The sequence below is a fragment of the Daphnia pulex genome, chromosome 10, assembly GCF_021134715.1.
Source record: "Daphnia pulex isolate KAP4 chromosome 10, ASM2113471v1".
NCBI classification, from domain to species: Eukaryota; Metazoa; Arthropoda; class Branchiopoda; order Diplostraca; family Daphniidae; genus Daphnia; species Daphnia pulex.
The window spans coordinates 530,168-1,468,128 of record NC_060026.1 but is presented as its reverse complement, the minus strand read 5'-3'; the positions used below and the strand labels follow the sequence as shown (position 1 = coordinate 1,468,128).

The window sequence follows — 937,961 nt, the reverse complement described above, 5'->3', positions numbered from 1 at the left end:
GCCTATCGCTCGTCCATTAGCACCGCATTACGTAATTGGGTAGTAGTTTTATATGCGGAATGAAGATGAAATAGAATCAACCCTCCGATGTGGCGATTGATCGCTATCAAAACCATTACAGCATTTATAGGTGTAATGGGGAGGAGGATTAGATTACGTAACAGCTTAATAATATTATATAAAAGCTCTATAGAGTGAAAAGATTGACACTGCGGAGAGCTGCTCAGCCTTTTGGGTGTTTTCGGTTCGTGCCAAAAAAAGCTTTTCACCCATTTCTCTCTGTGTGTTTGTGCTTCTTCTTGCGCGTTCGATTTTTGTTTTTGCTCGGCGTGAGCGAGAGAGGGGAAGAAGCGCCTTGTGTGCAGCACGCCCGCATTCCATCGCTCACGGCTCCTCTGTCCTTGTTGCGCGGCTGCGGGAAAAAAAAAACGAACGAAAGGGAATGAAAGCGACAGAAGAAAGAATATCGAGAAATATAAGAGAGAAGCTGTGCGCGCTGAATATACGGGGGAGGGCCACCTTAAAAAGGCATGGGCCTGCCTTTGAGACGTGTGTGCAAGTTCTACCTTCTCCTCTCTCTCCCATGTCCGTTCATTCGCCTTTTTGGCCCTTTTGGCTCTCGGCTCGAAATACTTGAGCCCCGGCCGTCACAAGGAATTGAAAAGGAAGAAGAAGAAGAGGAAGAAGAAGAAGAAAGAAGAAAAGGAAGTAAAGGATGTTGAAAAAGAAAAGAAAAAATTCAGAATAACCAATAAGCTAGAAGAGGGCGGAGTCGCCTTTAGGGTTTAAATAGGAGCCCTGGTTCGCTTTAGACAGACAGTTGAACAGCTTTCGAACGTAAGTGTGCACACGAGGATTTGCCTCTCCTACCTACCTACCTATTGCAAATTCGAAAGACAAAATTTGTAACATTTTGTTTTCAAACTTTTAGTTTTTTTGGCTTTTGACAATTTTCGATTTTAGTAGACGAAACAATTTTGTTTGTAAATTTTTCTTCACTTCCCACAGTTTTTGATTCAATTTTTGCCTAATAGCCTTTAAAAGTGCCCCTTGATTAGATAAGCCCAGCCTACACAAAGTTGTGACAACTCGGATGTGGATTTTGATAATTTTAAATAAGAACACAATCGACAGTCCTTTTTTAATTGTTGTTGCTCACATTGGCTGATGTTGTTGTTGTTGTTTTGCACACAGGAAAGCGCTCCAGGGCTGTTCTAACGCGTGTTGTCCCGCCGCCGTGTGTGAAGGAGATCCGCCAATCCGAATCCCACACGAATTTCAACCGTCTCTCTCTCCTCTCTCTCATCAACTTGTTTGATTTTTTGTCGTCGTCGTCGTTGATCAACAACTCGAAACAACAAGATGCCTCCCAAGAAGGATATGGGACCCGATCCCGACCCAGCCCAATACCTCTTCGTTTCCCTGGAAATGAAACGTGCTGATCAAACCAAGCCCTACGATGGTAAGAAGGCCACCTGGGTCCCATGCGAGAAGGACAGCTACCAACTCGGTGAGATCACTGGAACCAAAGGTGACCTGGTCGTCGTCAAGGTTGCTGATGGCGTAAGTAGAACACAACTTGTTATCAATTCTTTCAAATCAAAGAGTCCAGTTTATAAACATTTGGAAATTAAAAATTTGATGGGGGGGTTGAAGAGTAGTAATGATTTTGAAATTTTGGAATTAAAATTTGGCCATTGCGCTGCTGTTTTTATTTCTTTTGGGGTGGGTACTAAACTAAATAGAACGAAAAGATGGTCAAGAAAGACCAGTGCTTTCCGGTCAATCCGCCGAAATTCGAGAAAGTGGAAGACATGGCAGATTTGACTTACCTGAACGATGCGGCCGTCTTGCACAATCTAAGGCAGCGCTACTACCACAAACTGATTTATGTAAGTCGAAACGAGAACTGGAATCTACTAATCAATTTCTTTTTTGTTTCGTTTTTCTTTCCTCCCAATCATTTCCCACCACAAAACAAAAATTCGATCCTCCCGATGGTCCTCCAAATTATCCGGAATTCCTCCAATCGATTCCCTCCGTATTTCCAACCGCCCAAAAAACGACCAAATATTACAAAAATAACAGGAGAAAACCTTTAAGAAAGATCAGTGCAGTCAAGTGAACCCCCCCAAATACGAGAAATGCGAGGACATGTCCAACTTGACCTACCTTAACGATGCCTCTGTGCTATGGAACTTGAAAGCCCGTTATACCAACCAGCTTATCTACGTAAGTGCCTTGTGGAGTTAACCTTATAACCTTTTTTACCTCCCTGCCAAACAAACAAACCATGCATCCAAAATCACCTCATATTATCAGCTCCAGCTGTAGTTAGGAGCCCCTATCTCTGATGTTCTATCCCTCGTTTGCTGTGATATTCTTTGTCAACTCCCACAACCAAAAGGGAATTGGTAGGCCTATTTTGATTGCATGTCTACACACTACCTTTTAATAACCTAATTTCATATTCAAATCTAATCCCAACTGACACCACTCTCTATGATAGATCCTCCATCCCCAAAATCGATCATCATCTTGGGTCGACATCCTCCCTCGTCCGTTTTTAGACTTGATTATTCGTCCTATTTTCAAATTTAGGACAGTGTGAATTTGCCACCCTCTACCTTTTTCATATACTCTGTCTCTGTCGTGTGTGCGTGTTTGATTTCGAGTGTTGACGGATCCAGAAGCCTCAAAGACGAGCTCTCTGCCGAACCCCGTTATTCGCCAGAAATGCCCAATTAGAAAATTTGTTTCTTCTTATTTTCATATTTATTATTCCTTTTCTCCGCTTTTATTTCTTTTTGGTTTGACATCATTTTTTCCCTTGTTCTGCTGCTGAGTGTTGTGTGGTTGTTTTTGGTTGTTTTTCTTCTTCGGTTTGGTGTTGTTGTTGTTGTTGTTTGAATGGACAACAACACCACGAGCAGAAAAAAAAAAGAAAAGTGAGGACACATGCTAATGAGTTGATTATTTTGATTCCGATGAAATAACAACAACAGACCTACTCCGGTCTCTTCTGCGTGGCTATCAACCCTTACAAGCGTTTCCCGATCTACACCCAACGTGTCATCAAGATGTACATCGGCAAGCGACGTAACGAAGTCCCTCCCCACATTTTCTGCATCTCAGACGGTGCCTACATGGACATGTTGACCAGTAAGTTGTTTCTCTCTAAGCGTGCAAAAATCCTGAATAAAAATCCTTCCACCCACCCACCAGTAAAAGGAAAAAAAAAAGAATCCTTGGGCTCTATGCAGCTCCCACCAATCGGCAGCCAGAGTTTGGTCGTCAGACCAAACTTGGTCCGATAGACGGGTCTAACCAGTTGCTCCTAATACCCATACAGTAGTAGTAGTGCTATTTCCGGACCCGGACTGGAAGAGATGAGCTATAGCAAAAAGAATCCAGGAGCTGGAGCCAATAAGCCTCAAGGGTTTTGAGCCCTGCAGCAGGGCTGCTGGCTCTTGTGTAGAGAGTAAATGGGATATATTTACCTTTTGGCCAGACCCGTCGGGAGCAGCCCAACGTTTAATTTTAGAAAGACTACATAACCTGGATGAATAGCTCCTGCTGGCTCTGGCTATAGCTCTCTCTATCTCTGGCTTCCGTCTTTCTTGATATTCTTACATATCCATTAGAATACCAAGAGAATGAATAACATGATGGACCCACTTAATGGCTATGCTAATTCTCAATTTTTGTTTGTTTGAATCATTCCAGACCACGAAAACCAGTCCATGTTGATTACGTACGTATTATTTCTTACTCTTTCTATATTTGTTTTAAAATTATATGCAAAAGTCGAGGACATACAGTTTAGTTATTAAGACTTCAAAATAGCCCAACAAAATACGAAATAGTTTGATACCATGTAAAAACCAATTAGCGGTGAAAGCGGTGCCGGCAAGACGGAGAACACTAAGAAAGTCATTCAATACTTTGCCCAAATCGCCAAGGATACCAAAGGCTCCAAGCATACTTTTTCATCCGGCGTAAGTTTGTTCTTTTTTCAGGGAAGAGGGAATTAGATAATACTAATTAGGAAAAAAAAACAAAATTCACCTTTCAAAAAAACCAAAAACAATTTAAAAGCTTCTCCTTTTTTTTATTTTTCCACTGCTAATGGATCGTAACAGTAACCGGAAGTACAAGAGACAAAATCCCCCCCCCCAACAGGCACAACTTTTTCGCTTAATTTTTCTTATGGCTTATTTCATTGATTGAATGCCACCACAAAACCCTCTCTTTCCTATTTCAATCGAATTTTCAGAACAATTTAATCATTGGCTTGTTAAAATTTCCGACTTTCTTATCATTCTTTTTAAAAAATCCTCCGCGTTCCTGATTTTATACCCCGAAAAAAACAAAACAATCCTAGCCGATCCTTTTGATTACGTCCATGGCCGTGCACCGACTGATTACATTTTGGTGGACAACTTTTTCGAATTCTGATGAGAGAGAGATAGTCCGTGATTTAAATTTCACGACCGTATTTGTTGTACCACTCGGTCCATCCAATGATGTAATAACCCCAAATCCTCCACAGTGGCGAGTCTGGTGCCGGAAAGACTGAAAACACCAAGAAAGTCATTGCCTACATGGCCAGTGTCGGTGCTTCGACTAAGAAACCCAAGGAGGGTGAAGCCAAGAAGGTATTGCTTCGCCTCAAAAATGGCTACAAATCCACTCACACACACACAAAAACAAAAAGATTGAAAGTAGTTTGATATTGTCCGATGACAAACGGATCCAATCAATGACAAGGATCCCGTTTTTAATCGAGTGACAATTGTTTTGATATTTGTTTTGTCGTCGTTGTTTCATCGTATTATTTGTTGTTTTATTCTTTTCTTGTTTCCAGTTGATGAAAGTGGTGAGTGTGTGAAATATTCTGAAAACACAAAATTCCGACAGTGAACACGGAACAAAATTTTGCACAACCCTACACACCAAAAAAAACAATCGGCACTATTTGACAACCCCGATTTGTCCGTTCCTACACAAACACACCAAAAATTACCATATAAAAAGAACAAACCAAAAATCCGACTCTCTTTGACACGGAGGATTTGCACACAGTTTTTCTTTTTCTATTCGTCAACTAAAAATGCACGAACATTGCATCCCACTCAATCATTATTTTCGATATACTTTTTGTCACAAAAGTTTTCATCGAAAGTTTCTTCTGCATGTCGTAGTCATTGTTTCGTGTCGTTTTTCGTGTGGTGGGGATCAAACACGTGGGAATTTGTTCTAAAGATGTGATACTAATCGTTGAAAATCGGGTCGTATTACTCCACGTTCTCTAGGGTAACTTGGAAGATCAAATTGTGCAGACTAACCCGGTTCTTGAGGCCTTTGGTAACGCCAAGACAACCCGTAACGACAACTCTTCCCGTTTCGTAAGTATTCGTTTTTTCTTAATACTTCAAACCTTTATTGAATAATCGAAATGTCGATCTCCACAAACAGGGTAAATTCATTCGTATCCATTTCGGTAACTCCGGCAAATTGGCTGGTGCCGACATTGAGACCTGTAAGTTGAACTTCAACACTTTCAATCGACAGCCATCAAATACTCAAATATTTTTCTTTGTTTCAATGTGAAGACCTGCTGGAGAAGGCTCGTGTCATCTCCCAACAGGCTTTGGAGCGCTCCTACCACATCTTCTACCAGATCATGTCAGGAAAACTGCCCACCCTCAAGGGTCAGTATAACCACATCATGGACTCTACTACGAGTCCATGTTGTTACTTTAAGCTATAATCAAAACTTTCTCACGATTCACAACAGGGTCATACAACTACATAATCTAAGAGTTTAATTAATTTTTAGACATTCCCTCCCATATAAAAAGTAATGGTTCATTTTTGCGATATCCCTCCTCCATATAAAATATTTAGGCGATTGTTGCCTGGTGGACGACATCTACCAATACAACTTCGTCAGCCAAGGCAAAATCACCATCCCCAGTATGGATGATAGCGAAGAAATGGCGTTGACTGACGTAAGAAAGAGCTGTTAACAGTTTTTTCCACTTTTACCAGTGGGAGAACTCCAGCCGTACAACATTACGTTGCCCTCACATATCTCTCTCTTTAACTATCTTTTATCTTCTTTCATTTGCAAATCTCTCCCGTCGGTTGTTACGTCATAATCCGATTTGGACAAGGATTACTTTAAATTTTGATGTTGATAGTTTAATTTTAACTTAGACTTTTGGATTATTTGACACTGTGTGGGTGTTTTTATTCGTAAGATTCGACGTTAATCTATTGATTTATCCCCCCTATCTGATTAATATTCGTCGTATCAAACGAAATACCAGCATGGTTTGGTTGTTCCTTTGGTCCCCGACCTTCGACATTTTTCCACATTTGGTAGCGGTACCGCCCAGTTGAACCATACAGGAATTATATGGAATAATAGGCTATATCGGATCGGCAACATAATAATCTAATTATGCGTCCCAAATTCGGCGATTCCGAATCCTCCGAGCCCTTTAAACGCGTTTCTATAAATCGTTATTTTTTCGATCCTCCATGTACACCTACAGCCGACTGTAGCTTGGTGGACGACATCTACACCTACAACTTTGTCAGTCAAGGCAAAATCACGATCCCCAGTATGGATGACAGCGAAGAGATGGGATTGACTGACGTAAGGACGAGCTGATAACAGTCTTTTCACTATTACAAGTGGAGAGACCAGCTCACCGAAACGTTTACGTTAGCCTCAATTCGCCCACTCTCAATCTTCTTTGATATCTTCGTCGGTTGATATCATCATCCAAATTTCCCGCTCTTAAATTCCCCAGCAAATTCCCCATGACATACGGTCGTTTGTCAGTCTCCTCATTTCAAAACCATTTTTGAAAAATCCCGATCCGCTTCTTTCAAACTATTTAGACACTCTCGGCTTCCTATGACGTTAGGTTTCGTCTTTAAATGCAATCCACTTCATTCCCCAAATCCCAAACTGCGCCGCAAGCGACAACCATCCCAATTTCAAATGATCCGCTTATTAGTACAGGCTGTTTTGAACAGCATGTCTTGCTCTCGCAACTTACAGAATGCGGGAATGCTCCACCTCCCTTATAGTAATAGCGAATTTCATGCATTGCCAAGGAACTGTGGGTCATTTAGATGGGCTATAAGATGTTAGTGCTGCTATTCCATAAGGTTACGATGTTCCCATTTTCCCCGAAAAAAAGATTCGATTTTTAAACGATTTTGAATCCTCTCCGTCCACACAGAGGATTGTAGATTGGTGGACGACATCTACGTGTACAACTACGTCAGCCAGGGCAAAATCACGATCCCCAGTATGGATGACAGCGAAGAGATGGCGTTGACTGACGTAAGGCCTAGCTACGCTAACAGTGGAGAGGCCCCAGCTCATCAACCTTATACGTTCGCTTCAGCACTCCCGCTCTCGATTTCAAATTTTTTTTAATTTTTTTTTTCATTTGAAAAGCTCTTCGTCAGTTGAAATCGTCATCCGCAATTACCGTATTTGATCCCCGTCGTTTCGCTCCCATGACATTCAGTCGTTTGTCAATTCTCCAATTTCAAATTCAAATATTTTGAAATATCCCGCCCTTTTTTTTAAAATTTAGACTTGAGTTTTTAAAAGACATTCAGTCGGGTGTCGATTCCTTTTCTCAAAGACCTACTACGTACAGGTTCAATCAATCATTCCATCTCGACAGGGACAATTCGCAATCAAAAGGCGACAAACCACCAATGTTGGAAAAAACAGGCCGTCAATGCCAAACAGCATGTTATTTCGAAATTATTTTGAAACCTGTATTTTTATTTGCTAGCCTATCCTTACCTATTTAGTCCTACACAACGAGAAAATGCCATTTGTTTAATGATTCGTACCAGGATTTCTGAAATTTGACATTTTTTACAAACATTGTTAAAACAACCCAAACCATCTTTGACTCGTGTATACAGCCATGTGCTCTTTGTCGGACAACATCTACGACTATCCGTTCGTCAGCCAAGGCAAAGTCACCGTTCCCAGCATCGACGACTCAGAGGAGATGCAAATGGCCGATGTAAGATCTTTTGACAACTGAGGGACGGGGTGGGGGAAATAGCTTTATCGTTCAAATCATTCAAATCAATTTTAAAGGTTTTTTTTGTTTTTTAAATATTGGCTTTTCTATCTTAAAAGGGTTGCAATTCCATTCCATATTTTTTCCAAATTTGAAATTTTGATCATGCATGAACATTTTCTCAATTTGCCAGAGAGTAGAAGATTGTTCGATATTTGAAATTCAATTTTTGATGCATGCCCTTTAGCTGTACAAGATCTTGAACCGTGAAATAGGTTCAACATCGATTGAAACCGAGTGTGCAAATGATGAGTGGCCCTGATCCTGATTCCAATTCTGAATGCAAAAACAAACAAAAGTCATTTCTTTGATGATTATCGACGACGACGACGACGGTGGCAACAAAACACAATCCTTTGAGAGAGAATGGGTGGCGGGGCTTATACAACGTACTGTGTGTTATGCTGGTTTCTCTTCAAAAAACTTTTTCTATTTCTTTCTTCTTTTATTTTCTTTCTTCTTCTTCTTCTTCTACTTTTTTCTTCTTCTTCTTCTTCTCTTTCAATTTAAAAATTTCTTGAAACTTACTAAAACTTGGAGAATTGTGTTGTTGTTGCGTCCGTCCTGTCGCTCGACCGGATCGACTGGCAAAAATGTAGGAGGCTTTCGAGATCTTGGGTATGGGTGATCAGAGACCAGATATTTGGAAGATCACGGCCGCCGTCATGCACCTCGGAACTATGAAGTTCAAGCAAAGGGGTCGAGAAGAACAGGCCGATCCTGACGGCACCCAGGTGAGCGGTCGATGGACGACGATTATTAATCTACTTTTTTTTCTTTTTTCTCTTTTTCGTGTGCGGTTTTACCCCCTTCACCACAAACCAAAAAAATCGATTCGATATCGGCAATCAACGACGAAATCCAAAAAAAAAAAAAACAAAACAAAACCCCCAACTGACCGTGTCCATGGATTGGAACGGGCTGTATTCTACCACGTATATATCTACCTCCCCACCTTGCCCTGCCCTATGGAAACACTCACTCACACACACAAAAAAAAAACACAACACACACGTCGCTAAATGAAAACAACGACGGGACACACCCCAGGAAGCTTTTGACATTCTGGGTTTCACCCAAGATGAGAAGAACATGATCTACATGGTCGTGGGAGCCGTCATGCACCTCGGAACGATGAAGTTCAAGCAAAGGGGTCGCGAAGAACAGGCTGAACAAGAAGGCAAAGAGGAAAGATAAAAGAACCTTGCATCTTTTTTTTTAAACATTTTTTTATTTTAAAAAATATTTGCTCAAAGAAATTGGAAAGGAAAAAAATTGCGCTGCCCAGCTGCACTGTCACAAATCTTTCTTTATGCATTTTTCCTCACCACAATTAATTTCAACTTTTCAACTTGGCTTCCGCTATAGAATCAGAGAACAAAAAAAAATTTTTTCAGAGAAAAATTTAAAAGAGAAGACGCTATTATTTGCACCACCAAATTATCCACAATCACGCCAACGCGCCTTCGTTAGGAATGAACGAAGAAATCCCTCCACAAAAAAATTGGAATGCTACACAGAAAAAAAAAGAAATTGACTAACTCCAATTAATACTAATCTTCCATCCAGCTTTTGGCTACCACCACAACATTTAGTTAGGCTTTCACTAATTCAAATGTCTTGCGCTTCTTAGGTAACAGAAAGAAAGATCGGCTTTAAAAAGAAAATGAAATTCTCATTCGGCACGATCGAAAAAAACGATGGGCGCCAAAATTTGAATTCGACTAATTCTCCATTTTCTGTCCTTTTTTCTGTTCCCCGTTCTTGTGACTTGTTTTTCCACACCAACAGGAAGGTGAAAATGTCGCCAAGATGATGGGTGTTGATGGCCCTCAGCTGTACATGAACTTCTTGAAGCCCAGGATCAAGGTCGGTAACGAGTTCGTCACCCAGGGCCGTAACGTCAACCAGGTAACTATTGAAATGAACCACCGGAGAAAAGATGATTCACGAAAACTAAACGCTAAAATTGCCAACAGGTCGTCTACTCCATCGGTGCCATGGCTAAGGCCATCTTCGATCGTCTGTTCAAGTGGTTGGTCAAGCGTGTCAACGAGACTTTGGAAACTGGTCAGAAACGTGTCACCTTCATCGGTGTACTGGATATTGCCGGTTTTGAGATCTTCGACGTAAGTATTCTATGACGGACAAGAAAATATCCCACCTCAGGCCATACTGTCCTCTTTAACTTTCCCTCATTCAAACAATGCCCAAAAATAATTGAACCTTCCATCGACGACCGACGCTGACGACGTTACACACACAAATCAACAAAAATAATCGCTAGCTTCTGCAAACATTTGCATGGCCTTTGACAATAATCTTAGAACAGATTTTAAAAATCAAACCAGAAAGAAACTTAAATACGCCTTGCCAAAAAAATACTCAAATATTAGTACAACGGATTCGAGCAACTTTGCATCAACTTCACCAACGAGAAGTTGCAGCAGTTCTTCAACCATCACATGTTCGTTCTTGAGCAAGAAGAGTACAAGAAGGAGGGTATCGACTGGGTCTTCATGGATTTCGGTATGGATCTCCAGGCCTGCATTGAGCTCATGGAGAAGGTACGTTTCCAAGAAAAAAAACAAGTAATCGGGAAGGGTTTTTTTTTTTCTACGATTTACTACCGGGGGAGGGTTAAGTCATAGTCGAATTATTAGATACAGACAGTTCGTTAGTCCAAAATCTAGTTGGCAAATAATCAGTGGAATCAAACGGGGATGGATGGCGGGCTTATTGACGGTGATGGATCGTTTAAACTATTCCGGGGGGTGAGTATTAATCGTGTGGAGAGCATGCCTGCATGGTGTCTTCTAACCGTTTCAACACATACAACGACTGTGGGAGACGTTTTTCATGGATTTTTTTTTTCACATTTGACCCTCACAACACCAACGACGTGAAAATCTGAAATCGACAATATTTCGCGTCTTATTATTTTTTTTCTCACTTGATTTCCTCTTACATAATGCCCCAAAATTTTCTCTGTTTTTATTTTGTCGTGGTTTTTCCTCCCCCCCTCCCTCTGCTCATTTCAAAAATTGAAAATCAAAAACCGTGAATAGTTCAACGGTTTCGAGCAGCTCTGCATCAACTTCACCAACGAGAAGTTGCAGCAGTTTTTCAACCATCACATGTTTGTTCTTGAGCAAGAAGAGTACAAAAAGGAGGGTATCGAGTGGGTCTTCATGGATTTCGGTATGGATCTCCAGGCCTGCATTGAGTTGATGGAAAAGGTACGTTCAAAAGAAAAACAAATCGGCGGGAAAATTAGGACAAGTTTAAAAACAAAAACAAATAGGGAGATTTATTTAAGCAGTTCCATTCCCCACCATTGATCTGATGTGATGATCGTGAAACAATAATCAGGTGAGTCCTTTTTTTTTCTCAGCGAATGCTTCTCGGCGAATGCTCTGCATGTTTGAATTACCTGCGCCAACAAAATGACTGCAGGAGACACACAACTGTTTTTATTTTTTGTTTGACGATTTTTATTTGAAAAGCACTTTGTTGACAGAATCCGATTCAGATGACATCGGCTAATTGAAATTGGTTTTTCTACTTCACCAAAATTGTTTTTTTTTTTGTCTTGTTTGCCGTGATTTTTTCTCACCTTGTTACCAACCCTTTTTGTGACCACCTCTCTCGAACGAACGAAAAACCCAAACCGCAGTACAACGGTTTCGAGCAACTTTGCATCAACTTCACCAACGAGAAGTTGCAACAGTTCTTCAACCACCACATGTTCGTTCTTGAGCAAGAAGAGTACAAACGTGAAGGTATCGAGTGGACCTTCATCGATTTTGGTATGGACTTGCAAAACACCATCGACCTCCTGGAAAAGGTATCCCCCCTCCTGTGCCATTTTGTTTTATCTTTACACATTTTTCATCCACAAAAACAAAACGATTGTGGATGAATTATTTTAGTCAAATTTAGTAGTTGAATACTCCAAGCTGAAACAAACAAAATCAGCCAGTTTTTTTTTTCTTTTTGAATTTTGTCGTGTGGTTTTTTCGAGTGACCCCCTTGAGTGGTGTGTGTGCGTGCAATTCTCCTCTTTTCATTTCAAACCAAATACTTCCTTGAATATGAAAACGAGAAATTTTCCCATTTTTTTTTTTTTTTTTTACAATTTAAATTTACAATGATTCCTCCCAAAAAGCAACCGGCGATTTAAAAAAATTAAAGGCGGTAAGTATGAAATTGAAAAATCTATTAATCATATCGAAGGGTTATATCGGATAAGGCGGTTCTCTCATCCAATGTTTCACCCTTACGTGTTATACTAATTCGTTGATTTCTTTCCTCCTTGCGAACGCAGCCCATGGGTGTCTTGTCCATCCTTGAGGAAGAGTCTATGTTTCCCAAAGCCACTGATCAGACCTTTGCTGAGAAGTTGAACAACAACCACTTGGGCAAATCTGCCTCCTTCGTCAAGCCCAAGCCCGCCAAGGCCGGCTGCAAGGAAGCCCACTTTGCTATTGCCCACTACGCCGGAACTGTACGTATTCTTCCGTCTTTTTGCCATTATATCTGTCGACTATTGATGTTTAATTTTTCGAAACTCTTGTGTCTGATAGGTGCCCTACAACATTACCGGCTGGCTCGAGAAGAACAAGGATCCCTTGAACGACACTGTCGTCGATCAGTTCAAGAAGGGTAGCAACAAATTGGTCCAGGAGATCTTCGCTGACCACCCCGGTCAATCCGGAGGCAAAGAGGAGGCTAAAGGTACGTCCATTGATCCTTTGTTGGTCGATGGGCATTTCTTACTTTTACACATTCACAACTTTTGATTACTACGAATTCAAAACAATGGTGGCGCTATCAAAGGAAGAGATTTGTTATGATTTTGATTCTGTTTTAACACTTACAACCTGACATAGTACCTAGTCCGGTTTCTACATTGACCTGAACCGACGTTCCAAAATTTTAAAAACTTATTTGGTGTGTGTGAAATTCGACCAAAAAAAGAATCCGACATTGGGGTTTCTTCTATACAAAATAACCCCCCTTATCCTTACATCTGCGACGATGGCGCGGACCTTATTGACCCCACCTGACTATTTACTACTTGACGTTCTCATCAGGTGGCAAGAGAACCAAGGGTTCCGGCTTCCAGACGGTGTCGGCCCTCTACAGGGTAAATTTTATTTCCCGTGTTTTCTATAATCGAAAAAAAAAGAGAATTTAAGAATTCGTAAAAAAGAAATTCTAATGGAATATCTACCACACTATGGAAAACAAAAGACTAACCTACAACTTATTTAAAACCAATAAATCAAACGCTGTTTGCTTGCCAAAAAAACAACAAAAGAAACTCGATTCAAAAACCAAAAGGCTTCACACGGCCAACTAATGACTTTAGCAACTCTCCCACCCCCACTACGCAAAACAACGAAAAAATTGATCCTGGACACATGGCTCAAATAAATCTCTCTCATGATAGCGCGCGCAGCTGAACGATCTGATTGATTAAGAAAAACTCGGGGGCTTGAATATGAATTGGCTTGATGTCTTTTTTAATTCATAATAATCTTGATTAATTTTGACACAACAATTTCCTCTTGGTCCCTTTTCATCCGCAACAACCAAAAAAACAAAAACAAAAATGAAACAATTCAGGTGGCAAGCGTGGCAAAGGTGGTGGCTTCTCTACTGTCTCGTCTGCTTACAGGGTTCGGCCGGAAAGCTCTTTCTTATTTTTTATCATGTCGCATGTTATTTGTTTATCTTAACTTCCAAAGGCACGAATTTACACCCCGCCGAAGAATTCCTCTTAACGCTGAAACACCTATTTTGATTAACTGACTATAACCTTTTTTTTAAACAACCAAAAAAGAGATGGTGTGGTATTTTTCCAGTGGTTATTTTCATTGACAAAATTTTTTTTTACTATTGACAATTTTGATTTTGTTGAATTGTTGTTGTTGTTGTGGGGCTGATGTTCTGCTGGGGCCAGAATATTCAGTCCGGTTGTTTCCACCAAACCTCCATTTGAAAACCCTCCATGGCAGGCATGACTCCCCACATCCACCCCCCACTCTCTCTTTGCAAGAAATTAGAGAAGGGAAAAGATTTTTTTGAACCCAAAAAACACTCGATTGGCAAGTGTCAGATTTTGCAAGTTTTTCCAGTAGTCTTTTTTGAAAAAAAATGTCCTCCAAAAGAAAAATTCTCAAATATCTCTCTCTCTCTCGCCCTATTTTGGGTCCCACCCACATATGGAACCACAGGAGCAGCTGAACGGTCTGATGAAGACTTTGAACGCCACTTCACCCCATTTCATCCGTTGCATCATCCCCAACGAGACCAAGTCTCCCGGTAAATGACCGCCCTCCCAACACAGCACCAAATTGCACACTCTTTTTTTTTAACTTTGGGTGTATTTTACACATACACTTGAATCCACCACCCCCCTGACCCTCCTTTCTCTCTACTCTCTACTCTACTCTCTACTCCGATGAATATTCTCCTCCAACGAAACTCTGCCGGGCCCCCGTTCTTGTTGAGTCGACGAGAACTAATCGTAACACTTTTTTTCATTATTGGGAAACTTTTGTTACAAAAACAAAAGGAGCAATTGAATAACTTGATGACGACGCTCCGCTCCACGGCACCCCATTTCATCCGTTGCATCATCCCCAACGAGACCAAGTCGCCCGGTAAGATTCCAAGAGATTCCTTGTTCGTTGCGACGGCGGCCCTGGCGATTCCGGAAGAGATTCTTTGGGTTTTTAAAAAACGGCGGAGAAAAAGGAGGAGAATTCGACATCCGCAACATGAGACCTTAAATACCTTCTCCCAACCCGTCACCTTTATTTCAAATTTTCACCCAACCACCCTGTCACTTTCTCCCTGCACACCCAGCGTCTCTCGACCAAATGGCCGATCAAACTGACGTTGTTATTTTTGTTTCCCCGCAGGTGTCATCGATTCTCACTTGGTTATGCACCAGCTGACATGTAACGGTGTACTTGAAGGTATCCGTATTTGTCGCAAAGGATTCCCCAACCGTATGGTCTACCCCGACTTCAAGCATCGGTAAGATTCTTGGCTTCAATCCACCGACTCTGAAACCGTTTCGGATTTTATTTTCATAGACTTTTGATAGATGATAGGTTAACTTAAAAATATTTTAGTCGATAAGATATTGTCCAAAGCCCCCTTGACCCTCCAATTTAAAACAAAAAGTTTGAATTCAATAATCGAAACATCCACACAAATGATCGAATCCCACCAGTTACATGATTCTGGCCCCCAACGAAATGAAAGCCGAGCCGGACGAGCGCAAGGCCGCCAAAATCTGTCTCGAAAAGATCGCTCTTGATCCCGAATGGTACCGCATCGGTCACACCAAGGCACGTAACAATCTAAATGATTTCCCCCCCCAACAACCACATTTCTTTTCTTCTCAAACGAGGGAGAAATTTTAAAACAAAATCACAGAAGGTTCGAGCATCGATGACAGCAGGATTTCTTTTCAAATAAGAGACTTTTTTCTCTTGAAGCCCTCCCAAGTTATCCCCCAATTGAAACAAGAGTGTGACCCGGTGATCCCGTATTTAGTAGACCGAAATCTCGATCAAGAGTTCGAAGATTATTTTTTTATACATCAGGATTTTGATTTGATCTCTCCCCCCCCCAACTTCCATTATGATTTAATTAGTTTGGCAGCTATCTGACAGGTGAGTTTGATAGTCTGCAGTCTTTAGTTTTCCTAGATTTGTATTAGTAGACCCTGGTAGTCAACTTTTAGATGTCGCAGTCCATTCCGACTTGGATGACTGTTTAGTACATTTTAATAATTGTTAATAATTGAACGACAACCTTATTAACTTCCGAAACCTCCCCCCCCTCCCCAATGGATATCATTAGTTACACCATCCTAGCATCGGCCATTGCCAAGGCAGCAAGCGACCCCAAAAAAGCCTCGGCTGGCATTCTGGAGAAGATTCAGCTCGACACTGAGCTGTACCGTCTCGGCCACAACAAGGCATGTCTATATATACATACACACATAATGCCCGCCATTTTTGAAAAACACTCGGCTTTTTGAAAGCTATAAAAGACAAATGAGTGTGTGGTGTTTCTCTTTCATCTCCTCTCTACTCGCCAGTTCACCCACTCTCTTTCGCTCACTCTCTCTCTGGCTTATCTCTCCTCCGGTTTGAACCTCTTCTCTATCTGTGTGTGTTGTGCTGTGTGTGGTAGTAGACAAAGTTGAGAAAAAAAAACGGGAATTCTATTCCCTCCATTTAAGGTAAGCGATTGAAAAAGGAGTGTGTGTGTGTGGCCTTTTATAAATGAAATCTTTACACATTTTATTCGATCCTCCGCAAACATGACATTTGTTGGATTATCAGTTTTCCTAGAATTAAGAATTAAGTCTAAGCAGCTCATTGCAAAAGAAAAAATCAGACGACGAAAGTGTGCTATATCAACCCTGTGTAACCAATGCCAGGTATAACATCCTGAACCCCAACATCACCAAGGAGAAAGATGGAACCCCGATGGACGAAAAGAAAGCTTCATCCAATCTGTTGGATGAATCCAAACTGGACGTCAGCTTGTTCAGATTGGGTCACACCAAGGCACGTTGTCTCGTTTCATTCGCCTGCGAGCCAAATCGAGCACACACCGCGCCTCATTAGACAAAAATCTGCAACAATTAAAGAAATTTTAGAAGCTGAAGCTGCTTTTTATTAGGGAGACATCTAGGAAATTTGAATACCATAGAGAGCTGTTTAGATGATAAAATTAGATTGATCCCGTCCGCCCTGCCGCCGACACTGACCGGTTCTGAGCCAAAGAAATGACGGACGGGATTCTTAGATCTTGTTAGTTGTTTGCCCCAGTGTGTGAACTGTTTTTGTGTGTTTGCTGTGCTGATGTCTCGATCTCTTTTTCCTTCTTTCCTTCCGGTTTTCTCGGGGCTATTTGCCACCATTAGTTACAAGCTGTTGTGCCCATCACTTATCAAGGATTCGATGACCGGCGAACAGATCGCCAAACTGGTCCTAGATAAAATGGGCTTCGATGAAGCTGTCTACCGTTTGGGTTTCAACAAGGTAGCCGGAGCGATTCCGTTTATTTAGAATCAACGAAACAAACAAAACCCTTACGATTAATTTAGATAACTAACCCCAAAAAACTATTCTTTTCTTCTTGCTACTGTTTGCCAACTAACTGCAGAACGAGCCGCAAAATTTAGAAAAAATGCAATTTTTAGTCTAGTCGATTCCAGGTAAGTTTCGCTTTCAGACGCCTTTGTAGGAAAAAAAAAAGATAAAATTTGCACTGATTTTAGTCTAGTCGCCTAAACAAACCTCACGCCTTAAAACAAAACAAATTTACTGCTCATCGATGCTGCCGCTTATGTCTCTTCACTGCTGAGCTTCATTCACAGCTATTGGCTTTTAATTCTTCAGCATTTCACACTTTCTTCTTTGCCTCACGAAAATTCCATTCACGGAGAACGGGATGTTAATTCTTTGTCTCATTCGCCAATTCCTTCCATCCGCTCCTGGACAAAACCAAACGAAAAACCATAGGTCTTCTTCAAGGCCGGAGTCTTGGGTCAGCTTGAAGAGATGCGAGATGACAAATTGGCCAAGATCATCACCTGGATGCAATCCTTCATCCGCGGATACCACACCCGCAAGCAGTACAAGCAACTGCAAGACCAGCGGTAAGTTTACTCTCATCCATCCATCCATTTTTACCTGGCCATTTAAAAACCTTTGAAAATTCGATTTGCAGTGTCGCCTTGTGCGTTGTCCAGCGCAACTTGCGCAGCTACCTGCAAATGCGCACCTGGGCCTGGTACCGTTTGTGGCAGAAGGTCAAGCCTCTGCTCAACGTCACCCGTGTCGAGGATGAGATCAAGGCTCTTGAAGACAAGGCCGCCGCCGCCCAGGCCAACTTCGAGAAGGAGGAGAAACTCCGCAAGGAGCTCGAGACCAACTTGGCCAAGTTGAACAAGGAGAAGGAAGATCTCCTCAACCGCCTCCAGGCCGAATCCGGCACCGTTGCCGACTTCCACGACAAGCAGAACAAGCTCATGTCGCAGAAGGCCGACCTCGAGTCCCAGCTTTCGGTAACTAGCAACCACACCGTCTAATTCATCATTTGTAGAACTCCGGGAATGTTTCGATCCTAACCACGTCAGTGTGTGATCCCGACCTCTCCCACGCATCACAGACTTGTGTCCTATACATCTTTCAAGGCGATAATATCAAAATGCCTGGCCATCACTAGCGGCGATAAAAATAGATGGGAACATTGGAGCTCGGCGGGCCAATTACAGTACACACCCGCCCAGGGTATATTCCGGAGAAGGATGTGACTGTCATCGTCGTCGGGGCTTGGGAGCCGGACCGTATCTTTCCGAGTACAAGTGGGCGAAGTCAAAACAGGCCCTCCTCCTCCTCTCGCTCCTTCAACAGGAGCGAGAAAAAAAGAAGAAAGTGGCTAAAATTGGGAATGAAATGCAGCGTGAAGATGGGTCGGGCAAGTTTGAAAATAGCCGGGCTGATTCACACACACTACTCCCCCCCCCCCTTAGATGTGTCATATTGGGCTTCTTTTATACCCACCGGTGTGTTTTCATGTTTAGGACCCCACGTCGTCTGTCTGTTGATTTTAGGAGCCAAGGAGGGGGAAGATAGGTGAAGTATCTGTCCAGGTTTGCCTTAGTGCGAGACACGCCATTTGGCGCTGGGTCGGAGAGAGAAAAGACAGCTGGGAGTGCCCAGCACAGTACGAAAAACAAAAGTGAGAGACGGGCAAAAAATAAAGAAGGAGCCACAACACAAAAAAACAAGTCAGAATCAGGCCAGTGTTGACAAACGGATCGACTGTTGGACCTGGGTAAGATGGGAGGGGGGCGGCGGTCGGTCGTAGAGGTGAGAGATGCCTGTTCTAAATTTAGCCACACCGGAATTTTTTTATTTTCCACAAAAAAACTTTCAACAAATGTCAGGATTTTTTTATTTTTTGCTACAAATACCTGGGGGGAAAGAAGAAAAAGTTTTCGGGGCAGCTCCAAAGTTGGGAGCAGGATAGAAGCCGAGTGGGCGGGGTCGATGGCGAGTCCTGATGATCCAGAACCAGTTTCCATCATCCGCCAGTTGAGCTGCAGCTAGCTAAGCTACTAGTTGAGTAGCAGCCATCGGTCTTTACGGTCTTGTTCTCTCTCTCTCTCTCACTCTTTTACTCCATCGGAATTTCAACTTTATCCAGTGGTGGGCCCCAGTCATCGAAAAGTCGGGATATTTAAGTGTGAATCCATCCAAGCTGCCGCCACACGACTACAGGGATCACCATCTCTATCTCTATCCTTATTCACTTTTGATTGTTGTTTGGCTTTTCTTTTGAAATTTTAGAATCCCTAAACGAAAGCAAACGTTTTTCTGCCTTGAATAGCCTTTTTTCTGACGGAATCTCAGACTTGTCTTCTATATAGCCCATTTAGCTGCTATATATAGTTTGAGAGAGTCGTAGTAGTCTGTCTAGTAGTAGTAGTTGGTAGTAGTCTATTTGGTGGGTCGGGGTTCTATTCATTCCGCCCATTTGCCTGTTGTGACGTTTTCCCACTTTTGTGTGTGTTTGTGTTGTGTGTGGCTGGTTTGAGAGAGAAAGAAAACCATGTCTGATCTAGAGTACCTACTTCAGGTATAGTCTGATGGGTTTTTCTATTCCAAAAGTCTCCATTCCTGCTCCTTTTTGCTACCCCTTTTTTTGCGTGGACCAAAAAATCCTGAATGCCCAAAATTGCCAGACTTGAAAAATTGAAAATGTTGAATGAAAACAGGACACCCAAGAGCGTCTGCAACAAGAGGAAGATGCCCGCAACCAGCTCTTCCAGAACAAGAAGAAGCTCGAACAGGAAGCTTCCGGCCTGAAGAAGGACATTGAAGACCTCGAATTGGCTCTCCAAAAGGTATGAATCATTTTTTCCAAGCTTTTGCTTCTCTTTTTCTAAAAATGACTAATCATCAACGTGTAGACCGAGACCGACAAGGCCACCAAGGATCACCAGATCCGCAACTTGAACGACGAGATCGCCCACCAGGATGAGCTCATCAACAAGCTCAACAAGGAGAAGAAGCACATGCAGGAAGTCAACCAGAAGACCGCCGAAGACCTCCAGGCCAGCGAAGACAAAGTCAACCACCTCAACAAGGTTAAGGCCAAGTTGGAGCAGACCCTTGACGAGCTCGAGGACTCTTTGGAGCGCGAGAAGAAACTCCGGTGAGATTCAAACTCAATAGATCACAAACATGAAAATGTTTTTACTAAATCCTTGGTGTTTTAATATAGCGCCGACATTGAGAAGAACAAGCGCAAGACTGAAGGTGACTTGAAGCTGACCCAGGAAGCCGTTGCCGACCTGGAACGCAACAAGAAGGAACTTGAGCAGACCATCCAGCGCAAGGACAAGGAGATTGCCTCTTTGAACGCCAAGTTGGAAGATGAGCAATCCCTGGTCGGCAAGCTCCAGAAGCAGATCAAGGAGCTCCAGTCCCGCATTGAAGAGCTCGAGGAGGAAGTCGAGGCTGAGCGCCAGGCTCGCGCCAAGGTACAAAACAAAATAATTTCATTTTATTTGACTTGACTTGACCAGCTGACACTTTGGAATTGGAATTTAGGCTGAGAAGCAGCGCGCCGATTTGGCCCGCGAGCTTGAGGAACTCGGCGAGCGCTTGGAGGAAGCCGGTGGTGCCACTGCCGCCCAGATCGAGTTGAACAAGAAGCGCGAAGCTGAGCTGAGCAAACTCCGCCGCGATTTGGAGGAATCCAACATCCAGCACGAGTCTGTCCTCTCCAACTTGCGCAAGAAGCACAACGATGCCGTTTCCGAGATGAGCGAACAAATCGACCAGCTCAACAAAATGAAGGCCAAGTAAGTCGACAGTCGACTCATTTTTTCGACACGAAAATTTTACCGACACTTTACAGACGTGATTTTACTTTTTTAAAAATGGGGTTGGATATTCAAATTCCGGGGTGGATTGTTTTTGGTTCATTTTTTGAAAAATTGAAACACGTACCTTAAATGTTGTTGATTGCTGACATCCGCCGAAATAGAGCGGAGAAAGATCGCTCCCAGTTTGCCGGTGAAAACAACGACCTGCGCGCCGCCATGGATCACGTTAGCAGTGACAAGGTGAATTTTGGTCCGACACCAAAGAAAGAGAAAGAAAAGGGCTGCTGTACAAACGCGTTTAACTCATCTCGGTCTTTGATTAAGATTTGCATGCGGCATGAGCTAATGACATACACACACACACACACACCAACAAATGGACACAATGTATAATAATAATGGTCATCACTTTTTATTAACGGATTTAATCTTTCTTGACACTCAAATCACTTAACTCGCAAAAAACGCAACAAACAATAATCAAGGGCTGAGAAGGATCGTTCCAGCATGAAGAACCAAGTGGACGATTTCAAGGCCGCCACTGACCACATGACCGCCGAGAAGGTACAGTATAATAACGCCGCTTCTTTTTTTATTCAATTAATTACTTTACAACTTCCGCACTATTAATTATTTTTTGAAATTTATTCATTAACAATAACCAGATAATAACTCATCGAATTTCTTAAATTAATACAAAACATTTTTTAACAAAATCGGAAACAAATGACAGGCCGCCGCGGAGAAGATGACCAAGATGCTCCAGCAGCAGCTCAACGAAATCCAGAGCAAGCTGGATGAAGCCAACCGGTCATTGAACGACTTTGATGTCCAGAAGAAGAAGTTGACCATCGAGAACAGCGACTACCTCCGCCAGTTGGAGGATGCCGAATCTCAGGTGTCTCAGCTGCAGAAGCTCAAGATCTCGTTGACCACCCAGCTGGAAGACAGCAAGAGGATGGCCGATGAGGAGGGCCGCGAGCGCGCCACCCTTTTGGGCAAGTTCCGCAACCTCGAGCACGACATCGACAACATCCGCGAGCAGCTGGATGAGGAGTCTGAAGCCAAGGCCGACCTCCAACGCCAACTGTCCAAGTCGAACGCCGACTGCCAGATGTGGCGTCACAAATACGAGAGCGAAGGTGTCGCCAAGGCTGAAGAGCTTGAAGACGCCAAGAGGAAGCTCCAGGCTCGCCTGGGCGAGGCTGAAGAGGCCATCGAGTCTTTGAACCAGAAGAACGTCGCCCTGGAAAAGATCAAGATGCGCTTGACTGGCGAGCTCGACGACATGCACGTCGAAGTTGAACGCGCCACCGTCCTGGCCAACCAGATGGAGAAGCGCGGCAAGAACTTCGACAAGGTCGTCTCCGAATGGAAGGCTAAGGTCGACGATTTGGCCGCCGAACTCGACGCTTCCCAGAAGGAATGCCGCAACTACTCCACCGAGCTCTTCCGCCTCAAGGCCGGTTACGACGAGAGCCAGGAGCACCTGGAAGCCGTCCGCCGCGAGAACAAGAACTTGGCCGATGAGATCAAGGACCTCATGGACCAGATCGGCGAAGGTGGCCGCAACGTCCACGAAATCGACAAACAGCGCAAGCGCTTGGAAGTCGAGAAGGAAGAACTCCAGGCCGCCCTCGAGGAAGCCGAATCCGCGCTCGAGCAGGAAGAAAACAAAGTGAGATTTACTATTATTATTATCAATTGAAATTATTTTTGATCAAAACTAACCATAAAATTGTACTGATGACCTGCGCAGGTACTTCGTGCTCAGCTGGAACTTTCTCAGGTGCGCCAGGAAATCGACCGCCGCATCCAGGAGAAGGAAGAAGAGTTCGAAAACACCCGCAAGAACCACCAACGCGCCATCGACTCGATGCAAGCCAGCCTGGAAGCCGAAGCCAAGGGCAAAGCCGAGGCACTCCGCATGAAGAAGAAGTTGGAATCGGACATCAACGAGTTGGAAATCGCTTTGGATCACGCCAACAAGGCTAACGCCGAGGCCCAGAAGAGCATCAAGCGCTACCAACAAAGCATCAAGGAGACTCAGTCCGCCTTGGAGGAGGAACAGAGGAACCGCGACGACCTGCGCGAACAGTACGGCATTGCCGAGCGCCGCGCCAACGCTCTCCAGGGCGAGCTGGAGGAATCCAGGACGCTGTTGGAACAGGCCGACCGCGCCAGACGCCAGGCCGAGACCGAGCTGGCTGATGCCCACGAGCAGTTGCACGACCTGACTGCCCAGGCCGCTTCATCATCCGCCGCCAAGAGGAAGATGGAATCCGAGCTGCAGACCCTGCACGCCGACTTGGACGACATGATCAACGAGACCAAGAACAGCGAGGAGAAGGCCAAGAAGGCCATGGTCGACGCTGCCCGTCTGGCCGACGAGCTGAGAGCCGAACAGGAGCACGCCCAGGCCCAGGAGAAGCAACGCAAGGCCCTCGAGCTCCAAGTCAAGGAACTCCAGGTCCGATTGGACGAATCCGAGAACAACGCCCTCAAGGGAGGCAAGAAGGCCATCCAGAAGTTGGAGGAGCGAGTGCGCGGACTGGAAACGGAATTGGACGGAGAGCAGCGCCGCCACGCCGACGCCCAGAAGAACTTGCGCAAGTCGGAGCGTCGCATCAAGGAATTGACGTTCCAATCCGACGAGGACCGCAAGAACCACGAGAGGATGCAAGATCTGGTTGACAAGCTCCAGCAGAAGATCAAGACGTACAAGCGACAGATTGAAGAAGCCGAAGAGATCGCCGCCCTCAATCTGGCCAAATTCCGCAAGGCTCAACAGGAGCTCGAGGAAGCCGATGAACGCGCTGAATTGGCCGACCAGGCCGTCTCCAAGTTGCGCGCCAAGGGCCGTGGTGGATCCGCATCCCGACTCTCCCCACCCGTAATTTGATTTCATCTACCAATTTCTAAATAATCATTCGACTAATGTTTTTTAAATTTCATTACAGCCCCAGATGAAGCCCCGCTCAAAGCGAGACTTTGAATAAGGTCCATGCCAAACTCCAGCCACCACCACTCCACCCACCCACCACCGCAACTGGAAAACCAGGTGTTCAATACAACAGCAACGTGTGTGTCGGATATAGTAAATAATAATCAATGCTGGTTATTCAATTAACTTCTCAAATGGACATTTCAAAAAAATTACCCTCAAAAAAAGTTCCTTCTTCCTCCTTTTTATATCCTTCTCTCTTATTTCTGACTTCTTTCCCCACCCCCATCCCCCTCCAGTGTGTGCGAGTGTGTTTTCTAGTCCGATTCGTGTGGAATCACCTTCAACCAGCGGCCGTGATTTTTAATTTGATTTTTTAAAATTTTTTCGAATTGTCTCTCTCGTCCCGAACTTGATCCAGGCGGAATCTTTTTTTAAAAATTTAAATCACATCTTTCAAAAGTTAAACCCTACATTTTTAAGCGGCGGGGCACTTTTCACACACAAGTTTGATCGGGAGAGTAAATCGGGAATTTTATAAAAATTTGGTTTTAAACATTTTCGGTCGTTTGATTGTCGGTCGTTGAACCCCACTGAATCGAAGGAGCATCCGTATAATAATTGAAAAAAAAAAATTGTCATAGCCTATTATAAAAAAGAGTTTGGCGCACGCACTGTAATATGAGAGAGAGAGAAAGTATTGAGACAAAATCATCGCGCGCAATCAAAGAGAGTCGGTTACAAAAAAAATTTTCAAGTTTCTTCTTTTATTTCCCCACAACCTTCTACTCTTTTATTATTATTATATACCTGGGTCTGTTTCAGTCGGCGGGCCTTGTGTTGTTTTTCATGAATTATTTCAGCCCTGTTTTTGAAACGATGTTAGAAACAAACAAGAAACAAAAAAGAAAACATCCTCTTCTCGCTTCTTGAATCATTCTCTACACACCTATTATATCCCCTTCTGATTGTTGCTTGGCCTTTTGTTGTAATACACAGCTTTCAGCCCTTTCAAGTTCAGCGAACAAACAAAAAATCATCTCCTTGTCGTCTCAATTTATTTGTTTAATTCAATCGGGTATTCAGAGGGAAGATTGAATGGAAGATTGGTACCAGAACAAGATCCTCTCACCTCCTCTGATCTTGTACGAAGACACGGATGTTTTCATCAAGAATTTGCTATCCGGTTTGTCGGTGGGGACGGGCTCGCTGGCCGGAAGAACGTAAATCATCCATCGCTGGTCGGTGGTCGACAGCTCGGGTGTGTTGTTGATGGACACTATGTAGTGGCCGAAAGAGTACTCTCGAGTCTCGAATCTGAAATTTGTTTTAACTTAATAATTTTAGTTTTAGTTTTTTGGGGCGGATGGCGGACATTACCGGAGTAATCCATCGACTTGGGCCAGCAAAAGAGCTTCGTAGACGGTTGAGTTGACAGGGACTTTGAAAGAAAAGCTTTGACGCTTTGGCGTAGGTTGCTGGCCAATCCAGATGAGGAAAGAAACTTGGTCCGTTTGACTACTTCCGGAGACGGCCGTCACTTCCGTTTGATTGTCTTTGCAGCGACTCAGGTGGATATGAGCTCTTCCTCCCATCGGAGACAAAGCCAGTACAACTTCGGAGGTGACCATCAAATCGGAATCGAAAGAACCGTCTTCCAGCTGGGCGGATACAATCCAGTCGACTGCCGCCTGGACAGTTGAGTTAACGTTGACCGACAGGCCGTGAATCCGCAATGCCTGGACGACCAGCGCAGTGGAAATGGTGTTCCCGTTGTTGAACGATCCGTCTCTCTGCTGTTTACTGATGAGGATTGGCACCAACTGATCCGCAAACGGCAAAATGTACGGATGATTGTAATGCTGGGTAACACATCCGGTCGCCATCAGTACCATAGAAAGGGTATCTTGGATTTTAAATGATAATTTTTATTAATTAAACTGTTCTTTCAGTTAAATATTTAATGATTACCAATGTCTAACGAAGGTCCAGTCCACATTTTCGGATTGAGAAGCCAAACTAGTCGACGGATGCTGGTCCGGAGGATGACTCCGTCTCCAGCGCAGACGGCCAGCATTTCAGAAGCGAAAGTGAAATTGTCCGTCCTTCTCCGGTAATCCAGCAACCCGTCTGTCAATTAAGATAATTTATAATTATTACTATTTGATATAAAACAATTAAATTTTTGATATAATACCCAGCAAATCGTAATCATAGTAGTGAGTCGGACTGCGGCAGAGTGAAGTTAACGTTACAGCGAGCGGAATTAACCTGTCGGAATACAACTCCAAATCTCCAACTCTTTATTAAAAATTTAAATGAAACAAAAGTTATTATTTTAACCTTTATGGTAAATAAATCATTTCTTTTTTTACCTTAGTCGATCCAGTAGGAAATTAATGTCAAGTTGCGCAATTACAAGTTGAAATTCCGGAAGAGAAGAGTTAAAGTATTCAGATTGCGACAAAGCCAAAAGAACTTGGGAGTTGGACAAATGACCCCAGTGCAATTGGCTGTTTCGACGGTTCAGCAACCATTGCGCCGCTCGTCTAGATGATTCAGCTACTCGAACATTTCCTGTGAATAAAGCGGGCCTTTTTATTAGTGACGAGTTGCAAAATTTGCATATCAAACGGCAGACGCACTTTGTACAGCAACAGTCAGCGTTGACCTTATTTCAAAAATCACACAAAATGCAGACTCAACTTTTAATTTAAACAACTTTCAACATTTTAAATTCAATATAATTAAATAAAATTTTAGGTCTTACCATTTGGTTGAAACACGTCATTGGCCAATACACTTCCGTTAATAACCAAGTACAGTAACGGAAGAATACTAGCTAAAACACGTCCGTACAGATTCATGTCGATGGATAGACTAAAGTTTACATTAATGACGACTTGTAAAAATGGCACACCCATCAGCGATTTCAAGAGTAAGCAACCACAAAAGATTAAAATTCTAGTCAATGTAATATTCACATAAAAGCCATTTAGGCATTACAGTCAGCTGACAGTTATAAACAAATTGTACAGAGAGAACTAAATAAAAGAAAATTAATAAGAGTAAGTTGATTGAGATACAGAGGATTGTGTGGTAGTGGCGTTCTCTTCTCTAACCACAGCTTCGGCAACTGGAGTAGGACGGGCAGGATGGACAATGCGAGCGGACAAGGTGGACAATTTGGTAGAGAGCGGAATAAAGGAAATCCTGGCATTCTTCTCCAGTTTGTGTTCCTGTACCTTGGATTTAGCTCCCTGGACTGTATCGGTCACCTTGCCAACGACTTGACCAACAATTCCAACGGCAAAGTTGACGAGCTGGTTACCCTTCTCGACCAATTTCTCGACTCCAGCGGACAATTTGTCGTGAATCTTTTGCTTAGCGGCGTCCATTTTAGCACGAGTGTTGGCCATCCTCTGGGCAGTTTTGTTCTTCAGTTCAGTCCATTTGTTGGATCCTTCAATCAACTTCTCGCCCACAATCGCCGTCAAGCCTCCAGCGACTCCACCGACCATGTTCGCAGCAGTGAAAACTGTGTCGGCCGTTCGGTTCAGGACCGTCTCCACTTTATCAGCTAGCCTGGAAGTCGAGTTGACCATTTTGGTGATGGTTTTGTTCCAGTGAAGTTGTTCGGCTTCCTTCAAATCTTCCAGCTTGTGGGATGGAGACGCTTCACAGAACAAGGAGAGAACAGCAACGACAGCAGCAATAGCCTAGATAATCACAACATACAATTTACATAAATTATTTAAAGATTTAACTTAAACAATTAAATGAAAAAGAACTTACGAAAATCAGACGACTAGCCATGGTGATGACAAGAGATAATGTTGGACAGGTGTAGTCAACTGAAGACGAGTTGGGGAAGTGTGTGATTGACGACGACGAAACCTCAGCTTATATACGAATTTTCTGGCGCCATTACCTAATAAAATCACGCCCTACTATTGTTGACCCTACCTCTTTTAGGTGTCCCTGAACTAAATTCAAGGCTAATCGATTTTATCTTTTTCTTTATTCCTGTAATCGTAGACTATGTAGGCGTGTGAATTATTGGAGAAATGACCTCGAATTAATCCAGGTAGATTAAAGTTGAATGTATCAAATATCTAGTCATAATAAGACTTCTCTCCCTTTCGAAACATACATTTCCAATTCAATCAAATGTAATTTAGCTGAAGCTAATGCGTCCTTCACTATTAGGTTAAATTAAGCCGATTTTAAGAAATAGCCAAATTTTTGATTGAACATAGGATGAAACTGGGATGAAATTTTAGTCTGATTATTCTATTCGTCCCTATAACGCGACGTAACGCGAGACTTTTTGATTTTACCTTCGATATTCCAATGTGGTTTTTCCCTTTATTGACAGCCATCAACGGCAAGCATTTGGCATTGCAATTCTCTTCAGTTGCCGGTGTTTCCCTTCGTGTAACAGACTCCATCCACGTGAGAAATAAAGTGGATGCATTTGGGGTTGGCGATTCAGATGCCACCGCATTACTCGCCGACGCTGGGCTTATTGTCGATGACATTGACAACGAAATGACAATTGAAAAAAGGATAGTTTTACGTATAGAAATAACAGTTTATTTTTACAAATAGCCACAAATCTTTATTCAATCGGAAAAATGGAATTAAACCACATTAAACAAACAAACAAAAACCTTGCTTATAATATGTATTTACCAATGTGATGCCGAACATATTACAGTATATCCTCGGCTATTAATCGAAATATTTGGAACGGTAATTGTTTTTTTTCTCAAGTAGTGGTTCTTCATTGCCAAAATTCATATCGATTGCGTTCGTTTATTCAGTCAATTTTCTGCGCGGTGCGCTCGGGGATGAAACCGCAAGCGCTTAGATATTCACTTTCTACCAGCCAATTAATGGTGGAGTGATACAGGTAACATGTTCCACTCTTGTAAGTAAAATGGGTGCACTTTTTGCTGGGCGCGTCGTTGACCAAGCAGAATCTTCCGCAATGGTCGCCAGGGATGTCCTTCTTGGCGATGATTTCACTGCCTTTAAATGCACAATCCAAGTCCCAGCGAACCAAACCGTTGTCGCCTTCCTTCCATGTTCGAGCGGACACGGTGGTCAGAGACACGGCTGCCATGAGCAGGAAAAATGACAAGACCTTCACCCTATCAAACGTTTAAAACATATATTTAATATGATTTAATGATGTACAACCAACTTGAAAGCCGTTTGAGATGAACTTACATTTTGATGTTGCAGACTACAGGCAAGAAGTGGAACACGCACAGACCCACAGATGTTTCCTGGTTTGAATCTCGAGTCGAAATGATTTCTTTAACACGGAGGTGACTGCAGCCAGATACCTTGAGCGTGAATAGCTCCGGGATAACACGTCGACACTAGAAATTTTTTTATTTTTGAATTCAACGTTATTTGGCCAGGGCGAGCGGTTCACATTGGTTTCTCCGAGAGTTTTCTCTCGGTGAATTCTACCGGTCCTTGTATATGCTCCTAAAATGTTGATCGGTGCCATCAGCAAACTGGATTTATTCGCAATAGTAGTTTTTTGCCTCCGCTTTCTCTGTACGCTTGGTGCGGTTCAACAGGTAAATGCATCTGCATCCAGTTATCTACAGCATTGGAAGTGGAAATCGGCCCGTGATTAAAAGGAGAGTAGAGAAAGTCCACTTTCAATGTAATCTAACGTCATAGTATTTGTTTCAGAACAGAGTATTCGCTAATGTTGACCTATAACTGGTTTAGTTCAGACTTTTTAACTGTCGTCAAATCCCACAGTACTATCTTCCAATGTGAAAACCTACCAATTTATTCCCAGGATGCCTTTTAGCTCTTCCGTGCTGAGTAACCCCTTAACCTCATTCTGGAGTTTAGCTAGTAGAAAGGTAGGTCTTTAAAGATTCTGCTTTCATTTTGCGGGGAAAACCCTAGATGCATCATCAGTTGTTAGCACTGCTTCCCAGTTCTCGCGAAAGTTCGTTTTACGCGGCTGTTTCGCGTTTGAGCCGTCGCCGTTTAGTAACACCCTGAAAATTCGTCTGCTGTGTTAAAGTAAACAAATCATTAAAGTCGTGTCGGCTCGATCTCGAAGCCGTTTGAAGCGTTAGTTGACCACAGAGTAAGGTAAATTAGATGTCAGTGTTTGTGAATAAAAGTTTTAGCAATCAGTTAATTCCAAACAGCCTAATTTTCTGTTTATCCATTTCTGTTCATTTTTCTTAGTCATTGACGTAGCCAAAATGCATAACGATTGCGTTATTCGTTTATCGTTTGAGGCCATTCCCTGCAAGCTACGGTCGAGGATGAAACCGCAAGTGTTTGCAGTGTTATCCCTTTTAACTCCATTAGCCAAGGAATCTCTTCAGATAACTGACTCTGCCAGACTTGACCAGCGGACACGGTTGTCATTGACGACATGGCAGCCATGAGCAGGAAAATTTACAAGACCTTCATCCTAGGTTTAAAACATAAAATGATTTACTGATACGTACAACAAACTGAAAGCCGTTTGAGATGAACTTACATTTTATTTTGCAGACTGTAGGAAGGAGATGGAAACACACAGATCAACTGATGTTTCTTAGTTTGAATCTCGAGTCGAAGTGGATCCTTTTATACGGAGGGAACTGCATCAGATGTCTTGAGCGTGAGTAGCTTGGGGATAACACGTCGACACTAGAAATGTAACACTCTTTTTTTGTGTGGCTAAGACGAGTAGTTTGCATGGGTTTTTCCAAGGTTTTCCCTCGATGAATACTACCGCGGATTCACCGGACTGTTTACTTAAAAACTGGTCCTTGTATGCTCCCATAATATTTATCGTTGCCCATCAGCAAACTGGATTAATTCACGACAGTAATTTTTACGCAACGTTTCCTGTACTTGGTACGGTTCGGCTGGTAAATGCGGGTAAAATTTACATTGAATTTTACCCGGTAAATGCATTTTCATCAATTTATCTACCTAACAGCATCTTGGAAGGGAAAATTTGTCCGTGATTTAAAAAGTATAGAAAGTTCATTTTCAATTTAACAGAATGTCATATTTGTTACAGAATAGATTAATCGCGAATGTGGACATATTACGGATTAAGTTTACGGGAAAATTTTGAGTTTGTCGTCAAAACTCGCAACGTTTGTGCGACGCAACGCAAAGTGCGAGTTTCGCGTAGTGGAGTTCTACTGTCACGTAGTGGAGTTCTATTGTCGAATATTTTTAATAATATTTAAAAAAAACGACGATAGATATTTAACTACGCGACAATAGAACTCCAATAATTTGAGCTGTGACTTGCAACCAACTTCAGATTCAAAAACTCATTACCAGATGTCGCTAGTGTCGCCCTTGTTGTTTTTATCGCAAAGTTGTCTTATCGTAAATGAGGCAAAATGGGGCAAATTGTTGGTAATTTATTCTTATATGTGATTTCAAATACCCAAATTGAACTTCGTATCTTATGTAGGGTTATCTTGACTTAGTTTCCTTATTTGTATACTGTACCAATTTATTTCTTCAAATACTAGATGCATACTGTCAGTCACTCCAACAAGTAGACTTAGCGCTTAGTCAATTTCCATCCATGAGACCCATCATGCTGTCAAAAACTTAAAACTCATGTTTGAAGCACACATATAGTAGAATACAAATGTGGCGAGACAAGGTATTTCCCCATTACTTCTACCAGACCATTACAATTCAGATTTTCATATAACATCTTAGGTATTCTTGCTCATGAACCAAAGGATCTTTGCTGAATCTCCCAATTTTGCTGGTGTAACCTGCAACAGCATGTTTGTTGTTATGGCTGTTTTTACTTAACTGTACTAAAAAGAAGGCAGAAGGCAACCTAGCTAAGAGCTCCCATTTGATGAAGGTAAGCATCACTATCACTATCACCTATCACCATGCTAATGCAATACTTCATAACACTTTTTTTAGCATCAGGAAATTTATCCCACCCGAGGAGTAGTGCAGTTGGTTGCTGTAATTCCATTATTATGGTTTTTCATCATGAACATTTCAGTGTGCTCCTTAGAAAAGGTAAAGATTGATATGCTTCTTAATTTTTATATTTTCATTAATGTAACACATATTTTTTTAAAGAGCACGCAAGATCCCCACGGACATCCTTGAGTCCTCCTTTTGTCCATGACAGAAGAGGGACTTCCACCAACGTTCTGCTCCATCCTTATCTTCAAGATTCATCCAGCTTCACTGCTTCAGTGCTTCTTATGCTGCTAGTCCTGCTACACAACTTTTCTTGCTTCACTGGCGAGTTGGATCACTTCAGTTGCTGTGACAGACCTGCAGTCACTCACCACGGGATTATGGCCAGGTACCGGACAATTGACTTATTTTCTTAAATTATCTACTAGTAATCTATTTGCGTGAACCTCTATCTGTGTAATAATTCAAAAATTAGGCCCTTCTTGCGCGCAAAAGAAGTGTTGCTTAGACTTAGAAGTGTTTATTTTTCTAACGCTAGATGGCTTTTCGATAATTGTCAGCTGTTAAAACAGTCAGTTTCAGCTACCTTAAAATCTCTTTAAACATTTATCGGCAGCTGTTGTATAGAAAATTTTTAGTGAAAACTGACGATAACTATTCCACCACCAAAGCTCACTTGTTAGATTTCTAAATAATGTGTTTTTTTTTTTACTTCCGGTTTTCTCATTTCAGTCAGTAGTTCAGTAAATATTCATTCGAGGAGCAAAAGAACCACATATTCGTAATCCTCGTCAAATTTGTGGTAAAGTTCATGTTATCTTTTTAGCGTATTCGTACTTCCGGTTTTGAGAATTTTCCTGAACTATAGTTCAGGAAAATTCTCGATTTTGGCCAAATTTTGGATTTCGTTTAAATCACACCTAATCGACCCCAAATTTCATGGAGATCACGAATATGTGGTTTAATTTGATGACAGCTCAATGGTTAAGGCGCTGTGGTTACTTCCGGTATACTTCCGGAAAATTTTCTTAAGACTAGCAAGTAAGCTTTGTTATGTGTACAGTTCTCATTATTGTTAGCTTGATTTTAAGCAATTTAAAGCGCGTCTTTAAAGTTTTTAGCAAAATAACAACATCAATGTACCTATTATGTAACTATTATGTAACTTTTATTGGCATGTCACTTAATAAGAATCGCTTTCTCTTTATTCAGGTAATGCAGATGAGACGTCGAGAAGATGGACACCAAAACATTGCCGGTATCTCTAAAATGTCAGCGCGGATCATCGTTTGTTGTTGGTAATATGTTTTCGTTGTGTGTTGGTTAAACCGTTGGCTGCCACGCCTTTGCTCTCCCCTAGATCCTTAGCTTGATTTGCCGTAAGGCGCCTGTTAGGCAGTGCACCATAGGGACTTCCCCCTTATCGATACGGTGATGGATTGTAGAGGCGTGCATTCCATCTTCTCCTGTCACCGTGTCAGCCCGGACTGGTCAGCAATGGCAAGTCCCACCTTGGCCATGGATCCTTCTGACGTGGCGCGTAGAGTAGTAGAAAAACAACCTACGGGTTGTATGGCGTGGCAGCCAACGGGTTAACCTAAGTGTATGTATGTATGTATAATGTGTGTGAAAGTAAAATGTGGTGGAATTGTGGGTGGAGGTGGGATAATAAAGCAATTCCTTCTGAAGTTTTTTGCTTACAGTGTTTCAGGTGTTCGATTTATAACAAAATAATGTTTAGTAGTTATATATTTTTCTCACAACTTAAGTTTTTCACAAGTATTAGGCAAGTGACTTATAATTTATCTCCAGAAATTTTCAAGTAGTAGGTGGGAGCAGCGTAAGTAGTGGTATAGTACTCGACTGCCTTAGTGGTGTTGTACTTTGGAGCCTTGGGGGTGTAGATGGGGGCAGCGTGTAAAACCCCGGGGCATGGGTGGTGTAGTCAACAGGAGCCTCTGTTCGGTAGTTGCTTGGAGCAGAGTAATACTTGGGTTCCTCGGTATAGTAGACTAGGGCAGCAACGTGGTGGTGTAATATTCGGCCGTGCTGGTGCAGTACTTGGAAGCTTCGGTGTAGCATCTTGGTGTAACGTAGGTTGTGGTGTAGTAAACTGGAGCATCAGTGCAGTATTCCGGTTCAGTTTAGTACTAAGAGGCGGCCGCTGTGCAGTAATACTTGGCTGCCTCAGATGTGACTGTGTTGCTCATGGCGGTGTAGTCAGCTGGGGCAGCGTAGGTTGTGGTTTAGTACTCCAGTCCCTTGGTGGTGCAGTACTCCGGTCCCTTGGTGGTGTAAGCTGGGGCAGCGTAGATTGCAATGTAGTACTTTGGCACTTCGTTGTGGTATTCGATAGCTAAGTGGTGTAATAAACTGGAATCTCGGTGAAGTAGCTGGGATAAAAATAGTAATTGGGAGCATCAGTATAGAAAAATGGAGCAGCGTAGGTTGTAGTGTAATACTCTAGAGATGTGGTGGTGTAGTACTTGGGAGCCTCAGTGTAGTACTCAGACGCTTTGGTGAAGTAACTCGGGGCCTCCGTATCCAGGAGGCATCGGTACACTCGTAGTCGACCCAGAAATCAACGATACAACACCCAACAGCAGCACAACGCCATAATTAACTGCACAACATTCAATTTAAAAATTAATTTCAATTATGGCTGATCATATAAACTAGAAACGACATAAAATTGTTTCATGACTCGAAATATAAATTAATATTTACCCATGATTGCTAATTGATTTAAAATGCTGAAGAAGGCAGTTGGTGAAAATTTTGAAAGCTGCAGCAGTCGTTGCCGTGTCGGAGAGGCTCACTGAAGTCGTTGATGTTTTATGAAGGGGAGAAAATGGCAATTTCAGGCCCCTTTACCTATGTCTTGCCAGGGGCACAGTACAGGTACACTAGGGATCGACCAGCAATCAACAATACAACACCCAACAGCAGCACAACACATTAGTTAATAAATTTCAACATTAATATTCAATAATAAATGGCATATTAACAAAAAGTCAAAAGTAGCATTAATACTGTAAATTAACAGAATATTTACCCATTTTGATTGCGAACTGGTAACATGATAAAGAAGGCAGTTTGTGACAACTTGCGCGCTGCAGTTGTTGACGTGTCGCAGATGCTCACTCGACTGATTTCTTTCGCCTTTTATACGATTTTTCCCCATCCTTATTCACCTCTTAAGCCTTGCGGCTGCTTGATATATGCAACACTATGATAATGATGCAACACTTCCCCATTCTCACCCAACCTCTACACCACAAGACACGTTTTACATAATGATCTCCGTGATCTTCAAGTCAAGGACATGCCTTTCCCTCTGCAGGTTGACGATGCTCTGGATGGGTCTACAACAACCAATATCAAAATGAACACCAAATGGTTATGACTTAAACTTTACTCACTTTATACCAATTGACATTGGAGTCATTTGACTTGTTCCTTCGGTGAATGAAAAAAAAAAGGAAGTAGGCGATAGACAAACAATTGTTTGACAATGGAGTGCCCATTAAATAGAAACAGTCAACAGGCTGATAGATGGATGATTAGATATCTATGACATCAGTTTCAGGACATGTGATAAGATGATTTGGCCAAGTTGAAATTATAAGATAGATTACCTGTAATTTGACACATAAATTTTTTACTCTCTGTAACCTTAAGAAATGCAAAACAAGAAATACCTCATCATTTTTCATTGTGAAAATGTCGTGGAACACCATTTATGTAGCAACTGGCAGCACATTTTTGCTCAGCGTCTCGGACGGACTCTCCCAGCAATGGCGGATAATTCGTCCGTCAGAATGGTAATGGCCGCCATCTGGTGAACACAGTTGTAGCCACCTAGTGGCAGTCGATGGATTCCTTTGCAATAACGAACGACTGATGGACTGATGGACTGATGGATTGCTTTCAGACAGCGCAACATCATCCGAGCCATCCGACTTTGAAATTCTGTAGCAATGAGAAATGAAGCAGTAAGATGTGCCTGTAGTGAAGTAAAAATAACAAATGGAAAGTGAGAAGAATTTTGGCTGAAGCAAAGTGAAATTCTCCGGACCGTTTGAAATGGCGTTTTAGTACAAATGGCTAATAAATAATAATATCTTCTGTTAGTGAAATGGGCCTTGACCTTTTTAGAATGAACATCGGTGGTCTTCAGCGTTCCTAAATAGGCAAAACAATCCATATACTTCACTCCTTGCATATCAACGTAATCTAAGAAATCCTTTTCGTAATAACTTGAACCTGCTTTGTTTCAACCACGCGCGGAGGAACGGAACACTAGAAAACACTAGCCGCCAACTAACGATTCTTGTTTACTTTGGAACCGCAGACTAACTTTCTGGAGACTTTCAGACGACTTGAAGGAGGGTTTTCCCCGCTAAATGAAAGCAGAAGACCTACTTCTTGCATGGCAATAGCTAGAGTTTCAGGAATCAGGTTCAGGTGCTACTCAGTACGGAAGAGCTACAAGGCCTCGTGGAAATATATCGGTAGGTTTTCACATTGGGAGATACTGCGGGTTTTCAACGTCAGACAAAATTCCGTCAAGCAAAGTTCATATAAGATCCGCATTCGCGCATACTCCATTCCTTAACAAGTCTAACGTTAGATTAAATTTAAACTTAAGATTATTTACACTCTTTTAAGCCATGGATAAATTTTCCCTTCGAAATGCTGTTAGGTGTAGATAACTTGATGCAGATGAATTTATCTGCCAAACTACACAGGGAAAGCGACAGGCTAATAAGGAAAGGCTATTATCGTGAATTAATCATCTATGATACAGCAGCATGTATGAACCAGTTTTAAGAAAACAGTGATACAAGTTTGGTGAATACCCTGTCGTATTCATGGAGGGAAAACCCTGGGAAAAACCCATGTAAATCAGTCGTCCTAGCCAAAAAAAAAGGTCAAACATGTCTAGTGTCGACGTGTTATCCAGAAGCTATTCGCACTCAAGGTATATCTGATGCAGTACGATCTCTTTTCAAAGTTACACGCATTGCCCTTGAATGGATTTGGAAGAATACCGAAAGAAGAAGGAAGGAAGGATGGATTTCGGACGGCAACGACTCGGCTTACAATTTCAACAAACAACTGGAAAGAAGAGAAGATTTACCTGAGTATATTAAGACGCATGTTATTTCCTTTCGAGTAGATATTGAATGAATAGCACAATTCGAATCCGTCCACATCAGCTTACATTTAGGCTATGATCCTATTGTCAGCGGCTTCCGGTGAGGATTTCTCGTTGGCAACTGCCGAAAAATAAAGTGTCGACGTATTTAAAAATGAAATACGTAGGCTTCAATGTACACTCGTTTCACCTGGATACATCAAGCAGGTAAGAAGAGAAAGGATTACTAAACAAAACGTCGATTAAAATCAAGTTTCTCGAACTTAGAAGTGTCCGAAAACGGATTTAATAATAATACATATTTACAGACACAACTTTTTGGCAAATGGTCAAACAGATAAATGTCTTTTGTTTTTCTCACATAAAATTCCCTTTTCTTAAATACGATTCAACGAAACCGGTTTTCTACCAAGAGGAAGACGTTTGTTGCATTGGGGAAATCATTATTAAAATCACGAATGATCCTAGTGGTGCAATTAAAAGGAAGGATATACCAAACACTCAACTAATAAAATATTTGACTAATAATCTATTCTTTTTAAGCATTAATGAATTCCCTTGCGGTTCTTATCTCGTAATAGAGCCACATTTATCTCGTTTACCTTTCCCCATTTGAGTTTGAATAAACAAACATGGCTATAAGATTTGAAAATCAAGGTCGGTTGTAAGTTCTCGGCATCGAAATAGTAAAGCTCAGATCAATCAAACAAGCAAAATGGAGATGGCCAAATTAGGGCAAATGCGATTCCTCTAACCGTCCTAGACACTAATTAAAACAGACGCTTAAGACTTTAGTCGGTCGTGGGCGGATTAACCCAATCATCAGCACACTGCGTGACATTCACGGCGGATTTGTGAACTTTCAGCTACCAGTGGACGCCAGGTATAGTTTCTTAACAATTCTAAATTGATTTGGAATTTTTGTCCTTACCGGAATTGTGCGGTGATGTACTGATATCGAAAGTAGTGACGCCTCATTGGCTGACCTGGAATTCACTCATCTAAACTATCGATTGGATTCTTGATCTGGAAAGGAGGAAAGCCGGCCCATGTCTGCATCCTGCCCGAAAATAACGTTTGAACCGTTCACGTCATCTGGTAAAGAGTTCTTCATTAATAAAAAAACAAAACAAGTTTGGTATTGAAATTTCACTTTAACCTTGCAGTCCACAACCAGGATGGATCCTACTGCTGCAGCCTTCCATATATCCCATGCCGATTTTCCCTATTTTGATGTCCAGGGAGTCAGTTCACTAGAATTCACCTGTTTAAAGAAGATGGAGTAAATTCACTAACAGGCTGACTACATAATCCAGTAAAAGTTAGACAAAGTAACAAAATTAACTGCACAGGTTTAAGTTGTAGGTTGAAGCTCACCATTTGCAAGTCACAAACATCAACACCCAAAATAGTAAAGAAGCTGAACTGCTGATGATGACATTGCAATACCAGCATGCACAGAAAGATAGGACTGTGATCAAATCTGCACAATAAGAAGAGAAAATGAACTTGCAATATAGAGTGTACGGGAGGATTGATGGCATCAACAACAATCCAGCAGAGCGGGTACTGGACATGACATCACCTGCACTAAAATGTTGAGGGCTGCTTCCGCCAACGTCACCCATTTTGTTTAGCTGCACATTAACCACCAGAGAGAAATACTCTCGCCACAACAGCCTATCAGAATAATTAGGCGAAAAACTGTTGTTCTAATTTCGTTTGTTAACCTCAATCGCTGCTCTACGCCCCAAGGGGAACGAATGATACTCGCCTGTCGCTCCAACGATTCGCTGCCGTTGCGACGGACTCGATCTGAAAGATAAGGTCAATAAATAAAATTAATAATGAAATGAAGAAAGTCCAACAAAGACGAATGGTACCAGTGTCTGTAACAGAATTGTCTTCATCTTCTAGAAGGCGAAAAGAGCGATAACGTGGCGGAATTTCAATGTTTTGGTTACTATTGACATTCACCTGGAGGGGTTAAGCTATACAGTTAACTAGTTTAGAACATAGAAAGCACTGCATTCACCAGTTTGATTGGATTTCCATTTTCAGTGAATTTGGTTTCTGCTATTGCCTCTGTAAACGGAACTTCTCATATCAGGTTCCAGAATTGTGTGGAGTCAAAACAACCTCCTCATGATCCCTTCTGCTTGGCAACATGAATTTCAGGGGAGTCCAACTTATTGATAGAAACTAGAGCTGAGAAGAGAAAGATGTAAAATCATTAAATTTCAATTTAGTTTATTAACGAGAAAGACTTACTTCAACTTTTTCCTGGGCAACTACTTCCAATACTTCTTTGTTGAGGTTGAATTCAGCCAATTTTCCCCACTGAATGTGTTCAAGGTCAAAAACTTGAAATCACATTCAAAAAAGTTGGAAGCCTAAAAAAGTTGCCCAGTTTTAGAATCATCGTCATTCTCAAATTTCCTTTACTTCAAGTGCAATCTCCTGTGGTGCTTTGTTTCTCATTCTGTCCTATGATTTAAAAACAAAACGGGAAAAGAAATAAACCAAGTATGAATGTGATGGCTGGTTAGACAAGTTTTTCACTCTTCACCTTGACACTATTTATCTGAAAATTAAGGTCCATATTGACAGTCAATCGGCAATAGATTCTGTTTCAAAGCCTATTTTTCTATTCACGACTTTCTCAGAAAAGTAAAATTAAAAAAATTAAAAATTAACTCGCTTGCCTGTTGTTGCCTCACATGTTTTTTTATTGAATTCCCAAGCAGACGAAACTTCCGTGCCCCCCGAAATGCCACTCGAGCTATCCACCATCTAGCGGTGACACTATTCACGATGAAAATTCAAAAATTCGATTGAAGAAAAAGTTCAAAAAACACCCTAAGGCCTAAGCCCTAAGCCCACTAAACCCATTTTTCTTTTAAAATAAGGAATCCAAGCCCCTTGCCAGGTCCTGTTTAATCAATTAAAATAATAACACCATTTTACCCTTTAGCTTACAAGTAGTAGGATCCAAAAGCTAACACAAAAAAAGGAAAACACAACTCATACGTAAAGAAAAAATTATCACGTTTATTCAATTAATTTTTTTGTTCCAATAAGGGCTAAAAACACCAAAAAGTGCAATGAAGGTCACTAGCTCGGTGCTTCTTCACCGGCTTCATCAATACAAAAAATGTATAATAAATTCTCTTCGAATGCTTTGGTGAGTTGAGGCCTTTCATGGTTAGTTAGTTGATTGCTTACTTGCCACCGGCCAATGCAGACCGATACGCGGGCAAAGATGCCATTTTCTTGGGATGGGAAAATATAGCTGCTATGTAAAAATGAAAATACCAAATCATTATCGATTTAACTGACTTTTCATTATTCAATTCAAAATCCACTTACCCAAACCGAAGTTTTGCAACAAGCCAAAGTTGCGATTGTGTCAACCACCGACTACAGGTTGGATAGGTCATGGTTGTAGATATAATGGTTCCCACTGTCTGTGTTATAAGGTCCCATAAGGCAGCTGATTTTTTTGTGATCTTTGGTTGCTGCGACAGCCCCGCGACCTGGTGTTGGAAGGGTGGAAGCTTACACTGAAACAACACAGAAATTTTCTAAGTCCCTCGTAAACAAATCAGAGCTATGCGTACTTTGCGGCTTTGCGCATCCGTTAAACAGATTGATTGACGATTTTCTAATTAAGATTAATTTCAGATGATAACAATAGATTTCATTGGTTCAATTTATAACTTGTAATGTGTATTAACATACATACAATTTACATTTAGAAAAAAAAAAGTTAAGCAAGTTTTGCCATCTTGAAATTTTGTCGCACGTTACTATCAACTTCTGCCAAATTACGTTCTTGAAAACGCTTTGATTCAAAATGATATCTAACTTGTACGAATTCCATTATTAAATAAGGATACGAGTCAGCACGGTGTGTGTCACAAAAAAAGGACAAAGATTGAGTACTTTGATTTTTGACATACAAATTTCGTAACTATCTCTCACTAAATAATGACCGTCATCTTCAAATTGAGACGAAATAATCTTTTCCACTTCCCGTATTGATTGAAAGACTGGGATTGTAACAAAAATTAGTCCTCCTCTATTGCGAAAAGCTGTGTACTGCTTTGCAGTGAAATCGTCTGGCAAATCAGCCTCCTCACAAACAACTGTTTCTTTTTCTGTTTCAAATTCTACTCTCAATTGAGATTCAGATTCAGATTGTAGTTCTTTTTCAGGTGGAATGTGTAGGAGTGTTTCAGTAGTAGGTTCCTGGAACATGTCTTCTGTTGTTACACATGGTAATGCCACAGGTTCAGCTGCTTCCATATCATTTACTTTTCCTTTTTCAGCGTCAAGTTGGTGTATAGCTGTAACATAAAATGTCATGTTTTTAAAAAATATCTTATTACACTTAGTTTTTAATTTACCTATGCTATTTGACGTTGACTTCTTTGCATGTGATGGGATCAATACATTGGTGTTGTTATTCGACAAAAATGATTGATTGTCCAACTGCAGCTTAGGATTAGCAGCTTTAGACTTTGCTGTTATATTTCGATATGGTGACTTAAACCTATCACTGTGAACATACTTCTTTGCAGCAGGTCTTTCGAGTACGCTGACATCATTTCCTGTTAGAAACATACAGAATTAGCAGTATTAGTATAACTTAACATTGTCATGGATAATTAAAATTTGAGAATACCTAGCAATTTACTGGGCCGAGCACCTGATTTTAATTTCCATTTCGGATAACTGTAAAACACGCCTTGAATTTCTCTCCCTTTGAGTATGTCGTTCTCTTCAAAATGAATACTGCAAATTCTGGACTGGCAAGTGAGTCCTGGCTTTTTAATAATTTCCTGCCAGGAATTTAGACACAACTTCGGTGGATGGAAAAACGCAAGACTTTCATTTTCTTTGTTATAAGAAGATTTACAATTAAAAACGAAACATGGTTTGCGTGACATTTTACATTAATCTGCATTTCCGCCATTAAAACGTGAATTCTTCGTTTCTGCAGTAAGCCATTCAGTTAGAGATTGTGTGGGCAGATGGCAGCACTTTCGTAGCAACCATGCCCTGAGGAAAGATCATTGACGGAGAACTTTCAATTTTTTTCTTATGGGCCCTTATAACACAGACAGTGGGAACCATTATATCTACAACCATGGGATAGGTGACGGCAAATATGTGACGGACACCTGTATTACTTCTGATGATAATAATAAATTCTCATGTAAAGTAAGTAAAAAAGAATTCTCCTCTCAGTTGTCGACATCATTTTGCTTTACGCGCTAAAATTTAAATGTGTCGCTATAAAAATGATGGGATGATGATGGGATGACGTCAGTGGCCCAGTTGTCACTCTCCCGACGCCAGGTGCCTGGACCATCCTTACAATCAACAGCTACACGAGCCCAAGCTACGAGCTACACCAATAGTCTGAATCTAATTCTAAATAATAATTCAAATTCAATTAAATAAATATATAATATTCTAAACAACTTGGATAAAATCAAATAACCAGCGAGTTCAGCGAGAACAGAAAAAAACAAACAAATAACTTGAACGTTGATATTGATAGATTCTTATTCAATTCAACGTCGACATATTTATCAATGTTCACAGAAAAGGATAAAAAAAAAGTTTCAATCTTATTTTAATAGCAAGGAGAGAGAGCACATCCGTCGCTGTGTGTGTGTACTACTTGTTGATACAAACTATAACATAGTTAGTATAACAATTTTAACAATGGAGTCAGGTGGACACACCAGAGGCGCCAACCCCCCAGCCAAGTCTTGGATACACGGATCTGAATCTAAGCACAAATAACCCCTCACATACACGCACTTCACAAGTTGTTGTCCACATGATACACCGGGCGGTGTATGACATGGACAACATTGTTGGATTCCGGCGGAAACAATGCGCATATGATCACTGAAGGATATTCGACTAGCACCGTACATTGCCAGCTCCCAACTTATATGCAACACATTCTCATTCAACACGACGGAGCAAGGCAATTAACCCAATGACTGCGCAAACAAGGGCACTTTGCACTGTCAGAACAGCACCAGTTTCCCATCATTCCACATTTCATTTGCCTTTTGTGCTGACTGAGGAATATTGGACCGATCCCAATATCGACGAAAACCGTCCCCCAGCCAACCCTCCCGAGTTCCCTCTCCTGCAACAAGTCACGGGGTCCATGTGACGCCACAGTGGCGCCAGAGCGGGTGTATGACCAACCAACAAAGCTCACCAGGGGGTTCGAACCCTGGTCTCCAGGTGCACCACTGCACCTACTCCTAAATGACGCCTTTTCCAATACACCCACTCGTCCCCTTTGTAATATTGTAAAAAGAAAATGTTTTAAATTTTAAATTTCAGTGGGTGATGACCACACAAAATGGAATCCCGTTATCTTGTTGTATCGATGTTTTATGGATAGGCCTACGGGTAAAACTTTGACACACGTCGTGTAAAAAATGTGATTAATCTATCAATTTAAAAAGATGCAACCAAAAAGTCCAAACTGTACTGGTAATAGTCGATGACCGCCGACCCGAATACTGTTCCAGGCAGTTTGTGCAACCAAGACTTTTTCTTTCCCTACTCTTTATTGAATTTCAATTAAAATTCTTTCAGTTTTTCCCTTGAATTCGATCTGTTTGCCCATTGCGTACTTTATTCTGCTGTTAAAATTTTGATGGTCCCATTTCGGCATTTTAAAAAATTAACTCCGCTATTAGATGGCCGCTCGACCCGGATAAATGTTAGTGATTTTTTTGTAATTTATGAAGTGGCAATTAATAAAATTAGAAAATGTAGCTTGATTTAAAGTAACTAATCACAGCAGTCAAAGAATTTTTCCCGGGGCGAGACGAAAATAACAACAACACACTCCACTTACTTGTGTCTGAGTAATTCAAGCAAAGACAATGACTTTACGAGTGTTTCTAATCGTGGATAGTACTTCCGAGTCACCGAGTGCAGTAAATATCGAATCTGCACTAAGAAAAATTAAAAAAAAAAGCAAAAGAAATGTTAGACGAATAAACAAACTTCTAGCACCCCAAGTTGAATGGTTGCGTCCAGGTCGCCCAAATGCGACGAGAAAACTGAAGGACGGAAGGAAATGTTGAAATGTTGGGACGAGCCAGGCCTCGATTGAATCGAAAGATGATTCGATTAGAATTGAACCTACAAAATAAATAGAAAACATCAGTCATGAAAAACACAGAAGAAAGCCAAATTTCGGCATCAACAACTGAATCTATCATCATTCATTCAAGATGATGCACTTGTTTTTAATCGACTGACTGCAACCCTCAAGTCAGACCACTTGACCAGCCAAAGCCGCTATACTATACATGTAGTATATAGTTTGTGTTGCACGACAGTGTAAAAAGTTGTAATGAATGTTCAAGTCAACTGTGCACAACCATTTTGATAGATTACTTCAATACTTAACAGATCAAGTACACCACACGAAAGGGAGTATCCAAACTGTGAGACTGCAGGTACGCAAAGCTTTCCTTTTGTAATTAGACAGCCAGCATCATAATCAACGGCTGCTCTGATGGGAAAAAGAAAAGACATTGATAAAGACATAGCATCTAAATAGTCGGATGATAGATGAAAAAATGCCAGCATGACTATAGTGGTTACATCATACACAATAAGCATTGATCAAAAAGATAAAACCAAAGGTGACAACACCTGATTTGGACCGATTGATTCTTTCTCCTTCATTTAGGGCCTTCTTTTCCTAAAACTAGTTTCATCACAGAGTCGATTTAAACTGCAGCATCAACACTTTTGCAGATAAAGTTGGGTGTGGACTGTAGAGACACTTGACGTTGACGGTCAGACATTTTGTTTTCGACTAGGCGCTGCTGCCAGATAAATGTTTTCAACTTGCAAACGGCCGACTATTTAACAAGCGATCCACGATTCAAGTAGACCAAAATCATGGAGGGGCTTTCCAGATCTAAATCCGGAAAAGGCCTTAAAAATATAAAAAAAATATAGACATGTTTGTCTTCGCACGCCGGATTTACCTGCGTTTGCAGAATTACAAAATTCCCACCCGTTTAGGAGTTATTTAGCTCTAAAGTTTGGATTTTTTGAATTTTGTCAGAAAGTGGGGGGGCTTTGACATCCATTTTCGGAAAAGCGGGGGAGCTAGGGAAAAAACTAATTTTTTAAAAAGGTTTATTGCATACTCAACCACCGAAATCCAAAAGGAATTTCCTTTCCGGATTTTATTGGTTGAGATATGACTGATTTAGTGAAAGGATAATTTAGCTGGTTTCCCTCCCTGGCTTGCAGCCATTTTTTCGTACGGTCCGCTGCGCTCCTAGCGGAAGCCAGAAGAAGGTCTTATATATCGGCCTTCACATTAAACCCATTGCATTTATACAGGCCTTCATATATAGTGAATCCAGATTTCTTATTGGCCGATGTATAAGACCTTCTGCTGGCTTCCGCCAGGAGCGCAGCGGACCGTACGAAAAAATGGCTGCAAGCCAGGGAGGGAAACCAGCTAAATTATCCTTTCACTAAATCAGTCATATCTCAACCAATAAAATCCGGAAAGGAAATTCCTTTTGGATTTCGTTGGTTGAGTATGCAATAAACCTTTTTAAAAAATTAGTTTTTTCCCTAGCTCCCCCGCTTTTCCGAAAATGGATGTCAAAGCCCCCCCACTTTCTGACAAAATTCAAAAAATCCAAACTTTAGAGCTAAATAACTCCTAAACGGGTGGGAATTTTGTAATTCTGCAAACGCAGGTAAATCCGGCGTGCGAAGACAAACATGTCTATATTTTTTTTATATTTTTAAGGCCTTTTCCGGATTTAGATCTGGAAAGCCCCTCCATGATTTTGGTCTACTTGAATCGTGGATCGCTTGTTAAAAAAAGAGTTACTTGAAAAGAGGACTTTAGCAGAGCTATAGAATATTCTATAGCTCAGACTTTAGAAAGAAGATGATCACGAGTCACGAACAAACTAGTTTTGTGGTTGAGGAAGAGAAAGAGAAGAAAAGAAAAAATTAGGTAATGTGCCAATTGGCTAGTCGACATAAACGTCACTCACGAACACGCAGACAAATAATTCAAAACAACACCTGCAATCGGTTTCAGCTGGATTTCAGCGGAGAGATGTGCAATTCTTTAGTGTTTTTGTTTCGTCTCAATCCAGCCCATTTATTAATGATCCCGACAGACGATTTAAAGCCCAGCTGACGAGCTCTGACTGTTGTGCGTTTGCCTCTGTCGAGTCGCCAGGAAAACGAAAAATAAAAGCAACAATAAGCAATGCAAGATAAATACACAACAACGTTTAAACGGAGGCGATTAAATTACTATTACCGATTATGGCCGCTGTGCGACGATGGCGTCGATCAAAAATGATCAAAAATCGGATCGACCAATGGGAAGGCGCGGAGAGTCGGATCGCCAGCGTGAGACTTGATAAATTCGTTTAATACAATGTTAAACATAATCAATCTCGTGTAAATTGATTGAAATATGTGGGCATAAATGTGTTGACGCCAATCAATCATTGTTAAAACATTTTCCTCCAACGGGAAAATGTCTACATGGAATGAAATGGTCCGTTTGACACTTGCAGCTAAAACAAACGGGTCGCTAGTTGATATAAGCAGCACAATCATCGCAACATGTATTACGTCTATCAAAGAGCTATATTCGCTATATTCTATTCGCTATAGCTATATTCGAGAATTCCAAAAAATGGGCAAAACTAAGAAACTTCCACCGGCTCAGTCCGCTACTCCCAGCAAAGTTGCCCAGAAGAATGTTTTTAAGCAGCCAAAACAGCCAAAACAGCCTAATCGCATTGCACTACCAATACCTCGACGACCGCATCACTTGCTGGTGGCCATACGCAAAAATCCGTACATCCCCCTCTTGCCTGCACTAAAGATAAAGACCATGAAGACGGCGCTCATCCAATTCCATCTCCTACACCTGTCTCTGTTGGGGTGGCACGCGTTTTTATGCACCAAAGGGAAAGCGAATCAAACAGCCCAAAACATTGATTCACAAGTACTGTTGAAAGTATTTAAGGATGAAAACGTGAAAGACCCGATCGGATTTTTGCCCATTGCAATGTCTGATTGTGACATACAAAAAGTCATCAACATCAGAAACAATACGGCCCATTTAAATCTCAATTCCATAGATCAGACGGGGATGACTGATCTACCGGCACTGGTACTACTGAATCTCAGCGTCAACCAACCAGCTGTAGCAACCGAAATCAAGAGGATTATCAACGAAATGTCGGCCGGGAACCTCGACGGTCTGGTGACCTTCTCCTTCGCATTTACGCCAGGGTTTAGTTTCGAAAAGGCATTTGGCTTATCACAAATTGTATACGGGGTTATACTGGAGTACCTCGCAGATGCGCTTATGACTCTGTTGTTGTCGAAACTAAATCTGGCCAACATCACTTTTGATGTGTTTGCCAACATGAAGTACATAATGGACCAGGTCAACACCAACCAGGACTACCTCGCCCCTGGAGGCGGCACCAGAGGCGACGCCCAACTCCTCGCGATCGTTTTTGACACTAGAAATGATAATGCACATGATGCGTTCGTTCGTTCAACTACTGATTGGCATCTGCAGTTAGATTCCGTTCACGACATCCTGAACGTAATAAACCATCAAGCAGAAGCAGCAGAGGTCAAGAAGATTATTGATCGTCTCGTCGAATTAGAAGCCGAAGGAGCTACCGTGACTCAAGAAGATTTCACGTTTTTTGAGTAGAGGATTCAAGGCGTTAGAAAACCTATTTTGGCGTAAGGAGAGTGTCCCCTGGCTGAGTATGGATATGGTTATGTTCCGACCAGCTGGGGGGCTCGCATCTTGTCAAAATAGAGTTCGTCATCATTCTTATGCCGACAGAAGATACAGGAGAGGAGATTTCTCAACTTTGAGCGGGACAGTGGTCCAACTGGACCATGGTTATACGTCCAGGATCACTGTCTCCGCTCAAAGTCCCTCGAAAATTGGATAATTAAAGTTAAGCTCCCAGGGTGAAGTGTAACGCAGTAACCCTTTTTTTTCTTTTCTTTTTCCTTTGTTCTTTTTTCAATTTTTTTTGTGTCTCAAGCGTCACGCTGCGTGATTGTACAGAATACATTTCGTAAAATAAAAATACTCTACTTGTTGTCTCATTCATTGCCGATAAAATGTTTTCATGTCATCTGTTTCGACAGCGATCACAGATTTTAGACACTAACAGTTGAACAAACGAATTCAAACTAACTGGGCTGGCTAACCATGCGATAGGATCAAGGTTCGAGTCCCGACTCAGGCAATCTTTTTTTTTAGAAATATTCAAAATTGATTCGTAGGTGTATAGTACTAGACCCTTCGTATCCGGAGATACTAAGAGCAGTTAGTGCCCCCATGCCCCAATACTAGTTAGTAGCCTTTAAGTAGACCTCAACAAATTTTGGGTGAGTTGGAAAAATAACTCGAGTCTATTACAGGAGAGGGGAGATTCTTCTCATTCGATTATTGACAAGCCTCATTCCAAATGTATAAAAAGTTAATGTCACCATACAAACACCCTTTGGCTAATATGACGAGAGAGACAAAAAAAGGGAAATGAAATCGTTGTAGCGGTGCTATAGGTGCTAGAAAGAGCAGATGGTGGAAGGCAAAATAACATGCAACCCATCTTGGAACGCGCCTCAAATGGCTCTAACTTGTGCTACTCGCTAGACAAAGTGTTACGCCGGTGTTACGTCAGTTGAGTGAAGAGAATGGCAAAAAAACCTTCAAGCGTCCAGCACAAAATAACATGCCAACGAAGTACTAAACAAAAACGCAATTTCTCATCATCATGGTAGAGAGAGAAGAATCTAACGTCAAGAACAATAAATTTCAAAAACTCGTGTGGTAAAATAAAAAATGGCGATCGATTTGTTCCGGTTGATTCAAATTAAAAAAAACAAACAAACAGAACGTCAACTCGCAAGACAAACATGCTGACTTGAAAAGCTCATTAGCAGTTTCACTTTGGTGCTGGGACAGTCTGCTGAATAACTGATCGCTCGCTACCGATCCACAATAAATTGATTGCTGATCATCGGCAAATTAATCGACTTTTTTAATTGATTTTGGTTTTTCACAGCAAAACGACTCTGATTTAAAATATTCAAATGGCCCATTCAATTAAACGGCAAAAAATGGCAAGACCAGGACCACCGAAAACGTGGGTGATTTTATAGCGTCGACTATATTACGAAAACAAAGAAATGGCCAGCAACTTTTCGGGGATTTCGCTATAGCGTGTACAGTACTTTTTTATCAGAGCTGCTCTTTCGAACTATATAGTAGATGACTAGAAGTAAAGAAGAACTGCGTCCTACCTTGAAGCAGGAGACTGGGAATTGACGCTCGACACACCGTCGCAGGTGCCCCGCATTCACACAGCAGAAGAAATCCAGGTGGACGCCAAGACAATAAACGAGGGCGAGACGATAGGACATGCTCGTGAATCCTATACATTCACATGCACATGAATGTACACTCGTGAGGGCATGAGAGGGAGGAGAAAGAGTGAGAGTTGGTCCAATATCCGTCCAAACTCCAAACAGGTTGACCTTCAAAGTCCAAACAAAATTTGAAAAAGAAAGGAAAATGACTCGTTAAATGATGATGAAGGAAAACTGTGGGGAGATGACAAATAAATTTAAAAAATCTATATTGTTCTACTGGTGGACAGTTCAGTCAAATCATTCAAGAAATCCATCTGACTTTTGGATGAGAAATAAACTGAAAGGAAACTGAATGCAACGTTATGTACCAGTACAGGGTTGGACCCGCGCAAAGGTCAAGGAATCCGAACTCAGTGCTCATCAGCAAATGAGCTGTTCTCTATAGTCTGAGAAGATCTGGCCACCAGCCACAAGTATAGCAAACAAATAATGAAATAGTACAACACATTAAAACAATGACGTACCTATCGATCGCTCAGGCAGTAGTCCACTGCCGATGATAATACCAGCACAGGCAAAACTAAACGGTATCTCAAGAAAAAACAAAAATAAATCAAATAAAAATACGGTAGTGCCCCAAAGAAGCGAATTCCCTTTTTCAAGAAAAACAAAACGAAACTTTGAGTATGTAGAACTGACCTATTGGACACAATTAGGCTGGACAATGGTTGTTGACAGTTGATGGTTCCGGAAGGGAGGCAGGGTTGCTACCGGCTCTTGATTCTGAGGCCGCGGAGAAGCGGAAAATAATGAATGAGATATTCATAAATGCAATCGTCCTCCTCTTGTCATACATTGGTTATACAATCGCCACCATCGCCACCACATCCGCCAAGTCGACCGTCGACGTCACCACTAGAAATGATCCCGTGTAAAAGACAAACAAGAGCTGTGCATGAAAATTCAAAATTGGCATTTCACACGATCGAATATTCGGCGAAACGACCAAAATGGCCCAGTGGGGTAGAACGATCAGAAAAGAAATAGAGAGTCTGTGCCATCAGAAAGAGATGTCCTCACAGTTGGACACATTCGGCTCAGATCTGATCGAATAACTCGAATCAATTGCAAAATGAAAATCAACGACTTTTCGCTAATTCAATAATTGCACAACTGTGAAAGAGAAAAAGGGTTGGCATAACGAACATTGTGTTCTTGTTAAGAAAATAAATATGTCAAGAGCGTAGATTAGAGTAAAGACCTCATAGCTGTATCATGAATATACGTAAGAAAGAAAATAGATAACAAATGAAAGAGCAACTTACCCTACTATTGTTGGCCGTGTAGTGTAACTCGTGTTGACGCTTCCACTGCAACGACTCATTTAAGACGTCCTGCCCCACCGTTCTTCGCTTTTATCCGGAGATTAGAGGACGTTTTGTAATGCCATCACTTTACTGAAAAAGAAAACAAAGAAAAAATAAAATATTTTTCAAAACTGATTCATGCCCTTATTTGGTGGAAAACCAAACCTGAATTTATTGCTAATGCAAAGTGTCACACAGAGGGCAAGGAAGTCGATTCTTCTTACGTCGGCCAGTGAATTCTCAGGATTCCCCGCGATGTCGAATTGCGACTTTTTTCGCTGTTGGATCTCAACCTTCACCGTGAACAGAATGCAAATGACTTGGTGGCTCTCAGTCTGTACTTTCAATTCGGAGGTTGATTGGGTGTCGCCTTCGTGTTGTTGAAATTTGCCGTTTTGTTCAAGTGGGATTTTTGTTTTCATCTTTCTGTTGAAGGTCGTAGTGTTTACTTTTCAATTTTCGTTCAAACACAAAACACGTTCGGATCTCAACTCGATCAATTATCACCAACATGTCTCGATAACTTCATTTTTTAATCCAATCCAAAAGATGGCAGCGTAATTGGCCGTGAATCGCCATTTGATTCCAGAAAGGGTATGACAGCTGCCAACTGAATGAACAGAAAAACAAATTATCAAATGGAAAATTTAACTATCAGCTATCTATAACAAACTATAAGAACATTGTGTTCTTGTTCGGCGCCACTAATTCTATTTTTACCTTTCTTTCTCACGAATCCATCACCAAACATGGTAGCTCACTTTGACACTAGGTCCAGGTCATGAGTCAGTTCACCGGAATTCAAAAGGGATTGTATAGGCCGCAAAATGTGGGGCTGCCAGTTTCGAGGCGGAAGTCGATCCCGATTGAATTGCAGGCGTCAGTTGAGAGGCAACGGGCTGTTTTGTTTTTGATGGAATCTGTAGAACAAAAAAAAAAACAATGTTTAATTGCAATAAAAGGTTAGACCATGATGGTGGATGCCCATCTACAGACTTAATTATTGCAAAACCCTACAAAAGTTTGATAGAGCTACAGCACAATAATAGTACTGCACAAGTTTTGAAAATTGCCAGAACAAGCTCACGTCTGGAGCATGTTGCAAATGAAAGCTATGCAAGTCATGCCAGTCGTAAGCAGCAAATCAATCAGAAAGCAGTAGCAGCCTACAAAACCTATTGATGAATCCGAGACTGCTGCCGTCTGATAACAGCAAAAGTAGAACTTGCAAATCTTGTTGTTGATGTTGATCGAGTCTGCACACCAAGGGAAAGAAACACAAAAGTTGACCACATTGCCAATAAAGTAAGGAGAAAACATAAATTAAGAGAACAGCATCCTACACGAGATGTGCTTGTCCATATATTGCTGTGCACAAATTCATCAATCAAAAGTATGGATCAGGAACTCTCATCAATCACACTGTTATTATATTTGTGAATTATTTACCTTCTAAACAACTTCAAGTGCCTTGTGTTAACTATTAAGTAATTCTATTCTATCAAGAAAAGACACGAGACACATGACGAGACGAGAACTGACGAGACAGCTGACGAGTTTCATTTCCCGTGCGGCCATTAGCGCCGTTGCCAGATGAAATTTTATTCCCACTCGGCACATCTTCCCGCCCAAATTCAAAACAAAAATCGATGCAGGCAATCCGTAAAAACGACAAAAATGCAAACGAATAAGCCAAATAAACATCTCATTAGATAGAAATAGATAAAAGAATAAATCTATGAGAACCTAAATAGCTGAGCATTGCAATATTGCATTGACTGCATGATATGTTTTTTGGTTTATTTTTAAAACATGCCATTATCGGCTCACTCATTAGTGATGCTAAAAGCACACGTCGATTAAAAAAATACACACAATTTGCATTTTAAAGTTTTAACAATTTCAAATTTTGGCGGTTAATTAATGAAAGGAGGAGAGACAGTACCTGAAAGTGTCGTCGACGATGCAACTCCGAGTCCGCCTCTGTGGGTTCTTCTGAATATTCTCATCCGAATTGGCGGATGATTTTTTCTGAAAAGTCAACGTCGTCTGCTGGCCGGAACTGGTGACTTTGACGCTCGTCCTCCGCTTGGTCCGCACGCTGACTTCCGGCGTTGAAACGGCAACAATATTCGGCTGCTGTTGGACTGATGCAACAGCACTGATGGCCACAACTCCGGGTTGAGCCGGGACAAATTCAGCTGGTTCTTCCGGCTGGATTAATGGCTCAACTAACGGCTGGATTGGCGGATGGACTACGGGTGCTGATACCTCTTCTTTCGGTTTTGTCGTTTCTTCCGCTTTTTCTTCCGGCCGGCTGGAATAGGTAGATTAAGATTTGATCGCACCAATTGTTATCAGCAGTGGCCCAGTTGTCACTCTCCCGACGCCGGTGCCTGGACCATAATTGGAATCAACAGCTACCACCAGCCAAGCTACGAGCTACACCATAAGCGTCTGATTCTAAACAATTAGGATAAAATCAAATAACAATTAAAATGAGTTCTTTAAATTAAAAAAAAAAACAAAACAAATTTAATTTCGAGAGTTCTTGCAACTTGTCGGCTTTTTATTCGATCGTTAAATCGGTTAAATCTTTATTGAATTTAATAAGATCACCTGATTGTGCTAGCGTTTCGAGCGTGATCGCGAAACCTGATAAACGAAAGAGAAAAACTAGGAAAGTTTAAATAAAAAATTAAACTTCAATTAAACTAAATAAACATCACAGTTTACAGAAAAGAAACAGAAAAAAAATTTCAATATTATTTAAATATCAAGGAGAGAGCACATCCGTCGCTGTGTGTGTGTACTACTTGTTGATACAAACTATAACATAGTTAGTATAACAATTTTAACAATGGAGTTGAGTGGACACACTGGGGTCGCTACTTCCCCAGCCAAGTCGGGATACACGGATCTGAATCTAGCACAAATAACCCCTCACATACACGCAGTTCACAAGTTGTTGCCCACATGATACGGCGGTGTATGACATGGACAACATTGTTGGATTCCAGCGGAAACAATGCGCATATGATCACTGAAGGATATTCGACTAGCCCGTATAGAGCGCAGCACCAACTTATATGCAACACATTCTCATTCAACACGACGGAGCAAGGCAATTAACCCAATGACTGCGCAAACAAGGGCACTTTGCACTGTCAGAACAGCACCAGTTTCCCATCATTCCACATTTCATTTGCCTTTTGTGCTGACTGAGGAATATTGGACCGATCCCAATATCGACGAAAACCGTCCCCCAGCCAACCCTCCCGAGTTCCCTCTCCTGCAACAAGTCACGGGGTCCATGTGACGCCACAGTGGCGCCATAGCGAGTGTATAACCAACCAACAATAGCTCACCAGGGGGTTCGAACCACGGTCTCCAGGTGCACCACTGCACCTACTCCTAAATGACGCCTTTTCCAATACACCCAATCGAACCCTTGATGTAATTGGAAATGTAGATGGTTTTTGATTTCAGTGTATGATCACTAGACATGAAATTTCGATACAAATTATCTTTTAACACACGTCGCAAAAGAAATGCGATAAATGAAAAAAAGATGCGCATGAAAGGCCCAAACTGTTCCGCCGATCCGGATCAGTTTCTGACAGTTTATTAATTTCGTGCGCTATTTCTTCTTTCATTTCCCTTGAATTCGATTTGTTTATCCCTTTACTTTATTCTGTTGTTAAAATTTTGATGGGCCAATTCCGGCATAAAAAAAATAATAAACTCCGTCATTAAATGGACCAGATAAAATTACTTATCGAACATGACTTTATAGTAGTAATATAGTAATAACACATTCATCAGTTTCCAATGGATAACAACAAGTCTAAGATGGGCTGTATGCTTACGTCACAACAACTGACGTCTGTGGCGAGTGACGTCAGTACGCGCGTGGATCTGCCCTCTTATACAAAACATTTTGTGAATGAATAAAAATGAATAATGCAGCTGAGCTTATTCAATTTACGTCAAGACATAACCAATTTTTAACTTTCCTTTGCGCCAGCGTGGAACGTCCATCAATTGCCCTTTCAGCTCATTACTTTACACAAATATGACGACGGGAATGAAAAATTGACGTGGGTGGTGTAGATGGTCGGCCCCGACCGAGCTAGACGGTGAAGAGCCGGCGACCCTCTCGGAAACAAGAGTCTCATATTCAATGGCCAATTTTTCAAATCAAAAGGTGGTGAATTTTAACTTTCCTGGCTAATAATGCATAGAATGATTACGTAATATTACTATGTCAAGCTCAAGCATTCCTACGTGCGTCAATGGAATATCCCTGAGGGCAGAGGACGAGCGAAAAAGCCGCTTCTATCCTACTCTTACCAACACTATACTAATATGTTAAAATGTCAGCTGTTTGGGTGTGGCAAGTCACCTGAGAAATTAATATCTATAGTGTAACTAACTAACTAAGGTGTGTTTTTTTTTCACTTCTAGTTGTAAATCAAATTTCTTTACATTAAGACACAAGGCAGTCGCCACTTTTACTACTCTGTCAAAAGGTAAATCAAATCATTACTAATTTCTGTTGTTTCATCACTTAAATCCGATTATTTGTTGGAGTCATTCCATATAGGAATTTAAGAATAACCAGAAATAAAAACAAATCAACTATGTCATAACAAGGCGAAGAAATGTCGCGTTTTGGTTCATTGCACCAGGCCAAGGGGGGAATTTTCACTTCGATTTTCACTGAACAGTTGCTGTACGTACAACACGTTGATAAAGAAAAAAACACGGCCAGTACAATCTCCGAGCAGTCCCTTCACGAATATTTCCTAGGAGACAGCCAAATATTTTCAGACTCTCGTTTTGCAGAGTACTTGAGAAATCCTAAAGCAAATGTCGACATTCTGAAATCATCTTTGCAAGATGAGATAGTTGTAATCGCGCTGGTCTACACCAATCCACTTCCAGCAACCCCTAAAACGGCTGTCACCATTCACGCTTTCGTCGTTTTCTGGACTGAGAACTTGAAGACGCAGAATGGGATGTGGTATTCCATGGAAAAAAACGGGCAGTACATAGTTCTGCAGCAATCGCCAAACATGGAAGACGTCATGGAGAAATTATATGACCCCGAAGAGAAGAAACTTGTCAAAAGACTTGGGCCGGTGGAACGAGAAAGTTTTGCTAGAGGCAATGGAAAGGAACTCGAATATTTAATACGAGCCATTTGGAAAACCAATCAGCTAACTACCAAATATAACCTTCTATCTTCAAACTGCCAAAACTTTGCTGAATTTGTCTTTAAAGAGGCAAGTCTTGGGAGAATGAAGTGGTCGACGTGGATTAGTGCTTTCGTCGACCAAATTGGATTGAGTAATAAGAAAAGCCAAACCGAAATCGAAGCGGATACACTCAAATACCATGGAAGAAAAGACACAAAATTTGTCTATTACAAAGCCATGGCAGAGGGAAGGAGACAGGACTTTGAAGACCTTGCCGGTAATTTGACGAGCGAATCTTTAAACAGCGTCGATTCCCAAGGCTACACGTTACTCGAATGGGCTACCGTTTTCTCCACGTCCGATTGGCCAATCGACCAGTTCTTGAAGGAAAAAGGCGCCAAAATTCAAACAGACGACGAAAGATTATTTCGGCGCAATGTGTTTTTCATCGCCCTGCAATATCTTCCTTCGAATAAAGAATCTCGGTACTTGTCATTTGACGGGATTAATATTCACGGCGTGAACCAAACAGGCGACACGGCAATGCACTTGGCTTTGAACGGAGAAAAATGGGACGTGGCCGACAGAATTCTTGATCAATTTCCAGATTATGACGTCAACGCAAGCAATTCTTTGGGGTACACACCGCTTCATCTAGCTGTTCACCCTAAATGTAAAATGGTCTTGATCAAAAAGATTTTAGCTCGAACCAATTCGGAAAACGTCAACGCACAAAAAGTAAACGGATGGACTGCTCTTCATGATGCAATTGATAACCAGTCAGAAATTGCCGTAAAAGAACTGCTCAAACGAGATGACGTGGACGTGAACCTCAAAAACAACAACAACGGAATAGCACTACATTTCGCTTGTTTGTGGAAGAATATTCCAGTTGAAATGTTCAGAGTAATTATAACCGACGTCAACGCACAAGAAAAAGATGGATGGACTGCTCTTGAATTTGCAATTAGGTCCGAGTCAGAAATTGCCGTAAAAGAAATGATCAAACGCAAGGACGTGGACGTGAACCTCAAAAACAACTACAACCATACAGCACTACATTACGCTTTTTTGTGGAAGAATATGCCAATTGAATTGTTCACAAAAATATTAGAAAAATCGACAGACATCAACGCCCAAGACGAAAATGGAAATACCGCTCTTCACTTGGCAATTGCATTAGAAAACAGAACTGCGGTGGAGGAACTGCTCAAACGAGATGACGTGGACGTGAATCTCAAAAACAACCAAAATCTAACGGCACTCCTTTCGGCTTTTGTGTGGGTGGATATTCCAATTGATTTTTTCAGAGTAATTCTTGAAAAATCAACCAATGTCAACGCCCAAGAAGTAGACGGAAACACTGCTCTTCATCTTGCTGTTATGTACAAGTCCGCAACTGCGCTAAAGGAACTGCTCAAATGCAAAGAAATTGACTTTAATCTAAACAATAACAAAAACCAAACAGCACGCTTTTTGGCTTCTTTGTGGGAAGATATGCCAATTGATTTGTTAACTATCCTTCTAGAGAAATAAGCCGATGTCTGTTAAAGAATTACTTGTACCGAACCATTGTAGTATAAGAAAAATAAACGAGCTCGATTTAAACTTGTACCACCGATTTATGTGTTGGAATAACATTTTGTTAGAAATGTAATTTGAATAATCCACTTTAAATAATGTGAGGTCAGGTAAAGTTGTGTGTACCTGAATCTAATCCACAGAGACGGTGAGGGTTGTTTAATCCGTCAACTCTTCAGATTTCCGACAACACATGTCCGTTTCGTATGGCTGGTGATCAAACAGGTCCCACGGTCAATGGAGGCATCCTTGAAAAAGAAAGAAAAGTTTAATGTAGCATAATAAAGTTAAATTGAATTTACTCTAATTTTGTGACAAATTAAGTGACGGGGATTCATCTATGTTCAATGGAAATCGGGGTTTCATACAAGCAACTTTTGAAGAAAAACATATAAATCGTTGTGATTTGTGCGCATCACAATCAAGACATCACCAATTTGATAATAAAAAAAAACACTTCAGCACAGCCAAACTACACGTTACACAATTACAGTGTCCACAAGGAGACCTCAACCTCGAGAATGCGTGTAACGATCCCTTACCACCCAACTACTCTTAGACACATAATTTAACTAGAACAGTAGTCGACAGGTTAACTGCTCAAGTCTATACAACGCTCGACTGTCCTGATTGTTGGCAATACCATCAAATTCAATTCTACACAACCGACACTTGTTGAAATTAATTATCAGGGATTAGATATTCTGCCATCGAGTAGTAGGGGCCGAACTCATTAGATAGATCTAAAAGTAAAAACTTCTTAGCAGAGGAAAAACGAAATAACAATGCCTCACGCTTTCGGCTGACAGCTTTACCACTGTGGCAAGAAACAACGGACCATGTAGTGCGTTCCACTTAATCCTCACGAAAAGGTCCATTACTACTTCCGGTTGTTGTTGCGCTCTAATAGTTCCACATCCTAAAAGAAACAAAACTGATTGAAGATTTAAACACATCTCAACTCATTAAAAGAACAGAATTTGGTTTTCATACCATGTAGATGTTGCACAAATATGTTAGAAAAGGAGCAAACAAACACACAGGATTTCCAGCAGAGGTGGACCACGGTTTAAATTTCCACTCAGATTTAGCCACAAAATGCCAGATGATGTCGTATAGAGTTTCCAGGAAGGATCTTGTTTAGCCCAAGCAAAAACGAACAAAAAATAAAAAAATTAAGAGACCTCATGTCAAATTAAACATTACAACAATACAGAATTGTGGATGATACTTCACCAGAAAATGAAATAATATGCAGGGTTGATCCATCTTTCAAGAAACTGACTTGACACTGTGTTGTTACCGAGCAGGATCAATTCGACTTTCTTTTCCGTCAGGTATTTTGAAAGCCAGCTATTTAAAAACTCAAATATTAATTGATGTAATCTTGATGAATTGAGATTTCTGTTTGTATTGCCAACACATTTCCCGCGTGTTGCCTACCCATCAGAATTGGTTCGTCAGCCCAGACTATAAGAATGACTATTTCTTTCAAAGACGTGCAACATTTTGTCTACCATCAAGTCGAATGAAAGCCAATATGTAAAATATAACTACAGCTCTAATTTCATTGCACATTCCACCATTTTCTCCTACTTCTGGCTGATAACTCAACATGGCGGGAAAATTAACGATGAGTCACGCACCTTTGTTCATTCCATACCTTTAAATAACGAAGCAAAACTAAAACTGGATGGCTGCAATCATTCAGGAAACGCCTTTAATAGTTTAATATAGTCCAGCACAAAAACAAAATTCTAAATAACTGACGGAATAAAGAAACAAGAAACTATTTCGGTGTCACAGAGACGACGACACCACGACACTGTGGAACAACCGTACAGGCAGAGGCTCAGGGACCAACTGAAAATTAGCCCCGCCCCCGCCGGCCTAGTTTTTCTCAAGAAAAGGGGAGGGGTTCGAAAAGTGGCGGCCATCTTGAATTTCATTTCATCACCCCACCTCCTCCCACGGCCCATTGTCTCGTGTCGCACCAATTTTGGCGCGTGATTTGAAAAAAGTGGACGGTATGGGATCGATACAATATGCATTTCTCTTCCGTCATAGCGTGATTGGTAATATATCATGTCCTTTGATTAACGCCATTTTCTATAAATCGACTCGGACTGGACAGAAGTGGACAAAATGTCGGTATTGAATATGACGTAATGGCACACGTCATGCTTGTTGCTACGGGCCGATGGAGTAGAGGATGATGGGATCATTGTGCTGGTTGGTTGAGACTTGACTTTTCATCTCTTTTGCTGGATGTCATTCTCAATCAGAATCCAATTATAATCAATTCAACGAATTAATTTACTGGAGAGTGGAGACGAGATAAAGAAATGTGATGACAGCTAGAAACATTGATTGAAGCATGTGATAATGCTCGGGCTTCCCCAAAAATGACTAAATCAGGTTTTCTTATCAACTCTATTCGCAAAGACTAGAAGAAAACTGCATTATGTGGAAAAGGGCACATCAGCACATTCACTCCTACAACCGTATCAGTCTTATTAACAAGCAGTTATTGAAATCAAACTGATCCTTACCCTCTTACGTCACGAGATCTATTTTTCTCATGAGGGAAGTGTCGGAGCAAGAATAAATAGGAGCCCTGCCAACAATAACATGTGAGGAAACATCTCCGACCTCCAACACCTTTGTTCGAGTACTCCTCAGCATGTGCTACGTTAGATTGGTAAAAAGGCCCAACTTCACTGTAAGAAATGATACAAATAAATTAGTAAACGACAAAGACTAAACTTTTGGCTTTGTTTCACTCAACAGAAAGTTATGACAACCCCTTGGACGTTACGAATAAAATTTCCATTAGATTTGTTTTAGTTGTCAACTCCTTGTACTGTTGATGTTAGTGGCTCTCCACGGTCTCGAAAATGTCTCTTATAATCAATTCTACATTCCCAATAATAAAATGTTGCCATAAAAGTATTCCCAACTCCTGGTCCAACGCCATAATAAAAATTAGAAAAAGAAACGAAATGAAATGGAGAGCAAAAGACGTTGGAGAATAAATCAACAAATATTGAAGAATAATCATAAAATATTTCAAGGTGAAGTGAACTGCACTTTGGTAGGTACATGCACGCACAAGAAAACTGCAAAGGGCGTTGACTCATCCTGCAACGAAACTAAAACTTTTCTTAGTGCTTGAAGTGGATCATTGCGTGTCATTTGTCATTACATACCAGAAAAATCTTTCGCCACACGTCAAAACTGGTTTTCTCTATACAAAAAGATAAATGTGAGACAAATGCAGAAAACATGATGTTGGATGCAATGACAATTCAGGCTGTAATGGATAATGTATCGAATGTCAGATGCACAACGACGCGTAACCGCTGGATGGCCCAGGTTTCTTTAATAGTTGAATGATGTGCACCAGTGTAGACAAGGGTCGGTTGGACAGCATATCTATACACATCGGTCTATACATGGTGTCCGTTTAGCCGGAATAACCGGAGTTATTGAGGACCCGTGCTGCTGTTGCTTACTCTTATGTATTCCGTCTGTGTCCTCGCCAATAATTTACCAATTCCCGACATCTGGTCCGATTGATTTGTCTCCTCCCTTTTTCCAAGTGCGGTTATTGCTCGATTCATCGCAGCATACACGCTTATTAAATATGGACGGCGAATCTTCTAATAAGGGTTTGGTGCTTCATCATCAGTGTCCCGAGTCCCAGCAGCAGCAGCCGGCCAATATAAAAAGGAAAGTCATCTCACGAAAGCAAATCATTGACTTGTTCGTTGAAGTTGGACGTATCTAGTCATCTGCGAGAATCAAGGTATATAGTAAAACAATTATTATAATCATTTCATTCAATTAAAAACACACACACTATTGAATTCCAGTCATTTGTATAACTTAAGTACTAAACTCTACTAGCATTTAGTTTTCAATTTCAAACGCTATAAACACACAAGCATTTTCGAATTCTGACTATGACTAAATATGATGCGTACAATTATAAAATGTTTTTACGTATAACTTGCATCAGATTCAGGATTAAATGTCGGGCCATCGACTAGTTTATTCATCCCCCGTTCTCTTCTTCTTCTCTGCGCTCGTGACTCTACTGCTGAGTTACTGCTGCATCAGCCCGGCGTCCAGTTTCGCCTTTCATCCTCGCGTCTCCCGCACAGACGATGCCATCATCATCGATTGTAATGAAACACAACCGAACACAACTTCACAATATAACTTCTTTTCCATCTTTAATTGACGAGTCAATTGTTTGATTGCAGTTATCAATGTCGAATTTGCTCCGTCTTACTACAGCCAGCCACTGTACGGCAGCAAAGTTGCCAAGCCGGGATTCGCCCAGCAGCAACCATTCTTCGATCCTTACACGACGATTTACACAGTAATAGTTTTTTTCAATAATTTTGTTGTTAATTTGTCAATTGGATTAAACGAATGTTTTCTCTGTGTCACCTGCAGCAACAGCGACCCAGTGGATGGTCCTATTCATACGGATATCCTAGTCCTAATAGTCGTCCTACTAATCCTCCACCCAAAACACCGTCCGATGTCGAATACGAAGAATTCTTCAACAGTCTGCTGGCCGTCAAACAAATGCGCAAGTGCGGCAGGGGACCGGCCGCCATGCCCACAACAAGGGCCTTGATAACCGAAAGGGTCGCAGGCGGAATTGATGCCAATAAAGGCGCGTGGCCTTTCATGGTGAGTTTTTGACTTTTGTCAATTAGAAATATGCCACTAGACATTTTGAAACATCTTGAAATCAATTGGAAATTCAGGTAGCCCTGAAAAATAGCGACGGTTCCATATTTTGCACCGGAACTTTGTTGAGTGACACCAAAGTCCTACTGGCGGCCCAATGTCTGGAAAAGTAAATTCATTCACGGCATTTATGATACATTCACAATTTCACATCAGTTGGTTAATAAAGTCAACGTTTTTAATCTCTTTCATTTGTCTCGTGCTGCGTGTCAAGAATGTCTCTGTTTGAGATGAATGGTGTGACCTTATTGTTTGGGATGCATTTCTCGAATCTAACGGACGTCCAAATGACTAGGAGAATCGGCAGAGTTATGCTGCACTACGGATACAACGCCTTGACCTACGTAAGTTGCCAAACAACACGACGACAAAAGTTTCATTTTGACGTTTGTTTAAAGTTGATTTGAATTTGGATTAGGCCAACGATATCGCCATCGTATCACTGGACGCACCCGTGGATTTATCCAGGACTGTCGCTCCCGTTTGTCTGCCAACGGCCAGTACCGACCCCGACCAATTCGTCGACCAACCTGCCGTGATTTTGGGATGGGGACGAGCCCCTGGTAACATAGCGAAACATCACCAGCAACTCACTGGTCCATTATCTGATGAATTATTTCTTTAATTGTTCAATTCATCTTTAATAATAGGCGCAGCATTGCAAAATGGAGAATTGCAACAAGCCAAGGTTTCCATCATGTCCAATTTCGACTGCAAGGCAATCGAGACCCCTGGCAAATACGTGACGGACAACACTCTCTGTATTACTTCGACTTTTGGTAATAGATACACGTGTCTGGTAAGTTATTAACGACTAAATTATATCGCACCTGTATATACCCACCCATATAGTTCCATTTTCTAGACTTGAGACGACTTGGTAATATTAACAGATAGATGTGGTTTATAACTTTTAGATTGACGTCGGCGGTCCAGTCGTCACTTTACCATCGCCAGGGGCCTGGACCATAGTCGGAATCAACAGCTACACCAAGGGTAAGTGCATTATATAGTCATATTATATAGGAAATAGACGGGCGGATTTTAATTGTTTTCTTATATCGACAGATTGCGCTACCAACGGCCTGAAAACCCGAGTGGCTGCGTTCAGGGCCTGGATTGACACACACATAAAATAAAAGTGTAAACCGGCCAATCGGAAATTGGCCCAAGACGACGAACAACACGGAACGACACGATTCTGAAATTCTAGCCATTTTTTTTCTAGTTTTACAATTTGTTGAATTCGTTTTTAGTTGAGTGATAATATTGATGATTATTTAAAACCCTAAAAGAATTCTGAAATGTATCAACACTACCCCAAAGTCTAGCAAATTCTCTCTATATAAAATAAAAATCCTTTCGCGACAATACGGGTCCTACAATAAGAAAGAAACTTTGGGTAACTGACCTGTTATGGACATGACATTTTATATAAGCTGGGCAAAGGTCCTTGACAGTTTCCAGGTGATGGGTTCCGGAAGGGAAAATGTTGCCGCGCCTGATCGCGAATCACGTGTGGAGAAGCTGATGACTGTGGCTCAGTAGAAGCTCAGAGAGAAGAGGAAAACAGCATAGCTGATGAAATTCAATCGTCCTCTTGCACGGTCGGTCATATCTGCCAAGTTGACCGTCGACGTCACCCAACACTAGAAAATTAGAAATGAAAATCAGATAAATTCAAACGTAATTTGCTAATGCCAAAAATACACGTGGATTTTAAAATATTGTAAATGGTTGGTAAAAAAACAAACAAGATGCACTCAGAATTCTACACAACTATCAAAATATTCCCACAACATTTTAAAGCCATTTTTTTTTACTTTGTGTTTTATGTAAAAACTGGGAAAAACAATGGAATATGATGGATTACAATTGATCACAATTTTGTCCCAGGTGGCAGTGCAGTGTGGTGTGTAGTACCAAAGCGGAACAGCCGCTTCGAGTTTACTCTCGACTGAACCCTTTTTTTTAAAGTGAAAGTTGTCTCTGCGCTATAACCTTCTAAAATCGGGTATACCCTTCGTCGTTTCTACTGATGCACCATTTTACCACAGAGGCGAATGCCGATAAGTTTACCTTTTATCTCCTCTCCCACCTCATTCAAGGTAAATCAAATCATTGTCTTTTTCTGTTATTCCACTCTAATCGCAGTATATTATACCGTAATTCCATAGGAATATAAAAGGTTGATCTTTGATTTGATGGTTTTTGGAATGTCAAAATGCGGTTCATCGGACCTCGCCATGGGGGAAAATTTCACCAAACAATTGCTGTACGTACAGCACGTCGATAAGGAAAAGGACTCAACCAGTATAATATCAGAGCAATCCCTCCGAGAATATTTGTTGGTAAACCACAAGGTATATTCCGAATCTAATTTTGCAGAGTACTTGAAGAATCCTGTAGCAAATGTCGACATTCTGAAATCATATTTAGAACATAAAATCATCAATGTCCAAGTTTACTCCAATCCTCTCCGAGAATCTCTCAAATCGCCCGTCGCGATTCACGCTTTCGTCGTTTTCCAAACGAGTAACAGTAACTGGAATACGAATGAAGAGATGTGGTATTCCATCGAAAAAAAAAACGGGCAGTACATAGTTCTGCAACAATCACCATTTGAAGAGGACGTCACACAGAAATTATACGACGCTGAAAAGAAGGAACCTGTCAGAAGACTTTGGCCAGTCATACCAAAAAAAAGTGCTAGGGGCAATTATAAGGCCCTTGAATATTTATTGCGAGCCATTTGGGAAACCAATCAGCTAACTACAAAATATCATCTTCTGTTTGCGAATTGCCACAATTTCGCAACTTTTGTATTCGAAAAATCAAACGACGGAGGGGAAAAGTGGTCGACGCCGATAAGTGCTTTCATCGACTCACCGAATTGGATTGAGAAATAAGAAAATCAAGTCCATCAGCCCAGCGGAATTAGTTAAATACAACTGGATTGAAAAAGACGCCAAATTCGACTATTACAAAGCTATGTTAGAGGGAAGGTGGGAATACTTTAAAGACCTTGCCGGTAATTTGACAAGCGAATCTTTGAACAGCGTCGACTCCCAAGGCTACACATTACTCGAATGGGCCACCGTTTTCTCCACACCCAATTGGCCAATCGACCAGTTTTTAATGGAAAAAGGCGCCAAAATTCAAACAGACGAAGGAACGTTTCGTCGGAATGTTTTTTTCATCGCCCTGCAGTATTTTCCTTCAACTAAAGAGTTGAAAAGCAAATCTTACCTCTTGTCATTTAAGGGCATTGATATTCATGGCGTGAACACAACGGGCGACACGGCAATGCACTTGGCTTTGTATGGAGAAAAATGGAACGTTGCCAAAAAGATTCTCAAGGAATTTCCAAATTATGACGTCAACGTCACCAATTCTTGTGGGCATCTTCCATTTTATCTAGCTGTAAAATTTAAATGTAAAAGGGTTTTGCTAAAAACGATTCTAGATAGAACCAATCCGGAAAATCTCAAGAAACCCATCGAACCCTATGGAGAAGAACCCTGCTCTTCACGTCGCAATCAAGGACAAGTCCACAACTATAGTAGTGGAATTGCTCAAACACAAGGACGTGGACGCGAACTTAAAAGATGTTAACAACTACACAGCACTACATCCTCCCACAAAGATGCTGTTAGGTAGTAGATTAATTAATGAAGGTGCATTTACCCGCATTTTTTACCGGCCAAACCATCCCAAGTACAGGCAACGCAGAGGCAAAAATTACTATCGTGAATAAATCCAGTTTGTTGATGGCACCGATCAACATGGTGGGAGCATACAAGGACCGGTTTTTTTTTAGGAAACAGTGATTTAAATCTGTTGAATACCAAGTTGTATTCATCGAGGAAATAACCTGGAAAAAACCCATGCAAACCAGTCGCCCTAGCCAAAAAAAAAAAAAAAAAAAGAAAAAGGTCTTACATTTCTATTATCGACGTGCGTGATATCCCGAAGCTACTCACGCTCAAGACATCTGATGCAGTTTCATCCGTATAAAAGGATCCACTTCGACTCGAGATTCAAACCAAGAAACATCAGTTGATCTGTGTGTTCCATCTCCTTCCTACAGTCTGCAAAATAAAATGTAAGATCATTTTAAACGACTTTCAGTTTGTTTGTTGTACAGTAAAACATGATATGTTTTGAACCTTTGATAGGATGAATGTCTTGTCAATTTTCCTGCTCATGGCTGCCGTGTCTCTGACAACCGTGTCCGCTCGATTCTGGAATGTAGGCGACAACGGATTGGTTCGCTGGGACTACAATTGTCATTTTGTTGGCAATGTCATCGACAACAAGCCCAGCTCTGGCGAGCAATGCGGTGGCATCTGCATCGCCAACTCTCAATGCACCCACTTTACTCACGCGGGCGGTTACTGTTACCTGAAGAGACACACCGGCCCTTGGAGAGAAACCGATGAAACTGCAAACACTTGCGGTTTCATCCCCGGCCGAAGCGCGCAGAACGAACGAAAATGAACGCAATCGTCACGAATTTCGGCTACGACAAACGACTGAAAAAAAAGGAAATTATAATACCGTTTAAAATATTTGATCAATAGCTGAAAATAAAGCATCTTCTGCATGACATTGGCAAATACATTCTGGTTAGCTCAATCTTTGCTTTTTTTTCTAATTGTAATTGCGTGACAAATAATCTTCTCGTGGCAAAATGCTTGAATTAATTATCATTCGAACGCCTGTTCGGAGAGTACCGAAAAGAAGCTCCAACTTCCTCAATAGTTCCTGTACCGCCCTCTTACCGGAATAGCTAGCAATTTAAATGATCAAAACTAAAACAAAACAAATAAAGACACGCTTGTACACGTTCACCGGCTAGTATTTTTAATTAAACAGAGATATTTACCAGATGTTGAACTGTGATCCACTGCTTCGACTCCCATGTAGACTGGAGGTGGCAGAGTACTTCATCCGTCACAGAGTCACACTATACTTGAACAGCTTAGACTTTGTGTTATTGTATTTGTACTAAGTGGTGGGTAACTTAGGACTGGTAGATAACGACAGAAAAAATGTTCTTCAAGAAGTCGCTCCCTTTTCAACATGGAGAGGTTGAATATTCAATGAAGTTGGAACAAATTCACTCCCTGAATTAATGTAATCTGATAATCCTGGGCTGTTTGAAACATTTGCTTGACTTGACTGCTTTGTACCACATGTAGAGAATAAGGACAAATAAGGACACAGACACTATTCACAAATCGAGAAATAAAAGAAAACTTTACGTTGGCGGAGTTATTTCCAAAAGCTCACTATAATCGGACAATGTCAAATAATGTGTGTTCTCGAATGAAATTCAATGTCGAAACTTTTATACATCAACACGTTAAGTTTGGTTTTTGGCAGCCCCACTGCCTCTGTTTGGCAGCTTCAGTTCGGCGTGATTACGGAGCAGACGAACTTTTATGACATTTGGGAAAGCTCTGCTGCCAAATTTGTGACTCGATTGGCGCTCGATGTGGCAATGTTGTATTTTAATTTCGTATTCAAATTTTTTAAAATCGAATTAATTACACATTAATGGGATGCGGAAACATTGAGGTTCAAATGAATAGCGGTTTCAGTAGATTGCATTAGTCAAGAGCTACGTAAATGAGGTCATTTTCATATGGTTCCGTACACACTGCCCGTGCATGATGCAAGATTGTGACGTCACGTTTTTAATTCTGCGTCCATGATAGTTTGATTGATTGCGTCGCAGGCCTTTTGACAAGGAAACAGGATGATAGTGACAGTAAGTCAAATGGAATAGGATTGATCCGTATATAGAAATAACCGGAGCGAACGACATTGTTCGGTGAATTATTCGATAAAAAAAAAACTAATAATAGACATAATAGCTAATAACAGCTAATAACTAATGTAACTAATAATAGCCAAGTCCCAAGTGCTATGGAAAACAGGGGTCATGTCCGCAAGTGTACGTCTCCGAAGTGATGTGGAATTCTATTGAAATGTCCTTATCGTCCTCGTCTATTTTTGGCGACAAACAAAACCAAGGCCATCTATTTTTAGAGACAAACAAGACGAATGTCTGACGATATAGTTTGCATTATTAATAGATTGCTGGAACATATTTTGAGACACCAGCAGAGCATTTTTGACAGGTCAAACACTGATGTCCGTTTGAAGACAGAAATGTTGAATTAGACTAGCCAATTAGCGAATTTTAAAAAGTAGAAAAATACAGACTAATTACTTGGCATTAGCAAAATATTTTATTACTCCGTAGGTTATATAAGAGGCCACATCTTACACAGGAGAAATAAATTTTCAAACGAATTCCAAAGTGAAGTAAATCCGGGACAAGCTTGTTTTTCCAATCAACCTGAGTACAAATGATCAATTAGTCATTTAACAAAATTAAGAAAATCATTTGACTGATTTGTTACCAGTGACTTGCGAAGGAAATTAATGCAGGTATTTCAAATGGATTTGGATGTAGAAGGACTAGAAAAAAGAGGACTTTCAGGTTCAATCAGCGAATCGATAAAAGGATCAAAGGGATAGCCCAAAGTGGGGTGTTTGGTCCTGCGATCCTTCAGCATGCAGAGAACCGTTTTGCCGTTGGGTGCGGCCTGGTCCAGATACCCACCAGCGTCCAGCAGTGCCTGGAAAATAATAAAATACGCTTCCGAAGTCTCATCTTGCGAATACTTTCCAGCCAAGAAATGAAGCGGAGTCTTGCCGTACCGGTCGGTCGCGTTCGGATCGGCTCCTGCTTCCAGCAACAATTGAATAATCGACACCGCATGTCTAGTAGAATAATGGGACAATCCCCCGTGATAGTCGACCATCTCAATGGCCACGTGAAGGAGACTGGTGACGCCGCTATTTTCATTGTACAGGTGAATATAGCCCGAAAGATATTCGGTTAACTGTTCGACTTGCTGCTGGTTCAACCTGGGCAGCCAATTGGAGATGAAGAAATAAGTTCGCTCGATAATGTCAAACAGCTGGCGCTCGGGCAGAGTCACCGGCGGCACTGGCAACATGTTGGTGAAGATTTCGATCCCGAATTTGGCGGCCGCCAGGAGATTGGCCGACGACAGCTCCTGTTTCAAGATGCTGTTGGGCGGCTGGCGTCGTTTTAGACACACCAACATGAGATCGAACGTTTCGGCGAATAATTTGACGCACTTGGGTGACGAATTGGGATTGAAACCTTTGGAATGTTCCAGGATGAGCAGGGAAACGTTGATGGCCTGGCTGTACTGCTGATGGAATTTACAGTAGAGTCCGTAGTGCAGCAAATTGTCCAGGTGGAACGAATTGGGCCCGTCAATTTGCTGGCCGGCAGCATCAGCACCGTTTTGGCTAAAGATGCGCTTACTGACCAGCAGAGCTTGAACGACCAGTGGTCCGCATAAAAGATGCCAATCCTGGTGGGATCCGTGCAACGTGGATTGTTGTTCCAGCAGGTCCAGCTCGTCTAACGTCATGAATTCAACCGCGTCGCCAAAAGCGCTAAAGGCAATTTCAGAAAAGACGTAAGGAATTTTCGGGATCGGAGGATCGCCATCGCCATCATCGATCCTGCGGTAAATCATGGCCGATTTCCAGCACTGCAGCCCGCGCCACGGTCCGGTTTCGGTCGGATTTTTCTTGCACAGCGATTTGCGACGCGTGTGCAAAATCTGTTTGAAAATGAAAGCGGCGCCCATCAGTTCCAGGGCGACAATCTTTTCCGGCCGAGTGATGGCCGAGCTGGTCACGAACGAATTTAAAACAAATTCCAGCCAAAAGGGCTCGTCGTTGGCCACGTCCACCAGGTACTCGATCAATTTGATGATGGGCACCTGGCCGGTGATGTCGCGGACGATCGAAACGGCCGCCGACGGTAAAACAAACGACGACGGTAATGTTCGGGTGTAGTCCAGTTTGTCCCAGGAGAACGGACACTTGTTATTACTGGACTGGGCGAATTTGCCTTGCGGGCAGACGGCGTGAGTGACGTGATATTTTAATTGATGGACGAGAAACTCGACCACGTCGTAGTGTCCGCACTGGACGGCCACCTGCAGTGAAGTTTCGCCTTGGTTGAAATGAGGGCCAGTGATGAGCTCGATCGAAATGGCCTTCCACGAATAATGATGGCGGATGTCGTATAATTCAGCTAATGAACCTTTGATGACGGCTTGGTAAAACAGATGAAATACGTTTGGGGTGGTTGCCATTGTTCTTTCTTCATTGAAAGTTATTACGTAAGAATAGGGACTAACACTCTGCACACTATTGACTGGGAAAATTTGAAAAACACTGGGTAGAACTTTGCAGGGGTGGACTGAAGAGCACGAGCGCAACTAGGAGATTGAAGTTTTCAACTTTTCATGAGAAGGTTTTAACTGTATATAAGGGAACCCGTTGGGATGATGTGACCAACGTCTGGCTTGACCTTGGGGTCCTTGACCAAGGACTGGCCATCAGATTTGAACGTGATGCTGGTCACGTAGACAGTTATGTAAATATTTACGTAATAATTACGTAACTTTTTGGTTGAAATGAGAACGACAGTAATTATGTTAAATTGAGACAGGGAGATAATTACTAAGGAAGATAATTAGTTAATTAATTGAGAATTAATTAGTTGATAATTATTTTTCGCGATACGATATTGCAATTACACAGTTGATTGTTGCGCAATAAATAATAGGAAAAATGTCTTACCAAATTATTGTTGGAGAATATTTACAGAGAGGTGAATCAACTAATTGTTCCACATTTAATTTGGATGGTTTAAACATGCACCGCTGTCCGTTTAGACGGAATTGAATTATCTCGTGACGTCACAACCTTCCAATCTGCCTAATCTGTCACAAACAGAAGGTCCTCCATTTCTTCGTCGTCGCTAGAGTCCATTTTGTGGACTTCTAGTGAACTGGTGGTACTGATACTGTCGACGGAAAATTATGTAAATAGGCTGCTGAAATTCGTGGTATTTGGAAATTGATTTGTACCTGTCCAATGGTCGTGGACTATGGTTGTCGAAGACACTGTCATCGTTGCTATTCTGCCCAGGAATTTCAATCTCTGCTGAAAGAAACTTGGATTCCAGGAACGAATCTTCACGGTAAGATACGCCCTCGTGAATTATGTAAGGGTGAGGAGATGGTCTTTGGACATTTTGGACATTGACAGATGAATAGGGGAAGTCTAGTTCGATTTTCTTGACTTGACTCAAATCGAAATCGATCCTCTTCTGGTCGATGGGTCCGAAAAGGAGGGCGACACTGTACAAAGTGTCCGGGGACCATTCACGCGGGATACGAGGGTACAGGACAGGCTGAGGGGATGGAGGAATGAGACCAATACGAAATAGGAGATTGAGGAAGAGTTCTGAACGCAGGGCGGATGCTTCCACCTCCGTCCAGGGAACCAAAGGGCAGGATAAATTCATTTGAAAACTCAGGGAAGTGATGGGGTGGCGGAATTCTTGGCCGGAGTAGGTCCCCAATCGAACAGCACAGGCCGATAACAATGAAGATTGAATCCATTCCAGTTGTTTCTGAAAACCTGCAGGAACAAAAAATTCCAATTGTTTGAGTAACAATTTTAAAAAATTTATTGAAACCCACCAGAATCCTTGAGTTGAATCAATAGTGATTCAGTGCTACGAGGTTCTTCATACGACAATTGATTTGTTTCAGTCGATTCTTCTATTGTTTTCTCATCCGAATATTTTAGTGGGAGGATCTCCATCGAATGGGAAGCGGAATCTTTGATCTCTAGCGGTTCATTTGGGTTGCTGCGCAATGTCTCTTTGATTGAGCTTTTCTGAATTTCTCGCATTGATTTTTTAATAGTCAATTCAATCAGATCATTCCAGTCGTCACACACCTGCAAATAAATCAGACAAATTTGAATAATTCCGAATGCTATAGTTGTTGATTGTAATAAACTTACGTTGAATTCCTCTTTCCAAATTTTGCTGAACGGACGAAGAATGACGGGCCGGCACAAAAGGTCGGCCCGGCCCAAATCGCCCGCGACGTGATGCAAAAGAGTCAAGATGCAATCGTTGACGAATGGGCCGTTGGTCTGGAAATCCGCGAGGGCCGTGCCGTATCGATCGACTATCATTTCCGAACAGAATTGAGTCAAGTGTTGGCTGATGTCAAAACTCCCGCGTGATGATTGCCCGGCAGTGGACCGTTCGAGCGACAGCAATAAGATGTGATTGGTTGCGATGACATCGAGTAGATAGCGCCGACTTTGAACGACCGGATCGTATTGACGGAGTTGGAGCAAAAAGAGTTGACGGAGGTCCCGAATGGCTGGCACGTAACCACTCAGTCGAGTAATCACATTATCCGGTGCATTTACATTTCTAGACGTCGAAGGACGAGAAAATCTCTCCAGTGTTTTCAAATATTCACGAATTGCTTTCACGCACAAATGCAAGCGCCTCACGCACGATTTGAGATCGAATGTTGAATGTTGAAACGCATAAATTTCTAGTTCCTCCGTCTGCTGAACAGCTTCCCACGTCAGATAACACAAGAGATCAATAGTTAAGACGTTTTTTAAATTTTCCGCGCTTAATTCCAACCGGGAGGCGATGGGAAGGAAATAAGAAATGAGCCAGAGAAAATGCGACTTATCCAGCAGCTGGAAGTGGGCGTCGCCCTGTTGTTTCAGCATCTGTTGATGCAATTGGCCCACCAGCGTGTTGTAGCCTATCAGAAGAAAATTCAAAACTTTGATGACATTATAATCTACGCTATAGCGAGTTATTAATACCTTGACGGATAAAATTGATAGTAAATCCTTTCAGGAGATTCAAAGTGCTTTCATCTGTTGGTTTGTACTCTACGACGTTGCCTTTCATCTCCACTCGACGTCCAAGTTTGTTGTATTTGCTAAGCTTTTTTAAACTTTTCTCTAATTTCTTGGAAGTTCCTTTAAAACTCCTGGATACCGAGAGCAGAGATTATTTGAGTCAGATGGCGTTTCCCATGCGAATATTTATTTTATTTTACTTTTTTAAGCATTTAGTTCCGCCAAGTTGAGATGATGCGGAAGACGACAAACTTCCGCATTTACCTGTAAAAAAGGGAAACGACAAAAGCGGATGTCATATATAAAATGTTCAAAGGTTTTCCAATTTTTATGACTCACTGGATTGACTTCCTGAAAAACTTTTACTTTGATTAGATTTCTTCATCACTGAATCCGTAACCTTTGGTGATGTAATTTTCGGCGCATTTGAATCCTCCGAGTGGAAGCCACTGGACGTACTTTGCTGACTAGATCGTCGACATTTATCTATTGGCGCAGGAAGAAAACAATTTACATAATTGTCGTGCCATTTGCTCTCAATTTTTATACCAAATTGATTTTGCTGGTCTTTGTCAAAGTAGAATTCCGGCTCAAGTTGAGTGCAGTTTTCATCTAAAATTTGTAAAATAGTTTCAACGGGTCGATCCTTGTACAAGAGAGAAATGAGTTGCACAACTGTCACCATCCATTGTTCCTATACGCAAATATTAAACATAAAACTGTTTAGTATGATATAGACTGCTGAACGGTTATCCGGTCTAAAGTTGTTTTTGGTTTTTCTTTTGATAACGACACAAGCGAATGCAATTCATTATTTAATAGACTACACGTGGAACGGGTGCAGACGTGCTGTATATAAAGACTCTATGTCTGGGGGCGAAGGCAAAAAATCAATACGATGGATTAAGTTGCTCGTTATAGCTGTAACAAGTGTAACATGTATCTCGTACGTTACTTTTTCCGGGAAACCATTTGGAAGGATCTCGCTCTTTACTTATTATTTTAAATAGTAGCTACATTAGAGTTTCACCCGAATACATTTCTGTACAGGATCTTTGAAATTAAATTTTTAAAACATCGTTCCGAGAAATTCAATTTACCTTCTCCGTCCAGCTGATTAATTTCTTCTACCTTAATTTTAGAAGCGGGAAAATAAAAGATTTCAAATGATATAATTAATGAATTCACCTTTTGGGTGCAGGCCAGTAAGCTGATGAGGAGACGATCCAGTCCCTGGGCCAATAATATCCGCATTAGTTGGTCCTGCTGATCCTGTCGTTTGTCCGCCATCTGAGTAGGTCGTTCGGGAGCGTGCAGGATATTGCGAATGAGTAACAGGGAATGATTCACAGAAATGTTATCATCGCTCGACAACGGCTCCTGGTGATTCGGTTGGAAAACGTTTTTTGGTTAAAAGGATAAAATTAATTACGCGGGATCGATTAGGACGATTTTTACATTTTTTAGGGTGTGGCGAACGTGACGGAGAACGGCTGGCATGGCCCCACCATCCAGAAAGGATTCCTTGGCGTTGTAGAGCAGCTGAGTCAGTTTGTAGATGACAACTTGTTGCGTTGCCGTGCTGCTCTGATTGGATCGAGTATCTACGCCGACCATTCCCAGGCATTCTAGGGGTGTAGTTAGCTCAGCCAATAATCTATTGAAAGACAGGGAAACCAAACAACATTTTTTAAAAAATTACTTTCCGAATAATACCGTATAACTGTATTATTTTTTGTATACTTGATTGTCGAATTCAAAATGCTGGGCTGATCCTGGCTGTTGATTAGAATCGGGATCAGATCCTACACATTAATTGTTAGTTTGGTGGAATTGTAATTTAGTCAATTCATTTTCTATTATACTTTACTTTGTTCAGAATGTCCAGGAATGTGAGGGCGCACCCAAGTGGGCGAGTAATGGGATCCTCGTTTTTCAATTTGAAATTAATCTCTTCAAGATGAACTGGTATTTATAGAAAGAAAGAGAAAAAAAAAACAACATTTTCAGCTTATAAGTTTTTCGTGACGTCGAGCGGAGGAGATGGTGACGACACATCATCAACTGAAAAAGGAAAAGTTGGCCGGAAAGCCTATTATTTAGCTACAAGGCCAACTGAGCGGATATATAAGTGGAAATAGATTATTAGTAATTAACTGCTGTTAGGGGGAGCTGTGAATCACACAAACATGTCTTGATTGCACATGCAGCCTGTGTTGTGACAGATAATTCGTTTCCGACGAATTCCCAATCTGGTGATCACTTCCACGTTTAATTATGTGTTAAGTAAAGAAAAATAAATGAATTGCTTACCCAGACATTCGCTGTCGATGTAATATTTGCCGTTGTGACAAGTCCCCAACGGAATGAGAGATAAAGACGGAACATGGCCGCTTAATGTCATCCGCCGCTCCATTTCGAATCACAGCTGTCAATAATACGAGTGACCAGTTATATTTTTCACACCATTCAAACAACAACACTTGAACGAATTGATTTAATTCCTAAACTTTTTGTGGACTGAACAACAGACGTACAGTGCCGTGGGGATTCCTGCGGTCGTGTGAGTAGCAAAAGCGGAATTGCGGAGACTTTTGTAGGCCGGAGTCGGTACATAAATCGACTCCGGCTGTGCGCATGTCTGTCATCTATAGACGCGACACTCGGAGCGAGACCATCTAAATAATAAATAAATACTTCGTGTTATTCCATTAGGCCTTATTCACTTTGGCAATTTACAAACGATAAGAAAGATAAAGGGAAAAATGTCATGGCCCCTTTTCGTCGAATCATTTAAATACAAATAAAAAACCTTTTCAAAAGAATCGTTTACATTTTCTTTTCCTTTGTTAAAAAATGTTGGAAAACTATTTGCGTTATTTGCCCTGGGTAATTCCCAACAACCCACAGCTCGGAGGAGGAAAGGTGACATCCCCACCTTCTCCAGTATATATACGCCTACCTATTATATAACCTTTTGATGTTTTCTGATCGTATCTCTGGTGACTAGACATACACAAATGACTCGTCGGGTTCAAAAACCTTTTTTTCAAATCAAAATAGAAAAGTGCTGATGACAATAAGGTTGAAAGAGAGAATAGTTCATGTATGTATAAATATACTACCTCGGATTGACGCGACGTCATAGAAGTAGACACAATGGCGCTGGCCGGAAGCGTATATGATGATGGGGATAAACGACGAGTGTGACGGCAGCAGCATTCGCCAAGACGACATTGTCGTCTAGTCGTCAACCTACGAAATCTGCAAAAAGTTCTATAATTGAACCACTTTTCAAACGTCATAGAAATGAGACTATGTATAAAGCTAAAGAACGCCTCTCAATCCATTTCTATATGACTCAAAAGAATAGGGAAGAAGAGTGCAAATAATAAACAAATAAAAGGTTCCAGCGGATCTTGATGAACCATCAAACCACGACGCCACGCAACTGACTATAATACTAATGAGAGTCAGGTGTAATAAGTAAGGTGAAACTGACAGAGGCACCTCTTGTACGAAAGGTGAATCTTATCTGCTGATATATAATTGCTCTTGTAGGTCTGCCGTTGCTACCGCCTTAATTGCGCATCGTCAGAATAGAAAAAAAATCCCCTGGAAACTTGTTTTAAAAAATTGCCCGAAATCACTTTACAAGGGGTGGAAAAATAAAGTCTCGTTTGGTGCGTATATCAAGTTATTTCAAAGGAAACTCCAGTGGGTAGCGTTAAACGTTTATATAATCGCTCAAGCGCATTTTTTAAAAATTAAAAAAATAAACTTTCCAAATGAAATTGGCTGCTTTGTAGAACTGACGAAAAATTAGATTACATAACAGACCTCAAAGACGACTCGAATGAGTACCTACAGCACGTATATATAATATGAGCGTTTAGGCAAAAGTGTCTCCATGGTATTACGATATTTTTCGTAATCATGTAATACTGGGAATCGCCCAGCCTGCGATGTTTTTCTTCTACTTGCACGTAGTGACCATGGTAGCTCACAGCCCTACCTGGTGCCAAGTAATTCATGATTTTTATTTTATGTTATTTTTTAAAATGAAATTCTTATTCGAATTTGCAACCTGATTTCTGATGAATTGCAAGTAAAATGGATGGCTCCCACCGGGTTTGCCGAAAATCCACTCTTTCCAGTAGCGGGTTTTTCACAATTATTCACAGCAAACGTATGCGAATCACAAGTTCATGTTTTGTTTTTTGTTTTTTTCTACTGATTGATGGCAATTGATGGGAAAAACCCGAAAAAAAAATGTTGAAATTGACCTGGTCATAAGGTCATCGTATCCCGAGAAATCCACCCATCAGTCGGGTTTTTTTTGTATAATATTACTTCTATTTTTAGACTTCTGGCAGGTTATGTTTCATTCTTGTGATATTAGCCATCGACCATTCCGGTTGTTTTCTATTATTATCCCAAGATAATACGCAGTACTATCGTTTAAAAAAAGTCATTTTCCTATTAAATGTGTCGTCCTTTTTGTCTAGTCATTCTATCTCTGTGAAATGCGCATTAGATGTTATACATGGGTAAAATAGATAGGGCTGTATAGCCAGTTGTCGCTATATACACTTATGGCCTTGTGGGGCGAGCTGAGTCAATATGTCTTATTCCCGTTGGGATGTTTTATTGGACGACGCAGCTTAAAAGCCACTCACAAAACTATTAAAATTATCCTTATTGGTGTCGTTGCCAAGCAGCTTAAATACTTTGAGTCGCATGCTTACTCAATATCAAAAACCAATTAGCAATAATTGTTTATTTCTCAAACAAACAACAGAGTAATAAACTAGAGATAACACTAGCTAGAGCCTATATGTCAAACAAATTCTGCACATTATTGAATTCAGTCGATTATTAAGATCACAATATTTGTTTTAAAAGGTTATTTTAAAAAACCAAATCACATCTAATACGTATGGTTTCCATTTTCTTTTTTCGTGGAATTAGGCCTACGCTGTCAGACAGCACTGTTAGATATTGCGTAATCTAATAGGCAAACAAATAAAAAAATAAAAATTAGATAACCCTATTATATGACTGATTACCCTGTCATTAATATGCAATAATACCTTCCATCCATGGCGCTGTGACGGCTGACAAACGATTGCAGCTGCGGCGGAAGTCGACCTTCTAACGAAATTCGATTGCGGCGGATGACTTTGGCGCAAATGCAGGCCAGTGGTAGGACGACATTGACCAGCGGATCCAGGTAGTGATGGAAACGGAATTTCGAAACGCATTTGGATTTCTGGTCGTTTAAAAGGCTCAGAAATGTTTTGTCCACCCGTATCGATTGGTCGAGGAAGCATCCGGCATCCAGCAAGGTCTGAAACACTTGCTCGTACGATTCCGGATCGGATTGAAACCAATCCTGATTTTCGGATAAAAGATGCAACGGAGTTTTGCCGTTGGTGTCGATTCCGGTCGGATCGGCTCCGGCTTCCAGGAACAGCTGGGTGATGGGCAAGATTTGACGGCCGTCCGTCGTCCCTTTGCTACTGATGGCCAAGTGAAGAAGACTGGTGAACCTTTTCAAATTATTGGCGCGGAAATACGGCGAGAGACAATCTTTGAGCTGTTGGATTTCCGCTGGATTATTACGACAGTGTCCAAGATGCTCTGTAATCAAACGATGGATTTTATCCAGAATGCTGAACTGCCAGCGATCGATGGTCGCCCGAACGACGGGCGACAACAGCATGACATTCACCAAAATGGCCAGTCCGAATTTGACGACCACCAAGAGATTGGCGAACGATAATTCTTCACTTGTTTTATTGTGCTTCAAACAATGGACAAGCAGGTCCAGGGTTTCGACGAAGATGCGGATGCAGTTGGGAGAAGAGTTCGAATGAAACTCTTCCGTTTGCCGGAGGATCATCAGCGCAATGTTCATCGAGCAATTCAATTGATTCTCGTGGATGTAGCAGCGATAAGCGTAGCGCATCAAATGTTCCAGGTGGAACGAATGAGGACCCGTCTGCCCGCATTGATTGACGATCCTCTGGCTGACGGCCAGGGCTTGAGTGTGAGCGTCCAGCAGATTGTAGCGGAGTCGCCATTCGCCTTTGAATTTCTGGAGAGACATTGGTGAAGCGATGAGCTTCTTGCGATCGACGAATAATGAGCTGGCCGCTAGATCGGGAATGATCGGGATCGCTGATTGATCGCCAACCGTCGAGTAGCGAAGGGCCATGGCCTGTTCCCAGCACTGGACTCCCCTCCAGACGCCGTTTCTCGGCTTGAAGACGAAGGTGACGCCCATCAGTTCGAACGCCATGATCTTGTCCGTCCGGCTGGCCGAACTGGCCATGATCGAATTCAAGACAAATTCCAGCCACTGACAGGGCTCGTCGCTGGCCGGATCGATCAGATATTCAAGGACTTTGATGATTGGAATTTGGTTGGCGATATCGCGGATGACTTCCATCTCTGGTGACTGGACAACGAGCGGTGGAAGAATTTTGTTGAAATTCAAACTCGTCCAGTTGAAATTAGACGGGACTGCTGTGTCGATCGATTTCAGCCATTCGGGATAAATTTGATATTTCAATTCACCGACTAGGAACTCGACGACGTCGTAGTGTCCGTTTCTGACACTCAGTTGCAGGGCCGTTTCGGTTTCTTGGCCCAAAGACTGGGTTACATAATGAATAGGTATCGCTATCCAATTGTAATTTTTGCGTAGTTGATTTAATTCGGCGATCGAACCTCGACTTACTGCTTGGGAAACGAGGTCCAACACGTTAGATTCAACCATTTTTTAAAATATATTTGAAACGATTTTGGCTGTCAGATGACAATTGAATTGACATGTGACGATTGTCTGAATTTTTAGAAACAAATTTGAAAGATTCAATCGCTTACGTAATAGAAACTGGGAGAGCAGTTTAAGATGGAGGACTGTGTACGACAGAGTCAGGAAGAAGACTAAAAGTCTAAGTGTCTGAGGTTCTACCAAACAGCCGGAAGGCAGCAGGTGCAGCCGATAAAATATTAGGTAAGCAAAGTAAAAAGTGCAATTCCAAGGATTTGCGCTTTATGTAACTGGCTGTAGAAATACTCAAGGTTGGACCAACATAAAAGCCTTATGGCATTTTTTAGGTGGATAAATGGTTGGGGTGAAATTTGTGTGGGGTTCACAGAGTACACAACATTTATTTATGCTGCACCATCGTTGTGTGTACTATAGATCTATATTTATTTTTATTTTGGGGGTGGGGGGTTATCTAATACTAGGGGGAGAGGTCGACAAAACTAACCGAATGAAATGGTGGACGTGCGATACGTTATTTAATTATGGAGGAAAGCGACGAAGGCGCACAGATTTTTGATCTTTTTTCAAAAACGTTGAAACGATTTGCCATAGATATGTTTGGTTTTAAATTTTTATGTTTAGTTTCAACTTTTTTTTTTTTTAATCTTGAACCTGTTCCAATAGAAAATGACGGCACGAAACGTTACGCAATCTCGCGTACTTTAATCATTATTTGCTCGCAATTGGTCTTCAAATGAATGACGGTATAATTTCCATTCCAGAACCCGATAAAAGTGTATTAGTCAAAGCCATCAAAGGCGCTGCGACTAAATGCACAAGATGACGTAATTTTTTAATAATAATCAAGTAATCACCTTGCAGTTTGCCTTTCAGTGTCATCAGTGTCAGATGGACGACCGTGTACGACACAGCGTTAGGAAGAAGACTGCAAGTAGTGACGGAGGTTATCTACCAACAGGCCGAAGGCAACAGGTGCAGGAAATATTATTACCTGGTAAGCAACGTAAAAGTGCAATTCCAAGGATTTGCGCTTTATGTAACTGGTGTAGAAATTCAAGGTCGGACCAACATAAAAGCCTTAGGCCTATGGCCTTTTTTATGTGGAAAAATGATTGGGGTATAATTTGTGTGGGGTTCACCGGGTACACAACATTTATTTACTGCACCATATCGCTGTCTAGGCATATTCTTTTATTTTTTTTTGGTTTATCTAATACTAGGGGGAGAGTTCGACGGAGAGTTCGACCAAACTATCAAATTGTGTGGATAGGCAGTTTTGGAGAAAAGCGTCGAAGGCGCAGAAGAGATTTGTTTTAAAAAACGTTTGAAACGATTTGCCATCGAATAATTTTTTGTTTTAAAATTTAGATTTTGATGTGGAAAATCTTGACCTTTCCACAGGAAAAGGGCACTTGAAATTAAACTTAAATTCCGCCATTCCAGAACCAGATAAAAGTGTATTAGTCAAAACCTCGGAAGGTGCGATGAACACAATAAAATTCCGCCACCAAAATTTTTATGAAAAGTAATAATTGAAATGAAAGTCACCGAAATAACTAGTCAAATTTTGCAATCAAAAATAGACCGGAAATAATTGAAAATCGTGCTCAAAACGGAAATGTAAGACGCGTTTGCAGAATCTTGAAGGACTCGATAAGCGCTGGGAAATGGAAATCCAATCGTCGGAGGCCTCTCGAATTCTGTACGTATATAAAAACAATTAATTCGAATTTCCAAATTAATTCAATTCAATTAAATTTTATTAATTGCATCAAATAATATTTTTTTTTATTTTAAATGACTTTATTTTTATTTAAATTTATTTAATTCAATTAAATACAAGATGACGTAATTTTTTTAAAAATAATCAAATAATCACCTAGTTTGCTTTTCAGTGGGCTGTGCTGCTCGATGAATTGCTGCAGGCAAAGCGGAAGCTGTTGCTCGTCTTCTTCGAACGGAATATGTTCCTGGCGGATTTTCTGAGCGCAGTAACATTCCAGCGACATGACCGTGTTGATCCAATGGTCGACTCTGGGATCCAGCGATTCATCCTGGAACTGTTTTTTCTTGTCCTTCAGGACGTCGATGACCGTTTTCCCGTCAGGTGTCACTTGATCCAAATGCCCACCGGCTTCCAGGACGGCCTGGAACACCTCGAAGAATAACTCGTTTGAATTCGGTTGACATTTTCCCGCCAGAATGTGAAGCGGCGATTGGCCACTTCTGTCCAGGCCCTTGGGATCGGCTCCGTTGTCCAGGAAAAATGTGACAATGTCAGCCCGGACGGTGACGTCGATCCTGGCCGCCAAGAAGCCCTCGACGGCCAGGTGGAGCAGGCTGGAAAATCCGTTGCGCAATTGTTCGACGCGGAAGAAATTGCCGAGGACTCGGCAGAGTCGCTCGCCTTCCGGCGGATCGAGTTTGGCCATTTTGAACAGGGTGACGATCAGCAAATAGATTTTCCTCATGACCAGCATTTCCCACATGGTGTGCTGATCGCAGATCGGCGGTAATAAAATCAAATTGGTGGCGATCATAAAGCCGAATCGGATCGCTTCCAGGACGTGAGCGAACGTCAGCTCTTTGATCCGCTCGGCGTTGTTGGTCGTCTTGTGGCCCAGTCCGTTCAGGACGTTGGCAAAGAGCAGGAAAGCTTCGACAAAGACCTGGAAACATTTGGGGAAATCGGCCCGGTTGAATTGCTGCATAATCATGAGCGAAATGTTGATCGCCCGGCCGTAATGGATTTCCGTGTTGGAGAAATGATCGCCCGTCGTTTTGAATTGTTTGCCGTAGTCCAGCAAGGTTTTAAGATGAAAGAGATTGGGCTCGGCGCCCAGCTGGCGCTGGGCAAACGTCCGCTGGATGACGAGAAAGGCCTGATCGGTGATGAGCGATCGTCGATCGTGTCGTCTCAATTGATTTTCCAATTCTTGTAATTGTTCCGGCGTTGTCACTTCGGCCGAATCGCCCAGGGCGTTGCGAGCGGCGATGGACAGAACGTGCGGGATCTTGGGCATCAATAGGCGGCCATTGGCCGTCGAATTGCGTAGCTCCAGGGCTTTTTTCCAGCACTGGAGTCCGCGCAGTCCGCCGGAAATTTCGTCCGGATCGAAATGCTCATCGGCCAGTCGAATTTTTAAAATAAAAGCCGAGCCCATCAGTTCCAGGGCGATGATCTTCTGGGCCCGGTCCATCGAGCTGGCCACCATCGAATTGAGGAAGAATTCGAACCAGGACGTGTCGTCATCGGCCACGTCGATCAGGTACTCGATCAATTTGAAGATGCCGATCCGATCGCTGCTGGCCATGTCCTGCAAAATGGCCACGTCGACTGACGGCAGGACGAACGTCTGGGTGAATTCCTTGCCAAACTCGGCCGGCCCGATGGCGAACAATTCGACATTGATTTTGTCCCATGAAAAGGGCGACATCCGCCTGACCCACCTGGAATGCGGATGGCAATCGATTTGGATGTGATCCTTGATGTTCTGCACCAGAAATTCAATCACTGCGAATTGTCGCTCTCGGATGGCCACCTGCAATGGCGTCTCACTTTGCTCGTTGCATTCGCACAGGTTCTTGAGTATCCGGCCATCTTTCTCCAGCACTCGGCGTAAATGATCGATCCATCCTCGGTGGACGGCCAGGAAAATCTGATGCACATTCGGGGTAGTAGTAGTCGACATTTGAACGTACGAGTTATATTGGATGATAACTTGTCTCCAATCTAAAGTTTGGAAATGGACGTTTCGATCGGACGACGTGAGCACCACGAGATGTTATAAACTTTAATATAATAAACAGCTGTTTTGGGGGCGACCGGAAGGCGGTTTTATACCAAAAAAAAAGGATAGGATTGACGTCACGCTGACGTCACCACCGTACAAAATCAAAAGCAGCCAATAAATAGAGTGGATGTCAGTTGGAATCGATTCTTTAGTTGTGTTGATCGATATAGGGAAAATATGTCCGTTCCAGGAAACCACCTTACCTTACGCACGTAGACACAGATTGGAAAAATTACCGTCTGGGAATTCTCTTAACTTGGACTTTTTGTTTTTGGGGCCAAGTTGAAGGTCGTTTAGGCGACACGTGCCAAGATCAAGATGTGGCAAGATGTTTTTCTCAACGAAATCCACCCACCGTTGATGAGTGGGGACGTGGTTCGAGACATGAACAGTTTGCGAAAATCTCCAGCTGAGACAAGTTCTTGACGTAATAAAAGGACGTGGTGCTTTTGTTGTGAGAGTTATGTCATTAGCTGGTAAAAATAAGAGAGAAAACAAGTTTAGAATGGTGAAATCAAATTTTAGGAGGTCAGTATTAAAGATTTTGTGGCATCTTATGTAACGTACATTCAATTATTCGTGGAGGTCGAGTTTCGTATTAACAGTGTTGCGATTATTTGGCGTTTATTCAAGTCCAGAAAATATCGTTACTGATTGCAATGAACCATTTTTCTTTATATTACGGTGTCGCTGGTAAAACAGTCGAGTATTTTATCAGAAACCACCGCGTGGTAATTTCATTTTTGGTTGTCGTATATGAAATAGTTTATACCTTTTTTTCGACTGCTGAAGCTACAGATTCGTTGAGAAATAGTTGGCCAATTTTTTAAAATCATTGAACTATTTTTGTGCGAATTTCACCAATATCGTGAAAGTGAAGGAAACCATTTGGAATTTTTTTTTGGTTTTTATTGCTGTGATGAATGGACAAATGGACGAAAACAAGATTTTCCAAGTACAGCCGATGTAGGTCAAGCTGCAGATTTTCCAAAGAATTCGGGTGCAATTGGCATCTGTATGCTTATATTCACAGTAACAAATTGACCGTACGTAAATACTAACTTTGCATATTTAGCTTATTAAAAAAAAGGTGATAATCGCTGTGGTGGTGGGAAAGCCGAAATTAGATCCGATTCGGAATGGAACATATCATTGTAATATTTTCGCATCGATCCGCCAGAGAAAGTAAATTTTAAGAACCTGAACGAAATCTCATGGTTGTTTTTTAACTGATTGTGATCGGACTTTGATTGGACCGTCTTATCTCGAATGGGGAAAAACCTCGTCTATATCATATCAATCACTTTTGTCTCACCAGTTTACAACGACACACCCCGTATAGTGGATTGCTCTTTATAAAAAGTTAAAATGGCTAAATTGGAATTCTTATTAATCCATTTGAGTCTTTGTTTGTTATTTTCGGTTTGGCAGACCAGCGCTGCTCTCAGTCTGGAAGACCAAGTGAAACGACTAACTGAAAATTACGTAAGTTTGGCCTAAACTTTTAACTGTTCTCAGCATAGTTCGTACACCTGTATATTGTTTATATGATTTGACTGTATTATTTGTATTATTTCCAAAGGTAAGCTTGTATGAAGTTGTGGCGACAAAGAATGTTCAACTGGAAACCAAAGTTATGGCACTGGAGACCAAAGTTGCGGCACTGGAGGCCAAAAACGTTGAACTGGAAACCAAAGTTCAATACCACGTAGGTTTCCTCTCATTAGCGCTGTGTTGTAATAATAATCCGCTAAAATAACTTTTGAAATGCTCAATATGAACAGGATATTTTAGTGGAGAAATTTGCTCGGCTAGAAATTGCTCTGCAACGTCAAACAACAAGTCAATTATCAGTTAAAAATTCTTTGCCGAGAACTTGTCGAGAGGCTCGGGCAGCTGATCCATCGCTGAATTCCGGCATGTACTGGATCGATCCTGACGGACAAGGAGTTGGCGATGCTCCGATTTACGTCTACTGTGACATGGCGAAAGGTAATTTAAATTCTAGTTAAACTCACATAATGTAAAATTTACCTGCAATTTCTGTCTCCAGGATCGACTGCTATTCCGCACGACAGTGAGTCACCGATGGATGTTGGACACTGCGCTGATCCTGGATGTTATTCCAGGACGATTAGTTACAACGCCAGTAGTCGACAAATTACAGCGCTGGCTCAACTCTCCACGGAATGCCATCAGTCAATTAAAGTAATACGCCATTTTTATTCATTATTTTTTAAGTTAGTAAACTTAATCTGTAGCGTCTATAATTAAATAGTACAATTGCAATTTTGCACCGCTGGAGCTCAATACCATCACGTACGCCTGGTGGAATGACAGAAATGGAAATGCCAAAACTTTCTGGGCCGGTGACAACACGGACGTCCATCTTTGCCAGTGCGGATTGGATGGAAATTGCGTCGATCCTTTCACCAAATGCAACTGCGACTCCGCCGCTTCAGTGCCATTAACCGATGATGGTATTAGAACGATAATTTCCTCGACAAATTTAATCTATGATTATTATTTGAAATATTCAGGAGTCATCACTGATAAGGAAGTTCTGCCCGTCACGAGACTCAATTATGGCCGAACTCAACTGGAAACTTCGTCCGGGATTCATCAACTAGGACGTTTCGAATGTACCGGCCAAGTGGCCGTCACTGGAATGCCAACTTCGTGTGAAGACATCTGGCGGATGGGACACACTTTGAGCGGATTATATTCCGTCCTGGGAATAGCAATGGTCGAAAGAGTTTACTGTGACTTTGCCAAGTTACCTAGTGACGCGGGTAAATTCAAATGTCAGGATTGAAACGTTCCAAAACTTTCATTTGCCTTTTTTCTTATTCAAAGGTTTCCAGCGCTGGATCGGGTTTGAAGATCTCAAATCATCACCAACTTATTTTTACGTCAAGAAAACCTCACCATTTAATCAAGTTGGAGTTCCAGTTCCATTCGAGATTGTGGAACTGAATGTAGGTGGAGCCATGAACGAATCGACCTGGATTTTCACGGCACCTCGCCCGGGAAAATATTTTTTCTCTGCATCTGGAATTGCATTTCTTCCATCTTCTGCATCTGGGGTTGCCTTAAGGATTCGATTGATGAAGAATGGTAATCCTATGTCGAATGGTTACGCTGATGAGGCAAATACCTCTGGTGAATACGAAACATTTTCTTTGCAATCAACTCTAAGTTTGCAAGCGGGGGATCAAATATGGTTAGAGATTTTGCAGATTGACCCTGGGGTAACACTTCATAACTCACTTAATAGTTACACTCACTTTAATGGATTTCTCATCGAAGAAGATATTTCCCAGTCACTGGCCACATTTGTTTGATTTTAACAATTGATCCCAATTAGTAACAAGAAGCCGACAAGAAGTTTAGTGTTTGTGGTTGTACGGTGTAGTCCCGTAGTTATTGGTCTTTTGGTTCTGCGGAATGTGCAAATCTTTAATGCGTGTCGACGTCTAAATAAATATTTGCAAATTTAAAAAGCCCATCAGTTCAGCAAAAACGATTTTATTGTTTGTAACAATGGGAAAACATTTGCATATTAATTGAGAAGAACATTTGAAAATTTGTTTATCAGCTGGAGAGCTACATCAGTAAATAACCATCCGCCACGGAGTCAATTCTGTCACACCCATTCTCGACAAAAGCTTAAATGGCACTCATCTGCTGGATGGTAGAAAATCAGTTTCATCCGAACTCGTAATGGACAATAAAAAGACGTGGACGATTCGATCATTTCAAGAAGTTAATTTTTTTTTCTGTTCAGATACTTAAAAATTGGAACTATGTACATCAATGCGCTCACCGAGACAAAGGTAAAGTAAAAAAAAGAAGAAATACTTCATAATAACATAATAATATCTGGAAATTATTTTTTGTTGTTGTCTAGTCAAAATTCAATATTTAATTCGGTTGTGTCATTTCTTCTGATTCTGCTGCTGCTGTTTGGTGGCGTTGAATTTGTTGAGTTCGAACGACTGCAGCGGCTTGCAAAAGTGCTCGTCCTTCCACTGGGTGCACGTCTTGCACTCGACCGAGCAGCACCACTTGAACGTGCAATTGCACGGCGTCGACACCAGCACTCGCCTCGTGTCGTAACCGCGTCCGCAGCACAGCAAATCGCATCCGTCGATACCTTTCGAGGTTTTATTACACGGTCTTCCGGCCGTCCCGATCGAACCTTTATTTTAAATTTAAAAATAAATAATTTGGTTTTAATTCATTTCAATATTTTTTAAATAATAAAATTTAAATCTAATTTGAATATTTTAATTTTAATTCATATGAATATTTTAATAAAGAATTATTTGGTTAATTCATTTAAATATTATTTGAATATTTAAATGAATTTGATTGAATCAAATTAGCATTTTTTGTTGAACTCACCAGTGAGGGGATCAAAGGAGCAGTAATCGGACGAGTGTTCCAGGTAGACGAGATCGTGAACTTGCGGCGGATTGGTCTTGAGACTCTTGCGGTTGTCGTTGAGATGGTCGGCCGTGATGAGGGTCGTGCCCGACGGGTCGGAACTGACCTCCAGCGAGGCGTCGTATTTCTCCTTCAGGTAAGCGCCGACTTCGCGGAATTCCGGAAGTGTCGTCCAGCAAGTGCGGACGTTGCAGGCGCCCGACACTCCGTGGCATTTGCATTGATGCCTCATCAATTTGTGAAGAGCCTATCAATTCAAATCAATTCATTTCATTTAATTCATTTATATTAATTCATTTAACTATTAATTATTTCATTTTTTAGTTGAATAATTTGTTAATTTCGATTGAAATTGCCAGTGAAAATTAAATTACCTTTCGACCGACTCGGTTGTTGTGGAGGTTCATCAAGGCCCTTGAGTCTCTCATCTTGCGCTCGCGGGCATCGATGAACTGACGGGCGAAATTGCTTCCGTAGCGGACGTTGGTGGAGCATCCGCCCCAAGCGAATTCGCCTTGCTGGTCGTGGTGCTTGCCCAGTCTTGTCTTGTCGCAGGCGCAGTTCAATAGGTCGCCGCGGTTGCAGGCCCGAGAGATCGAATGGACCACGCCGGCCGAGCTGATGGCGTACACAAAAGCCGCTTCTCGACTTCCGGCTGTTTAAACCCCAAAAAATGATTCAAGTTTAGTTTTATTTTAAATTTATGTACATACAAGATAAATTAGAGTCTTACATTTGACCAGGGATTTGCCAAAGACGGTGGCGTCCCTGTCGATGGTGGAGCAATTCCATCGGTGCTGGCGGAATTGGAATTGGCACTCTTTGATTCCGGTGGCGGCTCCCTCGCCAACCTGGACCATGTGATCCGGATGCTTCTGGCAGAGTCGTCTCTGCTTCCGCTCCATGCCCGGAATGTGATCGCAATACATCCGCGGATTAGCCGCCGTGCCCAGTTGAAATTTGCTCAAAAACCTGGGCCAAAAAATGGTAAGAAAAATAAAATCAGAAAAAGGGTTTTTTTATTTTATTTTCTTGGTTAAAATATGCTAATTGGTTTATAATATCCGTGCCCAAAAGTTTGACCGATATGCTATGATGATACCTATACACATAGTCCAGGGGATTTGGTCTCTACCTTATTACGAGAGCTGAGCTGAGCGGTGGTATCTTTATAAGTAATTACGGAAGCCTTATTTACACGCACTCACGCTCTTATCGCATAGACGCAATCGAGCGAACGTGAAATTGAGACACCCTTCAACCCTCAGGATTATATAGCATAGAGAAGCAACCCTAGCAAAATGGCTGTCACCGTTTCTCACTATCCTAGAAAATTTCGTTATAAACGTTGCCGGCCATCCAGCACTAGTGCAACTTCCCTAAATCGGTTAACCCCTTTCCCATCCGCTTCACCGTCCAGGTAGGGGGAAATCTATATACTTAAGCCCAGCACTCACTCACAAACGATATCTCTCAACTTACCACCAAGTGGACGAAGCGAATTGTGGAATGGTGATGACGGCCAGGAATAAGACACTGCTGATCCAGTGACAGCGCATTCTCTTTGATTGGGCGATGAGTTGATTAGATACAAGAAATCCGTTAACAGTATAGACACACACACACTGAATCCTCTCAATCACTCGGGAAGAAATCAATCAATCAGTGAGCCACCATAACACACACACATAGAACTGGCCGGCCACTAAACTAACAAAATATAAACAAAGCCGTACAAGTGTTACGATTTTCTGTTTGGGGGATAAATTGACTGTGAAAGTTTTGAAAAGTTGAAAAGAACTGGTGGTGGTGCTGCAAGTAGCTGGTGGTGATACTCGGCCGATGGCCAGAACGGGAATAAATACTTTGGGCCACCCAGTCCGGCTACATATACTTAGGTGGACCAAGAGGGTTGGGTGATGTCTGTGTGTGGGTGGAGCGAAATAAAATAAAGACGGGCGCCCAGGATATATAGATTCACAAGTTACAATTAATAATTTTTGGGTACTGGGGCGGAATCGTGAGAAAATTCTTCGATTTCGCACCTCATCCGCTATGTCCGATCCGTCGAGACCCTTGGCATATCTCAGGTGGGTTGTTTAAATCGAGCCGCTGTATATCTATGCTACTGCTGCTGGACCTGTCCGGTGTGGGTGACCTTGCGCGTTCACTTTTTTCTCACCATTTGCCCAGTAGTACGGTTGTCCAGGAAAGAATGTGGCACCCACCCAGACATTTCGGGGTGGTGCGAATAATTCACCCCACCGTCTAACTCCTCTCGTAATTCCCACTGGGGTTGTATAAAACAAGATCAACCCGGCGTCATTAGTTTTCATCATATTGGATTGGGGTGAGGGGGAGAGATTAATCCACCACCCCCAATCGATTGCTGGGCCCAGGTTCCCCGTAATCTATTTTCTCACGATGTTTTAGACCGTGGGAAACCATTTCGCCAGAAACACATCAAAATGTTTTTCGATTGACCATTTATAGTTGTTACGTCACAGTTATTCTTTGTTATCTCAATACCCTTGTTACACTAATGTTACATCATCGAAAGATGTAAATTAACCAATTTGGAAAAATTGGAACTGTTTCGATTTAATCCCATCTGGCAACTTTGTGATCTAGCAGACGACTTTGGTATTCCGAGAATTTGAAGATTCAGATTATTTTTTTGTGTTTCCAGAGCTTGTTTACGTGTTATTATAGTCACGGGCGTTTTTTAAATGATTTAATTGATTTTTATTGAAATATCGTGTTGCTTTGATTTTGAAAATGGTAGGGATGAATGGGAACTCGACAGTTTCCAACCACGAGTATGGGAGATATGCCGCAGAAAGTGAGTTGGTTTCTTTTTTAGTTGTGGTAATCAGTTTCACTAATCTTTTGCCCTTTTTTTAATGTAGAGGTGGCCAAAGAATATGTTGCAAGAGAATATAGCGAGTTCATGGTCAAGTGTGGCTCGGATCTGGAAGCTGTGTGTCAAATTCACGAAAATTTGAGCAAGGAAAATGTCAGTCAGACAGTCAGTCTGGATTTAGTTCCCAGCGAAGACATCTCCCTAGTCGACCTTGTCCACTCTGATCACGAAGAGCTGAGAAAAGTCGTCCTGGCTTTGGGGCATTTAGTCAGCGAGATGGACTTTCTGGTTGAAGAGGGGAGGTCCTTCTATTACCCTCTCCTCTATTACGGTGAGGGTGTGGACGAGAAAGCTCTGCAGTCTGGAGAGGGCCATGCATGTGCCGGTAGAATGGTCGAAACATTGCAAAAGTTGTTGAGCTACGTCAACTATTGCTACAAAGTGATCAAAAACATGGTGGGCCAGCTTTCAAGATTGTACTGCAGCTCAGACGCTGGACCAAAATACTTTGAGATTGGCGAAACCCATTTCAAAATCATTTTCGAAAGAATGGGATGTGTGCTGGTATTTTAATTCTCAACTTTTCTCTCAAAAATATCCCGAAACTAACACACACTCTTTGCTTTTCAGTCAATCCTTGTGAATTTGGATTCCATCATTAACCGAAACAACTTGCTGAGGGAACATGTTGCTCAGCTGCAGCATGTAGTTCGATCCATTCAACACAACGCCTCCAATTTCGACACGACGCCGGAAGATTTGCGGCTGCTGGACTTGTCGCTCGACGAAATCACCGAGAAAACTCTTTCGGGCACGCTCTTCCTCCGATGCATGAACCAGAGTTTCCCCACCAGCAACAACAAAGTCTTGCTGGACGAGATTTCAGCCAACGTCAAGGGCTTCCTCGAAGAATTATCGTTCCGTCTGGACAAGGAAGGCGAGCGGGACAATTACGAGAACATGCAAAAGTTCCTCAGCATCGTCTGCCTGTTTGTCCTGCACGCTCACATTGGCCTGAAAGTGGACAACCGCCAGCTCAAGACCATCCTGGATGTCGCCAAAAATTCCATCATGGCCGTCCCTCTGGTCGGGTCGTGTCTGTGGTTCCCTGACCAATTCTTGTCGCTCTATCTACCCCGTGGAGACCGGGCCGTCGATAGCAAAATGCTGGAAAGTGTCGGCTCTGCCCGGTTCCAGTACGTCCGCCAGCGTTCCCAGCAGCTGGCCAAAGACCTTCAAATGTGGAACACGAAAATCGTCCTCTGGCTGTCGAGGCTGAGCGGCCAGCACGTCAACAGTCAAGAAGAATTGACCAATCAGTGCTGTTTGGTCCTGCAGGGACTTCGCTACGTGGCCAAACTGAGCGGCGTCGTCCGTCTGATATTGAACCTCCACTTGGCCATCCAGCCAGTCATTTCCAAAGGCACAGTCATGGCCGCCTTTCAGACGTTTGAGCTCATCAAGACCTTGCAAAAGGCCATCGAGAAACAGCTGACGGATTACCCTCAAGCCTGGATGCACCTGCAACAGCAGCTCCGTCGTTCCGTCTCCGACGTAGTCCAGTTGGCCGCCAAGCGATTAGCCGGCGAGAAGAGCAGCAAGAAACGTCCCCGGAAGACGGTCAGCGCGGCTCTGGCGTTGGCCCAGCGAGTCCTGAAAGGTCCCTGCACATCATCCCGTGTTTCGACGGCCAGGATTTCGCTGGCCATAGCCTGCACCGCCTTCCAGGACGAAGAATTGTCCTTGCTGGCCCATCGCCTCCAGAAGATGGAGCTGCTTTCCGTTGGCATACGCCACCGCTTGAGTTACCTGGCCGATTGCGAAGTCTTTTACTGGCACAAATCTCTCCTCAACACTTACCTGCCGGAAGCCCGTGAAAGACGCTTCGAATCGTCCCGGATTGGACAGACTCTGATGGCCGTCATGGACTGTGAATCGGCTCTGGCCAGCGTCAAGCATCTGGCCAATCCTCGACAGCTGGTGGAAGGCCATCAGAAATTCATCCGCCGAGCCCTGGACGTCCATATTTTGGAGCCCCTGTGCGCCTCGGTCGAGACGGAATTACGGATCCAGTCGCACGCCCATCTCCACCCGACGCCCCGCAACCCGTTCAAAGAGTCGCCTTGTTTGAGCGCCCTGGGCGACTTGCCCCTGGGCCGGCACGAGCAGCTGAGCGTTCCCCACCGGGTGGAACACTATCTCGGCCAGACGTTCTACAATCTGGCCGCTTTGGCCTCTCACGATTGGCGCAAGTACGGCCAGATGAGACTCTTGGCCGGATTGGCTTTCAACCTGAAGCCGCTGCCCGACCGGCTGCCCAGCCAGACCCTGGAGCAAGGGCTCGACGTCCTGGAAATCATGCGCAACATTCACCTGTTTGTGGCCCGTTTCGGCTACAATCTCAACAACCAGTTCTTTGTCGAGCAGTCGAGCACCAGCAAACACTTGAGCACGATCGGCATCAAACACGCGGCCAATTCCATCAGGACCCACGGGTCCGGCGTCGTCAACACGGCCGTCAATTTCACCTACCAGTTTCTCCGCAAAAAGTTTTTCGTCTTTTCTCAGTAAATGAAATTTTCAGACTTTTATTTTATTTTTTAAATGTTGAACCGTTTGAATTTTTCCCGCCCAAAAAAGGTTCCTGTACGACGAGCACATCAAGTCGCGGCTGATGAAAGATGCTCGTTATTTGCGCGAGCTGAGCCAAGGCAAAGATTCGGCACTCCGATATCCGTACGAGCGCGCCGAGAAGTTCCATCGGGGCATCCGCAAATTGGGACTCAATTCCATCGGATTGAGTTATCTGGACCAATTCCGCATACTCATTACCCATCTCGGAAACGCTTTGGGCTACGTCAGGATGTTGAGAAGTGGATCCATCCATTGCAGTGCCGAATCCTGTGGTATTATTCATCATTCCGGCCGGATTAAAAAGATGTTCAACACAAAATGAATTATTTTTTTTTTTGCCAGCTCCGGTTCCGGATTTGGCGGAATTGGTTTATCTCAATGAAACTGGACTGGATCATCAACTGGGCAGCAGTGCCAGTAGCCTTAAAAACCACAACGATACGATGGACATGGCCGATGGATTATTCGAATCCTTAGCTAAATCTAATCCGGCTCTCTCTAGCCTATCCGAACTGTCCAGCAAAGCCCTGGACAAGGTGCTGGACGATCTGGCTCAGAATCTATCCGAGAGTTCCGACTATTTCAAACTGCTGGTGGACGTCTTCCGGCCGTTTTTCCGCGATCCTCGCCACTCTCACTTGCGCCATTTTTACGTCATCGTTCCGCCGCTGACGGTCAACTACGTCGAACACATCGTCACCTGCAAGGAGAAGCTGATGAAGAAGAACAAGCAGGAAACGTGCACCTTCACCGACGACGGACTGGCCATGGGATTGGCTTACTGCCTCTCCGTTCTGGACCAGTGGAAGGATTTCGACGCCCTGCAGTGGTTCTCATCCGTCAGGGAATTTTTCGAGCGCGAAAGGAAAATGGCCGGACTCCAATCGCAGGCCAGTCAGGACACGCTGAGTCTGACCCTCCACCGATTAGAAACTTATCGACAGGTAAAAGCTGGAAATCAAATCCTTGTCACATAATTTTATGATTTTTATTCGTTTGACAGGAATTTGATTTGTTATTCTACAACTTGAACAGCGCCAGGATCTTTTTCCGCCACGAACGGCCCGTTATTCCAGCATCTTCCATCTAGTCTCTTTCACATTCTCAAATAACACCGTCGTGGATCGAACAAGTTTATTAGAATTAACCAATCGAAAGCGGTGAAACACTTTTTCATTTACTTTCATTTTGTTTACAATTAATATTAAATACAATGGAAAAAGGATTATTTTTTCGGATCGAGAAAAACCCCACAAAGAAATGACGACGGAAGAAAACAAATTTTCGACTTGAATTATTTAAAAATTGTACGTTGAATTTTTCATTTAGGAAATTGTTTTTCCGGTTCATCATCAGACTGATGCTGATGGTGACGCGTTGACTAGTAGAGTTATTGCGCTGTAGATGAGGAAGAATGAGGAAGCGGTGGCGAAACTGGGCAGCATCAGGTTTTTGGTTGCCGCATTGCATCCGTCGCTCTGGCAAGTCAGAATGCATCCGGCCAGACTTTCGTGTTCGTATTTGAATTCTCCGCACTGGTTCTCCATCTGTAATTTTAAAAAATTCAAATTGTTTGTTTGTTTTTTATAATATTATTATTATTATTTATATATTTACGTTTTCCAGGGTACAGGTTCGGATGACTAGCTTCTCCCTGGTGCCATCTAACGGTTCGTTGAAAGTGTACAACAACCGAAAAACCAAATATTATTATTGGCCAGTCGAGAGAAAAGTCAATGTCGTCAAGTCAATCACATCGCACGAAGAGAAAAATGTTAATCAACTAGAAGACAAGGTCGTCAAGAGACTCATCGGCGATTTATTATTAGAATTCTGAGGAAAACTTACAGACTGTGCCGACAACTTTAACGCAGAAATTGGCCGGAAATTTGCCCACGTGACCTTCTTTGGGCACCATGCAACCGATTTTGTAATCGGACATGGCCGGATGGAAAGGATCTTCGCAGCTCATGTCGGTGCCATTGCGAGATGAGCACGTGTAGCAACTGATGCTCCCCTCGGCTATTGGGCAAGAAGAAGAAAACGCAAAACGAAAATGGTCAGATGCTGAAAGAAACTAACACACGCACAGCCCGGAATAAACCGGAATCGAGACACCACCATTTTATCTTTAGGTGGGAGGAGGGAGGACAACGTTTAAGTGAAATGTTGCAAAACCTGTTGGGGCGATAACGATCAGGATCAGCCATAAGGCCACCAAGGACGACACTGCTGCGGTGTAGTAGCTGCTGGCCTTGAGAGACGCACCCATGGCTCTTTGTTGCGTGTGGTGTCGGCTGGAATTGAACGACGACGCTGGGCTCGGGCTGGAAGATGGACGGAACGGAGCGAAAGTCCCTGTTGGAGCTATGGCCGCCTGGTGTAGGGTTTGAGAGGTAGCAGCAGGAGCCGGCAGTTATTGATGTAATGACGTCACGACGCCACCAAAGACGGAAGAAGAGGAGGAGGAGGAGGAGAGAAAGAGAGAGAGAAGTGAATCGAGTCGGAAGAATCAGACGGAAGAGAGGAGGAACAGAGAGAAGAGCTCGGTGGACTACTGCTGCTGCTGCTGCCCTGGCCGCTCGATAACAGATTCAGTTGCTCCTCCGGGGAACTTTTCGGATCGTGGAGTTGGTGAGGGGGGGATTGCCCAGTAGCGCCACGGCGCCTAGCGGTTCAAATTGGCAACTCGGCGTCGCTTAATTATTTCTCACCACCATCTCGTCGTCTCTACTACGAATCGAAAATTTATTAATAATCATCGCCCGGCCCCATCGAAAATCGAAACAAATAAAAACTTTGGAGCGCATCCATCGTTCGGTTCCGGAGTAAGAAAAAGAACCTCTTGAAAACTACGCACTTGAAACAGCAGCTCACTCCTTCAAGTGGCTGTTGGAAATAAGAAGAAAATCTGTTAGATGAATATGTAGGCTCCTCCCACTCCATCCGCCGACCGCAGCTAGCCTCCCCCCCCTACCCCTGTGCAACTTATTACGCGGGGTCCCTTTCGCGATGGATGGATGGATGATGAAGATGACGGATGAAAAAAAACGGAAACAGGAAACGGCCATATCCTAAAAAAGGCCACGCCCATCGCTCTCTCATTTAGGTTCGTTTTCTAACGAGAGCGTCAGACTTTTAGGCCGCTGCTGCCGACGCTCCCGAATTTTTTTCTCCTATTTGAACGTTGAAAAAAAAGCCGAGAGCCGAGAGGGGCTCAGGTAAAATCAATAATGGCCGCGCGCGTCCTACTACTACGTCACAGTAAAAAGCGACCAAAGCCCCACACCGAAAAACGGGTGGCGGGCGGGGGGTAGTAGTGGGCGTTATATAGATTGAAAGCAAAGTTCATCGTTTTACTTCTTATACTACATTTTCGTTTTGATGAAATTGAAACATAGATTTTTCTTCAATTTTATCCCACCCTAAAATGGATAGATAATCACGACCGCCATTTTGTGTTTTTTAAACATTTTTATTGACCATCGATTAGCGTGCATACAACTCTCTCCTTATTGAAGGGGGGTGGCTTTCCTGATTTTATTACAGACGACAAAACGATTTCAACTTATTTTCGGGTGAGGTGGTACACCTCGGGGCTGTTAAGAGGGGGGAGACTTTTTTGAGAAATGTGTGCATGGACCTTTATTTTATTTTATGAGTTTTTACCTGAGCCCCGTTTCGAAATAACCCCCCTCGGTCATCCGGCCCGTTTTTCTTCATTCCTCTTCTTCCCTTCTTCTTTCTTACCACACTATATTCTAACCTTCTTCTTCTTCTTTCGTTTCTTTTTTCGGTCGTAACCGATGATCACCAGAGCCCGAGCGGCCCGCGGCAGCTTTTTCCCTGTGTGTGCCCCCGACCATTTCCAATGGGGGGGAGTAGGGAGGGAGGGGACCGAGTCAACGTGACCGTGTCCAGTCAACCGTTCATAACTGCATTTCTTTTTTTCTCTCTCTTTTTAAAAAGAAATGTCAAGAAGATTGTAATCTTTGAAATGCGGGGGGAGAGATATCTATAGTATACTACATTTATATGCGAATAGATTTTGAGATGATCATCACTGGGAGTTGAGAAACTACATAACTCACGTCGGCCATTGCCCACCACCATCGGTCGGGAATTTTCTGAGACACTGAGAGTTAAAAAAGAACTGCCAGTTATTTGTGCTATTGCAACATTATTCACCTTGAGTTTTATGTGTGACCAGTAACTACACACACACACATTCGACGGGTATATATGTGCTGAGAGCGAGGTTTAGAACACGCCCGAGGTTCTTTTTTCATGCTCATTTTCTCTCTTCTTCTTCTACTTCTTCTTTGCTAGTCCTCTAACACAAACGCCGCCTTCCTCCCCCCTCTTTCCTTCGCCATCACGACGGACGAGTGTGTACACGATAGCCAAGGTCGTGCCAGAGTCACTCACTAGCTTTTCCACCCAGCCCCAGTGCAGTGTGTGTAGAAAAGTCTATATATGCGGATGGCGTTAGTGTTTTGTTTTTCTAGCCTTCTTCTTCTTCCCTTCGCTAACCCCCGGACGCTAATATTATTTTATCACCGCCATTAAAAGAAAGAAAAGGGCCCCCAAAAAAAGGGAAAAACATAAAAAAAACCGTCTGTAATGTTCCGTCCGAGGCCATTTAGATTTCAAACGGCGAAATCTATCAAAAAATATGGTTTAGAAAAATCTACATTTTCGACTATAGCTGGTTGGTGCTGAGCAGCAACCCCAGCCACCACCACCAAACCAAAGAATATTTATCTCGGCCAAAGTATCTTGAGAAAAACCCTCATTTCTTCTTCATCTTTTTGCGTATGGTGGCCAGAGAAAGAGAGAGAGACGTACAACATATAAACCCGTCAGTGAAAAACCAGTCTGACGCGCCGAGAGCTCGGGCCAGCTAGTGGGCGGAGCCAAGTTGTTTGATGCCAAGTGCAAAGGAGAGCCCGAGAGAAAGTTGCGTTGTACTTTCAGTAGATGAACTGAGAGCTCAGCTGCTCATGGTTTGTGTGTGTGTCTGCGTGTGTGTTGTGTGTGTGTATCGTTAATATTGAAGAGAGAACGACGACCAGCTATATATCCAGCCCTCTATCGATATAGTGGTCCACCCCGATTTTTCATCCATTGTTTGGTGTTGACATGTTGGCTAGTCTGCATCACCTTGCGTCAAACAGCAGGAACACCGTAGTGACTTGAGAGTGGGCAAAAAAAAGATTTCTTTTCGAGCAGCCATACACGCAGTACACACCAAAATGATGAACGATTGCAGCCATCAGACAGATCGCGCCTCGGCTTCAAGAGCTTTGTGGTCGAAAGTCTGAAACTCGAGCGCCACTGTGATTCTTTCTCGAACCCCCATCTTGGATACACATCTATATATTTCTTTTTTTTGTTGAAATCTGTGAGTTTCCCTCGTTCACACATAAAAACGGCAGTTTCGTTTACTGAAACCAAAGATTGGATATCATGGCTGCCCAGGAGGCCCTTCATGGACTCCACAACACTCCGTAAGTTTTCGTTTCTCTGGTTTGATTTCTGGTTTTTCCAGCACTCGATGGCAGGGCCTAACCGTTGTGATCACCATCTCAGTTACGTGAAGAATGAACCAATGGGCAACAATGGGTACGACTACAACTATGCCATCAATGATGGCACCTACGCCAATCATCACTACAATCCATACATGCACTATGGAGAGCCTCAACACACTTACGATCATCTAGCTTCTCACCACCATCATCACTATGGGCCACCTCATCAGAATGGTCCTGGCCCAGAGAACCACCACCATCCCGTTCACTACCCACAGGCCCAGCCACAGATCCCGAACCCCCACATGAATCAACACCACCATCCACATCACTATGGGCACGGGATGGATGGAGGAATGAGCCTTAACCCTCCATCCCACTACAGCATGATGCCATCGAACACAGGTATAATGAAGAAATGACTCATTTCAGTCAAGTTGGTCGTTGGGTTTCATTTCCATTCTCTGCAATCTAGGTGGTCCAGTGTACAAAGATGAGAACACAGAAGATCCATACAGTTTTGTTGATGAAGAAACAGGGGCAAACAGAAGTGCAGTTGCACCTGCCGCTGTCGAGTCAATCAAAACTGAGCCCACCACGGGTCCAGCACCTAAAAAGCGTGGACGAAAGAAGAAAATCCTACCCGAACCAGTCCCAAGGTATTATATCAATATTGATTTTGATTATCGAGATGACTCAGAAATCTGAATTTTTCGACTTCCTCCTCCATGTTTTTTTGTTTTTGTTTTTGTTTGTTTATCGTGCAGTCCTTTCTCTTTTGCGCATAGGGACGTTGAGCCACTGCCACTGCCGCCAATGACAATGGACAGCATTCTCCCGGTCGGAGCTGACGCCGCCGACGGCCAGCCAGGCAAACGGAAGTACACCAAATCTGAGCATTACAAACAGAGGCGAAGACATGACCGATTCAACGGCATGACTGAGGAGGAAGTTCGGTCTAGAACACTCCCAGATCATCTGGCCTCAAACTTGGACGTCGTTATCGTAAGAGTCGCCATTTTGATTTCGAATGGCTTTTTATATATCCCCAGAAAAATCGCAATTGATTGTTTGTATATCATCTCCACATTTTCATTAGATTGGAATTAATCCGGGCCTTTTCGCTGCATACAAAGGACATCATTACGCAGGGCCGGGCAACCATTTCTGTAATAATAATCATAAAAAACGAATTTTCATTACAACATTTTATTGACGTAGTTAAACGTTTGTGTGCCGCCAACAGGGAAGTGCCTGTATCTAGCCGGCCTTGTTCCGGAACCGATGACGGCCGATGATGACTTTAAACTGATGCATTTTGGCATCGGATTCACCAATATGGTAGCCAGAGCTACAAAGGGTAGCGCCGATCTGACTCGCAAAGAAATCCGAGAAGGTATTATCCTACACGTATAATTTCTTTCAAGTCTTAAATCTTTTTTCCTTCATCATAAAAATTTGACATAAAATTTGTAAAGTAAAAAAAAAAAGGGGAGAATTATAATTTATGTCTTCACGCTTGTAGGCGGCCGGATATTACTGGAAAAGTTACAGCAGTACCGGCCAAAGATTGCCGTCTTTAACGGCAAAGGTATCTACGAAGTCTTTAGCGGCAAGAAGGAGTTCACCTTCGGCAAGCAGCCCGAATGTATTGACGGAACGAATACAGTGAGTTTGTTTTCAGCCCAACCGTGAAAGGAGGAGCAAAAACTTTTTTCCCGTTTTCCTTTATCAGATTACATGCCAACCCCACCACCACTTTTTGTTTTACAACAACTAGCGAAGATGAACAAGACGCGCCAAAAAGTTTTTGACCTCTCCTCATCCCTTGTGCTCGCTTGTCTCTTTCTCTGTGTACACGCTCCTAACTAGATTAACTTGATAACGGGTTTTGAGTTGTGTCTTTCCTTAACTGGTCCGTGTCTTCTTTTCCCTTCCCCACTATAGTTCATTTGGGTGATGCCGTCTTCGAGTGCCCGATGCGCTCAACTGCCCAGAGCCATGGACAAGGTGCCGTTTTACTCTGCGCTGAAAAAGTTCCGCGACTACCTCAACGGCCTCATTCCCGAAATCGATGAGAATGAGGTGATCTTCAACGATCCAAAGATCCGGGCCGCTGACGACGGCACGGAAATTAGTGAACATTTAAAAGGTACGTCGTCCAACCATTTCATTTGTTATTTCCATTCTTTCAATAATGTCTAATGATTGTCTTTTTAATTCCGGCAGTTGATTCCCTATCGTCTGATGACTTGCCGGCCCTAGTAGGAGCCAGCGAGTTCTCGGTAGACTCTGAGCAACAACAACAGCCAATGAATCTCCCTGCCTTGCTTCCAATTGAGGACGGAATGGGTGGCCAGGTCCCGGTGAAAAAGAAACGTGGGCGGCCCAAGAAAATTCGAGCGGACGGAACAACAGCTCCTACCCCGGTGAAGCAGTCGAGTGTTTCGGCTGCGACGTCCAGCTCGTCTACTGCCATGAACGGCGCCGACTTTGTCAACGGCCAGCCGCCAAAGAAAAAGCGAGGGCGCCCGAAAAAGATCCGAACGGACGAGGTCCGCCCAGTCCCGCAGATGATGGATGCCAACGGAGGTTTGAGCAATTCATTTGGCGGAGGTGGCGGCAGCAGCAGCTCCAATCACTCTCACCTGGAGACTAATCGCGGGCCCCACTCACCTGCCCCGTCCAGCTACTCCAGCATGGCCGGCCACTCTTTTGTCAATAATCAACCCAGTGTAATCAACCACCCGTCATCATCATCCTCCGCCTCCAGTCAGCAACAACATTCTCACGCTCTCGACTATTACGGACGGGCGTCCAGCAATGTCGGAGGAGGGCCGCTATCGGGACTTTGTAACGACATGTCTCCCCATCAATCCACATCATCAACACCTCAACCGGCCACGTCATCGCCTCGTCAATTGGAATTCGATCCAGGGTGAGTCTCAAAATTTTCCATCCATTTTGATGGACAAACGGACGGAATTGGCTAATTGATTTCCTCTTCGTAAGCGACAGGATGAGGGAAGGCCATCCGAAAACGGAACACAGGGCCACACCGGCCGAATTGAACGGCGATTCCAGGCATCACCAAATGACTTCTCCCGGTGTCAACAGCAGCAGCAGTAGCAAAGCGGCCGAGCAGCAGCACCACCCACCTCCTCCCAGGAGTCATCCGGGCACTCCGCAGCCCATGGCTTACAGGCCTACGCCACCGGCAGTCGCTTATCACGTCCCCAATCAAGTAAAGGTCATTTCGTGTCACCCAACGTCGTGTCTTTTTCCGTTCTCGTTTCAAACGTTTCTCTTTTTCCATCTTGTTCTCCTCCCAACAGGATGTTGCAAGTAAGAGCTTATCAGGTCTGGAATCGTTGGTGGACCAAATTCCAAACATGGCCGATGGAGAGCAGAATCAACAACAACAGCATCAACAGCAACAGCAGCAGCAACAACACCCAAACGGCTTACATGGTCAGCAACCCGTGGCCGTGTCGACGAGTTTCGGTCACTACAGTACAGCCCCTGCCCAGCCTAGTTTCTCTTATCCTTCAACGTCATTCGGTCACTACGCGCCTCACTACACTACCCCCAATGGAGGATCCTTTCCACCCAACCTCTACAATCCAGGTACAACATCTATCCACTGGACAGAAAAAAAAAGTCTGCATTATATTAAAAATCTCAAATTTCCGTTAGTATTTTCTGGTGATTATTAGCCAATGATGATGACGTGATGTAACCTTGTTTCTTTTTTCTTTTTTGGGGGGGATATTTATTCTCGGTTGGTGTCAGGTGGCCAAGAATCAGTTTTCAATAGGACGGGGACAGTGTCGTATCCGATGTCGTTCCCAACGTCTCAAATGAACGGTCGGAGTCCTGCCATGGCTGCTGGCTTTCCATACTCTAGTTACGGCCAGGCGTACCCTCATCCGCCGCATAGCGGGGCGCCATCTGGTTTCTCTCCTTACAATCCGCCAGGATCCGGAGGAGTCATCGGCGGTTTCCACCCGAGCACTTCGTACGCCTACGGCACCACGTACGCCCCTTCGTACACGACCACTCAAGCGGCTGCCAGCTACCTCAACGCAGCTGCCGCCAATCACCAAGCCCTCGATGGAAGCCGAGGTCCAAGTGGAGGAGCAGGAGGTGGTGCAGGAGGAGGATCAGCAGGGCCGAAAGATGAGCGAAATTCAGATCCGGCTGCTTTCGGTGGGTACTGAGAAGAAGAAGAAAGAGATGACACACACTTTGCACTACTACAAGGTACATTACCCCCGAAATCATCTCTAACTAATTAAAACAAAAAAGAAACTCTCTAAAACTATATATACATAGCGAGTCCAGCATCAGGGTGTTACATTATTATCCCCCCCCCCATCTCTCTCTAATCTTTGATCAAGGAACGGCAATAATCGATCGTGTCCCTTTCATTTCCTTCATCACTCCCGATCATATATAAAAAGAAGAAAAAAAAAAAGAAAAAGTTGAATATTTTCGATGCTCAAATGCTCCCCAGATGTAAACTTTTTTTTCCAGTTTTTGTGGACATATCAGTTGTTTGTTTTTTCTCTCGCCCCCCACTCTAAATCACTCCCGACATCAACCGTTTTTTTACTATTATAGTATACTATTATTTCATTTTTTTTTAAATTACTCAGCTAATCCTTTTACCAACAAACTCCGGTAAGGATCGATCTCAAAAATTTCTCTCTCTCTCTCTAAAACAAAAGAATTTTTAAAGAAAATCCGAGCAAACAAAGAAAAAAAAATTCAAAATCAATTCCCGCTCCCTCCCGACTCGAGCTCTCGATTTTCAATTGTGAAAGAAAAACAAAACTGTACAATCTCAGTATTATGAGCTTAAAGTAATCATCAGTTTAATTCACAACACGTTGTTGACACGATCATCATCATCACAGGTTTTTTCTCTGATTTCTCTCAATCTTTTGGGTAATTTTTAAACATTTGAATTACCATTCTTCGATTAATTCTTTCTGTACAACTGTCCCTTCCCGGTGCTATTTCGCTTTCGACCGCGAAAAAGATTTTTAGGTTTTTTCGTTTTCTTTTTTCCCACGACTTTTTATTTGATTACATAACTTCAGATTCACACACACACACAGTCCCACATTTTGATGGTCAGGGTCCATCAGACGAGGAAACGTATCTACGTAATAGCGAGTGCCCTTCACAGTTTTTCTTTTAAAAAAATCCCCAACGACACACAAATTTAAGAAATTCTTTTTTTCCTTTTTCTTAAATTCGACTGAACGATTTTGGACCTTCCGTTTCGCGTTATTAGGAGAAACGGAGGGTCTACCACACACACACTCACGTATATATATATACATACATAGAATTTATATATATATATACAGTGATGTGCACGTCAACGGGATTTGTTGACGTATCAAAAAAACGTAGAAGTCATACGTATTTTAAAAGTACTACGTAATAAGTAAAAAAAAAACGTCAACGTAACGTAATTTTTTTCATACTTCAAACGTATGACGTTACGTCACATATACATCATTACATTATTTATTGCTATTGCCCATAATATACACAGATTGCATTTGGAAAAAATAAGAATGAAAATTAAACATGGAGGGCTATTTTTAGAAGAATTCAAATTTCAAGAAAACTATCAGACAGTTTGTTCCTTCTAACAGTTAGAACAAGTGTCATAAATTTTCAAATGGCAGACGAATTTTCGCAAAGCAAATGTTGCCAAATTTTTAAAATTGTTTCTTGACTTTTACGGTAATAACTCATAACTGGACTTTTTTACACGTCAAAAGTATACGTAAAAAGTCAGTATTTTTTTTCACTTACGTAGAAGTCACCGTAAACTTCAAAAACAAGGAAAATTGACGTAACGTACGACGTAACGTCAAATTTTCGAATAAGTCACCGTATGACGTGCACATCACTGTATATATATGGATGGTCTATTAAAGAAAACAAAAAAAAACGATCCTTGTGCCAAGCTTCCTTCTATCGATTTCTACTATACAGACTCTCTAGCTGTCCCTTTTTCTGTTCTCCCATTTACAAGGAAAATAACAAAACACAAAAAAAAAGTTGAAGGAAGAAAAAGGAAGATCCTCTTGAGAGGATGACACAATAAGCTCAACCATGGATTGGACTGTTTTTATTTTGATTCCTTTTTCCCTTTCTTCTTTTGTTCCGTTTGTTGATCCCTTGTCAAAGTTAGGAAATCCCCTCCACCATCACACACTTGCGCGCGCGCCTGTGTGTGTGTGTACCCTGTGGATAGAGAGCGAAATAATAAAAACCAGAAAAAACAAACAACAAAAAACTTACTTGTCAACTAAATAATTTGAAACATTTCAAAGAACTTGAGCCGTATAAATAAAATGTACCAGACTGACACACACATGAAATAAAAAAGGGGAGGAAAAAATATTAATACCTCAGAAAACTTCTAATTGGGTGGGAAAAAAAAACCATTTATCTTTTTATTTTTGTTTCTTGTGTTTCAAATTCCCCCAACTTTTGAGTTAAAAAAAAAAGAAATAGCGAACAGATTTGCCAATTGTTTCAGAGCATTCTTTACGGGGTGAGAGAAAAGAAAAAAAGAAATGATCACAAGCTTATATATCGATTCGATGCCACACACATGTCTTATGTTCGCCTTTGTTTGTTTTTGATTTTTCTCGAGTATTTTCCCTTTCTAAATATTGTTGGTATATATGATTGCAAAACGTCCCACTCTTAAGCCCCGCCCTCCTATTGTCCAATAAATCCCTCCCCCCTCCTTCATCACTATTGTTGTTGTGTTGCATTTCAAAACACCTTCCTCCTCTAACGTCTCTATCTCTCTCTCTCTCTATCTCTATCTATCTCTTTGACTGTTGTATGATACACACTTATTATTAATAATCCCATATTACTTTGAATGGAAGTGTTGTTGTGTATGAGAATCTTTTTTTGACAAACGGCCCCCGGTTTAAAAGAAAAGAAACTACAACATAAAAAAAAAAATTAAACATTAATAAACTTGTATACCCACGTACACACACCACGGTATGATTTGAAACATGTTTTTAAAATTCACATTCGTAATGTAGGAAGACTTTTTATTTTGGGTTTTGTAAAAATGTGAACCTTTTGGAATTTAATTCATTCAATTGTTTAATCCACCGAAGCAGACGTATTTGGTGTGGACGTAATCGTCCACACCGTGACGGGAGCCTTCACGACCGAAACCGGATTCTTTGACGCCACCGAACGGCGCTTCAGCTGCAGAGATGAGGCCTTCGTTGACGCCCACCATTCCCGACTCGAGACGTTTGGCCACTCGCCACACTTGGGCGTAATCGTTGCTGTAGAAATAGTTGGCCAGCCCCCGTCTCGTGCTGTTGGCGATGGTCACAGCCTCGTCCTCGGAGTAGAATCTGTACAAAACATTTCGACGAATGAAATCGGTTTGAAACGACGACAGTTTGAAATCATTCCAATTTTACTTGTAGAGGGGGCAAACAGGTCCGAAGATTTCTTCGTTGTAGATTTTCATGTTGTCGGTGATGTTGGCGAGCACCGTCGGTTGATAGAAGCGACCCTTCAGAGTCGGATGAATCCCGCCGCCAGAGACGAGACGAGCTCCTTTGCTCACGGCGTCTCTGACGATCCCGTCGACTTTCTGGAACTGCTGCTCGTTAATGAGTGGCCCTTGATTGACGGCGGGGTCGAACCCGTCACCAGAGACCAATTGATTCTTGACAGCTGTGGCCAGCATCTCGGAGAACTTGTCAAAAACCGATTCGTGGACAAGTACACGGTTGGTGGCCACGCAAGCTTGGCCAGCGTTTCGGAATTTGGAAGCCATGACACCTTGAACAGCTCTCGAGAGATCGGCAGTTGGGAATATGATGTAGGACGCGTTTCCACCAAGTTCCAATCCAAGTCGTTTGACGGTGCCGGAAGATTGTTGGTAAAGTATTTTACCAACGGCAGTCGATCCTTTTCAGTGTTCGAAATTGGGTGATTAAAAGGATTCTTAGGTGTATGGGCTGTTGTTGTAATGGTATACCTGTGAACGAAATGCCAGCCACTTTAGGGCTGGAACAGAATACTTGACCGATGGGTCCGGCTTGGGATCGTGACGATGTCACGACATTGAAAGTTCCGGCTGGGAAACCAGCTTTTTCTACCAAGGCAGCTAGAGCTAGTGCAGAAAATGGCGTGTCTTCGGCGGGTCTGGCTACGCAAACGCAACCGGCAGCAAGAGCAGCTGCAGTTTTACGAACGAGCATGGCCAAAGGGAAGTTCCATGGAGTGATGAAGCCAACCACACCAATCGGTTCTTTCAAGACTACCATCTCTCTCGTATTGTTTGGTGCAGCCTAGTTAAATACATTACAAATAGCATAGTTAAGAAGATATGAAGCTTCAGTGTGAAACTGGAAGTCCAAAGTGGTATACCAAAACTTCACCGTAAATTCTTTTGGCTTCTTCAGCATACCATTCTAGATAGCCTGAAAATAAAGAGAAAATGGATAAAAACGGTTGCAAGAAAAATGACAAAACTGTTAAACGATACCTGCAGAATACATGACTTCTCCTTTGGCCTCTGCCAAGGGCTTGCCACATTCAGCAGTGATAATTTTTGCAAGATCATCACTGTGAGTATTGACAAGCTTCAGCAAGCTTTTGAGCTTTATTCCTTTCTCCTTTGCTGGCAATTCTGCCCAATTCCTAAAACTGTTACTGGCAATTTCAATTGCATTTTCTGCATCCACAACAGTTGAGTCCTGAGCTGTTCCAATGACTTTGTCATTGACAGGATTTGTTACTTCAAACGTTTTGCCAGAAGACGCTGCAACCCATTTTCCTCCAATAAAATTTTTATCTCTCAAAAGGCTAAAAAATCTGCGGCCGGTAAACTGGGTTCCTGTGCACTGAAAATTAAATAGAGAATTAAGACGTGGAAAATTGTCAAGTAAAAAGACCTTTCAATTATATTAACATACTTTGATATAACTCAACATGTTCACTTCCTTATCGCTTTTACTTCGAGATTAACAGTTGTGCTCCGTTACGCGTCTTTGATTAGTACTGACAAGCCATGAAAATCACTTTCGACTACAGTCACGAGTCAGAACTATTAACAGTTTTCAAATGTTTATTTTGGAAATCAATAGAAAACAGTGAAAAACCAGATAACTTAGATAACAATTGACACAGACACAGATTTCTTTAGATAAGCGCAGTCTGTCGTCTAGGAGAGGAGTAGCCTGCATCAGCGCTAAGGTGCTAAGGTGTATAAAACACGAACTACAATTTAGTTTACGATGTTACATTACTAGTTAAGTAAGTTAACTACAATTTATGTGTGCGAAATGTCAGAGTTTCGACGTTGTCATAGGTTTTCGTCTGCTCAACTCACATCACTCAAATTAATTGTTTGTCAAATTGCAGAGATAGATAATTAGATACAGATTTTTCAACATTTCAAGCAGTATTCTTCAAATTGCCTCATATTAATAAGATATGTCTTTCAGAAAAGTGCCTGGATTTTATCGTAAAAAACATCGATAAATTTTCTATGAAATCGGGCAGGGAACCACTAGAGGAAATCGGTTCAGACATTTGTAACAGTCCCTGTGATCAATTACGTAAGTGTTTTCTGATTATACAAATTTGAATTATTCCATACCATGTATAATTTCTTTATTCTGTTTTTTTACTGATTGGAAATACTTCATCAGCCTCTTTTCTGTTGGACAAGCTTGTAATGATGTTGATGGAGACTTGTCGTCTAGACAAGAAATGTCTAGAGTTTCTAATATCTACCAACCTTTGGACTTTGGATCTATCCCAGTGCCAACAACAAGAAAGGGCTCACCTGTTGTGCATTGGGTCAATCAGAAGTCAGGTAAAAAAAAACCTGATACTAATTACAAGTGATGTACTATATACTGTGAGATTTTCCATTTGCAAATTTAAAGAATCTGAAAACACTAAAGCTTGGATGTGGTCACATAGATCCAGAATTTTTAAATTGCATTTCCAAATTTAAATGTTTGCAATTTCTGGAATTTTCCCAATGCTCAGACGGGGACAAAATAATGATAATTCTTGGAGCTCATTGCACAGATTTGAGGTGAGAAATTAATGAGGCTATATTGATCTATATACATGTTGATTAACATTTTAATTGTGTGAGGAAGAGAACTACATGTTAGAGACGAGGTATCAGATAGTGGAATCCGGGATCTGTGTGTCACTGGAAAATGCAAATCAATTCACACATTGATTTTGACAGAAACAAATGTGACCAAACTTGGGATAAAGATGGTTCTTGACAATTTACCTGCTTTGAGGATACTGCAACATCCTTCTACTTTTGAAGTCCTGTTTCAAATTACTAATGGGGATAGATATCCTTTGTCTGATTTTTTTGTTCTTCCAAATGTTCCCTACACAAGCTATTCTATGAGTGGAGCGTTGGGTAGATGCCGTAAAATCAGAAGGCTCCATATTGTGAAACCAAAAGAGTTTATGGCCTCTGAACTACGCTATTTTACGGTCGTGCTTAGTGGCCTCGTTTACTTTAAAATCAGTGCTACACCTGGAGAACATCCCTGTTTTGGAAAATGGTTTAGTCGCGGTATTGCTCACCTTCTGCAAGATATTGGAATTTCGCTGAAGTCGCTTTCCATTGCAAATCATTATTTGATCGATATTCCCTGGATAATCAAATATTGCCCAAAACTTCTGTCACTAACACTTGAAGAAAATGGGGGTTTCGAAACTTGTTCCGGGCATTTTGCACCGATTATTAAGACAAAACAAGAGCAGCAAACTGTTTTTGTTTTAAAAAAACTCAAACGATTACATTTTTCTGGTAGGATTCCTGAAGCATTACTGATAATTTTGTTATCGTCGTTTTCGCTTATTTACGTTTGTATCGAGAATTGTGACGGTCTAACTGACGAAGTCCTTGAGGTAACCGCAAATCTTCACCAATTCCAAAATCTGGAACATTTTGAAATATCGTTTTGCAACAAAATTACCAGTAAAGGTATCGATTGCTTAATGAATGAGCGTAACCCAATTGAGGTGATGAAGTTAAACCACTGTCACAATCTCTCAAGTGAGAATATCGAAAACTGGAAGAAAGAAAAATCAGAAAAAAATTGGAAGTTGTCTATATCAGGAAGTGTTACATGATTCACTTAGGTTTAGTGATTGAAATGATTATTGATCTCATGACCTGTACTGTAAGCTGTAGTGAGTATGGAACTAGGTTGGAAGTTTATGTTTGATCTGTTTTACAATATTTTCTTATGATCCGTCATGTATTACATCATAATCCGAATCACATTCCATAAAAAAACGCTTTTTTCGTTTTTCTTGGTTTTTCTTTATTTAATTGGCATCGTATAGAGGAGTAATTCGAGTGAACACTTCGACTGAACAAAGGCCTGCGTATAACAGACGGTACTATGCAGAGTGAGCAGGGCAACACCTTTCGTCGTAAAAGCCGCATGCTGTGGATAACAACCGGAGAACGCAGAAAGGTAACTCGGATTGAAGAACGAGGAAAACAAAAGGTACACATCACAACGTCCATAAATTAAAAAAAAATTTAAAAATTATACAAAGGAGATCGGATAAACTTGAAAGATTCAACTGTTTTTAGGTAATAGATAATACATACTTTAATTAGTGATTCTTACTGTAGTCTTCATCTTGACTAAATGTTTTCAGATAATGTCAGCAGAAGTTCGTGTGGGCTGGCCAACCCTGGGTTCCCGTGACAATAGAGGTAAAATGGTCAAATCCAATACAAATAAACCATTGATCTGTATATTTGACAAAAATAATCCGCCATTATAATTTCAAATGAATTTGGTTGAAGGTCATAGGAAACGTTACCTAAAAGTGTCAGGTGGTGGTGTAGAGGTTGGGTGAGAAAGACACGTGTCTACACCATTATCAAGTAGGTAGAATTGCCGCAAGGCTTGAGTTGAAAGTTGAGTCAGGGTGAGAAAAAATCGTATAAAAGGAGAGAGAAAAGGGCCACAGGAATCAGTCGAGTGAGCCTCTCCGGCACGGCAACATCTGAATCCAATTCGCAATCACGGGTAAATATTCGTTTCTTTTTACATGTAGTTTTGAATCAATTTCTTTTCTATTTGTTAATATGCCACTCATAACTGAAAATTAATGTTCAAATTATTTAATTGTTTAGTTAATTACGGCGTCGTCCTGCTGTTGGTTGTTGTATCGTGTGGCTGTGTCGACGACTGGTGTACCGATGTCTCCTGGGTATGGCGGCTGCTAAACCGCAACGCCGCCGCCTTACTACGCAACAACAACATAAGCAACGACCATTTACTACACCAAGGCACCGGAGTACTTCACGACTAGGTATGCCGCTCACCTAAGCTCCGAAGTATTATGCTGCCCCTAGCTACACCACTTAAACGCCGAGTACTACACCGAGGCTGGATAGAGGATGGGTGAGAACGCCACGCGTTACATCATTATCAAGCAGGCTACAATAACCGTAGGTATAAATGCCGCAAGGCTTTAAGAATTGAGTAAGGGTTAGAAAATTTCATATAAGCAGAGAAAATGTGATAGAAATCAGTTGAGCATCTCCGACTCAGCGATAACGGCAGTGCGCCATGTCATTATCTGAATTCTTGATCGTGTAACCAATTCGCAATCAAATGTGAATATTTATTTATTATATCGAGATGTGAATCAGTTCTACTTTTCTAGCGGTTAGTGTGCAATCTATATTTAATGTTGTCATTGATATGTATTCATATTCAAATTATTTATTTCACAGTCAACTACTGCGTCGCGCTGCTGTTGGGTGTTGTATCGTTGATGGCTGGGTCGACCACGAGTGTACCGATGTCTCCTGGGTGTGGCGGATTCCAAACAACAACGACGAAGGAATACTACACTTCGACGACGCCTTACTACACAACAACAACGTATGCAATACCTTACTACACCGAGACTCCGAAGTACTACACCACCAATGCTCCAAAGTATTGCTTAACTTATGCTGCCCCGAGCTACTACACCGAAGACCCGAAGTATGACTGCCCCGAGCTACACCGCCAAAGCGCCTGAGTGCTACACTACTACGTATGCCGCTCCAGTTTAGTAAACCGAAGGCTCTTAAGTACTACACCGAGGTTTCCAAGTACTACTCTGCTCCCAGCTACTACACCGAGGTTCCAGCTTACAACATCGAGGCTCCCAAGTACTTTTTTCTCCCAGCTACTATACCAAGGCTCCCGTTCATTACACCACCGAAGCGGATGAACACTACACCGAAGCGCCCAAGTACTACTCTGCCCCGAGCTACACAACCATAACTGATGCTGTTAAGTAAATTATCGTGACCCGACTTACTACACAGTAGCTCCAGTTTACTACACCACAACCTACGCTACACCTTTACTACACTGGAGCTGAAAAGTACTACACCGAGAGGTCCTAATACTTCACCACCACATATGCTGCCTTAGTTTACTATACCGAGGAATTCAAGTGTTACTCTGCTCCCAGCTACCACCAAACCGAGGTTCCTGTTTACTACACCACCAAGGCACCCCAGTTTTGTACTGCTCCTTACGCTGCTCCGACCTACTACACAGAATCTCCTAAGTATAACTCTACCCCGAGTTACTACTCCAGTAAGGCACCTGATGCTACACCACAACCTACGCTTATCCAGCTTATTACAAGGAAGTTTTATTAGGTTGTGTTTAGATTTGTTGGTCACATAGTCAGTTTAGTTTTGGTTTGGTCACTGGGATTTGATTGTTTATCTTTGACTGAGAAAATAAACTTTTGAATGCGAATTATCTTGCACGACTTCTTAACACCTTCAAGCCTTTCAACAGCGCTAGTGTTCTGATTTGTTGGAATAGTGCATATTCTTGAGTTACGAAAGAGACGTACTGTTCAATGTTTACTCTAGTTTTAAAATTCATCCTGTATTTTTATCTTTGGCTTATCAAAGATATCATGACAGATATTGTGTTTGGTTTTAAAAGTCGAGATAAATGATTAATCACTTGCTGAAATGTACGACTTCAAAGTTGTAATAATATATTGATATACCTGTTAAACATCTTGTTACAAATAAGACACAAATTAACAAACACATTAAAAGGAATTGCTTTATTGTCCCACCTCCACCCACAATTCCACCACATTTTACAGTCACATACATACATACATACATACACTTAAGTTAACCCGTTGGCTGCCACGCCATACAACCCGTAGGTTGCTCTCTACAACTCTACGCGTCACGTCTGAAGGATCCATGACCAAAGTGGGACTTGCCATTGCTGACAAGTCCGGGCTGACACGGTGACAGGAGAAGATGGAATGCACGCCTCTAGAATCCCATCACCGTATCGACAAGGGGGAAGTCCCTATGGTGCACTGCCTAACAGGGCCTTGCGGCGAATCTGGGGCTGGTGCGACTGTCCGACCCCGCGGCATGTAAACCACGAGACCGAACAGCGCGGCCCGTGCTAAGGAGCTAGGGGAGAACAAAGGCGTGGCAGCCAACGGGTTAACTAACACACACGAAAACATATTACCAACAACAAATGATTGTCCGCGCTGACATTTTGGAGATACCAGCGATGTTTTGGGGCTCCATCTTCTCGACGTCTCCTCTGCATTACCTGAAGAAAGAGAAAACAATTCTTATTAAGTGACATGCCAATAAAAGTTACATAATAGTTACATAATACATATAAGTACATTGATCTGGTTTTTTTTGCTCAAAACTTGAAAGGCGCGCTTTAAATTGCTTAAAATCTACCTAACAATATTGAGAACTGTTCACAGAACAAATTAAAAGTTCCTAGTCTTAAGAACAATTTCCGGAAGTATACCGGAAGTAACCACGGCGCCTTAACCATTGAGCTGTCATCAAATTAAACCACATTTTCGTGATCCCCATGAAATTTGGGGTCGATTAGGTGTGATTAAAACGAAATCCAATTTTTGTTCAAAATCGAGAATTTTCCTGAACGTATAGTTCAGGAAAATTCTCAAAACCGGAAGTACTCGTACGTAAAAAAATTAACATGAACTTTACCACAAATTTGACGAGGATCACGAATAAGTGGTTCTTTTGTACGTCAAATGAATAATTACTGAACTACTGACTGAAATGAGAAAACCGGAAGTAGAAAAAAAACACATTATTAAAAATCTAACAAGTGAGCTTTGTTGGGGGAATAGTTATCGTCAGTTATCGCTAAAAATTTCCACAAAATAGCTGCCAATAAATGTTAAAAGAGATTTACAAAGTAACTAAAACTGACTGTTTTGACAGCTGAAAATTATCGAAAAGCCATCTAGCGTTAGAAAAAAGAAACGCTTCTAAGTATAAGTAACACTTCTTTTGCGCGCAAGAAAGGCCTGATTTTGGAATTATTACACAGAAAGAAAGTTTAACGCAAATAGATTACTAGTAAATATCTACGAAAATACGAAAAGTCAATTGTCCGGTACCTGGCCATAATCCCGTGGTGAGTGACTGCATGCAGGTGTCCAGTAACTGAAGTGATCCAACTCGCCAGTGAAGCAAGAAAAGTTGTGTAACAGGACTAGCAGCATAAGAAGCACTGAAGCAGTGAAGCTGGATGAGTCTTGAAGATAAGGATGGAGCAGAACGTTGGTGGAAGTCCCTCTTCTCTCATGGGCAAAATCCAGCATTGGCTCAAGGATGTCAGTGGGGATCTTGCGTGCTCTGTAAAAAAAAATGGTTACATTAATGAAAATATAAAAATTAAAAAGCATATCAATCTTTACCTTTTCTAAGAAGCACACTGAAATGTTCATGATGAAAAACCGTAATAATGGAATTGCAGCAACCAACTGCATTACTCCTCGGGTGGGATGAATTTCCTGATGCTAAAGAAAGTGTTATGAAGGATTGCAATAGCATGGTGATAGGTGATATTGATGCTTACCTTTATCAAATGGGAGCTCTTAGCTAGGTTGCCTCTAAACAGAAGTAAAAACAGCCACAACAACAAACATGCTGTTGCAGGTCTCGCCAGCACAATTGAGAGATCCAGCAAAGATCCTACGGTTCATGAGCAAGAATACCTATACCTATGTTATATGAAAATCTTAATTGTAACAGTCTGAGTCTGGTAGAAGTAATGGGGAAATACCTTGTCTCGGCACATTTGTATTCCAATATATGTGTGCTTCAAACATGAGTTTTAAGTTTTTGACAGCATGATGGGCCTAATGGATGGAAATTGACTGAGCACTAAGTCAACTTGTTGGAATGAATGACAGTATGCATCTAGAATTTGAAGAAATAAGTTGGTACAGTATAAAAATAAGCAAACTAGGTCAAAATAAACCTTCATAAGATACGAAGTTCAATTTGGGTATTTGAAATCACAGGAATATAAGAATAAATTAGCAACAATAAATTGTTTCTGCAACAAATTTGTTTCGCCAATTTCGTCTCGTTTCACGATGTAAGAACAACAAGGGCGACACTGGCGACATCTAGTAAAGAGTTTTTGAATCTTAAGTTAGTCTGTAAGTTGCACTTTGGAGTTCGAACATGATTGTGATACGAACATGAAAAAAAAATTATTGGAGTTCTATTGTCGGGCACTGGAGTTCTATTGTCGATTTGTCGGGTATTTTAAAAATATACAAAAAGGAATTCTTATGTTTTTGGAGTTCTACTGTCGTTGTAGTTCTATTGTCGCATACAAAGACATATTTAAAAATTATTTAAAATATTGGGGTTCTATTGTCTGTGGAGTTCTTCTGTCTTATTAGGAGTTCTACTGTCTTGGCGAGTTTCTGGATTCCCAAGGATGCCCGGTGGATTTTACCTTTACCTGTGGTACGAATAATCGATTGAATTTGCATTCCCGTGTAAAAAAAAACGGAATTAATAAAATAAACGATGCTCGACAATAATTGTCTGGGATTATTGCTTAGTTACAACATCTCAAGCGCATTTCTAACAGTTGAAAAGACTAAATAAACTGGAAATTCAAACACAAATTTTAATCGCCTTTTTGAACTTTAAACCAATTCCAGACATAAAAGTAATTAAAAATATTCAAAGGGATAATAAAATGAGTTGGCCATTCAATCGGGATTAATCGCGCGTATCGGTCGGTCGATTGAGTCATGGATTGCAAATGCGAATGCACGCGACGGAAGATTTCGTTGGCAGGATGTCCACATTATTTCGAGTTCTTCTCAATCCAAGGCAAATAGTTTTTGATTCGAAGAAAACTACCCACGTCGATGTCGTCTGTACACATTAGCAGAGAGTAACAACGTATTATATTAATTGAAAGTAACTTAATTCTCAAGAAGAAAGCAATGGTAACAGACCAGCGAAATGATCGAAGACACCGACTTGCATGAAACGACATGACGTATTATCTCGGGAATTATTCTCAATGACCACTGGGCCACCGCGGTAGTTCTGTTGTTATAAAAGACCAAAATAATTAATAACGAATTTATTCTTCCACAATGGATTTCTTGTTATGGATTAATCACGTTACTTACGCGGCAAAAATCGCCACATTCTTTTTGGGCACAAAGCTCTAGATTCTCATTATGATTACCATCAACATCTTTGGTTAAGCATGTTTTCATTGGAAGCGTAGAAAGGCGCACTAATCCCAGGAAAGCAGAATTTTTTGTATCTATTTCATGGGGACGGGGTGAATATTCCCATCCCATGGCAATTACTGATTGACCGCTATCGTCGTCGAAGCAATCTGGCACCAAGCAAATGGGGGAAATGGTGTCCGCATATTCCACAGGTGAATCCATCGTCAAAATCGCGAGGCCAAAATACTATTCAAGGAAAAAACAATACAAAAATATTTAAAAAATATGTAGAAACCGTCCATGTTATTGCTATAGTTACTGGTAAATTACTTACCAAGTCATCATGAAGATTGATTTCTTTGACATTCTTTGTCACCTGGGCATCGCTTGTCGTCTCGTTCAAGAACTGCGTGCCAAGCCTAACTTTTAGGTTTTCCACGGGGTAAGTACTGTTCATGATTAAAGCAGTATTAGAATTAATTCCCATGGAGACCTTCATACATTTTAATTCTTTTACATTCTATATGTAGGATTATAGTATAAGCAGAAATTGGCTATCAGCAGTATTTTAGTTGGACTAATCAAAGATCCACTACAATGAAAATGGTATCCTTCATCCTCTGAGTAATGAAAAATTGACACCTGCCAATATAATTCAACCAATTCAATTGAAAAATCGTATCGTCAGGTTTCCGTGTTTTGAAGAATGTTTGACAGAATAAACTCACCACGAATGGGTAACGATGGGTGGGGGAGGTAATATTTGCCGCGCTCGGTGGTGGGGCATCAGAATTTTTATTGCGATAATCCTTAAGACAACGAGACCTATCGGCAACAGTTGAAGTGGAGGATAACCATTCCTTTGGCTTGGATTCTGCAGGGGTGACTCCAGGGACTGGAACGGTCGGGGCGATGGGTTTGATCTCCTCAATGGATTTCGACTTGGAGTTGTCGTTGCTGATAGGTATAGGGACCTGCGGCGCAGTGCTGACCATCGCCGCCAACGCCAACAAACAAACCAACTGTCAATGGATGTAATTTCAAATCAATTTTGATACCAAAAGTGATTGCAGTAATAATTAAAGGTAGCTGATTACCAACTATACTTACTGACAAAGCTTTCATTGTTCCTCAACTGGAGCTCAGTAATGAAGATATCCAACTGAGCTGTATCAACCGCTTGCACTATCTGGCTATACTCGCCGAAAAGACAGGAAACGCTCGAATTGTTACTTATTTGCATTTCACCTTGGCAGATAGTTCCTTTTTTTTTATTTATAATTTATAAATGACTACACCCCAGAATCAACAATCAAGGATGATGTGTGCTGTTGAAAAAGGAATATTATTTGTAAAACTCGTTTACTTCATAAAATGACCTTGCATCTACCACAGTTTTGGACTTGGGCAGCCCAATTGAAAGTAAACAAACAGGAATAGACGGGGAACTCCGCAAGTCCACAGACAAAGGGAACTGATTTCCGTTTTAAATTACATCGACATTAAACCCGAGTTACATAATCCTTATGTTTTTCAAATTGGAATGTCGCGTCATGCAAAAGAAAAGAAAGTATTTTTCTTAGCAACAATCGAACTATAAGGAAGGTAAATGAAATAAAATTATTGCCTAATAGTCCTTCCATCTTACGTGTATGTGTTGCGTGTAAAAAACAGTTTTTATAACTGTATATTGCATCAGTTTTTCCAGTTTTCAACAGCTTTCTTTTTCCCAAACTCGTTTACCTTATCATATTACGTTACACCTCTTTTCTCCTCGCCTATCTGCTAACTGAGAGCTATCAACATGTAATATAATTTCTTGATTAATTTATGATTAGTAGTCAATACATCAGCTTCTGCCGTGATGATTGATTTGACTTCGGCCGTGTGTGTTCTAAATACGGTATACAAAAATCACCGCTCCATCCACGGATGTAGTACGCGCAAACTCGCTGTTATTGCGTTTGTTTTTCACTATCTGTTCGTATTAGGTATACTGCTAGAAACCACAATGATCCTAATGATTTCTGTTCACTATTCAACGACTCGACGAAGCATTTTTTCGTCCTATTTTAACATCGTTGCGAGTGTATGGGGGTTCTTATCACCCAAACAGTCGGTTGAGCAAGATACTTTGACGTACATGGAAGCTGGATTAAGAAAACGCCACGGCGGACATACAGACACCTTCACTGGTTGGGAGGACTACCTGGATTCTATCTTCAGGATTCTGCGTGTACCATACTACCCAGACTGAGCTCGAGATCATACGAGTACGAAAGGTACCGAAGTTAGAAGTTTCCTTTTCTATTTTTTTTTTTATGCAAACACTTTTTGGCTTTTTCTTATTCCAACAGAAAAGAAGGGTCTACCTGCCTTTAGATAAATCATTGCTTTCTTTAATGTGGGTTTCCATTTGTTTCGCTTTAAAAAAACTTAACGATTTCTATACTTTGAATTAATTTCTACCACGCAAAAAATTTTCCCTGACTAAAGTATTTGCTAATTGATTTATCCTACCTATATGCAGTTGGGAGATATTTTAACGATTATCAACGAAACCAAATAGTGTAAAAAATATGGATAAATGTTCCTACCTAGAAAGTCTTGGAAAAACCACCCTTTTTTAAAATTCTCCATCTGAAGAAAAGTTGATTACAGCGGACGGAATGGGATGAAAGGCGTCCTCCTGAATAATACAATCAAATGAATGTACACGAGGGCAGAGAAGATTTAAAGAAGAAGGAAGAAGAAATAAATCACCTGACATGGGTGGATGGCTGGATGCTCCAATCAAACAGGTGTCTGTAAATCTGCATTTAAAAATGTAAAAAGGGTTATGTGAAAAAAAAATGGAAATCGTAAAAAAAGAAATGGGGATGTCAGTACAGGTAAAGATTCAATTTTAACAATTGGGGTTAATCAAATATAACACTTGCAGAAGGCAAGTCATAAATTTTTTAAATATATAACAGATCAGAGGAATAATAGCAGTATCACAAAATAATTACCCTATCAATGTAGCTGAGATTGATTGCTATTAATGTCAGGTTGTCTAGAAGTCATTAACGGCACCAGCAAGCAAAATTTTCTTGTTGTTGATGATTATGCACAACTGAAACACAAATGAAAACATTTATTTACACTGCAGACAAACTGTATGCCATGCATCGACAGGGGGGTGTAGCGTGTATGATAAGTGGTTTTCACCTTTCTCAAAGGCAAATTTTATTTGTTAAGTTTTTTGCACATTTTTCCTCTTATTAAAGACCTCTTAATCATTCCATTTCTTTTTTTTATAGTTTAAGGTTTGTTACCTGCTAATATTCAGTGACGACTGGCGAGAACAGTGCACACGTCAAACTTTTGTAATTTTTCTTGTTGACTGCTAATTAGCGTTAAGCAGACAAGTAGAATTTAACACCGATGCCATATTTACTTCTGCTTGTGCGGTACGCTTAGCCGGGACAATTTAATCAGCTAAAACCAAAACAAAATAGACTACATTCGTAGGCATAGGAATAGGAGGCAATTGGGCAAAATTAAATTTAGCAACACTGTTTAAATAAAATTTATGAAGAATTAACCTACCAATCGATCTGCAGCCAGAAATTCTCCTAATAAGCCATAATACCACCGCAATATAGTTGAATTATACTTAAGCAATATTATGTAAATGGGGGTTTTAATCACATGTCAAATTGACATGTGATTGCGGAAATATGTCTTTCGAATGGAATAAAGGAAACGGTGATGACTTTTGTCTTGGAGTATTACTTAAGCACATTTGTAACATTCGATCGTAAAGATCAATTTAGATGGGATATTCTAACAAAAATTTTAATTGCCTTTTTGAACTTTAAACCAATTACAGACATGAAAGTAATTCAAAACATTCAAAGGGATAAGAAAATGAGTTGGCCATTCAATCGGGATTTATCGCGCGTATCGGTCGGTCGGTTGAGTCATGGATTGCAAATGCGAATGCCCGCGACAGAAGATTGCGTTGGCAGGATGTCCGCATTATTTCGAGTTCTTCTCAATCCAAGGCAAATATTTTTTGACTCGAGAATAAACACCGGGACGGCCCTTGGCACAGCCTGTGCAAATAAAAAAAGAATGTGTTTTATTGACTGAAAGTAACGGGAAAGAGCAATAATTATTGATAACAGACCTTTTCCAAAGCTGACGATACCAACTTGCATAAAACGGCATGACTTGTCATCTTGGGATTTGTTCTCAATGACCAATGGGCCGCCGCTGTCATTCTGTGGTTACAAAAGAACGAAAAATAATGAATAACGAATTTACTTCCATATTCAAACTGCCCCAAGACGTGGCTTGTTCTGGATGAAAGACGTTAGGCCTACTTACTTGGCACGTATCTTGACCTTCTTTAAAGGCACATAGCATCTGATTTGAATCAATGCCATCCCCCCATTTCCTCTGGCATTTTGCGAATGGAACCGTAGAAAGTTGCGCGAATCTCAGGTAATCAGAATTTACTCCTCCGTCTGTCGTGTCTCCCCATCCCATGGCAATTACTGCTTGGCCGCTATCGTCGTTTAAGCAATTTGGTACCATGCAAATGGGGGAAATGGTATCCGTGTATTCCACGGGTGAAGACAGCGTCAGAATGGCGATGTCATTATACTATTAAATCAATAAACAATTACAAACTCGTACAATTAAAAGTAACACTGGTAGTGATGGCAGAATACTCACAAATTCAGCAGAATCGTATTCCTCGTGGATCTTAATTGTTTTGACGTTCCTTGACAACTGGGCGTCGTTTGTCGTTTTGTTCAAGAAATGTACGCCAAGCTTAACTTGGAATCGGCTCGCGGGAATAAGGCTGTATAATTTAAAAAAATTAAAATTAATTCTACTCGATACCTTAAAGTATTTATATTCTTGTACGCAGCATTGCCGTTGCCTACGCAATGGGCAGCTGTAAGGATTTTAGTTGGACTAATCAAAGATCCACCGCAGGTTAACTCGAATCTCTTGGTTGTATCGTTTAATTCAAGAAGTGACACCTGTTGTTTTAATTCAACCAATTAATAGAAAAGTCGTATTGTCTGGTTTCACTTTTTTGCTGAATGTTTAAAAGGATAAACTCACCATAAACGGGTACTGATGGGGGGTGGCAATATCACTTTCTACCATGTATCCTACGATGGCAGGTGGGGCTTCAGGTTTTTGACTGCGATAATCTGCAAGGCAACGAGATCTTGAGGCAACAGTTGGAGTGGAGGATAACCATTCCCTTGGCTTGGATTCCGCAGGGGTGACTCCAGTGACTGGAACGGTCGGCGCGATGGGTTTGATCTCCTCAATGGGTTTGATCTCGGAGTTGTCGCTGGTGATTGGGATTCCAGGTCCAGGGAAGACAATAAAACGAGGATCGGTGGGGTAGAAAGGCATAGGGTTCATCAGTCCCCAGGGCCAAGAACCAATCTGCATATTTCCTTGGCCGGGATAAACAAATCCGCCAGGAATAAGACGGCCAAATTCATCCTGTGAGCAAGGCTGCACAGGTGACAAAGGTGAACCGACGGGGTAAAGGATCGGATACTGAGGAGCAGCGCTGGCCGCAGCCACCAACGCCAACACACAAATCAACTGCCAATTATTAACATTCCAAAAATGAATTTCGACTCCAACATGAGATAATTGTAGTAGTAATAAAAGATAATTACTGTAAATGTTGACTACTTACCGATGAAGACTTCATTGTTCCTCAACTGGAGCTCAGCAGTGAAGATATCCAACAGAGTTGTGATCCACCGCTTTTATACTCTGCCGAAAAGACGATGAACATTGAACAATGTGTATTTGTTTAGCTGATTTGCATTTTACCTTGAGCTGACATTTTGAATTGTCGATTAAATATTTAAAAAAAAGAAAAAAAAATTGAAGTGACTACACCCCATGTGACTACACCCCAAGATCAAGGACGATGTGTGCTGTTGGGGAGGGTGTATATTGTATAACTTGTTTACCTCATTAAAAAATGGCCTTGCACGTACTACAGCTTTAGGACGCCCGGTGGTCAACGAAAAGGAAATGAACGGGGAATTCTGTAGACGAAAGAAACTTCAGTCATGAGTTCCTTATGAACGACATCAAATTCGAGTTACACCTGAATAAAAAATAAACCATGTTCCAATTATTCCAAGTTTAAATGTAGCGCCATACATGAGGTGTGTATGCAGGCATGTTCTGACTACAGACTAAGTTAAGACTTATGAGTAGTTAGCAAACGGTCAACATAATTTATTTCACCTTTTTTTAACTGTTGGTTCAAGCTGCCCATTAAATAATACGTTATTAAGTGCTTCATTACCCGGTTGAAATTTTAATTATAAGGAAGGGAAAATTAAATAATATGATTTTCTACTCCTCCCATCTTGCGTGCGCCCATGTGCTGCGTGTATGCAATATTTTGTAGTTTGCATCGACAACAGTCGAACCAGTTTTCCAAGAACTTTCCTTTTTGCCAAACTCGTTTCTTTACACTTTAACAGGTGACTTCTAATAACTGATGCGGGTCCAAATTAAATTCGATGCTCAAAAAAGGGAATAGAAAATATACTTGAAGAGCTGATTAAATCATTTTTAAAAATCTTGCAAAGTCATTTCAGTTACCAAAAGGCTAACAAGTAAAATTACTATTCCGTTGGGCCGGAATTGAACCAGCGACCTATGGATGCCTTGCACTTTTCCTTCTACAGTCCACCGCTCTACCATCTGAGCTACCAACGGTTTTTTTTCTAATAAATCCAATAGTGGTTTACATTTCAGTTCTTTGATTGTCTAACTTAATAATCACTTCAATCATGATGTTTAATTTGACTCTACAATTTGAAATGCAGGCATCCCGATGATGAGATTGGCAGTCTCAAAACACATTTGTCTTTACCAGCTATATTACCTGCCTTTCTATTGGTCCGCGAAAAATTATTTACATTAAGCGTCAACTTATTTCCTATTCAAGCAGCCTCTATAATTTGCCAAACATATTGCTGCTGCTCTCTCGGCTGCTCAGCGATCCTATTAACAGAGATAACAATAAGAAAATGAATGGTATTAAGTGAATTTTAGAGTCTGGTGCGCATTTGTTTTGCTATTACTTTTTGCGTTCTCTTATTAGAAGCCTTTCGTCCGTATGGTCGATGGCGATGCTCGTATCCATCAATTCATTGTTTAAGGCATTATCGGAACTGAAACGATGCAATAATTAACGAAAGGTTGTTTGCTTTTGTCAATTGATTTCTTTAGCCATTTAGATGAAATAAATCTTACTTCAGTGAGATCGTTCAGTTTTTTGCCGGCTCACAAACTTAAGTGTATTCTTCTTTTGAGTTGGACTTAGCGCTGGGATGGCTGGGTCAGAATCCGACCGAAATTGCACCTACTTTACATCCGAGAGCAATAAGGTCGAGTCACTGTAATTAAAAAAAAATAATTAATTAGTTATACAAACGTCTTGAATATTAAGGAAAGTGTTTTTTAAAAATTATCAATCTTACAAGGTGAGTTGACTGACCTGAGCCTAGCCAGGCTGATCAGGTCAGTCTTTGCAAATTGATTCCTTTTTTTGTGACTGTTGTCTGCTGATCCATTTCGTAGGGAATATAATTTACATGGAGTATAATTAATAATTTTCATTGCTTTCCAATTTTCACTCACGCAAAGTCCATTCTTTCAGGCTGATCTGTCGAACAGTTAAAAAATGTGAAACAGTTATGAACATATTTCTGTAATTTCACTGAAAATGTATCTCCATTGATTGGAATTCAGGAAGAAAACACGGACAAAAGTTTACCTCATTTCTCACTGCCCCTTCTTCCTAATAAAGAGATAACAACCTTTCCACTTAACAAGCAATAAAGGCACTTATTCAGAATCATCACTGAGAATCTTTTGGTATCAACGGAAAGTGATGAATATCGAATGTATATTGAATTTATTTCATGTACACAAAGAAAATTACGAAGGAACAATGAAACATGCACTTATTGCATGAAACGCATGAAACATAGAAGAGGAAAGCAGCAAGAACTTCCGACATTAGAAAACAATGCGATGATAGCGACATCTAACTACAATCAAAGGGACCGTTTTACCCATTTTATTTTATGGAAATTGTGGAAAAAGAAATCGTCGCGTCGGCTTATTACATGCGTTAATTGTAGCATTTGTAAAGAATAAAGATCAATGAAAATGGTAAATTCTAATAAAAATTGTAATCGCCTTGAACTTAAAACCATTTACTAACCTACAAGTACTAAGCAACATTCTAAGGGATAAGAAAATGAGTTGGTCATTGAATCGGGATTTTACGGGAGTATCAGTCAGTCGGTTAAGTCACGGATCGCACAACTTCGCACACAACTTGTAGGAATGCGAAACCACGTGATGGAAGATTTCGTTAACCGGATGTCCGCATTATTTCGACTTCTCCGTAATCCAAGGCAAATAGTTTTTGACTCGAACAAAAGAACCCATGTCGTTTTGGCCTATACATATCAAGTAAATTATATTTATTAAAAGTTACATAATTCTTAAGAAGAAAGCAATATAAATAACTGACTACGGTAGCCGAAGACACCAATTTGCATAAAACGACATGACTTGTCATCTTGGGATTTGTTCTCAATGACCACTGGGCCTCCGCCGTAATACAGTTGTTTCTAAAGAACAAAATAATCAATAAGGAATTTACTTCTGCCACAAGGGGTGGCTTGTTTTGGATGAATCATGTTAGTACTTACGGGACAAAAATCGCCACATTCTTGATAGGCACAAAGCATAAATTCCACATCTTTGACGTAGCAATTTGTCATTGGAAGCATAGAAAGGCGCACGAATTTCAGGAAATCGGTATTTTTTGTTTCTAGTTCATGGGGATCGTGCTGATATGCCATGGCAATTACTGATTGGCCGCTCTCATCGAAGCAATCTGGTGCCAAGCAAACTGGGGAAATGGTGTCCGTATATTCCACAGGTGAATCCATCGTCAGAATCAAGACGTCTTCGAACTATTCAAGGGACAAAACAATTCAAAAAATTAAAAAATATATAGACTTCGTCTCTATGCTACTGCTACAGTTACTGGTAAATTACTTACGTTAAATTCACGGACTTCTATATTTGTTACATTCCTTGTCACCTGGGCATCGTTTGTCGTCCAGTTCAAGTAGTGCTTGCCAAGCTTAACTTTTAGGTTTTCCACGGGGTAAATACTGTTGATGATTAAAGCAGTATTAAAATTAATTGTAATAGATTAATCAATGTTAATCTTTATACTAAAAATATGTAGGATTGGTTAAGCATCCGGCGACTGTCAGTATTTTAGTTGGACTAATCAAAGATCCACTACATTTGAATTCGTATTTCTTATCATACTCGGCGACAATTGACACCTGACAATTAAATTCAACCAATTCAATTAAAAATCGTATCGTCTCGTTTCCTTGTTTTTTGAATATTTGAAAGAATAAACTCACCACGAATGGGTAATGATGGGTGGGGGAGGTAATATTTGCCGCGCTCGGTGGTGGGGCATCAGAATTTTTATTGCGATAATCTTTAAGGCAACGAGATTTATCGGCAACAGTTGAAGTGGACGATAACCATTCCTTTGGCTTGGATTCCGCAGGGGTGACTCCAGGGACTGGAACGGTCGGGGCGATGGGTTTAATCTCCTCAATGGATTTCGACTTGGAGTTGTTGCTGATAGGTATAGAGACCTGCGGCGTAGTGCTGACCATCACCACCAACGCCAACAAACAAACCAACTGTCAATGGATGTAATTTCAAAATCAATTTCGATACCAAGAATGATTGCAGTTATAATTAAAGGTAACAGATTGCCCAAGTACTTACCGACGAAGCCTTCATTGTTCTTCAACTGGTGCTCAGTAAGTGAAGATATCCAACGGAGCTGTATCAACCGCTTTTTATATTCGCTGAAAAGACGATAGCAAACGCTCATTATTGTTACTGATTTGCATTTCACCTTGGCATTCGCATTGACTGAGTTCCTTTTTTTCATTTATAAATGACTGCACCACAGAATCAAGGATGATGTTTGCTGCTGAGAAAGGAATATTAATGGTAAAACTCGTTTACTTCATTAAATGACCTTGCATCCGCTTGCATCTACCACACTTTTGGACTTGCGCAGCCCAATTGAAAGTAAACAAACAGGAATAGACGGGGAACTCCGCAGATGAAGGGAACTTCCACTTTAAATTACATCGACATGAAACTCGAGTAACGAAATCAAAATCAAACTTGTCCATAAATATGAATGTCGCGTCATGTAAAAGAAAATATTCTTCCTGATACTATTAGAGACGACACTAAATCATTATGATTTCCATTCGCTATAAAACAATTCGACAAAGCATTTTTCGGACCTTCAACATCTTTGCGACTTGCGAGTGTACGGGAAAATAACGACGCGGCAATTGATGTCCAGAATCACCTATTTCAAATTTGCCCAAAACGAAAATCTGGCGGAAGCAGCCGACCCCGCACTATGATGATAATAGTCACTTTTTCCTTTTCAGTCGCTATAGAGTGTTATTAATAAATCATATACCAAGGCGACGAGGAAATTCAGATTGAACCGAAATCCATTTGCTAATTCTCCACAGAGCGGCGCGTATGCCAAAATCAAGTTTATTATCGTCCAAACATTCGATTGAGCAAGACACGCTGATAACCATGTTGACGTACACATGGAGAAACTAGATTGAGAAAAAATGCAACGGCTGATATACGGACACTTTGGAGTCGATCATTAGGATTCGTCTTACTTTACGACCCTGACAGAGCCCAAGATCGCGCGTGAAAAAGCTACTGAAGTTAAAGTTTCCTATTCAAGTTCTCTTTGTTTTAATGCATAATACCTTTTTGCTTTTTTTGGATTTCAGTAGAAAAGAAGGGTCTGCTACTACCTACCTTTACATAATCTGTTGTTCGCTTTGTTTGCTTTCGTGTGTGTTTTTCTTTCTTGGACTTCCAACACAACTAACGATGTCTGTTCTTTGAATGAATTACTGATATGCACAAAATGTTCCCTGACTTCATCATTGGCAATTGATTTATAGATTATACCACCTATTTGCAGTATAAATATATTTTAACGATTATCGAGGTGATTAAATAGTGGGTGGGGGGGGGAGAGAAAGTTACTACCTTGCAGTCTTGGAAATAGTATAGCCTACCAACAGGGATTTTCAAAGTTCTCCATCTGAAGAAAAGTTGATCACGGCGGGTAGAATAAGATGAAGGGCGTCTTCGTGATACATGTCGCTGCATATCTTCATTCAAAAATAATAAAAAAAGGTTATGAAAAAAGTAATGGATAAGACTGTAAAAGAGAAATGAATCTTCAGTATTGTTAAAGATTCAACTTTAACGAGTAATGAAAGAAATTCATGTGGCGCTTGCAGAATACTTAAGCCATAAAGTATTTTAACGTGTTAACAGTTTGGAAGAAAGCAAAATCACAAAATAATTACTCTATCAATGGAACTGAGATTGATAACAGGTTGTCTGAGATCTGTGAGGTCATCGTTAACGAAAAAAATATTTGCATTAATTGTTGTTCATCATAACACCTGCATCAGGCATGCCATCTGCACAAATGAAGCACAAATGAAACACAAATAAGAAGTTAATTTTACACTAGAGACAACCTACAATGCATTGACAGGGAGTTACAGATAAGTGGTCTTAACTTTTCAGGAAACAAATTTTATTTGTTTAAGTTTTTTATACTCCTCTTACTTAAAGGCGTCTTAATCATTCCATTACTATTCTTATAGTTTAATATTTTTTCTACAAACACCAATTTAAGCTATTCTGTGTTCAAGACTCACGAGAGATGAGACACGTCAACTTTTTGCAAATTTATTTGTTGACTGCTGCAATCTGCAATTAACGCCGATGCGGCGATGCCAAATTTACTTGCTTGTCCCAGCATCCCGCCAAGCCGGCAAAATTGCTAAAACCTAATCCAAAACAAAATAGACGACATTCGTAGCAGAGTTCACTTCTTCCGCAAGAATAAAATGCATAAGTGAAAGAAGCTTGACAATATATTTTTAAAATAATATTTAAAGAATAAAGCTATCAACGGATGGAGCTCCACTACTTGAATGCGGAAATATGTCTTCTGAATATGGAATAAAGTAAACAATAATAACTTTTTCTGGGATTATTGCTTAAGCTGTGTTTTAAAGATTAATGAAAAAAAAAATGGGAAATTCTAACAAAAATTTTAATTGCCTTTTAGAATTTTAGACCAATTACAGACATCAAAGTAATTAAAAATATTCAAAGGGATAAGAAAATGAGTTGGCCATTCAATCGGGATTAATCGCGCGTATCGGTCGGTCGGTCGAAGGAGTCACGGATTGCAAATGCGACGGAAGATTTCGTTGGCAGGTTATCCGCATTATTTTGAGTTGTTCTCAATCCAAGGCAAATAGTTTTTGACTCGAACATAAACACCGGGGACGCCTCTGGCGCAGCCTGTGCGAATCAAATAACAGAGAGGAGAATGTATTTAATTGAATGAAAGTAAAAGGAAAAAGAAATAATTGTTGATAACAGACCTTTTCCAAAGCTGACGATACCCACTTGCATAAAACGACATGACTTGTCATCTCGGGATTTGTTCTCTATGACCAATGGGCCACCACTGTCATTCTGTGGTTACAACAAAGAATGAATAACGAATTTTCTTCCATATTCAAACTGCCACAAGACGTGGCTTGTTCTGGATGAATGACGTTACTTACTTGGCACGTATCTTGACCTTCTTTAAAGGCACAAAACATGTGTTCGCCATTGAAAAAACGACCATGACCTCTCCGGCATTTTGCGTCCGAAACCGTAGAAAGTTGCGCGAATCTCAGGTAATCAGAATTTGATCCTCCGTCTGTCGTGTCTCCCCATCCCATGGCAATTACTGCTTGGCCGCTTTCGTCGTTTAAGCAATTTGGTACCATGCAAATTGGGGAAATGGTGTCCGTGTATTCCACGGGTGAATCCAGCGTCAGAATGGCGATGTCGTTATGCTTAATTGAATCAATAAAACAATAAAAAACTTGGACAATTATAAACGGGAAACAGAATACTCACAGGATTCCCATCATCATCGAAACCGTATTCCTCGTGGATCTTAATTTTTTTGACATTCTTTGACAACTGGGCGTCGTTTGTCGTTTTGTTCAAGAAGTGTACACCAAGCTTAACTTGGAATTGGCTCGCCGGGAGAAGACTTTAGATGATTAAAAAAGAATTAACAACTAATTTTGATCGATACTTAGAAGTATTTTAATTTATGCTACTTGGCATAGTTGTCGGTTACGCAATGGGCGGCTGTCAGGATTTTAGTTGGACTAATCAAAGATGCACCGCAGGCTAACTCGAATCTCCTGGATTTATCGTTCAATTCAACAAGCGACACCTGCCGTTTTGATTCAACCAATTAATAGAAAAGTCGTATTGTCTGGTTTCACTTTTTTGCTGAATGTTTAAAAGGATAAACTCACCATGAACGGGTACTGATGGGGGGTGGCAATGTCACTTTCTACCATGTAACCTACGTTGGCACGTGGGGCTTCAGGTTTTTGACTGCGATAATCTGCAAGGCAACGAGATCTTGAGGCAACAGTTGGAGTGGAGGATAACCATTCCCTTGGCTTGGATTCCGCTGGGGTGACTCCAGTGACTGGAACGGTCGGCGCGATGGGTTTGATCTCCTCAATGGGTTTGATCTCGGAGTTGTCGTTGGTGATTGGGATTCCAGGTCCAGGGAAGACAATAAAACGAGGATCGGTGGGGTAGAAAGACATAGGGTTCATCAGCCCCCAGGGCCAAGAACCAATCTGCATACTTCCTTGGCCAGGATAAACAAATCCGCCAGGAATGAGACGGCCAAATTCATCCTGTGAGCAAGGCTGCACAGGTGACAAAGGTGAACCGACGGGGTAAAGGATCGGATACTGGGGAGCAGTGATGGCCACAGCCACCAACGCCAACACATAAATCAACTGCCAATTATTAACATTCCAAAAATGAATTTCGACTCCAACATGAGATAATTGTAGTAGTAATAAAAGATAATTACTGTAAATGTTGACTACTTACCGATGAAGACTTCATTGTTCCTCAACTGGAGCTCAGCAGTGAAGATATCCAACAGAGTTGTGATCCACCGCTTTTATACTCTGCCGAAAAGACGATGAACAATGTGTATTTGTTTAGCTGATTTGCATTTTACCTTGAGCTGACATTTTGAATTGTCGATTAAATATTTAAAAAAAGAAAAAAAAATTGAAGTGACTACACCCCATGTGACTACACCCCAAGATCAAGGACGATGTGTGCTGTTGGGGAGGGTGTATATTGTGTAACTTGTTTACCTAAAAAAAATGGCCTTGCACCCACCCACTACACTTTTAGGAAGCCAGATGGAAGCCAGATGGAAGGAAATGAACGGGGAATTCCGTAGACGAAGGAAACGGTCCTGACTTCCTTTTGAACGACATCAAATTCGAATTGCACCTGAATAAAAAATAAACCATGTTCTAATTATGTCAAGTTTGAATTTGGCGCCATACATGAGGTGTATTTGCAGGCATGTTCTGACTACAGACTAAGTTAAGACTTATGAGTAGTTAGCAAACGGTCAACATAATTTATTTCACCCTTTTTTAACTGTTGGTTCAAACTGCCCATTAAATAATGCGTTATTAAGTGCTTCATTATCCCGTTGAAATTTTAATTATAAGGAAGGGAAAATTAAATAATATGATTTTCTACTCCACCCATCTTGCGTGTGCCCATGTGCTGCGTGTATGCAATATTTTGTAGTTTGCATCGACAACAGTCGAACCAGTTTTCCAAGAACTTTCCTTTTTGCCAAACTTGTTTCTTTATACTTCAGGTGACTTCTAATAACTGATGCGGGTCCAAATTAAATTCGATGCTCAAAAAAGGGAATAGAAAATATACTTCAATAGCTGATTAAATCATTTTTAAATAACTTGCAAAGTCATTTCAGTTACCAAAAGGCTAATAAGTAAAAGTTATTTTCCGTTGGGCCGGAATTGAACCAGCGACCTATGGATAACTTACACATATCAATCTACAGTCCACCGCTCTGCCATCTGAGCTACCAACGGTGATAAAATTTCGCCAATATTTCTTTAGAACGAAGGTCTTCCGATACTTTCTGTTTAATTTGACGCTTATCGTGCAACTTCTAAATACAGCATCCCTTTACTGTTTCTTATGTCAGATACAAATTTGCACTGCTCTACCGAGTACCGACGGATGCGCGTGGAAATTCGACTGTTATTGGTTTTATCTCTGCACATACCTTTTCAAGATCGTATTTTTGTCGTAAATTCTCCTCCTGGTTGTTCTAATCATAGCTGGTAGTGCGCCTCCGAGATGAAACTTCACGGAGGAGAAACCTATACAAATTAAATACCGTTCCACGGTCATCAGCAAGTGAATATTTCACCGTCTCAAAACACTATTGTCTCTAGTGGCTATATATACCTGTATTTCTATTGGTCCGCGAAAAACTATGTACATTCAGCTTTAACTTATTTCCTATTCAAGCAGCCTCTAATTTGCCAAATAAATTGTTGCAGCTCGGCCATCCTGTTTGCAAATGTAAAAATAATAAAATGAATTGTATTAAGAGCTGATTTGTTTTGCTATTACTTATTAGAAGCCTTTCTTAAGTACGGTCGATGGCGATGCGCGTACCCATCAATTTATTGTTTAAGACATTCGGAACTGAAACGATGCAATAATTAACTTGCTTTTGTCAATTTATTTATTCAACCAATCAGACGACTGAAATAGATCTTACTGCAGTGAGAGCCTTTTTCCTAAGCTCTCAAACTGAAGTGTATTTTTCTTTTGAGTTGAACTTGTTAGCGCTGAGGATCGGTTGGGATGGATGGATCAGAATACGACCGGAATTGCAGCTACACATCCGAATAAGGTCGAGTCTAAAGTTTCACTATGATGAAATAAAAAAAAATTGATTATCCAAACGTCTTGGAATATTTTTACTATATAATAATTACATCCGCTTTTTGAGCTCACATCTGCTGAGATTTCAGTGCCAGAATCAATCCTCAAAGTACATTTGTCGTATCTGCGATTTAATATAATATTTAATATAAATTTCTAGGCGAATAAATAAGTTAGAATTTTGGGGACTGAGACATTACCTGGAATGCGCGGCGAATCAATTGCTTCTCTTAGTTTGGGTTGATGACGATATGATGACGATCCAATTGTTGGACTGCCTGGATTGGCGTCAATTCCGTCTCTGTTATCGCAGGATTCCAGTTGTTTGCTCTTCTGTACACTGACAATCTACATCTCTCGTAATCTGCTATTCATAAAATAAATTGCGATTAATAAATAAAAAATAAAAAAAACCTTGGCAGATAATTATTGTTTTTATTTAAACCATTCTTAAGGGCTGATAGTAAGTAAGAAACCAATAGGAAAGTGTTTTAAAATTATAAGCTTATAATTTTTACAAGGTGAGTAATCAGGTGCAATGTTAAAAGATACTACCCTCTGATTCTGATTCTCATTCTGATTCTTATTCTTATTAGGATAGACAGAATTCCCTCAATATTATTATTCGGCGAGAGATTTTTATTATGATGTATTATTTATGAGACTTGCAAATTTCAAGGAATGAAATCTTATTTTTTTACACGAAATTCGAACGCGTTCGGAAAGAAAAATTTGGATCAATTGGCCGACCAAGACGTCCCGTATCGTTTGAAGCGACGAACCGTACATCGATTTTGGAATAATAATTTGTTTTTTTAAAGAACAGTCGATTGAAATCATAAATTTGGCATGATTTATACTGATCCAATTTTTAATTACCCAATAAAAATGTAGTCGGATGTCGGAAGATGAACCCCATCCGACCTCCGACATGTCTTTCCCTTCATCAAATGAATGTTGAGGAGCCAAAGGCAGCCGAACCCGTTAAAATCCTATCAGAAACCAGTAAAAATATTCGAAAAAATCAAATGGATTCTACCATCAACTCTTTCATTAAAATTTTTTTCGAATACAGATGAAAGTTCCATCAGGAATAGGATATGCATTCAATTAGAGGGATCTTTTCATATGGTGGCAGCGACCCAGTTTCCCATTGCCCAGAGGCTGACAAGATCCATCGACCATAAACCACCGCAATTACCAACTCCGTTCCCCCCCCCCCATGGTTATAAAATACGGTTAATTATGAAGCTGCTAATAATAGTTCGTTGCTTTATCTCAACGAAAAGGGAAAATAAATTCCCGTTCGAGGTGCCGTGAATATTTTCTTTCGCGTTTCTTCTCTCGACGTTGCGTCTCTCAACGTCGAATGAAATAGGAATATTTCATTTCCTGAACTGGAGTTGACTGGAAGGAACCCTTGAAGTCTTCTGTATTGATTTTGTTTTCTCTTTTAAATGAAAGGGAAAATAAATTCCCGTTCGAGGTGCCGTGAATATTTTCTTCCGCTTTTCTTTTCTCTTTCAAAAAGTAGAACTTTTCGTTTATTTTGCAAACTTTCTGAAAGTTTTGCGTCTTTTAAACGAAGAAAACATATTGAGAATATTTCTTTCGCCCCACCCACCCCACCCCAATCGACGATGCCATCCTCAATGAAGAGTTTAGTCCTTTTCAACGGTAAATCACTGTGCGGTTGTTTCAATATCGTTTCATAATCAGTTGATTATGAAGCTGCTAATAATAGTTTCGCTGCTCTATCTCAACGAATAGGGAAATTAAATTCCCGTTCGAGGTGCCGTGAATATTTTTGCTCGTTCTTTTCTTCCCCCAGGGTTTATAACATAATCTGGTTAATTATGAAGCTGCTAATAATATTTTCGTTCAATCCTGACGTCAAGATTTCTTGTTTGTCCTGAACTGGGAGTTCACTCAAAGAACCCTTGAAGTCTTCTGTATTGATTTGTTTTTTCGGGGGGAAACTTGAATCGCTTCCGCAGACGCTAAAGTTCACTTTATCGACTATATATTCTCCAAAACATGGCGGTTAAAATGGAACCAAGACACTTAGATTTCGATTACGCAATACGCTTATATCTCCCTCCCATAAATTCAACCCTAGAGTGTAACACGATACATTTCGGTGGCGTTTGGTCGTTGCGACACGAAAAACATGTCATCAATGTGTTACCCATCGTGTCATGTGACACTTGGTTTCTCGACAGAAACATGTCCTCAGTATGTTATCCATTATTTTTTTTCAATCAATCGGTTGTGAGTGAATATCCCATCTGTATTCTTCAATTAAGAAGCTGACATATCAGGTAATACACCCTGGTTAGAAAAGAAGCTGGTTTGAAGTTAAGTCGATCGATTAAAATAAAAATTTTAAAAAGGTTCCCGCTACACTCCCCACCCACGTAACTTCCCTCGTAATAAACAATAAATAAGTATTGACGGAAGAATACTACTGTATCCAAATTGTTATGCAAGCTTATTAATTAATTGCAATTCACATTATTGTTTTCCTGTTTGGCGCTAGAGATGAAGCTAGACGCTCTGATCTAATAAAAGCATCCTTCATCAGATTTCACATTTTTCGTTGCCTTGTTGATACTCTCAAAAGATTTTTCAATCTTTTTGTGTATTGCCAACAATCGATCGAGTGGATTCTTCAGTTACTACCGAGCCCACTCGATCTGCTGTTGAGCAATAGACAAAAAGGTTTCGACACTTGGGTCGTTTATAGAAAATACAAAGTCAATTCTTTCATTTTGACATGGCAAATGGTCTGCGTTTCAGTCGATCTACTGTTGAATAAATTGACAAACAGATTTCTTTCAAGTGAAAAACTTTTACCCAAAAACACAATCGAGTTAACTGGTCGAGTTACTTTTCAGTAGTTCACCGAGTAGTGCAGACCAACCTACTCGATGAACTGCTGGGTGAAGACTGACGATGAAGCCTCCGGATGGCCAACCTTTTATACGGAAAGAAACAAGGTCATTCAAAGGTGAAATGAGTAGGATCAAATGTAGAGGATTTAAGTGCCTATAGATGGAATGCTATTGATAGGGGGAGAGAACGATTGATAAGGGAACACTCTATAGATTATTTTTAACCAGTGTCCCTGAAACTAGTAAAAGCCGCATTACAGGCCAGTAACCTCTCTCCCCTTCCCAATAATAAAACCCAGTAGAATACATTTCTGGAAATTCCTCAGGCAGTCTACATGAGTTTTTTTTTAATGCATTATCAGAAATGCAGATGATGTCTCCAGTGTCTTATAGATCTTGTTTCAAGGTCTCGGAATCACATGAGGACTTTGACAGGGCTGTGCGACATTCCAATTTTTTTTAAATTATTAATAAACGTTTCGTATCTTTTAAAGAAACTGGTGAGTGGTGACATGCATGTGCTACAAGAATGGAGATCCTGAACAGAAAAAATTCAACTGTCTCTGTTTTCCCGGAAAATGCAACTATTGGTCGACATAATTTTATGAACTGAACCTAATCAAGCAAAGCGACTAAGCGAGTCACTCAAGACAGTTTAGGTGCAACTACATTCAGACGACACAGTCTGTCAACGCCAGTAGTGAAAAATGTTTTTTCACTGGCAAACAGCAGGAGCTAGACACCAAAAAGATAGAACCCGAGAGCTAAACCACAAAATAGGTGAGTTTTTATTTACGACTCAAGTTTTTCCGCTTATCAGAAATATTTTTAAGACTTGAATAGTGAACACGTATAGCACAGCAGTACAAGGAAAAATCTGTTTCATCCAGAAGAATGTGATATTGTGGTTACTGTAGATTTTTTTTTACAAGTCTCTGTATACCAAATTCTCTTGAAAATTATTGGATAGACATTGATTTAAAGACGTAATAATATACCGAATTAAAAGCCAAATACATTCAAGTACAGTCGTAAAAGGGGTGATGTCTCATCAATTAGCTTAAGATATAGCCACTACAGGGAGCGCATTGTCCAACTGGCCGCATATTATCATCAACTCGTAAGAGTGCCCATTTTTTTAATGACTGACTGACAACAAGCGCTTTTAAAGAAATAAAGACTTCCAACAGGTGAGTAGCCAAATAACCGAGGGAATTATGCTTTCCGTCATAGAATATCACGGGAGTAAGTCTGAATTTTGAAATTATATAATTAAAATTGGGAAATAGGAAGTTGAAATTGTTCGCGATACTTTCAGTCCCGCGTTTCGTTGCTAGAAGAGGTTTCGTTGACAACTTTTACGTGATTTTGCGTGTGCACCGTATTGTTAACGTGAACGTCGAAATGAGTCGTTGTGTTTTAGTTTCACTCACGAGAGTCTCGAATGTTTTCTGAGTCACTTTTGTCGTGTGGCTTACTATTTGCAAGCGTCATTTAATCCGAAGTTTAGAAAAGAAAACGTGATAATATTTAGTGTCGCCTATAGTATCATTTCGGAACAGATATCAAGCTGTGTTCTTAAAGGCTTAAAGCTATATATAGACGACGGGTGATCAGCTGTTGTCACAAGTCCAAAGCGTTATTAACATTCATTACGTCACCGTTGGCTTCCATCAATAATACGGTAATACAAATCAAGTGTAATCGCTAAGAATTAATCACTTTGTTAACCAAACGCCGCTCCCTATTTTCTAAATCGCACAACATGCCTAAAAATAATTCGAGATTGTCTAATGTCTTCCATCACAGGAGGCGACAGGAGGTGATGGGGGATGAGTCATCGGCTGGGACAGCAAGTGCTTCGGTAGTTGGATCATTGCCAACGGATGAGATGCCACCTTTGGGCGAGAAAGAACCCGATGCGGGACACGGTAATCGATTTCAATCAAAACTTTTAATGATGTTTTGCATCCGCGCAATCAACGCCGGATACAAATTCTATTTGGGCACGGAACTCCTTGACCAAGGCCACAAGTTCGACGATTTGATTTTCAAATTTAAAAAAGAAGAAAATAAAAAGAAGAAAAAAAAGGAAAATAAAGAAGAAAAGTGGCCGTATCAATATTTACAAGCCAAGAGCCGACTGCATGAAAAAAGGGATAAAATAACAGCCGAAGATTTATCCGGTGTATGGACGGAAGGGCAAAAAATTAACCTAGATTTCAATCTACCAAAATATTTTCGTTCTTATCGTGAAATAATAAGAAGAGGAGGAAGTGAATAAGAAGTGATTCTATTCAAATTATGACTAAGAAATTGGAACCGTTATTCAAAGACACCCCAAACTCAGTTTTTGATGTGATTGGATCAGAGTCGCCTCAACACACGGCTGTCAAACTTATTGCTGCCATCAAAACGCTTCCCGATTTTAAATATGACGACAGTTTCTTGGTGACGCCATCGAAGCGTCTAAATGACGAAGTGGAAGCTAAAAAGTTTAAACACTGTTTGGAATTAAAGGAGGATTCTCATAATCTACTCGTCGTCGTTTGTGATGGTGATGTAATATCGGCTAAAAATTGCACAGAATATGCCAGTATAATTCCGACTGGACGAACAGATGATAAAATAAATAAAGTGGTTATCATATGTCATGGTAAGTCTTCCGTGATAACCGATGAAATTAAATTCACTGATCTAACTGATGCGTTTAAGCAAAAGATCCTGTCACTTAAAGTTTCTTTCCTGCTCAAAAAAGATCTGAGACAACAGGAAATCGAAAATAATCAAATGACCGTGAGAGACTTGATAGGTGACAAACTGGAAGAGTTAATCGATATCAATTCCATAAAGGAGTTGACGCAATTTGGAAGAAAATTAGTTATACCTTCATTCGATGACACAACTCATTTTGATGAGCACATGTACATCCAGCAAAAGTTGAAATTTCCTTTTCACGATAAGTTTGAGGATGAAATAGCGAAGCGACTTGACTGCAGTGTAACTCAACTTCGTGAGGAATGCAGAATCAGTTTAGATGGCCGAATCGAATTCGTTGAAAACAAACGAGAAAAAGAAATATGGGAAAAAATCGCAAATGTCGCAAATCAATCGTCTTCATCAAAAGAAAATCACGAAAATGATAATTTGGTCCATTTTAATGAGAATAGAAAAGAAAAGTCAATACTCATCATATCTGGTGTGGCCGGAACCGGAAAATCTACTCTTCTCTCTCGTTACTATAGAGACATAAAAAAGGTGAAACCCTACCATTGGGTCATCAGAATTAATTTAGTGGATCACTACGAAGCAATTTACAAACTGGATAAAACACCTTGGGATCCCCTCAAGTTTTTTGTTAACCAGTTACACGTCGTCGATGAAAAAAGTTCATTTTCGCGCTCGTTATTGAGAAAACGATTAGAGATGGGAGATCGAATCGTTGTCATGTTTGATGGATTCGACGAAATCAGCGACTTGTGTCAAGATAAGGCAATAGAATTGATGAAGGCTGTCACTAAAGAAAAATCGATTCAACTTTATGTGACGACCCGACCCCACATGCTCGATAAACTGCAATTCCAATTGGCTCAATTATCTTATTTGGCAAATTTCAAAAGTAACGACCAAATTGATTTCTTGACTAAATATTGGGAGAAAGAACTGGATTTGAATGGAGATAAAAAGGGCCCAATTCAACAATTCGCCGAATCCTTAATTACTCGGGTATCGGCTATTTTAAAAGATGAAGAAAGTTATTTCATTGGAATCCCATTGCAATGTCGGATGACTCGGATCATTGCCGAATGTTTCCAGCCCGATCTTTCAGCGCTGCGAGAAAACTACGATGAATGTCGAGTAAAAAAACTCATAGCCGATCTACTTGATGGTCAGAGATTCGATTTGGCTAATTTGTATCGTCGTTTAATGAAAACAAAACGCTGGGTCTTTCTCGAAGAAAAGGCTAAAATACCTCTATCATCAGATCAAAACGGTATTGTGGTTCACGCCATTAAACAATTGATACAAGATGTTAAGGATCATCTGACAAAATTAGCCATTGAAACTATAGTCACGGATCAGAAGCACTTGAAAACTTTGATGCCACCTCAGTCATCGTATCGATCCGATAAGAATCTGGCCAAAAAAGAAAGTATCATCGCTTTAAACGGTCTGAAATTCGGATTGACATTCAAAAATGGAGATAATGCAGAAGTCCAATTCTTGCATCGCACCTACGCCGAGTATTTATTCGCCAGATATTTGTACCAGGGGTTTCTCCTCGATGAGAAACGACACAACAAGTTGCTTGAAAATGAATCCATTCGAATTTTAATCCTGAAGAAAATCCTGGCTACACCGGAGTGCGATGGCGTCCAAGTGTTTTTTAATAGCATGCTGAAAGAGTTAGTCGAGGACGACGAAGAATGGCGCAATAGAATTGACAATCGCAATTTACCGGAAAGACTAAAGAAATTTACGGCAAATTTTTTCAGAATATTTCTTCGGATACCGCAAACAACATACCCTAACTGGTACAACAAAGAGAATGCAGTTTATTTTTCGCTTTCGACAGGGAATACAACCACATTCACATTTTTGTGCGATTGTCTCGATGCAACTTTTGATAAAAAACAAATCCAGAACGTAATGATGAAATCTTTCATGAACGACTCATCCATATTTTCGTTCGAATTTTTTTGTAACAGTAAAAGCAAATATTTTAAACGATTTCTCGATTACGTGGAAAGTGAAGCGGATAAAGTGATGTCAAAGCTTGCAAGTAACTTGCCACCTTGTTATTTGGAATATTCTCTGTGGAATGGAGAGGAACAAAAAGAAACTGTGCACCACTTGTTGCAGTTTATGACAAATCAACGCGAAGCTTTCGACAAATATTTCATTCCCAATAGACAGATCACAATAGTGCCCATGTTAACCTTTTTAATTTTCAACAAAAATTACGAAAGTCATCTGAAAACATTTTTGGGATTACTGTCTCGATCGAGGGCCTATTCTGACGATTTCCAATTTGAAAGTCTGTTAAAGAAAGCCTTCTGTTCCAAAGAACATTTTATTAATGGTCGAATAGAAAAAGTATTAATTACCTTACGCGGGTTTGATAGAAAAAAGAAAAAAACCCTGCTGAGTCAACTTTATGGCATCGTTCTGGCGATAGAACCGGAATCTTTTCGAGATATTCAGCCGCTCCCACTCGGAGACTCCATGAGAGAAGAGGTGCAATCAATGGACTTGAACATGCTGATGAAACGAGATTCGTATCGTATGACTCTCCTTCACCGAGCAGCCTACTACGGAAACAAGGAGGCAGTCGACGAAATATTGGAAAGGATTCGCCAAAATTTGAAAAAAAAAAGAAAAAAGAAAAATCGACAAAAGTACAAAGTAATAAATGAAGTCGTGGCACGGGATGAATATGGTTTCACGCCGTTTTATGTGGCAGCCGCCAGAGGTCAAGAGGAAATCTATCACAAGATGCTCATCTTCTTGAAAGAAGTTCTTCACGACGACATAGGCCTACTAGAAGAACACTTGATAGACCCAAATGGATTCGTGTGCCGTGCGCTTTCTGACGCCATTGAATCCGAAAACCTTCCAATGTTTCAATTGATTCTGAAAGCTGTTAAGAAAGAACTGGGGCAAAAGAAACTTTTAGAAATTCTTCGTTACGATTCGAATTCATTTTTCCTCGAATGCAAAACGGAAGAATTATTCAACGAAATGGCAAAGATCGTCGTGATGAAACAAAGGCCGATGTGAAGGACACAGATTTTTTCGACTTAATTTTTCAAAATGATGAAACAATACAATTTCTTAAGCACATCGACGCCACAAATCTTGAAGGACTGCTTTCACTAAGAGGCGTTGACGAGTTTACGAAAAATTTTCTAGATACAATTTCTTCGTTCGACTCTGGTGTTCGATACCATAGTTTAACGAGACAAACTCTAGATTCCATAAATTTATACTCCATTGGATTTCCTCTGTTAACAAATCATTTATTAAGACATTTCACCAAAGTGCAGCTAGAACAGTTTGTCGAAACTATTGCTTCTAAAAACAATTGGAAAACAATTGGAGGAACGTCCCATGGTGTCTACAAATCTGTTGATGTAAATGACCCAGCAACGGCGGAATCAATCACACTTGATTTGTTAGATCTGGGATGGAATAGAGAAGACTTGGAGTTTCAAGACAATGGTGACGGGACCACCACTATTCTCATCAAAGAACGGCAAGTGACAAGAAACAGTTATTGGGGGGATTTTATTACATCAGCTGTGTCTTTAAATTGTTCGCTATTCTTGGAAGATAGATTCGCATGTCTCGAAGTAGTCCTTGGTATTTACGATCGTTTGAAATGCTTGAGTGACAGCTTCCTGAAAATGCTTTTACTTGACGAAGATGACAAGGGCTTTATCGTGATTCCCTTGTCACTAGAGGTTGTTCAACAAATGGTAACACATTTATCGAAAGAGAGCCAAGAGGATGTGAAACAGCAATGGAATAAGGATAACGCACCTTCAATGGACAAATTTTTCCCGCTGACTATGGAAAAACCTGATGATTGGGCCATTATGTCCACAGCGCGCAGATGGACTAATATCTTGCGGTTTTATTTACATTACGGAAGTGAAGTTCAACTACAGGAATTCGTCAAGACAATCACGTTCTTACGTAACATAGGCGTAGAACGACGTAGCGTATGGAGTTACATATTTGAACATTTTCACAAAGAAGAAAAGCCAAAAGAAATATTGAAACTCGTGTCGGAGAAAACTGACATTTTTGGTTCGGATGCCCTGAAAACAATTCTACTTCATATAATTGATGAAATTCCTTTACTACTCAAAGCTGTGTTGTGGGGATTACATATCGATGCCTGGCTTGGCATTTTGACAGAGGAAATCAGAGAAGAAATTCAACAATTCATGATAATAAACGCACCTGGATTAATAGATCGAGCGTTTCAAAACCCCCAAACCCATTTCAAGATATTTAAGTCATTTGATTGTTACAACAGATTAAATACCTTGATATCTATTCTCAAGTATAGTGAGGATAAGCAACGTCAACAATTTGTTCAAAACATAACATCATTTGATTTAAAGTTTCCCATTCAAAATCCCCTATATTTTTCTGGGCCCATTCAACAAGAGAAAACACCCATTCAACAAGAGAAAAAGTGTAGCATATGGGCTGAGCTATTTACCCACAAATACCATGATTGCAGCACGGACGACATCTAAAAAATGGACAAATTCATGAAATGCCTGTCAGAGAAACTGGGCTCAAATGCCGTTAAAGAATTGGCGCTCCATAATGACGGCGAAAGACCGGTCATATTTTATCCTGCACTGAGAGGAGACGAGAAGTTGATGGAGAAGATGCTCAAGTATTTGTCTGTTGAAGATCGAAAGGACGTTGAATGTCAAGTCGATAAGTTCTTGGAAGAAACTAGCAAGATAGAGGATGTTCAATTCCCCTTGATTAACGATTAACGCCCGACCTGAAAGCGCAATTGTGTATGAAATATCTGTTTTGACACCTTCCTAATTAATACAAAATCAAATATCCACTAGAAACAAATGTGTTACCTAACTGGCAACAGACAAACCTTGAACCCATTCAGCGTAAAATAAGTTAGAAACACGGACTATTACGTAATCAGTAGATGGGAGTCCAAGCAATAGCAATAGCAAGCCTGAGAAAATTGAAAATATTTATGAGTCTAATCAAGCATTGCGAGCTATACAAACAGTTGCATAGAACCACAGTCAGATAAAACGTGTTTCTGCACGAACAATAACAGGCTATTCGTGCGTTCAGTAAGCTAGACTCATAGGCACAATTTAGTAGTTTTATTAACGACCTATACTTTTCCCTATTTTATGAGCTGCAAAGTAAAAGATGACTCACAATCAAGACAGAATTATTCCTAATGCGATTATACAATCATAAGAAAAGTTTTGTCAAAACGTATGCTGACCCAAAGAAACGAGAAAAAAGAAAAAAAAGTTCTCTCGCAAAAGACGCCACCGAAAAAGGGAAAATAATTCAAATTTCCCTTACCTTTCAACCTGGGAAATACAGCCAGGCATTTCTAAGCACTCAGATATTCTCCAGCTGCAAAACAGATGGGCACGCCGTACACGGGATAGAAGGAAGGGTGTCCTCGTGAATACACCCACGTTCACATGGTTTGTACACGAGGAAAGAGATGGGATTTAAAGGAGGGGAAGAAGAGATGAATCGCCCGACGTCGATGGATCCTTCAATGAAAGGAAACAGGACGATGTTTATCTAAATTTTAAAAAGTTAAAATAAATGTTGTGCACAATATTATAGGAAAGTTGAAATTGAGATGTTGGCTACACGTAAATTCATTTTCATAAATGCAAGAACGTTAAGTGTTTTATGTATAAAGCTACTGCACAATCCACTTTTACAAGACATGCAAATTTAAATATGCAAGCAAACGAATTCAGTAATAGTATTACAAAATTAATATTTACAGTCTGGTATCAAAGAAGTTGGGACTGTTGCTGATGGATTTAAGATACCTTCACTAAGCGAAACTTGGCACATTTGTTATTCTTGATGATGATGGCTGGATCAGGATTCAAATCTGCACAAAGAAGAATAAGGCAAAGCTGGATTGCTGGATTGTAAACAAATAAATAAAAAAATGCATGCCATGCATTGAGGGAGCTTACATAAAAGTGCCAATAAGCTAATGATTGCAGTTTACCTTTTATTACAGCCCTCATAATCATGCTATTCGATGCTATTGCTATTCTTAGTTTGAAGGTTATTTACCTTCTGTACAACAGCACGTATATCTAAGAAGAGATTGCAGATTGGAAAGTTTGGGAGACACTAGGCTACAGGACGATTACAAAAGTATGAACTATTATTTCGTGCATCCATTATCGCCTGTAGCGCCATTAAGGCATTGCGGCATTGTCAAATGTACTTCTGTTCCCTCACAATTATCATTTTAATATTTAACTTTTCTTACGAAAAGTAAAAATGTTTGCACAAGTAAACGCTTTCAAAACATTTTAAACATGGTTGCTAATCCTTAAAATTCTTCCCCGAATTAGAAATATGTACTTGCGTTTTACTCAAATCTATCTAATCTATTGGGCATTTGGGCTTGGCAGGCACTACTTTTTTCCCTCCATCCCAAAAAATTCCGCGCATATTAGTGTCCGCGTAACGCGAACGCTCATGAATAGTGTAATTCTGAATTTTTCTGATGACGTTTACGTGTATGTGCCCTACCCTCACGTGTCATCGTAATCGTGTACATTGCAGTTCCATTTCATTAGTCTTCAGAATCGCGTCCACTACTCGTCTCTTTTATACTATTGGTATTACGGTGAGTGACCGTGAGTGACTGACTGTTGAGTTGATGTAGTTGAACTGAAGTTGCAATCACTTACTGATTTGATAATTCTAAATCTTTGTATTTTTTTCGATTGATATTTGACAGGTTACAAAAGATGGCTGATCCCAATGACCAGCAAGTAACTTATCCTCAAGGAATCAGATACCCACCATCTGGGGCATCTGAGTCTTCAGAAAGTGATTCGTATTTATCCATAGCAAGACCAGGATCGGCAACATCAGGCCTAGCTGAAGCCCCCTCATCTAGGGCATCTGAGTATTCGGAATATGATTCGCATTTATCCATAGCAAGACCAGGATCGGCAACATCAGGCCTAGCTGAAGCCCCCTCATCTAGGGCATCTGAGTCTTCGGAAGCTACTGGTTCATCAAGACCTGAATCTGCGATGTCATTAGCCCTAGCTGAAGCTGTAAATGCCGCTCGATTTGGAGCTCCCAAAACTGAATTAGATTTGTCTAAACTAATACTTTGGAAATCAGAGTTAGATAGTCTGGATGAAGAGCTTTTACCCCATAATGTTCATCTTAAGGTAAGATTTGAATAATAATAAAACAAAATTTTTATTAATTTGTGTTATAATTTGGACAGATCGAAAATTTGAGAAACAAGATCATCTATGAGATTTGTGTTTGGAATGATCCCAATCTTCTGGAGCAATAGTATTTGTTGAAATGAAATGATCATTTATTTCAGTCTATCGTTCTACTCAACTGTTCTAATTGCAAAATTACAATTTAAAGCATAACAATTTTCAGTTTTTGCCTCTTAATTTTTTAAAGATATAGTTTATACAGTATTTAATTGTAGCTACTACAGTATTTAATTGTAGCTACTACTTATATAGTTTGGTGTTTTCTAGTGATGACAGGTTGTGGAAGGAAAATTAATTTTTTTGATAGGTGGCCATTTCATCTGGTAACTTTGACATTCAAACTACAAAAATATTTCATTCACATGCTGCTGTTTCTGAAAATTTTTACTTGTGACACAGGTAAAATGTTGATGTTAATCTTTTATTTGGCACAACACATTGCAATTAAATATATACTATGCTCACTATTGAAGCTGGTAGATTTCCAAACCCTGCAAGAATAACTTGCCTTCAACATGTTTTCCTACACTGCTTCACCCATTAAACAGTAGAAAGTAAGTTAAATACACACATTTTTGGTGTTATGTGAATATTTCATTTTTCTTTCCATAAATGAAGTGAGCTACTCTAGTATAAGTATAACGAGTTTTTTTGTTTTGACTCATTGTATTATCCCATATTGTAGACAGTTAAAACTTGATCAGGGTTACCATATGTAATTTTTGTTGACATATGGTTATCACATAATTCATTGTACAATGTACACGATTCAAGACAAAAACGAGGATCATATTTTGTTGTTGTTGTTAAGTTTGTGTTAGTTATTCCATTGAATGCCACGTGTTTCTTACTCCCAACGTTAAGATTTAAAAATTGATAAATTAAAAAACAGCAGCACGTAGATGAGATGAGGACAATTTGAGAGACATGAACGGGACGATCAGTTTCGAATATTTTTGTTCAACAGTTCAACTATTGATCTGTTAACGCCGTTGCCATTTCTACTTTTTGTTACCTGTTGGATTTCAATTGACGTCAATCGTGAAATTCGTGATTATTTTATCGTTTTTATTTGCAAAAAATAATAGTCAAGATCGAGACATCGAGATTTCAGATAAACGAAAAGGTAGTGAAAGCTGATTTCTTTTTCTTTATTTCTATGTTTGTCCTACATTTAATTTGTAATGAAAAAATGCACAAAGAATACGAAAAATGCAAACGTATAAAAGGAAAAGAAATTTGATAAGAGTGAATGCATGATTCGAACATTTTATTTCGATTTCCTGGTAATTTTACAATTCCAATTTTTATTGGCGATTAGGGAGTTCCAATCAGAATAGTTTTTATCCACAATATTTTTACAACGATAGATATCGATGACTTCTAGCGGGTTGAAGTCACTTCTCAATAACGCATCGATGCCCCGTTTCGTCACCGAATCACACTTGTCTAGTTCAAACTTTTTAAGGTTGTTGAATCGGTGCTGACATTTGACGGTCTCCAGTAAGATCTCGTCAGTAAGCACATCGCAACAAGAAATTCCAATTCGTTCAAGTGAAGGGGAGGACAACAGAAAAAGCAAAATATCAACTGGTACATCGAGAATACAGAATAATTTCTTTAGTTCCTTAAAAATAGGCGGCTTATTTTCGGTTTGGAAGAGGTGTCTTTCGTTCTCAAGCGAGCCCGTAACGTCCCTGATGCACAAGAAATTTAAATTTGGACAAAAGTCGATAATGGTAGAAATACGAATTAAATCAAAACACTCCAACGTAAGAATCTCCAACGATCTTCCAAATACCTTGAGAAGTGGAGCAACTCCACCATCAAAAGTAATTTCAGTGTCATTTGGTACCCACAAATTAGACTTGCAGATTTTAAGTTGGCGAAGCACTTTCAGAGACATTAAACACAAAAGGTCACTGTCCTTAAGTCCTTTCGTTACATGAATTAAAACAACGCTTACTGAATGGCATATAGAGAGTGCCAAATGAAGGCCATTACTTATGTAGGGCTTATCAGGAGAGGTGTACAGAGTAGATATTGAGAACTTATTATTATTGTATAATCCGGGTGGCTTAGAGTCTATCGTTGATGAGGACAACTCTACCAAGGCTTCCAAAGTATTGAAATTTTCAAGGATGTTCAAGGACTGTAAATGTGTGAGCGCCACTTGAATTCCTTGCTGAGTAACAGCAGTGTAACAAATGCATAATTTTTTCATTGTCTCGCATAGTCCTGATTTTCCGTTTCCCATCCCCGGATAATCAACGTTACACAGCCATTGAATTCCGGTGTCTGTCACGTAAAGGCAACGATTTAAATTAAGCGATCTGTTTTTAAAAGTAATAATTAATAAACGGCGATTTTGGAAATACGAAGTAATAATGTAATAAAGTAAGATTCTAAAAATACCGTAATTTGGAACAATGAATCCCAATGCTTTGTAAACACTTGTCTCTCACTATTGTGTTTTCAAGGTTCAATATTAGCAAATTTCCAAGCTTGGGAAATAATTGCAAGTAACCGATATAGTAAGCAGTAAAAGATAAATGTTGAAGCTTTTCTGTGATGAGCCGAACAAGGACATTTCCATCTGGAAGTAGCCCGATGCTAGTGAAAGACCAAATGATTTCCTCCAAAAGAACAGCGGCTAAATACATTTAGTAACATACGAAGAAATTAATTTATTTTAGATGAAAATGAAGAAAATTTATGAAAGAAAATTATGGCGATTCCGTCGTAAACTTACGTAATTCGTGAATTAATGCGTTCGCATCGACATTCGCCTTGCCTTCTCGTGGGTAACCTGCATACTTGTTTTTTTCAATAGATTTTCTAATGCAATCTGCGCTTAGTTTAACGAGAGATCTGATTTCATGCACTCTAGGCATGGTGACGTTAAAAATGAGGTACGTTGTCAAAGGAATAGCTAAAAGAATCCAGCTCGAAGGAATCCTCCAGACTGGGTAAAAGAACAGAAACAGCCAGTTATATAAAGATAAATATAGGGACCCGAAACAGAGAGAAACATAAAACGATAAAACCCACAATGGAGAATTAGAAGAAAAGAGCTTATCCTGCCCCATTAAGGCATTAATATAAGAGGGGGGGGGATAAACCTAAGATACTTATTCATGTAAAGGTGTAGTTGATCTGTCTAAAGTGTTAATACTCAACAGCAGCACCGCAGCAATTCATAGTGGCGACCTTGTAGTAAGCACTTTTTTTTTAAATAGTACACTGATGTTTAGTAGCCTTATACTAAAATGTTGCCAAAATTGTTAAGTAGCCATATACTAAAAAAATTAATGTTGCACAAACGGCTGGCCATACCCTCCTTAACTATAATAATTATAGACTGTTAGTCCTCATTTTTTGCTATTGGTTTAAAAAAAAACAAACAAAAAAACAATTTAGCAACGATATTTACCTTGGAGTGGGAAGGAATCGTTTTTATCGCGATTTACGATTCACAAGCAAGGGCGGAGTGGGGAAGCGGGAGCGCAAATTCATTGCGTGGATGTAGTCTTGAGCAGTTTGTTCAATAGTGCCAGAAAATAGTAGAATAGTGAATGAAAATTACGAAAGTCATTTAAAAATCTTTTTGGGATTACTGTCTCGATCGAGGGCCTATTCTGACGATTTCCAATTTGCGGATTCGCTAAAGAAAGCCTTCTGCTCCAAGAACATTTTATTGGTGACCGATTCGAAAAAGTGTTAATTACATTACGCGGGTTTAATAGACAAAACCTGCTGACTCAACTTTATGGCATCGTTCTGGTTATAGAACCGGAATCTTTTCAAAATATTTATCAGCCCCTGCCGCTAGAAGGAGACTGCATGAGAGAAGAGGAGCAGTCAATGGACTTGAACATGTTGATAAAACAAGATTCATACCGTATGAACCGTCTTCACCGCGCAGCTTTTTACGGTTACACGGAAATGGTCGATAAAATAGGCCTATTAGAAAAGATACGTCACAATTTGACCCAAGAAAATTTAAATGAGCAAGTGGTGAAAGCCATGGCTGATGGCAAAGAATATGGTTACACGCCATTTTACATTGCTGCTGTCTGTGGGAATGAAGACATTTATCACAAGTTGCTGGCCTTCTTAAAAGAACATTTTTCTGTTGAGGTAGGCCTACTCAACAGACAATTGATAGACACAGGCGGATGCGTGCACCGTGGACTTTGCTACGCAATTAATTCTGAAAATATTCAAATGTTTCAATTGATTCTGACAGCTGTCAAGAAAGTACTGGGGCAACAAGAACTAATCCGAATTCTTCGTCTGCAGAAATATAACGATTCCAATTCATTTTTCGTCGAATGCAAAACGAAAGAATTATTCAACGAAATGGCAAAGATCGTCGTGATGAGAGACGACAATGTGATGGATTACACAGATTTCTACGACTTGCTGGTCTTTCACGACGCTAAATCAACACAAACACTCGAGTATATCGACGCCGAAAATCTTCAAGAGAGAAAGCTGACACTTTAGGTTCGGATGCCCTGAAAACAATTCTACTTCACAAAATCGATGAAAATTCTTTAGTAGGCTGTAATGAGAGAAGAGCTAAAGTTGTTGGAGAAGATGCTCAAGTATTTGACCGTCAAAGAACGAAAAAAAGCGAAAAAAAGTTCGGCGCCAAGTGGATCAGTTCTTTGAAGAAACTTGCAAGATAGCTGATTCCTGTAACTGGGTTGTTATGTGTCCTAACTCAATTATCCTTATGAAATAATTTCATTTTTTCCTTTTGTTTTAACGCCCGACCTGAAAGCGCATTTTCGTTTGAAACATTTGTTTTGAACGTCTTCCTAATATAATATCAAATATCCGCTAGATGCAGGTGTCTTACCTAACTGGCAACTGATCCAACCCATTCAGCATAAAATACTAGAAACACGGACCATTGCGTAAGCAAAAAATGTGAACTCTAGCCATAGTAACAGCAAGACTGAGAAAATTGAGCACATTTATGAGTCTAATCATATGCAATCAGTTGCATAGAATCACAGTTAGATGACGTGTTTCAGCACGAACAATAAAAAACAGGTTGTTCGTGGATTCAGTACTACACTACAGACTCTACACTACAAGGCATAATAAGGGAGTTTTATTTACGACCTCAACTTTTCCCTATTTTCCAAGCTGCAACGTAAAAGATGACTCACAATCAAGACAGAATTATTCCTAATGCGATATAACAGTCATGTTTTTGGAGCCCTGAAAGGACACAACATTTTTGTGAAAACTATGTTGACCCAAAACGAGAAAAAAAAGTTTTCTCTCACAAGAAGACGCCACCCAAAATAAGGGAAAATAATTCAAATGTTTTCTACCTTTCAGCCAGGCAACTCCAAGTTCTCCAGCTGCAGGAAAGTTGAATACGCCATTCACGGGATAGAAGGAAGGGTGTCCTCGTGAATACACCCACGTTCACATGGTTTGTACACGAGGAAAGAGATGGGATTTAAAGGAGGGGAAGAAGAGATGAATCGCCCGACGTCGATGGATCCTCCAATGAAACAGGACGATGTTGATCTACTTTTTAAAAAGATATAATAAATGTTATGCACAATATTATAGGAAAGTTGAAATTGAGATGTTGGCTACACGTAAATTCATTTTCATAAATGCAAGAACATTGAGTGTTTTTTAACAAAGTCACTTCACAAAAAATTGTGCAAGACATGCAAACAAGCAAATGAATTCAGTAATAGTATATTATACAAATTAATATTTACAGTCTGGTATCCAAGAAGTTGGGACTTGCTGATAGAAAGATACCAACACGAAGCAAAACTTGCATTTGTTATTCTTGATGATGAAGGCTGGCTCAGGAGTCAGGATTCAAATCTGCACAAAGAAGAATAAGGGAAAGCTGGATTGCTGGATTGTAATTTAAAAATGCATGCCATGCATTGAGGGAGCTTACATAGAAGTGCCAATCAGGAAGCAAATGCATTGATTGGATTTGATGCATCATGATTGCAGTTCACCTTTCATAACCTCATAATCATGCTAATTGCTATTCTTAGTTTTGAGGTCATTTAACTGCTACACAGCAGCACGTATATCTAAAAAGAGATTGGAGAGTATGGGAGACTCAGAGTCTCAGACATGAGACACTAGTACAGGAAGATTTCAGATTTCTATGAACTTTATTTCGTGGATTCGTGCAGCCATTAGCGCCATTAGCGGCATTGCCAGATGTACTTCTAATCCCTCATTGCCTCCCCGCCAATTTTAAACGAACAAAAATGTTGCGCAAGAATTACAGTAAATAATTAATAGAAATAGTGGTAGGTATACGACGTGGATAAACGTTCAAATGTCCAGCATTCAATATTGAGCCACTTTGTATTTCTGATTGAGTTTGACACCCATGTACGGGAGTTAATGGTTCTACTTTTAATTAATAATCATCTTCTAGATGGTACTATTGAATTAGACATAGGGGGCATCTGGGTTTAAACCAGGGACATTCCGATCTGCAGTCGGATGCTCTACCACTGAGCCCCCTTATTGTAATTTCTGACCCCCTTATTTGTAATTAACTAACCTAACACTACAGTCTTTTTTAGGGTTTATAGCTTTATGAGCAACTGACCAAAGCAACAGTAAAACTGAGGTGCAAGGTGCAGCCTTGTGATGAATAATTTTAGACTTCATTGGTGACAAGTTCTGGCAAAATCGACAGGTCTAATTTCCCTATACACACATAAGTAAAACCATCTAATCATATTTTTATTACATTAGCTTTCTGATTGCTTTGATTGTGCCATAATACTATTAATAGTTAACTGAATACTACAAAAATTACCTTGAGTTTATTAATGCATGTATAACCTCACTTTGGAAGTAATGGCTTACACGCTGCTGCCGCTAAAGAGAAAAGGTCCAAAGTTAGAAGTAATCCATGGCTGGCTGAAAAAGGCGATGGCTTTCCATTGACGGACCGTATATCTACAAATAAACGTCAAGAATGAGATTTCAGATGAACCAAAAGGTAGTGTAAGATTTTAAAACATTGGTACAGTGTATCGATGTTAGTCAAACATTTAATTTGCTAGTAAAATCTAAGAACTCGAGAAGTTCGTGCACGTAGAATAGGAAATAAATGATTTTTTATAAGAGTGAACGCAAGATTCGAACATTTTATTACCATTTCCTAGTAATTTTACAATTCCAATTTTTCCTAACGATTAAGGAGTTCCAATCAGCATAGTTTTTATCCACAATATTTTTACAACGATAGATATCGATGACTTCTAGCGGGTTGCAGCCACTTCTCAATAACGCATCGATGCCACGTTTCGTCACCGAATCACACTGGTCTAGCTCAAACTTTTTAAGGTTGTTCAATCGGTGCTGATGACATTTGACGGTCTCCAGTAAGATCTCGTCAGTAAGCACATCGCAACAAGAAATTGCAATTCGTTCAAGTGAAGGGGAGGAAAACAGAAAAAGCAAAATATCAACTGGAACATCGAGAATACAAATTAATTGCTTTAGTTCCTTAAAAACCGGCGGCTTCTTTTCAGATTGGAAGAGGTGTCGTTCGTTCTCAAGCGAGCCCGTAACGTCACTCATGTACAAGGCGTATAAATTTGGACAAAAGTCCATAATGGTAGAAATACGAATTAAATCGAAACACTCCAACGCAAGAGTCTCCAATGATCTTCCAAATACCTTGAGGAGTGGAGCAACTCCACCATCAAAAGTGATTTCAGTGTCATTTGGTACCCAAATGTTAGATTTGAAGATTTTCAGTTTGTGAAGCACCTTCAGAGACATTAAACACAAAAGGTCACTGTCCTTAAGTCCTTTCGTTAAATGAATTAAAACAACGGTTACTGAATGGCATAAGGAGAGTGCCAAATGAAGGCCATTACTTATGTAGGGCTTATCAGGAGAGGTGAACAGAGTAGATATTGAGAACTTGTTATTATATAATCCGGGTGGCTTAGAGTCTATCGTTGATAAGGACAACTCTACCAAGGCTTCCAAAGTATTGAAATTTTCAAGGATGTTCAAGGACTGTAAATGTGTGAGCGCCACTTGAATTCCCTGCTGAGTAACAGCAGTTTGAAGAATGCATAATTTTTTAATGGTCTCACAAAGTCCTGATTTTCCGTTTCCCATCCCCGGATAATCAACGTTACACAGCCATTGAATTCCGGTGTCTGTCACGTTACGGCAATGATTTAAATTCAACGATCTGTTTTTAAAAGTAATAATTAATAAACGGCGATTTCGGAAATACGAAAAAGTAATAAAGTAAGATTCTAAAAATACCTTAATTTGGAACAATGAATCCCAATGCTTTTTAAACACTTCTCTCCCACTTCCGTGTTTTCAATGTTCAATATTAACAAATTTCCAAGCTTGGGAAATAATTGCAAGTAACCGTCATAGTAAACAGGAAAAGCTAAATGTTGAAGCTTTTCTGTGATGAGCCGAACAAGGACATTTGCATCTGAAATTTGCCTGATGCTTGTGAAAGACCGAATGATTTCCTCCAAAAGAACAACGGCTAAATACATTTAGTAAAACACAAACAAATTAATTAATTTTAGATGAAAACGATAAAGAAAATTATGGCGATTCCGTCGTAAACTTACGTAATTCGTGAATTAATGCGTTCGCATCGACATTCGGCTTGACTTCTCGTGGGTAACCTGCATACTTGTTTTTTTCAATCGATTTTCTAATGCAATCTGCGCTAAGTTTAACGAGAGATCTGATTTCATGCACTCTAGGCATTGCAACGTTTAGAATGGGGTACGTTGTCAAGGGGATAGCTTAAAGAATCCATCAGCTCAAAGGATTCCTCCAGACTGGATAAAAGAACAGAAACAGCCAGTTATATAAAGATAAATATAGGGACCCGAAACAGGGAGAAACATAAAACGATAAAACCCACAATGGAGAACTAGAAGAAAAGAGCTTATCCTTTGTCATTAATATAAGAGTGGGGGATAAACCAAAGATAATTCATCTAAAGATGCAGTCGATCTATCTCAAGTGTAACTTTTCCCCCCATCCCCTTCTTTAAACCTAGCCGGTACACAGCACCTCTAGCGGTCAGATCATGCTTGAATGGATATTTACTAACCTTGCTGGAAATCTGACCGCTAGAGTGCTGTGTACCGGCTAGGTTTAAAGAAGGGGATGGGGGGAAAAAGTTACACTAATGGGAATGGGGATATAGCTCTACCGCCGGCCTAGTAGTTAAGTAGGCCATGGTAATTCTGAATTTTTCTGATGACGTTTACGTGTATGTGCCCTACCCTCACGTGTCATCGTAATCCTGTACATTTCATTAGTCTTCAGAATCGCGTCCACTACTCGTCTCTTTGATACTATTGGTATTACGGTGAGTGACCGTGAGTGACTGACTTGAGTTGATGTAGTTGAACTGAAGTTGCAATCACTTACTGATTTGATAATTCTATTTGTATTTTTTTAGATTGATATTTTACAGGTTACAAAAGATGGCTGATCCCAATGACCAGCAAGTAGCTAATCCTCAAGGAATCAGATCTGGGGGATCTGGGAACATAATAGAACATCATATCGCTGTGCAACGTATTAAACACGAATTGAAAGAAGTTTTAAACAGTGATGAGGTAATTGTGACATTTGAAATACAGTTTTTTTAAATGACTTTTAAAAACATCATTACGCATTCTATTTCTGTTAGGTCGCATGGTGTTCTAACCATGTTGAACTGGTCGGCGAAAGTTTTGCTGAATTGAAGGGAGAGATAGCTGGTCCACCTGATACTCCATACGAAGGTGCAAGATTCCAATTAGAAATCAAGATTCCTGAGAGATATCCTTTTGTTTCTCCCAATTTTCGGTTTGTCACCAAAATTTGGCATCCGAATGTTTCTTCAGTTACTGGAGCTATCTGCCTAGAAGTAATTTCTTAATAAATAGGTTAAAATAATTCTTAATGCCATATGTCAATTTAGCATCAATGGGCTGCTGCTATGACTCTACGAACTGCACTCCTATCGTTGCAATTATTATTGGCCTCACCAGAACCAGATGTTCCTCAAGATGCAGTAGTTGCTCGGCAATGCAAAGATAAGCCTCAGATTTTTCAGCTCACAGCCCAACACTGGGCAAATGCTTATGCAGGAGGTGGGTGAACAAGAACATGTAAATTACTTTTACCTGAATTGGGATTTTAGTTCCTTAATTGTCTCAACTAGGTCCTTCCGTTAATCCTGACTATGAGAACAAAATTCGGCGACTAAAAGATCTTGGTGTAACAGAAATGAACGCACGAGCATCACTTTCCTCGTGTGACTGGGATTTAGAACGCGCAACTGAACAGATCTTTAGTTAGTGATTTACATCGTTTTAAGCCCTTTTTTACCTAAGCAAAATGTTATTGCCTACAGTTTTGTGAGTGAATGGCTGAGGTGTTTGATCAATTTATGAAATTCTTTGCTTTCTATAATGGTCTTTATTGTCATATCTTTAGATTAAATATAAGTTGAACTAAATTCCACTATGCATCTACCTCTTTAATAAAATCACTAAGCACAATACTAAACGGGAGTTACAGCTACACTATTTTCTAATGGTTGCTTGTGAAGTTGTGACTTGTGAGTAACATTAAATATAAGTTAAGACAGTTTTAATGGCAAGGAAACACACATTCCAGGGTTAGTTTTTTTTGTATGAAATATGAATACAGATTTCTATAGTATATACAGTAGCTACACAAAGTTTCCGCACAGCTGAGAGAAGCTTATGGGAAAACGGGTATTTTGATAATTCGCCAAAAATCGAGTTTTCGTCGGACGAAAACGATTTTTGGACAGGGGGTTCTTAGACTTAAGGTTTATAGCATATATTTTTTGGGTATTTTTTCGTTCACGCGAACGTCCCTTTTAAATTGGAAGTAAAAGTTTCCGCACAGTCGAGAGGGCCAGTAGTAAATCGTACTACTTTGGCTCTCTTGTACTGGACGGAAAAGAGGGCTAGGATAGTTCTTTAGGGCTTAAAAAAAAGAGCATCGTTAGCTCTATAACCTCATCTGCAATGTTGACCCCCATGCCATTTGAGAAATCACTTTAATTTCGATGTGAAAATGAAAAGTTTTCATTTCTCAGTTATGTTCCCCCTTCCCGTAGTTGCCGGTTTTCCAAAAACCAAGTCTAAAAAAAAGGTCCTAGAGATGGCCTGTCTTTTTTCTCCCCCTGCCCCTAATATTTAAAATCTCGGTATTTGGAAAAACCGGCAACTACGGGAGGGGGGAACAAAGGGAAAATAACTGAGAAATGAAAACTTTTCATTTTCACATCGAAATTAAAGTGATTTCTCAAATGGCATGGGGGTCAACATTGCAGATGAGGTTATAGAGCTAACGATGCTCTTTTTTTTAAGCCCTAAAGAACTCTCCTAGCCCTCTTTTCCGTCCAGTACAAGAGAGCCAAAGTAGTACGATTTACTACTGGCCCTCTCGACTGTGCGGAAACTTTTACTTCCAATTTAAAAGGGACGTTCGCGTGAACGAAAAAATACCCAAAAAATATATGCTATAAACCTTAAGTCTAAGAACCCCCTGTCCAAAAATCGTTTTCGTCCGACGAAAACTCGATTTTTGGCGAATTTTCAAAATACCCGTTTTCCCATAAGCTTCTCTCAGCTGTGCGGAAACTTTGTGTAGCTACTGTAAGTACTTCTGTTTGTGCGGTTCAATGTTCGCAATACTTCTAATCCCTCACAGCCTCCCGCCAATTTTAAACGAACAAAAATGTTGCGCAAGAATTACAGTAAATAATTAATAGAAATAGTGGTAGGTATACGACGTGGATAAACGTTCAAATGTCCAGCATTCAATATTGAGCCACTTTGTATTTCTGATTGAGTTTGACACCCATGTACGGGAGTTAATGGTTCTACTTTTAATTAATAATCATCTTCTAGATGGTACTATTGAATTAGACATAGGGGGCATCTGGGTTTAAACCAGGGACATTCCGATCTGCAGTCGGATGCTCTACCACTGAGCCCCCTTATTGTAATTTCTGACCCCCTTATTTGTAATTAACTAACCTAACACTACAGTCTTTTTTAGGGTTTATAGCTTTATGAGCAACTGACCAAAGCAACAGTAAAACTGAGGTGCAAGGTGCAACCTTGTGATGAATAATTTTAGACTTCATTGGTGACAAGTTCTGGCAAAATCGACATGTCTAATTTCCCTATACACACATAAGTAAAACCATCTAATCATATTTTTATTACATTAGCTTTCTGATTGCTTTGAATGTGCCATAATACTATTAATAGTTAACTGAATACTACAAAAATTACCTGAGTTTATTAATGCATGTATAACCTCACTTTGGAAGTAATGGCTTACACGCTGCTGCCGCTAAAGAGAAAAGGTCCAAAGTTAGAAGTAATCCATGGCTGGCTGAAAAAGGCGATGGCTTTCCATTGACGGACGGTATATCTACAAATAAACGTCAAGAATGAGATTTCAGATGAACCAAAAGGTAGTGTAAGATTTTAAAACATTGGTACAGTGTATCGATGTTAGTCAAACATTTAATTTGCTAGTAAAATCTAAGAACTCGAGAAGTTCGTGCACGTATAATAGGAAATAAATGATTTTTTATAAGAGTGAACGCAAGATTCGAACATTTTATTACCATTTCCTAGTAATTTTACAATTCCAATTTTTCCTAACGATTAAGGAGTTCCAATCAGCATAGTTTTTATCCACAATATTTTTACAACGATAGATATCGATGACTTCTAGCGGGTTGCAGCCACTTCTCAATAACGCATCGATGCCCCGTTTCGTCACCGAATCACACTTGTCTAGCTCAAACTTTTTAAGGTTGTTCAATCGGTGCTGACATTTGACGGTCTCCAGTAAGATCTCGTCAGTAAGCACATCGCAACAAGAAATTACAATGTGTTCAAGTGAAGGGGAGGAAAACAGAAAAAGCAAAATATCAACTGGTACATCGAGAATACAAATTAATTGCTTTAGTTCCTTGAAAACCGGCTGCTTCTTTTCAGATTGGAAGAGGTGTCGTTCGTTCTCAAGCGAGCCCGTAACGTCACTCATGTACAAGGCGTATAAATTTGGACAAAAGTCGATAATGGTAGAAATACGAATTAAATCGATACACTCCAACGCAAGAGTCTCCAATGATCTTCCAAATACCTTGAGGAGTGGAGCAACTCCACCATCAAAAGTGATTTCAGTGTCATTTGGTACCCAAAAGTTACACTTGAAGATTTTCAGTTTGCGAAGTACCTTCAGAGACATTAAACACAAAAGGTCACTGTCCTTAAGTCCTTTCGTTAAATGAATTAAAACAACGGTTACTGAATGGCATAAGGAGAGTGCCAAATGAAGGCCATTACTTATGTAGGGCTTATCAGGAGAGGTGTACAGAGTAGATATTGAGAACTTGTTATTATATAATCCGGGTGGCTTAGAGTCTATCGTTAATAAGGACAACTCTACCAAGGCTTCCAAAGTATTGAAATTTTCAAGGATGTTCAAGGACTGTAAATGTGTGAGCGCCACTTGAATTCCCTGCTGAGTAACAGCAGTGCAACAAATGCATAATTTTTTCATTGTCTCGCAAAGTCCTGATTTTCCGTTTCCCATCCCCGGATAATCAACGTTACACAGCCATTGAATTCCGGTGTCTGTCACGCTACGGCAATGATTTAAATTCAACGATCTGTTTTTAAAAGTTATAATTAATAAACGGCGATTTCGGAAATACGAAAAAGTAATAAAGTAATCAAGTAAGATTCTAAAAATACCGTAATTTGGAACAATGAATCCCAATGCTTTTTAAACACTTGTCTCTCACATCTGTGTTTTCAAGGTCCAATATCAGCAAATTTCCCAGATTCGGAAATAATTTCAAGTAACCGTCATAGTAACCAGTAAAAGATAAATGTTGAAGCCGTACTGTGATGAGCTGAATAAGGACATTTGAATCTATAATTTTTCGGAAGCTAGTGAAAGACCGAATGATTTCCTCCAAAAGAACAACAGCTAAATACATTTAGTGAAACAAAAACAAATTAATTAATTTTAGATGAAAACGATAAAGAAAATTATGGCGATTCCGTCGTAAACTTACGTAATTCATGAATTAATGCGTTCGCATCGACATTCGGCTTGACTTCTCGTGGGTAACCTGCATACTTGTTTTTTTCAATAGATTTTCTAATGCAATCTGCGCTCAGTTTAACGAGAGATCCGACTTCACGCACTTTAGGCATTGCAACGTTTAGAATGGAGTGCGATGGAAAATAATCCAGTTTGAAGGAATGGTTCAGACTGGATTAAAAACAAGACAACGGTTAGTTTTGTAGGTAGAAAACCAACTCGGTAGGGAACAACCCCCTACCCGGTTCCCGGAACCGATTAGAAGTTAGAACTATAAGTTAGAAATATGAAAGGGACGCTGAAGAGAATTGGTAACTCCAAAAAAAAAAATTAATAAACAAAAAATTGTCGACTCAGTAATTAAATCTGTGTCATTAAAATTTTGAGTAAGAATTGAAAATAAAAAGTCCTAGCTGTCAAGCAATAAAAACCTTTCGTCTGTCAAACGCTCCCCCTCTCCCGTTCCACTCGATGGAACGTTTGACGAAAATGGAACAAACTAAAATTCAAGCTCAAATTGTTTAAGCTGCTTCCGGTCAAAAAATAAGAAAATTGTCTACTCTGCAGAAATGCAGATTCAAAAACACAAATACCCCTATTGGTCTATGATAAATGTCAGCTTAAGTGTACAGAAAGAAGGTTAAGGATTTTTATTGCGACTCACTTTGATGCAGAGGCCGATCCGTCGAGTCCAGCTTGCTCAGCTGAATTTAAGGCCGCTGGGAAGTTCTCCATCGGGAGGACTAAATTCGTTGGTGGTAGTAATATCTGCAACAATTGCAATGGGAAGAGTTGACACTCGAAACAGAATTCGTCAGCTGCTCCTGTTGGAAGAGGGCCGTCTCTTGGCTGCTTGTTCATCGTGGCAAATACGTAACAGGATAGAGTGTGACGTTTGTAAAATTCGGTCTTTCCTGGGTCTTTCAATTTTCCGTCACCTTTTTATGAAAATCGAAATCATTAGCAATTTAAACAATTTTCGTACACGACCCAATAGACTTACCAGGAAATATTCGCCTGATTCAGGATGTCTTGAATAAATTTGGTGACGAATAATTAAATCTTGAAGAAACTTTACTGCTTTATGGATTGATGGTGCCTATTTTTGAATCTTGTTGCTGGGTGAAGAGTTGCAATACTGGACCCAAAATGAACCTAAAGTGCGTACAAAATAGAAGAGGAAAATTTGTTAAATATAGAGAAAATGTTATTTTTACTTAAGAAATACATAAATATTAAGAGTTGGATAATTCTTACCCGAAAATCTTGCTGCATGTGAACTATAAAAGGTTTCTGATTGATAGCATGTAATCAAACTATTTCAGTCATCAAGTTGCTATTTTTTCGAACCCTGAAACATGTAGGCAAAAACAACTAAGCTGCGTTGCTTGTAAACGGTCCTGCGATTTTTGGCACGACGTTCTTCTCACTAGCAAACGTTTTTCGCTTTCTTCTTCAACAGCAGTGATATTTGGTCCCCATCCAGGTGTGGAACTAAGTCAAATAATGATCAACATGTAGACGGGAGAGTGGAGATTAGGATTCCTGCTTTCTTGTTCGAAACATTATGACCAGATTCAGCAATTCATGTTGGGGTCAGTAACATTGAATGCTCGGGTTCACTTTATTTGGTTTTCCACCAGCAGAGGCAATTTGTGTAGTCATACTGTAAGTACAGGACTAGTAATTTCATTGCTGTTGTGTTGGGTCATGTATGTGGTGTAAAAATGACCCCAGTGATAAGACACGCAGAAGAAATTCCTTCATGGCACCTTTTCTGTATGGAGAGACTGGGAAGCCGAAACAATACTTTCTGATATAATCTGGGAATACTTTAACGATGAATATTTCGTTGATTCGACTGCCTCATTTCAACCACGTGTAGAAAGGTGGGCACCAGAGGAGAGAGACACAACTTCCACCAGTTCCATTCTTCGAACTTCGTAGATTAATCGCGCGCCAAGAATTCTACAGCCGAATTTCCGCGAGAACAGGAAAGCAGTGGTGCCAATTTATGAAGCTCGATCGACTCAGTCTGATCAAATGTTTGACTAATATTTTTGTCCAATGTTGATAACTGTTGATTTAAAATAATATCTCTCATCACCTAATATTGCCCAGAAAAATTGATCACGTTTTTTTATTTATTTGCGGGTATGGGATGGATTAGTTGTCGATTGTCTCACTAGATTACCTTTACAACTATGGCCATCTAGCGCTAATTGGTCATTCAAGCAAAAATCAAATGTTTTATTCTCTGGCTCTCGCACTTCTCGCAGTGCTTTTGTAACGATTTTTCCCTTTTCTTATTTATTTACAGATGAAAGTCAGAGGAGAAATTATAGAATTATTGAGAAATTAAATCATCAGAAAACCTCGCAGCGTAGGGTATTTAGCGCAGGGTATTTAATAATGTCGTTCAAAATAAAATTAAAAAGATTTTCTCGTTCAGAGTTCGCCGTCTCTCATACCGGTCTATTACAGCAGTAGCCAACCCTCGAGTACTACGGCGTACAAGAGTGTCCCACGTCTTACGATGATAATCGATCTGACTCGCCCCAACGTATTTATCTCAGGTTTTTTTTGTTATTTAATATGCCGCGCATATTAGTAGTTAGCAAGGTAGTTAGTAGATGAAGTGTTAGTAGTAGAGTGAGTAGTTGGTTAGGTTTGAGTAGTTAGTGTTAGCAAGTAGTTGGTAGTAGAGTTAGTTTTGGTTAGGTTTAGTAAGTTAGTAGTCAGTTTTAGTAAGGGTTGGTACATGCATGGTTATATTATACAGAGCGATATGGGAGCAACTATGGGAAACAATGTGGCGGAAGTGGGAATCGAACACGGGACATTTAGGCACAACGCTAGATGCTATAACCATTATACCATGGTCGCATATCTTGATCTAAGTATTTCCGGAAGTAGATCATGTCCTAAAAAGTATTCGCTGAGAACCTCTAATATTATTTCATTCATCGATTATATTCTCTAGTAGCTTAGTGGTATAGTCTAGAGTTACCACGCTGGAGTCCTAGTTTCAATTCCCATCGGAGACATTTAAAAAACTGATGTAACTTGACAAGAAATGAAGAACCGGAAGCAACTTCAAATTTATTTATTGAATAAAAAGGTCGCTAGATGGCTAATACAAACATGGGCTAATAAGAATATTTGCTATGCGTGCAGGACTTGATTATTACAAGAATATATATTAATAAATGCATGAAGATCAAAAGAATGATAATTTATACCCACTTCTTTAAAGTCTTCCCTTAAATAATTTTGAAACGTATCCAACAATAATACATTTTAGACAAGTTTTATTCACTAGACGCAACCTGACAGTGTTTACACTATTAGGTAATAATGGTCTAACGACACTCGATTTCTATATGAGCCAACCACCAAATAAAACAAGAAATGCCGGGGTCTTATTTCTTCTTCCAGATTTGGACGTTTTGGAATAGCTGCCAATCAGCCGGCTGGTAAACTTTCGGCGCTTTTTGGCGGTATAGTCCCCATTTCGGCCGGAAATTAGCTCCATTCCACCACATCTGTGTAAGTAAAACCAATGTTTAATCACGCTGACATATACGCAACACACGAATAATTATTTTAATTCCCTTTCCATGTTACGTACTTCGTGAGCGACTTTTCTTTCTTTGATGAGGTCCTTTCCTTTCTCGTCTTTCAGCATCACGCGGATGTATCCACCTTCACTCTTCTTCTTGAAAACCGCCTCGACTAACACTTGAATCCATTTGCCTTTGGCGGCTTGGAGGTCCAGCAATTCATACGCTTTGTCTCCATAACGGTTCAAGTAGTTCGGATGCAAATTGAATTTGTCTTTTTCCGATAAACTCAGAGTGGCCAAAGGAAATTTGGAGAGTGACCCACTGCCGCCAGTTTTAATTTGGAAAATGTGGTAAAAATCGTCGTAAGTGTTCTTCATTTTCGGGTCCAGTTTGAACCACCAAGCGAAAATGAAGCTCGTTCCTTTTTTACCATCTTCTTTGCCCTTCATTTCCATCCGCTGCCGGTCGCCCTTTCCCGTGTAATCGTTATCGCCATCTCGGTAGATGGTGAAGTTGACGACGTTGCCCATCAGCGAATCTTTGACGCATTTGAGGTGAATCTTTTCCTTGTTGGTCGTGGGGAATTCCACCGCGTCTTTTTGGAGAGACGCTTCGATCATCTTCACTGTTTTATAAAAATTCGCCATGAGATATTATGAGATGATTCACTGTGATTAACGGTTAATTAATTTACCTGTTTGGTTGATGTTTTGATTGATGTTTGCCGGGCAGTTCTTCATTAGAAAGTCTTTGTTTTGCCTGGTGTAGCCATCAAAGTTGAATTGCAAGTCCCAGTTTTGGGATTGGCTAAAAGACAGGTGACTATTAATGGCTACCTGGAAGACCACGAAGAAAATAAAGTTAGCAGCAGTCTTCATCACTATGTAGATCCGTCGCTCTGAGCAGCGGGAAGTGATTAATGTCGGATGCTGGAAAAGGGATAACTTTATAACACATTAGATTATTTGCGCACAGGTGGTTCGAGCGTGACAAGTGTTACTAACGAATAAAGTGAGTACTGAGTCAAAAAGCCATTACTTCCGGAGTGCCAATAAGCCATTGACACGTCTAACTTTCGAAAAGTATTGATCGCTTTTGTGATGACGTTGTCGCACTTGCGGAAACATCCGTGTAACTATTGAATCATGGACTTTTCGACCAACAGGTATAAAGGTTCCTATAGCTGAAAAATGTGAATGAGGAAATTGTTTCAGATTGGATATTTTATTCCGTAGCAATGTCGGAGACAATACAGCTGGAATGTGTATAATTAAATTCCTGTAATTAATGCGAATTCCGTAAACCCAAATTATAAATACCGAGAAAGAGCACGCACCAAGGTAATAAAAGGTATGTGGACATTGTTAACCTTATTTCTACCCAAAATAAAATTCCTGTTAACATTCTCCGTTTGAGAGCACACAGTCCAGTGCATACTCGCATTATAATCCCGACATATCACGGGTGGGCTGTTGTAGTTGCAACAAGTGATTTGGGTGGAACAACTGGATCGGCATCAGAAAGGGCAGCGGATGCTTCGCTTCCGACCGAAGTTTTGACACTGGTGGCTGGTTGGACATCTTTACCGGCTAGATCAAAAGAGACAGGTTTTGGTACCCTGTTTCCTTTTGTACCTGGCAGACCGAGGTAAAAAAAGGTAGAAATAAAACAGTTAATTTGTTTTTGTTACCGAATGATCCGCTCGAAGGCTTAGGGATAACAGGAGGGAATTGTTTGGGTTTTTGGTGAATTGCCGGTTGCGACAAAGTTGCCAGCAGGTAATCAGTGATGAGAGTGCCCAGTAATGCATCTGATCGTGAATAAGTTTAAATGATTCAATTGTGCTACACGGAATTTGATATTTTCTACGTACCGTCGGATCCAAACATTTCTCCGAATTCACTCGGACCCTCCTGTTGATATCCAACGTATCTGTGATCAAATAGCGGTGAATAATTTGGATAAAACATGTCATCCTCAGCAGGATATGCTGGCGGGTGATAATCCATGTAATCGGGCACCATCGGGGTGCTATAATAAGGCCATCCTACAATACACAAAATTAAGTTACAAATGGATTTATTATTTAATTCTAGGCGGCAATAATTTGGAACTTCATTCAAGACCAACAGCTTAGGAAATGTTATTTTTATATTACCTCGTTGGGGATGTCCATGTATGTATGGGTTGTATTGGTTGTATTTGTATTGATTGTATGGGTTGTACGGGTGGTAACTTCCTGCTGATTCTAATGGCTCCATCCTGGAGAAGAAGCGCAACAGTGAGTTCAAACGGGCAAATGATGTTCCATGATTTAACGGGGGAAGGTAAGGAGTGAATCCTGCCGGACCTTCGCCCGAGCAGATGGACAAAAAGGAGACGAAAAGACAACTGAAGAGTAAAACAGACATTTTCTAAATGTACCTCAATTTTCGACGGGTTCGCCTTTTCTTATATATGAGACGGTTCGCCTAACTGGTTTAAAATCTACGACGCTCATCGGATCACGACTTGGAATACCTTTTGTCTTGTTCTTCTTACAATTAGAAAAATTGTTAAAACAAAACAGTGGTATGGACATTAAATTGATCTTAGATAAGACATTCTTCTCCAATTAATTTCCTGCAAAACAAGTTTTCAAAATGTACTCTACGAAATTTTGAAGGTTAAATTTCCTTATTCCCTCTCGAACGAGTGAACTTGTTAAAATTCAATTTCTACATTATTCTCGTAGACGACAACGAACTTGGGAACAGTGACGAAACTCAATTATAATGTCAACATCCTACGTGTTATTCTGTTATTCCTAATAAGCGCGAATTCTTCTATTACGTGTTGCTTATAATTTGGATAGCCGAGGCCAATGGACGGAACTGGTTACTAATAATGAGGGATTCAGAGAGCTTGTCGTGATAACTACAGAATTCCGGTAATTAAAAAAAAAAAAACTTTTTAGACTGTCAGTTTGTTGTCTACTTCTAATATAATTAAATAGTTATGAAAATGTTGCAAACTTTAATTTATTAATAAAAATCCTTTAGGACTTTTATTAATTTCGCTTATCTGATAAAAAAATTTACTTTGATACGTAAAATGGTTCTAAATTCAAATTGTACAAAGATCGGTGCCTAGGTTGTTTCATTTTTTGGCTAACTCATCAGCCAGCCAGTCAAATCCTTCGCGCAATCCATAGCCTTGCGTGGCGGATGCGGCCTGAATGCGCCACCGCATCCCTGGTAGATTACGACTGAGGTCTAATTTGTCTTCCAACTCTGAAACGCTCATAGAGTGGGCCAGATCCTGTTTGTTAGCAATCACCAGGATTGCCACATCTTTTAAAGCGTCCTCTTGCAACTGCGAATAAAGAATCAAAGATAAAAATGAGCCCACAAATAATTCAAATTCCAAATGGAAACTTACCATCATTTTTAAGTCGTCCCAAACTTCTGTGATGACCTCCCTGTCCTCGCAATCGACAACAAACACGACGCCTTGCGAATCACGCAAATAGTGTCTCCAGAGTGGTCGAAACTTGTCACCGCCCCCAACATCCCAGACGACAAAGCGGATGTTGTTGTATTCGAGGCTTTCCACGTTGAAACCAATAGTCGGGATGGTGGTCACAACTTCCCCGAGCTTGAGATTGTAAAGGATTGTGGTCTTGCCAGCGTGCGGATGTCCTACTAAAATCGAAAAAAAGATTACAGTCTTGTACTTCTATACACAAAATTTTCCTTGACATGGTAAGTAAAAAAAACTAACCCATCACAATTTTCACTTGCTTCTTGCCGAGGAGTTGTCGAACAAAATTGGAGAAGTTAATCCCCATTGCAAGTGAATAACAATTCAGTTAACCTCTACTATTCCACTGAATCCTTTCTTTTTTCCTCACTGGTCAAAAGGTACAAAAATACCAAGCCGGAACAGTTTGCGTTGACGCCACAACAACACAGATAAAGGTATAACGTTATAATACAACGCCGTAATATCAATCTACTATACGGAGAGCAAAGGTTTGGTTTTATCGCAGTGTCGAGATTCTTATCGATATTGCAGTATAGCACTTGAAAGCTCAATTTCACATCCTAAAAGTCGCCGGTAGTTTTCTGCTATCTAATTAAATTGAAATGTTTAATCGTTTCTACAATAGGTTCTTTTAGCACTTTTAGAGTTTGCTTAACACGGGTCTTGGCAAAAAATTTGAATTATCTGTAGATGTTCTCACGCACTGCTTACTAGACACACCACGAAACTGTCCCCATGGATAGCGACGATATGAAATTAGACTGAAATATTTTCTTTCTGGCCTTTTCGCCTTTTCAACCCACACAAACCACATCTTATCATTAGTGCTGCTGTCTAGTATATCTTTTGATAGGGAATCCGATTGATAAAGTAAAAACCGTTGCGTTACCGAGTATTATCCTGGGAGGCAGCAAAAATGTCGATCCAAGAGAATTGTCCGGAATTGTTTAAGATGATCAGCTCTCCCACTCCTGAAAACATATTTAAAAACAATTACGAAAAGGAAAGGTAAGAAATATACGTAACAATGCCACTCACCCATTCCACTGCCAATATCAAAATAGTAATAGGCTATTATGAGTGACAGCAACTCAACTGTGGAGGTAAAAAGAAATGATCATTAGTTTGAGAAACAAGCAAAACAATCTTATGAGTCTTAAAAGGCAGATTAGGTAATTATAGATTGTTTTGTAGTGACAGCGTCAGTTTTGCAGGGTATAGCGTCTATACCGGCTATAAAACAGAAATTGAGCATCACGTCTAATATATCCAGTTAGCAACAAAACTGAGAGTCGTTGTTATTAATTTTTCCCAGAACGTTCTAGGTGATTTACGCTTCGCTGTGTCGTTTGGCCTTAATACTAGACAGATGCACAAGTTGCATTCGTGTTTCGATTAGATCAGTTCGTCGAAAACAGGGGAGCAATATTGAATAGAACTAGAACGCCAGACATGTTGGGTGGAACATGGAAAACATTTTAGTTTATCGAATATGCTGGGATTGCAGGACGAACTACAGACACTCAGATGGGAATAATAGATAGGCCTATTAGTCCATGTAAAAGTGTTAAGCGTTAATTAGTTCACGTTTTGTTCAGGATTTGCTGTCGTCAGCAACCTGCGCAGCTGTGTAGCTCTTTCAAAAGATTTCCACGTAGAAACTCGTAGTCGAATTGAACAACTCATAACGAATCCATCAGTCGATCCTTCAATATGAAATTCGCCGCTGTCCTCTTCTTGACTGCCGTTTGCTTGGCCGCTGTCGTGGTAAGTTGAATTTTATTTTGATAGTTCTTAAGGTGGATCGTATACAGTAGATTTCAAATTTGTTGATTTTTTCTCTTCGAATATGTTTGATCCGTTGAAAATTCATTCCGTGTAAAATAGATGGGCCAGACAACAAAGCAAAGCACCCAGAGGCCAACTTATCGCACTTCACTTAGGCCAAATGGGTCGACGTTGAAGCCAACGGACAAGACACCGAAGCCGACAGACAAGACGTCACCAAGGCCAACGGACAGGACACCGAAGCCAACGCACAAGACGACGCCAAAGACAAGCATAGGCACAACTGCGAAACCATTAAGTCGTTTCTGTAAGCTTACCGGATGGTGCTAAGGCATTGAAAAGTTGAGCATCAACTTTGTCTTTTAATCCTTTAAATTTACTTGGCGATGTGGAAACACCAAATCGACCTGAAACAACATTTTTTTAATAATCACAAACAGATTTTTTGCACCTTTTTAAATTTAAACAAGTATCAATACAAGTACAATAAAATCACTTATAATGGACTGTTGACGTATTTTGCTTTCCGAAAAGCCAATTGAAGCCTTTACTAGTCTGCAATACGTTTGGAAGAATACTAATGTAATTTTACTTAACCATGTCGTCATCCTGCGCCTGGAAAGGCAAATTACATCCGTAGTCTTCGGTGCTGTCAATAAGGCGATCAGTAAGTATCATGGGTCCTTCGGCGTCCTTCACTCAGTCATCGGCAACCTTGAAAGGTTTTACGATTTCCTTACATCACTCACTCCGGACATCCTAAACATAAACGACAATTCAGCACACATTAAAAACAAACAAAATCACAAAAAGAGCAAAGTTCAAGGTACAAAATTTCTCTGTACATTTCAAGGACCTTAAAACAAAATTAATATGAAAGGAAATGACGGCGGGATTCCGCTTGGCTGAATGCCGTCACAGCCGCGTGGAAACACCTTCACACGACAGAACAAGCCAGTTTGCTAGAGATAGTAACTCAGTAGGTCTTTACAAGTTGTGCTGCTCAGCTAAACTCAAAAGAACTAGGTTATTAATTAAGTTGGCTAATTCATTTCTGTGTGTTTGTCGTAGTGATATTTTAAGTATGGCTCGAGTTTTTCACTTAACAGTTATTGTTTTAACGGAAATCCTGCTACTCTTTTCCGGCTCAGCCAACGGTCGCTCCTATCAAACGGATGATTTAATCACCATTAAAGGTAAGAAGAGTTAATCTTATGGAATTACGTTTCATTATTCTCTTGACATCTGCAACCAGATGAAATTAAACAAAGTGAGAAACGGACAGCGAGAATGGTTGGTGGGGAGGAAACAGCACCGAACCAGTACCCCTTCATGGTAACTAATCGATTTAAAAAAAAAAAAAAAGAAACATTATTTTCTAATTAATTCATCAGGTGGCACTGATGAAACGCAACGATGGATTATCTGACGAATACTTTTTGTACTGCGGAGCATCTTTGATTACTTCGACACAAATCCTGACAGCGGCTCATTGCGTTAACGACCTCGCCTCAGACAAGTATTGAATCAAGTCCCTTAAATTATTTCAATTGATTTTATGGTTTCAATCTCGGAACAGAATTTTGGACCCCGATCGTTTCTTAGTGTTACTAGGCATGCACTTCATGAACGAGTCGATGAACGACGCTCGGGTGACGAAGAGAGTCAGGGGCGTGACAGTTCACGAGGAATTTGATTCAATCACTCACGTGAGTATAAAAATATGTAAAGAGGAGTTATACCTATGTTGACTGAATTTTAATTTCAGTACAACGACATAGCCATCCTGACGTTGGAGTCGCCCGTCGTTTTCACTTCGGCTATTTCACCCGTCTGTTTACCTCCGGCGGGATCCAGCGAACTGTATCTGAACCAGATGGCCACTGCCAAGGGATGGGGACGGACGCTCGAAAAAGGGAAAAATTCCGATTTCCTTCGTCACGCCAACATTCGCATCATTTCCAACTCTCTATGCAGAAAAAGTTACATGGATGACGATAAAATTGCAGATCATATGCTCTGTACTTGGTTATCAGGCAGAGATGCCTGTCAAGTAAGTTAAATAATAATTGACGACATATTACCTGTAGTATAAAATTCGGTTTCTTCTTTGCACAGAACGATAGCGGCGGACCCTTGGTCATCGAAGCGAACGGTCATAATCAGAAATGTCCTTGGATTCAGGTTGGAATCGTCAGCTTCGGTCGAGGTGTGTCATAATTTTGATTGATTATGTGAGTTCTACCGCATCAATTATGTACTTTTTTGTACAATAGGATGTGCTAGGAGATATCCAGGGGTGTACACGAGAATGACATCGTTCCTACCCTGGATCAAGAATCACATGAACATATGAGTGAGAAGTTATTGCAAGAGAAGCTTCCAGCTGTCTGATAAGTCCTGGTGAACAAGGAATTAAAAAAGCAATAAAATAATAAACTTATAATGCTTGTACCAATAATCAAAGACATCTTATGATGAAAAAAATAGAAACATTTTCTAACCATTAAGCCTAGGAAATACAGCCCGGCATTACCAAGTGTCCCATTCCGCAGAAAAGTTGTAAAAGTAACTTCAGGTGGGATGAGAGAAAGGGTGTCATCGTGAATACACCCATAACACTCAAATGGGTGTACACAAGGATAGAGGGGATTAGACAATGGAGAAAAAGAGGTAAACCACTTGACCTGGATTTTCGGGATGCTGTTTACCTAAATTTGAAAATAATAACCGTAATGAACATATTATAGAAATCACAATTTAAAATAGAGGAAAAGTTAGCAACGGGACACAGTAGGTTAAAATTTCTCAACACATTTCACACTTTGCACATACACCCATACAAATTGTTCAATTATATAACAGACGAAATAAGGAATAGAACCACAAAAATTGAATACCATAATGATGAAGTAGTAGAGACTGCCGAGCTGATGAATGGTCGAACACAAGCAAAACCTGCATTCATTGTTGTTCATGATGATGGCTACTTCAGGACTGAAATTTAAAAAAAAATAAAAGAATAAGGACAACATCAAACTTGCATTGCAAAGAAAGCAATAGAAAATGAAGGCCATGCTTTCGCCATGCTTTCAGAGGGCTGACATGAGAAGTGCTAGCGGGTGCTAGTCACGAACCAACACAAGATTCGACCCAAGGTTACTCTTCTTTAGCCCCCACGACATAATAATAAGCCTCCATAAATTATGGAATATGATTATGGACCATAATCAAACTTCTTAATTTTAATTTACCTGCTAAACAGCAGCACGTAGATGACATGAACACGACGATCAGTTTCCACTTTCCAGTTTCGTATTTTTCTGTTTAACAATTACGTCTGTTAACGCCGTTGCCAATTCTACTTTTTGTTACCTGCCGGATTTCAATTGACGTCAAACGCGAAGGTAGTGAAAGCTGTTTTTTTTTCTTTATTTCTATGTTTTTCCAACATTTAATTTGTAAGTAAAAACTTGGATAAAGACTACGAAAGTGCAAACGTTTAAAAGGACAAGAAATTTGATAAAAGCGGATGCAAGATTCGAACATTTTATTTCGATTTCCTTGTAACTTCACAATTCCAATTTTTATTTGCGATTAGGGAGTTCCAATCAGCATAGTTTATATCCACAATATTTTTACAACGATAGATATCGATGACTTCTAGCGGGTTGCAGCCACTTCTCAATAACGCATCGATGCCACGTTTCGTCACCGAATCACACTTGTCTAGCTCAAACTTTTTAAGGTTGTTCAATCGGTGCTGACATTTGACGGTCTCCAGTAAGATCTCATCTGTAAGGACATCGCAACAAGAAATTCCAATGTGTTCCAGTGAAGGGGAGGACAACAGAAAAACCAAAATATCAACTGGTACATCGAGAATACAAAATAATTGCTTTAGTTCCTTGAAAACAGGAGGCTTCTTTTCAGATTGGAAGAGGTGTCGTTCGTTCTCAAGCGAGCCCGTAACGTCCCTGATGCACAAGAAATTCAAATTTGGACAAAAGTCGATAATGGCAGAAATACGAATTAAATCGAAACACTCCAACGCAAGAGTCTCCAATGATCTTCCAAATACCTTGAGGAGTGGAGCAACTCCACCATCAAAAGTAATTTCAGTGTCATTTGGTACCCAGAAGTTAGACTTGAAGATTTTCAGTTTGCGAAGAACCTTCAGAGACATTAAACACAAAAGGTCACTGTCCTTAAGTCCTTTCGTTACATGAATTAAAACATGATTTACTGAATGGCATAAGGAGAGTGCAAAACAAATGCTATTACTTATGTAGGGCTTATCAGGAGAGGTGTACAGAGTAGATATTGAGAAAATATTATTATTGTATAATCCGGGTGGCTTAGAGTCTATCGTTGGTGAGGACAACTCTACCAAGGCTTCCAAAATATAAAAATTTTCAAGGATGTTCAAGGACTGTAAATGTGTCAGCGCCACTTGAATTCCTTGCTGAGTAACACCAGTGTAACAAATGCATAATTTTTTAATGGTCTCGCATAGTCCTGATTTTCCGTTTCCCATCCCCGGATAATCAACGTTACACAGCCATTGAATTCCGGTGTTTGTCACGTTACGGCAATGAGTTAAATTCAACGATCTGTTTTAAAAAGTAATAGTTAATAAATGACGATTTATTCTAAAAAAAGAAAAATAATAATGTAATTAAGTAAGCTGAAATACCTTAATTTGGAACAATGAATCCCAATGCTTTGTAAACACTTGTCTCCCACTTCCGTGTTTTCAATGTTCAATATTAACAAATTTCCAAGCTTGGGAAATAAATTCAAGTAACCGTCATAGTAAACAGGAAAAGATAAATGTTGAAGCTTTTCTGTGATGAGCCGAACAAGGACATTTGCATCTGAAATTTGCCTGATGCTTGTGAAAGACCGAATGATTTCCTCCAAAAGAACAACGGCTAAATACATTTAGTAAAACATAAAAAAAATAATTAATTTTAGATGAAAACGAGATAAAGAAAATTATTGGTGATTCCGTGGTAAACTTACGCAATTCGTGAATCAAAGCGTTCGCATCGACATTCGGCTTGACTTCTCGTGGGTAACCTGCATACTTGTTTTTATCAACAGATTTTCTAATGCAATCTGCGCAAAGTTTAACGAGAGATCCGATTTCATGCACTCTAGGCATTGCAACGTTTAGAATGGGGTACGTTGTCAAGGGGATAGCTTAAAGAATCCATCAGCTTGAAGGATTCCTCCAGACTGGATAAAAGAACAGAAACAGCCAGTTATATATAGATTAATAGGGATGTTTAGTAAAAGTCTTGCACTAAAATGTTGCCAAAATAGTTTAGAAGCCATATACTAAACAAAATGTATGTTACATGAACGGTGAGCAATAATTTTACAGCCAGCTTCCAACAGCTGGCTACCTAACACAGTAACTTGCAATATATAATATTCAGCTCCCCCAGTTACAAAATTTCTGAAATTTTGACATTATTATTGGAGTCATCCGTCCACCAGCACGAGGATGACTCTGACATTATTAGGGCAAGTTAAAATAAAAAGTGCAAAGTTAAAACCCGCCCTTCATACTTGAGATTAAGCTTCAATAAACTCCATTAACAAATAAAACAAAACGAAACACTGAAAAACTTACTGAATGAGAAGAGAATGTGTGAATGAGCAAATGAAGTGGGTGCTATCTGATGAAAATCGTTCTAATCGTTAGGTATTTTTATTTCGTCGTCTGCTTTGTTTTTAGTTTTTACAAATTTGTGGCTGCCGTTTATTTCTATATCATTTTAATATTTAATTTTTCTTGCGAAACGTAATAATGCATGCACAAGTAAACCCTTTCAAAACATTTTAATCCATAGTTGCTAATCCCTAAAATTCTTCCCCGCATTAGAAATATGTTATTATTTAGTACCACTTTTCCCTCATCTTTTGCGCGAAAAAAATTTCCGCGCATATTAGTGCCCGCGCAACGCGCACGATCTGTCATAAATGGTGAATTCTGAGTGATGACTTGAGTGATGACGTGTACATGGTGTATGACGTGTATGTGCCCTACCCCCTATACCCTCACTGTCAACGTAATCCTGTACATTGCGATTTCAATTTAATCAGTTTCAGAATCGCGACCACTACTCATCTCTGTATTGGTTTTACGGTGAGTGTCTGACTGTTGTGTTGATGTAAATTGTAGATGCTTAATATCTTAGTTTATCATTGCTAAGCGAGCCTAGTTTTTCCTAGTTTATTTTTGCGAAGCTAACCTTTATGCTTTAGCTTTACTTCGCCTACATGTCGTCAAATTAAAGAATTTTAAAAATGTCCTGCTACCGTTGAACTGAAGTTGCATTGATATCACTTACTGATTTGATATTTCTACATCTTCGTATATTTTCAGATTGATATTTGAAAGGCTACCAAAGATGGCTGAACACAATGACCAACAAGGATCTAATCCTCAAGCAATCAAATCCCCCCCATCTGGGGCATCGGATGCCAAAGTTGAAATAGAATTGTCTGAACTAATGCTTTGGAAATCAGAGTTGGATGTTCTGAAGAAACAGCTTTTTGATTTAATTCAAAGGGTAAGATTTGAATAATAAATGACCAAAAGTTTATTAATTTATGTTAATTTGCACAGGTGAACTTCTTGACAGACAGCATTTCTCGTGAAATTTCTCGCCCCGTTTGGAATACTCCCCAACACCAATAACATTTGTTGAAATTGATTAATCATTTATTTCAGTCAATGATTCTAATTCTACTGTTCTAATTGCAAAATTAAAATTTAAAGCAGAACAATTTTCAGTTTCTTGCATCTTATTTCTTTAGTTATAGTTTATACAGGATTTAATTGAACTACTTGTATTGTTTGGTGTTTTCTTGTGATGATGATGGGTTCTAGAAAACTTAAGTCAATCTTTGATAGGTGGCCATTTTATCTCGTAATTTTGACATTTAAAAAACTATGCTTACATCAAAGTGAGCTAGCTAGTTTAGTATTACGAGCTTTTTGTTTCGACTCAAACCATCATCCAGATAGTTAAAATGTGATCGGTGTTACCATATGTAAATTTTGTTAATGGACGCGTACATAACATACAGTATGGCCGCTAGGTGGCAGTAAAGTCATAACTGTTTCAAGCGTGCAAAAAAGAGCAGCGAGTTCTAGGGGAGATAGCGTTCCTTTCAACTTTCAATTTCTACATTCACAGTTAACGTCTGACGCGTTTAGTTTGTCTCTTCAATTTTTGGTAAGTTTAACGTTATTATTATTTTCTGTGGACAGTTTCTGTTGTTGAAATTTATACAATCAACGTGTAGACTTAAATTGCAAGTCTTGTAGATAAAAAAAATCTTTGCTATCTGGTCGAAAAACGTAGCCATGGGACTTGCCGATAGCTCCGGCAAAAAACGGTTGCCCGAAACATGGCGGTTACCCGGGCCCATCTTGTCGGCCTCGTATGAGAGTCTCTCGCCAATGACCGCGCATGTTTTAACATTCGCAGTAATTTTCTTATGGTTTTGTAGTACCGATAGTGACTTTAAAGTTAAGTTTCGCCCTTTAGTTTTTCATTGAAATTATGCAAATGCTTTTGATTTATAAAAAAATTGCTTTATCGATCCACTTGCCTCATTAAAAACGGTCACCCTGTTATCCAAGTCTAAGTGTTGGCTCAACAATTTTTGTTTTACATTTCAGATCTGTTATTATGGCTGACGAAAGAAAACCAAAAAAGTCAAGAACCAAAAATCTTGAAGATAAGGTTGTAGCATCGAGTTCATCAACCCCATCTGCAATGGAGCGAAAGAATGAAGGTCAGTGACATTGTTAATTATTATCAGTTTTACAACTAGATTTGTTTTTGTTGTTAATACTTGCTATTTTGTCATTTTCTTAGTTTCTGAAAAGCCCGAAGTACCTTCCAGTCCAATACCAGATGAACATTCAAATTCACCTCTTGGTACTATTTCAATAATTTTATTATTTAACGTAAGCCCAATACAGTTGTAGTAACAAGTGAACCACCATCACCCGTTTACAATTATATTAGTAATAATCAGTTAGATGTTTTGCCTACGTAATAATTTCTAAATTATTTTTATCCCACTAAGTATAGAAATTGTATGTGTATTTACTATAAACATGTTATGTAATCTTTTTTTGTTATTTTTTTACAGTAGAGCCCGAAGACGAAGAAAGAGAAGATGAGGAGGAGGAAGAGAAAGAACATGGTGACGAAGAAATAGATGACAAAGTGGAAGAAGACGAAGAGGATGAGGACGAAGAAAAAAATGGGACCCCTTTACGTAATAAAACTGAACACGCTGTTGTGTTGATCAACGTGTAATTATTCTCTAATTATAGCATGGCCTAAGAGTGACGACTTCGAGCTTTTCAAGCGTATCCGAAAAGCATGTCCGAAGGAAGATGCCATGAAGTACGACTCGCGTGTGAACCACTTAAATTGGGATTCCGTAAGTTATTTTAGTAATTCCAAGTTTGTATTCCAATGAGCTTACCTGACAAATGTCCTCTAATTTCAGATTAAATTTCAAGATTATTCTGCTGAACAATGTAAAGATCGATGGTTACATGTTCAAGTAAGTAAACGATGTTCTAAAATTCATGTCCGAAAGACGTAACTTTTATAAATCATTAAGTAACCAATCAATATCTTCGATAGACTCATTTGAGGCATTATCGGATCCTTGCCGAAGTTTTAGATGATGCTGCATCGTGGGTAGATAGACCGTGGTACAACTTTAACAAAGGCGGAAAGGTAGTTTTAACTCAGTTTCTTTATCTAAGCATTGCCTCAAAATTTTTTTCTCTAGAATAACCAGAAGCATCCTGATCAGCCTAAAAAACCACTAACTTCCTACATGTTGTTCTACATGGAACAGAAAGATGCTGTTTTGGAGGAACAACCAGGGCTTGGAATGGTATGAAAAATAGGTAGTAAAACCTCGTGATATTTTATTGACATAATTTGTTTTATCACTAGACGGAGTTGAGCAAGATTATTGCCAAAATGTATCATGAACTAAGCGATCGGAAGAAAATGAAGTATTCAGAACTGGCGGAAAAAGAGAAAGAAGCGTACCAAGAGAAGATGAAGACGTTTATGTATGTTTCTAATATCAACCAAAATTATTTCTAATCCATAAATGTAAAAAAAAAAATATATTTTGCCTTATTTTGTTATAGGGATGCTCACCCAGACTATATACTACCAAAATCAAAACAAACTTCTAAGGCAGTTCCTCCTAAACCCCCTACACCATTCAAACTATTTAGTGATGAAAAGATGCCAAAATTTGTGGGTGAAGGAATGTCATTGACTGAAGCCAGGTTTGACATTTTATGCACTATACAAATTAACTTTAGTGTGGCATGATTTTCAACAAATCTTCATTCAAATTACATTTGGTTGTGTATTATTCTTTCATTTCAGAGAGAAATGTAGAGATGCCTACAAGGAGTTGAAGGATAAACAAAAACTAAAGTGGATTTATCGAGCTCTGGAACAAGAACCCGAGTTTAATGTAAGTTCTTATTTTCTGCAACAGCCTCTGGATTTACCAGATCACAATTACAGCATCAGGATTGAGCATTATTTTCTGTAGGAGGAGATGGAAAAATTTAAAACGCAGCACCCAGATGTTGATGTCCCAGCAAAGAAATTGAGTCTGTTGACCAAAGATGAATTACAGATCAAACACAAGTAATTATTTACCATTAAACAAATATTGTACAATGACTAAAATAGATTTCATGTTCAAGGAATGAGGGCAAACCAGTTAAACCACCAAACTCTGGATATAGTCTATTTTCCAAAAAACTTCTCTCGGGCAATTCTTTGAAGCAGTTTGGGACTAAAGAAAGGATGACTGAAATATCAAGACTCTGGAAGGAATTAAGTGATGAAGAAAAGACTAAATACAATGAAAAAGCTACACAAGTAACATTTATTAAAACAATGTTAATCGGAGAAAAGTTATAATTGTTTTCTCTCTTGATAACCTTTTTCCAGATGAATTACGCTTACAAAATGAAGTATGCCTCTTATCTTGAAACTCTGACTCCTGAACAGCGAAATGCAGAACTGTTAAGTTCTGTAGGGAAAAATCTGAAACGAATGGCTGCCAAAAAGGCTGAAGATGGACAGGTAATATAGTTTCTGCTCAAATTAAATTAATTAGCCTTAAACCATAATAAATATAATTTTTTTTCAGCCGGTGGGTAAGAAACCAAAAATTGGTACAGCTGTTGATGTTGGTTCTTCGTCAGAAGTAGAGAGTGAGGATGTAGATAGTGATGAGAAGGATTTAGAAATCCCCCCCAAGGCCACTATTCAAAAGCCAAATTCTTCACTTCAAATGTTTTGCAATTCCAATATGGATAAGTACTCCTCTAAACATCCCAAGCTGACCAAACAAGAACTCACAAGATTAATGGCTAAAGAATTTGCCAAGCTTAGCAAAGAAAAAAAGAAGATCTATGGAAATATGGCTCAAGAGTCTAAAAATGAAATGTCTGCAACAAGTAAAAAGTCAGCGTCCAGTAGGTTGAAATCAAAAATTTCAAAGGCATCCGAGACCTCAAAGAAAACTGTCAAGCCTACTTCCGCAACTTCAAAATCCCCAGAGCGTTCAAGTGATTCGCCGTCCAAAAGATCCGCGGCAAATGCTGATTCTAAATCTGCGAAACCATCTTTGAATGCCAATGCGAAGTCATCAACAGAGAAAGTGGCTTCAAAAACACTGAAATCCCCTATTTTGGCGGCTAATCAATCGTTGTTCAAAGGAGAGAAGATGACTGAACCACTTAAACCACCAGCGTAATTAAAACTTCTGTTGTACTGTAGAGTGACGGCACCATTGAATTATTTTTCATTACTAGGAGTGCTGCTGCTTATTACGTTATGACGCATCATTCCCAATTGGGCAATCTTACTCCTGCTGAAATTGATGCTCTTTGGGGAAAGGTGTCTGAGAAACAGAAGAAGAAGTGCATTGAAGAACACAAAAAGAAGCATCAAGACTATGTTTGTGAATTTGAAAAATTCATCAGGGTAAATTCAAGTGTCCACTTTTTTATATGTTGATTTTTAACTAATCGAATTTTGTATTTAGACATTGAATCCAGCCGAACTTAGATCTTATCGCACAATCATGAAGAATCGTGCTCAGGATCAGGCGGATGAAAATAAAGAAAGTTCTGACGAAGAATCTGAATCGACTAGTTCAAATGAAGATCAAACAAGTGGCGGCTGCTCTGACAACGATGACCCCCAAATGTCCTCGGACGAAGATTAAACCGGCTGAAAATGTACCACTGAAAGTGTTTTAAATTGAAGTGTAAAATGTTACACCAACTTACAAACTTCGTGAAGTGCTTATCAATTCTAAGTTATTGTTCGTCAAATTGGTATTGAACATCCGTTCATTCATAATCTAGAAATGGGTAACTAGGAAATTCTTTGAAGGTTTTATGTGCTTAATGTTTTAAAAAAAGGGGGATCGACTAGTATATGTTGAATGTATTTAGTCACTCTCAGTTTCAATAAAATTATTCCGTTCTAAAATTAACTTTTCCTCAATCCGATTCGTCCATCAATGGCGATTCTAAGGGGAAGAATATCGCTGCTGTGCCCAATGCAATACTACAATAGCATTCGACGGTCTCTGCCCGAAATTCTGCCTTGCTCTCACACTTGTTAGCCGCGTACGAACACCCAATTCCATCCCTCCACCCAGCCGAGAGATTACTCATTTTGATCGGTGTTACCATATGTAAATTTTGTTGATTGGTAATCACATAATTCATTGTATCTATTTGTTTTGTATCACACGGCTTCAAGATGAGGAAGGGGGAAGGGTTAGGAATAATAATCATGATGGCCGCCGCCTCAAGGGGAAAACCTTCTCTCCCCTACCTCTCTCAGTCTCTCAGCATGAGCTCTCAGTCTGGTACAGGAAGGTGGTACAGGAAGTCTGGTACAGTGGATTTCAATTACCGGCTTACTGCCGTTTTATTTATTGTTCAATATTTCAATTTTTCATCTATTAAGTCTTAAGTGTTAGCTAAAACACAGTGTCGCAGATTTTGCTAAGGAAAGCTCTAGTGTTGTGATGGGTATGCGATGGAATACTGACTCATCTGCTGGATAAGTGAGCTTCCTACCTGTTTTTGCTGTATTTTTCTTAAATTTTTAGCATTATAAAGTTCGTGTTATCCCTTCCTCTAGCTGTGAGGCGAAAGATTTATGAAACATACATTTGCAGCAATGAACAATTTGCACAACATTAATCACGTGAAAAGGATGGATGGCCCTTGATTCAATGGTGACAGCTTCAGGTTCTTTTTTGGTTTTGCTTTTATTAGCCTTATTTGTTTTGCCATATAATGTACACCAATTTCTCCTTAAAACAGGTTTCTATCCTTAAGTCTAAATGAAAATGAGTTGAAATAATACCTCAAAGTCGTGTTAGAGCCAAAAGGTAATTTATTTTTAATTAATTCAACTGTCAGGACACAATTGAGTTTTTACTTCCATTGCTTTCATAGAACTCAAACACTTTTTACAACCAATTAGCTGGTGACTGATGTTTAGGGCAACAAAACTGAAGGAAAACTGTTAATCAGGATAAGTTGGTGAGAACTAACTAGAAGTAACGAATCCACAAAAGGTTAGATGAACAGGAAGAAGTGTAATCTGAAAAATTGTAACGTAGTATTGATATTGTTTGTATTATTTAATTGTTTGAAAATGAGATTCTTTATGACGTCCGGGGAAAACAGTTCAGATGACCCGATGCAGTTAAGAATTTCTGAAAAGATTTAGGAACAAAATAATTATCATTTTTCAGACTTAGATGGGTTAGGATATCTTTTTCTTCCCCCCCCCTGAAATTGTTCCGTCAATTATGGTCAGAGTATTCCCAAGCCACTTTAGTCGCCAATATTTCTATCCAAACGAAACTTGAGACTAATTTTTGTTTGTTTTTCCGTTACTCGGTTTTCAGAATGGATCTGGCGTACTAAACGGAACCCCATGCAGTTCGGGTTGAAATCACAGTCAAAAGATGCACTGATGAATCTACAGTCACTAAGCTGTACCAATGAAAATTTCTCATTTGTCACGTTCATGGGACAATCACGTCATCAACTAGCACACCGGTCGATTCTGATGAGGTGAGAAGCTGGAGATTTTCCGTTTCCTTTCTTTTGCATTTAACTTTAAGTTTGTCTGGATACGTTGCAAGTTTCCGTGTGTGTTCCTCGAGCCCCAATGGAAGGGAACGAACAAGAGAAAAGAAAGAAATGAAAAACAGATTGTAGTTCCATCCATCCGGTAACTGAGTACAGGCGACACAGACCAATGTCAGAACAAAGGCCAAAACTACCTGTTGAAATGACGTAAGAACAGCGTATCTTTTACTAAAACTCTGTAAAATTAATAAGTGAAACACATTTTTAATTGAATCAAACTTACCAAAACTTTCATGTTGAGTCTCTTTCGTCTTGTGCTATCGAAAAGAACTCTGCGTTTCAACTAACGAAAGTCCTGGGAACACAGTCTTTATAGATGCCTGCTCATCATCTGAATGCGGAGGCATTTTACCGTTACATGACCAGCAGAACTAGCTCTTTGTGTCTTGTTTGGTTGCGGCATCGAAAGTGTACTTGCCCTTGCCTTTGGCGTTCGCCAATTTTTGCGAACAGACGTCAGACATCGTAAACAATCATTAAAATAAGGCTCTGTTTTCTTTAACAATAATCGCTTGAAGCTGAACCTCTTCCACCTTGAAAAAATAAAGCTCATTTGGCTTTTCCGGCCCCCTCGCAGGTCTGAACGGGACTTCGGCCCCTTGCAAAATTGCACGCAACGTAGCCTATTATTCTTTTCGCATCACTTTGAAAGTTGCGATTATGTTTTGAGTCATGGTTTATGCGGAAGCTTCATCATCACTTTGTTGCACGTTCAAATTGCGGGATCTCATTCTAGTTGGTGTTTAGAATCTTTTGATTTGTATTTAATTGATTTTTCTTTCTTTTTTATTTACTAGCTCCATGTTTTGGATGGATTGACAGAGGAAGCAAACATTCCATGCGGATGGAAAGTACAATTCTGCATCGCCAACGCTCGATTAGACACAGGGCTCTTTTCAAGGTTAGATTTGCTGTTTTTATTATTTCCCTCATTTATTATTTGACGCTCTTGGGACAAGGTTTATTTTTTTTGGCCCAAAATTTCAAGTTTGACAGATGTACAATTTCAGGCAACTTTGACGTAATGATAGAATTTAATCTTATCAACGTCGCCAGAACATATCTGATGGGATTATTCGCTTACTGCCTTGTTACGCATACTTTAAAAATGATGTGCGTTGCTACAATTCAAGCAATTGATAAAGAATATGAGGTAGCGTCTTTTAATTAAAACAAATAATTCCTCTGGTATTTTTTACGATATTCTTAGAAGCCCGGCAGTAGTTTTCCCGTTTCCCTTTCGCCTTGTTCTCACGAGGATAGGAAATAATTTTTTTTAAATCATTTCATGCTTGTTGTCGCCCAGGGTGTCTTTTTACAAACCATTCTGTTGACTGTACGTATCAAAAATTCAACATGAATTAGATGTGTCAAACGTTATTTGACAACAGAATAAGTTGCCTAGTCAAGCGATTGTAGTACTTCCGGGGTTTTATCGAAACCAGCAACATGGTTGCAGCACCTTATCAGTTAAAACTTTTTTGTTTATTTTTTATCCTGTTAAACGCATTAGGCGGATGCGACGAACCCAACCTTTTAATGATATTGCAATTTCCCTTTAATTTGTCACATCAACCCAAATCGACAATTTGACTGATAGCAAATTTTCTTCTTTCAGCCTAAAACCAGCAAATTGAGTGACGCCGCGTTTAATCCACCCAGTTCCATATAGTTTGATTGCTTGATTGAATATTTTACGTTTGTACTTTGGCCTGTCTTTACGGCTAAAAGTGGTTTCATTTATAAAGTCATATTGGGATGGATTTTTTTTTTCCAGATGTTTACTAATTGTTCGGCTTTGTGTTTTTTTGTATGAGTAATTCGCCGAATTTTATACTGATCAAAGGCGTTTACTTCTCTTTTCATTGAATACTTCTTTTTTTTTTAAATATTCATGTTTCTTTTCAAAGGGGAACGATGACGAAAGTAGACACTGTTGTTTTTCCATCGCCATTTTGCAGTGTGTATGAGAATGGCATCCTACACTGCACTAATAGAGTTGGGAAATTGATTTTAAAGAGTTCAAACATTTGCATCTGAGTTATGCGATACCCTGTTAATAGAAAACATCGATTGGGATCTGTGTATTCCTTCTTTTGTTTACTCAGTTGCTGACCCAATCGACAGGTGCGTGTTGGATTTTGATATGCGTTGCTAGTTTCCACAGCCAATAGAATTTCCCAAATAGAAGTGTGGTCGGATTATGGGAATATGTAAAAACCAGTTTAAATCCCGCCGAAAATTGAAATTCTTAACGATTCTGTTTTAACTCATTCGGTTGAAGTCTCACCCAATTATTCAATTTTTCACCAATGTATTAACTTAATTAGTCTCTAGAGTTCCCTCAGTGGCCAAATTAGCAATGTAAAACCTCTTATTGGGCTCGTTCTCTACCTATTTTCAGATCCCAAATTATCTCGTCACTTGATTCATTCAATTAACTCAATCCGCACTCAATCCGCGTGCATTGAAAAAATCATGAATTGTCTCTGCAATATAAGATCTCAGTTATTCTTAGATTTTTAGACTTGAGTTTTTAACTCATCGTCTTTTGTCGCAGAAGTAATTGGAATAATCCTAAACCCTCTTTCAGCGATACTTAATGCATCACATGATCCCAATCGTTTTCTGTTTCTTTCTCAAATTGTATTGCAGTTTACATTGATTGTGTTTTGTCTCTCTTATTATATTTTTCAAATCCGCACAGGATCGCGGAATTCTTGATGTCCCTTGCCTAAGGGTAGCATTGATAATTCCGGCTGACTTGTAGTCCATTTCAATCGACTTGTCTCTCTGCATGGAATTAATAACCGACTCGTGTTGTTGAACTCTTAATCTTCAGCTCTTCCAATTGGGTGGCTTGCTCTTTAAACATTTCTTGCATTTTGACCTAATGGGTGAAGTTAACAGCACTACAAAATATCAGTTGAAAAGAGAAAAAAATGATGCCACTTACGTAGTTTTCACTTAGAAGTTCCAGCTGTTTCTCTTCAGTTTGTCCAGCATGAGCGTGCGTTACCAAAAGAATTATCATTGCGTACGACCTTGCACTAAGCAGATCCATGTCTAAAGCTAAATAAAGATTTACCTGTCTTATCCTAATGACTGTGCTTAATAGAATGATCGACTTTCTGTGTGGTCTTTTAGTTAACGACGTGTTTAGTTTTATACAGGCTGGAACCCGCACAGTTTCATACCGATTGAAAATGCCCACGGTACGTATTTCCACAGGTGGTCGGCACGTGAAGTAAATAAGAAACTCGACGAGGTTTATCGCGCGAAGGACACCCATTTGTCAACGCGAATCGCACCTACAGGTTCAACGACATCATTATTATATTTTTGAGTTTGCCTTTGTGTTTCAGCAGTTGTTGCCTCTTATAATTGGCTTTTCCGACCCCCTCGCAGGTCTGAATACAGGACTTCGGCCCTTTGCAAAATTGCACGCAACAGAGCCTATTCACATCACTTCAAAAGTTGCAATTATGTTTTGAATCACGTTTTATGCGGAAGCTTCAACATCACTTTATGACACGTTCAAGAGGCGGTATCTTATGTTCTAGTCGGTGTTTAGAATCTTTTGATTTGTATTTAATTGCTTTTTTTATTTTTTATTCTCTAGCTTCATGTTTTGGATGGATTGACAGAGGAAGCAAACATTCCGTGCGGATGGAAAGTACAATTCTGCATCGCCAACGCTCGATTAGACACTGGGCCCTTTTCAAGGTTAGATTTGCTGTTTGTATTATTTCCCTCTTTTGTTATTTGACGCTCTTGGGACAAGGTTTATTTGTGGCTCAAATTTTCAAGTTTTACCAATGTACAATGTCGGGCAATTTTGACGAAATGATTAATGAGAATTCAATCTTAAACCAGAACATATCTAATGGGATTATTCACTTACTACCTTGTTACGCATATTTAACAATTGCTGTCTATTGATGTACAAGAAATTGATAACGACCAGTAACAAAACCCCAATTTAGCAGATGAAATATTGAACACTGAAATATTGACAGGTTTAATGCATTTGATACAAGTTTGGGGGAAGGGGGGAAGAAAAAAACATTATCAGGTAAACTACTCTTTGTACCGCTTTGTACTTGAATTTTACCATCGAATTTTAACGCCACTCGCATCTGAGCTAATGATGCAACCCATTAACAAGATTTGGAGTGCAGGGTTTTCTTTCCCGTTCGGAGCATCAATATTTTTTGATCAACTTCCCCTGTTGTGAGAATTGAGCTTTCCCCGGTGGCATGTGGTGGTTATCAATGCCACTGCTCAGTGATCTTAAAAACGAATGCACATTACATGTTTGACACATACGTTCTGTCACTGTGCCGTCAAGTCCGAGTCCGAGTGTGGTCAAACAAAATCTATTAAAATTTGAAGCAGAAATGCCAGAGTAACTAGTTTGTTTGACATTAAAGAGAGACTACGCCCGTTTTCGTTGTGGCTAATCATGCAGAATTAGCATTTTGGTGCGTGTGTGGTTTTCCTGCGTACATTTCTCGTCGATATACATAAGCTGTCCATAGATCAAGAGTTTGCTCTTTTATTGCGCCTCTTTTGCCATTCGTTTCAATTATCTGGCTCTTCTCTATTGTTTTCCTTTTCATGAACTGCGCTTCACTTTCTTAAACCTAAAAAGGAAAGATAAAAACTCTTTCGACGTTCTATGGGTGTTCAACTGCTCGTTGTCAATTCCCCCTCTTACGTTATCCAGCACTCCTGTGGTTGTGGCCTCAAATTCTTGTTAATTTATACAATTATTCCAATTGATTTACCAAAAATTTATTTATTTTTTAAAATAAATAAATTTTTTAGATCTACCTTGTTCATTTTCATGCAACCCTGCCCATTCCTCCTCAATTTCATTGCAAATTATTCAAAATGGTGGCCGTCTGGCATGTTCATTGTTGAATTGATTCCTGTGATGGTGATTACAATTCTCAGCTTTTTGGTAATATGTATTATATGTCATGGTTATTAGCACAATTAGTATAAGAGTAGCTGTCTATCGGGTTATTGCATTTTTCCATAAGATAATAAAGGCAGTTACCTCTTATGTAAAGCAGATTTCTTCATGAGAGATGTTATTGGTCTTGATTCTTAAATAATGTTGGCTGAGATAAACCTTAAATGGTTTTACTTTTTTAATTAACAGATAACAAAACATTCAGCTAATGATTCTTCTTGCATTGTTGATTAAATGTTTTCAGACGACTGCAGCTGAAGTTTTCGTGTGCCCAAGTGCTCTTGGCAATAGAGATGAAATGTTCCAATCCAATAATGCAAGCTGTGTCTTTCATAACCAGGAATTTCTGTTTGCAAGGTAGTTATTTTTACCAATGTTTATTTTTATAACTGCAAAATATAAGATGGTATGTGATATAATTAGTTAAGAAACCTTTCTGAAAGGTATTTCAGCAGTCATCGTTGGCATTTGGTGGATTGTTTTTATTTTTGTTCCCATGTCTAAAGATAAATCCTAGCTCACTCCCCACTAAGAAGAATAGACTTGTGGCTCTTTCCCTGTCAAGAAAGTGGACATTGAGATGATCTCAGTAGAGGAATTAAAACTTGTATTACCTACATTTCTAAAGTAAACTGAAAAAGGATTGGGATGTGATTCGCATCTGCATTGAACGCTTCGGAAAACCGAATCCCTTTTTCATTCACTTGTTAGTCTAAAATCCCATATTAATATTTTTTTGGGAATGTAATGATGAACTAACTAATTTTCGCTTTGTCATCTTTAGTTTTGTTCGTTTAAATATATCAAGGGCTCAACAAAACTTAATTTATTTTACTTAACCAGCTGGGTAGTTTTTTAAGCGGGCCTTGACCCGTGTTTAGTATGACAAGTAAATTTAAAAATTTAGCTAAAAATTTAAAATCATATCCTCCATACTCTAGGTTGACGCGAGTGTCTTCGTGAGGGGGACAAAATTCCGCCATTTGTTTCTGAGACACCGAGTGAAAATGTATTCCAAATGCATTGCGGATTTACGGCGTCGTTCTACATTTTCAATCAAGAAATTTAATAGGTAATTCTAGTTTGCGTGTCGTTAAATTTACTGAATATTAGATTAAAGTAATTTTGTTGATCAATTTCCCTGTAATAATGTAATACATTTTATTAGTTTATGTTTAGAGATCCCTTTACATATCGAGGAATTTAAGAACACGCTAAATCTGAACTTCATTGCTGTCTTTCGCGTTAATGGTTTTGTTGTAGCCAGCTGGTGAAAGGTGTGATCAAGTTGAGCTGCAATTGCTGCATCAGTCTTTAGTGTTGGTGTTATCCTGAAGTGCGAAAGCGTAACCCAACTACAACTTCACGAAGACTTCTTGAAATGGTAATTAGATTGAGATTCTTGACTTGCCATGCCATTGCCAAGATATCTTTTCCATCTGAAGTTCTATTTTTTCATTAACATTAATTTTGCTTTTTTTCTCTGAGGACTCTGTGGCAAGGTGTTTTTCAACTGTACGATGCTGTTCAATATGCAGTGGTTTTGCAGCCATTTCCAGTTCAAGCTGTTTCATGCTGCCTGTGGTGCTGGTGTTATCCTGTAATGTGTTGTTTGTCAATGTCTATCAGTCTTTGTGTGTAATGCCTGTGTCGATGTCTCTGTGACTTACCGAGATGATTGGACGTAACTGAAGAAGTTTATGATGTAGATGTAGACAAGTGGATATCTGGGCTTCCTTCTTTTCTGTGGCCCCGTTTCCCTAACTAACCACTAACCAACGCCCGCCGGTGGTCACTCACCCGCTGTGAAACCAGGCGGAGAGGAGGGCTCTGGTCGAACGGCGACTTGGAAGGCACATGATCCGATGAAAACTTTTGGAGGGTCATGAGTCTAACCCGGAAGCCTAGTATGACTACATCTCCCCAGTAAAACTTGCCTCGTACTTCCCCCTTCTTCTCGGTCCAGAGACTTATCTCTGGGGGCCGTAGACATGTCCTATAACTGCATGTGAAAGTTCAACCCATTACCCAATGAAACAAATAGCTATGGTTTATTTTTTGCGAAAATTTCCGTCGGTCAAGTTACAAAGACTGATGCATATTTCCGCTAAACTAAACCAACGCTTTTTGTCTCATTGCCGCAGCGATGGTATAACGATTGCGTTTTAACTCGTACAGAAGAAAAACCGTCTTGAACCGGACGTTTTGTTTAATAAATTAATAAATATTGGTTTATATATTTTCTTACAGATATTACATCGTTATGGTTTAACATTGGTTAGGGTATAAATTTAGAGTTTGGTAAGTGTATGTTTGTGGGGTTTGAAAAATTGGAAGGTGTAAGTTGGTGGGGTTGGAAGTTTAATTGGTTGGGATATGATTGTAAGATTGTATATTAAAGGTTTTTTATCCAAACTTATAATCTCCTCCCCCTCCAACATTCTCCACTTTCCTTTCCCAATCCCATAAACATGTTTATATTTTTGACATAAACATCCCCATACTTCTGTTTTTGTTCCTTCTGACTGAACATATAAACGGTAAACTGATTTAAAAAAAAAATGCAACTTCGGTAACACGACACCTGCACTAAGGAACGGCCAATTGAATTTGATGCAGAAAGATCTATCACCAGCGTAAGCTGCAACAACGTACCACAGCGGACAGCAACCACGCGAACATACACGATAAACCGAAATGAAATGAATTAATCTTCACCATCAATGGAAATGCTGTCTGAAAAGACAAATTAATGACACTTAATGTAGTTTTAGTTAAACCAAATATTCTGAAAACAATATCTGATATCTATTGTTGAAACAAAAACAAAATGTGTCATTTAAACTACAACAAAGAAGAAAGAGAAGCTAAGACTTTAACTGGATGTTTATCCTGCTTTAAAAGAAATTATTAGTTTCAAGCAGTGAATTCTCATGTGACGATAACAAAAATGACACAAGTAGAACTAGCTTACTATGAAACTTCTCAGTGTCAGTTAGCAAGCTTTTTGAATGGAGAGTAAATTTAGATATAATTTCCAAACTACATATTGTAGTAACAGAAAACAATACCTCAAATCTATCAATCTTACCTTGTCCTAAATTAGAACAAAGTGGTGGTCACCATAAAATCTTGAGTAGCAGCATTTTCTTGCTGTTGTCCGGAAAATAGATAGCCACAAGGAATTGAATCTGGCGAAGGCATCAATATCCTGAAGATTTACAACTTGACAGGTAAAAGTTAACATGAACATTATTGCCTTAAAGAATACAGTAATTCAAATTTGTAAAATAACTAACCTGCAACAGAAATGATTTTGCTTCAGAAGACATAGATTGTGAGCATGCATTTTTGGATTAGACCATTTCATTTCTATTTTAACGAGCACCTAGTTGGCCAGGTACATGAAAACTTCAGCTGAAACTGAAATTATCTGAAAGCATTTAGTCAAGAATGCAGTAAGAGTTTTAAGCTAAAGACTGTTTTATCTATTACTTAAAACACTTAAATTGTTATCCGATCTCCGTTGTTAAACTTTTTAAGTTAACTTATGAAAGTTACGATTACGACGTGTAATGTCATGTGTCATGTCTGTCTGTGACTGTGACTGACTGACAAGTGACAGCTGACTGTAACTTAAGATTCAAAACTCATTACTAGATGTCGCCAGTGTCGCCGATGTTGTTTTTCATGGTGAAACGAAGCGAAATTGTTGCTAATTTACACTTATTCCTGTGATTTAAAATACCAAATTGAACTTCGTATCTTATGTAGGTTTATCTTTATCTAGTTTTCTTATTTTTATACTGTACCAACTTATTTCTTCAATTCTAGAAGCATACTGTCAGTCATCCAACAAGTTGACTTAGCGCTCAGTCAATTTCCATCCAATAATGGATCTAATTAGATCCTCATGCTGTCAAAAACCTAAAACTCATATTTGAAGCACACATATAGTGGAATACAAATGTGCCGAGATAAGGTATTTCCCCATTACTGCTACCAAACCATTACAATTCAGATTTTCGTATAACATAGGAATTCTTGCTTTTTAACCCTAGGATCTTTTCTGAATCTGGCAATTTTGGTGGTGTACCCTGCAACACCATGTTTGTTGTTATGGCTGTTTTTAGAAGGCAACCCAGCTAAGAGATAGGTAGAGTTTTTTTTCTTATAGGTAAATTTGTGTAAATTTGTAAATAACGTAGAGAATTTTCTTGTCCCATTTTCACTTAGAGTTTCAGTGACATGAAGAGTGTGAAGTGAACCACCTATCACCACGCTACTGCAATACTTCATGACACTTTCTTTAGCATCAAGAAATTTATCTCAACATGTGGATTAATGCTGTTAGTTGCTGTGAATTCCATTTTTACGGTTTTGTCATCATGAACTTTTCAGTGTGCTTCTTAGAAAAGGTAAAGATTGATATGCTTTCTTCATTTTTATATTTTCATTATGTTAAACATTTTTTTTACAGAGCACGCAGTTTCTTTGTGGAATCATGTGGTCCTAGCACGGAGATTCTTGAGCCAACGCTGGCTTTTGTCCATGACGGAAGAGGGACTTCCATCAACGTTCTTCTCCATCCTTATCTTCGCGACACACGCTCATCTAACTTCACTGCTTCTAAACACAATTTGTTTTACTTCACTGGCGAGTTTCTGGACCACTTCAGTGATCGCTTCCGTCCGCTGTTACGCACCTGCAGTCACTCACCACGGGATTATGCCCAGGTACCCAACAATTGACTTATTTTCGTAGGTTATCTACTAATAGTCTAGTTGCGTTAGACTCTGTCTGTGTAATAGTTTTCAAAATCAGGCCCTTCTTACGCGCCAACGAAGTTTTACTTGGACGTTTCTTTTTTCTAACGCTAGATGGCTTTTTGATAATTTGCAGCTGTCATAACAGTCAGTTTCAGTTACTTTGCACGTCTATTTAAACATTTATTGGCAGTTATTTTGTTGAAATGTTTAGTAATAACTGACGATTACTATTCCTGCAACAAAGCTCACTTGTAAAATTTTCGATAATTGCCCTTTTTTTTCTACTTCCGGTTTGCTCATTTTAGTCAGTAGTTCAGTAAATATTCATTCGAGGAGCAAAAGAACCACATATTCGTGATCCTCGTCAAATTTGTGGTAAAGTTCACGTTATCGTTTTTGCGTATTCGTACTTCCGGTTTCGAAAATTTTCCTGAACTATAGTTCAGGAAAATTCTCGATTTTGGCCAAATTTTGGATTTCGTTTAAATCACATCTAATCGACCCCAAATTTCATGGAGATCACGAATATGTGGTTTAATTTGACGACAGCTCAATGGTTGAGGCGCTGTGGTTACTTCCGGTATACTTCCGGAAAATTTTAAAAAAACTACCAAGTGAGCTTTGTTCTGTTTACAGTTCTAGATATTGCAAGCTTGATTTTAAATTTTAGAAATTGCAACTTTAAATCTTTGAGCTAAAAAACATGATTATTATTTCTATCTGTATTATGTAACTTTTATTGGCATGTCAATAAATAAGAATTGTTTTTTCTTTATTCAGGTAATGCAGAGGAAACGTCGAGAAGATGGAGCGCCAAAACATCTCCGGTATCTCCAAAATGTCAGCGCGGACAATCATTTGTTGTTGGTAATATGTTTTCGTGTGTGTTAGTTAACCCGTTGGCTGCCACGCCTTTGTTCTCCCCTAGCTCCTTAGCACGGGCCGCGCTGTTCGGTCTCGTGGTTTACATGCCGCGGGGTCGGACAGTCGCACCAGCCCCAGATTCGCCGAAAGGCCCCGTTAGGCAGTGCACCATAGGGACTTCCCCCTTTTCGATACGGTGATGGATTCTAGAGGCGTGCATTCCATCTTCTCCTGTCACCGTGTCAGCCCGGACTTGTCAGCAATGGCAAGTCCCACTTTGGTCATGGATCCTTCTGACGTGGCGCGTAGAGTAGTAGAAAAACAACCTACGGGTTGTATGGCGTGGCAGCCAACGGGTTAACTTAAGTGTATGTATGTATGTATGTGACTATAAAATGTGGTGGAATTGTGGGTGGAGGTGGGACAATAAAGCAATTCCTTTTAAAGTTTTTTGTTTGCTGTGTCTTATAATTTATAATAAAGTCATGTTTAGCACTTGACTTGTGTATTTCTTACAACTTTGAAGTTTTACACAAGTTATAGGCAGAAGTGGCTGATCATCTCCAGACTCTTTAAATAAACACTATCTGCAACTCCTGTGGCACAGCAATTTCAGGAGAACACCAGCACAGCTACTTCAGTTCTTTTTCTTCAATCCTGTATCACCTCCATCTCTCAACTGGAAACAGGCTGCAAAACCACTGCACATTGAACAGCACAGGCATAGTTAAGTATCACACCACTTCGGTAGCACGACACCAGCACCAAGGAAAAGCCAGTTTAACTTGATGCAAAAAGATCTTTCACTCAGCATAGGCTGCAACTACGGGACCATAAACAATAAACCTATAACCAAAATTAAATGAATTAATCTTAAGCATCAATGGAAATGCTGCCTGAAAAGACAAATAATTAATGACACTTTATGCTGTTTTCCATAGTTAACCCAAATATTCTGAAATCTTTATCTGATAGCCATTGTTGAAACAAGATGTACATATAACTAGATGACTCATACAAGATTTAAATACAAAGTCATTAGCCCTATTTACTCTCCACTGATCAAAATATTCTTTCTGTATCAACGGATCTTGTATACACCCATTTCCCTTTACAGAATCCATAACTAAATACATGGTAGAAAGAAAGAATTGTCACTGATGAAGTCCAACAATTTTAAAACTAAACAATAGAAGCCGAGACTTCAACTCATCAACTGGCTGTTAATCCTACTTGAAAAATTCAATTACTATCGAAGAATGAAGTCTCATGTGAATGTGATAATAACAAGTACAAAGCTAAATTACATATTCTCTCAAAATCTGATGGAGACAATTGAAAGTGTACTGTCCTGGTTATTGATGTAATAGCAGGGGAACTCCAGCCACTGTCGGAACCCATGCAAAAGTAGCAGCACCATCTCCATAATCTCACCGTAAACTGCAATGAATAATAGCAAATTAATAATTAAACTGTACTTTGAAAGAAGTGATAAAGAGACTATTCAAAGGAAGTTGAATGACTCTCTTAAACATTAGTTGATTCTCAGTATTTTTCTGCCAATGGAAGTTGAGCATGATATGCAATTATATGCAAGTTGCATAAGAACCAGTAGTTGGGGAACGATGTCACGATAATCAATCCCCTAAATAGCGAAAAAAGAGGAGAAACTTTCCTTCCTTGAAACTTGGGAAATACGGCCAGGCATCCTAAGTGCTACATCCGCAGAAATGTTGAATACGTAGGCAGGCGAGAGATGAAAAAGAGCGTTCACGTGAATATACCACTCACATGGGTGTACATCACGAAGACAAGAGGGATTTAAAGAAGAGATGACCCGACGTCGGTTGAATCTCCAATCAAACAGGATGCTAAATATCTGCACTCAGAAATGAAAAACATGTAATGAAAAATATTTATGGAAACCATACAATAAGTGAAATGAGCTAGTGGGTCAGCAACAGCAACTAATCATTTGATTTTAATTAACAAGTGAATGTAAGATTTGTAGGCTAAGTAGCACACTGCACGAATGCAAGGTGTGCACTTTTTGAATATGTAACATACATACACAGCGATAATGGTATCACAAAATAAGTATCCTGTCGATGAAACTGAGATGTTCGCTGACTTGCATCAAACCAGCTCAAAAGAAAAGATGAATTTACATTGTGCATACAGCAAGTTACTGCCACACATTAACTTGGGGCTTATATGACAATTGCTTTTCAAATTTCAAGAATCAAAATTTTACAAGTTTGGGTCTGTGTTACTCTTGGAACTCTTCTAAATGAAAGCCCCCATAATCACACTATTTTTAATAACAGCTTCTTTTTATTAATCTTATCATGCTATGTTATTTACCTGCTCATCGGTATCAAGTGTATCTGTGAAAAGAGACATGAGACGTGAGACAAGACGTACGACTCGACGAGACGACGACCACATTTAATTCGTAGAATCGTAGGTGTTTCTGCTATTTTTCGTGGAGCCATTAACGACGTTGCCAAATGTACTTCTATTTCCTCCCGAGTTCCCCGCCAATTTTAAAGAAAATTTGAAAAGTTCTCTGAAGACGGGCAGAAAGACAATTTAGAATATCATATACAGAAATTCATTCACACACAGGGGGCACCCGGGTTTGAACCGGGGACATTCCGATCTGCAGTCGGATGCTCTACCACTGAGCTATACACCCATGTTAGCATATTTTTAATAAATTTTGTCACAAGTTAATAAAAGTTGAATTAAATTAATATCTTCAATAGCAAATGTACTTGTGTTTAAATTAGCAAAGAAAGAAAGAGACTAAGAAACTCAAGTTATCACTAATCTGATCACCAAGTGAATCGTTTCGCTAACTCTTCCACCACAGCCAACAAGACTGCTGATTGTGTTTCCTTACGGCCAGTGATTGAACAGATTGAACAGATAATTAAAAATTTTATAACCAGTCATAACAACTGACAACAGGTAAGGATAATGAGATGTGTTTTTGCCTGTTGTGTGCGATCTTTGGAGAGACAATTCAAATTGCATTTTTACTTATAATTGACCGTGAACACTTCAAAGACGAAATAGACTTTGCCGCAACCTCTAACACGGATGGAGCTGTGTGGTGATAATGTCCTAATAGCTACGGGGCGTGGCTCAAGTCCAGTTTTTCGGCGTGATTCCCCTTTTCTTCCCGACGTTGCTAACCCCATGCACAACTTTGGAACGACAGTTTGATGAGTTTTGCAACATCATTTTATTTTTCCTTTTTTTCCTTTTACAGCCCTGACAACCAACTGCAGTGGGTGTGATTATTAACAAAGACGAAAACTCGAATAATGTTGGGGAATTATCGATCACGTAAAGTTGCACTCGAAATCAAATTCCCGTCTGGTGGATGAGTATAGAAGAGACGGGCCGATAACAGAAATTGGTAACGGATAAGACGCTTGCCAGGTAAGTGGCACTTCACAATTTTGATATGAATCTAAGGATTTGTAATAACTCGGGTTGGTCGGATCTAATAGAACGACAGCGGAGGTCTGCTGGACGCTGGTCATTGAAGATAAGAAAGATGCCGAATACCCTTACAAGCAAATCGGCTTCGTCAGCTACGGCGATGGTACGTAAAATCTTTCGATTCGTTGAAAACAGTTAAAGTTCATTCTGTGCATGATGAAAATGAGTAGAATGCGCCAAGGGCATCCCCGGCCTCTATGCGAAAGTGGCGTCGTTACCTTGGATAGAAAAACACATGTGAGGAAATAAGGCACTCGAGATTCACGCACCCCTACCACCCCGACTGGCACTACTGAAAAACCGGACGCAATTATGCTAATGTTGGGAAGTCCATTTAGATCTGGATGCGAATCCAAACAGCAGTTGAAATCGTGGAGCAGATTTAATAATTTGATCAATGAGTTTTTAATGTATTTAATCAAAATTGTTGAATTGGATGTTGATTGATGTCTTATTCAAATACAACCGAACCTTTCAACAGCATTACAAAGCTAAACCTGATTATTCTTGTTGAGTCTCTGGCCAATCGTGGAATGATTAATTGATTACATTTGAATTGATTATGGACCGGTAAATTGAAAGCGATCGATCACGCCATAAAGAGTTGTTCATTCGTAGTCTGACGGCGGGAGTCAATGGCCGACCTTGCGACCAGACTTTTATGTCCTTGGATTACGTAATCACAATATCGTATGTAGTTGGACTGGTTTACGTCGACATAATCTAATTAAATTCACAAGGGAGCACTAAAGAAACGCAATGACGGACTAACTGACGAATACTTTTTGTACTGAGGAGCATCGTTGATTACTTCGACTCAAATCCTAATAGCGGCTTATTACGTTAACGACCTAGTCTCTGAAAATGATTGTTTTAAGTCCCTTAAACTATTTAAATTGATTTTATGGTTTCAATTTCGATCAGATGTTGGGCCCCGAACGTTTCAAAGTGTTACTAGGCACGTACTTCATGAACGAGTCAGGGGTGTGACATCAGTTCAGGGGGAATTTGATTCAATCACTCACGTGAGTACAACAATAAATAACAACAATAAATAAAGAAGAGTTACCTATACGTTGACTGAATTTTAATTTCAGTACAACGACATCGCCATCCTGACGTTGGAGTCGCCCGTTGTTTTCACTTCGGCTATTTCACCCGTCTGTTTACCTCCGGCGGGATCCAGCGACGAACCAGATGGCCACTGCCAAGGGATGGGGACGGACACAGAAAAAAGGGGAAAATTCTGATTCCCCTCCGTCACACCGCTATTCGCATCATTTCCAACTCTCTACGCAGAAAAATTTAAAAAAGAAATTATACAAATAAGCGCTGATTTGAAAATAAATCAAGTTCAAGTTCACGACTTGTACCGGAAAAATTCATTCTAAGGCGTGCATTTTAATTCATTTAAATGATGAAATATATTTCTGAATTGCATAGTTCAGTAATATAATTATTTTTGCTACTTTCAACCTGCATGATGACATCCACGTAATTACTATGGTTATTGCTACGACAGCCTGGACTTTTATCGGAGCGGAATAACTGTTCCATTTCTTCGAGTGTTTTGCCTGTCGTCTCCGGCAGAAGGAAATAAACAAAAGCGGCACTCAGTAAAGTACATCCGGTGAAAAAATAGAAAGTGCCGTCTTTGCCAAACGCTTGTGACATGTCAGGGAAAAGTTGGACCATGGCAAAAGTGCAAAAGAGATTGAAAGAAGAGCTGATGGCTCCCAGTGATGTCCGATGGCGAGCGGGAAACATTTCGCCCATGATGATGAAAGGAACGTTACTCATTCCGCCGGAATAAGTGACGAAGAAAACGATTAGAGAGGCCAGTGGCAGCCAACCAAAGTATCGAGTCGCTTCTTTGTCGCCCCATTGGCGTTCGAAGTAGAAAAACGTTCCCATGGTAGCCAAAGGCACTGAAGAAGTGATGGCTGAACCGAGGAATAGCATCCGCCTTCCGCATCTGTCCACCTATAGCACATGAATTATAGTTAGTCTTTTGACTGGGATAAGACAACAAGTGAGTGCCTTACCAGAAATCCGGATGCGATGGTGAAAACCAGTTGGACAGCACCGACGATAATTGTGGCGTATTTTTCGTCCATTGTGCTGCCAACTGCCTGGAAAATGTCGTCCGCGTAGAAAACGATGGCGTTGATTCCGGTCGTCTGCTGGAATAGCATGACTCCCAGTGAAATGCCCAGGGGTTTGACGATGGAAGTAGTTGATGCAGGATCATTGATATTGATCATTTCTTGATACTCTTTAATCCTCTTCATTTCAGCCTCAATGTTGGTACCTCTGTAAAAAAATTGCATATAACCGATAACCTATTTTCCTTTACCCAATTTTAAATAAAAGTGTAGTGAATACTTTCCACGGAGGAACTGAAGCGATTGCCGAGCCTCTTGTTCTCGGTTGTTTGACAGAAGCCAGGAAGGAGATTCGGGCATCACCATGGTACCGAAGAGGAAAAGAACTGGTAAACAACAAAAGACCCATGTCAGAAGGTGCCAGTCGACAAATATCCCGATTATGTAAGTTGTCCAAACGCCCAGAGCCATTGCAGATATTGTAGTTGATCCAAGTCGACCACGAATTTTCGGAGAGGCGCACTCACTCACCTATTTTTATCAATAAATCGCGTTGTTATTAGAGAATATACACCCAAGTATTACAGCACAATGCTTACGTAAATTTGACAGACGGGGATGGTAGATCCGGCGGCGAAACCCATCAGGAATCGGCCAGCGTACAACATGGATTTGTGTTTCCCGAAACTTGCCAATGCGGTGATGAGAAAACCGAATACGAAGACAAAGTAATGGCCGATCAGAGCCTTCTTCCGGCCGTAATACTCCATCGGTTTGATGATGAATAAGGAACCGAGAACAGCTCCTAGCAACGGGAACGAAGCTGTCATAAAAAAAACAATTTAACTGTCGTTAAAATGAAGTGAAATTGATCTTTGAAATTGTTACATATCCACTGGAGGTCTGACGGAGACAATTCAAAGTCTACTGTCCGATTTAGTGATGGGATAGCAGGAGAACTCCAGCCTCGGACGGAACCCATGCAAAAATAGCCGCACGATCCCCATATTGTCACCATCAACTGCACTGAATAATAAGAATAAGTGGACAAGCAAATGAAAAATAAGCCATCTAAAACGGGAGATAATTGGATAACTCACCTGTGGTAAAATCTGGATAAAACTCTTCCACCAAACTTTGACCACCACCATTGTTGTGGTGAAAAGTGATCAAAGAGTGAGAATACCTGTGGCCGAATCGGTAACTAGAACTATACAGAATGTTAAGCCAGAGCCTTCTGGCGGAAAAAGAAGCGCGTGATAAGGCCATGATTGAAGTCACGTAGAGAGCGTTTGTATTTCCCCAGATAAAAACAGAACGGCCGATCCAGTCACGAGCTGCCAAAATTTCCCTAAAAAATAAAAAAGGAATGACGCGAGTAACATATTAAGGTTCACCGACCATTCTCAATATTTTACCTTGAAGGGCGGTGTTGTTTTTAGTCGTAAGTCATGCGGATGTGAATTTATGAATCCGGTGGACAGCATGCAGCATTTTTCTTAATATCTTCCTGTAATTATTTGCCAAGCCATTAATTCCTGTTGTTTCTTTCGGTCTGCGCTGTGAATCAACAGAAAAATGATTAGATTATGAGACGATGTTTGGCTTACAAAATTAACTTTTAGTTTACCTGATTAGAGTCAACGATCAATGTGGCTCACGAACCTACGAGGAAAATTTGATTATAAATTAATTGTACATATTGTTTAGAGGTAATTATCAAATTAAGATTAAGATTTTAAAAATGATAATATTAAAAGAAAATGAAATGTTACTCATGTTTTCTTAATGAGCGGCGCTACTGAGAAATTGAGCAGCCGATATTGTATTTCAGCATAATTTCTTGGTACACATGAATTTGGCAAGCAAATAGAGCAATGACCAGCTTGATTTTGGCATCTTGACTAAATAAAAATTACTCAATAGGATAAAGAAATAAGGGAAACTGGACCTGCCAGGCTCCACTGTTCAGACCTCTGCTCAAAGTGACGCCACGGAACGGCCCTTTGTTGAGCGACAATCCGGCTTGACTTGCGCCTCGAGACTGCCAGCCGACAGTATCCGGCATAGTCGCAGGCTATTCCGGGGACTTGAAAACAGGTGAACGACACAGTGAACTGCTGCAGGGTATCGATTGGAGATCAGAAATGCTTGGTGTAGCGGTTTTCTTTTATTACATTAGACATCCACTTGCGGCTGCAATGAGGCGGATTTCTCGACGATCCGACTCTTCCAGATGAGACAGCATGATTTCGACCAGACTCCGGCGGTGCTTTGAAGCCAAGTAAAAGATGACATTTGTAGATCCGGATTCATCTTCGTACCTGTGCGTCACCAGCTCTTTCACTTTACGTTTGTTGAGTTTCGTCGACACCCATGACAAGAACTGGCCCACTCTGCTGGCCACAACTTCTTCGGCGTAGAAAAAGTCGAAACGGAACTGGTAGCACCAAATACTGCGCGTTCTACCGTCGTAGTCCACGAGCGGGATCAATAGAGCGTCGACCAAATCCGAGAATTGACGAGTATTGGAAAGATGACCGGCGTGATCCAGGGCAAACTCCAAAACTTTCATCCGGGTCTGGATGACAGTACCACGGACCGGAATTTTTCCGAACGGATCCATGACGTAGTGTAAAAAGGTGGGCATACACTTCATCATTCGTCGGATCACTTCCTCGTCTTGGCGTTCCTTAACGAAATCCAACAGCCGGTACCCAAGACTTTTGTCGCCGTAAAACCAGAACGACTCGCAGAGCGACAGCAGGAAACCTGTAATTCCATTGAAACGACAGAGTACCAGTCTTTCTTTACCTTGAACCAATTTATCCCAGGCGCATTTCAAAATGTGATCGAAATCAATCTCAAAGTCATTGCACGGGAAATCTTGTGCACTCAATAACAGCAAGCGATCCCAGTAGCTATTTTCTTGGCCGCTGCTGTCGGTAATGATGGTCTTAATGAAACTGCGCATTTGGGTTCGATCAAAGTGACTCAGGTGGTGACGGGAGAGCAAATGGAAGCCCTTGGGAAGGTCGATATCCAGTAGACATTTCGTCCATTTTTCGACTCCGTCTACCGACACCATTTGGTTGAAAGTTTCTTTCTCGACGATGCGTAGTGCCTCCAGGGTACTAGAGTCTTGCAAAACGATCTCGTTCAACTGCTGGTATCCGGTAGTTCCGTCCGTGCCATCAACGACGATTTCGGCCAACGTTTCGAACCATTCCTTGTTATTCAAAATGAATTGTTTTAGTAGGAAAACGAGAGGGCGCTGCCCCATTATTTGTTTGACAGACGTCAGAATCAATCGGAACATTGGCAATTTCAGGAAGCGAATGGCAAGCTGAGCGGCGCTGTAGATCATTCCATTTGGGGAGACGTAGAAATCTTGTAACTGTTTCAAGGGCAATACCTTCATGTTCACAAGTTCTTTGAAGAAGATGAGCAGTTTGCGGCAGATTTCTTCGTGACCGAAGGCGGCAGCCACGAAAAATGAAGTAAATTCTTGACTCTCACGAAAAACAATGTCATCTACAACTTCCTTGGCCGTCTTCATCACCTTTTCGTTGGTTTCAGCAGATGATAGACTGTGGCGAAGCGTTTGCAGTATGCGATCGACAGCTCCCGTGTCACCGCGGAATGCAGCTCGGTCGAGTCGGGTCATTCGGTACTGGTCCCGGGCCAACATCTGATGCAAATTAGTCGACACGACGTCCGTTTCGTCTAGTGATAGAGAGGGTTCGTAATAGCGTCGAAACACTTCCGGATCCCGCAGGAGCACTACATGAGAAAGTGCCTCCAGCACTCTGATCCGTCCAAGATTTCGTAGGATAATCACCGTCTTCTCCATTTTGCCATTCAGCTGAAAGCTCCCGAAATGCGATTCGGATATGTTGAACGTAGCCCCGAACAGGTTGAGAAACGAGGGTTCGCTGGAGTAGGCGAATGACAAGAGTTCAAGATACTGCTTCAGTTCGTTGTCGTAATAATCGTTGCACATGAAAAAGTGAAGTGCAAATTTCATTTGCATCACATCAACTACATTTGGACGGTTTTTCAAAATTCGCTTCAAAGTCGCCAGGTTCTTTCCCATAAAGTCGAGAACAAGTTTCAGGATCTTCTTCTTTTCTACTTCATTCCAAAACAAATCATCCTGGTAAATTTGCATGGGGTAGTACAAAATGTGGCTAAGAATATTGATAAATTCGATTTCGCTAGGACTACTGAAATAGCTGAGAAGTCGCTTGTAAGCATCGCTACTTTGCTCGTAAAAGAATTTGCAAATGACACGAAACAAAGAGGACATACTTTTTCGAAGTTTAACCGGCTCGATCATCATGTCGAGGCAGTCGCAAATGAATTTAAAGAGGTTCGTATTCCTCTGAATGATGGGCACATCCAAAATGTTGGGATCCACAACGTAAACTGATTGCTGTTTGTTGATAATGCCATTCATAAAAGATTTGAAGCGTTCAGGGAATTTGTTCTTGAGGCGTTTGTCGATGATGTTGCGCCATTCTTCATCTTCGTCGACTAACTCTGCCAAAAACGAATCGAAAAACATTTGGACGCCATCGTAGATGCCGTTATTTTTCGTCATCACGACACTGAAAATCAAATCTCGAACGACAGACTTATCCAAAAGCCCATTGTGTTTTTCTTGATCCAAACTGAATCCTTGGAAAAAGAATTTTGCCACTAAATATTCGGCCAAGGTTCGATGCAGGAATTGAACTTTTTCGCCGTTATGAAACGTCAAACCAAATTTGAGTCCGCATTCGGCAAAGGCTTTTTCCTCGGCGGCCTTTTCGAATTTGGACTGGTGCTGCGAATTGGGTGGGCACAAAAGATTCACTGTCCCCTGATCGATAAAAATCGTCTCGATGGCCAATTTGGTCAGGTGAAATTCGATCTTCTTGATGAAACTGTCAATAGCGTAGGCCACTATTGGGTTGGGAGCTGACACACTAATCTTTTCTTGGAGAAACACTCGTCGTTTCGTTTCCATCAACCGATTGTACATGGTGGCCAGATCGAATTTCTGCCCGTCCAGCAGTTTCTGGATTTCACTGTCGTTTCTATTTTCTTTTATTATTCCCTGTAGGTCTGACTGGAAGCACTCGGCCATTAAGCGGCACTGCAACGGGATTCCGATGAAGGATTTCTCCTTGTCCTTCAGAGTTTGCGACACACGTTGGACGAAATACTCGGAAAACTTGCGGATGACGACGGACTTGTCTTCCAGCTCCTTCAGGTTAGTTTCCCAATACTCGGACAGGTAATCAATTTGGTCCTTTTCGGTGAAGTTCTCCAGACTGTAAGCCAATTGAGACAACTGCAACTGCAACTGGTCCATCATGTGAGGCCGAGTAGTGACAATTAGTTGAACCGATTTGTTGGCGATGATGGCTTTCATCAGGTGAATCGCTTTCTCTTGAAATTGACTGCTGATTTCGTCGAAACCGTCCAACATGACGACGACCCTATTGTCGCCCATCTTCAGCTGGTGCCTCAATAGCGAACGGGAAAACGCATTTTCACAGTCACGAATGTTGAGTTCGTCGACGAAAAAGTCGATGGTCGTAGAGAAATCCTCCTCATCTTCTTCGTTGGACGAGTTATCCTTCATTTTGGGTTCAAATTTCGATAGAATTTCGCAATAATCGACCAAATTGATTCTACTGATCCAGCGAGTTGGTTTTGTTTTCTTGATTGTTTCACAGTAGTGAGATAATACCGTCGACTTTCCGGTTCCGGCACCACCAGAGATGACAATGGCACTATTTTTCCACTTCTTGTCAAAAATCAACTCGTCTTCTGAAATGTTTGCGTTAGCCGGAAGACCCAAGGTGCTTCTATCACTTAATTTAATTTTTATCTTCTCCCATATCTCCACTTTTCGTTCTTCACTGGCAGACCAAACGATGGCACCTTTGGTATTGAATTTGCATTCGGACATGAGGAGAGTTTTTGAACATTTCATGTCTTCGGCCAAATTCTCCCAAAATTTACTGTCGAACTCAAACGGTAACGCCATCCGCCTCTTGATGTAGAGAGATCGCTCAAAACGTGTCGTGTTGAACGACGGGACGACGATTTTATTCTGCGCCGCCAACATTTTGATCGATTCCCAATCCAATACATTTTCAGCTTTGTCCGGCGGGATCAGATCTCTGACGGGCATGTCTTTTCCCTGGAATGAAACCTTTTTCGACAGCAAAACATTTTTGAAATTTTCGCTGAGTTGCCCGTAGCTGATGACGTCTTCGTTGATGAGAAGTTGCGGACGGACATCGGTGCCTTTTTTCACGATTAACAAAATTTTCTTTTCTTCGCTATCGGCCACGAGATTCACGTACTTGTCGTAGCTGATGGGACTGTGGTCTTCGCAGACGATTACAAGAAGATGATGAGCTTTTCCGTTGCTGAACATTCTCCTCAGATCTTGAAAGTCTTCCTTCTTCTGTGCGTGTTTCGATGAAATAACCATGTAGCTGTCGGTGAACTTGAAATTGGGAAGGGTCTTGATGGCCGCGATGACTTTGAGAGCCGTGAAATCTGGCCAGTCGGTTCGGATGTAGTTGATATTTTCCAATTTATCGGACGATGCAAGAAAAGGTTTCAATTTCTCGGCCATTTCCTGAGTCGCAGTGTCGGTTATTTCTGCGATTTTATTGATCTGATTTCCGTAATCGATTAAAACCGAACGGCGGCTCTGATCCACCTTTTCTTGAATATCTGCAAGAATACGAATCCCTTCGTCTGATGTCATCCACTGGGAATCTTTGTTCTTGAACCAGTCGAGCATCGTGTTTGAAAAGTGATTGAATTGCACGTCGCTCACGAGTAGATTGTAATACTTCCCCAGCTCGTTTTTCATAATGACGTCTAATTCCACTTCGTTTGGAGTGTTGACAGCAAAGACAAACTTATCCAAGAAACTGTCGATTTCTTCCTCGGGACCAGATAGACACTGAACTTCCTCGCCAATTCCAAACCCGTCGTCCAGCTTGAAGGTGCAGCTTTTCCAATTTTCTTTCCAGATCAATTTTCTCATGGAAAAATCACGGAGAATTCTTCGTAATTCGTTGGCATCGCTCGACAAATTTTTCCCATAAATGAAATCCGAGTGGAGCCTTTGAGTTGTCAAGTCGATGACCTTTTCCTTCACCAAAGCCAAATGGCAATTTTTGATGAGCTCATGAGTCAGGGACAGGCAGATGTTTCTCGTTTCAAATTCAATCAACTTTTTGGCCAGTGAATAAAACTTGGACTTTTTCGAGCTTTCGTTTAACTTCTTGCGCAGCACTCCCGTATTTTTCAATTTGTAACGAACTGGCACTTTTCCTCCCGGCAACTTTTCAAAAGACAAAATCTTATCGGACGGATCGTTGTGAGGCACCAACTCAATTCCATAAGCGTTGAGATTAGCTTCGTTGAAATTAATGTTAGTACAAATGATGACGTCGTCGATTTCTTCTGGGCGGCGACCTTCAATTCCTTTCAGAATTTCACGGCAATAGGAACGGTAATACTTGGAAACGCTGAAATCTCCGTGATCGTCGTCCAGAAGCGCTTCCGACGTTATCTGATTCTTGATCTCGTTTTGCTTGTGCTTGGCTTGTAAAAATCGATAGCGCCACTGATGGTGGTCGCCACCTGTTGACACTTGATACTTGAATACTAGGTCGTCGAACTTACCGCCTTCGTGGGCAACTTCCGTGCCCAAATGAAACTGGTATTTGGCAGTCACTCCCCGAATCAAAAAGAGACTAGACAATTTCAATTGGAATAAGCTGCCGGCAATGGGCCTGTTAATAGCCTTCGTTGGGGAATTCGGAGTGCCCGAAACCGTAAGTCTCTCCACATCCAGAGTATCGGTATCAAGGTCGTCAGATCTACTAGCCATTTCGGAGAAATGCTATGTTAGCACGGAATTTAACTGTTAGCACAAATTTGAAATCGCTGTGTTAATGTCAGGGTTAAAACGACAAGCAAAACAGCACTTCACACTTGCTACAAACAAATTGTTACACACAACATATTTAATTTTGTCGATGTTTAAAGAATCTGAAATGCAGAGGTTTTAACTCTGACGTGTCGGTCGAAGAGCGAACGTCTGACTACTGACTGAATGCTTCTCTGGTTTCAGCGTGGGGAGAGTATGAGCTTGGTATGAGGATTGCTGACAAACAATAGCCAAAGGGAGGGGTCGCCGGGGAATTCTGTAACCGACATCTAGTGTTAACTTTTGAAGCCTGTGTACCGAAAACGAAGCAGAGAAGTGGCCCTTTCATACCAGAAATAACAGAAATAGCGGGTCTTTTAAAACTGACACTCAAAAGATTTTATGAGCTTTCTTTTGTTTCTAAAATTAATGTAAGTCCCTGAATCAAAAACGACCTTTCATTGATTTTATCTTTACTTGATCTAGTTTGCTACCGACTGAACTGTTGTTACGCAATTTTTACCGCTGTTGACTCTTTAAAGGGCGATCCTGAATGCAGATAAAGGATCAAAATCATTGAAAAGCTAACTGGATAATTACAAGATTTGTAATGAGATTTTCGCCTACCGTTGGTTCGATATCAGAATCACACGTCTACATCGGGCCATAACTTTTATGTAACAATAATCAACGCCACTAAATGGGAGGGAAGAAAGGAAAAAACTTCCTACCTTGATTCCGTGAAATACCGCCAGACACGGACGAGTGCTCCACAGTCCGCTTGCAGAAAAGTTGGATTTCAAGTGAGACGGGAGAATGGGCGTCCTCGTAAATTCACTCACGAAAATGTGAAGGGAGAAGAAGTGGTCATCAATCAAACAGGATGCTGTTTACCAACATGAAGAAATGAAAACAAGTACAGAAAATAACTACGGATAACCAAAACTAAAGGAAATGAGATGGAGGCTGAACATTCATTTTTGATAAAAAGAAATGTGTTAATTGTTTATACAACAAGCTGTGCAGATGCAATTTATCCATCACTCAAATATATAGCAGAAGATCAGAGGAATAATGGTAGTCCAAAATAGTTACCCTGTCGATGAAACTGTTGCTGATGACAGGCCATTACTAGCACTATAGCAAAACTGGCATGTATTGTTGCTGATGATGAATGCTGTCTCAGACATCAAACCTTTTCAAAGGAAAAAGATGAATTTAAATCATGAATTAAGTAAATGGCATATGCAAACCCTTGCAATGACTTGGGGCTTACACAATAATTGCTTGTCAAGAAGACAAGAACCATAATTTAACAAGTTTGGACCTAGTTACTCCTTGAAATGAAAGCCCCCAAAATAATCATACTTTTTTATTATTGGTTTTATGGTTATTTTACCTGCTTAACACAACAGCAATTGAATCTGCAAAGAAAGATGAGGCACGAGAACGACGATCACATTTTTGGAATATTTACAGCAGATTTGCAGCCATTAGCGTCATTGCCAAATGTACAGATACTTCTGCTTTCTCACAGCCTCCCGCCAATTTTCAAATAAACATTAAGGCCGAGACTCGGCTAAGATTAATACAAGAAACAATAATAATTTGGCAAGGGGATCATTTTTAAACAGGATTCAAGTTACTACATAATGTTAACTTATACTATTCAAGTTTTACATGCATTCCACTAGCAACACTTCAATCGATTGCAGGGGGCACCCAAATTTGAACTGGGGACATTCCGATCTGCAGTCGGATGCTCTACCACTGAGCTATACCCCCCTTATTTATTATCACATACACTCAGGATTTGTAATTTGAACACATGAAATTGGTGTGCAATTTACCCATGTAATTTTAAGTATCAGAATTAAAACTAACAATGCAAGGCAACCCTTGCATGATGCGACTGTAAAACCAGGGGAAAACCAGGGGGTTTTATCATGTGTTGTCTATGACTGTTTAATAAAGTTAAAAAAGCTTACCGTAAAGTTCGTATTGTCTTGTCCCTATTTCACCGTCAATTTGTAGGTAAGCCAGCCAATTCAACAAAAATGTTAATTGGCGTCTGTAATGAGATCAACAGTTCATTAGACAATTATTACCATGTGGAAAGGGGAGAAATCAAATAAGTATGTTCTTAATACAAAACAACAAAGACTGCCAACTGTAAATCTATCTTTACGGTATGGCAAAATTAGACAAGAAAGAAAAAGAAACAAGAATATCAGTTACTATCACGTTGATCTGATCGGCAGGTAATTTTGTCGCTAGGTGAAACGTTTCGCCAACTCTAAAACCAAAGTCAGAAGAGCTACGAAACCTGTTTCTTTTCATGGCCAGTAGCAAAGTAAAAGTGAAAGATCTTCTAACCAGTCCCAAACTGGCAACCGATAAGGTTGCCAATAAGATGCGTTTAGCCGAATTGGTGTACGAGAGACAACTGCTACAGGATATGTCTGGCGGTTCCACCAATTCCTCTTGCAATTAAAAATAGTAGGCTACCAAGGTTAACGTTTTGATAGTGCAGAATAAAAAAATTCCTATTTAAAAAAGAAACTGTTACATAGGCTTTTAATTTTGACAATAATTACATATTTCATTCTTCTTAAAATCAAAAAATTAAAACGTGATCTGCATTCCAATTTTAAATGACCATGAAAACTTTCGAGGACGAATTCACTTTACCATAACCTCTGACAGGATTGGAGCTGTCTAGTGATAATGACCAAAGCTATTAGCGTAGCTCAATTCCAGTTCTTTCTTTTTTCTTCTTGTCGTTGTGATTCCCGTTCTAGCCGTTACTAACCCCATGTTCACGACTTACGGGGAGTTCTGCATCATCGTTTTTTTTTAATCTTTTTTTTTTTTTAATATGGTACTCCATATCTGGGATCCTACCGCCATGCACTGGGCGTGGTCATTAACAAAAACGAAAAAGTCGAATACTGTTGGCAAATTATCGATCACGAAACTTGCAACTCAAATCAAGTTATGTCGCGCGGATGAGTATAAAAGAGTCGGGTCCATCACAGGGCAAATCAGCTTCGTCGTCCAACAGCAGCTCCAGAAGCAGCAATGAAATCAACGGTAAGCATATTTTAGAATTAAATGAATTAAATGAAAAAAGTCTTAACAATTAAACTGATAGAAAAAATTCCTTGCATGTAGATGTTATTGACGGTATTGTCCTTGTTGGTTGTTGCTGGTACTGAAGCTAAGAATGTTGGTACTCTTCCGGAGTTACCCGACGTTACGTCAGCTTCGCTACCCCGGAAACAATGGCAAACACAGGACGGGCAGGGACGGGCCAGTTTCGGTTATTCCTACCCCGGTCAGGCTGCCGTCACAATTCGCGATCCTGATGGCAACATGGCCGGTTCTTGGAGTTATGTCGACGCCGATGGTAACCTGGTCCGCGCCTCCTACACGGCTGACGAGCGAGGCTTCCTCGTCTCATCCACCAACGAAAGGCGAGTGGCTCCTAATGTCCTATCCGACCTGAGCAAAGTGGGTACCGCTCCGATAGTTGGCGCTTGCAACGTAGTCCGTTCAGATATCAAAACACCCCAGGCCAAGCTCAGCTCGTCTAGATTCGCCAGAATGGTTGGGAGTAAAGAAGCTTCCCCGAATGAATATCCTTTCATGGTAAGTTGACACATTCTCGATTAACGAATGCAAATCAGCCCATTTCAAATCAATTTGTACTACAGGTGGCATTGGTCGAACTAAAAGGCGAAGACTTGGAAAATCCAGTCTACGATTTGGCCTGCGGTGGATCACTGATTAGCCCGACAAAAATCCTGACAGCCGCTCACTGCGTCACCCAGGACGACTCTGCCAAGTAAATGGTCTAAACAAAAGGTCTCAAATCAAAACAACGTTGCTAATAACCGTGTATAACCATCGGATTCCACAGACCGATAGACGCTTGGCGTTTCCAAGTCAGACTCGGCATCCACAAGCAGACCATGGCCGAAAACGATGCCGAGCAAACGCGCAACGTCCTTAAAATCAAAATTCACCCAGACTATGACGATAAGTCGCTTGTAAGTCTCTATCGCTTCATTTCTTTTGCTGTCGACCAATTAACAAATATCAAGTTTCTCTTATAATTTTAAGGATAATGACATCGCCGTTCTGACGCTGGACTCACCTGTAAAGTACACGAAGAAGGTCGCTCCCGTTTGCTTGGTGCCGAAATGTTTTGATTCTAATGAACTATCCGTATTCGTCATGGGCTGGGGACACACTACGGATGGAGGCCTGAATTCCCACGTTCTCAGGCACGCCTTCATGCATGTGGTCGACAACAAGCAATGCAAAATCGATCTAGACGACGATGAACTTGCCAACAATGTGCTGTGCGCCTATTCTGAAGGACAAGACGCTTGCCAAGTAAGTTGCATTACAAATGGACATGGAGAGACATTTTATCTTATACCTTTGGCTGATTTGCGGTTGATTTAGAACGACAGCGGAGGTCCGGCGGTTATTGAGTTGTTGGACGACGATAAATGTCGTTTCATGCAGGTCGGCGTAGTCAGCTACGGCGATGGTAATACGTGTTCAATATTTTGATTCATTGAAATGAGAATGAATTCTGTACATGCCGGTATCCTAGAATGCGCCAAGGGCACCCCAGGAGTTTACGCAAAAGTGTCGTCCTTCTTGCCTTGGATTGAGGAGCACATCTAAGCGTGAGCCCCACTCACGATTCACGGCTGGACCTACTGGAAAACAGGCGCGACTTTACTGATGTTGTGGATTCTGCCATTTGGACCTGGGTGAGAATTCGAACAGCAGTTAAAATGGTGGAACATTTTTTTTATCAAAAGTTGTTAAATGTACTTTATTATCATATAATTGCTCGTTTCGGTGATGATTGACGTCTTATTTTAATACAACTAAACCTATTATACAGCATTAAAGGTTTTGCCCGATTACTCTTGTTGAGTTTTCAATTGGGAATTATGGGATGATTAACAGATTACACACGAATTGATTTCGGATATTGATCCCGATTGATCATGCCAATAAACAGGATTAATGGACATTGGGAACGGATGGACGCGAGAAAACAGCAGCCAATCGGTACCCCTTGAGGCTTTACGGCCTCGCCTCAGACACGCAAAAGTCCCCTGAAACATTACAATTAACCAATCAATTAAATAGATTGAATCGCCAACAGGATTTTGGACGTCTCCATACCCATACCACTTTTATTACTTCTAATTTTAAGTTATTTATCTACAAAACAGCAGATGCATCACGTATATTATGAAGGAATGAGAGACAATCACATTATTGTAAATTTTACTATTTCCCGTGGAGCCATTAACGCCGTTGCCAAAACAACTTTTGTTTCTTCCCGACCTCCCCGCCAAGGCAATTTTTAAAAAAGAAAAAATGTTCATTAAATGAAAAAAAAAAAAAAAAATGAAAAAATTATGAAATTAAAATTATATTTTTATTTGATAATTCTTACACTCAAATAACGACAACTCCTCGCAAACCAGTTTCAATTAAAGTGGCAGTGGCACTCAGTATATCATCTGCACTTCTCTATTGTCCAAGGAGGTTTTTCCAGATTTGGAGATGCAAACCAAACAAAGTTAGACAAGAACCAGAAGAAATTGGCGAGCAAAAAAATAAAGAAATAAATAGTATGCAAATTAAGTAACTCCCTTTTTCCGACAGCTATATAAAGCCGCGCATTCAAGTGGGAACTTCAGTTGAGACTTTGGTTCTTCGCCAAGATTAGCTATGAAATTCTCTACATCAGTTTCATTGCTTTTGGTATAATTTTAATTATTTTAACTTTCTGCCTATTTCCGTATTATCACGATTGCATAGTTTGTTTCGTAAATTGTCCTATATTATTTCAATCCATGTATTATCACAAATTAAGGTGGCGACGGTTTGCTGTTCCGTCGTGAATGCAGCCGAAGAGAAATTGCCATTGGCAGTCGTTGCCAATCGCCAATCCAGGCAAATGTTCTTCATGCCTCCACCACCGCTATTTCATTATTACAACCCCTATGGAGCTCAGATACTGTTGCCGACAGAACAAGATCAAATTGACCCCGGGCCGTTTTCAGGTATAATCAATAGGAATACACAGATTTCTTGATGCACCTAAATTAAAACCCTATATTTTATTGGTAATTTATCCATAATGTCAAAAGGCGATTCCAAATCGGACATGGTGATGGGAAAAATAGTAATGGATACAAATGAGGTAATCACCTTATCTCCAGATAGCACACGTAAGCTGAAAATTGATTCCTTTGATAGGCTAATACTGGTTTTCCGTTGATTTGTGCGTGTATTTTAATTTTCTTTAACACATACAGTGTGCAAAGTCTCTTCAGCCTTCACTCTCGGCTTTATCCCTTGCATAAAATCAACGATTGCGGCGACAGGAAGTATATCCATCACTTTTACAGCTGCACAAATAGCTGCTGTAACAATCGCGCCACGGAAGCCGAGATATACCAAAGTGAAAATCACATGTACCGATCTCGTCGATGTTGTTGTTTTCACGGTAAGTCTGATTAAGTGTCAAATTGTTAAGTTCCCAATTGTACAGTTTTTGCTCTCGTTTGGTTTGGATCGACAGAAATCCGGCACGTTACAAGCAACGGGCATTAAGGAAGTAACTGAAGATAAACCAGCACTATTGGTAGCGACTGTAGCCGATACCAAGACTAGCGGCACGTTAAAATGCAAGTGGTCCTCACTTTAATCACTCGACGTGTGCTACAATAATGACAGCAGAGCTGCTAATATCTATGTGCATATAGTCTAGCTCCACTTGTCCGTGCAATCTTAATCAAGAACACAACCAGCGATTTAATATTGTCGTTACTGTGACGGTCGATGGGCTATATAATTTAAATGTATTTCACACTGGCGTTGTAGACCTACTTGTCTGTTTGATACTTATAAAAATATATAAAAATATAAAAATACCTTTATTTGAAAACTTCAACAATAAAATGCTTGCATTTTTATTTGTTTTCAATCTATAATAATTATTATAAGGAGAAAAATGTTTTGGAGTAGAGAATGGCTTAAACTGTTGACTGGAAAAGGTAAAGATAAGCGCTATAAGTAATAAGCGCTATAAGTAATAAGCGCTATAAGTAATAACCGCGAGTAACCGTTTGGCCGGAACAGGTGGCCTGTATAAAGTTCGTTGACTGGCCAACTAATACATATATAGTCTTGCAAAACTGGCAGCCCTGCTGGTAGTTAATTCAAATTCGTTGAATACATTTCTAAAGTCATTCTCATTTTCTTGACTTAAATAAGTTAAACTTGACCATAAATAAGTTCTTATTAATTGCTGTGTTTCGTCGAGAACAGCTGTTGGTGACGATCGCGACTTTTCCAAAATTAACGTCGATGTTTATAATATTTATACCATCATATGGATGACGCTGTAGGTGGGCTGACCATGGGTACCGAGTTCATTTTTAAAACAAAACTGATATTACCGGTATTTTGGCATGATGGGCGATTTTTTTCATTTTGAATAATCAATGCATTTGCAGACTTCAACAAACCCGGGGAAATATTTTACTTTGGAGACGCAACATAAACCGGTGCTGGTGGAAGGTGCCAACGCTCTTCGTTCCATTCGCGTTGACCATCTAAGTACAGAGCAAAGACAGTTTTAAACCTTGAATTTCCAAACATTGAAATTTCAAACTTCACCTTGGAGTTGGACAGCCATCAGCCAACATGCAGCATGCCATTAAACTCTTAGTTATATTCTCGCTTGTTAAGGGTGTCGTAAACACGTTTTTGGAATAACTGATATTCGACGGTGAATATAATTAATTGATATGCGCGGTTTAATGCTGTTTAAGTTTTCTCCTTTTTTCCCTCGACAGTTTGAGCCCAAAACGTTTTGGGAATTGAAAATTGAATTGAATTGAAATAAGAAAGATAATGTCGAATCGCACAGTTGACTCGCCATTTGAAAGAGCACCAGCCAGAGTTATGACCGAATCAAAATCATTTGTTGCAAATGTCATACGACAGGTTATCAAACGCACGCGTTATCTTCACAATGTTGAAAACGGTCAACTGTCGCTGTGGCAGAACTCCAAGATTGGGAGTTTGGGAAAGACGCAAATGAATTCAGCAGCAGTTCCTATAACGCCTTATCGGAAATCTACGTACCCGCTGGCAGACGAACAAATAACAGGTTCATTAGTTTTGCCAAACCACAATTATAAGGAAAGTCTAGACATTGGCTCCAAGCATGATTCGCTATAGGTACAGCATATGCTAACAAATTTTAACTGCGTCCGCTTAATTCATATGCGAATTTCGACCGGAAGAATGGATTGCTGATCATCAATTTGAAAAATCAATTTCAGTTGAATAAAAAAGCATTCATCGATTTATAAGACTAGTAATAGCCATTAATCAGCTATTATAGTTGGAGGGTCTCAATAATAATTCTTCTTTTGGATTGCTTGAAGTCGACAGACTACGGACTGACATTGAAATTGACGATAGCAAACAAACCAGTTTTGTTTTTTGTTTTTTTCAAGTTGAATCCGACAGCATATACATTTAAGATAAAGTACTTTTACAAAACCTTTTTGGATCGATTCAAGTCAACAGAGTGCGGACCGAAATGAAGTTGGCGTGCAAACAAACCCGTTTCCAAGTTGAATTAACAATTTTATACCAAACCTCGAGATAGACAAATCACTCAAATATGGAGATGAGAGACAAAGTTAATGAAGAACCAGTCTAAAAGTACGACGAACGAATGCGCAATTGTAGAAAAATAATGATTTTTTAAATTTTTTTTTCACTCCCATTTGTATCCCACGCAAAAGTTCCTCCCTCCCGACAGGTATAAAATGCCACGCATCACTTCAATCGACACTTCATCACTGAAATCTCTCGTCCACGCATCCAACTTTGCAGCAATGGCGTTTTCGACTTCACTTTTGGTATATTTTAAAATTAATTCTAATTTTCTTATTTTATGTTGTTGTTTGATTCCGATTTTCGCGTTAAGCTTGTAATATTAAACCAAATTGTTGGTTCTGAGAATGTCCATTATTTACAAATGTCAGGTGCTGGCTACGGTTTGCTGTTTCGTTGTGAATGCAGCCGAAGAGAATCTGTTACCCGTTCCTTCCGGGACTAGCCATCGCCAATCCAGGCAAATGTTCGTCATGCCTCCGCCGCTATTTAATTATTTCAATCCCTATGGGTCTCAGATGATGGTGCCAGCAGCACAAGGTAAATTTAACTGAAACACACGTATAGGCCATCTATTTCATTGTATACATATCTTAACTTTTGGTTATATTTTCTCATTGCATAATTCTGATATGTATTTCGCTAATGCCAAAGGCGGCTCCGAATCGGAAATAGAAGAAAGGCAGAATACAGGTCCGGAAATTACTTTAGCGCCATCAGCTACATGTAAAAAGCCGTCCTTTTTTTAATACTTCTAGACATTTGTTTGATTGCACATCTAATATCAGTTCCATTGCGCATTTTCTTTTCCTCCAACAGCGTGCATCGCTGCCGCCACCACCTCCAGCAATTGTATATTGGCATCCAGCGCGCCGAGAGGATCATTTACGGTTACGTTTGGTGCAGATGCCCAAAGTGTTGCTGTGTCGATCGGGCCGAGTAAGTATTATTTTACCAGAGTGAAAGTCACCTGCGATACCCTCACGACTGTTAAAGCCTTCACGGTAAGTCTGCTTTCGTGTCAAATTGTTCATTTTAAACCATGATGAGACTGTTTCGCTGTTTCCGTAGAAATCCACCGAAATAACAGCTACTGCTAAGGAAGCGACTGAAGATAAACCAATCGTGATACTTGCGAAGTCCACCGCGGCCACCGGAGCGGTATTGAAATGCAAATGGGTTTCACAATAATCACTCGACGTGCTCTTCAGCAAGTACACCGCAACAGACCTACTTAATGCTTACATACTTATTATATCTTTGCATAGTTTTTAGCTTCGCTTGTTGTATGTTATCGAAATCAAGAGCTCAAACAACCATTTAATGTTGCCGTAGCTCTCGATATCAACGGGGCTTATTTAATTTTACACTGACGTTCAAATGTCGATGTAATATTTAAAAAGAATACATTGATTTGAAGAAAAGAAAAATTCCGATAACATCATAAACGTCTTGTGTTTCCGAATTTTAATTCGTGTGATAAAATAAAAGGAAGTTTAGAATATAATAAAAGAATGATTGGTATGGCGGCTAAAAGCGGCTTAAAGGGAAGGTTGGATTGGCCGAGCCGAAACGGGAGCAGAAGTTGTGGAAAATTGTTAATTCGATAAAAGAAAATTATTTGAGAAATATTGTGGGCAGTATTGGCGATGCTACCTCCCAAAATCATTGGGAATTCGATTATTGTTGTTGTAATCGTTCAAAAATAAAAGTTGATGGCTATTAGTTATCTTGGATGGACGCTCTGGGTTGGTTGGTTGAAGTGTACGACTTCATTACACGAGTCACGAAATATTTGACCTTGTAGAGATGAAAAACCGGTGGCTGAGGGCTTTAACCTGACGAACGCATCTCGTTGTTCAACCACCGTTGCGCCATGTAAAAAAATACAGAGCGATAGCGCAAATTGGGAATTAAATGTAGCGATCAGCGCAACCTGAATAATGCAAATGCAACCAACATTTGAATAAACTGCCAAAATGAGCTTTTAGCAACATAGCTATTCAGACGTGTGTGGGACATTTCAATTGCGTCTTATCAACTGCGATTCGCACCAGGAACTTCAATCCCACAAGAAGAGTATGAGGGTAGATCAATCTGCCCACAGCGATAGACTGTGCCAAAAAACGCCTCAAATTGCTACTACCAAACAAGAAAGATAATGTTGAATCGCATCTGTCTCGTTCGAATTGGCGCTGGTCACCGTCCGAAAAACTCGCAGACAAAGTAATTCATCAGTGACATTAAACAGGTTTGCGTATCCATGTGTTGATACTTTGCACAAGGTAGACAACTCCATAAAATTGCCAACGAACACGGAGAGTGCGCGAGTGGGAGAGACGCAGCAGTTCTGCAAAACGAGTTTACACCTAATCAGAAATCTGTCGCTGGCACACGACCAGATTTGTTGATTTTGTCAGACAAGAAAGGGAAATCCCTAAACGTTCCCTCCAACGGTTTTACATTTCAATCAGCATTTAGTGCAAGCACCAAAAAATACAAGGGGAAATGATTTTTAACAAATCGACGTGCTGCCACCTACGAACGAAATTAGTTACTCGATAGAAGGGCAAACAATTCCAACGAGGAAATTCAAATATTTTCAAATGTGATGTAGTTAACTCAACAGGAAAAGTTGTAAGGTACCAAAAACAGGCCTGATCTGCGCAGTCGTTCGATTAATGAGATTTTTAGCTTAACTTTAACAGTTGCAGTCAACCGCCTAACTCACGAATAAACGTAGTCTGTACTAACAATCGATTTTATAATGAACGCCACCGAAAATTGTCCAAAAGGAAGAATAGATATCAATTTTGTCCTACCTTTATGCCTGGGAAACACAGCCAGGAATCTACGGTCAGTTGCTCCATCCATCCACTGAAGAGTTGAATTACACCGGACGGGATAGGGTCAAAAAGGGTGTCCTCGTGAATACACCCACATTCACATGGGCGTACACGAGGACATTGAAAGAAAGGGGGAAGAAGAGATCCGTAACTCGTCGACATCGGTGGTTTATCCAAGAAAAGTGGATCTAAATAAAAAAGAAAATATGTTACGAAAAAATATTCACAGAATAACAACAACCACAACAAGTCAGGAAAAGTTGAAAATGAGACACTGAGTAAACTCTAATTGTTAATAAAACGATATTGCAATTGCGAAGTTAAATTTCGGGAACTGGATCCCAAGCGATGGATCGCTCTGATAGGGAACAAACGTCAATCCACCGACTCCTCGTTCCACGGTGCGTTGATAATTACCTTTTTTCAAAGAGTGAACTTGAACGGAAATCAATTGATTGGATTGGAGTCATCATCGATTTCTTTATCGTCGGAGCGGAAACGATGAGCGGATCCATCGGATTCGCACTTTTGTATCTGTTAAACAACCCTGAAATTCAGCACCGAAAGTCAGCGCCTAATTCACACGGAATTGGACTGAATTGCCATAGGTATTGGCGTCATAGACATGGACAGGTCATGGGTATAATATGCCCGAAATGCCCCAACCAAAAAATCTAACGCCTACCCAAAAACCCAAAGCCCACCCTCAGCTCTAAATTCAGAATGACAAAGCTTCCCCGAATAAATATCCTTTCATGGTAAGTTGACATTCTCAAATGACGAATTAAAATCAGTCCATTTCGAATCCATTTTTACAGGTGGCATTGGTCGAACTGAAAGGTGACGACTTGGGAAATCCAGTCTAAGATTTGGGTTGACCTGCGGTGGATCTCTGATTAACCCGATAAAAATCGGATTAAATCCTAACAGTGGCTCACTGTGTCACCAAGGACGACTCTGCCAAGTAGGTTCTAAACATAAGGTCTCAATTGAAAACCAACGGGATTTTGGACCCATGTATCGTTTCATGAGCTGAGCCGCCTCACTGTTATACGACAATTCATGTGACAAAATACTAAAAAATAATAAGAAAAGGATGAAATAGTTTCCAACCTTGAAGTCTGGAAAATACTGCCAGGCATCCACACGTGTTCAGCTGAAAAGTTGGGTACATTAGACGGGCGTCTCCGTGAATAAACCCACATTCACTAGAATGTGCTAGACGACAAAAGACAGTATACCTATGTTGAAAAATAATAGATGTTACACTTGTGGAAAAAAATTAGGAAGAGTTGACGATGACATTTTGCATTTTCATAAACAAGAGATTCTAATGTTCTGACAGAACTTTGCACACACACCAATATGCAAGCCTTGAAATACATCCCATATGCAATAAGTAATGGTATCACAAAAAGAATACCATAGTGATGAAGTAGCAGACTGTTGATGATGATAGATTGATAGCGGTCAATTCAGGCACAAGCAAAACTTGCACTCGTTGTTGTTGATGATGATGGTTTTTTCAAGGCTCAAATCTGGGGAGAGAAAAGAAAAGAAGGAACATCAACTTGTTATGCAAATGGGAAATAAATGCCATGCTTTCACAGGGGGATGACATAAGAAGTGCTTGTCAGCAACTAACATTTATCAAGTTTCGACCCCAGGTTATACTCTTCTTCATCCCTCATCAGGTAATAAGTCTCCATAATCATACAACATTTATTACTCCTAATTTTGAGTTATTTACTTACTAACAGCTACATCACGTACATCTTTGAAGTATGAAGGGTTGAGCGACGATCACATTTTTCTGATTTTTGTAAATTCTATATTTCACGTGCAGCCATTAACGCCGTTGCCAAATAAACTTTTGTTTCTTCCCGACTTCCCCGCCAATTTTAAAAGAAAAAATTTGGCATCTGAACATCTGAAGACAAAAAAGAGAAACGATAGTAATTTACTCTTCAAACCCTCGTCGGAATTTTCTATTTGTAATTACATCTTCTAATTAGCAACCAAGCCAAGCCAACTAAACAAAACGTTAATTTTCGCATGTAATATGGCAAGTATTGAATTGTGCAATTACTCACATTATGTGCAAAGGGGAGAGGAAATTAAACTAGAATGTCCTTAATTTAAACCAACAAAGACTGCCAAATGTAAATCTATTAACGGTATGTTAAAATTAGACAAGAAAGAAAGAAATCAAGAAAATCAGTTACTGTCACGTTGATCTGATCTGCAGGTAATTTTGTCGCTAGATGAATCGTTTCGCCAACTCTGCCAACAAAGTCAGAAGTGCTGCGGAACCTGTTTCTTTTTATGGCCAGTAACAAAGAAAAATTTAAAAATCGTCTAACCAGTCCTAACAATTGACAACCGGTGGTTAAGGTTATCTGTTAAACGGGCTTCTAATTTTCACAATAATCAAATTTGCCATTCTTTTTTTCACCAGAAAAAGTAAGATTTGCATTCCAACTTCAGTTGCTTTTACCAATTTCAAATGACCATGAACACTTTCGAGGACGAATTGACTTTACCATGACCTCTGACAGGATTGGAGCTGTCTAGTGATAATGACCTAAGCTACTGTGCGTTTCTCCAGTCCTTGGGCATCCAATTCCAGTTCTACTTTTTTCCTCTTGTTTTTGTCGATGCGATTCCCGTTCTAGCCGTTACTAACCCCATGTTCACGACTTACGGGGAGTTATTTTGTAGCGCTTATCGCCGATACCATCGCCATACACTGGGCGTGGTCAATAATAAGTCGAAAAAGTCGAATACTGTTGGCAAATTATCGATCACAAAACTTGCACCCCACATCGAGTTTCGTCACGCGGATGAGTATAAAAGAGCCGGTTCCATCCTAGAAAGGGTCAGTTTTCATGCCCAGCAGCTCCAGAAGCAGCAATGAAATCAACGGTAAGCATATTTTTAAATTAAATGAATTATTTTAACAAGTTTTAACAAGTTTAACTTTTTTACAAGTTATTGTACGATTTTAGGAGGACCCGGGGGGTAATCCAAGTATCCAACCCACCATTTCAAAAAGTTATCCAATCCCTCAAGTTTGGGGAATATCAGAGAAAAGTTGGTGTCGCATCATCGAGAGAAATCTCTTTCAGGATTGCTTTCGACATGTCGGTGGATATCAGCACGGTCGTCATACAATTGAAATCTCATCGGAGATATGGTTTTAGGGACTGAAAGTGGTCGCGAACCTCAGCCACTTGATCGCTGATCGGAACGACATCAAACGAAGTCTTTACTGCTATTCTGCAAGAGGGGAAATCGTTCCAGTACTCGGTGTGGACCGATTGATCTAACGCGTTTGTCGCCATTCTGGTTCTACGCGACTAAAAACAAACGTCTCTCCCATCGCCATAACGATAGCCAGTCTCTGTATCGCAATGAAAACCATCTTGGCCGAAACGATAGCCGTAACCATCATCATCATAGCAGCCCCGTCGTCGCTATAAAAATAGAAACCGTTTCTATGTATACTCTCTTTTGTCGTCGCGTCGGCTACTGCTGGCCTGATTGACTTCCAGCACGCAACGGTCGTCGAAAAGGAGCACAAAACCGAGCCCCTCAGGTCCAAAAACGTCAAGATTGTACTTGTCTAGCAGCGGGAAACGTAACGAGAATCGAACGAGAAAGAGCGACGGATGATCGAGGTCTTACTTGATAATTAAGATGATTGGTGACGATAGAGGACGGCTACGTAATTCACGATCGTGCGCTCTCTCGCACTCGAGCCTGGGTTATTCGAAAACCAACACGTGGCTCAAAAAACTGGCCATCGATAAATTCACTTAAACGATGGGCGATATCTAGACATTCTGTTAACGCGTGTTACTTGTAACAGAGCAAAAATAAGTCTGGGGAATAGATGGCCTTCATTTTTTCTTTGAAGTGCAAAATAAAATAAGTCTACACCCTTAGGGTTGAGCGGGATGAATTCCGCTGTACAATCAGCTATTATAGTTGGAGGGTCTGAATAATTATTATTCTTTTGGATTGCTTGAAGTCGACAGACTACGGACTGACATTGAAATTGACGATAGAAAAAACAAACCAGTTTTCTTTTTTTTTTCAAGTTGAATCCGACAGCATATAGTAAGTATATAATATATAAAGTAAGATAGAGTACTTTTACAAAACCTCGTTCGATCGATTCAAATCAACAGAGTGTGGACCGAAATGAAGTTGGCGTGCAAACAAACCCGTTTCCAAGTTGAATTAACAATTTTATACCAAACCTCGAGGTATCATAATCACTCAAATATGGAGATGAGAGACCAAGTTATTGAAGTACCAGTCTTAAAGTGCAACGAACGAATGCGCAATTTAGAAAATAATTATTATTTTTTATTTTTTTTTCTACTCTATTTTTACTCTGCGCAAAAGTTCCAACCTCCCGACAGGTATAAAAAGCCACGCATCATTTCAATCGACACTTCATCACTGAGATCTCTCGTCCACGCGTCCAACTTTGCAGCAATGGCGTTTTCGACTTCACTTTTGGTATATTTTAAAATTAATTCCAATTTTCTAATTTTATGTTGCTGTTTGATTCCGATTTTCGCGTTAAGCTTGTATTATTAAACCAAATTGCTGGTTCTGAGAATGTCCATTATTTACAAATGTCAGGTTCTGGCCACGGTTTGCTGTTTCGTCGTGAATGCAGCCGAAAAGAATCTGTTACCCGTTCCTTCCGGGACTAGCCATCGCCAATCCAGGCAAATGTTCGTCATGCCTCCGCCGCTATTTAATTATTTCAATCCCTATGGGTATCAGATGATGGTGCCAGCAGCACAAGGTAAATTTAACTGAAACACACGTATAGGCCATCTATTTCGTTGTATACATATCTTAACTTTTGGTCATATTTTCTCATTGCATAATTCTGATATGTATTTCGCTAATGCGAAAGGCGGCTATGAATCGGAAATAGAAGAAAGGCAGAATCCAGTTCCGGAAATTACTTTAGCGCCATCAGCTACATGTAAAAAGCCGTCCTTTTTTTAATACTCTTAGACATTTGTTTGATTGCACATCTAATATCAGTTCCATTGCGCATTTTCATTTCCTCCAACAGCGTGCATCGCTGCCGCCACCACCTCCAGCAATTGTATATTGGCATCCAGCACACCGACAGGATCTTTTACGGTTACGTTTAGTGCAAATGCCCAAACTGTTGCTGTGTCGATCGGGCCGAGCAAGTTTTTTTTTACCAAAGTGAAAGTCACCTGCGATACCCTCACGAATGTTAAAGCCTTCACGGTAAGTCTGCTCTCGTGTCAAATTGTCTATTCAAGTATTTAGCCGCATGATGAGAGACTGTTTCGCTGTTTCCGTAGAAAACCACCGAATTATCAGCAACGGTTAAGGAAGCGCTTGAAGATAAACCAATCGTGTTGCTTGCGACTTCCACCGCGACCGGCTCATTGAAATGCAAATGGACCTCACAATAATCACTCGACGTGCTCTACAGCAAGTACACCGCAACAGACCTACTTAATGCTTAATACTTATTATATCTTTGCATAGTTTTTAGCTTCGCTTGTTGTATGTTATCGAAATCAAGAGTTCAAACAACCATTTAATGTTGCCGTAGCTCTCGATATCGACGGGGCTTATTTAATTTTACACTGACGTTCAAATGTCGATGTAATATTTAAAAAGAGTAGAAGAATACATTGATTTAAAGAAAAGAAAAATTCCGATAACATCATAAACGTCTTGTGTTTCCGAATTTTAATTCGTGTGATAAAATAAAAGGAAGTTTAGAATATAATAAAAGTATGATTGGTATGGCGGCTAAAAGGGAAGGTTGGACGTTGATTGGCCGAGCCAAAACGGGAGCAAAAGTTGTGTGAAAATGTTGATACGATAAAAGAAAATTATTTAAGAAATCTTGTGGGCAGTATTGGCGATGCTACCTCCCAGAGTCATTGGGAATTCGATTATTGTTGTTCTAACCGTTCAAAAATCAAAGTTGATGGCTATTAGTTATCTTGGATGGACGCTCTGGAGACTGGTTGGCTGAAGGCATCGACTTCACTACACGAGTCACGAAATGTTTGACCTTGTAGAGATGAAAAACCGGTGGCTGAGGGTTTTAACCTGACGAACGCATCTCGTTGTTCAACCACCGTTGCGCCATATAAAAGTATACAGAGCGATAGTAATTATTATTTTTGTAATTTGCGAATTGAATGTAGCCATCAGCGCAACCTGAATAATTTAACCAACATTTGAATAAACTGCCATAGCGAGTTTTAAGCAACAAAGCTATTCAAACGTATGTGTGACATTTCAATTGCTGTTTCTCATCAACTGCGATTCGCACCAGGAACTTCAATCCCACAAGAAGAGTAAAAGGGTAGATCAATCTGCCGTTCTGGCTCTGCCCACAGCGATAAACTGAGCCAAAAAACGCCCCAAATTGCTACTACCAAACAAGAAAGAAAATGTTGAATCGCATCTGTCTCGTTCAAATTGGCGCTGGTCACCACCCCAAAAATTCGCAGACAAAGTAATTCATCAGTGACATTAAACAGGTTAGCGTATCCATGTGTTGATACCTTGCACAAGGTAGACAACTCGAGAAAATTGCCAACGAACACGGAAGAGTGCGCGAGTGGGAGAGACGCAGTTCTGCCAAACGAGTTTACACCTAATCGAGAAATCTGTCGCTGGCACACGACCAGATTTGTTGATTTTGTCAGACAAGAAAGGGAAATCCCTAAACGTTCCCTCCAACGGTTTTACATTTCAATCAGCATTTAGTGCAAGCACCAAAAAATACAAGGGGAAATGTTTTTTAACAAATCGACGTGCTGCCACCTACGAACGAAATTAGTTACTCGATAGAAGGGCAAACAATTCCAACGAGGAAATTCAAATATTTGCAAATGTGATGTAGTTAACTCAACAGGAAAAGTTGAAGGTACCAAAAACAGGCCTGATCTGCGCAGTCGTTCGATTACTGAGATTTTTAGCTTAACTTTAACAGTTGCAGTCAACCGCCTAACTCACGAATAAACGTAGTCTGTACTAACAATCGATTTTATAATGAACGCCACCGAAAATTGTCCAAAAGGAAGAATAGATATCAATTTTGTCCTACCTTTATGCCTGGGAAGCACAGCCAGGAATCTACGGTCAGTTGCTCCATCCATCCGCTGAAGAGTTGAATTACACCAGACGGGATAGGGTCAAAAAGGGTGTCCTCGTGAATACACCCACACTCGCATGGGCGTACACGAGGACATATAAAGAAAGGGGGAAGAAGGGATCCGTAACTCGATCGGCCTCGGTGGTTTATCCAAGAAAACTGGATGCTGTGAATCTAAATAAAAACCAAAAATAAAATGGGTTACGAATAAATATTCACAAAATAACAACAACAAGTCAGGAAAATTTTAAAATGAGACACTGAGTAAACTCTAATTATTAATAAAACGCATTTGCGAAGTTAAATTTCGGGAAGGGATCGCTCTGATGATGATCCTAAGGAACAAACGTCAATCCACCGATGATAATCACATTTTCAAAGAGTGAACTTGAACGGAAATCAATTGATTGGATTGGAGTCATCATCGATTTCTTTATCGTCGGAGCGGAAACGATGAGCGGATACATCGGATTTGCCCTTTTGTATCTGTTACACAGATCTGAAATTCAGCGCCTAATTCAAACGGAATGTGACGGAATTGCCATGGGTTTTGGCATCATAGACACGGACAGGTCATAGGTATAATATGCCCGAAAAGCCCCAACCAAAATATCTACCGGCAACCGGCCTACCCCAAAACCCCAAGTTCACCCTCAGCTCTAAATTCAGAATGACAAAGCTTCCCCGAATGAATATCCTTTCATGGTAAGTTGACATTCTCAAATGACGAATTAAAATCAGTCCATTTCGAATCCATTTGTACAGGTGGCATTGGTCGAACTGAAAGGCGACGACTTGGAAAATCCAATCTAAGATTTGGGTTGGCCTGCAGTGGATCTCTGATTAACCCGATAAAGATCCTAACAGCGGCTCACTGTGTCACCAAGGACGACTCTGCCAGAAGTAGGTTCTAAACATAAAGTCTCAATTGAAACCAACAGGATTTTGGAACCATGTATCGTTTCATGAGCTGAGCTGCCTCACTGTTTACGACAAGTCATGTGACAAAATACTAAACAATAATAAGGAAAGGATGAAATAGTGTCTAACCTTGAAGCCTGGAAAATACTGCCAGGCATCCACACGTGTTCCATCAGCTGAAAAGTTGGGTACATTAGACGGGCGTCTCCGTGAATAAACCCACATTCACTTGAATGTGCAAGACGACAAAAGACAGTAAACCTAAGTTGAAAAATAATAGATGTTATAGATACATTTGTGGAAACAAACGATGAAAAGTTGACAATGAGATGGGTATACATTATTCAGTATTTTCATAAACAAGAGATTCTAATGTTCCGACTTTGCACGCACACCTATATGCAAGCCTTGAAAAACATCCCAAATGGAATAAGTAATTGCATCACAAAATGAATACCGTAGGGATGAAGTAGCAGACTGTTGACAACTGTTGATGATGATAGATTGATAGCGGTCAATTCAAGCACAAGCAAAATTTGCACTCATTGCTGTTGATGATGATTATCTCAATACTCAAATCTGGGGAGAGAAAAGAAAAACATCAACTTGTTAAGCAAATGGAAAATGAATGCCATGCTTTCATGGGGGCTGACATAAAAATTGCTTGTCAGCAACCAACATTTTACAAGTTTCATCCCCAGGTTATACTCTTCTTAATCCCTCATAAGATAAAAAGTCTCCATAATCATACTACTTTTATTATTACTCTTTATTTTGAGTTATTTACCTACTAAACAGCAGCTGCAGGACTTAAACAATATACATCTCATGAATAAGGGATGAGAGACGATCACTTGCAAATTGTACCGTGCAGCCATTAACGCCGTTGCCAAATGATTAAATTAACTTCTGTTTCTTCCCGACCTCCCCGCCAATTTTAAAAAAAGAAAATAAAAATTGCATCTGAATATCTAAAGGCAAAAGGAGTCTAAACTCTAAACAATCTAAGGTTATTATCTACAAAAGTGTTTACTTTCAAGTATTGGGTGTTCTGACAGTTTGATTTTAAGATTTATACGTTCTTCAATTAAAAATTATGATCACGTCAAATAATTGTATCCTCAGGGGGCACCCAGGTTTGAACTGGGGACATTCCGACTACCACAGAGCTATACCCCCTTCAACACAAAAAATTTTTGGTAAAAAAATTATCAAATATTTGCTCGCTCACTGGATTTGAAACGTAAGCTTTTCAGTAATCGGATGTTAAATTCGTTAATCGTGAATTTTTCTGTGTTGGTTAAAATTAGCCAAAAGTGGAAGAGACTAAGAAACTGAAGTTCTCACTAATGCTCAGGTGATTTGGTTGCCAGGTGAATCGTTTCGCCAACTTTTCCACCCCAGTAAAGGAGACGATTGAACGTGTTTCCTTACGGCCAGTGACTTGACGGATCATTTTGAAAATCGTATAATACAAACAACTGATAACAGGTAAGGTATTAATAAGATGCATTTACTCGACTTGTTGTTTGCCCATTTTAGGAGTCGCCAAGTTTGAGTGGTTTGCCAATCCCATACGCAAATCTAAATTTGTATTCCAAACAATTGACAGAATGTTAAATAGAACGAAATTTAAGTTGCCCATTAAACAAATTGTAGATTTTCTTCATTCACAATTCTTTTTCGCGATTCTGCTGGAGATGAAATTTGCATTCCGACTAATTAATTCAAATGGCCGTCAAATTACAGGTGGACTTTGATATAACCTCTAACACGGATGGAGCTGTGTAGTGATAATGACCGAAGCTACTGGGCGTGGCGCAAATCCAGTTTGTCGGCGTGATTCCCCCTTTCCACCCGTTGACAGTTGACACTGCTTACCCCCGTTTGCACAACTTACGAAATGTTTTTTTTAATTTTATGACTTTTGCAACATCTTTTTCAATTCCTCCTCCTCCCTTGTATAGCCAAATGCGCTGGAGACGCCATCCAGGTTCCAGGGTACTCGGTGTACTGGGCGTGGTCATTAACAACGACGAAAACTCGAATCATGTTATTGGCAAATGATCAATCGCGTAAACTTGAATTTGAAATCAAATTCCCGTCTGGCGGATGAGTATAAAAGACCCGGGTCCATCCTGGAACAAATCAACTTGCTTCGTCCAGCAGCTCCAGCAAGCGCAGCAATGAAATCAACGGTAAGCAAAATATTTTCCAATTAAATGAATTAGAATTAAAGTCTTGTTAATTAAAACTAATGGGAAAAATCCCTTGCATGTAGATGTTATTGACGGTATTGTCCTTATTGGCTGTGGCTGGCATTCAAGCTAAAAACATTGGCACTCTTCGAGCATTGCCCGACATCGGCTCAGCTTCGCCACCCCGGAATCAATGGTACACACTGGACGAGCAGCGCCGGGCTAATTTCGGCTATGCTTACCCCGGCCAGGCTGCCAGCAACATTCGCGATGCTGATGGCAACATGGCCGGTTCTTGGAGTTATGTCGACGCTGATGGTAACCTGGTCCGCGCCACCTACACGGCTGGGCGAGAGCAAGGCTTCCTCGTCTCATCCACCAACGAAGGGCGAGTGGCTCCTAATGTCCTATCCGACCTGAGCAAAGTGGGTACCACTCCGAAGATTGGCGCTTGCAATGAAGCCCCTTCCGGCCTCAAAACACAAAAGACCGTCCTCAACTCCAAGTCTTCGAAAGAATCCGTTGTGGATGCGAAATACATTGTAAGTTGATATGAATTGTCGATGAACCGATTCAAGTCTGGCCATTTCATTTCATTCGCCATTGGCGTTCAGGTGGGATTGGCTAAAAGCAGGGAAGGCGACGACCCAAAGTTCTATTACCATTGCGCTGGATCTCTCATTAGCAAGACACACGTCCTGACATCGGCTCGCTGTGTCACAGAGGAAAATTCCAACAAGTAGGTTTCAAATAGAAGGACTTCATTCATCAACAGTGTGTGATGATATAACCATCGGGTTTCCTAGGCCTGTACATCCAGCACGATTCGATGTCCGATTGGGCATAACCAAGCAGTCCGATGATAACATTGAAGACTCGGAGCAAGCGTCACCCATCTACGAAATAAAAATTCACCCGGATTATGATCACATTACGGAGGTAAATATAGGGCCAACATTTTTCTATTAAACAACGTTTGCCGGAAAGGAAAATAAAATAATTAAATCAAATTCGTCTTGTCTATTTCGAAGGAAAACGACATCGCCGTTCTAACGCTGGACGGTCCCGTAGAGATGACACCCAAAGTTGCCCCCGTTTGCTTGGTGCCGGAATGTTTCAACAGCGATGGCGCAGACTTGATCGCCATGGGCTGGGGATACAAGAAATACGACGGCAAGCTATCCGAAGTGCTCAGGTACGCCTTCTTGACCGGTATGAAAAATGAGCAGTGCAGAGTCCAATTCAAGAACGAGAAGCTGCCCAGTACGGCGATGTGCGCCAATGGCAACGGGAAAGGCATTAATTGCATAGTAAGTCGCACTTTACACATCAATGGTTAATAGAAATATCTGTACAAGCATTTGTCGTGTAACTCGGAATTGGTCGGATCTAGAACGAGAAGGGAGGTCCGCTAGTCGTTGAAGATGCGGAAAACACCGAATGCCGTTACAATCTGGTCGGTATCGTCAGCTTCGGAAACAGTACGTACATCAAAAAATGATAAAAGTTGCGATTGATTCAACTTATTCGTTTTGTGGGTACGAAAACGAGTAGGATGCATCGAGGAAGCTCGCAGCCCAACCGTTTATACGAAAGTGGCCTCGTTCCTGCCTTGGATAGCTGCACAAACTGTTCCTATTTGAGGGTGTGACGTATACACGCACGATTCACGCAACCCCAGGCAGGCTATCACTATGAATGGAAGAACGGACGCAATTCGGCTGAGATTGGGAATTCCATTTAGACTTTTGATGCGAATCGACAACAGCAGTTGAATTGGTGGAGCAGCTATATTTTATTACTTTCTCAAGAGTTAAATGTATTTAATTCTAAATATTGAACTTGGTTTCGTTACTCGACTCTTATTCAAATACAATTAAACCTTTCAGCAGCATTAAAAAAAGCTTAAGCTCATTACTCGTTTTGACTCTCATGGGATGGTAAATTGATTTAATTGAAAATGATTATATACGGACCGGTAAATGGCTCACGATTGATCATACCATAATCTAAGAAAGTTGATCATTCGTAGTCTGCTGGCAGCAGTCAATGGCCGACCTTGCGACCAGACTCTTATTATGCCCTTGGATTTACGTCATCATCATTTCACGTGTAGTTTGACCGGTTACACAACAACAAAGACGAAAGGGGGGAGTTCCACTTGTTTGTTGTTGGGGATATTCCAAGACGAGAAAAATTGAAAGTGCGCTTGCGATTTTGTTACTAATTTCAAAATGTCAAACTCCGCTATGAAATTTGTATGACTTCCGGTTTCCGCAAATGGCAAGAATTCCTGCCGACAGCTATTCACTTTGTATGTACGATACGAAATAAAGGAGGAAAAGTGAAGCATTTTCCTACCTGAATTCTTGGAAATTACCGCCACGATTCCACAAGTACTCCTTCAGCAGAAAAGTTGGATGCGTCAGATGAGATGGAAGGAAAGGCGTCCTCGTAAATGCACTGAGATCAATGTACACGGTGATATTCTCCAATCAGTCGGATGATGTTTATCTACATTCCCAAGTGGAAAATGTTGTGGTAAACATTTACGGAAACAACTAAGAGAAATGAGATGGGGGATGGATAAGCCTTATAATTTTTGAGTAAGTAGAAACATTTAAGATTTCTACACAACAAGCTTGCTCAGATGCAATTTATCATTTGAATATATACCTAGATCATGAAATAAAGGTAGCACAAAATTATTACCTATAGTCGATGAAACTGAGATTGTTGCTGATGACAGGCCATTATCAGCACAAGTAACATTTGCTTTCATTGTCTTTGTTGATGACTAGAGGATAAGTTAATGAGATGCGTTTTGTCGACTTGTTGCCCATTTTGCGCTATCTTTGTAGATTCGACAATCGCCACGTTTTGTGGCTTGCCAATTCCGCATGCAAATAGGATTCATTCCGAAAGAATTGACACGACGATAGCGCAGAATTAAAAACTGAAAAAAAAAATAAAAATAAATAAATAAGGATCTGTTGCATGGGCTTGTCAATTTCGTCGTCCCTAAATTCTTAATTCGTCTATTAAAATTAAATCAGAAAAATGAAAATTTGCACATCAGTCTCGATACAAATAAATAATCGGATAATTAGCCCGAACAACAAAAGCAAGGACAAGCTGACTTTGCTATAACCTCTAGCAATGTTCAGCACACATGGATGGAACTGTAGAGTGAGACTACAAATCTGGAGTGGCTCGAGTCCGGTTTGTCGACTCGTTGGCTTTTACCCGTCGCGCACATCTTGCGGGAGTTCTGCATCTTGGAATTGTTTTGATGTGGTGTGTACGCTGGGCGTTGTCACGAACAAAGACGAAAAAGTCGAATACTGTTGGGAAAGCATCGAAGATGAAGAACCTGAAATCAAATTTCCGTCTGGCGGATGAGTATAAAAGAGCCGGGCCGATCACAGGGCAGATCAGCTTCTTCTTCCCGCAGCTCCAGACGCAGCAATGAAACTAATGGTAAGCACATTTTTGAATCGTATCTAATAATTACATTTAAAATTGATAAGAATCAAATGAAACTGTTAAACAAAATCCTTGTATAATATTAGATGTTATTGACGGTATTGTCCTTATTGGCTGTGGCTGGCATTCAAGCTAAAAATATTGGCACTCTTCGAGAGTTGCCCGATATTACCTCAGCTTCGCTACCCCAGAAGCAATGGTACACACAGGACGGGCAGGGCCAGGCTAATTTCGGCTATGCTTACCCCGGCCAGGCTGCCAGCAACATTCGCGATGCTGATGGTAACATGGCCGGTTCTTGGAGTTATGTCGACGCTGATGGTAACCTGGTCCGTGCCACTTACACGGCTGGGCGAGAGCAAGGCTTCCTCGTCTCTTCCACCAACGAAGGGCCAGCAGTCGCTCCTAAAGCTCCTGCATCCGATCCGGACAAAGTGGCTCCCATAATTTCTGGTTGCAATGCCGTAGGTCGTTCCACCCACCAAGAGCCTAAATTCCGGATGGTAGGAAGTGAAGAAGTCAACCAGAATCAATATCCTTTCATGGTAATTTAAAATAGACATTCATTAAACCGATACAATTTCTGGCCATTTCAATCCATTTGCTGCCATTTGTGTTGCCAGGTGGGATTGGCTGAAACTGTCCTCGATGACGGTTGGTTCTATCACGTTTGCGGTGGATCTCTGATTACTCCGACAAAGATCCTGACAGCGGCTCACTGCGTCACCCACGTCAACTCTACCAAGTAAATGTCAACAAAAATAATCAGGTCTTAATCGAATTAATTTTAATTGAATATCACCATCGCATTTGTCAAGAGCCCTCAGCCCTAAGCGTTTCGAAGTCAGACTGGGCATGCACAAACAGAACAGTAACGAAAACGACGCCGAGCAAACGCACAGCGTCGGCAAAATCAAAGTTCACGAGGATTACAACTGGAAGTCGGTCGTAAGTAACTATAATAGAAAAGAAGCTTATTAATCAGATTCGTATTTTATTTGATCAACTTTTTTGAAGGAAAACGACTTGGCCATCCTGACGCTGGACGTGCCCGTGACATACACGGACAAAGTTGCGCCCATTTGCCTGGTGCCCAAATGTTTCGACGGTAACGACCAAACGGTGACCGCCATGGGATGGGGACACACTACGGATGGAGGCAAGAATTCCCATGTCCTCCGGCACGCTGCCTTGTCGGTTGTCAACAACGAGCAATGCAAAATCGACGTGAATGATAAATACCTGGCCGACAGTGCCTTGTGCGCCTTTGCTGACGGACGAGACACTTGCCAAGTAAGTCAAGATGATTCCTGATTGGTTTCCACCAGTTCAATCCTGTAGAAGCCTATTTGTTTTAATAATTCGGATTTGATTGGGTTATAATTTAGAACGACAGCGGCGGTCCACTGGTCCTTGAATACCCGGAAGACACGAAATGCCGTTTCAAGCAGATCGGTGTCGTCAGCTACGGAGATAGTACGTTGGAAAATGAAAGATTATGCAATTCGTTATTCCAAGTTATTAATTTTGGTTTTTATGAATACGAGTATAGAATGCGCCTCGGGCAAACCAGGAGTCTACGCCAAAGTGGCATCGTTCGTACCTTGGGTAGAAGAAAACGCTCAATTAGATTGAGCCATGCACAATTACATTATTCACTTCCCCGGCCGCCGACCCTATACTGGAAAACCGGACGCGACTTTGTACTGATGTTGGGAATTCCGTTTCGACTTTTGATGATGCAAATCCAAACAGCAGATGGAGTGGTGAAGCAGCTTTTTTTAATTATTATTTGATCAATCAGTTATAAAAATGTATTTAATCAAAATCGTTTGGTTTCATTGTTGATTGAAGTCTTATTCAAAATACAATTCAACCTTTCAGCTGCATTAAAAAAGCTAAACCTGATTACTCGCGTTGCTTGTCATGGGGGTGTTAAATCGATTGACATTGGAATGGATTTTTGTACGGACCGGTAAATGGCTCACGATTGATCATGCTGTCATAATAAAGACAGTTGTTCATTCGTAGTCTGGCGGCAGCAGTCAATGGCCGACCTTGCGATCAGACTCTTATGCCCTTATGACGTCATCATCGTGTAGTTTGACCGGTTTACATAACAACAAAATATTCAGACGAAAGGGAGTCCCACTTGTTTGCTGTTATAGGAATATTCCAAGACGGAAAAATCGAAAGTGCGCTTGCAGTTTTCTTACTAATATCAAAATGCCAAACTCTGCTGCGACTTCCAGTTCCTCAAGTGACACGGATTTTTTATTGCGCGGATATACCTGAACGGGAATTGATTCAATTGATGAAATTTCTCAATTGCAATTGCTCTTCTAATTAGATTCAACTTGAGGTTGAGGGTTGACAAACTAAGCCAGCTAAGCCAAAGAGAATGGGGGCCAGGGAAATACGTTACGCAGTCATCTAGTGTTGATTTTCTGAAGGCTTTGGTCCCGAATTGTCCCGAACAAAGCTGGGGAATTAGCCGGGGAATCTCATTTACGCTAGATCGAATCAACGTATTAAAATGTGAATTTTTTTTTTCTTTTTTAAAAATCTGCCGATTAAAAGAAAAAAGAATTCTCAACTTCGTGAAGCTCAATCAAACATTTATCTGATTTCATCTTCAGCACTTCTAGTTTGAGCCTACAGAGTAACAGAATGAACCGTTGTATCTTCAGTATCAAGTGTTATAAGGTCTACATGCGATTTTGAACGTTGTCGATCCTGAATGCATAAATCATTTTTATTGAAAACCTGGGTAGATCTTAACAGTTTTTATCGGGATTTTCTACGATAAGACGAACGGAGATTATATGCCGCCAACTATACTCTCCATTCACACTTATTCTCTATTTATGAACGATACGAAATAAGGAGGGGGGGGGAGAAAAGGTGAAACATTTTCCTACCTGAATTCTGGGAAATACCGTCAGGATTCCGCAAGTGCTGCTCCTTCAGCAGCAAAGTTGGGGGCGGCAGATGGAGGCGGCAGATGGAGGAAGGATCAAGGGTGTCCTCGGAGATTTAACACAGACGAGTATAAATGTACATGATTATATTCTCCCATCAGCCGGATGATGTTAACCTACATTCCCAATTGGAAAAAGTTATAGAAAACATTTACGGGAACAACCAAGGGAAATGAGATGGGTGTAAAACCTTAATTTTCAAATCTGTAGAAATAAATAGATTTCTACATTTAACAATAAGCTGCTCAAATTCAAGTTATTCTTAGTTTAAATTTACCACAGATCATGAAATAACGGTACCACAAAATAATTACCTTGTCGATGAAATTGTATTGAGATTCATATTATGAACATTGCTGTTGACCGGCCATAATATATTACCAGCACAAGCAAAATTGGCAATCCATTGTTCTTGTTGATAACTGCTGTTTCAAGCAACAAATCTGCTCAAAAGAAAAGGTGAATTTTTACATTGTGAATGAAGTAAATATCAAATGCATGCCAGCCTGTAAGGCATTAACTGTATAGGTTTAAATTAAAATTGATAATTACATGTCATTTTGCAACCTTGAACTTTCTCTTAAGAAAAATCCTCGTAATCATACTACATTTGGTTATAGTTTGGCTGGAGTTGTTAACCTGCAACAGGTTTATATTTGTAAAAGGGTCTGTTGATGAAACACGAAGATGACATTTTTGGGGGGAATTTTTCATTCTTGCAGCCATTAGCGCCATTGCCAAATGTAGTAGTTCTGCTCCAATGGTCAAATCGGTCGAATTAATTAGTTAAAAACCATGGTTAAAATTAAAAATGGAAAGAGACATTAGTAATTTCGGTATTTATTATTTAACAGCAATTTACAAAATATTTATTTGTTTTACGCATTTATCGGAGAACCTTCGAATTTCTCTCTGTACTTCAAGTTTAACTAACCCATAACTTATTAATTTGCATAAGGAAACCTTCGCTGGATTAACTATTATTAATTATTATTAAGCTTTCTTTCAAAGGGAGCACCCAGGTTTGAACTGGGGACATTCCGATCTGCAGTCGGATGCTCTACCACTGAGCTATACCCCCATGTTAATCAAGTAGCTCACACTAATCGAATTAAAATTAAATGGGTATTTCTCAATCCTTCATCGAATCCAAATCAATCAAGACTGGCAATTGTAAACGAATTGATGTTAAAATTAGCTAAAAATGAAGAAGGAAAACCAGTTACTATCACGTATTGATGATCCGCGTCGCCATCTGAGCTCGTTGCTAAGTGAATCTTCGCCAACTTATATATATTCCAAAGTCAGAAAACTGCTGTATAATAAACGCGTCTAACCCGTCCAAACAACTGACAAAAGGAAAAGTTAATGAGATGCGTTTTGTCGACTTGTTGCCCATTCTGCGCCATCACGTGTGGCTCGCCAATATCGCATGCAAATCGGAATTGCATATGATTCCCAAACAATTGACACGGTGATGGCGCAGAATTAAAAAAAATGTATTATTAAAAACAAATGTTCGTAATCTCTGAATTCTTTATTCGTTTCTTTATATTAATCAGCAAAAGAAAAATTTGCCTATCAAATTTGGTCAAGTCAAGACAAGATAACAAGAGCAAGGACAATTTGACTTTGCTATAACCTCTAACAATGTCCAGTAATATATACAGGGATGGAAAACTGTACAGTGACAATGACCTAAGCCATTTTGGAGTGATGATGGCTCGAGTCCAGCAGTTTATTGTCGACTCGTTACTAACCGCGGGCGGGCACAACTTACGGGAGTTCTGCATCTTCGTTTTTTTTTATTTTTTATGTCGTGAATATACATCACTGGGCGTGGTCATTAACAAAGACAAAAAAAAAAAAAAAAGTCGAATTACTGTTGGGAAATAATCGACGGCGAAAACTTGAACCTGAAATCAAGTTCCAGCTGGCGGATGAGTATAAAAGAGCCGGGCCGATCACAGGGCAAATCAGCTTCTTCGTCCAGCAGCAGCACCAGCAGAAGCAACGATGAAGTCAACGGTAAGCAAACTTTTGAATCGCATCTATTAATTATATTTAAAATTGATAAGAATCTATATTTAACTCGTAAACAAAATCCTTGTATAATATTAGATGTTATTGGCGGTGTTGTCGTTATTGGCTGTGGCTAATATTCGTGCTAAAAACATTGGTACTCTTCGAGAGTTGCCCGACATTACCTCAGCTTCGCTACCCGTGAGGCAATGGCATGCCCAGAACGGGCAGGGTGAGGCTAATTTCGGCTATGCTTACCCCGGCCAGGCTGCCAGCAACATTCGCGATTCTGAAGGTAACATGGCCGGTTCTTGGGCTTTTGTCGACGCCGATGGTAACCTGGTCCGCGCTACCTACACGGCTGGGCGAGAGCAAGGCTTCCTCGTCTCATCCACCAACGAAGGGCCAGCAGTCGCTCCTAAAGCTCCTGCATCCGATCCGGACAAAGTGGCTCCCATCATTTCCGGTTGCAATGCCGTAGGTCGTTCCACCCACCAAAACCCTAAATTCCGGATGGTAGGAAGTGTAGAAGCTGGCGTCAATCAATATCCTTTCATGGTAAGTTTTCAGACACCATTGTCGATTTGCCGGCCATTTCATTTCAACAATACAATTGCCATTGTTGATATTCAGGTGGGATTGGCTCAATACGACGGCGAAAAGGAAGCGTACGTCCACATTTGCGGTGCGTCTCTAATTACTCCGACAAAGATCCTGACAGCCGCTCACTGCGTCACCGAGTACAAGTCTACCAAGTATAACCAAATCTTCTAATTATTCATTTCTAATAATTCATATAACCAGGCCATTTCACCGTCTCATTTTGCAAGGCTCATCAAAGCCAAGAATTTCGAGGTCCGATTTGGTATGCACAATCAGAAGACGTACGAAAACGACGCCGAGCAAACGCGCAGCGTCCGCAAAATCAAAATTCACGAGGACTACAACCCCAAATCGGTGGTATGTTTGACGTTTTGCTATTGGCAATTCCGATTTTAATTATGTTTTCAAAAAAGGAAAACGACGTGGCCATTCTGACGCTGGACTCGGCCGTGGACTACACGGAGAACGTGTCGCCCATTTGCCTGGTGCCCAAATGTTTCAACGGTGACGAGAAAACGGTGACCGCCATGGGCTGGGGACACCTGCAATCTGACGGCGAGAATTCCCACGTTCTCCGTCACGCCGACCTGTCGGTTGTCAACAACAACCGATGCAAAGAAGAAGTGGATGATGGAGACCTGCCCGACAGTGCGCTGTGCGCCTATGCCGAAGGACAAGACACTTGCCAAGTAAGTCCGCTTTGTCGATGGGTTATTTTCAAATGCTGTTATGCTGCTGGATATGAGCTAATTGAAATTTCCGATTGATGGGTGCTGGGTTTGTAGAGCGACAGTGGCGGTCCGCTGGTCCTTGAGTATCCGGAAGACACGGATTGCCCGTTCAAGCAGATCGGCATCGTCAGCTACGGAGACGGTAACGAATTATTTAAAAAAAAACATTTCAATGTTTGCGCGATTCGTTCAAAACTAAGTTATGTATATACATCGATCATTTTATCGTGTGAATAGGATGCGCCGCGGGCACTCCCGGAGTCTACGCCAAAGTGGCGTCGTTCGTCCCTTGGATAAAAGAAGTCGCCCAATTATAGGGTGAGAGCCACGCCCAAAAATCAATCACGCCCCCGACCGCTGACCCTGTATAACTGGAAAGCCGCGTACGCGACTTGTGTTTGCTGGTTATACTGTTGTTGTGCGAATCCAATCAGCAGTTTTTTAATTATTATTATTTTGATCAATGTATTTAATCAAATTTGTTGACTTCCATGTCGACTGATGCGTCTTATATTCAAATACAATTGAACATTTCAGCAGCAGCTAATAAACTTAATTATTCTTGTTGAGTCTCTGGTGGTGGAATAATTAAATGATTGATTGATTACATTTGAATTGATTAAGAACCGGTAAATGATTGCAGGCGGGAGTCAATGGTCGACCTTGCGACCAGATTCTTATAAGTCCTTGGATTACGTCATCATAATATCTTATGTATAGGAGTTTGACCGGTTTAATACGCTGGTTTTTGTGTAGCAACAACAATACAATCACATCTCTGAGGGAGTCCCCGTTGTTTGTTGCTGGAGAACTTCCAACACGGAAGAAATCGAAGTCGTTCGACTAATGTGGCGTAACATGAAACTGAAATGGATAATTATTCCTTTGCTTCCTTATTAATGTCGCACGGATTTCTGTGCGGAAAGACCCTGATGGACATTTATTACATGACATTGTTATCGAAAGGAAAGTTATTATTAAACTGGTTTCGTTGCTATCCTGTATACTTGTTGCCGAATTTTGATTTCACCTTCATTTCACTTTCCTCTTCACTTCCTCTTCACTGTTGGTTATTAAGGTGTGGTCAGAATGAAAAGTAAAAAGGGGGGAAACACAAATTCCGTTTATGGCCATTCTGTCGTCCAACAGATGGGTATAAAGTGGCCGGATGACAACCCAACCTGACGACTTCCTCTCCAGACTCGCACTGACGAACTGGACACCATGAAGAGCACTGTGAGTATAACTGTAATAAGTAAATTAATCTTCTTAAACTTAAACTGATTTTTCAATTTTGTGGCTTTTTAGATTACATGCATTTTGGTTTTATTGGCTGTGGCCTGCACTCGAGCTAGAAATGTTAATTATCCAGCCAGTCTACCCGGTATTTCGTCACCTTCGTTTCCCAGTGGACAGTGGAACACACAGGACGAAATTGGCCAGGCCAGTTTCGGCTATGCTTACCCCGGCCAGGCTCGCTCTAAAAGACAATTACCTGATTGTGAAACGAACTTTGGAAATGGTTTTCCTATTGTTAATGAAAAATTCAATTATTCAATGTACACATCCGAGGAAGAAACGGGCCGCAATCAATACCCTTTCATGGTAAGTGATGGATAACTTAATTTATTGAGAACGCGTACGACAAAGCAGATTTACATTCGTTTCATATTCTTACAGGCAGCGTTGCTGAAATACGACGAGACGTCACGGCGATACAAGTTGGCCTGCGGTGGATCGTTGATTAGCGCCACTAAAATCCTGACCGCTGCCCATTGCGTCATTCAAAACGACACGTATTTATGTCAAAATGCTAAATCAAAATTTCTGTCTAGTATTTCACCTCTAATAATTGTGTACACAGAATTCCAGCGTTTGACAAATGGCTGGTCAAACTGGGCGTGCACTTTTTGAACGAAACGGCGGACGATGCCGAAGTCACAAGCCGAATCAATCAGATAGACATTCACGAAAACTACGACCAACTCACGAAGGTAGAAACACTAATCAATCCCACTATTTGTAATGATTTCTGACTAAGTTGTTGCTCGATGATTTTCGATACAGTTCCACGACATCGCCATTGTGACGCTCGAATCGCCCGTGAAATTCACCGACAGAATTTCGACCGTCTGCCTGCCGAAAGAGTGCCACTCAGTCGCAAACCTACTTTCTTCTGTTTCTACCCGAACCTTGCAATGGGGAAGCAAGGCGAAAGGAGAAAGAAACTCGGATGCCCTCCACCACGTACACGCTACGGCGATGGACAACGATTACTGTAATTATTTGGCCACCAGTTATTACGGCCACGAAAAACAAATGAAAGTAGCCGACCATATGGTTTGCGCCTTATCGACTACTGCTGGGGATTCTTATCGTCAGGTATATTCAAATGCTTCGGTGTGATAAAATAATCTAATAAGCTCTTGTCAAGTTGTCATTTATTTTTTTTAATTTAATTTATTTTTAAATTTGACTTTGAATATAATTATTTGTTGGGTCGTGCATGTATATAGATATACGAAGGTGGTCCGGTGATAATAGAAAAGGACACCAGGAGAAATGAAGAGTGTCCCTGGCTGCAATTTGGCATCATTGTTCGTAAAGGTTGGTACCGATATTATATAGTACCTGATACAAATAGTGCAGCTCATAAAATAATATCGTCGGCGTTAAAACTACATTCGAATTTCTCTTTACGATACAGCAGGGCCTAATCAATCAGATAACGATATTTACACCAGATTGACGTCATTCTGGACCTGGATCGATGATAAGGTGAATCCGTAGTAAAAACGGAAATTGGAAAAATTGTGTCGTGTGTTTGACTGTTTGCTTATGTTTTTTATTAGTTGATATGGCTGAAAAAAACTTGCGAAAAACTTGTTCATTTTGGTTTGCAACAGAATACAATTAATTTAGCCAAAATTCAGCTACTACTTATATTTTTATATTTCTGAGATCTTTCAAAAATTCTTTTATATTAGAAAAAAAGAGAGATAATTAATCGGCTCATTTGTTGGTATACAACAAAACTGAAAACTCTTTCTCAAACAGTTTAGGTATTTGCAAGACTATTTATAAACTGAAATATATTACCCTTGCGATGAAGGGTGGGAGTTTGTTAGGGCGTGGTTATTTTCTCAATTTCACGGGATAAAATATCTTGAGGCAACTGTTTGACTTTGCTGATTTCTTAGTCCACGCACGACATTTGAGATGCATCAATTAATCTTTCGTTCACGATCAAGGCCGCGTGTCTGGCAAAAATCGAGAGTCGTCACCGCACCAATGTAAAAACAACTTAATTCAGGTTTGATGCAGCCAACAAAAGAAAACAAAACATATGGAAGACAATCGTTCGATGAAAGACCTTGGCAGTTTCTGGCGGTAACAAACATTTTCCCGATGTCATTATTATGGACTTGAACCAAATGCGGGAAAATTCAAACGCTCTTTGTTTCCATGGGCTATTGCCATCGTATCTATATCTCATGGCATCAAGATTGATCAAAAATGGGTGTGGACCAACAACCCGTTTGTCCAGGGCGGTCCAGGGTATTCCCCTTTTCGGCTTGTTCCAGCCATTTTTGCTTGTTTGATTAAATATCAGCAGAAGGCCAGCAGCAGTAGACAACAGATATGAATAACCACCCCCTCCCGCACACCCTTGCATTCTGTAGGCCTAGACTGTATAGACTAATTAACTGGGTGCGGTCAAGAACGTACAATCTGCTGCCCTTCAAAAGTATATTATACAACACAACCTAACCGTTTGATCGTCGCCCGACGGTTGAGTATAAAAGGGGATCCACAAATCCAGCTAAAGACATGTTCTTCATCCAGCTTCCCAGCAAATAGGAGCGAGACGAAAATGAAGTGCCCGGTAAGTTCGCATTTAATTTTTGCAATTGTTTTATTAAACATTATATTGTCTTGATTTGATATTTGCTATCGTCAGATTGTTTGCATGTTGGTGTTATTGGCTGTGGCCAATTCCCTGGCCCAATACATGATCTACCCGGGTCTAGGCCCCATGCTGAACCCCATGCTACCCTTCAATCCTCCCGTTTCCCGCCAATGGCCAGTCAACACGCAAATGTGGCACGCCCAGGACGAGTTGGGTAGGGCTAGTTTCGGTTACGCCTACCCTGGCCAGGCTGCCGCCAATTACCGTGACGCTGCCGGTAACATGGTCGGCTCATGGAGTTACGTAAACCCAAATGGCAAATTGGTCGCCACTTCGTACGTCGCCGATCACCGAGGCTTCCAGGTTCAATCCAACGACTTGCCCGTCGCTCCCGTAGACAATTGGGTCCCACCAGTTGTTCCAGTTGTTCCAGTTGCTCAAGTAGTAGCGCCTCCTACGATTAAGGACGTTACCAGTGAGATTAAACCGGCCATCACCACCCCGATTAAGACACCCGATCCCGTGACTATTAAGGATCCTGCCGCTGTGATCATTGCCGACGACTGGCAGTGTCTTCAAGCCCGCCGAAAGCGTCAAACCAACCAAGTTTCGTATATGGTGGCCAGCAAAGAATCCCGCAAGAATGCGTACCCGTTCATGGTTAGTTTTTCGCTGTTAGTTAGAAAACGAGCACATTTCAATTTTATTTTAATTTTGACGGATGCGTCTGGTATATACCATCGTAATTAAAAAATAGGTCGCCCTGGTCACGTACGATGCAGATCTTACAGTGTCCGCGCACGCTTGCGGAGCCTCTTTGATTACTTCGACCAAACTCCTGACTGCGGCTCACTGCATAACCAAGAACGAAACAAACATGTAAGTCCTCCCCATTTAGCCCCATCAAAAAGATATGCTGGATTATATTTTACGTTTTCATCCGCATTTTATTTGTGTATAGATATGATCCCGACAATTACTATGCTCATATTGGCATGCACTTCCGCACCGCCGAATACACCGATGCCAAAACTATTAGGAAAATCGTCGGTTACAAAATTCACGAAAACTACGATCCTTTTTCAAAGGCGAGTCTCAGCAATTTCAGATTACAGCGTCAGTCATGTAACGTAATATTAACTTTGTTCTTGATTGCAGGCAAACGACATGGCCATTCTCACGCTGGAATCGCCCGTGGAATTCACCGAGACCATCTCGCCGGTTTGCTTGCCACAAAAGTGCATGGACGTCAAGTTCGTTGGCAGGAGTGTGACGGCAATGGGATGGGGTCTCACCAAGGAAAATGGCACCGTATCCGACTACCTTCGAAGCGCTTCGTTCAACGTCATTTCAAAAGCAAAATGTAGCAAACATTATGATGATCTGACGGACCACATGTTCTGCACATACAAGGAGGGACAAGACACTTGCCAAGTGAGTGACTATTTCCTGATTATCTTTTCTATACAATCAGAGATTAAACAGAGTTTTGGCCGTTTTTACAGGGAGACAGCGGCGGCCCACTGGTCACCGATCACGGAAGCGACGGTCTCAATTGCCGATTCGTTCAGGTTGGAGTCGTCAGCTACGGAGAAGGTATTATACAAGCGATTCTTTGACTTGAGTTTATTTTTTTTTTATTTATGCTAATTCTGTACTCGTTTCACGTTGTGTTTTAGGTTGTGCAAGGAAAGGAGTACCCGGCGTTTACATGAAAGTAACATCCTTCGTTCCTTGGATCCAGAGGAATCTTGACTTACTTCAGTTAATTGACTGAGAAAAGGAACAATCGACACTTGAAATCCGGACGCGACTGTTGATGTCGACTTTCCATTGAATTGCGGCACTAATGCAATGTATTGTCGTGTGTTCAAGCAACAGTCGTGGAGCAATTCTTTTTTCTTATTCCAATCCTAACAAAAATCGACTTCCTTTTCGGTTTCCTTTGATGCAAGTGCCCGGAATTTTCACGTTCTTCATCTAATTTTGACTAAACCGTCGCTAACTGATCAGTGTTGGACAAAGAGCAATACATTGAATCCAATTTTTAAATTTCTTTTCCCGTTCCTTATTATAGCGGCTGATATACTGAGAAGTGACAACAGTTCAAATCTGTTTGACTGCATATTAACTTTTTAAAAAGAAAATTGAGCCAAGCAATTTTACAAGGAATATTATAAGGAAACCTAACTAGTTACCAGTAAAGTGACAAATGAGCACTTAGTACTCTATTGAATTTATCAAGATCGCAGTTTGCTTTTATCTATTATTTTAAGGTAATTTAAGAAATTGTGCGTTTCTGTCACCAGTAAACGCAATGCAACTTGAATGCAACGTAATTTATAAAAGCTGGGTAAAAATCCAAGATGGCCGCCGTTTTCTGTCTCTTCCTCCTTTTTACATTTTAATGGAGCCCGTGATGTCGTGACTGCTCTCTACTGCCATTTAAAGACCAGAAGTAAGTAAAGACGCGTCTTCTCCAGTCAAGAGATTTATTTTTCAAAGAGCACACAATTTCGCTGAGTAAAGAAGTTATGCAACATTTTATTCATTTTCATCTGATGGCGTTAATGACTGCACTGGCTGCAACTGCACGAAAAACAACAAACCTCTCAAAGATATACTGGTGCGTTGTGTTGATACGTGTTGATACTGGATACAGCAGATGTAGCAGTGTTATAGAAGGTAAATAACTTATAGATTTTAGAATATTAAAGGAGTATAATTGCGGTAATACGTTTATCCAACTAAGTAAACTGTATCCACATTAGGGGAATCTTATTTACTCATCTTGGTGATCAGTAAAACCAGAAGTCACCACGATTTGGTGTGGATAATTTATTACACTGCAAATTTACTTTTTCTTTAGTACAAGCTAAATTACTGTGTAAACTAAGTTAAATCTCTTTCTGGAGTGTTACTCTTGGCCAGCGCTCATCATCAAGTATAGGCCTATATAATCCACTTACAGCACTGGATGTTAATTTATTTGCGTAAGCTTATTTTATCCATCTTATTCTTTTGTGCAGGTTTGAGTTTTGGCCATCATAGAAAACAACAAGCAAATTTAACTTGCACATATCGGCTGTCATCATTGTCAGCAGTCTCAGTTTTATCCATTTGGTATGTAATTTAATAATTTAACCGATTTAAATTGCACATGATTAATCATGCTGTTAACATTTTCTATATTCGTAGTCTACCTTGAGAGGCGAGGCTATTATATCTTTGGGTTAGTCGTTAGGTCATGATGGTGGCCGTACGTAGTAGCTAGTTTTACCGGTTTGTTTAACAAGTAAATTTTCAAATCAATGGAGTCGCCGCTATTTCCTCAATGTTATTATAGTAATAGTCTTCTTAACCGTTCCTGCAATTTATGTGGAACTTCACCAGGAAATTTAAATGGATATCTCTTGGTTCCCGATTTCGCATGGAGTTGGATGCGGTTGAATGTACCATGGAACATCCCACTAATATTGCATGAAAGGAAAGTTATTAAACTGGTTTCGTTGCTAACCTGTTTTTGTTGCTGAATTTGATTTTAAACTTCATATCTTTTTCCTGTCCACGTCTTACTGGCCATTTCTAGGTGTGGTCAGAATGAAAAGCAAGAAAAGGGAGAAACGCTGATACCGTTGATGGCCAATTGGCCATTCTGTCGTCCAACGGATGGCTATAAAGTGGCCGAATGACAACCCAACCTGACGACTTCCTCTCCAGACTCGCACTGACGAACTGGACACCATGAAGAGCACTGTGAGTATAATTGTAATAAGTAAATTAATTCTCTTAAACTTAAACTGATTTTTAAATTTTGTGGCTTTTTAGATTATATGCATTTTGGTTTTATTGGCTGTGGCCTGCACTCGAGCTAGAAATGTTAATTATCCAACCAGTCTACCCGATATTTCGTCACCTTCGTTTCCCAGTGGACAGTGGAACACACAGGACGAAATTGGCCAGGCCAGTTTCGGCTATTCCTACCCCGGCCATCAGGCTGCCAGTAACGTTCGTGATTCTGCTGGTAACATGGCCGGTTCTTGGGCTTATGTCAACCCAGAAGGGAAATTGGTCAACGTCTCCTACACCGCCGATGAACGAGGTTTCCGCGTCTCCTCGAATGTTTTGCCAGCAGCAGCCGCTCCTGTGGCCGATTTGGCAGTAGGACCAATTGCGACCGGCCGCAATCCTACCAAGGCTGCCTCCGTTCCAATTGATTCCATTGTCAATGACGGTGATTGCATTGGCAACCGTCCAGCCCGCTCGAAAAGGCAAACTGGTGATGAAACGAACTTAGGAAATAGAAATCCTATTGCCAGTAAACTTGAAGAATTTAATTATTCAAACAATAAGTATACGGAAGAAACGGGCCGGAACCAATACCCTTTCATGGTAAGTGATGGATAACTTAATTTATTGAGAACGCGTACGACAAAGCAGATTTACATTCGTTGCATATTCTTACAGGCAGCGTTGCTGAAATACGACGAGGCGTCACGGCGATACAAGTTGGCCTGCGGTGGATCGTTGATTAGCGCCACTAAAATCCTGACCGCTGCCCATTGCGTCATTCAAAACGACACGTAAGTCAAAATGCTAAATTAAAATTTGAATCGAAATTTCTGTCTAGTATTCACCTCTAATAATTGTGTACACAGAATTCCAGCGTTTGACAAATTGCTGGTCAAACTGGGCGTGCACTTTTTGAACGAAACGGCGGACGATGCTGAACTCACAAGCCGAATCAATCAGATAGACATTCACGAAAACTACGACCAACTAACGAAGGTAGAAACACTATTCAATCACACTATTTGTAAAAATGATTTCTGATGGAGATGTTGATTTTTGATACAGATCAACGACATCGCCATTGTGACGCTCGACTCGCCCGTGAAATTCACCGACAAAATTTCGACCGTCTGCCTGCCGCAAAAGTGCCATCAAGGCGCTCATACCAACGGCTACGCCCGGGCCCTTGGATGGGGAAACGCCAAGGAAGGTGAAAGAAACTCTGATGTCCTCCGCCACACGACCACCGAGTTTATGAGCCAAGAGTCTTGTATTGAAAGAATCAACACTGGCAGCAGGCAAATTCAATTAGCCGACCAAATGATTTGCGCCCTTCCGGCTGATGAACTTTGTCAGGTAAATAATAAATATACTTTGGCGATAATATTAATCAGCTCGTTTATTTTTATTTAAATTTACATAATTCATAATTCTTTGTTGGGCTGTGCTAATAGAATTACGATGGTGGTCCGATGATTCTACAAAGGCCCGTCAGTAGAAATGAAGAGTGTCCCTGGCTGCAATTTGGCATCATTAGTTCCACAAGTGGTAATACTCAGATTAAATTGGGCGGCTCGCTTAAATATTTTGGAAACGTCATTCGAATTTCTTTTCCATGATACAACAGGATGCTATGGAAACCGTGAGCCGGATGTTTACACCAGATTGACGTCATTCTGGACCTGGATCGATGATAAGGTGAATCCGTAGTAAAAAACGGAAATTGGAAAAATTATGTCGTGTGTTTTCTTATGTTTTTTATTAGTTGGATGGCTGAAAAAAAACTTGCGAAAAACTTGTTCATTTTGGTTTGCAACAGAATACAATTAATTTGCCCAAAATTCAGCTACTACTTATATTTTCATATTTCTAAGATCTTTCAAAAATTCTTTTATATTAGAAAAAAAGAGAGATAATTAATCAGCTCATTTGTTGGTATACAACAAAACTGAAAACTCTTTCTCAAACAGTTTAGGTATTTGCAAGACTATTTATAAACTGAAATATAATTACCCTTGCGATGAAGGGTGGGAGTTTGTTAGGGCGTGGTTATTTTCTCAATTTCACGGGATAAAATATCTTGAGGCGACTTTTTGGCTTTGCTGATTTCTTAGTCCACGCACGACAATTGAGATGCATCAATTAATCTTTCGTTCACGATCAAGGCCGCGTGTCTGGCAAAAATCGAGAGTCGTCACCGCACTAATGTAAAAACAACTTAATTCAGGTTTGATGCAGCCAACAAAAGAAAACAAAACATATGGAAGACGATCGTTCGATGAAAGACCTTGGCAATTTCTGGAAATATCCCAATAAATCTATGCAAAATGGGAGTTGAATTCAAACAAAAAATGGATTGTACAACAAACATCCGATGTCATTATTATCGACTTGAACCAGATGCGGGAAAATTCAAACGCTCTTTGTTTCCATGGGCTATTGCCATCGTATCTATATCTCATGGCATCAAGATTGATCAAAAAAGGGTGTGGACCACCAACCCGTTTGTCCAGGACGGTCCAGGGTATTCCCCTTTTCGGCTTGTTCCAGCCATTTTTGCTTGTTTGATTAAATTTCAGCAGAAGGCCAGCAGCAGTAGACGACAGATATGAATAACCACCCCTCCCGCACGTAGACTGTATAGACTAATTAATTGGGTGCGGTCAAGAACGTACAATCTGCTGCCCTTCAAAAGTATATTACAAAACACAACCTAACCGTTTGATCGTCGCCCGACGGTTGAGTATAAAAGGGGATCCACAAATCCAGCTAAAGACATACTCTTCATCCAGCTTTCCCAGCAAATAGGAGCGAGACGAAAATGAAGTGCCCGGTAAGTTCGCATTTAATTTTTGCAATTGTTTTATTAAACATTATACTGTCTTGATTTGAAATTTGCTATCGTCAGATTGTTTGCATGTTGGTGTTATTGGCTGTGGCCAATTCCCTGGCCCAATACATGATCTACCCGGGTCTAGGCCCCATGCTGAACCCCATGCTACCCTTCAATCCTCCCGTTTCCCGCCAATGGCCAGTCAACACGCAAATGTGGCACGCCCAGGACGAGTTGGGTAGGGCTAGTTTCGGTTACGCCTACCCTGGCCAGGCCGCCACCAATTACCGTGACGCTGCCGGTAATATGGTCGGCTCGTGGAGTTACGTAAACCCGAACGGCAAATTGGTTGCCACTTCGTACGTCGCCGATCACCGAGGCTTCCGCGTTCAATCCAACGACTTGCCCGTCGCACCCGTGGACAATTTGGTCCCACCAGTTGTTCCAGTTGCTCCAGTAGTTGCCCCTCCTACGATTAAGGACGTTACCAGTGAGATTAAACCGGCCATCACCACCCCGATTAAGACACCCGATCCCGTGACTAATATTAAGGATCCTGCCGCTGTGATCATTGCCGACGACTGGCAGTGTCTTCAAGCCCGCCGGAAGCGTCAAACCAACCAAGTGCATTACATGGTAGCCAGCAAAGAATCCCGCAAGAATGAGTACCCGTTCATGGTGAGTTTTTGGCTATTACTTATAGAAAACGAGCACATTTCAATTTTATTTCGATTTTGACGGATATGTCTGGTATACCATCATACCAATTTTATAAATAGGTTGCCCTGGTCGTGTACGATGCAGATCTTACAGAGTCCGATCACGCTTGCGGAGCCTCTTTGATTACTTCAACCAAACTCCTGACTGCGGCTCACTGCATAACAAAGAAAGATACAAACATGTAACTATACCAAGACCTCCCCAATTAGCCCCATCAGAAAGATATGCTGGATTATGTATTTATCTTTTTCATCCGCATTTGAAATTTTCTTGTGTATAGATATATTCCCAAGAATTACTATGCCCATCTTGGCATGCACTTCCGCAACTTCACATACACCGATGCTAAGGCGATTAGGAAAATCGTCGGTTACAAAATCCACGAAAACTACGATCCCATTTCAAAGGCGAGTCTCAGCAATTTCAGATTATAGCTCAATGTTAATTTTCATTAATCGTAACGTTGTATTAACTTTATTCTTAATGGCAGGCGAACGACATGGCCATTTTGACGCTGGAATCGCCCGTGGAATTCACCGAGAAAATCTCACCGGTTTGCTTGGCACCAAAGTGCATGAACGTCAAGTTTGTCGGCAGGAGTGTGACGGCCATGGGATGGGGCGACACCGAGGAAAAGGGCAACGTATCCGACTTCCTTCGAAGCGCTTCGTTCAACGTCATTTCAAAAGCAAAATGCAGCCAACATTACGATGATCTGGAAGACCACATGTTCTGCACCTACAAGGAGGGACAAGACACTTGCCAAGTGAGTGACTATTTCCTGATTATCTTTTCTATACAATCAGAGATTAAACAGAGTTTTGGCCGTTTTTACAGGGAGACAGCGGCGGCCCACTGGTCACCGATCACGGAAGCGACGGTCTCAATTGCCGATTCGTTCAGGTTGGAGTCGTCAGCTACGGAGAAGGTATTATACAAGCGATTCTTTGACTTGAGTTTTTTTTTTTTTAAATTTATGCTAATTCTATACTCGTTTTCACGTTGTGTTTTAGGTTGTGCAAGGAAAGGAGTACCCGGTGTTTACATGAAAGTAACATCCTTCGTTCCTTGGATCCAGAGGAATCTTGACTTACTTCAGTTAATTGACTGAGAAAAGGAACAATCGACACTTGAAATCCGGACGCGACTGTTGATGTCGACTTTCCATTGAATTGCGGCACTAATGCAATGTATTGTCGTGTGTTCAAGCAACAGTCGTGGAGCAATTCTTTTGAGTTTTTCAAGAATTCCAACCCTAACAAAAATTGACTTCCTTTTCGGTTTCCTTTAATGCGAGTGCCTGATGGAATTTGCACGTTCTTCATGTAATTTTGACTAAACCGTCGCTAACTGATCAGTGTTGGACAAAGAGCAATACATTGAATCAAATTTTTAAATTTCTTTTCCCGTTCCTTATTATAGCGGCTGATATACTGAGAAGTGACAACAGTTCAAATCTGTTTGACTGCATATTAATGATAACTATTCAGTGATGGACAAAGAGCAATACATTGAAATTGATTGAATCCCATTTTTAAATTTTGTTTCGTATCCCTTAGCGTCTGATATACTGAGAACAGTTCAAATCTGTTTTTTTTTGCGCATATGTTAAAAGGAAATTGGGTCTAGCAATTTAAATATTAATATTACAAGAAAACCTAACTAGTTACCAACAAATTGACAAATGAACACTTAGAACTCTATTAAATTTATCAAGATTCCAGGTTGTTTTTATCTATTATTTTAAGGTAATTTAAGAAATTTTGCGTTTCTGTCAGCAATAAACGCAATGCAACTTGAATGCAACGTAATTTATAAAAGCTGGGTAAAATCCAAGATGTCCGCCTTCACCTGACTCTTCCTCGTTTTGGAGCTCGTGTCGACAAGTGAAAATGGCCATAATAATGGCTCGGCTTAATGCAGTTGCACGAAAAATAAACCATTCTCTCATTGATCGTGTCAAAGTGTCAAAGTGTAGAATACAGGATACATCACAAACAGTTTATTAGAAGTTAAATATTTATTAATTTCAGGAACAAAAGTATCTTTGTGGGAACATATCCAATATGGTTAAACTGTAGGCCTATCTGTATTTGAGGAATCTTGCTGACCAGCAATTATCATAGAGTGCATCATGATTTGGTGTATGATTTAATTAGCACGGTCCATTTACTACTTTTTTGTTAGTATAAAATACGTCAGACTGCATTGTAAGCTAATTTCATTTTTCTTTCTTGGTCGTTGATCTTGTCCAACACTCATCATGTGGTTTAATTCATTTATGGCACTGTCCATTTACTTTTTCTACAGCGTAAGCTGATTTTATCCCTCTTCCTCCATTGAGATTGAGATTTGAGGTTTCAGCCATCATCTAAAACAACACACAAATTTAACTTGCACATATCGGGGCTGTCATTGTCAGCAGTCCCAGTTTTGGGATGTATTTTATGTTACTTGCATTTTTGTGGTGGTCTTAGATTTTTCAAGTTCAATTATTCAGCAAGTGCATTGGGTATGTGAGTAATAACCGATTAATTGGACCGGTTTTAATCATGCCGTTATCACATTTGCTCATTCTCTTAGTCTTGTTTTTTTTTTAAATTTTTACTGTTTCAACAACGTTCGCAAAAAAAGGCCATGAGACGTGAGGCTATTACATCCTTGGTTTATGTCATGATAGTGGCCGTAAATAGTTTTACCGGGTTGTTAAAGATAAAAATTTCGAATGAAAGAAGTCCCCGCCATTTCCTCATGTTGTGAAGATATTCTAACAGGAGAAAAACTTGTAATAGTCTTCTTAACAATTTCTGCCTTTAATGTGGAACTTTGCCAAGAATTTCAATGGATTTCTTGCTTCCTGTTTTGGCATGGAGTTGTTGTACACCATAGCACATCCCATTCTTATTGATAGGAAAGTTATTAAACTGGTTTCTTTGCTATCCTGTACTTGTTGCTGAATTCGATTTAACCTTCATTTCTCTTTCCTCTACAAGTTTTTAGGTGTGGTCAGAATGAAAAATAAAAAGGGGGGAAACACAAACTTCGTTGATGACCATTTTGTCCTTCAGCTGATGGGTATAAGATTGTTAGATGACAGCCCAACCTGACGATTACTTCTCCAGACTCGCACTGACGAACTGGACACCATGAAGAGCACTGTGAGTATAATTGTAATAAGTAAATTAATTCTCTTAAACTTAAACTGATTTTTCAATTTTGTGGCTCTTTAGATTACATGCATTTTGGTTTTATTGGCTCTGACCTGCACTCGAGCTAGAAATGTTAATTATCCAGCCAGTCTACCCGATATTTCGTCACCTTCGTTGCCCAGTCGACAGTGGATTACACAGGACGGGCAGGGCCAGGCCAGTTTCGGCTATGCTTACCCCGGCCAGGCTGCCAGTAACGTTCGTGATTCTGCTGGTAACATGGCCGGTTCTTGGGCTTATGTCAACCCAGAAGGGAAATTGGTCAACGTCTCCTACACCGCCGATGAACGAGGTTTCCGCGTCTCCTCCAATGTTTTGCCAGCAGCAGCCGCTCCTGTGGCCGATTTGGCAGTAGAACCAGTTGTGACCGGCCTCAATCCTGCTAAGGCTGCCTCCTCTCCAACGGACGACGACAACTGCATCGTAAACTTTCCAGTCCGTTCGAAAAGACAAGCTGATGAAGAAATTGGGCCTGATGCAACGAACTTTGGAACTAGTATTAAAAATGAAATGGGAGGGTCAGTCCCATCGTTTCCAACAATGGACGAAACGGGCCGGAATCAGTACCCTTTCATGGTGAGTGAACTCGACTTGATTAATTGAGAACATGTCAGCGTTATTAAATTTGATGATTTCGTTCAGGTGGCGTTGCTGAAATACGACGAGACGTCACGGCGATACAAGTTGATCTGCGGTGGATCGTTGATTAGCGCCACTAAAATCCTGACCGCTGCCCATTGCGTCATCAACGATAAAAAGTATGTCAAAAATAAAACTCTGCTGCCCCTCATTTGGATTTGATAAGCCAACATTTTGTATCCGAATAGGGTTCCAGCGTTTGACAAATTGCTGGTCAAACTGGGCATGCACTTTTTGAACGAAACGGCAGACGATGCCACACTCACGATGCGAATCAATCAGGTGGTTATTCACGAAAATTATGACCAAGAAACAAAGGTAGATAAACAAACCAATCAGATTTGACTGTCATCAATTTGACTGCTGTTATTTCGAAATTTAGGTCAACAACATCGCCATTGTGACGCTCGAGTCGCCCGTCAAATTCACGGACAGAATTTCGACCGTCTGCCTGCCGAAAGCGTGCCACCGAGGCGACTCTTCCGGCTACGCGCTGACTCTAGGATGGGGAAACGCCAAGGAAGGAGAAAGAAATTCGGATGTCCTCCGCCAAACGAACGTTGAGATGGCCAGCAACCAATGGTGTACTGAAACTCACATGCGCAGAAATGAATTAGCCGACCACATGATGTGCGCCATTGCAACTCGAGAATTTTGTCAGGTAGAGCTAAATACTTTGATGGACGATTATCAACTCGTTATATTTGACTAAATTGAATCATTCTTTGTTGGGGTGCGTCATCTGTAGAATTACGACGGCGGCCCGTTGATCCTGCGAGAATTCTTAGTCACCCAAGACTGCCCCTGGGTTCAATTTGGCATTCTGATTCACGCAAGTGGTACGAGATTATTCTTAAGGAATTTTTTGTTAATTAAAACTAATTAAAACTGATGCGCGTTCTCTCTATGTAATAAAAATATTGCAGGATGCTCTGGAAGGGATGAGCCGAGTGTTTACACCCGATTGACGTCATTCTGGACCTGGATCGATGATAAGGTGAATCCGTGACAATAACAAAAGATAATTTGATTCGATTGTGTCGTGCCTGATTATTTTCTATATGTTATGGCTTCAAATCTATTTTTCATTTTGTTACACAAAACAATTTGATTGGCAAGAAACTAAAGTTGCGCTTCCTAATTGGTGTAATCAACAAATTGAAGAATACTCAGTTTAAAAATAAAATTTGTCCAAAGGTTGTCTCTAAAAACATTTGGCATATTATCAAATTACGCCCTTGAGATGAAGGGATGTTAGGGCGTGGTTCTGAACAAACAAAATATCTCCCTAGGCGACTTTTGACGTTGATTTTTCGCCATCTCTCCTTTCAAGATCATGGCCGCATGATGTACGTCACGTATTTATAGTCACCGCACTAACTTGGTAACGACTCAATTCAGGTTTTATGTGAAAAAAAACAAAAACAAGAAAACAAACAAACTGGAAGCAAAGACATGGCAACAACAAAAAAAAAATCTGAATAAAACCAAAATTTTTCAGCTAATAAAATATTCAATGTCGACAGCATATTATCGACTTCAACCTGATGCGGTAAGTAAGACAAACCCTTGCTTTCCTTTTGCACCGTGTTACAACATAACAAATTCTACCACGAGTGTGGTCCATAACCAGCTTGTTCAGGGAATTTCCCTTTTCAGTTTGTTCATGATTTTACTTGTTAAACTGAATAATAGAAGGCAATTTTACGACAGGTAAAAATTTACAACCCTTTCGCATCTACGCATGGTGTAGACTGTATAAATAGATTGCATAACGAATTGGATGCGGTTGCAGTAATATACCCTTAAAAAACTAAACCGAAATGTAATTTTTGGTCATGAAATCAACGCGTTTGAGTATAAAAGGGGGTCCACAAATCCCTTGTCTATAAAACTGAATGGGGAGAAAGGGGGAGGAGTTTGTTTGTGTATCTGTCTGTTTGTTTGTAAGTCCGTGTGAGCGCACGCTGTGATTGGTCCACGGGCGACTACCTGCGAAAGGGTCGACTACGCCCGGGGCTACGACTGACCTCGCTCGGCGACTTGAACAAAAGACCGCCTAAAAGCTCAAACAAAGGCGATCGCTCGCGGGCAAGGGATCCACGGGCGAGGGGAATCAGCACGGGCAAGGGAATTTGCATAACGGGCTAATTTACACTAGCCCAACTAAAGACCGGCCCTGGACGGGCATAAAGTTACTAGTCCATATATAATAAAAGAACAAGCTTTTTTGGGAGGAGCTTATTCATGTGCCTATGAGAGCACGCTGTGATTGGTCAGTCCAGTCACCCATCAAGAGGGGTGAAAACCGCCGCAGGTTTTCACCCTCCTTGCTGATGGTCAAATAGGGGGGGTTGCTGCAAAGGGGAAAGGGGGGAAAGACAATGGGGTAAATTTCCGCGCCGTTGCAAATAGAAGGGTGGGTACTGGCTCACACTCACAACGCAGTACGTGCATCGATTTCTACGCGGCAAATATCGATATGTCAAATAGCACCAAATTCAAATCGGTATTTCTGTTCGAAAAATACTGTTTCCGCCCCCCTCCCCCCATAGATTTCCTCTCAGATCAAGTGCCCTCTTATTTACAGGTTACCAATTAATGTTATTATTTTTCACGTGAAAACGTACTTATTGGCGGGTAGAATAACGAATAGGAACCCACGGGCGAAATAACTTTGGACGATTTATCCACGGAATGACTTAAAATTTAAAAATATAGGTAGAAATTAGAAAATGACAATCTGTTGACTTGGCACGGGCAGATTTTTCAACGAGAAAAATTGGCGGGTAGATGGTAAACGGACATATCTGTCTTATAAAAAAAAATCAACTGAATTACAATCGGCAGGCACCAGGCAGAAAAAAAATAATTATCGAAATCACAACAATAGAAGAGCCTGTCACTACGCATGAAAAAAATTTCTTTTGTCTGGGAAGGGGCAGATTTCTACGATAACATTGGCACGGGCAGATGGGCAACGGCCCATGAGAATTTATCAATTTAGCAGTAAATGATCCATACTTATAATTTACCCATTTTGCTTAACAACCTGGGAAATAATCATAGGAAATTAATTAGTCGCAATCAAATTACATGGTTAAGTAATACGAATTGCTATCACAAGGCAACTACCTATGAAGAAACGGACGTTGCCAAAAAAGATTATATTTGAAGAAAAGCCTCCACGCAAGACCAAAATATCTATTGACTGGGCAGGGGCAGATTTCACGAGAAAAATTAACAGGGCAGGTGGTCAACGGGACTACTTTTATGTTTACTATAGAAATTAGGAACACAAGTGAAAATTGCTGATCATTTCATTAGTGAAAGTTGCATTCATCGTTTTTGTTCTTTACGTTCGACACTCACGTTCCCTTACGTTCTTTAAAAAAAGGTGAAAAGCAAATGAGTTCAAATTTAAGCTAGACCTAAGTTCCCCGGTCTCGACCGGGCCCAAGTTACTAGTACCCATTTAATTCAATTGAATTAATATTCTTATACACATATTCTCGTCTTAATGTTGACATTTTTTGAATTGTCAGATTGTTTGCAGGTTGGTGTTGTTGGCTGTGGCCAACACCCTGGCTCAGAGTCAGTACTCCAGCTACCCGGGGTCAAATCCCATGCTACCCTTCAATCCTCCCGTTTCCCAACAAGGAGCAGTCAACACGCAAATGTGGCAGGCCCAGGACGAGTTGGGTAGGGCTAGTTTCGGTTACGCCTACCCTGGCCAGTCTGCCGTCAATTATGTTGACGCTTACGGTAACATGGTCGGCTCGTGGAGTTACATCAACCCAAACGGCAAATTGGTTGCCACTTCATACGTCGCCCACGGTTCATCTATTCAAGGTGCCCCTCGTGCACCAAATTTATTAAATGCTGTTTAATCAATCAAGACAAGGGAAGTATTTCATCGAGGCAGAGCAGTATTTCAAAAATCTTTGGCGATTTCGAATTTTAAAAAATGTTCAAAAATTATGCAACATTTATCTGACAATGCTGTTAATGGCGGCACGAAAAGCACACAGCAGACCAAAAGACAAAAGTGTCTGGTCGCGTGATCACGCACATCTCATCAGAGATTGATAAGTGCCACGTTTTGATAATTTTGAGAAATAAGCTACAGATTCAGCTTAGGGGATAAATAATTTTTCCATTGTAAGTTAAAAGTAAGTTGGTCATGAGGACAAGCAAAATAATTCACATAATCCCAAATTTCGTAATCTTATTTGTTAATCTTGTTCAGCACTCATTATGTTATCAAATTCATTTAGCACTGTCCTTTTAATTTGTCCTCAGTTTAAGCTAATTTTATCCCTCTTTCTCTCTTTTTTGCAGATTTGAGGCCTGACCGCCTGAGCCATCATTGAGAACATCTACCAAGTTTAGCCATTGTTCATCCAGCCTGGCATCGTTAGCAGTAGTTTTTCAGCTTCCTCTATTTGGTATGTATTTCGTATTACTGATTGATGCATTGGTTAGATGTTTGTATAATTGGCATGGTTGGAGAGCTGTAGTAAATCGCAGGTATTTTAAGTTCTCTCATGCACGATGTCAGCTTTCCTGCTGTAAATAATATACCTATTTGCATGTTTAATCTCATTTTGAAATATTTTCTTTTATTGTTATGCAGGTGAATAGTTCACTCTTTAATGGGATTAATGAGACCCATTGATGTTGGTCGAATTCTTTCATCTCCCCCTCCTTGAATCCCCAGATGAAGCCTAAGGAGAATTGGAGATGCCTGGCGATATTCCCCAGGCTTCAAGGTAGGAGCCAGTTTACTCTACCACCATTTTTTTGCTATTTGCTGTGGTCTGTCTTAAGTTAAAGGTACCCTAGCTCATTTATTTATAAATGTTTTTTTGGGTGGGGGGGTCGATAATAAGTCTATAGAAAATATCGCTGATAATGCACCAGTTTCTTCAAACTTTGAAAAATATTTCACAGTGTTGCTCCCGTCGTCTGTTAATGTCACACAGACATCTTGAGCTTGCTTCTTATTGAGTGTTTACTCTGCAGGTCGAAGTTGTCAAAGCCAGGTTACTTGTTTGTCCAATATTTCCTGTTGATTTTAAAATCGTTTATCGATTTAAAAAATTGGCGTCCACACAGTGAAATGTGGGTGCCGATATTTAGGGAAAGAATAACGTTTGTGGGTCTCGTTTGTTTCAATTCCGCTCCATCGTCCATAATGTTATGATGGTTGCCGATAACGTTCAATTTGACAATTTCTTGGATTGTTTTGTTGGGCTTTTTGCTCTTACTGCATACCAAAATCTTTTCTTTTTTGTACCTTTACGCTTGTAAAGTAGGAACGCTCAACAGATTATTTTTTTATCGTTGAAAGGAGAGGCCAATTGAATTTTTCAAATATCCGAATGTAACGTGACCCAGTTAGGTACGAAACAATTTATTTTCATTCGAAAGCTGGAAGTTTCAGATCCTCAGTTCATAGCTGCTGAAGTTAACGGCAAGGAATGGCAATTTAAAATTATTGTTGATCATCATCTGATTTGATTTGGGTCTTGAGACTGCCATCCGTAGTGTTCCGGTCATAGTCGAAAGCTCTTCCGGTCATCCATTCAAATAGGGGAATTCCAGCAGGCTGACTATTTCGAGAGCGAAATATGGAAATCCAACACAGATTAAATGAGTATCAATCTGATGAATCGTCGTTGCTCTCAACAGCTAGTTCATCACTACTTGCAGAGTGTACCTGAGCATCAGTTTGGTCTCTGACGAGAAGAAGACGAACCTGAATACGATCTTCTTCGTTCAGGTGTGTCAGCATTGCTTCTACAAAACTGTTGTGACCCTTCAGGTTCACCAAAGAAATGATCGAAGTTGATACATATGATATGACATATGTATCTCTGCCGTGAGTGTGAGTCAGCAATTCTTTTACTTTGGAGCTTCCGAGCTTTTCAGACACGCATTTCAAGAATGCGCAAACTCTTGCCGACCTTTCTTTAACGTTGTCCGTCCACATTTTCAAGCGGTACGTTGGGTTTCCTATTCTTTGTTCATCATCAAAGTGCCGAAAATACTCACCCCAAATGCTCGCTTTCTTTATTACGTTGTTGTTGTATTTAACCAAAATGGTATTAATTAATGTAGATAATTCGGAGCAATCGCCGTTGGCAGTTGTCAACTCTGCGTGACCCATGACAAAATCTAATACCTTTATCCGACTCCATTCCAAATTGTCGTCGATCAAAAAATGAATAATGGGTTTCATGACGTCTCGTATTATTTTAGGCATTTTGCCCATTAAATGACGTTTTATATCCTTGTACTTGCGAATTTCTTCCGTCAAATGTTTAAAGATTCCGTTGGTGAGACTGTTTTTGCCGTACTGCAACAGGGATCGGGTGACAAGCTCGATCCCTTTATCGTCGAAAAACAGCTGAATGATGTCATTTTCTTGAACTTTTCCAAAGGTGTGATTTAAAAAGTGGGTCAGCACTTCCATTAATGTCCAATCATCCGTGGGTTTCTCGAAATCAGGTTTCCACCATTTCACGTTGAGCAGCAGTCGGTTCCAATAACTCTGTTGGATTCTCCGTTGGGTACACTTTGACGTGGTAATCAATTTCAACAAATTCAACAGCTGATCTTGTTGAAATTGGCCAACAAGTTCGCAGGGTGGTGATGACAGTAAATAAAATGCAGTGCAGATATCGTGGCGAAGTAGTTTCAGACACCAGTTATCAGATCCGATCACTGCTAGCATTTGCTTGAATGTTTCCTCGTCGACGTATTCCAGCGAAAGAATAGAAATGCCGTCTTTGAAAAACAGGTCGTTTAATTGCTGGAATCCATTGTCGTCGTCCTTCAGAACAATGTCTGTCATCGCTTTGAATAAAACCTTCTCTCTGCATGCTTTGAACACTGTCTTGCTGCCACATTTATAGGCGATTTTCGACGATAACATTTCCAAAAGATAGTTCTGCCCCAAAACGTGCTTGACACTAGTCAAAATCGTTGTAAACATTTGAATTTTGTGGAATTTTACCGCATCCCATAATACTCCGTAAACTAATCTCATCTTTTCAGCAGTCAGGCATTTTCGTAACTGATCGGTGGTCAAAACGTTTTTGAAAAAGGCGAGAATTTTAATGCATAATTCTTCGTGAAGGTATGCGACAGCGACGTAGAATGGCGTGAATCCCTCGTCGTCTAGTAGCATAACATTATTCATGACTTCCTCGGCCATGCTGTTCACTTCAGCGCTGGCTGTAACTGGCGATAAACTTTGGCCGAGACAGTCTAAAAGGCGATCGACAGTTTCCGTGTCCTCGTAGAAAACTGCCCGATGAAGACGAGTCATCCCGTAAGGATCTTTAACCAACAGCAGGTGAATAGTTGCCGGTGTAATTTCCATGATTTCCATTTCGTCCTTTTCCAAGAAATGCCCATAACATTGTCGAAAGGCTTGAGGTTCCCTTACGAGTACTAGTCGGGCTATTTCTTCCAGCACTTTATTCCGGCCGGTATCTCGTAATATCTTTAATGCATTTCCTATTCGACCTTCCACCCATTGCCTATCCAAATCGATCTCGTCGAACTGACGCCGGATAATGCTGACTGTATCCTTGAAGAGTTTGACGAACGCGTTTTCTTCCGGATACACGAACTCAAAGAGCTCTATCCACTGCTCGAGTTGGCTGTGATAGCATTCTTTGAATATCAGGAAGTAGAGCACGTCTTCGGGCTTTTCGTAATCTCTCGTCGAGGCCCTCATAATTGGTTTCAAAGTCGCTTGGTGTTTGACTAGAAAATCCAAAATGAGTTTCATCACTTTGAATTTGTTTTCTTGCAACCACTCGGGGCACGTTTCATCTAAAACGTCATTCCTCATGTAGATGGGTGAGTATAGCATGTCTTCCAAAATATGTTTCACGACGTCCCGCTCGGCGTGATCCATGTAGTAGCTGATGTATCGCTGAAACACCTGATACTTTTGGTCGTAAAAGCTGGCCAATGCAGTGCTCCTCTTTGAATAATAACCTTTCCAGATACCATCGGCGAAGGTTCTAGGGTTGGTGTAATCCAGCACAGAGTTTAGAATTTGGCGCACTTTTGTCGAATCGAACATGACGTCGAAACAGTCGCAAATGAAATTGAATATGTTGGTGTGTTGACGGTAGATTGCGTCTCCCAAAGGCCTGCAATTGTGGTGATTGATTGTGAAATTCGCGTATTGTTTTAGCCTCTCCGGCAGTCGATTGATTAATCGTCGGTCGACTATTTCACGCCAGTTGTCATCGTCTTGGACGAGTTCCTTTAACATGGAGTCGAAAAAGACTTTGATGCCGTCGTAGTGGTCGTGCTCGCGTTCGCTCATCACTTGGAATACCAAATCACGGACCGGTTCCTTGTCTAATATTCCATTGTGGCTTTCGTCTTCCAGAAGGAATCCTTCGTAAAAATATTTAGCCACTAAATACTCGGCGAAGGATCGGTGCCAAAATTGCACCTCCATGTTTTCGTCGCTCTGCAAAGTGAGGCCGAATTTCAGGCCCAATTCGATAACGAACTTTTCGTCGCCAACCTTTTCGAGCTTTGTCTGATAAGGCAACAGTTCTGGAGATAAAAGATTGACTTTTTCCGGATCTCTAAACATGGTTTCGATGGCCAATTGATTCAAGTGAGATTCGATTTTCTTAATCAAGCATTCAACGGCGTAGTCCACGATTTGGTTGGAAGCTGAAGCATTGTTAGCCTTTTCTCCGCGAAAGACTTGACGTTTTGTTTCCATTAGACGTCGGTACATGCTTAGCAAATCGAATTTCTGGTCGGCTAATATTTGATTCTCCTCTTCAACTATTCCGTCTCGTTTGTTCTGGATGATTTGCTGCAGTTCCGACTGGAAGCATTCGGCAACGATCCGGCATTGCAAAGGTATTCCAATGATGGAGATTTCTTCGCCGTCCAGCGTTTCCGTCGCTCGATTAACCAACGATGCCGCAAATGTTCGGGTTAAATCTTGATCTTGAGTCGACAATTCTTGTCCGTCTGTTATTAGTTTCTTCATGTTCGATATCCAATAATCGTTGAGATAGTCGGCCTGGTGGCGTTTGTTGAAATTCTCCAAAGTGTAGGCGAATTGGAAGAGTTGATTTTCGAGTTTCTCGTTGAAATAGTTTCGGGTTGTGATATAAAGTCGAGCTAGTTTAGTCTGAATAATGTTCAACAATAGAATGACTTTCTCTTGGAGTTCGCCACCGATTTCGTCAAATCCGTCCAACATCAAAACAATCCTATCGCTCGTTTCTAACCGGTGCCTCAGGAGCGACCGTGCGAACCAACTGTTGTTGACGATGGCCGGTAAATTATCCGTGAAAAAGTTGATGGCGTTGGATAGGCTAGTCACGTTGGCACTGAATTCCGAAAGAGCTTTAAAGTTGTCTGTCAAATTTATTCTGATGACCCAGTGATCGGCTTTAGCCTTTTTGATTTCTCGGTAGAAATAAGACAAAATTGTTGTTTTACCAGTTCCAGCCACGCCAGATATAATAACGGCTTTTTCATTAGCATTAGGATAAAAAATAAGCTCATCATCTGAAATGACAGGTGATGGGGAAGCAGTCGACTGTTTCCCGTTAGTCGCCGACAGTTGTCTCATTTTATTCCAAATCTCAGATTTCTTTTGCTGGTCCTCGGTTATCCAGTCGATGTTGCCCTCTTTACCAACTCTCAACTGTTTCTGAAGTTCGCTCGCGGGGCAATTTAATTCTTTTGAAAGTTTATCCATAAATTTCTCGTCCAATCGGAACGGCAATGTCAAATGCCTTTTGATGTAAATATTTTTCTCACCGCGGATCGAATCGGAAGAAGGGACGACAATTTTCTTTTCACTCAATATTTCTCGCATGGAAGAAAAATGTAAAACATTTTCGTGATTGGCAGATCCAATTAAATCCCGGACTGGTAAATCTTGGCCTTGAAACGAAACTTTCTTTGAGAGTAAAGCTTCCTTTGATTTTTCACGCAATTGCCCGTAGCTGATGGCGTCATCGTGAATGAGGAGGTGTAAGTTATCCAAGTTGATTCCTCTTTTGACAATCAGTAGCATTTTCTTTTTTTCTTTATTGGCTGGAATAAAATCAGCGTATCGGTCGAAATTGAATTTTTCCTCAGTACAGACGACTATTAAAAGATGGTGGGCATTTTCGTTGGCAAAAGTCTTGGTTAATTGTTCCCTTTCGTCGAGATTTTCGAAACATTTTGATGAAACCATTAAGTAGCTGTCCCTGCACTTGTAATCGGCAAGCGTTTTGATTGCCGAAATGACTTTGACAGCCGTGAAATCCGGCCAGTCTGTTGAAATGTAATTCATTTTCTCATCGCTGTTTGAAGTTAGAAAAGGTTTCAGCTTTTCCGCCGTGTCTTCAATCACTTCTTCTTTGAATTCCACCATTTTATTGATAGGATTTTGATAACTGATTGTAATTTCAGATCGCATCAGGTCGATTTTGTTTCTACCTTCTTCGAGCATATGAAGCCCTTCGTCGGATGTCATCCATCGCGATTCCGGGTTCTTGAACCAGTCTAGCATTTTGTTGAAAAAGATATTCGACTGTATATCGCTGACCAGCAAATTGTAATAATTGCCCAGCTCCCTTTTCATTATTGTATCCAATTCGACCTCATTCGGAGTGTTGACAGCAAAGACGAACTTGTCCAAGAAACTGTCGATTTCTCTATCCGTGACGTAATTAGGTTTAGGCAATAACTGCGGTCCCAAAGTTGTCGGCCAGAATTTCCTGTGAAATGTAAATTTTCGCCAGTCTCTTTCCCAGTGATTTCTCTGTGAAAAATCTCTGAGAATTTGGCGCAATTCGTTGGCGCTGCGGGACAAATTGGTGCCGTAAATGAAATTAAAGTGGAATGATTTACTTTGCAAATGGATGACATTTTCGTGAAGTAAAGCCGGGAGATATTTCTGGAATATTTCGTGAGTTAAATCGAAACGGTTGTCACCCGTTTTGCTTTCCATCAATTTCTTGGCCAGGTGAAATATTGGGCAATTTTCTTTTAATATTTCACGCACCACTTCCGTGTTTTTCAGTTTGTAGCGAAGTGGAACTTTGCCTCCGGGCAATTTTTCAAACGATAAAATGTTATCCGACGGATCGCTGTGAGGCACCAACTCGATTCCATTTCTATTTAAATCAATTTCGTTAAAATTGATATTGGTGCAGATGACAACGTCGTCGATTGCTTCCGGGCAACGGCCCTCGCTCTCGTTAATGATATCGTTGCGATAAGACTTGAAATATTTGGCGATGCTGAAATTGCCATTGTCTCTCGAACGAAGCTCTTGTGAAGTTATTTTACAGTTGCCTTCGTCCAACTTGTGCTTGGCCTGTACAAATTTGTAGCGCCACTGTTGACTTTGATCGCCTGTCGTCACTTGATACTTGAAAACCAAGTCGTCGAATTTCCCAAACTCTTGAATTTCCGTGCCCAAATGGAATGGGAACCCAGCGCCTATGCCTCGTATCAGGGCAATTTCTGTCAATTTAAACTGAAACAAACTGCCGTGAATCGGTCTGTTGGCGTTTGTTACTTTTGGCGGTACCAATGTCCCGAGGGGGAGAGCCTCAACCTCACCCTGTAGAGGAGCAATTGTTGCATCAGCAGAGTCTCGCTCTTCAGCCATTTTATTAACTGACCTACTTATTGAAGAATGACTTTCAGTTTAGTTTTCTGGACTCTAGAAGTAACCGACAATCCGAAATAACACACCACGTCAGCTAAACACTAAAAACTAAACTATCACTGAATTGTACGCGTTGTAAATTGTGTGTATCTGTTGTGTTTGAACAAAACAAAGTGAGACTGCTCTGGCGTTGCGTTGTTGTTCCTGTCAAATGCGAGCCTCTATAATGGAAAAGAAGTAAAGAACAGAAGAATAGAAGAAGCGGGCCAAAGCTCCCCCGCCCAACTCGGTTTTTTTCACGAGTTCTGTGTAGCGGTGTAGCCGTGTTGTCCCGCATTTAGCGTTGTGTCATTGTGTGTAAACTCACGACATCTAGCGTTCGTGATGGAAGTTTAAATAACCGGCCACAATCTCGTTCCTTCTATATTTGCACTAATCGCTCAGTAGTATCGAAGTTTTCCTTCCCAATTTTTGTTTTAAAGCTTGTTAATTAGAAAGATGGTCACGGCTGCTAATTGAGAATGATTTGCGGCCAATGCGGTCATCCGCGCCGGGGTTGCTTATTAGGGAGACATCCCACTTGCCCATTATTATTATTAACTTTCGATTTCGTACGTTTGTTACCATTGCAAAATCAATTTATTTCCTACGGTTCTATAAACAGATACTTGTAAAATGAGGAACCATAGTATCGCATTATTTTGGATAAAGATAATTTTGGCTGGTGTTCTTGTATAGCGTGTGTTCCCTATGCCTTTAAAATTGTTATAATAAAAGGAAAAAGGGGAACAAGGCAACAACTGAGGTCTTCTCCTATTTAATAATCTAGGCCTATAATTTTTACCGAGTCTCTTCTTGTCTATGGATGCAACATTTTTGTTTTAAAATTAGCGGGAAGGCTGAGACTTGAGAGGGGATAGAATTTAAATTTGGCAACGGTGCATTCTTACACGAAAAATAGAACAACAAATTAAATTACAAAAATGTGATCGTCGTGTCGTGTCTGAGTCTCCCCAACTCTTCCATTCCTTCCATCATCATAAATATAAGTGCTGCTATTGAACAGGTTAATGAAAAACTAAGAAAAAAGGTTAACTACAATAATTTGCTTCCTAATTAGCACTTCTGTTTACAGTCAAGTTCATGTTTACCTTATTCTTCTTTGTGCAGATTTGAATCCTGAGCCAGCCATCATCAACAAGAACAACAAATGCAAGTTTCTCTTTGTGCTGGTATCAACTTGTCATTAGCAACAGTCCCATCTTCAAAGATACCAGATAATATTAATTTCATAGTACTATTCATTCGGTAGTGTATTTTAATTAGCATGTTTTGCATAGGTGTATGTGCAGTGGCTGAAAAATGAATTTATGTATACCCAACATCTCAATTTCAACTTTTCTATAATATTGTGCATAACATTTATTATATCTTTTTAAAATTTAGATAAACATCGTCCTGTTTCATTGGAAGATTCATCGACGTCGGGCGATTCATCTTTCTTCCCCTCCTTTAAATCGGTAAATCCCCTCTCTTTCCTCGTGTACGCCCATGTGAATGTGGGTGTATTCACGAGGACCCCTTTACCCTATCCCGTGTAATGGCGTGTTCATCTGTTCTGCAGCTGGAGAACTTGGGGTTGCCTGGCTGTATTTCCCAGGTTAAAAGGTAGGAAAAATTTGAATTATTTTCCTTTTATTTCGGTGACCTCTTCTTGCAAACGAAAAACCTTTTTTATAATTTTTTTCTCGTTCGTTTGGGGCAGTATGGTTTAGACAAAAGTTATCCAAACATTAAGAGCCACAAAAAAAAAACATAACTGCAATCTCATTAGGAATAGTTCTGTCTTTTTTTTTAGTCATCTTTTACTTTTCAACTTGGGAAATAGGGAATAGTTGAGGTCGTAAATAAAGCTATCCCTTAACTGAACCCACGAATAGTCTGTTCTTATTGTTTGTGCAGAAACACGCGCGATCTGAACCTGTGGTTCTATGCAACTGTTTGTCGCTGTTTGCATAGCTCGCATTGCTTGATTAAAGGCTCATAAATATGCTCAATTTTCCCAAGCTTGCTATTGCTACGGCTCGGGTTCCCATTCATTTTCTTCTTACATACTGGTTCGTGTTTCTAGTATTTTACGCTGAATGAGTTTGGTCAGTTGCCAGTTAGGTAAGTAACACAGCTGCATCTAGCGGATATTTGATAGTGTATTAGCAAGGCGTTCAAACAAATGTTGCACATGAAAATGCGCTTTCAAGATTAGATTATTCCAGGATTATTCGGGATTATTCATAGTCGTTTGACTGTAGGGCGTTTTATCACCAAAAGGACAAATGAAAACATCTGTTATCAAAATTCAATAGGCAAAAACACATACCAACTTAGTTAGTCTCGTCATTTTATTACGTTCCAGTAATCATGGGGAAACGTCTGTCTTGTAACTAAGTTTTGTTCAAGAACTGATCGATTTGGCGCTGAACTTGTTTTCGATCTTTAACGGTCAAATACTTGAGCATCTTCTCCATCATCTTCTCGTCTCCTCTCAGTGCAGGATAAAATATGACGGGTCTTTTCGCCGTCATTATGGAGCACCAATTCTTTAACGGCATTTGATTCCAGTTTCTCTGACAGGCATTTCATGAATTTGTCCATTTTTGAGATGTCGTCCGTGTTGCAATCATAGAATGAGCGGATAAATAGCCCAGCCCATATGCTACACTTTTTCTCATGTAGAATGGGATCAAGATCAAAATCATCGGCATTTGTCGGCATTTGTAATGGAAATAATTAGGTAAAAGGATGTGAAAAAATGGAACAAACAAATTTTTTTGAAATAGCTTTGGGGGTTATGAAACGCTTGATCTATTAACTCGGGTGCGTACATTTTCATAAATAGTTTGTAGCTGCGAAAGCGCCACAACTTCGTTGAACTTCTTCGCTTCAAATTTCCAGCCAGTCGAAATCTGCGAGGAAATCTGATAAGGCATATCGAAATCAGATACAGATTTCAAATAATAACGTCGTCTGGAATTAAATGGGCAATTCGTGCTGATGAGAAGAACAACACAATCACGATCGTGGTCGCTTAAATGGGTTAACATAACATTCGCCAATTGTTTATTTTCTTGTAATTCGGCTCCGAGTAAAACGATACCCATACAGTCCTCGTGAAGCACTACTTTTTTGACAGCCTCGTTTCCTAGTTTCTCCGACACGCATTTCAAAAACTGGCCCACCATTTCAATTTTATTATCGTCTCTATCGTCATAGCTGTCGAGATATCGACTCCAAAAACTGTACTGCAATTCACCTTCCTCGACAAATTGTTCGAAACCTTTATACCACCCCTTCCTAAGTTTTTCGGTACGCAATGATAAGAGTGTGTCAACCAGATTTTCAAATTGTTGATTCCCTTCATCTCCGTCGTCGTAAAATGGCAAAATGTTCACCCAATAGCGGAAAATTAGTTCTCTCCGAAATTTATTTTCATCATTAGTCCGTAAATAATGCGATATCTCGTCAATTATTTCGGGAACATTTCTCTTGATATCTTTTGTGATCTGAAGTTTCTCCATCTCTGACAGATGATTGAACATGATAGAGACGATTTTTCTGTTTCGACACAGTAAAGCTCTTGTGATGTCTTTCCCATCATCGCTGAACAGAAGCTTTTGGATGTCAGTCGTTTCGTTATCTTGATTTTCCGCAATTATTTTCAGCAGTTTGTCAAGGCAATCGCAATCCAGGTCGTCAAAATCATGAATATATTCGTCTCCGACGCACCATTTTGCCCAATAACTAATTTCTAATTTTCGATAAAACGAATGAATGTTTAGTGAGGGTGAAGTGATAGCGTCGACAAACTGCGATCGTTGGTTTCTTGTAAACCTGGCAAGAAGATTTCTGGATAGTAAATGGAATGCCAAATTAATGCCAAATTTGTCAAAGAAACATTGCATCCAATTTTCCAGTCCCTTTGCTGTCAACATTCCCTGTAAAGTTTCATCCTCCAAGTCCTCAAGGGTTTTTTTAAATTCTCTGTCATTTGAGGTTAACACCAAATCGTTCAAATCTTCGTATCCTTTTTCGCTGTCATTCTGGAGGAGAACCTTGACTTTCGTTTTCAACAGATCTTTATTGAATTTTTTGGTCAAGGTACTTGAAACGTATAATGGAAGACTATTGTGATAACTAACTTCATAGTTGTCTGTGCTCAACAAAACTAATAAGGAATTTCGTCCCCAGGCCTCTTTGACAGCTTCTAAAATGACTTGAAACATTTGTAGATTTTTGAACAGAATCGCATCCCAAATGGCGATATATACAAATCCATAACAGGTCAAGTCTTCCTTATGGTCAGCCCCAAGGATTTTTTTCAAGAAGGACAATATTTTGAGGCAGATTTCCTTGTGATCGCAGGCGGCCGCCACGTAGAAGGGCGTGAAACTTTCATTGGTAGAAGCCAACATAATGTCCACCACTGCAGATTTGACTAAAAGTCTATTGGTGTCCGGATGCTGGCCAGAGGAAAAATTGCTGTAAATCGTTTCTAAAATGTCATCCACAGTTTGCGCGTCACCGTAAAAAGCCGCTCGATGCAGAAGAGTCATTCGGCTCGAATCTCTATTTTTCAACAGCAATTGCAAGTCGGAAGGGTTCTCTTCTTCTTTTGGTTGACAAGGCTGGTAGAATGTTTCAAAGAATGTCTTATCACAGACGAGTGTCAAATGGGATAAACCTTCTATCACCTTATTTCGTCCGAGGTCGCGTAAAATAATCAGCGTCTTTCCTATCCCGCTGTTTAAAAGATACGCCCAATTGTTGTTATTTGCATCGCGCATCCTTAGCGTATACTGCAGGAGTTTTGTAAAGTTGCAGTCATCCAAACACATCGATGATAGAAGACGAAAGAATTGGTCAAATATGCTGTCGTAGTATTCGTTAAAAGTGAAGAAATGGAGCAATTTGAACATTCGATCTCCCTTTTCAGACGTAATCGTGCCAGGAGGTATCACTTCCTTCATGAAAACTGTTCGGTTCTGTTCTATCAAGTCCAGTAGAATTTTGACCACTTGTTTCGCTTCTTTCGTGTTCCAAATATTATGATAACTCTCCAATGCGAGTTCCAATGTACACGGATCAGACATCCTGCCAAACAACATTTCTTGCGTTATGCAATTAAGTTCTATGTAATCGGGATCGTCATAGTATTTAGTAAACCGCTGAAAAAGTCCACTATTTACAAAATAGAAAGATTCGAATCGAAATGAATTTTTGAATGCAAACCTAAAAACTTGTCGAACTCCATTTTTGTCCAGCACTATTTCCAGGCAGTCGCATAAGAAATCAAACAAATTCTCGTTTCTTTCGTAAACGGTATTACCTAAAATATTAGTAAAACAATACGTATAATACGTATCCTGTGCTACTGGTTTCCAAATATGACGCATAAAAAGTGCCAGGTCAATGCTAAAATTTTGTAATTGACTGGGCAAAATGTGTTTGCCTTCACTAATTACACGCCAAGCTGTACTGTTAACCGTCTCCTTCAACATGGAATCGATAAACATTCGTACTCCATCGTAGTTATCTTCCCCTAGAATTTTACTGATAATCAAATCACGTACCGGTTCGTTATCTAGAAGATAATTGTTTTCACAGTGATTAACAGCTATGCCCCTGTACAAATATTTAGCCAATAAATATTCGGCGAATGTCCGGTGCAAAAATTGCGTCTTTATGGCCTCGTCTTTGTACATTATCAAACCAAATTTGACGCCAAATTCAGTTATCATGTTTTCCTCTTTCATCTTGTCAGTTTTGAGCTGATGATACGATAACTGAGGTGGCCACAAAATATCGGAACTCTTCTTGTCTGTCACAAGAGTTTCAATGGCCAATTTTGTCAGGTGTGATTCAATTTTTTCTATTAAGGAATCAATGGCATAATCTGTGATCTGATTGGGAACTGGAGCTTTGACTTTTTCTTCTCGAAAGACTCGGCGCTTAGTCTTCATCAAACGTTCGTACAAACTATTGAGATCAAAATTAACATTGGCAAATAACTGATTTTCAAAATCAGTTTGCACCGACCCATATTTGCAACTGTTTCGTTTTATTATTGTGTGGAGCTCTTGCTGGAAGCATTCGGCAAGGATTCGACATTGCAACGGGATTCCAATAAAAGATCTTTCTTGATCTCTCAAAGTTTGCGACACTCGGTCGGTGAGTGATGCAGCAAACTTCCGGATAATTGACTTGTCTTGAATGTCTTCTTCCGTGTCTAATTTTGTCTCCCAATACTCGGTCAGATATTTTATCTGATCGTCCTTATCGAAGTTCTCCAAAGTGTAGGAAAACTGAAATAATTTATTTTGCAAATCGTCCACCGAATGAGGTCGAGTTGTGACATAAAGTTGAATCGATTTATTCTTACTAATGGCTTTCATCAATTGAATTGCGCACCTTTGACACTTGGCGTCTATTTCGTCGAACCCATCCAACATGATGGCAATTCTGTCACCCTTCTCCAATCGATGCCTTAACAATGAAATGGTAAATGAATCTTTGTTACCCATTTCACTAAGGTAATTGATAAAAATATCGTCTGTGTTAGTTTGTTTTCCATCATACCATTTCATTATTGCTTCAGATCGATCGACTAAATTCATTTTGATAACCCAGTAATCTGGTTTCTTCGTTTTAATTTCTTTATAGAAGTGAGAGAGGAGAGTAGATTTTCCGGTTCCGGCTACTCCGGATATGATGACAATTGACTTTTCTTTCCCATGCTCCTTCAAGGGGATTAAACGATCATAATCTTCATCATCATCTTCATGAATTTCATTTAATGAAGATTGGCGAATTTCACCTGATGAAGACGATTGATTTGTGACATCTAGAATTTTATCCCATATTTCTTTTTTGCGTTTGTCTTCAACGAGCCATTCGATGTGGCCATCCGGTCGAATCTTACACTCCCCCTGCAGTTGGTTTACCTTGCAGTGAAGTCGCTTCGCTATTTCATCCTCAAACTTATCGCAGATTGGAAATTTCAACTTTCGCTTGATGTACATTTGCTCATCAAAATGAGTTGTGTCATCGAATGAAGGTATAATTAATTCCCTTCCTAATTGCGTCAACTCCTTTATGGAATTGATATCGATTACCTCTTCCGGAATGTCACCAATCAATTTTCTCACGGTCATTTTATTATCTTCGATTTCATGTTGTCTCAGATCTTTTTTGAGCTGGAAAGAAACTTTTTGAGACAGGAGTTTTTGCTTGAATTCATCAGTTAGATCAGTGTAGTTGATTTCATCGGTTATCATGGCAGACTTATCCGCACATATGATAACCACTTTATTTATTTTATCATCTGACCGTCCATCCGGGATTAGACTGGCATATTTTTCATAATTTTGAGCCGATGTTTCTCCGTCACAAACGACGACGAGTAGATTGTGAGAATCCTCCTTTAATTCCAAACAGTGTTTAAACTTTTTAGCTTCCACTTCGTCATTTAGACGCTTCGATGGCGTCACCAGGAAACTGTCGTCACATTTGAAATCGGGAAGCGTTTTGATGGCAGCAATGAATTTGACAGCCGTGTGTTGCGGCGAATCTGATCCAATAGTTATAACTGAACTGGAAGTGTCTTTGAATAACCGTTTCAATTTTTCAGTCATAAATTCAATCGAATTTTTATTAAATTCTAATCCCATCACGTCTTTTCTTAACTGGTCCTGATAGTCGATTGAAATCGCATTGACACGAATCGACTCCATTATTTTGTGCGTTTTGTTTAAAAATAATTCCTTTGCATCCTCCGATGATAGCCAAATATTGTGTTCTCTTTTGAACCAGTTGACCATTTCGTTCATGACAAAGGCTGACTGAAGATCGGTACTTTCCAGGGTGAAATATTTCCCCACTTCACTTTTGAGTACGTCATCCAATTCGTCTTCGTTGGGCGTGTTGACTGCGAAGATGAGCTTATCCAAAAAGCCTTGAATTTCCTCGTCCTTAACAGCAACGGGTAGATCATAATTAAATTCTTTGGGCTCCAGTTTCGTTTTGCCGAAAGTTTTATCAGAACTGACAGTCAATTTATTCAAGTTTTCGAAGTTTTTATCAAATCGCAGAAGATTTTTACGCAATTCCTTGGCACCTTCAGTGAGTCCATCAGGTCCATTAATGAAATCTTCGCGAAATTTTTTTGTCTTAGGGTCGATTACGTTTTCATTGACCAAAGCAATATGGTAATTGCGGATTAATTCAGATGTTGGATTTAAATTTATATCTTTAGTTTCCCACAGCATTTTCGCTAGAATTTTAGAGGTGGTCTCTTCCTTCAATATGTCAGATTTTTCTTTATTTTTAATTTCTATTTTGCATCGAGTTGGGGTTTTTCCATCCGATATTTTTGCGAATTGTAAAATTTTATCATTAAGTTGCACTTCCTTGACTTCAATTCCTTTTTCCTTAAGACTTTCTTTATTTTCGAAGTCAATATTTGTGCAAATGATGCAACTGCCAATCTTGTCTCCTCTTCTTGTTATTTCGCAATAAGAACGAAAATATTTTGGTAGGCTGAAATCTAGGTCGATTTTTCTCCCTTTCTTTGGTACAGCGAATAAATCTTTTGCTGTTATTTTTTCGCTTTTTTCCTTCAGTCGACTCTTGGCTTGCAAGTATTGATACCGCCATTCTCCATCTTTTTTAAATTTGAAAATCAAATCGTCGAACTTGTTGCCTTGGTCAGGAAGTTCCGTGCCCAAATAGAATTTGTATTCCGCGTTGATTGCGCGGATGCAGAACAACATTAAAAGTTTTGATTGAAATCGGTTACCGTGTCTCGCATCGGGTTCTTTCTCGCCCAAAGGTGGCATCTCATCCGTTGGCAACGATACAACTGCCGACGATCCAACTGCCGAAGCACTTGCGATCCCAGCGGATGACTCATCCCCTTGCATCACTTCCTGATGGAAGACATTATTAGACAATCTCGAATTATTTCTAGGCATGTTGTGCGATTTGGAAAATAGGGAACGGCGTTAGGTTAACAAAGTGATTCATTCTTAGCGATTACACTTGATTTGTATTACCGTATTATTGATGGTAGCCAACGGTGACGTAATGAATGTTAATAACGCTTTGGACTTGTGACAACAGCTGATCGCCTGTCGTCTATATATAGCTTTAAGAACACAGCTCGAAATCTATTTCGAAATTATAATATAGGCGGCACTATTGTGATTATCACAGTATTATCACGTTTGCTTGTGTGGATATATGACGCTTGCAAATATTGAGTAACACGACAAAATTGACTCAGAAAAGAATCGAGAATTTAGTGAGCGAAACCAGAACACAACGACTCATTTCCGCGTTCACGTAAATTATGCGATGCACACGCCGAATCACGCGAGGGTTTAGACGAAACCTCTTCTAGCAACAAAACGCGGGACTGAATGTGTCACCTATAGGAAAGAGAAATTATGCTCGTGAATTAATTATTGAATTCAATTCAATCTTCGTTCCCGTAAAATTAGTCATGGAGCGCACAGTGCGCACCAGATAATTGATACCGTTGAAGTTGTCCCATTTTCTTTAGAAAGTCTCTCAATCGATAGAAATATGTTTAAGTCTATGAAGTGATAAACCCTAGAGGCGTGGTAGTGATTTACTTATGCTCATTTTAAAATATCCCTTTCTATCGTTTAACTTGTAATTTTTAGAGTAAGTGGGTAAATTTGAGCTATCAGTTTAAACGTGCTCAAATGACGACATATTAAGCAAAAATCCAGTTTGACTTCCGGCATATTTTTATGATTTTAAAACAGATGGATTTTTAAGAGACGGTCTTAAAGGTGCACAAGAAAACATTTATTCTATCAGCAATTTGTGTTCGCCATATTTTAATTAGACCCGCACCTTGGTCCCGTCAGAAAAACTGTACGGCAATAATTAGCTCAGCATTGAAACAATTTTGCTCAGTTCATTCTCGCCTTTTATTTTGTGAATCATTCATTCACCATCACTCATGACCATTTCCGTTAATAAGAGGTAATAGGTTATATCTGACGAATTTTCGAATACATTTTTCTCGACGATCATCAGTCAGTCTAGCGACAGATAATAATTTAGGTATATTGTTTGTCACAGTTTGTCATTACCGGGTAAGCGGTGGGGAAATGAACTTGGACTGAAAACCAAGCCGAAATTTTTATTTGTCCTTTTATATATAATTAAAACAGTATGCTTGTTATTCGCGTTGCCCTAGAAGAAGTCTATTGTGTAACTTCTGGTGGCTAGTTTGGCACCAGTCTGTAATTCAGTACTCTGTACGTATTGATTTAAAAATTTTTAGAGACCATGATAATTTATTCGTACACCATATAGATATTGGGACATGTCAAAATAATTGCTACATCAGTTCAAATTGAAACAGATATATCAATTGTCCTTCGGCTATACCGTCTCTCGATTGGCTTTTCTGTGAATCCAACGAGAAACTAAAGTTGGAATCTAATTGAGGTTATTGTCAAGTCATGAAAACTATATCCTCCTGCTCATTCCGAATCCGCTGATGTGCTGTTGTCTAGACATTGATCCAATGGAGAGACAATTCGAGACGGTGTACCTATTCGTGGATGAGTTATGATTATTTTACAAAGTTCACATACGCACCTGTTTGGTTGCGTGGTGGCGTTTCCTCTTATTTCTTCTTTTCATTCCAACGAATTCGTGGGCGAAAATAGAGTTTTTTCCGACGCCAAATTGGATAGTTTGGAATTTTCCCGAAGGCCAGAGGATGATGACGAAACCAATGAATATGCATCGAATCTTTTCATTTATTTAGACGTGCAACCCACAAAAGACAAGCACGAACCGCACGTCACTTGCTCTGTTTTTCTGGTTCCCATGACACTCATCAAACAGATTTCCCTTGTTTTCCTTTTATATCCATTAAAAGACTATTATTTTTAAATTCTCTAATTTACTTTTGTCCAATTCCAAGACAAGATGCTGAAAATTTAATTTGTTTTCTTACGTCGCCAATTAAATATACCTAAAACTCTTTTAACATTAAAAAACGACCGAGTACAAATGGAATAATTTAGATTCTTTTGTATTACACATTTTTTGGAGTTTTCAATAAGCTTCAAATTTTATTTTCTTACAACAGCAGAGCTGAGCCAATGAGTGTTGACACTGCAGATCAAATAAATATCGAAATTATATAACCTTTCCCCCATAGATAACATTGAAATTACACACAACTGTTTCTTGCTCACAACAGTATATTCAAATTTTAAAAATTAAAAAATGTTTCTACCGTTCTCCGACAATTCTTTTTTTGGTGGGTGGGGTTTAATTTTTGGTTCACGATACAATTGTCAAAATAAATATGTTATTTTGTTTGTTTTTGTAGCCCTTTTTTCAGACTGCGTAAAATTTTGATTGGAGATGGCGATAGGAGGAAATATATCTCTTTTCTTTCGACCCCCATTACCAAGGGGTGACGCAACCATTGACTAAGGGTTATAGCAGATATTTTGAGACAGAGACTAAAAGAATTGTTAACACACTTTGATTTTTGGATATAACATTTAGAGATCAGCTGCTGTGGAATGCATCGTATAGGATATTTTGAAATGAGTTTTAGTCAGATATAAGCCCATACAGCAGAGGTGACCTGTATGTGTTTATAAATAGAAAGTGACTGTGTGTACGTAACTCTTTTATTATTCCTCCGATTCTTGGCTGTTGGTCATCCATCGACGCGGGATGAATACGGCGGTCCTCTCGTCGCTATTGGATCGCCCATTATTCAAAGCGCCTACCGGGACGAGAGAGGTACAATTGTGAGCACGCGAACGTCGTCTGCTCAATTATTACGTGATTTGTTACCTAAAATATCGCTGCCGGACAGGAGGAAAGATGACGGAGCGGAGGCCTGGGACTCTTCGGACGACAGGGCGAATTGCTGCTGGATGCTGGCCTGGCTTTCCTCGTCGTCGGTGCTGGGGAAGAATCCAGGCTGGTAATATCCGGCCCGTCCCACCCTGGGAAACGGGATGAGATTCTGGCGTTTGCCGACCCTCGGGAACGGGATCAAGTGTCGTTTGATGTCTGCGTTATTCTTTTTTTGTGCGTAGTAGAGAAACATCAACTTTTTTTGACGATTGAAACTGGACCGCAATTAATTCAATTCATTCAAGCTCTTTTAAAAAACCCACCATCATCCAGTTGTTGGGGCTCTTGACGTTGGCGTTGCCTCCGGAGCCCATCATCATGGGATTTCCCGCTCCGCCGCTCCTGGCACTTCCGACGGCGTTGGCGATGAACGAGGATCGCGATCGGCCCACCCGCGGGAAAGGAATCAGCGACTGCGACTTGAGGATCTGCGGTGGTGCTGAAGGTATTTTAAAAAAGAACAATTTGAATAAGAAACAAAATATTTTAATGGCTATCGAATTCAACTATAGGAGAAGAATTGAATCAATAAATACCAGCGTCGCTGTAGGCCAAGTAAATCACGACAAGGACCAAGGAGTGAAAGATGGCGATCCGCATGTTGTGTGGCTGTTTAAGATTTTTCTTAAAAGTTTTGGAATTTCAGTTGGTGTATAGATGATGTTGTTGTCGGCACACCTGGATGATCTCAACTCAACTAACCGGAACGGTTCAACTTCCTTTTTATAATCTTCCGCTACTCCGCCGCCGTCTGCTCTAAGGTACCTACACGAAAGGGGGCGGGGTGAGATTTTCCCGAGTGGAGGGGGTGGTGGACCAGATTTCCTGTGCGCAGCAACAGGTATTTACGTAACAACCAAAATAATATAATTCACACCCCACCGCGCGTCTATAGTACTAAGAAAATCCTCCGTAAATTGAATTGAGAAAAAGCTGCGGTCGTCTATGAATCTAGTCGGGAGACTCAGGCGGTTATTCACGAAAAAAAAGGTTCGAGTTGACTTTGACGTTTGTGGGGTCCAAAATCTCGGCACTCGTTTGTCACGCGCAGGCCAATATCGGGAGGGTGTTGGTCTACTCTCGTTTAATCCTCCCGCCAAAAAAGAAACAACCCCTCCCGAACGGAAGAAATTCGTAAAAAAGTATACGACGGAAAACACAAACAAAACTTTCTTCATTATAACCGCAACCCCAGGTCCCCAGCGGGAGTGCCATATTGACGAAATGGCCGTTTTTATTTTTATTAGCCATCTTTTAATATTGTCAAAACTTTTTTTCTTAAATAGGAAAAGGGGCCAATTTGTTGTCGAGTATAAAGACATGCGAGTTGAACGAAATTAGACCGAAGTTGAATGGCACCCCCCAAGGGGAAATGACATAAAAGAAAGAAAAGGTTTTAGTTGGTTTTGTTCATGGTGATGGAATTACACACGGCAGAGATTGATCTCGGGGACTGTGAATAGTGCGATCAACTGTGGAATGAAAGTCATTTATTTTTTTTTTGTTTTTCTTATCGGTAGAATGCCGTGAGCTACGCAGAGATAGACATCTCCACGTTGAGCATACCAACATTCCGATAAGATTCACGGCCGTCTGGGGAAGCTAAAAAGATAATTAGATCACGCCGCAGTCCCCCTTCCCATCCTAATGGGAAAAATGTCTGACTGATAAATATAGTTTCGTTTCACAGACACACAGCTCACTAAACTAACTTGATTTAATGTATATTGATTCTCAGGTATAGAGAGATTTCCTTTTTTTCCTTATTGCCAATGTTAGTCACCCGGAGAACATTAGCCTGTCAAAGTCTATACACGTGCCATTTTTGTATTTTTGTTTTGAGTTGGAAAACCCAATATATGAGATGCATAAAATTTGGGTTTTTCGGGTTTTTGTATTATTAAGGATTGACCGGGATTACATATTGGGATCAAACACGGCAGTGATTGGATATATATATGAAATCTGTGCCCGGGTTAAATAGATTTATTTTTGTTTCTTGTTTGTTGAATTTTCCAATTTTGGTATGGAAACGCCCATGCACAAATCGCATTAGCCCACCCCAGCTTGTGCTTCCGGTAAATAAATAGCCTGTCCGATTAAGTTCTTTATGCGACACGGTGAAAAAAAGGGGATGGTGGTGGGAGCCAATAAACGATGATTGCACAAACCTCAAGGGACCGCACCGCATCTAATAATTCACTCACGAACTACACAGACGTCAGACGAAGCCTAGAAAAAATAGTCACTAAAAAGAAGAACATCCCCCACTAGCCAACAAATCAATTAACTCCACCCACCAGCATCAGGAGAGACACACGAAACCACTTTACTCGTTACACACACATCTATCCTGACCCATTAATCCAAAAAAACGAACGATTTATGGTTTTATTTACATTGGACACGGCCCCTCCATCCCAAGAAATGAATAAATTTTCTCCCGCAACTGTCAAACGTCAAATACAAAAACAAATGTGCTGCTGGAATTTTGACTTTTTTTCTGAGAAAAGTGCTAAAATAAAACCAAAAGAGAGAGAAGGGCGTTGTAGATGTTTTGAAGAAAAACAAGAGGTCGAATGAGCAACTGAAAGAGAAGCGACAGCCTTTTGACATGTTCGTTTTGGCTGGCAAGTTGCCCACCAGCAAAAGATGTTAAAGAAGAAGATTTCCCTGGGCGGGATGTGCCTTTTTGACGTCGTCGAGAAAAACGGAATTGGAGTGTGAAGAGGAAAAGTTCTTCCAAAAACAAATGGCCGCCCTTTTCTTGTTTAAAAAAAAAGTTATTTATAAGTTTTTAAAAACAAAAAAGAAGGGGGGAATGCGTCGGTTTGGACACGGACGTCGACAGAAAACAAGCCCGGAGGCTGAATGCGCGTGGCCGCCATCTTGGGGTTTGGAAACAACATTAGACGAACTAGACGTACAGATCAGCAGCTCTACTAGCCCAAGCCACTCAACGAGTGTGATCCCTCCCTCCCTTGATACCCAGACACATCAGTTGATTGTTTTTGTTTTTTGGCCGATTATTTCGGGTTGAGAAATATTACTTAACATTGTGATTGAACCAAAGTTGAGTTGAGATTCCCAGCAACTTGTAGACCCCCCTTTGCTGGACGCCTGTCATCATGTCGAAGCCGGGTGATCGCAGTAGTGTTGCACAAACGTACAAAATCGTCGTTGTGGGCGGGGGAGGTGTTGGAAAATCTGCCATCACTATCCAGTTTATTCAGGTAACAACTCGCAGTTATTTCTAAATTGCTTTTTTGCAGCATTTACTCAGCTGACGTATTTCTGGCCTTGGATTTATCTGTCATTTTGACCTTTGGATCTAGTGGTTTTCTGGCTAGTTTTTGGCTCCCACACATCAGCCATTGCTGGCCAGTTTTTAGTGTACACTCTCAAGTTTTCTGTGGACCGATATCACAGATGCACACAATCTCTCCCACTGTTTTGGTGTGGCCACCCCTTTTTGTTTTGCCCAGTTTTTCTAGCATCGAGAGAAACCTGTCTTGAAATTTTTCTTTTTTAAAGAGATTGTGCTAGTCAAAATACCTGTTGCCTGACCATATATGGTAACAACTTGGCCTTTTGTTTTTCTTTCAGAGTTACTTTGTGACAGACTACGATCCTACTATTGAAGATTCCTACACCAAACAGTGTGTCATTGATGATGTTGTTGCCAAATTAGACAGTGAGTTTTCAGTTTTTCGTAACTTGTCAAAAATTATCAACACCTGACTAATTCCTTTTATTTTTCGTTGTACAGTTTTGGACACTGCTGGTCAAGAAGAATTTAGCGCCATGAGGGAACAATATATGCGTTCCGGTGAAGGTTTCCTGCTCGTCTACTCAGTAGCTGATCGTTCTTCCTTTGATGAATTGCCTCGTCTCCATAGGCAGATTCTAAGAGTCAAGGATCGTGATGAATTCCCCATGTTGATGGTGGCCAACAAAGCGGATCTCCAACACCAAAGAATGGTATATCATACAATCTGGTTTTTTTCCCACCCACCCACACGCACACACACTTGAATTCCGTCATGTTTTTCATAAGGTCTCATCCGATGAGGGCCATTCTCTCGCCCGGCAGCTCAAAGTACCATACCTGGAATGTTCGGCCAAATTGAGAATGAACGTGGACCTGGCCTTCCATGAGTTGGTTCGGCTCATTCGCCGTTTCCAGGCTCTTGAGCGGCCACTCACGTCCAGCAAGGACCAACGTCAAGCACGCAAACGACGCAAGATGTGCATGCTCTTGTAATAAAAATATGCAGCTACAACAAAAAACACACAAAAAAGGCTAAGAAAAGAAAAATTCACAATCAACTGCCCCTCTTTACCTCTACTCCCCCCCATCTCTACATTCAGCAAAATCATGCAGCCTGAAGAAAGAAAAAGTTTGTCGCTTATTCCCCTTTTCATCGTCCCTTGAAGACCGTCGCGCGCGCATATTAAAAAAGAAAAACGGAAAAATGTCCTCAAGTGATTGCCAAATCCGCACAGATAACGTTTTTTTTCTTTAAACATACATATTCTTCGATGTTGACCCTCCTTTGCCCACCGCCTCCTTTTTTAATGTTTAAACAAACAAAACACAGACAAAAAAAAAGGAAAATAATTTTTCAGCTGTTCTAAACAAAAAAAGAAGCTTAAAAGAGTTTTGAGAGCTGACACTACACGAGGCAATCAAAAACGAGTTTGCATTAAAAAAGGAACTAGGTAGCTGTGTGATTTAGCCCCCAATTTAACTCGACTATTTTCGAACTTGTGGTTCGTTATATTTTTTTTTTCTGTCTCTTTATCTTTTTTAATTGGAAGATATAACAACGATGTTATTTTTTTTTTCTCCTGCCTCTCTTCACTATCGTGTATAGAGCTGTCCCGTTCCTCTTCTGCTGACTGATTCGAAATTCGAAAACAAAAAATGCTGTTAATTGAATTAACAAACGACATACACACAAAATACAATGGCAGCCTTGTTAGCCCTTTCTCACACTAATTTCTTTCAGTTCAAATTTTTGTTTATTATTTTTTATCTTTATTATAATTTTACACTGACTTTTTTTGTCAAGTTCTTAATTTAGATTAATTTTTTTTATTTGCGCTTGACCACGCCCTTGCTGCCGCTGCTTTTCGTTGTCTTCTTAGCATCACCACCTCCAAACAATGATGTCAGCATCTCACTCATCTCAGGCATCTCATATTTAGGCATTTGGATATTTTCCATTTCCTGTGTGTGCAAAATAGGCATGAAGAGAATGAGCTGAAGGTGTAACTTTGAATGATGCAATCCTATACCTTTCTCGTCTCTGGATCATTCATCATTTTAGGTAATATGAAGATGAGAATCAATGGAAGGAACATCATAAGAACCTGTGAATAACAGAAATTAGACCTAAGTAATGGAAAGGTAAGATTCGTTTTCCTCTCGTACCATTGGAGAGAAGAGAAGATCAGTTATCCTCCACTGTTCCCTCTGCTGAAAGTAACGATAAGGCATTCCAGGCTTGAATTTTAAAGGGTAAGTCATTTGACTAACAGCGCTTGGTTGTATGTGATTGATTCTCCTGGCACGGAATTTCCCTTTGGAGTTGATGTCCACCCTTACAGGTTCGTAGAAAACTGTAGGATTGGAAACTTCCACAACATACGAACCACTTGGCACACTCACTGAAAATGAAGCATCATCCCTGAATATTAATAATAAAATATTAGCTTGTAAACTAAGCATTTCCTGCCAAATAAAAAATAATTATACCTAAGAAACGCTCGATATTCGCCGCCATCTATTAGGACATATGTGTGCAATTTCCAGTCTGGATTCAATCTAGCCCAGGCATCTGGTGCTTGCACTTTACCTTCAATTTTAAACCATTCTTTACTCGTTTCACCGTCGTTACTTTGAACACCAACGAAAAAAGTTAAGCAAATTAATTTTAAGAGAAACGTGCCATCAACTGATAACTTCATGGCGGAATACTGTCAAAAATTCGATCAATAATAACACGCCATTATACACCGATGCCGTCCGACGCCGTTTCTCTACACTTTTTTCGACGAAAAAGTTTTAAATTAAGTTTAGAATTCAATGAAAAAAATAAAATTCATTTAGATATTAAGTTGATCACTTTAACGTTTTATGCAAATTTATGAAATTCGTCATGACACGTATTCAAAACTGTAACGTTCTTGATCCAGCAGACGAGACTAGACTGTGTCATGTTGTGAATATAGAGAAGAACGTCATTTGAAATCATTTTTGTTTTATTAAACTTAACTTTAAATAAATCGGTCTGAGCGACTGTGGTAGCAAAATGTATAAACAACCGTCACAAGGCAGTAGAGCGTCATCTCCAGCTTATGTTGACACTTCAGGGGCCAGTCATTACGTCCACCCCGCTTCATTCAGAGGTCCATCTCCTTTACCGTCCCCAGCCAATTTGAGGTTTAACATTTAAATTTGATCGACACCGAGAACATGTTATGATGATGAATCTTACTTTGAGCAGAACAGGATGCCTTTCAGCTGCAGCAAAACGATACAAATTCATACGAAAGCTTTGCCACTTCCAGCAAATGGATTTCGAATATGCCCTCTGGCAAATGATTTACCTGTTTATTTCCCCACAGAAAGTATACAGAAATTTTCATTACAGGAAAAGTAAGTCTCCATTTTATTCGGTCCTTAACATCCAAACAAATTTATTCATCAGAATTTTTGTGTACAGGTTCAAAAGCTCAGTTTGCCAGAGATGATCCAGCATTTTTGGTATTATTGGGGATGTGGTTATGTTGTAAGTGAATTGATTATGTTTCAGACATTCAAATATTTATTCACATTTTTCCCCCTGTAGTTTCATCAATGGTGTTTGCATTTTTCATGGATTTGTCAATCTTCAGCTTCTTCAAATTCCTTATTTACACCATCTTCATTGACTGCCTTCTAGTTGGAGCAGGGATTGCAACAGCCATGTGGTAAACGAAATGAATCTTTAAATTTCCTGTTATTTCTCGGAAACGTTAATTTATTTATTCATCTAGGTTTGTGGCCAACAAGTTGATGATGAAACCCACTGTCAGAGGTGAGGATGTCGAGTGGGGTTACGCATTCGACGTTCACCTTAATGCCTACTTTCCGGCATTGATTATCTTACACGTCGTTCAATCTATTTTCTATCATGGTGCGTTCAAATGTTCTTTTCCGCATCATTTGTATTTATCCTCTAACGTGTTTTCCGTTATTAGTTCTCATCAGCCAGGAATGGTTTACAGCAACGTTCGTCGGTAACACTCTGTGGTTGATTGCTGGCGGCTATTACGTCTACATCAATTTCCTTGGATACAGCTGTGAGTATAGTCACACATAACTGGTTGATTGCAAGCTCATTTACTGTTTTTGATTCTTTTGCAGCTCTACCCATCCTACACAAGACGCGCGGACTTCTCTATCCATTCTCCGTCTTGTTTCTGATCTACATCGTCAGCCTTGCCTGCAACTGGAACGTTACGCATACGCTGATCAACTTTTATCACGCCCGAGTCCACGTGATATGAAGGGGGGAAACAAAAGTATGTCCTTTTTTTGTTTGTTTCAACCTTTAATTTCTCTACATTATATATTCCGTTGTTTACGTAAAACAACAACAACACCTGTGGTCGCTTATCCTCTTTTGTTTGTTGCTAAAAGGTGAAAAACACATACTTGTAATAAGATTGAAAACAAAAACAAAAATAAAAGTTGTGTTTTGCCGAATGTGTTGAAAGGGGGATGATTCATCTCGGGAATCTACGAAATCGTCTGACGTCAACAGCTGCTGTGTCCGTCTAGGATGATCGATTGCACTACGTGATCTATGGCCTTCCTATTGTGATCAGTTATTCTGAATAAATTGACCGACGAGCGATTGATTTCCGATATTCCCACCAACGCCCTCGCTAGGGGGCCATTTTTGATCTCAACAAGTCAACTACTACGACATTCTATACTTGACAGTGTCATGCTCTTAGTTTTTGTTTGGACTTGTTGATGTGTAACCATGGAACAATCCTTGAATTCTCCTCTAGGACCTATTTCTACCAAATCGATGGAACCCGAATCACTGTCAAATTCAAATCTCAGTATTTACTTAACTTTCTATAGGAATTGCAATGTCATTTCCAGCCGATCTTTATCATATCTTGGCATTGTAAAACTGTCCTGATAAGCTGTTGTAAACAGGCGCTAGAAAGTCTTGTGGATGCAGTGATAAATGTTGCAGCCTTGTAGTATGTCTGGAGAGTCTATTGTGCTCAGACACCGGTTTCCTCCGGTGTTTGTATGAGCCCCAGCATATATGGCTCTATAGGAGTCTCACCTAGCTATTCCTTTGTTTGCCACCGAAATCTCATTCTCCAGCACGGACTGCTGATCAATGGCCTCCGCCAGGGCCGTTCTCATTTTCTTCCTGATGCAATCCCATTCGCATTTAAAAGAAACCTTTTTATTATTTCTAAATTAAATGCTCCCAACGTACTGGGCGACCTTTTTAGATAATTTTGGCTTAGCCAAACAAACTGTAATGGCTTATTATAGAAAAGATTTGACGTCACAGACAGCAAGAGGCAGCGTTGCCATCCACGATCGATACACTGAAAACCTTGGGCTTCCCATTTGGCGTATGATTATGGTAACGTTCCCGTTTCATTTCGGCTGCCAGTGTCGTTTGAAACTCGTCTCTGAGCGGTCGCGTTCGGTGGTGGCTCTTGTTTGTCTACGTGTGTGAATTCTCATGTGTCTACCCCAGGGCACATTTGCATACCCTAAAGGCAGTGCTAGAAAAGCGACAATTGGATCGACTGTTGCTACACGTCCGTTTCGCTCCTCTCCACCTCGAGAAATCTTTACCCTTTACCTTCTCTGCTCGGCAGAGTCACACATAAATGGTGGTACGCTTTAAGCTCCATCTCATCCAGGACTCCCGCACCCATGTCAAGGAGCCTTATGACTTTCATTTGAAACAACTTCAATATCAAAGCGCTCCTTGTTTTATTGATTGATTTTTATCAGATTTTTCATTTAGCCCAGTTTCAATTCACGTCCAGTTTCCAGTTTGATTTTTTTGTTTGACCAACTTGTAAAATCTCTTATCGGTATATCATTCGGTTCGGTGTTTCTTCTTTGATTTTCGTAACAAATAACTATCCTAGGTCGTTTTTTAATCAATCTTGCGTTTAGTATACCTCCTTTGACATTTTCTTTTGTCATTTACTTTTGTTGTTTCGTCGGAAAATGGTGTGCGGGAGTCCGTCGCGAGGGAGTCTTTTAGTTGTTTTTGTTGTTGTCGCCGTTGTTTTCCATCCGGCCGTCTCGTCTTTGAATGTGGACGACGGCTCGGGAGTCTATTACGAGCGTTATCCTTTACACGGTCCCAACAAACCCGATAATGAGCAAACCAAATTACCTACCAACATCTCCAACCGAAATGAATCGATTGGAGATCAAAGCCAAAATAATCTACCCGATGACCAAGGATTCTCCGTCAACTGCACGGAGCCGACCATCCAGGATTTCCCACCCGACATGTTTACGCAAGAGCAGCGCCAAAAAGGTTATCACACTCTTTTGCCCTCGAGGAGGGAAAATGGCACGGTCTCGAGACGTTTATTTTAACCGCATTTCTTTTTATATGCTTTGATTCCTTCAGGCGGTGTCGTGGTACACTTTATTCTGTGCATCTACACCATGTTGATGATTGGAGTTGTCATCGACGAATATTTCGTCCCTTCGCTAGAAATTATCGCCGAAGGTATTCAATTCAATGATTTTCCTAATTTAAAAATATTTAAATCAATTATTTGTAATTCTAGTTTTGCATATGAGTCCCGATGTGGCCGGAGCGACGATCATGGCCATCGGAACATCTTCGCCCGAACTGTTCATCAATATTGTGGGCACGTTCATCACCCAAGGAGATATCGGAGTCGGGACAATCGTCGGCTCGGCCGCGTTCAATATCCTGGCCGCTCCCGCCTGCTGCGGTCTATTCACCGGCTTTGTAAGGAGAACAATAGAGACCCATAGATGGAAAAAAACCTTGAAACTAAAAATTGTCAATTTTTTTTTTTCTTACAGGCTGTACCGCTGGAATGGTGGCCACTTACACGCGATTGCGCTATCTACGGTTCGATCGTTATTGGACTGGCCGTGGTCGTATCGGACAACAGGATTTTCTGGTGGGAAGCTATGATATTCGTCCTGTGCTATGGCGTGTTTCTAGCAGGTATACAATTGCTTTTTTTTTCATACCCCATAGAAACATGAATCGAGACGGCGGCTCGTGTTTCTTTTATAACTTAAATAATACCGCAAATCTCTTGTTATCTATCTCTAGTCATGTTTTCGAACCGAACTTTGGAACGGTGGGCCAACGTGGTGGTTGCGCAATTCAAAAAGTGTTGCGGCAAGACAAATGAGGATGAAACTAACAACAAGGAAAAGGAAGAACAATTGGCCATACAATCAGGTTGAAATGAAATTCAATCTCAATCAAAGAATATCGAATCAAATTTTGTTTTATGATATTAGGCGACATGGAGAAATGCGCCACTAAAGAACAAATGGAAATGAAAGATGTCGATTCATTGGAGAGTAGAGGCGGATCTCCGGAACCCGGTGAACTTCCGAGTGTGGCTGTCGTCGAAGAAGTCGAAGCGGATGGTCCGGTCAAGTTTTTCCAGTCACCGGAAGGCTCACTGTCGACCAAACTCTACTGGTACGTCATGTGGCTGGGCAACTTGATCTTTTTCTTGACGATTCCGGACGTCCGTCGTGGCAAAGGATGGCGCCGCTTGTATCCGCTGGCTTTTTTCATCTGCATCCTTTGGATTGGAACCTTGTCTTATCTCGTCGCTTGGTTCATCACCGTTATCGGTAATTAATATTAATTACATTTACATTGATTTAATTCTTAATTAATTTTTCTCATTACAAAGGCTACACGCTTGGAATTCCGGATTCGGCCATGGGTATCACATTCCTGGCTGCTGGCGGGAGCGTTCCGGAAGGAGTGGCTGCAGTCGTAGTAGCTCGCGCAGGTAATCAAATTCATATCGACCGGTTGCTTGCCAATGAATTGAATCATTGTTTCTATTACACAGGCAAAGGTTCGATGGGGATAAGTAACTCTGTCGGCTCGAATACTTTCGACATCCTTATCTGCATGGGTCTGCCGTGGCTGATAAAGGCGGCCGCCATGCCCGAATACCCCGCCGAAGGAAACTTCGTGGCTGTTAACTCTGGAGGAGTCGTTTACAGCGTCTTGATGCTGTTCTGCACCATTTTGGTTCTCTATTTCGCCATTGCCCTCAACAAATTTGTTCTCGACAGAAAGATTGGTGCAATTCTACTCATTTCCTACATGGCTTTCCTAGTTCTGGCAGGCTGCTTCGAAATGAATGTCTTTATGCAAGTTAATGCACCTCCTTGTTGAGAGTATAATAGATTAAAATGCAGAAACTGAGATTGTGTTTTAGGCACCCAAATTACTGATATATATTTGCTTGTTGGGGTCACTTGGTTTATTAATGCAATACACAAATGAAAAGAAGAGTAACATTCCATCACAAGTTCATCTCACCACATCTGACAGTGTCACAATCGGATTCCCAAAAGATGCACCAGCCCAGCCCACTATAGCAGAGAAGGAAAAGGGCGATAAGAAAGGCTAGTGAGCAAATTGTACAAGGCTGCCGTTCAAGAAAGAATCCAGCCAGGTAGAGCACCATGAAGACAGCATGGTTGTACAGAAGTAATGGATTGATGGGCTTGGGAATCAGCAGTACAGGTAGCAGCCACTGTAGACAATACATCTTGATGACTCGTAGACGTTAGCAAATATTAAATGACGGTGGATTTGTATGCTTATTTGTTATTGGTTTTTTGAGCATCTGTCAAAACGACCTTGGGAAGTGCTTGCGTCCTATTACAGGTCCGTCACTCTACGAATTTGAATCAGAAAAAGCAGTTCTATTAATACTTCAGTTGAAGGAAATAACTACAGGAAAAGATGTGTACCTTTTTTGTAACGAAGACACTCCATCATTTGATTTTTTGTTTTGTTTTTGTGCAACGTCGAGATTGAACGAGCGACAACTTCTAAATTATTTGGCAATCAACGTTCACCAGAGGACCGCTAGAGGTCTTGCATACAGTTTTGATATTTGACACTAGATGGCTTCGGTTTCCTTGGCGCCACATTCAAAAGAGGGAAACCATTTCAACGGAAACAACGGCAGGTGACAACAATTTTGGTCGTATTTCCGTGTGAAACAAATGTTCGACATTCGATGAGAAATTCAGCTGAACTTTAATAATTACTTTCAGAATTAGGCATTGTTTCCCACTAGTCCCGTTATACGTTATAACTATCGGCTCATTATGTGTCCGCACAAACCTTCTAGACATTCTTACAAAGGATCAATAACACTTGTTTTTTAAATGCACCAATGTGGTGAAGCTTAACCGCTTCATTTTAGCCCAAGGTAATAATTCCAAGAAAAAAGTGCTAGTGTTATGATGCCCCCGAGAGAAAATAACGTAAATGCACACTGACAAGAACTCACGGCCAATGATTAAACTCTCAATTTGCTCGTGAAATTTTTATAATGATGGATTCCTTCTTTTTTATTATTAGCCAAGAGTTAACGCCCTGTCGTGTGACACATCCTGCAGAAAATAACCCGTTAAGGAAGCCTCAGGTATTCGTCAAGCGGAACGGTCATGAACGATTGGAGTCAAATGTTACACCGAAATACTGTTATGTGTATAATATTTGCCAAACAATTTAGTGTCATTTTAGATTTTTCTCCCATCAGTTTCCGACTGATTATTTTCTCCTCTAGATGTCCTTGACGAAATTTGAAAATATCGTCTGCTTAGTCATTCCAGTTATTTCGACCACGAGGTGATAACTCTTGCTTTCTTTGTCTACAGAGAATAATAAATTTATGAACGGGTGTGTTGAACCAGTGAATCAGTTGGAAAAAGCAGTCGTGCATCAAGACTTATGGGTAAATAAAAGAATGAAAATGTCTCCAGCCCATTTGCAATTATCGAATAATGCCTGTGCCCCAAAGTGCTGCATGTGCCGTTATGTCGACACGAAAAGGCCTCTCGACACGCTGACGAGAAGTTGTATTGCACAAACTGCTAGTAACGGATTTGAATCGTGAATGGAAGAACTCTTGCAGTGTGTAAGTATGGTTCCTTTTTTCTTTTAAATTCGTGATACAACCAGCTGATGCGGGTAGATATACGGGATCGGCCATTTTTTGTTGTGTAGACTCTAGGGCAAAAAGTAAAAGAAATCTTCCAAAATTGAGTCTATAAAAATAAAACATTTGGCTGACGTTGTAAAAACAGCAGTGAGCTATGCTCTGGTTGAAGACCATCAAGTTTGATTGTCCAGTTGTTTCATGAACCTGAAAAATAATGTCGGTGGCGGCCATTGTTGTTGTTGTCGTCCATTAAATCAATTGGGCCTGCAGTCTAACTGGACTGTATTTTTTTAAAAACGTTTATTGTTTTTCCGTTAGACATTGGTTTATATACAATCCTGGAAAACCAACCTGGTGATTTGTTCAACTTTACATTTCCCAGTAGCTGTTCTTTTTAATTCACCGCTTTAACAGAAAGAAATTGCTGTTTTCCCATTTGTTTCCTTGTTCATTTCCTGGATTAAAACACAACCAGATTTCTACGTGCGTCAAAGATGAACTTTTTAAAACCTCCAAATTTTTTTAGAAAGTGGCGGAAATCCTTAACAGATCATCATTTGACGTCATTGGCATCTCCAGAAATAACAATTCAGAAACTGCACTTTCTCCACGTGTATTCGTGCACATCCGGATCAATCTCAACGGAATTAAACCGTTAGTTAATTTTTATTTTTGTTTTTCAAGTGCAGACGAGAAAATAATGGAAGAAAAGAAGAGACGCGTGGCGACGTCGGCCGATGACCGATACGCTGCACCAACATGGTCGACCTGACCTCAATTCTCCACACAATTATATTACACACACAAGTGCATCAGCACCCAGGTAGTGTCCTAAATTAACTTCCCCCCTCCAAACACGGAATTTTCTCTTTCAATTAAATTGACTCTACATAATAATAATTGAAATGTCTTGCAGGAGGAAAACCGACCGGAATCAGGAAAGATTTTTTCGCCCAGTCATATAATTCTTGTGTGAATAAGCTTTCCTTTTTCTGGGGTAGCATATGATGGCCCACAATCTAAACTACTAGTATAGGTAGTGCACATTTTTATTTATTGTACATCATCAGAGAGAAAGAGCCTTTTGGTTATAGTCTGTACTCATTTTGTCATGTTTTGAAAAATAGAGAAGGTCCGCATGACATAAACACACGAGTGGCCTACATCCCAGTATAAACAAAAAACCTGTTCTTCTAAATTTGGCCAGGTAAATATATACCGTATAAATCTTCATCCAGGGATCTCTGCCCAAGGTGTGGCTACTAACCGTCTGCATTTGTTGCCTCCAAGTAACGAATTGTCCTAATTGATTGGCTTTAAATTTTCACACTCGTTTGCAGTTGGCTGATTTTTGCTTCAAAAGTTACCGCGCGACACTAATGAACTAGAGCCGGCCATGTCGTTATTTTACGATATAGGTTGGTGTTATAGATGTAAAAGCGTGAGAAAGAAACACGTGGAAGGAAAACCCAAAACAAGACGGACAAAATTTCTATATAGTCTCCCGCTATAATACCAAAGTAAGAAGATGAAACTAACAGAAAACGACTTTAACCTCACTATATTGTTATCTTTCCAAAGAAAATGGGGTTGCCGTTTGGGTGGGCGGAGTTTGAGATAGTCACGTGACTTGTTCTTCAAGAAAAGAACCTTCTCCACTTGCTGGGCTTGCTGTTGCCTTTTTTCCTCGGCATATAAAAACGACCGAGTAAAGTCTTGGCCAGCGTTCACTTACCAACCTCAACCCAAGGCGTCTACTCTGCAGCTCCGTGAATTGAATTCTGAATTTGATCTTTGATTAGTAAAAGGTAAGAACAAATCAACTCACATAAATTCCTCAAATTTTTACAGATTCTATACGAAATTTCCCACTTTTTAGTCGTAGAAGTTGCAAACAAAATCCAGGAATGTCGTTTTCCCATTTAACGGTAAAATTATAATAACAAACTCGCAAGTTATTTCGTCCGTATTTACAGTTTCCGATTTAAATGAACGAATGGGTCGCTAACCTTTGTCCCTTTTGGTGTTTAGTTTTCGTTTGTTTATCCTCGTCGCTCGAGTAGTTATGGAGTTTAACGATAGTTTGGGTTCAGCATTTTCAATAGATGTCTTGAGGGAAGAGAAAATGAGGAAATTGGGAGTTTGGGCTACTTATTCGGGGCCACATGACACAAAGAGAAAAGAGGGCATGGCGTTTGCATCCCTCCCCCAAACGAGAAGAAAGCCCAAAGGGGGGCGAATAACAATTCAGAAGAATATCTGTGTCAACTCCACCGTGAAGTGCTACACCAAAAATAACGGGAACCGATTCCGCCTTTGGTACATTGTAAAATTTCCGGTACAACGAACACGAGGAAAATTAATAAAAAGGCCGAGGGTATTTCTACTGCAATCCTCCCACAACAATCTGACGTATTATTTTTTCGTCGCACCTGTTCGCTGCAACTCGGTTTTTTCCGGTTCTTGCCCGTTACGGAAGGAAAAATTCGACGAACTCGGAAGTGTGCGGCATGACTGTCGGATATTCTTGTATCTTTATTTCATGAATTGGCATATTCAACAGTCAATGACTTCTAACCGCAAAAAAATGTGAAATTTAATAACCGAATCGAATCTTTTTCTATAGGTAAATATCACAATGGGTCGTCAAAATTTAGGATGCTGCCTGGTTGCTCTAATTGTCCTCCAGCTGGCACTTCCGGCTTTGGCTCTTCCTCAGATGTTCAACAAATTCGCTGAACAAGGTAAATATTTTCTTAAAATAAATTATCATCAAGTTGATTTCATTAAATATTCCTTTTGTTCATTTACAGGCAGGAAATTCGCCGTTAAACCCAACTCGAACAAAAAAGTGATTACCGAATCCAACGAAATTGCGGTACATACAATTTAAATTTACAGTTATTTAAACAAGATTGATGAAGATCTGAATTGATTTATGCAGCCGACCGAACAGCAGAGCAATGGCGGATTCCAATGGAGCAACATTTTGGGCATGCTCATCCAGATGTTTTTGGGTGGCTCTTCCGGCGGAATTGACAAGGCAGACTCTGGAGTCAACGCAGCTCAGGTACACAATTAAAAATCCAAGGACAAACCAACCAATTTTCAGGGGATTAGTGTGGGCTTTACAGATTCTCTCCCAGACTTTGTTTTGGGTTCTTATTTTATTTTTTAAAATTTCCTGAAATCAGACCGACTCCGGATTAGCGAATATCTTTATTATTTCAAGTCTGAAAGCAGCACCAAAATGATTCCATTTTATAGCTTTTCTGGCTCTTTCTTCATCTCTCTTTCTCTCTCACACAATCCTTGGCTTATCTTTACAAAAAGAAAATTCCTTTTTTTAAGTGATTTTGATTTGAAAACGTTACAAGAAAAATCCAGACAGCCGCACACTCTTTACTTTACTTACTGAATTTTTCATTTCTTTTTCCTATTTTTTCGCTCATTTTTCCCCCCAACAATTTTCTCTTTCTCTTTTTCCTCGCGTACGAACAATATAAAACAAAAAAAAAAAAAAAAATCAGGGTGGCTTCAACTGGATGAGCCTGGTGAACTTGGGCCTTCGTCTGATGCTCTCCACTTTGAATAACGGCGGCTCGGGAGTTGCAGGGGGACTCGACAAAGCCGATTCCCAATCCGGTTCTGCTGCGGCTTCTCTCTCTCAGGTATATCTCTCCACTATCATCTTTTAAAGCCGCTCTTTACACACACACCACACTTTAAAAATTACCAACCTTGTAATCGTTATCGATTCAATTCTTCTTTGCCTTTTTCTCAAACTTAACTCAACTCTGGTGGCTTTTGAAATTGGGTGGGAAGGGAAGGCTTTTTTGGTTTCACATTCTTCGACACTACTACGACACACACAAATTTGGTACCAATTAAAAACCGACTGACCCGATTATAATTTTGCCCATCACGTTGCACCACCAGCAAAAATTAATGACACCAAAAAGAAATTCTGTGTGATAAAAACAAACCAACCAAAAAAATGTCAACCAATCACAATTTATGTAGGGTATGCTGTTGCCTCTGATGGCCAGCTTCTTGGGTGGTCAAGAAAAGGCCGATGTCGCCTCATTGGCCAAACAAGCCGGCAACGTAAGTGTCTGAAACAACAAAAACCCAAATGACAAAAAACTAAATGACGTGACATATCCTTTGGACTACTTGACTGAATCTATCCCTTAAAAAAAAAACCTTATTCTCCTATCATACACACGAATGACTTTTGCGCGATTTGACATTTGCCAATTTTTTTAAATTTGGAATTCATTTTTTTTATCTAATAATTTATTTTTGTTTTTAAATAGTTGATCCAGCTCATTTCCAGCTTGATGGATGCCCTTAAAGTTAGCTTCTCTCAACGCAGTTCCACTGCCCGATCCCTCGGAAGCAAGGACCCATTCTCTGATGCTGCTGTCGCTGCCGTCACAATCATGAAGGTAAATTCGATTAAAATTAATTTGAAACATTTTTGTTTAAAAATTGATTTGATTCAATAGGGATACGTCGATACCCACAAAACCACCGATGAGGTTTGCATGCAACGCATCATGTGCGATGCCAATAACGCTTGCGCTCGTGACGCTCCCGATTCCGGCTACCTTTTCTGCCAGCTCGGAACGTAAGTTCATATTTTTAAACAAATTTGATGCTTAAAAACAAAATTTAAATCTAATTTATTTCAATGAATTTATAGTTATGCTGCCAGCTACTTGTTGGAAAAATCTACCTTCACCCCATTGGATGCTTACACCCAGGCTGGCCGACAGGGACGTACTGGCGAAAGCTGCGCTCAGATCTACTCCCAGTGCAATGAGCTCTAAACAACGAAACAATATTTGATTGATTGAAACTTTATACTCCGTTTTTTTTTTTTTCAATTTTTATCCTCCCAACAACAACAACACAAATGATAAAACCCGCTCTAATAATTCCCTAATTTAAAACAAAAACAAAAACCTCCAAAATGTGAAGAAGAATTTGATCTGAATTTGATTTGATCCAGCGGGCTGGAACCGCTTTTTAATTATATGTGAGACTATTAAAAACCAATGAAGAAAATTTCTTGTTGTCTTTATAAAATTAAATAATTCCTCTTTGATGCTTTTGTGATGGTTTAACGAAAAAAAAGACATAAATTATTTCGAAAAGAATTTCAACGTCTTTTATTTTTGCACATAATCGATAGCAGTGAGCTGCCAAAGAATTTTGTGGTATTTTTCTATCAGAATTTTATTTTGTTTAATGACGGAGAAAATTGACTCTGAACTAAGTGACATCTGTTGGAATTGGTATTAACCACTTGGGGTATACACGATAATAACAGACGAACCAAACAGAAACACACCTGAAGAGATTGAAGGTGAATAACCTCTGTGTATAAACCCCTCAGGTTTTATTTTGGTTGGGTTTTCTTGTGGTGAGAATAAGGAGGAACGCGGAAATGACCGTCGCTATGACTTGGCTAAAGGAGAGGATATTCTCCCAGGTATACACTCGTTCTTTTTTTCCATCGAGTACCTGTCTGTTAAGAAAGAAAAGTACCGTTAGTCCGACTTGGTTATTCCTCCCCCCTCCACCTTTCTTATTCTTTCTCCTGTCCCTCTCGTGTTCCTTTATGAAATTCCTGCTGTGAAGATTGTTAACTTACTCTACTTGTGCTTTTGGGGGGTTTTGTTACGAAAGCATGATGCAATTCCAATTCATTCAGTTTTAAAACGGGGGGTTCAACTATAGGCATCAATCACAAATCAACTGGTTCGATGCAGGTCTGATTGTTTTCATTGGACCTGCATCAGCAAAAGGGCATTGAACACATGATGGGCTTACATTTCTCTGATATTTTTTTGTGCACGAACGACAGATGGCCGTTCCAAAAAAAGCCTCAAAATAACAAAATTGAACGCAAACAACAAAAAAATGAACGAGAAAAACCAAACCCCCGGCTAGAGAGTACAACAACCACATTATAAACCATTTTGAGAACAATTCGAGTAGAACACGACATACGAAGTTTAGGATGAATAAAACCCGTTATGGTCAGCGAACTCTGTGTATTTCCCTCTTCAATGGCTTTCTGATTCTGATACACGGAGAAAATATAACTAAAACGTTCAATACGTTCTTTAGAGAGAAAATGTTGCTACAATTCATGTCAAATTGAAAAAAAAAATGTTCTCAAGTTACGGTTTTTTATTTCTTTGTATAGTACCTTCGGGAAAAAACACATCTGGAAAACAGTTTAACTATTTTTTCGAGTCCTCGATCTAAACCGAAGAAACGGTGAAATAAGACAAAAACAAAATGAGGACAAACAAGTTTGTGACGCTCACGATCTTGTGCAATCCGCTACTATATTTCTTAACGAAATTCTTCTGGGAATGATGCTGCACAAAAAATATCCCTATTGCTGTGACCTACAAGAGATATGCCATCATCATCTTTCTCAACTATAATCCGGCGCCTTGAATGGATACAGCAAAAAAAGAGTTAAGTCGTCTGCCAGTATTAAAATTTTTACAATGAGCTTATTGATCCTTTTTTTATTTATCTTAGGCTCCTATATGAAATTTCAAGTTGTCCCAAGGTTAAGGGCATCAAGTTATACGAGTCTCTCCTATTACGAAGAAAGAATTTCAAAGTCAAGGCGTGTTATATCAACTGTCAACGAACTCTCCGTTTCGTTTTACCTGCGTGAAAAATCCATGAAATGGAATATTCGCACCACATAAAAATTTATTGACCAGAACTTCTCCCCCCACACACACATCAATCATCGAGCTCAACGATCCGTTTCTATCTCTTTGTCTTATCTAAAGAAGAAATAAGGTAGTATATCTTTAAATGGAAAAGAAAATTATTGGCTTTTCCCCCGCCAGGGTTTGGTGCAATTTTCTTAGCTTTGCCCGGCTCCACATCTGTTCCGGGTGTACTGAGCTCAAAAAGAAGACGAGGAAAGATATGGCGAAGAAGAATAACGGCTTATCGTGGCTGCTGTCTGACGGCCCTGGAGGTACACAGTCGGTGCGGATGCAGAGGTGTTTCACCTATTCATAGTCTCTACCTGTTGGATGGGTGCACTCAACGGCAGACGGTGGGGTTTCGTCCTCCAGCTAAAAAAGACGAGCACTCGCAGCTCAGAGGATCAGTTGACTCTTGAACGTTCTACCGTGCACAACACAAGAAGAAAGCAAGGAAAACTTGAAATTTGAATCATAGAAAATTCTTTAGAAACTTAAAAAAGAAAATGAAACTCGCAGTTTTGGGTTCCCTTGCCGCTGTTGCTGCCACCACAGTCATGGCCAACGACCAGCAATATCAACACGAAGAACACTACGAAGAAATCCCAGAGTGAGTTTGAATTTTTGATTTTTTTTAAATTTTATTATTTCTTTTTTAAACTAAATTTTGATTGCATTTATCTTTCAGGGATGAAGATCCTTTTACCAGCAGATCCCTTGCCAACAGTCCCGTTCCTCTTCCCGTCCTGGCCATGTTGACCATGATGAATTTCTTCAACGCCCTCCAGGTACTATAAACATTTCTAAAAAACTTTTAAGTTATTCCTTATTTTTTCCCAATTTTAAAATGTTTCAAATTAAAATTAATTAGGAGGACTGGTCTGAGGAGGATGGTCGTGATGGAGATATGGATTCCAACAGCAATCCTGGCCGATTTTCCGGTGTTTGGAAGAGAATGAAGGGAGTTCCAGGCGTATTGTACGAGACTTCCTCAATGATGGCCCCACTGACTCTTCGCTACATGCTCAGCGAGGACTCTGATCATCCCCACTGCCAACAGGTCATGCTCTGCGAGTTGAATGTCAAGGTTAAGCAACGCTTCGGCAAGCCCGGAGAGATTGCCATGCAGTTGGCCAGGTATGATTTAATCTGTTCATTATTCATTCAAGGAGAAAAACCACAGACATGGAATTGTAATTGATTTCCCGTTTTCTTTTCTTTCTCTGTGTCTATTCTTCCGTGAAAAGTTCAATGGCCGGTTACGCCTTGGGCGGTAAGGACGCACAGCGTTACGATTCTTTGGTGGATGCTGCCCGTAACGGACGCCGTGGAAAGGAATGCCACGAGCTCTACCCCAAGTGCCCGGCCCGTAGCGATGGCTCAGCTGTTCCGGCTCTCCTCAACTTGGCCAGTCGCCTCATCAAGAACTAAAACAACCTGTCCTTAACAACAACAACAACAACAATTTGATTATTTATTTTATAACCCATCCCGGCTATTTATTATCTCGGCAAAATTCTTCGACAAAATTAATCATTTGATGAACAAAAAAAGAAACATTTTTTCGGTGCATCGGTTATGGTGCACAAAATAAGGACATTAAGTGCATGGGGGAGTATGGCCGTCCAGGGTGTTTGGTTTATAACTTTTTCTTTTGTCAACTTTTATAAGAATTCTTACTTAACAACAACAGCAGCCCCACACTCAAATGACGGATGTTATTATTGTTAACTTTGATTCTCTTCCCACGGTACCCTATGTACATATTTAAGTGGTATGCGATTTTAATTTATATTCGATTTATTGGAATGTCGGCAACAATTTATGTGCTGCTTTTACCTTTCATTCCAAACACAAATCACCTGCTTCAATGGCTGTTGAAAATTTTGAAATACATTCGGAAGGGATCAAAAGAAATTTTGATTTCTCTTTAACGTAATCGAATCTAATCAGTTGTTATTCAATTTCTTTTTCTGTTCGTAAAATGAAATTTAAAAAATAATGAAAAAAAATATATTTTATTTGTTATTATCGGTAGCTAGATGGCACTACAGTTTTGTAAACATCGTCTACACCATGGTCTGCACTCTGCAGTATTTTCGTCAAGGCACAAGGCGGCATGGTTTGGCTGTTAAGTTTATTTCTCTTTTCGTTGTTAAAGGTTTAGTGGGTTTAGTTCAATTTGTTTTCCGTGTTACCAATAGTTGTAAACGCATTCTTGTGTGAAATTGCCATGCTAGCTTTTAAACATCTGGTAGCTCGAACAGCCCAATTCTTAGTCAGATCAAATCGATGTCGCAGAAGTACCCGGCTATTTAGACCTTTGCAGCACGTTCTAAATTTCAGTTTGGCTAGCGGTTTTGTCGTTACTTTCAACGATGATGAGAATCAGGAAGATGAAGTGAAAACTAAAGTCAACGTAGCTGAACCTCAAGAATACAGCAACATGTTTAAACTTCAACAAGCTGCAAACAGTGCTGTAGACTCCTCAATATTGGTTTTGTCTAGTTCGTTTCACACATTCCAATTCACCCATCAGATATATGTGTCATTACTGGGATCTGCTATAAAAGCCCTCTTAACTAGTATTGAGGTTGGCCCTGTCATGGTCGAAAGGCTGGGAATCGAGGAACACATTTCTCAGTTACAGTCAGAAATTTTCCACCAAAAACAGCAAATAAGTGATAGCCTTTATGTTTACAATGAATCCACAAAATTGCTCAATCAAGCGGCTAATATATCTTTCCTGGTGGGCAATGAAGTTTCATCTGGTTTAGCATCCACTCATCTACACAATGTTCAACAAGAGGTATTACATAATTTTCTAAACTGTTATTTTGGTTTTTTGATTAAATGTCCCATAACTTATCAGGTTGACAAGATGAAAAATGAAGCAACACAACTAGAGACAGAATATTTGGAATTGCAGATGCAGTATATAGTCAAGTCCCAGTCAACATGAAGAGGTGAGTAGAAGATTCTTCTTTTATTTTAACAAATACAAACGACACTTTCACGAGACAACTTTGATTCCAGAAAGGATATATCCGCCGGATCCACTCATGTTCACTTCGGGATGTGTTCGAAGCGGTAAAACTTGGTGAGTCCTGAACCAGGTTTCGGTTAGTTGCAGATTGACGGCCAGGTTGCACTCGCGGAATTGTATGTATGTTTCACTCAGTGGCTTAACGAATGAAATACAGTTTGTTAGTTCTTCATTATTTTAAATCTCAAAAGTTTTGTCTTACCTCGGAGTATGGACTGAAAATCACAAAATTGCCAGATGGGGCCAAAAGTTTCACCAGTTCCTTGGCGATGGTGGTCGGTCGACGACAGACAATTACCATCCCGTCGAGTGACCCGAATTCCAATGGTGGCGCAGCATCTTCGTCTAATTTTATCATTTTGGCCGGCACCTCGTCTCCATCCGCATTCTCTTCTTTCGCAAGCGTTTCTTTCAGTTTGTAGAGACTGCAGTTCTTCAGGGGCTTCAACTGCTCCGGAGTAAAGTTCATCGCTTGGATCACTCGCCTATTTACAACATAGTTGATTACTCGGCTGAAATATTTAGAAAATTCAAAAAGATTTGCAGTTTACTTTTGCGGTGTTCCTTTTAGGAACAGGTTCCAGACAGTGCCGTGCCCTTGAATTCTATCCAGAATAGCAGCTGTGACTAATCCTTGACACCCTCCATCAAAAACACCAAACTTGCCGTTGCTCTTGATGTTGGCTAAGGACATAATCATCGCAAGGGTGTCGGGACGTAAATTCCTAAAAATTATTAAATAAAATTATTATCCAATTCTTCACTGGAAAGGAAAGGCTTACAATATTTGCATGGGGTCTTGGGAATGGAAGTGTTTAGCCAAGTGTCTGATATTGGGTTTCAGAATGTCAACCCATTCAGAATATTTTTCCTCTTTTTTGTTTAGATACTTTTCCTGTGAGAATTCAGTCTTGATTTGGAAAGTTTTGCTGTTTTCAACTAGTTGTGTGACTATTTCACTTCCAGTCAACCCTTGACCTCTTAATTCTTCAATATCTTCTTTCTTCAGTTGTTGAGATGTGCCATCATCCCAAATTTCTTTATTGTTCTCTCCAGAGTTGAGGTCTTTCATTTTATCTTTCATCTCCACAACCTCATCTGATGGTTCAAGTGTAAACACACTGTTTTTGCCATCTTTTTCACGTACAAGCTTGAAAGTCCCATGAGGTTTTCCCACCACAGATGAGATATCGACTTTATCTCTCCCAATCTTAACAGTCCTTTATCGAGAAAAATATTGTTCATTAGGTTAAGCTTGTTACAAATGTAATTTAAAGGTGACGTACCATTTTTTGCCCTGTTTCTTTGGCAGCTGGTGTAGACTCACTTGGCTTTTTCTTTGAACTATAACAAATTCATCATTTTGGACTAATTCCATTATTCAAAAGTTCAGCAACGTTTTCAGATGTAAAGACAGTTGACAGTTTCGTCACAATACCACTCAATGAGAACAGAAGTCAACTATTGATTGAACAGAGATGTTGAGGTAGTGAACACGGTTTAGATGTAGCTTTTTATCAGATTTTAATCAAACTCGAAAGAAAACGACTAAATCAGTAGTTACAAAACGCATGTGCGATCGGCGCCATGTGATTTTTTTATTTTATTTGGAATGAGCAGACGACACATTTTTGACATCACAGCGGTGTCAATTGTATTTTTGAATCAAAAATACAATTTTTTAATTAAAAGTTTTCAAACATAATAAAGCGAAAATCAATTAAAAGTGAATAAAATATTCGTTTCATTTTCAGCTATGTATGTGTTATTAGAAACTTTCCTGAAAAATAAATAGTTCGACGTTGCCTTCAAATGTCAACTGTGTCAAAATAGACAGAAAATATTGAACCTGTTTGTTTTCTCAAATGTCACAATCTCATTTTGTCTCTTAGATTATTACTAAGCTCTTCAGTAATGCATGTTCTCTTTTGGGTGTCCATCAAATCAATTTGAAAGCATTTCAAACAATTATCAATGCTCCAATTATAGATCTTCAGTAAATCTGACATTCTTTGCAATCAGTCATTATGGCTGTTAGTTGGGATAAATTGAGTTCCATGGTAGACTCTGTTAATACTCGGTCTCCTAATGCTTTGGAGCAGCTATTGGAAGAAGTCAATTTTCAAAGGAGAAAGGAACGGAGAAAATATGTTAGAGAAGGTAAATGCATATATTTATTTTCCGTTGAAAAATTTAAAAGTTAAAACTAATTTTCTATTATTTAGACTCAGACTTTGTGCTCCTTCATGGAACACCATACTGGACTGATTTGTTTGTTCGGCACTTCCTGTTTGAATCAGATCAAAGTATTGATGCTGATGATCTCTTATTCTTTGTAAGAAAAAAGCTAATCAAAGGATCAACACGATTTCTAATGAAATTTGAGGTCAGATCACTTATTAATTCCACATTTAAAGTAATCATCTGTTTAATAAAGTGTTCATCAATTTTAGACTGAAGTTGAAGTTTTCCGTCGCGATAGTAAAAAGCTACCCATTGGAGATCCCGACGTGGCGTGGGAGGAGACTTTATATTTGAACTTGATCATTCATCAATTTGATTACATGTTAACCTTGGCAGTTTGCACAAGAACAAGCCCTAAAGATCTTCAGGTTTTGAAGCGTCATTGTCAAGTATGACCCAGATAATTTGCATTTAATAAAAATGTATGATAACACTATTGATTATTTTTCACAGAGGGTGTATGCCTCACCTAGTCGTAGAAGAATGGACGTTAAAGGTGATTTAGAAGAAATTACATATCCCAACATTTGTTTTATGGTGGACAATTTTGACGAGGTACTTTTTAAGGTGCAACAAAGTTCATTCAGTTTATTAATCCACTTTAAATTAAGGTTTATGAAGATATGCTCGTAAGAGATGGCGAGATGGTTTGCGTCGAACTTGTTGCCACCAACAGACGTGGAGTCCCTCAGGGAGTCCTTTTCTTGGGCTCTATTCGTTACGAAGCCTTAAAGAAAGTCTATGATTCTAGAGTGAGTAAAAATTTAGTTTTAATTTTGCGGTATACTATTTTATTTACAAAAATTTTTCTGTTGAAATTAAAGGCTAGTTTAGGTACAAGAGTCGCCCAAAAGTTTTCGATGGGTTTATGGAATGGAGCAAGTACACATCGCATGGAGTTTGTTCGCATGAAAGGTCCCCAAGGAAAAGGCCACTCAGAAATGGCCGTAACAAAGCCTAAAAGTTTGTTTCAGATGATCACACAGCATATTATTTTTATATCTTATTAATCTCTTGCTGGTTCGCAGGTTCTGGGTTAGACACCCCATGCTCAGAACCAGGCTTTAGCGCCACAGAGCTTTGGGACGCGGAGTGGGATTCTGAGCCGGAAGACTTGTGCTCCAACACCCGACAGGTTGATAGAAACCTTTTCTATAGCCATCGATCAAAATCTCAATAATTGCTTGTTTCTTTAGAGACGTTTGAGCGAGCCAAGTGGAGGTATGCCAATCAGCAACCGTTGTCAACGACCCAACACTAGTCATCAAATGAACGGGACTACTAACATGTCCCGCTCAGAGAATGAAGGTCTTGATAAGTGCAACAATACTTGGAATGAGATCGAGGCCGGTGATGTTCGAGACGGTAAGTGCATCTACACTTGAATCACGATTCTACACTTAAATCACTGTTCAGTTTTCTTTTTACTCGGTATACTTTGATGTTGTTTTTTTTTTTAACCCTGCGTATGTATTAACTAAATTTAACAAACATTTCTGTTAGGTTGTATTTTTGCTCGTTAAATATTTTATGTCGCATGCCAGTCGCTTTCTTTTTTGTGTTGATTGTTATTGGCATCGTTTTTGGCTGTATTATATCTACTAGGCATGCTGGCTGAGGAGCCGGAGTCAACGGACGTGCCCGGCCGCAAGACGGGTGCGACGTTCAAGCAGCTGGTGGACGGAAACCGAGTTCACTTTCGTGACGGTCAGTCGGCTCGGTCCAGTGAACCTGCTGGCCCTCGCACCGGTGTGCCATTATTATTTTTCATAAGCTTATTTTGTCTTGCTTTCCCTTTGATGGTTTCATATACTATTACTGTTTCAGCGTTTTTGTGAAGAGAGTTCTTGTGTTTAATTTTTCTTTTATTCCAATGATTTCTTTTTAGAATTGGACGATGGAGTGTGTAATCCACTTTGGACTATGAAAGGATTCACCCAAACCTTCCATTACTTGAAAGAGTCACGACGTGCTCAGTCGGTGCCTCTTAACGCGCTTCTTACTTACGTCACTGTCCCTTGGTATTCGATTATTGCCGGTAAGGGAGTAATTAATTAATAATGTCTTCAAATAGAATTATTTTTCTATCATTTATACTCATTTTGTTTCAATAGATATTTTGGACCATCACGACGCGCCTACCCTTACTTTCTAGCATACTCAACCACTTTCTTTCGGCATTTTTGCTATTGTCAAGGATCTCTTCTATTTTCTAGTTATTTCTAAGTCATTACTGTTTGTTTGTTTTGATATCAACAAAGGAAAGGGCCCGTCTTCGGTCGAAGATGCGGCCCGATGTTTCACAATCATATTCTAGATGTTTGCTTATTTTTCTTCAAGATAATATTTTTTTTCTGTTAAATTCATGGTACACATGAAATACAATTGTTTGGTGAAGCAAAATTCAAAAAAAAAAATGATTATTTTTTAAAATTAGGATTGCTTTAATTTGCAATTTGGCAAACTTGTTTTGTCACTTAAGTTTGTCTGCTATTGGAAAATTCAGTTTGATCGAAGTTTGCGATTTGCAATTTTGCATGTCCTGACTCCTGAAAAGGTTATTCTTTACGAATTTTTAAATCACGTTTTCAACAGTAGAGACTTGCAGCGTTGATGTGTGAGAAAATTCTTGACCATCTGCACAGTTGATTGGCGGCGTTTTTATTTTGGGCGAGTTTTGGGCTTAGCCAACAACGAGGAACGAGGTAGGCTAATAATGCTATAGTATTGATGGAAATTTTGTTCACTTTAATTGGACGCCATCAAATGTAGCTAAATTTATGGTCAATTATGGGACAGTTTTATTACATTTAAGTAAGGAATTTGTTTTGTCAAAAGCCACTGAAAAGTGACAACACTTTGAGCAACAAAAAGTGTTTTACAAGTGACGGCAAATCCTAAAGCAGATCATGTTTGAATGTGAGCTGTGATAATAAGCGAGACATGTGCCTGTGTAAAATACTATTTCTGATGATCTATCTAGAATCTAGATGACAACCAGCATAAAGCCTTTTTATGTTTTATGTGAAGCTGATTGCACCTCCACTTTGTTGTATTTATGTATGTAGGTGACCTTGTGTTCATTCGTCTTCATACATTCGACGTATTTTATTTTATGTACGTTTCTCAAACGTGACTATTTCTCTTTCCTCATTCAGGCCTCACCTTGACGACAAAAAGTACTGCCACGTGGATATTCTTCAGCACTAGATCGCCTACTGAGCTTACTGACTGATTATCGCCAGCCAGCATTAGCCATTTGTAAGTTCAGAACTATATATATTTTGTTGTTGTAATAGTTATTCTGTTATATCCTCTTCGAGACAACGATAATGTTGAAAAAAGGTGGTTTAATGAAAAACAAAATTAACGTAGTTTTCTTTAAGAGTTGGCGAAGTTGTTTGTTTTCCAGAAACACCAGCTAAATGTTACCGAATTAGTTAAGCGAACTTTCCGAATACTAAACTGATTGCAGAGAATCGAGCCATGTAAAAGTTGATAAGCGTTAGAGCGAACCGATATGTTTTTATCGAATGGGTAGGGTCTTGTTTACCTATAATTCATCCACACAACCTTTTTGTTTCGTGTATTAGAAAAATGCATTGTTAAAGCTAACATATTGACTCAAATAGGAACTTTTTGTTTAGTATGGTGCAGACAGACAAAGTTTTAAATAGAACCCAATCCAATCCCACAGGATATTATAAAATGATAAAATTAGTTATGTTGTTGTTTAATAAGTGCCATTACCATCTACGATTCTAAATGCAACTATCCACTGATTTTTTAAATACTAACCCTCTAGGGTTATAGCCATGAAGTTGATTTCAACTATTTCGATCGCACAAATTTGGCTGGTACATTTAAGCAGACGATTGTTTTGTCGTCGTCATCATAAAGTTCCCACTGAATGTTCACGTTTTCAGCCTGTCAAGTAAAACAAAATGTAGAAAAAAATTAGCGTCCATCGCCTAAAAATGAATCATTTTTCAACGTACCACTGGGTATTTATCTGAGATAGAAGTAGTTTTGGAGTAGGTGTAAACCTCTTTGGCATTCAATTTGCAACCGACGGCCAATCCGGACTGTTTATTAGTAATGCTGGGACAAGCCAAACTCTCTTTCGATTCCAGATCTGGCAACGAGATATCTCCAATGGTAACAGCAGCTCCGGTAGTGATGTCGCTTTTAATGTTGGTTGCTTGAAACAAATTAGGAATAAGGAATGCGTTTCATTAGCTCCACGAATCGATATTTACCTGGAATAAAGTCGAACTCGACAGTTACTTGTGATCCTCGAGTCAATTGACATGGAAGCGTTTGGCAGTCGGATACGCGCACCTCCAGCACGATGGCGGTCATGTCATTCCCTACCAAGAATAATTCAAAATTACGTCTCAATATTTATCAGAATTCAAACTTAAATTGTTCGACATTTTTATATGGCCGTATTTAAATTTCGATCTCCATCAGAGAAAAATTCAGAACAGTCCGACGTAAAATCAAGATAGGGCGAAATTAAAAGTTTGTAAATGTTCTTACCGAAACAAGGATGAACTGATACACGATACAGAGTCTTGTCTGCATGGGCGTAAAAGGCTAGAACGATGACTAGTACAGCGATGGATCTCATTTGAAGAGCCATTGCTGCTGTTGGAGCTTTGCAATGCTTCCGGACGCTCAGTCAAACAGGTCTGATCGTCCTTTGAACATACTGTGCTATTTTATAGAGCCTAAAAAGTTGTTGAATTCGCGTCAATATCCATTCGGTTTAGTTCTCGATGACTAAGACGTCCATGGGCGGATTTAGTTCACATGTGTTCAACAATGTTTCACAAGTGTTTCTACCTTTTAGAACCACGTCGTCATTTCTCGCATTTTCAAAGTATTCGTATTAGTTTCGGGTTGGAATTGGGACAACTTTGAGTTGCAGTAATTCACTTATTCGTATATTCCAATTCAAAGTGCTTCAAAGTAAAACCAAGTAACAACTTTGCATTGCCCTGGGGGAGGAGACTATTTAAAAACGAGACCGGTAACCGGATAAGGTTTATCTTTCATCAGCAAGTCTAACCCGTACGTCGCAATGACACATTTTTTTTTCACTCGTGTTGTTGTTGTTGTTGTGCATACGTGCGCCACGCGTCGAAAGGATCGCGCATGAACGATTTCACCAGATGCACTAAATGGGAATAATCGGAACGCAACTGTCCTGCACTTGTCGATGAGCGAGTTGGATTAAAACAAATTTCAGAATAGCTGAACAACTGAAATGTTTAGTCGTTCAAGCGGAAACTAGAACGGTTGGGTTTTAATATTAAAATTGTAATTCATAAGATAGGTATAAGTATTTGACTCGCTTTAACTTTAAATCTTCGTGCTTTCTCGTGTGCATTATGTGTATCATTGGTATTTCTTTTTTCTCTGAAATAATTTTACCTTTAAACTTCTTTAGGCATGCAGTAAAAGACACCAGAGCCAGAATAGTAGACTGACCGATGTCGGGAGAAACGCGGGATCGAACTTTTGCAGTTGGCGGGAACGCGTCGTAATTTGAAAAATAAACGAACTGATTGTAGTTCTGCCCGGCCAGTAATTGGGGAAGCCCGCCAGCAAGAAAACAGTAATATCAACCACAATCAAAGTAAGTCACCAACAATATTCGAAGCAATTTTGTTTTAACAGATCAAATAAGATTTTCATGATCTATCTCTATTACTACTAATAAATAATGTGTTTAAGTAAAACCAATTGAATCTTCGAATATATTTCCAGTTTCAGCAATTGAAAAGCAGACCATTTATAGTGACGCAAATACTTCCTCCTCTAGTAGTCCACCGGTAAAATGAGTGTAACCCCTACCATTTAGATAGATACCGGTGGAGAGTTGATTAATTTCAAACCAAATTTGGTCGCCCTTTTTCAACCTCAGCGTTGATGGCAGAGAAAAGGTTCTCCATGTGCCTCTTAGGGCGAACGCATTAGCGTGACAATATGTGATGTCCTTGCCATTTAACTTCAGCGCAATGTAGAGGAGTAGTCTATAAGAAGATTCCGGAAACCACGCCAATCCGTTCAGGTTGAAAAAGTAAGTCCCTGTTGTCGTTGCCGTGAATTTCCCCGTTGATGTATTCATAGCTCCGCCCACATTTACTAGTTCTTCGTCGAATATAATTGTTGTATTTGCTTGACTGAAAACATCGTTCTTGTTTCTCCTGACAAAGAAGTAAGTCGGTGTAGATTTGATATCAGAAAATCCAATTCGCGTTTCAAAACCTATATTAATTAAATCATAAAAGTCATTCCAATGCTCCTTCTTTTGAGCAAATCAAAGTATTATATCAGAGGATGAACTTACTGGGATCGAAAGTTAATTTGGAAAAGTCGCAGTAGACTGTTTCGACATACTTAGCTCCCATTACCGAGTACACTCCATTGAATTGGTGTCCTAGACTTTTAAGATCCAAGCAGGAAGTGGGCATTTTTGTTGCTAGTCCTTGTCTCATAGTAGCGTTACTTGGGGTTAATTGACTGTTGATTGAAGGAGCATTCCCAATTCCTTGCTTTAGATTTACAATCTTTATAGTTCGTTAATATCCGGTTTAACAGTGAAAGCGATGACTTACATGTTTCTGGTCTTTTAGTCTCAAAAGTTCTTCTAACTGAGCATCTTTAGCTTCTAGTTGAACAATTTTGATATCCATAAGTTGCTTTAGGTGAACCTTGCAATTTAAATAGTTTTAACATTAAAGCTAACCTAAATGAAATTTAATTAAATAAAACATTTTTGATTTATTACATAGCTTTCCTTCAGTTGCTGTAATTCTTCTTCTAACGTGAGTTTAGCTGCGCAACTCGACCAGGTAAAAGACAAAATTAGTATATAGAATAACGCTGTCGATAGTGGAGCCATTTTGCGATGGCCCCAAGTCGGAAGGTTCCGTTTTCCCAACTGATTTAGCGACAAGGATTCGCTATGGGTTTAAAAGGCTCTTTGACTAAATCATTCAATTTTTCGTAAACATATTGACTTGGTTGCGTTTTACACAGTTGCAGCTGGTGTATCTCCTTGAAAGGAACAAACTCCATACGAGACTGGTGCGGTCTGAGAGGATTCGAAACTTCTGTTACGAATAATCATGTGGTAAATATTTTTCTTTTGTGGTTTTATTTCAAGGTATTTCGCAGCAGTGCACCGACAGCTGTTGATTGAATTTCCTACTGAGCTGTTGACTCATGGCCCTCTTTTTGTCAAAGGTATGTCATTATTAGTATACACAGTCGTCGTTCAGTGAAAACGTTCTTTGTAAAAATTTGCGGTAGAAATAACTAGTTTCCGCGTTTTTTGCAGCTGTGTAAAGCTTGATTTCTTTTAAAAACGTATTCAGTCCTTAAACATAAACAATACGCAATTTTAAGTTCTAATCATTAAGTAATGCTATGAAAAAATTGTTTTGCGACACAGAATTTTAGGCTGTTTGAGGACATGGCTATTACATTTCTTTCCCTCCTTTTTGTAATGGCAAAACTCGAGTGATACCGGAGTGCAGTTGCATGTGTAAGCAACTATGAGGTACAGATATAAAAGATTAATTTTTTGTTTTAATCGATCCAGTATCTGACTTAATTTATTCAGATGTGTTTTTACAGAAGATGAAATAACAAAAGTCGAATTGAATTCATTTGATTTTCCTTCTAGATGTCTGGTTTGTAAAGACTTGGCAGTTGTCCGATGCCGTTGTAAAAACCGAGCAAATACTTGATGCTGAAAATTAAAAATAAATTAATATGTGAAATTAACATGATTGCCAATAAAACACACCTATTTGGAATTCATCAAATCCAATGAGAGTGAGATTAAGCCATGATTGAACAGAGTTTTCTGTTGCTTCTGGTCGCAATTTCAAAATCACGCCGAGTAACTCTTTTGCCTGTCTTGCAGAAAAAAATCCTTTCCATTTCAAGATGTGAACCTTTTCAGATTTATAACTGGGCTCTGGGCATGTCATTGAAGAAGTGTAATCTTCTTGGTCAGGACTTAGATAAATAAAACAAAGAATGTAATATCTCAGTTTACTCTAAAAGCATATCTAGTTACCATGTGATATTCAATGCAGCAGCTCCAACCCATTCAACAACATCTGAAATGTCTGTTTCAGTGCATAGCAGTGGAACCTTTACTTGATTTAAAATTCTTTCTTCAAAGGATGGCAGACACTGAACTACCTGAAAGCCAAGCAAGTCGAGGTAAGCAGCAAGGGAAGATGGGCAGATGTCAGAATCTGTGGTAAAAACATTATTATTAGTCAACGCTTGATACAATTTCCACTATTAAGAAAAGCCTTACCGTGTGGATGCCAATTCATGATCCAATCAAATTGTAGACTTGTCTGATTTTGTAAACACCAACTAACTCTTTTGTAGTATTTAGAATCAGGGGAAAACTTATCATCAAGAAGATTAACAGAAATGTCTACGAAAACCAAATACAATGTTAACAAACTGAAAAAATTTACAGTGAATAATTAAGTTACCGTATTTAGCAGGACACTTTTTGGATGAAATTACCTCTGCTTGGCCACTTAACCCTAGCTCTTGATACACATCTTTGCAGACAGAAAGATGAAGTTTGCCTGATTCAACAACAATACTCTGATCAACTTCACCCCATGTTCCTAAAGTTCTGGCATCAAAATGTCCTTTTTTAACAAATGCAGAGAGAAAATCAGGGTCCAGCAACTTATGAACGGGGAATTTGTTAACTCTGTAAAATGTTGAGTCTAAAAAGAAGTCTTGAATTTCAGCTATTTCAGTAATTTCCCCAGACAAGATTGCAGTAATCTGTAACAAGAATACTCCTCTATTAGAATAATGTAAAAAGTTATTGAAGTTTCACTCTTACCCCATGAAAATGATTTCCTAGGTCTTGGGAAGGCACTTTATTAAGTATTTGGTCTTTCTTCCATGTGCATGTTTGTTTCAAGGATTTTGGTGGAGGAAAATTTATTACCTCTGGATTGTACATTTCAGGAAGTATTTGAAAGTTAATTCCAACGAAAAAAGAAGAAGTTTTCGATCCGGTGTGGTTTGTAATTGTTTTGTTTACTATTTTAGTCAGTTCCTACTCCATCTAGCGAAAACGTTTTTAGTTATCGATAGTTTATCTCAAAGCTTATAGATGGCGTCACTATCATTACGCGGTTTATTTAAACTATCTAAGTCGACTATATTATAATAATGATATAAAATACCTAGGCAATGAATAAAGAGGGCCAAAGAAGAAGTTACGTGGAAAATTCATAATTTTCTAATGATTTTCTAATGAAGTCTGGAACTCTGGAAGATTTTGTACGATACAATAGATTAACCGAATATTTGTAGCATAATGAATAACGACCACTATGTAAGCATTCAATTTAGTGATCAATTTGCTGCATTACGATAATTGCATTAATCAGAATCATCTGGAAAAGGTCTACAAAAAGAAAATACTGTACCCGCTAAGCTTGCTTTTCCTTTAAACACCCTCCGAGCTCCCACAAAAATCTCTTCCTTTTTATAAGTATTTAACCCATTAATCTTATTTTCCATAGAGATTACTCAATAATTACTTACCCAGACTTTTAATAATTCAGAAATCAGAATATTCAGAATTGATAGACCTCTTGCACCGTGCGGATAGCAGGATTCTTGTAGTCCGACAATGTTGCAATCCGCCATCTTAATAAAACCACACCCTTTTTTTACATGGGCTCTTATGGGAGTATTTTTTCAAAGTGCTTTTTCTCTTACCTGGATTACAACTTCGACCAAAGAAAAATATGGAAAAATACTACATCATTCAGGTAATCCGTAGAATGTAAGTTTTCCACTATTGAAGTAGTGGAAGTCATATTAATTAAATGTTTTGTACAGGGCATCCCCTAAAATTTCAAAGTTGGTTTTATCACAAGTGTGTTGTCAAAGGGTGTCCTTCTTCTTTTCTGCGCCCTGCGATCAATTTTAAGAGCTCATTAATGGGCTGATCTCCTGATTGAATAGCCAGTATCGTGTTGATATGTATTTTTAATGATTTCATATTCTCATTATTCTGAGGTCGACACTTTCAACTCAATTGCTGTTTCTGATCTAGGTCCTGGCTGTTGCACATGAATATAACAGTTATTAAACCCACAGCCAAATTGATACTTCTATTGAAATTCATTACTTTTTCTTTAATGCAATCCTAACATATTCAAATTTTTTTAGTTACAGGCTAGGGATAAACTCACAGCATTGGAGGTTTCACAGGAATTCCAAATATCGATTGTGTTGGCACAAGAACGTCTTTATTTCATGGAAAGAAATGGATTGATTTGTAGAGATGATACTGTTAGAGGCCTTGTCTTTTATCCTAATCTCTTCTCAAGTTCTGCTTAATAAACATTTAAAAATTGTATTAAACAAGTAGTGCACGTCTAATAATTCACACAGAAGGAACTCTATGGGTTAACTCTTGAATGTAATAGTTTTAACAACAATCCGATATGCTGTACATATTTGTTGTGGATTGAAATGCACATTCTATATCAAAATCTACAAAATGGAATGGAGAACCTGATAGATTAATGTAAAAGATGAGATGTTAGGCAATGAACAGCCAAATGGCAATTGTATTTTCAAGCACAGCATTGTCCCTCAAGAGAGATCAAACGAGAAGTTTTTCAATTTCTTGTTGTAAAGACTGAATCTGTGGTTTCGGTTATGATCCCTCATGTACAGTCACAGAACAAGCTGCAATAACAGAACGGGAGACTCCACAAGCACGTCCAAGTGCTAAATAAAGAATGAGTTTATTATAGCACATCTAAACTAATAATTTTATAAAATTACCTTGCTTTGAACGGACAAACACATATGACATATGGAACGTTTTTGTCTTCACAATCACACAGCAATGGCAGATGCAACAAAATCTCCAGTTCAAAATCTCCAATTCGCAACATTAACTTGTTTTCCGTATCGTGTTTCAGTGTAAAATTGACACACACACACACACGACAATCTAAATAATAAGGAAAAATCAATTACCAAGTGTTTCAGTGGGAAAATGTTAAAAATTGTAAGTATACTATACATGTTTTGGTCCTACATATGTAAACAATGCCCATATGCCCTATACAAAACATTTAATTAATATGACTTCCACTACTTCAATAGTGGAAAACTTACATTCTACGGATTACCTGAATGATGTAGTATTTTTCCATATTTTTCTTTGGTCGAAGTTGTAATCCAGGTAAGAGAAAAAGCACTTTGAAAAAATACTCCCATAAGAGCCCATGTAAAAAAAGGGTGTGGTTTTATTAAGATGGCGGATTGCAACATTGTCGGACTACAAGAATCCTGCTATCCGCACGGTGCAAGAGGTCTATTGACACCCTTGCGCGATTGCGCCATCTTTGTTGTTTATGCTCCTCCTCCCCCATCCTCCACTTGCCATACTGCCATTAGTCACCGAATCAACGGTCTTTGACGGCCTAAACCTCGTTTTGGTCTTTGGGGTTTTTTAATAACTGGATTATCTCTTACCGAATTGCTGACATTTCTAAAAGAATACTAAGTACCTTGATAACAAAGAGTTTCAGTAGGAAATTGGTGAGAAACCAAACAAAAAAATTTCTGTTGTACACATGGTCTTCATGATTCTTTTATGATTTCATTTTCTTTTTTCATTTTGTCGTCCAATCTAGTAATAGAAGAATGAATTTTCAGCTTCAGTCATTAATGCAGCAGATCAGCATCAATGACAAGACTTGTTCTGAGGAAAACGAAGGTGAAAGTCAGCATTCGGTATGTTAAACATCACCACAACTTAAGTAACCTAATGGTCTATTATACATAATATTTTGACTTGGGTCAGCAGAGCTATTTTTCTTCTCCGTTACCTACATGGAGTTCAACTCCATTACATAACCAACAAAAAGCCGAACAAGTTAGTAGTGATTCCCCAAATTCTAGTATGGAAAAAGAACAATTTACCCCAAAGAAGAGAATTTTAACTCAAGTAATCATCAATTTGTACTACACATAAAGATACATATTTAGTAATTGATGATTAATTTTTTAGTTCAAATTGGCACCAGAGGAATTTTCTCTTGAAGATGTGCAGCATATGCAGAAGCTCATCAAGGAACTCCATGCAGAGAATGTTCAAAAGACAATGTCCTGCATTAAGCTAGAACAAACTTGCCATTCTTTAAAAGGTGAACACTTTCCTGTTTAGGTTCTGATGTTGAGTATAATTCAAACTTCTTTATTACCACTTTAGATGAGATTGCTTACTTAAAACAAAAAGACCACAAACAAAACTTGGAGGATTCAGAAATTTATCGTATGGAAATATCTAAGAGTCCAGCAACTGTATCAAAAGAAGAGAAGCTTGTAATGGTGAGTCGTGACTCGTGAGTCCTTATTATTTCCCTGGTAGAAATATAATCTTTTAATCTCGTTTTGTACAGGAATTAAATGATTGCAAGCTAAGATGTGACGCAATACAGCGCGAAGAGTTCAGATTGCGTGAACTGGTTTCGGTTTATGAAGAAAGGTCTACAATAATACAGTATTTGTCTCCGTATTTCGATTTTCAAATTTTGTTTCTGTTAGGTTTGAATACTTTCTTAAAATCGTCACGAATACTACTACAATTTTCGCTGAAAACAAGAGGATCTTGGATGCCACCATGATGAAAATTCAGGTTTTGGAATCGGAGATAGCCACATGGAAAGAACGTGAGAACAATGAATCTGAAAAGAAAAAAATGCTCCATTCATTGGTCGAAGAGATGTTTTGTGCATCAAGTCCAAATTCTTTGCGTTGATGACCGTGTGTGGCAACATTTTCCCCTTATTTTTAAGACGATTAGTTTCCCTTAGAATTTTTGTTTTTCATTTCAAGAAAAAAAAAGTTATTATTTAATGTAGCTCGAGAAGTTATGGTTCAAATCGATACATGAAAGCAACTCAAGCTGTTCTTTTTTAGTTGAAATTGAAACTTCGAGATATTACACAGCTTAACCAAATTGATCATCTTATGGTGTTTTACTTATTTTCGCGAAATCCCGCGAGGCCGCGAGTTTCAGTCAGTTTTCGTTCAACTTGTAAGGAAAACATTATAGACAACTCATGGGCACTGTATAGGGTACGTTCAATGTTCATTGAATTTGTTCCATAGTTCATTGAATCATAAGTTAATTATATTTTATGCGTGAAAAAGTCAGCAATTTTTAAAATTTTAAAGCAATAAAGAAATACTTGGCTTCACTGCTTCCTGGGTTGCTGATTAGTCTAACTGTCTAAGTTTCCGATAGCGACATAGCGTCCAAAATGGCCGAATGAGTCAGTCGTTCAACAGTTAGTTCCATGGTTAGTTCGTTAAATTCGTATTTAAGCTAAGACGAAGTATTTCTTGAATCTTTGTAGAATTTTGGAAAGTGTTGGTTGATCTTTTTAGACAATTTCTTTTTAGTGTTTACACACTACGGTAACTTGTTTTAAAATGTTTGAATTGCACGAGTCATCCGACAAAGATGAACTAGCGGAGAAAATAGACAAGATCATATCCGACATCGAAGAAAACCAAGTTGGTAATCACGAAGAAAATGTAATTACTGATGACGACGTCACCATCGTGCTTAGCCAGACAGACGACGACAAGTCGATTTCCGAAGAAGACGCGTCTAACAAAAAGAGAAGCCCTTCAGTAATTTCTGATCAAAGTCACAAATCAAGTAACATGAGTCAAACAAGTAACAAAAGCAAAAGTAAAAGTAAAAGTAGAAGAGGTTTTAATTTTAAGAAAAAGTTGAGTAAAGAATCTGAAAATGTGTCGCAAGTAAAATCGGTGGTGGATGAAAAACAAAATGGTTCTCCTGGTAAAACTAAAACACCTTCCGAAGAAGAAGTTGAAAAAGTCAAGTTGCCAAATGATTCTGGAGTTAAGGTTGTTCGACGAGGTCGCAAAGTAATCACAACGAAGATCAATTCTATTACTTCACCACCAAAACAACCTACATCAGGATCACTTTCTCTACCAGACGTATACAAATCTGTGGCCTCATCATTCTCCTCTTCAGCCATGGAAAAGCCCGGTGAAGAAACTACAGTAAAGAAACGAGGTCGCCGAGCTGCTGCAACGCCACATTCATCACAGAAGAATAATGAAGAATCGGTTGGCGAGAAAGAAGAAGAAGAGTTGGAAGGACCAGCAAAGTTCAAGAAGTATAAAAACATGACAGATAGAATGAGGTCAGTTTGTGTCCTTGTAGAACGGCTGAGCCCCCTGACTGTTTCTCAAGTACGAGTTGCCAATCAGAAATCGTCGAGTGAAGTAAAAGAGGCAAGCGAAAAATCGGCAGTTCCAGACGATCCTCTGGCGGAAGAAGAAATACCTGAAGAGGAGCTGATTCTTTCTATGGATGAAGTTGATGACGACGAACCAGAGGTTTTGTCTTCTCGTAAACGAGAAATGGAATCGGTGGATGAAGGGTCAGAAGAGAAAAGACCTCGTGTCGAAAAAAATGACACAGCTACACTAATCGTAATTGCTTTTCCTGTTACCTCCGTCACAGCATTGATCGAGGAAAATTCTCCGACTGACGTTGTCAACCCACAGATCACAGCAGAGGAAAAGTTGGTGACAACACCTCGCCCAGGTCGAGGACGCCGAGGTCGTCCACGCAAGTCGATTACTCCGGTACTAACCAAACAAATTGCCTCAAAAGAAGATGACGTGACTGTGGTTGCCGACCCGGAATCGAAGAAAACTATTCCGGCTAAATCCAAACCTAAACTCCATTCCGAAAGTTCTGACGCCGAAGATTTTGTAGAAGAAGCAGCGGGAGTAAGTGAACGCCAACCTAAAGAAAATGAAGCTTCCAAGCAAGATACCCAATCTGTTGATAAAAAAGAATCTCCGATTGAGGTTACTCCATCCAAATTGACATCGAAACGTGGTCGAGGCCGTCCATTGAAAGCTTCTCCCAGAATTGTCTTGACCAACATTTTGACTCGTCGAAATTCAAACACAAGTAGTGTCATTCCTTCAAAGAAAATTCGTCTTTCCGATGAAATATCCATCACATCTGCTGTTGAATCACGTGGTGATGTCGAAAATTCAGAAAAAGGAAACGTCACCAACAGTGTCCAGAAGAAAGACGTGAAATCAGGAGCTCGACGTGGTCGTCCAGCCAAGGCATCCATTTCACCAAAAGCGACTATTGAGAAATCCCCAGATACAGGTATGTAAAAGTAATTAAAAGTTGAAAAGTTCATTTTGAAGTTGTTGTGCATTTTCCTCCACGATTGCAGTCGCAACCCGTTCGACCAGGACAACTACAACATTAACACACTTGGAAAGAAGAATGAAGTGTTGCTACGTATTGCTGGAACGCGATCCGGAGGTTGAAGCTTTGCGCATTGCAATGATCAACCTCAAAGGAAAGAGAAAAAAGGTGGCTGCTGCAGCATCTAAAGTTGAAATTCCAGATGCTGCCAGAGTAACTCGTGGAATGCAGAAATTTGCTGAACCAGATTCAAAGAAAATTTCACCTTCATTTCCTCGTCGTAAACGTCAAATTTAAGTGACGAAACGTCAATTTGTTTGTTTTCCCCCCATTTTTGTTCACATTATATTCCACTCGTGTCATTTCAATTTCCTTTTCGGTTTAATTTACCACCACTTTCTTTTTTTCCCTCGTTAAAATGCAGCTTAAAATGGTTCAGTTTTTTTGTTTGTTAAATTTAATCCCATCTTCGGCATCTATCAACACGATCTATTATAGGTTAGTTGACAAGCAGTAGCGCAGTGTTATTATGACTTTGTCTTAAATTCAAAATTCAGAGACACACTTCAAGTGTTAATACAAAGTTCAAACGGGAATCAAGGGTAAGTTGCTTGTTGTTATTTCACGTTTACGCTCACCACCCAACTAGGTAATTTAACCTTAGCGAAGTCTATTTATTTATTTGACAAGTTTTTTTTTTTAAATGAAGACTATCTTAAACTTGCTTAGGGCAATTTTCGTTAATCTCGTAAACCTTGCTAAGTAATTAAGTGTTTACATTTTTTTAATGATTTGAATCGTGTATTTATTTCAGATTGAAATTGAAATTTGTATTTATTTAACCTGTCGTTTCTTCCTCGGTAGCGTTCCAGCATCTTCTTTCATCTTTATCCTAAACTATGTTCCGCCAGCTCTGGTTGGTTTCATCACGTAAATGCGTCGGGTGTGCCGCTGTTTGTTTAAACCAATCGCCAGTCCACCGGCTCAAACTGAACCCGCCTACCCGTCCTTTCTCGTCCTGTACCGGAATGGGTTCTGATTCTTCCTGTAGTTTTGCCTGTTTTGGTATAACCTTTGGCTTCGGTTTATTAGGTTTTGGTGCCTTTTTCGGTTTAGCATTAGGTTTTGGTGCCACTTTCGGTCTCGTCAACTGATGCGGTGCTTCTTGGTAAGGATTATATTTCAAGGGCTCCCTCCGGAGACCACTCTCAGCTGGAGTAGGCGGATTCGTACTGTACCGAGCAAGATCTTCTCCTATCCATACGCATACTTCCGCCATCCTTGAAACCTGTACTCTAGGAGGTGGACGGAATGGGGTGGTGTTCGGTACGCGTCCAGCGTTTGCCATTGGCGGAGGAGATACAAACTGTTGCCCGTAGAACTGGTTCGGATGAGACAACGTCCTTCTTACTTCAGGTAATCGATTCTGAGCGTAATCTTGAACAGCAGATTTTGGTTTTTCAAACATTTCCGGTTTAGTTACAGGCATCAATCTTCCATATTCATTCGGATACACGGATGGAGTAACGTAGTCAGCAACCCACCGTACACTTTCGTGATTATCCGGTTGCTCACCAGTAAAAGCCTTATCATCGGGGAGTGGATGGACTTTAGGTACGTCATCCGTTGATTCCCGGCCAGTCCGGACCCTAGGAGCTGGTCGGAATGGGGTGATTTGATTAACATCCGGTACGTGTCCAGCATTTGCCATTGGCGGAGGAGAAATCTGTTGCCCATAGAACTGGGTTGGATGATACAACGTCTTGCCAACTTCAGGTAATAAATTCTCAGCGTAATTTTGAACAGCCGATTGTGGTTTTTCAAAGACTTCCGGTTTAGTTTCCGGCATCAATCTTTCAGATTTATTCGAGTAGACGGATGGAGCAACGTAGAAAGAATCAGCAACCATCCATACATTTTCCTGATTGTCCGGCTGCTCACCAGTAAAAGTCTCTTCATCTGGAAATGGATAGACTTCAGGTACGCCATCCGTTGATTCACGGCTAGTCGGGAGGTTCGGAGCTGAGTGGAATGGGTTGGTGTTGTGACTCAAATCCGGTTCGTGTCCAGCATTTGCCATTGGCGGAGGAGATAACTGTTGCCCGTAGAACTCGGTCGGATAAGACAACGTTCTGTCAACTTCAGGTAATCGATTCTGAGCGTAATCTTGAACAGCACGGTCAGTAGGAAGATCATTCGAGTATTCCAACACAGTTTGGTAGTTTAGTTGGGCTTTGATGTTCTGGCATACGCCGTTATTCATGTTCAAGCTATCTGGACTCATGTACGACGGGTATTTTACTTGATGATCCTGTAGCATCGATCCAAGTTCTTTTAGTGAATCAAATAAAATATCCTTCCAAATAGAAGATCCTTTCGATGGCTCCAATACTGATGGCTTTGGTTTCTTTTTCATCTTGCGATGTGGATGAAAATCTTGATTTCTTTCTGCAACCGGTCGCCGCTTCACGACTGGACCCTTTGGTCGTGTAGGGTAAATCCCGTATGCGATGCCATTCGATGGTACGTATGTAGGAACTAGTCTAGATGAAGGCGGAATAATTTCTCTCTGGTTTGGTGACGGAGGAATTAATCCGGAAGTAGGTTTCCGCATCACAACTGGACCCCTTGGTGGTGTAGGGTAAATGTAGGGTACGTTTCCAGGAACTACTCCAGATGAAGGCGGAATATATCCTCTCTGGTATGGAGGAGGAGGAATTAAACCGGAAGAAGGAAGTCGGGTACTGAAATTTCCAAATTGTACACGTTCCATATCAGGTATTTGTTTCAATTCCACCTGCTGGTGTTGGTATGACACAGGAGAATCGAGTACGTGAGACTGTGAGTTGTCTGGTTGTCGGGTTTGGTGTGTAGCAGTACTCGTAAACAACCACGAAGAAACCATCGAAATCATAGCTGAGAAAGACATTTTTGAGTTTGTTAGATCTCAAAGAAATTTTCGAATAATGTAGAGGGCAGCGGTGACCTTTATATAAACTAGGCACTAGGCATCTTCGGCTATCCTCGTCAGCAGTCTGTCACGGCGTAGAATTTTTAATTTAAAAAAATTTAAATCAAACGTTATGAAATTAAAGTTTACATTTTCTTAAACCTTTTTAAATTACGCACGTTTTTCAAGTAAAAGATAATGAAATAAAATTATAGAAATAATTCAAAAACCCATAAATAGAAATGGAAATCTATAGATGCTTGCTGGCAACCCTGCATGTTAACTTTTATCAAAATGAAAACCAAATTTTTCTTTGCTAATTTTTTGTTTTAATCCTGTTCCTGGGAAAGTGGAGCCAGCTTAAAAATAATTATTTCTATTTTTTAAAACTGATACTCGTTTACCTTTTGTTAACATATGTATTAAGTGTTGATATTCATTGTCCGAAAATTATTTCAAAGTTCTAGATTATTCTTCTGAAGTTGGAGGCTGGTTGGAGGCACTAGAGGTATAAACCATTCAAAATGTTGTGATAATTTGCTTAAATCATCCAACATATTTATTTTTATCAATATTTAGGGTTCAGGAAAATAATAATACTACAGACTAAGGTTATAAACAGTAGACATGAACTGGAAATCTAGACTAGACAATTGGTAAGTGATGAACTTATTCAGTTATTGCTTTTTCTTATGCATCGTTTTCTTATGATTGAGTCTGTAACAGAGTGTTTAGGCAGTGTATTTTCCACTGTATTTGCGAAGTCCTTATTAGACTTAGGATACTCTACGCTATGTTCTTTACTCGCACGAATTTGCGTGATTATGTAATCGTTAGTATCAGAGTCGCCAGTATGCTGGCCCTACTACAGGTCGTTTCATCGTTTGTAATTGTGGCTTTTTAACCTTTGGGGGAAAAGAAATTTATCGGAAGTTATTTCGAGTCATTTGAATTTTCGAGGGTACTGATTCTGTCAGCATTACATTGCGGTAGGGCTAATGAGTTGTAAGGTTAAACAACAACATCATCTCCATTAAGAGGGGAGATTTCATCAAATGCACTAAGAAAATTTTGAGCCCATTTCAATTTAGTATGTCAAAGCCTCAAAGGCCACTTCAGCTGCCGTCTTTCCTTTTTAAACTTTTACGTAACTGCATTGCAATGCAGAAGGCCACGTCGGCTCCAATCTTCGCATTAAAATCGCTGGTGTATTGCAACTCTCAGAAAATTTGTGTTTTTCATAGGGATGTATCTCTGTATTTGGATGAACAATCGCTTTCTAAAACAAGGCTACTTCTTTTATGGAACAGATAGACTCAAAGACAAATGTACTTTTGGCTAAAAATGGTTTCACAAGGCGAAAAAGAAATACAGTTTCATTTGGAAATTTGTTTTGGGGCTTCTTTAATGCAAACGAACCAGTCGACGAACCATAAAAGGTCAGATTCTAAAAGATGACTTGATACTCCTTTACTTAATCTAATTGCGAGGTGTCGAGACAAACTGCGTAAGAAAAATATTGAATATTAGAATGAGAAGATTTAATAGTTATTATGATAGAAAACATACTGTACGTGATTTCCGTAGCTTGTAATTCTCTTCTTGCAAGGTTAAAATCATTTGTTTACTGACTTGTTCCTTCTCTTCAAAGGCCAGTCGCTCCGCACTCCACTGGGATTCTCGAGTTCTCATCTGATGTTTGGTAAATGTATGCGATAAGTTTCAAAGAACTTTAAAAACTATAATATTTCTTCTAATAACCTTGATTGCCATAGCCTCCAAATCCCGACGTTGTTTGATTAGTTTTCTCTCAGATTCCTTCAGCATGTTGAACATTAAAAAGACATTTTCAGTCTGTTCTGATGGAGCGTGAATTTTCCGGGTAAGAGCCAATACTGCCTGTTTCATCGATTAAATTCATTTAGCCATGATCAAATTTTGTCGCATTTAACAGGTTACATATCATTATTCAAATTTACATCGTTGATGGCTTTCCGCATTCTGGCATTTTCCTCCATAATCGCGTCTTGTGTTGAATGTTGATTAGTAGCGGAGGAGCAAGGACCGATAACAGGATCAGAAAGTACCGACAAGACCGGTTTTCCCATTGAATGTCTCTCGTGCGCTTGTTTCGTCGTAGACTGGTTATTGCCGATGTTGTCCAGGGACTTGGCGTACGGCTCGGGGCTCGACTTACTTTGTTTCGCTAAATTTGGAAGCGGTTGAGAAAGTAGTTCGATAGACTTGATTTCACCGCATTCCTCGTCGTTCTTACTTAAGTGGCGATCCCTAGCAATTAAAATCATTTTAGCATTTCTAATACGAAAATTCCATCGTCCATAGTTTATTTTATAGAGGATTTAATTCAATCCAACCAATTTTTAAATTACTGACCTAAATACATTCTCAAATTGTTTTTTAAACAGATTCCTGTGAGTTTTGTTACGAGAATTTTATCCATCAAAAAGGTAAATTAACAAAATTTTCATTATTTGAAAGAAATAAAAGAAGCTAAACGTTAACTTTTGTGACTTACATTTAGCTGTTGAATTGAGGATTAGTTAACGTTAACAACCTGTTGGAAAACTTCAGAGCATCCAGGATTTGGCCTACTGAAAAATCGGTGAAATTCGATAAAACGAAAACTACTGAAGGATAAGCGCTTTGCACATGTGCTGGTGAGCTGTCACGGTATTTTTTTATACTAAATACAAAAGTGTATCGCCATCCTTTTTTCAGGTCGCCAGTTTACATTTTCGTTACGTCCTCCTCCGTATTTGGGCATGGAGTTGTGCGTGACGTCTGTCACGCGATTTTAACTTCCCTTATTGGGATCAGTCGATTTCCATAAAACAGCGGCCCCTGGATTACTCAGTGATGACAGCAGGTAGCTACAAATAAATGGTTGCACAACAACTGACTGTAGCTTGTCCACAGAAATTGAAAGAAGTCAAAACATGTCGTGTCAATGTAAATAGTATTGAAATCAGACGAATATGGTAAGCGAGTTCGTGCTCAGTGCCATTAAGTGCAATTTACAGGTAGCTGAAGGTTTTAAATTCCAAGGACTCTTTATTTATATGCGAAAATTGTAGTCACTTGCATAAATTGAAAAATTCTATCTTCTCCTTAGATATTGATAACGAATAATTTGCATATTTATAGTGTAACATGGCTCCAGTACAGAACATTATGTGAGATTACGTCTCTATCTTTATATTGATGTAAATATCTAAAATACTCATTTAAAGAATTTGTTATTTTGGTGACTTCTTTTTGTGTCCAACCTGCCTATTTAACCTGAATAATGCATGCACGAAGATTAGAGAGTAATTTTACAATGAAATTTGTACTATGAAAAATGTTTTTGAAGGAAATAAATAGAAAATCTTTCCATCTATCTTCTCATCCGGTTATGATGCTTTGTTCGAATTCAAACGTTTTTAAATAGCTGCCGCTAGGGGGATTCAGAGTTTCCGGTGGCCATTTTTGCCTAAGGCGAGTTGGTAGAGAAGCTTCTAGATCAAGCTTGGCTTGGGTAGTCGTCCATGATGCTTTCGATTAACCGGTCGTACGAAACAATTCTGCTAGAAATTCTACCCTTAAATGTTGGGAAATTGCTTTCACATTCAAACGAGAACATCCAGGAAAAGAAAATGAAGACCAGGACAATTGTTAAGAGGTAAATTAACAGTATTTGCAGAGGTTATCTTAAAATTCGTTGGTAAAGTTTCATGGCTGGAAGCATGGTTAAATGATTTTGTGTTCTCCTCAAAGGCGAGCATGGTATTAAGTTAATAGACCATGGCGAAAGGCAATTATGTTAAGTTTACAATTATTTTTAGATATGCGATTCTTTGATTTGATGAATTTCTGTGGTAAATCGTTTTTACTTTTCTATTTCAGAGGTTGCAGCATCGACGATAAACGTTGATGCACTTTGTTCACCCAACGCCAACAGTGAGGCTTTGATATCCTGGGGATGTAAAGGAGATTGGTTAAATTTATGAGTGAAATGTATGAATCCTCTAAAATTTGCCTCAACCTCCTAAACATTCACAGGCCAAACCAGCAAATCTACATTTTTGGGTAATGTTGAAATGTAAGAAAGAGCTTCTTAAGTTAACGTCCACTGATATAAATGTAACACATTAAGAGAAATCAAACTATAGTTCACATGCAAAGACTTAGCACCAATTTGTAACTATCGTATAATTGCAGTTACATATTTCTGTTAGGTTCTTGCGGATAAGACTTGGCATCACATCATTAGATTGCATTTCATCAAAATCATGTTTGTGTTCCTTGCGAGTTGTTAAAGTAATGTAAAGTTTGTTTTGATAACTTAATTATTTCTCAATTAAAAAAAAACACTTTTCTACTTAACAAGGGAGGGTATCTGGATTTACACGAGTTTTGTACAAAAATGGGAAAGGTGTGTTAATCTTGATTTACATTATGGCATCTGAGACTGAACATTTTTTTCTTCAAGTCTAATTTTTAACAACTTACGATAACGGAATTTGACGGTGGATGTCATCTCGATTTTGGCAAAAGAAAACACGAAACAATTAAATGCGCCTTGCCTGTATAATTTAAGTTTCCAGAGTGCAGGGTCCTAAGCAGTTAGGAAATTTGTTACCAGACCCAAGGAAAATGTTCTCAGGCAGTGAACCTTTGACCTGCAGCAGTGAACCTTGATATTAATTTACTGGTAAAGTAATTTTTACTCTTTCACTTTAAGTTCTTTGACAAATTACAGAACTTTATTAGTGTTCTAGCTTTCTCATTGTATTTTTTGTTCAATTTAGGATTCCCGACAGCAGGGTTCCATGTCTATTGGAAAATTTGTTGCTTGACCTAAAGAAAATGTTCCCAGATGCAGTGAGCCTGTGGCCAAGATGTATTCAACACTTTTCTGGCAGACTAAATTTTGGTTTATGGAGCAAAATAATTTCCACTTCAAATATGATGTAGTCTGCTTCATCTATTGTCAAACTAGTTACCCGTGAAGACTGTTACATCAGAGTTTTTACGTAATTTTCTTTTCAAATTTCTTGACCGTAATATGAGATAGTTTTGGTTAATCAGATTATTAATAGAAAAGGACAAAGATATCGTGAATGAAACTTTTTGTTTTTAATGTTTTGTGGAATAATTTTTACTGATTTAAAGAATTACAATAAACAATGTATAAAGGAATTGCATTTATTGTCCCACCTCCGCCCACAATTCCACCACTGTTTTATAAGCACACATATATCCAATTATTCATACATACATACACACACAATTAACCCGTTGGCTGCCACGCCATACAACCCGTAGGTTGTTTTTCTACTACTCTACGCGCCACGTCTGAAGGATCCATGACCAAAGTGGGACTTGCCATTTCTGACAAGTCCGGGCTGACACGGTGACAGGAGAAGATGGAATGCACAACCTCTAGAATCCATCACCGTATCGACAAGGGGGGAAGTCCCTATGGTGCATTGCCTAACAGGGCCTTTCGGCAAATCTGGGGCAGGTGCAACTGTTCGATCCCAAGGCACATAAGACCAAGAGACAAAACAGTGCGGCCCGTGCTAAGGAGCTAACACATGGGAGAACAAAGGCGTGGCAGCCAACGAGTTAAATAAGAAAACACTCATACCAACAATAACAATAGATGATCCGCGTAGAAAATGTAGGATGTCATTGCACGTTTCTGTCGTAGAGATGCTGAAGTCTGATCCCGTCTGATGTTCACAGTCTGTAAGCCGCATCCTTTCAGTCATTATCTAAATGACTTAATCAAGAAGAAAACAAAATTAATAACAAAATTTACATTCACTGACATGACAAATGAAGTTACCTTGATAACACCAACCAGGTTTCTCTAAGCTATCCAGAAGATGTAATGAGTCAAGTGCTGAAGACGAGGAGATTACTCCAACAGCTTTCCCTATGACAGAGCATTCAAATGATTTAGTTAGTTATTTTAGAATTGTGTTAACTTTCCAACATGAAATCTAAAATATTGACAGAAACTATGGGGGTTATGACAAAAAATAAAACTTACAATTGTCTGAAGAAGGAGAGTAATTTAATAATTTTTCTATCTTTGGCTGTAAGGCAGCAGCAGCAGTCTTCTGTATCTGAGTTAGAGTTCTAACTAGCTTTGACTAGTTAATCATGATGAATCTAAAGGAAATATGTCGATAAATATTGCAACATTGATTGCAATAAGCTGAAATTAATCGCTACCTACTACTTGAGTAAAACATTCAGAAAAATGCAACTAATGTTGGTATATGCCCTGCATCTTTTCATGTGACTTCTCGGAAGTTGCTGCATTAAACCTGAAGATTACCCATGGCCTTTAGCTTTCTCTATGACAAAAAATACAATTTATGACATATAAAAATGTTTAAAATTTCTGAAAGATGAACAATACTTGTCTGTCAAGTGTCAATGATGCAACATTTGTAGAAAAACATGTTCGAAAAAAAACAATGTATGTCCACACTGGGGTTAGTGACCTACCATACCAAGATCAATAGAAAATCCAGATAATTATTATGAATATTAACAAAAATGCTATCATCGGTCTTTACCTGTATTAACTGTATGATGCATTCAGCAAACCGTCGATTACGAAAGGGTTGATCGTAGGCTACTTGAAGGCGAATGCTTCCTTTCGCGTTTCTTCCTACAGGTTATAATGATAAATATGAAATTTGATCCAATACACATACGGAATAATAAATTAAACGAGTTGCACAGACATAAACTTGAATTTACTTCTGATTTAATCGGTAATTTACTCGAAAAATAGGAACTTTTGACAACAACAATCCGCCATTACATGGAAAACGAGGACACTTGCCATCTATTGGGCAACTATGAAACTCGGAAAAGTCTCAAGAATGTGATTAGTTTTGTGACACAACTTGAGCTAGAAAAGCACACTATAATTTGATTAAAATTAGCTTGAAATCTTGAGAGCATTATAGGGAACAAAGCTCACTTGCTAGTTTTATGCAAATTTTCCGGAAGTGTACCGGAAGTAAGCGATAGCGCCTTAACCATTGAACTGCCGACAAAATAAACAAAATAATCGTGATCTCCGTAAAATTTGGGGTCGATGAAGTGTGATTTAAACGAAATCCAAAATTTGGCCAAAATCGAGAATTTTCCTGAACTATAGTTCAGGAAAACTCTCAAAACCGGAAGTACGCGTACGTAAAAAACAAAACATGAACTTTACCACAAATTTGACGAGGATCACGAATATGTGGTTCTTTTGTGCGTCGAATGAATATTTACTGAACTACTGACTGAAATGAGAAAACCGGAAGTAGGAAAAAAAAAACACATTATTAAAATCTAACAAGTGAGCTTTGTTGCTATAAAAAGTTAAGTCAATTATCAATCAAAATTACTGGTCACAATAACTGGGATAATGCCTTTAAAGATGTGAAAGTAACGCTCTAGCTCAGTTCAGATTCTAAAGACTCCACCGACAATAGAACCCCAATATTTTAAATATTTTTTAAAAATTACTTTGTTTGCGACAGTAGAACTCCAGCGACAGTAGAACTCCAAAGATACAAGAACTCTTTTTTTAAATATCATTAAAAAGACAGTAGAACTCCACTACGCGACAATAGAACTCCGATAATTTTTAAAAATTATTTACATGTCCGACAATAGAACTCCAACGATTTTTAAAATATTTTCATTCCCGAAAGTAGAACTCCATTGAATTTTAAATATATTAAAGGTCCTTAAATATAACTCCTTTCTTAGGAGTTATTTACTACCTTACTTCCAAGAGGTCCAAATTACAACACCCAAGATAGCGCAACGTCAGACTGCAGCGCACCTGACCGTGTCATTAAAATAATTAAAATATGAGTTGGCTGAAGAAGTGAAGTATGATAGCGCAAAGTCAGATTGATTCTATCTACATTTATAGGAGTTTATACATACTATGCAGGTATACAATACATGAATTGTAGCATAAGTGATTGGTTAAAGTTGCTCAAAGCTTTAGAAAGAAACTCGGGTGCGCTGGGATAGATCAAAATGACTTCACAAGAACTGGGATAATGCTTTTAAGGTGTTGTGCAAATTAACGCTCTATAGCTCATCGACATCTTGCTATAAATCATCCCACTTTAGAGCTATCAAAATCCTTTAAAAAAAAGTTAAGCTTACCTTGTCATCACTTAAAGTTCTGCATCTTGGTAGAGATAAATCCTGTACAAGGGACACGACACGAGAAATCACCGGGAGTCAGGTCTTAGGGACCACAATAAGAAGCATTGTGTTTACAAATTTCACGAGAGGCCCGTATTCATGTTTTCTGAAGTACCTTCTTCGTACTATTTGCATTTTATTTTGTTTGATTTCATTCATGATTTTCCATATAAACTCGAATGATTTTTTAAATTGAAGAAACTTTGTTTTCGCATGAAGTTAACTCGAGGTTTAGTTCATCAACAGAGAAGTCAAATGGACTTTTTTGGATTGTAACTCATTGTAACTGGTGCTCCAGGGACCGTAGTGGATTCGGTAGATGAGCATTGCTTCTTCTAAATAATTAACCAGCTCATCACGCGCACGCTGATTTCTGCCCGATGCCAACTCCATCAACACATCCGTGAATTTCTGCAGCTCGTTTGCCATTTCAATGCTGTACCGACCATAGCGATGCTCAACGGCGGTGAGAGAGATTCGTAGCATTTTCTCGCATTCTTCGTATTTCCCTGCATGACAAAATTAAAGCAATTAAAAATTTTTTCTGTAAATGAAATTCATGAAATTTACCTATAAAAGCGTAACACTGGGCCAACTTGTCAGCGCTCTTTCCCAAATCCGGATGCCCTTTGAACAAAGCTTTGCTACGTAATTGCACGCACTTAGTTAACAGTTTGATTGCTCCCATAATATCTCCTTGATCCATCGCTTCCGTTCCTTTTTATTTAATAAAATTAGTTTGAAAATGAAAATATTTGTAACAAATTAATAATTTTAAAAAATTATACCTCTGGCATCAAGTGACACTGCCTCTAAATCCGCTTTTAGCTGGGTGAAATAACTTTGAGGTGTTTTGCACGACCTGCATAGGGCCATCTGATTCTGAGCGGATGAATTATTTCCGGTGGGGTTGATGAGAGATCCTTGGCAAGACGGGCACGAGAATGAATATATAACGTCCTGGAAATGTAAACAAATAAATAATATGAAGATCCTGAAGTTAGAAATAAAAGCCTGGATTCAGCTACCTGGAAATCTTCAGTATTTTTATCGAGGCAAGAATCACAGGTGCAAGTGAAGCAGTATTGTGCTTCTAGAGCTTCTACTCTTTCACTCCTTCTCATTCGGCGATAATGTGGTCCATAACAGTTGAATACTTCGTCTCCTTGGCGAACATTACGGATGGCTCGCACAATCAGCGTATTACCTTGGAAACTACAAGATGGGTGGCATTTGAACACTCAGTGAAAATCGCTGGGAAAGAAATCTGAATTACTATATCAAACCTATTGATCACGGTCGGATCACAGTTGTGATTCATAAGACTGGCAGAGGGATAAATGGCGGTTGCAATTCTTTCTTGTCTTTCATTATTCTCGTCTATAAGGCAGAGTTCCGTAATTGCGTGGGCATTGCTCACCATCTGACAGACGTGAACCAAAATCAGGCCACCAACTAGATACTGAGACTCTAGAGAGGCTGACTGAAAAAATGACGAGTGTTGTTCCAGTAGCAAAGTTAGGAAAGCAGCAGTCTACAATCAGAAAAATAAAGAAACCATGAATATACAACAATACAAGTGATACAAAAGAAGATTAGAATTCCTTACCAACGCGTATTGGTAAAGTTCTTCAGGAGCCATCCGTTCAGTATGAGAGACTAGATGGAACATAACCTGGTAACTCTTAGTGTCGTATGGCCCATCAATACCAGGCACTTTTTTCACTTTATCGGTATCTTTCAGAAAGGCTAACACTGAATCTAGTCCATGAGAGAGAACAATTCTCGCTCCTAAATGGGCAATTCCAACAGAGTTCAGTACCGCTTCAAGTCCACATTCAAAATTGTGGTAACAGGATGATTCTTGGCGGCAGGAATCGCTGCAGAACCAAATTTTACCGCAAGCCAAGCATCTGCAAATTAAGGGAATTAATGCATTTGCATGACACCTGTATAGTATAGAAGAACTACGGATATCGTTTTGCTGATGAGTGACGAGTACAATGATGACATCGAGAAGTCTGGAAGTCGGGCAAAACCACCAACGCATTAGGTTGCTCCACAAAAAGAGTTTCTCCAGCTTTAATATCTCTGTTAGCTACAACGTAGCGCCCTTTTTCTTTCGAGTGGCTGTTTAGCGTAAGAATAAAATAGCAGCATACCATTACAAATTATACTCATTTGAAAAAAGTGTGAAATTTTACCTGATATTCAAGGCAGAACTTGCTCCTTTAAAAGAAGAGTTTTCCCCGCAATAAGGAAAAACCAGATCTTCTTTTTTTGATAATGCTTCCCTTGGACCATTCTCATTATCTTGGTTATCCAGCAACACAGACCTAATATCTGACTGGATTTTTCCTGTAGAGAATTAGAAAATATATTTCAAGAACTAAATTCTAAATGAAAAAATGAAAACCTTTCTCTGTCATTTGCAAGTGTTTCATGACAGACTCTAATTCTTCTATTGTTGTTTGTAAATCTTCTTCTTTGCCCAATTTTTTAAGCGATTTCATTTTTCTGATTAAAACTTTAGGCAGCAAGTGACTAGGATAATTTTTTTTAATCGCCAACTTTATATCTTCAAGACAGTCTTCATATAACTCTAATTGGAATAGGGCGGCAGAACGATTAGCAAGGGCCAAACTTTTTTCAACTTCACTTTCCTCAGGGCAACTAAGAATGCTTTGGGTGTACGTTTCTATACATGATGAGTAATCCTTGAGAGAAAACTGTCTGTTTCCAACCTCCCGAAAATATTTAGTTGCTTCATCGGATTGCTCACGCTTTATCTGGTGATTCATCCATTTTATCAACACCCCTCTGCAATTTATACAAAAAGAAGCTGAGTGTTGTGTGACTTTTAAATCAATGCTTACCAATTTTAAGACATACCTCAATTCCTCATCCTGTAGAATTTCTTTAATTCTGTCGGCATTACTGTTTTTTATTTGATGAATTTTGTTGACTTTCCCTTGTTTTACGCCGGTTTTGGTAAAAGAATCTAACAGTTCTTGCCAGTTACTTAGTTCACGAGACATTTCTTTCTGAAATCAAAACAAACCAGCTCCAACGCCATCTAGCGAAAAAAATCTAATTACGAACGTTGTAAACTTGAAATCAGTAGCGGGAATAAATTTTTAATATTTCAAACCTATTTATTTACGAAGTAGTAATTGACGAGTGCTGACTGAATTTTCAAATAAATCCAAGAAGTTTTTTTCAGGAAATAGAAACTAGAATAAATTAAAAATGTGAAATAAGTGATGACCAATTTTTAACAGATTCACCGTGTCCCTTAACTAACGAAATGCATCGCAATTCACGAAATAATGAAAACTAATGAAAGCGACTACTGAAATCAAGATTACTATATTTCCAGGATGCGGAGTGAGGACTCGTTCCAGCCAAACATTATTTCCATTCAAAAAAATAAAACGGTAGAAAAAAACAAACTTGCGAACAGAAACTATAGGGAATACAGTAAAAACCAGTTCACAAAATCATTATTGATTAATTTTAAAATTCCATAACATCGTCATCGTCTTCCACACCTTCACTTTCTTCAGCACTTCCATTCCAATTCTGGTCTTCATCACTGTCTTCTTCTACCTCTATATCTTCATCATCATCATCATCATCCGAACCCAGCATATCATGTATAACACCAGCTAGAAAAAAATGCAACAATTCAAATCCTTCTTCAGAATCGCTATCATCAGAATCGCTGTGTTCAACGCAACAAAGAGGAACTTTGGGATACACAGATAATTCCCAATTATTCTTCGCAGCTTTCCTGACCCAAGATGAAATGTGTTTAATCAAAATCTGCCCACAATCACGAATGTCGAGACTCTTGAGAGAATTGCCTTCTTCCATGAGGACGTCAATACCTTTACTTGAAACCGACTTGCAATCAAATATATCTAAAGACTCCAAGTTTCGGAACGAGTGGTAATTAGTGGCTTTCAGCAGAACGTCATCAGTGAGAATGCAGCAACCCCTTAAGAAAATAGACTTGAGCGAAGAGGATGAAAGAAGTGCCAACACAACTTCACTGTCGATGCATCCTTTTCCAAGAAAAAACTGCAACTGTTCAAGCTTCTTCAATTCGAGTCGTCCCCCATCGATCGGTTCGCCTTCACGAGATTTTTGACCTTCTTCAGGCCACGCCATCGAGTAACTGCTATTACAACAGAGGGTTAGGGATTTCAAGTTGGGACAATACTCGATAACAGCACGAATTTTAACGGTAGAGGTGAAAAAAAAAAGTTCCAACGACTTCAAAGATTTTCCAAAAGACTTAAGAAGGGGGACAATGCCACCATCAAATGTGTTATGGTCAGAAGCACAAAAATGAATGGCACTAATATTTTTAAGAGGTAATAGGGCATGAAGTTCAATGTCAGTCATTTCTTCTGCCATTCTTACATCTATAGTCGTAATAGACGGGCATATGGACACAGCAAGAGCCAGACTACCAGCTTTATATGACGAATGGATGGCGAGTGTCGACAAGGATAGTTTGGGCGTTTCAAGTTTTTCATCCATGGCAGCCTGAGCCATACCGGCCAAAGCGTCAACTAATAATGGGTGACGAAGTATAGTTAGGGCAGGTAAATTTTGAATGGCCAACTGGAGACCCTTAGTTGTAACACACGTGAAGCTACTAAAAACATCCAATGTGTGAATGGATTTGCACCGTCCACTGACACACAGCTGTTGAATTCCATAGTCTGAAACTGAGCTGTGTTTAGCATGCAGCACTCTAAAAAAAAATCAATGTTTTTTTGTTTGTAGTAAACTGACATTATAAATAAAACAAAGAGACCAACCTCAAATCTTTACAATATAGGCCAAGTAACTGCAAGCAAGAGTCTCCTTTCTTAGAATATGAAATATCCACAACTTGTAAATTGGAGAATTTGGGAATGAAACTCTCATATTTATCATTGTCTACGAAGTATTCCTCATGACAAAGCCACAAATTTTTCAGATCCTAAAGTGTGTCAGTAAGTAAAATGTTCATGCCATTAAATATGTTTAAATTTTGAAACATACTGGGCTTATGATGGTGGCAAGACGGAGAAGGCCAGACACCTCATCTTTTTCACGCATTGAACGGAAATCCAAAGTCCATAATTGTGGAGTGATGAGAAGCTCAATAAATTTGTTTTCAAGCAATTTTTTTTTCTTAAGAAGCAGAATGATTTCCTCTATGATAACAGAAGCTAAAAGAATTGACAATAGAAAAATGCATATGAAGTCACGACATCATTATGTAATTCAAGTTACTTACGTAAATCATAGAAAGGATTAGTGCTTTTTTGGATGAACTCGATGTCCTCCACTCCATTCAACTTAGGCGATTTCTTAGCCCATTCATCCATGTGGTCTGTAACATTGTCTAAACACAACTGGAACAGACTCTCAACACCTTTTACTTGTGGCATGTTTGCATCGACAATATTAAATCACAGATATTCAAAGGAAATGTGATTACAATTATAAGGAAAGATCTGACACTAGTAATTATTTTATTTCCTTTTCTTCACATGACCTGCTATGGCTACTGCACAAAGCAAAAGGATTAAAAAATTGTAGGGTCGTGCAACGCTGCCAAACTGCTAAATAATCACTCTGGAAATAGCGGGAAATAGGAATCGAATTCGATGACATCAGACGGCATGAGTTGATTGATAATTTGATATGAGCATTTTGAGCAATTCATTTAAAAACAAATATTAATCTTGCTCGCCGGGAGGCTTTAAAGCTTTCATAGGCATTTATAAAATGAAAATATTGAAAAGGTTTTTTCGTTCAGGGTTCGCCATCTCTCATACCGGTCTATTACAGCAGTAGCCAACCCTCGAGTACTACTGCGTACAAGAGTGTCCCACGTCTTACGATGATAAGCGATCTGACTTGCCCCAACGAATTTATCTAAGATGTTTTTATATATATGCCGCGCATATAGGATGTTAGTAGTTGGTTTTAGTTAGTAGTAGTGTTTTAGTAGTTAGTTTAAGTTGGTTTTAGTAAGGGTAAGTACATGCATGGTTAGTTTATCATAGTAGTTAGTAGTACTGGTTTAGTAGTTGGTTTAGTTGGTTTTAGTTAGGATTAGTACATGCAAGGTTATATTATACCGGGCTATATTGGGAACAACAATGGAGGACAATGTGGCGGAAGTGGGAATCGAACCCGGGATATTTGGATACAACGCTAGATGCCATAACCATTATACCATGGTCGCATATCCTGATCGAACTATTACCGGAAGTAGATCATATCCTAAAAAAGTATTGGCTGAGAATACATAACAATATTTCATTTCTCTTGATCATTACCTTATGGCTTAGTGGTACAGTCTCCAATTGACACGCCGGAGTCCCGGGTTCAAATCCCATCGAAGACATTTGGAAATCATATTCTCCACTCTATTAAAAATCCGCAACTTTGCTACGAACCTGAAGTGGGCCTCACAAATAAAGATGAAGCGAGATAGTCATTCTGTTTGCAAAAGGAGATAGGGCATATTCTATATATTTTTTTTTATGGAAAAAAAATCACTAACAGCCTGGGTACCTTGCTTAACGCAGCACAGGTAGCTGACAATTTATTAGGTCTTTACCTGTTATTATTGCTGTGCACATGATATAGGTGATTTATAAAAATAAGGAAGTGACGATTTCCGGTTTTAAAAACAGGCACTAAACGGTTTTTTAATTTTCCTAAAATTTAGAGGTTAACCATTTCAGTTTAATTGATAATTATCAGAACATTCCCAATTATGTTACATAAACGAATGCAATAAAAGGACAACACAATTTTAAAAACTTAATTGAGCCGAAATAGACAATTGCCAATTTTTTTCATTGGCTTTCTTCTTCCAGTCACAAATATTCTTCCGCGTCACCTTATCACACCATTTAAACTCAACCTTCTGAAGCGCATTGCTGTCTTGCATGAATACGTCGATACCTTTCTCGGTCACAAGGTTACAATTTGAAATTTCAAAGTGCTCAAGATTATGGAATCGATGGAAAATGGAGATCATCATTAGTATTTCGTCAGTGAGGGTGTCGCAATCGTTTAAGCGGACGCACACAAGCGAGGGAGAAAAAAGGAGCAAAAAAAGATGCAGGGAGGGAATGCGGCCTTTTAAATTCAATGCCTCGAGATTCATTAAGATTTCATCGCTTTTGAAAAAATTCTGCCCATCTTGCCAGGGATTAATATAATTCAAATTGTTTAAAAGATTAAGGGAGATAAGATTAGGGCAAGATCCCGTCACTACTGGAATATTAACGTCACGGAACAGGGAAAGTTCTAGAGATTTAAGCGAATTCCCTAATGAATTCAAAAGAGGTCTCACACCGCCAGGAAATGTAATATTTCCATCGCGATGCCCACAAATTTTTAGGTCGCAAAGGGTTTCAAGAACCAATAAGCTTAATAGGTCAACGTCAGTCAATTCTTTAGGCATTCTGATGTCGACATTAGTAAGCAAAGGGCAAAAGGATACCGCTATACGTAGACTACCACTTTTAAAGGGAGAACGGATGGCGAGCATTGACAATTTGTACTTGGGGATAATATCTAGCTCTTGATGAGACGATGCTTGATGGATTTTGACTAGACATTCAACAGTAGATTGGTGATGAAGCACCCTCAAGGAAGGTAAATTATCTAATGCCATTTGAATTCCTGTCATGGTCACTTTCGTCCAATCAAGATCCAATGTACTAATTGACTTGCATTGCCCAAAAATAAACAGCTCTTGAAGACCACTATCTGTCACTGAACTATGCTCAGCATACAGCTCCCTAAAAAAACAAAACATTATACAACATGTCTAGATTTAATTCTTATACTGTTTAAAATTACCTCAATTTCTTACAATGGCTACCAAGAATGCCCAAGCAAATATCTCCAGCTCTTGAGTAAGAAATGTTCAGTACTTGCAATTCAGTAAAATTTGGGATGAAATTCAGGTAGTCTTCATTATCAAGGAAATATGTGGGATGAAAGAGCATCAAAGTTTTCAGTTCCTAACACAACAGCTGGAATGAAATTAAAAATAAAACCATATGTGTAAATTTTTATATTTCTAACTGGGCATCTGTTGGCAGCAAAGCGGAGAAGGTCAGAAATTTCATTTCTAACACACATGGTACTAAAGTCTAAAGTACGAAGTCTGGGGGTTATCAGGTATTCAAGGAATTGTTTCTTCAAATACCCCTTTTCTCCAAGAACCTTGATGATTTCTTCGATAAAACAGGAAGCTAGAAAGTTGACACAGCCCAAAAAAATGGAAATACATCAATTGAAGACTAATTGGATAATATTTAGAACAACTCATACTCACGTAACAGATTAAAAACATTTGTGCTTCCTTCGAGACTGACAGCGTCAACCTCACCCAGAGTCGAAATTTCCTTACAAAATGTATCCATGTTTTCGGTAATAAAATCTATGGAAATTTCAAAAAGAGACTCCACTCTTTTTACTCGCGGCATTACAGAAAAACAACATAGAAAACTTCAGTGAAAAAATAATAATAATTAAGCATTAAAAAACAGATAATCTCTTCACCTTTACAGACGTCTGCTGTTAGCTTTTTGTTCAGCAAAAAAAAAGCACATGTCAGGTCGCAACAATATTTTCTGGTAAAACTGTTTTAAACAAAAAAATTTGGCAAGATTAGATATCTTAAATTAAAAAAATTATTTACCGGAAATTTTTATTCATTTTAAAATGGGCTTTGAAATTCTTCGAAAATTAAATTTTAAACATTTTAATCCGATATTTGGATTGAATCGATATTTCACAAAAGTCAAAATGTCAAACTTTGCGTTCGTACATCGTAACCCTATGAAGGCATGAGATAGACAAGTAACAAACTTTCAGTTTGCCCTCGACGTCCGTGAACATCAATGAATGAGTTTCACCGCAGAATCAAACACAAACATGGAAAAACAAGCGTGTCAACTTCTACTCGAGCTTAAAGAAAAATTGTTGAAGTTAAAACAAGTAAGTACCTGCTGGGACGTTTGTTATAAATTTATTTCTAAGTAGTAATTTAAAACCTTTTCCTTTCCAGGAAATGAAAAATAAAGAGAAAGAAATTTGTTTACTCAAGGATCAGCGTTTAGCCAAAATGGAGTATCAATGCCATCTTTTAACTTGTTTGAATAAGCTGAAGTGCCAACAAGTTGCTGAATGCCAGGAAAAGCTTGATGTCTTCACCTTGAAGTTTGATCATATTAAAGTGGAGCTAAACTTAATTTATGCCCAATTACAACTTCACACTGGACTCAAAGTATTAACAATATAATTTGATTTTAACTGTGCATAGAATCAATATTTAAAATTTAGAGTCACACTGGATTTAACCCAAATCACCAGGATATTTTGGATAAAATGTTGTTAGAACTTCGCTGCGGAGTTTGTTCAGAACTAATGGTTTTCGTAAGTTGACTAACTCGGGAGTTCTATCCTACGCCCACGCCAACGCAATTTACACTACCAATCTTATTTCATCACATAGGCTACTTCATTGAATTGTATGCACACATTATGCCAATACTGTGTTGCTAAATGGAAAAGCGAGTCGCCTACAGCTGGATGCCCTATCTGTCGTGAGCCAATACGTGCTGAAAAAAGAAATTTCTTGGTCGATAACATGATTGCCATCATGATCAGTTTGTATTCGAAGGAAGAACAATCTAACAGGAGGAAATTTGAAAAGGAACATCAGGAACTGCACCGAAATCTTTTGGCTGCTGGACTACGAACACCGGAATACAACAATCCCTTTTACCGGATTACTGACCGTGGTCTGGTTTTGGGAGAGATGCAAATCGAGGAGTTACCAAGCATCGCTCAAAGTCAGTTTCCCGGTTGCTGTATGTGCAGTGAAGATTTAAGTTTGATCTGTGTCGTGTTTTTTATCTGTATGATAGATCCACCCGCCGCTGTATCATCTTCGACTATGGTCGCATCAATTGTTCGCAACTTAACTCGGAATCCCTTATTGTCCAGGGAACGTCTAGATAACAGACGCAGGATCCACTACGCCAGAATGCTTGCTAACATTGGAAGAAGGCGATTGATGTCAAGAAACCGTTTGCAGTCAATGTCAGTCTCTGTTAACTACTTTTCAATTGTTAAGAAAGGTTTTTCTTTAAGTTCTATTGTTGCACTACAGTCCTCCATGCAGCCCAGAGAACAGTCGGCCACCTGTCATCAATATTGGCTCGTCCAGCAGTGTACCTACTCCAAGGATCGGTGAAACTGCACTGGCGTTGACCTGTCTTTATATTGCGGTGACTTTGTTTTTGTATTATACCCTGCTTTATTTGCATGTTCTATAGTTTGCGTAATTTTCTATTTTATTTCTAATCTTTTTATCAATTTTATGAATTTTTATGAAAAATATCAATGAAAACTACTATTTAAAAAAATAAACTGAATACAAGTGTAGAATCGGACGATTTTTAGAAGAAGACATTATATATTCAAACCATTCAAACTACAGTAAAATTTTTAAATATTCAAAATACTTCCTTCAAAACATCATTATTCAGATAATCATGGAATCGATTGTTTTGTCCTTATGGGCTATCGCAAAGAAGAAAGTAATACCATTTGCTTATGATATTCATTGAAATCTATTGGCTGGTTTATAACGATAGGGTTACCATGGTAATCAAAAAATATACCAAGGAAATCATCAACACTGAAATCCGTCTGCCAATTGCGTTTAACAAATGTTTTTCGCCATCCCCTAAAGTATCCAACATTGAAATAATCAAAAAACCCAAATTCCCTGAGGGATTGACATTTTTTAATCATAGCCTCAAACCCTTTTCTTGATACGCGATCGCAGCGTAGTAATTGGATTTGCTCAAGGTTTGGGAATAGGTGAAGGTTAGCAGCTTTTAGAAGGGTCTCGTCAGTTACTGCTTGGCAACGGTACATGTCAATATATCGTAGGGAAGGCGATGACAGGAGTAAAGATAGACTTTCAGGCAGCATACTGTCACGACTTACATGACTTAGATCACTAAAATGCAACATTTCGAGATTCTTAAGTACGATATTCTTCTTCGCTCTATGTGTATCGAGAACGGTAGTTCTGCCATAGTCGAGATTACGTACAAGAGAAAGAGAGCGCAGATTGGGACAATACTCGATGATATCATAGACATCCAATTTGTGAAAACCCTTTAACTTTAAGAATATCAAAGAATTCCCCACCGTTTTAAGTAGAGGGGCTAAACCACTAGTATAATCGTTGGTATAGTCTCTTGTATACATATGAAGGTTTCTTAGATTTTTGAAATAGTGCAAGACCTGAAAATCATCGTCCGTCAATCGACGATCATAGTACCTGACAGTCACTTTCGTTATAAAGGGGCAAACGGCTAATGCTAGTACGCAATCTTCGGCGGTCGCGTAATCATCATGTCTATATAAATCAATGCTTGACAACGAAAAAGTAGGAATAAACAACTTTTTGCCGAGCGCTTTTCGATGAAGGTTGGCTAAAACTCTGACAGTTAAGCGATGGGGAAATATTTTTAACACGGGTAGATTTTCAAGTGCTATCGCGATCACTTCTTCTGTAACTTCGATGTCATCAAAAACTAATGTATGAATTAACTTGCATTTACCAACGACACACAGACCTTGAATTCCATCTTCCGACACCATTTTACCGCAACATCCCCTCATCACCTGCGCTGATAGTTGCAGCGCTCTGAAAGAAATAATGGTTTCGTTCATATGTCCTAAAAACACAACAATTTGTGTAAAGAATATACCTCAAATCTGGACAGTTAGCTCCAAGAGTGTTAAAAAGGCTGTCCAGCTCTATAGGAGATGACACAATATGCAAGACTTGCAATTTTGTAAATTTAGAAATTGAAGGTAATAAATCTTTCATTGGAATGTCATAATTATTCCAAAACCGCAATAATTGTAATTCCTATGATAAAAAGCTGTAAATAATCTTTAAAGATATTATTGAATAGAATTTGTTTACCGGGCATCTGACAGAAGCAAATTTAAGTAAACTTATAACATGCTTTCCTTTATAATTTTCCATTGTCAAGGTCTGACAGTGTGGGGTTAGCGTTAGCATCTGCATGAAGACTGTTTTACTTTCAAAATACCTTTCATTGTAAACTTCGGCAACTTCAGCCAAGATTTGTTGTGCTAATAATTTACATATCCCATAAAGGAAAGTAAAATTTTAATGTGTAACTTTAACAAATTATAATTTCTGTAACTTACACAGTTGTTCAAAAGGACTTGAATTAAATTCAGAATCTATAATGTCCACATCTTGAAGTTGTCTCAACGAACACTTTTTCTGACAGAGGCTCATATGCTGAGTTAGACTGTCTATACACACATCATATAGAGACTTGACACTCTTTTTAACATTTAGTAACACATTTTCATCTCTTCGAGAAACATATCTTTGAAACATTTTCTTTTTCTTGAAAACTATTTTTTGTTAGATTCAAATTCGCTGCTTTACTTACTTTGACGTGCTTCGACGTCAGACCAACGAATCCGATTTTTTTAAGCTGATGGGTGGATGTTGCCAGAGAATAGTTTATGCGGTTTATGGTCGCCACTTGATTGTAACACCTGGCCGCATCGCTCGGGCGCGACGGCGATCAAATTCGTTTCAGGCTAATAGGCTAACGAATATTTTTTTAAATAAAATATTTAAAAATTTTGGTTCCCCGCGTTTTACGCGATGACTCAATCGGTCATCTCCATCTAACGGACGAAAAGAAAGTACCCAATGAAAACAACAACAAATTATGAAAACAGCGAGAGCCCGTTGCCGTGCCCGTACCTGGCCCGTACACTGTCCGTCTGTCTCTGTCACCTCGTATACTCAATGGATAAGAGAGTAAGAATTAGCTTCAAGAAATCACTAAATGTTTTCAAACTGTAATCTCGTACATTTCTGCAGGAACTTTTTGAGGTTAAGGACGATGAAGAACAAAGGGCAAAATTGCAAGACATTTGCGATTTACTCTTGGCTGCTGGCTATTTCCGCGTGAGACTCAAAGGATTGTCTGCCTTTGATAAAGTAGATAATCGCTTTATCTTAACACCACAAATTTAGATTGAGAAATTCTGTTTAAAAGGTGGTAGGAGGCATGGTCTGGTGCTTGGAACTTTGTGCCGTTGATGTTGACGTCAACTTCTTGTTTCGAGAAAATCTCAACATTGGTGAAAAAATGTATGTTTGGAATTTAAATTTATCAGTCTATTATACTGATCTTTTTTTATTTAACCTTTAGTGAAATCACTGAAAAAATTATTAATGTTTTATTGTCAATCAAGTGTGCTTATGCCCTTGAACCTCACCAAATTCAAGGACTTGACACAGTAAAAATCCTTCCTGTGATGCAGGTAAACATTAGTTTCACTCATACAGTAAAAACTATTATTGGTCATTATGTTATCGGCAAGTCTGTGAAAATAAAATCAGTGGTTGGTGAAGAAAGCCATGGAAACAAGAGAATCTCTCAACGATCACTTGAGAGAAATTGCTGACCTACAATACCAGAAGACCTTCCCTTTACCTGAATCAGAAGTGAAATTGCAAGAGACAGCCAAGAATCTACCCAAATTATTCCTGCCTCAGAGGAAATTCAAGAAAGTCCAGGGTCAATCCCTGCCAATAGAGAAAGAGGTATGACTTGATTTGCATCCAACTATTTGTCTTTCATTACATTATGTTTTCCTTCACTGCATTCTCAGGTTGTTTCTACTTTAATGGAATACGGCTACAACAAGGTCAACCTTCTTGATGACACCCAACAGGTAAACACAACAACACTGAATCAGATGTGAAAACCAATTCAAAGGAAAAAATATTCAAATCAGCTGGTGGAGAAGACGATGAAGAGCGAGAAAAAGCTGGAAAATCGAGCCATCGCCCATAAAGTTAGCAATCTCATCCACCAGCAAGCTGGCTTCATAAGTCAAACGATTGATGACTACACCCAACGCCAGAACGAACGCGAAGTATTAAAAGAAAAAGTTTCTCAGACTCGTAAAAAAAGAAAGAAATCTAATAATTTTTATTAAAATCCCAACCCAATAAAAAGGGCGAGCGGGATGAGCGAACTCATTTGGAGGAACGCAATAAGAAAACATCGGAAGCTCTGGAACGCGTCTGCAATCAAATCGCCTCGCAGCAACAGGTGATGGATCAGTTGAAGGCCAAGATCGGCGATCTTATTGCGTCAGAAGAAGTTTTGGAGCAGCAGAAGAAATCGCTCGCAGCCTTGGAGACTGAGGAGAATCGCCAGTAATGAATTCAATCACGCGTGACGTTCGATAAAAAAATAAAATAACCAAAATTTAACAACCATCACGACATTTGTTAACCAGGACCTTGGATCAGCTTGATCGCCTCGTAAGCCAGAACGAAGCGGCCAATGCACAGCGGAAGCAATTCAAAAATCAATGTAAAACAGAGCTGGAAGAACTTCAGTCACGCAACGAGTAAAACAAATAATCATATATTTTTTTTTTCATTTTAATTATACACGATTCGCCTAATTAAAAATTTTGGGAAAAACGAAAAAATTCCGCCAGGGCATTATTAAGCAAAGAAGAGGAAGCTCCAGCCAATCAAGATCACCTCAAGCGGCAAGTGGACAGTGCCCGTGAGCAGCTGGCTGGCGCCCTGAAAATTTTGGGTGAGAAGAACGTGAATTTGATGAAATTGCGACGCCAGTTGGACGCCGTGCCGGGCAACTCTGAATTGAATCAGTACCAACGACGTTTCACCGAACTCTGCACCCAAGGTTTTTATTTCTTCTTCTTCTTTTTCGGCCGTCGCTTTCTTTTTCTAAGAAAAACAAAACAAAAACAGATTTGATTGTTATTGACAGTTAATGAGAAGCAAACTGAATTGAACGGCTATTACTTGCTGTACAATACGTTGGAGGACACGAAAGTCTACTTGAACAAAGAGCTCTCACTGCTGACCTCAATCCACGACTCATTCAGTCAATCAATGACGAGTTCGGCCGGCAAAGGAGAATTCCTCCAGCAAATGGAGAAAATCGTCACCGCCGTCAGGCAAAACAAGAATAAGGTTCGGCTTTTCATTCGAAAATTTGTCAACAATTTTCTTTTGTCTTTTTAACAACTCTCATTTTTTTTTTTTTCGCGCGTGTTGTTTTCTATTCCGGTTCATATCAGATCGAGAAGCAGATCGAAATGTTGACGGAGAAACACCACGATCTGGGCCGTTGCCTTGGCCAGTTTGCCGTCGAGGAGCACCAATACCGAGACACGCTCAAGGCCATCAGCCACGAGAGTCACAAGTATAAGCAGTTGATGTCGCAGTTGAGCGATCACAACGACTAAATGGGAGCAACGGACACAGTCGAGAATTTTTTCGCCATCCTATTATTAAAAAAGGAGCCTAGAATAATGCCGTCGTGATACGCCATAAATCCACACATTCCTAAACACGTTGAAACTAAAACGCCAAATGTATTTACGATGACGTGATTAGCATATGCATACACACACAAGATCGTTTCGTTAACAACCAAGAAAAACAACAATCACCGTTGTCTCTTTTTAGAGCGTATATATAGAGCTAATCTGGGAAGGAGAGAGAGTTTCACTTTTTGTTTTTTATTAACAATGTTGCAACAACCGGATAGAAATGGCTACGGGCATCGTGCCATAGAGCCCTTTTTGAGATTTTTGTTCAAAATTATTATTATTATTATTACTGTCGCTAGACTTTTTATCTTCAACTTTTTTTTTTGTTATCGAAGAAATGATCGCCGATAAAAAAATACCTTCGTCTATTAACATTTTTTTTTGTACATTTTGTTGTCTAATTTTCCCAAACACATTTCTATACGCTTTCGCTAACGTTCGACCGACTGGAAACGGACAAATATTCGGACCCTCACGGCGGTAGTACACTGGCGTATCAGGTCCGCACGGAACCTTTCATTCGTATCGTGAGTAAGTAGCAAAGAGAAAAAACAAAAAACAAAAAAGAAATGGATTATCCCAATGCCAATGGGCAAACTGGGAAAGAATTCCGTAATGGATCGACATCTGTGTGACATTATTCGATTACTACAGTCGTGGAGATTGAGAGCAACGAGTTCTACTTTTTTTTCCCTCCTGTCCATTTTTCTATGTCAAAATGATTTGCGTGAACAGCAGCACACCACCACCACCACCGCTGCTGTGTGTCGGAATAATAATAATTTAACCAATGCTATTTGCCTTTTTTATTTCCTCCTTTTGTGTCACAACTCTCCCCCCTTGGCGAGCAGCTCAGGTCTCACTCCCTATTTTTCTGGACATTTTTTCTTTTCTTTTGCATCTCATTTTATTAATTGTTCGTCGCGCAACAGATGGCCCGACAGGGTGCCTCCACCTGTATATATCCTCTCTACGAACAAACAAAACGGCAGTCTTTTACCTGCTGCTGTTTCGTGATTTTTCGTGTTTCAATGCCCGGCGTCAAATCCACCCCCCAGCGGCTATTTTGGCTCTTTTTTAATCCGCCTCGCATATGCAGTGTCTATCTACACACTAACGTGAGCGCAGACATACTATCACGTTCTCTTTTCTTAACTGTGTCTCCTCTCTCTCTCTCTGTGTGTGTGTGTACCTTTTTTTCCCGCCGCCCTGTCCCTTTACTAGCCCACCTGCTGGCCGGTTCCAGCAAAAGTCCAATGCTCTTTTCTCTCTCTCTCTCTAGTATCTACCTGTAATAATACAAGCGGCGCAGGGATTGTGCGAGTTTCAGTGTTGTCCCCGCCTCGGTGATAGCAAGACGTGCCCATTTTTCTTTGTGTCTATCCACTTTTTCTCCAAAACGTGTCTAGTGCTCCCCTTCTCAGTGTGTGTGTGTGTGTGTGTAACGAGTTTGAAAGATTTTTAGTGGAACAATCGAAATCGCTCACCGCTAAATCAAACAAGGAAATTAAATTCAGCGCATGATTTTGTCCGCGCACATAACAACATGAACGAAAAAGTAACTTTTCCGTGACGGAAGGTCGTGGGACATCCTGTTTGAGATAACAAAAAAAAAAAAAAAAATCATTTCTTATCTGGCTTGTGAAAGAGATTTAGAGCTCTACCTAGCTTTGTTGGGTTAGATAAGACGATTCAGTTCACGCCCGTTTTATGCCTTCGAATGAGTTGACACATCGGAGGGAAAAAAAAAACTATTGTCGCACTGATCCCGTTGGCATTCGCTTTATCAGGATCGCTTTCGTCGCGACAAAACGTGGTGAGTTACTCCCCTCGAGAATTACGTTTTTTGTTGGGTTCCGAAACAAAAGAAAGTGAATTTTATTTTTTTTCAGGCCAAGTGGCTTATAATGTAATATACGTCTAATCTGAGCGCGCGGCAAAATCCAAGTAGGTCGCTTTTATGATCGCCTGTTGTTAACTCAGTTTGCTAACAACCTCCTTCGCCTCAAGGTGATTTTCTCTGACGTAATTAGACGAGATGAGCGACTGTAAGGTGCAACCGTTTTCACCCGCCAACCTAAACGTACTACAAACAGCGCGTCATAAAATTTACGATTCAGAGATCTAGTTTTTCACTTTTTTTTTCTGTGTGTCGGTGTAACTCGGTTGCGAAATTATTTTCATTTACGGCTTAACCTTTTTTGATTATTCGGAAAAGTTGATTCAGTAATTATCTGCAGTGCGTGATAACGTGACTCTATAAATGTGCACCTTTTTCGTGAGCTTTCACTAGACAGAAAGAAATGGAAAGAAAAAGAAAAGTCCGCATGATTGGCTTGATTGCAGACCTTAACATTTTTTTTTTGGCTAACATCTACCCCACACACGAGTTTTTTCCTTGAAAAAAATAAAATAATAATTTAAGAAAATTACAACCTTTTCCGCTTGGCTGTGTCCACATTCCCACCGAAAAAAATACAAAATTCTTTCGTTAGTTGTAGGTATTTTTTCTTTTCTTTCTTCCTTTCATCGACAAATTTAGAAAAAAAAATTGTTGTTGTTGTACCGCGTTCGATGTAGTGTGAAAGTTTATGGTATTGGATCGCACGACGACAGACGGTGTTAAATAAAAAAAAAAAAAAAAAGGAAAAAAAAAGCTTTTGAATCGCGTTTGGCCATCTACTCGGAAATATATAGCTTCCGGCTAGGTTTAGAAAGTGAAGAAGAAGAAGAACCTTTTTCATCCTTATTATGTATGATTACCAACTATATAATATTCAGCTTTTGATCCTACCTTTTTTTGCGGCAGGGAAAGTTTGAGCTCTCCAAACTATAGACTCCAGCAACCCCCATCATCATCATGGCAGCGGTCGTCGAAGGGGAAGCCCATCTTCACGACGTCTGGCCGGAAAACCACGTCAGGTCAATGGTTGAAACCACATCATCCGAAGACGAGCTGCTCTGCTCCGCCTCGACGATGGAAGGTAAACGACTCGACGCACAATGTCAAAATGAAAAACACAGCAAAAGTGTCGTCCCGTTAACCATTTTTCTTGGCACGACACAGAAGCGGAAGAAGCCGCTACGTGGCTCATCGACGTCGGATTGGGCAACATTGTCGACAACCTGATGGAAAACAATCAATTAGTGACGGAAGCCAGCCTGGCCAACGCCGTCATCGAGGACAATTTGACAACCAATCAATACCAAACCATCCGCAAAAGAGTGGAGACCCTTCGAGTCACTTTAAAAGGACGTAAAACTCGAGCGGGAGCCGGCCAACAGAGACCCGACTGCCGGGACATTTTTCGTGATCCGGAGGTGAGTTTTGATGGAGAGATAAGAATAGAAAAAAATTGAGCTCGGCTAACGGAAACTTTAAAAATATAAAAAAAAAACACGATCAGGCCAGTCACAGCGGCGGATCGAGTGGCCGTTCGCGATCAGCCACCCCTGACTCTTTGGACTCGGACTCGATGAAACACTCGACGGAGAATTTAGTGGCAAGTGTAGGAGGAGGAGGACGACTTACCATCAGTCCGGCCATCTCACCTAAAACTTGGTCACGCTCCGGCAGCCAGGAAGATGGCGAGCTTTTATCCAGTCTCTTTCAAAGCAGCTGTCTGGATGAAGATGATGCGGCGACTATTTCCAGCAACAACAACAAAGTAGTCCTCTGTCAAAATTCTTTGAAACACAATTTTTCTGGGTTATTTTAACAATGTTTTCTGTTTTATTTTACTTTTGTTAAGATCTTTCACCTGGATTCGTTTCTTCCAATACCCAACACCCACAGATCAGAGTCTAGGAGGCGGAGTAGTTTCAATCAAATTGACGGGATTAAACAGCAGTCGTTCAAACCGTCCCGTCCGGGATTTTTCAGTCCAGCGGCCGAAGGTCACGTAGCCGCTGTCGATAGACAAGGAATCGAAATTGTCAAGTTCAAACTGGTCGGAACCCTCTCGTCGGCTTCGGCCTACAGTCAAAGGAGACACAGCGATCAATATGGGGACGTAACACAATTGATTCCGGTGACGCAACAGGTTGATTCATTTGCAATTGCAACATAACCACAATTTTTGAGGTTATATTAATTCAGTGGTTTTGTTTTATTCATCGCTGCTGTAGCCGAAAATTTCTTTGGAGGAGGGACTCACCCATGCGCAAAAGAGAAAATTACGTCAACTGGCTCTACTGGAACTGACCGCTTTGTTTGACAAATACGGGCTGCCCATGAGGAAACGCAGTCGGCTGCGAGTCCGAAATTTCACCCAGTCGAGTAGAGAAAGGAACGTCTTTGGCATACCCCTAAAGAAATTAGTGGAAAAGGATCAGGCCAGAACGCCAATCATTTTCACAATGGTAACAATGTGGAATCAATGTACATATAACAATTAGTTTGGAAAGTTTGATACTGATGCAAATTGTGTGTGGCTTACCGAAATGCAGTTGGTTGAAGAGTTGAGGAACCACCGTTTGGATGAAGAGGGTTTGCTAAGAGTGCCTGGCAACAAACAAAAGATGTTGGTCATGCAGAATGTCATCGAAAATCAGTGGAAGAACAACCATGTAGATATCAAAGGGATGCAAACAGTCACCCATATTTTGAAAACTTCTGGGTCACACGAAATTGCTTGCCTGCTGAAAACATATTTGAGGCAATTACCTGAATCACTCTTTACCCAAGATTGCTTGGACTTGTTCGCTCAAGTTGGAGGTATATGTAGAAAAAAGTCACAATTTTTAACGCTGTGACTTTATACCAACATTGAATTTTCACATGTGTAGATATTACCAATTTTGATGATCAAATATGGGCTTTGAACCTGCTGATTGTCCAGCTGCCCGACGTAAATTGCCAGACCCTTCGACTTTTGCTCAGATTTCTCAAGGACGTCGTGGATCACCAAACTCAAAACCGAATGACAGTTAGCAATGTGGCCACAGTGATGGGCCCCAACCTTTTCCCACCCCGAATAAGCAAAGCAAGTACCAAAACCAACATGGAATCGCTAACAGACGGGGTAATAAATCTCTTCAAACACAATATATATATTAAAAAAACAATAGCAAAAAGCACCTTGAAAGTAAGACGCCATAAGCCAATGCACTCTAATTTGACAGATGGCCTATGCCTCGAAAACCAACCGGATAACCGAGATTCTCGTGACCCACCAGGACGAACTCTTCTCCATTCCGCCGGAAATGCTGTTGCAATTATCTCGTATCAAAGTCAAATAGCTTATTATATATTTCTATGTTCTACGAAAGAGTTGCAACAATTCGTGCAATATAACACGTACCCACTTGAACTGTTTATAAATGACCGTTGAAAATTCAGAGACGTGTCCGTGTCCGTGCTGTGGATTCTGCTGAATATTATTGAATTTGTTTGTAAATAATATTAAAAACTAATTCTTTGAAATTAATTTTCCGTGTAAAGTTGTGTGTGTTTGCATTCATTGTGCATAACTTGTTACAAAAATAGAACAAAAGTCAACTTATCTAAAGAAATTAATTTATATAAATATTTAACGTGCTATTAAAATTGTTAATAACGTACTTCCATTAGTTCATCTTTCCAAAATGTCACATTCATTCGTGAGATCCATTCGTGAGATATGATGGCCAATTGGCCAGTGCATCTCTCACCTGGAATCTCCATGCCCACAACAACTGAATGGGATCCAAAGCTCACTCATAGGATTCTTGCCAAACTGGTTTTCCTTATTTAATTTAATTGATGTGCATAATGATGAAAATTTGATAAGAAATTGACTGAGGATAGTACCGAGTGTTATCGGCGAATCTCACCGGAAGTGAAACGAATGTTGACGTCATTTATTTCGTACCAGAAGCGGTAACCAATATTCGAACGCAGGAATTAATTGTCAATGAACAATGATGCCGCTACCAACCGAACCAAGAACGTCATTTGCTAATGAGTAATCGGACAAAATTCCGACATAAATGTCCTTGATGTCCCTATCTCTGTAATCAGACCGGGCACTCACGAAGCGGAGCTCATGATATAAATAAAAATAAATTTACTGGTAGATCTGTTTGAGGACAGTGAAAGAAAGAAGTTGGCCTCGTTATTTCCCACTCCAGATTTGATTTCTCGAGAGCTGAAACAGGCGATATTGTTAACCTGCTGACCATTTTTTCGTGAAGGGAGAAAGTAAACTAAATCGTAGTTATTAATTTATCAAATCAACTGAAATGATGAAGGACGTGTCGGGTTTTCGTGGGCGTTGCCAACAGCATCCAGTTTGCCGAAATCGCACTTTATAGTAGAACGGGTTGAACAGTTGAATATTAGTCAATTGCGCGTAGTCGACGGAGTGCTACGTCCCGACCGCTCTCATGAAATTTAACTGAGCCCTGAAGATTTTATTTTTTATTTATGGAATGTTGTTGTTGATTGTTGATTTGTCTCCTCCTATAAATGTATAACACCTGTTACATGCTCTGTGACCAAAACGGTAAGCGGCGGTGGAAAACTCCTTTCCTATTTCCTATTTCCTATTTTCCTATTTTCTTATTTCCTAATTTCCTATTTTCCTATTTCCTAATTTCCTATTTCCTATTTTCCTATTTCCTATTTTCCCATTTCCTATTTTCCTATTTCCTATTTCCTATTTCCTATTTCCTATTTTCCTATTTTACTATTTCCTATAATTTTCCTATTTTCCTATTTCCTATTTTCCTATTTTCCTATTTTCCTATTTTCCTATTTTCCTTTTTTCTATTTTCCTATTTCCTATTTTCAAATTTTCCTATTTTCTATTTTCCTATTTCCTTTTTTCTTATTTCCTATTTCCTATTTTCCTATTTTCCTATTTTCCTATTTCCTATTTTCCTATTTCCTAATTTCATAATATCCTATTTCCTATTTTCCTATTTCCTATTACCTATTTTTCTATTTTCTATTTTCCTTTTTTCCTATTTCCTATTTCCTATTTCCAATTTTCCTATTTCCTATTTCCTATTTTCCTATTTTCTATTTTCCTATTTCCTATTTTCCTATTTCCTTTTTCCTATTTCCGATTTCTTATTTTCCGATTTTCCTATTTCCTATTTTCCTATTTCCTAATTTCAAAATATCCTATTTCCTATTTCCTATTTCCTATTTTCCTATTTCCTATTACCTATTTTCCTATTTTCCTATTTTCTATTTTCCTTTTTCCTATTTTCCTATGTCCTATTTTCCTATTTCCTATTTCCTATTTTCTTATTTCCTATTACCTATTTTCCTATTTTCTATTTTCCTTTTTCCTATTTTCATATGTCCTATTTTCCTATTTCCTATTTTCATATTTCCTATTTTCCTATTTCCTATTTTCCTAATTTTATAATATCCTATTTCCTATTTCCTATTTCCTAATTTCCTTTTTCCTATTTCCTATTTCCTATTTTCCTATTTCCTATTTTCCGATTTCCTATTTTCCTATTTTCCTATTTCCTATTACCTATTTTCCTATTTCCTATTTTCCTATTTCCTTTTTCCTATTTCCGATTTCTTATTTTCCGATTTTCCTATTTCCTATTTTCTTATTTCCTAATTTCATAATATCCTATTTCCTATTTCCTATTTCCTATTTTCCTATTTCCTATTACCTATTTTCCTATTTTCTATTTTCCTTTTTCCTATTTTCCTATGTCCTATTTTCCTATTTCCTATTTCCTATTTTCTTATTTCCTATTACCTATTTTCCTATTTTCTATTTTCCTTTTTCCTATTTTCATATGTCCTATTTTCCTATTTCCTATTTTCATATTTCCTATTTTCCTATTTCCTATTTTCCTAATTTTATAATATCCTATTTCCTATTTCCTAATTTCCTTTTTCCTATTTCCTATTTCCTATTTTCCTATTTCCTATTTTCCGATTTCCTATTTTCCTATTTTCCTATTTCCTATTACCTATTTTCCTATTTTCTATTTTCCTTTTTCCTATTTTCCTATGTCCTATTTTCCTATTTCCTATTTCCTATTTTCTTATTTCCTATTACCTATTTTCCTATTTTCTATTTTCCTTTTTCCTATTTTCATATGTCCTATTTTCCTATTTCCTATTTTCATATTTCCTATTTTCTTATTTCCTATTTCCTATTTCCTATTTTCCTATTTTCCTATTTTCCTATTTCCTATTTTCTATTTTCTAATTTCCTATTTTCTTATTTACTATTTCCTATTTCCTATTTTCCTATTTCCTGATTTCCTATTTTCCTATTTAAATTTTTTCCTTTTTCAAATTTTCCTATTTCCTATTTCCTATTTTCCTATTTCCTATTTTCCTATTTTCCTATTTTCCTATTTTCAATTTTCCTATTTCCTATTTTCCTATTTTCCTATTTTCTATTTCCTATTTCCTAATTTCCTATTTCCTATATTCCTATTTTCCTATTTTCCTATTTTCCTATTTTCCTGTTTTCCTATTTTCCTATTTTCCTATTTCCAATTCTCCTATTTTAATATCTCCTATTTTCCTCTTTCCTATTTTCCTATTCCCTTTTTTCCTATTTTCCTATTTCATATTTTCCTATTTCCTATTATCTTATTTCCTATTTTCCTATTTCATATTTTCCTTTTTTCTTATTTTCCTATTTTCCTATTTTCCTATTTTCCTATTTTCCTATTTTCCTATTTTCCTATTTTCCTATTTTCCTATTTCCTATTTTCCTATTTCCTAATTTCATAATATCCTATTTCCTATTTCCTATTTTCCTATTTCCTATTACCTATTTTTCTATTTTCTATTTTCCTTTTTCCTATTTTCCTATTTTCCTATTTCCTATTTTCCTATTTCCTATTTCCAATTTTCCTATTTCCTATTTCCTATTTCCTATTTCCTATTTTCCTATTTTCCTATTTCCTATTTTCCTATTTCCTATTTTCCTATTTCCTATTTTCCTATTTCCTATTTTCCTATATTCCTATTTCCTAATTTTATAATATCCTATTTCCTATTTCCTATTTCCTATTTTCCTATTTCCTATTACCTATTTTTCTATTTTCTATTTTCCTTTTTCCTATTTTCCTATTTCCTATTTTCCTATTTCCTATTTCCAATTTTCCTATTTCCTATTTCCTATTTCCTATTTTCCTATTTTCTATTTTCCTTTTTCCTATTTTCCTATTTCCTATTTCCAATTTTCTTATTTCCTATTTCCAATTTTCCTAAGCCTGTGGTGTGACCGTAAAGTTTTGAAATCACAAAAATGATGGCAGAAAAAACTTCAAATGCTCATAACTTTTGAAATTTATTTTGGTGTTTGAATATTTGAAACCTAGGTAATAGAGGACAGTCCCCTCAATCTTTTGAGACTTAGTTTTCATTTTGGTGTTGAGTTTTAAGCCTGTGGTGTGACCGTTAAGTCTTGAAATCACAAAAATGATGGCAGAAAAAACTTCAAATGCTCATAACTTTTGAAATTTATTTTGGTGTTTGAATATTCGAAACCTAGGTAATAGAGGACAGTCCCCTCAATCTTTTGAGACTTAGTTTTCATTTTGGTGTTGAGTTTTAAGCCTGTGGTGTGACCGTAAAGTTTTGAAATCACAAAAATGATGGCAGAAAAAACTTCAAATGCTCATAACTTTTGAAATTTATTTTGGTGTTTGAATATTTGAAACCTAGGTAATAGAGGACAGTCCCCTCAATCTTTTTGGTGTTGAGTTTTAAGCCTGTGGTGTGACCGTAAAGTTTTGAAATCACAAAAATGATGGCAGAAAAAACTTCAAATGCTCATAACTTTTGAAATTTATTTTGGTGTTTGAATATTTGAAACCTAGGTAATAGAGGACAGTCCCCTCAATCTTTTGAGACTTAGTTTTCATTTTGGTGTTGAGTTTTAAGCCTGTGGTGTGACCGTTAAGTCTTGAAATCACAAAAATGATGGCAGAAAAAACTTCAAATGCTCATAACTTTTGAAATTTATTTTGGTGTTTGAATATTCGAAACCTAGGTAATAGAGGACAGTCCCCTCAATCTTTTGAGACTTAGTTTTCATTTTGGTGTTGAGTTTTAAGCCTGTGGTGTGACCGTAAAGTTTTGAAATCACAAAAATGATGGCAGAAAAAACTTCAAATGCTCATAACTTTTGAAATTTATTTTGGTGTTTGAATATTCAAAACCTAGGTAATAGAGGACAGTCCCCTCAATCTTTTGAGACTTAGTTTTCATTTTGGTGTTGAGTTTTAAGCCTGTGGTGTGACCGTTAAGTCTTGAAATCACAAAAATGATGGCAGAAAAAACTTCAAATGCTCATAACTTTTGAAATTTATTTTGGTGTTTGAATATTTGAAACCTAGGTAATAGAGGACAGTCCCCTCAATCTTTTGAGACTTTGTTTTCATTTTGGTGTTGAGTTTTAAGCCTGTGGTGTGACCGTAAAGTTTTGAAATCACAAAAATGATGGCAGAAAAAACTTCAAATGCTCATAACTTTTGAAATTTATTTTGGTGTTTGAATATTTGAATTCTAGGTAATAGAGGACAGTCCCCTCAATCTTTTGAGACTTAGTTTTCATTTTGGTGTTGAGTATTAAGCCTGTGGTGTGACCGTAAAGTCTTGACATCACAAAAATGATGGCAGAAAAAACTTCAAATGCTCATAGCTTTTGAAATTTATTTTGGTGTTTGAATATTTGAAACCTAGGTAATAGAGGACAGTCCCCTCAATCTTTTGAGACTTAGTTTTCATTTTGGTGTTGAGTTTTAAGCCTTTGGTGTGACCGTAAAGTCTTGACATCACAAAAATGATGGCAGAAAAAACTTCAAATGCTCATAACTTTTGAAATTTATTTTGGTGTTTGAATATTTCAAACCTAGGTAATAGAGGACAGTCCATTCAATCTTTTGAGACTTAGTTTTCATTTTGGTGTTGAGTATTAAGCCTGTGGTGTGACCGTTAAGTCTTGAAATCACAAAAATGATGACAGAAAAAACTTCAAATGCTCATAACTTTTGAAATTTATTTTGGTGTTTGAATATTCGAAACCTAGGTAATAGAGGACAGTCCCCTCAATCTTTTGAGACTTAGTTTTCTTAATGAGAATGAGGAGGTTTGGGAGAATGAGGAGGAGGAGAATGAGGAGGAGGAGTTTGAGGAGGAGAAGAATGAGGAGGAGGAGATTGAGGAGGTTGAGGAGGAGGAGAATGAGGAGGAGGAGATTGAGGAGGAGGAGAATGAGGAGGAGGAGGTTGAGGAGGTTGAGAATTAGGAGGAGGAGGAGAATGAGGAGAAGGAGGTTGAGGAGGTTGAGAATTAGGAGGAGAATGAGGAGGTTGAGGAGAAGGAGAATGAGGAGGAGGAGGTTGAGGAGAAGAAGGTTGAGGAGAAGGAGGTTGAGGAGGTTTTGGAGGAGGAGAATGAGGAGGAGGAGGTTGAGGAGGTTTTTGAGGAGGAGAATGAGGAGGAGGAAGTTGAGGAGGAGGGGAATTAGGAGGAGGAGAATGAGGAGGTTTGGGAGAATGAGGAGGAGGAGAATAAGAAGAAGGGAGGTTGAGGAAGTTTGGGAGAATGAGGAGGAGGAGAATAAGGAGGAGGAGTTTGAAGAGGAGAAGAATGAGGAGGAGGAGTTTGAGGAGGAGAATGAGGAGGAGGAGAATGAGGAGGAGGAGGTTGAGGAGGTGGAGAATGAGGAGGAGGAGGTTGAGGAGGTGGAGAATTAGGAGGAAGAGGTTGAGGAAGAGGAGAATGAGGAGGTTGAGGAGGAGGAGGAGGTTTGGGAGAATGAGGAGGAGGAGAATGAGGAGGTAGAGTTGAGGAGGAGAAGAATGAGGAGGAGGAGTTTTAGGAGGGGGTGGATGAGGATGAGGAGGTTGAGGAGGAGGAGAATGAGGAGGAGGAGGTTGAGGAGGAGGAGAATTAGGAGGAGGAGGTTGAGGAGGTTTGGGAGAATGAAGAGGAGGAGAATGAGGAGAAGGAGAAGAATGAAGAGTAGGAGATTGAGGAGGAGGAGAATTAGGAGGAGGAGGAGTAGAAGAATGAGGAGGAGGAGATTGAGGAGGAGGAGAATTAGGAGGAGGAGGTTGAGGAGGAGGAGAATGAGGAGGTTGAGGAGGAGGAAAATGAGAAAGAGGAGAATTAGAAGGTTGAGAAGGAGGAAATTTGGGAGAATGAGGAGGAGGAGTTTGAGGAGGAGGAGAATGAGGAGGAGGAGTTTGAGGAGGAGGAGAATGAGGAGGAGGAGGTTGAGGAGGAGAATGAGGAGGAGGAAGTTGAGGGGGAGGGGAATTAGGAGGAGGAGAATGAGGTGAGGTTGAGGAGGAGGAGTTTGAGGAGGAGAAGAATGAGGGGGAGGAGAATGAGGAGGAGGAGAATGAGGAGGTTAAGGAGGAGAAGAATGAGGAGGGGGAAGTTGAGGAGGTTGAGGAGGAGGTTGAGGAGTTTTGGGAGAATGGGGAGGAGGAGAATAAGGAGGAGGAGGTTGAGGAGGTTGAGGAGGAGGAGAATGAGGAGGAGGAGATTGAGGAGGAGGAGAATGAGGAGGAGGAGGTTGAGGAGGTTGAGAATTAGGAGGAGGAGGAGAAGTAGGAGAAGGAGGTTGAGGAGGTTGAGAATTAGGAGGAGAATGAGGAGGTTGAGGAGGAGGAGAATGAGGAGGAGGAGGTTGAGGAGAAGGAGGTTGAGGAGAAGGAGGTTGAGGAGGAGGAGAATGAGGAGGAGGAGAGTGAGGAGGAGGAGGTTGAGGAAGAGGAGAATGAGGAGGTTGAGGAGGAGGAGAATGAGGAGGAGGAGGTTGAGGAAGAGGAGAATGAGGAGGTTGAGGAGGAGGAGAATGAGGAGGAGGAGGTTGAGGAAGTTTGGGAGAATGAGGAGGAGGAGAATATGGAGGAGGAGTTTGAGGAGGAGAATAATGAGGAGGAGGAGGTTGAGGTGGTTTTGGAGGAGGAGAATGAGGAGGAGGAAGTTGAGGAGGAGGGGAATTAGGAGGAGGAGAATAAGGAGGTTGAGGAGGAGGACAATGAGGAAGAGGAGGTTGAGGAGGTTGAGGAGGAGGAGAATTAGGAGGAGGAGGTTGAGGAAGTTTGGGAGAATGAGGAGGAGGAGAATATGGAGGAGGAGTTTGAGGAGGAGAATAATGAGGAGGAGGAGATTGAGGAGGAGGAGAATGAGGAGGAGGAGGTTGAGGAGGAGGAGAAAGAGGAGGTTGAGGAGGAGGAAAATGAGGAGGAGGAGATTTAGGAGGTTGAGGAGGAGGAGGTTTGGGAGAATGAGGAGGAGGAGCTTGAGGTGGAGGAGAATGAGGAGGAGGAAGTTGAAGAGGAGGAGAATGAGGAGGAGGAGGTTAAAGAGGTTTTGGAGGAGGAGAATGAGGAGGAGGAAGTTGAGGAGGAGGGGAATTAGGAAGAGGAGAATGAGGAGGTTGAGGAGGAGGACAATGAGGAGGAGGAGGTTGAGGAGGAGGAGAATTAGGAGGAAGAGGTTGAGGAAGTTTGGGAGAATGAGGACCCAGCTAGCAGAGTATATTTCCCAAATATTGCTAAAATATTATATTCCTACAATTGAGATGTTGGTAAAATAATTTTTTTAAATATTTTTCCAATATATTTTTGCACCCAAATTTGTTGGCTCACAATATTTTTTCAACTTGTTTTACTTATTTTACTTTTATTGGTGAAATAACAGTTAACTACTTTTAAAATTTTGACGGAAATTTGAATCTGGTTTTTGTGTTTATGGTTATATAGTCCAGCGTGGAATTTTTATTCATCTTCAACTTGTTATTAGGCAAGTTCTTGTTATGGTCTTGAGTGGGTTTGAACCATCACACCTTGAGTTACCAATCCAATGCTATAACCACTACACCAACAGCGATATTACAAATGTTTTTCGACTTGAAGCAATAAAAGTTTTCAACTTCTAGAAGCCACGTAAACAAGGGTTAAGAGGTGATTCCCTATAGGGGTTTGTCCCGACAGGCAACAGACAGATCCAGAGGATCTCGCCAAGGATGTCCCTACGGCCAAAAAAGGGATAAGTCTAGTCCCGTAATGGTAAAATATTGTTTTCCGAGAATATTCTTCGGTCGATAACCCACATATTGGTATAATATTAGATTATTACTTTGCTGCGTCAAGGTGGCTGTTAAATTGTTTTGTTGTTTTCGCAATGAATGACTATTATGAAAGATGAATAAATCAATATTACTTTTTGTTATTTTCCCAGTAACGGACCATTAAAAAAGTAATAAATCCTTTTTTTATGAAAAAGCTATAGTCTTTTACATTTAACATGCGTTCAAAATCCTAAATGTTTTATATCGTATTCAATTTGTTAGTTTTGCATACAATTGCCTAAATGAACAATCCAATTGTCTTAAAATCCAAATCTTGCACAAGTCTCGAACAACTAACTTACGTACTTCGAAATTAAAACTCTACCTTCACGCTAACGTGATATAATTTATCTTAAACGTTAAGGAGATTAAATGTTAAAACTGCTATTAATATATATCTATAAAGGTAATTCTATGGAGGTTGGTTCAAACCCACTTTCAGCAAACAAATGACTTATGAAACAAATAGTCTCAATAATCATAAATTCCTACACTGATGTAATTAAATCGATTTTGCTCACGCTGGGCTATAACCATGACAATGTGTAAGTATGCACTATCCATCTGGTCACATCGGGACTTTATCATCATCTCTGTTGCTGGTGTAGTGGTTATAGCATTGGATTGATGACTCAAAAGGTGATGGTTCAAACCCACTCTAGACAAAAAAAGGCAGCAGCTAACCGATCATTTAGGATTTTGAACGTGTGGTAAATGTAAAAGACTATAGCTTTTCCATAGAAAATGATGTATTCCTTATTCAATGATTCGTTATTGGGAAAATAAAAAAAAATGATATTAATTTATTCATATTTGATAATAGTCATTTATTGGGAAAATAACAAAAAAATTTAACAGCAACCTTGTAGCAACAAAGTAATAATATAATATTATACCAATATGTGGGTTATCGATTGAAGAATATTGTCGGAAAAAAATATTTTACCAATAAAGACATGCTAGCTGGGGAGGAGGAGAATAAGGAGGAGGAGTTTGAGTAGGAGAAGAACGAGGAGGTGGAGATTGAGGAGGAGGAGAATTAGGAGGAGGAGGTTGAGAAGGAGGAGAAAGATGAGGAGGAGGTTGAGTAGGAGGAGAATTAGGAGGAGGAGGTTGAGGAGGTTTGGGAGAATAAGGAGGAGGAGAATGAGAAGGAGGAGTTTGAGGAGGTTGAGGAGGTTGAGGAGGAGGAGGAGGAGGAGGTTTGGGAGAATGAGGAGGAGGAGAATGAGGAGGTAGAGTTGAGGAGGAGAAGAATGAAGGGGAGGAGTTTTAGGAGGGGGAGGATGAGGAGGAAGAGGTTGAGGAGGAGGAGAATTAGGAGGAGGAGGTTGAGGAGGTTTGGGAGAATGAAGAGGAGGAGAATGAGGAGGAGGAGAAGAATGAAGAGTAGGAGATTGAGGAGGAGGAGAATTAGGAGGAGGAGAAGGAGAAGAATGAGGAGGAGGAGATTGAGGAGGAGGAGAATAAGGAGGAGGAGGTTGAGGAGGAGGAGGTTGAGGAGGAGGAGTTTGAGGAGGAGAAGAATGAGGAGGAGGAGAATGAGGAGGAGGAGAATGAGGAGGTTAAGGAGGAGGAGAATGAGGAGGGGGAGGTTGAGGAGGAGGTTGAGGAGTTTTGGGAGAATGGGGAGGAGGAGAATAAGGAGGAGGAGGTTGAGGAGGTTGAGGAGGAGGAGAATGAGGAGGAGGAGATTGAGGAGGAGGAGAATGAGGAGGAGGAGGTTGAGGAGGTTGAGAATTAGGAGGAGGAGGAGAAGGAGGTTGAGGAGGTTGAGAATTAGGAGGAGAATGAGGAGGTTGAGGAGGAGGAGAATGAGGAGGAGGAGGTTGAGGAAGAGGAGAATGAGGAGGTTGAGGAGGAGGAGAATGAGGAGGTTGAGGAGGAGGAAAATGAGGAGGAGGAGGTTGGGGAGGAGGAGAATGAGGAGGAGGAGGTTGAGGAGGTTTTGGAGGAGGAGAATGAGGAGGAGGAAGTTGAGGAGGAGGGGAATTAGGAGGAGGAGAATGAGGAGGTTGAGGAGGAGGACAATGAGGAGGAGGAGGTGGAGGAGGTTGAGGAGGAGGAGAATTAGGAGGAGGAGGTTGAGGAAGTTTGGGAGAATGAGGAGGAGGAGAATAAGGAGGAAAGGTTTGAGGAGGAGAAGAATGAGGAGGAGGAGATTGAGGAGGAGGAGAATGAGGAGGAGGAGGTTGAGGAGGAGGAGGTTGAGGAGGAGGAGGTTGAGGAGGTTGAGGAGGAGGAGGTTGAGGAGGAGGAGAATGAGGAGGTGGAGATTGAGGAGGAGGAGAATGAGGAGAAGGAGGTTGAGGAGGTGGAGAATTAGGAGGAGGAGGAGAATGAGGAGAAGGAGGTTGAGGAGGTTGAGAATTAGGAGGAGAATGAGGAGGTTGAGGAGGAGATGAATGAGGAGGTTGAGGAGAAGGAGGTTGAGGAGGAGGAGAATGAGGAGGTTGAGGAGGAGGAAAATGAGGAGGTTGAGGAGGGGGAGAATGAGGAGGAGGAAGTTGAGGAGGAGGGGAATTAGGAGGAGGAGAATGAGGAGGTTGAGGAGGAGGACAATGAGGAGGAGGAGGTTGAGGAGGTTGAGGAGGAGGAGAATTAGGAGGTTGAGGAAGTTTGGGAGAATGAGGAGAAGGAGAATAAGGAGGAGGAGTTTGAGGAGGAGAAGAATGAGGAGGAGGAGGAGAATGAGGAGGAGGAGGTTTAGGAGGAGGAGAAAGAGGAGGCGGAGGTTGAGGAGGTGGAGAATGAGGAGGAGAATGAGGAGGAGGAGGTTGAGGAGGTTGAGGAGGAGGAGGTTGAGGAGGAGGAGAATGAGGAGGAGGAGTTCTGTTCTGTTCTGTTCTGTTCTGTTCTGTTCTGTTCTGTTCTGTTCTGTTTTGTTCTGTGCTGTTCTGTGCTGTGCTGTGTTGTTCTGTTCTGTTATGTGCTGTGCTGTTCTGTTCTGTTCTGTGCTGTTATGTTCTGTTCTTTTCTGTGCTGTGCTGTTCTGTTCTGTTCTGTTCTGTGCTGTTCTGTGCTGTTCTGTTCTGTTCGGTTCGGTTCCGTGCTGTGCTGTTCTGTTCTGTGCTGAACTGTACTGTTCTGTTCTGTTCTGTGCTGTGCTGTGCTGTGCTGTGCTGTTCTGTTCCGCGCTGTTCTGTTCTGTTCTGTTCTGTTCTGTTCTGTTCTGTTCTGTGATGTTCCGTGCTGTGCTGTTCTGTTCTGTGCTGTGCTGTGCTGTTCTGTGCTTTTCTGTTCTGTTCTGTTCTGTTCTGTGTTGTTCTGTGCTGTTCTGTTCTGTTCTGTTTTGTTCTGTGCTGTTCTGTGCTGTGCTGTGTTGTTCTGATCTGTTCTGTGCTGTGCTGTGCTGTGCTGTTCTGTTCTGTTCTGTTCTGTGCTGTTCTGTGCTGTTCTGTTCTGTTCTGTTCTGTTCTGTTCTGTTCTGTTCTGTTTTGTTTTGTTCTGTTCTGTTCTGTTCTGTTCTGTTCTGTTCTGTTCTGTTCTGTGCTGTTCTGTGCTGTTCTGTGCTGTTCTGTTCTGTGCTGTTCTGTTCTGTTCTGTTCTGTTCTGTTCTGTTCTGTACTGTGCTGTGCTGTTCTGTTCTTTTCTGTTCTTTTCTGTTCTGTGCTATGCTGTGCTGTGCTGTGCTGTGCTCTTCTGTTCTGTTCTGTGCTGTGCTGTTCTGTCTGTTCATTTCTGTTCTGTTCTTTTCTGTGCTTTTCTGTTCTGTGCTGTTCTGTTCTGTGCTGTTCTGTTCTGTGCTGTTCTGTTCTGTTCTGTTCTGTTCTGTTCTGTTCGGTTCGGTTCCGTGCTGTGCTGTTCTGTTCTGTGCTGAGCTGTACTGTTCTGTTCTGTTCTGTGCTGTGCTGTGCTGTGCTGTGCTGTTCTGTTCCGTGCTGTTCTGTTCTGTTCTGTTCTGTTCTGTTCTGTTCTGTGATGTTCCGTGCTTAGCTGTTCTGTTCTGTGCTGTGCTGTGCTGTTCTGTGCTTTTCTGTTCTGTTCTGTTCTGTTCTGTGTTGTTCTGTGCTGTTCTGTTCTGTTCTGTTCTGTTTTGTTCTGTGCTGTTCTGTGCTGTGCTGTGTTGTTCTGTTCTGTTCTGTGCTGTGCTGTGCTGTTCTGTTCTGTTCTGTTCTGTGCTGTTCTGTGCTGTTCTGTTCTGTTCTGTTCTGTTCTGTTCTGTTCTGTTTTGTTTTGTTCTGTTCTGTTCTGTTCGGTTCGGTTCCGTGCTGTGCTGTTCTGTTCTGTGCTGTGCTGTACTGTTCTGTTCTGTTCTATGCTATGCTATGCTATGCTATGCTGTGCTGTGCTGTGCTGTGCTGTGCTGTGCTGTTCTGTGCTGTTCTGTTCCGTGCTGTTCTGTTCTGTTCTGTTCTGTTCTGTTCTGTTCTGTTCTGTTCTGTTCTCTTCTGTTCTGTGATGTTCCGTGCTGTGCTGTTCTGTTCTGTGCTGTTCTGTGCTGTTCTGTGCTTTTCTGTTCTGTTCTGTTCTGTTCTGTGTTGTTCTGTGCTGTGCTGTTCTGTTCTGTTCTGTTCTGTTCTGTTCTGTTCTGTTCTGTTCTGTTCTGTTCTGTTCTGTTCTGTTCTGTTCTGTGCTGTTCTGTTCTGTGCTGTGCTGTGCTGTTCTGTGCTGTTCTGTTCTGTTCTGTTCTGTTCTGTACTGTGCTGTTCTGTGCTGTTCTGTGCTGTTCTGTGCTGTGCTGTTCTGTGCTGTTCTGTGCTGTGCTGTTCTGTGCTGTTCTGTTCTGTTCTGTTCTGTACTGTGCTGTGTTGTGCTGTTCTGTTCTGTTCTTTTCTTTTCTTTTCTTTCCTTTCCTTTCCTTCCCTTCCCTTTCTTTTCTTTTCTGTTCTGTTCTCTTCTCTTCTGTTCTGTTCTGTGCTGTTCTGTGCTGTGCTGTGCTGTTCTGTTCTGTTCGGTTTGGTTCTGTTCTGTTCTGTGCTGAGCTGTTCTGTTCTGTTCTGTTCTGTTCTCTTCTCTTCTGTTCCGTGCTTTGCTGTGCTGTTCTGTGCTGTGCTGTGCTGTTCTGTTCTGTTCTGTTCTGTTCTTTTCTGTGCTGTTCTGTTCTGTTCTGTTCTGTGCTGTTATGTGCTGTGCTGTTCTGTTCTGTTCTGTGCTGTTCTGTGATATTCCGTGCTGTGCTGTTCTGTTCTGTGCTGTGCTGTTCTGTGCTTTTCTGTTCTGTTCTGTTCTGTTCTGTTCTGTTCTGTGCTGTTCTGTTCTGTTCTGTTCTGTACTGTGCTGTGCTGTTCTGTTCTTTTCTGTTCTTTTCTTTTCTGTGCTATGCTGTGCTGTGCTGTGCTGTGCTCTTCTGTTCTGTTCTGTGCTGTGCTGTTCTATCTGTTCATTTCTGTTCTGTTCTTTTCTGTGCTGTTCTGTTCTGTGCTGTTCTGTTCTGTGCTGTTCTGTTCTGTTCTGTTCTGTTCTGTTCTGTTCTGTGCTGTTCTGTGCTGTTCTGTGCTGTGCTGTTCTGTGCTGTTCTGTGCTGTTCTGTTCTGTGCTGTTCTGTTCTGTTCTGTTCTGTACTGTGCTGTGTTGTGCTGTTCTGTTCTTTTCTTTTCTTTTCTTTTCTTTTCTTTTCTTTTCTTTTCTTTTCTTTTCTTTTCTTTTCTTTTCTTTTCTTTTCTTTTCTTTTCTTTTCTTTTCTTTTCTTTTCTTTTCTTTTCTTTTCTTTTCTTTTCTTTTCTTTTCTTTTCTTTTCTTTTCTTTTCTGTTCTGTTCTGTTCTTTTCTCTTCTCTTCTCTTCTGTTCTGTGCTGTTCTGTGCTGTGCTGTTCTTTTCTGTTCTGTTCGGTTTGGTTCGGTTCTGTTCTGTTCTCTTCTCTTCTCTTCTCTTCTGTTCTGTGCTGTTCTGTGCTGTGCTGTGCTGTGCTGTTCTGTTCTGTTCTGTTCTGTTCGGTTCTGTTCTGTTCTGTGCTGAGCTAATCTGTTCTCTTCTGTTCTGTTGTGTTCTCTTCTGTTCCGTGCTGTGCTGTGCTGTTCTGTGCTGTGCTGTTCTGTTCTGTTCTGTTCTGTTCTGTTCTGTTCTGTTCTGTTCTGTTCTGTTCTGTTCTGTTCTGTTCTGTTCTGTTCTGTTCTGTTCTGTGCTGTTCTGTTCTGTGCTATGCTGTGCTCTGCTGTTCTGTGCTCTGTTGTTCTGTTCTGTTCTGCTGTTCTGTTCTGTGCTGTTCTGTGCTTTTCTGTTCTGTTCTGTTCTGTTCTGGTCTGTGCTGTGCTGTTCTGTTCTGTTCTGTTCTGTGCTGTGCTGTTCTGTTCTGTTCTGTGCTATGCTGTGCTCTGCTGTTCTGTGCTCTGTTGTGCTGTTCTGTTCTGTTCTGCTCTGTTCTGTTCTGTTCTGTTCTGTTCTGTTCTGTGCTGTGCTGTACTCTGCTGTTCTGTTCATTTCTGTTCTGTTCTTTTCTGTGATGTTCTGTTCTGTGCTGTTCTGTTCTGTGCTGTTCTGTTCTGTGCTGTTCTGTTCTGTTCTGTTCTGTTCTGTTCTGTTCTGTTCTGTTCTGTTCTGTTCTGTTCTGTTCTGTTCTGTTCTGTTCTGTTCTGTGCTGTTCTGTGCTGTTCTGTGCTGTTCTGTTCTGTGCTGTTCTGTTCTGTTCTGTTCTGTTCTGTTCTGTTCTGTTCTGTACTGTGCTGTGCTGTTCTGTTCTTTTCTGTTCTTTTCTGTTCTGTGCTATGCTGTGCTGTGCTGTGCTGTGCTCTTCTGTTCTGTTCTGTGCTGTGCTGTTCTGTCTGTTCATTTCTGTTCTGTTCTTTTCTGTGCTGTTCTGTTCTGTGCTGTTCTGTTCTGTGCTGTTCTGTTCTGTGCTGTTCTGTTCTGTTCTGTTCTGTTCTGTTCTGTGCGGTTCGGTTCGGTTCCGTGCTGTGCTGTTCTGTTCTGTGCTGAGCTGTACTGTTCTGTTCTGTTCTGTGCTGTGCTGTGCTGTGCTGTGCTGTTCTGTTCCGTGCTGTTCTGTTCTGTTCTGTTCTGTTCTGTTCTGTTCTGTGATGTTCCGTGCTTAGCTGTTCTGTTCTGTGCTGTGCTGTGCTGTTCTGTGCTTTTCTGTTCTGTTCTGTTCTGTTCTGTGTTGTTCTGTGCTGTTCTGTTCTGTTCTGTTCTGTTTTGTTCTGTGCTGTTCTGTGCTGTGCTGTGTTGTTCTGTTCTGTTCTGTGCTGTGCTGTGCTGTTCTGTTCTGTTCTGTTCTGTGCTGTTCTGTGCTGTTCTGTTCTGTTCTGTTCTGTTCTGTTCTGTTCTGTTTTGTTTTGTTCTGTTCTGTTCTGTTCGGTTCGGTTCCGTGCTGTGCTGTTCTGTTCTGTGCTGTGCTGTACTGTTCTGTTCTGTTCTATGCTATGCTATGCTATGCTATGCTGTGCTGTGCTGTGCTGTGCTGTGCTGTGCTGTTCTGTGCTGTTCTGTTCCGTGCTGTTCTGTTCTGTTCTGTTCTGTTCTGTTCTGTTCTGTTCTGTTCTGTTCTGTTCTGTTCTGTTCTGTTCTGTTCTGTTCTGTGATGTTCCGTGCTGTGCTGTTCTGTTCTGTGCTGTTCTGTGCTGTTCTGTGCTTTTCTGTTCTGTTCTGTTCTGTTCTGTGTTGTTCTGTGCTGTTCTGTTCTGTTCTGTTCTGTTCTGTTCTGTTCTGTTCTGTTCTGTTCTGTTCTGTTCTGTGCTGTTCTGTTCTGTGCTGTGCTGTGCTGTTCTGTGCTGTTCTGTTCTGTTCTGTTCTGTTCTGTACTGTGCTGTTCTGTGCTGTTCTGTGCTGTTCTGTGCTGTGCTGTTCTGTGCTGTTCTGTGCTGTGCTGTTCTGTGCTGTTCTGTTCTGTTCTGTTCTGTACTGTGCTGTGTTGTGCTGTTCTGTTCTGTTCTTTGCTGTTCTGTGCTGTTCTGTTCTGTGCTGTTCTGTTCTGTGCTTTTCTGTTCTGTTCTGTTCTGTTCTGTTCTGTTCTGTGCTGTTCTGTTCTGTTCTGTTCTGTACTGTGCTGTGCTGTTCTGTTCTTTTCTGTTCTTTTCTTTTCTGTGCTATGCTGTGCTGTGCTGTGCTGTGCTCTTCTGTTCTGTTCTGTGCTGTGCTGTTCTATCTGTTCATTTCTGTTCTGTTCTTTTCTGTGCTGTTCTGTTCTGTGCTGTTCTGTTCTGTGCTGTTCTGTTCTGTGCTGTTCTGTTCTGTTCTGTTCTGTTCTGTTCTGTTCTGTTCTGTTCTGTTCTGTTCTGTTCTGTTCTGTTCTGTGCTGTTCTGTGCTGTTCTGTGCTGTGCTGTTCTGTGCTGTTCTGTGCTGTTCTGTTCTGTGCTGTTCTGTTCTGTTCTGTTCTGTACTGTGCTGTGTTGTGCTGTTCTGTTCTGTTCTTTTCTTTTCTTTTCTTTCCTTTTCTTTTCTTTTCTTTTCTTTTTTGTTTTCTTTTCTTTTCTTTTCTTTTCTTTCCTTTTCTTTTCTTTTCTGTTCTGTTCTCTTCTCTTCTCTTCTCTTCTCTTCTCTTCTGTTCTGTGCTGTTCTGTGCTGTGCTGTTCTGTTCTGTTCTGTTCTGTTCGGTTTGGTTCTTTTCTGTTCTGTTCTGTTCTCTTCTCTTCTCTTCTGTTCTGTGCTGTTCTGTGCTGTGCTGTGCTGTGCTGTTCTGTTCTGTTCTGTTCTGTTCGGTTCTGTTCTGTTCTGTGCTGAGCTGTTGTGTTCTCTTCTGTTCTGTTGTGTTCTCTTCTGTTCCGTGCTGTGCTGTGCTGTTCTGTGCTGTGCTGTGCTGTTCTGTTCTGTTCTGTTCTGTTCTGTTCTGTTCTGTTCTGTTCTGTTCTGTTCTGTTCTGTTCTGTTCTGTTTTGTTCTGTGCTGTTCTGTGCTGTGGTGTGTTGTTCTGTTCTGTTATGTGCTGTGCTGTTCTGTTCTGTTCTGTTCGGTTTGGTTCCGTGCTGTGCTGTTCTGTTCTATGCTGTGCTGTACTGTTCTGTTCCATTCTGTGCTATTCTATGCTATATTTTGCTGTGCTGTGCTGTGCTGTGCTGTTCTGTTCCGTGCAGTTCTGTTCTGTTTTGTTCTGTTTTGTGATGTTCAGTGCTGTGCTGTTCTGTTCTGTGCTGTGCTGTGCTGTTCTGTGCTTTTCTGTTCTGTTCTGTTCTGTGTTGTTCTGTGCTGTTCTGTTCTGTTCTGTTCTGTTCTTTTCCGTGTTGTGCTGTTCTGTTCTGTGCTGTGCTGTTCTGTTCTGTTCTGTTCTGTTCTGTGCTGTGCTGTGCTGTGCTGTTCTGTTCTGTTCTGTTCTGTTCTGTTCTGTGCTATGCTGTGCTCTGCTGTTCTGTGCTCTGTTGTGCTGTGCTGTTCTGTTCTGTTCTGTTCTGTGCTGTGCTGTGCTGTACTCTGCTGTTCTGTTCATTTCTGTTCTGTTCTTTTCTGTGATGTTCTGTTCTGTGCTGTTCTGTTCTGTGCTGTTCTGTTCTGTACTGTGCTGTTCTGTGCTGTTCTGTGCTGTTCTGTGCTGTGCTGTTCTGTGCTGTTCTGTGCTGTGCTGTTCTGTGCTGTGCTGTTCTGTGCTGTTCTGTTCTGTTCTGTTCTGTACTGTGCTGTGTTGTGCTGTTCTGTTCTGTTCTTTGCTGTTCTGTGCTGTTCTGTTCTGTGCTGTTCTGTTCTGTGCTTTTCTGTTCTGTTCTGTTCTGTTCTGTTCTGTTCTGTGCTGTTCTGTTCTGTTCTGTTCTGTACTGTGCTGTGCTGTTCTGTTCTTTTCTGTTCTTTTCTTTTCTGTGCTATGCTGTGCTGTGCTGTGCTGTGCTCTTCTGTTCTGTTCTGTGCTGTGCTGTTCTATCTGTTCATTTCTGTTCTGTTCTTTTCTGTGCTGTTCTGTTCTGTGCTGTTCTGTTCTGTGCTGTTCTGTTCTGTGCTGTTCTGTTCTGTTCTGTTCTGTTCTGTTCTGTTCTGTTCTGTTCTGTTCTGTTCTGTTCTGTTCTGTTCTGTGCTGTTCTGTGCTGTTCTGTGCTGTGCTGTTCTGTGCTGTTCTGTGCTGTTCTGTTCTGTGCTGTTCTGTTCTGTTCTGTTCTGTACTGTGCTGTGTTGTGCTGTTCTGTTCTGTTCTTTTCTTTTCTTTTCTTTCCTTTTCTTTTCTTTTCTTTTCTTTTTTGTTTTCTTTTCTTTTCTTTTCTTTTCTTTCCTTTTCTTTTCTTTTCTGTTCTGTTCTCTTCTCTTCTCTTCTCTTCTCTTCTCTTCTGTTCTGTGCTGTTCTGTGCTGTGCTGTTCTGTTCTGTTCTGTTCTGTTCGGTTTGGTTCTTTTCTGTTCTGTTCTGTTCTCTTCTCTTCTCTTCTGTTCTGTGCTGTTCTGTGCTGTGCTGTGCTGTGCTGTTCTGTTCTGTTCTGTTCTGTTCGGTTCTGTTCTGTTCTGTGCTGAGCTGTTGTGTTCTCTTCTGTTCTGTTGTGTTCTCTTCTGTTCCGTGCTGTGCTGTGCTGTTCTGTGCTGTGCTGTGCTGTTCTGTTCTGTTCTGTTCTGTTCTGTTCTGTTCTGTTCTGTTCTGTTCTGTTCTGTTCTGTTCTGTTCTGTTTTGTTCTGTGCTGTTCTGTGCTGTGGTGTGTTGTTCTGTTCTGTTATGTGCTGTGCTGTTCTGTTCTGTTCTGTTCGGTTTGGTTCCGTGCTGTGCTGTTCTGTTCTATGCTGTGCTGTACTGTTCTGTTCCATTCTGTGCTATTCTATGCTATATTTTGCTGTGCTGTGCTGTGCTGTGCTGTTCTGTTCCGTGCAGTTCTGTTCTGTTTTGTTCTGTTTTGTGATGTTCAGTGCTGTGCTGTTCTGTTCTGTGCTGTGCTGTGCTGTTCTGTGCTTTTCTGTTCTGTTCTGTTCTGTGTTGTTCTGTGCTGTTCTGTTCTGTTCTGTTCTGTTCTTTTCCGTGTTGTGCTGTTCTGTTCTGTGCTGTGCTGTTCTGTTCTGTTCTGTTCTGTTCTGTGCTGTGCTGTGCTGTGCTGTTCTGTTCTGTTCTGTTCTGTTCTGTTCTGTGCTATGCTGTGCTCTGCTGTTCTGTGCTCTGTTGTGCTGTGCTGTTCTGTTCTGTTCTGTTCTGTGCTGTGCTGTGCTGTACTCTGCTGTTCTGTTCATTTCTGTTCTGTTCTTTTCTGTGATGTTCTGTTCTGTGCTGTTCTGTTCTGTGCTGTTCTGTTCTTTGCTGTTCTGTTCTGTTCTGTACTGTGCTGTGTTGTGCTGTTCTGTTCTCTTCTTTTCTTATCTTTTCTTTTCTTTCTTTCTGCATTGGTGTTGAAGAAATACCAAAAAAACAACCATAACATCTAGCCTGAAATATTTCCAAATCGTGGTGGAGACCTTTCCTATCACATGTATTGGTATTCTTCATGTTGAATCAGTGTAGAATACTCTATTTTACAATAATTCTAAGAGAAAACTCACTACATGTGACAAGTTGTATTGGTGTTGAAGAAATACCAAAAAAACAACCATAACATCTAGCCTGAAATATTTCCAAATCGTGGGGGAGACCTTTCCTATCACATATAATGGTATTTTTCATGTTGAATCAGTGTATAATACTCTGTTTTACAATAATTATAAGAGAAAATTCATTATATGTGACAGGTTGCATTGGTGTTGAAGAAATACCAAAAAAACGTCCCAAACATCTAGCATGAAATATTTCAAAATCTTGGTGGAGGCCTTTCCTATCACATGTAATGGTATTTTTCATGTTGAATCAGTGTAGAATACTCTATTTTACAATAATTATAAGAGAAAACTAATAACATGTGACAGGTTGCATTGGTGTTGAAGAAATACCAAAAAAACGTCCCAAACATCTAGCCTGAAATATTTCGAAATCGTGGTGGAGACCTTTCCTATCACATATAATGGTATTTTTCATGATGAATCAGTGTATAATACTCTGTTTTACAATAATTATAAGAGAAAATTCATTATATGTGACAGGTTGCATTGGTGTTGAAGAAATACCAAAAAAACGTCCCAAACATCTAGCATGAAATATTTCAAAATCTTGGTGGAGACCTTTCCTATCACATGTAATGGAATTTTTCATGTTGAATCAGTGTAGAATACTCTATTTTACAATAATTCTAAGAGAAAACTAACTACATGTGACAAGTTGTATTGGTGTTGAAGAAATACCAAAAAAACAACCATAACATCTAGCCTGAAATATTTCCAAATAGTGTTGGAGACCTTTCCTATCACATGTTTTAGTATTTTTCGTGTTGAATTAGTATAGAATACTCTATTTTAAAATATTTATAAGAAGAAACACAGAACATGTGACAGGTTGCATTGGTGTTGAAGAAATACCCAAAAAACGTCCCAAACATCTAGCCTGAAATATTTCAAAATCGTGGTGGAGACCTTTCCTATCACATGTTTTAGTATTCTTTGTGTTAAATAAGTAAAGAATACTCTATTTTACAATAATTATCAGAAGAAACTCAGAACATGTGACAGGTTGCATTGGTGTTGAAGAAATACCAAAAAAAACGTCCCAAACATCTAGCCTGAAATATTTCCAAATCGTGGTGGAGACCTTTCCTATCACATGTATTGGTATTTTTCATGTTGAATCAGTGTAGAATACTCTATTTTACAATAATTCTAAGAGAAAACTCACTACATGTGACAAGTTGTATTGGTGTTGAAGAAATACCAAAAAAACAACCATAACATCTAGCCTGAAATATTTCAAAATCGTGGGGGAGACCTTTCCTATCACATATAATGGTATTTTTCATGTTGAATCAGTGTATAATACTCTTTTTTACAATAATTATAAGAGAAAATTCATTATATGTGACAGGTTGCATTGGTGTTGAAGAAATACCAAAAAACGTCCCAATTATCTAGCCTGAAATATTTCCAAATAGTGTTGGAGACCTTTCCTATAACATGTTTTAGTATTTTTCGTGTTGAATCAGTATAGAATACTCTATTTTAAAATAATTATCAGAAGAAACTCAGAACATGTGACAGGTTGCATTGGTGTTGAAGAAATACCAAAAAAAACGTCCCAAACATCTAGCTTGAAATATTTCAAAATCGTGGTGGAGACCTTTCCTATCACATGTTTTAGTATTCTTTGTGTTAAATAAGTAAAGAATACTCTATTTTACAATAATTATCAGAAGAAACTCAGAACATGTGACAGGTTGCATTGGTGTTGAAGAAATACCAAAAAAAACGTCCCAAACATCTAGCCTGAAATATTTCCAAATCGTGGTGGAGACCTTTCCTATCACATGTATTGGTATTTTTCATGTTGAATCAGTGTAGAATACTCTATTTTACAATAATTCTAAGAGAAAACTCACTACATGTGACAAGTTGTATTGGTGTTGAAGAAATACCAAAAAAACAACCATAACATCTAGCCTGAAATATTTCAAAATCGTGGGGGAGACCTTTCCTATCACATATAATGGTATTTTTCATGTTGAATCAGTGTATAATACTCTTTTTTTACAATAATTATAAGAGAAAATTCATTATATGTGACAGGTTGCATTGGTGTTGAAGAAATACCAAAAAACGTCCCAATTATCTAGCCTGAAATATTTCCAAATAGTGTTGGAGACCTTTCCTATAACATGTTTTAGTATTTTTCGTGTTGAATCAGTATAGAATACTCTATTTTAAAATAATTATAAGAAGAAACACAGAACATGTGACAGGTTGCATTGGTGTTGAAGAAATACCCCAAAAACGTCCCAAACATCTAGCCTGAAATATTTCAAAATCGTGTTGGAGACCTTTCCTATAACATGTTTTAGTATTCTTTGTGTAAAATAAGTAAAGAATACTCTATTTTAGAATAATTATCAGAAGAAACTCAGAAAATGTGACAGGTTGCATTGGTGTTGAAGAAATACCAAAAAAAACGTCCCAAACTTCTAGCCTGAAATATTTCGAAATCGTGGTGGAGACCTTTCTTATCACATATAATGGTATTTTTCATGTTTAATCAGTGTATAATACTCTGTTTTACAATAATTATAAGAGAAAATTCATTATATGTGACAGGTTGCATTTTTGTTGAAGAAATACCAAAAAAACGTCCCAAACATCTAGCATGAAATATTTCAAAATCTTGGTGGAGACCTTTCCTATCACATGTATTGGTATTTTTCATGTTGAATCAGTGTAGAATACTCTATTTTACAATAATTATAAGAGAAAACTCATAACATGTGACAGGTTGCATTGGTGTTGAAGAAATACCAAAAAACGTCCCAAACATCTAGCATGAAATATTTCAAAATCTTGGTGGAGACCTTACCTATCACATGTAATGGTATTTTTCATGTTGAATCAGTGTATAATACTCTGTTTTACAATAATTATAAGAGACAATTCATTATATGTGACAGGTTGCATTGGTGTTGAAGAAATACCAAAAAAACGTCCCAAACATCTAGCATGAAATATTTCAAAATCTTGGTGGAGACCTTTCCTATCACATGTATTGGTATTTTTCATGTTGAATCAGTGTAGAATACTCTATTTTACAATAATTCTAAGAGAAAACTAACTACATGTGACAAGTTGTATTGGTGTTGAAGAAATTCCAAAAAAACAACCATAACATCTAGCCTGAAATATTTCCAAATAGTGTTGGAGACCTTTCCTATCACATGTTTTAGTATTTTTCGTGTTGAATTAGTATAGAATACTCTATTTTAAAATATTTATAAGAAGAAATACAGAACATGTGACAGGTTGCATTGGTGTTGAAGAAATACCCAAAAAACGTCCCAAACATCTAGCCTGAAATATTTCAAAATCGTGGTGGAGACCTTTTCTATCACATGTTTTAGTATTCTTTGTGTTAAATAAGTAAAGAATACTCTATTTTACAATAATTATCAGAAGAAACTCAGAACATGTGACAGGTTGCATTGGTGTTGAAGAAATACCAAAAAACGTCCCAAACATCTAGCATGAAATATTTCAAAATCTTGGTGGAGACCTTACCTAACACATGTAATGGTATTTTTCATGTTGAATCAGTGTAGAATACTCTATTTTATAATAATTCTAAGAGAAAACTCACTACATGTGACAAAATGCATTGGTGTTGAAGAAATACCAAAAAACAACCATAACATCTAGCCTGAAATATTTCCAAATCGTGGTGGAGACCTTTCCTATCACATGTATTGGTATTTTTCATGTTGAATCAGTGTAGAATACTCTATTTTACAATAATTCTAAGAGAAAACTCACTACATGTGACAAGTTGTATTGGTGTTGAAGAAATACCAAAAAAACAACCATAACATCTAGCCTGAAATATTTCAAAATCGTGGGGGAGACCTTTCCTATCACATATAATGGTATTTTTCATGTTGAATCAGTGTATAATACTCTGTTTTACAATAATTATAAGAGAAAATTCATTATATGTGACAGGTTGCATTGGTGTTGAAGAAATACCAAAAAAACGTCCCAAACATCTAGCATGAAATATTTCAAAATCTTGGTGGAGGCCTTTCCTATCACATGTAATGGTATTTTTCATGTTGAATCAGTGTAGAATACTCTATTTTACAATAATTATAAGAGAAAACTAATAACATGTGACAGGTTGCATTGGTGTTGAAGAAATACCAAAAAAACGTCCCAAACATCTAGCCTGAAATATTTCGAAATCGTGGTGGAGACCTTTCCTATCACATATAATGGTATTTTTCATGTTGAATCAGTGTATAATACTCTGTTTTACAATAATTATAAGAGAAAATTCATTATATGTGACAGGTTGCATTGGTGTTGAAGAAATACCAAAAAAACGTCCCAAACATCTAGCATGAAATATTTCAAAATCGTGGTGGAGACCTTTCCTATCACATGTTTTAGTATTCTTTGTGTTAAATAAGTAAAGAATACTCTATTTTACAATAATTATCAGAAGAAACTCAGAACATGTGACAGGTTGCATTGGTGTTGAAGAAATACCAAAAAAAACGTCCCAAACATCTAGCCTGAAATATTTCCAAATCGTGGTGGAGACCTTTCCTATCACATGTATTGGTATTTTTCATGTTGAATCAGTGTAGAATACTCTATTTTACAATAATTCTAAGAGAAAACTCACTACATGTGACAAGTTGTATTGGTGTTGAAGAAATACCAAAAAAACAACCATAACATCTAGCCTGAAATATTTCAAAATCGTGGGGGAGACCTTTCCTATCACATATAATGGTATTTTTCATGTTGAATCAGTGTATAATACTCTTTTTTACAATAATTATAAGAGAAAATTCATTATATGTGACAGGTTGCATTGGTGTTGAAGAAATACCAAAAAACGTCCCAATTATCTAGCCTGAAATATTTCCAAATAGTGTTGGAGACCTTTCCTATAACATGTTTTAGTATTTTTCGTGTTGAATCAGTATAGAATACTCTATTTTAAAATAATTATAAGAAGAAACACAGAACATGTGACAGGTTGCATTGGTGTTGAAGAAATACCCCAAAAACGTCCCAAACATCTAGCCTGAAATATTTCAAAATCGTGTTGGAGACCTTTCCTATCACATGTTTTAGTATTCTTTGTGTAAAATAAGTAAAGAATACTCTATTTTAGAATAATTATCAGAAGAAAATCAGAAAATGTGACAGGTTGCATTGGTGTTGAAGAAATACCAAAAAAAACGTCCCAAACTTCTAGCCTGAAATATTTCGAAATCGTGGTGGAGACCTTTCTTATCACATATAATGGTATTTTTCATGTTTAATCAGTGTATAATACTCTGTTTTACAATAATTATAAGAGAAAATTCATTATATGTGACAGGTTGCATTTTTGTTGAAGAAATACCAAAAAAACGTCCCAAACATCTAGCATGAAATATTTCAAAATCTTGGTGGAGACCTTTCCTATCACATGTATTGGTATTTTTCATGTTGAATCAGTGTAGAATACTCTATTTTACAATAATTATAAGAGAAAACTCATAACATGTGACAGGTTGCATTGGTGTTGAAGAAATACCAAAAAACGTCCCAAACATCTAGCATGAAATATTTCAAAATCTTGGTGGAGACCTTACCTATCACATGTAATGGTATTTTTCATGTTGAATCAGTGTATAATACTCTGTTTTACAATAATTATAAGAGACAATTCATTATATGTGACAGGTTGCATTTTTGTTGAAGAAATACCAAAAAAACGTCCCAAACATCTAGCATGAAATATTTCAAAATCTTGGTGGAGACCTTTCCTATCACATGTATTGGTATTTTTCATGTTGAATCAGTGTAGAATACTCTATTTTACAATAATTCTAAGAGAAAACTAACTACATGTGACAAGTTGTATTGGTGTTGAAGAAATACCAAAAAAACAACCATAACATCTAGCCTGAAATATTTCCAAATAGTGTTGGAGACCTTTCCTATCACATGTTTTAGTATTTTTCGTGTTGAATTAGTATAGAATACTCTATTTTAAAATATTTATAAGAAGAAATACAGAACATGTGACAGGTTGCATTGGTGTTGAAGAAATACCCAAAAAACGTCCCAAACATCTAGCCTGAAATATTTCAAAATCGTGGTGGAGACCTTTTCTATCACATGTTTTAGTATTCTTTGTGTTAAATAAGTAAAGAATACTCTATTTTACAATAATTATCAGAAGAAACTCAGAACATGTGACAGGTTGCATTGGTGTTGAAGAAATACCAAAAAACGTCCCAAACATCTAGCATGAAATATTTCAAAATCTTGGTGGAGACCTTACCTAACACATGTAATGGTATTTTTCATGTTGAATCAGTGTAGAATACTCTATTTTATAATAATTCTAAGAGAAAACTCACTACATGTGACAAAATGCATTGGTGTTGAAGAAATACCAAAAAACAACCATAACATCTAGCCTGAAATATTTCCAAATCGTGGTGGAGACCTTTCCTATCACATGTATTGGTATTTTTCATGTTGAATCAGTGTATAATACTCTGTTTTACAATAATTATAAGAGAAAATTCATTATATGTGACAGGTTGCATTGGTGTTGAAGAAATACCAAAAAACGTCCCAATTATCTAGCCTGAAATATTTCCAAATAGTGTTGGAGACCTTTCCTATCACATGTTTTAGTATTTTTCGTGTTGAATCAGTATAGAATACGCTATTTTAAAATAATTATTAGAAGAAACACAGAACATGTGACAGGTTGCATTGGTGTTGAAGAAATACCAAAAAAACGTCCCAAACATCTAGCCTGAAATATTTCAAAATCGTGGTGGAGACCTTTCCTATCACATGTTTTAGTATTCTTTGTGTAAAATAAGTAAAAAATACTCTATTTTAGAATAATTATCAGAAGAAACTCAGAATATGTGACAGATTGCATTGGTGTTGAAGAAATACTAAAAAAACGTCCCAAACTTCCAGCCTGAAATATTTCGAAATCGTGGTGGAGACCTTTCTTATCACATATAATGGTATTTTTCATGTTTAATCAGTGTATAATACTCTGTTTCACAATAATTATAAGAGAAAACTCATAACATGTGACAGGTTGCATTGGTGTTGAAGAAATACCAAAAAACGTCCCAAACATCTAGCATGAAATATTTCAAAATCTTGGTGGAGAGCTTACCTATCACATGTAATGGTATTTTTCATGTTGAATCAGTGTAGAATACTCTATTTTACAATAATTCTAAGAGAAAACTCACTTCATGTTACAAGTTGCATTGGTGTTGAAGAAATACCAAAAAAACAACCATAACATCTAGCCTGAAATATTTCCAAATCGTGGTGGAGACCTTTCCTATCACATGTATTGGTATTTTTCATGTTGAATCAGTGTATAATACTCTGTTTTACAATAATTATAAGAGACAATTCATTATATGTGACAGGTTGCATTGGTGTTGAAGAAATTCCAAAAAACGTCCCAATTATCTAGCCTGAAATATTTCCAAATAAAGTTGGAGACCTTTCCTATCACATGTTTTAGTATTTTTCGTGTTGAATCAGTATAGAATACTCTATTTTAAAATAATTATCAGAAGAAACTCAGAACATGTGACAGGTTGCATTGGTGTTGAAGAAATACCAAAAAAAAAAGTCCCAAACATCTAGCCTGAAATATTTCAAAATCGTGGTGGAGACCTTTCCTATCACATATAATGGTATTTTTCATGTTGAATCAGTGTATAATACTCTGTTTTACAATAATTATAAGAGAAAATTCATCATATGTGACAGGTTGCATTGGTGTTGAAGAAATACCAAAAAAACGTCCCAAACATCTAGCATGAAATATTTCAAAATCTTGGTGGAGGCCTTTCCTATCACATGTAATGGTATTTTTCATGTTGAATCAGTGTAGAAAACTCTATTTTACAGTAATTATATGAGAAAACTTATAACATGTGACAGGTTGCATTGTTGTTGAAGAAATACCAAAAAAACGTCCCAAACATCTAGCCTGAAATATTTCGAAATCGTGGTGGAGACCTTTTCTATCACATATAATGGTATTTTTCATGTTGAATCAGTGTATAATACTCTGTTTTACAATAATTATAAGAGAAAATTCATTATATGTGACAGGTTGCATTGGTGTTGAAGAAATACCAAAAAAACGTCCCAAACATCTAGCATGAAATATTTCAAAATCTTGGTGGAGACCTTTCCTATCACATGTAATGGAATTTTTCATGTTGAATCAGTGTAGAATACTCTATTTTACAATAATTCTAAGAGAAAACTAACTACATGTGACAAGTTGTATTGGTGTTGAAGAAATACCAAAAAAACAACCATAACATCTAGCCTGAAATATTTCCAAATAGTGTTGGAGACCTTTCCTATCAAATGTTTTAGTATGTTTCGTGTTGAATTAGTATAGAATACTCTATTTTAAAATATTTATAAGAAGAAACACAGAACATGTGACAGGTTGCATTGGTGTTGAAGAAATACCCAAAAAACGTCCCAAACATCTAGCCTGAAATATTTCAAAATCGTGGTGGAGACCTTTCCTATCACATGTTTTAGTATTCTTTGCGTTAAATAAGTAAAGAATACTCTATTTTACAATAATTATCAGAAGAAACTCAGAACATGTGACAGGTTGCATTGGTGTTGAAGAAATACCAAAAAACGTCCCAAACATCTAGCCTGAAATATTTCAAAATCGTGGTGGAGACCTTTCCTATCACATGTATTGGTATTTTTCATGTTGAATCAGTGTAGAATACTCTATTTTACAATAATTCTAAGAGAAAACTCACTACATGTGACAAGTTGTATTGGTGTTGAAGAAATACCAAAAAAAAACAACCATAACATCTAGCCTGAAATATTTCCAAATCGTGGGGGAGACCTTTCCTATCACATATAATGGTATTTTTCATGTTGAATCAGTGTATAATACTCTTTTTTACAATAATTATAAGAGAAAATTCATTATATGTGACAGGTTGCATTGGTGTTGAAGAAATACCAAAAAACGTCCCAATTATCTAGCCTGAAATATTTCCAAATAGTGTTGGAGACCTTTCCTATCACATGTTTTAGTATTTTTCGTGTTGAATCAGTATAGAATACTCTATTTTAAAAAAATTATAAGAAGAAACACAGAACATGTGACAGGTTGCATTGGTGTTGAAGAAATACCAAAAAAACGTCCCAAACATCTAGCCTGAAATATTTCAAAATCGTGGTGGAGACCTTTCCTATCACATGTTTTAGTATTCTTTGTGTAAAATAAGTAAAGAATACTATATTTTAGAATAATTATCAGAAGAAACTCAGAATATGTGACAGGTTGCATTGGTGTTGAAGAAATACCAAAAAAAACGTCCCAAACTTCTAGCCTGAAATATTTCGAAATCGTGGTGGAGACCTTTCTTATCACATATAATGGTATTTTTCATGTATAATCAGTGTATAATACTCTGTTTTACAATAATTATAAGAGAAAATTCATTATATGTGACAGGTTGCATTTTTGTTGAAGAAATACCAAAAAAACGTCCCAAACATCTAGCATGAAATATTTCAAAATCTTGGTGGGGACCTTTCCTATCACATGTATTGGTATTTTTCATGTTGAATCAGTGTAGAATACTCTATTTTACAATAATTATAAGAGAAAACTCATAACATGTGACAGGTTGCATTGGTGTTGAAGAAATACCAAAAAACGTCCCAAACATCTAGCATGAAATATTTCAAAATCTTGGTGGAGACCTTACCTATCACATGTAATGGAATTTGTCATGTTGAATGAGTGTAGAATACTCTATTTTACAATAATTCTAAGAGAAAACTCACTTCATGTGACAAGTTGCATTGGTGTTGAAGAAATACCAAAAAAACAACCATAACATCTAGCCTGAAATATTTCCAAATCGTGGTGGAAACCTTTCCTATCACATGTATTGGTATTTTTCATGTTGAATCAGTGTATAATACTCTGTTTTACAATAATTATAAGAGACAATTCATTATATGTGACAGGTTGCATTGGTGTTGAAGAAATACCAAAAAACGTCCCAATTATCTAGCCTGAAATATTTCCAAATAAAGTTGGAGACCTTTCCTATCACATGTTTTAGTATTTTTCGTGTTGAATCAGTATAGAATACTCTATTTTAAAATAATTATAAGAAGAAACACAGAACATGTGACAGGTTGCATTGGTGTTGAAGAAATACCAAAAAAACGTCCCAAACATCTAGCCTGAAATATTTCAAAATCGTGGTGGAGACCTTTCCTATCACATGTTTTAGTATTCTTTGTGTAAAATAAGTAAAGCATACTCTATTTTACAATAATTATCAGAAGAAACTCAGAACATGTGACAGGTTGCATTGGTGTTGAAGAAATACCAAAAAAAAACGTCCCAAACATCTAGCCTGAAATATTTCGAAATCGTGGTGGAGACCTTTCCTATCACATATAATGGTATTTTTCATGTTGAATCAGTGTATAATACTCTGTTTTACAATAATTATAAGAGAAAATTCATTATATGTGACAGGTTGCATTGGTGTTGAAGAAATACCAAAAAAACGTCCCAAACATCTAGCATGAAATATTTCAAAATCTTGGTGGAGACCTTTCCTATCACATGTAATGGAATTTTTCATGTTGAATCAGTGTAGAATACTCTATTTTACAATAATTCTAAGAGAAAACTAACTACATGTGACAAGTTGTATTGGTGTTGAAGAAATACCAAAAAAACAACCATAACATCTAGCCTGAAATATTTCCAAATCGTGGTGGAGACCTTTCCTATCACATGTATTGGTATTTTTCATGTTGAATCAGTGTTGAATACTTTATTTTACAATAATTCTAAGAGAAAACTCACTACATGTGACAAGTTGTATTGGTGTTGAAGAAATACCAAAAAAACGTCCCAAACATCTAGCATGAAATATTTCAAAATCTTGGTGGGGACCTTTCCTATCACATGTATTGGTATTTTTCATGTTGAATCAGTGTAGAATACTCTATTTTACAATAATTATAAGAGAAAACTCATAACATGTGACAGGTTGCATCCCAGACAGCACCCTTCCGTCTTTTAGCCGTCTTTTCTCCAACGTATTGGGACCGCGCATACCGTTTTAAAGACGAGGTTTTATGGGATGAAATCAGGCGCAAACAAGGGAATGTGTCCGCTTTTTCGGGGTTTATGTTGGGCCAATGCCGGTTTTTAATCCGTTGTTTTTGGGTTTATTTGTGGTTTTTTTAAAATTAATCAAATTTTTGTTTAAATTTAGCCTAAAACATGCTAAAATTTCTTTTTTTTATTATTTAAAAATAAATTTATGGTTGAATCACTTAAATCGTACTTTCTGAAGCCGAATTTCAAATATAAAAGTTCTCTTCGCTCTGCGGTTTGAACGCAACAATTTCTCATATTCGAATTACTAGTCCGACACTCTAACCACTCACCCAACTTCTGTTATAAATGAGTAGAAGTTTGAAAAAGTAATTCTTAAGATAGCAGATGGACTTAGAATTTTCGCGCATTTCGTGTCTTTTTGTCATTGTTCACTAACCCAAAACACAGAAACGAGACCAGTTTTAGACTGCTTTGGGCCAAACGGAATTTTATATTTGTGCCCATAAAAAAACCAATTTGGGACCACACGAATTGGAAGGACAAAAGCCGTCTTTTTTCCGTCCTTTTTTTTCCGGCACAATAGGGGCGTCAGATGGAACCCTTTAGTTTTTAAGCGTTTCAATTAGACGGATAAAAACCGTCTTTTTTCCGGATTGTTTGTACGGTACGGAAGGGACGGTTTTTATACCGCTTAAAAACCAGGGATGTTGTCTGGGATTGGTGTTGAAGAAATACCAAAAAACGTCCCAAACATCTAGCATGAAATATTTCAAAATCTTGGTGGAGACCTTACCTATCACATGTAATGGAATTTGTCATGTTGAATCAGTGTAGAATACTCTATTTTACAATAATTCTAAGAGAAAACTCACTTCATGTGACAAATTGCATTGGTGTTGAAGAAATACCAAAAAAACAACCATAACATCTAGCCTGAAATATTTCCAAATCGTGGTGGAAACCTTTCCTATCACATGTATTGGTATTTTTCATGTTGAATCAGTGTATAATACTCTGTTTTACAATAATTATAAGAGACAATTCATTATATGTGACAGGTTGCATTGGTGTTGAAGAAATACCAAAAAACGTCCCAATTATCTAGCCTGAAATATTTCCAAATAAAGTTGGAGACCTTTCCTATCACATGTTTTAGTATTTTTCGTGTTGAATCAGTATAGAATACTCTATTTTAAAATAATTATAAGAAGAAACACAGAACATGTGACAGGTTGCATTGGTGTTGAAGAAATACCAAAAAAACGTCCCAAACATCTAGCCTGAAATATTTCAAAATCGTGGTGGAGACCTTTCCTATCACATGTTTTAGTATTCTTTGTGTTAAATAAGTAAAGCATACTCTATTTTACAATAATTATCAGAAGAAACTCAGAACATGTGACAGGTTGCATTGGTGTTGAAGAAATACCAAAAAAAAAACGTCCCAAACATCTAGCCTGAAATATTTCGAAATCGTGGTGGAGACCTATCCTATCACATATAATGGTATTTTTCATGTTGAATCAGTGTATAATACTCTGTTTTACAATAATTATAAGAGAAAATTCATTATATGTGACAGGTTGCATTGGTGTTGAAGAAATACCAAAAAAACGTCCCAAACATCTAGCATGAAATATTTCAAAATCTTGGTGGAGACCTTTCCTATCACATGTAATGGAATTTTTCATGTTGAATCAGTGTAGAATACTCTATTTTACAATAATTCTAAGAGAAAACTAACTACATGTGACAAGTTGTATTGGTGTTGAAGAAATACCAAAAAAACAACCATAACATCTAGCCTGAAATATTTCCAAATAGTGTTGGAGACCTTTCCTATCACATGTTTTAGTATTTTTCGTGTTGAATTAGTATAGAATACTCTATTTTAAAATATTTATAAGAAGAAACACAGAACATGTGACAGATTGCATTGGTGTTGAAGAAATACCCAAAAAACGTCCCAAACATCTAGCCTGAAATATTTCAAAATCGTGGTGGAGACCTTTCCTATCACATGTTTTAGTATTCTTTGTGTTAAATAAGTAAAGAATACTCTATTTTACAATAATTATCAGAAGAAACTCAGAACATGTGACAGGTTGCATTGGTGTTGAAGAAATACCAAAAAACGTCCCAAACATCTAGCATGAAATATTTCAAAATCTTGGTGGAGACCTTACCTATCACATGTAATGGTATTTTTCATGTTGAATCAGTGTAGAATACTCTATTTTATAATAATTCTAAGAGAAAACTCACTACATGTGACAAAATGCATTGGTGTTGAAGAAATACCAAAAAAACAACCATAACATCTAGCCTGAAATATTTCCAAATCGTGGTGGAGACCTTTCCTATCACATGTATTGGTATTTTTCATGTTGAATCAGTGTTGAATACTTTATTTTACAATAATTCTAAGAGAAAACTCACTACATGTGACAAGTTGTATTGGTGTTGAAGAAATACCAAAAAAACAACCATAACATCTAGCCTGAAATATTTCCAAATCGTGGGGGAGACCTTTCCTATCACATATAATGGTATTTTTCATGTTGAATCAGTGTATAATACTCTTTTTTACAATAATTATAAGAGAAAATTCATTATATGTGACAGGTTGCATTGGTGTTGAAGAAATACCAAAAAACGTCCCAATTATCTAGCCTGAAATATTTCCAAATAGTGTTGGAGACCTTTCCTATCACATGTTTTAGTATTTTTCGTGTTGAATCAGTATAGAATACTCTATTTTAAAATAATTATAAGAAGAAACACAGAACATGTGACAGGTTGCATTGGTGTTGAAGAAATACCAAAAAAACGTCCCAAACATCTAGCCTGAAATATTTCAAAATCGTGGTGGAGACCTTTCCTATCACATGTTTTAGTATTCTTTGTGTTAAATAAGTAAAGCATACTCTATTTTACAATAATTATCAGAAGAAACTCAGAACATGTGACAGGTTGCATTGGTGTTGAAGAAATACCAAAAAAAAAACGTCCCAAACATCTAGCCTGAAATATTTCGAAATCGTGGTGGAGACCTATCCTATCACATATAATGGTATTTTTCATGTTGAATCAGTGTATAATACTCTGTTTTACAATAATTATAAGAGAAAATTCATTATATGTGACAGGTTGCATTGGTGTTGAAGAAATACCAAAAAAACGTCCCAAACATCTAGCATGAAATATTTCAAAATCTTGGTGGAGACCTTTCCTATCACATGTAATGGAATTTTTCATGTTGAATCAGTGTAGAATACTCTATTTTACAATAATTCTAAGAGAAAACTAACTACATGTGACAAGTTGTATTGGTGTTGAAGAAATACCAAAAAAACAACCATAACATCTAGCCTGAAATATTTCCAAATAGTGTTGGAGACCTTTCCTATCACATGTTTTAGTATTTTTCGTGTTGAATTAGTATAGAATACTCTATTTTAAAATATTTATAAGAAGAAACACAGAACATGTGACAGATTGCATTGGTGTTGAAGAAATACCCAAAAAACGTCCCAAACATCTAGCCTGAAATATTTCAAAATCGTGGTGGAGACCTTTCCTATCACATGTTTTAGTATTCTTTGTGTTAAATAAGTAAAGAATACTCTATTTTACAATAATTATCAGAAGAAACTCAGAACATGTGACAGGTTGCATTGGTGTTGAAGAAATACCAAAAAACGTCCCAAACATCTAGCATGAAATATTTCAAAATCTTGGTGGAGACCTTACCTATCACATGTAATGGTATTTTTCATGTTGAATCAGTGTAGAATACTCTATTTTATAATAATTCTAAGAGAAAACTCACTACATGTGACAAAATGCATTGGTGTTGAAGAAATACCAAAAAAACAACCATAACATCTAGCCTGAAATATTTCCAAATCGTGGTGGAGACCTTTCCTATCACATGTATTGGTATTTTTCATGTTGAATCAGTGTTGAATACTTTATTTTACAATAATTCTAAGAGAAAACTCACTACATGTGACAAGTTGTATTGGTGTTGAAGAAATACCAAAAAAACAACCATAACATCTAGCCTGAAATATTTCCAAATCGTGGGGGAGACCTTTCCTATCACATATAATGGTATTTTTCATGTTGAATCAGTGTATAATACTCTTTTTTACAATAATTATAAGAGAAAATTCATTATATGTGACAGGTTGCATTGGTGTTGAAGAAATACCAAAAAACGTCCCAATTATCTAGCATGAAATATTTCAAAATCTTGGTGGAGACCTTTCCTATCACATGTATTGGTATTTTTCATGTTGAATCAGTGTAGAATACTCTATTTTACAATAATTATAAGAGAAAACTCATAACATGTGACGGGTTGCATTGGTGTTGAAGAAATACCAAAAAAAGTCCCAAACATCTAGCATGAAATATTTCAAAATCTTGGTGGAGACCTTACCTATCACATGTAATGAAATTTTTCATGTTGAATCAGTGTAGAATACTCTATTTTACAATAATTCTAAGAGAAAACTCACTTCATGTGACAAGTTGCATTGGTGTTGAAGAAATACCAAAAAAACAACCATAACATCTAGCCTGAAATATTTCCAAATCGTGGTGGAAACCTTTCCTATCACATGTATTGGTATTTTTCATGTTGAATCAGTGTATAATACTCTGTTTTACAATAATTATAAGAGACAATTCATTATATGTGACAGGTTGCATTGGTGTTGAAGAAATACCAAAAAACGTCCCAATTATCTAGCCTGAAATATTTCCAAATAAAGTTGGAGACCTTTCCTATCACATGTTTTAGTATTTTTCGTGTTGAATCAGTATAGAATACTCTATTTTAAAATAATTATAAGAAGAAACACAGAACATGTGACAGGTTGCATTGGTGTTGAAGAAATACCAAAAAAACGTCCCAAACATCTAGCCTGAAATATTTCAAAATCGTGGTGGAGACCTTTCCTATCACATGTTTTAGTATTCTTTGTGTTAAATAAGTAAAGCATACTCTATTTTACAATAATTATCAGAAGAAACTCAGAACATGTGACAGGTTGCATTGGTGTTGAAGAAATACCAAAAAAAAAACGTCCCAAACATCTAGCCTGAAATATTTCGAAATCGTGGTGGAGACCTTTCCTATCACATATAATGGTATTTTTCATGTTGAATCAGTGTATAATACTCTGTTTTACAATAATTATAAGAGAAAATTCATTATATGTGACAGGTTGCATTGGTGTTGAAGAAATACCAAAAAAACGTCCCAAACATCTAGCATGAAATATTTCAAAATCGTGGTGGAGACCTTTCCTATCACATGTTTTAGTATTCTTTGTGTTAAATAAGTAAAGAATACTCTATTTTACAATAATTATCAGAAGAAACTCAGAACATGTGACAGGTTGCATTGGTGTTGAAGAAATACCAAAAAAATAATAGAGGACAGTCCCCTCAATCTTTTGAGACTTAGTTTTCATTTTGGTGTTGAGTTTTAAGCCTGTGGTGTGACCGTTAAGTTTTGAAATCACAAAAATGATGGCAGAAAAAACTTCAAATGCTCATAACTTTTGAAATTTATTTTGGTGTTTGAATATTTGAAACCTAGGTAATAGAGGACAGTCCCCTCAATCTTTTGAGACTTAGTTTTCATTTTGGTGTTGAGTATCAAGCCTGTGGTGTGACCGTAAAGTCTTGACATCACAAAAATGATGGCAGAAAAAACTTCAAATGCTCATAACTTTTGGAATTTATTTTGGTGTTTGAATATTTGAAACCTAGGTAATAGAGGAAAGTCCCCTATCTTTTGAGACTTAGTTTTCATTTTGGTGTTGAGTATTAAGCCTGTGCCGTAAAGTCTTGACATCACAAAAATGATGGCAGAAAAAACTTCAAATGCTCATAACTTTTGAAATTTATTTTGGTGTTTGAATATTTGAAACCTAGGTAATAGAGGACAGTCCCCTCAATCTTTTGAGACTTAGTTTTCATTTTGGTGTTGAGTTTTAAGCCTGTGGTGTGACCGTAAAGTTTTGAAATCACAAAAATGATGGCAGAAAAAACTTCAAATGCTCATAACTTTTGAAATTTATTTTGGTGTTTGAATATTTGAATTCTAGGTAATAGAGGACAGTCCCCTCAATCTTTTGAGACTTAGTTTTCATTTTGGTGTTGAGTATTAAGCCTGTGGTGTGACCGTAAAGTCTTGACATCACAAAAATGATGGCAGAAAAAACTTCAAATGCTCATAACTTTTGAAATTTATTTTGGTGTTTGAATATTTCAAACCTAGGTAATAGAGGACAGTCCATTCAATCTTTTGAGACTTAGTTTTCATTTTGGTGTTGAGTATTAAGCCTGTGGTGTGACCGTTAAGTCTTGACATCACAAAAATGATGGCAGAAAAAACTTCAAATGCTCATAACTTTTGAAATTTATTTTGGTGTTTGAATATTTGAAACCTAGGTAATAGAGGACAGTCCATTCAATCTTTTGAGACTTAGTTTTTATTTTGGTGTTGAGTTTGAAGCCTGTGGTGTGACCGTAAAGTTTTGAAATCACAAAAATGATGGCAGAAAAAACTTCAAATGCTCATAACTTTTGAAATTTATTTTGGTGTTTGAATATTTGAAACCTAGGTAATAGAGGACAGTCCCCTCAATCTTTTGAGACTTAGTTTTCATTTTGGTGTTGAGTTTTAAGCCTTTGGTGTGACCGTAAAGTCTTGACATCACAAAAATGATGGCAGAAAAAACTTCAAATGCTCATAACTTTTGAAATTTATTTTGGTGTTTGAATATTTCAAACCTAGGTAATAGAGGACAGTCCATTCAATCTTTTGAGACTTAGTTTTCATTTTGGTGTTGAGTATTAAGCCTGTGGTGTGACCGTTAAGTCTTGAAATCACAAAAATGATGGCAGAAAAAACTTCAAATGCTCATAACTTTTGAAATTTATTTTGGTGTTTGAATATTCGAAACCTAGGTAATAGAGGACAGTCCCCTCAATCTTTTGAGACTTAGTTTTCATTTTGGTGTTGAGTTTTAAGCCTGTGGTGTGACCGTTAAGATTTGAAATCACTAAAATGATGGCAGAAAAAACTTCAAATGCTCATAACTTTTGAAATTTATTTTGGTGTTTGAATATTTGAAACCTAGGTAATAGAGGACAGTCCATTCAATCTTTTGAGACTTAGTTTTCATTTTGGTGTTGAGTATTAAGCCTGTGGTGTGACCGTAAAGTCTTGAAATCACAAAAATGATGGCAGAAAAAACTTCAAATGCTTATAACTTTTGAAATTTATTTTGGTGTTTGAATATTTGAAACCTAGGTAATAGAGGACAGTCCCCTCAATCTTTTGAGACTTAGTTTTTATTTTGGTGTTGAGTATTAAGCCTGTGGTGTGACCGTAAAGTCTTGACATCAAAAAAATGTTGGCAGAAAAATTTCAAATGCTCATAACTTTTGAAATTTATTTTGGTGTTTGAATATTTGAAACCTAGGTAATAGAGGACAGTCCATTCAATCTTTTGAGACTTAGTTTTCATTTTGGTGTTGAGTATTAAGCCTGTGGTGTGACCGTTAAGTCTTGAAATCACAAAAATGATGGCAGAAAAAACTTCAAATGCTCATAACTTTTGAAATTTATTTTGGTGTTTGAATATTCGAAACCTAGGTAATAGAGGACAGTCCCCTCAATCTTTTGAGACTTAGTTTTCATTTTGGTGTTGAGTTTTAAGCCTGTGGTAAGACCGTTAAGATTTGAAATCACAAAAATGATGGCAGAAAAAACTTCAAATGCTCATAACTTTTGAAATTTATTTTGGTGTTTGAATATTTGAATCCTAGGTAATAGAGGACAGTCCCCTCAATCTTTTGAGACTTAGTTTTCATTTTGGTGTTGAGTTTTAATCCTTTGGTGTGACCGTAAAGTCTTGACATCACAAAAATGATGGCAGAAAAAACTTCAAATGCTCATAACTTTTGGAATTTATTTTGATGTTTGAATATTTGAAACCTAGGTAATAGAGGAAAGTCCCCTATCTTTTGAGACTTAGTTTTCATTTTGGTGTTGAGTATTAAGCCTGTGCCGTAAAGTCTTGACATCACAAAAATGATGGCAGAAAAAACTTCAAATGCTCATAACTTTTGAAATTTATTTTGGTGTTTGAATATTTCAAACCTAGGTAATAGAGGACAGTCCTTTCAATCTTTTGAGACTTAGTTTTCATTTTGGTGATGAGTATTAAGCCTGTGGTGTGACCGTTAAGTCTTGAAATCACAAAAACGATTGCAGAAAAAAACTTCAAATGTTCATAACCGGCAAATTTCCGTTTATCTCCACCACGATTTGGAAATATTTCAGGCTAGATGTTTGGGACGTTTTTTTGGTATTTCTTCAACACCAATGCAACCTGTCACATGTTCTGAGTTTCTTCTTATAATTTTTGTAAAATAGAGTATTCTATACTGATTCAACACGAAAAATACTAAAACATGTGATAGGAAAGGTCTCCACCACGATTTGGAAATATTTCAGGCTAGATGTTTGGGACGTTTTTTTGGTATTTCTTCAACACCAATGTAACCTGTCACATGTAATGAATTTTCTCTTATAATAATTGTAAAACAGAGTATTCTTCACTGATTCAACATGAAAAATACCATTACATGTGATAGGAAAGGTCTCCACCACGATTTAGAAATATTTCAGGCTAGATTTTAGGGTCGTTTTTTGGTATTTCTTCTACACCAATGCAACCTGTCACATGTAATGAGTTTTCTCTCATAATTATTGTAAAATAGAGTATTCTATACTGATTCAACACGAAAAATACTAAAACATGTGATAGGAAAGGTCTCCACCACGATTTGGAAATATTTCAGGCTAGATGTTTCGGACGTTTTTTTTGGTATTTCTTCAACACCAATGCAACCTGTCACATGTACTGAGTTTCTTTTTATAATTATTGTAAAATAGAGTATTCTATACTGATTCAACACGAAAAATACTAAAACCTGAGATAGGAAAGGTCTCCACCACGATTTGGAAATATTTCAGGCTAGATGTTTGGGACGTTTTTTTGGTATTTCTTCAACACCAATGCAACCTGTCACATGTTCTGAGTTTCTTCATATAATTTTTGTAAAATATAGTATTTTATACTGATGCAACACGAAAAATACTAAAACATGTGATAGGAAAGGTCTCCACCACGATTTGGAAATATTTCAGGCTAGATGGTTGGGACGTTTTTTTGGTATTTCTTCAACACCAATGCAACCTGTCACATGAACTGAGTTTCTTCTTATAATTACTGTAAAATATAGTATTCTATACTGATTCAACACGAAAAATACTAAAACATGTGATAGGAAAGGTCTCCACCACGATTTGGAAATATTTCAGGCTAGATGTATGGGACGTTTTTTTGGTATTTCTTTAACACCAATGCAACCTGTCACATGTACTGAGTTTCTTCTTATAATTACTGTAAAATAGAGTATTCTACACTGATTGAACATGAAAAATACCATTACATGTGATAGGAAAGGTCTCCACCAGAATTTGGAAATATTTCAGGCTAGATGTTTGGGACGTTTTTTTGGTATTTCTTCAACACCAATGCAAATTGTCACATGTAGTGAGTTTTCTCTTATAATTTTTGTAAAATTGAATATTCTATACTGATTCAACACGAAAAATACTAAAACATGTGATAGGAAAGGTCTCCACCACGATTTGGAAATATTTCAGGCTAGATGTTTGGGACGTTTTTTGGTATTTCTTCAACACCAATGCAACCTGTCACATGTACTGAGTTTCTTCTTATAATTATTGTAAAATAGAGTATTTTATACTGATTCAACACGAAAAATACTAAAACATGTGATAGGAAAGGTCTCCACCACGTTTTGGAAATATTTCAGGCAAGATGTTTGGGACGTTTTTTTTTTGGTTTTTCTTCAACACCAATGCAACCTGTCACATGTTCTGAGTTTCTTCTTATAATTATTGTAAAATAGAGTATTCTATACTGATTCAACACGAAAAATACTAAAACATGTGATAGGAAAGGTCTCCACCACGTTTTGGAAATATTTCAGGCAAGATGTTTGGGACGTTTTTTTTTTGGTTTTTCTTCAACACCAATGCAACCTGTCACATGTTCTGAGTTTCTTCTTATAATTATTGTAAAATAGAGTATTCTATACTGATTCAACACGAAAAATACTAAAACATGTGATAGGAAAGGTCTCCACCACGATTTGGAAATATTTCAGGCTAGATGTTTCGGAAGTTTTTTGGTATTTCTTCAACACCAATGCAATCTGTCACATGTACTGAATTTCTTCTTATAATTATTGTAAAATAGAGTATTCTATACTGATTCGACACGATAAATACTAAAACATGTGATAGGAAAAGTCTCCACCACGATTTGGAAATATTTCAGGCTAGATGTTTGGGACGTTTTTTTGGTATTTCTTCAACACCAATGCAACCTGTCACATGTACTGAGTTTCTTCTTATAATTATTGTAAAAAATAGTATTCTATACTGATTCAACACGAAAAATACTAAAACATGTGATAGGAAAGGTCTCCACCACGATTTGGAAATATTTCAGGCTAGATGTTTGGGACGTTTTTGGTATTTCTTCAACACCAATGCAACCTGTCACATGTACTGAGTTTCTTCTTATAATTACTGTAAAATAGAGTATTCTACACAGATTGAACATGAAAAATACCATTACATGTGATAGGAAAGGTCTCCACCAGAATTTGGAAATATTTCAGGCTAGATGTTTGGGACGTTTTTTGGTATTTCTTCAACACCAATGCAACCTGTCACATGTACTGAGTTTCTTCTTATAATTATTGTAAAATAGAGTATTTTATAGTGATTCAACACGAAAAATACTAAAACATGTGATAGGAAAGGTCTCCACCACGATTTGGAAATATTTCAGCCTAGATGTTTGGGACGTTTTTTTGGTATTTCTTCAACACCAATGCAACCTGTCACATGTACTGAGTTTCTTCTTATAATTATTGTAAAATATAGTATTCTATACTGATGACACGAAAAATACTAAAACATGTGATAGGAAAGGTCTCCACCACGATTTGGAAATATTTCAGGCTAGATGTTTCGGAAGTTTTTTGGTATTTCTTCAACACCAATGCAATCTGTCACATGTACTGAGTTTCTTCTTATAATTATTGTAAAATAGAGTATTCTACACTGATTCAACATGAAATATACCATTACATGTGATAGGAAAGGTCTCCACCACGATTTGGAAATATTTCATGCTAGATGATTGGGACGTTTTTTAGTATTTCTTCAACACCAATGCAACCTGTCACATGTAATGAATTTTCTCTTATAATTATTGTAAAACTGAGTATTCTACACTGATTCAACATGAAAAATACCATTACATGTGATAGGAGATGTCTCCACCACGATTTGGAAATATTTCATGCTAGATGTTTGGGACGTTTTTTGGTATTTCTTCAACACCAATGCAACCTGTCACATGTAATGAATTTTCTCTTATAATAATTGTAAAACAGAGTATTCTTCACTGATTCAACATGAAAAATACCATTACATGTGATAGGAAAGGTCTCCACCACGATTTAGAAATATTTCAGGCTAGATTTTAGGGTCGTTTTTTGGTATTTCTTCAACACCAATGCAACCTGTCACATGTACTGAGTTTCTTTTTATAATTATTGTAAAATAGAGTATTCTATACTGATTCAACACGAAAAATACTAAAACCTGAGATAGGAAAGGTCTCCACCACGATTTGGAAATATTTCAGGCTAGATGTTTGGGACGTTTTTTTGGTATTTCTTCAACACCAATGCAACCTGTCACATGTTCTGAGTTTCTTCATATAATTTTTGTAAAATATAGTATTTTATACTGATTCAACACGAAAAATACTAAAACATGTGATAGGAAAGGTCTCCACCACGATTTGGAAATATTTCAGGCTAGATGTTTGGGACGTTTTTTTTGGTATTTCTTCAACACCAATGCAACCTGTCACATGTACTGAGTTTCTTCTTATAATTATTGTAAAATAGAGTATTCTATACTGATTCAACACGAAAAATACTAAAACATGAGATAGAAAGGTCTCCACCACGATTTGGAAATATTTCAGGCTAGATGTTTGGGATGTTTTTTTGGTATTTCTTCAACACAAATGCAACCTGTCACATATAATGAATTTTCTCTTATAATAATTGTAAAATAGAGTATTCTGCACTGATTCAACATGAAAAATACCATTACATGTGATAAGAAAGGTCTCCACAACGATTTGGAAATATTTCATGCTAGATGTTTAGGACGTTTTTTTTGTATTTCTTCAACACCAATGCAACCTGTTACATGTAATGAGTTTTCTCTTATAATTATTGTAAAATTGAGTCTTCTATACTGGTTCAACACGAAAAATACTAAAACATGTGATAGGAAAGGTCTCCACCACGTTTTGGAAATATTTAAGGCTAGATGTTTGGGACGTTTTTTTTGGTATTTCTACAACACCAATGCAACCTGTCACATGTAATGAATTTTCTCTTATAATTATTGTAAAACTGAGTATTCTACACTGATTCAACATGAAAAATACCATTACATGTGATAGGAGATGTCTCCACCACGATTTGGAAATATTTCATGCTAGATGTTTGGGACGTTTTTTGGTATTTCTTCAACACCAATGCAACCTGTCACATGTAATGAATTTTCTCTTACAATAATTGTAAAACTAAGTATTTTATACTGATTCAACATGAAAAATACCATTACATGTGATAGGAGAGGTCTCCACCACGATTTGGAAATATTTCATGCTAGATGTTTGGGACGTTTTTTGGTATTTCTTCAACACCAATGCAACCTGTCACATTTTTTGAGTTTCATCTTATAGTTATTGTAAAATAGAGTATTTTATACTGATTCAACGCGAAAAATACTAAAACATGAGATAGGAAAGGTCTCCACCACGATTTGGAAATATTTCAGGCTAGATGTTTGGGACGTTTTTTTGGTATTTCTTCAACACCAATGCAACCTGTCACATGTTCTGAGTTTCTTCTTATAATTATTGTAAAATAGAGTATTCTTTACTGATTCAACACGAAAAATACTAAAACATGTGATAGGAAAGGTCTCCACCACGATTTGGAAATATTTCAGGCTAGATGTTTGGGACGTTTTTTGGTATTTCTTCAACACCAATGCAAATTGTCACATGTAGTGAGTTTTCTCTTATAATTTTTGTAAAATAGAATATTCTATACTGATTCAACACGAAAAATACTAAAACATGTGATAGGAAAGGTCTCCACCACGATTTGGAAATATTTCAGGCTAGATGTTTGGGACGTTTTTTGGTATTTCTTCAACACCAATGCAACCTGTCACATGTACTGAGTTTCTTCTTATAATTATTGTAAAATAGAGTATTTTATACTGATTCAACACGAAAAATACTAAAACATGTGATAGGAAAGGTCTCCACCACGATTTGGAAATATTTCAGGCTAGATGTATGGGACGTTTTTTTGGTATTTCTTTAACACCAATGCAACCTGTCACATGTACTGAGTTTCTTCTTATAATTACTGTAAAATAGAGTATTCTACACTGATTGAACATGAAAAATACCATTACATGTGATAGGAAAGGTCTCCACCAGAATTTGGAAATATTTCAGGCTAGATGTTTGGGACGTTTTTTTGGTATTTCTTCAACACCAATGCAAATTGTCACATGTAGTGAGTTTTCTCTTATAATTTTTGTAAAAAAGAATATTCTATACTGATTCAACACGAAAAATTCTAAAACATGTCATAGGAAAGGTCTCCACCACGATTTGGAAATATTTCAGGCTAGATGTTTGGGACGTTTTTTTGGTATTTCTTCAACACCAATGCAACCTGTCACATGTACTGAGTTTCTTCTTATAATTTTTGTAAAATAGAGTATTCTATACTGATTCAACATGAAAAATACTAAAACATGTGATAGGAAAGGTCTCCACCACGTTTAGTAAATATTTCAGGCTACATGTTTGGGACGTTTTTTTTTGTATTTCTTCAACACCAATGCAACCTGTCACATGTACTGAGTTTCTTCTTATAACTATTGTAAAATAGAGTATTCTATACTGATTCAACACGAAAAATACTAAAACATGTGATAGGAAAGGTCTCCACCACGACGTTAGTTTCCCTTTGATCCCCCCTCCCGTAGCTGCCGGTTTTTCCAAATACCGAGATTTTAAACTTTAGGGGCAGGGGGAGAAAAAAGACAGGCCATCTCTAGGACCTTTTTTTTAGACTTGGTATTGGGAAAACCCGCAACTACGGGAGGGGGAACAAAGGGAAAATAACTGAGAAATGAAAACTTTTAATTTTCGCATCGAAATTAAAGTAGTTTCTCAAATAGCATGGGGGTCGAAATTATGGATGGGGTTATAGAGCTAACGATGCTCTTTTTTTTAAGCCCTAGTGAACCTTCCAAGCCCTATTTTTCGTCATGTAAATGAAAGCCAAAGTAGTAACATTTACTACTGGCCCTCTCGACTGTGCGGAAACTTTTACTCCCAATTTAAAAGGGACCTTCCCGTGAACGAAAAAATCCCCAAAAAATATATGTTATAAACCTTAAGTCTAAGAACCCCCTTGTTCAAAAATCGTTTTCGTCCGACGAAAACTTGACTTTTGGCGAATTTTCAAAAAACCCGTTTTCCCATAAGCTTCTCTCAGCTGTGCGGAAACTTTATGTAGCTACTGTATATATTACAATAAAATAATTAAGAATACAATAACATTAATCACAACTGCCAACATTTCGCCGACGCAATTTTCGGACGTCTAAAAGCACCGAAAAATAAGTTCGAACATGTCTATTTCGATCCAGCGGCGGATGAGTTACCGGAGGCGAAGACTGCGTGTATATTGCCGGTGGACAAGTTCATCAGTCAGGTGCAAGAATTAATAGGCGCATCGGAGACTCTTGTTGAAATCGAAGTTTACAAGGCGCCGTTCAGCACGAATTCAAAATGGAAACCGACCGACGCTTGGACGTGCTGGCATCTCTTCCTCATCTTCCGGACGAATGTGTTCAATTACTGGTCGATCGAGCGATGGCCGACGCACTTCACCGTTCAGGGCCAAGAGGGCCAAGAGTAAGAACGTTCTGGTGAAGAAATGCCAGAGGGTGGAACGTCCGGATAATTGGTTCTCGTCGGTCAAGCGACACCGATCGGCCGATATTAGTAAAAAGGTGACAATGAGCGACGTCTTGGATTACATCTGGAACAACAATCAAATGGACTTGATTTACAATCCCCAAGAAACTGATAAGAGCGACGTCTTAATCGTCCGTCATATTTACAATCGCTTTCAAAATGGCGGGAGAACCTTGTGAATGTGACATTTCATTTCTATTTGTGTCTTTATTGATGGTGGCCAGGTAAATTACACAACAATAAAAATGAGAAATGGTTTAGTTAATCCTCTTAATTTGAAATCTTCATCCGAATGAAGGGTTTGGTTAAACCTGTGCCCAATTAGGGCAAAGGCCTCCATCGGCCTGATAACAACTGTTTTCGTGAATCCACTGATAATGAGCGGATACTCGGGTGTAGACGGCGAAACCCATTTCGCACAGAGCGTTGTTATTAGCGTCGGCATGTCCGAAGCTGGTGATCCCAACCTGGCTGTACATTTGATAGTCGATGTTATAATGAACAACCGGTCCACCGCTGTCTCCCTGTGAACAACAAAGTAGTGGCCGATTCACTTGTACAATTTCAGCATAATAATAAGTAGGCTATATTAGATTAGATTTGAGTCGAACCCAATCGAATAACGCGTACTTGACAGGTAGATTGGTTGGGAGTGACACCGCACAGCTGGTATGAGTGGCTATAGAGATAACCCCAACTGTTTTGACATTCTTCTTCGGTTCCAACTTGGAAATCGACTTGCTGCATCGTAGCCGAAGTGCTTCCACCTTAATTGATTTTAAGAAAAGACGAAATTTAATTCATCAAATTTTAAAAAATAATGGGTTATATACTGCTGCTGGTACGTCCCCAGCCGACGGCGGTTAAATCGCCCTGGTACTCTCTTAGAAAAATGTTCACACTGGACTATGAACATATATTTTCGTCACGAAATCGAAAATATATTTCATGAAATCGTGTACAAATTTTTCACAATTTTTGAATATAAGTCTTCGTAAAAATTGCAAGTGAAGTTTTATTTCACATTTCATGAAGTGTGAACATATATTTCACACTAAAGGAGCGTTTTTATATGGGATGGACGAAACACTTTGTCTACGTTGGCGCAATCTCTTCCCACTCTTCCCACCCTGCGCAATCCCACCACGAAAAATAAAATAAAATGAAGGGCGTCTCTTTCTTTTCTTCTTTCTTCTTATATTTCTTTATCTTTCTTTCTTTTCCTTATGCTATATTCCATTATTTCTATATACCCGCTGCCGTCAGTAAACCTTTGTAATCAAAAGAGGCAAAGTCAAATATTAACAAAGAAATAAACCCGAAAACAACCCTCATATTGCTACAGCGTTTGAAAATCGCTTGAAAGCAAGATTTTCAAATTCGTTATTTCAAAGGTATGCATCGCGAAGCTGTCAAATGTTTGCACTACATATATTTCCCTACCTTATTTGTAAAAATTATCTTCCCCTACCCGTCGGCAGTATAGCTCCAAGTCCTTGAAAACACCCCTTTGTCTACATTGAATTTCCCCCGAATTTCATTCCAGTAAAATCTTGTCACACACAGTTGAGCTTCATTCTTATAGTTTTCCACATTTCAAAAATGGTCTTGTGTCGTGTTTCTTATTTGATGACTGGTAAAAAGAGTTTGTGCGAGTGTTCGTCTATGGATGACATATGCTTGATCAAGGTATGTAACACATTCTTAAATTTATTTACTGCCAGTAATATTGTTGAATTCTATCGATAGCTTCGTCGAAGTGTCTCGTCGATAAAGTTCTGTTGATTTTGGAGACGGCTGATGGATTTGAAGTTGAAGACGAACTCTCTTTCAGTGTCTATGTGAGTAACACTGAGGAACCTTCTTTCTTGGTAAAAAAAAATGTGATATAACAGAGCCGCATCCAACACCAAGTGTCGAAAATTCTCCGTCGGATGGAGCCAAGGAGAAGGTTATACAACATTTATGATTAACGATTAATGTCATTCGGTATTTTCTGATTTGTATTTCATTGGCTGTTCCTTTCATATTTTTAGGGCTTATTTGACGACTTGAGAAAAATAATCGAAACGTCAGGAAGGCCCTCAACGGGAAGAACTGGAGTTGCAACATATTCAATTTTTTCCGGTTGGTTTCATTTCAGCTTAGTTGTCCATGTCTCTTAAATAATTATTTCTAATTTTGTTTAAAGGAGGACACAAATTTGAATTCTGCCATTGTAGCCGATGCATCCCGCGGGATGAAACAACCAGGACTGATTATACTTGGAGTGGACCAATTCTACCTTAAATTAGATGAGCATGCAGTCAAACTTGGAGTTGGTTGCGTGTCAGAGGCCATGGGATATGTTTTTGGGGCTTATTTTGTGTTTAATTGCTCATATCCGCCTCTGTGGCACATGGTTTTTTGTTTTTTTTGGAAGAAGTTGTAAATATTCCTAAAGAACTTAGGAGCGTAATATCTTCAATCACCATTAGAAATTTCGTGTCAAAACTTTTCAAAGTATCTAATTAGTTAGCAATGTTTTAAGTTGGAACTGGGAAAATACAATGTCTTTGAGTAAATTCATTTTTTATCGTTTTTTAATTAAACCTTATGCAATAGTACTACAAACAATTGAATCAATGAATATAGCATGTTAGATGTTACTGTCTACTATTCTATCAGAATATGTTTATGAATTCAAATATTAATATTGCATATATTGTTATATCATTATCTTGATAACATAACAATGCAGTATCGGTAATAGTTTTGTTATTTAAAACTTTTCTTTCCGATGACCTTGAATTGTTCATCGTGAAAACCTTGAATTGTTCCTGTAGACGACCTTGAATTATTCCGAAAAACTTAATCCAGGTCCTTAACCTTGGATCCAAGGTTTTTGCATCTTAGAAACAAATGCTTGACGAAATGAATATTATTGTTCACACTGCTGCAGTCTTAAATGAACTTTATTTTTCACTCCTGAAACGATAAAATATTTTCACGAAATTTGCGAACATATATGTTCCGATGCCATTTTACGAACATATATGTTCGCTAAAACGCGAACATTTTTCTTAGAGAGTACACCGGCTTAAACAGTTTAATCCATTCATAGTTTGATGGGAGATCCTGGCTGAGCTTGAGCAGGGCAATGTCAAAACTATAATTCGGCTAACATATAATATAGAATGCCACAAAATAGAATCAAATCCAATACATCCTTCCGCACTTTAATTTGCGCATTTTATTTACCAGACCACCGCTCAAATAATTCCGGTGCGGTTTGATGTTGGATCCCGTGACGACGATTGGTTGTCGGTTATCTTCCATCGGTTTGACGGTGTGGACTTTCAAATAAACTTCCACTCTGGTAGTTTTTTCGCTGATGTGCAGATTTAGACAAAATGACAAGTTTTATTATGACGTGATAACTATATAGCTGCTGATGTTGATTAGACTTACTATGGGGTTTTTTCTTTGTTGTACAAGCAGTGAGCAGCCGTTAGAATGTATCGGTTGCTAATCACCGTGCCACCGCAAGCCAGGTAACCATTGGAAATGCTGGGATAGAATGACTTCAAATATGCCTATAAATAGATGTCTACTATTATTATAGGCAATCGCTATATAATCATAGGTACACAATACAATAATCAAACTTGATTTTTTAAATACCATGTAGTATGCTGCCATTTGGGGACTGCTGTACCACCGATAATTTGGTCTACACCCTCTTCGTCGTTGCGCATCAAATCTTTTTTAATAATTTCAAAAAGATTAAATGAATTATTATGAGGATAATCATGACAAATTAAAATTTGTTGGCGCTTGCTGCGTTGAATACCTGCATCCAAACGGCTGATACTTTTCGCCTTGATTAGACAAGCTGAAGCCAGCAAAGCCAAGAACAAAAGTGCCTGGGAAGGTGGAAACGTAAATTAATTGGACAGACTCAAATTTCAAACAGTGAAATTTTTAAAAATGCCAAACCTGAAAGCGGATTTGCGACATGTTGCTAGAAAAAGTGTAAAACTGTTTCTGACTGTCAGTATATAAATTTGGTCTCATTTTATACCCCTTTTTGATTAATGGTTCTCATGTGGAAATGAAGTGGGAGTATAGAAAGTTTAATCAGCTTGTGTGTACTCAGCTGTTGCCCACTTGAAATTCCCGCGCACATTTTTCGAGCTGTTGACAGGTGTCTGTCTATCAAATAATTTAGGCGAATATCTTGATCAATAATTGCCTGATAATTGCATAGGAAATATTGACGGACGATGTTTACACTTGCTTTTAACCTTGCATGGCTATAGCCTTCATCCCCATTTTCATCATCTATCCTATACATTCAGCGTTGTATCAACTGACCCAAAATATCGAGCAATTAATGGGTTCGTCAATAGCAGAAATTTAGACACCTGCTGCTGCATAAACCTTCTCTCCAGCAGCTTGATCGCTTGTGATTATTATTACAAAAGCCCATTCATTCAGGAAAATTTAATTTTTAAATACTTTATACAGTTAGCATCAAATAAGAGTCAATTGAGAAAAAAAATATATTATAATATATATAAAATAATATATTATTTTATTGTATTATTAGTGAGTTCTTTTAATCTACCAGAAATTTATGCGCATCAGCACAAGGTTTTTTAATAGAAAAGGCGTATATACACTACACATGTCCGTATACGGATACCTAATAGTCTGCAAACCATTCAGTGCTATATTATACATTTCAAGATATGCTGAACCGAATTAGAACCGTTATCAACAGAGTAACTCGCAGAGTAAATATGAAGGACAAATGAAACGAGTTGATGCTTTGCAGGGAAATGTATATTATTGCCAAAACCAAAATACTGTAAAATAACGAAAAATATAGGATAGCTAAATATAAGGTTTTTTTAATGGATTATGATACTATAAGATGCCAAGATGGGGAAATTGTGTCGACAGCAGTGCGGCTTCGCTTAAGCGTAAGACCAAGTTGGGCAAAATCCGCCAGAGGTTTGATAGCAGCTATTTGCGTGAATCCAGTCACGATGAGCGGAAACTCGGGTAAAAACTGCATAACCCATTTCGCAGGCAGCTTGTCCATTGGAGGTCGGTACGAAACTGTTGATTCCAACCTGGCTGTACGTTTGATAACCACTGCTGTATCGAACGATGGGGCCGCCGCTGTCGCCCTGTGAGAATGACATAAAGCGGAAATTTCAGGGTCCAAACCATTTCGATCGGGGGGAACAAAAGTATAATGTTATATCATAATCTAATATACCCTGCAAACAGATTTGCCCGGAACAACACCACACAGTTGAAATTCGTGGTTGTAGGCACCGCCTCTGGGATCCCAAAAGTTTTTACATTCGTCATTGGTTCCGATCCGGAAGCTAACTTGCTTCAGTGTTGATGAAACAGTTGTTGAAGCTGAATTCAAACAGTTCAGGAAAAGGTTAATTCATATTAATAGGTCATCATCCAGCATTCAATTCGACAAGAAAAAGCTTTCAACGTACTACTGCTGGTATATCCCCATCCAACAGCGGTCACAGTGGTCTGGTCCACTCCCGCCAAGTAGAGTTTCCCGATCAGGTAATAGTCGGACGTCGGGAGATCGGCACCCAGCTTGATGAGGGCAAGATCGTAGTTGAAGTTGACCTAAAATATTATTGCCAAATAAAAATGCATCAGCAGATTTCTGCAATGTGACCAACATTTTTAAGACTTATTTTATACCTCTCCGCTTGCCATAAATTCGGGATGGGGCTTGATGTTGGATCCGGTCACGGTGATGAGTTTTACACCTGCGTCCATCGGATTGACAGTGTAGACTTTCAGACGGACTTCCACTTTTTTGGCTATTTCACTGATGCGCATATTATATGGAAATAAAAACGGTGATTATCAGCATTACCTTTTCTTTAAGGACACTGAACAGAATTTATATACCCGGTGGTATGATCTTGAACGCAATGAGCTGCCGTTAGAACGTATCGGTTACTGATCACTGTACCACCACACAATCCTGAAGCGCCAGCGTAGAATGACGTCAAAAACGCCTTGAAAATGTCAAAAAATTTCATTAGAAATAATTGCACTAAAATTATAATTTAACGGCTATCAGGTATATTGATACCATGTATTGATGCTGCCCTCTGGCAACGGTTGTACCACCAATAATTTCGTCGACCCCTTCATCATCTAATTTTTTTATAAAGAAATTTTCCAAGGAAATGAAATCAAAATGCATAGTGATAATGAAGTTACTACTCAATTCGACATCAAGTTATTCCATTTAAGTAAAGTATAATATACCTGCGTTAGAGCGGTCGGCGACGCTATTGGCGTTGACGAGACAAGCCGAAGCCAAAACCAGGAACAAATAAAGCACCTGAATTAGAACGACAGAGCGATATAATAGATGGTAGACATGCATTAACGATATACAATAATAGCGAAAAAATTCAAATCAATTCAAATTGAATATTTACTTGGCTTTTCGACATGTTGCTAGACGAAGGAGTAGAACGTGTATAGGTGCTTCTGCTTGTCAATGGATGATTACGGCCTCATTTTATACCCATTTGATATTTGCTTTCATCGTGTGGAAATGAAGTGGGAGTATAGAAAATGTATAATCAGCTTGCGTGTACACACTTGTGCATCCCATTTTTCCTGGTGCTCTATTATTCAGCGCGCAGTTGAACAGTTGTTTCAATAATTTCTATTGACACGAACGAAAATTTAACACGGATTCCGACGAACAAAGTTGGATCCCAATATCGGTCGACTAGCTTTTAGGCACTGCATCTGAACAAATATTTCGTCAATTGAATGACTGTCATACCTATATTCATTAATCAATTCATTCCAGGAGTTACATCGGGTAGAAGAACAATTCAATCAATGTTTCGTGAATTTGGAGACGACGCCAGGAGATGCGCAAGGTCATAGGCGTCACTGCCGTCGATTAGAGGTCGTTCATACTGATTCGATTAAATTCACATCGAGATGTGCACTCAACGAGCAACGGTCATCACCTTCGCATCGCATCAAAAAGATCCGGGTTCGATTCCTTGTCCCTCCCAATTGTGTAATACTCCCACTGTAATTGTGTATAAACTGTGTGTCTTGAATGAAATGATAACTCTTCATCAATATACGGTCTTCATTAATAATATACGGGTCAATAATAATCGATGAATCAATATATAAAACTCACTTCTAAACTCAATCTCCCGATCTATTAGACGCCCTGTTGCTATAAAGGACGTCTATCATAAGGATCGTAACCCATAAAACCCTGGTTCCTCGACTTGCTGGTCACAATCTGAAGTTGTGTCCGTTAGACTTACGCTTAGCCCCTGACGATAGTCGACGGTTGCCGTTCACTCGGTAACACTAGACGGTCGAATTAAGGCCCAGTAGGCAGCCAATGAAGTAAGAGCGTGACCTCAAGTCAGTTACCATCCCCAGAACCTTCCCTTTTATGGTTCATTGAAACACTTTTATTATTCTGCAAGATGTCGTGACTCCCCAATGGTCCCCATGCAATCAATTGGGTCATTTAATTTTTGTTACTTTTATTTGCCGTATATTATCCTGCCTCCGACCTCTGCCTCCGACAATTGCATAAATATGTCGACTGCAAGTTTTCTCTTGCCGTTTCATCTGTTATCTCAATCAGCGCACGGTTAAATGAATAGCACATTTGTAGAGCGACTGCAGGCCAGGCTCGGTTTTGTACCTCACAGCTATGTCTGAGAGTAAGCCATCAAATTAAAAAAAAAAATGTTTAATTTTAAACACTTCAAACAATGTGCAAAAGTCTATGGACGTATGGAGACGTTATGGATACACTAAAATTCTTATCGTGAATAAGTTAAATGGCCAATAAGGAATGACTATCTATCCACGGTAAAAATAACAAATAAACAATTATGATTAACATTAACTCATTGATCCCAAAGGTATCAGTCGGATTTTTCTCCGGCACAGTCATAACATTAAAGTGTGACCTTCCCCAAGGCCATTTCTGAGAAAATGTCGAGATTACATTTTCAGAAGATCACTAATCGATTGCCTCAAATAATTTCGCAGAAGATTGTTTATTACCTTGTTGCATCCATTCTTCCAGCATCCGCAGGTTATAATCTCTTTTTCTTCCTCCACCCTCTTCTGTTTGGCAAATTACCTTCCATCGACTCTAAGTGAATGTCTTCATTCGCTCGTCTTCTTTCGTCCTGGTTGTTGTGTTGTTGAACTCTTGTGCCCACCAGTTACGTAAGGCAATGTCGGCAGAATCATCTTTTAACGGATCGTATCAGCGTCTCAAACATTTGATGACGTGTTTCGTTTGTTACAACAAGTACAGCGCCAGTCGCAAACCCAAATGGCTAATTTGTAAGCACTATTTCTGCCAGCAGTGCCTAGCTGTAAGTAATCTGACTGCACAATATCGCCTAGACATCTTTCATAATTTCAGTTTGATGAAATTTATTAGGAAATTCAGGAGAAAAACATAATCAAATGTCCACTCTGCCGCCAGCTTCAATTCTATTCTGAGGTGACATCGGTCCAGCCGGATGCCGTCGTCAATTTGATGGAGAAAGCTTCGGTCCACCTGGCAAGGTTGAAAGCCAACCAGCGGCTTAAGCGAGAGCTGGAAACAGCTAAGATTAAGAAGATTCAATTGTGGGAAGAAAAAGAAAGAAAACTCGAAGCGGATTTGGCTAATTTTCGCCAATCTTCTACATTCAAAGATTTTTCAGCACTTCAATTAGCGTTGGCTTTAGCCAAGAATCAAGTGATTCCTCTCGCCAGTCAAGATCGAATTGATTTTTATTCCGATTTCCAAGAGAGACTGGAACAGTATTTGAGAAATTTTGCCAGCGTAACAAATGAAGTCATCAGCTGGATTGAGGTAATAAAACTTAATTTTTAATTTGAATAATTCCACTACATTCTTTGATTTCTCTTTGATTTATCTAAAAGGGGGTCAATAATCAAATTACAGCTAAAGATTTTACCGACTACCATTTCATCCGCGCCTTGACAGCTGCCATCATCAACTGTTCAATTACAAAAGGTAAATTTGGTTTAAATTAAAAATATCATAAAACGCCAAGAAATTTAAATATTAACTTCTTTGATTAGATCGCGGAGGCTTAAACACGATACGCACTTCTGTATTGAAACACTGGGCGCCAGTTTTAAAAAGATACGTCGACAGTGAGATCTTTTACAAAAATCACAACGCCATTATGGAAATGAAACTGATTTTGGCAGTGCAGGAGTTGACGTCTGAGAGAAAATACCGCAAAGGTAAGCAGAGAAATCAGATTACAAATATTTAAAATGAATTTAATATTCACAAAACGGGATGGATTCGCAGGTTTGACGCTCGAAATTCTGAGCGCGTTCGGCGAAAATGGCTTGTTCTTATCGTGTTTTGACGCTGTCAGAAAAACATCTTGCTCAACCGAGTCTTTCGCTAGTTTAGCCTTTTACATCATCTCTTGTCTTCCGCAATAGTCGACAAGTCAAAAAGCTGCTTTGATCCGCCAACAATTCAGTGATCAATAATTCATTTCGCCCCTGTTTTCTTTATTTACAATTGCCATTCCCAGTTGTGTATTCGCATTCTTTGTAGTTGAAAAAATGATGTTGCTGGGGGGGATAAATTTACATTCAGATCACAATTTTGTTTGTTTTTAAACGACAAGGACAAATTTGGTGTACGTGTAGGCAGCTAGGTGGGCTATTACGTTGTAAAAAAAGATACGACTAATAGTTTAATAAATCATGATAAGCCTTCAACGTTTCAAATCAATTAAGATCTGTGAACTCAAAGTCTAAACATTTCAAGTTGATTGTTTTTCACCTTGGAGATTTACTTTTACGACGTAGTGTCTGCACGGAAGTCGGTTTAAGGGCTTTGTTTATTTCGTTCAGTCGCGGATTAAATTGATTGTTTCACCGTTTCACAATCATAATGGATAAACATAAGATATATTGTACACTGTTAACTCAAACACTTAATGCCTGGAGTTGTCTAGGTGACAAATGACATCACACTGATAATAACCGACTCAACTTCGGCCGGATTTACGACAGTTAAATGTCCACATACTGTACAGAAATTGAATAAAAGCCAGGATACCAACTCCGGTCATGTCAATAGTCTGGCGTTATTCGCGTTGTTCAGCACTCACGAAATCTCTTGCGATTAATTGTGAACGATCAACGATTATTTTTAAAAATTTAACTTCAATTTTCACGATAGACGCCGCCTATCAACTGAATTTTGTACTTGTTCCTCCAACGTGTATCGATCACGTCGTCTGCTTGCTTTCGCTTTCAATGTTGTTTCTTTTTTTCTTCTCTCTTCCTTTCAGCATCTCTTTAATCTAATTAGATCAATCACGTCGGTATTATTCACCCCTGGTATAAACATTATTCTTTGTACACGATAGAGAATTGATTTATTCAGCTCAAGTTGTTTTTCAAATCAAACAGGTCTGATTTTTACAATTCAACCACCTATACGTCTGTGTTCACTCTCCCCAGCTTACGTACACGAGCATTTCATCCCATTATGCAGTACAAGACGCACTGACGAATAACTAAGTGCGTTTCACTTTCGGTATGACATCGCATCATTCCCCTATCTCATCCATTGAAGTAGAACTCTCGATATCTGCAAGGTATGGTGTCTTTGAATTCACGCTTTCATTTTTAAACCTCACGAGTTTCATATAAAATCTGTTTCTCCCCAGAATCTTGCTCGAGAGTGATGCGTCTCCCAAACCTGATCCCCTGTGTGTGGTGTTCAACCACCCCTTTGGGCGTGGCTGGCAGGAGTATGCCCGAACAGAGACCCAGAGGGATGTATTCAATCCCGAGTTCCACAACAAGATCAAAATCCACTACTGCTTCGAGGAGGAGCAGAAACTCAAGTTTCAGATGTTTGACACAGACAGCTGCAGCCATTCACTAAGCAAGCATACCTATGTGGGTAAAGTACAGTGCACTTTGGCCGATATTGTTACAGTTCAAGCCTACTCTGCCGACATAATGCTCAACGGCGTCAAGCGCGGCCAGCTCATAATCACCGTCACCGATGTCAGCCACAACCGCGAGGAGTTGGAGCTCTGTTTCTCAGCTAGCCACCTTCGCAGGAGCGGGCTGGCGTTTTCGCTTCCCGATCCCTTTTTGGACATTCTCAGTTCGAAGAAGACACTCATCCAACGGACGACGCTTCTGTCCAACACCAAGAATCCTGTTTGGCCAAGCATTTGTGTACCTTTCCGCCTTTTGCGAAACAACCGCGGAGACTACAGGCAACTCACCCTGCAGTGTTACCATTACTGCAAAGACGGGCATCATCAGTTACTTGGAGAAACTGAAATCCATGCCCGACAGTTGCTGGACGCTCCGTCCTCTTTCCCGCTGAAAAAAAGCGTAAAATTTGATTGAAATTAAATTTTTCCGATTTTCTTTTAATTAAATGTTTTTTCTCATTTTGTCCACAGTCTTCAAGTAAAGCCGTGATACAGTTAACCGAGAGTAAGACGAAACGCGTACATTCCTTCCTCGATTACATTTCTAGCGGGACCAAACTGCACTGCACTTTTGCCATTGATTTCACTGGTATCAGATTTCCCATTGGCCAAGTAATTGGACTCGTCTTAATTACAAGATTATTGTTGGAAAACAGATTCGAACGGCGATCCTCATCTTCCGTCCAGTTTACATCACATGGGGCGCGATCCTACGCAATACGAGCTGGCAATGAGGGCCATCGGAGACGTCATTCAGGTGAAGCAAAACTTTGTTTTTTCGTGCGTCATCAAGTGAATTAACATTTTTCGATTGAATTGTCTATAGGATTACACGGGTGAAATGTTTTCCTTGCTCAATTTCGGAGCGCGCTCGGCTCCAGTTTCACACGAATTGCACGTCCGCGGTATTGACGGCGTCGTGAACGCTTACCGATCTTGCCTGCATTCGATTCAGCTGGGCCAGACGGGATGCCTTAGTCCGCCGATTGAGCACGTCGCCCGCTCAGCCAAGAAACGATTGGAATGGCGTGGGCTCAATTGCGAAGACTATTTTCTGTTGGTCGTTTTGACTTGCAGGGAAATTGCAGACGTCAGCCAGACAACTAAGGTATAAACCGGCATTTGTTTGACATGAAATTTTAACTTTAAAATTTGTAATTTTTTGGTTTGTGTTGAATCAGGCGATTATCGAAGCTTCCGAACTGCCCATGTCGGTATTGGTTGTTGGGATCGGGCCGACGACATTTGCTTCGTTGACTCGTCTGGAAGAGGACACGAAAAAACTCAGCCACAACGGCCACAAAACTGCGAGAGATATTTTGCAATACGCCCAGTTTAACGAATTTTTAGATAAATATGACGATGTGGCGGGTGGTTTCCATTTGGCCAAGCATTTACTGGCAGATATTCCTGAGCAATTAGTGGCGTACATGAAAATGAAGGGCATTTTACCAAAGAATAAGGGGATATTATCCAATCTCAACTAAAGAAATTAAAGCCAAGGCCTTAGTTAATAACCTTTTATATTTCCTATCTTTTATTGTCTAATTGTTTATACAATGATAGATTGTAGACGGCAAGTGGTACAATGTTACAATAATGAATGAAAACTTCGATTTCAATTTTCTGCCTTGGATGACTTGCTATTTTGAGAATCATTGTATTGTTGATGCCACTGTTGGTTATTTTTAGTGAGAGTCTCTCCTCTTTCAGCTGCTTTCTTCCCACTTTTGGCTGCAAGTAGAGCCCCGATCAAGCAAACACAGATGATTGATAGATTAATTCTAATCCTCATTATATTCCTTGACTTCTCCATCATGTCTCTCCTAAATAATTGTTTGTTTCGTTACACGCTCTTATCATTCTGCCAAACATTTTGTAACTTGTACTTACGAAACATAGCCAGGAACATCTTTCACAGACTTAAACTTTTTTGTCCAAACAAGGAAATACCTCTCCACACCATTAACCCTGTGAACATCTCCTGTGTAAAAAATAAATAGACTCAGTTAATCAAGTGAAAAATTTTCTATAAACTGTAGTATGAACTGGCCTAGTGTTGAATTAGGTGACACATACGGTGTTTCGGGCTGAATCTTGATGCCACCTTCAGGTTTCGTTTCGGCCAAACCTCGTTTGGTGATTTTATTCACGTTACGAAACACTTGAGGCTTCCACATTTTATTAAAAATCAAGAGACTCATGATGTTTAATGTTTAACCTTCAGCAATTCAGTGTTAAATGACTATCCTTCAAATTCCTTTTGCACGTAGCCTTTGTGTGGTGCAATACAAGCAGACGATATTTTCACTTTCCAAAACAAAACAAAAGTAAAGAAAATGACTTGCAAGTTTGTAGCGATCTGATTGGCTAATAGTCCGGTCGGGCTAGCCAAAAGTGTATGTTGAACCCCAAACAAATTGTCAAAAGTTGTTTTTTTCATGAGCTTTGTTTATATCCCTTTTTTGTATGCCCTGTTAAAAAGCTCCCGAAAAATATTAATAATTAGTGTACTTATTTTAATTTTGAAAATATGCGTGTTTTTGTAATTTGATTAAAGGTATTAAAATAAAATAAAATATTAATTTGAAAAAATGAGCTTTGTTATTTATTCCCTAATATATATTCAGGATAAATTTGGTTCACCTAACTTAAAAAGTTTAAAATTTACAGCCACTTTTAGCTGGTCACCTCCTTTTTTTCCCCTTAAAAACGCGTCCGTGTTTTACACGGCTCTTATGGGAAAATCATGAAAACGAAAATCGTTGCCGATAGTAAACTAGAGTTCGCTCCTCATCCGTTAAGGTCTCATTTTAATCGGCGGTTTATCCTTTACAGAGAATGGGACGAATGGGGGAGAAGAGGAAACGTGGGTCCCCTTTTTTTTTCGTACGCCCTCCTCCCTCCCATTCTTCTCCCCGTTCTTCCCTAAAAAAAACCAAAACAAAGTTTTACATTTAAATTTTTAGCCCAAAACAATTTTTTAGTCCTAGTAAATTATACATCAAATTAACGACCGATATCTTACCTAGAGCACTGTGTAATTCTTATGAAGAAATATTCCGAATTAAAACACTAGATTTTTTTTTATTGAAGCCACTTAGATTTCTTATGGCCTTTGCCATGTAAACGGAAAAAAACTAGACATATCATTCGTTGCCAGATTTCTGGAAGTCGGATTTTCGCGATGTGAAAAAGCCCTATTCCCTAGTTAACTGAAAATTTACGAAAGTTAGTTTCTGAAAGGAAATTCTTTCTTCTTTCAGAAACCAATTTTGGCTCTTCCCTACCAAGACAGGTTTTCTTATATCGAAAAACGATTAATACAGGGTTGTAGATCTTTTTACGCTGATCATTTTAAATATAGGGTTTAGGGTGTGCAAATGAGCGGAAGTGCCCGTAAAACGCGTTCAAAGTTTTTAGTTTTACGGAGCTGACGCGCAGCCCAAGCCGGCCAGAAAGGGAGGTCGAGCGGGGGGTGGCGCGTACTCATGGGAGAGGGGACAGTGAAGGGGGGTATACCTGGGCCATACTATACCAGCCCATGTTTCCCCATTTACTCACATGTCTCCGGTGGTCTAATGGTCAGCATTCCGGGCTGATATGTCGTAGGACCGAGGTTCGAATCTCGGCGGTTTTTTATTAATTTTTATTCACAAAATTATTGCTTGAAAACGCAATATTAAAAAAACCTTTTCTCGGGGCAACTTATGTTTCTGGGTTAGAGATGAAACAGGAATTTTTGCCCCCTATTATGAACACTCAACACTCCCTTGAAGGTTCCCTTGAAAGTTAAATTTTCGTTTGGGTAACGGATTTCCACCGTGGCAAACACCGAAAATATTGAAATCGTAACATGAAAATGTCAACAAAAAATGATGAAAGTAGATTTTCAAACATGAATAACTTTTAAAATCCTTTTGGGTAATGGAATATTTGCCCTTCTACGTATTATGAACACTCCCTTAAAGGTTTTAAAGTTAAATTTTCGTTTGGGTAACGCGGATTTTGACCGTGGCACACTCCAAAAGTATTGAAATCGTAAAACAAAAATGTCAACAAAAAATGATGAAAGTAGATTTTCAAACATAAATAACTTTTGAAATCCTATTGGGTAATGGAATATTTGCCCCTCTACGTATTATGAACACTCCCTTGAAGGTTTTAAAGTTAAATTTTCGTTTGGGTAACGCGGATTTTGACCGTGGCACACTCAAAAAGTATTGAAATCGTAAAACAAAAATGTCAACAAGAAATGGTGAAAGTAGATTTTCAAACATGAGTAACTTTTAAAATTCTTTGGGGTAATGGAATATTTGCCCCTCTACGTATTATGAACACTCCCTTGAAGGTTTTAAAGTTAAATTTTCGTTTGGGTAACGCGGATTTTGACCGTGGCACACTCCAAAAGTATTGAAATCGTAAAACAAAAATGTCAACAAAAAATAATGAAAGTAGAATTTCAACCATGAATAACTTTTGAAATCCTATCGGGTAATGGAATATTTGTCCCTCTACGTATTATGGACACTCTCTTGAAGGTTTTAAAGTTAAATTTTCGTTTGGGTAACGCGGATTTCGACCATGGCACACTCCGAAAGTATTGAAATCGTAACAACGAAAATTTCTCCAAAAAATGATGAAAGTAGATTTTCAACCATGAAGAACTTTTGAAATCCTATCGGGTAATGAAATATTTGCCTTTCTACGTATTATGGACACTTTCCTGAAGATTTTAAAGTTGAATTTTCGTTTGGGTAACGCTGACAAATTCAGTCTAGTTTCTATTGTTTACTTAGCAAGTGGTGCCATCTATGTTTGAAATGTTGAAATGCTGAAATTTTTTTCAAAATGGCCGACGATGAATGACGTCACATGGGTTCATGTTAAAAGCATAAAAACGATGCGAACGCACGAGAAGTTCGCATCGTTATAACATTTCCCATAATGTCTACCAGTTTTAGCTTGGAAATATGATTAATTCGTCATTACTGACCATTTTCATTTTTTCACGATTCCTATTGGTAAAAAAAAAATCCCAATAAAGCTTTTCAGGTCGACCGATGGAGGAGGAGCCTATGCTGCTATAAAGACCTCTAAACCTTCGGTTATTTAGTGAACTAAATCCCTCAGGGATATTTCACTTGTTAAAACCATTTCTTTATTACAGGATGTGTTAATCGATGTCCAATACACCATTTCAAGTGTATGGAATCAATAAATTCATAAAGCAATTCATGGACAAATAGTTTTAACCAGGAAGTGCGAAAAAACACTTTTATGAGATTGAAGTTGCTATAATATTTATTTCACTTGTTAAAACCATTTCTTTATTACAGGATGTGTTAATCGATGTCCAATACACCATTTCAAGTGTCTTGATCCAATAAATTTATAAAGCAAGTCATGAAGAAATAGTTTTAGAAAAATGGTTCATAGAAAATCTTCCAGGAACTGCGAAAAAACACTTTTATGAGATTGAAGTTGCTATAATATTTATTTCACTTGTTAAAACCATTTCTTTATTACAGGATGTGTTAATCGATGTCCAATACACCATTTCAAGTGTATGGAATAAATAAATTCATAAAGCAAGTCATGAAGAAATAGTTTTAGAAAAATGGTTCTTAGAAAATCTTCCAGGAACTGCGAAAAAACACTTTTATGAGATTGAAGTTGCTATAATAAATTGACTTTAAATAGTGTATTGGACATCGAATTAACATATCGTGGAACAAGAAATTTGTTTAAACTTGTAAAACAATTTGTATCGTCATTTCAAATTCATTGAAGTTGTGTTTAGAGATTTTCTATCAACCGTTATTTCTTTTTCTTTTCCATCATGGATGTCTTAATAGATTCATTGATTTTAAAGACTTTAAATAGTGTATTGGACATCGAATTAACATATCGTGGAACAAGAAATTTGTTTAAACTTGTAAAACAATTTATATCGTCATTTCAAATTCATTGAAGTTGTGTTTAGAGATTTTCTATCAACCCTTATTTCTTTTTCTTTTCCATCATGGATGTCTGAATAGATTCATTGATTTTAAAGACTTTAAATAGTGTATTGGACATCGAATTAACATATCGTGGAACAAGAAATTTGTTTAAACTTGTAAAGCAATTTATATCGTCATTTCAAATTCATTGAGGTTATGTTTTCACTTCCTGGAAGATTTTATATCAGTAATCTTATGGTTTTTTTGTAGAATAAGGTATTATTCGCCGATTTAGAACGATTATTACCTTTATAAGTGAAAGGAAAGGTATCCAGCACAATTTTAAAATTTTTGAGGGTTAACTTTTGAGCAGTTTTTTTTCGTTTTTCTCGGTTTTTCTTCAACACCTATGCAACCTATGATTTATAAAGAGTAATCTTATGGTTTTATTGTAGAATAGAGTATTACGCACCGATTTAGAACAATTATTACCTTTATAAGTGAAAGGAAAGGTATCCAGCACGATTTGAAAATTTTTTAGGGTTAACTTTTGAGCAGTTTTTTTGGTTTTATTCGGTTTTTCTTCAACGCCAATGCAACCTATAATTTATAAAGAGTAATTTTATGGTTTTATTGTAGAATAAGGTATTAGTATTACACACCGATTTAGAACGATTATTACCTTGAAAAGTGAAAGGAAAAGTATCCAGCACGATTTTAAAATTTTTTAGGGTTAACTTTTGAGCAGTTTTTTTTTTGTTTTTCTTCAACGCCAATGCAACGTATGTTTTATAAAGAGTAATCTTATAGTGATATTGTAGAATAGGGTATTACACACTGATTTAGAACAATTATTACCTTTATAAGTGAAAGGAAAGGTATCCAGCACGATTCGAAAATTTTTGAGGGTTAACTTTTGAGCAGTTTTTTGGTTTTTCTCGGTTTTTCTTCAACGCCAATGCAACCTATGATTTATAAAGAGTAATCTTATGGTTTTATTGTAGAATAGGGTATTACACACTGATTTAGAACAATTATTACCTTTACAAGTGAAAGGAAAGGTATTCAGCACGATTTGAAAATTTTGAGGGTTAACTTTTGAGTTTTGAGCAGTTTTTTTTGTTTTTTCTTTAACGCCAATGCAACCCACCATGTGCAACTAGGGCTGTGGCCCGGGCGATGAAAACCCGGGCCACCGCCCGGGCTGAACGAAAAAAAACCCAACCCGACTCGACCCACCGAGGCATTTTTTTTAACGGGGCGGGCGACGGGTTGAACCCCCGGGTCCGCGGGCCAACCCGAGTGGTGGCGCCATCTAGTAGTCACATAGAGAAGCTCGTTATTCTCTATGCCTGCGGCCTCAAAATATTGCCGCCAAATGCTCTACGAGAATTTCCGATTTCGTAGCATGAAAAGTAGGATAAGTGGTAGAAAAGGGCGTTCAGGGGTGTTCAGAAGACAGAATTGACGTGTCACTGTTGGAAGAAGAAAATAATTAAGAAATTTAGGGAATTTTTTTAAGTCTGTAAAAAAAAGTGTGTTTGACCCGATTTTTTACCCGGGCCGTAACCCGACCGGTAAAAATTTTTTGACCCATGGGTTGGCCCGGGCCAAACCCGTTCACTCAGTTGGCCCAACCCGCTCCGACCCGCGGAAGAAGAAAAACCCGTCTAAAAAACCCATAAAAAACCCCGCTAAAAACGTCCCGGGCCACAGCCCTATGTGCAACCTATGATTTATAAAGACTAGCTAGGGCTGTGGCCCGGGCCATGAAAGCCCGGGCCAAAGTTCGGGCTAAAGGAAAAAAAAACCCAACCCGACTCAACCCATCGAGGCATTTTTTTAACGGGGCGGGTGATGGGTCGAACCGCCGGGTCCGCGGGTCAACCCGAGATGTGGCGCCATCTATTGGTCAAATAAAGAATCTCACAGCTAGAAAGTGCCAGAAAGATATGGAGGGATAGGATAGCTTAAATCCATGCATTGCAGATGCAGAGTTGCAGACATTCGATGTTCAGTCATCACGTTTTAAGTAGACGCTGACACGCGCTAGAGCTTCAAAAGGAAGAACACATGAAGTGGTGAAGGCAGTATGTCTAAACGTAAATCTACTTCTAATAATGGCGAGCAGTTATCGCGTAAACCTCAAAGTTTGTCTAAATCGAGCAATTCTGCTGGGAAAAAGAGAAGTTTACCAATTAACATTAGCATTGAAAGTGATGATGAAAATGAGATGGATGATGCAGATGCACTTCCTGCAACAAGCACAGAAATAACCAATCAGTCAAGTTCAGCTCCATTGAAAGGTAGCAATTAGTCTATCTTTTAATTTGCTGTTTAATGGCTAGAGATCTCCTCAGCATTCCAGCGACAAGCGCAGCTAGCGAGAGGGCCTTTACTGTTGGCAAGGATATTTTTGGCATTTCGAGAATGAGCTTGAAGCCTGAGACCGTTGAAGCCCTAATCTGTCTACGTTCATGGTACAAAGCAGGATTAGTGGGGGTAAAAGAAGTCTACGATTTATTGGAAGAAAACTTTGATACCTTACTTTTCAACTTTGGGAAAACGAAGAAGAAGAAGATTTTTAAAAACAATTTTTTGTATTTGTTCGATAACTACAGTTAATTCGGATTTTTACTTCCAACACTTACTTCCAAGTTTCTTTTCGTTTCATTGATGTATGTTTGTTTACATCAATTCTCATGTATTAATTTTTTTTTTGGTTCATTTAAAACAGAATAAAAATTCAATTTTTATACGTTAGGAAATTTTGCCATTTATTAATAAACAGACTGAAAAGATGATGAAAAAGTATGATTGACCCGTTAAAAACCCGGGCCGTGACCCATCCTGTTAATATTTTTTGACCCATGGGTTGGCCCGGGCCGAACCCATTTACTCTGTTGGCCCAACCCGCTCCAACCCGTGTTTGAAGAAAAACCCATCTAGGCAACCCATTAAAAAAAAACCCGCCCAATAAGCTCCGGGCCACAGTCCTAAGACTAGCAGCAGAAGTATTCATTTGGCAACGGCGTTGCGGCCTGAAAAAATGGCACAACAAAATAAATGAAAATTACAAAAAAGTGGTCGTCGATTCGTCATCGTGTCTCTTCATTAAATTGTTCATTAAGTTAACAGGTAAATAACTTAAAAACTAAGAATAAAAGGTAGGCCTAGTGTGATTGTGGGAGCTTAAATGAGAGGATAAACTTGTTCCACAGGGATCGACGATTCGTCGTGTCTCTTCATAGTCTGGTACACATCTACACACTCAATTCTGATTATTAGCAGGCCAGTTAATTACTTTAAAGTAAAGAATGTCAGTAATTTTATTATAGGAGCTTAAATAGGAGGAGAAGTTTGTTCCAAACATGTAAAATGTTTCTGACTAGCACTTATCAAGTAAACCCCCCTGTCGATGCATGACAGCTTTGGCAGTTGGTTTGCCAAGCAATGCAAGGTTAACCTTTTATTTTTGGCAGTGTGTGTTGCCTGAACCAGTCATCATAACAATGAAAGCAAGTTTTGTTGGTGCGCTGTCATCAGCAACAACCTCAGTAAATCGACAGTGAAACCTTAAATTCTCCTGTTTATAACCCACCATCAAATTTCCTATTTTTATTTATTTTTGTCTTTGCTATCATGAGTCTAACCCTTTTAAGTTTTCAATTTAGATAAAAAAACACCCCGTTTTATTGGAGAATCCACCGATGACGTTCGACTCATCTCTTCTTCCCTTTCGTTGAATCCTCGTGTACATGTGATAGGTGTATACACGAGGACCCCCTATCCCACCTGACATATTGAACTTACTACGTATGGAGCACCTGTGAATGCCTGGCCGTATTTCCCAGGCTTAAAAGGTAGAAACAATATTACTCTTCTCTCTTTTTTTTACTATTTGGCGATCAAAACAAAATACGGAGAACAAACTCATACAAATGTGTATACCGATCAATGAGTCATCATTCAATAGTGAGTTCACCCTTGCAGAGTACGATTTTGTATAGAGATACCGACAATAGGCGAATAATTTCTAGATGAGGAACATTGAGGTCTGGTTTTTCACCAATCCAGACATGCGGAATTTCAAATCTACCGTGAATTTTTAGCATCATATTCACAGAAATCGTCATATTTCGGTATTATACTGTATATTCAGGAGACTTAAGAATTGGCCAAGTAAAGCTAACATGGATTTAGGAATTCAAAGTCGATTTTCAAATAAATTTCAATTAATTCATAATCAAGGGTCTGGGGGGAAAATACTGTAGCTATTCGTTTTAGGTTCTTTAATTACAACCAGGTACGTTGTAGCTGTAGTCGCAACTGTTGTATTTCTCATTGAAAGCCAGGCCGGATGGGCAATTCTAAAGAATCAAAATCACATTAAATGTAAAATAGCAATAATTAGTTAGAGTAGTCTCACCATTTTGTATGCCGATCCATTGGAACACGAAATATAAGATTGGCATTCGTTCGGATTGGCGTAGTTGCCGTCGGACCTGTTTGTGCAGAAATTCTCCAGTGAAGTTGTTGTGGTAGTGTCAATGTTAGTAGTGCGAGCATAGGATTCAATCAGGCACAGGTCGATGCCCCGTTTGACGAGAACGTAGCCGGAAGAACCCCATCCAGCTCCCCACGAATTGCGCATAACCTTTTCTTCCCAAAATTTTCTTTTATTAATTGGATCATTTTAAAGTTTTGATTAGCAATTTACCCAATAATCGACACCGTTCAAGGTGCCATAGCCGACGGGGTTCAGTGCGTGAGCACTTCCGCTGTTGCATTTGGTATCGTCAAAAATGCCACTCCTGTGTATAATAAATAAGAACTTACGTCATCAATTTGCGCTGTAAAATCAAATTCGGTTTACTTGTAATTAAAGAAACTGTCGGGCAGGTGGATGTAGACGGTGAGGATTCGTCCATCCGACAAAATATTCATCATGGTGGAAGTGTCTTTAGATGGTACCCATTCGACAGGATTCGAAGTTAAAAGTTTAGCTCCGATGGTCATGCCCGTAGGGCTGAACCTGCAGGCCCCATCTCTTCCTGCGTAAGGGTACGAGGACTCGAGGGCGTGACCACCACACGAAGCCAAATATTTCCAAGCGTCGTGTTCCCATCCCCCGGAGCAACCGCTGCCGGGACTGCAATCCACTATCTGCTGTTCACTGTTAATCAAATTAGACTTAACTTTAAGTCTCAGTTAATTGATTTAAATTTTGTACCTGAGATCGATGGCATTTCCACCGCTCTTTTTGCATTTGCCAAATTCGACCACTGCGCTGGCAGTGTAAGCCCAGCAGCTGCCACATCCACCTTGGTTCCTCACAGGTGGCATGCAAGGATCGTTCCTGTAGTCCATCTGTTTAAATTCCCAATTATAAAATTCAGTCAAAGTCGTCTTATAAGTTCAAGTGGACAAATTTACTGACAGTTGCAGGCAGTTTGGCGACGGATGGGCCGCGAGTCAAGTTGGAAGGTGGGACAGGTAGTCGAGCTCCGAGATACGATTGTTTCTCTGCATCAGTCTTTGATGAAATTTAATAATAGGTTGGCCAGGTCGCAAATTAGATAATAATTATTACCATAACCGAGAAGATGTTGTGGGTCATTTCAAAATTGGCGCCTTTTTGGGCGTTGTTTTGCTCAATTTTGGCGTGAATTTCGGTAAAGATTGTTTTGCGCATGTTTGACTCGGACATGGTTGGAAGTGGCATAGGATATTCAGCCTTTAATCGAATGAAATTACAATTATTATTGAAGGAATGTTTTGAAAACAAAATATAAGGCAAACCAGATATTTCTGCCAGGCGGTTTCCACGTCTTCCCCTTGGATTCCGACAGTCCATGAGGCCATCATCATCACAGCCAAGATGAAAGAAAACTTGCCCATTTTGTGTACACTTTCTTTGAATAAGATAAAAAGTTAAATGGCATTTTCATTCATTTAGAGTAGCTCAACAAATTTGTACCTTTGTAGTCGATGAAAAAGTCAGCTGAGAGCCCAAAATCAAGTGTAGTGCGGGTCGGACGTCTGAGATAACTAGAATAGAACCAAATGCATTTCATACCCTGTTATTTATGCAACGGGCTTTTCATTCTTGATGCAACTCTGTTTATTAATGTCTTAACTTTTCCGTAAATCCCCCTTATCAAGTATAATTGCCTGCTGTCATTGAATTGCGCTTTGTAGCGTGTGCGAGTGTCTCCAATTTTTTTATTCCGCTGGATAAGGTGACGCGCGGCCAAAAGTCGTCCAATAAAACACGTTATCAAACGGTTTAGTTTTTTAATAGTCGCCGTTGACAGGTTATCTTCTTGTGACGGAGATGACAATTTCCAACTCATTAGTAACGTGTGCTGAAATAGTAAAAAAACATACGGCCCAAAAATCCCCCCCTCCCCGTTTAACGTGTCATCCACATCATTATGGACGGCGGCGTTCTGAAATTTGAACTTGCGATTTTAATTTTGGTTTTATTGCATCCGGTATGACGATTAAGTTTTTTCTGGTTCCAGGAGTGAGCACAGAACGCATAGCAGATGAATCGAGCCTCGACCGTGAATAATTTTGTAACCTGTTTAATCAACAAGTTTGATGGGGACGTGCTTCTACGTGCCCAACAGACATTTCACAATGTCTGCTGTAAAAGCTGCTTTGTTTATCTTGCTTCTAATCTAGCTACAGTGCTACACGACACTGACTAAAATTACTGCCAAGGAATTAAACTAGTTTAGATCCAACTTTCGCAAATATGGTGAAGGCCATATTTGTTTTCCAACAGAGAACGAAATAAAGTTGTTTTACAACACGGTGGATTGCTCGTAAGAAAACGAAATTATTGGCATTTATTTTCATCTTTTATGATTGAAGTTTTTATTGTCGATGAGCAGTATTTTAATTAAATGAAATGGACCTTTCGAACAAATGTAACTTTTCTACAAATTATTTTTTCTCGATTCTTACTTTCTCTGTCAATTTTCCTTATTACTTTAAGTTATTTTTTATTGTGAATTAATTGTGATAATTTTAATTCGAATCAGAACGAAGTGGCGTGGTTATTGACAGCGAGTGCGTCATCAAAGATGAGCGGAGTTCCCCGTTTATTCGTTAGTTCGGTGTTGACTATACTGAATCCACCGACTGCAAAACTGTAAGTATATAGACGCAAGGTCATTTAATCAGTAAACCAGTTATACAATATACCTATACACTCTCCAGTCTCTCCCCAACAGCAGATATTTTCTTGATTTTGGAACGCAGTCGTTTATTACCAAAAAGGAAACGGTATGCAAATTCAGTTGCCAAGGTGGAATGCAAATAAGAAACAAAATCTAATGGCCATTGCCATCGACCGGTCGATGACTGTCGACACATGGATCACAACTCAGTTTGACACCTTTACTACTGAGCTCCAGTTGAGGAATAATGAAGTCTTCAACGGTAAGTACCCAAAATTTAATTACCTTTTATTGTTACTACAATCATCTCATGGTGGAGCTGAAATTTATTTTGAAATGTCATTCATTTATAGTTGGTGTGTCTGCTGGCGTTGGTGGCTGTGGCCATCACTGCTCCTCAGTTTCCGATCCTTTCTCCTATCGGTTCACCTTTCTTACCTGTGCAGCCGAGCTCGCAATCGGGCCGTCTTATTCCTGGCGGATTTGTTTATTCCTCCCAAGGAAACAGGCAAAACGGTTCTTGGCCAATGCTGGGGCTCATGAACCCCATGCCCTACTACCCCATCGATCCTCGTTTTATTATCTACCTTGGCACCATATTCTCAGTCAGCACGGGCGATTCCAATCCCATTAAGGAAATCGAACCCATCGCTCCGATTGTTCCACCCGCTAAAGTTGCTGACACTCCAACTGTTGCCGCCATCTCTCGTTGCAGTGAGGATGAATTCGACTATCCTTCTAAATCCAATACCTCAATTCCCTACAAGTACATGGTAGAAAGTGACATTACTCCCAAGAATCAGTACCCATTCATGGTGAGTTCATCAATTCGTCAACACAGTGTAAAACAAAACCGAAATTAATGTTTTTCCAATTTAATCAGTTCAAATTAATTGACAGGTGGCACTTGTTGTGTTCGACAATACAATCTGGAAATACAAGTTATCCTGCGGTGGATCTCTGATTAGCTCAACTAAAATCCTGACTGCTGCTCATTGCGTAACCGAACCTAAAAGTACCAAGTACAAGAATTCAATAACTATGCGATATGGATAAGAATTAATTGTAATTGAATTACGTTAACCTTCTGCAGCGTTATCGACGCAAGCCGATTCAAAGTTAAGTTTGGCATACACTTCTTGAGCATAACGGAAAACGACGCCCAGCTGTCAAGGAAAGTCCAACAAATTAAGATCCACGAGGAATACGATCCTGTGAAAATTGTGAGTTTTCTTTTAGCGTTTATGAAAAGACGTTTGATTTCATTCTAAAAAATTTTTAAATTGGTTTTTAATTTATTGAACAGTACAACGACATCGCCATTCTGACGCTGAGTTCACCCGTGGAATACACGGACACCATTTCCCCCGTTTGTCTGGTGCCGGAGTGTTTCGACGACGATGGCAATCGGCAAGCGATTGCCATGGGATGGGGACACACCCAATCGGGAGGATTGAATTCTGATTACCTGAGACACGCCTTTCTGTCTACGGTTCCGTTCTCAAATTGCCAGAAAAAATATGGGGATAAAATTGATGAAGATAAAATGCTTTGCGCCTTTAAAAAAGGTCAAGATACCTGCCAAGTAAGTAACGGGATTAATCCAATACAAGCTACAACGAGTGGCGATATGAAACATGAAGCAAATTAATTCGTCATTAATTTTGATTATTTTGTAATCACAGAATGACAGCGGTGGCCCGTTGGTAATGGAATTCCCGGATGATTCGTCATGTCGTTTTATGCAAATCGGAATCGTCAGCTTTGGGAAAGGTCCGTTACAAATGCTATGGTTTTGCTAAGTACCTGCCATAAAACGTTACATCTTGATTTGATTTGAACAGGATGCGCCTTTAAGAACTACCCCGGTGTTTATGTTCGTATCAAAAACTATTTGCCTTGGATTGAAGAAAACACGAATTAGTGCAGACATCCTGACCTAATTTCTTTCTTTGTCACGTACATTCGCATTTTTACAAGTGTAAGCGAAATCTTATGCAATCCTTGACTCAACCGGCTGACTCATTTACGACGGTGAAGTACCGATTCCTGGGTCCAGTGGTGTTGCTCTTTGTTACGTTTTTGTTCTATTAGAGTTATGGTGAATAAAACAAACAATAAAGCTCAGTGACGTTTCTTGTGTTTCATCGAATGATTTTAAAGGGAATTTTTTGTGTAACAGGGGGTATAGCTCAATGGTAGAGCATCCGACTGCAGATCGGAATGTTCCCGGTTCATACCCGGGTGCCCCCTATTGAAAATTCATTGTTATATTTTAAATGAGTGACAGCGTGTCAGTAAAATATTGATGGTGATATGATGATGATATGATGGAACGAAACTCCATCACGCAATAGCGCGCTACTATGCAATAATATATTGTTGTCCGGTTTATAAAAAAATTAAAGAGTTACAAACAGTGCGTAGTTATCAATTATCACCATAAACAAAGGAAATATATCCTATTTGCTTTAAATTCAAACACTTACATTTCTTATTATTGTAGTACATGTTTCTTAGATTACTATTTTTGCATTTCACTTTACCTTTTTTTTTTTAAATTTTGTCTTGGTCGTCGTGGTTCATGCATTTCTTCTTTTTTAATTTCTCATTTTTTGTAATTTGGCGCCTTGCGCTCCTTGGCGGGACTGGGGCCGGAAGCAGAAGTACATTTGGCAACGCCTTAAAATGGATGTACGAAATATTGCTCAAAATTAAATGTGATCGTCGTGTCAGAACTCTGGTCGCGATCGTTTCTTCAAAGAACAGAATAATAGTTATTAGTTAATACACATCCATGCTGGAGCAGATAAAAAACGTCAGGTAAATAACTTAATAAAATGTGGGAAACTAGGAATACAAATAGGATGGTTGTTGGAGCTTAAATAAGAGTAAGAGGAGAAACCTTTTCCTCATGCTTGTTGGTTAAAATGTTGGTTCCTGTTTCCTGACTTGCATGTAGTATGTCGATGTATTGCAGTCTGTTTGCAATCTAAGTTAACCTTGTCTATTGTTTATATTTTAGATCTGAGGCAGCCATCATCAACGAACAAGAAATGCAAGTTTCACTTGTGCTGGTATCAACCCGTTATCAGAAGCAATCTCAGTATCTTCACTAGGGTAACTATTTGGTTATTTTGATTCTGTAATGTCTGCTAAATATTGTAGTGATGCATGGGGCTTGCATAGGTATAGTGTTTTGCATGGAAATTTAAATTTCCACGTTTATTACAAATTAGTGTTTACTTACCATCTCATTGTCAGCTTATTCTTATTTATTTTTTTTTTTTGTAATTATTTATCACAACCCTTTTTCTATTTCTTATTTAGATAAACAGCCAAATTTTCATTGGAGAATCCGCCGATGTAGGGCGACTCATCACTACTTCCCCTTTCTTTAAATCCACCATGTCCTTGTGTACGCCTATGTGAATGTGGGTGTATTCACGAGGACCCCTTTTTCCTATTCAGTCTGGTGTATTCAACGTTTCTGCAAATGGAGCACCTGTGGAGCTGCCTGGCCGTATTTGTATTCCCCAGGCTTAAAGGTAAGAAGAAATGTTACTTTTTTATATTGCATTGTGATTATAATGTTAGGCGTACTGTATAACAGAAGGATCAGTCGTACTGTATAACAGAAGGATCAGTGAACTAGAAACACCCAATAGTTTTTCCCAAGCTCAAAATTGTATTTTTCAAAATTCGAAGTAATGTGACACAATCAAATCAAACAAAATTTTCAATTTTTACACATTTTTTAACTACATAAGTGGGTAAATTTGGGCCATCAGCTTTGCCCAAGTGAAGGCGTATTGAGCAACAATCCAACTTGACTTGCGCCTCGAGAATGCCAGCTCACAGTTTTCACTTATTGTGAGAAGCTCTTACGTGCAGTTACATCAAATGGAATTCAGTTAACTGGTTCCCATGGGGCATTAAAAAATTATTTCAATTCTTTTTTGCAATTTGTGTTCATCAAATTGTTAACTAGACCCAAGATTGTTATTTTTTCTTCCTTGTTGTTGTCACAAAAACTAAACGGTAATGACGAGCTCAGCATCGAATTAATAATTGTGCACACTTCATTTTCGTTGTCATTATCGTCGTAATATTTTATGAATCGTTCAAACACTTCACTGCTCTGTTCATAAAAATTTGAGCACATTCGAATGCGTAAAACATCAGTTCCTTTAAAAATAGTAGTGCTTTTCATAATCTCACGAAATTCAGCTGGGCTGAACATTGTATCGAAACAGTCGCACAGAAATTTGAATATGTTTCCGTTCCTCTTTTTAATTGCATTTTCTAAAATCTTGGACGCGTTTTCATTCGATTTCCATTCGTTAGTAAACATTTTTAGCCGTTCTGGTAATTCTTTTCGTTTGTTGATATTCTTACGCCACTGTTTATCTTCATCGACGATTTCCTTCAACATGGAATTGAGAAACACCTTGACACCTTCGTACGTCTGTTGATCGACCATCATTTCGATGATCAGACTACGAACGGATTCATTTTCCAAAAGTCGGTTGTGTCCTTTATCGTCGATAATAAATGCTTCGTAGAAATGTTTTGCCACTAAATATTCAGCGTAGGTTCGATGCAAGAACTCAACTTTCTCGTCATCTCCCCGTTGGAAAGTCAATCCGTATTTTAGGGCGTGTTTGGCGACGACATTTTCCTCTTCTGTCATTTGGGCTTCCGTCTGATGGTACACCGTCGATATCCTCAACACGTCAACGATTTTTTTGTTTTCTATCTTTCGATTTTGGAAAATGACTTGAATGGCCAATTTCGTTAAATAACGTTCGATCCGCCACGTCATGATGGAAATGGCGTCCTTCAGGAACTCGTTCTCATCTGAGGACGGCACAGTCTTCATCTTTTTAAGCACAAATACTTCACGTTTGGTCTCCATTAACCGATTGTACAAGAAAGCCAAGTCAAATGACTTGCCATCTGGTATATTGACGTTGGGTTTATTTCTGTCCTTATTTGTTATTGCCCTACTCTCTGACTGGAAACACTCGGCTAAATTTCGGCACTGCAAAGGGATTCCGACAAAGGACTTTTCTTCGTCTCTCAGAGTTTCCGACACCCGATCGACCAACGACTTGGCAAACTGTTGAAGGGACCCATCGTTATCTCCAGATAGATTGAGATCTTTTAGCCAATAAGAGGCCAGATAATCGATCTGGTCTTTTTCGGTGAAATTTTCCAAATTATAAGCCAATTGGGATAGCTGGAATTGTAACTCGTCCAGCATGTGCGGTCGGGTTGTAACGTACAGCTGGATTAATCTGTCTTTAGTTATAGCCTTCATCAATTGAATCGCTTTTTCTTGACATTGGTCGTTGATTTCGTCAAATCCATCAAACATGATAACAATTCGATCCCCTGTCTCCATCCGGTGTCTCAATAACGAGCGGGAAAATGAACTTTTATCGTCGACGACGTGTAACTGATTGACAAAAAACTCGACGGGATCCGAAGGAATTAAATCCAGTTTTGAAATTGCTTCGAAGTGATCCACTAAATTAATTCTGATTACCCAGTGGTCCGGTTTCACCGTTTTTATTTTTCGATAGTAGCAAGAGAGAAGCGTAGATTTTCCGGTTCCGGCCACACCGGATATGATGACGATTGATTTTTCTTTACTATTCTCTTTAAATGGGTCTAAATGATAATCTTGGCAAATTTCACCTGATGAGGATGGTTGATTTGTGATAAGATTTAAGATTTTATCCCATATTTCTTTTTGGTGTTTGTCTTTAACGAGCCATTTGATGTGGCCATCCAGACGAATTCTACACGATTCTGCTATTTCATTCTCAAATTTTTGGTAGATGGGAAATTTCAATTGTCGCTTGATGTAGATATGCTCATCAAAGTTGGTCGTGTCATCGAATGAAGGAATAATTAATTTCCTCTCAAATTGCGTCAACTCCTTTATGGAATTGATATCGATTACCTCTTCCGGTTTGTCACCAATCAAGTCTCCCACGGTCATTTGATTATTTTCAATTTCCTGTTGTCCCAAGTCTTTTTTGGGCTGAAAAGAAACCTTTTGCGACAGGAGTTTTATCTTGTACTCATCAGTTAGCTCAGCGTACTTTATTTCGTCAGTCATCATGGCAATTTTTTCTGGACTAATGATAACCACTTTATTAATTTTGTTATCTGTTCGTCCAGTCGGAATAAGATTGGCATACTTTGTGCAATTTTGAGCTGATACTTCGCCGTCACAAACGACAACAAGTAAATTGTGGGAATCCTTATTCAATTCAAAACAGTTTTTAAAATTTTGAATTTCAACCTCGTCTTCTAAACGATTCGATGGCGTCACCAAGAAACTGTCGTCACATTTAAAATCGGGGAGCGTTTTGATGGCAGCAATAAGTTTGACAGCCGTGTGTTGCGGCGAATTTGATCCAATAGTTATAACTGAACTGGAAGTGTCTTTGAATAACGGTTCCAATTTTACAGTCACAACTTGAACGGAATTATTATTGAATTCTAATGCCATCAGTTCTTTTTTTAATTTGTTCTGATAGTCGATTGAAATCGCATTGACACGAATCGACTCCATTATTTTGTGCGTTTTGTTTAAAAATAATTCCTTTGCTTCCTCCGACGACAGCCAAACATTGTCTTCTCTTTTGAACCAGTTGACCATTTCATTCATGACGAAGGCTGACTGAAGGTCAGTAGTGAGCAGCGTGAAATAATTCCCCACTTCACTTTTGAGTACGTCATCCAGTTCGCCTTCGTTGGGCGTGTTGACTGCGAAGACGAGCTTATCCAAAAAGCCTTGAATTTCCTCGTCCTTCACAGCAACGGGGAGAGAATAATTAAATATTTTGGGCTGTAGTGGCGTTTTACCAAAAGTTTTACATAAACTGACAGTCAATTTATTAAAGTTTTCGACGTTTTCACTTAATTGTAAAAGATTTTTACGCAATTCCTGGGCACCTTCAGTGAGTCCATCAGGTCGATTAATGAAATCTTCGTGAAATCTTTTTGTCTCAGGGTCGATTACGTTTTCATTGACCAAAGCAATATGGTAATTGCGGATTAATTCGGATTTTGGATTTAGTTTCATATTTTGAGCTTTAGTTCCCCACAACATTTTAGCTAGAAATTTTGAGGTAGTCTCTTCCTTTAACATGTTAGACATCAGGCTGTTGCTTTTAATTTCTAATTTGTATCGAGTTGGTGTTTTGCCATCGAATAGTTTTTCGAACTTTAAAATAGGATCAATCAATTGCACTTTCTTGACTTCAATTCCATTTTTCTTAAGGCTTTTTTTATTTTCAAAGTCAATATTTGTGCAAATAATGCAACTGTCAATCTCGTCTCCTCTTCTTGTTATTTCGCGATAAGAACGAAAATATTTTGGTAGATTGAAATCTATGCTAATTTTTTGCCCTTTGGTGGATACACCGATACCGGATAAGTCTTTCGCTGCTATTTTGTCATTTTTTTCATTCAATCGACTCTTGGCTTGCAGATATTGATACGGCCAATTGTCCCCTTTTTTTTCTGCGTTTTCATCTTTTGTGAATTTGAAAATCAAGTCGTCAAACTTGTTGCCTTGGTCAAGAAGTTCCGTGCCCAAATAGAATTTGTATCCCGCATTGATTGCGCGGATGCAAAACAACATTAAAAGTTTTGATTGAAATCGGTTACCGTGTCCCGCGTCTGATCCTTTTTCGCTTTCCGGTGGCATCTCGTCTGCCGACGGTGAACTAACCACCAAATCACTTGCGGTCCCAGCTGATGGCTCATCCCCTTGCGTCACTTCCTCACGGAGGGCATCAGACATTTTCGATTTATTTTTCTAACGTTTGGCCTTGTGGAAAATAGGGAGCCGATTTTATTAACAGTGATTAGAATTTGTTTTTGTGACCGTTTTGATGGTTGCCAACGAAACGCGATACCGTATCAAAAATAGCGCCAGCCTTATAGTGACGTCATTCATTGACAACAGCTGATCGACGGCCTTGAGAAAGTAACTCGAAATTTGTCCCGTTATTTTCACACAGAAGACACTTTGAAAATACTTTCATGTTTTCTTACTTGTTACACTTTGGGGTAAATAGCACTTGTAAGTTATAAGTCTGTAATACTACAAAGGTTTTTAATAAAACACTCGAGAACGTCTTGGAGCGAAACCAAAACACAACAGACTAATCTCCACTTTCACGTAAATAATACGGGCTCACGCAATATCACGCAAGGCATTTAAACGAAACCTCTTCTAGCAGCAGTATGCGGGAGTGAAAACTTTCAGTGTCCTCCCCTACCAGTCCAATGGGTAAATTTTTTGTCAAGTTCATAGAATCAATATCACGAACCATTAAAACAAAAACGTGTGCTTTATATTTCGGGTGAATAGCAATAAGTTATTATGCGCTTCGCCGAGATAGCGAACGTTTGAGGCCCTTGTGTTAATTGTTCTTGACATATCTTATTATTAATTTTTAACCTTTCGGAAGCTATATGGCAGAATTTTTTTATACCAACTTGCATATGAAGTTCCGTCACTCTACATTCTACAAGAAAAGAAATCGAAAGAAAAGTCTGGCGCTATAAAATTATTGAACGCCATTTTTTAAATTGAATGACGAAAATGTCGTCTAACCGGTTGATATTTATTCATCTGGAACGTAACATTGTTGCAATTAACAAAATGATTTTTATGATACGAAGGCAAACACGGCTAGTGAAAAAATTTAAGAAAAACGGTAGGGGTTGATTAAATTCCCGTCAGGGGAAATCTCGAAGGTTTTGTCCAAGAATTTGAATAGCTCAACCCATACGCTATACGCTTTCTCTTGTTCAATGAACCCAGAATATCCGAATTTTATTCGAATGGGAATAATTAAATTAAATTGTGTTATATTCTGAACAAATTGTTGAAATTTAAATGAAAATTTAAAATCATTTTCTTTTCAATTATCAATAAGGGTTGAGTGGGTGTATTGGGTAGGGCGTCATGTAGGTACAGGTGCAGTGGGGCACCTGGGGATCAGGGTTCGAACCCCCTGATGAGCATTGTTGGTTGGTTATACACCCGCTATGGCGCCACTGTGGCGTCATCTGACCCCCGTGCTGGAGAGGGAACTCGGGAGGGTGGCTGGGGGACGTTTACGTCGATATTGGGATCGGTCCAATATTCCTCAGCGCAAAAGGCGAATGAAATGTGGAATAATGGGAAACTGGCGCTGTATATCTGACAGTGCAAGGTGCCCTTGTTTGCGCAGTCATTCAGTTGGGTTGAAAGCCTTGTTCCGTCGTGTTGAATGAACGTGTGTCGCAAGTTGGGTGCTGGCCCTATGCGGGCTAGTCGAATATCCTCAGTGATCACTTTAGGCATTGGTTTCCTACCTTATCACTAATGTTGTCTGCGTCATGCACCGCCGGGTGCATGACACAAGGGCAACCTCTTGAAGAAATGCGATTGTGTGAGGAGATATTTGTGCTAGATTCAGGTCCGTATATCCAAAGTTAGCTGGGATTTGGTAGCCCCAGTATCTAACCGACATTGTGAAAATTGTTCTACTAACTATAGCATATGTTATATTAACAAATAGTACACACACACACAGCGATGGATGCTATCTCTCCTTGCTATATTCAAACAAAACATTTTTTTACGTCGGTTCATTGGCCCTGCCAATTTTACAAATGTGTTGAAGACACATTTTCTTCATGATGACAGTACACGAATTTAAATTGCGCCGTTTCATGTGGAGAAATTGCACAGATTTTCTTATCCGTTCTAAACATTTCATCAAGTCATGGAGATATTTGAAATTTTTTTTCCGTTTCTTTTCTGTAGGCTGTGTTAATTTGGTCGACGTTTAATTTCATACGAATCTATTAATAATTTAAGGTTGTTTTTTGTTTTGTTTTTCTCTTTTAGGGGCATTTGTAGTTAACAATAATTGACAAGCTATAAAATATTTGATTACACCTTAAGTTATGTTTCGTTGCATAATTACATACAAGTGTGTAATGATGCGCCACTCTAATGATTTTCCTTCACTTCGCACTTTTTTGGGGATATTTTTTACACAAGTTGCTTCCAAGATATAAAAGATAGAAATTGAAATTTCCCTCCAAAAATTCTGCGTTTCGTTTCATTTTGTCATCAAACTTAAGCCACCTAGCGTTCAAGGCTAAAAACTTTTTTTAAACTTTTTTTTTTCAATTTAAACATCGTTATTAAAGTTTTTCTTTTTTGCAAAAAGACAAAACAACAATAGTGTGTTGCTTAAAGTGAAAAGTGCTTTTTTTTACGTGTACATGACTTAATAAAGGGGGGGGGGGAAATCAACGAATCAAGTTATTTTCTCGATCACGTAGAGGCGCCGACCGCCGAGGCGCTTAACGCGTCGTCCAATAGAAAGCTTGAATCTGCTTGAATCAGCTGTGTGTAGTTGTACGAGTTGTACTGAAACAAGAGTTTGGACGGTTTGGAGAGAAGAGAAACATGGTATGGTTTGACTGGTGAATGGTTTGACTTGTTTGATCACAGAACAGTTTTTAGTTCTGAACTTGTTATCTAAATCTCAGATTGAAAGTTGAATAACTGTATTTGCCGTTACAATAAACAATTGACGTCGACGTAGAAAGAAGCTTTCCCCCAACAATGGTAGAAACTGCCAAATTGCCTTGGCCAGGTAGCGCAGCAAAACCCCATACACTATCTGGGAGTCTTATCAAATGCGGTACATTGTAGTTATTGTTTATTCAGACAAGCAGTGGGAATAGGAATATGTGAGAACAAGGAAGTGAAATCATTAAAGAAAGATGCGCTGACCGAGGCGGAAGTTAGTTCCTCGTCTCCGATGGACTGTTCTTCAGGGTTCCATGAATTTGAAGTTGTCGTTAGTCACTAGTGCGCCGTCCGTCTCTAGCCTGACCAATCGGTCGATAATTTCTTGAACTTCTAGCGCGTCATCGTGCTTGTTGATTAAATCCAATATCTCGACGACGCTTTCAAGTTGCGGTCTATAATCAGATGATCCACGGATGAATCCACCGTGGGCGTTATCCATTCTTGTGTCATAAACTATGTTCAGGAGGTTGGCGTCACTTCTCGAGCTGCCACCAGGAGCGAGAAAGTCGGGGTTAGTTTTCACTTTGTCCTTGATAAATTTCAAATTGGCATACAAGTCGATGGTCAGACTAGTAATACCAAGTTTCAACCGTAGAAACTGCCAAATTGCCTTGGCCAGGTAGCGCAGCAAAACCCCATACACTATCTGGGATAGTCCAAACGCTTTCTCGTGACTAAAATGGGGTCCAAAAGAAAACGAGAATTGGACAATTCCATCTAGAAAACCCGTCATCATTCGGTTTATTATCCTTTGTATATTTGCAGCCACACCAGACTGGTTGACGCTCTGGCAGAGCAGAATATACGCCGGCAGGTTACTTTGCCAAGTTAGATCAATATTGTTCAGGTTGAGGTGATCTGTGTCGTTACGGACAGAAATGGCCTTTTCGACCTCGATCGGCGCTAATGGACGATAAAAGAATCCTGAAGGATTCGCCAAGTTCTTTTTCTTGATGAGTTTCAGAACTTTCTGAAGATCTATGTTCATATTTGTTAGAGATGCGAGTCCCTTTCTGCATAAAAACTGGTAGAGTCCCAAGAGCGTCAGTTGCTTTACATGGTACTGGATATATGCAAGCTTCATGGTTTTTATCTCAAGCGGTCCTGGGAGAGGAGTGTAATCTCGCTGTATGACAACTGGTTTGGGCTGTGGGAGATGTTTCTTAGTGTTGGGAGGTTTTTTGAAAGATTTTTGAAGGTTAGGCTTTGCTTTTGCCGCTGGCGGGTTCTTTGCTTTGGGCATTTTCGAATTCTGGAAGATCCCGCTCGCTGAAGTATTGAATACATTGGCGATGATCGGTGTTGCCTATATGCACTACCGACAAGTTTCTTGTAACAGCAAGGTTCAAGCCGACCATTTCATTCGATTTAAAAGCCCTTTTTATTGGAGGAAAACGTTTCAGCTTCAAATAAATGGCATCAGAACATTAAAACAAACATTTTTCAATCAATTTTTACAAGATGGATTATGTTAGTCATTAAATAAAACCAGTTCATCAAGTCTAAATATGGGATGTCAGTGAGACCTTCCATGTCTCTACGCCTTCCCATTGGTCAATTTAATTCTTTGAGAATAATTTAATTTGTCATCGTTTACGCCGTTAAACGTCAAGTAAATAACTCCATAAAATCTAGGAATAAAAATAGAATGATTGTTAGAACTTAAAAAAGAAGAAAAACCTGTTCCCAACTTTTTGGTTCACATGTTCGTTCATGATTTGCACTTAAATGTAAGCCTCCTGTCGATGCTTTGCAGTTTCTCTGCTATTGCAATCTTTTTAGGCTTGAGACGGCCATCATCAACAACAAGAAATGCAAGTTTCACATTGTGCTGATATCAACCCGTCATCGTCAACAATCTTTTAGCACATCTGCGGGTCGGTTGCTATTTATTTAGTTCCCGTGCTAGGAGTGTTGTTTGAAGCCTATCGTTTATCTTGGATTCTCTCCCCTTGTAAAGATTCCAATCAATCGCCTGTATTCGTCCGATTACCAAAGATCCCAAAGTTCCATTTTGCTCTATCAAACGTATAGCTAGTATTTTTGAACAAATTCTAACTTATTCGACACACCGCTCTTAAATTTCTCATTCAATTAGTAAATTTTGCATGTCTCACTCTGACCGTTTCAGTGAAATATGGTTTTAAGGCATTTGTCTTTCCAAACATGTAATAGTAAAAATATAATTCTAATTGAGCCCAAGAATTCGTTACAACTTGGGAACTATGGGGTTCCCAACTGGATTTTGTATTGCCCTTACAGGTAGATTAACATCCAAAATTTTTAGATACACGCAGTCAAAAGGTTTGGCAAAAAAAGTGGCAAAATTATCAGAGATTTTGGTTAGATTCGTACAATATCTGTGCACCGGCCAATAAAATTGGCGTTAAAGATTTTGAATCGATCAGGCCACTCGTCGTGGTGGCGGATTGTAAATGACAGTTCGCCTGTGACTGTGCTGAGTTGGACGGACGTTCCTAGTCAACTTCCGGCCATGGTCATCGGTGAGGAGTCGGAATTTGGCCAACTATATATACGAATGACGTCAATATCCATTTCAAATGAATGAAGCCATTCAGTTAAATTGTAATACCTGTCTTTCGGAAATGGCGATCGGGGTGTCGAATACCGTCCAGATGACATCTTCGTTACACCTGGCGTCGGTCAAAGACCCTGCGTATCGGTAGAAGCTTGTAGTGCTGTCCGGAAGGAGATCGGCCAGTGGGACGGAATAGGACAACTGGTCCGTTTTAGCGCATCCGACATCCATGAGTTTCTCGAATTGTTCGAGATGGCGGAAAGCAATGTTGTCTCGAGCTTGCAACTAATTAAATGACCATTTAAAACACTTGTTAATTCTGTTCCAGGTGGAATATGTTCGTATTTACCTCAACCAGGACTCCCAGGACAGCCAATCCGTCGTTGTGCTTGGTGGCGTTGACGAAGTTGCCGTACTTTGTATCCCAATGGACGATGTGGACTTCCGCAACGTATCTAAACAATTTTAGTAAGTTAATTTTAATTACATGTACAAACAATTGCGCATTACTGTTTGCCGTCGATGGTGTGTTCACTGCCAAACATTCCTTCGCCCCAGTGGAAATGCAACTGGGCGAATTGGTAGGTGCCGTCCAAACCTCCACCGGAAATGGAAGGCAGGTCCGTAATTAATTTGTCGATGCTCAGCTGAACTGTTGGGATTCAAATCCAAAAATTTATTGATAAGATTACGTAATAGCGATAAGCATCAAATTGTATTACCAGTGTGTCCGTTGTTCTCCAAATTCTCGGGGTAAGATTTGTCGTAGTTGACAAAGGTGAAATCGGGGTAAGATGATAAAATGGTTTTTCGAGTTTGAATGTCGATGGGCGATTGATGGGGTCCCTTGCACAAGGAATTGTGTTCCTTCCATTTGTTAGGATCTTTAAAATTAATCGCAATCGTCATTTAAAAATTCCCAAAATCTTTTAATGAAGTAGTTGAAACTTACCATCGTAATCAAAATGAATGTGGTCGACTGTCTCCACCAAAGAGGTGTTGGTGATCTCCTTCATGTCGCTTTTGAAACTCGGAAGTTTAATTTCAGCTGCTTTCTTGGTCAAACTGGAACTCTCAACAGGGGCTGTTCCGTTGGATGTACAGGTTGTGCAAGTGGTGGTTGTAGTTGTTGTTGTAGTTGTGCAGTTTGCACATGGTGCGACTGACGACGAATCGGTACTTGGCTTTCTAATACGTGTTGGTCCGGTTGTTGCAGTTGCGTTGGCTGTTCCGGCGGTGGATGTACACGTTGGACAAGGTACTGACGGATCTGCAGGAGTAGTTGTCGAGCCAGGAGTTTCCTTCTTTGTCGGAGTTGTTCCGGTTGCGACGTCTGTTGCGGTGGCTGTGCAGTTTGTGCAAGGTGTTCCGGTTGCCGAACCGGGTTTTCTGATTCGGCTCGTATCTATTGTGCCTGGCTTCTTAGTAGACGTTGCATCTGTCGTTCCTGTCGTTCCAGCTGTTCCTGTCGTTCCGGCTGTTCCTGTCGTTCCAGCTGTTCCAGTTGCACCGACTGTTCCGGCGTCTTTACAATTTGTGCAGGCCGCTCCGGTTGCTGGATCGGTTTGATTGGCGGAGACGGTATTTATCGTCCCACCTGCTCCTCCCAAACTTGGCTTTCTTATGGAGGTTGTTCCAGTTGTGCCTGTCGTTCCAGTTGTTCCAGTTGTGCCTGCTGTTCCTGTCGTTCCAGTTGTGCCTGCTGTTCCTGCGGTTCCTGTCGTTCCAGTTGTTTTCCTTGTTCCAGTTGCTCCAGTGGCTGTGCAGGCTGGACAGGCTGCTCCGGTTAATGGATCTACAAGATTTCCCGAGCCGGCGGCAGCCCCTGTGGAGGTTGGACCGCCCGTCCCTATACCACCCGTCCCTGGACCACCCGTTGTACCCGCTGTACCGCCTGCTGCACAATTTGTACAAGCCACTCCGGATGGATCTACTTGATCTGCTGAGCCGGGAGTTTTTATGAGACCTCCAAAAGTTAGTTTTTTCAAAGGGGCTATTCTGTTTGCTCCAGCGGCTCCAGTGGCTCCGGTACAGGTTGGACAGGCTGCCTCTCCGGTCGATGGATCGGCTGGATCGAAAAAGCCGCCAGCTCCCAAGGAAGTGTCAATCTTTTGCTGGTTTAGAGGTCCAGCGTTGATCAAACTCGGCCTTCTTGGTTTGCCTACCGGAAGGAAGCCTGGTTTTCTAAAGGAAGTTTCTTCCGAGTCGCCGTTACGTAATCCAGGCCTAGAGCAACGACCGTCTTCGCAGCTCTCTTCGCTGTCCTGATCTTTTCTTCTCGACGATCTCTGCGGCATGGCGTTGACGACCACTAGACTTATACAGCACATCACCAGCAAAAGCTACGACAGGTAACAAATCAATTGACATTAATTTTAATATTTAGTCTAGTATTAATTTAAGGCACAAAAATCAAACCAAAAATGTATTAGTCGACTTACCTGGCACAACAAATTCGTCTTCACCATTTCTGCTTCCCAGTTGTGGGTAGTGTGTTGGTCATGTTGCATTTCACTTGCTTATTTATACTCCGAAATGGGCGCCAAAATTTGTTTTTCCCTAATGATTTCATGAAGGGATTGAGAGACCTTGCCCATCTCCTTAATGGAGATGTAGGACCCCACCTCTTCCATCATCCACTTCTTTGATTTAATTAGGGATTTCCCCTAATGTGGAATCATGCTTCCTGGGGAAGAAGTGGCCGTGAATCAAGGGCGTAACGGTTACACCCATCTCATGTAAATCAACGTTCGAATTCGATTGATGTTGCTAACTGGACTCAATTTGGCGATGAGCAGTGGAAGATTGCCAGGCGGGGGGTCTATAATTAAGTCGTTGATTTTGAAACTTTACGATAATTAAACTGAAATTTTCATACCTTTAATTATTTTCTATTAAAATTCGCGTAAATTTCACTAGGATCAGCACGGACTGGGCAGTTTTGTAACGGAACTTTTGTTATATAATATTTAGTCAAATGATGGAATGTAAAGTAGGACGACTGGACGATAGACATTCAAGGCTCTCGTATACGTACCCTTGAAAGTAAAAACCTACCGCGCAGCTTCTTATATATGTCAATATAATACTGTGATCCATCCGCATCCGGCCCAGTTTGAGTTAACATTGAAAGATGAAAATAGGCGAGTTCAAACATTGAACTCGCCAAAAACACGGGGGAATAAATCTTTCAATGACCACACAGATTTGATTAGCGCTTTGGAAGAAGAGTCGGGCTTTTGTCACTGTGTGCTCTGGTTCACGACTAATGTGAAAATGGATGTAATATGTTACTTTCAAATTAACTATATACTTACTCTAGAGCGCCCCGATCAAACGCATCCTTGCTGACTGAGCATAACACCTCCGGCAATTAATCGATCGGGAGTACGTTAGTTTTTCAGTTTGTCACGTACGCCACGCCAACCATATATGCAAATCAAATTTTTGCAACTTAATTCTGTTAAACTAATTCATTTTCCGTTCAGCACTTGATTAATACTACAGTTAAGGAGAGGCGTTAATACTCAACTATAATTGAATAATTATTAAAAACAATGAGATCTGTGGTAGTATTCGATAAAAACGTCAAATGAAACTATCCAGGTGGAAACTTCAGGGTCAATTTCTCAGTAATCCTTGGCCGATGAACTTTTGTTTCAGATGGACTTATTCTCAGAAGACCTTGACAGAGCAATCAATTATCGTCCCAAAGCCTCGACTGGATGTTACTAACCTTTGCCCTGTGAAATTTAATCGACGGATGTCTTCAGTCCACCTCAGACTTTGGTGAGTCATTACTTATACCAATAATTTAACGTTAAGGTGCTTGTCGCTGCGTAGCTAGTCGCTGCAGAGCTGCTTTTTCATTTTAAACGACAGAATAAGATTAGTTGAGCGGATAAACACACCTCTTGCTCTCAAAGAGCTAAGAATTGAGAGAAAAGGTGAACTAGATAATTATTTTTCAGATGACAAATTATCCGTCGCCTGACAACCTTCTTTTCAAAACTAAACTTAAATGACCAAGCATTCAACTTTGTCGCCTTGCAAAGCGTAAAAGATTTACTTGAAGTTACTATTATTAATTTGTTTAGCACATAACGCGTCACCTTGAATTAGCAGGCCGACTTTTTATTAGCCAGATTTCGTTATCATCGAAAATTAAGACGAATGATAAGGGGGAGAAATATCACTTTTACTCACTACTCAAACCAGTTCTATTTCAAAAAGAATACGACACGGTTCAAAAAGTAGACGGCTTGTCTGACATATTTCGGCTGAGAAGGACCCACTAGTCTAGTTTAGCATGTTGATGAGATACGTGTTGATTCCTCTAATATTTTTTGCTTATTTGGCCTGGAAGATTTATTGGACCGAGACGTTTCAGTCCATTTAAATCAGAGAAACTATCATCTAACGAAAATGTGAGCTATTTTTTTTTTTTAAATATCAATCGAAAAATGAAACATTTGGTTTCCCCATTTTTATTCATTATCAACATGTAGCCAGAAAAAAAGTTCATGCAAAATTAAGGTATGGTGTTTTACTTCATGTTGGGTGTTAAGCACAGATAATCGCCAAAAGAATGATTTGTATATTTGCAGGAATGCATTATAGTCTTCCCAAGAGACTTTCGTTTCCTCAGTAGCTGATTTATTTCATAAACATATTTACTATGAAAAACTAAGACGGAATACAGAATACACTAATAGAAAGAAAAAAACTACTATTATCTAGAAAAAAATAAAATAAAATAAAAAAATAGAATAAAAATATATTAGCGAAATAAAAAGAAATAAAATAAAAACTTATTAGAGAACCGCCGTGCAGCAACTAGGTGATAAGAGAATGATGAAACTTTGACGTCAGTTAACTAATCCCTTTATTTTGAGCTTTTCTGTGCGTGAAAGCCGTGAATCTTGACAATATTTTATCGTGGCTCAAATTCAAATATCACCTTGGGAGTTACGACATTTTGGAATTTAATTGAAGCAGACGAGAAAATGCTTTTATGCAGTCTAGCAAGAAGGAGTTAATGTGCGTCAACAAATTCAAAATCAGGCGTCAGTTGCGATCTGCTTTAAGTATTCTGCAATTCACCTTTGCTAGCAGAACCAGCAGACCAACTACTAGGAATACCTTGTCTCATTCACACTTATTCCGTTTAAGAAAAGTAAATCGCTAAAGACAAGCTTTTGTTAATGTGAGATATTATATCGATATCGAGATTAGTACGGTTGGTGGGAAAGTATCGTTGTTTTTATTACCTGAACGCAGTCTTAGATAAGCGCCCTAATAGGATGCACATTCCCTGCAGTGGTGCTGAACACCGACCGATGGAGTATTGAAGTTAAACATAAAGTTCACCATGTCACCTTCGCTACGCAACCTGTAAATTCAACTCACAAATTTTCAACTTATTCTGTAGAAATCAAAGCAATTTTATGTGCATTTTCTGATTAGGCTTCACAACACAGTAAAGGAGAGAGATGTTTAAATTTTACTGTGCTATTCGATAAGTCGACGAATGTCATCGATAAAAGGTAACATAGAATTAAACGAATCATAATAAGTTTCGCGTTTCCCAGCCAGATGGAGATTTTTATTCCGTTTTATTTCATCAGCAAGTTGTCCCAGGCTCCCAGCGATATGTAAACGAGCTGTCCAGATCATTTAATTCCAGGTTCAACTTCTGAGTAATTCTTTGCCGACGTACTTTTGTCATGAATTCAGGGCGTCTTCTCCGTAGACCTTGACAGTCCAATCATCACACCAATTATCGTTTCAAAACCTCAACTGGATGTCAATAGTCTTTGCCCTGTGAAATCAAATCGACGGTTGTTTTCAGTCTATGTCGGCCGAGAAGGACCCACTATAATGCTACGATGTTGATGTCAGCACTTGCTGATTTTCCTTATGCTTGGGTCTTGGATTTATTCGTATAGGTATGACATTTTACTCTATATGCTGGTTGTTCGGCACAGATAATCGCCAAAAGAATGGTTTGTATGTTTGCAAGAATCCATTAGTCTTCCCAAGAGACTTTCGTTTCCTCAGTAACTGATTTCATAAACATTTTCTTTGAACAACTTAGACGGAATACCACTAACAGAAAGGGAGTCCTTCCTATACGACATTTTGGAATCATCGAATCGGAGCAGACGACACGGTTGTTATACAATCTGGTAAGAATAAGTTAGCGTGCGTCATCAAGCTAAAAATCAGGGTCATCTGCGAGCTGCTAGAAGTTGTTCACCCCGACGGTCAGCAGAATCAGGTCAACTACTCGGAAGACCTTGTCTTATTCCCACAGGAATTTCACCTCCCAACTAACAGCTCCATTTCCAACGAGTCTTCCCTCTACCTTTGCCCTGTTTAGTCGTCGATTGATCCTCCTGGTGCATTCAACTCTCCGTCATCATCAGCTCCAAATAGTTCTCTATCGTCTCTCCAAAATTCAAAAATGGCTAAGCAAATAAGTGTCCAGGATTTCATTTTCGAAGCCGTCACCAACAAGCAGATGCCTGAACTGAAGAAACTGTTTGGTAAATTCGACAAGGCCGGACAAATGGAATATTTGCGGAAGCGCAACCAACTCGGAGAAACAGCGCTGGCAGTCGCCATCAAGTTGAAACATTACGAAATGATCGAGTGGTTGGTGAAACTCATCAAAGATTGTGTCAACAGACGACTGTGCCGTTCCTTGTGTCTGCCCACCTTCTGTCAGATTCGCATCAACCAAATATCCGTTGTTGAGATGATGGATTATTTGCTGGACCCTTGGCTGCTGGAACCGCGGCAGGACGAGCTTAGTTGGCTCGAGTTTCTTTTCTATTCCGTCAGGATCAGTTCAGTCACTCAAAAGGAAAAAGCTCACCTGTTTGAGCTGATCGGTTCCGCCTTCATCTTTTACCAATCGTCGAAGAAATCCCGCAAGATCGGCAATATCTATCGCTGTGATCGTGGAATCGAGTGCTGGAAAAGTGCCATCGGCGTGAGGAAATCTCGTCTCGGTAGGCCGGCCATCCCCAAGATCCCGTACGAGTTATCCGACACAGCCCGGAAGGCCTTCGGCGTCAATAGTACCGAATGGTCCGGATTAGAAGAAATGGAACAGTTCGAGAGAGAAGCCTTTTCAATATCTGATTCCGGATTGCCAGTTTGGAAAATTGAAAGTTCTGATTGGTATTTCCAGCTGCAGGTCCAGGCTCTTCTAGTGACCCAACGAATCGCCTGCCAAGTGAATTCCGGAAGAGCCGCCAGCCCTAATTACTTTTATCTGAATCACTTGATCCGTTTGGGTTGGGATTGCAACAAACGGAAGCATTTCGACCAAGCCATCAGCATTTGTTTCCTCGTACTCGAGCAATCCGCCGGATTAAACCCGACGAAAGTGTCACCTAAATGCACCAACATTTTCATAGAAACGTTCGATCTGTTGGCGAATTGTTTCAAAAATATCAAAGAATCGACCGGGACCATTAGCGAAGAATTGTCGGTCGCCAACATCCTGACGGCCCTCAAATATTGCACAGCCATAGCCCATTTGTTACCCGTGTCGTCCGCCGAGAATAAGGATCGGAATCGTCGCAAAGTGAAACTGTTATCCGTTTACGATTTCGTCTTGTTTCTGTCCGATCTGAAGCTGAGCAAAATGGAATACCAACAGCTGGAAGAAAACCTTTCGATTTACGTCCGCCACGTCGTTCATCGAGGATCGTGCCAACTCCTTCACGCTGCAGTTAACCAGGCCATCTGGTATCACGAAATCGTTAGCCAGGATGTGATCCAGCTGCTGTTTAGCGTCGGCGTCAATCCCAACGCCACCAACAAAAAGGGGAAAACTCCGCTCCACGTTTTGGCTGAGAGTTGGAATTGGACTCGGCTGTCCAGTTCCGATTGGGATCAGTTTCCTGAGCGGGAATTCTCGATCCTGTTTCGGTCGATAGTCAACGCCGGTGGTCATCTAGATCAGGCCACTCCGGGTGGCCAAACAGTGCTCAGTATCCTGAAGGAAATCCGCGCTAAACATTCCCGCCTTGACATTCCATTCGATCCTTACCTGGATTCACTCGTCAATGTCGTCTTACCACTCTCCTGCTATTGCGCAACAGCCATACGGCGAAATGGAATTCCGTACGAAGATGAATTGCAACTGCCCCGTCGTCTTCACTCGTTTGTTCGCCGTCACAGTGCGCTGAAAGGTTAACGACACTAAGATCTTTTATTCCGTATTTTCCTGCTATTTTTATCGTCCCTCGTCGCCGGAACCCAATCAATCCTCAAGGGAATGATTTACTTGTAATAACATTGTCTATTCTTAACTTTTTTTTTTCGTGGTATAGCAGATAACAGCAGCTCAACATAGGAAAGATTTGCCAGAGAAAACAACGCGATCGCATTGCTCATCAGATTGGACAACGTCAATGTTTCCGAGTGTATTGTAACCGCTTAAATTTTCATTAACAATGAAAAGGACAGATGGATATATGTGTAAAGCTGCTAGCATCTCGACTACAACGGCAGTTATTAAACCGGTTCAACCAAGAAGAAAGTCAACAATTGGAGTGATGCCTATCGAAATGTGTGCGTCTTTCAGCCCCTAAATGAATTAGAAAAGGAAACTGTTGTGTTTACTAGTTGATGTAATTATGCCTTTTTCTCAAGCTCATTCTCTCGGGGAACTCTGTAGACCCAAGTCGTTCGCCATCATTGAATTCCTTTTAGATATCAACTTCTACTCAGGCTGGAGTCGTTCGTCCTTCGAACACTTCCAGGTAAAAATTGTGTCAAAGATAACTCCGTTCAAATCCACCTTACTAATTGGTTTTTTTTTATTTTTCCTTGATTAGAGATTTATTCTGTAAAGCATCGAATGATAGTAACCGTGGAGCGTGAACGGAAGGAATCATCATAATTTGCATAAACTATGAAATGATTTTTTTTTTCATTTGATGTATAATTTTTTAAACTGAGAATTAAGAACACTATAAAATGAAAGAGATATGAAAATGATTTATCGCAATTAGCAGTTGATATGACACAATTGTCAACTAAAAATTCCAGGAATGGCAAAGTGTCAAGTCCGCTTCCAGTTTTTACTTTTTACCTTTCTTGTTTTGTCCCGCATTTGAATACTTCAGAATAGCGTTAAAGCTGCCGAGAAAGTGTATTTTTATTATTTGATGGATCTTCTAATGAACGACATAAAAGTCTTTTATTCGTTAATAATTTCGTTAATAATTTGAATTTGAACTGAGTGGCGAAAAAATGACGCGTACGTTTCTGTGGTTATCAAGAGCTTAAGATGTTTAGTTGGTAGATGGCACCAGCGTCCTTTTCCAAGTAAAATAGAAATTTCTTGTTAACGATTAATTCTAAGTAAAAGAAAAGTTGATGATACAGTTATTTTTTGAATGTTTTTTTTTTTTTTTTTTTCAAATATACCTCCGTTAAAAAATTGCATGGCCGAAAAATCATCGGTAATATTGCCCGCTAGGGCTAGGTGAGTAGTTCAGTCATCAGTGCTGCCACTATGTCGGATTTGTCAGTTTTTGTAGGATTTTCGAAGTGCTTGCATGACATTTGCAGGACGTAAGATTTTGCAGGATTTTCGAATTTTTTGTCGGATTTCCGGTAATTTTTGGGGATTTTTTGAATATCTGGTGATAATTGTAGTAATCAATTGAAATTTGCAGTAGACAACAACTGAGACCACTGTGGCGCTGTTGTCTGGTGCTCTGAGCCTAAGCCGCTCTGAGCCTGACTCTGAGTTTCTGATCTGTGGACGTCTAGTCCTCTCGTTTGAGTGGTTTGACTGTTTGAATTTGAGAGTTTTATTGAAAAAAAGTTCCGACTTTGTTGAGGTTTGAACCATCTACCATTGGAGTGCTGATCCAGCTTGCTAACCAATCAGCTACAGGGACTTTATCAACAATTACAAATTGTATGTATTAGTTATATTAATGGTTAATGAAATGGACTGTCATTTTTTCGTTGCAGCAGAGAAAACATTGGGTAGTACGTTTATAAATAAAGTAAATACGTTAAGTTTATGATAATTGTGTTGCTTAAAGGACTTGTTCTTTTTTATTTAACATACTTAAGAAGCATTAACATACTTTTTAAAACTTTAAGTACGTTAAATCTATGATAAGTGTGTTGCTAAAAGTACTTGTTCTGTAAACATACTTAATTTCATTTTTATAAACATACTTATTTTTTTGTAAGCATGTTACACTTCGAAGAAGCATGAAATTTTGCTTTTCAGTTTGTTTATAATTCTTACCAAAAAGCGTAACGTGTTAAGTAATCTTAAAGTGCTGAAATAGGGCTAAAATAAGCATCCTACCGAGCTTCCGTGTAGCTTTTAACTGTCGGTCAACAGTATCAAAATAATGTTTTACCTGTCTGACAAGAAAAGACTTCAAATATACTAGGATAACTAGGAAATTATGTTGGATCGTGTCGGATTTATGCGGGTTTTTTTTTTTTTGCAAGATTTTTGCGGGATTTTGAAGAAAATCGTGCAAGATAAAGTGCAGGATTTTTCAAAAAAAAAAAACGGATTTTCGGGACTTTTTAGGCAACCCTGCACGACTTTGCTATTTCAGAAGTGGCAGCACTGTCAGTCATGCTGATGCTCCAACTCTAGTCTAGAATGTATGTGTTATGATGTAAGGAAGAGACAAAGGACTAATAAACAATGGACATAAATTAAGTCAGTAACAATTTCTGTTACTTTTAGTACCATGTGGTTTGTGATAAATTGATGAAATGATTTAAGTTCATTTTCATCGAAGTTGTTAAAACGTCATAAAGAAATGGTATTGCCATACAAATTGAAATCAGATTTCATTGTCTAATAAAGCATGGTCAAAGTAAGGGCAAGCCCATGGTAAGGGTCTGTAATTCCCAGTTAAAAGTTCTTTTAGACCTTGAATATTCATGCTATTATCAAGCATCAATTATTGTCAATGGCCTGACCTGTAAAATCCACTTTTTTTATACAATTTTTTACATTTTCCAATTTCTAGGTGGCGAGCATTTCAGCAAATGTGAGTGTAGGCCTAGATGGCATATTTGATAGAAAAGTGAAGTTGTCTTGAGAGGTACACACACTGACACACATAACAATTTGTTGTTATCAATTTGAAATGCCAATTTAAAAGTATGATAGGTTTGATTTAAATTATATTTAGAGAAAAAAGTTGTTGAGTTATCTTGTATCTAATTATATTTTTATTTCCTGCAGATTTCAGGTAAAGAGTGGTGAACTGAACTCAATAGACCAAGAAAATGATCTAGGAACTGGAGACAAACTGATGAACAAAGAAATTTATTTGGACTCGCAGGTTTTTATTCATTAAGTATTTCCTTCAACTTCTCCCCAAATCTCATCCATAAAGACTCATTTGCAAAGGTTAGTCCATTTATATCAACATTTCAAAGCTTTTGCTAAAAAAAACTAAAATCAGCAGTTGATTTAACAGTTTTTTGCTATATAGAATCTCAACACCATTTAAGTTAAATTTCTTACACATGCAATTTTCTCTTTACTAGATCGTTTTCCTTCATCCCAAGGTTCGCTCATTCCTAACACAGGTCTATTAGCGCAGTAGACATCACACGTCAATTGAGTTTCATGGCCTCCGCACGTGCTACATATTACACAATCGATCAGGTAAGCCCCAAACTGTTAATCTCTTTGATCTTCATTATGATAAAGACCTTTTTTTTATATTTATGGGACACCTTTAAGATCAGAGCGTGTTAAGTGTCAGTGGAATTGTTTTTAGTTTACAGTCTGGAAATACGGAGTTGTTGCTTTTGCGGAATAGAGTGAGATTAGGAGGGGGAGGGCATGGGAGATTCGGAAGTGACTAATAAGTCGAGAACCTTTTTATCAAACAGTATTCGACAGCAAGAGGCCCTGATTATTATTGCCGCGAGTTAAAGTGTGTCAGGTTTTTTTCTGAAATGTGTGGCGAATCGGAAAAAAAAAAAAAACAACTTAAAGAACTTTTTAGTTTGTTCCTGTGTATTGTATTAGCCTTCCCATTTTGTTATATCTATCAGCTACAGAATTGTAAGTGTGCAGCTATTGTATCCCATACCCGCTCTCGCTCGATCTTCAATCTCCGGTTGCACCGGCCGTTCAGGCAGTTGCACAGCCTGGGGTTGTACAAGTGGTTGGGGCGCAGTTTGTTGTGCAAGTTGTTGTGGTGGTAGTGGTGGTGGTTTTGCAAGTTGGACAAGGTGCAGCTGGCTCAGCCGGAGCGACTGGTGGGGCCGTAGTTCTTCTCCTTGGGGGTTTTGCGACAACAGGTGCTTCGGTGCAGGATGGACTTGTGCAAGGTGCCGGTGATGGTGGGGCGACGGGTGTGCAAGATGGACCTGTGCAAGGTGCTGGGACTCGTGGAGCGACGGGTGTACAGGTTGGACCTGTGCAAGGTGCTGGGACTCGTGGAGCGACGGGTGTACAGGTTGGACCTGTGCAAGGTGCTGGGACTCGTGGAGCAACGGGTGTACAGGTTGGACCTGTGCAAGGTGCAGGTCTTCTTGGAGCGACGGGTGTACAGGTTGGACCTGTGCAAGGTGCTGGGACTCGTGGAGCGACGGGGTTGCAGGTTGGACCTGTGCAAGGTACAGGTCTTCTGGCGGCGCCTTGATTTCTACATGATGCATCGATACAGCCGGTTGCTGGATCTTCAGATTCCAATTCAATTTCAATTTCTTCTACAGATACACTGACTCTCTCTTCCACTTGTACGGCTTCCTGGGAAGTCTCGATCTCTAGGTTTCGTTCCTCATTTCCTGGGCATCCTCCGGTCGGACATCCTGTGGGTTGGCCGCATCCTCCAGTTGGACATCCTGTGGGTTGGCACCCTCCAGTTGGACATCCTACGGGTTGACATCCTCCAGTTGGACATCCTACGGGTTGACATCCTCCAGTTGGACATCCTCCGGCTTCCATGGAACTTTCTAGGTTTCGTTCTTTGGAGCTTTCGCTGCTGTCGTCACTTGATGGCATCGGCATGGCGTTGACGACCACTAGACTTATGCAGCACGACACGAGCAATAGCTGCGACAGGTAAACAAATTAATTGAGTAAATACACTTGAAATTTAGGCTCTATTATTCTACAGACTGCAGACAAATTGAAAAGATAACAATTAGCTTACCTGGCACAGCGCACTTGTTCTCGCCATTTTGATTCTTAGTTGGGGGTTGTGGGTTTTGTGTTGGTTATGTTGGATTTTACTTGCTTATTTATACTGTAATGGGCGTCAATATTGTTTGCCTAATGAGGGGACTAAGACCTTGCCCATCGCCTTAATGGAGATGTAGGACCCCACCTCTTCATCATCAACGTCTTTGATTTAATTAGGGATTTCCCCTGATGCGATATCATACGTGTTTACTGGAGGTGGAAGTGCCAAGTGACCATGAATCAAGGGTGTAACGGTTACACCCATCTCATGTTAATCAACGTTCAGATTCGATTGATGTTGCCAACTGAACTCAATTTGGCGATGAGCAGAGGAAGATTGCGTCAGGTGAGGGGGTCTAATTCAAGCATCGATTTTTAAATTTTATCTTGCGTGAGCTAGTAAACTTTAAATTTAAGTTCTTTCAAATTAAATTTGCTTCTTATCGACAATGATTATATGTAACGAACTTTTTATTTAGTCCACTAATAGACTGGCCCACTGGCCATAAAGTAGGACGAGTCGCTCAAGGCACTTAGGTAAATACCCTTGAAAGTAAAAACCTACCGCACAGCTTCTTATTGATGTCAGCACTGCTTTCAACCATCATGAGCGCCTCTTCCGGCTCTGCCGCCGCATCTTCTTGCTCAGGTTTTCGGTATCGTAACAATCAGATAATAGACTTGATACGTAATAGATAAAGACGTTAAGTTGGAAAGAAAACCATTCAGCACACCTGCCACTTTTATACTGGTTAACTTGTGAAATTCTTACTACCCTTTGAAATCCATTTGATCAACCTGTTCTTTACTTTCGATTTTTAATTGCTAAATTTTTTTTTTATTTTATAGGTTAATTCCTCCCTTGATTGGTCTGGAGCATCAAGTGATGTCGAGGGGAATTTTCTTATCAAGGTGCTACAAGGTACGACATCTTCTTTTACCTTCCATTCTTCCTTTCACTTTCTGTCCACCGTCCTTGTTTGTATTTATATGAACGTCAATATCTTCACGAGGGCGTCACCTAGTGGTGCATTTATCGCCTGAGTAATCACGCTGCGTACCGCTGCCGACGCCTATGGAGAAGAAAAACAAACGAAGTATTGAACGTATTTTCCTGTTTGCGGCTAGGTTACGATTTATATTTTAGTCGATTTTAGTAGAGCTGGACGGCTGGTACAGTACTACTCCATAGCTGGAATGGCGAGCTTTTGAAACCCCAAATTATTTTTAAATTGTAATTTGTTAGTGTTTTTTTCGCAGGTTGACGTTATATCCACTGTTTTTAATTCTTTTATTGTTGTAAAGTTAAGTGGATTCAGTATTTATAAGGCAGGCGTTGTGGATCGTGACTTTGGCATTTTGCTTTATCATTAGCACCATGCGCATCACAAATTCTTGTCCATTCGCCTCCTGAACTTCTTGACGTCGATGAGCTGGATGAGCTGGATGAGAACCTTTGGGCGAGGGAATTCACAATTTTTTTCTACAAACAAAAAGTTGTTACAGCTCAGCACTCAGGGTCGGTAATAATATGGAAAGGATTTGATCCGTCGGGATTAAATCTTGAGGTGAGGAATTAAAGAAAAATAGTTTACTTTCGTTTGATGGTCAATTAATTTTTTTTTGTGATGGCTGACCGCTGCTGAATGCCGTGGCAGAAAGGAAACTTTTACACAAACCTTTACCGTTGTCGAGAAACGTACTGCAGGAAATATGTGCTGTCAGAGCAATCTTACGACGTAGACTGATGGTGGTAAAAAAGCGCTAATCATTGCGGTGATGCAATCTGCCGACCGAAGGCGGGGGTGCTATAATGACTTTGAGTTTTGCCTTTTATTTACGCAAGGCTTTTGGCTGTGCAGCTCAGTTGACAAGTTTAAGCTCAAAAGTGACGTCCGGGCGCCATTCATTAACAGGTTTATATTTACTCGGAGATTTTTTTTTTCGTTAATTTTTTAACATAGAAACTTTTCTGATGAGGGAACCACGCACATTTTTATATTAAGGATAGGGCCATTCTTGATTTCAGATTCAGATTTTCATCATTGGGGAGGGGTTTGTGCGAAAAAAATTTCTAATTTTGCTTGTCAAATCCTTCAACTTATTGCTTTTGATTTTATGACATGTTTTCTTTTCTTCAAAATTCATGTTTTGAAAGGGTAAATTATGTTGAATGAACAAGCAAATGACATCTCCCTACTAAATCTTACTGAAAAGGCTATTTGTATTTTTAAATTAAGTAAATTCTTTTTTTTTTTAAACTTAAGTAGGTGTAGGTCATATTCGCTATCTTGATTTGGGTCCCTTGCTAACGCAGGTAGCTGACATTATGTCATTATCTTCTTAAGACGAGTCTTTCATATACTGAGTTTTGAGACGTGTCAAATAGATGGCGTGTTGAACTGTTGATTGTGTCAGTTATGGGCTTATGGCGGTTTGCTGTCAAAAGTTAAGCTATCTTTTCTTCGAAAATAACCAATGAATTCATAGGTAAATTCAAGTGATTTCGTGTGTAACTTGTCGGTGATTTGTTCTTTTCCGTGTATATGTTGGATAACCTTAATGTTTCTCATCCACTTACAGGAGGAAACGTCTAGGAGTAGTGCAGCCTACTGTCAACTATTTTGTTCAAAATCATTGTATATTTTACTGAATGTGCCATTGAAATGATACAGGTAACAACCAACACTAGCTTTATTACAGTATTGCTGAAACATGTGTTCTTCTCATCTTTTATTAGGATTCATCATAATTGTCCGCTGTTTGTATTGGACTTGCAAGATTACCTACCCCAGCATGGATCAATCGCTCATTCCATCTTCTAGAGAACCTTGGATAACTGATTGATGGTTTCATGTGTAAGTTCACTTGTCATGTTGTCACTGAACTTTCTATGTTGCAGTCTAATATGTATTTAAAGTATTGATCTCCAATCCGTCTTATGTTTCAGAGACAATTTCAAGTGTATACTGATAACTGTTTAATTATTCTTTTACATCATAGAAGTCAACACAAATTATAAACAAGGTGACTTGTTTTTCTTTATTTTTTTATTTACAGGTTCTAAACTGCTGGTTTCTAAATTTGCATGGCAGATTTTATGAAAAGTCCTGTCATTTCAAGAAAAGTCAACAAGGTCTGTTGTTTGCTGACCTGTTGGCTGCTACCTTGAATCCTCCTTGTTGACTTCTTTACACAGGCCCTCCTGATTTGAGGTATTACTTTCTGCCGATACAATCTTGCTTGAATATTATTGGCATCCAAACAAATGTTCATTCTGCTTACAGGGTAATCCTTCGCTACTGATCATGGACTTCATCCATTGGTGACAACCGACGAGAGAATACTGTAATTGAAGACAGATCAATTGTTTAGTTAGATCAAATTACAAGTGCATATCTGGGCTCCCTTCTTTTCTGTGGCCCCGTTTCCCTAACTAACCACTAACCAACGCCCGCCGGTGGTCACTCACCCGCTGTGAACCCAGGAGGAGGGGAGGGCTCTGGTCGAACGGGGACTTGGAAGGCTCATGATCCGATGAAAACTTTTGGAGGGTCATGAGTATAACCCGGAAGCCTAGTATGACTACATCTCCCCGGAAAAACTTGCCTCGTACTTCTCTCTTCTTCTCGGTCCAGATAAATATCTCTGGGGGCCGTAGACATGTCCTATAACAGCATGTGCGAGTTAAACAAAGCAACCCACTACCCAATGAAAGAAAAAGCCATGGTTTATTACTTGCTATCTAAACCATTGCTTTTTGTCTCATTGCCGCAGCGGTGGTGGCGGGTTGCGTTTAACTCGTACAGAAGAAATACGTCTTGAACCAGACGCTCTGTTAATTGAATTTTTTCGACATTTCAAAAATAAAATAAAATTGGTTTCAAAACTTCAAATCATATGTTTATTTATTACAGATATTACATTGTTTAGGTTTAACATTGGTCTATGGGGTTTAGGGTATAAATTTAGAGGATGGTAGGTGTATGTTAGTAGGGTTTGAAGAATTGGAAGGTATAAGTTTGTGGGGTTTGGAGACTAGTTGGTTGGGATATGATTGTGGGGTTATAGATTAATAACTGATTTTTTATCCAAAACTTGAAAGATACCCCCCCCCACTTCCCTTTCCCAACCCCGCAAACATGTTTATTATTTGATTGACATAAACAACCCATTTTTTTAACTTATAAACGGTAAACTGCATAGTAACGATGACAATTTAACAAAATAATGATGCAACTTCGGTAACACGACACCAGCACCAAGGAACGGCCAATTGAACTTGATGTAGAAAGATCTTTCACCAGTATAGGCTGCAGCAACGTGCCACATCGGAAAGCAACTGCGCGAACATAAACGCTAAACCTATAACCAAAATGAAATGAATTAATGTTCAGCATCAATAGAATTGCTGTCAATGAAAAGACGAATAAATGTCACTGTGTTATTTACAAGAATTAAAGCCCTCAGCTGGCTGCGTCAAATCCATGTGAAAGTTGGGCAGCAACAAAGAAGCTCAAACTCCACCAGGGTGTTAATCCTATTTTAAAAAAAAACTCGATTACTAGTATCAACCACGATTTCTCAAATGACAAAACAAAAATGATCAAAGTTAAGTTAAACTACAAAATCCTTCAGAATAAATGTTGCAAAGGAATGTACAGTTGGTAAGCTTTGCCAAGGTTCAATTTCCACAACTGAAATAGGTTGAAGAGATAGGCACTAACTAAATCTCTAGTCTCACACGGTCTCACAGTTAGAAAGTTGAACATTATATTTACCCGAATTGTTCTGAAGTGTTTCTGACAAACGTGGAGCTGGTACAGGAAAAAAGAGACGACATTTTGGCAAAATGTTCAGCTGCTCAGGCCACACGATTTTGCCATGTAGAAATTATAGGCTGTTACCAGATAAATACCTAAATTCACACAACAATAATTAACACAGTCACAACTCACATCCAAGAATCCAAAGAGAAATTACCATTTTTACGAATAAAACTTTCAAGAAAGAAAAGTACGGCGTATTAAGTATCCTATCCAACGATACGTTTTCAATCAGTGTCAATCAGTCAATCAATGTTATAAAATGGCGGAATTTCGTTTTGAGTAACGAAGACACTCGCGCCATCTAGCAGACATAATTTTAGCCACCTAGTGATATCCGACATATTCCTTAGCATTCAGACGTCTGGACGGAACGTAAAAGGAGTGCTGGAACTCTGTGGCTGGAATGTTTTGAATTGTGATGATGCAAAGTAGCAGTTCTTCTGGGACGATGTAGGACAAAGTGACAACAGAAGACATCTTCAAGGATTTCATTTTGTCTTGAAGAGTACTGAGAATGCTGACTGCCAAATCTTGATTACCCTGTGCGACCCTGTGTAATGCACAGATGACAGATCTATTTCAATAACATGTGTGGTTAGTTGTAGGGAGTGGTTATATTGACTTAAACCATACCTGTTGTGATCTCCTGAAATGATTAATTGTTGATGTTTCTTCTTACATTGTTTTCTGGCTGTTTGCCAGGACTAGAAAGCTGTAACTGGTGAACTGACTGGTTCACTGGAATTTCAGATACTCATGTCAAAGTGTGTTGTAGTATCATTTTGCAGCTTCTTGTCGTAAAATTATTCATGAACTACATTTCACCTTAATCTATGCAAATCTTGCTTTACAGAAAGAAACACATCAAAACTTCTTCATCCCAAACTCCCATTGACCAAACATTAACCGCAAGGTTTTGTTTACGAGTTTACGTTTACTTTACAACTTATTATTTGCTAAATTTATTTTAAAATAGTTATTGGAAAAAATGTTCCTGCCGTTCCGTCCAGACTCCAGACGTCTGAATGCTAAGGAATATGTCGGATATCACTAGGTGGCTAAAATTATGTCTGCTAGATGGCGCGAGTGTCTTCGTTACTCAAAACGAAATTCCGCCATTTTATAACACTGATTGACTGATTGACACTGATTGAAAACGTATCGTTGGATTGGATACTTAATACGCCGTACTTTTCTTTCTTGAAATTTTTATTCGTAAAAATGGTAATTTCTCTTTGGATTCTTGGATGTGAGTTGTGACTGTGTTAATTATTGTTGTGTGAATTTAGGTATTTATCTGGTAGTAACAGCCTATAATTTCTACATGGCAAAATCGGGTGGCCTGAGCAGCTGAACATTTTGCCAAAATGTCGTCTCTTTTTTTCTGTACCAGCTCCACGTTTGTCAGAAACACTTCAGAACAATTCGGGTAAATATAATGTTCAACTTTCTAACTGTGAGACTGTGTGAGACTAGAGATTTAGTTAGTGCCTATCTCTTCAACCTATTTCAGTTGTGGAAATTGAACCTTGGCAAAGCTTACCAACTGTACATTCCTTTGCAACATTTATTCTGAAGGATTTTGTAGTTTAACTTAACTTTGATCATTTTTGTTTTGTCATTTGAGAAATCGTGGTTGATACTAGTAATCGAGTTTTTTTTAAAAATAGGATTAACACCCTGGTGGAGTTTGAGCTTCTTTGTTGCTGCCCAACTTTCACATGGATTTGACGCAGCCAGCTGAGGGCTTTAATTCTTGTAAATAACACAGTGACATTTATTCGTCTTTTCATTGACAGCAATTCTATTGATGCTGAACATTAATTCATTTCATTTTGGTTATAGGTTTAGCGTTTATGTTCGCGCAGTTGCTTTCCGATGTGGCACGTTGCTGCAGCCTATACTGGTGAAAGATCTTTCTACATCAAGTTCAATTGGCCGTTCCTTGGTGCTGGTGTCGTGTTACCGAAGTTGCATCATTATTTTGTTAAATTGTCATCGTTACTATGCAGTTTACCGTTTATAAGTTAAAAAAATGGGTTGTTTATGTCAATCAAATAATAAACATGTTTGCGGGGTTGGGAAAGGGAAGTGGGGGGGGGTATCTTTCAAGTTTTGGATAAAAAATCAGTTATTAATCTATAACCCCACAATCATATCCCAACCAACTAGTCTCCAAACCCCACAAACTTATACCTTCCAATTCTTCAAACCCCACTAACATACACCTACCATCCTCTAAATTTATACCCTAAACCCCATAGACCAATGTTAAACCTAAACAATGTAATATCTGTAATAAATAAACATATGATTTGAAGTTTTGAAACCAACTTTATTTTATTTTTGAAATGTCGAAAAAATTCAATAAACAGAGCGTCCGGTTCAAGACGTATTTCTTCTGTACGAGTTAAACGCAACCCGCCACCACCGCTGCGGCAATGAGACAAAAAGCAATGGTTTAGATAGCAAGTAATAAACCATGGCTTTTTCTTTCATTGGGTAGTGGGTTGCTTTGTTTAACTCGCACATGCTGTTATAGGACATGTCTACGGCCCCCAGAGATATTTATCTGGACCGAGAAGAAGAGAGAAGTACGAGGCAAGTTTTTCCGGGGAGATGTAGTCATACTAGGCTTCCGGGTTATACTCATGACCCTCCAAAAGTTTTCATCGGATCATGAGCCTTCCAAGTCCCCGTTCGACCAGAGCCCTCCCCTCCTCCTGGGTTCACAGCGGGTGAGTGACCACCGGCGGGCGTTGGTTAGTGGTTAGTTAGGGAAACGGGGCCACAGAAAAGAAGGGAGCCCAGATATGCACTTGTAATTTGATCTAACTAAACAATTGATCTGTCTTCAATTACAGTATTCTCTCGTCGGTTGTCACCAATGGATGAAGTCCATGATCAGTAGCGAAGGATTACCCTGTAAGCAGAATAAACATTTGTTTGGATGCCAATAATATTCAAGCAAGATTGTATCGGCAGAAAGTAATACCTCAAATCAGGAGGGCCTGTGTAAAGAAGTCAACAAGGAGGATTCAAGGTAGCAGCCAACAGGTCAGCAAACAACAGACCTTGTTGACTTTTCTTGAAATGACAGGACTTTTCATAAAATCTGCCATGCAAATTTAGAAACCAGCAGTTTAGAACCTGTAAATAAAAAAATAAAGAAAAACAAGTCACCTTGTTTATAATTTGTGTCCTCAATGTACTTGACTTCTATGATGTAAAAGAATAATTAAACAGTTATCAGTATACACTTGAAATTGTCTCTGAAACATAAGACGGATTGGAGATCAATACTTTAAATACATATTAGACTGCAACATAGAAAGTTCAGTGACAACATGACAAGTGAACTTACACATGAAACCATCAATCAGTTATCCAAGGTTCTCTAGAAGATGGAATGAGCGATTGATCCATGCTGGGGTAGGTAATCTTGCAAGTCCAATACAAACAGCGGACAATTATGATGAATCCTAATAAAAGATGAGAAGAACACATGTTTCAGCAATACTGTAATAAAGCTAGTGTTGGTTGTTACCTGTATCATTTCAATGGCACATTCAGTAAAATATACAATGATTTTGAACAAAATAGTTGACAGTAGGCTGCACTACTCCTAGACGTTTCCTCCTGTAAGTGGATGAGAAACATTAAGGTTATCCAACATATACACGGAAAAGAACAAATCACCGACAAGTTACACACGAAATCACTTGAATTTACCTATGAATTCATTGGTTATTTTCGAAGAAAAGATAGCTTAACTTTTGACAGCAAACCGCCATAAGCCCATAACTGACACAATCAACAGTTCAACACGCCATCTATTTGACACGTCTCAAAACTCAGTATATGAAAGACTCGTCTTAAGAAGATAATGACATAATGTCAGCTACCTGCGTTAGCAAGGGACCCAAATCAAGATAGCGAATATGACCTACACCTACTTAAGTTTAAAAAAAAAAAGAATTTACTTAATTTAAAAATACAAATAGCCTTTTCAGTAAGATTTAGTAGGGAGATGTCATTTGCTTGTTCATTCAACATAATTTACCCTTTCAAAACATGAATTTTGAAGAAAAGAAAACATGTCATAAAATCAAAAGCAATAAGTTGAAGGATTTGACAAGCAAAATTAGAAATTTTTTTCGCACAAACCCCTCCCCAATGATGAAAATCTGAATCTGAAATCAAGAATGGCCCTATCCTTAATATAAAAATGTGCGTGGTTCCCTCATCAGAAAAGTTTCTATGTTAAAAAATTAACGAAAAAAAAAATCTCCAAGTAAATATAAACCTGTTAATGAATGGCGCCCGGACGTCACTTTTGAGCTTAAACTTGTCAACTGAGCTGCACAGCCAAAAGCCTTGCGTAAATAAAAGGCAAAACTCAAAGTCATTATAGCACCTCCGCCTTCGGTCGGCAGATTGCATCACCGAAATGATCTAGCGCTTTTATCATCAGTTGACGAAGTGAGATGGCCCAGACAGCACATATTTCCCGCAGTACGTTTCTCAACAACGGTAAAGGTTTGTGTAAAAGTTTCCATGCTGCCAAGCCATTCAGCGGCTGATCAGCCATCACTCAAATAATTTAATTGACCACCCCACGGAAGTCCATCATTTTTCTTTAATTCCTCACCAAGATTCAATCCCGACGGATCACACCCTTTCCATACCATTATACCGACCCTGAGTGCTGATCTGTCACCACCTTTTTTTTAAGAAAACAATTATGGATTCACTCGCCCAAAGGTTCTCATCCAGCTCATCGACGTCAAGAAGTTCAGGTGGCGAATGGACTCGCAAATTGTACTTGTACCCTGACGTGCATGATCTTACGAAAGACATTGAGGAGCACGTCATGACCAACAGCGAGCTTCGTCGTTTCGGACGAAATAAGACGACGAAAGAAGAGAAATTCGAGAAACTGTTGGGTGAAGACGAAGAGATCGAGCTGGTGAGAGTGTACAGCAACCCGCTCAATTCGGCGCAAATGACCAAAGTGGCACTTCATCACGCATTTGTCTTGTTCAAAATAAAGAAAAAGCAAGAGAAGCCAGAGACGTGGTGGTCGATTGAGAAAAACACCAAGTCCATTACAATTCAGACCTCAAAGAATGGCCGTGAAATCATTCGCGACTGCTACAAAAGAGAACGGCGTCCAGTGGGCCCAACGACACCAAACACGAGGGATAGAGATTTGCCAGCGAATGAAAATGCAACAGTTTACAATCTTATGCAGCACATCTACTTCGGAAACTACTTGAACGATCCCTACAACCTCAAGAACTCAAACTGCCAACACTTCGCCGATCGGATTTTTGAATTTTTAGCTATCCCGCCCGCTGACCGATTTCGACGCATGCTAACCCGATCAGGTTTAATTCTAATTATCACTTGTTCTGTTTTACTTGTTTTCTACGCAATGCTTCAAATATTATCAACAATGTGGATGAGATTTCAAGAACCGGATGAATTATAACCGACACAATTGTATACACCACACGTATATAATTATGGAGGGCAGGCAGGAGCTAGGACACGATAGCCGCACAGGTATACATGAGCAGCGTGGATGGACCTATGAATAACGAAATGGAATGGTATTTATACAATACACACGAATATCCAAGCAATTGAAGCGCTTATGGGATTTGTTCTGATTGCACCATAATTGAAAGAGAAACTTAACGGTCGATCCGTAACGTAACGCTACTTTCCGTAAATAGTAACCGTTTATCTGCGTTTATCGACTACAATCAAAAGTCATGTCAAAGTATCCTTGATACCACCACACTCAAAAGCAGTCCAGCTAGCACCAGATGATAATCTAGGCTAAAAATAATTAAATAACATAGGAGAATTCGATTTTTCTGCGTTATTAACTTATTATCCCCCAAAATAACGACTTCAAATGACAAAACTTAAATTTGAATCACTTTCCAACTCACAAATTTCTAGATTTTTAAGCATCTACGTTTGTTATCAAGATTTTGGTACATTTAAAAAAACAATAAGATAACACACATCAATCAATGTAGACGTAGCCAAAAATCTTCGTGAACACAAGAGTCAACATTAAAGCGCAGACACAAGTGCGCACCACTGCAGCAGTGTTGAGCATTCTACGCTATGGTGTAGACGTGTACGCACGATGGGTAGAACATTTTGGGTGAATTTATTTTTCGGGGTCAGTTTTTTCGTTTGCTATCTTCACGATGGCGACATTTTGCCGAATGGATTGACCGTCGCTTCGGTGCGTGAATAATATTTTTAACTATCTGTTTTATAATTAACTGTTTTACGTCTAATTTAACTGGAAAAGGAAAGACTTGATCTGCTTCTTTTTAAAAATGAAATCTTGAAATCCGACTAAATGACAGGTGGTTGCGAATGGTCTTAAAAAGGCAACTGAATTCTTTACTCCACCCAAAAAAGAAAATCGTGGGAATTTGATTTACAGAATGTTGATCAAAGCGGCAGCATTTGTTGGCCCTCCACCTCCTCCGAAATCCAATTGGGAAATCGCCCAGGTAATAAAATAACGTACCGGTACGGTGATTAAAGTTAAAACGCGCATTCAAACATGATTAATCATAATTCCACGTTTGACAGGAACTGCTTAATACCGTGGTGAAAACCCTTGGGATTTTGAAGTTCTTGTACAACGGTATCACTTTTGTCACTTTTGCCCTTAGAATACTAGCCGAAGTATTTCGGTGGCATATAATACATAATTTACATTAAAGTTGTTTATGTTTAGCCGTTTGTTTGTGGGTGAAAAAAGTAGTGACTTTACATAATACAGCCTGTTGTAAGAAAATAAGCTCAGTGAAATTGTTATCGCATTTTGGCACCAAGTGATAAGGGAATCTCAAAAGATGGCGTGAGTTAATGGTCAAAATTTAGGTGCACTCCTGTACACTCGACCGCCGATTCTGCTGTCCTCATGATTCTTTCGTGACTAGTCAAGATGTTGAATCAAAACCAATAGGAGAACTACAGCCACTGATGGAAGAAGAAAATTGCAGAGTAAAAATACCTTCGACCGGTACCTTTACGTCTACAAGCGCTTTTGTTTAAACAGCGACTTTTCTGGCGGAAACCCCAATAAACTTTAGGTAAACTATTTAATTTTGACTTTTTCTGAGTCCTAAACAAAGCGGTAACGTCAACATTGCATGGCTCTTTCTCAAAAGATTCAATAAAAATCATTTAAAAAGCAATTTCTCTCAGCAAAGACATGAAGTAATAAATGCGCGGCTTGATCAAACACGGTCAAATTACCACAAATGAACAAAAATGAGATGTTAGGCTACTTGAGATGGGTTTCAGATAAATGACTATAGCATTCTAGTGTCGGTATACGCTTTCGAGAACGAAACAATCTTCGGTGTGAAATAGGAAATAAAAATGACTCACAACTCGTGCAATAATCCTCCGATAATCCTCCGCCCACTTTTTTCCGGAAAACGCGTTCGTGCATCGTATTACCGTAAATTAAAAAATTATAATTTTCCTTTTTACAATTAGTAGTGCCACGTCACGCAAATAACTGTCCAAACCGCATCGAGATCTAAAATGCCGTTTACAAGTTATTGGTGTGAAATGGTTGCAACTCAGATTAGGAAGAAGGTGGTGAAAAATTTATCGAATCACAGCCGAAAGCGGCCGAAAGATAACGTCGAATAATCATCAGCTTGGTAAAATGCAGCTCTGTTCACTAGCTCCAAATTCTGTCGCGCACTTTATCCAAGACGGATGTAAAAGTTCGAATCAGAGTCGAGTTTTTTTCAGTAAAGAAGTGCCTTAGCCATAGGAAAAAACCATGGCTTCCGTGTTACATTTAATTTTTACTCTCATTGCTTTGAATATTTGTTCTAGCGATGCACTTCAGTCAGTAGCGCTGCCTAAACAATCAACAGATGATGTGATTTCCCCCAAGTCAAATCACTTTCCGCATTCATTACAATTATTTTTTTGTCTCTATCCCAGGCCAGCGTAGAAGATTTAAAGGAAAAAGTCGATCAGTTGACGGAAATCTTGAAACAACAAGGAGAATTGTTAAAATATCTGGCAAACGAGAGAAAAGCTGACGAGAGAAAAGCTGACGAGTCAAAAAGCGGTTCAACAATAGGAAAAGTTGTTGAAGCTGCTAGCTGGGTGTTTATTCCTTTTTTCTGTGTTTCTCTATCTGTCTGACTATGTCTAGTCGCCCAGTCTGCATCTCGATGAAACTTTGGTAAAAACGTCTATTTTTGACATTTATTTTGAACAGGCTTATTTTGGTTACGAAACTGCGAAGGAATTATGCCATACTAACGTCTTCGATGGGTTCTCCCTTGTAAGCAGAATCAAAGTACATACCACGTGATGATCCTGTTTCAAATAGATTATCATCAGCAGAAATACAAAAACAATAATTATTATTTTTCCATTTTAACAGAAGTATGCTTGTCCTTCGAAGAAATTCTTCAGTGGCTGATGAAACGATAAGAAACATTTAACATTTTTGGGGGGAAGTCGACAAATATTAATATGGGGCGAGCCGCGAGCTGTAGCCTATAACCTGGCCCTTCTGTCAATCTTCGCCTTATTTTAGTCACCATTTAGTAGACAAATCATTTTTGAGTAAGTGTTGTAAACCTTATGCAACGGTGCCCGAATGTCACTTTTAAGCGCTTTTAAGCTAAATCTTGTATCTTGGTCAACTGAGCTGCTCAGCCAATACCCTTGCGTAAATAAATGGCAAAACTCTGAAAATTGATTTGTTGCAAACAATTATTTCGTACGCCTCAAGAGATGATTGCATCACCAGGCTGATCATCAATTGGCGTCGTGAGATCACGAGATCGTTGAAGTTAAAAAAAAAAATAAATAAAAAAAAGTTGTCGCATTTTTAAACAAAGTGATAAGAAAATTGTAAAAGTGTGGCGTGAGGATGTGAAATAAATTATTTCACATCCTCACGTATAACGGATAAATTTTACAATTATTTCAAATAATGAATTTCCTTTAGTGATAAAAAATGAGATCTCACTAGACAAAAGCGGATGAGATCCGGATTCCGGAGTTCATGTAACACCGCCAGCGCCTTCCACAACATAGGCAGGCGGGAATCAGCAGACACAAATCGTCAATTGAACTGCTCAGTCAAAACTCTTGCCTAGATAAAAGGCAGTTGTCTGAAAGAGAAAAATAAAACTAAAATGAAAATAAGTCATTAGCGCGCTCGCCTTCGGAGACGATTGCATCACCGAAATGACTTAGCGCTTTTATCACCAGTTTAATAAGTCATAAAATTGCCCAGACAACGCGTATCTCTCGCAGTACGTTTCTCGACAGTGGTAAAGCTTTGTGTAAAAGTTTCCTTGCTGCCACGCCATGCATCAGTGCCATCACTAAAATGTTTAAATCAACCATTAAACGGAATTCAACTATTTTTCTTCACAAAGATTTAATCCGGAAGGATTAATAACATCCTTTCGTTATTATAACCGACCCTGACTGCTGAGCGAGAGAAAGGAAAAATTATGGATACCTTCGCCCAAAGGTTCTCTTCCATCCTATCCAGCTCATCGACGTCAATAAGTTCAGGTGACGAATGGACTCGTAAATCAACAATCAATACTTCAACCCTATTCGTGAATGATCTAACGAAAGACACTGAGGAGCGTGTGATCACAAATGAAAAAAAAAAAATGAGATGTCACAAGATAAAAGCGGATGAGATCCGGATTCCGAATTCATGCAATCCATCGGCTTCCAGGACAACATAGGCAGGGTCAGTCTCAACAAATAGCCATCGAAATGGACGATTATGAAAAAAATGAAAAAAAAAATGAAATATCAGATGCCAAAAATCAAATGATTATGCTGGCTACTGAACTTTTATCTACGCTTTACTCGTGGAGCGGAGATAAATGAACATAGTATTCTAATGCTGGTCCGCCGTCAACTATACTAGGAAAAAATTGTTTCATTTCACAACGGATTTTACCAGATTTTACCACCCAAATCAAAACCCATTTTCGAGTGAGTTTTCGGTTCTACCTGTTGCCTGAATTGATGAAGCTGTTCAAAAAAATCGATAAAGCTGGACGAATGGAATATTTCCGGAAACGCAATGACCTAGGATAAAAAACAGCACTGGTAGTTGCCTCAAGTTTAAACATTTAGAAATTAATCAGTGATTGGTAAATCTACTCAAACTCAGGAATTACGTCAGCAGGAGACTGTGCGGTCCCTTATGTCCGCCCACCTTCAGTCGTATCAACAAAAGACAATTCTAAAATCCTTTGCAAAAATAACAAATTCCTTGTGGTGGCAGAGCAAAAGACAAGGACAAACGGAGCAAAATGCATAACAAAAACCTGCCAGTATCAAAGGATTGAGTCGGCAGACAGACACCGAAATCACTCAAACAAACTTGTCGGAAGAAAATTTTAAAAGAATGCCATAAAAAATGCAGCTCTAGTGGAAAGGAAATAAACTACGTGTTAGTGGTCTTACCTTCTAAGGAGAATACTGGGCAGCATGTCTGGGTGCTCTCCATCCGTAGAGAATTTCGGAGTTGACATCATCCAGGTGGGAAACGACGAGAATGGATTTAACCAAAGGCAAAGATTCATGTTCTCCATCGGTTGCAACTAAAAATCAAAGCAAACAAAAGGATTAGGTCACAAAAATATCGAAACTTTAGGTCAAATGGACGCATTAACATGTCAAACATTTAGGTAACAGCAGCATGAAGATAAACTTAAAATTCAACTGCACAACAATGTATAAAAAACTGAAAAAAATGAGGTCTTAAAAATTCGTACGTCATCAAAGCGATCCAAACGAATTTTCCACAGCCTAGTCCCAGAAATCCAAATAACACCATAAAATCCAAACTGTTCTTTTCCGGCTCTTAAAAACAGCTATTAAAAAAAGCAATTCGTTTTATCAGCTTATTTCGGTTACAATATGCCGAGGAGCGTACACAGCTGTGTACACATTTAAACTGCCATTCCTGTAGCGAACGTCAACGCCTCTAGTTCATTGGCGAAATTTTTCTGTGACTTTTACTATAACCAACATGGAAAGAAACATTTTCCTACTGTCAGTCGGTGTTGTGTTGCTTGTTTTAAACAACCTGACACTTGCCGGTGAATATTGTCAGGATCAGCACAAGGATTGCGACAACAGCGTCGGCGGAATAAAACCAAGAAATTCGCAACAACTTTCCGATCTGAGCACCGATTTCGAAGTTGGGTCGCCAAATTTCTGGACTGACGACTCCCCATCGCAGACCGGAGTTCGATGGAAGATTGAGGACATTAACTACTCGTGGGAATTGGAGAATCCGGCCCCTAATCCTCCGGCCGGAAGAAATTACATGCGTGTCGATCGCGGCGCCACATTGTCGTTCGGCGTCGCAGTTTTGCGCAGTCCAACATTTCAAATTCCCGCTTCTAGCTACAATGACATTTCCATATCGTTCGACTTTTGGATCCGATCCAAATGGCCCCAGTTCACTAATCTCGAGGTACATTAATCTAGTAACAAATTTAATGGGTACACAGAATAATGTTGAAATACAAATATAAAATTAAATATAAGAAATCTAGTGGGATTACAGCATAATCTAAATTTTAAATTCTCAGCTGTATCTAAATGAAAACGGAAACGAGAGGCTGCTTGTCAGTTTATGGAACTATTCCGACATCAACAATCTAAATTGGGTTACGTATCCTGTCAGTTTCTTTCCACTCCGCAGCGGATCTGAATTCTCGGTAAATGCGTCACCTTCCAAAATTAATTAGATTTTATTCTAGTAAATACGTTGACAGTTGGCGTTTTACGCGTATTGTGGCACGGACGTTGTGGATGCTGTCGCCATCGACAACATCCGCTGGATCGATGCATCGCCAACGACAACCAGCAGCACCGTGACGCAGTCGACAACACGAGAACAAACAACTGTTAAAATAACAACAACTTCGACAGAATCACCAACAACGCCGATAGCAGGTGATAAAAACCAATAGCAATTAAAGAACGTTTCAGATGATTTTGAAAAACAGCAATGATTAACACAGAAGTATTTATTTTTGATGCCTGGTAATATTTGTTATTAAATTTCTTACCACGCGGAATCACACGTCTGCCGTGTGATCTTGGCCATATTCTTTAACGTAAATTCAGAATTAACTCTATCTGATGATCCAAAACTGTTGCGATGACCTCAATGCTGCAAACATAACGTCACCATGCTATCAGAATTTTTACAAGTTAATCAAACTTGTTACTTTACCATCGCAGTGCCAACGACCATCGGGATTGTTGGGCTTAACTGGGCTTAACTTTTATGACTTTCATATTGAACCTTATCGAGACTTCGTCAGGTTCTATATGTATTTTTAAAATCATATATAATACTTATCGTGGTAACTGTGCAAGTTATTCAGGTTGACATTTAAATTCCAGTTGCAAAAGTCTTATTAATTTTTTAATTTTTTCAAGTATGCGGAGGCTCCTACATAGCCACAGAGGAAAGCACACCTATCTCATCACCAAACTATCCAAACTTTTACCCTTCTAAAGAAGTCTGCGAATACATCATCACCACTCCCGACCCAATTTGGAAAATCAGATTAGAAATTGTCGATTTTGAAATGGAGGCTCAACACGACTGGCTATATGTAATACTGAACTCTTAATTATCATACGTTAATTCAAATTCAAAATAATCATGCCAACTGTGTCAAACGAACCAGGTATACGATGGAATGCCAAAGGAATCGCCTCAATTGTTTTCAGCCACTGGTTACCCTGGTTTCGAGGCGCCTGACAATAATCTTACAGCTTCTCTTCCGTGTTACGTAAATTCCAGCGGTCCCATAATCTCAATTGTACACGATTCCGATTATTCACCGCAAGGCTCACTGAAGGGATGGTTAATAAATTTCGTAGAATTTGTTGATTAGACGTTCTGCAGACCACACACTATTACTTGTAAGTTGATATAAACAGCTCCCATATTCATAACACAAGCAATTTAACAAGAGAAACATATTTTCGATGGTCGAATCGACTTAACGTCGGACAACAAACGCTCAGACATCTGCAGCCCTCGCTTTTCGCCCCAAAACTGATGAAAATTGGAAACGACGGCGGCAATTTTGGATTTTTCCCTCCCCCGTACCTCCAACGTTTGCCTTTGCATCCCCCCTTTCGTATTCTTTCAAACGGGATATTTGACTTCTACTCAAACTTTCTGTTATTCAGTCGACCATCAGCAACTCACATAAATATAACACCATATCGACAGTTTTCTTTCATCCAAGAATTGAATTACATTTAGAATGACATCAAGTATTAAACAATCGTACGGGCCAGAGTTTTTGCCGTTATGTGTCATTATTTGCTTGAGGTAACAATACAAGCGGGGAATTATCAACACCAACATTGATCAACTATTCAACCGGGATTACCACCGCAAACGCCGGTGATCCCGTCACCTGCGACCTGAACAACGTGCCAAACACGGCCAAAAAAGGTTGGACCCTCATTTAGTCGCCCTGTTTATTAGACGCAAAAGTTGGAATCGGCAGACACAAATTCTGTCATTTTTCAGGCGAGAAGGGCTCTAACCTCAAGTCAAAAGTGATGTCAAAGTGTCCCTGATGCTACCACCATCAGCCACCGGCCAGCTATCACCAGATGATAATCAAGCCAAAAAAAATAATTGAAATAATCACAGAATAATTCGATATTTCTGTGTTATTATTCTCCAAGATAACATAAATTATAATTTAAGGTGACTTCAAATGACAAACTCAAGTTTGCATTTACTATCAACGTAGACGCGTAGTTTCATAAAAATTTTTATCAAATTATTAGCGTAGATATGAGACAAATTTTTGGTGAACACAAAGGTGGCTTCACCACTGCAGTGGGAAGCATTCTACGTTCCACTACAGACGTGTACACACGATGGATACGACATTTTGGAAGTTTTTTTTAATTCTAGTAATTTTTATCGTTTGCTATCGTAATTTTGGCGATAGTTTTCCAAAAGTATTAACCATAACTTCGGTGCGTGAATAATATTTTTAACTGTCTGTTTTATAATTAACTGATTTACGTCTAATTGAACTGGAAAGAAAATACTTAAAATAAAATATGTTATACTCTTCTATATAACATGAAATCTTTTTGGACAAATAACAGGCGATTTTCAGTTGTCTTATTGTGGCAATCCAATTGTCTTCTCCCGCTAAAAATCCAAATCGTGGGAATTTTATGTACAGAACGTTGAAATCAAAGCGGCAGCCTTTTTTGGTCCCCCGCCTCGACTGAAATCCTATCTGGAAATCGCCGAGGTAATAATTATGAATTGTGGTGAAAGTTAAACGCGAAAAAATTCGAAACGTCATAATACGAATTGAATTTTATTCCCCGTTTTACAGGACCTGCTTGTCACCGCGGTGAAAATCCTTGCGTGTCTTACTACCCTACACAAATGTGCTATCGCATTTTCGGACAAGTGATGAGGGAATCGTAAAAGAGTGGCGCGAGTTTATAATCAAATGTAGTGTGTGCACCCCCAAGTTGTGTATTATAAACATATTTTTATTGCGGCGCAAATTTAAAACGCAATTTTATGATTGCATATTATTTACGACGTATATTTGTCATCTTACATTTCAAAAATTAAAAATAAAAAGAATACTATCAGATCAACCCACGACTTTCTCAAAGGATTCTTTAAAAAGTAATTTTTAAAAGGCAAGTTTTTTTTTCAACGCACTCACTTCGGAGTTCGGACTGGATTTATTCGACGCCTTCGAATATTAATAAATCAACTTCCTCTGAAAACCTGGGGTAATGTCATTAATTATAAAATTCGCGGCTTTATCAAGCACGATAAAAATGTTGAAGAAACGAACAAAAATGTAATGTCAGACAAATGAGGATTAGATCCGGAATCTGTGCGATCCGGTGAAATCCATCGCCATCGCAATACATCCAGTATGCGATGGCTCTGCAAGTAGCCACCGAAATGGACGATCACGAAAATTAAAAAAAAAAATGTCCGCAGTCAAAATCAGAATAATTACTGCGCTTCGTTCGTGAAGATTAAGATGAATGACTATAGCATTCCAGATTCGGTACGCTTTCGAGGACGAATCAAGCTTTAGTATGAAATAGGATATCAAAATGATTCACAACACACTAATGCCTAACCTAATCCTGCCAGTATCAAACTATCAAGTGGGCAGACAGAAAACCGAAAACGCTCGATACCAAAAAAACATCGGAATGAAATTCAAACAAATTTTAACATAAAGTTGCAGCTCTAGTGGAAAAGAAATTAACTAGGTCCTACCTTTTTTAGGGGAATACTCGGCGGCATATCGGGGTGCTCTCTATCCATGATTACGCATCTACATTTGCTATCAAGACTTCGTTTTAAAAAAAATATATACGTATATCACATTACATTATCAACGTAGCAATAAATCTTCGTGAGCACAGAGTAAATAGTAAAGCGCAGACACAAGTGCGCTTACCTCTGCCTAAACTAGCCCAAGTTCTTTGGTGGCATACAATACATAATTTACATGAAAGCTGATTATGTTTAGCTGTTTGTTTGTAGCTGGGAAAAAGTAGTGACTTCCCTAATACAACCAATTGTAAGGCCAAAGGCCCTTTGATATTTTTATCGCATTTTCGAACGAAGTGATAAGGGAATCTCAAAAGAGTGGCGTGAGTTAATGCTGGTCAAAATTTAGGTACACTCCCGTACACTCGACCGCTGATTCTGCTGTCCATATGATTCTTTCGTGATCAGTCACGATGTTCAATCAACAACATTAGGCGAACTACAGTCACTGATGTAAGAAGAAGAAAATCGCAGAGTAAAAATACCATTTTCCATTTCTTACGTCTACAAGCGCTTTTGTTTAAACAGCGACTTTTCCGGCGGAAAACTCGATAAGCTTAAGTTAAAATATTTAATTTTCTGAGTCATAAACAAAGCGGTAAAACAGTCAACATTGCATGGCTCTTCCTCCAAAGATTCAATAAAAATCATTTTAAAAAAGGCACGTTCTTACAGTGCTCTCACTCCGCCAAAGACCTTAGGAGGTCAATTCGCGGCTCTATCACACACGGTCAACAAATTACCACAAATGAACAAACCTGAGATGTTACTAGAAAAAAGCGGATGAGATCCGGATTCCGGCATCCATGATGCAATCCATCGCCTTCCAGGACAACATAGGCAGGATCAGTCTCAACAAGTAGCCATTAAAATGGACGATAAGGGGGGCGGGGATATCGGATGCCAAAAATCAAATAGCTCTAGAAATGACTCTCAACTTTTATCTACGCTTGACTCGTGGAGTGGGATTTAAGAACTTGGAGAAACTACACTGGCAGAAGCCATCAAGTTCAAACATTCAAAAATTATTAATCGATTCGTAAAAACTACTCAAGGATTGCGTCAGCTGGTACACTGCACAGTTTCAGTGTCTGTCCATTTTCTGTAAGATTTGTATAAACTAAGCGGCTCTAAAATTCTTTGCTAAAATCAACATTTCCCTTGTGGTGGCAGAGCAAAAGACAAGGACAAACGGAGCAAAATGCCTAACCAAAACCTGCCAGTATCAAAGGATCGAGTCGGCAGACAGACACCGAAATCCTCCAATACCAACAAACTTGTCGGAAGATAATTCTAAACGAATGTCATCAAAGTTCAGCTGTAACTGGGTCCTACCTTTTTAGGAGAATACTGGGTGACATGTCTGGGTGATCAGCATCGCTCTCCATCCGTAGAGAATTTCAGAGTTGACATTAAGTGGGAAACGACTTCCTCGTGAATACCGTCGATTTAACAAAAAGCGAAGATTCGTGTTTTCCATCGGTTGCAACTGCAATCCAAACAAAAGAATCGATTAGCTCACAAAAATATTGAGACACTTCCAGTCAAATGGGTCGATCTAATTAATTTATCAGACCCACCCACTTTTTCCAGCAACTAACAACTACAACAACATTCTTCTTGGTAATCTATGGTTCTTCTATGGTAATAAGACTATCGGCGAATTACCATTCCCAACATTTTGGTAACAGCATGACAATAAACTTAAAATTCAAATACAACACGATGTTTAAATAACTCAAGTAGATAAGAGGTCCATCTCGTCCATCTCTCAGAGCAATTCAAAGCAACGCCCCACGGCCTAGTCGCAGCACATTATCCTACCTATATGTTAAAATGTGCCGAGGTGCGTACACAGCTGTGTACACATTGAAACTACCAATCCTATAGCGAACGTCGTAAATTGTAATTTCTATTCTTCGGAAATTACTTGAACGAAACCTTCAACCTCGTCAAGAACTCAAACTGCCAAAAATTCGCAGATCGGATTTTTGAATGTTTGGCTATCACCACAGATAACGTCACAATTATAAAGACAACACGAAGGACGCTGGAAACCAGGCGGGAGCGAGTAGGCCCATAGGACACGATAGCCGCGCAGGTATACTAGCGCGTATACGCACCGATGGATAACGAAATGGAATGGCATTATACAATAAAAGCGAATATCCAAGCAAATGAAGAACTTAGCGGATTCATTCTTATCGCATGACAAGTCAAAAATAGACGTCACGCTCAACTCCCGCCTTTTATCGGAGCAAAATTTAGGGTCCACATCTCATACTATATCCGCAAACAGTGCTGGTCCGTTTATCAACTTCTATAAAAGTCAAAAGTCATGTCAAAGTTTTCTTGACAGCACCACAAAAGCAGGCCAGCTATCACCAAATGATAATCTAAGCAACAAATCATTGAGAAAAAGAAACACAGAATAATTCGATACTTCTGTGTCCATTCCCCAATATACAGTTACAAAAGGTAACATTAAAATGACCCACACACCCAATTTTTCAAACAACTACAACAGCAACGTCATGTCATTCCAGGCTTTACCACTTCGATCACTTTGCTAACTAATAATGGCAACATTAAAAGAAAACTAAACACATACAAAACGAACCACGAGGATGATAGATAAATATAAATCTACACTTTTCCGGCTTTTGAAAAAGGGCTTTTATAAAAGACATGCAAATCGTTTTATCAGAACATTTTTCTGAAGGTTACAATGGGCAGAGGTGTGTACACAACTGCGTAAATATTGAAACAGTCATTCACCTAGCGAACGTCACCGCCTCTAGTTCACTGGCAAAACTTTTCAGTTGGTTTTCTATAACTAACATGGAAAGAAACATTTTCCTACTGTCAGTCGGTGTTGTGTTGCTTATACTGAACAACCTGACACTTGCCGGTGAATATTGTCAGGATCAGCACAAGGATTGTGACAACAGCGCTGGCGGAATAAAACCAAGAAAATCGCAACCACTTTCCGATTTGAGCACCGATTTCGAAGTTGGGTCGCCAAATTTTTGGACTGACGACTCCCCATCGCAGACCGGAGTTCGATGGAAGATTGAGGACATTAACTCCTCGTGGGAATTGGACAATCCGGCCCCTAATCCTCCGGCCGGAAGAAATTACATGCGTGTCGATCGCGGCGCCACTTTGTCGTTCAGCGTCGCAGTTTTGCGCAGTCCAACATTTCAAATTCCCGCTTCTAGCTACAACGATATTTCCATATCGTTTGACTTTTGGATTCGATCCAAATGGCCCCAGTTCACTAATCTCGAGGTACATTAATCTAGTAACAAATTTAATGGGTACACAGAATAATGTTGAAATGCAAATATTAAAATTAAATATAAGAAATTTAATGGGATTACAGCATAATCAAAATTTTAAATTCTCAGCTGTATCTAAATGAAAACGGAAACGAGAGGCTGCTTGTCAGTTTATGGAACTATTCCGACATCAACAATCGAAATTGGGTTACGTATCCTGTCAGTTTCTCTCCACTCTCCAGCGGATTCTCAGTAAGTGTCACCTTCCAAAATGAATCAGATTTTATTCTAGTGATTACGTTGACAGTTGGCATTTTACGCGTATTGTGGCACGGACGTCGTGGATGCTGTCGCCATCGACAACATCCGCTGGACCGATCCATCACCAACGACAACCAGCAGCACCGTGACGCAATCGACAACACGAGAACAAACAACTGTCTCGACACTAACGACGACTGCTTCAACGTTTACATCAACAACAGAAACTATAACTGTTAAAACAACAACAACATCGACAGAATCACCAACAACGCCGATAGCAGGTGTTAAAATCAATAGCAATTAAAGCTCGTTTCAAATGTTTTCGAAAAACAGCAATGATTAACACTGAAGTACCTATTTTGGACGCCTAATAATATTTGTTATTAAATTTTATACCGCGGGGCCTCACAAATCTGCCTTGTTACCTTAGCCATATAACATTTCGTATTTTTTTTTTCAAGTATGTGGAGGCTCCTTCATAGCCACAGAGAAAAGCACACCTATATCGTCACCAAATTATCCAAATTTTTACTCTTCTAACGAAGTCTGCGAATACATCATCACCACTCCCGACCCAACTGGGAAAATCAGTTTAAAATTTGTTGATTTTGAAATGGAGGCTCAACACGACTATCTATATGTAATACTTAATTATTATCCAACGGTAATTCAAATTCATAATAATACTAAATTTGTACAAACGAACCAGGTATTCGATGGAATGTCAAATGAATCGCCTAAATTGTTTTCAGCTACTGGTTACCCTGGTTTCACTTCGTCTAGCAATGATCTTCCAGCTTCTCTTCCGTGTTACGTAAATTCCACCGGTCCCGTAATCTCAATAGTACACTATTCCGATTATTCACCGCAAGGCTCACTGAGAGGATGGTTAGTCAATTTTATAAAAATTTTTGAGTAGACGTTTATGACTTTATGCAGACCACACACTATTACTTGTTAGTTGACGTAATAGTTCCTATAGTTATAACAGCACAAATACAAACGACAAGAGAAACATATTGGATTATTTCCGATGGCCAAATCGACTAGAGGGCAGCAAGCATTGAAGTTCTTACACAATTGCGTCACTTTTGTTACCTCTGCCTGGCTAAACTAGCCAAATTTGTGTGGTGGCGTACAATACATATTTTACAATGTAGTTGTTTATGTTTGAAGGGGCGGGAAAAGTACCGTAGTGACTTCCCTAATATAGCCTATGGTAAGCAAAGCAACGCAGTGAAATTGTTATCGCATTTTCGAACCAAGTGATAAGGGAATCGTAATAAAAGAGTGGCGTGAGGCCGTGGGTTAATGCGCCAAAATTTAGGTGCACTCCGGGATACTCGACTCGGCACGGTCTCTCAGCGCTGGCACTCCGTGCAAAAGTTATTGGAATAATTGATTGTAATGTCGCAATTACAAACAGCGCGGCTCTATCAAGCACGGTCGAAATGATCACAAATGAAAAAAAAAAAAATAGATGTCACAAGATAAAAGCGGATGACATCCGGATTCTGGAATCCATGCAATTCATCGCCTCTCAGGACAACACAAGTTTTTAAAAATTCTCACCAAGTGCGCATTGCATATAGTTCTCGGTCGTCCCTCTAAATTTCAGAAATGGCTGAGCAATTAAGTATCCAGCTGGATCTTATTTTCGAAACAGTCTTCAACGAATTGTTTCCTGAACTGTTGAAACTGTCCGACAAGGCTGAACACTTTGGTAACAGCCGCATGAAAATAAACTTAAAATTCAACTACAAAACAATGCATAAAAAAACTGAAGAAAATAAGGTCTTACAAATTAAATACGTTAAAGCAATCCAAACGAATACCCCACAGCTTAAATAACACAATAAAATCCAATCTGTTCTTTTCCAGCTCTTAAAAACGGCATTTAAAAAAGGCAATTCGTTTTACCAGCACATTTTCTTAGGTTAAAATGTGCCGAGATGCCAGCTGTGTACACATTTAAACTGCCATTCCTGTAGCGAACGTCAACGTTGACTGGTGAAACTTTCTGTTGCTTTTACTATAATTCACAAGGATAAAAACATACGCCCCAACTGTCAGCGGGTGTGGGCCAAAGGAATAAAACTAAGAAAAGCGCTGAGGCACAAAGGCAAAGGCTACAAATAATTTAAATAACAAAGAAGAATTCGATATTTCTGTGTTATTATTCCCCAAGATAATTCAATTTGAATTCAAGGTGACTTCAAATAACACAACTGAAGTTTGCATCACTTCCCCAATTTTTTTAAATGATTAGGCATCTATATTTGTTATCAAGATTTTGTTTCATAAAAAAATTAAATATCACATTATCAACGTAGACGCGTAGTTTCATAAAATTTGTTATCACATTATCGGCGGTAATATATGAGAAACATTTTCGTGAACATAAAGGTGGCTTTACCAGCAGTGGCGAGCGTTCTACGTTCCACTGCAGACGGGTACACACGATGGATAGAATATTATTGAAGTTTTTTTCTGTTATGATCATTTTTTTCGTTTTTGACTTTGACGATATTGACGAAATTTTGTTGATCGTTTTTATAGTTATTTTGATATTTTTGCCAAAGAATTAATTCTCGCTTTGGTGCGTGAATAATATTTTTACTTTCCTGTTTTATTTTTTAAAAATTTAACTGATTTACGTCTAATTTAACTGAAAGAAAATACCATATCTTCTCATCCCAAAATTGCAAATCACGGGAATTTTATGTACAGAATGTTGATCAAAGCGGCAGCATTTTTTGGCCCCCCGCCTCGACCGAAATCATACCTGGAAATCGCCGAGGTAATAATTATCAATTGTGGTGAAAGTTAAACGTGAAAAAATCGAAACGTCATAATACGAATTAATTTTATTCCCCGTTTTACAGGACCTGCATGGTACCACAGTGACAATCCTTCTGTTTCTTACTTTTCTACACAAACGTGCCTGTGAAATTGTTATCGCATTTTCGAAGAAGTGATGAGGGAATCGTAAAAGAGTTGCGCTAGTTTATGGTCAAATGTGCGCCCCCCGAGATGCGTATCATCAAAATATATTTTGTTTTTATGGCGCAAATTTAAGTAGCAATTTTATGATTCCATATTATTTACGAGGCATATTTTTCACCTTACTTATCATTTCTAAAAAATTTAAAAGAATACAACCAGATCAACCTACGACTTTAATAATCTAGTATAAGCACAAGTGAACAGAACGCACTATGCGTCCAATGCGCACTTTGTTTTGTCATTACGTGGACTGCAATGCCGCAAAGAAGCTACTGGTCTTTTACTCTCGAATGCTGATTCCATAGAGCTGTAAGTATCGTGACTAATCACGATGTTTACGAGAAGTTCAGCAACTGATGGAAGACGAGCAAAAACCGCTGAGTAAAACACGTTTCTCCCTTCGTGTGGTGCTTTGGCTTAAAAAACGATTTTTCTAGCGGAAAAAATCAATTCACCATAGCAAAGAATTTTCTGATTTCAAAACAAAAAAAACAAACAAAAACAAAAAAACAAAGCAGTAAAATAGTCAAAATTGCATTGCTCTTCCTCAAAGGATTCTGTAACAATAAAAAAAAACGCATTCATTTCGTGCTCGATTTATTCGCCCGATCGAATGCCGTTAAGAAAACAACTGTAATGTCAAAAGTATAAAATTCGCGGCTTCATCAAGCACGGTCAAAATGTTGAACAAAGGAACAACAATTTGACGTCACTAGACAAAGAGGATTAGATCCGGAATCTGTGCAATCTGCTGCGATCCATCGCCTTCGCAGTACAGCCAGTATGAGACTCAACAAGTAGCCACCGAAATGGACGACCATTAAAAATTTAAAAAAATGTTCGCAGCCAAAAAGCAAATGGTTTCTGCGCTTCGTTTAGTTCTGACTAAATGCGCATTAAATAGTTCTCGTTCGTCCCTCTAAATTTCAGAAATGGCTGAGCAAATAAGTATCCAGGATCTCATTTCGAAACAGTTTTCAGAAAATTGTTGCCTGAACTGAGGAAAATGTTCGGTAAATTTGATAAGGCCGGACGAATGGAATATTTGTGGAAGCGCAACGAACTCGTATGTAGAAACAGTACTGGCAGTCGCCATCAAATTCAAACTTCTAAAAAATATCGAGTGGTTGATACTCAGGGATTGCGTCAGCAAGAGACTGTGCGGTTCCTTGTGTCTGCCCACCTTCTGTCGGATTCGTAGAAGTATAATGTGACAGCTCTAAAATCCTCTACAAAAGTCATCAATTCCTTGTCGTGGCAGGGCACAAGACAAGGACAAACGGAGCAAAATGCCTAACCTAAGCCTGCCGGTATCAAACCATCGAGTGGGAAGACAGAAAACCGAAAGCATTCAATATCAACAAACTTGTCGGGACAAAATTTTTAAAATAATGCTGTCAACACAAAGATGCAGCTCTAGTGGAAAGGAAATTAACTAGGTCCTACCTTTTTAGGAGAATACTGGGTGACACGTCTGGGTGCTCTCCATCGCTCTCCATCATCCGTAGAGAATTTCAGAGTTGACATTAGGTGGAAAACGACGTCCTCGTGAATACCGTAGAATTAACAAAAAGTGCAAGATTCGTGTTGTCCATCGGTTGCAACTGTAAACCAAACAAAAGAATCGATTAGCTCACAAAAATATTGAGAAACTTTCAGTCAAATGGGTCGATCTAACTTATTTATCCGATCGACCCACTTTTTCCAGCAACTAACAACAACAATAACAACATGCTTGTTGGTAATAAGACTAATCGGTGCGTTACCATTCCCAATACTTTGGAAACAGCATGACAGTAAACTTGAAATTCAAATACAAAACGATGCATAAATAACTGAAGTAGATAAGAGGCATTAAAAATTCCATCCCTCACAGCAATTCAAACGAACGGCCTAATCTAGATCTAAATAACCATAAATTCTTCGCTTTTCTGGCTTTTTAAAACGGCTGTTACAAAACGCAATTCGCTTTATCAGCACATTTTCTTGTGTTGAAATGTGCAGAGATGCATACACAGCTAAATTTAAATGTAAACTGCCATTCCTGTAGCGAACGTCAACGCCTCTAGTTCATTGGCGAAATATTTCTGTGACTTTTACTATAACCAACATGGAAAGAAACATTTTCCTACTGTCAGTCGGTGTTGTGTTGCTTTTATTAAACAACCTGTCACTTGCCGGTGAATATTGTCAGGATCAGCACAAGGATTGCGACAACAGCGTCGGCGGAATAAAACCAAGAAATTCGCAACAACTTTCGGATCTGAGCACCGATTTCGAAGTTGGGTCGCAAAATTTCTGGACTGACGACTCGCCATCGCAGACCGGAGTTCGATGGAAGATTGAGGACATTAATTCGTCATGGGAATTGGACAATCCGGCCCCTAATCCTCCGGCCGGAAGAAATTACATGCGTGTCGATCGCGGCGCCACTTTGTCGTTCGGCATCGCAGTTTTGCGCAGTCCAACATTTCAAATTCCTCCTTCCAGCTACAATGACATTTCCATATCGTTTGACTTTTGGATCAGATCCAAATGGCCCCAGTTCACTAATCTCGAGGTACAATTATTCTAGTAAGAAATTGAATGGAATTACAGCATAATCCAGATTTTAAATTCTCAGCTGTATCTAAATGAAAACGGAAACGAGAGGCTGCTTGTAAGTTTATGGAACTATTCCGACATCAACAATCTAAATTGGGTTACGTATCCTGTCAGTTTCTCTCCACTCGACAGTGGATCTGAATTCTCTGTAAGTGCGTCACCTTCCAAAATTTATTAGATTTTATTCTAGTGATTACGTTGACAGTTGGCATTTTACGCGTATTGCGGCACGGACGTCGTGGATGCTGTCGCCATCGACAACATCCGCTGGACCGATCCATCGCAAACGACAATCGATAGCACCGTGACGGAATCGACGACAACGCCGACAGTAGGTGATGAAAATCAGAATCAGTTAAAGCGATGTTTAAACTTGAAGTATTTAGTTCGGATGCCTAATAATATGTGTTATTAATTGTTAAAATTATTTCGTTGGGGGCTCGCAAAGCTACCTGTTATCTTGACCATATCATAATTTATAATTACCTTTCAATGATAATCCAAGACTGTGGCGGTAACTTTACGGCAACGTTCAACAATATTAACTTAACGTCATCAAGCTATCCGTATCTTTACGAAGGAAATCAAAATTGTTCTTTCGTCATCGTTGCGCCAACTGCTCAGGGGATTGTTCGGCTTAACTTTTATGACATTGATATACCTTATCACGACAACCTCAAGGTCTACATATAATTCTGGCTATTAACTATTTTTTAATAATATACCTCGAATTAAAAAATAGGTTTACGACGGAGACACGCCGAATTCCCCATTGATATATGAATGGAACGGTGGTTCCTATGCAACACATAGTCATATTGTTAAAGCAGTGATTTTCTGCGAATCCGGGAAGTGCCTCATGAAACAACTTTCAGACCAGTCCCCACAATATAATTATCGTGGTTGGCGTGCATCTTATACAGGTTGACATTTACATTCCGGTTGTAAAAGTCTTAGTTTAAAAAATTAAATCTGTTATATGCGGAGGCTCCTACATAGCCACAGAGAAACGCACGGCAATCTCATCGCCAAATTATCCAAACTTTTACTACAATCAAGAAACGTGCTACTACAACATCACCACTCTCTCGCCAACTGGGAAAATCACAATACAAATAATTGATTTTAGCATGGAGCCTTATTATGACTCGCTATGGGTATAACTTAACTCTTAATTATCAAACGTTAATTAAAATTCAAAATAATCAAACCGAATCAAACCAATTGTGTCAAACGAACAAGGTATACGATGGAATGACAACGGAATCGCCTACCTTGTTTACAGCCAAAGGTTACCCCGGCAACCAAGATCCTGGCAATCAACTTCCAGCTGTTCCGTATTTTGTGAATTCCAGAATCCAGCGGTCCCGGAATCTTAATACGACACCGATCCGACTTTTCATGGGGTGATCCGAAACAGTTTAAGGGCTGGTTAGCAACTTTTGAAGAAATTGTTGATTAGTTCGTTCTGCAGGCTACACACTATTACTTGTTAGTTGATAATAACAAATTTCAATCTTTTAAAACACGAGATGAAATGAAAACCAATTTCCGATGGCCGAATCAGCCTAACGTTGAGCAAATATAATATCAGACAACCGCAGTACCGCACACTTCGAGAGCCCCCCTACAACTGATGAGTCACTATTCACCAAGTGAAAATGTAGCAGAAGCGGCGGCCATGATGGATTTTTCCTCCCCCTACCTCCAACCTTTGTCCTTGCATTCAATTTTAATTCTTTTGAAAGGAAATTACCCACTAACTTAAATAGACAACACCATATCGACAGTATTATTTAATCGAAGAATTTACTTACATTAAAAATGACAGCTAAAAAAAATTAAAGAATCAAATATGAGTTCGTATGAGTTGGGTAATCATGCCAAGGTCAGGGTTTTTGGCACATGTCGTTGTTGTTGTTGTGCAATCTTCTGGAATTATTACACAGAATTACATTAGTCAGTCGTTTTTAACGTTTTTGCATTTGTGTTTCAGGTAAATAAAAGGACCGTTTTTCAATTCGTTAGGTAACAAAATCAAACTATTCCTGTCGGAATCGAATCCGACAAGCGATTAATTCTCAGCCGGCAGATGGCGTTCATCTCAGTATTGTTTACGTTTTTATTTTTGTTTTCATGCGTGTCCCTTAAACGATTTCTCCCCATTTTTGTTATTATTATTTTTTGTTTAAATGCGTTATCAATTGACACAATGAATCTAGAAGAAGAGAGCCTTAATTTTATTAGCAACGGTCTCCAGGAACCGTTGCTTGAATGCCGGCTCTGTGGCCAATCGAGCAATTCTTGTGTCGACTTGTCTGCAATCTCTGATATCATTCCTCTTAGTTTTATCCACAAAAACATTGGAATTAAGTTAAAACTGAATGACATTTCCCCCAATTTCATTTGTAAGCAGTGCACAATAAAAATCACTGATTGGCAGAAGTTTGTCAGATCCTGCACGGAAGCTCAATCAGTTGTCAAGGAGCGGTGAGATATGACACAAATTTCACTTACTTGCAAAATACTCAATTACTATTCCTTTTTACAGGCAAAATTGCAGCAAAGATTCTGGACCTATCCAAGTAAATGGGAAACTACCACCTCAGGCTGCCGAAGAGACAACACAAATTAAACTGACAGAAGTGAATGACTCTCATGCAGAGAGTAACCTCCTGTTAGCTTCAGATAAAAAGTCCCGTTTCACACTAGAATATCTCGAGCAGAAGATTGGCAGAGTTCTCAAGCCTGAAGAAGTTGACCAGCTGAAGAAATTTATAGAGAAAGGAGATGATCGGGGGATATACTCTTTCCTCTTTGGGAGCGGAAACAATCAAACCTGGCCCTGCCAGCTGTGCAACGAGATAATCAAAGGGACCATGAAGCAAGTGGCCAAACACTATGCACAAGAGCACCAAGCCAGTCCTTTGTTCCCGTGCCAATTGTGTGGTAAAGTCATCAAGTCAAGCCACACCTACAAGAGACACCGGACGGCTCACCTGTCTGAATACAAGTGCCCGTCTTGCGACAAAGTCTTTCAGGATCGTTCCAAACTCCTCGCCCACAAAGTGGCCCATTCTGACAGCCGACCTCACGTGTGCACCGAGTGCGGCAAGCAGTACAAGTTGGCCTCGCACCTCAAATCACACATGTCCCGTTCACATTTGCCCGAATCCGATCGCTTAGCATTTACCTGCGAAATCTGCGGGAAACGATTCTCCGCCAAGGGCAATTTGACCACCCACGTCCAAACGACCCACTCGGATTCCAAACCTTACGTAATTATAAACCCAACTACTATCATCTTTCTAATTGGTTAAAATTTCACGTTTATAATTTACCTTTTCTTATGGGCAGGTTTGCGATCTCTGTGGCAAAGGAGTCAAGACTAAGCAAGCTCTCCAGTTTCACCTCAATTCGCACAATGGTGTCAAGCAGTTCAGCTGCGGAATCTGCTTCATGTCTTTCACGTCGCGGTCCAGCATGGCCTCGCACACACGCCGACATGTACACGATAAAAATAATCACGACCAATTTATTTTTAAAGCCATGTTTGATATAATAAGTTCGTGTTCCAACAGACGGGAGAGAAACCTTACCCCTGTAAACAGTGCAGCAAGACTTTCACGTCCAGTTCGGCAAGGAGCAGCCATCGGCAGCACGTTCACGCCACGTCACGCCAACACGTTTGCCCTCACTGCAGCAAGTCTTTCAAAGTCCTACGTGACTTAAAAGTTCATTTGTCTATTCACGTGAGTCTAGTAGACAATTTCTTCCTAGTTTTTTTTTTTTTGCTTTCCTTTTAAATCTCGGAAATTACGTGCACAATTGACCACATTGTGTTATTACGTCAGACGGGAGAGAAGCCGTACGTGTGTGACACTTGCGGTAAAGCGTTCCGAGTGGCTGCCAATTTTTACGCTCACCGTAAGACTCACCGTAAAGTTGTGGAGAAAATATCGCTGGATGCGGCCGTAGCTGAAATTGGCCAATTTATCGAGGAGCAGCAACAACAGGAGGAACAGCAACAGCAGCAACAGCCGGCCGAGGAGGTGGAACAAATTCACACGTTACAAATGGCCCAGCCGAGATTGAGCGACGCCCTGAGTCAAGCCATCGAAGAGCATTTGACTCAGTCGTGCATGGTGGTCGGTGGAGATTTCGGCAACGATCCATCGGCAACTTCTTCCATGTTGAACCAGTTTTCGGCGGAAGTTGGGGCCACGTCAGACGGCCTTGACTACGCATCCATCCATCCGGATGAACAATCTTCCACTCCAGGCTATTTAAAATCGATCCTGATGGGTCAATTTGATGACAAGGATTAGCTTCTAAACATTTTCCGCTTACATTCAAATGATTTGTATTACACTTAGCTAAAGCTACTTGGATAAGTCAGTTTGACCAACGTAAGTTGCAGACTATCAAAATGGAAAAAAAGTGATTCTAAGAACATATTGTTTAGATGTTTTTGAGATAAATTCATGGCCTCTATAAAGTCAGGTGGGTATGTGTTGATTGTGATGACTGCGTTGTGTGTTTTAAAATGGGGAGGAAAAGTGTGTGTGTGAAATAAGGTATGGACGACAAAATATGTTTAGTTATAAGCTCGAATGGGGTGTCTAGACTGTGTCGTCATTTCTCTTGGTCCGCATTCATAGCCTTCCACAGATTAGCCTCTTTGGCTTCTTTCTTCTGATTGCGCTCGACAAACGACAGCCGATTGGAGATGATGCGCTGGACCAGCAACTCGGTCGTCATCGTATTGCCCGAATCCAACAGCATAAACTTATTCCGCCGTTTGGGTTCTTCGTAAGGATCGCCATCTTCACCGTCGACGTCGGTGGCGACGGGCGTGGCTCCATGGACAACCAGGTCCACTTTGAAATGGTCCATCATGTCTTTGGACACTGAATAGGGAGCACCAATCACCACTTCGGAAACGTACTGTTTGAAAATTCACGATTTAATTAAGTAGTAATTGGTTGTCGATGAATTTGTAATACCCGACAAGCCAGAACGGAGAGGACTCTTTCGTGTAGATTCATGATGGGGTAATTGGCTCCTTTGTATTGATTGACCACTGGATCGGTGTGCAAGCCGACAATCAAATAATCGCCCTGGGCTCTGGCTTTTTCCAAGAAATCCAAGTGACCGACGTGGAACAAATCGAAAGCACCGGCCACGTAAACGATTTTATCACCTGGCTATTATGAAATCAAATCATTTTCACACGTTTTAAACAAAAAAAATAATGAAAGTTAAAACAACTTACTTTGGGTTCCTTGCCCTCACTGAATTGAATGATTTTTTGGGTGGTGGGGAGAAATTGGGAGACTCCCGTCCAAGGAGACTTGGCCGCAGAGTCTTCACTCATGGATTCGGTTCGGGAACGTTCGACTTTGTACTCGCTGTCACCTCGTTGCTGATGGCCTCGAGTCAGTAGCAACATACGGCCGACGAGATCCGTTGTGGAAACACCCTGGGTTCGCTGGCATTCCCTAGGTTGGATATTAGAAACTTTTCAAATGCAGTCGAGCGAAGAGATTTGAGGGGGAAAAAAAAGTTGTTGAATAAAAACTTTTAATACTTGTAACGGCCGGCCGATTTCACTATGTGATATGTATCCACGCCGTCTGCCGTTGTCGTGATATCGTCACCGTGAACACAAAACTGGCAATCATACTTGTCAAGGGTCTCCAGTGTGGTAACATATGGGGCTCCTTCAATGACCTCGTCAACCCACTTGATGCCTCTCACCATCTTGTACCTAATGCATTCACGACAAGACCAAAAATGTTGGATGTGCAATGGTAAACACAATGTTATGGTTAAAACACCTTGACATACCTTTCTTCTTCGGTAAAGACGGGGGGTCCTTTATGCTTGGTTATCTCCTCATCATTATGGACTCCAACAACCAAATAATCACCCATGGCCTTGGCTTGCCGCAATGAATTGGCATGCCCAAAATGCACCATGTCATAACTGAAATCGACCAAAAAAAGGTTGAACAATGCTGTCACATTTAAGGTACTAAGCACCATTTAAGGAATATTACCATCCATCACACCACACCCTCACCGAAGGTTGCTTGTCACCATTCATCTTGAATCGAAAGCTGCAGCAAGTTAACTAATTGGATTCAGATATGTGTACTGTTGGCTGGAAAGGAAGTCACGCCGTATTATCTAATCTCATTAAGTCCAAAGGTGATGGCCAACTGTACTAGCAAACAAAAAAGGCCAAATCCCACCGGCTGCTGTGAAACGTGGAACTTTCGTCCTTAATATAAATGGAGTACGTGAAAGCCAAACTTTTTCTTTTTTTCTTCTTTAATGGTTTCCCGTCAGTACAGTTTTCAATGCAATGAATAGAGAGATTCCGTTACACACAATCACTCAGATTTCATAAAGGGCCCAAAAAACATGTACGTTCTATAACACAGCAGACACACACAAGGACACTTGGTGTAAAATAAAATAAAAATATTAAAGGAATTGGCGAATGGGAGGACTTGTTGCAGTGGCACCAAGTCCTTGAAAAAGAGAAAGACATTTACATTAATATTTTTTTAGAAGGGAATTTTCAATTTCGTTTAGTCATTAATAAAAAAATGGTAAAAATTATTAAGGCACTGGAATGATTGAAAATTTGGGACGGAGTAATTTTTTACTGGATATAATTGTAAAAAAAATGGCACTATAAAATAATCAAGTTACTAAAAAAAAAACTATAAAATGTCTATTTAACAAATTTGTGTTATTACTTAATATCCTACTTGTAGCAAAGTATTATTACATAATAAAATTTAGATTTCTTAATGAATGAATTCAAATGTTTTGCTGGATGACGGCAAAAATTTCGCGGAAGAGACTCCTGACATCCGCCCAATCGCTGGACGATGTTGTTGTTGTTGTTGTTGCAATTGTTTTGCAAATTGTCGGGAGATCGGACAGGTCGGTTTGAGTGGCTTTGGCGACAGACGATCGCTGATTTTCTTCCGAGAATCCGGAAGACGAAGAATCCGAACAGAGTTCTTCGTCCTCGTTGTTGCAAAGTTTATTGGCGATAATTCCGGATCCGATGAGCGAAATGGGTCCGCTATTGTCCCAGGCATCTCGCCACTGAGCCGAACTGAAATCGTTGGTCGACGAGATGAGCAGTTCTTCGCTGAGCGACAGACTGGCCGGAGCCGGTGAAAGGGACGTCGGATCGCATCCGATGGATGCGCTGCTGCTACTGTGACTGCTGTTGTTGCCACTGGCAGAGTGTTCGTGAAGTCGTTGGTTCTCCTGTTGCAATGCCATCACTTCAGTTTCCAGTTGCATCCGCTTCCGTTTCTCCTCCATCCAGTCCGTTTCCATCAAATGGAGTCGTTCTTCCACTTCCGCCAGGTCGTCCACCAACCGGCAGACGGTCATCGTGTCCTCCATTTGTATCCGGCGGCTATTATTACCGCTGGCGGCACTGCTGCTGGTGCAATAAGAAGCTTGAAGTTGATGCTCCTGGTGGACGGATGAGGATCCCATTACGGCGGTAAACTCTTCCAGCGGATGAGACTCTTCTTCTTCTTCCTGCATCAAAAGCATTTGCTGCTGCTGGTGTCTCTGCTGCTGCAACAATCGAAGTTGGCACCGCGATTGAGATTCAGCGGCCCTTGACGCATCCAGCAGCCGCTGCAACTCGTCGCCCCGTTCCTCCGCCGCCTCCATGTTGGTCTTCAACCTGATTTCAGAAGAAGAACAAACAAATTTTTCGGTTTATAATCGATTTCTCCAATGACCATCGAAATTTCTCACCACTCATTTTTTCGTGATTTCTAAAATTTTCATTTTGTTTTTAATAATAATAAAAAGCGGAGCTGATTGATCGGATTAAACAACAGCAGGGGGTAGTAAACGACGAGAATAACCGGAACTGAAATTTAAAAATTTTGTTAGCTCCTTCTAATCCGCACGACTGCGGAATAAGACAATCGACCGTGTACCGCAATCATCAATACAACAACTTGGGAATAAAAATGGTTGGAATTTTTTTCTGTGTTACTGTAACGACAAATTTCTCAAACCCCACCAAATAAAGAATTGACATACAATCGTCGGACATGTCGCCCAACTATAATTCCAAATAGTTCTTTTGTTTTGTTTTTATTCCAGATCCGGCACAAACCAAAGATGCGGCCAACCGCAAATTATTTTTCCACAATTTCGGGCCGGCGTCTTGAAGGTATTAGAACATAACAAACAAAAGAACATTGGTCTCTCTCTCTTTCGATTGTACATACACACGCGGGGCGAGTATAACATCACGCTCGGGATGGTTTCGTGAAAGTGGTGCAACAGAGTCTCTTAAGGAACGATCTTGACACAGTAAAATAAAACCAAAAAGAACTGCAAAACAAAATTTTTGGTTCAAGTAGATTTCAAAATGTTCTAATCTACAACGAGAGAGAAATGCGGTCAGTTCGGCGACCGCTTTTTCTTTCACGCTGCGCTGGTCGTTCGTCTTTTCAAATAAAAGTTGTGATGTTATTATTTCGGCGAAAAAGAATTATATTCTACCAGTCAGCAGGCGACATGTTTCGACCTTGGGACAAAAATCGAACCATATAAGAAGCTCGTAAAAACGTTGCGGGACTAAAAAAAAAAGTTTCCCGACCGAAAAACAGAAATTCTGTGATGACTTTATACACTTCTAAATAACTGTTAACCGGTCTTTTAACCTTGGCGTGTTTCAATCAATCACAACTTTTTTTTACAAAAGAGAGAAGCCGACGTCTTAACCATTTCGGGAGGAGTTTTTTTTTGAAATAATTGAAATCATTTTTGAATGAAACGTGAACTCGGGTGACCTTCCCACCGTTGGAATTCAAATTTGAAAAGAAAAATTGCGGGATTTTTTTATTTTGACGAGACGGTTGTGCGTGTTTCTCACTATGTCGCCGTCGGGATTATAATAATTTCGAGCGTGTTGTTGCTGTGTGTGGGAGACCGTTGACACGAGGCCCCGATAAGTTGCCAACCGTAACGGAATTATCTCACACTCCCATTTTTTTTTAAATAAATTTGTTTTTCTTTTTCTCGGTCAACGGGATTTTTTCATTACGGACGATTTCTAGGCCCAGATAACATTTTTTTACATAATCACATTGTCTAATAAAATGGCGGGGAAATTGAATTGGCGGGTAAAATATATTTACGTGATGTGACGCTGTCGTTCCGCTTCGATTTGGTGACGCAATCGCAGTTTGGCCCGTTCGCACTCGGCGACCGAGGCTTCCAGCTGCTCGCACAGTCTCAATCGGGATTCGGTGGCCTGGCGTAGCAAACGGTTCTGCTTGCTCAAATACTATAGTGACGAAAAACAAAAAGATAAAATTTAAAACAAAATTTAATACAAAAGAAAATAGAGTTGATTCATTCATTTTCAGCTTGGCTGTTTTGGGGTTTGTTTGTTATTTGTGGTTGGTTGCATTGATTATGTCATTCAGCCGCAGGCAGGGTGGCCTACAGTCACAAATTTGACACTTTGTTGATCGACAGATTGACGTCCATCATAGGGAAAGAATAAGGGGAAATTCTTGGGAAGTTATGACTCTCTGGGCTATTAAAAATAACAACAACATTCCAGCGACCAAGCGGACCGGGAAAAAAGGTGACGGTTCCTTATGTTATGTTATTTTCAGCCCTTTTTTTGGGGGGGGTATTATAAAGACTCTTTCATTATTCTAACGGGGTGGTGTGTGCTATACAGAAGAGCGGCTGGTTTGTTCCGTTACGTCGAACTGCCAAAGAAAAAGAAAAAGGATTTTTATCTTTTTTTTCACCCACGATTTGTCTCTTCTTCTATTTTTTGACCACCAACTTGTACAATCCCACCAACAACGTTTCCCCCCCGTTTTTCTGCATCATTTATCACACTGCACCGGATGATCTAATACACGAAAATTCACGATTTTCTTTTTTTAGTTTTTCCCGAGATGGCGACGACAACTTCCGTCGTCACGTGACTGATGTTATCAGAATTATTTCCCTCGCCTTTTTAAAAATGTTGATGGGCCGTTTCCTGCCGAGTCGTTTTGCTCTGGTCTATTTATTTGAATATATATTTTGGCGCGGGACTTACGTTAAAACATTTTTATGACCAACTTTGAAGATATTTTTGTTTGGCGCGGCCGTCGTAAATTTTGTAAAAAAGAATTTCGTTAACTTTTTTACGAGAATAAAAATTTCTTTTTAAAAAAAATGGCGACCTCCCGGCTGAACAAAAAACAAACGGAACAAACTTGGAAAAGCGGAAGGGCGCGCGGGAAACGCGAAAGGGGCGCAACGGTTAATGGCGTCTAGAAATATTTTTCTTAATTCTCGTGATGTTACATATGTTTAATTTTCATTACCTCCATTTCTTGCGTTTGGTCGTCGATGACGGCCTGTTGCTGACGGACAGTCGATTCCAGTTCGCGGTTGCGCTCCAGTAGCGTCCGTCCAAGTTCCGCTGCCGCTTCCACATCTGTTTTTATTTCAAAAAACAATTTTAAATGATTAACAAATCAACGTCAAATCAATCTAATGAAATAACAACGAATGCGGGGGGAGTAATTGAAAAACCTTGAGGGCCTTTGAGACATTCGATTTCAACCGAATAATCCCAGTACTCCATCGAATTCTGTCCGGAATCGTAATACAAACGATTAGGTAAATGATTGGGTTGTTGTTGCTGATTGGCGGTCGATTTGTTCACCTCATCCCGCGACATTGAAAAACGTTAACAAACCGGATCTTTCTCTCTCTCGAAATTCAACTCAAAAACGGACACGCACTGAAAATCGACCAAATCACCAGTCACTTTTTTCGGGATAAAATAAAATAAAAACTTCACGAAAATGGTTGTAGGGGAGATATAGAAAACACGCAAAACAATCAACGAGTTAAGCCGAGAGTGACTTAATTTTATTAACTGACGTGTACACACACACACACAGAGCACGGCCGGCCGCACGCAGTGACGTCAAGTCAATGCCACAACTGGTGGATCCGCTCTCAACCGAGTTCCGACCGAGTTTTCTCTCTACTGAACGAGCAGAGCTCTCGGGAGTTTGTTGTTTCTGTTGCCGGTGCTGTTTCTTTTTTTCGTTCGTTCGAAATGGTCGCAGCGGTGGCGCCACTCGACAGTTTTCCCAAGCCTTTTTTGTTTTAAATTTTATTTCGGTTCCCAAGTGGCGACAGAAAAACAACTTTGATGGTGGTCCCGCGTGAAGTCAAAAAAATTTATAATTTACTCATCCAGATTCATAAGTCCCGCCCATTTTAAACGCTTTTGCTGATTTTACGCATTACAGGGTTTTTCAATCTTATAAAGAAAAAAAGAATCGTGACTGTGATATTCCAAATGAAAAAGTTTGAACGTTGAAAAAAGAATTCAGGTTGCAGTGAAAGTTTTGTTATCTCGTTCGGGGGATTTTTTTTCTTTCACGTCACGATTGACTGATCGTTTCTTCCCCCCACCGTCTTAAATAAATAAATACAACCCAATTCTTTATTTAGTTCTTATTTTTAAATAAAAATAAAACTTAAAAATAAATGGAGTTGATGTCGGGCGTGTCTCACCGTGAACGGAAGTCGGTCATTTCCGAGTCAAAATAATAAAAATAATAAAAATAATAATAAAAGAAGAAGAAAAGATTGAGAGTTGAGATAAACAAAATATTTTTACCCTGAGCAATCCAACACCAGTTCCACTCGTTTAGGAATTCTTCATGGCTCAGTCCGGTTTGTTTGCTCTCGGCTACACTGACGGCGGCGGTCAAAGTGGCACTCGTTTCGGCTAAATTGAACGCCATCCACACGAACCAAACAATTTCCTTCTTCTTCTTCTTCTGCTTCTATTGGGGGCGACTGTTTGATTTATTCAAAGTCAATGTATCCGCGGGTTGCTGGACAGTATCGGTAAGACCTTCGATTGTTGTCCACTGGCAATCTAACCGGCACGAACGCGGTGACTTTCAAGGCCGCTATCAAATTAAAGCTACTGGGCGCATCTTTTTCTTTATTACACAACAATCCAGGATGACGCCAGCTGTGTGTGTTCTTGAGATGTCAGCCGAGTCGTGACGGAGGGAATGGACACCACACACACAAAAAACAAACGAACGTTGCGACTAGACCGGGAACTGGTAGCCGAATGACGTTGTTGGTAACCTTTACACCAAGTGTTAGGGTCCTCCAGAGGCTATAGATATGTACACAAGAGACGGCGACCTTTCACCTGTTTGCATGGCTTGTTGGACCTCTCTAAATGCCTAACGGTTTCTCCATCCAGCGGAAAGGGCATCCATTGTCGGAGGCAACAAGACGTGTCAAACGCCATGCGGTTCAGACATCCGGGCGTCCGACACACACAAACACAAAAGAAAAAAGGCCAACGACGTCTACATGATTGTCAACTTTGTTCCAGTCGACATAATAATTTATTATTATATCTGGCAGACGAATTTTTCCAAAAAAGGAAGTTTTATAAAAAAACCGGTTTTGTTTGAAATGATTTCAACAGTTTTCCACTCGGTCGAATTCAATGGCGACACTCGTATACTTTTCACGAAAAATCGACACCTGGAAACAACGTTTTCCTTTTAACCGATTTGCTCACAGGAGAAGAAGAAAAACCCCCGGTGATGCTAATAACACACACCAGTGAAAGTATACGAAATTCACTTGTTGACAAAACCACACCGAAACTAATAATTCACTTGGTTCTTGACTTTCATTTTTTCGGCGAAAATAAACTCTCGATCGCGAAAAAGTGACGTCACACGTCGATGACTCACTCACCACCACTACCTTCAAAAAACCAAAAAATTTGTAATGGGAGAATGACGAACGTACACAACCGATCGGTTGATCAGATCAACGGCGACTGAGAAAATTCTTAGGGCCGATCGTTTTCTTCCTCCTCTCCCCTGCGGAGCCAGAAACAAAATGGTGGCCGGGATAAGATCTCTCGAGGCGATCGGCTAGCAGCAGCAGCCAGCACGTGCGTTTATTCTTTCGTTGGAAATAATACGTGGAAAAGAGTATGTCTAATAATCAAATAGGGACCCGCCCCTATTTTCTGCAACGCCCTCGACTGGTTTTTCACGTTAGACTCTCAATCGGGACGAACAGACGAACCAAATAGATATGTACTAACTAAACTTGTACCGAAAAAGGGAAAACAGCTGATGATGCCAAGGCCATTGTTCTCTCACCATGGATGAGCGTTCAGGTCATAGCTCTCTCTTTTTTTTTCAAACTTATATTTACACGCGTGCAGAGCATTTCAACAACCAAAAAACACTTTGGCGTGTGTGTGTAAATATCAGTGACACTCGAGAGTCTCTCACCTTCTTACGGCTGTTATTGTTCGTCACACCACGTGGAACTTGACGCTCTGTTTAGTTGTTTAAATAAAAAAAAGTTTGATGCAAATAAAAAAAGGGGTTGAGTGATTTGCATACACAAGGAGAAAGAAAAAGAATTTCGTGAATTTTCTTATCAAAAAGACTTTCTCGTGTAGTTTTTTTTTAAATTTTCTAAAAATAAGAAGAATCGGACGTGATCATCATCCGCTTTTTCTTGATTGAAAGTAAAACCAGCTGGTTTGATGATGACTAGTCGACCGGTCAGTATGCGAATCACGATGAAAGAAAAAGGGAAAAGAGAACAAAAAGAAAAAAAAGAACATCATTTGATTATGATTACGCAATAAGGGGAGACGAATTAACTTTCACCTCGTGAAGCGGAACGCCGGACGCCATCAGTCTTGGAGAAAATCATCTTCTCGAATAATTTGATTATTTCTTCTTTCTTCAACGTGTACATCGATCTCGATAGAAAGTTGCTGATAACAAATTCTCTGTACATTGCCGCCAGCCCCACCTCCTCCGTGAAAAAATACCTGGAATTCTGGAACGACTTGATTTTCTTTTAAAAATAAAAAATAAATAAATAAAAAGAATTAAACCAGAAAGTTGACAATTTGATTCACAGTTTTTTTTTTTTTTTTTCCAGGTGTTACAAGAGAAACAAGAGAATCACCTGCAGATGTAACACAGTGCCCTGATTACACGGTGGTGATGAATAATAGACAATGGGGTTATCTCTGAGCTCTAATGACTTAAACAGAACTTGGTAGAAGGTGTATATAGTATAGGCTACGTTATTGTTGATGATTAGGGTGTCATTAGCGGGAGCCAACAGCTGGGAGGATACGGTCGTTGAGATTGCGGTGTAGAGTTCGTTCCCGGTTCTTTTTATTTAACCAAAATTCGATGGGATTTCTTTCTCTCTAAAGAAGAAAATAAAGCGCTGAATGTTCAATTGCTTGTAACAGTTTCTATTGCTCTTGTGGCGTCATCTAAGGATAAATGGCTTATCTCTCTAAGGGGGGAGGGAGGGAGAGAGAGAGAAAATTCCTTTTTTGAAAGATTCGTGAGCGTGACGTGTTTTTGTCGTGGCACTCGTCTTTTCTTTCTCTTGGGGTTGGCAATTTCCGCTCGGTTATGATTCATTAACCTCGTCACCTCTTCTTATATTTCCAAGAGAATCATTTGCAATTTATTCACAGCTCAGTTTCTCTTTTTTTTTTACTCGACTTGACTTGACGGGAGCTGTGCACGCCGACAAGATTTATGTATTATACTATCAAATTTTGAATTTGCCGCGCTCGTTTTCAAAAACATTTCGACAGGTAATTGAAATAAGGTATACACCGGTGGTGTACGTACAGTGCGGGTTATTTTTTTTCTTTCCCGCGTGTTATTTTAAAAAATCGTGAGACACGACAGATATTATAAAAAAAGTTGGGTTTCATTTCCCATATGATTTTTTTTTTGTTTAAATTTATTCACTCGCTTTCACCGACAGCACGTACTTATATAATATTTCACTACGTGCAGAGACTGATGGAGAGTCACGGCTCCGTGATTTCTTTTTAAAAAACAAAAAAACTTAAAAAGAAAACACGACCGTTAAGAAGAGATGAACTTTTGAGATAAATCTTCTGACCTCTCTCAGCTTCATCTTGTTTTTTTTTGAAAATTTTAAAAGCTGCAGTTATTTTTTCGCATGAAGCGTTCAAACAAGTTTGTTTTCTGGTTAAATATACGGTTCTTTGGACGTGCAGATAACTGGGTTGAGCGATTAATAATGACCGGCTATCAACCTTTGGATATCAGCCTGGCGATCTTCTTGTTATTCTGCATGTTGCGTTTGCCAAACGAACGCAGTGTCTACATACTAGACTAATTATATAACGTTTTGTTGAATAAACCGGAATAAACCTGTTGCGATTGGTAACGCGGAATTGTACGAGGAAGAATGTTGGTATAAGTCGACGCGAAATTCGGTCAACTGCAAGTTTTGTTTGAATCGAATTCGGTTGAACGGTTCACGAGGAATTTAACTGCTAAATAATTCAAATCAAAATAGGAAAAAATTTAAAAGTTGGATTTGGGATTTCAGTGCGTAAATTAATTACGCTGTTTATGCGCTTGCACATCACGCTAGAGGACAGCAGCCCATGTCGGATCACAGGAATGATTGAAGACTCACGCTACGTTTCGTGATCGTTTAAGCAAAACCCAAAGCCAAAGGCAAAGTATTTAAAAAAAATGAATAACGTGATCACTGCGCCGCCTGCATTCAACTTTTAGTACCACGGTACATTAACGAAAGTTTAGGCAGTAGATGGCGTTCAGTTGCGTTCACGTGCGTGAAAGAAAAAAAACCGTCATTGCCTGATCATTAACCAGTTGAAAAGTGAAACAAATTCGACGTGCAGTTGGCAAGACTTTGAAGATTTCAATTAGGATTCTACATAGATTCAGTTTCGAGAAAACACGACGGATTAATCATCAAGGTTAGAACAAAATAACCCTTTTAAAGTTTAATCTTTAATACCCCAACTATGACTTTGGCCAAGACAAAATTCCAATGGTCTGGGACATGTATTTTGAGAGTGTGAAATTCTATTTCCCCATCATTACTACTATATCGTTTTTAACTCTCTCTCATTTGTATAATGCACTGTAGTTGGAAATCCCTTGAAAATTTTTTAAGTCTATTCATAGTATAGTCCTCTTCATATAATCACGCTCACGTTGGCCGTCTCGGTATTTTTCCCGCCATTTTTTTTTGGCTGACCGGTGTTACGAAATCAAGTGACGCCTTATTGGGGCAGCAGGCTCGCTTTCCTTTTGAGCTATAGATAGCACCAAACGAAAATGAGTTTTCGTGTGCTTTACCTCTCTGTTAGTAATGGGTCTTTGCTCAACAAAGTCACACACCACATTAAAAAATATCACGTCAATGGTATCCACGATGTATATGCTTACTTATACTATACTACAGTATACTTAGCTATATAACGTCACAACATTGACTAATATGAAAAGGAAAACTGTTTGTTGATCAAAAGTTCTGATCCGATAGAAACTGTTGACGCGTTTTTGTCTTATTAGCCGGTTACAAATTCAAACTGAGAGAAGGAAGGAAACTGGAAAATTTTATTTTCCAGTATGAAATAACCAACATGAAATTATGGCGGTATCGATACCTGCAAGCGTATAACATAGATAACAAGAGAACGAAAAAAAAAATAAGGGAATCCCAAATGGAGTTATCCAGCTACTTCCATATATGCAAACCTCAATTCCATTGTGAATTGATACGTAAATATCAACGCCACTGGATGCCTTCAAGATTTTCTCAATGGCTAGTGGAAATGGTAATTTAATTGCGAGGTTTCAGTAGGAAAATGTAATATTTACGCATACAGCGATTTATGAACTTCAGGGTTGGAGCTATTATTTTACCATATTAAAAAAGTAATTTATCAATTTTATCGTGACTGACGGCACAAAATCCAGCACAGACAACAAAAGCAACAGAAATGCGTGCGCGCGATATATCCCACTATTTGAATCTATTGAGATGACTATTGAGATAAGTTTGTCTTCAAATGCATATTGTCGGTGAATCTTTAGAATTAGAATTTCCTATTTATCATCATGCGAGGGAAAGGTATAGTCGAACAACGAAGTACCCTTCAAAGAAAAACGACTCTTCCAACCAAAGTTGATATAAGCTATAGACAAGCAATTTCAAACAGCACACAGGATTTCTAAATCGAGGCTCATATAATCGATTATTCGAGAATTCATTTGTTATTTTTTCTTGCGTAATAAATTTCTCAAAGAGATGTGTAAGTGAATCTATTGTCAAATTCGATTGGAATTATTTATTGACCTTGGACATTGGTTCTATAAGAAGCAATCGTGTAAAACATGGGGGGGGGGGGTGAACAGAAAAAAAAAACGTATAGATTCATATATTCAATTAACGTGAACCGCACCATCTCGCGGTTCGCTCACCATCCAAAACCAAAGCTGACTGTCAATAACTTTCTCTTTTTAAAAAAGGTTTGTTTCCTTTGACAAGGGCTCCCTAATTATTGAACTGTTTCGTGTTTGTAGGCCAGTACATGAGCGCCCAACTCAGACATATATTTTTCTTCTACCTTCATGAATCGTCTGACTTTAGTCCCTAGTTTATTAATAGTTTAATAAACGCTGAATTTTTAGAAAGAAACGTCTAGATCACAGCAGTTTACACCGGTTTTCACGCGTATTCACGCATTTTAGCAGTTTTTTATTGTAGAGAAGTTCGGAGAGCGTTCGATATTTATATTATCATTATTATCGCTATGGCCTGCGGCAGGATGTCGCGGATAAGAAAAAGAGCCAAAATTCAATGTAGCGCTAAAAAGGCGATGTCTGAAACTGAAACCAGTACCAGTGTTTGCTCAACACCCGCCCAGAAAAGACGTTGCTGCTCATAACACAAGCGAAATTGGAATTCAAGTTTCAAAGTGCGTCTGTTTTGCAATTAAATCAGCAAACCGTCAAGACAATTTAACCCCTGCCCAAATTTGGTAAGTGAAATCTTTCAAGTTAATTTTCTTTCCCAAAATGAAGGTGAAACTATTACTACATGATTTATTTCGCTATTCTATTCTAGTAAAATCATTTCCCTGCTTCTTGCGGTAACATTCAAACATTTACTTCACTTAAAGGTTAAGTTTTGTTAGGGACTTTGGTTATGCAATAAGTCTCGTCTATTTCTTGTTGCCCACTCCCAAGGCCACTAGCCAGACTAGTCTAACCGAGTTGAGTTGAACGGCGCCCACTTCTTGCTATGTTGCTCTCGTCTGGAATATTCAAGAATAAGAAAATACCCTTTTAAGGATACCCTTTTAAGTCACCTTAAAAGAGAAACGACTCGTCCAACAAAAGTTGATATAAGCTAGACAAGCCATTTCAAGCAGCAGACAGGATTTCTAAATCGTGGCTTGTATAATCGATTATTCGACAATTCAAATTTAGATTTTTTGTTATTTATTTTTGCATAGTAAATTTCTCTAAGAGATATGTTAAGTGAATCTGTTGACGAATACGATTGGAATTGTACATTGACCATGGACATTCGTTCTATAAGAAACAGTCGCGTTCAAAAGGGAAAAAACAAACAGAAAAAAAAGAACTATTAAACTGTTGTACGCCAGTACATTCGCCCGACCCAAACATAGATTCTTCTTCTACCTTCATGGATCGTCCAGTCCCCAGTTTTATAAATAGACGTAGGGTTTTTATAACTAAACGTCAAGGCCACAGTTGTTTACCCGCATTTTTGCAGTTTCTATGGTAGAAGCGCGGAGAGAATTTTATGACTGGCGCCTGTGGCAGGATGTTGCAGATAAGAAAAAGAGCCAAGATTCAATGTGGCGCTTTTATAAAAAAGAAAGAAGAAACTGAAACCACCAGTGTTTACTCAACACCCACCCAGAAAAGACGTTGCTGCTCTTTACACAAGTGAAATTGGAATTTAAGTTTCAAAGTGCGTTTTTTTGCAATCGAATCAGCAAACCTTCACGACTCTTTAACTCCTGCCAAAATTCGGTAAAGTTCATTTTCTTTCCCAAAATAAAGTTGAAATTATTACATGCATTATTTAGTCTGTAGTCTGTAGTAAAAATCATTTTCTGCTTCGGTATATAACATTTAAACATTTACTTAACTCAAAGTTTTGGTTTAATTAGAGACTCAGGCTACTCAATAAGTTTCGTCTATTTCTCGTTCGACACTCCCAACGCCACAATCCGAATAGTGTAACAAAGTTTAACGACTCCAACTTTAGTTGCTTTATTGCTCTCGTCTGGAATTTTCAAGCGTTGAAAGCATTTCAACGAATAATATTAGCAGCTGCAGGGCTCCGATAACATCGTCTCGTTCTGATCGCCTGCGCAACCTTTTTTTTTTATTATTGATGTAAATAAAGCCATCAAAAGAAGGAGAGGAAAAAAGAACCTTTGATCTATAGTCGACAAAGTCCTGTCGCTGAAACTCTCCAACTCCAATCACGAAGCTATGGAAATCGGTTGATGGTAATATTAACAGCAAAATTTTTTATTTATTTTTTTTTACTTTGTTTTATCCATTTCAAAACGACGTCATTTACAGTTTAAATATTCCAACTAGTGTCGCATTGGGAGTTGGTTGGTCACAGCTATCAAACACTTTTTGCACTTACACGGTTTTAAAGATTGAAGCTCTAGTTAAGTAGTTAGTGATACATTTCGCTAATTTAAATGCTATTGAAATAATAACAACGACTAGCAATAGGATAACAAATTTTTGTTTTCATGTTCTCACTCTGACAGTCTCACTTGCCTTTACCAGTTGGAGGTATATTCTATTAGATAAACCACAATGGCTGCAGCAGATACAAGTCCTGGCATGACGCCATCAGACCGTTACACTGAACAACATGCCGCGGAAGAAATGAAAAAATGGGTTGTTAACGAACTGAATGCTGACGTCGAAACGAAATTTTACGAAGATGCCGTCAATCACATCGAGTCAATTGTAGGACGTCAAATCTCTTGTTTGGAAACCACTTGGGTTGAGAGGCAATACGTCAAAATTGTCTTGGAAATGTGGTTTCGCGCGTGTTTTGAAAAGGCTTTTACTGATCTGGAGAAATCGTTCGATTTCAACACCCAAACATCCGAGTTATTACAGCAGCTGAAACCCATCAATTCCTTCGAAGACATTCATCACAAATTAACAGCTGAATCAAAGCTGCGGGACTGGTGCAAGTCTCAATATCTCGAACTGATACTCGGTCAGCCGTCTCTGTTCAAAACGACTCCCCGTTTCGCCATCCTTGTTCCCAGTTATTTCCAACATTTTAAGTCGTCACTGACCAATCAAATATTATCCCGGTATCGAAAGGACCTCACTGACGACCAAATTGACAAATTGATCCGACAGATTGACGAGAAAGAGGCCCAACTTCATCGTTTGTCATGCCAACGGAGTCAACAGCGAGAAGAATTCAGACAATGTTACGTCAAGCCATCGGCATCAAGAACAACTAAGGTTCAAAATTCGCTCAGCTCTTTCACTGTGGGGCAAAGAGGGTGCCGACCAGCAGTGGACTTGCACTTCCAGCATCTTTCGTCTAAAATCACCTGTCTCGATCTCTTACCAACGGTTAACGGAAATGACAGCGCCCTGCACAGCATTTTGGGAAGAATGAATTCAGCCGGATTGTACGTATGTGCAGATACGAACAAGTTTCGGCAACAAATTGTCGATTTCTTTCACAACAAAGAAAACGAGGCCAATCAAATGATCGCCGTCAGGAATTTTGTGCTGCGACAAAATGATGGCAAAGCCTTTCCCTACGCCAGCGCCAGGAAGAAGGAATTCTTGACATGCAGACAACAGAATGACGATGAGAGCCAATTCGATTGGCTACAACCACCAGAACTATCAGAAGAATACGTCTGTTTCATACAGTCATCTTTAGGTGAATTGGACTTGCCCGAAGTGGAATTTCTAGCTGAAGTCCTCCACATAACAATTTACGTCTACGAAGACCAAAATGATTCGTCGTCATTCAAGCACAAAATAACTTTTAATCCTAACTCTTCTTTAAAACAAAATCACTTTGTCCTGTACAAAGGTGATGGTGAATGGCAACGACTAAAAGCCAATGACAGCCTCCACCAGTTTTGCAATCAATTACCAATGGACTTGTTACAGTCTGTCACGCAGCAAACCAATTCTTTTTCTACTTTGAATGGCCTGTTGACAAAATGGAACCATCACGATCTCATCGCATCTATTGACATGCTGAATCCAGAAGACGGTGTCACACCCGATAAATTGTCTCAACTTTTGTTGGAAAAGCATTTCGATCAATTACCAACAGCAGAAGGAGAGAAAAATGATGCGGCGATTCAAAGACAACTAGAGCAACTTGCACCTGATATTCGCTTATTAACTGAAAGGGTGTTGGAGTACAACAAAAGAAATGTTAGTCCCGTTTTCTACCTTTACATAGTTTCGAAATGTACTGATCCAAAAGACTGGAAATATGAATTCCTTTTGCTGGAAATGGAAGAGCGGCTGACGGAACTGCCGAAGAACAGAAGCGTTTGGAAGGAAGAAATACTGGCGAGTCTAAAAAATCTAGACGATCAAACAATGGCCCTAATACGAAACAGTCTCATCATGGCAACTGATTTCGGTGATTGCACTTTCAGCACGATGGAACAGATCTTGAAAATGTTACCGGTAAAATCCGAATCAGATGAAATAGGCTCAGAGAACGTCGATCAACTCCCGATTGAACTTCTGAGTCAACTTCCACTAAACGACTGGCTGTACGAGTTAAGAAGCAAAATATGGGAGAAAAAAGTAAATCAATTGAATGCAGGAGATCTATTACGTCATGGAGAATTGGAGACACTAATGAAAGAGGCCGTCTATTTGCTGCTGGAGTTGGAATACCAAAAAGGAGAAAAGATTTACGACACCGAACTTGTAGACATCAAGGAGCTACCCGAGTTAGTAGATAAACTGAGAAAGACTCTCTATCCGTGCACGAATTCGACAGAATCAATGAAAGAGAGAAACTGGGAAACGATAATGTCCATAGTAGAAGAAGAAGAGCAGAGAAAACCAGTAGAAGAGAGATTTGATCAACAATTTTCTAATATCTTTCATAAAATCAAAAACAACATGATACATTTGGAACAACGAAACTTAAAACAAAAACAAAAAAACGAAAAAACAAAAAAGAAAACCGGAGAACGATTAAATGAACTGATTAAAACACTTAAAGATAACATGAAAAAATTTTACTCTAGAAAATGGGACACAAGACAAATAGAAGTGGAGGGAAGCGAATCGTCGTTTTTGTTGGCCGAATATCTCCACGTCTACGACAGTGTCGTCGAACTCGTGATGGGGTTTACACTGCGCGACACACAGCGAGTGGCCATCATGTTTTTGCTCAAAGAATTTCAGACTGAGAACAATATCCTCGTCCAGGTATCGACTGGCGAAGGAAAGTCGTTGATCGTCGCGGGCGTGGCCATTTTCTGCGCTCTTTCCGGACAGAAAGTTGACGTTGTCACGAGTAACGACGTGCTAGCCCTACGTGACTCCACCTTGTCTAAGGACGACGGTGGTCTGAGGGAACTCTACGAGTTTTTTAAAGTGGGAGTGGCCAATAACTGCAGCCAATCACAAGACGATCGCGTCAAGGCGTACAACGCGGACGTCGTCTACGGAGAACTGGCCAATTTCCAGCGTGACTACTTGTTGCACACCTTCTATGGTCTCAATATTCGCGGGGATCGTAAGCTGGATTTCATCATCGTTGACGAGTTAGACTGCATGTTGCTCGATCGCGGCAGCAACATCCTTTACCTCTCGCACGACATACCCGGAATGGAAATGCTCGAGTCTTTGTACGTGTTCATTTGGGAAAGAATTCAAACATCCGTCCAATTGGATGTCATCAAATCACAAGTCCTCTACGATCTCTACGGTGCGATCGGTAAGAAAGATTTGGAGACAATTCACGCCCCATTGAAAGATAAACCAACGGAACAGAATGAGCTGTGGCATTACCTCATTCAGGCCAGAATTATTGACCCATATGGACGTTTGCTGATTAAGAACGTGGAAGAAAACAAGATCGATTGTAAAGATAATCCAGTCCTAAATCCAAAATTGATCTTCTTCTTTCGCAAAGTCATCGAGCGCGAGCGTCACATCCGAATCCCCGAGCACCTGCTGGCCTTTGTCGATCGACATTTGGACACTTGGCTGGCCAACGCCTTACGGGCTTTGGAACTGAAACAAGACGAGGACTACGTCATCGATCAAGATCGAACAGACACAAGTCCGGATTTAAACCCCCAAGTGATTATCATCGATCCTGACACCGGAACGGACCAAACCACGTCCCAGTGGGATGGAGCCCTGCACCAATTCCTCCAGTTAAAGGAAGGCTGCAAATTAACGCCGCAGAGTCTAAAAGCTGTTTTCATTTCCAACGAGGTGTACATAAACAAATACGCAAGGTTAGCCGGTGTGTCAGGAACGCTGGGATCCCAAAAGGAGCGAAATTATATGATGAATTCCTACTATTGTGACTACGTTTCCATCCCAACGGCCTTTTCAAAACGCTTCCGTTTCAAAACGCCCAAGGTTTTAAAGACAAAGGAGAGTTGGCTGTCTTCCATCATCAATGAAATACGAGAGACGGTTCTTACTCCGAACGAGGAAGAGGCCCGTTCTATCGTCATATTTTGCCAAACCATCAAAGACGTCAACGTCATTCATAATCACCTGAAAATTAATCTCCCACAACTGATTGCAAACAAAAAGGTTCATCGTTATACCCGTGATTACGAGCAATTCACTTTTGAAGCCAAACAATTGGAAATCGGCCACGTCATCATCGCCACCAATTTGGCCGGAAGGGGAACGGACATCAAAATCAGCGACGAATTACTCAAAAATGGAGGTCTCCACATTTGCATGACCTACTTGCCGCTGAACGAAAGAATCTTCATGCAAGCAATGGGCCGTTCGGGAAGAAATGGAGCACCCGGCAGTGGAATTCTCATCCTCTTCCAATGCCATGACGGGATGAAAACAAAAGAAACACAAGAGCACAGTACAGACACTGAATTGTCTGTTGCAAAGTTTTTTAGCATGAAAGATGAGTGTCACCGAGAAGAATTGCAGAGAATCGCTCGACTGCAAGAAGATTGCAAGAGCACAAAAAATCAAATTAGATGTTTTGACATTTTCTCGAAAAAGTACGCCGATCTGAAGAATCAAATGAGAGACAAGGAAGATGTAGAGATCCGACTTATGTGTCACAGCGCACTGGACCAATGGGCCTTGTGGCTTGATGAAACGGATGATGTGAAAATGTTTAATCACACAGAATATCTCAAGGCCAGTTTAATAAACAAACTGCAACTTTCTGAATCCCCGAGCGACATTAGCTGGATGCTACCTGGCCGTTCTGTTGCTCTGGCCAAACATTTAGCACAAAAAAAGTGGGGAATAAATTTCGCCAAGGTTTTGCCACAAGTCATCACTGGACCAAACAAAAAAGCGGAAGCAAGGAAGAATTCCGCAAGCCTTTTAGAAAAACTAGTTCAATCAAGCGACGCCTTCTTCTATCCTGTCGCTCCCTATTATCTCGCATTTCTCACCATCAAAGAAAAGAAAGGGGAAAATAAGCAAACTTGTATTATAAAAAAGATGTTACGAAGCAGTGAAACGATTTTGAACGAGCACATTCGCATGCAAATGTCTTTTTATCGCAAAATCAACCAAAATCTCAGTCAAAGACATTCATTCTGCGTCACCAATGCCTACAATCAGCAAAAAGTCAACATCGCAAATCTCTTAGGCCATTATATCAATTCCATCAGGACCCTGCTGGGCAGTCATTACTGCTCCGCTTCCGATCTGGAACAAGCCGGAATCGATGGCCAAAAAGTGGACACATTGTTTGAACAACTGAAAACCGATTGCATCGTCCAGCCAAAGTTAAACGATGACGAAACTGTTCCGAATAAAAAAGCTGCTATCCAGCATGTAGCCATCATCCATAACGTTGACAAACCAACGTCGCTGGAAGAAAATCTGTCGTCTGTTTTTTATAAAGTATCCAATCCAACATGGGATGAAAAAAAGATTGAGAAGGAAATAAAAAAAGAAATTGAAATTTCCTGCACCAGAAAATCTTTTTGGAAGAACATGGTCAAAAAAAGAGTTTTGAAAGATGCAATCGATTTTGTCATCATGGACGAATCAGAGTGCGACATTGAACCTAAACTTGATCGAAAAGAGAAGTTGATAATCGACTTTACATCCAAAGATTACGTTTTCTTTATTAGCCCAATGCCTTACACAGCGGAAGAAATGAAAAAGAAAATTGTGTTTCGGGAAAAGTACGTCAAAGATATTCTAAAGGAAAATGACTATCGTCGCAGGAAGAAAACATTCGAGCTCAACAAAATGGGTCGCCTGAACCTAACCCAACTCAAAGAATTCAATGCAATAACAAAATGCCAGTACCAGTTAATGGAAGACGACTTGCGTGGCATCCATATCGATCCAGTTGAACGCAAAAATATTTTGGCTGAATTGGAAAATCAGAAAATAATCGATCGACAAGGATATCTCGCCCCAGACTACAACGGCCAGGAGTTCTGCTACCCACAATGTCCCGCTTATGAAGACGCAGTCATGGGTCTGTTGGGGAGGAATTTCGCAATCGAAATCGTCATACGGCAATGGCTTAAGTCGGAAGAAGATTCTGAATTACTCAAAGCTATCGAACTGCTACCACTGAATCCTCATCGAAACCTGTTGGCCGATTTGATGGCGGCTCACGTCATCGCCGGTGCTCGAGTGAGAGACGACGTTGATCTCAAACAAGCGATCGAAAAAATTACCGAAGACAAGGCGGAACGTGAATGCCTTATGAAGTATCTGAGAAGTCGCCAAGCTCTCTACGTTCCTACCAAATCCCCCGACGATTTCTCTCTCGACTTCATCGAACGTGAAATCCACACAAAGAAAGGCATGGACAATGTCTCGACTGAACTCTTCTTATTCGGTCTGGTAGGGTTCGACAATCACATCATCTACAAAAACAAATTGTCGTTTACGGCTTTCAGCCAGGCGTTGATCAGCATTGTAGTTGGAGGTGGTCTAATGGTTGGTGGATATCATCTCGACAAAGCATTAGGTCTAGGTGATGTACCGAGCCTGTGTGGCGTCAATTTTCTCGTTACGAAAGGTACAGCTTCTTTGTTCAATGGCATCGAGACTTTCTTGTTACGCAACAAATCGACGTGGTCCGACTACCGTCGTCAAAGTATCATGAATCTCGTGGGGAACCCAGCTCCCTTTGAAAAGATGAGCACTATTTGGAAATTATTAAAATCCAGAAAATCCATGAATCAAACGTCATCTCCTCCCAGAAGCTTTAACGAACAAAATACAATTCTGACAGAAAATCAGAATGTCAGAATCGTAGCAACAACTAAAAGTAAACTCAACCATCGTTACAGAAATCTTGTTGGCAATCTCATCGAGACAATTAATGAAACTGTCGACAGCAACACGACACAAATGAAGGAAACGCTCATTAAGGTTTGGCAGTCGCATAATCATGAAGATATCAAACGTTTGGTCAAAGAGAAAATGGAAAAACTCAAAACAGATTGGTTTGAAAAAGGTGAAAAATGGGTTTCCGAAGTGAAACAAGTCGTATTACGGGAAGCAACACTCGAACCAGACAAACAGAAGCCCACCATTCCTACTGAACATTTGGAAGACTTTACATTAAAAATTCGTATGGTCCACGTAACGGTGGAGTGCCTAAAGCAATTTCGATCGGAGTTGGAAATCGCAAATCTGCAGTTGCCATCTGCATCGACTACCGATCATTTTGCCGTCGAAATGGGGGAGCGTTTTTACAAGAAAGTTGTCGAAAACATGAAATCTGAATTGACCAGAAAAGCCGAGCAGATAATGGAATTATTTCCAACAGAATTAGACTTAAGTGAACATGAAATCCTCACACTGAAAGGCATGGACAACATCTCGGCCGACCTCGACATCTTCGGTCTGGTAGGGTTCGATCAACACATCATCTACGAAAACAAATGGTCGCCTAAGACTGTCAGCCAGCCGTTGGCCAGCATTGCTGTCGGAGGTGGTCTAATGGTTGGTGGATATCATCTCGACCAAGCACTAGGCGATCTAATAAGAATGCTCGATAATAGAAAAAATATGATATGCTCGGGAAATTTCGGTGCAGTTTTCCGTGGTTTCTTCAATGAAAAACAAGTTGCCATCAAGCGAGTTCCAACTGACAAAATCGAATTCCAGGAAAAGGAAGAAAAAATTCTTTGTAGATTCGATCATCCCAACGTCATCAAACTTTTGCAAGTCACGCAAAATGTCGATTTTCGGTCAGTTGGTTTGATTGTTCAAATGCAGATAGTTTACTAACGAATTTTTTAAAAACAGATTTTACGTCTTTGATTTGGCCGCTGGTACCGTCGATGACTTTTGCGACCGCATTTACAGAGGGAAAATGCCAAGTGACGACGAAGCCCTGAAGCAGATGGCCAGAGGTTTACTGTACATTCACGGCAAGCAATTCGCCCACCTGAACATCAAACCTTCCAGCGTTTTTATTTCAACGTCAGAGCCCGTTCGATTGATGATTGCAAAATTCGGCTCGTGTGAGGCTACGACTGACACAGGAACATTTTCGATTGGACATGACAACAAAGGCGGCGCTGCCGATTGGATGGCACCGGAAATTTTGGAATATTTCGATCATTTCGATGCTGATAGCGACGATGATGGGAAAAAGCCAGTCAACGTCTTTAGCATCGCGAGCGATACGTGGTCACTTGGATGCCTTTTCTTCTACTTTCTAACGAGAGGGATTCATCCTTATGGGGAAGAGGATGACACCATTCGATGGAACATTGTTGTGGAACAAAACCCTGTCGAGCTTGAAAGTAAGTTTTGAATAAAATATTTGACCTAGATCAAATAATAGAAAACCGTTTTCTTCCGTTAAAAGCCATGCAGGCGTCAAACCATGAGGAGAGTAAAGTTTACGAGTTGATTGGTGACATGATCGACACAGAACCGGAAAAACGAATTTCACTTGAAACTGTCGTTAAGGAACTAGAGACTTTGTTCCCCCCATTTGCAACGAGTCAAGAATACAGAAAACACGTCCAACCAACGCAAGATGGTAACGACGATTCGTCGCAGAAGTCAAGTAGTACAAGTCAAGACATTGAAAGAGGAAAAGTTTCCAAACCTACTGTATCTTGTGGAACTTCTTTTGAAAACATAGATGAGGTAAATTATTGTTCATGGATGACTTCAATTCAATTCTAGAATAAACAATCAAAAGGGTTTTATTTAACCATTTACAGGTGGTCGAAGGGAAAACCCCAGATGCGCACGATAAGGACGACGATAAAAACGACAAGACAAGACTTAAAAAAGAGGTGGAATGTTGCAATCATTGTGACAAAAAATTTAAACTAATAAATAAGACTATGGAAGAACTTAAAAAAAGTACAGGAAACGCCCAAGAAAAGTTAGGTAATCTGATCGAATCGGCTATCCGCTCTAATTTGCGATCAAACGAAAGAGGAGAAGCTCGCAACATTTCTTCATTACACCAACTAGTCAAATGCTACGGCGAAGCTCAAGATGAGGACTGGACGGAAACGAACACATTCCAAAGTTGTAAACGTGTCGTCGACCATCTCATAACCGAAAACACCGAGAAAGAATTTTTAAATTGGTATTATGAAGAAGCGAAGAATCATCTAAAAAATGAACCGGGACTGAACGAGCAAATAAAAAAATTATCTTTTCTCCATCAAGAGGGGGAAATGGAATATAGCGTTGTTAAATTCTATAAAGGCGGAGCGCTCCAAAACTACCTGTCAGTCCCGATCAGTAACTGGGACGATTATTATAAACCTTCCGGTCCAATTTTCCTTCTCGCATTGTATCAGAGCATTAAAGGTAAAACCGATTTGTTATCTTTCCCACCGCCCGGAGTTTTAACCATGGATGATCCAGTAAAGATTTCGCGTGCAAATTCCTCCGTACACATCGAAGTAGGCGAAATCAAATCGACCTACAAAGACGAAGTCATCAAGAAAGCCATGTTGCAATTGCGACGAAGCCTTCTCTGCTTCAAGTGGCTCGACGAATTGCTTTCAAAGCAAAACCCTTCTTACGGACTCATTGGAAATATTTTCATTAACGGCAACTGTTCAGCAACACAGAAGAAAAGTGTGACTGGAAAAAGAAAACTCACAGATTATTTGGAAGAAGAGGAAATATTAATCAAATACAAATACAAAATTTACAAATAATAAAATCAACAAGGGGTTGCCGACTCATTTTCCCCTGGTTCAGTCGATGGGAAATCGGAGAAAAATCGGGGAAATTTGGGAAACATTTTGGATAAAAATGAGGAAAATTGGGAAATATAAGGAGAAAATCGGGGAAATTTTTCTCTTGGTTCACTTGAAAAAAGAGTCGGCAACCCCTTATCAAACAATAATTTCAACACTCAATTTTGGAACCTGATAATACAATGCCTATAATACAATCGCATAGTAGTAGTTATTCCCTCTTGGTTTCCAAGAGGGTCCTGGATACAAATTAGATGCATAAAACTAATTATATAACGTTTTGTTATATATTAGTTACGCGGAATTGTACGAGGTAGAATTCGAAGGACACGAAATTCGGTCAACTTCATGTCTTGTTTTAATCGGATTCGGTTTAAACGTTCACAAGGATTTTAACTGCCAAATAGTTCAAATCAGAATAGGAAATAATTCAAGAAGTGGATTCGGCAATAATTTCAGTGCGTAAATTAATTACGCTGTTTATACACTGCATATCACGCTATAGAGGATAGCAGCCCATGTCGTTCGGATCACAGGAATGATTGAAGACTCACGCTACGTCTCGTGCTCGTTTAAGCAGCCTAGAGCAAAGTACTTTTTGTATTTAAAGTATTCTGAAATAAATAACGTGATCACTGCGCCGCCTGCGTTCAACTGGTTCAACTTTCCGAATCACGGTAAAATTAAGAAATTTTCGGCACTAGCTGTCATTTTAGCTCAGCCACTTGCTTGAAAAAAAAGCCACTCTCGTCGTATTATCACAAGAAGCTGGCCTTCTTAAAACAAGTTCTCCCTTGGACGACACACTAGCAAAACACTTGATAGACGAAAAGGAATTCGTGTATCGTGCGCTTTCCGACGCTATTGATTCTGAAAATATTCAAATGTTTCAATTGATTCTCAAAGCTGTCAAGAAAGTATTGGGCAAAAGGGACTCCTCCAAATGCTAAATCCAGAACAAAAGCGACATTCCATTAGATCAGTTTTAGAGAGATGCAAAACGAAAGAATTTTTCAACGCAATTGTAAAGATTGTCGTGATGAGGGATGATAACGTTGGGGATAGCACAGATTTGTAGGAATCGGTCTCTAAACGATTTCGATTTGAAATAGATGGATCTATTTACCCTCTGGTCCATCGACGCTGAAAATTTTCAAGGGTTTTAGTAGGCGTGGTGGATTTTACGAAACATGCTGTAGTTACTAAGGGTCTTTCTCGTGGTTATGACTTGATACCAAGACACTTCCTAAAACATTTTACAAAAGATCAACGAGAAAAGTTTGTTCAAACTATTACTCTAAAAACAATGCACGAAAAGATGGGGGCTTGTGTGGGCTTGTGCCGAGACTACAGTCGATTTCGCTCGTGCTCATAACAAAGAGAGAAGACGCCATACGACGATAAATATCGGGGGACATTACAAGAAACGATTTCACGTTTTTTCTAAGTTGTAGCAATGAGAAAAAACTTCAAAGTTTTGTGAAGAAAATCACTTCAATACGTGTGGGCGGTCAGAAGAAAGAGCATGAGGGGAGCATGTGATGGGCTGAAATTTTTACCCATGACTGGCAGAGAGAGACGAAGACGAGAGACAAAAATAAAAAAATTTTATGAAAATGGTGTCAGAGAAACTGGGCCCAAATGCCGTGAAAGAGTTGGTGCTCCACAAAGACGGCGAATTACTCGTCGTATTTTATTTTGCACTGAGAGGAGAGGAATAGATGCTGGAAACGTTGCTCAACTATTTGCACACAAAAGATCAAAAAAAGGTTCAACGTCAAGTCGATAAATTCTTGGACGAAACGTACAAGATCCCCCAAGACGACGAGGATTGAATCAAAATAACAACGATTTCTTCTAAATCTTTCAAAATGACGAATCATTTAAATTTTGCAAGGTGCGTTCACACTGGTAGAAGTGCTATGTTAAGGTACGACACGATGCGTTTCTGCCAATGTTAAACGCACCTTTATTGTCAAACGCAATATTGTCTTTTTCAAATTATGGTGAATAAAACTGCTGGGAGTTAAAAATTTGCTCGCATTTTAAATAAATAACTGATTGTAAAAGAAAAAAATGAACTTTTACCAGGGAAGGAACTTATACGAACTTATACAAAAAAAGTCATTTAAAATCTTTCCTGGTAAAGAACTGTTTTCGACCACCAATACAAATAGTGATAAATAGTTAGGTTTGATCGTGCCCTACCTTTAAGGCTGGTTGTTGCCGCCGAGCATTTCCACATTTCATTCGCAGATAATGAAATCGGTCCAGTTAGAGTTGTCAGTTGGAAGGTCAAAGGAAACTGGAGGAAGGTCATCCTCGTGAATACGTCCACACTCACATGAACGTACACGAGAATGTAAAATAAAGGTGAGGAAGAGATGGGTCGGCCGACACTGGTGGATCCAACATTAAATGGGGTTTACCTACATAACAAAAACAAAACTAAAATTTAGTTTTGATAAATTTTAAGGGTGGCACATATAACTGGATATTTACAAAAAGTGAGAAAAGTAAGATGTAAAGAGCTCATAACGTCAGGAACAAACATGTGAAATTTTTAGATAAGCTACTGCAGCTATGTAACCAAATCATTCCTTAACATGCAGGCCTGAGAGTGAAAATAAAAATTAAAACATACCCAATTAAGGGTTCTGCAGCTGCTGCTGCTGATAGGTTGATCTGGACACAAGCAAACCTGGCCTCAGTTGCTAACGCAGATGGTGTTTGTAATTTGCTCAATATCAAATCTGCACAGAAAAGAAAAAAGAAATGGTAGATTGTAAAAAAATTGAAGACAAACATAAAATGAGATTGACTGAACATGCATCGTCTAGACTCTAGTCACTAGAGGTGTACTACTTTAGGTGCTTGCTTTCAAGCAAAAGTAAAACCCAAGGTCAAACCAATAATCAATCTTATAGCATTTTACCAAAACTTGTTTCATTACACCTTTTAAAATTATAAATATACCTTTTATAAATCATCATGTTTCATAAACATTGTTATCACAGACCACTTGTATGACGACACACGAGACAAGTTAAGACCTTTTTTGTTTTTCACATTTTTCTGTTGTGATTTTGCCGGGTTTATTTTTTGTGTGGGCAGCCATTGACACCGCTGCCAGATAAAATATATGATTCTTGTTTCTCCTCTCCCATTCTTCCCGCCAAGTTTAAAAAATTTCCAAAACGAATCAGAATCAGACAACAGACAACAACAAAATAGGAGACCAAACGAGATCACGTGAAACTTTTTGAAAAGAAACAAACGATTCGGACGGATTTCCCACCTACACATTCTACTCGAACGAATAGCTATTTGTGGAGAAGAGAAAGAGTCGCGTTTACCTGAGGCAGCCTGAGGTCATCGCTTCAATCAAGAATCTTTTTATTTTGACACTAAAATAAATGCCGAAGTTAAATAACATCTGTCGCTGCGTAACAATTGAAAATGCATCTCCCTCTATATGTAACACGCCGCATCAGCTCACCTAAAGTTAATGTTTCTTTCGACTTGATTTATTCATGCCAGTCAGAAGAGAGTCGGGACATGCTACAATATCTTCTCCGGTCCGTGGTTTCCCGATCAACGTGGGTTTTCCATGAAACGCTGGACGTAGTAGATTTTTGGGGAAAGTCAATTAATCAGAGATGGTAATCAGTGTAGAAGAGAGGGATCCGTACGTGACGCCGGCGTCACGTTTAAAGTATATGCGATCTGAATAGTAATTTGGAAACAAGTCATAAAACATTCTAAATAGGCTAACTAAGACGTGTCCAAATACACATTGAAACAGCACTGACAAGTCAGATAAGGTAGTTCTGGTCACAACTCCTTGTAGCAGGCAAAAAAAAAAAAAAAAAAGACAAGAATCAGACCTGTGGCGCGCGTGTGGGTTCCGTGGGTAGCCGAACTTTGTGGAAGAATACTAATTACACGACCGCCCCTATATTTTGTCTATTAACCTTATTCCTGCAGCTATAAAGAGAGAATATCTATAATTCCAGTGGTGTTCATTTCTCTCAACCGATGGGGGTTCACTCAATCACTCATGTTTTGGTTGTACGAAAATTTGGCACAATTTGCGTAATAATTTTTCGTAATTTTTTTTTTTAGTTGCGAACCCAACGCCCTCAACGAAACGAAATCAGGTCGGCCACATTTCGTTAGCCTATTGCAAGTTCGTTGCCACCGGTTGTCACGCAAGATGAGTGGCGTGAAGGTTCGATCAGTTCAAATCAAGTCATCCTCCATAACTTTTCTAATCTCTGTTTTTTTTTTTATATTTCAGTTGAAATGAACGAGATAGAAAAGTCGTTCTTTTTTAATCGGTTGATATACGAACCGTTTCACAATCAAATTTTATTAGGATAAATTACTTATTATTATAGGGGTTCATTACTTATTTTTAGGAAGTGAGCTAAACGATTGCAGGAGTCTACATATACAGACTAACTACGGTACATAACGTTTGGTTATAGAAAGCTGTTAGCGATTAATTACGCGGAATTGTCCGAGGAAGAATGTTGGAAAATTTGACAGGAAATTCGGTCAACTTCACGTCTCGTTTGAATAGAATTCGGTTTAACGGTTCACGAGGAATTAACTTCTAAATAATTCAAATCAAAATAGGAAATAATTCAAGAAGTGGATTGGGCAGTGATTTGAATGCGTAAATTAATTACGCTGTTTATGCGCTTGCAATTTGCATATCACGCTAGAGGATCGCAGCCCATGTCGGATCACAGGAATGATTGATGACTCACGCTACTTTTCGTGATCGTTCTAGCAAAGCCTAATATAAAGCAAAGTATATCTTTTGTATTTCAAAATGAATACCATTTTTGTTTTGATCACTGCGCCGCCTGCGTTCAACTTTCAGCATCGCGGTGAAATAATAAAGAAATTGTCGGCACTAGATTTCGTTTGAGTTGCAGCCACTTGCATGAAAAACAAGACACTCGCATTCACCTGCTATCAAGTCTCACCAGAGTTTTTATCTTATTTTGAAAGCCTGAGGGGAGGCTTATGGAGTTTAATCAGTTTGTCTGTCACAATCGCAATAAACTGCCGAGCTGCAGGTTCAAATTCCTAGCGAAACGTTACAGTCAAATCAAGTGTGCACCGACAGTCACGTACAGTTTTTCCGTTCCACTTTTTCCAGGTGCGACAGCAAATTGAGTTATTTTCATTTGACGACTCTTTCGAGAAAATATTATCATTCCGGTTGTGCGATATTTGTATACTTCAATATGAACTATACTGTGAACTGTGAAGGGTGTGGGTAACGAATCCAACAAACCACACGGCGGAAAAAAAAAGGTAAAACAAACATTTCATATAAATGGCGTCGGAATTGGTGCATAGTGACGGACTAACGCCTGTTGCTGATAATGCAATTGTTGTGCAATCCAGTAACGCATCTGCCTCGTCATTTACGCATTCATCGCCAACGGCCAACAAGGAGATAAGGGGAAAAAAGATGCCCGATAACACCCACGGTTTGAGGTTTGAATCCAAACTGTTGGCGCTATTTTGTGTCCGCGGACTGGGTGCCGGTTACAAGTTTGAATTGAGTAAAGAAAAGGAGGACGAAGGCGGGAAACTGGAAGATTTGATTTTCCGCTATGAAGTTCCTGACACGACACCTGCGGGTAAACATTGGCGATATCGATACGTGCAGGCTAAACACAAGGAGAACGAAGGAGAGAAAATCACGGCAGATCACCTCCTTGGTTGCAAGCGCAAAGGAGAGTCCAGTGACTCGTTTCCCAAAAATCACCTTCGTGATTATAACCCCAAGGGCGATTTCAATTTAACGAAATATTTTCATTCTTTTTACAAGATAAGAGCCAGGGGTGACGACATTCACGATTGCATAATCTGCACCAATATCGGCTTCGACGAGAACAGTCTAAAGGAGGTTGGAATCGAGTTGGTGTCCATTAATAACCAGTCGGAAGATATTTTAAAGTTCGATGCACCAGAGAAAACAGCCCATTACAAACTAAAAATTAACAATAACGATTGGCATAAACAGTTGAAGGAGGAATGGTCCCCCGTCCAACTGCTGGCAAAAGAACTCAAAGATTGCGCTACGAATAATAAAACGACACAAATTCGTACTGGAATGCTCAGCAGCTACCACGACGCTTTGGTCGATGAACACGTCATCGATTGTACCGCAAAGAAATTCCACCAGGATTTCGTGGGTGAAGTGAATCTTTCAGAAGGTGCTAGAAAATTGCGTCAAACGATCTGCGAGTTAGGTGTAAACGACAGCTGGAAAGACTGGAAGTTTAAATTGAGCAACAATTTTGGAAAAGGCCAATCGGCTATCAAGAATCCGCTACCAGGAAAAATCACAGAGGAAGACGTCGACAATTTCTTTGATAAGTTGATTTTTGTCGTCGATATGCCTAGCGAAGAGAAATTCGAGAACATTATTGAAACTAAAGACGTGAGCAAATATTATCCAAACGACAAGTGCGAAGATCAAACGACGCAAATATTTGACGGAATTTCAAAAGCGTTTATAGGACAGCACGCCAATTTTTGGCTGACATCAGAAGTAGCAAAGAACATTTTATTAAAAAATGTTTCAAAACAATACAAGGAACAACTAGATAAGAAGGTGGGATTCAATGACGATGCGATTAAAGTGATGGAGGAGAAATTGAGACATTTAATGGATACTCCCGGAAGGGAAAAAATCCAGCGGATTGCCACACCTTCGCCGCAACTTACGGCAGTCAAAGTAATTTCGGCGATTGAGAATTTACTGCAGGAATTGAAACAGAAAGGGATTTGCCAAGGGAATTGCTTAATAACACCGTCTAGTCTTTCACAAGACGAGGAAGATAAGTGGAAGAATATTTTGAAATTACAAAAATATTCTCATCATTTTCTCGTCGTCGTTTGTGATAATGAAGCATCGGTCCAAAATCACGAAAATGTATTTCCAGAAGGTAAAGCGGAAGATAACAATTTTATAATAATAATTAGTCGCGATGAATCAACAGCAGGGATAAAAGACGAAATCAAGTACACCGATTTAAGTGACAACTTCCAAAAAAGAATTTTGTCGAGAATCGTTTCCTTTCAAGGGAAAAATGTGAAAGTAAGAGACCTTGTCGGTGACAAACCGGAAGAGTTGATCAATTTCAGTTCTACAAATGAATTGTTATTAGCAGAGAACGAAGTGAAAATCCCTTCCTTCAGCACGTCAACCTTTGAGCAATCGCTGTACGTCAAGAGGACATTGCGATTTCCGTTTGAAAATCAGTTTGAACTTGGCGGGGAATGCAGAATCAGTTCAGATGGCCACATCGAATGGCTCGTCCTCGTCGAAACGGAAAAACGAAAAGAAATATGGAAGAAAATCATGAATGGTATTACTAATCAAGCGTCTTCTACCGGTAAACCTGTCGAGGACATTGATTTGATGAATTTGAAGGAAAAAGGAAATGAAAAGTCAATTGTCATAATTTCCGGAGTAGCCGGAACCGGAAAGTCTACTCTTCTCTCATACTATTATAAGCAAATAAAGATTGCACATCCGGACCACTGGGTAATCAGAATTAATTTAGTTGACTACGAAGCTGTCTTGAAACTGGATCAAATAACGGACTTGGATGTGGTTGATTTAATTATTAATCGATTATACGTCGTCGATCACAAAAGTTCATTTTCTCGGTCGTTATTGAGAAAACGGTTGGAGACGGGAGATCGAATCGTAGTCATGTTTGACGGATTCGACGAAATCAACGAACTGTGTCAAAAAGGCGCTATTGAATGGATGAAGTCTATAACTAAAGACAGATTAATCCAGCTGTATGTCACAACCCGACCGCACATGCTGGACGAGTTACAATTCCAGTTATCCCAATTGGCTTATAGGTTGGAAAACTTTACGGAAGAAGATCAAATCAAACATCTTACCTCATATTGGGTAAAAGAATTAAATTTATCAGGAGATATTGAGAAACCCCTTCAACAATTTGCCAAATCGTTAGTCAAACAAGTGTCGGAAACTCTGAAAGACGAAGAAAAGTCTTTTATCGGAATCCCGTTGCAATGCAAAATTCTAGCCGAATGCTTCCAGTCAAATGTTAAAGAATTCATAACATCAAATTGTGCTGAAGTTAAAGAAGAGCCTCGTGAGTCGGAAATTTCTGATTTACTTGACGGTAAGAAATTCGATTTAATTAGTCTCTTCAATCGTTTAATGGAAACGAAACGGAAAGTTTTTCGTGAAGAGAAAGCTAAAGCACCATCATCAATTGAAAACAAAATTGTGACTGACGCCATTAATCGTTTGATCAAAGACGTCGAGAGTCACCTGACACAATTGGCCATTAAAACGATTGTGGAAGATCAAAAGATCGTCGACATCTTGTGGCCACCTCAGTTATCTCATCAGTCAAGTGATGACGAAACTGCTGACGAAAAGATAATCGCCATGAATAGTCTGAGTTTCGGATTGACAATCGAAAACAGAGAAAATGATACAACAAATGTTACCCAGCAATTCTTGCATCGCACCTACGCTGAGTATTTATTCGCCAGATATTTATTCAATGGGTTTCTCCTTGATGACAAACGACACAACAAGTTGCTCGATGATAAGTCTGCCTCAACATTTATTGTGAGCACAATCCTGGTGAAACGGGAGTACAATGGCGTCCAAGTATTTTTCAATGGCATGTTGAAAGAATTGGTTGACGACGACGATGAATGGCGGAAAAGAATTATTAAACGCGATTTACCAGACAGACTGAAGACATTTGCGGAACATCTTTACATTCACATTCTTCGTCAAGGCCCAATTAAAGGCCAAATGTTCATTCGTGAAAACGCACTTCTTTTTTCTCTTTCGACTGGGAACACGATGATCTTCACATTATTGTGCGATTGTCTCGACGCAACTTTGGATGGAAAACTTGTTCAAGCCGTCATGTTCGTTTTTATCGAAGTTTTGAATTTCACACATTTTTTCAAAGTTGAGTGTCGATGTTTTCAACGATTTATCAATTACTTGAACTTTGATGAGGGTAGAGATATGTCAGAATCTCTGCAGTTTTTCTTTGCAAGTAATTTGGAATATTCTCAGTGGAATGGCGAAGAACAACAAAAAACTGTCCACCACTTGTTGCAGTTTATGACAAATCAACGTGAGGCTTTTGAAAATTATTTTTTTTTATAACGAGTTGAATATTCAACCTATGTTGACCTTTTTTATTTTCAATGAAAAATACGAGAGTCATCTTGAAATATTTTTGGGACTGCTGTCTCGATCAATTGCCTATTCCAACGATTATAAATTTGCGAACTTGCTTATGGGATCCTTTTACTACCAAAAACATTTTATTGGTGGACGAATTGAAAAGGCGCTAGCAGTTTTGTATGAACTAGAAAGAAACAATGTTCTGATACTAATGCAATGCACAGTCCTTATGCTAGAGCCAACAGCTTTTCAGAAAACTTATATTCCTCTTACGCTAGTGGAAGAAGACGTGACAGGAATGGATCTGAACATAATACTTCTAGAACATGATTCTTATTGCATGACTCGCCTTCACGATGCAGCCTTCCACGGAAACACGGAAGCAATCGAGGAAATGTTAAAAAATATTAGCCAAAATTTAAATGATCCGGAGCACAAAAATGTTGCCGATCAAGTAATAAATGAAGTCATGGCATGGGATGAATATGGTTTCACGCCATTCTATGTGGCTGCCGCCTGTGGCCACAAGGAAATCTATCACAAGATGTTGGCCTTCTTAAAACAAGTTCTCCCCGGCAACACACTAGAAAAACACTTGATAGACGAAGGGGGATTCGTAATTCGTGCGCTTTTCGACGCAATTTTCGACGCAATTTATTCTAAAAATATTCAAATGTTTCAAAAGATTCTGGAAGGTCTCAAGAAAGAACTTGGGCAAAAAAAACTATTACAAATACTTCGTCATCTCCCAAGAAATTCTGTTTCATTTTTTGACATATGTAGAACAAAAGAATTATTCAACGCAATGGTAAAGATCGTCGTGATGGGAGACGACAATGTGAAGGATTACACAGATTTGTACGATTTAGTTTTTCACAATCATGAAACACCAAGATCCCTACACTACATCGACGTCGAAAATCTTCAAGGACTTTTGCTACTTAAAGGAGTTGATGATTTTACGGAAAAACTTTTCAATAAAAAAAGTGGATTTTTCACCGGATATTGTCTGTTATCAAATCACCTATTAAAACAGTTCAAAAAAGACCAACTCGAAGAGTTCGTTGAAACTATTACTTCTTCAAACAAGGGTGAACAAATGGAAAGCTCCACCATTCTCAAACAAGACCAACTGCTGCCAAGAAACAGTTATTGGGGGGATTTTTTAATGTACATCATCGAATCTTCCATCTCGGACAATCGAATAATTCTTTCGTTCTTCGATTGTTTTAAACACTTGAGTGCCAGTTTTCTGAAAAAGCTTTTACTTCACGAAGATGACAAGGGCCCTATCGTGATTCAATTGCCACTAGACGTTGTTAAAGGCATGCTAACCTATTTGTCGGACCAAAGCCAAGAGGAAGTGAAACAGCAATGGAAGAATAACGCACCTCCAATGGACACATTTTTCGCTTCGAACATCATGGATTACTTTAAACAAAAATATAGATTATTCAGTGACACATGTTATTTTATCAATATTTTGCGACATTATTTGAATTACGGCAGCGAATTTCATCTAAAGGAATTTGTCAATATTGTCACTTCCTTGCGTAACATAGGCGAAGAACGAAAAAGTGTATGGAGTAACGTATTCCAATGTTGTTACAAAGAAGAAAAGATTCAAGAAATATTGAAACTCGTGTCGGAGAAAGTTGACATTTTAGGTCGAGAAGCCGTGAAAACAATGTTGCTTCACCAAATTGATGAAATGCCTTCGCTATTCAAAGCTGTGTTGTGGGGGTGGGATATCGATGCCCGGATGGAAATTTTTCCATTCGAAATCAAAGAAGAAATTCAACTATTCGTGAAAATAAACGCACCCGAATTGATAGATCGAGTTTTTAAGGATCCCACAACCTATTTTCATAGTTATCGTTTACCGACTTGTCGCTCAACATTGAATACCTTAACCTATACATTGAATACCTTAACCTATCTCCTCGATTACAGCAATGATAATCAACTTCAACAATTTGTTCACTTTATAACAACAGTTCATTTTGTTATCCCTTCAATTAAAATCACTCAAATCAACATTAACGGTTCTCGCGAGTCCAGCATGCCACCAAGGAAAAGGTTTTTTAGCATATGGGCCGAGCTACTAGATAAACATTGGGAAGACCACGAAACCGACGACATTGCAAAAATGGACCTTTTTATGAAACGCTTTTCAGAGAAACTCGGCCCAAATGCCGTGAAGGAGTTGGTGCTCCACGACAATGGTAAAAGACCCGTTATATTTGATCGTGCACTGAAAGGAGGGGAAAAGTTACTGGAGACGATGCTCAAGTATTTGTCTGACGAAGATCGAAAAGAGGTTCAATGTCAAGTCGATAAATTCTTGGAAGAATGGTTCAAGATTGCCGGTGACGGAGATTGGATCAACAAATACTACCTCCATCAAGAAAAATGACAAAATCTTTTTTACTGGCTGTGTATCCCATTATTACTATTAACTGCATTTCTGAATTTCTCATTCAAATGATGAGCAATACAATTTGTCATGCCCAGAGTTTAAAAATTTTCCTCCCGCATTGAATAAAAATAACAGATGGTAAAAAGAAACGCTTAGAAGGAACTAGAGAGTAAAGATCAATTTCGGTTCTAACATAACAAATTTGAAAGTCTGGTTTTTGCCGCCGAAAATTTCCAGGTATTAGAGGTGTCAGGTGGGAAACTGGAGGAAGGTCATCCTCGTGAATATACGTCCACACTCACATGAACGCACACGAGAATGTAAAGAAAGGTGAGGAAGAAATGAGTCGCCCGAACGATATCAGCCGGTCAACAAGCAACACTACCTTGATTGTATCCAGTAAAAAAAAAAAATTGTAATTCTGTATGTTTAATTTTTCTATTGGTTGCATGTTTTCCAGCTTCGAGCCAACATGACGATGGGCACACTATCACGGACGAATTCAAGATCAGGAAAATCAAGTTCACATTTTATAACAAAATGTTTTGACAAAAGTGATTGAAAACTCACCCTTTCGTGTGATTTTAGACCGTTTAACGTAATTACATTAGCAAAAAGAAATAATGTCGGATTTAGAATAGTTCGATCCAACAGTAATTTAAGAGTGCTGGTATAACAACACAGGGATGAATGAAAAATCACGCTACGTCTCGTGATCGTTTAAGCAAACCCCAAGGCAAGGCACCGTAGTAAAAAATTAAGAAAATGAAAAATGAAAATCGTGATCCCTGCGCCGCCTGCGTTCAACTTTCAGTACCGCGGTACATTAACGAAATTTTCGGCAGTAGATGTCGTTCGGTTGCGTTCACTTCGTGAAAGAAAAACCAACACAGCGGGACTTTGCCTTCGGCTGCTCTACAAGCAGAAGAGTGAAACAAATTTGACAGTTGACAAGACTTTTCGTGGTTTCCAATAAGATTTCAAGTATTATTCTACAGTACAACCGTAAGATTAATTGTGAACATAAATTCAGTTGAGAACACATGACGGATTGTTCAAGGTTAGGAAAATGTTATCTTTTTATTTATCCTTCATTATTCATTATTACTCTAAACTAAAACCTTGTTAAAACTCGAACAAATGTCTGTAAAAATAGAACAAATGTCAAAAATCTGCATGACATCATTCATGCTGTATATTACTATTTTTTATTACAGTGCACTGCCAACTGAAAGAAAACCGATTCTCTGTCAACTGAATAGCAAATAAATGGCCGAAAACTCGAAAAGCAAGCAAGTGACAGACGGACAGCACCCGTGGCTGACGACACAAAATCCAGCAGAGGCAGCACGACGCCGTCCAGCACGGACAGCAGCAAAGGCAACAAGAAAGCGCGCGATGGAGCCCACGGTTTGAAATTTAAATCAAAATTGTTGACGTTGCTTTGCATTCGGGGTCTCGGTGCTGGTTACAAGTTTGAACTAGGAAAGGAAAACGTACAAGATCTAGGCGGTAAGTTTGACGACGTGATTTCCGTTACGACATCCCAGACGAAATACCAGCAGGGAAACACTGGGGATATCACTACCTTCAGGCCAAACACAAAGAGAACGAAAATAATAGAAAAATCACAGCCCATGATTTACTCAACCCCAAGGGTAATGGCCAGTTTAGTCTCAGGAAATATTTCTTTCGTATTGCAAGATGAGGGAAAGAGGCGACGATGTTAGCGATTGCATCGTGTGCACCAATTGGGACGTTAATAAAAAGCAATTCAAGAAGATCCAACTGGAAGAAGTGAAAGAACAACATGACATTTTAAAATTTGCTCTCGGGGAAAAAACCGTTGGTATTTACAAGTTCAGAAGAGATATATCAGATATATCAGAACGATTTCTTCTTAATCTTTCAAAATGACGAATCATTTAAATTTTACAAGGTGCGTTCACACTGGCAGAATTGCTACGTAGAGGTACGACACACTGCGTTTCTGCCAGGGTTGAACGCACCTTTATTGTTAAACGCAATATTGTCTTTTTCAAATGATGGTGATGGTCAATACAACTGCTGGGAGTTAAAAATTTGTTCGCATTTTAAATAAATAACTGATTATCAATACCAGGGAAGGAAGTTATAACTCATAAGTAGAAAATGGTCAATCAATATCAATGTCAAATATGACAAAAAAGTCATTTAATATCTTTTCTGTTAATTAACTTTTATCGACGACTAACATAAATAATGAAAAATAGTTAGTTTTAATCGTGCCCTACCTTTAAGGCTGCTTGATGCCGCCGAGCATTTCAGGTTTCCATTCGCAGATAATCAAATCAGTCCAATTAGAGATGTCGGATAGGAAACTGGAGGAAGGTCATCCTCGTGAATACGTCCACACTCACATGAACGTACACGAGAATGTAAAGAAAGGTGAGGAAGGGATGAGTCGGCCGACACCAGTGGACACAACATCAAATAAGGTTCACCTGCATAACAGAAACAAAACAAAAAAATTAAGTTTCATAAAGTTTTAGGAGGTGGTGTACATATAACTACATAATTGCCTGGCAACTAGAAAAAGTTAGAAAAGTAAAATGTAACACCTCAAAACCTCGAAAATAAGAGCATGTGAAATTTTTAGTTAAGCTACTGCAGCTATGTATCAGTATCATTACTTCAAATACCTGACAGTTAAAATGATTAATAATAAATACCCAATTGAGGGATCTGAGGAAGCTGCTGATGGCACTTGCTACAGACACTAGCAAAACTGGCCTTAGTGGCTAACGTAGATAGATGGTGTTGATCAGATATCACAGATATCACATCTGCACATGAGAGAAAGGGAAGAATGAAAATACATGTTAAACAAATTAAAGGGAAACATGAAATGAGATTGAGTGAACATGCATTGAGTAGAGGTGTACTTTATTCCTTTCTCAATCAAAACCCAAGGTCAAAACTCAAACCAATAATCAAAGTTATCCCATTATCCAAAAATCTTTTCATTAAGGACTTTTAAACTTGTAAATACCTTTAATATCGTGTTTCACAAACACTTTTTATCACATATTGCCAGTATGACGAGACACGATTAGACATTTTGTTTGCACATTTTTTTTGTCGTTGTGATTTTACCGGTTTTATTCGCGCAGCCATCGGCACCGCTGCCAGATAAAATTTATGATTCTTGTTCTCCTCTTCCATTCTCCCCGCCAAGTTTAAAAAATATCCATTGCTGCAACAGAATTAGACAACAGACAACAACAAAATAGGAGACCTAATGAGATCACGTGAAACTCAATTTTAAAAGATTTGGAAAAGTCGATCATCACTGTGTAACGCGCCGCCAGCGTTCAATTTTCAGTACAGCGGAAAAAGGAATATTTGACACAATCAGATGTCTGTTTTTTTTTTTTTTTTTTTTTTAAACATTCTCTGGATTTTCAGTGCAGGTAACTTGTAGTATAGGAGGAGCCAATTCTACCTGCTTTTGTACTAAAGACCCGTAAACCTTCGGCGATTCAGCCTGGTGAACTCAATCCTTCCAAGGATGAAAATGAACATCATTTATTCGTTTTCTTTGAATGTCTTGTCTAGATTCGTGTATCGCATTTTCATTCCGTATTAGCTCATCCAAAGTTGAAATGTTTCTTTCGACTTGATTTATTCATGCTAGTCAGAAGGGAGTCGGGAAATGTTATATCTTCTCCGGTCCGTGGTTTTCCGATTAACGTGGTTTTCCCATGAAACGCAGGACGTAGATTTTTGGGGAAAGTCAATCAGTCAGAGGCGGTAATCAGTGTAGAAGAGATGGAACCGCGATTGACGCCGGCGCCACGTTTAAAGTATATGCCATCTGAATAGTAATTTGGAAACAAGTCATCAAACATTCTAAATAGGCTAACTAGACGTGTCCAAATACACTTTGAAACAGCACTGACAAGTCGGGTATAAGGTATAGTTTTGGTCACAACTCCTTGTAATAGCAGGGGGGGGGCCAACAAGAACCTAACCTAATTGGAGCTAGATTCCTGGAACTGCGTGCTGTGGCGCGCGTGTGGGTTCCGCGGGTAGCCGAACTTTGTGGAAGAATACTAATTTCACGACCGCCCCCATATTTTGTCTATTAACCTTATTCCTGCAGCTATAAAGAGAGAATACCTTTAATAAAATAGAGAAAATGAAAAGTATGAATAAAACTAGAATCTAGTCTTTCGTTCATTTGGTGTTTTACATACGATCGAGTATTAATGTAGTCGGCGTCCAATTTCACCAACCTAATCAACTACCACACTTTTTCTGATTCAAGCCGATTTGGTCGAATGGTTCGCATTTTCACATTGATTTATTATTGCACAAGAATTTTATCGCTTTATTTTATCATCTTTATATACCGAAATTCAAATCGTTCCAGTGGTGTTCATTTCTGTCAACCGCTCTCAACCGAGGGGTTCACAACTCATGTTTTTGTTGTACGAAAAACTGGCTTGCGTATAAATTGCTTAAATCACGTGCATCTAGATAAGCTTAAAATTTGTGTGGTGAACCCCTCGGCCCCTCGCCCTCAACGCGAACGAAATCAGGTCGGCCACTCTTCGGTAGTCTATTTCTAGCCTAACCAAGTCATCCTCCATCACTTTTCTCATCTTTCAGTTTTTTGTTGTTGACATTTCTGTTGAAATGAACGACATAAAAAGTCGTTTTTTTTTAAATAATCAATTGATAACAGTTTTACAACTAACTTTTATTAGGATAAAACCAGTTTTTCATGAGCGACGTACACGAAATGACGTCCAAATAGGGGCCGTGCTTTCTCGCTAAAGTTCCTGTCAATTGTCAAATCAAAATGTAAACAATCTAATGGAAGAAAAAAAAACAGCTTAGCTAATGCCATCGTACTTAAAATCGTCGAAATGATGGCGGATTTTTCAAACGTTTCTTCGAAATTGCGAAAGTGTTCCAGGATCGCGAAACTTTTCGAAAACAAACAAACCAAAATGCCGGAGATCATGGTGTCGATATTAATCATATCTTGCGGTTTCAAAACGTTCGTTAAGGTTTCTTCCTGTCAAGAGATTATCGAGAGTCGACATATAATCAAAATGATTGAGGAGCTTCTTAATCTTTTACCAAGTGTGAACTGTATCCTTGTCTCCAGAGAATGAGATCCTCCACCAGGTTGAACCTCAAGACGCTGTCAATCGGGAAATTTTTGGACTTGAATCCGCATTCGACGTGGAGATCCACAAGGCATCCGCCCGATAGGCTCACCGACTTCCGTTTCCAAGATTTCGGTGAACTAACTATATATAAACAACACAATTTCAATCAAGTATTTAGAGCTCCAAATTGATTTTTTAAGGCCGACGGGTGGCCAACAATTTTGGGGTGTTACTTTTTTCCATGATCTGGAGGTTTCCTTATTGAAAGTTCGAGTATATGGTAGGCCTAACACGTATAAATAGCTGCTGGTAATCCTCCTGGCACAATACTTAAAAAAGCGATGATTTTTAAAATCCAAGTTCGTCCATTAGTGATGCACAATAAAGAGGTACAGTGCCGGTCCACTTATCAGACCGCCTGCTCATACGACCAATCCAGGTATACGACCACCCTTTTGCTTGCACAACTTTCTGGCGCGAGATTCCCCTAGTTCAAACTGTTCTGCCGCTAAACATGCCGCCACTTGGATTAATTTAATCCATTTTCGAGGTCTTTTGTTTTTTTAAGCGTCATTGACCTTCATTATGGGAAAAGGGTTCGACTTTTTCGAACAAAGATGTATTACGTCAGTCGTTTTTCTGATGTCTCAAGCTGAACACCAGATCTCTTGCTCGCAAAAATGGGAAAAACAAAAGAAAATGTAGACCCACGAAACAATTGTCTTAGTGTGAAACCAACTGACGCGTTTAAAATGAAAAAAGTGAGAGCTCCGCTAACTGTAAAGGATAAACTAAAAGTGATTGATATGTTAAAGAGTGGTAATTCCCAACGTAAAATTGCGATCGAGTTTGGCATTTCAAAGACCCAAGTGCAACAGATTGGAAAGAACCAAGAAGAAATTTTGTTAGGCGTTGATAGTGGTGATTTGAAATTGTCGGCCAAGGTTACGAAGAATATGTCAGAAAATAAGGAACTTGACGATGCAGTTTACGATTGGTTTTTAGAGATGCGCAACCCAAAGTTTCGGTGCAAACCTTTGTCGATTTCACGTGCACATATTCAAGCTCGTGCGTTACGTGAAGCTGAACTTCGTGGGATTTCTGGTTTTTCCGCATCTGATGGTTGGTTCCGAAACTGGAGAAGGCGCTATGAAATTGGTGCGAGCATCCGCCTGTACGGAGAGGCTGGCGATGTAGATGTGGGTGCTATTGAACCGGCTATGCGTGACTTGCGTGTTCAGTTGGCCAATTATCAATTGAAAAACATTTTTAACATGGACGAGACAGGACTTTTTTACCGTGCAATGCCTGCGCGAACTTATCTGGCTTACAACGAGAGCCGCAAAACAGTTAGGGGGACCAAATCTTTGAAGGCCAAAGATCGTGTTACGCTTGTGTTGTGCGTCAATGTTGATGGTAAGTTAAATTTCATTCTATTTCGATGGATGTACATTGTTACCATTCAACTTTATATTTTTAAGGGAGCTGCAAAATTGAACCTCTGATTGTCGGTACGGCAGCGAAACCTCACTGCTTCCGTGATTCTCCTTGCCCAGTCCCTTACATTCATCAAAAAAATGCTTGGGTTGATTCGGCTATCTACCGACACTGGTGGGGAAATATTTTTTTGCCCGCCGTTCGTGCCTGGACAGACGAACCCGTTGCTCTTGTTATGGATAACTTCTCGGGTCATGATGTGAATTGTATAGATCCTACGGGGCAGGTAAAGTTACATTTTTCTCTCTTTAGGCATTCTGTTCTTTGATTTCTAAAACATTTTCCCTTCTTTCAGGTTTCGATCTTTTTCTTTCCACCCAATTCGACATCCGTTCATCAGCCTCTAGATCAGGGAATCATTTCCGCTGTTAAGATCAATTATAAAAAGTTGATGCTATCGAAGTTCATCGAGGCGTATGAAGACATTGAACGCATGCAACAGTTAGCCAGTCAAGCAAAACAAGGAAGAAAAGGTCTCAATCTAGGTTGTCCAGCGAATATTTTAGACGCAGGCCAGATTATTCGCCAATCATGGGACAATCTTTCCGCATCTACCATTATAAATTGTTGGCGTCATTCTAAATGCCTTTCGCATTTGCCCCAGCCTTCGACACCTGAACCTCGACCAACCAATTATAAGCAGGTTGAATCGATTGTGCGTGAATTGACCGAAGCAATTTCAAATGTCCATATTTCAGCTGGTTTTTCCGATCTTATTGACGGCAATGAGGCCCATCTAGTTAAACGGTGGATCAGTCTCGAGGATGATCCTGAAATTGTTGCAAGTGATGATTTGCTGCTAGCTTCGGAGGTGGATGAATTTTTAAATGCATCCGTTGCAGAATCCTTCATTTCATACAGCCCTTGTGATAGTCATCTCATTAGTCAGGGAGATTGGGAAATCACTGAGGATATCACGATATCGATCGATCAGATCTCTGATCCCGAAACGGAATTGCGTCTCAATTTGTTAAAATATGCTTCTGAAGCAATAAGTATGCCCATTAATGACCCCGTTCTGCTTGAACTCGCCAAAAAGTTGCGTGACCATATTCAAAATGTTTAACTCTGTTTGTTTTCATCATTTGGTATTATTTCTAGTCTTATCTATTTCTTCTACTTTATTCTCTTTATTCTAGTCTTCTATTTTATTCTACGTCTTTAATATTTTCTACTCGTTCTTAGTATTAAATATAAAATTGGTTTTCTTAAAGCAAAGTGTTAATAAGATTCAGTCATCACCTTCTACTTACTACTAATTCATTTGGCCGGTTATGCGACCATCCAATTATACGACCGCTGCACAAAGTGGTCGCATAAGTGGACCGGCACTGTACCGTAACTTTTTTTTCGATGAAGAGCGGATGAAAACTATAATTGACCATGGATTGCATGCGACTCGATGAGCTCAGTCATTATTTTGTGTGGACACTCGAACCCAGCCCTTCACAGCAGAAACCACAAAAAAATGAACAGAAAATAATTTACACAACCTCCTTATATAGGTGATAAACTGCCTTTTCTTTTACAATCTTCCCCCCCTTGAGACTTTTTTTGGGCGGCTTGCCCAACATAGTCCTGAGAAAAAAAAAACAGGCTACTAATTTTGTTTATAATGTCAGATTACGATATCAAAAGTTCTGGTATTCCGAAACAAGTTCAGGCCACTTGATCGACAGCAGAGTAGCTCTTCGGTGACTACCGTCTAAATTTTCATGGAAAATTGCAATAGTTCAACTGCCTTGAGTGATGAACTGATAAAACTTCAAACTAAAAAAAAAAAAAAATAAATAAATAAAATAAAATGAAATTCCCCGAAGGAGAAACACATTATGCATCTTTTAACCCGAAAGATTTCATCAACAAATAATTTGTACAAAAAATATTAAGCCCGTCCATGAACCGGGACACAACGCAACCCGGGTTATTTCATGACCCATCGCCGTGGGTCAAGCGTGGCGTTTTGTTTTGAACGCTGAACACGTTCGAAATCCTTTGGAAGAAAATAACTCCTTAGTTTCAACTTCCGAGAAAAAAAAACCCCGTCCATTACATGCGCCCAGTCAACAGCCCCAACAACTTAATAACAACGGCACGAGTTCACAACGAAAGACGTTGAGCTTTTTAGGCTACACGCCAGCCTTGTTTTAGTATGCTGATGTCGTCTCATTTCATTTGATTTTGTTATTATTCGAAATCACTATATTCAGATCACACATTTCGAACACACGCGGTTCACTCTCTTCCACTGGCGATACCGTCTTTGATTGAAGTTTTTCCAGCATTTATGTCACGTAATATCACGTTAATAAGTGACCGGAAAATAACTTGTCCCGACTACCTACTGACTTGCATGACTAATTCAAGTCGAAACTCGAAAGAGACCTCCGAAAGAAACACTTAATTTCGGATTGACTGATGCGGATTAAAAATATGGACAAACAAAACGAAGACAAAAAAGGGGGAAAAAAATAAAGAAAAGAAAAAGAAAACAAATAATTTTGTGGAGGCCTGGATGAAACAAGTTTCTTGATTATCTTGATTATGATTTTCGGGAGGGATTTGATTTAGTGTGTTTTGCAATCCTCTTGAGAAATTCAACGGATAACTATTTGCGGCTATTTATCAAGTTCTTCTTCTACTCATCGTGTACAAATAGCTTATCTTCCACTCTGATCGGCTAATTATTATTTACCTTCTCTCATTGCACAAACCGAATGGCACTAAGACCCTCAATGTAATGTTAGTCAAATTAGTTGTTCACTGGGTCACGTTTTCCAGGACAGACAGAAAAAAAAAGATAATTCCATTTGCATCTTCTTATTTAACAAGATAAGCTATGCATCTCGTTTAATGAGGCCCTATCTACTTCAATGCACAGTGAACTATCAGCTGCCGAGTCAGCAGCGGTTCCCGCTCATCAAACCAAAAGATGGAGGGGTAACAAATTCAGATGAATGGCATCCAGATTTAGGCATAGAAACGGGAAAAACCTGTTGCTCAAAAGGAAACTGCGCAATCCCGCATCACGTCTGCGACCAATACACCGATACAGGGAACAAGAAAAAACCGAAAGATGGTCGTATTGAAACGACGGATGGAGCGGGATTCGGACCGGTTACAAGTTCAAAATGAGTAAGCGAAAAGGAGGAAGAAGGTGGGACATTGAATAAAGATTTGATTTTCCGGTATCGAGTCGACGAGTGTCAATCCGACAAGATAAAAACACCTGCAGGCCATTCACAAAGAGACCGGGGAAAAAAAACTGACAACTGCAAAGATCAAACGGTTCGGATATTTCTATGGGACCTGCAAGGTGGGCATTTGTTTCTCAAAAGCCAACGGGATCAACTTAAAGTTTTGATCAAAATGATTGAAATGTATCGACTTTAACGTCTCGATTTTCTAATGTAGACCAGTTCTGTTATGAAAAATTGAAAAACAACTTTGGTTGCCAATAAACTGAAAAGCTTTTCCTATCAGATGTGGTACTGATAATAATAGTCTTACTCGGAAAATGTTTCCAGACACCACTTGTAAAAAACGAAATTGTTCCTACCTTGCGTGAAATAAATGTTGACATTCGCAGGTGGTGGAGGGTGGTGGGGTCAAACGACACAGTTAACTAGTAGAGTGGAACTTGGCTATCAATTCCAAAAAGATTGTCGTGCTGAGCCGGGAGAGGGAGCCGGGCTGCCCGTAGTTTTCTCTTGGCGATGGATATCCAACGGTGCAGTCGTTGTTTTCAACTATGTCAGGGAAATGAGATAATAGTTAAGATTCTTCCACTCTAAAATTGTGCTTTTCTTTTCAATTTTAGGAGCCGAAAAGATATTGAATATAACAAACCGTTTTCAGGATATCGGTTTCACTTTCATTGCGTCTGTCGTCAGTCACATGCGGTGGACTGCAGTGCCAAAAGAAGCTTCGGGCATCTACCAGTGTCGAGATTCGAACGATGTCAGCCAGTCGGCAAGCAACACCACCTTGATTGTATCCAGTAAACAATTCTATATCTGTCGTTGTTTAAATTTTATTTTTGAACTTACGTTATATGTTTTCCAGCTTCGATCCAACATGATGATAGGCACACTATCACGGACGAATTCAGGATCAGGAAAATAAAGTTCACATTTTCCAGAGCGGCGAGAGAAGACACACCGTCAATTTTTTTTTACGTCAAAGTTGCGATAGTTAGTTGAAAGTCATAAGGAAATGTTATAACACAAATGATTAAAGACTCACCCTTCGATTCGTGACCGTTTGAGCAGGGCAAGGAGCAAGGATTTTCGGTATCGTGTTAAAATAAATGAATGGTCGACACTAGATGTCGTTCAGTAACGTTCACTGGCGCGAAAAAGGTTGGAGTTTAAGTGGTACTTGCTGTGGTCTGTTTTACCGGCGCGAGGTTTCATCAAGAGTCAGAAAAAACCCACCTGTCAAAATACATTTGAAATATTACCACCTCACCTTGAATTTTTGACTTGTAATCTCCAATAACCTTGTCCCAAAAAATTCTTCCCACTCTGACCAGACCTTAACTACCTTCTCTTCAAACCGTTGCGTTTGATATCCCTTGCGAACTATTACACGAGGTGTGAACAACTCTTCGGCGAAGTGCCCGGATCAAAGTGTTGATCCAGGAATCAACTCCCACCTATAGAAAAAGCAAAACATAAATGAACTTTGGAACGGCTAAACGAAAGGTTTTTTTTTACCTTAAAAATTCTTCGGTGATCTCCTTGAGAATTATTTTCGCCCAGTTGTTGCACGGAGATTTGGCGGCTCGACATGTCCTGCTGGCTGACGACAAGATTGTGAACATCGTCGTAAACAGCCGGGAATATGGAAATGCATATTTTCGCTGTCTTGGTTATTTCTGCTGTTTTCAATACAACAAAATTGATTAGTTTTCCTGTTTTGTTTTTTTCTAGTCTAATTTTGTTTTTCTATATTTTCATTCAGTCAATCCAAAAATTGTTGTTTCTTTCGACTTGAATTATTCATGACAGCAAGTAGTCGGGACAAGTTCTTTCCCGGTCACATATTTAACACGATTCGCCCATGCTATATAGAAATTATGGAAAAAGTCAATCAATCAAAGACGTTAACCAGTCAAAGAGAGATCGAATTGCGTCGCATTCAAAGGTATGAAGTCTGAATTGTTACTTCGCAACACCAAAAATGAATTTCAGCATAGTAATAAGGTTGGCATCTGTAGTCTGAAAAGCTCAACATTTTTCGTGGTGAACTCGTCTCGTTTCAACGCCGCAAGGAATTTTTATTTATAGAATCTGTTAGTAACACATGTCGCAAAAATGAGCTGTGACGAAAAAAAACTGCTCATTTTTTTTCAATAAAAGAATTTCATTTTTCTGTGGCACGCGTCACCTTGAGTCGACTGGAGAAGCGAACTAGTGACTCGTGTCGGAATACTAAGCAGAGCAACTTTTGCATTGTTTGCCATTGATAGAAAAGATATCCCGCAATTAATTATACATTGAGAAGAACATCACGACAGTTACTCGCCGATCAGGTTACAAACGAAGAGGAACATTTGCGCGTAATCATCTGCTTTTCGAGAACGATCTATAGGGTTCATATAAGTACAATCGATATATAATTATATAACATTCGACTTCCCCATTGCTGTCGAATGTGTGTAGCAGTGTAGCTACAGCTGTGTGTTTGCCAATGACTTTTGTAGAAAATCGTGGATTTACGTCGAAAATCTCACCGTTATCACCACCGTGTGCAGTCCTAATGTTGTTGTTGACTTGTTGCTACTCGCAATCGCTTGGCGATCTGGATTTTGGAAGACGTGTCCAAATACATTGGAACGGCAATGATAAGTCGGATAAGAAGTCAGTTTTGGTCACAACCCTTTTTTTTAGTCAAGAATAAAATCAAAACAAGATTCGAGAACTAATTGGAGTTACATTCATTGATTGATTGAAGTTCTACACGTCTGGATTGCGAGGGTTGCAGAACTTTGGAAGGGTAGAAATTAAAAGAAACCCTTGGTACATTTTTACATTAACCTTATTCCTGCAACCATGACTTGCAACTGCCAAATGTTCAATCCATTTTCAACGAGTCTTCGGCGAGAAACAGTTACCCCTTTCATTGCGCTCCAACACTAAAATAAACGAACCCGGATTTTAAAATCATCGTTTCGAAAGTAGTGCGTCAGAAAGACAGTAGGAGAAAAAGTAGGCTACAATACACGCACTTATATCCAGAATAAGCTCCCGATAATGGAAAAAGGTAACCAAATTTTAGCCCTTCCCATTAGGAACTTTCAAATCAACTTGGAGCTCTAAAACTTTTTCTGAGACGTGAATATTTAGTGAATTCACCGAAAACTTCGAAAAGGAAGTTGATGAGTCTATCCGGCGGAGGCATTGTGGATCTCCACGTCGATTGCGGATTCAACTACAAATATTTCCCGATTGACAGCGTCTTGAGATTTAACCTGGTGGAGGATCTCGTTCTCTGGAGACAAGGATATAGTTCACACTTGGTAAATAAAAGACTTTGCATAATCATTTGAATAATAAGACTCTCGATAATTTCTTAATATAGGAAGAAAGCTTAACAAAAGTGTTGAAGCCAGAGGATATGATTCATATCGACACCATGATCACCAGCATTTTATTTTGTTTGTTTTCTAAAAGTTTCGCGATCCTGGAACACTTTCGCAATTTCGAGGAAACGTTTGAAAAGTCCGCCATCATTTCGACGATTTTGAGTAAATGATGGCAATTAGCTAAGCTAAGTTTTTCCATTTGATTGATTAAATTATGATTTGGCAATTAACAGGAACTGTAGCAAGAAAACACGGCCCCTATTTGGACGTCAATTCGTGCACATCGCTCATGAAAAACTGGTTTTACCCTAAAAACAGTTGCATGTGAAACTGTTCGTGTTATTGAAAAACGATTTTTCGATCTCATTCAATTAAACAGGAATATTAAATATAACCAATGAAGGTGAGAAAAAAAAACAGAAAAGTTTACAGAGGATGACACGGTTCTAACTGATCAAAGCGTCACGGCGTTCTATCTTGCGGGGCAACTAACTTGATAAGGTTATAATAAGGTAATATAGGCTACCAAAAAGCTGAAACGGTTTGAACTTCTTCTAGCGAGATAAACATTCCACAAAAACAAATAGAAAATGCGAATCGTCGTCGGGGAGAAAGTAAAAATGTTCCGAATAGTTTGGGAATCCCGTCTGGCGAATCCTGTAGAACAAGATCATCTCATAGCTTTATTGAAAGAAGAAAATAAAAGACAAAGCGGTTGCAATAGGTTTAGCGCATGCGATAGCCAAACCATCATAACGAAGGGTCACGAGCGTTTGTAAGGTTTGCTGGGCACTCTCCTCCAGAAATTCAACCGGTAGCTATTTATTTCGCACGATTATTTCGGTGAGCTATGGGTGCACGAAGTGATTGGGATCAGTGGTTCGATTTTAAAATAATATCTTGGCATGAAAAATACGAGAATGATCAGTTCGATCATCTTCCCTGTTCTGGGTGTTGAAATTGCCAAACGATGGCAATGAATTGACAACTATAATTAACAACAAGGTCAACACATAATTCGGTTATTTGCGCGTCTCGTTTTGAATCGAATTCGGTGCATAACCGTTCACGAGGATTTAAACTGTTAAACACTAATTTCAAATCAGAAGAAGAAAAGAGATTGATAAGAGTTTTTAAATGACGGATAAGTGGATCAGGTTATGTACTACCTGCACTATTTATCACGCTACAGAACATAACCAGGAACGCTGCACCGCCTACGTTCAAAATTCAGTATCACGGTACACTAAAGGAAAAGGAGCAGTCGACACTAGATGTCGTTCAGTGCCTGGGGTGAAAAAGGTTGGAGAAGCGGGAGCTTGTTATTCAAATGCCTCGCCTCATTCAACAGTAATAAACTTTTATCGACCACCAAAAATAAAACCCGGAAATAGTGAGAGTTTGCGCCCTACCTTTCATGTCGCAGAGCATTTCCAGGTTTCATTTGCAGAGAATTAAATCAGATGAGGTACAAGACGGTGGGGTCCAATTAGAGATGTCAGGTTGGAAACTGAATGAAGGTCATCCTCGTAAACACGTTCGATCCTCGACACCTGTGGATGCAACATCAAACGGGGTTGACCTGAATAACAAAAACAAAACCAAAAGTAACCAAAAGTTTTTGTAAAAATTTTAAAGAATCCACAACTAAGTTACTGAAAATGGGATGGTCATACAACTCATTTCTATTCAACTGACAGCATAAAGTTGTGAAAGTAATATGTAACTACTCAAAACCTCAAAAAAAGCTCTTGATTAGCTTATCCCATTATCCAAAACCCTTTTCATTATTACTATTAAATTTGGCAACCTTTTTATACAGCCCCGTGTTCCGTAATCACTTCTTATCACAGACTTCTTGAATGGCGAGACACGATTAGACACTTTGTTCAGTTTTTGAAATAGTGCAATTCCCGGCTTTTTCCGCAGCCGTTGACGCGGCCAAATAAGAAAAAAAAAATTATTCTTGTGTTCTCGCCAAGTTTTTGCACTAGGCATCGGAACCAGACCAAAGACAAGAAAAAAAAGGAAAGTGAGGAGACCGAACGGGATCACGTGAAACACTTTTAAAAAGAATTAAAAAATTTGTAAAAGTCGAGCGACCATCGCGGATTTTCCCCTACACTATCAAATCAAACGAATAGCTACTTGCACGGGGAAAGTGCCTCCTTTGAAACTGGAAACTGGTCCCTGAAACTGTTGCAAGCCACTACTATAGGTAAAAATTGAAATGTTTCCTACCTTGCGTGAAATAAATGTTGACATTGTGACAGCTGGTGGAGTCAAAGCGACACTGTTAACTCGTGGAGTGGAACTTGGCAATCGACTCGAAATAGAATGCCGTGCTGAGCCCGGCTGCCCGTCGTTTTTTCAACGCGATGGATATCCAATGGTGTAGTCGTTGAACTCTACCATATATAATCGCCTCCCATCAGTTAAATTCACTAAATTACATTTAGGGAAATGAGATAATAGTTAGATTCTTCCAGCCTAAACAGTTCTTTTCTTTTAAATTGTAGGAGCCGAAAAGATATTGAATATAACAAACCGTTTTCAGGATATCGGTTTCACTTTCATTGCGTCTGTCGTCAGTCGCATCCGGTGGACGGCAGATCCAAAAGAAGCTTCGGGGGATGAGCTACGAACGATGCCAGCCAGTTGGCAAGCAACACAACCTTGATTGTCTGGTTGTGCGTAGTCCCGACTCCGACCGGTCTCTAAGTCCGGTCGTTTAGACTCACGACTTGATTGCATGGTCCTAGAAAATGATGTGCGAAATTACCTTTGAAACGACTAAACGAAAGGTTTTTTTACCTTAAAAATGCTTCGGTGATCTCCTTGGGAATTATTTTCACCCAGTTGTTGCAGGGAGATTTGTCGGCTCAACATGTCCTGCTGGCGGGTGACAACGTTGTGAGCATCGTCGTAAACAGCCGAGAATATGGATACGCATATTTTCGCAGCCTTGCTTATTTTGGCTGAACTTTTCACAGTAACAAAAATTGATTAGTTTTCCTGTTTTGTTTTTGTTTTGTTTCTTTCTGGTCTAATTTTGTTTGTCCATATTTTCATTCCGTCAATCCCAAAGGTTTCTTTCGACTTGAATTATTCATGTCAACTGGTAGTCGGGACAAGTTCTTTGTCGGTCACTTAATAGCATGATATTTCCACGAAATGCTCTATAGATTATGGGAAAAGTCAATCAATCAAAGGCACGGTAACCAGTCGAAGAGAGGGAACCGCGTCAGCATGTTCAAAACATGCGATCTGAATATAGTCATATCGAAATTGTGAAAATATAAGCAAACAACTACCGAAAAATGAAATGACGACATCAGCATAATAATAAGGTTGGCGTCTAGTCAGAAAGCAGTCTCAACATTTTTCGTGGTGAACCCGTCTCGTTTCACCGCCGCAAGGAATTTTATTACATAGCTGTTACACCTGTCGCAAAAATGAGCTGTGACGAAAAAAATAAATAAAATTTAAAAAAAGTTGCTCATTTTTCAAAAAGAATTTCATTTTTCTATGGCACGTGCCGCCTTGAGTCGACTGGAGAAGCGAACTAGTGGCTCGTGTAGGAATTATTTGTCACATATTATCCGACATTTCTGCATAATTTGACATTGATAGAAAAGTGGAGACTCATGCCCTGATCAGCTTACAAACGAAGAAGAAAATTTGCTCTTGTTCATTTTCTATTTAGAGAACGATCTACAAGATTTAAAATTGGCAATCGATATAGCGTTCGACTGCCCATATATTGCTGTCGCTTTGCCCATGACTTCTGCCGAAAATCGTGGATTTACGTGGAAAAGCTCGCCGTTATAGCCACCAACGAAAATGGTGCAGTCCTTAATATTGCTGCTGTCGCTTCTTGCGGTGGCTTGGAAATCTGGTTTTTTTTTGGTCACGACCCCTTGAAGGAGAAAAAAAAAACAAGAATCGGAGTTCGATTTTACGGACTGCACCTGTCGGTTTCGAGGGTTGCCAAAATTTGGAAGGATACTAATTAAACACCCGCATCGATACATTTTGACGTTAGCCTTATTTCTGCAACTATGACAGCACTTGCCAAATGTTGCAGTTCAACCCATTGTCAACGAGTCTTCGACTAGAAACAGTTACCCCTTTGTTGTGCTCCATCACTAATAGACGAACCCGGATTTTTTTTTAAATCATCGCTGTGAAAGTATTGCGTCAGGAGGATAACAAGCTTAGCGACGTGTTAGGCCTAAACAATATTCGTTATTCTATATTTTAAAAAAGCTCCGGATGATGGAAAAAGGTAAACACACACCCTAATAGACAGTTTTAAAATTCAAATTGCACAGACCCCGTCGGAATTTCAAATCAATTTTGAGCTCTAAAACTTTTTGGAGATGCGTCATTTTTAGTGAATTCACCGAAAACTTCGAAAAGGAAGTTGATGAACCTATGCGGCGGAGGCATTGTGGATCTCCACGACGATTGCGGATTCAACTACAAATATTTCCCGATTGACAGCGTCTTAAGGTTTAACCTGGTGGAGGATCTCATTCTCTGGAGACAAGGATATAGTTCACATTTGGTAAATATCCAGAAGCTGCCCAGTCATTTGAGAGCAATAGGACTCTCGATAATTTCTTAATATAGGAAGAGAGCTTAACGAAAGTTTTGAAGCCGGAGGATATGATTCATATCGACACCATGATCACCAGCATTTTGGTTTGTTTGTTTTCGAAAAGTTTCGCGATTCTGGAACACTTTCGCAATTTCGAAGAAACGTTTGAAAAGTCCGCCATCATTTCGACGATTTTGAGTAAATAATGGCAATTAGCTGAGCCGTTTTTCCATTTGATTGATTAAATTACGATTTGGCAATTAACAGGAACTGTAACGAGAAAACACGGCCCCTATTTGGACGTCATTTCGTGCACAGCGCTCATGAAAAACTGGTTTTACCCTAAAAACAGTTACATGTGAAACTGTTCATATTGTAGAGAAACGATTATTCTTTCTCTTTCAACTAAACAGGAATGTTAAATATAACTTATGGAGATTAAATTTAAAAAAAAAATAGATTTAATACATTAAATATAACACGGTCGACATCTTGCGTCGTCTTGCGTGACAACGAACATGTAACATAGGCTACTGAAAAGTGGCCGTTCTGATTGCTCGTAAAGTCGAGGGAAACGGAACACCACTGAAACGATCCGTCTTGCAAAATAAACATTCGATAAAATCAATGGAATAAAACGTCAATCATCCTCATCGTCGGATGGATTAAAAAAGCGACAGTTATTGTTATAAAAGCTATTAGTTTGACGAATTGGGACGCCGTCTATCCATGACATGTTCGGTCGCATGCATAAAACAAAAAATGCAAGACAAATGATTCCAGTTTAATCATAGTTTCGAAAAAAAAAATAATGTCTAGTTCTTTGTCTTAGTACCAAGAAATCCTTTGCCAACAACAAATGTTGATCTTGTCTGAAGACGAGCCGCGTAAATACTTTACTTGATTGAAACAAATGGATTTTGAGATGCAAATATGCAATGGAAACAGAGGGGACAAAGTAAAAAGGTTACGAATAATTTCGGAATCCGTCAAGCAAATCCTAAACAACATCATTATCCCATCGCTTTAGCGGTTGGAATATTTTTAACCAAACCATTAGTCATCATCCATGGCCAAACCGACGAAACGAAGGTGGTTCTTTTAAATTGCCCAACGATGGCAACGTATGTGTATAACTAGTCAACATTAACGTTGTTTAAATAAACCTGTTTTGGTTACGCAGAATTGTACGAGGAAGAATGTTTTTCGAAACATGATTTGCCCTCGATTCAAGTCAATTGAGCGCCTCATTTGAATCGAATTCGGTGTAACCATTCACGAGGATTTCAACTGTTAAGTACTAATTCAAATCAGAAAAAAAACAAGAGCTTGTTGAGAGTTTTAAAATTGTATGAGTGGATTAGGTTACATACGCACACTATTTATTACGCCACAAATCATAACTGCTGATTTCATTGATCATTATAGCAAAGCCTGGGGCAAAGGGACTTTTATTTTAACATTTAAAGGGGACGCAGTGCCTACGTTTAAATTTCAGTATCGCGGTTAAGTCTAAGGATAGTCGATCCCTTGCGTGAAAAAGGAGCGGAAGCTTGTTATTCAATATTTCGACTCAGAGTAATGAACTGTTTAATAGCAAAAATGTGATTCTTGTTCTCCCCCACCCCCGAAACAAAAATAGTGATGCCCTAATACGCAATTAGTCATCATCATTAATTGACTATTAGCTTTCTAACACTGTGACTAATTTGAGGGGGCCTGGCCGGGTCCATTACTTATTTTAAGGAAGCCAGCTCGCAGCGGAAGTGATACTGGCACACTCTTTCTGCTACGTTATTTCCAATTTTACCAACCCTGTGGTCGTAGACATTATCGAGGAAATGTAATCTCGAACCGCGATCACTCGAAACGGGCCAGAAAGGCTCCATTCACCGAAAATTATGGAACCTGCAAGGCGGGGCATTTGTTTCTCACAAGTCTAACAGATCAACTCAAAACTTTGATCCTAATTTTGGAACTGTATCGCATTCAACTGTTGTTTTCTCGAGTGTGAATGTTACGAAAAATTGAAAAACAACTTTGGCAGTCAGGCAACTGAAAATGAATCTCCTATCACTATCAGAGGTGGTACTGATATCTATCTTACTGGGAAACTGTTGCCAGCCACTACTAGGTAATAGTCAAATTTTTTCCTACCTTGCGTAATAAAAGCTGACATTCTCAGGTGGTGGAGTCAAAGTGACACTGTTGACTCGTCGAGTCAAACTGGGCAATCGACTCGAAATAGAATGCCGTGCTGAGCCGGGAGAAAGAGCTGGGCTGCCCGTGGTTTTATCTTGGCGATGGATATCCAACGGTGCATTAGTTGAACTCGACCACAATCGCCTCCCACCAGGTAAATTCACTAAATTTCGTTTAGAGGAATGAGATAATAGTTTCTAAACAGTTCTTTTCTTTTAAATTGTAGGAGCCGAAAAGATATTGAATATAACAAACCGTTTTCAGGATATCGGTTTCACTTTCATTGCGTCTGTCGTCAGTCGCATCCGGTGGACTGCAGTCCCGAAAGAAGCTTCGGGCATCTACCAGTGTCGAGATTCGAACGATGTCAGCCAGTCAACAAGCAACGCCACCTTGATCGTAGCCAGTAAACAATTAAAATTTTGTCGATGATTAATTGTTTTACTTGAACTTACTTTGTATATGTTTTCCAGATTCGAGCCAACACGACGATGGGCGATTTCACGGACGGATTCAGGATCAGGAAAATAAAATTCACATTTTCCAAAGTGGATCGACTTTCAATTTGACGTGCCTTACTAGTGTCGGTCAAGTTGAATGGCTGGGACCTCAATCAGTGGAGGATGATGAGTACTATTTCCGAGAAAAAGTAAAATATTAGTATTTCGTTAACAAAAACTATGGTCTTATATTTGGAATGTTGTAATAACAGGAGATCCCTCTGAGATTTCGATGGTCTAAAAAAACAAAATTCAAGGGGTCTATTTCTATCCTGATTGTTCAGAACGCAAGTTATTTGGATACGGGCTATTACACCTGCTACAATAAAAATAACTTTAACGTCATCGACCGTCAATTTGTTTACGTCGAAGGTAATATAATTAATTGAATGTTTAGGTTTAGTTTGCAAATGAATTTTTTTTCTTTTTCTACACATGGTACAGATCCCCAACATCTAATTCTTCCACCGGTCATGCAGCCGGTGGGTCAATATCGAAACTTACGAGTCATTGGCTATTATTCGGAATCCGATGTCCAGGTTGGCTGTGGTCCGACTCATCCATCCGTTCGAGTTATCCTAAAAAAATTAGACAACGAAATCAAAGTGAGTGTAAAATAAATACAGATGAATAAAATGTGAAAACAAAAACAAAACAATTAAAAATCGATAGGCAATTGCATCCTCAGAAGAACCGGATGGTCTAAACAACGACTGGAGTTTCAATCCATTTGAAGGATTCAAAATCAACATGGTCTATTCTTGGGAGATGATGGGTCAATACCAGTGCGAGGCCACACGGTCTAATTCGAGCAAGAAGAGTGTCCCTACTAAATTCAAAATTGAAATTCATGGTACGCGCCAAAATATCTGGCGATTTACGTTCAAGATTTCTTATTCCCCATTTTTTTCACACAGGATTGCAAGTACAGAGCAATTTCGATCCTTTCACTCCGATCGTCGAAGGAGATCAAATCACTTTGACGTGTCGCAGTAAAAACAAAGACGTGATGGACCTAGCCTGGCGATGGCTGCCTGCTGTTCCACAGCCTTACCAAACTATTCCATTCATGGAAATCAACACTACTCGTCTCCCAGCAGGCCTGATTTCCTAGAATTTTACTTATTTAGTTATTTTGGTCTCAATTACAACGAAATGTTTCAATTGACAGACGGGAAAGGCTATTTGCTGCCGTTCGAGAACGAAACCAGCGATCAGGATTACGCACCGCCTTTGGGAATGTTCCAGGTGCACCGACTGAAATGGACCAATTTTCCAGTGGAAGCTAATGGCATTTATCAGTGCTACGACGCTAATAATTTAAATATTCCAGTCAGCAACATTACAGTCAATGTCGCTGGTATAATCTAATTTATGAAAATGTCAAAGAGTGAATTTAATCAACAGACTTTCTAATTCTAGGTTCAAAGGCTCCAGTAATAATCGATTCAGAAGATGAAGAAATTGACGTTTATCCAGGAAACGAATTTTCACTGGAATGCAGCGACAATTCAGCATTTCCAAAGCCCAAAATCAAGTGGTTTATGAGAATTGTACGACAAATTTTAAAATGATTCAAAGAAAAAAAAATTCTTAGTGTTACCTTCTCAATCTGATGTACAGAGGAAAAAACCGGTCGAAGAAATCCTGGACGACGGACGGACCAAGTACCATGACATCAATACGACGGATGATGGGCTCAACAGTATCCTCACTGTTTCCTACGCCAGCACCGACACCACGTACTGTTGTCGATTCACCAACTTCAAAGGATCGGCAGAAAAGTGTTTTAAAGTCATGATCCACGGAGTGGGAACCGGAATCATTGCTGCCGTTGCAGTGGCGTCCTTTGTCGTCGTTGCCATTATTCTACTGGCCATTTTCCTCAAACGCTACTACAAACAAAAAGTTGTGTTACACATCAAAATGATAAATTCACGTATTGCGTAACATTGTCTAATTTTCAGGTAAAGCAAATGCATCAAGAATTGATTATTAATCGTTTAAAGCTCTTGGATGGCAATCTGGAAAGAATTAATCCTAACTTGCCTATGGAAGACCAAGTGGACCTTCTGCCTTACGACAATAAATACGAATTTCCCGCCAGTAATTTGGTTCTGGGTGAGACATTTGATTGAATGCAAGAAAATCACTTGTTGATTTTAATAAGATAATTTTTAAAAACAGGGAAACAACTGGGCGCTGGACAGTTTGGTCGTGTCGTTCAAGCTAAAGCCGTGGGAATGGGCCAGGGGAATAGCAAAGTCGCTGTGAAAATGGTCAAGTCTGCGCTGGACAACACTGGGCTGTCGTCACTGGCGTCTGAGCTGAAGATCCTGATTCATTTGGGCTCACATTTGAACGTCGTGAGTCTTTTGGGAGCCTGCACAAAAAACCTCATCCAGGGCGATCTGATGGTCATCGTGGAATTTTGCGCTTATGGAAACTTGCAGGACTTTCTGATGACCAATCGTAGTCATTTCATAAACGAACTCGATGCAAACGGCGATACTTCATCTTTCTGTCAACAGTAAATTTAATCAAACCAATTCAAACAATTCAAACAACCTAATTAAAATGATGAATTACAGCAAAGCTGATCATAAACTGGCGCCTCAATTGGTTCAAAATATTCCCACCATGAAATTCGCCTCATTGGATAAAAGCGCTGTCAAATCGACACCAATTGAAGCTGCCGATAGTGATTGCAATCCCCGATATTGGTCGCCCAACTGCAGCAAGAAGGAGGAGCCTCGCAGTCCCATCGTCTGCACTCGCGACTTGATTGAATGGTCCTACCAAATCGCCTGCGGAATGAACTACTTGACTAAACGAAAGGTTAAATAACTTTGTTAGAAAATTCATTGGTGACTTCTACAACATCTACTTCCCTCAGGTGTTGCACGGAGATTTGGCGGCACGAAATGTTCTGTTGGCTGATGACAACATTGTAAAAATCGCCGATTTCGGATTGTCACGCAAAGTCTACAAGAATTGCAACTACCAGAAACAAGGACAAGAAGCTCTACCTGTCAAGTGGATGGCCATTGAATCGCTGATCGACCGAGTCTTTTCTTCCCAGTCGGATGTTTGGTCTTTCGGCGTTACCATTTGGGAACTGTTTTCACTCAGCAAACAACCCTACCCAGGTACCAGTTAATTTTCGTTTGGCTGATGAATAAAAATTAATGCTTTTATCTTTGGACAGAGGTGAATGAACTAGCGGATTTGATCCGCATTTTGCAAAATGGCAGACGGATGGAGAGACCGGAATTGATGCCCAGAGCCATTGGTGATGTCATGGAGGATTGCTGGAAGCACAACCAGGAAGAGAGAGCGACATTCGCTCGATTGGAACACATTTTGGGCGAGATGATCGATCCACTCATCCGCCAACGTTTCGCCGGCGAGGAAGTGATGACAGAACAAAAGAAATACATGAAAATGAACACAAAAATTGGTTCAAATAATCCCGAGGCTCAATCCGAATATGAAACGATGACCACCAATGAAAATCGACAGGTGATTTCGGTATTAAATGCTTCCTCCTTATCGCAGCGTCCAAATGTTCCTCCCAAATTGTACCCGCACTTAGGTGTGACGAATTACATCAACACCTGCACGGAAATCAACACCCCTCCGCAAACGCCCATGAGCTACACGAATCTCAGAAAACATATGTCTGTGACATTTAAAAAGAGCCTGGCAGACACCTCGACAACGACGCAAGGTTACCTAGCCGTGTTACCTGCCACACCAGTTTGAAAATGTCTTTCGCACCCATTCCCGCAAATAAGATTCGTCCTCCAATCCACTTTTGCGTTTCCCAGTTTAAATGTGCACCACACTGCCCTTACGTATAGAATTGGAAGAACATTGCACCAACAAAACATCAGGATCTTTGAATAAATAAAAATATGTTTCACCTTCTCCAACCTTATTGATTTATCCTTTTTAAAAACGTATGACGTTCGATTCGCCCATGATAGCTCAAAGAAGGAGATTAGAAGGAGAAGAAAGTCGAAAAAGAAGGTCAATTATCCGGCTTAAATTCTCAATATTACGCCAAACGCTACAAGTCGGTATGTTTACCCTTGTGCTAGCCTGCCACCTTGTGATTTAGAATATTCTCTGGGGAAGAAGGGGACAAAAACTGCGCCACTTAAGAAATTATGCTCACAAACATAAAACGAAAAAAATGCAATTAACTGAGGAAAATGTTTCTTAGTTAATTGGCAAAGTGTTTTCCTATCTCAAAGTGTTTCAAATTTAAAAAAAAAATGGAGGAAAGGCACTTATTCAAATGGTTCATATCGGTTCTACGCCTAAAATACGCCTCCAATTGTCACGTTTTCCCTTATTGTTCAATATCCTATCTCATTTAGCAGTAATTTTAACATCTACCGCACCAAAAGGTAGTATTAGATTTTAAACGGGCCCTACCTTCAAGTCAGGGAAATACCGCCGAGCACCTTCAGTTTCCGTTCGCAGGAAAGATAAATTATAGAGATGTCAGGTGGGGAGAAAGGACGTCCTCGTGATGAATTCTCACTAAAATAGACGTACACGAGGAGTCAGTGAAAGATGGGAGATCGCCAGATCGGAGGATGCATCAGACGGAATTCAACTACAAAAAGATAAAAATAAATAATGATAAGTAAACCTTTTTGTAAATTTGCAAGGAATCCATTAACAATAGTGCTTACACACAGTGGTTATTAATATTTTGTTCAATCAAGAAAGATGGATACACATGCATCACAAATTTGACTGATTGTCAAACGATTTGTTAAAGAAAGGTGAATCAGCAACACACAAACACTGCAAAATTTTTGTGGCTGTGCAAGAGAATGTAAAATGTTTCTATCATTACTAAAAATAAATATACCTTATTAAGGAATCTGAGATCCCTGCTGATGTCTGGTTGACACCATGGCATGGAGAAGCAAAACTTGTCGTAGTGGTTGGTTGAGGGTGTTGGCTCAGGTGTTGTCACATCTGCACAATAAAATAAGAGGTAACATTTAAGGCTCTGATTTAAGTAACAATAAAAACAATGTCTAACTAGAATCAAGCATGGGTAGGCATTGACTAGAGGCGTGATCTGAGTGCTAGTCAAACACACAACGAGATTTGTCGAGTTTGATTCAACAGTTTACTACTTTTCATCAAAACTCATTTTAATTTTACGAAAGCAGCGATGGTCATGCACTCATGCTTGGACATTTTCATCTGCAAGCAATTCTGTGGCAGAACTTTTCCCGGTTTTTGCTGAAGCCATAGACACCGGTGCCAGATAAAAAATTTGGATTCTTATTTTTCCTAATCTCCCTCTTTCCCGCCATGTTTTAAAAATTTGAAAAGCCATCAGCAGCATCAGAAAAAATGACGTCATTGTTTCGCCGGCGCGGAAGTGACGGAGAATTACGTGGAAATAAACAAAGAAATCAGTTTAAAGAATCACTGAAAATCAACAAGTCTTTTGTTCGCTATCAGACGTTTCCGATTCATCACATTGTCAAAGTATTCCTCGCAAATTGTTCCCGCAGTTGAGTGTGACGAATTACATCAACACCAGCAGAGAAGTCAACACTCTTCCACCATCTTTTACAAAGGGCCTGGCAGACACCTCGACACATGGCTATCTAAACGTGTTACCTGACACAGAAAATTTTGTCTTTCGCCATCTAATCCCGCTAATTATATTTGTCGTGTTATCCCAATCAAGTCTTGGTGGTTTAACTGCTATTTCTCACGAACGAGAAAATATTTCTCTGTTCGAAATATACGGCGAATGTTCCGTTTGTATATGAAATTAACCATTTTTCGATACTCTTCATTTTTTTAAAGATAACCATGTTGATACAGTCAATTCAGTAGACTTATTTTTGCTCGGAGTCATATTGTGATATCTACACGCGTAACTACTGAAAATGAAATTGTGCAAATCAGCATTACGCCTGTGTCACATGCAACTTGTTGCTTTTTCTTTAACTTGTTTTGGGTGGTGGGGGGGGGATGCAAGAACACTCAAAGATGAATTTGACCACCTTAAACTAAAATTGAAAATCGGGTGCCTAAGACAGTTATCACGAGTTGTTGTTTTGCTTATGTTATACTTTGACCTCGTTGTTTTTATCTTATCTTATTTTACGACCGTGTCGTATATCATCCCTTTCAATATGAAGTTAAGTTAGCTGTTTTTCTTGTTTCACGTTTAGTTTGTCCGTTTACTGCGCACTAGTCGTACTTACTGGTGGAACATTTGTCTTTAGTCGAACCTAAGAATCATTGAGCTGGCCGAAAGATTTAAAATCATTCAAACATGGGCGAATAAGTACATTGTTGCAAAAGAAAATATTGGAAAAGGTTGACACAACTTCTGGCGTGGAAGCATCCATCTTTCTCCTGGAGAGAAGTTTCCGCTTCGCTACAAATTGAAACAATGCTACAAATACGGAAGTGACGTGAGAAAAAAAAGTTGCCAAATTCCTCGTTTGATGTGCTCGTTCAAGCAAACGGCTGCGTTCAACTTTTAGTACTGCGGTACAATAATCGCAAAGTTAGCACTAGATGTCGTTCGGTTGCCTTTATTTGCGTGAAAAACACAACGGGACTTGGCCTTCGGCTGCTCTACCAGCAGAAGAGTAAAAAACAAACTTGACAGTTGTAGCAGTACTTGGAAAGTCGTGGTTTCAAATCAGATTTTTAATATAATTCTACATACATCCGAACATTGATTGTGAAGAGAAATTCAGTTGAGAATACATGACGGATTATTTCTTCATCAAGGTTAGAACAAAATAATGCCTTTTATTTTTATTTAAGCCTATACACCTTAACAGTAACCTTGCCCAAGATTAAATTCTCGACTTAATAAACATTCAACGTAAATTCCAATGGCCTTGGACAAATTTCCAAAGTGTTTTGGCTTTAATTTGTCCACCCTAACCATATCGTTTTTACCCTCTCTCACCGTACAATATGCGATGAGACTATAAATATACCTTGCGAAGTAGAAGTTAATTCAGTTGTCTGTTTTTTCCAGTCACGTTCAGTTGGTCCTTTAACGTTTCCCAAGACAGACAGAGAAAATAGTTATTTTCATTTACACTTTTCTGCTTCAATATTCAGTGAATTGTCAATTGCTGAGTGAGTAGCGGATCCTACCAAACAAACAACACGGCGGGAAAAAAGGTAGAACAAACATTTCATTTCAATGGCATCGGAATTTACGCGTGGTGATGGACCAGCGTCTGTTGCTGAAAATGAAACTGTGCAATCCAGTATCGCGTCAACAGCCAACAAGGAGAATAAGAAGAAAAAGATGATCGACAGTTCCCACGGTTTAAGGTTTGAATTGAAATTATTAGCGCTTTTTTGTGTCCGGGGACTGGGTGCCGGTTACAAGTTCGAACTGAGTAAAGAAAAGGAGGAAGAAGGTGGGAAACTGGAAGATTTGATCTTCCGGTATCAAGTATCTGACGAGACACTAGCGGGCAAACACTGGCGGTATCGATACCTGCAGGCCAAACACAAAGTGAACGAAAAGGAGAAAATCCCGGCAGATCACCTTCTCGATTACAACCCCAAGGGAGATTTCAGTTTACCAAAATATTTCCATTCCTTTTACAAGATAAGGACAAGGGGTGACGACCTTCACGATTGCATAATCTGCACCAATATCGGATTCGACGTGAACAGTCTTGAAAAGGGTGGAGTCCAGTTGGTGTCCATAAATGATCAGCAGGAAGATATTTTAGAATTCGGTGCACAAGAGAAAACAGCTCGTTACAAACTCAAAATTAATAAAGAAGATTGGCACAGAAGGTTGAAGGAGGAATGGTCGCCCGTCCAACTGCTGGCAGAAGAATTAAAAGATTGCGCTACAAAAAATAAAACGACAGACCTCCGCACTGGGATGTTCAACAGCTACCACGTCGCTTTGGTCGATGAACACGTCATCGATTGTACCGCAAAGAAATTCCACCTGGATTTCGTGGGTGAAGTGAATCTTTCAGAAGGTGCTAGAGAATTGCGTCAAACGATCTGCGAGTTAGGTATAAACGACAGCTGGAAAGACTGGAAGTTTAAATTGAGCAACAATTTTGGGAAATGCCAATCGGCTGTAAAGAATTCACTGCCACGAAAAATCACAGAGGAAGACGTAAAAGAATTTTTTGATAAGTTGGTCTTTGTCGTCAATATGCCAAACGAAAAGAAATTCGAGGAAATACTAGAAACAAGAGACATGAGCAAATATTATCAACCAGACAAGTGCAAAGCTCAGACTATTCGGATACTTCATGAAGTGTCAGCACAATTTTCAAATCAAGAACAAAACTTTTGGCTAAAAGCGGAAATTGCCAAAAATATTTTGTTGGATGGTGTCGCCAAAATTTCATTAGAATATCAAAGTCAATTGGAAAAAGAGATAAAATTCAACGACAGCGCAATTCAAATGATGACCGCTCAGTTGAAGCAGTTGCTGGAGTCTGACGGAAGGGGAAAAATTGAACGAATTGCCACATCTTCACCGAAACACACGGCCGTCAAAGTCATTTCGGCTGTTCATATTTTAATGCGAGAATTGAATCAGGAGGGAAACTACTTGGTGGCATCTTCTAGTCGTCTACAAAATGAGGAGGAAATGGAAAAGTGGAAAAATATTTTGAAATTGCAAAAAAGTTTTCATCATTTTTTTGTCGTCGTCTGTGATGATGAAGCATCGAAACAACATTACGAAAATTTTATTTCAGATGATGGAGCGGACGAAAAAAATATTATCATTATTATTGGTCTTGGAAAATCATCAGCCAGGATGGATGATGAAATCAAGTACACAGATTTGAGTCCGGATTTCCAAGAAGCTATTTTGTCGAAAACCATTTGCTTTCAAGGGGAAAATCTAACTGTAGGAAACTTGATTGGTCCCAAACCGGAAGAAATAATCGATTTCAGTTCAATAAAGGAATTGTTATTTGAAGAAAAAGAAATCAAAATTCCTTCCCTCAACGCTTCAACCTTCGAGCAATCGCTGTACGTCAAGAGGACATTGCGATTTCCGTTTAAAAATCAATTCGAACTTGGCGGGGAATGCAGAATCAATTCAGATGGCCACATCGAATGGCTCGTCGAAAAGGAAAAACGAAAAGAAATATGGAAGAAAATCATGAATGGTGTAACTAATCAAGCGTCTTCTGCGGGAGTAACTGTCGATGATTTGGCTCATTTAAAAGAGAATGGAAATGAAAAGTCGGTTGTCATCATATCCGGATTAGCCGGAACTGGAAAATCTACCCTCCTCTGTCACTACTATGAAGAAATAAAAAAATCAAACCCGGACCACTGGGTAATCAAAATGAATTTAGTTGATTACGAAGCAATTCTGAAAAAGGATAACATTGCGCGTTCTGCCAATATTTTTGTTTATCAGTTACACGTCGTCGATGAAAAAAGTTCATTTTCTCGTTCGTTACTGAGAAACCGGTTGGAAAGGGGAGACCGTATCATTTTCATGTTTGATGGGTTCGATGAAATCAACGAACTGTGCCAAAAAGGCGCAATTCAATTGATGGAGGCCATCAGTAAGAAGAAATCGATTCAACTTTATGTAACAACGCGACCCCACATGCTCGAAGATTTGCAATTCTGGTTATCCCAGCTGGCATATAGTTTGGAAAACTTTACTGAAAAAGACCAGATCGATTATCTTACCTCAAATTGGGCAAAAGAACTAAATTTATCTAAAGACAACAATGGACCCCTTCAACAGTTTGCCAAATCGTTAGTCGAACGGGTGTCGGAAACTCTGAGAGACGAAGAAAAGTCCTTTGTCGGAATCCCGTTGCAATGCAGAATTCTAGCCGAATGCTTTCAGTCAAATGTTAAAGAATTAATAACACAAAATTTTGTTGAAGATAAAGAAGAGCCTCGTCAGTCGGAATGTGTGAGAAACAAAATTTCTGATTTTATCGAAGGTCAGAAATTCGATTTAGTAAGTCTCTTCAATCGTTTAATGGAAACGAAACGTAAAGTATTTTGTGAAGAGAAAGCCAATGCTACTAACACTAATCAGATCATTCTAGACGCTATTAATCGTTTGATACAAGATATTGAGGATCATCTGACAAAATTGGCCATAAAAACAATCGTCACAGATCAGAAGGTGCTGGACATCTTGTTGCCACCTCAGCCATCGCCAAATCGGTCCGACGATGACGTCGCTAATGGGGAAAACACAGTTGCTTTAAACGGTCTGAAATTCGGATTGACATTTAAAAGCGGAGATGAATCAACAGTCCAATTCTTGCACAGGACATACGCTGAGTATTTATTCGCCAGATACTTGTATGACGGGTTTCTTCTCGATGAGAAACGACACAACAAATTACTAGACAATGAATCCATTCAAAAGTTAATTCTAAACAAAATCCTTGCAGTAAAGCAGTACAATGGCGTCCAAGTGTTTTTCGATTCCATGTTGAAAGAATTAGTTGACAATGACGAGGAATGGCGCAATAGAATTGACAGTCGAGATTTACCAGAAAGGCTGAAAAAATTTACCAAAAATCTTTTTACACAGTTTCTTCGCCAATCACCACCATTGCATAAACTTGGAAAAGGTTTTACAATTAAATCATATTTTGTAAACGCGCTTTATTTTTCGCTTGCAAGTGGAAATGGGACGATATTCAAATTTTTATGTGATTGTCTCGACGCAACGTTTGATAACCATCAAGTTCAATGGGCCATGAAGAGTTCTTTCACGCAATATTACTGTTATTTCTCCTTTACATTTTTTCGCAATAAAGAAAGCAAACTAGTTAAACGATTTATCGATTACTTCGACAGTAATGAAGCTGCATCTTTCATCGTCTCAAAATCTTCGTATTTTGCCTTGTTGCCACCTTGTGGTTTGGATTATTCTCAGTGGAATGGCGAAGAACAACAAAAAACTGTGCACCACTTGTTGCAGTTTATGACAAATCAATACGAGGCATTCGACCATTATTTTGGTACCAATAGAGAGATTGACATAGTGCCCATGTTAACCTTTTTTATTTTTAATGAAAATTACGACAGTCATCTAAAAATATTTTTGGAACTGTTGTCTCGGACGACGGCCTATTCTGACGATTCCAAATTTGCGAATTTGCTGAAAAAAGCCTTCTGCTCTAAAGAACATTTTGTTGGTGGTCGAATCGAAAAAGTTTTAATCATCTTAAGTGATCTCAAAAGACAGAATTTATTGACTCAACTCTATGGCATAGTTCTTGCGATAGAACCAAAAGCCTTTCAGAATATCTATCAGCCTCCTCTTTTACTAAATGAGAAAGATGCGATATCAGCGGACATAAAAAAGTTGCTTGAACCGGATTCATACAGAATGACTGGTCTTCACCGAGCTGCATTTCATGGTGACACTGAAGTGGCCGAGAAAATATTAGAAAAGATTCGAGAAGACCCAGAAAATGAAACTAAAGTCATGACTCGGGATGACTATGGTTTCACGCCTTTTTACGTTGCTGCTGTCAGTGATCAAGAGAAAATTTATAACAACATGTTGGCCTTCTTAAAACAAAATCTTTCTGTTGATGAATTAAAAGAACACTTAATGGACACTAAGGGATTCATCCACAATGCACTGTCGGACGCTAACGAATCGGAAAATGTGCAAATGGTTAAACTGATTTTGAACGCAATTAAGCGGGAACTAGGACAGAATTATCTAATCAATTTACTTAAGACAAATATTACTAAAGGGTCTAATATTTCCCCAAGTTCATTAATTGTCAAATGCAAAACAAAAGAACTATTCAACGCAATTGCTAAGATTATTGTGGAGAGAGACGACATTGTGATGGATTATACGGCTTTGTACCACTTTGTCTTTCACGACAATTCAGTAAGAAATACCCTCAAGTTCATCGACGAAGAAAATCTTCAAGGATTGTTGTCACTAAAAGGCGTCGAAGATTTTACGAAACATGTTCTAGATAGCGATTGTTCGGTTAACTTTGCCTTTCGATTAATGTCACACCACCTTCTACAACATTTTAACGAAGATCAAATCAAGCAGTTTGTTCAAACAATTACTTTAAAAAACAACAAGAAAAAAATTAGAAGCTGCAGTACGATCACAACCGGTCACGTAGCTGACCCAGAACAGGCGGAATCAATCGCCTTAAAATTCTTCCCGGAGTGTACTAAAGACGACTTGGTGTTTGACGACCAGGGTAACGGAACCACCAACATTTACGCGGAACGACTAGTACCGAAACGCAGTTACTGGACCGATTTGATAGGATCAGCGCTAACTGCTCATTATGACGATCGTGGTTTTGTATCTCGAGAAGATGTCCATTGCATTTTTGACTGTTTGAAACGCGTGGGCGACAACTCTGCGAAACAACTTCTACTCCACAAAGAAGACAACGGCTTCATCATGATTCCGTCATCACAACAAATCGTTCAACTCATGTTAGCGCATTTGTCACAAGAAAGTCAAGAGGAAGTCAAACGACAATGGAAGAATAGCGCATCCCCAATGAACACATTTATAGATTCGAATTCCGAAGGGAATAACCTAAAATTCGGACGTTATTACAGTGACATTTTACAGTTTTACTTAAATTATGGCAGCGACGTTCACCTAAATGATTTCGTAAACCTCGTCATGACGCTACACCAGATTGGCGAAGAACAGTTTACGGTGTGGAGTTGCATATTCAAAAATTGCGACAAAGAAGCGAGCGAAATCTTGAAACTTGTATCAGAAAAAGTGGAAATTCTAGGCCGAGATGCCGTCAAACAGCTACTGCTTCATGAGATTGACAACGTTCCCTTCATAATCAAAGCTGTTTCGTGGGGGGAAGATGTTGATGCTCGACTGGAAATTTTACCAAAAGAAATCAAAGAAGAAATTCAACAATTTATGAAACAAAAGGCACCAGAGTTCATCGAAAATGCGCTTCGCAATCTCAAAGCGTTTTTCAAAACGTTCAATAAGCAACATTACAACAAATTAAATTCCTTCACGTTTTTCCTGAATTATCTCAGCGATAAAAGTCAACTAGAGCAATTTTTCCAGAATATCACATCAACCACTGATGACGGAGAAAATACACGCAGCATTTGGGCTGAACTACTAACCAACGAATGCCAAGACCACAAAACCGACGAAATTGCAAAAATGGACAAATTTATGAAATGTCTGTCGGAGAAACTCGGCTCGAATGCCGTGAAGGAGTTGGTGCTCCACAGCGATGGTGAAATGCGAGTCATATTTTATCCTGCACTGAGAGGAGAGGAAAAGATGTTGGAGACGTTGCTCAACTATTTGTCCGCCAAAGACCGAAAAAAGGTTCAACGTCAAGTCGATGAATTCTTGGACGAAACGTTCAAAATCGATGAATATAATCAATATCAATATCATCAATTCAACCCTTTCTTTTAAAACTGTTTACATAGTACCCAAAACCGTATCTCCTATTCAAATGCCGATGAATACAATTGGACACGTAATGCTCGAAGTTTAAAATTTCCTCTCGTATGTTTCAAATAAAAAAAACTAACAGATGAATCGCTGGTATGGAACTTGTAAAAACGGTCAGTTTCGGTTTTCGCCTATAACCGGTTGATGCAGTTTGTAGTTCTATATCTCTTCTTTTGTTTAAACAGTACGGTAAGGAATGATAATTTTAAATCAGTCCTACCTTGAAACCTGAGAAATACGGCCAGCCATCTCCAAGTTCCATTCACAGAGATCAAAAGGTAGGTCCAATTAGAGATGTGGCGGAAAACTGGAGAAAAGACGTCCTCGTGAGCAGCACATTTACACTCGCACGAAATGATCAAACGGAGTTCATCTACATAATAAAAAGAAAGGAAAAACATTTTTGTAATTATTTAAGGAATATTCGCACATAAGAATGACATAACAAAAACAGTAGTTGATAGAATAGATAGAAAATGCTGATAGATAGCTGAATAAATCATTTCCATGTAGCCAACATAAAATATGACAACCAGCTTGAAGCACAAATGATACTTGTCTCTTTGAAAAATAAAATGAATAGCCCACTTTTTTCCCCTATGAATTTTATTGTATACGAGTTTTTATCTTAGAAATGTTTTAATTCGCATTTCAGAAAATTTCTTCTCTAGTTTTCCATTTCTTTAAAAGAAATCCAGCAAACATAAACGAAGCAATTAATTAAACTGAATACAAAAGTAATATTTAAAAATAACTCGGTTACGACATGAGCAGTTTTCATGTTATCACCAAAGTAAATGAAAAATGATGTAACATTTTATTATCTTCCGTTGCTACGCTCTTCTGATAACATTGCAAGACGAATAAAAAGCGATTGGAGCTGACTGATTGCTGTTGAGCTTAACTACCCAAAAATTCTCTCTGTAATTTTGTAAATTTATCGCCGTGTCGCTGAGACAAAGTCAATAATCAAATTAACAAGTTACCACGTTGATACCTGACACTGTGACTGAATTAGTGCTTTAACTTAACATTATGGATCCTATTAAAAAGCCCAAACGCCCTAGCAACGACGACGCTACTTCGGCATCAACGACTTCACCTCAAAGTAAGAACAAAATTCAATTAAAAAAATTGTCGTTGAATGAAGAGATAATATCAAAGTGCAATAAGAAATTGTTGACTGCTGCTTCGTTCGAATATCAAAAGCAATTGATTGAACAGTGCGAATTCAACGACGAAGCCATTCAGGAAATGGCAGAGAATTTAAATCAGCTGTTGACGTCTCCAAACAAAATTGAGCGCATCGCCACGAAATTTCCGAAACTAACGGCAGTCAAGGTGATTGCGGCACTTGAAAAATTAAGGTTGGAACAGCCGATCGCCAGTGACAAAGTACAGAAAAAGTGTTATCAGCGGAAGGATAGCTACTTGATGACGTCATTCAGTAGTCTACAAGAGTTGGCGTTTAAAAACATATTGAGGAATAATAATTCCTACTGCCAACTTATTGTTGCTGTCTGTGAAGGTGAAGGCCACAATTGTTCACTTTGCGCATCCACCAAGGACGATGATTACTACAGAAGTAAAATCACAAATAAGATAATCATCATTAATCATTATGAGGATGCTGGGGCATTTGATGACCTCAAATTTACCGAGTTAAGCGAACGATTTAAGAACATTCTACTTTCAAAGAAAATATTATTTCAAGGGACATTTCAAACTGTAGAATCATTAATCCAACAGAGAGACCAAACTGGAAGTAGGCCAGAAAATGTTATCGACTTGGATTCCATGGAGGAGTTGATTCAAATTGAATCGATCGAAATCCCATCGCCCACCTCGTCCAGTTTCAAAAAACCGTTTTACATTCAGAGGCGATTGACACCCACGTTTCCATTCAGCGATAATTTTTGGAGCCAAGTAGATAAGGAACTAGGGCATTCGGTTGCCGAGCAACTGAAAACCAAGTGCAAAGTAAATTCCAAAGGAGAAATTCAATGGTTCGTCGCCCACGATAAAAAGTCTAAAATCTGGGAGGAAATGATTAGCCTCTTAGAGAAAAGGAATTCGCCCATCAGCCCTTCAGAGTCATGGAGTTCTATCTCAGAAGATGACTTGTTGTTTGACTGGAATCTCCAAAATAAGTCGCCCGGAGTAGTAATAATATCCGGCGTTGCCGGAACGGGAAAGACCAGCATTTTGTCTCACTACTACGAGCAAATTAAAAATAAGGATCCAGGGCATTGGGTCATTTTAATTAACCTTTCAGATCATTCAGAAGCCTTTTCAAAACTCGATTACCGTTCAATCGACAAACTGACAGTTGTACATTTCCTAATCAACTTATCCGTTGTTACTGGGCAAAGTAAATTTGCACGTTCGTTATTAAAACACCGGCTGGAGACGGGTGACCGGATTGCGATCATGTTGGACGGTTTCGATGAGAGTCACTACAAAGATAACGTTATCCTAGTAATAAATACACTTAAACAGATGAAGTCTGTTCGATTATACGTAACAACTCGATCCCACATGGCGGGCTATCTCCAGCTGCAACTGTCTCAGTTATCTTACAATCTGGACGACTTTAGCAAAGAAGATCAAATAAATTATTTAACTTCTTTATGGAAACGCGACCTAGGAGATGAAATCGTTCAACTGTTTGCCAGTTCTTTAGTCGACCAGATGGCGACAACCCTAAAGGATAAGGAAAGGGCCTTTATCGGGACCTCGCTGCAGTGTCGCATCCTTGCCGAATGCTTCAAGTCGCAAGTCCAAAGGACAAATAATCAACAAGAGTTCGATTTGCTTTTAAAAGAAATCAATCGGCTGAATTTGAAACTGCCTAACCTTTTCCGTCTCATAGTAAAAAATAAACAACAAATTTATATCGACGCAAGGGAGAACAGCGACAGTTCTATCGATAACCAAGTGAAAACTTTACAGCAGTTTCTGAGAGACTTGGCAATAAGGACAATCGTATCTGGACAAGATGATGTAAACCTACTGTTAGGAAATTCGGCAAACACTTTGCTCAAACTCGGCGATGATTGTACCCGTTTTGGGCTGTTGGAAACCAACGCAGAAGGTAAAACGCAGTTCTCACACCGAACCTACGCCGAGTATTACATGGCAGAGCATCTGTACAAAGGGTTTCTTCTAGATGACGATAAAGAAAAAAGCCTTCCGATTGTAGAGAAAAATGCTCGAGAATTTAGAGTCAACATAATTCTGACGCAAAATCATTACGCTGGAGTCCTAGTCTTTTTCGATTCCATGTTGAAAGAGATTGACAATGAAAATATCAATTGGCGCGAGATAATCAACAAAAAGACGGAAATGCCATTGCGATTAAAAATATTTACTAAACTGTGGAAATCGACTAAAAATGCTTACGAAATTTTACTAAGTGCAATCAAAAACAGGAACGTAACTATATTCAAATTTCTATTTGACTGTTTCGACGTCATGTTTGACTCGACCGAATTTAGAAAAGTTATGAGACCTGTCATTCACGCGCCCTATTTTCAAATATTCGAAATTTTCACAGAAGAAAACAGCAGTGAAACGTTTGAACGGTTCATAAAACACTACGACATTGCGGCGGATAAGAGCGAAGTAAACAAAATATTTTCTGCGATCCTGCGTGAATTACCACACACAAAATTTCGTGATTGGGATAAGGAAGAGAAAAGAAAAATTGTGGATATCGTTCTACATTTCCTGCTCAAGCACAAAAAGAGTTTAAACAAAATTGAAACAGAAAAAAGACCTGAAGAAATATCATTGCGTGTACGAGCGCTGCATTTCTTCATGTGCAACCATTACTACGCAAATCAATTGAGGAAATGGCTAGCCCTTTTGTCTCACTTGTACGACGACGAATCATTTGCGAAATTATTTTTAAAAACAGAACGCCAGGCCAGATTGGACTGCCAAAATTCACCTGTCAACATCAAACAGACCCTGAATTTTTTACGGGATATTGGGCGAAACATTTTACTGGAACGAATCTGTCGTCTAGTCTTGTTATGGGACTATCAGGCCTTCGAAAGTTTTTATCTGTTTCCCGATCCAACTGGGCAATCCCAACCTTTGCTAAGATTGACTCGACTCCAGCAAGCAGCCTTTAACGGAGCCACACCCACTGTAATTGAAATAATAGACGAGGAACCGGAGACGAGTAAGGGCGAACTATTGGGGATCACATCCGAAGAGAATGAAACCATTATTGATGTGAAAAGTATAGAAGAGTTTATAGACGACGACATGGTACGAACTGATCAAAGATTCACGGCTCTCTATCTCGCCGCTGCCCGAGGCCACAAAGAAGTTTGTCGCAAGTTAATGGTTTGGTTAAAACAAGATTGGCTTGAAGGTGTCTTCGGTGCTTTAAGGGATGCGATTTACGTCAGGAGAATTGAAATGTTTGAATTGATTTTGAGAACTGTTAAAGAGGAGATGGGACAAGATTACCTACTAAAATTATTAAAATCAAAATATACTGGGGACAATACAAATTACGATTTGTATTGGGCTGCCATTATTCTAGACAGAGGTGACAACGATAGCAGCTTGTGGTACCGAAAAGTGGCCGACATAATCGTTCCCGAAGGTGAAGGAAACGAGCAACACTGGGACGATCTAAACGATTTTGTCTTACGAGATCAACATTCGATAATATCACTGGAATATGTCGATCCAGACACCGCAAAGAAAATGATAATGGCGAAGGGATTCGAAAATTGGATTCAACGTCTTCTTGACATTCACATTTCCAAGGGGTTCTACTTTCTGTTTCAGAAATACGAAGATAAACTTACTGGTTGCATGGGCCTATTTCATGAAAGTCGATTGTCGGATTTCCTGGTAATATTCACCTCATCAAGGGACGGAGTAGGAAACCATAAAACCAGTCACTGGGCTCGAATTCTCCAAACAGATTACGACGCTGAAAAATTCAAAAGAATCAATTACTCATCCAATTATTTGCTAAACTCTTTTCTCAATTACCTGGAATTGATTTTCGCCGAATTGAGCCAAGGTGAAATCAATCAACGGTTGTTTGATGACGAAGGAATCGTAGCCATCACTCGGTCTCTGTTAAAACACGGACGAAAAAGTCTAGTTAATTGGATGTTGGATTATATGGCAGGAGGGAATAAAAAAGACATCAAACAACATTTATTGGTGAAATTAATTAAAGAAATTAAAAATATCATAGCCCCTGTAGAGGAAGAAGCAAAGAGCCAATGGATCTTGTATGGGCATGTCAACATTATATGGACTCGAGTAAAAATCTTGGTTTTCATTATGGATAATGCCAATTACAGCACAAACTTGTCAGAGTTAGTCTGTGCAATTTTAGAACAACATCGCAATGAAATTAATGAAACAGGATGCAGTATTTGGAGTTGCTATTTTGACAACGTCGATGGAAGGAGTGAGAAAATGGCGTTGAATAAAATGGACAACTTTTTGAAATACGTAATGGACACATCGGGAGAAAGTGACGTCAGAAAACTCGTGCAAGGAAATATTATTAACGCGTTAAAACACTGGAACGATAGTCGACTTAATGTTCTTTTACATCAATTAATGTCCGATGAAAAGCAAACTAAAGATTATGGACGTCAAATAGTAAAAGAAGCAATTGGAATTTTGAATGAATTAAGTTTCTGTGCTCGCGTTTACTGCTGGAAAAACATTCAACAGATTGTTGACTATGCCGACAGTGGGGAGCTAACGAAATTAACACAAATAATCACGCAGAAATACCAGATAAATGACGACGACAAAGAAAAAAGTGTGTGGAGTAGCTACCTCCGCGATGAATATTTTTACACGATGGAAAATGTTTCTTACGTCGACATAATTTTACCTCGAAATGTCAACAAATTTTTGAAATGCGTTTCAGAAAAACTAGGACAAATTCAAGTGAAGGAACTGGTGTTTCACGAGTACAACGACATGTACGGAAACAAAAATACAGTCATACAATTTGCGAAATCAGAGAGAAATTACAGTTTAGTCAAGGCTTTGCTTACCCATCTGAAGAAATAAAATGAATCCAATCTTGTAACTGTAGAAATTAACGCACTTGCATAATTGAATACACTCTGGTCCTCTATAACAAACTAGTTTGTTATTTTTTTCAATTTAACGACAAAATTATCAGTAAAAACACAGCCAGAGAGCTATCGACGACGTGACGGACTCGTGTTACACACCAGACTGAGTTTCTTTTCATCGGCCGCACGAGGCGCATTTTCCCGGCTGAATTTTTGGCGGCAATGCGTAGGAGGAGGAAGGGTTTACAAGTCGGCCATTTTGAATTTTTCTCAACCCTCTCCCCCCCCCCGCTCCACCCCCCATTTAGAAAAGAAAAGTCGGCCATTTTGGATTTTTATTTCCTCTCCCACCCCCAACTCTTACCTACACTCCAATTGTTAAATCAACTAGTTAAACAACTTGTAAACGATTGAAACCGATTGAAACTAGATATCTGCGTTTTGGCATACGTAACCGAGTACGTAATAACATGTTGCGAATAAAGGTGCGTAATCTTGTGGCCTTTTTGAAACGTTCCCAAATTATAATCAAACAAAATAAAAACGACAACCAAAACTGGAAAAACCACCCTCAAAAAATCGATGAAGAACAACTTTCCAAACTTACTGATTGGTTTCCTCGAGTCAGTCCAACACTGCTCACTGATGTCTTTCATTTGCCGCTCAGTCCAAAATGTAATTTTACTTTTCGTTAAGAATATGAAGTAAAAATATGAAGGAAGATGAGAGAAATGTTACTCCTCGTTGCACGTCGATTCACGGATAAACGTTTTAATAGTTTATCTGAGACTTGCATAGTGCACAATAAGCCCGCCCCATCGCATTGATTTCCATAAATATAGCACTTTCCCTCGAGCTGGGTGTGGCTGATGGCCTTCATACCATTTTTCGGTTTGCCAATTTAATTCCTTGAGAATCATTTTGTGTATTTTTCCCAAGCATGTCGTTTTTTCCGTATCTCAAGTTGACTTTAATTTCAAAAAAAGTTTAAACTGTCAGCTCTACTTTAATTTTATTTTCCAAGGTAATAATCTGCGCTCTTCGAATCATAAGTGTTAACTTTATGCATTCACCGTGAGACGATTGTATGCGCAACAGTTCTAGATTTCCAGGAAGTCGATTTTCGGTTCCTTGGGGGAATCGAGGATCTCTCGAAAGATATTAATGACACCCCCACGTCGGTATTGTTTTCCCACTTTTCTCTCGAATTATACTTGCCCTTCGCGGTACTCGGAAATTTCTTGCCAAATAAAGTTTTAATCGGTTGTCCAACTTCAGCGAGTTAACAGTTGACCGTTTATCGTGCTCCAGTCAAGACCGCGATTGTACACGGAGTTGCAACCACCGCTAATTTAAACAAATAAAGTTGTGTCATATTCATCAGGATAATAACGAGCAGCTCTACTTACGCTTAGTTGTTCTTCGACACACTCCAAAGTGATGGAAAATGGTAAGACAAACATAAAGCAATTTCCACCTTTTATACTTGAAATCAGTATCGAAGCAAACTCTTCTTATTTTAATTAGTCAGCAGAGCTCTTTGGTGATATAATTTTAATTTATAAATGCTGTGTTCTATTATGCTTTGATTGGTGTCCATTCAGAGATTTTAATTTTCGCACGGAAGTTGACGTGTTTGTCCGGCGGAGGGCTCCTGGATCCCCACGTCGAATGCGGATTAAACTACAAATATTTCCCGATATGTCTTGAAGTTCAACCTGGTGGAGGATCTCATTCTCTGGCGTCAAGGATATAGTTCCCATTTGGTATAAAACATGAGCAACAAATATATAATTCTGTTGATATAGTGATATATTTTTTAATAATAATAATTGACTATATTTTCTAATTAGGAAGATGTCTTAATTCGTGCTTTGAAGCCGGAGGATATGGAAAAGGTTGACGTCATGATTATCGCCATTTTGGGCTGTTTGTTTTCTCAGAACGCAACAGTGATTCTCCAACACTTTCAGAATTTCGAAGACACATTTGAAAAGTCCTCCGTCATATCAACGATTCTGAGTAATTCTTTTTAATATACTAATATTCGATTGATTTAAAAAAAAAAAATTTTTTCAATCAACAGGAACTGCAGCGAGAAAACACGGACCCTATCTGGACGTCGTTTCGTGCACGTCAATTATGAAAAATTGGTTTTATGCTAATAATAAGTTCGGTTACATTTAAAATGTCGTGCTCATCATGCGTTGTTAGGAAACAAGATTATTATCATTTTGCTATTATTACACAGAAATGCCCATGTTGAAACAATTTGTTATTTGCGAATTTTTGCGCGTAATATTCTGCCACGAATTTTCAACGTTTGTAAGTTTGCAAATGCACAAGCCAGCCTCCCTCCAAGAACGCTTGAAATATGGTTTTTAAATTTGGTAATCGCCATGCGTGCATAATAAATCATTTCCCATTTAAATTTTGATTGTTTTTCGTTCCGACCTTGGCTGAAATCGATTCAGCGAACTAGGACCATTAGTTAATGTTACCTCATCTGAGAAATGTACACATGACCTAGTCCGACGAGGGCTTCATCCATCACAGTTATTCCGTAACGACCAGTAATTCTGATATCCTGGAAAACAATGGCTCATCCAGTCACTAGTATAATGGGCCATTAAAGATCCTGCGAGGTTTTCTGTTTTTAAATAAAAGATACCGTCCTTTAGTACATTCATTGATGCCAACTGTGTTAGTTGTCGTTTTGTTATCTTCTATATACCGTCAGCGATTTTTTTAAATTAAGTGAATGAGGGAGATGATGAGTTTGTCAGGCGGACGCTGTTTAGATCCGCACATGGACAACGGATTCAATTTAAAATATTTCCCGATCGACACCGAGTACAAGTCGCTCATGGTCGAGGACGTGATTCTCTGGAATCACGGATTCGGCTCACGTCTGGTAAGTTTTTAAAAAACAAAAACTAATTAATTGAAATGAGATGTTTGGAATTTATATTTGGACGACGGAAATTGTTTGTTTTGTGCGCAGGAACAAAGTTTATTAGCGGCCTTGAAGCCGGAAGAAGGGGCCGATATAGAAATGATGATCGTAGCCATCATGAATTGTTTATTCGTCAGAAATCAAGCCATGGTCGAACACTTTCGGATGTTTGAACAGACTTTTGAAAAGTCTTCCATTATTTCCGTGATCCTAAGTATAATTTGCAATTTTTTTTTAAATATTAAGGCCTTGAATCACAATATTTTGGTTTTTATTATCAAATTATTAGAAACTATAGCTAAGCATCACGGTCCCTATCTGGACATTTTTTACTGTACGGCAGTCATGAAGAAATGGTTTTACCCCGATGCACCTAACCCGCCATTGAACGCTGCCGATCCCGACAGTTGGCAAGATTTATTGTGACACGGGCCAACCTCTCAAGTGTGTTGATAATTAGCAGTATCAAAAATTGGGAAATTAATTTACCTGGGATTGAAAAAAAAATTACAATTAAGAAATTATTAACCTGTTCTGGAATTTTAAAAATTGACAATTGATAAATTAATTGACATGAAATTGAAAAAAAAATTGACAAATGAGAAATTAATTGACCTGGAACAAACAAAATTGATAAGTGGCGACGGCTATAGAGTCCATTGGCATTTATCCGCATTTATCCTATAATAATCACTCGATAAAAATGAATTGTTTTTGTAAGATTGTTACGTTTAAAGAAAAGAAATCTAAATAAAGACAATTTATTTGGTGACGGAAAATCAATGCCGGTTTGGTCGAATGTATTATACACCAGTCAATCGGGACCATGGAAACCAGCAACGTAATATTCTAATCAAACAGGGCGTGGTTTAATTTTGCGTGTTCATCTTGATCCAGGGCAGAAACGACGTCACTCTCATGAAAACGCCTGGGTATCCACTTCTAGCACATCCTGTTTTTGTTTTATTAAATAAAATAAATAAAATATAAATCAATAGAAGAATATAAGGTAAATAATACCTTTCCCCCAGCTGACGATTCCAACTTGTTCATATTTGCATTTCGGTCCAGTCGATTTGACGACGAGTGGACCGCCACTATCGCCCTGCCATTACACCCAATAATCAACTCAATTTAAAACCTTTAAATATTATTGTATCCCATTCACTTATACTTGGCAAGTTCCTTTTCCGGGCTCGTAAGCGCACATCATGTGGCTGGGGTAAGGTCTGTAGTTATAAATTTGGCGACATTTGGATTGGTTAAGAATTCTTTTGGAAATATGACGAAGGAAATCCGAGCCCTTTCCGCCTTCCTTTGTACGTCCCCAGCCCTTGACGAACACCAACCTGCCTTCGTAACTATCGTCGGATCCTTGCGGAGGCAAACAGACGGGCGAGATTGTCTTGGTAAACTTGACGGGATTCTCTAGCGTCAGGATGGCGATGTCGTTGAACTAAAATTGATTCACAACTGAGATGAAATTTACGTCCAAACCGGGTCAATTGACAATAAAGCTGTATAATTCTGATTACCCAATGTTTGGGATTGTATTTCTCGTGGATTTTGATTTTGACGACGTTTCTCGACAGCTGGGCGTCGTTCCGTTTTCCGCTCAGTTCATGCACGCCCAATAAGACGATCATGTTCTTAGGGTCTTTTGGACTAAAATAAATACAAAAGAAATTGAGTAATTATTTACAGAATACAAAATTAGGACACGCTTTTATTATTAATAACTTTTATTAAATAATAACTACTCACTGGGTAGATTTTCTTTCGGTAACGCAATGAGCCGCTGTCAAGATTTTATTCCAACTGATTAATGAGCCACCGCAGAATTTATGAATGCGGTCATTGTTTTTACGCCCCAATGATACCTGGATAGTTAATTTTGATTCACATTTTCATAAACTGTTTGACATTAATTATGAGATGGTGTATTTAAAAATCTGAAATTTGACTTCACCATGTAGGGGTACTGATTCCGTTGAGCGACGTCACTGCCAACCATTCGCATCTCCTCGTTACTTCCTTCCTCCAAATTTTCAAGAGTCTGCCATTCACTTCCGGTGTTGTTTTGAGTTGACGGAAATCTTTGTGTTGTCTGGCCACCTTCGGCTGGGCCGGAGTAAGACAACAGGACGGCCACTAAAAAGAGGGTGGCTGGCCCTGACTGGCGTAATCGGCTCATTTTCTAAATGCGTTTGAATTCGTAAAAGATAATCGATTTAGTGCTGGAAGGTCCTACAAGCTGGATTGATGAGAGAACTAACAATTGTCTCCGCGTGTCAAAATTCGACTCAACTTCTCCCGTCGACCACTTGTTAATCACTACACAACATTTTGTGCGGTTTCTTTTAATTGATATTACGACAAATTTCCAGAAAAATATAAAGCCCGCAACCCAAATATGGAAATAAAAATATTAAAAAAAAAAATGTTCCTACTCCTTTACCTATGGCAATATATTATAATAATCAGTTCAAAATATTTTCTGGAAGTGGTTCCCCAAACCCACAGGCCACAGCCAACCCAAGATAACAACGTCGTGATTTTTACCGTTCAATCTTTTTCTTTTTCAATTCTATATGTGCATGTAACTGATGTGTAATATTATATTTGGGATCGCGAGTATATATGTTTAACCACTTCTGTTGAAAATATAAAATGATACGAGCTGATTATTAATGAAACGATACATTCTACCACAATCATATATCCTTTTGAGTTATATTGCGGGGCTGACTTTTCCGGGAAACTGCGCAGGTATATAACATATAATGTAGTCAAAGAAGTGGCAAAATTTGAGTGCAGAGACCGTTCAACGGCCGATCCAACGAGTTTGCATCAAATTGTATAGTGTTTTTTCGTCTTACATTGGCGCATCAAACAGTAAATTAGGGAAATGGCCAAACCTTTCCAGTCAATAAGACCCGCCGTCGTCTTTTTGATGGCCGTTCTGCTGTTTTACTTCGACCCAGCTAATAGCGCTGGCATCCGAGTGCATAAAACCAAAAGGTTTGTGCCAACATTGGACGAAACAACCCGAAATGAATGGCAGACAGCAGCGGAACAATTAGAGGAAATAAGCGACAGCCAGCAAACGAGAATGGTTGACGGTGACGCCACTAGGAAGAATCAGTATCCCTACATGGTGAGTTATAAAATCCAGCGCAATTCCAATTAGGAACGCCAATAACTTTCAAAAAAAAAGGAGACTATAACTCAATTTAGGTGGGGTTAATGAGGTTAAGGAGTACTCGTCCTCAAGTATGGGATATCGCATATTGTGGGGGATCTTTAATAAGTCCAAGTCACATCTTGACATCTGCCAATTGCGTGACTATACGTTATAGGAGAAGCAGATGAGCGGAACAGCCGCTTCGATTTGAATTCTACTAACCCCATCATAAAGGCAATTCACGAACGGTCCCGACAATGGTGGAGTGCGACAGTATAGTTGCTGGGTGACGTCGGAACCGGTCGGAACGATACTACTGCTGACGTGAATCGAAAGTTGCACAACAGTTTCGACGGTTGATCTTTTTTCCCATTTATAATCCATGCAACATATTAATTAAAGGATATACAATAACTCCAAGTAGGCCTACATAACTGCGTAATTCCAGCAGACTTTTTCAATATATCTAATTCAAATTTGTCAAATGAAAGCCTGAATATTTTTCACAGGGGATGGGCTCGGTTACATCGACATCGGTGTCTGGTGGCGGAAAGGAACACACCGGAAAATTGTATTTCGATCCTCTAGCCGATCAGCCCGGAGATGGCTATTTCATCACGGATGCAGAACTGCGTGAGAGACTTGGCCAACTGGTTGAGGAATCAGAGAAGATTCTGGAGGTTGGGCACTACACGAATCCGCTGAGCAATGTACAAGTCACGCAAATCGTCCTCCATCACGCGTACATTGTTTTCCAAACGGACGAGTGGTGGTGGTCCATCGAGAAGAACAGCGATGGCGTCACCATTCAGCGGTCGAAAATTGCCGCATACGTTCGCAACAAGTACCGTAGACAAGATCGCACGACGAATGTATTTGGGGGCGGAATCCGATGCGAGAGGAAATGTAAAGGCAGTCACTCTGTCAAAGAGCTGATTGATCACATTTATAGAAAGAACTACTTGAATGAAGTTTACGATCTTGTCACCAACAACTGCCAACATTTTGCTCAACACATTTATCAATTCATCTGAACAAATCAGCGCACCCCGAGTCCCGACCATATCTCTTCGGCACTTCATTCCAGCACAGTCTAATTGATAATAATGTGTATCAGCTAGGCTATTATATAAATTTAGTACTATATTATTATTACAACCCAGGTCGATTCCAAAATGCACAACTTATTTTTATTTGGTTTGCATGAATTTTAATCTTCGTCATATTTGACTCCATGATTTCAAATCGCCATTGACATCATCGCTTTATTACGATGTCGTCACAGATAATATCGACATACTTATTTTCTTCTGGCCGACAAATGGAATAATAATCATCACGATGCTGCCTGCCTGATATCTTGTATTTTATACAACATCATTTAGACTGATGAAATGAGACGTTTTAGGAGAACGGTTAACACATCAGAGAATAAGACAATTAAGAGGAAAAAAAGATTATACTCTATGACGCTCTATATAATCGCGGATCGCCGACGATCTGATGAAATGTGTATTCCACATCAACGCCCAGTCAATCATATCTATGGAAACAGTTTTCCGCACCGGATGTAAGGCGTAATTATTTTAATATTGCGTGTTCATCTTGATCCAGGGCAGGAATGACGTCACTCTCATGAAAACGCCTGGGTATCCTTGTCTAGCACATCCTGTTATTTCCCCGATAAATTAAAAAACAAATAACGACTGAATTACGTAAAATTTGTCTTACCGATTCCCCAGCTGACGATTCCAACTTGTTCATATTTGCATTTCGGTCCAGTCGATTTGACGACGAGTGGACCGCCACTGGCACCCTGCCATATAACACCAAATAGTCACATACTTGGCTCAGTTTTGAATAGCTTTTATCCCTTTTAAGTTTCACTTATACTTGACAAGTTCCTTTGCCAGGCTCGTAAGCGCACAGCATGTGGTCTTGGTACTCGAAGGATTTGAAAATGCGCCGGCATGTCCCGGTAGGAACGACTATTTTAGTGACATGCCGTTTAAACATGCAACAATTGTAAAATTATTACTCCAGATATTTTTATTGGAAATGTCGTTTGATAAAAAAAAATGAAAAGCGGCCATCAAAGAAAGCTTCTCACTCTTCCTCCCTGTATTACTACCACCAAGAAAGATCCTTCGATTCTCAGTTAAACAAAAGAATGCAGGGGTCGATGGACGATGACGCCCATTATTTTTGTCGGAGGACAAAATTTTAAAATTGCGCATTTTTCTTCATCTTTGACATTCGTTTTCTGGGAATATATTTTGTCAACGTCGTAAAAAGAATGCGAAATAGAAAAGCGGACAGTGTCGATCTCAGCCTTATTTCAGAAATCGCGGCTGACATATTTTTAAAAGTTGTTTTGTTTACAAGTTGTTGGTGTGCAGTCAAAGTGCTGCGTAAGTAGTTCAGCTGATTCATTCAGGGATACATGATTTCACAAAAACAAAATCAGTGGACATATTATGTCCAGAACGCTCGTTATGTACAATAAGAGCAAAAAATAAAAAAATAAAAAGGGAAAGGCAACTGTCCTGACCAAAAAGGTAATCACCTTTTTCTAGATCATTTGTCTTTTTGTTTTGTTTTACTACGATCATGGATTTGTGTGTCCTCTCTCCTCCCCAACTTCTCTTTCAGTTTTTAATTGTACACTCAAATTTAAGTGTGATAACTTGTAAGTTTGGTTGTGGACCACATTGGTTCTTAACTCACCTTGGCTTTATGCATTTATGTAAATCTATTTCGCCCGTTTCTTAAGAAACTCGATGTATACCTTGACGAGGAATTTATTCTGCACGTGCTCTAAAAGAAATTCGATCGATTCGACAGCAACCGATTGATCAGCCAAATCGTTGAATCGATGCAATTCAATACTAGTTTATTTAGCAACTTGTATTTAACGACTGAAACTAGATCTTGGCATTTTGGGCGAACGTGCTGTGAATAAAGGTCAGAACTCGAACCCAGTGGATTTCGAAAGAATCCAAAATCATCAAATGAAATGGGGAAAAAAACAAACAAACAAACGAAACAAGAAAAACCGCCGAAAAAAAAATCGATCCAGAACTTGACTTTCCAAATTAATTGATTGGTACCCTCGAGCCAGTCCAACACTCCGGCGTACCCCATCACCTCCACAAGTTTCGATTTTCATTTGCCCGCATTTGCCGCTCCGTCAGTCAGTCCCATTCTCTTTGATACAATTTACATAATTCGTTTAAAAGATAATTTCTGAATTAGCGGTGACAAAAATAACAAAATAACTTCAAATAGGTTTTGAGTATACTTGATTATAGTTAGTATACTTTATGTCCTTTATTGAAGTCTTCAATCGCTGCTGATAAAAAGATCAGCACCGAAATAATGAAGGCAGATGGGAGAAATGTTGCTCTTCATTGCACGTGTCAATTGGCTTAAACGTTTGTGTGCGTGCGCACAGCAATTAGTCCGCTATCGCATTAATTTTCTTCTATTCTTATTTTTCCCTATGCTGGGGTGTGGCTGATGGCCTTGCCTTTTTCGGTTTGTGTATATTTTACCCTTTTTTTTCTCGAGCATTCGATGCTGTCGTTTCTCCCTTAATTAATATCACTGAGTTGACTTTAACAAACACAAGTTTAAAAAAAAACAAACAAACAAAACAGAGCCAGTCTGTAACAGGTTGCTGGTCGCTACTTTTATTTCATTTCCAAGATATCCCTAGCTGTCTCTGCGCTCTTAGTTGGAGTCAAAAAGTAGTAAGTGTTAACTTTTCATTCAAACGGGAGACAATTTATATTATACGTTTCTACGTCAAACGAAAAAAGCAGTCGAGTTAAAATATACACAGACGGTTGAGAGAGATTTCCAGGAATTCGATTTTGGCTACCAATGGGGAAAATGCGGATCTTTTGAAAGATAATGGATCAGTTGGATCACCCCCAGGTCGATTATTTTGGTTCATTTTTTTTTTCTAAAAATTGCAACTCTTTTTTTTTTTTTCGAATGGAACTCCAAAATTTTCTTGCCCAATTAAGTATAATCAGGTGTCTCCCAACTTCAGCGAGGTACAGTGGTCGGTTTAGCGTGCTCCAGTCAAGACCGATTTTACATATACATGTGTGCTGGGGTTCAGCAACCACCGCTAACGTGAATAAAGTTGTGTCATCCATTAGTACATAGCAGCTCTATAGTTATTACGCGTATTTCTCCTTCAGCGCACTCCAAGTGATGGAAAATGGTAAGGAAAACATTGAACAACTTCCACCTAACACTTGAATATCAAAGCAAATAACGAAAACTCGTCTTGTAGTATTATGTAATCAGTTAACAGGGGAGAGCTCTTTGGCGATAATTGATTGATAAATGTGTTCTGTTCTTCTATTATATAATGATTTGATTGTTTTGTCCATTCAGAGACATTTTTCAGACGGAAAATGACGTGTTTGTCCGGCGGATGGCCCCTGGATCCCCACGTCGAGAGCGGATTCAACTACAAATATTTCCCGATCGACAGCGTCTTGAGGTTTAACCTGGTGGAGGATCTCGTTCTCTGGCGTCAAGGATATAGTTCCCATTTGGTAAAAGATTAAGAACTTAAAAGTCTGTTTATCGAATGATATTTCTTTTTTTTTTTAATTCTTGACTATTATTTTCTAATTAGGAAGAAAGCTTAATTCGTACTTTGAAGCCGGAGGATATGATTAATATCGACACCATGATTGTCGGCATTATGGGTTGCTTGTTTTCCAGGAACAAAGTGATCCTCCAACACTTTCAAAATTTTGAAGCCACATTCGAAAAGTCCTCCATCATTTCGACGATTCTGAGTAATTTTATTTTGAATAGGCTACTACTAATCCGTTCCTCTAATATTCGATTGATTTAAAAAACTGATTTCTCAATCAACAGGAACTGCAGCGAGAAAACACGGACCCTATCTGGACGTCGTTTCGTGCACGTCAATTATGAAAAATTGGTTTTATCCCAAAACTATAATACCAATAACATATGGTTACATTTAAATGTCGTGCTCATCGGCGTTGTTAGTAAACACAATAATTCCTTTTGCTATTTACACATAAATGCCTATGTTGCCAAGAAAAAATTAGTTAGTTCGCAAATCAAACGTCGACTTAATGTTCTTGATTTTATTCTACTTGAAATCTGCGGTAAAGACATGACGCTGTGTTTAAACGATATTATCAATTTCGAACTGGTAGAGTTGAATTATTTTATTTAGCGACGATGGATGTATTAAATACAACACTAGATAGTAGCTGGATACACTACGGATGGATGGAATCGATGTGATGACGTCATTTGAATCAAAATTGGAGAAAAGTCGCCCATCATGGATGTCTCCGATGTCTCTTCTTTTATTATTACCACGGGAATCAGGAAAGATCCTTGAAAAGTTGGGGGTCGCCAAGTCGCTGTGGACCACGCCTATATAGCGTTATATTAACTCTGGTATTATTTTGCTCGGTTCTCTTCATTCTCGACGTTCGTTCGTTCGTTAAACTATTTCATAACCCATTGACTTACTTGACAAGTTCTTTTTCCATGCTCATAGGCGCACATCATGTGGTCTTGGTACTCGTAGGATTTTAAAATGAACCGGCATATCCCGGCAGGAATGACTATTTTAGTGACATGGCGAAGCAAGTCTGAGTGAGTTCCTTTTTCTTGCGTGTGTCCTCAGCCCTTGGCGTACACCGCCCTGCCGTCGAAACTATCGGCGGATCCATCCGGAGGCAAACAAACGGGCGAGATGGTCTCGGTGAACTTGACGTGATGGCCCAGCGTTAGGATGGCGATGTCGTTGAACTGTAAATGATTTTAAAAATAAATTTACATCTCATGAAATTTGCTTCCAGATCGAATCAATTGATAAGCGCTGCAATTCTCACCAAATCTTCCGGAATGTATTAATTCTCGTGGATTTTTTATTTTGACGACTTTGATTGATTGTTGGGCGTCGTTCCGTCTTCCACTCAGTTCGTGCGCACCCAGTAGGACGACCCAATCCTCCGGGTCTTTAAGTCTAAAATGAAAAGGGAAGAGGAAATAAGAAATGGCAAATCCTATTAATCCAATTTGCACTTTGTAGATCCTTTTTCGGTGACACAGTGAGCAGCTGTCAGGATTTCATTCCCACTGATTAGTGAGCCACCGCAGGATTTATAAACGCGGCCATTGCGTTCAACCCCCAATGATACCTGTGCCGGAATAATTAAATTTTTTGGATTAACGGGTAATATTTGTATTTCAAAAAATTTTTACAACTTGAGTGTTTATATCATACATTTAATTGTTGACCTCACCATCGTAGGGGTACTGATTCCGTTTAGCGACGACACTGCCGACCATTCTCATCTCCTCGTTACTTTCTTCCTCCAAATCTTCGGGTGTCTGCAACTCATTTCCGATATCCTTCAAATACCAACTGTTTTCAAGGTTCAAAGATTGTCAAAGGTCCAACAGTTTTCGTTTTCTGGCCGCCTTCGGCTGGGCCCGAGTCTGACAACAGGACGGCCACTAAAAAGAGGATGGCGGACCCTGACTGGCATAATTGGCACATTTTCTAAATATTTTTCGATGCGCTAAAGATAATCAATTCAAACTGAATGTCAGGGAAACAACAATTATCTTAATTTAAAAGAAATGTTTTCCCTCGTCAAAATTGACGCAACTTCTCTCATTGACTGCTTTTCAATTACTACGCCAAATTTCTTTTTTGATCGATATTAGAAATTGCCAGGAAAATGATGGAATCTCGTTACGCAAAAGGAAATAATTGCGGTAGGCCTACTCTGAACAGTGCGGTCCAACCCACTTTACTCCTTATAGCCTTTAGCAATTAATTATCAGCTCAAAATAATTTCTGGAAGTGGTTCGACATCAGCAGCCAACCCGAGATACCAACGACACGACTTTCTCCGTTCAGTCTTTTTCCTTAATTGTGCCCTCGTTTAAATTTCCAACAATTCACAAAATCGACATCACTAAAACAACGAGACTTTGCTTGTTGTTTATTCGGCCGATTTCAACGTTATAGCTGCTGCTGATATAACAGATAAGAAAGAACCCAATTAATTATTCAAAATGCATCCGATTGTATTCATTCTGATTGAATTGTGTTTTTAATGTCGGCATTGCTGTTGGCAAACAAAAAAAGGCAATCACCTTATCTAGATTTGCCTACTTCTCTATTGTCTTAACCTACACTCCAATTGAAGTGAGATAACAAGTTTTCGCAAAAGCGTTTTGGGTCTCACCACAGTGGTTCATCGCTCACATTTGCATAAATTTATTATGCAATATGTAAATCTATTTCACTTGTTTCTTTTAAGAAACGAGATGTATACCTTGACGAGGAAATGATTCTAAACGCGCTCTAAAAGAAATTCGATCTATTCGACAACAACCAAGCGATTGATCAGCAAAATAGTTGAATCAATTCAATTCAACTAGTTTAGCAACTTGTATAAAAGACTGAAACTAGATTTTGCATGTGGGCGTTCGAACGTGTTGTGAATAAAGGTGAGAACTCGAATCTCGTCGATTTCGAAAAAATCCAAAATGTGCAATCAAACAATAAAATAAAATAAAATAAAATAAAATAAATAAAAAACGGGATAAACCGCCGAAAAAAAAAATCAACCAAGAACGACTCGCCAAATTTAATTCATCACCTTCAAATTTCAATTTTCATTTGCCGCCCAGTCAGTCAGTCCCATATACCCTAGAGATAATTTACATTTGTTAAGATTATATATTCTGTAGCGGTGCTGACCACTGCTGTATATAATTTTTAAAAAAAAGGTCATCGGGGATACTTCAAACCAGTTTTTTCCTACTTTAAAAGCGTTTCTAAGTAGCCTACATAAGAAAAACCTATTTCAAGTATTCCTGATGGCCTGTTTTAAGTCTTCAATCGCCGCTGATAAATTTGGGCCCCGAAAAAATTGAAGGAAGATAGAGCGAATAAAATGTTTCTCCAGCACATTGTACGCGTCAATATTCACGCAAACGTTTGATTAGAGTTTAATAGTTTAAAATGTGCATGTGCTGTGTGAATTAGCCCTCTATATCGCGTTAATTTCCATTTTTATTCTTTCCCTTGCAGCTGGGTGTGGCTAATGGCCTTCCCTTTTAAGGTCTTCTGCTGCCAACTCGTTGTTTTCCGTAATTAAATATCAAGTTGACTTTGACAACACCAATCTTAAAGAAAATAGAGCAAGCCATCAGCACGTGTCAGCTCGACAGCTCGACTTTTTTGCATAAAATAAAAGTCGCAAATTTTATTTCATTTTCAAGATATACATCTGCGCTCGCGGAGTCAAAAAAGCAAGTGTTAACTGTTCATTCACCGCCGGGAGACAATAATTTATTGCGTTTCTCCGTCAAAAGGGGGGGAAAAAAATCAGCCAGAGCCACACTCACTGTAATACATGTTATGGACGGTTAGGGATTTTCCGAGAATTCGGTTTTGGGTTCCATGGTGAAATAATGCAGATCTTTCGAAAGATATATGAATATCAATCAGGTCGATATTTCTATTGGCTTTTTTCGCCAAATTATTCGTCGTGGAACTCGGAAATTTCTTTGCCAAATTTAATTTCATCGTGTGACCAACTTCAGCGAGGTACAGTTGTCCGTTTAGCGTTCTCCACTCAAGACCGATTTTTCAATACATATGTATGGAGTTCAGAAACCACCGCTAGCGTGAAAAAGTTGTGTCATTCATCGCGCATTTGTTCTTGGGCACACTTCAGCAAGTGATGGAAAATGGTAAGAAAAACATTGAACAACTTAGCCTACTTGAAATCTATTAAGATCAAAGCAAATGACGCACAAACTCGTCTTATTGCTGGAATCAGTCGACAGGAGGAGAGCTCTTATTTGGTGATAATTGATTGATATAAATGTGTTCTTTTAATCATGCTTTGATCGTTGTCAATTTAGAGAAAAATTTAAAATGGAAGATGGCGTGTTTGTCCGGCGGATGGCCCCTGGATCCCCACGTCGAGAGCGGATTCAACTACAAATATTTCCCGATCGACAGCGTCTTGAGGTTTAACCTGGTGGAGGATCTCGTTCTCTGGCGTCAAGGATATAGTTCTCATTTGGTATGAACATATGAAGAACTTAACAAGTCTGTTTATCGAATAATATTTATTTTTTTTAATTCTTGACTATTATTTTCTAATTAGGAAGAAAGCTTAATTCGTACTTTGAAGCCGGAGGATATGATTAATATCGACACCATGATTGTCGGCATTTTGGTTTGTTTATTTTCCAGGAACAAAGTGATCCTCCAACACTTTCAAAATTTTGAAGACACATTCGAAAAGTCCTCCATCATTTCGACGATCCTGAGTAATTTTATTTTGAATACTACTATTCCGTTCCTCTCATATTATCGATTGATTTAAAAAACTGATTTGTCAATCAACAGGAACTGCAGCGAGAAAACACGGACCCTATCTGGACGTCGTTTCGTGCACGTCAATCATGAAAAATTGGTTTTATCCCAAAACCATAATACCAATAAAATATGATTACATTTAAATGTCGTGCTCATCGGCGTTGTTAGGAAACACAGTGATTGTCCGCAACTCAAATTTGCTTGATTTTTGACTATTTTTTTCCTGACTTATTTCCCTTTTTTACTTTTGAGATATTTTTAGACTTTTCCTTCAAACGAAAATAAAAGGGTAGGAAGGGTAAGAGTAGCAATGGAGAGGAAGTGATGAGGAGTCGTTCGCGCGCGCCCTTCTTTTTATTTTAGCCATGTAATATTCCCCCCTTTTTTCCCCTTTAAATTTCACTTTTCTTTGCTTTTCTTCCCTTTTTTAGAGTTGCGGACCCCTTTTGCTATTACACAGAAATGGCTATGTTGATTCGTTAATCGTATAGTTGCTGATTTTTCGCGTGATATTATTTTGCCACGAATTCTCAACGTGCGAGTCAAAAAGGGCGACGATTTTTCAGTCGTAGGAAAACGTTTGTTAGTTCGCTAATCACACGTCAGCTTAATGTTCTTGATTTTATACCACTCGATTTTATTATTTCGAATTTTTAGTTGAATTATTTTATTTATAGCGATGGATGTATTAGATACAACACTAGATAGTCAGCTGGGTACACTACGGATACTCTGGCATTATTTTGCTCGGTTCTCTTCATTCTCGACGTTCGCTTCTTGCGATGTTCCTGCCCTTGAATATTGCCGTCGTCCAAGTTTTGTAACAGGGACTAACCTAAGTGAAATCCCTTTTCAGATTTGGATCAAGGGCTAAATTTGGTCCAATGAGAATCATCCATCAAAATGAGACCTTAAAAAGGTGTCCAGATAGTGTTGTTGTCCAGATAGCAGATTGCGAATTATTACCCAAAATATTTTATTTGAAACGTCGTAGACAAAAGAAGGCAGGGGTTGGTGGACGACGCCCATCATTTTTGTCGGAGAAATTTTTTTTAAATTGCGCATTTTTCTTTTTCATCTTCGACATTATTTTGTCAACGGCTGTCCTTGAACGTCGCCATCTTCCCATTCATCGGCGACCTTTTTGTGTTTCACTTTGTTGACTCAACAGTTGTGTCGTTGAAAAGTTGTTGGTGTACAGTCAACGTGCTGCGCTGACTTATTCCAGATTGTTTGAAATTTAATTTGACAATGTGACGCGAGTCAAAGGACACCAACAAGTGTTTCACGAAGGTCAAATGTATTCCAAATGAACAACCCATTGGAGTCAATCATATCCACCAGAATTTTTTTTCTAAGGATATTGCGTAGTTCATCTATTGCGTGTTCATCTTGACCCAGGGTTAGAATGACGTCACTCCTGTGAAAGCGCCTGGGTATCCATTTCTAGCACATCCTTTTCATTTTTTAAAATTCCCAATAAATTTAAAAAAAAATCCTCCAATGAATGAATCACGTCAAATTCATTTTACCGATTCCCCAGCTGACGATTCCAACTTGTTCATATTTGCATTTCGCTCTGTGCGATTTGACGACCAGTGGACCGCCATTGTCGCCATGTCATAAAATAATTTCCGTTCAGTCTTTTCCCCTGTGCCCCGAACACGTCTTAAACTTCCAACATTTCACAAAAACATCACTAAATCTATGATTTTACATTATTTATTTCAAATGCGTCCAATTGTGTTAATTCTTATTGGATTTGGATTTTCTAGGGATGTGAAGGGATTGCGAGTAGGCTATGTCGGGGGCTATGTGTAACCACTTTCATTGAAAGTGTAATTATGAGCCGATTATTATAACGAAACTATCTATTAATCTACCGCAATCATATCCTTTTGAGTTACAGTGGGATTGGCTTATCCGTGAAATGGCGCATGCATTATTGAAAAGAGGTGGCAGTCATAGCTGAAGTATAGCGGTATAGCGCCAGAGATTGTTCTTCATCGGCCGATTGAACTAAATTGTTTCAAATTCTGCTGACAAACGGTAATTTACATTTCTTAAATTGATGAGCTTTGCAAAATTATTGAACTTTTCAGCACTTTAGTGTTTGCTCACCTTGCTGGTTATTCCTCAAACAAATGGCCCAGTATCTTCCGTCAAGAGCCGCCGTCTTCTTTCTATTAGCGGCCGTTCTGCTGTTTTACTCCTGCCCAGCTAGTGCTGGCAACAGAGTCCCGAAAAGCGAAAGGTTTGCGCCAACTTTGGACGAAACAACCCGAAATGACTGTCAAACAAGGAAAGAATTAGCGGAAAAAAGCGACAGCCAGATAAGAATGATTAACAGTGACGAAATCTACCGGGGGGTTTACCCTCGAGTGATGTCGTTCCTGCCCTGGATCAAGAAAGAAATGATGACGTAATTATTAGTTTGGTACAATTTTTTTAATCTACCCAAATTCAAAAAGAATTCACACATTTGTAACAATTAATCTGCTTCTTTCTCATCTGTTCAATGTAGGCACAAGATCAACATTTAACGGTCGTTGTTATCTCGGGTTGGCTGGTGAGGACCCACTTCCAAAAATCTTTTGAGCTGATAATTATTAACTAAAGGCAAAGGACTCGTTGGACCGCACTGTACCGCAATTATTTCATTTTGCATTGTTGCAGACTTGTAGGTCAACATTGGCTGTCCTGGAACGTCACCACCCAAAAGAAAAGTGTCCAATCAGAATTCCAGCCGAGACAGTGCTCAGCGTCAAGGCTTCGTCTTTTCTAGCATCAGTCTTATCGTGTAGTATTAATAACTTGCTGCTTGCCTTGAGCTGTCTGCTGGTATGCCTGCGAGAAAGCAAGAAACAATGAGGCGATAAACCCTCAGCTGTTTGATTGGCAGTCTGCTGTATGGCGGTTTGTGGGCCAGAGCGTAACAGCCGCTTCTATTTCAATTCTGCTAACTCCATCAAAGAAAATCACGAACGGTCCCGAACTTTAGGATATGCGACAGTAGTTGCTGGGCGACGTTAAAACCGAGGATGTGAATCGAAAGTTGCACGACATCAGTTTCGAAAGTTTATATTATCGTGTTTCATTCGAAACATCATTAAAGGATATCACAACTCAAGTCATTCCCGAGTAATTCTAGACTTGTGAAGATGACGAGTGAAGTGCCAAACAGTGTAACCAGCCTGGATATTCTTATATTCTTCGTCTGGATACAATTCGAAATCAAGGTAAGAAAAAACAATATTGAATTAATTGCCTCCGACGAAAACATTTGAAATCGTTGCGGTTCTGTGAGTTGCCAATAGAGTCAAACTTCATGGTATTTGAACAGACTTTTCCTAAAAATCTTTCTCCGTAATTTTGCAATATTCTAATTAGGATAGTTTTTGTTTTTTTAATACGTATGTTCATTTTTATCCGATGCAATACGACGTTTGGATGAGAATGTTACGTTTAATGCATTTGCATTTCGGTCCGGTCAATTTGACCGGTCATAATAACACTTGGTTCAGTTTAACCTTTAAATTTCGTATAACCCATTCACTTACTTGACTAGTTCCTTTGCCTCACATCAATTAACCCGAGATAACAACGAAACGATTTTTCATCGTTTAATCTTTTCCCTTGTACCGTCTTGAACATCTTTAACTTCCAACCAAATCGATATACACCAAAACGATGAGACTTATTTATTTAGTTGATTTGACAGATGCCAACGATATAGTTAATGATACAACAGATGAGAAGTGTCCAATAAATTATTGCAAATGTACAATGCTTTCGCGCGAACGTCTTCCCCGTCCCACCCTTTTATTTTTGCTCTAAAGAAAGTCTATCTAGCAAGGGAAAAAAAATGAAATAAATAATCAAATAAAAAATAAAAGCAAATTGTTTGTCCGAGTTTCGGACCCCTTGATTCTTGTTGAAATTGAATTTGGATTTGACACTCGTCATTTCTTTCTTGATCCAGGGCAGGAACGATGTCACTCTAGCATAAACGCCAGGGATCCCCTTTCTCGCACATCCTGCATGCACAAACCAATTCGATAACAAAGGGACTCTTGAAAGATAGAAATGTATCAAAATCATCTCAACGCACCGTCTCCCCAGCTGACGATGCCGACCTGAATCCATTGGCAATCCTTTTTGCGATTCCCAACCGGTTTATTAGCAGCTTTGATTGTGTTGTTTTCGTCGAGGTCGTTTGATTCGATCACCATTGGACCTCCGCTATCCCCCTGGCCAAATGGTTTACACACCAAATTTAGGTATGCGACTCTTTTTAATTTCCGCTTAAATGTAAACGCCATTGACTTACTTGGCAAGAGTCTTTGCCAGGTCGGTAGGCGCACATCATCCGGGTGGTGATATTGGCTTCTCCGTAAATTTCCTGACATTGCGAGTTGGAGATGATCGCCTTTTCGGCGTGCAGGAGGACTTGCGAGCTATTTCCGTCCTCCTCCGTAGCCCCCCATCCTTTGACGATAGCCATTCGGCCTTCGTATTGGTCGTTGGATCCTTGCGGAGGCAAACAAACGGGTTTGACTTTCTTGGTGTACTTGACGGGCGAGTCCAGCGTCAGGATGGCGATGTCGTTGTTGAGCTAATTGATTCACAAAATCTCGATGAGTTAATATATACCGGCAATGAATGGCAATTCAAGTTATAATTGCTATAGACGTTCACATCGGGATCGTATTTCTCGTGAATTTTGATCCTGCGGACTTTTCTCCTCGACTGGGCGTCGGTCGTCGTTTCGTTGATGAAGTGGACCCCCAAAAAGACCACCATCTGGTCAATTTCGATTGCTCTATACAAATTTATCAGTTAATTGATGAATCGACGGTTAATTTAAGATTGAATTGTTAGTTTGACATACTCGTTTTCGTCGTCAACGCACACGCAGTGGGCAGCTGTCAAGGCGTGAGTTCGGCTAATCAAAGATCCTCCACAGGAAAATTGAGAGTACGCTTCGGTTTCAGGATCGAACATCATTAACGCCACCTAAATTGAGTTAAATGGCGTTAGAGTCACCTTTTTTATTTTAAATGGGCGGACGGAAGTTTAATGGCGTTGTTCCTATAATTGGAATTACGCTGGATCGTCAACTCACCATGTAGGGATACTGATTCGCTTTAGCGACGTCACTGTCAGTCATTCTCATGCTGTCGCTTGCCTCTAATTGTTCCGGTTCCTGCCGTTCATTTCCGGTTGTTTTCTGAACACTGTATTCGCTAAACAAGTAGGAGTAAAACAGGAGCAGAGCGGCTATTAAAAATAAAATGGCGGGTCTTGTTGACGGAAGATGCTTGGCCATTTTTCTATAATTTTGTTGAAGCATCAGGATATGAAAATTCTGCAGTGCTGGAAGGCTCAGCAAACTGTGAACAGAAATGTCAACGGTAAACGTCAATTGAAGAAACTTGTTCCGCTGTCGAAATTTGACTCGACTCGTCCAATGAGGCGTTCATCAATGACTGAACTGCTCAATGTCTGTTTGGCTGCTGTTTCACGAAAAAATCTGATGCAATGCCAATTGCACCATCTTACAAACAACTTTCTCTTTTTGCGTCACGTAACAACCTGGGTCAGTCTATATCGTTACTGTGTGATGAGTCATGTCTGTGTCGTTTGATGCGACACGTCACAGCCACATTCCAAGTAAGTCGTTGTCGTTTACATTTAAGCGGAAATGAAAGAGTCGCAAAGTCGCAAGAATTCACACATTTGCAACAACAGCTATTCTGCTTCTTTCTCATCTGTTGCATCAGCATCTGTTGCATCAGCGTCTGTTGCATCAGCAACTAAAGTTGAGATCCTTCTAATAAATCAAGCCAAGTCTATTTGTTTTCGTGACATTCATTGTTGGAAGTTAAAGAAATTCACGGGAGCACAATTGAAAAGATTGAGTGGTGAAAAATCGTTTCGTTGTTATCTCGGGTTGGATGTGTAACCACTTTCAGAAATTCCTTTGAGCTGATTATAAATTATTTACTAAAGATAGAAAAAGACTATATTTGTTGGACCGCACTGTGCAGTAGTAACGCATTTATTTCCTATTTTAGTATATTATCCTGTTGTGTTGCTAGATTACGCACGGGCTGTCCTGGAACATCGTCATCTTCCCAATATATTAACCGGGAACCGTTTTTCCCCCTCCACTGTTATGATTCCCAAAGAGCGCTGGCATTAAAAATAAATTCGGACTGTCCAATCAGAATTCCATCCTCCGGCTTCCTTCCTTGTTTAGTCTAGCGCAGTTTTGGTTTAGTATTTCCCTGGCCTTGGCTGTGTCCGGTATGCGCACGCCAATACAAAAAAGGTAATAAAAACGAGTTTATGGTTCCTCAGAAGGATTCAAGGACGACGACAAGCTACATGGTGAAGGGGATAGAACTTGAGGACAGTCTGATGGCGGTTTGTGGGCCAGAGCAGAACAGCCGCTTCCATTTTAATTCTGCTCATCCCATCAATGAAAATCACGAACGGTCGGGAACGGTTGGGGTGTGACAGTAGTTGCTGGGTGGCGTTGAAACCGAGGACGCCAATCGAATCGAAAGTTGCAAAGTTAAGTTGCACGATAGTTTCGTTTTTTTCCATTTTTTTCCATTCAAACATAATTAATGAATACAACTCAGGTAATTCCGGACTTACAAAAAAAATTTAATAACAATTTGTCAATCAATTTGATGCGAGTGAAATTAAAGCCTAGATATTTTTTTTTTACAGGGAATATGGGCTTGGTTACATCAACATCGTCTGGTGCACATCGGAAAATTGTATTTCGATCCTGAAGCGGATTAGCCCGAGGGAAAGGACTATATCATAACGGATGCCGAACTGCGTGATAGACTTGGCCAATTGGTGGATGACACAGAGAAGATTTTAGAGGTGAAGTATTACACGAATCCGCTGAGCAATGTGCGCAAGTCACGCAAATCGTCCTCCATTACGCGTATACTTGGTTTTCGAAACGGACCAATGGTGGTGGTCCATCGAGAAAAACGACGCCTGCGTCACCACATTCAACGATCGAAGACGCCCGGATATGTTATCGACAAGTATATACCGGAGACAAGATCGCACGACTAATGTATTTGGGGGCGGCAAGTGAAGTCACAATTCTCACCAAATCTTCCGGATTATATTAATTCTCATGGATTTTGATTTTGGCAACTTTGATTGACTGTTGGGCGTCGTTCCGACTTCCGCTCAGTTCGTGCGCACCGAGTAGGACGATCCAATCTTCTAGGTTAATTAGTCTAAAATCAAAAGGAACGAGAGGAAAAAAAGAGATTGGAAATCATTTAACTATTAATCAGGGGGTTCGAGTTCAAACCGGTACTTGGTAGAATCTTTTTCGGTGACACAGTGAGCAGCTGTCAGGATTTTATCCCTACTGATGATCGAGCCACTACAGACTTTAGAAATACGGGCCATTGCGTTTAATGTCGGCATCATTTCTGTTGTTGTCCAGAGAGCAGATTGCCAAGTGTTTCCCGAATATTTAGTGTTTGACTAGGACATTGTAACTAGCACAAGATAGTCGAATGGAACCAGCAGATAAATTGATATAACAATTGTATAAAATTATTATTTACTCCAAATATTTTAATTTGAAACGTCGTTTGAAAAAACAAAAAAAGGAAAAGGCCGGCCATCAAAGAAAGTTTCTCACTCTTCCTGCCCCGTTTGACTACCACCCAAAAAGATCCTTGGATTCTCAGTTAAAGAACAAAAGAAGGCAGGGGGTCGATGGACGACGCCCATCGTTTCTGTCGGAGAACCAAATTAAAATTGCGCGTTTCTCTTCATCTTTGACATATTCAAAAATATTTCGGTGACGGCTGTCTTTGATGAACGTCGTCATCTTCCCATTCATCGGCGACCTTTTTTCTTTCACGTTGTTGATTTCGTAAAACGAAAGAGAATAAATAGAAAATCGGAGTGTCGATCTCAGCCCTATTTCAGACATAAAAGTTGTGTTGTTCAAAAGTTGTTGGTATGCATTCAAAGTGCTGCGCTGATTTATTCCAGAGTGTTTGAAATTTAGTTTGACAATGTGACGCGAGTGAAGGATACCAGCAAGTGTTTCACGAAGGTCAAATGTATTCCACATTAACACCCATCAGTGTCAATCATATCCACCAAAATTCTTTAGCTAAGTATTATATAAGCCGTGGTGGTTTACCATTGCGTGTTCATTTTGATCCAGGGCAGGAATGACGTCACTCTCATGAAAACGCCCGGGTATCCTTGTCTAGTACATCCTGTTATTTTCCCAATAAATTGAAAAAATAATCGAACGAATGAATCACGTCAAATTCATTTTACCGATTCCCCAGCTGACGATTCCGACTTGTTCATATTTGCATTTCGGTCCAGTCGATTTGACGACGAGCGGACCACCACTGTCGCCCTGCCATACCACGGTTAACACCACATAGTTAAATACTTGGATCAGTTTTAAACTATATTTCATGACCCATTCACTTACTTGACAAGTTCCTTTGCCAGGCTCGTAAGCGCACAGCATGTGGTCTTGGTACTCGAAGGATTTGAAAATGCGCCGGCATGTCCCGGTAGGAACGACTATTTTAGTGACATGCCGAAGGAAATCTGAGGCGGTTCCGTCTTCTTTCGTGTGTCCCCAGCCCTTGGCGTACACCGCCCTGCCGTCGTAACTATCGGTGGATCCTTGCGGAGGCAAACAGACGGGTGAGATGGATTCGGTGAACTTGACGTGATGGCCCAGCGTTAGGATGGCGATGTCGTTGAACTATAAATGATTTAAAAAATAAATTCTCATGAAATTTGCGTGCAGCAGATCGAATCAATTGATAAAGTTACAATTGTTACATAATTGTTTGGATTGTATTTCTCGTGGATTTTGATTTTGACGACTTTAATTGACAGTTGGGCGTCGTTCCGTCTTCCACTCAGTTCGTGCGCACCCAGTAGGACGATCCAATATTCCGGGTCTTTTAGTCTAAAATCAAAAGGAAAGAAGAAATAAGAGATGAGAAATTCATTACTATTAATCGAATCGGTACTTTGTAAATCCTTTTTCGGTGACACAATGAGCAGCTGTCAGGATTTCATTCCCACTGATTAGTGAGCCACCGCAGGATTTGTAAACGCGGCCATTGCGTTCAAGCCCCAATGATACCTGTGTCCAAAAAATTCAATTTGGATCAATAGGTGGATATGAATGTTTTAATAAATTGTTATAACATAGTTCCTGATGTATTAAATTTTAAATTTGACCTCACCATGTAGGGGTACTGATTTCGTTGAGCAACGTCACTGCCGACCATTCGCATCTCCTCGTTATTTCCTTCCCCAAATTCTTTGGGTGTCTGCCACTCACTTCCGGTGTCGTTCAGAGTTGACAGAAATTTTGATGTTTTCTGGCCGCCTTCAACTGGGCGTAAGACGGAGTAAGACAACAGGACGGCCACTAAAAAGAGAATGGCGGTCCCAGACTGGCGTAATCGGCTCATTTTCTAAATAATATTTTTTAATGCACTAAAGATAATTAATTAAGTGTTGAAAAGGCCCGACAAGCTGAACACGTGAGATAAATAAGAATTGCTTAAATTACGAAATAATTTACCCTCGTCAAAATTGACTAAACTTCTCACGTTTATCACTTTTCAATCACTATTAGGCCTGTAACAAATTCCTGTTTTTATTGTTTTTTTTTTATTGATATGAATAATTTCCAGGAAAATGTTATCCCGCAACACGAAAGGAAATAACTGTGGTGCTGCACAGTGTGGTCGAAAGAGTTCATTATATACCTTAAGCAATTATAATTATCAGCTCAAAATATTCATTTCGGGAAGTGGTTCCACACCAGCAGCCAACCCGAGATAACAACAACACGATTGTTACCATTCAAACTTTTATTCCTTGTGCCCCGGCGGTGAACTTTTTTAAAACTTCCAACAATTCACAAAAACTTTGCGTGATTTATTTGCAACGTTATAGTTGCTGAAATACAACAGATGCAAAAAAGAAGCCGATTAATTATTTCAAATGCGTCCAATTGTGTTAATTTCATTGGATTTAGATTTCATAGGGATGTGAAGGAATTGCGGGTATGTGTATAACCACTTCCCGCCACTTCCATTGAAAGTGTAACTATAACCTGATTGTTATAACGAAACGATCCATTATAATTATACCGCAATCATATCCTTTCGAGTTATTGGGGCGTTGGCTTTTGCTTGTAATTGAGCAGACATTATTTAAAAGTGGTGGCAGCTATAGTCATTGTGGAAGTAGGCTATAGCGCCAGAGATTGTTCAGCAACCGATTGAACGAGTTTGTTTAGGGTAACTTAGTTCATTTATACATTTCTTAAATTTATACGTATAGCATTTGTTTTTTCGTTGATCCTTACAACACTTTAGTGTTTGTTCACCTTTGGTTATATTCCTCAAACAAATGGCCCAGTATCTTCCGTCAAGAGCCGCCGTCTTCTTTCTAGCGGCCGTTCTGCTGTTTTACTCCGGCCCAGCTAGTGCTGGCAACAGAGTCCCGAAAACCGAAAGGTTTGCGCCAACTTGGGATGAAACCCGAAATGAATGGCAGACAGCAGCGGAACAATTAGAGGAAATCGACAGCCATCAGACGAGAATGATTAACAGTGACGTCACTTTAGAGAACGAGTACCCCTACATGGTGAGTTGACAATTGAAAATTCCAATAAGGAACGCCATCATACTTATCCATCCGCTCATTAAAAATGATGAGACTCAAACGCCATTTCATAATATTTTAGGTGGCGTTATTAAAGTTTAATAATGAAACTCAAGGAAAGTTTGACTACCAATGTGGGGGATCTTTAATTAGTCCAAGTCACATCTTGACAGCTGCCCATTGCGTTGAAGAAAACCACAAGTAATATCAAACTCAGAATGTTATCATATTATAGAGTAACGATCGGTTCGGTTTAACTTTTGAGATGGTTGTTAATATATAATAGGGCATACCCAACTAAATGGATCAAAGTCGCTTTGGGTGCCCACTTCATCAACGATACGAGCAACGACGCCCAGTTAACGAAAACCATCGTCCGAATCAAAATCCACGAAGATTACAATAAGACAGAATTGGTGAGTGTATTACGTAGGCTACAATTGAATGCTACTGTCCCAGTTAATTATCCATTGATCTATAATAACGGAGATGATTGTTATATAAATTAGGCCAACGACATCGCCATCCTGACGCTGAAGTCGCCCGTCAAGTTCACCGAGACAATTTCTCCCATTTGTTTGCCTCCGCCGGAATCCAACGACCAATACGAAAGCGAATTGGCCATCGTCAAAGGATGGGGGGTTACGGATGAAGATGGAACGGGTCCGGAAGTCCTCCACCACGCCGTCAAGAAGATCATCTCCAACTCGCAATGTCAGAAATTGTACGGAGATACAAAAATTTTCAACCATAATATGTGCACCTACAGACGCGGCAAACACTTTTGCAATGTAAGTCTTTACGTAATAGGAATGACAGTCGCAGAGCAATAAGTGCCGAATTTGGCGTCCCGTTTGACAGGGTGATAGTGGAAGTCCATTGGTCATAGAAACGGACATACTGGACAACACCAACGAGGCCAACAACGACAATCAGAAATGCCAGTGGATTCAAGTCGGGATCGTCAGCTGGGGCTGTACGTGATTGAGATGATTTTCCAATCGATTTTGACATCACAGTTTGATAATTTATTGGTTTATCATATATACATTTATAGTCTGCGGTTTCCAGAAGAGTATAGGCCCCGTACCGGACGTTTACACTCGAGTGACATCGTTCCTGCCCTGGATCGCGAAAGAAATGAAGCGCCTGTCATCTAAACCATCTAAACCAAATTCAATCAGAATGAATGCGATTGGACGACGCGTTTGAAGTGATTCATTCTCATTTGTTGTATCAGCAACTAACGTTGAGAGATCCGCCAAATAAATCACACAGTGCTGACGTCTTGTCGTTGTTGTAAAGTCGATTTTGCAGGTGAAATTGTTTCAAGATGTTCACGAGGGCAACGAGGACAAGATTGAAGAAAAGGATATTTCCTTTCTCATCACTTCCTTCCCGTTTAGGCTACTATGCGGGGATCACGAAAGATTTTTCCAATATTGAGGAAAAGAGAAGGTCAAAATCATGCCATATTGATATTCCCATTAACCAACGAACTTTGTTTGCAGCTTTTTGATGAACGACTCCAGCCGTTTAAACGCTTATCAATCAATAAACTTCCGCTTTGGCTGCGATTTCTCATAACTTAGAATTTTATGAGAAATTTGAACCCCCGCAACTCGATAATAGGAAATTATTGCGGTAATGGAACATGGTAAATTAATGGTATATCTAATCGTTATTATAAACATCACCCGCAAAGCCGCAAAATAATAGACTTCTGGAAGTGGTTCTCGCCGTCGCCAATGTTCTGATTTCTGTCAAAGACATAATTTTTGATAAATTAAGAATTTTTTGGTTTAAGTGAATTTTTTCGCTGGCGATTAAACCGCTTTTATCTTTTTTTGCGATTTGGATTTAAGGGGGATCGATTTTTAATAATTTCTAATCGATATCTTAAGAATTGCTAATTGGGCGATTAGTTAGTGGCGTCTGCTTCGTTCTCGTTTACAACTTATAAAAGCAAGCATGATCCAAGCATGATCAAAGTTTCGAAAAGGAGATAAATACAAAGAATAATGGAACAATAACTTTTAGGGACGTGGATTCACGAAAATAAACTTACAAAAATGTGATCATCGTTAAAATGTGAACGTTGGTGTCGCAGCTTTCCATGCTCTCCACTCCATGATGTTTGGCGGGTAAATACTCTGCTCTGAATAAAAATGGGATGGCTATGGGAGCTTAAATAGAATAAAAAGTTTGTTGTTACTTCCTGCATGCTTCCTGCTAGTATTATTTATCCCCTTGTCGATGCATGGCAGTTTGCACTAAATTGTAACCTTTTCCTCTACGTGCAGATTTGAGACCTGCTGAGCCAGCAGCCATCGGAACAGCTAAGTTTTGCTTGTGCTGCACCTCCAGTCATATGATTTGACTGATGACCTCCTGCCATCAGCAACAATCACAGTGTCATCGCTTAGGTAATAATTTTCGTTTCTTTTATGTAACTGTATGTGACCTGCCAGATTTTTTACGATGCATGACTAGCATAAATGCAATGATGTCTCTCATGGAAACCTTCAATTTTCCTGTTTATCTACAATTAGGGTACCCCCTGGTTTACAACTGCTGTTGTATTTTCAACTTCTCCTTGCCTGTTATTTGTCTAGCTGCAAATATTTTTCGTAAACTCATTGTTGAAATTTTTTTTATTTAGATAAACAGCATCCCTTTGGATTGGAAAAACTGCCAGTGTCGACCGAGTTTAGGATCTCCTCAATTCCCCCTTTCTTTAAATGTCCTCGTGTACGCCCATGCGAGTGTGGGTGTATTCACGAGGACTCCCTTTTACCTATCCCTCCTGGTGGATTCAACTTTCCAGCGGATGGAGCACTTGTGGATGGATGCCTGGCTGTATTTCCTAGGCTCAAAGGTAGGAAAAACTTTCATCTCTATCCTTCCTTAATGACAATGGAGTGGCGTTTATTATAAATCGTTGCGGAGTACGATTGTTCATGGGCCATGCTGGCTATATTCAGCCAACTGGCTGAAACGCTTTCATCTTGCTGTTTTTGTTTTTCTCAGTCAGGGTTCTTTAAAATAGCTCACGCGTGTAGAACAAATGCAGATCAGGCCTGTTTTTGTACCTCGCAACTTTGTCTGGGGGAAACAATCATCAATTTCAGAAATATTTGAACTTGAAAAACTTGAAGCAAAGTGCCGCTTGAGCATTTTTTTGTCACCAAGAGGGTCTTACTGCCACACCGACACTTTCTGGTAATTGATTACATCCAAGAACATTTGAAATCGTTGCGATTCTACGAATTGCCAAAAATTGGAAAAATGTCTTTCTCAGTCTTTCTCTGTAATTTTTTTATATTTGAATTCAGAGGATTTTTGTTTTAGTACCGTACGTTTTCTATCAAAGCAGTATAGCCATAACATCACGGTCTTTAATTTTTTCACTTCATTTGCCGACGAAATGAAACGTTTTTTATGAGAATGTTTCCTTTAATGTAGAGAATAAGGCTAAATTATTGTGCGATCGGGTCGTCGTCGATATGATCAAATGCATTTGACATTAACACCCAGTCAATCGTATCCATGAGAACTTTTTATTTGTTAGCTCCGAACAGGTTTAATATTGCGTGTTCATCTTGATCCAGGGCAGGAATGACGTCACTCTCATGAAAACGCCTGGGTATCCTTGTCTAGCACATCCTGTTTTTTTCCCCGATAAATTAAAAAACAAATAACGAATGAATCATGTCAAATTTATTTTACCGATTCCCCAGCTGACGATTCCGACTTGTTCATATTTGCATTTCGGTCCAGTCGATTTGACGACGAGCGGACCGCCACTATCGCCCTGTCATAACACCAAATAATCAGCTCAATTTTTAAACTTTTGAATTTCGTGACTCATTCCGTGCTGAATACTTGACAAGTTCCTTTGCCAGGCTCGTAAGCGCACAGCATGTGGTCTTGGTACTCGTTGTATTTGTAAATTTGCCGGCATTTGGATTGGTTGAGAATTCTTTTAGTGACATGGCGAAGGAAATCCGAGGCTATTCCGTCTTCTTTCGTGTGTCCCCAGCCCTTGGCGAACGCCAACCTGCCGTCGTACATGTAGGTCGATCCTTGCGCAGGCAAACAAACGAGCGAGATGGACGCGGAGAACTTGACGGGATGCTCCAGCGTTAGGATTGCGATGTCGTTGAACTAAATTATTTAAAAAAAAAAATTTAATTTTGTCCATCGATAGGATTGATTGAAGCGCCGCAATTCTTATTACCCAATGTTTCGGATTGTATTTCTCGTGGATTTTGATTTTGACGACATTTCGGGACAGTTGGGCGTCGTTTCGACTTCCGCTCAGTTCGTGCGCACCCAGTAAAACGGTCAATTCCCTCGGATCTAATAGCCTAAAATCCAATGGAAAAGAGATGGGAGATTAGATTTCCCATCTTTAGTATTAATCAGGGTGGGACGCTGTCTTCAAATCTGTACTTGGTGGATTGGCTTTCGGTGACGCAATGAGCCGCTGTCAAGATTTTATTCCAAGTGATTAGTGAACCGCCGCAAAATTTATAAACGCGGTCATTGCGTTGATACGCCAATGATACCTGTGTTCGAATCAATACATTTGACTTAACTGGTTGGTGATAAAAGTTGTTATTGCGGATGTATTCAAATTGAAATGTGACTTCACCATGTAGGGGTACTGATTCCGTTGAGCGACGACACTGCCGACTATTCTCATCTCCGCGTTGCTTCCTTCCTCCATTTCTTCAGGTGTCTGCCACTCACTTCCGGTGTCGTTCAGAGTTGACGGAAATGTTTTCGCGTTTAGGCCGCCTTCGGCTGGGCCAGAGTAAGACAACAGGGCGGACACCAAAAAGAGGGTGGCTGGCCCTGACTGGAGTAATTGGCTCATTTTCTAAATATGTTTCGATGCGCTAAAGATAATCAATTCGAACTCAATATGTGAGAGAAACAACAATTGCCTAAATTTAAAAGAAATGTTTTCCCTCGTCAAAGTTGACGCAACTTCTCACATTGACGGCTTTTCAATCACTATACCAAATTTTCGAAAATGTTTGTCTATTAATATGAGAAATTTCCAGGAAAATGTAATCCCGCATCGCGAAAGGAAATAATTGCGGTACTGCACAGTGCGGTCCAACGATTATAGTCCTTTACGGTCGTTTACCTTTAGCAATTAATTATCAGCTCAAAATAATTTCTGGAAGTGGTTATTCGACACCAGCCAACCCGAGATAACAACGACGCAATTTTTCACCGTTTCAGTCTTTTCCCTTGTGCCCCGTGAATTTCATTAATTCACAAAATCGACGTGACTTTGCTTGTTTTATACGACAGTTCTCAACGATAGTTGCTGATACAACAGATGAGAAAGAATCCAATTGATTATTTCGAATGCGTCCAATCGTAAATATGAATTCTTCTTCAATTTGGATTTCATAGGCATCATTTCTTTCTTGATCCAGGGCAGGAACGACGTCACTCTAGCATAAACGCCAGGGATCCCCTTTCTCGCACATCCTGCACATAAAACCAATTCGATAACAAAGTGACTCTTGAAAATAGAAATGTATAATAATCATCTCAACGCACCGTCTCCCCAGCTGACGATGCCGACCTGAATCCATTGGCAATCCTTTTTGCGATTCCCAACCGGTTTATTAGTAGCGTCGATTGTGTTGTTTTCGTCCAGGTCGTTTGATTCGATCACCACTGGGCCTCCGCTATCCCCCTGGCCAAATGGTTTATACACCAATTTTATAGGCACTTCTACACTTAATTTCTTTGTATATTTGGACTTACTTGGCAAGTGTCTTTGCCGCGTCGGTAGGCGCACATCATGCGGGTGGTGATTTTGGCTTCTGCGTGAATTTTCTGACATTGCGAGTTGGAGATGATGGTCTTGATGGCGTGAAGGAGGACTTCCGAAACCCCTTCATCTTCTCCCGTAGCCCCCCATCCTTTGACGATGGCCATTCGGCCTTCGTATTGGTCGTTGGATCCTTGCGGAGGCAAGCAAACGGGTTTGACTTTCTTGGTGTACTTGACAGGCGAGTCCAGCGTCAGGATGGCGATGTCATTGTTGTACTAATTGATTTATAAAATCTTCTTTATAGAACCGGCAATTAATGTCAATTCATATTATAATTGCTGTAGAGGTTCACCCAGTTGTCGGGATCGTATTTCTCGTGGGTTTTAATCCTGCGGACTTTTCTCCTCAACTGGGCGTCGGTCGTCGTTTCGTTGAAGAAGTGGACCCCCAAAAAGACTTGGAACTGGTTCGTTTTCATTTTCCTAAAAAACAAAAACAATTTTACAGTTAATTGAATTGATCGTTAATGTCTGATTGATAATATGATAATTGAAAGTGTTTACTGGGTGGTGTCGTTAACGCACATGCAGTGGGCAGCTGTCAAGACGTGAGATGGACTAATCAACGATCCCCCGCAGTACAAGTCTGTGTAAGATTCGGTTTCAGGATCGTACTTGATTATCGCCACCTATTAAACGATGTGAAATGGCATTAGGTCACTAATTTGAATTGGCCGATGGAAGTTTATTGGCGTTATATTCCTAATTGGAATTTTCAATTGTCAACTCACCATGTAGGGGTACTCGTTCTCTTTAGTGACGTCACTGTTAACCATTCTCAACATTTGGCTGTCACTTGCCTCTGATTGTTCCGGTGCCCGCCATTCATATCCGGCTGTTTTCTGGACACGGTTTGCGCTAGATGGGCAGGAGTTAAACAGTAGCAAACTGGATATTAAAAATAGAATGGCGGGTCTTGACTGGATACGCTGGGCCATTTCCGTCTTAATTCGTTGATGCTGCACAATAAAAAGAAAAGACGATAGCGCTGGAAGGCTTCAACAAGCTCTGACGCAGAAACAAGACTGTTGCACGTAAAATTAAGAAATGTTAATTACTCCCGTCGAAATTTGCTGCAAACTTGTTCAGTCGGCCGCTGAATAACAATCTCTGCACCTCCATTTTTTGAATAAATAGACCGCGAGACATTTCCCGGAAATTTCTACCCGCAAAACCCCGAAATAGGAAATGATTGCGGTGATGACGGTAATGTGGATACGGGAAAAAGTATACATGCATATCTTATCATTTAGAAAATCATTCTCTCCTCCGGCTTTTTGGCCGCCTTGGGCTGGGCTGGAGTATGTATGACAGAAGGGTGGCACTAAACAGAGAATGACGGTCCCTGATTGGTGAATAAATCGTGTATGTTTCTATCAATAATTTTGAATCTTGAAATGTTTTTAACGTGTCGATATTCGGCTCAACTTTTCTCGTTTACCGATTTTCAATCACTACTTGAAACACTTCTGCGCTTATTTTGATTTATTGAAATGAGTAATTTCCAGGTAAATGTACGACGCGATTTTTCACCGTTCAATCTTTTCCCTTGTGCACCCGTGAACGTCTTAAACTCCCTACAATTCGACATCACAAAACTAAAATTTTAATTCAAATCCAATTAAATCGATCAATTCATTTTTTTTTTTCAAATTTCAAATCACGCGGGTTTGATGATACATTTTTTTTCCAGCTGTTGTTAAGTGAATGTTGCATAATACGTACGGTATTTCGTGCAACAACAACCAACTCGTCAGGTAGAAGCGGATAGGAGTTTGTTTAGAGCTTTATAGGCTCATGGTTGCGTGTAGCATTTTAACCCAAGAACTGAATAGCGTTATAGTGTCAAAATTCAGACTCGAATGATATGACAAGCTTGTGCAATAGTTAGTTGCTATATACCTTAAATTTATATTCTCATTTCCAAACTTTGTTTTGATGCTCATTTTTATTTATTATCGGTATTGTATGTGTCAGCATGTTTTCTTTGTTTTGCTGTGCTATTCAATAACCAATTTGGTTGTTGGGGCTTTCTCCGAGTACATTACTCCGTACTATTGCATTATTGTTTGTTTCAAAATCTCTCGACTCGATGAATTATCTGAGAATGAATTTATGGGTTAATTTTTATAAAATGCTTAATCACCATTCACTGCTAATACTATAGATAAAAACAAATCTCATCAGCCCTTGTATTTTGAAACATTCACAATTTTTATGAACATAACTGTGTGCTGGGGTGGGTAGGGGTAGACAGACTTTATATATAGGCTGCAGTTTGTGCTACATATAATTAACAATAAAAATCCCGATAGATGTAGGCCTATATGGAAAAGAGCGAGATGATCATCAATTGACCATCATATCACGCACGGTGATGGTTTCTCAAAGAACTATTAGAGGTAGGCGTAAATTTTGTCAGCCAAGTACTGGCAGTTTTCCGTCAGAAAATGGTACTCTTGATTCACATAGTCACGTGCTACTATGTGCTCAAGGAGTTGCTTGACTGTGCGGCTCTGGCCCGTTTTCTTTTTCTCGTAACTGATTCCGGTAAACCAGGTAAACCAAGAAGTCTGGCGATGCCCTCTGTAGTACTTGTCGCAAACGAATTCAAATTTCTTGGAGCGCTGAATGGCGACGCAGGCGTCGTTTTTCTCGACGGACCACCACCAGTTCTTCGTTCCGAAAACGATGTAGGCGTGATGCAGGTTCCCTTGTAAGTTTTCAATAACCCCATCAGGTTCTACTGCTCCTTTGTACAGTTGCCACTTTGTCAGCGGATGAGTGTAATACCAAATCTGTTCAATCTCCTCTGACTATCAGTTTACCAAGTTTCCCAAGCAGCTCATCATTCGTCATGGAATAGTCTTTTTTGGCAGACTCATTGTCCACCTCGTCGTAAAAATACAATTTGAAAGTGTAGACGCCGGACTTGCTATCCGGACTACATGAATTCGATGAGCTCATTTTCAATCTAAAAATAAGTTAGTGTAGACTCGAATTGTAGACTCAGCACATCGAATTTGTTTAGAAATCATGGAATTCCACAACAGCAACACATCAAAAGCTAATAACAAATCTGTGCTTTTATTTAATCGTTAACTAACCTGCGTCGATTCTTTTTTGAATTCGATAACGTCCGAGTTCGATGCAACTTTCAATTTGTCTGAGATTTCTTTGTCTCCGACGACCTTTATATTTTGTGGTATATAAAGAAATGGGAGTGGCGTAAGCGTTCACGCATTATATTATATATATAGCCTAGATAGATGTGCGTTCAAATAACCAGCTTTTTTGTTTTTACCTATCTTTTTTAGTTTGAATTTCCCCAGTGACTTTTCGAAAGAACAAACAAAATGTATATTTGAACTGCTCTGCTGTTTGTTGTTTCAGTTGCTACATGCTCACGTTGAAATTGAACGCGTGATACAAAATGGAGGCCTATAGGATATCAACGTGGATCGCTTATGGACTTTGATAAAAAATGTTGCAACTGTGGGAGGGACTACTTAAATGGGGTGATGTGCTGCTGGGGTTACACATTAATCAAAACTAGAGATAGTCGTAAATTCTGTCAGCGAAATGCTGGCAGTTTTGCGTCAGAAAATGACACTCTTCATTCACATATTATAGCCGCTGGCTTGTGATGTGTTCAATGAGTTGCCTCACTGTCCTTCCCTGGCCTGTTTTTTCTTTTTCAAGATGTCGATTCTAGTACAAATAACGAAGATTTGCGATCCGTTCTGTGGTAGGCTACATATCGCTCACCAATTCGCTTTGCTTGGAGCGCTGAATGGCGACGCAGGCCGTGTTTTTCTCGATGGACCACCGCACCTGTTCTTCGTTCCGAAAACGACGTAGGCGTGGTGCACGTTCCTTTTTCCTTGTAAGCTTTCGAGCCCATCAGGGTTCACCGCCCCCTTGTACAGTTGCCACCCGTTCACCGGATGAGTGTAATACATGACGCACAGAATCACCTCTGATACATCAATCAGTTTCTGAAACTTAACAAAAATTTGATCTTTCATCGAGTAATCTTTGGCAGCAGACTCATTGTTGTCCACCACATCGTAAAAAAACAGTCTGAAAGTGTAGAGACACCACCACTATAGAACTGCTGTCCAATCTCGAGCTCGACCAGCCCATTTCTCTCTCTATCAAAATGCTATAATTTGATATAGGCTCGAATGATAAACTCGCATCACATTGATTCAAATTCAGCTGTTACCTATTATTAACTAACCTGCGTCGGATTTGTTTCAATTTCATCAATGCTGTGTGTGCAAGTGAAACGCAGTGAATGCGCGCGACAGCAGACCTCTGTACATTCGTTACCGTCCAGCTTAAATTTGAAACGCGTGATAAAAAAAAGGGAGTTATTACGTGTATCTCTGCTTGGACTGGCTTGGACTTTGACTGTGTGATTGTGTATATCGCTGAAATGCCAACGAGTATATAGGACAAGCCTTCTTAACACAGGTTTCTGCATACATAAAAATGATCGTATTACTATATAGAATTTCAACTTCTCATTCGTAGATAGTATTTGGTAGCTGTTGCAATTTGCATGTGCACTTATTACACTCTAGAACAATGAGTCAATCTGACAAAGCATTTGAAAAACACAATAAAGCGTATAGTTAATTTGGCGGTGGAGGTGTATTTCTCTATTCTCAATACATTTGCCGATATATAATCTGGTTCGTTCTTTATGTATTTAACGCGTCCTTCCATATACATGACCTTTAGCAAATTGCATTATCCACACTAGCTACAAGCCTACAACCAACCCGAGATGAAAAAAATAACGACAGTATTTTATACTTAGGACCATTTGTTCGACATCGCAAAAATTAAAATTGTATTCAAATTCAATGAATTCAATCAATACAATTTTGTTTTTGTTTTTTCAAATTTCAAATCACGCGGGTTAATACGTTTTCAGCTTGACACTATCAAGTCAATGTACAATACGTACGGTGGCCTATCCAACTCGTCAGTTGGAAGTGGACGTGATGGGCAACTCGACTTTTTCTATTATCGGCACGTCGTCGTTATTAGACATTAAAACAAAGTTGTCGTAAATTGTATTGGCGAAATGCTTGCAGTTGTTCTGCAGGAAATGGTAATTTGAATGCAGGCACTCTTCCCGCCACATGCGATTGACGACGTCGATGACGCTGGCGTGGCTAGGGCCTCGGTTCTCACAGGTAACGCCCAAGTTGATCCAGGTGGCTATGCCGGTGATGCGGCCGTGTCTACGACACTGGTCGCGAACATTGATCAGCTGCTTTGATCGCTGGATGGTGATGCCTCCTTCGTCCTTCTCGATGGACCAGAACCAGCTGTCCGTTTCCAGGACGATGAACGCGTGATGCAGGACATACTTTGACATTTGCCACCAGTTGAGCGGGTGAGTGTAGTACCTGACTTCCTGGATCTTCTCGGATGCGTCGGCCAGGTGTTCAATTTTCTCTTTCAGTTCCCATTTGGTTGAAAAGTAATCGGGTCTCAGGGGTGTAGAGTCCACGTCGGGATCAAAGTAATATAGCGGGATGGCATAATTTGGCGATGGATAACTTATCCATGATCCCATTTTCTCTCTAGTATAATATTATTAGCTGTATATGTAGCCCGCAGGCAGAATTGATTTAGCAACAGTAATTAGAGTGAGAACGTTATTGTTTATTGTCTATTTTTACATACTTGAGTGTATCTTATATAGATCCTTGCTGCCAACCTGATCCTGTTCGCGTCTAGAGTCTCGTTGAAATGAGATCTGTTATCACGCGGCTGCTGGTTGCCCAACTGACGAACAACTCGCAACTTTCCTGTTTTGGGTTTCGATTCACTGCCTTGTTTGGTGTAGCAGCGAAACGACGCAAGGTGCCGTTTTATGAGTGTTATCTGCTGTCACGGGGCTCACGGGGTCCTCAAGGGGATTTGCCGCACGTGTAAACACGCCCTATAATCCTCGTTTTCGTCGGGAGGCGATTAGAACTTTAGACCCTTGGACGACTTTGAGTTTGTTTACTATCTAGGCTTGTTGCTTTACAGCATTGTGTATAGCTATAAAGAATTGTTTGGCGTTATCGTGTCGAAATTCAGACGAATGATATACATGACAAGCTTGTTCAAATCTGTAAGCAGCTTGACTTTCTTGACTTTGTCGGTGCTGGCTCCTTACGTCCTTGAAACAACAATCTAGACCAATTATCGTGAACTTTAGTAGCGATTAGGCGCAGCACTTGTTCTATTCAATATAGCCAATTGGGTTGCTATGGGCTTTCACCAACTGTATTATAATTCTTTGTTTCGAAATTTCTCGATTAGACCAATCATTTTGAAATGTAATAGATTTATCGTTTGACTGTGCCCGATTTCGTTCAAACTGCGGATGCAACCACGTTATAGAATCAAAGGTTAACAACGCGGGTCGGCAATAACTCGTATGCTGCTGTGGGCTGGCGGACTATGCACGAAAAACTTGATGCAAAGATAAAGCACGACCGTGAATATCATTTATGTCTTAGATTTGATCAAATACGTATTATACAACTGCCATTCACTATTGCATAGACACAAATGTCATATCGTATTCAATATTCACAAATTCTCTGCAGTATAGAAATGCAACTGTGTCCGCGGAGGGATCAAGACAAGACTAATATAATATGCACGGATGCTGGGGCTATTATAGAATCAATGGCGATTGGCCAGTCACGGTGGTGATTCCATATATCAAGAACTATATCAGAGGAAGTCGTAAATATTGTCAGCGAAATGCTGGCAGTTTTCCGATGTAACATGGTACTCTTGATTCACATAGTTGCGGGCTTGTAAGTGTTCAAGGAGTTCTTTCACTGTCCGGCTCTGGCCTGTTTTGCTTTTGGCGCAATCGATTTTGGCCCATAATAAGGCTGTCCGGCGATCCGCTCTGCAGTACATGTCGCGAACGAATTGGATTCGGTTCGTGCGCTGAATTGCGACGCAGGTGTCGTTTTTCTCGACGGACCACCACCACTTGTCCGTTTTGAAAACGATGTACGCGTGATGCCAGTTGCCCCACAAGAATTCCAAACCAGTTGGTTTCACCTTGCCGTTGTACAGTTGCCAATTGTTCAGCGGATTAATGTAATAGGAAACCTCCTGGATCACTTCTGACGTGTCTGTCAGTTTCCCAAATGTCTCGTGCATTTCATCATTCGTCATGGAATGGTCTTTGCCAGCAGACTCATTGTTATCCACCTCATCGTAAAAAAACAGTCTGAAAGTGTAGCGACCAGAACCACTAGCCAGAGACGAGCTCGATGAGCCCATTTTCTATTATATTATTATCAAAATATATAATATAGAGACTCGAATTAATAGACTCGGCACATGGAATTTGCTGCATAACAGCAACACATCAAAAGCTGTGATTATAATATGTGCTTTATAGAAAGTGTGAACTAACCTGCGTCGGTTCTCTTTTTGTTTTTGAATTTCGTGTACGGTTCAAGTGGAAACAGACCTCTGAATTTGATACCGTCCGAGTTCGATTAGACTCGATATAACTTTGTGGCAAATTGTGGCTAAATTTTGTGGCATGTATAGAAATAATGGGCGCGGCGTATAATGCGTTCACGCGTGTACATGTGTTGCCTATATAGATGGGCGTTATAATATAACCCAGCTTTTTTTTCTTTCTTATCTTTTTTAGTTTGAATTTTCCCAATGACTTTTCGAAAGAACAAACCAAATGTATATTTGAACTGCTCTGCTGTTTGTTGTTTCAGGTGCTATGCTCACAGTGTTGCAATTGAACGTGATATAAAAAGTGGAGGACGATATAGATTATGTGGGATCTTTGCTTATTGGACTAGCTTGGACTTTGATGTGATTGCCAGTAATGGATCGAAAACGATACCAAATATTATTATCTATACGAATGAAAAGCTTAAATTGTCATCAACGAAATATTTCTATAAGACTGCGCTGTAAGGCTTGTATACTCGTTCGCATTTCGGTGACGCAATCACACAATCCTTATAATAATGCCGGTCTATAATGGACACGTGGAAAAATGTAGGGTAGCACGCATCTTTTCATTTATAATATAAAATCGTTCCCAAATGATGTGTATTACATTGGCGGACGGTGATCAATATTATGTTGTTGTTGTTTTCCAAAAGATTTTGTTTAAATTGACTTTGACCAATTCATTCAAACCCTTTGGCCCATGCAAGTTTGGTGAAATTCAGTTGCGACCTACTATACTCTTGCGATAAGTCAATTCAAATGCGTTTGCGATGAATAATCGGCGTGAGTTTAGAGAGAAAACCGTCGTGGGAGTCGACCAACAAAAACACAATCATGGAATTTGAGCCTTCTATTAACTATCGGTCAAAAGTTGCTGTCTGATGTATCGTTGCTTGTATTTTTGCGTGGGAAGTGTAAATATATAACTCTGATACGACGCTGCACAGCAGCAGTAGTCGTTGACCATATTATATTATTGCAAAACCTGACATCTATTTACTCGAAAGTCACAGTTTATACTTGTATGTCTCGAAGAGATAAAACTGCCGAGTCTAAACCGAGTTTGATGTAAAATATGATCATCGTTAATCAATCCATGTTGATGACAGTATATGCAAGTTGTAATATTAATTGTAATAACCAATATTGAGACTGTGGTATATTAGCTATAATTACTTAAATGGTTAATCATTATAACAGTATAGGCTAAAGATGTTTCTATAGCGCTTGAAAATTTGAAAAATCTCGCATTATGGCCGAAACCAACATGATGAGATGATCCTGATTGTCAGTGAGAAATTAATAGATCACAGGATTTGATGGGATGGGTTTTTATCGAACAAGATGTGGCCAATGGCTTCGATCGGAAAAGAAAATGAATTGCTGCGTTGAAATTTGATTCCAAAACGTCCCGAAGTTCAAAATTATTTTGATGCCATCAAAAAGCCGCTACTTGTGTAAATGTCACACATGTCTATCGGGTGTTCAAAGTGAGTTGATTTCTTGGTTAATACATCAATTGTATTTGTCAATTCATCGTATGGATATCGGCTAAACTTGTACAATGAATCGGTTGGGATACTAATTCACTACAAATGGGATTGGGTGTCGTTCAGCCAATAAATTCACATCAGTTCTCGTCTTCAGAAGGATCAAGGCCTCTAAGAAGAACCTGAAAACATCAAAGAAATGTTTTATGTACACGACATGCCCTTGATTCGCTTCCGTCAGCTCGACTCGCTCAACACAGGATTTGTGAAATAATCTCACCGAGAGAATGTTTGTCGTCGACGCTTTGACCAAGTTGACCACTGCTGGCGTCGACCAGTTCAAAGGAAATCAAATCTACCGCAGCAACATTCGCTTGAACGAAATGCAACGCTGGATCGTCTACGCTAACCGGTTCGACGGTTTGTTTGGACGACGAAGATGAAGACGAACCCATCTTTGCTGTTTCTTTTTGAGTTTTGACTAATGAAATTTCAATCGAAAAACATTTTTCATTTCTATGCAAGCGAAAAATAATTGATGGTAATTCAATGAACTTACTTGGAGCTGTGCTGCAACTGCTGCGATCTCTTTTCGAAGATGAACTGCGCAGTCCACAGCTGTTGAGAGGCAAATAAATAGTCGCCTTATCATTTCTCCCGAATTTCAAACATTTCGAAATGTCTAAAAAAGGCCATGACGCAACAACAGAGAGATCCTTGTTTTTTTTTAACTTTTGTAACTGTGTGTGGATTTATTTCGTCCAATAAAAGCGCAGCTTTTTAAATAATCCTGTCGTCGAGCGCACCGTCCTGTTTGCTGGCCACATCACGTCAGCCGAAATCCTCGGAACTGATAAAACGCGACGCTTGATTATTATTAGCTGGATATTTGCACGAGAAAATGTCTCGCGCGTAGGCAGCGACCGACTCACTGGGAAAAGGCCATTTGAAAGTTGGAGTTTGGCGCCAGTTGCCGGACAACAGGACAGCTTGAATATACATAACATTTAACTTCACATCATTGTATTTGGTCGGTATGAAATTATTTGTTAACCATTTCTTCCTGAACGACTAATGACATCTATTATACAGGTAGAATGGGTTCATCAATGAGCTCGTCGAATGGTGTCAGTCACGCTTCCGGTTTCGGTCACACTTCCGTTCACGGTCACGGTCATGGTTTATTCGGTCAGAGTTACAGTTACAGTCACAGTCACGGTCAGCCGCAGCAGTTCTACTTCGATCCTGACATGGACTCGCCCCATCGAAGACCCGATTGCTGTTCGACCAAGTCGGAGCTGCGTGACAAACTCGAAAGCCTGGCCGACGTCACCGAGAAGATCAAGGAGGTCAGGTACTACACCCATCCGCTCAACACGTGGCAAACGTCGTCCAGGTACGCGTTCATCGTCCTGGAAACGGACAGCTGGTGGTGGTCGGTCGACAAGGACGACCGAGGCGTCACCATCCAGCGGTCAAAATGCGTCGAAAATGTTCGCGACTTTTGCCGCAGGCAGTCCCGTTCCGCCGCCGGCGCAGGCAGCGGGATCGAAATGGCCAAAAAGCCTTCCGGCAACATTAGCGTGATCGAACTGCTCAATCGTTTCTGGATGAGGGACCGCGCCAATTTGGAAATCCATTTCCAAACCAATAATAACGGCTACCAGCATTTTGCCGATATCCTTTACGACTTTGTTTGAAAAATCCGCCATCATATTATTATTGGTACCGACGATGAGTTGATGTCGCATTTCTGTGGGCTATATATTATGTGTTGCTCTCGGGCGAATCAAATTTTATCCGGCTGGCAATCAATTTGATGTCATTCGAACATTTACGAATTAATCGATTGTGCATTAAATTTGTAATCACATTTGAAACTGAGTTTAATTGTATTACGTAGTTGCCATACATATTTTAACCAATAAAATCATTCGCATTCAGTCTTATATCCCCGAATAAATGTAACGATTTAATATTATTATCGCTATCATATTGTACGTATAATCCGTTATTCCTATATGGGGGATTATATCGGTTCACCTTGAAGTTCAAAGCCCAAATGTGAAGCAACAAACAACATGGACCTAAACAGAATTTTCAAAGCACTTCATCATTTAAAAATAAGTTATATGAGTATATAAGCAAACAGATTTGTGAGCCCATAGCCCCGTATCGGTATATTATGCGTCGTAGTAGTAGTACATGATCCGGATCTAAATTGAGCTGTGATATCATCGCCTTGTTTTATTACCTGGGACGTAAATGTCAAATTCTCTTATCAAGAGCTTGTTTAACTAACGTTCCGTTAGAAACCTACCCCTCGAATATTCAAAGTCTCAGTTCTCTTTAAAGATAAAACAAATCTGACCATGTTGACGTCAATGCCCGTTTTAGACGACTGTAAACAAAATAAATCCAAGTTGTAAAGTAGGTTTAGGTTTAGGCCTTTTTAACGACTAGATGCGATTTAAAATAATAAAATTTGTACACATTTTACAAGTTATATTCTTTTCGAGGTTTAGCATTAGCCATTTTATTGGGGTCTATTGACGAAAATGTTGTGTCGTCTGCATTTGTTTGGTATGTTTTCAAGTTACGTGAGAAAAACGCGTGCCAGGTGTCATCTGAAATGCCAGCGAGTGCAGATGTTGGGTCTAAATTATCATTTGTTTGTGATGTCTTTGAACGACCGCGTTGCATCTGAAATCATAAATTCCTTAGCATGCCTACACTTTCGTTTTGTCACTCGTGTACAAACTGTGTAAACGTCACATTTAGACTCTCGTCTAATTGCTATAGGAATAGGATTGGGAATTAAAATTGAGTCTTTCCATTCCTGTATTTCACAGGTACCTTTTCAATATATGCTCTGTATGAATTTCTCAGAGTTTATCGAATCCATAATTACTTTTTACTTTTTAGATAAGTTTTACTTTTCTGTGTCGTCATATGGCACACACAGAGGGCCATTATCAAGATTTTAGTTCAGCTAATCAAAGATTCTCACCATTGAAAGTAGGTAAGAATATACTTTTCGGTTCCAATGTTGAAAATCATTAATATGCTACCTAAATATGAAATGTTGTAAATGTATCGTTTCATTCATCAGTCACCTCCAAATATTACAATCTTTGAGGTTCAAATGGTAGACACTTCATGTACTCGTGAGTCGATCGATTGCGAGTCGTGATCGCTACGGTTGTATTTACAAGAAAATAACAAATGCATTTTATTTAGCAGACCATATTAGTACGTGCTGGAAGGACAACTAGAGATGCACAGTTGGTGGTACAATACATCAACAACGACAAACAACTCGTCAGCCTGATCCTGACATGTTCAACTTGATGTTGACCCTTGGCACTTCGTTAAACGGCGGTAAGACAAAGTTCCCGAAAATCAAATTGGCAAAATTCTGGCAGTTGTTGCCTAAAAAATGGTAATCTAAATTCATGCAGTTTTGCGTCCACATGTAACTAAGGAGTTCGATCACGGTGGCATTGCTGGGGCCTTGATGCGCCAAAGCGATCCCGGTGGTTAGGCCGGTCATACGGCCGTGTTTGCGACACTGGTCGCGAACATCGTCCAGGCGCTTTGATCGTTGAATGGTGATGCCTCCTTCGTCCTTTTCGATGGACCAGAACCAGCTGTCCGTGACCAGGACGATGAACGCGTGATGCATAAAATGTTTCGACATTTGCCACCAGTTGAGCGGGTGAGTGTAGTACCTGACTTCCTTGATCTTTTCGGATGCGTCGGCCAGGTTGTCCAGTTTCTCTCGCAGTTCCCATTTGGTTGAACAGTAGTCGGGTCTTTCGGGTGTCCACCTCACGTCAGGATCGAAGTAAAATAGCGGGTGAACGTTACTTCCCATTGAACTCATTGATGATCCCATTCTCTCGAACTGTATAAGGCACAGTTGTAGTAGTCGTTTAGCCAAAAGTCATAACAGTTATATAATAGATGGTGCGTGGAAATTTACCTGATTTGTAAATTACCTCAAAACCTATGGATCCCCACAGCAGCCTATTATTGTCCGGCCAAATAGAGCAGTTAAGTAGATCACGCTGCTGTCCAGCTGACGGTAAGCAAAACTGTGACATGTGTCTTGATTCGCTTATTGTTGCCCGCGCCCACGTCCACAATTCTCGCCTGGAAATTACGCCTTCGATACAGTTTATCAGTTTCAAGGGTCTAAGTTGATTTGACACACAAGACGACCGCGGGAGAGATAGAAATGTGACCGTTGGATGATGTTGAGTCTTTGCAGGCTTTGTGTAGCATTAGCCGATGACGTTATCGTCGTCCAATTCAGGCAAAAGATAAGCTGGGGTAATAACCCAATACGTGTATACTTAAATTACTGTAATAGCCTTTATGCTGGCGGTGTTAATCTCGTTTCACGCTCGGTTGTGCAGTTACTTGATTCGATAACCGCAGTTCGTAACTTTCACTACTAGTATAATTCTTTGTTTCAAAGTCTGTCTCGAGACTAATCTCCAATTGCACCCAATTAATTTTTTACCGAGTTTTTACTCAACACAACCGTCAACTGCCGTACAGACTGGCGAATGTCGAAAAACTCGACCAACAAATAACCGACGACCAAAAACATTTTTATGGCGAGATCAGGCTTGTGTAAATCCATCTTATTGCCGTTCGCCCTTATTAAATTGTAAACATTTTCGTCTGTGATATACTGTAATTTTACTTTATTTTACATCTCTGATGTCATTGGGCTTTGTGTAATAAATGCTCGTAATACCATCTACATAAATTCAAACTGTGGGAGGGATAGATTAGACAGGCTGCAATAAATCCCCCAATCAAGCCCGACGGACGACGAGACGAAAGAACTCGTCGTAAATCTTGTCAGCAAAGTCTTGGCAGTTTGCTTCTAAAACATCATACTTTTCATTAACAAAATTTCTTCGCCGGATGAATTCAACGAGTTGCTTGATGGTCCTGTCCTGGATTTTTTGGGTTTTCTCGTAGCTGATTCGGGACTGGCGTTCATTTCGATTGTACATATCGCGAACGAATTCGATTTTCTTCGAACGTTGAATGGTGATTCCTGTGTCGTTTTTCTCGATGGACCACCACCACTTGTCCGTTTCGAAAACAACGTACGCGTGATACGCCACGCTATCCAATACTCGCCACTCGTTGAGTGGATGAGTGTAATACCGAATCTCTTTAATCTTCTCCGATGTGTCCAGCAGTTTCTCAAGTTTGACTTGCAGTTCTTCATTTCTCATCGAATATTCCCTCCAATCCCTCCCGTTGGGCGAATCGACTTCGGCATAGAAATACAATTTGTAAGTGTAGCCGGCACCGGCACCATTCGATTTGAACATTTGCAATGATTATGGCACTACCTATTTGTAAATATAAAAGGCTGTCATTCTGTGCACCATATCAAATTTTTGTATTGAATTACCTGCGATTTATTCTGCAATTTCGTTGTGATCAAACCAGCGCGGTAGATCTGATCCCGCTACAGCCCAATTTCGTTTTGCCCATTCTTTCTTTGTCTTCCAGCTATAATATAGTTAAGATAAGTGGGCGACCAGCAATTAACTTTTATCTGTTAGTTGAACGACTGGGATATATTTTGTGAGCTTATAGTCGATTATAATCTAACAACTGTTTGGTATTCTGGATTTAGTACTTGTTTCAAGGACGTAGAACGTCGAAGCGTAACTAGCCACTGATAAAGTTTAGTACCGGTAGTCTACATGTATCGAATAGCAGAACTGGGCAACTGAGTTCATAAATAAAATTAGAATGAATATATAATATCTAATTGACTAATTGTACATGAATATTCAATAAAAGGGATCGACCATTTACTGGATGAAATTTCGTAGAAACGATGGTAGGGAAACCAACTGAATTATAACTGCCGTGTGCGTAAAAATCTGACAAAAATTAGAATTGCGCGCCTTTTGCGGGTAGGAGTGGTTGGATATGAATGCATCTGGCAACGCGCAACGCCGCCTGCCAATTTAGCCACTCCCCCTACCAGACTAAAGTGACGTCTGTGAGAAGAGGCTTGAAATAAGGTCCACTTTCCCATTTGGCTTTGACTCGGTGAGTTACATCTCGGATTTTTTCTAGCATTATCTTTAAACATCCACTAGACTATTCAGTTAAAATTTATTCCATTTGTCGTGAAATATTGTGTAGAATTCGCTGATGTATTTTGAATCATTCCGTGTCAAAAACGGTTTATGATTGTTTATTTTTCACTATGCCATCCGAACCCGGTCTTGGGACTAAAGGACTCATGTTCGATCACATCTGCAAAATGCAATATTGTTCATGTGGATGTGTCGAATGTAGGTCAAAATTTTAATTGACAAGTTAATCTTTTGCGTGAAATGATCTCTGATAAGGTTTAGACTAGCAGAAACATTCTGTAATCCTACAAATCCAGCATAACTCATCAGTTGAATTTTTCTTATGTTTGTAGGTTGGGTTCCGTTACTTCAAATTCTCAACTAGAAAATGTCGGGAGGTTCAGACAAGCTGTCTCTGAAGGAAGATGATGTCACCAAGATGTTGGCTGCTACCACTCACATCGGTAGCACCAATGTTGATTTCCAGATGGAACAATATGTTTACAAGCGTCGCTCTGATGGTAAATAGTGTTTAGTTTATTATCTTGAACCAAACATGCTTATTAATTTCCATGTTTGTACAGGTGTCCACATCATCAACTTGCGCAGGACTTATGAGAAGCTGTTGTTGGCTGCCAGGGCCATTGTAGCCATTGAGAACTCTGCTGATGTTTTCGTCGTCTCTTCTCGTCCCCAGGGCCAGCGTGCCGCTCTCAAGTTTGCCTCTTACACCAAGGCTACTCCCATCGCCGGCCGTTTCACTCCCGGTGCCTTCACTAACCAGATCCAAGCCGCTTTCCGCGAGCCCCGTCTGTTGGTGATCATGGACCCCCGTGCTGACCACCAGCCCATCGTTGAGGCCTCGTACGTCAACATCCCCGTCATCGCTCTGTGCAACACTGACTCGCCTCTGCGTTACGTCGATATTGCCATCCCTTGCAACAACAAGGTAAATCATTTAGACAAATTTCTGTGCATGAAAGTGCATGCCTGTTTAGACAGCATGATGATTAGTCCTATCATAATTTGTAGTGATGAAACTCACCTTATTTAGCTTTACCGGATTCTGATTTCAATTGTTTTTAAGAAATGCTTTCCTTGAATAGCGTGAAATTAAAACCCGCGAATTTCATTTTTCTAATTCCAGGCATCTCACTCGATCGGTTTGATGTTCTACATGCTGGCTCGTGAAGTTTTGCGTCTCCGTGGCATCATCTCTCGCGATCTCGAGTGGTCCATCATGGCTGACATGTTCTTCTACCGCGATCCCGAGGACATTGAGAAGGAGGAGCAAGCCAAGGAAGCCGCTGCTATTGCTGCTGCTCCCATCAAGGCTGCCCCTGAGGAGTACCAGGCTGAGAACTGGAACACTGAACCAGCTGTTGAGAGCACCAACTGGGCCGATGAGGCTCCAGTTCCCGCTGCCGCAGCTCCTACCGTCTACGCTGCTGCTGCTGAAGACTGGGCCAGCGCTCCCACTGACGATTGGGGTGCTCCCGTTGCTGCCGCATCTGCCACTGGCGAATGGGGTGGTGCCACCAACAACTGGGCTTAAGTTCCATTTGTAGCATCTTGTATTCCAATTGTCAACAAATACAATCATGGAATTCTATCTTATTGTTTATTTTCTACACAGTCAATTAAGTTTTGCATGGGTTAATAAAGCATCCGGCGAAGGATCTCTTCCTCTAAATTGGCGGAAAGTTTCACTAGGTGCCACTGCTCCACCGTTGGCAAGGACCACATTGCGGAAACGTTCTCCAACAATCCTTAGAGCATTTCGATCCTCCATTCCAGCTTCTTGAAAGGCAGAAAATATGTCGGCGGCCACCATTTTGGACCAAGTGTGAGAATAATAAGCAGCTGCCATATCCTGGCTGACTATGTCGGTGAAATTGCACGGCTGAGCGTCAAGTTTCTCAAGGGGGAAACGTTGAAATCTGGGCCATAATCTTTTGACGATATCCAGCCAAAATTCTCTAGTCGAGTAAAGTTCCAAGTCGAGGGCGGACAGGTACAATTGCTGGCAAAGATCGTGACCCGACATGTGCACCGCAGCTTTGTTGAGCTGGTTGAGCGTCTCTTTCGCTAGCGGTTGACCGGATTCAAAGTGGCCACTGATTTTGCTCATCGTTGTCCAATCGGAAGACCAGAACTGGAAAAACTGCGCCGATATCTGAACAGCGTCCCATTCCAGGTTAGTCAGACCGGCCACTTCGCTGTAGGGTGACTCTGTTAGTAGGTGCTGCAAAGCGTGCCCCATCTTGGCCAAAAGGGTCTGCACTTGATGAAACGAGAGCAGTGACGGGATTCCGTGTAGATTAGGAGTGAAATTCATGACTACAGAAGCCACCGGCGTGTGATTCACGACATCTGATCGGCTTCGTGTGCTAATCATCCAGTTAGCGGCTTCACGGCTCAATAGTTTCCGCCCTACCATTTGAACAACATTCATTAATAATTTACATAATATTAGAATGACCAAGGAAAGTAATTGTTACCTATCCTGGAGAAAGGATCAAAGTAGAAATGACCAATCAATTTCCCGTCTGCGTGTCGGACTGCGTATAACGAGACGTCTGGATGCCATGCAGTGGCACCGGTTTTGTTCTGATCAATCAACTCGAAATGGATGTTGAAGATATCTTCAATCAGAGCCAGCAGACCGGTAAGGACCCGCGGTAACGGGAAATATTCGCGAATGTCGCCTTCTTCGTGCTGGCACAGCGATGCGACTTGTTTGCGTCGCCAGTACGGAACGTCCCACATGTGCAAAGATCCATCGAAACCCCTTTCTCTGGCGAAACTCTCCAGCTCAGTCAGTTCTTTCTCTTGTGCCGGAAAAGCTGTTTCAAAAATTAATCATTATTTCATCACTTTAACTCTATCCATGTAAACTCTGTAAGTTTTGAATTTACCTTTTTCCAAGAGCAGTTCAATCATTTTAGTGACATTACCCACACTGCCAGCCATTTTGGTTTCCATGCTCATAGCGGCGAAGCTGGGGTAGCCCAGCAATTTGACTTGATCACGTCGCTGGTAGCGGATTTCCTCAAGATCGAGACTGGTGGTTAGGGAAGTATCGCCGGAACTGGATCCACGAGCCCTGTGCGCCTGCCAAACGTTCCAGCGCAGCAGAGGATCTGGACAGTGTTCCATGAAAGACGAGTAAATGTGTGGCTGAAGAGTGATTTTCCAAGGGCCGCGACTGGGAGCCAAACTGAAAATGAATTAAATCGATTAGACTTGCAAACAAATCACCATGTGATGCGGATGTAAAGCTACCTGTCTAGAGCCGTGGCGCGCAGCAGTTCAGACGGGAAGTCACGGACCGTAGCGGGATCGGTGATGACGTGACTGAAGCGATTGGTAGCCTTCTCCACTTTCTGCTGAAAGTTTGCCTTGTGGTATTCAAGCTTACGCGACATTTCGATGTAGTTTTTCATGCCAGACTCGTTCAATTCAGAACCGTTTAGTCGACCTTCGAGGATGTACTTGTTCAATAATCTTAGTTGTCTTTGATCCAGCTTTTTATTTTCATTCATTATACTCTGGAAAAAAAAGAAATATTGATTTTGTCCGACTGTAGTTACAATTCTGCATTGTTGATTTGTTACCTTGCAAGCTTCATAAATTGGTTTGCTTTGAAACTTCAATGATCTGGATTTCCTTGCTCGCTTGTGGATCTGCTTGTAAGTTTCTGAAGGCATTTTTTCACTATCTGTGACGTACAGTGTTCTGGCAACACCCCACGCTGCATCTAGAGGAGCACTGAGTTTTTCAATGGGATCCATAAGTGACTCGAATGTGACATTTGATCCTGGTTCTGTAGAGTAAGTTTTGTTTTAGTTATTCCAATATTTTATGAAGTTAATAACAATGACATCAGACCTGTGAGCTGATTTTCCAGCTTCCATATTCCTGATTCTTGCTCGAGTGACAACTTGGCTACGGCATTCAGACATGTTTCAGCTGAAACTGTCTTGTAATCGACCAGTTCATGTGTGCGAAGTACTGGATTGGTTTCTGCAGTATCATGAGGAATTTCCGGTAACCTGCATGTCGCCAAAAGTAATGTTAAGTAAGATACAATCTTGTTACACAACATCACAGTAAATATACAAATACGAAAAAATTCCAAATACGAAAAATTCCGAATTTACATGTATTTTTAATAATTAGTGTTTTCAGAGACTTACAGGACATAATATGCGGTTCGATAATGATAACGAATAACCGGATTCCTTGTTAACAGCTGAAAATTCGAACTCTTCAAAATAGCTGCCATTTTTCTGATTTCCTTCTGCTTCGTTCCTCAACAAGAACATTAGCTTCGTCTCAAGGACGCTAGATGGAGTTTACACAGCAGTCAATTATAAAGCATTATGTAAGGTAAGGTAAATTTCAATCGGTTGCCAATTGTCATCCACAGTAGTCATACTGTCGGAGCTTTGATTAATTCTGTCGCTCAAAAACCCACCTGATGATTTTAGCGTTGGACTATCGGGACTTCGGGAGGAGATATCTGTTGGATAAACGCTATTTCGATGAAAGAGAAAAAAAAGTATTTGCCTTAGAACACACATAATTAGGCCCTACTCTTTGATCGGTAATTTTTTATTTTTAAATTTAAAAACGAATCCGACCATATTCATTTTGATTTTTTGTATTTTCAATTTTAGAGGAACGACAATGAAACGAGAACGCACAGACATGGAAATTCACATCATCATTTCCCTCACACTTCTTTCCCCGATTGCCGTTTCTATTATTCAAAATAGTGTCCAGCATAGGGGTGCGCCAACGGAAGTTGAAAACGGAAATGAGAATGGGTATAAAATGGGTGTAATCAGACGACTACGGCAGCTGTATCTTTTTTGGCCGGCTCACTGACGGTTGCTGTTGGTACTGCTGCTACTACTGCTACGATCGGTTCACTTTTAGCAGCTTTGACCGCTGTTACTGCGACTGGTTCGCTTTTGACAGCTACAATTGCTGCGATCGATTCGCTCTTGGCAGCTTTTTCTACTGTTGCTGCGACTGGTGCGACTGGTGTAACCTTTTTCTCTGCCAATTTCGGGTCGACAGCAGCGGTAGTTGCTGGTTTACTGTCAGCAGTCGTGATACCTTTCGACTCTGCTGTCGGTTTGGTTGCGGATGCTGGTGCGACTGCTGGAGTTCCCGCCGATCCTGCTGCTGGAGTTCCCACCGATCCTGCTGCTGGCTTTCCTTTGGCGGATGTTTCTTTTGGATCTACCGAGCCGGTTGGATTTTTAGCGGAAGATGTTACTGAGCCTGGTTTTGTGCTGTCTGTCTTTGTCGAACTCGACGACGGGCTGCGGGATTCTGGTTCATCGTCCTGCTCGGCGCATTGCTTTCCTTCGCAACTGGCATTTAGCTCGGCACTGTCTTCCTTCTTCTTTTTGGGCGATGGCATGGCACTGACGACCACCAGACTTATGCAACAGGCAACCAGCAAAAACTACGACATATGTAAGTTTTATTAGCTCAGCAATAAGTATTCTAGCTTAATTAATTAATTTTAAAAAAATGATAATTACCTGGAACAATAAACCGAACTTCGCCATTTGAATGCTTCTTAGTGGGGGTTGGTGAGAGTGTGATAATTATCCTGCATCTTGCTGCCTCTTTTATACTCGAATGAGCCCCCATGTTGTTTACCTAATCAGGGAAGACATTGCCATCACCTTCAACAGGAAATACCCAAGTCCCTCCTCTATTACTGATGTTCCATTGATTTCAAAATGGGGTTTCCCCCAATTTGTAGACTCTGTCAAGTCTGAGTGACCGTGAATAAAGGGCGTAACAGTTACGCCCATGCACCCATTTACATTTCGTATTAAATTATCGGATGGATGTTGCTAACTGAACTTGATTCGGTCACGTGCGCAAAAGAAGATTGCAGGGGTCCAATTAGACTGCAACGATTTTGGAAAATGCGAACGAAAATAGACAGTACAAAGCCCATTGACATCGTTTCTTACATCACAAAATGGCAGTCGTTAATTATAACTTGAAGCTTTGCTGTAATTGATCTGAATTATGTAAGTCTAGTTCAAGGATTCAACGTGATGAAGCAAAGGGGTGTGATGTTCAAGGTTATTCTTTAAACAGTTAGTTGTATTTTTCAACGGGGGATTACTAAGTGTAAATCTGAAAATTTGTGCAGCTTTTTTGACGAACTTAATCACATAACAATTACATAATCGGAGATAATAAAAAATAACGATACCTGTAGGGATACAAAAAAATATGTTCTATAATTGGGCAAGGGTAGGAGAGGCAATTAGATGCGGAAGGTCGTTTGGGGAACAACAAGAATCAACTTGCAGTCTTGCAGTTTACTTGTGTCAGGGCTGCCGGCTAATTTTGGTTCGTATTTGGCGGGTGCGACTGGCGAGTCGTGTGTGTAGTGGTGAAAGTATGAAACAAACAAATTCGTCTGCTTCTGTGATGATCTTGCGAATTTACGAACTAATGTAGATGTACTAAACGTTTGAAAAAATATAATCTGACGTAATATTCTTTGCATTAAAACGAGGATTACATTGTACCAGTATGTACTCTAAATCCAGGAATGTTAATAAAGCGCCAGTCATTCCTAAAATTTCCCCTGTTACTCTGGCCCTTCAGCTAGTTTCAGGAGAGAGATTAATCGCCGATTTTCATCCTGAAGGTTGTAATATCACAAATAAAATGTTAAGCTTGTTTATTTCATATCTAAGTAACTTTTATCCGTTAAAAAATATCAGTTACATTATGGGACATTCTACAGCACTGGGAATCAAACAACAAACTTGAGCCATCTTTAGCGTCATTGGCCTCAGATATCCCAGTCTGCATTTATCTCAGGAAGGAAATATCAACAAAGGAATTGTTACAGGCAACAACTCTTATTCAACTTGAAATTTTTAATGGGAAGGCAGCTATCAGGTATTAGAGGTTAGATTTGATGTAACATATTTGTTTTTACATTTACGCTTTTTATAGATATGCCACCAAACAGCCAGGAGTTGCCGAGCAGCCTCATGTTGGAGGAACTATTGCCCCAACTCCCAGAGCCCCCTCACCTGAAGCCCCTAAAAGAAAAGTAATTGCAAATGTTGATATGGAAAACAAAACAGTAGAAGCTCCTGCTTTGGTACCCCAACAGGTGACTGAAGCCCATAAAGAAAAACAAATTGAAAAAGTTGATGTAGAAAATAAAAAAGAAGAAGGTCATGCTGTGGTACCTCAACAGATGACTGTCGAAGTTGTCAAACAAGAATCTGTTGAAATAGTTGCTCAACCACAGGCATCCTCTGATGCAGCTCAGGAAATTACACCTGTTAAAGCAGAAGTGAATAATTTGATTTTGAATGACGAGCCTGAAGCTACCCTTGTAGAAGTTTCTGTGGAGGAGTCAATTTATTTCCTTAACGAACAAGGAGTGCTGGTTTATTTGCCACCGAATGATATCATTTCCACATCGACACTTCACCACAGTCAAGAAGAATCCGACGAATTTTTCGAACTGACCGAAGAAGAAGTTCGTAGGATGATGACCGATCTGATTTATCAGAACAATCAAATTCAGAACGCCCCGCTCATAACTGCTCAGCTACGTCGTGAACAAGAAGAGAAACGACGACTTCAAATGTTGGAAAAATATCCAACTACGGTTTTACGTATCCAGTTCAGCGATCGTTTTATTCTCCAAATGCCCGTTCCCTCTGAAATCACCTTGGGCGAAGTGAAGCAACAGTTGCAGGAATATCTCGAAGTATCGATAGAAGTGGACAAATTTGAACTATTCACGACACCGCCAAAGCAAGTCATCGAGACGTCATCAACCCTTCATGAAATCGGTTTGACACCGTCATCTCTTGTCTACATCAGTTCCCACTGCGTCTTGAAAGAGAAGTTCCGCCTCAGCCCGTCGTGTTATGCTGGTGCCGTTCGAGATGCAAGTCGTCGGCTTAATCGTTCTGCCAAACCTTCTACAATCACGACTGCGACTACGAATGCTGGTGAATCTGGAGTCAGTGTCACTACGACTAAAGATCAGCGACCCAAACGACCCGCCTCTGATACTTCGGCTGCAACCGCTTCCGCAAACAAGAACGTCCCCAAATGGTTAAAAATGAATCGATAAATGCAAAATATTAATCTGTTTTCGTCATACATAAAATTCCTGTTTGTTGAAATGAAAATAAACATTCTTGTCTCTGATGGAATTTACGAGTTTTTGTATGTAATTGGCAAGGTAATGAATACTTGGGTTTCAAACGAAATAAAATAACTAACGTAAATTAAAAGAAAAATTATTGATAAAACTAGATATAAAATATTAAAATAATAATTAATAAATAAATATGAAATTGATAAAACAAAATATTTAATCTTGCTCGATTAAAAGCATTGTGAAATCCGTTTAAAACATTGTGAAATTCGAAACTCCCTCCTCCCACAAAATGGCTGACCTTGATAGAACGTTGCCAGTCGTACAATTTCTGGAATTAATTGGAAACAATTACCATTGAAAATGAATAATTAACTTGACATAAAATTTTAATATTTAATAGTGAAAGAAAATATATTTTTAATTATGTCCATCAATTGGAAAAATGCGTTTCCATTCATTAATTTAGTTTCAAGGTCTACCGCTAGGTTTCCATTGTCCTCGCTTCTTCGTTGAATTCACCATGTTCCGAACAGTCTTTCTTTCGTCGAGAGCCGTTCTGCGCTACGCAATCTCCAAAAGTAGCACCAGACATCTTAGGGCTTCGTCGTTTCAGCAAGACTCTTTATCTCAAGTCATCCGAGTCTATTCACCATCAATTTGCACCTTTCAACGTTCATTTTGCAGCGCAGAAGAAAACACATCCGAAATGTCTTTCAGAGATCGTAAAAGGTAAGCCAAACTTAATTTATTTAACATGCCCATGTTGTAAGTAGTACGCACTCATTTCCACATTCCAGACTTGATTCCTTTCAAGGGTTGGTCCTTTTCGAGTGCTAAATTGACGTTGACGATAATTAGCACTGTAAATTTTAACATAGATTAGAGTGTCAGTCATCTGTTCGACAATTAAAAGTTGAATTTTCTGTCCTTTGTTAGTGGTGGGTCAGATTTCCGTGGAGGAGCTCGTGGAGGGGGTTCTTCCAGTTTCGGAGGTTCTAGTTTCGGAGGTGGTGGCAATCGGGACTTTAAGAAGATGCAACCCGGAGAGAAGCTACGTAAACCAAGATGGGAGATGGATCGTCTTCAACCGTTCGAGAAGAACTTTTACAAGCCACACCCCAACTTGACTGTTAAGTCCGTTCACGACATTGAACAGTACAGGGCTAGCAAAGATATCACTATTCGTGGTAGGGATGTTCCATTCCCCATCACTTCCTTTGATGAAGCAAGCTTCCCTGACTACGTGATGACTGAGATCAGGTAAAATGCCTAAAATGATGTATGGTTGTATTGCATCACTTACAATATAATGCATTTTTCAGACGTCAAGGCTTCAAGGAGCCAACATCTATTCAGGCTCAAGGCTGGCCTATCGCTCTGAGTGGATCAAACATGGTCGGCATTGCCCAAACTGGGTCAGGAAAGACATTGGCTGTAAGTTGGCTTAGTTTTAGTTTTTATGATTGAACATTGCTGATGATTACTTTTTTATAGTACACACTTCCAGCTATTGTTCACATTAACCATCAACCCTATCTTGAACCCGGAGATGGACCAATTGCCCTCATTTTGGCACCCACTCGAGAATTAGCTCAACAGATCTCATCCACTGCCAAGGATTTTGGATCATCATCTCGCATTCGCAACACCTGCGTGTTCGGTGGAGCTCCCAAAGGCCCACAGGTAATTTTCTACTTTGGTTTTATTCTTGGTTGTCCTCGAATCTTGGCCTTGATGCTTGTTAAGTTCAAACATCATGGAATGCACAATAGAGGTAGATGAAACGTAGAAGTCTTCGATACCATAGCCAAAACTGCTATAGGGATCCTCTAGCTTCTAAACAATCATCGTCTATCGATTCTTTTCTAACTAAAATTTATTTTTCAGTTGCGAGACATTGAACGTGGTGTGGAGATCATGATTGCAACTCCTGGTCGCCTTATCGATTTTCTCGAAGCTGGCAAAACCAACCTGCGCCGTTGTACCTATTTGGTCTTGGATGAAGCTGATCGGATGCTTGACATGGGTTTCGAGCCCCAGATTCGTAAAATCATCGAGCAGATTCGAGTAAGTTTCGAATTTTCTAAACTTAGAGAAAGCACGTAATTTAATCGCATTTATTATATAACAGCCGGATCGTCAAACGCTCATGTGGTCCGCTACCTGGCCAAAGGAAGTACGTCAGCTGGCTGAAGAATTCTTGACAGACTACATTCAGATCAACGTTGGATCCCTGACACTGTCGGCTAACCACAACATTTTGCAAATCATTGACGTCTGCCAAGAGCATGAAAAGGAAACTAAACTCATGACCCTGCTTCAAGAAATCGGTGCCGAAGATGAGAACAAGACTATTATTTTTGCCGAAACTAAGAGGAAAGTTGATAGCATTACAAGAGCCATGCGCCGTGATGGGTACGTAATAGTCTGTGAAAATTGTTGTAAAGATGCTCTTCTAACTTGGAAAAATTTCTCATAGATGGCCGGCGATGTGCATTCATGGTGATAAGGCGCAACCTGAGCGTGATTGGGTTTTAAACGAATTTCGCTCAGGCAAAGCGCCAATTTTAGTAGCTACTGACGTGGCTGCTCGTGGTTTAGGTAAGTTTATCCCGCCAGTGATGTTGCAAAGGCTGGAAATTATTCTCATTTTTCGAGAAGAAAGTTTCTCGAAGAACCTGCCGAGTTGTCTCTCCATGGAGCTCTTTGATTTGGTTTTCCAGCTTTTGGTTTTTTCTGATTTTTTTTTCCTTGTCTACTTTCTCATTGCAGAGGCAACGACGGGCTGATGCCGCTTCGGCTGCTCCTTACTCCTGTCATAACAGTAAAGCAAACAAGCAAAAAAAAATGTGTTGAGTGCGTAGCTCATGTTGAGGCCTCTTGCTCTCCCAAAGTCATGGAGTAGGCGGGGGTTTCGCAAGCAATGGAGCAAGCACAAAGAAGCACATGGCAGTGAGTGGTGGACTGGTTCCTAGTGGCATCGCTTCTTAGAGACGTTTCGCGCACATTCTTAGAGCGAAAATGTGTGTGCCCGTCGCCTTGCCTCAGTTTGGGTTGATTGGATTGGGACGGGAGACAAATTTGCGTGGGGCTTGATTTGAGTTAAAGAGAGACGATGAGGAGATTCGCCCAAAGTCCTGCGCGCCGTCTGTGTTGCACCTGGTTTTTCCACCCCTGGCCGATCTCGGAGATTAGAGATGGGACGGGCGTGGCAGAGAACTTGAAAATCAAGCAGCGCATGGCGTGTGCCGGCGGCAACTGGCGAGTGTACTCTCCTCTCACACGCGGAACAGTGTAAACAAAAGGAATTTCGAAGGTACCACAGGTAAAAATTCCTACTACACAACTCCGCACCTTGTTGGTCTCTACAAATTCTTTTTTCAATTTTACATGGTTTCTTTTTCTCGCATTTTTTTATGGCAGTCGCATTGTCGAGTAGGGCTTTTAATTGTTCGGGGAATTTATATTTATTTGAGAGTTCGTTGTCTAATCTTTGTTGTGTTGTGCGCATTAGATGTGGATGATGTCAAATTTGTCATCAACTTCGATTACCCCAACTGCTCCGAGGATTACGTCCACCGTATTGGTCGTACTGGCCGCTCCCAACGCACAGGAACTGCGTACACATTTTTCACTCCCAACAATTCCAAGCAAGCCCAGGATTTGGTGAACGTTTTGACAGAGGCTAACCAAGTTGTCAATCCAAAACTCTACGAACTCGCATCTTCCAATCGCGGTGGAGGAGGTAATTGTCGATGTCAAATATTTGTTTCGTTCTTGATTTTAATGAATATGATGTGTTGACAGGTCGTTCCCGATGGGGAGGCGGTGGAGGCTATGGTGGCCGTGGAGGATACGGAGGTGGAAACCGAGGATATGGTGGCGGACAGTCTTACAACTCTGGTAAATAAACTTGATTGTGATATTGGTTGAATAAAGTATTAAGTCTCTTATTTCTTTGTTTATTTAGGCCGTTCTTGGGTGGAGCGCTAAGACGGACTTCAAACCTAGCACCGATATTCAAAACAATTGTCAACCTAGATTTTTTTTGAATCAACATTTAATTATTCCAATTTAAACAAGTAAAAACGAGGAAGTCTCTTGGCATTTTCATAAAATCCTGTCCGAGCACTAAAGCTCCGTTCCCGACACCACGCTTCATCTTTTCGTTTTTGTAGGCCAATATTTTTTTCGACGTCTTTTCATATCTTTGGCAATTACATCAGCCATTTCACTGACACGTTACAATGTACTCTTATGTTTGTTCGAGTTAACCGGAATACAAAGTAATCGTAACCACCTATGAGTAAAATTGTTTGACTTGAGGTTGTCGATCTGGGTTTTTGGTTAAATAAATTTCTAAAACTGGATTAGTTGGCAATTCTACAAGTGTTCCAGTTGTAGTAGAGAAGGGGTGAAAATAAGTGAAAGGAGTATCAAGCATATTTTTTTATTCTTATGGTTACGTTTCTTTTATAAGCTTTGAACTCGATAGGCTCTGCGTTAAAAATAGTCCTTCAAAACCAGCCCTAGTTATTTCACATTTATAATTCACGCTTCGTACAGTCCATTTTTGTCCTTGTAGAATGTGGCAGTTATTTTTTGTAGGTAGTTGACCAGGCACCAGCCAGATTCGACTCAATAAACGCAAGTGTGAGCAAGGAGAGCAATTTGGCAACATCGCATTTAAATTCAGTGGTGCTTGATTTTTTTTTGGTGTCAGGCAGTAGTCGAGTAAAGCTGTGATCATAACAGCTTGTGTGATTTGTATTGTAGCTTTGATTTGTAAGAATCTTAAATTTTAATCCCAAACTTCTGTCCACTCTGTCAAAAAGTGTCCGATGCCAGTCAAAACAGACGTTCACGTACCACCGCCGGCAAATTCGCATCAGCCAGGAGTGTGTCGATCGCTTTTATACAATGGTTCTCGATTTCAGGGTCATCAGAAATCTAAAGGAAATTGTTACGATGTAGAAGTTGTACTTCAGGTAATGATTCATTAAAATGAGTAAACTGTTTATTTCTAATGTTTCAATTTCTATGTTCAGCATGTTGATGAGGAGAATTCATATTTATGTGGCTACCTGAAAATCAAAGGTTTAACCGAAGAATTTCCCACTCTTACTACTTTCTTTGATGGTGAAATCATCAGCAAAAGATTCCCTTTCCTCACTCGCAAATGGGATGCTGATGAAGATGTTGACAAGAAACATTGGGTATGCGAATTTGATACTTTAGACTTCCCGTCAACTAATAATGAAATGTACCTTTTCAAATTTGCAGAGCAAGTTTCTGTCATTTTATCAATATGCAAAAACTTTCAATTCAGATACTTTTGACTATGATGCCATGCAGGAGACAGATTATGTCTTCATGAGGTGAATATCTTTCAAATTACCAGTAATTGGTCAATCTGATATTGTGACATATGTTTTTACGGTCAGATGGAAAGAACATTTTCTGGTGCCTGATCATACTATCAAAGATATTAATGGGGCCAGTTTTGCTGGTTTTTACTACATCTGTTTTCAAAAGTCGACAGCCACGATCGAAGGCTACTACTACCACCGCAGTTCAGAATGGTATCAATCGCTGACGCTCACTCACGTGCCTGAGCACAGCATTCAAATTTACGAATTTCGATAAAATTCCTTCCACCAAATATCTTGTTTGTTGAAAAAAATAAGCATGAATAACGCCCATCCCGAGTTGTAATAAGAGAAAATCGTTTCGCCTTCTAAGCTCCTTTGTATTTCTTTTCCTTTTTAAGAGGACGAACAAAAAAAAAATACGAGAAAAATTCGTTTAGCAACACGCTGAGAGGATTGACGTAAGGAGACAAAAAAATCATCAACAAAAAAAGAAAGGGAGAGCTGGTAAAACTTTCGAGATAGCTATTGACAATAGAAAAATGTTAAAAAAAAAAGAAGCGACAACGAAATCATGAAATGACGCAGGTGAGTTTTGCGTGAACATGACTGAGTCTTGACTTTTTGATGGCCATCTTCATTTCGTGGTGATGGTTGGGGTGGTGCGGGTGGTGTCGGGCACAGCCGCTGCTAAGGGCGTACGAACGCAGCTGCGAATGAAGCGTTGGTGGCAGAGGAAGCCGATCTATGGTATAGACAGAGGTCTGCGAGACGATTGAGCGGCAGCACAACTCTTGGAGCGATAACACTGTTGATCAAAATTTTAAAAATTAGGATTTCAATTGGGATTGAACAATATCTAAATTCGTTTACACATAACTAAATGGGAACTAATTACTCTAAAGACACCTATGTAAAAATTAGGCGTACACGTTTAAGACTTAAGAAAACAAACCTCGATTCGTCCGCCAGAGCCTTTCCATCCCGTTTCTTCTAAGCGCCCTACGTGTGAGCTCGGCCAGCGACTCAGCCACGTTATAGTTGCACAGTGGCGAGATTTCAAAGAAGGCCATACCGTGTCTCTGAGCGTAAGCCTCAGCTTGTGCAACACTTACTGCCCGTTTAAATTCCAAGTGAAGTCGATTTCCAACGAGTACTTTGGGTACTCCAGGAGCATGCTACAAACAAAGGAGACGAAACATTAAGATCCCTGCTTAAAACGTAAATTGCATAATTCAATCTTGCCTCTTCAACTTCTCTCCTCCAGCGGTCGATTCCATCGAAAGACCACTTGTTAGTCAAATCATAGACCAGTAGCAGGCCCTGGGCACCTCGGGAGTAGGATCGCAGTATCGTACAAAATCGGCCCTGCCCAGACGTGTCCCATAACTGTAGGCGAACTCTCCTTCCGTCTACTAGGAGGGTGGTAACTTTGTGCACTACGAAAAACAAAATTATGAGATGTAATGAAAAACACAAAAATAAACAAAGACATTTAAGTTACCTGGTCCAGCACAAAAAGGCATGTCTGAAGCAGCATTTTCTAGTGTGTTGAGTATTTCTTGTTTTCCCACATCAGAGTCCCCCACAAGAAGGAACTTTAAAAGGTAATCATATGGTTTGGCTGAGAGCTGAGGTGCTAGGATCGGGCTGATTGCTTCATTAGTTGGGATGGGTCTGGGAACTGGCAACAGGCTGGCAGACTGTCGACTCCTTCTCAGTCTTGAAGTGGAAACTACTTCTACAAGGTCTGAAACGGCACTAGGAGTAGCTGCATCTGCACTCTCAACTATCGGCAAAGGAAGATCTGACACAGGGAATGCCCCAATTGTCTCTCCTTGAACACGAATGTGCACCATCTTCAAATATCTACTTCCTGCTGTGGAAAATGTCATGAAATTAGATGTACATTGAAGAAATGCACCACTATAATTCACTTACTGAAGCAACATTGACACTAAAACTTTCTTTCGAAGCTATTGGATCGCGATTTTAACTAGGCTTTGATACAGGAGAAATCTCTTTCTTTCTGCCCTAGTTATCACCGTAACTATAACGTTCAAATTGATCAACGTGAAATAGACATTGATTTCAGAGAAATCTGTCACTGCATTACGGCACTTGAAATAAAAACTCGACCGCGAATTTTCTCCACAATTTAAATAGGTCAGAACCTTGGTAATACAAAATCTTTTATTATTTTCACTTCTCAACGAGAGCACAACAAAACCCTTCAGAATTGTCTCAGTACAAATGGCTGCCTACAACGTTGCTGATCGTATGTTATTGAAGTGTAGAATCTTCAGTGAAATATGGTATTAAATTATTATAAATTATCGAAATTTTGTATCTTGCCTAATTAGCTGTTCGATTCATTATATTTTTAAATATAATTATTTTCTTTTTCCATTTAACAATGGTCACTCCAAGCGGGTTTTGAACGAAACTCGGCCGCCATTACATCTCGTACAGCTGCTGAGTCTTTGGTAGTAAGCAATTGTGGTGTGAAATTTCTGCCGGTGCATTTTACGTATTCAATTATCATGGCTGCAAAAAGAATCGCTCAATCCGCCATTAATTGGTCTGCGATGGCTGAAAAAGTCAGCGAAAGCCAACGACCCATGTTCAACGCTTTCAAACTCAAGTCTGACCAATATCTGAGGAGGTTTGTAACCAAAATTATGACCATATGAATTTTGCCCACAATTAGTTCATGTTCCTTGAATCATTTTTTAGAGTTATGGCCAACCCAGAGAATCCACCTGCAATTGACTGGGCTTATTACCAGACTCGAGTGGCAGTGCCGGGCTTGGTTGAATCATTCAAGAAACAATATGAAGGTCTGCAGGTCCCATACCCTGCGGACAAAGTTTCTGCACAGGTTGATGCCCAAGAAAAGGAAATGGTAAGTGGAAAAAATTAAATAAACAGGTTTAGTAGTAAAGCCACAATTTGTTTAATTCTAATTATGTTTAATTTTTTAGCAAGTTTCCATCAAGGAATTTGTTGCCGCGTCTAACCGCCGTGTTATGGATGCTGAGGCTGAGCTGAAGACATGGGCTTCAGTTCTTCCCTTCAGTCAGATGACTATGGAAGATTACGCTGAAGCTTTCCCAGACAAGGTATATTCATTTAGAATTTCTTTAAAAATAATAAGTGACGAGGTATTCTTATTGTTCTACTTCAGGCATGGAATGCTGCCAATCCTACCTTCTGGCCTCACGATGAAGCTTCTCAGCAAGAACCTGTTAAAGCTGAACACTAGACATTCATGCTACTGTAATTAGTTAAAGCTCTGGAAAGTGTATTGAAGGGACTGAAAATAGAATAAAAAAGTATAAGAAACTTTTAATGTTTTCTAAGTTTACAGCATGTCACAGGTAAACTTAATTATTTAGCAGCTACATACTTTTTTCTACAGTAAAACAAGGATCCATTCGCTAATATCAGTCTTCATCAATCTGAAAACAGAATGAACAACAGTGAAGTAATATTAAAGAACTTTGTACATTCAATAGTTAAGTTAAGGGTTGTCCAGACATTTCAAGAAAGGAAAGGTATAACACATTGTTTTAGAGAATTCTTCATTCCCTGTTAGATCTCTCCATACACAACATTAGAAGATGGGAGCTGAACTGATTATACACAGTAAGTTGTGCAGTTTGATGATCTTAAAACAAAATCTTGACTGCGCAAATCAAATTAAAGACCGACATCAATCGATTTTCTTTCAAAGCGTGTAATTTAAAAGCGTGAGACGTGTCATGTACGTGGGAGCTAAGCAATAGGCATCTGACCAGAGACCCTTTGAATCAAAGACAAGGATTCACAATTTGAAATTTTAAAACAACATTTAATTGAGACTTTATTTTTAGCGTAATATACACTTTTCGAGTTGAGTGGATAATCCATCACCGCTAATTAATTCAACACCTGGAGAATTGACTGGAGATCCGAGCTCCTTTTTCACATGGGAAAGAATCTCACAGTAAAAAGTGTAACTGCCATCCACTTGCTGACATTCAGATTTTAGAATTTCCTCTTTAGATAACTCGAACAACACATAATACGAATTTGGTTCTGATGGATTTATTTGCTGGTGAAGCTTCTGTCCTCTTTGATTTACAATCGATATCATCACTAAAACTGGATCGACGATGATTTTAGCTTGTCCGGCGGAATCATAGTGGACCGGCTGGATATGCAATTTGCTGTTGCCGAACAGTGCCAGTTTCCACTGTTGACCAGGAGTATCTTGCGAGGAAAAGAAAGGCGACTCCAAAATATCGTCATTCCCGTTTGCAGTTTGAAGAATAGGTACTTGAACGTTCCACACGAAATCCACTTTCACAAGTTCAAATCCCGGACGGGACCATATAAAAACTACCATTTTCCAAAAAAAACGAAACAGCCGAGATCCTAGCGAGGAATAACTCGAAAAAAAGGTCTTACTTGTCAGCAACACTGATTTACAGAGAATGAGATGGAGCGAGAATAAATGCAAATCACTTTGCTAGAAAAGAATCGAATCGTCGCCCATCGTTCGATGTGGGAAAGTTTGCAACTAAACAGACGATTTAAATCGTTGCTTTTCATGGAATTCTAACGGTTCATAGGACGAAAAAAAAAATCCTACACCATCCGAAAATGGTTAGCAACACTTTGTCAAAGCGAATGAAATAAGCTGCGTCGTCAAGGGCAACAAAAGAGGCGGGTAGTGAAATTTTAATCTATCGTGACGTCACGCTTTAATTAATCATATGGCAATAATCAATATGTTGCTGAATTTCAAGTATAGGATTGATTGTAGAGTTGTAGACTACTTTCGAAGTCTTGATAACAAACAAACTTTTAGACTGTGAAAACCACCTATCGTTTATATTTTGACAAAAAAGATCACAACGTGTTTCAATTGTAGATAAATTGTTGAACTGTCTTTTAGCTTTCACCCTTTAAAAACTCAATCATTTATTACGGCATAAGATGTACTGTGTTATTCACTCTGTTTTGACATTTAACACTATCCTTGCGTGGACTGGAGGGAGGGGGGTTAGGAAATCCATGATGGCCGCCCATTTTCTTACTCTTCCTCTTCATTTCCCGCGAATTCTACACTCTACAGGGTGTTGCAGTGTGATCACAGTTTTGACGCGGTGCAGATGTCTGCTTTGGGTTTTGGTGGCATTTGTGTTAAGTGTTTCTTTAACCTACAGAGTTGAACTTTATATACTCTCACGTCATCACTCGTTTTGCTGTTCAGCTTTCATTTTACTAACCGATAAAATGTTCTCAACATTCAGTGCTCATTGTTTGGCGCCAACTGCACAAGACGGCTATTCAGTAGCTGTTTGTACGTGCATCTTTACCATTGCTAATTGCTTAAAGCTGTTGCTAACTTTTCCATTGTTTCTTCATTACAGAAAATTGACACGATTGAAATTCTTACCTCATCACCTCCCACTGTAAGATACACTGTAAGATACGTCTGTAAAAAGAAGGAAATACGTGGGATATTGCTTCGTGGTTCATCCACGTGTAGGTTCAGTAAAAACAAGAAACGAATTGCATTGTACAACCATCACTCTGGCAAACTGCAGCGACTGTATTTACTTGGACACTGGTATGTTTCCTACTATTTCCTATTTATTTACTCTTTAAGATAAGAATAATGATTCAATTTATGAAGTGGGTATCATATGTACATGGTATCGCAATGTAAGTTAGGCATACATTAAGTATCTGCTTTGACAAGTACCTTCCTAATTATTTCCCAAAATGGAAAGTAGCTCAAGGTAATCGTTTAGATCCTTTAGTAATTGCAACAGTAAGATGAACCCAACGTCCCAACCTCAAGGTTATTCTAATAAGCTATTCCTCGTATTTCACGATGACACGACATTTTCAATGGCGAGATTATCCATTTCCCAATTTTGAGCAGTACAGTACTTCTTATCTACACACATTCTACAAGTTTGTTAGAAAATGTAGTAAAGTCGTTTATTTTCTTTTGGGTTATAACAAGGTCGATCAAAGTCGGTTCGATTTTTCCAAATTCATTAATTGAAGTTAGGTCTTAGACCAGTTTCTTTGGAGTTTTGTATAAGACAGGAATTAAAATAGATGAATAAAAATATTAAAGATTTAAAAAATTATGTAAAGTAGAATTTGGGTTGGAGTAGTTTGGGGTAGTAAATTTTTAATTGCATTGTTGCCTTTGTCTAGACCACACTTTCCTCTCAGTTATTAACTTGTTTCTTCATGGATCTCGATCCTACACCTGACAAATTTGTGATCACTAAACAAATCACCGACTAGAACGTTTTTGACCAACGAGTCGGAAGGTCGTGATAAGATTAAATCCAGGATTCCGCCGTCTACGTGGGTTGGATCCTTGACATGTTGTTCGAGGCCGTGCGATTGGATTATTTTCATAAATTTCTTATCAACGTTGTCTTCATGTGGCAAGTTGAAGTCGCCAACGATCATTAGGTTCTCTCTTCTTTTCACGCTGTCCAAAAAGCCTTTAAACTCTTCACGAAAGTCAACTCTGCTCCCACCTGGCCGGTAGATGACGATGAGCGTGATTATGTCTCTTGGACCGATGGTGAGAGAAACTTCGATGTATTCAAATGATTCGTAATCTTCCATTCTTTTTACAGAGTGCTTGATATTATCTCTGTAAAAAATAGCTACTCCTCCATGGCCGCCCGGTCGTGGCTCGTGAACACCTTTAAACCCATTGGGACACACCACTGTCATATCGGAATCGCCGACGAACCAGGTCTCTGTGACAGCAACAATGTCGAGTTTAAATTTTACTATTTGTTCTTCCAGGTCGTCCGCTTTATTAAGAAGTGAACGCGCATTTACGAGTCCAAACTGAATATTTTCTTTTGTTGTGTCTGGCTTTTTCACATCTTTAGCGGTTTTCTTGTTTGCCATGTTGGTAATCCTTTAAGTTTCGGATGACGTCGTTTTTCTCTATTCAGACAGGAAATTTGAATATTACTATTTGTATTTCATTATACTATTTATAGGTCGACTTGTAGTTCTTACCTGTTTGGCTCTTCGTGTAAAACTAAAATGGCAATTGATGCAAGTACCGCCACCATTTATACCTACTAAATGATAGTGCAGAAATGAAAGATAGGAGTTGCTTTTATTGTTCTGGTTGTAAAGTCGACAGGCATGAAATTCCTTTTTATTGTATAGGTTTACTTCCGGCTAGTGACATCATTTTCACATTGGGCGGCTTTCAAGTCTTTTGAGTTGTTGAAACGATGGTCTACTACTATCTTTGCGTTGGTGTTTGTCAAGTTGAAATAGAAAAGAATAACTTCCCTGATAGGCCATTTAAATATTTGACGATGGAAATTTGATGACGCAGATGGGATTACAGGCAAGAATTGCGTTATCCTTCACTTTTCTTTACTGATAAAAAAAGTTTCCGGTTAAGGGTCTTCCCCTATTAATTATTCACAGGTAGAAAAAGAAGCAATAAGTGCCCACTTGATGAATCTTAGTAATATTTCAATTGAATTTCGGCTCGGAGTACTTTTTATATTCCATGTAAGGTACAAGGATATGAAGGATGACACGGCAAAATACCATTGAGTGTTGTTAATCGAGATTTTGAGTATTTTGTTAGGTAATCACAGTGCGGAGGTCTCTGTTCGTTATCTAAACTTCCCGAGTTTAGTGTCCAATTCATTCAGCACCTAAATTAAAATTTCTTGTTTGTTAATTTTTTTTTGCAGCTGCTTTGAATCAACTCATTTCATCCCCGTGCTCAGTTCTCGTGTCGTGGTGCTAAGCAGATCCCAGATCCACAAGGGATTCGGAGGACATCTTCAAAAAATGAATTCCCGTCACACCAAGAAAGGAATACGCAATATAGCCTGCCTTGGATCTGATCGATTTAGATCTAGATTTGAACATCAAAGGTACGATTTTAACATTGTTTCATTCTCTACCTGATTGCGCAAGGTGAAAGTGAAAAGAGAGAAATTCTCTTATTTCTGAATCCCGCCAATTCATTTCTTCAAACTTATCGCTAACTGCCGCCGTGGAAAGTCGCAAAATTGTTTCTGATTAAATTCCACTCTGATTCGACGACCAGCCACTCAGTTTTTTTCCTAATCATTTGCGAGCTTGTTTACGAGCGGTTAATTACTCCAATTAACTGTCAAACCTTTTGCCATAGCTCCAACTATTCCCAAAGCCGAAATTGTCTTTGTTGTAATCTCTAGTTTAAAAGCTGTGAGAATGATTCGTTTACATTGAATGAGGATTGGTTTTGAGACTTTGAAATGACACCAAAGAAATCAAATTCGTGAATCTTTCCATCGGGAATGATCATCTTAATTTTTTTTTCCTCGTCTTTGTTCTTGTTGAGTCTTAATTTGACGATGGTTTATGGTTTTTTGCGAATTTGAATTTTTTTTCCCGATAGTAATTTAACATGTTCCCTTCGATTCTTTGGCGTGCTGGCCATTTCGTCATTCGATTCAAGCACCAAAGCTTCTACCGAGTTCCCAATCTCGATCGTCCCGACTGATTAGCATTTGCCATTTGTCAACTCCAACGGTCAATGATTTTTTAACAAATTTCGAGTCGATTTTCTTACTCGTCTTTTTTTTTGTGCTGGAGCCACTACAGCTACAGATGGATCGTGTCGGGAGCAGACTTCAATTGGGACCTTTGAATTTGACCTTTGTTTCAGCATCAGACTTCTTGAATCACTCCTTCCTATTCTTTCCCTTTCCCAACTCTATGTGATTTAGGCTAATGGTAACGCTAAAATGTCACAATATTCATTGTATTGAATATTCACTGAACTAGAAGCCATCCCGTCGTGATTGCCTGTGATTTCTTAGCAATAACCACTGTTAAAAGTTGCATGCATTCATGTTACATAAACATACTCAAAACGATAAAACATTGTTTGATAGTAATTTGTTGTTCGCCACTACCAAGAACCCCCACCGCTGCCAGTGGTGACAGTCGCAGGACGGGAGCATTGGTTGTTGTTTGTGTTCGATGTAGATGACCTTCCATACTCACTCGTTATCACTCGTTTCGCTGTTCAGCTTTCATTTTACTAACCGATAAAATGTTCACAACATTCAGTGCTCATTCTTTGGCGCCAACTGGCAAGTGGCAACTGCATAATGCGACTATGCAGTTGCTGATTGTACGTGCAATGTTGCAGGTTGCATAAAGCTGTTGCTAATTTTTCCATTTTTTCTTCATTACAGAAAATTGCCACGATCGAAATTCCTACCTCTCCACTGAAGGGTTTACAGACATCACATTTTATCATTGCTGTTAGATACGTCTGTAAAAAGATGGAAATTCGTGGGATATTGCTTCGTGCATTCGTCCACAAGTGTTATTAATTTGGTTCAGTAAAAACAAGAAACGACTTCCATTACACAACACTGCAGCGACTGCATCTTGGACACTGGTACGTTTCCGACTTTTTCCTATTTAGTACTCTTTAAGATAATAATGATTCATGATTCGATTTATGACGAGGATATCATATGTATATGCATATCACAATGTAAGTTTATAGGTATACATTAAGTTTCTGCTTTGACAAGTGTCTTCCCATAAAAATTCTTCCCAAAAATCGGAAGTTACTCCAGGTAATCGTTTTCGAATTCGATCTTTTAGTAATCTGCAACAGTTAAGGTTGATGAACCCCACGTCCCATCCACAAGTTTATTCTAAGCTATTCCTCGTATGTCACGATGAAACGGCAATTCCAATGGCGAGACTATCAATTTCTCAATTTTGAGCAGTACAGTACTTCTAATCTACACACATTCTACAAGATAGTTAGAAAATTTTGTATAGTCGTTTATTTTCTTTTGGGTTATAACAAGGTCGGTTTTTCAAATTTGATTCGTTTAAAAGTCAGGTCGATTTTTCCAAATTCATTAATTGAAGTTAGGGCTTAGGCCAGTTTCTTTGGAGTTTCTGTATAAGACAGGAATTAGAATAGATGAATAAAAATTACATGGACTTTTAAAATTGTGTGAAGTAGAATTTGGGTTGGAGTACTTTAGGGTAGTAAATTTTTAATTGCACTGTTGCGTTTGTCTAGACCACACTTTCCTCCCAGTTATTAACTTGCTTCTTCAATGGATCTCGATCCTACACCTGACAAATTTGTGATCGCTAAAATAATCACCGACTCGAACGTTTTTGATCAACGAGTCGGAAGGTCGTGATAAGATTAAATCCAGGATTCCACCGTCGACGTGGGTTGGATCCTTGACATGTTGTTCGAGGCCGTGCGATTGGATTATTTTCATAAATTTCTTATCAACGTTGTCTTCATGTGGCAGGTTGAAGTCGCCAACGATCATTAGGTTCTCTCTTCTTTTCACGCTGTCCAAGAAATCTTTAAACTCTTCACGAAAGTCAGCTTTGCACCCAGCTGGGCGGTAGATGACAATGAGCGTCATTTTGTCTCTTGGACTGATGGTGAGGGTAACGTCAATGTATTCAAATGATTTGTAATCTTTCAACGGTTTGACGGAGCGCTTGATGCTGTCTCTGTAATAAATAGCTACTCCACCGTGACCGTCCGATCGTGGCTTGTGAACACCTTTAAACCCTTCAGGACACGCCTCTTTCATATCGGAATCGCCGACGAACCAGGTCTCTGTGACAGCAACAATGTCGAGTTTAAATCTTACTATTTGTTCTTCCAGGTCGTCCGCTTTATTAAGAAGCGAATGCGCGTTTACAAGTCCAAACTGAACATTCGATTTGCTCGTGCCCTTCTTCTTTTTTACATGTTTAGCAGTTTTCTTGTTTTCCGCGAGTCGCATTTTGTTAATTTTGAGTATCCTTCTTTTGAGTATTCCAGGAGACTTTCGACACCTGTTCATGATTTGACAGGCGCAGATACCGAGAGGAACATAGTGAGCGGAATGTTTTAAATGGTTGCATTTGGTTTTGGATTTGATGTTAGGATATCCGGTTTTTCGCAAAGGACCAAGTCGTGGACCCATTTCAGATGATGTCGTTTTCTCTAAAATCAGACAGGAAATTTGAAAATGATTATTATGTATTTGATTGCTAATTCTAGACTGACTTGTAGTTCTTACCGGTTGGCTTCGTCGTGTAAAACGTAATGGCAATCGATGCAAGTACCGCCACTATTTATATCTCCCAAATGACAGTGCAGAAATGGAAGATAAAGAGTTAACGACAGTCATGAGGTATTGTTGTATAGGAGGAATTCCGGCTATAGTGATATTTTGTTTGTCATTTCCCCGTTTTGCAATTTTTCCCATAGGACGACGCTCGAGTCTTTTAGTTGTTGAAACGATGGAAACGATGGTCTTTTTACATTTTTGCGTTAGTATGTGTGTATGTGTCAAGTTGAAATAGAAAAGAACCACTTCCTTGATAGGTCATTCAAATTTTTTCCGATGGAAATTTGATGACGCAGAAGGGATTACAGGCAAGAATTGCGTTATCCTCCACTTTTCTTTACTGATAAAAAAAATTTCCGGTTAAGGGTCTTCCCCCTATTAATTATTCACAGGTAGAAAAAGAGTCATTGCTCGTTTCGTGCAACAAGTGCCCACTTGATGAACCTTAGTAGTATTCCAATTGAATGTCGGCTCGAGTACTTTTTATATTCCATGTAAGGTATAAGTTATGAAGGATGACACTGACTCGGCACAATACCATTGAGTGTAGATGCAATATTACTGTATGGCTTATAGAGATTTTTAGTATTTTGTTAGGTAATCACAGTGCGGATGTCTCTGTTCGCTATATAAACTTCCCGAGTTTAGTGTCCAATTCATTCAGCAATTAAATTAAAATTTCTTGTTTGCTAATTTTCTTTTGCAGCTGCTTTGAATCAACGCATTTCAAACCCCGTGCTCATTTGTCGTGTCGTGGTGCTTAGCAGATCCCAGATCCACAAGAGATTCGGAGGACATCTTAAAAAAATCAATTCCCGTTACGCCAAGGGAATACGCACCAAGGGAATACGCCTGCCTAGGATCTGATCGTTTTATATCTGAACATCAAAGGTACGATTTTAACATTGTTTTATTCTTTACTCGATTCGATCGCTCCGGCCGTTTTTGGCAGTTGCCCGTCATCCCGCGCTTCTTCGAGTAGCAGATTATTTGTTTTTCGTTTCTGCTGTTTTTCGAACTTTGTTGTCATCGTGGTCAACCCCAACGATCAATGATTAATTGTCACAAATTTCGAGTCGATTTTCTTAACCGTCTTCTTGTGCTGGAGTCACTTCAGTTTGATCGTATCGAGTGCCGACTTTGATTTAGACCTTTAAATTTCATCTCTCTTTCAGCCGAGGTTTCAGCAACAGACTTCTTGAATCCCTCTTTCCTATTCTTTCCCTTTGCCAACTCTATGTGATTTAGGTTAATGACGCAATGTATTGAATTTTCACCGAACTAGTAGCAATCCCGTGTGATTGCTTGTGTTCTTAGCAATAACCACTGTTAAAAGTTGCATGCAATCATGTTACATAGCGATTAATTCACTTCAAAACGATAAACAATTATGCAATTGCAATTTGATGCCTGCCACTACGCACTGCCAGAAAGCCTTCCTGCATTAGAAGGTCTAGGAGTAGAACGTCTCGAATTAAAAGTCTGAGAAGAAACCCCACCGCTACCAGTGGTGACAGTCGCAGGACGGGAGCATTGGTTGTTGTTTGCGTTCGATGTAGATGACCTTCCACTGTACCCGAGAGCCAAGGTGATAGCTAATTCCAACGTTTGTCGGTTTCTGATGCCAGGACTCGCAGTGACTGGGCTTCTTTGCCAACTCCCGCCGCTTGATGTTACGCCATCCCAGTATTTGGCCACCGCGATTAGGACTTTCTTGTCCGAATCGAAACAGGCCACCGAGTAACTCTGATGGGAAATTTCGTTGCGCATGTGGTACATTTGGTGGAACCGTTCGGTTCCGGGGAAATTCCTTTTCAAATTCTCTGGCAGAGTGTTCAGGTTATAATTTTTGTTTTGGACGTTTTTGAAGTAATTCAAGACTTTGCTGAGATCGGCAGAATCATCGCGATTATTATTCGGGAACTGCCCCTGCAATTCCCATAGAGGACCGTAGAGGATCTGGTGAGCGTCGAAGATCATTCGCGATTTTTCCAAATATTCCGCCGTGAACGGTGCGGAAGGCACGGGGGCTATTCGACTCTTTCTCCCTGTCAACGGTTAGAGTCGTTTTATTTTATTATTTTTATTATTCGTTTTTTTTCTAGTTTGTTTTTACCAACAAATCCCGTGTTGTCTTGCTCCGTGCTCGGTGTTCCCCTCAATTGTCGTTTTTGTCTCGACGGGTCATTTTCTCCAGCAATTGTCAAAAGTGTCGCATCGTCTGTGATTCAGAACAAAACATCAGAAACCATTCCCCATGCTTGAATGTAATATCGACTTGTAATACCGCCATAGTTGAGCAGACTCGCTGCGTGAGTCCCGCAAGGCCACAACTCTGTGCCAGCCAACAGGAAGGCGACAACAAACACACCAGCCGATAGCATTATCTTTAGGCATTCAAAAAACAGGACATTTAAATGAAAGAAAGTGCCTCTGTCAACAAGATAAACATCTCGAAGGCTGACGTAATTTTACTAGTAATTAGATTTTATTGGTCGACTTACGTTTTTCATCTTTCTAGACAACTATAGTAGCAAACTCTGTAGAATTCGAGTGAATAGATGGAGACTGCTTATTGTGAACCGTCTCGAACGACTGACAGCTTCTGATTCTGTGCGCAATTCAACTGAAATCTGCCCCAGTAGCATCAACAAATAACTGGAAGACGAAACAAATAAAAATAAATAGAAACAACATTACTGCGCATTACAGCGGTCGGATCCAAAAGGGTCAGGAAGACCTTCCAGATTAGATAACTGTACGAGCTAGTCGCTTGGTCGCGATAGGCCCACAGCGGATGAACATGAAAACATACCGTCGTTTGAGTGTCACGCTGAACGACCATTTTGCGCCAACTATTTGTTTTATTGTTTTATTTTCATTTCCTTCGTTCACGGAAGTATGTTCTTATCGTTGCCGCACAACAGCAACATTTTCCAGTTCACGAGTGAGACTATAAACATGTGAGGAGAAGTAAGCTAATAGTCATCAGGACGATTATTTTTGTGCTTATGCTTTTTGCGAAAAACCACTTTCAAAGTGCATGTTGACGAGTTTCTTTTCTGTTCTTATATGATTTTTCTTTCTTTTTTTTCCTCTGCAGAATTGCTAACTAATTTGACTAAACTAACACTGACCGATTTAGCAGATGCATCTGACAACATTCAGTGCGAATTCTGTGACGGCTATTATCTTTTTTCGGTAATTATATTCGCGGCTTTTTTCTTTTTTTTTTTCAATCGACAGCTGTCGTATCGAGTTCCATCGTGGACTAGTGCACATAAACCTGTTGATATGTTCTATATAAGTACCACACGCTAACCGACTACGCCATCGGACATGATGGAATTATTCATTAATTTTTATTTTCTCGTTTAATGGTTGCAACCGGTTTCCGCGGATGCTAGCGATGCTAGCCAAATCTCACGAACGCATCTTCAATGCACGACTTCTTTCCCAAGCAACGATTAAAAAGAGTAAAAAAGAATAAATTCCCGCAAATTATTCAAACATCAGATTGTATAACCGTACGGAAATCTTCCTTTTTGATGACTTGTCCCATTATTTTGTTGAAAACAGGGCCACACCCACACAGCATAGTTGTTTTGTGCTTAGTCTTGCAATTGACCTTAAAAGTACATTCAAGATTTCTTTTTGTAATGGCAATTTCAATTGAAAACGCTATTTGTTGGTTTTTGCTTTCTTGGCGAACATTCATGATATTAGGGATCGTATTGATTTTGGCGCTACATCAGTGGTGTATCCGAACGAAGTTTTATCTCTTTTTCCTCTACTGTTATTGGGTTGCCATCGACATTTTTCACAGTAAAGAAATTAAGACTAGGACGACAAGTTGTGTTCCTTATCTAGTCTAATTCATCTTTTCTTTCATGTTTTTTTTTTATTATTTATTTTTTAAATGGAAGCGACAAGAAACTTGGCATTCATTTGCATTAAACTGACAAGGTCGATGTGAATCCAGTCAAGTGACAGGCAAACAAATTCGTGTTCTTGCTATGGGCATTATCAGTCAGCAACCAGTTCCTCCCGAGGCCAGTGTTGCGAAGTTTTATGACCTGTGATTAGGTAAATAGATAACAGATGCAACGTAAAAAGTCCATTCGTTAGAAAAAGCCAAAATTTCGTTGATCGGAGAAATTCTAGGTCGATTTCTGTTTCACCATTTGCATCGGTTGCTACAGGCCGAGCACCTTTATTAGGCAAACTACAGTATAAAAGATTTTATGTCCGTAAATGAACACGTCCATTGAACATGGATTCCAAACTGATGTGGCGGAAGTTGATCGTTTTTTTCCACCTGTCGTTGGTTACATTCGTGTATTCTACAAGGCGTGTGTCAAGGAATGCGTGCGTTAAATGGGCAAAGGCAATGGCAAAAGTTTCAGGTTCATTATTTGGTAGTTATTGACTATAATTTATCTAATTTCTAATCCGCACTTCATCCATGGCGTCAGTCCACTATGTACAGTACGTTTGCTAATTTATGCCATGCATTCTCATTTTTACAGTTTCTTGAGCATCTCGACAAAATCATCTAAATTTTAATTGATTTAGTTTCAACAGTGCTCAGGAAAGCGAGGTCCAAATTAAGAGCATCGAAGGTCAACAACATGCGAATTGCATTCCGCTCACGGTGAAGATGGAGGGAAATGAACAAATAGTGACAAATCAAGATCACACGTGGACTTCAAAATGTGACGAACCGAAGTTAAGAACAGTCTGACTGCATGATGGCCATCGCACATACCTTTCGTGTGTCATCGCGAATCAACAACTTTTTGATTGTTACAGGTATTTGTTTTTCCTTCGATGATTTCAAAAGGCGGTGGCTCAATTTTAACACAGTTTACGGAGATATGAACAATAAGGGTGCGGTCCCGTGGGACATCTTGAGCGTCCTGAATCCCGCAATAAAAAGGAAGCCCAGCTCGACAGTGAATCACAAGTGTCGTCGAAGCTGAAGCAACACAACCTTCTGAAAGAACCAAGGTAGTAATAACATTTTTAGTAAACATTTTCAGAGAATTGCGTCTTACTTGTGAAAATGTATTAAATTTGTCGTATCTTGTTCTGATTTAGGAGAATGTTGGGCAATCAAAAAGGTTCTTCAAAAATGATCGTTTTATTAGCGATCGTGACTCTGCTGAGCTTCTGCAGCCCGGCGTCGAGTTTCGCCTTCCTGCCTCGCGTCTCCCGTACAGACGACGCCGTCATCATCGATTGTATTCAAACTATTCCCTTTAATTTTAATATTGGCTGAATCTAAAGAATTGTTTGAATTCAGTTGACGGTGTAGGATATGCTCCCTCTTATCAAGGGCTGTACGACCAAATTGATGATCCTAGATTCGTGCTGCTGCCATCCTTCTATCCTGTCCCAATGACGTATCGCCAGCAGGAGGAGACGCCCAACGGATGGATCTATTCGTATGGTTATTCTACTCCCCTTAGACTTGAAGATGTTTTGCCCGTCAGGCAATCACCAGCGACTCAGTGTGGCACTGGACCGGTCATGCCCGCTAGACGAGAATTGACAAGCGAAAGGATCGCTGGCGGAACCTCAGCCAAAAAGAATGCTTGGCCTTTCATTGTAAGTTGACATACTTATAATTCAAATTTGTTAATTGCAATGTATTTTAATTATTTACAAATTATAATAGGTAGCTCTGAAGAAAAGTGATGATTCCTTATTTTGCAGCGGAACTTTGATTAGTGACACGCGAGTTTTATTGGCGGCCCAGTGCCTGGAAAAGTAAGAGGATTTTCATATTCTAATTTAAGTTCGTTGTAGTAAGGTGTTACTCTTTTATTTTCTCGTCCACTTGCAGAATGTCTCTGTTTGAGCTTTCTGGTGTGACTGTATTGGTTGGGATGTTTTTGACCGACCAATCCGACGTCCAAATGACAAGGAGGATCAGCAAACTGTTCCTTCACAGGCAATTCAATGCTGCCACCTATGTGAGTTGCCACAACATGACGAAAATATTTTGGATCTCTATTCATTAATTCGACTTTGATTAGGCCAATGATATCGCCATTATTGTAATGGACGCGCCCGTGGTTCTTTCCAGGAGTGTTGCACCTGCTTGTTTGCCAGTGGCCAGTACCGACCCCGACCAATTTGTCGACCAGGATGCCGTTATTTTGGGATGGGGAGGAGGAACTGTTGATGCTTCTTTGACTGAAATAATCACACCATACGTTAATTTGCAACAAGCCAAGGTTTCGATTTGGTCCAACGGCGATTGCAAGGGGGACGCGACCGCTGGTAGATATGTGACGGAAAACACTACCTGCATCACTTCTGCTACTGGTGACAAGTTCACTTGCACGGTAAGTCAAGGGCTCTCCTGCAGCAATTAAGTTCACTTCTACAAAGTTTACCTGCTAATAATGTGGCTCAATTACAGCCTGCTGATGTCGGCGGCCCAGTTGTCATCCTCCCATCACCAGGGTCCTGGACCGTAGTCGGAATCAACAGCTACACCAAGGGTAAGTGTCTGATTATTCAATACAATTGGTGAAAATTAAATCACTGGCGATTTTTAATTGTTTTCTGACAGATTGTGCTACCAGTGGACTTAAAACCAGAGTGTCGGCATACAGGGCATGGATTAACCAATACATGACCATGGCTTAAACATGTACCCAAAAGACGACGACGACCAACACGAAACGACCCAATTGTGAAATTCTTCATTTTAGTTGTAATATCACTTTAGAAATTTACTTGAATTCGTTTTCGACTGACTAATATTGATTATTACAAGACATGCTAATTAGCGCACGAGTTCATATACAAGAATGAAGAAATTCTGAATAAACAAGACTCCGCAAGTTAATACCTGTTGACTCTCCAAATTCTTTTGGATGAATGGATGCACGAATTTCTCGAGATTATTATCATATCTTTTGGATTGACTGTATTTAATTTTTTATTCCCTTAGAATTGACTACGAAGGATCGCTCCCGTTGGAATACTCCCTTTAGAATAATTCCATTTGAATATAGCCCCGCTACGGTGCGCGCACTAGTCGAATAGTCGCACTATTACTTTTGCTCTGCGACAGCAACTTTAAATAGGTTCTATACACTTTAAACGGTTTTTAATTCGTTGGAACCTAATAAGATATAAAACGAAAGGGTTTAAAGATCGGTCGGAAACGATTTGCAGGGGGGACAGATCGAATGGAATTTTGGCCTTGGTGAGGTTACAGCTTCGTCTGCATAGGCAAGCAAGGTCTCTGCAACATGCAAGTGCGTTGAAACGTGTCGTACAAGCAAGTTATTATTCAATAGAAATTGTACTTTACTAAGAAAATCGTGAATAGAAAAATCCAAAATGTGCAGCCAGAATTTATAGCTATTTGTGACACCAAGGAGGCAAGGACAGTGACAGCAGCAGCAACCGCTTTAAGCACACCTTTCACCATCTCCTCATTAGGCAGCATCTCCATCAACTGGTCTAAGCCTGAACATCAATGGCTATCGGAACCTGCAGTGAAAAAGAGAGAGATTTATTACCAGTAAGGGAAAATGCAGGATGACAGGAATAAAGATAAAAAGGTGATACGTCAAGGTAGCAGTATACGATATTTCGTCAACAATCTGGAATCACTAACAGATATGCCATGTAGTCCCATAGACAAGGCACATAAACGAATGTCAAGCTGCCTTCTCTTCATTGTAGAAGTCTGGTAGAAGCATTATACCTTGGGGACTTCGTCTGTTGTGAAGTGTGATGTTGCGGTGGTGGCTTTTTGGTGGAGACGAGATATAAATTTGGAAAGGAGAATATTACGTGGGTATCAAAGTTATTTGCGTTTGTTTTTTGTTGGTTAGTGCTTTCAATTGAGTGTCAAAGAGCTAGAGCGAACATTGTTTTTCTTGTTACTTTAAACGTCTCTTTTTTCTGACGCTAGACGGCCTAGCCTTTGATCATTTTCCGCTTAGTTTAATTGCGTTTACTTTGCACATCTCTAGAGAAATTTCTCGCTGCTACTACAAAGAAAATTTTGGGTGATAGCTGTCAGTTTTTGTTACAGCAACAAAGCTCACTTGTTAGATTTTTAATAATATGTGTTTTTTTCTACTTCCGGTTTTCTCTTTTCAGTCAGTAGTTCAGTAAATATTCATTCCACGCACAAAATAACCACATATTCGTGATCCTCGTCGAATTTGTGGTAAAGTTCACGTTTTTTTTTCTACGTTTTCGTACTTCCGGTTTTGAGAATTTTCCTGAACTATCTCGATTTTGGCCAAAAAATGGATTTCGTTCAAAATACATCCAATCGACCCCAAATTTCACGGAGATCACGAATATTTGGTTTATTTTGACGGCAGCTCAATGGATAAGGCGCTATCACCTACTTCCGGTACACTTCCGGAAAATTTGCATAAAACTAGTTAGTGAGCTTTGTTCTCTGTATAGTTCTTAAGATAGAATGCTAGGTTTTAGCAAACAAAAATGCGCTTTTTAAGTTTTGTGAACATCTTTAGACCAGTCCTTCAAATATTGAGTTTTGAGACGTGTCAAATAGATGGCGTGTTGATTGTGTCAGTTTGCTGCGGTGCGGTTTGCTGTCAAAAGTTAAGCTATCTTTTCTTCGAAAATTACCAATGAATTCATAGGTAAACTCGAGTGATTTCGTCTGTAACTTGTCGGTGATGTGTTCTATTCCGTGTATATGTTGGATAACCTTAATGTTTTTCATCAACTTACAGTCAGAGGGAACGTGAAAGTCGTGTAGCCTACCGTCAACTATTTTGTTCAAACTCATTGTATTCTACTGAATGTGTCATCGAAATGATACAGGTAAAAGCCAACACTAGCTTTATTTCATGCTAAAACATATATTCTTCTCATGTTTTAATAGGATTCATCATAATTGTCCTCTGTTTGTATTGGACTTGCTAGATCACCGACTCCAGCATGGACCAATCTCTCATTCCATCTTCTAGAGAATCTTTGATAACTGATTGGTGGTTTCATGTGCAAGTTCACTTATTGTCATGTTACTGAACTTTATGAATTGCATTCTAATATGAATTTTTGTTTTATTTACAGGTTTCTAAATTGGCATGACTGACTTTATGAGAAGTTATGTCCTTTCAAGAAAAAGGACTTACAGTCAACAAGATTCCTTGTTTGCTAACCCATTGGCTGCTACACTTGAATCTCCCTATTTTTCAACAACAAACAAAGAGGTTAAATATTGTGATCATGCTATCATCATTGTAAGTTGTGTTTACATTGAATTTAGAGAAGTTGTCATACTAATAGCAATTTTAACGATTGTTTGGTTTCTTATTTAGATGTTGCTATAAGACCAAATGTGGGGCATCTGGTTATCCCTCCAAAATAAGGCAATGACCACACGTTCAACGCGGATCATTCGTTTTGTCAACGAACTTGACTCATTCCATCTTCTGGATTGCTTAGGAAAGCTGATTGGTGTTACCTCGGTAACTTCATTGTCATGTGACTGAGTTTAAATTTTTTTTACATTTTGTTTCTTGATTTAGCCATTTAGGTAATGACCAAGAAGATGCGGCCTACATGAACATCATTTAGGCGGCCAGCATCATTCGACTACCCAACCGGCTTCTACTACCCTGCTCTCAACACAGCACGGAGTTTTACCCTTTAGATTTTTGGCTGTTCGCGATGTATGATGGCGTTTCCTTGGACGAGATGATGATTTAGGCGATAAGAATGTTGCGTGATTATATACTTAAAACCGTTTAATTATTCTTTTACTTATTTTAAAAATGTTTTTTTTTTTTTCATTTACAGGTTCTAACCTTCAGCTTTCAAGGAAGTCAACGAGGTCACTTACTCCCTTGTTTGCTAACCCAATGGCTGCTACCCTTGAATCTCCCTATTTAGCTCCTTACACAGTCCCGAGGTATTGCTTTTTGTCGCTACAATCTTATTGAAAATTATTGTCATCCAAATAAATGTTCATTCTGCTTACAGGGAATCCTTCGCTACTGATCATGGACTCCATTGGTGAAACTGAAAACCGACGAGAGAATGCTGTAATCCAAGACTGATAAATTGTGTAGTTAGATTAAATTACAAGTGCATTTCTGGGCTCCCTTCTTTTCTGTGGCCCCGTTTCCCTAACTAACCACCAACCAACGCCCGCCGGTAGTCACTCACCCGCTGTGAAACCAGGAGGAGGGGAGGGCTCTGGTCGAACGGGGACTTGGAAGGCGCATGATCCGACGAAAACTTTTAGAGGGTCATGAGTCTTACCCGGAAGCCTATTATGACTAATCGCTCCCCAGTAAAACTTGCCTCGCACTCTTCTCTCCTCTTCCATTTCCAGGTAATCTCCCTGGATCTACGCCGACACTGCATGTGCGAGTTTTAGCAAGCAATCCGCCACCCAATTTGACAAAAAGTGATAGTTTGTTTTCACGGAAATTTCGTCAGACGGTTACAAAATTCCTAATTCAACAATCTCATGTAGAAATTTGCATCTAGTCTACTGGTGCAAATTGTGATTCTTTAAGCTTGATTAATTTAGGTGATGTGTTAAAAGCAATTGTGGGTAGCTAAACAATTGAACTAATCCACTTTTTCTGAATATTTTGTGTTTAGATCACTGTTGTTTGTAGATTTTCTTGTGATCTATCTTCAAAATATTCTGAAAAAGCGAATTAGTTCAATTTATTGGCTACTCACAATTTTTTTAACACATCTCCTAAACAATCAAGCTTAAAGAATCGCAATTTGCACCAGTAGACTAGATGCAAATTTCTTCATGAGATTGTTGAACTAGAAATTTTTTAACCGTCTGACGCAATTTCCGTGAAAACAAACTATCACTTTTTGTCAAATTGGGTGGCGGATTACTTGCTAAAAAGCCTCGCACAAAAAAAAAATTGTCTTGAACCGGACGCTCTGTTTAATGAATTGTTTATTTTGTAAGTGTTCCAGAATAAAATATGGTTTTACATATTAAATAGATGGCTTATTTATTCAACATAACATATATATATTACAGTTATTTGAAATGGGGGTTTAAGTAATGGATGTTGGTGGAAGTTATGGGGGTTTAAGGATTGGATGTTGGTGGAAGTTATGGGGTTTGAGGAATAGATGTGGTTACATAGGTAGGTATATGGATGTGATAGACAAAGGATTTCTACCTTATTAAAATAAACCACGACTTCTTCTAGTTAATGAAAATCAATTGACCCCCCCCCCAAATCTCCTCCTCGCTGGTTTCCCAATCGCGAAGGCATGTTTATTATTTGTTCAACGTAAAAATTCCCCGTATTACTATTTTTTTTTTCATTCTCAACATATAAACGGTTAACTTCATAGACGTACGTAAATAGCAATTAAACAAAATACTGGATGTAACTTAAGTAACACCACACCATGCAGCGATTCAACACCAAGGAACTTTTCTGTTCCTTTTCAACATATAAGCGGTTAACTGAATAGACACAAATAACAATTAAAAATGGATGTAACTTTTGTCCACAACACCAGCAGTCCGGCACCAAGGAACAGCAACAGCATAACTCGATGCAAAAAATCTTTCACCAGTATAGGCTGCAACTACATGCCATATTGGACAGCAACATCACTGCTACGTAAACATAAACCTATGACCAAAATGAAATTAATGTTTGATCAATGGAAATTTTGTATAAAATAAAATCACTTCAAATGGAGTTCACCCAAATATTCTATGGCAAATCTGATAACTATAGTTTAAACAAAAATTTACATGAAACTAGATTACTCATTTAAGATTTCAAAACAAATTCATTTGAAATTTGTAGTGCTCTGCAGCGAAACAAAAACATTCTTCTACAGTATCTGCCTATCTTGTTAACCAATTCCCCTTAAACAATCCATAACTCAATTTACATATGATCAAAGGAAAGAGCTGTTGACATGATGAAATCCCCAAATGTTAAAATTAAACAATGTAAGCAATTATAGTAGTCCAAGCATGATACTTCCCAAGTTAGAACTTAAAATATTTATCAAATTACCATTTCAAGGAGTCTTCTTGCAGTTCTACTAGATGTCCAACATTTCGGCAACCACAATGCAGCATGATCCAGCGTCAACTCAGATATGGCTGATCCCAGAAGACTTGAAGCATGGAACTCTCCCACACTCCAGGACAACATCAGCACCAAAGACTGCATGCAACAGCTCAATTTAATCACACCTTTCACTGGATGATTGGAACAAAGAAGCGCAGACTTCACCTGGCTATCGAAAAACAAAATCAAGTTACTATCAAGGAACAGAATCTTATGTGACATAACAAAACGACAGAAGTATGAAGTTGAACTATACAATCTCTCATAATTGCTTTGATAAATCTTACAAAGGAATTTGTAGCTGTCAAATTTTCCAACTTGAAAATGACAAATGTAATCCACATTTCCATAATGGTCTTAACTCATAATTGCAACAGAGAAGCAAAGGGGTCTACTCTCTAGTCATTAACTAAATCTGTAGCGATCAACTATAATTACTTTAATTGTTCTGAAAGTGTTCCGCATGTGACGAAACGAGCAAGAGACATTTTGGAAAAAATGGATAGCAGTTTCAACACACGAAGTATGTCAGTAAAAAAACTTGGAAAAAAAACACACCAGAATGAGTAACTGGACCTTTCCGCTCAGTGTCTTTAGAAGAAATGGAAGAAGTTTCGTCACTAACGGACCCATTCGCGCCATCTAGTGGACATAGTCTTATCCACCTAGTGACAGCCAACAGCCAATAGCCATCAGAGTTCTTATGTGATGGAGTTCTACTTTCGCATGGCAAAATCATCAACGGGGATTCTAAGGAAATATATTCAGAAGAAGATAATTCAACAGGAATGGTTCTAATGAAAAATTACAACGAGAACCATCCACCAGTGAGAAAAATCCTACAGGTAACAATTCTAAGGGAATAATCAATCCAAAGGAAATAAAATTATTGCATCACAAAAATAAAAGTGAAATGAAATCAGGAAACGAATAGGCTGGTATTTACTTGCTGGAGGCTAATGTATTTTCAAACGTTGTTGAATCGGGTTATGCACTCATGCATTACATACGGCTTGGAATAATCAATATTAACCAGCCGAAACCGTAAAGTAAAATTCTGAAATAATATAATAACTAAAATCTAAAAAGAAAAGAGTTGGAATTTCATAATCATGTCGAACTTCACGTTAGTCGTCGTCCTTGGGGGGTAAATTATGTTTAAGCGGTCAAGTATTGGTCAATCCAAGTCCTCAACGCCGGCACTCTGGTTTTAAGGCCAGGAGTTTTGCAATCTATCACAACACAAGACAATCAGACCCGCTGATTATTTGATTTTGATCAAATTGTTTAGAATCAGACGCTTACCCTTGGTGTAGCTGTTGATACCGAGAATGGTCCAAGTCCCTGGCGCCGTAAGAATAACTACTGGACCGCCGATGTCATCAGGCTATAATTGAACCACATTTAGTATTTTCACGTAGGCAATTGAACTTGATTGCTGAATTTTTACTCACTGTGCATGTGAATTTGTCATCAGCAGTAGAAGTAACGCAGATAGTTGAGTCCGAAACAAATCTACTAAGGTCTCCCACCGATTTGCAGTCGGTGTTGGACTGAATCGAAACCTTGGCTTGTTGCAGGTTATTGAATGGTATGACGTCTCCGTCATCATCAGTTCCTCCTCCCCATCCCAAAATAATGGCATCCTGGTCGTTGAATGTGTCAATGTCTGTATCGGCCGCTGGCAAACAAACGGGGGCAACACTCCTGGAAAGAACCACGGGCGCGTCCATTACAATGATGGCGATATCATTGGCCTGATAATCGAAAAAAATGAATAGTAATGAAGAATATTTTCGTCCTGTTGTGGCAACTCACATAGGTGGCAGCATTGTATTGCCTGTGAAGAAACAATTTGCTGATCCTCCTTGTCATCTGGACGTCTGATTGGTCCGTCTTAAACATCCCAACCAATACAGTCACAGTACTTAACTCATACAGAGACATTCTGCAAGTGGACGAAAAAATAAAATGCTTTACTTAAACGAACTTGAAATTAATGTATGAAAACACTGTAATACTTTTCCAGGCACTGAGCCGCCAACAAAACTCTTCTGTTACTAATCAAACTTCCGCTGCAAATTAATTTGTTATCGGTTTTCTTGAGGGCTACCTATTCGAATTTGCAAATAATTAAAATACAGTGTTGTCATTTACGAGGATCAAAATTAAACGCTATAATTCCAGCTATAGTATAAATTGAATCAACTTACCATGAAAGGCCAAGCATTCTTTTTGGCTGAGGTTCCGCCAGCGATCCTTTCGCTTGTCAATGCCCGTGTTGCGGGCATGGCAGTCGGTCCAGCGCCACAAGTCGGTGCTTCTGTTTGCCTAACGGGCAAAAGATCTTCAAGAGCAAGGGGAGTAGGATAACCGTATGAGTAGACAAATCCATTGGGCGTTTGCTCCTGCTGGCGATACATGGCTGGGTAATAAGGATTGAAGGATGGCAGCGGCACGAATCCTGGATTGGTTATTTGGCCGTACAGCGTCTTGCCTTGATAAGATGGAGCATATCCTACACCGTCAACTGAATTCAAATAATAAATCACATTCAGCCAATATTCAAATTTAAAAGAAAAGGAAATAGTTTTGACGTACAATCGATGATGACGGCGTCGTCTGTACGGGAGACGAGAGGCATGAAGGCGAAACTGGACGCCGGGCTGCAGAAGCTCAGCAGAGTCACGATCGCTAATAACACGATCATTTTTGAAATCATTTTCCTGAAAACAGACGTTACGAAACATTCAGTCAATTGTAGTCACAGTATTTATACTTTTTAAAATTGTTGTGTTCAAACATAACATTTCATTTGGAAGTACAAGTGAAATTTATATTGGAAAAGCAGAATTTAATTTACAGATGCCATGTTTCAAGACAAATAATTTCAAGTATTTTTATTACTACCTTGGTTCTTGCAGACGGTTGTGTTGCTTCAGCTTCGGCGACAGTTGTGATTCACTGTCAAGTTGGGCTCCCTTTTTATTGCGGGATTCAGGACGCTCAAGATGTCACGCGGGACCGCACCCTAATTATTCGCTTCTCCATAAACTGCGTTGAATTGAGCCACCACCTTTTGAATTCATTAAAAAAAAGAGCAAGCACATAACATGCTCAAAGTTGCTGATCTTGTTGTCACAAGGTGAGGAGATGGTTTTCCAGTAAGCTCACTCTTGACATTGGTCAGTCACCTCTCGAATTCCCCCTGTTCTTGAATTGCGACTTTTTGCTTACCTCTCGACCTTCATCGTGAGCGGAATACAAATCAAGTCAGTAGTCTTGTTTTTCATTTGGCGTTGGTTAGGGGTGTCGCTTTCCTGCTGTTCACTCATCATAATCACATTGGCTTACGATGCTGTTGAAATCTTTGGTACCGACAACTCTGAAGCACAAATTCCCAGCTGATTTCTTATTTTCACTCAATCAAATTTAGATATTTTTATTTCACACTTTAGGTTGCCATTCAGTACAACATAAATTAATTTCAAATTATGCTATTATTTTTCCACTTGATTAACATTCGCGCGGCATAAAATCCCTGCTGAAGTGTGTGTGGGAATATCTATATCTATACATTCTAATTCAGTTTAAGAAATGATTGAATTGTGGGGGTTTTCCCTTTCGCACTGTTCAAGATACGGTCGAACATTTCATTAATTTTGTTCAAGGTGACTTCCTCAACTGACTGTTGCTATGTGCATCTGAACAAATAAAAGGCGTCACCGATAACCGTCTGAATAACAACCGATAACGGTTTGGAAACAAGTCTTTCGACGTGCTTCAATACCGGGCAAGAGCCCTGGTAGTGTGGTACAACTAACACAGGTGCGCGGCCCTGTTACCACAGACGCAAATGGTGAAACAAATATTGGTCAGAAGGTTTCTATAATTAACGAAAATTAAGCTGTTATTGATAGCGCGGTATTTTCAGTGGCAGCCTATGGCTGGTCGAAATTTCTTGTAATTATTGATCTTATAGCCGGTCATAAACCTTTTCAACAATGACCTTGGAAAGAACTGGTTATTGGCTGATGATGGCCTTAGCAAGAGAACTAATTTTGTTTACCTCCTTGTCAACTGTCAAGTGCCATATATAAATAAACAGCAAACTTGTTTGTTTAACGCAATTGAACGTAAATTTTTTTGTTGTTACTTTTCCAAATTGCTACAATAAACTTCAAAGCAAAGATGCCATAGACTTTAAGAAACTTTTATCCACTTTTTTCTTCATTATTTTACGACCTGCCTCCCCATAACGAAGTCTTCCTTATTTCTCCCAATAGTAGCCCCAGTTTCTCAACTATGAAAAATGTAAATAGCATCTCATTGACAGGTGAAACAAAAATTAAAACTCGTCCAAGCAGACTCCTGATCTTTTTCGGCATCCATCTGCTGCATCGCAATCTACTCATTTTGACTTCAACAATTTTTTGTTTACGGAATGCAATTGATGTAGCGCTTGAATTCAATACGGACTCGATCATAATTGCTCACCATATATAGGAAAAAAGAAAAATCAACATACAAAACGAGTTTCCGATGAAAATCACCATTACGAAAAGGAGTCTTGATAAACTTCAAAGGTTAATCGCAGAATTATTCAGATAACAACTACGCTCGATGGGTGTGGCTCATCAACAAAAGAATCAGACAAGTCATCACAAACAAGATTTCCATATAAGTTCAGTGTAATGTTTGAATAATTTGCGTGAATTTATTCCAGATGACTTAAACCCGCTTAAACCCATGTTCAATACGAACACATTTATTCTTTCCAGTCACTGCTTAGTTTTGGAAAGGACTTGGATTGAGAATTCTCAAGCGAGATTTGGTTAGTATCTTGGGGGAACCCGGAACCGGCTGCACCATTAGACGAAGGATCAAGTAATTTAATAGACATGAAAAATTATTTGAATAATATTTAAAAAAAAATTATTATTATTATTTGAATAATCTCCAGTGGTTTCAGTCAGTTAGCGCATGGTACTTATCCGAACGAATGGGTGATGCTGTTGTAATAATACAATTGCAATTACGACATTAAAAAATTTAACTTTACATATACCGGAACGGGTATTATTCCCTAAGGGTTGCATAGGCTAAATTTCAAAGGGGCTATGATGAAGAAAGCAAATTCTGATAATCCCAACATTATCGTGCAAACCGACTCCGTCAGCACAAACGACGCTCATTCTGAAACCTTTTTCAATTATAGCGGCGCAAAATTTGGTAAAGGCAGATCAGTTATAGGTGGAGGTCTATGCCCAGTTGGAATCAGACGTAAAAAAAAAAAAAAAAAAAAAATTATTTTTGTTGGGAGGGGCAAAAATAACAAATAAACTTGGCGCATTTTGAACATAGGCTTTTTGCGGATTTTTGCTCTGGATTAGTAAGCGATTACACCGTATCGTAATAAACATCGATGTTTCTGTCACAGACACTAGGCCAATTATCCAGAGGAAATAGACAAAACTGGGAATAACTCCCACCTCGTTTGAAGACCGCCCAAATTTGATTATCATTACACACGAGTGACCATCGAAAGTTGCCCAAGTATCCATTGCATTAACACAGGGGGCACCTGGATATGAATCCATAATTCAAGGCGACATTCAAAACAAACGATTCAAAATTTCGTTAGCAAAATGCCTCTTGTTTCTATTACTTTGTTGGCCATAGACTCATAGCTGAAACTTTCCTAGGATCTTAAAAACTTGTGCGCAGTTCAGTGGAACCGACAGTGCATGGAATATTTTTCAAAGTATACGAAAGGGACTCTGGCATTTCGCACGACGTTCTTCCATAGACGTCCTCAACAAAAGATTATGCAAAAACCAATTCGCTACCGGCAACGTCTTATTACCTACAATAAAGACAATGAAAGGAATCACTTCACACATCAGATTTCAAATGACCGCCAATTCGGTAAACGAGTATCAAATGTGGTCGGCAATTGTCTTTCACTGTCGACAGGAGCGTCGCTTAACGCAAGTCTCAACAAATTCCTATTAGAAATAGTCTGAATTTTCGCTATGAATGCAGTCTTTTATCGTTTGGTGACCAGCAAATAGTTTCAATGTAAATAACTGTGTCCTACCTTGAAGCCTGAGAAATACCGCCGGGAGTCTCCTGGTGTTCCAATCCACTGAGAAACTATTAAAGCTAGTTGACACCAGGTGGGAAAAAGGACGCCCTCGTGAATAGGGAAGAAGAAATGAAACTGCCACTTTTTTCGATCGTCGAACTCTGTCGTGTTCAATATTGTGGCCTCTACTTCCAAATTTTTGAACTAATTATTATTATAACGAAATAAACGACACGAAGAAAATGGAAATTGTTACCCTGGGGATGTCCAGCCCATTCGATGCAGTTCCAGATTCCATGACAAGAGTTTTAGGCAATATTCTTTCTACGTTTGGTTGGCGAGGGCGACGTTTGGCTCATTGCTGCAGAGAGTAGAGGCTAAGCAGACCCAGCAGTTGTCCGCAAATGAAGGCGAGGATCACTAACTTCAGCTTCGGTGTCTTTGTTGGACTTGGCCCGCAAACCGTTTTGTAACTCCCGGTTGCGATTTTCACATAACAACGGAAGCAAGGGGAAGAGCATCACGAAAACCTTGGCCGATAACGATTCCTGTCTAAATTCATAATTTTAGAATTCAAATTAAATTTTGTTTTGAAGTAACTTACCGTTTTGAGTGGTTATCTCATCAAACCCATTGTAGGTTTAACATTAAACAATGTCACTCAATAAGTGACAATCACTCTCATACAGTGAGGTTGTGTTTCATGTGATGCAACATTCGACAGAGAAGATGGGAGGAGAAAGCCAACTAGGACTGTTGGACGAAATCAAACCAATTTGAATTTCCCTATAAATTAAAAACAAAAGTTTGCAGAGAAGTTTAATAATTACTGGTTGTTTCTTGTTGTGGCTGATCTCAAGTGTTGTCTTTGTAGATGCAGTCCAATTTAATGTAATTAACTGTCATCCTGAACTACATCAACGAAACATGCAAGACACAATGTGTGAGACAAATACTAAAATACATTAATTAAAAATGATAGGGCATCACATCAGTCATTTTCTAGACAACTAATTCTGCAAAATGAGTGAAGGAACAGATTTCTAACAAGTTCAAAAGAAATTTAAAGCATTTTCATTCACTTTTTCTTTTTTAAGTAACTCGATATAAAACATCATTACACTAAACCAACAGTCGTCTCGTGTCTGAAAAAAGGCGTTCAATGTAAATAAAGTAAAGCAATAATTTTTAGTTCTAGTTCTTTGATTGCCAATTCGCCATGCAAAACTAACTAATGTAATGGAGGTGTTTTGTGTTTAAACTTTACTCTTCTTTTTTTCTTCCCTTTGTTTACCTATCCTCTTTTTTTTCCTTCAATCCTTATTGGTCAGTGGACAGATGTCGGCCATCATGGATTTGGGGTGGGAGTGGGATAGGAAAAGGTTTCGGCAACTTCTAATTACGGAAAAGGTAGGATACCGTATAAGTCGGATATTACTAGTTAATTGCTGCCTGGAATAATCAAAGTGACAATCTGGTAGTATGAAGCTAGCTGACATCGTACCGGTTTAACTATGTTTAAATCATAGCATCCTCTAGTTCTCAAACCAACAGCTGAGAGCTGAATATGTTCTACTTACTACACGGACCGTTGCGGACTACGTTACGAGCCGGACCTGGAAGTCTTTCATTTTATTCATTTTGTAATGATAATCTTCGTTGTAAATTCCTATAAGAAATAAATTAATTAAACAGAATTAATTTCTTTCCTCAAGTTATTTATAAAAACTTAATTTTACTCTATGCACCACAAAGACCCTTTACTAGACTAGTAACAGTAAATGTTTGAAATCCCTGTTTTTGTTCTTCATCCCATGCCGTCATCCTGTGAACATTTGCTAAGAATATGCAAATTGAGATTCAATTAGGATAAAAGAAATGTTTTAAATTTGTGGCCATCTTTCTCCAAGGAAAAGGTCAAACCACTATGAACTTGATTACTAATAGTGCAGCAAAGCCTAAGGTCAGTTAATTTTTGTTGATCACACAGATGAGCTCCACAAAAACAGTCAACCAGGAAACGAAACATTTGTAGGACAATCCCAAAAGATTCATACTCAAGTCCAGTAGTTTCTTTTTTTAAAATTAGGAACAAAGATCACCATTGTATGGCGAACAGGCTACTCACCTAAAATCATTTTGAATAAAAAATCCACTGGCATATCAGATAACATAGTGGCGACGAAAGAATGTCCTTGACACAATGTCGTTTCCCAAATCTACGATCAGGATCTCGTAAGGAACGAGAGACAATTGAATCCCTCGTTGTTGTTTTAGCCTTTGGGTTAATAACCCATTTCACAACTACTTGCTAATCACAAAAACAGTTGATCGTAGATTTTCGAGTTGATTTTTCTGCGACTCGATAATAATCTACTCTCGGAGTCTCGTTACCTGTACGTTATCCCAACCACAACGTTTACGTTTTGTTCTAACGGTAGCCATTATTGTTTGGATTGTGCGCCGTTGCCATATTGTTCAACACAACTTTACGGGCGCTAGAAAACCAAATTTTAATTGCGAATTTCTCAAAATTCAAATGACAGTTTTTAAAATTCAAAAATAGTGGACGGAATTAACATTAAATAAATTTTTTTCTTAATTTTACAGTGATGGTTTGTTGGCTAAAAACAACTTGAGGAAGATATTGATTGGCGAGTCTGTAAAACACAGTCTAAACAATAAATCCTTTCAAAACAGGCATCAGCACGTTTGGCAATTTGGCAGTGTTAATTCATTTTCACGCAAATTTGGTTGATTTGTTTTAAAAGCCTGGAATGTGCCCATAAGTCTCCAGAGACGAGAGAATGATATAAGTCAACCAAAGCACTACTAAAAAGATGGCAGAAGCGTAACGGGTACCAAGAGGTCCTCCCAATTCTCCACGACCACAAGCAGATGATAGTCTAACAGAAAAAATAAATATTTCATTAAATATATCACCAAAAAACGAATGGCCAATTCCTTTTTGTTCATACCTCCGCGTTACCAGCAGTCCTAGCGACAAAACAGCTGTGATGGTGAAAATGGTAATTGAAAATCCCAGGCTTCCGGCTTCCACCTTGAATTCTCCGCCCTGATCATTAAATAAATGAAACAATAAAGCTATTTCCACGAATGGTCTCCTGGATGTAATAAAGTAAGAAGACAAACCATTGACGTGTGGTAGATGCTGGCGATAAGCCAAGGTAAACCCAGACCAAGAAAGACGTTGACGGAATTACTTCCCGTCACGTTTCCGATGGCATTGTCGGCATATTTCTCGTTCATGGCGGCGGCTCGGCTTGCAAACAGATCCGGAAGGGATGTCCCCAACGCCACAAATGTGATGGCTGTAAGTTATTTGCAATGGAGTCAAACCATTGCAAAGAATTGTTTTAATAGTTTTTGAATAGGTAAATTACCGGTAACGGCGTCATCGAGTCCGATGAGGCATCCGAAAATTCCGGCCAGGTCTCCAACAATGGCGGTGAGCAAACCAATGACACCTAGCGAAACAAAGAACGATAGCCATCCGCCCCAAATTCCAGCCGGTGGAACCAACGCAAAAAGAAGCTAATTAAAACAAAAAACAAAAAAACATTTAATTAATTCATTCATCAGATGAAATCAAGTTGAAGTCAAACCTTCCATCCGAACGTCAAAAAGTGCATCACGTAGTCTGAATTTGTGGCGTTTTCAATATCGCCACCGTTCACGTTCATTGCCTATCAATGAATGGATAATTTGATCAAATAACTTTGTCAAATAAATTTAATATTGGGTATAATTACATCTTTGATCTGACTGGTCCAATCGTTGTGATGCACAACCATCGAATCTACATTGGCGGAAGTCATTTCCGCCAGACGGTCCATCACCGCATTGAAATCTGAAATTAAAATAAAAAAAAAAAATGTAATTAATGCTCAAGTCCTAATTGATTTTGAATTAAAATTAACCTTCGTCGTTGGTGATGGTCACAGCCAATTTGGTGATGGGTCCCAAAACGGCTCCGCCGGAAGGATCGTACAATTCGACTTCGAAGCATTCGTCTTTCATCTGGGTCTCCATGTCATTCGAAATTGGAATTTCAATAAAACGTTTGGCCTGTAACACGGAAAAAACGGTTAAATTCAATTAAATTTAAAGGTCATTTTTCCAATTATTTGTACCTCTGCGTTCCTGAATTCCAGCACGCCCTCACCTCCTTCAAAGTCCCTGCCACTCAGGGCTTTCTTGTCTGTTGAGGATAAATGAATTTGAGTAAATACTAAACAATAAATTGGAATTAAAGTTAAAACCTATTGTGCGCCAGCGGATGCTCACTTCGCCGTCGGAGCCGCTTTTACGTAAGACTGGAATTTGGGCCACGCCCACCGATTCCTTGACCAGGATGCCTCTCTCCTCGAAAGTGATGGTGCCGGGTTCTGCATTGATCAGATACAAATTCAGTTCATTATTTGGCTATGATTTAAAAAGTTAATCAATTAAATCTAGCTACCATCGTCGTTCAGGATTGTCACTTCCATGATGGAAATGCGACCCAGTGCCACTTCCTTGTGTTTGTACGATAAATTGTGACTTAAACTCAATTTGAGGTAGAATTGTTCGTCGGGCTCGTACTGGTCGTCGTCCACAATTTCAATCATAATCTGAATAATCGCATTTTTAAAAATAAATTGAATTAGATTTACTATTTCCGCATAATTATTTTAAAGAAATAAAATTCAGTTGGTGAAATTCTTACTTCTTTCACGACTTCTTTGGGCTGGAACTCGATGACTTGGTCGACCGCCACGAAATCTTCACCCGAAACTGCACTGCCGTCAACTGTTTCTACCCTGTTATAAAGATAAAAACTAATTAATTAGATCTCATCGTCAAAGAAGATATTAATTTGGAATGCGATTACCTGACACACACCAAAGTGTCCGTCTCCCCGTGGCGGATAATTCGAACGGGGAATTTTCCAACGTTTTCAGACACTGGATAATTGAGCAATACAATTTAAATAAAATGCAAATTCAAAACGAAACAAAAAAAGCGCTGAATCGACTCCATTTCCATAATAATATCGACTGGGTGAATTGAATTGTTACCTGCGCAAGCGATGGCGTGGAATTCGACAATGGCTTTGTCCTTTGATACTTTTTCGACGAAAGGACTCAGATTTTCAGTGTCCGGATGTTCGTTGATGGCATCATAAACCTAATGAAGAAAATAATAAAAGATTATTTTAACAAATTTTGGTGAAACTTTGAATTACTATTTACCTCTTGGAGTTTGATGCTCAGCTGAGGCTTGACTTTCTTACTTCCGGTGAACACTCGGGTGGCTCCGATCCGGTACCAGGCGTGGGAATGATGTTTAGTCATAATTAACCTTATAGTCGTATTAAAACAAAATTTGTAAAGATCAATTAATCTGAAATAAATAATGTGGGTGTTAATAAACTGACTTGTATGCGGCCAATTTGGCAGCATCTTCCCCGGTGAGGCCCAAATGTGTGGCTTGCCGGACCCATTTGGCCAACTCGTCGGGGTCCATTTTTCCGTCTTTGGTGAGAACAGGTCCGTCCACCATCATGGCCTCAACTGGTTTGATTTTATACAAAAGAAAAAGTTATGCACAATCGAATCAAAAAAGAAAAAGAAACAACAAGATGCAGCTGCTGCCAATCGAATCACTTACTTTCTCCGGAGTTGATTGAGGCCAGCTCAATCTCTTTGCCGTTGGCGGCCGTGACGCTGATGGTGCTTGGCTTTTTCCAGCATAGCGGAAATCCTTTGTCGGCCCAGTAAGCCAGTCCAACCAGGAGCGGGAAAAGGAGGAAAGTGACGACGGCCTCCCAGACTTCTACCTGATATTTATAAAACAGAAACGTGTTTCCAACTAAATTTAATGGATCAGCTGGCGGATGAGCAGACGAAACCATCATATTAAAAAATCGATAACTAATTACCACATTTCGGCTGACTCCCACCAGGACGAAAATCAGCCACAGGTAAGCCAAAATGCTGAACACGGCGGTGATGGCGAATACCCGCAGTCCTAATCAGAATTTTGGATGAATAAATTTCAATAAATTTTCAAGTAATTAATCTTGAATAAATTAATTTTGAAGAAATTGAATTCTGAATGAATATATTTTTAATTAAGTAATTTTGAAGTAATTAACTTTAAATGAATTAATTTTGAAGTCATTAATTTTGAATGAAAATTTAAAAGAGAAAATTACCTTTGATTTTTCGCGTTTCGACGCCGGGAATGGCGACAATGCAAACAGCACTGATGCACATGAGATTGAAAGCGGCCGAACCGACAATTGTACCCGGTCCCAACGCTCCCGACTCGAAATTGTTACCGACAATCTCTGTACAGAATTAAGTTAATTCAATTAAATCTGACATCCAAATATTTGAAATTAAAATTTAGCTCATTAATACCAATAATGGAAAGCAGGATTTCAGGGGCTGACGAGCCTAGCGCCATCAATGTCAAATTGGCCACCGTGTCGTTCCAGATGTTGACTTCTATAAACGTGGGTTCCTGATCGACGCCCCTCGACAAATAAACCTGCAAGTCAAATATACAATTGAATATAAGCTATAGTAATCAAATCTATTCATCTCTCAGCAGTGTTTAAACAATCGTAAAAAACGACATTTTAAAAAAGAGATTTAACAAATTTAGATAAGAATGCATCATAAACATATTGTGTTTTACCGTGTTTTACCGAGTTTTACCTTGCGAGTGGTGGCCGTGATTTTCTCAATGGCGCCCATGAAGATCTCGGCGATGATGGCGACGCCCATAAAACAATAGAGGAGGCCGAAGAAATAGAGAAAGGCTCTCATTTCAATCGACCACGTAAACTCGTTGATCAGCGGCAAAATCAAACCGCTCGAGCAGCTGTACTCATCCAGCGTCCCATTATTTTTCGTCATTTCCCTTTTTTTACAAATGAATTACAATGATCCGCACTGTTTCTATCAAAATATGTAACACTATCACACTAGGAATTTGGCACTACACTTTGGCTGGGTGTCGGTTATCCAATCTGGAAGAGAAATTAACAAAAAAAAATGATAAAAAATCACAAAGTTCTCAAATTACAACGAAAAATCACTGGGAGGTTGCACCGTATCAAATGCGCCTACATCCTGCGGGACACGCTGTTAGACTGAAAGGCTATATAATAAAGCCTACGGTTGAATATTATAGAGAGAAAAGGATAGACCTTGTGCGCATATAACCAGAAAGAAAAAACACGCTGAATAAATTGATCACGACGACTATACAGCAACACCACCCCGGGCTGTCTAAACACTTTCTGTGTCAAACGCCGTTTTGTGTACATACATGTGTGTGCCTGTGTGTCTATAGTATAGAAAGTATGTTACACACAAATGTAGGGCGACGGAGAACTGACCTAAAAGTGACCCAGTCCGTTTTCTCTATCTATAGGCTACATGATGACGGGGCTGTGTCGGAATCTTCCGGGAAAAAACGTGACGACCTTTTTCCTTTTGTGTGCTGTTGTCATTTCAGATTTTTCAATTGTCTGATATGTTTGTATAATATGTATAACTATTTTATTGTGCTGATGGCTCATTCTAATTTTCAACTAAGTTATAGGGTGATTGAAATAAACTGGTGTATGGGCTTATCCATCAGTGTAGGCCATAATATTCGGTCAAGGTAATATCGACTAATTTAACTTTCTTTTTTTCTCGTCTAAATCTGAAAATTCAAATGTCCTTATTTGGCAGGGGGAGGGGAAATTCCCTCCGCGATCCCGTTGGCATCTCCCACTAAGACTACATGACGGAACGACAGCAGTTGTTGTCTAGACGAATTTTATCAAACTGAAAATCAATCGTCTCAACTGATGATATTGAGTCAAAGTTATATTATTGTGCATGCTGTCGTTGCGCAAGAGTCACAGTCACCCTTGATTCTATTCAGTCTGGGCCAACCAATCTCAGGCTCTTTCTTTAAATAATGAACTAAAGTGATAATAGTTATAACCAGTTCTATTATAGTCGGGAAGCGAGAGAGCGCCTTATTAAGCGCCATCACGACGCTATTATATTCTATTATTCTGCGCCATAAGGGAATTCGAAAGCGTCAGCATATGTTGATTATATTTGCAGGTGGGTAGTCTAACCGCACGCATAACTATAGTCACGTATTAGCAGATGTGACCAGTATTATTCCCCCTCTCTCTCCCCATTATTTATCCTGTTTAACATTCCTACCTAAGATAAGGACTAAACTGCCAGAGAGATAACAAGTGACTGAATTGTATAAATAATGAAATAGCTCACCCAAATAGTTTCACAATGATTTAAAAACAAAAATGTTTAGCGATAACATAATTGGATACCTTTTAAACACGGTAGAGTATCTACAACAAAATTGTATTTTTACCTGGCAATGAAAACGATATCCTTGAGTAATTTAAAAATAAAACACACACACACAGAACTGTATTTGTATCTAAAACAATCACGATTCAAATAATCCGGAATTTGGCAACAATCGCGATTGTGCTGGTATGTGCTGTCAGCACAGTAAATATAGTAACAACGTCGGCAATCTGGGCCCGCTCAACTGGACGGAAATGTCTCCGAGCGACGTCCTTTTCAACAAGTTGAGGGGTTTCGTTATTTGTTGAGTGGGAAGTGGGCTTATCTGGTACCGGCCGCAATGGTGACGCAACGACGATAAGCGCGCGGAAGACAAATGCGCCAACAACAAAAAAGGAGGAGGGATTTCAAATGTCAAAGTACTAGCCTACTTCCTGTGAGCAGAATAATGTACAAATTAAGCGATGACGTGTGTCGTTTCGTGACGTGAATCGGTGTCGCAATAATCTTAAGAGATCGTTTTGTATTTGATATACCTGGGGCTTGATTTCTCACGTTTCTATGACAACCGGAATTGATTAGACGCCTACGGACAAATTCCTTTTCTATATGCAGCACGTCAGGCTGAATTTGTTTTTGAAATAACGAAGGCTATTATGTATCTAATAATCCTTTAGATAACCCAAGTCAATTTTAGTAATCACTTCAATCCCCTCGAAAGAACAATTGTTGGTTTCTTGACCGAGAAAATAATGCGACGCCTTTAGATAAGAATAGATTTTAAAAATAATTATCCCACTTCTTTATTTTCTTTTTATTCCGGCCATTAAAAAAAAGCGCGCTCGATTTGAATTCAGCTGGATGCTAAATTTGGAATTTTAGATAGAATTTGTTCTGGTATAACGGGAACGAACATATAATCCAGTGGCAGGAAGAAGTACAGTGTGAGAAAAAGAATTTCATGAACTGACCCAGGTTATCGTCATCTCGAAATTTCCAAGTTTAAAAGAACGAACCAATTCAAAAGGTCACGGGGCCAGGGGGCCTCTCGTTAGAATCGACTTGAACAATAAAAAAAAGATCAGCACGAAAAACTATTAAGTCTCTAACGGCTTATTAGTGCTGCGCTCGTATATATACTGTACCTGATGATCTTATACACCACCTCAGGGCAACGCCCTCAACTTGTAGCTAATAGGCTTTCTGCGCACTATATATACTCGCGAGTCTAGCAAATAATTCGACTATTCCTTCACTCATTTACCCGGCTGCTGGAGACCAGCACAGCTTTCCTATATTATTGTATAGTTTAATCAGATAAGAATCTACCAGGATGAAGAACTTTAATGCCATCGCTCTCTTCGCCCTGCTGGTAAAATTATAGTTATTCACCCATTAGAAATTGACAAATTGTAGGCTATTTTATGGTTATTTGAATTTTGGTCAGTTTGCCGCCATCAATTCGGCGGCGGGTTTTACCTTCACCAGCAACAACCAGCGCTCGGACTTGAACTGCTCCAACGTCGACTACGCCCCGTGCACTTGCGACGAGAACAGCATGGTGGCCTGCGACCAGATTCCCATCAAAACTCTGCGCTCGGCCTTCGCCAAAATGGCCGCACATGACCTGACCGGTCTGAAGCTGACGCTGTCGCCGGCCGAGAAGGACCTCATCCCGGACGATTTCCTCGGTCAGATGAACCTGGCCGGCGACCTCATCATCTACTGCCGCGACAGCAAACGACTCCGCGTCAGCCAAAAGGCCTTCCAGCACTCGGCCGCCACCATCACCCGGTAATTCAACATGATATAATTAATTTAATTAACAATAATTAATAAATTACGTAATTATTTATTGAATTATTGATTGATTGATTTTAATTATATTTATTGATTTAATAATAAAAATTAATTAATTATTGATTTATTAATAATAATAATAAATTAATTAATTATTATTGGTTATTCAAGGGTCTTTATCGACGGCTGCGATCTGGGCCAGCAGCCTAACTTGTCCTTCATGTCCCGTTTTAACCATATGATGGCGCTGGTCATCAAGAATTCCAAGAATTTTAAAAGCTTCAAAGGCCTGCCCATCAGCCAGTCGCCGGCTCTCTCCTACCTGTACGTCACCCACTCACGCGGGTTCGAAGCGCTGGCCCCGGACGCCGTGGCCCTGCCGGCCCTGAGAGTCCTCTACTTGAATTTCAACCAGCTCAACGACGCCTCGGCGGCCAAACTCTTCAAAGCCCTGGCCGGCTCCTCGACCGACTCGCTGACGGAGATCCGGCTGGACGAGAACAAGTTGACGAAAATCCCCGACGCCATCAAGTCGCTGGCCAAACTCGAGCAGCTGGAATTGGGCTTCAATGAGATCGCAGTTATTTCCAAGAACTCGTTGCCCGTCAACAACACGGGCACCAACGGGCTGGCCTTCAGCTTGCAGAAGAACCCCATAGCAACGATCGAGCCGGGCGCCTTTGGCGGCAACATCGGCAACAGTAATTACGTCAAATTGCAGGACATTAATTTGACTCAGCTGGACCCGAAAATCTTCAAGCCCGTCCTCCAGCGGATGCTGATCCGCTCCAAAAAAGTCCTGGGCAGAACTCCGTTCCTCTACCTGGGAAACAGTCAGTTGTCTATAGACATTGTCTCAAACATTTATATAGGATCATTTTATTGTATGAATTCAAATTGATTTCTTAGATGCCATTAAGTGCGATTGCCACCTGGCCTGGCTGGTCCGCGACAACCGCAATTTGCTCAACTACATCGAAGGCGCCAAATGCTCCGACTCGAGAGAATTGATCGAACTGAAAGCCGACGATTTCGTCAGATGCAAATGAAGTCAGAATTGAACTGACTGGGTGATGAGGTACAATTGCGAGTTTCATTCTTTCCCGCTCGATTTTATCATCAATTTTTTTTTCAAACAGAATTTTGTTGACCTTCGAATCGAATGTGACGTCATTTAGATGTGCAATCGATTGTTGTTTTGATTGTTTAACGCCTTAATTTTATTTGATTTGAAGTTGCATGATTCTGGTTGGCAATAACCTGTCGGCATTATTATATGATATTGTCATATTGAATCCTTATTCCTTTTACTACCGGCTATAGGGTGTGGCCGTACTAAATACAGTATATGTGGTTAGATCTTTTTGATGATTGAATAAACCCTTATTTATTTTTGCATCGACAAACAGAAGTCCTTGAAAACAAATTTACTGTTGATGTTTCTTTTCTTTTTCCTCCGCGGTTTGCTGTGTGCTGTAGTTTTGCTGTACAAAAAAAAAAAACCTTCATAACAAACCGCGCCCGGCGGTGACGTGATATTGGAGATCCATAAGGACGACTATTATTATATACCTGCATATAAGACTATATACATTCAAAGTCACCAGCACTGGTATTCCCCGCTCAAAAGTATATTATAATATACTTCTATTATACAATGTTTCGCTGTCGGCGATTTGAGTTTTATTCAAAAGTAACACCGCCAGTCAACCGAATCACCAGCACCACCGCTGAATAAATCTCTGACCTTCGCAGTTAAATGAATAATATTATTATTCTATATTAGCAAAGTTTATAATTCCGGGAAAATTAAATGTCCAGCTTCAACTAACATCCAAGTGTGTTGCTGGGTGTGGAGATATAATGTCATTGTAAAATAGAACTAACATCGACTAACATAAATAAAACGTTCTTGTTTGGCTCCCACGGGCGATGTCTTGTCAAGTCTAAAAACTTTTCCCAGCACGTAGTTCAAATAAAATTAAAAAAACAAAACAATTCCCGTCCCCCTTCAATCTTACCCCACGTAAAAAACAAACAAGCAAACAATTCGTGCCAAACTTTTGAACATTGCACGAATGTTTATCCCTGTCGCACTGGTTTTCACTGTCGGGTTAATTCTTGATGCGATTTCAACAGATTTTTCTATACAAAAAAGAATATGTAATAAAAGTTTAGTCGACCGGTTTGTTTTTTTTTTTATTCGCCAAACACGATGAGAGAGACAGCAGACAGCAGACAGCTATGACAGACAGAAAATAAATCGAACGAAGGTGAGCGGGCAAAAACTTTCATCCATACCCGGTCGTCACTCATAGCACGTCAGCTCAACATCGTTCTTATCCAGCAGCGCCGGATTTGATGGACTCTTTAAAAAAAGATTGACATGATTAATCGATTCCATTTCCATATACACAATTGCAGATTTGATTATTATCGTTCTCAGAGGGAACTGTCAATATATAGCTCCTGTCTATACTTGTATATACACTGCCAAACACGTCCGCGTGTGCCCCATTATTACCTCACTCTTATATATGTTAGATAACAGAACGTGATACTGATGTACTATCACCTATTTTATTCTTGAAATTTCGAATTTTGGTCATCGCTTGATTTATTCTTACAACACCCGGACGCAATGTGCTGCCAATCGATCGATATATGGACGTCAACTCCCATTTGGAGGGGATGGTCAGCGTTACCTATAAGTTACCGGGGGGCACGGGACTCGCAAGATGCTCCGGAGTAGGCTATATCCTCTCCACCCTCGGTGTTCAATTATAGAGCAACAATCATTAGCCTATTTGGCCAATATATTTAATCTATATATAAAACGAATCTCTTTAAACTCTTATTCTCGAATCGACTATATATTATAATGAAATATAGCAGGTGCTGGTGGGTGCTGCTGGGACAGCCCACCTGATGTTCCATTATCCCGAATTATTGCACAACATTTAAAAACATCAGCACGCAATTAGATTGGGGCAACTGGTGCCTACGTGCCGTCTGCTGTTATACATTGGGGAGTGGCAATTTGCCAGATCCGCGCTAGAATGAGAAAAATTGATTTCGTTTCGCATCGCCAACTCTAATTACCATACAAGGATCAAATGAAATTGTGTTTTGAACGATTAAGACTTTTTCCCCCGTAACAAATTCGACGTGCCATCTGGAAATGACAAGCCCGATTATCTTAAAAAAAATTGAGTTTGAACGACTTCATTATTTTATTATTATTTTTTTAAAAGTAAATGACGTAACAAATTCGCAATGATATACTTTCGATTTCCAAAGAAAAATCGAGAAAAATACTTTTTATTAATCCAAACTGCATACAATGTTCCAGTTATAATTTGTATAAAACAATATAGGTAGGAAAAAAAAAACTTTCTTTTGCATTAATAAAACGTTGAACGGTTTCATCATCAGCCAAACTCAATAACGCAACCCATTTGGATTAGAAAAACAAACAAAACGATTCAGTATCTCACGCCGCGATTGATGCACACACTTTCGAGATGATTATACATAGAATATAGTCAGACAATTACTAAACCTAATTAGCCATAGGCCTACGCAATACAAATGAAGAGTTCAGTAGGCGCTCGGTCCGCGCGGTGTCAGCGCATACTATTAAAATTAACAATAGATTTGAATGAATTCAAGTGTTTTAACATCAGGAATAATTAATAACTTACGATGCGCGATTTCCTGAGCCTGTAATTATCTTGCTGAAGGTTGAAAATAATTTGTTTACAAACGCGCTCCTTCTCTTGGAAGGCCAGCCGCTCAGCCGCCCATTCGGATTCACGCGCTTCCATCTGACCGGATTCGTACAAATAATTTGTTTTAAATGAATTAAATTTGGTATTTTAAAAAATGACAAAAGATCAAACCTGGGTGGCAATGGCTTTGAGCACGTCTTCCGGCTGGCTGTTGTATTTCTGCACCGATTCCTTCATCCGGTCGACCAACGAGGCAACGTTGCCGTTTTGATCTTTCGTCTCGTGGACCCACTGGGTCAGAGTCATCACCGCCTGCATGGAACCAAGGGGAAGAAAAAGAATCGACCCACATCGCATGAGCGGAAAGAATTCAACCCACAAAATCTAATAAAGAAATGTGTATAAAATTTTACATCGCCGATGGCTCTGCGCATTCGAAGGTTTTCCTCCATGACGAGGCAAACGGACGGCGGCGGGGCTTTTTCGTCCACCTGATTCACCACCAACTGGTTGTGTTTGATGCGCATTAATTTGGCGTGCTGCTGCTGCTGCTGATGCTGCTGGGAAGACTGATGCTGCTGCTGCTGCGTCTCGCAGTTGCTGCTGTTGGCCTTGTTGGGCTGCGCTAAATTTGCTGGAAGCGGTTGGGAAAGCATTCCTTGAACTCCTTATATAACGAATTGGTTCCGACTAAAAATCGATAGAAAAGGCGCACGTGAGTCGTAACGGTTCTCAGAAGAAGAAGAAAAAAACCCAGAAAGAAATGTTTTAATTTCCCGCGAATTGTGAGGTGGGCAGCCGACTCAACTGAGTCTCGCGCCATTATATAGGCGAAATAATGAGCTCAACTTTCATTTCTTCGAAACCGGACGAAAACTGGTCTAGTAGGTAAATGAATGGGCAAGTGTCAATTGAGAGACTGTTAGCCTTACCTTAGTTGATTGGCGTAAAAGAATGTCACACTGTAAAGACACAAGCACTTAAAAAGCAGTCACAAGTTTCAATCACTGTCAACTGTGAAATGTCTAGATCGAATTTGTCAAAGAAATATTAACGTAGGATATAGTTAAGAGACTTTGGGTTGGAATTGCTGCTGTGGACGATCGGTCCTCGAGTGTTGCCGAAAGACGACTGGCGCCTCCCATGTCCGACACAACAGTTATATAGTTATATAGAATAGGCACCGATGAAATAACATAGACGAATTAAAGACTGTATAGGTATATGCAAAACAGGTTTTCAACGTTCCCTTTTCCCTTCTGGCGTTGCTGCTGCCTTCACACTTTGTGTGTGTGTGCGTGAATAGAGAGTTGCATAACAGACACACACACACGGAACGGGAGAGAGAGAGAGAACAAGCCAACCGGGAGCCTTTCTCTTCTTTAACAGGTTTTTTCTTTCTATAATTATTTAATTTTTTTTTTGATTGTTTATTGTATTTCATTTCACGCGCTGGGAATTCCCCTCCATCGCCAGCGCTCTCGGATATAATATAATATTTTAATGGATCGAATACATAGAGGACGAGTGCTGGCAACGCTGACAATCAGCCATAATCTGATATCAGTCCTTTTATGCGCGTCCTTATTGACCAAACAAATTGCAATTTCCAGCGAAAATTATAGATGCATGTACAGCAACTTATACAAGGCAAGAAGAGAAATGGCAGAAAGTACAGCGAAGTTGCTCAATCTATACAAGAGTCACCAGCAGCAGCATGTGTATAAGCAGTATATACTGCTGACACGGATTCGTGCAGAGTAGCAGAGTAGATCGCCAGCAAAGATATATCAGTGTCGTCGTCGTCTGGAATTAAAGCGAAAATTGTTAATGAGCAATCACGACTTTTGGGCGTTTCACCGCAATGTAACAACATTCACCGATTCTTGTTAAAACAATTGCAATGTCATGCAATCTTTTAGCGCTACTTTCCTTATACAAGTATCTTTGGAATACTTTATTTATTTGACCACATTTGACAAAATATAACTGGCCCGGGCGGCACCATTTCTACTGGGCATTTGAAAAATCAAACGGCAAGTTCCGGCAAGTTCTTATCAGTCGTACAGCAATTATCTTATTATTTGTCGTCTTCGCAAAAGTTGCGTCATAACGGGAAAAGGTCGCCAATTATTTTCGGGAATTTTTTTCTCCCCCAAACATAGGCCTATTTGGATCTTAAAATCTTAAGTTGATGAAGTCGTTGACATATACACAGATAGGGCTGACTGGCTTTGATGTTATAGGCCTATTATCAATTCCACGAAGATGACGACTGGCAAAAAAATTGGTTGCGTCAAGTTTGATGTACATATAGTTGGTTCACTAAATTCGTTTAGATATGTAACCCGGTTATAACCAGTTTCGTGTTTGCCATCAGCAAGTTTTTTTATTTTGCAAGGATTTGCACACGGTGAAGGAACACGTCAAGGTGGAGGTCAGAAGTCGACGCAAAATTTCTCTACTAATTCCTCATCAAGGCCATCTGGTTATAAATTGCAGTTGGAAATACCTTACAGCTATATAAGGAAATCAATCCAAACAAATTCTTGTGTGGACGAGGTTGCAAATAGTCATAATTAATAAGGCCGACTGAAATAATAAAATTAACACTTGGACTAACTTTCATTCACATTCCTCCATTTTACATGCACTCAATCAAAATCTATGTCTAAAAGTGGTCGAAATTTATCAAATTCCCTGTTGAGAAATTGGATGCAATGTTGGAGATAGAAATCAAAACCAGAAAACCTTCACGAGCTGATCGGGGAACCCCTCTCTCTAATCTGCCGAGTTGTTTACACTCGTCACGCTAGAAAGCAGGAGGAGGGAGGAGGAATGTCGTGCCACGTTCTACTTCCCGCTATGTTGTAATCGCATTCACGTGATGGAAGGACGTGTTAGTGTCCAACAGTCGTGAATGTTCCAAGCGTTTATCAATCTGATAGCTCCCGAACGACATCTAGCGTCGACTAGTCGTGAGCAATGCGACATTGACTCCCGCGGTACCGAAAGCTGGACGCAGACGGCGCATTGATCGTTAGGTACCACATTTAATCCAAATGTAGCGGTAAATTTCAAATATAGAATTATAGGTAATCTTCTGAATTTAAATGAATAAATAATATCGAAGTAATATTTATATGTGACGACGGACTATACCCATGGAATCAGATCCATGATGGCAAAATTTTGCAAGCCCTTCCCCCTTTCATCTCGGTGGAAGTATATGTATTTATCTAATCAAATTCTCATCGCTCAACGGCCATCATCAAATTCAAAGGAATTCAGGCTTTGATACCTTCCCTTTTACTCATTTCAATAAAATTTCTCTTTTTTGCTAACACAAATTACATCATTTTATTACTTTTATATCTCTTTACTTTCTCCCTGGTCTTTCCCGAGTTTCTCTTTGTTTATTTACGGATGCCAAATTTTGGTTTAAAGATTTTAAACTTGGCGGGGAACCGGGGATGCCGATAGGGAGCATAAATCTACATTTGGCAACGACGCTAATGGCTGCACGAAAAATAGAACAACAAATTAAATTACAAAAAATGTGGTCGTCATGTCTCGTGACTCTCGTTAAATGGTACCCTTACTGCTGGTAAAATTGTTTGTAGAGTCTAATTATTTAAAAAGGAGAAACCTGTTATGTTTCTGTTACAAGTTTGCAAAATTTGGTACATTCCTGACAAGCACTTATCATACTAAAGTAAACCTTGTCAATGGCATGGCAGTTTATTTAGGGTGTAACCCTTTTGCCTTGTGGAGATTGGGGACCTGTGCTAGCCAAGTAACCATACCATACCATACCAAGTAGCCAAGAAATGAAAGTTTCACTTGTACTCTGTATTAACCTGTACATTAGTCTTGAGAAATGGTCTCAGTTTTAACGATAAGGTAATTATTTTCAAGTGACACTATTATTCCAGTTTCAGCTAGGCCTATTATACATAAATTTATATAATGCATGTCGTGCAATGTGCTACATGGAAATATTCGACTGTTTATAAGTTTATGTTTACCCACCATCTCACTTTGAACATTTCCTTATTTGTGGTTCCCGTAAATATTTTTTTCCATCACCTTTTTTTTTTTTTAAATTTTCAAGTAGATCAGCAGCATTCCGTTTGATTAGAAAATCCATCAATTTATCTCCCTTTCCTCTTTCTTGAAATCCTCTCTGTCCTCGAGTACGCCCATTGAGAGTGCGGGTGACTGGGTGTATTCACGAGGAGGACGCCATTTCTTCCTATATCCTGTCTGATTACTTCAACTTTTCTGCGTGCTGATAATGCCTGGCCATATTTCCCAAGTTTTAAGGTAGGAAAAAACTAAATTCCCTTTTTCTTTTCACCATTTGCTGGCGTTGATTATCGTTACATCGCCCTTCCCCTCGACTATTGTTACTTATTTCTTCTTTGATTTCTGACTAATAAAATTCATTATTAACTTTATAGATTAACATCGTTTATTCAAAATTGAATAACAAAATCGCCTAACTAATGAGTGGGATGGCGGTGTTCCAATTCCTTCAGCCACCCGGCGTTCTCATCTTTGGCTAATTTCCATCCGTCCGTTGCCATCACTTCACAAGGGAATCGTCGGTAGAAATCGACTGCAAACTTCTTCAAATGCTGGGCCGGATGGTGCGGATCGGTGAGTGCTAGCAGCTCCAGACAATTCTCAGCGGTCATCCGGTGAATCAACTGAGTTTCACACTCGAGTTTCAGCTGTTCCAGCAGATATTTATCAGCGGCAGCCAAGAGAGCAGCAGTCAACTTCTCCAACGGCACCCGGCCGGTGTAAATGAAGCGGAGGACTTCCTGGAACACGTCCGGATGCACATCTGGAATGTCTACGTGATTGGACAGCTTCTCCGCCGTTTCATGGACAAACATGGCAGCAAATACTTTACTTCTCGATGCCAAAACGGCTTTGTGAGCCTCAAAGCTACGACCACCGACGTCTAGGGTCACATCGGTCAATGTCCTGTTGTGGAAGAGTTCTTCTAATTGATTCCGGAGCAGCTGATCGCTGGAACTGAACGGATTAATAGGTACGTCTCGGGTCAGTTTGTCTGTCGACTTACCGGACTTGATTCCCTTTAGAACCCAATTGCCTATTTCGCAGTGGATGGTGAATCCTCCATCCAGCTGGAAACAATCATATGCCATTAGCCCTAATGATTTCTTGTTGATTTGCAGGACCGTGACGGGTGTTGTCGTTCCCAGCAGCAACCGGTGGGTCTGTGGGAACATTTTCTCTCGTTTCCTGTTCAGAATGGCAACTTTCACTCGCACCTCGGCCAGCTTGACGCAGTTGTTGTTGATGCTGTTGAAAAGATGCAGAATAACTTTGAAATCGGCGGAGGCATCGTTGGGACCGTCTTCGCAGAGTGTCAGGTGCCACTTGTTGCGGGGGTTTTCTTCTGAATAAAATTCGGACGATTTCAACGGAGGAATCCATTTGCCCCAAGGCCCTTCCAGCACCAAGCCGTGGATGGTCCACTCGAAACTGAAACTGACAAGTTCGCATCTCGTATCGCACCAACTGTCCGCCAGCAACGGCCTTAAAGGTCCTACAGGTATCGCCATTTTCTCTTAATATCTGTACAAGGATTTACTTTAGTAAATAAACGTAATTCAATCAGGGAACAATCAACCTCTACTGGCGATAAAATCAAGAATACTGCTGACATTTTCTCTAGTTGAATTTTACTGTACCTTATGAGACTATCAACGTCGAGCAAGCGTCAAATGAGCCCAAGGGCAATATGTTCTTTAGGTTTTAGTCATTTCTTTCTGATTAATAAGATTCCAAAAAATACTAACGGGATAATTCCAGATGCATTTTTCAAAGCTCTGGGGAGAGATGGGGATGGCCCAAATTATTATAAACCGCAAATTTAACTTCCTTTTTCGTCCCCCGGACCGGTTTCTCGGAGCAACTTTATTTATGGACATGAGTTATCAGTTGTCTTCACGTCGAGTGATGTCAGCCTTTAAATAACGAAGACAGGTTTCCATCGTCAAACATTCGTACAGTTTAATTAGATGGCTCTTTCAACTGCTGCCCTGTTTATTTATCGCCTCCCGGAATTGGCTCAGATCCACTCGCAAATTAAATGCAACAATTTGTTTTTCAGCATAATGAAACAACCTGAAATCTTTGCCCACCTTTCCAATACCTTAACACAAAGCCAGAGAACACGGTTAAACGTATAAGGAATGTATTGAATAAAACAAAACGAAAATGGCGATTCGAAAGCCCTACTTTGATTTTAGACATCCCGAGTGTTTTCCAACTTATCGACACACAATTGGAGTTCGCTGTTGTCACTGTCGTTGGACTGGGAGCGTCTCAGGAAGATGACGTCACCGTTCATATTGATTCCTGTTGCGATGACGTCGTCCAGACGGTAAATGCTCTTGATGTGTTGCTGTCTATCGGAGCTGAAGATTTGCTCGATCTCTTCCAGCGTTTTGCCTTTGGTCTCCGGCAGAAGGAAGTAGACGAAGATGGCGCTCAACAGGGTGCACCCCGTGTAGAAGAAGAACGTCCCGTCTTTGCCCATCGCTTTCAACATGTTTGGGAAGAAGAAGACGGCCACAAAGGTGCAAAACAGGTGGAAGGAGGAGCTGATGGCTCCCAGTAAGGCCCGGTATTCCGTCGGGAACATTTCGCCCATGATGATGAAGGGGACGTTGCTCATTCCGCCGGAATAAGTGATGAAGAAGACGATCAGACACACAATTGGCAACCAGCCCAAGGATCGAGTCGCTTCTTTGTCGCCCCATTTGTGTTGGAAGTAGAAGAATATTCCCATGGCCGCTAGAGGCACTGACGTAGCCACGGCGGAAGTGATGAAAAGCATCCGCCTTCCGCACCGGTCCACCTGCAATATTGCCGATTAAAAATTCATTTAATTTTTTGCAGGAATTCCCCGTCAAGGCTCGTATACCAAGAATCCCGAGGCGACGGTGAAAACCAGTTGGACAGCACCGACGATAATCGTGGCGTATCTACTATCGATTGTGCTCCCGGCCGTCTGGAAGATGCTGACCGTATAGAAAATGATGGCGTTGATTCCGGTCGTCTGCTGGAATAGCATGATGCCCAGTGAAATGCCCAGGGGTTTGACGACCGGTCCAGCGGTCAGAACATCCCGAAATTGTTGAGTTATCGATTTATTTCGATTGCTGCTGTTGGCGATACGCTCCTGATGTTCCTTGATCCTCCCCATTTCCGCCTCGACGTTAGTCTCTCTTGTTTATGTAAATTATTTAAATTTTAATCGGAATTTAAAGTTAATTGTCAATTACTTTCCCCGTAGGAGCTGAAGGGAATGCCGAGCTTCATGTTCCCGGCCGTTTGACAGGAGCCAGACAGGAGATTCGGGCATCATGAAGGTACCGCAGAGAAACAGGACTGGCAAACAGCCAAGAATCCAAGCCAGGACGTACCAGTCGACAAATGCTCCGATGATGTAAGTTACCAAAATGCCCAGGGCCAAGGACGAGGCTGTCAGAGATCCCAGTCGGCCACGAATCCTTGGCGATGCGCATTCGCTCACCTTTTTATTTATTTAAATCAATTAATTAATAAAGGAATTTTTTAAGTTTAGGGAGTCCTTACGTAAATTTGACTGGCGGGAGTGGTGCATCCGGCGGCGAAACCCATGAGGAATCGCCCAACGTACAACATGGATTTGTGTTTGCCAAAGTAAGTGAATCCGGTGATGAGAAATCCGGATATGAAGATAAAGTAATGGCCAATCAGGGCCTTCTTCCGGCCAAAGTATTGCATGGGTTTGTTGATGAACAGCGACCCGAGAACAGCCCCAATCATCGGAAACGAAGCTGTTGGTAAATCATTTCCATTAATTAAAATAATTACAAATTAATTTAAGAATATTCTTTCTCACAGATCCACTGGAAATCGGAGGGGTACACTTCAAAGTCGATTGTCCTGTTTAGCGATGGAATTCCGGGTGAACTCCAGCCACGAACCGAGCCCATGGAAAAATAGCCCCACGATCCCCATACAGCCACAATTAACTGAAACGGTATAATTTCACTCTTATTTAATCGCAGTTCCATCGAATGGGGTCGAATGGGTCTGAATAACGCGCAAATAACTCACCTGAGGCAAGACTTTGCCAGGATTTTTAATCAACGATTTGCCCATCTTTCCTTTGTTGGCTTCAGGACACAGATGCGGAAGAAAACATACTGAAGCTTTAACCTTAATATACTGACGTTATTTTTAATGAGTTGACTCGTGATCGAGATCGTGACCGGCATCAGGGAATAGTGACCGGATTTCCCTAGCAGGTGAAAGAGTTAACTATAAAGTCATGCGCAATACGCCCTAAAAACCCCTGGAGACATTAACCCATTTGCAACTTACCCCTGGGAAATTTTAAAAATCTAGGTGGAAACGTCTCACTGCGGTCAGTGAGACTAATCTGCAATTGAATTAAAAGTCTGGGGGTGTAGAACAAGATGCAAATCTTTTGCGCATTTGTGGTTTTGTCGTGTGGGCAGGTCGTGGGATAACTTTTCGTTTTTTGTTTGTTTTTCCAACCACCCGCCGTTTTGATTGAAAAAGGGTAATCCCCGTGACATGTTTTGGAACTCTCTAACAAGTTTGGAACCCACCACAGCTGACGAGACAAGGGCATACTAATAATTAAAAAAAAAAAAAGAGTCAAAACAAGTCACGCGCGAATACAACAAGTGATAAAAGCATTTGCCCTAGATCATTTGACAGTTGGAAGTCTATACTCCCCTTTTTCGCTTTATCCAGCATATAACCCTCGGCATTCCAACTCTTGACGAAATATAATTAAGACATCGTCGTCGTGACATTCACGAAATAGAATGCGCAGAATAGAGCTGTCGAAGCAGCAAGTTATTGTTGCGGTCGCTGCGCTGCCCAACAGGAATTGAATCCAGTAGCGCTGCTTTGCATAATCAAAGATGTAGTTTACAGGGGTTGGAGTTTCACTAGCAGCAAACCAGCCCAGTGTTACCCAACTTAGTCGTGTAGTGGACACATCTTAGAACAGTTCCTCGAGCGCAAAGTTCCTCAACGTCCTTCAGCGCCGGATTTATATTAGTCACTGTCTACCTAAACTCGTCTCGCTGCTAACCAACCAACCAAATCACAAATGTAACACATTTTTTAAATTTTCATTTTTTTTTCCCCATTCTTTCCTTTCCGAATGATGTAATCCGCTAATTTTCTACGGACATGAAAAAAAGTGACGGCAAAAAAAAAAACTTGATACGAAATGTGCGAGTTGTGGGTGTGCGGTTACGTAACACTCGTCATAATATGGAATAATATTCGTTCTTTTATTATGGCATTGTAGACGTTAACAGACAAATTATAGAATGCAATTCTAACAAAATCAGGGTTGTTACTGGGCAGTCTGGACTGCTGTTCTACATTATATCGTTGTGATGCATAACTGGTTTATTTTTATAATCGTGAAAGAAAATGCTGTGCGCATAAATTAAGTTGACCCGCGTTTTATTGCGCTCATAGGAAACCGGATTCAGCCCAGCAGCAGTTGAAAAAGGCGAAATCTTTAGAGTCGTTTTTCAAATCGACGGCCATCGGCGAGAATAACCAGTGGAAACCAACAGCAGAGGATGACGACAATAACTTAATCGAGAAATTCAATCCCGCCCATCAGGTGCACCAGCATTCAACAGTTTGCGCTGTCGTGAAGGAAAACGTTCGAATGCGCCAGGCCATTAGGGATGTACGTCCAGTTTGGTGTTCATTAAGATTTCATCAGACGTTTGAATCAATTCTTTTTGACAGGCGGTGCTGACTCTGACCCAGTGGATCCATCAAACCAAAGAGCAAAGTGACAACGTTACTTTACTGGTGAACATGATGAAAGAATCTGCCCAGTCGCAGAGCAAACTGCGCGAGGATGTCGAAGCTATGGCGATCCAGGTCAGGATTTTTCTCTATTTCCCCCATCATTTTCTTAAATTTCTCATTGCAGACTAATTCAATTAACGACCAATCAGATGAAAATGCGCGAATTCAAATGGGCGGCCGAGCGACTGGCCTTCCAGGAGGAGGATCGACAAAATCAGCAGATGATCCTCGACCTGCAAAAGGAGAATTGGAAATTGAAGGTGAATGCTATTGTTGAATTTCTCCCTCCCTTTAATCATCTTTTTAATCTTTGCCGGAATCAGTCGTTCTCGTTTATGTAGTTGGCCATCATTTTCCATCTCGATCCTGCCGTCCATCTCTCTACCCAGCGGAATTTACCCTTTAAGCAACAGCTATAGCCGGTCTTACTCAGCAACCACTCACCCGACACGGGAGTATAATAGATTACATTGCATAATACAAATAACAGCCTCAACGAAAATTTAGTTTACCGAACGATATAATCACAGATACTATATTTCCGACACCCGGATTTTTACAGTTTAGATTTTAATACATACAACAATAGTACAATACATACTTCAAGACCTCTAAGCTATTGTTTAATGTCGTTTTCTTATTGCGTTGACATATCACTATAGCCCATCGTTTGGTTTAGAAATAGTGACAGGAAGGGCATAAGGGGGTATAGCTCAGTGGTAGAGCATCCGACTGCAGATCGGAATGTCCCCGGTTCAAACCCGGGTACCCCCTGTGTGAGACATGGTAAAATTTCATGAGATTGTGGAATGTACCAAGTTTTTAGTATCACAATCATTGTTGTAATAACATAATTTATGCAAGCATATTGATCGATATAGTAAATGCATTCGTGGCGGTGAATTTTTTTCTTCCCATCAGAGAGAGAGAACCTTTCAAAAAATATTTAAACGCGAAATCATTATCAATCGCGCCCTAATTTATTAAAAAGGCAAGGAGAGAGAGAGCCTGTGGGTAATCTGAATTAATAAGCATCTATCGCTATGTTGTGTAGTACGTGAGTGTACTCAAATGCTATTTAATTTAAGTTTATAATTTCTTGTTAAATTAAATTAATGTTGTGTCTCTTTAATCTTTCCGAGTTTTTCCTTGTTTAGGGAAATTTTTGTTTGAACTGGCGGGGGCGGGAAGACCGGTAGGGAACATAAATTTACATTTGGCAACGGCGCTAATGGCTGCACGAAAATAGAACAACAAAAAACAAATTACAAAAATGGGATCGTCACGTCTCGTGTCTCGTCATTGATAACCTTGCTGTTGTTTAGCAGGTGAATAAATTCAAAACTTAGAATAATAACAGTCTGGTTGTGTGGGCTTTAACTAAGAGTGACTAAAAGTAACTTGGTCGAAACTAGTAAAATTTTGCTTTAAGCCCCCAGTCAATGCATGATGCCATATGCATTTACCATTTATTTTATGCAATGTAAGTTATTGTATTCCATTTTTTTTTCTTCTTTGTACCTACAGATAGTTGTTCCCTGCAGCAGCCATCTTCATCAAGAACAACAAGTGCAATGCTTATGCTGGTTTCGATCTGCCATCAGCACCTGTGTCACCTTCATCGAAAGGGTATTCATTTTGTGATAACAATTACCATTACTCATTTTATCTGTATGTATTTAATAATCTGCATGAATTGCTTAGGTGCAATGTGATACAGGAAAGTTTCAAGGTCTCTTGCATACAAAAAAATGTCACTGTAGCCTACCTACGCTCACTTTCAACTTTTCCTCATTTGTGGTGTCCATGAATATTTTCCTAATGAATATTCACCTTTTTATTTTAAATGTAGATTATTTGAATCCCGCCTGATTGGAGAATCAACCATTGTTGGACGATTCATCACTTCCCCTCTAGCGACTAGCTGCTGGACAGCAGCTCGTGTACTAATGTGGGTATATTCACGAGGACGCCCTTCCTCTTATCCCGCCTGCTTATGCATCCAACTTGTCTGCGGATGAAGAACTTGGAGATACCTGGTCATATTATTACACCGAGGCCTAAAGGTAGGAAGAACTATTGATATTTCCTCCCTTGAACAGCGTGACAAAATCGCGTCGTAAATGAAAACAAGGTGTTAGGTTCAACTTCCAAAACGGATAACTCTTTTAGTCTTTCACTGTATCAAGCCCGGAGGTTTTCTTGAACTATTTCGTGAAATGAATCGATTTAATATCGTAGTGAATTTCCCTTATCATACATTTTTTAAGCCAATAAGTATTCGGGAACTTTCCTTTCAATTTTTTTTCGGAGACTCTGTCCGGCGGCAATTTTTCTCCCGCCAAATTTTCAAATTTCAAAATCTCATTGGGCAGATTGTTGTAAGGCACTAAATCTTTTTATTTCGTTTTCGTTGAAATTGATACTTTTACAGTTGATAACGCCATCAATTTCCCCCGGCCGATGCCCCTCATATGGTCATCAATTATATCTCGGCGATTAATCTTCATCTAATTGGCAATACTCCATTATCTTTTTAATCAGAAACTTTCAAACTCGTCTTTCGATGTTTTACTATTCTCCTTGTGGAAATCCTGCTAATAATCTGAGGCACAGCCCGAGGCAATGCTTAGGCCTTCGTCTCTTGAATTGTAACAGCGTCGTTATTCCATTCAGAGGAAACAGACATATGAGAACTCGTATTACTATATTCTGCACACTTTTATTGATAGTTCACAAATGAAAGTCATCGCCAGTAGGAAGGCAGTTGGACATCAACTGAATTTTCTCCGGTTACACAACGTCAGACACAAATCTATTTCGTTGCTTTAAATGTCTGCGCAGTCCCTCCTTGATTAACCAGAACAGCTGTACAGCGTGTTGAGTTTTTGTACGTCCGACTGCATAAAATAGCCAGAAAATGGAAAACAAATTATTGCAGAGCATTAGGCCACGAATTCGACAAGTTCAGGTCAGATGGGCGATAATTGATAGGAAAATGACGAGCCAAGACCTACCGTACTAAATCCATTTTCATTCCCCATGTTCTTTTTCCCATTTTTGGCTACCATTGTCGGAATGGACCTGTCAGTGGCAAAGGCATAAGCTTCATAATGCATCACCGAGTCTAAAGATGCGAAATAAAATCACGATTATTTAAACTGCCATGATGAGAGGGTACGAGATGCAATTACTGATATCGTATTGTCCGATAGTGTTGACTGCGTCTCTCGGTTTAGGGGTGAACCACTGGTGATTCTCTGTTCGAAGTTCAATTGATTAAAACAAATTTGTTTGTATATAAATAGCAGGTACGAAGAGTTTACCTGGCTTGATGTTTTTGTAATTCACGGTGATGTAACGACTTTGGTCAGGGCGCTCTTGTTCGTGATCGAATCCGACGGCGTGCATCAGTTCGTGAATGACAGTCGATTTGTAAACGCATCCGTTGTCGAGACTCAACTCTTGTGCGCCACCCACATTTCCTTTCTGCGCCCAGCAGCTGTCAAATAGATTTTTCGATCAAAATCTATCAGTCAGTTTTTTTTTTTTCATGTGATATTCTCATTACCCGGGATAAGCAGACCATCCATTTTTGGATTCCTTGCTCCTGATGATTTTGAGATAATCGCTTTCCGATTTGCGGGGTACGAAGCGGAGGCAGGTTTGTTTGTGATAGTCTACTATACCGGAACCGATTACTTTTCGTTCTTCAGGCGCTAATTTCCAAACGAGAATTTTAATTTCCAAGTTATTAATTGAAAAAATTTAAAAATTTAATTAAATAAAATTGAAGCACTTACAGAAATCGCTTGATATGACGTAGGGAATTCGTCCACCCGGCCATTTGACGTCTCCGTTCTTTTTATTTCCATTACTGGGGGGCACGTCACCGCCTTGTTGATGTTCCCATGGCCGGTTGTTCATAGAAGCTGAGCAAAAAAGAAGAAAGAATCTTTCAAAATTGCATAATCTCGACTGAAAATGTTTTTATTTTAGTAACCTCCTTTGTTTCCAGTAGCTCCACTATTAAATTCTTCTTCCGTCAATGGTTTTCCAGCTTTGAAACTATCATCCTGCATTTCAGAACGTAGCGCAAATAATCAGAATAATTTACAATTTTTAACGCGTAAGCTACAACGTATACAAAACTTTACCCGATCTAATTGATTGTCGTCTTCTGTCGGGACGGGATTGGCTCTGGCCGAGTGGATCCAGCAACTGGACAACGTCAGGGAGATGGCCACGAACAAAAGTGTTTTGTCAAACGCCATTCTGATTTAACTTAATCAAATCGTCTTAATTCACCAAAAGAACAAAATTCTTATTACAACAAGTCGAATTGATAAAAATGTGAAGTTTCAGACTTACCGGACAGTGAATTCACGACTTCAGATCACGAAAGGGGCGAGCGTGATGGAAAACTATTTTTCATATCGCCTTTTTATACTACTATCCTGTCCCATCGTGATAGATACGTATCACTTGCCAAAACAAACTCGCTCATCCCACACAATTTCGGTTCCCTAACGTGCCTCCTATTCGTAATTACTTTATTGGCTTTAGAATTATTCTGATCGGAAAAGTTGAGCTGCTGTATTGACTCAGTTTAAATAACATCTGTTACCTGTAAATACAGCTGTCAGTACGTCCTTCGTGTCAGTTGTTGAGCCGACCATTAGAAGCTAAAAATAACAAAAAAAACAGATGCTGGTCAGAATAATTGACGTCACAACTAGCTCGGAATTCATTCTGGTTGTTTACATTAGCTGTGGGCGTTGGCTGTCCGACAGATGTAGAGATATTTTCTACTGGCCCAGCGCAATTTAAATGTCAACACAACGACCAATTCATTTTCATTTCCGTTTGCAAAGGCATAAACTACCAATGTAGGTGAATGAAAATAAATGTTTGTCCTTCCGAGTTGTATTAATAACATCAAGAAGACAGACATTAGAACAAAATCTTGGATAATCAAACAGGAACATGCGCAATTAAAGGGGAGGCTACTAATCAAAGTATTGGGTTAAAGCTCCGAGATTTCACGACCGCCATTCCTATAAACAAAATATTACGTTGACGCAGTTCAGCTACAAGTAATGATGTTTGTGAGCCCCAATGGGCTAATAAAGAAATGAGTCGTGTGGGGAAAAAGGTATTACGGTTGTTGCTGCATTTCTAGCCCTTTGCGCTCGGCTTCGACGGCGTATTTGGAACCGGCCACCGTGTCAAAGTTGCGTCTTCTTTCTGAAATGTGTGGCAGACTTCCTGTCGGTGTACCCTAAACCAACAACGTTGAAACTCTAAGAGAATTCGCTAATTGAATGGAAATTGATCATGTTTTACCCAATTCAGTAGAGATCCATTATCATCCACCAATACGAATGTGGTGTAGTTCCTTGGAGTCCTAAAATGAAATGCACTGTTAAGAAATCATTCCTGTTAGAGTAACTTTAGTTCACCTACCACACAAGTTTGAAAGCAATCCTTGACTTGAATTGAATGTGGGCCACATCTTGAGGGGGTTCCTTGTTGCATCCTATCATGCAAGTACTCCAAGAGCCACCGGGTCCTAGTTCTTCGATGGACGCAATACGAATGCCTTCTCCCAAACGATTGTTGTACGCTATACCAGCAACTCTGCCTTCATTGGTGTTATCAGCTTCATCTCCACGCATTGTTGTTAGGTCACACTGTTTAAAAATAAAAATAAATGTTAATTTACCTATTCAACAAAGTTCAAAACAGTTATGGCTGTACATGATTGAAATCGTTGAAGGAATGTCCTGTGTAGCCCTTGCCAGGTCTCGCATTGGGAAGATCTCTGAGTCCACCTGCCCAGAGGATGGAGCGTCTAACTGTTTCCCAGTCCTGACTCAATTGCTCAGGAGTCAGCGATTTCACCCTTACTTGCACATTGTGCAGTCGACTGACAGCTGTACCAGGGTAGGATGAATCAATCAGATCGTTGTTGGTTTGCCGGACAGACTCCATTTTCCTTTCTCCTTCTCCAGCAGCACTCATACAAGCACTGGCAGAGTGTGATATAAAGGTACCTGTTAACAAAAGACTCAAGCCTATAGATGGAACCTTAAGAGAACTTGTTTTCCAGAGCCTGTGCATTTCTATTTTCTAAATGTAATTATTCTCACAGAAATAATGTATCTCAGTGCACGAAACGAGGCTGACGAGGTGGGATTTAGCAACACTTTTCAACTAGATATTTTATGTAACTTGATGTTTACGTAACAAGAGCCTATCCTCAGCAAATGTCAATATTTCAAAGTCAAGAAAACAGTGCAGACGAAAATTCAGAAACCAAAACACTAACAGCTTCGCCATCTTGCGAGCATTATAGATACTTGAAGCGCAAAGATGACAATCAGCTGATTTTCAAATTTCCCGCATTATTTAGATTCCTTTTATTCTTTGGCGAACAATAGCGCGTGACTAAATCGTGTCACGAATTCAAATAGACCAAACGAAAAGGAAGTGTCAAATCATCACGTGAGATTGATGTTGTATCAAAACAATAACACACTGATATTCTTCTCGATGGGTTTTCCCAAGCGTTTTCTCTTCCGAACCTAAGCTCCGCGCTTCCGCAATAAAGGTGTCCATCTCGAATAAATCATCAGGAATAATCAAACAGGAAACATTTTTATTAATAAAGTAATCAACCTTTGGCTAAAAAACAAAACTAAACGAAAAAAAACAAACACGTGATGCATCACGGTTATAAAAATAGCTCTAGGAATGTCATCGATAGCACCTTATATAATATTATTAAGTAGGTTGTAACATGCAATCAAATTGCACTAAAGTCAATCCACTGTGAAAATTAGTCTATGCTTGATCAAAAAGTGGCAAATACTTCATCGTTTTCTATTTCTTCTGTCGTAGGCAGGATATTATGGCCGACCAATCCGCATTGGCCATCACTGATGGTCACGAGCTGCGTGCTGACTTCCGGAACAGCTTCTTCGTCCTCTTCTTCCGGAATCTTTTTAACTTTTGGGACGTTGTTGCTGAAAAGCTGCTCCATGTCTTCCAGGGTTTTGCCTTTGGTCTCCGGTAGAAGAAAATAGACAAAAACGATGCACGTCAAAGTGCAGCCAGTGAAGACGAAGAAGGTCACATCTTTGCCTAATCCGGTCAACATGTCGGGGAAGAATCGGACGACAATCAAAGTCACGATCAAGTTGAACGAAGAAGAAATGGTGCCCAGAAACGTCCGGTATCTGGTGGGAAATAATTCACCCATGACTATGAAGGGGACGTTGCTCAATCCGCACGAATATGCCGCCATGAAGACCATCAGAGATACCAGCGGCAGCCAGCCCAGATGCAGAGTGGCATCCGCTTCGCCCCAGATCCGCTGGAAGTAGAAAAATACTCCCATGGCCGCCAGAGAAATGGAAGTGATGGCAGCTGACCCCAATAATAGAACCCTTCGTCCGAATCGATCCACCAGGAATCCCGAACCGATGCAACATAGCAAATGGATAGCTCCGACTATAATGGTGGCGTAACGACTGTCGATGCTGCTTCCGGCCCACTGGAAAATGCTGACTGTCCAGAAAACGACGGCGTTGATGCCCGTGGCCTGTTGGAAGAACATGAGACCCAACGTGATGCCGAACGGTTTCAGGATCGGCCCTTTCATCAAATCTTTAAAACGAATAGGTCCGTTGATGCTGGCCGATTTCTCGTGATGATCTTTCATCCTCGACATTTCCGCGTCAACGTTAGTATTCCTATGACGTCATAATATTCATTAAGATTTTTCTCAATTTGGAATTTTAGTAGATTATTTTACTTTCCGCGAAGTTCCTGGAGTGCCTTCCGTCCGTCATCTTCATGACCGTGAGTGAGCAGCCAAATTGGTGTTTCGGGCATTGCGCACGTCCACAGGAGGAAAATGCAAGGCAGGACGGTGAAGATGAAAGCCAGCACGTGCCATTCGACAAAAGCGCCGATGATGTACGCCACCCAAATTCCCAGTGCCAACGCCGAAGCTGTTATCGATCCCAATCGTCCTCTGATACTGGGAGACGAACATTCACTCACCTTGTTTATAAACCAAATAGTAGACGGGTGTTAATTAATTCACTTAGTTTGAAGGCAATTGGAGATGCTATTACGTAAATTTGACAAGCCGGAGTGGTGCACCCAACACCCAATCCCTGCAGCAATCGGCCAACATACAACATGGCTTTGTGCTTGCCGAAATAGGTGAGTCCCAGGATGAGAGAGCCCAATATATAGAAAAAGTAATGTCCGATTAATGCTTTCTTCCGGCCTAGGTATTGCATCGGTATGCTGATAATCAGAGCTCCAAAGAAGGAAGAACACATGGGCATTGCAGCTATCCGGTGTTAAAAACAATTATTACTATTAATTAATGAAGAATATCGCGTATAAGTAAAAGCTTGACCTTACAGATCCATTTGAAATCATCTTCGTTCATTTCAAAGTCCAGCGTTCTGTTGAGTGAGGGAAGACCGGGAGAGCCCCATCCTCTGACTGTGCCCATGCAAAAGTAACCCCACGATCCGACGACTGCCGCCATCAACTGTAAATTCAACACAAAGTGTTGCGTAAGAACAATTATAATTTGTAAATTTGTGTAATAGTTGGAAGAATAATTTTTGTTTCCACCTGTGGTAGGACTTTGTGGGGATTCTTCATTATTTGCTGCTTCACCATTTTGGTTTTTTCAGTCACTGCACAAGAAATAAGATTCCACTGTTATCCCCAAAAAACTTGCGGATTCCTTGTTGTGTGACTGATCTAGAAGAGTTGTCAAACTCTTCTGACATATGAGCGAGTCAAGAACGGAAGGATTTGAATGGATTCACAATGACTCACGATGGATCACGTGAACTTTTAATTTTGTTTACAGAACGACTGCGCGTCTTTATCACGAATTTTTACATTTTTAATGTGTTTGTCCCAGATTAAAAACTAGTATGTAATAGCGCCGTGAAGTAAACATCAAGACTAATATAGGCTAGACTGTTTTCGACAGGAATCAGTGAAGCGAAGAATACTGATGTGTTCAGTGGACTGTATAACCTTTCGAATATTGCTCACATGATTGTATAAATATTCAATTCATAAAAAATGCTGGGCATCTTCATCACATTCATATCTGCCTTAAGGATATGTGTTTTCTGCTTTTCTGAATGACATAAAATTAATTTCTGAATTCAAAAATTATTCGATAAAGAGTTATTATGGTTTAATTTCAAATGCCTCAACTTTAGCCGCTCTCCAGCTGATCCAATCGAGTAAAACAATTGAGTGGAGCCGAATTGATTAAAGTTTTTCGTTTGTCGTTTCATCGTGAAATTGCAAAGAGTATTTTTATAGTAATAAGGCATTATTTGTCTAAAGATAATTTCTTTTTAAACTTTTGTAATTAGTAAACTAATTCTATATTTCAATTTTCAAAAACATTTCCGTAATTTTCGTTTCCTATTTTATTCTCTATTACTTCTAAAATATTGCAACCCTGTTTTCTTTTTTACTTACTTCGTCGTCTGCTATTGAAGGTAAGTAAACAAGTTATTGCCGCGAAACTCTCACAGTCATTTGCTTTGCCAGCTAAATTTCAGAACTAAAACAGCCATTTTTAAAACTTTTCTATTGAAAATTAATTAAATTTAGTTGTTAAAATGCCACATGCGTTGAGTGTTAATAAGTTGTCTGAGATGTGTGTAGACTTTATTAAAGACAACATGGGCGAATTTTGTAAAATGTCGGCATTGAGGCGTCCGACCGGCGTGGACGCTTTCAATTCAGAAAACAGTCAAAGTCCGTTTGATTCACTGCGTAAGTTTGAAAGATAAATCAAATGAATAATTAGTATACATAACTAATTATTTTTTCCTCACTTTGTATGTAATGCCATCATCAGCTTCAGTAATTTTAGAAGGAATTATAAGGCATCTAACACAGAATAACCAGCTAAAGGAACAGTACTTGGAGTTGCTTATAACTCCACACCTTCGTACATTAGATTTCTCCATGTGTGATAAAAATTCTATTTCTGGTCTTCTGCGTCTTGCCTCAAGAAAGTGCCCAGTAAGTATTTTGGAAATATTTCTGTGAAATCTAGTGTTTAAATTTTATGTTTTTAAATTTTCAATGTAGCACCTGAGATCTTTATGGCTAGGACGTCTTGGTTACTTCCTAGGCTGCTTGAATTTTATTCCAAAGTTTATGCATCTGCAAGTGTTGGACATTTCAGGTTCGGCAACAGCAGATAGTCTGTTGCATCTTCTTGGAACCTACTGTGCAGACTTAAGGTAGTAAACAATATTTCTCGCCACTTAAAATGCAAATTAATTTGTTTTGAATCTTTACAGGGAATTGCACATAGATGATAGTTTAGTATCAGATGCTGGCATCCATGGCTTATGCGTAATTGGAAAATGTAAATCTATCCAGATACTGAACCTAAATGAAACCAATGTGACATGTATTGGAACCACGATGGCCCTTAAAAACCTGCCTGTTCTCAAGGAACTGCGACACGATTCCATTGTTGAAACCTTGGCCTATTTACACCGATCGGCGTTGAGAGAAGATGTACCCACCGACACCAAATATTCATTATCGGCGCTCAGCATCCGGTTCTCTTCACCGTATGTGAAGGGAAACCTTTCAGAAGCAGTCTCCCTGTGTCCATCGCTCAGGAAAGTGGAAATCAAGACGCCAGATAGTTTTCGCAACAGGGATCTACTAGATTTATTGCCAATGGAGAAGCTCTGCGACCTCACCATCTCTGGAACTCGAACAAGCCAGGTTTCATTCGACGTAGGTGTGGCTCCACTACTCCGGAAAAGTTCCATTGGAAATTCGCTCAAGTCGCTGTCTCTTTGTAATTTTTCTAAAGTCAACGTTCGCATCATCACCGAGCATTGCCCCAATTTGCGATTTCTCAGTCTCGACAAGAATGAGAGGCTTATGGAATTATATAACGCAGACGAGCGTCTAGCGTACCAGAGAAATAACCAACTGGCCGCTCCTCAGAAACTAAAGAAACTCGAAACTTTGAAAATTTGCAGCTGCAATTGTGCTTCAAATCTTTTGTTGCTCTTATCGTCCCCTTCACTTGTATCCGTTACACTCGAAAATTGTTATGCCTTAACCGACGACGTTCTACAAAAGGCCGCCGATCTCGACACATTCCAGAATCTCGAGCATTTCGAAGTTATTTCGAATCACAGAATTAGTTTTCGAGGTATCGATGCTCTGATGCGTGAAAACAATCCCCTCAAAGTAATCAAGTTGAAGGATTGCAGCAATGTGACGGACACAAATTTGGAAGATTGGAAACAGCTCATCCGTGATGAAAATTGGCAACTATCGATAACTAAACATGGGCGATTCTAAATTCAACTTGCTCACTATTTTTGTGTCGATTATCTTAAATTATTAATCTGGATTTTGTCCCCTCTTTACTATTTTCAATATGTATTCAACCCTTTTATTCGAAGATGGTTCAATATTGAAAAACAGCCTCATTACATTCCTACTTTTGTTTTATTTTTGTGTGTGTAAATAATTTAAGTCAATTTCCACTGTCGGCTTTTGAAGTGCTGTCAGACCTCCAGGAATAATTGCTATAATTATATTACGTAAAAATATCCTCACTCGATGCGTAACACTTAACATCCACTTTAACACGGGAAGTTGTAAAATCTTAAAAAAGTAATAGGACGGTTCTAATGTTTGTTATTTTCCGCTCTTTAACGCTTGTTGACTTACCCAACTCTTGTGACATCTCGTGATCGAAGCCATTCGTACCCATTTCAGTCACTATAACTTTGCGGCACACTGACGCACTTTGGAAAATAATCTGTACCCAACACCCCGGAGTTCATCGACCGCAACCGAACGAACGAAACCAAATGTACCCTGAGGGTCTTCAAAGTAGGTAGAGGATTCCCAAAACTGATTGTATAGATAGTCTTTTATTTTTATTTTTCGTTGCTGTGGCTGCGCGAATGTAGGTCAGTGCTGGTCAGTCGTACAGAAGAGTCAAACTCACGATTTTGATTCAGACTGCATTCAGTCTCAACACAATCTGTCCACTTAACTTTTCTCTGTTCAAATTTCGTATCCCTGAGGAATTTAGTCCCTGAGGAATTTAGTTTACTAAATTACCGAAGGTTTAGGGGCCTTTAATGCAGCACAAGTTACAGTAGTCTGCTAAGAGAGGCGCCCCGAAGGAATTTTCTCGACCAATCAGAATCGAGGAAATCCGAAAAACACGATTTAGGGTATTTTTAAGGTTTAGTTTTTAACTATAAGGAGTGACGAAGTTAGGTATAGAGCTTATTAGATACTTCTGAACCTAAAAATAGAAACTATGTGATTCTTTTAACCTTTTCGATGCATTTAAAAAGTGAAGTAGCGGCCATTTACTTTTTGACGGCTGTGATTTTCCCAGATCTGATAACAGATGGCGCTACATTAAGTAAATATCAAACCTACCGCCAGATGACACTTACATCAATTTGTTTGGTTTATGCAGGAAAGAACGAGCTTGTATCAAGCTTCGTCAGAAAATGAAAACAACTTCAGCCTGAGATTATCAAACAAGTTTTTGTATTACAAATAATGCTTATTTGTTAAAGAACATCGCTCATTTTTGTAATTGTCGAAATCCATTACCCCATCGGCCCATGGTTTCCCTGGGTTCGCTTCTGCTTTATTAGCTGCTTCTCTTTAGCACGGGCTCGGTCTCTTGGTCTATATGTCTTGGGGTCGAACACGTTGCTGGTTGCACCAGCTCAAGATTCGCCATAAGACTAGTTAGGCATTGACCTAGTAGGGACTTTTGGAATTCTAGAAAATCTACTTGCCGTCTATTCATCAGATTAGATGTGGACCTTATTTTCAGAACAAATTGCTCAACACTTCCTGTCACTAAAATCCTCAGCTTCATGACCTTTATCTTCATTCTTCCATCATCCTCTCACATCTTTAACAAAAATTTCCAACTTGTTTGCCCAAAAGATGAGGCATTGGAATATGACGATATAGGTAGGCAAAACTTTCGAATTTTTTACCAACTCATCATTCATTGCTGAAATCATATAATCACAAAAATTCACCCTCATTTGTTTTTAACAGGTTCATTCTTGGCTATAAGATATTGGCACCTTCAAACTACACAGCTGATTGAGTATCATGAAATTGTATTTGCTACCATTTCCTGCATATATCTCTCATTTCACTTATACAAGAAATGAGGTGTAGGACACCGGACACCAACATATTTGGGTAAAGTTGTGCTTCTATGTTATTGCTTAAACATGTAATTGAATTTGTATCCATAACTATTTTCCGTAGAAAAGCTACGACTACTTCAACAGCTTTAAATGTATGTCCGACATTAAGGCCACGACGTTCAGGCGCGAAAGCGTCACTCAGGCCTTTTTTAAGGGTCTGAAGGACTTAACAAATTTGTCACTTGGTGGCCATTTAGGCAGTTGCACAGCCTGGGGTTGTACAAGTGGTTGGAGCGCAGTTTGTGCAAGTTGTGGTGGTGGTTTTGCAGGTTGGACAAGGTGGTGCTGGTGGAGCGACGGGTGTGCAGGTTGGACTTGTGCAAGGTGCTGGGGCTCGTGGAACGACAGGTCTGCAGGTTGGACCTGTGCAAGGGACAGGTCTTCTTGGAGCGACGGGTGTGCAGGTTGGAACTGTGCAAGGTACAGGTCTTCTGGCGGCGCCTTGATTTCTACAGGATGCATCGATACAGCCAGTTGCTGGATCTTCAGATTCAAATTCAATTTCTTCTACAGATACACTGACTCTCTCTTCCACTTGTTCGGCTTCCCGGGAAGTCTCAATCTCTAGGTCTCGTTCCTCATTTCCTGGACATCCTCCGTTTTGACATACTACGGGTTGGCATCCTCCGGTCGGACATCCTGTGGGTTGGCATCCTCCAGTTGAACATCCTACGCTTTCGCTGCTGTCGTAACTTGATGGCATCGGCATGGCGTTGACGACCACTAGACTTATGCAGCACGACACGAGCAATAGCTGCGATAGGTAAACAAATTCATTGAATAAATCCACTTGAAATATAGGCACTATTATTCTACAGAAGGCAGACACATTGAAAAGATAACAATTTTATGCTTACCTGGCACAGCACACTTGTTCTCGCCATTTTGATTCTTAGTTGGGGGTTGTGGGTTTTGTGTTGGTTATGTTGGATTTTACTTGCTTATTTATACTGTAATGGGCGTCAATATTGTTTGCCTAATGAGGGGACTAAGACCTTGCACATCTCCTTAATGGAGATGTAGGACCCCACCTCTTCATCATCAACGTCTTTGATTTAATTAGGGATTTCCCCTGATGCGATATCATACATGTTTACTGGGGTGCAAGTGGCCATGAATCAAGGGTGTAACGGTTACACCCATCTCATGTAATTCAACCTTCGGATTTGATTGATGTTGCTAACTGAACTCAATTTGGCGATGAGCAAAGAAAGATTGCATGAGGTGAGGAGGTCTAATTCAAGCATCGATTTTGAAATTCTATCTTGCATGAGCTAGTAAACTTTAAAGTTAAGTTCTTTCAAATTAAATTTGCTTCAGATTGACAATGATTATATGTAACGAACTTTTTATTTCGTCCACTAATAGACTGGCCCACTGGCCATAAAGTAGGACGAGACGCTCAAGGCACTTAGGTACATACTCTTGAAAGTAAAAACCTACCGCGCAGCTTCTTATTTTTGTCAGCACTGCTGTCAAACATCTTGAGCACCGCTTCCGGCTCTGCTACTGTATTTTCTTGCTTAGGTTTTTCGATATCGTAAAAATAAGACATGGGGCTCAATACGTAATAAATATAGATGATATAGATGTTAAGTGATAAACAAATCATTCAGCACACGTGCCACTTTTATACTGGTTAACTTGTGACATTCTTACTCTATAACAAATTGATCAAACTGCTTTATTTATTATCCTTTTGTAATTGCTTTTTATTTGATTTGATAGGTTAGTTCCTCCCTTGATTGGAGCATCGAGTGATATTGAGGGGAATTTTTCTTATCAAGGCGCTTCAAGGTACGACATCTTCTTTTACCTTCCATTCTTCCTTTCACTTTCTGTCCACCGTCCTTGTTCGTATTTATGTGAACGTGAATATCTTCACGAGGGCGTCACCTATTGAGTGCATTTATCGCCTGAGTAATCACGCTACCGACGCCAATTGGGAAGTAAACAAACGAAGTATTGAACGTATTTTGTTGTTTGCGGCTCGGTTACGATTTATTTTTTAGTAGGGCTGGTACAGTACTACTCCGTAGCTAGAATGGCGAGCCTCTGAAACCCCAAATTATTTTTTTATTGTTGTCGTCAGCGGCTATTTCGCAATTCGCAGTCAGACGTTATGTTCACCATTTTAATTCTTTTATTGTTGTAAAGTAAAGTTGAATGCGCACTCTTTGCTCACATCACTTTTTAATCTTTCAGTATAAGGCAGGCGTTGTGGATTGTGACTTTGATCTTTTGCACTTTATCTTGAGCACCGTGCGGCATCATTAATTCTTGTTTTTGTTGAAACCAGGTTGAAACTTAAAAATTGGTTTGAGAATTAAACAGCGATCAGATTTTGTGGGAATCTAGCAAAAACTTTGGTCGACTCCCCGGGTAAAGATTTTGCGTACCCATTGTAGTTGCTTTTGACTTTTGAGGATGAGGAGGGGATGAGGATTAGCCGATGAGATAAGACCGTTTTCAATCTGCTTCTACTTCTTGTTAATTTATTTTCTCACTCTATTAAAAATTTTCGTATGTTTTTTTTTTTTTAATTTGTGATTGCTAAGTATAAAGTTTTGTAATGAATTATTTTCGATCGTAATTTGAAATTAAACCTGCTGATGAAACCTCCGCTACTCGCCAGTCGCCACCGGAGGGCCACTCTTTGCCAATAATCGTTCCATATCCACTTTTCCACAAATTACGTTTGTATTTCAAGACGCTCAAATGTGGGAGGCAGTTAGTTATCTCTGGTATCTCTGGTGAGAGTGAGAGGTCGGAAGTCAAATGTCAGAAGAAATTTCTGATTTTCTTTCACGAATTTTTGTGTTTAAGGTAACCAAATATGTATTTGTTACTCTGTGGTAACGCCCTAAATAATATATCGAATATTGTCTAAAGTTTCGTCAATTGAAATTTTACCTTTCACTCTTTCAGCATGCTGTTCTGCATTTCTAGCATGGTTCTAGCTTGGGACACAGCTTGGGATCCAAATTAATACATTTCCATGAAAGTCTTCACAGCAGGTAATTAATTGTTGTCCCTTTAGTTAGCTCTCAAAATTTGTATTAGATTAGACAACTTACTTAGTACAAGTTTTGTGTGACCTGCCTGTGCTTGTGACGATAAGGATGAAATGGTCGAATTCAAGCTGTTTCTTCTAAAACTGAGGAAATTCTATTTGCAATTTAGTTATTTTGAAAGAATTTTCATTGTCACAAATTTTGGGTTCAGTATGGTGCATGCATTTAAACACATTTTCCCCTCTGCACTTGTTTCAGATGGTTTTCATTAATGTCATTTGTAAGATGGGAAGTTTTGAAACACTGAATTGATTTAGTAATTTTTATTAACTTAATTGTTCTTATTGTTTCTTAAACAAAACCAGTATAAATAGTTTTTCTCCTCCAAACTTTAAGCTTTACTACACACATGAGTGACATGACATCTAGTATTTCTTGAGTTTTACATTACATTATGAGTAATGGTGAATGTACTTCACAGAAAATGAAAATTTCTTGTATTTAATGTTTATGTGATATTATAAATTTATTCATATTCATTTCAGTTTTATATATTGCCGTTACGACGAATTGATTCTCTAAGATGTTGAAGGACTTGGAAGCCCTCGTCAGAACAAGTTCTTTGTCGCTCTCTTCTTTTTTGGACATCTCACTGTTTGCTAAGATAATATATTCAAAATCTATTTTTTTTAAAGAAAATCCAATATATTTTAACTAATGTTTGTATATTCCTTGTCAGATCCTACTTTTGCTGCCATCTGTTCTGTGGACAAGAAATTGCTACCACTCAAGGGGTTATTGTGAACATCACTTGGGTTGTAATTTAAGATGATCTATGATTGATTAGAGGTATTGTTTTCACTATAATTTTTGAAAATTATTGGCACTGACATAAACCCTCTTTCTTTCAGGTTTGTCCCTCACTGATTTTAAATCAGGTTAACCCCTCGGCACTGTGCCATATCCATTGGGGGAAAATGAAAATATAAATAGTTGGTTTTTCCTGGAGTCTGTGGCGCCGGTGTTATCCTGGAGTCTATGTTGCCGGTGTGCGGTGTTATCCTGGAAAGCTTTGGTTGTTCTGTCAAATATTTTTATGCTTGTTTGTTATAAGTGTATTCTCCTCGTCAGATCAAATATTTTGCTGCCTTCTGTTTTGTGGCCCTGCTACTCCAAACTGGCCTCATACTCTTCTCTCTTCTTCCTTGTCCAGGTAATCTCCCTGGGCATAGTCTATCGAGGCAGAGTTTCACCGTGTCTTGATTGTGATTGGTTGGATTTTGCAAGGGTAAAGTTGGTAAAGTATATCAAAATTTATATAAACAACTACACAGGGTTTGGTGATATAAATAATATTGAACCATGATATACAATTTTAGAAATGGCCAAAAATAACAATTTATTCTAATTTTAACTCATTTGTCATAAATATTAAGTTGTGAATTTTCGAAATATTACACCTTAATTGTTAATTTCACGACACACCTACAGGAAAAGACGGGTTTAGCTTTATAGGACAAGAATAGATAGTTCACAGGTAAAACCACATGTCCAAAGTAGAAGAAGAAAGTAGTCATGTCTTACTGTCCAATGAATGTTAAACTTTGCTGTTATTCTTCTCTGCAAAAGGTGATACCTAGAGGTATAACAGTAGACAGCAATATTTAGTCAACAAAAGGGACTTCTTTCTTCAGCCCAAGTAGGCCTATTCAGAAGAAAGAGTGATGAATGTGGGATATTGTTTTTCCTCCCCAAATATTTTCATCCCATATTTTTCAGATCCAGAATCATCAATCAACTACTTCTGCACCAAATGTTCTTGCAAGTTAATTATCTCCTTCCCCTTTTGGTGAAGTACCTATTTGAAAATTACACATAAACAGTTAACCAATGACTAGCTAAAAAACAAATTGATACCAACAACCTACCTTTGCTAATCCAAACAAGGTGTTCAAGTCAAGTGAAAATGAAAACGGAGGGGACATCTTCCTGCCTACCAATTTAATTATATGCCAAGGAATGAGGATCAAATGAGCACAAACAGGCTTTTGTTGCGAGACAGGTAGTGTGAAGAGGCTTTGTCATCTTCATGACCATTATTTGCTGTTGCCTGCTGTAGTAAGTCATAATGATTTTCTGAATTTCAATAACATTCTGAATAACTGACAGATTTACCTTACCAACTGACTATTTTTCCTTTCAGCAATTCACTGCTGTCCAAGTGCTGTTGCCTGGGTGCTGAAACGTCTGGAATCACTATCAGATGCCATAGACAAGGCACATAAGCGAATTTCACTGACATCATTGTAGAAGTTAGACTGACGTATACATTATCACCTTGGGGATTTTGTCTGTTGTGATGGGTGATGCTGCGGTGGTGGCTACTTTGAGAAGACGATACAAAGTTGGAGGGGAGAATATTACGTGAGTATCACAGTTATTTGTCTTTGTTTGTAAGTTGGTTAGTTCTTCAATTGAGTGTCAACGATCTAGAGGGGACATTGTTTTTATGTTATGTTACTATTAAAGGTCTCTTCCTTCTGACGCTAGACAGCCTAGCCTTTGCTCATTTTCCGTCAAACGCATCAGTTTAGTTACGTTTACTTTGCACATCTCTGAAGAAATTCCTCGCTGCTACTACAAGGAACTTTTGGGTGATAGTCGTCAGTTTCTGTTACAGCAACAAAGCTCACTTGTTAGCTTTTTAATAATGTGTTTTTTTTTCTACTTCCGGTTTTCTCTTTTCAGGCAGTAGTTCAGTAAATATTCATTCAACGCACAAAATAATCACATATTCGTGATCCTCGTCGAATTTGTGGTAAAGTTCATGTTTTTGTTTGTACCTACGCGTACTTCCGGTTTTGAGAATTTTCCTGAACTATAGTTCAGGAAAATTCTCGATTTTGGCCAAAAATTGGATTTCGTTTAAATTACATCTTATCGACCCCAAATTTCACGGAGATCACGAAAATTGTGTTTATTTTGATGGTAGCTCAATGGATAAGGCGCTATCGCTTACTTCCGGTACACTTCCGGAAAATTTGCACAAAACTAGCATGTGAGCTTTGTTCCCTGTAATGCTCTCAAGACTTCAAGCTAGATTTAATCAAATTAAAGTATGCTGTTCTAGCTCAAGTTGTGTCACAAAACTAATTACGTTTTTGGGACTTTTCCGAGTTTCAGAGGTGCCCAATAGATGGCAAGAGTCCTCGTTTTTCATGTAATGGCGGATTGTTGTGTTGTTAAAAGTTCCTATTTTTCCACGAAATTACTGATTAATTCATAAGTAAATTGAAGTTTATTTCTGTGTAACTTGTTTGATTTATCATCCTGTGTGTGTGCTTGATGCTTTGATCACATTTGAAATGGAACAAGAGGAAGGAACGCGAAAGGAAGCATCACCCTTCAAGTAGCGATCAACAACCCTTTCATAATCGACTTTCTGCTGATTGCATCATCCAGTTAATACAGGTAGAAACCAATGATAGCCTCTTTTTAAAAAACCTCTTCTCATATTTAGTCTATATTCCTCATAATTAGCTGGAGTTTCTATTGATCTTGGTAGGTCACTAACTCCAGTGTGGACTTGTATTGTTTTTTTCCGAGCATGTTTTTCTACAAATGTTGCATTGACAGACAAGTATTGTTTATCTTTCAGAAATTTTAAACTTCTATATTATATTTCATGAATTGTATTTTTGTCTTAGAGAAGGCTATGGGAAGCATGAGCAAGGCCATGGGTAATCTTCAGGTTTATTGCAGCAACTTCGGAGAAGTCACAGGAAAAGATGCAGCGCACATACCAACACGTGTTGCATTGTTCTGATTGATTTACTCAAGTAGTAGGTAGCCATTTTCTTCAGCTTATTGCAATCAATGTTGGAATATTTATTGACATTTTTCCTTTAGATTTAACAACATGATTAACATCCCAAAGTTAGTTAGAATTCTAAAGACACTGATAACTACTGCTGCTGCCGCCTTACAGCCAAAGATAGAAAAATTACTCTCCTTCTTCAGACAATTGTAAGTTTTATTTTTTGTCATAACCCCCATACTTTCTGCCAATATATTAGATTTAATGTTGAAAAGTTATCGAAATTCTAAAATAATAACTAACTAAATCATTTGAATGTTCTGTCACATCTTTCTTCACATAGGGAAATCTGTTGGAGTGATCTACATCCTCGCTTGACTCTTTCATCTTCTGGATAGCTTGGGAAACCTGATTGGTGTTATCAAGGTAACTTCATTTGTCATGTCAGTGAATGCAAGTGTTGTTATTAATTTTGTTTTCTCCTTGATTTAGCCATTTTGATAATGACCGAAAGAATGCAGCCTACAGACTGTGAACATCAGACGACGGGATCAGACTTCAGCATCTCTACGAGCCACGACAACGTGCAGTAACATCCTACAAGTTCTACGCGGATCATCTATTGTTATTGTTGGTAATATGTTTTGTTAGTTAACCCGTTGGCTGCCACGCCTTTGTTCTCCCCCATGTTAGCTCCTTAGCACGGGCCGCACTGTTTGGTCTCTTGGTCTTATGTGCCTTGGGATCGAACAGCTGCACCTGCCCAAGATTTGCCGAAAGGCCCCGTTAGGCAATGCACCATAGGGACTTCCCCCCTTGTCGATACGGTGATGGATTCTAGAGGTTGTGCATTCCATCTTCTCCTGTCACCGTGTCAGCCCGGACTTGTCAGCAATGGCAAGTCCCACTTTGGTCATGGATCCTTCAGACGTGGCGCGTAGAGTAGTAGAAAACAACCTACGGGTTGTATGGCGTGGCAGCCAACGGGTTAACTTAAGTGTATGTGTGTATGTCATGTATGTATGTGTTGTAAAAAAAAGTGGTGGAATTGTGGGTGGAGGTGGGACAAATAAAGCACAATTCTATGTATTACTTCATAAAGTTTATTTATTTAACAACAAAATTATCGTTAGGCTTAAATGGCTAGTTATCACTGAATAACTTATGTTACACACAAGATAATTTAACACTACCCAGTTCAATTGAGCTCGTAGTATCAACACAATAGTGTTCTTTCATCAATTTTGTTTTCATTATGCAGATTTACCATTCTGCACTATTCTGTCCATGCACTTCTCCCTTTATCCCAGGATGGATTTCCTTGTCCTTTCTACTTCACTCACATATCCAGTAAACAAAACATATTCTACAAAATGACACCAGAAGAATAAAAACAATGTCTCAAAGCAGTCTTGTATGGTCTCAGCGTCTCACCATTCCTGCTCCATCGTTTCAGTCAAGAACCTAAATAGAAAAAAAAACTTATTACAGACATAATCAACCACACAATAAAAAAGCCACTTATTATGACTATTAATGAGAATTACCAGGTTCTAAATACTTAAATGGGAAATGTGCTTCACATTCTTCATTCAAACTACCTGTTTTAGCAAATAACACAAAACATGTTGATAAAGTTGTCACAATAGGCTGGAGAAAATGGCGAGGATAGATGTTAAAATGTTGGCAACGACCACTGTGATTTGCGATACTGGAAAATACTGAATTCTAACAATCGAGATTTAAAACTGAAGGGCGTCTCTGAAGCAGGCAAAGGATTTCGTAAGTCGTCAAAAATGTTCTACTACTTATCGCTGTCAGCATAGCAATGTGTTAACACACGTTCCATCGATGTCTTCTCTGGTACTTGATAGCTGCATGGACGAGGAATCTCAATTCGGATTAAAATGTTGGTCCCATGATACGACTTTCACGAACGTGACTACTGGCAACACAAGCAAAGAAATTTTTACGAGATTGGCTTCTCCTTCGATCTACTGGCCAAAAAATGAACTAATCCTAAACAAGGACCAACATCATTACGAGTTGCTTTCCTCCTTCATAATCATAAGAATTCTAACTTGAAAAGACAACTTTCGCTGACGCAACGGGTGAGTTCTACACAAATGGCTTCTTTAATTGACGATAACCGCCTCACTTTCGGAAACTGCATGCAACAGGAACTTGTTGAAAAGGCGAAGGCAGTACTGAGATCAGGAAGACAGGTTTCCGCAGTATTTCCTTCTTTAGCAACTCGGATTGTTTTTTTCAAGACACCCTGAACGATAACGTTACCTTAAGCTCGTCGAGCAGACTTGATTGCACGTCTCTTTTTGTTAACCAAGCTCAGGAAAGTCAACAGCTGCATTGTTAGGCTGTTAACGGGCATTCTATTGTTGATAATTTTGGAGGGCAACGACGTGCCAGGTGGTTCAATAATCCGAGCAGTGTAGATGAAAATGTCCTCCGTTCAATAAATTGTGGGGGGCTTGCAGAACAAAGTCAGGAGTAACAGTACCCGATTCACCTGCTTGTCAGCGCCAGCAATTGTAATTACAGCAAGTGTCGTAACAACGACAGCAGAAGCCGTAACAGTTTCCCTAACAATGAAAAAATAAATAAATCAATAAATGGAACGTTAAAACAAATTCAGTAAAATTCTTTCTCCTTACATAAAAGTCGGAGTGACGGCGGGGGAAGCAACCTCCACCGTGGAAGATGTAGTAGTTGTGCTATCCATTGAGGTCCAGGTCTTCTGGCCGGTTGGCAAAAGGAAGCATCTACGCCGTTAGATGTTTTGAATGTCAGCTAGTTGAGGGTAAGAGAATCACTTGCCGAATCTGTACACTATATTATGTCCTTCTGTTGTCAAAATTACCTGCATCAATGGTTTACCCTAGCTGCTGGCTATCCTACAGTTGGTGAATTGCCCATTTTGGACTAGACAAGAAAATGTTGGCCATTGATTGAGCTAAGATGATGTTTTCCAGCAACTAATTGCTAGGCCAGCATTGCAGTGTTGGTACCAGCCAACAGAACAATTGGACTCGTTGCACCCTGGTACTTGTTTGTTCTTCTGTAGCTGGCTGCAGCAGATAGGGCTTTGGTATGCGATCAAGTTGGCTCAAATTGGGCTGTCATCATAGGAAAGTTCACTTTTTTTTAAATTTGATTTTCAATCTGTGGAGAATAGACATCATTAGTGATCACGCCAAAAATCTGCTACTTCAATTTGGAGAATAAATATAATGAACCCTAAAATTAGTTACACTGGTTCATTGCAAAAATAACCTCATGTATGGGTGATGATTTATCATGGTCCAGCTATTAATCTGCATTGCTTAACATCAAACAAGTAACAAAAGCAGCTTGCAGAGAACTAGCGCCAACTCCACTGACAATAAGGGCAAAATTCTTTCTCTTTGTGTTTCCATATCTGTATGCAAGTCAATAAAATGTTCATTAGCTATGGATTCAGAATGAGATGACAATGTTTTCTATTACCTGGTGCTTTAGACTTGGATTTAAGTACATTACTCTTCAGAGTCTTCCAGCTGAACATAGACTGCTTTGTTTCAAGCACATGTTGGCGACACACTCATGGGTATCACCGTGGTATCACAGATCCTACGATTGAACAATCGAAAAACAGTAGACAAATGGCCTGCTTTGATAAAAAATAATTGGTAAATACTCACTATTACTTTCCAATGGATGACACTTCTATAAAACAATATATTCTATATTGAGTTGGCAGTTTGGCACTTGGCAGTCTGACCATCTATCACATCTATGCAAAGGCTGAAGGACTCACTAGTGCATTATCAAACCGATAGAGGCGCTGCGATACAAAGGCTGCGATTTTCTTAAAAGCGTTTCGAGAAGCGTTGAATTTTCTTGTAGGCAGTTGTCTTTCTTTTTTTTCAATTTGCGAAAGACTGGCAGTTAATTATTTGCTGTAGTGGAGGCCACGACGCCAAAACTAGGAGCAGTTAGCACAAGGTTGTTGGGATCCGAAGCTGGACGCACCATAGTCTTGAAAACTTGAAATGTTTTAGCAAATATGATAATCAAACTTGCAAAGCGAGCGTGCTAAAATCATTGAAGAGACCGACAGAAAACGAGACGTACTTAAAATTCGGTATGGGGAGATTCAAGCCGGCGAATTATTCTTGGAGATGCGATGGAAACCTTGCATGCGGCCTTAATCCTAAGATCCTGACGTCAGGATAGATACTTTAATTCGTTTGCGGTCGGACGAAGATGGTCTGTTTGTTGCACTTTGTCACATACGGTCACATACTTAGATATTGCCGGATATCACTCGGCGCTTTTTTTTCTTTTAACAGCTCTTCAGGTATTTCGAACGTTGAAGTTCGTCCTTTAAAGAGCGCAACTTATTTCCGCTTCGCTTCTTCTTTCTCTTGCAAGTTTGCAGCTTCTGGGAGTTTGACAAGTAACGCTATTCTGAGGCAAGGAACTTCCGCTACCCTGTGGCGATGACAAGCCCAATAGACACACTTCTAGTGGAATCTACTCCATCATAGGCGCTAAATCCATGGAATCTGTTTTCGGTAATTTTTGTAAAAATAAACAAACAAACAAAACAAACAAGTGATACGGGTAAGTAAAACATTCAACAAATATAAAAAATGATAAGACCTAAAATCAAATATCATCTTATGACCAACTTAGAAACCTAAAGGAAAACCAGAATCATCCGGATGGTAAAAGAGCCTCGGTTTTTGTCAAGAAATCGATTCCAATTGTTATGAGTATAATGTGTAAATTTACATAGCAACAACAGAAAAGTGTCATACGTCGACAGCCTGTCAAAAAAGTTTTTCCTTGTTTAGTTTTATCTTTCATAAATTATTTATGGATAGGCTATCTACTTGTAAGGCGCAGGCTTAGTATTTTGGGCACCTTGCGTCCATCTCGAAACCAACGGGCGTCCAGATCTCTGTTTCAGGCATTCCGACAAACAACTAAATTCGGTGTTGCTCCATTTTAGACAACATCAGTTTGAATGAAATGGAAATTCAACTTGATGGCAAAATTCCGCTGGGAGAAGGTGGCTACGGCTCAGTGTTTCCAGGGAAATATCAAGGCAGTAAAGTGGCAGTGAAAAGAGTTCTACTCATAGGTGCTAACGGTGCTAACCACGAAGAAAGCATTCTTAACCTTCAATTTCAAGACCATCCAAATATCGTCAAATGCTTCCACTATGAAACTGACGATAATTTCAAGTAAAGTTTTGAATGTCCAAAGATATAAGAATGTTTCAAACAAATTTGCTCGGGTTTTAGGTATTTTGCTTTGGAACTGTGCGCCGCATCATTAGATCACATGTTTCTAGATGCTAATCATTCGCTGAAATACAGGGGACCTAAACTGCCACACTACATCACGGTTTTCTCCAAGGTTTTCTCCCAATTGGCTTCGGGCCTCGAATACATTCATTCGAATACATTCATAGACTTTCATCTCGCGATGTTGTTATTCAATTAGAATCCATCAAAGAAAAGGTAATAATATTTTGACAACTGACAGATAAAACATATAAGTTGTTATCTACAAATGGCATTGGATGAGTGTCGTGCGCGGTGGTACAAAATAATTCCAAAAAGGTTTTGACAAAAGGGGAAAAAATTTTGCTTTTTACAATTGTGCCGTTTTCAACAACAGTTTCCTTTCTTTCTCACCTATCTTCGTACACAGGCCAATGATACACTATAAAAGTATATAGTCAAAACCTTTTGTAGAAGTTATTCTTGCACGACGCTGTTGGTATAACATGAAGTAATAATGTCAAACCATTTTATGTGTTGTAGCTGGCCGAGAAAGAAGAAGAGTTGCGTCTACTTTGCAAAGAAACCAACTTGGATTTAGACAAAATCGAATTATTAATGCAAGACGGGTTCGATGTCGATGGAAAAGACGAAGACGGAAACAACGCACTCCATTTATTGTGTCGTGATAATTCAAGTAGAGAATTAATCGACGCTATAAAATTACTAATTCAATTCGGGATTGATGTCAATGGGAAAGACGAAAACGGAAACAACGCACTTCATTTATTGTGTAGATATAATTTTAGCCAAATGTTAACCGATGCCATTGAATTATTAATCCAACTAGGGATCGATGTTAATTGGAAAGATGGAGGCGGAAGCAACGCACTTCATTTACTGTGTCGAAATAATTCAAGTGAAATATTACCCGATGCAATCGCAATATTAATCAAAGGCGGGATAGATGTCAATGGAAAAGACGCCAACGGAAACAACGCACTCCATTTATTGTGTCGTAATAATTCAAGCGAAAGATTAATTGACGCAATCAAAATACTAATTAAATTCGGGATCAATGTCAATGAAAAAGACGAAGAGAGAAGCAGCGCACTTCATTTACTGTGTCGATATAATTCAAGCGAAGTATTAATCAATGCAATCGGAATATTAATCCAAGGAGAGATTGATGTCCTTGGAAAAGACGACAACGGTAACAACGCACTTCATTTATTATGTGCTAATAATTCAAGCGAAAAACTGATCGAAGCAATCAAATTGTTAATCCATCTCGGGATCAATGTCAATGAAAAAGATCAAGAGGGAAGCAACGCACTCCACTTATTGTGTCTCAATAATTCAAGCCAAAAATTAATTAACGCAATCAAATTACTAATTAAATTCGGGATTGATGTCAATGGGAAAGACGAAAACGGAAGCAACGCACTCCATTTATTGTGTCTTAATAATTCAAGCAACAGATTAACCGACGCAATAAAATTATTAGTTCAACTAGGGATCGATATCAATTGCAAATATGAAGACGGAAGCAACGCACTTCATTTACTGTGTCTTAATAACTCAAGGAAAAGATTAATCGACGAACTAAAAATTTTGATCCAACTTGGAATTGATATCAATGGGAAAAACCACTACGGAAGCAATGCACTTCATTATTGTGCCGTAACAATTAGAGCGAACGATTAAAGACGGAATCAAATTATTAATTCAATTTGGAATCGATGCCAACGAGAAAGATGAAGACGGAAACAACGCACTTCATTTACTGTGTCTAAATAATTCAAGCCAAAGATTAATTAACGCAATCAAATTACTAATCAAACTCGGAATCGATTTGAAAGAGAAAAACAACTACGGAAGCAATGCACTCCACTTTTTGTGTCGTAATAATTTGAGTAGAAGATTAATCGACGCAATCAAATTATTTATCCAACTTGGGATCGATTGGAATGAGAAAAACAACAACGGCAACAACGCACTCCACACATTGTGTGTTTATAATTCAAGTGAGCGATTAATTGACGCAATCAAATTCTTAGCCCATTTCGGAACCGATTTAAATGAGAAAAACAACTACGAAAACAATGCACTCCATTTACTGTGTCGTAATAATTCAACTGAAATATTACCCGATGCAATCAGGTTATTGATTCAACTGGGGATTGATATCAACGCAAAGGACGAAGACGGAAGGGAACGCACTTCATTTGTTATGTGCTTATAATTCAAGCGAAAGATTAATCGACGCCATCAAATTATTGATCCAACTCGGAATTGACGTTAAATCCAATGGCATCGATGCCCGAAATCTGTTGCAAGAAAACTTGACTTGTAATGAAAGGAAAGAAATCGTTGATGCCATCATCAAACTTCTCGACGATGCAGATCTTGCCAGCCGGAAGATATGCCTCGTTTAAATAAATTTTAGATCAAAAATGTTGATGACGACGAATGAATATAAGAATCCGTAAGATTCGATGGTGGTATGGTAGTCAATTAAAACACATCAGTTAAACGAACAGCCGAGGTTTTAAACGACCAAGAAACACGATTAACATTTACATCAGCCTCTATCACGACGTATAGGCCTAAAAACTATTCGTTACGATCCCTTCTCGTACATATGATAATTATTATTTAGCGTCTACGACAAATTCAGTTGGTTGCTACACCTTCATGCTGGTTAGTCCGTGAACAATTTCCTCAATAAATCAAAAGTCGGTTAAAACTGTTGGATATTTCATACGCTTAGAAAATCCCGTCTGTATATATATGAAGGCATATTGAAACCCACGCACCTGTCATATTTTGCTTTAAGCATGCAACTGACTTAAAAAACTTCACAAAAAACTAAAATAAACTTTCACAGTAAAACAAATTCGAGAAAATGGTTGAATCGAATAGATTTTACATTAAAAATACGGATGGTCCACGTAACGGTGAGTGCTTAAAGAGATTTCGATCGGAGGAGGATGAAGAAATCGCAATCAACATCAACTAGGCCTATCTTCTATCATTTCGTCGTCGAAATGGAGGGCTTTTAAACAAGAAAGTTGTCGAAAACATGAACTGGCCAGAAAAACTGAGCAGATAATGAAATTATTTCCAACAGTATTTGTCTCTTCACTAACGAAGCAAAAGGGTCAAGAAGAAAAATAACCAACATACTTTACTATCGATTCAGGGAAATGGATTGAACATTCAACAGTCAACACTTACTACTTGTTGATGACAAATGAGAGTTTAATTGTGTCTCACCCCTGCAAATAGTTGTGGGCATACCATGGAATCAGCTTATAGATGTGTGAGCGGGCAGTATATTCCTGGAGATGAAAAGTTAATTAAAACAATTGGAATTTTCAGCTAATCTTCAAATTAGAAGTAGAGCAACAAACTCACCTTGTGAAGAAATTATATCACTCAACTGCTGTCTCCAAACAAATAAATATGTTGGAATATGTATCTGCATAAATTGAGAAAGCAATTTGAAAACAACCAGGGACCGAAAAATGTAATGCTAGATTAAATGTCAAAACTTTTAAGAGGTAATCTAGCATTTAATTTATTAACTAGTTTGTAATAATTTTGTTTGAAAGATGACTGTTTGGTTGGTAACAGAACAGTGGTAACAGTTTCCATGGTAATGTTTCCTGTAACTTTCAAATAGAGCTGACAATGGAAACTTGTAGCTGCTTACAAGTTTGGTGCAAAGATTTCTACTTTATATCAGCTAATAAAGTAATCACCTTTCATTTTAATTACATCCATACTGCAATCTAAATTTGCAAATAGTTTCTGTGAGACTTCACAGCACAGCCATTTTTAGATCTTGTGCTTGCTGGACTTTAAATGAGAACTTTGGCAAGCAATGTTGCCGTTTGACAAATAATTTGCATTGTAAAACAATTTTTCTTGCTTATTTTCTATTTTTCTATGCAGTCTGTTATCCTCCTTAAACTTCTTACTATTTAAATAGGAATTTGATTAGTGAAATTGTTTTCTGTTTCTTTTGTTGACTGGCATTCCCAGCAGGTAGTTCGAACTGCCGATACAAAAGAAAAAACTTAGTTACAGGAAAATGTGTGTAAAAAAAATTAAAGTTAGATCTAATACTCATTGTAAATTTCCAATCTTCAATTTGCTTCATGGTTTTATACAAAAAACCAGCACTCTGCCTTTAAATAGATGGAAAGTACCATTTAATAGAAAATGGCTCTAATCTGTGTATGAAAATGAAGCCTACCATATGGAATAAGAGGCTACAAAGTTCAAGCAAAACTGGAAGGTCAACCCTTTGAGCTGTGCATAAAACCAACTTGTAAGGATGGTAAATAAAGACAAATTAAGACAAATTAAACAAATTTACCAATTGAGATAGTAGGACAGGGCTTCATAACAGAAGAATAATACAAGTTTTCAAAATCGATTGCAATATCCATTATCCACATTTCGTTTTTCCTACGTAGACGTGAATTGTTGATTGGAGTAACAATCTAAATCATTTCAATTTTGAATTTGAAATTCAGAACTACAAAGTACACGCTGCTCTGTGCTCAAACCATTTTTTCTCTCTGGTTCACACACTCTCTTGTCAGTTGTCACTACAACTACACAGTACACACAGCTGATTCAATCCAAGCTTTCCTATTGGACGACGCGCATCGCGCCTTATCACGTGACGACATAACAATTATGTACTCGTTGATTTTTACCCTTTCACTATTTCAGTCACGTTATAATCAATATTTCTTAATCAACTTTATTGTTTTTTGCAAAAAAATAAACGCCATAACGATGTGAAAATAGGAAGAAAAAAGGTGTAAGCCTTGAACGCTAGGGGGCTTCAAGTTTGATGAATAGGGTCGTTGCATGAAATTTCGATTTGTTTTAAACATACTTCATGAGAATCAGTTTTTCACGCTGATTCTCATGGTATTTTTTAAATATTTTTAAAATGAACCTAGCTTTGTGTATTTCTAGTTCAAAGTTCAAATAAGCGCCTCCCATTTCAAAACTGGGTCTCAGCCATTTTTGATGGGCGGTGCTTAATTTGTGATGAATTTGTAGACGACGCTCACCAAAATCACCCTTTTCGTACTGCCTAAGGCTGAATACAACCCTCTTTCGCCCTTAGGGCCTTAAGAATACGAAAAGGGTGATTTTGGTGAGCGTCGTCTACAAATGAGGCGTGAGGCCCCATTCTATGCCACACAAACAGAAACAAGCAAATCAAAGCAGCCAGTCTTGCGCTTTCCGTGTCTAAGAGGTTCCGACTGACTGAATTTTGCACGGTTCTCTATTCAAGCAAAATTCAATTAAAGTTTAATTTCAATCAGACAAGCAAAGAATCAAGAGGATTGACAACTTGTTATCCGCAAATTCAACTGGCGCCTAGCAAAACAACAGCCGTTTTGCAAACAAGATTCAGTTAATACAGACAAACAAACAGGCCGTCTAGTGAGCTAATACTCATTGTGACGTAGAACTTTTTAGAAATTCAAAATTTTGGGCTACAACAATGCTGAATGAGTCATGGACAATGCACTACTATAAGCGTCAAATGATGGGGAAACGAGATCAATTGAAAGAGAAGACCCCAATCAATTTTCGAAATCGTTGCCAAACTCCAAGACAAAGTTGGTGGGCACTAAAACAAGAAAGAAGGATGGGCACATTGGCTAATCAACAAACAGCCAGCAAAGTGGACGTCTCACCAACATGCCAAAAAATAAGTAAAAACATGACTACATTCGATTTCTGCTGGCGGAAAGATGTGAAATCACTTGTGTTGACTGTTGAGTCGACTAAATTCAGCCCAACTTTAATGATCACGACAGACGATTTCATGACAAGCTCTGACTGTTTTGTTTCGAGTTTGTGTCTATATCGAGTCGCCAGGAAAAAGAAACAACGCAATAATAAACAATGGACGTTGAATGCACAACAACGAGTAAACGAAGGCATCAAAGATCTACTAAGGGCCATGAATTGTCGTTAAATGATTGCCAATTATGGCCGAACCGACGAGAGTGGCGCCAATAAGAATTCGAAATGATCAAAAATCGTATCGACCAATGGGAAGGCGCGGAGAGTCGGTAGTCCCAGTGGGCACGCCAGTTTGAGACTTAATCAACTCGTTTTAAACAATGATAAACATAATCAATCTTGTTGAAATTGATTTGATCATCGTTGAAACGTTTTCCTCCAACAGGAAAATTTCTACTTCGAATGAAATGGTCAGATTGGCACTTGCTGCTGCAAATATCGGGTCGGTAGTTGATATAAGCAGCACCAATCATCGCAACATGCATGTATTCTCACTTGAGAGCGTAATCTCTAAATTAAAGCAAACATTCCGAAAAAGCAAGCAAAAATGGCGAAGGGAAAAAACCCCAGTACCCCCAGTTGGCATCAAAAGGCAAAGCACAGCGAATCCTGCCGGATTTTTCAATCATCCGTTAGCTCAAGACGAGGTTGACAAGGTGATTTCAGTACGAAACAATACGGATCACATAAACCTAAACAACGTTGACCGCAACTGGCAAACAGAAGTACCAGCATACGTCCTTCTATGCAACAGCATCAATGAAACTGGCGTCACGGCCGAAATACAGTCCATTATAGACCGAATGGTGGCGGGCATTTTGGATGGACTCGTCGAGTTCTCCTTTCAATTTACTTCAGGATTCACCTATGAGAAAGCTTTCGGTTTGTCGCAAATAGTTTACGGTGTGCTACTGGCGTTCCTAGGAATACGAGTCTTTTATCCCATCGCCATCTGCAGCCGACCAGCAACGGGCTTACAACAACCTAACGGCGTGCCTCGCCAACCAGGGAAAGTGGCTTGCTGCCAATCGTCTCAAAATTAACGAGGACAAGACTGATGCTCTTCTCGTATCTACTAAAGATAGCGTCAAAAAAACAACTGATCTCATCGATCCCGCTAGTGGTTGGTGGTGCTCACATTTTTCCCTCCCCAGTGGTTCGAAATCTCGGTGTGCTGCTCGACTCTCACCTTTCGATGGAAGCGCAGATCAACTTATCCTGCAAAAAAGCATACTATCATCTCAAGCGAATTGCTAGGATCAAGAGGTTCCTTTCACAATCAGCTGCCGTTCAGCTGGTCCGGGCCTTTGTGCTGTCGCAACTAGACTATGGCAATGCCTTACTCGTCGGTCTACCTACCGTGCGCATCGCCAAACTTCAGCGAGTACAGAATTCTGCAGCTCGACTAATTTGTAGCGTTCTTTGTTGTGAATCCATCACCCCAGTTCTTTGCTCCCTCCATTGGCTTCCTGTTATCCAGCGAATAGTGTTTAAGATAGCTTCGCTTGTGTTCCGCTGCTTGATCGGCATGGCTCCCCTGTATCTGAGTGACCTAATCAAACTACGTGAATCTGCTCGTGACACTCGCTCCTCATACCAGCTTATTCTTCTCTCCCCCCGTAGCCGTACGAAGAGTTTAGGCGACCGAGCATTTTCTGTTGCTGCTCCTCGGATATGGAATTCCCTCCCTGTTGAGCTGCGCCTGCCTGCTCTTCATCCCCTTACTTTTCAATTTTCCCTTTCACAGTTCAGATCAAAACTGAAAACCTTCCTATTCAATGCGGCCTATGTAAACTGATATCTCCATGTTTTTATTTTGTCAGAGCTAGTAGCGCCTTTGATCACTCATATGGAAAAGGCGCTACCAAATACCAAATGCAATACATTATTATAATTATTATTAAGCAACATTACTCTGGACTTATACGCGAACCTCAAGTTCATCAAAAAAGAACTGAAAGTCAACCCAGACTTCTTAGCCCCTGGCGGCGCATCGAGAGGCGACAAGAACCTCGTGGAGATCGTCTATGATACAAGAATGGATAATGCTTAATGCGCATGGTGGATACACTCGTGCTACAGCAAGTTATAGACCGCAGCTTCAGAGCACAGTTGAAATTCTTGATCTTATTAACAAACATGATATAGCGCTAAACGTTCAAGTTATAATTGACAGACTAGTTACGCTAGAAGCCAACGGCGCCACCGTTACTCAGGCCGAGTTTACATTCTTGGAGTAATCATTGATAGTTACGTCAAACACAAAATGCTATTCGGGCGAAAGGAGTCTCGGGTTCGGTTGGAGATAGTTATAATCCAACCGGCCTGGGGCTCGCCTGTAGCCAAAGTAGAACGACTATTCTAAAGTATGCTATAACGACGAATGTGAAATAAGACCGGAGATGTGGATTTGGCGCGATTTTTGATCGATTTGGGTCTTACAGAAGAAAGACCTTTTTCTTTTCTCAAGCGTCATATGTATGACAGTACTGTAAATAGCAATTAAATTTCATAAAATTAAAACACTATACTTGTTGTCTAATTTTCTCTATTATTCTAATTGACTCGGAAAATGGAAGTCCAGTCACTTAAACATAAGGCACGTTATTATAACGGTAATCAATTCAATCTTATAGAGAGGACGGCCGCAAATTGATAGAAGAGCATTTAGTTCATGTTTGATGTCTAAAACATCGATAATCAAAATCGGCTGCCTGACTGAAACGTTTAGGGACTAGCTAGGAGTGGAAAATGATTGAAACGAAAGCTACGTCCTACCTTGAAGGCTGGGACATACCGTCTGGCACCTTCTCTAGTTGAGAGCTCCGCCCACACAGAAACTGAGAGTGGCGAAATGAAAGAAGGACGTCCTCGGTGATAAACGTTCACGCTCACACGTGAAATGTAAACTTGACGAGTCGACGACAGAGGAGGGACTCGAGGGGGGAGGCGATGAAGCTGCCACTTTCGATAACCTGCTGGTCGGCGTACTCCACGTCGTTTAAGACTCGTTGCGCCAACTGAAGGTAAATATTGTGAACGCCAATTCACAACCTTCTAACCTTTGACGATGGGCTTTGCTGCTGGGTAACGCTGACCAGTTGGCAAGGACTAGTGTCGATCAGTCTTCAGGATCCTTTCAGCATTCACGAAGGTCGCCACGAGTCTCCAGACGGTCAGCTACCATTATATCCCGATAACGATTCCTGTCTGCATCCGCAATTCTTCATTTTAAAATTTGTAATTAAATTATTAATTTATGTGATTTACCATTTTTGGTGGTCGTCTGATAAAATATTCCATCGTTGAATGGACAATCAACGACACTAAAGTCGAGTCATCTAACTGGGAGCTGTTTCACGGATCACCACAGGGTTTCAATACACTACTCTAAAGCGAGTTACGGTTAATTCTGGTTCTTGTTAGTAATCATACTGCGACGTTTCACCAGATTGTCGTTGCCTGCCGAAGCCATTCTATTCGTGTTACATCCATACTGCAATCTAAATTTGCAAATAGTTCATGTGAGACTTCACAGCACAGCCATTTTTAGATCTTGTGCTCGCTGGACTTGAAAGAGAAATTTGCAAGCAACGTTGCCATTTGACAAATCATTTGCATTGTTAAACAATTTTTCTTGCTTATTTTCTATTTTTCTATGCAGTCTGTTATCCTTTCTTAAACTTTTTACTATTTTTAAAAATAGAAATTTGATTAGTGAAATTGTTTCTGTTTCTTTTGTTGACTGGCATTTTCAGCAGGTTGTCTGCTGCTTGTAACTGCCGATACAAAAGAAGAAAACTCTGTTACAGGAAAACGGTTACTTTTTCACGCTAATCAGTTTTAAATTCACTAGATCTATTTATTTTCCTGAAAAATGTATGATACCGTTTCATCCATTACTTCACCTCGAGTATGGTGCTACGTAACTTTTCTAGATCACGCTTCACCGTTCGTGATAGTCATCACCAATTTTAAATCTTCTTTGTTGAGTAAATTTAATCTTAGGCACTAGACAACCTGATAAAAGTTCTACTAAACCAAACAAATTCATTGTATTCTTTTAAATAAATTTAGCAAACACGATTCATTCCACAACGGTATAAATAATGATTATGCGAAATAATCCTGGTAATGGATCCCAGCTCGTACGTCAATTTATAGTGCCGGTTGATGGGCGTGTCGTTCGTATTCCTCCCGTGTAATGGAGTCGTTACTAGTGGAATTTAATTTAACAAAAAAACCTCGAGGCTTTTCTCCCCTCGGGTTTGGACAAGAATTTTCTTTTGTGTTCAGTGAACTTGGCATAATTTACCCACATAGGATCAGCTGGTTATGTGGCCTTTTAATTCTCAGAATATTTGCCAAAATTACAGGATAAAACAAGAGGGTCTAATAATGTGTTTTACTAAGAAAAACAAAAAGCCACAGCCATCGACATTTCCCCAGCATTATTATTTTAAAAAAATAAAAACAAAAAAAAAAGGATGTCAAAGGAAATTCCCCGTGTAGCATATTCTTTCCGCTAAATAAATGTCAATTTTTTCTCTCTTTTCTCTGACAATAATAAATAACGAAACAATGGGATGTAGAAACCGCCCATGTGGAATGATGGGGGGGGGGGGAATTTCCACGTAGTGCGCCGACTCTTCCTGCGCGCGGCCCAGCGGAACAAGCGGAATGACATTTCGGCATTGCACAAAACAGAAAATAGCCCAACATACGTATACCAACATTACTAATATTGCTTTACCCGGAAGCCTCAAATCCCCCCTGAGGCTATTTTATAGCACAATGCTTTTTTTTAAGAATTTTTTCTTCCGTTTGTTTTTTATCAAATTTTGTTTTTTTCTATTCCGGATTCTAAAAAAAAATCCATTTACTCAATTTTAATACTTGGCACGGCAATCAAACTACTTATAATATTTCTGTCTTTTATTGTCGTCTGCTTTTGTTATTTTCCGCCACTTAAATTCCGGTTTCCCAGTTGGAACATCCGCAAATTTGAGATGGCGATCTTTGATTAATGCCGATCCAGCATCCGGAAGCGAAGATTTCTTGATTTGGAAAAACAGCCGAGAAGCGGATGGAGAAGTGGCCAAAAGGGCGTCCAGTTTGCCGTTGATTTCGCTGACTTGATCATCGACTTCTTGGATTCGTTCAACCAGGTCGTGATGCCACACGTAATCCAAAGCGAACAGAGCAATTTCACCGATTTCAGACACCCAGTGCGGGAACAAATGATAACTTTTCCAGTGCTCCAGGTAGTGAAACACATTAGTGTCGGCTTTGTGTTCAATTCCTGTCGATCACAATTTTGGCGGTTAAATTTTTAAAAATTTAACAAATGAATCAATTTCTTGTCAAACTCACCTGTCTGATTTGAATTGTCGATTACGGGTAGTCCGTTGAGTCGCGGGACGACAGCACAGGTCACGACAATAAGCGTCAAAAATTTGGCAATTGGCATAATGATGATGTTAACAAAATTCGTGGAACGACATAATTTTCTTTCAAGTTGAATTGAAAAGAAGCGGATCTTTTCGGTCGCCGGTTAACTTGGAAATGAGCCGGGACGGGTGTTTCACAGCTGATTATATCAACCACAAGGGCCGTCTCTCGTCCTGCTGTTGTTTCCACTGCTGCAGGCGATGACGAAAATTCAAACAAGAAAACAACTGAAAAAATTGCGTCACTATCCGATAAAAACAAAAAGATTATTATTATTATTTTGTTTTGGTCACTCTTCTTTTGTGTAAACAGGAATATTGAATTGCGGAAAAGGTGGAAAACTGGAGACCCTGGAGGTCCTTTAGAACACCTGAGCGATGACCCAAAAGGGGAAATTCTTTTACGTGTAACGTTAGATCCATTCCATTCCGATGGAAATTCCACCAAATATCTGACAGCTGTTCAATGAAACATTAGACATGTTGTTGAATTACACCTGAGATTACACGCAAAAGGTGAATAATTACAACCCACATCATCGAGTGTCTTTCAAACAAATCCCTTCCGGGCAGTGTTGATATCTTTCCCTTTTAAATCATTTCAGAATTAGCCTCTCGAATAACTTGTTTCGTGACTGATAAAGAGAGTCGTCTAAAGCTCGTGATGGATGACTCGAAAAGAGTTCCGTGCCCCAAGGGGGCGTAGTAGTAAGTCGGGCCATCAACTTTGATAAATGACAGGTAGTAGATCTAGTCCTCCATAGGCCTAATCTAAAAAGTAATAATAATGCCAGACGAAGTTAAGTATGTCCCGAACAACTCCAGCCGTCATCCATCAACTCCAGGTGGTGGCTCCTACAATCCATCTCAGCCCCTCAATCCAAACAGTAGCCCATCTCTGTAAGGGGATGAAGAAAAGAGAGAAAGATTAGCGGGCGGGAAAATTCAAATTGAGGTTATACAAGATGTTTATTTGGATGTCGATATAAGAAGACAATAACGCGGACACTTGACACAAGAGGACGACGAACGACGATGGCAAAAAAAAAAAAACACAATTCCTTTAAAAATTTCCCAAATTCTTCGACGGATGCGGCTGGAATTTATTTTGTGTGACATTTTTTTAAATTTTTTTTTAGCTTCTTTAAATTCTTTCGGGATATAATCGTCGTTATTCTCTGAATTATTTTTTCTTTCTTTTTTCGATAGTCATCGCTCAACAATATTAACAGCACTGAGGAACAAACAATCAATGGGTGAATTCGCCAAGGTCCTAAAAAAATGATGAAAAGTTTTAGTTTTGCTTTTGACGAATTTGGGAGCGTAGGAGGAGGAGGGTTATTATGATGAAACAATTACTATCGTGAGTAGACGCAGGCGGAAGCATTGGGGGCCTTCTTTCTCAACTTGTCTCTTTTCTTTTTTTGGTATTCCGGATAATTGTTTTCAATTTAATTTTGGGACGAAATTTGTTTGTTTTGACAATCGGGTACGAAAAAATGTCGACAACAGCAAATGCAGTTAAAGTGATAGGACGGTTACAAACGGGTAGGAGTTATTATTATTATTATTATTTAATATAGTAGTGGGTGGACGAATAAATTTGTTTTGAAAAAAATTCGGAGGGGAGAGCAGTAAAAATGGCAACGATATGACAATGCAAAAGAATTAATGTTGTTTTGGCATCAAAAATTGTTGTTGTTAAGAGTCTAGTGTGTCGGAAAGTTTCGTGAATGGAAACCTTGTCGATAGGAGGGGGGCGGTGTCTGTTTAAAAAAGGCCGGAAAAAAACAAAAATCGAAGCCAATTCAAAATTGGCGGGCTAGGGGCGTGTCTTCCGGTCATTCAAAAAAGAAAAAGAATCTGAGCTTTTATATCAAAAGGGATACACAGTATTGCTGCCTTAATCATTGTTTGCTTGTCAATTAACTATTTAAACAGGGAGGGACGTGTTTTACTAGATGGAAAATGAAAACTGGCCAATCTCTTAAAGAAATAAAAACACAAAATCAACAAAAGGTGAGGGGAAAAACAAACGGAGATTGGCTCTACACAGGAAAAAGATCGAGGGGGTACCACTTGGAGGCAAATCAATTTCTGCCGTTATCCATAAAATAACTTTTTTGTTGTCTCTTTTCACTTTGACGCTCTTATAAAGCGAGTGAATATATAATACCGTTTGATAGTGCGGGAGGACTTTTCTTTTGTCGTGTCGGGATTGGCATTTATGGCGGCTATTATGGAACGGATTTCGGGATAGGAAGGAAGGAAATGAAAATAAAAATTTCATTTCTGAAATTTTCTTTTTCTTAATTTTTTTTTTAGTTTTGTGTTTTAGTTATTTAAAAAAATAATTAAAATTTGGCCTTGTTTTTCAACTCCTGGGCCGCTCTGAGAACGACAGGAGGGAATTTCCGCTCTTCCGGGTAGAGACCGACGCCCGGGACCGTGAAAATGGACACGTCTATTAAAATAATAATCAAAACAATTCAAAAGGTTGTTGAAATTATTTCAAAACAGAATAAGAAGGAGCCTAAATTCTTTGTTACCGTCAGACAGGTTAAATAGTTGCGAGGGCAGCTCCTGGAAGAATTTGTGCCGGACGGCCGTTTCGCCCGTCAGTCGGGTGCTGGGCTGCAATTGGAGCAGTTTCGAGGCCAAATTCTCGGCCTGGCTAATGTCGTAGAGACGAGGGAACGCGTGGCCCAGCCTTTGCGTCCGGTAAAAGTTCAAGCGCTGCGGCTTGTAGAGCGGCAGACGGGACACGCCCGGCCACGTCGCTTCCGTCGGCGTCCCCAAAATCTGTGAGACCCACAAAAATTCATCAACAAAGTCAATTAATACAAAATTGAGCAAAAATTTTACCTTGAAGATTCTTTCCAATTGATCGGCAGCGTCTTTGACGCCGGGAAATGCCGGACTGCCCGTCAGGAGCTCGACAAAGATGCAGCCAACGCCCCAGAGGTCCAGCGGCGAAGAGTATTGCGTTGAGCCGAGTAGGACTTCAGGCGGCCGGTACCAGAGGGTCACGACTTCGCTTGAGAAGGTGTGCGACGGAACCGATTGGGCGCGGGCCAGCCCGAAATCGGCCAATTTGAGTTCGCCGACTTCGCTGATGAGCAAATTCTGCGGCTTGAGATCCCGGTGGAGGATCTTGCGCCGGTGGACGTACGAGAGGCCACGCAGGAGCTGAAACAGGAACAAACGGACGTTGTGAGCCTGTAATCCGCCCGGATGCCTCTCCAGATACTGAGCCAAATCCGAATGCTGTCGAGAGAAAGAAAAATTAAAATCGATTCAAACGGAATGTGCCAAATGACGAGACTTACGACGTATTCAAAGACGAACGTTAGCGACGTTTTCGTGTGCACAATGTCGTGCAGGGTGACGACGTTGGCGTGACGCAGGTCACGAAGTAGAGAAGCTTCACGGATGGCCGTGAATGGAGCACCTTCTTCTTCCTGCAAACGAATTTCCTTCAGCGCCACCACTTGCTGAGTCAAACTAAAATTAAAAGAAACAAATTGGTCAGAAATGTCACCAACATTTTCGAATAACTCGACTCAAAGTTTTTACTTGCTGAATCCTCGGTAGACGGTGGCGTAAGAGCCTTCGCCTAGCTGCTCCAGTCGTAGGTAATTCTCGATTTTGCCAAACGGACTGGTTCCCTATTAAGGCGGGAAAGTTTGAAACATATAAAAAGCAGAAAAAGGAACGGATGAAAATAAAAAGATGAATTGAATACACACCCCGAAGGCTGAGTATCTTTTGGAGCGACGAATAGACTCGGAGGGTTTCAAATTGATGGCGGATGCGCTGGGTAGGACGACACTGGCTCCGGCCAGGTGAGGGTCGATGGGCTGGTGTCGGTAAACCTCCGATTTGGGACGCTGTTTCAGGTGGGACGAGGACGATTTCTTACTACGTCTCAGCACCACTTGTTCACCTCCAACCGTAGCAATTCGGCTGCTGGTATCTTGAGCACACGCATCGTCACTTCCCAAACCGGAATCGGCACCACCAGAACCCTGTCGACATTAATACAAAAATAATAACATAAGAAATGGAACAGGGGAAAACAAATTTTAGATTCAATTATACCTTCAATTTTTCGAATTCTGGATCCCGGCTGGCGCTGAGCAAATCTCCGTCACTTAGTCGTAGCCTCTCCCATCGGAGGTCTGGCTCACCTTGCCCACCAGATGCATCACCATTCTCCTGCAGCGAGTCCCTGGTTTCGCTGTCCAGCTTGTCCAGATACTCGTCAGAGAAACCTGCTTTGCCCCTCATGCTGAGTCCGTTGTGGTCCTTGCGGTAGCCCATGTGAGAGAGTCTGGTCTGAGATCTTGTTCGGCTGATGGACCAGTCTTCTTTTGCCAGAGCTGTCGAGAGAGAGAGAGATAAGAAATTAAAAGAGGCAACGGGGGGAAAAGGTGATGCAAACACTTACAGGCCAGCCTGCCCAAGCTGTCACTGAGTCGTTTCCTCAGCCTGGCCACCTTGCTGAGCTTGTTCTTGGTTTCCGACATGTCGAACTGGAATGAGGAAACTCTTGGGTATTAGGCGGATCACTGACCGAGCACCTGCATTTCTCCTATGAGCAACTGATGGTGACGTAGAGATTGGCCAACACTTGAGATATGGTGGTCATTGCTAAGGTTGCACTCCCCTTTTCGTCGCGAATATCCCACACGAGCCGATAGCACAAAGGAGCTCAGACGACAAAAATTGGGCGGTTGCGAGTCGTGATCGAGTGGGCAGTAGTAGGATGTGGGAGGGGGCCGCGATCGAATCTAAACTTGGAAGCCAAATCAAAGCCCGATAAGATAACAGAGCGCGGGCTCCGTACGAACGCGCAAGTCCCTCACAAATCGCCACCGATTTCTCGTTACCTTCTGCTCACTTTCTCACGCAGACTGGTGCAACTTTAACGAGTGGTATCTGTCAAAATCGGACGACAGTGTGTGTATGTGTGTGCTAAGCAGCCATGTTTCTAGTATTGTGTGTGTGTGTATAATGCCGTGAGCCTCTCTCTGATGTGTGTGTACAGCAGAAAGAAAAAAGAGAGGGGGAGTGTTTTAAAGCACAGCGTTGTCACGTTTGGCAAATGATCATCTGTCAAATCGATCCGTTAGAGAAAAGGACAACAACAGAAAACTGGCTTTACAACAGGAGAGATAACCTACTACTCTACATTAGATGTATATTTTCCATTTTTTTTTAATTTTACCTCGTGAAATCTTGACCAAACGAGTTAGTATTTACATAAATTTAATGTCACCCCCGAGGCGAATGCACGAAATGAAATTTTTTTCCCAACTATTCCAGAAATGTTTTGTGAGTCACACAACTGGTTCTTTTCGGGAGTTTCACCTTGAAAAAAAATACACAAAAAATAATGATACTCAAGCCGAGTTTGTGTAGTCGTGCTTTATTATTCATCGATTGTGTTTGCTAATACAATAGAAACGCTATGAATAATAGATCAAAAGGTATCTATAAAATACACGAAACTTTCTATGAGCTGCGCTATATAGTATAGAGATATGCTCATTAACTTTTCCCATGGCCGATAGATTTCAAGTAGATTGTGTCCTGGATAAACACTGGTGGTGCTAGCCAGGCTGGGAATCAAAGGTTTTCTGTCGCCTTTTGTGATGGGCGACTCACCTTTTGCTTGTACACACACACGACTATCGCTCAAAGGGTGTGGCTGGCTCTGGTCGTGTGTGTCAGTCGTGAGTGAGTGATATTTCCCCCCCCCCCTCTTTTTCCATTCCATAATAGACGACACACCTCCCTGGAGCCCATCATCCCGCAAATGCTCTATAACGTATATAAATAAATCAAACTTTATGGTTGTATGGCAGACTACTATTATATAGTCTGATGGTTCGCTAGGCGCGGGTGAGATTGAAACTTTTCTTATTCGACCAAAGTAGAGAGATGAGAAATGCATAAATAATCCACCCGCAGCTTTTTAGTCACGCCGTCGTTATATTCCTTTTGTTAAGTCCCGGTCATATTCATATTTCCTCATTAAAGAAAAGTCTTAACGTGTGACGTTTTTATATTACAATGACTTTGCTGCTGTAGGAAGATTAGAGTCACGCTCCTTTTGGAAAAAACCGTCAAAATTAAATCGAAATTCTGCCGATTCATTTCCGATTGACTTTCAAATGTCGAAAATTTGGGTCGAATTGGAAAATGAGCGGCCATTTTGATGACGTGTCAAGGCTGTAAGGATATGTGTACCTTATGACACTATCGACAGGAAATGATTTTAAAATTTCGCAAGGCTATTAATTGAATTCAAATCAAAAGTTGGCGGGGTTTTCCGTACGTGTGAAATGACCAGCCAAACGCTCGGCTGTCGATCGATATGATCTTTTCATTGTTGTTGTTGCGTATAAATAGGGACAAGTGGACGAACGAGTTCATCAAATCGCATCAGTCCGTCTGAGATCGGTCCTCTGTCGTGTATTAGATCCGCACGGTTAAGTTTTCTGTGTATTTATTTAGCGCCGACGCCATGAAGAATAAGCAGCAGTCCATCATCTTGGCAGCACTGATCCTATCGATCGCCATCTGCTGGCTTCCCTCCGTAGCCAACGGTAACTATCACATTACTTTAATTGTTATTGCGTAAAACCCTTTTTTTTTGTTTTTCTATTTTATTCTTGACATATCATTTTATTGATTTCGCTTTTATTTTTCGGACATGATTGCGACCTCTCTCTCCGGGGGCTGCGTACATATAGGAATGCCGATTCTATCGGGTGAAGTGGACGGCCGTGATGGTCATCGATCTGACGCCAGTGGCGATCGATTAAGACGTCAAATGGATTACTCGGAAGACGAAACGGTCGTTGTCGATGCTCCGGCGGATGCCTACGTCGGCAGTTACGACGAACAGCAACCAGCTGATGGCAATTTAACTTTGAGATTCGGATACGGCGGATACCAGCAGCCTGGCCCGCAGCAGTACAATCCATACGGTAGGATATCATGCGCTATTATTATGCAATAGGCGTTTTGAATAAATTTGAAAGCGCGCCAAAGTGATTGAAATTCAAAGCAGTTATACCATTGAAGATGTAGAATTCAAATGTTTTGTGGTAGGATGGAATTCCTATGGGGGCGGACAGCAGCCGTATCCCGGCTATCAACCACCTCAGCCCGTCCCGAATTATTACAATAATTACCCCGGAGGCTATCCTGCCGCTCCTTACGGCCCGTACAACTACAATTACCCGCCGGACTACAGCAACACTAGCAACAGCACCACGACTATGAATCCGTTTTACAATAATTACGGTTACAATTATTATTACCCGATGATGAACACGACGACGACTACAACGACAACGACGACGACGGCCAGACCGACTACCACCACAACGAGACCTTATGGCAATTATTACGTCTTCAATTTCCGAGATGGATCCAATCAAACGGACATTGACGACGGCGCTTATAACGGTGGCGCTGCAGGACAAGACGACGGATTCCAATTCGGCAACCGATAAAACCGAGTGAACGACGCTTCTCATATTTACATGGAAAATCCCACTTTTCTCGAGATCAGCAAATTCCAACAACTTTTTAAATTTTCTAAGTATTCTTGATAATATTTTTAAAAATTTGTTTTCTATAGATATCTGTAGCTTGACAGTAAAAGCAAATGCATTGACAAATAATACAATATAATTTAACAATTAATTTTCATAAAGTCATCAAATTATCAAAATTAATTCTGAGTCAAAATAAGTTTTCCCGATATCGTCAAGATTTTATTTAAAAAATATGTTATACACAACAGCTATTATTGATCATTCTTTCTTTCTTAAATTCCAATAGAATACGAGTTGTTGAAGTGCCAAATTTTGAAAGCGACTGATATAATGAAAGTAAAAGTTTGCACACAGTCTTTTACAATTATAACTCAAGGTTTTTAGCGTAATCAAAGTCACCGTGAACTTTGCGGTCAAACAATATCAGATTTTCTTTCCATCTTCCGATGTCTGGAGGACGACTTGGCTGATGCGCCAAAAAGAAATTGAGATTTCAAAATAATCTTCCACGTGACAATTTGTACAGTTGTACGGCACGGCCCCTTTAGTCTTTCAACAAATGCGTTCGAAGTGAGTCGTGAACTATCTCTCGATATTTTCTGAACACTGTGCGCTGGCGGCCAGCAGTGAACGTAATTTGATATCTTACATGTTCATTCATTAATAACAGGGTCAAGATGCGGGACAAACAAAGTCTTTTACCTTCAGGACGTTTAGACGCACTGCTCTTATTGGTTGTTTTCTCAGCGTGTTTTATTACGCCAGTGGTCATTGCGTTCGATGGTGACGTGAAAGTGATGGAAGTTGATGGCAACCACTCACTTCCGGAAGTGGGAAATGTAAAGCAGGCGACTAATAGGAACATACGGTCGATTTTGACGAATACACTTGGTATTGGTGAGGTCATGATTGCACTGACTGACTTTGTAATAGGAAATGTCAGACAATCATTTGACAATAGTGAAGATAACATGGACCACCGGGAGATTGTAGCCCATTTCGAGCGGATCCAAATGGAATTGGAACAACAAAAGGAAGAGCTTCGATCCATTAACCGAGAAATTCAAAAGCTGGGCTTATCCATCATCTACTCTGAGCACGAAGAGAAAATCAAAGACAGTCTCTGGACTCTGCGGGATTACTTGGCGAATCCCAACGTTCGCCATTTAAATCGTTTCACTGAGAAAGCCTTTCATCTCGACCAAAGCATCCGAATCCTGGTCGACGGCCTACTTGGCCAGCACAGCTTCAGCCCCGATATCATGGCCGTCATCCGAGATGTTGCAAAAGTAAGTTCAATCATATTGAGTAATTATAAAACAGTCTCTCGTATCAATAACACGTTCGTATAATATGTTGTCGTGCATCAGTGTGATAGCCGAAAGTTGCGCAAGAATGTCATGTCCGTTGGGAGCCTCGTTATGGCAGGACTCCGTGTACGCGGCTTATACCAACGGATAATTAACGCAACACAAGGGAACGACAGGTGAAATATAGAGACTTTTTTTTAAATTTTATTTTGAAAATTCATACATGATTTAATCATTGGATATCATTTTTGCCGTTTGCATTAGTTCACCCTTCAAACAATACATTGACGCGTCGCTCATTAAATTGGAGACTAGACTGGACGACACGGCGATCGAATGCCAGGCGGATGAGACAAACGTCAGCGACGAAATGCGGCAAATCATGGAGGCCACGCTGACCCCAAACAGGAAAACTGTGGCCGATTCGTTGCTCGAATTCCTGGAAGAGAAATACGACACCAAAAAGTGGATCGTACTTGTACAAGAAAAAAGCTGGGAGAACTCGGTGTGGTCGGGTGGATTCCATCACGCCTCGGTCCGAAATGACGTCGCATTCGCCATTTCGGTCGATCGACGAGCGGAGAATTTTCCTGAATTCAGAAAATTCATCAATATCCACTTGAAAGAGTTCACGGTCCCTAAAGAGTGTTCCAAGACCCATTGTTATTGTTTAAGTTCCATTGAACTGGAGAAATATCTCAACCGTTTCTTTGTTCCTATCCGGGCCAAGAGTGGAGTCGAAATAGAAACGTTAGCGTCGTCCTCCGAAGTGGATGTGCATCATTTGATCGTAGCCACTTCCAAAGGCATGGAAAAACGGTATTTTACACTTCAGTATACGCCCTGGGTTCACGGTTGGTGCCACCACTGGGCGATTGCCATACCCAAGAGGCCATCAGCCATTTCGTTCAACCCATCGCCTAATTCGCCTTCCCGTTTGAGAAATCAAATTGAATGTTCTTACGATCCCGACCGAGCCGCACAGGATTACGGCCCGTTGCGCAACGAACGCGTCCAGGCTTACCTGTCGGTACGAGGTGACTCGAACGAAGAAGGTGCGTCCATCATCTTGGATGGCGAATGGAGGAACAGTCCCGGACAGAAATGGAAATTCGTCGATGGACAACTGAGGAATGGCTTCGGCAAATGCTTGACGTTGAGGTACACATTTTTAGGATCGGTTCATTACCTCTACCAGTACAACTGTGATCGTAATAAGCGCGAGCAGAGGTGGTATCGCCACGGTCTTCAAATTATCTTTGATAAAAAGAATTGTTTAGTCTTTAATGGCGAAGTGCACAAAGACCCCATGTTCGTAACCGCTTCAAGAGTTTGCGGTTCGTCGCCGTCGTTCATTTGGTACAATCGGGACACGGACTGCGAGGACGCCATGGTGATCCCGTCAACCACCAACGGCAGTCGACCTCTTCGCAACGAATTCTCCCGACTCTTTTTGAATGTGGTGGATAATTATGGAACGGAGCAGCCGTGGAGTAATCGCCCAGCTCAACTGTGGAAATATGTCGACGGTTTGTTGAAGAACGACGACGGGAAATGTTTGGCAGGAAAAGGTTGGTACGTCCGGTCAGTGGACTGTGCTGCTGACCAAATAGGAAATAACGGCCGTTGGACATACACCGAGAATCGACAAATCAGGAGCGAAGAGGGGTACTGCCTGAGCAGTGCTGGCGATGAAAATGGACACGTTTATTACGATCACTGCAAAGACGAACCCCGTCAGCGTTGGTGGTACTTTTCATAGAATAACATAAAATTATGGGTCGTATCTGCAAGAAACATCGTTGCGAAGGATGCATGTAGAATTTCATTCTGAGTAGTGCTATTTACTGTAGGCTAGATTTCAAGAATTTTGTAATGAAATTAAACACTAAACAGATTATTTTACACGCATCGCTATATGTTTAAAAATTTGCTTCTCCAATGCCTTATCCTCCATTCTTATTGTTACCAGTCTGTGTTGTTACTAAGCTCTATTTGTCGCATTTGTAATTTGAATCAATAAAGTAATGCATTCTCCGTCCACAAAAAAAGTCTTTATTGGGGACTGAATGCTGAAATAGACGGAAATAGACTGAACAAATATTTTTTTAAATGTTATCCAGATTATCCTGTTCGAAATTTAATTAGTCAAATTACAGAATTACACACATATGATATGGATGCTTCGCTATTAGTTCTCCCTAGTTTGACCTTCTCCTTGCTTTTAAATTTTTTTTTTAGATTCATGGTAATATTTCCCCCTCTGGCCACTAGTTCACTAGTTAGTTATTCCGGTATTCCAGGTTTGTTTTTAAAAGGTTGCAGAAACCCATTTCCTATCTCTTTCCTTCATCTCAAATCCATGATGGCTGCCATTTGTGAGGGGAAAAGACTCAAAAGAGGATGGGCAAACAAAGGGAAGGAGACAAGGAGTTAAAGTAAACAAACATGGCATGCATGGCAGTAGTTGGAATAATATATTACGAAACTTCTTGTACCAAATACGACGCTTAGTTAAGTGCAAGTGAGGAGTTCATATTTACGATGGATAATTTACGAATCGCAGATAGCAGTGGTTAATGCTAGCACATGAGACGACAGTTCAAGGAACATATTTCTATTATTTTGCTGTTAACAAAGGTTCGTATTGAGTTGTTTTACAGAGAAAAAAAAATGTAAATGAAAATTAATTAAATTTTTCGATTAGGTAGATGCTGCAATGCAATTTGTTAAAAATGTTTCTGGACCGGTTTAGTGGGAAGGTATTTTAAGAACTCAAATCTCAAATGATTGGTGTTATATAATGTTTAATAAATATATTTTTATCTATTTCTAGATGTCCAGCATGTTTTGTTGATGCAGTTCAGGCTGGCAACAATTATGTTCAATTGGACCCCATCAGCTGATACCTCAAGTACAAGTATAGTCTTCCTTAACTAACCTGCTTCACGAACTCTAGTATTGATTTTAAACAATAGGAAAATTCAAGATTTGATTCCGTCAAACAAACCTAGATGGCCATCTGAAGAGCTATTATGAAATCCAAAACTGTATTGAATGGGCTGGACATCTTCAAGGTACTAATTTCCTTTCTTTCTGTGTTGTTGATGGTATTCTAAAAATTACTTTCCAAATTAGGACAATGGAGAATGCATCGTGTTTGAAGCTAATACAACACCTCCTGATTGTTGTTGGTTATAAAGAGGTGACCACAGCATTTGAGTTTTGACATCAGAGCAAGCAAAGTGGCAGCTTCATCTCTTCTTCCCCCTTTCTTGAGTCCCCTCTCTTGTTCTCGTGTACAGTCATGTGTGTGTGAATGTATTCACGAGGGCATCCTTCACCTTTTCCCTCGATCCCCTGCCACTGTGGATGGAGCTTGGAACACCGGAAACGCTCGGCGGTATTACTCAGGCTTGAAGGTAGGACAGAGTTTACATTACAACTATTTGCTGGTCAAAAGTGAAAACACTGCATTGACATAGTGACTATTCAGACTATTTTCATAGGAATTCGCGGGAATTCGTTGAATTAACCTTGCTTTAAGGGAAGCTCCTGTTGACGTGAAAAGAAATGTCCGGCCATATTTGGTTCCCGTTTACCGAATTGGTGGTCGATTGAAGGCAAAGTGATTCGTTTCACCATCTTCTAGCGGTGTTTGGAAGGCGTTCTTATAACGAAATAGTTTTCACGTATTCTGGATGACATGTCTATGGAGGAACGTCGTGCGAAGTGCGTTAGCTTCATAAACTTGCATAAATAATTCTCAGTCGGTTCCACTGATCTGCACACAAGTTTTTAAGATCCTTAATAGAGTCTCAGCCGTGGCCAGTGAGGTAATAGAAGCAAGAAGCATTCTACTCTTTTGCTAAAAATTTTTAGTCGTTCGTTTTGACTGGCGCCTTTTATTTTTTTACCTTCTATCTTATTTTGAGTCGCCTTCATGTCCTTTTGCTTGTTTTCTGTCCAGCGTCTGTCCTGTCAGACTACGAATACTTTGCGATTCATTTGTTGATTTGTCGGGATTTTATCCGGATTTGTATCTCCCATCCGGATATTTCAACCTGGGGCTAACTGTGAGATAGTTGAAGATATTGTCATGTTGTCCTGCCCCCATGAATCACGATTTATTCAGATTTGCCACTAGAGTTTGTTACTAAGACCTTGCGCTTGTTTTTGAGCTTTCAAGTCCCCAATAGTCTTCTCACATTTCCTATTTATCGTTGCTAATCCAATATCGTCAATTGATATCTCATACTAAATCCGAGACATTCAATTGATCTCTACCTGGTGTTGCGCAAGGGGCATAGCTCAGTGGTAGAGCATCCGACTGCAGATCGTTATGTCCCCGGTTCAAACCCGGGTGCCCCCTACGGTTCAGCAACAGCATTCAGTGTTCCAGCACCTATAATCTGAAGGCAACTTCATCTTCCAAGTTCCAAAAGCCTCAAATGGCGTTTCTATTCCCAGACGTGTACCTTTGTTATAGTTAAATGCAGATGTCCATCGCCAAAGTATTTTTTTTTGTCAGGATCGATCTGGAAATTCTAGAACTGGGTAAAGAATGATCAGTTTTCATCTCGAAGCAATTCAGACTGTGCGTTGCTGATTGTTTGTACATCTTCCGGGTAGTGGCCTAGTGGGAACTATATGTCGGCTCTGGAGGTCAGCAATAACAAAAAGTTGGTCGCTTCTTTTTTTGCTTCCAAACTGGCAACTTTTGCTCTGAAAAATCTTTCGGTTTCCTGTTTGAAAAACTAATTTGAACTCTCCCCGTGGTATATCTGTTTGTTCAAGTCGACCTTAAGCCAAAACCAACGAACGTGGCCCACCACGGATTTCTTTTAAATTGTGGTTTCAGATTCCTGCAATAGTCGTCGGTTTCCAACGCTAATTCCTTGAAAACTGTCGATGGCCTCTGTTAACTACGTGCAAACAGTCTGCTGAATCAGTCACCGTCATTATTTATTCAACAGTGTAGTTTTCAGAAATTGCAGCTCTTTGGGTGGGCATGTTTGAAAGAAGGAAAACAAAATGTTATCATTTGGTTTTCCCAACATTTAAGAACCACGCAGTGCACTCTTGAACTAGAAAGCGTCACTCGTTCGGAAGATAATTGGCGCGACGACGAAATTGAGTAAAGCAAATTTGAAAATGGTTGTTAAAAATGTCCAGCGTGGTGGCAGTCACGACGTATTTCCCCGAGAAATCGATGCTCTTGCATTCTTACTACGTGTCGACTAGTTAATTTATCTTATCTGTCGAGTTTGTCTTGACTTTTTATGACCGTTGACATTCCACCCACCGCATGTGCCAGTGTCGTTGATTTCGTTATTCGTTTCGTCTTTTTCGTTCAAAGTTATTTGTTTACATGCAACTGAGGCGGATTTCAGTGGAATTCGGTTCAAAATGATAAGCTGTCTGTTGATGGGTTTCAGTAGTCGTTGCAGAAGGATCGCAATAAGTATTCTTCTCTCCATTCAACATCATCATTTGAATTTTATTCACTAGACAATTTCAATTCCACTTGGTTTGTTCAACATTTTTCTGCTAAACGATGACGAACGTAAGTCTGCACCTATAAATCTCCCGAATCTTTTTCTTTCCAAAATTTGGTTATTTCAATTGATTAGGATTTGTCCTACTTTTGAATTGTGCAGTTATTACCGTTAACGGCTGGTGCGTTTGTCGTCGTCTTTCTGCTGTCGGGGACAGGTAACGCACAGATCCACTTTGCAGGAAGATCGAGCAGGATCGAATTGCCTTCCGTGCCGTTCACAGACGACTATTTGAAAAAATCGCCAATGATCTTCCACGCCATCGAGATACTCTACGTGCCTCTATGGGAATTGCGCTGGCAATTTTCGGAAGCGTCAAAGAAAAACGCAAGAAATACCCAAAACGCTAGAAATCCCAACGAAAAATTTCTCGATCTTTGCGGCGCCTTGAATTTCTTCAAGGCGGAACAGAGTTATACAAATAGGAATTTGCCGGAGAATTTCAAGAAAATGAAAGATCTATCCAAAGCTTTTATTCAAATGTACCACATGCGCACCGAAGTTTCCCATCAGAGTTACTCGGTGGGATGTTTCGAGTCGGACGCCAAGGCCCTAATTGACGTGGCGAAATACCTGGACAACTTGATTGGCGGAAAGAGCGGTCGGATTACCGGGACTGAAACGAGCGTAGAATCTTCCACAACAAGAAGAGGTATTGGCGAACGAACCAGAGCGGACGGTGGATCTCGCGGTAGAAGTCCAAGTCCAATTGGCAGATCAAGAAGCCGAACTACTAGCACTGAATCTGAACCTCTTTTGAGAAGTCAAGACAGTCTTTCTAATAGTCCTACTATTGAGAATAAAATCTTGGTGGCTCTTGGCAAACGAGACAGCAGGTCATTCGGTCGAATCGATGACAAATGCTCCGGTCGCTCGTCTAAAATCGCTGAATGTGCTATTGATTCTTCTCCTTCAAACAGTGGTCGTCCAATGATTGGTTGACAACGCCGACCGAACCGATTCATTTCGCTGTGTTTAAGTTGAGTGTCTATTTTTTTTGGGGACGCTGTTGTGTTACTTTGTTGTTTTGCTATGTCGGCTGGATGATGTTTGCTTAAAATTCCCCAATAAATTTGCATTTCTTGAACTATTTAGAAAATGATTATTTGCTTTGGTAAGAAAAATGGTGGGCGACGAAAATTGGAAACCAACAGCCAAGCAAATTTGAAAATGGTGATGTTAATGTCCAGCTCGGTCTTACGTCGTACGTATTTCCCCTTAGAAATCGATCAGACTGATGCTCTTGTTGTTTTATTGCGACCTGTCAATTTATCTTATCTCTGTTCAGTTTGTCTTGACTACTATGTATGACCTTTGCCATTTCACCCACCGCTGTTGGGTCGTTTCTTTTTCTTTTGCATTCGTTTCGCCTTTCACATTCAGAGTGATTGGGTCACATGCAATAACTGAGGCGGATTTCAGTTCAATTTCGGTGGTCGTTTGAGACGGTTCGCAGTAAATAGTCCGGAACAGCATCGTCATAGAAATATTGACTCGGTCTTTCCGATTTTACTTAGTAGTTACTTTTCGTCCAGAACGATGAAAAACGTAAGTTTGCACATCATTTGTTTTTCTAGTCAAATTTGGACAATCTTCTGGATTATCTATAGATTGATGGATTTTGATTAATAGCTATTTGAAATTTGGTGAATAATTTTCCTATTTTTGAATTGCACAGTTATTAACGTTAACGGCTGGTGCGTTTGTCGTTGTCTTTCTGCTGGCGGGGACAGATGTGTGGCCTTGCCGTACTCACGCAGCGACCCTGTTAAACAACCGTGGCGGTAATATACAAGTCAATCAACCCCTTAATATTAATAAGTAGTTGGAAATTAGATTAAATTTCACGTTGAATCACAGACAAAACTAATCTAACGCTGGGAATTGTTCAAGAAAATGAGCTGTTTAGACAGAAACGCCAATCCCCCGGAGAACCTGCTGGTAGGCTATAGACCTAACACAATCGGGAATTCAAACGATTGATTGCTAATAATAATAACTTGCTAATTGCATATAAATTATGCAACGTTTTCTTCAACAGGCCGGAAATCGCCCCGTGAATGGTACACTGAAGAATATTCGTTGAAAACTCGCAAGATCTTTCACGCTCACCAGATCCTCTACGGGCCTCTGTGGCAATTGCACGTGAAGATTCTGAATCCGAATCCACAGCAGAATGAGAATGACGTCGTTTCTTTAGATCTCAGCAAAGTCTTGTACCCCTTTACAGGTTTTAAAACCCCCCAAATCTCTCTGCCAGATAATTTGAAAAAGGGTTTCCCTGGACCCGAACGCTTCAGCCAAATGTACGTTATGCGCATCGAGATTTCCCATCAGAGTTACTCGGTGAAATGTTTCGAGTCGGACAAGAAAGTCCTGATTGCCCTGGCGGAATACTTGGACGGCGTCAATAGCCAAAAGAGCGCTGCTAAATCCAGCGGAACTGGGCGGTGCGACTGTCTAAGAATCGTGGTTAAAAGAATTCTTTGCTGCATCGAAAATCTTAGAAATAGGAAGACGTTGAAATCAGCCATCACCTCGGCTCTGGACTATAAATCAAGTCCATCCACACCGAGTGCAAGTGATAACCAGTGTGCGGTCAAAGATTCCCTCGATAAAATCAGGAAAATTTTCTAAACTGAATGCGAACAGGGCGCACAGTGGCGGACAACAAATCCCGACTATGCATTTACAATACATTTAAACCGGAAATGACAAACTATAATGGGATTCAATTTCACTTCATTGTTGTCGTTGATTCATATTTTTGTTTTTGTACAAAACGAATATAGCGCCGTTTTGCCATCAGCATTTTTTATTATTTGTTTTGTTTTATTTTGTTTTTTAAATTATTATTTAGAAATGTCTAATTTTATCCAAATAACCCTAACAGTCTAACACCAATCTCAGACGTCGAGATTTGTAAGGTTTCATAGTTCAGAAATTTTGGTTTCACTAAATTTTGTTTTTAAGAATTTTTCCCTTTTATTAATTGACCGCAGTTAAAGACAACCCAAACGCCAAAGCCATTCGGAAATAATTGTCCTGTTAAAAATATAAACCATTGGAGAAATAATATCACAAGGTTTCTCTCGTACAGGCTCGGTCATAATCAGCTGATTTTCCATGACAGATTGCGTCAGACTCTGTGACTTGCCCAAGAACCGTGCTGAGAAAAAACAACAGCATGTTAATGCGCCCTTCAAGGTTAGAACATTCCTCCATGATAATCGGGCAAAAGACGGTATACAGTATATGCTACCATATTATACTGTCCATCCAGCAGCAGCTAATACTGTTCTTCTCCCAACCGCATAATCATAACGGTGTGCTGGCCGGACGCGGTAATAAATTAAGGCTAGCCGCATGCTCCAAATGAGATGGGCCATGGAATCATTTGGAAATGTGCGTTTCCGGGTAGGGCATCAGCAGTGATGATCCAACCGGCAACATGAAGAGAACCTTAATCACCTTCTCGCTGACTTTGGCCACCGTTTTCGCTTATTATTCCACTCCGGATGCGGAAGGTAAAGCTAAAATTTTTAATTTTTAAATTTTGATTGAATTCATTTGTTTCTAATTTAATTATATAAATAGAAGAAGATGGCAACACGGGTAATAGCGTCGTCGGATATTACGACAGCGAAAGCGGAACGCTAAACAATCCAGCGTTGGTCCACATCGGCACTCCGGATGAACAAAATTCCGGAAACGACAAGAACAACAACAACTACGACGTGCCGATCAACATTTATTATCACTACCAGCATCCGGACAGTGAATTAACTGACGAACGGGCGCCGGGTGTTCCGGCATCCGCCCACGAAATCAATCCGACTCACATCAATTTTCTCATCCGCTTTTTCCGCTCCTTTGCCGCTTTGCCAGCCATTTTCCGCCATCGGTTTCTCTGCAATTTCTCACCTTCAGTTTCTCTGGACAATTTAAATTGTTTCACAAGTTTGGAATAACATCATTTTTAGACAACAGGAAGAGAAATTAGTTATCTCCTTTTGTTTGTTGAGTCGGCAGCAGCTCCAGTGGCGCAGTTGGTTAGCGCATGGTACTTATACGACAGTATACATGGTTAAAACAATGTCAAAATTACCTGAAGAAATAAATTCGAGAGATGCCGAGGTCGCGAGTTCGAGCCTCGCCTGGAGCAATTAATTTTACTAAATAATTCTGTTAACAATTTTGAATCGAAATTTTTATTTCAGTATTTGATTTGGATCACGTGGACTGGCACGGGTGGAATGAAAGACACTTGTTGATTTACGTAATCAACAGCACACAGGGCTGTCGCTAGTCACGTGGAGGGAAATGTGATTGATAATCTATACTTTTGGTTTTTTGATTAAAAAGTAACTGTCGTTGCCAGGCAACTAAAGTAAGTCGATCGATAAGGTGAGTCGTTTTTACATAACAGCGTCACGTAGGGCATGGCAAGAGAGTTGATCATATAACGACTGTGTTGATCCATATCGGACCATGTCTTTGAACGAACCACGTAGGCAGATGCTAACGAACAAAGTCCAATCTTTTAAAATGGGGCCCGTGTTACATTGTGGCCGATTATTTCAGGTATAAAACCGTCCATTTTGTCCAGACCCGCCTCATTCAGTCTTCTCACACAGACCGACATTTAAAAAATGAACAAAGCTTCCGGCATTCTCATCGCTCTTTTCGGTAAGTTATTTTTATTGTTTTTTTATTATTATTTTTGTTTATACTTGTTTTAATTGTGATTTCTATCGACCGTCAGCTGTTTTGGGTGGCACTTTTGCTGCTTGTAACCAGGGCTACTCTCAAATCGGAGACAAATGCTACACGGTATGAAACGGTACATTTTTATTTTTCAGCGGGAAATTCTGAATTCAAATTTTTTATATTTTCAAACAGGTGCCTGGCTTGCCCCAACGATTTAACTATTGGAGCTCCAACGAATTGTGCAGCGTCGCCAAAGGCGATCTTTTCCACGTCCAAAACATTACCCAATGGGAGGATCTCAACACTTTCCTGGTTGGACTCGGTAGGTCACATCCTTATTTACATTTTATCATCACTGTTTTGTTATTCATATCTTTATATTGACAAATCAGGTTACTACGACACCTACTGGACCGGAGTTGCTGCCGAAGGACACCCTGGTCTATGGGTTGTTCGGTCGACCGGATTTGAGTTGATCCCGGAAGCTGTTGAATTCAAAGAAGGATCTCCCAGCAACTCGGCTACCAACTTGTGCTTGGCCATCGAATACCAGGCCGATCTTGGACGCTACCAGTGGGTCGACTACCCCTGCAGCGACGAGTACGTCATCGTTTGCGAATACAGAACTTGCAATTAAAAATGTTTTTTAAAATATTTCAACGATAACGTGGGATAATAAGCCCCCCCCCCTTTTGTTGTTTTGTACACGAGTGTTTCTTATAAAACGAATGTCCAAGGCCAATAAATAATTCCAATCGAATTCGACAACAGATTCACTTACAGATCTCTTAGAGAAATTTATTACGCTTTCATTAATTGTCAAATAATCGATTATATAAGGAACGATTTATAAATTCCGTCTGCTGTTTGAAATTGCTTGTCTAGTTTATCAATTTTTGTTTAAAGAGTCATTTTTCTTTTAAGGTACGTGACTTCATAGTTTGACTACCTTTCCCTCGCATGATGATAAATAAATTAAATGGGAAATTGAAATTCTAGAGATTTCACATTACAGACCTGTTACAACAATAATGTATTTTCTTGCCAAATTTATCTCAGATTCAATTTTATTTTTAACATCATGTAGTGTGTTAATAATTTCAATGTTGTTAAAAGAAAAATATCATGGCAAAATTTGAATGAGAAATTATTTGAATTATGGCTCCGATTTCAGTTGGAGAATCAATAGATAGTAAATAATCGATCCATTAATAAAAGTGTCTGCTTTTCTTTGTCAACTACTCAACTCATTATTCAAATTATTCAAGTACAAGTGGCCACACGTTGAAGTTGACGTTGCTCAACTATATTTTACTCGATCGGAGATAAGTAACTTTCGTCATTTACCTTCAGGTATCTGGGGTCGAGTTCGACTATTATTGCACATTCCTATTAAGTTGATTGCTTTACACCTGTTGACAGGAGCACAGGAGGATATGAGATCGATTCTTGATTTGAACATGGATTTGACTTTAGTTGCCCCAGCTGATCAAATCTTTATTCCTCTTCATATTCAGATACCTTTGTGTAACTATTTTTAAACCCTACACCAAGACCAAGTGAGTATTTGCTTATGAAACTAATTATAACTAAATGCAAGAAAACAAGTTTTGTGTCGTCAAAAACAGCAATCCAACAAGAATGAAATAAAAATATTCTGATGGCATATAAAATTACCAAGTATTACCAACTAATTTTCAAAATTGGCTTGTGAAGGTACTCCATTTCTTCGTGGTCTGCCTATAATCGTTTGCATGGATGATGCAAAATCTACCTGACGCTTCTATCATTCTTCATCAACAAGTAGTGAGTGTACATTTCAATATCCCTACTTTAATTTGAATCCCATGCTGTAGACGAGTCATCGTAGCAGGGGATTCAAGGTGTTGAGTATACAAGTTCGTTTTCCAACATCGATAATATTCACTGAGCACAAACTCTCGATAATGTAGCTTCGTGGTCGTAACATTTCGCCTTATTTTTAATCTTATTAAACCCCTCTCTTACCTGTATATTTTTCAACGTCTCAACAACAAAACGTCACTTAAGTTTGTCTACTAGCCCGGAGTTTATTCGTTTACTAGTCAGTTAAAATAGTCCAAATCGCACCCTGTTCAGTTCATCTTTTCATCTAATATTCGATTACGTATTCCATATTTTCCAATTTAAATGGAAGAATTGAAAAAATCAATAGAGTACAGTTTCCATTGATTTATTCAGACGAACAAATGTGAATAAATCAATGTGAAGTATTTAAAAAAATCAAATTTCGAAGCTGGTGTCGAAAGTAAAGCGTGTTTGTTAATTTTCTTCTGCGTCGTCTTTCTCCGTTATTGAAGAAACGAATTATGTTGGAAATAATTCCATAATCTGCTCGGCTTTTCTGGCCAGTTCAGATTTCATGTTTTCGACAACTTTCTTGTAAAAACGCTCCCCCATTTCGACGTCGAAATGATCTGTGGTCAATGTTGATGACAACTGCGGCAGATTTGCAATTTCGCCATCCAACTCCGATCGAAATCTCTTTAAGCACTCCACTGTCACGTGAACCATCCGTATTTTTAATGCAAAGTCTTCCAAATGTTTAATTATTATGGCCATCTGCTCATCAAGTTTGAGTGTTGGATCTCGCGAGGCTTCTTTCACTTCGGCAACCCAATTTTCGCCTTTTGAAAACCAATCTGTTTTGAATTTTTCCATTTTCTCTTTGACCAATCTTTTGATATCTTCATGATTGTGAGATTGCCAAACCTTACTGAAAGTTTCTTTCATTTTTGCCATGTTGCTGTCGACAATTTTGTTGATTTTCTCGACGAGATGACTAACAAAGAGTCTGGAAGGATCGTGGAGTATGAAGCTAGTTGTTGCGACGATTTTGACATTCTGATTTTCTGTCAGAATTGGTTCTTGTACGTTGAAGCTGCTGGGGGGAGAAGGCGTTTGATTCATGGATTCCCAGTATTTTAATAATTTCCAAATAGTGTTTATTTTTACAAAAGGATCTGGTTTCTCTATGAGATTCATGAGACTTTGACGACCGTAGTCGGCCCACGTCGATTTGTTGCGTAACAAGAGATTCTCGATGCCATTAAGCAAAAAGGCTGTACCTCCCGTAACAAGAAAGTTGACGCCAAACAGACTCGGTATAATAGTTAAGTAAGTGTCAAAGTAATATCCACTAACCATTAGGCCACCTCCGACTACAGTGCTGATCAACGCCTGGCTGATAGCCTTTTTCGACCATTTTTTTTCGTAGATGATGTGTTGGTCGAACCCTACCAGACCGAATAAGAAGAGTTCAGTCGAAACGTTGTCCATGCCTTTCTTTGTGCAGATCTCTCGTTCGATGAAGTCGAGAGAGAAGAAATCTTCGTTGGAATTAGGAGCAATGTAGAGGGCTTGTCGACTTCTCAGATAGTTCAGAAGACATTCACGTTCCGCCTTGTCATCGGTAATATTCTTGATCAATTGTTTTGAATCGCTGAATTTCATGTCGTCTTTCACTCGAGCACCGGCGATGACGTGAGCCGCCATCAAATCGGCCAACAGGTTTCGGTGGGGATTCAGTGGTAACAGTTCGATAGCTTTGAGTAGTACAGGATCTCCTTCCGACTTAAGCCAATGCCGTATGACGATTTCCTTTTCAAATTTCCTCCCCAACAGACCCATGACGGCGTCTTCATAAGTGGGACATTGTGGGTAGCGGAACTCTTGGCCACTGTACTCTGGGGCGAGATATCCTTTGGCATTGATTATTTTCTGATTTTCCAATTCAGCCAAAATATTTTTGCGTTCATCTGGGTCGATATGGATGCCTCTCAAGTCGTCTTCGTCCACTTTAGCTTGATACATGTAGTTTTTATTGACCTTTTCCAGTTCGATCAGGTTCAGGCGCCCCCTTTTGTTGAGCTCGAATGTTTTCTTCCTCCGATAATATTCAAAGTGGTTTCTCTTCTTGATAATATCTTTGACGTACTGATTCGGAAACACAATTTTCTTTTTCATTTCTTTCGCTGTGTAAGGCATTGGGCTGAAAAAAACGTAATCTTTGGATGCAAAGTCGATTGTCAACTTCTCGTCTCGATTGAGCTTAGGTTCAATGTCGCACTCTGATTCGTCCATGATGACAAAATCGATTGCATCTTTCAAAACTTCCTCTTCTACCATATTCTTCCAAAAAGATTTCCTGGTACAAGAGATCTTTATTTTTGTTTTTATTTCCTTCTCAATCTCCTTTTCATTCAACAATCATCTTCTTTTTCATTCGACGATTTTTCCAGATCAGCCAAAGCCTTTTCGAAACTCTCGCGCAGCCACTTTTCCAAGACAATTTTGACGTATTGCCTTTCGACCCAAGTCGTTTCCAAACAAGAGATTTGACGTCCTACAATTGACTCAATGTAACTGATGGCTTCCTTGTAAAATTTTGTTTTGATATCTCCATTTGTTTCTATAGCCACCCATTCCTTGATTTTATCCGCGGCATGTTGTTCAGTGTACGGTCGTGACGTCATCACGTCAGCACTTGCATCTGCTGCAGCCATTGTGGTTTATCTGATAAAATACCACCAACTGGTAAAGGTCACTAGGTCAGTGAGACTGTCAGACTGAGAATATGAAAACCAAAATTAGATATCTTATTGCTTATCATTCTTCTTATTTCAATAGCATTTTAATTAGCGAAATGCATCACTAACTAGAGCTATACATTCTTTAAAATCGTGAAAGTGCAAAAGTGTTTGATGGCAGTACCAACTCCCAATGCGACGCTAGTTGGATTCTTTTATCTACTTTTAATGAGGTCATTTTGAAATGGATAAAGCAAAGTAATTTTAAAAATAAAAAATTTGGCTGTTAATGTTGCCATCAACCGATTCCCACAATTGATTCGAGTTGGAGAGTAACAGTGACAGGACTTTGCTGACTATAGATAAGGATTTCTTTTTCCTTTCCTTCTTTTTATGGCTTTATTTACAATAATAATTTAAAAGAAAAAGAGTTGCGCAAGCGATCGAAACGAGACGATGTTATCGGACTCCAGCAGCTGGTTATTATCTTTATTCGTTGAAAAGGTTTCAACGCTTGAAAATTCCAGACGAGAGAAATAAAGTAACAAGTCAAGTTGGCGCCGTTCAACTCGGATAGACTAGTCGGCTAGTGGCCTTGGGAGTGGCCAATAAGAAATAGACAAAACTTATTTAGTATAAGCCTGAATCTCTATTTAAACTTAACCTTTTAGTAACATTAAAGTAAATGTTTGAATGTTACCGCAAGAAGCAGGAAATGATTTTACTACAGAGTATAGCGAAACAAAGCATGCGTAATAACTTCACCTTCATACTGGGAAAGAAAATGAACTATTTACCGAATTGTTTGTTTGTTTGTTTGTTACCGAGTTTGTTGCTGATTCGATTGCAAAACAGACGCACTTTGAAACTTTGACTCCAATTTTGCTTGAGCAAAGAGCAGCAACTTCTTTTCTGGACGGTTGTTGAGGAAACACTGGTGGTTTCAGTTTCACGCAACGCCTTGTGTAAGCGCCACATTGAATACTGGCTCTTTTTCTTATCTGCTACATCCTGCCGCAGGCGCCAGTCATATAAAACGCTCTCCGAACTTCTTGCTTTTGAATTTTATTTTGCCTAACAGGAATCTGGTTTGTCTACTACTGTCATATACATTCTTCCCAAGGTGATTAATACTCCCAGAACGACATGGATTCTTTTTTTTACTCAGTTTCACCAGCTGATCCAATTTTGAAACCCCTACACTGCAAGTGAGTATGACTTGATGACAACAATTGGCTTTTAACATGACAGTTCGTCTCATAGGGACGTTGACAGTTTTGTGTAGTCAAAGATTCTATTGACATGTGAAATAACCAAATACTAATTTAGTCATTTTCAAAACTAGCTTGTGAAGGTAATTCATTTCTTTGTGGTCTGGCCATAATCATTTGATGAGATAAGGCAAAATTTAACCCGGTGCCCAACTGTCATCGCTCATCATAAGTTGTGAGTGAACATTTCACATTCCTACTTAAAATGAATTCCATAAAGTAATTGAGTTGATGCAGCTGAGTATGGATGTTGTAAGTAAGTAAGTTTGCTTTCCAACACCGATATACAATTCGTTACACCGTTAGCTCTCGATAATGTAGACTTTCCATTGCATTTTCGACCTCGTCTTTATTTCTCAACGTCTCATGTTAAGCCAATTTCCAAAGCAAAATTTATTCTTTTAAGCTAGCTCGTTGAAAACCACTTGAATCCTAGTTGGTTTCGTCTATAACGTCGAAAGTATTAAAGTGAGTTCTCCAGTCAATTAAAAATATCGTGCAATTCAATTCTAGTTTCCCATCTGCGACATCGTCTGACGTTTCAGCGCTGTCGCAACATCCAATTTTTGGCCTTTGGGCAGCTTGACTGAATTAATCCACCTGAATTAATCCACCACAGCCTGAGCCAATTCATCTACTACAGATTCTGCTGCAACGCTTGTAATTTCATTCATTTTTGTTCAACGTTTAATAATTTTGTAAAATGACGTCACTGGTATAACAATAAGCTCATTCTCGTACTCACAGGAAATTAAATGCTACGGGGTACAAAACGTCTCGTACCAAAATAAAACAATTGACAATTTAAAGTAACTATTCTTCATTGGTCAGCGAGGTGTCCAACTGATGGCCTTTTGGGTTTTTTCCCAAAACAGGACATACTTCCGCCACCCAATGCGCTCAGAAGAGTCGACGATTTCTTTGAATTTTCGCCAGGGTAATTCTACATGGCAAGAAATGTCTATAATGAGATTAACATTATAAAGGAAATCAAGATTTAACATACTCTAATAGAAAAAGTGATGTAACGATGGTCAGATAAAGATTCGTCTTTAAGTCTCTCCCAATCATCGATGCTTAATTTAGTTCCGTAAAGAGTCACGTCAATGTGTTTAGAATTTTTCTCGAGATCGTTTTTTGTTTCTGGTTTATCTTCATCGCTTGTGTCCCCTTCATTCTCTTTAGATGTGGCTTGTTTTTTAATTGGTTTCTTTCTGTCCTCCAGATTTCTATTCGCCACTTGGAGATCGCAAAACGCTCGGAAATCTTCTAGGTCTTCGCCCCGTCCCGAGTAGAAACCATTGTCCTCCCAATTTGGACTCCACTTCGGATGTGTGGCGTTGGCGTCCATACAGAGGACCGTCATGTCGTGATTGCCCAACGAACGCAATGGCTTCAAGAGCGATCGAAGACTTCTACTTGGCCGGCAGTAGATGGAGAACAAGGTAACACCATCCCATCCATTTCCAGTCAATCGGATGCCGACCATCAGCTCTTGCGGATGTTGTCTGATAGTTGTCGATGTTGTCGGATAGTTGTCGCTTGGTGCAGCCATCGGAAGGATGCGCTCGAATTTGACGCCGACGTGAACAAGTATGGTCGCACTGTAACCATATTTCGATTTTTTGTCTTTGCCCATCAAGTAATTGTTATGAACTGCCCGGTAATTTTTGGGTAGGCCGGGGAAGTAGTAGCAGCAGTCGTTAGTTTGTTCGTTGCCGATTTTGTTGAGATACGGTTCTTGAATGAAAACAACGTCAACTTTTTCTTTTGCTAACCATTGAAGAATTAGATTTTCCCATGCTTTTTCGCTCCTATTCAGGTTAATTTGAAGGCATTTAATTTGGTCGTGGTTGCTGCTACTGTCTGTCGCATCATCAGGTGTCGTCACTTTGGGGCTCTCGGTGAATTGTTTCCATTCTTTTTCAGGATCGTTGAGTTTATTTTTGACTTGGTTCCATGAATTGGCAAGTTGTTTTTGAAGACGATTGGTCCCATTTTGATTTTCGGTTTCAAATGATGGCGGTGAAAGGCCGAAAACTCTTAGCATCTTCTCGACGTCCTCAACTTCCCATTGCAGGTGATGTTCTAGGATTTTGACGAACTCCGACAGGATTATTTTTACGCTCACGTAACAGTGAGTAAAGTCTGGTCTTTTGATCTGACAGTTTGTGAACAGTTTATAAAACTTATCTCGAATGGCTTCCTCATTTACACAAAATTTATGCAATGTTCCCATTTCAAGGGCTTTATTTTCGTTTCCGGCCTCAGAAATCAATGAAATCATGCCTTGGAATCCTTTTTTTACATTTTGCGTCCGTTCTTTTCGATCTATCTTAGCAGTTTCTGTCTTGAAGAAATTTTTCAATTCAGTGTCGCCAACTTGGTCCAGCTTCTGTAACCGATCCCAACTCTGCGATCCAGAAATTGGTAAAACTATTACAGTCGTCAATCAAATTCATATTCTGAAGCGTAGTTTTACCTTGAAAACTCCGGAAAAAACGTCACCCTTCTTCGGTTCTAAAGAATCGGCCATCAGGAGACAGCAGAAAAACGTTTCGAATTTAGCTGGATCGCCTGATTTGATTTTCAATCCCTTCACGATGTCGGCGGTCGTCTTTCGGCTGTCTTTTGCGATCATTTTTCCTCTAGTCAATTCTTCAACCTTCTCAACCAATTCATTTGCATTTTCTACTTCTTTTTGGGCATCTTCTTTTCCCTTTCCCTTCGGTGGATAGCGAATTTCGCTTATAATGTTGATGAGTCCGTCTATAAAAACCCTCGTCGGGTCCTCTTTGTCGGGTGGATCACCTTCCCAGATGCCTTTTTCAATCTCTTTGAAGCGTTGGAGAATGCCATATTCATTTTTTTCCTGTTTTTCGACATGAAATTCATAAGCTACTTTTTTACGGGTTGAGATACGAGTTTATACTAAAAAAATCTAATTATTTTAAAAATAAAAGATGGACGAAGAAGTTTTCTTCTGCAAACTTACTTCCGTTTTTTTCAAGGTTCTTTTGCCGATGCCCTTAATTTTAATTGGACTCATTTCATTAACGTATTAATGCGACTAGAAAGAGAAAATATTCGCGTTTTATTCCGCTTCACTCTCGCTCGGCAATGCTTGAAAGTGATTTCGCTTATTCTCAAAGTCTCTCCACTTCAACTTTCTGGCGTGATGGGTCCCAACTGTTTTTAAACTATTCGATATGGAGTGATAGTGGAGACAAGGCCAATATGAACGATTTAACGTAAAATCACGTCAACTTTTTCACGTTGGCAAATGTAAGGGAACACAAATCACAGTCACTATTATCGCTATCACTATTAGATTCTCATTTGATCAACTTTTCACGATTGAGCGTGCGACTTACAACTGTGTCTGTCGACGTGTCCAGTCAACAAATGTCGTGTGAAGCGTATGCTGACCCCGTTTTATCTATAATCACGTTTCACAACGTCAAGCAACGACGCAATAATAGACGCGTGAAAGTGAGTCAGAGATAACTGATGTGATTTCACTTGCATGTGGAAAACAACCGACGGAAACGGATGTGGATTCGTTATCTTTGTTGTCGGCCTTTAAATTGGTTTCACGAATTAGCGCTATGTTTACTGAAATGACTGGAATGCTGGAGACAACAGTTCCTTTTTGACTGGGGAAATCTTTATCGCAGATTTTGATTAAGACGCCATTAATGGCGTAAAAATATTAGATTTCTTTCTCTTCGAATTGGAATTTGAACCCCCTTTTTTATGGTAGTATAGACGCACACCTGACCAAAACCAACGAACTCTTTCTACACGTTCAGACTTGAAGCATATTTATCTGGCCGGAGATCTTGTATGAACGAATAAGCTGTTTTTGTTTGACATGTGATTTTTGACACGTAATCAACAATTTTCTTTACTTTGGCGTCATCTCCCCACGCCTAATCTCGTCAATCGTGCGTATTATTCTTTTTTATGTTTTCTTAACTTTTCGATCTTACCACCGTTTCCAACTTGTTGAAAACATGAAGATGAAAACCACTGTAAGAATGGACGCCAACAAAGTAGGGCCGCGCTTTGAAAAGAGTTATGTTTGTCGCATTCATCTGTCAAACGACGGTATTGCTAATTGGTCAGTATAGACGTGGGGACTATTAGTTATTAATCCGCTTTATCTAGGAGCGATCCTTGAATGAAAACATCGTGAATCGTCGTTCGTGCGTTTTGACTGTCGGAATGGAGAAGACATTTCAAAGGTAACGACGCGCTCTGTACAATCTCTGCGTCAGATCTTTATTGCCTCTTCATTTCCCACTCGCGTTTCCTATATAACGATTCGGTCTGACAGGCGACGGCGGATGTGTAAGAACAGGGGATTTTGTCTGGAAAGTTTGACCGTCCCGTTTGATTTACCTTGGGTCATTTTTTTTATCTCACCCTCAGTAAGAGTCACAGTTGGAATTCTCTTGAAGGGAGTAAAATTAGGCAATGTCCTGGACGGAAGAAAGCGGGTGAAAAGGAGGGAATGAAAGGGAGAGATAGGAACTTAACAAGCCAGTATTTATTTTGCCCACCCAAAATTTTCCTCCCTACCACCCTCTGCAGCTACAATGGATGCATTTTAATTTGGACCCGTTTTGATGATAGATTTCATTTTTCTATCTTATTTGGATTAACTTAATTTATAGACTTGGATCCGCATTCTTACAGCTAATTTGGGAGGACAGTAAGTTTGGAGCTTTATATTTCAACTGTTGTTTTCGGAATCCTCGATAAATTTAACTTCGATATAACATTATAAATTGGTTCTATTCTCCAGTGAAAATCAGGTAACGAGTTCTGTAGCTGTAGTTCTCAATTTTGAAGTAGAGAAGTATATAATAACATCCAAATTTCCCGCCGATTGCGTTTTGATGGTTTATGATCGATCCATAAATATCGATTGTTAAAATCAGCTGTTTCTGGTTGTTAACAAATGATTTGAAGTTTTTCACTACGAACGGTGCCTCGTGTCTGGTCTGCAAGCACTAAAGTTAAAAGAAAAATAAATAAATCTCATGCAACGGCTATTTTAGTTTCCAGATTAAAACCAGCATTTATACACATTACTCTCTCTTGACCAGTTTCCAACTTGATATGACAAAACAAAAACCCTATAAGCTCGTCAGCCAAGATGGACGAACTAAAAAAGGGATAACAGCAGGTAGTCTCGATGAACTGACTGGTAGAGGTAATTGTTTTGTTCAACATTTAGCAAAATCAGTTGTAAATGACAAACATTTTTCTGAGTTTTTAGCTAGACAACTTTTCAGCTTTGGCTCTGAAGTTCCTATAACAGTCTTTGAGGAAGATGGCACCGAAATCACTAGCAATGAATATCTGCTATTTCTTGAAAAATTTACAGTGCTAGTGATAGTTCCAGAGATAGGAACTTGTTCACGATTAAGAAATGCAACTAATAACAATCCAGAATCGATAAATAAGTCATTCACCAATGAGCACAAACTACCAGGTATCTCTTATTAAGCTTGTATATTTATTCTTGAACACACATTCAAAATTATTATGGTAGTTGACAGTTCATTCTTCAAAATATGACAACCTTTTTAGTTATACAATGTAATTCATTAATCGTTATAATGTTGTAATTCAAGACCCTTTTGCTGTAAGAGATTAAAGTCAAAATTGTGAAACATTTTTTCAGGTAGTGAAGATCAACATGATATCCATGAAGAGCTGACAATGAGTGAAGATGTACCTTCTTCTACTGAACATGAGCAAGAAAAAGGTATATACAGATTTAAAAGTTTGTAATTTTGTGTCCACAGTTTATCCCTTCACAGTTAAATCGAAAATTTCTTCTCCAAATCCTAGTTCAATTTGTGGAAGTTCAAAGATCAATCGCCTTGATGAGTGAAGTTGATTATTGCGTCAGTCGATTCCACCCGACGCTACCGGTTCTTGTGTGCGGATTTAATCGAGTTTTCCTACTAAATGCTGAAGACGTGTCTGTCCCGTTTTCCGAATGGACAGAGAAAGAAATTTCGTTTGATGGGCAGGGACTGAAAATAATAACAACTTTAGAGTGGAATGTGAGTTTCATTTATACTTGCCACTAAAGAAGAGAGTCAAAGATATCGATTTTGATAGCACTTATTATACACAAATTTTATATTAAATTTTAACCTTAATTTATTTTCTAGTTCGACGGAAGTCAATTGGCCGCTGGCTGTAAAGATAATACGGTCATCGTATGGAGCAGTTTTCCAACCGGTGACGTTCTCCTAAACACGAATTGCGACTTCAAATGGGTCTATCGTATCGCCTGGAACCCCGTTAAGCCAAATATTTTTGCTACTCTCGATAAAGTAATTTAAAGTTTCTGTAATGACTTGTGTTTTCGTGTCTTCAATTTTAATCTCTTTAATTCTCATTCAGGGTTCGAAAAAAGTCTTGTTTTGGAACTCAACCACTCACGACGGAAAATCGAACGTGTTTTACACGATCGAACATGAGAAGAGGATCTCACAAGTGGAGTGGACATCTAAAAATCAAATTGCTATCGGGTTCATGAATGGCCTCTTAGAAATTTGGGAAATCGACGAAAATGAATCCAAGTTCCAAGTGTTGCAGATAATTAAACGGATTACGGTGAGTTGTAACAATTCTACCTAGGTGAAATTAATTGGTTTTTTTAATGTGGTTATTTTTCCTTGTTGAAGGGTGCAATAAAAGGACTCGAATGGAGTAATGTTACAAAGTATTTAGCGTCTTCCTCAAGTGGGAAAGAAGGATGGATTACGGTAATTATTCCTTCTTAATTTAACCTAGGTTAAATTAAGACTATCGTTCCTTTAATAATTTTGTTTTTCTTCTTAAACTTGATGTTGTTTTAAGCACAGATTTGGTCATTGAGCAGCAGCAAAAGCAACACGTCAAAAATACCTGATTATTTCCAGAAATTTGAACACGGTTTTTCTAGTTTGGCTTGGCTTCCGGCTAGGAATACGGTCAATGGCGGAATCAACTCGGCAAGGGAAATGCCAGAGAACTTCGCTATTGCTTGGTATATCTTTATCTAATATCTATTAACATTTCCGTCCTGTCCAAGCAGACACAGTGCTTGAACCGTTCAATAAGACCGTATTGCGAGTTTTTATTTTTGAAAACATATACATGTGACGTTCGATTTTGTCACCCCATTATTTATTTTTACAGTGGATGTACAGATGGATCGATCTGGATTTGGAATCCTTTGGAAAGGGACAAAACGAAAATTCTCCGTGGGCCTTCGCGTTCAGTAACCTGTCTCTCATTTTCACCCGATGGGAGGTACCTCGCCTCAGCAAGTCGATATAATATTACCATCTGGTTGAGTGAAGTACGTAATTTGGATTTTAAAACATTTTTATTCCGATAATACCGTTTCTTCATGATTCTTTCCCAACAAATTAGACTTGGAAACCCGTATTCTCCACCACACCGAAATTAATTGCTTCACCTCATCATGATTGTAAAATTTCTTTGTCGTGGATGTGCATTAACGGGTCGTCCGCAGAGTCCTCCGAGAATTCCACTTATAAATTGACTTTTTCCTCGCGAAACGATAAGGTAATTAATGAACTGAATCATTATTAGTGAAACGTTTATTTCAAACATTTAACATCCCGTTCTCTGTCTGACACTTAGATCGTTGTTTGGGAAGTTGCAGCGGAGGTGGCCGAGGTGGGTGACAGTTGCTGAAAACTGTTGTTACTGTTATACGTAATAATGCAAAAAAGTAAGTGGATTTATTTAATACGACTGCTGATGGGAAGACTATATTTGAAATCGAGATTAATCTTTTGTATTTGTATTAAGGTTAAAGTCCGAGTGCTTTTTCAGCATTTCTGTTTCTTTCCATCTTCGGTGAAAACTAATTCCTTTTTGTGAAAAACAAGAAAAACTTCTTTGATCAGCAGTTGTGGGGTCCAATTATCGTCCGGTAACAAAACCAACATCAACGATTGGAAACGTTCGTGAAAAATGTCTCCCGTCTCGTCTTGCGTTTTAGGAAATTAACAATTTTCTTAATACTTTTGATCTCACGAATTCGTTTTCAATAAAATATCCAGAATAACTTGTATAATTGGTCTCGATCTCGATTGATAGCGTTTGCGAAAATAATCGTTCATTGCAGAAATGAAATTCATTTTGGCTTTATCGGTGAGGTCCTTTCGATGTTGAGCAAATCTTTGATCAGTCAGCAGCAGCAAATGTCTTGAAATTCTGAAAGTAGCTTTGAGAAAAAAAACCTGACGAAACGAGGATTTTTTTAACAACAAGGACTGATAAAGGATAGTCCCAATTCTTCGTTTCAGGTAAGCAAAATTCTTTTCTAATATTTAGACACATGTCATTGTCTATAGACCCAAGTGGTTTCTAAATTTCCACCATTGACTCGATTTTTCATCTTTAGGCTTCTCCACGACAAACCGTGAAAGTATGGAAATCCGATTCATCGTGTCGGTCAACACGACTAGAGAATGGCTTCGGCAGGCAACAACAATCTGCTGAACATCACCGTATGATGCCCATAAGAGCACAAACTCACTTTAAAGGAACGTATGGAGCCATGTGGGTCGGTGACCCGTGAAACAGCTCCCAGTTGTACTATTCGACTAGTGTCGTTGATTGCCCAGTCAACGCTGGAATATTTGAATAGAGAACAACCTGAAATGGTGAAATGGAAGCTCCTCAACAGGAGGACGAGTCCGGCGGTATTTCTTAGCCTTAAAGGTAGGACGCAGTTTTCATTTAAACTATTTCCCACTATGTCCGTTTCATCCCTCCTCAAGGCCCATTGAGCTATCACACTTTAGCCGGATCTCCACAACTCCCTCGTCTCTCATTTTTTTATTGCCAGTGTACTATTGTTTCGAAAAGCATTTGAACCGTTTCATTTGATTTTCTGCATGTCTACATCTAGCCGTAACAATTATCGAAACTTATTCTTTAAAGTGTCCCATCAAAATGTTATCACCGTTACGGTTTGGTTTGTGACATATTCTGTATTCTGCGTGCATTCAATTAAGAGGAACTTGATTCATTGATTTGATCCATTACCATGATGGGCATGGATATGATGGATGACTCTCAATTCCGTCGGCTGCTCTGGATGAATTGCGTCTAACATCTGACAGGCGTTCTAATCTGCATTATTTGAATTAGTAAATTAGTGTGATCAAACATTTAGAACATCCGCGTTATTTGGTGTGCGGGGGGGGGGGGGGTTTGCCTATTCGAAGTGCCCATTTAAAACATGCAAACAGGTTCAATTGCTACTGAATGAAACAACCCACAGTGAATTTGTTTTCTACTTCTGTCTGACCGGCCACCCGCCAGTTCAACAACTCCCCCCCAAAAAAAAAAAAAGAAAAAAAAAAAAAAAAAATTTAAAAACATTTCCTATTCAAAGATTATTAATGGGCGATTGGGTGTATTGGTTAAGGCGTCATTGATAAAGAGGTGTAGTGATGCACCAGGGGATTGGGGTTCGAACCCCCAGATGAGCATTGTTGGTTGGTTATACACCCGTTCTGGCGCCACTGTGGCGTCATCTGACCCCCGTGCTGGAGAGGGAACTCGGGAGGGTGGCTGAGGGACGTTTACGTCGATATTGGGATCGGTCCAATATTCCTCAGCGCAAAAGGCGAATGAAATGTGGAATAATGGGAAACTGGCGCTGTATATCTGACAGAGCAAGGTGCCCTTATTTGCGCAGTCATTGGGTTAATTGCCTTGTTCCGTCGTGTTGAATGAAAGTGTGTGGCATAAGTTGGGTGCTGCGCTCTATACGGGCTAGTCAAATAATTGATCTCAGTGATCACGAACGCATGGTTTCCGCCTGAATCCAACAATGTTGTCCTTGTCGTGATATACCGCCGGGTGCATCACATGGGCAACCCCTTGAGAAGTGCGATTGTGTGAGTGTGGGATATTTGTGCTAGATTCAGATCCGTATATCCTGGGTACTGAGCTGGCTATTGGCATCACCAGTGTATCCACCCGACATTGTTAAAATTGTGATATTATAACTATAACATATGTTGTATTAACAATTAGTACACACACACACAGCGGCGGATGCTCTCTCTCCTTGCTATTTAAAAATAAGGTTTTCGGTATAATGGCTCAACCGATTTACAAATAAAATTGTTATGAAGATTGAAGACGAATCTACTTCGTGATGGTTTTACACAAATTACAATTAACACGAATTACTTCAAATTGTGGTTTTAATGTGGAGATATTTCACGTATTTGGTTAACCATTCCAAACGGAATGAGAAATCATGTTTAAACTTTCTCTTTGGACTTGTTTATATTTTAAGGTTTAGTTGAATAAGAATCTATAAAAAAGTCTAAGTTGTTTATTTTTTATTTGTCTGCCGTGGGGCATTTATTAGGAACGATGATTGACATGCTATCAAATATATCGTGAAGGATTCATATTTTGTTCAGATTATGTTTCATTATATCCCATTTCACCCAAGGTGATTTTTGTGTGTGTGCGTTCATTTTTGTGTGTGTTCACAGGGTAAATTCCAAGCAAACGGCAAATGATGACCTTCGATGGAAACCAGATGAGGACCTCGCATTCGTAATAAGTTGATGAATGAAAGCAGATTATGAGGGAAAGTTGAAGGTTTAACCTGGACGAGGTTAGCTTTTCCGCAATTCGGACTTCCAATTACTTTACCGGACGGGAGAATCGCTATCATACCGACCACCCTTTTCATCGTACGCTACTTTTTGTTTACCTTAAGCAGAGTAATAGAACTCTGCCTCAAGAGTTGGCACAACGTTTTTTTTTTTTTTTTGCATTACGAACATTACAGTCATTCAGTACTTGACAATTGTGTATGTGCTATCTAGTGATGGCAACCTAGTTTTTTTTGAAAACTAGGTATTACTATTACTAAATACCTAGTATTTGAGAAAAAGTAGGTATTACTAGGTAGTAATACCTAGTAACAAAATAAATTAAACTAGGTATCGGAAAAAAAAACTAGGTTTTTACTATTACTAGGTATAAACTAGGTAACTAGGTAAAGTAACTAACTAGGTAAAAATACCTAGTTACCTAGTTACCTAGTTTGGATATTTCTCTGTTTATACTTCGAAATTACATAAACAACACAAATAAAAAATTTGCATCTGAATTTTTTTCTTTTTTTTGCAATTTCTGTCCCGCTAAGATCAATGATAGGATAGAAAGGACTAACGACTAAGCGATAAGAACGGAAATTGAAAATTAGAGACTGAGAATTCAGATTCAGAAGTCAAAGTTTTTGTTGAATCGGCAAAGTGTTTGCGATTCTACCAAGACAGGGGAGACATTTATTTTCTTGCCTTTGCAAGAAAGACCACTACACGAAAAAAGACGCTCTGCAGAGGCAGAAGTAGCTGGCATGGCGAGATACTGCACGTAATCCCCGATTTTCAGACATTTTAGGGCGGGGCCTGTCAGAATTGTGAAGTTGAAACTGGAAACAGAGCCATCTAGGCTCTCAAAAGTAGCTGAGCGTAGTAGCTGACACACTCACTAGAGCGCTCATTCCAGTTTCCAAATCGGACCACGTTTACCCTGAAACCGGGATTGGGAAGCCAACACAGCCGTAAACCGACCAGGCATCTATAGCTATGCAGAAACCAAAGAAGCCTAGTAAAATGAAATAAAAGCAGAGTTGCCATTTATTTGACAATGCTGCAAAAAAATGGAAAATACCTAGGTAATTACCTAGGTAATCATTTTTCAAAAACTAGGTATTACTATTACTAGGTATACCTAGTAATAGATTTTTTCCCGAAAACTAGGTAAAAGTAGCTGAAAAAAAACTAGGTATTACTAGGTAACTAGGTAATACTAGGTATTACTACCGAGTAATGCCACCACTAGTGCTATCTCAGACCGAAAAAAAGCTTTCAGTCCGCGTCCGCTTTTCAAATGCTATGCCCCCCTTCACATTTTGTTTCGTCGGTTCTTACAATTTTTGCTTCTCATCCGGGATATAAACGATGGAAATTGAAATTTCCCTCCAAAATTCTATGTTGTCGTTTCATTTTCTGTCATCAAACTTGAAGCCACCTAGCGTTCACGGCTTAAACCTTTTTTTCTTTTTTTGATTTACGCATCGTTACGGTTTTTTTTTCAAAAAACAAAATTGTGTTTCAAAATGTGAAAAGTGCTTTTTTACATTCAAAAGATAGTAAAGAGACCAAGAAATATTATAACGTGACTGAAAGGGGAAATACCGAAATAATCAACGAATCAATTTATTTTCTCGTCACGTGGAGACGTGATGCGCCTCGTCCAATAGGAAAGCTGGGATTAAATCAGCTGTGAGCTTGTAAGCGTCGTTGTGAGTATAGTGAGTGAGAAACTGAGAATCAGTCGGACAGAAACAGTGGAATGAGTTAAAAACATTTTGAGCTTAGAGCAGTTTGTTCTGTTGTTATCTGAAACTCGGATTGAAAATTGAATAAGTCGACGTAGAAAAAAGCTTTCCACCCTAAAATGGCCAGTTCCCCATTGACTTGTTTATCAAACGACTTGAAAAGTATCGAACCATATCTGGATATTGCAACTGATTTTGAAAACTTGTATCCTTCTGTTAGCTATCTGTGTAAGATGAAATCTTAATTTCTTAATAATTGGAAAATGAGTCTCTATTACCATGAATTACAGGTCGGTTTTATGCACTGCAAAAAGGGTTTACTTTGTACAAGGCTGAAGATGACCTTCCAGTTTTGCTTGAACTTATGAGCCTCTTATCCCATACAGTAAGCTTCATTTTGTTCGACAAATTGATGCCATTTTCAACAACATTATTTTCTATCTATTTACTTGCAGAGTGCCTCTTTGTCGGATAAAACCATGAATGAGATTGAAGATTTGGCTCTGAAATTTATTGAATGGGGTGAGACTGCACCATCATTGGAGAAATATAATGAGTATAAGATCTAGCTTTAATTTTTCAAACACAATGTAAGAAATCAAATATTTCAGGATCACCTTCAAATCATTCTATTCTGCCAAACTACTACTGGACGTGTGTTTGTTGTTTGGAGAACTCAAGGCCACGACTGCTGAGAAGAAGAAGTATTGAGTGATTCAAGATTAAACATTTAAAACTAGTTTAAAACTAGTATTTTTTAATCACCACAGGTGCATAACATCAAAAGTAATGGACATGCAGGAATACAGAGCTTCGCTGATGAAAGAAAACCAGGCTTCTTTGCAAAAGCAAGAACAACCAAGTACTGAAACTGAAGACTTAAAGGCTCATTTTGCTGAGGTACTATAGTATAATTTTATCTTACTTTCGTCGTTTTGGTTAACGAATTTCCTGAACAGGGATCGCTTGTGAAGCGTCAAGCTGTTGATGACTTATACCCGCAACTTTCCATCAAAGAACTGCCGAAAAACGTAGTACTTGTATTAGTAGCTCTTGTTTGATTCGTTTTACTTAAAAATTATTAATTTGATTGCACTTCCAGCAACCTCGAACAGCTCAGATATTGTATTTGCAGTCCAAGGACTTAAACACAAGTCCGACTAATTTGCTGCAGGAAATGCCAGGTACTAAAAACTATAGCTGTCGAACATTTATTGAATGACCTTATCAAAATGTGCTTCTGGTTTCTTATTTTTTTCCCGTTGGTTTTTGCGAATCGCCCCGTCAAGTTTTTTTGGGTCCATCAACCATTGCAGACTCTGTGACCGCCGCCGATAATGCTTCAAAATCAAAAACTTCTCCTTCTGAAACACAAGAAATTCATATTATTCCATCCCTTCACGGCGCTATAACACCAACCAACGCAGAAACAAAATTTGATGAAGTGGAGGTCGAAGAAAAAGCGTTACAAACAGTAAATGTTCAAGAGACACTGCAAACACCAGACTCTACTCCTGCTGAAATTCGTATGTTCCCTATGTTTATTCGCTTTTTTCGCGTGTTGAACTTTTGGACTTTTTTTTACGTTACAGCCACCTTGGGAGTAAAGCAGAAAGTCAACATGGCCAATCCAGGACACTGTGGTCAAATGCAAGCTGAACCAACAGTGAGAAATAATCAGGTTATTTTAATACTAGCAATCACATATAATAAAAGGCAAAATATTCTTTATTATCATTTTTGCAGTTCTCCAATCGTTTCATGCATCCGGAAAATCAGCACATGACAAGATCTCCATTTTTATTACCTTTTCCCTGTCATCCAGCTAATGTTCATCAGGCGTTTAATTACCCCAACTTCAATGTAAGTATTTGTATTCTAACCTTCAAATAATATGTGGTTGGTTAACTTGTTGTTCTTTTTATGAATACACCAGCCTGGACGCGCAATTGTACCTCAATTCCGGTATGCGACGTTCATACCACATCACTTCAGGCCCGTTCTCTTCACACCCGTTCCTTTCACGCCCGTTCCCTTCACGCCCGTTCCCTTCACGCCCGTTCCCTTCACGCCCGTTCCTTTCACGCCCGATCCTTTCACGCCCGTTCCCTTCACGCCCGTTCCATTCACGCCCGTTCCCTTCACGCCCTGCACGAGTCATTCATCATCATCATTCAACAACCAAGTAAGTGCTCTATTTAACTGAAATTGTCTTGATTCTTCTTTCCATTTATTCGCATTTATTGATTAACGTTTTTCTATACATGTGTGTTAAGTATTTAGTTTGTTTACTCGTTTAAACTTTTTTTTGTAAATTTTCTTGATGCAGTCTCAATATTTACTGCACCCGGGGACTCAGAAGTACTACTACCCACGATCAGATAACACTCCCTTCTATCCGAGATGTTTTCAGCAGAGAACAATGGGTAAGATTTAAAAAAAAAAAAAAGGTATAAACTAAAGTAACGAAAACTAATTGCTATTTTTAGTATTCCCTCCTGGAGCCCAAATTGCTTATATCCAACCACAACAGCAGTTCCAAGATCATACAACTCAACAGCCGTCCCACGTTGCTGAAACTTCATCATTGTTGGTGCCCGGAACTGCTCCTGAGCCTCCTGAATTACACTCAGCAGCAGAGACAGCCACTTCTTCTACATCCCCAGTCAAGGTTGTAAATATTATTCCCCTCAACAACCGAGCATTGCGTTAATTTATGGTATTTTTTTTAGGTGGAAAATCGTGTGGTTTCTAATGCAGCTTCAGTTTCATTTCCTGTCGCCACAACAATGCCAGCAGAGCCAATACCAGCATCCAAACTGGCTGATACACACAAATCACTGCTACAAGTTACTTCGCCCGATGGTGAACTATTAATTGCTACACCAGCTATTAAGTCAGTCGCTGCTACACCAGTTACTACACACACTGCCAAATCAGTAGCTACTACATCAGTTATCGCATCCACTGCCAAACCGATAGCGTCTACACCAGTCACTGCACCAGTTGCCGCCACCTCAGTTGCCAGACCAGTTGCTGCTACCCCAGTCGCTAAACAAGTTGCTGCAACCCCTGTAGCGGTAGCCAAATCAGTTTCTGAAACCCTAGTAGCCAAACCACTTCAGCTGGCTGCCACTTCAGTAACCACTACGCCAGTTGCTGCCACCCCAGTTGCTGAAACACTTTCTGGAACACCAGTCAAAATTCCAGCTCCTAAATCAGCTGATAAGGCTGCTGCTACCCCAGCCTCAGCTGACCCAGTCACGGGCACCACCGTCCCATTCGCTACACCTGTTGTCGCCCCCTTAGTTGCCAGAGCAGTTGCTGCTACCCCAGTCGCTAAGCAAGTTGCTGCAACCCCTGTAGCGGTAGCCAAGTCAGTTTCTGAAACCTCAGTCGCCAAACCAGTTGCTGCCACTTCAGTTACCGCTACCCGAGTTGCTGAAACCCTTTCTGATATACCAGTCAAAATACCAGCTCCTAAATCAGCTGCTACTACCCCAACCTCAGCTAATCCAGTCACGGGCACCACCGTCCCATTCGCTAGACCAGTTGCTGCAACCCCTGTAGCGGTAGCCAAATCAGTTTTTGAAACCTCAGTCGCCAAACCAGTTGCTGTCACCACAGTTGCCGCTACGCCAGTTGCTGCCACCCCAGTTGCTGAAACACTTTCTGATACACCAGTCAAAATACGAGCTCCTAAATCAGCTGCTACTACCCCAACCTCAGCTAACCCAGTCCCATTCGCTAGACCAGTTGCTGCAACCCCTGTAGTGGTAGTCAAATCAGTTTCTGAAACTCCAGTCGCCACACCAGTTGCTGCCACACCAGTTGCTGAAACACTTTCTGATACACCAGTCAAAATACCAGCTCCTAAATCAGCTGCTACTACCCCAACCTCAGCTAACGCAGTCACGGGCACCGCTGTTTCATTCGCTACACCAGTTTCTGCTAAACCGGTCACTACACCAATGTCTACACCAATGTCTACACCAATGTCTACACCAATGTCTACACCAGAAGCTGCTATTTCAGTCGCCGCACAAGTTCCCACACCATTCGCAGTTTCACCGGTTGTTACGTCCTCACATGGTAAGAATTTGAAAGTCAATTCAGTTTTCTCTATTAGAGTTAAAAATTATCTGATATTTTAGCGTATGCGTGTTAACTTCAATGATAAGTGACTGGTCTAAAAAATTCTTTTGATTCTACAGTTTCGCTGGGAAGTTGTGAACAAACTGGTCGTACACAGGGCAGTCCAACGCGGGTAGGCGATCCAACCCAAGGTCCTCAACAACAATTAGCAAAAAGCGATCGTCGTCGTCGTCTGAAATGTTTGGTCTCCTAAAATCAAAACCTTCTTTGTCGTTTTTAAGCCATCGAAAACTCGAGCATGAGGTGATCAAATTTACTCAAGTTCCCTTCGTTAATATTCAAATATTCCTGTTGTTTCTGAGAATTTCATCCCTTACTTACTCCCCTTTCGGATTAGTTTTTTAATTCAGAATTATTTTTATAAATATTGGACCTGGTTGCATACATTTAAGTCTGATTATCCACTCCCTTCTTACATTTCTAAATGTATTTGCTCGGGATCTAGTGGTGATCTTAGCGGTAAGTCTTGTATCTGAACGACTTTGTCGGAATTTGTGAAGTAGAGTGCAACGCTTTAGCACTGCAAGGTGTTTTCCACAGCACATGTTAAGCATCGAAAATTGTTCTATTGTACTCCATTCGAATTTCATCTATGCTTAATTGTTTGGTGTTTTCTGTAAGATTGTTTGCTTTATTAATACACCCATAATTTTCAGTCCAGAGTTAACAGTTTACAATGATTCAACCTTAAAGATTACGGAATAGTGAAGATTAGCTTCATGTTGTAGACGTTTTAAACAAAGATTCCATCTACTTTCGTTATCTACGTTCAATGAAGTTTCATCCAGATATTTCAGTACTGTACCTATTGCTCCAATTTCTCCTGAAAGCAACTGCTACTCAACCCGGGATGTTATTCGTTGTAATTTAAACCGAGAGTTGTGTAGCACAGATTCGGACAGTGGTACTGAGCAATTTTTGGAATAAAGTTGATTTTCACGACATTAACACAATACTGCTCTTCAGCGTCGTCTTCAGCAAGTCCTCGTGCTTTCAGAAGAGAAACCACCGTTTCCTTTTATTAGCGACCGGGCATCATTAGGAAATCAATTGACGGCCCTTCCGTGTTGCTGTCTCTGGCTCCGCGTTGGTGTCAGTTCTGTTGTTTCTGAAGTGGCTCGGTGAAGTTCTTTCACTGGTTTATTCCAATAACTCCATAGTTTTAAATTCAAATATTTTATTTTACAGTTATGAACCAAGGGTTTTTAAATGACACAAGATAACTCAGTTGATTTTGATTCATTTAGCGCAAATTGCTTTACGAAGTTTATTTGTCTTTCCGCGCCATTTGAACGACTCCCGTCTTGTCTGCCATGTGCCAGATAAAATCGAAGACGCAACTATTTCATAATTCATAGATAGTTTCATAGTTCAGTCATATTTAATTTTAAGTCTCTTTTAGCAAGGGAAAAATGTAATGAAAATGCATCTCTAAAAATACAAAGACTTTTTTTTTAATCTTGGAAAAAAAGTTACTTCGGCTATTTGGCAATGAGGCGAAATGGCTGTCGAGTAATTCAAGGACAAGTAAATAAATCAAAATCAGGCTCTGAGTGATTCATCTTTTTCCTTGGCCAGGTAAAATTTGTGAAAGTATTATAAAAGACTTTTGCGAAACGAAAGATTCGATTTTTTTATTCAAGCAAACCCATTCATGAAGGAAAAAGCTGATTAACAATGTTAATAATTTTGCATAATTTTTGTTTGTTGTGCACACTTGTGGCATTTTTTTTACATTCCAGATGGAGTACATAAATTCATCACAGAATTGGGAATGTGAAAGCCATGATAGTTCAAAGGTGAATAATCTGTATAGGTCGCACCTATTTAATAACCAAGGTTTTAATTAATGGTTTTATTGAAGGCCCTTTATCCTGCTGAGATTGATGAAGTTATCACTAAAGATTCATCTAAAAACAAGCCGATAAATTCTAGTTGTAGTAATCTGTCTAAAATGGGTTCTACCAAGAAGCTTCTGTCAGCAGTTGAACCATCCGAAGAAATCTTAAAACTCCTGGCGAAGGCTAGAGATGATCTCAGGAAACAGGAAGCTACCAAAGCTAGAGAAATAATGTCAAAAGAAGAATTGATTGAAGCCAAACAAAGTGCTTTTCCAGACAATTTTCAAGTTGTAGCTGAACATACACGTCAGTTTGATGAAAGGGAAATATCAAGAAACAAATCAGTTGATAACATCTTTGAAAAAGCTTTAGCATCTAAAACCCCAAATTTTGTAGAATGCAATCAACAGAAACAAAGAGAAAGTCTTGAATCTCTTTTACAGGTAATAAATGTTATAGATTTCTTTGGTGAAAAATCAGAACAAGTATTTTACTAGATTGATGCTGAGGGAGTCCCGTTTCAGGCAGCAAAGTTTTATGAGCGTAAACCCTTTACCCCTAAATATTGGTTTGAACACGATGATCGAGATCGTGAAGAGGTCGAGGAAGCGTAATTATCAATTGTCATTTATAGTTCTGATAAAATATTTAATTTGTTACTTTTACTTTTAGTAAAACATTTGAAGGTGACATGAAATCGATCCAGAATAAGAGTCCTTGTGAAGCCGTCAACCGATGGGGTCATGATCTTTACGATGCATCCCTAGTCAAGGCAAATGGAGATGAATTCCCTGGATACTCAAAAAAATTATTCCCCAGGTATTTTAATCTTCTTAAAAATAATCTTTAGGGAACTTATCTTAATTTTGTTATAGACCGATAAGTAAGTGTGAAACTGTTGATCGTTGGAGCCATGACTTGTACGATGCAACTCAACAAACACCTAAAAGTGATCAAGAGTTTAGTGACTTTTACGGCGGTGACAGACGTCAAGTCAACAGGTATTCAGTGTTTCTATAAATTCATTCAAATGCATTTCACTTTTCCTTACTTTACCTATCGTTTAATTTCGGTGTTCTGTGTTACAGTCGTGGTTCAAGCAAGTATCGTTCTTCGTTTCAAGAAAGCGCCGAATTTGCTAGTTCACGACCTTTTCGTGGGCGTGGTGCTCAACCACGTTCAGAAGATCGAATGAACACTAAAAAGGATGAAATTTCTGCCATCAATAGAGATATGGAAAATTTTTATTTGTGAGTTAAAATGTGATTTGAGTATTTTTTTGTTGGTTCATTATTGCGAGCATGCTGACACATTTCTTGTTTTGTTTTAATTGGGTAACCCCGATTTTTGGAGCGTTTCACCTAGCAATGGAATAAACTTCGTTTTGCATTGAGTCGATTGAGATAACTACCACTAGAAACTGAGTATTAAAATAGGAAGTGCCGAAGTGCAGTCAGATTATTTAGGCAACATTACCAATAATATGCGAATTATATTCGTCCTGGCGTTTCAGACTTAAGTCTTAAGTCAAGTTTTCTAATAAATGTGCATGGCAACTGGCGGCAATGGCAACAAAATGCAAGTCCATAAAAGCACGAAGCTTCGCGTCAAGTGCGTCTCGAGTTAACAACTTAATATTTTTAATTTTAGTTTATGGGTTTTTACTTTTAGCTAATTTAAAAAACTAAAAAAAAACAAACTGTATTCATGTTTCACGTTAGCAACGTGTGCGAAATGGCAACTGAGCCTCTCTACCGTTTTCCTTAATCAGCTGATTGTCTTTATGTTTACTGCGATTTGATGGACGTCACGTTTTCTTTCTTCTGTTCAGAATCATAAATTTTGATATTGAATCATCTTTCTCATCTGACAGGTATAACTAGTTTTGTGTATGTAATATGTATTCTGGATTTGATATCTAGAAATGCCGTTTAACTTGGGATGTGCATTCTGGTTTGGTGCACTTGTGTTAATTAGTGTTATCGCAGTAATGGCATTCAGTTTCCTTAATTATAGAGTATGTAAACCCATTATTTTTAATTTTAGAAGTGAATATCAGTAACAAGTTTTGAGTGGGAATAATTTGTCCGAGGCTATTCGTGTTAAAGTTTACCACATTGATTGATATGAATGTTTTTTCAACTTCATTATTAATTCTGATATTCAAGTCCATGTCTAAGAGTTCAGTAATCCCTAATCAGTTTACTGTCTGAGAAGCGTTGTCAAGTTAATGATTAGTCTAGGCTTAACAGTATGTAACTTTTGCTGTCTCAAAAACATTTAATGTAAATTTTTATTACATTTTTGTGTGGATTAAAGGTTTCTTGATGGTTGTACTTATACATCAATCACGAGTTCCCCTGAGATATCCAAGGTTTTCTGTTTCTCTAGAAGGTAATACCAATTGCACTAAAAATCTATATTACAATGCAAGCTGATGGACTTGTATAAATAAATCTAAATTCATGACAGATAAGGTGTTTCAATAAAGACGTTCAGGAGAGCAACATCAGAGATGCCCAACATCACAGGCTACCAAATAGGAATGGAGACTCCTATCTTAAGGCTTTCAAAAATTAAGGTTGAGGGAAGAGACAAAGATAATCATTCACCCCAAGGTCCCCAACCAGCTTATAGGTGCTCAGTGTCTGCTATGGATATGGATTTAACCATCGACGGTGATGTTAGAGCTACTTCGATGGAAACGACAGTGAGAAATGAGAAGTCAGGTTAGTGCATTGAACAAATTTTGCGGCTATTGATCATTATCTATTCTACATTTACATTCTGACATCAAGTTTCTGACATAAGTGTGCGTCCAAAAGCAACCAGAGGTCGACCGGGTCGACCAAGGAAATCTCAGCCGAGAGCTATTACTATTACATCGGGTCCGGAAATTGTGGCAGTTGATGACAAGTTTTCTGTTACAGACTCTAGTGTTGCATCTGGCAGTCAAAAATTAGGCAATGCTATAGATGATTTGCTTGCTCTTTATTGTCTATTTTATTTTACATATTCCTTTCTTTAATTGTAGATAATAGTAGTTCTACGTTCGATCACCCCATGGGGACAAGGAATTTCTTGAAGAAACGGAAATCGGAAGTTATCAATTCTGAATCCGCACTCATCGAATATAAATCTTCTGGAAATAAATCGAGTTTCGATTCCTTTGGTGTGTGCCGTGAACGACGTTTAAGATTTCAGCCAATTTCCTGATTTTCTTTTTGAGTTTTAGGAACACAACACAGAACTTCAATGCAATCGGAATCTAGCACCTGTCAAAAGCTTGCGGGACAACCGACTCGGTTTAACGCTTATTTGGCGTTGCCCGATGATCCTGTTCGAGCGCGGCAATGGTCAGCAAAAGACTGGGATGTTACGTTGCTTCATCTCCTTCCTAAATGTTTGATGTCTTTGAAAATTCACGAACCTACTACGGTAAAGAAAGAAAGAAAATTGAACAGTAGTCTGTATTTCTTATTTCATTCTTTTATATTTATGTAGATCATTGTGATGGAAGGGTGCATCGAGATAAAGAACGATTCATTTATCTCGAATTGCACCGTTCTGGAATCAAAGACGAAACCGCTTGAAATCGATGCTGGTCGAAACATTCAAATAGGAAATGTGGGGAGTGGAGTCGCCACATTCCAAACAATTACGGCTATGAAATCTATTATTCTTCCCGAAGATCATGAACAGCCGATGAGGTATAACGCTTATAAAGCTAGGCCAGATGATCCTGTAAGCGCTCAGCAACTCGTGTCAGAAAAAGACGTTCGTATCTCGTGGATCCATCTCCATCCCAAGTGTTATCTCCCCTTTAAAATTCATGACCCTACGACAGTAAGTGAACAACATATCTCCTTTAATTTCAGTAATTTATTTTTTTTTCTTCCTTTCCTTTCTAGATTGTTTTGATTAAAGGAAGGATCAATATTATCAAGGACCTTGCTGTATCACATTCTATGTTGCTGAACTCAAGCATGGAATCAATCGAAATTGAAACAGGCAATCTTATTCATGTAGCAAATTTTGGCCACGAAATTGCCAAGTTCCAAGTGGTGGAATTTTTGAAATAACAACATTCCTTATTTTATTTTTCCTCTTTTCTTACCAAGAAATTACTTTTTAAATCTAGTTGGAAATTGCAATTAGGGACATTACGTTGGAAGTATTAACGATTGACGGGGATTTTTTTGTTTTTATTGCAAAACTGAAATGTTCCGAGAGTTCTGTTCCCTTCCCCTATTAACTAGGAACAGTTTTAAATGCGTCTTTCCCCAAATCAAGCAATTTGAAGTGATTTATTGATTCTTTTTTCTTTTCGTCATTTTTATGCGCAATATAATAAATTTTGCGGGATTCACTATGCTATTTATTGTGTACAATATCATGCAAACTATTAAAGGAACTATTCTCTGTAGTAGTTGAATATGCAACTGACATTGCAAGATGCTGTTCAACGATTTGGAAAGGCCAAGAAATTTCAATGCTACAAGAGAAGATAATGTGTCGTTATTTGTTAAAAGAAGAATAGATATATCATCTGGGCGCATGCAAAATTTAACTACACATCACACCTGCAGGACTTTTTGCTCCCCCAAGTCGTAGAGTATCGGTGTTATTTGATGTCCAGCTAAAGGCAGAAAACAACCTCCAAGATGTCATGGAACTGTTAAAGATTTTTCCATAAAAGAGTGATCCGACAGTGCTGTGGTTAATTAATTTGCATGGGTTTGCAGTAGCAGACGAAATCTTTTTTTAAAAGGAATAACATAAACATTTGGGGTCCTAGTGAAGACTGTGACAGTGAAGTTGTTCCAGTGTATTCGTCTCTTTCATTTATTCGTCTGGAAACCCTGAAATTGTCAGGGATATGAAAAGTTGTTTTCGTAGGAAGTGTCTTCGACAGATAACGCTCAGTGTGTCTTGTAAAAATGTTGCCATAACATAGCACATCCAGTTTACCAGAAAAATTCGTCGGAAAACCTTCTAATAAGGATTTTAAAGTAAGTTTCACGTTCCAATTGACGATTATTAGTTGGGAGCACAGCTCATTTTTCAGAAATGTGAAATCCTAAACTGTTTTATCTTTTTTTCTGACGCTAGACGGTATAGCCTTTGATAATTTTCCACTCAGTTTATTTACATTTACTTTGCACAACTTTGTACATCTCCCAAGAAATTTCTCGCTGCTACTGTAAGAAAATTTTTGGTGATGGCTGTCCGTTTCTGTTACAGCAACAAAGCTCACTTGTTAGATTTTTAATAATGTGGTTTTTTTTTCTACTTCCGGTTTTCTCATTTCAGTCAGTAGTTTAGTAAATATTCATTTTACGCACAAAATAACCTCATATTCGTGATCCTCGTCGAATTTGTGGTAAAGTTCATGTTTTTATTTGTACGTACGAGTACTTCCGGTTTTGAGAATTATCCTGAACTATAGTTCAGGAAAATTCTCAATTTTGGCCAAAAATTGGATTTCGTTTAAATTACACTTAATCGACCCCAAATTTCATGGAGATCACGAATATTTGGTTTATTTCGACGGTAGCTCAATGGTTAAGGCGCAATCGCTTACTTCCGATACACTTCCGGAAAATTTGCATAAAACTAGCAAGTGAGCTTTGTTCCCTGTAATGCTCTCATGATTTCAAGCTAGATTTAATCAAATAAAAGTGCGCTGTTCTAGCTCAAGTTGTGTCACAAAACTAATTACGTTCTTGGGAGTTTTCCGAGTTTCAGAGGTGGCCAATAGATGGCGAGGGTCCTCGTTTTTCATGTAATGGCGGATTGTTGTGTTGTTGTCAAAAGTTCCTATTTTTCCACGAAATTACCGATTAATTCTTAAGTAAATTCAAGTTTATTTCTGTGCAACTGGTTTGATTTATCATTCCGTATGAGTATTGGATCACATTTAATATTTCTCATTATAACCTGTAGGATGTAACGCGAAAGGAAGCATCAGCCTTCGATCAACCCAGCAACCCTTTCATAATTGACGTCCTGCTGAATGCATCATCCAGTTAATACAGGTAAAAACCAATGATAGCATTTTTATAATACCTGTTCTCATATTTCGTTAATATTCAATTATTCATCATAATTATCTGGAGTTTCTATTGATCTTGGTAGGTCACTAATCCCAGCGTGGACATGTATTGTTTTTTTCCGAACATGTTTTACTACAAATGTTGCATTGACAGACAAGTATTGTTCATCTTTCAGAAATTTTAAACTTTTAGTTGATGTCATAAATTGTATTCATTGTCACAGGGAAAGCTATGGAAAACATTATGTAGGACATGACATGAGTAATCTTAGAAGTCACGTGAAAAGATGCAGGGCAGGGCACTTACCAAAATGTTCAACACTGCTGCAACTGTCTACAGTCACAGGCAGGAATATCGCTCTCTTTCTTCAGACAATTGTAAGTGATATATTTTTTTCATAACCGCTTTAGTTTCTTTCAATATTTTAGATTTTATGTTGAAAAGTTAACAAAATTCTAAAATAACTAACTAAATAATTTGAATTTTCTGTCATAGGCAAAGCTATTGGAGTAATTTAGTCTTCATCCCCACTTGACTCATTTTGTCTTCTGGGTAGCTTAGGAAACCTGATTGGTGTTATCAAGGTAACTTCATTTGTCATGTTAGTAAATGTAAATGTTGTTATTAATTTTGTTTTCTCCTTGATTTAGCCATTTTGATAATAACCGAGAGGATGCAGCCTACAGACTGTGAACATCAGATGGGGTTAGACTTCAGCATCTCTACGAGCCACGACGGAAACGTGCAGTGACATCCTACAAGTTCTACGCGAATCATCTTTTGTTACTGTTGGTAATATGTTTTGTTAGTTAATCCGTTGGCTGCCACGCCTTTGTTTCCCCCATGTTAGCTCCTTAGCACGGGCCGCACTGTTTGGTCTCTTGGTCTTATGTGCCTTGGGATCGAACAGCTGCACCTGCCCAAGATTCGCCGAAAGGCCCTGTTAGGCAATGCACCATAGGGACTTCCCCCCTTGTCGATACGGTGATGGATTCTAGAGGTTGTGCATTCCATCTTCTCCTGTCACCGTGTCAGCCCGGACTTGTCAGCAATGGCAAGTCCCACCTTGGTCATGGATCCTTCAGACGTGGCACGTAGAAAGTAGAAAACAACCTACGGGTTGTATGGCGTGGCAGCCAACGGGTTAACTTAAGTGTATGTATGTATGTATGTATAATGTGTGTGATTGTATAATGTGGTGGAATTGTGGGTGGAGGTGGGACAATATAATACAATTCCATATCAATCTAATTTGCATTCCATTTATTCAATCATTAGCTAATCAAACACAATCACATAGATATGAATTTAAATTCCTCTGATGTCAGCTTGTACTCTGAAGATAACTTGTACTATTGATGAAAAAATACATTTTATATGCATCATATTTAGACATCAGATCGAAAACCGGAAAATTATTCAACTGAAACAAATTTCAAACTTTCACACATTCTCCCTTTGCAAACTGATATTTAACACATTTACCACTATTTAAGACCCAACATTTTATTCACAATTTAATTTTCTTCAACCTTTTCAGCTTTGTAAATAGTTCAAAGAAAGTTAAAACAGCATGTCCATTCTTAATCTCCGCAACACCACAAAACCTGGAGTACAGAACCTGAAGAAAGCAATTAACCAAATGTAAGTGTAGAGTATTCAAACATTTTTTAAATTTGATAAATTTGCAAGGACAAAATTAAGAAAAGAATGAAGATGGACTAGGTAATTCTCTAGAAAAGAAACTTTTACCACCATCGAACAATTGCAAGAACTCTTTTGAAAACGCAAATGCAGGCTGAATATGCTCATCTAGCATTTCCATCTGTAGCTCTCCTTTCCACAACACCACGAAAATCTTGAATCAGGACTCGGGAGTCTAGAGTACATAAAGTTGAATGTTAGAAAATAAAGAATTAGGAAACATGAAGCTGCATAATAAAAAATATCAGAATGAGTGTGGGCTATGCAATCTTTACGATACAGCTAATATTTATGACAACCAAACGAAGGCAAGATCAATTTAATTTAAGTTAAATGCATGTTGACTATACATGCACGGTATTACCCACTAATTACTTACAACTATTGAGTATAATTAGCCTACCCACCACAGGACGCCACAAGCACAATTCCTTTGAAAAATTATTTTGTACCACCTAACCCTGGAAACATCTATCCAAAATTTTCTAAGCTAGCCTCTCAATAACTAGGTTCAGCTTTTACATTTTAACTGGTTTAGGTAGTAAAAACATGAATCGGCAAATACACTTTACGAAGTACAGACCAAGATGATCCATCACTCTGGGGAACTGTCACTTGCTGTCGTATCTCGATTCTCGAATGCCAGCAGCCATCTTGAAGTTGGAAGGAACGGGCAAGGCGCAACATTGCCATTCTCGGTCTTCCAATTAAAAACGTCCGCATCTCTGCAATTGGCCAATTGCAACAGCCAAAACGCGCCAAAAGTCCGATTTTGAAACTGAGAATACAAAATGTTCAGCTTAACAATTAATTTAAAAAATTATTAGAACAAAATTGTGTTAGAATTTTGAATAAAGTAAATGCCTTAGCAGATCCGAGATCGACCTGACAAGTCTACAGAATGTCTGATTACTTTACCACACCTTCATTGATGCTCTATCTTGAAACGTCAGGAACTTGGCAACGCAAGTCGCGTACCAATATTAAGCTTAAACGGAAAAGACAAGAAACAAACGACCAAAGTGCAATTACAAAAGGAATCTAGTCCTATTTAACTACAGTGATTTGGCTTAACGAATAACAAATGAATTGAAGTATCAAATGTAAAGAAAACATTTACGAAATAGATAAGGTTAGCAAGAAAAGAATTTAGAATTTAAAATTAAACGCAGCTGTCGACGATCAATCCCCCATATGTTTCAAGCAAGCGAACGTGTTAAGCTGTATTAGCCAACTAAATAAATTTTACTTAAACTAGTCCCGTTTACGTGACGGTCACTTTGACTGGAAAATATAATGCGGGACTACGTGACTCGTTAACTGTTATCTGAATTGTACAACGTCGTGATGAGTGATGACTTTTGTTCCCTGTCACTTTCTTAGGCTATCTGGCGATTCATAACAAAATGAACAACTGAAATTCAAACAAACACACCCAACGAAAAGGGACCCACATTTCTTATCTACACACAAGTGATTAATACCGGCAGTTAGTGGATAACCAATTTTGTTTTATAATAAATCAGTATTGCTACATCAGCTCGAAGTTAGTTCAGACTCTTCGCTACAATGGCTAGCAACTTTTTCACTTGTTCCTTTTTCACTTTTCTCATTTGCGCTTGGAACATTTACTCGGTCGATGGACTTTCCTTGGAGGATCGACTGCAACAATTAACTGATAATTATGTAACAAACTATACTTTCTTTTTATTTACCATTTCACTTAAATTGATTTCTTTGTTGATGTAAAAAAAAAGGTCGAGATCAAATCAATTCTGCAAGACAAAATTGTCCAACTGGAAATGAAAGACGCGAGGTTGGAGGCACTCGAACTAAAAATGCAACAGCAAGTAAATCTGAATTTTATTACGTAATTTTTTTCCTCATTAACTGTGATGACGTAACTGACATAGTTACTTACTATATTCCTATCAGTATGAAATCAGAGAAGGTTTGTCAGTCAAAGTGTCCGAGCTAGAGTCCAAAGTGCAACAACAACAACGGCTTTTGACTGCCCTTCAAAACAAGCAATCGGCAGCAGTCTCTGATTACAGATCTGACGTCAAAAATGATTCGAGAATTAGCAATGGAATGCCAACTTCGTGCGCAGATCTATATGCCATGGGTCACAGTTTGAGTGGGTTCTATTCCGTAAGAGGCGCTTCTATGGTGGAAAGTGTCTACTGCGACTTTACCAAGCAATCCAGCGATCCTGGTAATACCCACAAAGTTGATTTAAGCACTTTTAAAATGAACTTTGTTACTGTAAATTCATACCCCGCAGGTTTCCAACAATTCATTGGCTCGACTGAAATGAAATCATCGCCCGCTATCTTCTACGTGCAGAGGAGCTCGTCTTTCACTCAGATCAACGTTCCCGTTCCATTTCAAATTGAAAGACTCAACGTTGGAAAAGCCATGAATTTGACATCGGGCAAATTCACGGCCCCAGTCACGGGCAACTACTTTTTCTCGCTCTCGGGCACGGCGTACATTCCGGCGACGACAACTCGACTGGTTTTCACTATCGGTCTCTTCCTGAACGACAATTCAATCGCTTACGGTTACGCAGACGAAATGAGCGCCGATTACCAATACGAAACGTTTTCTCTCCAGTCGACGCTTAATTTGATCAAAGGCGATCAAGTCTGGATACAGATTTCCTCCATGGAAACAGGAGTGTATCTATACGGAGGGTTGTTCACTCACTTCAACGGCTGGCTACTACAAGAAGATATTTTCCAACCGCAAATATATCACAACTGAAAAAAAAAATCAATCAAATAATAATAACTTTTTTTAAAATCACTTCAGAATAAAATTATCTGTGATGTAATTTTCTTTCTCGTAATATACCAATTCCTAAATCGGAAACTAATATGCATTTCATTCTTGAGTCAGATCAAAATGGACACTAAACGTAAAAGGAAATAATACGATACGCTTTTACGAAAATATGCTTAAATTTCTTAGATACAACTAGACTCGTTTTCATTTGCTAAAAGCAAACGACTTTGAAGTTTCATTAGAAAAATACCAGGGCGCGAGCGATGGGGGGAAATGGGCGACATCGGGATTCTAGTTAGCTGCATCGGCAGCGGATTGAAACAGCAACAAGAAAACAAGCTTATGCAAGAGTAAATTGATTTTCAATGAATTGAGAGACTCTAACATGTTATAATTCCTGCTATTTCGAAATTTAAGAAATTGAGAACATTTTCGTCATTGTGAAGCCACACGACATTGAAATTTCATCGATTCAATTGCGAGTGTCAAATACCTAACCCTCTTTCCAGTTAGAAACCACCAGCTAATGAAAACTGTTTGTTGCGATCTCATCCCGAACATGAAATGTGGGCGCTAATAGAAGTCGCATAAACACACGGACAAAGACGAATTAGATTTCGATCGACTTGACAAAACAGCCAATCTCATTCAGTTGTGCGAAATACCACTGTGTGGCTCGTTTTGTTTACGTCAATCGATCAATTTCAGTTCTGACTGGTTCAAAATGTCACGAGTCAAGAAAAAATAGATGATTTTTAGATTTCAGCATTATAAAACAAAGTAACCATTTCGATGGATACATTCCGTTTGCCAGTACTGCGGATTAAGCGGCATGGATCATAAATTTTGAGCTTTGGCCAAGATAGTAGAGCGAAATACACTTGGAAAGGTAAGTAAAGGATGAGTTTTCTAACCTAATTATTAATTCCAGTCCCTCTCTCTCTCTGCAGCGATACTCGCTGACAATTGCACAAGGTGAAGGTTCCGGCTTTAGTGTCAATGTAGTCGAAACCAAATCATAACCGCAGTCAACCTAATATAACTTACATAAAAAAAATAAAGATTAATATTTTTGAATAGCTGACAGTACAGAAATGAGAAGTAATACATTACCAAATGAATACAAAAGAAAATGATGCCTCTTTGGCGATAGGCAAGACGCCATCAACTTCACTGCTGGAAGCCTGCTGGAAGACGGTGCGCAGTCCATTCGTTTAACACGACGAATCTGCTCATGCAACGATTAAGGTAAAATATATGGTTGATCGAGACCTCCTTGAGTTGAACTTCATTTCGGCCACTGTAACAATAATCAATAATACACCATAAATTTTAAAATAAATTTTAAAAAATGTATGGATTAATTAGGTAAATACCTGAATCTGCATGGGGGGGGGGGTTAAAACCATGTGGCAGTATCCTTAAAGTCAGCATTTGCCCAGGCATTCCGTGCAATTCACATTGGTATCCTAATGGGAAATTTTAGTTTAGTCATGATTCCATTAGTTTAAGCTGCTGCAATGTTGTCAGTGGGGAAGGAAAAGATTTATGTAAACAAGAGTGAGGAAGGATATCGGAAAGATTATGAAGATGAACAAAACAATCAGATACATGATACCTGTGAGGCTGTCTCGTCTGCTGTTTTGCAAACCACAACAACAGACTACGAAGTCTGTGACACTTGTAACCAAGATCAGTCAAAGCAGATATTTTTTACATTCGTAAACGATGTAACATATAATAAGTAATTAGTTCATCCTTTTCGTATATCCAGTGAAAATCGCTGTCTGTTCTTTCTCGTTGACTGATCCGGTTTACTCGTCTTCACAGTCCCTCCCGCCTACGACAATCTTTCTCTGCTGCAACTTGGAAGGAAATGTCGATTCTCACAGATCCCTATCGCCGTGATTGTAAGATAATAAAACACAATATTGCACAGAACACAGTTGAATTGTGAGTTAAAACATTCGATGAGAGATCGAAAGCAGCCATCAGCCATTACGGTTTCATTTCTTTACCTTACCTCCTTTAAAAATAGACTGGCGCCGGCGCGCTGTTGTCAATTAGTAGTTATACGTCAGTGACGTTTGCTTGGATAATGGATACGTTCTCTCCACACCCCTGGTTCTGATATACGTAGGCTACTTGGTAGTTGGTCGTTTTCATTTTTGACTGATAAATATCAGCTTTTTCGAACAAGAGTCAAACCTTGTGACTATGACTTAATTTGTGTTTTTGTGACGACACTACTCAACGAAAATTAAGAAATAAACTCAATAATCGAGTTGGCTGGATTTTGCTTGATTACTGGGCTAATATTTATTCAGAATTTTGTTTAAATGGTATGCACTAGTGCTTTAAATAGCATGGCTTGAAATAATTAATATTGGTGAGCCGAATTAAAATTAAAAAGAAAATCTAGTTTCCATAATCATGTCATATCAAGATGTTCGTCGTCGTTGTCCTTGTGGGTCATTTTTACTTCATGTACTGGTCGATCCAGTCCCTATAGGCCGACACTCTGGTTTTCAGGCCAGTGGCACTGCAGTCACCTGTTGAGAGAAAATTTAAAAACCCCACCCGTCATTTGATTGTAACCAAATATCTTAGATTAAAACAATCACTCTGAGTGTAGCTGTTGATTCCAATTACGGTCCAAGTCCCTGGTGCCGGGAGGTTGACCACTGGGCCGCCAATGTCACCCTAAAATTGATTTTAATTTTAATAATTATCTTGAAAAGTGAAAACTGTACGATGAAGAGGGAATCATTTTCTTACTGCGCATGTGAATACGTCCGTAGAACTAACACAGAGACTCGTGTCGGAAACATATCTTCCAAAGTCAGAATCCGACCTGCATTCGGAGTTGGCCACCAAGTCAACTTTGGCCTGTAGCAGATTTTCGCTGGGGGTATTGATGTCTAGAATTGAACAAAGAAAAGGCATGTTGCATCTTAACCAATAAATAACTTTTGAGATCCATTATTACCTTCCGTTCCCCATCCCAAAATAATGGCTTTTTTGTCGGCGTATTGGTCGGGGTCGGAACTTGCCGGTGGCAAACAAGCAGGTGCAACACTCCTGGAAATAACCACCGGCGTGTCCAAAATAATGATGGCGATATCATTGGCCTAATCAAAAGCAGGTGGGAGTGAATTAAATATAAGAAAGGAGTTGCGTTCTGTTTAAGTTGTAAACTTACGTAGTTAGCAGCATTGTATTGGCTGTGAAGATAAAGTTTGCTGATTCTCCTCGTCATTTGGATGTTTGCTGGCCCCGTCACTCCAATCAACACAGTTACACCCGACATGTCAACCAAAGACAGCCTATACATGCCAGAAAAGAAGTCAGACATTTTTAGTGCAATGAAATGTGAGTGTATGAATGAAATTTTAAATTACTGTTCCATGCACTGAGCCGCCAGCAATACTCTCGTGTCGCTAATTAAAGTTGCGGCACAAAATAAGACACCTTTACTATTTTTCAGGGTGACCTGTAATCAAATGATTGTAGTGTAATAACGTCATAAACGAGTATTGATAGTAAACAGCGATTTAAGTAAGAAATAAATCAACTTACCATGAACGGCCAGGCGTTCTTTTTGGCTTGGACCACTACAGTTGAGTCTCCCCCTGATGAAAGCGAAATCCTTTCGCTAATTAATGTCCGACGACGGTCGTTATCATTGTGGGGGAATCTGGTCGGTCCACGGCCGCACTGAATGGCTGTAGATGTTGTTTTTATTGTTGTTGTCGTTGGTTTTGTTGTTGTTGTCGTTGGTTTTGTTGTTGTTGTCGTTAGTGTTGCTGTTGTTGCTGTTGGTTTCGCTGTCGTTGTTGGCTTTGCTGTTGTTTGTATTTGTTTTATGACCGGCTTCTCGTTCAAGCCTTCTTCTTCTTCGTCATCAAACTGCCTGGTAGATGGAACACCTTCACGGGTATCTGCACGGTCGCTGGGACCAGGATATCCAAAAGAATAAGACCATCCATTATACATCATTGCGTAAGGATTGAAAAATGGCTGAGGAGGAGCGAAGGCTGGATTAGCAAAGACGTTCTTGCTTTGAATGGGAGCAGCATATTCCGATCCCTTAACTGAAACTTAAAAATTGATTACAGTTACAAATATTTGAATCGTTGTAAAAACTAAGGAATTCATTTGACTTACAATCGATGATGACGGCGTCATTGGTGCGAGTGACTTTGGGAAGGAAGAAACTGGCGACAGGATTGCAGCAGCCCAGTAGAGTCACCACCGCAAACAAGGTGATGATTTTTGCTAAATCTCTTTGGTCGCCCATCATTCTCCTAAATACGTATGAGATGACGTTAAGAATAATTTAATTAGTAAGCACATGGAGTTACAGAATTTCAAACAGACTGTTGGTGTGTTTAGCCAAAACATTTCAGAAGAGGAGTGCAGTACAAGTAAAATTAAATTACATTTGAATTAAATTCTATTCAATTACTGTGCTAAATTAAAAAAAAAAAAATAATAATAATAAGTTTAAAATTGTGATAATACCTCGATTGTTGCTGAAGGTTGTGTTGTTTGAACTTCAACGAGACGACTGATTAACTTCCGAGTAGGGTTTCCTTTATATTGCAGAATTGGAGACGCTCAAGAAGAACCGCCCTGATTCAGATTCACAAAATTTGCATAAACTTCAATATTGAATGGAGCCACCGCCCTTTGAAATGAATTAAAATGGGATGAAATAAAACAAGGTACAATAGGAAAGTAGCTTATTTACGGTGCCAGACGACACGTACGGTGGGTTTCTCCAGTCGGGTCCGTCTAACATGGGCTATTCCACCCTCAATATGGAAGTTGTTTAATTGCACTCTTATATTCTTGTCTCTCGACCTTCATCGTGATCGAAATGCAAATCAAGTTACTGGCCTTCTATACTCTTCATTCGGGAGTAGAATAATTTCTCGCTATCTTATTGTTAACTAACAAGCTTGGTTTTGGTCTGATGCATTTTATTTACTTGCACGTAACGATCGTACTACCTCTGCATCGTCATTCTTTTAAATATTATACCACACTCGAGGTTATATTAAATGAACATTTATAGTAATCTGAAATGTTTTAGTTTAATTTCTTTTGATTTAAAATTGCAAAAAAATAAACAAATAAGCTTAATAGTTCATTTGATTTAAACTCAATTCAGTCAAATGAAGAAGTCAGCACCAATATGATAAGACGGAAATTTAGGAAATTTTTTAAACATCACAAGACCTGATTGAATTCGGAAACTTAACAGTCATAATTGTCAAGCTATGGATTACCGTTATGAACAACGTATTTTCTTAAAATGTAAGTTTCCAACCTTTTTAAAAATTTATCAGCTTAATTATTCAAAATGAATGGTTACTAGCCAAATTGTTGACTGGATCGAGACTGGATAAATAAGGACAAATTTACAACTCTAACTCGCTCGTGTACGAGAAAAACTCTGAAAAACTGGTCTTTTTTTTAGATCGCATCGAATCGCCATGACTTCAAATAAAACACTTTGGATCTTGTCTTGTGCAGCAGCACTCGGTTTGCTCATTGTCGGATAGTTTTTGAACGTCAAATATGGAATGGACGTTGACATTGAAAGGAAGGAAAGTCAGACCTTTTACTAACTATAACAAAAACAAGTTTGCAATCGGAATCATTGTCAAAACGAATAAATTAACAGTCGCTCAATTCTGAAATGCAAAAAAAAACGACAAATGCTGTACGGAGTTTTCACGAATTTGCATTAACTTTTGAACGCACGAGACGGTGTCCCGAGTGCAATAACATTTGAAGGTGAGTGAGTAGCACAAGAAATGCATAGCTACTAACTAGTAACTAATAGTCATTTATCAAGATTTGAGCAACGTCATAACAACAATGCCAAGAGTGATTTAAAAAAGCGACATTTTATACTTGATTTCGTTATGCAAATATCTATGGGTTTTACGCCAACTAAGGATTCCTTTTTGGCATCACGTATACTGTTGTCGGGTGGGATAATAATTGGGAAAAATCGAAGAAAGGAATTGGGTTTGTACTTGTTATACCAGAGGCATGGAGAGCTGAAAATGGCTGAATCATCTTGCAGTAAAACCGGAATTTTCTGAAGCCCTTCAATGTTTTTCTTGATCAGTTTCAGTCTGGAACACACACACTTATCTGGTCACATCAAACTGGTTTCCACTAGACAAGTTAGTTGCAGTCGTTAATATAAACCGTAACACATTTTCGTTTTTTCTTGTCAGTTTTAGTTGGATAGAAAAGGATAATAGTTGGCACAACTTTTCTTCAAGTGAAACTTAAGGACTTTGACTTCTCGTGTCCTTTACCGTTCGTCAAATCATTCAATTCCTGGTGGGGTTTTCAATTTCAATCCTATTATTAATTCCTTTAAGACTGTTTATAAAAGTAAACGTCAAAAGTATATGTTTAATTGTGCAAATTCACTGAGAAATCACTAAAAAGGAAACATGTCGGCACTCCGTACTGTCCAACCATGCATCTCGAATCACACTGAGGAATAGAAGACGCCCTCCCCCAAAACGACGCCATTTTGGACGAAAGAAAAGCGGCGGCCATCTTGGATTCGTTTCCTTACCCTACCTCCTAGTCTAAAAAAGACCCGGCTGATTCAAATATTCAAAATCAGACTACATCAGCACTTTTTCTCGATAGAGTCTGATGATCAAGTAACTTATTAAATTATTAAGTTTACGATTGTGTAAGAAATAAAAAAATAATAATAATAAACAGAAGGAAGATTAAACAGTTGCATCCCCTCAAAATATAAAGACCAAATCTGAACAGTCTAGTTTTAGTTTCCAGCATACTGAAGAAAAAACAAGCTAAGATTTGGTTTCTATTTCGATTGTTTGTAAATTTCTAATTTTCGGTTGTTCTATTCCACGATGGTAAGGCGGATATTGTCATGATTATATTTCGTTACGTAGTAGTCCTATTCTATTAAATTAAATATTAACATTGTAATTCATGAAAAAACCCGGCTGGTTCAAAAAATTTGTTTGTCACAGCTCGTGAGTAAATCATGATAGATTTCAGTAAACAAAAAATTAATTTTAATTATTTAGTGTCATGTTGGCCTTGCCGAACAAGGACCCTACGAGGTAGCTCTCAAATGGTACAGTCCGATTAATTATCTAGTAAAAACTTTATAAAAAAATAAATCAGTAAATAATCGAGTCATCTGGTTTTTGCTTTGCTTGCTGGGCTAATATTTATTCAGAATTTTATTTTTAAAAATGGTATAACTGGTGCTTTAAATAGCATGGCTTGAAATAATTAATATTGGTGATTAAAACTAAAAAGAAAATCTAGTTTCCATAATCATGTCATATCAAGATAATCGTCGTCGTTGTCCTTGTGGGTCATTTTTACTTCATGTACTGGTCGATCCAGTCCCTATACGCCGACACTCTGGTTTTCAGGCCAGTGGCACTGCAGTCACCTGTTGAGAGACAATTTTAAAAAAAACCGTCATTTGATTGTAACTAAATATCTTAGATTAAAACAATTACTCTGAGTGTAGCTGTTGATTCCAATTACGGTCCAAGTCCCTGGTGCCGGGAGGTTGACCACTGGGCCGCCAATGTCAGCCTAAAATTGATTTTAATTTTAATAATTATCTTGAAAAGTGAAAACTGTACGATGAAGAGGGAATCATTTTCTTACTGCGCATGTGAATACGTCCGTAGAACTAACACAGAGACTCGTGTCGGAAACATATCTTCCAAAGTCAGAATCCGACCTGCATTCGGAGTTGGCCACCAAGTCAACTTTGGCCTGTAGCAAATTTTCGCTGGGGGTATTGATGTCTAGAATAGAACATGAAGAAAAAGCATGTTACATCTTAACCAATAATAATTTTTGGGGATCCTTTATTACCTGCCGTTCCCCATCCCAAAATAATGGCTTTTTTGTCGGCGTATTGGTCGGGGTCGGAACTTGCCGGTGGCAAACAAGCAGGTGCAACACTCCTGGAAATAACCACTGGCGAGTCCAAAATAATGATGGCGATATCATTGGCCTAATAAAAAGCAGATGGGAGTGAATCAAATATTTAAAAAAATAAAAAATAAAGTTGCGTTCTGATTAAGTTGTTAACTTACGTAGTTGGCAGCATTGTATTTGCTGTGAAGATAAAGTTTGCTGATTCGCCTCGTCATTTGGATTTTGTTTGGCCCCGTCACTCCAAACAACAGAGTCACACCCGACATGTCAACCAAAGACAGCCTATGCATGCCAGAAAAGAAAACATAGATTTTAGTGCAATTAAATGCGAGTGCATGAATGAAATCTTAAATTACTGTTCCAAGCACGTAGCCGCCAGCAATACTCTTGTGTCACTAATCAAAGTTGCAGCACAAAAAAAGACACCTTTACTATTTTTCAGGGTGACCTGTAATCAAATAATTGTAGTGTAATAACGTCATAAACGAGTATCGATAGTAAACAGCGATTTAAGTAAGAAATAAATCAACTTACCATGAACGGCCAGGCATTCTTTTTGGCTTTGACCACTGCCGTTTCGTCCCCGTCGTTTGAAAGCGAAATCCTTTCGCTAATCGCTGTCCGATCATGGTCGTGATCATGGTAGGGGAATCTGTTCGGTCCACGGCCGCACTGAATCGCTGGTGCTGGTGCGGGTGCTGGTGCTTTTGTTGTTGTTGTCGTTGGTTTGGCTGTTGTTGTCGTCGCTCCTGAAATTTGTATTTGCTGTCCTACTGTTTGCTTTCCTTTGACCTCTTCTTCCTCATACTGCCTGGTAGATGGGACACCTGCTGGGTTACTACGTCCAGGATGTCCGTAAAAGAAAGACCATCCATTGTACATCATCTGCTGTGGGTGCTGGAACATCATGGCGTAAGGATTGAAAAATGGCTGAGGAGGAGCGAAGGCTGGATTGGCATAGACGTTCTTGCTTTGAATGGGAGCAGCATATTCCGAGCCCTCAACTGAATTTGTTTAGAAATGTATTAGATTTACAGCAAATAATTAAATTGTAAAAAGGTAATTAATTTGCAATACAATCGATGATGACGGCGTCGTCTGTACGGGTGACTTTGGGAAGGAAGGAACTAGCGCCAGGATTGCAGCAGCCCAGTAGAGTCACCACCACAAACAAGGTGATAGTTGAAAAATCTCTTTGGTCGTACATCATTCTCCTATAACATATAATTACATTAGGAAAAAATCAGCTAGTTTTGTACATAAAATAGTCAGACTTCTTGATGAAATAAAACAGCAGAGCAAATAAAATTCAAGTGTCTATAAAAGACTGAAATCTAATTTCCACGCTTAATAACTAAATTTTAACTGATATAAAATTGTATTACTACCTAGATTCTTGCAGAAGGTTGTGTTGTTTCAACTTCGACAAGATGTCTGAGTCACTTTCAAGCAGGGCTTCCTTTTTATTACGGGATTACGGACGCTCATGAAGATCCGCCCTGTTTATTCACATCTGCAGAAACTGCGTTGAACTGAGCCACCGCCCTGTTAAATATAAGAAATTGATAAAATGAAATAAAAGGACAACTGAAAAGTCGCTCATGTGAAATACAACAAGAGAGGTGGCGCGATCAGGTTTGCCTTTACATATAGCATCGGTTATTCAACCCTCGGTACTCTTTTTGATGTTGGATTGCGACTTGTTGTGCTTTTGACCTTCATCGTGAGCGAATTGTCAATAAAGCTGTTGGCCTTCAATACGCTTATTCGGAGGTTGATTGAGGTCTCGCGGTACAAACTTGTTCCCGGTCCAAGTGCATTTCCTTATTAGTTTTACATATTTTAATTTAACAAGTATTAACATTTTTTAAATAAAACCGTCACGATGAAAATCGTGAAATATTTTACCTTTGATGTACAACACACATTGAAGTCAAGAGAGGAACTAGTAGAACTAATTTAATTACTACTCATTTAATTTAATTTAAATAGACTAAGAAATCAGCGAATATTTCAAGTCTTAAATTTAATTAATATTTAAGACCTGGTTGAAACGACTGGATGGATGTTGATAGAACAAATCATTTTGATTATTTAGCTTTATATAACGCATTAAGTTGATGACCTTCCAGCATTAAAATTTTTTTTTAGTTCATTTAAAAAAAAAGAATGGTTAAAAAATCGAGTTACTGACGGAATAAATTAGAAAAAAATTTGCAAGTCTAAATTGGCTCGTGTGTAAAAGAGTTGATTGTATCTTTCAGCATACAACTCTTGTTATTCTCTTTGCAATGCTTCGCGGCATCCTGTAGTCGATTCTCGATTGTTCTTCGACATGAAATATGGCATGAACTTGTTGGCACTGAATGGACAAGAAAATTGGAAAACTAGCCATCGCCAACTATAACAAACAAGTTTGCAATCGAATAATGATTGCCAAAAAAGAATTACCTCCCTATTGTCCACTTCAGAAATAAAAATAAAAAGAAGCGAAATGCTCTACATGTCACGTAGAAAATTGTCAGTTATGCAAAGCAGCAGGAGACAACGTCGTACGAGTGCAACAACATTTGAAGGTGAGCAAGTGCACTGTAACGAGTATTTTCGTAGGGTTTGGGCGATATCACTGGAACACTGCCAAGTCTGATTAAAAGAGCGACAACATTAACATTGACTGGAATATGCAAATGGTGAGAATAAAAAGGACAATGGGTTTTGACTTGTTATTGTGTACGCGCGTGTGAAACTGTAAGGGCGGTTCAATCAACCTGCAATGAACCGACCTTCTCGAATAGAAATCTTTTACAGGTGAGTGGTAGTCACTCGTCTTGGGCCACGTCAAACTGGATTCCATTCTACAAGGTAATTGCAGACCACATATATGTAAAGTAATATGAGATGGCTGCCATACGACAGTTCACTTCGATGAAAAAGGACAGTAAAAAAGAAAAACCAGCTCCAATGCTACAAAAATCGTGACTCGACTTTGTCTTTTGGTTATTTCCACTTGGCGGTTATTCCTCGAAATTTCAGTCCAAATGTAACTGTGCAAGTGTGAAATTTCACTCAAAAAACACTAATAATGAAAGACGTTCGCACTGTCTCATCATCTCAAATCACACTGACGAATGAGGCTGCAATGACAAGCAAAGTCCCAAAACTAAACCATTTAACATTTAGGAGGATCATGGATTCGTTTCCTTACCTTGCCTCCTAGTCTAAAAAAAAACCCCGGCTGATTCAAATTAAATACTGTCAAGACAAAACACGACCCGGTTGATTAGCCATTGATTGGAGTACCTCGAAAAATAATTCTTAATTAATTAATATTGAATTAATTTATTGTTTTTTCTTACGTCAGAAACTACCAGGCACGGAGCATTTTTTAAATATGATTTCGACAATAAATAACTTGGCACTTCCTTGTTAGTTGTTATTGAAAACGGCAAATTAAAAATTTTGGATTGAATTTGTGTCGTCCATGACTCCATATAGACGGTCCATCCTTTAAGCAAATTTATCAATCCAACTCCTGAACGCCGAAACCCTGGTGTAAACGCCGGGGAAATCTGGCTGAGCGCATCCTGCATTCATCAATGATCCAAGTGTTAATTAATAATCTTGACTAACACGATTTCAAATCATCACCTCGTCCAAAGCTGACGATTCCAACTTGTGTCCAAATTCCCGAGGCCGATTGAACAACTAACGGGCCACCACTGTCACCCTAATTGATAAAACATAATTATATTTGTCTTTTCTTGCCACTCGATGAAATAAGAATCAAACGTACTTGGCAAGAGTCTTTGCCTGGAGCAATAGCGCAGAGCATAGTCGTCAAAAGATCTGGAAATGAAGCCTTGCATTTGGCGTTGGTAATGATTTGAAGTGTCACTTGCTGAAGGACATCCGCTGGATTTCCGCCTAAACATTAACAAAGCGTCATCAGAAGCAATTAATTGCGATGTTTTCATTTTTGTTTTACCCTCTTGCAAATTTCCCCAGCCCATGACGGCCGCTTGCTTATCGGCGAATTGGTCGGCATTCGAACTGGGCGACCCCAAACAAACGGGAGAAATGACCGAAGAATAAGTCACCGCCTTATCCATCGTTAGAATGGCGATATCGTTGGCCTAATTGGAAAAGTAACGATGAAACGGATCGGTTCAAGAACATTTAAAGTGAAACGAAAAAAGGCTGTGGTGTGACTCATTATTTACACTAGTTGCATCGTTGTAATCGTTGTGAAAGACCACGCGAGAGACCCTTCTTGTCACTTGGGCGTCGTTTCGTGTGTTGAGCGCTTGGTTCCCGACCGTGTGCATTCCAAGACGGACAGTCAACAGAGAAATCTCAAACAAAGACATCCTGCACAACAAGCAAAACAACAAGTCGCACATCAAACTATGAATTAAACTTATTCGATTTTATTTCTCACCTTTCGACGCAATGCGCCGCCGTGAGGATTTTGGTCGGACTAATCAATGATCCTCCGCACAGCACTTGTCCATTAGCCATCAATGCCACCTGTCAGCGATCATTTACCAATGAAATTAGGTTTTAGGAAATCCAGATGAGAAAAAACAACTTACGACAAAAGGCCACGAATTCTTGGCGGCTTGACTTCCGCCTACGATTCCGACAATCTGCCGTTGGGGGAGTGCGGCAGGTCCGCCGCCGCAGGCAATCTGAAACTTGGCTTTACCCAACAGATTCCTGCCGTCGTATTCAACGTTGGGAGATTCGGCGACCGTCGGCAGTTCAAAGTTGGATGGGGCATAAATCCATCGATCAAAAATGTTCGATGGCGCATGCTGTCGGTAATTCATCAACAGGCCAGGCATCATGTACTGTCTGGCGCTGCGGGAGCCAGACACGTCATCACCTGTAAGACATAACAAAACACGCAACGTTAATTATAACATAAAAAAACAATTACATATCTCGTTTCTACTCACCTTGGATCGTTGTAGAGTCACTGGTGTTGTTTAGGTTAGTGGCCTGACTGGAACAGGACAACAAGAGCAGACTGATGACACTAACGAAAGAAAAGATTGTCAAAGAGTTCGCCATCATCTCGCACCTGTCAAATCAAAAAAGGAAATTAGTAACTCGAGTCAAAATTTTTCGCGAAACCATTTTTTAAGTTTAAATAAATTGAAGTTACCAATTTAGAATCGTCTTGAGCTGTACCGTCCTAACAGTGCAACTCAAACCAAACGTCTGAGTTAGTTTCCTAGAGTCTGGCGCTTCTTTTATCTGTTGGATGAAGCGGTCGACGACGACAGTGACCGATGTGACGAACCTCGCAGATGATGAAAAAAACATTTCCTTTGCAATTGAGCGTGAGCGATTGGATGCATCTCGCCAGGTTTTCCTTGATATTATGCCTAACACTCGGCACGAAAGTCAGTGTCCTATGTCCGTGATATACCAAGTAGACCTTGGCCTTTGATGGAAACAAAAAACAGATGCAAATAAATTTGGTTTTTCAGTCTGAAATAGGACAACAATTCATCACGTTGTTTTTGTTACCTAAAGGAGAATGAGAAAAACGTACTTGCTCAGTACACAACAATTGGATAGGTTAGATTGTATGTACGTGAGAATGTTGACATGATCAGACGTTGCTAAAAAGAATTGGAGAAAATAAAAAGAGTCCATTGAACTCCAAGTCTGTTTAGTTATGGTGTGAGATTTGAATACAATACGGACTGCTTGTTGGCTGGCTGCCAGTTGATGACTCTTCATCCAACCGCATCCAACATCCTCGCTTTGCACAGTTAGGATGCTAATGCATTCGTTTTCAAACACTTCTAGGTTGAGGGTACGGCATTTCGGTTTAGCGCTCCATCACCATTCCATTTGGTGGTCAGCAGTATATGATTGAACGATCCTTGAAAATAAGAGAGAAACAAGTTTCCTACCAAGACGGAAATGTCTGAAAAGTTCACAGTTTTCGCATGGAGAAAACTGTTTTCACGTTTAGGAAATCGATCATGAGAGCTAAGAAATTTCCAATCTAATGCAACAACATTTAACACAACAATTTTATACGGTTGTCACCAACTGTTAACGAGCTATTTCAAATACTTCCCCGATAATACTTATGCAATAGCTAATGCTAAAAAAAAGATTAGGAAATTATTTAATGAAAGAAATCCTATAGTTAACTGCTAGAATAAAGATTGGTGACAAATAAAATAAGTTTGTGTTTGTTCTTCGTGTGGTTCAGGGCAGAAGCCTAAATATTGAACTATCAATACGTTACTGCGTTATCCCACATCAACAAACGTGCAGAAACGAGTGATATCCTATATTAACACGTAAAATGAATACCTAACCAGGAAAACCATTCTCATTCTTTTTTATAAGTAAGATTAAAAATTATATCTGGAAAATGAACTGAAACACGTTGCGTACGTACGTTCTCATCATTGCTTGGCAGTTGTAACTCAGCTGAAATGCACGGCGTAGACTAGATGTGATCCTGCACTAAAATAGAAAAGATAATGATTACCAGATATTTATGAAACTAAATCAGATATAGTGTCTGATACCGTTTGTTTTGTTGGAACATAAAAATCACAAGCCCAAGTTGATTTGAATTAGATTTCTTTACGCTGGTATACATGATAAAAATGTGGTGGATTCAACAATTTCCTTACCTGATGGAAGTTGATGTTTCTATTCCCTCTCTCGTCTCTGTGATGACATCCTTACAGTCTCAACTCCTGACAGTCCTGAGTTTGAAGCATAAAAGTTATGAGTAATATAATGGTTCAACTTGAAATGAAAGATTTCCAGATGGACATCCTACTCGAGAAAACATTACGCGATTGGAAACGAAACAGAGAGTCCCGACAAGCAGAGACCAGAAAATGCACTGGATATCGTGACATTCAGCTGCAGGGAATAATTGTGAACGAGCCGAATTATGTCTACTGCGATATGGTCACAGGTGTCAATAATTAAGCTACACACTAATACAAATGATTGGCGTCACGAGAAAACTGAAGCAAAAACAAACAAAGCCTCTAAAACAAAAGAATGTAGGGATTCAAAGTGTCGGCCATCATGGATTTCATTTCCTTACTCTACCTCCTGCTCTAAAGAGCGGCTGATTCAAAACGTTGTCAAATTAAGAAATGTATTCAATATTGCCCATGTTTGGACACAAGAAGACAAGAGACGTTTCATTTAAAAAAATAATTTCATTTTGATTGTTTTGTAGATGATGGCCTTTACGAAAATGGGCCAAACTACGTGGCCTTGACTAAGGCACTTGAGGCATTTCCCAAGAGAATTCAGAAATTTAATTGAGATGAGCCAGTTGCTATTTGCTTGCTTGGGCTAATATTTATTCAAAATTTTTTTCAAGCGGTACGCATTGGTACATTAAATAACGCATGGCTTGAAGTAACTAATATTTGTCAGTTGACCCTGAATAAAAAAAACATAAGAACTAAAATTCAAGAGTTCGAATTTCATAATCGTGACGTTTCATGTTGGTCGTCGTCGTGATATCCTTGTGGTTCATTTTTTAATTGATGTATTGGTCAATCCATGTTCTGAACGCCGACACTCTGGTTTTGAGGCCACTAACGCCGCAACCTATAAAGATGTTACAATTTAAAAAAACCACTAATTATATCACTTTAACTAAATGTCTTAAATATTTAGTCGCTTACCCTGCCCGTAGCTGTGGATTCCAATTACGGTCCAAGTCCCTGGCGACGATTGGACGACTAATGGACTGCCGACGTCACTCTATTAAAGTCACAATTTTAATGAGCATCTTGAAAAGTGAAAAACTCGATGATGGTTGAGACTTGAGAGAAATCGTTTTCTTACTACGCATGGTTGTTGTTCTTCAGATTTGACGCAGATATTCAAGTCCGAAATGTATTTTCCAAAGTAATCTTCTTCCCTGCACAATGAGTTGGACAGCATGTGAACCGTGGCTTGTTGAAGGGCGGTCACGCTACTTCCTTCTCGGATCATTCCCCCAAGGGTGGCGCTTGGGTAACCTAGTTCTGGAATTGAATTAAAAAACAAAAAAACAATGTGTACTATTTAAAAAGGAGTTGACGGTGATCTTTCGTTACCAGTTGTTCCCCATCCCAAAGTAACAGCATGTTGGTCGGCGTATTGGTCAGGGTCGGTACTGGCCGGCGGCAAACAAACCGGCACAACAGTCTTGGAAAAAATCACGGGCATGTCCAGTGTCAGGATTGCGATATCATTGGCCTAATCAAAATCGAGTAAAAAGTCAATCAATAGCAAAAAAAAAAAAAAAAAAAATATAAGATTTCTATTTTGTTATATGGCGAACTTACATAGTTGCCAGCATTGTATCTGGCGTGAATTACAGCTCGAGTGACTCTTCTCGACATTTGGGCGTCGGTTGGAGAAACCGAATGGACTCCAGTTAAAACAACTATGGTAGACCAGTAAATAAGAGGCATTCTGTACACGGGTGGGAAAGAAGAATATACTGTTTTAAATCAATGTAACATGGATATACGTATTATTTTGTTTTCTTACCGTTCCAGACACTGAGCCGCCAGCAAAACTTTGGTGTCACTAATCAAAACTCCGCTACATGGCACGCCAAAAATGAGAGGTAACACGAACACCTGTAATTGATTTATTACAATTTGTAGTCATTATGGATGATAAACTAGGTTTACTAATTGCGATTTAAGTCAAACCAAAATCAACTTGCCATGAAAGGCCAGGAATTCTTTTTGGCGTTGGTTTCGTCACGATTCCTTTCGTTAATCAATGACCGGTGCGGATGATGTTCGGGAAATCTGGTCGGTCCACGACCGCATTTGATCGCTGGTGCTGGTGCTGGTGCTGGTGCTGGCGTTGTTGTTGTTGTCGTGGTAGTTGGTTGTACTCCCTGACGCATACTGTAACCAGCAGTAAGACTAGGGAGTCCGTTTAAAGTGGGCCATCCGTTGTAAAACATTGGTTGTTGCTGGTAAATCGTCGAATAAGGATTGAATGTGGGCAGCGGAACGGGTCCAGGATAAACCATTTGGACGTCAGGAACTGAATTTAAACAAATTTATCAAATCAGCCAGTTTTCAAATTATAATAGGGCAATATTCTGTAATACAGTCGATAATGACGGCATCACTTGTCCGAGTGACACGGGGTAGGGAGGAACTAGAGGCCTGGCAGCAGCTCAGCAGAGTCGCCACCGCAAAGGTGAAGATGATTGGAAAATCTTTTCGGTCGCCCATCATTCTCCTAATCAGATTGTGTTATTAATAAACATTCAATTCGAGCATATGAATTTGAATATAACAGCAGAACAAATCCAAGTATTTCGGATGACTAGAATTCAATTTATATACGTTAAATAAATAAAGTGATATCAAGTTTTAATAATACCTCGATTCTTGCAGATGCTGGTTGTGTTGTTTCAGCTTCGACGAGACGTCTGATTACCTCTCCAGCAAGGCTTCCTTTTTATTGCGGATTCGAGGACGCTAATGAAGATCCGCCCTGCTTATCCACATCTGCATAAACTGCGATGAATTTACTGTGCCAACGCCCTTTTTTTTTATTAAAGTGAAGAGGGTGAAATAAAGTATATTTGGAAATTTTCTCATTTCTTGCGAACATTTAAGGCGATGAGTTTTCTAGTCGGTCCTTCTATAGGATCGTCAACAAGTCATCGGTTCTCTGCTATCGACCTTCACCGTGAGCGGAATGCAAATCAAGCTGATGGCCTTCTATATAATCAAGTATTTTAGGAGATTCATTTGATTACTAGCTCTCTTGCTGCACATCAAGCTTGATTGGCAAGAAGACCATTTTTACCTGGATGACTGGAATTAAGTGAACACGCAATATAAATCAACTCATTTTAATTTTCTCTAACTGTGTGCTGGACCTGTTGAAACTTTTGTTCGTATTCAGGTGATCGGTTTTCCGTTATGACACGTGTAGAATCTTGCACTGGATGAATTAGAATAATCAATTATTTTCGCTCAAGTTCAAGGTTCACTTGATTAGTCTTGATTAGGGTCGCAATCGATTTACTAATTCTGAGCAGCAACTTGATTAGCTTATTGGTGATGATGCTTTACCTTCTTAAAATTTGACATGCAATTTTAAAGGAAAGATAAACGACCATCGCTCTAACTATAACATACACGCTTGCAGTCGAATTGATTCAAGATAAAACACACAAAAAAAGTGTCAAATGAAAACCAGTTAATTGGCACGTGGCAGAAGCCAGACGAAGTGCGCAGGACAGCCAGACAAACTAGAAAAACTTTGGAAAGGTTCCAGCTTCCTTGCAGGTTGATCTAACTTCCCTATTGCAATTCTCTTGACTTGTTAGAACAACCCATCGACCTTCCAGGACATTTTTTTTTTTTTGTATGTGATGTCGCCAAAGAATAGTACCACCCAAAATTGTTAAACAATTTCAATCAAACCGTAAACAAACAATTCACAGTATTCCCGTTTTCACGTTGGGAAATCGATCCTAAACCTAAGAAATTTCCAATTTAATATATAAACAAATTTCTGTTTGTTCCACGTGCGGTTGTGGCAGAAGCAAAAATACTGTACAAAAATGCGTCATATCTCTCTTGAATAATAAACGTTTCAAAACGAGCGATTTCCTTTAAAGCGATACGATCCCTAACCAGGAAAAACCTATTGATTCTCAGCCGTGACTTTAGGTTAAAAATCTGGAAAAATGAACTGAAACACGACGTGTACTTACATTGTGCGTTCTCATCATCATTGCTTGGCAGTTGCAGCTCAGCTGAATCGCACGGTGTGGGCTAGATGTGACCCTGCACTTAAAAACAGAAAAGATGCAAACAGGATATTATTACCACATATTTATGAAATTAAATCAGATATAGTGTCTGATACGGCTTTCTGTGTTGAAACACAAAAATCACAACTTTCAGATGAGTCATATGAGATATCTTTACACTGGTAGTATACATGATAAAAATGTGGTGGAATCAATTGTTTCCTTACCTGGTGCAAATTGCTGTTACTATTCCCTCTCTTGTCTCAATATAGAATTCACTCGTCCTAATAGTCTTGAGTTTGAAGCAACCAAGCAAGTTCTGGCTGGGTAATTTCCTGGTTCAACTTGACCTAAAAGATGTCCAATTGGACGCGCTCGAGAAAATTTGCCCCGCAGAACGTACAGGGAGGCCCGTCTAGCAGACCCATCCCGGAAATGCACTGGTTGCTTGTTAAAAAGTTAATCAATGGCGTACACTCGTGCATTAAATAACATGGCATGAAGTAAATTAATATTGGTCAGCCGAAACTGAATAAAAATACATAAAAACACAAGTTAGAGTTAGAATTTCGTAATCGTATCGTTGTCATATCCTTGTGGTTCATTTTTTAATTCAAATGTTTTGGTCAATCCATGTCCTGAACGCCGACACTCTGGTTTTGAGGCCACCAACGCCGCAATCTATGTAAGCAAATACAAAACCACTAGTTATTTCATTCCAACCGAATGCCTTGCCTTGAAACAATTACCCTTGGCGAAGCTGTTGATTCCAATTACGGTCCAAATCCCTGGCGACGTTTGGACGACTACTGGGCCGCCGAGGTCACACTATAATGAAGTCCCATTTTTATTTTCGTATTTTAGCATCTTTAAAAGTGAACTTTGTTTGGTTGACAATCATTTTCTTACTACACATTGAGGGTTTTCTTCATCATTGGATTTATTAACGCAGATATTCAGCTCTGAAATATATTTTCCAAAGTAATCCTCCTCTCTGCACAAATATTTGGGCAGCATGCCAACCGTGGCTTGTTGAAGGGTGGCGCTTGGGTAACCTAGTTCTGGAATTGAATTAAAAAACAAAAAAAACAATGTGTACCATTTAAAAAGGAGTTGACGGTGATCTTTCGTTACCAGCTGTCCCCCATCCCAAAGCAACAGCATCCAGGTCGGAGTATTGGTCGGGGTCGGTACTGGCCGGTGGCAAACAAACCGGTCCAACAGTCTTGGAAAATATCACGGGCGCGTCCAGTGTTACGATAGCGATATCATTGGCCTGATCAAAATCAAACGGGAGTCAAGCGGAAACAAAAAAACAAACAAATATTCCCGTTCTGTTGTGACAGCAGCCACTTACGTAGTTGCCAGCATTGTATTTGCCGTGGAGAACAGCTCGAGCGACTCTTCTCGTCATTTGGGCGTCCGATGGATAAATCGAATGCACCCCAGTCAAAACAGTCAAGATCATCGGGAATATCGAAGGCATGCTTTGAGCGAAAAGAGAATTACTATACGTAGATATTTGTAAGAAATAATAAATATTTGTTTTCTTTTTACCGTTCCAGGCACTGGGCCGCCAGCAAAACTTTGGTGTCACTAATTAAAACTCCGCTACATGGTTCGCCAATCAACATAATAGGTGACAGGTGTACCTGTGAAAAGAAATGCAGTCATTAAGGACCATTACTAATCGTGATTACAGTTTAAAAAAACAAACAAAATAAAACAAAACAAAATAATGAATCAACTTGCCATGAACGGCCAGGAATTCTTTTTGGCTTCGTTGGTTTCGTGACGCTTTCTTTCGCTAATCAACGACCGGTGGTGGTGATGTACGGGGAATCTGGTCGGTCCACGGCCGCACTGGATCCCTGGTGCTGTCGCTGGTGCTGGCATTGTTGTTGTTGTTGTGGTAGTTGGTGGTACTCCCTGCTTCATATTGGGATCAGGAAGTCCGTTAAAAGTGGGCCATCCGTTGTAAAACATGGGTAGTTGCCGGTGCATCGTTGCATAAGGATTGAATGTGGGCATCGGAACGGGTCCAGGATAATAAGCCATTTGGGCGTCAGGAACTAAATTCAAACAAATTCATCAAATCAGCCAGTACTCAAATTATAATAGGACAATATCTGTATAATACAGTCGATGATGACGGCATCACTTGTCCGAGTGACGCGGGGTAGAAAGGAACTAGAGGCCTGGCAGCAGCTCAGCAGAGTCGCCACCGCAAAGGTGAAGATGATTGGAAAATCTTTTCGGTCGCCCATCATTCTCCTAAGCTCAGATTGTGTTATTAGGATAGGAAACATTCAATTTGAGCATTTGAATTGGAATAAAACAGGAAAATAAATGAAATCCAAGTATACCTGGATGATTTAAAATTCGATTTACATGTTATAAATAACTAAACAGACTTCAAGTGTCATTTACCAATTCCTGCACAAGGTAAACTGTGTTGTTTCAGCCACAACGAGATGTCTGATTGACTTTGCAGCAGGGCTCTTCTTTTTATTATGGAATTATGGACGCTGAAGAAGTACCGCCCTCTTAATAAATATTTGCATTAACTACGTTGAATTGAGACTGTGCTGTGTTCTCTAGACAGTTTTCCTAGAGCACCGTTATCGAGGGTCAAACACCGATACTTTTGTTGTGATTTTCCATTGCGATTTTCACTCTCGACCATCAGCGTGAGTGAAATGTAAATCAAGTAGTTGGCCTTCCACACACCAAATATGAGGGTGGATTAAGATTTCGCTATCTTGCTGTTTATGGTCTTATTAGTGCATCTAGGGAATGGCGAACAAGTCATCAATCATCGCATTGCCAAGAGAATAAATTGTGAAATTAAATCAGCGAACGAGTCGGCTGTCATCTCCACTTCGCTCTTGCCAATGTTGATTCAGAGTTGTATGAAATGGAAGGTATACTCCGCCATAGCAAAATTTGAAAGTAGTAATTTTAAGCGTTATCGGATGTCGTAAGATTTAATGAGAAAGTGATTGCGGAAAATTCTTTGGGAGCTTTTCTCCTATAAAAAAAAGTACGTATAGCTTACTACTACAGAATTTTACATGCATTTGATAAGGATTGTGTCTTGGGTTGAAACGGTGGGTGTGTCGAGCCCAACAAATGTCCAGATGACAAGGAGAATGAGGAAAAAAAAATTTGTCTTCACAGCAAATACAATCACTATCATTTCATCGGACTTGCCCATATGTGGTGTACTAGTTACTTCCAAAACTACACCGGCTAGCGTGCCACCGGCTGGCCACGTGCAGTGTCTGAATGAGTTCTATACGGATGCATTCACATGTGCAGTAAGAAAATGATTCAACCTGAAAATCTAGTTCACTCGACTCGCATATTCATTATGAAATTCTATAGTTTTCGGCTGATTATAGTGTTTACTAATCGACCAGCACCGAACATAAAACAAAAAGAACAATAAAAAGTGTCAATTGAAAACTAGTTCATTGGCCAAAGACGTGTGTAAACCAGACAGCCACTCTGCTCGAGAAACTAGAAAGTCTTCGCAAAGTTTACCGTTTCCTTGTGGGTTCATTCAGCACTGCTCTTTGCATACACCAAAGAATCAAAATAACAACCCCAAATTGGCACATGCACAAACTCGGTAGCAGTGTTGGTTGTCTGCATATTTAAATAGCAATAAGTCAATGTTGTCGCTCTTTTTGAATATCAGAGTTGGCACTGTTCCAGCTTGAAATCGCCCAAACGAAAAATTACTTGTATGGGAACTGTTTTCACGTTAGGAAATTGATTATGCGCTACGAAATTTCTGATTTCGGAGAAACGAGCGATTTCCTATAACACGCAATGAATCCCTAATCAGCAGGAAAACCCTTTTCACATTCAGCCATAACTAAGGTTAACAGTTATTATCTGGAAAAATGAACTGAAACACGACGAGTAATAAAGCCTAGGATAGGTCTACTTACATACGTACGTTCTCATCATTGCTTGGCAGTTGCAGCTCAGATGAAATGCATCATGGTGTAGACTAGATGTGATCCTGCAGTAAAAATAGAAAAGAAAATGCAAACAGATGATTATCAGATATTTATGAAATTAAATCAGATATAGTGTCTGATATGGGTTTGTTTTGTTGGAACATAAAAATCACACCTTCCAGATGAGTCAAATCTTTACACTGGCATCCATGATAAAAATGTGGAGGATTCTGAAATTGTTTCCTTAAATATTACCCAGTGGAAGTTGCTGTGTCTATTCCCTTTCTTGTCTCAAAAAATAGAATCCACTCGTCCAGACAGTCCTGAGTTTGAAGTCCTATAAAAGTTCTGAGTAACATTGTGGTTCAACTTGAAATGAAAGATTTTCAGATAGACCTCCCTTTTGAGAAAAAATTAAGCGATTGGAACTTGCCCTGAAGAAAGAAACAGCCAGAGAGTCCCGACTAGCAGAGACCCATCCCTGAAAATGCACTGGATCAATCGTGGCATTCAGCTTCATGAAATTGTGGACGAGCCCAATCACGTCCACTGCGATATGACCACAGGTGTCAACTGTCGAGTTTCAACTAATGCATTATTAGGAAACATTCAATTCGAACAAGTGAATTTACATTTAAACACGCTAAATCAATAAAGTGATATTTAATAATATGAATAACCTTGGTTCTTGGAAGGTTGTGTTGTTTCAACTTCAACATGATTTCTGATTCACTTTCTGCATCAGGGCCTCCTTTTTTATTGCGGATTTGATGACGCTCACGAAGATCCGCCCTGCACAGCATCTGAATAAAACTGCGATAAATTGGGCCCCATAATGTCCTTTGAAATGCAATAAGTCAAAAAGATGAAATGAAATTAATCCTATTCGCAATGCAAATCAAGCTGGTCTTTTCTACTCTTCATCTGGATGATCGATGAGGACCTCGCTCTCTTGCTGTCACAAGCTGGTTTTCCATCTTAATGCAAAATAAAATAAATAAATCGTACGATCCATCAGTCATCGATCATTTTGACTATGTCATGCCATTTGATGAGCCTTTTAAGTTTATTTGAATAATTTAATTATCCAAGAACGGCCAGTCCTTCCTGATGGCTTTGCTTAATTCCGCCAAGGACCCTATGATCAATGTTCGATTAAGGTGTCCAGGGAATTAGATTGGTCGGCACACGTTTTGCATCTATTCTTGTATGGGTAGCTTCTCACCAGAGTTATTCAACGAGACACCTGCAGGAGCAATGCGATTGGGATATCCGCAAAAATAATACCATCAATTTGTAGAGCGATTTTTCCGTAGACGTTCTCGCTTCGAAAGTGGACTTTTTATTCAATCAACTTGCTAAACAACCTCTCAGCATCTGCTTAAAAACAAAAATCATTATATCATTTGATTTTGTGAGTTTCCAATTGAATAAGAATAAAACTGACTCGGCCTGAAAATTAACTACGCAATTTTTTAAAACGTATAATGCTGGACCTGTTTTCATGCCCGTTCTACATAATTAGTAGACTAGCTACTATAATTTGTTAGGGCGAAAGCTCCCAAAAAATTTTCCGCAATAACTTTCTCATTCGATCTTACGGCATCCGTTAACGCTTAAAATTATTAACTTCAAATTTAATATGGGCTCTGGTGAAAAGGACAAATAATGAAAAAGCCATTGCTTATTATTACAACAAACGCGCTTAATCAACCGCCAAACAGAAAACAGGAAGAAAAAAAGAAAAATGTCAAATGAAAACCAGTTTAATATTGGCCGAAGAAAAGTACATGTAAGCCAGACAGCCAATTTTTTGCTCCAGAACTATAGGAGAGCTTCGGAAAAGTTCTCGTTTCCTTATTGTAGGTTTATTCAGTGTCGTTCTCCGTTCTTGGTACCCCTCCCCTCCTCCTCCGACAACAGTACTACGTGATGTCGCCAAAGAATCAAAACAACCAACCCCTTAATTGGGATGCACAAACTCAATGGTGGATATTTGCATATTGCTGTCTATACTTAATGTTGTCGCTCTTTTAATCAGACTTGGCACTGCTCCAGTGAGATCGCCCAAGCGAAATTACTGGTTACTATGCACTTGGGTACTCGCCAACCTTCAAATGTTATTGCACTCGCATCATTGTCCTGCGCTGTCCCCCCATAACTGGCGATAATGATATTCTACATATGAAAAACTCTTTTTGACAATTGATTTCTGACTGGGAATGAATTCTCTTTTGGCAACATCAGTCCGATTGCAAACTTGTTTGTTGTATAGTTAATAGCGGTGGCTAGTTGACGCTGTCCTTTCAATGCCACTGCCGAGTTCACGTTGCCATATTTGACAGTTGAGCACCGTCAACAATTGAGAACACCCGAGTTGCTGCAAGGAGGAGAATTGCGAGTTGGAATACGAGATTGCCCGATAAATTCAAACCTGAACAAGTGAACAGGAATGGTTTATACCTTGAACGCGAACTCGAAAGAATCATTCACATTTCCTGGTTCGTCCAGTCAACAGCTCGGTTTATAGTCACAACAATCGGTCAGTTATCAGTTAGTCACAAGTCAAATACACTGTTATCAATTTAACTATAAAAAAAAAAAAAAAAATTGAGAAATACATACGATAATGTCACTGTCGATTCATCTCCGAATTCAACCAGATCTTTTGATGAGTGAAATAAAAAGAGACATTCTCTTGTTTATGATGATATGTAATAAATATGATAATAATATCAGGAATAAAAAAGAAGTCAATTTTGGCATATTGGCAATTTTATCCATTGTTTGGTTAAATTTGGCTCAAATGCTCAAATTAAAATAATTATTTAGCTTGAATTCTTCATTTTAAAAAATCTATTTAAATGTTTAGCTAATTTTAATATTTAAATTGCGAATGTCTTTTTGATGAGTTCAATTACGATTTGTGCAATTCAAACGAATTTGATCGCGATGGATTTTAAAATATGCTCAACTGAGATAAGCCATAACAACATCATAATATCAGCAAAACACTGAAAACTGAATTTGTTCTCTTGAAATCTATTCACACCACACACAACAAAGACCCATTAAAAAATTAAAAATAGCACAGGCAAAAAGTGTGCGGTTAATAAATTAGTAAAGGACATCACCGGGATGAAAAACTGACAAGAGATCGTATTGTAGAGGAAAAATGCTGCCGAGCTATAGTCCGCGTTCTCCAACAAGAAGAAATGCATTTAGAGCAAAAACAAGTTTACAATCAGCCAGAGAGCGAGACCTCAATCACCTTCGAATTATAAGAGTGTATAATAGAAGGAAAAGCAACTTGATTTACAAGTTGGACGGTGGCCGAAGGTCGAGAGCGAATAATCGCAACCGAACATCGGGAACGCGTACTGAGAGTTGAACAACCGCTGCCCAAACGGACCAACTAGAGACCTCACCCTACTACCTGTCCTGCGTCACACCGCAAGTAAGCAGCAACTTCGCTATTGTTGCTTTTAATTCATTTCAAAAGGGCGGTGGCTCAATTATGCTCAAATATGAACGAGGGCGGCGCTTCTTGAGCGTCCGCAATCGCACAATAAAAGGGAAGCCCAGCTCAGAAGTCAATCACAAGCTTCTTCGGTGCTGAAACAACACAATCATCTGCAAGAACCAAGGTAATTATTCTATCAAGCTTCTTAAGTTAATTTCTTTAGTTATAGGGCGTAAAATTTTTACACTTTTATTTTAATGTTGAAAAAATTGATTAAAAAATCCTGTCACAATTAAATCTAATCTGATATGTATCATAGGAGAAAAGATGGGCCAACAAAAAGATTTGTCAAAAATCATCTTCTTCTTTGCGGTGGTGACTTTGCTTAGCTGCTGCAATCCTGTCGCCAGTTTCTTCCTTCCCAAAGTCACTCGCACCAATGACGCCGTCATCATCGATTGTAAGTCAAATGAATTCCCCATTTTAAAAACAATTCAAATATTCGCTAAATGTGATAATAATGATTTTAAATTTCAGTTGAGGGCTCGGGGTACGCTGGCCCCATTCAAAAGAAGAACGTCTACGAAGAAATTGCCAATCCAGCCTTGGCTCCTCCTCAGCCATTTTTCCATCCTTACGCCATGATGTTCCAGAAACAACAGCAGCAGCACCCGATGGTTTACTACGGTTGGCCTTACTTTTTCAGCCAGCCCAGTCCTAATGTGCGTGCTGCAGCTCCTGCTCTTCCGGCATCCACCAGACAGGATGCCGAAGAAGAAGAGGTAGACGAGAATGGCGTCAAACAAGCGCCGGTGACCAATGCGACTTGCGGCCGTGGACCCCTCAGATTCCCTGGACATCACCACCACGACGACCGCACCGCCATTAGCGAAAGGATCGCTAACGGAGAAAATGCCAAAAAGAATATCTGGCCGTTCGTGGTGAGTTAATTATAACAATTTCACCTTCCGTTACGCCATGATCTATTACACTCTACAGACTTTATTATATAATCATTTGATATTAGGTCAACCTAAAAAATAGCGTGGGTGCCTACTTTTGTTCCGGTACTTTGGTTAGCGACTCTAAAGTTCTATTGGCGGCCCAGTGTCTTGAACAGTAATCGAATTTCAAATTCTTTCAGTTTCGTTGCACATCAGTCAAACTAATTATTCCTTTTTGGTCTTTTAAGATTGTCTTTGTTGGACATGTCGGGCGTGACCGTCTTGATTGGGCAGACGAGCCCAACAAGCGTCCAAATGACGAGGAGGATCAACAAAGTCATCCTGCACAGCCAATACAATGCTGCCAACTACGTAAGTCTCTAGATAACTTTTTCGGTCAATTTCGATTGGACTCATTTAATTTGCGAATTTGGATTAGGCCAACGATATCGCCATCTTGACACTGGACTCGCCCGTCATCATTTCCAGGAGTGTTTCACCTGTTTGTTTGCCACCGGCCAGCGCCGACTCGGACCAATACGCCGACAAACATGCCATGCTGTTGGGATGGGGAACGTCTGGTAAGATCATCAACAAAAAATGGCCTTGTTATTCTTCTTCGATTCAATGATGCAACATGCGAGCTTGAATCTTTCCCAAAATTCAACATTTCAGATGTGGCAGCACCAAACAGCGCTCTTCAACAAGGCAAGGTTGACATGTTGGCCACCGCCGAGTGCAAGTCGGACGCGGACATTGGGCGATTCGTTACAGATTCAAACATCTGCGTTAGTCCCACTGACGAAGTATACAGTTGCACCGTAAGTCAATTCTTCATCAGTCCGTCTCGTAATAATTAATCGGGTTCACTTTAAAAAAAAATCTGAACTCAATCGTCTTACAGGGTGATGTCGGCGGTCCAGTTGTTATCTTAACGGGGCGAGGAACTTGGACTCAAATCGGAATCAACAGCTACACCAAAGGTATAATTCTTTGAGAAATAAATTTTGCTGTTTCATGAAATTCGTTAAATTGACGGAATCTTTTTCATATATTCCCCCCCCTGACAGATTGCGGAACTGTTGGCCTTAAAACAAGAGTGTCGGCATACAGGGCCTGGATCGATTTGTACATGCAGTAAAAAAACAAACAAACAAACAGAGAAACAAATCGCCAAGAATTTAACGACGACGACCAACAGGAAACGACAATTGATTATGCAATCCGTACTCTTATTTTTAGTTGAAAATTCCCTAATGACTGAGCTGACTAATATTAATTATTGCAAGTCATGCTATTTAATGCCCCCCATAATATTTAGACCAATTCTGAATAAACATTAGTCTTTGCAAGCAAATACCGACCTACTGTCTCTCTATACTGATTTCTGATTTGATTTCACAATTGTCTTTGATGACTTGCGCCTTCACCAGTCAACACGAATGAGATGTTAAAATAGTCCGAAATAATAAATTTCCTAACAAGGGATGTTCTCATTTGAGCTTCAAAGGGAAACTTAACAATTTCACAATTATAAGTATAATTACATTTCCATTTGAATTTCTGAAAACAGCCGGGAAGAAATTAACCAGAAGTCGTTGACTAAATTCTTTCCGTCATCAGATTGAACTTTCGTGGCAACGGCCGATTGAAAAGGGAGTTTGAGTTAAACGATTCGCCATTTGGCTCGTATATAGACCGTGCAGAATATAACTCGCGAAAAAGTCATAAAAATATTCAAAGAGCAAATAAGAAGGGGCCGTTTTTCAATTTAAAATAAAATAAAACAAATCGATAAAAAAAACGTAAACTGATGGCCCACACACACGCGCGTGACCCGAGAGTCTTGTATACAAAGGCGCCCCCCCCCTTCCTCAGTCGTTAACCAGAGACTCGAGGATCTTTCGAGAACATGTCGTAAAAGTCAACACGCATTAGCTATAAACATATTATGATCCGCTTCCAGGAAATGCATTTACAATGGCTCGTTGCTGGGTTTTCGGTGGATTCGCAACAGCGCTAAACTGGGAATCGATTAATTTTGTAGAATTTAATTTCTGATATTCTTAATGCACAACTGACATTTCCTTTTATGCAACAGAGATCAACTCGTTTGTTACACAACAAAACAAACAGACAAAACAAAAATGTAAACATCATCCGCTGGATTGATTTTTAATCACTCCGGCCAGAGTCACGTAACAACAACCCAAAATAATCCGATCACGGAAATAACAAGGAAACTTGCATAACTTTCCTATAGAAAATCCTTCCCAAATAAATGTCAAATGTCGTCATTCGGGAACCAAAACAATCCAACCCACCCATTATTCTACGCCCGTTAATCGGCCCTTCTCCCATAAACAGCGAACCGATCGATAAAATAAACGACACCAATAATAAGTAAAAAAGAAAAATACTGATTAGTATACCCAAATTACGACAGGATTCCAATCCTGATATCAAAAATAAAACAACAAAGTGAATTTTCGAAATGAATTTTTTAAACTCGAATGATGAAAGTTAAAACTGACCATCAGTTTAGTTTTAGAGTATATAGTAGGTCAGCAGTCACCCCCCTAGAACTGTTTGTCGTATACCGAGAGAGAGAGAGGTTTTCGTGTCGTGTGTCACTCCATGGACGTCCAAGTTTTCGGCAACGTAAATCATCGATCCAACGAACAGCGCGGGAGCGGGATATGGTCATAAAGTTTTACAACAAAACTTTCGATACCAGGTGATGAATTGACTGTGGTGGAGGACTGGGGGGGGGGGGGGGAGGTGCATCAAAGGGGGAGAAAAAAATACTGAAAAAAGCCAAGAAGAAGTGGCTGTTGCCACAGAAGAATAGACTCGAACACGACGTCAGACTAGCAACAACCAACGTTCTAGCCGCTTCCAACTCGATTGCACATCCATACCCCGTGAAACTGGGGACAACTTTGATCCGTCAGCCCCAAAGTGAATTGTGTATCCCCTACATTTCCGCCCTCTTTCCCGTCAAAGCTCGTCAGTGTTCGTATCGACGTGTCCAGGTAAAGTGTGCACGGGTGTTCGGCGATCGCCATCCCAGAAAGGATATTTTTTTTTCCATTCGTGATTGCGCTTTTCCACGCCAAATAATGGCACGTCACTTGTCCGCCATCGTCCGTTTGTGTTGGCTGTTTTGGCTTTGCTCGACGGCCAACGGTCTGTCCTTTGAAGAATCAGTGCAACAACTGTCGAAAAATTACGTGAGAAAACGCCCATTTCCATTTAAAAAAAAAAAAAAAGTCAATTTCCCGCTAATTTTGTTTTTAAAACTTCAATCTCAGGTGGAAATCAAAGAAGTTTTGGAAGCCAAAGTCGTCCGTCTAGAGTCGAAAGTGAGCGGATTGGAATCGAAAATCCAGCAGCAGAATTCGCTGATCGCTACGCTGCAAAAGGAATGGCACAGCGAAGAGATGGACATGAAGTTGCACGGTATGTATAACAGCACGCCAAACGTTTTCACGCCTTCCATCATTGCCATTTTGATTACGCAATAAACATTTGGCGAATAGTTAACGCACACAACTTTTTCGCTCTTTCTGCAGAAACCAAGGCCATCGTCGAGGATTTATCGATCAGATTAAACGGTAAGCTGATACACAATGAAGTAATCAAATGTTGGATCAGGATTTAATTGGATTTAAATTAAAGAGAGGACGGGCGCCATGGTGGAAATTGGGAAAATGCCGTCGTCGTGCTCCGACCTCCAGCGGATGGGACATAAACTCAGCGGACTCTATTCGGTGATCGGCACCCGAACGGTGGAAATGGTTTACTGCAATTTCTACCCCAATGGCAAAGGTATAATAACAACCAACAACCGCTGATAATTAATTCAATCAACAAATAATATGCGCTTAATTGTTAATAGAAATGCAAAAATGGATCGGGTTCGCCGACGTCAAATCCTCGCCCACCTATTTCTACGTGTCGAGAAGTAATCCGTTCACCGAGACCAACACGCCCATCACGTTCGACGTCGAGCAGCTCAACGTCGGGCGGGCCATGAACCTGCAGACGGGCAAATTCGTGGCGGCCAGGGCCGGCAAGTACAGTTTCTCCGTCTCGGGCGTGGCATATTTCCCTTACACGCCGCTGACTCCCGGCCTGTACAACGAAACTCCCGTTCTGGCCTCCTTCCGCTTTCAAATCAGTTTGATCAAAAACGGCAACTGGATCGGCTCCGGCTACTCGCACACGACCAACACGGGTGGGACATTCGAGACCTTCTCGCTTGACTCGACCCTCAGTTTGATCAAAGGCGACCAGGTCTGGGTGGAGATCTCGGAAATGTCCGACAAGGTCCTGCTGTACGGGCGCCGCTTCACCCACTTTACCGGCGTCTTCCTAGAGGAGGAATTCTCCCAGTAGCCCGTCGTCGTCGTCGTCATCCACCACACACATCAATTCTTAATAATTACCTTTAAGACTTATTCGCGTAGGTTAAAATCAACTGTAAAATTTCGGTCACACTATGCAATGATCTCAATGTATACGCGCGCTTGAATGATTTCAATACAACTTTTTCCCCGTTCATCAAATTGTTGTGTTCGGCCCTTTTCTAATCGCATACAGCACGGAACGATTCGGGGCTTCTCCTGTGTGTCGATTGTTTCTTATTGCGCAATGGTGAATACGCATGCAAAACAAAAGGGGGCTCAGGTATAACATAAACAAAGAGGATAAAGAAACAGAAGCGGAGCAATGCGGATGGTTATTAAATCATGTGAAAACTGCCAGTCGGGGAAAAACGTAATTACGCAAAGTGATTACAAAATGACGCAACGTAGACGCCGGGGAGGAGTAAATCGACAATGAGAATGACGCAATGCCAAAGGCTAAGCTAACTTTGCCATTACAACTGGAAATGACGGTAAGAAAATGAAAACTTGTTAATTACTTGATTGATTTGTAACATGTTGGCTCAATCAGCGAAAGCCCTTTCCTGGCCAAACTTTTGTCGTGATTGTTTCAGACTAAATCCAATAATAGGAAATGCCTTTAAATAGCCCTGCAATAGAACGAGACAGCAAATCTCTTCCTAACTTCTGACATGTTCACTCTTCAGTTGAACATTTTACTTCTTCAAAAGAAACAATTTACAACTGTGATTGGCCCGTTTCTTAAATGATTCACAAACGCGATTGTTACGACTCGTGTCGAATAACGGTCCAGTGGAAAAGATATCAAGAGGTGTCGATCAAACTGATGGTCTTTTGCCGCTAGCGGAGGGAAATTGGACACACAAAACAAGAGCAGAATTGAAAACAGCAACAAAGAGTAAGACACAGGTGTGTTCCCTTTTGACATTTGCATATCAGCTGCTAAACACGTGAAAAAGTGGACGAGGGGAAAAGCAGATAAAGCAATGCCAGCAGAGAAAAAGAGGTGGAACAAAAATGCGTACCCTCTAAACTTTAAAGTTTGCTGACATCAAAATCTTGACAAGAGGAACAGAATCACACGAGTCAAAAACACTTGGAATTTGAAATTTACGGCATTTTTGACTGTAGCATTCAAAAAGAAATTTTTGTTATCGAATAATTTCCTGAAGTTATACCTTTATCATGGGGGCCGACTTGAACAATTTCTAAATCAATTCGTTCTTCGTTATTGGATGAAAACGCGAAAAAAAAAACGAGATTTGATTTCGAAGCTTGTAAAAAAAACCACAGTAAGCCCCAAATGAAAAGTTTTCGTCAATCAAGTTTTCACTACTTTTGTGCCGAAAAAAAAAGAAAAGATATATTTGAATCAAGAAGCCTGATTGTTTGAAACCTTATTTGAGGTTTATCGTGAAAGGATGCAGCACGTGTAGCAGGTGTGAAAAACAATCAATCACCTTCTTACTTTCACTTTCCCAGCACCTTGCAGTTCAGCAACCGTGCCAACAATTAACAAACAAAGCGAAGGGCGTACCTTGTGACGTGTGACTGTTATGTCTCGAAGGACCAGCGTCCGTGCAAAAGATGCGTTTGTTTCTGTTTGACGTAGTGCGAATGTTCTTTCACTCCTTGTGTGGGTCGGGGACGAAAAGGCCTTGGACACCACATCTGCAATAGTGAATTAAGAAACAAATAGAATCATGAGCTGTGCTGATCAGTGTTATCGTCTCGTGGACTCGTTAACGTTTCGTCGACTGTTTCGCAAAATAAGACCAGACGAAAAAATGTAAATAATTCAACAATATTTTATCTGACTATGCTGCTCGAAAAGAAGCGCAACAAACCAAATTACATAAACGTCTGATCAAATCATGGACCACACTTTCAACGGAATCTATTCCATCGTCGGAAGAGATCCTAGTAAGGTTAATCTAACCTCTTCTGTGTACTTCTTAATTATTTTTCAGCTTTCTGTTAATTATTCAAAACAAATTTTCAGACGTGAATAGGATTTGATGACGCCCAAATCAACACCCGTACACTTTATGGTGCAGAGATTTAAAAAATTTCCTCAACAAGATATTCCCATTCCGTTCAAAGTCTGAGAGTAGCCATGGAATGTAAAATCAGGAAAATTCACGGCACCACGACCAAGAATTTCTTCTCCTTGTCATGTGAAGATTTTTCCCACAACCTTAGCCAACAACCTATCGTTCAAATCTAAGCCTTAGTACGTCCAAATGATTATTGTAAAGTAAAAGATGCTCAATTGTTAGCTCAACTAATTTCTTATTGGAAGTTAGCTATAGCTGTCGATCCGTTGCATTGGAGGAAAACAAGAAGGTAATAACCTAATAAGTAAAAAATAACCGAAGCCTTTTTCCGCCTTTTTCAAAATTCTTGGTTAATCAAATCTAACTCGTGCAGACATTTACATTCAAAAAGTGGTTGTAACAGAAACGGGCGATAACGAGCATGAAGTGATAACAGAAACTATTTCACAATGGCGCGAGAACAAGGCGAAAAGAAAACGAAGCTATATGGACATGTTTTTAGGTTATCTTAAAAAAAATACGTACAAGCACAAGGCAGTAAACAAATAAGCCCATCAGGCTTATATATTAACAAAAATTGTCTGACTCCGTAAATCAGTAAAATTGAAAATTTTCGACCACAAATACTGTACGTGTTGGGCCAAGAGCGTAAAATAATTACAAGGGGAATAATAAAAATAGCACATCTTACCTTCAAAAAGAAAAGGCCACTCGTTTCAAACCGAGAGATGGCGTTGCAGAAATTAAACTTTCCATCCAGGTGCTGGTATCTGGTATTGTCGGTCCTCAGTCAATCCATCGAAAACATTGGGCTAGAGAATCAACAAGACAAAAACAATTAAATAAAAGCCAAAAGAATTTCAACACCAACTAGAATGAGAAGTCGCCACTTGAACGCGTCACAAAGTGAGTAAGCTAAATACGGCATAAAACGTGACTTGTGTCATAATCGCAACTTTCAAGTGCTGCGAAAAGAATACGTTGCGTGCTATTTTGAAAAACAGACGTCGATCAGAATAGAAGAGTCGAGAAGTAATAGAATGGAAGAGTCACAATAGAAATAGAAATGAGAAATTTACTAATACTTAAATTACGTAACGGAAATCTAGCTGTCGATAAATTAGAGAAGAAATAATATTTCAAAAAGGAAACAAGCAATACTATTCGAATTTCTTGTCCCTGTTTAAACTATTTGAATTTAACTAATTTGGCACACGTAAACTCTAAAAAATGGTTGTGAAAGAAAACGGTGATAACGCGCATAGAGTGATAACAGTAAAATATCATCACCAAGAGAATTTGATAAGAAAATAGTGCTACACAAAGTGAATATGAAGCTATCGGCATTCCTTGTTTAGTCCAGAATCAAATGTAAAAGAAATGGAAAGTTTTTTAGGTGATGCACTAAAACGCAGCCCCATTGAATTTTTTTACACAAATAACTCGACTAAGAATGCAAGATGACATAATTTATAGCCATCAAGGTTTGTTCAAATTATATTGGATACGAAATATTTCACGAGATCATTATTTTATGTGATTATCTGAGGCGCTATCATGATGAAAATACTGCAGTCTGTTATCAAACACTTTTATCAGCCGACAGTAAGCGCGAGATCCGTTCAAAGCAGCAGCAAGTTACACCACTCTGAAATTCCAGCACGAAAGCGAAAGCTGTTAAAAGTCACGACTAAGAAATTACTGTTTCAAATCAACAAAAATGGAAATCCAATTAAATAAAGAAGTACTGTTGGGACAAGGTGGCTTTGGTGCAGTGTTTTTGGGCACGTTTCAAGGCCGTGAAGTGGCAGTCAAAAGAGTTGAGCTTTTTCGTGCTAATGATAAAGAGGAGAAAAATCTAAAACAGATAGAGCATCCTAATATCGTCAAACTCTTCCACGTCGAATGCACCGACGATTTCAAGTAAGATATCCAAAATAGAATTGTTATTTTTTTTAAAGAATGCATTGCAGAGATTAGTGTGTGCTTGTCTTCTACAGGCACTTTGCTTTGGAGCTCTGCAACGCATCATTAGATCAGATATTTCTAGAGCCTAACGATCCCAAAAGATACAACGGGCCTAAACTGCCGTATCATTTTGAAATTTTCTCCCAATTGGCTTCGGGTCTTGAGCACATTCATTCAAAAAATTTAATTCACCGAGATATTAAACCGGAAAATGTACTCATCTCGGTCGATTCCACCGGCCAAGAAGTTAAGGTAACAATGAAATGGGCTGATTTTGGTCTTTCAAGATCCGTGAATGAACGCGGGACATTCACGATGAACAGTGGAGTAAAAGGAACAAGCTACTGGTACGCCCCTGAGTTGATAAAAATACTTTATAGTTTTCGGTCGCAATCGATCACCATGGAACAGCCAAGAGGTACCATCAAAAGTGACATATTTGCTCTAGGCCTCGTCTACGCTTTTCTTCTTTTAAACGGAGAACATATTTACGGTTCTCGTGTAAATGAAATTCACGAAAACATTTTGAAAAGGAATGCAATAAATATCAATAGTAAGTTTAGCAACTTTACGTAAAAGTAATCATTTTTTATACGGTGAGATTACATGTTGAATCATGCATTTTTCAGAATTAGAACAGACGCATTACGCGTACGATCTCATTAACGAAATGTTAAACATGGAACCTAATGATCGAATATCTTCATCGAATGTAGTTGAACGACTCAAATCAGAAAAACTTAAGGTAAGAATTTAAAGTACCCTACATTACATTTAAATGATTTGCATGACTTAAATTGTTATACTTATTGATTTAAATGTAGCTTGCAGAGAGAGAAAAAGAATTGTTGGAACTATGTAAAATAAAAGACCCAGTCACTTCCTTCCTTTTCCCATGGACAAAAAAAAACGAAAAGTTAAGAGCCTTGATCCGACAAGGAGTTGACGTGAACGTTAAGAATATTTACGGAAACAACGCACTCCATTTCTTATGTCTTAATAATTCAAGCGAAAGATTAATCGACGCAATCAAATTATTAATCCAACAAGGGATTGATTTAAATGAGAAAGACAAAGAAGGAAGCAACGCACTCCATTTATTGTGTCAATTTAATTCAAGCGAAAGATTAATCGACGCAATCCAATTAATAACCCATCTCGGAATCGATCTCAATAGCAAAGACAACTGCGGAGACAACGCACTCCATTACTTATGTCGTAATAGTTCAAGTGAAAAACTAATCGACGGAATTAAATTATTAATCCAAATCGAAATCGATGTCAATGGAAAAAACAACAACGGAAGCAACGCACTCCATTTATTGTGTCAAAATAATTCAAGCGAAAGATTAATCGACGCAATTAAATTATTAATCCAACTCGGAATCGATGTCAATAGTAAAGGCAACGAAGGAGATAACGCACTGCATTACTTGTGTTTTAATAATTCAAGCGAAAGATTAATCGACGCAATCCAATTAATAACCCATCTCGGAATCGATCTCAATAGCAAAGACAACTGCGGAGACAACGCACTCCATTACTTATGTCGTAATAGTTCAAGTGAAAAACTAATCGACGCAATTAAATTATTAACTCAACTCGGAATCGATGTAAATGAGAAAAACAAAGGCGGAAATAATGCACTCCATTATCTGTGTCAATACAATTCAAACGAAAGATTAATTGATGCAATCCAACTATTAATTAAACTCGGGACTGAAGTTAATGGCATCAACGTGCCATCAATTTTACGGCAAAACATCGATATAAATTCAAATGAAATAATCGAACTCTTTCATGAACTATCCCTTTCATAAACGTATGTGCATTATTCTAAAATGATCAATAGAACAACTTTCGTTTCTTGTAAAACTCGTTAATCCTTAAGAAAGAAATAGCAGAAAGAAAAAAAAAAACGCTTAATCCAGTTTATCTTTCCGATCTGGTAATCAGATATGCCTAGCAAAAAAAGGGCATTCAAATTCATAATATTTATTCCAGCCTAAACTAAAGTTCTAACAAGGAGTCAGCAAGAAAAGTTAAGACCTTGTAAAAAGAAACTTTGACTCTTTGAGCTATGAGTGCCAAATTTTGAGAAACAATTTTAAACTAAAATATAAATAAAATCTTAATGTTTGTGTAATCGCCAAAAAATCTTTAAAAGAAAAGCAACGAATTTGAAACTAAATGGACGGTAGTTGAATATCTTTACTTTTACTGCCAAAAGAGTTTCTTTTTTAAAATCAGTGATAAATGGCTTTTTTTACTCAAAGAAGTTTTTTTCAGTAGCAAGAAAGAAAACCTAGATCAATAATCCGTCAGTGATGGGAAGCTTTTGGTAGTTAGAAATACAGTCAAGAAGTAGTGATGGAACGTGGAATGATACTACGGTCGCAACAAATAAAAAGGAGGAAAATTAGGGACGTTGAGGAAAACCGAGATTTGGTGGAATTTATCCACACTGAATTCGACAAAACCTTCAAGTTTAGAAGCCTACAGGAACGATTCGCCCGCCGACTATCTCTCAAATCGCTAATCTGCAAGAAATTTGGTACACTATTCTGATTTACTGAACTCATTGGCTGCATCTAGTTTGCAATTTACCTCTTGTGGGCTTTATTTCTGCCAAATAAATATGTAAGATTCCATAACAACGAGATCTCAAATAAAGATGCCAGCAGATTGTGAAGCCATCACAATAAATCATTTGAACATGTTTGAACATACAATGCTAGTATACCTGGACAGCTATGCAAACTCAGGTGTACCGTTTTGTGCTTCTAACTATTAAGAAAAAGAAGCTTACCTGTAATGTACTCTAGTTACCTTTGCAACTATGTGAAGATAGTTGCACAGAGACTGTCAATTCTAAATATGGGCAGGGTAATCGAGTTTAACATTTGCTTCACGTGGCTACCACCTGTGAAAAAGAAAACCAATATTTTAAAATATAATAATATAGATATAGGTATAATAGTACACAGTTCACTAACGAAAAGAGGTATGTATACAATTCCACAACTTCCAAATCACGAAGAAAGATACCAACAGATTGTTGTGCAGGGATCACAATAAATCATTTAAGCATGGACATGTAATGCTAACAAAACGGGACAACTATTCACACTCAGCTGTCACTTTTGTGCTTCTGACTATTAAAAAAAATGACCTGTAATGTAGTCTACAGTTAATTACCACTGAGTTATGTTAGTTGAAACTGAGTTGAGTAAGCATTTAATTCTGTCAATGCACAGAATACAAACAATGTGACAATGTGTTTCTATTGACAAAGGAAAAGTTAGAGTAGTTAACGATAAAAGCTGAAATTAATCAAATACTCAGAGCATATCCGGAGTTTCCAAAACCGTGTGACACGGCCGCCGTACAAATGCCTACTAAGTACTGAGACTGAGAGAGGTATGGCGGGAGCCGGGAGCGGAGGAGGAGGGAGAAATTTTTTATTTTTCCCAAAGAAGCGGCGGCCATCTTGGATTCATTCCTAACCCTCCCCCTTGTTTTAAAGTACCCTAACCCCTTTTTCTGGAAATTTAAAAAAATGAGCGGGAAGAGCTAATGGGAGAAAAGAAAATGGGACAAACACAATTTTGCGGATTCATTCGTTGCATCGAGTCTACTGCACTGTGTTTGTTTATCTCTTGCGGCTTTGTTTCTTTATAAATAATTCTGCGATTTAGCTTCTGGATCAGAAATAAGATAGCAGTAGAACAAGGTATTTAAAGAATAAAAAGTGGAACGTAGTGCCACTAACGACGCCAAGAACGGGCAGGTTGACAGCTATGCAAACACAGCTCCAATTCGGCAATTCGTCTTTCCCACTTTTACCAAGTATCAACTTCTGGCTAAAACAAAAACGTTAATGACTTTTACTAAAAAAAAAAGACTAAACCGGAACTGCAGGAAGAATCAGTACCCATTCCGGTCCTATACGAGATCAGAAAGCAGCTGGTTCAGTTTGAGCCGGGGGGACTGGCGATTGGCTAACAGCGGCAGCGGCACACCCGATGCATAATTACCCTATGACACCTACCGGAGGATGACTTTAGGATAACGATAAAAGAGGATGCTGGATTGCTACTGAGGAAGGGAAATAAATACAATTTCAATCTGAAATAAATACACAATTCAAATCATTAAAAATTTGAACACTACATTACACTAATTAAGGTTAACAAGATTAACGGAAATTGCCCTTATTACGCAAACTTTAGCTACTCTTAATTTAAAAAATAACTTGTTAAATATGCAAGTCTGTGTACGAGAAACGTACAAGTCTACCTAGTCTGTTGGGTGGTGAGCGTAAACATGAAAAAACAACAAGCAACTTACACACATAACACAGCGCTACTGCTTTTAACCTCTGCGCTGCTGTCAACTAACCTATAACGGTCTTGTTGATAGTTGCCGAAGATGGGATTAAATTTAACAAACAAAACTGAACCATTTTCAGCTGCATAGTAACGAGGCGGGAAAAGAAAGCGGTTTTAAACTAAACCGAAAGGAAAATTAAAATGACACGAGTGGAACATGATGTGAACAAAATTGACGTTTTATCACTCAAATTTGACGAAAACGTTTAGTACGAGGAAATAAAAGGTGAGATTTTCTTTCAATCTGGTTCAGACTGGCTAACAAGTTTCAGCATCCCACGAGTTACTCTGGCAGCAACTGGAATTTCAACTTGAGATGTTGCAGTCTCAGCCACCTTTTCCCTCTCTCCTTCGTCAATCATTGCAATACGCAAAGCTTCAACCTCCGGATCGCGTTCCAGCAATACATTGCAACACTTCATTCTTCTATCTAGAGGTGTTAATGTCGCAGTTTTCCTGGTCGTCGAACGGGTTGCGACTGCAATCGTGGATGAAAATGCACAACAACTTCAAAATGAATTCTGACACGTTAAATTACTTTTAAAATACCTATAGCAACTGCTGGGGATTTCTCAATAGTCGTTTTTGGTAAAATGGATGTCTTGGCTGGACGACCACGTCCACGAGCTCCTGATGTTACGTCTTTCTTCTGGATGTCATTGGTGACGTTTTCTTTTTCAGAATTTTCGACATCACCACGTGATTCAACAGATGTGATGGACATTTCATCGGAATGACCATTTTCCTTTCGAGGAGTGTCACTACTTGTGTTTGAATTTTGATTAGTCAAAATGTTATTCGCCAAGACAGAGGGTGGACGGCCCCGACCACGTTTCAATGTCAAATTGGAAGGAGCTTTGGAAGAAGCTTTAGAAGCAGCTTTATAAGCAGCTTTGGGCGGACGGCCCCGACCACGTTTCAATGTCAAATTGGAAGCAGCTTTGGAAGCAGCTTTGGGTGGACGGCCTCGACCACGTTTCATTGTCAATTCGGAAGGAGCTTTAGGGTAGGGACTCAAAGTTTCCACATGATTTCTATTGGAATCCTCCTCGATAACACCTCTTAGTTCAAATGTCTAAAAAAAAATTGGATTTAATGTCTGCAGCAAATATATTAAAATGAAGTTACCTCTCCATTTTGAACATCTAATGAAATATTGACGTTTTGAACTATCGTCAAAGGGTCTTCTTCGAAAATCCCCACAATGTCGTTCAAATCGGGTAGAATTGCAGTTAAATCATTGTCCATGATGTGGTTCGCTGGAACTGGAGTTTGGCCATCTTGGACGATGTTATCGTTGGATGCTAGGATTTGTAGGAAACCATCATCAGAAGGGATTGGTGTTGAATTAAAAGGAAGAATCGAAGTTAAATCATTGTCGGTGATGTGGTTCGCTGGAACGGGAGTTTGGCCATCTAGGACGATGTTATCGTTGGCTGCTAGGATTTCTGGGAAACCATCATCAGAAGGGACTGGTGTTGAATTAAAAGGAGGATCCGTGACGAAGGATGGCGGAGTAAAGTCGACGTCACCATCGAAGATAAATCTATTAAATGGGACGAGCCCGGCCATTTTAAACCCAGACGTGATGTTTGCAGGTGTTGTTGCAAGCGGGAAGGCTAATCCAACCAGCTCTGCAATGTTGTGCATGCTCATAGGTTTTCCTGGATTGTCCTTTATCCATGAACTGCAATACGAATTGTAGTATCTTTTAAACGGACCAAACACACTTCTGTCAAGGGGTTGAAGCTGATGAGAACAATGCGGAGGTATAGTAAACATGACCACTCCGTTGTCTTTAGCCAAATTCAATATCTAAATGGATTGAATATACAATAAGATGAGAAATAATGAAAAGGGTAGAATTTGAATAGAAGCAATACCTCGTTCGACCGATGAGATGAGTGGTTATCGAGAAATAAAACAACCTCGCTCTCCTTCGAAGGCCGAACGTGCTGGATGAAGTGATTCATAAACAAAATGAAATCTTTGTCTGACATCAAGCCAGACTTGTTGGCTGATCCAGCAGAACCGAGAGGGGCACCATGGAGGAAATATTCCTTAAAATGGACTCTGAAAGAAACAGATAAAATTTAAAGGGACGATGATGTTTTAGTTATAAGAATGTTACCGTGGAAAGACAAAGAATGGTGGAATGGACGACCCTGTGGCACATACTGCAAGGCAGACTGTAACCAGTGTGTCTCTCTCACCTGAAGTTACAGAACCGATTTGTTTTCTTCCTTTAAGGGGGATAATTCCATCAGGTACGTGCACTGTGGTAAAACCAGCATTAAACCAACGATAAGGAGGAATGCCTCGAGCAACTATGATTTCAACATTGTCAAAGAAGAAATCAATGTTAAGGTTGTTGAAGCTGGTAGCTCTGTCTACAGATGTTGCTCGAGGCTTCCTGATTAAAAGGTCTCGCTGTCTTGTCATGAAACCAAAGAGCCAGTCCCTTCCGGCTTCCTGCTTGACTGACCAACTAAGAGGGACAACACATTTTTCTCGGGTAGCGTACTGATAAGCCAATCTTCTCAAGTCTCTGGTAGTGAATCCATCATTATTGTCACTAGCCTTTTTGACGTAATTCCTAAGATTACTTTCTTGTTCATGGCTGAAAACCTAGAGCGAACAAGAAAGAGTTAACATTGCAACACTAGTACAGCAAAACATAAAAGTGGATTTACCTTGCGATGTTTTTTGTAACCCCCAATGATTGTATTTAATTCAGCCTCATCTTGGATTCCAGCAGCCAAGAAATTTTTAATATATCTCAGTAGAGATCTTTTTGGGATGGAGGTTTCTTTGGCAACAACATGTACTTTTTTTTTCTCAGCAACAACTTCCTTGACAGCTTTCAAAATGTGACCATCTGGATACACACAACGTTCAGTTTTTCTAATGTATGTCCTAACCATCTTACATTTAAGATAAATTGAATTGACAGATTTTTTAGACTAGTAACCGGTTGAAACTTGAACGACAGATTTTATAACCTGCCCAACGTTGCCATGCCAACTTTCCTCAAAAATAGGTGTCGTCTGGTGTCGTCATGGTCTATCATAGAGAGACCATGACTCATCTAATAAGGAGTAAAAATAAGCAAAAATATTCCAAAAGGAAATAATTATTAATAAAATCGGATAGTTTTGAATTTCATTTATTTCGTGCCACTGCCATCTGGCATCTACAATTAACGATTGATTCATTAAACTTTGCGGTAGGTGCCAATTTTCTTTGAATTATTTTTGGTCAACATTTCCTGTAAGCATTTGCCGGTGTTGTGAAAAACTTACGAGAAAAAACGACGAAAAAAGAATAAAAATGACCAAAAGTTGTCATCTTTCTTTTGAGTGTCGGATTTGCTAGATATTGCTTTCACTTTTTCACGGCGAATTTCCTTGGTCGCTTGCGTAATCGGAACTGCTGCTGGTTCTGCAACGTTCGTTGTCGACTCCATTTCAACGTGATGATGAACCATCAGACCTTCCCCATTAGACGTTTCATGCTGTGACGAATTGTTTGTGTTGTCGATGATGATTGGTTCAACAGCAATCGGCATTATTTCCTGGCTGGCAGCAGTGCTGGAATTGGTCCGCAGTTGGTGGTTCATTTTGCCGTGGATGGCGTAAGCCTCCAGAATCGGATTGGGTGGGAGCGGCTGGATGGAATCGGCCGGATAGGCTCGATTTTGCTCCGCATTGCACAAGTATCCGCACGACTGGAATTCAGCCCCGATGTCGGTGTTGTCCGTGTAGTACATCAGGTACACATTGCACATTTCATCGGATCCGGTAAGACCTTTGATGGCCAATTCATATTGAAACGTCAATTGATTTAATTTGTTATTGCAATTGGATTATATACCTGCATAGGTGAAAGTGCTTTTGCCTAGAGAACTGTAGGTACACCTCATCAGAATTTCATCGCCTTTGGTCATGGTAAATTCACGCGTCGTCGGATAGAACGCTTGAGGCCATTGCGGATTTCCCTTAATCATCAATTCCGTCCCGCGCGTCTACATAAACATATCGAATAACATTTTATTAATTCAAAACGTATTTTAAAAGGTCCAGTCAACATTAGAAGTTCAATTCCTATTACTTCGGGGTCGTATTTGTAACTGGTGACGACCGTTCCGAGCCCGTGGGCGTGAACGCGGGCGGCAAAAATGTTGATCGGGACGGGCATGTCGATCGGACAGCAGATGTCAGAATTGACAACTTGATTGAGGTATCGATTAATACTGATTAATTCTAGTGTATAATAATTTATTAGTCTCAAGATTGAAATTAATACCTGCCTGGTGAGGTGGGATTTCCGGCAAGGCCAGCATTAATAAAATGCCAGCAATGTACCTTTGCCTATAACGGTATTTAAATTAAATACAAATAAATTAAATAAAATTCGAATGATAATATTATACGGTTGGCTGGTGATTTCCAAGTCCAGTCCGGTGTAATCGCGCACTCCTGGCGCCAGTTTGTTGGCGTAGTGCACCTGAATGATCAAATATTTCACCCGCGATTTGCCAGGGCCACCGATGCGGAAGCCAACGGACGGAGGCAGACGAGTGCCATCGGCATTTTTAGCCCAGGCGTATAAAATTCTCGTCGGCCCGGAGCACGACACTTTCCCAGTCCCGTGAGATGCGCATTTCCTGGTCAATTCAAATTGATTATTTGAATTAAGAGTCAGGGGAATTCCAATTAATTGGTGTGAGATGTTTTAAATCATTAATTTTACCAGGACGGAGTGGCCAAGTTGGTTAGTTCTCCAGCACATCCGCTGAGAATCATGTGATGGGCTCTATCGGCCGTCCCTTCTACCTTGAATTGGGTAATGTACATTTCCTTCTCCGGGTCCAATTTAAACGCCGTGCAAATGTAATCGTCATCCTATTTACATCACAACCAATCAGATCATATACTCGCATATACTCTTATATTTAATTGTTGAACTCTTAAATATTTGACCTAGAATACTTACGACTGTGGGGACAGCGCCGGGCATTCGCAATTGATAGGTGTTGGTGCCAGGTAGAGGTGGAGGCATGTCGGAGAAGCCATCACAGCACGTGACGCAATAATAGAAGATGACGGCTATTTTAATTAAGAGCCAAATGGGAGACATCATCTCGTTAATTTGATTTCGATTGAATCTTTTATAAGGAGAAAATGTGTAGACGACAATCGGCACGCAGTGAAAACAAGCGACTGGTGTATATAGCTTCGGTATAGAAAGCCAGCAAAGGTTATTGCCACACAATAATTTAATCGGATCGAACTGAAGGTCAATGTCATTAGCAGCACCTGAGAATGAATTCAAGGTGAACAAGCTCATCCTATGCATCAACAGAGATCGCTGGCCTTTCCATCAATTATTTTCTACTTGGTTTATAATTGCGCCCTGTAACCATGGCAATCTTATTAGCATATACAGAAGCTTATTCTCCACCTTATATCATTTCTTTTAAGATATAAAATCACTAAATCAAGATTTCGTTTGATACATTCTGATTTATAGTTTATTAATAAGTGACGAGTGGAAATTGGGGAAATGTTTGGCATTGGCAAGCGTGAAAGGGCAGTGTTCCTCCATCAGAGCCACGTACAGCACAGATTCGAATGAATTTCTATTAATTGAATCCCATTCCATCAAAACAGCCCCGTGATTCACGATGGTCTTTTTCATGACGTCATATCCTCCTTTTGAATTCATTCCAAGAATCGATGAGTCCCAAAATAACGAGTCAAATGGTGGTAAGATGACGTCTTCTTCGTCAACCAACCGGACATCCAGACACTGATTATTCTTCCAGCTACCGCAAATCTTGTTCACGCTAGCGTCAATGGCGGCTGCCAATATCCCGTTGCCTGTTGCCGCACCATCAGCCTTGTTATTGGCCATGTTCAAGATGATTTCGTCGATTAAATGGTGGCCGTGGAGGAGGTGCAGCATCTCGACAGCGATAATTCCGCTTTTCCTTTGAACGAAAAAGTTGTTCCATTTCGACCAAATCAGAGGCTTGATTGTGATCACTTTATCCATGTCCAGGAAAAGGCCACCGCCTTTAAACAACGTCACCGATCGAATATAGTCATGGGACAGGTGCTGGGTATTTTCCCGCCATTTCATTTTGAACCAGTTGTACAGGGCCGTATTATTCGAGTAAAGGATTGCATCGTCTATTTGAACGATTTCCACATTGTTATAATTAGATAGAACGGTCAGCCAGGCGTCTGTTGAATTCCCAGGGTCGTCACTGGACGTTTTCCATCGCATAAAGACTTGAATCGGGCGGTCGGGATTGTGCCGTGCAGCCGATTCGACAGCGCAACTTTGCCGGACGTTCAAATAGGCTCGTCCGCTCGTTTCGTGCAACACGATCCGACGGCTGTCGATGGCCTCCAGGTAATCTTGTCTCCACTGGGAAATGCGCATTGCTCTTCTTATTGCGCCGGAATCTTCGGTATTATTTGTTGAATTATAGCCGGAATGGGCCAGCCAAATGTGACAGCCGAATATGATTCCCACGTTGGCCAAAACTATGGCACAGGCTACCCTGTATGATCGCTACACCCAGTCGAGTGATGTCTTAATTATCAGACAATTATTATATAAGAATATTTAAATCCTAATGTCCAAAATGGAAAACTTACCATAGTATGAAAAGTGATTTCTTCCAGTCGCGTTGGTTCACTGTTATAAACAAAAGAAGAACTATACACGTAACAATGTAGTGATGCTCCCTCTAACTGACGACGAACAAAACAATGTAATTTAAAATAAGCTCCGCCTCCTCTATATATAGTCAGTTTCGATCTCCATCTGATCTCCATCTTGGCGCAGACTTACGTGCACATCCAATGGTCTCTGGTTAGATGAAATAAATTAACAATTGACAATTGAAAAAAATAAATTAGTATATTACCTTGACCGGAATATGTAATATCTATCTGTAACGAATCATTCCAGCTTTGGAGAATAAATTTGATTTAATTGAATATTCTCTTTTGATTTTGATTTTATTCTTTTTTTTTTCCAGTATAGGTTCCAAGGTCGACAAAATGTATTTTGAACTTTATTTACTTGATAAATCTTTATCTCGTTATTGTCGATCGGTGTGCGGCAGAGTGCGCACATCGACGACCCAAATTGTTTTTAAAATTGCTGGCCATTTTCCGGGCTGCCCAGCACCATTTCATCCCGAAATAAATTTTCTTCTTTTTATTTTTAAATTTCCTTATCAAACAATTGGGCAGCAATTGACCGGGATATAGGAGAGAGATGATTGAGCAGTTTTGTCAACAATCAAAGACGCAATCCTTGAAAAAAATGTCACTTGTTTCAATTGCAGGCGGTTGCAGGTGACACAGTTTGCGTCGAATCGACTAGCCTAAATCGATCGAGTTAATTAAATTTTTAAAAAAAAGGCTAATTGTAACAAAGGTAAATCCGGGTAAATCTGTTATTGGATTTCAAACATTGAAAACAGGAGATCACACGACGTAGGTTACCAGCGGAATATAATTATTTTTGGGAGAAATTATTATCGGGATTTTTCTAAAGAATTCTCTGGTTCACGCGGGAAAAAAAAGCCTTATAAGTCTGTATATTTGCAGAGGGCACGTTATAATCAAATCGATTTCAAAGCAAACAGAATAGGATATAACAGCAGTTTAATTGCTTCGGGAGTGTGAGTGTCGGGACGATGAAATCGTTCTGTTAGGTGCAAATATATTGAGCTTATAATAAATGAATACGGTCTGGGTGAATGCGGTTAGTCTTCGTGAAATAACTAATAATATACTCCACAAAAAATCAAGCCTTATAAGGGCAATGAAACGAACAGCCGATAAGGGTCGATACGAAAATATTTACTTAATTACTAACTCGTCTGTTATTGAAATTTTATGGTCGATAAAGAATCAAGTTATCGCAAACAGACTTTTGGATTCATCTATATTTAAACAACTACGTTTGTTTCAAAGTCGCGTAGAAACCAGTTGGACGACACAGCACTTGCATGAGGATAGCTTCAAAAATGGCTCATCATCAATTCTGCTCGTTTGGTTTTTGTTTTCTATTTTTGCTATTGTGGGACAATTATTCGGTCGGAGCTGAACTTCCGTTGGAAGAACAATTACGGGAATTGAGGGAAATTTACGTAAGACACTAAATGTTTTTTAAAAAGAAGAATGAGAATTAATAACACAATTTTTTGATTGACAAAATAGATGCAATTTAAGGAAACCATGGAGGTGAAAGTTTCCCGGCTGGAAATGGAAGACGCTCGATTAAAGGCGCTGCTTGAGCTGAAGGATCGGCAACAGGAAATTCTGGCCGAAAAAGTAAGTCGACTGGAATTGCGAAACGAGCGGGAAACAAGCCGCCAATTAGCGGGAAGGAGCGCTATACTCCGAACTTGTCGGGAAATTAGGGCGGCTGATCCTTCCACTAGTTCCGACATGTACTGGATCGATCCTGACGGCCAAGGAGTCGGCGATGACCCGATTTACGTCCACTGCGACATGACATCAGGTAACTAGAGACTGATAAAGGAGATAATAATAACAAATTGGTTGAATTGCATATCGTTTGGCCGTCAGGATCCACTGCTATTCCGCACGACAGTGAGGCGTCCATGGATGTGGGACACTGCGCTGACCCTGGATGTTATTCCAGGGCAATCAATTACAATGCCACAAGTAGACAAATGTCGGCATTAGCCGAACTCTCTGCCGAATGCCACCAGTCAATCAAAGTATAAATAAAGTGAATTATTTAATAAGCAAAAGTCAACACCAATTATTTCACAAATTTTAATTCGATTAAATTAGTACGACTGCAATTTTGCGCCATTGGAATTCAATGATATAACCTACGCCTGGTGGAACGACAGAAATGGAAATTCGAAATTTTTCTGGACGGGTGGCAACACGGACGTCCATACGTGCCAGTGCGGATTGGATGGAAATTGCGTCGATCCTTCCACCAAATGCAACTGCGACTCTGCCGCTCCAGTGCTATTAACTGATGATGGTAAGCGTCCATTATTCAACTGAAATCTATTTCATTTTCTTATTCTCATTTGATAATCTTTACAGGTACAATCACGGACAAAAATGTTCTGCCCATCACTCGACTGAACTTTGGCCGAACGCAATTGGAAACTTCGTCCGGTGTCCATACACTGGGCCGCTTCGAATGTACCGGACAAGTGGCCGTCAGTGGAATGCCAAGTTCATGTGCAGATTTGTGGAGGACTGGACACTCCCTGAGCGGATTATATTCCGTCCTGGGAATAGCAATGGTCGAAAGTGTTTACTGTAACTTTGCCAAGTTACCTAGTGACTCTGGTATGCAAATTCAAATTTCATTCAATTATTTTTTACAATATTACTGATGAATGTCACTAATTATAAGGTTTCCAGACATGGATCGGGTTTGAAGATGTGAAATCATCGCCCACTTACTTTTACGTTCAGATATATAACTCTGCATTCGATCAACTAAATGTCCCCATAAAATTTGACACTGCACGACTAAACGTGGGAGGAGCCATGAATTTAGAAACGGGCAAATTCACAGCGCCACGGAAAGGCAAATATTTTTTCTCGGCATCCGGACTTGGAACTATTCCGCCATCTTCAACTCGATTTTATGGTGACATTTATATCGTGTTGAACGGCATCGCAATCGGTAATAGTGCTTCCGATGACACCGCAAATACTAACCAATACGAAACATTTACCTTGCAATCGACACTCAATTTACAAGCGGGTGACCAAATCTGGTGGGAGATAGGATACATGACGCAAGGATTTAAAATTCGCGCCGAAAATTTTAATCATTTTACTGGTTTTCTCTTGGAAGAAGAAATTACTCATTCACTGAAAACATTATGATCAATTCACTCAATCAAATTAAATGTTATGGCTCTTATTATTCATTTATGTCAGCCTTTTATCGAATACAACTCGTACAATTCATCTCCATAATTAATTCACGTTAATTTGCAGTAAGGTAATTACAATTTCATACATTGAATCAGCACACACCTTTCCCCTGGCTCACCCCCAGCAGCACATCAATTAAACATTTCAATAATTATTACACGTAAAATAGTGATGCAACATTGGCCTCCTCTAACGGACGACGAACGAAACATAAAATAAGCTCCGCCTTCTTTTATAGTCAGTTTCGATCTCCATCTTGGCCCAAGCTTAGACGTGCACATCCAATGGTCTGTAGTTATTAATAATTTCCAATTGTCTTACTGCGGTGTTGTTGTTGCAAGTGGTGAGCAATGACAAGCCATAAATCTCTGGTAATCGTGTCGCAAGTGATTTCCAAACGAAAAGCCAAATCGCTGCTGCAGACTATTGGTCGACGCCTCTTTCGCCGGAAGACAAATTGGGCCGGCAGAAGAAGAACCCAATTGCTTGTCTTGGTCATCTTATTTGTGTTACCTTTCATCTTTTTATTGTGTGTCGTTCTATTTAAAAATGATCAGGTAAAATGGTTCAGAAGTAATTAAATGTATTTCTTAATTGTTAATTATTTTAATCAGATGGAAGACTTGACTGTGATTGAATTGATGGGCGATATTAAAATGCCCAGTCATCTGGCGATTCCATCAGCATCGAAACCCAAAAGGAAAAAGCTAAAACGGATTTTATACTGGACAGAGTATTTCGGAACTAAAGACTATCCGTTCAAACTGGGCGACAAAACGTTCAAAATGGCCGGATGTCGTGTTAGCAATTGCCAATTGACGGACGATCGGAATCTATTGAATACCAGCGATGCCGTCATCTTCCACATCAACGATTTCGACGATAGAGACTTGCCGGACCCAATTCATCGACTTGCCCATCAGCGGTTCATCTTTTACAATTTCGAAACGATGGATGGATATCAAGACTATCCATTTTTCAAGAAAACTCACAACTTTTTCAACTGGACCATGACTTATCGGCGTGATTCGGACATTTACGACGCCTGGACTTATGGCGCCATTCGACGCCGGACCAACGCCCTTCCACCACCGACCAGCATGCCCATCAGACTGGGCCTGGATGTTCTTCCGCCTGATCCGGCTGCCATGATGATGCCCAGCAGTCGACACTTATTGCTGGCCAAAAAGACGAAAATGGTCGCCTGGTTCGTCTCTCATTGCCGCACTGAGAGTCTCAGGGAGAAATATTTCCAGTGGCTGGGCCAGCACGTTCCTATCGACACGTACGGCAGTTGCGGATCACTCAAATGTGTTCCGGTGCGGAGTGAAAAGTGCGACGTTGAGTTGCTGGACAGTTACAAGTTCTACGTGGCGGCCGAGAATGCCCTTTGTCCCGATTACGTCACAGAGAAATTCTACCGGGCACTGGCCGCCGACATTGTGCCCATCGTCTACGGAGGTGCCGATTACTCGGCCTACGCCCCGCCCTCTTCTTACATTGACGCGGGAGATTTCAAATCACCAAAAGCCCTGGCCGATTATTTAAAGTTACTGGACCAAAACGACGGCCTTTATCTGAAATATTTCGACTGGAAAAAAAATTACGAGGTGGTCAACTGGCCAGTCAGCGGCTGGTGTCAACTTTGCGAGAAACTCAACGATGCCCAGCAGACACCCAAAGTCTACCAGGACATGACGGACTGGTGGTTCCATCAAAATATCCCGTGTCTATCCGGATATGATTACCTTGAACATTTACTCCAACAAGACGCCAAAGATAATCAGCAAAGATGATTTGTAGTTAAAAATGTGACATTTAAATTTAATTCATTTCAAAATGCTGAAACTATATTGAGAGTTATATCTGTGATTTCTGATGTTTTAATAAAGACGTAATTTGTAGATGAGATACTCGTAGACTTTAAGTTGATAGTCTTTAACATAATGGAAGGCCACTGCGTAGTGTGAACAACATTCCATGTCCTGATGCGACACAAATAATAAATGTCAATTGTATAATTAATTTAATTCGAATTATTTGTTATACCTGTTTGAGTGGATAATAAAATGACCATTCACGCAACATCCAATAGTCTTCCGGTTTGTACTTCCGGTGGCCGCAAATCATATCCTCCAGACTCCAGGGTAAGAATCGTTCGACTTTGTTCTCGTCACGCGAATCTCCCGCTGTCACGCCCAGTTTCTCCAAGCAACTTCCTTGCGTAATTAGATAATAACCAACAGAATTAATTAAATGTTCATTTAAAACTACTGTATATTAAACATAGTCCTAATGATATATACCTAAGTTGACATCTTCTAGCCCTTGGTGACCGATTGAGCATGGGCTGATTAAAGTTGAATTAGTCTGATTGCCATTTAATTTAATTGAGTTATCATTTCCAGCTAGGCCAATTTCAACGAACCGCCGAATGGCTTCTCTAGTCAGAACGTAACCGGAGCCGCCGGACATGAAATGTTGGCCGTTATTCGGATCTTCGTACCTGAATCCCAAATGCAGAGCTGCCAAAGGATCGAATGACGACAGCAAATGGCGCATGTTATCCATCACAGCGTATCTAATAAAGAATAATTCATTTGATGAATACAATTTTTAAAAATTGAAGGAATGAACTGTTTTATACGTGTCGTCATCGGCCTTGTAGAACCACTCGGCTTCGTTTAAATGGTGAGTGTAAATGTATTTCAGAGCTTCCTGTGTCTTCCCCCATAAATTGGTGTAAGTGTCGTTGACTGGCAGAATAATGGCATCAGGTAATCTTTCGTCTATATTTAAAGTTAATTATAATACAGTGAAATCACAATAGGGAATTTTTAAAAGTATTAAATTAAACTACCTTGAGCGGAACTCATGAAAAGTAATCGATCGCAGCGTTTGCCCCACGTTTCTTTGATTAATTGAGCCCTGGAATGAGTTTTGGGCGAGGTGACGATCCAGCAAAGGATCCGATTCTGATTCAATACTCCGCTGGATTTATCCGTTACGGAACTTTGATGGAATAATTGTCTCTTTTGATTGCAATGACAAGAAGGTGATGAAAGCGACAATGAAAAATGAATCAACGTCGACACCAAGAGTCCCAAGACGAAACCGAGTCCCAATCCGGCCGGAAATCCTTTGCCCGACACTCGACCCATCATCAATTTTCGTTTGAAATTTCTCAGCACTTCGCAGTGTATCGAGTCCAACATCATTTGAATTGAATTATACCCCCACCAGATATGCACAACAACACTTGCAGCTCCTAGCAACAACACAACAACTGTGCTTCCATCTACATAACAACGTCCGTAAAATATTGAAAGCCTCCGAGCACAACCCTAAACACACCAAATTCAACCGCACAGAACTTTAACATGTTTAATTCAAATCAAATAAAATAATTACAATAACTCAAATTTGCGTATTTTATCTAATACAATTAAATTAAATTAAATGATTGAAAAAGATGATTTAAAAATCGGCGGCTCTGGCGACGGTGAGCGGACAATGTTGACGAGCCAGAACCGAGAAAATTTGATTGGAATTAATTTTGACAGGTCGGTGGACGTACGACAAGGAATTCCACAAATGGAGTCCGTAACTTTTGCTAATTTTGACCAGCGTTGCCACATCCGTTTTATTGTTGTTATCACGGAAGATGACGTCGGAGAACGGGGCCTCGATCGGGTAGAAAAATCGATCGGATAAAAGTTGAATATCCTTGCAATGATTTGAATTTGAATATCCCGCCACAACGCCGCACTTATGGCCCATCACTTCGCTAACGAGAGCCGGCCCGTGATAAGCGTACGCTTCCGGATCGTATTCTTCCGCCAGCAATCGAACGAGTTCGGCCGACAGCCAATGGCCGGCTTCCAGATGGATGACGCCGTTGCTAAACACTTCCATCCGGCCGCTTCCGTACACCAAACAATTGCGGAACATGTCGCCCTGGTAAGTTTTGAGAGTCAGGATGTCCGTGTCTAAATAGAGTCCGCCGCCTTTGTACAGCGTTAAAATGCGGATGTAATCGGACAGGTGGGCCACTTGGTGGGGACTATTAAGCCACCGGCCGTTTTGGTACCAATCCTGCAATGGGCTTTCGACAAAGTACCGATCCTCGTTGACTAAAATGGCGGCTACATTTGGATATTGCGAAAGGATTTCTAACCAGGCTGGGCGATATGTCGATTGGCTGCCATCACTGCTGGAATAACATCCAGTCGATTCCGGCCGGAGAAAGAGCTGGACGGGCCGGTCGGGATTGTGTTTGGCCGCCGATTCTACGGCACAGCACTGCTGCAAATTCAGCTGGGCTTTGCCGCTTGTTTCGTGAAAGAAGATGCGACGATTGTTCAATTGGCTGCCGTTGAAAGGTGTCCACTGGCTGGGCAGGAGATTGGCCGTCATGACAAGGCCGTCAGCAAATGGCGGAGGAGTTAGGACCAGACTGTCTATGCACAGGGACTTTGTCATCCGGTATAGATTGAAAGTGATAAGCTCGTGGTAGGAAATGGTCAGAAGGAAAAATGAAACACAAAATGTTATCCAGCACACAAGGAGCAATAGCACTGGTTTTCGGCGACGATTAATTAACTCTGCCATTAAGAATTGAATTGATTTACACAAGATCATGATGATGGAACACACGGTCGTCTCAACGCAACCGAGACTGTATAGGTACATTCAACCAATGCGCAGGATAAAAACTAAATGTGAAAGGCTAAAGGAGAAAGAATAAACGCCCAAAGCTCATTTGAAAGTAGGTTATTTGATACTCTTATTTCTAAGTAGGAAAAGATTGTTTCCAATTGACATTATATTACATAGACCTTATCAAATATTTTGATGCGAATATTATTTTTAGCCCCCAACACTTTAAATGCTTTTTGAATGTTTATTGAATAATCTTTGACTGAATATGAAAACTTTTAATTTCGATGGGTAAAAATGGCTTTAGGGTATTAGAAATCCCCCCATGCCATGGAATTGTTATTCTGTATGTAATTTTGTTATCAAAAGCCCATCGATTCTGTTTCGTTCGACCTTCCTGGTGCATTCCTTCCTGTGTATAATACCGCGGGGCTAATGATACTAAGGTAGGAAAGTAAAATAAGATGGTACGTGCCGGAGTCACGGTCAAAGTGCCTGTGGAACCGTTGGCCAGCATCAGCTGGCCTTGATACAACACATTATTATTATGCAATCGCATTTTTGACTGGAGCGCTTTTGGTCAATTAAATCTTATTTTATTTTTATTTTTGTCTTATTAGACTTGTACAGTGAAATTTGAATTTTCACATTTGTTCTTATTCTTCACATCAAACAGGAACTGGCGTATATGAACTGCATTCACTTTCACCATAGTAAAATTGCATAAGGCGAGTTTATTTCATAACCCAAAATTACCTCTAATGGAATCTGAACGAAACTCCCGACGTACCAGGGATTGTACTCGGAGTCGAAACGGATCATCCCCATCGTCTCGATGGACCTCAACAGTTTAGCCCATTGGCGGTGCTGGTCCAGCGAAGCTTGGAAATCCATGTGGACTTCCATCGCCAGTTGGCGGACGTTGGACAACATGCCGGAAGTAATAATGTCCGGCAAAGCGATCCACTCGTCGAATTCGAGGTCGATTTTTAAATAGTCAATGATCCTGCGGCCGTGACGGGCCGACAATTCCTCGTAGATGGACGAAACTGAGCGGATGGTCCAATTGTAATTGGCGTCGTAGTGTTCATGGATGGAAATGGATGACATCCTCGTTGATGGGCGTATACAATTATTCAGCGCACCAAGGAGATAAATTCACTGTTACACGGTTACACTGTTAGCTATTATATATTGCTCGGTTCACTTTCTTTCTTGGCGGTGAAATAATAAAAAAGACAAATTCTGAACTATATCAAATCTTACGTCAATATGATGCACAGGACGAGGTGAACAGACGCAGACAGTTTCAGTGTCGAAAAATTGTAGATTCTTTTCAATTTTGACCGTGGGCTACATGTGTTGCTAGAAGTGATATAGAAATGGTCATTATTATATATATCGAGTTCTTGTGTAGAATTGCTCGGGGGGAAAACAATCGAGACAGCCATGATGTATTAGCATAGATTTGATGTAATCAAAAGCTCGTCAGTGTTTTCCATACAATTAATTTGGGACCTATAGAAATACGTTCCATTTCTACCGAGCAAATTCTTATATGTGGACAAGATGCAACATGTTTATATATTCCCAACCAAATTTTGATCTAATCCCAAAATTAATTTTGTGAAAATAATAAATCTAAACAATACAAAATAAATTTGATAACAATTCTCAATGGATTTTTATTATATAAAACTGACAATATAAAAACAGCAATCAAGAAACAACACTTGACAATAAAACACGCGTAAGGTTGCCATTATACCAGGCGATCTCGTAACCCAAAGGTGCCGACAATGGAAATTGCGTGAAATTGCCCCTGTACCAGGGATTGTACTCGGAGTCGAAGCGGATCATCCCCAATTTCTCGATGGACCTCAACAGTTTAGCCCAGGCGACATGCTGTTCCAATGAAAGCAGCTTGTCCAAATGGACTTCCATGCTCAGCTGGCGGACGTTGGCCAACATCCCGGATGCAATAATGTCCGGCAGGGCAATCCATTCGGAATATTCAACGTCGATTTTTAAATAGTCGATGATCCTGCGGCCGTGACGGACCGACAATTTCTTGTAAATGGACGAAAGTGAATGAATGGTCCAGTTGAAATGATGGTCGTATTCATTCCGGCTGCCCAGTCCCCAGTTGTAAAAGTGAACATTGCCAGGGCTGTGGTCGTGATGGCCCATGTCCATGGAAGGATCGAATGCGTACACCTGGCAGCCGTAACGGGCCATTTTCTCATCAAACGACCAGTCGTCATTGATGCCGAAGGAATAGACGAGACAATCGCCGGGTTTAGGAGCCACTTCCGGGTCGATGCAGACGGCCTTTTGGCCGGCCAATCCCGACGGATTGTCCATCATGACCCCGCCGAAATCGTGGGATAATTTGCACGAGGAATGATTGGTCCACATAAAGTATTCGACGAGTTGAGGGCCGGTTAGAGTGTCAGAGTCCAGCAGGGCGTCCCAGTCAGTCGACGGAATAAGGCAATTTGGCTGTTTAAAATTAATGTTACCTAATAGGACGGCATTTGTGGCCGATTGAAACATTTGCTCCCATGTTGTGCTTGTTAATTCGTCGTTTGATTTTAGGCTGGACAACCATGGCGACCGAATAACAATCACCAATACGACACCCGATATAATAATAATAATTCCCACAACAGTTTTGATTAAAACATTGGTGCGTTTGAAAGAGAAGAATTGTGACAATGACATTTTACTGTGTTGGCTGGGTTATTAATCTAACTTTATAATGACTCAGAGTTTGTAAGACAATACTTAGCAACGATTGCGTCGATTGTCTGCCCAGCGACTCCAATTCAAGAATATTCATTTGCTGGCGACTATAACTAGTATAACAAATTCACTTTTATCTGTCGTCAATGACGTAACTGATTGTTGGTGTTGGCACAGGCGAGAAAGAAAAAGAACTGCACCAGTCACTAGTCGATGGGCATCAGCCAGTTTAACACGGAATCTGATATTATAGCCAAGGTAAGATAACAAGCTAACGCCGCTAGAGACCAGCACGAATCGATGGACGTAATAATTTAATCAAATTGCCAGCTCAGTTATACAAGGCTATCCATCTCACAGTGAAACCACCAGCAGTCGAAATCAGTAGCACATTAATGCGATCGCGAGAAAGAATTTTACATTTAAAGTGCTAGTATAGTTCCAGTTAATTATTGAACAAATTATAGATGACTCTACGAAGAAGAAAAACCGGTCTTATCGTTACTGTAGGTTTAATAATTATTTGTTTAACTCTCAACATGTTCATTCCTATTTACAAGGAGAATGGCATTCATCTTGGAGAGTCCAGCCGATCGCTGGCCATCAACAGACTTGAATTAATCAACAGCACCAGTCCATCTAATAATAATCAGACTCGACAGATAATAACATCAGGGCCAGTTTATTCCATAATCAAAGTGATTGATTACGAAAAAACAGCGATGGACACACTTGAGCCTTCGCAAATCATCGATTACCTTCTGTGGACCAATCAGCCGTCGTGTCAAATGGCCCAGTATTTTGGTGGGCGGATGGTGACGTCAGCCGACGGACTTTCAGTGGCCCTGGACGGACAGAAGGCCATTTGCCTGGACTCTGCAGTGGCGCCAATTCCAGACAACTGTCTCGTCTACTCGTTTGGCATCAACCACGAATGGAGTTTCGACCAAGCCATGGAACTCTACGGATGCCAAGTGTACGCTTTCGATCCGTCCATGAACGTGTCGGATCACAACCGGACAGAGGCCATCCATTTTTATCAAATGGCCTTAGGAGACTTGGACAGGGATGGATGGAATGAAGAGGCCAACGTGCCGTCACGAACCTTGTCGTCCATTTACAACATGTTGAAGCCCCTCCATGGTGGTGATTCCATCATTGATTATCTCAAAATGGACATTGAAGCCACAGAGTGGCGGGTCTTGCCTCAAATCATCCAGTCGGGGATGATGGACAAGGTGAGGCAGTTGGCCGTGGAGATCCATCTGGATTACGACGAGTCTTTAAGTGTTTACCGACAGCAGGCCGGAATTCTCCGGTCGCTGGAAGACTACGGAATGGTCCGCTTCGATTCCAAACGCAACATGTTTACCGTGGTCGATTTCACTCAGGTGGGAAATTTGGCAGCTGCAGTTGATTACGAAATCGCTTGGTACAACAGCAAACTATTGAGGGTGTAATTTTGGTCTTTTTCATCAAATGTTTTGCAACTGATTTATTTTCTTACGTGTTTCTAAATTTTGTTTTTCTAAATAAACGAGTATAATCCTTTTCTATATTTGATTTGATTTTTTGATTTTCGATTTTTTTAAATTGTTTCAACTATATCGATATCTTAACCATAGCTGATTGCCAAATGGCGTCGTCTGCTCAGGTTTCAAACGTGGCTGGTGATAGCTGCACGAAAAATGTGTCTCATTATAGATTCTCTTAAAATAGTTATTATTTGATACGTGCTCCATGTTGTTTACAGCAGTCAAATAAAATCAAGAATGCATATAGAATGATTGTGGAATCTTGAAACCCTTTTCTAAATTCTGAGAAATGCTAGTTCCCGACTAAAATAGGCCTAGCATTAATCACGTAAGTCCTGTTATTGCAGCCCTGTTGATGCATGGTTGTTTGTTTGCATTACATAACCTTTTTCCTTTGTGCAAATTTAAGGCCAGAGCCAGCCATCACAACAATGAGATGCAAGAATTTGTTGTGCTGGTGTTAACCTGGCTGCAGGAATCTCATTGTTCGGGTAATAATTTTCATTACTCTTATTCCTGGGACCTGGTACATTTCAGAATGATGCATGACTTGCACCAATTCAGTGAATATAACATGGAAACCTTCAAGTTTCAATTCACCTTTTGTTTATCAGTTACCACTGTACCACTCTCGTAAATTTTCCTACTTGCTTGTAAATGTATATTTGTATTTGTAACCATTTCCTGATTTTTAATTTAGGTTAACAGCATCCTCTTGTATTGGGGAAACTACCAATGTTGCTTGAGTTGCTGATATCTTCTCCCATTTTCATAAAATGTTCTCGTGTACCCCTGTAGTGGGTGTACACAACACATGAGGACTCCCTTTTTCCTCTATCCCGCCTGGTGTCTGGTCAATTTTTCAGCGGATGGATGCCTGGCTGTATTGTCCCAGGCTTAAAGGTAGTACAAATTTATCTCTCTTCCTTTTTTGACTATTTTTGGCGGCGTTGATTATGAAACTTTAGGCTTATATACACAGCGCAGAGTACGACTATTCCTGAGCTAGTCGGTCAACTATGGGACTGTTTCCTCTTGACATTCTTGTTAAGGCTACTCACTGAGGTTTTTTTTTTATATCACTCGTTTGTAGAACGCCAGTAACACAGGACCGTTTTTTTTACTCACTATGAAATCCAAAAATATTTTAATTAAATCGACCAAGAGGAGCCACCACGGCACCTCCTCGAAGGCTCACCGTTTACTTTTCCATCGAACACCTTATTTTTCATGGTAGTAGCAAACATTGTCAACACACGTTAGATTCAGGACGTTGTCAACTTTTTTTGCAGTAAACTGTCAAGGCAATCCAATCCAGAGAGACGGGTAACAACATTTTTATGATACCACCAGTCCGTCATATCCGCGTAGACTTTGGGTTTCTGTTGAGGATCGTTACATGTCTCGCAAAGTTCACACCACCAGCCTGTTCACCACTTTGAAATCTTTTTTTTTTTTTTTTTTTTTCAGTAGAAATATTTGAAATAGAGGCCTTCGTTCACATCCAGCAGCAGTATTGAGTATTGCAGGCTTTTGGCGATTTGAAATCTCCCTCGTCAATGTAAGAAGAGGGCGAGTAATCGGTACCTCCGTAGACGATGGGCACAATGTCGGCGGCCATGGCAGTAGAATTTTCCATGCAAATATGAAATGTTCCCATGGTAGAATTTCCCCTAAATTATTTCAAAGATCTTCCATAAATAATTATATAATTAGAATTTAACAAAATACAATAGAAATACTGTGAAGTATAATCGGGATAAAGGGCATTCTCGGCCGCCACGTAGAACTTGTAGAGTTGTAGCTAAAAGAGTAATCTTAACAAAGCTCATAATAAAATAGAGGTTCAGGGCAACTTGTCTCTCATTGGTTGTCGTTCCATCGTCTTTTAATTCACTAGCATAGGGACAATTAAATTAAATTATTTATGTCGATATCTACGCAAACCCGAAAACGCATCTTGATATCCAAATTTCCCCCTAAACCTTCTCGCTCTACTACATGTTTTAAACGCGATCCTCGTAGCTTGTTCCAAGAAAATCGCCGACGAAGTTGCATCATAATCAATAAATCAATTAAATCATGGCCATTTTTTTCACGACGTGTATTAAAATTTTACTAGGATCGATTTACACCAGATTCAATGTCTGGTGATCATCCACTGAAATTAAAACCATTTTCTTTGTCAATAACATCTAGGGGAGAGTGGGTGAATGGGATAAGGTGTCGATTAGGAAGAGGAGGAAGAGAGGTACACCTTGAGACCAGGGGTTCAAACCCCCTGGAGAGCATTGTTGGTTGCTCATATACCCGCTCTGGCGCCACTGTGGCGTCACATGCAGGATTATCTAACCCCGTGCTGGAGAGGGAACTCTGGTGAGTAGCTGAGGGACCGTCGGTCGATATTGGGCTCGGTCCAATATTCCTCAGCGCAGAGGACGATGGAAATGTAGAATGAGAGGTGAATTAGAGGCAATTGGTGATGCGGTCTGATCTGAGCCAAGGGCCTTTACTTACCAGCATTTCCTTCATTAGTTCCGCTTGATTGGGTAGTTGAGTGTCGTGTTGAATGGGTGTCGTTATGAGGCCACCCATCGCATCTAGTTTAAATGAATAGACGATGACCATTTTCACATCGGGGAACGGGGTCGGTCGGGCTCGTCGGTCTTTACCCAAATGTTGTCTTTGTGCACGAAGATAACCTCTTGAATTACATGTGCTTATGGGAGAATATTCATGCTAGATTCAGATCCGCGAGATAGCCGGTAGTCATGCATCGGGGGGTGCATGGTGAATCCTGGGGCTTCGATATTCGATATTCGGTAACAACACTCACAGCGATGCTCAACTATTGTGCTAGTCAAGTTACCACCAGATCGTTTCTCTCCTTGCTATTAATGTTAAAAAATTGTCTTTTTTTATAATTTTTTTATTTTTCAGCGCTTATGGACGTGCAATTCTGTCTGATGGCAAAATTGTGCGAATAGGAAGGATGTTGTTAAATCTCTTCATTCGAAACATGTAATAAGCATTGTACATCAATCCGACATCATTGAAAGTAATTTACCTCGCACAAGTATTTATTCATGTCAAGATTTGTGACTTTCAAATCAATTCATGCAACATCTCGTCTTTTTTTTTAAATATTATTATTTCATGTTGAGGGATCCCACCTTAATTTTAGTTTTCAATTCTGTGAATTCAATGACACTCAATTGTTTTTTTTAAATCATTAATTCATAATTTTTTTTATTTATCCCGCTCGGCATGAAAATTGAAAGTGGTTGCAGTTCTGTTGGCATTTTTCAAAAGATTAAAAAAAAAATTTCCTTGTGGCAATTACCCCATTCTGTCCATTCATCCCAGTTGTTCAATTATATCAATGTCAGTTCAATCGTGACATCACTGTGATGTCATTACAGCAGTGGTCTTTTTTTTTTCAATTCTACGTTTAAGTTGTGAGCTCAATGGGCAAAAATAGTTTTCGGGCCTATTTCAATTTTAAAAACTAATAAAATCATATATTCTGTCTTTATTTAGGGCTGGTCTTTGACGCTGCCAAGACTTGGGAATTGACGACTCGATGAGAATCAATCAAAGATAAAACTTATTGAAATTTATTAGCCAACTGATTTTGGGAATCGACAACTCGGAACCGAACACAAGGCGAAACTTCCGTCTAGCAAATCTCGGGGCGACGGACTCGCATCGCACGTCGAGGAAAAATTCTCTTCATTCGGTAACTCAAAGTCCAGCGAATGGACTGTGCTTACAAAAGGAAGTAATGATTTCTTTTAACCTTTTCTTTCTTGCAGCTGTTCTAGATGATTTGGAGTGGTCCTTAATCATTCGTACCTTATTGATGGCGCCTTTTCACAAAATCAATTCAGTCCAAGCAAAGCATCTGCCGTTTGGATTAGAATTTCCTTTCGTTTTTCTGAAACACGTGGCCTGAATTAAACAAAACCAGCAGAGCAACAAGATTCGTCATCCGTGTCTAACTACAGCTGTGGCTAATATCCATCGATGAAGAACTCTCCTTTGAAGAAATAATGCGGGTATGTTAGAATGATATGATAGGTACGCTTGCAGCCTTTCAGGAGTTGAATTAGACAATTTGCATTAAATTTCATCTGGAGGATTTAGTCTCTGAATAATTCCCCGGATTGTTAACCAGCAGCTCTGTAAGCCACTCTGAAGAATCTTTGATTTCCATCTAGATTGACATCGCTGGGCCCACTGGTGTTTTGGCAACTCCATCAGAGTCATGACGTCATTACACGCTGGTCGTTTCTCAACGGGCCCCTGCAAGATAACGGTACAAAAACAGTTTACAGCCATACTACCTGTGCGATGAGGTAGCAAACAGTTAAAGCGACTAGACAGAGATCAACAACCTTTTACATCGACATTTTGTTGAATAATATCGTTAAACAGATTTACATCACAATTGGAACCTACTTGTGGGGAAATCTGCAGGAATTGCAACGAGTTTATTCAGCCAGAATAAATTTGCGGCCCAGGAAACATTGCACCATATCATCCAATCGTTCTTATCGAGCTGGTTTTTATGGGGACGGTGGTGTGAATTGTGCAAGGTTAACGGTTCATCAACAAGAAGAAAGCGGATGATGTGAAAATTAAAATTCATTTCTGTAGTTGCGATTTTTTCGTGTCATTTTACGCAAAGCTAGACAGCCAGATATTATTTTACTAAAGTTTATAATAATCACTGAAATTTCTGTTCCATAATCTTTTAGTTTCGCGCGGTTTGGAAACTAAAAAAAAACGTTTGTTTTGAATTTTTTATCATTTCATGCCATCTAGGTTTGATTCATTAAACCTTGTGTTGGCTTACCAGCGGCCATTTTCTTTCAACAGTTTTTCACGTTGACACATCAACACAGTGCACGGTACACACCAAGCTTTCACGTAAAATGAAGAAGTAAAAATTCCTTTCCAGCTCCAGTCTTCACAAAAACGATGTATTTTAAATTTGAAAAATCTTTTATTATACTTAGATGAACATTTGTAAAACTACAGTTTGCTTTAATCAGGAGGCCCATGTGAGCAAACATGGGCTGTGTTATGAACATATGCCATATGGAGGTGAAAGAACATTTCATAGAAAAACATGGCTGAAGTTGTTTCTCCTCTATCGTGAAACATTTGTTAGAGTTTTTGTTAGAGTTTTTTCTTAACTCACCACAGTCACCACTCAAATTTCTGTAGCAAAATTTGGGTTGGGTGGGTGGAACGACTTCTGCTGTCTGTCATCCACCCCACTAATCGGGTTTTCCTGAAAATGACAGGGAGTGCCACATTGAGATCCAATTTGCATAGAGTAATATCATTTCCTTAAGCAAGAACCCACAGCAACTGCCACACTGGATTGAACATTACTTTTTTTTTTTCAAATGTTTCATATTTGCCCACGAATTTCATTTTTTAAAATGTATTAACAATCATCAAGAAAATAACTACTCGATTCGAGTAACAAGAGTTATTGTTGTGCTTCAAAAAATTGACGACTCTGACTAGAGTCGATTTCAATCGTGTCTTGTTTAACTTTTGTACTTGAAAGTCAATTTAAGTTTATTGTACAGCCTAATAGCAACACGTTAAAGCTTTGTATTATTTATTTGATCTGTGGGAATTTTAACCGATTTTACGGGACTTTGGCCGGGCGCGACTGGGAAATGTTTTCTTGAATCAAAAAATTAAAAAAACCTTTGATTTAAGCCATTTTAAAATTGACAAGCTATTATTGATATTTGCAGCTTTCGTTCTTGATTTTAATTTTTTTTTTCATTTTTCATTGCAGTTGATTCACTTTCTTCTCCTGGACATGCGGAGGACCTAAATGGACAATTTCAGCTTCAATCTTTGATAACGACAGGTAAAAGTGTATTTTTCTTCTTTATATAAGCGATAGGTAATCGAAATTAGGGTACGACGTGTAGCGACTGCGAAATGTCTTCTTGGATTAGAAAACCTTTGAAGTTTGTTAGAGCGTCGCCGACCAGGTAACCTCCTGGCGACTTTTTCTTGCCAATGGCCAGCCAGATTTGATCGCCCTGTTTCAAATTGACGGTCGATTGCAAGGCGATTCTTTCGTGTCGATTCCCTGTGCTGATTTCGTCTGGCCTCTCCAGCAGCCACTCGACGCAATTTGAGTTTTTGAATAGGCACATTGTAAAATCCGGTCTGGTTGAAGAAGCTGAAGATGTCGCCGTGGGCAAAAATACGGTTCCGGTGAAGTAGAAAAAGTAGACACCCGCCACCGGAGCCGTGAATTTTCCCGTTTCTTTATTCATGGCCCCTCCCTGGTTGAGTATGGCTCGTGTGAATGGAATTGGTGTTATCGTTTCGTTGTACGGCAAGGCTCTCGAGACGTGGAAGTAAGTGGGTTTTGATTTCACGTCATTGAAGCCAACCCACCTCTGGAAATCTGTTTATAGTCGGGGCGATTTAGTAAAACTAATTAAAAGCTTGTACGAAATGTGTACCTTCATCTCCTGGCGTCTGGGTAAAGTCGCAGTAAAGAGTTTCCACTTGTTTGGCTCCCATGACGGAATACAATCCGCTTTGTCTGTGTCCTATCTGCAGTAAATCTCTGCATGAATTCGGCATTCTTCCTATGCTGGACGCTAGTCCTCCATTCACTGTTGCATATAAGGATTGCTCATTAGGTGTTGCTCTAAAGTTTAGTTAGACATTTTTAAAAACCTTTCAGCTCTGCAGTCAAAGCTCCAACTTTGGCCTTGGTGACTGAAATTTGTACGAAATGTAGAGTCGATTTAATGACCCCCCTTTTTTTAAAATAATTTTAAATGTTACCGAGCAGCTCTTTTGTCAGATATCCGACGGCGTCATTTGTTGCAGTCAAACGTTGCGACATTTCTGGGGGTAAATGGCCGAAGAATTATCATTATTATCCGTTCAGCGTAATAATAATTTTAATTTGAAATGAACGTACCAGTCAATTCCTTCTTCGAACTGACAATGATGATGTTCGTTTCGAGAAAGTGTTGAAGTGCCGCTGCTTGTTTTTCTTAAAAATTTTTTTAAATTACAACTATTAAAGGGTTTTCTTTTAAATAACAAAAAAAGAAATCCGAGTGATACCATTTGGGTCTTTTAAATTTCCTGCTGCCATGTTGGTTTCGGTTAAACGTTTGACGGTTTCTAATAATTCAAACATAAGTTTCTTTTTTTTTAATACCCGCCGTTCGTTTGTTTTCATTAAAAAAAATTTTACCGCTCATCTCCGTTTTAATTTTATGAAATTTTATTTTACAGTATGTACAAGTCATTCAATATGACGATTGGAGAAAAAAAAAGCCTACCGAGAGAAAGATTCAGGTTTGGCGGGGGAGGTTAGTTACCGATGGTCTGAGCTCGATTTATAACCATCATCAAGCATCAGACCTGGTCAGATCGTCCCGGGCCAAAAGAATCCACCTGCAGGCTAAAGAAAATGCAATTATCCATATTAGCACGTTTTAAATAGAGTCGGAAACAGGCTCGGACGTACTTGCTTTCCGGTTCTCTTCAGCTGAACCAAGATATCTCGAATGAGTCCGACTTCTATTGCCGCTTCCGGGGCTCCTAGCAGGGGCAGCAGCTCGATCACTTTGGCCAGTTTATTTTCAAATCCGTTGTACGTGTTCTCGTAACGTCCATGCGCTAGATCAAGCCGTAATTCTTTAACTGACGTTAGAACGAGGCGATCGTTACGGTTATTTCCGCCAATTCCTAGATAGTCAGGGTCGTTTACAACGTCGGCCGTTATGTCTTTGATGTTGTAATAAATGTCTAGTGACGGCGGTGGGGAACCAACGGGTTTTCTGGCTTTGAGATTTTGCCAAATACCTTTTTTGGCCACATATTTATTCATCAGAGCCTCGATTATCTGATGTAGTCCAAAGGCCGCCAATTGGTCGTATCCGCTGGCTGGAAAGTTGAAAGGTACAAAACTTACTCCTCCGGTGCTGTCGCCCGCGTTGATACTATTGAGTATTTCTTGAATGTCATTTGCCACTTTGGGCTTGCCGAGGCAATCTGCCAGTTCGATCAATGGTGCGAACAGAACTGTACTGTCACGTTGAATAGCAGTCCAGTTGTTATGGTAGACGTTATTTCTCGTTCGCGTAACTCTCTTAACTAGACTCTGAGATAGTCGACTGGGGAGAAAAGATGCATTGACTTTACTTTCTCTCGCTAGTATTTCCAAATGATCTTGTAAGTCGTAGTTTCTGAAGCGCGAAATCTTTCCTTTTGATACCAAAGTATCGTTTACTTCCGGGCCGATCAAATAAGTAAGACAATAACTCGCGGCGCCCGACTCTTGTCGAATTCTCTTCTCAACCTCTTCCGGTTGGTCATAATACGGCGGATCCTGTCTTTGTCGAGGTGCCGGCTGGCGGTTGACAACGGGGGCCAATACTGGCGCTCTATACGGCGGAATGTTGTGAGCAGGGGGTCTACCATGCTGAACTGGCCGGTGACGGTGTTGTTGATTTCGAAAGTTAACCATTTTCAATTTATTCTGAGTAGAGAATAGAGATTACTACTGGAAGATGCTGCAGAAAGACTGTTTTCTTTGATAATCACAATTTGAAGATCGCAATACATTTTGTGGTGTTTGGCTTGCCTTTATATTCAAACGCATGCGTTTCCTGTACCTTTGCAAGTGCCTCATCGTCCACTCAATTCCTTTTCTAAAGAAAACCGTTGGCCGAAAACCCTTCAAAGTGGGGTAATCTTGTTCAAAACAATTACCCACACATTCTTCAATTCAAATTTATTTCAAAAAATTAGTATAACAATTAATAAACTCAATTAAACGAGTCTTTTTCGATCGGATCTCTGGTGGGCGTCACGTGACCAGACTAGCAGACTACTCAATCGTCAAGTCACGCACTATGCCTCACAGGTGTTTAACCGTTTATACATTTCCCATTTAATCAGACTCGGATTAAATCAAATGTATAATTCGCGACACATGTTAAGGAACAGACGTGTGTAACTGTGAGTATGGGAACAAGAAAAAATTGTGTATTCCAGTTGTCAATATTTTTGCGTCAACTTTGAAGTGATTTGATTGAGGTTTTATTATTGTATCAGTATGTCTCTCTTTATTGAATCATCCACTTTGATCGTCGTCAATCCCATTTTGGGCGAACTGTGTTGGACAGTTTAAGCCGGATCTAGTCGGCCAATCGAAATGGCTTGGATTGATGGCAATGATGCTTTTTTTATTATAGCTTTTTCTATAGCTTTTAGTTAAAATTTCAATTTGTGATTATTGATTTTTCACCTTTGATTTCTTTCAGGTAAGAAACGGTAAAGTTTTGAGCACGCCCTTGTGGATATCAACCAGCAAAGGAGAACTCGGGCGACAAGAAAAGTTTGGCCGTGGTGTTATGGTCTTACTCGTCAAAGACATTGCCACGCCCAGTACCGTAAAAGGTAGGAATTTATCCATTCCGGATTCGATCCAGCTGATTGTTCATGTTTTAAATTTGTTCATTTCAAACAATTTTCAGGGAATATCGATACAATAGTACGACGGTGAGCAATCCTTGCCTCAACAGCCCATGCACTCCCTTCTGTGTCCTTATTCCGGGCGGATATCCTTTCACCTGCCCCGACAGCACGATCCTGATTCAATCTGGTGAAGAACTGTCGTGGAACGTGACTGAGGAACGACCTCAACCGTCTCCTTTTGCGCTGCCCTTGCCAGAATCTTGGGGTCTGCACCGGCGACGGCCAAGTCCATTGCCAGTGCCCCAACGATTATTACGAAGGCGCCCATTGCGAGACCCACTTGTTGCGCCGTAGTTAACAACAATCACGAGTTGTACCAGTCGATTATGAAATCGCTTGGTACAACAGCAAACTATTGAGGGTTTAACTTTGGTCTTTTTCATCAAATGTTTTGCAACTGATTTATTTTCTTACGTGTTTTTAAATTTTGTTTTTCTAAATAAACGAGTATAATCCTTTTCTATATTTGATTTGATTTTTTGATTTTCGATTTTTTAAAATTGTTTCAACTATATCGATATCTTAACCATAGCTGATTGCCAAATGGCGTCGTCTGCTCAGGTTTCAAACGTGGCTGGCGATGGCTGCACGAAAAATGTGTCTCATTATAGATTATTCTCTTAAAATAGTTATTATTTGATACGTGCTCCATGTTGTTTACAGCAGGCAAATAAAATCAAGAATGCATATAGAATGATTGTGGAATCTTGAAACCCTTTTCTAAATTCTGAGAAATCAAAATCAAGTTCCCGACTAAAATAGGCCTAGCATTAATCACGTAAGTCCTGTTATTGCAGCCCTGTTGATGCATGGTTGTTTGTTTGCATTACGTAACCTTTTTCCTTTGTGCAAATTTAAGGCCAGAGCCAGCCATCACAACAATGAGATGCAAGAATTTGTTGTGCTGGTGTTAACCTGGCGGCAGGAATCTCATTGTTCGGGTAATAATTTTCATTACTCTTATTCCTGGGACCTGGTACATTTCAGAATGATGCATTACTTGCACCAATTCAGTGAATATAACATGGAAACCTTCAAGCTTCAATTCACCTTTTGTTTACCAGTTACCACTGTTACACTGTACCACTCTCGTAAATTTTCCTACTTGATTGTAAATGTATATTTGTCTTTGTAACCATTTCTTGATTTTTAATTTAGGTTAACAGCATCCTCTTGTATTGGAGAAACTACCAATGTTGCTTGAGTTGCTGATATCTTCTCCCAGTTTCATAAAATGTTCTCGTGTACCCCTGTAGTGGGTGTACACAACACATGAGGACTCCCTTTTTCCTCTATCCCGCCTGGTGTCTGGTCAATTTTTCAGCGGATGGATGCCTGGCTGTATTGTCCCAGGCTTAAAGGTAGTACAAATTTATCTCTCTTCCTTTTTTGACTATTTTTGGCGGCGTTGATTATGAAACTTTAGGCTTATATACACAGCGCAGAGTACGACTATTCCTGAGCTAGTCGGTCAACTATGGGACTGTTTCCTCTTGACATTCTTGTTAAGGCTACTCACTGAGGTTTTTTTTTTATATCACTCGTTTGTAGAACGCCAGTAACACAGGACCGTTTTTTTTACTCACTATGAAATCCAAAAATATTTTAATTAAATCGACCAAGAGGAGCCACCACGGCACCTCCTCGAAGGCTCACCGTTTACTTTTCCATCGAACACCTTATTTTTCATGGTAGTAGCAAACATTGTCAACACACGTTAGATTCAGGACGTTGTCAACTTTTTTTGCAGTAAACTGTCAAGGCAATCCAATCCAGAGAGACGGGTAACAACATTTTTATGATACCACCAGTCCGTCATATCCGCGTAGACTTTGGGTTTCTGTTGAGGATCGTTACATGTCTCGCAAAGTTCACACCACCAGCCTGTTCACCACTTTGAAATCTTTTTTTTTTTTTTTTTTTTTCAGTAGAAATATTTGAAATAGAGGCCTTCGTTCACATCCAGCAGCAGTATTGAGTATTGCAGGCTTTTGGCGATTTGAAATCTCCCTCGTCAATGTAAGAAGAGGGCGAGTAATCGGTACCTCCGTAGACGATGGGCACAATGTCGGCGGCCATGGCAGTAGAATTTTCCATGCAAATATGAAATGTTCCCATGGTAGAATTTCCCCTAAATTATTTCAAAGATCTTCCATAAATAATTATATAATTAGAATTTAACAAAATACAATAGAAATACTGTGAAGTATAATCGGGATAAAGGGCATTCTCGGCCGCCACGTAGAACTTGTAGAGTTGTAGCTAAAAGAGTAATCAAAACAAAGCTCATAATAAAATAGAGGTTCAGGGCAACTTGTCTCTCATTGGTTGTCGTTCCATCGTCTTTTAATTCACTAGCATAGGGACAATTAAATTAAATTATTTATGTCGATATCTACGCAAACCCGAAAACGCATCTTGATATCCAAATTTCCCCCTAAACCTTCTCGCTCTACTACATGTTTTAAACGCGATCCTCGTAGCTTGTTCCAAGAAAATCGCCGACGAAGTTGCATCATAATCAATAAATCAATTAAATCATGGCCATTTTTTTCACGACGTGTATTAAAATTTTACTAGGATCGATTTACACCAGATTCAATGTCTGGTGATCATCCACTGAAATTAAAACCATTTTCTTTGTCAATAACATCTAGGGGAGAGTGGGTGAATGGGATAAGGTGTCGATTAGGAAGAGGAGGAAGAGAGGTACACCTTGAGACCAGGGGTTCAAACCCCCTGGAGAGCATTGTTGGTTGCTCATATACCCGCTCTGGCGCCACTGTGGCGTCACATGCAGGATTATCTAACCCCGTGCTGGAGAGGGAACTCTGGTGAGTAGCTGAGGGACCGTCGGTCGATATTGGGCTCGGTCCAATATTCCTCAGCGCAGAGGACGATGGAAATGTAGAATGAGAGGTGAATTAGAGGCAATTGGTGATGCGGTCTGATCTGAGCCAAGGGCCTTTACTTACCAGCATTTCCTTCATTAGTTCCGCTTGATTGGGTAGTTGAGTGTCGTGTTGAATGGGTGTCGTTATGAGGCCACCCATCGCATCTAGTTTAAATGAATAGACGATGACCATTTTCACATCGGGGAACGGGGTCGGTCGGGCTCGTCGGTCTTTACCCAAATGTTGTCTTTGTGCACGAAGATAACCTCTTGAATTACATGTGCTTATGGGAGAATATTCATGCTAGATTCAGATCCGCGAGATAGCCGGTAGTCATGCATCGGGGGGTGCATGGTGAATCCTGGGGCTTCGATATTCGATATTCGGTAACAACACTCACAGCGATGCTCAACTATTGTGCTAGTCAAGTTACCACCAGATCGTTTCTCTCCTTGCTATTAATGTTAAAAAATTGTCTTTTTTTATAATTTTTTTATTTTTCAGCGCTTATGGACGTGCAATTCTGTCTGATGGCAAAATTGTGCGAATAGGAAGGATGTTGTTAAATCTCTTCATTCGAAACATGTAATAAGCATTGTACATCAATCCGACATCATTGAAAGTAATTTACCTCGCACAAGTATTTATTCATGTCAAGATTTGTGACTTTCAAATCAATTCATGCAACATCTCGTCTTTTTTTTTAAATATTATTATTTCATGTTGAGGGATCCCACCTTAATTTTAGTTTTCAATTCTGTGAATTCAATGACACTCAATTGTTTTTTTTAAATCATTAATTCATAATTTTTTTTATTTATCCCGCTCGGCATGAAAATTGAAAGTGGTTGCAGTTCTGTTGGCATTTTTCAAAAGATTAAAAAAAAAATTTCCTTGTGGCAATTACCCCATTCTGTCCATTCATCCCAGTTGTTCAATTATATCAATGTCAGTTCAATCGTGACATCACTGTGATGTCATTACAGCAGTGGTCTTTTTTTTTTCAATTCTACGTTTAAGTTGTGAGCTCAATGGGCAAAAATAGTTTTCGGGCCTATTTCAATTTTAAAAACTAATAAAATCATATATTCTGTCTTTATTTAGGGCTGGTCTTTGACGCTGCCAAGACTTGGGAATTGACGACTCGATGAGAATCAATCAAAGATAAAACTTATTGAAATTTATTAGCCAACTGATTTTGGGAATCGACAACTCGGAACCGAACACAAGGCGAAACTTCCGTCTAGCAAATCTCGGGGCGACGGACTCGCATCGCACGTCGAGGAAAAATTCTCTTCATTCGGTAACTCAAAGTCCAGCGAATGGACTGTGCTTACAAAAGGAAGTAATGATTTCTTTTAACCTTTTCTTTCTTGCAGCTGTTCTAGATGATTTGGAGTGGTCCTTAATCATTCGTACCTTATTGATGGCGCCTTTTCACAAAATCAATTCAGTCCAAGCAAAGCATCTGCCGTTTGGATTAGAATTTCCTTTCGTTTTTCTGAAACACGTGGCCTGAATTAAACAAAACCAGCAGAGCAACAAGATTCGTCATCCGTGTCTAACTACAGCTGTGGCTAATATCCATCGATGAAGAACTCTCCTTTGAAGAAATAATGCGGGTATGTTAGAATGATATGATAGGTACGCTTGCAGCCTTTCAGGAGTTGAATTAGACAATTTGCATTAAATTTCATCTGGAGGATTTAGTCTCTGAATAATTCCCCGGATTGTTAACCAGCAGCTCTGTAAGCCACTCTGAAGAATCTTTGATTTCCATCTAGATTGACATCGCTGGGCCCACTGGTGTTTTGGCAACTCCATCAGAGTCATGACGTCATTACACGCTGGTCGTTTCTCAACGGGCCCCTGCAAGATAACGGTACAAAAACAGTTTACAGCCATACTACCTGTGCGATGAGGTAGCAAACAGTTAAAGCGACTAGACAGAGATCAACAACCTTTTACATCGACATTTTGTTGAATAATATCGTTAAACAGATTTACATCACAATTGGAACCTACTTGTGGGGAAATCTGCAGGAATTGCAACGAGTTTATTCAGCCAGAATAAATTTGCGGCCCAGGAAACATTGCACCATATCATCCAATCGTTCTTATCGAGCTGGTTTTTATGGGGACGGTGGTGTGAATTGTGCAAGGTTAACGGTTCATCAACAAGAAGAAAGCGGATGATGTGAAAATTAAAATTCATTTCTGTAGTTGCGATTTTTTCGTGTCATTTTACGCAAAGCTAGACAGCCAGATATTATTTTACTAAAGTTTATAATAATCACTGAAATTTCTGTTCCATAATCTTTTAGTTTCGCGCGGTTTGGAAACTAAAAAAAAACGTTTGTTTTGAATTTTTTATCATTTCATGCCATCTAGGTTTGATTCATTAAACCTTGTGTTGGCTTACCAGCGGCCATTTTCTTTCAACAGTTTTTCACGTTGACACATCAACACAGTGCACGGTACACACCAAGCTTTCACGTAAAATGAAGAAGTAAAAATTCCTTTCCAGCTCCAGTCTTCACAAAAACGATGTATTTTAAATTTGAAAAATCTTTTATTATACTTAGATGAACATTTGTAAAACTACAGTTTGCTTTAATCAGGAGGCCCATGTGAGCAAACATGGGCTGTGTTATGAACATATGCCATATGGAGGTGAAAGAACATTTCATAGAAAAACATGGCTGAAGTTGTTTCTCCTCTATCGTGAAACATTTGTTAGAGTTTTTGTTAGAGTTTTTTCTTAACTCACCACAGTCACCACTCAAATTTCTGTAGCAAAATTTGGGTTGGGTGGGTGGAACGACTTCTGCTGTCTGTCATCCACCCCACTAATCGGGTTTTCCTGAAAATGACAGGGAGTGCCACATTGAGATCCAATTTGCATAGAGTAATATCATTTCCTTAAGCAAGAACCCACAGCAACTGCCACACTGGATTGAACATTACTTTTTTTTTTTCAAATGTTTCATATTTGCCCACGAATTTCATTTTTTAAAATGTATTAACAATCATCAAGAAAATAACTACTCGATTCGAGTAACAAGAGTTATTGTTGTGCTTCAAAAAATTGACGACTCTGACTAGAGTCGATTTCAATCGTGTCTTGTTTAACTTTTGTACTTGAAAGTCAATTTAAGTTTATTGTACAGCCTAATAGCAACACGTTAAAGCTTTGTATTATTTATTTGATCTGTGGGAATTTTAACCGATTTTACGGGACTTTGGCCGGGCGCGACTGGGAAATGTTTTCTTGAATCAAAAAATTAAAAAAACCTTTGATTTAAGCCATTTTAAAATTGACAAGCTATTATTGATATTTGCAGCTTTCGTTCTTGATTTTAATTTTTTTTTTCATTTTTCATTGCAGTTGATTCACTTTCTTCTCCTGGACATGCGGAGGACCTAAATGGACAATTTCAGCTTCAATCTTTGATAACGACAGGTAAAAGTGTATTTTTCTTCTTTATATAAGCGATAGGTAATCGAAATTAGGGTACGACGTGTAGCGACTGCGAAATGTCTTCTTGGATTAGAAAACCTTTGAAGTTTGTTAGAGCGTCGCCGACCAGGTAACCTCCTGGCGACTTTTTCTTGCCAATGGCCAGCCAGATTTGATCGCCCTGTTTCAAATTGACGGTCGATTGCAAGGCGATTCTTTCGTGTCGATTCCCTGTGCTGATTTCGTCTGGCCTCTCCAGCAGCCACTCGACGCAATTTGAGTTTTTGAATAGGCACATTGTAAAATCCGGTCTGGTTGAAGAAGCTGAAGATGTCGCCGTGGGCAAAAATACGGTTCCGGTGAAGTAGAAAAAGTAGACACCCGCCACCGGAGCCGTGAATTTTCCCGTTTCTTTATTCATGGCCCCTCCCTGGTTGAGTATGGCTCGTGTGAATGGAATTGGTGTTATCGTTTCGTTGTACGGCAAGGCTCTCGAGACGTGGAAGTAAGTGGGTTTTGATTTCACGTCATTGAAGCCAACCCACCTCTGGAAATCTGTTTATAGTCGGGGCGATTTAGTAAAACTAATTAAAAGCTTGTACGAAATGTGTACCTTCATCTCCTGGCGTCTGGGTAAAGTCGCAGTAAAGAGTTTCCACTTGTTTGGCTCCCATGACGGAATACAATCCGCTTTGTCTGTGTCCTATCTGCAGTAAATCTCTGCATGAATTCGGCATTCTTCCTATGCTGGACGCTAGTCCTCCATTCACTGTTGCATATAAGGATTGCTCATTAGGTGTTGCTCTAAAGTTTAGTTAGACATTTTTAAAAACCTTTCAGCTCTGCAGTCAAAGCTCCAACTTTGGCCTTGGTGACTGAAATTTGTACGAAATGTAGAGTCGATTTAATGACCCCCCTTTTTTTAAAATAATTTTAAATGTTACCGAGCAGCTCTTTTGTCAGATATCCGACGGCGTCATTTGTTGCAGTCAAACGTTGCGACATTTCTGGGGGTAAATGGCCGAAGAATTATCATTATTATCCGTTCAGCGTAATAATAATTTTAATTTGAAATGAACGTACCAGTCAATTCCTTCTTCGAACTGACAATGATGATGTTCGTTTCGAGAAAGTGTTGAAGTGCCGCTGCTTGTTTTTCTTAAAAATTTTTTAAAATTACAACTATTAAAGGGTTTTCTTTTAAATAACAAAAAAAGAAATCCGAGTGATACCATTTGGGTCTTTTAAATTTCCTGCTGCCATGTTGGTTTCGGTTAAACGTTTGACGGTTTCTAATAATTCAAACATAAGTTTCTTTTTTTTTAATACCCGCCGTTCGTTTGTTTTCATTAAAAAAAATTTTAGTTTTAATTTTATGAAATTTTATTTTACAGTATGTACAAGTCATTCAATATGACGATTGGAGAAAAAAAAAGCCTACCGAGAGAAAGATTCAGGTTTGGCGGGGGAGGTTAGTTACCGATGGTCTGAGCTCGATTTATAACCATCATCAAGCATCAGACCTGGTCAGATCGTCCCGGGCCAAAAGAATCCACCTGCAGGCTAAAGAAAATGCAATTATCCATATTAGCACGTTTTAAATAGAGTCGGAAACAGGCTCGGACGTACTTGCTTTCCGGTTCTCTTCAGCTGAACCAAGATATCTCGAATGAGTCCGACTTCTATTGCCGCTTCCGGGGCTCCTAGCAGGGGCAGCAGCTCGATCACTTTGGCCAGTTTATTTTCAAATCCGTTGTACGTGTTCTCGTAACGTCCATGCGCTAGATCAAGCCGTAATTCTTTAACTGACGTTAGAACGAGGCGATCGTTACGGTTATTTCCGCCAATTCCTAGATAGTCAGGGTCGTTTACAACGTCGGCCGTTATGTCTTTGATGTTGTAATAAATGTCTAGTGACGGCGGTGGGGAACCAACGGGTTTTCTGGCTTTGAGATTTTGCCAAATACCTTTTTTGGCCACATATTTATTCATCAGAGCCTCGATTATCTGATGTAGTCCAAAGGCCGCCAATTGGTCGTATCCGCTGGCTGGAAAGTTGAAAGGTACAAAACTTACTCCTCCGGTGCTGTCGCCCGCGTTGATACTATTGAGTATTTCTTGAATGTCATTTGCCACTTTGGGCTTGCCGAGGCAATCTGCCAGTTCGATCAATGGTGCGAACAGAACTGTACTGTCACGTTGAATAGCAGTCCAGTTGTTATGGTAGACGTTATTTCTCGTTCGCGTAACTCTCTTAACTAGACTCTGAGATAGTCGACTGGGGAGAAAAGATGCATTGACTTTACTTTCTCTCGCTAGTATTTCCAAATGATCTTGTAAGTCGTAGTTTCTGAAGCGCGAAATCTTTCCTTTTGATACCAAAGTATCGTTTACTTCCGGGCCGATCAAATAAGTAAGACAATAACTCGCGGCGCCCGACTCTTGTCGAATTCTCTTCTCAACCTCTTCCGGTTGGTCATAATACGGCGGATCCTGTCTTTGTCGAGGTGCCGGCTGGCGGTTGACAACGGGGGCCAATACTGGCGCTCTATACGGCGGAATGTTGTGAGCAGGGGGTCTACCATGCTGAACTGGCCGGTGACGGTGTTGTTGATTTCGAAAGTTAACCATTTTCAATTTATTCTGAGTAGAGAATAGAGATTACTACTGGAAGATGCTGCAGAAAGACTGTTTTCTTTGATAATCACAATTTGAAGATCGCAATACATTTTGTGGTGTTTGGCTTGCCTTTATATTCAAACGCATGCGTTTCCTGTACCTTTGCAAGTGCCTCATCGTCCACTCAATTCCTTTTCTAAAGAAAACCGTTGGCCGAAAACCCTTCAAAGTGGGGTAATCTTGTTCAAAACAATTACCCACACATTCTTCAATTCAAATTTATTTCAAAAAATTAGTATAACAATTAATAAACTCAATTAAACGAGTCTTTTTCGATCGGATCTCTGGTGGGCGTCACGTGACCAGACTAGCAGACTACTCAATCGTCAAGTCACGCACTATGCCTCACAGGTGTTTAACCGTTTATACATTTCCCATTTAATCAGACTCGGATTAAATCAAATGTATAATTCGCGACACATGTTAAGGAACAGACGTGTGTAACTGTGAGTATGGGAACAAGAAAAAATTGTGTATTCCAGTTGTCAATATTTTTGCGTCAACTTTGAAGTGATTTGATTGAGGTTTTATTATTGTATCAGTATGTCTCTCTTTATTCTTTATTGAATCATCCACTTTGATCGTCGTCAATCCCATTTTGGGCGAACTGTGTTGGACAGTTTAAGCCGGATCTAGTCGGCCAATCGAAATGGCTTGGATTGATGGCAATGATGCTTTTTTTATTATAGCTTTTTCTATAGCTTTTAGTTAAAATTTCAATTTGTGATTATTGATTTTTCACCTTTGATTTCTTTCAGGTAAGAAACGGTAAAGTTTTGAGCACGCCCTTGTGGATATCAACCAGCAAAGGAGAACTCGGGCGACAAGAAAAGTTTGGCCGTGGTGTTATGGTCTTACTCGTCAAAGACATTGCCACGCCCAGTACCGTAAAAGGTAGGAATTTATCCATTCCGGATTCGATCCAGCTGATTGTTCATGTTTTAAATTTGTTCATTTCAAACAATTTTCAGGGAATATCGATACAATAGTACGACGGTGAGCAATCCTTGCCTCAACAGCCCATGCACTCCCTTCTGTGTCCTTATTCCGGGCGGATATCCTTTCACCTGCCCCGACAGCACGATCCTGATTCAATCTGGTGAAGAACTGTCGTGGAACGTGACTGAGGAACGACCTCAACCGTCTCCTTTTGCGCTGCCCTTGCCAGAATCTTGGGGTCTGCACCGGCGACGGCCAAGTCCATTGCCAGTGCCCCAACGATTATTACGAAGGCGCCCATTGCGAGACCCACTTGTTGCGCCGTAGTTAACAACAATCACGAGTTGTACCAGTCGATTATGAAATCGCTTGGTACAACAGCAAACTATTGAGGGTTTAACTTTGGTCTTTTTCATCAAATGTTTTGCAACTGATTTATTTTCTTACGTGTTTTTAAATTTTGTTTTTCTAAATAAACGAGTATAATCCTTTTCTATATTTGATTTGATTTTTTGATTTTCGATTTTTTAAAATTGTTTCAACTATATCGATATCTTAACCATAGCTGATTGCCAAATGGCGTCGTCTGCTCAGGTTTCAAACGTGGCTGGCGATGGCTGCACGAAAAATGTGTCTCATTATAGATTATTCTCTTAAAATAGTTATTATTTGATACGTGCTCCATGTTGTTTACAGCAGGCAAATAAAATCAAGAATGCATATAGAATGATTGTGGAATCTTGAAACCCTTTTCTAAATTCTGAGAAATCAAAATCAAGTTCCCGACTAAAATAGGCCTAGCATTAATCACGTAAGTCCTGTTATTGCAGCCCTGTTGATGCATGGTTGTTTGTTTGCATTACGTAACCTTTTTCCTTTGTGCAAATTTAAGGCCAGAGCCAGCCATCACAACAATGAGATGCAAGAATTTGTTGTGCTGGTGTTAACCTGGCGGCAGGAATCTCATTGTTCGGGTAATAATTTTCATTACTCTTATTCCTGGGACCTGGTACATTTCAGAATGATGCATTACTTGCACCAATTCAGTGAATATAACATGGAAACCTTCAAGCTTCAATTCACCTTTTGTTTACCAGTTACCACTGTTACACTGTACCACTCTCGTAAATTTTCCTACTTGATTGTAAATGTATATTTGTCTTTGTAACCATTTCTTGATTTTTAATTTAGGTTAACAGCATCCTCTTGTATTGGAGAAACTACCAATGTTGCTTGAGTTGCTGATATCTTCTCCCAGTTTCATAAAATGTTCTCGTGTACCCCTGTAGTGGGTGTACACAACACATGAGGACTCCCTTTTTCCTCTATCCCGCCTGGTGTCTGGTCAATTTTTCAGCGGATGGATGCCTGGCTGTATTGTCCCAGGCTTAAAGGTAGTACAAATTTATCTCTCTTCCTTTTTTGACTATTTTTGGCGGCGTTGATTATGAAACTTTAGGCTTATATACACAGCGCAGAGTACGACTATTCCTGAGCTAGTCGGTCAACTATGGGACTGTTTCCTCTTGACATTCTTGTTAAGGCTACTCACTGAGGTTTTTTTTTTATATCACTCGTTTGTAGAACGCCAGTAACACAGGACCGTTTTTTTTACTCACTATGAAATCCAAAAATATTTTAATTAAATCGACCAAGAGGAGCCACCACGGCACCTCCTCGAAGGCTCACCGTTTACTTTTCCATCGAACACCTTATTTTTCATGGTAGTAGCAAACATTGTCAACACACGTTAGATTCAGGACGTTGTCAACTTTTTTTGCAGTAAACTGTCAAGGCAATCCAATCCAGAGAGACGGGTAACAACATTTTTATGATACCACCAGTCCGTCATATCCGCGTAGACTTTGGGTTTCTGTTGAGGATCGTTACATGTCTCGCAAAGTTCACACCACCAGCCTGTTCACCACTTTGAAATCTTTTTTTTTTTTTTTTTTTTTCAGTAGAAATATTTGAAATAGAGGCCTTCGTTCACATCCAGCAGCAGTATTGAGTATTGCAGGCTTTTGGCGATTTGAAATCTCCCTCGTCAATGTAAGAAGAGGGCGAGTAATCGGTACCTCCGTAGACGATGGGCACAATGTCGGCGGCCATGGCAGTAGAATTTTCCATGCAAATATGAAATGTTCCCATGGTAGAATTTCCCCTAAATTATTTCAAAGATCTTCCATAAATAATTATATAATTAGAATTTAACAAAATACAATAGAAATACTGTGAAGTATAATCGGGATAAAGGGCATTCTCGGCCGCCACGTAGAACTTGTAGAGTTGTAGCTAAAAGAGTAATCAAAACAAAGCTCATAATAAAATAGAGGTTCAGGGCAACTTGTCTCTCATTGACTGTCGTTCCGCCGTCTTTTTATTCTTCACTAGCATATGGTAAAACTGTGAAAGGGGAAAATAAAATAAACTAATTTATGTCGATATCTACGCAAACCCGAAAACGCTTCTTGATATCCAAATTTCCCCCTAAACCTTCTCGCTCTACTACATGTTTTAAACGCGATCCTCGTAGCTTGTTCCAAGAAAATCGCCGACGAAGTTGCATCATAATCAATAAATCAATTAAATCATGGCCATTTTTTTCACGACGTGTATTAAAATTTTACTAGGATCGATTTACACCAGATTCAATGTCTGGTGATCATCCACTGAAATTAAAACCATTTTCTTTGTCAATAACATCTAGGGGAGAGTGGGTGAATGGGATAAGGTGTCGATTAGGAAGAGGAGGAAGAGAGGTACACCTTGAGACCAGGGGTTCAAACCCCCTGGAGAGCATTGTTGGTTGCTCATATACCCGCTCTGGCGCCACTGTGGCGTCACATGCAGGATTATCTAACCCCGTGCTGGAGAGGGAACTCTGGTGAGTAGCTGAGGGACCGTCGGTCGATATTGGGCTCGGTCCAATATTCCTCAGCGCAGAGGACGATGGAAATGTAGAATGAGAGGTGAATTAGAGGCAATTGGTGATGCGGTCTGATCTGAGCCAAGGGCCTTTACTTACCAGCATTTCCTTCATTAGTTCCGCTTGATTGGGTAGTTGAGTGTCGTGTTGAATGGGTGTCGTTATGAGGCCACCCATCGCATCTAGTTTAAATGAATAGACGATGACCATTTTCACATCGGGGAACGGGGTCGGTCGGGCTCGTCGGTCTTTACCCAAATGTTGTCTTTGTGCACGAAGATAACCTCTTGAATTACATGTGCTTATGGGAGAATATTCATGCTAGATTCAGATCCGCGAGATAGCCGGTAGTCATGCATCGGGGGGTGCATGGTGAATCCTGGGGCTTCGATATTCGATATTCGGTAACAACACTCACAGCGATGCTCAACTATTGTGCTAGTCAAGTTACCACCAGATCGTTTCTCTCCTTGCTATTAATGTTAAAAAATTGTCTTTTTTTATAATTTTTTTATTTTTCAGCGCTTATGGACGTGCAATTCTGTCTGATGGCAAAATTGTGCGAATAGGAAGGATGTTGTTAAATCTCTTCATTCGAAACATGTAATAAGCATTGTACATCAATCCGACATCATTGAAAGTAATTTACCTCGCACAAGTATTTATTCATGTCAAGATTTGTGACTTTCAAATCAATTCATGCAACATCTCGTCTTTTTTTTTAAATATTATTATTTCATGTTGAGGGATCCCACCTTAATTTTAGTTTTCAATTCTGTGAATTCAATGACACTCAATTGTTTTTTTTAAATCATTAATTCATAATTTTTTTTATTTATCCCGCTCGGCATGAAAATTGAAAGTGGTTGCAGTTCTGTTGGCATTTTTCAAAAGATTAAAAAAAAAATTTCCTTGTGGCAATTACCCCATTCTGTCCATTCATCCCAGTTGTTCAATTATATCAATGTCAGTTCAATCGTGACATCACTGTGATGTCATTACAGCAGTGGTCTTTTTTTTTTCAATTCTACGTTTAAGTTGTGAGCTCAATGGGCAAAAATAGTTTTCGGGCCTATTTCAATTTTAAAAACTAATAAAATCATATATTCTGTCTTTATTTAGGGCTGGTCTTTGACGCTGCCAAGACTTGGGAATTGACGACTCGATGAGAATCAATCAAAGATAAAACTTATTGAAATTTATTAGCCAACTGATTTTGGGAATCGACAACTCGGAACCGAACACAAGGCGAAACTTCCGTCTAGCAAATCTCGGGGCGACGGACTCGCATCGCACGTCGAGGAAAAATTCTCTTCATTCGGTAACTCAAAGTCCAGCGAATGGACTGTGCTTACAAAAGGAAGTAATGATTTCTTTTAACCTTTTCTTTCTTGCAGCTGTTCTAGATGATTTGGAGTGGTCCTTAATCATTCGTACCTTATTGATGGCGCCTTTTCACAAAATCAATTCAGTCCAAGCAAAGCATCTGCCGTTTGGATTAGAATTTCCTTTCGTTTTTCTGAAACACGTGGCCTGAATTAAACAAAACCAGCAGAGCAACAAGATTCGTCATCCGTGTCTAACTACAGCTGTGGCTAATATCCATCGATGAAGAACTCTCCTTTGAAGAAATAATGCGGGTATGTTAGAATGATATGATAGGTACGCTTGCAGCCTTTCAGGAGTTGAATTAGACAATTTGCATTAAATTTCATCTGGAGGATTTAGTCTCTGAATAATTCCCCGGATTGTTAACCAGCAGCTCTGTAAGCCACTCTGAAGAATCTTTGATTTCCATCTAGATTGACATCGCTGGGCCCACTGGTGTTTTGGCAACTCCATCAGAGTCATGACGTCATTACACGCTGGTCGTTTCTCAACGGGCCCCTGCAAGATAACGGTACAAAAACAGTTTACAGCCATACTACCTGTGCGATGAGGTAGCAAACAGTTAAAGCGACTAGACAGAGATCAACAACCTTTTACATCGACATTTTGTTGAATAATATCGTTAAACAGATTTACATCACAATTGGAACCTACTTGTGGGGAAATCTGCAGGAATTGCAACGAGTTTATTCAGCCAGAATAAATTTGCGGCCCAGGAAACATTGCACCATATCATCCAATCGTTCTTATCGAGCTGGTTTTTATGGGGACGGTGGTGTGAATTGTGCAAGGTTAACGGTTCATCAACAAGAAGAAAGCGGATGATGTGAAAATTAAAATTCATTTCTGTAGTTGCGATTTTTTCGTGTCATTTTACGCAAAGCTAGACAGCCAGATATTATTTTACTAAAGTTTATAATAATCACTGAAATTTCTGTTCCATAATCTTTTAGTTTCGCGCGGTTTGGAAACTAAAAAAAAACGTTTGTTTTGAATTTTTTATCATTTCATGCCATCTAGGTTTGATTCATTAAACCTTGTGTTGGCTTACCAGCGGCCATTTTCTTTCAACAGTTTTTCACGTTGACACATCAACACAGTGCACGGTACACACCAAGCTTTCACGTAAAATGAAGAAGTAAAAATTCCTTTCCAGCTCCAGTCTTCACAAAAACGATGTATTTTAAATTTGAAAAATCTTTTATTATACTTAGATGAACATTTGTAAAACTACAGTTTGCTTTAATCAGGAGGCCCATGTGAGCAAACATGGGCTGTGTTATGAACATATGCCATATGGAGGTGAAAGAACATTTCATAGAAAAACATGGCTGAAGTTGTTTCTCCTCTATCGTGAAACATTTGTTAGAGTTTTTGTTAGAGTTTTTTCTTAACTCACCACAGTCACCACTCAAATTTCTGTAGCAAAATTTGGGTTGGGTGGGTGGAACGACTTCTGCTGTCTGTCATCCACCCCACTAATCGGGTTTTCCTGAAAATGACAGGGAGTGCCACATTGAGATCCAATTTGCATAGAGTAATATCATTTCCTTAAGCAAGAACCCACAGCAACTGCCACACTGGATTGAACATTACTTTTTTTTTTTCAAATGTTTCATATTTGCCCACGAATTTCATTTTTTAAAATGTATTAACAATCATCAAGAAAATAACTACTCGATTCGAGTAACAAGAGTTATTGTTGTGCTTCAAAAAATTGACGACTCTGACTAGAGTCGATTTCAATCGTGTCTTGTTTAACTTTTGTACTTGAAAGTCAATTTAAGTTTATTGTACAGCCTAATAGCAACACGTTAAAGCTTTGTATTATTTATTTGATCTGTGGGAATTTTAACCGATTTTACGGGACTTTGGCCGGGCGCGACTGGGAAATGTTTTCTTGAATCAAAAAATTAAAAAAACCTTTGATTTAAGCCATTTTAAAATTGACAAGCTATTATTGATATTTGCAGCTTTCGTTCTTGATTTTAATTTTTTTTTTCATTTTTCATTGCAGTTGATTCACTTTCTTCTCCTGGACATGCGGAGGACCTAAATGGACAATTTCAGCTTCAATCTTTGATAACGACAGGTAAAAGTGTATTTTTCTTCTTTATATAAGCGATAGGTAATCGAAATTAGGGTACGACGTGTAGCGACTGCGAAATGTCTTCTTGGATTAGAAAACCTTTGAAGTTTGTTAGAGCGTCGCCGACCAGGTAACCTCCTGGCGACTTTTTCTTGCCAATGGCCAGCCAGATTTGATCGCCCTGTTTCAAATTGACGGTCGATTGCAAGGCGATTCTTTCGTGTCGATTCCCTGTGCTGATTTCGTCTGGCCTCTCCAGCAGCCACTCGACGCAATTTGAGTTTTTGAATAGGCACATTGTAAAATCCGGTCTGGTTGAAGAAGCTGAAGATGTCGCCGTGGGCAAAAATACGGTTCCGGTGAAGTAGAAAAAGTAGACACCCGCCACCGGAGCCGTGAATTTTCCCGTTTCTTTATTCATGGCCCCTCCCTGGTTGAGTATGGCTCGTGTGAATGGAATTGGTGTTATCGTTTCGTTGTACGGCAAGGCTCTCGAGACGTGGAAGTAAGTGGGTTTTGATTTCACGTCATTGAAGCCAACCCACCTCTGGAAATCTGTTTATAGTCGGGGCGATTTAGTAAAACTAATTAAAAGCTTGTACGAAATGTGTACCTTCATCTCCTGGCGTCTGGGTAAAGTCGCAGTAAAGAGTTTCCACTTGTTTGGCTCCCATGACGGAATACAATCCGCTTTGTCTGTGTCCTATCTGCAGTAAATCTCTGCATGAATTCGGCATTCTTCCTATGCTGGACGCTAGTCCTCCATTCACTGTTGCATATAAGGATTGCTCATTAGGTGTTGCTCTAAAGTTTAGTTAGACATTTTTAAAAACCTTTCAGCTCTGCAGTCAAAGCTCCAACTTTGGCCTTGGTGACTGAAATTTGTACGAAATGTAGAGTCGATTTAATGACCCCCCTTTTTTTAAAATAATTTTAAATGTTACCGAGCAGCTCTTTTGTCAGATATCCGACGGCGTCATTTGTTGCAGTCAAACGTTGCGACATTTCTGGGGGTAAATGGCCGAAGAATTATCATTATTATCCGTTCAGCGTAATAATAATTTTAATTTGAAATGAACGTACCAGTCAATTCCTTCTTCGAACTGACAATGATGATGTTCGTTTCGAGAAAGTGTTGAAGTGCCGCTGCTTGTTTTTCTTTATTTAAAATTAGAATTATTTTAGGGTTTTCTTATTTTAAACAACAAAAAAAGAAAGCCGAGTGTTACCATTTGGGTCTTTTAAATTTCCTGCTGCCATGTTGGTTTCGGTTAAACGTTTGACGGTTTCTAATATTTCAAACATGAGTTTCTTTTTTAAAATATCCACCATTTGTTTGTTTCACAAAAAAATGTTACCGTTCATCTCCTCCTTCAAATTCATAACCGTGTCTTCCGTGTGATCCAAACGTTGTGAGGTCGCTGCAAGTTCACACGAGAAGCGTTTAATTTATTTCCCCACCGTCCCTTTTTTTTCAATTTCCGGAAGCAGTAAATTATACCTTTCAGTTCCTTGGTCAAATCCGCCTTTGACTTGGTGCAACAGCTCAGAGCTTTGGCCGATTCCTGCTTTATAGTGTCTGGAAAAGTCGAATAAGAAAGTGTTCGTTCGTGCCCTTTTAAAATTTCTTAAAAGATAATTATACCGGACAGTTCCTTCTGCAAAGTCACGACGATGACGTTTGTTTCCACCAGGCGCTGCGAAGTTCCTGCATTCGAGATTTTTATTATTTTTTAAATTTCATGCGGTTTATTTCTCGATTTTTACAAAATTGGTTATTATTACCGGCTAATTCATTTTTTAATTTTCCTACGACGACATTTGTGTCCACCAAGCGCTGTGCATTTTTCGACGTGTTTTGCGAGATTTCTTTTAAACGAATTTGATTAGTTGTCAATCATAATTATAATTTTGAAACGAGATCATACCTGTACATTTCTTCGACAAATTTCCAACGGTGTCGTTCGTTTCAGTCAAGCGGCGTGAGAAGACTGTCAATGGGTAAAGGCATTTTGATTTCTGTTCAACTTTTACATCTCATGGGAATTACTTGCTAGTTCATTCTTTGAACTTGTGGTGGCATCTTGCAGTCGCCGCGAATTTGCTTAAGATCGCAAAAGTTTCATTCGGTTTTTACTGATGTCGTTTGAATTTTGAAATAATAATTTAAAATACCTGTCAATTCCCGCGTCAAGTTGACTCTCGTTTCTGTCGATTTGTATTAAAGAATTTCAAAATTTCACTCATTATTTCATTTTGTCAATTATTAATACCAGTCAGTTCAGTCTTGAAATTCTCAACAACGTCCGTCGTGTCGTCTAAGCGCTGCAATGTTTCTACACGTCAATTGACATCTGTTTTTTAATCGCCACTCATTTTTTCACAACTTGTTTGTTTATTACCTGACAACTTTTTCGTCAAATGGCTAACGGTGGTGGTTGTTTCGTCCACACGACGAGATATGTCTACAATAACCCGAGAATATTTTTTAGATTATTCTGCTGATGATTTATGTCAGTATAGTGAAAAATATTACCGGCCAAGTCATTCCTTGAACTCCCAATGGTAGTAGTATTGGTGTCCAGACTCTGCGAAGGAGCTAACAACCACGGAAATATATCAATTATCTTTTCTACGTTACCGTTATTTTTGCCAAAATATTGAAATTGAAAATACCTGTCGATTCCTTCGATTCCTTGATCAAATTGGCTCTCGTTTCTGATAGAAAACAAGTTTTTTTTAAATAAATCATTTTTACTAAATATTTGGTTTAGAACGAATCATACCATTCAATTCCTTCTTCAAGTTCGCAACAATGTCGTTGGTTTCCGCCAAGCGCTGTGAAGTTTCTGTACAAAGATATTGTTGTTTACTATTTTTAATTGGGTTCACAGTTATCGATTCAATAATTACCGAGCAACTCCTTCGTCAAATTTCCAACAGACGCCGCCATGGTCTCTTCTAATCGTTTTGTTATTGCTGCAGTAGAAACAATTAAATTTTTACTGCTGTTTATCATTGCGTTATAAATAAATTCCCGTTTGTGAGGGGGGTTTTCATCATGTTATACCTTTTGTCTCCTTAAGACACATTACCAGTCCCACTAGAGCTAGCGTGGCAGAGTGATCGACGCCTTGGGTTAACAGATTCTCCGCCGACATAAGATCAGTCGATTCCGGCTGCTTGGATTCCGGAAAAAGCGCTGTGTAATAATCAGGGAAATGGGAGAACAGATTCCAGTCCCAATCGCCCAAGAACTAAGGGGAGGCTACAGCTAAACAGGTGGACGTCAGGAGAAAGGCCGCTAAAGCCTGGCATTGAATATAGGGTTTGGAGAAATGATGTGTTAAAATAATTACGAAGTCTTCAACTTACCAAGGTGTTCATGTTTAACGCTCCTTAAATGCCACGGTTGTTTACCGATTGAAATTTGCGCTTGAACTAACCAAAGTTTAGGAGGACAGCCACTCTTTAACCAGTAATGTGTCGAGGGTCCCGTTACAAACGTAGTAACCGCACTCTATTGTTTTGACGCTTCAGTGAAAGTGAACTTGGCTCACACGTATATCGTCTTTTGTTTCATGGATCTACTATATATACGAAAATTCCCAATGTCCATTCAAATCTATAAACAAAACAAAACAAAATGAATTGGCCTTTCTCATGGAAATAAATAACAATAGACCAACTCGGTCGGTCGGTCAGTGTTTGTTTTTCTCACTGGCCGACCAAATTTTTTGACTAGCGGAACTTGAACGGGACTTGGGCCTCTGCATCAATAATCCCAACGTTTTTAAAATAACTACTGCTTCCGCTTAAATTTATTTGCTATGTTTGCTAATTCTTTTAAACGATTCGTTTCTTTTATTTTCTCAAATCGGGGCACTTAACTTTTTAATTTGCTTCTTCCGTTTCCTGCAAATTTAAAAGAGTCTTTGACATCTTAAATGAAAGCAAAGATATGAGGATGTGCGAGGGCTGGTGCAAAGTGAATGGAGCAACGGAAAATTATTGGGTTTTGAATCCCTATTTATTGGAAAAGTCATAATGCTGTTAGATATTGAACTGTAAATGTTGGCCTTTTGTTACTAAATGTTGAGCATGGAATTTGAACTTGAACTTGGCGTTTGGTTGAATTATTCGGCGATTCTTTGAATGTGCCTCAATTGACTTATATCCTCTGAGAAACAAAAAAGATTTCAAGTTCAAACCATTTTCTTTTTTTCTTTTTCAAATTTTTCTTATCAGCATTACCGGTTCATTTGTTGTCTTATTCCTTGACAAAGTCCTTCGTTCCCATCAAATCTGCCGAAGTTTCTAGAAATGCCAATAAGAATGAATTAAACTTGTTGTGCTATTATCCCGAGAAGAGCCAGTCATTTGCTTTGGTTACTTGCCCGTTAATTTTGTCGACAATTCTTTGCTGGTAGCTAACTACCTAATGATTCGTTTAATCGCTCAGTGTTTTCTGCAAATTACTTTGACATGACTGTAAGTTAAACAATAAAAAATGTTCATATCACGTTGTCAATGTGACAACTAACTTCTGATCGGCTGAAAGCATCAGAAGATGAAATCAATTGTCAATGATTGAAAGAGTTTAATAATTTTATCATAATTAATATTGGCCTTCTCCCATAGAAATGAGCGCACATTGTTGCCATCGACATCAAATCCACCTTGGATTAACAATTTGATTGCGTCGATTAATCTTTCGCTTCTATTAAATTGACACAATAAATGGAGTGCGTCTCCTTCATCGTTTTCCCCATTGACATCAATCCCAAATTCGATTAACAGTTGGATTACATCGATCAGTCTTTCGCCTCTATTAAATTTACATAATAAATAGAGTGCGTTGTTTTCGTAGTTGTTTTCCCCATTGACATCGATCCCTTGCTGGATAAATAATTTGATTGCGTCGATTAATATTTTGCTTGAATTATATCGGCACAGTAAATAGAGTGCGTTTCTTCCGTCACCGTTTTTCGAATTGACATCTATTCGGCCTTGGATTAATAATTTAATTGTGCCTATTAACCTTTCGCTGGAATTGGATTGACACAATATATGAAGTGCGTTGTTTCCGTAGTTGTCTTTGCTATTCACATTAATTCCGAGTTGGATTAATAATTTGATTACCTCGATTAATCTTTCGCTTGAATTATTTCGACACAATAAATGGAGTGCGTTGTCTCCGTTACTGTTTTTCACGTTCACGTCAACTCCTTGGCGGATCAAAGTTTTTAGTTTTTCGCTTTGATCTGTCGAAGGGAAGATTGGATCTCTTATTGAACACAGTTGAAACATAACCTTTTCTTTATCTGCAAGCTACATTGAAATCAATAAAAGATGTGAAAATCGGTGGTGTGCGGATCATTACAAATGTAATGTACTTCAAATGTTTATACGAGTAGTGCGTTTTTAATCGTAAACACTAAATGTAACATGTGTGAGTTGCCATAGCTGTTCGACAACTACCACCGCTGCCTTATACTTGTTCAATATAGAAATTGTTGATCTATGCCTGCTGCACAATCTGCTGATAATTACTTGTAATGAGGCCCACAAAAGGGAAAACCCTACAACGCACTCTTAGTAACCAACGGTAGAATTAATCTGAATAATGTAATACTAAAATGTTGCGCTCTTTTCTTCTAACTTTCTTCACGATAAAAAATTTAGAGAAAGTTATCATTCCCGCGATCATTCCTTCCTTTGCACATTTATTGCCTATCTTTTAAAATATTTTCTCGGCGTTACGCAAACACAACTTCTTTCACAAGTCAACATTTATCGTTTTTGACCGTGGCTCGGGTTGGCACTCACGTGGGTCACACACCATTACGCCGCCAGCACCGCATCTGTGCAACCGTATAGTACAAGATTTATTCAGTTCAAAAATGCTGTTTAAAAAAGAAAATTTATTCTCACCGACACTCGAGGCAGGGTCCGCTAGCAGGTCCAACAAGGTCACCAAACCGATACATTTGAAATTTGATTTCACATCCTTCTAGTGCTTCAGCAATGAGTTGATTTTTCAAAAGTGCCTACATTTATTTTGTTTTTATTTGGAATGCACATCTTTGTCTTGATACTTTAAACGGGAAAACGTTTTGCAAGAGTTATCGAGTAAAAAGAAGGTCATGAAATCGATGATTTTGAATACTTCTCTTATTCTAATGCATCCAAGCGCTTAAAGACATTTTAAAAATTACAGCAACATTCAAATACATCGTAGGTTTTCATTCGTGATTTAGTATTGAAAATGAAAAATTTTTTATGTATAACATACGAGGTTTTCCCTTGGTAGTTGCAGTTCTTTTGAAATCAGGCGAGCTTTGGCGGTAGTAGTCGACCAAAGACTGAAGAGCAGCAAACCTATCATCACTTTGGTTGCGGTTGTAAAGTGAGACATAGTTTATCGCTAATTGAAGAGTTAATCGATGGGATATCTACGAAAGACTTTTTTTTTTTCATGGATTACTGCAGTGTCTTTTTTAAGTCCCTTTCTTTTCTATCGATTACTGTATTACGGCGAGTTTTATGACCCCGTCGCGTCAATATTTCCGCAGATGTTGTGCCTCACTGTGTGGTGTTGTGAATTAGTTCAACGACCGTATTAAAACAAAGCATATATGTTTCAAGCTGTTTTCTTGTGCCCAAATCGTACAGGTAAAATAGTCCGCCCAGCATATGGATAGCTCAGTTCAATTTTCAGTTCGTTTCAAATAGAAAACGAATTGAAACTTTCAATTCGTTTTCGATCCAGTGCATTCCAGAAAAAAAGCGAAGGGTCGGCTATTTTTAACTGAAAGCAATTTCTCTGTTGCTGTGATGTTTCGTCACCATTATTGCCACTTTTTTCACCGTCATCTTCGGAATACGTTTGATTTTCCCGCTCTTTGACAAGCGTCCGTTGTTCCACCTTGGCTTCGAGCGACGTTACTTTATTAGTCGTTCATCGAAAAGGTTTCCGACTGACCGCCAGCGCTATTATTACTCTCGTCTGCTACGCCGGTCGCAAATTGCCTGTTGTTCCAAAAGAGATCCAGCGTGAAAATGGATTTGTCGGACGAAGCCGGAAAGCGCACGACTCCCGATGCGGAGAAAAAGTATTTTCCTGCTCGAGGAGCTACGAATTTGCCCGTTTGACTATTCATGGCCCTGCCGATGTTGAGAATTTCGGCGTTGAACGTGATTGGCCTGTGAATTTAGTTCCAGTCCCAGTAGCGGTAAACGAAAAAGTAAGACGGGCGCTGATTTGACGTCAACGTATCCAATAAATGTTTGGAAACCTGCAATTATTCATTTAAAAAAAATAAATTATTCAGTTTATCGATGATTTCGGCCTCAACTTAGAGAAATTACCGTTTGATACGTGACAGTAGACCGTACTGGCAAATGGAACGTAGAGCATCCCCTGTTTTCTGACTAGGTACATTTGTTGACCGGTCGCATTTGGGACGATCGATTGATGAAAACAAACAATAAGTCACGTGTCCGCAGAATTGAAAAAAATCGTTGGCTGCGTTCCATATCAGCACTTTCGATTATTAATTTTCACGAGTCACGTTTTATGCGGAAGCTTATTATTATACACTTTGTGCTGACACGTTCGAGTGACAGCTTCTCATTCTAGTTGGTGTTTAGAATCTTTTGGCTTTTATTTAATTTTTGTCTTTTCTGTAAGGATCTTGTCTACCTACCCTCTTTCTCTTATCCAGTTGCTCGTCCAAAGCATTTGGCTGATGTGTGGGTTTCTCTTATTCTTTCAATCAATACGTTAAATTAAATGCTACATCGTATAATTTAACAATTGATTCCATTTGTTTTTCTCTTTGAACCCTTTTTAATTGTATTGCAACTTGCATTACATCATATCGACTCAAATCGACAATTTGACGGATTGCGAAATGTCCTCTTGTAGCATAAAACCGGTGAAATGAGTGACATTGCTACCACACAGAACTAGGCCGGCTGACGAATAGGCAACCATTAACCAAATTTGGTCTCCCGCTTTGAGACTGAGCGTCGCTTGCATGGTGAACGTTTCCATAAGTTCCCCGAAAACTTGCTTGTTGTTGGTCATCTCGTTCACGTGACCTCTGGCGATGCTGTTGCCGTTCAAGTAAAGGAACACGTTGAAGTCGTCTTTCAGCGGAACTGGTGGGAAATAAACCCATCCGGTGAAAGAGAAGAAATAGGTTCCCGGTCGCGGTGCGGTGAATTTTCCTGTCTGCAAATTCATGGCTCTTCCGATGTTGACTGGCTCAACGTCGAACGGAATCGGAACATTTTGCTCTCTGAAATTTCGAACCAACTGAACCATAAAATATGTGGGTGCTGATTTGACTTCTTCGATTCCGATCCACGTCTGGAAACCTTTTTGATTTGGTAGCTTGTTTTAATTGATTGTGACTATATTTTATTTGATAGATTCCTTACCCGCGTCAGTTGACTGTTTACAAAAGTCGCAGAAAACCATCTCGACAGATTTGGCTCCCATGACGGAAAACAATCCGCTAGAGACGTGCCCCAGGTTTTTCAGATCTGCACAGGATCGTGGGATTTTAGATATTGCTTGTCTAAGAGTTACATTGCCTCCGGCAGCTGCTCTGAATGTCCTCTCTCTCTGCAATGCGCTTATGAGTGACTCTTGTTGCCTAACTTTATTCTCGAGAGCTTCCAGTCGATTTACTTTGGCTTCAAACATTTCATGCATTTGGACCTAATGTTTTAATTAATACCAAAATGTTAGTCTGCAGTGAAAAAGACGGGAAAAAGAAATGTTTTTAATAGTTTCTCTTACTAAATTTCTGTTTAGTAGTTCCAGTTGTTTTTCGACAGTTAAGTCAGCGTTGACGTACATCACTGCCCAACTTGTTATCGCTACTAAAAGCGTTACGATGGACAGACGAGCCATGTTTTTATGTTCTCTTTCTCGAACGATCGAGGCTGTGTGCCTACTCAGCATGGACATTTGGATTTTTATAGGGATAGAATTCGTCAAGCTATGCTAGTACATATCGACTGGTCGGATTCAATTGAATATGCCGCGTTGGCTATTTGCGCAGTTGGTGAGACCGTGAAAGACAAAGTCAACAAGATCCTTAATTATTCGTTTATTTACCACTTAGTAGTCTACACAGCTGTTAAACTGTGTGTAAGTTGTAAACTGTATTTGCCTTTTTCCATATAACTCGTGTACAGTCCCAAATGATCCGTGTTTTAGCGTGGCGTCTAATTAACCCTACGTCTCGTTTTCCTGGGCTAAAATCCGCACATCATTCATGATAGTTCGATTAAAAATGTTAGTGCCAGGTGGTCAGATGGTTGAGCAATGGGTGAAATTGATTCATTAATTTTTTTCTTGATAACGTATGTTCGTTAAAAAAAAAAGCAACAATAAAAAAAGAAATTTACTTTCACCAAAATTGCATCCATTTATTGTTATGGACTAGAAAGGAAAACAGTGTAAACTACGTGGGTTGAATAGGAGATATTTCATTCTTATACTCGGACAAATCAATCAAAATGTTTTCCAGTTGGCTGATTTACCATTTACAGTAAGCCAGCCAGATTTTCTTCCAACAGCCAACCAGTAAAATGATTGAAGCGCTGGTCAGCATTTGGATTGTCATAAAGAAAAGAAACTCCTCCAGCGGTCATGAAGGTAATCTGGAGAGAAATTTTATCACCAGCTATCAAATTCAGGGTTGACTGCATGGTCAACTCGCTGTGGACATTGCCGGCAGTGTTGCTCTCTGTAACCCGACTGGATCCAACTCGTTGGCCGTTCAGTTGAAGTTCCACGATGAGAGCCAAAATGTTGGTGGACGGACCCAAGAAACGGACGTCTCCGGTGAAAGCGAAAAAGTAAGTTCCCGGCCTTGGGGCCGTGAATATCCCCGATGTCAAGTTCATGGCTCCTCCGATGTTGACCCTTTCGACTTCGAACGGAATTGGAACGTATTGAGTAGTAAAGGAATTGTTTTTCTGGACGTAGAAATAAGTTGGAACCGATTTGACGTCAACGTATCCCAGCCACTTTTGGAATCCTGTTGGTGCAATCAGTTTGACAGATTAAAAAGGCAATTTCTGAATGAGCAGACAGGCTTACCCGCATCGTTAGTTGCTTTAGAAAAGTCGCAGTAGACCATCTCGACAGATTTGGCTCCCATGATGGAATACAGTCCGCTGATAGTCTCTCCCTTGCACTTGAGATCGGCGCAGGATCGTGGGACTGTCGAGGTTCCCTGTCTGTTTGCAGCGGCGACTTGCGTGCCGCTCACGCTCTGTTGCAAGGCAGCTATAACAGATTTCTGCTCGATGGCGTCAGCTTCCAATGCCTCCAATCGCCTGTCCTTTGTGGCCAAAAGTTCTTTCATTTCCATCTGAAGAGTTACGCAAGAATTTCACCATTTTATTGTATTTATTTCGTTAATTGTTATTTTGTCAAAACTTACGTAATTGTCGTTCAGCTGCCGCAGTTGCTCTTCTAACGAAAGGCCAGCGAAGGCGCCAGTGGAACAGCACACCAAAGCCGACAAACTTAAAAAGATTAGCGAGAAGTGAGCAGCCATAGTGGATTTTATTTCGAATGTTCGACTTCGTGTGTTTCCTCTTGAGTGATGAGCCGCATTTTATTCGGATCTAATGCGTCTGGCTCTCTCGTTATCGATTACCACCTTTTTTTTTGAATATCTGTGTTACTTTTCACAGGTGAACGACGAAAGTAAATAGGGAGCTCTTGTTTTTTCATCGCCGTTTTACCGTGTGTGTGCATGAGAACGGCATGCATCCGAACTATTTGAATTAGAAAATTGCTCAAATAATGTGTTCAAACATTTGCATCCGTGTTATTTGAAAAAGGAAAAAAAAAGGATGACTAACCGAGGTCCCGGCCCATATGTTATTGACACATGCAAATTAGTTCCTAAACATTATGGAATGAAACAAACTGCAGCGAATCTGTTTTTCTTTCTCTTGTTGATGCAGTTGCGTTCTTCAAATATAATTTCATTAATTTGACATGTGTGTGGGTTTGATATTCCTTAGAATTTATACAGCCAATAAACTTTTCCCTAAATTTAATTTACGATAAATATCTGATCTGAGATACATCCGATTCATTCGGCAAGACAAGCAAATAAGACAGATGATTGACCGAGAGGAATGTAATTTTAAAATCGTTGGAGTTTTATTGACGGACTTTTACACACTATTTAAAATTCAATGGAGTTCTATTGTCGGACATGAAAATAATTTAGACAGTAGAACTCCAACGACAGTAGAACTCCATTGATAGTTGAAACTACCTTTTTAAATATTATTAAAAAATAAAAATACCCGACAGTAGAACTCCAATAATTTGTTTTATTATTTTCATGTCCGACCATAGAACTCCAACGATTTTTTTAAAGTTATATTTTCGTATCCTATGGCACGCCGAAAGGGTAAAAAAGTTTCGCACGCCATCTAGTGGTAAAATATAGAACTACATGCGAAATTTCCTTTTCTTACCCTAAACAGTAAAACGACAAACGCGAAATTTTCTTCGCTTTTTCGTTAGAACGTGAGAAGAAAACTCAGACGACTCAAACAAAAACAAAACCCGCTTGTAACCTAGGTGTATCATTTCATCTGAGTCAAGAGTCAACGTTAAGCTAGCTTCGAAAATTACCAATGAATTCATAGGTAAACTCGAGTGATTTCGTCTGTAACTTGTCGGTGATGTGTTCTATTCCGTGTATATGTTGGATAACCTTAATGTTTCTCATCAACTTACAGTCAGAGGAAACGTGAAAGTCGTGCAGCCTACCGTCAACTATTTTGTTCAAACTCATTGTATTCTACTGAATGTGTCATCGAAATGATACAGGTAAAAGCCAACACTAGCTTTATTTCATGCTAAAACATATATTCTTCTCATGTTTTAATAGGATTCATCATAATTGTCTGCTGTTTGTATTGAACTTGCTAGATAACCGACTCCAGCATGGACCAATCTCTATTATTCCATCTTCTAGAGAATCTTTGATAACTGATTGGTGGTTTCATGTGTAAGTTCACTTGTCATGTTACTGAACTTTATTAATTGCAGTCTAATATGAATTCTTGTTTTATTTACAGGTTTCTAAATTGGCATGACTGACTTTATGAGAAGTTACATCCTTTCATGAAAAAGGACTTACAGTCAACAAGATTCCTTGTTTGCTGACCCGCTGGCTACTATGCTACCTTGCAGTCCTTGCTACCCTTGAATCTCCCTATTTGTCAACAGCAAAAAAAGAGTTTAAATATTGTGATCATGCTTTCATAGTTGTGTTTACATTGAATTTAGAGAAGTTGTAATACTAATAGCAATTTTAATGATTGTTTGGTTTCTTATTTAGATGTTGCCTATTAAGACCAAATATCCCTCCAAAATAAGGCAATGACCACACGTTCAACGCGGATCATTCGTTCTGTCATCGAACTTGACTCATTCCATCTTCTGGATTGCTTAGGAAAGCTGATTGGTGTTACCTGGGTAACTTCATTGTTATGTGAGGAGTTTAAATTTTGTTTACATTTTGTTTCTTGATTTAGCCATTTAGGTAATGACCAAGAAGATGCGGCCAACATGAACATCATTTAGACGGCCAGCAACATTCGACTGCCCAACCGACTTCTACTACCCTGCTCTCAACACAGCACGGAGTTTTACCCTTTAGATTTTTGGCTGTTCGCGATGTGTGATGGTGTTTCCTTGGACGAGATGATGATTTTGGCGAGAAAAATGTTGCGTGAGTATATACTTAAAACCGTTTAATTATTCTTTTACTTATTTAAAAAAAAATTTTTTTTTCATTTACAGGTTCTAACCTTCAGGTTCCTAAATATGAAAAGTAATGTTCTTTCAAGAAAGTCAACGAGGTCCCTTACTCCCTTGTTTGCTAACCCAATGGCTGCTACCCTTGAATCTCCCTATTTAGCTCCTTACACAGTCCCGAGGTATTGCTTTTTGTCGCTACAGCCTACAATATTATTGAAAATGATTGTCATTCAAATAAATGTTCATTCTGCTTACAGGGAATCCTTCGCTACTGATCATGGACTCCATTGGTGAAACTGAAAACCGACGAGAGAATGCTGTAATCCAAGACTGATAAATTGTATAGTTAGCTAAATTACAAGTGCATATCTGGGCTCCCTTCTTTTCTGTGGCCCCGTTTCCCTAACTAACCACTAACCAACGCCCGCCGGTGGTCACTCACCCGCTGTGAAACCAGGAGGAGGGGAGGGCTCTGGTCGAACGGGGACTTGGAAGGCGCATGATCCGATGAAAACTTTTGGAGGGTCATAAGTCTAACCTGGAAGCCTAGTATGACTACATCTCCCCAGTAAAACTTGCCTCGTACTTCTCTCTTCTTCTCGGTCCAGATAAATATCTCTGGGGGCCGTAGACATATCCAATAACAGCATGTGCGAGTTAAACAAAGCAACCCACTACCCAATGAAAGAAAAAGCCATGGTTTATTACTTGCTATCTAAACCATTGCTTTTTGTCTCATTGCCGCAGCGGTGGTGGCGGGTTGCGTTTAACTCGTACAGAAGAAATACGTCTTGAACCGGACGCTCTGTTTATTGAATTTTTTCGACATTTCAAAAATAAAATAAAAAAATTGGTTTCAAAACTTCAAATCATATGTTTATTTTTATTTATTACAGATATTACATTGTTTACATAGGTTTGCATTGGTCTATGGGGTTTAGGGTATAAATTTAGAGGATGGTAGGTGTATGTTAGTGGGGTTTGAAGAATTGGAAGGTATAAGTTTGTGGGGTTTGGAGATTAGTTGGTAGGGATATGCTGTGGGGTTATGGATTAATAACTGATTTTTTATCCAAAACTTGAAAGATACCCATTTTCCTTTCCCAACCCCGCAAACATGTTTATTATTTGAATGACATAAACATCCCATTTGTTTTTGTTCCGTCTTAACTTATAAACGGTAAACTGCATAGTAACGATGACAATTTAACAAAATAATGATGCAACTTCGGTAACACGACACCAGCACCAAGGAACGGCCAATTGAACTTGATGTAGAAAGATCTTTCACCAGTATAGGCTGCAGCAACGTGCCACATCGGAAAGCAACTGCGCGAACATAAACGCTAAACCTATAACCAAAATGAAATGAATTAATGTTCAGCATCAATAGAATTTCTGACAATGAAAAGACGAATAAATGTCACTGTGTTATTTACAAGAATTAAAGCCCTCAGCTGGCTGCGTCAAATCCATGTGAAAGTTGGGCAGCAACAAAGAAGCTCAAACTCCACCAGGGTGTTAATCCTATTAAAAAAAAAACTCGATTACTAGTATCAACCATGATTTCTCAAATGACAGAACAAAAATGATCAAAGTTAAGTTAAACCACAGACTAAGAGGGTAAAGACTACGATCAGGGATAGGGCTAAGAGGAATGCTTGAAGCGATGCTCGTCCTATGCCGTATGGTGGCGCGTCGAGCACACAAATCTAGAGCCATTATTTTTCCTCTTTCCCTACTGATTTGAGTCTTCACACACCGTAAGTTTATAATTAAACCATTAACATTTCAATAGTGATGTTTTGTGTAAATATAGCTTAGATATCCCCCATGTTGTGGGAATTTTTTTAAATTTCTATGTGATGTCTAGATACAATCCATAAATTCCTTTATTAAACCCCCTTTTTGCCCATTTTCAGGCCCAGGAAACAGCGTTTAAAGATTTTCTGAAATGGGCCTGAAAATCGTGAAACGCTGTTTCCTGGGCCTGAAAATGGGCAAAAAGGGGGTTTAATAAAGGAATTTATAGATTGTATCTAGACATCACATAGACATTTAAAAAAAATTCCCACAACATGGGGGATATCTAAGCTATATTTACACAAAACACCACTATTGAAATGTTAATGGTTTAATTATAAACTTACGGTGTGTGAAGACTCAAATCAGTAGGGAAAGAGGAAAAATAATGGCTCTAGATTTGTGTGCTCGACGCGCCACCATACGGCATAGGACGAGCATCGCTTCAAGGGGTTTATAGCCGTTCGTGGTCTTTACCCTCTTAGTCTGTGGTTAAACTACAGAATCCTTCAGAATAAATGTTGCAAAGGAATGTACAGTTGGCAAGCTTTGCCAAGGTTCAATTTCCACAACTGAAATGGGTTGAAGAGATAGGCACTAACTAAATCTCTAGTCTCACACGGTCTCACAGTTAGAAAGTTGAACATTATATTTACCCGAATTGTTCTGAAGTGTTTCTGACAAACGTGGAGCTGGTACAGGAAAAAAAGAGACGACATTTTGGCAAAATGTTCAGCTGCTCAGGCCACACGATCTTGCCATGTAGAAATTATAGGCTGTTACCAGATAAATACCTAAATTCACACAACAATAATTAACACAGTCACAACTCACATCCAAGAATCCAAAGAGAAATTACCATTTTTACGAATAAAAATTTCAAGAAAGAAAAGTACGGCGTATTAAGTATCCAATCCAACGATACGTTTTCAACATGTGTTTCCAATCAGTGTTATAAAATGGCGGAATTTCGTTTTGTGTAACGAAGACACTCGCGCCATCTAGCAGACATAATTTTAGCCACCTAGTGATATCCAACATATTCCTTAGCATTCAGACGTCTGGAGTCTGGACGGAACGGCAGGAACATTTTTTCCAATAACTATTTTAAAATAAATTTAGCAAATAATAAGTTGTAAAGTAAACGTAAACTCGTAAACAAAACCTTGCGGTTAATGTTTGGTCAATGGGAGTTTGGGATGAAGAAGTTTTGATGTGTTTCTTTCTGTAAAGCAAGATTTGCATAGATTAAGGTGAAATGTAGTTCATGAATAATTTTACGACAAGAAGCTGCAAAATGATACTACAACACACTTTGACATGAGTATCTGAAATTCCAGTGAACCAGTCAGTTCACCAGTTACAGCTTTCTAGTCCTGGCAAACAGCCAGAAAACAATGTAAGAAGAAACATCAACAATTAATCATTTCAGGAGATCACAACAGGTATGGTTTAAGTCAATATAACCACGGACTACAACTAACCACACATGTTATTGAAATAGATCTGTCATCTGTGCATCACACAGGGTAATCAAGATTTGGCAGTCAGCATTCTCAGTACTCTTCAAGACAAAATGAAATCCTTGAAGATGTCTTCTGTTGTCACTTTGTCCTACATCGTCCCAGAAGAACTGCTACTTTGCATCATCACAATTCAAAACATTCCAGCCACAGAGTTCCAGCACTCCTTTACGTTCCGTCCAGACGTCTGAATGCTAAGGAATATGTTGGATATCACTAGGTGGCTAAAATTATGTCTGCTAGATGGCGCGAGTGTCTTCGTTACTCAAAACGAAATTCCGCCATTTTATAACACTGATTGGAAACACATGTTGAAAACGTATCGTTGGATTGGATACTTAATACGCCGTACTTTTCTTTCTTGAAATTTTTATTCGTAAAAATTGTAATTTCTCTTTGGATTCTTGGATGTGAGTTGTGACTGTGTTAATTATTGTTGTGTGAATTTAGGTATTTATCTGGTAACAGCCTATAATTTCTACATGGCAAGATCGTGTGGCCTGAGCAGCTGAACATTTTGCCAAAATGTCGTCTCTTTTTTTCCTGTACCAGCTCCACGTTTGTCAGAAACACTTCAGAACAATTCGGGTAAATATAATGTTCAACTTTCTAACTGTGAGACCGTGTGAGACTAGAGATTTAGTTAGTGCCTATCTCTTCAACCCATTTCAGTTGTGGAAATTGAACCTTGGCAAAGCTTGCCAACTGTACATTCCTTTGCAACATTTATTCTGAAGGATTCTGTAGTTTAACTTAACTTTGATCATTTTTGTTCTGTCATTTGAGAAATCATGGTTGATACTAGTAATCGAGTTTTTTTTTTAATAGGATTAACACCCTGGTGGAGTTTGAGCTTCTTTGTTGCTGCCCAACTTTCACATGGATTTGACGCAGCCAGCTGAGGGCTTTAATTCTTGTAAATAACACAGTGACATTTATTCGTCTTTTCATTGTCAGAAATTCTATTGATGCTGAACATTAATTCATTTCATTTTGGTTATAGGTTTAGCGTTTATGTTCGCGCAGTTGCTTTCCGATGTGGCACGTTGCTGCAGCCTATACTGGTGAAAGATCTTTCTACATCAAGTTCAATTGGCCGTTCCTTGGTGCTGGTGTCGTGTTACCGAAGTTGCATCATTATTTTGTTAAATTGTCATCGTTACTATGCAGTTTACCGTTTATAAGTTAAGACGGAACAAAAACAAATGGGATGTTTATGTCATTCAAATAATAAACATGTTTGCGGGGTTGGGAAAGGAAAATGGGTATCTTTCAAGTTTTGGATAAAAAATCAGTTATTAATCCATAACCCCACAGCATATCCCTACCAACTAATCTCCAAACCCCACAAACTTATACCTTCCAATTCTTCAAACCCCACTAACATACACCTACCATCCTCTAAATTTATACCCTAAACCCCATAGACCAATGCAAACCTATGTAAACAATGTAATATCTGTAATAAATAAAAATAAACATATGATTTGAAGTTTTGAAACCAATTTTTTTATTTTATTTTTGAAATGTCGAAAAAATTCAATAAACAGAGCGTCCGGTTCAAGACGTATTTCTTCTGTACGAGTTAAACGCAACCCGCCACCACCGCTGCGGCAATGAGACAAAAAGCAATGGTTTAGATAGCAAGTAATAAACCATGGCTTTTTCTTTCATTGGGTAGTGGGTTGCTTTGTTTAACTCGCACATGCTGTTATTGGATATGTCTACGGCCCCCAGAGATATTTATCTGGACCGAGAAGAAGAGAGAAGTACGAGGCAAGTTTTACTGGGGAGATGTAGTCATACTAGGCTTCCAGGTTAGACTTATGACCCTCCAAAAGTTTTCATCGGATCATGCGCCTTCCAAGTCCCCGTTCGACCAGAGCCCTCCCCTCCTCCTGGTTTCACAGCGGGTGAGTGACCACCGGCGGGCGTTGGTTAGTGGTTAGTTAGGGAAACGGGGCCACAGAAAAGAAGGGAGCCCAGATATGCACTTGTTATTTAGCTGACTACACAATTTAACGGTCTTGAATTACGCCAGCATTCTCTCCATATCTTGTCGGTTTTCACCAATAGATGAAGTCCTAGATGGAATTACCCTGTAAGCAGAATGAACATTTATTTGGATGACAGTAATATTCAAACAAGATTGTAACAAAAAAAAAAGCAATACCTCAAATCAAGAGGGCCTGTGTAGGAAGTTAAGAGGGAGATTCAAGAGTAGCAGCCAACGGGTTAGCAAACAAGGAATCTTGTTGACTGTATAGTCCTTGTCCTTTTTCTTGAAAGGACATGACTTCTCAATAAGTCTGTCAAATGCCAATTTAGAAACCTGTAAATTAAAAAACAAAATAAGTCATTGTGTTTATAATTTGTTTCATCAACTTGCTTGACATCTATGATCTAAAAGAATAATTAAACAGTTAGTAGTATACACTCAAAATCGTCTCTAAAACATTAGATAGTTGGGCTGCAGATCAAGTGCAGATACTTTAAATACATATTAGACTGCTACATAGAAAATTCAGTGACAACATGACAAGTGAACTTACACATGAAACCATTGATCCAAATCAACCATCAAACCAAATCCAAGGTTCACTAGAAAATGGAATGAGAGATTGGTTCATGCTGGGGTTGGTGATCTAGCAAGTCAAATACAAACAGCGGACAATTATGATGAATCCTAATAAAAGATGAGAAGAACACATGTTTCAGCAATACTGTAATAAAGCTAGTGTTGGTTGTTACCTGTAACATTTCAATGGCACATTCAGTAAATGATTTCAGTAAATGAAATGATTCAGTAGATGATTAACAATAATGTTGAACAAAATAGTAGACAGTATGCTGCACTACTCTAACACGTTTCATACTGTAAATTGATGAGAAACATTAAGGTTATCCAACATATACACGGAAGAGAACAGATCACCGACAAGTTACACACGAAATCACTCGAGTTTACCTATGAATTCATTGTTAATTTTCGAAGAAAAGATAGCTTAACTTAAAATTGACAGCAAACCGCCATAAGCCCATAACTGACACAATCAACACGCCATCTATTTGACACGTCTCAAAACTCAATATTTGAAGGACTGGTCTAAAGATGTTCACAAAACTTAAAAAGCGCATTTTTGTTTGCTAAAACCTAGCATTCTATCTTAAGAACTATACAGAGAACAAAGCTCACTAACTAGTTTTATGCAAATTTTCCGGAAGTGTGCCGGAAGTAGGCGATAGCGCCTTATCCATTGAGCTACCGTCGAAATAAACCAAATATTCGTGATCTCCGTGAAATTTGGGGTCGATTAGATGTATTTTAAACAAAATCCATTTTTTGGCCAAAATCGAGAATTTTCCTGAACTATAGTTCAGGATAATTCTCAAAACCGGAAGTACGCGTACGTACAAACAAAAACATGAACTTTACCACAAATTCGACGAGAATCACGAATATGTGGTTATTTTGTTCGTCGAATGAATATTTACTGAACTACTGACTGAAATGAGAAAACCGGAAGTAGAAAAAAAAACACATAATTAAAAATCTAACCAGTGAGCTTTGTTGCTGTAACAGAAACTGACTACTATCACCCAAAAGTTCCTTGTAGTAGCAGCGAGAAATTTCTCCAGAGATGTGCAAAGTAAACGTAACTAAACTGATGCGTTTGACGGAAATGATCAAAGGCTAGGCCGTCTAGCGTCAGAAGGAAGAGACCTTTAACAGTAACAGGAAAAAAACAATTTCCCTTCTGGCTCGTTGACTTTCAATTGAAGAACTAACTAACAAACAAAGACAAATAACTGTGATACTCACGTAATATTCTCCCCTCCAAATTTGTATCTCGTCTTCACCAAAAAGCCTCACCGCATCATCACAACAGACGAAATTCCCCAAGGTATTACAAGCCCTACAAGGCTTCTACAATGAGGACAAGGCAGCTTGGTATTCGTTTATGTTCCTTGTCTATGGCATCTGCTAGTGATTCCAGCAGACTCCAGACGTTTCAGCACCCGGGCAACAGAACTTGGACAGTGGATAGCTGAAGAAAAACACCCAGTTGGTTAGGTAAACCTGCCAGTTATTCAGAATGTTTTTCTATTCATCGTGGCTTGTACTCATAGGCAGCAACAAATGTTTCAATCACAAATTACGGTGAAGATGAAATTAGACTCACAGCAACAGCATGTTCCTGGTTCATTTGATCCTCACTCTAGGGACTGGTCACTAATTAAATTGGTAATAAGGCAGAATGAAGTCTGCTCCATCTTCATTTGTTTTGAACTCCTTGTTTAGATTTGCAGAGGTTAGTATCAACAATTTTTAACTTGTCATTGATTAACTATTTATGTGCAATTTTTAAATACAACACTTTGACACCAAAAAGGAAATTATCTTGTAAGGAAACTTGGTGCAGAAGTAGTTGATCTGACTCAAGGATAATTTTTTTTTCACAAAGACTTCTAAATGTTTAAAGATAATTTATAGTCCTGTCTGAAGCTTAATCTGTCTTTTTCCTTTAGGTTTCATGGCCATTTGATATTACGCTGCTGCCCAATGAGGAGATGGTGAAACGTGTGCCTTAAGCTGCTGCTGCTGTCCTTGGTTACATTTCAATATGTTGTTTTTAAACCATGTTGTCCGTCATGGTTCTCATCCGTGCAGTATACTAGGATCTAGGAGTGAATCAATTGAAAATTGCTATATTAAAAACATCTTTCAGCGCCAAACAACTTATCAAGTTTTGTTTTTATCGCGGTTGAAAAAGTAAGAAACCATTAAAAAATAAAGGAACTTGTGTTCGTTCTGTATATTTGATTTTTTATGTATGTTATAGACTTAAATTTATGGTAACAAACAACAATCATAAAGATGTTGGTTACATTGTTTGAACAATTAGTTAGATATTCTGGAGTTATTGCATTTACATATTTGGTAATAATATAATATAAATGCAACTTAATTATGTTTTCTACACTCAAATCATTTTTTTCTATCATTATTTTCATATTTCTATTTCCCTTTCTTCATTTGACCAAGGTTCAATTCTCCGACGGATGTTGGTTAGTTAAGGGAAGGAGGCCCAGATTATGTACTTGCCTACATTTACATCATACTTTTTTCAATCGCAGCAAATCATCTCGGTTAGTCTCTATAAGGTCCAGATCGGTTAGGGTACGGAACATTTTTTAAGAACTAACCAACCAAACCTAAGCCCAAGATAGATAGGGAGATAAGTAGCCGAGTTGACGTTGGATATATTCAACATTGACATTCTTACATGATTTGCAGCAGCTCAACACACCAGCGGTCTGCATGCAACGGCTCGCCACACCAATCAACAGCTGGCAGCAACAAATCAATGTGCACATCAGACTGCAACAATGAAGCTCAGACTTCACCAGGCTGTTGGTCCTACTTGGAAAAAGATAAGAATAATTCACTATCAGATAACAGTCCCGTGAGACAATATAATGACAAATGATAAGTTACACTAAGCATTCCCTCAGAATTACTTTTATAATGTAAAATGTAACTAAGAAATCCTCAGTTATCAGGCTTAAGTTTTTCGTTTTTCCAACAGACTTAACTGAAAATCCTAACAATGGTCCTAACATTAGAAAAGTGCTTGTCATCTCATCAACTAACATCATAAGTAACCTTATGGTTAAAAAGTTGATCAATATAATTACTTTTAAGTTTTTAAGTATTCCTGCACGTGACGAAACGTACAGCCGGTACATGCAGCAAGAGAAGACAATTTTTGGAAAGTGAACAGCAGTTTCAGGCCACATGATCAGATGGAATTGCCACGTAGACATTATAGGCTAATAACTAACACACAAAAATTCACATTCAGTAACCTTTATACAGAATCGAAGCTGGAATTACTTTATTATAACGAAAAGTAAGTCCAAAAGTACACCTTTATCAGTACAGCCTAACCCTAATGAATTTAACGATACCTTTTCCACTCTGTCTCACAAGCCCACTCAAGCCTCAAAAATATGGCGAAATCTAAAAAGAAAACACTTACATCTTTTTAGCCACCTAGTGATAGATCCTTCAGCTTCGTCAATCGTTCCAACGAAAAGGGAAAGAAGGCCAGTTTCTTTGCCAATTCTGATCATTCGGTCGAGTTATGCCAAAAATCTATAAAAATGGAAGTAGCAAAAATGAAGAATTCTTTTACATCTCCCAACAGGGCCAACAGCCACAAAGGAAATGAACATTCTTCGTCGAAAAAGGCGGCGATCCTTTCCGCTAAATTGGCGAAAGCAACGAATACGTGAATTTTGCAGTGAAGGAATCCAACTTGGCAATCGCCCATTACCTCCTATAAAAAGGACTATTCTAATCTGAGTGGACTCATTTCACTTCTTTCGACATAAGCAGAAACAACCGGCCCAATTGAATTCGTTCTGAAATATCAACGGAGGTTCTAGAAAGTGGAAACATTTCTGCATTTAGCCGCTTTGAATCCAACGCCACACTTGCACTCGACTTGATTCTCAAATTTTTTCCCGCAATTATTTTCATTTAAAAATGTTAAAGGAAAACATATAATTAGTTTCTTATTTAAAAGGTGACGGTTATAAATATATAGATAGAGCGGATAAAGCCTGGGACATATCCAATAAATATAACGAAAATGGAGTTACCTTGCTGGCTCACTCCCAGCTGTCACTCGCGAAAAATCCATGATATGAATGTCATCAGCTTATAGTTTAAATTCCTTTTCCCGCTTGGCGTCCAGTGGCGGAAGTGGTGAGGTGATGTGGATGGGCAGTGGATGTTGGGCGGTCAATCAAATAATTGACGGATAGGTGGCTCGACGGGTAAAAACTGTTGGTCACGCGAGATTTCAGTCGCAGCTTTTGAACTGGCGTTTACATAACAGGATCGGGCAAATTTTCGGCTGTTGCGCCTTCTTCATCTTCACCCGCAATGGCATCAGATTGACGATTTTCGGCAGACTGGCAGTCACCAAAAATGTCGTTGCTCCCTGCAATATATCAATAATATATTAAATTAATACGAAGGTTTCGAGTGAAGAGATATTATCGCATCACAATAACATCGCACGATATTATCTATTCTCACGATGACCTGCCATCATATACGTATCTGCATTTGCATCGCCGAGAAAAACCTATTAGAAAGAAAAAGTAAATTTTTAACATAAATAGCAAGGAGAGAAACGATCTGGTGGTAACTTGACTAGCACAATAGTTGAGCATCGCTGTGAGTGTTGTTACCGAATATCGAATATCTGGCCCCGGATACACCATCATGCACCCCCCGATGCATGACTACCGGATATCTCGCGGATCTGAATCTAGCATGAATATTCTCCCATAAGCACATGTCATTCAAGAGGTTATCTTCGTGATACCAATCCGGTGCTGGATCCTCTTCTTCTTCTCTTCTTTCGGTGCTCACGAAGACAACATTTGGGTAAGTCACCCGCACCCCGACCGGATGGTGGCTTCCCATGTGAAATGGTCATCGTCTATCCATTTAAACTAGATGCGACGGGTGGCCCCATTAACGACACCCATTCAACACGACACTCAACTACCCAATCAAGCGGAACTAATGAAGGAAATGCTGGTAAGTAAAGGCCCTTGGCTCAGATCAGACCGCATCACCAATTGCCTCTAATTCACCTCTCATTCTACATTTCCATCGTCCTCTGCGCTGAGGAATATTGGACCGAGTCCAATATCGACCGACGGTCCCTCAGCTACTCACCAGAGTTCCCTCTCCAGCACGGGGTTAGATAATCCTGCATGTGACGCCACAGTGGCGCCAGAGCGGATGTACGAGCAACCAACAATGCTCTCCAGGGGGTTTGAACCCCTGGTCTCAAGGTGCACCTCTCCTCTACCTAATCGACACCTTATCCCATTCACCCACTCTCCCCTAGATGTTATTGACAAAGAAAATGGTTTTAATTTCAGTGGATGATCACCAGACATTGAATCTGGTGTAAATCGATCCTAGTAAAATTTTAACACACGTCGTGAAAAAAATGGCCATGATTTAATTGATTTATTGATTATGATGCAACTTCGTCGGCGATTTTCTTGGAACAAGCAACGAGGATCGCGTTTAAAACATGTAGTAGAGCGAAAAGGTTTAGGGGGAAATTTGGATATCAAGAAGCGTTTTCGGGTTTGCGTACATATCAATAGAAATCATTTAATTTAATTTTCCCCTTTCACAGTTTTACCATATGCTAGTGAAGAATAAAAAGACGGCGGAACGACAGTCAATGAGAGACAAGTTGCCCTGAACCTCTATTTGATTACTTTTTATTTTTTCGACGTGAGCTTTGTTTTGATTACTCTTTTAGCTACAACTCTACAAGTTCTACGTGGCGGCCGAGAATGCCCTTTATCCCGATTATACTTCACAGTAATTCTATTGTATTTTTTAAAATTCTAATTATATAATTATTTATGGAAGATCTTTGAAATAATTTAGGGGAAATTCTACCATGGGAACATTTCATATTTGCATGGAAAATTCTACTGCCATGGCCGCCGACATTGTGCCCATCGTCTACGGAGGTACCGATTACTCGCCCTACGCCCCGCCCTCTTCTTAAATTGACGCGGGAGATTTCAAATCGCTAAAAGCCTGCAATACTGCAGCTGGACGTGAACGAAGGTCTCTATTTGAAATATTTCTACTTAAAAAAAAAAAAAGATTTCAAAGTGGTGATTAGGCTGGTGGTGTGAACTTTGCGAGACATGTAACGATCCTCAACAGAAACCCAAAGTCTACGCGGATATGACGGACTGTTGGTATCATAAAGATGTTACCCGTCTCTCTGGATTGGTTACCTTGACAGTTTACTGCAACAAAAGAGGACAACGTCCTGAATCTAACGTGTGTTGACAATGTTTGCTACTACCATGTAAAATAAGGTCTTCGATGGAAAAGTAAACGGTGAGCCTTCGAGGAGGTGCCGTGGTGGCTCCTCTTGGTCGATTTAATTAAAATATTTTCGGATTTCATAGTGAGTAAAAAAAAACGGTCCTGTTTTACTGGCGTTCTACAAACGAGTGATGTAAAAAAAAAACTCAGTGAGTAGCCTTAACAAGAATGTCAAGAGGAAACAGTCCCAGTTGACCGACTAGCTCAGGAATAGTCGTACTCTGCGCTATGTATATAAGCCTAAAGTTTCATAATCAACGCCGCCAAAAATAGTCAAAAAAGGAAGAGAGATAAATTTGTACCTTTAGACTTGGGATATACAGCCAGGCATCCATCTGCTGAAAAATTGACCAGACACCAGGCGGGATAGAGGAAAAAGGGGGTCCTCATGTGTTGTGTACACCCACTACAGGGGCACACGAGAACATTTTATGAAAATGGGAGAAGATATCAGCAACTCAAGCAACATTGGTAGTTTCTCCAATACAAGAGGATGCTGTTAACCTAAATTAAAAATCAAGAAATGGTTACAAATACAAATATACATTTACAATCAAGTAAGAAAATTTACGAGAGTGGTACAGTGGTAACTGGTAAACAAAAGGTGAATTGAAGCTTGAATATTTCCATGTTATATTCACTGCATTGGCGCAAGTCATGCATCATTCTGAAATGTACCAGGTTCCAGGAATAAGAGTAATGAAAATTATTACCCGAACAATGAGATTCCTGCCGCCAGGTTAACACCAGCACATTAAATTCTTGCATCTCATTGTTGTGATGGCTGGCTCTGGCCTCAAATTTGCACAAAGGAAAAGGTTATTACATAATGCAAACAAACAACCATGCATCAACAGGGCTGCAATAACAGGACTTACGTGATTAATGCTAGGCCTATTTTAGTCGGGAACTAGCATTTCTCAGAATTTAGAAAAGGGTTTCCACAAAGATTCCACAATCATTCTATATGCATCCTTGATTTTATTTGCCTGCTATAAACAACATGGAGCACGTATCAAATAATAACTATTTTAAGAGAATCTATAATGAGACACATTTTTCGTGCAGCTATCGCCAGCCACGTTTCAAAACTGAGCAGACGACGCCATTTTGCAATCAGCTATGGGTAAGATATCGATATAGTTGAAACAATTTAAAAAAATCGAAAATAAAAAAATCAAATCAAATAAAACATAGAAAAGGATTATACTCGTTTATTTAGAAAAACAAAATTTAAAAACACGTAAGAAAATAAATCAGTTGCAAAACATTTGATGAAAACGACCAAAGTTAAACCCTCAATAGTTTGCTGTTGTACCAAGCGATTTCATAATCGACTGGTACAACTCGTGATTGTTGTTAACTACGGCGCAACAAGTGGGTCTCGCAATGGGCGCCTTCGTAATAATCGTTGGGGCACTGGCAATGGACTTGGCCGTCGCCGGTGCAGACCCCAAGATTCTGGCAAGGGCAGCGCAAAAGGAGACGGTTGAGGTCGTTCCTCAGTCACGTTCCACGACAGTTCTTCACCAGATTGAATCAGGATCGTGCTGTCGGGGCAGGTGAAAGGATATCCGCCCGGAATAAGGACACACAAGGGAGTGCATGGGCTGTTGAGGCAAGGATTGCTCACCGTCGTACTATTAGATCGATATTCCCCGAAAACTGTTTGAAATGAACAAATTTAAAACATGAACAATCAGCTGGATCAAATTCGGAATTCCGGAATGGATAAATTCTTACCTTTAGCGGTACTAGGGGTGGCAATGTCTTTGACGAGTCGGTCCATAACACCACGGCAAAACTCCTTTGCTGGTTGATATCCACAAGGGCGTGCTCAAAACTTTACCGTTTCTTACCTGAAAGAAATCAAAGGGGAAAAATCAATATCACAAATTGAAATTCAAACTAAAAGCTATATAGAAAAAGCTATAATAATTGAAATAGATTGGAATTGCTGCTCACCTCATCTTTGACTTGCAAGTTGCAACGTCATTTCAGTACGGAAAAGCCAAGAAGACAAATTATTATTCCGTTGGCCATCACACACTGTAAGGTAAATTTGGGTATAATAAAGAGAAGATTATAATGGCGCTGAAAATATTTTCGGTGATTGAGGGGACTAAAAAAGGAGGCGCACTTGGCGTATCACATACATATAGGTCTCAGTTGGATTGATCGGAAGATCGGCCTATATTGTCTTAGCCGGATGCGCGGATTGCTTGCTTCAGCGGAAGCGTACTCCCGACCGCAGACGGATGAGGTGGCGGTTTGATGCGTCACTACTCACAACAAACAATGAAAATAGAGTTACGACAAGACTCTCTCTTACTTCATGTTATTGTTAGTTTCATTGCCACAAAAATGTTTCATGTTTAAATTGAGCGTCACCCGATGGGATTTTTCCACTTGGGTCGCTATCGTCGACATCCGAATGCGGACCGAATGATGCTGGGGTTCATGGCTTCACGGCATCCTTTATAGTCTCTTTATAGTCTGTCGCAAAGAGTCACAGAAGTTGAAACTAACTTGGTAAGTTGACATTCTCGTATTATATTAGTGGCTAAAGCAAAAAGTTTGACCCGTCTTGGGTTTAAAAAAATTAAAATTGCGATTAAATATTACATGATCTTGTTGCCTATAATGAATTCAAGCAAGTCATTCAAATTCCATTCTGTAGCCTATGTCCTGTATAGAAAATGAAGTTTTTTCTCGCATGCGCCACCATCGCCATCGCCTTGATCGTCGTGTCTGTCGTTCGCCGAACAGCAACTGATCCCTGGAAGGAGTACAAGGTATTCACGATTTCCAGTTATTTGCCTTTCCAATTTTCCGTCATAGGTAAAGGCGAAAAATGAAACATGTTTATTTATGCCCTGTGTGGCAGACCAAATACGGTAAAAGTTACACCGAAACCCACGACGCCCAGCGCAAGCAACTCTTCCTCGCCACCGATGCATTCATCGCGAAACACAACAGCCAAACAAAGGCGACCTTTCTGATGGAACACAATCAATTCTCCGACATGGTAAATAAGACAAAATTACGGTATAACCTTACATAAACTTCATAAATTGGCCTCGACAGACGACCGCCGAATTCCAGAAATATCTAGGTTTAGTGATGCCAGATAATAGAACTCGATCATTGGAATCGCTAATAACAATTGAAGTGAAAGATCAAACAATCCCTACCAGCGTCAGTATCTCGTTTTTTTAGATTTAGATTTTTATAATACCAAAGTCAATATCAACTTCATTTTATGATCATTGCAGTTGGACTATCGTTCCAACGATTGTCTGCCGCCCGTTAAAAACCAAGGACAGGTAAGAATTTTTTACAATTTTAAAAAAATAAAAAATAAATAAAATAAAAATACTTCAACCATAGTGTGGAAGTTGCTGGGCATTCGGTGCCATTGCTCCAATCGAGTTTGCTCAATGCAAGAAGTATGGTTCTCTCGTCGTTTTAAGGTATTCGTTTTGAATATTCATCCGCCAATTTTAAATTGTTTTATCGTCGACATTTCATTTTAGCGAACAACAATTGATCGATTGCGACCCATACGACAGCGGCTGCGGTGGCGGATGGTACACCAACGCTTGGAATTACCTGCAAAATGTGGCCGGCGGATCAGCCCAGCAGTCGCTCTACCCTTACACAGGCAATGTAAACATCAAACAGCTCTCTTTCTGTATAACCAACATATTACCTGCCTGTTAAAATCGACTCGATTCAGGGCGATTCTTGCAAATTCACCTCATCCATGATCGGGGCACGGATTTCTGCCTACGGTTACCTGGAAACTCCAAACGCCGCCAACATGCAAGCAGCTCTGCAGATCTACGGCCCCATCTCAGTTGCAATTACCGTCGTCTCTTCTTTCCAAAATTACGCGTAAGAGAAAAAAAAAACCTTATTTTTAAAGGTCCATTTGTTCGGTCTGACACTCCAATCCTTCCGGCGCTTATTTTAATTTCTTTACAGGAGTGGCGTCTACACAGACTCCGCATGCGACAATATGAATGTCAATCACGCTGTGGTCGTCGTCGGCTGGGGAACCGCTAACGGAATCGACTACTGGATCGTCCGCAACTCGTGGGGAACCGGATGGGGACAATCGGGTTATATTCTGATGGAACGCGGAGTCAACAGGTGCCAAATCGAGTCATATCCGGCCGCCGTGATCGTTTAGGTTAATGAGAAAGAGAAGAGAAGATAAGAGAAAGATAATTTACCTAAGGAGATCGTTAGGCCCTATTAAAAAAAACAATTTGACCCTCGTATTTTCATTTGTCAGGCCTATACGACCATGTGCTATTGAACATTGCAATGAATAATTTTGTTATTTTGAAATTTGTTTGAGGAGGGAATTTCTAAACATTTTGGGAGCTAAATTTGGATTTGAATACATTGGGATTACAGCCAGCCAACTATATTGAATAATCAGTTACTTCAAGGTTCACTACACGTCCTGAATCAATTGTATACCTCGAAAATAACCACCCCACCATTAAACCGAGTCATTTTAATTTTCAAATGGAATATAAGAAAATGGATTGATTGATGTTCATGGCTCGTTTCCATTTCAGACTAGACTATCACTACATCGTGCTGCCGTGACATCAATTGATTGATAAACATCAACTCGCCCATTTTAAATAGACCACAATTGAAAAGACGAAATGTTATCAGAGTCGATTTAGTAATTTGACGTCGATAAAATTTGAATTTGAAATTAGCCGTTAGTAAAACGAAATTTTTGGACCAATACCACCAGAAATAAATGAAAAACCAAACGATTGTTACTATACCAGCATTAGTGTCTCGGATGACGACTGATGTACAACTAAGAGCAACGCAAATCACCTGGATGATACCATGAATTTGGCTAGCGCGGATTACACCGAACACTCGTGCAGAATAGAGCAACATCCGTCAGCCATTTATACCTTTTGTCGTTTGAGTAAACTCTTGGCTCACCGGGGCTCACCGGTCGTCGCTTGCCCGTTTCTTTTATCAGGCCAACAATCAGGCAATTTTGACAATCGCAATGAATCATTTCCTTTTTTTGAAAGTGAGAGTTGTAGCGGACAATGTCTTCGTTTAATCATTTCACATCCCATCGCAAATTACGACGCAATCTAGAAAAGAAAAACGACTTTGATCCGCCACGTTTACGCAAATGTGGTCCCACGTATAGACAACGGCGGATGCGTTTCCCTTGAAAAAGCGATGCGTCAGACTAGTGTGAAACGTGTGATGAAAAAGACGGTCGGGTCTTTCAAGTCGGGTCACTCGGGTCGACGGCCGGCTGTGAACGAAATTTCACGTCCCAGTGTCAACGCTACGTCTGCAGCAGGTGAGATCATGGGGCGCTCTAATAGATTGACGCAAGAGCATCTTAAAATTAGGATCTGTTGTAAGCCTGGGAAATATGAAATTTAGACGTGAATACTTATATGGAAACAACCAATGAAAACGAAGCTTTCAAACGACCCCAAAAAATGATGACGAAATCCTTTTCAAATTGCAGAGTGATGATAGTAATGGCAAACCAATTAGGTGGCCACAATTTTGGTGTATAAAAAGGCGACAGCGAATCCCATACGTTTATCATCGAGCCATAGTCTCATCGGTATAATACAAGCTTCACTCTTCTTCATAAACTCCCAGGTAAGTTGACTTTCTACTATTTGTTTATGGTGAAAAGTTTATCCTTTTTCGCAAAATTTAAATTTAATTGCAATGATTCAAATTTGTTATTTGTCTAACATTATCCATGTTGGTTGAACAAATTGTCCAGTGTCAAAATGAAGTTGCTCTTCACATTCGCCATTATTGCCATCGCCTTGAGCGTTGTTTACAGCGCCCCTGATCCTTGGAACGAGTACAAGGTAATTTTTACGTTTAACCCTGTTTGGTCTTTTCTATACCCATTATCCGTTTTAACAAAACAAAAGAACAAAGTTTGTAAATCGACAAACGTTTCAATTTGTTGTCCTTTGGTAGATCAAACACGGCAAAAAATTCGGCGCATCAAAAAGTTTGAATTCAAATTTGCCTCCCTTTCATAATTCGTCAGTTTGATTGACAAACGAAAGAAGAGATGGAGCGAGTGAACAAGTTGAATAATATAAACCTGAGTGCCATTTCAGCCTAAACGAACGACTCGGGTCTCATGGGGCCAGACGGGCTACTTTTTCATCCATAGCGCGGAGTCAACAAGTGTAAAATCGAGCAATATCCAGCGGTCATTTTATCTGTCGTTCGTCGTCGATATTTTGTTGACAGATTCAAATATCAAATTCACAATATTAAATAATTAGTCATGTTTCTCAATAAATCTCACAATTTGACAGACGACCGCTGAATTGAATCAATATCGTGGAGAAGCCATCAAACCCTCCAATACAATTCCATCATTGGAGTGGCACATAACCATTGACATGGGAGGTCGAGCACTCCCTACCAGCGTGAGTATACTTCACTGAAATCTTGTCTACGCACCATTCAAATTTAATTATTGCAGCTAAGACTACCGCGCCGATAATTGTTTGATGCCCGTAAAAGACCAAGGACAGGTAATAAAATTCATCAATATTTTTTTGGCATTAAATAAACTTCGTTGGGGAGGAGGGGGAATGATCTATCGACTACTATGGATCGTATCCGGAATTCGTGTTGGGGAACCGGAAGGGGCCTGTCTGGTTCCATTCTGATGCAGAGAGTGTAATAGCATCGAGAAATATCCCGCTTACGTTATAGCAGCCTAAAGAACGCTGACAGCTCTATATTCAGTTTATTCCTACGCCTTTTATATAGGCTATTAATTTCTTAAACTAAATCTGTGATCAAACGCATTCCGATCAAACCATAATGGCCCGATAAGAGTGCAACGAAATGAAATTTGAAAATTAATACCGATTTCCATTACTTTTGACTTCATGCGAGTCAAGACGTAATTAAGCGAATGGCCAGGATTTAAAAAAATAATAATAATAATTAAGTTGAGCTGGCACAGCGTCAATCAAATTAAATTTTTCGAATAGAGAATATCCAACGGCAAACGCATTTATGAAAGCAGAGTAAAAATTCGCCCTCATTGTGACAAAAAACTGACAGACCAAATTCAGCGCAACCGAAAGGAGCGAGTGGAAAATGAACGAAAAAAACCCAGACTAGGTAAGTGCTGAAGGTCGACGTTTTTTTATTATTCAGACACCCTCTGCACGTGCACACTTGTCTCTCCCGGATGTGAATTATATAGAGAGATCCCGGATCCACCAAACACGCACGATATGACGGGGGGCGAAATCGAAACGCAGCGCTCAATTCATCGCAAGTGTTTTTTCGTTTTTCAAATAGGTCGCGTACAAAATAGTCATAAAATAAAGAGTCGATTCAGTTTCGTGCGTCACGAATGTGTTTCACATGTGAGAGACGAAAGAAAAAAAAAAGGCCGACTAAATGCTGGCTGGGACAACCGATGATGATTAAGATCTGCGGGACGATATGGGCATAACTGAAATGCACGGTCTCCATATTATCCAGCAACGGGAGTATCACAATTTTGGGGGGCCCTTGATACAACAGATGCGTTATACTATGGGTTTGAGGAAAAACAAAAAAAAAAAAAAAACCCTGGGAGTGAATAAGGTATAACGGGAGACGAGTAGACCGATGAAAATAAGCCAGTGACAACGAACATAAGCCGGCCTTGGGTATAAGATGCAATAGATTACATCAAACGGGCGGGGACGCCGATAAAACACGAAGGGGGATTGTCAATAATGCACACGAATGATGTGCCAAAATGGTGGGAGGTAAGACAAACAGCAAGAGAATAAATGACTCCATTTTGGCTATAAAACAAAGAGACGACGCTATGTGCTCTGCATTCGAGCTGTGCTGTTCACTTCTCCTCCCCGACTCCGATCTGCAGGTAAAATTGTTGTGTGAATAAAAATGATTACTAATATAACTCGCAAAGCTAAATTTGTATGGATTTTATTTTCTGCTCTGTTTAGTGCATAAAACAATTTTATTTTATATCGTCATGAAAAGTGATTATCCCGTCTGCGTTTGCTGCCTGGCCCACTGCATTTACTGCCATCCACGAGAAAATTCACCCAAGAACTAAAGCTATTCTAACTGAATAAAGTTTACTTTTAAATTAATTATTGTTCCCTATGTGTGATTTTCCTCAACAATGTGTTCGATGGCCCCAAAATGTCCAAAAGAAAACTACAAAGAAATTCGCAATATCAGCACCTACTAGGTTTTCACTGCACCTAACTGTCTGAAATGTAATCAAATTCATCACATGTCCTCATAGTACACTATGTCTGCTATGCTCTATTACCACCTCGAAAATAAGTTGATTCTCCTAAAACAAGAAGTCAGAGATGTTATTGTGGTTATAGTCGTTCAAACAACTCGATACATCGCGCCAAAAAGTTTCCTTTCAACTTGTTGGCTATTCCGGACCGCCGACTGGTAAAGTTTCTACCGCTAAAATCGAATCGAACGCACGGATGGAAAATGAACTGCTGCCAATATTACGCAATGGTTAACACGTAGAGGAGGGTGTTATGTAATTGACGGGGATGAACTTACAAATGTTAACAAAGTGGTCAAAAAGACTAACTTGGTCTGCCCAGGTTTTTTTTTTCTTCTTTTATTTTCAGACGATTTAGCAATAAGGTTCTAAATATCCAGGCAACAAATCGGGCAAGTGTACATACGAGATAAATAAAAGAAAATCTTTTGCGGAGGAGCTATAAAAAAAACCCAGGCAAAACGGCAGAATAAACCATTTGACGTTTCAATGAAAAAGGGTTATAATGTTAGGCGTAAGTCAGAAGAACAAACGGCTCTCGTACACGGTGTTGTGCGTCACTACGTGCGTCACGAGCCGTGTACTCCAAGCCTTCGTCTTCGGACGAAAGCAGCAGTGTTTGAAAAACACCGATAACGTGGTTTATAAGCCTCCGCAGCATCAACTGTTTCTCGGAAATTCTGGCACTTGAGCCGAAAGATATACGATTATTGTCAATTCTTCTGTTTGTTCCAGTCGCCGATGAACCACAGTCTCGCCATGTTATGCAAGAGAAAAGTTTTATTCAATAAAAGAAAGAAAAGTAACGTCAAGTCTTTGAAAATTGAAATACGCGCGCATGTGAGACGATGCCGACAATCTTCTGGCGTGCCATATAAAAACGGGCGGAAATACGTCAATGGGCGTGTACCAAAACGGAGCTAGGCTAGTCGGACGAAATTTCTTTGGATATAAAAAGAGGGATCCACCGTGTGATACTTTACTTTCGTTCGGGCAGCTTCGATTCCAAGCCTTTTCCCGCTCTCTTCATTCCATTTCGCAGGTAAATAAATCAAACACAATTTTCTATTTTTACTTTATAGTCAATCAAAATTATTTTAACATTTCGGGCATTTGTCTCTCGTTAGATTTTAAAAATCGCCATGCAAGAATCCGATCCCGTTTGTGGTTGCCATCTCTCCTACTGCACTTACTGCAATCCACGAGCGCACTAATTCCCGGAGCAAGGTAATAGAGAAAGATTTAAGTGTGTGTTGATTGAATCATGAAATAATTGACGTAATGTAATTATTTCATTGGACACCAGGTTCGACATCATCTGGATCGAGAAGCCTGATATGCGACAAGACGGCAGGGGAAAATCCTTAATTACGTATTACTCTTACAATTCGTTTAATCTAACATTACGGTGAAAGCTAAAAAATAAGAATATATTGTCTCAATGATGCGGCCCTCAACACCACACGCAATATTGAATTCCACATTCTATTAACTTGTATTACTTTGTATAGTCAAATGAAGCTGACACGCACTCTTATTAAGCGTAATGATTATTCCCAATTTCACTTGCGCGTTGTCTCTCAATACATTTGTTAATCGATAATCTCCCATGCAATTCAATTCAACAAGGAATATTCAAAGACAAACACAAATGAAATGACAATTCAGACAAATAAAAATGAAAATTCGAACATAAAGGTCAATTTCATTTGACATGCGAGTTGCGATATAACGCTAATAGAAATTTTTATATCGGACACAAGGGCATCAACTGTGCGCTTTACATCAAAATAAATTCAGGGTAAAAGTGTGTTTTTCCTTTTCTTTCCCCCCATTTTCAAAAGTGGCAAATGGAAATGAAATTGGCAGTCGACAACACCTGAAAAATGTGCCGTGCGTCATTTAGTGCGTCACGAATGTGTTTCAATTCTTCACGGTCAGGTGAAAGACAAAGCGGCCGACTGTAGGGGTGGCGCACACAATTCAACCGGATGTCCCCGTGAATTCAACCTTGTGCTCGAATCCGGCTTCGTATATTCGTCTGTAGACGGGGCAATGTCATTTGAAAAAGAAAAAGGTGGCGAGGTGGACGCCATTTCGCCATGTCGACGAACTTGAAAATTCAAACTGCGCGCCCTCCGATAAACAACCAATAGCAACTAGACTTTCAACGCTGACACGTAGAGTGGATAGAAAACGGAGCCACGTCAAACGGGCGTGAGTCAAAAGGCTCGTCAATGCAAAGAAATATAAGACAAGTAAGTGGCTCTAGTTATATGTTGGCTACTTAAACGAGGCGACCCAACCGTTCAGTCTCATTCGTTCGGCGACATCCCTCCTCACTAAATCAAGGTAAGATAAAAAATCCCGTTTGATTAAAAAATTGTCTTGATCGAAGAGACTATGGATGCCTGTTTTTTGTGCATAGTGAAATTAAATTTGTTCGCGATGGAAAACGACAGTCCCGTTTGTGTTTGCTGCCTGGCCCACTGCGTTTACTGCCATCCAAGGACAAACTGATAATTTGAAAAAGAATTGCAAGGTACTGATAAATTTTAGACAGCAAACGGCATTTCTATGTCTAAATTTGATGCTTTTACTGGCAGATGTGGACGATGTGGATTTGAAACAGGTACAATTTAATTTAAACGAACTGCTGCAATTGATTACAAAAACGTTCATGACTTTCTAAACGAGCTGCAATGAATTTCAACATGGAATCTCCCGGAATCATCCTGCGTCTTTGAAAATCATTCAAGTTACATTTGATTTTGGGTATTTTGTTATTAAAAAATTGTAAATGAATTCGTGTCAGTTATTTTCATTCTTTGGTGATGGGAGACAGAAGTGAAGGAAAGACTCCCGCTCAATAATTCTTTCCTCTACACGAAAAATAAATTGATGACAAACTGTGGTAGGACAGTCGAGATTCTTTATCCACTTGCGATGACTATTACTGCCAACAAACTCGTTTAGTAACAATCAAAGCGCCACTAAGAATAGCATATATGCCGACACGGGACGCGATTCGATAACATCCCGCCAACAAACTCCGTGGGCATAAATAACGCCACGGGCGGTATCCCAGCATGATGACGCAAATAATAGACGGAATTACCATAAACCAAACGTGAGGAAAATAAAAATGGACCCATCGTCACGCATCGTCAAAAGCTTAAAACAATCGTCAACGGGAAAAGATCTTCCAGTAACGAGAGAAAACATCAAATGGATTCGCGGAAAAACCCCGGGAAAAACCAACGCTATAACAACAAGAAACAATTTCAATATGCCATTCAACAACTTTAAACTTGGCAACAGCACCTGTAGCCAAGAAATACGAAATGTCTTCCAACTAGAAAAAGGTATAACTCATTTATACTGTACTTCATATTCTAATTGGAGGTGCGTACAAACACTTTGGCTGCATCGACATTCAAATACTTTCAAAGTAAAATTAGACGATCTAATTAAAAAGAAGCCGTACAGAACTTGATGGCAACGTTCACCGTTTCCTGACTGGGTGTCGTGGCGAATGGGCGAGTCTTTCGTTTCCCAGATACGACCCGCTGCGCACCAATAAAAATCAAACAATAATAAAAAGGAAAAGAGAGATCGGATTACAAGAGCAAGTTGAAACGCTTTTCATTGGTTGCGACGATTGCAGAATAATGACGCAACAAGGGAAGGAGCCAATGGGAAAAAAGGCGTTCGTGAATAGTTAAGAAATCGTTTCACGTGTTGCTTGTTAAAGAGAAAAATGCCCGAGAGCAATGCACTCAAGGACAAGTTCTGGCAAGGGCAAATTGAACGTGACACGTGCAAAATGCATACGGTGCGAGCACATCAACGAATCCTTGAAAATTCAATGGCGTCCTACCTTGATGACGAATACTGCTGGACGGCAGAATACTCGCAGCTCTGGGTTGCTCCATCCGTCGAAGGGAATCACGGCCGACATCAGCTGGGAAATTGAAGAAAGGCTTCCACCGTCCTCGTAAACAGGTTGCAACTGAGGGCCTTCCTGCGCTAACACATAAAGAACAATTAGGTCACCCAATAGATCATACTGGAACAAATATTGAGTTATTTATACCGTAGAGGAAAGGACGAATAACTTGTCTCGGGGAAGTGACTCCAACTGGTAGCCGTCGCATTTACGTAGCGCCTAAGTTTCATTTCAATATCAAATATAGTTCATTAAAAATATTGGGTTATACGTTATAAAATAAGAACTCAAAACCATGTAGAACAAACCGAGGGTGAATAAATGCTACTGATCAAGTGCAAGGTTTGTGAAACGACGAGTTGAAACTCTTTGGTCAGCAAGGACTGCTCCTCTTCTCTCCTGGCGTCGTTTAAATTGAGCAGTTCAGTGAAATGCTCGTCTACTAGGTTTGAACGGATGTAACCGAGTGAATGCTGGACCAACGGAATTCTCCCATTTCCTGATAAATCTTTCCACGCTGCATCTTCCGAGTGAAACATGTTAGATGAGAAATCGCAAGGATCGACTAGCGAGTGGATGAAAGGGAAGCGCAGCAATGACTCCGCCTTTTCTTTTATCTTCTGCTGAAGTCTGATGGTCTCCAAACTCGTCATCAAATCATCAGACGCCGTAACCACCAAGAAACCTGAAAGATAATTGAAATAAAATAAAATCAATCAATGAAAATAAATAAAACTAGAGATTAAAATGAGAGATTCTAAAATGTCTTGAGGTGATCTTACAGAGCAACCATATGATGGAGAGCATCACAATATGCCTACTGCTGCTTATCCAATTACAATGGAATCAATTGAATGCAATTGAATGCAATCAGGTTGAAGTTTAGGTTCGGGTTGCAAAGAAGAGACTGGTATCGAAACTAAAGGGACTTTGCTTGTTTATACACTGATGGAGAGCTCGAGCGACAGGAAAAAAGAAGTAAGGCGTGTTCAAGCCCCTGCATTGCATCTTTCCATTTGTTTCGAATCGTCCAGCAGTTCCACAACCAAAAACCCTAGTGAAAAATTTGAATAAGAAAAAAAGAAAAGAGGCCTGGGGACAGGCACGAGCACGACGAAAACCTCTCGAGTCGCAACGATGAAGGCATAGTACATTAAGGTCTACGCCGCAGGACAAATGTAGTAAACAAAAACCACAATTTTCACCGTTAAAAACAAGGTAGAGATAGAGAGTCCAGAGTTGTCTAACAGGTACACTGGTTATACGTTTTAAGTAGGGCGTGTAATCATCGCTAGGCTACTGACGGCATAACTTTACGGCGAGATGATTTTAGACGGGCAATATTATAATAAGGATCTGATGTTTGCTTTTATGTCCTCCAGTGTGGCAACGTTTCTTAATCTATTTCATAATCTTGACATAAATCAATTCAAGGAAAAAAAAAACTTGTTTTCATACGGTTTTTCCAACCGTCCACTACGACTGTACACAAAAAATAGCGAGAAAAGCGTTGCATTCCTCGAACTCTATCAGTCCTTCTTTCGGTATTTGACGGGGCATAGTAAAAATGCGTAGCAAAAATCCCTATACTTTCACGTCATCGTTGGTTTCACCGATTTGAATATTAGAGAATTTCTGAATGTGGATAAGGGCAACTTTCAGTTCAATAGGTTCACCGTATAAAGCGAACCATCGATTTCTCAAACCGGTTGTCCTCCACCAGCAGCAGTAATACCGGACAGCCATTAAGTGGGAAAACCAATTTTCGTTGGTATTTTGAACTATCATTACAGGTAATAATGACCCCTCGTCGGATGGTTGAATGAAAGGATTATTACGGTACGTATAATTTGAAGGACAGATCAACACTTTTAGGAATCGTAGTAAAAATAGCGCCGTAGTAGAATGAGAAATTAGCCCTAAAAAAAAACCTGATTTGTGTTGTCTCATAAAAATATTTAAACTAACTTTAAAACCTTTGCGCATTCTATGTACACAATATTAAAGTAATGTCAAATATACTTTAAAAGCTATTTACTGAAATACTTCAAGAAAACTGCTTAAATAGCATTCCTTCTATATGATCCAAAACCTTACCTAATTGAATCCAGTTGAAGAACTGCAATCAAAATCAAGTCCCCGTATGATTTTGCTATGTTTAACACGTTTGCAGAACTCAAGTTGGTATTACTTAAATAGCTGGGAATGGAACGGGCACTTAATCGAGCCGTGGAGACAGCGGGGGAGTAAATGTCAGCGAAACCTGTAAAAAGAACAAACAGTGTTAGAAAACGTCACAAAGATAAAGAAATCGATGACATTCAGTCAGACGGCTCACCAGCAAAAATTTGTCATCTAAACACATTCAAATCCGAAACATGAAAAAATCATTTGAAACGTCAAGACGTCAAAACACCAGAAGGAAAAATGAAGTAATTGACACACGCAATTAATTAAGGAATTGCGCGGTAACATACATTCGAAATTAATACAAACGTAAAACCAGAAAACGTAAAATGTGGTCCCCGTTTAAGGTACAGCCTGTAGAACTGTTCGATCTCAGTTGCTTCCTACGTGATTAATTTTCCCGTTGGTAATTTTTGCACCTCCCTCCCCATCCATCAACATATGGAGGCGTGGCGATCGGGATATATATTTAAAAAAAGAAACAATAATTATGATTACTAATAATTAACGCTCGACAAGGCACGATTGAGAAGTGCACACACTAACACGTGATGAAAAATACGCAATGATTTAGCAACAGAGAACTGGGAACAAACCTTAATTACAATTATTAAGAGAGCTCAGTCTCCAGATTTTGACATCAAAACCCTGTGGAGTGTGGTGATCGACAATGGAGATTTACAGCCATCCCTTGAGGATAAGATGAAAGCTAGTTCCACGACGTCAAAGACACTCACTGAATGATCCAAGCAAACACACAGATTATAGCTTTTTGAAAAGAATAAAGCTTAAAATTGGTAGGACATCAGTAATAGCTAAATGTTGGAATCAATAAATTGACCAAGTCAAATTTATATTACGAACGAGACTTGTAAAATCACCATGAAAATAGTGATAGAAACCGCACAAACCCGTCTCGTTACTCCCCTGGGTAAGAGCAACGAACGTGAATCCAATTATACAGAAATCGTAAATAATTCAGCTCTACTCTAGCCTTTTGGACAACTGAAACATCCCGTAAATTCAACTGCACCGACAGCTTGTCGGTGCTCGAAATGCGTATTTGGCTATTGCACCGACAGACACCGCTAGGGGCGTTGTAATCGATCGGTCGGTGCTTGATGGCCCATGCAAGTCTGTCTATTGGAATCGTGTCTCTAGCACAGCTTCGAAGTATAGAAAAAATTACCGAAAAAGCCCAGAGCTCAAGCCAAAGAAAATGTGGTCATCATGAAGTCATCACCCTGACATCGACGAGGTTGCGAGTTTCCCATCTAACGGAAAACTATAGACGATGGCTTCGAGTCGACTCCATTACTTGCTCATCATGACTCATCATAGGAGATTTAGGGTGGGGATGGTTTTGTACAATGGAAATCGGCCATCATGCTGGATTTAAATTTTTTCTTACCCTGCTTGCTGGTTGAAAGGGCCGGCCAATTCATACTGGACAAACGGAATTCCCCCATTTCCTGTTAAATCTCTCCACGGTGCATCTTCGGAGTAAAACACGTTAGATGAGAAATCGCAAGGATCGACTATCGAGTGGATGAAAGAGAAGCGCAGCAATGACTCCGCCATTTCTTTTATCTTCTGCTGAAATCTGATGGTCCCCAAGCTCGTCCTAAAATCACTAGACGCCGTAATCACCAAGAAACCTGAAAGATAATTGAAATCAAACCCATCAATGAAAATAAATAAAATTAGAGATTCTGCAATTTCTTTTGGTGACTTACAGAGCAACCAAACGATGGAGAACATCACAATTTGAATCAATTCAATGCAATCAGGTTAAAGTTGAGGTCCGGGTTGAAAAGACGAGACTGGTGTCAAAACTAAACCGACGTTGCTCTTTTATACACTGATGGAGAGTTCAATAGGAAGCAGGAAATTACTAAGGCGTTTTCAAGCCCGTACATTGCACCTTTCTGTTGTTTCGGATCAGCAACAATTCCGCAACCAAAAACCCTAGTGACAAATTTGGGGGGGAAAACAAAAATTACAAATTCATTGAGGTCTATGCTGCATGTTTAGTAAAAATAGAAAACAACCCCGATTTTCACCTTCAAGATGAAGAGAGAGTGAGCGAGTCCAGAATTGTCTGACAGGCACACTAGTTATCCGTTTTAAGTAGGGCGCGTAAACATCAGGCTTCAGGCAGGTAGCATATTTTTGCGGTGGTGGGATGACTTTAGACGGGCAATATTATAATAAGGATTTGATGTTGACTTTTATGTCCTCCAGTGTGGCATTGTATATTCTTCTATTTCATAATCTTGACATAAATCAATTCAAGGAAAAAAAAAAAACTTGTTTTAATACGGTTTTCCAACCGTCCACTACGACTGTACATAAAATCAGCGGGGAAAACGTTTCATTCCTCGAACTATATCAGTCCTTCTTGGTATTATACGGTACTCGAATTCATGAATTATAAAAATGCCAAGTAAAAATGACTATACTTTTACGTCAACGCTTCCTGTTGTCCCATAAAAAGTTATTTTAACTAACTTTAAACCTTTGCCCATTCTATGTCAATAATTTCGGTATAATATCAATATTAATTTGAATTGAATCCAGTTGAAGAATGACAAGCAAGATCATGCATCAGTCCTTTTTTTGCTTTGCGAGCACTTTGTAACGAGAAATTTGTAAGAGCAAAGTGCTACGCGGCAAAACGATTGTTTTAGAGTTTGCGATAAATACGACCATGTTCAGTTGACTATCGGAATTGGGCGATCCAACTGCACGTTCCCTTCCTATTCCCTCCAGTTTAAATATCGCCGTTCCCCATTTGTATTGGTATAATCTAACCCTATACTTCTAACTACTCAATCTCACTTTCTATCTCACCTGACAAAACATAATCCTAATGCAAACCTAAAAAATTCTAACTTTTACTCACAAATCTACTATAACGCTCTGTAGCCTTAAAAGAAGAAGATGAAGAAAAACTTGAGATAAATAGTTAAGGGGCAGCCAGATCAATTACCTATCACAAGACATGGGACTATCTTGCACATCGTTGTTCTAGCTGACTAGCTCGAACGTTGACTAATAAAAAAATCAGAAAAAGAAGAAATTAACAACAAAATAGTACCAACTGTTTTGCTTTCATTATGTCACCTATATATCTTAACCCCTCCTTATTTACTATTAATTTCCCCGATCGTAATATAGGCACCCTCTGCCCATGAAATAAAGTTAAATCTAATTGACAATAGCTTATAGTTATAATAACCAATAAAAAAAACATCCAACAAGGCACAATTTAAACTGCACACCAACACCTATACACAAATAAGAAGCTTAAGCAAACATCCAGCTGTCAAGAAATAATCCTAATAATTTAAAAAATCTCTATATTGTGGCATAAACCCTAATGAAAGAATAACAAAATACAAATATAATATTTGGACATTCACTACTCTCAGAATACTGATGTTATCTTTGTTAACTATCACCAAGGTTTTTCATGAGGGACAACAAATAATCACACAATAGAAAGCAAAATAGAATGATGATAACAATACACACCTTTCAAGCGATTTTCCCATTGTACCCGTTGTTGTCTAGACATACAAAGAACCAATACAACCTATGAAATAAGAAAAATTAGGATTAGGATGGAAAATGCAATGTTCTTTAATTGAAGAGAACTTCAGAGAATGTAGGTAAGGATGAACTAGGTGATACATCTTTGCACGTCAGAGTGGATAAGTTGTTTCATCACATTCATTTATAATATCCCAGAATGAAAGTAAACTTACACCTCAAGGAATGTCCAAAGTTAATTCCACGACGTCAACGTCACTCATGCCTGAATTAACTAAACAAAAACACAGGTTAGTTTTGCGAAGAGAAAAGGAATATTTGAAATAAAATATCAGTAGTAATTACATGTTGGAATCAATAATTCAACACGAAAAAACACTGAAAGAATCACTAGAAAGGAAATTATTTGTAGCTAACCGGCTAAACTTGCAATACGAGTTCTTTGGCTGGTTGAATTCGTTAAACTGAATGTGGTGGTTTTCTGACCGGCGAGAGCTTCTGCCGTTCCAGGAAAACGAGATGTTGTCCTATTTATAATAAAGAATATCAAATTAATACTTACTTCATTTAATAAAACATTAATTTCAGAAAATATTTTGATAATTACTATTAAAAGACAGTGAAGTTAATATAATGTTTTATCATTATCGATCTCTCAGCTCGAGTCGACGAGTGGGGGGTGGCAACGCGAACAACCGCGCGGAAAATTTAAAACCACACAACACAATAATGATTTTTTAGATTACCAAGATTTCATCGTCATGTTTTGTTAACAGAACTCTCATTGATTCGTTTTTCCTATACAAATAATAGCCTAAATAGAGGAAAATGACGTAGGTTTTTATTAAGCCAATGATATTGTTTTTCTCTCTCAAACAGCTGTAGTAGAGAGCTTGAATTTTTTCCTTCGTGAAACTTTGGCTCACGAAACGCGTATATAGGAAATAAAAGCCAAACTGGTTTACGCGAGGGTTTACGTAGCAAAGGAAAAAATAAGGAATGGGGGTATTATTACCATTTTAGTTGCATCAGGCAAAGGAGCTGGAAATGTTGATGTGAAAAACGGAATCAAGCACATACTTTCAGTTTCAGCAGACACAATCTTGATGACCTTCTACAATCAGGATACAATATTATATTCCAACGTATTTTCTACCGGCTGTGTGTTCTTGTTGTGTATTATTGCAGGTAGTTTCTTTAATATAACTCAAGCGCATCTGGAGAACAGGTTTCACCAGAGACTAATATGACCACGCCAAGTTACGTGTCGCCGATCGTCTACATCCCGTGGGTCATTTGCATTCGCAGTTAGCAACTACAGCAGGTTAGACCGAAAATAAATTTCTTCTCTACCAAATAATTTTCTGTTCATCTGTTTCCCGTCAAAGTGATCTGCTGTGAAACTCGCTTATTGTTGCGGAATCCTTGGCTATGTCACTGCCGTGCTGTAACTGGAAGCCTCGCATAACCGCCAGGAAATGTCTGAAAACATTTGGTGCATGCGTGTTGGGTTTGGCAATTATCGCAATTATCGACCCCTACCCCGGTTTAAAAACGACGGAAATCAACGCCGCTCTGATGCAAGGAGCAGCAGGAGGCCACTGTTATTCGTCGTCGTACTGGGACGCTCTGCTGGACTCGGAATCCTTGACAGGATACCAACTTTTGCAATACGTCATGTGGACCAACAGCTCGTCTTGTCTGCTGTCACACGACTTTGGCGGCGTATTGGTCCAAAATCCGCCGGGCATCGATGGGCAGAAGGCTGTTTGCCTCGATCCTCATGTGGCTCCCAATCCGGCGGATTGTCTCGTTTATTCCTTCGGCATCAACGACGAGTGGTCGTTTGACGAGCAAATGGAAAAATACGGATGCCAAGTATTTGCCTTCGATCCTTCAATGGCCAAGGGGCAACACGACCACAGTCCCGGCATTCACTTTTACGACTGGGGATTGGCTGATCGGGATGGAATGGATAGTGAGAAAAATTGGACACTTCGTTCACTCTCGTCCATCTACAGCGATCTGACTGCACGTCACGGCCACAAGAAAATCGATTATTTGAAAATTGACGCCGAATTTGCCGAATGGATTGCTCTGCCGCAGATGATCCAGTCGGGCATGTTGGCCAATGTCCGTCAGTTGGCTGTCGAGATTCATCTCAACAAATCAGAATCGATCGACAAAAATCGTGACTACGCCAAACTGTTGAGATCCATCGAGAGAATGGGATTCGTCCGATTTGATTCCAAATACAACCCGTGGTCCATTACACATTTTCTACATTTGGGATTATTTTCTGTACCTTTTGCTTATGAGATTGCCTGGTATAACGAGAATCTCCTGAGTGGCTTTTATCTCTGAAAATACACAAATGGATTGGGTTGACACTGTCACTTGACTTATTGTTGTTTAATCTTGATTCGGGGAAGCCCACTAGACGAAAAAGCTGGTATTTACTTGCTGCTGGGACTAATATGTTTATTCAGACATTTTAAAATGGTGTGTATGCACTCGTGCATTAAATAACATGGCTTGAAATAATTTAAATCAATATTAGTCAGCCGAAAACCAATTCTGAAAAGTTTCTGAAAAATTAAATAGAATATAAACTAAAAAAGTGCTCGAATCTCATGATCGTGTCGTTTGATGTTGGTCGTAATCGTTATCCTGTTGAAGAGTTGTGGTTCACTTTTAAGCCTTGGTCAAGTATTGGTTAATCCATGCCCTGTATGCCGACACTCTGGTTTTAAGGCCATTGGTAGCGCAATCTGTCAATAAAACAAAACAATTAAAATTGTGGGTTATTTGATTGTTATCAATGTCTTAAATATTCAGACGCTGACCCTTGGTGTAACTGTTGATTCCGACTATGGTCCAGGCTCCTGGAGAAGGGAGGATGACTACTGGGCCGCCGACGTCAATCTATAATCGAGTTAGTTTTTAATTTCAGTACGTAGAAAAGTGAACTTGATTGCTGAGAGGAAGTTAAACTTACCACGCATGAGAATTTGTTAGTAGTAGCAGAAGTAATGCAGGTAGTGCTGTCCGAAACATATCTGCCAACAGTCGTGTCCGTCTTGCAGTCGCCGTTGGACTGAATCGAAACCTTGGCTTGTTGCAGGACTTTGATCGTTGTGGCTGTTGAGCAAAGAAAATGCACGTTTGATCATGAAAACTAACGAGACGACAATCTTTCATTACTATTTCCCCATCCCATAATAATGGCATCCTGGTCGACGTATTCGTCAGCGGTGCCGGCCGGTGGCAAGCAAACAGTGGCAGCAACACCCTTGGCAAGAACTACGGGAGAGTCCATTACAATGATGGCGATATCATTGGCCTATATTAAAATCAAAAGGGAATGAACCAAATGTCATCAAAACTTTCGCTTTGGTGTCGTAACTCACGTAGGTGGCAGAATTGTATTGCCTGTGAAGAAACATTTTGCTGATCCTCCTCGTCATTTGGACGTCAGATTGATCCACTGAAAACATCCCAACCAATATGGTCACAGTACTGAACTGGAACAGAGACATTCTGTAAGTGAACGAGAAAATAAAAGAGAAACAATTTAGTACAAGGTAATTTCATTAAATGTAGAAAAATCCTCTTACTTTTCCAGGCACTGGGCCGCCAATAAAACTCGTGTGTCACTAATCAAACTTCCCGTGCAAAATAATGAACCATCACTTTTTTTCAGGGCTACCTATACATTTTAAAAATGAATAAAGTCTATTAATGAGAATCAAAACTAAACGCGATTCAAATTGGAAATCAGCAAAATCAACTCACAAGGAATGGCCAAGCATTCTTCTTGGCGTCGATTCCGCCAACGACCCTTTGGTTGATCAATTCTCGTGAAGTGGGCATGACGGCCGGTCCAGTGCCGCACGCAGGCGCTGCTGCAGTTGCTGCTTGCCTAACGGGCAAAACATCTTCAAGAGCAAGGGGGTTAGGATAACCGTATGAGTAGACAAATCCATTGGGCGTCTGCTTCTGCTGGCGATACATGGCTGGGTAATAAGGATTGAAGGATGGCAGCGGCACGAATCCTGGATTGGTTATTTGGCCGTACAGCGTCTTGCCTTGATAAGATGGAGCATATCCCACACCGGCAACTGAATCGAAAACAACTCATCACATTCATTCAGCCATTATTAAAATTAATAAATGAAAATTCTTTTTAGCGTACAATCGATGACGATGGCGTCGTCTGTATGAGAGACGCGAGGAAGGAAGGCGAAACTGGACGCCGGGCTGCAGCAGAAGCTCAGCAGAGTCACGATCGCTAATAACACGATCATTTTTGCTGACATTTTCCTAAAATAGACGTTACGAAACATTCATCTGTAATCACAGTTGCAGTTGCACTATCAAAATTGTTGTGTTAAGCCATTACATTAAAATTTCATATTAACGGAGCAGCACAAGTGAAATTTAGTTATTGATATCTTTAAATCAATTTACAAGTGCGCTAGAGAATAATATAATGAACTTTTATTACCAATTTGATTTTAGCAGAACGTTGTGTTGCTTCAACTTGGACGACGCTTGTGATTGACTATATCGAGCTGGTCTTCCTTTTTATTGGGCAATTGAGGACGCTCCAGAAGTACACCGCGGGGGCCGCAACCTTTAAATTATTCTTCACAAAAATCTTCATGAACTGCGTTGAACTGTGACAACGCCCTTGGGCGAGCCAAAAGAAAAAGGAAGAAATTATTCCAGACTCAATGTTTTATTTCGGGTTTGCAATGTCACCCGAAGGGAGAGGTCAGTTCCCAGTCACAACAGTTACTCCTAGTCACTTTCTGAATAGCACACCTTCTTGAATTACAACTTCTTGTTGTCGGTGTCTCGACCTTCATCGTGATCGAATTGCTAATCAAGTTGCTGGACCTGTAATAACCGGCTTTGCAATAATCAGTGGTAACATCTCATTAAAATTTTCTTTCTCTGCAGAATAAATTCGATCCAATGTGGTCATTCACCCCCCTCCCTCCTTCAATTGTTATTTTGAACAAATTAAGGACAATCGATTTTTCATTTGCTCGAAGCTCTACATGTTGAATCGTAGTCTTATCTTAAGTCTTCAGATTCCAAGATTACCAGATTCCATTTTTATCTTTTTTTTATTTTAAACAAATAATTTAGGGGAAAAGACCCAAACAGGTTTACGGAACAAGGGGAAAATGGAATGGCCGATTAACTTCACATGACTCTATATGTCATCGTTATGCTCAACCGTGAAGGTCAACCAACACGACCACACCCCTGACATCCCCATTTTAGTTGCCTTCTAAGGGGGTAAATGTCGTTTGAATATTTGAAATTCAAGGATACTTTCAGTGCATGTTATCTTGATGACCTTGTGCAATCAGGATACATGATTGCAGGTGGTTTCATTAATATACAACTCAATATTAGCATAGAGGAAGAACATGTTTCACGAGAGACATTGACCCCCGCTTTGACCATATTTAACGTGACACCGACAACTGCATTCGCAATTGGCAGCAACCACAGTAGGTTCGATCGAACAATATTTCTTCTCTAGAAAATAATAATTTCTGTTCATCTGTTTCTCGTCTAAGTGATCTGATGTGATACTCTGTATAATTCATAGCCGACAAACAATTTCAAAAACCACGGGTTTTTTTTTTAATTAAATTTTTAAATGTTTAATTGCGTTTAATTCTGTTTTTCCAACGGTGTTTTCAAAAGTCAACATTCTAACATCGGGGAAGACGGGCGTGGCGTTCCTTTTTTTTCCTTTCGCATCCGTGCAAACCACCACAAATAAGAGAAGTCAAGGCCATTTAATTGTCTCTTATGAGCCTGCGACACATGTGCAACATCACAGAACCGGAAAATATCAGACACTTGCAACGATTCTCTTGCTGCAGAAAGTCGCAGACCTGTTTGGCTGTAACATCGAACAGTGATTCAACCATTGTACCGTGCTAGTCGTTTAAAGAAACTCGACGTAAATAACATAATCCGATAATCGTAGTGCAATACGACAGCATATATTCGACTTATTGCTGTGTGTGCAGAATCACTCAAGAAAATAAGAGCCTGTAGTATTCCCAAATCAGTTGCAAAGAAGCCTAGCAAAGCATTCGTGATCATCCGATTATACACCAAAGCGCATACGCGTACACCAATTATTTCAACATGCCTATTATCAAGTTTCTGTGCTCCTTTAATCGGCAGGGTTCGAATACAAGAATCAAATGGAATTCTCAAATGGTGGGTAAATTCATAGTGTTATTGGCACTGATATTATTGACCATTATGACTCGAAATTATATTCAAAAAATGTTGGAACCTTCCCCAAGGCCCGCATCGACGTAAGACTATTGATCAAACCCGTTTTTCGCGGGTTTTTCGTTGTTATAAATGTTCACTGTAACGTATTTATTTATTTCCTTTTAAAGTGTGCTAGGCAACGAGGCTCCGCTGTGCACGGGGAATCTACTAGACAAACGGGAACACCACTATGCCAAAAAAGCTGACGGATCGTACGATAATAGTAGACTGATAACCAAAACGGGTTCGTGCCACTTGACGCGTTACACTCAAGCAGAAGCAGTCGGCTGCTTAGATGCGCTCTACGACCACTTAACCGAGAAATCATCAAATAAGCCTAATCTAAATCTCCTCAACAATTCACGTAAAAGACTGCATATTGCATTTGTGGGTGATTCTAGAATTCGTCAACAGTTTCATAACTTCCTAAAGGTTAGTATGCGATACATTGGTAAAAAATGTTGTTGTACAATTTCGAGAATTGTTCACCTGTGTTGTACATATAATCAAATTAGCTGATTCCTGACTACGATCTGATTTTTGATCCAAATCCAATTCCACTTGCTTTTCACGGAGATGTGGAAGTTATCAGCAACTTACTGAGATTACGAATAACCTTTTATTGGCAACCTCTCATTGATGACACGGTTGTCGAACTGACCCGCATCTGGGCAACTGATGATGAAACTGATCCACCTTATTTACTTGTTCTAAGTAGCCTATATTAGTTTTGTGAATAAAGCACTCTTCACGTTTAAAAGACATATTACAATGATTTAAAAACAAAGGTATGGCCGTTTGGCACATGATTATACAATTCGAAGGCGCCGACCAGCATCAACTATACCAGAAGAGACTAAAGGAACTCGCACCAATCCTCGACCAATTGGCAAACGTCAGCCACATCATTTGGCTTAACCAATACCCAACCTTGGAATTTTATGGGAATATTGGGGTGCTCAACACAGACATACATTCAGAGAAAATTCATCACTACAATTTAGCTATTCGCCGAATACTTGGGTAGTTTCAATTTAAATTTAACGATGATTGATAATCCTGAATCTCTTTACTGTAATTGAATTAATTCGGACATTTTAGAGGCCACAAAAAGGTCCGGATATGGGATTCGAGCAATCCGCTTGCTGAAGAGTATGTCCGAGGATGTTCCCTATCTCAGCGTGTCACTTTAACCCAAATCGCAAATTCCTTTGTTCATTGCAAAGACTTTTCACACGTGGGTTATATAGCCCTTTCTCAATCCACTCAGCTCTTGTTCAATGACATTTGTAATGATGGCAAATTGATTAGATAAAATTGACACCCTCATCGGATTGCAGACACTAGCCTATCGCCTTTTCAACTTTCCCTTTGGTAAATAAAATCCATAATGCCAACAACCCACTCAAAATCATCATAGATTGCTATGATCATTCAGAGTTAATGTACAATAATTTTAAGACAGAAACTAGACAGGATAATTCAAGGAAATCAGGAATTTCCATTTCCGTCTTTTGTAAACGGGCATTTGGTGACGAAATTTCTCCCGGAGTTGCGTACTCGACATTCGAACACTTTCAACAGTAAATAAAAAATGACGATTCCATTAAAGAGGCTAAATTTCAACTTGGCAAAATTTGTCATCAAATTGTGTGCCCATCATCGAGTCGGCAGTCGACAGCACTAGATACCGTGTGGGAATACTCCAGCCATAAGCACACAAATGAAGACGTCAATTAAAAATCAATGGCGTCCTACCTTGATGACGAATATTGGATGGCAGCTCGCAGCTCTGGGTGCTCTATCCATCGAAGGGAATCACGGCCGACATCAGCAGTTGGGAAATTGAAGAAAGGCGTCCATCACCGTCCTCGTAAACAAGTTGAAGAAGTTATGCTTAATGGGAAGTCCCTTTCCGTCATCTGCAAAACATCAAACGATTGTTTCACTTGAGGGAACAATCCAGCAGGAAGAATCAAGTGAATCACATCAAACAGATCATAAAAGTTCCAAAAGTAACTTTTGGGAACCACACACATACAATAATCCTAGCAGCAATGAAAAACGTGTGAGACTGTGGGCCTGAAACTGAAACAAAAGAGAGAATGGCGGAATGAGAAAAGAGGGGTAAGAGTAAGAAACGGCGGCCATCATGGATTTTTTGTTTGTTTTTATATCTACCCCAACCCCCTTCATCACCTCGACACTCCCACCGGGATTTTTCTTTTGTTTTCATGCAAATGATGTCGATGGCGATGAGGAGGAAAGGGACACAAATAGAAAAACAAAACAGTTCGTGAACAATAAAATTTAAGTAAAAGGATGGCAACGCTGTCTTCAAGGACGAAATATATCCAAATTTATCATTAACTTCCGTCGAAGTTAGATACATTAAAATAAAGAAAGTAAAAATAAAAAGACGAAAATTGAAAAAAATTGAAAAAAAAGACTCGCAACAAATTGCTTATCGCTGTCAAAGTGTCGAGATATTGTATGCCATTAAAATCACGTTGACATACACTACTACGTCTGAAAGAAAAAAAGAATTCCGGAGCGAATATTATTTTCCCGTAAAATATTTAATCGAATCTTGGGAAATAATTCTTTTCCTTGATGCCGAAATTCTTCAAGAGTCGAGATTGTAATCAAGGTAACGTTGAACGAAGCCGAATACTGCAGATGTGTAGTTCATCACCAAGCATTCTCGAATCTCCCTGTTACCCCGACGAGGAAAATGCATTGAAATAATGTCTGTATAAACATCTATAACACAGGCAAAAATCTACCTGGCTGAGCAATAGTAGTAGCGATGGATAACGGTTTCAAGAACTTCGTGAGTTACTCTTAAATAATCCACTTTTTCCTTCCCTTTGGCAATGACGGCGGACTGCAATACGAGACACACGGACGTTTCCACTTTATTAATTAATCTATAAATCGAATCAAATAATTTTTGTTTTTAATTAAAGCCAAGACAAGCAACTCACTGCCAAAGGATTTGAAGATTGGCGAGACTTTCTGATGGGCACAATCTGCCGGAATCGTGGACGTCGTGGATAATTACATGCAGATGAGCCTCCACCGTCGTCAGACTGCGATAGAGTTCATGCAACTGAGGGCCTTCCTGCGCTGACACATAAAGAATAATTAGGTCACCCAATAACAGATCATACTGGAACAAATATGAGTTATTCATACCGTAGAGGAAAGGACGAATAACTTGTCTCGGGGAAGTGACTCCAACTGGTAGCCGTCGCATTTACGTAGCGCCTAAGTTCCATTTCAATATCAAATATAGTTTAATAGTCAAAAAATTGGGTTACACGTTATAAAATAAGAACTCAAAACCATGTAGAACAAACCGAGGGTGAATAAATGCTACTGATCAAGTGCAAGGTTTGTGAAACGACGAGTTGAAACTCTTTGGTCAACGAGGACTGCTCCTCTTCTCTCCTGGCGTCGTTTAAATGAAGCGAGTCAGTAAACTGATGCACGTCTCCGAGATGTGGATGGATGAAACCGATTGTACGCAACGGAATTCCTCCATATCCCAACAGGAAATGGATGAAATCTCTCGTGGGTGCGGGGGACGCGTGTCGATCCTCGGAGTAAAAAATGTTAGATTGGAAATGACAAGGATCGGCTAACGGATGGATGACTGGGAAGCGCAGTAGAGCCTCGGCTGTTTCTTTCTTCTGCTGAAATCGGATGGCACTCGTCACAAAATCATCAGACGCCAAAATCACCAATAAACCTATTAGCACTGCAATTGAAATCAAATCAATCAATTCAAATAATTTTAGCGATATAAAATCTTGGTGTTCTTACAGAGTAACCAGATGACTAGGCAGGGCATCACTCTATGGGCCTATCGAGCTCGGGAGAAAGAAGTGAGACCCGCTGAAATCCGTGCGCACAACTTCCCAAGTGACTCGGATCGTCCAAACCTTATAACCCCAAGTGAAGAGTTTGGAAAAAAAAAGAAAACCCGGGGACAATCACGAACACGATAACACAAATTCCTGGTAAGCAAATTACAGGCCTATAATCGCCTATAATACATTAAGACCTAACTACCTAAAGCGAAAATATGGAGAACAAAAACACGACTTTTACCGTTGAAAAATAAGAGAAAAAAGAGGGATTTGGCAGGTTCATTTTAAGTAGGGCGTGTAATCGAATCAGGCTACTGACAGCAAATCTTTGCGACCGGATGATTCTATAGACGGGTAATAAAATACTAAGAAACGGATATTTGCTTTTTTTCCCTCCTTCAATCTAGCTCAATCTATTTAATGATAGATTGGTCATGAACAACAACAAAAAATCTGGTTTTTACCTGTTTTCCTGACCGACCACCATAACTTTGACGCACGCCAAGTCGCCGGGAAATGCCTTTCATTTTTCCATAGGCTCAAGCCATCAGTCCTTCCAGGATAGTGAACAGGTTCTAGCGTGTGCATGAATTAAGAAAGGCGAAACAAAAATGAACAACTGTATAACTTACAGACGTCATCACGGTTTCACCGATTCTTAGGATTTTGAATGTCTTTAACAACTTTCGGTTCATCGGAAAGGAAACCAGCGATTTCTCAGAGTAAAACCGGTAGTCCAGTACCAGCAGTAGAATAGCGGAAGGCGAACTGGGCAATCCAAATTTCGTTAGTATTCCGAGCTGTCATTAGAGTTAATGACAAAGCCTCCGACGGCTGAACGAACGAGTAAATATACTGGACGCATTACTATATTTATATATGACAGGCTAGAGAGAGAAATAAAAGCCTAAGGTAACAAATAAAGCAGCATAGAAACCTGATTTCGTCGCGCCGTGTAGTAAGACCCATAAGGCATTATAACCAACCTTTTTTTATTACTTTTGTTCATTAGGTGGGTTGGGCATTCTGAAAGTAAACAGATAGTATTAGTGCAACACCAAGTATAATTAGCAAGCTGCTTATTAAATACTTGCATGATAAAAAACAGGCCCAATTTCAGTTAAGTTTTTTTTCCAATAGTTTGCCCAATTGAATACTTCCATTCGATTTCATGCACATGGAAAAGACTACTACATAATTTCTTCATAACAATTTTTGTTTATTGAATTAAACTGCTGCTCGCCTTGCTATATTTTTAATGGATGAAAAAAGAACTTTGCCCCAATTTGGTCGCAGATGAATATCCACAGTCTTTCACATAAGGACACGACATTATCTTGCCATATAGTAAGAATTCATAATTACCAACTCCATAGGTGTGCTTTACTACACAGTTGAAGAATGACACACGACATGCTTGCTCTGCCATGGTTACCGCGTTTGTAGGATTTCAATCGGCAACTTGGTACTACATAAAAATGCTGAAGTGGAATGAGAACTTTAGGTTAACAAAAACGGCGATGGAATTTGAAATATAGTTGTCTTAAGTTACTGACATAGAATTCTTCATGTTATAAATAGCATTTGGCCACGAAAAGTATGTATGACACCACAGCGCCGTGAATTAATTATACAATTTGGGCAACACGGAAAACTATACTTCATTAGTTCATTACCACCTGGAAAAGCATAGAAAATACGTTAACTATAGTATTAGGCATTTATAGAAAATGCCGAAAATAATAGACGAAATCTATTTATCCAGACCACCCGCTTCAAATCTAAACAATACTCACATCAAAATAAACATACGATCAACAAGCCACGCGAGAGAAACCACCTGTAAACAAATAAAGGCGTTACAATCCGTTGTAGGATCAAAGATTAATACATTTTTAGCTCAGAGCTTCTGAATAATTTATAATCATTTCATCATAGAGACGAACCAATAAAGCATACAGTCAGTAATAAGACAAGATTTGATTACTTGAGGAAAACGGACTCGGTAAAAGAAAAACACTGCAACACCTGTAGAAGGAAAAAGCGGGTTGAATAATTTGTTGAAGAAAACAAGCATTCAAACAGATGTCTCGTCAGCAAAAAATAAGTACATAGCTCTACAATGTCTTGGTTCCGAATGTATAAAAACGTATCATGCCACAGCTTCCACATCCACCATGTGCGATTACGATCAAGTGAGATCTGGATACCAAGACGACCCTCCTGAAATAATACAGGAAAAATAGGAAATTAAAGACGTTTACAAACCTGAACAAAACATCATTAAATCTAATGTAACAACACATGAACAAAAAACATTATAAAAGAGAAAACAGAAAAGATTTTAAAAAGATAATACACACCTTTCAAGCGACTTTTCCTATACACACATGATCTAGAAGACAACAACCTACGAGATAAGACAAGTGAAAGATTCCTGATATTACAATGGTGTTTTTAAATTGAAGGATAAAACAGAGAACGTAGGTAAAGATGAATTAGGTGATCACATCACTACACTTCAGATAAGTTGTGTCATCACATTCCATTCTAATTTGAGCTTTTAGAAAGGTAAGATTTTTTTATACCTCAAGGACTGCCCAAAGCTAGTTCCACGACGCGAACGACACTCATGGCTAAATTATCTAAAAAAGAAACATAGATTAGCTTTGCGAAGGGCAGAAGAAAATTTAAAATTGTCGTCACTTAAAAATCAGTGGTAGTTAAGTTTTGGAGTCAACAAATAGACCCTGTCAAATTCATACGAACGAGACTCGAAAGATCGTCCTACAAAAGAACTAAGGACTGGTATTCACGTCTAGGACGTTCGGGATGTCCGAACGGCAGCAAATATGATATCGACTCGAAGAAATAATTTGTTTACCCCCTAGGACAATTTGAACATCAATCAAGCTCGATTCGAGGAATGCAATTCAACGAGAATAAGTCAGTGAAAAAACATAAGCTTAAAATTATTGATATTTGAACTTGTAGTTCGACTTCTTGAGCTGGTGGAATGAACTGAACTGAATTCTAAGTCGCCCCTGGCATCGACGAGATTTCCTCTTTAACAGCGAGTTTCCGATCCTCTGTAAAACTAGGTGATGCCCTATTTATAATTTAGATTAAAAGTTATATTTAAAAAAATATATGAGAATGATTAAAAGAGATAAAAAATTTACAGATTATTATTATTTTAAAAAAGATAACAATTTTGAGAAATAGAGACCCAGGGACAAGTGCGAGATAAATCTGGAGTAGCCAAATCAGAGGACTAAGACATTAGGATCGATCTACCTAAAAGAAAAATGTAGAGATTAAAAACACGAATTACCGTTGAAAATAAGAAGGGCAAGAGGGGATCTCGCAGGTTCTTGTGAAGAAGGGGGCTGGCTATACTGGCAGCAAATCTTTACGATGATCGGATGATCTCAGGCAAGCAAAACTATGTTAAGGATTTAATTTTTGCTTTTTGTTCCAGTCTACTTAATGATCTTGTCATGAACAACAAGAAAAAAAAACAACCATCGTTAACCGGTTTTTTCCGACCGACCACTACTTTGACTGGCACACGCCAACTCGGCGAGAAAGGCTCTTCGTTTTTCTGTATGGGATCAAGCCACGAGTCCTTCTTGGACAGTAAACACGGTACTCGCGTGCACGAATTACGAAATGCGCAATAAAAATGACTACACTTAAAGACGTCATCATCGGTCGAATGACTGCCACGCTGAATTTGAACATTCAACAACTTTCGGTTCATCGGAAAAGAAACCGACGTTTCTCACAGTAAAAAACCGGTTGTCCAACACCAGCAGCAATACAGCAGACAGCAGAGTAGTGGGTATAGCAAATTTTCCATTACTAGTTTCCAGCCGTCTTTAGAGTCAATGACACTTCGTCCAACAGTTGAAATAACGATAACTACACTTGCGCATTACTCATTCTTGCATGACGGGCTACTACCTAAACCTGCGTAATAAGAAATGTAGTAGACAGTGAAAGAAATGATAAAATGCCTGACTGACGGAATCAGGTTCTACGTTTCTATCTTCCCTGCGAGACATTGAAACCATTCTCAATTTTTTTAGGTAGGCTGGGTATTCTGAAAATAAACAGTATTTAAAATGCAAGCTGATAAAAAAATACTTGCATCATGCTTTAACAAAAATTTCAGTTTGAATTACTAATATTTTGCCCATTCTGAATACTTCCATTCAATATCTGAAATTCCCCTTTTGCCAAATGTTATACCATATTTATGCACACAGAAATGAGTTAATGACTTCAGTTTTTCATAACTATGCCAACTTTATAAATAATGTTCGTATCAGAGCATTTGGAATGCAACTCAAAAGGCCTTCATTTTCAATTCACTGAGAAGTAGATAAAAGAATTTATCAACTTGGAAATTCGTTTATTTACGTCCCACAATGAAAATTTATCACACCGCGAGAAAAAATCTTTGACGAAATCTGGTGAACAAAGGTAAGCCATTTCCACACCAACTGGGAAAGCAAAATACTTAAACTTACTTCAATGGAAATGCATTTTATCAAATAGTAAGAATCAGATTTTCAGACAATATTTCCTTCATCCAGAATTTGTTAAAGATTTTTTCATCGCAACAACCTTAATCATTCTAAGATAGGCAACTCACCATGAAACAAATACCCACCCCCGACTTAAGCCTAATGACAAGTAATCAATGAAAATCAAAACCCAATGCTCTTAATGTTAAACTTTCACACCACACCAAACATTTCAATCTTAGGCAATACTCACATCACGATTAACAGACGATAGCAAGAGGATATAGACAGGCCAAGCGTGAGAATGAACCACCTGAAACAAAAAAAAAATAGTGTTACGACCGACCGATACAACTTCACGCGTAACACTCTGATAACTCAGAGCTTACTGAATTATTTAAAATCATTTGATCATAAACACGGACCAATAAGCAACTCATCATCATCATTTCAAAGTTAATCGATACCAAAGTTCTATTTATTACCTGAGGACAAAATGCTGAAGCAGCTAGACGGCAATACACCACAGTAAATCCTATCAAAAAATAACCGTTAAAAATGTGTAACTAAATGAATATACCACTCACAAAGAATTAAAAATATTGTTTGGGCCATTGATATTCTCAGTTCAACAATGGTAACCTCAGAAAATATTCCAACATCCAATTTGTGTATGACGGGTAATAAAGCAAATCACGAAATAATAAACAGAAATGAATTTGAAACATAGCCTGATTTGAAAAGAGCAATACACACCTTTAAAGAAGTTTCCCATCAGCTAGAAGAACAACCTATGAGATAAGAAAAGTTTAAGAATTGGGACAGACAAATGTGATGTTTTACAATCGAAGAATATTTCAGAGAATGTAGGTAAGGATGGATTAGGTGATGCATCATTGCACCTCAGAGTGGATAAGTTGTTCATCACTTTCATTTTAAGCTTCACAGAATGAAAGTTAATTTACCTCAATGAATGTCCTAAGTTAGTTCCACGCCAACATCACTCATGCCTGATTAACCAAACAAGACCACAAGTTTAGTTTTGCGAAGAGCAGAGGTAATTTTAAAATAGATGATTTAATTATCAGTGGTAGTTATATGTTGGAATCAATAAATGAACCTTGTCAAATTCATACGATCGAGACTCGTAAGATCACCATGAAATTAATTACAGGACTGTAGAAACCCGGTGTGTTAGTGTTACTCACCACGTTTAGGACTCATGCTGGGATGGTAGAACAGCAACGAACATGAATCCCACTATTACACAAGAAACATCAATAGTATAGCTCTGGAACAATTTAAACATTCGTCAAGCATAATTCGAGAATCACTAAAATATTATTTTTACCTAAACTTGGAATGGGACTAAATGGCCTGTATGCACGTATTATACTAATTGAGGTCATCACCTGTGAGAGCCGTGATATCGGCGACGGCGAGGTTTCCTCTACCGGCGAATTTCCGATCTACTCCGGAAAACTAGATGATGCCCGATTTACAATAAAGCATATTAAATTGAAAAAACTACTTCATTTATTTAAACTTTAATTTAAAAAAATAGTATAAAAATAATTAAAAGAAATTACAATAGAATAAATTTAGATTTTATCATTATTTATCTTTCGACTCGAGCACCCGGCAACGCAAAGAACCGCGCGGGAAATTGAAACCCACACAACAAAATTAAGGAGAATCGAATCTTTTCTTTCTTAACTAGAAGCTCTACGATATTGTTTCGAATCCTCAGATTACCGAAATTCCATTGCCATCTCTTTTTTTTTTACAGAACACGTTTTGATTCGTTTCTTCTTAAACAAATAATATAGAGGAAAATGACTTAAATCTATATCAAGCCAATGAATCCGTTCCACATTTTTGTTTTCTCAGCCAGCTGTAAAGGCTAGCAGATAGCTTGAAATTGTTTATTCATGTAACTTGGCTCATCACAAATCGCGTTCAATGGTAAAACAGCCAAACAGGTTTACGGAGCGAAGGGGAAAATGGAATGGCCGATTAACTCACATGAGTCTAGCCTCATGCATGCTCAACCAATGAAGGTCAACTAATACGACCACACTCCTGACAATTTTACGCATTACAATTACAGCACGTGTAGTAAAAATGATTTCCTTTATGACGTCATTAGTTTATAAGGAGACTTTATTTTAAAGACAACGTTTAAATGGCAGAACAAAAATCAGTCTATAATACAATATTGTGTTGCTGTATAACATTTTTTTAAATTTTGCACAGCGTCTAGATTGAAACATTAATAGAAGATAGCGCTTCAGGGAAAATCTGAGACAGTGCAGCAAAAGCATTGATGTTCCCGCATCAACAGGCTGTGTATATACAAAACTAGTCACAATCAAGTCCTTGTCCTTGAAAGTCTGAACTGAAGCAACAGACAGACACACTTGCTACGAAAATCTCCCACATCAGACGGCAGTATGGCTGCAGACCTGTTCGTGGCTGCAACTTCGAAAGTAGGCTAAGGGAGTTATCCAACACGTGAGTTTATACGTGTTAGTATGAATTTTCGTTTTAATATTTAACGCTATCCGCACAGTTGGGCGTGTTTTTCTCAGCAAATGTTTCTTGAGTTTTATTGTGTGTGGATGTGTTAAGAAAATTAGGCTCGTCATATTATATCCAAATCAGCTATAAACGTAAAAACCTTGCAAACAACCGTGATCCGCTTCCACCAAAGTGCATATCCTAAAAGTAAATATGCATATCAAGTTGCCGTGCTTATTCAATGGAAAGACTCACCAGGATACCAATATCAAATGGAATATTCTATCAACGTTGGGTGCATCGTTCATATTGTTGTTGACCTTGACATTGTTTTAGTTGAACTACTGTTACTCCTTCAAAAGCATTATTCCCCAACAGCCGATTCGACGTAAGGAATATTGATTAAACTCATTTAGAATTTTTGTTGTATAAATGTTCACTATATATGACTATATGTCGTTTATAATCTTGGGAACTAAGTCGTAAATCAAATAGATCTCTTTTGATGTTTTTCTCGTCAATTGCCGCGAAATTCTTCAAGAGTCGATAGATTGTAAGCATTAATCAAGGTAACGTTGAACGAAGCCGAATACTGCGGATGTGTAGTTCATCACCAGGCATTCACGAACCTCCCTGTTTATCCCGACAACGAAAATGCATTATTTGAATAATTCCTGCGTTAACATCTAACACTATAACACAGGCAAATATATTTACACTACCTGGCTGAGCAATGATAGTAACGGTGGATGGCGGTTTGAAGAACTTCGTGAGTCACTGTTAAATAATCCACTTTTTCTTTCCGTTTGCCAATGGCGGCAGACTGCAAAACGAGACACATGGACGTTTCCACTTTACCAATCAATCTAATTCGAATCGAACACTTTTTGTTTTTAATGATAGCATTTTCATTTTGTGGTTTGACAAGTGACTCACTGACGAAGGATTTGAAGATGGGCGAGGCTTTCTGACGGGCACAATCTGGCGGAATTGTAAATGTCGCGTATGATTGCGTACAGATGAAGCACCACAATTATCAAGCTGCGATAGATCTCTTGTAGCTGAATGTCTTCCTGTGTAAAACGCAAAGGGAAAAATACGTCACAAAATATAAGAGTATACAACTGAAGAATGGGTCATTTTGAACCGTAGAGAAACCGATGAGTAAATTGTCTGGAGGAAGTGACTCCAACTTGTATCCAGCGCATTTAGGTAGCACCTTTTTCATTTCAATATTAAAGGCAGTCAAGTGAATTTAAAAACAATAATAATAGGAAACTATATGGAGGTTACAAACCGAGGGCGAATAAATGCGGCTGGTCAAGTGCAATGCTTGTGAAACGACAAGTTTAAACTCTTTAGTCAACGAGGACTGCTCCTCTTCTCTCCTGGCGTCGTTCAATAGACAAAGCAGTTCTGCGAACTGCTCGTCTACTAGGTTAGAACCGATGAAACCGAGTGCTGCTGGATGCGCAATTCCCCCATTTCTTAATGTTAAATCTCTCCACGTTGCAGGCGACGCGTATAGCTCTTCGGAGTAAAACACGTTAGATGATGAGAAATCGCAAGGATCGACTAGCGAGGGGATGGAAGGGAAGCGCAACAATGCTGGTTCTTTTATCTTCTGCTGAAGTCTGATGGTCTCCAAACTCGTCATCAAATCTTCAGACGCCATTATCACTAGAAAATAGACTGTCGGAAAAATTAAAATTCAAATCAAATCAAATCAATCGGTGAAAACAAATAAAGCTAGGCCTAATAAATTCTTGAATTTTGTCTTATTGATGAACTTAGCCTACAGATAAAACAAATAGAGAACATCACAATATATGTCCTACTGCCGTTATATATCCGATCGATTATTGAATCGATTCAATGCGCAGTCAGGTATTAGACGTTAAGGTTCGGGTTGCGAAGAAGAGACTGCTGTCAAAATTAAAACGTACCTTGCTTTTTTATACTATACTGATGGAAAGCTCGAGAAAAAGAAGCGAGGCGTGTCCGTATTATTTACATTGCACCTTTCCTGGAAGTGTTTCGGATGATCGTCCAGCAGTTCCGCAACTGAAAACCCAACTGAAAACCTTAAAGAAAAAAGAAAGAAAAATTAAGGCCTGGGGACAGGCACGAGCACGACGAAAATCTCTCGAGTCGCACACAGGTGAAGGCATAGTACATTGAGGTCTACGCTGCAGGTTAACTCAAATTTAGATAACCAAAACCCAATTTTCAACGTTATAAGAAAGAATAAGAGAAGGGAGTCCAGAACTGCTTGACAGGTTCAATGGTTATGTTTTAAGTAGGTCGTGTAATCATCGCCGGCACTGGCTGCTGTCAGCATATATCTTTTCGGTGGGAAAATTTTAGACGGGCATTATTATAAAACAGAGTTGATGTTTCACTTTTTTATCTTCCAATGTAGCAATGTTTCTCAGTCTATTTCTTAAACTGGACATCAATAAATTCGAGGAAAAAAAGAGAGCGAAAAGAAAAAAAAAACTTGTTTTATATGGGTTTCCCAACTGGCCACTGCGACTGCGTGTTTCATTTCATCCCTGTAGGCACGAGCTATCAGTCCTTCTTGGTATTAGACGGTACTATAGGGCGCATGAATAATAAAAATGTGTAGTAAAAATGACTATACTTTCACGTCATCGTTGGGTTTCACCAAATTGAATATCAGATAATTTCTGACTGTGCTGGAAAAGGGTGACTTTCGGTTCACCCCTTCAACGTATTATAGAGCGAGCCAACGATTTCTCTGTGTAAAACCGGTTGTCCTCCAACAGCAGCAGCTGCATAAATATCCCGTACAGCGCAATTAAGTGCGCAAATACCCATTTTTGTTGAAATAATATACATACATAGCTAGCTAATGACGGGCCTTGTCGGATTGTTTTGATTGAGCGGATCTCTACAATACGCAGAATTTGAAGGACTTAATTTGAAGGAGCAGTATCATAGTAGAATGATAAATAAGCTTAAAAAAAGGCATATTATAGAAACCTGCTTCGCGCTGTCATAAAAAGTATTTCAACTCGTTGTAAAACGATTGCGCAATCTATGTACATAATTTTGGTGTGATATCAAATGTAATTTGAAAACTATAGGGATCTGAAATTTATACAATATTAATAAAAACGAAATGCCGACCTATCCAAGTCAAATGTGGTCCCCGTTTCAGGCACATTCGATCTCAGTTGCTTCCTACATAATCAATCAATTTCCCCGTTCGTAATTTTGGCACCTCCCTCCCCATCGATCAATACGGAGGCGTGGCGATCGGGATCAAATAGTATAACAATTGCTAATAATTACCAATATAATATAATAATATTTCGACAAGCCACGATTGAGAGGGGAAGTGCATGCACGCCAAATCCTAATGAGAATACGCAATGCTTAAGCAAACAGAATACTATGGCAGGAACTAACCCAACAAAATTAAAAAGATCGCCAAGTCTCTCGTTTACACATTAAAACCCTGTGGTTAATAGTCATTTGCCTAAAACATTAGGCCTACAGCTAAACCATTTCCTTTAACCCACTAAAGCTAGAAGGCTGTATAACTTGGCTGTACCACTCAATAAGAATCATCACTTAATTATTGAGGTGAAACAAGATCCAGGAAGGCATAAGGTGAGTAACCTAATGTATAAACAGGAGAATTTTGAGAAATCCCAAATAACATCTGCCACATATTAAATCCCTCCATTCAGTAAGGGCAGGGAATTTTATGCATTTTTGTTGCAGAGCCATCGCGTATATGCATCGTAGGCCTACTAAGCTATCATATAATGACAGTGAAATCATTTGAATTTCCTTTACCTATATATAAGCATCAGTTGAGTATGCCACCAATCAAATATTAAGAATAACCTGTAAGATAAAGACTTGTTAAATGAAATATCTTAATTGTCACGATGTCATTGAAATGTCACTGACCTCATTCAACACTGTCCTTCAGACTGGTTCGGTATAAATAAATTATCATTCGTAGCTAATCACCCCAACGTGAAACTCTAATTACTAATGAGAAACGCTTATCTCCCCACCACAAAAACACTGAAGACACAAAAAAGCTATCCGATTCATTTTAGAATAAAATATAACATTTGGAGCTTCAATGTTCTCTGGATATTTTATCCTTTCTTAAGTTATCACAAAAGTTTTGTTTAACAGGGATAACAAAGCTTGAATAGAAACGGAAATGATTTTGAAAAGAGCAATACACACGTACCTTTCAAGTGACTTGTCCTATATACACATTGTCTAGAAGAACAACCTAAATGAGAAAAGAAAACAATTAGATTCATAATAATCGGGCATGTTTTAAAATTGAAGGATACATACATCAGTGAATGTAGATAAAGTATAAGGATGATGGATAATTAGGTGATGCATCGTTACAGGGCAGGCCTACCTCAGAGAGAAAAAGTTGTTTCTTTAGGCCTACTTTCATTTAGAGCTTTTAGAAATGAAATTTTATTAACCTCAATGAATTTAAAGTTAGTTTCACGACGTCAGCAACATCACTCACTGGATTACCTAAGATAACACACAAATTAGCTTTATGAAGAGCAGAGGAGACGGGTATGTTAAAAATCAGTGGGTAATTAATTGACCTTGTCAAATTCAAATGAACGAGAGTTGAAAAATCATCAAGAATAGAGTGATAGAATCAATGCTTGATTGTGATAGAAACCTGTTTTCTGTTTTGTTATACCCACCACGTTTAGGACGCATAATGGGATGGCCGAACAACGACAACAAACAGTTCGTGAGTCCAATTACACGGAAAAACATAAAAACTTGTATCTAACCTCTAGGACAACTGAAACATCCCGTAAATTCTATTGCACCGACAGCCTGTCGAAGCTCAAAATGCATATTTGGCTATTCCATCGACAGACGCCGCTAGGGGCGCTGTAATCGATCGGTCGGTGCTTCATGGCCCATGCCGATCTGTCAATTTCAATCGTGTCTCTAATATCTCTAGCACAAGCCAAAAAGAATGTGGTCTGGCATCAACGAAATTTCTTCTACCGACGAGTTTTTCTATGTACAACGGATAACTACGCAATGCCCTATTAATAACAAAATTAGAAAAGAATTAAGACAGATTATTCAGTCAAATTAGCAAATGTTCGCAGAAAATGTTGTCTGTACAAATGGCTTCGTGATTCAGCTGAGAAAGAAACCCAGCCATTCGCCGAATACTTGGGTCAGTTGAATTCAAACGCAACTAACTATGACGGTTTTTGTTTACTGCACTAGTGCACTTCGACCGATAAATAAAAACCACAATGTATCCGGATAGAGGCTGAAAAATATGTCCGACAATTATCATTTCGCAACGTATAGGCTACAGTGCGTTTTAACGACTACCCTTATTTATTTTATAATCGCGGCTAGCTTCATAAATTATTGTTAACTAAACTTGCAACACGAGACACACACTCCAATACATGACTCATTTGGGGACAATGAAAAGCGGCCATCATGGATTTTTTCTTACCCTGCCTCTTGGTAAAAATAAGACCGGCAGATTCAAAAATGTTGTCAAGTTAATGTCTTTGTTCAGAATTTCAGACCAAGTTACCGAATTAAAATAACTATAAATTAAGTCCACGAATGTAATAAATTGATAATCAGTTTATAAAATGAAAAAGTGTGGCCGCAAATTTAGTAGTGAAATATATTTTGACGATTTTAACAGTTTTCTGCTGGAGAAAATGTGCAATTGCTTTGTGCTGAGCTGAGAAATGCATCCATGTTATGAGCTTTGATCACAACACACGATTTACTCCCAATCTCTGTTGACTCTGTACAAGGAAAACTGCAACATCAAATCCTTTTGACATTTTCATATCTACATTGACGTTAAACGACTTAGCTTCACACCGTGTGTGTTTATAAATAAAGATATGGAAGGGAAAGCTCGAACGATATATACAGATAGGAATCGCCATCTTTAAGCCAAAGTCTAATTTATGTAACGTCGTTTTACCTTCTATATAAATTGATGCACAGCCATCAGTCGACCAAGCAGAACCAACCGCAATTGCAAGTTGAAAATGGCTGTGTCGTCATTACCGAAGATGTTGAGCATCCTAATTTTATTGGCGTGTCCCAATTACTTGACCGGAGCTTCAATTACTTTAGAAGACAATCTGCAACTACTCGCCGTAATTATGTTCTTAATTCTTTTCCACTTAAATTTTAAACACTTAAATTTAATTTCTTTATAAATTTAATTTCAGAAACTGATGGAACACAAAATGAATCAAATGGAATCGAAAAATAATCAACTTGAGTCGCAGCTTCAACATCTTCGTGAAGAGTTTACGTCTAAAATCAATCAACTCGAGTCTAAAGTTCAAGAGCAAGAAAGGCTTTTAATGGCCCACCAGAGCCCATCGAGTTTGAAATCAGTTCAACTTAAAAGCAACGACGAAACTTACGGCCAATCAAAGGCAATGCCAACGTCCTGCGAAGACTTGCGGGTAATCGGGCACATCTGGAGCGGATTGTATTCCGTAATGGGAACTAAAATGGTCCAATCTGTTTACTGCGACTTCACCAAACAGATTTCTGACCCTGGTAACACTCGCCAATCAGTTTAATTCTTATCAAAAACGTTTTAAATAATTAATGTAATAACAGGTTTCCAGCAAGTGCTTGGTAATGTCGACATTAAATCCACCTCGGCACATTTCTACGCCCAGCGAAACACTGACGGCTTCGCCCAAACCAACACGCCAATCATCTTCGAATCGATCAAACTCAACGACGGAGGATCGTACAACAGTGGGACCGGGAGATTCACGGCGCCAGTCGGCGGGAAATATTTCTTCTCCTTCACGGGATTGGTGAAATTCCCGGCCTACTCTTATCTGATTCGCACCGACATCGGAATCTACAAGAACGGCGCATTCGTCGGATTCAGCCAGGCGGATGAAGTGGTCAACAGCGGATTCCAATACGAAACCATTTCCCTCCAATCGACGCTCGAATTGGTCAAAGGCGATCAAATCTGGGTGGCCATTTCTTCCATTTCGTCAGGTGTCACCCTAGAGGGCAATGCCTACACCCACTTTAACGGTTTCCTACTGGAGCAAACCTTGTTTTAAACCCAAATGAAAAACTTTAATAACAATTCAATTAATCGATTATAAAATGAAATAAAAGGATATACAATCATTAAAGCCTCTGTCGTCTTTTGCTGAAACTCAAATCATGAACAATAATTTTGATAAAACTATATGGGGTGGCAGAGAAACAAGGAAAGATGAAGCGGACCTTAAGATAAGGTATAATAATAGAACATTCAGAATATAGGAGCTATAACTCTCTGATTGCACAACATTCCGGAGATAGTACTACCTGTTGAAAGGGGGAGGGGGGCTATTATTCTAGAAAATTGATTCCGGAATTAAATTGCGCGTTCAAGTATATAGCCTAGAACACTGAAATTGTCGTGGAACTTTTAGACTTTGTTGTCCATCTTGTGAAGGGCCTTTTCCAGTCTGTCGAGGAAAATGGCTGCGTGGTGCGGTTGGAATACCAGTGAGGGACGCAAACGAACAGCCACTGGGCCAGCTCCTCCCGTTTGAACACCTAGAACAAAATTATGAACTTTAGCCCGTCATTTTAAACATATACAATTTATTAGATGCATCATACCTTCGACTTTCAATTGTTCGACCAGCTGGTCACGTTTCGCCATGGAATCGCAGTCGAACGCGCAAAATGTTCCGCGTCCCCTGACGTTTTTCACCAGGTTGGGATATCGCTTACCGAATCCCTTGAGTCCGTTCAACAAAATGTCTCCTATTTAATTCAAATTTAATGAATTCAAAAATACGTTTAATGATGTGCAAAAATATTTAGAGATGACGAACCGGTCACTTTGACGTTTTCAATCAGTTTGTCCCGTTTGATGACGTCAATGACTTTTTCCAACAAGACGACCTTCGATGGCTCTCCCATCCAAGTGTTGAATATTCTGTAGCCTTCCCGCGGCCTGAAATATAATCAACAGAATTCACATTTAAATAAAATTTGTTTTTAATTGAACCGGAATGTGTGACTCACCTGAATTCGGGGAGGGAAAAGTATCCGCCGACCAACATTTTCTTGGAATACGTGACGATGTCGACCGGGTGTTCCAAATTGAAATGATCGTGACACCAAAATTCGCCCGTCGTCCCTCCGCCCGTTTGCACTTCGTCAATGAGCAACGCAGCGCCGTTCTGATCATTAATTAACAATTTTAACATTTCCCGCATCGTTTTAAAAGAAATAAAAGAAGAAACCTTTTTGGCAATTCGTTGCAGCTGTTGGAAAAAGGCGGGTGATGCGTGATGATCTCCTCCTTCGGATTGGATGGGCTCGATGACCACGCCGGCCACATTTTTCCCGCGTTTGTTGTACCGCTCGAAGAGTTCCTCCACTTCGGCCAGGCAGCGGCGATCCTCTTCCTCGTTCTCCCGGACGAAATCTTCCAGCGGGTACTGCGTTCAATTCATTCACGATTGGAATTATAATTCATTTAAAAGTTATTATGAAATTAACCTTGTAGCGGGGGAAGGTACCAATCGGCCAGTCCATCGTCGGGATGTCCAATTTGTGGACTGGCTTGGTATGCGTCGTGATTAACGTGCCGAACGTTCGACCGTGAAAAGCACCTGCGGCGACGAAAGAAAGAACGAGGATTACAGCAGGTGTTTCAAGACATTAATTATTCTAAATATACCCTTGAATGACAGCAAAGTCAAGTCTGAGACACCGGGCGTCTGATTCATGACGCAACTCGTTTCCTCTTCCGGCGTGTAGGGCGCGTCTCCTCTCTGCTTCCGGCGGAACCAAACGAATATCGCCTTGTACGCGTTCTCGTTCGAGCAGGATCCGCACGCCATCGTCGTTACCTTTTAATCAATGAATTAATTTTAGCCAAATTTAGAATAGCATTTGAAAAAATGTATTTAGCTATTAAGCTACATACTTCTGTGTGTCCTTTAGGGGCGACACGCAACAAGGAATTGTAGACTCTCTGCGGATAATTTTCTCCGGGAAATACGCCAAGGGCGGGTCGATTGATGAATCTATTCATTTAATTTAATTTTTCCTTTTTAAAATAAAATTTTCAAAAGAAGCGGGTCAATATTGACGTACGTTCGAATGTTTTCCTTATCTTGCAAGACGTCCAATAATTCCGGGTGATTGTAGCCCAAAGGCACGGAAGAAATTTGAGTGTAGACGTCCAGCAAAATGTTGCCGTCGACGTCGTACAAATAATTGCCTATGCTCTTTGAGTAATCAGCAAACAACTGCACAGCATCTGAAATCTGATTTTTAATCAAATAGAAATTTAAAAATAAATGATCGCATATTTACGTACTATATATCTGATTATAACTCACTTGAATTGTTTTCATTTCAGCCAACATGGCCAGGGATCTTGGGCCTGGAATGGCCGTTTTGACTTCGGGACCCGCCGGTTCTCCAGCGACGAAAGCCGATGATAGATACCTAGCATTATTGGCCAATAGGACGTTTGCCGGATTGTGAATGGAACATTTAACCGAGTTAAACGAATTCAATAAATTCCTCCAAATCATTTTTTGTTCTTTTGCGTTGTGTGTAATGAGCAGCAGAGCAGGGTAGGGACTTGTTAGCGAAGCGAACTGATTTCATTAACTGCGCAGCGATTATGGCCTGTCCTTATGTACATGTAGTCTAATCTTCTCCCAAATGCTATGTGATAATATGGGGAAAAGCAATCTATCCGTTTGACTAGAGGTCCTGTTTTGTATTGATTTAAACTTGGCAGCGCAATGCAAACACGGAGAGAGCATCAGTCGATGTTTGTTTACAAGAATCTTTTGTTGTTTTGTTCGAGTCTGTATCTCTCGTCTCAAAGTTCAGCCAGTAAAGACAGATAACGAGTGCTAGCTGCGAGGGCGAATGTGGGTTAAACTTTACGAAAAATGTTGTTATTTTTAAATTGACAGTTTTGAATTCCCGCGAATTAGCAATATAAACAAGATTGAATGACATTTAATTAAACACAAACGCGCCGACCCGCTTAACTATCGATTAGTTTTAAAAAACGGATAGTAACTTGCTTTAAAATTCCATCTGGAAACTTCGACGACTTAATTCTTTTTTTTACATAATGATTTTTATGTTTGAACACGGGAGGTATCAGATAAGACTATTGATCAAACGCCACCTTATTTACTGTTACGTCATACCTCCTTCTAGCGGCAGAGCCCTATTTCTGTCAATATGAAATGGATCTAGAAATTTCGAAAAATATTTGGACAGTATTACTTGCTACCGCCGTTGGCATTTTATGTGGCCGCTATGTGGGTAGGAGAAAAAAAGGTCTCGATAAAAAGGGCCAGACAACGTCTAGCTAAAATTTGAAAACAAATCAAACGATAAAATTTGTTTCGCAGCCGAAAGTGTAACACGGCCGATAACGAGTTGATTGTTTGAGTGTTAAGGTTCGGTTGACGACCAAACGTTTGGAATCAAAAACAGGCTATACCCATCCAATCAGACCTTATTGTGTTGTTGTTATACGTAGCAAGATAAACATTCAAGTTACGGATTTAATATTAAAGGTCCATTTACCTTCATGCTCGGCGACGGTTTCTCCAGAAACTATTCAATCAACTCGGTGGCGGATGAAAGTATAGCCACGATAGAAGGGCGGAAGCAACTCCGCCTGCTGCAAAAAAAAAAAATACAATTAAACAATTAAAAATATAGATTGCATCGGCATTTCGTTTTTGGACTATAACAACATAGCAACATCAACTAGGCGGCGAGAAGCGATCAATAATTAACAAATGTGGGAGCCAAATTCTCATTTTGATGAAAACAATTAACTATACGATTCCAAGAAAAGACAACTGGCCTTGGCACGTGATTTAACTTGAGTATTTCTTCGTAGTAAGAAAAGGACATTGGCAAACAACGAATTCGAGGCTATTCCGGCAACAACAATTCCATGAATGGCATCTTGAGAACGACAAGGTCAAAAGAGGTTAAACTAACCGTCTCATTTCGTCAGCACCAACAAATCGTTCATTTGGCGAGTGCACTTGGAAGAAAGTGACAGGCCACTGACGTGTTTCTTCATTAGTGTTGCTGCGCTTGTTCAACTTGGTCAGATAAAAACTTGGTGGTTGTTTAGGTATGATTTTAGACTAGCTACATCGTTAATTTAATCAACGACCTAATTAAATTCCACAGCCCAGTATTTTTTTTTAAATTTGATTAAACGAATGGGTGATTTTGTTGCTGATGGCCAATTTCTTTGGTGGTAGACCTAATTTTTTGTTTTCTTAGTTTATAGTTGGAATTGCTTAGACATTATATCCAATTTTGGCAAATGAAATGAGCAAAGAAGTGCTGGAAACGGAGAGCTGTTACGAAATGGATTTCACGCAACGTTGCGGAGACAAAGTCGACGTCAGCAAAGACCAGAAAGTCTCTATAATGGTAAAGAAAGTGAAAGTTCCCGTTGGAGGTGAGAATAAAGCCTTGAACTGCACCCACTGCAAAGTGACGTGTCAATACCCTGGCAATTCAAACATTTCGACCGCCGAGTCTTCTTCCTGCCCGGCCTTTGAGATGGAAGACATGGGGGCAGCCGCACTTGATTCCGATTTTGTCTCCGTAAGTTGGGCGTGCAAGGTGTGTCCCGGCCATTGCCTTGGCGGAGTCCACAAATACGAGGATTTCAAATGGTACTTTACCCAAGAAACGACGAACTCGATGGAGGACCAGCATCTGGACGAGGAAGAGATAACGAAGAACTGGAAAAAGAAAATCGAAAAGGAAATTGAAACCCTCCGTCTCGACGTGCTGGAGATGAAAGCGCTGGCTAATAATCCGCCCACCACTAGGCCCGAAAACATCCAGGAGATGATCACACCTGAGGAGGACATCAACAAGAAACCTGCTGGTGAAGATGAGAAAATCGTCAAGGGTTTGTTTGAAACTACCATTGAAAATGGGGAAAATGGCAAATCGACAGAGCAGTATGAAATTTCTAATGATGATTATTAATTCAATTAAAATATTAATTTGTGTTTCTATTATATTAATCTAGAATCCCGGAGATTAAACCATTGGAATTCAAGCTCGAATTGGGAAACATGATGTGCTCGGGGTATTACCGTGCATTTTTCGGTGGTTCCTTCAATGGAGAAAAAGTTGCCATCAAACGAGTTCGAGCTGACAGAACCAAATTCCATGAAAATGAAGAAAAAATACTTAATAAATTCAATCATCCCAACGTCATTAAACTTTTGCAAATGACGCAGGATGCCAATTATCGGTCGGTTGGTTTGATTGTTCAAATGCGAATAAGTAGTTTACTGATTTGGATTTTTTAAAATCAGATTTTACGTCTTTGAACTGTCCGCTGGTACCATCGATGACTTTTGTTCACGCGATTACAAAGGGAAAATGCCAAGTGATGACGAAGCTCTGAAGCAGATGGCCGCAGGTTTGCTGTACATTCACGGCAAGCGATACGCCCACTCGAACATCAGCCCTTACAGCGTTTTAATTTCATCTTCCGAGCCCGTCCGGTTGATGATTGCCAAATTCGTCTCGTGTGAGCCAACGACTAACACGGGGACCTTTTCGATTGAATATTTCATGGGCGGTAGCGCTGAGGTGTGGATGGCACCGGAACTTTATGATTATTACGATTATTACGATGGTTATACCGACCAACAGCCAGTCAACTCCTTTAGCATTGCCTGCGATACGTGGTCACTTGGATGCCTCTTTTTCTATTTCCTAACGAGAGGAGTTCATCCTTATGGGGATGACGATGAAACCATTCCATGGAAAGTTCTGATGAAACAAAAACCTGTCAAGCTTGAAGGTAAGTTGATTGAAGAAAAATTCCTTTTTAAAATCAAAATAATTGAGAAATTCGTTTTCTTCCGTTAGAAGCCTTGCAGGCATCGAACCACGAATTGAGTCCAGTTTACGAGTTGATCCGTGATATGATCGACCCACAACCGGAAAAACGTATTTCGCTTGAATCTGTCGTTAAGCGACTAGAGAATGTGTTACCCCCATCAGCAACGGCCTAATTCTCCTACTTCCGCTCAATAATGGGAACTGTCCATCAAAACAGATGAAAATGGACAATTTTAAAAATGTTGAAATAAAAAAACGAGAATTCGCTAGAGCTGGAAGAAATAATCTAAAACAAATTTACAATTAATGAAACAGCAATTACAGCTCTAAATTTTGGATATTGATACTCTTAGGCGCTCTTAGGGTCTACGTTACAATTTCTTATTAATAGATTGACGCGATTAAGAAAAACAAACATCCACAACTTATTCACGTGAGTGATGCAAGAATGTAGATGGTTTTTCTATCAAAATCAATTTTGAGAAAGACAACGATCAACGTTATTGTGTTGTTATACGTAGCAAGATAAACGTTCAAGTATGGATTGAATATTAAAGGTCTAATTACCTTCATGTTCGGCGATGGTTGCTCCAGAAACTATATTTCATCGACTCGGTGTCGAATGGAAGGGATGGAACTGATGGAAGTATAGTAGAGCCACGATGGAAGGGCGGAATACACTCCGCATGCTGCAAAAATACAATAAAACAATTACCATTAACGTAGATTGCATCGACATTACGTTTTCGCGCTATAACGACAAAGCAAAACCAACGGAGTAAGCGACGAGTAGCGATCAAAAATTAACAATTTTTAGTGGGAGCCAAATTCCTAATTTGATGAAAAACAAAATCAAGCTATCGATTCCAAGAAATAAGACAACCGACCTTGGCATGTGTTTGCATACGTGGCATACTTTAAAAAAAAAATTAAAGACAGTGGGAAAAGGACGAACAAGGTTGTCGCGGCAACAACAATTCTATGAATGCATCTGGGAACGACAAGGTCAATAGACGTTATTTGTCCGTCTCATTTCGGCAGCACAATTAAACTCATTCATTTGGCGAGTTCATTTGGAAGAAAGTGACGGACGTTGGAAGAACGTGACAGGTCGCTGGCGTGTTTCTTCATCTTCATTAGTGTTGCTGCGCTTGTTCAACTTGGTCAGATAAAAACTTGGTCGTTGTAAAGGTATGATTTTAGATATAACATCGTTAATTTAATCTATGACGTAAATGAATTCCACAGCCCAGTATTAAAAAAAAATTAGAATAACGATGGTAGGGTTTGTTATACCAAACGTTGATGGCCAATTCTTACCATTTCTGGTGGTAATTTCTGATTTTTGTTTGTTGGTTACATAGTGGGATTTATAGACAGCGTCACTGATACCATGTATCCAATTTTGGAAAATCAAATGAACTGTCACGAAATCAAAATGGATTCTATCCAACGTAACGGAGTCGACGTCGACAGAGACCAGCAAGTACCTACGATCAAGAAAGTGAAAGTTCCCGTTATTGGAGGTGAGAATAGAGCTTTGAACTGCACCAACTGCAAAGTGACGTGTCATTACCCTGGCAATTCAAACATTTCGACCGCCGAGTCTTCTTCCTGCTTAGCCTTTGAGATGGAAGACATGGACGACGTTGGGGCAGCACTTGAATCCGATTTCGTATCCGTAAGTTGGGCGTGCAAGGTTTGCCCCGGCCATTGCCTTGGCCGAGTCCACCAATACGAGGATTTCAAATGGGACCACGTCCAAGAGGAACAGCCACGAATCCTGCACGACATGTGTGAAAACTCTGTAGACTCGATGGATCAGAATAACGAGGAAGGAATAATGAAGTGCTGGAAAAAGGACATGGAACAGTTGATGTTTAAGCATGAAAAGGCAATGGAAGAGATCAACCAACGTCTTCTGCTGGAGATGAAAGCGCTGGCTCCTGATCCGCCCACCACTTGGCCCGAAAACGTCCAGGAGATGATGACATCAACTGAGGAGGACAACAAGAAACCTGTTGGTGAAGATGAGAAAATTGTCAAGAGTTTGTGCGACACTACCATGGAAAACAGCAAATCGACAGAGCAGTATGAAATTTCTAATGCAGATTACTGTTTCAATTAGATAAATTATTAATATGGGATTTAAATAACAAAGAATCTCGAGTATTGAACCATTGGAATGCAAGCTCGAATTTGGAAGCGTGATATCCTCGGGGTTTTACCGTGCACTTTTCCGTGGTTCCTTCAATGGGGAAAAAGTTGCCATCAAACGAGTTCGAGCTGACAGAACCAAATTCCAGAGTAAGGAAAACAAAATTCTTGGTCAATTCAATCATCCCAACGTCATCAAACTTTTTCAAGTGACGCAGGATGTCAATTATCGGTCGGTTGGTTTTATTTTTGAAAATTATTCGATTTTGATTTGAAATTTACTGATGAATTTTGTTTTTTAAAACAGATTTTCTGTTCTTGAACTGGCCGCTGGTACCGTCGATGACTTTTGCACCCGCATTTACGATGGGAAAATGCCCAGTGATGCCGAAGCCCTGAAGCAGATGGCCGCAGGTTTGCTATACATTCACGGCAAGGGATTCGCCCACCTGAACATCAACCCTTACAGCGTTTTCATTTCAACATCCGAGCCTGTTCGGTTGATGATCGCCCAATTCAGCTCCTATGTGGCTACGACTGACACGGGAACATTTGCGATTGGATGTTACTTTAAAGGAAGCGCTGACGTGTGGATGGCACCAGAAATTTTTGAATTTTTCTATTATTACGACGGTTATGGCGACGAACAGCCAGTCGACTCCTTTAGCATTGCGTCCGATATTTGGTCACTTGGATGCCTCTTCTTCTATTTTCTAACGAGAGGAGTTCATCCTTATGGGGATGACAATGATATTATTCCATGGAAAATTCTTATGAAAAAAAACCCTGTCAAGCTTGAAGGTAAATCTTTTAAAGAAAAAATTTCCTTTTTTTAAATCGAAATAATTGAGAAATTCGTTTTCTTCCGATAGAAGCCATGCAGGCATCGAACCAAGAGACGAGTCCAGTTTACGAGTTGATTCGTGACATGATAGTGACGGAACCGGGAAAACGAATTTCACTGGGAAATGTCGTTAAGAGACTAGAGACTTTATTCCCCGCATCTGTAACGGCTTAATTTTCCTACGGACGCTCAATAATGGGAACTGTCTACAGCAATGCAGATATAAAAAGGGAAAAATTTTTAAATTAAAAATATTTAAAAAAAATAACGAAAATATGGTTCGCAAGAGCTGGGTGAAATAATCTAATACAAATACAAAATGTATAAATAATGAAACAGCAATTACAGCTCTAAATTTTGGATATGGATACTCTAGGGTCTACGTTACAATTTCGTATACACGTGAGTGATGCAAAAATGTAGCCTAGTATCGTTTTTCTATCAATATCAATTTTGAGAAAGACAATCAACGTAATACGAAAGGAAATAGACTTGTCAAAATCGGCAACAATTGTCTAATAAGGAGGGAGAGAAACTAGGCGGTTTTTAAACGTCCATTTTACCTTCATATACTCGGTGATCAATTTCTCCAGCAACTGCTCAATCGACATGGTGGCGGATGATTCAATTTCACCTCCTGTGACACAAACACAATAAAACCATTACTAACGTGTATTACATCACGTTTTAATTATATGAAACGGAGTAAAATCGTTAATTAAGCGGCTAGGGACGATCAATAACTCGTCAACCTTTTGAGTCGTCACAGCCCAGTGCTGAAGTTGCACTGAGCATTTGGCAGTGCCTAAACCCATTTTCACTTTATAGCTATTCCCTGAAAAAAGAGTCAAAGGACTGTGGGTAAAATCCAACGTGACAACACAAAATATTTATGAGGTTGAGCAGGGAGTTGTTATGTCAAATCCCTGGTTGGTAAACATATAACATTCAATAACTGAAAGGCAAGGAAATGATTAATACCTAATAAGATGAGACACTTTGGATTTCTCCCACGGTTGAGAATTGTAGGGAAGACTGAACACAGCATTATCGATGAGAGAATACTTTTGCAGTACATTCCGCAGCAAATGGTATACGCTATGATTCCAAGGAAAGACAATCAAGCAATGTTCACAGGAATCCACAGCAGGCTCTTACATCATCAAGTAACGGGTGGGTGCAAACCCATGAAATCATTGTAGTACCCTGAATATAAAGATTAAAGAGATTGTTAGAATAAAATTAGATAAGCAACACCTTTTGACACTAATCTAACCAACATACCAAAAATTCATCATCAAAATCATTTAAGCAAGTAAACTCTATTTAGTGTAGTACAGTGTTGGCCACCCAGCACCCCAACAGCCATAACTAGTTATTAAACACAAGCACCAAAAAAGGATATAGCAGCTACTACTATATCAGGAGAATATCTAGCCGCAATCACAACACAGAGAGCAAAATCGCCAAACTAATAATCACCTGATAAAACAAGGTCCATAAAACAAACAATTCAGCAACAAACCATGTGCTTGTCTTGTGGGGAAAATCGCGAAGCAGACGAATTACCATTACCGTAGGTTTTCAGGTTACCATGGTTACAACTTTAGCTAGGTCAATCCAGCCCAGTCGAACCAAAAATTCAAAATAACTAGTATTCAACAAGTTGGCCTACTTTCAAGTAATAATTAACTAAATCCGATTCCGAATAAAAAGAACTGACCTTGGTATGTATTGCTTAAATATTTCTTCGTAATAAAAAAATGAGATGGGAAAACAACGAACAAAAGGTTATTCCGGCAAGTACAATTTCGCTATAATGACGTCTGAGAATTACAAGGTCAGAGGAGGTTGTCTGTCTCGTTTTGTCAGCACCAAAACTTGTCATTTGTCGAGTGTACTTGGAAGCCAACGGACGTGACAGGTCGCTGATGACGTGTTTCTTCATTAGTGTTGTTATACTCGGAAAAAGATAAAACTTGGTCGTTGTAAAGGTAAGCTCAGATTGCATCACTATTGTAATGTATGTAGGAGCTCAGTATTTTTTTAATTTTAATTTGAATAACGATGGGTGGGTTTGTTACAAAACGCTGATGGCCATACCATTTCTGATTTTGGTTTGTTCGTTTTAGACCAGCGTCACTAATACCATATCCAGTTTTAGTAAAAAAGCAAAGAAGTGCTAGACACGAAGAGCTGTCCCGAAATCAAAATGGATTCCGTGCAACGTTGCGGAGATAAAGTCGACGTCAGCAAAGACCAACAGCAAGTGGTGCCTACGATGAATAAAGTGAAAGTTCCCATTGGAGATCAGCAGAATAAAGCTTTGAACTGCACCAACTGCAAAGTGACGTGTCAATACCCTTGCCATTCAAACATTTCGACCGCCGAGTCTTCCTGCCCAGCTTTTGAGATGGAAGACGTGGGGGCAGCCGCACTTGATTCCGATTTTGTCTTCGTAAGTTGGGCGTGTAAAGTGTGTCCCGGCCTTTGCCTTGGCGGAGTCCACAAATACGAGGACTTCAAATGGGACTTTGTCCAAGAAACGACGAACTCGATGGAGGATCAGCAGGACCAGCAGCTGGACGAGGATGGGATAACGAAGAACTGGAGAAAGAAAATCGAAAAGGCATTAGAAGAGATCACCCAACGTCTCGATGTGATGTAGATGAAAGTGCTGGCTAATAATCCGCCCACCACTTGGCCCGAAAACGTCCAGGAGATGATGACATCAACTGAGGAGGACAACAAGAAACCTGTTGGTGAAGATGAGAAAATCACGGCGAAAGACAACCAATCGACGGAGCAGTAATAAAACCATTTCAAATGAAGATTATGTTTTTTTAAGTGAGCCTGCAATAAATGCGTTCTGTTCATTTTTATTTGAAATAATTGATAGAATCTCGGCGGAGAAAAGACCATGGGAATCCAAGCACGATCAGACAAATTTTATATGCTCGGGAGAATTCTTTGATCTTTTCCGTAGTTCCTTCAATGGGGAAAAAGTTGCCGTCAAGCGAGTTGAAGTTGAAGGTTTAACCCCATTCGACGAAAAGGTAGAAGAAGTACTTGGACAACTTGATCATCCCAACGTCATCAAACTTTTGCTAGTCACGCAGAATGTCGATTATCGCCTTTTTAGGTTGGTTGGTTTGATTTATCACATGTAGATGGTTTACTCGGGGTTTACTAATGACATTTTTAAAAATCAGATATTACGTCTTTGAACTGGCCGGTGGGACCGTCGATGACTTTTGCGACCGCGATTACAAAGGGAAAATGCCCAGTGATTCCGAAGCCCTAAAGCAGATGGCCGCAGGTTTGCTGTACATTCACGACAAGCGATTCGCCCACCTGAACATCAAACCTTCCAGCATTTTCATTTCAACATCTGAGCCCGTCCGGTTGATGATCGCCAAATTCGGCTTGTGTGAGCAAACGACGGATGCGGGAACATTTTCGATTGGATGTGACAACGGAAGCGGCGAATTCGGGTGGATGGCACCAGAAATTTTTGAATATTTCGATCATCTCGATGCTGATAGCGACGATGATGATGAGGAAGAACCAGTCAACACCTTTAGCATCGCGTGCGATACGTGGTCACTGGGATGCCTCTTCTTCTACTTTCTGAAGAGAGGAATTCATCCTTTTGGAAAAAAACAATCGAGTCATTCGATGGAACATTGCAGCGGAAGAAAGTCCTGCCAAGCTTGAAAGTAAGTTTTCCAGTAAAATTCCTTTTAAAAGTCAAGATAATAAAACCGTTTTCTTACGTTAGAAGCCATACGGACATCAAACAAGGAATTGAGTCAAGTTTACGAGTTGATTCGTGACATGATCGAGACCGAACCGGGAAAAAGAATTTCACTGGGAAATGTCGTCAAGCGACTAGAGACTTTGTTCCCACCATCGGCAACGAGCTACGACAACAAAGACAGAAAAGACGATCAAGCAACGCTAGATGGTGACGATGAGTAATCGCACAAGTCAATTAGTACAAGTCAAGATATTGAAATGTGTTAATTATTAGGCCCTATTGAATGTCGGAATAGTAATCTACCGCAAATATAAGATGTACAAATAACACTGCACTAAATTTTGCAACTTGATCATTAACCAAGTCCAACTTATTCATTAAATGCAGCAGTGTAATTTGTATTAAAATCAAAAGTTAAAAAGCAATACAATCAACATAATAGGAAATGAAATAGACTTTTTGCCAAAGTCGGCAACGATTGTCTATAATGACGCAGCTAGAACCTAAGCGTGTACATGATCCTCCACTTCCGGCTCGGCTTCTTTTTCCGTTTTCTTGACACTGTCAGTTTTCTTGACATGTTTATCTTTCTCGACGAATTCAAGTACCTTGCCAAGGGCTTTAATCTTATCTTCATGTAAAGCTTCAAGTTCTTGAAGTTTCTTCTGGTGTTCGGCTTGCAGTTGGTGGGTGTGTTGATCGAGCTCCTCTTGTCGCTTGCGCAAGTTGTCCTCCATCGCTTTCACCTGTTGAACTCGAATGTCCATTTCCGCGGCGCGCATCTTCAACATTTCCATTTCAACAGCTGCAATTCAACATCATGAAAACGTCAGAGCACAGGTCAGACACCATTGACTTGATAATATGGATAATATAGATTCAATTTACCGTGCTCGTCAACAGGATCGGTCGTTGCAGTTACAGAGAAAACCAGGGCGACCAAAGCCAAGATGCTAAAAATCTGTGCAAAATATAAGTCATTGAGTGCCAATAATTCAGAAAATAATTGAAAAATTTTTACCTTAAAAGTCATGATGAAATTATTACAGAGGTTGTTGACTGTTTTGATGATCAAAATAATCTGTACAATTAACTCGCATCGACAGCGGCTTTTATAGCGGAAAACTGGCCGGGAATGATGTCATACTGACGTGGCTGCAGTTGACCATTGGCGTCTTAACGACACGATTTGGGCAAGTGGAATCATATTATAGCAACATGAACTAGCGACAGGGCTCAGGTGTATACAATGCTCACAATAAAATCAAATATCTCGTACGTGACTTACTATTAGTTGGATCGATTCAATTACATCAATTGGACACAAAACTTGACTTCCAATTTCACTTGGGTAAAAAGATATTCGGTTTGCACTGGTTAACACTGGATAAATCACACGTAATTTATTTGCCTAGCTGTGCTGAGTTTACTTTACTTCTGGCTCTAAAGGTCATCATGATACTTGCAAAAAGGATCATATGAAAATTTAGGAAACGAAAAGACCGATAATAAAATTATTTTAAAGAACTAATTGTATTTTGAAAAGAGAAAGAAAAGAAACAATCAGCAAATAAAACGGGGGAGATTAGATTTCAATTCCGTATTAGTGCTTAAATGCGGATCCCTGAGGGAATGGTTTTAATTCTTGGGGGAGATTCCATTGACGAGGACGGCCAAAGCGCCCTTCCAGGAGGCCAAATCATCAGAGGAGACACCGCTGGCACCCAAAGAGTCCATCAGAAGGCGGCCAAAGTCCTGAAATTATAACAAGTACAGAGTTAATTTGGCTAATACTAATAAATACACCTCGGCAGCTTATCTCACCTCCCAAGCGCTGCGGGGGATGCTACGGGCGGTGTGAGTGTAGCGCATGTAGTTGACGTTGCCCAACAGTTGGAGTTTGTCGTCCATGGCCGAGACGATCGTGTCCAGGCGGTCGGCAACCAAAGCGACTTGTTTATTGAACTCGACATCGCCAGTTAAAGAATCAACGGCGACTTTGCCGAACTTGGCAAAGTATTTCTGGATGCGGGGAGTCTCCTTGAAGAGCCTTATTTAATCAAAGAGTTGTTGTTTAATTAAACAGAATACGCCCAGTGAATTAAATTATAAATCTCACTTGATCATGATGGCAGAGACCATAGCGTTGCGTCCACCTCTGACGTTCTCCCAGCTCCTCTGGACGTCACGGATTTGGTGGGCAGACAATTTGGTCTGGGGATCAGCCAAATCGTCGGGGTTCCTATCAAGTTAAATGCATTAAATCAGCGTTCTTAGCCAGCGATATTGAGAATAATTACTTGAGGGTCTTGGAGATACCAGCAACCAAAGCGGCGATTCCGTTCTTCCAGGCTTGTTGGGCCTCAGAGTTGAAGGTGCTGCCCAACTCTTCAGCGAGGACTTCCTCCAGGATGGCACCGAATTGCTATTACAATTTGAATTAAAATCGTTTAATTATGTCCTGATTAGAAATCGTTTTTACTGAAATCAACCTCGAACATGATGGGGGTAGCACTACGGGGCTGATGGGCAGCTCCGAGAGCGTTGAGTTGGCCGGCCATCAGCTCCTGGCTGGACAGGGACTGGATGACGACATTCAAACCGGCCAAAATGGTGTAGGCCTGGGCCAAGAAGTTGCCGTTGCTCATCAGCTCGTTCTGGGGCACATTGGCGAACTTGGTGAACATTTTCTGGTATTCGGGGTGAGCCTTGACGAAGCGGAAGAGAATCTGAGGAGCGACATCTCCGTCTCTCTTGGCCTGGTCCCAGGTTTTGCGGATGACACTGCGGTCGTGGGAGCTCAGGATGCCTTCCTCTCCTTCATCAGCCGAGACGGTGGTGACGGCAGTGGTGACAGTGGTGACGGTGGTACCAGGCTGGTAAAATATATCAAAAGAATTATGAAACATCAACTTAATTAATTGAATTTGACTTACCGCGTAAGAGCAAGCGCTGGCAAAGGCGATGACGCAAAAGAGAAGGGCTAACTTGAAAGCCATTTTGAAGCGATTGGAGAAGTTTTAGCACTGGGAATATCAGTCAGCTAAGTGATGCTCTTCCCAGCATTTCCAGTTGTCTTTTATAGTAGCAGCTGGGCTCGAAACACACACACGCAAGCAGCGGCTCACGTGATGTTTACCATGCAAACGAGTTCGGTAAGCCTAGACTTTGACATTTGAACTGTTCTCAATCACCAAGTCATCCCGTTTTTACTAGGATATTCTTCGGGGCGAATATGGAGATGGACGGACGTGATGTCCGTCACGTATTGTTTCTTCTCAACTGTTGCTGGTTGCAAAGTTTCCTGATTGGGCATTTTTCCAATGCTTCCTTTGTTGAGCTAGTTTAATTTAAAGATTAAAATCGTTTTAAAATTAATTTTAAGATATTCTAAATAGCCACACGAAACCAGCAATATGTTTTGCGAAATTAAATTCTGGTACACGGCGAAATACCTGAATTGTTTAACTGAAAATTTGATTTAATTAAAAATATGAATTCGAAATGCATTTGAAAATGTTGAGAGAAAAAAGACTTGATTCCCTATCATTTCTTACTAGATAAATTTTAAAGGGCTTGAATCTAATGCAATTAGGCTTACGTGACGCTGGTCCCGTTTTGAACATGTTACACGAGTTGCAAGTCAAACTAATGGGTATCGCGTGACATTTGACTAGTTCAGGATCATAAAAAGGGCCAATCTACGAGATATTTTGCTTTGTGGGATTGACAAGGCCAAGGAAGTTCAAAAGTCATGTGAGTGAGTGAGTCCTCCATTAACTTGTGCTCAGTTGCTCACTGCGGTATAGTTGACCAAGTCTTCAGCAAATGTTTACATCTGGCGAATTTCCAATTGATTCCTTTTAGAGCATTCCGTTCCAAATAAATAAGCGCACGTGCCCAATATCAGGAAAACATCTCGTTTGAACTAGTTTCTAACAGTTTGTTTACGACGCACAAAAAATTCAACGGAATTATTACCTGCTGAAACTCATCACCGTCGTTCATCGATGTCGGTGACTTTGGGACCCAAAAGTACGGTCATATTCCTAACTAAGAAATAAGGAATATTAAGCAATTAAAGTAAATGCTGTTTGCCTATTAAGTTTACATGTTTGGCTGCAACATGGTGAAATATTTCCATCGCCAGTTCCAACAGGTTCCAAATTTTCGGAACAATAACAATGGTATCAAAGTTTTTCTGTCGTCTGCTAGCAAAAAAGGATAACGTGTCAGTGTGTCAGCTCACCATAAATATCGTAAATCACTTGCACAAATTTAATAAAACTAACGTCAAAAGAACTTAAAACTTATTACATATCGTTTCTGTTTAGGGCACGGATAGATGGCTGTTACGAAATATTTGACTACAAAATTTTACAAATGGAGTTGGGGTGCTGTGGGTTTGATAATGGCAGGCAGGGTGACGAGATAATTATAACTTAAGTTCACTTTCAGATTTAAAATTTAAACATCTTAGTTGAGTAAATTGTTGACGTTCTGTTGTCCAATAATACGGGTTTGCTATTTGATTACGTTGTTCTTTTCGTGTGATGATCAAAGTTTTTCTCCCTCGTGTCAGCCATTTTTGTGGGTAGTAGGGGAGGGGGGATAATTATTCAAAATGGCCGCTGCTTACTCACCCCCTTTTTTCTTTTCCCCCTCATTCTCCCGCCATTTCAGCTCAATGCTTAATTGCCCTACCTGTCTACCTAGTCTCATTTACATTGCGGCTGCCGCGCGGTTTAGAAGCAGTGAAGTCGAGTCCTATAAACTTGCTTGTTACAATTTAGTGTGTTTTTAACTGTTTATTCGGTTAAAATCACTTAGAATATTGTTGTGATTTTGGGCTAGTGTTGGCAGTGGCACGTCCAGCAGTCTGTGGTATGTTATTTTCCTTAACTACCCTTATACTCGTTAATATTTTCCCTTGTTTGAATCGACCTTAATTGAATACCATGTTGAGACTTGATCAAAAGGAATTATGCTTGGTCAAAATTACATTGGGGCTATGCATAATGTGTTGACTTTGATATGCTCGAGTTTTCCCATTTTATTCAAGGCATCAGAGAGATCACGAGTAAACTCAGTGATGACTCTGAAGTAGCTTGGTAGAGTTTGGGATGTTAAGATGTAAGAAAACTTCGGTGTAAATATTCATAACTGCTAGCTATGCCTGCCCAGTTTTCAAAAGCTTTTGTTGTATGATTCTCAGATTGCAACTAGTGAAAAATGAAATGCAAAATCTTCTGTGTAAATTTTGTTACAATAATTCTGTGAAGCTGTGTAATGAATCTTTCTTTGAAATTTCCTACAGGATTTGGTGAATTCCAGGTATGAAACTACTGTGATGTATACTCATCCCAATATGTTACGAGTTCAGCAACATCAATTGTCATTAAAGAACAGTGGGGTACCTGATTTTATTTACCAATTCATTGCAAGTGTAGGTACACACATCAAAAAATAATTTGTTCATTTTCCTTGTTTCTAATAGATAACTTAAAATATTTGAGTAGAATGTTGTGCAGACTTGAAGAAACAGCGCACGTTTTGCCAAAATTTGAATTACAGATCGACTTAAAAAACGCCCTCGCCCAGAGCTCCAGTATCTCGTGGTGTGCAGCTACATCCAGCTGCGACGTTAGTGGAGATGATCTTTTCTGGTAAGCCGGTCGTCGGATTCCTAATGGAAACCCGCAGATTCGTCATCAGCTGTTTGCAACTGCCTCCTGTCCCGCTACAGTTTTCATTTTTGCAGGCTCCTGAACAAACAATTTCGTTGATGGCCACCACAACATTTCCCAGTGGATGATTTTTCTCTACAGGTTTGTTTTCCACTTCAAAAGGACAAACAGTTTGGGGATGTTGGCCGAGTTCCTGCAGTTCGTCCAAGATGGAAACGGTGCGAAATTCCACGAGTTGATCAGAGCCATTTGGGATTCCAGCGCATGGTAGGACCCAGAAAGTGGCCGAGAAGATGCAAAAGGTAACTAAAAAGAACAAATTTTGTATCGACATTGCAATAACTTTAAGTACTGGGAGTAATTCTGAGCAGTAACTGAGTCAGGACCCTGCTAGCACAAGATATCCATAGGATATCCTATGTTAGTCCCTTCATCCAAGGGACGTCTCGCCCTTTTGGGAACAACTAGGGATATCCATAGGATAATTTTTTTTGGTCGTCAAATAGACGTCCAATTTTTACGTCCGAAGGATGGAAAAGTTGGACGCATTTAGGACAATAAATATTGAATGTCCTGTTGACATCCATCTACCTTCCCAGTTCCCACCGTATATAATCCATACATGATAAAGTCTATAAATATCATATTGGAGATGAGCGGTGTAATAAAACATTATTTTAACTTAATTATCTGTAAATCTACGATATGATTTCTTTGTAATTATAAAAAATACATTAATTTTTGTAAATATTAAATTGAAATAAAATCTTCGCTTTATTCCATATTTAATATTCTCTCCTCCTTAAAATATTGTTGCAATAATTCAATCTAAAACTTTATTACTAAGTGCAAATATAAGAACTAGGTTATTATTCTATTCATTGTACAATTAAAATAAGGAAATATGCCACATCAGATGAAGACGTGGCAAAGAAATAAAAATGCAGCAGCATCGGTGAAAGAAGTAGTTGGATGGGTGACCCGACTAACCCGTGCCAATATCTTTTCTTCAATCCCCAAAATTTTCTTTCCCTACTATGTCCTTTGGTGACGTCCATTGACTGTCCACGGTGGGACATCCTTGGGCGCGACATTTGGATGTCCCGCGTACGGACTCAGGACGGACCGATGGGATATCCCATCGTCCGGAAAGGACACACACAGTCCGTCCTGGCGACGTAAAATTGCTAGCAGGGGAGTTGTGATGAATTCAGCTCTCGAATCCACAGTCTTTATATGAGAATGGAAGACGTCAATTGCAAAAGGTTCAGGGATGTAAGTGTCCGCATTAATCAAGTGTTGTTTAGTAATTGTTAGAGGTTTCTACAAATTATTCTTATACGTTCGATAATGCCCAGTCTCAATTTTCCCGAATTTTCCGTTAGTTTGGTGACGCGCGTTGCGTCATTCTACGTCCCCAAACAACAATCGTTATTTGCCTTTTCGACAGGATTCCAGTAGTACTGCACTTAAAAATTTATCCGCTTATTGATCACCGCATAACGTGAACCGGTTTTGGTTTGGGAAAGAACTTGACTTGTGAGTGCGCTCGTACTGGGGAGAACAGGCGGAATTCGTGAATCGGTGCGGATGTTGGAAAGTAAAACTGTAAAATAGGAAAGCCGTTGCCATGGTTATAGTACTTTGACTTTACAAAACATACGCACATGTTGTGTTTGACATCCTGTTTGACGTTTCCGTGACGTGTTCTTTACTTTTCTACCACATGTTCACCGATATCTGGGCCAGCCTACCGCAGTAATTCAAATTGTATTGCTAGAATATCGGTTTCCTACTGGAAAGAAATGAAACGCATTTCGCCATTGACCCAGATGTAAGTTTAAAAAAAGACAGTGGAGCAACTAATGAATTCCCGACTTAAGTAATTGTGTTTAACCCTTATGAAGAACTAGTTTTAGGGGAAAGAATGCAAGGCAATAGAATTAGTATGTTAGGTTTTCACGATTGGTACTGGAATCCGTCATTTCATGTTTCGCTGTGTGTCAATGTGCAACTATGAAAATTTGGTATTCGAATTTCTGAGGATCCTTCATATCGTTGTTCGAAATGTAACATTAAATGTCGTTCATGGTACAGATAGTTCTTCAAAGCGACTACAGAAGTTGCATGTTTAACTCTAATTTTTAATTCTCATGTGCATGCAACTGTATCAGCTTAACATTTAAATTAAATAGAATTTTTCTTTCGCCACTAGATTGAAAAGACAAGATCCGCAGCTCCAAGACAATTCCTGCTCAACTTGTTATTATTTACGTTCTTAGCATTTATTCAGTGAAACGCTATTTGTATTTTAATTGCCTGAAAGTAAAGGAGAGCCCTGGTTCATTTTTGGTCAAAGGCGTGGAATTTTAACCTACCGATTCCTCCGCACGGATCACCTAGAGCCAAGGCATGAGTGGATATCAGCTTCAAGTAAGATAATAGCTTTGCATATTATTAATAGTATAGTTGTGGTAAACTTTGTCTTCCTTCTCTCTCTATGTTTTGAATAGGGAAATGGTTAGGAATTTATGCTGAAATTGTATTGGAGTAGTTTTACTCATAGGAATTTTTATGCGGCTTTGTACTACGAACCTTTAGCTAGCGAACTAAGTGGTGCGCGTTTTTCTCAGTCACACTTTCCTAACATTTCATTTTATTCGGAGCTTCTTATTTTATCTTATGTATTTTTACATCACAACAACGTGTTTTCTATCTCCAAAGGTTTATTGACGGGGAAATTTTGCGGTACCTTTCTTCATCACTTCCTTGCGGTTCGTTTTGTTTTGAACGGTTTTGTTGGTGCCGGTTCATTAGTGCTGGCTTCTACTTCCGGTGTTGTTTGTCGGCACTGGGGGCAGACGCTAAAGTCCATTTTCAATGCCATTTCAATGGCCTTGACACTAATAGTCTTCGATATGATTATCAATAATTTTTCTCTTTTTTTCTCAACTTTTGTGTTCACAAACGTTTTGATCAGATCCATTATGTTAAACCTGCTGGGATGGATTGTGATAAATTAAAGTAGGGCATGAGCATGGACATGAGACTGAAGACTAAAATGAGAGACGCTATTTAAAGAATGTTGTTTTATGCCCCATTCGCCGAATCAACCGATTTCAATGTTACATGAATAGGAATCTCGTATAGGTAGTTGGTTAAATTTGAGAAATCATTTTGAGTTCAGTAAGGTCGCCCAAAATTTAATCCCCGTGACTTTTCATCTTTCACCTGTGATCATAATGGTTATTCATTATTCATACTGATTCTAAAAAAAGAAAGGGAAGGTCTTTGTCGACGTCTAGTGTTGACTTATTTGTTAAATTTGATTGAATTAAGTGAGAGCTGATATGCATTCTTCAACTAATTTTCCCCTTGTAATGTTTCAGTGACTAGATTCATTCATATAGTTGAGATTCTTTGGGACCAATTGAGATGACCATTCTTTTAAGTTGAAGAAGGAAGACACATCTATTGCAAGGTAAATTTAAGTTTTTGGTAAACAATATGTTGGTGAGTTTGATCACTTTTGAAAAACAGATTTGGGTGAATTCCGAGTATGAATAACCTTCGTTTTCATTCAACTGATGCACATGGATAATGGTGTAATTGGTATATATATTTTATTTGTTAATTCGGTACATATAACATTTAAAATTCAATTTGTACATTTTCATAGCTACTCACTGGCAGGGCCACAAACACAAACCAACACACGTTTGCAGGCAGCACGCCAAATTACGAATCACGAATTACTTCATCACGCAGTTGAAACGTCCTCGCCCAGAGCTCCAGTATCTTGTGGTGTGCAGCTACATCCAGCTGCGACGTTAGTGGAGATGATCTTTTCTGGTAGGCCGGTCGCCGGATTTCTAATGGAAACCCGCAGAGTCGTTATCAGCTGTTTGCAACTGCCTCCTGTCTTGCTACAGTTTTCATTTTTGCAGGCTCCTGAACAAACGAGTTCGTTGATGGCGACGATAACATTTCCGTGCGGATGGTCGTTTTCTTCAGTTTTCTCTTCCACTTGGAAAGGACAAACAGTTTGGGGATGTCGGCCGAGTTCCTGTAGTTCGTCCACGATAGAAACGGTGCGAGGCTGTACGAGTTGATCCAAGCCATTTGGATTTCCCAGGCTTGGTATGATCCGGCAATACGCAGCAGAGATGCAAAAGGTAACCAAAAACAAGATAGTTTGCATCGACATGGTAGTTTAGATATTAAGTGTACTGGGACTAATTTAGAGTAGTAACTATGAGTTGAGCTCTCAGGAGTTGTGATGAATTCTGTTTCCGAATCCACCGTCTTTATATGAAAATGAAAGACGTCATTTGGAAAATGTGAAATGATGTAAAGGCCACGCATGTAATTAGCACAGTTTAGTAATTGTTGGAGGTTTTAACGGATTATTCTATTACGTCTGAAAATGTCCGGTCCATTTCCCGTTCATATAGTGACGCGAGTCGCGTCGTTCTACGTCAGTATTTTTTATCGTGCTTTTTATTAAAGTTCGCCCAAACATCTCGTCTTCTCGACATGTGGTTGTTCCTTTTTCTACAGGATATCCAGCAGTACACGTGTAAATTTCCGTTTGTTATTTCCCACATAACGTTAAACTTTTTGGGTTTCGGAAGGAAGTGGAGCATTGAGTGCGCTTGAAGGAGGGAAGAACAGGGAAACGCGGAATTCTTGACGGATGTTGGAAAAGTTAGATTTTGAAAGATGGAATTTACCATGGTACATTATCTATTAGAGATAAGCATTTGTTTTTGGCTTCCTGTTTGACATTTCTATATGACGCGTTCTATCCTTCCTATAACCGCAAGTTCGTCGGTATCTGTGCCAGCTAACCGAGATTATTCTGATGCTATTCCTTGCGCATGTTTCAACTTTTTTTTTTAATGGTGGAATGGCTATAAAAGCTAGGTTTTGGGATGGATCTCTCCGTCGACGTTTAAGGTTTATTATTGGTCACAAATTCGTGGTTCATGCAATTTGGAATACTAATGCAGTTGACAAATTTTTTATGGGATTCTGTTTTGGGATGAGTTAGGTTGTAATGGCTAACCCAACAAAGGCAAAGGCTTGGAGTTTCCAAAATTGTTTTAAAAATAAGGTTAACCAGTTAACCTGTTGTGGTTTCGGAAGGAACTTGATTTTTGAGTGCGCTCGTACTGGGTAGAAGAGGGAAACGCGGAATCTGTGACGGATGTTGGAAAAGTAGAATTGTGAGATGGGAAAGCCGTTACCAT

General features: G+C 39.6%; 168 protein-coding genes, 64 long non-coding RNA genes and 9 other non-coding genes across 450 annotated transcripts; 116 read left to right on the top strand and 125 right to left on the bottom strand.

The window, feature by feature from the left end:
* Positions 1-687: 687 nt before the first annotated feature.
* LOC124204749 (myosin heavy chain, muscle-like) lies at positions 688-24,559 on the top strand. Of its 50 annotated transcripts, none has more exons than XM_046601909.1 (31): positions 688-837; positions 1,195-1,563; positions 1,746-1,892; positions 3,006-3,162; positions 3,727-3,754; positions 4,553-4,658; positions 4,868-4,879; positions 5,316-5,408; positions 5,479-5,542; positions 5,616-5,714; positions 7,969-8,072; positions 9,183-9,320; positions 9,924-10,043; positions 10,112-10,261; positions 11,809-11,979; positions 12,460-12,639; positions 12,719-12,869; positions 13,229-13,281; positions 14,716-14,803; positions 15,065-15,182; positions 16,017-16,134; positions 17,693-17,829; positions 17,901-18,237; positions 19,954-20,082; positions 20,149-20,393; positions 20,463-20,721; positions 20,792-21,045; positions 21,231-21,309; positions 21,803-22,747; positions 22,829-23,962; positions 24,030-24,559. In XM_046601909.1, the coding sequence occupies exons 2-31, from the start codon at positions 1,363-1,365 to the stop codon at positions 24,066-24,068; spliced, it is 5,856 nt and encodes a 1,951-aa protein (XP_046457865.1). In that variant the 5' UTR covers positions 688-837; positions 1,195-1,362; the 3' UTR covers positions 24,069-24,559. The 50 variants fall into 50 exon arrangements, with proteins under 50 accessions (XP_046457865.1, XP_046457867.1, XP_046457851.1 ...); XM_046601911.1 differs by lacking the exons at positions 11,809-11,979; positions 16,017-16,134 and adding exons at positions 10,529-10,699; positions 15,382-15,499; XM_046601895.1 differs by lacking the exons at positions 1,746-1,892; positions 11,809-11,979; positions 13,229-13,281; ... (1 more) ...; positions 16,017-16,134; positions 21,231-21,309 and adding exons at positions 2,089-2,232; positions 11,201-11,371; positions 13,764-13,816; ... (1 more) ...; positions 16,603-16,732; positions 21,555-21,633 and having other exon boundaries at positions 689-837.
* A 232-nt stretch (positions 24,560-24,791) lies between these two features.
* On the bottom strand, positions 24,792-27,923 carry LOC124204751 (uncharacterized protein CG3556-like). Its single transcript, XM_046601936.1, has 7 exons — positions 27,809-27,923; positions 26,784-27,732; positions 26,389-26,590; positions 26,211-26,314; positions 25,985-26,143; positions 25,394-25,919; positions 24,792-25,330 (listed from the first exon to the last, which is right to left on the bottom strand). The coding sequence occupies exons 2-7, from the start codon at positions 26,935-26,937 to the stop codon at positions 25,096-25,098; spliced, it is 1,380 nt and encodes a 459-aa protein (XP_046457892.1). The 5' UTR covers positions 26,938-27,732; positions 27,809-27,923; the 3' UTR covers positions 24,792-25,095.
* Positions 27,924-28,683: 760 nt separating this feature from the next.
* Positions 28,684-29,387, bottom strand: LOC124204752. Its single transcript, XR_006879093.1, has 2 exons — positions 29,249-29,387; positions 28,684-29,169 (listed from the first exon to the last, which is right to left on the bottom strand). It is a non-coding gene; the product is annotated as an uncharacterized LOC124204752 (long non-coding RNA).
* A 671-nt stretch (positions 29,388-30,058) lies between these two features.
* On the top strand, positions 30,059-33,657 carry LOC124204753. Of its 4 annotated transcripts, none has more exons than XR_006879097.1 (8): positions 30,059-30,145; positions 30,245-30,480; positions 30,560-30,668; positions 30,741-31,682; positions 31,742-31,895; positions 31,961-32,062; positions 32,126-32,357; positions 33,182-33,232. It is a non-coding gene; the product is annotated as an uncharacterized LOC124204753 (long non-coding RNA). The 4 variants fall into 4 exon arrangements; XR_006879098.1 differs by having other exon boundaries at positions 30,560-30,705; positions 30,761-31,682; XR_006879096.1 differs by having other exon boundaries at positions 30,560-31,426; positions 31,546-31,682.
* A 43-nt stretch (positions 33,658-33,700) lies between these two features.
* LOC124204748 lies at positions 33,701-39,987 on the bottom strand. Of its 2 annotated transcripts, XR_006879082.1 has the most exons (16): positions 39,700-39,987; positions 39,402-39,617; positions 39,166-39,338; positions 39,014-39,107; positions 38,861-38,945; positions 38,716-38,810; positions 38,508-38,613; positions 38,290-38,383; positions 38,062-38,225; positions 37,113-37,320; positions 35,671-35,941; positions 35,392-35,607; positions 35,025-35,334; positions 34,697-34,875; positions 34,432-34,592; positions 33,701-34,362 (listed from the first exon to the last, which is right to left on the bottom strand). It is a non-coding gene; the product is annotated as an uncharacterized LOC124204748 (long non-coding RNA). The 2 variants fall into 2 exon arrangements; XR_006879081.1 differs by having other exon boundaries at positions 35,392-35,540; positions 38,290-38,394; positions 38,716-38,945; positions 39,014-39,093.
* An 850-nt stretch (positions 39,988-40,837) lies between these two features.
* LOC124204745 lies at positions 40,838-42,179 on the bottom strand. Its single transcript, XM_046601885.1, has 3 exons — positions 41,818-42,179; positions 41,540-41,743; positions 40,838-41,479 (listed from the first exon to the last, which is right to left on the bottom strand). The coding sequence occupies exons 1-3, from the start codon at positions 42,080-42,082 to the stop codon at positions 41,016-41,018; spliced, it is 933 nt and encodes a 310-aa protein (XP_046457841.1). The 5' UTR covers positions 42,083-42,179; the 3' UTR covers positions 40,838-41,015.
* A 154-nt stretch (positions 42,180-42,333) lies between these two features.
* LOC124204746 lies at positions 42,334-67,934 on the bottom strand. Its single transcript, XR_006879073.1, has 22 exons — positions 67,406-67,934; positions 66,687-67,331; positions 66,460-66,608; positions 63,929-64,166; positions 60,539-61,544; positions 58,744-60,470; positions 58,545-58,669; positions 57,877-57,998; positions 53,588-53,623; positions 52,914-53,431; positions 51,689-51,888; positions 51,134-51,578; positions 50,927-51,058; positions 50,456-50,516; positions 50,301-50,384; positions 50,126-50,192; positions 49,533-49,766; positions 44,841-45,052; positions 44,593-44,697; positions 44,184-44,321; positions 44,032-44,126; positions 42,334-42,569 (listed from the first exon to the last, which is right to left on the bottom strand). It is a non-coding gene; the product is annotated as an uncharacterized LOC124204746 (long non-coding RNA).
* On the top strand, positions 55,331-57,783 carry LOC124204742. 2 transcript variants are annotated; one of them, XM_046601882.1, is made up of 2 exons: positions 55,331-55,500; positions 55,562-57,783. In XM_046601882.1, the coding sequence occupies exon 2, from the start codon at positions 55,633-55,635 to the stop codon at positions 57,703-57,705; it is 2,073 nt and encodes a 690-aa protein (XP_046457838.1). In that variant the 5' UTR covers positions 55,331-55,500; positions 55,562-55,632; the 3' UTR covers positions 57,706-57,783. The 2 variants fall into 2 exon arrangements, with proteins under 2 accessions (XP_046457838.1, XP_046457837.1); XM_046601881.1 differs by having other exon boundaries at positions 55,334-55,500; positions 55,575-57,783.
* On the top strand, positions 61,450-63,912 carry LOC124204744 (chymotrypsinogen B-like). Of its 2 annotated transcripts, XM_046601884.1 has the most exons (10): positions 61,450-61,558; positions 61,772-61,937; positions 62,019-62,137; positions 62,215-62,457; positions 62,535-62,626; positions 62,732-62,861; positions 62,936-63,080; positions 63,168-63,316; positions 63,435-63,513; positions 63,586-63,912. In XM_046601884.1, exons 2-10 carry the CDS (start codon positions 61,784-61,786, stop codon positions 63,654-63,656), a joined length of 1,182 nt encoding a protein of 393 aa, XP_046457840.1. In that variant the 5' UTR covers positions 61,450-61,558; positions 61,772-61,783; the 3' UTR covers positions 63,657-63,912. The 2 variants fall into 2 exon arrangements, with proteins under 2 accessions (XP_046457840.1, XP_046457839.1); XM_046601883.1 differs by lacking the exon at positions 61,450-61,558 and having other exon boundaries at positions 61,610-61,937.
* Positions 64,563-67,155, top strand: LOC124204747. Of its 6 annotated transcripts, none has more exons than XR_006879075.1 (4): positions 64,573-64,625; positions 64,695-64,880; positions 64,957-66,622; positions 66,696-67,155. It is a non-coding gene; the product is annotated as an uncharacterized LOC124204747 (long non-coding RNA). The 6 variants fall into 6 exon arrangements; XR_006879077.1 differs by having other exon boundaries at positions 64,695-65,726; positions 65,782-66,622; XR_006879078.1 differs by having other exon boundaries at positions 64,695-65,914; positions 65,984-66,622.
* Positions 67,935-68,116: 182 nt separating the features above from the next.
* Positions 68,117-72,067, bottom strand: LOC124204741. Its single transcript, XM_046601880.1, has 2 exons — positions 71,517-72,067; positions 68,117-71,452 (listed from the first exon to the last, which is right to left on the bottom strand). The coding sequence occupies exon 2, from the start codon at positions 70,734-70,736 to the stop codon at positions 68,985-68,987; it is 1,752 nt and encodes a 583-aa protein (XP_046457836.1). The 5' UTR covers positions 70,737-71,452; positions 71,517-72,067; the 3' UTR covers positions 68,117-68,984.
* On the bottom strand, positions 71,365-75,754 carry LOC124205070 (protein timeless-like). Its single transcript, XM_046602384.1, has 13 exons — positions 75,652-75,754; positions 75,209-75,303; positions 75,082-75,143; positions 74,797-74,995; positions 74,527-74,718; positions 73,888-74,032; positions 73,678-73,824; positions 73,539-73,602; positions 73,300-73,469; positions 72,463-73,235; positions 72,135-72,396; positions 71,517-72,072; positions 71,365-71,452 (listed from the first exon to the last, which is right to left on the bottom strand). Exons 1-13 carry the CDS (start codon positions 75,752-75,754, stop codon positions 71,365-71,367), a joined length of 2,856 nt encoding a protein of 951 aa, XP_046458340.1.
* Positions 75,755-78,103: 2,349 nt separating this feature from the next.
* Positions 78,104-80,294, bottom strand: LOC124204740 (protein fem-1 homolog A-like). Its single transcript, XM_046601879.1, has 2 exons — positions 78,432-80,294; positions 78,104-78,348 (listed from the first exon to the last, which is right to left on the bottom strand). The coding sequence occupies exons 1-2, from the start codon at positions 80,120-80,122 to the stop codon at positions 78,333-78,335; spliced, it is 1,707 nt and encodes a 568-aa protein (XP_046457835.1). The 5' UTR covers positions 80,123-80,294; the 3' UTR covers positions 78,104-78,332.
* A 1,283-nt stretch (positions 80,295-81,577) lies between these two features.
* On the bottom strand, positions 81,578-84,169 carry LOC124204739 (protein fem-1 homolog A-A-like). The gene is made up of 2 exons (XM_046601878.1): positions 82,020-84,169; positions 81,578-81,840 (listed from the first exon to the last, which is right to left on the bottom strand). The coding sequence occupies exons 1-2, from the start codon at positions 83,830-83,832 to the stop codon at positions 81,701-81,703; spliced, it is 1,953 nt and encodes a 650-aa protein (XP_046457834.1). The 5' UTR covers positions 83,833-84,169; the 3' UTR covers positions 81,578-81,700.
* Positions 84,170-85,158: 989 nt separating this feature from the next.
* Positions 85,159-87,437, top strand: LOC124204737. The gene is made up of 7 exons (XM_046601876.1): positions 85,159-85,419; positions 85,517-85,642; positions 85,719-85,926; positions 85,988-86,142; positions 86,213-86,414; positions 86,475-86,726; positions 86,791-87,437. The coding sequence occupies exons 1-7, from the start codon at positions 85,303-85,305 to the stop codon at positions 87,276-87,278; spliced, it is 1,548 nt and encodes a 515-aa protein (XP_046457832.1). The 5' UTR covers positions 85,159-85,302; the 3' UTR covers positions 87,279-87,437.
* A 249-nt stretch (positions 87,438-87,686) lies between these two features.
* Positions 87,687-90,257, bottom strand: LOC124204738 (protein Wnt-2b-A-like). The gene is made up of 5 exons (XM_046601877.1): positions 89,866-90,257; positions 89,117-89,355; positions 88,758-89,038; positions 88,342-88,630; positions 87,687-88,135 (listed from the first exon to the last, which is right to left on the bottom strand). The coding sequence occupies exons 1-5, from the start codon at positions 89,940-89,942 to the stop codon at positions 87,873-87,875; spliced, it is 1,149 nt and encodes a 382-aa protein (XP_046457833.1). The 5' UTR covers positions 89,943-90,257; the 3' UTR covers positions 87,687-87,872.
* Positions 90,258-90,986: 729 nt separating this feature from the next.
* Positions 90,987-95,105, top strand: LOC124204731 (WASH complex subunit 4-like). Its single transcript, XM_046601861.1, has 6 exons — positions 90,987-91,225; positions 91,293-91,810; positions 91,877-93,813; positions 93,887-94,152; positions 94,223-94,824; positions 94,884-95,105. Exons 1-6 carry the CDS (start codon positions 91,162-91,164, stop codon positions 94,968-94,970), a joined length of 3,474 nt encoding a protein of 1,157 aa, XP_046457817.1. The 5' UTR covers positions 90,987-91,161; the 3' UTR covers positions 94,971-95,105.
* LOC124204736 lies at positions 95,001-98,304 on the bottom strand. The gene is made up of 4 exons (XM_046601875.1): positions 96,059-98,304; positions 95,729-95,902; positions 95,498-95,544; positions 95,001-95,427 (listed from the first exon to the last, which is right to left on the bottom strand). The coding sequence occupies exons 1-4, from the start codon at positions 96,150-96,152 to the stop codon at positions 95,233-95,235; spliced, it is 510 nt and encodes a 169-aa protein (XP_046457831.1). The 5' UTR covers positions 96,153-98,304; the 3' UTR covers positions 95,001-95,232.
* Positions 98,305-98,474: 170 nt separating this feature from the next.
* Positions 98,475-104,130, top strand: LOC124204732. 8 transcript variants are annotated; one of them, XM_046601867.1, is made up of 12 exons: positions 98,475-99,390; positions 99,473-99,819; positions 99,890-100,073; positions 100,203-100,419; positions 100,514-100,583; positions 100,661-100,810; positions 100,940-101,082; positions 101,362-101,566; positions 101,644-102,352; positions 102,427-102,664; positions 102,750-103,041; positions 103,207-104,130. In XM_046601867.1, the coding sequence occupies exons 1-12, from the start codon at positions 99,350-99,352 to the stop codon at positions 103,632-103,634; spliced, it is 3,024 nt and encodes a 1,007-aa protein (XP_046457823.1). In that variant the 5' UTR covers positions 98,475-99,349; the 3' UTR covers positions 103,635-104,130. The 8 variants fall into 8 exon arrangements, with proteins under 8 accessions (XP_046457823.1, XP_046457818.1, XP_046457825.1 ...); XM_046601862.1 differs by having other exon boundaries at positions 100,182-100,419; XM_046601869.1 differs by having other exon boundaries at positions 98,476-99,390; positions 102,427-102,658.
* Positions 104,131-106,422: 2,292 nt separating this feature from the next.
* Positions 106,423-108,651, bottom strand: LOC124204733 (succinate-semialdehyde dehydrogenase, mitochondrial-like). The gene is made up of 6 exons (XM_046601871.1): positions 108,411-108,651; positions 107,981-108,338; positions 107,863-107,915; positions 107,471-107,783; positions 106,905-107,400; positions 106,423-106,835 (listed from the first exon to the last, which is right to left on the bottom strand). The coding sequence occupies exons 1-6, from the start codon at positions 108,426-108,428 to the stop codon at positions 106,565-106,567; spliced, it is 1,509 nt and encodes a 502-aa protein (XP_046457827.1). The 5' UTR covers positions 108,429-108,651; the 3' UTR covers positions 106,423-106,564.
* A 12-nt stretch (positions 108,652-108,663) lies between these two features.
* On the top strand, positions 108,664-113,273 carry LOC124204734. 9 transcript variants are annotated; one of them, XR_006879066.1, is made up of 9 exons: positions 108,757-109,055; positions 109,149-109,315; positions 109,389-109,543; positions 110,830-110,996; positions 111,049-111,085; positions 111,154-111,211; positions 111,305-111,530; positions 111,638-111,959; positions 112,244-113,273. XR_006879066.1 is itself a non-coding variant. In XM_046601873.1 (4 exons), exons 2-4 carry the CDS (start codon positions 109,210-109,212, stop codon positions 110,611-110,613), a joined length of 1,227 nt encoding a protein of 408 aa, XP_046457829.1. In that variant the 5' UTR covers positions 108,664-109,055; positions 109,149-109,209; the 3' UTR covers positions 110,614-110,792. The 9 variants fall into 9 exon arrangements, 2 of the variants coding, with proteins under 2 accessions (XP_046457829.1, XP_046457828.1); XR_006879067.1 differs by having other exon boundaries at positions 108,759-109,055; positions 111,070-111,085; XR_006879071.1 differs by having other exon boundaries at positions 108,780-109,055; positions 110,830-111,085; positions 112,244-112,752; positions 112,829-113,273.
* Positions 113,274-116,218: 2,945 nt separating this feature from the next.
* On the bottom strand, positions 116,219-120,405 carry LOC124204713 (clotting factor G beta subunit-like). 3 transcript variants are annotated; one of them, XM_046601847.1, is made up of 10 exons: positions 120,366-120,405; positions 120,060-120,163; positions 118,159-119,861; positions 117,777-118,070; positions 117,566-117,690; positions 117,383-117,497; positions 117,001-117,294; positions 116,821-116,914; positions 116,666-116,737; positions 116,219-116,462 (listed from the first exon to the last, which is right to left on the bottom strand). In XM_046601847.1, exons 3-9 carry the CDS (start codon positions 118,171-118,173, stop codon positions 116,667-116,669), a joined length of 1,008 nt encoding a protein of 335 aa, XP_046457803.1. In that variant the 5' UTR covers positions 118,174-119,861; positions 120,060-120,163; positions 120,366-120,405; the 3' UTR covers positions 116,219-116,462; position 116,666. The 3 variants fall into 3 exon arrangements, 2 of the variants coding, with proteins under 2 accessions (XP_046457803.1, XP_046457802.1); XM_046601846.1 differs by lacking the exon at positions 116,219-116,462 and having other exon boundaries at positions 116,470-116,737; XR_006879043.1 differs by lacking the exon at positions 116,219-116,462 and having other exon boundaries at positions 117,060-117,294.
* Positions 120,406-120,872: 467 nt separating this feature from the next.
* On the bottom strand, positions 120,873-123,140 carry LOC124204706 (tryptase-like). Its single transcript, XM_046601839.1, has 8 exons — positions 123,054-123,140; positions 122,771-122,850; positions 122,173-122,673; positions 121,969-122,087; positions 121,774-121,903; positions 121,423-121,701; positions 121,223-121,316; positions 120,873-121,148 (listed from the first exon to the last, which is right to left on the bottom strand). Exons 2-8 carry the CDS (start codon positions 122,783-122,785, stop codon positions 121,072-121,074), a joined length of 1,215 nt encoding a protein of 404 aa, XP_046457795.1. The 5' UTR covers positions 122,786-122,850; positions 123,054-123,140; the 3' UTR covers positions 120,873-121,071.
* Positions 123,141-123,726: 586 nt separating this feature from the next.
* Trnay-gua lies at positions 123,727-123,816 on the bottom strand. The gene is given in 2 exon segments: positions 123,727-123,762; positions 123,780-123,816. It is a non-coding gene; the product is annotated as a tRNA-Tyr (tRNA).
* Positions 123,817-123,915: 99 nt separating this feature from the next.
* On the bottom strand, positions 123,916-124,764 carry LOC124204729. The gene is made up of 4 exons (XR_006879063.1): positions 124,584-124,764; positions 124,357-124,499; positions 124,185-124,274; positions 123,916-124,104 (listed from the first exon to the last, which is right to left on the bottom strand). It is a non-coding gene; the product is annotated as an uncharacterized LOC124204729 (long non-coding RNA).
* A 521-nt stretch (positions 124,765-125,285) lies between these two features.
* Positions 125,286-128,983, bottom strand: LOC124204714 (glucanase inhibitor protein 3-like). Its single transcript, XM_046601848.1, has 10 exons — positions 128,857-128,983; positions 128,589-128,705; positions 128,292-128,387; positions 126,943-127,025; positions 126,564-126,854; positions 126,364-126,479; positions 126,185-126,299; positions 125,829-126,095; positions 125,648-125,747; positions 125,286-125,573 (listed from the first exon to the last, which is right to left on the bottom strand). The coding sequence occupies exons 4-10, from the start codon at positions 126,955-126,957 to the stop codon at positions 125,503-125,505; spliced, it is 975 nt and encodes a 324-aa protein (XP_046457804.1). The 5' UTR covers positions 126,958-127,025; positions 128,292-128,387; positions 128,589-128,705; positions 128,857-128,983; the 3' UTR covers positions 125,286-125,502.
* A 352-nt stretch (positions 128,984-129,335) lies between these two features.
* Positions 129,336-136,080, bottom strand: LOC124204705 (clotting factor G beta subunit-like). 2 transcript variants are annotated; one of them, XM_046601835.1, is made up of 15 exons: positions 135,988-136,080; positions 133,332-133,495; positions 133,185-133,255; positions 132,965-133,117; positions 132,814-132,888; positions 132,646-132,750; positions 132,461-132,557; positions 131,502-131,643; positions 131,227-131,306; positions 130,629-131,129; positions 130,425-130,543; positions 130,216-130,354; positions 129,873-130,151; positions 129,687-129,780; positions 129,336-129,603 (listed from the first exon to the last, which is right to left on the bottom strand). In XM_046601835.1, exons 9-15 carry the CDS (start codon positions 131,239-131,241, stop codon positions 129,527-129,529), a joined length of 1,224 nt encoding a protein of 407 aa, XP_046457791.1. In that variant the 5' UTR covers positions 131,242-131,306; positions 131,502-131,643; positions 132,461-132,557; positions 132,646-132,750; positions 132,814-132,888; positions 132,965-133,117; positions 133,185-133,255; positions 133,332-133,495; positions 135,988-136,080; the 3' UTR covers positions 129,336-129,526. The 2 variants fall into 2 exon arrangements, with proteins under 2 accessions (XP_046457791.1, XP_046457792.1); XM_046601836.1 differs by lacking the exons at positions 131,502-131,643; positions 132,461-132,557; positions 132,646-132,750; ... (3 more) ...; positions 133,332-133,495; positions 135,988-136,080 and having other exon boundaries at positions 131,227-131,423.
* Positions 132,174-132,263, bottom strand: Trnay-gua. Its single transcript is given in 2 exon segments — positions 132,174-132,209; positions 132,227-132,263. It is a non-coding gene; the product is annotated as a tRNA-Tyr (tRNA).
* Positions 136,081-147,323: 11,243 nt separating the features above from the next.
* Positions 147,324-149,124, bottom strand: LOC124205068. Its single transcript, XM_046602383.1, has 3 exons — positions 148,806-149,124; positions 148,469-148,706; positions 147,324-148,386 (listed from the first exon to the last, which is right to left on the bottom strand). The coding sequence occupies exons 1-3, from the start codon at positions 148,945-148,947 to the stop codon at positions 147,324-147,326; spliced, it is 1,443 nt and encodes a 480-aa protein (XP_046458339.1). The 5' UTR covers positions 148,948-149,124.
* Positions 149,125-151,391: 2,267 nt separating this feature from the next.
* Positions 151,392-152,153, bottom strand: LOC124204726. The gene is made up of 3 exons (XR_006879061.1): positions 152,001-152,153; positions 151,810-151,921; positions 151,392-151,606 (listed from the first exon to the last, which is right to left on the bottom strand). It is a non-coding gene; the product is annotated as an uncharacterized LOC124204726 (long non-coding RNA).
* Positions 152,154-153,208: 1,055 nt separating this feature from the next.
* On the bottom strand, positions 153,209-175,030 carry LOC124204698. Of its 5 annotated transcripts, none has more exons than XM_046601821.1 (6): positions 161,495-162,203; positions 161,241-161,392; positions 160,902-161,174; positions 160,209-160,408; positions 159,883-160,120; positions 153,209-154,286 (listed from the first exon to the last, which is right to left on the bottom strand). In XM_046601821.1, the coding sequence occupies exons 3-6, from the start codon at positions 161,096-161,098 to the stop codon at positions 153,227-153,229; spliced, it is 1,695 nt and encodes a 564-aa protein (XP_046457777.1). In that variant the 5' UTR covers positions 161,099-161,174; positions 161,241-161,392; positions 161,495-162,203; the 3' UTR covers positions 153,209-153,226. The 5 variants fall into 5 exon arrangements, with proteins under 5 accessions (XP_046457777.1, XP_046457782.1, XP_046457778.1 ...); XM_046601822.1 differs by lacking the exon at positions 153,209-154,286 and adding an exon at positions 158,723-159,797 and having other exon boundaries at positions 160,902-161,175; positions 161,495-162,227; XM_046601825.1 differs by lacking the exons at positions 153,209-154,286; positions 159,883-160,120; positions 160,209-160,408; ... (1 more) ...; positions 161,241-161,392; positions 161,495-162,203 and adding exons at positions 158,723-159,475; positions 173,405-173,729; positions 173,813-174,050; positions 174,142-174,357; positions 174,758-175,030.
* LOC124204716 (ubiquitin-conjugating enzyme E2-22 kDa-like) lies at positions 155,281-156,589 on the top strand. The gene is made up of 5 exons (XM_046601854.1): positions 155,281-155,444; positions 155,538-155,697; positions 155,772-155,990; positions 156,045-156,216; positions 156,288-156,589. Exons 2-5 carry the CDS (start codon positions 155,563-155,565, stop codon positions 156,422-156,424), a joined length of 663 nt encoding a protein of 220 aa, XP_046457810.1. The 5' UTR covers positions 155,281-155,444; positions 155,538-155,562; the 3' UTR covers positions 156,425-156,589.
* LOC124204715 (ADP-ribosylation factor 4-like) lies at positions 163,532-167,769 on the bottom strand. 4 transcript variants are annotated; one of them, XM_046601850.1, is made up of 7 exons: positions 166,228-166,933; positions 165,962-166,065; positions 165,677-165,850; positions 165,494-165,613; positions 164,498-165,437; positions 163,869-164,428; positions 163,532-163,782 (listed from the first exon to the last, which is right to left on the bottom strand). In XM_046601850.1, exons 5-7 carry the CDS (start codon positions 164,679-164,681, stop codon positions 163,660-163,662), a joined length of 867 nt encoding a protein of 288 aa, XP_046457806.1. In that variant the 5' UTR covers positions 164,682-165,437; positions 165,494-165,613; positions 165,677-165,850; positions 165,962-166,065; positions 166,228-166,933; the 3' UTR covers positions 163,532-163,659. The 4 variants fall into 4 exon arrangements, with proteins under 4 accessions (XP_046457806.1, XP_046457809.1, XP_046457808.1 ...); XM_046601853.1 differs by lacking the exons at positions 163,532-163,782; positions 163,869-164,428 and adding exons at positions 167,224-167,486; positions 167,566-167,769 and having other exon boundaries at positions 165,009-165,437; positions 166,228-167,157; XM_046601852.1 differs by lacking the exons at positions 163,532-163,782; positions 163,869-164,428 and having other exon boundaries at positions 165,009-165,437; positions 166,228-166,912.
* LOC124204710 (proclotting enzyme-like) lies at positions 169,997-171,562 on the top strand. The gene is made up of 7 exons (XM_046601843.1): positions 169,997-170,312; positions 170,372-170,451; positions 170,511-170,635; positions 170,696-170,825; positions 170,885-171,169; positions 171,235-171,325; positions 171,393-171,562. Exons 1-7 carry the CDS (start codon positions 170,000-170,002, stop codon positions 171,470-171,472), a joined length of 1,104 nt encoding a protein of 367 aa, XP_046457799.1. The 5' UTR covers positions 169,997-169,999; the 3' UTR covers positions 171,473-171,562.
* LOC124204720 lies at positions 171,385-172,402 on the bottom strand. The gene is made up of 4 exons (XM_046601859.1): positions 172,371-172,402; positions 172,017-172,105; positions 171,621-171,827; positions 171,385-171,516 (listed from the first exon to the last, which is right to left on the bottom strand). The coding sequence occupies exons 1-4, from the start codon at positions 172,396-172,398 to the stop codon at positions 171,481-171,483; spliced, it is 360 nt and encodes a 119-aa protein (XP_046457815.1). The 5' UTR covers positions 172,399-172,402; the 3' UTR covers positions 171,385-171,480.
* A 1,189-nt stretch (positions 175,031-176,219) lies between the features above and the next one.
* On the top strand, positions 176,220-180,707 carry LOC124204696 (nucleolar transcription factor 1-like). 3 transcript variants are annotated; one of them, XM_046601820.1, is made up of 17 exons: positions 176,220-176,369; positions 176,819-176,934; positions 177,018-177,080; positions 177,301-177,426; positions 177,485-177,594; positions 177,664-177,720; positions 177,804-177,899; positions 177,955-178,062; positions 178,125-178,246; positions 178,328-178,471; positions 178,575-178,665; positions 178,747-178,844; positions 178,904-179,081; positions 179,154-179,288; positions 179,356-179,960; positions 180,023-180,194; positions 180,256-180,707. In XM_046601820.1, the coding sequence occupies exons 2-17, from the start codon at positions 176,829-176,831 to the stop codon at positions 180,436-180,438; spliced, it is 2,394 nt and encodes a 797-aa protein (XP_046457776.1). In that variant the 5' UTR covers positions 176,220-176,369; positions 176,819-176,828; the 3' UTR covers positions 180,439-180,707. The 3 variants fall into 3 exon arrangements, with proteins under 3 accessions (XP_046457776.1, XP_046457774.1, XP_046457775.1); XM_046601818.1 differs by having other exon boundaries at positions 177,298-177,426; XM_046601819.1 differs by lacking the exon at positions 176,220-176,369 and adding an exon at positions 176,643-176,666 and having other exon boundaries at positions 177,298-177,426.
* Positions 180,708-180,900: 193 nt separating this feature from the next.
* On the top strand, positions 180,901-189,064 carry LOC124204721. 13 transcript variants are annotated; one of them, XR_006879050.1, is made up of 14 exons: positions 180,901-181,119; positions 181,194-181,293; positions 181,371-181,480; positions 181,556-181,623; positions 181,691-182,542; positions 183,193-183,296; positions 185,559-185,712; positions 185,804-185,942; positions 186,018-186,121; positions 187,226-187,361; positions 187,621-187,733; positions 188,318-188,448; positions 188,545-188,760; positions 188,865-189,064. It is a non-coding gene; the product is annotated as an uncharacterized LOC124204721 (long non-coding RNA). The 13 variants fall into 13 exon arrangements; XR_006879047.1 differs by having other exon boundaries at positions 181,066-181,293; positions 181,691-182,317; positions 182,389-182,542; XR_006879052.1 differs by having other exon boundaries at positions 181,067-181,293; positions 181,691-181,777; positions 182,149-182,542.
* On the bottom strand, positions 181,611-183,199 carry LOC124204724. Its single transcript, XR_006879059.1, has 2 exons — positions 182,619-183,199; positions 181,611-182,529 (listed from the first exon to the last, which is right to left on the bottom strand). It is a non-coding gene; the product is annotated as an uncharacterized LOC124204724 (long non-coding RNA).
* On the bottom strand, positions 185,020-185,564 carry LOC124204723. The gene is made up of 2 exons (XR_006879058.1): positions 185,352-185,564; positions 185,020-185,285 (listed from the first exon to the last, which is right to left on the bottom strand). It is a non-coding gene; the product is annotated as an uncharacterized LOC124204723 (long non-coding RNA).
* Positions 189,065-190,471: 1,407 nt separating the features above from the next.
* Positions 190,472-190,972, bottom strand: LOC124204722. The gene is made up of 3 exons (XR_006879057.1): positions 190,872-190,972; positions 190,676-190,793; positions 190,472-190,601 (listed from the first exon to the last, which is right to left on the bottom strand). It is a non-coding gene; the product is annotated as an uncharacterized LOC124204722 (long non-coding RNA).
* A 2,525-nt stretch (positions 190,973-193,497) lies between these two features.
* LOC124204725 lies at positions 193,498-195,443 on the bottom strand. Its single transcript, XR_006879060.1, has 3 exons — positions 195,374-195,443; positions 194,801-194,888; positions 193,498-194,449 (listed from the first exon to the last, which is right to left on the bottom strand). It is a non-coding gene; the product is annotated as an uncharacterized LOC124204725 (long non-coding RNA).
* Positions 195,444-195,635: 192 nt separating this feature from the next.
* Positions 195,636-195,707, bottom strand: Trnac-gca. Its single transcript has one exon. It is a non-coding gene; the product is annotated as a tRNA-Cys (tRNA).
* Positions 195,708-197,927: 2,220 nt separating this feature from the next.
* LOC124204699 (facilitated trehalose transporter Tret1-like) lies at positions 197,928-199,985 on the bottom strand. Of its 2 annotated transcripts, none has more exons than XM_046601827.1 (6): positions 199,728-199,985; positions 199,516-199,653; positions 199,227-199,450; positions 198,908-199,158; positions 198,568-198,835; positions 197,928-198,505 (listed from the first exon to the last, which is right to left on the bottom strand). In XM_046601827.1, exons 1-6 carry the CDS (start codon positions 199,894-199,896, stop codon positions 197,933-197,935), a joined length of 1,623 nt encoding a protein of 540 aa, XP_046457783.1. In that variant the 5' UTR covers positions 199,897-199,985; the 3' UTR covers positions 197,928-197,932. The 2 variants fall into 2 exon arrangements, with proteins under 2 accessions (XP_046457783.1, XP_046457784.1); XM_046601828.1 differs by having other exon boundaries at positions 199,516-199,648; positions 199,728-199,974.
* Positions 199,986-200,407: 422 nt separating this feature from the next.
* LOC124204695 lies at positions 200,408-210,873 on the bottom strand. 5 transcript variants are annotated; one of them, XM_046601813.1, is made up of 6 exons: positions 210,738-210,873; positions 208,567-208,649; positions 207,978-208,157; positions 207,674-207,773; positions 207,310-207,464; positions 200,408-206,572 (listed from the first exon to the last, which is right to left on the bottom strand). In XM_046601813.1, the coding sequence occupies exon 6, from the start codon at positions 206,537-206,539 to the stop codon at positions 200,801-200,803; it is 5,739 nt and encodes a 1,912-aa protein (XP_046457769.1). In that variant the 5' UTR covers positions 206,540-206,572; positions 207,310-207,464; positions 207,674-207,773; positions 207,978-208,157; positions 208,567-208,649; positions 210,738-210,873; the 3' UTR covers positions 200,408-200,800. The 5 variants fall into 5 exon arrangements, with proteins under 5 accessions (XP_046457769.1, XP_046457773.1, XP_046457772.1 ...); XM_046601817.1 differs by having other exon boundaries at positions 200,408-206,531; XM_046601816.1 differs by having other exon boundaries at positions 200,408-206,528.
* Trnac-gca lies at positions 208,292-208,363 on the bottom strand. The gene has a single exon. It is a non-coding gene; the product is annotated as a tRNA-Cys (tRNA).
* On the top strand, positions 209,561-211,507 carry LOC124204707 (venom serine protease-like). The gene is made up of 7 exons (XM_046601840.1): positions 209,561-209,671; positions 209,753-210,229; positions 210,295-210,425; positions 210,501-210,630; positions 210,704-210,979; positions 211,052-211,139; positions 211,206-211,507. The coding sequence occupies exons 1-7, from the start codon at positions 209,660-209,662 to the stop codon at positions 211,277-211,279; spliced, it is 1,188 nt and encodes a 395-aa protein (XP_046457796.1). The 5' UTR covers positions 209,561-209,659; the 3' UTR covers positions 211,280-211,507.
* A 768-nt stretch (positions 211,508-212,275) lies between these two features.
* Positions 212,276-213,597, top strand: LOC124204718. Its single transcript, XM_046601858.1, has 5 exons — positions 212,276-212,380; positions 212,493-212,682; positions 212,770-212,850; positions 212,938-213,128; positions 213,204-213,597. Exons 1-5 carry the CDS (start codon positions 212,348-212,350, stop codon positions 213,327-213,329), a joined length of 621 nt encoding a protein of 206 aa, XP_046457814.1. The 5' UTR covers positions 212,276-212,347; the 3' UTR covers positions 213,330-213,597.
* Positions 213,598-215,358: 1,761 nt separating this feature from the next.
* LOC124204717 lies at positions 215,359-223,889 on the top strand. Of its 3 annotated transcripts, none has more exons than XM_046601855.1 (5): positions 215,359-215,562; positions 215,689-215,857; positions 215,972-216,043; positions 216,137-216,321; positions 216,389-216,724. In XM_046601855.1, the coding sequence occupies exons 1-5, from the start codon at positions 215,470-215,472 to the stop codon at positions 216,506-216,508; spliced, it is 639 nt and encodes a 212-aa protein (XP_046457811.1). In that variant the 5' UTR covers positions 215,359-215,469; the 3' UTR covers positions 216,509-216,724. The 3 variants fall into 3 exon arrangements, with proteins under 3 accessions (XP_046457811.1, XP_046457812.1, XP_046457813.1); XM_046601856.1 differs by lacking the exons at positions 215,972-216,043; positions 216,137-216,321; positions 216,389-216,724 and adding exons at positions 223,103-223,174; positions 223,268-223,452; positions 223,530-223,889 and having other exon boundaries at positions 215,452-215,562; XM_046601857.1 differs by lacking the exons at positions 215,359-215,562; positions 215,689-215,857; positions 215,972-216,043; positions 216,137-216,321; positions 216,389-216,724 and adding exons at positions 221,160-222,693; positions 222,820-222,988; positions 223,103-223,174; positions 223,268-223,452; positions 223,530-223,889.
* A 2,516-nt stretch (positions 223,890-226,405) lies between these two features.
* On the bottom strand, positions 226,406-227,152 carry LOC124204727. Its single transcript, XR_006879062.1, has 3 exons — positions 227,058-227,152; positions 226,728-226,849; positions 226,406-226,531 (listed from the first exon to the last, which is right to left on the bottom strand). It is a non-coding gene; the product is annotated as an uncharacterized LOC124204727 (long non-coding RNA).
* A 1,233-nt stretch (positions 227,153-228,385) lies between these two features.
* On the top strand, positions 228,386-230,371 carry LOC124204708 (proclotting enzyme-like). Its single transcript, XM_046601841.1, has 7 exons — positions 228,386-228,468; positions 228,552-229,010; positions 229,083-229,207; positions 229,275-229,407; positions 229,500-229,778; positions 229,862-229,949; positions 230,023-230,371. Exons 1-7 carry the CDS (start codon positions 228,457-228,459, stop codon positions 230,109-230,111), a joined length of 1,185 nt encoding a protein of 394 aa, XP_046457797.1. The 5' UTR covers positions 228,386-228,456; the 3' UTR covers positions 230,112-230,371.
* A 1,565-nt stretch (positions 230,372-231,936) lies between these two features.
* On the top strand, positions 231,937-233,857 carry LOC124205058 (venom serine protease-like). Its single transcript, XM_046602364.1, has 7 exons — positions 231,937-231,948; positions 232,041-232,499; positions 232,578-232,699; positions 232,773-232,902; positions 232,972-233,247; positions 233,343-233,430; positions 233,507-233,857. The coding sequence occupies exons 1-7, from the start codon at positions 231,937-231,939 to the stop codon at positions 233,587-233,589; spliced, it is 1,170 nt and encodes a 389-aa protein (XP_046458320.1). The 3' UTR covers positions 233,590-233,857.
* An 871-nt stretch (positions 233,858-234,728) lies between these two features.
* LOC124204730 lies at positions 234,729-235,592 on the bottom strand. Its single transcript, XR_006879064.1, has 3 exons — positions 235,488-235,592; positions 235,250-235,378; positions 234,729-235,051 (listed from the first exon to the last, which is right to left on the bottom strand). It is a non-coding gene; the product is annotated as an uncharacterized LOC124204730 (long non-coding RNA).
* A 352-nt stretch (positions 235,593-235,944) lies between these two features.
* Positions 235,945-236,016, bottom strand: Trnac-gca. Its single transcript has one exon. It is a non-coding gene; the product is annotated as a tRNA-Cys (tRNA).
* Positions 236,017-236,805: 789 nt separating this feature from the next.
* LOC124204709 (trypsin alpha-4-like) lies at positions 236,806-238,833 on the top strand. Its single transcript, XM_046601842.1, has 7 exons — positions 236,806-236,963; positions 237,057-237,515; positions 237,591-237,712; positions 237,788-237,917; positions 237,974-238,249; positions 238,346-238,433; positions 238,529-238,833. Exons 1-7 carry the CDS (start codon positions 236,952-236,954, stop codon positions 238,606-238,608), a joined length of 1,167 nt encoding a protein of 388 aa, XP_046457798.1. The 5' UTR covers positions 236,806-236,951; the 3' UTR covers positions 238,609-238,833.
* Positions 238,834-239,435: 602 nt separating this feature from the next.
* Positions 239,436-241,219, top strand: LOC124204711 (chymotrypsin-1-like). Of its 2 annotated transcripts, none has more exons than XM_046601844.1 (7): positions 239,436-239,527; positions 239,600-239,896; positions 239,972-240,087; positions 240,156-240,285; positions 240,359-240,673; positions 240,808-240,898; positions 240,999-241,219. In XM_046601844.1, exons 1-7 carry the CDS (start codon positions 239,516-239,518, stop codon positions 241,079-241,081), a joined length of 1,044 nt encoding a protein of 347 aa, XP_046457800.1. In that variant the 5' UTR covers positions 239,436-239,515; the 3' UTR covers positions 241,082-241,219. The 2 variants fall into 2 exon arrangements, with proteins under 2 accessions (XP_046457800.1, XP_046457801.1); XM_046601845.1 differs by having other exon boundaries at positions 241,002-241,132.
* Positions 241,220-242,077: 858 nt separating this feature from the next.
* LOC124204700 (enteropeptidase-like) lies at positions 242,078-244,253 on the top strand. Its single transcript, XM_046601829.1, has 7 exons — positions 242,078-242,177; positions 242,253-242,861; positions 242,959-243,080; positions 243,163-243,289; positions 243,360-243,635; positions 243,707-243,797; positions 243,881-244,253. The coding sequence occupies exons 1-7, from the start codon at positions 242,166-242,168 to the stop codon at positions 243,976-243,978; spliced, it is 1,335 nt and encodes a 444-aa protein (XP_046457785.1). The 5' UTR covers positions 242,078-242,165; the 3' UTR covers positions 243,979-244,253.
* Positions 244,254-244,585: 332 nt separating this feature from the next.
* Positions 244,586-247,834, top strand: LOC124204702 (clotting factor G beta subunit-like). Of its 2 annotated transcripts, XM_046601831.1 has the most exons (10): positions 244,604-244,886; positions 245,231-245,324; positions 245,400-245,496; positions 245,595-245,957; positions 246,030-246,593; positions 246,669-246,784; positions 246,860-246,989; positions 247,059-247,349; positions 247,448-247,541; positions 247,621-247,834. In XM_046601831.1, the coding sequence occupies exons 4-10, from the start codon at positions 245,946-245,948 to the stop codon at positions 247,701-247,703; spliced, it is 1,290 nt and encodes a 429-aa protein (XP_046457787.1). In that variant the 5' UTR covers positions 244,604-244,886; positions 245,231-245,324; positions 245,400-245,496; positions 245,595-245,945; the 3' UTR covers positions 247,704-247,834. The 2 variants fall into 2 exon arrangements, with proteins under 2 accessions (XP_046457788.1, XP_046457787.1); XM_046601832.1 differs by lacking the exon at positions 245,400-245,496 and having other exon boundaries at positions 244,586-244,886.
* Positions 247,835-248,734: 900 nt separating this feature from the next.
* Positions 248,735-250,881, top strand: LOC124204701 (serine protease 41-like). Its single transcript, XM_046601830.1, has 7 exons — positions 248,735-248,826; positions 248,902-249,504; positions 249,606-249,727; positions 249,827-249,953; positions 250,037-250,312; positions 250,384-250,474; positions 250,560-250,881. The coding sequence occupies exons 1-7, from the start codon at positions 248,815-248,817 to the stop codon at positions 250,655-250,657; spliced, it is 1,329 nt and encodes a 442-aa protein (XP_046457786.1). The 5' UTR covers positions 248,735-248,814; the 3' UTR covers positions 250,658-250,881.
* A 513-nt stretch (positions 250,882-251,394) lies between these two features.
* Positions 251,395-254,605, top strand: LOC124204704 (chymotrypsin-like elastase family member 2A). Of its 2 annotated transcripts, XM_046601834.1 has the most exons (8): positions 251,410-251,690; positions 252,540-252,704; positions 252,777-253,331; positions 253,398-253,513; positions 253,583-253,712; positions 253,777-254,055; positions 254,143-254,233; positions 254,321-254,605. In XM_046601834.1, exons 2-8 carry the CDS (start codon positions 252,693-252,695, stop codon positions 254,401-254,403), a joined length of 1,266 nt encoding a protein of 421 aa, XP_046457790.1. In that variant the 5' UTR covers positions 251,410-251,690; positions 252,540-252,692; the 3' UTR covers positions 254,404-254,605. The 2 variants fall into 2 exon arrangements, with proteins under 2 accessions (XP_046457789.1, XP_046457790.1); XM_046601833.1 differs by having other exon boundaries at positions 251,395-252,704.
* Positions 254,606-257,418: 2,813 nt separating this feature from the next.
* LOC124204694 lies at positions 257,419-266,349 on the top strand. The gene is made up of 4 exons (XR_006879041.1): positions 257,419-257,566; positions 257,736-257,842; positions 258,031-258,166; positions 266,239-266,349. It is a non-coding gene; the product is annotated as an uncharacterized LOC124204694 (long non-coding RNA).
* A 903-nt stretch (positions 266,350-267,252) lies between these two features.
* On the bottom strand, positions 267,253-274,477 carry LOC124204693. Its single transcript, XM_046601812.1, has 2 exons — positions 274,176-274,477; positions 267,253-274,049 (listed from the first exon to the last, which is right to left on the bottom strand). The coding sequence occupies exon 2, from the start codon at positions 274,041-274,043 to the stop codon at positions 267,915-267,917; it is 6,129 nt and encodes a 2,042-aa protein (XP_046457768.1). The 5' UTR covers positions 274,044-274,049; positions 274,176-274,477; the 3' UTR covers positions 267,253-267,914.
* A 1,709-nt stretch (positions 274,478-276,186) lies between these two features.
* LOC124204691 lies at positions 276,187-278,679 on the bottom strand. 2 transcript variants are annotated; one of them, XM_046601810.1, is made up of 4 exons: positions 277,587-278,679; positions 277,314-277,489; positions 276,985-277,246; positions 276,187-276,913 (listed from the first exon to the last, which is right to left on the bottom strand). In XM_046601810.1, the coding sequence occupies exons 1-4, from the start codon at positions 277,648-277,650 to the stop codon at positions 276,819-276,821; spliced, it is 597 nt and encodes a 198-aa protein (XP_046457766.1). In that variant the 5' UTR covers positions 277,651-278,679; the 3' UTR covers positions 276,187-276,818. The 2 variants fall into 2 exon arrangements, with proteins under 2 accessions (XP_046457766.1, XP_046457767.1); XM_046601811.1 differs by having other exon boundaries at positions 276,985-277,216; positions 277,587-278,194.
* Positions 278,680-279,709: 1,030 nt separating this feature from the next.
* On the top strand, positions 279,710-282,052 carry LOC124204690 (ras-like protein 2). The gene is made up of 4 exons (XM_046601809.1): positions 279,710-280,283; positions 280,657-280,744; positions 280,820-281,031; positions 281,108-282,052. The coding sequence occupies exons 1-4, from the start codon at positions 280,179-280,181 to the stop codon at positions 281,312-281,314; spliced, it is 612 nt and encodes a 203-aa protein (XP_046457765.1). The 5' UTR covers positions 279,710-280,178; the 3' UTR covers positions 281,315-282,052.
* Positions 282,053-282,056: 4 nt separating this feature from the next.
* LOC124204689 (ER membrane protein complex subunit 7 homolog) lies at positions 282,057-283,230 on the bottom strand. Its single transcript, XM_046601807.1, has 4 exons — positions 282,812-283,230; positions 282,488-282,743; positions 282,352-282,426; positions 282,057-282,283 (listed from the first exon to the last, which is right to left on the bottom strand). The coding sequence occupies exons 1-4, from the start codon at positions 283,021-283,023 to the stop codon at positions 282,149-282,151; spliced, it is 678 nt and encodes a 225-aa protein (XP_046457763.1). The 5' UTR covers positions 283,024-283,230; the 3' UTR covers positions 282,057-282,148.
* A 2-nt stretch (positions 283,231-283,232) lies between these two features.
* On the top strand, positions 283,233-284,806 carry LOC124204688 (protein unc-50 homolog A-like). Its single transcript, XM_046601806.1, has 7 exons — positions 283,233-283,498; positions 283,563-283,714; positions 283,782-283,847; positions 283,908-284,028; positions 284,095-284,234; positions 284,299-284,400; positions 284,465-284,806. The coding sequence occupies exons 1-7, from the start codon at positions 283,368-283,370 to the stop codon at positions 284,605-284,607; spliced, it is 855 nt and encodes a 284-aa protein (XP_046457762.1). The 5' UTR covers positions 283,233-283,367; the 3' UTR covers positions 284,608-284,806.
* Positions 284,807-285,322: 516 nt separating this feature from the next.
* On the top strand, positions 285,323-288,644 carry LOC124204687 (sodium/potassium/calcium exchanger 3-like). Its single transcript, XM_046601805.1, has 8 exons — positions 285,323-286,640; positions 286,737-286,838; positions 286,900-287,087; positions 287,165-287,312; positions 287,424-287,555; positions 287,618-287,962; positions 288,025-288,126; positions 288,190-288,644. The coding sequence occupies exons 1-8, from the start codon at positions 286,322-286,324 to the stop codon at positions 288,519-288,521; spliced, it is 1,668 nt and encodes a 555-aa protein (XP_046457761.1). The 5' UTR covers positions 285,323-286,321; the 3' UTR covers positions 288,522-288,644.
* On the bottom strand, positions 288,554-289,402 carry LOC124204692. The gene is made up of 2 exons (XR_006879040.1): positions 289,106-289,402; positions 288,554-289,029 (listed from the first exon to the last, which is right to left on the bottom strand). It is a non-coding gene; the product is annotated as an uncharacterized LOC124204692 (long non-coding RNA).
* A 566-nt stretch (positions 289,403-289,968) lies between these two features.
* Positions 289,969-295,472, top strand: LOC124204684. 4 transcript variants are annotated; one of them, XM_046601799.1, is made up of 13 exons: positions 289,969-290,283; positions 290,992-291,130; positions 291,224-291,343; positions 291,435-291,514; positions 291,648-291,827; positions 291,889-292,115; positions 292,934-293,051; positions 293,121-293,185; positions 293,252-293,377; positions 293,838-293,978; positions 294,627-294,758; positions 294,819-294,940; positions 295,016-295,472. In XM_046601799.1, exons 7-13 carry the CDS (start codon positions 292,946-292,948, stop codon positions 295,140-295,142), a joined length of 819 nt encoding a protein of 272 aa, XP_046457755.1. In that variant the 5' UTR covers positions 289,969-290,283; positions 290,992-291,130; positions 291,224-291,343; positions 291,435-291,514; positions 291,648-291,827; positions 291,889-292,115; positions 292,934-292,945; the 3' UTR covers positions 295,143-295,472. The 4 variants fall into 4 exon arrangements, with proteins under 4 accessions (XP_046457755.1, XP_046457757.1, XP_046457758.1 ...); XM_046601798.1 differs by lacking the exons at positions 289,969-290,283; positions 290,992-291,130; positions 291,224-291,343; positions 291,435-291,514; positions 291,648-291,827 and adding an exon at positions 294,331-294,414 and having other exon boundaries at positions 291,982-292,123; positions 292,935-293,051; XM_046601801.1 differs by lacking the exons at positions 289,969-290,283; positions 290,992-291,130; positions 291,224-291,343; ... (1 more) ...; positions 291,648-291,827; positions 293,838-293,978 and adding an exon at positions 294,331-294,414 and having other exon boundaries at positions 291,978-292,115.
* Positions 295,473-295,635: 163 nt separating this feature from the next.
* On the top strand, positions 295,636-299,003 carry LOC124204686. Its single transcript, XM_046601804.1, has 6 exons — positions 295,636-295,807; positions 296,528-296,807; positions 296,875-297,669; positions 297,748-297,847; positions 297,931-298,196; positions 298,307-299,003. The coding sequence occupies exons 3-6, from the start codon at positions 297,566-297,568 to the stop codon at positions 298,488-298,490; spliced, it is 654 nt and encodes a 217-aa protein (XP_046457760.1). The 5' UTR covers positions 295,636-295,807; positions 296,528-296,807; positions 296,875-297,565; the 3' UTR covers positions 298,491-299,003.
* Positions 299,004-299,140: 137 nt separating this feature from the next.
* On the top strand, positions 299,141-300,280 carry LOC124204685. The gene is made up of 3 exons (XM_046601803.1): positions 299,141-299,868; positions 299,932-300,025; positions 300,096-300,280. Exons 1-2 carry the CDS (start codon positions 299,293-299,295, stop codon positions 300,019-300,021), a joined length of 666 nt encoding a protein of 221 aa, XP_046457759.1. The 5' UTR covers positions 299,141-299,292; the 3' UTR covers positions 300,022-300,025; positions 300,096-300,280.
* LOC124204683 (tRNA (adenine(58)-N(1))-methyltransferase non-catalytic subunit TRM6-like) lies at positions 300,027-301,533 on the bottom strand. The gene is made up of 5 exons (XM_046601797.1): positions 301,392-301,533; positions 300,888-301,325; positions 300,657-300,830; positions 300,308-300,590; positions 300,027-300,243 (listed from the first exon to the last, which is right to left on the bottom strand). Exons 1-5 carry the CDS (start codon positions 301,481-301,483, stop codon positions 300,073-300,075), a joined length of 1,158 nt encoding a protein of 385 aa, XP_046457753.1. The 5' UTR covers positions 301,484-301,533; the 3' UTR covers positions 300,027-300,072.
* Positions 301,534-301,727: 194 nt separating this feature from the next.
* Positions 301,728-304,752, top strand: LOC124204682 (uncharacterized protein KIAA0930-like). 2 transcript variants are annotated; one of them, XM_046601795.1, is made up of 11 exons: positions 301,728-302,265; positions 302,331-302,491; positions 302,559-302,738; positions 302,803-302,904; positions 302,961-303,101; positions 303,174-303,312; positions 303,378-303,484; positions 303,546-303,714; positions 303,955-304,098; positions 304,238-304,387; positions 304,464-304,752. In XM_046601795.1, exons 1-11 carry the CDS (start codon positions 302,133-302,135, stop codon positions 304,502-304,504), a joined length of 1,467 nt encoding a protein of 488 aa, XP_046457751.1. In that variant the 5' UTR covers positions 301,728-302,132; the 3' UTR covers positions 304,505-304,752. The 2 variants fall into 2 exon arrangements, with proteins under 2 accessions (XP_046457751.1, XP_046457752.1); XM_046601796.1 differs by lacking the exon at positions 303,955-304,098.
* Positions 304,753-304,851: 99 nt separating this feature from the next.
* LOC124204681 lies at positions 304,852-310,190 on the top strand. 5 transcript variants are annotated; one of them, XR_006879039.1, is made up of 6 exons: positions 304,852-304,906; positions 305,508-305,610; positions 307,805-307,993; positions 309,527-309,606; positions 309,823-309,922; positions 310,049-310,190. It is a non-coding gene; the product is annotated as an uncharacterized LOC124204681 (long non-coding RNA). The 5 variants fall into 5 exon arrangements; XR_006879038.1 differs by having other exon boundaries at positions 309,815-309,922; XR_006879035.1 differs by having other exon boundaries at positions 308,125-309,606; positions 309,815-309,922.
* On the bottom strand, positions 305,921-307,818 carry LOC124204680 (NPC intracellular cholesterol transporter 2-like). Its single transcript, XM_046601794.1, has 4 exons — positions 306,892-307,818; positions 306,609-306,719; positions 306,348-306,550; positions 305,921-306,276 (listed from the first exon to the last, which is right to left on the bottom strand). The coding sequence occupies exons 1-4, from the start codon at positions 306,992-306,994 to the stop codon at positions 306,181-306,183; spliced, it is 513 nt and encodes a 170-aa protein (XP_046457750.1). The 5' UTR covers positions 306,995-307,818; the 3' UTR covers positions 305,921-306,180.
* On the bottom strand, positions 309,960-311,475 carry LOC124204679 (ribonuclease P protein subunit p40-like). The gene is made up of 6 exons (XM_046601792.1): positions 311,252-311,475; positions 310,884-311,190; positions 310,697-310,822; positions 310,448-310,631; positions 310,172-310,386; positions 309,960-310,114 (listed from the first exon to the last, which is right to left on the bottom strand). Exons 1-6 carry the CDS (start codon positions 311,372-311,374, stop codon positions 310,029-310,031), a joined length of 1,041 nt encoding a protein of 346 aa, XP_046457748.1. The 5' UTR covers positions 311,375-311,475; the 3' UTR covers positions 309,960-310,028.
* Positions 311,476-312,011: 536 nt separating this feature from the next.
* On the top strand, positions 312,012-312,787 carry LOC124204678. Its single transcript, XR_006879034.1, has 2 exons — positions 312,012-312,194; positions 312,265-312,787. It is a non-coding gene; the product is annotated as an uncharacterized LOC124204678 (long non-coding RNA).
* Positions 312,769-313,759, bottom strand: LOC124204677. Its single transcript, XM_046601791.1, has 4 exons — positions 313,575-313,759; positions 313,466-313,504; positions 313,222-313,393; positions 312,769-313,164 (listed from the first exon to the last, which is right to left on the bottom strand). The coding sequence occupies exons 1-4, from the start codon at positions 313,714-313,716 to the stop codon at positions 313,101-313,103; spliced, it is 417 nt and encodes a 138-aa protein (XP_046457747.1). The 5' UTR covers positions 313,717-313,759; the 3' UTR covers positions 312,769-313,100.
* A 62-nt stretch (positions 313,760-313,821) lies between these two features.
* LOC124204675 (beta-taxilin-like) lies at positions 313,822-315,409 on the top strand. 2 transcript variants are annotated; one of them, XM_046601789.1, is made up of 7 exons: positions 313,822-313,986; positions 314,082-314,181; positions 314,252-314,395; positions 314,459-314,594; positions 314,660-314,778; positions 314,850-314,935; positions 314,995-315,409. In XM_046601789.1, the coding sequence occupies exons 2-7, from the start codon at positions 314,092-314,094 to the stop codon at positions 315,206-315,208; spliced, it is 789 nt and encodes a 262-aa protein (XP_046457745.1). In that variant the 5' UTR covers positions 313,822-313,986; positions 314,082-314,091; the 3' UTR covers positions 315,209-315,409. The 2 variants fall into 2 exon arrangements, with proteins under 2 accessions (XP_046457745.1, XP_046457746.1); XM_046601790.1 differs by having other exon boundaries at positions 313,823-313,986; positions 314,255-314,395.
* A 263-nt stretch (positions 315,410-315,672) lies between these two features.
* LOC124204674 (bromodomain-containing protein DDB_G0270170-like) lies at positions 315,673-318,267 on the top strand. The gene is made up of 2 exons (XM_046601788.1): positions 315,673-317,626; positions 317,697-318,267. Exons 1-2 carry the CDS (start codon positions 315,886-315,888, stop codon positions 317,966-317,968), a joined length of 2,013 nt encoding a protein of 670 aa, XP_046457744.1. The 5' UTR covers positions 315,673-315,885; the 3' UTR covers positions 317,969-318,267.
* Positions 318,268-321,167: 2,900 nt separating this feature from the next.
* Positions 321,168-325,695, top strand: LOC124204673. Its single transcript, XR_006879033.1, has 8 exons — positions 321,168-321,277; positions 322,273-322,323; positions 322,397-322,503; positions 322,576-323,089; positions 323,164-323,299; positions 323,361-324,303; positions 324,528-325,335; positions 325,433-325,695. It is a non-coding gene; the product is annotated as an uncharacterized LOC124204673 (long non-coding RNA).
* On the bottom strand, positions 321,856-323,299 carry LOC124204672. Of its 3 annotated transcripts, none has more exons than XM_046601785.1 (6): positions 323,158-323,270; positions 323,016-323,051; positions 322,601-322,910; positions 322,383-322,520; positions 322,191-322,313; positions 321,856-322,124 (listed from the first exon to the last, which is right to left on the bottom strand). In XM_046601785.1, coding segments are annotated over exons 1-6 (633 nt in total). In that variant the 5' UTR covers positions 323,160-323,270; the 3' UTR covers positions 321,856-322,100. The 3 variants fall into 3 exon arrangements, with proteins under 3 accessions (XP_046457741.1, XP_046457742.1, XP_046457743.1); XM_046601786.1 differs by having other exon boundaries at positions 322,196-322,313; XM_046601787.1 differs by lacking the exon at positions 323,016-323,051 and having other exon boundaries at positions 323,158-323,299.
* A 3,272-nt stretch (positions 325,696-328,967) lies between the features above and the next one.
* On the bottom strand, positions 328,968-331,935 carry LOC124204670 (SET and MYND domain-containing protein 4-like). The gene is made up of 10 exons (XM_046601782.1): positions 331,758-331,935; positions 331,282-331,685; positions 331,070-331,223; positions 330,837-330,995; positions 330,475-330,778; positions 330,152-330,399; positions 329,894-330,080; positions 329,654-329,825; positions 329,436-329,582; positions 328,968-329,374 (listed from the first exon to the last, which is right to left on the bottom strand). Exons 1-10 carry the CDS (start codon positions 331,901-331,903, stop codon positions 329,097-329,099), a joined length of 2,199 nt encoding a protein of 732 aa, XP_046457738.1. The 5' UTR covers positions 331,904-331,935; the 3' UTR covers positions 328,968-329,096.
* A 280-nt stretch (positions 331,936-332,215) lies between these two features.
* On the bottom strand, positions 332,216-334,602 carry LOC124204671 (putative uncharacterized transmembrane protein DDB_G0290641). The gene is made up of 4 exons (XM_046601784.1): positions 334,162-334,602; positions 333,924-334,093; positions 333,698-333,861; positions 332,216-333,630 (listed from the first exon to the last, which is right to left on the bottom strand). Exons 1-4 carry the CDS (start codon positions 334,313-334,315, stop codon positions 332,382-332,384), a joined length of 1,737 nt encoding a protein of 578 aa, XP_046457740.1. The 5' UTR covers positions 334,316-334,602; the 3' UTR covers positions 332,216-332,381.
* Positions 334,603-335,602: 1,000 nt separating this feature from the next.
* Positions 335,603-337,483, bottom strand: LOC124204667. Its single transcript, XM_046601780.1, has 4 exons — positions 337,234-337,483; positions 336,981-337,150; positions 336,753-336,916; positions 335,603-336,691 (listed from the first exon to the last, which is right to left on the bottom strand). Exons 1-4 carry the CDS (start codon positions 337,382-337,384, stop codon positions 335,695-335,697), a joined length of 1,482 nt encoding a protein of 493 aa, XP_046457736.1. The 5' UTR covers positions 337,385-337,483; the 3' UTR covers positions 335,603-335,694.
* A 210-nt stretch (positions 337,484-337,693) lies between these two features.
* LOC124204668 (E3 ubiquitin-protein ligase rnf8-A-like) lies at positions 337,694-339,358 on the top strand. Its single transcript, XM_046601781.1, has 6 exons — positions 337,694-337,898; positions 337,969-338,187; positions 338,244-338,336; positions 338,416-338,755; positions 338,831-339,005; positions 339,076-339,358. Exons 1-6 carry the CDS (start codon positions 337,806-337,808, stop codon positions 339,239-339,241), a joined length of 1,086 nt encoding a protein of 361 aa, XP_046457737.1. The 5' UTR covers positions 337,694-337,805; the 3' UTR covers positions 339,242-339,358.
* A 3-nt stretch (positions 339,359-339,361) lies between these two features.
* Positions 339,362-341,534, bottom strand: LOC124204665. Of its 2 annotated transcripts, XM_046601777.1 has the most exons (5): positions 341,166-341,534; positions 341,045-341,087; positions 340,915-340,986; positions 340,694-340,857; positions 339,362-340,629 (listed from the first exon to the last, which is right to left on the bottom strand). In XM_046601777.1, the coding sequence occupies exons 3-5, from the start codon at positions 340,975-340,977 to the stop codon at positions 339,489-339,491; spliced, it is 1,368 nt and encodes a 455-aa protein (XP_046457733.1). In that variant the 5' UTR covers positions 340,978-340,986; positions 341,045-341,087; positions 341,166-341,534; the 3' UTR covers positions 339,362-339,488. The 2 variants fall into 2 exon arrangements, with proteins under 2 accessions (XP_046457733.1, XP_046457731.1); XM_046601775.1 differs by having other exon boundaries at positions 340,915-341,087.
* A 154-nt stretch (positions 341,535-341,688) lies between these two features.
* LOC124204666 (coiled-coil domain-containing protein 93-like) lies at positions 341,689-346,679 on the top strand. Of its 2 annotated transcripts, XM_046601778.1 has the most exons (14): positions 341,689-341,799; positions 341,863-341,982; positions 342,041-342,135; positions 342,197-342,308; positions 342,388-342,591; positions 342,660-342,722; positions 342,786-342,926; positions 343,010-343,212; positions 343,296-343,409; positions 343,503-343,714; positions 343,802-344,007; positions 344,115-346,185; positions 346,262-346,316; positions 346,380-346,679. In XM_046601778.1, exons 1-12 carry the CDS (start codon positions 341,689-341,691, stop codon positions 344,280-344,282), a joined length of 1,749 nt encoding a protein of 582 aa, XP_046457734.1. In that variant the 3' UTR covers positions 344,283-346,185; positions 346,262-346,316; positions 346,380-346,679. The 2 variants fall into 2 exon arrangements, with proteins under 2 accessions (XP_046457734.1, XP_046457735.1); XM_046601779.1 differs by lacking the exons at positions 344,115-346,185; positions 346,262-346,316; positions 346,380-346,679 and having other exon boundaries at positions 341,703-341,799; positions 343,783-343,874.
* LOC124204669 lies at positions 342,966-349,947 on the bottom strand. Of its 3 annotated transcripts, none has more exons than XR_006879032.1 (7): positions 349,933-349,947; positions 349,036-349,874; positions 348,809-348,873; positions 348,527-348,677; positions 348,131-348,345; positions 347,164-348,056; positions 342,966-343,758 (listed from the first exon to the last, which is right to left on the bottom strand). It is a non-coding gene; the product is annotated as an uncharacterized LOC124204669 (long non-coding RNA). The 3 variants fall into 3 exon arrangements; XR_006879031.1 differs by lacking the exon at positions 349,933-349,947 and having other exon boundaries at positions 347,164-347,495; positions 347,577-348,056; positions 349,036-349,169; XR_006879030.1 differs by lacking the exon at positions 349,933-349,947 and having other exon boundaries at positions 349,450-349,560.
* A 46,490-nt stretch (positions 349,948-396,437) lies between these two features.
* On the bottom strand, positions 396,438-400,282 carry LOC124204664 (chymotrypsin BI-like). Its single transcript, XM_046601774.1, has 9 exons — positions 400,236-400,282; positions 400,090-400,162; positions 399,921-399,999; positions 399,708-399,832; positions 399,498-399,627; positions 399,331-399,416; positions 397,091-397,137; positions 396,888-397,024; positions 396,438-396,781 (listed from the first exon to the last, which is right to left on the bottom strand). The coding sequence occupies exons 3-9, from the start codon at positions 399,936-399,938 to the stop codon at positions 396,563-396,565; spliced, it is 762 nt and encodes a 253-aa protein (XP_046457730.1). The 5' UTR covers positions 399,939-399,999; positions 400,090-400,162; positions 400,236-400,282; the 3' UTR covers positions 396,438-396,562.
* A 784-nt stretch (positions 400,283-401,066) lies between these two features.
* Positions 401,067-402,841, bottom strand: LOC124204662 (serine protease SSP1-like). The gene is made up of 8 exons (XM_046601773.1): positions 402,740-402,841; positions 402,564-402,639; positions 402,385-402,449; positions 402,198-402,307; positions 401,985-402,114; positions 401,765-401,906; positions 401,527-401,675; positions 401,067-401,434 (listed from the first exon to the last, which is right to left on the bottom strand). Exons 1-8 carry the CDS (start codon positions 402,752-402,754, stop codon positions 401,219-401,221), a joined length of 903 nt encoding a protein of 300 aa, XP_046457729.1. The 5' UTR covers positions 402,755-402,841; the 3' UTR covers positions 401,067-401,218.
* Positions 402,842-404,448: 1,607 nt separating this feature from the next.
* Positions 404,449-406,068, top strand: LOC124204660. Its single transcript, XM_046601771.1, has 5 exons — positions 404,449-404,683; positions 404,752-405,171; positions 405,243-405,336; positions 405,405-405,572; positions 405,643-406,068. Exons 1-5 carry the CDS (start codon positions 404,540-404,542, stop codon positions 405,780-405,782), a joined length of 966 nt encoding a protein of 321 aa, XP_046457727.1. The 5' UTR covers positions 404,449-404,539; the 3' UTR covers positions 405,783-406,068.
* A 360-nt stretch (positions 406,069-406,428) lies between these two features.
* On the top strand, positions 406,429-409,328 carry LOC124204659 (copine-8-like). Its single transcript, XM_046601770.1, has 7 exons — positions 406,429-406,694; positions 406,767-406,954; positions 407,027-407,711; positions 407,783-407,900; positions 407,968-408,068; positions 408,138-408,419; positions 408,493-409,328. Exons 2-7 carry the CDS (start codon positions 406,896-406,898, stop codon positions 408,796-408,798), a joined length of 1,551 nt encoding a protein of 516 aa, XP_046457726.1. The 5' UTR covers positions 406,429-406,694; positions 406,767-406,895; the 3' UTR covers positions 408,799-409,328.
* Positions 408,817-410,446, bottom strand: LOC124204661 (UPF0389 protein CG9231-like). Its single transcript, XM_046601772.1, has 4 exons — positions 410,340-410,446; positions 409,365-410,239; positions 409,205-409,295; positions 408,817-409,137 (listed from the first exon to the last, which is right to left on the bottom strand). The coding sequence occupies exons 2-4, from the start codon at positions 409,513-409,515 to the stop codon at positions 408,930-408,932; spliced, it is 450 nt and encodes a 149-aa protein (XP_046457728.1). The 5' UTR covers positions 409,516-410,239; positions 410,340-410,446; the 3' UTR covers positions 408,817-408,929.
* A 5,839-nt stretch (positions 410,447-416,285) lies between these two features.
* LOC124204658 (venom peptide isomerase heavy chain-like) lies at positions 416,286-422,582 on the top strand. The gene is made up of 10 exons (XM_046601769.1): positions 416,286-416,394; positions 416,931-417,119; positions 420,309-420,418; positions 420,501-420,708; positions 420,800-421,261; positions 421,347-421,468; positions 421,540-421,669; positions 421,753-422,031; positions 422,132-422,219; positions 422,291-422,582. The coding sequence occupies exons 4-10, from the start codon at positions 420,694-420,696 to the stop codon at positions 422,368-422,370; spliced, it is 1,176 nt and encodes a 391-aa protein (XP_046457725.1). The 5' UTR covers positions 416,286-416,394; positions 416,931-417,119; positions 420,309-420,418; positions 420,501-420,693; the 3' UTR covers positions 422,371-422,582.
* LOC124204657 (zingipain-2-like) lies at positions 417,394-419,348 on the bottom strand. Of its 2 annotated transcripts, none has more exons than XM_046601767.1 (9): positions 419,237-419,348; positions 419,059-419,171; positions 418,850-418,993; positions 418,697-418,792; positions 418,490-418,626; positions 418,133-418,432; positions 417,977-418,070; positions 417,686-417,913; positions 417,394-417,626 (listed from the first exon to the last, which is right to left on the bottom strand). In XM_046601767.1, exons 1-9 carry the CDS (start codon positions 419,331-419,333, stop codon positions 417,549-417,551), a joined length of 1,287 nt encoding a protein of 428 aa, XP_046457723.1. In that variant the 5' UTR covers positions 419,334-419,348; the 3' UTR covers positions 417,394-417,548. The 2 variants fall into 2 exon arrangements, with proteins under 2 accessions (XP_046457723.1, XP_046457724.1); XM_046601768.1 differs by having other exon boundaries at positions 419,059-419,167; positions 419,237-419,324.
* A 45-nt stretch (positions 422,583-422,627) lies between the features above and the next one.
* Trnac-gca lies at positions 422,628-422,699 on the top strand. Its single transcript has one exon. It is a non-coding gene; the product is annotated as a tRNA-Cys (tRNA).
* Positions 422,700-433,278: 10,579 nt separating this feature from the next.
* LOC124204655 (mucin-5AC-like) lies at positions 433,279-436,165 on the bottom strand. 2 transcript variants are annotated; one of them, XM_046601759.1, is made up of 8 exons: positions 436,054-436,165; positions 435,114-435,954; positions 434,565-435,077; positions 434,335-434,496; positions 434,123-434,264; positions 433,962-434,067; positions 433,667-433,897; positions 433,279-433,600 (listed from the first exon to the last, which is right to left on the bottom strand). In XM_046601759.1, exons 1-8 carry the CDS (start codon positions 436,120-436,122, stop codon positions 433,478-433,480), a joined length of 2,187 nt encoding a protein of 728 aa, XP_046457715.1. In that variant the 5' UTR covers positions 436,123-436,165; the 3' UTR covers positions 433,279-433,477. The 2 variants fall into 2 exon arrangements, with proteins under 2 accessions (XP_046457715.1, XP_046457714.1); XM_046601758.1 differs by having other exon boundaries at positions 434,565-435,954.
* On the top strand, positions 435,826-442,610 carry LOC124204656. 5 transcript variants are annotated; one of them, XM_046601763.1, is made up of 7 exons: positions 438,406-439,006; positions 439,079-439,158; positions 439,240-439,266; positions 439,349-439,560; positions 439,710-441,819; positions 441,961-442,392; positions 442,468-442,610. In XM_046601763.1, the coding sequence occupies exons 5-6, from the start codon at positions 440,079-440,081 to the stop codon at positions 441,981-441,983; spliced, it is 1,764 nt and encodes a 587-aa protein (XP_046457719.1). In that variant the 5' UTR covers positions 438,406-439,006; positions 439,079-439,158; positions 439,240-439,266; positions 439,349-439,560; positions 439,710-440,078; the 3' UTR covers positions 441,984-442,392; positions 442,468-442,610. The 5 variants fall into 5 exon arrangements, with proteins under 5 accessions (XP_046457721.1, XP_046457717.1, XP_046457719.1 ...); XM_046601765.1 differs by lacking the exons at positions 438,406-439,006; positions 439,079-439,158; positions 439,240-439,266 and adding exons at positions 435,826-435,963; positions 437,276-437,401 and having other exon boundaries at positions 441,964-442,392; XM_046601761.1 differs by lacking the exons at positions 438,406-439,006; positions 439,079-439,158; positions 439,240-439,266 and adding exons at positions 435,826-435,963; positions 437,276-437,401.
* Positions 442,611-445,637: 3,027 nt separating this feature from the next.
* Positions 445,638-447,327, bottom strand: LOC124204653 (keratin-associated protein 16-1-like). Of its 4 annotated transcripts, none has more exons than XM_046601755.1 (3): positions 446,800-446,995; positions 446,252-446,699; positions 445,638-446,155 (listed from the first exon to the last, which is right to left on the bottom strand). In XM_046601755.1, exons 1-3 carry the CDS (start codon positions 446,824-446,826, stop codon positions 445,773-445,775), a joined length of 858 nt encoding a protein of 285 aa, XP_046457711.1. In that variant the 5' UTR covers positions 446,827-446,995; the 3' UTR covers positions 445,638-445,772. The 4 variants fall into 4 exon arrangements, with proteins under 4 accessions (XP_046457711.1, XP_046457712.1, XP_046457710.1 ...); XM_046601756.1 differs by having other exon boundaries at positions 445,638-446,107; XM_046601754.1 differs by having other exon boundaries at positions 445,638-446,548; positions 446,579-446,699; positions 446,800-446,994.
* Positions 446,571-450,337, top strand: LOC124204654. Of its 5 annotated transcripts, none has more exons than XR_006879026.1 (8): positions 446,571-446,708; positions 447,308-447,477; positions 447,678-448,396; positions 448,487-448,744; positions 449,412-449,503; positions 449,569-449,686; positions 449,889-450,043; positions 450,116-450,337. It is a non-coding gene; the product is annotated as an uncharacterized LOC124204654 (long non-coding RNA). The 5 variants fall into 5 exon arrangements; XR_006879025.1 differs by having other exon boundaries at positions 446,584-446,708; positions 447,319-447,477; XR_006879027.1 differs by lacking the exon at positions 447,308-447,477 and having other exon boundaries at positions 446,581-446,708.
* A 390-nt stretch (positions 450,338-450,727) lies between these two features.
* Positions 450,728-452,395, bottom strand: LOC124204651. Its single transcript, XR_006879020.1, has 5 exons — positions 452,291-452,395; positions 451,812-452,197; positions 451,610-451,746; positions 451,281-451,368; positions 450,728-451,193 (listed from the first exon to the last, which is right to left on the bottom strand). It is a non-coding gene; the product is annotated as an uncharacterized LOC124204651 (long non-coding RNA).
* LOC124204652 lies at positions 452,203-453,660 on the top strand. Of its 4 annotated transcripts, none has more exons than XR_006879023.1 (6): positions 452,203-452,251; positions 452,511-452,570; positions 452,634-452,881; positions 452,947-453,086; positions 453,328-453,415; positions 453,503-453,660. It is a non-coding gene; the product is annotated as an uncharacterized LOC124204652 (long non-coding RNA). The 4 variants fall into 4 exon arrangements; XR_006879024.1 differs by lacking the exon at positions 452,203-452,251 and adding an exon at positions 452,287-452,421; XR_006879022.1 differs by lacking the exon at positions 452,203-452,251 and adding an exon at positions 452,287-452,421 and having other exon boundaries at positions 452,511-452,881.
* Positions 453,661-454,363: 703 nt separating this feature from the next.
* On the bottom strand, positions 454,364-468,874 carry LOC124204649. 2 transcript variants are annotated; one of them, XR_006879017.1, is made up of 6 exons: positions 468,438-468,874; positions 462,182-462,318; positions 455,205-455,296; positions 455,022-455,139; positions 454,653-454,807; positions 454,364-454,580 (listed from the first exon to the last, which is right to left on the bottom strand). It is a non-coding gene; the product is annotated as an uncharacterized LOC124204649 (long non-coding RNA). The 2 variants fall into 2 exon arrangements; XR_006879018.1 differs by lacking the exons at positions 462,182-462,318; positions 468,438-468,874 and adding an exon at positions 455,390-455,534.
* On the top strand, positions 457,768-458,501 carry LOC124204647. Its single transcript, XM_046601751.1, has 3 exons — positions 457,768-457,925; positions 458,053-458,202; positions 458,285-458,501. Exons 1-3 carry the CDS (start codon positions 457,824-457,826, stop codon positions 458,414-458,416), a joined length of 384 nt encoding a protein of 127 aa, XP_046457707.1. The 5' UTR covers positions 457,768-457,823; the 3' UTR covers positions 458,417-458,501.
* LOC124204646 lies at positions 459,396-460,436 on the top strand. Its single transcript, XM_046601750.1, has 4 exons — positions 459,396-459,599; positions 459,665-459,832; positions 459,948-460,028; positions 460,116-460,436. The coding sequence occupies exons 1-4, from the start codon at positions 459,498-459,500 to the stop codon at positions 460,152-460,154; spliced, it is 390 nt and encodes a 129-aa protein (XP_046457706.1). The 5' UTR covers positions 459,396-459,497; the 3' UTR covers positions 460,155-460,436.
* Positions 462,670-465,053, top strand: LOC124204645. Its single transcript, XM_046601749.1, has 6 exons — positions 462,670-463,199; positions 463,318-463,446; positions 463,504-463,684; positions 464,177-464,355; positions 464,431-464,668; positions 464,774-465,053. Exons 1-5 carry the CDS (start codon positions 462,750-462,752, stop codon positions 464,638-464,640), a joined length of 1,149 nt encoding a protein of 382 aa, XP_046457705.1. The 5' UTR covers positions 462,670-462,749; the 3' UTR covers positions 464,641-464,668; positions 464,774-465,053.
* Positions 465,599-466,399, top strand: LOC124204648. The gene is made up of 3 exons (XR_006879016.1): positions 465,599-465,751; positions 465,887-466,038; positions 466,126-466,399. It is a non-coding gene; the product is annotated as an uncharacterized LOC124204648 (long non-coding RNA).
* Positions 468,875-469,894: 1,020 nt separating the features above from the next.
* On the top strand, positions 469,895-471,806 carry LOC124204644. 2 transcript variants are annotated; one of them, XM_046601748.1, is made up of 6 exons: positions 469,895-470,393; positions 470,513-470,635; positions 470,691-470,928; positions 471,109-471,287; positions 471,357-471,535; positions 471,609-471,806. In XM_046601748.1, exons 1-6 carry the CDS (start codon positions 469,944-469,946, stop codon positions 471,610-471,612), a joined length of 1,173 nt encoding a protein of 390 aa, XP_046457704.1. In that variant the 5' UTR covers positions 469,895-469,943; the 3' UTR covers positions 471,613-471,806. The 2 variants fall into 2 exon arrangements, with proteins under 2 accessions (XP_046457704.1, XP_046457703.1); XM_046601747.1 differs by having other exon boundaries at positions 471,357-471,806.
* A 1,525-nt stretch (positions 471,807-473,331) lies between these two features.
* Positions 473,332-473,822, top strand: LOC124204650. Its single transcript, XR_006879019.1, has 2 exons — positions 473,332-473,447; positions 473,533-473,822. It is a non-coding gene; the product is annotated as an uncharacterized LOC124204650 (long non-coding RNA).
* A 1,816-nt stretch (positions 473,823-475,638) lies between these two features.
* On the top strand, positions 475,639-477,185 carry LOC124205052. Its single transcript, XM_046602357.1, has 5 exons — positions 475,639-476,213; positions 476,277-476,405; positions 476,463-476,592; positions 476,763-476,938; positions 477,000-477,185. The coding sequence occupies exons 1-5, from the start codon at positions 475,764-475,766 to the stop codon at positions 477,183-477,185; spliced, it is 1,071 nt and encodes a 356-aa protein (XP_046458313.1). The 5' UTR covers positions 475,639-475,763.
* Positions 477,186-478,313: 1,128 nt separating this feature from the next.
* On the top strand, positions 478,314-480,655 carry LOC124204630 (zinc finger protein 836-like). The gene is made up of 5 exons (XM_046601726.1): positions 478,314-478,747; positions 478,809-479,535; positions 479,615-479,764; positions 479,839-480,009; positions 480,112-480,655. The coding sequence occupies exons 1-5, from the start codon at positions 478,350-478,352 to the stop codon at positions 480,583-480,585; spliced, it is 1,920 nt and encodes a 639-aa protein (XP_046457682.1). The 5' UTR covers positions 478,314-478,349; the 3' UTR covers positions 480,586-480,655.
* Positions 480,604-482,768, bottom strand: LOC124204633 (ethanolamine-phosphate cytidylyltransferase-like). The gene is made up of 6 exons (XM_046601735.1): positions 482,319-482,768; positions 482,108-482,245; positions 481,848-482,027; positions 481,533-481,758; positions 481,264-481,464; positions 480,604-481,204 (listed from the first exon to the last, which is right to left on the bottom strand). The coding sequence occupies exons 1-6, from the start codon at positions 482,363-482,365 to the stop codon at positions 480,893-480,895; spliced, it is 1,104 nt and encodes a 367-aa protein (XP_046457691.1). The 5' UTR covers positions 482,366-482,768; the 3' UTR covers positions 480,604-480,892.
* On the bottom strand, positions 482,575-520,145 carry LOC124204631 (cerebellar degeneration-related protein 2-like). 3 transcript variants are annotated; one of them, XM_046601729.1, is made up of 5 exons: positions 520,020-520,145; positions 519,582-519,791; positions 486,657-486,769; positions 485,460-485,608; positions 482,575-483,985 (listed from the first exon to the last, which is right to left on the bottom strand). In XM_046601729.1, exons 3-5 carry the CDS (start codon positions 486,660-486,662, stop codon positions 483,091-483,093), a joined length of 1,050 nt encoding a protein of 349 aa, XP_046457685.1. In that variant the 5' UTR covers positions 486,663-486,769; positions 519,582-519,791; positions 520,020-520,145; the 3' UTR covers positions 482,575-483,090. The 3 variants fall into 3 exon arrangements, with proteins under 3 accessions (XP_046457685.1, XP_046457684.1, XP_046457683.1); XM_046601728.1 differs by lacking the exons at positions 519,582-519,791; positions 520,020-520,145 and adding an exon at positions 487,973-489,400; XM_046601727.1 differs by lacking the exons at positions 519,582-519,791; positions 520,020-520,145 and adding an exon at positions 486,868-487,914.
* On the top strand, positions 494,076-505,832 carry LOC124204625. The gene is made up of 4 exons (XM_046601718.1): positions 494,076-503,662; positions 503,721-504,223; positions 504,289-504,575; positions 504,653-505,832. Exons 1-4 carry the CDS (start codon positions 496,062-496,064, stop codon positions 505,610-505,612), a joined length of 9,351 nt encoding a protein of 3,116 aa, XP_046457674.1. The 5' UTR covers positions 494,076-496,061; the 3' UTR covers positions 505,613-505,832.
* On the top strand, positions 510,732-519,389 carry LOC124204628. The gene is made up of 2 exons (XM_046601723.1): positions 510,732-518,368; positions 518,526-519,389. The coding sequence occupies exon 1, from the start codon at positions 511,008-511,010 to the stop codon at positions 514,866-514,868; it is 3,861 nt and encodes a 1,286-aa protein (XP_046457679.1). The 5' UTR covers positions 510,732-511,007; the 3' UTR covers positions 514,869-518,368; positions 518,526-519,389.
* Positions 520,146-522,000: 1,855 nt separating the features above from the next.
* On the bottom strand, positions 522,001-530,040 carry LOC124204641. Its single transcript, XR_006879013.1, has 9 exons — positions 529,705-530,040; positions 528,686-528,846; positions 528,469-528,624; positions 528,017-528,403; positions 527,817-527,953; positions 527,527-527,716; positions 522,439-522,611; positions 522,208-522,373; positions 522,001-522,134 (listed from the first exon to the last, which is right to left on the bottom strand). It is a non-coding gene; the product is annotated as an uncharacterized LOC124204641 (long non-coding RNA).
* A 282-nt stretch (positions 530,041-530,322) lies between these two features.
* Positions 530,323-530,973, top strand: LOC124204638. The gene is made up of 3 exons (XM_046601745.1): positions 530,323-530,490; positions 530,553-530,718; positions 530,790-530,973. The coding sequence occupies exons 1-3, from the start codon at positions 530,350-530,352 to the stop codon at positions 530,882-530,884; spliced, it is 402 nt and encodes a 133-aa protein (XP_046457701.1). The 5' UTR covers positions 530,323-530,349; the 3' UTR covers positions 530,885-530,973.
* A 2,599-nt stretch (positions 530,974-533,572) lies between these two features.
* LOC124204643 lies at positions 533,573-534,025 on the bottom strand. The gene is made up of 2 exons (XR_006879015.1): positions 533,871-534,025; positions 533,573-533,735 (listed from the first exon to the last, which is right to left on the bottom strand). It is a non-coding gene; the product is annotated as an uncharacterized LOC124204643 (long non-coding RNA).
* Positions 534,026-534,554: 529 nt separating this feature from the next.
* On the top strand, positions 534,555-535,521 carry LOC124205051. Its single transcript, XM_046602356.1, has 4 exons — positions 534,555-534,844; positions 534,954-535,126; positions 535,192-535,357; positions 535,427-535,521. Exons 1-4 carry the CDS (start codon positions 534,832-534,834, stop codon positions 535,519-535,521), a joined length of 447 nt encoding a protein of 148 aa, XP_046458312.1. The 5' UTR covers positions 534,555-534,831.
* Positions 535,522-536,931: 1,410 nt separating this feature from the next.
* Positions 536,932-541,796, top strand: LOC124204629 (vascular endothelial growth factor receptor 1-like). 2 transcript variants are annotated; one of them, XM_046601725.1, is made up of 17 exons: positions 536,932-537,293; positions 537,345-537,515; positions 537,588-537,767; positions 537,835-538,010; positions 538,074-538,233; positions 538,306-538,466; positions 538,534-538,714; positions 538,779-538,961; positions 539,033-539,221; positions 539,284-539,414; positions 539,485-539,769; positions 539,829-539,982; positions 540,049-540,391; positions 540,453-540,699; positions 540,758-541,010; positions 541,070-541,383; positions 541,457-541,588. In XM_046601725.1, the coding sequence occupies exons 1-17, from the start codon at positions 537,221-537,223 to the stop codon at positions 541,460-541,462; spliced, it is 3,207 nt and encodes a 1,068-aa protein (XP_046457681.1). In that variant the 5' UTR covers positions 536,932-537,220; the 3' UTR covers positions 541,463-541,588. The 2 variants fall into 2 exon arrangements, with proteins under 2 accessions (XP_046457681.1, XP_046457680.1); XM_046601724.1 differs by having other exon boundaries at positions 541,070-541,796.
* LOC124204639 lies at positions 537,623-557,549 on the bottom strand. The gene is made up of 10 exons (XR_006879011.1): positions 557,413-557,549; positions 556,379-556,465; positions 556,189-556,316; positions 551,580-551,732; positions 542,750-542,859; positions 542,305-542,488; positions 539,465-539,756; positions 538,366-538,439; positions 537,817-537,994; positions 537,623-537,753 (listed from the first exon to the last, which is right to left on the bottom strand). It is a non-coding gene; the product is annotated as an uncharacterized LOC124204639 (long non-coding RNA).
* LOC124204626 lies at positions 544,002-551,388 on the top strand. Its single transcript, XM_046601719.1, has 2 exons — positions 544,002-544,653; positions 544,996-551,388. The coding sequence occupies exon 2, from the start codon at positions 545,081-545,083 to the stop codon at positions 551,318-551,320; it is 6,240 nt and encodes a 2,079-aa protein (XP_046457675.1). The 5' UTR covers positions 544,002-544,653; positions 544,996-545,080; the 3' UTR covers positions 551,321-551,388.
* LOC124204627 lies at positions 551,815-568,769 on the top strand. 2 transcript variants are annotated; one of them, XM_046601720.1, is made up of 4 exons: positions 551,815-558,886; positions 559,041-559,202; positions 568,234-568,399; positions 568,482-568,769. In XM_046601720.1, the coding sequence occupies exon 1, from the start codon at positions 552,395-552,397 to the stop codon at positions 557,426-557,428; it is 5,034 nt and encodes a 1,677-aa protein (XP_046457676.1). In that variant the 5' UTR covers positions 551,815-552,394; the 3' UTR covers positions 557,429-558,886; positions 559,041-559,202; positions 568,234-568,399; positions 568,482-568,769. The 2 variants fall into 2 exon arrangements, with proteins under 2 accessions (XP_046457676.1, XP_046457677.1); XM_046601721.1 differs by lacking the exons at positions 568,234-568,399; positions 568,482-568,769 and adding exons at positions 559,290-559,458; positions 559,523-560,351.
* Positions 561,153-562,821, bottom strand: LOC124204636 (trypsin alpha-3-like). 3 transcript variants are annotated; one of them, XM_046601741.1, is made up of 7 exons: positions 562,669-562,820; positions 562,362-562,589; positions 562,157-562,272; positions 561,928-562,057; positions 561,567-561,848; positions 561,413-561,497; positions 561,153-561,344 (listed from the first exon to the last, which is right to left on the bottom strand). In XM_046601741.1, exons 2-7 carry the CDS (start codon positions 562,584-562,586, stop codon positions 561,262-561,264), a joined length of 921 nt encoding a protein of 306 aa, XP_046457697.1. In that variant the 5' UTR covers positions 562,587-562,589; positions 562,669-562,820; the 3' UTR covers positions 561,153-561,261. The 3 variants fall into 3 exon arrangements, with proteins under 3 accessions (XP_046457697.1, XP_046457695.1, XP_046457698.1); XM_046601742.1 differs by having other exon boundaries at positions 561,169-561,344; positions 562,362-562,568; positions 562,644-562,820; XM_046601739.1 differs by having other exon boundaries at positions 562,362-562,821.
* Positions 563,873-564,788, top strand: LOC124204637. 2 transcript variants are annotated; one of them, XM_046601744.1, is made up of 2 exons: positions 563,873-563,996; positions 564,086-564,788. In XM_046601744.1, exon 2 carries the CDS (start codon positions 564,089-564,091, stop codon positions 564,608-564,610), a length of 522 nt encoding a protein of 173 aa, XP_046457700.1. In that variant the 5' UTR covers positions 563,873-563,996; positions 564,086-564,088; the 3' UTR covers positions 564,611-564,788. The 2 variants fall into 2 exon arrangements, with proteins under 2 accessions (XP_046457700.1, XP_046457699.1); XM_046601743.1 differs by having other exon boundaries at positions 563,873-564,014.
* Positions 568,770-572,547: 3,778 nt separating the features above from the next.
* On the top strand, positions 572,548-575,667 carry LOC124204640. The gene is made up of 6 exons (XR_006879012.1): positions 572,548-572,704; positions 572,789-572,954; positions 573,034-574,839; positions 574,913-575,052; positions 575,114-575,425; positions 575,528-575,667. It is a non-coding gene; the product is annotated as an uncharacterized LOC124204640 (long non-coding RNA).
* A 1,025-nt stretch (positions 575,668-576,692) lies between these two features.
* On the bottom strand, positions 576,693-588,762 carry LOC124204632 (trypsin-1-like). 4 transcript variants are annotated; one of them, XM_046601730.1, is made up of 6 exons: positions 588,380-588,756; positions 577,895-578,019; positions 577,702-577,825; positions 577,334-577,618; positions 577,115-577,253; positions 576,693-577,040 (listed from the first exon to the last, which is right to left on the bottom strand). In XM_046601730.1, the coding sequence occupies exons 1-6, from the start codon at positions 588,602-588,604 to the stop codon at positions 576,826-576,828; spliced, it is 1,113 nt and encodes a 370-aa protein (XP_046457686.1). In that variant the 5' UTR covers positions 588,605-588,756; the 3' UTR covers positions 576,693-576,825. The 4 variants fall into 4 exon arrangements, with proteins under 4 accessions (XP_046457686.1, XP_046457688.1, XP_046457689.1 ...); XM_046601732.1 differs by lacking the exon at positions 588,380-588,756 and adding an exon at positions 582,288-582,338; XM_046601733.1 differs by lacking the exon at positions 588,380-588,756 and adding an exon at positions 578,129-578,753.
* On the top strand, positions 583,300-585,006 carry LOC124204635 (chymotrypsinogen 2-like). Its single transcript, XM_046601738.1, has 7 exons — positions 583,300-583,355; positions 583,434-583,704; positions 583,805-583,923; positions 584,009-584,138; positions 584,232-584,513; positions 584,584-584,698; positions 584,780-585,006. The coding sequence occupies exons 2-7, from the start codon at positions 583,468-583,470 to the stop codon at positions 584,932-584,934; spliced, it is 1,038 nt and encodes a 345-aa protein (XP_046457694.1). The 5' UTR covers positions 583,300-583,355; positions 583,434-583,467; the 3' UTR covers positions 584,935-585,006.
* On the top strand, positions 585,688-587,101 carry LOC124204642. The gene is made up of 3 exons (XR_006879014.1): positions 585,688-585,866; positions 586,026-586,148; positions 586,385-587,101. It is a non-coding gene; the product is annotated as an uncharacterized LOC124204642 (long non-coding RNA).
* A 238-nt stretch (positions 588,763-589,000) lies between the features above and the next one.
* On the bottom strand, positions 589,001-590,752 carry LOC124204634 (trypsin 5G1-like). Of its 2 annotated transcripts, XM_046601737.1 has the most exons (7): positions 590,643-590,752; positions 590,316-590,543; positions 590,089-590,213; positions 589,878-590,007; positions 589,516-589,800; positions 589,306-589,444; positions 589,001-589,233 (listed from the first exon to the last, which is right to left on the bottom strand). In XM_046601737.1, the coding sequence occupies exons 2-7, from the start codon at positions 590,520-590,522 to the stop codon at positions 589,040-589,042; spliced, it is 1,080 nt and encodes a 359-aa protein (XP_046457693.1). In that variant the 5' UTR covers positions 590,523-590,543; positions 590,643-590,752; the 3' UTR covers positions 589,001-589,039. The 2 variants fall into 2 exon arrangements, with proteins under 2 accessions (XP_046457693.1, XP_046457692.1); XM_046601736.1 differs by having other exon boundaries at positions 589,003-589,233; positions 590,316-590,752.
* A 3,472-nt stretch (positions 590,753-594,224) lies between these two features.
* On the bottom strand, positions 594,225-595,451 carry LOC124204624. 2 transcript variants are annotated; one of them, XM_046601716.1, is made up of 2 exons: positions 595,291-595,451; positions 594,225-595,187 (listed from the first exon to the last, which is right to left on the bottom strand). In XM_046601716.1, the coding sequence occupies exon 2, from the start codon at positions 595,178-595,180 to the stop codon at positions 594,581-594,583; it is 600 nt and encodes a 199-aa protein (XP_046457672.1). In that variant the 5' UTR covers positions 595,181-595,187; positions 595,291-595,451; the 3' UTR covers positions 594,225-594,580. The 2 variants fall into 2 exon arrangements, with proteins under 2 accessions (XP_046457672.1, XP_046457673.1); XM_046601717.1 differs by having other exon boundaries at positions 594,225-595,205; positions 595,291-595,448.
* Positions 595,452-595,954: 503 nt separating this feature from the next.
* LOC124204623 lies at positions 595,955-597,232 on the bottom strand. Its single transcript, XM_046601715.1, has 2 exons — positions 597,041-597,232; positions 595,955-596,907 (listed from the first exon to the last, which is right to left on the bottom strand). Exon 2 carries the CDS (start codon positions 596,902-596,904, stop codon positions 596,338-596,340), a length of 567 nt encoding a protein of 188 aa, XP_046457671.1. The 5' UTR covers positions 596,905-596,907; positions 597,041-597,232; the 3' UTR covers positions 595,955-596,337.
* A 1,372-nt stretch (positions 597,233-598,604) lies between these two features.
* Positions 598,605-599,248, bottom strand: LOC124204622. The gene is made up of 3 exons (XR_006879010.1): positions 599,155-599,248; positions 598,876-599,076; positions 598,605-598,777 (listed from the first exon to the last, which is right to left on the bottom strand). It is a non-coding gene; the product is annotated as an uncharacterized LOC124204622 (long non-coding RNA).
* A 223-nt stretch (positions 599,249-599,471) lies between these two features.
* Positions 599,472-600,559, top strand: LOC124204621. Of its 2 annotated transcripts, none has more exons than XM_046601712.1 (2): positions 599,472-599,625; positions 599,688-600,559. In XM_046601712.1, exon 2 carries the CDS (start codon positions 599,693-599,695, stop codon positions 600,293-600,295), a length of 603 nt encoding a protein of 200 aa, XP_046457668.1. In that variant the 5' UTR covers positions 599,472-599,625; positions 599,688-599,692; the 3' UTR covers positions 600,296-600,559. The 2 variants fall into 2 exon arrangements, with proteins under 2 accessions (XP_046457668.1, XP_046457669.1); XM_046601713.1 differs by having other exon boundaries at positions 599,494-599,629.
* A 1,210-nt stretch (positions 600,560-601,769) lies between these two features.
* On the bottom strand, positions 601,770-602,731 carry LOC124204620. Of its 3 annotated transcripts, XM_046601710.1 has the most exons (3): positions 602,597-602,716; positions 602,327-602,502; positions 601,770-602,245 (listed from the first exon to the last, which is right to left on the bottom strand). In XM_046601710.1, the coding sequence occupies exons 1-3, from the start codon at positions 602,699-602,701 to the stop codon at positions 601,918-601,920; spliced, it is 609 nt and encodes a 202-aa protein (XP_046457666.1). In that variant the 5' UTR covers positions 602,702-602,716; the 3' UTR covers positions 601,770-601,917. The 3 variants fall into 3 exon arrangements, with proteins under 3 accessions (XP_046457666.1, XP_046457667.1, XP_046457665.1); XM_046601711.1 differs by having other exon boundaries at positions 601,770-602,502; positions 602,581-602,731; XM_046601709.1 differs by having other exon boundaries at positions 601,770-602,502.
* A 1,832-nt stretch (positions 602,732-604,563) lies between these two features.
* On the top strand, positions 604,564-606,332 carry LOC124204618 (40S ribosomal protein SA-like). The gene is made up of 4 exons (XM_046601707.1): positions 604,564-604,691; positions 605,074-605,241; positions 605,305-605,669; positions 605,868-606,332. The coding sequence occupies exons 2-4, from the start codon at positions 605,109-605,111 to the stop codon at positions 606,273-606,275; spliced, it is 906 nt and encodes a 301-aa protein (XP_046457663.1). The 5' UTR covers positions 604,564-604,691; positions 605,074-605,108; the 3' UTR covers positions 606,276-606,332.
* LOC124204616 (probable cytosolic oligopeptidase A) lies at positions 606,328-609,104 on the bottom strand. Its single transcript, XM_046601704.1, has 7 exons — positions 608,920-609,104; positions 608,612-608,775; positions 608,338-608,546; positions 608,006-608,271; positions 607,639-607,940; positions 607,222-607,566; positions 606,328-607,153 (listed from the first exon to the last, which is right to left on the bottom strand). The coding sequence occupies exons 1-7, from the start codon at positions 609,006-609,008 to the stop codon at positions 606,357-606,359; spliced, it is 2,172 nt and encodes a 723-aa protein (XP_046457660.1). The 5' UTR covers positions 609,009-609,104; the 3' UTR covers positions 606,328-606,356.
* A 268-nt stretch (positions 609,105-609,372) lies between these two features.
* On the bottom strand, positions 609,373-610,521 carry LOC124204619 (histone H1-like). The gene is made up of 2 exons (XM_046601708.1): positions 610,282-610,521; positions 609,373-610,202 (listed from the first exon to the last, which is right to left on the bottom strand). Exons 1-2 carry the CDS (start codon positions 610,306-610,308, stop codon positions 609,570-609,572), a joined length of 660 nt encoding a protein of 219 aa, XP_046457664.1. The 5' UTR covers positions 610,309-610,521; the 3' UTR covers positions 609,373-609,569.
* Positions 610,522-611,153: 632 nt separating this feature from the next.
* On the top strand, positions 611,154-612,957 carry LOC124204617 (tether containing UBX domain for GLUT4-like). Its single transcript, XM_046601705.1, has 3 exons — positions 611,154-611,417; positions 611,494-611,674; positions 611,732-612,957. Exons 1-3 carry the CDS (start codon positions 611,300-611,302, stop codon positions 612,873-612,875), a joined length of 1,443 nt encoding a protein of 480 aa, XP_046457661.1. The 5' UTR covers positions 611,154-611,299; the 3' UTR covers positions 612,876-612,957.
* A 430-nt stretch (positions 612,958-613,387) lies between these two features.
* On the top strand, positions 613,388-617,204 carry LOC124204609 (probable ATP-dependent RNA helicase DDX17). Of its 2 annotated transcripts, XM_046601689.1 has the most exons (10): positions 613,388-613,634; positions 613,842-614,165; positions 614,228-614,339; positions 614,400-614,588; positions 614,793-614,972; positions 615,037-615,320; positions 615,385-615,506; positions 616,420-616,650; positions 616,713-616,808; positions 616,876-617,204. In XM_046601689.1, the coding sequence occupies exons 1-10, from the start codon at positions 613,426-613,428 to the stop codon at positions 616,896-616,898; spliced, it is 1,770 nt and encodes a 589-aa protein (XP_046457645.1). In that variant the 5' UTR covers positions 613,388-613,425; the 3' UTR covers positions 616,899-617,204. The 2 variants fall into 2 exon arrangements, with proteins under 2 accessions (XP_046457645.1, XP_046457646.1); XM_046601690.1 differs by lacking the exons at positions 616,420-616,650; positions 616,713-616,808; positions 616,876-617,204 and adding an exon at positions 615,678-615,806 and having other exon boundaries at positions 613,408-613,634.
* Positions 617,205-617,332: 128 nt separating this feature from the next.
* On the top strand, positions 617,333-618,646 carry LOC124204614 (glucose-induced degradation protein 4 homolog). The gene is made up of 4 exons (XM_046601702.1): positions 617,333-617,893; positions 617,954-618,121; positions 618,189-618,283; positions 618,350-618,646. The coding sequence occupies exons 1-4, from the start codon at positions 617,747-617,749 to the stop codon at positions 618,549-618,551; spliced, it is 612 nt and encodes a 203-aa protein (XP_046457658.1). The 5' UTR covers positions 617,333-617,746; the 3' UTR covers positions 618,552-618,646.
* On the bottom strand, positions 618,634-620,544 carry LOC124204611 (ras-related protein Rab-40B-like). Of its 2 annotated transcripts, none has more exons than XM_046601697.1 (5): positions 620,216-620,544; positions 619,779-620,153; positions 619,520-619,713; positions 619,230-619,452; positions 618,634-619,082 (listed from the first exon to the last, which is right to left on the bottom strand). In XM_046601697.1, the coding sequence occupies exons 2-5, from the start codon at positions 620,131-620,133 to the stop codon at positions 618,847-618,849; spliced, it is 1,008 nt and encodes a 335-aa protein (XP_046457653.1). In that variant the 5' UTR covers positions 620,134-620,153; positions 620,216-620,544; the 3' UTR covers positions 618,634-618,846. The 2 variants fall into 2 exon arrangements, with proteins under 2 accessions (XP_046457653.1, XP_046457655.1); XM_046601699.1 differs by having other exon boundaries at positions 619,779-620,150.
* A 162-nt stretch (positions 620,545-620,706) lies between these two features.
* On the top strand, positions 620,707-621,619 carry LOC124204615 (ATP synthase subunit d, mitochondrial-like). The gene is made up of 4 exons (XM_046601703.1): positions 620,707-620,939; positions 621,011-621,179; positions 621,259-621,396; positions 621,462-621,619. The coding sequence occupies exons 1-4, from the start codon at positions 620,818-620,820 to the stop codon at positions 621,537-621,539; spliced, it is 507 nt and encodes a 168-aa protein (XP_046457659.1). The 5' UTR covers positions 620,707-620,817; the 3' UTR covers positions 621,540-621,619.
* A 1,491-nt stretch (positions 621,620-623,110) lies between these two features.
* Positions 623,111-636,310, top strand: LOC124204610 (transmembrane protease serine 11D-like). 6 transcript variants are annotated; one of them, XM_046601691.1, is made up of 14 exons: positions 623,111-623,624; positions 623,695-623,894; positions 626,032-626,217; positions 627,532-627,740; positions 630,155-630,339; positions 634,024-634,260; positions 634,315-634,458; positions 634,549-634,691; positions 634,754-635,058; positions 635,129-635,220; positions 635,297-635,426; positions 635,490-635,801; positions 635,879-635,960; positions 636,032-636,310. In XM_046601691.1, the coding sequence occupies exons 8-14, from the start codon at positions 634,553-634,555 to the stop codon at positions 636,106-636,108; spliced, it is 1,137 nt and encodes a 378-aa protein (XP_046457647.1). In that variant the 5' UTR covers positions 623,111-623,624; positions 623,695-623,894; positions 626,032-626,217; positions 627,532-627,740; positions 630,155-630,339; positions 634,024-634,260; positions 634,315-634,458; positions 634,549-634,552; the 3' UTR covers positions 636,109-636,310. The 6 variants fall into 6 exon arrangements, with proteins under 6 accessions (XP_046457647.1, XP_046457652.1, XP_046457651.1 ...); XM_046601695.1 differs by lacking the exons at positions 623,111-623,624; positions 623,695-623,894 and adding an exon at positions 624,966-625,055 and having other exon boundaries at positions 634,033-634,260; XM_046601692.1 differs by lacking the exons at positions 623,111-623,624; positions 623,695-623,894 and adding an exon at positions 624,966-625,055.
* On the bottom strand, positions 624,260-625,493 carry LOC124204613. The gene is made up of 2 exons (XM_046601701.1): positions 625,331-625,493; positions 624,260-625,255 (listed from the first exon to the last, which is right to left on the bottom strand). The coding sequence occupies exon 2, from the start codon at positions 625,214-625,216 to the stop codon at positions 624,518-624,520; it is 699 nt and encodes a 232-aa protein (XP_046457657.1). The 5' UTR covers positions 625,217-625,255; positions 625,331-625,493; the 3' UTR covers positions 624,260-624,517.
* LOC124204612 lies at positions 630,692-632,099 on the bottom strand. The gene is made up of 4 exons (XM_046601700.1): positions 631,953-632,099; positions 631,736-631,835; positions 631,565-631,669; positions 630,692-631,496 (listed from the first exon to the last, which is right to left on the bottom strand). Exons 1-4 carry the CDS (start codon positions 631,959-631,961, stop codon positions 630,865-630,867), a joined length of 846 nt encoding a protein of 281 aa, XP_046457656.1. The 5' UTR covers positions 631,962-632,099; the 3' UTR covers positions 630,692-630,864.
* A 6,177-nt stretch (positions 636,311-642,487) lies between the features above and the next one.
* On the bottom strand, positions 642,488-644,765 carry LOC124204607 (transmembrane protease serine 11D-like). Its single transcript, XM_046601687.1, has 8 exons — positions 644,457-644,765; positions 644,148-644,272; positions 643,760-644,076; positions 643,568-643,659; positions 643,365-643,494; positions 643,001-643,303; positions 642,852-642,933; positions 642,488-642,778 (listed from the first exon to the last, which is right to left on the bottom strand). The coding sequence occupies exons 2-8, from the start codon at positions 644,266-644,268 to the stop codon at positions 642,705-642,707; spliced, it is 1,119 nt and encodes a 372-aa protein (XP_046457643.1). The 5' UTR covers positions 644,269-644,272; positions 644,457-644,765; the 3' UTR covers positions 642,488-642,704.
* A 2,081-nt stretch (positions 644,766-646,846) lies between these two features.
* On the bottom strand, positions 646,847-649,195 carry LOC124204608. The gene is made up of 3 exons (XR_006879009.1): positions 648,239-649,195; positions 647,891-648,186; positions 646,847-647,819 (listed from the first exon to the last, which is right to left on the bottom strand). It is a non-coding gene; the product is annotated as an uncharacterized LOC124204608 (long non-coding RNA).
* Positions 649,196-650,209: 1,014 nt separating this feature from the next.
* LOC124204606 (sodium/calcium exchanger 3-like) lies at positions 650,210-656,229 on the bottom strand. Its single transcript, XM_046601686.1, has 22 exons — positions 656,050-656,229; positions 654,633-654,676; positions 654,363-654,567; positions 654,063-654,192; positions 653,855-653,989; positions 653,579-653,667; positions 653,308-653,476; positions 653,075-653,210; positions 652,890-652,998; positions 652,716-652,824; positions 652,529-652,601; positions 652,364-652,457; positions 652,118-652,268; positions 651,918-652,043; positions 651,789-651,856; positions 651,576-651,723; positions 651,408-651,505; positions 651,261-651,341; positions 651,039-651,189; positions 650,788-650,966; positions 650,613-650,710; positions 650,210-650,540 (listed from the first exon to the last, which is right to left on the bottom strand). Exons 3-22 carry the CDS (start codon positions 654,561-654,563, stop codon positions 650,399-650,401), a joined length of 2,487 nt encoding a protein of 828 aa, XP_046457642.1. The 5' UTR covers positions 654,564-654,567; positions 654,633-654,676; positions 656,050-656,229; the 3' UTR covers positions 650,210-650,398.
* Positions 656,230-657,226: 997 nt separating this feature from the next.
* LOC124204605 lies at positions 657,227-659,194 on the top strand. Its single transcript, XM_046601684.1, has 5 exons — positions 657,227-657,360; positions 657,436-657,782; positions 657,960-658,621; positions 658,698-658,866; positions 658,928-659,194. The coding sequence occupies exons 1-4, from the start codon at positions 657,322-657,324 to the stop codon at positions 658,835-658,837; spliced, it is 1,188 nt and encodes a 395-aa protein (XP_046457640.1). The 5' UTR covers positions 657,227-657,321; the 3' UTR covers positions 658,838-658,866; positions 658,928-659,194.
* A 1,902-nt stretch (positions 659,195-661,096) lies between these two features.
* LOC124204604 lies at positions 661,097-662,680 on the bottom strand. The gene is made up of 5 exons (XM_046601683.1): positions 662,452-662,680; positions 661,933-662,209; positions 661,691-661,831; positions 661,493-661,615; positions 661,097-661,424 (listed from the first exon to the last, which is right to left on the bottom strand). The coding sequence occupies exons 2-5, from the start codon at positions 662,173-662,175 to the stop codon at positions 661,389-661,391; spliced, it is 543 nt and encodes a 180-aa protein (XP_046457639.1). The 5' UTR covers positions 662,176-662,209; positions 662,452-662,680; the 3' UTR covers positions 661,097-661,388.
* Positions 662,681-665,989: 3,309 nt separating this feature from the next.
* LOC124204602 (speckle-type POZ protein-like A) lies at positions 665,990-667,182 on the bottom strand. The gene has a single exon (XM_046601681.1). The coding sequence runs from the start codon at positions 667,117-667,119 to the stop codon at positions 666,025-666,027; it is 1,095 nt and encodes a 364-aa protein (XP_046457637.1). The 5' UTR covers positions 667,120-667,182; the 3' UTR covers positions 665,990-666,024.
* Positions 667,183-667,737: 555 nt separating this feature from the next.
* On the bottom strand, positions 667,738-669,776 carry LOC124204601 (facilitated trehalose transporter Tret1-2 homolog). The gene is made up of 6 exons (XM_046601679.1): positions 669,668-669,776; positions 669,450-669,582; positions 669,161-669,384; positions 668,848-669,098; positions 668,487-668,790; positions 667,738-668,420 (listed from the first exon to the last, which is right to left on the bottom strand). Exons 1-6 carry the CDS (start codon positions 669,710-669,712, stop codon positions 667,806-667,808), a joined length of 1,572 nt encoding a protein of 523 aa, XP_046457635.1. The 5' UTR covers positions 669,713-669,776; the 3' UTR covers positions 667,738-667,805.
* A 669-nt stretch (positions 669,777-670,445) lies between these two features.
* LOC124204603 lies at positions 670,446-672,040 on the top strand. Its single transcript, XM_046601682.1, has 5 exons — positions 670,446-670,699; positions 671,078-671,297; positions 671,360-671,497; positions 671,575-671,685; positions 671,749-672,040. Coding segments are annotated over exons 1-5 (489 nt in total). The 5' UTR covers positions 670,446-670,697; the 3' UTR covers positions 671,767-672,040.
* An 87-nt stretch (positions 672,041-672,127) lies between these two features.
* Trnac-gca lies at positions 672,128-672,199 on the top strand. The gene has a single exon. It is a non-coding gene; the product is annotated as a tRNA-Cys (tRNA).
* LOC124204600 lies at positions 672,190-673,508 on the top strand. Its single transcript, XR_006879008.1, has 3 exons — positions 672,190-672,753; positions 672,953-673,054; positions 673,278-673,508. It is a non-coding gene; the product is annotated as an uncharacterized LOC124204600 (long non-coding RNA).
* A 619-nt stretch (positions 673,509-674,127) lies between these two features.
* Positions 674,128-675,905, bottom strand: LOC124204598 (zinc metalloproteinase nas-8-like). 2 transcript variants are annotated; one of them, XM_046601677.1, is made up of 9 exons: positions 675,797-675,905; positions 675,583-675,723; positions 675,429-675,501; positions 675,229-675,357; positions 674,997-675,144; positions 674,752-674,927; positions 674,620-674,685; positions 674,443-674,552; positions 674,128-674,325 (listed from the first exon to the last, which is right to left on the bottom strand). In XM_046601677.1, exons 2-9 carry the CDS (start codon positions 675,697-675,699, stop codon positions 674,281-674,283), a joined length of 864 nt encoding a protein of 287 aa, XP_046457633.1. In that variant the 5' UTR covers positions 675,700-675,723; positions 675,797-675,905; the 3' UTR covers positions 674,128-674,280. The 2 variants fall into 2 exon arrangements, with proteins under 2 accessions (XP_046457633.1, XP_046457634.1); XM_046601678.1 differs by having other exon boundaries at positions 675,583-675,709; positions 675,797-675,838.
* A 428-nt stretch (positions 675,906-676,333) lies between these two features.
* On the bottom strand, positions 676,334-677,730 carry LOC124204588. Of its 3 annotated transcripts, none has more exons than XM_046601671.1 (6): positions 677,578-677,730; positions 677,186-677,481; positions 676,892-677,118; positions 676,772-676,832; positions 676,588-676,706; positions 676,353-676,482 (listed from the first exon to the last, which is right to left on the bottom strand). In XM_046601671.1, exons 2-6 carry the CDS (start codon positions 677,447-677,449, stop codon positions 676,452-676,454), a joined length of 702 nt encoding a protein of 233 aa, XP_046457627.1. In that variant the 5' UTR covers positions 677,450-677,481; positions 677,578-677,730; the 3' UTR covers positions 676,353-676,451. The 3 variants fall into 3 exon arrangements, with proteins under 3 accessions (XP_046457629.1, XP_046457627.1, XP_046457628.1); XM_046601672.1 differs by having other exon boundaries at positions 677,186-677,502; positions 677,578-677,720; XM_046601673.1 differs by having other exon boundaries at positions 676,334-676,482; positions 677,186-677,719.
* A 100-nt stretch (positions 677,731-677,830) lies between these two features.
* Positions 677,831-683,658, bottom strand: LOC124204580 (facilitated trehalose transporter Tret1-like). Its single transcript, XM_046601655.1, has 6 exons — positions 683,204-683,658; positions 680,087-680,151; positions 679,868-680,000; positions 679,570-679,793; positions 679,245-679,495; positions 677,831-679,182 (listed from the first exon to the last, which is right to left on the bottom strand). Exons 1-6 carry the CDS (start codon positions 683,244-683,246, stop codon positions 678,282-678,284), a joined length of 1,617 nt encoding a protein of 538 aa, XP_046457611.1. The 5' UTR covers positions 683,247-683,658; the 3' UTR covers positions 677,831-678,281.
* Positions 680,970-682,981, top strand: LOC124204582. Its single transcript, XM_046601657.1, has 4 exons — positions 680,970-681,262; positions 681,348-681,514; positions 681,584-681,738; positions 681,799-682,981. Exons 1-4 carry the CDS (start codon positions 681,106-681,108, stop codon positions 682,826-682,828), a joined length of 1,509 nt encoding a protein of 502 aa, XP_046457613.1. The 5' UTR covers positions 680,970-681,105; the 3' UTR covers positions 682,829-682,981.
* Positions 683,659-684,622: 964 nt separating the features above from the next.
* On the bottom strand, positions 684,623-685,823 carry LOC124204589 (keratin-associated protein 10-4-like). The gene is made up of 2 exons (XM_046601674.1): positions 685,590-685,823; positions 684,623-685,486 (listed from the first exon to the last, which is right to left on the bottom strand). The coding sequence occupies exons 1-2, from the start codon at positions 685,614-685,616 to the stop codon at positions 684,926-684,928; spliced, it is 588 nt and encodes a 195-aa protein (XP_046457630.1). The 5' UTR covers positions 685,617-685,823; the 3' UTR covers positions 684,623-684,925.
* Positions 685,824-687,569: 1,746 nt separating this feature from the next.
* On the top strand, positions 687,570-689,139 carry LOC124204593. Its single transcript, XR_006878997.1, has 3 exons — positions 687,570-687,749; positions 688,292-688,595; positions 688,658-689,139. It is a non-coding gene; the product is annotated as an uncharacterized LOC124204593 (long non-coding RNA).
* A 60-nt stretch (positions 689,140-689,199) lies between these two features.
* On the bottom strand, positions 689,200-690,061 carry LOC124204597. Of its 2 annotated transcripts, none has more exons than XR_006879007.1 (3): positions 689,922-690,061; positions 689,675-689,859; positions 689,200-689,604 (listed from the first exon to the last, which is right to left on the bottom strand). It is a non-coding gene; the product is annotated as an uncharacterized LOC124204597 (long non-coding RNA). The 2 variants fall into 2 exon arrangements; XR_006879006.1 differs by having other exon boundaries at positions 689,927-690,057.
* A 28-nt stretch (positions 690,062-690,089) lies between these two features.
* On the top strand, positions 690,090-692,469 carry LOC124204595. Of its 4 annotated transcripts, none has more exons than XR_006879003.1 (7): positions 690,090-690,170; positions 691,122-691,217; positions 691,312-691,386; positions 691,454-691,592; positions 691,656-691,772; positions 691,907-691,989; positions 692,056-692,469. It is a non-coding gene; the product is annotated as an uncharacterized LOC124204595 (long non-coding RNA). The 4 variants fall into 4 exon arrangements; XR_006879002.1 differs by lacking the exon at positions 690,090-690,170 and adding an exon at positions 690,716-691,032; XR_006879001.1 differs by lacking the exon at positions 690,090-690,170 and having other exon boundaries at positions 690,716-691,217; positions 691,454-691,588.
* A 181-nt stretch (positions 692,470-692,650) lies between these two features.
* Positions 692,651-696,350, bottom strand: LOC124204592. Its single transcript, XR_006878996.1, has 7 exons — positions 695,262-696,350; positions 695,068-695,190; positions 694,855-694,999; positions 694,442-694,743; positions 694,236-694,371; positions 693,859-694,163; positions 692,651-693,027 (listed from the first exon to the last, which is right to left on the bottom strand). It is a non-coding gene; the product is annotated as an uncharacterized LOC124204592 (long non-coding RNA).
* A 29-nt stretch (positions 696,351-696,379) lies between these two features.
* On the top strand, positions 696,380-697,095 carry LOC124205047 (probable serine/threonine-protein kinase ireA). The gene is made up of 3 exons (XM_046602339.1): positions 696,380-696,812; positions 696,873-696,987; positions 697,075-697,095. Exons 1-3 carry the CDS (start codon positions 696,598-696,600, stop codon positions 697,093-697,095), a joined length of 351 nt encoding a protein of 116 aa, XP_046458295.1. The 5' UTR covers positions 696,380-696,597.
* Positions 697,096-699,658: 2,563 nt separating this feature from the next.
* Positions 699,659-701,474, bottom strand: LOC124204594. 2 transcript variants are annotated; one of them, XR_006878998.1, is made up of 6 exons: positions 701,242-701,474; positions 701,119-701,174; positions 700,989-701,050; positions 700,622-700,917; positions 700,275-700,338; positions 699,659-700,198 (listed from the first exon to the last, which is right to left on the bottom strand). It is a non-coding gene; the product is annotated as an uncharacterized LOC124204594 (long non-coding RNA). The 2 variants fall into 2 exon arrangements; XR_006878999.1 differs by having other exon boundaries at positions 700,841-700,917; positions 701,242-701,473.
* Positions 701,475-706,725: 5,251 nt separating this feature from the next.
* Positions 706,726-708,380, bottom strand: LOC124204590. Its single transcript, XM_046601675.1, has 2 exons — positions 708,075-708,380; positions 706,726-708,003 (listed from the first exon to the last, which is right to left on the bottom strand). The coding sequence occupies exons 1-2, from the start codon at positions 708,169-708,171 to the stop codon at positions 707,615-707,617; spliced, it is 486 nt and encodes a 161-aa protein (XP_046457631.1). The 5' UTR covers positions 708,172-708,380; the 3' UTR covers positions 706,726-707,614.
* Positions 708,381-709,101: 721 nt separating this feature from the next.
* LOC124204579 (cyclin-dependent kinase 14-like) lies at positions 709,102-713,221 on the bottom strand. 2 transcript variants are annotated; one of them, XR_006878992.1, is made up of 9 exons: positions 712,602-713,221; positions 712,253-712,533; positions 711,901-712,179; positions 711,728-711,819; positions 711,481-711,655; positions 711,017-711,418; positions 710,701-710,953; positions 709,511-710,615; positions 709,102-709,424 (listed from the first exon to the last, which is right to left on the bottom strand). XR_006878992.1 is itself a non-coding variant. In XM_046601654.1 (8 exons), exons 1-8 carry the CDS (start codon positions 712,678-712,680, stop codon positions 710,506-710,508), a joined length of 1,671 nt encoding a protein of 556 aa, XP_046457610.1. In that variant the 5' UTR covers positions 712,681-713,221; the 3' UTR covers positions 709,102-710,505. The 2 variants fall into 2 exon arrangements, 1 of the variants encoding a protein (XP_046457610.1); XM_046601654.1 differs by having other exon boundaries at positions 709,102-710,615.
* A 1,066-nt stretch (positions 713,222-714,287) lies between these two features.
* LOC124204587 lies at positions 714,288-715,873 on the top strand. Its single transcript, XM_046601670.1, has 3 exons — positions 714,288-714,765; positions 714,913-715,149; positions 715,274-715,873. Exons 1-3 carry the CDS (start codon positions 714,684-714,686, stop codon positions 715,678-715,680), a joined length of 726 nt encoding a protein of 241 aa, XP_046457626.1. The 5' UTR covers positions 714,288-714,683; the 3' UTR covers positions 715,681-715,873.
* Positions 715,874-716,271: 398 nt separating this feature from the next.
* LOC124204578 lies at positions 716,272-719,123 on the top strand. Its single transcript, XM_046601653.1, has 3 exons — positions 716,272-717,014; positions 717,096-717,211; positions 717,300-719,123. The coding sequence occupies exons 1-3, from the start codon at positions 716,403-716,405 to the stop codon at positions 718,795-718,797; spliced, it is 2,226 nt and encodes a 741-aa protein (XP_046457609.1). The 5' UTR covers positions 716,272-716,402; the 3' UTR covers positions 718,798-719,123.
* Positions 719,124-720,090: 967 nt separating this feature from the next.
* On the top strand, positions 720,091-728,063 carry LOC124204586. Of its 3 annotated transcripts, XR_006878993.1 has the most exons (11): positions 720,091-720,112; positions 720,174-720,457; positions 720,545-722,601; positions 722,696-724,141; positions 724,272-724,377; positions 724,454-724,534; positions 724,635-726,120; positions 726,191-727,282; positions 727,359-727,426; positions 727,496-727,625; positions 727,696-728,063. XR_006878993.1 is itself a non-coding variant. In XM_046601668.1 (8 exons), exons 5-8 carry the CDS (start codon positions 727,246-727,248, stop codon positions 727,938-727,940), a joined length of 480 nt encoding a protein of 159 aa, XP_046457624.1. In that variant the 5' UTR covers positions 724,015-724,141; positions 724,272-724,377; positions 724,454-724,534; positions 724,635-726,120; positions 726,191-727,245; the 3' UTR covers positions 727,941-728,063. The 3 variants fall into 3 exon arrangements, 2 of the variants coding, with proteins under 2 accessions (XP_046457624.1, XP_046457623.1); XM_046601668.1 differs by lacking the exons at positions 720,091-720,112; positions 720,174-720,457; positions 720,545-722,601 and having other exon boundaries at positions 724,015-724,141; XM_046601667.1 differs by lacking the exons at positions 720,091-720,112; positions 720,174-720,457; positions 720,545-722,601; ... (2 more) ...; positions 727,496-727,625; positions 727,696-728,063 and having other exon boundaries at positions 724,031-724,141; positions 724,454-724,531; positions 724,635-725,402.
* On the top strand, positions 726,628-726,758 carry Trnai-uau. Its single transcript has 2 exons — positions 726,628-726,665; positions 726,723-726,758. It is a non-coding gene; the product is annotated as a tRNA-Ile (tRNA).
* A 5,748-nt stretch (positions 728,064-733,811) lies between the features above and the next one.
* On the bottom strand, positions 733,812-736,563 carry LOC124204577. The gene is made up of 4 exons (XM_046601650.1): positions 736,138-736,563; positions 735,625-736,014; positions 734,149-735,555; positions 733,812-734,085 (listed from the first exon to the last, which is right to left on the bottom strand). The coding sequence occupies exons 1-4, from the start codon at positions 736,189-736,191 to the stop codon at positions 733,963-733,965; spliced, it is 1,974 nt and encodes a 657-aa protein (XP_046457606.1). The 5' UTR covers positions 736,192-736,563; the 3' UTR covers positions 733,812-733,962.
* Positions 736,564-737,950: 1,387 nt separating this feature from the next.
* LOC124204581 (U5 small nuclear ribonucleoprotein 40 kDa protein-like) lies at positions 737,951-741,253 on the top strand. Its single transcript, XM_046601656.1, has 13 exons — positions 737,951-738,149; positions 738,209-738,363; positions 738,430-738,645; positions 738,838-738,921; positions 739,008-739,225; positions 739,337-739,501; positions 739,572-739,784; positions 739,856-739,936; positions 740,036-740,199; positions 740,352-740,514; positions 740,589-740,744; positions 740,823-740,913; positions 740,994-741,253. The coding sequence occupies exons 2-12, from the start codon at positions 738,270-738,272 to the stop codon at positions 740,874-740,876; spliced, it is 1,608 nt and encodes a 535-aa protein (XP_046457612.1). The 5' UTR covers positions 737,951-738,149; positions 738,209-738,269; the 3' UTR covers positions 740,877-740,913; positions 740,994-741,253.
* A 4,281-nt stretch (positions 741,254-745,534) lies between these two features.
* On the top strand, positions 745,535-750,389 carry LOC124204576 (calphotin-like). Of its 2 annotated transcripts, none has more exons than XM_046601649.1 (15): positions 745,535-745,800; positions 745,863-745,957; positions 746,028-746,128; positions 746,184-746,276; positions 746,343-746,472; positions 746,532-746,603; positions 746,675-746,756; positions 746,862-747,098; positions 747,165-747,253; positions 747,319-747,435; positions 747,509-747,757; positions 747,902-747,998; positions 748,062-748,243; positions 748,305-749,664; positions 749,787-750,389. In XM_046601649.1, the coding sequence occupies exons 1-15, from the start codon at positions 745,692-745,694 to the stop codon at positions 749,918-749,920; spliced, it is 3,147 nt and encodes a 1,048-aa protein (XP_046457605.1). In that variant the 5' UTR covers positions 745,535-745,691; the 3' UTR covers positions 749,921-750,389. The 2 variants fall into 2 exon arrangements, with proteins under 2 accessions (XP_046457605.1, XP_046457604.1); XM_046601648.1 differs by having other exon boundaries at positions 746,532-746,606.
* An 822-nt stretch (positions 750,390-751,211) lies between these two features.
* Positions 751,212-752,961, top strand: LOC124204584. 2 transcript variants are annotated; one of them, XM_046601665.1, is made up of 8 exons: positions 751,252-751,305; positions 751,371-751,406; positions 751,470-751,526; positions 751,592-752,011; positions 752,066-752,178; positions 752,241-752,387; positions 752,444-752,569; positions 752,657-752,961. In XM_046601665.1, exons 3-8 carry the CDS (start codon positions 751,470-751,472, stop codon positions 752,820-752,822), a joined length of 1,029 nt encoding a protein of 342 aa, XP_046457621.1. In that variant the 5' UTR covers positions 751,252-751,305; positions 751,371-751,406; the 3' UTR covers positions 752,823-752,961. The 2 variants fall into 2 exon arrangements, with proteins under 2 accessions (XP_046457620.1, XP_046457621.1); XM_046601664.1 differs by lacking the exon at positions 751,371-751,406 and having other exon boundaries at positions 751,212-751,305.
* Positions 752,962-753,291: 330 nt separating this feature from the next.
* LOC124204583 lies at positions 753,292-755,940 on the top strand. 5 transcript variants are annotated; one of them, XM_046601660.1, is made up of 8 exons: positions 753,292-753,441; positions 753,888-753,962; positions 754,046-754,297; positions 754,367-754,531; positions 754,603-754,740; positions 754,804-755,006; positions 755,073-755,414; positions 755,480-755,940. In XM_046601660.1, the coding sequence occupies exons 2-8, from the start codon at positions 753,896-753,898 to the stop codon at positions 755,648-755,650; spliced, it is 1,338 nt and encodes a 445-aa protein (XP_046457616.1). In that variant the 5' UTR covers positions 753,292-753,441; positions 753,888-753,895; the 3' UTR covers positions 755,651-755,940. The 5 variants fall into 5 exon arrangements, with proteins under 5 accessions (XP_046457616.1, XP_046457614.1, XP_046457619.1 ...); XM_046601658.1 differs by having other exon boundaries at positions 754,367-754,536; positions 754,602-754,740; XM_046601663.1 differs by having other exon boundaries at positions 754,041-754,297.
* A 367-nt stretch (positions 755,941-756,307) lies between these two features.
* LOC124204596 lies at positions 756,308-758,622 on the top strand. 2 transcript variants are annotated; one of them, XR_006879005.1, is made up of 6 exons: positions 756,308-756,580; positions 757,515-757,606; positions 757,707-757,781; positions 757,848-758,001; positions 758,120-758,208; positions 758,275-758,622. It is a non-coding gene; the product is annotated as an uncharacterized LOC124204596 (long non-coding RNA). The 2 variants fall into 2 exon arrangements; XR_006879004.1 differs by lacking the exon at positions 756,308-756,580 and adding an exon at positions 757,175-757,422.
* Positions 758,623-758,870: 248 nt separating this feature from the next.
* On the bottom strand, positions 758,871-760,197 carry LOC124204591. Of its 2 annotated transcripts, none has more exons than XR_006878995.1 (3): positions 759,851-760,197; positions 759,377-759,503; positions 758,871-759,245 (listed from the first exon to the last, which is right to left on the bottom strand). It is a non-coding gene; the product is annotated as an uncharacterized LOC124204591 (long non-coding RNA). The 2 variants fall into 2 exon arrangements; XR_006878994.1 differs by having other exon boundaries at positions 759,912-760,085.
* A 657-nt stretch (positions 760,198-760,854) lies between these two features.
* On the top strand, positions 760,855-762,202 carry LOC124204585. The gene is made up of 4 exons (XM_046601666.1): positions 760,855-761,014; positions 761,086-761,178; positions 761,264-761,543; positions 761,613-762,202. Exons 1-4 carry the CDS (start codon positions 760,898-760,900, stop codon positions 762,092-762,094), a joined length of 972 nt encoding a protein of 323 aa, XP_046457622.1. The 5' UTR covers positions 760,855-760,897; the 3' UTR covers positions 762,095-762,202.
* A 2,201-nt stretch (positions 762,203-764,403) lies between these two features.
* Positions 764,404-768,656, bottom strand: LOC124204568 (chymotrypsinogen B-like). 2 transcript variants are annotated; one of them, XM_046601633.1, is made up of 10 exons: positions 768,175-768,656; positions 766,640-766,750; positions 766,283-766,422; positions 765,695-766,215; positions 765,517-765,608; positions 765,318-765,441; positions 765,105-765,246; positions 764,894-765,036; positions 764,740-764,818; positions 764,404-764,667 (listed from the first exon to the last, which is right to left on the bottom strand). In XM_046601633.1, exons 3-10 carry the CDS (start codon positions 766,416-766,418, stop codon positions 764,594-764,596), a joined length of 1,311 nt encoding a protein of 436 aa, XP_046457589.1. In that variant the 5' UTR covers positions 766,419-766,422; positions 766,640-766,750; positions 768,175-768,656; the 3' UTR covers positions 764,404-764,593. The 2 variants fall into 2 exon arrangements, with proteins under 2 accessions (XP_046457589.1, XP_046457591.1); XM_046601635.1 differs by having other exon boundaries at positions 765,695-766,209; positions 768,175-768,642.
* A 676-nt stretch (positions 768,657-769,332) lies between these two features.
* LOC124204569 (chymotrypsinogen A-like) lies at positions 769,333-771,705 on the bottom strand. The gene is made up of 9 exons (XM_046601636.1): positions 771,484-771,705; positions 771,173-771,309; positions 770,630-771,099; positions 770,452-770,543; positions 770,254-770,377; positions 770,030-770,171; positions 769,817-769,959; positions 769,663-769,741; positions 769,333-769,592 (listed from the first exon to the last, which is right to left on the bottom strand). Exons 2-9 carry the CDS (start codon positions 771,303-771,305, stop codon positions 769,519-769,521), a joined length of 1,257 nt encoding a protein of 418 aa, XP_046457592.1. The 5' UTR covers positions 771,306-771,309; positions 771,484-771,705; the 3' UTR covers positions 769,333-769,518.
* A 1,879-nt stretch (positions 771,706-773,584) lies between these two features.
* Positions 773,585-777,157, bottom strand: LOC124204570 (transmembrane protease serine 11D-like). 4 transcript variants are annotated; one of them, XM_046601637.1, is made up of 13 exons: positions 776,931-777,116; positions 776,764-776,838; positions 775,802-776,590; positions 775,631-775,725; positions 775,263-775,544; positions 775,054-775,178; positions 774,688-774,980; positions 774,534-774,622; positions 774,316-774,463; positions 774,081-774,228; positions 773,889-774,019; positions 773,744-773,822; positions 773,585-773,679 (listed from the first exon to the last, which is right to left on the bottom strand). In XM_046601637.1, exons 5-13 carry the CDS (start codon positions 775,421-775,423, stop codon positions 773,603-773,605), a joined length of 1,251 nt encoding a protein of 416 aa, XP_046457593.1. In that variant the 5' UTR covers positions 775,424-775,544; positions 775,631-775,725; positions 775,802-776,590; positions 776,764-776,838; positions 776,931-777,116; the 3' UTR covers positions 773,585-773,602. The 4 variants fall into 4 exon arrangements, with proteins under 4 accessions (XP_046457593.1, XP_046457594.1, XP_046457595.1 ...); XM_046601638.1 differs by having other exon boundaries at positions 775,631-776,590; positions 776,916-777,157; XM_046601639.1 differs by lacking the exons at positions 776,764-776,838; positions 776,931-777,116 and having other exon boundaries at positions 775,811-775,987.
* A 277-nt stretch (positions 777,158-777,434) lies between these two features.
* LOC124204572 (chymotrypsinogen A-like) lies at positions 777,435-781,236 on the bottom strand. Of its 3 annotated transcripts, none has more exons than XM_046601642.1 (12): positions 781,115-781,236; positions 780,849-780,926; positions 779,933-780,070; positions 779,501-779,844; positions 779,223-779,356; positions 778,824-779,155; positions 778,643-778,734; positions 778,435-778,564; positions 778,204-778,345; positions 777,950-778,131; positions 777,787-777,865; positions 777,435-777,709 (listed from the first exon to the last, which is right to left on the bottom strand). In XM_046601642.1, exons 5-12 carry the CDS (start codon positions 779,350-779,352, stop codon positions 777,639-777,641), a joined length of 1,158 nt encoding a protein of 385 aa, XP_046457598.1. In that variant the 5' UTR covers positions 779,353-779,356; positions 779,501-779,844; positions 779,933-780,070; positions 780,849-780,926; positions 781,115-781,236; the 3' UTR covers positions 777,435-777,638. The 3 variants fall into 3 exon arrangements, with proteins under 3 accessions (XP_046457598.1, XP_046457600.1, XP_046457601.1); XM_046601644.1 differs by lacking the exon at positions 781,115-781,236 and having other exon boundaries at positions 779,501-779,664; positions 779,733-779,844; positions 780,849-780,911; XM_046601645.1 differs by lacking the exons at positions 779,933-780,070; positions 780,849-780,926; positions 781,115-781,236 and having other exon boundaries at positions 777,950-778,128; positions 779,501-779,664; positions 779,733-779,838.
* Positions 781,237-781,376: 140 nt separating this feature from the next.
* LOC124204573 (chymotrypsin-like elastase family member 2A) lies at positions 781,377-783,248 on the bottom strand. The gene is made up of 8 exons (XM_046601646.1): positions 783,028-783,248; positions 782,640-782,959; positions 782,445-782,539; positions 782,245-782,374; positions 782,022-782,163; positions 781,797-781,948; positions 781,637-781,715; positions 781,377-781,568 (listed from the first exon to the last, which is right to left on the bottom strand). Exons 1-8 carry the CDS (start codon positions 783,194-783,196, stop codon positions 781,501-781,503), a joined length of 1,155 nt encoding a protein of 384 aa, XP_046457602.1. The 5' UTR covers positions 783,197-783,248; the 3' UTR covers positions 781,377-781,500.
* Positions 783,249-788,396: 5,148 nt separating this feature from the next.
* LOC124204571 (chymotrypsinogen A-like) lies at positions 788,397-790,622 on the top strand. Its single transcript, XM_046601641.1, has 9 exons — positions 788,397-788,505; positions 788,641-788,781; positions 788,859-789,262; positions 789,349-789,440; positions 789,514-789,637; positions 789,705-789,846; positions 789,941-790,086; positions 790,170-790,248; positions 790,336-790,622. Exons 2-9 carry the CDS (start codon positions 788,649-788,651, stop codon positions 790,404-790,406), a joined length of 1,191 nt encoding a protein of 396 aa, XP_046457597.1. The 5' UTR covers positions 788,397-788,505; positions 788,641-788,648; the 3' UTR covers positions 790,407-790,622.
* Positions 790,623-792,123: 1,501 nt separating this feature from the next.
* LOC124204574 (complement C1q tumor necrosis factor-related protein 2-like) lies at positions 792,124-793,829 on the top strand. Its single transcript, XM_046601647.1, has 4 exons — positions 792,124-792,498; positions 792,580-792,727; positions 792,841-793,096; positions 793,167-793,829. The coding sequence occupies exons 3-4, from the start codon at positions 792,961-792,963 to the stop codon at positions 793,664-793,666; spliced, it is 636 nt and encodes a 211-aa protein (XP_046457603.1). The 5' UTR covers positions 792,124-792,498; positions 792,580-792,727; positions 792,841-792,960; the 3' UTR covers positions 793,667-793,829.
* Positions 793,830-796,329: 2,500 nt separating this feature from the next.
* Positions 796,330-801,486, bottom strand: LOC124204575. The gene is made up of 3 exons (XR_006878991.1): positions 801,044-801,486; positions 800,532-800,625; positions 796,330-796,546 (listed from the first exon to the last, which is right to left on the bottom strand). It is a non-coding gene; the product is annotated as an uncharacterized LOC124204575 (long non-coding RNA).
* On the top strand, positions 797,111-799,577 carry LOC124204566 (calcium-dependent protein kinase 2-like). Its single transcript, XM_046601631.1, has 4 exons — positions 797,111-797,657; positions 797,735-798,255; positions 798,332-798,447; positions 798,527-799,577. The coding sequence occupies exons 1-4, from the start codon at positions 797,455-797,457 to the stop codon at positions 799,520-799,522; spliced, it is 1,836 nt and encodes a 611-aa protein (XP_046457587.1). The 5' UTR covers positions 797,111-797,454; the 3' UTR covers positions 799,523-799,577.
* A 768-nt stretch (positions 801,487-802,254) lies between the features above and the next one.
* Positions 802,255-805,137, bottom strand: LOC124204565. Of its 2 annotated transcripts, XM_046601630.1 has the most exons (7): positions 804,787-805,130; positions 804,225-804,721; positions 803,977-804,166; positions 803,222-803,908; positions 803,049-803,168; positions 802,643-802,976; positions 802,255-802,571 (listed from the first exon to the last, which is right to left on the bottom strand). In XM_046601630.1, the coding sequence occupies exons 1-7, from the start codon at positions 805,015-805,017 to the stop codon at positions 802,333-802,335; spliced, it is 2,298 nt and encodes a 765-aa protein (XP_046457586.1). In that variant the 5' UTR covers positions 805,018-805,130; the 3' UTR covers positions 802,255-802,332. The 2 variants fall into 2 exon arrangements, with proteins under 2 accessions (XP_046457586.1, XP_046457585.1); XM_046601629.1 differs by having other exon boundaries at positions 802,643-803,168; positions 804,787-805,137.
* Positions 805,138-805,243: 106 nt separating this feature from the next.
* On the bottom strand, positions 805,244-807,329 carry LOC124204567 (peptidylglycine alpha-hydroxylating monooxygenase-like). The gene is made up of 7 exons (XM_046601632.1): positions 807,089-807,329; positions 806,846-806,997; positions 806,526-806,759; positions 806,399-806,463; positions 806,204-806,322; positions 805,967-806,117; positions 805,244-805,900 (listed from the first exon to the last, which is right to left on the bottom strand). The coding sequence occupies exons 1-7, from the start codon at positions 807,233-807,235 to the stop codon at positions 805,392-805,394; spliced, it is 1,377 nt and encodes a 458-aa protein (XP_046457588.1). The 5' UTR covers positions 807,236-807,329; the 3' UTR covers positions 805,244-805,391.
* Positions 807,330-807,619: 290 nt separating this feature from the next.
* LOC124204564 lies at positions 807,620-808,810 on the bottom strand. The gene is made up of 2 exons (XM_046601628.1): positions 808,762-808,810; positions 807,620-808,675 (listed from the first exon to the last, which is right to left on the bottom strand). Exons 1-2 carry the CDS (start codon positions 808,762-808,764, stop codon positions 807,620-807,622), a joined length of 1,059 nt encoding a protein of 352 aa, XP_046457584.1. The 5' UTR covers positions 808,765-808,810.
* A 1,290-nt stretch (positions 808,811-810,100) lies between these two features.
* On the top strand, positions 810,101-812,094 carry LOC124204563. Its single transcript, XM_046601627.1, has 6 exons — positions 810,101-810,269; positions 810,340-810,643; positions 810,712-810,866; positions 810,943-811,144; positions 811,210-811,461; positions 811,529-812,094. The coding sequence occupies exons 1-6, from the start codon at positions 810,129-810,131 to the stop codon at positions 812,008-812,010; spliced, it is 1,536 nt and encodes a 511-aa protein (XP_046457583.1). The 5' UTR covers positions 810,101-810,128; the 3' UTR covers positions 812,011-812,094.
* A 317-nt stretch (positions 812,095-812,411) lies between these two features.
* LOC124205037 (alpha-(1,3)-fucosyltransferase C-like) lies at positions 812,412-813,857 on the top strand. Its single transcript, XM_046602327.1, has 2 exons — positions 812,412-812,432; positions 812,676-813,857. Exons 1-2 carry the CDS (start codon positions 812,412-812,414, stop codon positions 813,855-813,857), a joined length of 1,203 nt encoding a protein of 400 aa, XP_046458283.1.
* Positions 813,858-813,929: 72 nt separating this feature from the next.
* On the bottom strand, positions 813,930-815,391 carry LOC124204562 (glycoprotein-N-acetylgalactosamine 3-beta-galactosyltransferase 1-like). Its single transcript, XM_046601625.1, has 5 exons — positions 814,922-815,391; positions 814,709-814,850; positions 814,368-814,642; positions 814,111-814,280; positions 813,930-814,046 (listed from the first exon to the last, which is right to left on the bottom strand). The coding sequence occupies exons 1-5, from the start codon at positions 815,277-815,279 to the stop codon at positions 813,945-813,947; spliced, it is 1,047 nt and encodes a 348-aa protein (XP_046457581.1). The 5' UTR covers positions 815,280-815,391; the 3' UTR covers positions 813,930-813,944.
* Positions 815,392-815,538: 147 nt separating this feature from the next.
* On the bottom strand, positions 815,539-816,543 carry LOC124205036 (lactosylceramide 4-alpha-galactosyltransferase-like). The gene has a single exon (XM_046602326.1). It carries the CDS (start codon positions 816,541-816,543, stop codon positions 815,539-815,541), a length of 1,005 nt encoding a protein of 334 aa, XP_046458282.1.
* Positions 816,544-818,385: 1,842 nt separating this feature from the next.
* Positions 818,386-819,675, bottom strand: LOC124204561. The gene has a single exon (XM_046601624.1). It carries the CDS (start codon positions 819,442-819,444, stop codon positions 818,440-818,442), a length of 1,005 nt encoding a protein of 334 aa, XP_046457580.1. The 5' UTR covers positions 819,445-819,675; the 3' UTR covers positions 818,386-818,439.
* Positions 819,676-819,841: 166 nt separating this feature from the next.
* On the top strand, positions 819,842-820,969 carry LOC124204560 (probable methyltransferase-like protein 24). The gene has a single exon (XM_046601623.1). It carries the CDS (start codon positions 819,933-819,935, stop codon positions 820,923-820,925), a length of 993 nt encoding a protein of 330 aa, XP_046457579.1. The 5' UTR covers positions 819,842-819,932; the 3' UTR covers positions 820,926-820,969.
* Positions 820,970-822,902: 1,933 nt separating this feature from the next.
* LOC124204554 lies at positions 822,903-828,059 on the top strand. Its single transcript, XR_006878982.1, has 8 exons — positions 822,903-823,376; positions 823,941-824,058; positions 824,541-824,739; positions 824,816-825,058; positions 825,221-825,358; positions 825,438-825,985; positions 826,825-826,899; positions 827,860-828,059. It is a non-coding gene; the product is annotated as an uncharacterized LOC124204554 (long non-coding RNA).
* On the bottom strand, positions 826,814-828,223 carry LOC124204550. The gene is made up of 6 exons (XM_046601620.1): positions 828,129-828,223; positions 827,980-828,054; positions 827,841-827,903; positions 827,730-827,771; positions 827,510-827,665; positions 826,814-827,451 (listed from the first exon to the last, which is right to left on the bottom strand). Exons 1-6 carry the CDS (start codon positions 828,202-828,204, stop codon positions 826,946-826,948), a joined length of 918 nt encoding a protein of 305 aa, XP_046457576.1. The 5' UTR covers positions 828,205-828,223; the 3' UTR covers positions 826,814-826,945.
* Positions 828,224-829,574: 1,351 nt separating this feature from the next.
* On the top strand, positions 829,575-831,015 carry LOC124204556. Of its 2 annotated transcripts, none has more exons than XR_006878986.1 (3): positions 829,575-829,938; positions 830,339-830,474; positions 830,552-831,015. It is a non-coding gene; the product is annotated as an uncharacterized LOC124204556 (long non-coding RNA). The 2 variants fall into 2 exon arrangements; XR_006878985.1 differs by having other exon boundaries at positions 829,575-830,033.
* Positions 831,016-831,921: 906 nt separating this feature from the next.
* On the top strand, positions 831,922-838,047 carry LOC124204553. The gene is made up of 8 exons (XR_006878981.1): positions 831,922-833,386; positions 833,951-834,068; positions 834,551-834,749; positions 834,826-835,068; positions 835,231-835,368; positions 835,448-835,995; positions 836,835-836,909; positions 837,870-838,047. It is a non-coding gene; the product is annotated as an uncharacterized LOC124204553 (long non-coding RNA).
* Positions 836,824-838,231, bottom strand: LOC124204549. The gene is made up of 6 exons (XM_046601619.1): positions 838,139-838,231; positions 837,990-838,064; positions 837,851-837,913; positions 837,740-837,781; positions 837,520-837,675; positions 836,824-837,461 (listed from the first exon to the last, which is right to left on the bottom strand). The coding sequence occupies exons 1-6, from the start codon at positions 838,212-838,214 to the stop codon at positions 836,956-836,958; spliced, it is 918 nt and encodes a 305-aa protein (XP_046457575.1). The 5' UTR covers positions 838,215-838,231; the 3' UTR covers positions 836,824-836,955.
* Positions 838,232-839,572: 1,341 nt separating this feature from the next.
* On the top strand, positions 839,573-841,020 carry LOC124204555. 2 transcript variants are annotated; one of them, XR_006878984.1, is made up of 3 exons: positions 839,573-839,936; positions 840,344-840,479; positions 840,557-841,020. It is a non-coding gene; the product is annotated as an uncharacterized LOC124204555 (long non-coding RNA). The 2 variants fall into 2 exon arrangements; XR_006878983.1 differs by having other exon boundaries at positions 839,573-840,031.
* A 21-nt stretch (positions 841,021-841,041) lies between these two features.
* LOC124204558 lies at positions 841,042-841,887 on the top strand. Its single transcript, XR_006878989.1, has 3 exons — positions 841,042-841,335; positions 841,417-841,498; positions 841,716-841,887. It is a non-coding gene; the product is annotated as an uncharacterized LOC124204558 (long non-coding RNA).
* A 1,106-nt stretch (positions 841,888-842,993) lies between these two features.
* On the top strand, positions 842,994-848,938 carry LOC124204552. The gene is made up of 8 exons (XR_006878980.1): positions 842,994-843,411; positions 843,976-844,093; positions 844,576-844,774; positions 844,851-845,093; positions 845,256-845,393; positions 845,473-846,020; positions 846,860-846,934; positions 847,895-848,938. It is a non-coding gene; the product is annotated as an uncharacterized LOC124204552 (long non-coding RNA).
* LOC124204547 lies at positions 846,921-850,606 on the bottom strand. Its single transcript, XM_046601615.1, has 21 exons — positions 850,307-850,606; positions 850,002-850,242; positions 849,845-849,910; positions 849,718-849,780; positions 849,608-849,649; positions 849,468-849,530; positions 849,334-849,396; positions 849,205-849,267; positions 849,107-849,139; positions 848,982-849,035; positions 848,860-848,922; positions 848,717-848,800; positions 848,577-848,639; positions 848,433-848,510; positions 848,290-848,352; positions 848,161-848,220; positions 848,015-848,089; positions 847,876-847,938; positions 847,765-847,806; positions 847,545-847,700; positions 846,921-847,486 (listed from the first exon to the last, which is right to left on the bottom strand). Exons 2-21 carry the CDS (start codon positions 850,090-850,092, stop codon positions 846,981-846,983), a joined length of 1,791 nt encoding a protein of 596 aa, XP_046457571.1. The 5' UTR covers positions 850,093-850,242; positions 850,307-850,606; the 3' UTR covers positions 846,921-846,980.
* Positions 850,607-850,942: 336 nt separating this feature from the next.
* Positions 850,943-851,855, bottom strand: LOC124204559. Its single transcript, XR_006878990.1, has 2 exons — positions 851,186-851,855; positions 850,943-851,111 (listed from the first exon to the last, which is right to left on the bottom strand). It is a non-coding gene; the product is annotated as an uncharacterized LOC124204559 (long non-coding RNA).
* Positions 851,856-852,710: 855 nt separating this feature from the next.
* LOC124204956 lies at positions 852,711-854,223 on the bottom strand. The gene is made up of 3 exons (XM_046602213.1): positions 853,227-854,223; positions 852,866-852,981; positions 852,711-852,795 (listed from the first exon to the last, which is right to left on the bottom strand). Exons 1-3 carry the CDS (start codon positions 853,347-853,349, stop codon positions 852,711-852,713), a joined length of 324 nt encoding a protein of 107 aa, XP_046458169.1. The 5' UTR covers positions 853,350-854,223.
* A 536-nt stretch (positions 854,224-854,759) lies between these two features.
* Positions 854,760-855,910, bottom strand: LOC124204548. The gene is made up of 3 exons (XM_046601618.1): positions 855,744-855,910; positions 855,380-855,662; positions 854,760-855,316 (listed from the first exon to the last, which is right to left on the bottom strand). Exons 1-3 carry the CDS (start codon positions 855,906-855,908, stop codon positions 854,820-854,822), a joined length of 945 nt encoding a protein of 314 aa, XP_046457574.1. The 5' UTR covers positions 855,909-855,910; the 3' UTR covers positions 854,760-854,819.
* Positions 855,911-856,352: 442 nt separating this feature from the next.
* LOC124204551 lies at positions 856,353-857,612 on the bottom strand. Its single transcript, XM_046601621.1, has 3 exons — positions 857,401-857,612; positions 857,055-857,328; positions 856,353-856,992 (listed from the first exon to the last, which is right to left on the bottom strand). The coding sequence occupies exons 1-3, from the start codon at positions 857,515-857,517 to the stop codon at positions 856,496-856,498; spliced, it is 888 nt and encodes a 295-aa protein (XP_046457577.1). The 5' UTR covers positions 857,518-857,612; the 3' UTR covers positions 856,353-856,495.
* Positions 857,613-858,764: 1,152 nt separating this feature from the next.
* Positions 858,765-859,951, top strand: LOC124204557. 2 transcript variants are annotated; one of them, XR_006878988.1, is made up of 6 exons: positions 858,765-858,815; positions 858,877-858,996; positions 859,067-859,255; positions 859,330-859,466; positions 859,526-859,722; positions 859,794-859,951. It is a non-coding gene; the product is annotated as an uncharacterized LOC124204557 (long non-coding RNA). The 2 variants fall into 2 exon arrangements; XR_006878987.1 differs by having other exon boundaries at positions 859,067-859,466.
* A 654-nt stretch (positions 859,952-860,605) lies between these two features.
* On the bottom strand, positions 860,606-863,173 carry LOC124204545. 3 transcript variants are annotated; one of them, XR_006878975.1, is made up of 6 exons: positions 863,039-863,169; positions 862,720-862,779; positions 862,414-862,656; positions 862,211-862,348; positions 861,191-861,278; positions 860,606-861,103 (listed from the first exon to the last, which is right to left on the bottom strand). It is a non-coding gene; the product is annotated as an uncharacterized LOC124204545 (long non-coding RNA). The 3 variants fall into 3 exon arrangements; XR_006878976.1 differs by lacking the exon at positions 863,039-863,169 and adding an exon at positions 862,869-862,974; XR_006878977.1 differs by lacking the exon at positions 862,720-862,779 and having other exon boundaries at positions 863,039-863,173.
* Positions 862,876-864,578, top strand: LOC124204546. Of its 2 annotated transcripts, none has more exons than XR_006878978.1 (5): positions 862,876-862,999; positions 863,059-863,462; positions 863,528-863,665; positions 863,906-863,993; positions 864,081-864,578. It is a non-coding gene; the product is annotated as an uncharacterized LOC124204546 (long non-coding RNA). The 2 variants fall into 2 exon arrangements; XR_006878979.1 differs by having other exon boundaries at positions 862,895-862,999; positions 863,083-863,462.
* Positions 864,579-864,968: 390 nt separating this feature from the next.
* On the bottom strand, positions 864,969-866,034 carry LOC124204543. Its single transcript, XR_006878974.1, has 4 exons — positions 865,829-866,034; positions 865,630-865,763; positions 865,251-865,409; positions 864,969-865,176 (listed from the first exon to the last, which is right to left on the bottom strand). It is a non-coding gene; the product is annotated as an uncharacterized LOC124204543 (long non-coding RNA).
* A 617-nt stretch (positions 866,035-866,651) lies between these two features.
* On the top strand, positions 866,652-867,875 carry LOC124204542. Of its 2 annotated transcripts, XR_006878973.1 has the most exons (4): positions 866,652-866,982; positions 867,067-867,152; positions 867,209-867,390; positions 867,608-867,875. It is a non-coding gene; the product is annotated as an uncharacterized LOC124204542 (long non-coding RNA). The 2 variants fall into 2 exon arrangements; XR_006878972.1 differs by lacking the exon at positions 866,652-866,982 and having other exon boundaries at positions 867,002-867,152.
* Positions 867,876-867,879: 4 nt separating this feature from the next.
* LOC124204541 lies at positions 867,880-874,445 on the bottom strand. Of its 3 annotated transcripts, XR_006878969.1 has the most exons (11): positions 873,996-874,445; positions 873,774-873,889; positions 872,909-873,695; positions 872,744-872,825; positions 872,602-872,670; positions 872,333-872,534; positions 869,747-870,090; positions 869,051-869,237; positions 868,778-868,919; positions 868,295-868,502; positions 867,880-868,236 (listed from the first exon to the last, which is right to left on the bottom strand). It is a non-coding gene; the product is annotated as an uncharacterized LOC124204541 (long non-coding RNA). The 3 variants fall into 3 exon arrangements; XR_006878970.1 differs by lacking the exon at positions 872,602-872,670 and having other exon boundaries at positions 868,778-868,797; positions 868,949-869,237; XR_006878971.1 differs by lacking the exon at positions 872,602-872,670 and having other exon boundaries at positions 868,295-868,499; positions 868,778-868,797; positions 868,949-869,237.
* An 8-nt stretch (positions 874,446-874,453) lies between these two features.
* Positions 874,454-876,458, top strand: LOC124204540 (ervatamin-B-like). Of its 2 annotated transcripts, none has more exons than XM_046601613.1 (9): positions 874,454-874,562; positions 874,727-874,825; positions 874,918-875,058; positions 875,118-875,228; positions 875,306-875,356; positions 875,421-875,503; positions 875,567-875,699; positions 875,770-875,927; positions 876,018-876,458. In XM_046601613.1, exons 2-9 carry the CDS (start codon positions 874,730-874,732, stop codon positions 876,223-876,225), a joined length of 981 nt encoding a protein of 326 aa, XP_046457569.1. In that variant the 5' UTR covers positions 874,454-874,562; positions 874,727-874,729; the 3' UTR covers positions 876,226-876,458. The 2 variants fall into 2 exon arrangements, with proteins under 2 accessions (XP_046457569.1, XP_046457570.1); XM_046601614.1 differs by having other exon boundaries at positions 874,502-874,562; positions 874,711-874,825.
* A 1,198-nt stretch (positions 876,459-877,656) lies between these two features.
* Positions 877,657-878,955, top strand: LOC124204539. Its single transcript, XR_006878968.1, has 4 exons — positions 877,657-877,706; positions 877,837-877,927; positions 878,043-878,506; positions 878,563-878,955. It is a non-coding gene; the product is annotated as an uncharacterized LOC124204539 (long non-coding RNA).
* A 2,326-nt stretch (positions 878,956-881,281) lies between these two features.
* Positions 881,282-881,974, top strand: LOC124204538. The gene is made up of 2 exons (XR_006878967.1): positions 881,282-881,413; positions 881,499-881,974. It is a non-coding gene; the product is annotated as an uncharacterized LOC124204538 (long non-coding RNA).
* A 474-nt stretch (positions 881,975-882,448) lies between these two features.
* Positions 882,449-883,283, top strand: LOC124204537. The gene is made up of 3 exons (XR_006878966.1): positions 882,449-882,723; positions 882,800-882,913; positions 882,978-883,283. It is a non-coding gene; the product is annotated as an uncharacterized LOC124204537 (long non-coding RNA).
* Positions 883,284-883,764: 481 nt separating this feature from the next.
* LOC124204536 lies at positions 883,765-890,539 on the bottom strand. Its single transcript, XR_006878965.1, has 12 exons — positions 890,408-890,539; positions 890,278-890,336; positions 890,045-890,105; positions 889,749-889,797; positions 889,500-889,561; positions 888,571-888,782; positions 888,244-888,475; positions 886,418-888,165; positions 884,629-885,005; positions 884,468-884,539; positions 884,252-884,395; positions 883,765-883,940 (listed from the first exon to the last, which is right to left on the bottom strand). It is a non-coding gene; the product is annotated as an uncharacterized LOC124204536 (long non-coding RNA).
* A 954-nt stretch (positions 890,540-891,493) lies between these two features.
* On the top strand, positions 891,494-892,426 carry LOC124204955 (probable methyltransferase-like protein 24). Its single transcript, XM_046602212.1, has one exon. The coding sequence runs from the start codon at positions 891,494-891,496 to the stop codon at positions 892,424-892,426; it is 933 nt and encodes a 310-aa protein (XP_046458168.1).
* A 91-nt stretch (positions 892,427-892,517) lies between these two features.
* On the bottom strand, positions 892,518-894,381 carry LOC124204954 (chymotrypsinogen A-like). Its single transcript, XM_046602211.1, has 8 exons — positions 894,258-894,381; positions 893,858-894,198; positions 893,680-893,771; positions 893,473-893,602; positions 893,267-893,405; positions 893,061-893,203; positions 892,909-892,987; positions 892,518-892,833 (listed from the first exon to the last, which is right to left on the bottom strand). Exons 1-8 carry the CDS (start codon positions 894,379-894,381, stop codon positions 892,757-892,759), a joined length of 1,125 nt encoding a protein of 374 aa, XP_046458167.1. The 3' UTR covers positions 892,518-892,756.
* A 1,729-nt stretch (positions 894,382-896,110) lies between these two features.
* LOC124204535 (N-acetylneuraminate 9-O-acetyltransferase-like) lies at positions 896,111-898,158 on the top strand. The gene is made up of 5 exons (XM_046601611.1): positions 896,111-896,418; positions 896,506-896,809; positions 896,893-897,091; positions 897,166-897,400; positions 897,479-898,158. Exons 1-5 carry the CDS (start codon positions 896,243-896,245, stop codon positions 897,690-897,692), a joined length of 1,128 nt encoding a protein of 375 aa, XP_046457567.1. The 5' UTR covers positions 896,111-896,242; the 3' UTR covers positions 897,693-898,158.
* Positions 898,159-898,834: 676 nt separating this feature from the next.
* On the bottom strand, positions 898,835-901,860 carry LOC124204530. Its single transcript, XM_046601608.1, has 10 exons — positions 901,809-901,860; positions 901,618-901,733; positions 900,885-901,278; positions 900,717-900,827; positions 900,206-900,399; positions 899,740-900,140; positions 899,576-899,647; positions 899,365-899,501; positions 899,164-899,307; positions 898,835-899,091 (listed from the first exon to the last, which is right to left on the bottom strand). The coding sequence occupies exons 5-10, from the start codon at positions 900,231-900,233 to the stop codon at positions 899,004-899,006; spliced, it is 870 nt and encodes a 289-aa protein (XP_046457564.1). The 5' UTR covers positions 900,234-900,399; positions 900,717-900,827; positions 900,885-901,278; positions 901,618-901,733; positions 901,809-901,860; the 3' UTR covers positions 898,835-899,003.
* A 232-nt stretch (positions 901,861-902,092) lies between these two features.
* Positions 902,093-902,909, bottom strand: LOC124204534. Its single transcript, XR_006878964.1, has 4 exons — positions 902,841-902,909; positions 902,616-902,662; positions 902,364-902,475; positions 902,093-902,280 (listed from the first exon to the last, which is right to left on the bottom strand). It is a non-coding gene; the product is annotated as an uncharacterized LOC124204534 (long non-coding RNA).
* A 547-nt stretch (positions 902,910-903,456) lies between these two features.
* LOC124204533 lies at positions 903,457-906,245 on the bottom strand. Of its 3 annotated transcripts, XR_006878961.1 has the most exons (6): positions 906,136-906,245; positions 905,993-906,044; positions 905,750-905,794; positions 905,541-905,575; positions 905,270-905,319; positions 903,457-905,097 (listed from the first exon to the last, which is right to left on the bottom strand). It is a non-coding gene; the product is annotated as an uncharacterized LOC124204533 (long non-coding RNA). The 3 variants fall into 3 exon arrangements; XR_006878963.1 differs by lacking the exons at positions 903,457-905,097; positions 905,270-905,319 and having other exon boundaries at positions 905,423-905,575; XR_006878962.1 differs by lacking the exons at positions 903,457-905,097; positions 905,270-905,319; positions 905,541-905,575 and having other exon boundaries at positions 905,723-905,794.
* On the bottom strand, positions 905,159-905,232 carry LOC124206349. The gene has a single exon (XR_006879689.1). It is a non-coding gene; the product is annotated as a small nucleolar RNA SNORD18 (small nucleolar RNA).
* Positions 906,246-907,663: 1,418 nt separating the features above from the next.
* Positions 907,664-909,380, bottom strand: LOC124204531. Of its 2 annotated transcripts, none has more exons than XM_046601610.1 (6): positions 909,251-909,380; positions 908,602-908,996; positions 908,452-908,523; positions 908,241-908,377; positions 908,024-908,170; positions 907,664-907,937 (listed from the first exon to the last, which is right to left on the bottom strand). In XM_046601610.1, coding segments are annotated over exons 2-6 (735 nt in total). In that variant the 5' UTR covers positions 908,980-908,996; positions 909,251-909,380; the 3' UTR covers positions 907,664-907,936. The 2 variants fall into 2 exon arrangements, with proteins under 2 accessions (XP_046457566.1, XP_046457565.1); XM_046601609.1 differs by having other exon boundaries at positions 908,027-908,170.
* Positions 909,381-911,284: 1,904 nt separating this feature from the next.
* Positions 911,285-912,559, bottom strand: LOC124204529. Its single transcript, XR_006878960.1, has 4 exons — positions 912,035-912,559; positions 911,798-911,852; positions 911,658-911,723; positions 911,285-911,589 (listed from the first exon to the last, which is right to left on the bottom strand). It is a non-coding gene; the product is annotated as an uncharacterized LOC124204529 (long non-coding RNA).
* A 703-nt stretch (positions 912,560-913,262) lies between these two features.
* LOC124204528 lies at positions 913,263-914,512 on the top strand. Its single transcript, XM_046601607.1, has 3 exons — positions 913,263-913,500; positions 913,568-913,907; positions 913,971-914,512. The coding sequence occupies exons 1-3, from the start codon at positions 913,330-913,332 to the stop codon at positions 914,435-914,437; spliced, it is 978 nt and encodes a 325-aa protein (XP_046457563.1). The 5' UTR covers positions 913,263-913,329; the 3' UTR covers positions 914,438-914,512.
* Positions 914,508-917,007, bottom strand: LOC124204527 (4-aminobutyrate aminotransferase, mitochondrial-like). Its single transcript, XM_046601606.1, has 10 exons — positions 916,730-917,007; positions 916,482-916,654; positions 916,312-916,411; positions 916,063-916,234; positions 915,882-915,994; positions 915,623-915,820; positions 915,402-915,559; positions 915,209-915,330; positions 914,991-915,137; positions 914,508-914,924 (listed from the first exon to the last, which is right to left on the bottom strand). Exons 1-10 carry the CDS (start codon positions 916,925-916,927, stop codon positions 914,794-914,796), a joined length of 1,512 nt encoding a protein of 503 aa, XP_046457562.1. The 5' UTR covers positions 916,928-917,007; the 3' UTR covers positions 914,508-914,793.
* A 1,709-nt stretch (positions 917,008-918,716) lies between these two features.
* On the top strand, positions 918,717-920,671 carry LOC124204522 (tyrosine-protein kinase HTK16-like). 2 transcript variants are annotated; one of them, XM_046601601.1, is made up of 4 exons: positions 918,717-919,363; positions 919,435-919,662; positions 919,727-920,220; positions 920,289-920,671. In XM_046601601.1, exons 1-4 carry the CDS (start codon positions 918,717-918,719, stop codon positions 920,432-920,434), a joined length of 1,515 nt encoding a protein of 504 aa, XP_046457557.1. In that variant the 3' UTR covers positions 920,435-920,671. The 2 variants fall into 2 exon arrangements, with proteins under 2 accessions (XP_046457557.1, XP_046457558.1); XM_046601602.1 differs by having other exon boundaries at positions 920,292-920,626.
* Positions 919,189-925,133, bottom strand: LOC124204526. 2 transcript variants are annotated; one of them, XR_006878957.1, is made up of 8 exons: positions 924,745-925,133; positions 924,244-924,468; positions 923,826-923,899; positions 922,178-922,279; positions 921,838-922,112; positions 921,582-921,751; positions 920,829-920,950; positions 919,189-919,281 (listed from the first exon to the last, which is right to left on the bottom strand). It is a non-coding gene; the product is annotated as an uncharacterized LOC124204526 (long non-coding RNA). The 2 variants fall into 2 exon arrangements; XR_006878958.1 differs by lacking the exon at positions 924,745-925,133 and adding an exon at positions 924,547-924,715.
* Positions 921,655-923,646, top strand: LOC124204521 (serine/threonine-protein kinase/endoribonuclease IRE1-like). The gene is made up of 4 exons (XM_046601600.1): positions 921,655-922,352; positions 922,423-922,650; positions 922,726-923,219; positions 923,291-923,646. The coding sequence occupies exons 1-4, from the start codon at positions 921,655-921,657 to the stop codon at positions 923,434-923,436; spliced, it is 1,566 nt and encodes a 521-aa protein (XP_046457556.1). The 3' UTR covers positions 923,437-923,646.
* LOC124204523 (serine/threonine-protein kinase/endoribonuclease IRE1-like) lies at positions 925,109-927,109 on the top strand. Of its 2 annotated transcripts, XM_046601603.1 has the most exons (5): positions 925,109-925,256; positions 925,395-926,070; positions 926,162-926,404; positions 926,475-926,981; positions 927,044-927,109. In XM_046601603.1, the coding sequence occupies exons 2-4, from the start codon at positions 925,931-925,933 to the stop codon at positions 926,977-926,979; spliced, it is 888 nt and encodes a 295-aa protein (XP_046457559.1). In that variant the 5' UTR covers positions 925,109-925,256; positions 925,395-925,930; the 3' UTR covers positions 926,980-926,981; positions 927,044-927,109. The 2 variants fall into 2 exon arrangements, with proteins under 2 accessions (XP_046457559.1, XP_046457560.1); XM_046601604.1 differs by lacking the exon at positions 925,109-925,256 and having other exon boundaries at positions 925,386-926,070.
* Positions 927,110-927,404: 295 nt separating this feature from the next.
* On the bottom strand, positions 927,405-928,140 carry LOC124204524 (ribonuclease Y-like). The gene is made up of 3 exons (XM_046601605.1): positions 928,044-928,140; positions 927,911-927,983; positions 927,405-927,827 (listed from the first exon to the last, which is right to left on the bottom strand). Exons 1-3 carry the CDS (start codon positions 928,053-928,055, stop codon positions 927,526-927,528), a joined length of 387 nt encoding a protein of 128 aa, XP_046457561.1. The 5' UTR covers positions 928,056-928,140; the 3' UTR covers positions 927,405-927,525.
* A 396-nt stretch (positions 928,141-928,536) lies between these two features.
* On the bottom strand, positions 928,537-931,585 carry LOC124204520. Its single transcript, XM_046601599.1, has 9 exons — positions 931,340-931,585; positions 931,134-931,230; positions 931,004-931,075; positions 929,959-930,362; positions 929,515-929,898; positions 929,323-929,447; positions 929,142-929,264; positions 928,847-929,072; positions 928,537-928,777 (listed from the first exon to the last, which is right to left on the bottom strand). Exons 4-9 carry the CDS (start codon positions 930,019-930,021, stop codon positions 928,661-928,663), a joined length of 1,038 nt encoding a protein of 345 aa, XP_046457555.1. The 5' UTR covers positions 930,022-930,362; positions 931,004-931,075; positions 931,134-931,230; positions 931,340-931,585; the 3' UTR covers positions 928,537-928,660.
* Positions 931,586-931,745: 160 nt separating this feature from the next.
* LOC124204518 lies at positions 931,746-934,973 on the top strand. 3 transcript variants are annotated; one of them, XR_006878953.1, is made up of 5 exons: positions 931,746-931,906; positions 932,340-932,435; positions 932,520-932,688; positions 932,784-933,011; positions 934,925-934,973. It is a non-coding gene; the product is annotated as an uncharacterized LOC124204518 (long non-coding RNA). The 3 variants fall into 3 exon arrangements; XR_006878955.1 differs by having other exon boundaries at positions 932,769-933,011; XR_006878954.1 differs by having other exon boundaries at positions 932,340-932,468; positions 932,542-932,688.
* Positions 934,974-937,961: the final 2,988 nt, after the last annotated feature.

What these genes read in the sequence shown, in the direction of transcription:
- LOC124204590 (XM_046601675.1), bottom strand. Translation starts at nt 708,171, where the DNA reads ATGCCAATTGCCAAATTTTTGACGCTTATTGTCGTGACCTGTGCTGTC. An exon ending in CGACAATTCAAATCAGACAG is followed by an intron (nt 708,004 to 708,074) that starts GTGAGTTTGACA and finishes TGTGATCGACAG; the next exon opens with GAATTGAACACAAAGCCGAC.
- LOC124204568 (XM_046601633.1), bottom strand. Translation starts at nt 766,418, where the DNA reads ATGATGGGCGACCAAAGAGATTTAGCAAAAATCATCACCTTGTTTGCG. An exon ending in AGAACGCCTGGCCGTTCATG is followed by an intron (nt 765,609 to 765,694) that starts GTAAGTTGATTT and finishes ATTTGATTACAG; the next exon opens with GTCACCCTGAAAAATAGTAA. An exon ending in AATACAATGCTGCTAACTAC is followed by an intron (nt 765,247 to 765,317) that starts GTAAGTTTACAA and finishes GCTTTTGATTAG; the next exon opens with GCCAATGATATCGCCATCAT.
- LOC124204713 (XM_046601847.1), bottom strand. An exon ending in TCAATCTTCATGATGACTTG is followed by an intron (nt 117,295 to 117,382) that starts GTAAGTAATTTA and finishes TTCCTTGAATAG; the next exon opens with TATTTTGGCCTCGCGATTTT. An exon ending in AATGTGGCGATTTTTGCCGC is followed by an intron (nt 116,915 to 117,000) that starts GTAAGTAACGTG and finishes TTATAACAACAG; the next exon opens with AACTACCGCGGTGGCCCAGT.
- LOC124204630 (XM_046601726.1), top strand. Translation starts at nt 478,350, where the DNA reads ATGGCGTTCATCTCAGTATTGTTTACGTTTTTATTTTTGTTTTCATGC. An exon ending in CAATCAGTTGTCAAGGAGCG is followed by an intron (nt 478,748 to 478,808) that starts GTGAGATATGAC and finishes TCCTTTTTACAG; the next exon opens with GCAAAATTGCAGCAAAGATT. An exon ending in ACTCGGATTCCAAACCTTAC is followed by an intron (nt 479,536 to 479,614) that starts GTAATTATAAAC and finishes TCTTATGGGCAG; the next exon opens with GTTTGCGATCTCTGTGGCAA.
- LOC124204707 (XM_046601840.1), top strand. An exon ending in CGAATGAATATCCTTTCATG is followed by an intron (nt 210,230 to 210,294) that starts GTAAGTTGACAC and finishes TTTGTACTACAG; the next exon opens with GTGGCATTGGTCGAACTAAA. An exon ending in ACTATGACGATAAGTCGCTT is followed by an intron (nt 210,631 to 210,703) that starts GTAAGTCTCTAT and finishes TATAATTTTAAG; the next exon opens with GATAATGACATCGCCGTTCT.
- LOC124204718 (XM_046601858.1), top strand. Translation starts at nt 212,348, where the DNA reads ATGAAATTCTCTACATCAGTTTCATTGCTTTTG. An exon ending in CATCAGTTTCATTGCTTTTG is followed by an intron (nt 212,381 to 212,492) that starts GTATAATTTTAA and finishes TCACAAATTAAG; the next exon opens with GTGGCGACGGTTTGCTGTTC. An exon ending in CTTATCTCCAGATAGCACAC is followed by an intron (nt 212,851 to 212,937) that starts GTAAGCTGAAAA and finishes TAACACATACAG; the next exon opens with TGTGCAAAGTCTCTTCAGCC.
- LOC124204679 (XM_046601792.1), bottom strand. Translation starts at nt 311,374, where the DNA reads ATGTACAATCCAGAGGTAATAAATTTTCCTCCACCAAAATCCTTGAAA. An exon ending in TAGGAAATCATTTTCATGGG is followed by an intron (nt 311,191 to 311,251) that starts GTAAGAGTGAAA and finishes TTCTTGTTACAG; the next exon opens with ATTACTGCAATCTTGTCTGG. An exon ending in GCTGCATTGAATATCACATG is followed by an intron (nt 310,387 to 310,447) that starts GTAACTAGATAT and finishes TATTTATCTAAG; the next exon opens with TCCTGACCAAGAAGATTACA.
- LOC124204751 (XM_046601936.1), bottom strand. Translation starts at nt 26,937, where the DNA reads ATGGGTGTGCCATTTTTACAAGTCGTCATTAATGTAAACTTTAGTCTA. An exon ending in TTCCTACTGGATCGACTAAG is followed by an intron (nt 26,315 to 26,388) that starts GTAAAAAAAGAA and finishes TTTTTAATAAAG; the next exon opens with AGTTGGAGATTTGGAGTTGT. An exon ending in CTATGATTACGATTTGCTGG is followed by an intron (nt 26,144 to 26,210) that starts GTATTATATCAA and finishes CTTAATTGACAG; the next exon opens with ACGGGTTGCTGGATTACCGG.
- LOC124204733 (XM_046601871.1), bottom strand. An exon ending in AGAAGTCATGTATTCTGCAG is followed by an intron (nt 107,916 to 107,980) that starts GTATCGTTTAAC and finishes CTTTATTTTCAG; the next exon opens with GCTATCTAGAATGGTATGCT. An exon ending in CCTGTTTGCCCCCTCTACAA is followed by an intron (nt 106,836 to 106,904) that starts GTAAAATTGGAA and finishes TGTTTTGTACAG; the next exon opens with ATTCTACTCCGAGGACGAGG.
- LOC124204571 (XM_046601641.1), top strand. Translation starts at nt 788,649, where the DNA reads ATGGGCCAACAAAAAGATTTGTCAAAAATCATCTTCTTCTTTGCGGTG. An exon ending in GCGGCCCAGTGTCTTGAACA is followed by an intron (nt 789,441 to 789,513) that starts GTAATCGAATTT and finishes TGGTCTTTTAAG; the next exon opens with ATTGTCTTTGTTGGACATGT. An exon ending in AATACAATGCTGCCAACTAC is followed by an intron (nt 789,638 to 789,704) that starts GTAAGTCTCTAG and finishes AATTTGGATTAG; the next exon opens with GCCAACGATATCGCCATCTT.
- LOC124204589 (XM_046601674.1), bottom strand. Translation starts at nt 685,616, where the DNA reads ATGGCGAGAACAAGTGTGCTGTGCCAG. An exon ending in GAACAAGTGTGCTGTGCCAG is followed by an intron (nt 685,487 to 685,589) that starts GTAAGCATAAAA and finishes TACCTATCGCAG; the next exon opens with CTATTGCTCGTGTCGTGCTG.
- LOC124204674 (XM_046601788.1), top strand. Translation starts at nt 315,886, where the DNA reads ATGTTTGAATTGCACGAGTCATCCGACAAAGATGAACTAGCGGAGAAA. An exon ending in TGAGAAATCCCCAGATACAG is followed by an intron (nt 317,627 to 317,696) that starts GTATGTAAAAGT and finishes CCACGATTGCAG; the next exon opens with TCGCAACCCGTTCGACCAGG.
- LOC124205070 (XM_046602384.1), bottom strand. Translation starts at nt 75,754, where the DNA reads ATGGAGCGGCGGATGACATTAAGCGGCCATGTTCCGTCTTTATCTCTC. An exon ending in CATCGACAGCGAATGTCTGG is followed by an intron (nt 75,304 to 75,651) that starts GTAAGCAATTCA and finishes TATAAATACCAG; the next exon opens with TTCATCTTGAAGAGATTAAT. An exon ending in TCCTGGACATTCTGAACAAA is followed by an intron (nt 75,144 to 75,208) that starts GTAAAGTATAAT and finishes ATTAATGTGTAG; the next exon opens with GATCTGATCCCGATTCTAAT.
- LOC124204627 (XM_046601720.1), top strand. Translation starts at nt 552,395, where the DNA reads ATGGATCCTATTAAAAAGCCCAAACGCCCTAGCAACGACGACGCTACT.
- LOC124204693 (XM_046601812.1), bottom strand. Translation starts at nt 274,043, where the DNA reads ATGCAAGGGGATGAGTCATCCGCTGGGATCGCAAGTGCTTCGGCAGTT.
- LOC124204680 (XM_046601794.1), bottom strand. Translation starts at nt 306,994, where the DNA reads ATGGCTCTTCAAATGAGATCCATCGCTGTACTAGTCATCGTTCTAGCC. An exon ending in ATCAGTTCATCCTTGTTTCG is followed by an intron (nt 306,720 to 306,891) that starts GTAAGAACATTT and finishes TATTCTTGGTAG; the next exon opens with GGAATGACATGACCGCCATC. An exon ending in CGAGTTCGACTTTATTCCAG is followed by an intron (nt 306,551 to 306,608) that starts GTAAATATCGAT and finishes ATTTGTTTCAAG; the next exon opens with CAACCAACATTAAAAGCGAC.
- LOC124204749 (XM_046601887.1), top strand. Translation starts at nt 1,363, where the DNA reads ATGCCTCCCAAGAAGGATATGGGACCCGATCCCGACCCAGCCCAATAC. An exon ending in CTGAACAAGAAGGCAAAGAG is followed by an intron (nt 9,321 to 9,923) that starts GAAAGATAAAAG and finishes CCACACCAACAG; the next exon opens with GAAGGTGAAAATGTCGCCAA. An exon ending in TCGAATTGGCTCTCCAAAAG is followed by an intron (nt 20,083 to 20,148) that starts GTATGAATCATT and finishes ATCAACGTGTAG; the next exon opens with ACCGAGACCGACAAGGCCAC.
- LOC124204587 (XM_046601670.1), top strand. Translation starts at nt 714,684, where the DNA reads ATGAAGAATAAGCAGCAGTCCATCATCTTGGCAGCACTGATCCTATCG. An exon ending in GCTTCCCTCCGTAGCCAACG is followed by an intron (nt 714,766 to 714,912) that starts GTAACTATCACA and finishes GCGTACATATAG; the next exon opens with GAATGCCGATTCTATCGGGT. An exon ending in GCAGCAGTACAATCCATACG is followed by an intron (nt 715,150 to 715,273) that starts GTAGGATATCAT and finishes GTTTTGTGGTAG; the next exon opens with GATGGAATTCCTATGGGGGC.
- LOC124204560 (XM_046601623.1), top strand. Translation starts at nt 819,933, where the DNA reads ATGACTCTACGAAGAAGAAAAACCGGTCTTATCGTTACTGTAGGTTTA.
- LOC124204615 (XM_046601703.1), top strand. Translation starts at nt 620,818, where the DNA reads ATGGCTGCAAAAAGAATCGCTCAATCCGCCATTAATTGGTCTGCGATG. An exon ending in TCTGACCAATATCTGAGGAG is followed by an intron (nt 620,940 to 621,010) that starts GTTTGTAACCAA and finishes ATCATTTTTTAG; the next exon opens with AGTTATGGCCAACCCAGAGA. An exon ending in CTGAAGCTTTCCCAGACAAG is followed by an intron (nt 621,397 to 621,461) that starts GTATATTCATTT and finishes GTTCTACTTCAG; the next exon opens with GCATGGAATGCTGCCAATCC.
- LOC124204638 (XM_046601745.1), top strand. Translation starts at nt 530,350, where the DNA reads ATGAGTCTATCCGGCGGAGGCATTGTGGATCTCCACGTCGATTGCGGA. An exon ending in AAGGATATAGTTCACACTTG is followed by an intron (nt 530,491 to 530,552) that starts GTAAATAAAAGA and finishes TTCTTAATATAG; the next exon opens with GAAGAAAGCTTAACAAAAGT. An exon ending in CATCATTTCGACGATTTTGA is followed by an intron (nt 530,719 to 530,789) that starts GTAAATGATGGC and finishes GGCAATTAACAG; the next exon opens with GAACTGTAGCAAGAAAACAC.
- LOC124204662 (XM_046601773.1), bottom strand. An exon ending in GAGGGCAGCATCAATACATG is followed by an intron (nt 402,308 to 402,384) that starts GTATCAATATAC and finishes GACATTTTCAAG; the next exon opens with GCGTTTTTGACGTCATTCTA. An exon ending in ATGGGGATATACCAGCAGTA is followed by an intron (nt 401,676 to 401,764) that starts GTACGTTGAAAG and finishes GTTTGAATTCAG; the next exon opens with CTTCAACAACTGTTTCATCA.
- LOC124204605 (XM_046601684.1), top strand. Translation starts at nt 657,322, where the DNA reads ATGAAGAACTTTAATGCCATCGCTCTCTTCGCCCTGCTG. An exon ending in TCGCTCTCTTCGCCCTGCTG is followed by an intron (nt 657,361 to 657,435) that starts GTAAAATTATAG and finishes AATTTTGGTCAG; the next exon opens with TTTGCCGCCATCAATTCGGC. An exon ending in TCGGCCGCCACCATCACCCG is followed by an intron (nt 657,783 to 657,959) that starts GTAATTCAACAT and finishes TGGTTATTCAAG; the next exon opens with GGTCTTTATCGACGGCTGCG.
- LOC124204520 (XM_046601599.1), bottom strand. Translation starts at nt 930,021, where the DNA reads ATGGCTTTCAAGTTAGCCCTTCTCTTTTGCGTCATCGCCTTTGCCAGC. An exon ending in GGTATCTCCAAGACCCTCAA is followed by an intron (nt 929,265 to 929,322) that starts GTAATTATTCTC and finishes TTAACTTGATAG; the next exon opens with GAACCCCGACGATTTGGCTG. An exon ending in TCCCCCGCAGCGCTTGGGAG is followed by an intron (nt 928,778 to 928,846) that starts GTGAGATAAGCT and finishes TTATAATTTCAG; the next exon opens with GACTTTGGCCGCCTTCTGAT.
- LOC124204657 (XM_046601767.1), bottom strand. Translation starts at nt 419,333, where the DNA reads ATGAAATGCATTTGGTTCTATTCTAGTTATCTCAGACGTCCGACCCGC. An exon ending in CCGCCTGGCAGAAATATCTG is followed by an intron (nt 418,994 to 419,058) that starts GTTTGCCTTATA and finishes ATTCGATTAAAG; the next exon opens with GCTGAATATCCTATGCCACT. An exon ending in GGAAATGCCATCGATCTCAG is followed by an intron (nt 418,433 to 418,489) that starts GTACAAAATTTA and finishes TTTGATTAACAG; the next exon opens with TGAACAGCAGATAGTGGATT.
- LOC124204741 (XM_046601880.1), bottom strand. Translation starts at nt 70,736, where the DNA reads ATGGCAACCACCCCAAACGTATTTCATCTGTTTTACCAAGCCGTCATC.
- LOC124204677 (XM_046601791.1), bottom strand. Translation starts at nt 313,716, where the DNA reads ATGTTGCAATCCGCCATCTTAATAAAACCACACCCTTTTTTTACATGG. An exon ending in AAAAATACTACATCATTCAG is followed by an intron (nt 313,505 to 313,574) that starts GTAATCCGTAGA and finishes TGTTTTGTATAG; the next exon opens with GGCATATGGGCATTGTTTAC. An exon ending in GTTTGTCCGTTCAAAGCAAG is followed by an intron (nt 313,165 to 313,221) that starts GTAATTTTATAA and finishes TTCTTTATTTAG; the next exon opens with CACTTGGACGTGCTTGTGGA.
- LOC124204716 (XM_046601854.1), top strand. Translation starts at nt 155,563, where the DNA reads ATGGCTGATCCCAATGACCAGCAAGTAGCTAATCCTCAAGGAATCAGA. An exon ending in CTGGAGCTATCTGCCTAGAA is followed by an intron (nt 155,991 to 156,044) that starts GTAATTTCTTAA and finishes ATGTCAATTTAG; the next exon opens with CATCAATGGGCTGCTGCTAT. An exon ending in GGCAAATGCTTATGCAGGAG is followed by an intron (nt 156,217 to 156,287) that starts GTGGGTGAACAA and finishes TGTCTCAACTAG; the next exon opens with GTCCTTCCGTTAATCCTGAC.
- LOC124204699 (XM_046601827.1), bottom strand. Translation starts at nt 199,896, where the DNA reads ATGGCCTTATCACGCGCTTCTTTTTCCGCCAGAAGGCTCTGGCTTAAC. An exon ending in CTTCAGTTCCTCCGTGGAAA is followed by an intron (nt 198,836 to 198,907) that starts GTATTCACTACA and finishes ATTTTTTTACAG; the next exon opens with AGGTACCAACATTGAGGCTG. An exon ending in CCATCGCATCCGGATTTCTG is followed by an intron (nt 198,506 to 198,567) that starts GTAAGGCACTCA and finishes CATGTGCTATAG; the next exon opens with GTGGACAGATGCGGAAGGCG.
- LOC124204708 (XM_046601841.1), top strand. An exon ending in TTGTGGATGCGAAATACATT is followed by an intron (nt 229,011 to 229,082) that starts GTAAGTTGATAT and finishes ATTGGCGTTCAG; the next exon opens with GTGGGATTGGCTAAAAGCAG. An exon ending in TATCGTCAGCTTCGGAAACA is followed by an intron (nt 229,950 to 230,022) that starts GTACGTACATCA and finishes GAAAACGAGTAG; the next exon opens with GATGCATCGAGGAAGCTCGC.
- LOC124204565 (XM_046601629.1), bottom strand. Translation starts at nt 805,017, where the DNA reads ATGGTTAGGACATACATTAGAAAAACTGAACGTTGTGTGTATCCAGAT. An exon ending in GTTACAAAAAACATCGCAAG is followed by an intron (nt 804,722 to 804,786) that starts GTAAATCCACTT and finishes TGTTCGCTCTAG; the next exon opens with GTTTTCAGCCATGAACAAGA. An exon ending in TAGATGTTCAAAATGGAGAG is followed by an intron (nt 803,169 to 803,221) that starts GTAACTTCATTT and finishes ATTTTTTTTTAG; the next exon opens with ACATTTGAACTAAGAGGTGT.
- LOC124204736 (XM_046601875.1), bottom strand. Translation starts at nt 96,152, where the DNA reads ATGGGTGCGTCTCTCAAGGCCAGCAGCTACTACACCGCAGCAGTGTCG. An exon ending in GATCGTTATCGCCCCAACAG is followed by an intron (nt 95,903 to 96,058) that starts GTTTTGCAACAT and finishes CTTGCCCAATAG; the next exon opens with CCGAGGGGAGCATCAGTTGC. An exon ending in TAAAGTTGTCGGCACAGTCT is followed by an intron (nt 95,545 to 95,728) that starts GTAAGTTTTCCT and finishes ACGAACCGTTAG; the next exon opens with ATGGCACCAGGGAGAAGCTA.
- LOC124204616 (XM_046601704.1), bottom strand. Translation starts at nt 609,008, where the DNA reads ATGGCAGCTATTTTGAAGAGTTCGAATTTTCAGCTGTTAACAAGGAAT. An exon ending in CGCGCCACGGCTCTAGACAG is followed by an intron (nt 607,941 to 608,005) that starts GTAGCTTTACAT and finishes ATTCATTTTCAG; the next exon opens with TTTGGCTCCCAGTCGCGGCC. An exon ending in TGATCCTTTCTCCAGGATAG is followed by an intron (nt 607,154 to 607,221) that starts GTAACAATTACT and finishes TTCAAATGGTAG; the next exon opens with GGCGGAAACTATTGAGCCGT.
- LOC124204584 (XM_046601664.1), top strand. Translation starts at nt 751,470, where the DNA reads ATGGAGTACATAAATTCATCACAGAATTGGGAATGTGAAAGCCATGAT. An exon ending in AAAGCCATGATAGTTCAAAG is followed by an intron (nt 751,527 to 751,591) that starts GTGAATAATCTG and finishes GTTTTATTGAAG; the next exon opens with GCCCTTTATCCTGCTGAGAT. An exon ending in TCAAAAAAATTATTCCCCAG is followed by an intron (nt 752,388 to 752,443) that starts GTATTTTAATCT and finishes ATTTTGTTATAG; the next exon opens with ACCGATAAGTAAGTGTGAAA.
- LOC124204619 (XM_046601708.1), bottom strand. Translation starts at nt 610,308, where the DNA reads ATGGCGAAGTTCGGTTTATTGTTCCAG. An exon ending in AGTTCGGTTTATTGTTCCAG is followed by an intron (nt 610,203 to 610,281) that starts GTAATTATCATT and finishes CATATGTCGTAG; the next exon opens with TTTTTGCTGGTTGCCTGTTG.
- LOC124204687 (XM_046601805.1), top strand. Translation starts at nt 286,322, where the DNA reads ATGGTGTGCGGGAGTCCGTCGCGAGGGAGTCTTTTAGTTGTTTTTGTT. An exon ending in GCAAGAGCAGCGCCAAAAAG is followed by an intron (nt 286,641 to 286,736) that starts GTTATCACACTC and finishes TGATTCCTTCAG; the next exon opens with GCGGTGTCGTGGTACACTTT. An exon ending in CTATGGCGTGTTTCTAGCAG is followed by an intron (nt 287,313 to 287,423) that starts GTATACAATTGC and finishes ATCTATCTCTAG; the next exon opens with TCATGTTTTCGAACCGAACT.
- LOC124204579 (XM_046601654.1), bottom strand. Translation starts at nt 712,680, where the DNA reads ATGTCGGAAACCAAGAACAAGCTCAGCAAGGTGGCCAGGCTGAGGAAA. An exon ending in AAAGATACTCAGCCTTCGGG is followed by an intron (nt 711,820 to 711,900) that starts GTGTGTATTCAA and finishes CCGCCTTAATAG; the next exon opens with GGAACCAGTCCGTTTGGCAA. An exon ending in CGTTCGTCTTTGAATACGTC is followed by an intron (nt 711,419 to 711,480) that starts GTAAGTCTCGTC and finishes TTCTCTCGACAG; the next exon opens with CATTCGGATTTGGCTCAGTA.
- LOC124204700 (XM_046601829.1), top strand. An exon ending in AGAATGCGTACCCGTTCATG is followed by an intron (nt 242,862 to 242,958) that starts GTTAGTTTTTCG and finishes ATTAAAAAATAG; the next exon opens with GTCGCCCTGGTCACGTACGA. An exon ending in ACCAAGAACGAAACAAACAT is followed by an intron (nt 243,081 to 243,162) that starts GTAAGTCCTCCC and finishes ATTTGTGTATAG; the next exon opens with ATATGATCCCGACAATTACT.
- LOC124204551 (XM_046601621.1), bottom strand. Translation starts at nt 857,517, where the DNA reads ATGGCTGCTCACTTCTCGCTAATCTTTTTAAGTTTGTCGGCTTTGGTG. An exon ending in GGCAGCTGAACGACAATTAC is followed by an intron (nt 857,329 to 857,400) that starts GTAAGTTTTGAC and finishes GTAACTCTTCAG; the next exon opens with ATGGAAATGAAAGAACTTTT. An exon ending in TAAAGCAACTAACGATGCGG is followed by an intron (nt 856,993 to 857,054) that starts GTAAGCCTGTCT and finishes TTGCACCAACAG; the next exon opens with GATTCCAAAAGTGGCTGGGA.
- LOC124204561 (XM_046601624.1), bottom strand. Translation starts at nt 819,444, where the DNA reads ATGTCATTGTCACAATTCTTCTCTTTCAAACGCACCAATGTTTTAATC.
- LOC124204690 (XM_046601809.1), top strand. Translation starts at nt 280,179, where the DNA reads ATGTCGAAGCCGGGTGATCGCAGTAGTGTTGCACAAACGTACAAAATC. An exon ending in TCACTATCCAGTTTATTCAG is followed by an intron (nt 280,284 to 280,656) that starts GTAACAACTCGC and finishes TTTTTCTTTCAG; the next exon opens with AGTTACTTTGTGACAGACTA. An exon ending in TGTTGTTGCCAAATTAGACA is followed by an intron (nt 280,745 to 280,819) that starts GTGAGTTTTCAG and finishes TTCGTTGTACAG; the next exon opens with TTTTGGACACTGCTGGTCAA.
- LOC124204739 (XM_046601878.1), bottom strand. Translation starts at nt 83,832, where the DNA reads ATGTCGACTACTACTACCCCGAATGTGCATCAGATTTTCCTGGCCGTC. An exon ending in CCCACTGAAAAGCAAACTAG is followed by an intron (nt 81,841 to 82,019) that starts GTGATTATTTGA and finishes ATATACGTACAG; the next exon opens with AATTCGAGAGGCCTCCGACG.
- LOC124204583 (XM_046601658.1), top strand. Translation starts at nt 753,896, where the DNA reads ATGGTTGTACTTATACATCAATCACGAGTTCCCCTGAGATATCCAAGG. An exon ending in AAATTCACGAACCTACTACG is followed by an intron (nt 755,007 to 755,072) that starts GTAAAGAAAGAA and finishes ATATTTATGTAG; the next exon opens with ATCATTGTGATGGAAGGGTG. An exon ending in AAATTCATGACCCTACGACA is followed by an intron (nt 755,415 to 755,479) that starts GTAAGTGAACAA and finishes TTTCCTTTCTAG; the next exon opens with ATTGTTTTGATTAAAGGAAG.
- LOC124204955 (XM_046602212.1), top strand. Translation starts at nt 891,494, where the DNA reads ATGTCACTGCCGTGCTGTAACTGGAAGCCTCGCATAACCGCCAGGAAA.
- LOC124204744 (XM_046601884.1), top strand. Translation starts at nt 61,784, where the DNA reads ATGTCGGGCCATCGACTAGTTTATTCATCCCCCGTTCTCTTCTTCTTC. An exon ending in CTTACACGACGATTTACACA is followed by an intron (nt 62,138 to 62,214) that starts GTAATAGTTTTT and finishes TGTCACCTGCAG; the next exon opens with CAACAGCGACCCAGTGGATG. An exon ending in GTAATAGATACACGTGTCTG is followed by an intron (nt 63,317 to 63,434) that starts GTAAGTTATTAA and finishes TATAACTTTTAG; the next exon opens with ATTGACGTCGGCGGTCCAGT.
- LOC124204737 (XM_046601876.1), top strand. Translation starts at nt 85,303, where the DNA reads ATGGCTAAATTGGAATTCTTATTAATCCATTTGAGTCTTTGTTTGTTA. An exon ending in AAACCAAAGTTCAATACCAC is followed by an intron (nt 85,643 to 85,718) that starts GTAGGTTTCCTC and finishes CAATATGAACAG; the next exon opens with GATATTTTAGTGGAGAAATT. An exon ending in AGTGCCATTAACCGATGATG is followed by an intron (nt 86,415 to 86,474) that starts GTATTAGAACGA and finishes TGAAATATTCAG; the next exon opens with GAGTCATCACTGATAAGGAA.
- LOC124204549 (XM_046601619.1), bottom strand. Translation starts at nt 838,214, where the DNA reads ATGTTTGAATTATTAGAAACCGTCAAACGTTTAACCGAAACCAACATG. An exon ending in AAATTTAAAAGACCCAAATG is followed by an intron (nt 838,065 to 838,138) that starts GTATCACTCGGA and finishes AAAATTTTTAAG; the next exon opens with AAAAACAAGCAGCGGCACTT. An exon ending in TTTGACTGCAGAGCTGAAAG is followed by an intron (nt 837,676 to 837,739) that starts GTTTTTAAAAAT and finishes TATATGCAACAG; the next exon opens with TGAATGGAGGACTAGCGTCC.
- LOC124204702 (XM_046601832.1), top strand. An exon ending in GGAACCAATACCCTTTCATG is followed by an intron (nt 246,594 to 246,668) that starts GTAAGTGATGGA and finishes ATATTCTTACAG; the next exon opens with GCAGCGTTGCTGAAATACGA. An exon ending in ACTACGACCAACTAACGAAG is followed by an intron (nt 246,990 to 247,058) that starts GTAGAAACACTA and finishes TTTTTGATACAG; the next exon opens with ATCAACGACATCGCCATTGT.
- LOC124204661 (XM_046601772.1), bottom strand. Translation starts at nt 409,515, where the DNA reads ATGAGTCTCTTGATTTTTAATAAAATGTGGAAGCCTCAAGTGTTTCGT. An exon ending in GTCACCTAATTCAACACTAG is followed by an intron (nt 409,296 to 409,364) that starts GCCAGTTCATAC and finishes TTTTTTACACAG; the next exon opens with GAGATGTTCACAGGGTTAAT. An exon ending in GATGTTCCTGGCTATGTTTC is followed by an intron (nt 409,138 to 409,204) that starts GTAAGTACAAGT and finishes ACAATTATTTAG; the next exon opens with GAGAGACATGATGGAGAAGT.
- LOC124204624 (XM_046601716.1), bottom strand. Translation starts at nt 595,180, where the DNA reads ATGGGATCATGGATAAGTTATCCATCGCCAAATTATGCCATCCCGCTA.
- LOC124204682 (XM_046601795.1), top strand. Translation starts at nt 302,133, where the DNA reads ATGGCTGTTAGTTGGGATAAATTGAGTTCCATGGTAGACTCTGTTAAT. An exon ending in AGAAAGTCTATGATTCTAGA is followed by an intron (nt 303,102 to 303,173) that starts GTGAGTAAAAAT and finishes TTGAAATTAAAG; the next exon opens with GCTAGTTTAGGTACAAGAGT. An exon ending in GGCCGTAACAAAGCCTAAAA is followed by an intron (nt 303,313 to 303,377) that starts GTTTGTTTCAGA and finishes GCTGGTTCGCAG; the next exon opens with GTTCTGGGTTAGACACCCCA.
- LOC124204572 (XM_046601642.1), bottom strand. Translation starts at nt 779,352, where the DNA reads ATGATGGGCGACCGAAAAGATTTTCCAATCATCTTCACCTTTGCGGTG. An exon ending in TGATGCCGTCATTATCGACT is followed by an intron (nt 779,156 to 779,222) that starts GTATTACAGAAT and finishes GTTTAAATTCAG; the next exon opens with TTCCTGACGTCCAAATGGTT. An exon ending in GCGGCTCAGTGTCTGGAACG is followed by an intron (nt 778,565 to 778,642) that starts GTAAGAAAACAA and finishes ACCCGTGTACAG; the next exon opens with AATGCCTCTTATTTACTGGT.
- LOC124204603 (XM_046601682.1), top strand. An exon ending in TGCGCCAGGCCATTAGGGAT is followed by an intron (nt 671,298 to 671,359) that starts GTACGTCCAGTT and finishes TCTTTTTGACAG; the next exon opens with GCGGTGCTGACTCTGACCCA. An exon ending in TCGAAGCTATGGCGATCCAG is followed by an intron (nt 671,498 to 671,574) that starts GTCAGGATTTTT and finishes ACGACCAATCAG; the next exon opens with ATGAAAATGCGCGAATTCAA.
- LOC124204528 (XM_046601607.1), top strand. Translation starts at nt 913,330, where the DNA reads ATGCACAGCCATCAGTCGACCAAGCAGAACCAACCGCAATTGCAAGTT. An exon ending in CAACTACTCGCCGTAATTAT is followed by an intron (nt 913,501 to 913,567) that starts GTTCTTAATTCT and finishes ATTTAATTTCAG; the next exon opens with AAACTGATGGAACACAAAAT. An exon ending in CAAACAGATTTCTGACCCTG is followed by an intron (nt 913,908 to 913,970) that starts GTAACACTCGCC and finishes ATGTAATAACAG; the next exon opens with GTTTCCAGCAAGTGCTTGGT.
- LOC124204704 (XM_046601833.1), top strand. An exon ending in GGAATCAGTACCCTTTCATG is followed by an intron (nt 253,332 to 253,397) that starts GTGAGTGAACTC and finishes GATTTCGTTCAG; the next exon opens with GTGGCGTTGCTGAAATACGA. An exon ending in TGCGTCATCAACGATAAAAA is followed by an intron (nt 253,514 to 253,582) that starts GTATGTCAAAAA and finishes GTATCCGAATAG; the next exon opens with GGTTCCAGCGTTTGACAAAT.
- LOC124204705 (XM_046601835.1), bottom strand. An exon ending in AAGGTCAAGATACGTGCCAA is followed by an intron (nt 129,781 to 129,872) that starts GTAAGTAACGTC and finishes TTGTAACCACAG; the next exon opens with AATGACAGTGGTGGCCCATT. An exon ending in TATCGTCAGCTTTGGAAAAG is followed by an intron (nt 129,604 to 129,686) that starts GTCTGTTATCAA and finishes TGATTCGCACAG; the next exon opens with GCTGCGCCAGAGGCGTCCCC.
- LOC124205036 (XM_046602326.1), bottom strand. Translation starts at nt 816,543, where the DNA reads ATGACAAAGTCCCTGTGCATAGACAGTCTGGTCCTAACTCCTCCGCCA.
- LOC124204631 (XM_046601727.1), bottom strand. Translation starts at nt 487,015, where the DNA reads ATGTCGCGGGATGAGGTGAACAAATCGACCGCCAATCAGCAACAACAA. An exon ending in ACCAAACGCAAGAAATGGAG is followed by an intron (nt 485,609 to 486,656) that starts GTAATGAAAATT and finishes TCGTCACTATAG; the next exon opens with TATTTGAGCAAGCAGAACCG. An exon ending in GAACGACAGCGTCACATCAC is followed by an intron (nt 483,986 to 485,459) that starts GTAAATATATTT and finishes TTCTGAAATCAG; the next exon opens with GTTGAAGACCAACATGGAGG.
- LOC124204607 (XM_046601687.1), bottom strand. Translation starts at nt 644,268, where the DNA reads ATGATTTCAAAAATGATCGTGTTATTAGCGATCGTGACTCTGCTGAGC. An exon ending in GCGGCTCAGTGCCTGGAAAA is followed by an intron (nt 643,495 to 643,567) that starts GTATTACAGTGT and finishes GTCCACTTGCAG; the next exon opens with AATGTCTCTGTATGAGTTAA. An exon ending in AATACAATGCTGCCACCTAT is followed by an intron (nt 643,304 to 643,364) that starts GTGAGTTGCCAC and finishes TTCGATTATCAG; the next exon opens with GCCAATGATATCGCCATCAT.
- LOC124204670 (XM_046601782.1), bottom strand. Translation starts at nt 331,903, where the DNA reads ATGTCTCGTGAACTAAGTAACTGGCAAGAACTGTTAGATTCTTTTACC. An exon ending in CTTGCAAATGACAGAGAAAG is followed by an intron (nt 331,224 to 331,281) that starts GTTTTCATTTTT and finishes AATTCTCTACAG; the next exon opens with GAAAAATCCAGTCAGATATT. An exon ending in AAAATACTGAAGATTTCCAG is followed by an intron (nt 329,826 to 329,893) that starts GTAGCTGAATCC and finishes TTACATTTCCAG; the next exon opens with GACGTTATATATTCATTCTC.
- LOC124204601 (XM_046601679.1), bottom strand. Translation starts at nt 669,712, where the DNA reads ATGGGCAAATCGTTGATTAAAAATCCTGGCAAAGTCTTGCCTCAG. An exon ending in CTCCCGCCAGTCAAATTTAC is followed by an intron (nt 669,099 to 669,160) that starts GTAAGGACTCCC and finishes ATAAATAAAAAG; the next exon opens with GTGAGCGAATGCGCATCGCC. An exon ending in CTTCAGCTCCTACGGGGAAA is followed by an intron (nt 668,791 to 668,847) that starts GTAATTGACAAT and finishes TACATAAACAAG; the next exon opens with AGAGACTAACGTCGAGGCGG.
- LOC124204617 (XM_046601705.1), top strand. Translation starts at nt 611,300, where the DNA reads ATGTACTCTAAATCCAGGAATGTTAATAAAGCGCCAGTCATTCCTAAA. An exon ending in CGCCGATTTTCATCCTGAAG is followed by an intron (nt 611,418 to 611,493) that starts GTTGTAATATCA and finishes AAAAAATATCAG; the next exon opens with TTACATTATGGGACATTCTA. An exon ending in AATGGGAAGGCAGCTATCAG is followed by an intron (nt 611,675 to 611,731) that starts GTATTAGAGGTT and finishes CGCTTTTTATAG; the next exon opens with ATATGCCACCAAACAGCCAG.
- LOC124204683 (XM_046601797.1), bottom strand. Translation starts at nt 301,483, where the DNA reads ATGGAATTAGTCCAAAATGATGAATTTGTTATAGTTCAAAGAAAAAGC. An exon ending in AAGAAACAGGGCAAAAAATG is followed by an intron (nt 301,326 to 301,391) that starts GTACGTCACCTT and finishes TTCTCGATAAAG; the next exon opens with GACTGTTAAGATTGGGAGAG. An exon ending in CAAGACCCCATGCAAATATT is followed by an intron (nt 300,831 to 300,887) that starts GTAAGCCTTTCC and finishes AATAATTTTTAG; the next exon opens with GAATTTACGTCCCGACACCC.
- LOC124204656 (XM_046601761.1), top strand. Translation starts at nt 440,079, where the DNA reads ATGGCTAAGCAAATAAGTGTCCAGGATTTCATTTTCGAAGCCGTCACC. An exon ending in CCGTCACAGTGCGCTGAAAG is followed by an intron (nt 441,820 to 441,960) that starts GTTAACGACACT and finishes TTCGTGGTATAG; the next exon opens with CAGATAACAGCAGCTCAACA.
- LOC124204522 (XM_046601601.1), top strand. Translation starts at nt 918,717, where the DNA reads ATGAGCAAAGAAGTGCTGGAAACGGAGAGCTGTTACGAAATGGATTTC. An exon ending in AATGGCAAATCGACAGAGCA is followed by an intron (nt 919,364 to 919,434) that starts GTATGAAATTTC and finishes ATATTAATCTAG; the next exon opens with AATCCCGGAGATTAAACCAT. An exon ending in AAAACCTGTCAAGCTTGAAG is followed by an intron (nt 920,221 to 920,288) that starts GTAAGTTGATTG and finishes TTCTTCCGTTAG; the next exon opens with AAGCCTTGCAGGCATCGAAC.
- LOC124204675 (XM_046601789.1), top strand. Translation starts at nt 314,092, where the DNA reads ATGAATTTTCAGCTTCAGTCATTAATGCAGCAGATCAGCATCAATGAC. An exon ending in AAGGTGAAAGTCAGCATTCG is followed by an intron (nt 314,182 to 314,251) that starts GTATGTTAAACA and finishes GACTTGGGTCAG; the next exon opens with CAGAGCTATTTTTCTTCTCC. An exon ending in AACTTGCCATTCTTTAAAAG is followed by an intron (nt 314,595 to 314,659) that starts GTGAACACTTTC and finishes TTACCACTTTAG; the next exon opens with ATGAGATTGCTTACTTAAAA.
- LOC124205068 (XM_046602383.1), bottom strand. Translation starts at nt 148,947, where the DNA reads ATGCCTAGAGTGCATGAAATCAGATCTCTCGTTAAACTAAGCGCAGAT. An exon ending in CGCATTAATTCACGAATTAC is followed by an intron (nt 148,707 to 148,805) that starts GTAAGTTTACGA and finishes AAATGTATTTAG; the next exon opens with CCGCTGTTCTTTTGGAGGAA. An exon ending in ATTCATTGTTCCAAATTACG is followed by an intron (nt 148,387 to 148,468) that starts GTATTTTTAGAA and finishes TTTTAAAAACAG; the next exon opens with ATCGCTTAATTTAAATCGTT.
- LOC124204625 (XM_046601718.1), top strand. Translation starts at nt 496,062, where the DNA reads ATGGCTGCAGCAGATACAAGTCCTGGCATGACGCCATCAGACCGTTAC. An exon ending in ACGCAAAATGTCGATTTTCG is followed by an intron (nt 503,663 to 503,720) that starts GTCAGTTGGTTT and finishes TTTTAAAAACAG; the next exon opens with ATTTTACGTCTTTGATTTGG. An exon ending in CTTTTGAAAACATAGATGAG is followed by an intron (nt 504,576 to 504,652) that starts GTAAATTATTGT and finishes AACCATTTACAG; the next exon opens with GTGGTCGAAGGGAAAACCCC.
- LOC124204635 (XM_046601738.1), top strand. Translation starts at nt 583,468, where the DNA reads ATGGCCCAGTATCTTCCGTCAAGAGCCGCCGTCTTCTTTCTAGCGGCC. An exon ending in TGCGTTGAAGAAAACCACAA is followed by an intron (nt 583,924 to 584,008) that starts GTAATATCAAAC and finishes AATATATAATAG; the next exon opens with GGCATACCCAACTAAATGGA. An exon ending in ATTACAATAAGACAGAATTG is followed by an intron (nt 584,139 to 584,231) that starts GTGAGTGTATTA and finishes TATATAAATTAG; the next exon opens with GCCAACGACATCGCCATCCT.
- LOC124204531 (XM_046601609.1), bottom strand. Translation starts at nt 908,979, where the DNA reads ATGGCGTCTGAAGATTTGATGACGAGTTTGGAGACCATCAGACTTCAG. An exon ending in GCCGCATTTATTCGCCCTCG is followed by an intron (nt 908,524 to 908,601) that starts GTTTGTAACCTC and finishes GAAATGAAAAAG; the next exon opens with GTGCTACCTAAATGCGCTGG. An exon ending in CATCTTCAAATCCTTCGTCA is followed by an intron (nt 908,171 to 908,240) that starts GTGAGTCACTTG and finishes GATTCGAATTAG; the next exon opens with ATTGATTGGTAAAGTGGAAA.
- LOC124204667 (XM_046601780.1), bottom strand. Translation starts at nt 337,384, where the DNA reads ATGCCGCGAGTAAAAAGAGTGGAGTCTCTTTTTGAAATTTCCATAGAT. An exon ending in TTGCTGCCAACAGATGCCCA is followed by an intron (nt 336,917 to 336,980) that starts GTTAGAAATATA and finishes CTGTTGTGTTAG; the next exon opens with GAACTGAAAACTTTGATGCT. An exon ending in AGCCATTGTAAGAAATTGAG is followed by an intron (nt 336,692 to 336,752) that starts GTAATTTTAAAC and finishes TTGTTTTTTTAG; the next exon opens with GGAGCTGTATGCTGAGCATA.
- LOC124204709 (XM_046601842.1), top strand. An exon ending in AAGGACAAGACACTTGCCAA is followed by an intron (nt 238,250 to 238,345) that starts GTAAGTCCGCTT and finishes CTGGGTTTGTAG; the next exon opens with AGCGACAGTGGCGGTCCGCT. An exon ending in CATCGTCAGCTACGGAGACG is followed by an intron (nt 238,434 to 238,528) that starts GTAACGAATTAT and finishes TCGTGTGAATAG; the next exon opens with GATGCGCCGCGGGCACTCCC.
- LOC124205052 (XM_046602357.1), top strand. Translation starts at nt 475,764, where the DNA reads ATGGAAAGAAACATTTTCCTACTGTCAGTCGGTGTTGTGTTGCTTTTA. An exon ending in ACAGTGGATCTGAATTCTCT is followed by an intron (nt 476,406 to 476,462) that starts GTAAGTGCGTCA and finishes TTACGTTGACAG; the next exon opens with TTGGCATTTTACGCGTATTG. An exon ending in CTTATCACGACAACCTCAAG is followed by an intron (nt 476,939 to 476,999) that starts GTCTACATATAA and finishes ATTAAAAAATAG; the next exon opens with GTTTACGACGGAGACACGCC.
- LOC124204684 (XM_046601798.1), top strand. Translation starts at nt 292,946, where the DNA reads ATGGGTCGTCAAAATTTAGGATGCTGCCTGGTTGCTCTAATTGTCCTC. An exon ending in CTGCGGCTTCTCTCTCTCAG is followed by an intron (nt 293,979 to 294,330) that starts GTATATCTCTCC and finishes CAATTTATGTAG; the next exon opens with GGTATGCTGTTGCCTCTGAT. An exon ending in CTGCCGTCACAATCATGAAG is followed by an intron (nt 294,759 to 294,818) that starts GTAAATTCGATT and finishes TTGATTCAATAG; the next exon opens with GGATACGTCGATACCCACAA.
- LOC124204633 (XM_046601735.1), bottom strand. Translation starts at nt 482,365, where the DNA reads ATGAATGGTGACAAGCAACCTTCGGTGAGGGTGTGGTGTGATGGATG. An exon ending in AGGGTGTGGTGTGATGGATG is followed by an intron (nt 482,246 to 482,318) that starts GTAATATTCCTT and finishes GGTCGATTTCAG; the next exon opens with TTATGACATGGTGCATTTTG. An exon ending in GTCTTTACCGAAGAAGAAAG is followed by an intron (nt 482,028 to 482,107) that starts GTATGTCAAGGT and finishes TGAATGCATTAG; the next exon opens with GTACAAGATGGTGAGAGGCA.
- LOC124205058 (XM_046602364.1), top strand. An exon ending in AGAATCAATATCCTTTCATG is followed by an intron (nt 232,500 to 232,577) that starts GTAATTTAAAAT and finishes TTGTGTTGCCAG; the next exon opens with GTGGGATTGGCTGAAACTGT. An exon ending in ATTACAACTGGAAGTCGGTC is followed by an intron (nt 232,903 to 232,971) that starts GTAAGTAACTAT and finishes ACTTTTTTGAAG; the next exon opens with GAAAACGACTTGGCCATCCT.
- LOC124204644 (XM_046601747.1), top strand. Translation starts at nt 469,944, where the DNA reads ATGGAAAGAAACATTTTCCTACTGTCAGTCGGTGTTGTGTTGCTTATA. An exon ending in CCCAGTTCACTAATCTCGAG is followed by an intron (nt 470,394 to 470,512) that starts GTACATTAATCT and finishes TTAAATTCTCAG; the next exon opens with CTGTATCTAAATGAAAACGG. An exon ending in CACTCTCCAGCGGATTCTCA is followed by an intron (nt 470,636 to 470,690) that starts GTAAGTGTCACC and finishes TTACGTTGACAG; the next exon opens with TTGGCATTTTACGCGTATTG.
- LOC124204628 (XM_046601723.1), top strand. Translation starts at nt 511,008, where the DNA reads ATGGCGTCGGAATTGGTGCATAGTGACGGACTAACGCCTGTTGCTGAT.
- LOC124204567 (XM_046601632.1), bottom strand. Translation starts at nt 807,235, where the DNA reads ATGATGTCTCCCATTTGGCTCTTAATTAAAATAGCCGTCATCTTCTAT. An exon ending in CCGGCGCTGTCCCCACAGTC is followed by an intron (nt 806,998 to 807,088) that starts GTAAGTATTCTA and finishes TGATGTAAATAG; the next exon opens with GATGACGATTACATTTGCAC. An exon ending in TTGGAAATCACCAGCCAACC is followed by an intron (nt 806,464 to 806,525) that starts GTATAATATTAT and finishes ATACCGTTATAG; the next exon opens with GCAAAGGTACATTGCTGGCA.
- LOC124204604 (XM_046601683.1), bottom strand. Translation starts at nt 662,175, where the DNA reads ATGCTTTCCCAACCGCTTCCAGCAAATTTAGCGCAGCCCAACAAGGCC. An exon ending in TGCGCAGAGCCATCGGCGAT is followed by an intron (nt 661,832 to 661,932) that starts GTAAAATTTTAT and finishes GGTTCCATGCAG; the next exon opens with GCGGTGATGACTCTGACCCA. An exon ending in TCAAAGCCATTGCCACCCAG is followed by an intron (nt 661,616 to 661,690) that starts GTTTGATCTTTT and finishes GAATCCGGTCAG; the next exon opens with ATGGAAGCGCGTGAATCCGA.
- LOC124204535 (XM_046601611.1), top strand. Translation starts at nt 896,243, where the DNA reads ATGCCTATTATCAAGTTTCTGTGCTCCTTTAATCGGCAGGGTTCGAAT. An exon ending in AGTTTCATAACTTCCTAAAG is followed by an intron (nt 896,810 to 896,892) that starts GTTAGTATGCGA and finishes TAATCAAATTAG; the next exon opens with CTGATTCCTGACTACGATCT. An exon ending in GCTATTCGCCGAATACTTGG is followed by an intron (nt 897,401 to 897,478) that starts GTAGTTTCAATT and finishes CGGACATTTTAG; the next exon opens with AGGCCACAAAAAGGTCCGGA.
- LOC124204573 (XM_046601646.1), bottom strand. Translation starts at nt 783,196, where the DNA reads ATGTTTCCTATCCTAATAACACAATCTGAGCTTAGGAGAATGATGGGC. An exon ending in AATACAATGCTGGCAACTAC is followed by an intron (nt 782,164 to 782,244) that starts GTAAGTGGCTGC and finishes GATTTTGATCAG; the next exon opens with GCCAATGATATCGCTATCGT. An exon ending in AAGAAAACCCTCAATGTGTA is followed by an intron (nt 781,716 to 781,796) that starts GTAAGAAAATGA and finishes ACTTCATTATAG; the next exon opens with TGTGACCTCGGCGGCCCAGT.
- LOC124204626 (XM_046601719.1), top strand. Translation starts at nt 545,081, where the DNA reads ATGGCATCGGAATTTACGCGTGGTGATGGACCAGCGTCTGTTGCTGAA.
- LOC124204550 (XM_046601620.1), bottom strand. Translation starts at nt 828,204, where the DNA reads ATGTTTGAATTATTAGAAACCGTCAAACGTTTAACCGAAACCAACATG. An exon ending in TTTGACTGCAGAGCTGAAAG is followed by an intron (nt 827,666 to 827,729) that starts GTTTTTAAAAAT and finishes TATATGCAACAG; the next exon opens with TGAATGGAGGACTAGCGTCC. An exon ending in CCAGACGCCAGGAGATGAAG is followed by an intron (nt 827,452 to 827,509) that starts GTACACATTTCG and finishes GACTATAAACAG; the next exon opens with ATTTCCAGAGGTGGGTTGGC.
- LOC124204645 (XM_046601749.1), top strand. Translation starts at nt 462,750, where the DNA reads ATGGAAAGAAACATTTTCCTACTGTCAGTCGGTGTTGTGTTGCTTGTT. An exon ending in CCCAGTTCACTAATCTCGAG is followed by an intron (nt 463,200 to 463,317) that starts GTACATTAATCT and finishes TTAAATTCTCAG; the next exon opens with CTGTATCTAAATGAAAACGG. An exon ending in CTCAACACGACTGGCTATAT is followed by an intron (nt 464,356 to 464,430) that starts GTAATACTGAAC and finishes CAAACGAACCAG; the next exon opens with GTATACGATGGAATGCCAAA.
- LOC124204570 (XM_046601638.1), bottom strand. Translation starts at nt 775,423, where the DNA reads ATGTTTTTTTCATCATCTGCGAGGTTCGTCACATCGGTCACTGTCGTC. An exon ending in CTCAAGACGATTCTAAATTG is followed by an intron (nt 775,179 to 775,262) that starts GTAACTTCAATT and finishes TTGATTTGACAG; the next exon opens with GTGCGAGATGATGGCGAACT. An exon ending in AATCGTCAGCTTTGGACGAG is followed by an intron (nt 773,680 to 773,743) that starts GTGATGATTTGA and finishes TGATGAATGCAG; the next exon opens with GATGCGCTCAGCCAGATTTC.
- LOC124204738 (XM_046601877.1), bottom strand. Translation starts at nt 89,942, where the DNA reads ATGCGCTGTCACTGGATCAGCAGTGTCTTATTCCTGGCCGTCATCACC. An exon ending in TTCGCTTCGTCCACTTGGTG is followed by an intron (nt 89,356 to 89,865) that starts GTAAGTTGAGAG and finishes TTTTTGGCCCAG; the next exon opens with GTTTTTGAGCAAATTTCAAC. An exon ending in CTCCTTTGATCCCCTCACTG is followed by an intron (nt 88,136 to 88,341) that starts GTGAGTTCAACA and finishes TTTAAAATAAAG; the next exon opens with GTTCGATCGGGACGGCCGGA.
- LOC124204655 (XM_046601758.1), bottom strand. Translation starts at nt 436,122, where the DNA reads ATGCAACATGACCAACACACTACCCACAACTGGGAAGCAGAAATGGTG. An exon ending in AGACGAATTTGTTGTGCCAG is followed by an intron (nt 435,955 to 436,053) that starts GTAAGTCGACTA and finishes TACCTGTCGTAG; the next exon opens with CTTTTGCTGGTGATGTGCTG. An exon ending in CATTCATTTTGATTACGATG is followed by an intron (nt 434,497 to 434,564) that starts GTAAGTTTCAAC and finishes TTAATTTTAAAG; the next exon opens with ATCCTAACAAATGGAAGGAA.
- LOC124204611 (XM_046601697.1), bottom strand. Translation starts at nt 620,133, where the DNA reads ATGGTGCACATTCGTGTTCAAGGAGAGACAATTGGGGCATTCCCTGTG. An exon ending in GGAGGAGAGAAGTTGAAGAG is followed by an intron (nt 619,453 to 619,519) that starts GCAAGATTGAAT and finishes CTTTGTTTGTAG; the next exon opens with CATGCTCCTGGAGTACCCAA. An exon ending in GCTCTGGCGGACGAATCGAG is followed by an intron (nt 619,083 to 619,229) that starts GTTTGTTTTCTT and finishes TTTGATCAACAG; the next exon opens with TGTTATCGCTCCAAGAGTTG.
- LOC124204658 (XM_046601769.1), top strand. An exon ending in AATACGATCCTGTGAAAATT is followed by an intron (nt 421,670 to 421,752) that starts GTGAGTTTTCTT and finishes TTTATTGAACAG; the next exon opens with TACAACGACATCGCCATTCT. An exon ending in AAGGTCAAGATACCTGCCAA is followed by an intron (nt 422,032 to 422,131) that starts GTAAGTAACGGG and finishes TTGTAATCACAG; the next exon opens with AATGACAGCGGTGGCCCGTT.
- LOC124204668 (XM_046601781.1), top strand. Translation starts at nt 337,806, where the DNA reads ATGAGTTTCACCGCAGAATCAAACACAAACATGGAAAAACAAGCGTGT. An exon ending in GTTCAGAACTAATGGTTTTC is followed by an intron (nt 338,337 to 338,415) that starts GTAAGTTGACTA and finishes TTCATCACATAG; the next exon opens with GCTACTTCATTGAATTGTAT. An exon ending in AGAAACCGTTTGCAGTCAAT is followed by an intron (nt 339,006 to 339,075) that starts GTCAGTCTCTGT and finishes GTTGCACTACAG; the next exon opens with TCCTCCATGCAGCCCAGAGA.
- LOC124204621 (XM_046601712.1), top strand. Translation starts at nt 599,693, where the DNA reads ATGGGTTCATCAATGAGCTCGTCGAATGGTGTCAGTCACGCTTCCGGT.
- LOC124204530 (XM_046601608.1), bottom strand. Translation starts at nt 900,233, where the DNA reads ATGCCCTGCCTAGTCATCTGGTTACTCT. An exon ending in CCTAGTCATCTGGTTACTCT is followed by an intron (nt 900,141 to 900,205) that starts GTAAGAACACCA and finishes TTTCAATTGCAG; the next exon opens with TGCTAATAGGTTTATTGGTG. An exon ending in TACTACTATTGCTCAGCCAG is followed by an intron (nt 899,092 to 899,163) that starts GTAGATTTTTGC and finishes TCGGGGTAACAG; the next exon opens with GGAGATTCGAGAATGCTTGG.
- LOC124204634 (XM_046601737.1), bottom strand. Translation starts at nt 590,522, where the DNA reads ATGGCCCAGCGTATCCAGTCAAGACCCGCCATTCTATTTTTAATATCC. An exon ending in TGCGTTAACGACACCACCCA is followed by an intron (nt 590,008 to 590,088) that starts GTAAACACTTTC and finishes TTTGTTTTTTAG; the next exon opens with GAAAATGAAAACGAACCAGT. An exon ending in AATACGATCCCGACAACTGG is followed by an intron (nt 589,801 to 589,877) that starts GTGAACCTCTAC and finishes TAAATCAATTAG; the next exon opens with TACAACAATGACATCGCCAT.
- LOC124204548 (XM_046601618.1), bottom strand. Translation starts at nt 855,908, where the DNA reads ATGCTGAGTAGGCACACAGCCTCGATCGTTCGAGAAAGAGAACATAAA. An exon ending in AACTACTAAACAGAAATTTA is followed by an intron (nt 855,663 to 855,743) that starts GTAAGAGAAACT and finishes TTAAAACATTAG; the next exon opens with GTCCAAATGCATGAAATGTT. An exon ending in TAAACAGTCAACTGACGCGG is followed by an intron (nt 855,317 to 855,379) that starts GTAAGGAATCTA and finishes CAAATCAAAAAG; the next exon opens with GTTTCCAGACGTGGATCGGA.
- LOC124204618 (XM_046601707.1), top strand. Translation starts at nt 605,109, where the DNA reads ATGTCGGGAGGTTCAGACAAGCTGTCTCTGAAGGAAGATGATGTCACC. An exon ending in TTACAAGCGTCGCTCTGATG is followed by an intron (nt 605,242 to 605,304) that starts GTAAATAGTGTT and finishes ATGTTTGTACAG; the next exon opens with GTGTCCACATCATCAACTTG. An exon ending in CCATCCCTTGCAACAACAAG is followed by an intron (nt 605,670 to 605,867) that starts GTAAATCATTTA and finishes TTCTAATTCCAG; the next exon opens with GCATCTCACTCGATCGGTTT.
- LOC124204732 (XM_046601862.1), top strand. Translation starts at nt 99,350, where the DNA reads ATGGCTGCCCAGGAGGCCCTTCATGGACTCCACAACACTCC. An exon ending in CATGGACTCCACAACACTCC is followed by an intron (nt 99,391 to 99,472) that starts GTAAGTTTTCGT and finishes TCACCATCTCAG; the next exon opens with TTACGTGAAGAATGAACCAA. An exon ending in CAAACTTGGACGTCGTTATC is followed by an intron (nt 100,420 to 100,513) that starts GTAAGAGTCGCC and finishes CATTTTCATTAG; the next exon opens with ATTGGAATTAATCCGGGCCT.
- LOC124204620 (XM_046601709.1), bottom strand. Translation starts at nt 602,701, where the DNA reads ATGTCACAGTTTTGCTTACCGTCAGCTGGACAGCAGCGTGATCTACTT. An exon ending in GGGGATCCATAGGTTTTGAG is followed by an intron (nt 602,503 to 602,596) that starts GTAATTTACAAA and finishes TGCCTTATACAG; the next exon opens with TTCGAGAGAATGGGATCATC.
- LOC124204582 (XM_046601657.1), top strand. Translation starts at nt 681,106, where the DNA reads ATGCCACATGCGTTGAGTGTTAATAAGTTGTCTGAGATGTGTGTAGAC. An exon ending in AAGTCCGTTTGATTCACTGC is followed by an intron (nt 681,263 to 681,347) that starts GTAAGTTTGAAA and finishes TGCCATCATCAG; the next exon opens with CTTCAGTAATTTTAGAAGGA. An exon ending in TTGCCTCAAGAAAGTGCCCA is followed by an intron (nt 681,515 to 681,583) that starts GTAAGTATTTTG and finishes TTTTCAATGTAG; the next exon opens with CACCTGAGATCTTTATGGCT.
- LOC124204606 (XM_046601686.1), bottom strand. Translation starts at nt 654,563, where the DNA reads ATGACGAAAAATAATGGGACGCTGGATGAGTACAGCTGCTCGAGCGGT. An exon ending in TTTTGACGTTCGGATGGAAG is followed by an intron (nt 651,190 to 651,260) that starts GTTTGACTTCAA and finishes TGTTTTAATTAG; the next exon opens with CTTCTTTTTGCGTTGGTTCC. An exon ending in GCATCTACCACACGTCAATG is followed by an intron (nt 650,711 to 650,787) that starts GTTTGTCTTCTT and finishes TTTAATGATCAG; the next exon opens with GGCGGAGAATTCAAGGTGGA.
- LOC124204659 (XM_046601770.1), top strand. Translation starts at nt 406,896, where the DNA reads ATGACATCGCATCATTCCCCTATCTCATCCATTGAAGTAGAACTCTCG. An exon ending in CCATCGGAGACGTCATTCAG is followed by an intron (nt 408,069 to 408,137) that starts GTGAAGCAAAAC and finishes AATTGTCTATAG; the next exon opens with GATTACACGGGTGAAATGTT. An exon ending in ACGTCAGCCAGACAACTAAG is followed by an intron (nt 408,420 to 408,492) that starts GTATAAACCGGC and finishes GTGTTGAATCAG; the next exon opens with GCGATTATCGAAGCTTCCGA.
- LOC124204956 (XM_046602213.1), bottom strand. Translation starts at nt 853,349, where the DNA reads ATGTCTCACTTTACAACCGCAACCAAAGTGATGATAGGTTTGCTGCTC. An exon ending in AACTACCAAGGGAAAACCTC is followed by an intron (nt 852,982 to 853,226) that starts GTATGTTATACA and finishes AAATAAATGTAG; the next exon opens with GCACTTTTGAAAAATCAACT. An exon ending in GGACCCTGCCTCGAGTGTCG is followed by an intron (nt 852,796 to 852,865) that starts GTGAGAATAAAT and finishes ACGGTTGCACAG; the next exon opens with ATGCGGTGCTGGCGGCGTAA.
- LOC124204614 (XM_046601702.1), top strand. Translation starts at nt 617,747, where the DNA reads ATGCCAGTCAAAACAGACGTTCACGTACCACCGCCGGCAAATTCGCAT. An exon ending in ATGTAGAAGTTGTACTTCAG is followed by an intron (nt 617,894 to 617,953) that starts GTAATGATTCAT and finishes TTCTATGTTCAG; the next exon opens with CATGTTGATGAGGAGAATTC. An exon ending in ACAGATTATGTCTTCATGAG is followed by an intron (nt 618,284 to 618,349) that starts GTGAATATCTTT and finishes TTTTACGGTCAG; the next exon opens with ATGGAAAGAACATTTTCTGG.
- LOC124204671 (XM_046601784.1), bottom strand. Translation starts at nt 334,315, where the DNA reads ATGCCACAAGTAAAAGGTGTTGAGAGTCTGTTCCAGTTGTGTTTAGAC. An exon ending in TAATCCTTTCTATGATTTAC is followed by an intron (nt 334,094 to 334,161) that starts GTAAGTAACTTG and finishes CAATTCTTTTAG; the next exon opens with CTTCTGTTATCATAGAGGAA. An exon ending in CTATATTGTAAAGATTTGAG is followed by an intron (nt 333,631 to 333,697) that starts GTTGGTCTCTTT and finishes ATTTTTTTTTAG; the next exon opens with AGTGCTGCATGCTAAACACA.
- LOC124204609 (XM_046601689.1), top strand. Translation starts at nt 613,426, where the DNA reads ATGTTCCGAACAGTCTTTCTTTCGTCGAGAGCCGTTCTGCGCTACGCA. An exon ending in AGAGCCATGCGCCGTGATGG is followed by an intron (nt 615,321 to 615,384) that starts GTACGTAATAGT and finishes AATTTCTCATAG; the next exon opens with ATGGCCGGCGATGTGCATTC. An exon ending in TTCCAATCGCGGTGGAGGAG is followed by an intron (nt 616,651 to 616,712) that starts GTAATTGTCGAT and finishes ATGTGTTGACAG; the next exon opens with GTCGTTCCCGATGGGGAGGC.
- LOC124204547 (XM_046601615.1), bottom strand. Translation starts at nt 850,092, where the DNA reads ATGTCGGCGGAGAATCTGTTAACCCAAGGCGTCGATCACTCTGCCACG. An exon ending in TTCAAAGAATGAACTAGCAA is followed by an intron (nt 848,923 to 848,981) that starts GTAATTCCCATG and finishes ACCCATTGACAG; the next exon opens with TCTTCTCACGCCGCTTGACT. An exon ending in TTTGACTGCAGAGCTGAAAG is followed by an intron (nt 847,701 to 847,764) that starts GTTTTTAAAAAT and finishes TATATGCAACAG; the next exon opens with TGAATGGAGGACTAGCGTCC.
- LOC124204740 (XM_046601879.1), bottom strand. Translation starts at nt 80,122, where the DNA reads ATGGTTGAATCTAACGTGTTGGACCTCGTTTCCCAAGCAGTAAGTCGA.
- LOC124204695 (XM_046601813.1), bottom strand. Translation starts at nt 206,539, where the DNA reads ATGGCTAGTAGATCTGACGACCTTGATACCGATACTCTGGATGTGGAG.
- LOC124204569 (XM_046601636.1), bottom strand. Translation starts at nt 771,305, where the DNA reads ATGATGTACGACCAAAGAGATTTTTCAACTATCACCTTGTTTGTGGTG. An exon ending in CGACGCCGTCATCATCGATT is followed by an intron (nt 771,100 to 771,172) that starts GTATTGCAAATT and finishes AAACAAATTCAG; the next exon opens with TTGAGGGCTCGGAATATGCT. An exon ending in TTTGGGATGGGGAACGGCAG is followed by an intron (nt 769,960 to 770,029) that starts GTAATAAAGGAT and finishes GTTCTATTCTAG; the next exon opens with ACATCAATACCCCCAGCGAA.
- LOC124205047 (XM_046602339.1), top strand. Translation starts at nt 696,598, where the DNA reads ATGGAAATTCAACTTGATGGCAAAATTCCGCTGGGAGAAGGTGGCTAC. An exon ending in GAAACTGACGATAATTTCAA is followed by an intron (nt 696,813 to 696,872) that starts GTAAAGTTTTGA and finishes CTCGGGTTTTAG; the next exon opens with GTATTTTGCTTTGGAACTGT. An exon ending in ACATCACGGTTTTCTCCAAG is followed by an intron (nt 696,988 to 697,074) that starts GTTTTCTCCCAA and finishes TTATTCAATTAG; the next exon opens with AATCCATCAAAGAAAAGGTA.
- LOC124205051 (XM_046602356.1), top strand. An exon ending in AAGGATATAGTTCACATTTG is followed by an intron (nt 535,127 to 535,191) that starts GTAAATATCCAG and finishes TTCTTAATATAG; the next exon opens with GAAGAGAGCTTAACGAAAGT. An exon ending in CATCATTTCGACGATTTTGA is followed by an intron (nt 535,358 to 535,426) that starts GTAAATAATGGC and finishes GGCAATTAACAG; the next exon opens with GAACTGTAACGAGAAAACAC.
- LOC124204701 (XM_046601830.1), top strand. An exon ending in ACTACGATCCCATTTCAAAG is followed by an intron (nt 249,954 to 250,036) that starts GCGAGTCTCAGC and finishes TCTTAATGGCAG; the next exon opens with GCGAACGACATGGCCATTTT. An exon ending in AGTCGTCAGCTACGGAGAAG is followed by an intron (nt 250,475 to 250,559) that starts GTATTATACAAG and finishes GTTGTGTTTTAG; the next exon opens with GTTGTGCAAGGAAAGGAGTA.
- LOC124204685 (XM_046601803.1), top strand. Translation starts at nt 299,293, where the DNA reads ATGCTAGCTTTTAAACATCTGGTAGCTCGAACAGCCCAATTCTTAGTC. An exon ending in TACACAATGTTCAACAAGAG is followed by an intron (nt 299,869 to 299,931) that starts GTATTACATAAT and finishes ATAACTTATCAG; the next exon opens with GTTGACAAGATGAAAAATGA.
- LOC124204613 (XM_046601701.1), bottom strand. Translation starts at nt 625,216, where the DNA reads ATGGCAAACAAGAAAACCGCTAAAGATGTGAAAAAGCCAGACACAACA.
- LOC124204612 (XM_046601700.1), bottom strand. An exon ending in GAGTCTGCTCAACTATGGCG is followed by an intron (nt 631,670 to 631,735) that starts GTATTACAAGTC and finishes TCTGAATCACAG; the next exon opens with ACGATGCGACACTTTTGACA. An exon ending in AGACAACACGGGATTTGTTG is followed by an intron (nt 631,497 to 631,564) that starts GTAAAAACAAAC and finishes AACCGTTGACAG; the next exon opens with GGAGAAAGAGTCGAATAGCC.
- LOC124204672 (XM_046601785.1), bottom strand. An exon ending in TGGAGGCTATGGCAATCAAG is followed by an intron (nt 322,314 to 322,382) that starts GTTATTAGAAGA and finishes ACCAAACATCAG; the next exon opens with ATGAGAACTCGAGAATCCCA. An exon ending in AGCTACGGAAATCACGTACA is followed by an intron (nt 322,125 to 322,190) that starts GTATGTTTTCTA and finishes TTTCTTACGCAG; the next exon opens with TTTGTCTCGACACCTCGCAA.
- LOC124204636 (XM_046601739.1), bottom strand. Translation starts at nt 562,586, where the DNA reads ATGAGCCGATTACGCCAGTCAGGGCCAGCCACCCTCTTTTTAGTGGCC. An exon ending in ACCGAAAGAAAATCTACCCA is followed by an intron (nt 562,058 to 562,156) that starts GTGAGTAGTTAT and finishes TATTTATTTTAG; the next exon opens with TCCAAAAGACCCTAAGAACA. An exon ending in AATACAATCCCAAACATTGG is followed by an intron (nt 561,849 to 561,927) that starts GTAATCAGAATT and finishes AATCAATTTTAG; the next exon opens with TTCAACGACATCGCCATCCT.
- LOC124204647 (XM_046601751.1), top strand. Translation starts at nt 457,824, where the DNA reads ATGGGTAGAACATTTTGGGTGAATTTATTTTTCGGGGTCAGTTTTTTC. An exon ending in ATGGATTGACCGTCGCTTCG is followed by an intron (nt 457,926 to 458,052) that starts GTGCGTGAATAA and finishes ACTAAATGACAG; the next exon opens with GTGGTTGCGAATGGTCTTAA. An exon ending in CCAATTGGGAAATCGCCCAG is followed by an intron (nt 458,203 to 458,284) that starts GTAATAAAATAA and finishes CACGTTTGACAG; the next exon opens with GAACTGCTTAATACCGTGGT.
- LOC124204566 (XM_046601631.1), top strand. Translation starts at nt 797,455, where the DNA reads ATGGAAATCCAATTAAATAAAGAAGTACTGTTGGGACAAGGTGGCTTT. An exon ending in GAATGCAATAAATATCAATA is followed by an intron (nt 798,256 to 798,331) that starts GTAAGTTTAGCA and finishes TGCATTTTTCAG; the next exon opens with AATTAGAACAGACGCATTAC. An exon ending in TCAAATCAGAAAAACTTAAG is followed by an intron (nt 798,448 to 798,526) that starts GTAAGAATTTAA and finishes ATTTAAATGTAG; the next exon opens with CTTGCAGAGAGAGAAAAAGA.
- LOC124204524 (XM_046601605.1), bottom strand. An exon ending in CGATCCTGTTGACGAGCACG is followed by an intron (nt 927,828 to 927,910) that starts GTAAATTGAATC and finishes GTTGAATTGCAG; the next exon opens with CTGTTGAAATGGAAATGTTG.
- LOC124204691 (XM_046601810.1), bottom strand. Translation starts at nt 277,650, where the DNA reads ATGCGGATCGCCATCTTTCACTCCTTGGTCCTTGTCGTGATTTACTTG. An exon ending in CTTGGCCTACAGCGACGCTG is followed by an intron (nt 277,490 to 277,586) that starts GTATTTATTGAT and finishes AAATACCTTCAG; the next exon opens with CACCACCGCAGATCCTCAAG. An exon ending in GCCCCAACAACTGGATGATG is followed by an intron (nt 277,247 to 277,313) that starts GTGGGTTTTTTA and finishes CGTCAAAAAAAG; the next exon opens with TTGATGTTTCTCTACTACGC.
- LOC124204580 (XM_046601655.1), bottom strand. Translation starts at nt 683,246, where the DNA reads ATGGGTACGAATGGCTTCGATCACGAGATGTCACAAGAGTTGG. An exon ending in CTCCGGCTTGTCAAATTTAC is followed by an intron (nt 679,496 to 679,569) that starts GTAATAGCATCT and finishes TTTATAAACAAG; the next exon opens with GTGAGTGAATGTTCGTCTCC. An exon ending in CTCCAGGAACTTCGCGGAAA is followed by an intron (nt 679,183 to 679,244) that starts GTAAAATAATCT and finishes ATGACGTCATAG; the next exon opens with GAATACTAACGTTGACGCGG.
- LOC124204610 (XM_046601696.1), top strand. Translation starts at nt 634,553, where the DNA reads ATGTTGGGCAATCAAAAAGGTTCTTCAAAAATGATCGTTTTATTAGCG. An exon ending in CGACGCCGTCATCATCGATT is followed by an intron (nt 634,692 to 634,753) that starts GTATTCAAACTA and finishes GTTTGAATTCAG; the next exon opens with TTGACGGTGTAGGATATGCT. An exon ending in GTGACAAGTTCACTTGCACG is followed by an intron (nt 635,802 to 635,878) that starts GTAAGTCAAGGG and finishes GCTCAATTACAG; the next exon opens with CCTGCTGATGTCGGCGGCCC.
- LOC124204731 (XM_046601861.1), top strand. Translation starts at nt 91,162, where the DNA reads ATGGTAGGGATGAATGGGAACTCGACAGTTTCCAACCACGAGTATGGG. An exon ending in TGGGAGATATGCCGCAGAAA is followed by an intron (nt 91,226 to 91,292) that starts GTGAGTTGGTTT and finishes TTTTTAATGTAG; the next exon opens with AGGTGGCCAAAGAATATGTT. An exon ending in TTGCAGTGCCGAATCCTGTG is followed by an intron (nt 94,153 to 94,222) that starts GTATTATTCATC and finishes TTTTTTTGCCAG; the next exon opens with CTCCGGTTCCGGATTTGGCG.
- LOC124204706 (XM_046601839.1), bottom strand. An exon ending in AATACGATTCTGCTGAATTT is followed by an intron (nt 121,702 to 121,773) that starts GTGAGTATTCTG and finishes TTGATTTAATAG; the next exon opens with TATAATGACATCGCCATTCT. An exon ending in TATCGTCAGCTTTGGAAAAG is followed by an intron (nt 121,149 to 121,222) that starts GTCTGTTATCAA and finishes TTATTTGCACAG; the next exon opens with GCTGTGCCAAGGGCCGTCCC.
- LOC124204653 (XM_046601753.1), bottom strand. Translation starts at nt 446,826, where the DNA reads ATGGCGAGAACAAGTGCGCTGTGCCAG. An exon ending in GAACAAGTGCGCTGTGCCAG is followed by an intron (nt 446,700 to 446,799) that starts GTAAGCTAATTG and finishes TACCTGTCGCAG; the next exon opens with CTATTGCTCGTGTCGTGCTG.
- LOC124204563 (XM_046601627.1), top strand. Translation starts at nt 810,129, where the DNA reads ATGAGGATAGCTTCAAAAATGGCTCATCATCAATTCTGCTCGTTTGGT. An exon ending in GGGAATTGAGGGAAATTTAC is followed by an intron (nt 810,270 to 810,339) that starts GTAAGACACTAA and finishes TTGACAAAATAG; the next exon opens with ATGCAATTTAAGGAAACCAT. An exon ending in AGTGCTATTAACTGATGATG is followed by an intron (nt 811,145 to 811,209) that starts GTAAGCGTCCAT and finishes TAATCTTTACAG; the next exon opens with GTACAATCACGGACAAAAAT.
- LOC124204585 (XM_046601666.1), top strand. Translation starts at nt 760,898, where the DNA reads ATGGCTAGCAACTTTTTCACTTGTTCCTTTTTCACTTTTCTCATTTGC. An exon ending in AACAATTAACTGATAATTAT is followed by an intron (nt 761,015 to 761,085) that starts GTAACAAACTAT and finishes GTAAAAAAAAAG; the next exon opens with GTCGAGATCAAATCAATTCT. An exon ending in AACTAAAAATGCAACAGCAA is followed by an intron (nt 761,179 to 761,263) that starts GTAAATCTGAAT and finishes TATTCCTATCAG; the next exon opens with TATGAAATCAGAGAAGGTTT.
- LOC124204665 (XM_046601775.1), bottom strand. Translation starts at nt 341,364, where the DNA reads ATGTTTCAAAGATATGTTTCTCGAAGAGATGAAAATGTGTTACTAAAT. An exon ending in AAGTCCTTTTGAACAACTGT is followed by an intron (nt 341,088 to 341,165) that starts GTAAGTTACAGA and finishes GTAAATTATTAG; the next exon opens with CACAACAAATCTTGGCTGAA. An exon ending in GCTAACTGTCCAGATTTGAG is followed by an intron (nt 340,630 to 340,693) that starts GTATATTCTTTA and finishes TATTTCTTTCAG; the next exon opens with AGCGCTGCAACTATCAGCGC.
- LOC124204637 (XM_046601744.1), top strand. Translation starts at nt 564,089, where the DNA reads ATGGGCTCGGTTACATCGACATCGGTGTCTGGTGGCGGAAAGGAACAC.
- LOC124204710 (XM_046601843.1), top strand. Translation starts at nt 170,000, where the DNA reads ATGACGGCGGGATTCCGCTTGGCTGAATGCCGTCACAGCCGCGTGGAA. An exon ending in AATTTGATTCAATCACTCAC is followed by an intron (nt 170,826 to 170,884) that starts GTGAGTATAAAA and finishes TTTTAATTTCAG; the next exon opens with TACAACGACATAGCCATCCT. An exon ending in CAGGCAGAGATGCCTGTCAA is followed by an intron (nt 171,170 to 171,234) that starts GTAAGTTAAATA and finishes TTCTTTGCACAG; the next exon opens with AACGATAGCGGCGGACCCTT.
- LOC124204574 (XM_046601647.1), top strand. Translation starts at nt 792,961, where the DNA reads ATGGTGGAAATTGGGAAAATGCCGTCGTCGTGCTCCGACCTCCAGCGG. An exon ending in TTTCTACCCCAATGGCAAAG is followed by an intron (nt 793,097 to 793,166) that starts GTATAATAACAA and finishes AATTGTTAATAG; the next exon opens with AAATGCAAAAATGGATCGGG.
- LOC124204954 (XM_046602211.1), bottom strand. Translation starts at nt 894,381, where the DNA reads ATGTCAGCAAAAATGATCGTGTTATTAGCGATCGTGACTCTGCTGAGC. An exon ending in GCGGCCCAGTGCCTGGAAAA is followed by an intron (nt 893,603 to 893,679) that starts GTAAGAGGATTT and finishes GTTCACTTACAG; the next exon opens with AATGTCTCTGTTCCAGTTCA. An exon ending in TATTATGGGATGGGGAAATA is followed by an intron (nt 893,204 to 893,266) that starts GTAATGAAAGAT and finishes TTTGCTCAACAG; the next exon opens with CCACAACGATCAAAGTCCTG.
- LOC124204666 (XM_046601778.1), top strand. Translation starts at nt 341,689, where the DNA reads ATGAAAACAACAACAAATTATGAAAACAGCGAGAGCCCGTTGCCGTGC. An exon ending in GATTGTCTGCCTTTGATAAA is followed by an intron (nt 341,983 to 342,040) that starts GTAGATAATCGC and finishes TCTGTTTAAAAG; the next exon opens with GTGGTAGGAGGCATGGTCTG. An exon ending in GAACTTCAGTCACGCAACGA is followed by an intron (nt 343,410 to 343,502) that starts GTAAAACAAATA and finishes AAATTCCGCCAG; the next exon opens with GGCATTATTAAGCAAAGAAG.
- LOC124204698 (XM_046601821.1), bottom strand. Translation starts at nt 161,098, where the DNA reads ATGAACAAGCAGCCAAGAGACGGCCCTCTTCCAACAGGAGCAGCTGAC. An exon ending in GGATCGGCCTCTGCATCAAA is followed by an intron (nt 160,409 to 160,901) that starts GTGAGTCGCAAT and finishes TTTTTAATCCAG; the next exon opens with TCTGAACCATTCCTTCAAAC. An exon ending in CGCATTAATTCATGAATTAC is followed by an intron (nt 160,121 to 160,208) that starts GTAAGTTTACGA and finishes AAATGTATTTAG; the next exon opens with CTGTTGTTCTTTTGGAGGAA.
- LOC124204523 (XM_046601603.1), top strand. Translation starts at nt 925,931, where the DNA reads ATGAAAGTGCTGGCTAATAATCCGCCCACCACTTGGCCCGAAAACGTC. An exon ending in GACAACCAATCGACGGAGCA is followed by an intron (nt 926,071 to 926,161) that starts GTAATAAAACCA and finishes AATAATTGATAG; the next exon opens with AATCTCGGCGGAGAAAAGAC. An exon ending in GTCGATTATCGCCTTTTTAG is followed by an intron (nt 926,405 to 926,474) that starts GTTGGTTGGTTT and finishes TTTAAAAATCAG; the next exon opens with ATATTACGTCTTTGAACTGG.
- LOC124204521 (XM_046601600.1), top strand. Translation starts at nt 921,655, where the DNA reads ATGTATCCAATTTTGGAAAATCAAATGAACTGTCACGAAATCAAAATG. An exon ending in AACAGCAAATCGACAGAGCA is followed by an intron (nt 922,353 to 922,422) that starts GTATGAAATTTC and finishes TAAATAACAAAG; the next exon opens with AATCTCGAGTATTGAACCAT. An exon ending in ACGCAGGATGTCAATTATCG is followed by an intron (nt 922,651 to 922,725) that starts GTCGGTTGGTTT and finishes TTTTTAAAACAG; the next exon opens with ATTTTCTGTTCTTGAACTGG.
- LOC124205037 (XM_046602327.1), top strand. Translation starts at nt 812,412, where the DNA reads ATGACAAGCCATAAATCTCTG. An exon ending in TGACAAGCCATAAATCTCTG is followed by an intron (nt 812,433 to 812,675) that starts GTAATCGTGTCG and finishes TATTTTAATCAG; the next exon opens with ATGGAAGACTTGACTGTGAT.
- LOC124204745 (XM_046601885.1), bottom strand. Translation starts at nt 42,082, where the DNA reads ATGTCACGCAAACCATGTTTCGTTTTTAATTGTAAATCTTCTTATAAC. An exon ending in TCGGCCCAGTAAATTGCTAG is followed by an intron (nt 41,744 to 41,817) that starts GTATTCTCAAAT and finishes TGTTTCTAACAG; the next exon opens with GAAATGATGTCAGCGTACTC. An exon ending in GTCAACGTCAAATAGCATAG is followed by an intron (nt 41,480 to 41,539) that starts GTAAATTAAAAA and finishes TTTATGTTACAG; the next exon opens with CTATACACCAACTTGACGCT.
- LOC124204562 (XM_046601625.1), bottom strand. Translation starts at nt 815,279, where the DNA reads ATGATGTTGGACTCGATACACTGCGAAGTGCTGAGAAATTTCAAACGA. An exon ending in TACAAGGCCGATGACGACAC is followed by an intron (nt 814,643 to 814,708) that starts GTATAAAACAGT and finishes ATTCTTTATTAG; the next exon opens with ATACGCTGTGATGGATAACA. An exon ending in GCTAGAAGATGTCAACTTAG is followed by an intron (nt 814,281 to 814,367) that starts GTATATATCATT and finishes TAATTACGCAAG; the next exon opens with GAAGTTGCTTGGAGAAACTG.
- LOC124204540 (XM_046601613.1), top strand. Translation starts at nt 874,730, where the DNA reads ATGAAGTTTTTTCTCGCATGCGCCACCATCGCCATCGCCTTGATCGTC. An exon ending in GGTTCTCTCGTCGTTTTAAG is followed by an intron (nt 875,504 to 875,566) that starts GTATTCGTTTTG and finishes ATTTCATTTTAG; the next exon opens with CGAACAACAATTGATCGATT. An exon ending in TCTACCCTTACACAGGCAAT is followed by an intron (nt 875,700 to 875,769) that starts GTAAACATCAAA and finishes GACTCGATTCAG; the next exon opens with GGCGATTCTTGCAAATTCAC.
- LOC124204577 (XM_046601650.1), bottom strand. Translation starts at nt 736,191, where the DNA reads ATGAGTCCAATTAAAATTAAGGGCATCGGCAAAAGAACCTTGAAAAAA. An exon ending in GAACCTTGAAAAAAACGGAA is followed by an intron (nt 736,015 to 736,137) that starts GTAAGTTTGCAG and finishes GTCGAAAAACAG; the next exon opens with GAAAAAAATGAATATGGCAT. An exon ending in ACATCACTTTTTCTATTAGA is followed by an intron (nt 734,086 to 734,148) that starts GTATGTTAAATC and finishes CTTGCCATGTAG; the next exon opens with AATTACCCTGGCGAAAATTC.
- LOC124204696 (XM_046601818.1), top strand. Translation starts at nt 176,829, where the DNA reads ATGGCTGACGAAAGAAAACCAAAAAAGTCAAGAACCAAAAATCTTGAA. An exon ending in ACCACTTAAATTGGGATTCC is followed by an intron (nt 177,595 to 177,663) that starts GTAAGTTATTTT and finishes CTCTAATTTCAG; the next exon opens with ATTAAATTTCAAGATTATTC. An exon ending in ACAATGAAAAAGCTACACAA is followed by an intron (nt 179,082 to 179,153) that starts GTAACATTTATT and finishes ACCTTTTTCCAG; the next exon opens with ATGAATTACGCTTACAAAAT.
- LOC124204689 (XM_046601807.1), bottom strand. Translation starts at nt 283,023, where the DNA reads ATGAAGTTATCAGTTGATGGCACGTTTCTCTTAAAATTAATTTGCTTA. An exon ending in GAATATCGAGCGTTTCTTAG is followed by an intron (nt 282,744 to 282,811) that starts GTATAATTATTT and finishes ATTAATATTCAG; the next exon opens with GGATGATGCTTCATTTTCAG. An exon ending in ATGATCCAGAGACGAGAAAG is followed by an intron (nt 282,284 to 282,351) that starts GTATAGGATTGC and finishes TTGCACACACAG; the next exon opens with GAAATGGAAAATATCCAAAT.
- LOC124204629 (XM_046601724.1), top strand. Translation starts at nt 537,221, where the DNA reads ATGAATCTCCTATCACTATCAGAGGTGGTACTGATATCTATCTTACTG. An exon ending in CGCCACCTTGATCGTAGCCA is followed by an intron (nt 537,768 to 537,834) that starts GTAAACAATTAA and finishes TATGTTTTCCAG; the next exon opens with ATTCGAGCCAACACGACGAT. An exon ending in ACTTCATCTTTCTGTCAACA is followed by an intron (nt 540,392 to 540,452) that starts GTAAATTTAATC and finishes GATGAATTACAG; the next exon opens with CAAAGCTGATCATAAACTGG.
- LOC124204598 (XM_046601677.1), bottom strand. Translation starts at nt 675,699, where the DNA reads ATGGCGTTTGACAAAACACTTTTGTTCGTGGCCATCTCCCTGACGTTG. An exon ending in AGCTACTGGAAACAAAGGAG is followed by an intron (nt 675,358 to 675,428) that starts GTTACTAAAATA and finishes TTTTTTGCTCAG; the next exon opens with CTTCTATGAACAACCGGCCA. An exon ending in TTACAAAAACATCAAGCCAG is followed by an intron (nt 674,686 to 674,751) that starts GTAAACTCTTCG and finishes AACTTCGAACAG; the next exon opens with AGAATCACCAGTGGTTCACC.
- LOC124204632 (XM_046601733.1), bottom strand. Translation starts at nt 578,356, where the DNA reads ATGCTTCAACAAAATTATAGAAAAATGGCCAAGCATCTTCCGTCAACA. An exon ending in CGAATCAGTATCCCTACATG is followed by an intron (nt 578,020 to 578,128) that starts GTGAGTTGACGA and finishes AACTCAATTTAG; the next exon opens with GTGGCGTTAATGATGTTCGA. An exon ending in CTGGCAAAGACTCTTGCCAA is followed by an intron (nt 577,254 to 577,333) that starts GTAAGTCAATGG and finishes CCATTTGGCCAG; the next exon opens with GGGGATAGCGGAGGTCCAAT.
- LOC124204742 (XM_046601882.1), top strand. Translation starts at nt 55,633, where the DNA reads ATGTCGCGTTTTGGTTCATTGCACCAGGCCAAGGGGGGAATTTTCACT.
- LOC124204576 (XM_046601648.1), top strand. Translation starts at nt 745,692, where the DNA reads ATGGCCAGTTCCCCATTGACTTGTTTATCAAACGACTTGAAAAGTATC. An exon ending in ACGACTGCTGAGAAGAAGAA is followed by an intron (nt 746,277 to 746,342) that starts GTATTGAGTGAT and finishes TAATCACCACAG; the next exon opens with GTGCATAACATCAAAAGTAA. An exon ending in TTTGCTGCAGGAAATGCCAG is followed by an intron (nt 746,757 to 746,861) that starts GTACTAAAAACT and finishes CGCCCCGTCAAG; the next exon opens with TTTTTTTGGGTCCATCAACC.
- LOC124204646 (XM_046601750.1), top strand. Translation starts at nt 459,498, where the DNA reads ATGGCTTCCGTGTTACATTTAATTTTTACTCTCATTGCTTTGAATATT. An exon ending in CTAAACAATCAACAGATGAT is followed by an intron (nt 459,600 to 459,664) that starts GTGATTTCCCCC and finishes TCTCTATCCCAG; the next exon opens with GCCAGCGTAGAAGATTTAAA. An exon ending in CCCTTGTAAGCAGAATCAAA is followed by an intron (nt 460,029 to 460,115) that starts GTACATACCACG and finishes CCATTTTAACAG; the next exon opens with AAGTATGCTTGTCCTTCGAA.
- LOC124204588 (XM_046601673.1), bottom strand. Translation starts at nt 677,548, where the DNA reads ATGCACAGGCTCTGGAAAACAAGTTCTCTTAAGGTTCCATCTATAGGC. An exon ending in CCTTCAACGATTTCAATCAT is followed by an intron (nt 677,119 to 677,185) that starts GTACAGCCATAA and finishes ATTTTTAAACAG; the next exon opens with TGTGACCTAACAACAATGCG. An exon ending in ATTGCTTTCAAACTTGTGTG is followed by an intron (nt 676,833 to 676,891) that starts GTAGGTGAACTA and finishes ATTTCATTTTAG; the next exon opens with GACTCCAAGGAACTACACCA.
- LOC124204578 (XM_046601653.1), top strand. Translation starts at nt 716,403, where the DNA reads ATGCGGGACAAACAAAGTCTTTTACCTTCAGGACGTTTAGACGCACTG. An exon ending in TCATCCGAGATGTTGCAAAA is followed by an intron (nt 717,015 to 717,095) that starts GTAAGTTCAATC and finishes GTCGTGCATCAG; the next exon opens with TGTGATAGCCGAAAGTTGCG. An exon ending in GCAACACAAGGGAACGACAG is followed by an intron (nt 717,212 to 717,299) that starts GTGAAATATAGA and finishes CGTTTGCATTAG; the next exon opens with TTCACCCTTCAAACAATACA.
- LOC124204660 (XM_046601771.1), top strand. Translation starts at nt 404,540, where the DNA reads ATGTCGGCAGAATCATCTTTTAACGGATCGTATCAGCGTCTCAAACAT. An exon ending in AAGTCATCAGCTGGATTGAG is followed by an intron (nt 405,172 to 405,242) that starts GTAATAAAACTT and finishes TTTATCTAAAAG; the next exon opens with GGGGTCAATAATCAAATTAC. An exon ending in CAACTGTTCAATTACAAAAG is followed by an intron (nt 405,337 to 405,404) that starts GTAAATTTGGTT and finishes TTCTTTGATTAG; the next exon opens with ATCGCGGAGGCTTAAACACG.
- LOC124204688 (XM_046601806.1), top strand. Translation starts at nt 283,368, where the DNA reads ATGTATAAACAACCGTCACAAGGCAGTAGAGCGTCATCTCCAGCTTAT. An exon ending in AAATTTTCATTACAGGAAAA is followed by an intron (nt 283,715 to 283,781) that starts GTAAGTCTCCAT and finishes TTTTGTGTACAG; the next exon opens with GTTCAAAAGCTCAGTTTGCC. An exon ending in ATTGGGGATGTGGTTATGTT is followed by an intron (nt 283,848 to 283,907) that starts GTAAGTGAATTG and finishes TTCCCCCTGTAG; the next exon opens with TTTCATCAATGGTGTTTGCA.
- LOC124204720 (XM_046601859.1), bottom strand. Translation starts at nt 172,398, where the DNA reads ATGTCATCTACGTGCTGCTGTTTAGCAG. An exon ending in TCTACTACTTCATCATTATG is followed by an intron (nt 171,828 to 172,016) that starts GTATTCAATTTT and finishes TTTCAAATTTAG; the next exon opens with GTAAACAGCATCCCGAAAAT. An exon ending in TGTATTTCCTAGGCTTAATG is followed by an intron (nt 171,517 to 171,620) that starts GTTAGAAAATGT and finishes CTTGTTCACCAG; the next exon opens with GACTTATCAGACAGCTGGAA.
- LOC124204717 (XM_046601857.1), top strand. Translation starts at nt 222,370, where the DNA reads ATGAAGTTGGCGTGCAAACAAACCCGTTTCCAAGTTGAATTAACAATT. An exon ending in CGTTTTCGACTTCACTTTTG is followed by an intron (nt 222,694 to 222,819) that starts GTATATTTTAAA and finishes TACAAATGTCAG; the next exon opens with GTTCTGGCCACGGTTTGCTG. An exon ending in GATGGTGCCAGCAGCACAAG is followed by an intron (nt 222,989 to 223,102) that starts GTAAATTTAACT and finishes CTAATGCGAAAG; the next exon opens with GCGGCTATGAATCGGAAATA.
- LOC124204664 (XM_046601774.1), bottom strand. An exon ending in CTGGGGACGTACCAGCAGCA is followed by an intron (nt 397,025 to 397,090) that starts GTATATAACCCA and finishes AAATCAATTAAG; the next exon opens with GTGGAAGCACTTCGGCTACG. An exon ending in CCAACCAATCTACCTGTCAA is followed by an intron (nt 396,782 to 396,887) that starts GTACGCGTTATT and finishes TGTTGTTCACAG; the next exon opens with GGAGACAGCGGTGGACCGGT.
- LOC124204715 (XM_046601850.1), bottom strand. Translation starts at nt 164,681, where the DNA reads ATGAAGACTGCTGCTAACTTTATTTTCTTCGTGGTCTTCCAGGTAGCC. An exon ending in TCAAAACATCAACCAAACAG is followed by an intron (nt 164,429 to 164,497) that starts GTAAATTAATTA and finishes TTTATAAAACAG; the next exon opens with TGAAGATGATCGAAGCGTCT. An exon ending in AAAGAAAAGTCGCTCACGAA is followed by an intron (nt 163,783 to 163,868) that starts GTACGTAACATG and finishes TTACTTACACAG; the next exon opens with ATGTGGTGGAATGGAGCTAA.
- LOC124204734 (XM_046601872.1), top strand. Translation starts at nt 108,986, where the DNA reads ATGAAATCGGGCAGGGAACCACTAGAGGAAATCGGTTCAGACATTTGT. An exon ending in CAGTCCCTGTGATCAATTAC is followed by an intron (nt 109,056 to 109,148) that starts GTAAGTGTTTTC and finishes ATACTTCATCAG; the next exon opens with CCTCTTTTCTGTTGGACAAG. An exon ending in TTGGGTCAATCAGAAGTCAG is followed by an intron (nt 109,316 to 109,388) that starts GTAAAAAAAAAC and finishes GCAAATTTAAAG; the next exon opens with AATCTGAAAACACTAAAGCT.
- LOC124204602 (XM_046601681.1), bottom strand. Translation starts at nt 667,119, where the DNA reads ATGGCGATACCTGTAGGACCTTTAAGGCCGTTGCTGGCGGACAGTTGG.
- LOC124204711 (XM_046601844.1), top strand. An exon ending in ACTACGACCAACTCACGAAG is followed by an intron (nt 240,286 to 240,358) that starts GTAGAAACACTA and finishes TTTTCGATACAG; the next exon opens with TTCCACGACATCGCCATTGT. An exon ending in TGGCATCATTGTTCGTAAAG is followed by an intron (nt 240,899 to 240,998) that starts GTTGGTACCGAT and finishes TTTACGATACAG; the next exon opens with CAGGGCCTAATCAATCAGAT.
- LOC124204581 (XM_046601656.1), top strand. Translation starts at nt 738,270, where the DNA reads ATGACAAAACAAAAACCCTATAAGCTCGTCAGCCAAGATGGACGAACT. An exon ending in TTTTTGCTACTCTCGATAAA is followed by an intron (nt 739,502 to 739,571) that starts GTAATTTAAAGT and finishes ATTCTCATTCAG; the next exon opens with GGTTCGAAAAAAGTCTTGTT. An exon ending in AGATAATTAAACGGATTACG is followed by an intron (nt 739,785 to 739,855) that starts GTGAGTTGTAAC and finishes TCCTTGTTGAAG; the next exon opens with GGTGCAATAAAAGGACTCGA.
- LOC124204623 (XM_046601715.1), bottom strand. Translation starts at nt 596,904, where the DNA reads ATGGGCTCATCGAGCTCGTCTCTGGCTAGTGGTTCTGGTCGCTACACT.
- LOC124204714 (XM_046601848.1), bottom strand. An exon ending in CCCATCATTACCCATTCGTG is followed by an intron (nt 126,480 to 126,563) that starts GTGAGTTTATTC and finishes TTTAATTGTCAG; the next exon opens with GTGTCAATTGTCGCCGAGTA. An exon ending in TAGAAGTCCGTGAATTTAAC is followed by an intron (nt 126,096 to 126,184) that starts GTAAGTAATTTA and finishes TCCCTTGAATAG; the next exon opens with TTCGAAGACGTCTTGATTCT.
- LOC124204686 (XM_046601804.1), top strand. Translation starts at nt 297,566, where the DNA reads ATGAAACTCGCAGTTTTGGGTTCCCTTGCCGCTGTTGCTGCCACCACA. An exon ending in CACTACGAAGAAATCCCAGA is followed by an intron (nt 297,670 to 297,747) that starts GTGAGTTTGAAT and finishes TTTATCTTTCAG; the next exon opens with GGATGAAGATCCTTTTACCA. An exon ending in ATTTCTTCAACGCCCTCCAG is followed by an intron (nt 297,848 to 297,930) that starts GTACTATAAACA and finishes AAAATTAATTAG; the next exon opens with GAGGACTGGTCTGAGGAGGA.
- LOC124204527 (XM_046601606.1), bottom strand. Translation starts at nt 916,927, where the DNA reads ATGATTTGGAGGAATTTATTGAATTCGTTTAACTCGGTTAAATGTTCC. An exon ending in GTACCTTCCCCCGCTACAAG is followed by an intron (nt 915,821 to 915,881) that starts GTTAATTTCATA and finishes AATTGAACGCAG; the next exon opens with TACCCGCTGGAAGATTTCGT. An exon ending in TGAAAACGTCAAAGTGACCG is followed by an intron (nt 915,138 to 915,208) that starts GTTCGTCATCTC and finishes TGAATTAAATAG; the next exon opens with GAGACATTTTGTTGAACGGA.
- LOC124204586 (XM_046601667.1), top strand. An exon ending in CCTGTTAAACAACCGTGGCG is followed by an intron (nt 724,378 to 724,453) that starts GTAATATACAAG and finishes GTTGAATCACAG; the next exon opens with ACAAAACTAATCTAACGCTG. An exon ending in CCAATCCCCCGGAGAACCTG is followed by an intron (nt 724,532 to 724,634) that starts CTGGTAGGCTAT and finishes TTTCTTCAACAG; the next exon opens with GCCGGAAATCGCCCCGTGAA.